The 1,153,433-nt window shown below is 30.7% G+C and overlaps 67 protein-coding genes, 3 long non-coding RNA genes and 1 other non-coding gene across 156 annotated transcripts in view; 37 read left to right on the top strand and 34 right to left on the bottom strand.

Moving 5' to 3' along the window:
* Positions 1-1,304, bottom strand: part of LOC148236711 (WD repeat, SAM and U-box domain-containing protein 1-like) — a 17,026-nt gene extending 15,722 nt beyond the window's left edge. The window contains exon 1 of the mRNA XM_088183095.1: positions 1,284-1,304. The gene's annotated coding sequence lies outside the window, so the exon portion shown is untranslated. The remainder of the gene's footprint in view (positions 1-1,283) is intronic.
* Positions 243-667, top strand: LOC148236712 (uncharacterized). Its single transcript, XM_088182682.1, has one exon. It carries the CDS (start codon positions 305-307, stop codon positions 575-577), a length of 273 nt encoding a protein of 90 aa, XP_088038808.1. The 5' UTR covers positions 243-304; the 3' UTR covers positions 578-667.
* A 25,996-nt stretch (positions 1,305-27,300) lies between the features above and the next one.
* On the top strand, positions 27,301-128,744 carry Nos (Nitric oxide synthase). Of its 3 annotated transcripts, none has more exons than XM_088182273.1 (22): positions 27,301-27,402; positions 31,737-32,073; positions 81,941-82,077; positions 85,702-85,864; positions 96,791-96,882; positions 96,958-97,099; positions 97,185-97,324; positions 105,457-105,631; positions 109,560-109,741; positions 110,349-110,463; positions 111,289-111,543; positions 117,106-117,210; positions 118,468-118,532; positions 124,450-124,768; positions 124,833-125,081; positions 126,721-126,874; positions 126,941-127,110; positions 127,183-127,393; positions 127,458-127,539; positions 127,600-127,867; positions 127,933-128,124; positions 128,194-128,744. In XM_088182273.1, exons 2-22 carry the CDS (start codon positions 31,798-31,800, stop codon positions 128,299-128,301), a joined length of 3,600 nt encoding a protein of 1,199 aa, XP_088038399.1. In that variant the 5' UTR covers positions 27,301-27,402; positions 31,737-31,797; the 3' UTR covers positions 128,302-128,744. The 3 variants fall into 3 exon arrangements, with proteins under 3 accessions (XP_088038399.1, XP_088038398.1, XP_088038397.1); XM_088182272.1 differs by lacking the exon at positions 27,301-27,402 and adding an exon at positions 31,498-31,609; XM_088182271.1 differs by lacking the exon at positions 27,301-27,402 and having other exon boundaries at positions 31,650-32,073.
* Positions 63,466-75,075, bottom strand: LOC148236710 (cilia- and flagella-associated protein 299-like). The gene is made up of 4 exons (XM_088182786.1): positions 75,065-75,075; positions 74,312-74,483; positions 63,963-64,160; positions 63,466-63,633 (listed from the first exon to the last, which is right to left on the bottom strand). Exons 1-4 carry the CDS (start codon positions 75,073-75,075, stop codon positions 63,466-63,468), a joined length of 549 nt encoding a protein of 182 aa, XP_088038912.1.
* Positions 128,745-128,784: 40 nt separating the features above from the next.
* Positions 128,785-132,913, bottom strand: LOC148236708 (hemocyte protein-glutamine gamma-glutamyltransferase-like). The gene is made up of 9 exons (XM_088182270.1): positions 132,798-132,913; positions 131,948-132,621; positions 131,180-131,886; positions 130,731-131,112; positions 130,452-130,671; positions 130,128-130,392; positions 129,778-130,062; positions 129,580-129,705; positions 128,785-129,511 (listed from the first exon to the last, which is right to left on the bottom strand). The coding sequence occupies exons 2-9, from the start codon at positions 132,612-132,614 to the stop codon at positions 129,359-129,361; spliced, it is 2,805 nt and encodes a 934-aa protein (XP_088038396.1). The 5' UTR covers positions 132,615-132,621; positions 132,798-132,913; the 3' UTR covers positions 128,785-129,358.
* A 2,977-nt stretch (positions 132,914-135,890) lies between these two features.
* Positions 135,891-136,758, top strand: LOC148236707 (transmembrane protein 231). Its single transcript, XM_088182546.1, has 2 exons — positions 135,891-136,049; positions 136,113-136,758. The coding sequence occupies exons 1-2, from the start codon at positions 136,026-136,028 to the stop codon at positions 136,653-136,655; spliced, it is 567 nt and encodes a 188-aa protein (XP_088038672.1). The 5' UTR covers positions 135,891-136,025; the 3' UTR covers positions 136,656-136,758.
* Positions 136,678-137,828, bottom strand: LOC148236706 (mitochondrial import inner membrane translocase subunit Tim21). Its single transcript, XM_088182544.1, has 4 exons — positions 137,784-137,828; positions 137,331-137,707; positions 137,081-137,263; positions 136,678-137,020 (listed from the first exon to the last, which is right to left on the bottom strand). Exons 2-4 carry the CDS (start codon positions 137,697-137,699, stop codon positions 136,871-136,873), a joined length of 702 nt encoding a protein of 233 aa, XP_088038670.1. The 5' UTR covers positions 137,700-137,707; positions 137,784-137,828; the 3' UTR covers positions 136,678-136,870.
* Positions 137,829-139,565: 1,737 nt separating this feature from the next.
* On the top strand, positions 139,566-147,852 carry LOC148236705 (solute carrier family 66 member 2). 2 transcript variants are annotated; one of them, XM_088182359.1, is made up of 6 exons: positions 139,566-139,852; positions 140,398-140,534; positions 140,672-140,755; positions 144,482-144,698; positions 144,771-144,903; positions 145,524-147,852. In XM_088182359.1, exons 1-6 carry the CDS (start codon positions 139,665-139,667, stop codon positions 145,578-145,580), a joined length of 816 nt encoding a protein of 271 aa, XP_088038485.1. In that variant the 5' UTR covers positions 139,566-139,664; the 3' UTR covers positions 145,581-147,852. The 2 variants fall into 2 exon arrangements, with proteins under 2 accessions (XP_088038485.1, XP_088038486.1); XM_088182360.1 differs by lacking the exon at positions 140,672-140,755.
* A 1,425-nt stretch (positions 147,853-149,277) lies between these two features.
* LOC148236704 (uncharacterized) lies at positions 149,278-156,008 on the top strand. The gene is made up of 2 exons (XM_088182586.1): positions 149,278-149,379; positions 151,823-156,008. The coding sequence occupies exon 2, from the start codon at positions 151,832-151,834 to the stop codon at positions 155,375-155,377; it is 3,546 nt and encodes a 1,181-aa protein (XP_088038712.1). The 5' UTR covers positions 149,278-149,379; positions 151,823-151,831; the 3' UTR covers positions 155,378-156,008.
* A 639-nt stretch (positions 156,009-156,647) lies between these two features.
* On the bottom strand, positions 156,648-173,687 carry LOC148236702 (SEC14-like protein 2). Its single transcript, XM_088182589.1, has 10 exons — positions 173,510-173,687; positions 161,467-161,539; positions 161,354-161,397; positions 160,914-161,034; positions 160,636-160,845; positions 160,479-160,559; positions 160,218-160,417; positions 159,881-160,026; positions 159,664-159,812; positions 156,648-157,101 (listed from the first exon to the last, which is right to left on the bottom strand). The coding sequence occupies exons 1-10, from the start codon at positions 173,564-173,566 to the stop codon at positions 156,953-156,955; spliced, it is 1,230 nt and encodes a 409-aa protein (XP_088038715.1). The 5' UTR covers positions 173,567-173,687; the 3' UTR covers positions 156,648-156,952.
* Positions 164,506-169,829, top strand: gudu (Armadillo repeat-containing protein gudu). The gene is made up of 7 exons (XM_088182588.1): positions 164,506-165,112; positions 165,314-165,620; positions 165,684-166,038; positions 166,094-166,296; positions 166,361-166,541; positions 166,612-166,826; positions 169,231-169,829. Exons 1-7 carry the CDS (start codon positions 164,523-164,525, stop codon positions 169,360-169,362), a joined length of 1,983 nt encoding a protein of 660 aa, XP_088038714.1. The 5' UTR covers positions 164,506-164,522; the 3' UTR covers positions 169,363-169,829.
* Positions 173,688-176,565: 2,878 nt separating the features above from the next.
* On the top strand, positions 176,566-177,348 carry Polr2J (DNA-directed RNA polymerase II subunit RPB11). Its single transcript, XM_088182585.1, has 4 exons — positions 176,566-176,701; positions 176,777-176,866; positions 176,934-177,108; positions 177,187-177,348. Exons 1-4 carry the CDS (start codon positions 176,649-176,651, stop codon positions 177,220-177,222), a joined length of 354 nt encoding a protein of 117 aa, XP_088038711.1. The 5' UTR covers positions 176,566-176,648; the 3' UTR covers positions 177,223-177,348.
* On the bottom strand, positions 177,236-232,418 carry CLIP-190 (Cytoplasmic linker protein 190). Of its 23 annotated transcripts, none has more exons than XM_088182565.1 (19): positions 232,372-232,418; positions 225,365-225,553; positions 189,694-189,756; positions 189,342-189,428; positions 188,321-188,410; positions 188,038-188,190; positions 187,693-187,968; positions 187,443-187,626; positions 185,417-185,615; positions 184,267-184,323; positions 181,903-182,043; positions 181,707-181,838; positions 181,623-181,643; positions 181,027-181,555; positions 178,378-180,965; positions 178,166-178,314; positions 177,957-178,106; positions 177,716-177,888; positions 177,236-177,650 (listed from the first exon to the last, which is right to left on the bottom strand). In XM_088182565.1, exons 2-19 carry the CDS (start codon positions 225,495-225,497, stop codon positions 177,604-177,606), a joined length of 5,172 nt encoding a protein of 1,723 aa, XP_088038691.1. In that variant the 5' UTR covers positions 225,498-225,553; positions 232,372-232,418; the 3' UTR covers positions 177,236-177,603. The 23 variants fall into 23 exon arrangements, with proteins under 23 accessions (XP_088038691.1, XP_088038689.1, XP_088038688.1 ...); XM_088182563.1 differs by having other exon boundaries at positions 232,071-232,390; XM_088182562.1 differs by having other exon boundaries at positions 232,315-232,390.
* A 1,414-nt stretch (positions 232,419-233,832) lies between these two features.
* On the top strand, positions 233,833-237,926 carry pelo (pelota mRNA surveillance and ribosome rescue factor). The gene is made up of 7 exons (XM_088182269.1): positions 233,833-234,004; positions 234,081-234,324; positions 235,542-235,796; positions 235,861-236,083; positions 236,151-236,343; positions 236,916-237,022; positions 237,095-237,926. Exons 1-7 carry the CDS (start codon positions 233,964-233,966, stop codon positions 237,181-237,183), a joined length of 1,152 nt encoding a protein of 383 aa, XP_088038395.1. The 5' UTR covers positions 233,833-233,963; the 3' UTR covers positions 237,184-237,926.
* A 4,257-nt stretch (positions 237,927-242,183) lies between these two features.
* On the bottom strand, positions 242,184-244,120 carry Cwc25 (CWC25 spliceosome associated protein homolog). Its single transcript, XM_088182560.1, has 4 exons — positions 244,077-244,120; positions 243,805-244,014; positions 243,212-243,529; positions 242,184-243,146 (listed from the first exon to the last, which is right to left on the bottom strand). Exons 1-4 carry the CDS (start codon positions 244,092-244,094, stop codon positions 242,319-242,321), a joined length of 1,374 nt encoding a protein of 457 aa, XP_088038686.1. The 5' UTR covers positions 244,095-244,120; the 3' UTR covers positions 242,184-242,318.
* Positions 244,121-245,427: 1,307 nt separating this feature from the next.
* Positions 245,428-246,102, bottom strand: LOC148236697 (uncharacterized). The gene has a single exon (XM_088182477.1). It carries the CDS (start codon positions 246,046-246,048, stop codon positions 245,665-245,667), a length of 384 nt encoding a protein of 127 aa, XP_088038603.1. The 5' UTR covers positions 246,049-246,102; the 3' UTR covers positions 245,428-245,664.
* A 12,605-nt stretch (positions 246,103-258,707) lies between these two features.
* Positions 258,708-269,499, top strand: LOC148236696 (uncharacterized). The gene is made up of 2 exons (XM_088182831.1): positions 258,708-261,248; positions 267,470-269,499. The coding sequence occupies exons 1-2, from the start codon at positions 258,725-258,727 to the stop codon at positions 269,149-269,151; spliced, it is 4,206 nt and encodes a 1,401-aa protein (XP_088038957.1). The 5' UTR covers positions 258,708-258,724; the 3' UTR covers positions 269,152-269,499.
* Positions 269,500-273,279: 3,780 nt separating this feature from the next.
* LOC148236695 (uncharacterized) lies at positions 273,280-275,687 on the top strand. Its single transcript, XM_088182548.1, has one exon. It carries the CDS (start codon positions 273,504-273,506, stop codon positions 275,445-275,447), a length of 1,944 nt encoding a protein of 647 aa, XP_088038674.1. The 5' UTR covers positions 273,280-273,503; the 3' UTR covers positions 275,448-275,687.
* Positions 275,688-276,701: 1,014 nt separating this feature from the next.
* On the top strand, positions 276,702-287,445 carry LOC148236694 (G protein-coupled receptor 143-like). Of its 8 annotated transcripts, none has more exons than XM_088182552.1 (11): positions 276,702-276,965; positions 277,055-277,574; positions 278,383-279,234; positions 279,533-279,654; positions 279,715-279,883; positions 279,949-280,060; positions 280,125-280,219; positions 282,534-282,712; positions 282,779-282,938; positions 283,003-283,170; positions 284,942-287,445. In XM_088182552.1, the coding sequence occupies exons 5-11, from the start codon at positions 279,731-279,733 to the stop codon at positions 285,149-285,151; spliced, it is 1,077 nt and encodes a 358-aa protein (XP_088038678.1). In that variant the 5' UTR covers positions 276,702-276,965; positions 277,055-277,574; positions 278,383-279,234; positions 279,533-279,654; positions 279,715-279,730; the 3' UTR covers positions 285,152-287,445. The 8 variants fall into 8 exon arrangements, with proteins under 8 accessions (XP_088038678.1, XP_088038680.1, XP_088038677.1 ...); XM_088182554.1 differs by having other exon boundaries at positions 276,745-276,931; XM_088182551.1 differs by having other exon boundaries at positions 276,772-276,965; positions 277,032-277,574.
* Positions 287,180-289,431, bottom strand: pkaap (A-kinase anchoring protein pkaap). Of its 2 annotated transcripts, none has more exons than XM_088182549.1 (4): positions 289,309-289,431; positions 289,130-289,209; positions 288,929-289,060; positions 287,180-288,715 (listed from the first exon to the last, which is right to left on the bottom strand). In XM_088182549.1, exons 2-4 carry the CDS (start codon positions 289,152-289,154, stop codon positions 287,298-287,300), a joined length of 1,575 nt encoding a protein of 524 aa, XP_088038675.1. In that variant the 5' UTR covers positions 289,155-289,209; positions 289,309-289,431; the 3' UTR covers positions 287,180-287,297. The 2 variants fall into 2 exon arrangements, with proteins under 2 accessions (XP_088038675.1, XP_088038676.1); XM_088182550.1 differs by having other exon boundaries at positions 289,275-289,413.
* Positions 289,432-291,593: 2,162 nt separating this feature from the next.
* LOC148236692 (uncharacterized) lies at positions 291,594-298,071 on the top strand. The gene is made up of 3 exons (XM_088183740.1): positions 291,594-292,606; positions 296,914-297,371; positions 297,866-298,071. The coding sequence occupies exons 1-3, from the start codon at positions 292,433-292,435 to the stop codon at positions 297,924-297,926; spliced, it is 693 nt and encodes a 230-aa protein (XP_088039866.1). The 5' UTR covers positions 291,594-292,432; the 3' UTR covers positions 297,927-298,071.
* On the bottom strand, positions 298,069-302,370 carry LOC148236691 (malectin). Its single transcript, XM_088183738.1, has one exon. The coding sequence runs from the start codon at positions 302,313-302,315 to the stop codon at positions 301,497-301,499; it is 819 nt and encodes a 272-aa protein (XP_088039864.1). The 5' UTR covers positions 302,316-302,370; the 3' UTR covers positions 298,069-301,496.
* A 688-nt stretch (positions 302,371-303,058) lies between these two features.
* LOC148236690 (beta-1,3-glucosyltransferase) lies at positions 303,059-329,044 on the bottom strand. The gene is made up of 10 exons (XM_088183737.1): positions 328,953-329,044; positions 325,701-325,751; positions 305,310-305,419; positions 305,070-305,246; positions 304,873-305,009; positions 304,625-304,808; positions 304,422-304,557; positions 303,869-304,022; positions 303,545-303,803; positions 303,059-303,477 (listed from the first exon to the last, which is right to left on the bottom strand). The coding sequence occupies exons 1-10, from the start codon at positions 328,963-328,965 to the stop codon at positions 303,307-303,309; spliced, it is 1,392 nt and encodes a 463-aa protein (XP_088039863.1). The 5' UTR covers positions 328,966-329,044; the 3' UTR covers positions 303,059-303,306.
* On the top strand, positions 311,003-336,824 carry LOC148236689 (peroxisomal acyl-coenzyme A oxidase 3-like). 3 transcript variants are annotated; one of them, XM_088183734.1, is made up of 14 exons: positions 329,963-330,069; positions 330,151-330,261; positions 330,678-330,825; positions 331,674-331,814; positions 331,866-332,181; positions 332,248-332,422; positions 332,487-332,769; positions 332,836-332,938; positions 333,299-333,439; positions 335,616-335,849; positions 335,918-336,072; positions 336,143-336,274; positions 336,341-336,493; positions 336,565-336,824. In XM_088183734.1, the coding sequence occupies exons 2-14, from the start codon at positions 330,218-330,220 to the stop codon at positions 336,673-336,675; spliced, it is 2,136 nt and encodes a 711-aa protein (XP_088039860.1). In that variant the 5' UTR covers positions 329,963-330,069; positions 330,151-330,217; the 3' UTR covers positions 336,676-336,824. The 3 variants fall into 3 exon arrangements, with proteins under 3 accessions (XP_088039862.1, XP_088039861.1, XP_088039860.1); XM_088183736.1 differs by lacking the exons at positions 329,963-330,069; positions 330,151-330,261 and adding an exon at positions 311,003-311,134; XM_088183735.1 differs by lacking the exons at positions 329,963-330,069; positions 330,151-330,261 and adding an exon at positions 313,532-313,601.
* Positions 336,825-338,600: 1,776 nt separating this feature from the next.
* On the top strand, positions 338,601-343,941 carry LOC148236688 (peroxisomal acyl-coenzyme A oxidase 3-like). Its single transcript, XM_088183260.1, has 12 exons — positions 338,601-338,836; positions 338,904-339,044; positions 339,106-339,421; positions 340,637-340,811; positions 340,878-341,160; positions 341,221-341,323; positions 341,390-341,530; positions 341,605-341,838; positions 341,903-342,057; positions 342,128-342,259; positions 342,326-342,478; positions 342,547-343,941. Exons 1-12 carry the CDS (start codon positions 338,690-338,692, stop codon positions 342,655-342,657), a joined length of 2,091 nt encoding a protein of 696 aa, XP_088039386.1. The 5' UTR covers positions 338,601-338,689; the 3' UTR covers positions 342,658-343,941.
* Positions 343,942-345,133: 1,192 nt separating this feature from the next.
* LOC148236687 (peroxisomal acyl-coenzyme A oxidase 3-like) lies at positions 345,134-352,457 on the top strand. 2 transcript variants are annotated; one of them, XM_088183192.1, is made up of 14 exons: positions 345,134-345,210; positions 345,295-345,425; positions 345,488-345,628; positions 345,686-345,717; positions 345,790-346,001; positions 346,067-346,241; positions 346,928-347,210; positions 347,277-347,379; positions 347,441-347,581; positions 347,720-347,953; positions 348,015-348,169; positions 348,237-348,368; positions 348,436-348,588; positions 348,653-352,457. In XM_088183192.1, exons 2-14 carry the CDS (start codon positions 345,306-345,308, stop codon positions 348,761-348,763), a joined length of 1,992 nt encoding a protein of 663 aa, XP_088039318.1. In that variant the 5' UTR covers positions 345,134-345,210; positions 345,295-345,305; the 3' UTR covers positions 348,764-352,457. The 2 variants fall into 2 exon arrangements, with proteins under 2 accessions (XP_088039318.1, XP_088039317.1); XM_088183191.1 differs by having other exon boundaries at positions 345,686-346,001.
* On the bottom strand, positions 350,845-353,935 carry LOC148236686 (uncharacterized). Its single transcript, XM_088182830.1, has 3 exons — positions 353,852-353,935; positions 352,268-352,477; positions 350,845-352,197 (listed from the first exon to the last, which is right to left on the bottom strand). Exons 1-3 carry the CDS (start codon positions 353,933-353,935, stop codon positions 351,079-351,081), a joined length of 1,413 nt encoding a protein of 470 aa, XP_088038956.1. The 3' UTR covers positions 350,845-351,078.
* Positions 353,936-354,831: 896 nt separating this feature from the next.
* Ir68a (Ionotropic receptor 68a) lies at positions 354,832-357,165 on the top strand. The gene is made up of 6 exons (XM_088182226.1): positions 354,832-355,015; positions 355,080-355,228; positions 355,292-355,664; positions 355,736-356,022; positions 356,090-356,413; positions 356,475-357,165. Exons 1-6 carry the CDS (start codon positions 355,013-355,015, stop codon positions 357,163-357,165), a joined length of 1,827 nt encoding a protein of 608 aa, XP_088038352.1. The 5' UTR covers positions 354,832-355,012.
* Positions 357,166-358,642: 1,477 nt separating this feature from the next.
* Positions 358,643-359,949, top strand: LOC148236684 (RWD domain-containing protein 4). The gene is made up of 5 exons (XM_088182397.1): positions 358,643-358,754; positions 358,857-358,969; positions 359,043-359,152; positions 359,222-359,417; positions 359,488-359,949. Exons 2-5 carry the CDS (start codon positions 358,865-358,867, stop codon positions 359,662-359,664), a joined length of 588 nt encoding a protein of 195 aa, XP_088038523.1. The 5' UTR covers positions 358,643-358,754; positions 358,857-358,864; the 3' UTR covers positions 359,665-359,949.
* Positions 359,863-364,116, bottom strand: LOC148236683 (RUS family member 1). The gene is made up of 8 exons (XM_088182396.1): positions 363,942-364,116; positions 363,700-363,867; positions 363,502-363,640; positions 360,958-361,115; positions 360,745-360,889; positions 360,480-360,676; positions 360,085-360,414; positions 359,863-360,023 (listed from the first exon to the last, which is right to left on the bottom strand). The coding sequence occupies exons 1-8, from the start codon at positions 364,015-364,017 to the stop codon at positions 359,968-359,970; spliced, it is 1,269 nt and encodes a 422-aa protein (XP_088038522.1). The 5' UTR covers positions 364,018-364,116; the 3' UTR covers positions 359,863-359,967.
* Positions 364,117-367,779: 3,663 nt separating this feature from the next.
* Traf4 (TNF receptor associated factor 4) lies at positions 367,780-449,881 on the top strand. Of its 4 annotated transcripts, XM_088183035.1 has the most exons (7): positions 367,780-367,872; positions 373,736-373,978; positions 400,826-400,877; positions 447,540-447,806; positions 448,022-448,339; positions 448,416-448,676; positions 448,752-449,881. In XM_088183035.1, the coding sequence occupies exons 2-7, from the start codon at positions 373,944-373,946 to the stop codon at positions 449,103-449,105; spliced, it is 1,287 nt and encodes a 428-aa protein (XP_088039161.1). In that variant the 5' UTR covers positions 367,780-367,872; positions 373,736-373,943; the 3' UTR covers positions 449,106-449,881. The 4 variants fall into 4 exon arrangements, with proteins under 4 accessions (XP_088039161.1, XP_088039160.1, XP_088039159.1 ...); XM_088183034.1 differs by lacking the exons at positions 367,780-367,872; positions 373,736-373,978 and adding an exon at positions 400,372-400,758; XM_088183033.1 differs by lacking the exons at positions 367,780-367,872; positions 373,736-373,978; positions 400,826-400,877 and adding an exon at positions 427,774-428,147.
* A 3,659-nt stretch (positions 449,882-453,540) lies between these two features.
* Positions 453,541-454,381, bottom strand: Psf2 (DNA replication complex GINS protein PSF2-like protein). The gene is made up of 3 exons (XM_088182443.1): positions 454,072-454,381; positions 453,743-454,013; positions 453,541-453,675 (listed from the first exon to the last, which is right to left on the bottom strand). The coding sequence occupies exons 1-3, from the start codon at positions 454,314-454,316 to the stop codon at positions 453,595-453,597; spliced, it is 597 nt and encodes a 198-aa protein (XP_088038569.1). The 5' UTR covers positions 454,317-454,381; the 3' UTR covers positions 453,541-453,594.
* Positions 454,382-456,403: 2,022 nt separating this feature from the next.
* Positions 456,404-508,608, bottom strand: AdoR (Adenosine receptor). 4 transcript variants are annotated; one of them, XM_088183750.1, is made up of 4 exons: positions 505,635-508,608; positions 459,843-460,014; positions 458,752-458,963; positions 456,404-458,678 (listed from the first exon to the last, which is right to left on the bottom strand). In XM_088183750.1, coding segments are annotated over exons 2-4 (1,512 nt in total). In that variant the 5' UTR covers positions 459,844-460,014; positions 505,635-508,608; the 3' UTR covers positions 456,404-457,379. The 4 variants fall into 4 exon arrangements, with proteins under 4 accessions (XP_088039876.1, XP_088039874.1, XP_088039875.1 ...); XM_088183748.1 differs by lacking the exon at positions 459,843-460,014 and having other exon boundaries at positions 499,402-508,608; XM_088183749.1 differs by lacking the exon at positions 459,843-460,014.
* Positions 503,477-508,688, top strand: slim (scruin like at the midline). The gene is made up of 2 exons (XM_088183753.1): positions 503,477-504,062; positions 507,494-508,688. Exons 1-2 carry the CDS (start codon positions 503,755-503,757, stop codon positions 508,137-508,139), a joined length of 954 nt encoding a protein of 317 aa, XP_088039879.1. The 5' UTR covers positions 503,477-503,754; the 3' UTR covers positions 508,140-508,688.
* Positions 508,689-511,970: 3,282 nt separating this feature from the next.
* Positions 511,971-517,192, top strand: LOC148236678 (uncharacterized). 2 transcript variants are annotated; one of them, XM_088183746.1, is made up of 6 exons: positions 511,971-512,024; positions 512,113-512,266; positions 512,332-512,418; positions 512,484-512,641; positions 515,544-515,607; positions 515,676-517,192. In XM_088183746.1, exons 2-6 carry the CDS (start codon positions 512,146-512,148, stop codon positions 516,602-516,604), a joined length of 1,359 nt encoding a protein of 452 aa, XP_088039872.1. In that variant the 5' UTR covers positions 511,971-512,024; positions 512,113-512,145; the 3' UTR covers positions 516,605-517,192. The 2 variants fall into 2 exon arrangements, with proteins under 2 accessions (XP_088039872.1, XP_088039873.1); XM_088183747.1 differs by having other exon boundaries at positions 511,985-512,266.
* On the bottom strand, positions 517,181-519,574 carry Pex5 (peroxisomal biogenesis factor 5). Of its 4 annotated transcripts, none has more exons than XM_088183743.1 (2): positions 519,321-519,574; positions 517,181-518,987 (listed from the first exon to the last, which is right to left on the bottom strand). In XM_088183743.1, the coding sequence occupies exon 2, from the start codon at positions 518,972-518,974 to the stop codon at positions 517,325-517,327; it is 1,650 nt and encodes a 549-aa protein (XP_088039869.1). In that variant the 5' UTR covers positions 518,975-518,987; positions 519,321-519,574; the 3' UTR covers positions 517,181-517,324. The 4 variants fall into 4 exon arrangements, with proteins under 4 accessions (XP_088039869.1, XP_088039870.1, XP_088039871.1 ...); XM_088183744.1 differs by having other exon boundaries at positions 519,342-519,574; XM_088183745.1 differs by having other exon boundaries at positions 519,414-519,574.
* Positions 519,575-520,958: 1,384 nt separating this feature from the next.
* Positions 520,959-526,917, top strand: gry (trafficking protein particle complex subunit 11 gry). The gene is made up of 16 exons (XM_088182256.1): positions 520,959-521,672; positions 521,735-521,921; positions 521,986-522,216; positions 522,294-522,472; positions 522,538-522,668; positions 522,739-522,872; positions 522,944-523,148; positions 523,219-523,421; positions 524,548-524,722; positions 524,785-524,966; positions 525,030-525,193; positions 525,262-525,659; positions 525,719-525,879; positions 525,955-526,177; positions 526,248-526,460; positions 526,531-526,917. Exons 1-16 carry the CDS (start codon positions 521,117-521,119, stop codon positions 526,591-526,593), a joined length of 3,405 nt encoding a protein of 1,134 aa, XP_088038382.1. The 5' UTR covers positions 520,959-521,116; the 3' UTR covers positions 526,594-526,917.
* LOC148236675 (carboxypeptidase D-like) lies at positions 526,485-529,268 on the bottom strand. The gene is made up of 7 exons (XM_088182257.1): positions 528,968-529,268; positions 528,773-528,903; positions 528,542-528,708; positions 528,321-528,475; positions 527,978-528,249; positions 527,739-527,918; positions 526,485-526,883 (listed from the first exon to the last, which is right to left on the bottom strand). Exons 1-7 carry the CDS (start codon positions 529,170-529,172, stop codon positions 526,761-526,763), a joined length of 1,233 nt encoding a protein of 410 aa, XP_088038383.1. The 5' UTR covers positions 529,173-529,268; the 3' UTR covers positions 526,485-526,760.
* Positions 529,269-530,496: 1,228 nt separating this feature from the next.
* LOC148236674 (uncharacterized) lies at positions 530,497-533,656 on the top strand. Its single transcript, XM_088183741.1, has 6 exons — positions 530,497-530,602; positions 530,878-531,081; positions 531,156-531,322; positions 532,278-532,521; positions 532,597-533,155; positions 533,265-533,656. The coding sequence occupies exons 1-6, from the start codon at positions 530,563-530,565 to the stop codon at positions 533,464-533,466; spliced, it is 1,416 nt and encodes a 471-aa protein (XP_088039867.1). The 5' UTR covers positions 530,497-530,562; the 3' UTR covers positions 533,467-533,656.
* Positions 533,657-537,998: 4,342 nt separating this feature from the next.
* On the bottom strand, positions 537,999-540,205 carry Ran (RAN, member RAS oncogene family). The gene is made up of 3 exons (XM_088183476.1): positions 540,114-540,205; positions 539,498-539,939; positions 537,999-538,853 (listed from the first exon to the last, which is right to left on the bottom strand). The coding sequence occupies exons 2-3, from the start codon at positions 539,927-539,929 to the stop codon at positions 538,638-538,640; spliced, it is 648 nt and encodes a 215-aa protein (XP_088039602.1). The 5' UTR covers positions 539,930-539,939; positions 540,114-540,205; the 3' UTR covers positions 537,999-538,637.
* Positions 540,206-542,087: 1,882 nt separating this feature from the next.
* Positions 542,088-631,516, top strand: Syx1A (Syntaxin 1A). Of its 7 annotated transcripts, XM_088183086.1 has the most exons (9): positions 542,088-542,251; positions 555,413-555,502; positions 570,190-570,289; positions 622,866-622,940; positions 623,007-623,263; positions 623,327-623,464; positions 623,866-623,976; positions 628,857-628,954; positions 631,025-631,516. In XM_088183086.1, exons 1-8 carry the CDS (start codon positions 542,219-542,221, stop codon positions 628,932-628,934), a joined length of 882 nt encoding a protein of 293 aa, XP_088039212.1. In that variant the 5' UTR covers positions 542,088-542,218; the 3' UTR covers positions 628,935-628,954; positions 631,025-631,516. The 7 variants fall into 7 exon arrangements, with proteins under 7 accessions (XP_088039212.1, XP_088039214.1, XP_088039215.1 ...); XM_088183088.1 differs by lacking the exons at positions 628,857-628,954; positions 631,025-631,516 and adding an exon at positions 625,825-628,632; XM_088183089.1 differs by lacking the exons at positions 623,866-623,976; positions 628,857-628,954; positions 631,025-631,516 and adding exons at positions 624,872-624,982; positions 625,825-625,981.
* Positions 583,081-588,792, top strand: LOC148236672 (uncharacterized). The gene is made up of 2 exons (XR_015809120.1): positions 583,081-586,589; positions 587,237-588,792. It is a non-coding gene; the product is annotated as an uncharacterized LOC148236672 (long non-coding RNA).
* On the bottom strand, positions 629,671-630,438 carry LOC148236671 (uncharacterized). Its single transcript, XR_015809119.1, has 2 exons — positions 629,948-630,438; positions 629,671-629,871 (listed from the first exon to the last, which is right to left on the bottom strand). It is a non-coding gene; the product is annotated as an uncharacterized LOC148236671 (long non-coding RNA).
* Positions 631,517-635,883: 4,367 nt separating the features above from the next.
* LOC148236669 (uncharacterized) lies at positions 635,884-637,849 on the bottom strand. Its single transcript, XM_088182456.1, has 6 exons — positions 637,615-637,849; positions 637,411-637,538; positions 637,211-637,339; positions 636,542-636,597; positions 636,246-636,453; positions 635,884-636,181 (listed from the first exon to the last, which is right to left on the bottom strand). The coding sequence occupies exons 1-6, from the start codon at positions 637,694-637,696 to the stop codon at positions 635,981-635,983; spliced, it is 804 nt and encodes a 267-aa protein (XP_088038582.1). The 5' UTR covers positions 637,697-637,849; the 3' UTR covers positions 635,884-635,980.
* A 2,706-nt stretch (positions 637,850-640,555) lies between these two features.
* On the bottom strand, positions 640,556-644,347 carry BTBD9 (BTB (POZ) domain containing 9). 2 transcript variants are annotated; one of them, XM_088182053.1, is made up of 13 exons: positions 644,264-644,347; positions 643,990-644,163; positions 643,754-643,917; positions 643,621-643,687; positions 643,395-643,551; positions 643,226-643,325; positions 643,031-643,159; positions 642,675-642,834; positions 642,112-642,328; positions 641,749-642,036; positions 641,439-641,678; positions 641,300-641,378; positions 640,556-641,231 (listed from the first exon to the last, which is right to left on the bottom strand). In XM_088182053.1, exons 2-13 carry the CDS (start codon positions 644,078-644,080, stop codon positions 640,998-641,000), a joined length of 1,926 nt encoding a protein of 641 aa, XP_088038179.1. In that variant the 5' UTR covers positions 644,081-644,163; positions 644,264-644,347; the 3' UTR covers positions 640,556-640,997. The 2 variants fall into 2 exon arrangements, with proteins under 2 accessions (XP_088038179.1, XP_088038178.1); XM_088182052.1 differs by having other exon boundaries at positions 643,007-643,159; positions 644,264-644,324.
* Positions 644,348-645,999: 1,652 nt separating this feature from the next.
* Positions 646,000-683,743, bottom strand: sprt (PDZ domain-containing protein sprite). Of its 6 annotated transcripts, none has more exons than XM_088183071.1 (11): positions 683,537-683,743; positions 681,667-681,855; positions 677,639-677,729; positions 667,980-668,042; positions 662,994-663,142; positions 657,710-657,910; positions 655,455-655,613; positions 652,294-652,446; positions 648,351-648,525; positions 648,119-648,286; positions 646,000-648,049 (listed from the first exon to the last, which is right to left on the bottom strand). In XM_088183071.1, exons 2-11 carry the CDS (start codon positions 681,723-681,725, stop codon positions 646,145-646,147), a joined length of 3,123 nt encoding a protein of 1,040 aa, XP_088039197.1. In that variant the 5' UTR covers positions 681,726-681,855; positions 683,537-683,743; the 3' UTR covers positions 646,000-646,144. The 6 variants fall into 6 exon arrangements, with proteins under 6 accessions (XP_088039197.1, XP_088039196.1, XP_088039198.1 ...); XM_088183070.1 differs by having other exon boundaries at positions 683,546-683,743; XM_088183072.1 differs by having other exon boundaries at positions 663,000-663,142; positions 683,546-683,743.
* Positions 683,744-686,837: 3,094 nt separating this feature from the next.
* LOC148236666 (uncharacterized) lies at positions 686,838-691,559 on the top strand. The gene is made up of 7 exons (XM_088182314.1): positions 686,838-686,954; positions 687,190-687,368; positions 688,850-688,969; positions 689,152-689,338; positions 689,403-689,648; positions 689,735-689,896; positions 689,972-691,559. Exons 1-7 carry the CDS (start codon positions 686,894-686,896, stop codon positions 690,205-690,207), a joined length of 1,191 nt encoding a protein of 396 aa, XP_088038440.1. The 5' UTR covers positions 686,838-686,893; the 3' UTR covers positions 690,208-691,559.
* Positions 691,560-691,595: 36 nt separating this feature from the next.
* LOC148236665 (S1 RNA-binding domain-containing protein 1) lies at positions 691,596-697,151 on the bottom strand. The gene is made up of 11 exons (XM_088182313.1): positions 697,018-697,151; positions 696,291-696,916; positions 696,074-696,227; positions 695,211-695,428; positions 694,889-695,143; positions 694,472-694,819; positions 694,266-694,410; positions 692,546-692,772; positions 692,219-692,431; positions 691,904-692,157; positions 691,596-691,840 (listed from the first exon to the last, which is right to left on the bottom strand). Exons 2-11 carry the CDS (start codon positions 696,914-696,916, stop codon positions 691,653-691,655), a joined length of 2,628 nt encoding a protein of 875 aa, XP_088038439.1. The 5' UTR covers positions 697,018-697,151; the 3' UTR covers positions 691,596-691,652.
* A 1,249-nt stretch (positions 697,152-698,400) lies between these two features.
* LOC148236664 (bifunctional 3'-5' exonuclease/ATP-dependent helicase WRN-like) lies at positions 698,401-700,940 on the top strand. Its single transcript, XM_088182764.1, has 9 exons — positions 698,401-698,526; positions 698,599-698,659; positions 698,730-698,965; positions 699,024-699,150; positions 699,213-699,429; positions 699,501-699,842; positions 700,075-700,203; positions 700,265-700,656; positions 700,735-700,940. The coding sequence occupies exons 1-9, from the start codon at positions 698,425-698,427 to the stop codon at positions 700,893-700,895; spliced, it is 1,767 nt and encodes a 588-aa protein (XP_088038890.1). The 5' UTR covers positions 698,401-698,424; the 3' UTR covers positions 700,896-700,940.
* A 990-nt stretch (positions 700,941-701,930) lies between these two features.
* On the top strand, positions 701,931-703,689 carry Arl6IP1 (ADP-ribosylation factor-like 6 interacting protein 1). The gene is made up of 3 exons (XM_088183724.1): positions 701,931-702,084; positions 702,147-702,518; positions 702,819-703,689. The coding sequence occupies exons 1-3, from the start codon at positions 702,061-702,063 to the stop codon at positions 703,017-703,019; spliced, it is 597 nt and encodes a 198-aa protein (XP_088039850.1). The 5' UTR covers positions 701,931-702,060; the 3' UTR covers positions 703,020-703,689.
* Positions 703,690-706,661: 2,972 nt separating this feature from the next.
* LOC148236662 (gustatory receptor for bitter taste 66a-like) lies at positions 706,662-707,733 on the top strand. Its single transcript, XM_088183723.1, has 3 exons — positions 706,662-707,200; positions 707,267-707,329; positions 707,407-707,733. Exons 1-3 carry the CDS (start codon positions 706,781-706,783, stop codon positions 707,608-707,610), a joined length of 687 nt encoding a protein of 228 aa, XP_088039849.1. The 5' UTR covers positions 706,662-706,780; the 3' UTR covers positions 707,611-707,733.
* On the bottom strand, positions 707,722-731,104 carry l(1)G0196 (inositol hexakisphosphate and diphosphoinositol-pentakisphosphate kinase). Of its 16 annotated transcripts, XM_088183715.1 has the most exons (27): positions 730,798-730,881; positions 730,656-730,711; positions 726,438-726,617; positions 725,255-725,395; positions 724,954-725,044; positions 724,726-724,880; positions 724,574-724,661; positions 724,234-724,438; positions 723,883-724,164; positions 723,632-723,820; positions 723,453-723,556; positions 722,369-722,509; positions 719,395-720,065; positions 719,190-719,326; positions 718,793-718,907; positions 718,481-718,726; positions 718,322-718,411; positions 716,465-716,553; positions 716,208-716,395; positions 715,966-716,064; positions 713,811-714,014; positions 711,471-711,644; positions 711,253-711,406; positions 710,683-710,810; positions 710,503-710,612; positions 710,262-710,433; positions 707,722-708,684 (listed from the first exon to the last, which is right to left on the bottom strand). In XM_088183715.1, exons 2-27 carry the CDS (start codon positions 730,662-730,664, stop codon positions 708,347-708,349), a joined length of 4,500 nt encoding a protein of 1,499 aa, XP_088039841.1. In that variant the 5' UTR covers positions 730,665-730,711; positions 730,798-730,881; the 3' UTR covers positions 707,722-708,346. The 16 variants fall into 16 exon arrangements, with proteins under 16 accessions (XP_088039841.1, XP_088039847.1, XP_088039833.1 ...); XM_088183721.1 differs by lacking the exon at positions 715,966-716,064 and having other exon boundaries at positions 723,471-723,556; positions 730,798-731,104; XM_088183707.1 differs by lacking the exon at positions 730,656-730,711 and having other exon boundaries at positions 730,798-731,104.
* Positions 731,105-733,947: 2,843 nt separating this feature from the next.
* On the top strand, positions 733,948-748,159 carry l(3)80Fj (lethal (3) 80Fj). Of its 2 annotated transcripts, none has more exons than XM_088183513.1 (30): positions 733,948-734,055; positions 734,135-734,237; positions 734,814-735,009; positions 735,080-735,260; positions 735,327-735,488; positions 735,558-735,810; positions 735,885-736,063; positions 736,136-736,333; positions 736,397-736,555; positions 736,836-736,998; positions 737,068-737,400; positions 737,468-737,661; positions 738,033-738,211; positions 738,279-738,486; positions 738,563-738,789; positions 738,857-739,221; positions 739,537-739,816; positions 739,881-740,085; positions 740,147-740,380; positions 742,438-742,632; positions 742,767-742,895; positions 742,964-743,087; positions 743,149-743,565; positions 743,633-743,922; positions 743,992-744,187; positions 744,261-745,831; positions 745,897-746,127; positions 746,194-746,856; positions 747,341-747,562; positions 747,630-748,159. In XM_088183513.1, the coding sequence occupies exons 1-30, from the start codon at positions 734,038-734,040 to the stop codon at positions 747,756-747,758; spliced, it is 8,004 nt and encodes a 2,667-aa protein (XP_088039639.1). In that variant the 5' UTR covers positions 733,948-734,037; the 3' UTR covers positions 747,759-748,159. The 2 variants fall into 2 exon arrangements, with proteins under 2 accessions (XP_088039639.1, XP_088039638.1); XM_088183512.1 differs by having other exon boundaries at positions 738,276-738,486.
* Prp19 (pre-mRNA processing factor 19) lies at positions 748,148-754,172 on the bottom strand. Its single transcript, XM_088183514.1, has 6 exons — positions 754,100-754,172; positions 753,868-754,017; positions 753,666-753,799; positions 749,306-749,647; positions 748,993-749,234; positions 748,148-748,919 (listed from the first exon to the last, which is right to left on the bottom strand). Exons 1-6 carry the CDS (start codon positions 754,116-754,118, stop codon positions 748,289-748,291), a joined length of 1,518 nt encoding a protein of 505 aa, XP_088039640.1. The 5' UTR covers positions 754,119-754,172; the 3' UTR covers positions 748,148-748,288.
* Positions 754,173-756,171: 1,999 nt separating this feature from the next.
* On the top strand, positions 756,172-756,963 carry LOC148236658 (selenoprotein M-like). Its single transcript, XM_088182789.1, has 2 exons — positions 756,172-756,332; positions 756,558-756,963. Exons 1-2 carry the CDS (start codon positions 756,243-756,245, stop codon positions 756,804-756,806), a joined length of 339 nt encoding a protein of 112 aa, XP_088038915.1. The 5' UTR covers positions 756,172-756,242; the 3' UTR covers positions 756,807-756,963.
* Positions 756,964-758,157: 1,194 nt separating this feature from the next.
* Positions 758,158-762,332, bottom strand: LOC148236657 (E3 ubiquitin-protein ligase RNF185-like). Its single transcript, XM_088182788.1, has 4 exons — positions 761,895-762,332; positions 761,650-761,788; positions 761,420-761,582; positions 758,158-759,303 (listed from the first exon to the last, which is right to left on the bottom strand). The coding sequence occupies exons 1-4, from the start codon at positions 762,041-762,043 to the stop codon at positions 759,206-759,208; spliced, it is 549 nt and encodes a 182-aa protein (XP_088038914.1). The 5' UTR covers positions 762,044-762,332; the 3' UTR covers positions 758,158-759,205.
* Positions 762,333-764,429: 2,097 nt separating this feature from the next.
* LOC148236656 (uncharacterized) lies at positions 764,430-765,558 on the top strand. The gene is made up of 4 exons (XR_015808965.1): positions 764,430-764,631; positions 764,707-764,861; positions 764,936-765,210; positions 765,288-765,558. It is a non-coding gene; the product is annotated as an uncharacterized LOC148236656 (long non-coding RNA).
* Positions 765,559-767,758: 2,200 nt separating this feature from the next.
* On the top strand, positions 767,759-777,271 carry LOC148236655 (uncharacterized). 2 transcript variants are annotated; one of them, XM_088182090.1, is made up of 8 exons: positions 767,759-768,012; positions 773,685-773,979; positions 774,043-774,275; positions 774,352-774,455; positions 775,253-775,397; positions 775,466-775,663; positions 776,023-776,667; positions 776,737-777,271. In XM_088182090.1, the coding sequence occupies exons 2-8, from the start codon at positions 773,771-773,773 to the stop codon at positions 776,991-776,993; spliced, it is 1,791 nt and encodes a 596-aa protein (XP_088038216.1). In that variant the 5' UTR covers positions 767,759-768,012; positions 773,685-773,770; the 3' UTR covers positions 776,994-777,271. The 2 variants fall into 2 exon arrangements, with proteins under 2 accessions (XP_088038216.1, XP_088038215.1); XM_088182089.1 differs by lacking the exon at positions 767,759-768,012 and adding an exon at positions 770,299-770,427.
* Positions 777,272-781,071: 3,800 nt separating this feature from the next.
* Bap60 (Brahma-associated protein 60) lies at positions 781,072-783,742 on the bottom strand. Of its 2 annotated transcripts, none has more exons than XM_088183084.1 (8): positions 783,479-783,742; positions 783,192-783,406; positions 782,781-783,034; positions 782,502-782,713; positions 781,951-782,117; positions 781,679-781,886; positions 781,523-781,618; positions 781,072-781,433 (listed from the first exon to the last, which is right to left on the bottom strand). In XM_088183084.1, the coding sequence occupies exons 1-8, from the start codon at positions 783,671-783,673 to the stop codon at positions 781,167-781,169; spliced, it is 1,614 nt and encodes a 537-aa protein (XP_088039210.1). In that variant the 5' UTR covers positions 783,674-783,742; the 3' UTR covers positions 781,072-781,166. The 2 variants fall into 2 exon arrangements, with proteins under 2 accessions (XP_088039210.1, XP_088039211.1); XM_088183085.1 differs by having other exon boundaries at positions 783,207-783,406.
* Positions 783,743-786,055: 2,313 nt separating this feature from the next.
* Positions 786,056-790,258, top strand: LOC148236653 (corepressor of RBPJ and splicing regulator). Its single transcript, XM_088182002.1, has 5 exons — positions 786,056-786,202; positions 786,283-786,377; positions 786,457-786,707; positions 786,781-787,036; positions 789,535-790,258. The coding sequence occupies exons 1-5, from the start codon at positions 786,131-786,133 to the stop codon at positions 789,692-789,694; spliced, it is 834 nt and encodes a 277-aa protein (XP_088038128.1). The 5' UTR covers positions 786,056-786,130; the 3' UTR covers positions 789,695-790,258.
* On the bottom strand, positions 789,726-795,432 carry LOC148236652 (NECAP-like protein CG9132). The gene is made up of 5 exons (XM_088182003.1): positions 795,326-795,432; positions 794,877-795,082; positions 794,621-794,805; positions 791,671-791,849; positions 789,726-791,602 (listed from the first exon to the last, which is right to left on the bottom strand). The coding sequence occupies exons 1-5, from the start codon at positions 795,409-795,411 to the stop codon at positions 791,539-791,541; spliced, it is 720 nt and encodes a 239-aa protein (XP_088038129.1). The 5' UTR covers positions 795,412-795,432; the 3' UTR covers positions 789,726-791,538.
* Positions 795,433-797,624: 2,192 nt separating this feature from the next.
* On the bottom strand, positions 797,625-804,352 carry Rpt6 (26S proteasome regulatory subunit Rpt6). The gene is made up of 7 exons (XM_088182547.1): positions 804,156-804,352; positions 803,869-804,092; positions 798,593-798,785; positions 798,395-798,527; positions 798,177-798,330; positions 797,903-798,112; positions 797,625-797,831 (listed from the first exon to the last, which is right to left on the bottom strand). Exons 1-7 carry the CDS (start codon positions 804,322-804,324, stop codon positions 797,691-797,693), a joined length of 1,224 nt encoding a protein of 407 aa, XP_088038673.1. The 5' UTR covers positions 804,325-804,352; the 3' UTR covers positions 797,625-797,690.
* A 2,982-nt stretch (positions 804,353-807,334) lies between these two features.
* LOC148236650 (serine/threonine-protein phosphatase 2B catalytic subunit 3-like) lies at positions 807,335-810,305 on the top strand. The gene has a single exon (XM_088183491.1). It carries the CDS (start codon positions 807,580-807,582, stop codon positions 809,083-809,085), a length of 1,506 nt encoding a protein of 501 aa, XP_088039617.1. The 5' UTR covers positions 807,335-807,579; the 3' UTR covers positions 809,086-810,305.
* A 503-nt stretch (positions 810,306-810,808) lies between these two features.
* On the bottom strand, positions 810,809-819,386 carry LOC148236649 (protein RER1). Of its 4 annotated transcripts, none has more exons than XM_088183493.1 (6): positions 819,215-819,386; positions 818,521-818,609; positions 811,865-811,969; positions 811,633-811,729; positions 811,345-811,568; positions 810,809-811,269 (listed from the first exon to the last, which is right to left on the bottom strand). In XM_088183493.1, the coding sequence occupies exons 2-6, from the start codon at positions 818,596-818,598 to the stop codon at positions 811,195-811,197; spliced, it is 579 nt and encodes a 192-aa protein (XP_088039619.1). In that variant the 5' UTR covers positions 818,599-818,609; positions 819,215-819,386; the 3' UTR covers positions 810,809-811,194. The 4 variants fall into 4 exon arrangements, with proteins under 4 accessions (XP_088039619.1, XP_088039618.1, XP_088039622.1 ...); XM_088183492.1 differs by lacking the exon at positions 811,865-811,969 and adding an exon at positions 814,167-814,271 and having other exon boundaries at positions 819,215-819,370; XM_088183496.1 differs by lacking the exon at positions 811,865-811,969 and adding an exon at positions 814,167-815,850 and having other exon boundaries at positions 817,119-818,609; positions 819,215-819,290.
* A 3,221-nt stretch (positions 819,387-822,607) lies between these two features.
* Positions 822,608-824,855, bottom strand: LOC148236648 (uncharacterized). Its single transcript, XM_088182776.1, has 6 exons — positions 824,723-824,855; positions 824,460-824,657; positions 824,320-824,394; positions 823,473-823,583; positions 823,232-823,395; positions 822,608-823,166 (listed from the first exon to the last, which is right to left on the bottom strand). Exons 2-6 carry the CDS (start codon positions 824,623-824,625, stop codon positions 822,933-822,935), a joined length of 750 nt encoding a protein of 249 aa, XP_088038902.1. The 5' UTR covers positions 824,626-824,657; positions 824,723-824,855; the 3' UTR covers positions 822,608-822,932.
* LOC148236647 (exocyst complex component 2-like) lies at positions 824,813-826,896 on the top strand. The gene is made up of 5 exons (XM_088182777.1): positions 824,813-825,089; positions 826,063-826,294; positions 826,353-826,540; positions 826,602-826,661; positions 826,733-826,896. Exons 1-5 carry the CDS (start codon positions 824,944-824,946, stop codon positions 826,803-826,805), a joined length of 699 nt encoding a protein of 232 aa, XP_088038903.1. The 5' UTR covers positions 824,813-824,943; the 3' UTR covers positions 826,806-826,896.
* Positions 826,807-828,813, bottom strand: LOC148236646 (uncharacterized). Of its 2 annotated transcripts, none has more exons than XM_088182773.1 (8): positions 828,712-828,813; positions 828,494-828,641; positions 828,071-828,427; positions 827,832-827,998; positions 827,546-827,767; positions 827,288-827,467; positions 827,052-827,217; positions 826,807-826,988 (listed from the first exon to the last, which is right to left on the bottom strand). In XM_088182773.1, the coding sequence occupies exons 2-8, from the start codon at positions 828,635-828,637 to the stop codon at positions 826,929-826,931; spliced, it is 1,296 nt and encodes a 431-aa protein (XP_088038899.1). In that variant the 5' UTR covers positions 828,638-828,641; positions 828,712-828,813; the 3' UTR covers positions 826,807-826,928. The 2 variants fall into 2 exon arrangements, with proteins under 2 accessions (XP_088038899.1, XP_088038901.1); XM_088182775.1 differs by having other exon boundaries at positions 826,807-826,989; positions 827,061-827,217.
* Positions 828,814-833,085: 4,272 nt separating this feature from the next.
* mre11 (double strand break repair nuclease mre11) lies at positions 833,086-835,222 on the top strand. The gene has a single exon (XM_088183038.1). The coding sequence runs from the start codon at positions 833,158-833,160 to the stop codon at positions 835,066-835,068; it is 1,911 nt and encodes a 636-aa protein (XP_088039164.1). The 5' UTR covers positions 833,086-833,157; the 3' UTR covers positions 835,069-835,222.
* A 3,151-nt stretch (positions 835,223-838,373) lies between these two features.
* SdhB (Succinate dehydrogenase, subunit B (iron-sulfur)) lies at positions 838,374-842,751 on the top strand. The gene is made up of 5 exons (XM_088183528.1): positions 838,374-838,478; positions 840,641-840,912; positions 840,988-841,285; positions 841,354-841,476; positions 842,480-842,751. The coding sequence occupies exons 1-5, from the start codon at positions 838,434-838,436 to the stop codon at positions 842,579-842,581; spliced, it is 840 nt and encodes a 279-aa protein (XP_088039654.1). The 5' UTR covers positions 838,374-838,433; the 3' UTR covers positions 842,582-842,751.
* Positions 842,752-842,858: 107 nt separating this feature from the next.
* Positions 842,859-854,059, bottom strand: LOC148236643 (TOX high mobility group box family member 4-B-like). Of its 6 annotated transcripts, none has more exons than XM_088183522.1 (13): positions 853,786-854,059; positions 849,321-849,392; positions 849,074-849,235; positions 848,863-848,966; positions 848,120-848,328; positions 847,238-847,317; positions 846,752-846,891; positions 846,544-846,679; positions 846,392-846,472; positions 846,062-846,319; positions 845,427-845,996; positions 845,026-845,183; positions 842,859-844,959 (listed from the first exon to the last, which is right to left on the bottom strand). In XM_088183522.1, exons 2-13 carry the CDS (start codon positions 849,330-849,332, stop codon positions 844,893-844,895), a joined length of 1,977 nt encoding a protein of 658 aa, XP_088039648.1. In that variant the 5' UTR covers positions 849,333-849,392; positions 853,786-854,059; the 3' UTR covers positions 842,859-844,892. The 6 variants fall into 6 exon arrangements, with proteins under 6 accessions (XP_088039648.1, XP_088039650.1, XP_088039651.1 ...); XM_088183524.1 differs by having other exon boundaries at positions 849,089-849,235; XM_088183523.1 differs by having other exon boundaries at positions 843,932-844,947.
* Positions 854,060-968,596: 114,537 nt separating this feature from the next.
* Positions 968,597-968,669, bottom strand: TRNAK-UUU (transfer RNA lysine (anticodon UUU)). Its single transcript has one exon. It is a non-coding gene; the product is annotated as a tRNA-Lys (tRNA).
* Positions 968,670-1,153,433: the final 184,764 nt, after the last annotated feature.

Genomic DNA, 1,153,433 nt, shown 5'->3' with positions numbered 1-1,153,433 from the left:
GATTATTTCATTATAATATCAGTAGTCAAGATTGCACTTGAAATTTAAAAATTTAAAATAAAATGATTCACCGAATTCCATACACAAGATTGTTGATGAAATTTAATGATGTTTTTCCTTTTTGATCGCGCAACGAGAATATCGATGAAGCGTCAAGGTCAGACCGGAGTCTGGAGCCACGGCCATCGTCTGATTACGTCTCGGTCACCCAGTGACCGCCCAGACCACTATATAAACATTCTCGACTCAGACACTAAGGACACTATCTCTCAAACCGCCGCCAGTAGCATTTATTCACTCCAATATGCTGTTGAGATTCTGGTGCCTGTTCCTGTTCGCGTGCTTCGCCATGACCCATTTCGCCAATGCTGCGCCAGTCAATACCTTATGGGACGTCCTGTTTCCGCCACAACCCAAACCCAGCGAAAGGAGATCTTACAGTGGCAATTCCGGACAAAGAGGTGGACCCAGGTCCTCTGGAGGGCGATCTTATAAGCAAATCTGCAGAGTGCACAACGTAGATCCGTTCGCATTTCCCGGAGGTGCTTACCCTAGGGGACCTTTGTGCCCTTATTAAAGTGTTTATTGCCTATACAGATAAAGTGTGATCTCAATATGCTAGTTTTTAAATATGTTATAAAGTACAAATAAATATTATTATTTAATCTGTGATTGTTTTTTATGTCTATAAATTAAAAATCATACACTCGAACAAGAAAATTCAATGGCCATAATATTTAACTTATGTTTTTCTACAGTTTAATTAAATGCAAATGTTATTGAGCTTGAACAAAAAGTAAAATCTTTCATATTCAAAAGTTAACTTAATCAGGGGTTCAAGTAGTTGAAATTTCAAAAATGTTTGATTGGTGTTAATAATCAACTTCTCCTCTATAACACATGGAAAAAAAACAGTCTTACAGTTCATGTTCAACATTGTTGATTTAGGAAAAGTCTATAGCAAAATGTTTAAATCTTAGTTTTTGGATTCACTTCGATATCCATATTAAAATTTCCGTATCATTTCAATATTCAAACCAAGTTTTCTCAATAAATCATTGCCTTTTTTAGTAAATCATTAGCAACATAATTTACGTGTTCAGGATAAATATTCTGTCATTTAAAAATCTAATGTTAAAAATGCATTTAAAATTCAATATACACAGATTGAGTCGTAACTAACACATAAATTCAAAGAATTGGAAGCATCAAGTCACTAGAACATAAACAGAAAGAAGTTAGCAAGGGATTTACGAATTACTGAATTATAAATTGCGACTAACCGAAAAATTGGTAGACTGCCACTTCACGCAGACCATAGCAGAAATGACAGTGTTGCTAAGCAAGAAAAAATCGCTTCTAATAATATTATACTTGTCACTAACGTTTCACTTGTTCTTCTTAATGTATACATATATACATATATAATTTATTATCCATGTTTATTAAGTGTTTTCGTTTATAACAACTACGTATATAAGCAGATTAAACAAATCTAATTTTAATATATATTTAAATCTAATTATATTATAATTTTTAGTATAGTACAAGGCGTTTGATATTATATTGAACTAGCTTTATTTTTCTGCTCTTCTTGATATACATTCAAATTTATTTTTATTCATTAAAATTAATTTCATTTGTCTTGTTATTACAAATTTATTTTAATACTTGGCTATAAACAACATTTTTAGTATATTATTTTCGTGCATTGTAATACAACGTGATACGTCTTCGGCACGTTATTGATCAGTTTTTTCGGTGGTTTCACTGGAACGTATTACAGTAGCACAAAATTGATCGTCAATACGTCGCTGTTCAGTTAAAAATAGCACAGTAGACCTAGAAATGGCAGCCAAAATGACATGTGCAAATGTCACGTCACTACTGTTCATCGTAGTATGTATGTATTTTCTGTTTCATATAATATTTTTTACATAATAAGATATGCAATATTATTAATTTTTTATGGTGTTAATATTGACTATTGCAATTCAAATATAAAAATCGGGTCTTCCTGTATTTTTAACCATCAATGTGCTATTTGTATTTTGTATATATTTTATAAATCCATTGTTTTGACTGTAAAATTTTCATTCAACTCTTAGTAATCGGTGCTGCTATCACTCAAAATTTATGTGTAAAGCTATAGATGCTAATGAAAATTTACGTAAAATCTCATAAATAACCAATTTCTCCATCGCGCTCTATGAACCGTCGTTAATATAGCAATGATCACTGTGATTTTGCAAAACTTCGTTTACCAACTTACTACTGCAGGTTATTATTACATAAACTGGCATTCGCCGACTCGACGCTTGAATTAGTATCTCCTCAAGTTCGACCAGAGATCAGCGTCTTTGCTGTGCTCTAGAAAGTCATGAAATTAATGTTTGTCGACGTGAAATATCCGCTATAATCGATTTGGACATATTTTATATGTGCAATATAAATATGTATGTGTTTATGTATGATTTTTACACAACAACCGTTTCGCGCAATGTCTAATATAGTATAATAGCTATAATGCGTTTTTGTTTAGCATCAAAAATTTTCAGCGTTATTGTGTCATCGATGAATTGTTGCAAAACAGACAGTTCCGTAAAATTTATTTATAGCAAGTCGTTCAATTTAATTTCTATGCGCCGCGTTGAAAACAAACATGGCAACACTATTTAAACGAGCAAACTTAAAAACGAGTTTGTAAGTAATGCGATCGACTACGTTCATTTTCAATGCGAATTTGTACACGAAAATGCACTGAAAATATTATATTGAATGTTTTTTATGAATCTTGATTCTGTAAGTTAAATTTAATTAATGTTCCAATCGCTAATGAGACTTTAGTATATCACAAATACAATGATAAGTCAGACCAAAGATATTTTTTATCTCATAATATATTAAACTGAAAGTACAGAAAATTATATATTTTTTTGCACATAGTCTTCACAAGTTTAATACAAGTATTTTAGTACCTTAAAACTGCAAAGGTACCTCTAAAAAATATTGTTTAGTCAAGTGCACCGCTTTCTGTACCTCTTATTAAAACTTAAACCTCTCTTTGAAAGTACTAAATTTAATTTAATACAATAAAGTACTATTATTAATTCAAAAATAGTACAATATTTATTATTAAAGTGTAGGGTTACAGTACTCAGTAGTTAATTTAGTTCAAATGACGAAAGTTTATGAATTAAAGTACAACGGTTCAAATATAACCGTATAATTTGTAACACAAATTTCGTGATATTTATATACGTGCTGTGTCTTTTATTGACGTGTTTCTGTGTCATGAGATATATTGAAGTTTAACTCTTGGAGATTCAGGATGACTCCTTGGTTGTGCCAGACTGCTGATTGCTTCATTGTCTGTGTCGATTCATTTTAAGCTCTGCTGGATTCATAAAACTAAAATTATGCTTCTTAGTGCATTTATTGTGTGATAGCGTTTTGGTTTAAATACAATAACAAAATTAGGATATTATAAACGGTCCTTGGTCAACCCTAAGATATTTAGAACGAAACTAGAATATTTGTTTTTATATTTTAAAAATCTTTCTAGCTGCTAAGCAGTTGTTTTTATTAAGTATTTGCAACTTAAAAAGAATTGTTTTCTGTAATTAGGTCGTTGAGCCGTTGTTAAATATTAATTTTAAATAGGCTGCTAAAACGCTGTTTTTTCTGCATCTGCATGGGACAAATATTACATTACTATAAAGCTTATGTTATTTGGCTTAGCATTCTTAGCTTTTAATTTCTCAAGAAATGAGAGCTCGTGTATTTATTATTCGATTTTCTCAAAAATACTTGAAAAATTTATATATGTGTTTATATTTATACTTTATAATATTTATGAATAGAGAGCTGGATGATCGTTAAAAAGTACTAAAAAAGTACTATAAAAGTCTTGAAAAAACAAGATTTAAGTTTACCAGCGAGTAACTTTAAAGAAAGCCCCCATACATTTTTTTCATCTGCCGATTCCCATGTAGAGTGGTTCTTTCATATTTTATTATTATTGTGGTAATTAAATTACTGAAGTAATGTTAAGGGCGATCAGAATAGTTTCTTTAAATACTTATGATATGAGTTTCCAAAAAAGAATTAATATTTTCAAACATCTGTAACGGACCTAACCTTTCTTATTCAGTGGTTGTAAAACATTTGAAAATATTCGTACAAATTTAATTTTGATAAAAATATTTATTTTCGATTTCGCATTTTTTTCAGAAATTCTTGAGAAATAATTCTCAAGAAAAAACCATAATTCTGGCATTATCGTGGTGGCTAAATTCCGCTCTTTCTATTCACCAAATGCAGTTCTTTTGCAATCAATACCTGGTTTCAATGTTCTAATTATTTACAGTACTTATCGGTATTTATCGTCTAGTTAGATTTTTAAAGTTCCAAATACTTTTAACCTTTAACCCTTTAAACGCCAGTGACTTTTTAATTTTCTTTACACGTCAGTATCTATTTCTGAAAATAAATATAAAATACTTAAATGAAAATAAATAGGAAGTACAATAATCTTTTATAATTAATCAAGTGACTCACCGGTGAACCACTGCCGATTAAGTGGTTAATATTTCACTACACACACACAATATAACTTTATTCTTGCACAATTCTCTTTTGGGAGTAAAAATCAATACTATATTGTACACAATCCTCTTCATAATGCGATTTAAAACTTGATCCCGATTTTGTTAATTGAAATTATGATCGATTTGTGCCAAATTATGCGGTATTTAAACGATGAACTTTGACACTATTATAATGAGGATGTCTTATATCGCTCGATTGATTTTAATAAGCAATCATTTGCAATTTTTATCTTACAAGTATGAGTTCCTAAATTTTAATTTTAATTTTTAGTAGCGGTAGTTGCACCACTTCCGTTTTTTAAATTTATGTTACCAGCTGTATCAACTAAAGTTACATAAACCAGGAAGCCTGCGCCCGCGGTAATAATTAGGCACAGTCTCTTGACTGCCGCCTGCAATTTTGAGAACCCTACCAACGTACATGGTGAGGGCACGGCGGTTCGCAAAACCGCGTATATAACGCAAAAAATATTTAATCACATATATTCAGCATCACCTTTTAGAAATGTTTATTTTTTCTTATGTGGGCGTGAATTAAAAGTAACGATGCGGCTTAATTGGTATGAATATGTATTTTTATATTCTTTGAGATAACATATAAATAGATTGACACTCGCTTAAAATGTTGCTGTGTGATGTTTTTATGCAATTTTTTAATGCTTTTTTTTAAATATATTAAACATTATTTTAACGAAATATACAAAGCATGTTATTTATAAATTAAATACTAAATATAATAATAAATTTAATGTTGAATGAAAGCTATATTTTGCACAAAAGTAATTTGATTTTACACACAGATTCAATTTCCGGTAGCATTATAAGTAGAAGGTTAGGGATAATTTGAGCAATTTCACAAGTCACAATGGTGAAAGTAAATCATAATCAAAAGTCGACAAAGACTTTTAATCATTTTATTTCACACCTAATTTATAAAAAAATTGCAGATACCTAAGCTGATACAAATATTTAAAAAAAGTCCTTAAACGTATTTACAAATAGAACTTTCACAAACACGCCTCTTATAATATTGTTACAGATAGTATGAGAATAAATACATTCGAAAGGTTATACATAACGTTATGTAACTTGAATTAATATAAACCAAGTTAGTTATATTTATAAAGATATATAAATTTCCAAATATAGACATTCGAGCTACCGTTTACGTTAAAAAATGCTTCGTTTAAGTACCTGTTTATTCATGACTCATAGTGATTTAAATGGTGTCATTAAAGAGCATTGACTTTTACGCGTATATGGTATATAAATACATGTTTTATTAATAGTTCACACAGGCTAAAAATAACATAAAAGGTTTAACTCATAATATATCCTGATAACTCAAACGTGAGAATCTATTGCTTGAATAAATTTTAGTCAAGTATATTTCACATAACAATACAGAGTCGTAAAAGTATATTAAATAGAAACTGTTGGTAATAAAATTCACCGCAAAAACCCACAAAGAAAAATATATCTATTTTCCTTCTACATAAAAAATATTATCTGATTAGTAAGTATAATTTTATCAGTTGAAGTGACAATATGCTATTGTTTGTGTCATGAGTTTAATTACTCCATACACGATTGATTTGAGATAAATATTCAGATTCTAGTCAAATCCGTGATTACTATTCTAAAATTTTCCCATGCACACTATAGCATATGTAGTTTGTCAAGCCTCAAGCAAGGCATGTTAGTTACCTTTCGAGCGAATAACTGTCTTGTTCAGAATCCATCATGCGCTTGTTAATGAGATTGTGGTTAATTTCGTATGCCGGTTTGGGAATTTCGTGTCATCTTTAGAGCTTGTCTTACACGAGATTATCTGCACCGCGATATCGTCGTCCTAAATCATGTCAAATGTAAGATTAGTAGAAGCTTGTGAGGATTATAGCTTCATTCACTTTACTGTTCATGTGTGGGTCAAGTATATTTAGGAGCTATTTTAATTAAAATATTTTACTCGCATAACGGTCGTTTGAAAACTCATCTTCCAGAAGACAATTCATAAACTCGAAGGGGCAAACTCAAAAGTCGAGCGGACCGTAATAATTGTGTCACATTTCAGGAATTCGTCGGCGTCGAAGTGTGTCCATAATTGGCGACCAAGAGCATTGGACCCGAACAGATTTAGAAGGGCTTCGCTTCGAGATTATTGCGGAACCCAGTGGAACAAAACGCTCGGTAAACGATTTGGCATTTGAGCGAAAATACTTTCAGGAAAACGCAGCCGAAGGCTGAAAGGTCAGCCGAGATTTGCATGATTTAATATGTGATCTGGGACCCTAACTGTAAATGTCGATAGTAAAACGAGCATTAGATTGGATCACTCCGCCCAACAAGCCAAAACAACGAATTCGTTTCGCAAAACAAAACACAACAAGAAAAGGGTCGCTTTTATGCTATTCCATCTTTAAATATGCATGTGAGGTAAATGTACATATCCAAGTTCGTATAAATATGTAGATATGTATAATAAATTTAAACAAACAGCTAACATCTCTAAGGTAGCAAATGTAAATATAATAAAATTTGTTTTTGAAAGGTCGAGCGGTTGAATCCACATCAACGTCGATTTTTGTCAATCGTGTTTGGGAAAATTAAAGATTAAGAGGAAGTACGTATTTTATGAAAAAAAATACATTTTTAAATCAAAATACATGCATGATATTTTTATCTTAATATCTCATGTGTATATAAGACAATGATAGAGAGAGAGTGAATATTGCTAGGGACAACTTGTTTATTACCCAACCGGACGGTTGGGTAATAAACAAACAACCAGAAAGGGTCACCAAATAAACAATTGTTGGCAATTATTCACAAAATTGTGTTGTTATAATGAAATATAATATTTATTTATTTTTTGGAATACTTTTTAAAAAGCAAAACTATACTTTTCTTATTAATTTAGACACTAATAATAATAATTAAACGCGTAAAACTAAAAAATATGTTATGAACAGCCTTACTGATCCTTTGAAAGCAACCAAAATATTTCTAATATTGTTGAAGATGAAAATTATACAAAATAGATTACATTTCATGTAGAAAATATCTCGATCGCAAATCAACTAAATTTTTGTATGACAGAAAGCAGATAATAGTTTGATATATTTAAAACAAAATATTATTTTATATATTTTTTTGACCCTTGAGCCCAATGTGTTACAACTAGGTAAAAACAATCAACGCTTCCATAGTTAAATTGTATATATGCGGGAGCATAATTTTTCACTTTTTCTGGTATTTCTGCAAAAACAGCGGCTCTCAATCTGGGGTCCTAAATATTTTTTTTGTAGAAGGAAAATAGATATTTTTTTCTTTGTGGGTTTTTGCGGTGGATTTCATTACCAACAGTTCTTATTGAATATACTTTTACGACTCCGTATTGTTATTTAAACAACATACATTAAAAATCAAGCTTTTAATCATCCGCTGTAACATGACAACTGGTAGCCCAATACGTTACAACGGGGTAGAGATAATTAGAATATACAAGTAGTGAGACTCCAGATTAAAATTAATTTATTAATTATACACGAACTATTTCGATTTTACTTTAATTATTCATTACAGTATTTATCACAGTATTACAATTATTCATTTTGATCTTTCAGATACAATAAAAGGTATAAAACAATAAGAAACATAGGGATTCCATCCATTTTTTTATTAGCTGTAAAAAGTTTGTTTCGGGATTAAAAAATTTAAGCTAATATTAACTTTTTTAACTATTAATGATGCTAGTCAAATGTTTATCTCAATATTTAGCTCAACTCGCAATATTAATGAAATAAGTTCAAATATTGTTATTAACAGGACTGCTATATTGTAAAATTAAATATTTGTATAGTGCCAAAGTAAATCAAATTATTTACACATCACAAAATTCAGCTGGTTTTAAAGAAAGTTTTTTTTAGAATAAATGGCAAAGACCTGATATGTATATAAATTCTAAATTCGATTGAGTATGTTTTGAATGAGCCAATAAACTTGTTATGTTAAATAAAATCATACTCTTTAATAATAAACTAATTATATAGAATATTTTACTTTAATAAAATAATATGGCATTTGAGAAAGTATTCGCCGAATAAAAACATGGACTTGCGTTTTTAAGATAAATAAAAAAACGTTGATCTTCTTATTTTTTCATTTGAAAAAACCTATACTAGACACATAATAAATTTATTTGCTAATTCGTATCTAAAATTTTAGAAAGTGATCATCAAAAACACTTTAATTGCAATATCTAAAATAACTACAAACATAAAAAATATTGTTGTGGAATATCTCAATAGAAATTAGTAGGCATTTTAGCTGTAAATAATCAATATTTTTAATATTTCATATAAAAAGGTATCAAGTTTATATGTATAAATATTACCAGTTATATTGTAATATTTATTTTAAAATTATAAATGTATATTGATACCTTAAAAAAATATTTATATCTTTCCTCTGTCATTCCTAGTAACTTTTTTCAATATTAATAATAAAAATATGCATTAATCAATGCTTGAATGTATCATATCCTAATAGTAAAATTATTGTTATACAGTTTATCAATTATAAAATATAACATTAATGTAATGAATTTTATTGTTAAATAGTATATATAAAAGCTTTGAAAGTCTTGTAATATTTGACTAACTTTTGCGTTATAATATATTAATGTTACATACACAGTTTGTTATTGTTTAGGCAAGCTTCTTGTTGCTTTGTCATAAATACGATGTTTATTATTTGATGTTATGAAAATTATGTCTGTTTAGCTACATAAGTAATATCAAAAAATAATGTTGATTCTTCCCATAGGGTCTTCGCTGTAGTATCATTTAAGCAGGTCAAAGCAATTTGATTGCTTTTAGAAGACGATACGGTTGTACTCTACGTTTTCCAGAGTCATTTCGAGGGTCAAGCAAAAAAGATAAAGAGAAAACGAGCCCTTGATTGCGAAATTCGTTAGCGACGCTCGTAAAAATCGATTGATATACATATACAGTGTGTATATACTCTCTATCATATTCGAAACTATATTACTTAGTATGCGTTTAAAATGTAGTTCCAATCGTAGGAGTTTTAATTAATAATTGAGTAACAAACTTGCTAGTGCCTTTTATACCTACGGAATAGAAACTGTTAGATGTAAGATATATACTATATATATATATATTATATATTGGGGGAAAACATTTGATAATTCCCACGACAGTATATTGTCAGTCGATAAAATAGTTTCGTGGGTGTGTTCGTGGTAAGTCTTTGAACTTGACAAAGAGTCGTATATTGTCAAGGTAATATTGTACGCGAGTGGCATTCTTGGTAAAGCCTGATCAAACTTTGTATTCTGCGTGCATTTTCGAATGTGGTCACTTCAAAGGACCCTAGTCTGGAGACAATTATGAATATACACACTTTGGTATTGATGTGTTGCATGCAAGATGTTGCATTAAAGCAAATTTAATTTAATTGTTAAAACCCTTCTCTTTTATAAAATCTATTAAATTTCTAGCAATATACATACGTCATTTTTATTAATATATTAATACTATTCGATACATAAAAGTGACTATAAAATTTGAAGCATAAATTATTATTTAAATCATATTCTATAAATAAATTATTTTTATTAGCGTATATTAAATATGTAATTAGTCATACCCCCTATTAATTACGTCGTTAAGGTTTGCATATTAATAGTATAATTTCAATGAATTATAAAGATGTATGCATGACAAAATCGATAAAAACAATTTATTTAACACGAAACTATATAATTACAAATAATTTTCTTTAATTGTATAATTTATATAATAAAATTTGTTTTGATATATATATGTATATACTAAAAATATTAGTCATTATCAGTCCAGGTGGTGTTTTAGGTTAGATCCACACTATAAAACACCTTAATTAACAGGTTGTTTAATTTTAAAAGATCTTAGTCGAATGTGGGCTTTAAAAACCTCCTTTTAATTGCTTTCGCAGTAAAGTTGTAGCTCTCATCTTTGACTGATATTTTAATGGATGTGAATACTTTATACAAGTGATAAAATTATCAACGTTTGCGTGTTTATTTATTGTGTGGAATACATGATTTTTAATTTATAAAATGACAGTTTTGAAATCACGTAAAATTTGTGCAATCAATATATATACGTGCTATTGTAATTTTGTCTACGTCGCGTAGTCTCTAAGTTGTCTTTGAAGCTCCGATTTACTTCTTAGCTAAATTAGGTTTTACGTACAGTGGAAAGCTGATATTTTTTCGATATTCTTAGGGTCGCATTAATCAGTAATTGGCTTAGCTTCACTTGAAACTAGTTCGGGTAAACTCGTATGTTCTAAGACAGATGTGAATTAGTACTAGTATCAAATTCTAAAAGTATATGTTTTAATCGGAAGTTTTGTGAGAATGATATGTTTATGTTTATATAATATTTTAAAATTTAGAGGAGGTTCTAAATTACCCTTTCCTACTTACGACCGTCTGGCCAATACGATGTTTCGGGCGGAAACAGAATATGTTATTATCTGTTACTTATATTATAAGACGCCGTTCGCATAAAGGCAATACCTCAAACAGATATTTGCTACTTGTAATAAAGGTAAATGTTCGCTAAATAGCCTACAAAAACGCGCGTTTCTAAGTATAACACCGACGAGAAAAATGAATGCTCAAATACTACAGCAATTAAAAATAATTGCAACATATCTGGTCTTACGCTCAAAAGCTGATTTTGTCTTTTAGCTTAGCATGACAAAAATATAAATAATCGTTGTCTTATAAATAAATTCTGAGTACTTTCGAGAAACCCGTTCACTCTGCTAGATGCAAAAAAACATTTTAAATCGTCAAGCAAAGAGGACCATATAATTATTTTTTTATTGCCCTGGCATCAGGATTTCCATAAAATTTGACTGAGCTCTTATCTTCATTTAGATCATACAAAAATAGGTCTCTAGATTTTTGTCATCCTGAAGTCTAGTAGATTTGTAGTAGATTTAGTAGATTTGATTTTGAATATTTTTAGTCTCGTCTGTCATATTCTTCAATACGTTGCTCATTATTTACCTATTGAGCTAATTTTTATTTCCTGGAAGACATTAAGACTATTGTTTATGATTATATGAAATTCTCCAACTGCGCTTTTTTTTAACTGCGTCAAATATGCGCTACAGAATTTTTCTTTCGATTCGCAGCAATATATCCTCGTCCTCTTTTGTTAAGATCCAGCATTCTGTTAAGTAGGTCAACACTGGACGCAACAAAGTTATATATAACATTATGTTTATTCTCAGAGTTAGATGTTTTATTAAGTCAATATAAACATACTATATAATATATATTTATACATACGTTGACTTCATTTGTATCTGTAACCAGATTTTTTTAGTTCATACTGTGAATAATTCGTATCAGTTAATATCCTGGCTTAATCATTTTTGTGCATAGCTCAGGCTAACTCCTAGCGACTCAAAGGTAACGCCTGATCTAACCAAATCTGACGACTGAAGTAGAACGGCTACTTTGCAGTTGATTGGCTAGATTAAGCAGTTTAATGTATAAACATGTTGTAAGTATTGATGGTCAATGAATATTTAGAAATATATTGCGAATTATAACCTTATATGTACAAAAAAAATTGAGAAAAAATTTGATAAATTGATAAACTGAACTAATAATATTAATGTTTTTTTTACTATAGTCCAAATGCCCCTAGCTAAAACAATTTAAATATGAAATAGTGTAATTCTGATTGAGATGTAATTCAAGCCTTTAATAATACATATTTATTCTTAAGTTACATTCTTACAAAATAAAAATATTCTTAGATTTTTTTAATTTTGCAAGCATTTTAGGTTTACTATTCGTGGCGTAACTGTAGACGCCACAGTCTCTGTGGCCTCCGTTATAGACTTTCTGTGGAGTTGTAACCTTTTAAAAGGGCAGGATTGGCCATGTAAAAATTCTGAGAATTATACCCTCTACGGAGTCGTGGCTTTACATATTTTCGGTGAAGCCTATGGGCTTTTGGGTGCCTAACCTACTATTAACGAGCTCTGGTTGTGGATATGACTACTACTTTCATCTTGTCTGCTCATGCTGACTAGAATATTTTAGCGTAAAATTTAAGAATGAGATACGGTTGCTTGGACGACTCATCAATACATTTCCATTTTCTCACTGACGCCATAGGAATTCCATTTTACCCAATTCATGTGACACATGTCGGCCGCCATACTACTAGGCAAAACAGTCTCTAATAATCAAAACCGAAAAAACAGTCCTATCAAACATTATAAATGGACAAATTTAGGTAAATACTATTGTATTGTAACTTTCAACTTTATATATGAATATAATGCAATCTTGGTAATATTTTTAGAGTTTTATATCTTATCACGTCAAGATAACAAATATTTTTATTTTTTTCACGGTGATTAACAGTACTTTATTTTTTAGTGTCATTTTCGCTTTCTTTTGTACTATAAACATGCAATCTCTGGAAAATAGCTATATCGTCAGTTAGATCCTCTTTTACATTCACGACCTTCATAGCCTTCGTTTAATATGTTTTTAAATGCTTTGTGTAACATGATTAACATGACCCCTATATTATAAATTACACTTTTAAGCAATTTTACAATATTTTCCCCCAATATAGGATGATTTAATTTTTATATAAATTTACCTTCTGAATATAATCTTTTTTATTTTTTTATATATCATAAATTTTAATATTTGCTTCAATAAAATATTAAAATTTTCTTATAATTATACTACTGTAGTTACTAATAATTAATTTACATTGCATAACGTATTCAATGCAGAATTTTTAAGGATTGAATTATAATTATGAATTTCTTAATAAAATAAACTTAAATTATTTTGACATGAACTTCTTTATTTTTTGCAATTAAACTCATATAACTATAAGGAATATATTTTATTTTTGTTGATTTTTAACATAACATAAAAATTAAATATTTTAATTAATATGCAATAAGTGTATTTCATATATATTAATTCTTTATTTTCCCAAGAATATGTTAAAGTAGTTTATGCAAATTTTATTAATTATTTAATTGTATGCATATTATTCAACTTAATACGCTCATTGAGTTTCAGATAATAATACACATTAATAAATTCAACATACGTTCGTAGAACAATGAAGTAATTTGCATTTTTACTATCGATTTGTTTAAAAATAATTTTAATAATGTATAATTAGCACAAAACATTCGAAATTATGACTAGTATTAAAAATCAATTTAAGTGATTTTTTAACATCATTGTATTATTTTTTTTAAACTAGAAATAAAATTGAAATAAAATTTATTATGTTTATAGAAGGTAGCAGTGCTGGTATCTGAGTTTACCGAATTATTTTCGAGAGTAAATCTCTCGGGAAAGGTAAATATAATCAGTGTAAATCGATTTGCAGCAGGTTAGTGTAAAAGTGGTGCGTTTCTTAAGTAAATTAATTGTAAACGACGCCTATCGTTGCTTATCTTATTTATTTAATTTTCAACGTTATGTACAGATGGTGTCACACTTATTTTTTAATAAATTTATTTTAATTTCAATAAAACTATATTGTTAATTATAATTAAATTGTAATTTATTGAAAATGTATATTCATGGAAAGCAATTTCATATAAAGATTTTAAACAAGTATTAGCTACGCTCTCTCAAATCCTATTTGACGCAATTTTATTTTGTTCGAATTCAAATGCTCACGACAAAAATCCAGATTTCCATTTGAACATGTTCGACATGTAAAAAAATCAGTCGCTTTCCAATAAAACCTTTATGAGCAAGAAGTGTATTAAGTGAATATTGGATGAGTCGCTGTCGAATCCCACGACATGATATACAGCCCTGACAATTCTCAGACAATATACCTAAATCTTTTCCGTCTTTCACCCCCATATCGTTTTTTTTTGTTTTACCCTCAATGCGCTGCGGCAAAATATGACGCGAAAGCAAAACCAGCCTACGTCTTCAAAACGAACGGATGTGATTTATGTGTTTTCCTAATTTAAAAATACATTGAAAACAGGTGGTCTGCCAAGATTAAAAGAAGTCTAAAATAAATTCTTTATATTAATTTATTAATATAAATATAATTAAAATATATTTTTTATATAAAAATATTAATAGAATATTACATTATGGATATTTACATTTAGCCTTTTGTATGAATTTGTATGTATTTAAAAATATTAAATAAAATTCATTAAAGCTTATTTAATTAAAAGAATGGATTGACGTATTGCACTGTTAGGTAAGGGTTGAACAAAATTAAAAAACATGTATTTTTGGACACTTTTAAATGCTTGACATTTTATATTTTTTATATAAAGCGCTGCCTTTAAAAAAATATCTTAATAACTAACACTTGTTAGACAAACAATGACCTACTAAGGCTTTTTTTACAATTTAAAATACAATACCAAAATGTTACCATTGAATTATATTTAGATAATTATTATTACATAATATTTATTAGCTAGAAATTTTAAAAAATGCCAAAAATATTTAATATATTTGCGATATTAAAAATTTCAGAAATATACAATATTTACATCATAATACAGAAACATAAGCAAATAAAATATTATATATAAAAGTATTAAAAATATTTTAGTTATACTGTTATATAAATGGTATTTGTGCTCTACAATATTTTATTATTTTTCTACATAAAGGCTACAGCTTTTTTTTTGGAATACGGTCTAATGTTTAATGTGCATATTGTCTCGTTATTTGCGTCGGTAACCCTGTAATAAAGGTCACCCCAATTCTTAATTATTTTGAGGGACACAAATCCAATAGTTTTTGATCCTTTTATAACTAAATAATGTTTAGTTAACAAATGTACATCTAGCAAATAAATATTTTTTAAAATTATTTATTTTATTAAAAATGTGAAACTTAAATAAAAATATTATTAAATATTATATAAACTTTTTGTAAGAACCTTTATAATACGGCGACCACACACAGATGCCCACGTTTGAAAGGTTCTTATGAATGATAAGCACGCAATACAAATTTTAGAAAAGTAGTGAAAGCTAACTAAAAGAATGTTTTTTTTTAATATATTATCTAATGCATCTGGTCCAACAAAAAATTATTCCTAAATTTTTAAACATAATTTAAAATTTCCTGTGGGTTTACTTTGTTAATTTCTTCTATTACTGATTTTCCATTTTTATGAATCACATGTTTGACTTTTTTATGTGTTTTTCTGTGGGAATAATTTTGTTAATTTATTAGACGTAGAAAAAGCACTGGCTAGCATATCAGAATTTAAAGTTTTATTATTTATTTAGCTTAATAGCTAATTTTAACAACAAAAAAATATGAACTAAACATACATATAATATACAACATAAACATAAAATAAAAAAATACTTAATATTATAATTTATTTCTAAATGCACGAAGGTATTTTTTTTATTCCATTTAGGAAACCCGTGACAGTTTTATTTTTGCAGATTGTTCTAGGAATAATATTTTTCCTATACTTCTAGTTTTTAACGATGGCATGTAAAAGTATTATTTTGAAAGCCAAATTTAGTTTTTTTAAATCGTGCCACCAAATATTATATTATAAAAATATAGATATAGTGAAATACAAAAAAAGATTAAATGTATCTTGCTAGTACAATTTTAATATTATGTTAGAATAACCTACTTTTTGGAACTCAATAAATAGTAAAGAGTTTTACGTAAACTTTACTTTATTTTAACTTGTTTGTTTTGCATGTCACGTACCAAAAACTGACCACGCACTCTTACTTTTTTGGGTTCCTATTACACAGACGCAATCCCCACTTTAAACTCTTCCACCACAAGGTGACAAAAGGATCCTTTAGGTTAATTATTCGAATGGCAAAATAAATTTTGGACGCGTTTCACCCTTACATTTACAGCGACACACTTTTACTTAAAAACAATTATTTTTGCCATACTGTTTTATATTTTAAAATACTGTATAATAATCATATTATACTAAATTATTAAATTTTATACATATTGAAAAATATTAAAATTTGTCGTAGACCGGCATTAACCCTCTAGATTAATCTGCGAATAAGGTCGAGTGCGTGTAATGGATTCACCATGACTTTCCCGAATCCTGGGGGTCTCTTGAGGTGTCTGTCCGGGATTCGAATTAAAATTACCATTCGGCAGATGTAAGACATTAGCGTTTGCTATATTTAATTAGATGGCGAGGGTAAATGTCCGTACCTTCTCTTAATCGCCGCAGGCGATTGAGTTTTGGCTTCCCTTTAGGAGCAATGCAATTATTTTTCAGGCTTCGTTAAATGCAGAAAGGGGAAGTTAAAAAAGTTTTTCGCTATCTAAAAGGCGAAGGACAATATCCGTTTATAAAATGGTAGGATATCGCGCGACTTTTGTAACACTTTTTTAATAATTATCACCGTCTATTTATTTTTAAATTTAATTTTTTTTCACTTATATTATATATAACACATAAAATAAAATAAAATATGTAATCATTTTTTTATATTTATATTGTTGAAAAGTAAATCGTAATATGAATTTTCACACAGCACACTATGAACTCTTTTACCGTCTGCGTGGCTTTATTTCCCAACAGGACTCCCGAAGCAATTTGCGACAAAAATATATTTTAATATTTTCATCTAACTCTCTCTCTTTGTTTTCAGATATTTGGAACGAGTTTTGAAAAACTACGAGGAAATTGAATCTGTGTGAAATTACTTTTATATTATTATTAGAATTCTTAATCTTCGTAAATTATTTGATATTAAAATGCATGAAGCGATCGAGTTCAAAAAAAATTAAATTAGCTAAATGAGTGTTTGAAGACTATAACTAAACCTTTGTCCGAAATTCGATCCTGTTTTCGTAGGCTTCGTCTCATTTAACGTTTCAATTCGCCTTTAGCCTTTGTGTCGAAACAGATGAAAAATCTAATCACGGAAACGTTAAGAGGATAAACGAACCAATTTCCAGTCTTGGAATGAGCTACGTCAATTTTCGGCATGTTTCAAAACAAATATTCACTTTGTCATAATCGACGATTTTAATACTGAGATAAGTAAACGCTTACAATTTCACTGTTTTGATATAATAAAAAATAATACGCCTTTTTGAATCAGTTCATAAATTTCTGAATATATTCATAAAAAAAATAACAATCTTAATGAAGTCGAGCTTAATATTTTAACAAATCACATTTGAGATTCTATAGTATGCTTTGCCATGTGGTGCTTGTATTTAAATTTAAGATTGTTTTTACGTAACCATCTATACATGAGATTAGTGGGTTAATGTGATTTTGCGAAGAATTTTTACAATATTTTCTGTTATGAAAATGACGGTGTTCCTTAATTCTTGGCCTTTGAAGACTGATATGCATTTTTTTAAGATTAGTAAAACGTGATTGTATATAATTTTTATAAATTTATTTTAAATTAAAATTACTATTTTATTGTTACCGCGCTCTTTTTTTATTAAATATCGGTCTAGAAGCCGAATAGATGGACATACACGCGCGGGCACATCTGTCCGTAGCGGCTGTCTGGCGGACAAATCCGATCGTGTGTGGTGAGAAAAGACACAGATTTGTCTGTCCGTCGCTGTCCGCTGTCCATGCTACGGACAGACAGATCCAAGCACCCGTACCCGATGGTTAACAATATTTTTTGTTATAATTTGAACCTTAAGTGATTTTATGACCTGGGTCCTTTCCGCCCGCCTTTATTAATTTGCGCTAAAGTTGTCGCTATCGGTCTAAAATAAGATAAACGTCTAAAATAATATTTTGCTGAAAAGATTTTATTACTGTATTACAAATTTTTACCTTTTTGAAAGAGACAACCGTTCTAAATGGACGCATAAAAAGACTGGTTCAGACAGTTTTCGTGTGTGGCGAAGCTCGGACAGATCTGTTCTGGTGTCCGACGGACATATCTTTGCATGTGTGCTTAGCTAATGGCGGCAAGCTCTTTAGAGCTATGTTCTAAACTTCATTAATTTAGAGAGGTGATGGCAGAATTGGTCTACGTTTTGTGAAAATAATTTAAAAAGATTTAAAAAATTGTAATATATTTGCGATTTGCTTAAGACGGTAAGCACTTGTTAAAAAATCTGTGTTGTCAACGTATTTTTTATTTTTGGGACATTGTTCGTACACAAGACAAAGCAAAACAGCCAGAGTATTAATTATTTACTAAAATAAAATAGCTTCTTCTTCTGAGGTATAGGCGTATTAATGGTAGTAGATAGTTTGGGATTTTGTATTTGTATAGTTTATGAAACTGTTATGCCATAATGTGTTTTAAAATCAAGGGATTTGGTTACAGCCTTCAAAAGGCACAAGAAGATAGTAACCGTAGAATGACGCTAATAATTTTAAATACCGGTATTATCAAGAGAAAAAATAGTTAATATCGATATTACCGTTATTGACATTATTATTATTATTATTTATTTCTACTCCTGTTTAAAGTAGCATCAATTACATTTGAGTTATATTATAAATGATTATGTAAGTATTATAGAGTAAAAAAATATCTAAATACTACATAACCCTTTTAGTCCCACACAATTTGCCCTAATATATGTGAATTTTTTATTTTTAAGGTCATTGATATGCATTTTAAATAAATAATGTTATGCATATGTGTTTCTAAATTTTAAAGCTATTTTTGTGTACTTTAAACAATAATATTTAGTTGTTAAAAATATTTATTTACTTAAAAAAATAAAATTTAAATAGAGTCTAAAATAACACCCAACAATACATTTTATTTATTACTTATTTTATTTATATCGTATAGTTATTAGACGGTGTAAATAAAATACCTTATTTTTGTGTATTACTGTAAGTGGTGCCTGCCGCTCTACCAATATTTTAAAATGTGCTCTAGGGTACAAAAAGATTAGGAACTCCTGGTCTAGTACAATCTATTTTTAGTTACTAACAGAAAAAAATAACATTGCATTGTTTTCCAATGTAAACTGTTTTTTTTTTAATAACACACATTTCTCGCAATTTTTTCGAATACGATTTATATTTAAATATAATTATTGAGAGACTTACTAATTTTTAATAATTAACATACATATAATGCGTAGCATATTTGGTGAACTATTTGGATAAAAATATGTCTGAATAGAGATAAAAATATACAAATAGTAGAAAGAATTTTTTATATTCAATACTTGATTTTATTTTCACTTCGCCAGCCATCCTTATCATTAAAAAAGCGAGTAATTTCTCTGCTACATAACAATATTACTGGGAACTGCTAGGTACCATGCGTATATACAAAAATATCAAACATGGTAAATTAAATTTTAAAATTTGGGTGGTGGAATTTTTCCCACAGGTCAGACTCTCTTGGACTGAAAGGGATAATATTATTATACTTTGATCTCCTACCCCGATAAAACTACTTTAGTTAATCCCCTGTAATTAGCATAATTTTATTCTATGCTTTAGCTTTCAAACAATATGGATATCGTCGGTAATACCGGTATCGGTACTACCGCTATTGTAATCTAGCGCTTGCTGCAAGTGATTGTGAATATATCTGTGTAGAATTATATCAAACAAGTTAACAGGTACCGAACGGACAGCGACCGGTTTGAAGTTTTCGATACTCTTTACACCTTTTTTGTGGACCGGAGTGACTTTGGTACATCTTAACAAAACAGTAAACGATGAAGTATTAAGCGACAAATTGTAAAATAACTAATAATAACACAACATATTTAACATTAATGTAGTTTACACATACCGTTACTTAAAACCTGATGTTGTTTTGCACCTTTTACTTATAAATTAAAAATTACATAACCATTTAAATTCATGAAAAGAATGTTTATTTGTTTTAAAAAAAAAACAAAATCAATTATTTGTTAAGGTTGCATAGAAACTACAATACACAATGGCTGTAATATAAATATCAAAAATCACTTATTTGCATGATATAAATCCATTCTAAGTACAATTACGAGAACTCATCAAGGCGGTAAATTAACCCCAGTTTTAGAACGTTTCTTATTATACTTTTTTCAACCCCAAAATTTGCTCATTGTCTCTGAGATAATGGTACGTCGACAAAAAAACACTTTCACCCTTTAACAGCTTTTTCCTAAAATTAATTATTTTTCGTATAAATTTCCATTTCATCACCAAATGTCGACAATGTACGCTGACGTAAATATCATACATATTATTTTTTAATAAAATATGAACTGATAAGCAGGAAATTGTGAGAGTAGTACCCGAGGAAAATATAGCAAGAATTTGAATAATACTATGATTGTTAAAAGTTTGGCCGGTTTGCATTTGAGGTCATTTAAAGTTTATTTCAATGAAACGCCCAAGTGCTAACTGTTACCCAACTACAACAGATTCATAAATATACATTGTATAATACGTATAAACCGCATGTTTATGTATAAAATCTAATTAGAATAAACATTACGAGAAATAGGAATTATCATCATAACATTTGCCGGTCAATCGGTATTATTGTAATTTAAATCAACGCAACACCGCAAATTCTCAAATAATTAATTACATTTCAGGGATTTCATCAATTTCAACCCCAGTGGATAAACAGATCACAGACACGAACATGTTGAAATAATCAATTTAGTCAGGGATGCTGCATATACCAGTCGACTGAGTATCAAGTCAAAAATTCAATTTCATGCAATATATACATATGTATATATGTATAAATTAAAATATGAATTTATTATTCAACAATAATATATAGTATATTAAAATTAAATTTTATGTATATTTAAATATATATTTGTAATTGTAAAATATAATGGTAATGAAAACATAACTTTAATAATATTCGAATGAGCATAATTTTACATATTAATCTTAACTAATCAAATTAATTTTATATTAAAGTAGAATGTACTTTGCTTATTAAAATAATTATGATTATTTGTGTATTGATAAAGTGGCCATTATCGAAACTGAATTTACACGTCGAACTCTCCAAAATTTCTTTAAGGTCGAAGGGGAAATTTTTTGACGTTGTTATAAAGAAAATTCGTGGAAAACGTATACTTAAAAAAACGTCAATTTAACGAGCCTGGTTTTCGTTAAATTGCCATGTGTCTTACTTACTTACCGAAAGTCATCTTTTTGTGTTCTCGTCTGGGGTAAATATTGTATATTTATGAAAATTTATATACGCGAACGAAATACTATTTTATTATAAAATATTTTATGTGATATATTATGTACCTTACATACTAAAATATATTATTTATTTTACGAGAAAGCAAATTATCTAAAGTATAAATAAAATTTCATCGACTAGTATCACCATCAGTGCCTTGAAAGACATTTATTTATGACAAGTATTTTTTTACATTATAAAACAACATAAATAATTTTATAAATTCACTTCAATTTTTTCTATGAAAAATCAAAAATTCCTAAGCTACGTTAAAATATATTTATATAAAAATAAAGATTTGCTTATTTATTTGGCACTTAAGTTATTTTTTTAATTCTAAAGAAATAATAAATATCTCATTTAAATTAATTGAACCTTTATAAATAAAAAATACATTATAGATAAAATTATTAATACTAACATATAAAATTGATTAAAAAAAGCGTAGCTTTTATTCTATAGATTTATTTTTAATAAAAATACAAATTTTCATTACAAAAAATAAATAAAATATTACTCCTACGTTCAATATAATAATACAGATAGCTTATCAAAGAGATTTGCATTTTTGGATTCCCATATACATACGTATATGTAAATCTATATGTGTGTTCAATAATGGATGGAGAAGATGTCTCTCGACACATGACTGAAATCCCAAACATCGCCCACTCCATATTTCTATTATTTCTCAAATTTAAATGCCAAATTCTGATTAAGCCTTGAGTTATAGATTTCGATCCTGTCATCCTATATTTTTTAGTCCCATAAAAATGGCATTATGAAGCACAATGATGAATGAAAGTATATGTGTTGCTTGAAAACAATTGGACCTTTTGATTAATTTTCTGTTTTATATTATTATTTATAGTACATGCTAAAAATAAATAAATATATGTACTTTCATATTACATATTTTGAAGTAACGAGGAATATATGATTATTATCTTAAAGTGACTTTTTAAATGTTAATGTAAAATTCTTGACATATAAATTACTTTTACTTTTAAGTGAATATATTTATTACCTCGTACGCGCCATATAAAAAGAGATTTTTATCCATATATTACGCGAACCTCTACAAAGTGTCTTTCAAACGTATAATTATAATGTATGTTCTAATAATGATATAGTGGTATAATAAAACATTCACATTAAATTATCATGCTAATAATCCGTTTAAAAGCATTGAAAAGATCCTAGGAGAAAAATCATATATCACGTTTTGCTATTTGTTTAATTTATTATATTTAAATAAAAAATAAATATACCAATATTTTTACTTTTGTTATATACTTGTATATAATATTCGATATTTATTCTAATAAAAATGACATAAATCACTTTTTATGTTCGTAGATTTATTATAATAAATACATTTCACATTTTATAACAGTCTTTGTAGACACAGCACAAAGAGCGCAAGCCAATCTTCAATTTTAATTGCAATGGTGTTTATTTTAATTTTAATTGCAAGTAGATTCATAGTGTCTTTGAAACAAAGACACTATTATCACTTTTATATACAAAGCTTATATTATACTCAGCCATAAAACAATTTATAGAGTATCATACGTTTTATAATGTTTACCAATATAAATATTAAATTGAAGTGTCCTACATTTTTTTACTAATAAACCATTAAAAACCCTGTCGAATGCCTTGTCAAAATATGTATATATTACATCTACTTGAATTCCTACACGAGAGATTTTGTCAACGTTTTGGTGTAAGAAACCCATGCTGGTGGTCGAACAAAACTTGCCGAAAGTGATATATAGATAATTATTTTACAGTTCTTTACGCACAATTTTTGTGCATTTCTAAAGATTGAAAATCAGATTAAAAATACGATTTTGAGGAGCAGCGACGCTGACTTTAAAATTAAATCAGGTCCAGATGAACGCCCCTTGTCTTCAAAACCGTATTTAAGATCTGAGCGCTGTTTCCTCAATTGATGGTCAGTACTGAAGTACACAAAAATATAAACAACGAAGCGGAAGGCAAAGTATGTATACAACAGTATTATACATACATATGTGTGTATACAAAGACATCTAAACCTGATTGCCTAAAACACCTTTATTTATAGTAAGCTATGGGATATGGGTACCGAGGATGAAATTAAATTAACGAAAAAATACATACAAAAACAATTGGACATGTTTTTAATTTAGATTTCATTCGCAGCAGACATTTCGCTGTTTTCCTTCATCAACATTCGCGAATGTAATTAATTTGTTGGCATAAGGAAGAAGGTCCGTTTCATTATTAATTCGAGTTCAAAACCCGCTTTAGCCCTCAGCAACTATCACTTAACCTATGAAGTGCTCGAACATTTGTTAGTGACACCGTACAACTATTTTAATTATCGGACTTAAATCGGGACGATGATAAAATTTATAATTTAATTTTATACGCACTTATAGAATCGAACGAGATTGTATTACGCCATAGATAGCCGGATCGTTTTCCGATAATATTGCAATTACTTAATTTGCTTCCTATAAACGGACAGCTTTTTGGTAGGGCGGGTTATTAAATGTAACAAGTTCGACAAGAAATAAATTTATGTTTATCGCCAAGTGACTAAAAATGGATTAAAATACATGTACTATACATAAATAATTTTAATCGCTTTAATATTAAAAATTAAATTCGAAAATAAATATTTATATAATGTACATTCTTTCTACATACATTTCATTTTAAACTCTTGTACTCCCTATATGCTACTTGAAAATTAAGTGAAAAACAAATAAAGCGTGTATGTATAATAATATACAATATAAACACTAACAGTAATATAAATTACTTTGAAAAGACATCGACATGGCGATATTTATAGCAATATAAAAAAGTACATGACTCTGATTAGAAAAAGCTGTCTATCACGCCTCCACTTCTCAGTTTGTTTTTATCAGAAATCCATTTATCTCACGTAAGGATGAGTTGCTTGTCAATTTTTCCTGTGAAGATAAATCTGTGAGATCTGGCTGTTAATGATGAATTAAACATTATTTTGAGAAGCAAAGATTTTAATAATAAATTAATAACACAAGATATTTGAAATTGCAAAAAACATCTCAATTTATATTTATTTATAAGACTGATTTTTCAACCATGAATTTTTGAGCTGTCTAAAGATATGCAAACCAATTGATTTAAAACACTATGGCATATTATACATTTTTACAACCGTTGAGCAAACGTTATATTATAGAATCGAACATTGTCATATATCAATAAAAACACATTTACTCAGAAGTCCACTTAAAAATAATCATATTCACAAAATATCTTCACTATCATTGCGGATATATGGCGTCATTCCTTTATTTTAAACTGATAAACAGGTTTCATTTCCGCTTACAGTTATTTCTATAAACAATACAAAAGTGCTATTAATGAAACTGCAGAACATCAAAGACGAGAAAGATTTACCTCCACATTGCTTTTAACTGCAGCAATAGATCTGAGGTGACGAAAATTTATTTGTAGATAAATTTTAATCCTTTAATAATTATTTGACTGCTTTCTCCAACAAAACAGCGCAACGTATACATAAAAAATCGAAACAAGAAAACATATGAAACATAAATAATGTCTCTTGTTTATTTTTTTTTTAATTTAAAACATAAAACAATTTCGCTGATCCTTAAATAATATTTTTAATATAAGCCGTATAATTAAAGTAAATTGGTCCTTTTTCGTAAATTTAATTTATTGTACTGTATTTATAATAGTGCGATCTTAATCATTTTTTTGCAGTAGATATTAATATGTTTTTATTTATTTCATAAATCATAGTACCGATAATTGACGGAATAAATTAAACTATATAGCTAAAACAGGATGATCCATAAAAATGAGTTGTTTGGAATAAATTATTTTTATTTTTATCTACTTTTTTAAATTATATTAAAGAAGACATTCAGAAAAATATAAGATTATTCAGGTGTGCACCATCGCGTTGCAAACATTGTTCATATCTGAACCTCAAATTCATTTCGCGTCCATGGCCTCCCAGAAGTCCTGACTTGCCTCTTCCTGATTTTTTTCTCTAGGGATACTTAAAGTCACGTTTACAACAACTTGTTGTAATTTCTGGCATTTTCTTTCAATTGGACTGTCGCGACAGTCCAATTGAAAGAAAATATTCGAGAACAAATGGCTGCTATTACGCGCAAGTGAAGAATAATAAATATATGGAACGAAAAATTCGCGCTTATTTTGTAAAAACAAATTTTAATTCGTATTTAATATGAATAAAATAAAATTACTAATAATATAAACAAAAATTTCTCGTTACGCTGCTGAATAAATCTCGTTTTTTATTTTGTTGATAATAAAACAATATTATATGTTTTATAAATACCAATTTTGCTTGTATTGAGTCAAACGTTCAATAGAAAGAAAAATTTTATTTTATTTAAAAAAAAATAAAGACTTGTGAAAAGCAAGGAACAGTTTTTATAGTATTAAATGTTAATAAAAAAGAGTTGTGAATATTTTACCTAAATTATACACAAATAAAACAGAATTAGGAATATTCATATGATAAAAACGGGGAAAAACTTTTGTCATTAATTGATAATACAAAATACATTGTTTCTTAGAAAAACTAAAAGCATGTAATGAATAGTACACATATAAAAAGCAAAAACTATATTCGTAAAGCTCTGACGATTATTTATGGATCAATTTGTTGTTTAATAAAAATAGTGCGTTAATTAAATAAAAAACCCTAATGATTATATTAAATGTTTCTAGTATTTTGTAGTTTTTAAGCTATTTTCTAAATAGAAATAATAACAAAAAATGTCATAGGTTAAATAACCTATGAACTTTTTTGTACACGATTCGTTCAAAAATTTCGTTTAAAATAAAAATGGATTTTTATGGTATTTTAATGGTTCTTGCCATAAAATGAACTATGCAAAGTCTTAGCTAAAACAGAATTTATAATGCCAAAGCAAAATACACCTTAAAGATGTAAAAAAACTTTGCGCTCCGGTGATGTAGACTCGGTTTACATGTTAAAAATATTGATATAAAATTATAAAAACACGAATACTATTGCAAAATAATTAATGTTATAATAATTTGAAACATACTTACTATTAAAATATATTTTTTTCTAAATAAATGCCAAAATTGAACGCATTAAATATTTTAATGCAAAAAAATATACACATGCAAAAAAATGCAAGGCAAAAAATTCGATTTATATATGTATATATATTTGCGAAAAAATCGGTCCACGATTCATAATATTTATAGACACACTACACATATACATTGATATAAAGGCCGAAGTAAGAATTAGGCTAACTCCAGACAAAAGAACGGTGATGATACGTCTGTGGATAGAGTGACTTGAGAGGGATTAAAACACGAAACCCGGTCTGTGCTTACAGGTGTGTGCGCAGATTCCTCTCGCGGCCAGTACCCGGGATGCTGTGTTTTTCTCAGTGGCTGTTCGACAGCCCTAGCAGTGGCACACTGCTCGCCGGCCACTCCGTCGCGACCGCTGCGCAAACTTTTATCGATGGTAGCGACTAACTTGCATGACACTTTTTCTATACTATATTTTTTTATAAATGCTTCATATTGTTTAATGCATGCTTAAAGCATTATTAAATATTTTTCTCAATTCTTACATATATTTTATTATTAAACTTTTTTTAGCTTTAATCAAATTTATATTTAGAAGATTTTTAAAGCTTGAATAAAATTGTATTTATGATGTTTCATTGTGAGTTTAAATTTATAATGTAGTATTTTTTTGCCTTGTTCGAATCTCTATATAATTGTTAATAAATGTAAATGTATATTAATATTGCTTTTCATAAGTAAAATTTATATAATATAAAAATATACACATTGAAAAAATTACGGGGAAAGGGGAATGGCAATTTTTTGTAGTATTACACTTTTTACCATAATATCTAATGTGGTCATATGGATAATATTTTTTTAAGCTATGTATACTTTTAATATGTAATAATTAAAATTATTTTGCTTTAACTTATATTTCTTTTTAATCATATTGTATGGTTTCGATATACTATTTTTTAACAGTAAGTGTTATATTTGTATATAATATGCTATAAGAACGCCGAGTTACTGCATTTTACAATAACATAAAGTTTAAAAGTTGTAAGTGGAAATTGTTGTATACTACATATTTATTTTTTATTTATGTTATATACTATATATTTTTTTATTTGTGTTTATTCATATTTTATTATATTTTGACAAAATATTGACAGTATCTAATAAAATTATTTTATATTTTCGGATATTATGTCGTAGTCATCTTTAATGTATATATTGATAAAAAATCATTTTATTAGCCGATTATATTTTTATTTATGTATAAGACAAAATAAAGCATACCAAATTTTTATTATGAGAATAAATCTTTAAACTTTAGAATTGCACGCTTTTTGAATAATAAGCTACATTTCAATGATTTCTTACAATAAATTTTATATGCTTTATTTTGCCTTTAATGATATATTAGAATATGTAAAACCGGTTTTAATAAGCAACCATTCATACAGTAGACATTGAAAACTGAAACACAATCAACGATATTTATTATATTTATATATATTTGTCATCGCTTTGTTTAATAAAGGGATCTATAAATTGTATAAATTAGTGTCTGACCATATTAATAAAATAAACTATTCCTTTTATTGGAAGTCAGAAGTAGCGTTTTTGCATTACTCATTGGGTAAATCCTGTATTTGCATCGCATAAAATCATGACATTCAAAAGATTTACCTTTCAAAAGTCACGTATGAATATTATGCGAATTATCGTGGGGAAATAACTCTCAACGACATGCTTAAAACCGCAAATTTCACTGTCACGTAACTACGAATACGAAGGGGAAATAGTCACTTAATGCGCTATATTACTTTTACGACCGCATAAACGCATTACTATCGAAAACGACGATCAAATCTTTCACCTACAAAGTTCATGATGTGTAAATATTAAAAAATCGTTACATTTTTAAGCACTTATGTATTAATAAACTATTTTTTTTATAGTAATACATATGCTATACATTTAAAATTGAAAAGCCAGTAATTTAAAAATAAAATGACAGTAGCAATTATAAATTCTCAATACCTTTTTGATAAATAATCAGTAGAGCTACAATTAATGTATTATAAATGATTTAGTATACAAATATTTTATGGTCAATTCTTATAAAGCAATTTAATAAAGCATTATGTCTAGAAATGCATTTAATTATTCGTTGTTAAAATATGCATTCGAAATATTACTATACAATTTAAAATTTAATAATACGAGACAAAATATTCACATATTAATTAATCAACAACTTACCGTTTATTTAAATCCCTGACAACCAACAAATGAAATTACATACCTAAATAAATAAAGATTACATTATTCCATTGTTATTAAAAGCAACACTGTTTTTAACGTACACTTACTTAAAAAAATATCCATATAGTATTCAGATAAATTATTCTTCATATGTATGTATATGTTTACTTATTATAGAAATAAAAAATTGACACCTAAGTGTTAAAATATCTTGCTACTATTCTTTAAATCACTGATTTTCTTTATAATTAGCATATTTAATAAGTATTTTGCTTGATATTATTTTATTTATCTCTGAAATTTTTAATTGTTAGTTACTTATTTATTTTATTTAATAAAAATGCTTATAATTTTGTAAATTCTTTTTACATGAAAATAATCATTTGATACATTAATAAATACATTAATATAATTTGTTACGTAGTTTTAGGTTTTAATTACAACACAAATTATTTTTGCCACGAATTTGATTATAAATGTATGTAAAATCGCTCGTTTTGACTAAGTCAAAAAATTCAGTGTTTGCTACTTAAATTATGATTTTTATTTTTATTTTACGAAACAGAAAATTTTTGTAGCTTGATGTAAATTTCTAATGATTATTTGTGATTTTAGGACACGTATTTTTTGATTTCATAATTCATTATGTCTATAATTGTTTGGTAAAATACCAATATGCATTCGAAATATTACTATTAAACATAATATTTAATAATAAGTATCAGATCCTTAAATTGTTACAAACCAATAAATTTTATTAATTATTTAATTAAATTATTGCATAAATAAAGTGACAACTTTATACTTATTTGAAGCAATTTTTAATTTGTAACGTACATATATATTTATAAAGATTTTATTCTTTAAATCACCAAATAAATTGCTTTAAAATTAACGTATTTTTTTGCTTTTAAATTTGTATGATTAGTTAAATGTTTATTATATTTTTAATTTTTTTTTGATGTGAAGAATTAGTTTGTATTGCTTTTGATCATTATATAAATTAATAAATGGATTAACGTAATTTTCAATTCATTATTGTTAAATAATTTTAATTTAATTGCAAATTTTATTATTTTTTTCACAAAAAATCAATACATATAAAATTAATCCTTGTGTCTAAGTCAAGAAAATTAGTTTTAGAAATTACTATAAAAATTGTGTTCGCTAATTTTTGCGTAGTAATAATTTTTTTAAACTTGCTGTAACATCAAAAACTTCAAAACTAAAAAATACATTTTAAATTAGTTTAATGATTACAATATATGTGATTTTATAGTTGATTTCATAATTCATTATATCTAAAAATGCATATAATTATTATTTGGTAAAATATCAACACCCATTCCAAATATTAGTATTACATATATTATTTAATTTTAAAAATCAGATCCTTACATACAATAGTTACAACTATTTAATTACATGATTGCATAAATCAAATAAAATCAAGAAATATTTACAAAATTTAGTCATTTAAAGTAACACTTTTTTTGCGTACAATAACTAAAAAAATACTATAGATAATAACAATAATTAGTAAATTTATAACGTACATATATATACAATTAAAAAATTGGTAATAATATATATAGATTTTATTATTTTAATTACCGAATAAATTGCATAAAAATTAACGTAGTTTTTTGCTTTTAAATTTGCATGATTAGTTAAATGTTTATTTTATTTAAAATATTTGCCTATATTAGTTACATATAAGTAAAAAAATTTAAGTCAAAACATTCAGTTCTAGAAATTGCTACAGTAATTGTGATCGCTAATTTTTGTAACTTGCTTTAACATCAAAAAACTCAAAAATATATTTTAAAATAATTGAATGCGATTTTTAGATCCCAATCTTTTAATAAACTTATTTATTTCTTTTTTGTCAAAGGCGATGGGTTTTTTGTAAAAACAATTTTAATTTATTATCGATCACATCATGAAAATAAAATCATTTAATTTGACTTTAGAATCAATATACGTCATATTTGTGACTGTAAAAAGTACGAAACTGCTTTACTGTATTATTTGCATCATATTTTATATTATATACCTTTGTTGTTTATTTAGAGTGCATTGTACTTGAACTGCCTAATTAAAGCAATCATCGTATATAATGCCACTTCTGATAAATTCCCAATTCCAATAATTCCACGTAATATATGCATATGTAATTCAAACTAACATTTATACATTGAAAAATAAATAAACAATAACACCTGAGTATCCTATTTTTTTTCATTGCCGAAAAAAATAGCATAAAGACAGTTTACCATTAGAATTAACGCCATCGGACGTGTCACTACAAACGTCCTCAGTTGTAGTACACTAACACTGGATTTTCTAAAGTCCGGTTTGTTCGTAGCAATACGTCACAACGTAGAGTACGTGCCTATATACGTTGCTTCATATTTCGCATTTCCCTTATTACCGTGTCGATCGCCGACCTGTGCGCACGCTTTTTATTAATTAATTAATTAAATGAACAACATCGTAATTTTTTGTCATTAGAAAAGTGTTTTTTTGGTGCACCCCGAAGGACCCTGCTGAGCTGGTGGACAAGTTTTGCAAGATGATGCACCAGCATCTGACGAGCGTGTTCGAGCATATCGGCAACTTCACTAAGAACAACTTGACCTGCTCGAACAGCAAGCATGTGAAGGACAAAGACAAGAATCATGTGGCTAGCAGTAATCACACGTGTCCTGCTCATCCGTCCAGTTCACCCGCCCATCACGCGCAGAGGCCTGTGGGACAGTCCTTGGCTCCTTTGAAGAAGCCCATGAAGCTCAGAAACGTCTCCAGCAAAGCTGAAGCTTACGATTCGCTGTACTTCAATACTACGCTGGTGAGTTATTTTAATTATTTTTTTATACATGTATGTGTATTATCAATGTTTTTTTGTCATTGAAGATGTTGCCTTAAATCATAAACATATTTAAAAGATGGTTTACCAAATGTGCTATACTTTGCATCATTTTTATTTATTATTATAGTCATAGTTAAAAGTTTATACAGAAATATATTACGATAGGCTTAGATTATAGCAATGGGGTTATACTTGGTTAATGAATACAAATGATCAAACTCAATCAAAATATGTCATTTTCATACATTAACACATGCAAGTTTAGTTGTCCATTAATATTGTATTTTAAAATACATTATTCTATAGTACATTATATTGAAAAATGCATTCATTCAGATGGTTCTTAATATTTTAACGCCTCATATTTCTAATGATATGATTGAGTATTTTAATATGTCCAATATGTCTAATATTCTAAATAATTCAACCTTATAAAATTATAACTTATTTATCATAAGTCTTTCATTGCATAATGACAGGCGTTAGTCCAATGCGTTACAGTGGATGTTGTGAGACACTAGCCTGAAATTATTAACATATATTTTATTAATATAAACTATGATTACATCTTACTATCAAAAACTGTTACTATGCACTTCCAAGTCCGATTTTTTTTAATGAATCATAACGATATTCATCCGCTGAGTTTAAAAAATCTAGGAAAATCTAATATTTGATGATTTATTGAATTACAAATCATTAGGGCCCATATTTATTTGCACCCATGGTTTTTCAGGATATACCGGACTTTATTTTATTAAATTATTTAGCTTACCAGCTAATTTTTACAACAAATAAATTTTAGTTAAATATACATAAACAGAAAATAAGATTATAATTTATTTCTTAATGCACGAAGGTGTTTTTAAATTCCAATGTTTATGTTAGTTACCCATTTTTTTGATGATTTTTAATGTGTCGTTGATAGTTATTTTTTCAATTTTCTGATATATTTATGTAAAATTCATTAATTAAATTGCAATTTAAAATCGTTGTTGAAATATTTTGATCTATTAGTAATATACTATAAATAGTGTCAATATTTACACCACTTATCAACCAAAATAATTTTCGGCAGAAAATTATATCCTGTGATCCTCAAATGTTAGATTAAAATCTATAATGTACTGAGATAACGAAAACACTTGAAATCACATCAAGCAATTAGTTGAGTAAGCATATAAAACATAACCATAAATAAATAAATGATTTAACAATAAATTCCGCGAAATATTTCTTGTATTTACAATTACACCACATTTTTATATCTGATGGTTAACAAAATACATTACGAAGCTTTTAAATACACAAATTAACACTTCGCTATATCTAAAGTGCACTTAAAAAATTGATAAACTCAAACAAATACGACCTTGTAAAATAACTACGTTTTATACAGTTGTTTTGTTTTGATAATTAGCTTTGCGTGTACTATAACTATTTCATTACCTCATAAGCACTTAATGTGTCTTTTGGCTGCTTAATTAGAATATTAAAGTATCTATTATATGTTAATATATGCATTAAAATAGTAAACAATAAACTTAATCCTTTAAGCTTTGCGGTCGAAAGTCGAAAATTTTTCAACTCTATTATTCATTCAGTAATACAATGCCACAAAGCGAAAGCTCTGTATTTAATGTCGCATTGGACGCGAAAACTGAGCTTTCATCGGTTTATTATATTCTAAATGGAAAATTTACATTTTATTTGCATTTTAAGTGTGTTCGCATTTAAAATATTATTCATAGAATAGGTTTATGTAAGCGGTAAAAATTTAAAAAGTCTTTGTAAAGCGTATTTTGCACTATGATCTTATTTAGTTGCAAGATACTAATATTTAATAAATGTATTTAATTTACATAAGTGTTTATCTCGTACATTCAAAAAGAACAATAGAAGTATATATGAATAGAATTGAGGTCAATAAATTTAGAAAAAAATCAGGCAGTAATAATATATTTTTTAATATGATGATTGCTCATCGATTTCATTGAATCTAATGACCCGGACGTTATTCTTTTAGAAAATCGAAGCAGTCAAAAAAACTGAACATGTAATTCTAAGATATCATATCGCTAAAGGCGATACAGATATCACAGTGATAAAAATGTTAAAGTTTTGACAGTACAAATCAATAGCTGGGTATTATATCAAGTTTATATTTTAATGTAATATGGATATTATATAAATGCAGCACAAACTGTATTTTTTATTATTTAAATCACATTTAATTTTTATTTAACTTCAATATATATTTTGCATCTATTAGTAAATAAATAGAATACATTTTGTAATTGCTTATATTATATTTCTGCATTGCTACACTGAAAGTAGCTTATAAACCTTTTCTGATTGCACTGACCTTTTTCTTAGCTGTGTCGAATCCTTGCATTCTTTTATCGCCTAAATTATGCGTTGCAGAATGTTTTTTTTGAACCGCAGCAATATTATGTTCTCGTACCTTTTATTTATGACCAGCATTCTGGTCCATACGTTGACCCTTGACGATACAGTTTTGTGTTAAAAATATTTTTACACTAAAGTGTTTTATTAAACAAAATAACGTATACTACAAGATGTCATTATTATTATTTGTATCAACCAGAGTTTCCAAATATGTATAGTTGTCGTTAACTAATTAGTCTTTGGTGAAAGCATCTGAAATTTATCTGTGACATCAATGCCACTTGCATACTTTGCCATGACTTTCGTCTCAAACATATTTTTCTAAGACACGTAATGTTGAAAGTAAAACAGGAAATTGCAACCTCTAACTAATCTCATTTCTTGGATCAAAGGGTTCCGTTATTTCCGACTCATAATCATAGCTTGTGTTAAACTATTACATGATTCCTTTTAGTTGGGCAGCGATGTTAAATTTGCTAAAAAAACGATTCGATGCCATTAAAGTTCATGCATAGGTGCAAGTTTGTTATTATGATTTAATATTTAATGTTTCATTAATTTATGTAACTTTTATTTAAGATCATCTTGACTGATTTGGTGTATCCCGTTAGGATATATTTTAATAAATGATAATTCCAAAAACGGCAATTTTTAATAACATAATTTCTTTTTAGTTTTTTTGCGTTTGAAGAGGTTATTTTTTTTTTGACCCAATGATTCCAATTCTAAATATTTCTTATTATTTAACGTTTTTTTATTATTAGAAAATTTGTGTTCTATCTGCGCATATTATACTTAAAAGTCCTAAATACGAGTAACTTCAATTCTTGATGACAAATTTTCATTAATTAATTGCAACTTATTTTAGGTATGTTAACGTCCCTTAGTAAAATAATACAATAGTATATGTCACTTTTGCTTATAAATTAAAAAGTCATAGTCTTAAATCACACATGAACTCACGATTTTTTTAAATATATATATTGTGTCATCTCAAATAAGTCATTCCTAGCTTTTTCTAATTTAAGCCAAGCTAAACCAGTAAATGCGATAGAGCAATAATAATGAAAATTTCATAGACTTTTTGCTTGTAGTACTATTTGTTTGAATTTTTTTCACAACTCAAATCAATAAATAGGTATGCCAAGATCATTTTTGGTGATTCTGCGATATTAACATACTAATAAAACTAAACTATTCTTACTGCAGGAATATATTTATATTCCTGTAGTAAGAAGATAAGGAAAATAAAAGTTTTAGTACCAATTTTAAAATGCTATAAATTATCTGATACAGTCTTAGTCTTATAACAAATAATAAAATCATAATTTTCAAGGCAATGATCAAAATATTTCTGGTTTACTGTCAAATGATAAGGAAGTCATGAAATGAAAAATTAATATTTGCTAATCGTTATTCCTAGTATCAGTCATAAAACTTAAATCGTCTAATAGTATGTTCGAAAATATCTCTCTTTTCCTGTTCACCTGTTCCGAATGCAGTAAATTTATTAGATTAAAATCAATATTTGTCTTTAAATCTTTAGCGGTTATAAATCAATCAAAAAAATATTTAATGTAAGTTCTCGAGAAATCTGAAAATATTTTTGTTTTCCTACAATTTCCGAGAAAAAACACTAATTACAATCAATAGACTAACATGTGTCATCTCATTAGGACCTATAAACTGGACAACCACGTAAATCATTTCTAAAGATTGAGTTGAGCTTTGGATTTTAGGCTTATAAGTGAAACAGAATTGCCATTAAAATTGCTTAATTTTGTCTCAGATAATACTTCGCTTATTTTGAATTCAGATGAATTCTTGTGTGTTTCAAAGTCAGAGACAGACTTCCCGATGCAAATGTTTTTTGAAAGGAAGATCAGATAGAAGTACGCTATGCTAGTGCTTACATACTATTTTTAAGATATTAGTGCTTAAATACTATTTTTGAGAAACAACTCTTGTCTATTACCTTTCAAGTCATGAAAATATTATTACTATTTTTGAACAGCTGGAAATTTGGCAACGCTATCAGTAGGGCAATTGTTATTTTTGTATTTATGTATTCTCTCCTTTGTTTAGATTAGACCTTTAATCGTGTACGTCGGCGTAACGATTAAACTTGTTTTAGAAGTCGAAAAGTTTTTGGTCTCGAAAGAATTTCAATTCCATAATTAATAGCAAAGCTTTTACAAAAATCAAAATGTAAAAGAGCTTAGAATATTGCTCAAACTCTAATTCCAGATAGGATGTAGGTAAAAAACGGTTCGTTTTTAATTTTATTGATTCTAAATATTTCACTAAGATGTACTGATTCTTAGTGAAATAGTGTTTTTTTGTTGTAATTTGTACCCGTACCCTAAACAACTCATAACAATGCAAGTTTTTTATGATTCTGATCCAGTTTAATATAATTTAAATATTAATACGGATGAAACTTCTGGTTAAAATAAATTATGCAATATGTATCTCAAAAAATATCTTTTGAGTCACTAATATTGTAAATTGAGAAAGTGTTAATTCTAAACCAAAAATAGTACAGAAAAAAGTGCAAAATATGGTATCAAATGGCTGGGCATTGAAACTGTACATCTAGGTGGTTTTAGTAGCAGATCATTATCATATCAATAAGATCGTAGACAAGCCTATGAAAGGAAAGACTAGTTTTGGACATTCTATGTATATAGATAATTGTATAATAGCTTGCTTGTTGAATATACTTACTCACCGGAGATAAAACTTAGTAGACTTTATATACAAAAAAATTAAATCTAGAAATCTAGCATCGAAAAGGAGTTTGCAAAACGAAATAGAACGATCACAAATATTTATTATTTTATTAGTATCTTATGGCAGGTGACACAAATGACGTGTAGATAAAAGTAATAGTATTATTCAGCATTACTGCATATTTCTCTATTTTCACAACAAAACACCTTTGAACATTTTGCTTGAAGAAGATGCAAATATTTCCGGGAAATTCACCATTCACGTGAAAACTTCTGAGAAACCGGTGTTTTGTATTAGTCTCTGAAAATGTCTGTAATGTCACCTGTGTTTCTGTGTACACAAAATGACACGCAAACTCTTAAAATATATGTACTATGTGTGTCGAAAGTGCCATAATTTATAAGGCATACTCTATTATTTTCGTTTTATTGAACTACTTTTTCTATTAAATAATATAATTAGTTTAAGCATTTTATCAATTTCTTCAATACTTTTTCTGTTTCTATTTATTTATCTGTGTATTACCATTACATAGCTGGTTTCTATATAGTTATAATTATTAGGCTCTTAAATCTATTTTATATCCGATGTGCTTATTTTTTATTTTTAAATTGTAAACATAAACACAATTTACGTTGCTGTAATATTCTATATTTTTTATTTAATTAATTATTCTCTCTTAACAATTTATAATTATAGTTTTAAACATTGCATATATATTTTTAATTAGATCATCAAATTTAATTATGTATAAAGAACGAGATATAATTAAATAGATAATAAATACTCACAATTTTTTTTATTAATAAATAACTTTAACATACTTATCGTTTATTTAATACAGTAATTAAAATGTTTGTAATGAAGTTGTAACTAGTTAATTTGCAAACAATTAAATCAAATTATATTAGCTTAAATTAAATAACATACAAAACAAATTTTAATAAAAATTTGTGTTGAATTTAATAATATTTAAAAAAAAATAGTTTATTCTTCGATATTAAGCTATTTAATATAATTTTAATAATAAATGTTTAAATATTTATTGATTATTCTTTTTAATGAAATATATTATTAATGTTATATATATTTGATCATATAACTTTCCACTAACTAGTTAAAAAAACTCTGAAACTGAATTAATTGGCAATACAATCCTTTCCTACGTAGTAAGGTTGATGCCTGAAGGCCTAAGAGTTTTTGGGGAAACAAATAGGTTTATTTGTTGATACCTGTGTTGTGCGATTAGATAATTTTTACATATTTGATTAAGCAATTTTTCGATTTATAATAGGACTTTAACTGTGAATTTATAATAGGACCTTTTATCTACAATAATAAATTAACGTATGTACTTATTTTTTCTCTTTGCGTTTTTTAAAGTGAGAGCAATAGTATATTAGGTTACAGTGTTTACAATAATCCTTTCACGAAAGCTCTCAAAGATCAAATACACTGAATCGCAAGGTATTAAGTATCCTGTTGCGAAAAACATATTACATAATTTTTATAAAACAATCACGTTCCCACCGCCTTTCTATTACCGTCTTCTATATCGAGTTACTTTTTCTATAACAAATATTTATTACAAACACAACTACAAAATATATATATATACACTCTAATCTCTCAAAAGAAACTAGTTTCGTTCCTACTGTACGCCTCCTCTAAAAAAAAACTACAAAAGGCATTGATCATCCAGCGCATACAACCTTATTCGAAGCACGTTAACCCAACATTATCGCCTTGTCAATATTCTAGCAAATTCCCACCCGATCTACATATCTACACGCATACGCACATCAAACATGCTCAAGGGTTTCGAAAATTGTTTATTTTTTCCTTCAAGAACATCCCTTAGCTTTGATCGTTCGGTCGCAACTTGCCTGACCCTTTGAAACCTCTCAAGATAATGGCTTCGACTATATGCCATTTAGTCACAGGATGCGAATATAATTTTAGAATATTCACACGAGCAATTTTGATAGCATAATAACTAAGATATGCATATACACATAAATGTTAGCTTAATAATATTGTGAAAACACAAATTGAAACGCGCGGAGAGCCTGTTTTGATTTTGTGAACTGAAGAGTAACGATTATATATCGTGCTTTGTGAATATAAACACAAGCATTAAAATGCTACAGTAATTGAATTCCAATTATTTAATACTGGTTAGTTGTCTCGTCAAAGGAGGGTTATAATTATAAGTTTTGATTTGATTAAAGAATGTTTATGACAGCATGTTAAATAAATTTGCTTTTGAGTGATATTTTTAAATTAATTAAATATTTTTCACTGACTAATTTTAGACTATTGTTTCAATACATAGTAGTATGTGTTGATTGTGTTTACCTTGTTGTGACGCATTGGGCTATCACCTGTTATGTTTCAATGGAAAATTGGTAAAGCAGTAATTCAATATTTTTAGACTATTTTATGCTCCCTTCTTTTAAAGAGCATATAGAAAGTACGGTTAAAATAAATTAAGCTAAATAAATAGCTAAATTTATCTTTAATACTTTAATGTATTATTCATAGTCACTATTCAATGCTACTAAAAAAAATGCCTAATAATTTCCTTATACAATTAATCTTATCACTCGCCTAGTATAATAATGATTCGACCGCAAAATCTATTTTTATTTATTTTTCATTGAAATTTTTAGTTGATACAATATTATTTTATATTAAAATTCCTATAATATCTTTAAATTGAAGATCAAAGTTTTTTTTGTTACTACTCAATATAAACTATTTGTGTTTATAGCAGCCCTAATATCAATATCTAGGTCTTGATTTGTTCCACTTGTTCTCCCGCGGCGTAAATTATGCCAATATTAAATGTAAACACACTGTTTTGTCAAACATTTCTGGCATCTGAGGTCATGTTCGGCACCCGTTCTTCTTCAGCTGTGTGTCATTGTCATTCAAATAAACTCTTCTGCAAACACACGAAGTCGAAAGAAGGCCGACAGCTGCTCTAGAGCCACTAACCTATTCGTCAGAACAGGCGAGACGTGCTCAATCTCGACGAGCGGTCTAGATCTGAAGATCTTTGTCAAATGGTCAAGTTTTTTAAAAGGTCGTAGGTCAACAGCTTAGGTGATCATAATTTACGGTTAACTTCAACAGGTCCCGGTGCGGGGCTACAATCGATACAAAAAATACACTCAATGAACGACGTCATCGTAGTTTATTTTATTTATATATTTGAAGAAAATATCGTATGCTTTAACTATTGCACACATGATAACAGATTCTTTAAAATAATATTATACTTGTATTTTAACTGCCACTATAACATATAATGACAGTAAATTTAACGCATGGATATTACCTTATATTAAAAAGATTTCTCATGGGAATATATTACGGAAAATTTATAGATTTAAATTGTTTATATATATTATGACTATAAATTAATCTCAGTTTTAAATGACATTTTGTAGTTATGAATTACTTAGGTTAAATTAAAACTATATTATTAATATTTTATTATTGCATCGAAATGACCTAAAAAATATAGGACGTTTTTCATGCTCGTCTTGACCTTTAGAATGGATTTATTTTAAACAAAACAAATCTATTCTATTAGTCAGTTACCTATTAATAGCCTGAAGAGTATAACATTTATGATTTGAGCTCATTTTTTTTAGTACAGGTATATTACTAATATACTATAATATGCATATATAAAAATATATTATTTTATTATGCTTTATAGCATATAATATTATATAAAAAATATAAGTTGCTCTGAAATTAAACTATATTTAATGCAAGTAATAATATTTTATTTTTAATAAAAAGCATTTAATTATTAATTATAAGTTAGTTGGTGTAAAAAGGGAAGTGACTGCTGCTCCGTATGTCGATGGCCCATCTGATTTAAGTTTAGTTAGTACATGTTAAAGGACTCTAAATTATACACACAAAAGGGGCTTAGTGCTCGCCCACTCTTTATTTATGACGATCGGATTAAGAATAATTACGTAATTGGATTCTCCTGTTTTCTTACTAAGCTTTTGTATTGGTTGTGGTAGTTCAAACAGGTTGCATACTGTCATCTGAACAGATTTGGAGCGGCAGTATATTTTGAACATGTGTAAAATCTTTGTTATGTGATATTAACACTAAATAATTGATATTATAAAAGTTTTAGTTTCATCCACTTATGGATTTTAAGGCAAAATAGATGCCAGATAAGCTCGTAACATATTCAAATTAGCACTGGTGGGTTTTAAACGGCAGGTCTTGAAAATCGGACAATCTTCGCTGGCGTGTAAAGTTGTTTTATTGCCGGCTGTAATGTCTGCATTGCAGCTGAGATTTGTCGTGATCTTGGCTCGTCTATGCTGCAGCGACTCTGTGGCGACTATTTTCGTCTATCTTATGCGTTTGTGATCAAGTGTCAGTGAGGTAAGGTTATGTTTGCGTGCCAATTGCATCACTCTTAGACACACCTGCGAAATCTGTTCACACCTTAAAATATAGATAGTCTAGATAAGGCTTCGACAACTTTCTTTGGCTGCGGGTCAAATAATTAAAATGTGACTATTAAGAAGACTGAAGAAGAATGTTTTTGGTCCTAGCAACCATATATGCGGTCTAGTCGTAAAATCATAACACGTAATCAAGCACATGTACATATTTAAAAAAAAAAATCCATTTGTAGAATTCAAATGGGTCATTTAAAATCATCAAACGGATCACTTGGTGACCCGCGGGTCATAGGTTGCCAAGCCCTGGTCTAGATTATCACTCTGGGGATCAGTAACCAAAGGGTAGAATAACAATATTATTAGGCACAATGTAGTCCTTTTCAAACAATCGCTAGTTTTTTAGCGATTTATACAATATTTTAAATTATTAACGCAATTGTTTTAGTTACGAGATCTTTCTTACATTGGTGTGAAAATTACTGAGTGGGCCTTACTTTCAAAACGTATTTTCGTTTCTTTAAATAGTCGTTAAAATGACCTTAAAATTATGTGCAGGTAATTGAAATCACTATTGTCACGTACGGACTGCATCGGTCGATATTAAAAAGGATTTTAGCGGATCTTAAAACTAATGGATGGATTTATCAATTCAATTCAATAAAATTTTAGGAATTTAATTGTTTTATTAACGGCCATTCTCACAAACCAATGCTGGTATTTCTTTCAATTCATAAAACATTTCTGTAATGCACAGTTTTTTTACTTACATGTATCTCCTTTATGGTGCAAAACAGTTTCTTTTCAGTATCTTATATATGTGTGAACATAAAAAAATCGCAGGGATCATATTCGGTAAATGCGAGATGCGACATCACGACGATGTCGTTTTTGCCTAAAAAATCACAAATTATATAATAGGAGCGTTTTTGAGGTGCTCACAATTATAGGCATTTAATTAAAAATTACCTGATAGTAAAAATTGGTGGTGTACTATCGACAAAAACAGTCAAAAGGATCATAGCATTTGCTTGAACTTGACGTGCGTTTTGCATATGTATTGAAATGATTAGATCTCATATTACTACTATACATGCACGTGTTTTTCATCTACTATGACAATAATCATGTCAATCTACTCGTTTCATGTCAAACACATCAATCTAAATTCTTTATATGAACCGTAAGAGATACCAATTTCTTGAGCAATCACATAAATCAGCACTCAATAAATTATTTTATTATTTATTCTCACTCAAAATAACATTATATATTTAATTGAAAATGTTATGTCTGTGATGTTAGCTTTCAGCTGTTAACCGTCTGAGAGTTCTCAAAGATAATATCACAATGTGAAAGAATAACATTTGAAATATTTTAAAACGCGCTTCTCTTCAATGACACTATTTATTTTTTCCAGTTGAACTAAATCATAATATTTGATATCGTGCACTGAAAAAATATTTTTTAAAATAATACTAATACGTGGCAGTGAATAATCTTCAGAATTACGATTATAATCTGTATTCACGTCGCCTTGGCAATCCTTAACAAAATGCTAATTTGCTGAAATTTTTGCTCTCGTTCACCAAAGGGCGATAATTCGATCAGATATCGGACGCAGTACAAAAGTATCTCAACGAGTGTCTCAAACGATTGTTGCCACCCATAAATCTGACTCATCCACCCACCCAAAAAATATTAAGTTTTAGGTTATTTTATAATTTATGTTTTGCGACGACTTGTTTTAAATCATATTGCGCTGTGCTTTTTGCGTATAAATCAGTGCAATCTGACTCAAAATCAAAGCTTCTCAATTTAGTGTACTATACACTTAATTGTACTCGCTAACACCATTTAATTATATGTATTTAAGATTAATCGATTCTAATATGATTGATTTATTATCAGTAACCTAAATAAAATGTATTATAGCGTTTAACCAGTTTGATTAATTATCTAATAACAATATTAATTATACATGTATGACGTCACATGCATTATATGTAGAACTACTTACCTCGTTTTCATGTAAACTGATATCGAAAATGTATTGTTAAAATTCTACATGTAAAAATAATTCTTTATAGTTCATTAAATTTGTATATTTTATTATCTATAGTATTTATCCATCGAATTGTACATAAATATAAGCACCTATAAGCAACAAAATAGATAATGGCAATTCATAATTTATAATTTCTATGTAAAACATATATATTTTAGTTAAATTATTTTTATTATTATTGCTTTTTATTAAAAATGAACTTTTTCGTACTTAAGTAGAGCAAAAGTAATGATAAAATCAACTTTTTATGGGTTAATCTTTTAATAATATCTTTTTATAACTTCAGTAGTATTTCGCCAACATTCATAAACTCCAGTTACCTTATCGCGATAAAATCTTACCTCAAACTAGATATACATATATGTATGAAAGTCCAAAATTAAACCGAGCCTTCAAATAAAGCATATTACAATAGAGACTATCTGAAATAAAACCCACATTTCGAGTGCCCTCTTATCGTTATAAAATCTTATTTATATACCTGTCATATTTATTCTTTGATAAATTAAAAAGAGCAATTACATTCTTTTTTCAGAATATCTTACATGTTGGATTTTGTAAAAACTTCAAAGGTACGATTTTGATATCAGATAAATGTTTTAATTCTGTTGGTTTTCTTGAGAATTTCATTACAATATTCATTATAAAAGCATGAACTTATATTAGTCATATAAGTCACTTTTTAATGATCTTTATGTCACGATTGATTCAAACTGTTACATAGTAGATTGATACCTGCTAATAGAAAAAATACATACTATATGTAATTCAGGTGTCAAAAATCAAAAAATAAGTATAATACTTTCTCAAATGAAAAATATTATTATAAAATAATTGTATTTTAAATGCAATTGTGATTATTTTTGCGGTATAATATTTTTTATTTGTGTAAAAATAATAAAACTTATAGCAACGCTAATAAAAGCCTGTATATATATTGTTTTTGATAAATATACCCGCCGTAGAAAATACACGTACACTTTTTGTAGACATAGGCTTAAAAGTTAGTAATGCTTTATGAAAACGACCCATATTCACTGTGCGTGATCCATTTGCTTCCTATACTCTAATGTTTTCTTTTTCGGCGTTGTAACCATATATCTCATATTAGAATTTTCATATGTACAAATTTTATAAAAAAAATAATATTAAAATTGAGCTAATTATTGTTTCATAATCTTGAAACATTATTTTTTAGTTCTATCGTATTATTCTAAATATCAATAAATTTGCATACAAACAAAAGTTTTTTTAGTGCGCATAAATTAATTTTAAAGGCACTGGACTAGCGATATGCTACTAAAATTTCCTCACCGCCGCAAACAACGCATTTAAAACGAGAGAATAACGAAAAAAAATGTATTATTCATATATATGACTATTTTGTAAAACAGGTAACGAAACCACAGTTACTTTTACGCGTTAGAATATCACTAAAGTACCTGTAAAGTTTTAGGAATAACTATTAAACATTTACAAAACGACAATAGTTTGACTTCAATAAAATCGTCATTTTAAAATACTTCGAATTGCAATAAATATGCAGACTTCAATTAGTATAAAAACGTCTGAAATAAACATCGTTTGAACCATCCTTTGTAATTATCGGTCGGTCGCCCAACGTGAGAGCCACCTTGAAAATTTAAGCTTTCACTAACGCGGTGATTTTATTTTTTTCCATTTGTAGAAGCTTCTTAGATGTTTATTATAACAGCTGTGACACTAAATCTCATTACTTAAGTATCCATAGAGTTTTATACAATAATTATTTAAAATCCACAAAATGAAATTATTTAGCTTAACAAAAACTAGTTAAATTGGCATTTCAGAACACCCATAAATTTTACAATAGCCACACAGACTTTCAAAAGCCGTCAATTGCCGCAAAAATCTTAGAACGCTTCAAAACATATATAAAATCTTATAGCCTTGGATCGAATAAAAATTGTTTGAGCTGTGAGCCTAACCTTAAAAAAAGGTATGCTTTCATTTAAATGATTGTACGTGGATCATGTTTTTCATATTCTTCTTTGAAGGACCATTAAAATGGCATCTGGTCTTATTCCTGAAGCAACTTTTTTTTCAACAATAATCATTTGGTCCCGGCAGACAGTAACTTTGAATCGCTAAGAATCAAGTCGAGTTATTAAGCGATTTTGTGAGTCACGGCACAAGTGATTCGTCGTGTATCTGATTTGTAAATACACTTTTTATTAATAATACAAAACTTATTGTCCGTTTCTTACTGGCGCATGTTTATTGTATATGGAAGAAAATGTTATATAATTAGTCTTCGGTAGGGATCGTAGTTATTATTTTTAGATTTTGTAATCTCGAGCGCATATTCAAGAGGTGATGCATAATAGGAGGCGAGGTTGGAGCGTGTGTTTAGTCTTGCTTTGGTACCGCGTTATACACCCGCTGTATCCTCACCACGTATGTTGGTAGTGATCAGCAGATTGCGGCGCTAGCTTACGGAAATTGAGACGCACGTGTGTCGTGTAAGTCTCCTAATATAGGTTTATTTTCCATGTCCTTGAATTGTTTTAGATACTAGTTTATAGCACCATTAACGTGTTTTCTATACTGTATAGTTATCCTAACGATATATTGCTTCAATATTATTTTTTTCTGAAATATTTATTTGTTTATTTAAATCTATTTCCGTTAATAGTAATATTTTTTTAAAACATATATTGAATTAAAATTTATATAAAATTTATTTATATATACATTTAAATTTATTATATAAAAAATAATCCTACATCTCTAGAAAAAATATTTCTTCAATATTATTTTTTTCTGAAATATTGATTTGATTATTAAAATCTATTTCCGTTTATAGTAATATTTTTTTAAACATATATTGAATTAAAATTTATACAAAAATTATTTATATATAGATTTAAATTTATTACATAAAAAAATAATCCTGAATCTCTTGAAAAAATAATAAATATCTCCAGGAGATTTTAAAAGCCTTACCTGAAAGTTTCGATCGATAAATTCCAATAACAATCCCAACGGAAGTCCTATCAATTCCACTTATTTTACTACTGCACAAATGAGGCCTTAAAATTTTGTTTAGACCTTACTAACCCCTTATTTTTATTTAAGGGGATATTACAAGCAAGAGGTAAACAAATCTTAACCACGTTTTAATAACGAGTTAATATATTCATTGTAACAGTGATAATATCAATTTTAATTTGTGTAGTTTAAAAAATAAGCTAATATACTTCGGTTAAATATTTAAGGGTTATTTTGTATCACCTCTGTCTAACGATTTGATATTATATTATGTAATTCGTAACTGTTTTCGATTCACAAATAGACCGGCAGTAATGCATTTATTGACGAGCGCGGTCGTGCTTCTGCCTGCAACGTTTATATTAAACACGGCTCTTGAAGAAAATAATAAATACTAATTTTAAATGCGTCATAATAATGCAGATATCTATTTTAGAACAAAATATTCTTGAATGAATATTAGGACCATCCTTGTTGTGATTCCACTTATAGTGATGCAGTCAGACCGGATCGAAAAGGATCATAGTATTATATTGTTTTCGATTATCTGAACCACTCTATCTTTATATGTCTGTCTATACTGTCGAGGCAATCTATCCAACAATTCTTTACTTGGTTTGATCGTGTTACATTCTTCGCACAAATCGTTCGACATTCGTTCCTCGCGGGAGGAAGGCATGGAAAAGTATTTTCGCCTTGGCTAACGAATGAGATATTTGCACAACGACGAGTGTCGAGATTGAGCCTAATTCGGCGGAATAAATATCACGGTCCTGGTTGGAGAACGTTCTAGGCCCATTAACGGCGAAGGAAACCATTTATCAGCAAGACGAGATTGTTCAAAGATTGATGGTGCAGATCAACAGACTCCTACTGTACTGGTGCCGAATACGCGTGGTTGGATCGTTTGTGATTTAAACCGATCGTTCCGTGGGTACGAACTCGCTGGACAACTGGGTTTTGGGATGAAGATAGGGGAGTGTGACTTGAGTGTACAATTCTAGACACAATTCAATTCAATGTTATATGTTATACGTTTAAATCATCATTCGCCTTTCTGTGAAAAACCCATTCGTATTTTTTCTACATTTTATACTAGTTTTCTTTATGCTTAAAACTTAAATAGATTATATTTTGAGGTACGAGATATACGTGTATATAATATTATATATATACTTATTACTTAAAGTCACTCAAAATCAATACGAAATTATTTAATTTATCACAAAGAAGCATTGATATCGCAAAATTTTATTAAAGATAGTATTTGCTTTTTGTATTCAGTTTAACACTAATTAACAATTTAATTTACTGAAAACTCTAAAATGTGTATATTTATAAATAATCAATAGTTTTTCGGTAAATTCTTTCATAATATTGTCTGGTCATATTTTAATGATAAGGTAAATATCAGTATAAAATATTTCTCTTGCGTTTCAGATCTTTGTCTTTGAGTGTGGTTATTCCAACATTGCCTCTTTTCTTATCTGTAATTGTAATTATGCGTTTTGGACCAAAATGTTACTTCTTCTACTATAAAAAAATATAATTAGCATGTAAATATAATGCAAAACACATTTATATATTATTCTAACATATTAATACTGTACAATGTATCAGGTCATTAGTAAATGTAATATACATATACTCTGATATCAGGTACATGGAAAAAATATTTTTTGAGCAAATGAGCTTCGATGTTTTATTTTAATTAAATATATGTTTTAATAGACAAGATCTTTACATGTTTGTCAATTTATTTATCTTTTCATTTAAATTTAAGGGAGAGATGAATTTGATTTTTTTGCAAGGGACTCATAAACTATTAAAAAAATATTTTAAAATTATCTGTTTTACTGTGTTCAATATTTTACATAATTATTAAAAATAGGTGTTTGTTTGTCCCAGCTATACCCTACAACTTGTTCATGACGTCCCTGTTGAATAATCGGTTGTGGTTTTAGTGGCGATCTGTCTGTACAAGGAACGTGTCAAGCCGAGCGTGACAAATATTGGCACTCGCAAAACACATTTAAGCGCATAATCTGAGACATTTCGCGAAGCAATCCCCCGGTGACAGACAGCCGAAGAGATGTATACAATTTTGGAACTTTGGCCCAAGTCACTTACTAAAGCTACTGCTGCTATATAGTAAATTGGCCCTTTCTTTCTGCTCCATTCGCCGCTGACGTTCTGCTCGAGCGAAGGGGGTGTGCTTTAGCATTTAGATCGGAATGCAGTACTGAAAATAAAATTCTAGCGTAGCTTTAATGGATACACGGAGCTTCCGAGTGCTTTACAGGATAATAAATAATGTTTTTAAAAATAAGCACTAAATGCATGTTTCGCTTCTAAAATAAATTCATTAAACTTTGCACAGGTAGTGCTTCTCTACAGTTTATCATAAAACTTGTTCATAGTATATTTTTATTTTATTTAAAAATTCTACTGAAGCATTATATGTATATTTAAATACGACTTTTTTACTATAACAAAGCTTTTTTATGGTAAATAATATTGCTTTTTTATTTATTAAAAATATTTATAGAAATTTGGACATATGAAAAAATATATGTAATATATAAAATGTATTATATTTATATTATTACAGTTTATTTTTTTATATATACATAATTAATCCAGTATTATGATTTTTGCGTGTAGATTATATAATAGTTATTAAATAAAATATAAACTCACGCAAATGTTGGTAAAATATTTAGTAATACAAGTACATAATTATTACTATATATTATTATAATACTGAAAATATTTTTTGTGCGTTTAACTAACAGTGACATTATACCAAGTATTTTTCACAAACTGTAATAATCTGTATGACTTATATATATTATATAATAATAGCATATACATTAATACACAGGCGAACGAATCCTTGCCAAAGACTTTATAATATAAATATTCTATTATTATAATATAATATACGTTATTACTTCTTGCATTATTATTTTTTTGCCAAAAGAATTCAAAACAAGGTGTTTGCTAATCATACTTTTTAATTGGTAAATCAGAAATCACTGTCACTTTTTTCACTACCTGCTGTGAATTATGCGAGTTTAAATTACTGATTTTTTTTTATTATCAAAATTTCAGTGTTTGTAAAATATACAAATTCTTAGTAAAAATATTTAAATATTTTGTATTTATACCTTATTTATTTTGTATTTATATTTTTTATATCAGAAAAAAATGCTTTCATTACAAGTATATGTGGTACTTATTTTATTTTACATAATAATCGATCCAAATTATATTTATTTAATAATCACTGATTTTGATGTCCCAGGTACGATAAAATTTAAAAAAATCTTGAGTCCATATAGTGCTCTTTAAAACATCACATGTTTTTTTTTTTAAGCATTGCATGATTTTTATCTAAAACATATTTGTTCTTATAAGCATTACACTATTTCGTAAATTTAATTTTTTTATATATACTTAACCTCAACTGTTTTACAGTTATATTTTTTAACAAATCAATCAATCGTGTTGTCGATATGAAAAATATATATTTGTTAAAAATCAGAGGATGGTCCATAATAGTAATTACCTGATAATATAGTTAGCAATTTATCAATACATATATATTATTACTGATATTTTTTAATATTAAATTTCCAGCTATAGAAAAGATATTATTTAGTAGTTTTATTTATTTAAAATATTTTATCTATAATATATCATATTTTGATGAAAGTTTTAAACTCAATGTTAAATACTCTACAATTTTAGGTCCATCTACCGATTAATAAATATTTAATATAAACATAATATAACTGTTTAGTAAGTGATTTAAGCGATAAAATATTTGAAATGCGGTTTAGTTGAAGAGTCACTTGTTAGTATTGTGAATAGTAAGGGTCCTAAAATTGCACCTTGATGGTCTTCAGTATATTAGGGTCTGAGATTGAATTTATTGCTTAACTCTTTCACCGCGGCTGATATTTTTGCGCACCATTTCGAAATTTGTTAATATGTGGGGGGTGCCTATTCATGCCATTTTCAAAAAAAATATTAATATTATTAAAATATAATATTATTAAAAAATATTATTAACAGTTTATGGCACCTTTAATGACTTCTATAAAAGCCATCCGCAGTGAAAAGCTCTTGTGGACATTCTCTTTTCAAAGATCCTGAGAATTTGTTTAACAACTTGATATAGTTCATAGATAGCAAATTCCAAATTGTTTTTTATTGTTAAATACTCTTAGTATTATTTTTATATAATACTACCAATCAATTAAACTGTTATATTAATTAAATTACGTAAAGGAATTTTATATTTATATTTCTTTTACTAAGCGGACCTGTATAAAATATTATACAATATGCATTATGAATTAAATTGAATAATTTTTCGATCAAGTTTAAGAAACGCAAAGTTGTAATTTTATAACGAGCAATCATACAATAAAAAAGTTTGAAATTAAAGAATGGATGAAAAACTCATAATGAAAATATTTTTAATTAACTCTCAACTTCAATATTTGCTCATAATCGCAAGCGACACATTTAAGGCGGAAGTTTACGTCTCGTTTCATTGTTTTACAATTTTTTGACGACATTGAACATTTCAGTTGATAAACAATAACTTTTCGACTGCTTTAATGTCTGGAAGATATTATAAAATATTACTGTTAATCTTTTTTCTCTCTTACGCACGCTTTTACGTGTCCCGATAAGAAACTTCATACAAATCTCTGTCTAAAAAATAATAATACCTTGGTATATGTATATATATGGTATAATATAATATTTTCCTGAATTGCTTATTATGTATTCTAAGCACCATTAAAAATTTAATTTATTTTTCAATCCATTAACGTAAGACATTTATACTTCAGATTTTTGCTACTTTTTCTCTAGCCAATTTCCCTTTAACTAGCCTGATAGGTATCAGTATATAAAATATAAAAACACAGAGTTACGTTATCTGTCATTATTACTTGAATTAAAAACACATTTTAAATGCGTAACTATTTTTTTTAATATTATTTTAAATTCTTCTACACGTATTTTTTATGTTTAATATTTTCTCAAATTATACAACCTTTTGTATCATCCCGCTTATGTGCATGCTTTGCACTATTACTTTTTGCTTTGCACCGTTATTTAAACGTCGACGAAGGCTAATGAAAAATAAATAGCACCGCATTTTTTCGACCGACGTCAAACGCTCAGAAAATGTTTTTCCCAGAACGAATAGTGTTTATTAACAAAGTTTCGTTAGCGTTTAGCGGTACCGTATTATATAAAAAAATTCACTATAGTTTTATTAAGTTCGATAATTATATTTTAGGCGGTCCATTCCTAAGGGAGCCCAGTACTCAACAAATTATAATATTATGCTGCATTTTAAAGTTTTCCCAACTCAATTTGCTTCACTGGACTTATTAAATTGTAAGCTATACATTGTTATGAATGTTCAAACTTTACTTTATACTAAAGCACGTTAAAAGTTTGGAAATGTAATACATAAGAACTAATAAGATTAAAAAAAAACAATAAAAATATATTTTTTACCTTTTCTTATGAAATAATAAATAATAATTGTATGTATGAAATATTTATAAATAGAACATAAATAAATATAGTAGTAAATTTAAATATAGAAATAAAAGGTAAACATCCATGAATTTGTACAAGGAAAATTTGTATTTTTATAGTATTTGCATAAATTAATTGTACAGCTAGTCTTTATAAAAAAAATCATATTTACTTAATCATTCAAATAGCATATGTACATCAACAGCATATTTTTCCATAAATAAGTAAATTCACTTCTCGATCATCTGATCAATGCGACGATTCGGGGCCGAAACAGAATGATAAATATCTAGTAAATACACTGCGCATGTAATTTCTGTGAAATATGGTTCTAAGAGTTTGGATACGCAATACATTCCATTGTATTTGGCACCGACCATACCTTTTGTACGTGCTATTTTTTTCTTTTCTTTTCTTATATATTTTTTTAACTATTTTAATAAAATAATAAATTACAACAAGTAAATTATTGTACTTGCTGTGCTATACTTATATTTTTCTCATCGGAATTTGTTTGTAAAAACAATTGTTTTTAAAGTAACAAATGAAGCAAAAACAGAAAATTTTTGATATCAATTTTATCATATAGATCTTGGGTGGTCCCAATAGTTTTAATTACAAACATGACAGTCCCTTAACGGCTCAGATTTCTCAGTTGCGGGTTTGACCCAAATAATTTCCTTTAATTAAAAAAATTATTTCCGATGGGGAATCTTCGTCAAAAACTTTTGCCAGTTAGTGGAACACGTCCTAGACTTGAAGCGGCCGCTTCCCTCTTCGCATCAACTTAAGTCCAAGTACGAGAACATTCCGTGTTTAAAGTAATTTTACAACCTATACGTGATTCAAAAATATTTGCGTATTTTGCCTTTAATACAAAAATAAACGCGGGTTTTTAGGTCAGGAACAATCGTTGAAATTTTCCAGTATATTTATTTTAATCGGGTGAAGCATTACAAATATTTGCCAATACATTATTATATTAAATTTAAAATAATATTTTAAAGAACGTGACAGAAATTGAATTAAATTTATCATATCCCTTTGCTTTATATAATATATAAAGATATTTTTTTAATGTATGAATATGTATGGAGGAAAGGTTGTTACAACCGAAATGGATTTTTAATCGTGCTAGAACTCAAATTTACACTGCAATACCTTAACAAAACATCAACAAGTCTTATCAAACTTGCCAAGCGTACAAAATTGTTATAAAAATATCACTCGCTAACAATAGATGTTGCTGATGTTCCTCTTGAAAAAAAATGACAATTCAACAGACGCGAAACTCTTATCAGTGTTTTTTTTATTATATTTTTATATTGTGCGATTCCACCTGCTGTTGGTTACAATCGACTAACCAGAAACAAAGCTGGCATGCCGGAGAGATTTTTTTTCTTTTCAGAATTGGCGTCGGTTGCCACGTTTAATTTATTCTAGGCGTGTAGTTAAATGCTATTTTGTGGTCGCTTCTTCTTTTACCCTTTGGTTATCTCCGGTTGACATGATCTGTCAAACGAATACCAAACCTTTATCTACGTGCCTCAAATCTTATATATCTTTGTAGATAGTCGCTGAAAGGGCGAAACCTCAAACGTACCACTATAAAATATTTTTCAATTTAAAGTTTAAACTGCGGCATGGTTAAACAGTTAAGCATATAAAATTGCTCGAAACAAGAAAATCTCCCCATGTATGATATCTTATTATTCCATGTAACACACTTTGAAAGCCCGTGTTATGTAACAGCACATATTATATATGGAGTGACACGTGTCTGTAAACAAGATCGCACATTCGTTTTATGTAGAGAGGATCGCATTTGACCAATGTATGCGTCGGTAACACGTGAGCGACAACCCCAAAATTAACATATGTTATCACCTTTTTGGGTTTTGTCACATTTTATACTTACAAATGTATATTTGTGTGTATGATATGTAAATAAAAAATATTTTTTTTTATTAAAAAAATAAATATACAGTAATATTGTTGGTATTACAATGCAAGATTGAATTAAATATTATTTTTATTGATAGCATTATACGGTTGAAAAAGTTGTTTTGAGAATAAGTTGAAAATTATACCAGAGGGAACAACATCAAAGTAAAACAATTGGGACGTGTCCAACGCATCTAAGGCACGTGATCTTCAATTATAATAAGGGTGGCTAAAAATACAACTAAATATCGTAAAAATATGCTTTCGAGAAAATAAAAATATTAATATAATTTAAATAGAAGCGTATGATTTTTTTCATTGAATTTTTACAGTGCTAAGAATAAAATGTTTTTTGATGTATTTTCACTTAAACTCTTACTTTATTATTTAGAATTACATGTGAATCATCTCTTTGTACTTATAAATATAGAAAAAAATAGCGTTATATTAACTGTGATTTCTGAATAATTCATAATATCATTTTTCTCGAATATGTTAAAGCTAAATGTTTTCCAAGAAAATTCGAGTTTTTAACACTCCTAGCATATTAAATATCGATAGATGTCGGATCGTGTGTTTTTAATATACTGTTTGTCTGTTTATTGAAGTCATAAAATTTCATATTCGCAATTACGCATTAACAATGATTTTAGAAGAATAATAAATTATTATAAAGCATATAAGATAAAAAAGTAACATTAAATTCAATACAATTTATATATTTGTTTTACAATGATTTTAAAAAAGCATAGTTTGTCAATATATCAGCTAAATTTGTACAAAGCTTTGAAATGAACAAACCGACCGCTTAAAAAGCTCTCCTCGCTTCAACAGATGTGAGTGGAATAGTAAACAGAGCTTTGAAGATGAGCTTTAAATTTACCACTTCTAACATCTTGATCGTAATATCATATTCTCAATTTTTTGTGACAAAATTATTAAGCTATTTAATTAATAATTCTGACTTTGAATTCTCTGTTTGCGTTGAGGTTTGTGAGCTTTTCTCATCGTCTTACATGAATTTTCAGGACTGGGAAATTTGTTATTTCCTTATTTTAAATTCTCCTAATATAATTATTTTAATAATCAATAACTTTTACTTATGTTATTTTAGCTTAATAAATAAATAAATATTTGCATTGAAGAACTGTCTTATAAAATTTTCAATCTCAATTTAAGAGAATAAAGGACTCGTTATTATGTATTAAATCCACCAGACTGCAATTTTTGCCTCAGTTTATTCGTATAGTATTTTTTTGATTATTTAATGTCGTGATTTTTTACATTGCATAATATTGATTGGTATGTAATACCTGAAAGATATGAATTTACGTATCTTATTACTTATTTAATTGTAGCTGTTGATGGTGATGACCGTTGTACCGCAGATTTATAATAAATAAATAAATTTAAAGTTGATATAATGTTTTTATTGATTAAAAAATGTACTAAAAGGCATGTTGCTTGTTACATGTATACATCTCATATAATTGTTTGTTTTTTTACATACAAAGAATTGCTCCATTTCTAGTTTAATCAAAATGCTTTTATTTTCACTTACTTTTTGACAAATAACCTAGCTCGTAAAACAGACACAAAACGTACGAATGGCTGAAAATAATTGATAGCGACAACTAATTTTCCAACGTCGTGTATCATTTGGTGCAGAGAACACAATGCAATTGTTGCATTCATTGCACTGGAAGACATATTTTCATTTGAACAGAAGTCTGATTAGCAATTATCGCAGAGAATCCACCCCTATTTATCAAGTAGAAACAATAGTTAAACTCCCTGTTTCTATATTTATCACAATACTTAAAATAATACCAATGTATATTCACTCGACACAATACAAGTGATTTTAATCAAAAATTTTACCAATGCCAAAGGACAAAGCAAGAGTCAATAAAATTCAGCTATTCCAAAGATATTTTCTAATAGTCCCGAGGCTTTTTTATCGAAATCAAAGGAAGCTCTTATAACCAAAGGAAAAATTTGAGACCAAGAATTCGCGACTCCCTTTCAAAAGTTTAATTTCGGACTCCAACTTTGTGTGTATGTGTATGGCATTATTGGCTATCTACAAACGTCTTAAACGCTGGGTTTTGTCAAAGGCTAAAAGTAAAGGAACACTTTAAAAAAACAATCAAAATAAACAAATTGTATAAACGAATGCAAATTCATTATAAATTATCTTATTCTAGACAGATCCTAACTAATTGCTTTATTTCACATAGACAATAAAATATTCAATATATAAAATGAACACAATTTTGATTACACGTTTCTTACCACGCTTTCAGTTAAAATATTAACCGCGCAGTTAAATGCTGAAACAGTTACATATTAAAGCAGTAGCTTTGCTGGCGCTCAAAAGCAAGTAATACTCCTGAGAAGTTTAAAAGTGAACTTCATTTCCTCTTAAATATACATTTTTAATATTGGTGTATTTAACCCAGTTCTTGCTTGGTTATTATTTGTTATATTATCATATAAAAACAAATAATAAAAAAATACCATTTATTTAATGCTTTTTTAGCTTGCCACGCAGTTTTAGTTGGAGTGTTGTTAAAATTTCCCAATGGAAAGTGACGCAACACCAAAAAAAGTTGTTTTTTTATTTTAAAATATTTATAAAACTGCTTCGTGCGTGTACAGTCTTGTTTTATTTCGGATTAGTATTGTTAAATAGTAGGATAAATTAGAGAGAAACTATAATTAGTTTTATCAATATGTAAATTTATCACCATTACAAATTTAATACAATATATAAGCTATATAGCTATATATAAATATATTTAAATTATATGTAAAATAATTCATGATACCAAAAAAATACTTTCAATTCCAAAATACAGACATAAATTATTTTATTGCGTAAAAAGTTTTAGTTACCTGATTTTGTGAGAAGGTATGAATATAAATGTAATATGTATCCATTTATAAGCAACTATACAACTTTACATATATTACAATAAATATATGTATACTTAGATATGTTTTTTTATTATATAAAATAATAATTGCCTTAACTGTATTTTATAATGTACGTATATCAATATTCAACAAGGTCCAAAAAATTAGTAATTAAGATAAATTAATTTAAATATGTTGATTGACAAAGTCATTTTTTCTATCCAGTTTTTACGATGATTTGTATAACATACATAGGCTTAAGAATAGGGTTCAAAGTAGATATATTAAATAATAACTTGAATACATTGATATATATATATATATATATTTCAATTAGTATTATTTTAATTTATCAATTTGATAAATACAGAATAATAAATATAAGTATATAAGCAATTAGGTAATATAAAGAATATATATATAAATATAATATATCACGTACTTGCAAATATTATAATAATGTTATTAGTATACTACTACATAATCCTTTTAACATGTTCTAAGGGTGGTTCTATAATGTCCTTGAATACGAATTATTTGAATAATTTAAAATCTAAAATCATTAAGTATGGATTGATATTTGGAACTGTACTTTTATTTATTTAATTACTATAAGAATAAAATTTGCCACCTTTTTATGCAAAAAAAAATATTTACCACCAATAGAAACCATAGATTTTAATTCAAAAACACAGTAAAAATATAGTTTTTTTATAAAAAAAAACGGTAGCTATATATTTATTTTTTTAAATTCATACAATAAAATAATACAAATGCCTTAATTTTACTGTCACTTAATAGTAGTATTTTATTAGATTAAATTAGCCAAATAATCCATCAAAAATATTTTTCCACAATTTTAGTGCCCTATGTTTTAAAAAAAATATTTAAATGCAATAAATATGATTTACTCCACCCTTATTCTAAAACTAGTAATGACTATATAATTACCATAAAAAATTAGAATTGTTATATATGTTACTGATATATACTACTTACAGATTATTGTTATGTATTTATTTTTAAGAATGGTTTATTTGCAATGAACGTGATTTATTAAAATTAAAAACTCGATAGTAATTAATAAGAAATTATAAAAAGCGGCATTTTTATGCATATATAATTTTTGACTGATCAAAACCTTGTTTTAAGATGTATTTTTACTGCTGTGTCCTGTTTTTATATTTATGAATGCATTGTAATGAACGTGATTTATCATACGTTTAGTTTAGTTTAGACTTGAAATTACTATATATTTTTGAACCTTGACTTCATTACTGAGCTCGTAACTTAAATTACTCGTACGTTAAATTATTTTTTCCCATTGAATTGATTTGACATTTTTATTAAATTTTTAATAATATAAATATTTTTAGTTATGAGTCTATGTGTGTATTATGATTATATATTTTATGATTTTTGCAATCGTGACGCATTAGGTTCACTTGTCAGATTATGATGGTTTTAATTTTAATAAATTAATAATTTTTTTATTATGTGCATTACGTTAAAAACATATTGTAAGCATATTATCAAACATAAAAAACAAGTTTACGTCTTTAACAAGGAAAATGTTTTTAACACGTTTTTTATAAAATAGGGAATATATATCTTAAATATAAAACAGTATTATAAAAAAAATGATGACGTTGCTGTAAATCTCAATTAGATGTTTAAGGTGACTATTCGTGTTAATTGTGTATGTATTAATTAAGGCAAAAATAGCATATTATACTAGTATATATAATGTTGAGAGGAAAAAGCATTTAATCAGTCGAGTTTTTATATTCGAACTACGACCGTGTCAGTAGTGATACTTTTCGATATGGACCAACAAATTGCCCTTTCGATAGACAAGAAATTTAAAACGATTCGCTTAAAGAACCTCACATTGTCAGAGTTTCAGGATGATTTTTTACACAAGGAATATATTAAGACGGTTTGTTTATTTACTTAATAGTTGTGTTATATGTATTTGGAATATGGGTCAAGGTTTTATATAGTTCGCATGTTTAGTATCATCACAAAAGTAGCGATCGAATAAAAAATGGAAATCGCTAGTTTATTTCGAAGATCCCTTGGGGAAATTTTTCATAAAAAGCTGCCTTTTATAATGTTAGCGTATTATAATATTTTACACGAAAAATATTCTACAGTGGTTTTGAGCCTTCAACGAAAAGGAATAATCGGATCATTTAAACTTATTTTTCAAGGTATTTACATATTATTGAATAATTGCTATCTACAAAATTTACCGTGCATGAAAAATGATTTATTAGGATTTATTGAATTGAATTGAAAACATTTTTTTTTTATATTGCAGCTTTATATATTTATATAAATACTGACAAACCTTTGATTATTTACTATATAAGGTTTATTTAAAAATTACACTCATAATATTATTTTACTGTTCTAGATATTTATATGTTTTTTATATAGTTAAAAAACAATACTATTCATTGACATTATTAACTATTTTATCAAAAATATAAATTGCATTGCATATTAGCTTTCGGTCTATTAAAATAATGTATATCAATAGTGTATGTCTTGAATGTATAAGACTACTATTTAAATTGTTATTAAGCCTAGAGCGATAGCTCAATAATGTCTTTAAAAATATAAAAAAATCGCTTTGTATTTTTGACTTATGTGATTGTTTTTCTACAGATGCGTTATATATAAAAATATAATCGTATAATTTAAAATTCTCTTAGATGGGCATGCTATTAAAAAATACTTACAAAGCTTTTATAATAAACATTTTTATCGTTTTTTTTATTTTCTGAGTGGATCTTTACTCATATCTATATCAGGCTTTCAATTATTTTTTCATAATTATTTCACAATATTTGACTATTTTTTTTATAATTAAAAAAAATATGTTCAATTTTATTTATAATACAAATTTAATTAACATATTAAATATGATATGTGATAATCAATTAAACGTTATACTAAATTTCCGTCGTTCGTTCTTAAACTGTGTCGACAGAAAACTTGAACTATTTCTGAGCAAACAGACTGCCAACCTCCTCGCATGGAACTCTCGGCAAATATTTAACCTAAGAACGCTGAAGATTGTCTAACCGATCTGCAAACCGAGTTCATTGTTGTGGAATGACTTATGCAAATTTTACGATGAAAAAAATGTAAAATTTGAAATTATTTTACACGATATATGGCATTTTTCAGCAGCGTGAATGCATAATAAATTTTCCGACCTCATACTTACTCTTCAAGTGCAAATATTATCACACGCTTTTAACAAAGCAAGATTTATGTCTTCGCTTTTGTAATTAATCTTTATCAAAATATATAAACATCATAAATATTATCTTCTAAAAAATTGCTTCATAAATATTTAAAGATTTTTTTTTGCAATACGTTCAATTATTTAAAATTGATCTAAGCTGAATTATTATTAAAACTCAATTTAATGTAAAAAAGTTTTTATACTGTAAAAAAATAATATATACTAATGTAAATTAATTTACAAAGGGAGAAAATAATTAGATTTTGATTTGAAACATAATTTTTTTTATTCATTAGTATTTTATATACATGTTAGAGAGTAATTTTGCCATTCTGTTTTTTTATTATAAGACAAAAAATGCTACAGTTAAAATATAAAATAAAATTTTAATAATCATGTTTATTTTTAAGAAATAAAGAGCAATATTTTTTTGACATTGGATGTATGAGACGTTGCACTATATTATTAAAACCAAGTGTAGGTGTTTCACCCACTAAATTATTTTTGAGCTTGTGCTAAAAATATATTTAACGTTTCTAAATATCTGTTGAAATAAACCGTAACACTATTTTTTATTATAATATGTGACAGTCGTACGTTTATCTGAGATTATTGCCCCCTATTTTATAAATAGATACGATCCAAGTTCACAGACACTAATTTTTTTTTATACATACATATGATACCTAACATATCTATTTTCTCAGCCCAAATTTTAAAGCACTTATTTAATGAACCAAGTACTAATTATCGATTTAAATAAATGGGCATTTCAATATAAATTATTTTAGCACATAGTTTCATGAAAACTTTTATGAAAGCAAAACGGATTTTAATTGATTAATTAACTTTGCAAAAATATGTCTATTAAAAATAAATTATTCATATTTTTATCTTTGCTATTTAGATAAAAGTTGTAAGTACAATATAGAGTATACCTTAGATTTTTACTTATAATGTTTAATTTGTAACAATTCGTTTATATAATAAAAGATTTTTTTTTTAATCTTATCATAATACAATACGTAACTTATACGTATTTGGTTTCGTATTACAAATTAAGACATAACAATATTGTGTACTTGTTTTATATATTTATATATTAATATGTGTTTTTATGTGTTCTTATTATCTAGCGGTAACGCGTTAATTTTTATATGAAAGACACAGTTCTCATTTTATAATTATTAATAAATGTGCAGCAATTCTTAAATCAAGTATATTTTGCATAATCACTATAAATACATTATGCTTTCGTATCCTTGTTTGCGTCTCGTAGCCTGACGCGAAGAGGGAAGCAGCTGCTTCATCGGTCTTTTAAGTCTATTTTCATGTTTCTCCGTAGCACTCCTTGGTGCAAGTTTAGAAGAAATATCGTGTTTCTTAAGTCGTTGATAACTGCTGGAAATTCCTGATGAAATATTCTGTTAGAAGTAAATTTTGAATCAAAGTAAATAAATAAAAAATCAATACAGATGAATTAAGTTTGCTTGCCCACGCTTGATTTTGGGTCAAAATTAGATTTGTTATTTTTCTTATAAAAATTTTCGTGATCGTTAGGGTTAGAACAGATGTAAATTTGACAACATATTTTTTTTATGTATTGAACGTCGTTGTTAGTGGTTTACTTGGGGTTGATAATCTCTGAAGTATTCAAGCTTTATCAGCAAAACAAAAATTCACTTGCCGGCGAGTCGTAAATAATTTTGTCTTATTGCACACGACAAGTGCTTTCTTATGATCAGTGCGTATTTTACAGCGCTTTTGTTTTTACGTATTGCAGTAGCACGTAATTTGTCGTTAACACATAGATGTTCAGTTTCTTCAATGATTTCATTGGCACATATTGCAGTATAGCACGTAATCGGTCGTCAGTACGTCGCTGTTCAACTCAACTTTCAGCCTTAAAGTTAAATGCTAAAAATATCATAGTAGTATCAAATATAAATGTTATATGCAAATTTTACGTCGCTACTGTTTACCATTAGGAAGGATTTCTCGTGACCGACAGACTTTTTAAAAATTTTATTTTTTTAAACAGATTTTTGTATGAATATACTTAATAATTATTTTAATTGAGCTTTTTTTGTAGACTGAAAGACGTGAGCTTATTAATTTTGAAATTATTATGTATTATAAAATTACCAATCACTTTATAGCCAATTTTTGTCTATTGCAGTGACTCGCGACCTTTGGATTATCAGTCTAATTACGTGACTTAAGGGATTTTAAAAATACTATAAATATGAATTAAAAAGATTTTTCTATTTTAAAATATGAATAACTTAGCTTGTTTCATCGATTACTCATAAAAAAAAAATTATGCTCTTTTCTTAAGATATAAATATACAAAATACGTAAGACTTTGATACGCATTTCTTTAAGTGACGTCATCAAGCACGTCGATTTGTAGCTTCTAAATATATCATGAAAAAATTCAATACAAATCACTCAAAAAGCATTATTTATTATTTCAGTAAAAGGGCATATAAAATTAAAATCATAGATAAATAATATCCACATATTTGTATTTGCTCAAATTAATTTACTACTATAGAACATATTTTATTTGTATAAACTATTAAATTCACACACATTTATTAATATATATAAATTATTCAATAATATATGTATATGTAAATCTAATAAAAAAAAGCACATGTTACTATATTTAATTTTATTAAAAAAAAATATTTAGTACATTTTTCAATTTTAAGTAATAATTATAATATAATAGTAAAAAAATAGATAAATGCAATTTTTATTATTAATTTTAAAAAAATATGAAATTGTTTACTTAATTACAATAAATTCAATTAATATAATTATAAGGCATATAATTTTTTTATATATTTAAAATATTTAATATTATAAAACAGTGTCAAAGAATGTCTTGTTTTCTTTCGAGAGCATTTCAAAAATTCGCTTTTTATATATATATATATAAAATTTTATATCAGACGTCTAGATTCATCCAGCTTATTTTACTCGCATTATTCTCCAACAACGTGATCGAACAAAATAATTTGCTCGTAGTTCTTCGAGAACACGTTCGTTCTCGTCGTGTTCTTTCCCGGTCGACTTTTCGCATCGACGCACACATAATTAGAGTCTTTCAAACTTTGATATTTCAGACAACCTCCGCAAAGACTCAACACGATCTGCACAAACATGGTTAATAATTATATTCTCTCGAAACGCAAACAAAGAAGCCTGCTTTATTATTTAGAATTAAAATATCGAGACCGCACTGCGTGCTTAATTGGACGAATGTTCAATTGATTACCTTATCTTTGATCCACTCGACCCCTTTTCCCTTTTGACGTGTTATTGACATACCGCGTTTTTTATGTTTCTCGTCCTTTTGCCCACAATGAAACATTATCGCAAAAATGTTATTCAACAACCAGAATGGAGCAAATATAGGGTCTTTTTAGACGCTCTTTACCCATCGCTGTATGTTAATGTTTTTTTTATTAAATTGTTTTACCTTAAAGTTTCGTGTGGAGTTTGTCCGTGACACGCCTGTTCCCCAGTTGTAATAGCCGAGGTCTGTAATTTTCGGTTTCAGCGTTATTTTCTCTTCGAAGAATGGCTCCCAGTGTTCCAATAGCAATCGTTCGGCGTAGTCTATATAGGCCACTACGTCATAGCCGCTTTTTGTCCTTCGACGAATGTATATAATAGTCTGATAAAAATAAAAATAAACTATAAATCTATATATTAGGTAATTCAAAAATGAATTTCGGAACAATCACTGAAATGAATATTTTTATTAGAAAGACACAAAATATATATTTTTTTAAAGAAACCTTTTTACACCTCTTGATCATTTTTTTTAATTTTCAGAATATTTAATAACTTATGAACATATCGACGATAATTTAAAAAATATTTTAAAAATAATTTTAGAGAAAATCCTAAACCTGTTGATTTCTTCAGAAATCAAGGCATGGCAAACTTTATATTATAGAAAGCCTTTTTAAAAGCAATGTTAATCTACTTTATTGCCACTAAAGATATCTTAAGATATTTCTACTTGATTGCCAATAAAGAGATATATCAATCAAATATCCTTTGATATGATTCGAATCATACTTATGAAGTATGCTTTCAAATACTTTGACTGGTGCTGATTTAATCGACACGGTTTTATTCTAGGCACTAATTATTAAATAAATAAATATTCAACCGCACACTGGTCGACAAATATGAAGTTTGCTAATTTACATATATAGCTATTGATATTTATATACAACTAAATGATATAGTTGTCGCATCCCATCAAAATTTCAATTATATTCCCATCGCCTTCGCTCTATTTAAATAGCAAACAATACGCGAATATTTATACAACATAAAAATAACTGAAAACATCAATAGCGAGTTTGAACTTACGAGGATTGCATATGTTGTCCTATTTTACTGCCCACTATCTAAATTTACATAGACCGCATGTCGAAAATGCATTACATATAAAACCAAAAATGTATACTAAACGTCAGCATTCGATATCGACTCACTTTAACGTTTAACGCTGCGGTCACCGGTTGTAAAGTTAAAATTAACTACGCGTTCAACCTGCGCAAACGCATTATTTTTAATCGCATGGAACGTGCTCGTCAAACACAAACAAATTACGCAGATAACGAACACGAGCAAAAAAATCTGGTAAATAAAATCAAGTGTTAAATTTTACTATTCTTTCTGAACGTTAGTTATTTAAAATTCTATATCGTGTAATATTTATTAATGAAATTTCAATTGTACTTCAATTTTATTTTACGCTAAGCATATTTTTATGCAGTGCATTGTGTTAAGTTTGCGGTCGTAGGTTTTTATTATAGGTACAAAGTTATAATGTTATGAATTATGATTAAATTCGCAAAAGTTTTTTTATATTCACATAAAACTTTTGCAATCAGTATAGATACGTGTTGCTATCGTGGCCATATTTGCGTCGCGTGGTTTTCAAGTTATCTCAGATGATCGGCTTTAACTCTTAGATTTATGATTTCATAGCTGAACCATTGAAAATGGCTTCACTCTCGTATTTTTAGGATATTCAGTGTAGCTTTGCTTGGTGTGAGTTAGGTCAAACTCTCGTTTGTCCCAAGTAGTGATTCTGAAGTCTCAACAGCAAGAATTCTAGGGAATCGAGACTTTTGATTGCTTATCGGTAAAATAATATTGATAAAATATATAAGTACATAGCAAAAGTGTGACTTAGCTTATTAATTTAAAAAAATATATAATCAAAAGGCATATTTATGTATTTAATATTTATAATAACTACAAAAAACGCAATATCCAGTAGCATGCAAAAAAACGCATATTAAATATGAATTACCATATAGAATATTCTAAAATTATACGTATGCAACTTTCCAATATATAATCCTTAAAAATGGGCAAAAAACTATCTGTCAACCTTATAAGAGGTTATTTTGATGTTGTAGTAATATGGTAATTAAAAATAAAAATAAAATATATCATCTTCCTTACATTCAATATAACGAATTTTCAGTATACCGAAATTTATTCATTGGTTTCGTGAGCTTCGCTATATTGAGAATTCACTGAACAATTTTTATTTTTTTATTATCTAGCTAACTTTTAAACCTATTCATAAATGATATACAATATTTAGATTTATCATTAAATAAGTTTTAAATCTAACGTTAAATAATATAAAATGTTTTCTTCTGGAATTATTTAGTCAGGTTGTAAACCTACTTTCAAATGAATTGAAAATGTTTAGTAGTTTTTTATAGTTGAACCATTTTTTCTAGCATTGAAAATCATAAATAATAATGTCCAATTTGAACCATTAAATTTAAAAAAATATTTTTTAAATCTGAACGAAGCAAAAATTATATTTAAACCCTAAAAGTTGAGGGTCCGTTATACGCACACTCGCTAGTTAGACAGTTAGTTTATATAATTAGATTAACATTAAATACCACTTACCATTACGTTTTATAATAAAGTACCTTAAAAAATATAAGTTGCCTCTAATAGGCATCTACAGAACTCAAAGCGTTTACAAATAAATTTATCTGTTTTGTAATACTTTTTTATAAAACTTTTCTCGATTAAAAAATGGAAATTAAAATAACGTAAACGATATCAAAAATTAGCAAATAGCAATGCTAATTTTGTAACAATAAATCCATACTATACTGTTGAAATTATTATTAGTTCAACTAGCATTTTTTCCGAGCTTGTACAGCACTCTTTATTTATTGTAAATATTTCGTTACAACGTGATAGGCGTTATCCCAATATGTTACAGCAGGTAACTATTTTAATAATTATAAACCAATTACACAGCATACAAATAATAGATTTTTCTATGCAATATCTAGCGTGATTTTTATATTAATTATTTATCCACAAGATCTTGGACAACTCAATCTGTGATGATGGATCAGGATTATAATTATATTATATTAACTATTTTTATCTCCCTGACATGACATACAAATTTAAAAAACACTAGTGTTTTTTTGTAAGTTTTCAATAAAAAGTTCGACAATAATAATACTTTTATATTTAGTATGCATTTAATTGCTTGTTAATCAGACTTACCACCTTAACTTAATAAGCTCTACTTTATAGTATATATTTTTTCTTTACTTCTTTCTTAACCCTAATCCACGTTTTATCTATCGGTTTCATTATTCTTGCCACATGGCAAATAAAAATACAACATCAACGAATAAAATCATTTTACGGGTTTCCAGAACTGTCATGACCCCGTCTCATTGTATTTTCCACAACGTCTTATGACATGGACTGAAAACACACAGCTTCACTCCATAAATTACTTTCTATGCATAACTATGTTAGATATTTGTTTCAACTTGAATTTTTCATTAATTGTCTGTGCAGCTTTTATAATATGAACATATGTGTTAAGTTAGCCATATTAAAAAAAATCTAAATAAGTATAAGTAAAAATCTATATATTTTCTACGCTTCTGTTCCTCAAAAATTTTGCATATGTTATTTTATGGGTAATTCTTGGTATATCATGTATAAAAGTGTTTTTCAGACATTACATAAATTTTCAAGAATCGACAGCTATTTTATTTATTGGATGGTCAAAATTGACTATGTGTTTCTGTATTTGGCATAACTCTGAATATCATATAATATATTAACTATAATTAATTATTCTAAATTATACGCATAGATTTCTGTAAAAAAATATTTTTCAACTACATCCCTTTAACAAAGACAGTTTTATTTGGCAGAAGCATAACTTGAGCTATCTTTTGTGAAGCAAATCATATTTTTGTTTCAACTAATATAATAATAAGAAATACTTATTTGCTATCACTGATTTTCCAATGTAATAATTAACCGGACACATCTTTTTTTTCAATTATTATAAAAATGCAAGAACAATAATTTTAAGTAAATTTCCCAATAACACATATTATACATTAATAAAAATAAACTGTTAAATAAAAAGTACATAAACTATGGAAACGTCGCTTTGCATTGTATTTACCAAATGAATTTACATGATTGCGCCATCACTGCAACATTCCATATTTATATCGAATTATACGACATATATTGAGATTAGCAATACAAAATAATGATACTATTGACAACGTTTATATATACAAATATATTATTTTATCATCATACATATTTTTAATTAATTTTCCGTGTTTAAACAGCTTTTCTCATAATGACTTTGGACGCTGACGGCAATTTTATTATTTTATCGCAATGAACGTTGTTCATATTTAACTACAAAATAATTAATAAGCAGAGCATTTTCGGACAGTACAATATTTAATATCGCAAATTTAATTGCACAACCTAGAACGTGTTTCACTTTACGTTATATCCGTATTATTACGTCTGATTGATTTATTATACCTTTTAATAGTGAGCTTGTATTTATAATATCATCAGCATTTAAACGCTTTGCTATACGATCAGTACGATTAATTCCATTTTTATTCCCCTATTTGGTGAGAGCTAAATTTTGCGATCGCCAATCAGGCTTAATTCGAGTCGAGGGTTAAAAATTACCAGTGGTTTTCTTAATTTATTTGGTTCAATTAAAAAAAGGTTGCCTGCTCGAAATGGAGGTAATAAAAAACAAGGTGTCTCATAAAAAAGTATGAATATTTTATTGGATCATCTAAGATAAAAAAATAATATATAAGCAACCGATTTTTATATGTATGCTTAGATGTGACGCTAAACACTAAATCCTTATTTTTATTTTATTAGCGGTTTTAAAAGAGGTTTTGTATTAAAAAAAGTAGGTCATTCTTGTAATATTTTACAACATCGAAGCTCTTAACAAATCGACGACGATATACCATAATATATATAAGACGTTAAAAACACATATGTACCTATCAGTGATGGTGCGTGAGTTGTGACTTGGGATAAGCTTTGGGTAAATTATAGTAGCGCCTAGCGTTAACTTTTCCTGACAGTCAAAATAAATACCATATAAATAGAAAACGCTCACATCCAATATAAACATAAAAAAATACTATATTAAATTAGGGCGAGTACACCTGTAATGAACACGCACAATACAATTTTAATCAAAATACTTTCGCTATAACAAATCATATTATTTATATATAACACATATGTACAAATCGTAAAAGCTTTCTAATCAAGAATTTCAATTGCGATTTTCGCTTAACTATTCCATTCGACAAATTGTAACCGCTGCAGTTAACTGTTGCATCTAAATAGCTAAACGTGTATGTTTACACGACTGTCTGACTGGCGAATCTTGTCATTTGTATATTCGATTGCCCAGTTTAAATATCAGAGAACGACATCAAACAGATTACAAGCTTTGATTGGTTCATTCATTGGTAATGAATGGTCACGAAGGCTTACCAACCAGAAAACAAATCGGTAATTAAGCTATTCATTAAATTCAGGTAATAAAAACTTCGAACTCGACATTATTTATATAAATAAAAAACTGTATCGTATAATAATTTACGAATAAAATCAATAAAATGCTCTTAAAATCAAAATGCCGCATATTATGCCGCATCCTTGCTATGAATAAAATTTATTTTAAAATTAAATAATCACGAAAAAGTCTAATTAATTTAAATTAAACAATTGTGATCATTAAAACACAAAGTCTAGTTCTTTTGTTTGTTTGCAATAGCTATGGACCAGATGATTTACTTTCAAATTGTAATTAGCAAAAAGCCTGTAATGCTATAAATTATATACTTCCTTCTTATTTTTTTATAATTATTTTATTAGTAAAAGACTCTTTTCGTCAATTGTGATAAATTGCTTTAACTCGTAAACCCTTTGAACGGTATCGCCGTACATGTACGGCGGTCGATCTTACACTGTTTTGGGGTACTCCAGATAGTTAAATATATAACTAAAAAAATGGCATTAGATTTACGTATTTTTTTAATTTGATTAAAGGTAAATGATTTATATATGCAATAATACCAATAAACTAAAGAGTAAGAAATATATAAACAAAATAAAATATATATTTATATATATAGACTTTTATAAAAAAATATTGAGGCCCTCTGAATTGATATTAAAAAATTAAAAAAAGTCGAATAATTCATAAAAATATTGATCAAATAAATTAACGTAATTTAATAGTAGAAAAGTGTTAAAATAAATTATTAAAACATACTTATACAAAAAGTAATAAAATTAATCAAAGCAATAAAACGTTAAGGAACACTGTTTCTACAATTTATCTTAAATGCATTTTAAAATAATATTTAATAAATAGCAATATCAATAATTATGGAAAAATACGTAAAATTAACTCTCTACCAGGTGTATGATATCAAATTAACAAATGTGTATTAATTAACTGACTACTCAAAGGGTTAAGAGTTAAAAAAATCTATTGGCTCGAAAATTCTGTAACAAGTATAGATTAAAATATATATTTGTATTCATATATTATATTTATATATTACTTTTTTTTCATTTGATTTAATGTAAAATAGTTTAATAAAAATAATAGCAGTAAATTAAAGAGTTCGAAATTATGAGCAAAAAATATATTTTATTATTTTATAAAAAAAATATTGAGACCCTCTGAATTGTTATTAAAAAAATCATAAAAATTTATAAAAAATATGTAAAATATATTAACGAGATTTAATAATGGAAAGCCACTAGTAATCACCTGTACAGTAGACCCCCAATAACACGGTAAACTGAGGACGTGCTATGTAAGTGCGTGTAGTTGGGGGACTAGAAAATACTTTTTTGCAATACAAATCAGGTGCATGTGGTGAGATATTCTCCCTTTGGCTCGCACATACATTAAGTAACGGGAACCCAAATAGCACATCCTCAATTTACCGTGTTATTGGGGGTTTTATTGTATTTATTTGAACATATTTCTGCAGCCACTTATAAAGTATAAGGGACTTTATATGTTCTAATAAGGACTATTAATCTTTAATAGATCACGGACATGGATTTGTCTTCCTTTTACAATATAGGTATGAATATGCCTATTTTATATCATTCTGTTTCAATACAGCAGAGAATCGTGTTAATATTTTTAATTTTCATTCAAGAAAAAAATAATAACTTTTTTTTAACGAAAAGACATACGCTGCTTAAAATTGTTATTGCATCTTTTGCATCTAGCCGTTAAATTCTTATGCTTTTGAGCCCTTTCTCGTATTGTGCAACACAATACAATCTTTATCGCTTACTGCAAAAACGACAAACGGTATAAATACGCAGCATGTATACGTTAATATTGAAAAGCAAATCTTCGCCCACGCAATTTATGCGCCGCCAGGGCAAATCGCAATAAAAACGGCCCCTTCGGATCGTTCCTTTGAATATACTTTTCGCGAGCTGAATTTAAATCTCCATTTTCGCACGGACCTTCTCTTACGGAACAAATCAGAGCCCAGTTGGACACAGACAAAATTATTAAAATAATAATTTTATTCCGGAAAAATATACTACAATAAGATTTTTTTGTGTATTTTTATATATGTATATATAATACATGGAGATAATGGAGTAAAAAAATCTCACGTGATTAAACTTTGATAATATTTTCCAATTAACCATAACTTCACATTGCTCCGCTACACTGCTGAAACATTCTATGCATTTCCCAGCCACACGAAACATGCTGTATAAATCGCCACCCGACCGACAAACTACAAATGCATACTTCTACCGCATCATTCAATCAGGAACTTTAATTATAAACTAGCATCCTATCCGGTGAAAAATCAACTCAAAGCATACCAAACTGACAATAAACCATGTATAAAAAAAGTTACTACAACCTTACATATATATTAGTTATAATAGTTATAAAAGTACACACACATGTTGAAAAACACTCGTGAACGTACTGACTGAAGCAATCTAAAATATATATTAAATTACTCTTGACTTATATTATACATAGTAATTTATAAATATATATATTGATTTTGTATTAAATTTGTAATTTACAATAAACCTGCATTTTAAATTTCAAATGATCGCAATTAGAATATTTTTAACCATTTTTTTGGATAAATTTGTTAAATTCGAATACCAGTTCTATCAGTTCAGAAATATAATCAAATGTTAAACAACACCATTATGCTTACATCAAGTTATTAAAGCATTGGGTTAAAAATAAAATAAAAGAGTTTTACAGATCATTAGTAAAAGTAGTAATACAAATTTTCCTATATATGCTTATTTGTAAATATTTTTTGCTTCTCTGAAATCATCAAGAGAAGATTGAAATTCATGTTTGACTCCTCATTCCAAAGAGTTGAAGTAATTGGGGAATTTTTGTATCTATGCACTCTATACATTTGTTCCATGAATATTTATGAAAAGCTTTCATCAGAGCGTATTTTTGTTAATACAATTATAGTTAATCCATGAAAATTTTAACGAATGCTGGAAAAACTTTACACAAAAGAGTATGCGACTTTGACTTTACATAATTAAAATGCATCAACGCTCAAACTATGTTGCCGGCAGCAAAAAAATCGTAATTTACATTTTTAATTATTGTTATAAATTATTTATTATGAATAAATTTTGTTACATAATTATCAAAATGTAATGACATATACTTATATTTATGAACGTTAGGTTACTTACAATATATTGAGTCAGTCTGCAAAATGTTATTTTTAACATTTTTTTTTTATAAAAAATATTGATGTAATATTTTGACTTAATATTTCCTGAGTAATGATTATTAAGACAGGTTGATAAAGTTGTTTTTAATGTCATTGTATATTATATTTCTTTGTATATATCAACATATGACTATGTCTATGAAACAAACTCATGGAAAAAAAGTTTTCATTAAGGCAAAAAATTGCCCAAAATCCTAACTATCGAAATATCAGGTTCATCTATAGTCATATTACAATGTTTTATAAGAAATAATAATTAATATACAACATACTTATAATACAATACATATTAAGGCCACTCTCGAAAATAGTGTTAATATTATAGAATGGAAGTTTTAAGTGAAATTTACAAAGTTACGCTAATTAAATAAGTAAAACACGCCTTAAAACTTTACAGTTGAGAATACTATACACTACCAAAGATGTAAAAACATCTTTAATTAATGCATTAGATTATGAATAATAAATCTGAAAGACTTAAGCATACGCATGTTAAGAAAATAGAGGCAATTTTATTTGACAATAATAGTACTAACGTTTGAAAGTTTTTATATTTATTTAAAATGGGCAAAAATATAATAAAATAATATTTATTTTGTATTGCAAAATACCACATGACCAAAATACAATTTAACTGTCACACTTAAGAGATATTGAGGCCACATTGCTTCAGTTATATTTAACTTGCTGTCTTACTTAACTTATATCACACATACGTCATTAAACTACCATAATTTCATATTTTTAGTACAGTTTTCATCTGTGAGACTATAAGAGTTTATAAAAATAAATCTGTAATGTTCGATTAAAATTTTAATTATATAATTCTGATCTCTTACACACTATATAAATCGAAAAATACTAAGGTTTGATTGATACTAGAACTCAAATCTTTTAGGTGTGATTAATTGAATAATTTAATTTAAAATATTTTATAGTGATGGATTATTTATTAAATCTTGATATATTTTTTTCATTTTCAATTAAATTAAAATAATACATTTACTGAACGACGCAAATAAACCCTTATTTCATTCACTAATAATGTTTGCACCCATCAAAACATTTTCTTGTCACTAAATCTGTCTCTCTATGTAGTGCTTTCTCAGATAATATTTCTCTAACTGTCAAAATAACCGTCCGCTCTCCCGCTATTTTGAAACATTCAGATTGCATATTAACCCTTTATATCGTCAACTCAACTCTTAACACAAATAATTGTATTTATATTGTCATTCGGACTAGAATAATTTTATCAAAAGCGTTTCATGTATATCATAGTTATTTTTTTAATATAACATCACTTTTTGCTTTAATGTATTTAAGTATATGTAAACAATTTTTCTATCAACGTTTCAATTGATAAAAAGTTTATATATTACTACAATGAAATATACATAATCATATTTTTGTCAATGTCTTTTAATAAAAAAATTAGTTAAAGTTGAGTCATATTTTTATCTAGTTAATTAAGAGAGGGCATAAATAATTAATGTAAAATTATTTATTAGTAATTCCTTTAAATGAGCTAATACAATAAAACGTTTTACACCGCAGTGCATAACTTGGACAGGATTTCAGATGCATTTAGTTAACATTATACATGTTCCTGCGATTGTTTACTTGCGTTCTCAGAACATACTTGTATTATGTGTAATACCTGCAACGCCCCAGTGCGATTTTCGTATTCCCTCGAGGCTAATTCCCGCACCAAAGGTTGTTTAGGTTTCATTCCCAGGCTTGCTAGAACACTGCCTGGTGGTTTGCGCAGTTTTAGTACGACGTCACGTCTTCGATTAAATTCATCTTCGGTTAAAGTCAAGCCAGAATTCCTAAAAACATATATTAGATGAAGATAACATATATTCAACATGAGACAGAATGATTACCGTATGCATAACATGCAAACTTTCACGATTTGAGTACACCTTTAAAAAAGTACTGAATGCTTCTGTATCGTAAAACGAGAGCAACACGGAAGGATTATTGCCCATTTTAAAGCACCCAAGCCACATCCCAACTCGTAACTTAACCACCGATAATGGTTATATGAGAAACGCGTTAAATTCTAACCGGCCAATAAAACGTGAAAGTGCCCCATACGGTGACATAACACAATGTTGTACGTTATATCGTTTTACGTTTAATTAATACCGTAGCAAAGTATTCATAATAGAGTGCTGAATATTAAATACATATATCTATATATAATATTTAATCAACTACAGTATATAGCTATGGTAATTTGACGTTAAGGTTTAGGTATAAAATAAGGGAAAGGAAGATGAGCTAAAAATTATGTCAAATCATTTATTTAACTAAAGAGGTTCAATGTTGTTTTTTAGTACCATACATAGTATAAGTGTCATTATTAATTTATAAGAGAGGTTTTGTTGGATGTTTATGTATTTACCTGTATTCCATTTGTACAACGTCATGTGCTATTTTGCGATTTTTCAAATACATTTTATCTTCTTGTGTTACTAAAGAGTCCAAATATTGCTCGTAGTTGTAGAATTTTAATAAATTTTTATAATATATAGGTTCTAGTTCTTCAAGAGGTTTTAATTCCATTTTTATTAAACACTTTTTTAAAAGAAAAAACAACTGAAAGTTTAAATAATATGCGTTTAAAATAACAAGAATGTTTAAATTACACTATGTAATGTATTTGAAAAGTTTAGATACAGACTCCAGAAAATATGCATTTTGAAGCATTTAATTTTAGAATGGGCTTTTAAAATTATTAGGATTTTTATTATTTTTTTAACAAAAGCTCTAAATGAATTTCGTGAATCTAGAACTTAATTGGTTCCAATGTTAAAGAAGTCTTGCGCCCTAGATTCTTCTAGATTCTAGAGCATTTTTTAAAGTTGTTTTAAAAAGTTCAGTGCTTAATAATATTTTATCTTTGTAATAAAAAGTACTAGTATTGAACAAAATATATTGAAAAAATTCCCTTTTAACGTTGTATTTCCGCCTTGTGCGTTCGCGAACGCCGCTTTACGGCGGGCGTACAGGCAGCGAAAACTGACGTTTGCCTCGAGTCGGTCCTGATCAATTTAACAAGCCACTCGGAGCACGCTGATTTTTTTTATTATTTACGTAATTCCATATGAGAAATAAATTACTTACTTTAATGTTACAGTTTAATTCATTAAAAATATAAATATAATACGTATATTTTTAGAAAAATAATACGCTTAAAATAAGTATTGTAATTGTAAAAGAAAAAAAATAACAATCATAAATCCTTACCGCTCTCAATGCCGAAATTCACGGTGTGTTCAACCGATGCTTTTTAGGAAACGAAACCGCATGGTTAGTTCGGTATATCCAAAATAGTTTTTAAATCCGTTATTGCAATACTTAACAATAAACAAACGTGCTATGGTAATCGACTCTGACGAGCATTTCGCTTATTTTATAGTGCCGCAGAAATCCAATTTATATCCTTTGCTCTTCCAGCATAGCAATTGAGACTATTTTTTTTATATTGATGACCTGCCAGTGTTACAGAATCGCTGTTTATACAAAAGTACGTAAAATCGCTGTAAGCTACCTTTCAATATTATCAAGTGTCACATTGTTTTATTTTCAAAAATTCCCTTATATATGCGGTAGTTTTTTAACCAGAGATACATTTGCTTAAGTGTCATAAGATGAATATTAAGTATGCACGTGGCTAAATTTTGCGATAAGAATAAAATTTACATTACGTTAGTTCGCTGCGTCCTCGAATATGGCTCCATTGCCTGTAATCCCAACGGAGTAATGTAATCCGTTTTATTGGAGAGGCGTTAAAGGAAAGTACATGTCGTATTCGTATTTGTCGTATATTTAATGAAGCACATTTAAAATTTGCTTAACCTCAGACCCAGTGTTCATTTCAATATACAATAATTTATTGCTTGTTTTGAAGCCATTTTTGTGTTCTCCGTATTATTTAATGTATTAAATAAAATAATTAAACAAATATATTTTTTCTACGAAAAATAAAATTTAGGTATATAGCGGTATCGGTAATTTTTCGATGCTCGGTGATTTTTAGCTGGGGATTGTAAAAATTGCGACCCTTATAATTGCACGACGCAGCCATAACGTTAGCGCTCGAATACGCTTCTCTTACACGATCCATCCAGCTTCTCAAGAAGCTTGTAAATCTGATTTTTTTATGTATTTTGATTGTTATTTTACTAGATAAATTAACATACATATATTCATACATATTCGTACGAACAAAAATATTTTGCAACTTGACATATGGTATGAGAGTAACATTTTTGTTTTTTCATTAACACTTTATTTCTATGCATACGAAAGTTTTCTTTATTAAAAGTAACGTAATATATGTATCCATTACTTTTTACCCGTTGGTAATTTATCTTCTTGAATCTAAGTCTATATTTAAATTTTTACACTTTAAAATACGAAGAAGTAATTGTTCACGCATATTTTTCAACATTTTTTTTGTATTTAAATTAATTAGCATAATTAATAGTTCAAAACACATAAACATAGATATAAAATCTATGAATAAAAATTAATAAATCCATTGATGCATAAAGTTTTACAGATCATTTAACTTCCCTTTTTTTAAATTAAAATATTTTAAGAGCACAAATCTGCTACGTTTTGTTTTAATTCTGAATTCTGAATTTTAATAAAAATACACAAATAAATTCAAAAGCTTTTTTAAAAAAAAAAATGAATTTTGTTTTTTGATATTTCATGAATCACGAATTTGTCTGTAATATAATAAAATATTTTTACGACTCAAAATAGAATGTCATTTCAGAGATGACAAATCATCTAGATTATATAAATAAAAAAATATTAAAACAATACGAACTGTTTTATAAAAAAATATGTTTAAATGAATAAATGGCATAAAATCGTTGCCACAATCAGAAACAAATCTCAAAGAAAAGGGCATTTTCAGTACATACGATAGTTATTTTTCACATTACATACATCATAGTACAAGTAGAAAATTTATTTTGCCATTGTTTTAATTTGTTAAAAATGTGTTATATATTATTTAGAGGTTCTTTTAATGCTTTTTTCTGTTATATAAAAATGATCATAAATAATTTTCACCATATACATATGCGGGCTTAGCCGAGTACCATAACGCGAAAAATAAACAACGAATAAACAATCGCATTAAGAAACGATACGCACACACTCACACCCTATTTTTCCCCATTTTTCGTCGCCGGGAAAATCCCATTTTTTTTCCTGTTGACTGCGTTGGCTCGATTCACTTGAAACTGAATTACTTGCGCAATGGCTTAGTTCCATTGCGTTCTAGGGTATAATTTTGGCAAGTACGAAAGTTTTCTTTTGAAAATAATTATATACCTGTACGTGTATATTATTCTTGAATCACATAATCAAATAGTAAGACATTTTATTAGCTTTTTGAGATAAATCAGAAAAACATTTTTTTTATCTTATTATAGGATAATACATTTTATATTTATACCTGGATCTTTGCATACACAAATAGATTGAAGTAAATAAAGCAACTTAATCCATATTGTTTTCACTTACATAGTTACAAGTTATATTAATATGAATAAATAACCTACCTTATATTAATAAGAAATTTTAGCATAGCATTATTAATTAAATATATAATAAGAGTAATTGTTTTCTAAGCTAAAATAATCTAATTATTTGCCATTTATCAATTTTGATATTAAATTTATTAATTGTGCACCTACTAAATAATTGAATTAAATTTTCACTCAAATTGTAAATTGCTTTATAAATTCAAAATCGTTAGCGAGAAGAAAAAAATAACGTAGAACAATAATTTCAAGTATAAATAATAATAATAACATTTTTGATAAATATATTATTGACGGAAGTGGCATATTTTCTCGCTGCAAAGTCGAATAAAATTAGGGAATTTAACACTGCGTGGCATTAACGAATAAAAATAAATCATTTGTGTTCCTATGCTGTACATCAAGTGTACATGCCATCTTATTATGTAAATATATATGTAACAACAAATTTTTATTTTAGATACTCCTTCTTAATACACTTCATAATCTCACTAAAAAATATTTTACTGGCCTTTGTGACGAGCGCATTCTTGCGTTGATAAGCCTATACTCTGTACAGATGTTACAGTCAGTAAGCAGTAATAAGAAAATAGTTTCATTGATCCGCTTTTGCCAAATTAGCGCGTCATATAGTTCTTAACTATCATTTTACCGATACTTGCTAATAACAGACATGTTTCTAAAAAGGCGTTTATTTGATAAAAACCAATTCCTTTGACTGATCAATGTATTGTTTTAAGATTTATTATTATTTCTGTACATAACTTTAAATTAAAAGATGAAAATTTAGTATGCATGTTGACAAAGTTTGTGATGAGACCTCAAAGATGCTCGGTTTCGTTATGCGGAGCGCGTGTCACTTTGGCAATTAACGTTATGTACGATACGTTAGTTCATAGTGTCTTCGAATATGATTAAAATATTACATCTAGTGATGTAATATTTTTTGTATCAGAGAAAAATTTTTGTGTATGTTTCTTATAAGAGGTACAGATCTTATCCGTATTTTTATTTTAGCATTAAGATAGAATTCATTGTATTCTATACGTAATGTAGCAAAGGATGTCAGTCAAACATGATTTATCATGTATTTATTGTAGTTTGTATGAAACTGGAAATGCTATATGTTAACCATTAAAAAGAATAAATATTTTGTGTATAAATAAATTTTATAAATAATTATATTGGTGTGCATATGAGATTGTTCTTAAATTGATTTTTAAAAATATGATATTCACATTTTTTTATTTATCGATCTAATTTTTCTTATATAGCTTTGATCATTAAATATTTCACTCATCTGTAAAATTACACAGTGAAAGGATAAAAGGTGCTTTAATAAAGTATTTTAACTATCTGATAACTTTCTTTATTTAGACATTTAAATTATTTTAATACTTTAATTTTAAATATAATTGTCTAAAATATAAATAGTAGTGATTTCATATACACACGTATTTTGACTTACAGGGGTGTAACACAAAAATTGTAATTAAATATTAAAAATCAGTCAACACCTAACGGGTTATTCTATTTCGGTACTCAATTGTGTATTCTCTACCTATTCCATGTGTACCTGGCATAAAAATAAAATAACGTTACACACCTAAGAGAATTTAAGAGTAACTGTTGCAACCCCTTTTGCGCAGTATCTCCGCATTTACACATGAACTACCATTCCAAATTTGGCGTGGCAGCCTTAGAGACGGTTCACTCGAGAAGTTATCCCTAACCAGACAATAATAATATTGATTTGTTTCGTCCAAAAATGTTTATTTTTAAATCGAGCAATCTTTATCAAACAGATCACGTAGTCGAAAATCAGAACGATAATATTAGTTTAGGTGCGTTTCCTGAAGCTGCTTATAAAAATACTCACATACGATCGTATCACGTCGAAAATTTCGTATTAATAATATTTATTATTGTTATGCTATATCATGTAACACGCCGGGGGAAACATTAATAATAGGTATTCGCATCATATCTGACATTTTTCTGATGAGTTTCTTTTCATATAGGCCACTAAATGCAATTGTTTTATTAACACTATCATTCATATTAGATAAATAATGTGATAAATTAACTTGATACACATTTTCGATTATATACACATCCTCTATTTGTTCCGTAACATTTACATATATGAAACGTCCCATCTTTCACAGTATTCTCTCTAGAGCTATTAAATAGTACGGGGGAGAGAGCGTCTCCCTGATGTACCCTAAAGGGTTATTAAAGTTCTCCTTTGAATCACGCTTTACTTACTGATTCAGATATGATATAACATGCTTGTAAAATAACAACTCTTCTGTGTATCAATAGTTGATCATGCGTATGATTTTTTAATAATAAACTGAAAATCATTGTATTGTATCTTTAATATAAAAATCCCATTTATCATATATAATCATTGATATAATAGTGCATCACAAATCCATCTCCTAAAATATTTACATGAATACTGGTTTGATATTATTGTAGCCATATTGTAACTAACGTTCAGATATGCAAATGTTCTCAATAACAATGTTATTCGTCCATTTGCCATAATAATGTAAATGTTTAATACAATTTGCAACAGATGCTCTGATTACAAAAACGAGATTTTCTCTCTTTTTAGGGTCTTCGTGAATTAATTACTGTTGAATTGAGATATAAATTTCAGTGTTAATTTCGGCGAGAAAATTGCTATTGCTGCCTATAATGGTGGAAATTAACCATCGCGTGAGCTTCTTTATTGTGTTTAATTAAAAAAAATATTTTCTATATATTGCTAAATAAATTATTTTAAATATTAAATCATTTTTTTATTTATATATACATAGATTCAAGCGTTTTTATTAAATAGATTTAATATTATTTTAACGAAATAATACTTTTTTTAATAAGCAAAAATATTGCTGTATCTAACAAAATAGTCTTTAAAATAAAATAAATCGTAAAAATGCCTTCAACTAAAATTAAAAAAAATACATATATTATGAGATGAAAGTATATTTAACTGTAAACATCTCAATATCTATTTGTATTATAAACTTTTTATTTTTGTTATAAATTAAAAAAATGCAGGTGAATATGTTGATAGATTTTGATAGATCATATGTTCTTTTATAAAGTCTTTGATAAAAAAAATCCAGATTTTATGTACAATAAATAATATATTATTTATAAATTATTATTATAAAATGCAATTCTATAAAATAAACATTTCTTAATATAGCTCCTTACCCTCTAAATATTTTGCTCAAATGTATGAGGCAATCAAAAATCAAGATAACCCATAAAAATGTATATATAAATTATTTTATAGAATATTTGTTTATTAAAAAATTAATGCACTTTTGATTTTTAATTTATGAGCAATTATTTTCAATTGCATTAAAAGGCAATAAAATATTTATATTTTGTAGAAAAATTAAATTACACCAAAACTCATGTATACAATTTACTTTTATATTAACCTCTAGAGCATAATTTTGATTGCCATACTTTTAACATAAACGTTAATTAGATATAAAATATAAGATTATATCTGAAGTAAATGTTATAGCAGTGTTTATTAATTAATAAATAATTATTTCGTTAAATCGGTTCTATTATAATTACCTCATAAACCTCGCAACAATCTCGCTTATCTGTAATTATAGTTCGCTATATTGTGCATCCATAACCAACCAGATAACGAGATTAATACATTATTTCTGTTTCAGAGTCCATTGTGTACCGATGTGGCATGTCTCGGGAGTGTGATGGGAGTTCCAGGAAGAGGAGAGGAAGCAAGAGAGCCTATCGAAGTCCTGAAACAGGCCAAAGAGTTCCTCGATCAATATTTCGCTTCGATTAAGAGGTAATAATAAAATTGTTCATTCAAAAATCTTAAATAACATATTATCTAACATCTGAGAGAGTTTTCACTACACGCTAATGAATTTCTCGCAAGAATCCATTGTTTGTTTCTTACAACTACGGAACAATGAGTGTACATAGTCGTTAATAAGGATCCAGTATTTCATGCTTGGAACGAAAGCAACAGATGATTACGCGATATACTCGTTTCTGGTATTTATTCAGACTATATCTCAGCAGATATGGTCTAAATAAATACCGAGAATCACTTTGTGAGACATGTAAATGTATTTATTATTAAGGGAATAATAATATATGTTTTAGATCAAATAAAAATGCTATATAAATTATGATAAAAATTGCAATGTATTATTTGCATTCAAAAAACACTACAAAAAAATTAGCACCTCAGCTGCTCGGATGATTCAACTCGGTAATTGCCGAGTTATTTGAGCGATCTTTGGCGGCCGATTGGCGAAAGATTATTTCACCTTCTAGGGGGTTTCTCAAGAATTTACCATCTGCGTTATTTATTCATGACATAAATACAAATATTGAGGAATTTCAGTTTTGAGTTTCAGAACGCTTTCGAAAATCACGATCGCGTCCTCTTCTGATTCCCATCTGATTTATTTTATTATTTATTTTAATAATTTATTTAGCTTAATAGCTAATCTTTACATCTAACAAATTTAGTAAACATATATAAAAATATATAAAAAATACATAACAGAAAGAAAAAATTAAAATATACAATAATAAAGTCTTAATATTATAATTTATTTCTATATGTACGAAGGTGTTTTTTTATTCCATTTATGAAACCCGTTATATTTTTGCTGTTTCGGATTTCTCTTGGAAGACTATTATATAAATCAAAACCTCCGTACATAATTCCCCTAGCCGTACTCGTTTTCTTATACTTAATTATCTTTAAATTTTCTCTATTTCTAGTATTATATTTATGTACATCTTTATTTCTTATTAAATACTTATTAAAATATTTTGGTAACATATTATTTTCTAACTTATATATAAATACTAAAACATTCATACTCAATATTTCTTGAACATTCAACCATTCTAATCTATCAATCATACTTTTACAATTAGTTAATCTATTTTTATTTAAAATTACTCTCATTGCCCTATTTTGTAATTTTTGCAACATTTGTTTATCTAATTTATTTAACATATTTAACAGTGTTGCACAATAATTAAAATGGGGCAATATTATACTATTGTAAATTATTTTTTTTGTATTTATACTTAATATATTTCTTAATCTAGATAATAAACCTATTTTTCTACTAATTTTTTTTAATATGTAATTACAATGTTCTTTAAAATTTAATTTTGTATCAACAATTACTCCTAAATATTTTATATTATCCACTATTTCTATACTAGAGTTATTTATTACTATTTTGGTACTATTATCTAACACATTTTTATAATTAATAAACATACATTTAGTTTTATTCTCATTTAATTTAAGTACATTATTCTTTAACCATATTTCTAATATACTTAATTCATTATTTAAATTATTTACAATTTCTTTAATGTTATCACCTATGCAATACATTAATGTGTCATCCGCAAATAGATGAATTTTACATTTTTTCACGTTATTAACTATATCATTAATATACAAAACAAATAACAATGGTCCCAATTTAGACCCTTGTGGTACTCCATAAAACACTAATTTCTCTTCAGAATATACATTATTTATTTTAACTTTTTGTTTTCTTTTATATAAGTAATTATTAAACCATCTTAAAACTATATCACTTATACCTATACTCTCCAATTTCTTTAACATTTTTTTTCTGTCTATTGTTTCGAAGGCTCTCTTGAAATCCAAGAAAACTGCTCCAATGATTTTGTTTGTATCCTTAGCCAACAACCAATCATTTATCACTACTTGTAATGCAGTTTCAGTGGAATGCTTTTCTCTGAATCCCGATTGTTGTTCACATATTATGTTTTGAGAAGTAATAAATTTAGCCAACTCGCCTATGACTATTCCCATCCGGCTCCTTAATACGCTGAAATTACATTACGTTAATCTATTTAATGTTAGCTACGAAGAGCTGGTCCAGTTCGTATCATATAATTTTAATATATCATATTTTTTCTCCTCTTTATCACCATGTATTATTTTCATATGATTTTTTAGTATGTATTATAATAATACAATATATTGTATATTTTTTGATTTTGTATTACGTATTTTGTGTTACGTCATATACATCAATAAGTACATAAAATAGACATATCTTTAAAAAATCGTAAAGTTGAAAATCGCTCATGTTCTCAAAGGTTTAATTTTATGGATCATTTTTAGCGATTTTTAAATTGAACGACGTATAATAAAATCACTGTTGTATTTTCTTATAACAAAGCTAGGTTATGCTTATATTTAAATCAGCATAAATTTATGAATATACTTAAAAATAAAATATAGTTATTAGTTGTCTAAACACTAAAAATCTTATAATAAAATAATTTGCCTTCTAGCAATTAACGTAATTAAAAATGTATAAAAAAACAATATCTTAGCATAATATTCAGGACTTCATGGAAATGGCTTATAAATAAATTTATTCAAATAATACCAACAAATAGCGCTAAATACTTTTTCTTAAACAAATTACCTATTTAAAAAACAACAACGAGATTATACTTTTGCTTGCTTCTCCGATCTAAAAATAGATAATTAATACTCGTAAGTATCTTATAAAACTTTATAACCAGAAAATCATTACAGCTTTTTTGAGGGGGGGCAAAAGTTAGCCAGTTGTTTTTTTAATATACTATTTTATTAAATGACATGCATTTTTCTAGAAAAATTTAAGTTTAGAATCCACGTGAGAAGCAATAAAATCGTGTCATCGTCGTGATTTTTTATAACAAAATTTAAAATATTTAAAAAATTCAGTTTAATGGACATTTTAGTCAAATTAGGTTTCAAAATTGCTATAAATCAATAACATGTTTAGTATAATATAATAAAAGTATTAAAAAAAACTAAATTATTCTTACAATAATTTTCTCTCTGAACTGTTTAAAAAAATAGATTACTAAATAAATGGTATTTGTCAAAATTATGGTAACTTGAACTAAATATTTTTTTATAGCATTAACAGTTGATTTAATATTCTTTGTCTTTATGTAAATATAATATTTTTCTTATACATTTATTAATATTCCAACGATATAAATTATTTATTTAACGAGTTTTTAAAAGAAAAAAAATCTATAATAGAGTTTAATTTTATTCGTCGAATTTTTTTGACTATATAATTAGTTTTTTCCCATAATAACTTTACTATGACATTATAAAAATATATTTTAACATAAATAAACACGAAAATTGTACATCTTTGGTGCCTCGGTTATTTTATGAAATTTTCGCGAGACGCAAGTCGACAAGACAATTTATTTTCGTTTCATTATTTCCACAAATTTAACATAAATAAACCGATGGAAAATTTCGCTGACGCGACGACTCCTAATGGTTCCTGTTCCGTTTGCGATTATAACCCGGAACCGGATGCCGTAAGTCGATATTGGAAAATTTTGGCGATTTTGACTGTAATTTGCGATTTGGTTACAGGGCTAACAGTCCAGCTCACGAGGCACGCTGGCAAGCAGTACAAACGGAAGTAGCAGCCCACGGAACTTATCAGTTAACTGAAACTGAATTAGTGTATGGCGCCAAATTAGGATGGCGAAATGCTCCCAGATGTATTGGACGCATTCAATGGTCGAAATTGCAGGTATTTTGATATTTTATTTTATTTTAATATGTATGTATAGTCACAAATATTTTACACAAATGAAGCAATTATTATTTAATTTTAAGGCAATGAAATCGGCATCGATGATAGGTTTGTTTTCCTATTTTATGTATGAGTAGCCACTTATGTAACCTTCCATACATCTGGAAAAATATTTGTGTTCAACGAAAGGTTAAAAACAAACAACGGATGCGTAATACGGTCCTGTAATCATATTTGCATAATTATTATAAAATATTTTATGCATAAACATGTATCATTATATATATTCCGCTACATATTTTTTTTCAATATCGAATAAAATGCATATTGCATTTTAAACGTTCGGTCAAGTATTTGATTCTAGTTCATATGGCAAGATCGCTTTAATAATACTTACTCTCGACACTAAGTGCTCGACGTTCACAATACATTGGCGCAAAAATCCATATTGCTTTTTTACTAACTGCGGGGAGTATTCACAACCGGAAAACGAGCACAATATTTCTGCAAAAAGTATAGCGCAGCTGCGGCGGTACGCCGTCGAGGGAAAAGTTCGCTCCACAACAATAGTTTTGCGCGAGAAAGTGCAACTAGTTGCTTAGTGCTAAGGCACACATATAATATAATAGAGTGAGTGTATTTTATACGTTTGATATGAAAGTATGTGCTCTGGGTGTTAGTTTGGAATGAACATTTGAGAGTCCAACGAAAATAACTTTTAATACTTGAGCTTTGAGCTAGTCCTTGTTGTTTTGTTTTGTTTGCTTTAGGAATATAATACTAAAACTTTTGAGCCTTTCTTTATAACAAACATATTTAATTTCGCTTGAATTAATACATCTTATGAAATACACGAAGCGAAATTCGTAATGCATACACAACACATGAGATGCAAAGGAAACGTAAACATGAATAGTTTTGAAATTCATTCACCGTAAAGTTGAGCGTCCCCTTTGAAGTCCCGAATCAGTATTACTTGTGAGAGTTGCATCTCACTAAGAAACGTATACATTTAAACAATGATCAAGCTCTCGTAGTATATTTATGTAATATCTACTTCAATACTTGATACTACTCTCGTTGTGTTCTAAATATCTCTGAGCTTACACTTGATTTTAATCTATTCAAATCACTCATCTCTATTCAAATCTTATGGGACCAATAGCATGGTTTTCATCCCACACAATGCATTATCCGCAAAACTGATATCTTTCTAAATTCATTGATAAGAGAGTTCAAATTGATACTACCTAAGTATATTGACAAGGCAAAAACTCTCGAACATCGTATTTAGGGCTTCCGAATCGGGTGCCGGTTACCCGCGTGTTTTAAAAATAAGAAATATATATTTATAGCGGAATAGCGTAGTCCGTAACGTCTCAGAGTAGTAACTCTGAGGTTGCGGGTTCGAGCCACGGCAGCGGAACTCAAATTTTTATTTATAAAAATGCACTATTGTTAAAAAAAATGGCCCCAACTGCAGTGAGATCTATTGATTATAAATTGTATAGCATATAATATTTATAATTAATAATATAGATGTCTAATTGACTTACTCAGGTAATACAGATTTGCCCGTTGTAATGCTTAGGCTTACACCTGTCAGGTTACAAAGGAAGATTTAATAAAAATAAATAATTAAATCTCGCACATTGCTCCATAGTTTATTTGCACTCAGATATTACACAATTTTTAAAAATATGGTGTGGCTATCCCTACCGATATTACTACGGATTTATGATATGAGAGTATTGGTTAAAGTATATTCAAACCGAATTTTGGTCAATAGGAGAGCGTTCCACTGCGACGGCTACGACTCGATTATATGGCTTTTGACGTGAATTTTTGACTACTGAGAAGTGATAAATGTTTTTTGCGCTATCCTATTGGTCAAAATTCTATTTAGATGTGCTTCATTTGATTCTCACTAAGTCGTAATATTATTATAAAAATAACCGAGTGTTTCCACTGCGACGGCACCGACACGATTTTATTGCTTTTGACGTAGATTTTTGACTTCTGAGAAGTGATAATTGTTTTTTGTGTTGTCCTATTGTTCAAAATTCAGTTTAGATATGCTTTATTTAATTCTCATTTATAGTAAGTCCTAATGTTGTTATAAAAATTATTAATATGAACACTAGATAACCGAATGCTTTCACTGCAACGGCGCTGACACGATTTTATTGCTTTTGACGTAGATTTTTGACTTCTGAGAAGTGATAATTGATTTTTGCGCTGTCCTATTGGTCAAAATTTGGTTTATATATTATTTATTTATTAATGTATGTTTTATGACACAATGTATGTTTTATGACACATAAAAAAATTTAAGTATCTGCTTAAAATACACACGGCATACTCGGAGGACGATCATACACAAAAAACGGCATTTAAATCTTATTGTTAGTTTTTACCATCATATTTATTATCGATTTAGAAGTAACAAAAAAATATTTATTTTTCACTTTTGTAAAAATATAAAAATAGAAAATTCTACTTATACAATTAGGTGATTCATAAATAGAAGAATATTCCATTTTTATTCAAAATATTAAGATGCTTAAAGTTTATAATCAGAAAGAGTTGACAATGATCCGGCCTTCAAATATTTGGACTCATAATAGAAATTCTTTTTTTCTGTGAACAATATTTTGAGACGGGTGAGCCCTTTTAGGTGTTTTTTAAGTAGCAAATTATTTTATTATAATTATTCCACGCACACAGACAAAAGCAAAACAAGAGTAATTCTGAAATATTTCTTTACAATTTTTTTTTCATCCTACTTTGCTTTCATTACAAAATTCAAATTTGTCTGTAAACTTTAAAAGTTATATATTATGACTAAAATTAAATTAAATTATAAAAATTACTTTAGTTTAATATGCAGTGTAATTTAAGTAATCAATTTGTTCATCCGTTATTCTATGAATATTTAAAAACCGTTAAATTTATCAATCATAATAGTTGCTAGCATAATTGCTTTAAATACATTGCATTACATATATAGACTTAATTTGTTTTTAAATTACACAGTAAAGTTTATATACCATTGGTGTTATTTTTTCTGTTGCAAACAATTTTGCATAAAAAATTTGAATTTCTATGAAATATGAAATGTTAAATACATTGATAATTTTACTAAAAGAAAAAAATAACACCAATAATAAATTTTACTGTGGAATTTAAAAAAATTAAGTCTTATGTATGTAATTCAATGTATATAAATATAAAAATATAAGGGACACGGTCAATTGGGCGACGGCGATTGGGCGACGGTCAAATGGGCGATTCAAAATGGGCGACGGACAAATGGGCGATGGTCTTTTGGGCGACGGTCTTTTGGGCGATAGAATAATAATGCATTACAAATAAATGTGATGTAAATCATGATCTTATAATTAATTAAATAATTAACATAATTTAATACATATTAAAAAATATATATATATATGTAAATTATATATATACGTACATACATATAAGTAATATTTTTTAGAATAGAATTAAGAGATGAAAACATTATTTGGTCTAAACAGAATATAATATACCTACATAAGATATAGTATGTATATATTTACTTATCATTTGTGCTTATTTAATCATAAAATATCACTTAAACAGTGATTTTTTTTATTCAAGAATTTTAGAGAGAGTTACCCGATATCATAAAACACTTAAAACACACGGCTTAAGTCGGTAATTTTATTATAAGTATACTACCTGATAAATGTTTATAGTGGGCCCTTACGCGAATTTTTTTTATGTTTTGAGCCTTGGAAACTACTCTGAGAACAAACCTTTGGAATTTCCAAAAATCGCATATTTTACAGTTATCTATTTTAAATTAGATAGGATAGTTATTTATAAATATAATAACACAGAACTAACGCTGATAAGTGTTTATCGTGGATTTTGCCCTTTACGCGATTTTTTTATGTTTTGAGACTTATAAATTAGTGTGAGAACAATCTTTTGGAATTTCCAAAAATCGCATATTTTACCGTTATCTATTTTAAACTGAATAAGGTGGTTATATATATATAAATATAAAAACCTAGAACTAGCGCTGATAAATGTTTATCGTGGGTTTTGCCCTTAGCGCGAATTTTTTTATATTTTGCGCCTTGGAAATTAGTGTGAGAATAAGCTTTGCGAATTCACAAAAATCGCATATTTTACAGTTATCTATTTAAAACTAGATAGGGTAGTTATATATAAATATAAAAACCCATAACTAGCGCTCAGTATACTTTTGAATTTTGACTGAAAATGTTCGCAAAAAGTTTCGTTGCGCCTTTGAAAATTATTTTTGTCGTGGTTTTAAAACACTTTGTCACAGTGTCATTGTGTTTTTGGTAAAAAATTCAGTACAGCAAGAAAATAAGTATGTGTCTTTTTATTCACATGTGGGTTATATTTTATGTGCTATTTATAGATAATTGGTTTTTATAGATCATTGTTGAGAACGACTAATTTGAGTTACCACAGTTTATATTCTTCATAAATGGATAATTCACGCATATTAAGTCAAAAAGACAAAGAAAAATATGTTTGGAATGGATATCTTTATAAAAAGAACAGACCAAAGAATTTTTATAAAAGTTTTGAGGTACAATAGAAAAAATATCATAGAATATTTACATGGTATGTATATAATTATAATATGAGTTAATAATTTGAAAATAAAATTGTTTTTAGCATTTAATATACTTTTTCGTTTTAATGTATGTTTTATTAATATTTACAATAAAGCAAAGCGTGCAAGTTTTTTCTGTCGCCCATATGACCGTCGCCCAAATAACCGTCGCCCAATTGAACGTCGCCCAATTGACCGGAATCGCCCATTTGTCCGTTGCCCGATTGTCGCGTACCGAAATATAAATGTATAATGTTTGCTTTTTTTATATCCTTCATTATTTATTGTATAGAAAAACATTTCGATTAAATTATATATTAAAATATATACATCGGTTTTAATTTTCTATTCAAATATTTTTTATTTTGTAATTAAATACCAATACATTTATATAAATTTATTATATTTGATTTTCGTATTTTTCTTAAATAGTTTTTAATTAAAAAATAAAAAAAATGTTTGAAAAGAAAATTAAAACCGATGTATAATTTTTAATTTTTTCGAAATATACATCTACACATAATAAATATTGATATATATAATAAAAAAGCCAAAAACATTATACATATAATATAAATCATACCTCTCTGTCAGCATATAATAGTAGTCAAAATAATAATTCATTGATAAATAATCCAAATACTATAAACACTATTTTCTGTAGAATTTTTTAAAAAAAGCAATTGAATATTTTATGATTTTTCGTTATTTTTGATTTTTATGAAAAATTTAAATTAACCCAGATCTTTGTATTTAATTGTCGGTAGTAAACGTTTATCTTAAAAAAAGTTTTATCTGTTTTTATCTTTACATATCATAATACTTAAATGAAAAAATAAGATTTTGTATTATTTATATTTATGAGTCTTGTGTATTTGAATTTTAAATTAAATAAATTTATGTAATAATATCAAGATTGGACTCGAGAATACTTAAATGTTAAAAGTAGTTGAACATCTCATTTTAAGCTTTTAAGCGATACAATTACAGTACTGTAGAGAGCTTACAATAAAAGTGTTAACATCCCAACAATTAAATACGGTAGTGTTTTAACCAGATGTCGTTATTCGCCGTCTTAATAATGAGATGAAAACTTGAATTACTTAATATTTTTTCAAATTACACAAAACCATCTGGACTTATTTAAGCAAATATAAATAAATATATATAAGATGTTAGTAGTAGTGTAACCAGATGTGTCGCCCAATATAAATCCATAATCTCGAAATAATTGTACATTTTTGTGAACATTTCGGAGGAGCTCGTCAAGAAAAACAATATAGCACTATCTATAAAGTTTCGAAAGTAAATCCGCTTAAAGTTTCGAGTGCTATAATACAAAATCTATTTTAGAATGTGCCCGAAAGAATTATGTGCGAAATAAGCAAAACAGGTTTAAGTAAACTTTTATATCGTTGTAAAATATATCATATCTGCAAATAAATACAACTATATTTTGCCACAAATATATGCTATATGCCTTAATCTAGACTTATAGTTTGGGTATTTTTTACCATATAGATTTAATTTTTAATATAGTAAATTTACATTGTTCAAATAAAAATGCATGGTTTAATTTCAACTCACATGTGATATTTAATCCAGAAGTATTCCCCTATGACAAAACTATTTCTCCAGAATTAATTTTAACATTTTAAATTGAACTGAAAATATACTTGTCTTGAAAAGTAAAAAATAAATATTCAGTTTATATTAACGTGTAATTTTACATAATAATCTAGTATATTATTTGTTTGTTACTTTCCTTTTAAATATTTTCTTGAAGCATAGTTGCAGGAGGTTGCACAATATATACTGAATGGTTGAAATATATGTATAAACTGTAGTTGATCAAACACAAACATCTTTATTTGCATTACAAATCAGCTGTTTAAACATCGTATTTCATTTCATGTATAAGCCTCTTTCTAATTTAACGTCGCCGATACGACCGCAACACTCACTATTTAGCTAAAAGCGACCCTACTACGTAGTACGTACACCCATATAATACACATATTACGACTTTAGCCGCGTTTTGAGAGTCTTTTGAGACGGCTTGTTGGCGTCCCTGGCAAAGTTTGCCTGAGATAAGAGAGCAAGTGTACTTGCCGACTGTCAACTCTCGTGAAAAGGTACGAGACTTCCCTAAAGTAGTTAAACGACTAAGAGGCTTGTTCTGGCACTGCACACGTCCACCTTTCGAGCTCTCTTAAAATAATTAACTAGGTCTAAAGATGAACCATATATTGAGTTTATACATCATTACATTCGATGGTTGCATATTTCATCAGGAAGTGAAATAGTAAATAGATTAATCAAAATCAAAAAACTTTTTTTTATTTTGCTTTAGGAAGCAAATTATATATTATTATACATATACATATACATCAAGTTATTCTTTGAGACAAAGCAACTAGCTGCAAACAAACTTTTTCTTTGACTAAACGCAGTTTTCAAAGACTTTTTTGATTTTTTTTTTTTTTTTGATGAAGATTTGTTTAAAAAAACTGTCTCTTTGGAATAGTCGCATACAATAAAAATACATCAAAATGTTTCTATTTTAAAAAAAAAATAATTGCCACTGATGTAAACCGTAAATTAATTTTCATCGTAGTAAATGCAATATTTGGATTATTAATCCATATATTGCATTTACAAGGATTCTCATTATCAATGTAATATGTGAACTTAATACTCATTGATGTTTTTTAATTCTATTTAGTTCATATGAAATATTTACAATCAATTCAAAAATAATTAATGGTCCTTAGTTAAATATTATTTTATGATGAAAAGCTTTTTAGTACACATTTAACATTTCACGTGTTTCTATTGTAGTTTTCATGACGTAGCGTATATGCGGGCTGTGAAACGAATCACTATGTTTGCTAATAGTTTTTGGAGGTAAAAGCTAAATATTTCACGCGGTGAATTATTGTTGGGAGTAGGCAGCATTACGGCATTAAACTCTGGTAAAAGCTCTTCGAAGCGAGACAGTGTGCAAAACCCCTTTAAGAATTATTTGGTAAAATAATAGTATGAAACTTATTTACTTGTTTACTTAAGATTAGCAAAATTTCTCCATTCGTATATATAATATTATAATAAAATATTCCAGATAATTCCGTTAACAAAAATATGTGATTCTATGAATTAACCAGATTTATATAAGGGGCAATTTTAAATTATTAAGGTAGGATTTAGCTTTCCTGTCGCGCGATTTGCTACCCAATTTTTTTACGTGAAAAAAATAAAATAAAGGTAGAAATATTTTGCGTGCTTGTAAAAAGGGGCAAAAACAAAGGTAAACGTGTTTGTTTATCTGCCAAATTTTCCGCAAAACAAGAATCATATTATCCAGGTAATTCGAAGGTAACCGCAGTATATATTTTTCTTTATTCTAGTCTTATGCGATTTGTTGATCAATATTTTGTATTCAAATTTAAATTTTTCTTATTGATTTAGATTTTTTAATTTATTCAAATAAGCATTTTGCGTTTTGATAACTAATATGGTGTTGACATTTTTCAACAGGGCAATCATACAGTCGGTTTGTTTGAAGGGTGGCGATGAAAAGCTCAATGGGAACTTTGGTCATGAAGCGATAAACGAAAGGCGTACGTACAATAATGGAAAATTCCGTTTGAACGATGCTATGAATGCGAGTGGGAAGTGTAAACGGCGAATGAGTTATTTTTAACGAATTGTCTGAACGCCTGAAAGGAGCGCTTATTTTTAGTATATATTAAAATAATAAAATTTTAATTGAATTATAGTTAATTAAATTTATTTAATTATTAAAAATCATAACATTCTCGATGCGCGTATATGTATGTATGATATTATTGTTTATTTTATTACAAATCTGATAATTATGATTTCGGATCTTGACGTCGAAGGGGTGTGACTTTGCAGTCAAAATAGACTATGAAAAAAGCAGTTAATTGCTAAGTTGTAAAATTTACCAAAGCGAAATAGGGTTGTATTGTAAATATTTAGTAGACTAAGCTCTCGTGTTTGTTGTTATTGTTTGTTCTCGGTCTCGGTCTGGTTGTCTACCGTCTTGAATCGTCTCGATGCAGGTGGATGTCTATGATCCTCCCGTTTCAAATCGCTTGATCGTCTCTGATGTGACAAAGTGTCATACTTTCGATGCTGATGTTAGTTGCCCAATTGCATCGCTTTCATAGCTTGCATATTCAACCAACAAAATATGATCATGCCTTGAATAAATAAAATTGCAAGGTGAAACGATCTCGATACCCGTCAATCCAAGGCGTAGATTACAATACCGGTTTTTACGCAAAATAGACCAAATAAACGCATATTTTTTTATGATCATCACTAACGATTAACAGGCTTGCTGATATTATTACAATAAACATCAATATTTGTGTAAATTTAATGAAATGTTAAGCTGAACGTATTTGATTTAATAAAACTAAAATTTTAAGCTTGAAAAATATTTAAAATTAGAATACTGTTTTTTTAATATAATTATGTATTATTATATAAATTTAGTATTAACTACATTTATTTAATAATTGCACAGCGAAATCACGATTGTCGTTACAACATTTATAAATGCAGAGGTTCCAAAAGTGTGCGCCGCTATTACAAAATTTTGTTTCAAAGTTATCATTTTATGGCTGCCTAATAATTTAGTAGTCAAAAAAAGAAAGTACTGATTCAGACCGCGCGCTCGTTGGCCGTTAATCACCTTTCTTGACCTTAACAGTCATGCTCACAAATTGGCCTTAATAACTTACTTATTGGCTAATCTTTAAATACAACTTAAAATTATTTCATTATTTTTAGTTAATTTATGTATTCGATAATATTAAAAATGTGAAATAATAAATCAACTGAATAAAATGTTCTACGATTTATTCAAAGTCTATTTTTTTTAAATAAAATTTTTGTTGTAAACGCTTTGAAAAGACAGTAAATTTGCGGTATAACAGGTAAAATAATTAAAGTACTGTTTCAAAGTAAACAATATATAGTAAATGAAAATTCTTAAAGAAATTATAAATATGTTTAAGCATTTAAAGCTAGTTTTTAAATCCATCTTTATAATTAATAATGAGAAAAAAATATGAAATGATGAGCTATGAAAATTCCCACGTCTTTAAACAAACGCCAAAAAATGTATAACAATATTTTTGCCACAAAGTGCGATAATTGTGTAAAATCACCTGCGTTATCGACCGGTTTTTTTTGAAGATATAGTTATTAAGATATGCATAATTAATTTTGAAAAATATTTCCATATTAATTATGCATAAATTATGCTCTTTTTTCTACTAATCATTCATATTTATCTGTTTTGTGTAAAGTAAATCAACGCTATTCGAGTCTCTTCTTTATTACTCACATTTCAACAACATTTATCGTCCTTCTTATGCACATTCATCAATCTACAACTTATTTTTTTGACAATATTTGGGCATGAAATTGCACCCAAACCTTTCTTAACACAATTTTTATTAGTTTGACGCTCACTGATTTTATCATTGCGAATACAAAAATAATAGTTTAAATTTGACTCTAAAACGTTGACTAATAAAAAATTTTTTGCAATAATATTTACAAAAAAAGTTGCGGTATTTAATGTGTTAATAATTTTTATTACAATGGAATTATTTTATTTTTCTCAAAAGAATAACTCAAAGCACAAAACTGAACTATAAATCAGTGAAATATGTATTGAATTACTCATTGTATTATAATAAAAATTATATTGAGTTTTTAAAGCAAATGTGTTAAAAAACATGCTTAGTAATTGATTATATCTAAAATAAAAAAAAAGTTATATAGTGTAATACAATGAGTTTTGTGAAAACAAATAAACAAATATAGTCAATCGAACTATTTTTATAAAGCTTTAAAATTAAATATATATACTGTAGTTTTGAAAGTATTGAAAGCTCATCTGCAGATAAAATTACGTCCATAACCTTTAAAATTCAATAGGAATTATTTACGTAACTAAACAATTTTATTATTATATGTTAAGGAATAAATTAACGAAAAACCACAGGATTAATTCGCATGTTTACAAAGCGTTAGTTCCAACTAACGACCTTATGACACGTAGCTTCAAAGAAATTTATAATTAATTCGTTCATTTTAGATTAAGCTTGAAGTAATAAAAATTGTGAGCTTATTAATAATGTCTTGATGTAAAAATGTATTGAGGTTACATGATATACGTTTTTTTAATATAGGTACCAAAATTCTATATGATATATACAAATGTATTGTTTTTTTATTTTTAGGTATTTGATTGTCGATATGTTACCACAACTAGCGGTATGTTCGAAGCCCTTTGCAATCACATAAAATACAGCACAAACAAAGGCAATATCAGGTAGAATATTTTGTATATTTTTCAAACACATTATGCGTTTATATACATATGTATATGCTTACATGAAATTTCCAGATCGGCAATAACCGTGTTTCCACAGCGTACAGATGGAAAGCACGACTACAGAATATGGAATAGTCAACTGATTAGTTATGCTGGATACAAAAATCCAGACGGTACTATAACTGGAGATCCGATGCATGTAGAATTTACCGAGGTAAAGTTATAATAAATATATAAATTAAAATTAAATGTCAGACAAATATTTAATATAAATAATATGCAATTATTATATTATACAGTTATGTATGAAACTCGGATGGAAGGCGCCGAAGACAGCTTGGGATATAATGCCTCTCGTCCTGTCCGCGAATGGCAAAGATCCTGACTTTTTCGAGATTCCCAGGGATTTGATCATAGAAATTGAATTTACGCATCCGACGTAAGTATCTCCATATTATCATCTGTTTTTGATTTAAATGCTTGAACGTCTTACGAAAACACTCGCATACATTATATATACACGCATGGTATAAAATTTGGATATCTCCAATTATTTCATCACGCATCATGACAGAAATTCGGATTCAAACAAAATTTATTCGCCATGCGTATGAAATATGTAATGAAACGTATTACATCCGACATGTGTTCATGAATAATATTATATGTGAAAGAAATACGCTTGCGATTAAAAGCTCGAAAGCTTCTCGGAAGCAAAGATCGATGCTGAATATAAAATGATTACTAGAGAAATGTATCAGTAATAAAATAAATATAGAATGTTCGATAACTTTCACATAAACATTTAAAATAAACAAAATTCTATTGAGTGAAACGATGCATTATTATAGTGAAGCGACGTGCATTATTTAAATTTTTTTTTTAGTAACTAAAGCAACATACATCTTAAAATCTTATATCAATGCCACTACATATAGCAATTAATCTAAAAAGGTCAAATCCTTTCCTAGTAATGTTTGAACTATATTTAGAAGCAATCCAACGTCGGTTTACTTAAGAAATCGGAGTCGTACTGCATACTGATCAAACACGAAACTTTGACGCCAACTTAACCAATCTCGTAACAATGATTTTGACACTACTCGTTAAAAGTTTATTTAATGAAAATCCAACAGCATTTCACATATGTACATAGTTCTTAGTATATACAAATACGTTGTTATAATTTATGTTTTCATTACATATATATTTCATCTACTTGAAAGTATACGATACGACAATTATTGCGTAAAAGCCATTAGCACGTTTTACGCGAAAATCTGTTAAACTTGTTTTTTAATTACTTCAAAACGTTATGACGTCTCTAGGTGTTGCTCTCGGTACTGACTGTTTCCGGTCTTTAAATTTTCATCGCTCAACGGAGAGGAAAATCAGACTCATTCCGTATACTGCACAAAAACAGTTTTGCAACACGTCAGTTTTATTCAATAAAGATATTTTTAATTTTATATTAAATATCTGCGTTTTTCAATTAATTTAAGTCGTGAAACCCTTAAATATTTTTAGAGTAACACACTAAACTATATTTGCTATTAACAATCGATTTTTATGGCCCTTTTCCACCCCACCACTATTCGACATAAACTATCAAAATCAAGTACTTTTCACAGAATTATAAAGTTCCACTGAATCTCATTTAGAAAGCACAATATATTAAAATGGTATGCTGTTATCGTGAGGTTAATTTGTGTACATATATATATTTTTTGTTTTATAGAGATTCGCGAGTATTAATATTATTGTAAACTTGTGATTCATAGCAATTAAAACTTAATTTTATATATTTCGGCTGTGATGCTCCAGCCTTGTTTACGGAAAAAACGTGACCATTCTGGTGATATGTAAAGATCTAAGAGATCTAAACATCAATATGACTTAAAATACTTCTTTGATAAAATGGGAACACCACCGTGAGAAAATCTTTTTGCACATGTACTCTCAAAAATTAAAAGTATCCATCGCAAATGCCTTGAGAATGACTGAAAAACCTAAACGCCTGTTTGTAATCTTTTTAAAAAACACCTTACTGACCGTAATTGCAACGAAAAATTAAATATCATGGTATAAATACAGGAATGCGGGAAACCATTAATAACTTGCGTAAATCATCTAATAGAAAGCTGGTTTAACTTTAGACCATCTAATATCGTAAAATCCGCCGCTTCTCTCTTCGCATCTAATGGTCCAGCTCGACGTCTTAAATACACAGTTAGACCCATTTCGGAGACGTCTGGAGCCTACGGACGTACCCAAATAAATTTTCACGTATTACTAATATATACAAAATGCACAAGACGACCTCTATTGTCCCACAAAAAATTAAATACCAACAAATTTTGTCTTAAAATCATATTAAATTTATTGCTTTGGAAAAAATGTTGCATCCGATTTCGCACTTTTTCTATGGAAAATGAATACGATTAAACCATTCACAATGAAGAGATTTAAATACAATTTAAATCCCATCTTGATCCAAATCTCATTATTGTCGTATCTGCGGTGCATTTCTTTGCATTTGTGTTAAAAAATCTGGACCCACGTGATGATGCTGAATTTCTAAGCAAAATTGCATTTGTATCAATTTATAAAGTGTAGTTGCTAGTTTAGTTGTTATTCACAATTGTAAAGAAATGTATCATAATGATTTTTTTTTATAAATAAGACAGTAAATTTATACTTATATTTATACAGTAAAGATATATTTTAAAAATATTTCATTTTAATGTATTATTTTTATTCAAAGTTTTTTTAAACACTCAGTTATTTTTAATGAAAGAGTATGTTACAGCCAAAAATATAGTGAGATAATTTAAGTTCAAATCACACTAATATTATTATTTTGTATTATTAGTATTTAGGTTGCAATAAATTTATTTAAGTGTAAATAAATGATTTTTTAAGTATAATAATTATTATTTAACGTTTCTCTCTTTACAAATGAGAAATTAAAATTTCCTTACAATATTTGTATTAAAACTTTATAAATAATTATCCTTATTGTACTTACTTCAACATTGTTTTTTGTTTTTAATTGTTTTAAATATAAAATATATACATTTTCGTCTAATTTAAATACAACTATTGTTGACCTAAACTATTCTTACACCTATCATTTTATTGACGCAACTTTAGTTACTTTTAAATGTAAAATTGTTTTAAAAACGTCATCTACGAAGGTTGTGTAGAGCATTTGGATTACGGACTTATTAGCTAAATATGACCCCAAGTGGGAAGCAGCTGTTTCGTGGTCTTTTTCGCCGATAATCAATATGGCTGAACTCCCGTATGCTCTAAGTCGAAATCAAAGTAGTAGAAAAGTCAAATTCTGACCATATGTGTAAAATCCTAATGAAAGTGTATTTTTAAAGATGTCTTAATCACGCTATGTTTGTGCTTTTATACTTTTTTGGAGATATGGTAGGTGCTAGACTCTTTCCTAATTTTTACAGTTCAACAAATGCGATTTAGGGCGGAATCAGATTATGTTGTCATCTGTTTTTTTTTAATTAAAAAAAAATTGCATAGCCAGATTTGTTAACCCAATCACAAAATAACCGTTAAACATGTTTAACTGACTTTCTCTTTATAGACACCGACGTTTAAGTCGATTTAAAATATGCACTTACAATCAGTCTAAGTCTAACCAATTAAGCAGCTAGCACGTGCGCTTGTCGCAGATATAGTTGTTTTTTTAATATACTTTTAATTTAATAATATTAAAAATTATATGGTCTGGCAATAAATATAAATAGACAGTAACTCTTTGATAAATTTGGGTCACGATTGTTAACACGTCATAGTGATGATAATAATAATAATAATATTATATTTAATAGAGGTAATGTCGTTTTATCAAATGAAACATCAGATAGTATTATGAACAGTTTATTGCAATCATTTTTATATAATATAATTTCCATCGTTGTCCACAATCTTCTTTCATCTTTTAAGCAAATCAAAAATTTCATTTTTATAAAATTGTTTCAGTTTTTGATTAAAAAGTCTCTTAGTAAATATTTAAACGCGAGACATTAGAGCAAAAATCATTGATATCTATATTATTAATTTTAACTATGACTACAGCTTCCGATTAATTAATGTTACTATACACTAGTTAATTTGATTTTATTTTAAATGTTTGTCACGAGATTTATTTGTGAGATTAGGAAAATCTGTCATGATCGATCGCAATTATAATTATATAATATAATAATCATTAACTCCGTTCTATAAATTAAAAAACAATAGAATTTAAAAAACGCAATGGTTCATATAGGATTTAAACCTTTGTAACTTTCACGTGTTTCGTGCTGGTTGCTATAGCAATGCTCTATTATATAAAAACTATGTTCGATAATTCAGTCAAAATGTGGTATTGAACGTCGTCAAAAGAAGATATTTTTGCAACTTTCCAATTCAAGAACTACAAAATGTGAACAATTTTGGGTATGTTTAAAATTTACTGTACACCATTAAAAGTCGATTTTATCCTCCTGTGCGTTGCTAGGAAATCCGCTTACAGCAATCCCAAACAAATAGTGTCCAAAGCATTATTTACCGCCGGACTTATCCTGTTGCCAGTTAATCGTCAATGTTTTACGTCACGTTATACAAAACTGCAGCTTTGGGAGGCTCAAGCTTCCTGTGGGCTTCCATTTGCTCCCATCTAGAGAAAATTATAAGCACCGTGATCGGAATATTCAAGGAGCTATCCGTCAAAGCTTTTGCAGTAATCCTGGCGGGGCTATTTATTATTCAAGTGCAAAAGCGCAGCATCGACCCGGATAGTCCGTGCACTGCACACATATTGACTGTAAACATCTTCGGGTCAGACATGCCAAGTGGCCGAAGGATTACGATGATATCCTTTGAAGGGCCACGATCCGAGCATATATAAATTTATTATGTTGCATCATACCGGATTGTGTGCTATAATAACCATAGCGATAAAACGGTTAATAGATCGTAAACAAGTGCCAAATACCCTTTGTTTTATTAATCGTAAATATCAAAGACATATAATATAATAGAACAGATACAAGTTAAGTTTAATTATTGGTTATAAAATGATGTTACTTAGCTGTGTCATTTATTTAATTACATTTAGCATTAATTATAGTTTTTTTTCAATCGAAAATAATATGCAATATTACATTTTAATAATAACAAATTTAAATATTTAACAGATTTTTATAATAATTCTAAAAAGTTCAAATCTTTACTATATATATATATATATATATATATATACATAAATATATATATACACATATACGTATTACAAATGTGTACGTATTGTTTTGTAAAATATAAAAAGTTTCAGCTCCTCATAGCTGCCGTCAAAAACATCAACTCAAAAAGTATTTCATTGTATATTTTAAAGCTTTTTTTTCTCCCTCTTGTAAAGTAATCTGATTTATTTTCTCTGAATACTCTCTAAATCTTCATAGAGTTCATGTAAAGATGTGCCACATAATCGACCACATCCACGGTGATTCAGTGAATGTAAAAACAGTGCATCTGCATTTGCTCGAATTATTTTTATCAATATGTATCAATTCAGAACTTATATATGTATATATTTCTCAAATGTTATATTATGTAGCAGCCCAGAATAAAGAGTATTGGATCCAAAGTGGATCTTTGCAGTCCTTTAGAACAAGCAAAATACTTTTAAGAAAACTGTGGACAACTTTCATTAAAATTTTCGTATTATCTATGAATAAAAAAATTCCATAGATACTATATTACGCGTTAAAAGCGCAATAAACAAAATTGCTTTAGTTTTAATTATGCATTCTGATTTATCAATGTTTTTAATTTCTCAATAAATGAGAATTCTTGATTTTTTTGATGAATTAAAAAATTTAGGTAATACAGTATTTTTTCAATTTAACCATATAAATACTTTTATTATACTTTGTAATTAAAATATAAAACAACTATAAAATATATTTATGATAAATTGGGTCATAGATATGTTAAAGAACTCGCAAATGTGCATACTTAAATACGTATAAAATATTATTAATAAGGCAAAGGAGGTCTGGATAATCATTAAAATGTGGAGATGATTCTTTGATGAACATAGAACGTATAATTATGAAGGAAGTGTGGGCTCTCGTTTCATACCCGAATCGTGAAATTATCAATAACATCTGTTGCTACTTTACAAAAACAATATTAAAAAAAAACTTTTTGGATTATCGAAGAACAAAAATAGCCTTAAATCATTTTTCATTCTGACGATTCTCATGCGTAATTACCTCTTATTCGAGAGGGTTTTAGATCACTAAAGTAAAAATAAAACCGCCAGCTGGTTAGAGTAATAGCTGAAAATCGCAAAAAAAATTTGGTTATTATAATACTTTCGATCTTCCGAGAAAGTATGCATATTTTTAAACATTTGCCACGTACACCTTCAGAATTTTTTCTAATCTGAGTGGTTTTTTTTAATACTTAAACAAAAATAAGGCGAGTTGGAGTGTTAAAAATTTGTTATACAATATTTTGTTATTTTCAGTATGTGCATATTAGGCATGAACGCCTTTACTTATGCAGCGTTATAAAAAAGCAGAGGTTCTAAGTTTTTAAAAATATTCATACAAATTTAATTTTATATAATAAAAAATGCTTTATAAAATTTCTCAAACTCTTGGATAATAACGAATCATACCATACATCCTCTAAATATTTATATTTGGCCATTATAGCGAAAAGTGGGTGAGCACGAAACCTTCCCTAAGCTGATAAAACGTATAAAAGCTTATCCATAATAACTATAATTTTGTTTGGAAATAGTTTCTGAGCACAAATATTATAGAAATATTAAAAATAAATTTTGCAAATGTAAAATCAATAACTTTTTAGTTAGATCGTAAAATAATTATGTGATATAAATATATAAGGTTGCTCCATAAAAGCAAGCCTGTATATGAAATAAAAAAGTAACCACCAACAAAATCGTAAGAATTTGTTTGTAAGTGAATAAAAAATTGACAAAAATGTCTCTCCTTTCACAGTTATATTTCATGCATATGCATGTTTTATTAACAAGTTATTCATCCTGGCGAAAATCCCTTCAAAGTGCTACCAGTCTCGGGAGACTGCGGCATCCGATTTACCATCCAATCTGCTCTGTCAACTTGGTTTGATCCCTTCTACGATACGTTACTTTTAGTGCTCAATTTTGTTTTTCACACACAACACATGTGTAGTGCACTTGAAGTGAAACGCTACATACAATGTTAACACTCTTTCTGAACCGCTGAATTTTATGCACATTTAATTCTAACAATGCGCGAAGAAATTTCTCTCTCAAATATTTATTTTTTCGATTCTTATATAAAACGCGAAAATCTGATATCTAAGTATTATATGATATTTATATCTGAATAGAGCTTAGAAGCTATAAAAAATGTTTGAAAGTTTATTTTTAAAATACATATATATAAATAAAAGGGTTATCTGAAAAATTGTGGGTAACCATATCATTTTATATATTTTCCAAAATATATAAAAATATATTTATTATTATTTGCGTTGATGCAAACATGTTATTCTACAAAACTAATTATTCATAATAATTTTATTTGTACTTGTTTATTTAATTCAAGAAGCCGTTAAATAACAATTCATTACCAAAGATCACCTTTTTTGTTTGTTGAGACCTGCTCAAACTAGTCTTTTTGTGCTACTCAAAAAAATACCCATTTTCAGTCAGTCACTAATCGATGCAAAAAGGTCGAATTTTTATCTTGCACTGAAAGAAATACGCGTTGAAATACGATCCATTAGGTTATGAGGGAAACGTACCTTAAAAGTATTCACATATTAATTCTCTTCCAAAGTGATCTCAATGAAGTTTTAACGTATGTCAGAATAAAATATTACATCAGTCGTTAAATCCGATAAGCCAATAAAAAATCTCCTGATGAATTTTGTAAAGCTATAATCATATTAATGAATGTTATATGTACGCTGCAACTTTTATAATGACACTTTTTATTATATGTAGAATTGCATCATTTTAAAGTGTAACTACTAATTAGCTCTCTCAGAAACGCTAGACAAATTTGTTCTGCTATAATATCATGTTAATTAATTAGCCAAGAATTAACTAAATTGCTTTAGTTGCCATACATTTTTACTGACAAAGAATAAACATAAAAGTCTTTCTAAAATACATTTTAACTTTACCCGTTTTACTTTATATTTTTTGTCTCTTCAGTCTTGCACAGAGCGTTTTCTTTTTATAAAAATACCAACGAAACGCTTTAATGTGTACTCGTGGTATTTTTTTATCTTTTAATTGCTACTACACACAAACTGTTGCTTCCGCATCTCGGCGACAAAGGGGAGAACTTCTCGTTGCAAACTCGCACCAGCCTTTTTATGGATAGTACGGTAGTTTAAAAAGCGATGGTGGTGTAGAGGGAAAATTCATTACCCGTATACTTGTTTTTCCGTTAAACTTACCTCAGACAGTGCCGCTATTCATGTCCATGTTTATAAAATAATAATGAGCTTGTTTAATTTTTATTTACACAGGTACGAATGGTTTAAGGATTTGAAATTAAGGTGGTATGGTCTTCCTGCTGTGTCTGGTATGCGATTCGATTGCGGGGGTATCGAATTCACAGCAAATGCTTTCAACGGATGGTATATGGCTACTGAGATTGGATGCAGGAATTTGTGCGATACTACAAGACTCAATATGATAGAGGTATGTTGATTTTATACACAGTTTTTTTAAGAATAAATGTTCAATAACTAATTAAAACCTTTGATTACTGATATTAATCCGTCATTACGAAATTTTTAATTTGAAAAGTAAACTAAAACATGCAAGATATTATTTTATAACGCATTTGATCAAAATCTAGCTAGTCATTTAGTCTTAAATATAACATCTCATATTAAAACCGTACATTTTATCAGTTACTGAACATTTATGTGAAATACGAGAATATTCATTTCGTGACGCTTACCAGTTAAAAGCGAGAGAAGAGGACGAAAATATTTTTGTTCTGCGATATTAAAATTTCGTTTTTCAACTCATTTATTGTCATCAATATGTATTATTTAGAATGGTCATCTGCAATACTGCACATTTTAATAATATTTTTCAACTTTAGGTCCAAAAACATATATCTTTTCACTATATTTTTATTACTAGGATATTTTGAATTTATTTTTATTTCTTTGATGAACAAAGCGTCACATTTTAAATTATTTTACGGCAAGTAAAATAATCTAAATAAATTATCTATTTAGAAATAGATGTACGCGATAAGAAATTATGACTAATTCAGAATCGAATTTTTCTTTATATATATAAGAATTTATTTAATGATTAGTTTTTGATTATTTTTTTTAGACTTGATCTGGTGTTTCTTTTCGTTAAAATCAGTTATTGTGTAATTTGTTGAGTCCAAATAGAAGAGCTCTTTCAGTTCTGACGCCTTCAACTCCGAAATGTCTTTGATGTCAGATAAAGTCTTTGAGAAAGTGACTGTAGGTTGCCTGCAATGTCATATTTATACATATGGCGCTCTCTATAGGAGATTTTATTTTCTGTCCCTTTCGGTGGAACGGCCAATCACTAAAATGTGTTAAGATTTTTAAACAAATTGCAGTTGGACCTGAAAACAGATTACGAATGGCCGTTTTGGTGACAATTCCTAATGCACATGTTATACTTTCTCAAAACGTTTGTAACGGATACTATTAATCTTTTGAATTTATAACTGGTACTTTGACTTAATCTTTATAAAGATTCTCTTACGGTGGTGTCTCATTTTAATTTAATTAAGAAACTATGTTTTTAGTCCCAATATTTTTAATTGAAACTTAATGTAAATTATCAAAAAAAAAAATTATATTAATTCATGACAGTAAAATATCCGTATTTACCATATTTGATTAATGCAAAGAGCAGCAGCGTTTTATTACTTTATGATACTATTTTAGACCAGCACGATAGATCAGTGGTATAGTCGGTGAATAAAACCAGAAAGACCTGGGCTCAAATCCCAAATAGAAATTTTCAATTTCTATTTTGTCTGGGAGATTAGAATTTATGATTAATATATAAATATAATTCTGATTCGTCATCATAGATTAAGTTTAGCTAGATTATACTGATCTCACTGCCTTGAAATCAACCTATACGCCTTTTTGAATGTATTTGTTCCACTATTTTTAAATCCAAGGGCGGCAGCAGTCTATATTGAGCACGTTTATTTATATTTTATTTGCTATGTTCAGTAGTGATCCCTATATATTTCTCACGCAGTAGTGGATTGCCCTTTTTATATATGGGGCATATCACTCCCTTGTTTCAGTCCTAAGGGAGCACTTCGTATTTTCGCACGTTTTTAATTATCTTATGAATGCGTTGGAGAAGTTGAACACCACCATACTTAAGTAGCCTTTCTGGAACGCTGTCATTACTGGGAGATTTATAACTTTTGAGACACATAATCACCTTTAGAACTTTGTCGAGTGGTGGTGCATCAAAATCATCCATTTGTGTTTAAGCCCCAAGTTATCTTATTCGCTAAATTTCCGCTCTCTAATGAAATCAGGTCATTGATTAAAAATTTCTGTTTTTTTATAGGCATTACTTTTTTTCATAGAAAAAAAATTCTTTAAAAAATCAAGGTTTTTTACTTCAATAAAAATCACAAAAACAAAGTTTTTTTACACAAATCCATGATTTAAAAATTTATTTTTTAGTTTTACTGTAAAATAGATAATAATTTATTATTTATATAAATAATAAATTATTATCTATTTTGCAGCGAAAAATGGTAATATATATTTATATGTATTTATTATGTCTGATTGGCTTACTCAGTTTGAACAGATTTGCCCGTTGTAACGCATTGGGCTTACGCCTGTCAGGTTACAACGGAAGATTTAATAAAAAAAAATTTTAAATTAACTTTAGAGAGCTACAAAATAAAAAAAAATCTTCCAATTTTAAATTATTAGAAAATGTCAATGAAGACTTGCATAATTTTACAAATAAAATTAAAACCGCTACAAGTAAAAGTAGATATAATCAAAATATAGTCAACCTTCTATGGTTTGTTTAGCATCTAAATAACTTAATTTAAAATACAAATATTTGTCATCATAAATAGAAGCTAGAACCTAGTACTATTTTAATCCAGAAAAAACTGTTTAATGATGCTAATTTAAAATATCGTAAGATATTAAAACTATTATCAAAGGTGCTCCAGAAAATAAAAATTAGAAAAAAGTTATTCTAAATAATAATTGAGATTTAACTACATATCAAAAAAATAGCTAATGAATTTAATAAACATGTTATCTTAATTGGAACATTTCTATCAGATCAAAAACAAATTAACTTTGATGATGTCAAAAATATGGCTCAAGTTAATATATTTATTTATTTTCACCAAATTAAATTAGTCATAAAATATTCAAACAAATAAAAAAATAACTCAACGCCTGGTACTGATGACATTAACAGTTCCTATTTTAGTAAAATTATTCAATAAATGTATGAAAAAGTAAATATTCTTCAATTGGCTAAAAATTGTCAAAATAATTTTATTTTATGTAATAACGCAACTTACGGAATTACATAAATAAATTAATAAAAAAAAATTTGAAACAGCGGGTTAATAACTTTTTGGATAAAATTGTTACTGTATCGATTAGTAATAACTGTTGAATAAAGTTAGATAATTTAATCAATACTACATTTAATTCAAGATTCGCGCTAAAGCGGAATATTAGATCAGATATTACAGCTAGTAGTTACGTGAAAATGTATCGTAATAATGTTGGGTTAGTTTCGCTCTCGCAACCGTAAAGGTAACTTTTTCTAACAAAAGTTTTTGTAAATAAATATTATTCCTGTTTACCAACCAGTGTATCGTTTTTTAAGCTTATTTGAATTCAGCTGAATGTTGATTAAACGAATAAAGTTTGAAAAATAGTTGCAGCACGGTATTTTCACATAAAACCCCAACTTCAAGGAACGGTTAAATTTATATAAGCTACAGCATAATAGCGCATTTAAAAGTAACCCACGTTGAGTTAAAAAAACATAATATTTTTAATTAAAAATTCAATTTAAAAGTACTTCGTTCAATTTTAGTTAAAAACCTCAGGCGATGAACAATATAATTGAGAAGGTAAAAAACAAAACATAAACTTTTAACATCGAATATTTACAGGAAAACGAATACGAAAAAATGCTTCTGTAAAAAATATTCAATTAAAATTCAATATCAATTTTGCACATTTTAGCAATTTAAATTTTGTAATGCTTGCATACATCAAATGTTATTCGACGGTTAAATTTTTTTACTACGTCAAAAAAGATCGAACGAAACGCCACGCTAAAATTTCGACTGCGTTAATTTCTTATATTTTTTCAATACACTTCACGGACCATTATCATTGATAAATATTCATTGTGTACATTTTGTGATTGCTTTAACGTCGTTTTATTATTTTAACAACGGTTTAAACATCATTACATCAAGATAATGGCCGTTCCCCGACGAGAGTAATAAATGAACATTATATTCAGAATTAATGAATGTGCATGGTTTGTTGTCGCTGTAGATTATTATAAAAATATGTTTTTGGTCATTATATATTTTTAGACAATCGCCCAGAAGATGGGACTTGACACAAGGACTACTGTCACATTGTGGAAGGACAAAGCACTGGTGGAGACTAACGTTGCGGTACTCCACAGCTTTCAGCAGAGAAACGTGACGATTGTTGACCACCACACTGCCGCTGAGAGCTTTATGAAACATCTCGATAATGAATCTAGATTGAGGTATGTTCGTATATTAATTATATATAAAAGTAATGTGTTATCTATTAGCTTTGACTCAAGAACAGAAAAAAATATAATTGCTAATTGTTTTAAAGTGAAAACATAATATAAACTACTCTAAAAATTAACGTGGGTATAAACATAATATTTTTCAAATACTGGCAACTGGGAACACGAAACAGATCAGTCGATTTAAGTCGAATTGAAAATAAAGCAAATGCTGAAAACTTTTTAGTCGCCTACACAGCCCTAACCTAGATATATATGGTTATGGATCCTTCTTTGAACAATGCTGTCTAATTATGAAAGTTTTTTTTTTTTTTGTTTTTAACTCAAAGTTTTTCATTCAGCACTCCGACACAACACCATACAGACTAACGCATTGTTACTTATCTATGCACACTTTTATAGATTTTCATAAAACTTTCTAATAACTATTTCTTTAAATTTTATGTTTTTTACTCTTAAAATAAATGTTTTTTTATATTAATATACATAAATATGAAAATTCCGTATGACTCAACAGTTGGCTCTTTTAAAAGTCAAATTACTGTATAATATTTATATGTACATATTACTAAAATATATATCAAAAAAATATGTTTAGGTCTGGATGTCCTTCAGATTGGATATGGATAGTGCCGCCAATGTCAGGATCAATAACACCAGTTTTTCATCAAGAAATGGCGTTGTATTATCTGAAACCTTCCTACGATTATCAAGTGAGTTTTATTTTCTTTGCTATAATTAACACTTTTATGATTAATTATTTTACGTAAATATTTTCACTGGACACAAAAGAATTATTTAAACTCGACGCAATTTCCTTCCCAACACAAAAAATATTTTTTTTGTAGATAGAGCAATGAAAAGGAGAGTACGAGAAAGTCACGAAACTTTTATAATTTATTCGATCAAATTTTAACTTGAGATTCGTTAGTCGTTCGAGTTTTTTTATTGTATTTAAATAATGGTGATGATCATTTTTTTATTTCGGTGACTTTGTAGCGCATACATTATAAATTTAAGCTATGGTATATTTCGAACATCGACCCTTGAGTGAAACCTTTTGTGCATAGTCGTAAACTTCTTGTATGCAGTGTGACGTTTTATGTCTCGACACCTATTCATCACGCCCCTATTTATTTGACAGGTCTTGGGGAAAACTCTATAAACCTTTTCGCGTCATTGTCGATTTTAACTATGTATTTTATAAAAAATTGTATATTATTTTTAATAAGAACAAAATTGCTCATTTTTGAAAAATCATTTTCGTTTTGTTGCGAATAAATATTCATTTGTTACAATGTACAAAATATATATAATTACTTTAAAAAATGGTCGACTTGCATAAACTAGCAATTTTTAACAGTTTGTTCTGCTTCATCTGAAACACAATTTCGCAGACTCGAATTCCCGACGTTCCCAAATCGAATTATAAAATTTTGTACGCTTCGTTAAACTTTAGCAGCGCCGTTGACTTACTCTCTACCTTACCAGAATAAACAGAATATATTTTTAATTTCGTTACTATATTTTTTTCCAAGGACCCAGCTTGGAAGACGCATCAATGGCAGAAGAACAAGCCAGGCGAGCGAGGAGTAGCTGTAGCCGGGAAGAAACCGAGGAGAAAGTTCCACTTTAAACAAATAGCCAGGGCTGTAAAATTCACATCGAAACTATTCGGACGAGCTTTATCTCGCAGGATCAAAGCTACTGTATTGTACGCTACAGAGACTGGAAAATCAGAGCAGTACGCCAAAAAGCTTGGAGTTATTTTCGGGCATGCGTTCAATGCACAGGTATACATACATTTTTAACACAAAAACTATATCCGGTTGTGCTTTTTAGAACGCTTTTCGGAAGCTCATATTTGTTTTATTTGCATTTAATTGGAATATTATTTTATACCCCACACAAATTAAATACTTATTTAATATAAAGTTAATATACGTAAAAACAGAAATAAAATCATTAAATATTAATAAAATAATATAATTATAAAAATTTAACATTGAAAAAGTTTCCATTAAATTACAAGCCTTTCTAAGATAACTTCATTCTAATTAAATAAAATTAGGCTGTGTTGTTTTGCATGTAAGCTAAATTTTACAGTTGCTTTGTAAAAAGTTTTGCTTTCCAACAAGTATTCAAGTTAACAGGAAATATTTTTTAGATAGTACTACATACTTTAAACTAAATTTCAGTAAAAATGATAGATGAAAACTCTTGCTGTTAAACGACGTGTTATTCCTTATGTTTAACCTTTAAATAATTTACAATTATTTAATTTATGTTTATCATCATCCAAAACCTAAATTTTGGTTGAATGAATAATATTTCTTATGTTTCTTGTCGAGATTTTTTCAGGAAATATATCTCGAGCAAATAACAAATCGAAATTACCATTTTTTTAATATTTTCATGGAGCCTTTTTTTATTGCAAATTAAATTCGTACGAATATTTTTAATTGCTTTACAGTCGCTGGCATTTTAATACAGCGACATAAGAAAGGGTGGGTCCATGCCTGATGTTTGAAAATATATTGTACATGCTTTCTTGAAAATTCTGATAGAGGTTGAAAAAAATATTTGCGACTTTTTCAACCACTATAATTATTCTTATCTTTGGTTCGGTAATCTATAAACTTCATTATTAATCAGATCTGCGTGAGAATCGGCAGATTCAAAATATTTATGGAGGTCTTCCCATAGGGTTACGCCATAAAATTTGCCTGTTTTTTTAATAATCCAAAGATATTTTTATCATTAACTTATTCAAAAGATGAAAAATGTTTTAATAGCAACAGCTATTGACAATTTTTAATGATTTAGCTATAAATACGAAAGCCAGAAAATCCTTCGTAGCTCGATGTTTTGTAATCAATTAGAGTAGAGCAATGCAAGAAAAGTGAAAATGAGAATTTTAATTTCTCTAAAAATAAAACTTGCACTGTTCTTAACCATTTAAAACAGCTAGCAAAATCAAAAAATCTTTAAAAATGGGTACCGCACACATACTATACATATATTTTTTTATTTATCAAAATTTTTCAGAAATAGTGAAAATGAGAATTGTTATTTTTTAATAAATGAAAAATATTGAGAAAGTAAAATTCTAATAAATTTAAGTTTAATTATGGTTATAAATTTCTTGCGTTCTTATATAAAATATTTTTTTACAAACTTCTTGGTAGCTAATTTAAGAAAATGAATAAATTTTCTTAATGCATTGTTAAAATTAAAAGTATTATTCATCTCAGAAAAAATTAAAAAAATTGTAAAAAAATATAGTTCTAATTTAGTTATACAATAAATTTGTCTAAAGTTTGCTAACAAACTTATACTGAATCTTTCTCATACATTGAAACAAATGTTATTATGACACTCATATTGTTATAATATTTATTTGCTAAAACTTTGCTTACGTTTTGCTAATTTTTTTATTTAAATTAAAATATTTTTACTTATCGCAAAAGTTTTGTATTACTACTGATACATAATATTATATTATATAATAAATAGTACACCACAGTGAAAAATGGGAGTAATAAATACCATAATTTAGCTCAAAAGCCAATATTTCGTAGATTTTTCTTGATTGTATACTTTATTACTCTTCCTCAAAAATATTATAGATATCAATGATCTAAAGTATTAAATTTCAAACTCCATATTTGACAACTTATATAGGAGATACATAACCATAAGAGATACAAAAAACTAAATAGACAACTTGAAAACAGGAAAATAAAACAATATATCAATTTTCTTATTATGAAAATTAGGTTTTTAATTGGATATTTTGGAGATAGAATTTTTTTGGGTACGTGTATTTCATCATCAATTAAAGGTACAAGATGCCATTGTTAAGTCATTTTCACCCAATAGTAGAGTTAGCAAATTTACACTTTAAGCCACCGATATGTTGTTTTACAACAAAATACATCATACGCGTCAAAAATAAAAGAAACATGAATTAACTAGAACGATAAACCAAATGGTTTAAGTCAATTAATAATACTTGATATCGTGTTTCGATTTCTGTCGTACTTTTACCGTGAGATACTTTATACTTGTACCGTGAGATAAGAGGGTGCGTTACATGCGTTCCGCACGCCCTTATCTCTCACTCACTCTCGTCACTTAACACGCGAGCGAGCAAAAGGGAAAGTATCTTACCATACGCGCATGATCTTATGTATGTAAGATATAACTATTTTTGTTATATTTATATATTAAATTAAAATTATAATTTTATAAACATTTATATATGTATATAACTTTTGCGCCCTTTGCTGAACATTTTTTTTTTAATAACATCCAAAATTTTATGATAATACTTACATGCTTATTATATTTGGATTTAGATTAATGTTAATTGCTACAATATCATAACATAATTTAATCTGTGATTACACCATATTAAACAACAGCATATGCATTAACTCAATTATTAATTCCTTTCAATATTATATTTGCCAATATATAAAATATGGTCCACATTTATTGTTTAAGCCAATAAACCACATTATTGGCTGTTATATTTCCAATTCCCCTTTGTATGCAATCAAACAATTCTGCGTAATAAACACATAGATATGTATGTATATATAATACAAGCAGATTTTTTTAATATTTTTAATATGTAAATGATTTTAACTTTCTATTTTAAGATATATAAAAACCACGTATTTTTCTTGAATATATTTTAAAATTGTTGTACTAGTATTTTACAATTGAAAAAAGTTATTACAGCAAGCTTTTGAAAAGCTTATCTGTCATCCGATCAAATTTCGCTATCTAGCGTATCGAAACATAATTACCACGTGTGGTGTTAATATACTTGCAACAGAAAACGTCGCCATAGCGCACACAGCGCACTAAATTTAGAAGCATAATAAACGCCGCGATAAAATCTGTAAGATTTATTGCCTGAACGTGCTTCGTATTGTCTATGGTAATTGAATTTGTATTGTGCGATCGGCTGGCAACACTGCGCCGATAATAGCCGCGCAGTTAATGAACGAGGTTATAATAATTCACGAATATCATATTTCACGCGAGACGCCGAAAGCAATTTCGTTTCGCGATATTTGAGCAACACGGATACACTACAGTTTTAAAGCAGTGTTTGCCAATCGTCGCGAGCAATAATGAGAAAGGGGAGGCGGGGTAAAAGCGAACAGGTGGCGGATCGTAAGTAAATCACTGGTGAAATTCGATTACGATGAATAATGTGATTCGTTTACTCTTAAAATTTATTAGATATATTTTATTATTTATGGCGAGTTCAAGATTATTATTAAGTTTTAAAAACAAATTATTTCATTTTCTCACCTTTGAGTAAGATGCAATATTTTTGCGACAGCAATACCTAGTTAAGACATAAAAAAAAATATTTAAATTATTTTATCATTATGATTATGATACTCACCTATTGTAGAAAGTTGAAACCCAATTTATTTATTTTTAACTAAACTAATTTGAAATTCTTCAGTTAAAAATCAAAACGGATGACACATATATGCGTTTTCCGACGTTAACGTAAAATTTTTTTTTAATTTTAATCTCGATCTTGCATAGTGAAAATGCAAACTACAGCGTAATTTTTTCTCGTTTTCTAAACATCTATGATTTTTACTAGGATATTCTTTAAGATTTAATGAATATGTTTGCCCATAAAATTAATTGCTTTACTATTAATATTACACAAAAAAATATGCACAAGGTGTTTTTCTTCAGGTACCAAAATTACATTAAAAAATGGCAATTGTGTGAAGAAATTAAAATGCATATGTGTGAAATGTTTTTCCTAGAGCTGTGAAATTTACTTTTGAAATTAAATTTATAGCTTAATTTTGTTACTGGTTTATATAAATAATATCTAATTATTACAAAAATTAGCTATTATTTAGTTTAATAACTATTTTTTATAAAAACTAGCTAAATAATTTAGTAAAATAAATAAATAGTAACAATAAATCTTTAAACAGGACGACGTTTTGTTTAATATTTAATCTATTTTATTAAGCGAGAATATCTTTATATATATATATATATAAGAAAAAATCTAATTAATCTATTTAAAATATCAAATTTAGTAATTTCTTAAGCTAAAAAAACGTTTACTAACAGGGCAAAAAAGTAAACAGCTACGCGAATCTCCTTGAGGATAAAATTGAAATTTTATCACTGATTGTTGAGGCTTTTTTGAAAATCTTATAAATTTTTAAATATCAAATCTGATATCCAAAAATTTGACGCATTTAATCCTCTAGCTCATGGTTTCCCAAACTATGTTCCGCGGAACACTGGTGTTCCGCGAATCCAAAATATGTGTTCCATGGAGCCTAAATAGATATTTCACAAAAATTTGGAGTAAATTAAAAGAATGAACATATTCTACTTCATAATGAGGGCGAAGATTTTAGTACCTAGAAGTTGGGTACAGCAAAATAAGCTAAGTGTTCCGCCAAAATTTTCGGATTTGCGAAGTGTTCCGTCGCTCAAAAAGTTTGGGAAACCCTGCTCTAGCTTATTACTCATTAAGCTTTTGAGAAATAGTATTGAATTATTTTTAACATAAGAACAAAAAGTGTCTCTGCCAATTTTTCAGGCTTCTCTGTCACATCTATTAATATTTATATTTATCTGTTTCGAGATAATTTACCCCGATTCACAGATCACTGTATTAGGTGGACCTTTAACTGACAAAATAGATAAAAATCATTTGGAGCAAAGTTTGGGGAATATGAAGGACGACTAAAAGGTTTTTATTTTAATTTAGAGGGCAGTCGTATTGTTTTTTCCACATAGAAGCGCGTGAATTTTATAATGCGTAAAAGTATGTATTCAACCAAAAAAAACTAAATCACAGATGATGGCCAAAAGTTTGCATTTTAATTTAGAGAGCAGTCTTTTGAGCAAAATTTAGAGGAAATTGTTTGCTTTCTTGGGTGCACTTTTCTCTACTATATCATAATTTGACGTTCAATTGTGAATCAACGTTTCGTCTCCCGTTATAATATTGTAGCCCTCGAGAAGCTAATGTGATATTATACTTACCTTTCACAAACTTTCCTGAAGTGAAAGTACTCTTGAATCACTCTGACGATCACGGTTTGTGATTTTAAACGATAACATAGAGCTAACAATATTGATAATGATCCATAAATATTTTTTTACAATTTCATCATCATTGTCCTTTCAAATAACATGAGCTCCAATGGTAAACTATTCTACTACAGTTGTTCTCCCTATAATTGCAGTTAAAAAGCGATTGATGTTTACTGTATTTTTCAGTGAAATAGATATTTATTAATATATTTTTTCATTTTTTTATTAAATAATTATTTTTTTAGGTACAATGCATGACCGATTACGACGTATCTTCCATTGAACACGAAGCGCTCGTTTTGGTAGTCACTTCAACATTTGGAAACGGAGATCCGCCAGAGAACGGAGAGGTGCGTAAATACATATATTATTTATTTATTTATTATATAATCCGATGAAATTATTCCACTCGTGCCATACTAAATTGTGTCAAAAAGAATGTCGTGATACATACATTTCGGAGCCACTTGTGGAGGCAAAGTCACAAATTGGCTGTGACACGTTTTTCGCCAATATCGAGTAAACATAATCACTCACGTGAAACACGAATTCGGAAAAGTTATCTAGGGTCCGTGTTATTCTTGGATTATTTTGCTCAGTGTCTACCTAATGTACATATTGATAAGACGCTATATTTATTTATATTTTATAAATATTAATAAAAATTCTGAAAATCAGAAAGCTGTAAGTAAAATATTTTGTAGCGACTATACAGCAATAATTAAATTATAATTCCTATAATAGAAGAAAAACATTATACACATGTTATATAAACATGCCAAATTCCAGACAATTTAATTCACATACTTAATTAATTTAAAAATCAAAAAACTGCTCTCTCTCTCTCTCTCTCTCTCTCTCGTGCTAAAAATAAGCATAGAGTTGCGTACAATCAAAATATTTACCTCTATTACTTAAATGATTTGGCAAAGGTCAACGTTACAAATCGGCTCTCAACGTTACAAATAAAAATCTCACGAGCCCCGCTCTCGATATCTGAGCGAGGTCTCAATTTTGTAATAAAATAATATTTTTCATCATAATTTATTTTATGATATCTGAGAGTAATGTGCCTTTTTTTCTCTTTAATATGAAATATTAATAATGCAATTAAATATTATTATATATCATTTAAGAAAATAATCAATAAAATAAATACTATAATTTTGATTTTCCAAAAATTAGAACATATGGTAAATAATAAAATTTGCTTCCAAAAAATTTTTTGTGTATATTAAACTTCATATTTAATATTTTTAAATTTATATAATATAATTTAATAATACAATAAATATTGCTTTACATCTTTCAGTATTTTGTATTATAAAGGAAAAATACGAGCACCGTATCTTACGATATAAAATTTGGCGTATATGTTCACATCAGATATGCCTTTATAACTTTCGGTTTATGCCCTTAATAATGAAAAGGGCTACAGGTGTATGTGGAGTAAAAGTCAAGGGGAGAATTATTCGTAAAGATAAGGCCGTTAAAAATGGAAATATAATAATGATTTATTAATATAGTATATATTAGCTGATTTTCATGAATTATTAATAAACAATAGACCCATAAAACATAATTATTTCTCTATAATTTATTTACAGAGTTTCGGCCGCGATTTGTACGCAATGAAGCTAGACGAAGACGTTAAAGGAGAAGATCTATCTAGGTACGTATTAAAAGCGACATACTGTAAATACTTAAGTTTCAATATGCATTTCCAACTTAAGCGAAACTATCTTCGGTAACTACACGCGAATGATTGATCGAATGAAAATTGTTTAAATTGAATTCGCACTCCAGTCAAAACCAAAGTTCCAAACTTTAGAGAGCGTTCGTAAAAGCTTGTTTTCCTCTCGTGCTTAGAAAGCTACTTTTACTCTGTATAAACACACACTATATATTTATGATCGATAAAATATATTAATCTTTATCATATCACACACTTTGTGTGTAGTCTCATCTCCGGCATATGAAAAGAATATATCAAGTTAAACGTCTAGAAACTTTGACCTGAAACATATCGGAGATTCATCCGGCGGATAACGGTCCGCATACTACTGTCCGATGAAATATTGATCAAAGGAGTGTTTCCAGATACTTTGGTGGTGGTAATCTTAGTTCGGAAGCGAAAAGGCTTTCGTCTTTAATCCCGCTCGCGAAACGTATAAGCTCGCATTCGTTTATTTAAAAAGTATATGTATATATAAAGTACTAAGAGCGTATTAGTAGCAAAATAGACACCCACGAGAAATTTATTCTGGCGTCGACATTAAAGCCACTTTTAAAATCCAAATATTTATTGGGGTAATTACTGAGAGAGGCTAAAAAGATTATCGCAGATAGTAGTTAATATCATCAGTAGTGTAAATGCGTTGTATAATTCTTTAAAAATACAAATTAGACTCATTAATAAAATTAAAACATAAGATTGAGCTTATCACATCTCGCAAATAGGGACACTAAATGTGTAATTTCACTATTTTATACATAGACTATCATGAAATATAGTACCTAGATGGACTAATAGAAATTTTACAATACAAAAAAGATAGAATACACATTTGAAAAAAAAAATCAGTAGCGTACTAAAAATTATATTAATATATTATAATGTTTTATGCCATGCCACTTAATAGTACGCATGTCATAAATTGCCATCCACTAATTTTGTATAATTATTTTATTCAATATATTTTTACTTGTGTATAAAAACAAACTTTTTCGTTGAATATTTTTGAGCAATTTATGCAATATTTTTGAGCCATCCAGTTTTTTAGTTGCCATATATAAAAATACGTCTCGTATTGAAGAGGCGAAAACTTGCATTTGAATATGAATTTACATGAAAATGTGTAGATTTTTCCCCACAAAGTGCGCTTTATTCGCTCCGACAACGAGCAAGATGAAGTTTTCCCTCCGTTCGGGATTACGCCAGCGGCGGCAAACGGGGGTTCGCGTACCCGGCCGTTTATCGCACTCAAAGAGATTACGACACATGGTCTATATCGCGAGACGCTTCCGTCGACTGGATATAAAAACCCCTGAATGAAAATATATTCCAGCAGCAGAATAAAGATTCCAAAATGAGGAATTAGGTGAGAAAAATGAAATCTACGCCGGACAGGAATTTTCCTTTGAAAATTCTGCAACGGAACGTAATAGTTAACCCATTATATATACATTAATAAAGCGTTTTTCTTGTAGATTATAACACAATAGGGAGAATTTTATATTTAAAAACTTTAACGAAACGCCTGATGAAATTATATAAAAGCTTTTAATCACGCTTAAAAAAAATAAAACTATTTTTTTAAGCTTAGGTAACTGTATTTTTTGGAAAATCTAACTAATGAGCATTAATTCTTGTAATGTATTTACTAAAATTCGAATAAATGCCCGTATTTTTTAACTATATGTTATACCAATATTTGTCTACTCTTCTCAGAGTATATATAAGCAAAACATAGTTGTATATCTTAACAACGCGGTTAGTCATTTTTTTATTTAATAGTATATAATACGTATATCGGGCTGTAGCCCGACGTGGCATTTTACTGTTTCACAAAAATTATTTATTATACTATTTATTAGTAATGTCAATAACAGCTAAAAGCCGAAAAAATGTTATAAAAAATCTCTTTGTAATTGCAGAAATTTCATAAATTACTTAAATTTCCGTGCTAATATTATGCAGCTGTGATCTTTCCTAATATTTGATATAATTTTTTTATCTATAATAAATCTATATATAAGTATATATTTTAATTTAAAGTCTGTCTAAAACAAATTTACGGTAATTTAACATACCGAGTAGTATACCCAAGCATTATTACGCAAGAGAGTAATTTTATAAAATCAGATTATCTACCTTAGTATTAATAATTATACTATGTATATTATATTATGTAAATATAAAAAATTAAATATATTCACACAATATTTAATTTCAATTTATAAAATAACATTAGACACGTTACAAAAATATTTCTGTATTTAATAAAATCAGACTTATGCTATTTTGTATATGTTATATACATATTTGTTGATTAAAAAGTTATAGATTATATTTTTAAGCTGTCCCAAAAAGTGTATACAATCCACAGCAATTATTATATAATATATTAAATACATACTTATTATTTATATTTTTTTTAATAATTTGCTTTCATTTAACAAACCAACATCTACTACATTTTTGTTACAAATAAAATATTTTTTTGCTCTAAAAAATTTATACCTTATTTCACGTACAATATATTATATATTAGTAATAATATTGAGCTCAAAAAATAATTAAACTATAAGCCAATTTATAAGATTGACCATGTTGCGTTTTTTCGTATTGTTTTTGTATTAAATTGTATATCGTATTTTTTTTGTTTCCGTATTTGCTTTAGAAAATCCCATCACCCATAAATCGGTGATCCAATACGGTCCAAAATCCCTTTATATCCCAATACGTTCATTTGTACTATTTCCTCCCTTTATCTAGGGTTGTAAATAAAAAAAAGGTACATTCATATTTGAGAACCATGCGAAATAAATTAATTGCTTTATTTCCATGAAACTGATTAATTTATATGTTCCTATAAAAGTTTTTTTTACATTTTTTTATAACTATGATTAACATACACATAATAATTAATATTTATTGTAATTTTGACTAGAATTATATCAGTTAATATACCGAATTCGGGTTTTAATGCTGCTTATGTACCGATATGTCGTAAGCTTCGCTGGTGGTGAGTTCAGAGCTGGGCTGATGTATATTTTCAACCCAAAAATAAAATGTAAAGTTATCATATCCTGCGTTTCAGCTTATATATTATCAGAAAAACGTGAGGAGATCTAGAATTTACAATATCAATCATGATTGATTTAGTTATTATATTATAAACTGTTCTAGATATTGGCAGATGCATTGCGTTCGAATATTAAAATATAAAACCGTCAGGTTTCGCTATATGCTACATTAAAAAATGCATCCCTATACTAATTTACATTAAATTTCATTTTAAATGGAAAAATTGCACTGGAAAGGAAATTTTTGCGTCATATTGTCAGACTTTTTTATACGTGAACATCTGACATCGGATCTTTTAAAAGTTAATTACATCGCGATTCAGTGTTACCACTACAACTATAATTTTGAAAAACCTCTGAATATTTTTTTTTGTATTGCGGCAACTTGACAACTAATAAATAAATTATATATTATAGGTCGATTAATACTGATGCATTTGGTCCAGTCCTTTGCTTTCAGTGGTAATCCATCGACGGCACGCGAGCTCGCTAAGCGGTTAATAATGGCGGCAACAGGGATTAAAACTAATTGAATCTCGCAAGCTGTGAATGTTTCGCAACCGATTGTGTAGTGTTCTGTACTAAAATGAAAAATATGGGATTGAGTTAATACTACTACCCACTACTTCACTAACAATGCAGTATTCTATTTAATTAAATTTTCTTATCAAATAGTCCAAATTATGATTCGTCTACCTTGTGAAAGCTAACATGAGAAAATATACAATAAATACAAATACCAGCGACCGTGTAATTAATAAGCGCATAATTCTACACCAATAACGCTATATTACTTTCGTATTTATTATTCAATGTTTGCATTCATCTATTTGTTAATTTCTTATAGTGATATTATTGTTATGTTGTATATAATAATTCACATGTATGTATTATATGTAGTGGTAGCAAAATCAAAATCAAAAGCGTCGTTTAAACGAGCTTAAGAAGTTAGTGGCTATCCCACCCTTGCGTCAGTTGGCCGTTCCGCTCATTTCTTGGTCTTAGCAAATATACTTATTACTTGGTTTTAACCACAAATTAATGGCGAATCTTAATACTAACTAATACTAAATTTTATGGACATATCCAAAGAGTGAACCATCTTTCCTTTTTTTTTTAACTTTACGTGCCAAGCGAAATTAGAATGCAAATTAATTTTTTGGCAAACATAGATAATTTTATAAATATATTTCTTAAAAATCTTAAAATTTTTAATAGATCTAATAAAAAATAAATCTAGTTTATACAAGCAAATACTTTAAGAGTATAGAAAAAAAATATTTTATAATTTTATAAAAAAAAATGTCACCCGCGTCCTAGCGGCATTCATGTCGTCATTCGTAAGCGACACCGGCGTCCTTACGGCTTTCAAATGGTTAAGGGCTAGCTATTTATCATGCTATTCATATTAAATAAGAATATTTTGTGTAACCATGTCACTGTTTAATACAAAACTTCTGCATAGTTAAGTCTACACATTAAATTTCTTAGTCTTTATTATTTTCCAAAAATAAAACGATTGTCGCAGAATTATTTTTAATCTCCTTAAAATGACCAATAATAATTGACTCATATCAGTAGCAGTATATAAACATACATTTTCCATGAATTGTAATTTTCATATTTAGTGCCCTGACATCATCACAGAACACTAGTTTGTTTACCACAGGGAAGAATAGAAGCAAATCTTATTATACATTTCAATAAAATGAGATTTTTATTCCAAAATTTTTTTTCATTCAACCTGTGACCAACAATTCTGAAAGCTCCTTTGGGAGGTTAAGGTCCTTAATGAGGTCGTTTATTTCAAGTTGGTTGAAGCATCGTTCGCTAACAGTAAATTTATATTAATACAAAAAATATACAAAATGGCCATTGTTAATCATACAATGATTTTTCAAATTGCAAGTAATAAAAACCGAAATAAACTACATATAAAAACTAAAACCGATATAAAATGTACAAACGATTAATTTTTATAAACACAAAGCGAAAACATTTTTTTGCCTTTTTTATATAATTATTTTGGTAATATAAATTTAATCAATTCCCATGATACGATTGATTTTTTGATGAATATAAATGAATTTGCGAAAATGTTTGCCTTTGACCTTCTTTTAAGCAAAGTTTTAATATTTGTACAATGTACTAAACAGTTTGATATTTTTATTAATAATTGTCGGTAAGTCTACTGTAAATCACTAAATAAAACTTAGATTGCATAGATTTTGCGATGGTTAATTTTAAATATTTATTGTCTATTTAAATAATATTAATCCAAATCTATATCTTATGACGTTATGACGCATGAAAATATTATTCTTGAGTACTAGTATAATATCACATATTATGTTCTTGTGCATAGATCTTATATCAATATCACGTACACCTCTCTTTTGATCTGCTCCTTAAATATTTAATATAAAAATTTATTCTACATTTTTAAACGAAAGCTTTTAAGTGTGTGTTTACAAATGTTTTACTACAATTATATAAGCCTACCATATACGTAACTTTAACCATCGCACAATCCAAAATAGCATTCCTTAAATTCATGTATATATATACATTTTTATGCGACAATTTGCGCTACCATTTTTATTTCAACATTAAAAGCGAATTCTTCGCAGAAAACTCTAAAATATTTTTTACGACTTGTGAACTCGCCGCGTATGTCGAATTCTTACACTTCAAAAAAACAATTAAAAATGACGTTAAAATATAATTATTTAATTTCAATCCCCCGGGAAACATATTTAAACTTATTTTATTTGTATTAGCGTTCAGATGCCAACTCCAAAGTCGTTCATAAAAGCCAACAGCCAAGCGGAACTGGTGGATAAGAAATTAGCAAGAAACGACACTCTTCGCACTTCTCTGGGAGATCCTGCAGACGAAGATTTTGGACCTCTAAGCAATGTGAGATTTGCTGTATTTGCACTAGGGAGCAGCGCATATCCAAACTTCTGCGCTTTCGGAAAGTATGTGGATAATCTGCTGGGAGAATTGGGAGGGGAGAGACTCGTAAAGATGGAACACGGAGATGAAATGTGCGGTCAAGACCAGGCCTTCAGGAAGTGGGCTAAAGAAGTATTCCATGTAAATCAAAAATATAACGTATGTATGTTAGAAAATGTATTTAATTAAAATATTTTATTTTAAGGTTGCTTGTGATACATTCTGCCTCGATGATGATAGTGCTATGAGAGATGTGACTGAAGCATTAGGAACAGTGACACTTTCAGAAGACACTGTTAGATTAGCGCCTGCTGAAATTCCACCAACATCAATGCTTACCACCCTACAGAGCGTTTCGAACAAAAAAATATTTGCATGTCCAATTACCGAGAATAGAAATTTGCACTGCGAAACTACTGGACGCTTTACGATGTTTGTGGAGTTCAAAACTGATGTAAGTTGCCATTCAACTACAATATAAGTTATGACGATGACGATGCAGCTATTATTACTAGTGCTTGCGGTCTTAAACCAATTGCGAATAAATGATTTATAATATTTTGAGAGGTGGAAAATTAAAATCAAACGAATTAAAACATAAGCAATTATTTTCACAAAACGTAGAGAAACTGCCACCACCTCTCCTAAATAAAAAGGGCAATAACGTGAAATAGAAAGCAAGCGTTGAATACCTGTACTTACACCAAGCTTAAATTTAATAAATATTTAAGAACTTGGCTCTAAAAGGCTTACCGCCATTGCGGCCCTTAGACCGATATTTAATAGAAAAAGCGCGCTTACCTTTAAACAATTAATAATATCCATTTTAATATATACAATAAACATATTTTAAAAAATCTAAACATAATAAATTATATGTTTGTAGTATTATTTACTACACAGTTTACCCCATATTATTTTAAAATTTATGATACATCAAGATTCTGTTTTATTGAGGAAATTATAAGTCCAACTTTTTATGGTATTTATTTTTTTCAATGTCATATCAATTGACCTATATTTCAAGATTTTTATTTTTTAGATCATACAAAATCGTATCAAAATAATATTTTTAATATTTAAAATTTTATTTTATGTTTATCTTTTATATCATATTTATTATATGTATTATACTAATATTATTAAAAATAAGTAAAACACGTGATACTATTTGTATGTGATTATATACTTACTTGTAGGTATTCCTTATATCTGATTGACTGACTCAGTCGATACAGATTTATCCCGTTGTAATGCATTGGTCTTACGCCAGTCAGATTACAACGGAAGATTTAATAAAAATATATTTTATTTAAAAAAAATCTTAAATAATTTTAATGCTATATATTTATTCGACAACGTATGCGATAAGGCGTCTAGGATGCTCGACTTCGTTATGCGGAGCGCGTGTCACTTAAATAATTTATGAGTGCGATTTAATGTGTGCATTTAAATACATAATGTATTTCATGAAACGAATTGCTTGTGCAATTATGTTAAGTAGAGAGTTATTTATATCAGGTTCATTTGCTACCGCTCGCTCACACCTAATCTGTCCAACAGTAATGCATAAACAATTATTTTATATATTGCTTATTTAAATTATCCTCATAGTTTATTTCCGATTCACGTGCTGTATAATACGTTAGTTCGTAGCGTCCTCAAATATGGCTCTATTATCTAGAATTTAAATGACGCGAATAACTCCTTGTTAATGGAGAGAATATAAGTAAAATTCTTACAGTAAGGATCGTATCCGAAATACCTTTTTATCTAAGAGCATTGAGATACAATTCATTGGATTCTCAGCATAGCATCTACTCAATGAAGCTAAGAGGCGATTTTGGGAGCTTTAAAGTGACCTAGAGAGTCACGATCGCGTCCCTTATTTCTTCATCATCACGAACAGAACATCTCTTACACGAGCCATTCAGAATCTCAACAAGCTTTTTAATTGTTTTTTTATTTATTCTTTAAATGTTTAATTATATATTTAGATTGTAATTAGTCGCCATTATGACGCATTGGGAAAACCTATTAAATCAAGCTGGTGCGATTTTTAATAAAAAATAAAATAATCATTTTTATTATAGACTGAATTCAAATATCAACCTGGAGATCATGTTGGAATTTTACCATGCAATAGAAAAGAATTGGTAAATGCTCTTATTAGTCGCTTGAAAGGAGTTGACGATCCTGATCTACCACTACAACTACAACAATTAAAAGAAAATCATACTTCTAATGGTAAATATATATATTTTCAAACATTTATAAATATTATTTTATTTAATTAATAATGATATTACACAGGCGTTGATTTGCTTTGGGAACCACATGAAAGACTTCCTATATGCACAGTGAGAGAACTTTTCACCAGATTCTTGGACATAACAACGCCGCCGACAACAAACCTATTACATTATTTAGCCACGTGTTGTACCGACGAAAACGACAAGAGAAGATTAGAACTGTTATCTTCTGTATGATTTTATTGTAATATATGTTTATAAATATGTACAATATTTTATTAGAATAATTTTTAATAAATTTAGGACACAACCGCATATGAAGATTGGAGACATCTCGGATGTCCGACTCTTCCAGAGACTCTGTCTCAATTTCCATCGTCACAACCTCATGCCGCTCTTTTGGCTGCTCATCTAACGCCACTTCAGCCGAGATTCTACAGCATCAGCTCCAGTCCATTAGCTCACCAGGAAGTCGTTCAATTGACAGTAGCAGTCGTCACATATAAAACGAAAGGTTTGTTCGGTTCCTGCGCGTTCAAATCTCTCGAATGCGAATCATATAAAATCTTAATTCACAGATGGTGTAACGCATTATGGTGTGTGCTCTAATTATTTACAAGATTCTATACCTGGAGATACTGTATACATGTTTGTTAGGAGGTACAGTCAATTTTAGCATGTTTATTTGAATATGTATATTGATAATATATTATTTTTTAGTGCGGCTAGTTTCCATTTACCTCAAGATCCTAAGGTTCCATTAGTGATGGTAGGACCTGGTACTGGAATAGCGCCTTTTAGAAGCTTCTGGCATCACCGTCGTCAACAGGCATTGTCGACGAAAGATCAGTTGGGTCAAGCTTGGTTGTTCTTTGGGTGTAGGAATAAAGCGATGGATTTATATAGACAGGAAAAGGCTATGATGGAGAACGAAGGTGTTTTAAATAGAGTATTTCTAGCGCTCTCTAGAGAAGAAGGCATACCTAAGGTATTAAATTAAATCATTATAACACCAATACAATAATATTATATATATTATTTTTATTATCATAGACATACGTCCAAGGATTAGCTGAACAAGTTGGAGAAGACATACATAAAATGCTTTATATAGATAAAGGACATTTCTATGTGTGTGGAGATTGCACTATGGCTGAACATGTTTATCAAACTCTAAAGAAGATTATCAAGAAACATGGCAATCTGACAGATCAAGAAGTAGAGAATTTTATGCTTAAATTGAGGGTATAAATTTATTTTTAATGATAAAGGGAGATTCGAATAAATGCTAATAATGTGTATGAATAATTTTAGGACGAGAATCGTTACCATGAGGATATCTTTGGCATTACTTTGAGAACTGCCGAAATTCAGAACAAATCCCGAGAATCTGCCATGATTAAAATGGCCACGCAACCATGACGAAGGCTTTCATTTTTGCCTAAAAAGCAAATAAAATGAACACGTCTATAATAATTTCCATGCTATTATCGTGTACATATATTTTATTACTAAGGATATATTCTATTTTAAAAAATCAAATTTGAATCATTATATTATACTAATAAATATTAAATCATCGGCTTAGTTTTAATACTAAATAGCTAATTGTATCATTAAAGTTTACTTTGTGAAGTTAAGATTGAAAAAAATGCTACTAGAACTAAGACGATGAAATACCAATTCTGAATTTCCTATTTGCACAATAAAATTTATATCACTGTTCTTCTCAATCATTATTGTTGTTATTATGATAATATTAATATTTTGATCATCAGATGTATCTTCATTATTAATATAAAAAAAATATTTAATATGTCATGTATACTATTACAGTTTTAAATAAATTTGAAATTCGATCTCAAGCGTGTATTTGTAATGATGTAATTAAAGAAACTAATCAGATTACTGTTCAACGTATTTATTGTTATTAAGAGCCCAAAAATAACATAACAAAAACATACCAAGTGCAAGCGAATAACAATAGTATAAGAAAAATGATAAAGTTATAAACATAATAATAAATTCCTAAGACATTGTAGAACATTGACAATGTTGGAATTAAGAGAGAAAATCACATGGCACTTATGAGTTCATGATATGTTAAACACGTCTTAACAATTATATAGATGTTCTTAAGATTAGTGCTTTGGTTATATGCATATGCTATGGTGCAATTTTTTTTTTACATTTTTTAAAATATGCAGTGATTAGTATTATATTTTTAACACAATTTGCTGCCGAGTCTAGCGATTTATACTCTGAAAAATATATCATATATTTGATATCCTTGTTCATATAATTTTTATTTTAATATATACTGATGATATGTTTTTCAGACTATAACATCCGTTGTAGAGATCCGGAAAGATACCTATAATCATAAAACTTAATTCGAAGCCTTTGTCGTATTTGAGGATAGCCAAAATTAACATATGGTTGGATAAATATGTTGTGCTTAGTTGGTCTGACTGATATTTTAACCGCGGACGTTTACAGTAGTTGAACCATTGATTTCATCCAATTGCCTGGATGAGAATGAAGCTACAATCTTGCGTTCTCCATTGCGTCTTGGCATGAACTTGTCGCTGAAAGTCACGAATTCTCCTGGTTTTACGTCTCTGTAGCGGATCTAAATATACACAACCATGATTAAAATCAGGTCATTTGAATTAGCATATTACTATAACATATTCTTACTTGTCTAGGTCTTTGAAGTCCAGGTCCTTCAAACGTGAAGAAGCAATCTGTAAGAGCGGTCGTCAATGGGTTCTGGAAGCTGAATGTAACATTGCATTCTTGGTTCATGCAAGGCTGACCGCGTACCTAAAAAATCATTTAGATCAGTAGATATATAAATAGTTTAATTATAAACTTCCAAAATCATTTTGAACATACTTGAACTTGCATTCTTGGCTTATGCAATGGGAAGTCATCTTCGTCGGACCATGTCTGGCGCGTCTGCTTGACGAAAGCCAATGCGTGTATCTTAATGAAGGAATGGTCCACCATTTTGTCCATGTAATCTTGAGGAGTGATGTGGATCTTCATTACTTCTCTCTGTCCAGCTCTTATGGAGAAGTCTCCATTGACGCGTTTCAAACGAGAAGCTACAGCTCCGGTGTAGAAGCAAGAATTAACAGATAAGACTGCGCTTATGGTCCTTTCTTCATGAGACTTGTTCTATAACATAATCATAATTATTTATCAATATATTTGTTTAAATATACTCCTGATTGAGTCAATACCTGTATGTTGACCACGACGTCGAATGGTTGTCCGAATGGCACCATGTCTATATCAACAAGATCAAAGAACACATCTTCCATCTCCCTGTTGGGGAAATCGTAGTATTGCTGACCTCTCATTAGTCCGCGGCAAGCGTTGAATGTAGACAGTCTCTCAGTTGCTGAATTGTCGTTGGTTTTGTATTCATGAGTAATCTCCAACATGTCACTATCGCCTTCATCATCATCACGAGCTGGATTCTTGGTGACGATCTTGCGACCAACACTATAATTAACAAATAATTTACAACACGTTCAAAACTAAACTATTGTATATATACTCACTGGTATTGGTTGGTGGACATTCTAGTGAATCCCCATTCTGAGAACTCATCTTCTTGGAAGTGGCACAAATCTGAGTTGATCTCGGAGTACACGAATGGTGTGTCGTATTGGAAGCCAACTTCTCCGCGTCTCACGGCTTCCATTGACGCTGGACCGCATCTGTTTACGCTCTCGCTGTCCTCCTGTGGAGTCGGATCGATAATCTGCCATCCGCCATAACCTATCATACGAACCAATCATGACAATGCTTTATTTAATTTAAATTATATCTTAATTTACCCTGTGGCAAGTCAGGACGCATCATCCATACGTCGTTCCACACATGGAAGTTCCAGCAAGAATCGAAGCAATCCTCATCAGGTCCATTTGGAATTTCATTACCTTCCCTGTCAAAGTACTTATCGACGGTCAATGTGCGGTTGGTGTCATGGGCTGACACATAGTTGGTGACGGATCGGCAAGGGATACCCAAAGCTCTGCAGATGGTTACAACGGCAGCTGAGAAGACCCAACACTGTCCATATTCTACCGGACGTCCACCGTCGCTCAAGTAACGCTCCATTATGGCAACGGTACCGGTCCATGCGTGTGGAGCTACTCCTTCCTTGTATTCATTGTCCCATCTTCCTACCATGAGTCCATCTTCGTTCTTTTGACTAATCTGTTACATCAATTATATAAATAACGGTTCATTTTGAAAATACACAATACTAAATCTTAAACCTTACCATTGATGATATAGCCCTGACGACTTGGATAGGATTGCCTCTTTCGGAATGACAGAGACTGCTGCGTTCTAGTAAGTACATGCAAGCTGGTAGAACAACATCATCGTATTGTCCATAAATCCACCTGCGGCCTTTAGGTTGCCTATAAGATCCATACCAGATCTTGCCAGTATCGTTAAGAACGTATTCCTTGCGGTTGGATTCATTGTCCATGAAAACGGAGTCTTCGCGACACCACGGGTTGAACAAAATATAGATGTCTTCCTCGCATTTGTAGTCGTAACGGTTGTCGCGTTGGCCCTGTCTGTTGGTTTGAACCCAGCAGTTCCACAAGCCGACTGGAGCAGTGGCTGGGATGTGCACTTGGAACGTGACGGTGTTAGCGTCTTGGCGTTGGATGCTAATCTCCCAACGGTCCATTTCATGTGCCAAAGCAGCAAGATTTTGCATAGATCCATGACGAGATCCATAAGCGCGGCTGAGAGTCGAATGCGGAACGCTGCCCATGCGGTCCATCGGTCCATGTTGGATATTTGGGATTGGATCATTGGAGAAAGATCCGCGGCGCATGGTGTAACCTGGCATGGTGGAAGTTTGCATGGTGGGTATTCCTTGCATGTCGCGGCTATGCTGTAGGTTTCCGTGCTGGCTGGACCAGTTGACGGGCAACACGACTCGCGTTCCTTTTGTAACGCATGGCTTAGGACCTAAAATATATAAGGGGAACATGCAACTAGCTCTTATATTGTTATGGTGTGAAAATCTTACCGAAGTTGAAAACGATCCTGATGATATCCTGTTGCTTATCCCATGTTCGATCGAAGCGGACAGCAAAGAAGAACTTCTGACCCCTGCGCACCACGGGCATGGGCATCAGGGTATCGTTGACGATCTCATATTGTTCAGTGTGATGATCTTTGGCGTTGTCCCTGGCATAGAACTCGGTCAATTCTACCTTCATCGGTTGTTGGGTGTAGTAGCTCTGAGGCTGCATTTCAAAGTTCTCCTGGCGGCGGCGGCGATCGTTGTGATCGGCCATGCGAGCGATCATGTTATGGCTGTATTGGTTGTTGGGGTTGTTGCGGGTGGAGTAGTTCATGCGGTTGCAAGAACCAGCGCTACGAGAGCGACCTGGACGATACTGGGCAGTCGGACCAGAGCGCTGGTTAGCTGGACGACGGCTAAGACCAGGGCGGTGCTGGAAGCTGGACACGTTATAAGATCCAGACATTCCTGGAGTGTAATTGCAAGCCATGCCTCCGATGTTCATGTTCTGCATTTCGTTGCGAAGGCAGCCCATGTTGGACATTCCTTGCATGCCACTCATGCCACTCATGCCAGTCATGCCAGTCATACCGGCCATACCACTCATACCAGTCATGCTGGAAGTCATGCTAGATGACATACGGTCCATTCTTGAAGATGGTTGCGTCATTTTCGTTCTGAAACACGATTCTCCATTATTTTCACAAAACGCATGAATCAAACATTGACAAAACGATCTATTAAAACTATTATATAAAATTATATTTATACATATCCTTAGTATTTTTTTAGCGTAGTTTACCATAGCGTCAAATAAATCAAGAGTTAATTCACATAAAATAAAACATCTTACCTGACTGTTTCTTGATGAAGAGTTAATAAATCACTTTATCCTTGTAGGAATAAAGAATTTAAACTGCGAGAGAGCTATGGGAGTGAAGGTACTCTTGAGCGCCAGCTGTCTCTGTGAATAAGTCAGGATGCAGCTACGTTTTATAGTCCCTCCAAAAGGTACGTAGACTAGGTCCCCACCAGTAGCCCATTGAATTGGCGAGCGCCAGATCAGATGACAAAACCTATTGTTTTTTAGAAACTTGACCTGTGGTCAGGGCGAGAACGCATCCTGGGACGTTTGCGGCGGTAGCATTATCCTCGTCACAAAAGGTCGGTTTTCAAAATGTACCGGCGTATCACGTTGCGTCAAAAAACGATGTAATTGAAGACAGCAAAACATCGCCAATTTAATTTCTCTCGTACCTAAATATATTAATTTTCTTGTCCTTAGGATGTTCGCGCTAAAATTTTACCCATATTAGATAAATTTAAATTATCCATTTTTAACGACAACATCACATTTACAGCATTTCATTTTTAATCAATAATGTTCAAAACAGAGAAATACGTTTTTTTTAATAAAATTATATATGTATAAGGCAAATAAGAATAAAATTACAATGTATTTAAGCAATGTCATAATTTCATGTTTATATGCAATGTTTTATTTTTATGCACTTTCAAAAAAATAATAATGAAACTTAAAATTCATTCGTTATTTTCATTATACTTTTCTGACTCTATTAATATGCTATTTAATATATTTAGCGATAATTTAATATTTATTTTGGAATAAGCATAATTTATTTTAACTTTTTGTCTTCTCCTTTTTAAATAACTATCTAACTATTTTAAAAATATTTCACTTATACCTATAATCTTTTATTTTTTCAATATTATTATTAAATTTCAAAAATACCGCTACACTAATTTTGTTCGTGTCCTTGACTAACAACCAATCATTTATCACTACTTATAATGCAGTCTTTGTGGAATGTTTTTCTTTGAATCTCGATTGTTGTTCACACAGAATGTTTTATGAAATAATAAAATCCTTGTTTGATTACTACATCTTCCAATCACCTTTTCCATACAAGGCAGCGTGTTGATTGATCTCATTTCTTCAACATTTTTACCATTTTTTTTATTTTATATATAGGTATAATAGTAGCTATCATTTTCGTCATTTTGCGACAACAATATGTAAAACATACTTCAAAAACCATCGATAAATAATTTATTTTAATTAAATAAATTAGAAATATACGCATAATAAATTCACATGACGCGTGTGTGCGTTTCCCGGCTCTAAAGAGTCAATTTTCTATAATTTCTCTTGAATATGATTCAAGTATTTTAATAAAAAAATTAAATATATTTATATATTATATTATTTCATGCTTCAAATTTTTAGCTTGCCATATTAAATTTACAAAGATATATATAGTATATAGTATCTCATGTGTTTTGCAGTTCCTAGACCATGGTCTTATACCTGCGTATCTATTTTTAGTGGATGTCTGTATTGGCAAAAATCACTTTTGAATGTATTTTTTTCTTCATTTCCATTATTTTTTATTATTTTTATTATTATTATTTTTACACACACATTAATACACATATATAGTAAGGATGAGTTTTTTATTTGAAAATATTATTAAATATGAATTTGTCAATTTTTTGTCAGTTCCATTTCAAAACTCCCCTCGTTTTTGACCCTCGTTCATGTACACCTGTTTCACCTGCCAAGTTATGACGCTGGAGCTAAAAGTATAGATCTTCTAAAAAATGACAATGCTCATTTGGCAATGTAGCATGAATTTCTTTTATAAATTGTCATTTTATTTGAAAAATAGTTTGCATTTTAACTTTGGAAATATTACTATGATTTAATATTTTTCATCATATTCTCAAAGCCGTATTTTTTAATACAAAGGTATATGATTTTCTTTATGAGCTGAAGTAGTTAGTCCATTATTAGAGAAGTTTTAATACATTATATCATAGGTTCTCAAAGTAAGCAATGTCACCCACCAGTAGACGATGGATGAATCACAGTTGGCAATGCTGGCTCTGGTGGAATATGGTGGGCCATGAAGGAGCCATGTAAGAGGACGGAGAAGTGGACAAACATATTTTAATTAAAATAATAATGTGCCAAAATGTTTAATAAAGTAAATATTATTTGCATAAAATATAATGCATTTTAAGATATTTTAAAAGTGGCCACTGTAATCGTTTTTTCTATGTACTTATTAGACCCGAACCGTTAGGATATTTACATTCTTATTTTGATTACATTCTTATTTTATTATCCCTTCTCAGAAGTCAAAAATCTATCAAAAAAAGCAATAAAATCTTGCCGTCATTGTTACAGTGGGAACGATCGTTACCGAGCGTTCCCACTGCAACGGCGCCGACACGATTTTATTGAAACTTACCACTGGGTCTGTCTTACTTTGATATAAACACTGACATATGTTTGTTTTCTTTTATTTTTCCTAATTTGATATAATTTTTTTTCAAACTTCATTTTAAACAATTATGAAAATGTACATATTTGATATATTATTACAATTAGATAATGTATATTTACATGTTTATTCACAATCTACCCTAAGTAAAACACTGAGCCATAACACGGTTGCTAAGCAACCAAAAACTTAAAAACAAGAGTGTGTTGAGACAATACCATTTGATATCTTTCAAATGCTACTCCACGAAATCTACAACCATAATGTGAAAATATTATATAAAAATACAATATGTTCAAAAGCTACCTTTTTCATTATTATAACGACAATAATAGCTATTATATCGCCACTAATTGTGGTATATCGTAGTAGAGGTAATTATCATTTTTTATACATCAATAATGTGGCTGGACGTAATGAATAATATGATACATTCAAAGGTTTTTGGCTCAAGAATTACATATTTTACGAACAACCCAACGTGCATTTCAAATATCAATACTTATTTGTGGCTGAAACTGATGACTATGATTATACGATCGCTTGCGGTAATTTGCCAAAAATTTTAAATTATATGACTAATTTAGAAGAATGCGTTCATGCAAAGGTATCAGCTTTATCTATTATATAATATATAAAACAATTCTAATATATTAATAACATTTCAGGTATTCGAAGCTGATTATACATTGGATAATAAAGTTGACGAAATACACTTCTCTTTACGGATCAATAATCCTTTGCTGAAAAATATATTTAGCATTAAACTATTAATGATCTTAGACTATAAGCTTCATGTATGTTATTCTGTGATATATTTTTTTTAAATCAAATCAAATCTAATTTATGATGTGTTTCAGGGAATATGTCCACTCCAAATGGAATCATTGATCGTACACGACAAACAATTCAATCTTCCGACTATGAAGTATTTTATTACTACAAATCTAGAAATAAAGCAATCATATCCATTACCGTGCTGGCATAATATAAAAGATATACAATACAATAGTTCCGTTATACCTACAACATTAAACGATGATGATTGGCTTGAAAGAATTTTATATCAATATTCAAGAAGAAATTGTATGTATAATATTACATTATATAAATATATGATAATCATTACAACTTTCCCTATTGCAGTTTCTACCGATCTTGATAACATTTATACAATAAAAAAACATGGTACCGCATCGACGTTCATTTTGGATTTAGCTGTAGCTATCCCGGAACATCCGATAAGATACAGACCAGGATTATGGCAAGAACTTAAGTTCTCATGGCAGCAATATTTTGCAGTCGGGGTTATATTTTATTGGATATATGTAAAAATCAACAACTACGTGTTCCAAAATAACATATTGCCATCTTGGGAGTGTATTCCTTGGAAGAAAAAATAATATTAAAGCAGTAACAAATATATTTTTGATTAATGTTTATTTTATCATTGAAAAGATTGTATTTCATGACTGAATCCAAAATATACAAATCGTTAAAACAGAATTTCTATTTACAAATATACAGTGAATCATCGTGGAATATATTTTTTGTCAGAGATAAGTGGTTAAATATTAATCACTATACTAACAAATCAAAAAGAGTTTCAATCAACTATTTATAATAGACTAGGCAAAGGCTGTAATTGGTTTAAAGAAGTTGAGGGTATATTATCGATGTTTGCACGGTTGTCTTCCAACACGATTGTCCTTCTTGTATAATCATTGAGCTGGACGAGAAGATATCTGTATTCAAATTTTCCATTCACCTAGAATAAAAAGACAAAAAATAAATAATTCAAAATAAATATTATATTACAAAGCCATACTTCTTTCATGTCTAATTGTGCTATCGCTTCGCTGCGAGTTCCCCTCAGGTAAAATTGCATTCTAATGCAGTTGGCACCTTCGCGATCATAAAAAGCATGACTGACTCTAGTGCGACGCCTCCTAGTGGTCTCTTCGCCAAAACCTTTGATTGGAGCGCCTAAAGCAGCGATCACTTCAGGATCCTTAAAATTGATAATCTCATATACTCCATCCTTATACTATAAATGACAAAACAATTATTAAAATCACCTCTATGCATGTTTTCAAAGCCGCTGAATATAAACTATTAGGACTTTTGCTAGAAAATAGCTCTCTAAAAATATAATATAATATTATACCGGTGATGCCGAGTCCTATGAATATAACGCCAGTGTAAGAAACTGTCTTTGCGCCCTCTTTTATTTTGTCACCTAAAGGGCGAACGTCAGTCGAAACGTCTGAACGCGGTTTGGCTTTCGACACGGACGATTCGTTACTATTAGAATAATATTTTATCTGTATGAGGTCGAAGCATGTTTTTCTTTGTAGCTTTTCAAGTAATATCTGCGATGCGGCTATGTTCGCCTTATTCAATAGAAGATGACATCTTATCAAAGGATACACCTTCAAAAGTGACATAGTGATATCTATAACCAAAAACCACAAATTTAATACAACGCTTTTTATGCAACTAATGACAATTTGACGTTTGATTAGACTCACTTGCACGATGTGAAAATTAAAAAATGCACGCCTAGTATCAACAATAAATTTATTGACCATATAAATCACATATATACTTTTTATAATATGTACATAAAAAGTGCAAATAAATATGCAAGGATTTTATCTACTAAAAAGGATTATTCAAAAGAAATATTTGTTAATATTAGTCACATTCTTCAAAATAATTCTCAATCAAAATATAATAGCTTAATTCCTATTCGTAATATCCTTCGTAATTAATGCGTTTTTCAAAAAAAATCTCACTTAATAAAAATCAAGAATTAGCATCAAAATTAATACACTGACTGCGTTTCTAGCATGGTATAATTATTCAATATCATTTGTGCCTCGTACAAATTCATAATAAAAGATAAAATGATTACTATGTTAATAAATTTATTATATTGTATAAAATTCGCGTGAATATACACATGTATTGTAGGGTTGAGATGAAAAACAAATTGAATAATTTTAGATAACATTTAAACAGGGACGTAATTTTAGCTGTTTCTACCGGGTTGGGGGGGGACAATAATTGGACAGTCAGTGTTTGCTTTTTTTAATATTTCTATTTCGTTAAGATTCATAGTATGGACTTAATTCAACTGGGTTTCTGTTTAGAATTCATGTCAAAAGCAATAAAATCGTGTCGTCACAGTCGCAGCAAAAACATTCAGTTATCTAGCATTCATATTTAGACTTTTTATAACAATATTACGACCTACAATAAGTGAAAATTGAATGAAGCTTATCTAAACCGAACTTTGGTCAATAGGAGAGCGTAAAAAACAATTATTTCTTCTAAAAAATCAAAAATCCTCAAAAGTTCTCAAAAGTCAAAAAACTTCTTCCCACTGCAATGGTTTCGACACAATTTTATTGCTATTGGCATGGATTTTTTTACTTCTGAGAAGTGATAATTGTTTTTGCGCCCTCCTATTGACTAAAATTCAGTTTGAATACTCTTTGACAATATTCTCAAATCAGAAGTCCGTAGTAATATCGTAGGGATAACTATCGTGCTATGTTTAACATAGTGTGATATCAAAATGCAGACAAACTATAAAGCAATACGCGAGATGCGAGGTCTGTATGTACTTCTTCTTCCGCTTATTTTAAGAAAGAAAATAAATATAAGATATATAATTAAAAATAACACTTGCGATCTGAATTGCGAACTGGGCTATTGAAGTCGTGGCTACAGATTTGCTATTAAAGCAATATGTGCTTAGGCATTTTATGTATATACTTAAAATTTAGTGTGACTTTGCCATAGTTACCAACTTTTGCAATTAATTTTTTTTTTTATTTAATAATTTGTACTCTCGTAAGTTTGTACATCTTGCACTAAGTCTATTTCGTTAGTAAATAAATGTGAACTAAAAGTATGAATTTAAAATTAGCAGTATCAATGTTGAAATCTTGTACAAAACTTCTAACTGAATATTGTGTCAATGGGCTTAATAAACCCATTGACACGATCCATTATTTTGCGTTAGCTGATAAATTGATCGTGAAATTAATTTTGTTTTATTGATTTGTATTGTTTTTCTTTTTATATAAAGCGTTTTATTAAATTATATTGTGTTTTAATTAATGTAATAAAGAATCATTTTCGTACATTAAAGTCTAAATTTTCATATTAAATTATATTGTTTTTTCTCTATTTGCGTCATATTTTATATATATTTTTTATTGTTGTGTTTATAATATACCATTAGCTATTAACTAAATAAATATATAAAATATACATAATGAGGTGTCAAACGGTCGATGGCCGCAGTCATCAACGTTAGGGCCTCGAAACGCGTGTGACGGACCGTCTGCGGTCCGTCAGAAGAAACCACCTCGGAGATGGCGCGATGATAACCTCGCATAATGGAATGGATGCGCGGGGGCGGCGCGCAAGTGGCCGGTTGGGCGGCGGCCACTGCTATGGTGGCGGGGGGCGTAGCGCCCTACGTGCCGCAATACAGCCAGATCAAACAGACGCGCGACCCCGACGGATTCTCCCTCTACGTTTGCCTGGCGCTGTTGCTAGCCAACACCCTCCGAATCCTCTTCTGGTAATATCCTGCACTTGATCCAAAAACATAAAATACTCTTTTTGAGATATAACTATTTTAAAAAAATACTGAGGCAAGATATAGATAGTCTTCTCTAAAGATCGGATTGAATTTTTCAATTTAATTGACCAGGTTTGCTGTTTTTCACTTCAGTGAGAGTCTCAGTCGATACTCATGGTAAATCCGCTTGGTGTGAGTTCGGCTTAACTCTCGCTTGTCTCAAGTCAAGCAAGGTAGTAAAATGTCAAGTTCTTACTTTTCAACCACGTAGCATATTTTATTACTGTCGAAACAGTGGCATCATTTGCTCAACAAATCTTATGCATGATTTTTTGAAGTAATCGAGAATCAACCACAACGGTTTCGTTTATAAAGGGGTACACTGAAGAAGTACTCATGTTTCATTAGAGAGACGTATTTCGACAATTCAGCCTAATTTGTCTAAATAAGCCTTTTTCAATTGCAAAAATAAATAATCATTAAGAGATGCAACAAATTTAAAATGCATAAATATATAAAAAATTGAATGTCATCTTTGATTTTAGGTTTGGAAAACGCTTTGAATTGCCACTCCTCATACAAAGCATAATCATGAACCTCACCATGTTTGCGATGATACATCTGTGCGTGTCGGTGCGAAAGAAAAACCAAATCATTCGAGCCAGAGAGCGCATCTTCACAGGTGATTACCGTTCGCTAGATTGCTAATAACATTCTTCATATCTATCATGCGTACTTACTTGTTTCCAATATTAATATATACTATGCATTTACTGTATTTTTCCAAATTATTTTTGTGTGACATGCATACTCGTTCAGCCCAATCGGAAGATGTGACCCGATGGCTCAACCAAAGATGTGAAAGCGCGACGCTTCCGGCACAAAACGCTCATCGTTTCTATGGTGAGACACGTTTACAAGGGGCTGATGTGCGACTCTAAACAGCCTACGATCGCATCGCTTTAATTGTTGTTAAATTTGTGTTTTTGGATGTTTATTAGTATTAAGTCGATGGAAATTGCTGCATTATCCTGCTCGGTTTAGATCCCAAATTCCTGCTTTAAAAATATAATATACAGGTGACTCTTAAAACACTATGATTTTTTTATATGTCGATATCCAATAAATGCCTCGTCTATTTCAATAATTACCATTAACAAGATATCAATATTTATAAAATCGTTCGGTTTTTTGTCATTCTGTACATACAAGCATGTTTATACTTATCACTGATTAACTAAAATGCCTGTTTCAAATATTTGTATTATTGAGAGGTACCTAAATAAGGATGACTACGCGTTTCAGCATCGTATTACTCGTACATTACAAACTTGTATGACTCTTATCAAACTTCCACTTAAATAAAGATAAGCATTTTATAAAAAAAACACCTATTATAAAATTAAACATTAAATACATGTTGCTAATCGAATTATCAAACATTTTATCACAAAATGTAACCTAAATCTATGTTTATTTATTTTTATAAATTAATTTTACTTTCGGAATATAAAACAACTAATCTTAAATAAAATATTCTTGCCTAAAATCAACAGTAACACTTTTAAATGATGATTTGCCGGTTACAAACACTTAAAGATTTGTTATGGTTCAGTGATTATTCTTGACACTGATTATTCCAGATATAAAATATTATTTCATCAAATATTTACATAGATGTAAATATTTTAATTTTTATTTAACGTATTTATTTTCTTAGTTAATCATTTTATCCGTCAAATACATATGAAATTTATTTTTTTAATATCTCCGTAACTTTTGCTCCAATTTCAATGAAATTTAAAATGGAGTTTTTTCACCAGCCGATTAATTATTTTTATCATCGCATTTTTTATTAATAATTCTGTAAACTATTATTGTTTGAGCAAATTTCATTAATCGAATGGCTTGGCAAAATCTAAGCTTTAAATTTCCCTTCTGATAATGCGATGTAAAATAATTACACAAAATATTTAAATAATCAATAATTCGGAATCATATAATTCTTTCATCTTGATAATAGAACACCAAGGTATATATAGGAATTTGAATAATATAAACGGATTTGAAAAAATTGTGATTACGTTTAATGTAGTAATAAAATAATAACGATGAGCTACAAAGCAACACATTTGTGTAAAATTTATATACGAAAAAACTACATAATATGCGGAAAAATATAGATAATGGCAGATAATATAGAATTACTGCTAGTTTAAAACGATTATTTTACTTAATAGTTTTAGGGGTTAGCATAAAGACAAATTGTATCGTCCTTTTATTATAGTTTTTTAATCCATAACTCTGCAAACTTCTCTTGTTTTAGTTTTTTATCGTTTGGGCAAATTTTATTCTTCAATAAGGGTAATCCCTTGATTACATATTTATGACGAAAATATGTTTATATTTTATGTAATTTATCCATTCATTATAAGGATTATGATATTATATTTCCATCTTGTATTTATGGATATTTTTAAACAGTAAAATATAATCTTGAATGCCCATTCAAGTAAAACGTGTTGACAGACAATATTATCATTAGCTATTAAGATTATAACAATAAATAATGTTACTTTTCTAGTATCTTAAGAAAGTTCATGGTTACTTGAAAAAACATATTTTTTTAAGTTTAATAACAATTTAGTTATTATTATTGAATTATAATACCTAACAATAAATAAGATGGTTTTATAGTAATATCAGCTAGATAAGATATTTTGTGTTTTATATGTCTATAGATACGTTTTTTTATATATTAATTTAATATGTACTGTGGGGCGTCTACTGTATTTAATTATTATGTAGAAAATATAAATTTTTTGACTCCACGCATTCCCAGATTCAAAACAGACGACGATGACGAGAATATATAATAATTCTTTTTGCTAGGGCACTTTATTAGCTCTAAAAAATTCGACAGTCAAACCCCCCTAGAGGGTAGAGATTGGGTAGAGATTCGTTATAGGAATACTACGTTATAGGCGACTAGGCACCCATACAAAATCTGAGGTTAGGTTCTTTCAACTTTATTTTGTGAATTTAACGAAATCAGCAAATCAAACTTTTTTCTAATTTTTATGTATTAAATGACCTTGTATTTAGTTTGTAAACAAGAGTACGTGCCCTATGTTCTTATTGCGACACACACGCGAAGAATGACATTGATTTTGCGAGTGCCAGGGGAGTCAAATGCAACAGTTTTTGAGTTATATTTTTAAATGCATAAGCCTACAATGAATAAATAATAAAAAGTAAATATAACTCATCAAACTTTTTCTGCAGTATGTTTTATTTTAGGCTAATAATAAAAACTTATTAATTATATTAAAAACACAATAATGGTAGAAATGAAAAAAGTTAAACATCTTAAATCATGTAATTATGCATTTAATTACTGTCAGCATCATCTAATATCATGTTCCATCAAGACCTTTTTAATACCTCAATTTCATCACTTTCATTAATAACTGGATAATTTTTTTATTGTCTTCTGTCTGCATTTCTTCTCGATTTTTATAATATGGTTCTTGACATTTTTTTAACTCAGCAGATCGCTCTGTAGAACAATCGTATGGAATAAATTATTATATTTACATGGGTTTTACATTTAAATTTTTAAATAAAAAAATTACGTGTTATTTTAAATGCACTAAAATTTTAATATTGGATATAAAGTTTATATCATATATCTAAATATATTTTATGCTTCATTAATACTTTTTTAGATTTGTAATAGATATGTATTACATAATTAAATAGCTTTATTATAAAAATTAGAATGGTTGAAACCCCCTGAAAGTGTATACATAATGTATTTAAAAAACGATTATATTGATTTGCTTGATCATAATTTTTTCCATAGCTATACAAAAATAAATATGTTCTTACTGTATTGTGATGAATATCCCTGGAATGTTATAGCGCGGCTGCATTTCGCCTGTCACAGAATACGTCTAGCGAAGTCAAGGGACAAACAGTAACAGAAACTACGCTATAGGGGGGCTTAATGTTTTTTTACGTTGAAATTTTATTTTATTATAATTGTACATTTAACTTGAAGGTTGAACAATCCAAATGCTTATATATTTATTTTTATATAATTTGAAAAATAATTCTCGCCTAAAATAATCAGGGTCCAGAAAAATCTTATGTTTTATCCATCAAAATAAGATTATGAAGGAAATCTTTATTTATATTAGATTTACTTTTCATAGTTATTTTAATATCCATTATCCTTTATTTGACTACTATGTTTTAAAATCTATATTTCTATGCATCTAAAAATATACTGTTAAGCTTAAAAGTGTAAAATCGTTTTTAATTATCTTATAAGAAAGACTGAAAAATAACGTTTTAAATATTATAACCTTAAACAAATATCTTTAATTTTCTTCGATGGTGCGGCAGCGCTACTTCTCCTTGAACGAGCCAGCACTGCTACCTCATATAAACATGTAGTTGTAAAGCAAAGATAATATCTGTTATTTTTTATTCACATCGTAGATTTCAAATAAAACATCCTTTTTATGGTACCTCTTATTATTTTATTATGGTGCAGGGTACATTCCTTTGTACTTGAATTAAATTATAATCATACTAGAAGCCGATTTTAATTTAATTTTTCAGACATGGAGAGAAAATACTTTTGGGCCTGGACCGATTTTCAAAGCTATGTCGATTGCATGCTGGTGTTTTCTCTGCTCGGCGCTGCTGTTACGTATCTCCTCATCGACATACCGGCCTTTGTCGAGACCATCGGTTTTTTGGCCGTGTTCACCGAAGCGATGATCGGAGCTCCGCAGATATCGAAGAACCACCAAAATAAAAGCACTGAAGGAATGAGGTTATTGATTCATTTTCATTATCAATTAAAATGAGTATTAGCAATGGGTATAATATTGATTTCCCTTTACAGTCTGCCGATGGTGATTATGTGGTTGTGTGGAGACATTTTTAAGACTGCTTATTTTATAGCGAGAGATGCGCCACCACAATTCTGGATATGTGGAGGACTGCAAATATTGCTTGACGTGGTGATTTTGTTACAGGTAAAAAATATTAATATCTGATCTAATTTTATAAATATATACAATTCGACTGTCACTGTATGGTTTTTAGACTATGAGACACGTTATGCTTTATTTTGTAAATTTAATTTAATGCTACATATTTGCAACTTCTTTGCTTAAAAAAGGCCATCTAGATATCAATTTTTGCATATCAACGTTATTATTTTTGTAACACTTAAAATGTATTAGTGAGTCAAATGAAAATCTCATAATTTATTGAACGAAAAAGGTACAGAAGGACATTTTTGCACTTACACTCCATTTTTTCTCAAGTCAGTGCACAAAAACATATTCATGCAGAATTCACATGTTCGCTGAGAACAAATTAAATATTTTTTTATTATTAATTTTTAAATTAATAATACACGAAGAGCTAAGCAATGATTATAATAAATAAAACAATAGTGAAATGGGCAATAAAAATTCGCTCTACCGCTTAATGATTACTCTTCAACTTCAAATTTATGTAAAATTGCTATCAATTTATAAAACAATTCTTATTTTTTCATTTGAATCATCCTTGTATATTAATAATAATAATCCTCATACATGAATCATCGCCACAAACTATCCCACATCTATATTGTTGTATTTTTCAGGTGTGGCTTTACCGTCATAATACAGCAGCTGCAAGAAGGGCTCGCCGTGGAGACTAGCAGTGGACTGAGACAGACTTATAGCAGATAACGTTGTATCCAAATCTTCCATTTTTTATCGATATGATTTGTGTTTCGTTGGTAGTTTATTTTTCGTTCCGTCTGTCAATTTTAAAACGTTATATTCTGACTGGCTGTCTCACAAAGTTCTCGCTGTCCAAAATCCTCGTGTTTGATTAGCATTGTTGACCGACTGCCCCGTACCATTTTAGTTTTCAACGTGTTTTACTTGATTATTGTTTTATTTTCACTTTTCGTTTATCCCTTTTGACTTCCGTAATGACACCATTACCTCGCTCTTTGTAATCGAGCGCGTTCTAATGTATCTATAAATAATGAACAGGTTCCGAAACGGGTTATTGTTAAAAAATGCATACGAAGCATTTATTTATATGATATACTACCTTGATAGCGAATAAGTACTTCAGTGTTTAATAATTTTCTTATTACCTGTCGTTGACTCATAACCACTGCACCTGTTGTGTTATTTTTTAGAATGGACGTTTTACTTCATGCACTTCATTTATTACTACTGTTATATTAGTGACGCATATATAAATGTAAAATTTTACCATGACCAAAAATAAAAAATATATACATACCTACTTTTAATACCTCTATTGAATTGTACGGCGCACTTAATGAGAGTATAAAAGTTGAGCTCATATCAACTACAATTATTGAAATGCATATCATTTTTTAACTAAGATCTAGTGTATTTTGTTAGTATTCCTACTATATATATATGCTTCATTTAGTCGGCAACTGTCACTAGAATAAATCTTTCTAATATTTGAAGTGCGTTAGTTTGGAGTATTCCCGACTTTAATAGCTTAATTTAGAACTTGAGCGCTTATACATATGTATATAATTAACGAAAATATGTGTAGAGTGAACCTTAATGAGATGTCAAGAGAAAATCCATTAATCCTATGTATATATTTTCTTAAATGCAGAACGTTTCTTTCGTATTAATCTTATTTTAACGGGATGACCCAATTCTAAATGCAAACCGCCATCGATTTTAACTTTAGATTGAAAAATAATGTATATTTAGCGTATAGATTTAGTGCTGGGATGATGTGTATTTTAATTTTTAATGTGTACTAATTTCCTAGTCATATGTTGCTTTTTATAATTTTAATTTTTGTGCTTCCGTCAGTAAATAAAATTTAATATATTTGTATTTATATATACAATTATAACGATTAATTGATTGGTTATATTTATATATAAAGATGCCCAGACCGCCATTTATTAATATATTTTTATTGAAAATATTTTTATAATACTGCATGCAACCTGTATTAAAATAGAATATAAAACAAGTATTAAATTACACTGCTTAACAAATTGTATTTATTTTTTCCTAGCATGTAAAGTTTTTATTATAGTTGGTTTGTATTGACAAACTAAATATAAAACATTACTTTTGCTTTGATAAAATTTTAAAATCATTTGTAATTATACTATACGTGCTAGGAACTATTTATAAATCTTATTATTATTAACGGTTACGTAGCAAAATATATGTATATGATTTACTTAATATAATATACATTCCATAATCAGATTAAAAAATATTTGATATTATTTATGTATCAATGATAATAGTTCATGAAAAATATATAGTAATATTTCTATATATTTAAATCTTTGCTGTTTTTTACATTGAAACTGCACAGCGGTTGCCTATGTACCAATCCATGCCTTATTAACCATTATATATATGAACTTATACAACTGTACTCGAGCATCTACTTAATTGAAACATTCAAAAACAGGGTACAGCAATAAAGTTATTTTAAATAGGATCTATCGTAAGTGATTAAACTCCCATTAAACGTTTTAAGTTTTGATAACGGTGCCAAATTGTAATCATCAGATGCTCGAGTATCTGTTACGATATAATTTGAGTTTTTATTTTTTAAGCCTTTCGGATTGATTGTGTGATGTACAAATTTTGTGATTCATTCATAGGTTACCTATCGTGTACAAAATTATAAAATAATTTCGGTTTCTACAGATTGTTGTAAATATAACTAGGAAAATATATACCATAATAACTATTAAATAATGTTTATATTAGAAACAATTGTGAATTTTTTTCATTTTTATTGTCAAAATTTTGTAATATGAAGTATACTTTTATTTTTACATTAGAATACTCCGAATGTGTTTGTATATTATTTGTTATATACCTAATAATTTTAATAAAAAAAATGTGCTGTATGTATTTGATTCTTAGTTAAAATAAATATATATACAATTACTTACAGATTTTTATATAAAACCTAAAAAATAACTGAAAATGTAGAATGACAATGGACTTTTTTTGTTGATTTGCTAGAGCTAAAAAATAGGCATCAATTGGAAATATGGTCATTTCTTAATTAAATTTGACAATGTTGACCAAAATAAAACTAAACGACAATATATCTATATAGCGTGAAATAATGAAAAGTAATTATTTTTATTATTTATTGCGTCATATGTAAAGAAATTTAAATACTGTTTTTCGTCCTAATGAATGTCTGAGATTGTCTGAAATTAAGCATGAGATTTTAAATAATAGAAATTTTTCTATAATTTACGTTGTTGCGACCAGGTAGAAAAAATCTCTCTTGTCGCAAATACAGGTTAAAGGCGCAATAAACCAAAACGTTAGTAGTCTTTACGACACGCTGACAAGTACATTTTTGTTATGTTTATGTAGGTGGCGATTGAAGATTCCAAAAGATTAGCATCCCCAAATGGACCATCACTAACGACCGTTCAGTGCTTTTACACAAAATTATACTGATAATAAAAAAATTATTGTATAACAAGGACAGATAGAATACGAAACGACAAGTGCAGTGTAACCAATTATTATAAGAAAGATAACATTTCTAATTTCACCTTAACCATTTGCAATCCAACATTGTTTACCTATTAAATCCAATTTATTTAATCACTTCTTACCTATTATTTATATATCACTTATTTAAGGTATATCCTGTATCCGTTCCACATGTTGGGACTGCTACCTGAAAAAACACGAGAATTCAATGACAAAAAAAAATATTTCGCTCTATCCTTATAAATAGTTAATTGTTCACTATTGTAATTCAGGCAACGCCAATGATTCTGAACATAATATTGTTTTTATTATCACTTTGATATATGAAACACTGAGTATATATTTGAATTTACATTACAATTACTTACATACTTGATGTTTGTTTATATTTGTCCATTGTATGATATTTTTTGAAGCAATCTTTCATATAGTTATGATTCTCGACCACGTTTAAAAAATATCATCTTTGCTTTTCCTTATGTTTTTTTTTACATAAAATAGGAAGTACCACATAAGAATAGTACATATACTTAAGTTATACTTAGTGCACATTGCGACAATTTTTTTGTCCTTCCATGCAAATACTATAAAATTATTGTTTGTTCATCTATAGCAGCGGTCGGGGAACCGGGGTAAGTTACCCCAAATGGGGTAAAAATGAATTTTTGGGGGTAATAAAGAAATTTTTCTAATTTGCTAATAATCGATTAAATAAGATTAAAAAAATAAGACCTCAAGTTACGTGATTTTATACGTCTATCATTCATTTACGTATATTATTATTTTTTTTAATCAATGAAACATGTATGCATACAAGCACTTGTTGCTTACGAATATATTCCCACGGGCAACACTGTTATGAGAACATCGCTATTGGTGTTGTTTGCGACTTGTACGGCCGGCTTATTTAATTCGCCGATTTATTGAAAGTTACTATCAGCGAACAAAGACTTTAAGGTAACGGATGATGTTTAACATTATTTATCTTAGTTTAATTGTAAAATGTCGAATTAAATGTAAAATACTGTTCAAGTGAACAAACGACAGGCGTAAAGATTAGCTGTTCATCAACTCGATCGCATAGGTGACTTCTGATGATTTATATACATATTGACTATCGCCAATAAATAATTGCAAGTCAATCTAATTTAATACTCATCTGCGCAAGCGCGTTTGTGTATGCGGTAAAAAATTCTGGCGTTGGTATGCGCAAACGAATCTGCGCAGATACTCCTCGCCCATATCGGCCGATAATCGATTTGCTTCAATTGTTTTAACCGTTTATCTTTCCGCTCGCAACTAGACAATATTTTTTCTGGTCTTTTTTGCTGCTCTAAACTCCAAAGTTCTAAAGCTTAAAATTCAATTTGAGTTTTTGAGACTTCTTTATTCAGAATAAAAATAAAATTTAATCTCATCGATTATCAACCGATATGAGTGCCTGTGATGTTATCTGCACAGTCCCACTTCAGACTACCTGAACGCGCTTGCGCAGATGAGCCCTAAATTAGTCACTGCCATAAATAGAATCTGAAGGTTTTTAATTTCAGAACTATGCAATAATATTTTGTTATATAATTGTTCTAATATTCTTAAATGTACGAAACACGATGCCCGATATTGATTCTTATTGGATCAATATTTTTGATTTCTTAGAACGCCGTAGCCGGTTCGGTGATTATACCGGACACAAAATTTGCGAAATGAAAAGAGATTTTTGGGGACACTGATTATTCTGGACAAAAATGATATTTAAAAAAATACGTAAACACTCGGATTGCTCAACCTCCAAGTTCAATATGCAATTATAATCAAATAAAATTACATCGTAAAAATTTTAATATTTGAATTTTCAAATAACGTATTAAATGTCAGTTAACATATGGAATTTATTAGTTTGTCATTAAATCATATTGATCAAAATTCCATTTTATACGTGGACTGGTTAGTACTGAGGTCTGAATCTAAAACAAGTTTATTCATGTTTTACTCAAGTATTTATTGAGCTCAGCACATTCTGACCATTTCGAAACGATGCTCAGAACCGACTTTGATATTTCCGAATGCCGTAAGACGGTACGTACGTGAAAAGAGCGTCAACATACCCCCCACTCCACCATACAACGGCGTCGACACGATTAGATTGCTTTTGACGTGGATTTTTGACTTCTGAGAAAAGATAATTGTTTTATTTATTGCGCTCTTTTATTGGTCAAAATTCATTTTGAATTTTCTTCATTTGATTATCACTTAATGTAAGTCATAATATTGTTATAATATTTTAATATAACGTTTATACTGACGATTTTATTGCTTTTGCCGTGTATTCTAAGCAGGGACGCCCCCTTGAATTTATTTTTATATTATTAATTTATTTAGCTAATATAGCTAATTTGGCCAAAAAAATGCATGTCATTTAATGAAAAATGCTTTGAACCTTCGTGAAATCGAAATATTAAAATAACGATAATTGACTGGCCAACTTTTGCTCCTCCCTAGACAAAGTTAAAACAACGTTTCTGCATTTGACATTATTGACAGCTGTCTGATTTACAGTGCTGCCAACATATGAAACTCGAATTGGATCACCATGCTTATTCTACACGAGATCATATTACTTGCTGATAATTTACTTTTCTAAAATTAAATTTAATAAGTTAGTTAGGTCTAACACAACCAATAAAAAAATACGCAAAGGAGAAGTTGTAACATATAAATGAACGAACAATAATATTATTGTATTTGCATGGAAGGACAAAAATATCGTCACAATGTGGATTAGGCGTGGCTTATCAAATACATATGTACTATTCCTGTATAGGAAATTCCTATGTTATTTAGGAAAAATACTGGTGAAAGAAAAACAAAGAAGATGCTTAACATAATTCAAAACCATATATTTATATGGAAAATTTCTTCGAAAAATATTATACGATGGACAAATATAATCAAATATATAAGTAATTGTAATATACATACATAAATATATTTAGTATTTCATATATCAAAGTAATAAAAAACAACAATAAATTCCATGCCATTAAAAATATGTTGAGAACCATTGGTGTTGTGTGAATTACAATAGTGAACAATTAACGAAATACTATTTAAAATGATAAAGCGAAACATTCGTTCTTTTGTCATTGCATTCTTGGGTGGTTTTTATTTCAGGTAGTGGTCCCAACATCTGGAATGGGTACAGGGTATACTTTAAATAAATAATAGGTAAGAAGCCTAATTTTTGTGCAGTGGATTCAATAAGAAAAAGTTTTTGCCCGATAAGAACATAAAATAATATGTAGAGAAAAAACTCGTTAAGTTAAACCCTAAAATTAGTATTGTATGTCATCAAAGTTTAATTTGTCATTTGAAACTAATTTTGTGTTATACGTCTTTTCAGATAGTCAAGATGATCGAAAAACAAATCACCGGCATCTCGTTGAGTGAGCGTCACAAGAGCCTGAACAATCTAATTTCAACATTCGATGATCGAGACTTCAAACCTGATTTGTCTTCGCTATCTAAGAACAGTCAAATTGATACTTTGTTTGTCGCCGGAGTTGCGAGTAAATTAAAACAGCCTTCTGTCATATGCGAACTGTTGAAAATCGAAGACGGTTTAATTGTGAGTAAGGCTTTGAAAAATAATTGGTTCTTTGATGGTGTGACATGCAGCGATATCACAAACGCCGAATACTTCTTCGAAAATTTATTTTCACTCGTCTCGTTTACGACAAGATGTAAAATTATAACGCAGTTGGGCATTCATCTAAAAGATTGTAATGTTGCTGATCAATTTTATGTAAGGATTAAAGAATCTTACGGAGTGAAACAAGCTGTGAAATTGTTACCGGTTTGCTCCGAGCGATTAGTTAAAGAAGAATTGCAGATTGACTTGGAGATCCCGAATAATAAAATGATTTTTCTATATAAAAAATATCCGGATCTTGTAATTAATTACATAGAAGAAAATCTTGAGAATGGCAAATATAGATTATTAGAAAAAATTGATCCTATAATATATTTGATCATTAAACGTTATACTTCGACTTTTGTAAAAGTTTACAATAAATTGAATAGTCTTACTAATTATAAGTGGAGCCCTAGTGCTTCAGTTTTGATTTTGGAGAATATATCGCTTGAAAATATTAGTGTAGAAAACATTAATCTTAAAGTACTGTGTAAGACTCTCAGCGAAATAGATTTTGATAAAATTGTTTTGAATCAATTTCCTGATGAGAAGTTCTTTTACTTTCCAACCGCTACTTATAAAATGATCAAATTACGAAAACCTGAAAATGCAGTTGAGTATTTCCTCACAATGTTTGAATTGAAATACAAAGAATCATTCCTGAAGAAAAAAACGAATTGGATTGAATTCGTTAAAAAGCTTCCTTTGGAGCAAAGAGACGAATGGGCGAAAAATATGATCGCCTTGACGAACTCGTCCGAAGAGCTGAAATACGTTGAGTATTTGGAAAGCAGCGCTGCTATCAATCGTTTGATGACTCTCATACAAGTACAAAAGGATTCTTGCAGTCGAAGAGAAGTAACACTTTGCATGATAAATAGTTGTAAACTTAACAATTGCATGTCGAGTTTGCTCAATGTCTTAAAATTTGTGGCGAAGCGTTTCAGGAACGATGATTTGGTGACTCGGGGTTTTTTGGATCGCATCTTTTCTGCCTTCGATCTAAACCAGTTATCTACTGAGCATTGGGACGTAATCAACGAGATGTTTAACATTCAGCTGGTTAATTACAAAATTAAAGGAGAATATTACGCAGCGAGTACATTAAAATTAATGCTAACTAAAAAGATGATGCATCTTATAAAGATGAATCAAGAAGTCGATTCGATCATTGATCAACTTGAAGAATACAGATTTGACGAGCATGACCTATTTTCAAACGATCCGGATATTATCAACAAATATGTTAAAATAAAATTAGAATGGTGGAAGTCTCGTTTGGAGAATGCGGATGAAGAAAAATCAACTGAGATTTCTAAAAAGTGCTTAATTCTAATTAAGAACTGGAATGATCATTATCCAAAACGTATAATCGACGTTATGGATTATGATTGGTTGATTGAGCGAATAAATGATAATTTATCTCGAAATGATAGAGAGACTTACCCATATACTACTGCGCTTTTTCTTATGAGCGACAAAACCAAGAAGTTATACTTAAAGACGATCTTAAGCAGGAGTTGCACAGTCAATGTATTAAATTACGCTTTAAAATATGATCCGTCAGCTATAGACATTAAAAAATTCATTACGATGATGATTTATAAACATTCTACGCAAATAAAATGGATTTTTCATAAAGTAAAAGTGTATCTAAACAATACTTTAGGTGATACTGTAAGAGAGGCCATAAACGTTCAATTAAAAAGTTCCGAAAATAATTCAATTGGAAATTTGGTCGCAAATCTTATGATGTTTTCCAACGAAGACCAATATCAATCGATCGTCAAAACATATTTTTCTACAAAAACAAAAATAGATCCTTCCGACGATGATTCTAAATTAAATTACATCATTATGCAACCGATCGTTAAAATTTTGAGACACTTGAACCCGCCCCCGTCTTATGACATGATTGAATGGTTCGCTAAAGACGATTATCTAAAATTGGTACTGGCGCCCATGCTATCTCTATCTTATAGAAAAAGCCACGTTGACACTTGTAAATTTATAGAAATACTATCTGATAAAGCAGTGTCTGTCAATAAACATTCTATAAGATTGGCATTTTTTCATTATGAAACCAAAGATTTGTTGGTGTTTTATAAAAAGGCATCGAATCAAAAGCACAACTCGATCAGAAGCGTTGTATTTATAAAAACGTTCAAGCTTCTCGATCTGACGACACAACCGCATACTGTAAAAGCTGCTTGGGATATTATCAAATATTATCTAGAAACCTTCGACGAGAAAGACGCAAACTTATTTTTGTACCTAACTAAATTGGATGCTGTACCAGATAATTTAAAGCTTGATTATTGCAAAATAGCTTGGTCAACGTTAAAAAAATTATATGCAAGCAAACTCAATGTCAGCGAACATATGAATACGTTCTTATTTTCAATCATACGTTTTATTGATAAATTGGACAATGAATTTTTCAGTATTTTAGTAAACGATTATGCTCAACATATGGCTGTGGATTCTACCATTGTAGAATCGTTGCTGGAATTTTGTACGTGCTATATAATGATGTCCGTCCCTGATGACGTTCTTATCTTACGAATAAACAGTGTCACTGAAACATACAAAGACTACATACGGAACAATTGGAATGATTTAAAAAGTTCTTCCAGAGGCTCTGTCGAAAATTTCATCAGCAACTGTTGCAGTAAAATACTGAACGGTGAATGCAAATCAGATCCATTGATAATTGCCAACCAATTACTGTCAATGTTGACTTCTACGCTACCGTCTGAAGCTGTATTTGATTTGATCATAAATTTAAAACTTACTATCGCATTTATGAATGTTAAAGATGCCACCATAATTGCAATTAACTTTGATTCTGTATATGATGCAAGATTTCAAAAATTGATGAAAAAATTTTCATTTAAAGTCTTAGATCTGTTGAATGAATATGTCTTAAAATATGGTTCGGAAATTGTTTCAATGTTTCACAAGGCTTTTAATAAATTCTTTACTAAGCTTTACTCATGGAAGATATCACAAATTTCACTAATACTCTGTTTGATTGATAACATTTTGACGAATAATTTGACTGATAGATCGAAGTTACTTTTCGTATGCTATTTAATGCCAAGTTTAATAACTGATGCGCAGGAAAATATTGATATATATAACTCGAGAACCCAACAAAATGCTATTAAAGTGATTGGGAGATGCGATGATTTAACTGTGAAGTTAGTTATGTATACTAATTTGAATTTATCATCAGAGTTTTTCGGTCCAAATCAATTTTAAGATAGAGCTTATAAACATATATATTTTTAAAATAGTTATTTTATTTTAACATTTGACGATCAGGTTTTCTAGCAGTATGCTGCCTGACAGTGGACCATTTGCGAAATTCCTTCTATACTCACTTTTTTATTTATTCGATAAATCAACAATAAGTAAAACGACTAGATATAAGTAAATTATAATAATGTTACTATAATAAATGATATGGATGTCAATTTTTTTACTTATTTTTCTAATATCGATATTTAAGTTAAGTTACATGTAGTATCTTATAAGTAATTTTGGTACGGTATATTATAAGCATCTGCCTATGTTATCTCTTTATGGTGAAATTAACAGCTCAATGTTCTCTGTACGAACATTACAAAATAAGTACACTATAATATATATATTTTTTTAAATATTCCTAATGATTGCCATCAAACGACAAAAACGTGTAAAATACGCACCCATTGAGGTAAAGCGTATTAATATGCTTCCCGATGATCAAGTATTAACTACCTAAATTCTTAACTGTAGTTAAGAATTCATTAAAAAATGTAAACAATTATTATAATCAACATATAAATGTAACCAAGTATTATATAATTTATAAAATACAATATTCACAAATAAATGTCTTAAAATTAAATTCATTGTGACATCTTTTGCCTATTCCCATTCCTGAAAAATGAAACACAAAAATTTAGATTTTATATTATAATATTAGACACAGTTGGGCAAATAAAAAACATAACATGTACTAGACTACACAAAACTATTTATAATGAATTTGAAGAACTGAAAAATTCCAATCAAAAATATGCGTCACATGTGACAAATGTGTCTTCATCGAGATCTTGTGTAAGTATAAGGATGGTATAAGAAGAAAAAATTATCTCGACAGCTTGGTAGTACATGAGAATGAGACGGCAATGGGAATTTTGAACAGATAAAGCTTTTCAGGCCCAGTGCCTTGCCATACAGCTAATCTTAATAAAAACACGTGTCAGTCTGCAAGGTTTTTGGCGGAGTGCTGTCAGATGTAGTTTAAGCTAGCATCAAAGTAAGATTAATTTTTCATCTTATAGATTCTTGTATTGTATTTCATTATTAGATATTAACTTAAGTAAATTATTCTCAAGGTCTTCTCTTTGTATTCCAATTAAAATAAAATTTAGATTATAAAGCTGATCTGGAGCAAAATTAAACCATACTTTAAAAAACTTAAGAGAGGGGAGAGAAAGTTGAAAAATATTCTTTAACACTACTAATATAAGCAAGAACGCGATTTTGATGATGGTTGAAAAAAATTTTATTACATGAAATGTATTCAGCACATAAATATATAAAAATATTAGTTTAAAAGAAGAGTTTGCGCCTTAAACAAACTCTACAATATAATATAGTTACTTTTCCCCCACTATAGTTTCATACATTATATATGTATATAGTTTTGGTAATATTTCATTTAATATGTACAATTAAATCTTATTTCAAATTTATATAGATATACTGCATTAGGAAAATATATGATTTTTTATATAAACAATATACAATTATATTAAATCGATTATCACTTTTGTCATTAAACTATTATTCAGAAACAGCGCTCGTTTGCTGGCAGTCGTCATCAGTCGGCAGTGTCGTGATCTTCAACTCGCTGAGCGGCGGAGTAATTGACACGTTGTAATAAAGCTTCTTGTTCCTCATAAACGAAGACGTGTTATCAAATATCACAGTATCTGTAATACAAACAAAATAATAATAAGAAATATAACCTGCATAAAACAGTCGTTCAAATCTAAGAAGTTTTGATTCTGAGAACACCCTTCTCTCCGCCAGAATTCAGATAATGACCCGGCAGTCACAAAAAAGTTCGCTCTTTATCGGTCGGCGCCTCTTTTCAGAAAGTTCGCAAACTTTTAGCTGGTCAAGCCCATACTGAAGGCATCTATAGAGAGCACCCCCAGAGACTGACGCCTTAGAGGGCCAGCCAGGAGCCAGCGCTACTACAGTAAATGCCATGTCGCTGAGTATCCGTTTCACCGATACCGTCACCCCACAGGGACGTCACTTGAAGGGGGTAGGTGAAAGCATTTACCCCCCCCCCCTTAAATTGAGCCAGAAAAATGCAAATGATTTTAACCAGAAATTCTCAGGTAACCCCTTAAAGAAACCCTAAAAAAACAGTCTCGAATCTATCCCGAAAATATGTCATTTCAGTGAAATCATATCGGAATACATTATAACCAGTAGATACATATTTTTACCAGTGAAAATATAATTTATCTAACAGGTACTAGTAAAATTATATGATTTCAACGTTTTCATATGAGTAATATATACACTTATGTATTTACATGCGATGTGTAAAAAAAATAAGCAGAAGAAAAAATACATACAAACGTCGCGTTTTGCATATTGCTCCATAGTTTGTCTGCACTTTTATATTACATTATGTTTTTAAAATATTATTGCTATCCTTACCGATATTTCTACGGACTTCTGATATAAATGTGTTGGTTAAAGTATATTCGACGCCGAAGTCGACGAATATACTTTAACCAACAACAAATAAAGTCGACGTTGTCTTAGTGGGAACGCTCGTTACCAAGCGTTCCCACTGCGACAGCGACGGCACGGTTTTATTGCTTTTAATGTAGATTTTGGACTTCTGATAAGTGATAATTGTTTATTGCGCTCTCCTATTAGTCAAAATTTGGTTTAGATATGCTTCATTCGATTCTCATCTATTGTAAGTCGTTATATTGTAATAAAAGTCTTAATATGAATGCTAGATAAGATAACCGAACGAGTCAATTACGACGACAACGATTTTATTGCTTTTGGCGTGTATTCTAAACATGGCCAGAAACTGCATGTCATTTAATAAAATACTATGAATTTGAATGAAATAGAAATATTAAAAAAACAACCACTGACTGACCAGCTTTTGTCCCCCCCTACTGGAAAAATCTGAAATGACGTTCTTGTGACCCCGGTGACGTACATATGTACTAGTGTTTTCTTTTTTCTTTATATATTACCAGCACTTTAAAACAGTGACATAATCAGTGACTTATACCTGAAGAGGAGAATTTAAATAAGCAATATATAAAAAAAAAATTGTTCTATAAAACGAAGTGTTTGTGCGTTACTGTTGGATAGGATAAGCGAGCGAGCATCGGTCATAACAGTGGACACCCTATGAATAACTTTATGCAACGAATCCCTTTGCGAAGATTTACCATACATAAATACACAAACAATTCGTTTTATGGAACAAAGTATTTATTTTAATGCACATGTCTCTTAAAATATTTGCCTGTTAAATAGCACCCATACGAAAAATACCTGGGTTTAAATATCATAGTGTTATTTTTATTCCAATTGATCATTGCAGATAGATTTTCTTAGATTTTCCTAATGCAATGGATGAATATTGTGATGAATAATTAAAATATAATCGAGTTAGATAATGCATAGTGACATCAATTGATTATAAGTTGTAATAATAATTTATAATTAATAAAATAAATGTCACTCACTTTCGGAATTTGATATAAATCTAGTGTCACTACTTAGTAGTTTTTTATTTTGCTTACCCCGTTGTAACGCATTGGGTTAATACATGTCATGTTGCAACGCAATATTTACAATGATTCAATAATTTAATTCATTTTTTTTTGTTCTGAATAAAAAAAGTTGAATTGCATTTCTTTCGAAAAACCTATAAGATCCCAAAATGTCTCACCAAAAGACTCTTTTTAAAGTCATACTTTGTAGGAAAGAACTAGTATAATAGTTTAAATTTTATTAAATGTATATTTAGTCAACATATTATCTTTGAAATTTAAAAAAACGTTCTTTGTCCTAAATTAGTTTTTAATGAAAGTAATATAAATAACTTTGAAAGCAAAAATCGATGAAATTTTATTCAAATGAAAAGATAATGAACATAAAAGCTAGCTGTTATCCAATTAAGTTCTTATCCTACTAATCTTTATAGTTGGTATGATTATTATGTTGCTAAAGAATTTGTACCACCAAAACTGTGCAACGGAACGATGAGATAATGATCCTGACTGGTATTTTTAAGTGGATTATGTTAGTAAAAAATTCAAATAGCTAGGAATTAGTATTCCTAGCTATTTATTTGTTTTACTTTGAGCGGCTTTAATTACTAATGAACCTTGCCTTTACAATGCCAATAAATAATAGTTGTGTTGTTAGCAAAGAGTAGGCGAAGCACATAGTAAAAGTAAGGCTCGTTAAAACTATTTATTAGTGATGAGAAACATTACATTTTGCAGGTCCATTAACGGCTATCAATCCTGTTTCTAAAGTGGCAGATGATATTTTCTTAGGAGTCAGCACAACACTCTCACTACCGTCGCTGTCCTGACTGACGACACTGAATTTGATGTCATGTTCATCCAAGCCAAATTCCCACCTGAAAACAAAGTAGTATAATACAATAACATACTTACATAAAAAACTACATACAAATATTATATTTACTTTAAAAAACATCCAGGATCACTGCAGATCAAGTCGACTGTGTATTTTTCTCCTTTTTTTATAGTGACGTGTTTATAACTTGCTTTTTGTTCATCACTCATGTGTCTCGTGTAATACTGCTTTGGTACTTTACCGCCTTGATTAACCTGCAATTTTTAACAACACTGTATTGGTTCCATGACAACAGAACACACCTAATGAACGTACAGTCCACTATATTATATTTGCAAATAAATAGTATTTGTTACTCTTATTTATTTCTTAATTAAATATTTAATTAAACTAAATACGTAACAACTCTCATAAGAAATATATACATTTATAATGATACACTTACTATCGCCGAACATTTTGGATCTCCATTTTCGTCGACCAACAATCCACCGAAATGCTTGGGTAACTGTTCCGCATCGATACCTTCCATCAGAAGTGGTTGCCACTTTTTTGGATCAGCTTTGTATATACCAATTTTACTCAACGTGTATTCATGAATGAATTTCTTGACAACGGAGAATGCCAAAGCAAATACCTTTGGTGCTAAAATACAATTTTGTTATAGCTACATAAATATTATTCATGAGATCAATCATAACCATACCGTTAATAATGTAGCACATCCTGAGAATTTCTGGGTAGTTTGCTTCATACATCTGTATGAGTGATATAATCAATTCACCAGCTACAAATAATAAAATTTTATTATAAATTAAGTAGAATTATATTTATTACACATTTCTAAATACAAAATAAAGTACCCGGTCTCCAGGCATATTGTGCCATTGAGAATCCTTCCATATCCATGATGCACACCACTTGTCTAGCATTAGGACCATGCTTTTTACTTTGCTCGGCTCCTATTTGTAAAAATCTTTCTAGTTCCTTTATGATCATTCTTATCACGTCTCCTTTAGAGAAAGCGTGCAGTAAGCCCCACAAATCAAAGCCAGCAAATGGTACTATTATAACTGCAAGACAATAAAAAGTTATCAAATCTATTTCATATTGATTCTAGATGTCACATATAGTAACATACCCGGAGCTCCTTCTTTATCAAAGCCTGTAGTTCCACAAGGAAAATATTTACTGAGGATCTCCGGAGGTTCCCATGATGGCAATTGGGTGTCGATTGCCCATTTTTCTCTCCACGCTAAAGACTATAAGGATTATAATAATAATATTAGTACTATTTCATTTAAAACAATCTTAACTTTATACATATAGAATATTATTTAATAATTAAACCTTTTAGAAAAAGTTTTAGTATTCAAATTATATTATTTGGATGAAAAATAAATAAGATTAACCGTTCCAAATCAATTAAAATAATAGAATCATGGTAGTATAAAAATGATGTTGAATTCAAATATAGTTAATAATCTAAAACTAGCTCTCCAAATTAACAATGATTACATTCATATAAATAAAATTTTGAGTTACTTTTTCATTAGATTATGATTTAAGAAAAATACTTACTTCACGTAACATTTTCTCAGCAGCTTCGATATTCCATTGCCGTGCTAAAAAATATGAAAATAACCTATTAGAAGAATCGTTATATTTAAAGTATAGTTTTATTGATATCTTACCTCTGAGCCACCTTAATAGAAAATAATCATTTTGTTCAGGTTTAACACATATATCTGAAACATTTCTACGTAACTGAAAAGAAAAAAATATATATTAATCTTTGTATTTAGATATTTATATTAATTATAGTTAATATTATAATTGGGGAAACTTGCAAATTATTTTAATATCAATATTTTACTGTATTTTTCCTACAACTATAAACTGATGCTTCGATCAACATAAAAATATTTATAAATAAAAATTTTATTTATTATATCTACACTAAAATTTGCAAAATATGGAAATATTGAGCACAAATATAAAATCTATAACTAATACACACATTCAAATTGCTCCTAAAAATGTCGACTGCACAAAAATGGATAGGATAAGTCCATTCATTTTATGTTTATATTTATTAAGCAAAATTTTGACGAAGATTGTTTATTAACATTTTTTTAAAAAAGGATAAAATATAAATAGGAAGGACAAGATAAGGGGTGACTCGTCGATAGAATTTTGGATGAGCCTTCCAAAGTTTGTATTCTCAGAACTCTATTTTAACCACCAAATGCCAGTCACGAGGAGATCACGGTAGCAAAACACCGTAATCCTGAAAGTAGCGATAGCCAGACGTAATGGAAACATCTTATTCATGGAGGCATTAGCCAAGAAATAAGCAAAAAATCTACTTATTTATATTTAGTAAGATAAGGGGTGACTCAGCAATTAAAATTTTGCTGAGTCTTCTAAAGTTGGGTTCTTGGAACTCCCTCCTTTCCACCAAATGCCAGAGATTATGGATTCGAGCTACAATCAAAGAGGTCACCCCTTAATCGTCATCGAAAACGGGTTTTTAACATTTATTTAAATTTGAAGAAGCGCTGCTGAATACGGAGTTTCACTCAATAACGCAAATAAATATACTAGTAATACGATGCTTAAGTAAGCCTAAAATGAATTGATAAAAACGAAACTTAGGGGTGTGAGTGAGTTTTTACTATTTAATTACTACTAAATAACGAAACCAGAATAGAGATGTTTTTCTTTTTACAAGAAACGGTTTATGAAATTGGAGTCAAACTCATTAAGGCGTGTTGTTCTCTTACACCACGATAACGCGAGACTATATACTGTGAAAAACATCATCCAAACAATAGAGTTTTAATGTAACCAGCATATTCTCCCAATCTTACTCCTTTAGATTTTTATTTGTTTCGTGTTGTATAGCAGTTTTTAGACGCATAAACTGAAATTTATTTATAAGAATTGAGTTCAAAATTTTGATAAAAAGTTGAGATCATATTTGTACGTATTTAGGGCACTATCGATATTAAAAAAAACACACAAAAAAAACGAAAGAAAATCTGTCATGAAAAACGAAAGCTAAAAATTATAGCGAATTAGGCGCTATTTCTTGAAGTGGAAAATTGACCGTGAATTGAATTAGAGTATAAATTATGTGCTTTCCCCCTCTATGATTTTTTCACTCTCTATAAATATATTATATACAGAGGTATATAATATTTTGATAAAATATTTTTTAAAAGAAAATATGTTCTACGTGTCTGTTACTTAAATTGTGTATAACTTAATAATAACCTATTATTAAACAACAAACGACCCTAAATGACCTCGTTATAGTCTTGTTGCGAGACAATATGATTGACATATAATTTACAATGTAATTTGGACTTTGAGATTTGATTTGAAAAAAGTCAATAGAGATAAAAAAATAAGTTTTAACTTAAAATAAATACATAAAATTGTCAGTTTATCTATACATTGATTAATAGCATTAACAAGCGATATTAGTAAAATAATGATTCAACGTCCAACAATTTAATTTTTTAATTTACTTTTGACACCTAACGCCTGCAGAATTTTAGATAGCCTAATTATTCTGTAATTGTTCTATACATAACAACTATAGATACTTATTGGTATTGATATTAAAGTCATCGATTGGTAAACGACTATTAAACCAATTAGTTTTTCTTCATATTTGCGTTTCAAAGTACATCAGTGACAACGAATGACCACAACATAATAATTCCTATTTTTTCCTGTTCATAATGTCAATGCCATTAACAAAAACACTTTGGTGATCAATCTCACAGGCATTTTAAACACATCTTTTAGTGTACAAAAGTGCACTTTTAGCCAGAACATCCGCACTAAACCACCTGCTTATGGCTTTCGCCATCCAGCTCCTTAATATATTGACATTGCACATTGCTCTATTTAATGCAAACTACAGCTGGTATAATTTTATTCAAATATATAATAATTATTTTCATAAATGGTATGAAAAGTCGATAGATTAAATGAAAAATGACCTGAATATGTAGAAAACAATAAAAAAAATTATAGATCCTACTTAGAAAAACGAAATAATAAATATGAAGATTGATGGCAATATATATAAAATCGTCTTAAATAATCGTCTAAAAAACACTTAATTGACGGGTCATTTTTTGCTGCGTGATTTTCGCATAACACAGAGTTACATCAATAAAATTATTTTATCGGTGGGTTAATAATAAATTTCGGTCATCTGCGGTCAGAAAAAATCACAAGAGTATGATTGGAAGATGAAAATGATTAGATATTCAAGAAATACAGTAGACGAATATTTTAATATTTATATATAAATTAGAAAATAATGCTACGAGAGTATTTTAAAAAGTATTTTATAATAAATATATATGTACATTTATTTAATACTAGAAAAAGAGATAAAGGCCCATTTTTATAATCATATTCCTACGACAACCCGCAAAAATAAAAATGTAGCAATAGAATAAAGAAACACATTCATACATTAAGAAATAAATTATAATATGAAAGTCTTTTTTTATATTCTGTTAATGTATATTTTATGTTTTAATTATATATGTTTATTGTATAAATAACTAGTTATGTGAGCTAAATAAATTAATAAAATGAAATTATTAATATACTATAATTTGTTTTTTATCCATGCGCGAAACCCTACGCGTTGTCATGGTAAAACCTAATAACAGTAACGTCACTCTCTATCCCAAACTATTATATCGACCTGTTCTCCAGGATGTCTTCGGGGAAGTTCAGCGCACTCAGTAACTGTGAGTCCTACAATGACGGTCCCAGGATCGTTATGGTCTCTGAAGGATCCGACAGCGATCTATCGTCAGTTTCTTCTGATTCCTCGGACGATGAGCGCGGCTCGGATATACTCAAGAATACTAACATACCTCCCGAATATTGGCACATCCAGAAGCTCATCAAATACATGAAAGCCGGTAACCAAACGGCCACCATGGTCTCCCTGTCGTGTCTGAAAGACCACGACTTGACGACGGAAATTAATCAGATGGCGATCCAGGACGTGGGAGGTTTGGATGTTCTGGTCAACCTTCTGGAGACCAAAGACATAAAATGCAAGATAGGAGCTCTGGCTGTTTTAAAGGAAATCACACAAAACCCTGACATAAGAAAGAAGGTGACCGATTTAGGAACGGTGCCTTTGTTAGTGATGATCCTGTCGGATCCCGCTAAGGATTTACAAATTTTATCCGCCGAAACCATAGCTAATTTGGGAAAGATAAGGAAAGCCAGGAAGTTTGTGCGGAAGCACAACGGCATACCGAAATTAGTGGACTTATTGGATATATCAACACAGTAAAGTATTATTTTATACATATTAATACTAATAGAAAAATATTTTTTTATACCGGTTTATATTTGTTGAGTCAGTGACTTAGTATTTTTGTTAAAAGTATAGTATGTATGTGATTTTTATATTATATAAAAATATTTTTTAAGTGCTGCCTACTGACTGTAATCTGTTTTCATGCTTTTTTTGGTGAACCTGCAAATTAGCTGCTTGACAACACCCAGAGAAGATTTATCTGAAGATGAGTGCATAAGTTTAGATTTGGCAAGAGCAGGAACAAAAGCTTTGTGGTCAATGTCCGCTTCCTATCGCAACAGAAACACCATGAGACAGCATGGCGTAGTGCCTCTCTTCGCCAAACTTTCAAAGACCATTCACATTGACGTGGCAATACCGACAATGGGCACTCTTCAAGAGTGCGCCAGCGAGACCTCATTTCAACTGGCCGTACAAACTGAAGGAATGATAGCTGACATTGTCCATCACTTGTCTGGCGAAAACAGCGAATTAAAAGTAAGCAACGCGTTTGAGATGCAATTAAAAACAACCTTGACAAATATGATTGTATCATTACAGATGTACTGCAGTCTCGCTATTTACAAATGTGCCGAAGACGAAAGCACCAGAGAGGCAGTCAGGGGATCGGGAGGTCTAGAGCTCTTGGTGGCGGCAGCAGAAGCTGCAAATTCTAATGAAACTCAACCAGATTCGCAGCTGTTGGCTGCCATCACTGGAGCTCTATGGAAATGTTCAGTCGGTGGAATGGACGCTAGGCTTTTAGACGCGATTGGAGCAGTAGATGCTTTAGTTTCTTTACTTAACTATCGCTGCGATAACGTTTTAACCAATGTAGCTGGAGCTTTAGCTGAATGCGCCAAATGTCCTCTTAATAGAGGAAAGTTGCGATTAGCTGAAGGAATACCTCTTTTAGGTAAGCTGACTTTAAAGTTAATATTTAAAAAAATCTTATAAAATTGATTTTTCAGTACAACATCTGAACAGCAGTCATAGACCTTTATTGGAAAACGTACCTCTTGTTCTGATGGAATGCGCTAAAGACCCAGAAAGCATGACTCAGATCGAAGAACTAGATGGAGTGCGATTGATTTGGTCTTTGTTAAAGAACGAATCTCTTAAAGTTCAAGCTAATGCATGCCTAGCATTATGTCCTTGCGTGGAATATGCTTCAGTAAATCATCATCTTACTAAAAATATGCATCATATATAGTATTATATATATTTATGTATTATAGGATTCCGGCGCTCAAGTAAGGAGTTTTGTCGGTGGATTGGAATTAATAGTTTCATTGCTAACATCTCCGGATAATATAGTGCTAGCTGCAGTTTGCGCTGCCATAGCTACCATTGCCAAAGACAAGGAAAATTTGGGTATCATATCAGATCACGGGGTAGTCGCTAAGTTGGCAGATTTAGGTAATTTATATATGTGACATTGACATCAAGACCTATAGATCTTATAGTGACTTAATTATTGTATTTATAGTACACACTGGCAATGATAAACTGAGGCGATCTTTGGCCGAAGCCATTGCGTATTGTTGCGGCTGGCGAGGTAACAGAGAGGAGTTTGGAAAACTTGGTGCTATAGAACCACTAGTTGGATATTTGACCTCTAGAGATCTTTATGTGCATCGCTCCACGGCTTTAGCATTATACCATCTTTCATTCCATCCAAACAATTGCATCACAATGCATCAGGTATTTATACAGTTTTTTTATACTATAATGGTCTACATTAAAATCATATCAATGATTCCTATAATGATTCCATATTTAAGTAAATTATTTAGTAATTATTTCCAAGATAAGTTATTTCAAATTAAATGAATAAAAACAACCAATTAAAAACAATTATTTGGTCACGCGATTTACTAACATTTTATCAAATTCTATTATGTATAGAGCTGGAATTAATTATTTTATATTTACTTTATTATTATTATATCTGTACAAATTAAAACGTAAAAAATGTCACTTATATACAAATTATGAACAACAAGGTAATCTTAAAAATACAACATAGGCAATAAAACTGTCATCCGCTTGTGAATCACGGACTTGACCGTAAAGCCATAAGACACTATTAAGACTGAGGAAATTTTGTCACCGAAAAATTCATATTATCGAAAAAAAATACCCTCATCGAGCTAATTAAGGTAAAAGGGTATTTCTTTAAAATGATATGTTTATTGAAATTTGTATAAAGTAAACGGATAAAATCGACGTTTCATTTAATAAAACGCAATGGGAATTATTGTGTACGATCTGAGTATTATCACCCCAAAGCTTAGTGATTCAGTCTCATATTGCAAGTGCAAAGGGTTAATTACAATTGAACAACAATATGTGTGCCATAAAGATAAGATTTCAATTTTATAAATCGGTAGAGCTCCATAATATAATTTAGTTTACCGCCAAATATATGATTTATGCCGGATAATAGTTAAATTGCAAGTGTATTTTTTATGATTTATTTTCTTATCAAATCTCCCGTACAAAAGCAATTTATTCACTGAGTTATTACTATTTGCCATTATATTATTAAATTTATTTATTATAAACCTTTCGTTGCAGCATTATAGGCGTTAGACCAATGCGTTACAACGGGGTAAACATAATAAACGACTACTGAGTAAATAGGGAGACAACAACTAAACCTGTAAATTAGAGACATCTGCAATCAATCAATATATATTTTATTTAATTATTCATCACGATATTCATTCGCAAGATTAGGAAAATCTAGTATGTAATGTTCGAATTAAAATTATTTTATATTAAATCGGATCTCCCAGACATAATAGAAATTGCAACAAATAAGGTCCATATTAGATACGAACCTAATACGTCTTTAAGCTCATAAAATTTACTATAATAGAAGCATTTGTCTCTCTCTTGCTAATTATAATGATTCTTATTGTGCATTATGAGTTGAAGCTGATTAAATCAAAAGGGCAAATCGCTAGATTTTTTTTCTGGATCCAAATTCTTCAGTAGCATAATAGGACTACTAACATTATAGCTGATTTGTATTATGGTAGTTCAATTGAATTGAGAAAATTTAAAAAACCAACTAAATATATATTAAGATCTTTTTCGATTGAGTAAAATTAACGTGGTACAACTGACATAATCTCTTAAATAAAAAATAATATTTGTTTTAAATAAAACAAATATCATTTAATTTAAAATGATATTTGTTTTAAATAAAACAAATATGATTAACCTAGCAATTTGTAGCAAAGTTTTTTTATAAATATATCACTGGAATGTTATATTAGCAAGTTTAATATACAGAGAAAACTTATAAAAATATATTATTATAGATTATTATTAAAAAAATATAATTATGGGTTTTATTTTACAACTTATATATATTTTATTACAGAGATTTGTTATTTCTCTAAAGAAAAGTTTGCACATTTTTTTGTTTCTTATAAACTTTTTGTATCGATATTTAGAATGGCATTAATTATCTTTATCGCAGTTAAATCATGACAAACTGTATTGGTTAGTACACAATTTATGACTAATAGTTATATTTTATGCAATCAAGAGATGTAATTTAAAGAAATCCGTAAAAAAAATTATGACCATGACTAATACATTCACCCATTTTAGCCTCTTCCATGTTGATCAAAATACTAATTAATCAAAAGAGAGGTAATAAGAATTTTAGTGGAAAGAAGTTTACATTGAATGAAAAACAGAATGTTCATAAAATTGTGAGAATGAAGGTCTCATTTCTATTATTAAAACAACGAAATAAACGAACGAAGCTTTCTAATCATGAAAGAAAGTGAAACCAAGAATAAGAAAAAGCAAAATTGTGAACACAAGAGTTTTTTTTAGAATTTCAAGTAAAATTAAATCGAATTATTAGCTATTGCAATGAAGCATTGTAATATAAAATTATCCCTTTTTTGTGATGCAATTTTTTGCAGTACTTTTCTGCAGTTAAATTTATCTCGAAGCAAATTAAACTTTTTTACGTACACACAAAAAAGTGTTACGCGTTTATTTATTCTTGCATTTCTTTTTTTGGTTTGACTCATACGTAACAGAACAAACACAAGACATTGTATGTATTTTTTATGTCCAGGCTGGTATCGTCAAATTTCTATTGGAAACCGTCGGTTCTACTGATGAGGAGCTACAAGAAGCTTCAGCTGGTTGCTTGTGCAATATAAGAAGATTGGCTCTAGATACGAATAAAGGAAAGATGCAACGTTAAAATTACAGTAATAATTATATAAAAAACTTTTGTTAGAAATAAAGTTAAATTAAAAAAAAATCAAGATGTTATTTAAATAAATAAGCACTGCAAAATCCTTCAATTCATAATTCAGTCATTGTTATAATATAATGTAATTATATGCATATAAATAATAATTGCGATTAGTCACTCAATGGCATGATAATTAATGTAGTTTAACTTCACATAATAACATGTAATTTTAGTGTTTAATATTCTGTGATATTATTGTAGATGATGTGTAGTTATTGTCAAGTATTTGAGATAGAGTCAATTAAATTGTGTAATCCACGGTAGACTATTAACTTCGTTTAATAAAAAAATCTAAATAAACAATGCACTTTCTTGGTAAGTTTAAAAAAGCTTTGAGACACACAGGAAACATATTGTAAACAATCAACAACTGCACAATATCAAAGAAGTATTATGATATGTATTTATATTAATATATGTTTAATGTCTACAATAAAAATAAACACGACTTAAATAATAACTATTACACAATCTATGTAATTGTCGACTTGCTTCGTGTTTTTCTTAAATTATAAATTTTAATTTGCGTGCTATTTTCATCGGTCCTTGCTCTTAATCCAAATAATATTTCTACACGTTGTTCCGCATTGGGCTAACGCCTTTAAAGTTGCAGCAGTATGTTTTAAATACATAATTATAATTAAAAAAACACACTATATCTTAACACCGGTTGTTTTAATAGAAGCAATTACCTCTAGTATAATAAATATAGCGAAACTGCCAGTATTATGACATGACACTGTTGCATTGTTTCTGAATTGCGTTACAAATTAACGTTTATGTCTCTGATTTCACTTCAATATTTGAACGGAGTCTTACGTGTGCGGTATGGTGTACATTTTTCCTGCGCGTTTTGCGTGCCATTCGGTCGTGTAAAACTAAGGTGTAATTATTAATTATTTTTTTAATTAATTAATTTAGTTTTTTTGTACAACCATTTCAAGATTCAATTTCTACAGGTACTGATCGATTACAACTATGTGCAATTTTCCTTTCCCGCGAACCAGTTCTGGCGTCGAAAGTGCAATTGCCATATTGCTGGTACTGCGAAACGCATAAATTAATGCGAGTTGCGTCGAATTGAGCGTTACGTCAATACAGGGTGTTCTTTGATCTAGTTTAATCTTATCTTCGCAATTATGTGCACATTAATAAGCAGTGTCGTTCTAGATAAATAATCAACAAATGGATATTCAAGAAATATTGAAGATGAATAAATTTATATTTAAGTTAGAAAATAATATGTTACCATAGTATTTAGTATTTAATAATCAATAAAGATGTACATAGTAGATTTAATACTAAAAATATAGACAATTTAAGGATAGTTAGGTATAAGAAAACGAGTACGGCCAGGGGAATATTATACGATGGTGTGAATTTGTATAATAATATTTTATTTTTAATTTTTAATTTCTATAAAAACACTTTTGTGCATTAAGAAATAAATTATAATATTGTTAATCTATCATTGCAACATAACAGGCGTTGGCCCAATGTATTACAACGGGGTACACGCAATTACTAAGTAAGCAAAAAGACAAATCAAAATATATATATATCAGAGCCATTTATTTTATAAGGTATAAACTATTATTACTGCTTACAAATAACATATGTCACTATGAATTATCGAGCTCGATTTTATTTAAATTATTCATCACGATATTTATCCGTAAAAATAGGAAAACCTAACCTGTATTGATTATTCGGAATTATAGTTATATAATAATCTCATTCAGACGCAACAGAAATTGAAATACATTGTTGTTTTAGGTATAAGCCACCGATGTACATCGTTGTTCTATCGTGCTGATAGAAAATCAGATTTCTTTACATCTACTCAAATTCAAGCGCTAATTAAACTTAACTCTCAAAAATTAAATCCACAACAAGTAGGCAAAGACTAACTTTTTTAATTATTCTTACCGGTTATTTTCTTATCTATGTTTAATTTTGGTTTATTTAAAATAAGTTGGTTTTATTCTTAAAAATATGTTTATGTACGCCGATCTAGTTATTTTTATTCATAAATAGTCTTTACATATTATAAGAACCCCAGTACTGTAAAATAAGTGTGAAAATGTTCCAAAATATTATTAAAAATATTTGCTATTTGCATAGCAAATTTATTCGTCACACCTAGCTTGTGCAAACGCACGTGATGATTGCTTATTTAAACAGATTATGGCCATTTGCAAATGCGCCTTTCAAATGAACCTAAACAAAAGACAGACGGTATATATACAGACACAAAATAATGCATTTAGCCAAGAGGGACCAATACAAATATTGTCCATGTCATTGGAATGTACTCACTAGCGTGTACGCCGTTTACAAAAGTCTAGTGACAGCGTTGTTGAATCTCCAGCAAAATCAAAGTAACAAACAATTACATGTCTGTTTCTACCCTAAATCGTGGCATTGGCCAAAAGGTTGAGAGAGAAAATAGCGAGGAATCCCACTATTTTGAAAAAATATAAGCGCGAGTATAGCGTATTCGCCACAATTCCAATCTGAGTACACTAATTTCGACTGGCGTGCATTTTAACTTTAATAGATCGTAATTTTCGGTAAAACTTGGTTCCGCAATGACAATAAATAAATACCAGGGATATTCTTTTACTGGTGTTGGAGTAAATTTTGAATCACTTTGCTTGCTGTATAATAAATATTTTCAAAAATAATAATAGATATTCTGTCGTTTCCAAAGAGGAATCAAAGAGGGAACTAAAACATATACCATTTTCTACGTAAGTAAAAATATCCATATAAAATCGCTAATTATAAATCAAACTAAATTGATAGAAAGCGGTGACTGGCGTGTTTTTATTTTGAGCATAATGAATCACGAAACGTTTGTTTTATATCATACGTCATATTTTTTTCCTAATAATTTTTTTCGAGCAAATTTACCTCACTATCATAACATTGATATCGTAATAATGAATTTTCAACACATCAATAACTCAGATAACGTTTGGATTATTTTATACATTTGATTTTCCAAATATACATAAGTTCTGCGATAATCAATATTGCGTGAGATAATCTCCGTTATCATAAAGACAATACGTTTTTTTTTAATATTTATTTCACTAGCAAAAAAATTGCATACGTATTTTTTTAAGAAATAATTAATTGGAAAGTCGGTGAAGCCGGTACCGTTGCGAACAGCGCCTTTCACGCTGTCAAGAAACTAATAAAAAAATCTGAAGATAAGCCGTAAATAATTTGACCAATCTATTTAATAGCATTGTAAGGCATAATAACGTGATTGTTTTTAAAATATGATTTAATTTTTTGTGGAATAGTAAAATATCACCCCTTTTTTTAAAGGTTAATTTTTACACAAAACATTTTTTAACGATCATGAATATTTTTCAATATTATTAATACTATAAATAATAATTAATAGTTTTTACTCTCGTACGTCCAATTTCCTGTATATTTGTATATTTTTTAATATTTTAATAATCGATTTTAATGGCACGAAAGCTACGTTATATTTGCATTATATATTTTCTTTTAGAAAGTCACGAATATATTGTATACGTATATATTTTTTGTAAATCGCTTTAAAACTTGTACCGTTTTATAACTGTTGCGTTTTTTGATCATGGACTAAAAAACACGCCTTATTACTTGTTACTTTTTTTATAATGACGCACATATAGTGTTGTTGTTTTTTATTATATACGTGTATATACAAATATGTAAATTAATCTAATATTGTGCAAATTACACTATTCCAATTTGAATGTAGGTTAGCTGTATTCATATTTTATTAATTTAAAAAAAACACCGGAAATTTATGCTCGATAAAAATGGCGTTATATTCAAAATAAACGTTGGTAATTTTCATTCATTTGAATTGAATTATGAATGAATGAGTGCGCGTATAGTATAATGTATCAATCGGGGTTGCCATCGTTATTTTGTTTTTTATAAAATATTTAATGTATAGTATGTTTTTTTATATTTTTTACATACAGAACAAGTTATTTAATTGCATTCACCTTGAAGATTGTTTTGATGATAGAGCGATAAAATTAAAAATATATACAATATGATACAAGAACTTGTTTGTTACCTTCATCAGAGCAAATCTTTGCTCGTCGTCCAAGGAGAGCCCATTAACAGGTGCCATTTTCGATTCTGTGGGTCAGGGTCGCCGCTCGTCGTCTCTCAGGTAGAGATTCGATTAAAAAGTAAAAACCGGACTGACACGGTCTGATAAAACCTCGCACGACGGCGCTTCTAGTAGCACTGACTGCCGGACAAGGTTGTGGAAGCCCTCGATACACACCAGCGCTAGTCAAAGTGTTTGTCGAGTAATGAGCCAGTTTCGCCAAAACTGAAACTGAAATGACGCTGTCCGTGTGTTTTGGTTCCCGGAAGAACGCCTGCAGTCAAGACTGTACGTTTTCTATTTCGATACGTGCCGCAATTTTCATTTCCTATGTTTTGTCTAAAACACATTTTCATTAATAACTATAACACTAATGTTTATGTTTAGTAAAACGGCAGCAAAATAAACGTTATTTTGTGTATTGTGAGCAAATTTAGTATTGTGAAAATTTCACACTATTATTATTTATAATCTAGATCACGGTTTCCTAATCTGTGAGTTTCTTACCATGGGAGTTATGGACAAATTTTAGGTGAGGAGTGATTTACCTCTTAAATGTGAATCATATTATTTTATCTATATTCTAAATGTAAACTAGTGTTAAGAACTGATTCTTCTGCCTATCAAGAAAATTAAAGGTAATTGTGTAAAAATAAAATTTTCAAGACAATGCTTAATTGTGTTGTTAGCTTATCTTCTTACACATAAATGAACTTATTATTTTAATTAAGGGAACGTAGCGAGACATTATGAGAAGCCTGAGACGCCGATAATATAATACTATAATATAACAACTAGTGGATGCTGTTCCCGAAGATTTAAAAAAAATCATTAAGTATAAACAAATAAATTTGTATCAATAAAAAAACCACATTAAACCTGGCCCCCTACTGGCTGCTTACTCAAAAATTGAATTTCACAGTTCAAATTATATTTTTGTAAAAACGATAGTAATATATATGTATATATACATATATGAGACCCATTTCATTTTTTAAGCAAACCTTTGGTAAATCCAAGTTGGTCATTTTGACATCGGAGTCGGTAATTATTTTTAGAATTTAATAAATGTTTTCAATTTCTGTAATTTATACAGAAGATTTGGACAGGTAATACAATTTTCAACTTGACCTTGTTTTTTTTTATAAAAAAGAACTTGAGATTTCTAACGGAATAATATCATTAATATACAAATAATCGATGTTAAAATATCACTAATATTTTCTCGTCCTGGTTTTTGAAACGCGAGTACCAGGAGACGTAATTATATAAATTAAAAATTTTGCTAATTTTTAATTTCTAATTTTGTATGTAAGGGCCCACTAATAAGAACGCCATAGGTACATAATTTAAATGTGGCAAATATTGAAATTTATACACAAGTTCTTCTTTGCATATTTTGGAGTTTTTAAATTGTGCTTATTTATAAATAAAAGAGTGCTATGTCGTGTTTTCTTATTATTTAAAAATAGATAGTACGTATCATAGATAACCAAGATATTATTGCCAATATAGATAAATGATTATTATGAGTATTTACTCTAGTAAATAGTGAAAAATATTAACATAGCAAAATACTAACATTAATTTTACGCGAAGCGCATCGAATTAGATTTTGGCAATAGGTAACATTTTATAGCAAAATCATTAATTCAATTTTTTTCAGTGAAAAAGCAATTTACTAGTAAATTATCGTTAATTGGTTAGCTGAAATTACATATTATTATTTATTACTACTATCAGTCTTATATACATACGTATATATGATTTTTTTTAATGTCTAATATTCATATTTAAAAACACATTACACTGCAAAATGTGATTTCGTATTTTTTTGTGTATATTAAGGGATGAAAAAAGTGCATGTAAAACAAATAATTTGCCGAAGCATATAGTTGAAAATTAAAATTTTGTTTCAATATATTCGTTAAAGCATATAGGCTTTGTCGTGTGTGTATCAACGATTAACTATTGCTTTTATGATATTTAAAAATAGTGTATCACTATTTTTAAATATCATAATTAACTATTCTTGAAACGAACGGAAGAGACATTCTCTAATATCAAATTAACACTTGTTCTTCGAACGCACCTGTTAAATCATGTGTGATAAGAGCAAGTCTCGCGAAAATAGTGCAATTATAAATACGTATGTATTGTTGGGTATAATTAAATAAAACTAAAACGAAAAAAAAAAAAAAATTAAATTAAATCCTATTTCCAATAAGTCGCAGCTTATTTTATCATAAATTTTGGAATGTAAAATCTTTCACGTATGTACATGGGAATCAAATTCTCGAGAAGTATGCGATTTCATAATATAATAAACAAAAGTCTAATATATAAGAGTTTGGATTTCCCTTACAAAATCACTCACATGTATCTCAAGGATTTTATGTTTTACTCCTTTTGGAGCTGACGAACTGTGGAATTACATTGACTTAAATTTAGTTGAAATTTATAGATATCCTTATTTAAAATATAGCTCTCGAAAGCGAAATAGTAGTCCAAGTGAAAGTTCTGAGTAAAATAGTTCAAAAGTTAAATTCTGAATAGAAGTAATGTGCCGAATGGAAGAAAACACGTGAAAACTAACAAAACGGACGGTCGCTAAGGAAGTCATCACTACCAAGAAGCAGCTGATAGAAACATCACAACCCTGAAATCCAGTACAATGAAAAAATCTGTAGTACTACTAAATATTAAAAAAAATATTTTACTTTTATAAAATATTTACAGATCACTTCTATAAAAAATAGATACAAATCAGTAATATGTTGTTTTCTGTTCTAAATAAAATACTAATGGATAGAAAATAACTACAAGATAAATCAGTAAATTGAGCACATTATTCATTCAAACTTCAAAATACAAAAATAATAGTCATCTACTGTATTATAAAATTGTGTATATTATATAATTGTGTAATAATTATAGTAAGATATTTTTTTGCTTGAAGGATATTAATTCAGTTAAAAATATTTTTATTAATGGTCAATAAAGATTGCCTTAAGGCCAATGTAGAATTTGTCGTTTTACGGCCAAAAAGTTTGACAGTGACGCTGCGTACGAGCGTTGATATTTATTTATTGTTGTCAAAATGAATGCGCCACCGACATTCGAATCGTTTCTACTCTACGAGGGTGAGAGCAAGTGAGTCATATACCATATTAAATTAAGTGTGAATAATAACTGAACCCAGATACTGACAATTGCGTTGTATTTCAGAGTTCAAAAGGAAGAAGACACTAAAGTACAGCATGCTGCCGTCTTCACAGTCAATAAAGAAGATCACACTTTGGGAAACATGATCAGAAAGTAATTCTACGTGTATTCTATACAATAATATATACATAACCTATAAATCTTATAATGTTGTTTACAGCCAACTCTTGAAGGACCCTAAAGTATTATTCGCCGGATATAAGTTACCTCACCCCCTCGAACATAAATTCGTAATTAGGATACAAACCACCTCTGACTATGCTCCTCAAGATGCTTTGACCAATGCAATCACCGATTTAATATCAGAATTGTGTTTGTTCGAAGAACGTTTCAAGGTCAATATATGTTTAATTTATTTCAAAATTTTATTAATGTAGTATTTTTATAATAATATGTTTTTTTTATAATTTTAGGAAGCAATTAAGGAAAAGAAGGAAGGTCTCGATTAAGATAAGACTCATATTTATAAAAAATAATTTAATTTTCTAACTAATGCAGTTCAAGCATCGATACAATATGTAAAACAATAAAATTGTACATTTATTAAATTTAATAAAAACAATTAATAAATTTAACAATCGTATTTTTTATAACATTGATGACGATCAAATAATTATAATGTACCAAATACATTTATAAAAACAAAAGCGGAAGGTATACGCTATTAATTAATGATTAATACACATTTATTTTATTAAACTATTTTTAAATATTGTATAAAATTGTAAAATATAAATTTAATTATTAAAATTGGAGTTATTAATTGATGCAAAAACAGTTTCACAGACAATAATGGTACAAATATTATTAAAATAAATAATATAACAAACTTAATAAGTCTCTTCTTCATCACAGTTTTCCGTTGAGTGTCCAAACACTGAAATAATGTTAGTTATTAACTATATTTTATATGATATAATGTCAATAATGAGATAATAGCACCTTCACAAAGTTCGCAATAAGGTCTGGGTTCTGGTACTTTCTTTTTGTCACTAGGATTAACTTCAATATCATCGTTGGTTTGCCTTGGACAATCTTCAGTCTCGTGAGCATCAAACTTGTCGCAAATATCGCAAAACATGCGTGGAGTTATATTTTTATTTTTAAGTCCACTACTATATCAACAAAAAAATGTTAGTCATGAATTAAAATTATTTTATTTTTAATGAATAAATAAACATACTAATTAAATTCTTCAGCTTCCTGTGGAGAGACGCCCATTTCCAAGATTTCAACTCGAGCTTTGAGTTCTTCGTTCTTTCTTTGCATATCAATTATTACCGAATTTAAAAAGCTTACTTGGCCTTCCACCTCTTCTTTCTCTTCAATAAGTCTAGAAAATAAATAATTTAATAATAAAAAAATAAATCCTTAAAAATTCTGTAAACAAACCTTTTTGTATCAATATTTGATTTCTGCGTCGTTTCAACGGTGAGTATTTTGCTAGACTTTAATATATCATTATTATTTTCAAACTCTTTTAACTTATTATTCAAAGCGATGATCTCTTGCTTCATCTGATCATTCAGTAATTGATATTTCTGAAACATAAGTAAGCCATAAAATAAACATTTGTATTTATATTTAAGAAATATAAAACGCACCTCTAAATCGCTATTTGAAGTCAGATATTGTTTTTTATAGCTTTCGACGTCTCTTCTCTTTTTTGATACTTTATCGTTCAAAGCTGCAACATCATTCTTCAAATTATTTATTTCCTTATTATGTGTATCTTTCATATTTTGCATTTCAGTCAACATTTTTTTATTCTCGTTATGGTCTTCTTTTTGTTTTTGATCTAAGGCACTTTCTAATTCGACAACTTTATTTTTAAACATATCTGAAGAGTGATTAGCTGCCTCTAAAGATAATTGCAGTTCATTTTTATTTAATACAATGTCTTGGCATTCTTTATTCTTATCGGTTAATTGAGTTTTCAAAGCATCCATCTGTGCTTTTAAGTTATCAGACTCAATTCTCCTATCGTTCTTCAAATTTTCTATATCATTTAATAGCTGCTTGTGCAATTCTTCATATTTATTCTTCTCGGCTTCGTTCAATAGAGCCATCTTTTTGGCATCCTCTTCAGAAGCTTCCATTAGTTGTTTAATTTCGTGAGATTGTTCGTTCATCACTTTCAATTTTTCAACCAACTGTTCAGACAAAGTAATCTTCTTGAATAAATCTTCATTTGCAACTTTCATTTCGGTAATCTCTTCCAAATGAGTTCCTTTCGTACTTTCCAACTCAACTTTCAATGCATTACATTTCTCCTTAAAACTAAACGCTTGGTCCAAGAGTTCGCACATTTTGAACGTATCCAGATCACATTTATTCACATCGTTCAAATTACCATCTGCAACATGGTCAATAGTGTCAAAGAACAATAAAAGTTTAGTCTTAATTTGGTCAAGGTCAGACCTTTGTTTTGTTATAAAGCTATCCCTTTCAGTAACGTTTTCGCCCAACTCTACGTTCTTTTGTTGAAGCATTTCATACTCCGATATCTTAGAATTGAGATTCTTTTCCAAGTTGTGCTTCTCTTCCAAAACTTTCTTAATTTCTACTTTAGATACATTTATCTGCCTATCTTTCTCTAAAGCGATCTCTACATTAGATTTATACTCAAACTCTAATTCTGATAATTTATGCTGTAAATCTTTAGTCAATACTTCTTTATCAGTCAAACTTTTTTGTGCTAATTCATAACTATCCTGCAACTTCACCATATTGTCGCAAAGATCTTTTTCTTTTTCTTCCTTAGTATGAATTGAAGATTTAAAACTCTCTTTAGATTCATCGCTTTCCTTAACTAATTTATTATACATATTTTCTAAATTCTTCTCGTTATTTTGCGACTGTTCTAATTGCTTAATTAATTCATTCTGACTTATAGATAACTCGTCAACTTTTTGTTTTAAAGTATTTTCAGAAAGATTAGCATTATTCTCAAGTGTCTCGATGCGAGTGTTTAATTCTTTGATATTTTTCTCCGATGATTCTAAATCATCTTTAAGTTTATTTTTAGCTGCAACTTCATTTAGAACATTGTTCTCCAATTCAGACTTTTCATTTTCGAATCCCTGTTTAAATTTGGCGAATTCCGCATTTGTCTTATCGATAATTTCTCTTCCAGTATCTAATTGGACTTTTAGATTTTTAATTTCATCTTCAAACAGCACTTTCTCATTATCTAAAGCTTTTAATCGCTCCATCATCGTATTGATTTCGTTATTTGTTTGATTCTTAAATTCATCATGATCTAGCACCATTTTTTGATACTCATCATTCTTTTCACGAGCTGCATCTTTTAAACACTGTATGCTATTTTCAGCTTCGATCAATTTGTTCGAAGTGACACTTAACTGCTCATTAGAACACATAGAATTACTAGTTATGTCGTTAATTTGTTTTTCTAAAAGTTCTTTGAAGCTCTGCAATTCATTGTTTCTTTCTTTTTGTATCTTCAACTGTCGTTCTAGATCAACATTGGCTGATTGCGTCGATGTAAAATTAGCGTTCACATCAGAATATTTTTTCGACATATCTTCAGCAATTTGTTGCTGTTCGACAATTTTTTGCGTAAGATTCTTGACTTCCTCGGCATTTTTACCGATTTCAGATGTTAATACAATATTATGTTCTTCAAATTCAATCTTAAGCTTAGATTTCTCATCAATCCAAGCTTTTGACTTTGTTTCCATATCTAAATCCTTCTCTTTTATTTGCTTTTCGTACGTTTCTTTTAATATCTTCCCTTGAGAAACCTCAGCTTCTAAAGTTTTTATACTATTTTTAAGTTTGACAAATTCGTCTTGATTCTTTTTCAACTCAGAAGTATGATCTTCAATTTGTTTTTGTAACTCGTTACTTTCCTTTGCATTATCTTTAGTTAATTTATCGATTTGAGATTGTTTAATCGACAATTGATTTTTAAGTTCTCCCATTTCTGTCAACAGAGCATCTCGTTCTTGAGATTCACTAGTTAAAGCAGAGTTGAATTCTGTTTCTTTGCACATCAACGTAGATTTAAGATTATTTAATTCAGATTTAACTTTCTCTAACATAGCTTCTAAACTATTCTTTGACTCTATAGCTGTTTCTAAATCTAAATTAGTTGAGCTATTCTGCATTTTAAGTTTCTCTAAATCTTTTTTATAATTCAATTCTAATTCCTTTGAAGTAGAAATTACTAAAAATAAAATACATATTAAATATACATTTTTTTTAAATATTTTAAAATAAATTCTTACCTTCATTACTTTCTTGCACCTTAACGTCTAACATAATTTGCTTTTGCTCCAATTGACTCCTGAGATCTCTTATGAGTCCGTTACTTTCTATTGTATTTTTCTCTAATTTTTCATTTAGAGACGAAATTTTACATTCGGCCTCGTTTAACTTTTCGTTCGACGACGAAATGTAAGTCGATAGTTCGGTTTGTGTCTCAGATAGTTTTGTCTTTAAATCGTTTATTGAGCGCTCAGATTCCAGTTTCAATTTACTCATTTCATCGAAATGACTCTTATCAAGCACTTCTCGTTCGGCGACCTTTTCTCTGAGCAACGTATGAGTCTCATCCAATAAATTCTGCAATTGTGAAGCTAAATCTTGTCCGGCTTGCAGTTCATCCTTATGCTGCGAGATCAATACATCACTTTCCGCTTTATATTGAGAACTTAAAAGATCGTTCTGCATATGAACTTCTTCCAATTGTGACTTTAACTTAACAAGATCTGCATTTAAGCTGCTTATTGTAGCAGTTTGTTTTTCTTTTGTATCCTATAAATAATATTAAAAATAGTATTTTTGAGCATAAAAATAATTATACGGTAAACAAATCACTTACTAATAACTCTTCTTTAAATTTCTAAAACAATTAAAAATAAATAAAAATCAAATATTAAGTTATTGTATAATATTGAAAGCTTACGCTAAAATCTTCTTTATGAATGTTGTCTTCTTCAGCTCGGAACATTAAATCATCTACTTTTTGCTTCTCGTCTTCTAGCTGCCTCATGACTGTATCTCGTTCAGTTTTTAATTTGCTTACTTCATCGATATTCTAAGGAAAATATAATATTTTATTGACTTTATGGTTTGAAGAATTCAATATGTGTGATACTTACTTTTAATAATTCAGATTTCATCAGTTCCATTTCAGCCAGAGTATTGTCTACTTTCATAGTGGTTTTGGCCAATTCGCTCTTTTCTAAATCTAATTCGTTCATTAAAAGTTCTATGTGTTGTTGTTTCTCTCGTAGTAGTTCCTAAAATGTTTAATGATGTTTAACATAGATTATTGTGCAAACGAAAATTGGACACACGATATTTCTACACAGTGAAAATTCTGAACATAAGTGATTGTCTGATTGTCAAATATATTTTACTTTTAATTCCAACTACTTTATATCTTTCTCTATTTTTAAGTAAAAATTTGTGTAATTATTTAATAGTAAAATATTTTTAAAATATGATATTTTTAAATTAAAATCATATTAACATCTATTATATACATAGACATTATTTTATACATATATACATATTGACCAAGGGTGGGCGGTGAGATACTTCCCTTCTTGATCGGTTGCGTGTTAAGTGACGAGAGTGAATGAGAGATAAGGTCATGCGGTCAGCATGCTCTTATGTCTCACTTACTCTCGTCACTTAACACATGAACGATCGAGAGGGAAAGTATCTCACCGCCCGCGCCTGATATTGACGTATTCTTGAATATATATACGTGTATATTAATCATCTATGATCAGAATATATGCTGTGTGAAATTTTAAATTATGAATATTTAATAAAAAAATAACTGTTTTATTATATTATTTATAAAAAATGCCATTCAGTAAAAATAAAAATAAAGGAAATGGAATTTCGTTGAAGTAAATTAGGATTAAAAAAACATTCTTAGACTATTACTGGATATAGTTACTTGTAGGTGTTGATTTACAACTAATCTACACCAGTTGTAATGTAACGAGAGTTTTTTAAATAGTCGAAGCTAAGTACAATATTACAAACAAATAAAAATATAATAAACTAAATGGATTATTGTTGAAATAAATTCTAATAAATTATTGTATACAGTTTCAGTCTAGTGTTATTACAATAACTACTTATAGGTGTTGCTTAGAACCCAGTTGTAACAGATATATTTTTTTTAACAGTAATATAACTAGGCGTACAAATGAGTTTTATTTCTACTTCTACTTTAAAGTTGTTAGCGTTATAAAGTATTTTGAATGAGTAAAAGAACCACAAGAATATTTAGATAGTAATACAATGAACATTACTTTCGTTATAAGTTCAACAGCGAAAAAAATTGTAGAGTTCTTGTTAAAAGCTTGCAAATATTAGTTTAAGTTAAAGGGCTACAAAAACTAAAAAAATATGAGTTGCAAATGTTTTTGAACTATATCTGACTGACATTTTTATTCATCAAAATTGCCTTTTTAAATTGTTCTTGAACTACTTCAAATATTTTTTAAATAAAAAAGTAAAGGCAAAATATTGGTTTTCTGTTGTCTACGTTAGTCCAACTAAAGCCAATTATTTAGCTTCCTGCTGGTAGTGTGATAAGAGAGACTTGCAGAGCAATTAAGAGTTACTTAACAAATCGTCTTTACTGTTTAAGACTTTAAGGGATAATTTTATGCAATATACTTGCAAATAAATTTTGTTGCAAAGCCAAAATATTGGCTTTTTGACATTTATACGTTTGTTAAATTAAACCAATTATTTGGCTTCTCGTCTCGTCGGTAGTGTGTGAGCAATTAAAAGTCACTTAACGAATCGTCTATATTGTTTAAAAAAAAATTATGCAATACTTTCTATTAAATTTTGATATAGCTAAAATATTGACTTTTTGTCGTCAGTGTTGAACAAACTAAGCCAACTACATATATGACTTTCAGTCAGTAGTGTGTTTACAATGAATTAAAGCAAGAATATTAAGTGAAAAAAGACAAACTCATTTATACAATAGTATTTTTTTCATTTCAAGGTCATCGACTAAAAATAAAATATATATGTATTTATATATGACTTTATAAAATATCTATACTTAAGATAATGATAAATTTAAATTTTATTTAATACTCTGATTTAAATCCCTTTGATTAAAAATATTTATCTGAGTATTTTAGTTAAAGTATTAATTCCAAACACACAGACCTATCATTATATTCTAATAATCAATAATAATCAAAAATCCATTTGTTTATTTTAATATTCTTTATTTTATTCATACGAGGATTATGGTATAGAGGTATAGGTATGCAGGAAAATATATTAATAAATAAATTGACATGAGTGGCATTTTTTATTTACATATAAATTGTAATTTATTAAAAATTTAGTAATTACTACAATGTACAATACGTCTACAAACATAAAAACGGCTACTCTGGTATAAATATATATAAATTCTATACATAAATAAAATTTTCTTAACATAAATACTTCCAAACATCTATCATCATTACCTGCAATGTATTTTTTGCCGACATTGGCGTCGAAACTGCACGTGGACCAGAAAGCCGCTGGTTAAATGCAAAATTAAATTATTACATTACATAAATTAATACACAATTAAAAATAATATATTTCAATCAATTTTTCTTTATAAAAGTTAATGATGTTATGTAATTTACAAAATTAAATGATGTTATCAGTTAAATATTATAAATCTAAATTCCGTATAAAGTTTTGGAAAATGTTATTTATTTTAAAATTAATTGAGAAAAAATATATGTTTATTGAATCCATCAAAATCAATTCATTTTAATAGTTTAACTCAAAAACTTCAGTCTTACCACGATCTACTGCCCCTCAACCTCAATGTTGACCATCATGTTAATGTACTCAATGAATCAAATGGATTTAACATTTTTTTGATTTTAATATTACTTTGATTAAAAATATAATAATGAATATTAATGTAAAAAATGAAATGAAATTCATAAGACGTTGATAATAATCAGTGTTTTATGAAACTCATGTTTTTATTATTAATATAAATAAAAATTAACCAACTACCGTTGACGATACATCCTTTACCAAACTTGGAATGTTGATAATTAAAAATTAAACTGGTAAGGAATGGGTATAAATTAGTATTTACATACATACAAATTATGTTTTAATATATTTTTGTACATTCATGCAAATTAGTTGTGTTTTAAAACAAAATAACAATCGGATTAGTATGCAAATATTCGGAATGTTTTGGTATTATGTTTTTATAACATCTTTTTTACCTTTTGGACTCCATTGCTGTTTCAAAATATTTACGATTTCAGCATGCGTGCTTTTATTAGGAATGCTACTGTATTCATACTCACAGCCTTAACAAATATAAAAATACTTTACATTCCAACAACAACCATGATTCTTTCACCCGAATAGATTCGTCGTTATAAATACGTCTTAAGATTATAACCGACGAGTCTATTGTCGGACTCGGCTCTAAAACCAGAAAAATGCCTTGTTTGTCATTCAGTACATTGTCGTGATTATGATGGATTTGTCGAACATGTCAGGTGAGACGCAGGAGGCGTGATAATGTCTCGGCGGCGATGCGAACACGGCAGAGCACCAGTGGCTGTCGCGGGCCGCTGTGGCCGCCTAGCCTACCTGGTTCCCTGATCCTAACGAAGTGACTCCCAAACGAGGTCTGACGCTTCCCGTATGGCTCATCATCGAAGAGGCGAGTGAATCCGGTGGCGATCCGCGTCCATGTACGGCGCACGTACCAGGACGGCGGTTGGATGGTGAACGTGATACTTTGGCCAGAGGTGCAAAGAGTCCAAATCTTGGTGCGCATTCAAAATATCTACAAAACGTTATGTATCTTATCATTGTGGACAATTTAGAACAACTTTAATTAGTGCTATATATTTTTAGATCAATCCATTAATTTGTGCATAGTGATAAGGTTTATAACGATAGCTTGTGTGGTACCCACTTTGACGAAATATAGTTAAATGAGCTGAATTTAGTCTCTATTCTGATAATAAGAAAATGATTTCTGGTTATTTAAAATAACCAGAAATCGAGCAGTAAGTAAAATGGCTCAAGTAATTGCTGCTTCTTTGTCAAAATATTTGATAAGCTACAGCTGTAGCACTGTTTCTGCTAGACATTGGTATTACTAGAGTATTTTAATAAGAAATATAGATGTACATAGATTTAATATTAGAAACAGAGACAATTTAAGGATAGTGAAAATGAGTACGGCCAGGGGAATAATGTGCAGTGGTGTGAATTTGTATAATAATATTCCTAGGATAATCTGCAAAAATAAAATTGAAAACAGATTTCCTCAATGGAATAAATAAACACTGTGTGTTCAGAAATAAATTATAATATTAAACTATTTTTTATATTATGTATGTTTCGATTAAATTTGTTTAGTGTATAAGAATTAGCTATATTAGCTAAATAAATAATAATTGGTCAGAACAGTGAACACCTTATGAATAACTCTCCATAACGAATCCTTTTCCGAAGAAAAAATCCGAAGATTTACTTTACATAAATGCATAAACAATGTTTTATGGAACAAAGTATTTATTTAAATGCACATATCTTTTAAAATAATTCCCTGTTAAATAGCACCTTTTGATTTTAATTACTAACAGAAGCGACTTCTAAACAAATAGGTAGTCAAAAATGTTACATAATATTTCCAATGATATTTAAAATTAAGAATGATTGCTTTTAATGATTCGACACCAGTGACATCCTAGTCAAGTTTTATTTTTAATGACGATTAAGTGTGCACTTTTTCCACATCAAAAATTATTACGATATTACGAGAATTCTCATTTTCATGGCAATAATGATTAACCCTTTCACCGCGGCTGATATTTTTCCGCACCATTTAAAATTTGTTAATATGTGGGGGGCGCCTATTCATGCCATATTTTTTAAATATTATGTTTCAATAAATTCAAGTGATTTACATTCTTAAATTATACTAAATAGCCATATTATTAGGCACTTTTAGGTTCCGATTTTTTTGTTGACTTTTATATAAGCCATCCGCAGTGAAAGGGTTAAAGCCTTTAAATATTGTCTTATTATATTGAACATATTTTTTTGGTTGATATTAACAGCAATTATTTAGTTGTGTAAAATAATTGTACTAAATACCTGATTAAAAATATTAAGCTTAAGAGTAAGCTTAGCCAAAAAAGCTTAATTTCATCCCTTAGTTAGAAAAAGTTATAAAAGAATACTTCCTCTCAATAGCCATCTTACTAATGCATGAATAAGAAGGCAAAAAAAAAGTTTTTCTTACAAGTCTACATCTTACGATGCTAAGTAGAATAGCATTACTAAAGTCAGTTCATTCATCAAGTTAAATTGAAAAATATCTTGATTTCTATAAATTTTCTTCAATATCAGTAGCCACATCAACAATTCTCATATGAAAAGTGTCATACAAAGCGGTATAGTCTTTAGTTTTTGATCCAGGCGTAACATATGTTAAGTGGCAATAACTTTCTCATGGACTGACAAGAAATTTTATTCCCATTTATTACACTAACAATATTTTCTTCTTAAACAAATAGCACATGTTCAAAAAATCAGACACAAATTAATGGAATGATCTGTCCGAAGCAATGTAGGTCATATTTTAAACAAATTTATAAACCTCTTTCCCTCGACAGAGCCGTCATTTTTGCCGATCGGATCGTCTAATTCTACTCCGCACCATTGTCCGGTCGCAAAATCAGTCAGACCTATAAATCTCAACGTTCCGGCTTTACTGCCTTGACTACTCGATACGATGACTCTTTCTCCTAATCTCAATTCACCGGTTGCTGCAGTAGAAGTGCCTAATTAAATATTGTACATGTTAAAACTAAATCAATATTTATACGTCAATTGTGTACGATACACACTAATTCTACTAGAAAAGCTTCGTATGCTGCCGTTGGGCGAAGACGATCTTCTCGCACGAGGTATCGATGAGGTTACCGAACCGGGTGATTTAGCTTTGCCGTTTGAAACGGGCGGTCTGTCGCTTATGATACTGCCCCTCTCGCTAGCAGGTGATGCAGGAGACGGCGAAGGCAACGATATAGGCTCCCTGGTCAAGCGAGTCAAACGAGAAAAAACACCTTTCTTGGGTTCGCATTGAAAATATCTAACTCCGGCTACAGAGCCATCGTTTTTGCCTACAAATCGAAATTATATTAGATTTCATTTAAAATATTTATACATATAAATATATAATAGATTCTGACCGATCGGTTCATCGAGAACTACTCCGGCCCATTCTCCCGGAGCAAATTGCGTATCTCCGATATAAGCAATTTGTCCAGACTTGCTGCCACCCACGTATACTTTATCTCCAATGATGAATCCATCAGTATCTTCAGTCAAAACGATGCTGTGGTCTGTGTTAAAATCAGATTATTTATTATCTTGTTTGATATTATCGTTTTATTTATTCAAAATTTACATATGTTCTATAGTGTTTATTAATAATAATTTACATATATGTATGTAGAAGCTTATGGCAAATACCTGAGGTTCTCCGCAGGCCGGCTTCGCTCAAACGACGGGGGTTACTCTCCCAAAGTGCATCCATAGACGTAATACTGTATGTGCTGCAAGCTGCATGACCAATACACAAAAAGCTCACACAAAATTCGGTGCTACTAGCAAAAGACCGTTCCTCGAGAGTAACGGTCTCTAGTGCAACACAAACATATAAACAAAAACAACGCTCTACAAACGAAATTTATCAAAAATTGTTAAATGTACAACTAGAACTATAATTTATATGATAACCATACTTTTCTATGTGAGTTAATAAATAAATAAGAATATCTTAAGTTCAAAGCTCAAATTAAACATGTTAAAATGGATCATAACTGTTCTTGAACTGATGCTTTACATATAAAAGGCGAGGCATGAGTTGCTACAAAAAGAGGATATGTAACGTATAGAAATGACAAATTTACTTGCAAAAAAACATTTTAAAAGAAAAATCTTTGATTCGATGTGTTCATGAATTAAATATCAACTGTATGAGCATTAAGCACTATCTCTGCAATGATTGTAGCAATTTTTGCCAGTTCCAGCTTGTCAACAAGATAATTTCGCATTGTCTACCAAAATATATGGAACATCATTAATAATGAAATTGTAGTAAGAAGTGTACATATCTAAGACATATGGAACAAATCATTTATAAAATCTTTTTGTAGCTATATTCTTGAATCGCCCTGTTGTTTTTTTTTTAATATTAAATACGTAAGATACTACACTGTATTATGTTAATGTAACACTGACAAATTTCAATCGCAGAGCGCTGGAATAATAGCAGCTGTAATTCACATTCATAAATGCAAAAACATGCCACCTGAACGCTTAATATACAAAACACATGCGAAGCATTGTTATTTACATACTCCAAAATGCAAACGAGGTGCAAAATATGAGTTATACACACGTTCACATTGTCGTTCAACATACCCACCATATGATTATCAATTATTTATTATTATTTACTGTGTACTTAGATGATTTCAATTTAACTCACTGGAAGGCTTACGCTCTCGCGATGCGTTCGAACAGCTACCGAAATTGTCCTGAAACGTGTCTGATTCCTCGTCTGCCTCCTGCACGTCTGTTCATCCACCAAACATGCAAACACCACATAACGTCAAATAAAAAGACCACGCACCGGTGAGAAGAAGCAATAATGAGCGATTCGCCGATACAATATACTGTGCATAAAAAATCTAATACATGCATTACATACGACTAAATGTATGATATGAAAAAAAAGCAATCATGCAATTTTAACAATCTTATGATGTATTTAATGATTCTAATGAAATTCAGAAATCATATTTCATAAAGTGTGTATTAGAATTAAGAAATAGACCGACCTGCTAGCTGCTTTCTTGAATAGTCATCGCTGATTTTCCTCATTGTCTCCAATGTGGTGTCGTCTGAATTTAAAAAAAGCAAAGCCATGACAGAACAAAAACGTACAAACACATTAGTAAATTAAAATTAAAAAATAAGATGAAAATGCCCAATGTATTAAAATTTAATTGGCAGTATAAATATTTCTCTAAAACGGAATTTTAATGTCAATATCACTACTTTTTTTAGCGAAAACACGTTCATTACAAGTGAAGTCATCGTAATACAAATAAAGTAAAACGAACTGTAAACATGACAGGTTTACACGCGAAGAGCCTCTACGCACCAGTTGCTTCATATTATAGGTTCCATAAATTGATTTAAATAGGCTACTATACAGACAAATGGATAAAAATAGATAAATTACGAGTTTCTTTGCGATTCGCCTCAAATGTATTGGAATTGAAAAAACCGACATCAGACTAGAATATATAAATATTGATTCGATGTGAGTCACGATTCAATACGACTCTTTATATGGCTTTTAACATACTTTCTCAATAATTTACAGTACATATTCGTATTAATTGAATATATTTGTTTTTACTTATTTTCTTAGAATCCGAATCGAATCAATTAACATATTTCAAATGTATGATAAAATCAAAAATAAAAAGAAGCTAAAGAATTTATTTTACATGTTTTTTCAAAAGAGACAAACGACTGGTGAAGCTAGGAACCTGCGTCATCAAAATCCAATTTTATTTATGGCGCATCATAAATTCTATGCTGTTATAATTATATGGCAATCAAAACATAAGCAAAAAACTTTTATTTATATTGAATTGCAATACAATCGAGATCTGATATAAATAATAATTTATAAAATTATTCACATCTAAAAAAATATAAGAAGACATTTGATTTGTAATAACAGATCTCAAATCAGCTGATTGAAATTTGTCTAGCAGCTGTGTCAAAATTAATAGAACAAAAAAAAGTCAGCAACTATTTTACGGCTTTATTTTATAAGAAGGTTTTGATTCACTCAACCGGAGGCAATATAGCGTTTTTCATCTATTCGGGCGTCCTCTTTGTGTAAATTGGCACGAACAGTTCCATTTATCGTCAATTGAAGAATAAATATGACACGTAATAAAATAACATATTTTCAATTTTATGAACCTTATCTGTTTTTTACAATCATGCGTCACCTTTCTGCATCTTCAATCCTTAAAAATGGAATTCTTTGTATCAATTTACACAAAACGTCATAATGCCAAATGGAGCGAGAATAAGAATAGCCGAGTTCGACTGTACACAGTATTTTTTTACGTCGTCGAACACGTCACTACGGCGCCAGTTAATACACCGCGACAGGTGAGGCGCTGGGAAAAAAATCGCCCAAAGTGGGCAGAAGAACACAATTATTACGATACATGCACAGCGGCCTTGAATCACGGCAAGTTCAACAATAAGTGCATAATTATCGCCGCGTGCGCACACGTGCGCGGAGCGCCCCCGCGGAAAACGAGCTCGATTAAATAAAATTAGACTAGATAGAAAATGTCTATTGTGATCAGATTGACCAACTACAATAAGGTAACACCGCCTCAAATTTAAGGGTATTGATTAAAGACGACATTTTATTTATAGTCGTTAGTCTGCCATAATAATGGAGCTCAAAATGGATGTGCACGTGGCGTGATGTTACGATATGGCAACGCAATTATTATCAATTAAAATGGACGATACTGAGGTACCAGGGTTGCCTATTCAATATAAAATTGCATGTGTAATAAATATTATGAACAAACATGATATGTATGCTATATTACAACTTTCATGAGCTAAGGAATTCAGAGTTCATAATTAAGTACGGTAAGTTCTCGACTTATATTGCGTAATTAGATAAAATTCGATTTATTCCTTGTACATCATTCTCTGCATCAATTTCTCATTTATAGAATTGTTGTGTGTTTATTAAAATGTAAAACATAATGGATAATAGTATAATAGACATTATACAATATGATCCAATTCGAGTTTCTGATGTTAGCGGCACTGTAAATCAGACAGCTGTCAATAATCACGCATGTTAAAAATGTAAAATTTTAGTATGCAACAATATATTTACAAAATGGATCGCTTGACTACCGCTTAAAATTGTTCAATTGTTCTATAGAAATAACAATTCTGTAATAACTGTGTATCGAAATTTACTGGAAGATTATGGTGAATTTTATCGTTCGACTGAGCGAACAATTCGAACGTTGTGGGTATGATAAGGCCTGTGCGTCTTATTGGTGCCTGTTCTACGTACTGTACGTGAAAGTGTGGCTGAAGACCCAGAATTGTCAATTCGTCGGCGTTCGCAGCTTTTGGACTTTTTTTATGGCTCCCTTTGGCGCATTTTGCATCTGTACCCAAAGTCCAGAGACCATGGATAGTGAATAATTTGCGCTGATTGGGTGTTAGAGCAACAGGAAGTTGATGCTGATTTTTCAAAGAAAAACGTTTTTTGATGAGGCACATTTTAATATGTATCTATGTCTCATGTGATTTACGAGAAGTGTGGGGAAGAGGGGACAAATTCCTTGGAATTTGTTCTTCTTGAGAGATCCGGCTCTGGAAAAATCATAACAAGAATTCATTTATAAAAAAGTAAAAATCTCAAATAATGAATCACTAGTTAAGTCCAAATACGTTTTTATTAGTAGATATATATTTCTACTAGTGAAAATATAATTTAACTGATAGGCGCTAATGTGCTGCTCTAAAATGTATATGAAACTCAATTTGACAGTTGCGAAACGTCCATTAGTTGTTCAAGACCAAATATAACCCAATGAAAGTTCTAAAACTAATTATAATTTTAGAAAAAATAAACTAAGCCAACTCATCTTTCAGAGGAAAAAAGCGGCAAAATAAGTACAGACAGACATCGTATCTCACATATTTCTCCGTAGTACGTGCTTGCTGTTCAAGCCCATACCTAACCTACACAAATAAACCAAATTAAAACCAATTAGAATATTCATTAGATCAAGTCCAAAATACAAACTAAACTAACTTAACTCTCAGAGGAAAATAAGCGAAAGAAGACAAGCGTCGCATCTCGCATATTGCTCCATAGTTTGTCTGCTTTTAAAAATATGATAGCTATCTTTACCGATATAACTACGAACTTCTGATATGAGAGTATTGGTTAAAGTATATTCAAACCGAATGTTGGTCAATAGGAGAGCTCAAAAAACAATTATCCCTTCTCAGAAGTCAAAAATTCACGTCAAAAGTAATAAAATCGGGTAGGCGCCGTCGCAGTGGGAACGCTCGGTTACGAGCGTTCCCACTGCGACGGCGCCTACCCGATTTTATTACTTTTGACGTGAATTTTTGACTTCTGAGAAGGGATAATTGTTTTTTGAGCTCTCCTATTGGTCAAAATTCGGTTTAGATGTGCCTTATTCGATTAACCACCAGAGTGTAGATACATACAATATTTATGTTAGAATAATAAAATATTTAAATGGTTAATTAAATGCGGATCTATTATATATACATATTTTAACACGTGTCATGAAAAAATATCATGGTAATAAAAATAGAAAGCTTCCGGTTGATTTATATTATTTTATGTACTCTATATTGATTTTTCAACTTGGCAATATTAAAAAAAAAACTAAACATTCTTAGGTGCATTTGTAAGACAATATTTATACACAATAATAAAAAATCAATTTAAATGATCGATATATTTTTTTAATAAAAACCATATCATTTACATCAAACGATTAGCATTATAAATATGGTGATTTAAAAACATTAAAATTCATAAGCTGACCAATATATTCAAACACCGGACCATTATAAAATCACATAAAAATTAACATCACTGTTTTTATCATATTTCCACAGAAACGAGCAATTTTCACAGAAAAGGTCAGATCAACCGCATTTTTTTAAATTAGCTGCGAAAAACCAGTTTTTGTTTTAATTACACAAAACATGACATCCGTATCTGGATAACAAAAAATGTATCATCAAGATCGACCTCAAAACTGCGCAAAACTTTCCAACAAACGTCGATATGATACGTAGGAGTAATAAAACAAATTTTCATTTCCGACTAGGGCAAGATTTCCCAAAAAAGAAACCCACACTGGTCTTACCTTAACTAGATTTGATGTTCGATTGCTACGGTTGACAGTACGACCGACGTCTATATCGATTCGGATGTGAATAAACAAAGCAATGCATCGCAGATCAATTACAAGACTGAATCACCTGACCGATCGCGTTAATTACGCCCCCAGCATCAGATTACGTCTGGCGGGCGGAAGTCGCCGATTACTGTTGTTTGTTTCCTTTGAAAACAAGATGGGCTTATAAAAAGCGGAGAAAGTCTAAGCTCTAAATCTAAACCCTGATTTTCTCGAATGATACGTGACTGGTGTATCCTAGGTCGACGTCCCCGCGAAGACGTGTCGGAATTTCCTTCCGATGATACATTATAGTAGATCCGTATTCAGTGCTAATGTAACGAGGTGACGATGGAAATCGTCTAGATTCCTGAAGTTTAATTGATACTGAACGATTTATCGATGTCGTCGGATAGTTTAGATTAATTGCAGCTATTTGAATAAACTGATTAATTGCAAATTGTAGACTTCAGTAAGAAGCAAGACATTGAAACATTCCTTAGATTCCTCTATTCTTACACGATTGCCTCAATATATGACTTATATTTATATATGACTAACCTTTTACATGTAAGTTAAATATGCTAGATTCACTATTGTTTATCATGTATAGAATGAATCACTATAACAATATCCTTATTAACTTATTAGAAGTAGGAATTGTGTCATTTAAAAGTAGTAAAATATAAATATTAGTTTGATAATAATAATAGTAATAAAAGTATTCATAATAACGTTAATTAATATTAAATCAATCGTTCACCAAAGTACACACAATTGTGCGAAATAATTTCATCATGTGTCTTTGAAACAGGGACGTCATTTGAGAGGGGCAGAAGTATAAGTACATGGAATCCATTGCGTGCACCACTTCCCTACGAGTCCAACCCTTCGGGTGGGCACCCAGCTTGTGACGGCCGGGTGAGCGGTTCCCCACCCCCAGTAGTACTAAATATTGGAGATATATTAGTGTTTCTCCCGAGCGCTCAAGGAGACGGGCTCTTGCTGGCTGGACGGCATTGCATTACATCATCCTAGTAACAGCACCACTCCCCCGGTTTACGGAGTGGGGGTGTTTATGCTGCCTCAGTCGCAATATTCAGCCCTCAGACGAGCCATTTGACCCGCCTGCTTTGTTCGTCCTAGGTAGTGCCTAGCCCGCTCTATCTCAGACGGCCAACACGAGAGGTTCCTTCCCTCAAGGGTTTGAGATTTAACTCAGGAAGGGTTCCTTGCTCTCCCATACTGATGGATGGCGTGAGTCCAGCATGTAGTGGACTGGTGCCCTTGTGAGGGGCATGTGGCATTCCCCCCCCCTTGAATTTGGCCAGAAAAATGCATGTCATTTAATGAAATATTACGAATTTTAATGAAATGAAAATATCAAAAAAATGAAATGACCTACATTGTCCTAGGTGAAAAAATTGAACCCTAAATTAATCATAATAATACAAATCAAAAGCACACACAGATCTGCTTAGAACGTTCTGAAGTTATTTGCGAGTGAAATGGTAAGGTTTAAAATGTGTTTTAGTACATATTGTGTAATATATATATATTAAAATGTATATCACAAACAATAATATGTTAACTCTATTTTTTGTTTAAAATGAGTTTAAACGTCCACTAGAAGCATTTTAGTAAACGGATAGTATATGTAGAACCAGCCAGTTAAGAAAGGGGTATTGAAATTTTACGAAATAAAGGGTGTTTATCTAATTGGCAACAGCCAATTTGACAGCTAATATCTGTTTTGTGCTCAGTTTGGTTTGCCATTTCATCGTGAACAAACTTACGCCAGAACAACTGCAAATTGTGCAAATTTATTTCGAAAATCGTGGTTTAGTTTGCGAAACTTACCATGCGCAAGTCAATTTTACGTTCGACATAAACGTCCATCACGCAAGTAATTCTAATAATCATTGTTCGTTTTCGCACCACGCATCCGCAGAGACGTTGTACAATGCACACCGAAGAAGTTACCCGTATTAGTCGATTCGCTATCGTGCACAGCAATTGGAGCTATGTCCATCCACTTTATGGAAGATTTTGCGGTTACAAGATCTATCTCGTGCAAGAATTGAAGCCGCTTGACCAGTGAATGGGCCGCAATTTTACAAAATATTTAGATGGGAAGAGATGGTTAAAAATGATTTTGGGTAAAAGTTTTTTTTTTAGTAAATTTGAATGTTACACTATAAAATAATAGTTAACTTTTTGCTCCCTATAATAAATAAAATTGTTTTAATTAAATCTTATTTTACTAAAAAAAGTCAGCTATTTATAACGATATTTAGTCGTTTTAATTTAAGGAATTGTTCGAATGCCATTATTTAAAGAATGATTGAATTTTAGTTTGGGAATCAGCTACTTAAAATATGTTGTTTCTAAAAAGAACATACTGTCTTATTTTATAAAACACAACAATAATTTGCTACAGTAATATATATTATATATTATGAATACATAAAATTTTCCATGTGTATTGTAGAAAATTGTAGAACAATTTCAGTTAATTTACACTTTCAACGTAACTTCTAAGGTTAAATATAAATAAGTCATTTAAAGAAAAAAGGTATCGACCTTTAACACCCAGCTACACAGATAGGCATTGCTAATTAATTATGCACATACTGAATCAATCACTCATATCGAATGTCATCTCGTTAATGTGATACAAATCGGAGAAAACCGCCAGAGCGTTAAAGACTGACTGACAAAAATTACACCAGTTACGCATCGAAGAACTAAAATTGGAGAAAAGCGGACCAAATACGTAACCAGGTCATGACCTATAAACGAATTAGAATACTTGTACGTTATAGACTTTCAGATCAGGACATTATTGCATAAGAAACTACGTCAGGACCCTTGGGTTCCCACAACAAGTGCCTCGCAAACGGCCGTTTCAAAGTCGCATGTATAATTCATAATATTATATTGTCGAGATGCAGGTTAAGTCATCGAGCACCTTTGGCGAGTCCATATTAGGCCGACCTCGTTTAGGTCCCCTCGCCCAAGGCCCTTGACGGACGATTGCCAAACGTTGGCGACCACGCGGAAATTTCCCACAACACACAGAAGGAATATTTCAAACAAGAATCATGCTGCAATTTAACTCTCTCTGCACAACTATAAAAGGAAACCCTTAATTTTGGTCAAAACAACAACCATTAAGTTTAGATTGCCAAAGAGTTACGTTTCCAGTCAACATTCAGATACATCGAAAACAAAGGGTTTGAATGCTCGTGTATTTTTGGTTCAACCTTCACCGTCATCCATGAATGTCAGTTTATCTCCTATAGGTCAAGAGTGATTTTTTTAAACACACGCACAACTCGACCCACTTTGTGCGTTTTTATCCGATGTATCAAAATATCGATAAGATTGTTATACAACTAAAGAACACACATGAAAAGTAACACACTCACGGCTGCTGTCCAGCTACTATCGACTGGACAGGTTCGCAGTTTAGACTGCGATATTTGCACTAATAAACGAGACGCTTTACGGCATGTAAACGCTAATTGGCATCCTGACGACGACTGACGGCGTTCTAAAGACTTCTCCACCAATGCGGTAAAGTACACCTATCCGATATTATGCCGCGATAAAGCCGAACATTGTCACGATTAAGTGTGGCATTACAGAGCGCGACATAAAGTATGCCAGGAATGACTGGCGTCGGAAAATTTACGATGTCTACGATACAATAGATCGATATGTTTCGATTTGAACGTTGATTAAGGATAAATAAGCCAACGTAGAAAAAAAATCGAGTAGTTACTATATTTATGGATAATTTATATGTATTGTCTATTTATAAAATCTACACTTATAAGCAGATGTATTGTTCCAATAACGTTTTATTTATTTGTATTAGTTATCAAAAAAAAAAAATTTAACTATTTTTACAAATTTATACCGGGACCATACATAATCGTTAGGACGAAATTCGCTTTAGATTTTATTAAAAACATTTTTTTCGTCGACATAAACAGACAATATTGCGTATCCGAACAGACGTAGGTACATCAACAGTTCTACAACCCTTGTCTAAAAATCGTAGAGCTAACTCGAAAAAAGACAACGGTCAGTACCAAAATATCTCCGTTATGCTTTTCACAAAAAATACCAACAATTTTTCAACCTCATCGTACGCAGTTTTACATCCATATCGACATTGATCAGAGGATCGAAGATTAAAACGGACGTACCACTTCGCTTCCGACTTGGTATAACGAGGGCTGAGCTCGCACCAGGCAGAGCTATGCCAAATCGAAGGTGATCCTTATAAATCGAGCAATGTAACCGCTTTTTCTGACCGTCCGATAAGGTCCAACTATTGCAGCCATAATAATAATATTGAAGCGTTTAATTCGATACCAAAGCAAGAACAGACACGTATACATTTATTATTGCACAAATTGTACAATCATAAAATAATTAAAAACGCGTGCACCGCCAAGTTTCCCAAGCATAAAACTTAATATCCATCGTAACAAGTTAAATTTAGACTTTAAAAGTGTTCAACTTTCAAACACAAGCGCTGACCTTTTAAGTATTATAGCAATAAAATTCTATTGCATCGTTACTTTGAAAGACCGAGCATTTCCAAATACAGTTGTTAAAAACTACACAACAAACAATTTAATTGCAAAAAATATTTGGTCCGCGTATAAAAACTATTCTAACAAAAATATCATATCTCAAAAAATTATCTTATCACTTTAAATTCGATGATATCATTTTTTTATAGAACAAATTATTTACATTTCATATGCAAAGAATGATTAAAAAACAAAGCAACACTTATTCCGATCTCTCACATACGATATAAATTGAAAAACATCGGGGTTAATGCGGAATTCGAATTTTTCAGATGTCATTGACTTACAAGATATGAATGCTTATCTCATTGTCAATGTTACGTCACGACAAGCGAAACACCCAAAACACATATTCATAAACAATTCATGTTAATCGCCGCAAATTAGGTTTTCAGAAATTTGCCTGACGAATTCACTGACGATTAAATGATTGTCTTATACAAGTTGCTATTAGTGCATTGTTATAGTGAAAATATTGTTTTTTTAATTCCATAAAAATAAATAAAATAAAAAAGAATCTGATATTGTAAGTTGATATGGTAAACTTGCCATTTGTTTTTGAATTGTACGTCGCATGAAAATTCGAGCAAAATCTTATCAGTGCCTTATCGCAATGCATAAAAATTCAAGGAGAATCGTATATTTTATGAAGCACACTCAGCGCATAACTAAGATTAAACACAAAAAGGTCGAAAAACAGACGGTTTACAACTGCTTGAAAAAGTTCAACAATGTGCGGATACGGTACAGACCGGACAATCGCATTCGGTTATGGGATTTGAGCGCGTAACAATCGATTTCTGAATAAAGCCATAGTTTATGTAGTAAACCATGAACGTGACTACCGATCGGAAGTGCTTCGCGAACTTTTACAGACTCAGCGAGAGCATATCGAATTACGGGACACCGACAAAGGGTTGGCTGTCTACGTACGAAAGCACAGTTACTACGAGCCCCTTTCACCGCAGATGGCTTCTATAGAAGTCATCAAGAAAATCGCTAATATACATTAGGTATCTAAAAGTGCCAGTAACCTTTGAGCCTAATAACATGGTATGGACTTTATTGAACCATAATATTATAAAAATATGGCATAAATAGGTGCCCCTCACATATTAACAAATTTCGAAACGGCGCGCAAAAATATCAGCCACTAACAGCAATAATAACAGAAGATAGCTCAACAAACCAATTCCATTATGATTGTTTAAGGATATACTATTAATCAATAAAAAATAAAAACACCATGTCTATAAATATACAGACAAAATCCTTGAAAAAGGAAAAATATTTTCATACAACTTTAGTTAGCTCTGCCCAATGACGGTTTATGTAAATAGGAAGTAGAAAGGCATATCGGGATGACCAAGACATTGAATATATCTATGTACATATATGTGCAGGACATAACAGCTATACACTAATGCACCACGCATAGAAAAAACTTGCATTAAAAATATTTACAATAATATCATTAATAGCTAGATCATATTGCTCAGCAACTGCGAATGCCAGGATGAGAGTAAATCAATACATGATTAAAAAGTCGGATAGTTGTGCTTATAATGCGGTTATTTTAACGATACTAAACGCTGGTAATTAATTAGCACACAAAAACGTTCTTTCATAATCTCCGGATTGGCTTGAAGAAGAGCTTTACAAAGTATACTCGTCGCCGCGACTTGAGAGAATCATATCCCAGCATATATTATAGGAAATAAAAATGAATATTATTTCCTCATGCATCTGAGAAACATTTTTTATACATTTTCATTAAAAGTGAATCGGCTGCATTATGCAACAAATTAAATGATCAGAATTTAAATCAACTTTGGATCAGAATAAAATATCTGTCAATTTTTTTTATTATTCAGGGTCAGAATAAATATCAAATGGTAAGAATAAAAATACGAGTAAATAATTACATACAAATTAAATAATTTGTAACATGTTTATAAAAAATAAATTCATTGTTGCTATGCGAATTTATTTAATAAAAATAATATGGTTCCGACAATTATAACATTTATAAATCTAAATGATTGAATAAGTTATTTATTTTAAGAAATATCTTATAAAATATCTCACTGGCACCAAAACTGTTGGATAGGTTAGGTGCGAGCGAGCGTTAGTTAGAACAGTGAACACCCCATGAATAACTCTCAACGAACCTATTTAATTGTACGTAAGATGCGAAGGTATTCAGTGCATTATATGGCAAATAGACCAGTTAATCATGTATGATACTGCGCAATAGTTGATTATACAATGAACACAGTACCCTAGAGCTCCTCAATTGCACTTAGAGACTTTATTGCACATGTTTTCAATATTAAAGGACGGAACAGCGTAGTCCATAATGTCTCAGACTAGTAACTCTGACGTTGAGGGTTCGAGCCCTAGCAGCGGCACTCGAATTTTTATTTAAAAAAACATGCGCTATTATTAAAAAAACGGCTTTTTAAATTTATAATTATTAATATAGATGTCACCGATTCCCAGACTTTGTCTAGTGGTTAATACCTACTTGTAGGTATTCATTATATCTGATTGACTTACTCAGTTGGTACAGATTTACCCCGTTGTAACGCATTGGGCTTACGCCTGTCAGATTACAACGGAAGAATTAATAAAAAATATGCTATTGTAATATAAATGATATGAAACACAAATCGGATACTATTTCTGTGCGATGAAGCACATTGCTATATATTTTATAATAAAAATTAAGTGGTTTTATTGCTCTAAAATATGTAATAGAATGACTTTTTTATGCTAAATCTATTAGCGGATATAGATTTTCAACAATCCTCAATGGAATCTAATACCATATGTTAAGAAACACTAAGGTCATCAGCGAAAGGTAAGCGTTTAGTATTATGAATGAGATTAATAAACAGAAAAAGCATTAAAACCTTGAGTAGTTTCTAATGAGATAATGTAAATATTTGGATGACTTGTGTAGCCCAAATTGAATGTGTGAAAAGATTGATTCAAGATGCAGTATTGTATAAAAATGAATCGCATTTGAGAATAAGAAAGATGATTAAGATTCAGATATATCACAAACATTAAAGGATTTGAATCTATTCATACAACAGGGTGATCAAGAAAATTATTTGCGCCCTTTCTGAATTGTGATGATAGACGTGGGCGAATATGGCGGTCGTGATCGGAGCAAACACATCCGCATGAACGTACCTCATGTTTATTAATTTCCGACAAATTCTTTCGTTTGAGGCAACCAAGAGCTTCTCAAATTATATTATATGCAAAATTATAATTCAATATCAATCGATGACAGTAGAATTTCGCTAATGGCTAACACCGATTATACACTTACAAATATTCGAATTTAGAAATCAAATTGAGAAGAAAGCAGCGAAATCGTTATGTAAATTACAGTTAATATTAGAAGATCGCTAGTGATAAATAATTGAACATATCTGTATGTTTTATAATAAAAAAACGTTCAACGTCCATACGATTCTTGAGAAATAAAATGCTTTGTAATGGTATTTTTTATGAGAGTTCTTCGAAATTGCATAATACCGAAATAAACAATACATTTTCAATTCAACACATAATTATTTCAGATTCAAGACAATGTGTTTGAATCAGACATTGGCAATGTATATACATATATATACAAATTCTATGGTTTGTTTTCGTATTTCACACAATTACTAGTTTCAATATGATTTTATCATGATATATTTTATTTTAGTTTAAAAAATATTTGGATAATGTAAGCATACCCACATACATAACCGTCTAGGCAAATATACATATGTTCAACGATTCTTTAAAATCGTTAACTTAGGCGAATAGTTTGTAGTGACAGTTGCTAAAAAATATATTACAACACAAACAGTGAGAAATTAATACTGAATAACTAATGATGAAATCTATAAATCTAAATAATTTCGAAACAATCAAATCAGGGCACATTTATATTGGAGCACAGTTAAACAATCACTGATCAAACCTATAATTATATTTGTAGCAAATTATACATTAGGTTAGCTTTTCATTGACATTATGTAAAATTATCAATTTGCTTCGGTTTCTATTGATTTTTCATTTAGAATATCACTGGAAAACTTATTTATTTTATCAAGCAACTTTAGGCCATAAATCATCATCACCCATCAGTGCAATTATTATACGGATATCATTAGATCTTTGATAGCACAAAATGTGAATCATACATCACACGTACTACATACACCTAGCGAGTAAATACCGTCGCCAATTGAGCGTAGAATTAAACGCGTAGGAAGACGCCGGGAAGCAGGACGACGATAATGTTGATGATGATGATGAAGATGATAATACAGAACATTTCTCAACATCGCTCCGTTGCATTTTCAACACAACAGCCGCCGTTCGTATGTTTCTCATCGCGTTAATTGAGACAGTTAACCAAAGTGCAATCGAATCTGAAAACCGCTTGGCACCGCGAGGAACCGAAATAACCGAAAGGTCGGGGTTTAGAGCAGATGGTCAAAGTTTGATAAGATCGTAAACATAACACGTTTGCAATGACACCTTATCATGAATTCACAGCATTGCTGTGTGTAATACAATGAAACGATCGCGGGTCAAGATCATCGCCGTTTAGTATGTATGTACTAGAGATTTAAATTCAATGCTAATGAACATGGGATTATTTATACAGAGCCAATCTTGTTATATTTACATGCAAAGATCGGAAGCGTGTCTTCAGAAAGAGTAGACAAATATATTTTAACACAATATTGATTATGCACAACTTGATTTGGAATAGATGTACTTGATACATATGTGTTTTACAAATTTAACAAATAAAGTCAGTCAAGAAAATTAAAAACCGATAAATTACAAGCGCTACTAGACGAAAACTTAAGGATGAATTATACAATGCTTGTATTATATGAAATAAATAAAATCCAGAAGCTTGAAAGTGAGTGCCGCATGAGCTCAACTATTTTTTTTAAATGAAGGGCAAACTAAGTTAAATAAAATATTAAACTGTTATGGTGTATCGTCCGATGATGGCACTCTTGTATGTTATAGTGGTCAATAATAATGTAAATTCGAAGATTACGCGTGGGATGTGGATTTAGAGTTAGATGTAAACAAGCGTATTTGGAAGTGAATGTGTGTGTGCGTTTGTCATATGTGTGTCAAACGATGATACGTAATAAAAATCGCCAACGCTTATTATAGTACGCTATCTCCTTAGACAGCACAAATATTTAAACGAATCTCTATATGTAAAGTTTTCACTGATGCTGTGTAATTTTATGTTTGATTCGAATTGTTGATAGATAACGACAAAATGACACCTGTGGGTGATCCACGTGAAATCGCCACGGCGGGCATGGTGATCGTCTGATGGGGGTTATCGTCTCGGGTCGAAGGTGTAGTCGTATGTGACCTGCTGTCCCAACGGTGGACCAACTTGCACTGACTGACTGACTGCCGGCGCCGGTCATTCGTTGCGCCGCCACCACCCATCGAGGCATTTTCACGCATGACACGTTCCAGAAGCGACAGAAAAACAAGCAGAATCTACTAATCAAGACAGAAAGAGAGAGGCGCCCAAGCTTTAATTATTACATACGAATGAGTGTGATTGCGTCTTACTCGTTTATAAACAATTGGTGCTTTTGTAAATGTCATATAGTCGCCTCATACTATACAATAGTTAAAGAAAATATGATAGTTATTATGTACTTTTAAAATAAAATATTTTTATTTCATAATCATTTATATTTTTTAATAAATTAAATAAAAAAAAATTCTTATGCAGATCAACTAAATTTATATGTAACAGAAAGCTAGTGATGTTTTAGCTTTAACCAAATAGTTTGATGTATTAGAATGACTGGTATAATTTAAAGTCAATAAATAAGTAACTTCAAAGATTTAATTTTTTGTGTTTACATAATTTTATATGTACACACATAAATTGTATTTTATTATTGTATATCTATAAAGGTTATATTGATTTTAAGTCAAGTGTATATATGTATTTAATAGCCATTTTATTTGTTTTGACCATACCAGCATTAATAGTTTAAAAAAATACATATTATTATAGGGCCGTTTGGCAGCCGGAATAAAACGTCCTTCCGTCGTGTCGCTAAGCGAGTAAGATTTTCCAGTAGTACTGATACCGGTAATACCAGTAGTACAAATTAAAATACCGGTATTGTCGATTTTTTTTAAATCCATATATTTTATTTGTTGAAAACGATATCTCTATAGCTTAGAACTACGAAAACGATCATGAATATATTGCTTGAAAGTAGAGTTATCGGCATAAATTATGTTATGCAGTATTTACGTATTTTTTATTATATAATTTTTATTACTAATTTTTATTTTAAGATGAATAAAACTAAATAGGCATAAAAAATATATAATTGAGATAATCTAAAATAAATATTAAATGTGCAATGATTAAAATAAATAAATCACATAAATATTAAAATCATTAATTAATAATCTGTTTTTAGAATAAAGTATGTCGCATTTCATACAAACAGATTTATAATTTTCTACGCAAGATTTTTTTCGTAAAATCGTAATTGTTTAAAAATGATGAACGATATAAAAATATTTTTTAATGAAATAAATTAGCGAATAGAGATCTGGCCCCTGGTATAAAAATTTAGGTGTCGATCAAAAACGATGTTTTCCTCTACTTATTGCTACAAAAAAGGTTTAACGCCCGTATTAAAAAATAAAATTTCCGACATTGTAATAAATGAATGAAAGTAAAGAAATAAATGAGACAAAATAGTTTTTGAACACAGTTGTTTTAATGATTTTATTAGTACTTATAGACAACACAATAAAAGGATCAGCGTATGAAGTATTTTTACAAGTACCAGAATGTAAAGAAGATTGTTTAAAAGCTTATTATTTGAAACAGAAATATGGATAAATTGATTGATAATTGGTTATAAATGTCGGCAACTAAAGTCAAAGTTTGACCTGCTTGTTAATTATATTTATATAAGGTTACTACATTTTTTTCAAAATCTTCAAAGAAAACGTTCCGACTCTTAAATCCTTGGATTTTTTCACAAATCACAGCAGTAACTTAGCAATAAAGTTTTAGTTCGACTTTAAATAAACCAGATAACATATTTTTAAATGGATTTCTTTTGTTATTTAATTTTCGGAAACATGTTTTTACTTCTTTTAAAATATTTTTTTACTATTATTAGTAAATTTGGAAATAATTTAAAGCTGAATTTTGAGACAACTATATTAAAGCAGAAAATTATGCTATAGTAAAGCAGATAATGTTTTAGTATAAAAATTGCTTTAATTTTTTCCACAAAGATTTATTAACATATCATATAAAATTATACGCTTATCTAAAAACTACCATCATTTATACGTATTGTTATAATAACAGTAAAATAAAACAATTTTGATCAAAAATTTTACCACATAAATTAAATTCAAAACTGCGTTTTTTAACATGTGAAGATTTTCTGTTTTGGTCGATATAATTATATGGCGGGTAAGTTGCACTATAAATTATGTGATTTAATCAAATTGAGTAAATTTGTCGCAACTACTCGTAAAAGCGTAATAAATTATGTCGACGCACGTGACGATCGGAGATTTGGACTGCTTAAATGCCAGTTTAAATTGGACTAAAACAAAAATAATGTGACTAAGAGTTACATAAATTACAAATGTTTTACTGACAGCATTGCCAAACCAAAATATTCGTTACACATAAAAGTAGCAGACAATAACATGGTCTGTTTAGACCCCCAAATCGTGGCAGTGGCCCTAGATTTAAAAGGCAAGCCCTCCTCTATTCTAGAAATAATATATAGTACTAACGACACCTCAACCAGAATCTTTTACTTGAAACTTCCCGCTACTTCGCATCCGACTTCATACGAGAGTTTAACCGAGTACCGACTAAGACAATTTAAGAAGACCAAATAAGTAACCGCTTTTCATTTCACGTCTAGTGTGAAATCCAAGAATTAAACCCGGAAGACAACACTTTTCTATACTATTGCTATGAATAGAATAATCTATATTATCGATAACTTTGTACATATTATATAAAGATAACTGAGCGCCCGCTTGTTTTGAACACGCTGTTAATCGAAAAACTACAGAAACTAAAACAAAATTAAATAAGCGTATAATTTTACATATTTATCAAATTTTTGAGGAAAAATATATAATATAATACTACATATTTAACATTAAAAATTATAAAATCGACCGTTTGGCACACTAAAGAAGATAACGACGTTTCTCAGAACCAGATTAAAATTGCATTTTGAAAAAATATAATATTTATAAATTATTACGACATATTATATATGTATGTGTAATACAAAATACTGAGATTTTTTAGCGATTATTATACGGATTTCTGTTTTTCTACTTAATACAAGCGTAATCTAGAACTACACCTTTATTATTAATTGAATATATCATACATATGTATGTATATATTATAAGCATTAAAATGCATTTTTATAATATTTTTCCATTGATATAAATTTCGCAGAAAATATTTAAAAATATATCGATGATATATTCAATAAAATACCAGACAGCTAGGGCCGGTTTTTTTTAATAATGGTGCATTTTTTAAAAAAAGTTCGAGTGTCGCTGCCGGGGCTCGAGCCCGCAACCTCAAAGTTATTAATCTGAGACGTTACGGACTACTTACAACAACATATTTTTAGGTTTGTCTATAAAATTCATTAATAAACCTTGAACTAGAGTTATTGAATTTTATTAGAAGACTTCAGACCCTACTCCATATCTTCATAACATGATTTATCAGCGACACCCGAAACAACATCACATTGGTGGCATCTATAAGCTTTATCATCCATGATTTCTAAACAGTAAGTTATACCGCTATTTGTATTGATTAAATTTAAATGTAACTCCTGGGTGGTAATAAACAAAAGTAGCTTAATATTCACCAGAACATCTGCTAGATACGTAATCTTTGAAACAGTGATTGATATTTGCGATAGTTTAAACATAAACAAAGAACGAGACTTCGAGTTGAACATTTATCAACGTGAACCTACGTGCCTAGCTTTCCGAATTAGTATTCGATTTCTAAAGTTTCTCTCGTGTCCCTAAAGGGACACAAAAACAAGCCGCTCGAATCAAATAAAATTTAATGCACATCTTATAATAAAATATTTTACTACACTTTATAATTGATGGTGGTGATAAACTAATTAGGCATAGTATTATAATAGAAAACAAGAGTATATATAGAGTGTGTTATTGACATTATAATTATTATTGATATTCTAAATTAGCAACTTGTACGTCGACTTTTGTTATATACAAATACATTACATTGAGGAAAATCTAAGCAACGAAATAACACGCAGATTTAATTTCTAGAATCAACAAATGTTATTTTATATGGTTCGTTAGAAGCACGATACAAAAGAAATAGGCGATAGAAAACGCTAATCATTCACCGTTATTGTTTAGATTCTTGCAAACTTTTGTATAGTGCAATTTTTTATTGCTTTTCTTTGATAGATACGCCTCTTTAAAATTAATTTTCTGCACCGTTATAGCTACATTGCAATTAAATTGTTTAATTAACCGCTTTCGACAGATACATTATCAACAGAATTCTCACCTTAATAGAAAATCTTGAGAAATAAAACAAACACCTTCTCGTTATCAACACAGATAACGAAACTCAAACAGTTGAGAGTGATAAGAGGCACAAAATTCATACAAAAACATTCCTTACAACTATAGCAATCGCTTAACAATCGTGACGTTAACGGCGTGGGATCGCGACAGTGTATTATTATTTTGCATATATAAATTATAATTGCAATAAAGTAATAAAAGAGTTATGCCACAGGTTTTTTCTGAACAACTCGATTAACTAGCGAAAAATTGCGTCGTTCGCTTGATGCCCGACGGCGAAACAGTTTTTCTGCAACAGTTTTTTGTATATATGTTTATATTGTTATATGAAGTTAAACAATGAGAAAGCTCTTGGACACTATATGCGCGAAACCTCCGACAGAACTAAATGCATATTCATGGAGAACGAGCGGTAACTGCGAACGTCGACCTACTGACATTTCTTGAACGTTCTACATTCGCAAAATGTCACAACGGCCTGTCTCGCGAATAAAACCTAAGATTTTCATAAAAATAGCCATAATTTCCATTAAAATATCTACTACATAACAATACGATGTGTTAAACGGCACATAAAAATACAAGGTCAGACACAAGTGCAAATTCTGACACACTGATGATATTACCCATTCTGATTAAACACAGAACAGTATACTTATTTTATACGTAAAAAATATAAATATTAATATTGACATCAAAACAGGTTGTGCATTTAAAAAATAATAAAAAACACGTTTTTCTGAAAATTCCATTTTTGTATTTCCTATGTTTATTTTCGATAGAAATAGTATTAATTTAACATATGTATTTGATATATTGATGGTTGAGTTAAAATGATACGCAATATATCATTTTAATGCTAATATATTATTATGATAAATATTATTAGATAATCATTAAAAATATATTTAATAGGCGGTATTAAAAATTCATATATTATAATTTATTCAATAAAACGTCGATGAAAAATGTCAATAACTGAATTTACCAGATATTAGCGAATGTAAAATAGCTTATCCTTAATACGTTGAAAACATATAAAATCTATTATTAATATTACTATAAGACGTTTTAAACTCGTGGATTAATTTAAATTTCAATCAAGAATAAATTTTAATTTCATTCAATTTACTTTTAATTGAAAAACGCAGTAATAATATTAATGCGAAATAAAAAATGACTAAAAAATTAAATGTGTGAGGTTTGGCATGACACTTTACATATACGTATATTATATACTATACATATTATGCCTGCACTACACAATCTGGAAGTTGTCCGAACCGAAGTTACAACTGAAGTCGGCCGAGACTTACGACTTCGAGTAAGCGACCACACTGTCGCAAATTTCATATGCCGTCCGGACGGCGGCCGTGAATGACTTCTGTCACGTACAGCCGGCATATTTGCGCGCGATCGAAAAATGTGCCAAATAATCGCAATTTTCAAATTGTCATATTATTAAAATTACGCTACTGATTATAAAAGTTTGTGTGGGCACTCACCAATACAATATCAGTAAAAACTTTTCGGTCGTAAATATTCAATTTAAGCAAAATCTTTGTCGGCTTTTACAAAATGCCATAAGGCATAAAAATTATACTTCAGAATACGAACTCCACTTCTGTGACTATCCTAGAATTTGTCGCTATCGCTAAATAAGAATTCGTTATGGTGTGATATTTATATAAACAGATCTAGGAAAATACATAAGGATATTCGAAACGATTTTTTTTAACAAAATCAAGTACCACTAATTATTTAATTTTATATGAAAAAAATATAATAACGATCTGTTAGAAGAATATACTATCAAAAATAAAATTAATCCCTTTTGGTGCCCTAAAATATTCAAAGGTGTCAGTAAGAGTATGTTGAAGTCCCCGATAAGCATGTGGTATTATAACTTCACCACGTGACCACAATGCAGCGCTCGACATGCGTATTGACCATAGGACGCCTACGCACATACTGAAATTGAACCGAGTTATTCGTTCTGTCTCAGTTTGCGAAACACCATATCATTATCTCTCTCACTCTCGTTACTTAACACACGAGAGAGCGAAAGAGGAAGTATCTCACCGCTCGCGCTCGAAAGAGCAGCTCCGACTTCGGTCTTTTTGCCGACAATGTTCGGAAGCGCTCGAAGCTGACCAAGTCGACTGAATTACCCCTACTTTACCTCCCGTTCTCAGTAATCTCGGAAAACTTCCGAGAGATTTTAGAGCGGGCAGAACCGAACTCGACCGAAGTAACCCACTATATTCTCCGTCCTTGGCCAACCTTGGCCAACTTCCAGAGAGTGTAATGCAGGCATTACACATTCATTGGTATTTAGTTAATAAAATAATTAAAGCTGTTTACCCTATGATTGTCACAACAAATTGTAAAAAAGTAACAATTTATGACACGCCTAAAGTTTTAGTAAATAAATTAAGAGTAAAATCTATTTAGAATATTTAAATTTACACTTGTTGTATATCAGTCTTACGCGTTGGGTCAGGTAGTACCTAATCCTCTGAACGGGTAGTATCTACATTTTTTGACATTTTCTGGTCAACGACTTATTTTGTAGTATCTACCTGCTAATACTAAAGCGTATTTTTTGTACGATATGAAAAAATATATTATGGCACTTGTCTCCTTTATAGAGATCAAGAGGGAAAACACTTTTTGTACACATATATAGAGATTATAAAATGACAACCTATTTTTTGCGTGATTTAATTTTTAATATATATTAACTGTTCTAACCCACCGATCAAATTTATTAATAAATATATTTTTCAAATAAAAATAAAATACACTTAATCAATTTTTATTTGATAAGTCAAATCTTATAGCTATTTTTTATTATCACTATCAATTAAATTCAATCATACTTTTAATAGCTAAGCTAACCTATAATATCGTAACTGAAAGTAATAATATTACACATACAAAATTAGAAACACTGGCGAACCATCACAGTGTTGAAATCGATAACTCAACGTGCATGCCCGAGCGTGTGTGATTAATATAATACAATCATATAAATACACTAACATATATACATATAACTTGTATGTATGTTATAGATCATTAAAATAATGGCCAATAGGTTCCATAAGAAAATATATTTAAAACACCAATATCACTACTAAGTGAAATATCTAATTGCAACTGAAATATTTAGCAGTTATTTGACTTACATGCTAAATAAATTAGACGTGCTTCTCGATTTAAAACACTTGCTCTGGAATTTGGTAAAGATGATTTCTGAATCGTCTCATAGATGATTGTATGGGTTCTTATTCTTGAAGCTCGCACACTTAAATTACCGTAACCACGAAAATATAAGGATGAACGTGACAAGAGAGTGTAAAGGAAGGGACCACACAAAAGCCCTCGAAACTGGAACGGAAAGCAATTTATCACCGGACGACAAGAAGCATCGTAAGACCGGAGAGGCGTGGACATATTTCGTTGGTCGAAAAAACGAATGCAACAATTAACTGGATGGTCGCTGCATTGGTTCTCCAATGAGGAGAGGTCAGAGCATACGGTCATAGATGGTCAGGGTCAGAGAAGGATTTCCGGAGACGATCGCCGCAGCAGAGAAGAACGAACAAGATCTCTGAAGACCATCCACTGAACATCATCCCTGCGCCAACTTCTCTACCACTGCTCGGAAAATAACGATACTCGCTCACCATATATGTAATATTATATAATAAATTATTACTAGTTTCCATGGAGGTCTTTTTGGCAGCGAATTAACACCCCTTAGGGTTTACCAAGTTTAAAAAATATTATTGATTTAACAGTATCCAGATGCTGTATACTGTTAAATTATAAATCTTGAACAGAACGTTCCAAGCCCTACAAAATTATTTATATATATGATATAGGCAATAGGTACCTAAAGGGCAGCTTATCTTTAATGACGAATGTTTTTTTATACGAACAAAATTTAAAAAGGAACTCGAAAGCTTACAATATAAAGCCGATTTCGCTCGCATGTTCGTTTATTATCAGAAACATAAACAAATAAATAATATAGTAATTTACTACAAGCGAGCGAGCGAAAGGGAATGTATCTCACCGTACGCACCTAATGTATACATATACATATCTTGCCGTTGAAAATCAACAGAAAGCTCACCTAACCAACAATAAACCATGAAACTAACAGTTGACCTAACCCAGTGGTCGGCAAACTTATTGGCCGAAGAGCCAAATATGTACATTACAACGATTCAAAATAGTTTTAAGAGCCAAATCTGTTTTTTAATTTAGTAAACCTTTATTTTAATTTTAGACCTTCGTTAAATTACGGGTACACTGAATAAATAAGACATCTTGTCAGTTTACTCTTGATAAAGTTCATGCTTGAAAAGGATTGTTCGCATGAATATGTAGAACCAAAAAGGGAAAGAACAGCAAACGCAAGTTTTTTCAGCTGTCAGGAATACTATTCCAGACGTTGAAAATGATCATGTCTTCATTCTCCAGGTCTTTCAAAGCAGACCACTTGTGTTGTGAACTAAGATCACATTCGTTCTTCTCCAATATTTCCAAATCAATACAAAGACGTTGAAATTTGGAGCTCCATATTTCCTTGTTTTTTAAATCCTGCAATTGTATTTCAAATTTACAATGTAAATGCCAAAAGGAGAAAATTTCAACTAAGTTATTATAGCATTAAGAGGATTTTTGACGAATGCTAAGGTCGCTTTGCTGTTTTTAAACTCCTGAAACCTGCTGAGAAATGCTTCCCTCGTATTTAAAATTGTTGTTTTGAAATGGTGTTTGTCAAAAGAGGAATTATTTTCTTGGCGATGCTTCAGCAGGCTCGGAAAGTGAAACAATGTTTCCCTTTCAAAATCTTGAGCAAAAAGGGATAATTTGTTTTCGAATGAAATGACTTCTTCTAACATCGAAAAAATTGTGTTTCCTTTCCCTTGTAGTATACGGTTAAGCTGATTTAGATGAGACGTAACGTCTACCATGAAATGAAAGTTTTGGATCCACTGATTGTCTGTAAGTTCTGGATAGTGAACACTCTTCTCAAGGAGAAATGCTTCAATTTCTGGCAATAGGGACGCAAAACGTTTTAAAACGTTCTCTCTTGATAACCATCGAACCTTGTTATGAAGCAGAAGATCAGCGTACTCACTCTCCATTTTAACTAAAAATTCTTTGAATTGACGATGATTAAGAGCTTTAGCTACAATGGAGTTGATCGTGATCACTAATCCCATAACTTTACCAATTTCTTGCGGAAATGTCTGCGCACAAAGTGCTTCTTGGTGAATAATGCAACGATAAACCAATATCTCGTGATTCTTTTTTTCTTTCAAAATGGCAATAAGCCCTTTTCTGACGCCGGTCATACTTTTGGCCAGCTTTTCTGTAGCCGCCAAATACGCAGATTGAGAGCTGTCATACTACTACGCTGCGCTGCGCCCCTACCGGACGAAACAGGTACTACGTCAACGCTCACGCACACATTCAACATTGCATGGAAAGGACACTTGACCAGAATTAGCGCCCGAGCCCGTGGATATTTGTGCCAGAGCCGCACTCAAGGAGCCAAAGAGCCGCATGCGGCTCCGGAGCCGCACTTTGCCGACCCCTGACCTAACCTAACAAAATATATTATTAAATATATATGTATTCAATAATAAGTATGTTAACTACTATTGATTTTTTTATAAATTTAAAAAATGTTTCTGATCTTACATTCCCATAAATATGGAAGGAAATGAGCAAGACTGTATCAATTATTCATCGACGCGAAGTATGTTATTAACATACTAATGCCTAAATTAATATTTAGAATATGTATTCGATTTCAAACTAGCCGTTTGATGATAGAAGCGATTAGGAATTTACCTTACAAAGCAATTGATACCATTTAACTTCAACATGTACACCAGTGCACCTTACACAAATTTATTCAAATTAACCGTATGATCTCACGTATCGAAAAAAAAAGCTTTTTGCGCATCTGGCCAACGTATACAAGCATTGTCATTGTATTATGTTCAAATGTCGTCACTACTCGATTGAATGTACAACTTTGATCCATCTTCTCATTATGACCAGTGTATACGTCATTTTTTTCACGGTCGCGATATTGACATTGCACATGGCAACTTTTGAAAACGACGAGGCCCACGCTCAATTGAAAAACGGTAGCAGCAGTAGGTAAAAATCGATAGTATTATCTGTTGGTAGTGTAGGTCTGTTTGTCGCATTGTGCTGTCAAAACAGACGATATCAGCCGACATGGCGTGTCTGATTGTGAATCGGATTCGATGATTGTGTGTCATTTTTTCGACCTTGATCGCGTCGTCCCTAATGATAATGCTCTCCTCCATTGTAATGATCGGGGTATTGTCATTTTGACATTTGAACGCCCGTTGTTGATGTCGATCTTTACATATAAAATAATAACTATCGCAAAGCCGAAGGTGATGCTTTCATGTATCGCTAGATCTATTGTGTGTGATCCATGCATAATGTTTCGCAGTTTGACGCTAATTTCATTTCCACGAGCTTTGACATTATAACTTGTATAGAGAAACTTTTCAACTTCAGTTGGTGGTGTTAGCTATTCAACGTGGCTCAAAAACAATGGGAAGAAACATTTTCAGGCATTGAGAGCAAATGGTAAAGATAGAAAATCTAAAATATTATTTTGTATTGAAGAGTACACTCTAAGCTCTGGAAGAGCGTACACTGAACACGATGGAAACTAAGTTAATAATATATTAATTTAGCACTTTTCATTGTAAGCTGGGTTATATTATGGAGGCAATATAACTTCCTCGTTTTTTACTTTTTTCCATTGCACATAAGATTCTCAATTATTCGAATATATTTGGAATTTTTTCTCAGTTTTTACCGAATTTAATTAATTTAACCAATTAGTAAATATTATTTATTTAAAAATAATTATTTAAATTAATCATTAATTACTTTCATAAAATTTTTGAATTTTATTTTTATAAAGTATGCATAACACAATGTTGTGCGAATTACTGATCAGTGAGTGAGCAATGCTTAATTTATTACTACATACTTTTTGATCAGGGACGTTATCTCAACTTTCTCAAATCACCAGAATTACTAATGCTAAATTAAACGCAATGTAATTATTGAACTGCGATAATAAAGGGTGGGTATTTCCAACATTTTGTTTTATTCAACGAACAAATTCTGCGAATTTCGATCATAGTAGAAACACCCGATAAAAATTCTATTCAAAGTGTTTTTTAAAAGCGTAAAATATTTTTATTGTTGAAAAGAAGCGTCTCATTGTCTCGCATTTAGAAACAAAATAAATAGGCGCATAAAGAACCATGGATTTTGTCACTCGGATATACCGAGAGAAAAAACAACTACATGGGTTGCTAAAGTATACAAATTGTTCCATTTTAATATATGTATTTTTTAAATTTCATTCGAATAATCAAATATTAGATTGAGAGCCTAGTTACACAGTAGTATAAGTTATAACGCTGTTAATCTTGCCAATGACTTAGCTCTTCATATCTTAGTTTTCATCTCAGTGGCACAAATAATTAAGGAAAATCACTTATAATTATTGTCAGCAACGGAAGCTATTGCACATTTATTATTTTTTTAGAATATCTCGATAATTTATATTTTCGAAAGATATAACAGCAGTGGGACGTTTCGCAACTGTCAAATTGAGTTTCATAGATATTTTAGAATCAAAAACATTGAAACGCTTTATTTGTGTGATGTTAATAAGCATTGTGCATTTGAAACCAAACTCAAGACTCAATTAAATTAAAATATGTATTAATTATATATAAATTATATTGATAATAAAATGTAAACATTTTGAATATTATTCGACACTTTACTGCCTCAATAAATATATTTATGATATGTTTAACTTAAAATATAACTGCCGTTAGTTAATATTTTTTGTAGATCGTCATATATAGTCTGAAATTTAAATATATACTTTATAAAAAAAATACTTTAAGCAATGAATTTTCTCTGCGGTTAATGTTTGAGAAATAAATAGTCGACTATCTTAAGATTGTGCTTATTAATTAAAAGTATAAATATAAATGATACACTGAAAAACCATATATTAATATAAGATGATAATCAAAACATAAAGCATTGACGGAATAACGACATGACCAATTAGTAAGTACACGATTATCGCATAAATCGATTATTCGCGCAAGCGATAAAAGTTTATTTTTATAAAGCAGTAAAGATAGTCAATAAAAACCATAAAGAGAATACCTTGACCTCTATATAACATTTCTAAAAAAAACACCTAACAATTAAAAAAAATGCTTTGTTGTATAATATTATGAATTTAATACTTTTAACTCTAAAAGCTCTAACTGCATTCATTTAAAAATTTCCTTAACGTTTCATAAACATAACTTTGTTGTTAGCTTAACGACAAAAACGTCGTAAATATACAATTTTGTCCCACACAATGTCAAAACATATACAATTTTATTACTTACGCTATTATTACTTACTCGTATAATAGTCAGTGTAAACACTAAAACCTATGTCAATAGAAACGTTTCAATTAACAGTCAATAACAAAAAGTGCTATTATTTTTAAAAGCTTTTAAAAAATCGTACTGGTGCTCGCGAAATCAGTTACATCCGAAAAGGTCTGAAGATTTTTGTCTACGCCTCCGTCTCATCAAGCACCGAGCTATAAATTATACAAACTTATATAAAAAACACATAATAATAATAAGACAATAAAAATACTAGAACTGTGCGAAGAATCGCGTGGGACGTGATTATGCCTAAACGATCTTCAAAGTCGTCACAATAAAATTAAAAATCAATATTTGGACAAGGCAGAAGAGGCAGAAGAGTTTACCGCGAGCGTATAATTATGGTTGCGATTGATGGGCTTAGAAATATCGACTATGATGATTCATAGCTAAAACACCTTTTGGATAGCAGAACAACTCATTCCATAGTCAGATTTTATGATCAAAATGTTTATTTTATTGTTATATATATAAATAATTCATTACCTATGTGATTTATTGGTATTATGTTAATTAACAAGAAATATTTGGTGAGATACATTATTACATACATAATATTATGAGAAACATTAATATGTTTACATCTAAATAAACTTTCAAGAGGACTAATTAGGGTTAAAACTTAAGGGAGAAGTTTTACATTAAAATTGAAAAAGGGAGGAAAATATATTTGAATTGAAGCTTCAATTTTAATTTTACATTTGACATTTAAAAAGCTGCAAGTTTGTCTAAACAAAAAATTGGTAAAATGCTCAGTTCTTAATATCCAATGCCACGCAAACTTTGGAAAGCAATCAATAAAAACAACATAAAAACTCTAAACCCTTTTTTTATAAGCTAGCATCGAATAAGCATTGTTATACCGTCCTTTTTAATTATCGGACGGTCACCCACAAAGTAATTCTTTCACCAGTGATGGATAGGAGGCGGAGCAAGCATTAACGCCATTCTAAATTTTCCATCTCTTATTCGTTTAAGATTCATCGAAGGACTTCCACGCTCGAGGAAGCTTCGCAATACTAGCCAATTTGATTCAGTTGACATATGAAAAAGCAGGAACGAGAGCGACTCGCTTTTTACAACTGTCTAGGACTAGATACTGACCCATGCAATTTTTACTGTACATATATCGTGAGTCAAACAACTCTTCCGGCGTCTAGCAGACTGCAAAATTTACACAACTCGGCCATTTATCTCTAAAATGGTAAAACTTTGATCGTAAAAAAATAAAAAAAATGTTTTCAAAGATCCTTAGAAAATAAAGATTTATTTATTTATTGTAGATCTTCTGTTGAAACATGACAGGCGTCATCCCAATGCGTTACATCAGGGTAAACGCAATCAATTACTATTAAGTAATAAGTGAAACTCCTGACTGAAATTATTTAATTCAATGATATATATTTTATTAATTAAAAATTAATTTTACAGCTTACACTACCTAGTTCGAGTTTATTTAATTATTCATCTGCGAGATAAGAAAATCTATGAAAAGCCTGATCTATGATAATGTTATTGAATTATATTTATATAATAATTACAAATTTTGATCTCCTAGACACGATATAAATTGAGAAATACTAGGGTCTATATGGGTTTTGAACTCAAGGTTTCATCACTGACTTACACCACTAGTCTATCGTGCTGGTGTGAGAAGATGCAAGATTGAAAGAGAAAGCAATTACGCATGAAATGAAATGCAGTTTTCCTTGAAAAGCATAAATTACCTCTAATAAATGCAGTTTATATGCATTTGAAAATTGTTCTATCTGAGATTTAATTGGCCATAAGGGCAATCAATGCGAAAAATTGATCCAGAGATTTTAGTACAAACGATTATACCATTCGCCGAGTCCCTCACCCGACTTGACCTGCCGAATTTTACAGAGCCACGTATATAACGAGGTACAACAAATTAAGATATCCAATTTATATCGGCGACTTATAAACATAAAAAAAAACATATTTGTACAATTCGCGTCAATCATTCAGTACACACAACTTACAAGTTATTGACTGTTAACTTACACTTTAAAATTGCTCAATATACAAAATCGTCCCATTTCAAGATTGGTAGTTTTCTTTACGTTTCTCTTTGACCACAAATCCATTACGATCTCGTTCTAATCTAGCGTCATTCAACAACGTAACCTTGGCATTCGCTTTTAGTAAACACATAAACACAATATATGTGTTTTTTTTATGGTAACCGTATATTACAAATCATAGCTTAATTTTATACAAATGATAGCGCTTTAAGAGTCAGCCTAAAAGATTTACAGCTCACGCATACAACCAGTATTAGTTTATGGTTCGCGGGCCTACTCTTCTCGTGATTTACCGCATTTTTGGTCCGAATAAATAAACGTATGCTAAGCGTTAGAATTATATTACCGCCAATTCGGTAACTCGATCGGCACGCAGATCACGTACTATGAGATGTTCCCTTGGGTGTATTCGCACGCGTTTTCGATCGGAATATTCAATAAGGAACCTCGATACGGCGACCTACGTTTTATAATATATATATGAATGCCAAAATCTTTAATTATTTTACATCTGTTGCACTGTGATAAAATAACATACTACTAAAGACCTAAATAATTAAATATTAAACTTATGCAGTTTACTCGGCCGAGTACTCGACTAAACTCAACGCATATCGTAGTACTCGGCCGAGTAGCAAAACGCGTAACTTCCTCAGCGGAACTAAAGGTACGCGTGTAAGAAAATAGAATGCATTATATTCTTCTTTTTTCCGCAAACGTTTGAAGTTAGAGACTAGGTCATATTACAGAGGCAAAAACGAATGGCTACTAACTAATAATCTGCGCGTCTACCAGCCAGTCAGGCGACAACTTGTGGGCGAGATGACACCGGCGACATGTCATTCCCGTCGACAATAAAAAATATCTCGATTCCCAATTAAAACTAGATACGTACGCGATATGCCCACACGCTTCACTGCGGCTAAACAAACACCTGTTATCTGTCGTTGCAAAACCGCAAACGGTTATACCGCAGACACATAGACAAATAGGAGCAGGATAAGAGAATGTGAAAATTTACCTAAGCAATTAAAATCTAAGATAACAACCGAAAAGTTCAGAAGCACATAAAAGCTATGACATGACCATAGTAGCACGTAAAGCAAACATAACAATTGACTCATCGTGTGAATTAGTGCACCTTCTGCTTTTGTCAGTGCAAAAATTAACAATATGGCAAAAAGATGCGTCATATGTGCATCAAAATAAACAAGTGCACAATACAGCGATAATCAAAACTAAGTTATAGCAATAATATATTTTTTTACAATTCCGGCACATTAAAATTGAAAGCATCCATACTAGATTTATAAAAGTATAGCGTCCATACTAAATTTATAAAAATTATAGCGTCCATGAAAGAGAGATATTACAAAAGGAAAGAACATTATCATAAATCATCAAGAATTATTAAATAATAATAATGTGGAGTGATGAATAGTTTTAAAATATAAGTACAAAAAATAAGGTTTTAATGTATAAAAATTTAGGAGGCATCCAGAAGCGTTTGATCAAAAGCGATATTTTGTCAAAAACGATGTTTTCCTATATTTATTGTTTCAAAAACGAAATTTATCGCCCGTATTTTTAAAAATCTTTTTTCGAAATTTATCGCCCGTATTTTTAAAAATTAATGAAAATGTAGAAATTAATAAGACACAAATATTTTGTACACTGTTGATGATTTTTATTAGTACTCATTGACTTAATTAAATTAATTAGCGTATAAAGTATTTTTAGAAGTACCTGAATGGAAAGAAGATTGTTTAAAAGCTTATAATTTTTTAAAACCACAATATGTGCATAATAGACAGAAGGATAATTAGTCATAAAGTCAGCAGCTTAAGTTGAAATTCCCCCTACTTGCTAATTAAATTTCCAAAAAAATAACATAAGCATTGGATTTTTCAACACTATTCTGTTCGACTTTCAAAGTATGGATATCTAACAAATTTGTTAACTGAACAACATTTGAGTGTACTAAATACACTATGACAATTAGGTATACATAGTTGTAATGTAAAAACCAATACATAGTTAAACAAAAAAATACACAAATCACAAATTTCTACAAGACATATTCACTATTTGTTATTTTAATTCTGATCGTATTATATTTTTATATTGACCGTTTGCAACTTTTATTCTAACCATTTGATATTTATTTTGACCCTGAATAATATAATTATGACCCAAAGTTGATTTAAATTCTGACTATTTATTCTGTATATATTAATTTCCATAATGCCAGTACTAATTACCACTTATTATCTTTTTTAAATTATTCCAGTTTATTTAACGCTACGTATCATCATTGTCAAACATTGCTCGAGTATAAAAGTGCTTAAAATAATAAAAGTTATTTAGATCCAACCGAAACAATCAGACGTTAAACCGTAATTGCATTAACAGTTTTATTTTTTTAAAGTAACACAATGCCACGAATACTGAAGGATTTTTTGCACTTAAAAACATTTTCATTGTCCGATTCATGGTTATTGTGGTATTAACTAAGGACGCCGTGAATGGTGTATTCTTCAGTTGATTATATTCTCAACGAATAGCAACATTTTAATTCAATCTTCGTACATTTGCGCTATTTTTACGTATCGCAATATAAAAAACTATGACTAATCGTGCGATGAATAAGTATTACTTCCTCTTTTGTATTACAAATATCTTTATTAAATATTTTATCATTCGGACTAAACCTAAAATGCGAATATTCATATAAATAATCTAATACAATTATTTTTCTTTACAAACCAAATATGATGTAACGATATACGATACAATACAAATTAACACCACCGGTAAAACAAAACGTGTAGAAGCCTGATTTGAAAACAATGAGAATCTACGCAATGTTTACCTCACTTTTGCGACTGCGGAAAAAAATCATCTTCGGAGGTGTAACGTTTGGAGCAAGCGGCGTGGGAAACTGTGCTCGATAATAATCGCTACAAGGATGACATAATGATTTTTCAAAATTCGCATAAATCATCAAAGTGCTGTACTCATAATGATAATTTACGAGTCGATCGCCAGTTCGTCGGGTTGATGAAAAACATAACGGTCACTTACTAAAAAATTAATGCCGTGAAACAGACTCACGTTTGTGCGATGATATCATAAGTTTACGCAACGTGCATGATTAGTATTAATTTTATACATGCGGGCGATCGCAACTATAGTGAAGTGTGATCACAACTAGATATTAATATACATAGAAATTATAATAGGGATTAATGATATAAAACGGAACTAGTTACAGAGGAGGCATTATCAATTATGGGAGTTTTACTGGATCTTTGCATATTTTAACTGTAAAGATGACTAAAGATGTATTTAAATACATGTTGAGGAGGACAATCGATATTCTAGACTTCGTCTGTGCGTTAATATATTTTTCACAAGGATTGCAATAATTATAATAGTGATTATAATTGATATGTTAGATTGTTACAGTATTGACCAGAATATATAAAAACATATAGTTTCTGGATATTTATACATTTAAAAATTGATCAGTATTTTTAATAATGAGGGAATTTTAACCACCTGTAGAAATAATTAATTTCATTCTAATGACTATTTCGAACAAATAAAAAGAAATTCTGGAAATACTGGAAGAGAGATCTCGATGCTAAACAAATACGTTAACAATTGTTATTATTTCACAGTTCACTTAATAGCAAATCTATTCCAGATATTTTAAATAGCAGTAAACATGGAAGTACGAATCATGCATGCACGAAGGTACATCAGTTACAGTTAATATTTTATCTGTATGTATCAGAAAATTCCGTTTATTTAGCAAATGAAAAAAAAATGTTAGAAATTAAAAATCCTTTGCCGAGCACCTCCATAGATGTACCTGATGTGAGAAGTGTCGTTTATTGGTGAATATTTCAAGGCCATATTTATTTACTCGTCAAATTTTCTTGCAAAAAATGTAAAAAAATAAATTACCAAATAAACTATTTAAACTAAACACTTCTTATATGCGTGAAAAATCGCAAGCTATACGCAATACATGTTAAAATGGCATACATCGAAGTAAAACCAGTGTAATTATTTTAAAAAAAGTAAAACACTTTCGATAAATATTGACATGTTTTTTTACAGATTTCTTTCGACCAGATCAGTCACACCCAGTAATAATTTTATATTACATCGCCGAATTAAATAAAGAAGTAAATGAAATAGCTTTATTTTTGAATAATAGAAAAAATGCGTGACATAGCCTAAAATATTTGTAGGAATTGTTGAAACGGAACCTTTGTGAGAAAATTTTCAGTGAAAAAAAAAACCTCTGTGGAAAGTCCCCATTCATTTTTTCAATTTGTAGCTTCGCACGCGGAGCGGTTTTTTCATCTGATTATTAATGTAATTTTTAGATTATTAAATCAAAGATAAGACCTATTAGAGTAGTTGAGAATATCATAAACATTTTTTGATCTATTAAAAGCTTTCAAAAAAGCATGCCTGTTTTAAAACGTCTGGCACGGACCCACCCATACAACTTTACTTTTTACTTTACTTTCCTTTTTTTACTTTTCCTACAACTTTAATTTTTACCATAAAAAGACTCGATGAAAATTCCCAAAAAATAACAAATTTTCCTCGAGAAACTAAATTAACTTAAAACACCTAATATTCGTCAATGCACATTTTAAACACAACATTATTTGTCAGTTACATTTACTTCCGCGCTCATTATTTCGTGCTACTAAAAAACCATAATAACCACATGTGTATTTTATTGGTTATTCAGATTTTCTGGTGCCAATTTTTAACTGCAAAATCAAACCCCATCGGCCTCAAAACGTAAAAATAATTAATAATAATAAATAAAATGGAAAAAATGTAAATTTTCATCAGTATTATATATATTTTTAATAGCAGTAAACATGGAAGTACGAATCAGGCATGCATGAATGTACATCACTGATGTACATTCATGCATAACTGTTACTGATGTAACATCAGTAACAGTTATTACTTTATCTGCAGGTCACGGAAAAATACGTTTTTTTTTATCGCGTATTTATTTAACAAATATTTTTTTTTTGAAAAATCAAAATCCTTTGCCGATCCACTCCATAAATGTACCTGTTGTATCATTCTGATACAACAAAAAATATACATACATATTATGTTATATTTTCGCGTGTGCTCGATGAGGTTTGAAGTTATTAGTTAGAATGCTGACGAACAAGAGACATTCCCCTATTTATATAAGTATGTTAATTAGATGTAAGAGAGGGGTGTTTCGTCGTCTTAGTCCATAAAAAGACCCTCTGGATCAAAACTCGTATGTAAGTTCATAGATCCCACATAAACAAAGAGTTGTAATGTTTATCAATATGAATGCTGACGAACGAAGGACATTCCCCTATTTATATAAGTATGTTAATTAGATGTAAGAAAGGGGTGTTTCGTCGTCTTAGTCCATAAAAAGACCCTCTGGATCAAAACTCGTATGTAAGTTCGTTGATCCCACATAAACAAAGAGTTGTAATATATAAATATATAACAATATGTATGTAAACAATACGATGAAACTGCGTAAAAATCAGAGTTTATTCTTAAAACTAATATATAGACAAAAAGTAATGTAAATCGCTTTACATACTTATAGAGATAATTGGAGATTATTGTAAAAAAAAAATTGTGTTTATTTTTAATGACATTTGAAGATTTTCAGTGGCAGTGTTATGCAAATACAGCATATCTAAGAATATATTAGCTTGACCCGCATAGCTTTATTTACATAATGTCTAAGTTTATCAATGGCACGAATAGTATTAATAAATATATTATCAATTTATATAAATAATATTTTTATTTTACGTATTACAGTTTTAAGACACCAGTGTTTTAGTTAATAATTTTCCAACTTTTTAACATTATTTTTTATCACAGTCAGAAAAACTTTAATATATGTAACTATAGTTAGATGCACTTATATTAATATGCACATGATTAAATATCGTTAAATTATACAACTGTAATTTATGTGCATATTATGATTGAGCACTAACAAATCATCGATTCGTTCAAAACGTACATGCATATATGTAATTACACGGATATAAATATAATGCACATATTTAATCATGCATAGTATTACTCAAGTCTACAAAAAAATGGTACAGCATCATCTATCGAACTTCATCAAAAATTATCCGACTGAAGAGGTAAAGTCGCAACTAAATTTAATAAAGCTGATTGACCGACAGATATCCGATGACTGAATTATAATTTTTTTTTTTTTATCTGGGCTAATTTTCATCTTATCGTTTTAAAACGTATTTGCATATTATTGACATTAAACAATATACATACAACATACACAACAAAAACAATCACGTCTGTGAAATAAACATACATAAAAAAACATACAAATAATAAATAAAAATAACTCACCTAAATTGAAAAAAATCAAAAAGCGACCCGCGAAAGGTCGTCAGATTTTTTTTAATAACCCGTGACAAATCGATGCGAGTCATTATCGAAAACAGACCTTGGAATTTATGAGGTCAGATCGCGACGAGAATAAAATTATTAAATAAAAAAAATCGTAACTCACTTTTCGAAGGTACAGGAACTGCTGGTTTGGGCGTGCCGGAAGAGCACATTCTCCCAATCTTCGACGGAGGTCTGATCCCGGAAGGTTTCGGGGGCTTATTGTCCCCCGACGTCGAGTTTTCCATTTCGCTCATTCTTGCACAAAACACGTTACAAACAGCAATTTTTCACGTACACACTTGCGTCATTTCTGGCGTTTAAAAAATTAAGAAAAAAAACATATGTAATAATTATTCGATTATAATTAACAAAGGATAATTACAGGGAGCACAATGGACGGTTCAATTAAATGACGCCCACTTTTAATTAACTCGGTTAATGTAGGATAACCACTCAATCGTATTACACGCTTCATTTTTGTTGCGTCGTTGAGAGTTGTTCTTTCGCAGCGTTTGTATTGTATTGTATTGACTATTGTTGTGTAAAACAATCAAAATAGCATAATAGTGTCTTAAAAATGTTCAGTCATCTCGTTAACAATCAAACATACGCTGTTTATGCGCAATAAAAGATAATTATTACTCATAAAAATGAATTCATATATAAATATGAATTCAAAATATCAATTTTGCAGTCCTACGAATGAAGATTAAGAAGTATCAGTTTCCAAAGATCGTCTGTTAATAATTTGGAAGATCGCGTTATTCGCATTGCACTTCACATACGTAAAATAATAGAATGTGCCTAAAAAAATAAAGAAATCGCGCTTCGCGGCCGTTTATCTTTTTAAAATAAATATATTATTGAAATTTATTTTCTCCCCTATCCCGAAATGGTGTACGTATTTGGGGTCCTAAAATAGTATTAAGCCTAAAAACAGCAAACGCTGTATAGCCGAGTATTGATTTTTTGATTTCTCAGACGTGTGTTGTAGTCGTTGTATATGTTTCTCAAAATAGTACACCAGAAGCCTGGGTGTATTGCGTTTAATATCCTTATCAATATTGCGCTTAATTTAAAATTACAAGTATTTAATGTCGGGACCGCACCTAATAGTTGCAAAGAAATCAGTCGCAAGGACTTGCTAAAAGTTTATAAAATGGTATATATTAACAGTTTCAAAGTACTTGAATAAAATAATAATATAATGCAATAAAAAGTGATGGATACCGCTATGAAATGTATTTCTTTCCTAATATGTATAAATTTCAGGCATTGGCAGGTGAGTTGCAGTAAGGAGCCCAGATTTTGAAAATATCAAAGGTGGCACTAAAAATAAAAAGGGCATCTAAGAAATTTTAGGTGTAGGAGAACACAAATGAATTGTTACGAAAACTAAAAAAGGTCATTTCGGATTTTTTTTATTTAAATGCCATCGGACAAAATTTTAGAGGAGGCAAATCTTACTCAAAGGATGCCGTCTGGTCATCTTAGTTGCACGCTAATTGTCGGGGAGTCCTCGACCCACTGTCCAAACGTTCAATGTGTGCGCGCCGATGTTTACAGACATCGTGTCGTGGCGTGACGGGACGTGTCAGAATAGTATCGTTTTCATATATTTTATATGGATAGAAGCACATCACTGTGGACCCGTGTGTCGTGACGCATTGTGTAAAATGTATGAAATCGAACCATTCTGACTATATTATTATATTTAAACGAAATATATTGTAAGTTTCAGTAACGTGCAGTGTACCTATATTTAAGCAGCTTTTAATATATATATATATTTTGATTTAATGTTCAGTACTACCAAAAATAAAGTGACAGTATCGTTAAAAGCTTTATATGTCATTGTATTTTTTAAGAACGTCGGCTTTATACAAACGATTACGTAACTGAGCCTATTAACAGTCAAAGCACTTGCAGAAAGACCGTAACTATCCGAATAATGCAACGGTCGATGCCAAATACAAAATAATGTGTTGCATATCTTGACATGTACTGGGTTTTAATGTATCTAAAGATACACTTCAACTTGGTGGAAATGCTGTTAAAAATAGAAAAACCCAACAACTTCTAATTAAACACAACAAAATCTCAAGGGCTTTAAGAATATATTCAAAACATTACTACTTGTATGGATATCTAATTAAAGAGCATGTATGACTGTTTTTTCATAATTTTGATTAACAGGTCTAAAAATATTAAATAAATAATTATATACAGAGTGATGCAATTTGAGTTTATTATGTTGGCAGCACTGTAAATCAGACAGCTGTCAATAATCACGCGTATTCAGCGTATAATATTAGTATCGCTTAACCACTGCTTAACGCGTTAAATTCAATTGTTCTACAGAAATATCAATTCTGTACGAACTGTGTATCGAAATTTATGGGAAGATTATGGTAAATTTAATCGTCCTACTGAGAGAATTATTTGCAACGTAGTGGAAAAAAATAAGCGCTGCGTTCATCATCATGGCGCCCGTTCAGCCGAAAATATTGCTACTGTCAGTGAAAGTGTGACCGAAGACCAGGAATTATGGATTCGTCTTTTCTTGTAGCACAGTTTGACGCAATTTGGATCTGGTCTTATACCTACACCAGTATAAAATGCAGATAACGCAAGAACTCAGAGAACATGGACAGTGAATAATTCATGCAGTAATAAGCAAAATATCCGCATATGGAGCGCATTGTGGTCAGGCGGCGTTATTGGGTCTTACTTTTTTAAAAACGATGAAAGTCGGACTGTACGAAATTTAAGATATTGTGCGGTTCCACGCATCGAGTGCAGCTTTGGATGTTTTGCGTGAAAAGTTTCCAGGTCGCATTATTTTACGTTTTGGTGACATCAACTAGCCGCCATTATCATGCAATTTGTGGGGTTACGCTAAGATCGTGACTACGCCGACAAACCCGAAATATTTGAGCATCTAAAAACCAACATTCGCCAAGTTATGGCCGACATTTCGTCCAAAAATGACATCAAAGGATTCATTTAATTTAATTGATATTATTTTTCATAATTAATAAAATACGTCAAATATTCGATTAAAAAATCGAGGTTATCCTTAAATTTGTGTATTTTTAAGGAAGCTGATATTAGATCACCTTTATTTTAAAAAGATTTGCCAAAAATGCGTTAATAGCAGTGAATATTGTATACTATACATTAATTTATGAAGTAAAGAAAATGGCTGTAAGGCAAACACTACAAACTACATATTTTAATAAGTAGTTTGTGATTTTTTATAATGGCTCAAAATTAAGTTTTGTTTATCGATTCGAGGACTTACTGTACTTATAAAAAATAAATGCTTGCACCATTAGCGCATTCGAATTCTATAAAATAACGGAATCATAAATTAATTACTGAAATGAACGAAATATTAAATGTATTCGGTATACATATCTAAAAATAAAATTTAAATTTAAGATCTATAATAACACGAAATTAAAATTGAAATATAAATATATGGAACAGTAAGCAAGCATGACATTTAAATCTATAAGGCTATTACATTATACTTTTGTATACACACGCCGAGGGCTACGATATTGAATATGAGTTGTATTGATACAAACATTATCATATTAGAGCGACATTGACATTCAGGTCTACTTTCAACATTACGGCACTCAAAAGGTTAAATTCTTTTGAATCAATTCAAACGTATCCACCAAATATAGCAATTTAAGGTCAATAACACAAGACCTTAACATGGTTAAAACTCCACGGGAATGCATTGCGCATTTTTCATTCGACTCTGCATATTTAATATTATGCGACAGAATAACTGCGCAAAATGCTGCTTTTTGCCAAAAATTACACAACACTTATTTAGAGCGACGTATTGGAATTGGAATGAAGCGGAAAAGAGTCAACGACGAATAACACTTGCTGAATGAGTCACGGTTGTACTGAGTTTTTGCTTTTGCGGCAATCGAAATCCGTAGAATCCGTTAGCCGCAAGTAAAGTACGTTTTTCTGATATTCTCCACACATAACGGATTTGCTCCGGTATAACGCGCAATCATCGTTAAGAAACGTCTACGGAGGGGTTTCCCTGCAAATGGTGCAGAAAAGGTAACTGAACCTTGCGTATAAAAAAAATACAAGATGCGGCACTCGCGTCCTATTGACAACTGAATTTGGTTTATTTTCAGTACACAGGAGGCGTCCCGACTGGAAGTTGGCCAAGACCAGGTCTAGGCGAGCGATCGTAAAACTACTGGACTGCGGGATTTGACCCACAACGGAACTTAGAGAATTCAAAAGCTTTGAGCAAACATCGCAGTTCGTATAACAGAACTTCAGTTCAAAGATCGGAAGCTTAGTAATTCAAGATACTATCTGCTCTTAATCAGAATGTGCAGTCATTAAAAAGACGCATACTGCACGTACTAGTAATGTATGACATAAGCATTCAAAATACATATCATGTTACAAAAAATTCATACAACAAAACACGATAAGATAATACAAAACTTTTGGGTCTAATATATGTATGTATGTAAACATATTTAGTGTTAATCTAATATTTATTTATATATAAACGTTATTATGCAGCTTTGTGTGTGCTTAAATGTTTTCTAAAATTCTTTGCATTCAAATATTAACCTTGAAAACAGAAAGTGCCGTTTTCAGCGTTCTTCTAATTTTATATTTGACCTTTAAATATTTATAATCGTTAATATTTTTATTCCTAGAAATGATCTATCATTCATGACATTTAAACGAAATATTAAAATAATCATTCTTTTTGGTAAAACTAGTAGAATTTTGGAAAAACGAAAATTTTTCAAAAATTCAGCGTCGAATATATTTGAACATATTTCATCGTTCATCTATAGTTCAAAAGTTTAATGCACGATTGTCTAGTGGTATAGTCCAGGGATCGGTAAACTATGGCCCGCTGACAATTTTAATCTAACGACTATATTAATCGAAAACATCGAAAACACACTGAAGTGAAATCGACTAAAATGTATTACATCCGATGGTAGTAAAAATATACTAGAAAATTTTAGTTTGAAAATTTTAAAGAATTTGGAAACTGTGCTGTGATGTAATCAGCCGCTACATCACCTGCCAGAAAACTTTTTTAAATAAAAATGAAACAGGGTTTACATACTCATATTATGTTAAAAATTAAATAAAAACAGTCCATAAAGTCAAAAGAAAATTTATTCGGGGCGAGGATACTCATATCATCTGCTAGAATCTATCAAAGAACAAAGACTTAATCGATCAAGATTAAGCCCAAATTAAGATTATGGCTCATTGCTTCATAATACTTCCGGAAGATTGAAATCAACAATAAAATATCATTATAAGTTTAAAAATAACTTGCCTTGAAAAAAAGACTATGAATGTGTTAATATTTCGATCGTCAATTATGAAGGTTTTCTAGCACACACTGTAAATTACCCTTTCTTAAATAATATGTATTGTTCCCTCGAGTATTTTTTATATGTGAATTAATCCTTTCTTGTTTATTTTTAGTTGAAGCAAGAACAAATATTCGCATATTATTCGTTAAAGTACAATGGAATGTACCATACAAGTATACCAGTTCCCATAATATGACTTTCCCGTATACGGATGGGTATGTGTAGAATAGACAATGTATTATATTCTGGTTTCGGTTAAAAGGTCAACGAATCACAATATATTTTTTAATACAATACAATATAATTTTAAATTTTATTTTATACTATCAGCAAAAGAACAGAACTGTAAGTATTATACGAGTCGTCAAGTTTCAAAAGTAAAAAATATTCGACTATTTACCATAAAATATAAAATTATTCTCTAAAGCCCGATTTAATAATAAATTAATTAGTTATTCTCATTGTACATATTTTGCCACAAAGAGAAAATTACTCCTTGTAATTAAAATAGCACGCTAATTTTAACTGTATAATTTTTGTCATTTTTAAAATATTTTTGACAAAATTTTGAAAATCTTTTTTATTATTGATACGTAACTAATGAATTTAAATCTTAATCGCAAACTATTTTCACTCACTACCTTTGGTGAGACAGTAGATTTTTTTAATCGTAAACTTATGATGACAAAAACGTGTATGTTTAGCGTCCCCTTTGTCCCTTTTTAGGTCTCTCCCGACCCCTATATAGGGTCGCAATCGCAACCCACGGTTTACGCGCCACTGCCTTAAATTCTAATTATGGATATTTGAAGTACAAAAAGTTAAACTTTTTGTAGAAAAATCGTTACAGTTACCATGTTCTTAATTAGGGGTATTTAAATGATAAAAAATGGCACTTGATAAAATGTAGAAAAGTTGATTTATACGTAAAACGTATAAATTTGGTTATTAAATCTTCATGTCAAAAAATGTCATCAATTACAACTATATAGTTAATAAGGAAATTACATATAAAATAATCTGTATTTAAAAATAAAAAGTATATTATATAATAATTGATTAGCGAATTTTGAAGCTTAACGACCCATATATGCTGTACGCACACACCGAAACATTACGGTGCAACGAATTGGTTCAAACAAGGATGACCCTAATTAGGTCACTTTACAGCGCGCAAATAATCGATTTATTTCTTTCAAAAAATATAATTCAAATAGTAAAAAAAACAACATGGCGACCATAAACAAAATGTGTTTTTTAAACATACACTTGTTTATTTATTTCACGACCAGGTCCGGTTTCATCGATGATTCAATCAATTACGCCATTTTTATTTTAATTACATAAATTTGTGATGCAAATGTAATTGGTTTTAAATTCGCGTATTTTTGTTATGATAACATGTATGTTTACTTATAAACTTACTTCTTCGACGTTATTCGGTTAGGTTTTATGTTATAAAATGGTGAAATTGCTTCGAACTCTCGCTGAACTCGTCGATCGTAACGGAATCCGCCTGACAGTGCACCGTATCACTGTTACACAATAAAAATTAGCAGGCCGATGAACCAAAGTGGGCGAAATTTAACGAAAATCAATTATCGGGAGGCTAAAATTGAGACGGGAAGTGGAATAGATTGCACGTTTCGTCGCGAACGAATAATATTACGATTTGACATATCGCGGTCGGTTCAAACATATGCCAAATATGGAGAAGACGACTGACCGAGCGCGCGGACACAACTGTCGTTGTAAGCGCTCGCGAACGCGCTTGCGAGCGCACCGACCGTAAACGAACACGCTTCGTGAATTATTCAAATAATCAAGTATCGGTTTTAAAAATCAACCACAATATTACATATCAAGTGGTTTTATTATAAAAACGTTTTTCATAATCATCACCACAATTATTTTATATTTTAAAAGACGATATGCTAGATTTATTATCGACAACAAATATAAAACTTAAAATTGTGTTTGTCAATTTAGAAGTTTAAACTCTAATTGTTAACTCGACAATTCCCAAATAACATTGTTAAATCCATAATATTCATTTCCTTAACTTCCACCGTTGACAGAAATATTGCTAACAGCCGAGGCAAGTTGGAAAGTCGCATATGTATAAATAAATGGCTACTTGTTAAAAATATCGGCCCCACGCTTAAAACCAATGGTCATAAACATTTTCTTAAAATTTTTATGACCGTACATCACCCAATTATTTTTACAAATTTTATTTTTTAATCTGTGCATATTATTTTTATTATTTCAAGAAAAGTTTAGCATGAATCATCGCTGAGTTTGAACAATTCTAATTCCAGAAATTTAAGACAAGTTGCTGCTTCTGTGAAAGTTATAATAGGATCTTCGCTTTTAATTAAATATTTAAAACAACGTTCCAAAAATTAATTAAAACAATAAAATTTAAAATATTTCGTAACAATTGTGTTACATTGCTTTTAGTTTCAAATGTTATTTCTGGGTCTTTTGACAAATTTACTAAAAATTTAAATAACGCGTCCAGTCCTTGATTAATAGCTGTGACAGTTTTTATTCTTGTGCTCCAGCGTGTTTTCTAATGGCGTTAATGTCAATAGCAAAACATTTTTTTTACTCTTTCCAGCGAATATTAGAACGAGAAAAAACGCATATAAAATGACCACCACCGGTCTGGTTCTTGCTTGGCTAAGTGTGTTATTGCCAAATTAAAACTATGGTTATCACAGTTTACAAATAATGCTTTGTGATTCTTGGAAAAATTGTTAAAATATGGATTATTACCAGCTCCGTTCTTGTGTCCTATTCAATTCTGCGCTTTGGGTCATTTATTCCCATCTTCCCCACCTTCGCTACGGCTCTAATTTTGAATCTAACGCAAATACGGAGAAAAGGACCAGTTAAATGAATCAAATAATAACATTATAACTTTAAAGTCGATATATTTAAATGATTTCAGCATAGTTGTACAAAAAACAGTACTGAATGCGATTGAAAACACAATAAGTATGAGAGATCTAAAACAATAAAATTTTAAATTGTCTTCTAATATTTTTTGGTGAATGTTCTGTAAAAATGTACTATAAAGATTAAATTTTATTTCTGCGCATTTTCATGAAAAATTCTCATTTATTTATGATGATAACGTGTTCAATATTACCCCTTTTATCTTATACGCTAGCTTCATATTACACGTCGCTCGACGACGCCGTTGGCAGCATGGCGTTTCAATGTGTCATCTGTCATCTGGACAACTAAGATCTTAGAACTCGATCGACCGCGCCAAAAATATGAGTCTTCGTCGCTGTTGAACGTTACACCATGAAGCTGGTTCACAAGAGTTTGGACAAAGATGGAATGGGGTAAGTTCGCGAAACTTACAAACCTAACCTATCGATCTTACAAAACGTTGACATTTCAATGCAAATTGTCGAACAGGAGTATCGGCCTCATCCCGGAAGAGTCGGAAGACATGTGGCACGCTTATAACTTAATAGCCGAAGGCGACAACGTCACCAGCTCTACGTTTAGAAAGGTGCAAACCGAATCGGCCACCGGATCTTCGACCAGCAGCAAAGTCAGGACCGTCCTGAAGATCAGTGTTGAAAATATCGACTTCGACACGCAAGCCTGCGCCCTTCGCTTGAAAGGCAGAAACGTTCAAGACAATCAATATGTTAAAGTGAGTATATTGTTATCTCGGATCATTGATCTAAAATCCGATAATATTAATTTAGACTAAATAAATATTATATAGCAAATTAAATTGTTCGTAGAATACAGATAAAATAAGAAGTTACTTTAAAAGGTAATAATAGTTTTTTAAATAATAAAACACCATATTTTACAAAATAAATATTTTATTTTAAAATATAAAAAATTATACACGATATTCGGGTTCGCGTCTTCTGTTAGTTCTGGCTCTCCTTTTCGCCTTGCAATCGGGACAGGTGATGATCCTTACTGTCCATTTGATGTCATCTCTCATCGGTGTGCCTCCGTGTTTAAATATTGTATGTGGTAAATAAGGTGCTCTGACAACTAGCTGAATCAGATCCATGGCAGGATCACGTGGTTGAGGATCAGGCGTCATAGCTATGATGCGATCCGTCGGATAGATAGAAGCGTTTGAATAAGACAGTTAAAGAACACGCCTTTTATACTGTTCCTTTGTTTACAGGAAATTTATTTGTTTTTATTATTGTTAGTATAGGAAGTGAAATATAAACACAATTTATTTCCTGTATATTGGATGATTAAGATGTATTTTCATTGAAGATCCAGATTTTTTCCTAATGTATTTTTTTATACTAACTTAATGGCCTACTAAAAATATTTCTTAACAATTATCTGGGGCAAATTTCATTAACACTACAACAAATTAGTTTTAAATCTTTCATCACTAGATATTTTATTTTAGAAAATATGTTATTCTTTAATTTTCTAATTAATTTAAAAACAAACTTATAGACATACTTCACGGACGAAAATTTGAACACAATTTAAAGCAATTTATTCAATCTGTTTTCAAACAGAATAATAAACAGGCAACCTAAATATTTATCTACAAGTGCTGCCCTACAGGGGACAAACATTGAAACTCCTCATGTTATCTATTTTATATCTCATGATATATTACATTGATTAAAAAAATTCAGATTTCAGAAGTGTCTTATTTCATTTCGCCAGAGCTCTTGACTTAAGAAATTAACGTTTCTCTTTATATATATATATATATTTTATGTTACTTCAAATACTTATATGTGCTTGCAGATGAATATAATTAAAAAATGAAACATTGTCTATGATCAAGTGTGTTGACCATAAACAATGTTTGAATATACGATGCAACTAAGTTGTAACTGTAAATTTAATATGTGCATACATATATGTTTTCAGATGGGCGCATATCATACGTTGCTTTTGGAGCTGAATCGCAAATTCACGTTACAAAAGCAGCTATGGGACTCCGTCGCGCTAGATCGCATCAGCCAAGCTGTCGATTTAACTCAACACGCTGACGTGGCGGCCGTTGTTATGCAAGAAGGCTTGGCTTACGTCTGCCTGATCACATCTTCTATGACATTAGTGAGATCCAAAATTGATGTGAATATACCTCGCAAAAGAAAAGGACTGGTTCAAGATCATGAAAAAGTATGTTTTTAAAAAATATATATACATGTTATATTATTTTACAATGATTATACATATATTTTAGGGATTAAATAGATTTTATGAATCCGTTTTACAAGCAATTTTAAGGCACATCAATTTTTCCATTGTAAAATGTGTGATATTGGCGTCGCCCGGTTTCGTCAAAGATCAATGCTTTGAATATATGTATCAACAAGCTGTTAAGACTGATAATAAAATACTGCTTGAAAATAAGGGCAAGTTTATGCTCATACACTCATCGTCGGGATTCAAAAATTCTTTGAAAGGTATAACTATTGTTTAAGCAATATTAAAAAAATGGTGTTTTAAAATATTTTCGTATTCGATTTGAAGAAGTACTTCAAGATCCTGCCGTTGTCGCTAGAATCTCCGATACTAAAGCTGCGGGCGAAGTGCGAGCACTCGAAACGTTTTACACCATGCTTCAGAACGATCCTGCAAAAGCATTTTATGGCAAAAAACATGTAGATAGCGCAAACGAAGCTCAAGCAATCGAAACTCTGCTCATATCTGATAAATTATTTAGGTAAGAACTTTTATTTTTTGATTTTCTGTACAACATCTACGAATATAAGATTTTGTAAATACTACTATAGTTGCTTGCAAAGAGCAGGATTTTAAAACTTATGCGACGAATATCAGTTATATATTCCACAAAGCAGTAGTTTGAATTTGACAAATTTAATATTTTTTTAGTCTCACTATTATTATATTACTGTAAGACTATGCTTCCATTAAATTTATCTTAATAGTAAAATATATTTTATTAATACTTGATCATATGAACGATATTTAAATTTGCCTTTTATATTATCTGTGTCTGAAAGAAATACTAAATATTTGTATTTTGTAAATCAAGTTTCTGAAAATAAAGATTCATATTATGCGTGTTCATTACGCCTATAATTAAAGGTGATTTCCTATTTAAATTCACTACTAAGTATAAGCATTTTATATTTGCTTTCTATGCATATTTTTTACCTAAAGCTTCACCCAATCACAACTCGCTCATCGCCGCTGTCTTCATTTCTTCAATTGTATCACTTATTTGCACATTACAATAAATTAAATTATATTATTATGATCTTACATTTTCAGATGTCAAGACGTTCAATTAAGAAAACAATATGTAAAATTAGTCGATTCTGTAAGAGAATACGGAGGCGAAGTTAAAATATTTTCAAGTATGCACATATCCGGAGAACGTAAGTTTTTTTATACCTTATGTAATTTTATATTGTAGTTCATGCTTTATAATATCTTATTTATTGTTTCAGAATTAGAACAGCTAACTGGTGTTGCTGCGATATTGAGATTTCCTATGCCCGAATTAGAAGACAGCGATCAAGAAAGTGATTCCGATTAAAGTGTGCTTAGCTAAATTGTTTATCGATATTAAGTTACAAGAGCTGATATGTTACACGTGTAACATAACATTTTGACATAGCTCAAATTAGTTAAACATTAAATCTTGTGATAATTTACATTTTTTGCCTGTATTAATAATAATAAAAACAAATAAAATATCCTATGTTTATATCGACAAAATTTGTGATCTATGAAAATATATTAAATTCACCACGAGACGTGTTCATATCAAAAACTTCAATAAAAACGAGACAATTTTGATACGAAAGATTTACACGATGACTGTGTCTTATTTACATTAGTCGTACATGATAATGTTTCGTTATGATTGCAAATTCGGGCTTTGTTGATACACAAAAGACAGAGATTGCCTTTTAAAAAATTATATTACAAAAAGGCCAATTAATTGCCAACGCTTGGAAGTGTATTATGTATTTAATTAATGATATAATTAACTTGCAATTATGCAAGTGAGTTGTGATTTTTATTATGTATAATAGCCGAGTCCGGTTACTGTGCAATATTTATCTTTCGGTGAATATTTATTAATTCATGTATATCTGGTTTTTGTTGATTTTTTTATCGCATAACATAAAAAATACTGATATTATGTTGTTCATTATTTATGTGTATAAATACTTTAAAATCTCATGAACTTTATTATCTAACGTTCCAAATTAACTTATAACGTATTTGTTTTTTTTTATTGAAAATGATAAATAATAAATTATTTATGATGAATTGTTGTTTGTATTCAAGTACAATTTGTGAAATACCTTAAATACATTTTTTTTGAATTAGTGATTCAGAAGAAATTTTTGATATTCCTTCGACACATTTCATATGAAATTCTGGAAATATTATAGATGACAAAGATGTGAAAAAATGTCACTAAGCATTAACACTGAGTATGAGAATAGCTAATATAATGTTTTTAAAGATGCTCTCTATTTTTTAATCAAAATACTAAATGTATTCTCCACCATATATACCTTACACTACAAAGTCTCTGATTATAGTTTTTTACTCTTTCTTCACGAATAGCTACGTCAGTTGCGAACGGTTTCATCAAAAGTATTTCTAATTTGAAACCACCATCTCCAATAAAAACACGAGGCACTGGTTGTGTTCTACCTGTTAATGGTTTTGGTCCAGGAATGTTCAACTGATTGTTAACAAGCTTGTGATAGAAAGAAGATCTGTGAAAAATTGTGCTATTAAAAATTGGCAGCTTTTCCATAGCTGCCAACATCAATTATAATAAATTTATAATCTGGGCTTACTACGGCAAGCAACACGATAGAAAATTTCTGTTTATAGCAAAAATGTAATGTTCCAGTATTCGGTGGGGATTTTACATAAACATATCTTCCATTAGTGCTCCTGATACAATTGGGAAATCTCCATATCTCATTAAATCCAGCTTCAGACTGTTTCTACGTTGTTTCCATGGGTAGTGGCATATATTTGTTGTAGTGTTTTCCAAATTGCTTGACTTTCTTCTTGTATTATTACACCAACAGTTGTAAATCCATTACGATATGAATGTTCGATTGTTTTGTAATAATCTTCTGCAAGGTATCTGAAATAAATGTATTTTTACAGGTAATCAATGAAGTTCCAAGCTCCTCAGGCGAAGCTTATAAAGAGTATAAAAATTGGCCTTGGGCTGAACAAATGAGATATTTAGACAATTTCAATGAACAACTGGAAATAATATTTCAAACCAAGACAGACAAAAAACTGGTCAAAGCGATTCTCAATCTCTTCATTGTTTCATTGCAGAAAATATAAATGCGTATTTTAATGCATCACAAATTTCTGTTCATGAAGTTTCACAAAATTCAAAACGCAAAATTAGAAAAATAAAGAAGTCAAAGTATGCAGAAACAACCGATCAAGTACTACGATACCTAAAAATGAAAAACGTATAAAAGTAAAATATGGACAATATAGATTTATTCTTTATAAGCTACGCAAAAACTTTATAAAAAATTTCCAACTCAAATGGAAATATGTTGAAACTGGAAACAGCAACATTGTTTGCTAGGTTCAAATTATAAAATGAAGAATGTATTAAGTCCTTCGTCTATCATCTTCCGAACTCGAAATACCGCAATCCGTCACTCCAAAAACTACTTTTAATATTCCTTACAATGACGCGTTTGAACATTTAAACATATCTTGGTATGATAATATTATATATTAAATTTTAAAATGTATTAACTTTATTAAAACAAATGGCAGGAGTGTAAGACTGGCCGCACGTGTACGGTTTCCTGATTAGGTTTCCGCATCTGGAACTCTGATTCGGAATCCTGAACACATGCATTTCATACAAAATGTTACACATGACGCATTTAACAGTTATCTTCGAAAAATTAAATTTGTTAAATAAACAACTGCAAGTAGCAAATAAGACCCGTATTGATGCGAACTATAGTATATGTGGTTTTATTGGACTTCTGCAATTGTATAAAAAAATGTTTCAGACAAAAAAATTGAGCAATTCTATTGACTTAAAAGTGTGAGGTGATTCTGCTATACTTGCTGTGGAATATTTGGGTAAAATGGCTTGTGACTTAAATAACAGATTTGAAAGAAATTGTTATCCCACATTAGATAACACAATCGATATTGATAGATATAACTGACATAGCCATTCAATATCAATAAGAACTCTTAGAATTGTAAAACGATTAATCTTTTCAAACGCTTTTCAACATAAATATACAATGGTGTAGCTTTGTGTCGAAACAGAAACAAAATGCCTCAATTATGTCAAGTTTAGCAAGAAAATTACTGTTACCACTCCCGTTGTCATATTTAGTTGCATGCGGCTTAAGTGCTGTAAATGGCTACTTATTTTTTATGAAATTGATTTTATAATAAATAAAATATTTAATTGAAGGGGCCTATTTATTCATTATGACAAAAATTAGGTGGCACTCTGGTAACAATAATAATAGAATAATAGTATATATTTACATATACATTAAGCATATTATTGCATAATCGCAGTTCTCAACGGTTCCGACCAATCAGAAAAAATAATTTAATTATTTTAAATTTTCATGGAGACGCATGATCTTATAAAATGGTATCTATGTACATACATAAACAAAATACATAAAGCCCACTACCGAATGCGTATATAATGTTATCGTTCAAAATTGAAGAGTTTAATGACATCTGTTGATAAAAGTATTTTCGATTGATTTACCGATTTAATATAATTATTCGAATTGCAAATAAACCAGGTAAGTGTTAACCATAAACATGCTACACATATTTAGTACGTATGAGGATTGAAAGTTATTTTATCTTTTGATATTCGGGGATCTGTCTTTTTCTGATTTTTTTAGAATCTTTTATCAGTAATTAGTGAGTCGTGTTTTATTTTTTTCAATGTATTTTTTCAAGGTATATTCTCGCTAATATGGAACTGCCTCAGGAATTAAATCAGCGATGCGATTCTGTACGAGATTAAGGTATGATTTTGAATGCTTCTTCAATAGTGATATTGCTGCTTTTATTTGATTGCAATGTGCTGTAACGTCGACATGTTTTAAAATTGAGTAAAAAAAATAAAAATATGTGGATTTAAAATCTTTTTGAATCCAGTCGATTCCTACACGCTTTTGTCGTCTTATGCTTCTTCGATTATTTTGTTAAAACATCCCAGAAGTTACATTTTATTATCTTTTATACAATTCACTATCTTAGAACGAAAGTTCCAGTGTTTCATTAACTCTCGGTACTTGTGTTTGACTAACTTCGTGAAACAAGTCATTTCGTTTTGTAGAAGATAATAAGAACACGCCAAATCCACTTATGTGGAAAAAAATATTCATACCCATTTATTTGATGAACAAATTTTCTTTAAAATTAAATTCAGCTGATGTGCATTGCAGTGAACATAATTGGCATTAGGGTAAACGTCTTTCATTAGATGTTGTACTCCATTTCGTAATGGGTGCTATTTAGCAGGGAATTGTTTTGATAGATATGTGCATTTAAATAAATATTTCGTTCCATAAAAGGAATTGTTTGTGCATTTATGTAATATAAATCTTCGGATTCTTGCAGAAAGTTATTCATAAGGTGTTCAATGTTCTGACCAGTACCCGCTCGCTCGCACCTAATCTGTTCAACAGTAATGCACAAACAATTCGTTTTATGGAGCAATTATTTTACATATTGCTCATTTAAATTGTCATCCTTCGTAATCAGCCCATTACTGCTGCACTATCATAGGCCTGTGCGAACAATTTTACGTTGATATTAAAAGATTTCAGTTCTTCTTTTAATACATTAAGTTTCACAGCAGTCCTCTTATGAACATCAATAAACGCCAGAAACCTTTCAACTGGTGGAGAATTGTAAGTAGCACAAAATAATTACGAATTGCAAACGACAAGATATCATACATCAGTTGTTTCGTCTGCTTGCAAAGAAACAAAAGTCACCTAATCCACTTCACTTTATTTTTAATGCACTTTATATGTGCAGTCTAAAATGACATTTTTGTTGTTTTTTCGCGTATTTAGGCATGATCCTTTAATTATAATTGTATATTTAAAGCTTTTTAAAGGTTTAAAGGTTCTAATTCATCATATTTTACAATTATATATAATTACTCCTCGAACAAAAATTTCACTTTTTTTAAGCTCCCTTAGCAATTTCTCATAAAAAAATTTGAATAAAGATGGCATTTGAACAAAATTATCAAGATGGCCTATTTTTAGTTCCCACAGCAATAATGACTTTAATTTTTCGTATCCTATGATATTTTTAAATCTGGTCACCTTAATGTAATTAAAAAAGAATAGTCACAAGACATTTTTTGTTACAGGATATGACTACTTTTCTCATGGTTAATTTTATGTCACAATTCAAAAAAAAAATTTTCTATCGTTAAGTGTTGAGGGATACTAAATTATATAACAGGGAATAAATTGCAGATAAAGTTAGTGATCATTAAATAAAAAACGGTAATGTACTTCTAAAAATAGTGATTGTGTAAATTTTTGCTATTCATATTTTGTAGTTTTTCATAAAACAAAATCAGAGGTAATTGTATATGTATAACATAGCATTAATTCAAAAATATTCATTCAAGTTGATCTAACATTATCTTCTAGCAAAATTTTTATCCATATTTCCATAAGAACGCTGTATGTTATTAATTTTAGATTTGATTCTGCTCTCTACACTACTGTTAACAACGGCCGTACGCAAATGTTTCTCGACAAAATCTTTCTGAAATTCATGATCCTTATTCTTTAACTCTTCCTTCTTATCTTGATTCCTATAATATTTAACATTGTGTTCTCTCTCCCTATCTCTTTTAACAGCATCTTGCATCATTTGCCTTCTCTTCTCGTCCATTTCTTCTTCAGTTAACTTTTTTCGAGCACGCGGTTCCGCTTCTTTAGTCGACGGTTTACTTTTGGTTTCGATTACAGACTTATGACTTTTGTTCGGTATAGTTAATTTACTTCCATCGGCTTTAACCAGTCCATAATTTTTATCATTATAGCTCCTAGAAGGTTTTCTCTCGGAATCTGAATCGTCGTGCCTCTTTTTTCGATCATCGGACGACTCGTATTTCTTATTTTTAGCTTTTTTACGATCGTCTTCTTCGTCTGAATATTTACTACTTCTTTTACGCGAATCTCTGCTATGAGACGGTTCATCCTTATCATATTTTTCTTTTTTATGTTTCTTATGTTTACGTGTAGGCTTTTCATCCGAGTCAGAATCAAATTCTGAATCAGAATCGGAACTATATTTACTCTTTTTCTTCTTTTTAGATTTATCAGATAATAAATTCTTAATATCATCCAACTGATTGCCGCCTAATTTCTTCAACTTTTCATATATTTTGTCTTCTAATTTATTCTTATGCTTCTTGCTTTTCTTGGATTTCTTCAACTCTCTCCTCTTAGTCCTTTCCATCTAAAAAAAATAATGTAATAAAATACATATCAAAATAAAAATAAAAAAAGAATTAAATTACACACCTGATCAGCTTTCAATAGCATAGATAACTGTTTAAGTTTAACAGGATTCTGTAACAATTGCGTCCTCGACTCAACTTCTCTTTTACGAATAGCAACTAAAGGATCTTCCAAGAGTTTTCGTGCCAAATCTACTTGACTATCAACCGGAGGTATGTCGCTTTTTAAATTACGGATTGAAAATGGTATGCATTCGTGTTCTACATGGTTTTTTGGCACAGATTGTGTACTTTGCTGCTCTTCAGCAGCCATTTTTTCAAATGTTTTGTCAATGGCTTTCCCGAGCAAATATTGTTCCCGGTCTACACTATGGGTGGGCCCCTAAAAAATAAAAATGAATACATAATTAAAGTTGGAACAATTTAAAAAAAACAACATTTAACCAAACAAAAATCAACGACCGCAATGTTTAAATCATTAATTTAGATATAAAGGCATATATTGATTTAGTAGATTAAAACCAATGCATCATCTGATTCATATTTCATACCTGATTTTGTTGTTTGAAAAAGTTAATATAAATCATAATTTATTATGGACACATTAAAAGTTTTATGTGATGCATTGAATGAAATTTAAAAATAATTTGAAAATACCTTGTACATCCAATCCATTTTCTTATTTGGTTTGTTGGCTAGAGTGCCAGAAGTTTGACCATGCTGCACGATTTCCTCGTGAAAGCGTTCTTGGTCAATTTCTTTACGGAGGTCGTCCATCTTTCTGTCCTCTTGTGCTTGAATTTGCTCCGCCTTCCATACTTTCTCCTGGTTCTTTATAGTTTTGGGATGCCATGACTTTTTTGTGTTCTAAAATGACAAAATATTATTTCAGTGTGTTATAATTTATGATTTAGGAACATTTTATTTACTAAGTCTCCGCCGCCCATTTCGACAGCGACAGCTACAAGCTAACAAGTGTTGCCATAAGCGAAAATCAATTTAGATTCATCGAGAATATATTTTTATTTTCTTAGTCAGCGTTATGAATAGCTAAAAATATAGACCACTTGAAACAGCTAGGGGAACAAGAAAAAGCTTGACAACTGGGTGTCGCACGAACTAAATAAAACCAAATAAATTGGCATTACGAAGTGTGTTCTTTAATACAGAAAAGACATCCATTTTTATTTACTTAACGACAACATCACAATATGTATAGATTGATTCAATTCGAGTTTCTTACATTGGCAGCACTGTAAATCAGTCAATAGTCACGCGTGTTCAAAGTGTCAAATGTTACTTTGCATTAATGTGACTAGACATCCTTTTTTGTCCTTCTTGAACGAAAATATCCAAAAATACTTCTCCCCTCCCCGCAACGATAATAACATTTTTATTATCAGTGTCCTTTTTTAATATTTTCAAATTCTGATCAACTTAAATTGCAACGACACGTTTACGAAATGGATCGCTTAACAATCACTCAACGCTTTAAATTGTTCTACGAAAATAACAATTCTGTACGCTGTATATCGAAATTTATGGGAATATAAATTTCGCACCGTGGTGAAAATTATCAGTATACAGGAAGCGTTGGAGATATGGTAAGGGCGGTGCATTGTCGTGGTGCCCATTCAGCCGGGAATATTGCTGCTGTAAGTGAAAGTGTGGCCGAAGACCCACAATTGTCGATTCGTCGGCGTTCACAGCTTTTGGGCTTTTCTTATGGTTCCCTTTGGCGCATTTTGCATCTGGACTTGCACTTACGCCCGTATATAAGAGCTGAATGCAAGAGCTGAAGCTCATTTACATTTACATCTCTGGATATGTTAATAACAGGGCTGTGGGTTCGCTTAAAATTTTACCGACACCGACTCCGACTTTATCATATGGTCTCTGACTCTGATTTTAACAATTTTAATATTATTATTTTTTGCAAGCATATAATTGATAAAAATGATTATAATGTCAACGATTTTTAAAATAAAAAAAGAAATAAAAGGATTAAAAAAACCATTAGTCAAAAAAAGGGCCACGTCTACTTTATTGACCTATTATAATGCTATATTTAAAAAAGTAAGTACAAAAAAAATATAAAAAATATAATTTGAGTAAAATAAAATATTGATATTAAATTAACACGTGTCGTGTACTTCAGCTCATAAATTATAGCATATATATGTATGTACAAAAAAATACATGAACATGGAACTAAAAGTAGTGCCTCTTTTTTTGAAGCATTTTTGCATTTTAATTTTAAATAAAACATGGTGCATATTAAAAAAAAACAATTTATTAACAGTATATATATATTTCTTAAATTATTAATTTTATTTTATAATTAGGCGACACAATTTACAATATTTTGCATAATTCCCACCAAACCGTTTACAAGTGCATTTAAAAAATGTTTTCTTCGTCGCTGACAAGTGATTTGTTATCTCAATTGCGTCACATTCGTCGCGCTACCTTTATCGACGATAAGATATTATAATTAAACAACTACTGTTTTTTTGTTTAACCGGACAGCAATTTAAGGAACGAGAGGACAAACTCCACGAGTGGTCTGCATTTTCCGTTTTGGTCTGGTATTTGTCCTACTGGACACTTCGGTGGTACAGTTACGGTGATTCTTGGAGTAGGATCTTCGAGAGACATGGGCCAGATTGGTCTACACTTTCCGTTGGCGTCGGGAGCCTCACCTTCGGGACAATTATTGGGAACGTCGATCACGTTGTAGCCCCTCAGGAACTCGGGCCATTCCTCCCTGCATTTTCCATTGGCGTCCGGCTTCTGGCCGTCGGGACAGTTGTCAGGAACATCGATTACGTTCTTGCCTTGGATATTTGCCGCATAAACGGCGGCGCAGGAGAACAGCAGAATCACCAGGATACCTCTCATTATGATTGTTTGAAGAAATTTCACCTGTATGATTGTCTTCGCACTGAGGGGCGAAATGAATTTTCATCATTTTTATGGTGATATGTTATCGTTATCTATGAAAATATAAAATCATTGCGACGAGAGATTCTTTAGATAAGTCGTATTTCTGAGAAATACGAATATATTTATAAATACTAACATTTTTAGCGTATAATACTTTTTTCATTAAAAATGCAATGCTCTTTGTTTTACTGCTTTCGCTAAACGCAGCTGATAATCTAGCAATTTTTTTTTCACTACTTGTAGACATTGCAGCGGTTTTAAACCATTTAGAATCATTTATATTAATTTAATTTTTAACAAAAAAGCATTTAATGGGAATTCGCAATGAATCTGCATTTTGTATTTTTCTCGATGAATTCTCAAAATCTATCGAGAAAAATACATAAAAAAATAAATTTTATTTTTCTCGATAGTCGCAAACCATCAACAAACTTTGCCAAGGTATTTTGCTTGCGTTAAAGAGACAAAAGGATAGTGCGTATCTCTACATAAATACGTTTATAAATAATAAAATTTAGCTTAAATATTTTCTCGCAGTTGCCAATTTCTTGTTTCTTTGATGTTTACAATCGTGTAATTGTCAGTTGGCGTACCTCTAAGCGGGGTACGCGTACAGATTTTGGAGACCACTGCTCTAGAGAAGGCCGTTTCGGCCACAATATAATTGTTGACCATGCCCAAATAAATCAGTTTTACATTTTTTTTTCGTGTTTTTGCGCTCTAATAGCTCTCATAGGTACCGTGAATTATTTATTTTTCTTAGCTTTTTCTATTAATCATGTGATATCGCATGTATTTAAACTTCAGGCGCTTTTTATGATTGAGTTTCATGTACTTTATTATATAAACTAAAACCATAAAAATACTACATTCTCACTTTGTGCGGTAATGTTCATACCCAAGCTATATTAACCTTTCCTGTACTGTGATGTACACTGAATTTACATGTTATCATGTTTAATATAATGTTCACATTTTAGGTATTCTTCCGTAATACATAAGTTATTATTAGAAATAACAAAAATAAATATTCTGGCAATGAAATCATGTAGCAATTAACTAACACTTTTAGGCGCATTGGTGTTAACAGTTGGATATATTTGCTTCGCTCGGGGGAGAAGGTTCTGTATTTATACAGAATAATTGCAGTCCAATGCATTTCTGACACTAATATAATAATAATTGTTTATTTTGACTTTAACGACAATTATATTGATTATTTCGTAATTTAATTCGTTTTTTTAGAATTTTAGATCATTCATTTTGACATACTTTTACATGTACACAAAGTGTACATCACCGAGAGTTTGTCGAGAGTTTTTTGCTCGTGCGGTGATATTTTTCTTCTTAGTAATCGGAAACTTTGCATGTGGATTTCCAAATTATGTAATGTGTAATTATAAAATATGCTCTTAAATATATGTACGTATTTAACATAATGGATACGACTTGATTACTTTAATATATATTATTAAATACGGTATGAAACAACTTTTTAATCACATTCACGGACCACTAAAATGATCATTGGTGGAAATATTGCTCGGGGAAACCACCCGGTTGAGATTTGAAATAGTGATAATAAATATTTTAATGTATACATAAATAATTGTTGCCCTACCTCTTTTTAAAAGTTATCAGTGTCTAACAAAAATGTGTGTTATATATTAATTTTAATTAACTAATGTTATATATTAGGTTTAGTATTTATCAAATTTTTGTTGATTTTTCAACTTTACGATGCTAATAATAAATATTTTTTATTGACTATTTGATATCAACATTTTTTTATGATTATCAATTTAGCAATCTTTGTACTATCTTGTCTATCCATGTTAATCTAGACAGAATAATCCAAATAAAATTACAAATAGTGGTGCAATATACGAATATATAAAATGTATATATTATACATTACATACATATAAATGTTTCAATTAAAAGTATTACGCAAACAGTAGGAGATAAGGTTAATTTTTCTCGTGAAGCACTAACTATATATTTGTTTTTTTAATTTATCGCAATTAATCTATTCGCAGAATAAAAGTTAAGCGTGTTAAAATTTGATACAAATATTTATATGAACTTACAAAAAGTACGTCATGTATTTTATTTGTTTGATATAAGCTCTACTTTTTATAAATAATTGTAATATAAAATATCGTTCCAATAAATCAGCATGCGATTGAATTTTCAGTTTGTTGATAAAATTTGCATGTGATACTCTGAGCTTGTTACTACGGTTATTTTCCGTTATCTGAAAACTGAATTATAAGCGATTTAAGTAAATTTTAATTAGTCAATAAGCTATCAGGGTTAAAATGACATAGTGCGTGACATTGAACAAAGCATGTTTTTTGAAAGTGAATATATCATTTAATAGCTTATAGTAAAAATATCATGATAAATATTAATGTACGGAACTAAGTAAAAAATTAAATGATCATTAATTAACAAATTTAGATAATCTTCGTAGCCAAAATATTTTTGTGCGTAGTATTTTATCGTATATGTATGTATGCTATATATGTACAATAGCAATACGTTATATTGACCACGTAGAACGTTAAATTTATTATGACATGACAATTTCATATCCCTTTGATGTTGACACTTCCAATTTCGCTGACAATATAGAACGAAGGAGCTCCATCCTGTGCAAGATTGACAATATTATTATATTAGTTAAATTGTTTTTGAAAGACGTTGATTTGTTTATTGACTGGTGTACATATATAATACAAAAAAGTACTTATAAATAAAGTTTGGATTATACATGCTAAATTTAATAATTTATATTTAAACTATGAGACAGGAAATTGAATAATAAAGATAGCGTTTGTAGCGATGATATGATATAGATTTATTTAATCGATTCTAAATACAGGTATATGAAAATCATTGAAAAAATTATGGTTATAAAGATTATTTAGTACAAACAAGTATCGCTAGATAGGCAATCAATCATTGCTGATTAAATATTTTTAGTGACGCGAAAATATATTTTTTGTGCAATATAGATAGCTATCACGCAATTATTAAGACCTCTTGTCTTATCAATCACCTTTCAAACGTGTGATAATATTTTTTTTTATAAAACTTACTCGCAGTTAATCGATTAGTGTAATTGACTAGTCATCTTTGAGTAGAAAACAAGATAAGGACAGATGCTGTGTAAGGATAAATTTTTATTTGTATAAAAATATTTTTTAAGGTCATCTAAGTCACATAAGACATGCTATATCTGCTTTTTTTAAAAGTAAGATAACACGCGTGCTGTTATCACTATTTGTGAAATTTGATCGTACATTATACACCAATTCTTAAACCATGTTTGTAAAATATATGTGTAATGGAATATTTTACTCTTAATTAAAATTAAAAACTGAATGTGTCCCACGACTCTGAAAAGCTTTTCGACTCTAATACATATATTAATAAACTGCGTAACAATATATGCTAACGTTGTCATTCTATGCAATAAGTGATCCGGGGGTTTCGCGTTTGTATCCTGTTTAGCTGAGATTTTTATATTTATTGTAAATTTTTCGTTGCAACAAGACAATCGTTAGCACCAATTAACATCTACTAAGTTTTATTTTCTGTTATGACCTGACAGACGTGAGCCCAGTATGTTACAATGGAGTAAATAAGTACTAACCACGTAGTAAGTATTAACCACCAGACTCTTAGTCTAGGAATCGGTAACATTGATATAAATAATTTTGAATTCTTATTTGTAATATTACAATTTAATTTCAATAAACGTAATTATGTAGCTCGTGCCGGTTTTTAATCATAACGCATTTATAAATTTAAAATTCGAGTGTACTGCCATGGCACGAACCCGTGGTCTCTGGCTTACTAGTCTAGACCTTACGTACTACGCTATTCCGACATAAATCTTCCGTTTCAACGTGAAAATGCGTCAAAACTACTAACTAAATAGTGAGACATCAGACTGAAACCATAGTTTGTAAACATATAATATTTTTTAATTAATTATCAATTATTATTACATCTTATAATTAATTTACGTTACTATGCACGATCTATGTTAATAAAATGTTTTATTTATTCATCACGATATTGATCAGTGAAACTTAGAAAATCTCGACAAATTAAATTTATCATTCATATTAAAATTCTGACCCTAGAAATGCATATACCCATTAATTGATGATGGGGTTGTGAAATTATCGATTTTTCATTTGAGTTTTTCTTAGAGACAAATACTTGAAATCACTAATTATTATAATTATATAAATAGGGAATAGTGCTCAAGAGCATTTTATTAAATATCTAAAAAGCAACTGTCTAGTAAATATCGATCTTGACGTAATTGCAGCTCTCACGTAAAGATCATCAACGAACATAGAACAAACTAAACAACGAACTGAAAAAACTGAGACTTATTTAAAGACCTTAAACAAATATAGGTGACATAAAAAACGAATCATCACAAATGCCAATGTATAGAAAAGAAATCTTTTTTGATATGCTTTGATTATCAATAAAATAATTTTAGAACATACATATGTAAGTTAAAAAAATTATCAATGATAAATAAATTACTTCAATAATAAAAACATGATTAATTAGAGAAACTCTTCAACAAAAACATAAATAATTTCAAGATTATTTATAAAACATTAACAATTTCAAGATTACATTTTTATAACACTTGATATCAAATATTTTTAGATGCAATCAACGAAGAATTTCTATATTTGTCACATGTAATCTTAAATTGCATATTATCGTTAATTTTTCTTTCCATAATAAATATAATAATTTATATTTCGGAATTGATTATTTATTATTACAAAGTAACAAAGAGTAGTTAAACTACAAACCCATCCCCATCAATTAAAAAGTCACCAACGAAAAAAGTGACTCACTAGTATATTTTAATATACAACAATTATAAATTGGAGCATGTTGTTGTTTGTTTTTATTTTATAATAACATTACCTGACGTCTGCATAAAAATGTATAAATTGAGCTGCTTTAGAATCAATAGTTCACTTTACTTCAGATCTTTGTGAGGGTTGTTTGGAACATCTAGAGTTTTACGATGGTGTCTATACCTCAACCGGATACCCCGAGAGTTGACCTACCTCTGCTTCGTCGGCTTCTGGAAGCCAATTCGCAACTTCCGGGATCACCAGAGTATAATCGAGTGATGGAACTATATCGGAGATTACGAGAAAGGAGGATCAACAAAAAGAAATACGAAGTTGAGATTGCCGTTTGCCACTCGTGCAAGATTAAACACAGAACGAGAGTTACACGAAATTAATAAACAATCTATAGCACATATGTATATTTTGTAATTGTAACGAATAGAACATTTACTATGTAAAATATATTATTTAATAAAATATGTATTTAACTTATAAGTTGTTTTTATTTTGTAACATTACATGAATCAGATATTCAATATTACAATTATTAACACATTACATACATATGATCTTTTAAGCTTGCATTAAAATACACATATTTTAAATCTGTGTCTTGTAATTATACATTGATAAAGAGACTTTTACTGAAATATTTTCAGTATTTTTTCTAAAGCATTAATGGCTCATGAATAGGGTTTCGCATATTGGACACCTGCTTGTCCTAAGATTCCGGAATGACATCGAACTTCACGATTGTTGACAGAAGAACCAATCTTAAAATTAAATTGACTCAAAAAATATAATGATTTTTATAAAATAATAATAGAGAATAATACTCCTTGTAATTGGAGAAGCTTCAGACAAAAAATATGAGATTTCTCTACGAGATAAATATGCATTTGTACTTACTGTAAAATTTAATAATATTTCTATATTAAAATTAGAAACCCAATTTTAAAAAAATATAGAAAAACAATTGAAATCGAAGTTAAACAAAAATAGCACTAAATAAAAGAGACGACGCGAAAGTAACGCACTTGTTTCCTTAGTAACAAACAAACGGAAAAATAATAAAACACAAGATCGAATCAAAGACGACGTAGCTCAAGAGTCTTCGGCGGTTGAGATAAAGTCAAAATTACTCCCAAGATGATGACTCTAACATCGGTGGTCGAAACCTCGGCAAACGAGATGCGAGTAAGAAAAGGCGCGATAGAAAAGCCATCACATCTTAAAAAGCCAATTAACGCTTTGAATAAATCTGGTAAGAACTAAAACAAAAAAGATTTATTATTATTATTTATTATTATCTCAACGTTGCCATCTTGCGATTGAAATGGTTAATAAGCAAAACAAATAAAAATGAATACAAGGTGGTTTTTTAATGTGTTTTTTAATTTACTTTTTAAATTAAAGTAGAGGTTTTTTTTTCAATAATATATATTTTACGCAAAAACATGTGATTTTCTAGTATATTACATATAACAAATTAATCAATTATTAATATATAATTATGTATTTTTTAATTACAATAATCTACAAAAGTGGCATTTCAGATTAAAAAAATAACATACTTGAATTTTATTTTATTATATGTTGTAGTAATATGTTCCTTAAACATAAAGGCGCAGTCTAAATATAATATAATTTCTGAAAACAGTAGATATCTTACTTTGAAATTAATTCCAATAAATATTTATAAATATCGATTTGCATCAAAACACATTAAAAAAATATGTAAATATCTCAAAACACTAAATAGTACATATGTTACAATCCAAGTGTGAATTTCGTCTGTTCATGAACATACTAGTTTGATCATACACGTACCAATTTGATCAGTTATACTATACACAAAAAAACAATAATGGATAAACAACTATTTATTCACAACTATAGTATAAGTACTATTGTACTACGTCAAGGAAAAAACATATAATGTTTATCAATAAGCTTTCAAGTTGTGTTTTTATATGATTATTTTTTAACTGAAATATCTGTACATAACCTTTAAACTCTTAACTGATTCATATCTCTATTATTATTTATTTTTATTTTATTAATTTATTTAGTTAATATAGCTAGTAATTTTTACATAATTTTTTAACTTGCAATACATGATATAAACATAAACAGAAAAATAAAAAAAATACTTATTTATGATTAGGTGCGAGCGAGCGTTGGTCAGAACATTGAATACTCTATGAATACCTGTAGCATATGTTACATGACGTATATGACGTTAAATCTACCATTTCATTCAGTGTATACACAAACTAGTAAGCTTATGAACAAGCTAGTTTTTTTTGAAAATAGCATGTTATGTTCATGAATAAACACCAGTGTACACTTCAACTAAAACATATACACTTATCCCTTGATTTACGCGGTAGATACGTTCCAGGAAATATCGTGTAAATCGAGGCACAGAACGAAAATTGTAATAAATTGTATTCACATGTATTTTTAACTCTTCTTTATCTTATATGTAGAGTTAACGAGAAAAATCTTCAGCGTCACGTGTGCACTCCAGAAAGCAACTCAGTACATACTGCATGAGCAGTGGAAGAGGTTCAAGATGCGTTTGTGTGGAATCAAATGTGTATGATTTGAGGTATTTAAAAAAATCATTTTTCCTAACCGTGTAAAACGAGCACCACGTAAATCGAAAGATAAGTGTATATATTAAGTCATTCTTTACGACTAAATATAACGTATATTTAACTACCGAACAATAACTTTAAAACTGTAATTATTTAAGGTTTGAGAACCATAGGGGTATCACTTCGTAGTCAGTGAGACGCAAGGTGGAATCTAGTTAGTTATATTAGATTATATTACAATTGCGACAGATGATAAATGGCGAGATGTTTTCTCTGAGCGGTGGTGGAGAAGCTGGCGTAGGGATATTGTCCGTGGGAGGTCCTCAAGGGTCTTGTAGGTGGCGTGGTAGTGACTTTATAGCGGAGGATAATAGTGCTTATATGTTGGATGTGAGCGCCCATGACAGTATCTCTTCGAGTGTCTGCTTGTGACTGCCCTCTCCTCATCGGAGTCCAGACTGCAAAGCTTTCTGATCAATCACAATCATACAACAATTATCCAGCCAATAGATGTACTCTTTTCTTAGAACAGTGAAATAGGTATTCGCCTTTAGAAAGCAACATTTGCCTGATTGACATTGTCCAAGGTGATTTATTGTTTTATGTAAGAAATATTCTATCAATACACCGGAAAATCTTTGCGTGTTATTTATGATTTTTTCTGGTCATAACGAAGGCTATTGTGTGGTTCCAATCCTTTACACTATTGTATCGTATTCTTGTTAATGGATGATCATTTTGGTCACAGTAAATTAACGTGAGTTTTAGGAATAATCATTTTAATGCTTCATGGTTTGTCCATTTTTTGATGTTTCACTATGGCTTAAAAATATAATAGTTATCTTTACCGACCATTCATACTAAGATGTTGAAGGCACGATTTTATATTTTTATTCTAAGTATTGATCGAAGTATGTGACGTCACATCTCGCATAATGCTCCATAGTTTGTCTGTGTTTTAAAAATATTATAGCTATCCTTACCGATATTAATAAAAACTTCTGATGTAAGAGTATTGGTTAAAGTGTATTCAAACCGAATTTTGGTCAATAGGAGTGAGCAAAAACAATTATCACTTCTCAGAAGTCAAAAATTCACATCAAAAGCAATAAAATCGTGTCGGCGCCGTCGCATTCACGTCATTGCGACGTGAATTTTTGACTTCTGAAAAGTGATAATTGTTTTTGCGCACTTTTATTGGCCAAAATTCGGTTTTGATGTACTTCTTAGAAATCGTAATATCGATTATTGGACGATCCATTAGGAATAATAAAGTAATTATTATATTTGAATAAAATGAAAAATTGTAATGTAAATTAAAAATTCTTACAATTGCGTTTATCGCTTTGTGTTAATAACACTGATAATGACATTTTTTGATCTCCAAAAATAGTTTTACTATACAAATAATCAAATAAAGCAATTTATTCAGATATAACGATTGCATGTGAGTTAAAGTATGCTATTTTGCGACGTATGTCGTAAAAAAGAAAATATTTTGGTAAGGAAAATTCCAATCAAATAAATAATAAAATACATATATTTTTTAATATATTATGTTTATCTCGTTTTACAGGATTCTTTCAATTAGTGTCAAAAATCTAAATCCTTTAGACCCATAAAGTTAAATTATTCATCATATTAATTATTAATTATGAAATAAGAAATACAGTTGTGAAATTATATCGAGACAGCGAAATATACACGTGTTTGTTATTTTTTATTGATTTTATCGAGAAATGGCCGTGTTTTGATTTTTTTATGAAATGCAGTGTATGCACCCATTGTCTTTATTTAGGTCATTGTTAATTAACCAAACGTTTGGTAATTATTTCACAATCGATCTTATTACTCATCAAAACATTGAAAAGCCGTTATAATTCTAGAATGATTTTATGTTTATTATATTTCACTCGAAATTAACTATATGATATTATGATCTGGAATCATTAATTATTAATGTTTAACTTTAATTATGTTTCTTAGGTATATCTTATCGAAGAATATTTTTATTTATTTATAAATTTCGCCATTGACCTTATGAGATTATGTAAATACTACATTAAAATTAATAGCGCGGTAAAATAAACCATAATCTATAACCATTTTTTTACATTATTTGCGTCAATACAATATAGCTACTTTTTATATATGGATACTGAAAAACGAACTATTTTCATATATTAAATTAGATTGGCTTAAAAATATCGAAAAATTATATTTATACATCAAAACATGTTGAATAAATTCATTAATTTTTATGTTAACTATTACAAAAAAGGAAACAGAAAATAAAAACGCATTTTCGTAATGTTGCTTTTAGTTTATCAACAATTAGTTTAACGTCTACTTGGCACTTTACAATGATGCTTTAACTTTCAGTTTAACCATTAATAGAAAAAACTTGATTTGTGCTTACAGTACTAGATATATATAAATATGTATCGCCTTTATTAATATTCCATGATGTGTGTAATATGAGCGAAGTGTAAAAATGATCTACTAACTATATTATTGAACTTTGAAACGGAGCATATTCAAGCATCATCTTACAATTCTTATCTCACAAAGTAAATCGATTTTATGTGCTTACGAAGTTTTTGCGTATCATCGATCATGTCATTTTAGTAACAAAAACATCAAATCGTCCGATATAAAACGTGATAAATTTCTATAAAAACCATCACAAACATTACAATACGTGAGAGCTCGTTGTTTGTCGTTTCCTGTCTGATTCGTGAACGTGTCAAAGTTTTGACTTCCTGTAAACTAAACATGGGTATAAATAGGGATGATTTAGAAAAAATCGTCAGTTTGCAATTTACAGTTTCTGAAGTAGTATCAACATGAAGTTCCTTGTTTCTGTCGCCGTTTTGTTGGTGTATGTTAATTTGTGCGAATCCAAGGATATAATTTTTAATTTTGCTGTGCCTAATAAAGACCCGAAGCCATTTTTCAATTCGAATTTTCTACGAGGAAACATTTTCGGAATGCCTAAGAACACTTGCGATAAAAATAGCGCATCTTTGGACGAGAAAGCCAACGTGACAGTGGAGCTGATCAAAGAAATGGAAGACTTGCTGAAACGCGTTTACGGATTTATCAAAGACGGAATCGTCAACACTGATTATTTTATTGAACGCGAAAATGTAAAGGAAGCACCTCGACTGAAAATCGTACGAAAGAAAAGAGAGATTTATTCTTCAGACGTGATTCCTGGATTCAATTTTGATAGGGATGAACAATCGGAACTCGAAAATTATATGTACGATTTTATGTTCAATGTAATGTATGACGCATTGAAGAAACGTTACTCCAACGTGGAAATCTTCAACGAAGATCAAGAAACAACAACAATATTTATCGAATATGAAACTATCAACGAAGATCAAGAAACAACAACGATCCCGAAGTAGAATAATTCATCATTAAAATTATATATTTATTATTTTTTTTTTTATATTATACTTTTTTTGTAAGCATATTCATATTTTTTCATTCCACCCCTAAATACACATAAAACCACCCTTTAATCTAAAATAAATTTAAAAGTTATAATTAATATAATATAAATTCTATGACGCGTAAATCATTGCTTAAGTTTTCGGAGGAGCGTTCTATAAGTTAATACTAATATTAATTATACGTTTGTGATCAAATGCGGTTAAGTGTTACGCATAACAAAGTGTTCCTAATTTATTTACCTTAACACAGTTAAAATAAAGTACACTTAATCTGCCTAATGTAAATAAAAATATTTGTCTTGAAATATCACGTTAGTAAAAATAATATAATAGAAATTTATCAATGAACATTAATATACAGAAACAAATATAAAGAAATTTTGTGAAAAACTTTGTAAATATGTTATTATTTATGCAATATTTTTAGACTTCTTGTGTACAATTATGATAGAACCAGTCTTTAAAAATGATTTTAGACATCCATGCTCTTTAATTATATTTCCATATAACAGGTAGGAATGTTTTGAATATGTTATTAAAGCCATTGGGTTTTTGCTGTGGTAAATTATTTAGTTTTGCTTTATTTTTCAGCATTTCCACCAAATTGATGTGCATTTTGTAGTTACTCTAAAACCCAGTACATGTCGAGATATGTAACGCATTCTTTTCTATTTGGCACCGACCGTTGCATTGTTCGGGTAGCTACCGTCTTTTTTGCAAGCGCTTTGACTGTAAATGGGCTCAGTTACGCAATCATTTGTATAAACCCGACTTTTAAAAAAATACAATTGTGCAAATTAAGCTTTTAACGAACACGAATGTCCTGTTATTTTAAATTGGTAGTGTTAAACATTAAACAAAATAGAAATATTTAAAGCTGCTTACTTCTAGATACAATGTACGTTACCAAAACTTACATTATATTTCGTTTAGATATAATAATTTGACCAGAAAAGAAAATTATATTAAGATACCGTGCAGCGATAATTTTCAATTTTTTTCTCACAAAATCTAATAAGATACTTTTTAAAACAAAACAGCATACAGCTGAGGAGAAAATGGATTATTGCGCAATCAAAAATTGCGCACAGCAAAAATTCTGAATATATGTGATTGTTTGCTTGTCATATATATTTTGCTTTTAATTCCATTTTAATTTATTTTTCATTATTTTTAAGTAAAAATTATAGGAAATGTTAGTGTATCATACCAATGTAGATTACTAAAATAATTGTAAAAACATGATAAATAATTTTTTTAAGTTTAAAACATGATAAATAAATTTAAAAAAAAAATATATAATTATATTTACATATTTTTTATACATATTTACGTATTCTTAAGTATACATACGTATGTATATTGATTATCTATGATCAGAATTTTTGTTGTTTGAAATTTTATGCACATGCTTTATGTTCGTTTGAAATACATTTTTGCATTTATAAAACTTCAACACTATCGAAAAAATATATTAATGATCCATAGAACTGTGTTAATTAATTAGATTATTAATTGCATATTTTTTATCTATGAACTATTCGGTCGCGCCTCACTTGCTATTGCATTATTGCTGAGTGAACCAAAATAGGGTATAAAAAGACCGCCCCCAAGAGCAATAAGCCATTCGCCCGCTAGCCATTAACAATCTGCAATCATGCAGATTAAGGTGGTCTTGCTGGCGTTCCTTTGCCTCCAAGTGGCTTTCGCCGAGGAGTCTCCGCTGAAGAAAGTTTCGGCAGAGAGCACAGAGGACAAGTCTGTCGAAGAGGTTATCCTCGTAGACACCAAAAATGACGAACCGAATGAGACTGCCGAGGAAACCGACGTAGTCAGCAAAGGAACGGACGAAGAAGACGAGAACTCCAGATCGAAGAAATCACACTATGGAGGCGCTAATCCTTGTGCCATGCACGCCGGAGGCTACGGCGGCTGCGGCGGAGGCTACGCCGGCGGTGCTGCCGGCGGCTATGGAGGCGGCGCTGGAGGATACGGAGGTTCTGGAGGATCCGGTGGACATATGAGTGGAGGATACGGAGGCGGCGCAGGCGGATCCGGTGGCTATGGAGGCGGACACGGCGGTTACGGAGGCGGTTCAGCTGGAGGCTACGAAGGTGGTTCTGGCGCGGAAGGATACGGAGGCGGTGCAGGAGCATCTGGAGGCTACGGCGGCGGTGCTGGCGGCTATGGAGGAGGCAAGAGCGGTGGATCTGGAGGTTACGGAGGAGGTGCATCTGGAGGTTACGGTGGCGGTGCCGGAGGCTACGGAGGCGGTAAAGGCGGTGGAGCTGGAGGCTATGGAGGAAGTTCTGGTGGCTACGGAGGAAGTGCTGGTGGAGGCGGTGGAGCTGGAGGTTATGGTGGTCACGAAGCTAGTTCTGGAGGCTACGGAGGTGGAGCTGGTGGAGGTGGAGGTTACGGAGCCGGCGGCTACGGAGGTTCCAAAGCCGGCTATGGTGGCGGGGCTACTAAAGCAGGATATGGAGGCGGTTCAGGTGGCTACGGAGGAGCAGCTGCAGGAGGCAAGAAAGGTTACGGCGGTGCTTCTGGAGGTGGTGGTGGTTATGGTGCTTCTAGCTCAGGACATGGAGCTACGGCTGTTTATTCTGGGTCTGGAGGATATGGCGGAAAACCGGCTTCAGCTTCTCACTATAGAGCAACAGAAGCCCTAGAGGCTGCAGATGACGAAGAAAACGTCATGGCGCGTTCGGCATATGATCCAGAACCGTCTTATGATGCTCTGCCATCCGTACCAAACATGCTCCCGCATGCCAATTACAAACCAAAGAAAAGCTATGCGTCATACGGAAAGAGCACAGGAGGATATTCAGCACCGGCACCCTCTTACGAATATGGTAAATCGGCACCATCTTACGGACAAGCTAAACCAGAACCATCTTATGCAGCTCCCTCGTACGGTGCACCCGTACCGTATGCAGCACCGAGTGGCTGCGGAATTCCATTTTTATTCAGCTGTCAACCAACAATAAGTGCAGGAAAGAGCGACCCAATGCCAGCATATAGTGCACCAGCTCCTGCATATGCACATGCTCCTGTATATGGACCAGCTCCTGCATACAGTGCTCCCGCTCCTGTATATAGTGCCCCAGCACCCGCTTACAGCGCGCCTGCGCCTGCGTATGGAGGTTATGCTCCTTCGTATGGAGGTTCTGCTCCTGCGTATGGAGGTTCTGCTCCTATGTATGGAGGCTCAGCTCCAGCTCCATCTTATGGGGGATCCGCTCCATCTTATGGGGGTTCTGCTCCTGCTCCATCTTATAGCGCATCCGCACCCGCTCCATCTTATGGAGGATCCGCACATCCACCATCTTATGGTGGCTCAGCACCTGTTGTATCTTATGGTGGTTCGGCTCCAGCTCCATCCTATGGAGGCTCAGCTCCTGCGGGACCTTCGAAATCTTATGGAAGTTCAGCACCAGCACCATCTTACGGCGGATCCGCTCCCGCTCCATCTTATGGAGGTTCAGCGCCCGCTCCATCTTACGGAGGCTCAGCACCAGCTCCCTCATATGGAGGCTCTGCTCCTGCACCATCTTATGGAGGCTCAGCACCTGCTCCATCTTATGGAGGTTCAGCTCCGGCGCCATCTTATGGAGGTTCAGCTCCAGCGCCATCATATGGAGGTTCGGCTCCGGCGCCATCATATGGAGGTTCAGCACCTGCTCCATCTTATGGAGCACCATCCAAACCTTACGGAGGTGCCTCCGGATCATCATACGGATCCTCAGCACCATCGGGTTCTTCTTATGGCTCGTCTTCACCTAGCTATGGACAACCCTCGGCTCCGTCATATGGAGGTAAACCAGCACCATCGGGTTCTTATGGCTCGTCTTCACCTAGCTACGGACAACCTTCGGCTCCGTCATATGGAGGTAAACCAGCACCATCGAAACCTAGCTATGGAGGCGGATATTCCAGTCCGGCGCCATCGAAGGGCTATGAAGGTGGTTCATCGTACGGAGGTTCATCGGGTGGTTACGGAGGCGACAGTAAACTAGGAACTGACGCTTACTCAAGCTCCTCTTACAGAGAATCAGCGAACGCAGAAAGCGACAAAAAACCATTGGCTGATGAGCACGATAAGCAGAGAGCATCAGAAAATGAAGACAAAGCAGCAGCTTCAGATAGCGACAAAGCCGTTCACGGAGAAGCGATGAACAGTCAATAAACATAAATTAGAGATTTTTTTTCAATCCCGGCACACAAGATAGACACGGACATAGACATTTTGGCTAACGATAAGGATAACTCAATAAATGTTTAGTTTTTAACTATTTATTTAAATTATTTTTTTGTACATTTATATATTTAAAAAAATAAATAAGCATCGATTATCATACATATATGTTTTATTTATGTTCAAATCAATCACTGGCATTTTTTGTATGGCTTAATCGAACCAGATTTTTCTGCACTTTCCTAACACATCTTTTCTAAAGCCATCTGGACAATTTTCTGTTGGAGGTACACGAATGATGCCGTTGTTGACGTTTTCTACCACATTAATTTTTTCTGTGGACGTTTCTTGGACCTTGGAAGAAGAACAAATTGTATTGTAATAAGTATTGAATTTTAAAGCCAATAAAATCAAGAATAATAGAATAGGATGATAATGTTACGACATTCACACAATTATTATAAACTTTAATATTATTATATAACAATTAAAACTATTTTTTCATGAATAAACCATGAAAAAATTATCTTGTAGCATATAAACAAACTCAACAAATAATACTATAATTATTCAGCCGTTCTCAAACTATAACAGACAATCAGATATCGGTTAATGTAACACAATTATAAAAAATCATATTAAGACAAATAAAACGTCTCATTTTCTGAAAATCAAAATTAAAAGTTGAATTTTTATCATATTTTGATACATATGAGTATTTTTAAAATCGTGTTATATCGAAAAAAACTATCATGATAGATCAGTAGTGGAATCAATGACACCTAAAAGATTTGGGTTTGGTACCCATTTGAAACCTAATGTTTTTATAATTTTTGAATTAGTGACTATTATTTAATTATATTTTCAAACGACTATCAAAGATTAGATTTTCCTAGCTTTTCCTAATCTCACGGATGCACTCCGTAATGATTAATTAAAATCAAGCTAGGTCCTGCATAGTATTTACATACATTTAATTTTGGCTCAAAAGAAGCTGACAAATTTTAAATAAATATATAATTATTATTATAATATATCCAGATATCGTTGTGTATCAATGGCCTTAATAACAACCTTTTATTATATTATATTTTTATTATCTTTTATATGCGACGCCAATGTGCAAGGCACATTGGGATCAAACTGTTGGGTCTACAAATAAATAAATTTAAAACAAGTAAAAAAAACTCACGTTCACGTCGATAACATTTTCCGTAAATGTTTGTTCGACCTCATTCGGAATAATATCTTTTACCGGTCTCAAAAACCACCTCTTTGATTGGACGAAGGAGATGTTAAGAAGTACAAAAACAATAAGTAAAAAATTGAAGATCTTCATGATGTGTAGTATATAGCTTCGTTAAACTTCGACAAAGACAACTTCGTTCTGATTTATCAGCAAATCGAATGACGAATTTTTCAAGTACTGCTATATAAATATTCGCACATTATTTGTACTTCCTTCCCAAACGTAAACGGATAGTAGAAGGATTTAAAGGTGCTTATCATACCTATTTCATGATAAGAACTCAATTCGAATAAAATTACGCGCAATTCTATATAAATGTATAACTGTGCTATTGAAAAAAATATAACCATCCGGATGCTTAGGATTTTAAAAATCAATAGTAAATGTTAAATATGATTCGATCAAAATATTTGGAACAAATGCTACAAATTACTTATTATATTATTAAATTGCTACCATTAAAATATTTTACCACAAACTACGATAATGCTATCATAATGTTGTAATATTAAAGGATATATTAAATAATTAATTGGCAAGTTAACAACTGTTATATAATATAATTAGTCTCGTCGAAGGGTTGAGTTTATCGCAAAGCACATAAGTAAATACATTTATTTGTATACAATATTTACTTTTAGTTTCGTGGAGTAACATAGGTTTCTGTTACTATGTATCATAGTATGATAACAATCGACGAAAAACTGTTTATATTTTTTATGTAAGCGTAACTGTCAATTTTAATGCGTCAATTGATAATTTTCCTGTTGAGCAGGATAATTTTTCCAAAATGTGTTTCCGATAAATCACATTTTGTTGGATTAGTGTTCCTAATCTCATGAAAAAATATCGATGTTTAATAGTTAATATCTGTGATTATTAGGGAGTTATCCAATAATCATGTTGTTACATGCAGTGCTTTAAATAATAATTTAATAATTAGGTAACACAAAAAAATGTGTAAATTCCCTACCAGCAGCTTGAGAAAATGCTTTTCTAAGTACACCCATTGAAATGACTCGAGGGAATCATATCCCAGCAAACATTGTAGGAATTTTATGGGAAATAAAAATGGATAATATTTATATATATCCTTATTAGCCGTTTTTTATTATTTTTTTACATCTTGCAATTTAATCTGACAGGCCTATGCCCAATGCGTTACACAAGGTCAAATCTGTACCAAATGGGTAATTCAATCAGACATAATGAATACCTACAATTAAGTTTTAACCATCAGACTTTTTAATTTAGGAATCAGTGACATCTATATAAATAATTATGAATTATTATCATTATTATCTTATATGTATTTTAATTTATTATCAATAGATGTCACTTTGCAGCTATGGCCGGTTTTTAATAAATAAAAATTCTGCTGCCATGGCTCGAACCTGCGACCTCTATGTTACCAGTCTAGATCTTACAAACTACGCTATTCCTATCCTGATCATTTTAAATTAATATGTTACTTTTACAATCATGTTTTTAATCCATTAAAATCATTGTTAGAAATTTTACCCATATATATTACTTTCTAAATATTACCCACAAATTTCACTTTCTAAAATTGCATTTAGTATATTTTTTGTGTTAATAATTCACATCGTTTAGTGACTCTTTACACTATTATGTAGTGTAAGGAGTTATAAAATCATATTTTAAGCGGAATATTTTATTTGAATATTAAAAATATCTACTCATAATAATTAGTCGAGTTTTGCTGCTCAGTGTTGGCATATATTGAATTTCCAGTCCAGGTCAAAGGCATTAAAATCGTGCCATCGTGGTGAAAACGCTCAATTATCAATCGTATATATATTAGAGTTTTTAGTATAAAATTAACAGTGAATCGAATGAAGCACATCTCAACCGAATTTTGACCAATAGAAGAGCGCAAAAAACAATTATCTCTTCTCAGAAGTCAAAAATTCACGTCAAAAGCAATAAAATCGTGTCGACGACGTCGCAGTGGGAACGCTCGGTAACGAGCGTTCCCACTGCGACGTCGTCGACACGATTTTATTGCTTTTGACGTGAATTTTTGACTTCTGAGAAGTGATAATTGTTTTTGCGCTATCCTATTGCCCAAAATTTGGTTGGAATATACTTTAATCAGCCCTCTTATATTAGAAATTCATATTAATATCGGTAAGGATAACTAACATATTTTAAAAACATTGTGTAATATCGAAATGCAGACAAACTGTGGAGCAATATGTGAGATACGATGTCTTCCGCTTGTTTTTCTCTGAGAGATGAGTTGTCTTAGTTTGTAATTTGGACTTGACCTAATGATAGTTTTGAAACTGTTGTAGTTTTAGAACTTTCATTCGGTTAGGTTTGCGTTTGAACAGCAAATGAACGTTTCGCAACTGTCAAATTGAGCTTCATAGACATTTTAGAGCAGCATCAGTTAATTTATATTTTCGCTAGTAGAAATATATATCTATCGGTTAATATGTATTTGGACTTTCCTGGTAAATATATATAACATATAACAAAAAATTAAAAAAAAAAATTTTTTTACATTGCATGTAAATAATTATTACTACATATGGAAAAGTCAGACAAACTATATTTTCACTAGTAAAATATATATCTACTGGTGAAAATGTATTCCGATATGATTTTACTAAAATCTTAAAAATATTTTCGGGATAGATTCGAGATTGTTTTTTCTAGATTTTTTTAGGAATAACCACATGAAACTAAATGTATTATTTATTTATTTTCCCGCATTAAATCTAATTGTCAAATTATCGATTAAAATTTATATAATTCAGCTAGTGCTGTAGTTGATTTTTCGTTATTTTTTTGTGTTCTTCCTTAGGTATTCGATTTGAACATTCAGATCGAATACTTAAATTTACTGCTACTAATTTACTTTGAATATTTCCTTCTATGTCTCATATTTTTTAAACCTTCAAAAATCAATAAAGTTACTAATAATTTGAAAATTATTGCGTACTTTGTAGCTCAAAAAACTAGAATCTGTCCCTTTGAATAATAATGTTTATTGTGAAAGTATTACATAGAAAATGGGTGCTTTTGAAGGCAATGTTCCGCTCCTTTTATTTCTTGTATGTATAAAAAGGGCTAAAGGATAATTTTCTTCAAAATCCTGTCTAATAACAAGATGAACTTCGCTTTGCTATGATTACAGACAATATGACCATATTCGAGGACGCTGGAACTAACGTTTCGTGCTGAATGCGAATCGGAAATACATTGTTAATGCACTCCGCATAACGAAACAGTATCCTCGACGGATTATCGTAAACTTTGTCGATGTGCATACTAAATCTCCATCCTTGCTCGAACATCACTCCCAAGTCCTCGGCGGAAGATTTTCTGATTAAAAAACTTCCGCTTAAACTGTAATTTTTCCTCTCTTCCTCCAGACAAGAAAATCTTGAAACATTTTGACTAGAGAAACTTCCACTAAAGATCTCGAAATCACTTTTAGGAGCAATTGGAGGTTCTGTGATAAGTCTTCCAAGATGCTTGACTTTGTTATGAGGAACAATTTAACGATCCGTCAGTTATTCGCGACCTTAGTTCGTAACATTCTTGAATCGGGATCTATAATTATGGATTCAAAAAATGTTTTTAAAATACATTTATAAAAGGATATTTACTTATTATCCCTTCTTATATACCAGAGCCTTTTTTTAGGAGTGTTGGGATACGCTTTGTTCTCGCAGAAAGTTGTATATCGCTAAGCATTTCTTCAAACTACTGAAAAATGCCGTCGACAATACAGATATTTTCGAGAAATTTCAGTTTTGGGTTCCAGCACGTTTTCGAGAACCACGATCGCGTCCTCTTTTGATGATCGTTGGGGCTAGCACGCTTATGGCTGACGCCATCCGGCTCCGTAATACGCTGGCATTGTACATTGACCTGTTTAATGTCAGCTATGAGGAGCTGGTCTGGTTCTTATCATTTAATTTTGATATTTTATGATTTTTTTGTTTGCTTCTTGTATTATTTTAATTACATATATTTTTGTGTATTAAAATAATACAATTCTTGATTACGACCATCGTGACGCATTGGGGTAACCTGTTAGGTTACAATGGTTTTAATTAAATTTAAATACATAAATAAATTTAAATTAATTTATTGTATCTGTGACCAACTCGCATTTAACAAAAACGAGGAATATAAAACTTTTTATTCGAAATTGTTTATAAATGGTGTTTTACGATTTTTCACAGATGGCCAGCACAATCCATTTCGACTACAAAACTTATTTTAAAAAGTGAACATGACACTTTTTATATAAGGTTTTCAATTGTAAAACAATAGTCTAAATGGATTCAAGTCCAGGTCTTTACAGTAATAGTCATTGACTTATTACAACAAAATATTACGAAAGTATAGAAATTTAGTATATTTTTATATTATGTTAATGTAAATATCCTAATAATATTGATTATTTATTACCATGTCAGATTAACCGAATTTACGTCATTGTATAATAAATATCAGGAAGCAGCTTACTAGCAAAATGCGTCAATATTAGAAGATACACAAGTTATCCTCATCATGTATTGTGAAACGTTATCGCAGACAAACCTGATTTTCCTCTTATACCTTTATACGTATATAGTGTAATATACGACTGTTCCTACGTCAACGTTGCCACTTTTTTACAAACATTTTTCGTTTAAATTTAGCAGTCTCGTTTCGGCGTCCGTTATATAAATCGCCCGCCATCTCTTCGCAGCATCAGACGACTCTGGTGCTAAACGAAATTCTAAGAAGTGAACAACATTTGTTGACCGACAATTCACTGATTGACGGTAGAGTGAGCACATCACCGGCGCGTGACCTCTGCTGTGCCACACAAACGCGACTTGGAGGTGGCAGAGTCGTCCATTGTTCGCCGCGGCTGGCCGACGTCACTTAAATATGTTCAAATAGAAAATTGAGTCTATTATCCCATTAATCACAATCGTGTCGATCGTCGGTGGCCCTAAACTCAGTGTTAATCATGAAGTTACGCGGGGTCCTTGTGGTGTGCCTGCTCGCGTTCGCCCTTTCGACTGTGACGGAAGCTCGTCGCAAATCAGGAGGAAGTCGCAAAACATCAACCAACTCCAGGAGACCTGCCTCGTCAGATTCGAGTAATAGTGGATTGGCTAGCCTCAGTTATCCGGGGTACAATTCTGCTCCGGCTAAGAAGCAGCCTGCGCCGCCTAAGCAGGACTCTATAGGATGGAACGTGCCCAAGAAAGAAGCTCCTCAATCTCATGCGTATCCTGCATCGAGCGGCGGATTATCAGGCGCCCAGAATAAACCAAGTGGCTCTCAAAATCAACCCGCATATCCTGCTTCTAACAGCGGCTTATCAGGCGGTTCTCAAAATCAACCTGCATATCCCGGTTCTAACACTGGTCTATCAGGCGGCTCTCAAGCGCATGCATATCCTGCTGCTAGTGGCGGTCTATCGGGCACTCAGACTGCAGGATCACACGCATATCCTGCTAGTGGTGGCACACAACAACACGCATATCCTGCAAGTAATGCGAATCAACAGCACGCTTATCCTGCCAGCTCAGGATTATCAGGAACAAACAAGGCAGGAGCATCTCAAGCTCAACCTGGCAATAACCCGCCGCCGTACTCTCAATCGAATCCTAGCCATCAAGGCAATCCTCCCGCATATTCACCCAATCAACAACACGGTGGTTATAATCAGCAGCAAGGTGGGTACAATCAGCAACCCGGCGGGTATAATCAGCAACCCGGTGGTTATAATCAACCCCATGGAGGATTCGGAGGACCTCCTTCTCCTTACGGCCAACCAAATCATGGCGGTTATGGCGGTGGTTTCCCAGGATACGGAAACATGGGAGGCTTCGGTGGATACGGAGGTATGGGAGGCTATGGTTACCAGAAAAAATCGAGCTTCTTCAGCGGAAACACATTCGGAGCCATCCTAGCCGGTCTTGCAGTTTGGAATCTAGCGCGATCCGGCTCAAAAACTACCAATAATTATTATTATAACAACGCCTCAACAGGCGGAGGAGGTAACAATAATAATAACAACAATAACAATCGAGATGAACCGGAATTACCAATCGATCCCATATTGGAGCACTTATCCAATTGCACGTTAACTATAACCAGCGGCGAGAACACCGACGTGACACTCATCCCTTGCGTAATAGTATCATCCTTCGCCTCGAACGCTGAAACTGTCAAAAGTCTAAATAAAGCAGCCGAGGATAATAAAGACGGATTGAACTGCTTATTGACTATGATATTCAAAAACGATACTGAGATGAAGGTCAAGATGCCTTGCGCCGAATTATCGAAGAATGCGCCTAAAAACATAACAGAAGGGAACGGAGAAGCTCAGCCGTTGCAGCAGAATCAAAATTGTACACCGCCCGTTTTGACCGAGGAGCTGCAGCCAGCTGATTCAAGTAATTGCAGAATCGCTCCAGGGCCGAATCCAGTCGGAATTACCTTGGATGTGATACCGCTAAGTAGTACGACGGTCGAGGCTAATACCACGACGACCGTGAAGCCAACTACGTCTACGACAACAGAGGCGAACGAAACAACGACAAATTCTGATGATATGACGACCGTCATCAACACTACAAAAGCAGCGGAATAACATCGAAATCAATGAATCATCGTTAGTTTCTCCGAGTTTCTAACGCGTCATTTTGTACTAGATAATTCCATCGTTTACAGTTTAGTTCAGTTCCTCGAGTTGTAGTGAAAGTTGACAACAACAAAAAAACACAAGAAAAAAACGTCACGACTCACTGACGTCACTGTAATAAATGAAAAGTATTATTAATTATAACAATAAGTATTATTAATCGTAATTTTAATTTTTGATATTATTTGTATAAATAAGTATCATTCCTATATGCATGATTTTATGATATTATTTTCACTATTGTGTTTGTATTTGTACATATCACTTTAAATATACGTATTAATTGTTTAAAACAAATTGAATCGTTTTATTTATTTCTAAATATGAATTACAAAGTACAAGATTTTTGTCACAAAGATAAGATAACTAGATTTATCTGTGGAATCTCAGTCATAAGGTATGTATGATTATTATTTTCCTCATTTATATTTATAAGTGTATTTTTATGCTCTATTAATTGACATTTATATGACTTATTAATTGATTATTTTAAAGCCAAATTTTAGATTCTAGATTGTGTAAAACATATTATGAGCGTTTCTTAAAAAAAAATAAAATAAATAATCTAGTACTAACAAATTTGCTTAAAATTAATTAAATACGTACATACATCAATATGTATATAAACGCGATGATCCTTGTGTAACGCTTAAAGTTAAGGGTGAAATATTTTTTTTATTAAGGGTTTTTAAAACATTCACAATTTTTCAACAATTTTTTTATATTTAAAAATTCATAAGTCAGCTAAATCTGCTTTAAATTAATTATATTTGTATTAAATATCATAATATTATTATTTATTTTATTCATTTATTTAGCTTAATATAGGTATTTTTTAACTAAGCATACATATATTATAATATATAACATAACCAGAAAATAAAAAAATAAACAGAAAAAAAGACTTTAAATTATAATTTATTTCTTAGTGGGTCCTAGGAATATTATTATACAAATTCATATCTCCTTACATTTCCCTGGCCGTATCCATTTTTTTATACCTACATTTCCTTAATTTTTATCTATTTCTAGTATTAAATCTTTGTACATATTTATTTCTTATTAAATACTTTTACAACTAATATGTACCTTTAATTATGTATATATAAAAATATAATTTTATTAAAAACTTAAAAATTATTGTTAATTGAAAAAAAATTTGCTAGTACTATTTTAAATTTTAAAAATAACAAAAACATCTCACTTATTACTTAAAAAATATATAAATAGCAAATTTCCATTTTAATAATTTTAATAAATAGTACGTAGCCCAACACTTATGATAATTTATTATAAGTAAAGAGTGGAATAAAATATTTTAATAATGGTTAACTTAGCTTTTTTGTATATTTTTACTATAAATTTCACTTTTATTAATTTAAATATCTAAAATCGTTCAATCAGCTTAAAGTTATTTATCATTGTATGTATTTATATATATACATATACATTGATATGTTTATGTCAGCTACGAGGAGCTGGTCCGGTTCGTATCAAATAATTTTAATTTTATATGATTTTTTGCTTTTTTCTATGTTTTATTTTAATTAGATTTTTAAATATATATATATATATATATATATATATATATATATATATATATATATATATATATATATATATATATATATATATATATATATATATATATATATATATATATATATATATATATATATATATATATATATATATATATATATATATATATATATATATATATATATATATATATATATATATATATATATATATATATATATATATATATATATATATATATGTGTGGTTGAATGCGTTTTCGCGGAGAAATATTTGGTTAATATTTCTAGGAGTCGGATTACTCCGCGTACTTTTTTGATTCCGTGTGGAATCATGGTCCCTACGTTTCGGCCAGATTCGCCCGGCCATCCTCAGGGGAAAATTGAGATCTGAACAACCACATGCTGGGCTTTGCCCACACCGGATGTTCATATTCTCAATTTTCCCCTGAGGATGGCCGGGCGAATCTGGCCGAAACGTAGGGACCATGATTCCACACGGAATCAAAAAAGTACGTGGAGTAATCCGACTCCTAGAAATATTAACCATATATATATATATATATATATATATATATATATATATATATATATATATATATATATATATATATATATATATATATATTTTAAATCTCGAGATTCATCGCGATTTATGCTTACTTGTATTCTATATTTCGGCCGTGATCATGGCCGGAAAATCACGGCCGAAATATAGAATACAAGTAAGCATAAATCGCGATGAATCCCGAGATTTAAAAAATAATTATACTCGCAAAAATCTAAAAATCCATATATATATATATATATATATATATATATATATATATATATATATATATATATATATATATATATATATATATATATATATATATATATATATATATATATATATATATATATATATATATATATATATATATATATATATTCGTTTGCGCGATAATCACCGAACTATAATTTTACATATCAATAGTTTTTTTTATCTGTGTGACGAAAAAAATATAAATGTGTTATCTATTTTAGTAAAAATTTTGATTCATATTCGAATTTCATGTAAAAAATGTATATATAAATAATTAATTAAAAAATATTTTGTTACTTTGAATCCGGATATAATAATAACAAGCATATCTTTACAAAAAAATATACAATAATATTAGATAATTAATAGAAAAATATAATATTATTTAAGATTTTTTTACATTATCAATGTAAATTAAGAAGTGTTCGTACGTAAGTAATGTGTCGTCTATATTATATAATATATAATCATTCACAAAATTTTGGGCGATAATAAATTTAGTATTATAAAAATATTCACTATATTTTATTAAAATTCAAAAAGACATTAAAAATTAGTTAGCACGGCGTCACGCTCAAAAATCAATAATTGTTACTCCTGACTGCGATTCTTGTGCTGTTTAAACCCATACTTCACATAAACGAATTAACCATTATATTATTATTATATTTGTTTAGGTTAGGTTTGGGTTTGAACAGCAAGTGGACGTTTCGTAACAATCATATTTTTACGTGGCGCCGTGCTAATTAACAAGTAGCAATATTTTTATCCATATATAAAATTCATTCATTTTTAAATGTATATTTATATATATACATATTTTTTATTAAAATTAAGTCCATTGTGACCTGACAGGTTAATCCAATGCATGATGATGGCCAAAAGCATAAAATATATTATTTTTTTAAATACATACATGATAAAAGGACAGACACAGCTGTTCATTATCCCGTACGAACTGAACCAAATCCCCATATGTGCACTAGAAAATGTCAATATCTCGATGCACAGTAATGAGCCGACGGATGGTCATTGCCAGAGAAGTTCTAGACTTCATAGGCAAGAACAGTGATATGAGTACATATTAATATATGTATTTTTATTTTAACGTATCAAAAGATTTAATCTGCTTAATATGAAAGCAAGAGTTTCGGCAAATACATAGAAAAATTTAAAAACAAGATACACCACCTCTACTCGAATACACCACCTCTTATCGTTTTCGAATACGTTTATTTTTATTTTAATTACACCGCATCTTAAATTAGATTCGTTGAAAACATTAAAATATAAGCCGCAATACATTTCCTACTGATAACAATAATAATTATAAATTATAAAAATCACGTATATTTTGTAGTATTAAACTGTACAATGCTATTGAGCTCCACATTAATGTAAATATAACTAGATGGGAAAATCCATGCACTTAATAAGTATCTGTACTTATCTTGAATTCTATAGACGATTGAATAACTGTTATAAGTTATATTTTTCCTGTTTACTTTAATATCCATAATTAGAGCATATATCATATTTTTCATATTTCCCACATCTCTTATTTTATCGCTGTGTTAAAATCGTACACAATTTAAATTATTCGGGAAATACTACTGAAATCGATCATTGACCCGCGTGAAAGACAACTATACGATACATATTTAATCTTATTTTTATAATGCAATCTTGAATGAAATCTAATAATAATATTAAAAAAAAAACATTTAACAAACCAGATTCATGGTAATATAATTGGCAAATTATTGTAATCACATTCCATAAATATGTGTGTTTACCAAATGACACAATGGTTGAAAGGTTATCGTGCAATTATTTATATTTGAAGACAAATAAAAGAGGCTTACGATAAACGTTTTCATTATTGACTAGCCGACATTGGCGAGCGTTGTTTCGCTTCACATTTACACCAGTGCTGACTTGCAATACACAATATGAAGAGACTTCTTTTCCTGTTCCTGCTGTGCACCACCATAGATAGAGGATTCATCTATGCCGGAAGATCGAGTGGTGGTGGTAGCAGGGGTGGCGGTGGTAGCAGGGGTGGTAGCAGAGGCGGTGGTGGATACAGCTCTCATAGTTATTCCAAACCTTCCTATACTTCTCATACTTCTCATACCAGTTCTCATGGGACAAGTTATCATCCTTCGGCGCCAGCCTCGCCGAGTAATTATGGATGGACAATGGGAAATAGACCAAGTTCTACGATTTATCAAGGAGCAAGTGCCGGTGCCGGTGCTAGTATAGCGGCTGGTGGTGGTTCCAGGCACACGTATCCTTCAAGTTCTGGTAATTCTGGCTTAGATAGAATTAGCGCCACGCATTCATATCCCGTTAACAGTGGAGTCTCTGGCACTGGAAGTCATGCATATCCATCTGGAGGAGGACTATCGGGAACTTCACACTCCTATCCAACAAATACCGGCTTTTCTGGATCTACTGCACCGAAATATCCATCGCAAATAACGCCACAACACACTTACCCAGCCAACACTAACAATGGAGCCTTTGGCACTGGAAGTCATTTGTATCCCTCTGGAGTAGGCCAATCGGGAACTTCGCACTCCTATCCAGTAAGCACAGGCTTTTCTGGATCTATTTCGGCAAAATATCCATCGCCACAACACACTTATCCAGCCAACTCTGGTTTCTCCGGATCTACAGCGCCAAAATATCCATCTGGATCCATCACACCACAGCATACGTATCCAGCGACTAGTGGCGGATCGAGTTTCAACAACGCTCACAAGCAACCTATAATTCCAGCTCAAATTACACCACAGAATACGTATCCTTCGCATAGTGGAATCTCTGGAACAAGTGTGGTGAAACCTTATCCAACTCAACCGGGATACCATAGCGGTGGAATCACTGCTCAACATGCATCTGGAACGTACTCGGGTGTGCCTCAACAACCTCAATACCAACCAGCTTATGCTCATCCGGCTTCATATAACACATATAGTGGTGGATATGGTTTTGGAGGAGCAGCAGCTCCTCACTATCAAACCGGTCCAGTATTTGTACCAGTCTATCAACACACCCACACTTATTCATCTTCAAACAACGATCTATTGACAGGTCTAGCGATTTGGAACATGGCTAGGCATAGCGGCCACACGCATCATTACCATCACGATAATTATAATGGCTACGGAAATAACCAGAATTATGGAGGTAACTATAACAATTATAACAATAGAAGAGATGGCGGCTATAGAGATTGCTCTTTGACGACTTACAACACCGATGGATCTATAACTAAAACCAATATCCCATGTGAGATAGCCAATACGTTCGGATCGACCACAGATTTCAAAGACGATCCCATATTAAACACTCCAAAAGAAACGTGGAAGTCAACATGTGCGATTTCAATGATGAAGGACAACAAAATCGAAAAGACGGAGATACCTTGCGAATATTTGTATAAGAAAGCAGCAGAGCGTCCTAAAAACATAACACAAGAAGCACCCTTAGCTCTATTTCCAGCTCCGCCTCTATCTGTTATTCCTTTGGGAGCCGCTGCTGAGAATGATGATATATATAAATCAGAAACGATCTTCCCATCTTCGACTACTCAGCTACCGACTATAGCAGAAGAAAGCAACACCACTACAACTGTACAACCTTCCCAGAATACAACTGAAACTGTTACAGAGACAAACAACACAACATCGACTATTTCCCTAGAGTCCACAACAGTTGCGACTGTAATCGATAATACAAATTCTACAAATGTTCCAGTCAGTACAACTACAACTATGAAAGCAGTTCCATTAGAAGTATTAGGAATATCTGATACACCCGTGTCAACCACTGCAATTCCGGATAATGAAAAAAACACTGAAACCGTCGAAACTACAACGGCGATATAAATACGTGTTTGCACAGTTGTAAAAACCAATGCAAATACGTATATAGCATGTAAATTGTAAATATTTATATAACGGTTTGACATTGAGATATGAATAGCAAAAAATGTCAAATTTAATGTATAAAATATATATAAATTTATCATTAATTAAATCGAATATTTAGTTAAGTAAATGTAAACGTATTATTTATGTTATATAATAGATGTATAAATTTTGATAAATAAATAAATTAATATTTTTTGTTCGAGTATTATTTACAAGTACGATTTTAATGCTGCGCAATAAAAGTTAGATATAAGTTCAAATTTAAGTTCAAGTGAAATGATAACACCAAAAAATAAATCCGACATGAAACGTGTAATTGTTGATAATTTATAATACGAGTTTTTGCTTTCTATTAAAAAATATTATCCAAGGACATTTCTAAAGATAGCAAATTTGCTTAAACTAGTGATAAAGGTGAAATCTAGCTATTTTATTTTGTTTTTTAAAGTTTTTAAAAAAACAGTCATATCACAAATTCACGCTCATTAATTATATTGTATAATTATGTTAGAACAAAGCCCATGAAATGTATTCAAATGCTTATTCATTGTAAAGACCTTCAATGCCACCACTATTTGTTCAACATGTTATTTATAATAATTTAAATGTGCTAAGTTCTGAAATGTGATTCGATTTTTTAACGGCAAGGCTTTTGAAAATATTGTTTTCTTACTTTAAATCAATAAGTGCTCATTTTTTAATAAAAAAAATGTTTTGGCGTTCGTTTTTGACAGTTAAACTAATATTTCAAAGCTTGGGTTCGGTGTGCTGTTAACAATTGAACAATTCTCGAAGAATTTCAGTTTTGGATTCCGAAACCTCCTTATACCTCTTCACGATCGCGTCCTTTTTTGTTTCCCGTTAGAGTCAGGACGTCCGCACTAGCCCACTCGCCTTGTTTGCCACCATCCAGGTCCGTAATAAGTTGACACTGCATATTAATCTATTTAATGTCAGATACGAGGAGTTGTTTTGGTTCATGACATTTCATTTAAATAAATATTTATTTATTAAACTTGTATTATTTCTGTTCATCGTAACGTTATTATGTTAACCTGTTCGATCACAATATTTAAAAAACACACTATCAATATGTTTTGTAATGTTAATGGTTCACGTTGATATAAGTATATACGCATTTTTAAATACCTGATATTTTTAGCTAAAAATATAATTCAAACCGTGAAAGTTATCAATAATTGTATTGACAGTGTAATACACAAACAATTTATATATTTTTTAATTATATTTTTGTTATATTTTTACAATCGAGTTGAACAAATTACGCAATAACGGACTTTGAAATTAACGTTACTTACAAATTTCTGGATAAGAATCACGGCATTGGCTAAATTTAGTACAGATAATCCCCTTATGGGTATACGATGGCATAGTCGCGTAAATCTTGAACTTTGAACTGGTTTTTCTGGCGAAAAGTCGTACGTTGCGTTTATCTAAAGCGGTTACTTTGCGGTAACTTTGTCATATATAAGATATTTTTTAATATTTAACCAAGAAGTTGTGTCAAACGAAGGTTAGTAAATATTTGCGTTGCGTTTAAGGCGCGCCTTCCCAGCACAAAATGGCGAAACTGATTGTGGTTTTTGGCATCGTCTTGATGGCTATTGGAATCTTCTGTGACTTCGGGACCAACATCGACCCCAGCAGAGAAACCAGGTTAGACATCAACAGAGAAACGACCAGTTTCAACGGAGTCTAATGCTATACAAGACAGGTGTGCAAATTCAACTTCCCGAATCACATGGGATGCTTAGCTGTATCAAAAAAGATTTGTAAGAAAATCACGATACACAAAGTGATTGAAAATCAACCGATGACTACTGAGAAACCAGTGATTACCACTAAAGCTACAACTACTACTGAGAAAATAATCGTAAACAAAACTCGTGCGACTAGCAAACCTATTGAAGAAACGAAAGGAGAAGATGCAAATAATATTACTCCAACATTGCCACCTTTCGGTGGTATACGAAAGGTGATTGATGTGCCGTCGAATTGTCCTATAGGCCAGAAAGCTGCTCAAGGCAATAAATGCAGAAGTACTGATTATCCATAAAAAATGTAAGTTTTTTATCTGTCATTATAGGTGTAATTTTTCAATATTTTTACCACAAATTTAAACATGACGCTTAAAGTAATCATAAAATGTTAAAATATATATATTATTAACATATTAGATCAATCACTAATACAAATTATGCAGAAATAGAAAGTATATTATATTTAATTTGTACTATAATTATAGTAAATGTAAACTAATAGTAGTACAATTTCACACTTTTAATGTCGGATTTACTTTAAATTTATGTTTGTCCAAGGAAAAGTTCTATTAAGTTAAAAATCTGCCATTACATAATTCCACTTCTTGATATGTATATAGATTGTTTTATATTTTTTCCAAAATAAGATAATTCCATTAAAGTTAGTTTTGTTCTCATACATACATAATATGTCTAAAATGTGATAAAAAAACATTTTTACTATTGAAGTTGATACTAAGAACTATCAAAACATTGTAAAAAAAACATATTTAATTTATTCAAAAAGAAGGTTGATATTTAGTATCATTACAAAAAACAAAATTAATGATATCTTGCTTATAGACAAACAAATAGTATATAATATCATGAAATATTGTTTATGCACGATTTTTATTTTGATAGGCGATTGAAATTTTAAATTTGTTGTTTTTCTTATACATATAACAAAAATATTATTCATTCCACATTGTGTAACTTAAATTTTGTATTATTATATCATACTAAAAATCATATCAGTAACGTCCTTTGAATTTTAAGCAATTAATTGTGCCTAATTCACTTCCTTGTTGTACGTTATTTGTTACTCTAATCAGTTCCTTTATTTCCAGGATACTGCGGTTTTCTAGGTGTAATATATATATTTCGGTAGTGATCAAATTCACACAAGCAATCAGTAAACGTGTGCAATAACAACCACATTGTAAAAGTTCAGATAAAATGTTATTCGTAAAAGGACGTCATATTTTCCCGTTGTTACTACTGATGTGTTTTTCGCTTGGAACTTACGGACGATTAACGCGTGTACGAAATGCGAAGCCAAAGGAAATGACTGTCTTTCAAGTTGAAATGTCTGGTAGTGGGCACGGTCGTGATGACGAAGATTACAGTGGCGATTACGGCGACGATATAGGCAGTGGAAAGAGTGATGACGATTATATGGATGAGCATGTTGAAGAACAAAAAGAATGCCCCCCTGGACATATGATGGACCAACGCGGAAAATGCAAACAAATATTTTCAAATTGATTTATTTAAGTGAAACTGAGCACAATTTAAAGTTAATCTATAATAAAACGCTTATTTGCTTATTATTTTTATGAGTTAGTTTTTCCCTTTCATTTTATTCGTAAAAAATGCAAAGAGACGCTATTATTTTAAATTTAAATTTTAATATTTATGTTTTTATTATTTAATTATTGTTTGTATTTTAATAAAATAATAAAATATTTATTTCCTTTTTAATTGCTGTGTTTTATTTAATTTATTTTATACTTATGGTCAAATATATTTGCGTTATGACCAAAATTAAAAATATAAACGTTGACACAAGTGAAGTGTTTACGCCTGACATCTTTTCAAAAAGAAGACTTAAAAATGTCGTTCAAAGTTGCTTGTCTATAAATTGCGTAATAAAAGCATTTGAGATAATTGTTCTTATTAACCGCATATAACGTTAAAAGGTTTGTTTTTAAAAATTGTCATAAAATAGTCACAAGTAACAATAAAATACTACCCACATTTTATGTATAGATAATAAAAATATCTAATAAATTATTTATAAACGTAAATTAATTAAAAGGCTTTCATTAATACAGTATTACGATACATAACATATATTTAAATTATTTTAATGGTTTATAATAAATTTTAAAAATCAAGGTTATATTCCACAAAATATTTCAGTAACTTTTGATTATATGAAATGCTTAAATCAATCAATAATAACGATGTTTGGAATGAATAAATTTGTTTATGTAGTGAATAATCTAGGTTTCTTACTGTAGAAGATAAGAGAAAGATTTAATTGCTCTCGAATGCATTAAAATTTCATTGTGACGCTTGACATCGTCGTATACGATAACTAGTCTTCTTTCACTAGAGTGAGTGTCACATTAAATAATGTTTTATATTAGTATTTTTTGTACTAAATCAACTTATAGTTTAAAAAGTTAAACAATGGCCGATCCCACGATACAAACCTTTTGCTGCCATCGGGGCAGATTCAACGTCGACATGGGAGTAAAAATAATGAGCGAATTTAACACTCACTCGTACAACATTGTGTGTTTGTGTTCGTCGTTAATCGGAATATTAGGAGCATTGTATCAGGTAATTAATTATATATATTTGAAATAATTAAAATTTAATTAATGTTCCGAATAATACACTTCTAGATCTTACCAAAGGAAGAAATAGCTTACCAGACTAGACCTCAGCTAGTTACAAGAACCAGAGGACAGAATATTATTAAATGGCTGGCAGTAGCAGACCTTCTCGCATCTTTAGGTTTTTATTTATATTGCATATTTACATTAACTTTTTTATTATGATTGTGATTATCTTATTACAGGCGTCTTTACCAGGTCGATTGTGTGGATAAATTTTAAAAATATAATGCCTGTAGACAACGATACTGCCGATGTTCTATTCTGTGCTTTCACATCGGTAATTTATTTAACTAATATTACATTAACAATTAATTCAATTCAATTCATTATTATCTCAATCTTAAAAATATTGTATTTCATACTACAGACATAGTATGTTTAAAAAGTGCAAATCATTTGTTTTAAATATTATTTTCAAATTTAATGTATTATATGTAGTATCATTTGGATGATTTTCATCAATCATAATAATACAAGATACATATACTTGCCACAAAATACAAGAGTTTAGTTATAAATTTAAACAAGTTTACTTTACTTAAAACACATTTAAGTTTTTAAAAAAAATATCACAATTGAATAGCTAGAAAATGTTATTGTTGTATTTTATACAACAGACGTATGTTTAAATCAGTAGTTTCCAAAACTATGATCCTAATTATAACTTGTGTGACTAAAAGATCAGTACTTAAGCAGCACTCCAATTATATTTAATATTTTTAGTGTAAAATTATATCTATAATTCACTTTAAGGCTTATCTCGTATGGTATTTCATTGGTCCACTTGCGCTGAGCAAAGTTCTCATACACGTTCCAACTACTTTATTGTTATTCCGACACTTAAATGATAAAGATTGATAGATTATTGATTTTGATAGCTTATAACTTTCACTATTTCAACATAAAAAAAAATATAGTAACGTTTCTAATTTCTCTAATTTTGTTTAAAATATAGAAAAGAGTAATGACAAGTTTATCGTACGTGTATCAGCATCTTGTACTTTAGAGCAAATTGGTGAGGCGTACACTCAAAGTTGTCATCTCTTTTTCACTTATGTATAATGATAAAATTAATAGACCTCAAAGTGACTCTGTTAAAAAAAACGGAGTATATGTGTACAATTCATTTTAATTTTTATATCTCAGAATATCTTAATGCTAGTGAAAAATTAACAAAAATTTTCTAATAACGTTTATTAAAATTAATTTATTATACACCAAACTGTTATTTGTGAAAAAAATCATACATAAAAAATTCATTATCAAGAATAATAATACGACTTTTAGTTAATATTAATCCAATATTATTAAAAAAATAATATGTATGTCCCTTAAATATCGTTAAAATAGAATCAATGATTCTCATATTTTTCATTGTTAAAAATATTCAGTAATCAAATATAATATCAGATTATTTAGATTGTGCCAAACCAATGTTTTTCAATTATTTTTGTTAAAACAAACTAATATTTTCTTTAGATAGAAAATGTAATATTAACGTTTAATATATTTATTTTTTATATTATTTGTTAAAATAAAAGTTTTTGCTATTAACAACAATCTACAACTTTATATGATCGATAAACTTTCATCAATCTGCAAGTTAAGAGGGTTTCGATTTTTAGGGTCAGAATAAATATCAAATGATTAAAATAAAAATGTAAGACGATCAAAATTAAAATAATAAATGGTTATAATTATTTTATTCAGGGTTAGAATAAATATCATATGGTTAGAATAAAAATTACTTACGGTCAGAATAAATATTTAAGATATTCAGATATAGGACGATCATCTGAATTAAAAAATTATAACATTGATTTAAATGGGCAATAAATTATTTATATTAAAAATATCGTATAAAAATCTCGCTCGCACGTAAATGATCAGAACAGTGAATACCCCATGAATAACTCTCGACGAATTTATTTAATTGTATGTAATATGCGAAGGTATTCAGAGCGACAAACGAAGCGGAAATAACGACAGAGCAGCTGCAGAGAGCATCTGACAACGTAGCAAACTCAACCACACAAGTTGGCCCTATTTTATCTTGATAATGCCCATCTGTCAACAAAAAATTAATCTTGAGGTTAAAATACAGATCATATAATATATATACTGATCAATGAACTGTACTAAATACTGAAGAAAAAAATTATTCTGAACATATGTCAAAATAATTCTAACCATTTAATATAAATTTCGACCAATTAATATAAATTCTGACCATAACCATATTAAAAATACGAGCTATAAATATATTTTAAAATCAATCAAATTTTCAAAAACAACTTCGAAGTTAGTCATTTCATATGCATATCACAGCCAGACAAACAAAAACCAACAATCTAAGTTTAAATGAAGCCACCGGTTGTTATCTCAATAGTTTATATTTTAGTTTTATCAAATAAGTCCAGTAAAGATATACACGGGTTTACATCATACAAGTATTAAAATTAAAATCATCTCTAAATACTATTTCATAATTATTTATTTAATTTAATCTATACGAGTCTAATTATGATTTTCAACATCACACATCATATGAATGGCTTGATTTAATATATATGTTCGTTCGTATTCTTTAGGCTTGGACTCAATACTTCTACACGGCGACATGGCTATGGACGATGGTATACGCCATAGACATGTATCTGTTGATACACGAGAAGGATTCCCACTCTAATGTATACCACGCCCTTTGCTGGGGGCTGCCGGCAGCGATGACGGCCGCGGGTCTGTCCATATTGTACATACCCGACGCCAAGTATGTCATACAACACACGTACTTTATAGAAGAGTTCATCTGTCACGTAATCAATTGTCATTTTAGCTGCCACGATTTGTCGTCGCAAGAAATCGCATTCACTCGCATATTGCCAAATTATTTTGCTACTTACATACCTATTGTTGCAGTGATGATTGTCAATCCCGTACTCTACTTTTTGTCTTGCAATAGCATGGAAGAGCTTGTGTACCGCATCACATCACAAGTATTGATTTAATGTTAAATAATTGTTAACATTCAGTAATTGATCTTTATTTGTGCGTTTATAGTTAACGAGAAAGGAAAGAGATATCCTGGATTCTTTAAAACTGAAGTTTTTCCTGATCAACATCGTGTTTTATATGTGCTGGCTGCCTAATATCATCAATGGAGTGTTGTTATGGGTTTTATGGTTCGATCTGCCAGTAAAAGCAATCATCATAATATGGTACACAATGGTAAGAAGAGTGTCTTGTAAAATAAATCACAGTTTTAGTCCATTTTATGCAATAAACTTTTTCAATGAAAAATGCACTTTTGTGCATTTTTACTGTCATGCATTAGTAAAAGTGTATTTTTAGTTAACTTGCAATCAATACCTATATTTGCTCAGAATCAAGATTTAACACCAATCAACTTGTCCACAAATATAATTTTACAATGTTAAAGCATCAACAGAAAATAAGTTTTTTTATTTGATTTAATAAATACGTAATTACTCTTCAATATTTATGCAAAATTTGATCCAGGCGAGTGAAGGTGAGAAGAAGGGGGGGCGGGTAGTTATATTTCCTTCACGGTCTTGAAATGCTACGGATGGCATTCATTATAATATGCATTCATATTGAGGAGAGACAGTAATATGTATCATAGGCGGTTGGTGAAATACTTTCCCTCTTGATCGCTCTCGTGTTAATAACTAGAGTGAATGAGAAATAAAGGCATGCAGTGCATGCCTTTATCTCTCATTCACTCTAGTTACTTAGCACGCGAGCGATCGAGAGGGAAAGTATTTCACCGACCGCCTCTGATATGTATATAGATATCATTCAATCCTTGAGTATAATAGAGAAAATTTAAAAAAAAGCAAACATGGCATAAGGGTGGCTATGTGATGTAGAAAGGTGCTTGTGCTTTAAGCAGGGTCCTTAAGAGTAACTATACAAAATTTTATTTCATTGGTCGAAGTTGTTGGATTGCAAATATATAGATTAGAGAATGGCAACCAGATTAACTTAATGCGCGCGAGTGCTATTTAAAAAAAAGATAGCAACTTTTCGCCCCTATAAAATGTTTCGCTAAAATATTTCTAGCGCCTTCATTTTATATCAGATTTAGAATATACTTTTTTCACTTGCACTAATGTATCAGGTTTCTGTATTTGTTTCTAAAAAGATCTGTGACATTCATAAAAAAAATATTAAATAGTTGTTCATGTGCTCTTTTACATATGTCACTAATATTTTTATTCTGTCTCACAGAATATTCTGGAATCCGCTTCTTTTCCAGGTGTCATATCCGATTTTAGGTGTTGGTTAAAACCTTGTTGATTAATACCAAGTATCCCTCGCGATCCTTGACTGCATGAAACACTCATCTCCGTCCATTGTCTTATAATTCGCATATTTTACCATTATTAAGGTGTGAAGAAGCTTATATTTCGGACCTCGAATCACGTGTCACGTGCAGTATACTGCACTTTCTCCGTTTGACAGTTGAAAAGAATTTTCGATCGCAACCTATCGTTAAGAGAATTCGATCATTGGAGCCTATTTTAATCCGTGAAACTACCAATGGATTATTTATAGTGTTTGTCGAAAACTTATCTACTAATACATAATTTTAAAATTAAATATACTAGTGGTCCTTAAAAAATCTTTAATAAAAAAATTTGACAAAAATTATTTAAAAACGATAAAATTTTCTTAGAAAACAACGAATTAGAAATTAAAAATGTTACATTTTTTTATATTAAATGATTTTTCATTTTCCGATAGATATTTTTTCCAAATCTAGTTTTTTTATATACACTATTCAATCCAAATATCAACTTGCTAAAAAATCAGACTTACGTTATTCGCGTTGCATATTCAATTGATATACAATCGTTACATTACCATTTCTTTAATGTTGTCGAGAGTTTTCAGCGTGACTCCAAGATATGTTTCTTCTTATTTAATTGAACATCTTTCTACCATTTTTAATATTATTCTAATCATTGTCTTTCAGGCTATGTTGAATCCACTCCAAGCTTTAATGAATGCAATAGTTTACCGGCGATGGACCCAAGGTGCCCAAAAATTTAAATATATCCCCAACATCCGAATGTTCCTGAACAAAAATAAGGACGACGAAATCCTGAGAACTCCGCTTATTCCCAGGCAGCCTTCTCGTCTGCTTCTGAATGACAATCCAGCACATACATCGTCGTCAATGTAATTTGTGTTGTTTTTATTTATATTGAATTTTAGTATTGTTATATTATTACAGATTATCATTCCACTTGTATAAGTGCAAGATAATACAAATTATTAATACTCAGAACAATAAGGATTATGATTATAATTCTATTTACAAATTATTATTATCAAAGATAATGAATTAAGCACTTGATACATTTTTTAAATTAATTTATGAATATACCAAATTTTAATATATTTTAATTACGATTTTAGTCAAACCAATGATTGGTTCCTAGTTTTATTTTTATACATTATATAGATTAAAGTGTGTGCATTTAATTTGGATAGTCAGGGTAAGAATGTATTTTTCGAAATGAATGTATTTTTTATATATATATATATATATAATATAAAATAATTTATTTCTCTTTGTTAACGTCAAAAGAAGCATCTAATAAAGTAAACAATAATTAAAAAATGTATATACAATCTCGTTTAGCACTACATATTAAATATAATTTCATACCGTACAATCGACTGTATGTACAATATTGTAATAAATAAGACACATTTATACAAATATAATAACAAATTACCGAACAAATATTTTTTTTTAAAATATAATGTATTTTTTTAATAATTCATGTTTATTAATTAATTTATATAGGACCAATCTATATAAAAATATTTTTAAAACGCTATTATCGTGTTTCATTTCTATTCAATAAGACATCTTATTACAAATGTAACTACAGATTTTTAATGTCAAGGCGTATTAACTATTTCAATACATTACATAACCACTCCCCGGTCACAGTATTTTTTTTTAAATTATTTATAAACGTCTGGCACGTACCCACCCTTTCCTATGCAGTGGTATAAAAAAATCCAGCTGTTGTAAAACATTTTAGAATATTCGTACAAATTTAATTTTTATCAAAAAATGATTTTTAAGATGAAAATTCACAAAAGACAAATTTTTGTGTTAACTCAGGCATGACCGGGAAGGGGTTAGAAGAAGATAATGTCATTAGAAGCGAACAGATTGTAAAATAATGTATAATGGAATAGCTTCGATGAGCCATAATTTTAAATTTATTTTCATTGTATAAAATATACAAATAATTGATAAAATTATGAAGTTTTGAAGTTATTATTAGCAAAGACTAGTTTAGAAGCTTTACAAGGAATTTTATTCATGTACGAGGGTGAGTCAAATGGCGAGTATTTGAAGAGCGGCAGTAAGAATCAGGCATGTAATACTGCATTTGTTTTTTTTCAGTAATGAAGAGTAAAACCCACTAAAATTCATAGATAAATGAAAGTTCAGTATGGTGATGCATGTCTGTCACTCCAGTAAATGTACGGGTAGATTAGTTCCAACACAGTCAAGTAGTGACATCAGTCAATTGTAACCAAAGCACACCACAAAGTAGGTGTAGGTGAAAGAATTGCGTATTAATTTGCAGTACATTGAAGCAGAAGATATTGTGTTTCCTAGGATGAAACCAAGTGAGCGAGCGAAGACTGGAGATATAACGAGGGGTAATGTTGGAGCACTAAAGTGATTTTCATATCTTTGGACCGCTCAAAGTAATGTGGTTCGGGTCCAACAAAGAAGTGCAACAGGCAGTGTAAAACTTAAATAAAACATTATATAGTCTAAATGTCTTTCTAGTAAGATATTTAAGATTTTCATTTGACTCACTCTCGTCTGCTCTATAAAAAGCATAGAATGTAAGAAACATAACTAAATGTATTAATGTATGAGGGATGTTCCATAATTTTTTTTAAATAAATTTAAAAATATTGTTCTATTTGGACAATCCTGCATTATTCTGCATTTTTATTATAAGTTACTTTATACTTCTTAGTGCTAAATTTGGTTAAGGCATGATTTATCCATTTTTTTAAATATATTCATGAAAATTATAGCTAATGTATCAGTAATAATATTTTTTTTATGAAAGAATAGAAAGTTATGGACTTTCCCTCTTATAATAACATAAAACGAGTCGTCAAGGATTTTAAGAAGCAAAACGAAGAGCATAAAACTATCTTCTAATAAATGCGAACATAAACTATTATATTAACAAACGGTTCACAACTAAAACAATGGTATTATTAATCATCACATAAAATGAATAAGTAAAATTTATCACAATCGCATTTGTATCTATATATCATAACTGGCCTTCTGGTATGCCCATGGTTACGTCGGTGACGTCTTTGATTATCATGTGGGCCACTTGCCACGCTAATTCCTCTTTAGCTTTATCGTTATCGCCGTGCACGAACTTGCTCACAACCCGTTTCAAAATCGAAGGATCCTTCTTCTCCGGATCCGGCTCCATGGTGGACTCGAACCTGCCCAAACTGTTGACGCGGCCCAAACACAGTCCTTTATCAGACTTTCTGCGCCACAAAGTATCACTGCGATACAATTGTTTCAAGTCTATCCTCATGGAAGAACCGCTAACGCTCCTCGCTGACGATTCCCCCATTATTGAATTATTTCTAGTGCTCACACTAATCTCACTGCTGCAATCCGAAGCCGATTTTTTATGCTTCTTAACAGACTGCCAATTGCTTTGAACCGAACTCACCATTTCAGACAAGTATTGATAATACAATTGGGACGTAAGAAACGACGTTATGTGCTGCTGCAGAGCCTTCAAGACCAGTCTGAACGGCTTATGAAAACAATCGGGAGACGGTCCGCCTTCTTGGCATATGCTCTCTTCGATATTAAACCGAATCTCGGACGAAAACCCTAACGAATTTGTAGCTTGAAGAGAGAAGTATTTATCATACAATATAATAGCGTCATTCTGCGCCTGTTCAGGATCATAATTCACGCTCGTTTTTAAATGCTGTTTAAAATTAACGACAGCCATTATGAATTCTAATAAAAGGCTACATTGTTCTTGTTCTAAGAATTCCATGAAGTAAAATAGCGCCATTTGATTATATATAATATCTTCTATCGTTAAGCTACCGCTAGTCAAAATGTCTATTTGATATTTACAATGGTAATTACTCTGAGTGTACTTTTCGAAATGATGATTGAACATTTGATCGTAAACAAACTGCTGCGCTACTTTGAATATGTTGGGATCGACCAAACCTTCCGGATGGCAAATCAAAGAAACAATCGCATTTCTCACGTCATCTGGAATGTCTAATTTATATGGCGATTCTAAAGCGATGTATTTCTTAAAAATAGCCACAGCTATATCCAAAACTTTATTTTTCATCTTACCCGGCTCCGATATACCATTCATTTTTATACTGCAAGACGGATATCTTTTAATGTCAAAGTCTTCACCGGCTTCGCTACAACCGTTGCATTGCAGACTCGAATCGAAACTGACGGTTCGGCCGATTTTTTTGCGAGGAAGACTATTCGATTTCTGCGATATATCGAGGAATTTGACGGATACTTTAAACGCTTCAACTTCCATCCAAAATTCGACTAGCCGCCGCAAAGATATCGATTCCATATATTCAATAAAATAGCCTAAAGACTGTTTATCCGATACAGTCTCCATCAGAGTCTTAGATAAGCGCGAGCTCTCGCAATATACTCGCTCTTCTTGTTCTAAAAAAAAAACAAAAAAAGTTAATCAAAAATATTAGATTGTAATCCATTACTTGTACATAGAAAATTCTGAAATCAAGCAGCTTAATGTTTCCTTAATTGCAAAAAAAGTATTACCGTTTTTAAAACTTGAAAATCAATTGAATAATAGTTAATCATACCAAACGTATTTTTTATCTCGCAAGGTTTTAGACCAATCAAATAAGAACTCACCATTATTATCTATATTTTCTAAGTCAAATCTTTGATATGATTCGTCAATACTGTTTCTATGGGACAGACCGGTGGGAGAGTAGGAGTCGCTCGATTCCGGAGGTCGTGTAGGAAATTTTGATTTTCCCCGTCCTATAAAATTAATATTTTATTTTATGATTTTATTTTAAATTGTACCTTCGTGCTGGAAATAATAATTACCCGCATTTTTCCAAAACTTTAGCATCTTTTCTTGATGCTCACATTGTTCCGCTCATGACATTTATGTCTCGCGATGAGACCTGAAAATTGAACGCAATAGTTAATCAAGATCGTTTGGTCGACGATATTGCATAAATACGCACACGTTTTTGCAACGTGATTTAAATATAAAAGCTCACATTTAAGCGCAATCTATTAAACTATTCGAGTTTACGTCACTAGATCGCGACCTTTTTGACAGATAAACAGGAATCAGCGGATTGCTATTACACTGGCCGTAGCGCGATTATTTCCGGCCATCTACCGTGAATATGTTAATTTCTTTATAAATAAATCTTAATTGTATTATATAAGCAATAGTAATAGCAAAATATTTATTATTTATTTTACAAAATACAATTTGTTATAATAAAAAATATTAATTTGTATCTTCTCGAATATATATTTATTATTAAGAAAGAGTTTATAGAAATATTCTTTTTTCTTTTAGAGTAATGCAATACCTAATAATTTTTATTCTCCGTCTTGTACAAGTCGGAAATTAAGCAAATCTATGGGCTTTAGACTTTTTAATTATTTTTTATAATAATGTAAGAACAGAACGAAAAATAAAATTAAATAATTATATTAAATTATTTTTAATACCATATTATTAATATAATATATCGTCGGCTTCACAAAACATAATATATGGTGATTTCTTTGTTACTTAATATAATGTGACCAGACATCCTCCTCAATAATGTCGCCTATCTTTGTCCACTTTTTGTCATTCTCCGTTTTCCTCGAACAAAAATGTTCGAGGTAACCCTTTTTAGCTCCCATGGCATTCCTAAATAAACAAAAAAATTCTGAAATGACGCAGCAATTTGTTCTTCGCAAACCAAACTTTTCTAGATGGAAAAAAAATTAAAAAATTGAAGGACCAGTGAAACACTTGTTCCAGATTGAACATTGTAGTTCATCTTTCTAAATGTTTGAATATAATTAAACATACCCCGAGTCCAAACGTCACGAACTCCGGTTGTATATTTAAGAGCAAAAATAATCAAGTACATATAAGCATTCTTTCTAAATGTTAAGTAACTATTATTTACTTTAATAATTTATAAATTATAGCTTATAATAGTCAGGTTTAGACAGAACCGGTTCCTAAATGTTCAGCGTCCCGAGCTCTAAAACGAACTAAGGTAACTTGAGAAAAAATTGTTTGGAGGAGAAAAAAAAGGTCACCACAGAAAGTTTTGTGTAAAATTGATCCCGTAAATTTTTGTCCGAGGAGGTTAACGAAGCTACAGAAGTTAAGCAATTTATTTTTAGGAAATATCGATATTGTGATATAGAATCAAATGGCATCCCCATTCGGAGTATATGGCGCCCTGGGCGACCGCCCGTACAGCTCGCCCCTTGTGTCGGTCCTGAGTTTAGATATACAATGCTTAATGAATAATTCATTGTAAACATATAAAATAATAGTACTTATTAAGTATGTACGAATTTCAAAATAAAATTTAAATTATTAGTTCAAATTATCTGTGATTTTGGATTATTTGTGTCCAGATAATCGAGAATACACTGTACTTAAGTGGGATCTATAAACTGTGAGATATAAAAGAATAATATCAAAATTCTAGTTGGTTTTTACACGTAGTTTAGTATACAATAATTTAAATTAAAAATATAAAATAAATTAATAACAAATATCAACAAACTAGATGTCGAACAGTCGTCGCTTTTTAAAAAATACGAAAGGAATGGGCATTATTCAAAGACAAATTATTATTAAAAGTCAACGTATATAAAACATAATTATTTAGCGTCACAGTTTATAACGTGATTAAATATTGAGAAACAATGCTTATATATAATGTTAATCTAACATTAATTTGTATAATTTCGTCAAAAAATGGGGTGTGATTATTTTGGTGCCATGTAAAACCACATTTTCATCCATAAATGTGAATCTGCAACCTTCTGCTATAACGTTTGTGTATATTATTGTCATCGTCGTTCGACAATAGAAATTTAGTTAAAGTCAATATTTAAGTCGTAGAAACGAAACTTAGTCGTTAAATGTAGAATGGCTGTATTAGATACAGTGATAATGAAATTTAATAAAAGATTGTAATTTAGTATATTTCCAGGTAAGTTCTTATTATATTTTTTTTTAAAAACTCAGTAACGAGCACTATCATTGCGACAGCGTCGCGTCGGCACGATTTTATTGCTTTTGCCGTGGATTTTAAACAGGGATATGATTTTGGGAGGGGCAGATGGAGGAATTTGTCCCTTTTAAATGTTTCTAAAAAATATATGATATTTAATGAAAAAACATGAATCGCAATGTAACCTAAATATTTTTAAAATGACACTGACTGGCCAATTAAAAGCTAAAATTATAGCTCTTGTAGGTTAAACCTTTTGTTCAACCGAGTTGTTATTTCCTTTTATTACATTCAAGAGTGACGTTTAAGTGACCTTAACGCAAATGCGCAACTGGACAGACCACCCTCCCACATAGTATTAGTTTCTCCAGAATAATTTGTTTTAAATTTATACAATGATCGATCAAAGATCACTTACCAATTTATAATTTATCACCACCACTTGATTTATTTTTCCTAAATTTTACACTTAATTGTTGATTTAATACACACAATTATAACGCATGCTAAATGTACTATTTTGAAACAATTCAAGCAATATACATTTTAAGCTGCATGTGATTTTTAAAAGTTATTAAAAAATATGACAATATACCGAGTGTTATTCTCTTAAATTATATGTATTATACATGTTAAACAAATCTTTAACAAATATTGCACAAAAAAACGTATCAGCTCATTCAATTTGATCGATTATAACAATACATCATGATCTTGACGAGCTCTATTTAACAAATGATTTATTCTTTAAATAACGACCCTTGTAAATTAGTTTGAACGCGTTTTTTGTTTTAATTTTTCAACACGGTCGACTAGCGTGGGAGTGGTGATACTGCGAAACGAAGCACGCAAGTCGGCAAGGTGAATAGTTTAACATTCTACCGAGAGTTTACAAGAAGTCAAGAGATGGAACGCTTCCTTGGGCTCGAGAGCCGGCCGATACCTCGGGCTATCGACCCGCTCGTAGCTGTATAACTGTTTCACAGCACAAAAAATCTTCAGAATCCAAACGAGTTGTTCCAGATGCATAATGTCCAGTAAGCTCGCACCGGCCGGCAGGAAGAATCATTCTGTTCGAGTTGCTCGTCGAGCAAAGGTCGGCCGTAGTCGAATCGTCTGAAAAAGTTCAAACATTCAAATGGCGTTGAAAATTTATTTGGCCTTAACGTCACTGCTTCTGCCCATGCTGAAAGCATCACCGGTAAACTTGACGACTATAGACCAGAGACAAACGGGGGAATACAATATACATATTAATTTAAAAGACGTGAAAATATTTGCCTTATTAGGCGGTGGACTTGGCGGATCTGAGGTAATATTTTTAAACATTTTATTAATTTAATCGAATTATTATTTATAAAATTGATATATACTAAAACACGTAGAAAATAAATATTATAGTTATTATTTATGTTAATATATTTATGTTTTTATTTTTAAATGTTTTCTATGGTATACAAATTATTATAGAAAAATCCCCTTTAAAAATTTTATATATTAAAAAATATGTCTTTTTTAACAATCGATATATATTAAATGTAATTTTTAAAAGTTTTATATATTTTTATGAACGTTTGTAAGAAATCTTCCCTTTTTTAGTTAAATTGCCCTAATTTGAACGAGTGTAGTTAAGGTTACTTAATAAAGTAAACTTTATAGGTGGTAGGTGATTTATTATATTATATAAATAGTTACAGTATAGCGTAGTAATTTCCCGTTTTCCTTCTACGATAAAAATATCAGATTTTCAGAACAGTGCTTTAATCGGAATATTATAATTATAATAGTAATGTGCTATTGCAGTCTCCTTATAGTGTTTTGGTATATATTCACTTAATTGAAAATGCCATTAGTCATAAATTAAATAGGCTGAAAAAATAAATCAGATAAGGTAGTAATTGTAGCACTATGTAGCAATATGCTTTAATTTTGTCATATGTGATATTTTTTTCTCTTTATTAGAGAATTGTTAACCTGATTTTAATTAATCATCACGATATTTATATATATATATTATAATATTTGCATTTAATTTATTAAACTGGTTGCATGCTACATTTTTTATTAGAGTTGTACCTTCCGGCTCATCGCGACATCGCTAATATTATATCATTAACCGGTTCCAGTCAACCGGTAAAATCTATATGATGTACTTCAATGTCTCGATGCATAAAAAATATTTCATTTAATTAATTTGTATAAATAAAAACCGATAAGACTTTTTTTATTCTGTAATTTATATGTCTTTAATTTTGCAACCTAATATTGTTTAAATTATCGTACAAGTAAAAGTTTTCTAAAAACGCGGTTTTAATGAAAAATATTTGCATGAAAGCTTAACTGTTTGTGTACGACTCTAGTTTTAGCAATTCGTGAATTGATCTCTGTCTAGTTTATTGCAGTCAGTTGTATTTACAAAGATCAGGGTTTTTTTTTTAACTTTTTTGGCTTTGGGATTTGTATTATAACAGTCAGATGAAAGCATCAAAAACTTTCTAAAAATAACTAGGTCAGCACCTTTTATATCAAAAAGAATAGAATTGAGAATCCATGACTTTACTTTCATCTTATGTAAGGCCCAAGAAGCCAAATAACAAGGCCCCGGCATCGATCTCGTGTAAAATACTGTACAACTAAGCATACTCTATTTGCGTTAACATAGTCAGTTAGAGAGCTATTAATTTCATCATTATTTATAATTGAGAAAGCTGGCAAGTTTGGGTTTACACCCCTACTATTTGCTTTAAAGCACACGATACGTGTGTACGTTCGATATACTTAATGAAAATTGTTTCTAGCTTTTAAATTGTCAATGGTGCTATTTAATAGGGAATTATTTAAAGAGATATGTGCATTTAAATAAATAGTTTGATCAATAAAAATAAATATTTGTGCATTAATGTTAGTAAATCTTCGGAAAATAATTAGTTGCAGATTTATTCATAAGGATACTCACTGTTCTGACCAATGCTCGCTCGCACCTGACCTGTCCAACAGTAATGCACAAACAATTATTTTACATATTTTTCATTTGCATTGTCCTCAATTGTGATATCTTGAAACTTTGCCAGTTGAAGAGTTTTCGATACGACTCGATTCGATGCAAATGTGTTTATTTGAAAAAGCATACAAACCCTTAATCATCTTCGACTAAAAATGCCAGTTCTTGTTTTGTAGTATTCATATATTATTATTGCATACGCAGCGAATTTTTATTGTTGTTTTTTCATGGGAATCCAAATGTTTTCTACTTCTTTTTTACAAATTTTCTCTACGTGACATAACAAAGGTCAACATTTTGAAACTGTATATTACACACTATAGACAAAATAAAAAGCCTAGACATTTCTTAGTGTATTTTTTTAGTCACAAGTGTTCCCAATTCAATGGCAAAGAACTGTATATTCAGGTATTAACATAACTGCATTCTATAGTAAAAAACATATTATATTTTAGCAAATATTATATATCCCAATTATAGTAGGTAAACTTTGCTGTCGCTAATGTCAAATGTTTATTTCGCACACGAACAGTTATGCATACGAAAAGTTTGATGACCATATTAACCGTTACCTGCGAACTTTGTTCTGTCATCATGTCTCGTAAATTTCGATGAATGAACGAGTTGTTATGTCAACCTGTTCGACATCCGAGAACCGGTATCGATTAAAGTTTTAAATCGAGGCGGTAAAAGAATATTTCTTCTCCCTCTTTCGTGCTCCTAAGTCTTTCGATATTCAGAGCGCACTACATTAAATATTGCGCGTGTAGAATGTAAAAAACGTACATAATCATTATTTACTTATAGTTAGCTCCGAGCACTATTTTTTTAAGTAACGGAGATTCTCGGCTTAATCTAATTTTTATTACACTTCATTTCATTTGCTCTATAATTAAGTTTTTTACAAACAAATATTTACAATATATTATAGCAACGTAGTAGCGTTGATTATGATTACGTTAGACATACTTTTCTTTATTGTTATTTAATAGCCTTTGTACTATGTATTTAAATTTATTATAATGAAATAATATAAGCTATGTTTTATCATATATGTATGTATATTTGTCCAAAGTTTTTTTCATTTAGTATTTTTTCCCCGACAACGTTGATTAATAATACTGGTAAGTATTTCCCTGTCAAATGTTGAATTATTGTCTAAGTCTTCCAAACAATTTTGTACAATATTCTAAGCTATCTTTAACAATGAAAATTATGATTAAAAAAATACCGAGTGATGTATATTAATAACATAACTATACATTAAGACTTCTAGTCAGAACATGACACTTCTATCACTTCGCTTTCGACTTGGAACAAATGAGAGTTCACAGGTACCAAACTGAATTTCTACCGATACAATTATTAGAAGCTCAATAAAGCAGCCGTTTTCAACTTCCACGTCATGTCGGGTTGGTGTCACTATCAGCGAGGTCATTTGAGGGGGGGGGGGGAAGCAGGTCGTGGCATTTTCCCCCCTTAAATTTGACCAGAAAAATACATGTCATTTAATGAAATACTATGAATTTTAATGATATCGAAGTATTAAAAAACGACTATTGGCTGACCAACTTTTGTTCCCCCCCTTGTTTCTGATTCTAAACCAGAAATTATCTAAAATCTCAAACATATAAGATTTTATTGCTTTTGACGTAGATTTTTGACTTCTGTGAAGTGATAATTGTTTTTTTTGTGTTCTCCTATTGGTCAAAATTTGGTTTAGATATGCTTCATTCGATTCTCACTTATTGTAAGTCATAATATTGTCGGCGACAGCACGATTTTATTGGTTTTGACTTCTAAGAAGGGATAATTGTTTTTTGCGCTCTCCTATCGGTCAAAATTTGGTTTAGATATGCTTCATTCGATTCTTACTTATTGTGTCATATTATTATAAATTTCCACTGCGACGGCACTATTTTATTGCTTTTGACGAGGATTCTAAACAAGGACGCTCCCTAGAATTTGGCCAGAAAAATACTATGAATCTTCATGAATTCGAAATATAAAAAAAATTATCACTGACTGAACAATTTTTGCCTCCCCCCCCCCCTCTGTCAAAAGTTGAAATGATGTCCCTGGCCATAAAAATGGATTTAGTAAATCTAAATAAATATTGTAAACAAAAAGCAAACTTTCAAGTATCGTATATTTGAAATTGCAAGGCGAGGCAGCGACGGCGCTCCTTAATGAGCTCACGGCTAAAGTACTTTTGATTAAGAGATGGCTATTTACTTTATCAAAATCCATATTTACATAAATGTGTGAATTGAGCACCTGGTTCTCAATAGCTCGCTGATTCTAAGAACTTGAATATTCGTGAAAAATCTAACTTCATATGCAACTCCTGTCTTTGGATATTACGATATTCACCTCAAAACTCCCTCGCAAGAGACTAAATGTCTAGGAACTGACAATAAATAAAGATACGATGAAAAAAATTGCTTCTTAATTTTTTGGTTAGATTTTTGTATTTGTCTCTAAGATATTTTCAATAGGAATATATATTTTTTGATATACAAATATTAGGTTTTTAAGGAAATTACATATATTGTAAATTAACCTCTGTTTAAATTTTTTTTTATCGACAACCAAATTAATTATAAATAATTTTTCAGGACTACGATTACAACTATGACTATTCCGAAATGACAGTAAAACCTTCTCTTGCCAATCAAACCGTCGATAAGCCGACGATTAAGCCAACCACAACATTGGCTACATCTACAAGCGCAAGTTTATTAACCACGACAGAAAAAGTGGTCGAAATTACACCCGTAACACCTTCGCAAAAACCAACAGTATTAGCGAACAATGCGACTCTTTCAGCTAACGTGACTGAAATTCCCAAACCTGTAAATTTACAAGCATCTAATCAAAACATTAACATTCCTGTGAAGATCGTAATGACGCCTGTGGAGATACAGTCGAGCAGTGATAACATACACTTGAAGAAGCCTACGACTGCCGCTACAGTGTCTACGCCAAAAATAAAACAAGCAGATTGCATCGAAGGCTTTGTTAAAGAAAAGAATGGAAATTGCGTATCGAAAGCGAAGAAGCAGCAGCAGACAATGTAAGTGAGAATGCGATGAATATTCACTATTTGAAGAATGTATTGATTGCTATTTTAGTATCTGGAGTAATGAACTATTTCTATAGTTCATTACTCTAGATAGCACTGAAATAATTAATGTAAACTTAATGACCCATTTAAAATAACCTGTTGAAAACAATGTTCTAGATTTATTACAGAATTCTTATCACAATACAATATATATATAAAATTGTTTTTATATGCATATCAAATCGTAAACCATTACAATATTACATAATATAAGTAAATTGTTATTATGGACTTACGGTAAAGGAAGTCCTAGATTCTGAACCTATTAGTAGTTAGTCTGCTGTGATGAGGTAATCGGTAGATAATGTACCATATCAGCATTGCAGATTGAATCATAAAGCATATACAAACAGCTCTATATTTCAAATTCATTAGTAGTATGGTTAAATATTCTGAAAATGTATTTACTGATAAAATTGTTCATATTATTAATTTAATTTCAGATTAAGAAGATTGATACAACTTTCACAAAGACCTCGTCGAATCGTCACTCCTGCAGTTTAGGCTATTAAAAAAACATATATGCATAATTAAATTAAGTTTTATAATACTGTGATTGCATTTATAATAATTTATATAAAAAAGATAAAACTCAAGAATTCTTAAGACAGGAAATTAAAAAAAAATCGAATAAAAGATTAAGAAATGATTTTTTAAAGTATTTTATATTTAACAAAAAAAACACAAATTGAATGACTATTTTTATACATATATGTAAAATTCATATAATAATCTTTTGACACAACAAACAAAATTCATAATAAATATCATATTGCACAAACACTCGGTAAAAATTGTATTTGTATAAATTACTATGGTGCGAGACATCGCAATATGCGATCGCTAGCCATTGTCGTAAAATTAACATGCGACGGAATCGTATTCTTAAAATAAACGCAGGCTTCCAATTGCTGTTAAATTCAAGTCTTCAAGAAAAGATGAAAATTGCAATAATATATAGTAGGGTTTTTGCTATAATCTCACATTATAGTATATTGATCGTCATGAATACATTTACGCAGGTGTCGATGCTGAATTGGGAAATATTTTGATTACCTTCATAGCCGTAATTTAACCTTTTAAAATTGATACAGTTTAATCAACTGTTTTACTTCAAAACAAACATACAGACTCGACGGTTTATTTAGATCGCAATAAACGAAATATGCACCGTTGAGTTTTTGAAATATTTTCTCTTAACATTTAATGTCTTTATAATGCTTTTTACATTATATATTCGAGAATTTGATAAATAGTCATTAATGACAGAGATGGCTTATAAAAACGATTTGATTTTTTTTACATTAAGTATATTGATAGTGTATGCCACATGTTTAAATCGATAACGATGGTTACTATCGAAATTTAAAACACGTGGCTTAATAAAAGAAAAAGATATTTTTATACCACAACCACATTTAACTCTGCCTTATTTTAAAAACGTAGTCATTGGGATTATCTAATACTCAGATAATCACATCTATAACAAAGATTCAGATTGTTTTCATCAATATGTACGAGGAATATTCGAAAAGTAAAGATAAAATGCTAGTAAAAAAAGCGATTTTTTTTATTCAGCGAAGGGAGAATCTGCTGTTCAAATTCAATGTTAAGTTGTTTCTTGGTAAGTGATAAATATACGATCGATACACAGCTATGTAATTTAAAATTTTGATAATGCAGTCACAAAACGATCGCCGCTGTTGCCTTTGAGAAAAAGAAACTCATCAAATTGAGGCACGTATTTTACATAATCTGAGATACCATCGCAAACTTCATTGCTATCGGTTGTGTGGCACAGACTTTTAGCTGGAGAAACGTAATGCTGTTTTTGTTCAAGAAATTATAAAAACATGTCAAAATACTTTTGCTTTACTCCATTTTTTTATTCAAATATTTGTTTGTTAAAAGAGATGTATCAAAAAGTAACCATAAATTGACAATGTCATAAAATAATACTCCCGGGTTTTGACGCCGTGTAATTAATCGGAAGCATAGCAAAACAGAAAACATTTTATGAATTTGGAAATATAGCTTGTTTAGACATGACGGTGATTACATCCTTTGTATTTGAAAATATTTGATTTACGGTTACTTTTTGAAACATTTAATATCGCTTCATAAAAACGAATTGTTTCTATGTTATGGAGAATTACATCTCATCTATGTTCAATGGTTTAAGACTAAGAGTATTCAGAAAAGTTTTAGTTTTGGTAGAAACTGAAATACAGATTCGTTGTCAATGAGACATTTAATAAATTTGAGCAGAGTTGAGAAGTGCCTAAAAATGTTTTTTAATAAAATAAATTAACGTTTTTGGTGTTAGATCATTTCTAAGGTTCTCAAAAGTGGATCTTAACCCTACAATGCGCGCTGGTGCATATATGAATCATTAAAATATTTCGCCAATAACTTTGTATTAAAAAGTTTTAGTCTCATGTGTGGTGATTCATTATTGAATAATCCATTCGCTTAGTGTTCCTCCGCGTGACTGCTATAACTGTACCGTAACATCAAAATTTGATTAGATTGGGACAAGTGACGAACATTCAAACAATTTCATACTATTTAGTTTTTAAATAACATATTCCGTGTAATTAAGCTGCATATCTTTTATTATTATATTCGTTATTGATTAGTGAATCAAATTATGAAATAGTTTTATTGCTATATCGCAAATAGTGCGCGATTCATATATGAATCAGTGCGCCATTTTATCATTTTCATACATTTTAGTTTTTTCATTTAAATGCCTCTTATGTATAAAAACAGACAACAGAGATAAATATGAACAATCTGAAGAGATGCTTTTTATGACCTAATTGAAAATATACCTATTAGTGAAGCTCTAATTAGAAGATAACATCGATGAGGAAGGTATTTTGAATTTGTATTTTATCATCTGTGGTACATTCACCTAATGTGAGAATGTACTGGAATAATATTGTTAGATTGGATATAATAAAAGCATTTGAAAAAATTGGTTCAAATCTGCATTTCAATAATAATTATATCAGTACAAATGATAAACTACATAAACTACGCCCTGTTATATTTCGTTAAATTTTTTGATAATACCAATGGAAGAAATGATCTCAATAGATGAACAGATGTGCTACAAAAATGTGTTATCATATGAAGCAATATTTTCCGTTGAGAATAAATTATTTATACTTTTTTTTTCCAAAATTAACCTGACCTTGGCGCAATTTTTTTATTACAAATTAATTTTTGATAATTATTACACTTTGATCGCAGTAATGACTTATTTAGTAAAAAGAGGTAGAGGTATGCATTCTTTGAAATAGAATTACTTTGTGTAAAATTTCTATAGAATCTGAAGCCAGAACGTTGTGTCTGATTTTGAAGGAATAGATCTCATCAATGTATATTGGAAAGACAGTAAAATAGTGATATTGTTGCCATCATTTATAGGTAGAGAATCACTCGAAACGGTTAACAGATATGACCGGGAAAAAAAAGAAAAAATGAAATACTATGCTCTGCTATAGTAAAACGATATAAGTTGATTTGCTTGACAGCATCATATATTAGACATCACTGGCTGTTATATAGAAGATGCAACACAGATATTTCGACAATGAAATTGGTTGATTTTAGGATTGATTTAGCGTACGTTATGCAATATAGCAACATCAACAAAACGTATCCAACAGATAATAAAAATCATTTTCCAAATTGGAACGAGACTCATTGCAAAGCCCAAACATACATAGTATGTGAAAAATTCAATACATCATTGAGCAATAAGCTTAAAAAAATCCATAGAATGTAATAAAATTTAATTTATTTAAAAAAATCTTATTATGCACAACGATTCATGTGAATCATATTTTGTTTTCAATAAAATTATTTATTTTTAATGTATAAAACGCGCATCGTAGGGTTAACATTGTTCGTTCATTCTGTAATTTTTTAAAGAGTAATTAAAATAAAAATATTTTGTATGTAAATATACATACACTAGAGAATAATCCTCGTAATTGTTAATAAAAACGGACGGAAAATAAACCAAGCCCTATTATATAGTATAGCAGAAATTATAGAAACATGTCAAAGTTTGCACAAGCAGAATAAAAAGGGAATGAACGCCCCAATGGTTATGAAGACGGGCAACAAGAACGTGGAATCGTCCATGACGTAAGGGTCCGGCTGTTTGGGACCACTCGGCCGTCTCGATTTCGAGACTTTCTCCTCGACCTCGGGTTTGGAGTCTTCCGGATCAGGCTCCGGAGGCAGAGGAGGTAGCCTGGGGACAGCGTCGGGTTTACCCCTCACGACGTAGAGGGCGTTAATCTTGGGATTGTCTCGGTATCCCTTGATGAACTCGACGCGGATCTTGCCGTTGCGGATGTCGGACTCCTCCTCGTCGTAATAGAGCTTGCCGCCGCTGACTGTGTAGGCCACGTGCTCGTCGTGGGCGACGCCGCGGCCTACCCTGTCGTATATGTCCAGATCGGCGACGACCGTGTGGTCGCCGTTCAGCACCACGTCGAACACCTTCATGTCGGGCGCGTCGAAGTACACCTCGGAGAACTTAAGGACGAGCACGTAGTCGCCGTCGCGGTCGGCGGGGATGTCGTAGCCGAAGGTGGAGCGGTGGTAGCGCTCCGTCTGGTAAAGGGGCTGATCGTCGGGGGGCACCCGACCGATGGCCGCCAGTCGCCGGCCGTAGTCGGACGCGGTGCCCACTCGGCCGTGCAGCGGATCCCTGGCGTATCGGATGCCCAGCGAGTCGGAGTGAGCCTCGCCGCCGGCGTTCACCGCGAAGACCACGTCGAGCGGCAGCCTCGGGGGCCCGCCTCCACCGACGGCCACGCCGCTCGCCAGCAACAGCAAGGCCGCCGTCCAGCACAGCCTAGAGCCGCGCATCGCGACCGCACCGCTGCACCGCCGCACAGCCGCGCCGGCCGGTATTCTGACACTCGCACGCTTCAAACGCTTCACTTTAATCGGCCATGTCCGTTGGTCGTCGTTACTATTCTAGCGACCATATCTAGCGATTTATAAAATAAAATATAAATCATTAATTTAAAGAAACGACGATATTTCGGCTCAACAAATACCATTAAATATTTGCAAAACTTTTTTTTTATTTATTTTTTTAATACTTATTTACTATTTGCCATGTCTGTCAGATATGTCAGATCTGTATGTCTAAATCGTTTAAGTCTGGTGTCGGCATATCTACAGTCAAGTAGTTCGATTGCCATTTTGTTTGGATGGAATTTTAGTTTGTCTCTGTATGTCGTGTATTTGTTCGTTCCTTCGTCTTTTATGAATTCTATGTTAAGGTCGATATGTATAACATCTTTAGAAACATATCACGGAGTATCGACTATCATTCGTAAAATCTCTGATTTGAAAGATTTAATTATAAAACGTTAATCTATAAGTATATTTTCTATGTAAAAGTTTTTTTATTAAACATTTTAATTTTCTTTATATGACGAATTTTGTTTTAGCTATCATATCTTGCCCCAGTCTCCTCTACATACTGGTCTCATTATGCTAATTATTACACGAAATGGGAAATAAAATACTGGATTGAAATATATATTGGGATAAATAATATATCTATTGATATATTATTTACAATTTAATTAGAGAAACAATTTAATACGAAAAATATATATTTATCCATGTAACATTTACAATAGAACAATGATATGACACGTAAGTACTTAACTCTATAAAATATTAGACCCTTTATTTGATTTTATAAATCTGTACAAAAAAATCGTAAAATATACCTTTTAAACATTACAACATCTCTCTTATTATTCGCATATAAAATCACAACAATGAATACTTAATTAGGAATGATTAAAAATTCGTCAATTACATACATAGATATTTAAAATTACAATTCGTTGTGATATAACTGTTCAGTCTTAGAAATTTCCCTTAACTTGGAATCGGCACCTCTGAACCATCTCTTGTACACGTCTACAGGATCGATCATCCAGTGTTTGTGGAAAGAGACTGGTCTGTGAGGAGCCAGGTATTCTAAGGCGTAATCGACTGGACGAGCCTAGATAAAAAAATATTAATCCATAACAGTATTTACATAAATATTAATATCATATAAATTGTATCACCTGATGAAATAATGGACTGTGAATGACTGGAATTTTTAATTTAGCCAAACATACACCGATCCACATATCGTCCGGCGTAGAAGGCATCGGACAATTGCAATCGGCTAGCTTGTAAACCAAATCTTTGCTTAGAACCAATCCTCCTCCTCCAGTTAAATAATCATACCCGTCTCCGGTAATAATGTTGAAACCGTATCGTTCACCAAGTGCTATATGTTTATCGCCATAGCAAGACAATACTTCGCACAGTCTCGATACGCTAAAATATATAATTTATTTTAAATTTAATAAGATTAATTTTGGATTTATAATGAAAATATGTACCTTAAGATAGTATCGTCATCGGCGATCATGATCCATCGTATTGCTTTATTATCGTTGAAATATTTTAAGGCGTACTTTAATATTGCTATAGTTTTCGAACAATGTCCTCTTTCAGTATTTGCAACTCCTACGTCAATTGTCGGTATTGAATTATCTATAATAATATTTGACAATGATACAAATACTTTTAATTATAAAAAATATATAAATACAGAGTTTATTAAAAAAGACTAATGAATTTATATATAATATATCACAATGGGATTATTTTAAAGTAAATTTTCTTGATTAAGCAATAAGTTTAAAATTAAAATAATACATAGTAAAATAATTTTTTTATCTGTTATATTCAAATAACAAATAAGGCACCAATAAAAAAAGTTTTTTAGCACAGTATTGATTTGAAAAAATATTATATAGTTGTACTTTTATATGAATTTAATCAATTGTACTATGTGAGTAAAATATCTATATTAAATACACAAAAAATAAAATAAATTTAGTACAACTTCTATATTATAGTCTTTCTTGGATCATTCTGTATAACACTTACTAGTTATATCACTAAAAAATATTAAATTGGAGGCGAATTTTCCCCATGTATTTTTAACTATCATAACTCTATTGTCATGAAATTTGTGATATGTTTTGACAGCAAACAGTACTTCGTCTCTAGACACGGCATCACCCTAAAATTGTGACATTGTATAAAATTGTATTCATCAATCATAAAACATACATTAAAATTATACGTACACATGCATCATAGCTTTTGGGATAAGTGGCACAAACTTTATTTGAAACAACACAGAATTGATCATCGTGAGTCAGCATCGATCCTTCTCCATTGTCCCAAATAAACTTGGCGAGTTCAAATGACGCGTCTATGGAAAATTCTGTATATGCCTTAGTGTCATTCTCTTTGAATCGATGATATAATCTAATTCAATTGAAATAATTAATATTTTAATCAATTATTTAAGTAATTAATAGTGAGATATTACGTTCTAAGTAACGCCATGCTCATTGCAAATCCTGAAGCCATATTCGGGTAAAGAAATTCGTCCGAATCGGCCATAGTGGCAAAATGATGAATGATCGTCGGCTCTATGTCGTGTAATCCATGACCGATCCATATCTCCTGAAAATGTAAAATAAATATTAAATATCTAATATAAACATTTAATTAAAAACGACTCACTTCTGATGAATCGTATCTCTTCAGCACTTCGTAAAGATTGGCTAAGTTTAATGATATGTGCGGATCGCAAAAGACGACCCATTCTGCAAAGGAACTATATTTATGTGCCAATTTTTCCAAGAGAGGCAACACAACCCACGAACCTTTAAGGTGCGTTATCCATATTTGAGGTCTTCTCTGTAAATTATTTATGTATTATATCATGACATTTAATTTAAAATATTTATAAATATTGAATACCTGTTGAAAGTCATACGCTTGAATAATTATCTCTTTTTTGAGCTGCTCGGCCAAACTAGTGTGATATGGATGATGTTGGCTCAATATTACAAAAGCTATGTTGGTATAAGCTGCAATTAAAAAAATATACATGTAATAAATATTAGATCACAAGATATATAATAGATAAATGAAGCATTATATGGTAGTAATTACTATATAATCCTTTACTCTTGTTTGAAGGTGAATGACTAGGCATAAGTTTTTTATTGAAACGAAAAAAGTTATATTTTAAAAGTATTTTTTTATAGACATATAACCAGCATGACATTGTTAATTAACTATCGTCAACCATTTCAGATTGTGTCAAAACCAGCGCATTCTATAGTTTCTCAAACTGTGTGTATGGAATATATTAACTTTATTCTAATAAAAAATTACTATTACTGTATGTAATGTATCACTATTTTTTAATAATTATTATATTTGCTTATACTTAAACAATCGCGTTATTTTATTGCTATAATTGACCCGTATCCTATTTGTAAAAATGTGGGATCAGCAATTTAATTAAATTTATAAAAAATCGTGTATACTACATCATAATAAGCAATATACCAGTAGTTTATTATTGCTGATGTTCCTATTTTAAGCAATAGCGTCTATACAGCGCAATGATGTTACTCTTAACACTCACGCAGAATATATATATATATATATATATATATATATATATATATATATATATATATATATATATATATATATATATATATATATATATATATTTGGATAATAAAACAGATTGTAGCATACCTATATAAATATACTAAAAACATTAAAAATGCTTGATTAACATATTAAATTTAATTTTTCACTTATCCCTGGTAAAGTGAAGAATATAAATATAATAATTTAAATTATTGACCCATATCTTAACTAAGAAATAACAAATATTTTAAGGTTCGTATCATGTGTTAGCTAAATACTTATTAATGGATAGTTTAAATGGCGTCATTGAATAATATATAAGCAAAGCATGTCATTGTTTGTCAACAACAAAGGAATTCGGCCAAACTAAAGACCGTTTCCCCTAGGATATGTAACACACATGCTGTGCTGTCGGCCGTTAACGATAGTCCAGGGCAAGGCACACGTGTTGTGTCATCGGCTTGCATAATAATAATAAGCAAAGTAGCTAGAGTAGTTGCAGAAAATGACATATATTTTTAATCAGAAACAATGAGCAAATTTTATTAATAATATAATACTATTAATAAGATCAGATATATTATATTAATAATATTTTTTTGAGATTTCAAAACAGGAGAAATCTAGGGATTGTTCAAAGTCTCGATTGCATAAAAATAAAAAAATAATATAACCTATATATGTATATACATATAAATACAGCCGAGACTTTTTGATTCGCCATCGATATGATCACGTGTGTATACAGGGAGCCGTTACACGCCTTGGGATAGTCCCGATATTATTTTGTGGGATGAAAAACTGTGAGGTTTGTCCCTTACGTGACCAGAATGTAGAGAAAAACTACCTGAAAGTGGTCGTGTCAAAAATGGACAAGGAAACGTAATAGAATAGGGGGAAAGAATACATCGATATGCTATTTTATCGAAATGAAAACACAACAATAGACAGGCGTTTGGAATCAAAATTCGCTCAGCTCCAATAAATTATTTAAAAATATATAAATTTGGTAACCATGTTACTCAAGCATGAAACAATGTTCACTACACACAACTTGTTAAATCACGAATAAAATCAAATTTATGGTCATGCGTGCCAAAAAACACACACTTTAAAACGTGTTTAAAATTTTAACAAGGCAATAAAATAAGATCTTATCGAAAAAATCCACCGGCCAATTTATTATTATACATTATATCACACAATTACAATCTGCGATAAGATACGAGCTAAATACCCTAGATGCGATGCATACATGCAAAATTCGGCATGCTAAATCGCTGTAAAGTTACCTGTGTACTACTAATATACTATAATAATATAATACAATACACGGGGAAACCTTTGGCAGTAGCTACGTCGGCAGATTTTCATAATGTTCCTTAGTTTGCATCGCGTGAGACCGGTATCCATAAACAACCCCTATCTGGTGTAACTTGCCCCATAAATTCCAAGACTGCGAAACTATACGAGAATACCCAGCCGTGTGCTTCTAAGCGATTCTTCAAAACTATTTTCTTCAAAGTCGATAGAACTCGATATGATTAAGCTAAGCGAAATTAAATGCATCCGATTCATTTGAGTACACGAGTACCTAGAATCCAAATAATAATTAATCCAATAAAATCATTAGATAATCTGATATTGATATTCGTCTTTGTTATCGTTTTACAAAATAAAGCAATACATATTGTAATATTGAGTATTTCATATTGCCATTGTTCAAGTTTTTATTTTTTTGATAAGCGATAATATGAAAGTCAAATTGGATTTGCTGAATATTTCAGTTCTGTTTCGAGAAACTCTTGATGCAAATCTGAATCTTGAATTATGGATAAAATAAATTCAATTCATAAATACAGTACGTGCCTATCGAATTGGTAAAATAAATATAATTTAAAATATAACCAAATATACTATAAAATATTTTATCAAAAAAATCTAGCGATTATTTATTGTCAACGCATAAATTTGAGAAACACTCGCTTACAGCATATTTTAAATGTAAAGCAAGATTTTTTTATTTATAAAAATGCAAATACAATATAGAATTGTCAGTTCGACTTTGATACTAAAAAAATCGGTATGTATACATGTACATTTATTCGCTCAAGCCCTATTTACTAAATCGTAATTAACTAGTAACTGATACTACATATCTTATAAGGTCAAATAGAAATGGTAAACTTACTTCATGAAACAATTCAGTATTTTTATTTGGATACCAATTACATGATTCTAAAAAAATATTTATGACGGTTTAAATAAATTTTGAAGTGAAACAGATTGAGAATCTCGGGTTTGATTTATATTTAAAGCTTTTCAGATATCTATAAAAATACTGCATATTCATTATTAAAATATGATACATCATATTTTTTACCGAAATTTTATAGTGTCACTTTTTTAGCGAATTTAATATGCCTTTTGTGATTCCTATGTGAAGTAGGGTGTCGTTTTTTTCTTTTTATGGTTTTTCATTTAAAAAGTTTTTTTCTTATACGTATAACGAGAGGACATGCCCTATCTTAATTGTTTCAGCAATGGTATTTCTCTCAAATGAGTGATGATTTTGTTTTTGAACGTGTATTTTCGTTCTCTTACTAAACAGTAAAATCTTTGGTACGCGGAGCGCGACTATCCGCTATTTCGACCCCCCTCCCCCGTTCCTGATATCTCTATGTATATACCTAAATTCATTAATAAGCTACAAAACGTCAACATTTTCGCGCCGGTTTTTAATTAGTTGCCATTTTTAAACTAAATCACAGATAAGGCTAGAATCAAAACTAAAAATAATTGACAATTTTTTTTTTAATTTTTTTTTTTTAGAATTTTAAACGGAGTTGCGATTTTTTGTTTTAAATAACCACCATTTTGAAACAAGATGGCGGATCAGGCTAAAAAACTATCCGAGCTATTTAATACTTTGTGATTTTTTTAATTTTAATTATATATTTTTTTGTGTATTTTTTTATTTACCTGTTAGGTTACGATGGTCTTAATTTAATTTAAATAAATAAATAGATATACAAGGGCTGACAACTTTCATGATAGAATAAAAACTACGGCAGTTATCGTATCCTAAAATTTCGTTATATCCCATATATTTCTTTATTTCTTAAAAAATCTACCTAATAAATTTCACTATGACTGTATTGCGGTATCGAAATTAGTTGCAAAAGACTTGTTAAAAGGGTCTTAAAACTATTAATTTATGTCCACAAATTTACTAAGAATCGCAGTTTTTGTTAGCATAACAAATAAAAAAGTATTTACCAAGTCTATTAACGGTAGCAATAATTAAATACCGGTGTAATTAAGCTAAAAACATATGGAAATTAATTGAACAAAAAAATGCTAAGCACCGGGCACCCAAGATGCACAATACGATTTCGATTCTACCGTCTAATAATATCTGAATCATACAAAAATAAAGAGTCTGCTTCCGCTCATAATTATTGGCATTTGTAAAAATGACGTTAGAATTTTTTCCATTCCTCAAGAGTATACGAACCAGAACACTGCGATCTTTTTTTATCTTCAAGCGTAAGCCCAATGCGTTACAACGGGGTAAATCTGTACCAACTAGGAAAGTCAATCAGATATAATGAATATCTACAAGTATAATATTAACAACCAGACTGAAAGTCTCTGATTTATTTATTAAATTTAATTTATTTATTAAATTATTTATTAAATTTAATTATTGCACATTCATTATTTATTTCGGAATATTTCACTATATATATATATAAATATATATATATATATATATATATATATATATATATATATATATATATATATATATATATATATATATATATATATATATATATATATATATATATATATATATATATATATATATATATATATATATATATATATATATATATATATATATATATATATATATATATATATATATATATATATATATATATATATATATATATATATATATATATTTTAATTTTCAATTGTAACTTGACAGGCGTAAGCCCAATATGTTACAACGAGGTAAATCTGTATCAACTGAGTAAGTCAATAATCAGATATAATGAATACCTATCGGTGAGATCTATATAAATAATTATAAATTATTATGTGTAATATAATTTATAGCCAAGCAGCTGGGGGCGTTTTTTTTTAATAATAGCGCATTTTTATAAATAAAAATTCGAATGCCGCTGCCGGGACTCGAACCCGTAACCTCAGAGTTACTAGTCTAAGACTTTACGGAATACGCTATTCCGTCCTTAAACGTTAAATTTAATCACGCCCAAAAGAAACTTCTACTAGAAATTAGTACCACCTCACTTCCGGATTACAACAATGATAGTTTATACAAACTCGCACTAGCCGGAGCTACAGCGAATCGACCGAAACGACCCTTAAAAACGCAAATAAAACAGCCACTTTTACCCCGAATCTACAAGTGTCTTCGATATGTGTATATATACATCATTATTGCATATACATAATTATTTTTGTAATTTAAAAACAAAATATTATCCTGTTTTTTATGGAAAAAACTAGTAAATATTGTCCTGAAAATTATTATTTTATATATTATAGATTTATAAAATAATAATCTAATCTGAAATATTATATTTATGAACAGCCCGAAAATATTGTTGTATTTTATAAAGTCAGACAGTATGCATTTACTAATTTATTAATAATTAATTCAAGTCATTATACGTTGTATTTAATAATTAAACTATTAAAAATACAAGCTATTCTTATTCAAATTATTATTAGAAACGACGAAAAATTAAATATGCAATTATAATTATATGTTGGTTACTCTATGGAAATTGAATTGAAAAGTTAGCCGGAAAACCCATGCTACATTAATTGAACTTTCGACACTGAGCTCGTATTTTTAGACATGCATATTAAATATTAACATAATTTATTAGTCCAAATGTCAAATAAAATATTTAGAGAATACGCACGTACGCTTTGATAAAAAAATATTATCTTTAAGAAAGAAAATATATAAGAAGATAAATAGACGTTAAATCGCCGACGTACTTTGATCTGATTTTGGCTAAATTATAACACTTTGTTCATTAATATACGGCGTTTTACATTGGTCGGTCGTCAAGACACAGGAAAAACAGGTCAGTGAAAATTACATTCTCAACTATACTCCATAATGAATGAATTTTAAAATTCCAACATGATTCGATAATAATAATGGACTCCTAGATAATTAAAAAAAAACAATAACAAAGCTAATAAACTATTTATAATAAATGACATTGCGTTATCACTATATCATACGTTTACATAAAAACAAACTTGTCAATAACATTTTTGAATGGTCATTGTTTTAACTGTTGATCATTTAAATCAAATTTCATCAGGACTGAAAATCAGTGAAGGTAATTTACTAATATTAAATATTTAGATTTTTTTCCCGTTCATATTAAATTAAATTAAAATATTCCTCTTTGACTTAAAAGTTAATTTATATTGTTTAAAAGACATTAAAATAACAATAATGTGATAAACTTAAAAAAATATAAAAAGCCAAACAAGGTCAGTTGATTTATATTACTTTTATGTACATACTACGATACTTTATTAATTATGTAAATAGCTAGAAAAAATATTTAATTATTACTAAAAGAATCAATCTAAAATTATTTATGTTAATAATTATGTAGAACCCTAAAATCAAAATACTTTCCCAAAGAAATACTGAATAAAAATAGGAGTAGTATGAAGCAAATACTTGCTTTACAATATGCATTGCTTTTTATCTGTATTTTCATAAATTTAATATGAATATAAAGTACTAAGTGTGATTCAAATGCGAATCGTTTAGTGGAAAAACTTCATGGAATCTCCTGTGTGCTATATATTATTGTACCTCCGTTTGAGGGATTGTTTACCTCGGACATTCAAGCCCGAAGGCAAACCTCGGTTGAGACGATGGTTTGAAAGCATCACCTGATGTTTTATTCAGATCAAACTTTTGTCAGCCACTATTGGCAGTCGGCGGGATGAAAATTTTGCCCCGGGCGACAAAATTGTGAGGAGCGGTTTAGAACGTTTTTCAGAGTTTGACCCCTCAACCAAATTTGACCAACGCTTAAATAATAGATTATCGTAAATGGGTTTATAAATTATTAGTAACACTAATCTAGAGAGCCGTGTCCTTTTATTGGTATACAAATACATACATTTGCAATTAAAATATAAGTTTGACTCGTGTGAATTAATTATTATGCTACCATCTGTGAAATGCATTTTATGTTGCCTTGTGCACCTGATTTTAAAGGTACATGGATATTTTATATATACTTTTATAAAGATCCGCATTTTATTACTATTTACATTGCATACTTCAACACTTTGTAAATTATTTACATTGGGCATATGTATTAAGGATGCTCCCCTCGTCATATTAAATATGTTTTGAAGTTACAAATCAATGGGAAATCAACACATTCTTGCCATAATTGTATGTATTCAATGGGTTCACAATCAACTAATATACAGCGAGGTTAAGTTGTGCTATAGATCAACTATTAGTTTTTTTATTCACTGGAGAGAAATAGCTGTTATGTTGATTAGCGAAGTATTATTATATATTAAAAAAAAAACATAAATTAATGGCAAAACGTACCGTAAACAGTGTTCATTTCCGAGTTTCTATTAAGGGAGATAAACATAGATTATAATTTAATTGAGCGCAAACTATTTTAGAATACAAATATTAGGGTATGTTTATGCATAATTTAACATCTTGAAGAGGGTATTCGATTTGCTTACAATAACTGTATATTTAAAATATAGATCAACATGACTGTTTGTTTCGATTGTGATTGGTCATACTTAAGATATTAAACATGTGTTTGTTATTCAGTGATATGTCAAACTAAATCGATTTGCCAGTTCGTGGATATGCGATATCCAACACGCAATAGTACGCCATTGATTAATTTTAAATATAATAAGTTTGCTGATAAAATAAATAAATAAGATTCAAGCATTAATGTCTAGTTTACGAGTAATGGGCCATTTTATTCATATTTATTTCGTGAAACGATAGATAATCATTTTTTTATTAAAAAAATAATAACCTGGCAAACAGTGAGTTTTACCAGATAGTGGTGTTTATGTTATCTCAATCCAAATTGCCATTGATAATAAAACAATATATATACATAGCTAGAATCTATAATACATAAATGAAAAACAATAATATAATATATAATTTATTAATAAAATCGACAGCATATTTTATAAATTCAGATCTATATGTTTTCTGTAACTCTCAAACTATATTTCAAGTCTATAAATAAGTTATAATGACCAATTAATCATGTAATTATAGTATCTAATAAATCATATTTTAAATATCTGCGTATTGATATTATATATTTTTTTGTGAAAATATTGTTTTTAGCTTTCTCTATTTTCTGTAAATTATTACTTAATGCTTTGAAACACACTAACATGCATGAGACATGCAACATTCACGCTTCAGTAAATAATTGATTTTTCAGTCTCAGATTTCTTCAGTCGAACAAGAAACTCGATGTTTACCTGTCGTTTATTAAGACTTTTCGGCAGCGGGTAAGAACGCATTTATATTTCAATTCGTTTAATTTGTTATATTTTTTATGACGAATTAAATTGTTGGATGATAATTATCAGGGCTTTTTATTTAATCAAAAAAGTTTCGGTCAAGCATTTTGTTTTAACAAAAAAATTTAAGGCCCCTTCAGCTGTCAATAATAAGACAATGGAGACAATTATCAATAACAGTTGTTGCTACTTTACAAAAACAAAATAAAAAAAAACATTTTGAATTATCGAAAAAGAAAAATAGCCCTAAATCGTTTTGCATTCTGCCTATTCCCATGCGTAATTTCTTATTATCGTAGCTGATTCTTAGATCACCAAAGCAAAGATAAAGATGCCGGCCGATTAGAGTAATAGAAAAATCGCAAAAAATTGTTCGTTATTCAAATACTTTCGATCTTCCGAGAAAGTATGAATTTTTTCAAACATCTGCCACAAACACTTTCGGAAAGATTTCTTATCTTAATGTCTTCTTTTAAGTGTTAAAAATTTGTAAACAATTTTTCGTTATTCCCAGAGCCCTGTCAAAACCTTCCAAGAAGTATGCATATTAAGCATAAATCCAACTTTACTTATGCAGCGTTATAAAAAAGGCGGTTATTCTAAACCTTTTAAAAATATTCATACAAACTTATTTTTATATAATAAAAAATGCTTTATAAAATTTGTCGAGAAATGAAAATTCTCGATTTGACATTTTTCTCAAGAAATAATTCTCGAGAAAGGAGGGGGGGGGGGGGCAGTTGTCCCGCCTCCTTGAATTTGGTCAGAAAAATGCATGTCTTTTGATAAGATACTATGACTCTTAATTAAAACCAAATATTAAAAAAACACTGAATTTTTTATTTTTGGATTCCCCCCCCCCCCACCCTCCTGGAAATACGGGAAGGACGTATTTCCAGGATCTAAAAAATACATTAAAATATGTAATTTCAGTAAATTAAAAACATTTTCACCAGTAGATTTATATTTTACAAGTGAATATATAATTTAACCGATAGGCACTGGTGAAATTATATGCTACTCTATAATGTATATAAAGTTCAATTTTACAGTCGCAAAACGTCTATTTGCTGCTTAAACCTAAACCTAACGTAATGAAAGTTCTTGAACTGTTATCTTTCTTGAACTCAAGAGAAAATAAGCGGAAGAAGAAGTACAGACAGTAGTCGCATCTCGCATATTGTTCCATTGTTTGTCTGCATTTGGATATTACACTGTTTTAAAAATATAATAGTTATTATTAGCGATATTACTACGGACTTTTGATATAAGAGTATTGGTTAAATGTATTCAAACCGAATTTTAGTGAATATGAGGGCGCAAAAACAATTATCACTTCTCAGAAGTCAAAAATTTACGTCAAAAGCAATAAAATAAGTGTCGAGAGTAAGTGAGAGATAAGGGCGTGCGTTACATGCGTTCCGCACGCCCACTTCTTTTCACTCATTCTCGTCACTTAACACGCGAGCGAGTGAAAAGGAATGTATTTCACCGTACGCGCCTGATATTATTATTTATTTTATTAATTTATTTAACTTAATAGCTAATCTTTACATCTAACAAATTTAGTAAACATATATAAAAATATATAAAAAATACATAACAGAAAGAAAAAATAAAAATATACAATAATAAAGTCTTAATATTATAATTTATTTCTATATGTACGAAGGTGTTTTTTTATTCCATTTATGAAACCCGTTATATTTTTGCTGTTTCGGATTTCTCTTGGAAGACTATTATATAAATCAAAACCTCCGTACATAATTCCCCTAGCCGTACTCGTTTTCTTATACTTAATTATCTTTAAATTTTCTTTATTTCTAGTATTATATTTATGTACATCTTTATTTCTTATTAAATACTTATTAAAATATTTTGGTAACATATTATTTTCTAACTTATATATAAATACTAAAACATTCATACTCAATATTTCTTGAACATTCAACCATTCTAATCTATCAATCATACTTTTACAATTAGTTAATCTATTTTTATTTAAGATTACTCTCATTGCCCTATTTTGTAATTTTTGCAACATTTGTTTATTTAATTTATTTAACATATTTAATAGTGTTGCACAATAAATAAAATGGGGCAATATTATACTATTGTAAATTATTTTTTTTGTATTTATACTTAATATATTTCTTAATCTAGATAATAAACCTATTTTTCTACTAATTTTTTTAATATGTAAAAACAATGTTCTTTAAAATTTAATTTTGTATCAACAATTACTCCTAAATATTTTATATTATCCACTATTTCTATACTAGAGTTATTTATTACTATTTTGGTACTATTATCTAACACATTTTTATAATTAATAAACATACATTTAGTTTTATTCTCATTTAATTTAAGTACATTATTCTTTAACCATATTTCTAATATACTTAATTCATTATTTAAATTATTTACAATTTCTTTAATGTTATCACCTATGCAATACATTAATGTGTCATCCGCAAATAGATGAATTTTACATTTTTTCACGTTATTAACTATATCATTAATATACAAAACAAATAACAATGGTCCCAATTTAGACCCTTGTGGTACTCCATAAGACACTAATTTCTCTTCAGAATATACATTATTTATTTTAACTTTTTGTTTTCTTTTATATAAGTAATTATTAAACCATCTTAAAACTATATCACTTATACCTATACTCTCCAATTTCTTTAACATTATTTTTCTGTCTAGTAATTTGTTTGCTGTTTTTATTAGTTTTTTATAGTTCATATTTAACTATAAAATACATAGATTTATTATATTAAATTTTTATAAGTACATATTGAATTTTTTCTACTAAAATAAACATTGCTTCTAAATCGTCTATGTTTTGTTGACTTTCTTGCCAATATGTAGCGTACGTCGGGTCTAATAATCGAAAAATCCATACACCATTATTGCGGTGGCAATCTTTTTAGTGTCCCCTCCATAAAGCTTTCCACGAATCGTAAAGAATAATGAAGAAAACGACGGAAAAGTATAAACTGTATGGCATGCGAGCGTCTTTTCCGTTCGTTTTCAACTTTTGATTGATCGCTTTTTATGCGCTGCAATGTCGTTCGACAAACGCCAAAAAAAAATACCAACAATGCTTTCGTGTCCGCTATTAGACTTTGAGAAACGCTGATTGCGATTAGGTCTGAAGAAAAAATAATAAAATATAAATGTTTGCTTTGTACCTAATACAAACTGCTCGGGTAGTAAATATAAAGAAACCGACCGCCCCTTGAATATGCTTTTTTTATTGCCCGGAAAATAAAGAGAAAAAATTGCCTAGAGGCATGTCAGTTTAAACTTTGAGCAATTATGCGTGACCTACTGCCGCATTAACTAAAATGTGTGTCATAAAAATGTGTGGTATTTGAGTCCAATGTTTCAATCAAAGCTGTGAATTAGAATTGAATTCAGAATCAATAAAACAAAGGGAAGGGCAATATTTTATTTTATTTTTGTTATATATACATAATTAAAATAGGATAAATAATTAAAATTGAGTTTCGTTTATAACATCGAGAATAAAATAACTTGACAACAAAATTATGAACTTTACTGTTGTTCGTAAATTGTATACAGACTTAAATAACGAAATCGATAATCAACTGTAAGATTAGAAAAATCTAAGAAAATTAATATTATAATTTTAATATAATATTAATTATTGGAATTATCTGCATTATCACAAATCCAAGTTGAGCCAAATGAAGTAGTGTTGGATATCTATTTATAATTAATTGAATTGAATCTGGTTTAGGGAATTGTTATTTATATTTCAATAATAATATTCCTCGTCGTCCAACGACAACGAGCGTCGGTACGTAAGAGCATTTATCGATAAACTGGATTATTGGTATTAAAGTAGATACAAACAATTTGGTATATAGAAACACTATATAAATCACAGCTAATAGCGAATTTCGCATGCTAATTAAGGTTTTATTATTTCGTATTTTATTTAATTTAAATCAATTTAAGGTTAATGATTATTTCGAAAAAATAAATTAAATTTAAATCACTAATTCTTACACATTTTTCACATGTACACTGAATATACATCATAGGGGCATGCGTTTTTTTCTCGTCGTAAGATGAAAGTTAACGATAGTATTATTTATAATAATAAGTCAACGACGATAGACGGCTTACAAGTTTTATCATCGATCACTTTGCTCGACACACAATTGTGAAACTGTGAACGTGAGTAATAACAAGATAGTTAATATATATAAAAAAAATACTGAAAATCTCACAAAAGAAAAGTCTTTCTTTGCCGAATTGTCGAATACATGAATAAGTAAAACGTTTTTTTTATTTTTCGGTGTATCGTATATGTATTGCCGTGCTCACAGCTCAAAATTATAAATTCCATGTCATCCCAGCGTATTCTCATTACACATAGATTCAGAAAGAAAAGCGCCGAGTAGGGGGAGAAAAAAGCGGCAAAGATCAATACGGCAATTTTGAAGAGCGCAAAGAAAAAAAACGTAACACAGCCAGTTAAACTTAACGAGAACGAATGTCGCGTAAAAGTGTTAACGATATTCTCTGGTCTTGCGAAAAAAAATTAGATCGTTTAACACTTTTCTTTTTTGTTCAGTTCTAACAAGAGCTAAGTGGCGATGCGATGTCCCGGCAGAACTGGGGAGTCCTGGCAATTGGCCATATCGAGTTTTCCACCTTTTCCCTCCCACACCACCGGTCGGACTTTATCCGACAAACTCAATTACGAGGCCTCCATATTTGAATAAACCTCAATTTGCAGAAATAGTGCCATTTTTCGATTATTTAACGAATCGCTACCCGTTTGTCTATACTCTAAGTGGGATGGGGTGAACGGAAAGCGGAAGTTTTGCGATAAACCTGGATCACGTTTGATCCTTTTGGCCGGCCGTTTTGGGAATTAGAATTTTGAAGTTTCGGAACCAAGCAATGCTATTCATACTTTGATGCTAAACCGTCTGAAAAAATTAAATGTTTATTTTATAAAAAAATATCTCAATCATTTTCTAATTAAATTCATAGATAAAAAAAATGGAAGAAACTTTCACACAACTGTGGGAATTTTCAATGTGTTAAAGAAACACAAGTATTTAATTAAAACCTTTACTAGTAAAAATAAAGTCAAATTTTACTAATTCCTGAATAAAAAAAGTTTTTTTTTATAAATGATTGGAATGCAATTTATAAATCTACTTTTTCAATGACTGGTATTTATTTTTTTAACTCTTCTAAATCAATAAAAATTATATTATTATTTTTTAGTACTTGATAGTTGGCACGGCGCCACGCTCAAAAACCACCAGTTGTTACTCCCTACTGCGTTTCCCTTGACTCTAGCGTGGTCACACTTCTGTGCGTCTGTAAGCCAATCGGCGTTCGCGCGCTTAAATTTATTATATGGAAATAAATATAAAACTATTTTATAATTATCAAATTTCACAGTTGCGAAACGTCTACTTGCAGTTCAAACCCAAACCTAATCGAATATTTAGGTTAGGTTTGGGTTTGAACAGCACGGAAATGCAGTGGGGAGCAACAACACGCTATTTTTTTAGTGTTGCGCCGTGCTAATTAATAAGTACTAAATTCTTTATTTTAAATCAATAAAAAATAATGTTTGAAAACTATTCCATCATATTTGTGGTGAAATATTTTTAAATTTTTACTTTATAAAAACTTCAAATATCAACCAACTTTATAAATACACAGTAAGCTGCAGCATTGAGAAAAAATTAACTACCTGCTTTGCTAAAATGTGTTTTTAAAGTTAATGTAATATATGTAGAATAGAACAGTCGCAGACTGGTAACCCAGAGGTCGTTCTAGCCACGGCAGCAGACTCAAATTTGTATTTTTAAAAATATTTTACATCTATTGATTATAAACTATATTACACATATGTTATAATTAATGATTCCAAGACTTTCAGTCTGGTGGTTAATACTTTCATTATATCTGATTGACTCACACAGTTGGACAAATTTATAATGTTGAAACGCATTGGGCTTACGCTTGTCAGGTTATGACGGAAGATTTAAAAAATAAACATAACATTGTTAATGACTAATATTTATATATTAGCCAACATATATTTATCACACATTAAAAATATAATTTATTCATATTAAATTATTTTTTATTTATATAAAATAACAGGTAACTCACACAATTCACCAAATTAGTGTGAGAATAATATTGTTGTGTTTTGTAAAAACAGACAGTATGTAAAGGTAAACTATTATATTTTCAATATAATAATAAAGTAAATTTATTATTTTATGAATAGTTATAATATAGTTATAGCTAAAAAACGGGCAAATAAATTCGGTATTCGAGTATTCCAATATTTAGAATAGGGTATATTCTATTCGCAGTATTCAATAATTTACTAAGCAATCTCTAAAGTATTGCTAGGATTTAATTTTTAAATACTGGTGTTTCTTCTGTTCATAAATGACATAAACACAGAATAAATTAACTCGGATTTTAGGTAAATTTGTTTAGAAATATAGCTATTTTAATATATACTGACGATTTGAAAATATTTTACTCCATTAGAGTGTCTCCTGATTCTTCATCGCTACAGATGATTTAGATACATTTTGGAGATTAGCTTCAGTAAATCGCTTACTGTTCAGCTTTGATGAAAGATTTTCTGCAAAATTTTTTAACGAATATTAACGTGTTAATTATCTATATTAAACCATTAAATGCGAGGTATCTTAGCAATATGAATTGCACATGCCATATTGGTCTTAAGCATATTAAAATATGGTTTGGTAGTATGGAATATTATTATTATTTTACTTTTGAATATTAGATAATTTAATTCTATATAAATAATCTTATATGCTAAAATGCATAGAATGAAATCTTTCATCGACATATTGAATATTTATTGCAATGCCTTGCTTTTGACGCAAAACTCCAATTCAATTATGTTTACGTCTGACTTGCTTGGAAATGTACTTCTGCCAGCTTTAAAAATGTATACTCATACCATTTAAAGATTGTTCTTTTCGGAAATAAACATCAGTTTCAATGGAAAATCAGAAAATTACAGACTATATCGTTGTTTTTATCGGATAATACCCACTTCATTCGGAAATGAAATAATATATGTATGACATAAAAGGTTTTCTCGCTACTGGAATTCATCGAACCGTGCCGTTTTATCGCATCCGAACGAGTCTTCCACTACATACATAATATCGAACGTGTGTGCCGATATCAGACGCCGCCGCCGGGACATGAATGTATTATAAGGAGAGAAGTTTTGCGGGACAACATCTGGGAATTATCGGGAATAGGACAAATTCGCGACCCCCTGCATCGATTCGGATAACAACGGCGATAAACGCTCCGAGCGAATGTTTTCCGTAGTCTGATTCTTCTGTAAAGGTGTATGTGTAAAAATAATAAAAGTCTTAGGCGGCAGAATGAGAGAGGTAGGGTGAGAAAGGCTTTCGGTGTTTTATTTCTGTGTTATGGCAAACGAGCCGTTTGATTCGAAGGCAGGCGGAGGAGGGAAACGGCTGGTCCTGCTGCCGATATTTCATTGAAAATGGAAAAGTTTTGAAAGTTTGCATTGGGAAGTTCTCGTTCGACGGATTCGCCGTTTGAGAAATTTATCGAGAAGTGTACGAATGACTTTGTGCTAGGGGTCGGAAGGAAAATGTATTTTTTTCGTCAAGAATCTAGGAAATTTGCAACTTCTAACCAGCACGATAGATCAGTGGTGTAAATCTATAATTGGAAGTCGGATATCAAATTACATACGAAGCTTGACATTTCTCTGTTATATACATATATATATTACTATCCAAGAAAGCAGAATTAATAATTAGTATATATATAAATATGTAGTCGATTATTGGAAAACTTGAAATCCCACTCCTAAAATATATATAAACGATTCAGAAATCACAATCAGTGGAGCGTAAGAAAAATATAGTAATAGTTTAGTATACACAAATAGCAACAAATTAAATACTCGGAATTTAAATCAAATTTGGGTCAAATAAAAATCACAATTTTATAATGATCATAATTATACAATATTATCCTGGGTCAGAATAAATATCAAATTGTTAAAATAAAAATAGCATACGGTCAGAATAAAAATATAGGACGATCAGAATTAAAATAATTAATTGTCATAATAATATTATTGTTCTAGTATATTATGTATATAGTTTCACTTTTTCATATTTATGAACATATATAGACATCAATATGCAAACAATTATTTTTAATATAGATAACTATGAATTATACCTTTAAAATATATTTTTTATATATACATATGTACATGTTTATGATAGAGGGCTACTCAAATATCCAAAATACTCTTTTATGAAAATCTATTATATTGTTTTGCGCAAATTCTTATCACGATTTTCAGTATATTGCACGTATTATATCGTGAATTGTCAGGCATCGAATATCAGAAATACCAAATATTTGGTCGGAAATATCTGGTAATCGACCCTAACATAATTCGCCTTTTCTTTATTTTGCGCAAATAAAAAAAATATATAAACTAAAAAAATATCGTACCATAGCACGCAGATGCTTCAGCCAAAATAATATACAATACATCAAGCCTACCTTGTGGAAGTTATCAGTTTCACGTCGTTTCCTTGGAAGCACATATAAAGGGTGTCCCAAAAAATATGAACTCTTAAGCTATATACCACAGCAGCTGTTTGAAAAAAGTACCACATAAAACCTTGGATTTTAATATATTTTTAATACTAAAAAGTAGTACCTTTCACACAGTTTGTTAGAAGTATAAATTAAAATGAACTTAATATATGAGAATTTAAGAGAAATGTTGGACCACCTTTTATATAATATGTATTGTAGTATATTTTGTATATACATATACAAATACAATATATAAATTGAGGATCGTATATTATTTTATTTATTTGTATATATGTTTATCGTGTGCTATCGAGCGTACCCAATGCTGCATTAGAGATTGCCTACTTCGGAAATGACTGGCATTAGGGCAAAGAGAAGGGATCCCTAGACCCAATAAGGGGGGTTGTCTCGCGCACCCGTTCGCACGTCGAAATAAAAAGTGATAATAAAACAAAAATCTCAAAGAGTGTGGGGTGGTGTTGGATGGCGTGTCTGCCATGCGAGGGTCACATCGACCCAACAATGAAATCGGACAACTTTACGCCTGGATACGGAGGAGGTCTAGGCTCTAATCGTGGCTTAATGGCTTCCGCGTCACGACGGACCTCTTATCTTGCACGGAAGCCTACAATAAAAAAAACACCTTAGCAGACATCCTTTAAACTAACTAGGAACGTTTATTATAAATTGCATTTGACACGTATAAGCTTTGCAGTGAGAATTTTTTCATGTTTTTTTCTAGAGATATTAATCAGCATATTAAATTTATCAAGACAAACTACCTATTCACATTCCTATAAGCTTTGAAAAAAACAGTTTAGTTTATAATATGTTTTGATAATTAATATTATTAATATAATATGCTTTACAAATATTAATAAAAAAAACTTAAATTTGTTAAATACAGCTTGTTCAAAATCAATTACATTAATATATATGTAATCAGGCCTTCCGAGAGGGAGGGGGAGAGGGGACAAATTTCAGGGGCCCGTTTTCTTTGAAGGGCTCAACTCTGGAAAAATCGTAGCTAAAATATATTTATAAAAAAAGTAAAAACTTAATCAAATAATGAATCTGAACTAAACTACAATTGTTTGAGATGTACTATATACTGATGTATTCCAGGTATTAGTTCCTATAGTCATTTTTTACATATTAACAATAAATAAAAGGAGCGGAACATTGCCTTCAAAAGCACATACTTTCACAATAAACATTATTATTCAAAGGGACAGTTTGTAGTTTTATGACGCGGCTCCGTTTGTGTTAAAATTTATTTGACTTTATTACTTTTTAACGTTCAAAAAATATTAGACATGAGAGGAAATATTCAACGAATGTAAATTATAAGCAGTCAATTTATGTATTCGATATAATTTTTTAGATCGAATACCTAAGGAAGAAGCAAAGAAATAACGAAAAATCAACAACAGCACCAGCTGAATTATATAAATTTAATGTTTTTATAGATTGTATTATTGGTAATTTGACAACTAGATTTAATGCAGCAAAATAAATAAATAATACATTCAGTTTCATGTGGTTATTCCTAGAAGAAAATCGGGAACAAAGTTTCGAATATATCCCGAAAATATTATTTTAAATGTCATTTCAGTAAAATCATATTGGAATACATTTTCACAAGTAGATACATATTTTTACTAGTGAAAATATAAATTATCTGGTAGGTGCTAGTAGAATTATATGATTACTATATATATATATATATATATTTATATAGTTATCATTATTTATTTACATCTGATGTATAAATGTTACAGCGAATGTGTATTTTTTGGTCAAGTTATATTTTCACTAGTTCAAAAAATATGAGAAAGTCCAAAAAAATATGAGATTTTTTATATAAAAACTTTCGTTGTAATCTTATTTGACTATCTAGATCAGTATGTAAGATATATATTTTATTTAGTACGAGCTAATACCAGGCGCATACGGTGAGTTACATTCCCTTTCGCTCGCTCGCGTGTTAAGTGATGAAAGTGAGTGAGAATAAGTGGGCGTGCGGAACGCATGTAACGCACGCCCTTATCTCTCACTCACTCTCGTCACTTAACACGCGAGCGGGCGAAAGGGAAGTATCACACCATACGCGCTTGACTACTACTATAGTTTACAATCAATAGATGTCACTATGCATAACATGGCGCAATTTTATTTTAGACATTCAGTCGTGAGATTAGGAAAATCTAGGAAAACCTATGTTCAATCAGAAGTATAATTATATAATAATTTATAATTAAAATCTGCGAAAAATATCAAGGTTCATATAAAAATCGAACCCAGAGTTTCAATCACCAACTATAACTACTATCGTTAATTATAATTTAATTTTAATAATCATTTATCGTTAATTATTCAATTTATAAATACGAATTTTATTAGTGTACATTTAATGAAAGAGTATTTTATAGGATTAATAAAAATATGAGATACGTTAATATATTGTAGTATGGCAGGCGTTAGCCCAATGCGTTACAGCCAGACTGAAATCAGTATGTAAGATGGTGACATATATTTTATTTATTATATAATATGTCACTATGCACAATCTAGCGTGATTTTATTTTAATAATTCATCTTGAGACTAGGAAAATCTAAGAAAACCTAATCTATCAGAATTATAATTATTTGATAATCATTAATACAAATGGGATTCAAACTCTGGTTTATCACATCTAAAGTTTTTGATAGGTTACTTTTTTAAGATTAGACATTACAAATTGCATAGGCCAGGGCTTTCGCAAGGCTTTAAACATAAATCTCAGAAAGTTTTTCGTTTCATGTTATTGTCACTCAATGGATCTTATTTTAAATGACGCAACAGAATGAAACAATACTGAAATATTTATATTAACCCGCAAAGTAACCCGCAATAAAATGACTTTCAAATAGATTCTCATTGATACAGAAAAAGGCTTATTGCAGCTGTAAAATAAATGCATTCAGAGAAAATACAAAGAAAAATAAATGTCCCGCCGTACAAATACATTTTAATAACTTCTTTGTAACTGAAAGATCTAATGTAAAAATAACGGGAGAGTTATTTTACATTAGATCTTTCAGTTTCAAAAGAAACTGAAAGACTGTTTTAAAAGAAACAGAAAAGACAGACTCTTCTTGTAAAATTGAGTTGAATTGTGCTTAAAAATAATTAATAATATATTTTATAACAAATGGTAAATAAAAAAATAAAATTTAGAGATTCAAGTTAAAAGTTAAAACATTTATAAATATACTGGTTTGTAAAATAAATTTATTCGTAGCTCATTAAGCGACGAAAGGCATTTCAAAGGCACGAGTCATTACACCGGAAAATATTATTGAAAGAAAGCTTAAGAGCTTAATTGACGAATCAAAGAGAAATAAATATTAGATTATAAAGAGCTTTATACTTACTTAAGCTTGACGCTATCGCCGTGAAGTGAGCGAGCACCAAAGCGAAAAGGACTACAAAATAAAAAAAAAAAAAAATTTATGTATCATACATTAATAAAATATTATAATATAACAAAAGAAAAACCCGATTTAATATTTCTTAAAACAAATATAAACCTTAATGAGATTGTAGAAAAAATAGGGTAGAATTTATTAAATAGCTTATCATTTTCCGATAAAATTTACTTTTACCTGAAATTTTAAAGTCACGTAATATCAGCATCGTAGCGGCGCGTGTGCTACGAACGCTACGAAAGAAACGACTGAAGTCTTCGTAGTACCTCAACGACACGCGCTTGCTCTTTACAATATGAAAGTATTTTATTTTCGCATTTGCGATTTTATTTCGCTTTCGTATCACTATTGTATTGGAATTTATTATTATATGAGCTTTAAAAATGGCATTAAAATGCTTTTGTGATATTGTGACTTTCGCGTGTTATTTAATATTAAAAGCATTTTCGTGTAATTTAATGAAATGTTTTAATCGTATTTATGGAGTTGAAGGTTATCATTTTACAAAAACCAGCACTTAATTCAATATGAAAAATATTTTCAATAATTTAGTTAATATCAATACTATCAATGTACAACATATACTTTTTGTTATTCTTGAATATTTAAAAGTGTTCACTTCAGTGAAAATAAAAATAAATAGTATTAATAATGTATGCTCAGTAATTATTAGCTTTTTAATATAAAAAGTATTTAAAGAACTTGTGGATCGCTCCTATGGAGAATTATTAACTCAACTAATGTGTTTTTATAGCGCATGTATATATATATTTATCATAAAAAATAGATAAGTTAATGAGAACATAAAAAATTGAAAATATTACACATTTATATTTATATTCATACTATCGTAATATAAGTGTATGTTACAGTAAATGTGTATTTCCAGTGAAAATATATTTTCATTTGCCAATTCAGTAAAATTATATCGGAATACATTTTCACCGGTAAGTTTATATTTCTACTAGTGAAAATATAATTTTACTAACATGTGCTAGTGAAATTATATGCTGCTCTATACCATCATTTGACAGACATAAAACGTTCATTATCGTGTTTTTAAAAAAAAAACGAAAATATAACACATAACCTAACCTAAACAAATTAAACATACACATCTTAATCAAATTAACGTTCTAAAACTAACAATAGTTTTTGAACTTACATTAGTTGGGTTAGCTTAATTCGTTTAAGTTAGGTTTTGGTTTCAACATCAAATAGACGTTTCGGAACTGGAAAATTAAAATAACCAACACGATAGAATAGTGGTAAAAGTTGCTGACTATTGACTTGAAAGACCTGGGTTATGTAAGGAAGGTTTTTAAATTTCTATCGTATCTACGATATAGAAATTAGTCTATCACAGATTAAGTTTAAATTTGAAGATTAATTGAACTTCACATAGCATACATATTAGGTATTAAAAATCATTTAATAATGAGCTTCCTAATTTCATAATTACATTCAACAAAAAAAAGGAGCTTACAAAATAGTAGGACAACACATCACCTGTTAAGGCCAAAAATGTTACGAACGTACTACACGTATAATACAGTTTCACTGATATTGACCAGTGAAATTTTAAATCAATTATTTGATACATTTTCACTATAAATTTTCAGTGAAAATATAATTTCACTAAAAAAACGCATTTACTATACATAGCATATATAATACATACAGTAGAAATATAAATGTATATTCGTCTCACAATGTACGTAATTTTACAAAATTAAAAAATATACAATTAATGCATACAACTGAAAAGAATTTAATAAAATTATAAATAGTTATAGATGTAATCATATTCTACCAAGAGGAGAAAAAATGCTATAAAAGTATGTGGAAAAAATTAAGAAATTGGATATTGCGGAAGATAACTGAAGAAGATAACATAGTTTATATTATAGTTTCATTTAGTTTAAATCTTCTAAGAAGTTATTCAATTAATTGGGTAAAAAATTAGTAAACGTGTTAGTAAACACCAATCCCAATGTTCAAAGAGCATTTCAAAATCGACCAAAAGATAAAATAAATATTTATAAGTATATGAAATATGAAGAAATTTATAAATAATACAAAAACTGTTACATCAGTTTCAGTTTTTAACATGAGCCAGGGAACGTTCTCCAAATTAATAAGAAATTTTAAATGTTTTTAATGATAATGATAGCAACTTCGAACTAACAATTGTAAAGAATAAGAAAAACAGTTGTTTTAGAAAACAGCAGTGAAAATTATGAGTAAAATAATATAGTTTATTTTATTATTTAAGTATATTTTTAATTTCTTTGATTAAAAAATAAGTTGTATGTGTGAGCATAATTATAATTATTATAAAATTTTGTAGCAATAAAATAATTAAATTTTATTGAATCGTACTCGTAAATATTTTTTAATTATTTTTAGTATTAAATAAATTATGAAAAACGTGGAAATGAAATTCTTCCGAAAACTTCAATGACTTGAAAAAATTCATAAATAAATGTATGTTTAAAAGAGTTTTACTATTAGGTACGATGAATATTTTAAAGTACATATATGTACATAAACAATCTACTAACTTTCATTTAGAGATATTTTTAATGGATTTTTATGTAACAATAATGGTTAATATCCTTATTAAAATATATTCGTTTTATGCAAAACGATTTCAATTAAATATATATTTTTAAAATCAATTTTATTATTAATAAATATTAATATTATTTGTTAGCAAATTTTGTATCTAAAAATAATATTTTCGAGAGCATCGATAAAATAAATTAAAATTTTATTGTAATTTTAATAGAATTCTATATAATTGGCGAAGATTTATAGAATATATATTTATTTGTTAATAGAATATAAATAAATATAAGACAGTTTATAAGTTTTAATACATAAACTTATAATAATAAAATAGATAATTATGTAACGAAATTTTAAATAAATTATATCATGCAATTTACTCTCCATTATTATGATTTATCTTTCTACAGCATTAAAATAGTGTTATAAAATACTAATAGTAGTGAATGGTGGGCCTAATAAAACAAATGCTTACCTTACTAAATATGACTATTAAAATATTGCACAAATTAAAGAAGATGTTCTTTTAAGGTTAAATATCTTATATCTAAATGATTGATAATTTCAATGGTAACTTTGATAATTTAATTATTTTAATTTATATTATATTAATATATAAAAACAAACCTGATAGATTCATTTTAATGTGTCATCAATTTGAATGAAAACAAAAAAAAAACATTTTACAACACCTACTACTAAACCGACTATACAAAACTGACAGCACGTTTCCAAACAACGTACTATGCGCCAAACGCAGCAATTAAATTATTAGGTTTTAAGAGTTCTTTATATTCATTTTATTTATTATTTTATTTTAAATTTATACAATTATAATTTAACATTTTTGATAAAACAAATTTAATATTTAGCGTGTAATTTAGCATTGGTTTATGCTTTAAGATACATTCAATTTTAACTTCAACTCTGAATTCGACACTTTAGTTTAAAGGGGGGGCAGAATTGTGACAGTGAAGCAATTTCGCTTAATGACATCTTGTGACATATATAGTAGAGAAGGAGGGAAAAGTTATGAAGAACCTATGACATAAAAAGTGCAAATTCATTATAATTGTAAATTGCACAAAATTTGTAAGGCAGCTATCACCTCAAAGCCTGTCAAATTCGTTTAATGTTATCGTTCTTTACCTACATTTTTTCACAATTTTTTTAAATGCAAAACATATAATTTCTTGTTGCAACTCTAAATAACATAGGTCATTTTCTTGATAAAAATTACAAGCTTTTGAAAAAAATCATTAGTTTTTTCACAGCGCGAAAATATACTATTTTTTAGAGTAAAAAGTAAGCCTTTGTCTCAATCAATGGCCTATATAAATGAACAAACAGTTTTTTGTAAAATATATTATAAATATTATATTTTCAGTGGGTGTGTAGCTCGCTAGAAAATTTATATGACATAATATTTGTTCAATTAAACTTATTTTACGGATAATAATTTAAAAAAATCAATCTTAAATTTTAAAAACTAGTCACATTATTAAGACTATAGATGACGCTACTGAATTACTACCGACTGAGGCTCTACAGCTCTACTTTAATAAAGCAATAATTTCATAGATTTATGATTTATGTTCATAATACACTCATGCAAAGGAATTTTATTTGACATTTAGCTGTTCTGCTCCTTTACAACGCAGTTGTCTACTGATATCAAAAGTTACCGATAAAAAAACATTGAAACTAAAATTTACAAATGTTTGAGATACGGCACGTATGAAAAGTAATAAGAATTTCTATGCCTTTTTATATTATTTTATTAAAAGATGTAGCCGCTTTTTTTATGTTTTATGGCCAAAACCAGTAAACGAGCTTATATATGAATTGACGTAAGAACCGAGGTCATAAACACTTTGCAGTGTTTCATTGGCATGTTGCGGCTTGGTCGCAGTGTTATGTCAAATTCGATACGGAGGTATTTTTTTAATTTTAAATCTATGATTGACATTAGAGATTTTGGCCATTCATCTACTATTAAACGACCATACCTTAATAATATCATTATTAACTTTCAACATTTACTTTTAATGAATTTAATTTGCATATATTTTTAGCGCATAATTTAAATTGTTAATTAATGAGTAATTGTGTAAGTTTTTGAGAAAATCATTAAATTATGAAAATTATTTTATTTTTATAAATTATATCAAAAGTAGTTATCTTATCTCATCTGTGATTTAAAAAAATATAAGTGAATAGTAATTGAAACAAAGTTTGCCTTATAAAAATACAAGTTGTCCTTAGACTTTGGACTGTTGTTAACTTAGTTTATAATTTGCAATTACTTAATCACTGTGTGATTTCTCACAAGCACTTTTTTCTTTGTTTCAGAATGGCTACGAGTGAGGATGTAAAAAGGGTAGAAGATATTCTTCCAGAATTTCCAACTGGACCATTAACATCTTATAGAAAGCAAGCATCATTTGACTGGAGAAAATTAAAATTGACGATTCATGATGAAGAAGTTCTCCGATATAAAGTATTTAATTATTTTTTATTACTATATACATTTAAGTAACATGATGAATGTATGTATATGTTCGCTAACAACTTCCACACTGTTTCTGTATAATTCTCCACCGAGTTCTAAAATTTTTGCAACCTCATAATTCGGTTTTGAACATGAAGCCCAAATTATGCTACTTTATAACATAGATTTATCTAGACTATGCAATGGAACTAGGGTAAGCTTGTAAACATTTTTACCCAAGACTGCAAAACAAAAAATGTTGTTTATTATAAAGCATTACAATAATAATTTATGGAAGTACTAAAGTACAATAAAAACAATATTTGTATCAATTAAAATCATTGTACTAGTCTTTTTACACGAGTTTCTAATTTTTCAATTACAAAGAAGATATTTCCGCTAGTACTTCATATTATAAGAAACATAGTGTTGCAATCTGAGGAGTAATCTGCAATCTGGTGCGTCAGTTGTCGATCTGCGGGGGAGTCACGCCGAAGGCGCGAGGCCCGCGCATGTGCATCTCAATATTTCAATATTACCCCTCAGATTGCAACACTATTAACAACATAATAATAGCTTTTTTTTTAATACTAAATTTAAATTTTTAAAAATACATCTTTATTTATAATTCAGCGATGATTCACATTCCACTAAATCGAAACTAGCATCTGCAGTAGTGGTTTAGTATGAATAAAAGGAGATTTAACCATTACTAAGATTTTTACTATACATATTACATCTAACCCTATTACCTTTCGGAAGTAAATCGATATTGTTGTCATTTTTTAATTGGTAAAATCATAACATGGATTATATTTAACATGCAGTGACGATATACATATGTTTATCCGTTTCAGTACGATATTTGGAATTTTATGAAAAACAATGATTTGTTTCACAACTCACCCGTTACATTCACAAGTCTAGATGAAATCAGACATACCACTTTAAAACGAATGAAATGCTTAAAAGAAAATGATTTCTTACCGTTTCCAAAGGTAATATAAAAAAATATACAAATTTATTATGTACTTTAATAATAATTTTAGATTTTAGAAAATCCGAAGTTTATCTCAGCATGGAGCGAAGCAATTTTTATGTACGATCCCGACACTGGAATCAAACTAAGCTTGACTTACACCATGTTCTCGAACGTAGTTGCAAATCTTGGAACAGACAAGCATCTTACGTATGTCGCGAAAAATAATTCAGGTGAAATAAACGGCTGTTTTGCTCTCACGGAAGTAGCTCACGGCTCGAACGCTAAAGGAATGATGACTACAGCTACGTTTGATTTAAACACTAAAGAATTTGTAATGAACAGTACTGATTTCCGTGCTGCTAAATGCTGGGTAGGATGTTTGGGTAAGTTATCTTATAAAAATTGTTCTCCTGCGAAATTTACACCTAATGTGATTCTAAATGTATCAGGACAATCTGCAACTCACGCAGTGGTTTATGCTAAATTAATTACTTCCGATGGTGTAAATCACGGATTGCATACTTTTGTGATACCGATTCGGTGTACAAAGTCTTTACGTCCATTCCCTGGTGTGATTGTCGGAGATATGGGAGAGAAGATCGGTCTCAATGGTGTCGATAATGGGTATGATAGCATATTTTATCATTTATTGTAATATATAAGTTACAAATTTTAATTTATTTTATAGGTTCTTAATGTTTAACAATTACCGCATCTCGCGCGATTGTTTATTGAATAAGCTCGGTGATGTTGACGATAATGGTAAATACGTCAGTCCAATTAAGGATCCTAATAAGCGTTTCGGAGCTTCGTTGGGTGCTCTGTCTGGTGGTAGAGTTGGCATTGGTAATATGGCCACAATCTATTTACAAAAAGCCATAACAATTGCACTGCGTTACTCGGCGATTCGCAAACAGTTCGGCCCGGATAATTCTGATGAAGAGTTTTCCGTTATAGAATATCAACAGCAGGTAAATTTTAATCAATAGATAAACACTATCAAGCTCACAATAAGCATTATTTTTTTATTATTTCAGCAATTCCGCCTGTTACCATATTTAGCAGGGGCATTTGCTGGACGAATATTCAGCGATTGGTTTTCTGAGGCTCATTTACAATTCATAATCGATTCAATGACAGGTATAAATAGCTGCAATTTATTAATACATATGCTGATTAAAAAATATCGGTACTTGCACTTGAAAAAAGCTGCTTTAATCATTTAATTGATATTCTACAAACTTATATTATGATTATTATGGGATTTACGCTGCGCATAGCTTCATCAAAAATTACCATATTTATTATCTGCTCAACAAATACTATTTTATTAATGCAACTATCACAGATGCTGGCAGCGACTGAAAGTCTGCACAGTCTAACAAAAAATCACACTTGCTTAAGAGTATCTGAAACTAGACACAAAAATAAATTGTATACTTTCTGATCAGCCTTAATATATACCATTAAAGTATATTTCAAAATTATTATTATTTTCAGGTGTAAATAAAGATGAAGTTGTAGCTAAAAGTATGGAAATACATGCTTTATCATCGGCCTCAAAACCTACAATTTCATGGATGGCTCGAGATGGCATACAAGTGTGCCGTGAAGCATGCGGAGGACATGGTTATCTTCAAGGTATTATAAATAGTGTTACATACATTTAAACTAATATTTTCGAATTCTATCTAGGAAAATCTGTCTTATATATTGCACGACCTATGATGTATACCAATAATAGCTCATGCAATATGTAAATCAGATGTCAATATTGGGTAGTGATGTCATATATAGAGTCTGAAGTAAAGTATTCGTTAAAATGACAGAAGTGTCACAGCCTTTTAACCCTTTCTGCGCCTTAAAGCGCTCTATATGTCTGGGCGCATGAGGCCGGTCATACAAAATGAGCGCGTTAACGCGCTTCACTTTGTACTTATTTTACTACCTAATAACAAGTGTTTTCCGTGACATAAAATGTTTTAACACATAGTGACATCTCTTAAGATAGCAAAAAAACTTTGGACGGAATAAATCGCAATTATTATCAACATTGAAGAGATCTAAATCAAACCTTTGTTTGACATTCAATGAGAGTCACTGTAAGGGGTTGTGACATGTGGACTTTTACTTTTACTAACAAGAATAATTAATTACAGTTGTAACTTACGCTTGGCATGTATTTGACGTTATTTTATATTTCAATATTTTTTAAATATATTTTTTTTATAAAAACTCTGTGACAACCCTGGTTCAGTGTTTTTATATATGTCTATATTTAGTATACTTATACAATGTTTTTTAAAGTTTATTTTTCACATTTTTTTTATATTTTTCAAATTTTATTTTTCTAAAACTAATGTGCCAACCCTGACATTGTTTTTTTATTCATCTGCATTCAATTTGCTTATACCTATTTTTTGTAAATATATATTTAAAAATATGTAAATATTCTTTTACGAAATTTTATTATTATTATTTTTTCTAATAGCTACATGATAATCCTAGCATTTTGTTTTTATACGTCTGTATTAAATGAACTTATAATCTTGTTTTTACATATAGTACAATATTTTTTATTTATTTTATTTTAATATTTCGTAATGTGACCATGCTTTGGGACGAAAACAATATTGTGTTTTTCTGGGTAAATGACAATAAAAATGTCACATTGTATATTTATTTTATACATCTTCATTATATACCATCGATACAGTTTCGAAAAAAAAAGTTTCAATACATTTTGTTTTTGCTAGGAAATTCCCGGTCTGTAACGCATCACAGTACTAAGAGCTGACGTTAATGCCTCTCTGAGTCAACCCTTTTATACATTCTTCCCGAGAAAATTGAACGATTGGGAAAAATACTTATTAAAACCAATATGACCGTTTGGTCAAATTCTGTTTCTCTAATGCAAACTTGTTTTTTGAAGTGCAAATTTTTTTCAAGTAGCCCATAATAAATACAACAATTATGGTACAGGGACGTCATTTAGGGAGGGGGCAGGTGTGAGTATTTGCCCCCTCTTGAATTTGGCCAGAAAAATGCATGTCATTTAATTAAATAATATAAATCTTAATGAAATAGAAATTTAAAAAAATTAAATGACAGATATTCTTGGGTTATCTCTCAAAAAATTAAAAAATAGTCTCAAATGTATCTAGAAAATATTTTTTTAAATGTCATTTTAGTGAAATCACACCGGAATAATTTTTTACCAGTAGATCAATAAAAATATAATTTATCACACAGGTCCTAGTAAAATTATATGATTTCAACATTACCATATTTACTAATATATACATTTACATCATTATTTATTTAAATGTGATATATAAATGTTACAGTGAATGTGTATTTTTCAGTAAAGTTATATTTTCACTGGTGAAGTTCAAATAAATTTTCATCAGTAGATATATATTTATAGTAGAAGAAGTACAGACAGACATCACATCTCGCATATTGCTTCATAGTTTGTCAACACGTGGATATTACACTATGATTTAAAAATATGATTGCTATTCTTACCAGTATTACTAAGGACTTCTGATATGAGAGTATTGGTTAAAGTCTATTCAATCCGAGTTTTGGTCAATAGGAGTGCGCAAAAACAATTATTACTTCTCAGAAGTCAAAAATTCACGTCAAAAGCAATAAAATCGTGCCGGCGCCATCGCAGTGGGAACGCTCGGTAACGTTCCCACTGCGATGCATATTTTTTGTTCCTAAAGCGCCTATTTTTAAATGACGCTTTCTAATCGGGTAGTGTGTAGGATCATATCCATTATGTTTTTAATTACTATCATTTCATTTTCAGCTACTGGAATTGGGAAAATTCGTAATGAAAATGATGGAAATTGTACATATGAAGGAGAAAATAGTGTGTTGATTCAACAAACAAGTAATTGGCTACTAGGTTTATTCAAATCGCTTGAAAAAGGAGAGAAAGTCAATATGCCATTTAACAGTGGAAATTACTTGAACAACTATAAAACTATACTAACTTCAAAAGCAAACATATCAAACATTCAACAAGCAATTCATCCAAAAAGTAAGTATATAATAAATTATATTAATAATTCTATTTCATGTATGTATAATGATGTAAATTGTTTTCAGCAACCTTGGATGCATATAAATGGCTTGTGTGTTACATGTTGAAATTGACATCAGATAAAACTGAAAAGTTGCTCAAACAAGGAAAAGATACATTTTCAACCAGAAATGATGCTCAATCCTATCATGCTGCTAGTTTATCTGTTATCTATTGCGAGGTTGTTATTGAATTTTAAATGATAGTAATCATATTACTTAATGGATTAATTTAAATGTCATATTTTATAGCACGCAATTTTGGATAAATTCTATAGTTTTACATTGGACGTAAAAGATGAAAATTGCAAAGAAGTTTTGTTGAAAATGGCTTCGTTATATGGAGCTTGGTCTTTAGAGAAACATTTGGGATCTTTATACATGGTTATTATTTATTAAATATATTTTATATATTAAAACTATTTTCAACTTCATACAATTATATTATAGGGTGGCTATTTGAATGGTCCTATGGGACAAATGGTTCGAGATGGAGTAATAGAACTATGTGGAGCGTTGAAACCGGAAGCCATAGCTCTAGTGGACACCATTGCTCCTCCTGATTTTATATTGAATTCTATTTTAGGACAGAGTGATGGAAAGGTTAGAATAAAAATGATGTTTAAAATATATAAAAGTATATTGATTCTTAATATATTTTATGTTTTTTATAGGTATATGAACGAATTCAAAATTCATTTTTTTCTTACCCGGGCTCGCTATCAAGGCCGGAGTGGTGGAGAGATATTTTAAAATGGGAGGGTAATACTAATTCAAAGCTATAAATTAATTATAAAAATTATCTTTTGTTATCAATATTATTGTGATTTTATATTTTTATATAATATTATATCAGTACATTTGTAAATTAATGATGTATTTTTATATTTTGTTAATATTTTAATATATTTTTGAAAATATATATTTGCTAAAAGTGGATTGTTATTTATTATGAAATTTAACCGCTTCGTTCTCGTACCTGTACCAGTGTGAGTAAATTGAACGTATCTTTACGCTCGCGGTCATACCCGTGCGGGCGTTCACTTGTTGCTTCTGCTTATTTTACATAGCCTCTTTAGCATTTCACATGTATTTAAAGAAAATAATTTTGTGTACAAATTCAGAATAAAAAATTAAATCATATAAATGCAAATTTGCATATTTCGTTCATATGGTTTTTAAGATTCAAATGAGTGCGGCTCATTGAATCACATTCTTCGAGTCTATTCCTCAATCCTGAAAATTTTATTGCCTCTAATTTCATTACTGTTCGTTAAATTAAAATTCTGTTAATTTTTAAAATTCGTTTCTACCAATTTTATAATAAATAAATTAAAAAGAAAAAAAATATTTTTAATTATACATAGATTATTAAATGCAATATAAGCAATTGATTCGTGTTGAACGATTAACTGGAAAAAAACCCGAGTGTGAGGTGGTTAATATTATGCTATCAATGGACATGAACACAAATTGATTAGCTATTGCAAAAGTCGCCTTCCTATCTATTTGTAAGTGTTAGGATGACCATGTTTAAAAAATTATGTGATTTTTTAAATTTAGTAACATAATATTAAATTAAGCACTATCAATTTTTGAGTATTCTGATAGCAAATAATATTTTTATCCATCACCTTGATTGAAGTATATAATTCAAATAAAGACCTTATATGAAAAAATCCAAATGTCCACCTTTTTGAAATGTGTTTTATTGTCGAAATAGATAGTGCTGGACATTCTCTATAAGCTCCTTTAGGGAAAAAATCGTAAAACCACAAAGTCCAAATATTTTGTATGAAGAACTACCAATGTCCTGAACATCGCTTGAATAAAATAATTGATAAAATATTTTTTCTCAAATGATCCACTTCTTAAATTTATGAGATACCCATATTCCCAAAAGTAACACTTTTCCTTAGTTTTTAAATGTCTGTGAACTGATGTAGGCGACATGTAGAACTTTTGTGCTAGTCTCTGTGTCGTTAATCTCGGTTCTGCTTTGACGGTAGCACTAAAACACTCACTAACAACCCCTAAGAACTACCTGTCCTTACGTAGATATTCAATGTCAAAATTCCCAGAACGAAATATTTAGAACCATATTTAACACTTTATAAATTTAATGGCATTCCTACCCATTGCATTAAATATGTTTTTAACTGCTATTGTCGCATTATGACCGAGTTGAAATTCATAAAGGATAGTATAGTTTAAGTGAGATAATTTTATCTCCACTGCCATTGTTGATTTAGAGTTGAAAATATCGAAACAAAAAATATCCCGTTGCTAAGTCGTATTAATTATACGACTACTGTTAAGTGTTAAATAATAGTCAAATTATAAAAAGTTACACATTTTTGCAAATGTAAGAAAAAACGGGTCAACCTGATATGTATATATTTTATTGTAGGTTAGATTTGATTCCATTGCTTTATCAACGGATAATATTCGAGAATGGCAGCATCGTTTAAAGCACATCGAGTAAGAGCCAGTGCGTTTGTCTGTTTTTTAAACAATATGAATACAATATATGACTTTTAATATTTTTTAATAAGTATCGGTTAGGTTAGGTCAGCTGTTAAGTTGTATTACATTTAAATTCGGTTAGTGTTGCTCCTTTCGTTATTTCACTTCATAATATATTTATTTACTTAAATTTATGTATTTTTGTGTAATATAAAATATGGTCACACTACGTAAATTATATTACCTTGGACTTTGGAAAGTGAGAAGTCAGTCAACGACAGCACTGTTTTATTACCTGTTTGGTAGTAAACAACTACATTAGGCTATTTTAAGATGGCTATGAGTGACGAAAAACTAGAATTAGAGGATATTCTTCCTGAATTTCCCATTGGGCCTTTAACGCCATATAGAAAAGGAGCCTCTTTTGATTGGAGAAAGTTGAAACTGACATTTCACAATGAAGAAGCTCTACGTTATAAAGTATAATATATATTAAAATAAACATAAAGAAAATGAGTTGCAATTTTAATTTCATGTATTGTTTTAGAATGCTATTTGGAAGTTTTTTGAGAGCAACGACGTGTTTCACAAATCACCAGTTAATATAACTAGCTTAGATCAGCAAAGACAAACTACTTGGAAACGGATGAAGTTCATTAAGAAGCATGGTTTAATGCCATATCCGAAGGTATGAAACATAATAATATTTGTATCTATTACAATGATTATAACATTCAATATTGGATCAGGTTTTAGAACACAAAAGATTTATTAGCGCTTACACTGAAGCGCTGCTTATGTATGATACGGACACATTGAGCAGCTTATTTTTGACTCACGTTCTATTTTCAAATGTGATTTCAAGTCTCGGAACCAAGAAGCACTTTACGTATCTTGAAAGATCTGAAAATGGTGAAATAAACGGTTGCTTTGCTCTTACTGAAATAGCTCACGGCTCAAACGCAAAGGGAATGATGACCACAGCCACATTCGACGTAAATACTAAAGAATTTGTTATGAATAGCTCTGACTTTCGTGCTGCTAAATGTTGGTCTGGATGCTTAGGTATGTTTTTCTTAAATACACGTGGTGCATATGTCGCTTTATACAGAATGGCCCAAATATACCAAACAATATTACGAATCTAAAGTACTACATTAAAATTAAAATATCAAAAAGAAGCCCAGTCATATCACTTCTTGTTTTACTCTTATATTATTTTTTGTTATACTCTCACTATTATCAGCATTGCCAGGGATAGGTTAGAATCTAACTTATCCCCGGCAATGCTGATTTTCCCAACCTTCTTTATGCCATGCCCCACCGTAGTCTTTTCAAAAGTCATATGCACCACTAGCCTCTTTTTTAATTAAACAGTAGTGTGGAATAGTTGATAATTGCCGACGTGTCCCATCTCTGAAGCATGGTGCCCCACCTCTGAGGCGTGATGCTCCACTGGTGGAGCGTACGCCCCACCGTGGGAAACACTGGGTTAGATTAAGAGTCGTTCTTGTTTTACTTGCAGTTTTTTTAAAAAAGTAACAATTACTAAACGACTAAGCTATTTATTTTTTTTAAGCTTGCACCTATTTCTTTTGAAAGCAAACTCCTAAAATACTTTTTTGTCTGAATATAAAAATAAGTTTAAATAAATTTTCATGTTCTTGTTATATGCAAAATTTTGTTGAGTGTAAAATATCTTGAGGCATTGAATGGAATGACTATATTTTCCTATTGGTCCTAGAGTTCAACTAGGCAAATTTTAGAATGGACAGCATACCATATAACACAAAATGGGTGAATGGTTTATGCAGGGTGCTAGAGTAATTATGTGTAGTTTGCTTTAGATCTGTCAGAGTATACGATTGTACATACAGACATACATACTATATTACATATGCAAGTGCGATTTCCAGTGCTTCTCACCCTATATGTACTTTTAATAAGTTATTGTAACTAAGACGGTGCTTCATATAGAAGCATTATTTTTATACGTAGGATTGCTGATCCCCAATTAGGTAAAATCATTGAATGAGTCAAATGAAAACATAAAATATTTCTAATATCATTATTTATTCAAAGAAAAATGGGGGCCACTCTTTAAACTATACATAGCATTGCTGCAAATTTACAAGACAAGTTTTCATTTGACTTGCCTTTGTATATTGTTAAGTCAATTGTTAAGTATTACATGTATAATAAAGTTATAAATGGACTACAATTACCAAATATTTCAGTTTAATCTTAAGATGATTTACTATTCTTATTTTATATATAAAGGACAAACTGCAACCCACGCAGTAGTTTACGCAAAATTGATTACTCCTGATGGTGAAAATCATGGTTTGCACCCTTTTGTGGTACCGATTCGATGCACAAAATCATTAAAGCCCTTTCCTGGTATAATCGTCGGCGATATGGGAGAGAAGATTGCTCTCAACGGTATTGCCAATGGGTAAATACATATTATGTCAATTCACATATTTAATTAAGTTATATATTAATATAATTTATATTATAGATTCATGATGTTTAATAATTACCGGATCTCACGTGATTGTCTATTGAATAAACTCGCCGATGTTGATGAAAACGGTACATATATATGTCCAATAAAAGATCCCAATAAGCGATTTGGAGCATCATTGGGTGCTTTATCTGCTGGCAGGGTTTCAATCGGCGGTGGCTCTATTACTTATTTGCAAAAAGCAATTTCCATAGCCATCCGTTACTCAGCAATACGCAAACAATTCGGACCTGATGATTCCGATGAAGAGTTTGCCGTCATAGAATATCAGCAGCAGGTAAAATATATCTTCATTGAAATATAATAATTGTATTAAAAATTATGAAATGTATTTCAGCAATTCCGGTTGTTACCATACTTGGCAGCAATATTTGCTGGAAGAGTATTTTCAGATTGGTTTACTGAGGCTCATCTACAATTTTTAATAGATTCAATGGAAGGTGAAGTATTATATAATACATCTTGATATAGAATAATCTATTTTTAAATTTTAATATTATTATTAGGTAAGAATTGTGAAGAAATTGAATGTAAGGGTATTGAAATACATGCTTTATCGTCAACGTCAAAACCAACGCTCTCGTGGCTTGCTAGAGATGGAATACAAGTTTGTCGAGAAGCGTGCGGTGGTCATGGTTTTCTTCAAGGTATAATATAAAGAGTTTAGATATACTTTAACAGTCTATATATATTTAACTATATATACATAATACATTTTTAGCTACTGGAATTGGAAAACTCCGTAATGAAAATGATGGAAGCTGCACATACGAAGGAGAAAATAGTGTATTGATTCAACAAACAAGTAATTGGCTTTTGGGGCTATATAAATTGATTCAGAAAGGAGAGAAAGTCCTTATGCTATTAGACAGTGGTAACTATTTAAATGACTATAAAATTATACTAACTTCAAAAGCAAACATATCAAACATTCAACAAGCAATTCATCCAAAAAGTACGTATTAAATAAATTATATTAATAATTCTATATCACATATAATGATATAATTTTTTTTCAGCAATCTTGGATGCATATAAATGGCTCGTGTGTTACATGTTGAAATTGACGTCAGATAAATCTGAGAAGTTGCTCAGAGAAGGAAAAGATACGTTTTCAACCAGAAATGATGTTCAATCTTATCATGCTGCTAGTTTATCTGTTATCTATTGCGAGGTTGTTATTGAATTTGAAATGATATTAATTATATTTCTTAATGGATTAATTTAAATGTCATATTTTAAAGCACGCAATATTGGATAAATTCTATAGTTTTACATTGGACGTAAAAGATGAAAATTGCAAGAAAGTTTTGTTAAAAATGGCTTCGTTATACGGAGCTTGGTCTTTAGAGAAACATTTGGGATCTTTATACATGGTTATTATTTATTAAATATATTTTATATATTAAAACTATTTTCAACTTCATACAATTATATTATAGGGTGGTTACTTCAATGGTACTATAGGACAAATGATTCGTGATGGAATAATAGAATTATGTGCAGCATTGAAACCGGAAGCCATTGCTCTAGTTGATGTTATTGCTCCTCCTGATTTTATACTGAATTCTATTTTAGGACACAGTGATGGAAAGGTCAGTATTAAATAGAAAATTTTGTTTAATTACATTTTGATTCATAATACACTTATTTATATTTCTAGGTATATGAACGAATTCAAAATTCATTTTATTCATACCCTGATTCGCTATCAAGACCAAAGTGGTGGCAAGAAATTTTAAAATGGGAGGTAAATACTCCCTCAAAGCTATAAATGAATTACAAAAAATCTTCTGAATATTGAATTCATATTTTAAAATTAACAACTAGTTTATATACTACTACTTGTATAATTTATAATAATAATTAACAATTTTAAGACATAAAACTAGCCATTTTTATTATTGATTAGTAATAGTAGCAAATTCCATTTAAATGGCCAGACAACATATAATGTGATTCATAAAATGAACTCTAAATTGCATATTCAGTCATGTAAATAAGCAAGTTAATGCGCTATTGTATTCTAGGCAAATAAATTTAGATTTTTCACTTAGAAACAATTATATAATTTCTGGAATTTGCTATCAATAGAAATTATTTAATTTTTCTTAAAGTAATTTGAAAAGGTAAGTATTTAAAGAAACTGTCTCAATTTTTTATAATAAAGTTTTTGTGAATTAATCTGGACTTGACAGTTTTAATTATTTTTATTTACTGACCAAAGATTTTTTTTCATTAATAATTCCAAGTTATAAAACTTTAATATATGTTTTATTACAGTATTTTAATTTGTTTATCATTACTATGCATTTTTATGAACCAAAATTAATCTATTCGGTAACAGAATATTTTATACATGTGTCACGTTAATTTATGACCAATGAATATGTATTTGAAATACATGGTTGACATTTTTACAACTGAAATTTAATAAATAATGTAATATAACTAAAAAGAATGACTAAGTGTCCTCAAGAATCATGATTACATCGTTTATTCTTAATCGTTGCGGCCAGGACATCAGCGCTCGAATACCTATTTACACAAAACATACAGCTTTTCAACGAGCTTGATGAACAAAATAGATTTTCCGTGCTAGTTATGAGGAGCTCGAAAAATTAATGTGAGATGGTGCACATTTTTGTTAGGTGTGCTCCAATCATTTTTTAATTAATTATTGTATAATTCAATGTATCGTGTGCATTTTAATAACAATAAATGTGGTAAAGTGTATGTGTGTGTACATACTATATACATATGTATAAGACTCATTTTTTAATTGGGGTATACATAAAGAATATGTATGTATGTAATGTTAAATACAACAATTTTGTTTAAAAGCCATCATGAGGCATTGGGTAAACATGTAAAAGCATGATGATTAGATTTGTATTAAAAAAATCTAGTGTGTTTATTTTAAAACTATGTTTTTTTCTTGGTAAATAACTTCTACATTATTACACAAAAAAAGATATGTATAAATAAATAATCTATACTTTAATCTGCAAAGCTTGTCTTTCTGTTTTTCAATCTTAATAAAAAAAATATGAAAGTTTTTTTTTATTTTTTTATTCCAAACACATTTCCAATAATTTAAAAATTTCATAAGTACTGACAACGCAGGGCTAAAAAATTAACAATTTAACAAAAGTAGATGAAATCAATTTATGATTCAAGAGATGATATCAGTTGTAGCACAGTTGTTTTATTATATTATGTTTCCTAAATTCAAATGAATTAGCACAGCAATACTAACCTTCAAAGTTGGTAACTTTATTATACCCAGGAATTTACATTCATCGAAACAATGAAATGCAATTTGTTGTGAGGGTCCAAATATGTAATTGAAGTAATTATTGATTGGCGTTAAATGCAAAAAGTAGTTAATTCTTAGCGATGCGCCTTCGTAATGAGAATAACAAAGTCAGAATGATAGTTTCACAATGTAACATATGTGTTGCAACGTCGCTATATGTGCTTGCAGATAAAAATATTTAAACAGAAAACATAATCAAATGCTAAAACGAGATTGTATTATTGTAAAAATACCGTCTCTAAGCAATATCTTAAAATAAAACAAATTTCATTGTTACCGGACTTAGTAACCCAGAACAAATTATCAACAACTATTAACAGTTTAATAAGATATTTGTTAGATAAAGAAAAGATTCTAATTTCATCCCAAAGTACTCATTTATTTACTAGTTAATGGTCGAAATAGAACATGATGTTTGATCTCCTCCCTTTCCCCCAATCGTATATAAGCCATTAAGCTGTCAGAATCTTAAAAGTATCATTTGAACACGTTTTTAAGTTTAAGCCTTGAAGAATTCATGATGCAGCAACAAAGCAATGAACAACATAGCATGAAACTATTTAATAATATCCATTTATTATATAAGTTATATGAATATATTCTAACATAAGATAAATTTATCACAGTTACAATATTTTTATAATTATCAGGAATGCAAAACAAAAATTTGAATAGATATTCTTCTCACTAATTAATATAGTTAGCTGGGTAGAAATTAAATTAATTTCTATACACTGTTACTACTACTACTACTACTAATTACGCTTCATCTAAAACTCTAGTTTTCTTTAACATGGTTTTTAAAAAAGAACACTGGATTTGTATATGCAATATACAAATAGTGTAGCTAATTTAAAAATATTTTTTATAAAGTTTAGTTTTATGCACTATAAAACAGATTTTGGTCACCCTGTTTTTAGTCATTGAACTTTGAGATCCTAAAAAGTGTTAATTTGCCACAATAGTGTTACGTTAGTTCACATACTCGTAATAAAACATAGTGGTAAGGTAAGGAAATATTCTCTGCACTTTTTTTAATTTTTATAGTAAATGATCAACTATACGATTTAAATTTAAAACGTTTATGAATAGACATAACCAAGATGGATGATATTTTGCCTGAATTTCCGATCGGAACATTAACACCATATAGAAAACAGGCGTCTTTTGATTGGAAAGAGTTGAAACTTTCGTTGGATACCGAAGAAGAGATTCGCTATAGAGTAAATATGAAAATTACTATTTAAATTCTAATAAATAGATATTTTAAAGTATATTGTTTTAGCACGAAATCTGGACGATGCTTGAAAATAATACATTGTTCCATAAATCGCCGGTTACTATGACTAGCTTAGATCAACAAAGACATATCGCTTTAAAACGCATGAAGTTTGTTATAAGTAAAGACATATTAAGTTACTCAAAGGTAAGAATACAACAATACATGTTTTTTATAAATCTTCTGATATTAAAATTATTTCAGATGTTTAGTGATCCCAGATTTTATCTGGCCTGGTTAGAAGCTTTTACCATTTATGATCAGGACGTTACGGGCAAGCTGTTTATAAATTACTTTTTATTCCCAAGCGTTATCGCAAGTCTTGGAACTGAAAAGCACTCAACAATTATAAAAAAAAGCACCAGTGGGGAAATTCTTGGTTGTTTGGCTCTTACTGAAGTAGCCCATGGTTCAAACACTAAACGAATAATGACAACGGCCACGTTTGACGTACATTCTAAAGAATTTGTGTTGAACAGTACTGATTTCCGTTCTGCCAAATGTTGGATTGGAGGATTAGGTATGTTTTATTTTATGTTTATACACACATCAGTTTTTTTTAAATTATTTTATGAATATAAATAGGACAAGGGGCAACACATGTAGTGGTTTATGCACAATTAATTATGGCCAATGGAGTTAATGAAGGTTTGCATGCTTTTGTTGTGCCTATTCGGTGCATGAAATCTCTACGCCCGTTTCCTGGTGTAACTGTTGGAGATATGGGAGAAAAAATCGGTATTAATGGTGTTGATAATGGGTACGTATAATTTTTTATCACTTTCAAATTTAAGTTTTGAATTCGTTGAAAAAGTGATATTATAACATAAAATCGCTCGTGAGAAAAGCATTCATCTTCAAAGCAATGTCAGTGTAATTGACTAGTTTTTTTTACTTATTTATTGTCATGGAAAATACATTGCAGATTGAGAATTGAAAAAGCAAATCTCTAATCACATAATGCATATCTATTCAATAGTTTGCCAAATAACCTCGTTTCATTTAACATTTTGGGGCTTTTAAATTATTCAGCAACTTAAAAAAGCTAGCAATCTTAAGGATTATGCAGTCCACACAGCATCCCTCAAGTCACAAATCATGCATCGTCACTGCTTCTTAGATAATTATACCAGTTTCTTAGTCATCGGTAAATGCTGATATACATATGTATAAGGGTAACAATTCGAAATATCTAATACATATACTAAAACACCCAATAGATCTGAGATTATCAAATATCCAGTTATAAAATACAGTTTGCAAGAAATCAAAATATTACTAACTAATCAGTCATAAAAATAATTATATTTAAACTGCGCACACTTATATGACTACTAACTTTCTTTACAAGACACTAAAATAAATTAAAATACTAAGTTAAGAAAGTTCTCATGTTTAAATGAATTTCATTGATTTTTTAAACCTCAAATCAAAAAATCGTTGTAGATTCCTGATGTTCAATCATTATCATGTACCGCGCGACTGTCTCTTAAATAAAATTGGAGACGTTGATGACAATGGCAAATATATAACTCCAATAAAGGATCCTAATAAGAGATTTGGAGCCTCGTTGGGTACTCTATCTGGCGGCAGAATTACAATTAGTGCTCTGGGTATCTCTTACTTGCAAAAAGCGACATGTATATCGATTCGTTATTCAGCTGTCCGCACACAATTCGGACCTGAAGATTCTGACAAAGAGTGTGCAATAATAGAATATCAACAGCAAGTAAATAAGACATACATAATTTATAATCGTATATTTATATATGAATTTAAAATTATTTACTTCCAGCAATTTCGCTTGATACCGTATTTAGCGGGAGTGTTTTCAGGAAGATATTTTTGCTATTGGTTTGTTGAAGTTTATTCACAGTTTCTTATGGATTCAATATCAGGTACAGAAAATCTTTTGATATGTCTCATAAAAATATTTTTTCAATGTATTTTTCTGTTCAGGAGTAAATAAAGAGGAAGTTGGAGCTAAAAGTATAGAAATACATGCTTTGTCATCAGCATTAAAACCCACATTTTCATGGATGGCCAGAGATGGTATACAAGTTTGCCGTGAGGCATGTGGTGGTCATGGTTATCTACAAGGTATCTTCTATTGAATAACATATACATTTTAAAATAAATTGCCAGATTTGACTGTTCAAGTTAGGAACTTTTGTTTCTAAATCAATAGTAGTTTAATATTTATTGTTATGTTTGTAATTATTTCAATTTTATTTTTAGCTACTGGTATCGGAACTCTTCGAAATGTAAACGATGGTAATGTTACATACGAAGGCGATAATACTGTTTTGATTCAGCAAACAAGCAATTGGCTATTGGGGTTGTATAAATTGCTTGAAAAGGGAGAAAGGTTCTACTTTCCATTCAATACTGCTAACTATTTAAATAACTATAAAACGATACTAAAAACTAAAGCAAATATATCAAACGCTCAACAAGCAGTAGATCCGAAAAGTAAATATGTATCAAATTATTATTGTAAATCTTTTAACACAAATTTGTGAAACTTTTACAGCAATCTTGGATACATACAAATGGCTAGTATGCTACGTATTGAAAATTACGTCAGATAAAGCTGAAAAGCTGCTCAAAGAAGGCAGAGATACGTTTTCAACCAGAAATGATATTCAATCTTATCATGCAGGAAGTTTAACGATTATATATTGTGAGGTTGTTATCTAATTATTTGTGGCATTAACTCTCCTTGCAAATTAATTAAATATTTAATGTAACATAGCACACAGTAATTGATAAATTCTATAACTTTGCATTGAACGTTAAAGATGAAAATTGCAAACAAGTTCTACTGAAAATGGCTTCGTTATATGGAGTTTGGTCTTTAGAGAAACATTTGGGAACTTTATACATGGTTTGAATATAATACCTTTATTTAATAAACTAAAAATGATTTGTAATTCAATAAAAAAATATTATAGGGTGGTTATTTTAATGGCCCTATGGGGCAAATGGTTCGAGATGGAGTAATTGAATTATGTAGAGCATTGAAACCGGAAGCCATTGCTTTGGTTGATGTCTTGGCTCCGCCTGATTCTATGATGGATTCAATTTTGGGTAAAAGTGATGGAAAGGTCAGTCAAAATCTTAATTATAAATTTCTTGACATTTTATTAAATATGCTTTTATCTTTTATAGGTTTATGAACGTCTTCAAGAATCATTCTTCACATATCCTGGTGCTCTATCAAGGCCAGAATGGTGGCAAGATTTCGTAAGATCGGAGAGAAACACTGATTCAAAACTTTGACTCGAGAGATGCAAATATTTTTTTTATGTTTAATTAAAGATATATTTTTTATTGATAGAACATTTGATGTATTTTATTAATTATAAAAAATAATATATATTAAATGGCCACCTCTGTATTCTTCAGTGAAGTTATATTTTCAATAGTGAAGTCCAAATACATTTTTACCAGTAGATATATATTTTTACTAGCGAAAATATACAATAATTTAACTGATAGACGCTAGTGAAATTATACGCTGCTCCAAAATGTCTATGAAAAAATATATACATTATTTATTTACATGCGATGTATAAATGTGTATTTTTCAGTGAAATATTTTCACTAGTGAAATACAAATACATTTTCACTAGTGAAGTACAAATACATTTTCACCTGTAGATATATATTAGTATTAGCAAAAATATAATTTAAATAAAAAGCGATAGTGAAATTATATGCTGCTCTAAAATGTCTATGAAATTTTATTTAAAAGTTGCTAAACGTACATTTTCTGTTCAAACCCATACCTAACCTAATGAAAGTTCTAAAACTAATTATAATTTTAGAACTTTCATTAGGTGAAGTCCAAAATGCAAACTGAGCCAACTCATCTCTTAGATGAAAATTAGTGGAAGAAGTACAGACGATTTTATTGCTTTTAACGTGGATTCGTAAACTGAACTTGAACTTAGTCAGAAAAATGCTTGTCATTTAATTAAAAATACTATTAATCTTCATGAAATCGAAAGATTTAAAAAAACGTTCATTGACTGGCCAACCTTTACCCCACCCCCTTGAAAACGACATCCCTGAATTTTGAGATCTCGTGATTATCGACAGCCATTTGATTTACAATGCTGCTAACATATGAAATTGAATCTCCCGACTAATTCTACAAGAATATAGTACTTGCTGATAATATATTTTTTATATTTGTTAATCAATCGGAGTAATGATAAGTACATCGAACATATATCCGTATCTTGTGCTTTAGAGCTAATAGTAAGGGAGCGTAAACCCAAACTTGCCATATCTCTTTCTCAATTATGAATAATGATGAAATGGATAGCTCTCAAACACAAGCATTAAAAATATGCATGGTTAAAGTTGTAACATATAAATGAACGAACAATAATATTATAGTATTTGTATCAAAGGACGATAAAATCGTTACGATGTGGACTAGGCGTGGCTTATCAAATAGGTACTATTCCCATATAGTAAATTCTTATATTATGTAAAATAAACTGGTGAAAGAAAAACAATTGAGATGTTTAAAAAAAATTTTTAAAATCATATCTTCATATGAAAGATTGCTTCGAAAAATATCATACGATAGACAAATATAACCAAACACCAAGTATATAAATATGTAAGTAATTGTAATGTACATACATAAATATATTGTGTTTAATATATGAAAGTAATAAAAAAACAACAATAAATTCCGTGCGTTTAAATTACAATATTGAACAATTAAATAAATACCACTTATAAGGATTGAGAGGAACATTTTTTATTTTGCCATTACATTCTTGAGTTTTTTTTCACGTAGGAAAACAACATAACAACAAACCTGTACCCAATATCTGGAACGGGTACGGGTTTTACCCTAAATAAATGATATATAATAATTATCTAAGAAGTTTAATTTTTGTGATTAAATAAATTCGGCCGAAGTGGATTCAAAAAGAAAAAGTTTTTGTCCGATAAAGGTTAAAATTAGTTTATCAATTATTTTGTGTAATTTATAAAATAATTTATGGTTATCATAACTTACATTGGTGAATTTGTACTTTATTATTGGATGTTTATTTTTATTAAACGGCTACAATTCCAGTGAGTTGTATGCTTTAATTATGTGTAGCTTGATTAGATTACTAAATTTGTGATGATTATTTTTTATTAATACGCAAAATAAATATTTATCAAAATTTAATTAAATAACATTTACACAACGTTACAAAATGACTATGTTCTTCAATAATTGCTTAAAATAAAAATAAAATATTTATAATAATTATATACATACATAGAAAGGAATTTTATGAAATACATATCAATTATGAAAATTATTTTTTTCTTCATTATCGTATTCATTTTTATATACTATAAATGACATTTTGATTAAAAATCTATAAACAATAAAATGTTAATACAATAATCTTTCATAATCAACGTTAAAAGACGCCTTGGTAAGCAAAAATTAGCAATAATACAGTCAACTGTTAATAACATAAAAATAAGATCAAACGACATCAGACTTTAAACGTACAATTTTTATCAGCCTATCTAACAATAAATTAAAATTGAGTCTAAAATTTGTATTTGAATTAGACGATCGTGGCTGCAATCCACGGGTGCCTCAAGACCTCGACCAAAGGCAGCCGCTTTTCAGGATTGACCACCACGAGTGCCGATATCAAATTCCTGGCATTCTCGCTAACGTAGCTGGGGTACTTGATGTCTACGTTGAGGATCTTTTTATAAGTTTCGCCATATTCTCTAGCCTCGAATGGAGGTTTGCCTACCAATAGTTCGTAACACAAGACGCCGAGGCTCCAAATGTCTACGGTGTGAGTGTGAGCTGCTCCTTGGATCATCTCAGGAGATAAATAATCGATAGTTCCGCATAATGTGTAACGCCTAGAAGACGGAGCGTGAACTGACCAGCCGAAATCGGCTATTTTCAACTCGCCCTTACTACCCAATAATAGATTCTCGGGTTTGATGTCTCTGTGTATTATCTTTTTGCTGTGGCAGTAAACGAGAGCTTTGGTTAAGTCTCTCACATAAACGGCTGCGATGTTTTCAGGGAAACGCTTCTCGTGTTGACTTTGGAGATGTTTATACAGAGATCCTTTTTCGGCGTATTCTAATATTAAGTAAACGCGTTTCTCGTCGTGGAAGTAACCGAACATTCTGAGTATGTTCGGGTGTCGCAGATGAGTCTGTATTTCAACTTCTCGTCTCACTTGATGTTCTACATCGGCGCTCTGTATTTGGTTTTTGAATAAGACTTTCAGAGCGACGACATATTTAGATTGCTTCTCTCTGGCGATGAACACGGTGCCGAATTTACCTTTTCCGAGTGGCTTTCCACAGTCAAAGTCGTCCAGCGACCATACTTTCTTCTGCTCTGGCTTTTGTTCTACTGGCTTAACCACCTTTTCCACTTCTTTGCTAGTCGATTGTATAGCATTACTTTTACCTTTCTCTTGATTGGTTATTGGTGTACAATTTTGATGATTTTGCACTACTGGTGCTTCAATTGCAGTCATAATCTCTTCGCGTTGAGACTTGGCATTTACTTCGCTACTCTTATTTACTGTATAATGTTCGACTTTGACAACATTCTGCATTGGTTGTCTGGAGTCAGATTGCTGATTGATGAGGACATTTTTCGATTGAATCTGCACCTTGCACCCCGGTTCGACTTTAACGTTACAATGCTGAATAGTAGACAACATGTTATTAGCTTTGGCCTGTGTGGCTAACGGAATTTTGTGCAATGACTCGTACTTTTGTACTGGTTTCGCCATGATCTTGGGCTGGTTGGCTAAAACCGGTTTGAGAAGCCTCTTCTTGGTTGCGAGAAAGTCCTGGTGGGCTCCTGGCTGAGGGCCGACGTTTTCCTTTCCTTTGCTCTTCACCAATCGGTCCATGTTTAACTTGACAACACAACGACTTTGAACCGCCACCTGACTGCAACGGTCGAATACGAAACGATATCTGTTTTGGCCATAATACGTATTTTAGTAAGCTTATAAAAAAATATGTAGTGCAACTTCAAAAAATATATATATATTTATTCACTTGTAATATAAAATTCTATGTTTAATTATAGCTATAATTAATTCATGGTTTAAATTATATGTATAGAAAAAATATATACACATATAGATCAGGCACGGGTGGTGAGATACTTTCCCTCTCGATCGCTCGCGTGTTAACTGATGAGAGAGAATGAGAGATAAGGGCATGCATTAAATTTATGTGTGAGTACACATTTCTTATAAGTAACCATCAATGTTGAAGCTCGAGGCCGGACTGAGAATTGTGCGTGCTTTCCTGCATCATATGTATGGGACACCTGTTCCGTATAGTTTTTGCAACTATACCGGCAGCCAAAACTAAAATAAAACCTACACGTGTGAAAGGCACTTTAGGTAGAATTATGTGCGGAGGTGTGAATTTTTATAATAATATTCCTAGAATAATCCGCAAAAATAAAACTGTAACAGGTTTCTTAAATGGAATAAAAAAACACATTGAATAAAGAAATGAATAATAATATTAAGTATTTTTTTATTTTCTGTTTATGTTATATATTATATGCATATTTTGTTAAAATTTGCTTAGTGTAAAAATTAGCTATATTAAGCTAAATAAATTAATAAAAATAAAATAAAATACTACGTTACTCCAAATAGTGGTGCCATATACATATTAAAATTCATCACAGCATTAAATTTTGGGCCGAATATTAACATTGCTCATAGAATTGTATTAACCTTGGCTATATCAGTTGCAAGTGGTGAAAGAAGATTTTCCAAATTAAAAACCATCAAAAACTATTTAAGATCCACAATGATTCGTGATAAACTAAGCGGATTGGCTATGATAGCTATCTAGCATGAGTTATGTGATAAATTGGGTTTCACCTCTTGTTTTTCCGTGCATATGTATTACTTTAATAAATTCTTCTTTTACTGAAAATTCTTTTAAATACTATTCACATAAATATCATTAATTGTGCAATATCAATGAAATCAGTTGATTTAATTAATTGTAAGAAAAATACTACGCAATTATTTATATCCTCTTTTAGTTGACATATTATATCTTCACCTATTTTATTTAATTCGTCTCGTAACCTTATTTATCGAAAGTCGTATAACTTCAATTTGATCAATAATATATTTTATATTTTTAAAATTTGATTAGAGTGATTCTGGGGCAGCCAAAAACGATTCTTTAATTAAATTTCCATTAACAAATGTTTTTATTTTATTTTTGATTAATATTTAACACACTCTCAAAGATGCAATGACATGTTTAGCTGTAACGATAAATTAAGTTTTAAATACTTAATTTTTGCTTTACGTATTTCAGTATTTCTTGAATATGATGTTTCATATTTGAAGTGTATTGTCTGTAAATGACGTTCAGCGTTTCCTTTTTGCGCATTCGCCGCAGTTTATTTGCATATTAAGCTACAGCATTTATCCTAAGTAATATATAAAAAATATTCTTGTTCCCATTCTTCTTGGTATCTCTTCATTTATTTTTTGTTGAGCACATGAGCATGACTAAAAATATTTAAAAGAAAATACTATTTTTAATTAATAGAGAAAACATGACAAATAGCTTATTAAAGATATCTAAATGTCTTACATTTGAGTACAATTTCTGGGATAAAGTGATGTAATTTACGAACGAGCAATGTATGTACGTACACGTACATGCATTGCTCGTTCTCGAGTATGCGCAAGAGCATATCCGTATTCCCTTTATATCAGAGATACATCAGAATAACGAATACTTCGATTGTGTTTCAGATGTTTTCAGGTTGCATTTGTCAAAATAAGTACATTTAAGAGTGGAGCAAAAATCGACCTAAAATCGTGCCGCGATCGACTGGGTGGGTAGCCCTGGTAGACGCAAGAGCAAGGATTCTTATAGTTTGCAATTTCATCTTGTGACGTCATCGTTAACGATATTTTTTTCATTACGCGGTCAAACATATTGTTACACACGGAAAGAATTAAAAATGAAAATGCATGAGCATTCTCTTTATTAAGTATTTACGCCCTGATGCAAAACCAATTTTCGTGTTTGGTCGGAAACGTAATAGAATGCAAATTGAATACATTTATAATTCATGCACTTTAGCCTTTAAAAGCGAATACTCGTATCCAATTCCATCGTTAAAAAGTTTCATTTGCGAAATGGTTGCCATAAAAATAATTGTGTTGTATTTACTGATGACGAAAATAAAAAGCAATTTGTAGCAAATCAACGTATAAATTAGTAATTAAGTAACTTTATTTAATTAAATATATACTATATGCTTTTAGAGCAAATTCTGATCACATATTGAGCGATGTCTTAAAACAACCAGAATTGGAGAGATTTACTTATGAGATAACGAAATATCTTTCACTCAATTATGATTTGAACTGTATTGCAATAATTTGTGATGAAGTCTTCTTGAATTTATTTAGTGCTCAGTGGTTTCAAAGATTGAAAAATTTGACGGTTGTAATGGTAGGATATTTTTAAATATTTATGTATTTGTTAAATTGTTAGCTAGATATGAAAATCATTTCAGATTGTGGTGAAAACTTCAGAAGATTTACTCTCTCCGAATTATAAAACATTAGAGTCAATTAGACTTGGTAGACAAGAAGGTTGTAAATTATACATAATATTTTTATCCAATGGTATTCAAGCATCGAGATTGTTAAAATTTGGTGACAGGTAAAACATATTTCAATTTTGTATATAAATTTTAATAAAACATTTGTTGTATTTTATGTTTAGATACAGAGTTTTGGATACGAGAGCGAAATTCATAATGTTATATGACTTTCGACTATTTCGCCCTGATGTGCATTATATTTGGAAGAGAATCATAAATGTTATATTTTTAAGACACTACATGGGCCATCATAAAGACAATTTGACTAATTCTTGGTTCGAAATCAGCACCGCACCTTATCCGACTTCATTCGGTGGAGTTTACTTGCCTCAAAGATTAACTACTTGGAAGTATGGAAAAAAATTAGATACTTCTCGCCTGTTTAAGGAAAAGTATTTGGATTTGAGAGGATTCCATTTAAACATTGTTGTTCTTGAACACATACCTGCTGTCCTTAAAAATTCCAATGAAAAATTTACTGGAATAGAAGCGAGAGTACGTATAAATATACATATATATTACAATATCTTTATATTTAATATATTTTTACTAATGTATAATTTTAGATAATACATACAATTTCTAAAGTTATGAACTTTAAGCCAAAACTCTATGAAGCAACCAATTCTGATATAGAAAAATGGGGCCACAAGAAACTTAATGGCTCATTTTCTGGTCTTTTAGGTGAAATGGTCGGTGGGAAAGCTGATATAGCTCTCGGAAATCTTCATTATACTCCCTATCACCTACAATTAACTGATTTAACAATACCTTATATATCACAGTGTCTCACGTTTTTAACACCAGAGTTAAAAACGGACAACTCTTGGAAAACTCTAATACTGCCTTTCAAGTATATAATAAATTTATTAATATATATTGCTTTATATACATATTTTAATAATATTAATTGTATACAGATTACAAATGTGGATAGCTGTTTTAGTCGTGCTATTATTCAGTGGAATTTTATTCTATGGCTTGGCAAAATTCCATAAAAATTTAACAACATCTAAAACCACAATAGTATCGCGGTCTACAAAAGAAATCGGTCTTTATGTATTTGGCGAAATTACAAACAGCATTTTGTACACTTATGGAATGCTTTTAGTTATATCTTTGCCTAAACTGCCACCTAGTTGGTCAATTCGTTTATTGACTGGTTGGTATTGGTTATATTGCGTTTTAGTGGTCGTTTCCTATAGAGCTAGTATGACTGCTATCTTAGCTAATCCAGCACCAAAGTATGTATTTAATATTTGGACAAAATTATATTTCAAAAAATGTATGTAATAATAATTTCAGAGTTACGATTGATACTATGCAACAATTGGCAGAGAGTAAGATTGCTTGTGGAGGATGGGGAGAACAAAATAGAGATTTTTTCCATACCTCTTTGGATGAAGTTGGGCAAAAAATAGGAAATAAATTTATAGCCGTTAATAATGCTAACACTGGCGTAGAACAAGTTACCAAAGGTTTACTGGCTTATTATGAAAATATATATTTTTTGAAGTACATCACCGCCAATAGAAAAAATAAGAAAAACGCGACTCAATCAGAGAATACTGAATATACTAATAATACACTGTTAGAAAAGCATTCGAATGCTGTAAGTGACAGAAGCTTACACATTATGAGAGATTGCGCTATTCACATGCCGATATCAGTCGGTCTACAAAAAAATTCACCCCTTAAACCGAGGATTGATAAATTACTGAGGAGAATTATAGAGGCTGGTCTAATTGAAAAATGGTTAAATGATGTGATGGTGCCGATTATTTCTTCTATGTCAAACGAAGATGAGAACATTAAAGCACTAATGAATTTACAGAAATTATATGGTGCTTTTGTAGCGCTGGGGATTGGTTACTTTCTAGCAGTTATGTGTCTCACTGTTGAAATGATACATTGGAATTATATAATAAAAAAGGATCCATTGTTTGATAAATACGCTATGGATTTATATTATTGTAATAAAAAGTTATTGAAATAATTAATTCGCCATTTGAATATTCTTAAAAAACTTAATTAAAAATATGCAGTTTCTTGCTTGTTGCATTTGATAAAAAAACCGCCGTTTTAGCGAACTGCCCAAAATGAGCAAAGGGTAATAATGACGGCGATGCCGAAATTAACGCTAAAATAAAAACTATTTAACATCACGTCGATCGTCAGATATGGTTTAGTCAAAAAGCCATCTCAAATCTCCAAGAGTTAAACTCGATCTACAATAAGACTTGAAGACTTTTACGACGCAGCAACATAGCGAGAACAACTCACCGCATGTATAGTATATTATGCATTTATATACGAACTGTACGCAGGGCCGGCCCGAGGGGCAGGCAGTACAGGCGATCGCCTGGGGCGCTAGGTCTTGTGGGGCGCTGTGATACCAAATAAAGGCGCAATATTTACTTAAAATTATCAAACAATATTGTTAAAAAATATAATCTGATATTATTTTTTTGTATACACTACTGTGCACTCTTTAGATTATTTCACGCGTAAAAAATCGCGACGAAAATAAAACTACAAATTCTTAAAATACCCACAATTGCAAAAAAAAATATGGTGTCAAATATAATATTAAATTACTTTAATTTGAATTATTTTTGTACTCATGTAATGAGTTAATAAAGTATTAATATGGGGGGGGGCGCAAATTTAGTTTTTGCCTGGGGCGCACAATAACCTAGGGCCGGCCCTGACTGTACGGCCGTATTTTAACTGTTAAATAATTTATTAATCTTCTCCGTATGCAATGTGAGGGGTGATTTAATTGGCTACGCAAGAGCGGTGAATTGGCAACATCACTGTGAGGAGGGTAGTTAATTCAATGTCGCACCGGTTGGCACCTCATCTGACCAGCTTCGAAACTTATTTTTTTTCAATGTAATGTAAATATATAACGCAGCAATAAATATTTTGCATACATAGCTAAAAAAGCGAGAGCCAAGCACGTGTAGCACACAAATTAATCAATCAATTTAAAAATAAATAATACACTTTTAACTGAGTATTTTCATTACACTGTTTTTCGTATGACATTATCCCTTTCGAATTAGCCCTTATCATATATATTACGCTCATGCTAGCGTTTCTTATAGTCCGTAAAATATTTTTGTATTACACTATTTTAAATACTCTTTAACTAACTAAACAATTTTGTTCTTATCTCATCTATGGTCAAAAATGTTGTCATTTCTGCGAGAACAGATAAATATCAGCGTCTTAAGTAGTAAGACGAAGTATATCTAGTGATTACGATAGTGTATTTCTAAGGCAAAAAATCACGAATTAATGGTTAAGTGTGAGCCGGGATATTATTATGGTGCAAATTCCAATAATTTTATGCCACCGATATAATTAACATGCACATTTTTTGCTTGTTCTTTTTCTTTGCTTTTATTTGCTTGCACTTTTAATTTAAAAACTCGACTGCCTCTAAGTAAATAATTAATGGTATGCCTGAATAAAAATGTGTTAAGACCAAATAAGATTTTTTAAAACGCGTCACCATATGATTCGTTGACTAGGAAATGTCAACTGTTATTTGATGGTTAGGAACGATTTATGTTTATGGTGAGTTCTTAACTTAATTATATGATAATGTATGCTGAATTAATAATAAAATAATTAATAAATAGCGAAAAAGTATTGTTTTTCATTATTTATTTTGTTCAGGTATAAAAATGACAGATACAGAGTCACAAGCGGAGGAAAGAGAGGTATTATATTCCATTTACGACGGAGACACTGCTTTTAAAGAAATATCACCTACAACGTTTCAATATAAGGTATCATCCTTTACATTTATTGTTAAATAGCACAATCTCACTTTCTACAATCATTACTGAAATGTTGCAATAGTATGGTGACAACGAAGACATTAAATCATTTCTGTTGGAAATAACATGGGGCTCGAATTATCCGACAGAAAAACCTATTATAAACATGAATACATTTTATAATAGGAATTTGTGAGTATGGAGAAAATATTGCATTATATAGTATTATCATAGCTAATCAATTTGCTTCTTTTTATTTAGATTGCAATCTGTGAAAGATAAAATTGTTTCCGTTGTGGAGGAAGAAGCCGACCAATGGGTCGGCAGTGCCATGACATATACATTATTTGAGTGTTTAAAGGAAAGGTTAGTCGAACTATTAGAAGAACAGACTGAATCAAATATAACTATCGTCGAATCAGACATGGCTAAAATTGCTATTGAAGACGCTGCAGATGTGAGTATATATTTTATATTTAAAATGTTTTAGTAATTTTGAATTATATGTATTAAATTGAACATTTCAGGATGATGTTAAAAAGCCGGTTAAAAAAGAACAGTTAACCAAGTCTCAAAAACGAAGAGCTTGGGACAGAGCCGAAGGAGGTACAGGCGGGGAAAAGCCCAGGGGTTATGATTGGGTCGATATCGTTAAACATTTGTCACAAGCTCCGTCACAAAGATCTAATCCGTTGACATCGTAACATCTCTATGAATATCATTACATTTCTTTGGTGTATTCTATGTATAACTTCATTAATTAAAATATTCTTTAAACAAGATCAATAATTATTATACAAAGCCTATATGTGTATTATTTTACATTGTGCATTAGATAATTTATAGAGGTGATAGATCTCGTTTTAAAGGATCTTTGTTAAATTGTAATAATACATATTGAATAGTATTGAATTATTTTATTAACGACATTATAAAGTGTAATATCAAAAAACTGTATTTTGATATTAATAAATTTTATTCTAAAACTTTGATTATGTTTAATCCATTCACCAACTAGCCCTCCATTCTTGCATCGTTAGTAAGTTATTTTTCATAATCCAACCTATAAAACGTAAAACATTGGATAAATAAGTTACATAAATTTATATTAAATTGAATCATACCTGCTTCAATTAATTTTTGACTAAAAGATTCCCATTCCTTATCCATAAAAGCTTTCTCATTCCTCATAACATTAAACTTATCTTTATTTTTACTCAATGCCATACCAAGCATAAACGCGTGAAAATATGATTGTAAAACTTCTTTAGATGTCACCGATTCATTAAAGACAACGTGTACATATTTTTCTCTCATATCGATGAGCAACAAATAATTTCGATCGTTAAATATATCGATGGAATTTTGGAAGTCGTCTAAACCTATGTGTTTCTTAGATACTATATTTTTCAAAGAATGACCGAGTTGTATCTTATATCCACATTCAGTACTTTCTAAAAATTTAAAACAATAAAAAAAATATATTTGTATGATATTAAAAAAATGCTTTAATGCTTACCTATAAAAGCTTCATTAGTAAAAACGTTTTCCAATTTATTTATAATAGTCGGTTCGAATGTTTTAGCGTTTAGATTTGATACAATCACTTGAAAGAACCTAGAGCGGTTGAAAGTTTTCAAACAAACCGAACTCACAGCATAATAGTTAGACAGTAGATGTAAGAACGTGAACATAAAAAATAAAGGCCACACGATCCTTGAAATATAATTAGATCTTAAAGTAATATATCATCTTAATAGTAAATATGTTAAATATATATATACATTTCAGATAAAGATAACAATAATAGAGCGACAAGAGAAGCAATTAAGTTGACAGCCGTTTCTTGTGATCCATCTTTAGCAGCCACATCAGCTAAATTCCCTCTTATTGCTTGATGTTGCGTGAGAGCGGCTCGAGTTGCACCGCCTATAAAAACAATGTATTTTATACATAGTTACTATTTATAAAACAAAAATTAAAAGATAAACGATCACCTGCAACTCCAACAATAGCTTTCATGACTGTTGTTACACAAAGAATGTAAACTGCATATCCTTTAAAGATTGGCAGCGCAAGTTCAATACATATTGCTAAATCATTTAACACGTCGGCCACTAATCTCCAGTATTTACTATTAGCATCCAAAGATGTTCTAAAAAATGTTAATAAATATGAAATACATGTTTATTTTATCAATGTTAAATTATTTGTTATAAATTTGCCCTTTGATAACAGGAAAATAGCGAAATATTAACTTATTAATTATTTTATTTAATACTAGGTTTATATGTATAAATCCGTCAATTGATTAGATTATCAAAAATAAGAAGGTTCTAAAAATAAAAATTGGGGCAATATATTTGTATTGTTTAAATATAAAAGTCGCAAAAAACCCAGAAAAAATACTGTGATACAAATGAAATTTTGGAATACAAATCAGAAACCCAGCCATTTGACGGGTGCTAGTAGGTGCTAAATCTAGTGTTAAACCAAAGTTTGGTACTTGTTAAATATCACGGCACCACGCTCAAATTTGACAGTTGCGAAACGTCCATTTGCTGTATTAAATTTAAACCTAACCTAAAGAATTGAACTTAAAATTACTATTATATTCGTTTAGGTTAGGTTTAAATAGCAAATAGAGGTTTCGCAATTCTTAAATTTGAACGAGGCGCTGTGATAATAAATGTACTGTGATGATCAAACAAAATCAATGCATTTCGTCAATTAATCATTAAAACAAAAAAAATATTTTATTTTATTTATAATTACTTTAAAAATATTGTTTTTTTAAAAATATTTTTTCAACTAGAGATGAAGCAAATTTTATGGTTTTTGATGACCCACAGATTGAAACCACTGATGAAATAATTTTAACATATGTATGTACCAATAGAAGTCAAAATATTTGATAATTTTTTGTATTTTAATTTTTTTATTTCAAATCTTATATATTTCACGCCGTGTAAAAGACACGTCATTCGAGTGTTAACACGGCTTTCATGCATGCACCTAATTGCCTCAGCATGGCGGTGGCCGGTAAAAAATTTACCAGTACCACAGTTAATATTGTATATCTGAGTAGGTATCCATAACAGTTTCAAAAGCACTTGCATAAAAGTCATGAACTTTAATAGAACAAAGGTAAGGTTATTGTACAAATATCTTCGTCAAAAAAGCCCACTAAAAGTTCGGTACCAAATGCAAAGGAATGCAGTTAAACAGGTACCAAAGTCCAGATTACAAATTCTATGGAATGACGACGTTGACAATTTTTACCAATTGTTAATTTATCGTTATTCAGTTATAAGGTTTTAATAAATAGTCTGTTTTGATTCGAATCATTAAGACAGGGGTGTCAAACTCAAAAGGCACCAAAGGCCGCATAAGGTATTTTGAGTACGCCGGCGGGCCACAACAAAAAACTTAAGAATCACTGTAACATTTCGTATTATATTTAATTAATTTACATACTTAGTTTTGTAATGAAGCATTTGATATCATCGTACAACTGAGTGATGAGTTTGTTTTTACCTTGTAATTTCAAATTAAGATCACTTAAATGTGCAGTAATATCTACAGCAAATGCTAGATCATGGACCCAACTATCATCCTTTATTTTATACGTGTTTTTACCTTTAATCTCCAAAAATAAAATGATTTCTTGTCTTATTGCAAATAAAATATTTTCAACACTTTATGACACGATAACCATCAAACTGCTGTGTAGAATGGAACATCTGTGCACTCATTATCCATATCTTCTAACAGCTGACTGAATTGACGATGGTTGAGAGCATTTCTCTCAACCATCTCTTTGGAGCGATTTCCAAAAATACCTTTTGCGTGGACTCAAACAATTAATGAAAAATACCGCGGGTACCCGCGGGCCGCAAAAAAATTGCTTGTGGGCCGCGAGTTTGACATGCCTGCATTAAGAAGACCTAGGACTGGACTTCCACCAAAGTTCTAAATTTATTATAAAAGAAAACTTCTAAAAAACATTTTTAGAATTTTCATCAAGAATTTCATTCAGAAATGGCATAAAACTTTCGTTAAAAAAAGAGTAACAAATTAAATTATTATCAGAATTTGTGACTTGACGAACAAGTGTATCCATCACAATAATATTTGTAGCAGTCGGAGATTCGTACACATTAGATAAATGCATTCCAGAATGGACTATAAGCCAGTCAGAGTATAAACAAATATAAAGAAATGCTATATTGCATTGGCAATTGTCGACAGTCAGTGGAATTTGTTACCTGCTACCGATATGCAAAATACAATAATGTTTCCACCCTAAAATCATTAGTCTAAAAGTCGAGAGTAGAAAAGAGTCTTGAAGCGTATGTAAGACACTATCAAAATATTTAGATAATTTAAAATGAATTACCATATTGACTGTAATAATAGTTAGAAAATAATAAACATGACGTAAAATATATGTAAAGACATAATAGCAAGATATTTTTTATATGAAACATAATCAAAAAAGTATCAGTTTTGGAAATAAAAAAAATAACAATCAACTTTACCCTTTCCACCATGCAAATCCTATTCGACCAATATGACCAGTGCCGTCTTTTAAGACCCAAGTCACTGTGGCCGCTAACGGGGTTGCATCACTATCACCGACCCCGATGCCTTTCATTACAGATTGAGTAGCTAATATGCCTTAAATATAAAATTAAAATAAATGATTCAGCATTTTTAATGATATTAAGTATCCATACCTGTTATTGTACTGCAGAATGCTTGAACAGTGTCCCATATTTGATATTTTATATAGTCTTCGCTAACACTTGAAGGATATCCTTGCGGTAAGAATATTTCTTTCAATGCAGCGCCAAATCCATCCTTAATAGACAAATTATGTGACACAATAGCGACTGTTTTTTGATCTGAAAATCATAATGTACTATTTTATCAGATGATTTGAAATGTAATGTTTTCATAATTTTAGTTTATTAAAGACCTGGAGGTTTGCAATAAATCACTTCTTTGCCAAACGCTCCATTTTTTTCAGAAAGTAGAACAAGCTTATCTTTCATGTTTTAGGTATAAATATATAAAAAAATTAATTTGTTTTTCCACACACGACCGGCATGTTTACGTCAATATTATCGTCTGTCATAAATGTTGCCAGTATTAAAAATATAATAAACGTCAAAATATTACGTTTGTACGTTTTAATTTTACAAAACAAATATAAAAATATTTTAATAATAAAGTTATTTTATTGTTATAGCATTTAAAGTACATAAGAATATTTTCAACAAAATTAAGGTAATATCACAATCGATTTAAATAATTTCTCTAATACAAAATAATAAATGCTTATAACCTTCTCAGACCCAGTGTACAATCAAATACAAAAAATATATTTCATGCCCCTTTTGTGTACTAAATATATATAAAAATACAAAAATTTCTAAGAAAAAAATTTAGTAAATATTTTTCATGCCCCTTTAATTTAACTTTCATGCGTCCATGTTATACCGCTTTATCAGAGAATTTTGCAAAAAAGAGATGGGTGAGTATATCGAACGGTGAGTAAACCCCGGTTTTTCTCGAATGCATTCGCTTGCACGTGTGTGAGTGAGATCTACAAGTGCATGTGACATAGCGAGAGAGCTAGAGCAAGGTGCCTCATGCTCTGACTCGCTCCGACGCACACATCAGACGGCGTTTTAATCGTGCGTCAGTATTTGTTTGCCTGTCGTCAGAAAAACTACATCGAAGCGCAGAATATTCCTGCGCTTCTTAATTATTTTTCGACTAACAAATATATTAAATATTATTACTTTGTTAAATAATTTTAATATAAATGAACTTTAGTTTAAATAATATTTATAGCAATGGGCGAAATAAATAATGATAATAAGATATGTAAAATAATATATTGTGTTTAATTGCGAACGTTTGAGAAGCCGCGTGTGCTTGATGTCATCAAGTCTGAGTAGGAAATGTGTTTATGTGTGTGCATAAACAATGACAAAAAGCCATAGCATGGTCTCGTCCTACGCTCGATTAAAAATATTTCGGTCTCTCGACAGTTAAAATCATTCATTTCCGATCCGTTACTTCTCTCTTCCAACTTAATAAGTAAAAAGAAAAGTGGGCACTAGTCTAACTTAAATAATCTTGAGTTTTAATTGATAATCTCACAGAGGAATTCACGAACCTATCATCCAAGATTTGTTTTTTATTGGTACGTACACTTTTCAGCTAAAAGTTCTGTACATAACCTCGAAACTTTCAACTGATTCATGTTTCTATTCATCGATATGTGCGAGCGAGCGTGCGTCGGTCAAAACAGTGAACACCTTATGAATAACTCTCTGTATATATTTAAAAAGAGGATGTTGTAAATCGGCAACAAAATTTACCTTATAAAAATGGTTTAAAATACCTAATAAATATATAAATTATTCAACTGAAGGAAATTTATTACAATAATATATTAGATTTATATTGCTTAGTATTTATATTATATTTAAAAAGTATTTTAAAATTTAAACCATTTGTGTAAGGTAACTTTTGTAGCCAATTTATATAATCTTCTTTTTAAATATATTCGTTATAAAGAGTTTTTTATGGGGTATTTACTGTGCTGACCAATGCTTGTTCATTCTTTCACGTACAAGCGCGTTTCTGGAAGCTTGAAGATAGCATTCAACTAAAAATCTTAATTTTTTATCATACATGGGGTGTTCGCTGTTCTGACTAACGCTCGCTCACTACCGCTCGCTCCCACCTGCTCTGTCCAGCGCTGATTTTATTTAATTATTGGCTCTACAACATTTTTTTGACGGACAAGTGATTAACTTGTCGCATTATGACCAATGACATCCGTATCATTTTTATAAGTTTTGATTTTTACATTCCATTACTACACCATATTATTATTTTACGAAATAAACTTTTACGTAAATGATTTCTTGCTTATTTATATCTTTATTCAATCAAACTAACAAAAAAAACCTCGATGGATGCTGAAAATCCCTGTCATAAATGATTGAAACATACACATTTTCAAAATATATAGCATATTTCCCGATATCTTAGTCTCTACCTTATTCTTATTTACCAATAAAAAAAACATCGTGTAAACTTTATTTTAACAAAGTCATACAATCAACAACTGAAAAATCTGTTCTGTAAAATTACCATCGATGTCTCAGATCCAGTGTCTGAATCACTGTAGAATATATACAGCAATTGTAAGATGCCATTGATTATAAAACCCATTTCGAATTATAGACTAAAATAGACAGAAAAATGTATCTAATAGTAGAATAAATACAATGTACTTCAACTAGGCCAGCGCAGCCACAACTACAAGATCTCTGAGAACCATTAACTTGATATCATCCTTCCGTCAGTTTCTCCACCACTGCTCGGAGAAAAACAATACTTGCCCACCATAGTTTGTCGCAATATATGTAATATAAAACAATAACTTATAACCAGTTTCCAATGGCGTGGTTCTGGCTGCAAAGTCACATCCCTTAGGATTAGAAACATTAAAATATATTTCGTGTTCTAAAAATATTATTTTTAAATTACTGGTTTTATTTAAAAAATAATATCCCTAATTCAAGTATTTCGGGTCTTTGTAGCTACTGATTTTTGACAATGAAAGCTAAGTAATCGATACAAAAATCTTGGCATTTATATTATAGCTATGGTTTTGTATTAAATTTAATTGATAAATACTGGTATAGGGTGTGCCTACTCAGGGTAAAGTTGACCAATTACATGTTTCTGTTAGCACTGCAACGTGACGTAGTTCTGAATGTAATATTCATATAATGATCTCATTTTAAAATGCAATCATCACAAAATAAGCACTAATAATTCACAAGATATGTGTTATTTATAACGATAATCACTGCATAAAATAAAACTCAACTTTCATACAACGAACGTACAATCGCTACGCTTGAGATGAGAAAATCTTCTGACATTTAATTTTTCTGTGAACCATATCTCCCCTTACTAAAAAATTACACAGCGTCTACCAATTAACGCGTGCCCGCCATATTTCACCGAATACCAGTGTTTCTCACGTTACGTGTTATTATTATTTTGAATACATGTATTTTTAATTACCACCAAAACGTTCAAGCTGCAACATATTCGTTAATTATATATGTACACATATATATAAAAATTGACTAAACCAAATATGAAATATGCAAATTATATCTTTATAAACTATTTTTACAATTAAAAACGAATATTTTGATAGCGCTGATCATCTGACACACGCCGTGTAAGACTGTATCTTTGGATTGCGCTATGAATAATTCATGTATGAAAGAGTAATGATAATCGAGTATTATTATTTTGAAGACGGGTTGGCTGACCAGCAGCCCGTGTCTATTTTCACTGGAGCGTAATTCCTTCTGCGACCTGAAAGGACCTCAGGTGATCGCCGCTGTACTTTCCATACCACCATTTCCTATAAACGCACCACTAATCTTGACCATTAAAAATTGATAGCTGAACACGAATAAAGCATTAGCTTTAAAAGTTTGTAATGATTGAAAATTAATACTCGATACATGTCGTTTGAGGACAATATATAAAAAATGCCCTATATGGGGCATCGCTTTAATGGGTGTATAATTATTACTTGTTACTATCGGGGCTCAAAGTCACGAGGTGTGAAATGAGCGATTGTGCCATCGCTCAGTGGTTTATTTATAATCGGTGTGCGTAAACAAAGAATCGTGCGCTGAGCCCTTAATAGTAAAAACCCCATGTGAAGATTTTAATAATAAAACATGTCCCCCGTGCAGCTCGCCGGTTAGTCTCGGTCGTATCATTGTCTTGATTACACACGCGATAGTAGAATAATTATACGATAATTCACGCAAGAATAAAATATTTCAATTAAGGTAAGTCTTACATGATAATAATTTATAAATTATACATTTTTTCAATATGGCAACCCAAATTCAACTAATCGCACAATTAATTTTAATTTTAATAATCCAATACTTAAATGTTTAACTATGGCACCAATATATTATACAAATTATGTTTATAATGCTCATATTCGAAATAATATATTTTCAAAGCGTTGGCGTCGTTTCAAAGTATACAATTTAATGCTAATGTATTTCGATGCTTATGGCCAAAGTTTGATTACATAAAAAATATTTGACAGCTCGAGATATGATTAAACGATTTGACATTTCAATTATACTGTAAACGATATGCGATAAAATGTAATATAATGGCCAGATTTCACACTATTTTGGCCAAACTATTTAAAATAAATAATTATTTGACATATTGATATGCGCGTTTTTTAAATTACTAATTCACACATAATTTAATAGATGTATAAATAATAATATAATATTTTTGCGCTATTTTATAATAATATCATGTTTTGATGATTTTTTTTCGTGGCACACTGGTATAAACCAATACTTGCATTTATTATGAGAAGTGTTTTAATTTTTACATTTTAGAACCGGTACAGCATGATTTTTTTATTTAAAAAAAATACATATTATTGTCGAAACAAAAATATTAAATCTAATTTGTATGTAATAAAATGCTTACTTATCATACTGTTCAGACCAAAATATTAAAAAAAACTAATTGTTAGATTGACATGTTAACCGTTAAATCTACGCCGTTTTTGATTCATTTCTTTTTATGAAAAACGTTCGACTAAATGGTAAGGTATATCCAAAACTACTATTTTTATATACACCATGACACGCGTAGAGTGAAATTATAACCAGAAATATTCTTTAACCTTAGAACGAATATAAAAAAGTGTAAATATCGGACGGCGGTGTCGAATGCGGAAAAGTCATAGACTGGCAGTTGTGAGAATGTCTCTCTGGTTTTTGGTTCCTTGTGGTCAGCTGAGTCGTATTGATGAATTTCAAGAATTTTAGTCAAGTAAGTGATTTATTAAATCTTTTATACTGATCCTTGGATGAATTGGAGAAAATGTGAATTTAAGACCGATAACATTATTGTTTATCTCCGCTTTTGGTACCTTAGTGAAAGCGTAGCTTCCAGGTGGTCATTTGTGGGCGATCAATCAATAATTATAAAAGTGTACCAATATTATTCGATGCAAGGCCAGGGCCGACTGAGGGTTTTGCGGGACCTCTTGAAAATATTATATACCTCTCCCCCCTCAAAAAAAAAAAAAGGTAGAAATAATGCATGAACACGATTTTATGTATACAGGGCCTCGAGAAAAAAATCCGAAATAATGGCATATGACTTGTTGTGAAAAAACTGAGTGTTCCTAAATGTTATATATTTTAACGATTAAAATTTGGAAATATTATATGTCCTGATAATGAGTACTAAAAAATACACATTTTAGAATAGACTGTTACATTTTTTTTACTGCATCAACTAATTCTATTTTTATCTTGCTGTTTATAGGTAACTGATACCTTTTACCATATTTACATATACATTTTACCAATAAGTTTATTTTTTATAAAATTATTGGTACAATTTGTATGTAAATTACAATTAAAGCTTAAACTAAATACATAAACTTATGTATATTATGTACTTTTTACGCTCCACTAACTGCGATTTCTGAATCGATTATATATATTTTAGGAATGGCATTTCAAGGTTTTCAATAATTGACTATTTACAATTTATTATTATCAAGATATTTCGCAAATAAGCAAAATTGCATTTCTATATCTAACAAATTTAAATATATCAGCTAATATTTTGTTACAAAATAACTTTTGAAATCCCTTATGAGAGTTCAATTAGATTCGTTTTTTGTGTTTAGAAAATATTAATATTAAATGTAAGTACGATACATGTTTTTTTATTAACAATAACGTTAATTCATAAAAACATTAATTGTTTTTCTCATTATGAAAAAATACTAAAAATACTTTATTCAAGCACTAAACGAATCGTTAAAGTACTCGGAGTTTTCCTCATTTAACAATGCTATATTTTCTTTTATTTCAAGTACGAACATATGTAAGACTATTTTTAATATTAGACTCATAATATCTTCCAGTGACTAAAAACCTGCTCATGTATGATGAAATGAAACACTAGAACTGAATGTTCAATATGTTCGTGCCATATTTGGCACGCGTGCCATAGGTTCAGTGAAACTTACAGATATAATAACGTAGAATATTTTTTACAACGTTTATAGAAATACTTACTTCAAAGTAAAATATTCAAAGAGCGTTGTTTGTTTACTTTTTATTTTTACGATTCGCTGTCTCTATCCCTTTTACTGCGCACATAAAACAGATTCCCCCGATGACAGGGGTTGGGATGCGGAAGAAAAACATGATTTGTAACGTTTAAAAACGTTCGTGTAAACAAGACGTAAACCTGTCTTCTGGAAGGTGGCTGCTTGATTAATTTTCAAAGTGTGTTAGAAACGCAGAATATGTGCTCTGAAATGACATACCTACAATGATGGAAATATCAAATAAAGAAAAAAGTGGAAGGACAGATCTTATCCGTCTGTGTCATGTGTATGATGGAACGGGACGAGATTCGAGACAGAATAGGAAACTTGCGGTTTTCGTATCCTGTTATGCCGAACATGGTCTAACCGCATTCTTGTTCAGATTAAGCGTTAAGTAGTGGAGTGAATTTCATTATCGGTATTGATTATTTACATTAGTCTCCCCACGAGTTTTGCCAAGTAGGGGATGGTGATGAATGCAAGATAAAAAAGGGTGGGGGTTGTTTCAATTACAATTTGGCGATGGGAAAGTTGTGTTGTTGATCAGTTTTACGCCGCGATTCGGATGATCAGCAATCGTTCTTTGTTGCCGATGCTGATGGAAATTTCGTGCTAGAATTTATGCGCTGTCGTGAAGTGTCAACGGACGCGCTCGTAAATTTGCAATGTGTTGAATAAAATATGTGTGTCGATTTTTGCTTCAAATCTGACGTTTGATGACGCGCCGGATGCCATAGCGCGAGGGGTGGCCAAACAACAACAAAAAAAAGCAGATTTATTTTTATAAGAATATATTTATGATGCAAAGATGTGAGTTTTAATTTTATTTTTGCTTTATTGAAGATGTTTTTATTTTAAAAATAATAAGAAAATTTTGTTATCACCTCTTAACCAATTTAACATTACCGTGAAAACATATCTCATATCACCTCCGAAGTTACTCTTTGGATAGCATCAACGTCACCAAAAATCTCGTTTTTCAATTGCTTCGTATGTGTGCCAGCGGGACCGTAAAGAGTTAACATCCAGAAAAGTTTTCGTATGTTTTTTAATACATATTATATATAGATATTTTCTATACGCTGAAGTACATAGCTCATTATAGAGATTTTTCAATACCTAATATGTATATATCATCACGATATTCATCTGTAAGATTATAAAAATCTAGGTAAACCTAATCTGTGATGATCGATCGGAACTAATTCCGATAGAAATTTAAAATCACTGAATTCCATAAGGGATTCGAACAATAGTTCTCAAGTGAAATTTTAATATTCGTTTTTCGCTCAGTATACCTGAATGACTAGTGCCGCTCCAAAATACATGGTCCTTTATTTTATTTCAAATGTCAGATAATGAGACGCTTCTTCTCAACAAAAAAATCGAAAAACATTTGTGAATAGAATGTTTATCTGCAGTATCTACTATGACCGAAATTCGCGGCAATCGTTCGTTGAACAATACAAAGTGTTGTAAAGGCTTATATCAAAAACAAGTGTGAGTCGCAAAATTTTGTGAAGATCCATTAATTTTGCTGAATTAATTCAATAGCAACTGTCTGCGATTGAATTAATTTAGCAAAAAAAAAGTATGTAATAATAAATTAAGCATTTTCTGACGCCCTCATTGATAATTCGCACAGCGTTGTGCTATTTATAATTTTAAAAATCAAAAAATTAAACGATTATGGAGTGGCTAATGATTAATTAAAATAAATATGATTAACTAATAATTACCTTTTAATTAAATAATATTTTACAGACAATTTATTGATTTTTTATACATGATTCGAAAAAGGATTTATTTTTGGAAGCAATGATTTTTTAATTTCGTTTATATATCCGTTTTTGTAATATAGCTATATTAGTTTTACTTTAACTTTTTAAATGTCTGTGAACTGATGTAGGTGACACGTTAAGATGTTGTGCTGGCTTCTGTATCGTTAATCTCGGACCTGCATTGATGGCAGCCCTAAAATCTTCACTAACAACCCCTTAGTACTACTCGCCTTTACGTAGATATTCAATTTCAAAATTCTCGAAACGAAATTTTTAAATTTTTATATTTATAATATTATAATATATTTATAATATTATTTTTTAAATTTTTAAAAACCTCATTTGACACTTGAATGGCATCCTTGCCCAATGCATTGCAGATGTATTTAGTTTTTTTTGCATTAATTATCTAAATAAATTAATATTGGTAAAAACATATATTCGAATACTTCATAATTTTTTTATTTAATATTCAAATCATTGAAAACTACAAATAATTCGAACCCAGGTCTTTTAGGTCCATAGTCGGCGACTTGTTTATTGTGTTATATATTTATTTTAATCAAGTGTGAATATAAAAGACCATTATTTCGATTCCTATTGAACCGAATTAATATATCTCACGTCCGAGATGGGTCCGTGAGAATATTTTACGAGACTGACCATTGATTTACGCTCGAAGACGATCTATATAAATCAAGATGACGATGACTCGGATATGAAGTCCGGGAACAAAGACCCTCCGCGTTAAGGCGGGGTACAAAAAGACCCCCTGACCTCCTCCGTTATTTGTCATCCAGCAGTTCGGAATCTCGTTTTACGATTATCAATGAGAAGACAGACGAACGAGAGATTTGTTGCGCACATAATTCATGGCAGTACCTTCTTCTTATCCTGTCCCTAGTTTCGAAACGCACGTCATTATGCATCGTGTCATTCAAATCTGACCGGTGACCCCTGCCCATCCGGGGTGAATCACTTCGATCGAAGCTAATGTATGCGATGGTTTTTAAAAGAGGTCTTCCGTATGAATAATGCGCCCTGTCGTACCGGTGTGATCTATTGACGCTTGAACAATGATTGTTTTTTATCCGATGTGTTTGAAATATTAGATAAATGTTTTTATTTACAATTTTCAATAAGTTAAATATAGTTTATTTTGAACGCAATATACGTATCCGTATTTAAACAACAATGCCTCAAATATTATTTTAAATTATGGTTATCATATATGTAAATTACTGCCATTAAAAACTGCGCACTATCGAGAAATTGTTTTTTTTTAATATTTTACTGAATATATTCATAGAATACTATAAAAGTTTATTTGCATATAAATAGTATTTGCTCATTATTATCGAAATATATCAGCTTTTTGCTGTAATACAGTATACTCTCAATTATCCGGGCTGAAGCTGGAGAGGAAAGGCACGGATAATACAAACTATAATGACGTTATTAATGCTTCAAAAGTTTCGTATGCTGGAGGTTAAAATATCTATTACATAAATGCCTCAAATTTATTTCATCTAAGAAATGTAGGTATACAAAAACAATATTTATTCACAGCACACATCACCGTCAATATGTCATCGTTGTCAAACCGCACGGTCGTTATAATACATAATCAATGTTAAATTTCGACATTACACAAACACAGGGCGACGATAGATAAAGATAGATACGGCGATACCACCCCATATTTACACATTGTCATTCCAGTCACGTTTCTCAACACTAGTTTTACTTTTTTTCCAGAAATCCACTGGTGATGATATCTCGTGTCAGCGGTGATTTCTGGTGACAGTTGCCCCATACATTTCTCGGTCTTCAGTCGAGGTCTATGGTGTTAAAAGCGCGATTTCCACCACAAACAATCCTCGAAGATCGTCAGATAAATACGAAATCGAATAAATATAATATGACGTCGTTTAAAGAAGACCCTGTCTCGTATTGAGCGAACATAATGGCCACCCTGCCTCTGTACGTCACGTTAGACGGGTGAGTATCATTTATATTTATTATAATTTATTTTTGCATTTTTTATGTAGTTAATCTCTATTTGTAAGTTTAACGATTGAGCGCATATAAATCATGAGAGCTTCAGATTAATTTCTATTTGTGAGTATGTTTTACGAGCGCATAAAGTATTGAATGGATTTAAAATTGAAAACGCGCAACTTTCGCGCTGTATGCAAAAATATCTTTTCGTTATTAGTGTTTCTTTTAAGTGGAGAAATTTATAAACATGCAATAATTGCTTTATGAAATTGCTTTCAAACTATCATTGTATTATTTATTGCTAATAAAAATTACTTACAAGAAGAAGAAAATGTAGTTCTGTTAGAGCTAGCTTAAACATTTTATAGGAAAAATATGATTAGATAAAAATGTCGATATCTATTTCTAATGTAATATAATAAATAATTTAGCAATCTTAAAACTAAAATATTACACAGAGATTCAACTCTGCTATGCTAAATTTTAACAAAAATGTTTTACTATGTATGTAATTATTTTATTTCAGTTAGAAAACCCTTAACAAATCTAAAACTGTATTATACATTACATTAAAAAATAAGTCTGCATTTAATATAAAAATAAGTTTTGGAATAGTTAAAAAGGGACACAGGGGTGACACTTTTAACGATTGCTATTTTTTTATATTCACATTATACTTTTGTGTGCTTTTATTTAATATTTATTGCAATTCGATTATTTACAAATTTGTTACATAACACTATAAGAAAAATATTCTTACATAATACCATATGTTCAACGTTTCCTAAAAATCACTCTAATATTACTTAATTATAATATACATACTAATTATATAAACGAATAGAAACTATCATTTAACACGTATTTATTGACCCAATTATATCTGTCAGGGCTCTTAATTATAATGTAGATGAATATGTGGGCTTCAAAACATGTAACAAACCTATAGTATAATGGTAATTTGAATAACTACCAAACATGCTACTGGTATTCTCTGAAGGAATATATTTAGGATTATTTTCGCATTTTAATCATAAAATAATTACGATTATGACTTTAAATTGAAATACATTTTTCTCAGCTAATGGTTAACTTTATTCCGTGTAAGTAGTCGTCTAAATGCTGTCAATGTGTATGATGGGGCAATATTTGTTTAACTTTTATAGGGTTGAACGTACTATATATGTATTGTATATGTATATACATATATGTATTGTCATGCAGAGAATTGGACCTTTTTTATTATCTTGTTCTGAATTTAGGCGTCGTAGTTATTGATGCATTTTTTTATTAAAATAGTTTCGCCAACACGACAATTGTATTTTGGTTTAATTTCTGTTATGCAAAATGCTTTCGAACAGTGGGAGGTCCGCCCAGTTTCGCAGTTAGCGTAAAAGGCATGCAAACGACAATATTAAACTTATGAAAAAAAATAACAACGCGTTTTAACAAAAGGACTAACTAACAATAGGGGATTAATAAATATTACAACTGCGTAACTTCAAATTGCAAAATAGTACTAATATATACCATAATCATCAGAGATTACACTTCTCGGTCGGAATTTTCCCGTTAAGCATCATAAAAACAACCCACTTGTGCATAAATAATGCAATAGAATGCGTCTATCCGGAGTAAAAACCGCTTTTGTAATCTATCTCATAAACGATTTTGATAGTTCACATTGTAGTTATATTTAAAGGCGTGAATATATTTCGTTAGTCGAATGTGCAAATGATGCAATTGGCCAACCAATTTCTGCATCTGTGATTCGCTAGAGATGCAAGCACGGTACTTCAACTTTTTTCTTTTTACAAATTGGCAAGTTAAATGACATGCATTTTTATGGCCAAATTTAGGGGAGTACAAATGGCGCAACCTTACCCCACCCCCGCAATGACGTCCCTGTAGAGACGACTCGAATCAAGAGTGATATCTGACATTTTGTCACATAAGCAGACGATCAATCGAGTTGAGACGAGAGGATCAGAGACAATTTGATGAATCAAGAACAGACGATTGGCAATCTTTTTTTGCTTTATCAACCTGTTTTAAATGCTCTATAGCTGTTGAATTACTTATACATAACATATGTGTAACTTCTTGAATTGTTGTGCGTGGTTCTCTTTCAACTAACGTGTTTTCTAATCAACGCCCACGAGCTTCTTCATCTTCATGGCTCTGGTCCCCAGTATATTTTTTAAAGCCAGGCGGGTTTGCAATTAGACACATGTTAGTAGCTGTAGAAGATTTATTGTTCGGTTGTATATATATTGACCAGCAAACGATCTTTTGTCGCTTCAATACTTCTTCAATCTGTGTTGCCAGGGTACCGCGTAGCTCCAGCTTAGCCAACTAAATCGGCGCCCACATAGCCATCATTGCACTGTACATCTTTAACAATACTTTCACTAAAAAAATTGCTTAGTTCACGAGCAATATATGCTGCTCGCTTTGAACTCATCTTTACTTCAATTACCCAATTTAAAGAAAATTAATAATTTAACATGTTACTTAAATATATACCAAAATGTCGCTTTAAAATGACATTTTTATTTTAAGATAAAAATTAAAAACAGTAGTAAATTTTCTAGTGAAAATATAAATTTAAATTTAAATTAGATTTTTTATTAATTAATGGTATAAAATTGCAAACTTCTAAATAAAACCCAGTTGTACTCTAAATCTTTGCCCTCCCAGAAGAGACACACATTTTTGGAATGGTTCACGTGTGACAATATCTGAAAGCGATTAGTTCACCCCCATGTCTCTTACGACACTTGGCGAAACAGTTCCGCTTCAGATGTCCCCAAGGCCCAATTAAGGGCACGGATTTATGTTTTCTAAAACATCATCAATTACAAGGCACCTGTAAGTTATTACTACCAGATATGCCGCCTTGATCGCGGGGGTCATTTTTCAAGTTAAATGAAGGCTGACGCGTGAAAATGAAAATAGAAGCACCACTAGAAAGAGGACCGTCTTCTTGATGACTTGGCTTCGAGGCGACGATCGATCAATCACATGAGTAAAAACATATCAACGAGGATAATTACGGCCAGTAATTACGTAATTTGAGTACAAAGAGAGTGAAATGAAAAGGCATCAGTCCAATAGTCGATTAATAACGACACACTAAACACATTTGATGATCGTTGCTTTATTTTGGTTACTATAATATTATATTAACACTTCAGGGATTTAAAAAATATTTTGTGTTATGTTTTCCAGTAGTTAAGTAAGATTTAAACAATTCAAACTAAAAATCTAGTTTAGAGAGTGAATGATGTATCAAAAATTAATATAATATAGTGATCTATTGTACTAAAAACGTATAATTGGACATGCCGAGTTTTGATTTCTCACGCCTCTCGTTCGGCGAATCGACGAAATCGAATTTCACACCGATTCATATAATTCGATAGCGATCTAAACAGCGTGTAAAAATCAGAGCCGTTGAATGATTTTCGCGAAAACGAGCGTGATGATACAAATTCATATCTATGGTGTAAGAAATTTGCATAAAACCAGATTCAGTACACTTTCACGCTGCGAATGCGTCGCTTTCGTTTCGCACACACATCATCATCATCATCCATCTGCATTGAAAAGTAAAGTAAAGTAAAGAAACCTCTCTGAGGTCGACCTTAAATATTTATCTATGCTTTTTTCCCACGTTAATCGTGTTTCATCTGTTTCACATATCTAAAATGTATCTATGTATAAGCGTATTTTTAATAGGCATCTACATAACATAATAAAACAGATGCAGTGTAGAAAGAAACCATTAACCTATTTTATTTTTCAGAAATTCTTAGATAACTACAATACTTTTGTGGTATAAACTTCGGGGTGTCTAGTTTAATGTTATTCAATTTCTAACATGTCAGAGAAAATGGAATTCGTGATTTTAATATAATTAAAATTCTAATCTATCATCACAAATTAGGTTTTGCTACATAACTTTTCCTAATCTCATTAATTAAAATCGAGGTTGCTAGTGCATTTATAGTGAAAATAATTCTTCAATAAGATTATGTCACATAAACAAAAACATCCATAGCTTATCTGAAATAAGTTATTATTTCCTTATCTGAAGAAAATATAAAAGGGATTAGCTTTCATTTCATAATTTTAGTCATGATTTGTTTATATAGATTTAAATCCATAGTAAATAATATTATTATTAAAATTGTCTACTGTTGTAACCTTATAGGTGCACAATGCGATACAATCAACACCCACTAAGTAATTAATAAAACACCAGACTGAAATCAGTCTGTAAATTAGCTACTTAATATAATTAAAAACTATTATTACTATGCATGACCTATATTATATTTTAATTATTAATTACGATATTCATCCATGAAATTACTATAAAAATACAAAACCTAATCTGTGGTAATCGATTTAATAATCATTAATTCCGATCTGATATTTGAAAAAAACTAGGGCTCAATTTTTTTTATGTACTAGTCACTAATTATAAGCTTGTTCTATCTAGCTTATTTATATTGAAATTTTATTTATTTACTTGTATTGAAACCAATCTGCTTACTGATAATAATTTATTTTTACATCTACAAAATCACATAAAATTATTCTAAGCTTTCAACTCATTCACCGATTCTATTTCATGTTCCGAAATAGATTTTTTTATTTAGATCTCATCTATGGTGCATATACACTCGTCCATAATAAGAGCTTCTCAAATATTGTAAACTTTTAAACGACTACTTTGCAAAACTTATAAGTTATTTATGTGTTTTTTTTTCTAAAAAAGATTGCTCATTTTATAGAATATATAGATATTTTAAAAGTTTATCATTAAAAAAATGTTCGGCGATTTTCAGCTGCGAGTTTAATCCTCTCAGGGGTCGGAAGAAACATTTTTGGGGTCGCAAAATTTAAACATATTTATTTGATAAATAATATAAAGCTGTTATTTAAATATAATTAAGTACCAGTAAAATAGCGAAATAAAATAAAATTATCGAAAGTTATATTCATTTATCTGACGGCAATAGGGGCGAATAGGCGACAGCTCTAAAAGCCGCCAGATGGAGTGCCAAGCGACGCGAAACATATCGAGTACTCTCTCAGTCACGTGTAATATTTCCAGGAAATAACTTACTGATTTCCAATACAGATTCAAATATACCTCACATTGAATTCGTATAATTAAAGTTTTTAATTTGGTATTTTACATTAAAAAATATGTTTACTTACACCATTGTTTCGTGATATTGGGTGTTTTACTCAGACCTCTAACTAGAAGAATAAGCGCAAGTCCAGCAAATAATTTTACTTCAACTTCGTTGACAATTATAAAACGTCTATACATGGTTACGAAGATTTTAAACAATATGGAGGGGTCAGAAATAAAAATAATTTGCGTACCACGACCCTAGGGAGTCGCGATCGCGTCCTATATGCTAGGCCGTTGCGGCCAGGATGTCAGCGCCTGAGAACGTTTCTCTTGTGCGCTATAATTATTTATTTTATCTATAATTTACCATTTCGTTTGAATCTTTAAAAGAGTGTGGATATGGATACGTATTTACACCTACATATAATTATATGAGTATATGTTTGATTTATGTATTGTTTATGAAATGTTAAATAAAACTTGTTTGTATGTATTATGACGCATTGGGGCAACCTGTCAAGTCATGATGATAGGATTGGTAATAAAAATTAAAAATAAATTATTTAAAATAAAAATATCCTCAATATTTTTCCATGTTTTTTTGAGACAAGTATTTTGGAGCAGTTTTTCTATGGGAGGCAATAATTGTATTGGAAGTAATTCCACTTTGTTTCTAAACTATTGATTTGCATAATATTTTTTAGTTTGTATCTGTCATTTGATTGAGTTTTATATTGAAACACAAAATTGATATCAATGCATTTACCAAATGCACCTTCGATTCTTTCCTGTCAGTTGGATTTACTGCATCTTTACGCAATGGCAAAGCTAAACTAAAAGTTGTCAGAGTTACATAATCTCAATCTATGATTTTAGACACTTGAAAATAGAAAATCTTTCTCATGCATTCCATATAAAGTTTACGTAGTAAGTCGCCTAAGTTAATTTTTCAACGGATTAGTAATCCTTTGAAAAATTAGCAGAGACTAAAATATTTCACTTAAACACTTTGAGGGCATTCTCAGCTGCGATATCGACATTTTTAGACCAGAAAAAAGGCAAAATCTGACTCGTTAGAGCGAGATAAAGAATGTTCGAAGAGTTCAGAAGCACGCGCCGTGAGTAGACACGTGCGGAACGCGTGCCACCTGTCCCGCACCGCTGAACAGGGGAGTAAGTGGCATTTACTTGACTTTAGAAATGCAAATTATTTCAAACTCTACGAACATTTGTGTCTTACTAACGACGCCATTGACATTTCAAGGTGATTTAATTATCCTTATACATATAATAATGACATAACAAATGTACTTTTTTATTTCTTTTTTATAGAATTCTATAAATAAATGCAATAATTAAGATAGCAAAAGATGGATATGCCAATTTTTGCTATCTAAATGATGTAAAACTTTTATTTATATATAATATTTATTTATTTTAATTGTATGATATTTTATTTTGTGAACTTTTAATTGTTTCTAAAATGTATTTTTAAATAGTTTATTAGATTAATTTTGTCAGTTATTCTGTTTATATGTATCTTTAAGTGGGTCAAAGTAAATCTCACTACACCACTGGAGGTCTTTCAGGGGCAGCTGTTTCTGCAGCTGCTGCGAAGTCTGCGGCAACATTAAAATTAAAATTAAAATCGAAACACACGCCTGATGGTAGAAATCTTTGTGCCGCAATCACAATTCGTGGAATGCCTTTTATGTGTATGTATACGGGCATATTCACCCCAATCGATATTTTCGAACTTTCCCCTAGCCCTAACCAATCGATATAATTAAATCATGGCCACAAATTGGCCCCAACGTTTAATTATGTGAAATTTATGGTGCGATTCATTTGTTGAGAATTTATTATTATATTGCTATTAAGCAAATTGAAGAAAAACATGTCAAGGGTTAATATCAAAATAACAACGTAAGTAGTACAAACTTTGTATTAATTAATGGATTTTATTTAACCTAACTATTACCATGAAACTAAAGCAGAATGTAAATTACTAGTTTTTGGGTCCAATTGGTTTCATTTGTATTTCAATAGCTTTTTATGTAGTTAGAAATAAAATTATTGTAGACTTTTGGTAAATATTCGCTTTGTGTAAATTGCTACAAATATTGTAATTTTGTATCAGTTGAAGATGCTGAAAAGATTAGAGTATTTATACACATGTATTTTAAATTTATAAAATACGTACAATATTCGAGATTAAATTAATTCTAAATGTTTCTGATTTTTATAATATAGAAATTAAACATATTTACGTATTAATAAACTGAATATACACAATTAAATATTCTATACGCATATTAAAATTTTTGAGTACGTTTTTTAGTTATAAAATCATTTACAACCGAGATATTCTAATATTTTTAGTGGACATAAGTTTAAATGTAATCCCTTAATTCGTATGTTTTTATTATTAATAAATTTAGTTGCTCTTCAAAATAAATTTTCTTTTGCAAATCTTCGTTTTCCACAGACACCTAAATGATTTGGCTCTTTCCAAAGCGTCATAAAAACATTCCCTTTGATATTTGGTATGTATTCTTTTTTACAATTAGTTAAAACAATGCAAATTTTGTTAATAAATATGTTTGATTATTCATGTATTTGGAAAAATATGGTCGAGTATAATTTTGCTATTTATAGATATGTAAAAGTAATATATTTCATTATATTATAAATTTCTCAATTTATGAGTTATAAAAAGATTTGCTTTTTCTTGAAGTTTGAAGTAAAAATACTTATAATTTAGTAGTGAGTAGTGAATCACTACTCACTATAGAATAATAAGTTTTATTTCGTATTTTTCTTTTCACTTTCTTACCAATGTTTCTCAAATAATGATCTGCGGTTACATTTTTTTACGGAGGTGGTCTACCACGACGATTGTTCGTAATAAGTAAAATAATGTTTAGATGACTTTAGTAGATAATCAAATTATAGGAAACACTGTTTTAAGTTGTTATCTAAGTTTAGGGTTCCTCGAAGTTTCCTATTATAAACTAGAAGGGTTCCATAGGCTGCGGAAGGTTGAAGACCCCTGATTAAGACAAACTGAATTTTGGTTTTTACAAGATATCATATTTTGTATTTCAAATTTCAATTTAGAAGTCGATAAATTAAATGTTAAAACTAGATGAGTTTTTAATAAAATTATGATCATCTTTTAAAAGATATTAAAAAATATCATAGTAAAAATATTTGTGTAAAAACTATTCAAATAACTGTTTAAATATTCGAATATCGAATATATCAGTAAAATTTGTAGCATAGAAAGGGGTAACTCGTACCTATTATTATTTATTCAAGAAATTATATTACGATGATAAAAAATATATAAAATGGCATTTTTCTCATGAGGCCCGGAATCATTGTTTTCCCAGGGCCCGGGTTCAGTCTCAGCGGACCTGCTAATAAACGCTAGTGAAATTATTGCTTCTCTAAAATGAATGAAACTCTATTTGACAGTTTTGAAACGTCCGTTTTCTGTTCAAACCCAAATCTAACCTAATGCCTCCATTACACTCTGGAAGTTGACCAAGGTTGTGTGTTACCTTAGTCGAGTTCGGTTATGCCCGCTCTAAAATCTCTCGGAAGTTGTCCGAGGTTACCGAGAACGGGAGGTAAAGAGGGGGTAATTCAGTTGACTTGGCCAGCTTCGAGCGCTTCCGAATATTGTCGGCAAACGGACCGAAGTCGGAGCTGCTCTTTCGAGCGCGAGCGGTGAGATACTTCCCCTTTCGCTCTCTCGCGTGTTAAGTGACGAGAATGAGAGAGCTAATGATATGGTTTTTCGCAAACTGAGATAAAACGAGTAACTCGGTTCAATTTCAGTATGCGCGTAGGCGTCCTATGGTTAACACGCATGTCGAGCGCTGCATCGTGGTCACGTGGTCAAGTTATAATACCATATGCTTATCGGGGACTTCAACAGACTCTTACTGACATTTTTGATTATTTTAAGGCACCAAAAGGGATTGATTATATTTTTTATAGTATATTCTTCTAACAGATATCGTTATTATATTTTTATGCATATAAAATTAAATAATTAAAAAAAAATTAGTGGTACTTGATTTTGTTAAAAAAATCATTTCAAATATTCTTATGTATTTTCCTAGATTGGTTTAAATAAATATCACACCATAACGAATTCTTATTTAGCGATAGCGACAAATTCTAGGATAGTCACAGATGTGGTGTTCGTATTCTGAAGTATCATTTTTATGCCTTATGGCATTTTGCAAAAGCCGACAAAGATTTTGTGTAAATTGAATATTTACAATTTTCACTGATATTGCATTGGTGAGTGCCCACACCAACTTTTATAATTATTAGTAGCGTAATTTTAATAATATGACAATTTAAAAATTGCGATTATTTGGCACATTTTTTGATACGTGACAGAAGCCGCCGTCCGGACGACATATGAAATTTGCGACAGTGTGGTCGCTTACTCGAAGAAGTCATAGGTCTCGGCCGACTTCAGTTGTAACTTCGGTTCGGACAACTTCCAGAGAGTGTAGTGCAGGCATAAACGAATTAACCAAACCCAATATGACCAAATAAAAAATAAAAAATACAAAACTATAGTTTTCTTAGACTTTTAAATTTAGTTTAAAAACTGTAGTAAGTTTTAGAACTTTCATTTTGAAACAAGTTTAAAACTTAGTTTGATACTGAGCAGTAAAGTTGTAAATCAATTGTTCGGTACATTTTAATAAGCTGAGTTACTGAAATTAAATGTATACTAATGAAATACTTCACTGTAACATAAATAATAACTTCAACACATGATTTCAATATGATAGATCACGAAAAAATAGCACATCTACAAGATCAGATTTTACACCATGTGATTTTATGAAACATCTCAAAAATCCAGCAACATATGTTTCACACATATTATTTTAAAATATATATCTTATAAAAACATACATCAACCAGTAAAAACTAAGCCTTAAAAATAATCTTAATTTGACATAATTGTTCAATCTTCTCGTGTAGATTATTTTCAATAAAATCTTAATATAACAATTGTAATTATCTAAATGTATAATTCTCATTTTGTTTCATTCAACAAAAAATGCTATATTGTATTTCAATGAAACCAAACAAAGGCCTCAAAACACCTTTCAAGAATTGACCCATACTTCCTATTTAAGCGCTGGCCGCCTTTGATTTGTGTTTTTCAACCAACGCTTTCTTTTGTCCGTTCTTAATTAAGAGCAGATCATTGGCCAAAGGGTTAAGGTAGGGTGTTTTGGCTTAATAAGAATTCGTTTCCGACGCTCCGTAAGGTGCGCCCGTCTCAGGTGAATAAATAAGGAGTCACGGAATAATTTACAAAAAAGCCATTGGCGGACTCACCTGGCGGAAAGGAATGCGACACACGCCAGCCGACTGGCAGATGCTCGCCGGATAGGACACACAGACACGTTCAAAGTTTTAGAACCACTTGAGAACGATTATTAAGTCATTCTGATATCCCAGGCAATGTTTCGCGAGGGAAGGATTCGTCAAGGACGCCGGAAGGAACAGATGCTATGCACAACTTGCATCGCATTGTGCTCGCAGTGTAAATCCAGGGGTGTAAAAACATGTGTAAAAAGTTTGATTACAACTTAACAATTAGTAATTCCATAAACTTATAATCTCAATGATAAAGTTTCTAATTCGCTCATGTATTTTTTTGGACCCTGAAAATAAAAATGCTTTGACTTTCATAGCCCTGAATAGTACTTGTTAAATTTTATAAGTTTTCTCATACAAAAAATATCCTTTCTTCTAACAAACACGAACGGCAATATGCATTACAATACATCAATTCATGAGCCGTTGTTGTGTATTATAAATTGCTCTTTACGATTCTTCACGAATAAGGGAAAAAATGCATGTACCGTTTATAGCCAGCTCTTTGTTGCGTTCCTCTCTCTCTCTCTCTCTGTTTTGTTGTAATTATGTTCGTTTTTTTTCCATCGACGTGGAAATGGAAAATAATAAAATAATAACCCTTTTGTTATGATACGAATATTACACACGATAAGATGCGATACAAAAAGAACGAAAGAAAGAGGTAATTCGCATGTATATCGTTGCTTATGTAATAATACGCATTACGTCCGACAAAAATACTTTTGCATAATTGTAAGAATATGTGAATTCTTGTAATTTCTTAGGTGTTTGTATATATAATATCGTACATGACTTAAACAAACATGAAATGGTATGCTTTGTTAAAAATCGATTGAAAAGATCTACAGCTGCCGTAAAAATAATGAAATCTCGTCTCCCTTGCATGCTTAAAATGAAATTCTTAACGTGTATTTATATAATACCTGTAATTTTGTGTGCAACCTAATAAAGTATGTTTTTAAGTATCACGATTAATGATAACTAATTTTTTTTTCAAAAATAATATTATAAATTAAAACATATATACTTAAACTGAAATAAATGTTTTTAACCAAGTTGTATATACACAGAGCCTCCGAAATAGAAATCCCTGAAAAAACAATGATTCCGGGCCTCATGACAAAAATGACATTTTATATATTTTTTAAAATCGTAATATAATTTCTTGAATAAATAATAATAGGTACGAGTTAATCCTATCTATGCTACAAATAAATATAAAAATTAGCCACCGTTGCGACTTATTTCCTAAAATCATATTTTATGCAAAATAATTTAATTATTAAAAATATCTAACCGCCACGATTTTATTGCTTTTGACGGAATTTTTGCCTTTTGAGAAGTGATTTTGCGCTCTCCTATGGACCAAAATTTGCTTTGAATATACTTTGATCAGCCTCCTTACAATATAAGTCCATAGTAATATCGGTAAGGATAGCTATCATGTTTTTAAATCATAGTGTAATATCGAAATGCAGACTAACTATGGAGCAATATGTGAGATGCGATGTCTGTCTGTACTTATTCTTCAGCTTATTTCCCCCTGAGAGAGTTGGCTTAATTTGTATTTAGGTTAGGTTAGGCTAGGGTTAGAACAGCAAATGGACGTTTCGCAACTGTCAAATTAAGTTTCATAGATATTTTAGAGCAGAATATTAGCGCCTATCAGTTAAATTATATTTTAGTAGAACTATATATCTACTGGTGAAATTGAATTTAGACTTTACTAGTGAAAATATAACTTTACCAAAAAATACACGTTCACTGTAACATTTATATATCGGATATAAATATATGTATTATATATACTACTACATATAGAAAAGCTTAAATCATATAATTTTACTAGCACTTGTCAAATAATTTATATTTTCACCGCTAAAAATATATAGCTACTAGTGAAAATGTATTTCGATATGATTTTACTGAAATTACATGTTTTAAAAAATATTTTCGGGATAGATTCGTGACTGTTTTTTCTTGATTTTTTTTTAATAATATTCACATGAAACTGAATGTATTATTTATTTATTTTTCTGCATTAAATCCAGTTGTCAAATTACCGATAATACAATCTATAAAAAACGTTTAGCTGGTGTTGTTATTGATTTTTCGTTATTTCTTTGCTTCTTACTTAGGTATTCGACTTGAAAATTCAGATCGAACACCTAAATTTACTGTTTTGTTTTATAGAATGTCAATATTTTTTCTTTAGAATGTCAATATTTTTTCTTTGCCAAAATATTCTTAAATATTTTTATATTTTCTTACTTGCATTTTTATGATTAATTTTGATTATTAAGTACATTAAAAGTATTATTAAAAGTTTTGCTGTTTTCGAATACGTTATGAGTTGTTCTGATTAATACATTTACATTTGTACATATCTTATCGTTGGTTATATTAGCTTTTAGTTTATTTTTTAACGTAAGTGTACATTGTTAATCAATGTAATGTAGTAAACTAATGCCAGTCATGTTACTTTGGTAAATTTACCATAATACTTGTAACATGGTAAATATTATGCTTAAAAAACCACTGAAATATTCCATACAAAAAACTATGTTTTTCTCAGCTTAGTTTAGTAATCTTGCATATTTTGCAATTAAAAATTTATTGTTTTTCTTTTTCACAATAAACGAACCTAAATATCTTCAAGGTTACCTAAAAACGTGTATGCACACACAATCGATTGTGCAATCTCCGCTTTGATCTTCTCCTATTTTTATTCATTTTCCACTTCCTCCTCATAATAAATAATAGTTCATGCGCCGTATATATTATACATTTTTTATTGTTTCCTTTATTAATCACAGATCTATACGAACATATTGTGCAACGATTCGCAACAGATGCACGTTGCATCATCCGCTGTATTGTCTCATCACATTATTTCTCATTCCGCCTTTTTGCTGTCGAAGAATATCCATAATAGTTTTATTTAGTTCTTCCACATTTTTCGGCGAGTGAGAGTATTTAGTGCCTGCGCTCTAATTGATTCGTGCCCGAGGAATTATGTTAATGTAAAAGCGCACAGCTCGTAAAAGGGACACTTTACATTGGATAATTGATGTGCATGCAATGTGTGCAACCGACCTCGTCCGGGTTGTCCAGGGTTCAAAGCACCTTCGTCCATTAGCGCAATTAAAAGTTGAGACCTCAAGCAAGCGAGCAAGGAAAAATGGAATGAGGAGAATAATGCTGAATTATCGGATGTGATGAACGGCACATGGAAAATTGCAGGCAACACAATGGGCACAGAGAATGCACTCGCGTTATTTGCACTTGAAAGAAGATAAAAATCGTCTAATTAAGTTTATTACTACATATACAGAGCTGGTGCATATAATATAAAGTAAATGAAGTTTTAGTTGCATTAAAACTGTTTTGACATTTGAAAAAGTAAAAAAATAACTAAATTGAAAAACAGTTAAATTTATTGAAATAATATTTTAATAACCTATAGCTTAAATAGGTGCTCCCCCATGGCATGCAAAAAATATCAGTTGCGGTGAAAGGGTTAATTGCTTACAATGATTTAAAATAAACCACACAATTTATTATGTTTTCTATAAGGTTAGTTAATCGGCCAATGGAAGCCATTTACATATATGTATATGTACATATTTTATTATTACACCCTTATTATTGTAATCTAGCATAATTTATTAAGTTTAATATAATGCAACTACATGTATGATATAATAAAAACAACTAGATTTTAAAGCATCCATATGCTACGTTACATTCACCCTATTCTAGGACGTGTAAAAAAGTCGCCTTTAATGAGCATATGAAAACTATTAGCTTAAGAATTATTGCGTAAAACGGCAATATACGGTTCTTTCTATTTCGGAAAGCTTTTAAATGGCCAACATATTTCTTAAACGCACTGATCATATGCGGGACCTAAAGCTCCCCGACGACACCTATATAACTGTAAAGCTATAAATAGGTACGCTCTTATATTATATTATAATAACGATCTCGGGGAAAAGCCATCGTTTCACGCATCGTTATGGTGAGCAAGTTTAATCAAAAATTCGCAAAGCTCATTGCTGCTACTTTAGAATTTATTAAACCATTAAAGTACATTAATTAAAGCCCATTTTAAGTGGTAATATTTAATTATAATTTTATAAATTATTTTAATAACAAAATTAATGACGTATAAGTGTTACATAAATTATGAAATAATCTTCTATTGTATGTAACAGAGAATCAACATCAGATATTATATGTTTTTTTGCAAAAATATAATATTATTATTTTATGAACTATTATCTAAAATACAGACATGTTTTAATAAAATCAGTCAAAAAGTGTTTAAATGACAATATATAATAAGAACAATATGATAATACTGTTTTGAACAGTATATAAAAGTAATCTTATAGTAGATATAAAGCTTTATTACTAAAAATACTTTTTCCTTTGAGAAAATGCATTCCTATAATATTTTTCAATATATAATATAAAACACTGAAATTAAAAAGGAACATATCGTATAATTACGAAAATATTTTCTACTATAATAAAGTAGTTAACTAAGTATTCAGGTATTATATTTAACTACTCAACTGTAAATCGAAGGTGTCTTTTACTCGCTGCTATAATCCATTAATAATTGGTAGCAGATTATACGATACATACGTTGGTCGTCGAGCAACATCTTAAATTACATCCAGTATCATCTTGATATACCCGTGAGCCTTTAAATTAAAAGAAGAGCTTGAGTTTAATACACACAAAAACATACAAAACGATTAAATAAAAAAAATACCAGTTACTATTTAATTCAAATAAAGCAATAAATATCATATAATGATCATAAAAGGGCTGTTTCTTTATTGTCTTATTTACGCGTATTTTACAACCGCAATGTATTATAATATTTTACGATCTAGCTTTACCATTTTCCCATAGAACATCCAAACACCCACGAAGGCGTTATCAAATCAAACACACGTGACGAGCGTCCGTCGTTGGTTTGTAATTTGAGCAAATTAAAACCTGAGACGATCGTTTGTCATTTCCTTACAAGTGTATCGAGCTCTTTTAATTGTCCACTGCCTAGTGATTAGCAATGTTTATGTTGGCGGTGATTCGTTACAGGCAATATTGCGCGGAAAAAAGTGCTCGATTGAGAGAAAACCGTATGTATAACTCACAATCAGCGTTCGCTTCTCAGGCTATCTCAGGTTTTGTAACCGAGTAAGTTGAAAGCCCAGTTAGAGTCGGAGTCAGACCTTCGATTTGCCTGTCAGCCGGATCCGGTGTTCGACATTACATTCATAACAATTAGGTAGATATCGTTAGGCAACTCTGCGTCGGTGTAAACATTGACTGTAAAGGGCTTTTCCTGTGCGACAAATTTATGTGGAAATAGGTTTATTCGATCTAGTATTGTATCAATACTTGTTGTTTGCTTAAAGCAGATATCTACAAGCTTTACTATGCCACGAAGCGCATAAAAAATTAAACAAAATGTTTATGAGAAATCTATTTATTTCTGTTTATAAAAGGCATATTTTTTTGACTGGTGAAAGATTTTGGATTATGCAAATATTTAATTAATGACACAAAGTCTGGTTTCTTCGATTATATAATTCTCTTCAATTGCCCAATTAATATTTTCCAATTGTTTTAACAGAAAATTTAAAGCCCCGTCGTTAATCAATAATAATCGTGAGACAATTGTCAATAACAACTGTTGCTACTTTACTAAAACAAAATAAAAAAAATACTTTTGAATAATCTAAAAATAAAATTGGCTCTATATCGTTTTATATTCTGCCGATTCCCATGCGTAATTTATTAAAGCTCTGATAAGTCAGAGCAAATTTTTAGATCACCAGTGCAAAAATAAATCTGCCGGCCGGTTAGAGTAATAGAAAATTGCGACAAAATTGTAGTTTTTTTTCAATTTTATAGGCTTCCGTAATAACATTATAATTATTAAATTTACTATTTATAAGTATATTAAAATGTAATAATCTATATCAAAATGTCAGAATAATATGGAGAATGAGGCAAAATTACTAATCCTATAAACAGTAATAAGTGATGTATAAAGTCTCACATTATCATGGATTAATATATCAGGTATTTTATGTTTGATTTTATATGCATGGTTTTAATTTCTCCTCTACAATATGATTATGTTTAAAGTCTCACCTGGCTTCGGAAAAAATGGATGAATAACTCGGTTTAAGAGCTTCTTTGCTACCTAATCATCATCCTAATTTTCTTTTGGTTATCGTAGAGAATCCATTTATCGTCACAAGTGATGTTTCTCTTTAAAAATAGTTCTCTATTGTATCTAACAAAAAATAGATTTCGAAACGTTGCTGTTTTTGCCTTTTAGTCAGTTCATGCGGCACTCATTTGTCCACTTATTCACATTTTCTATGTCATTCGGATATAGTTAAACACTTGCAGGAGAAACACATAAATCTGCTGCGAATTTCCTAAAATATATTTGTCTTTAACGATGTTTCTCAATCTTTATTAAGTAATGTCAGTATAAATTGAACGTCTTACAATTCTCTGACTACCAATACCCTCACCAAATCCCTTTGTGTTGTATTGTGTTTTAGTTTAAGCACGTAAAAATAGCAATTCTGAATTTAAACATAAAAAAATGTAGTTATTTATTACGAACGCTTTGTTTAAATCACAGTAAATTATCGAAAAAGTAAAAATCAGACATTTTATGTGAAACAAACTAATATATAAAAATTATTATTGCTATATATATAGTTTTTAAGTTGGGTAGTATTTTTATTATTTTAAAACAATTAAATCTTTTTAAACATAATATTTATTATATTGTTTCCTATGCCTTTTAGACTATAAAAATATATATTAACTTTAGTTATTAATTTCTCTGAAACTATTTAGATTTACACAGTAAAAAACAACTTTATGGTTAGTTATTATTGCTTATTATGCTATAAAAGACGTTGTATTAATCATAAATATGAAGTTAAAAGTCGTTGACACATATTATATATTAATGAGGAAATTATTCTGACTAGCTTATTTGAAGGCGAGAAGATCATTAGTATATGTCGATGATTAATACCTAACAAAGATCAGCACATAATAATTAAATTAAATAATAAACAATAATTAAATTAATCAATAGTATAATAAGTGATGGTTAATACATAAAAGACCTGATATTTTTAAATATATCGTGTCTGAATGATCGGACTTAGTGCTTAATATATAATTATATACAAGAGCGATCATCATAGATTATAGTTTCCTAGCTTTTTCTAATTTTACAGAAGAATATCGTGCTAATTAATTAAAATCTAAAATCGAATAAAAAAGTAATTTTTAAATACAATTACTTCCTAGCTATTTGTGATTTTTTTATAGTACAATAGATTACAATAATTGTTATTTAATGTGATAGAAAGTGACTGGAAGGATAAGTTCATATTTTGTCGCAATATCGCGAGCGAAGTATAGAAAACATATTTTATTGTCAATTGTTAATGAAACGATATACTACTATGAAAGATAGTAGAATATATATTAAATATGTTTATAATTTCAAAAATGTAATGACACTTTTTAATTGTAATTAAACGATGCCTAATAAGTATTTGATAACTGTGTCTGCAAAACGGATTTATCTAATTTATTTTAATACTAAAATAGTAAAATATACTACATATATTTAAGTATTATCTTATGTTTTGGAGCAGCGGATATATAAATTCATATTATTTATATTTAATGACCGATTAACATATGTATATTTATAATAAAATAAAATAAAAACGAATTCACATGACTTTATTTTAATTTGAGTTATTGACCTTTTAGACTAGTGATCGATTTTACATGATTTTGTCATACATATCGTATATCAAGTACATGAATAAAAGTATCATCGTAATCGTAAAAAATCGTACATAAATTAGTTTTATTGGGTTCTCGTTCGCGGCTCGGGTCTTTCAACTGTTGTATATTTCACGACAGAGTGACCTCTAGACCGGATACTCGAACGTGTAGGTTGAGGTTTTCCAGTCGGGCGAGCCACTGTCCTTGTATAATAACTATACTAAATAATTTAAATTTAATAAACATTTTAGAAAAACTTATAAATCAATGAAATCAACGAATGCGAAAAAAAACGTCGAGTTTGAGTAATCGCCGCGCGTTGATGTCTTTTGAAACGACATCAACGCACTAAGAGTGAAACCTTTATATTATACGATATAATAAATTAATTTATGTTTTTATATAGGTCACGTTTGGCACACAATATCACATCGAACTGTAAGAGCAATTACTTACGAGCGTCAATAAAACGTTTAACATTATTTATGTGCGTAATCTCCCTCGAGTGAGACTTGGTTCGATTAATGGTTTGACACACGTCTTCCGTTGCCGACATACGAGTCGCGGGAAAACATCCCACGGGACAATAGGCGGATGCATTCCAGGCATACCTTCCCACAAATTAGAGTAACCGTCAGTCTATATAGTAGCGGGAGATGTTCGAAAAAATTCTAACAATCGAGCTTAGATAGTCGATCACTCGTGGAGAATGTCACGAAAAGTAGAGTTGAACGCTTTGAATAATCGATCGTTTTGTAGATATAGCTACACACAGATACGATTACGCCATTGCAAAGTCGCGAGACTCGTTCGATGAGGATGTCCGAAACGGTTGACCGAATGACGTAAACGTTAATGGAATGCGAATTTAATGATTTTGATAAGAAATTCATGTGATAGTTACATAATATTTTTATTATAATGGACGTTTAATCATAAAATAAATAATAAATACTGCAATAAATACTAATAATATTGTAAATCGAATCGCTTTGTATGAACGGTGTATACACGTAAACAAAGGAAATATATTTAATTATATATTAATTAAATAATAATAAAATAAAAATTGAATTTGTTTCGTTCTGTTGTTTTGACCAATGAAAAATAAGCATTCAAATATAAAACAAGATGGCCGACAGTACCGTGACAACAGTTTTAAATAATTATTATTTAATAATAAAATTTTGCTACGCGACAATAATTTTCATAAATACGTCATTTGACTGAATATCAATATGAATCAGATTGCAAATTAAGTAAGTGTGTTAAAACTATGAAAATGAAATGTATACATAATGTGTTGAGAATTCGAAGAATACATTAATTAAACTAGATAAACAATCATAAACTATCGTAATGAAATCTTCAAATTTTGAATTCCCGGCGACGAGCTCCGAGGCCGAAAAGTGAGTTTTTTCTTTTATAATACATAAACATTATCATTGCTTTCGATTTAATGCACATATACGTTAGATTTGACTGAACTAGGTATGTTTTAAACGTGAACATGTAACGTATATTTTTTACGTATGAAAATTGAGGTTAATGTCGATCAAATAAATGCTAATAAAACGTATTTTTTTATTTATTGATATTTGGGGATACTATCTTCTACGACGATCGCGTGACAATGATGGTGACGCAGTCGGTTATTTATCTGAAGAAGCTTGGTTACAGCAAAATAAATTAAAACCATTATTGCAGAAGAAAAAAATCGCCTAGATCGTTCCGTTCCGAGTGACGACTCGCAATATACATATGTGTAGTTTCTTGGATGTTATCTAATAGACGACATTTTACAATGATTATAAATATGTGATTACATACCTGGAATAGTCGATAACCAAAATATCTAAGAGTGGCAAAATATGTATGTATACGTCATGGTTTTTAATCAATTTTTGTTATGTGCCATCATTCCTCTTTAGGTATAGCAAAATTCAAGATATTCAGTTACATCAAACTTGTGTAGTATGTTCCTTATAAAAATATACTTGCTGACAGTGACTTCACTTGTTAATACTGTGGTAATTTACTTGCACTAAGGGAATTTAAGAATAAAATTCGATAACTCGTATTTCTTTCTTCATCCCTCATCTTGATATTATTGTTGTAATTAGAATAACCATATTGGTGCCTACTTAAATAATGTTTTTTATAAGTATTGTCCTTGAAATTTCAATTGCGAATTTTCATTGATAATATAGTTTATTTCAAATTGAAAACAAAACACGACCCAAGCCGGAGTCCAATCATTCACTCATCCGCTAATAGTCCTTTGTGCTTCGCTCAATTATTTATTTAGCATCCTTCGCAGCCGACACCTTCTCCAAATACGGCATCGTTCATTATAGATTATAGCCGCGTCGGCTAATATACATTTGTATTTCACGATGATGGCGAATAAGGCTTCGCAGGTATGTAGCGCTCTGGACAGGATGTGGAAGAGCTTCGCCGTTCAACGTCATCATCAACATCCGGTGAGGACCTGCTCCGGAGCGTGCTTCTTCTGCCAGTCGTGTGCTTCTTTTTCCTTCCGCCTGCGAGTACGTGCTCGGAGCCGTGAGAACGGCGTATTTCAGGAGTGCCCAATTCATTTCTCTTGTAAACTTTTCAACAATTTATTATATGTACTTAGAATATAATGATTTACAATATTTATTAAGAAAAATACTTTAGCGTTGGCACTTTTTCATAAATTCCAGATTGTGAATATTCTCTAATAGCAATTTAAATAAGTGCTTTCTCAAGTACACTCGTTGACGCGACTAGAGAATCATATTCCGGCATACCTGGTAGAAATTTTGTGGAAAATAAAAATTGATAATATTTATATTCCCTTATTTACAGGTAGCTCAGATTTTTTTCTTTGACCTTTTTTTCAGTTATCAATAGTGTTGTTATTGCAGTAACGCTGAAGATTAGTACAACTGGTCGATCTGTCATTCGCATATCGGCAGTTCACTATCATTATTATTATCAATATGTTTTAGCGTCAACTTGTTTGATTGGGATCACAGCATTGTCAGATTTCAACACAAGCCAAGCGTACTCTACGCCGCCGCTCTGTCGTTATTCCCGCTTCTACTTACAATAAATAGATTCGTTGCAGATGCATTAAAAGTTATTTATAGGGTGCTCCCTTTTGTGACCAACGCTCGCTTGCTGCCGCTCACTTGCACCTATTCTAGAGATATTTCTAATAAAATATTTTTTTTAATTGATAGTCCAATATTTTAATTCTAATCATCCTATATTTATATTCTAACCGTTTGATATGTATTCTGACCCTGAATAATATAATTATGACTGTTCATAAAATTCTGAGCAAGAATTGATTTTTATTCTGACCCAAAGTTAATTTAAATTCTGATTATTTTATTTGACTTCGAAATATTTGATTGAAAAATTTAATCATGTTATGGAAAATCCCCTAACTTAACCAGTTTTTTTAAATATAGCATGACAAATTTTATCAAAAACCTTTTCAAAATCAGTGTATATGTCATCTGTTGATTGTCTATATAGAGATTTTTGTCACAAAATTGGAAAAAACAAAGCAGATTCGTTGCTACTGATCTCGAAACACGAAAACCATGCTCTTGATCAATCAAGTATCCTTCACTATGGTTTGAAGCATACTTACAGAGTATGATTACGAATACTTTAGTGATAAAATTGACATCGGCTTATAATTCTCTATCATAGGTTGGTTTCTTTATTTATGTATGAGACTAAACGAAATGTTGCAAACAATCAACAAAAAATGTAGAATACAGTTTTTACTTTGTTGATTATCAGAGTATGTTTAAAAATTAATCAAAAATAAATGTGGCATCAAATTATTTCGAGCACAGAATGACTGCGCAGTGACTTAGTCAGTTAGTTAAAATAGTCAGAAATAAATAAAAAAATGTATGCTTCAGCGGCTGAATATATCATTTTAATGGAATATAATATCAATTGTTAAAAATAAGAGTTTTTTTAAGTAGTTTGATTATATATAATATTTAATACCAGGTAAGAAAATAGAGGTTGGATTTTTATCCGATACAACTGTAGCGATTGTTTAATATATTACTTAAATAAAAATAAATTTCTCGGAAGAAAATTACATGTAAATCTTACTATATATTGAGTGATGTTTTGAAAAAGTTTATTTTTAATGGAAATTCAACAAAAAATTCTAAGCGTTTAAATTTAGCCTTGTCTAACTTATATCATCAATAATTCTTCATTTATGTTTTTATTGTAAATATTCCGTCGTAATACAGAAAGTGTCGGTTCAATACGTTACAGCGGTGTAAACACAATAAAAAAACAACTAAGTAAGTAGTGAAACACCAGACTAAAATTAAATTCAGTAAATCAGTGACTTTTATTTTATTAAATATAAACTATCATTACACTATGCACGACATAAATCGATTTTATTTTAATTATTCATCACGATATTCATTCGCGTCATTAGTAAAATCTTATAAAATCAAATCTATGATGATCGATCGGAATTATTATTATATAATAATCACTAATTTCACTATGGAAAACACTATATGGTATTCGAGCTCAAGTCTTGCATGAATCAGTTACCACTGGTCTATCGAGCTGGTCAATAATATTAATAATGAGGAAGGGAGGCAAAATTCCGCTGGCGACTCAATTCATGTGCTTCTTGCTTTTCTTACCAGTTTCGAAACAGCCGTAAAGTGCAATATTATTCAATCAAAACAATGCACGTTCGAGCTGATATTGCACTTAGCCTCGAGGCACATACTGTAATATAACTTGCTTTCACGCTGCTGCGCTGCGACTTCGACAGTTTAAACATTTTCTTGAAAATCAACGTTGCGCACAACGTGAATTTTGACGAGCGCAACAGCATACCGCGAGGTGATTCGCATTCAAAACGACTACTCTCGCTTACCAAAAAAAGACTAAAAAATCGACGACCATATTTTTTCCAAACGCATTCTTATAAGGACGTGATTCAAATATCAACATTGTATTGTAAATAATTTAAATTTATCGTTCCACATCCAAAAGTAAATAATTTACGTTTCAAAAGAGGGGGAATTAAATTAACACATGTATGTATGTATACGATTTTTTATTATGGCAACATTTAAAATTTAATGGCATTTTTAAACATAATTTCATGTTGTAAATATTCTTGCGTGATATACGACAGCGGTCTTCTTGTCAAATCGGTGTGAATCAAACGCGACAGTATTTTGATATATTTACGACGCCAGATTATCACCCACGCTGTCGGGCCAATACGCAAAATTTGCGAACAATAATTTGTTTGACGTTTTCGTAGATCGCGCGGTTCGGGGTTGCCAGTTTCGATAATTTACAGCGATAGGTCGTGGAGCAATAATAATGCATTTTTATGCAATTTGCGTCGGGCATGGTCGGAAAGTTTATTTGATTAGGACCATTCGTGCGTACGCTTTCGAATCTTCGATTTTACGAGATACAAACATCATGGTTATTTTCGTGGTAAATTTGATGTGTTTTTAATGTCAATATTGAACACAAATATTTTTTTAAAACGCTCAAAAATATTATTCTGAAAACCCCCCACAAAAGTTTTAATGTTGTAATAGATGTCCTGGCATTTGTGTTGGGAGTTTTTGTTTTTATATACTCATTGGATCCAAGTTGGACCGATCGAGTATTACAGTTAATGGGTGCTGTTTTCGAGGATTTTTGAAGCCCGGGGGTCGGGTTGAAAATTTGTAGAATATCGGAATTTTTCGAGAACCGCTAATTTTAAGATTTTGATAATATCAAAGGACTACATTAAAAAATAATCGAGTATTTTTGTTCGTTTACGGAAGCTAAAAAAAGGCTATCTCGGACATTTTTTCTCGTTTACAAAAGCTGGTGGGAGTTAAAAAAGCTCGGTCACCTCGGAGATTTTTATATTTTCTCGTCAAGGTTTTTGAAAGGTGAATACCGAAAGTAATAAAAAAATGAAAATTTCCTTTAATTACAGTGTATTTGCTCTTATGCATATAGCCAAACTGGGAAGATATTTTGTGTCGCTTACTTTTTGGTGCAAAAGCCAATTGCGAGGAACTGGGTGTAATTGTTTCCCTGTCCGTTTTCTAATAATAAGATTGGTATTTCGTCTGACGGTTGCATTGTTTTAAACAGGTTGGAACGGTTGACATTTGTCTTTTGACCAGGTTTAGAAAGTAATGCATTTAGGGATACAAATTCCTTAAAATTATTGACACAAAGTATATCAATACAATATATAATAGCACCTTTCAGTTGAAATCTTCCGTATAGCTTATTGTCACGTACGGTCTGCACCGAGCGCTTATCCCTTATTTTATAGAAGGTATTCTAAGCTCCGCCAATGCTCATTTTTTTAAACTTTCCATGTAACCTTACAGGCGTTAGCCTAATGCGTTACAACGGAAAAAATCTGTACCAACTGGGTAAGTCAATCAGATATAATAGATAGCTACAAGTAAATAATAACCACCAGATTAAATTTCTGGGAATCGGTGACATCTATATAATTAATTATAAATTATTATATGTGATATAATTTAAAATCAATAGACGGAAATTTGCAGCTGAGGCCGGTTTTTAAATTTAGCGCATTTTTGTAAATAAAAATTCGAGTCTGCTGCCGTGGCTTGAACTCGAAGCATCCGGGTTATCAGTCTGAGATTTTACATACTGCGTTATTTAGACTTTATGACTTAATACGTAAGAGATTTCGTTTCTCACGACCATTGAATCATGATAATGCATATTATTATTTTTTATGATAAATTATTTCTTATTGATTTTTAACATAACTTAACACCCTATTGTATTATTCATATCTAACTGATATGTATTGTAATTTAGATATCCCAATGAATGGAACGCGTAAAAAATAAGATAAAAACTTTTAGTTCATTATTACGCAAATTTGTACCCCATCCGGTTCTCACATTTTCAAGCGAGGCGTAGAAATCCGGGGGGGGGGAGGAGCAGAATTAAAATTATTTTTAAAAATCGTTATGTTTGACATCTAATGTAGAAATTTTGAACATCACTTGTATATTAGATATTATAACGACTTTTATTTAACCATTTGAAAGCAAAACAACGTTATACCGTTGATCGAAATTACATAAAATAAATTCTAATGACAATCTTATTGACGTTATATAGTTCAAAAATCTAAACGAATTTAAGTACACGTTAGTGTGTCGGTAATATGAAACATTTTTTCATATATTTAATATAATTAAAGTCGTTATCGCCCGAGAATTTCCCAAACATGTCATAATATGTGATTTACCATTAGTATATGGTTGTGACGTAGAAACAAATCGTTTCAATGGAAGCGCCAAAAAAAACACGTCAAATTTGCTCTATGAATTATTTTCTTAGATATCATCGATATAGTCGACTACGAATTCTTACCACCTGGTCGTACAAGGAGTATTATCTTGCAGTTTCATGGCGTTTGGGTAAAGAAATCTAAATAAAATAATCTAAATTATGGAAATCAACTTTTGGATTTTGCACCACGATAACGTATCGGCCCACACTTTACTACACATTCATGAATGTTTGGCCATAAACGACACGGTCACGTTATTTGCCATTTATACCCCTCCCTCTGTGAATATTTCTTAATCAATAAAAGGACGTTTTACGACTAAGAAAAATCGCCTAGTGAACTGAAGATTATTCCTAATATTGTATTCTACAAATGTTTTGCAGATTATAAGAAACGCTGGTATCATTATAATATTATATATCTTAGTGTTAATACTTTAAAAGGGTCAATAGCAATATAAGAGAAATAGTAATGTCATAAATAGGCAAAAACCGTTATTATAATAATGAAACCCCTGTTTTGGTCGTTAATAACGGTGTTTCGATCAATTAAGAGTGCAAGGACGCAAATGTTGGCCTTGGGACCAAATCTGTGCATCTATCTGCGCGACGATAAGTAGGTCGACGACCTGCCGCGTTTGACTTTTCGCGCAAATGTGCATAACGCGAGTGTGGCGATTGGCGAACGGCGAACACCGATTGTCGCAGAGGTACACCGCCGCCGCAGACGACGATCGGTGCACATCCGGCGAGGCACCGCAGTCCTCCTCCGGCGGCCGCGGCCCTCGCATTAATCATCGCACCTCCGGCGACGTCAGCCACCTGACTGACAACCGGCGCCTCGCTTTCGTTTTTCATTTTTTTACCATTTACCCATAACACCTTAATTGTGACCCGTTGATTCGGCTATTGTTTTAAGGGAATTCAAATAATACTCAATGGCAATAATGCCCGTCGGACTGTTGTTCAAAGTTAATAGGTACATCGTTAGTAGTCAATTAATTCATTTAAAATTAATGTAAATTAAATAATATATTTTTTTACAGCGAGGGGCTCTTCACATGTCCTGTGAACGCATCGCCGATAGATTACGCTAAGGTGAGTCATTATACAATTTATTACATTTACTGGTATTAATCGACACCAGCTTTTAAAATTTATAACGCGCTTTTTTTGTGCAATATCGGTCTCAAGGCCGCAATGGCAGCAATGCCTTCGAATATAGAAGTGTATTTAAATTTGTAGTTTGCCTCTTTATAACATTACCCTTTTCACTTATGAGAGGTATAAATAAAGGTTGCATACAATTTGCAAATAATATGGTTTCCATAACATCTCGCTTATTTTTTGTCTAATTTGTTTTAATACATAATTTCAATTAATGATCTCCTTTTAAAAACGGGACATGTCACAAAAAAACAAATTTCACATGCGCGCTAAAAAATATTTTTTCTTTTTAAAAATTTACTTTATTGTACACATTCAAATTAACTTGAATATTGATCGTTTAGAAAATGTTTGAAAAAAGATTTTCCATATACAAAGATATGTATTATATTTACTGCTAAAATATAAATACATATGGTACATTGCATATATTTTTTTATATAATTAAATTTCTCAAGAATTCTCGAGAAATTTATTTATATATGAATATCAATTTCTCATTTCGCAAAATGTTCTTTTAAAATTTAAAAATAAATATTTTAAGTGTGCTAATTGTATTTTTCTACATGTATACATATTATATTTATAATTTTAATGTATTAAATTCTAACCGCAGTTATTTCTTCCTCATGCGGAATGACGTAAATGAAAAACATGGAGAAATGAGAAAAATTACCATTACTAAGGTTGATCAAGCTTTTTGAAATTAAACCATAAATATACTAGATATATTTATTTTCGATAAAAAATGTCCAATAATAAAAAATAAGTTTTTAATTGTTTTGAAATCGTATGAATTAGTTAATATGACGGTATCGTAAGCAATATTTTTTTGATAGGAATATCGTTTAATATAAAATGAAGAATTTTAAGCTTAAGTATATTTCTTTATGAAATTCCAACTGATATTTTAGCAGTGCAGATAGTTCGTTATTTAGGGTAATAAATTAGCTTCTACATATTACAGATAAAAAATATGGTGGGTACTCTTATTTAGCTTACTTTCACAATTATCACCAGTATATATTTTATATGCGTCTATAATCTAGTTGTTCTTAGAATGTATCACTGGTTATGCATGGTACAGCCTCTCACACCAGCATATTATTGAAGTTTGTGATGATAATACGTGTTTTAAAAATACCCATCAGAGAGAAACATCTGTTTTCAAAAACGTAGATGTGTAGCAGAACCCATAATTGTTCAATTAATTCCTCTTCTCTGCACGTATAATTCCTTAGAAAAATATATTTATTTTAGAATAGAATAAAATTTAGTGCTTAGAATACTTAGAACTAAATTTATGTCTCTAATCCGTTCATTCTTTTCTGATAAGAGTTTATTTGTAAGAAGAATACTAACAAATAAATTGATTAGTAAATACAAGCAATCAATACAATCAATATAAAAAAACAATACTTATTTATATTATATATGTGAAAATAAGACACAAAGCACATAAACATAACAGTTAAAACCGTATCATATTTACCGAAATATATATTTTTTCTTTCTACACTGGTTTTAAAATATTGTCCGGATATATCGAGATTCCGGTATGTTATATACCAGTATTGGAAGCCGTAATGTGTGATAACTATAAGGAGAGATATAAATTAAAATATAATTCAATAGAAAAACTTATTATATATTTATTTACAATGCAGCTAAACTTTAATTGTAATTTAAAAACTGTTTTGAGAACATATTCAATTTAAAAAAAAATTACAAACTGATATTTTAATTGAAGGAGCAGTTACTTGCTTATGTGAAATTAATTGATGTTTGGCTTATAAGCTATTATTTCTATTAAATACCGATTCTTAAAAAATAGTTAGCAGTCGCCCGTAAAATTGGGATATTTTACTGATAAACATCGCTTTTTTTACAGAAAATATCGAGCTCTATTTGGTCACGGATGACTTTGACCATTTATATTTTTCTTAAATTTATCTCTCAGGATCTGTGAACTCATGTGAAGTGCCATCTTCAAATTTAAATGAAATCCTCGTGTACTCATCGTCATAAAAAGTTGTCTGATTACTAGACCAAATACAATGAATCTTCAGAAATGCTTATACAAATCTAAAAAATGAAGTATAAGAGAGATTACCAAAATTGTATTATTAATCATCATAAATATTATCTATCTTTTTATATAAAATATGATTTTTTCGCTATTATAAAGTAACATAGTATTTAACGTTTGAACCACACTGTACAATTGTAATAAATAGTGATGTGTCATATAAGATGGCTGCTCGCAACATAGAGATAACATCGTCGGCCAAAATTAATTCGAATAATTTTAATTTCACACGATTAGCCTCCATAAAATAACATTTTTTATTACTCATTGTACATCGGACGGTTTTTAAAAGCTCATTTGCATATTTTCCCCGATCGGGTACTAAAAATAGAACCGCTTTAAATATGGGAGGGGGACTAATATAATATGCCATAATTTTTTTAGGCAATTAATTAATTAATTGAGTCACGCAGCGGCACGCCTCTGAAGTAATTGTTAACACTCGAGCCACTTTGTAAATCTCTAAACACAAACTGATGATCTTTCGGAGAGTGTAAGTGTGTGTACAGATGGTTTTGTGATTATTCTACGCGTAGGAAGAGAAAAAAATGATGAATGCACTCGTATAGCAGCTGTCGGTTGGGCTATCAAATTACCGGTCATATCGATGGCAGATGCATCGGTAGCTACGAGCTATGTAGCAGCAGTTCACGGCGAATGTTATCCAATCTAATTGTGCGATTCGTAAATTAAATAGGAGAGTTACGAAATTTTGGAAAACCAACCTCGGGCTGTTTTGAGATGGTGTAATTGCGGCGCTTTTTACACGCCTACGCACCCCCTTCAACGTTCGATTTGACTGATGTCCGATTGGTTATGATTTAATGCTGTGTTCAAGTGTTGCCGCAACAAAGCTGGAATATTGATGTTGGCAATAGAATACAAATTAGCATATCTTCTACTCAATGTAGCAAATCCAAAATTATCTGGAATAATGTTACTATGTTTAATGCCAATGTTAATTGGAAGATAATTGGATAGTTGAAAAACGATAAAAATAACTGGCAGTAGCAATAAATTGTTCACTACCATATACCTTTGACATATAGCCATTAAATTTGTGCAATAATGATATTTACGTGTTGTGTTGTCGCTGCGTTGCAGTAGTCGTCTGTAAGTCGAGTTAAACTCTTGGAGGTACGAGGTAACTGTGCTTGTCTGGACCAGATTGGACGGTCGAAATGAAATCGCACGCTTTCGTCGGTCTTCTTGATCGATATAGTGCTAGTTTGACTTAATTCTTATATACTCCAAATTAAAAGTAAAGTGGTAGTCAAATGGAAATTCGGAAAGCATTTTTTAATGAAACAAAAGTTTTTTTTATGCAAACTTTATTTAATTGATTCATTATATAATCTCTATTATTACTAATGGCTGTCTTCCATTATTCGGCCAGCTTATTAATGGCATCAGAATAAAAATTGAAAAATGTGTCTAGTTTTTACCCCCGTTGTTTTTTATTTAAATAATTCTTACCATTTAATATAAATTCTGACCGTCTTATATTAATTCCGATCGTTTATATTCTGGCCTTTTAATATAAATTTTGACTCGAAAAATATGAATCAATCATTATATGTTTTATGAAGTCAACTTTCGGGTGGTAAAAGTGAATTCATGCTTGATCAGTGTCGTTTCCTTGTAACATTAATTACAGACCCATTGTTCATCTCCGGTTACTAGAACACTAGATAATGCAAAAGCTTTGTTTTATGTCTCGTATTCAAAGAAACACATGTTGTAACTCGATAAGTCGTCATAGATGTCTCACCACCTTTGATTACCCGATACCCATCTTCGTTGCGTCCCTTATATTTCGACGAGGATCGGTTTAAATGATATTGTATTAATGTTTAATTGTGCCCAGTCGTTTCTTCATCAGCTGTTGATAAATTCCTAAATCTGAACTTAACAAATCATCTTTGCCGGTTTCGAACATCAATAGCACTTTTCCGGATATATTGTGAATGTTTCTGGCTTAATGAAATTCAAAAAGGAAATAGTGTTCAATATGCACTCTTTCTTCTGACACATTAAAAATTCACAATAGTTCCATTTAGTCCAAACGAAACTGAAAATGTTGTAGATTAAGGTAATAACTTAGATTAGCTACTTTATATTATAAAAAATGAATTACACCCAAAATTTATGTAAACTTATTAACAAATACAGAACCTGTTATTTTTTTTAAAAACGAACCTAAATATAATATGTCTATATAATATTTGTACACAGACTATGAAAATATTTCAACTCGTTTTATTTGTAACTACAACGGTTTCAAATCAAAATATTAACCGTCTAATTAAAATTTTGAATATTAATTCTAATATAGAAAAGCGAGTTAAAAGGTTTATATGACCGTTTTTCGAATTATGCAAATTTAGTGAAAAAAAAACATCGAGAAAAAGGAGAGCTCCAATGTATAATCCTCGATTCCATGTCCAATGCAGATGATTTGGGGTAGAACTAAATTTTTTTATTTTGTCTAATACACATCTTATTAGATTTTTTGCTCCATTGTAACTGGCAAAAACGTTCTGGAATGTTGTAATTTTTATGTTGAGGTAGTGAAAAAGTTATTTGAAAAACTGCAATAATGCTGTAATTGAGTTGAAAGCTAGGCTTTTGTAGTAGTTAAATTATAAAATTTGTTTAAAGAAAATTCTCAAGCCCGGACAGATCCGTCAGATGACCGACGGGCAGATCCGTACGTGTGTGCTTGGCTAATATATTTAAATTAAAAAATGGCATGTCATTGAATAGTTTCATGCTGCCTACGCTGAAACAATTAGGAAGTACCTCCTAAAAATAATACCAGTTAAACTGCTAGTATACGTAGCTCTGATTGCGGCAGAGCTACTGCGTTCGCCAGTTTCTTAAACTGTCTGATAGTAATATATGGGTTAGGGAAACTATATTTATTTTAACATGGCTATTGTAAATTAAGTTGGTTTTCACTTGATTTATAAAAAAACGCGTTCTACATAGTCGATGATCTTGCATTTTCGAATTACTTTATTTTTTAATTAGTGGCGCATTTTGTGGTACATATTTCTTTCATAATAATTCAGTAACAAAAGCAATTTTAATACAATATGATTTCGAGGCACGCTTTTATAATTAACTGTAAAATTTTAACGATTCACAGTTTTACGCCTCAATTTCAATGTAGAATTTTTATTTTGTATTTCAATTTACAAATTAAGGTTAAATTGTATGCACTTAACCAGCTATTGAAAATGGCACACGATATTAGATAGTTGATAAGAAACTAGTCACGCTTTGATCTACTATTGAACGTTTGATTGTGATTTATTTAATGTATAGCTATGTATATATATATAGATATACATACATATATCGAACTTATACATTTTGAAACTTTCAACGAAAACCTTAACTAAAGAAAGTTTATCGTCAGTCGACGACTTTGAAAAAAATAACTCAGTATATGCGGCGGCGCAAAATCAAACTAAACTTCCATAATGGTACTACAACTTCTTCGTCTGTGGATGGTACTTGTTGCAAAACCCGTATTGCAGAACTCTTCTATGTGTGTTTGACGGTTGTGCGCCGGTGTGGGATGCTATAACAATTTACCGTTAGCTAGTCGATGGTGTTTATGAAAGGCCACGGGCGTGTGGTTTTATTAATAAAATAATGAAAATATATCTAATTACCATATTCGTTTATGGTAGAACTGCATACTTACAACAGGTTGCCGATGTCCGTTTTAGAAGTCTCTTGTTCTTGCTGTATCGCATTAAGGATTTTTGTTAGCACCTGTAGCAGGTGATGCTGGGGTTGTTGTCGTGTGCGAGCTGCTTTATATTTCGTTTTTCTTTCACTCACACAAACAAACAAGACGTTTGGGTGTGTTGGTTGCATCACCTGTGTGTAGTACGGTTCAGTGATAGGTAAGAAAGGTAAGCGACTCGCGCGGCCTTGCAATGCTAACCGGTAGAATAATGACGTTTACTGACTGAATTCATTCTATTTAAATTTATATATATGTTTTTATATTGATTCCAATATGTTAAAAGATAAAATTTTAAATGGCATATAAATTTACTTGAATGTCAGTGATTATGAAGTAGCTTTGGTAACAAAAAATAATTTCAAATTACATAACTTTATAAATTATTTATATTTGGTTTATAATATCAAGACGTGCTGTATCGTTAGTTGTCGTGATGCTGCGTTATAATAGTCTTTAAGTCGTATCGAAGATAGAGTTGAACTCTTGGACCGGATCAGAGACGTCAAGTGGGGGCATTTGCCCCCCCCCCTCCTTGAATTTTGTCAGAAAATTGCATGTCATTTAATTAAATTATAATATTACAGAAACGACTGACTGGCCAACTTCCTCCCCCCCTCTAGAAAAATCTGAAATGACGTCCCAGATAATATATCAAAAATTTCGAATCTATTAATTTTCAGTTAAATTTTATCGAAATAAATTTTCACCTGTCAATATATTTTTATCTTGTAAAATTATATGATTTCAAATTTTCATACATACATACACTTACATAGTTATCATTGTTTATTTACATGCAATGTTCTAGTGAATATTTATTATAGTATATTTTCATTAGTGTAGTATAAATACATTTTCACCAGTAGATATATATATTTCTAATGCAAATGTGCAGCTAGCAAGCGAGACATATGTGCAGATTTTCTCAGTGCTAACAGGAAGGGTGTTCTCTGGGAGTCCACTGTATATTTTTTATATATATTCTTTATTAACATTATTCAAGGAGCTCTATCAATGGTCTCAGAAATTACAGTATCATTAGCATAACGAATGTTATTCATTGTCTTAACGCCGATTTGATTTCCTTTTTATCCCTGGAGTTTTGGAGTATAGGTTGAAAATGTAGGATAAAGAACATATCTCTATCTGATACTTTCTTATTTATTTTCCTTCAATGCTCATTAAAGTAATATATTATTCATAATTCCAATCAATAGAGTCTTACAACTCTGTCATCTAATCTGATCGAACTTTAGGCAACTATAAGATAAGTGTGTTTTGCGCTATCAAAATCTATTAGGCGAAGTGGTAATCCAAGTGATTTACGGCGTCAGTGTTCTCTTTAAGGAATAGATCAGCGTCCATACTCTTCCCTGATCTTTTGACTGATCTGATAAATATTATTTAATCGTTTAAGCAGACCCTTTTCTTCAGAATTGAATAAATTCATTTTGTTACACTTACACGGATTTTACTTATAACTACAACAAATTAATACATTAATTTATGACGCCTTTAATATTTGCAAAGCATAAGTTAATCTACTATCATCAAACAATATGGATATTTTTTATGCTATTAAAAATGTAAATAGAAAGTGTTTAAGCTGCTTTACATTTAAAATAGTAAATAAATATTTTAAAATTCAAGACCTTAAGAAATACATATTTCTGCCACGTTCTCAGTTAGTGTTATTTGAAATAAAAATAAAATTACATTCGTCATTTAGTCAGCTGACGGGTTTACTCAATGCACGATGGAGACACCGATGCAAGAAATAAGGAAGAGATTCGCGAGAAAACGAAACAAGGCAACGTCCCAGATTATTCTCTCACCTGACGATCTCCTTCTTGTTTCTCGGTATCGTTGCAGGTTTACCTTTCTCCTCAGCTAATAACAGCCATGCGAAACAGCATCAGTAAATGTAATACCTGCCCTTACTACCGAACTATGGCATCGACGACCGCAAACATTTAACGGCCGTATATATCGAAGTTTTATGAAGTGCTCCCACCACGGTAAGGTCAACCCTTTTAAACGAATCGACCTTAGATCACATTCAGAGATGTTATTTTTTTTATTCCCACAGACATTTCATGCCCATAATATTTAACGATGAAAAGAATGCATAAAATATCACGTTGCAATACACGATGTGCCCTTTGTGAGGGTGACGAGCTGACAAGGAGGTCTAGGGCTAGCGATTCATATTCAAATATGTCTTGTCTCTCGGTTATTTGTTTAAGCTTCATCCAGAGACCATCAGATAAATTCGAAACCATCTCCGAACATTCCAGGGGTGAGATGACGGAATGATGCACAAAAGGCGCTGATTGTATGTGGATGACCTATTATATCGGTTTGGAGATCTATGAGTTGCTTCTTTTTTTAGTTCTTCTCTGTAAAAAAATATTTGTATTTTTAATAAAAATACTTTTTCCGTTGAGTACGTGTGTAAATTGTCATTCAAAGTATTGCGATATTTTAATATCTTACGGTTCATAAAAAATAGTTAATTATGATATAATTAATTCATTAGATTCAGATTATTGGAATATATTATTTCAAATCTGAATAAAATATGTATTGATTGAAATTATAAAAAAATCGTTGTAGGAGTAAGCTACTCAATTTATTGTATTAAATAATTGTGACGTCCATTTTTTATGGTTTCTTTGCATATGCAAAAATGTATATCAAATCAGCTTTTATATGATCTAATATGTATTTTATAAAAAAAAAATATTTAAATTCTTTAAATATGTAAAATGAATATTTGCTTTGAAGCCGTGAATTCAAAATTAATAAAATAATATAATATACATACATACATATTTAATTTACAATGTTTTTCTTAATCAAAATATTAAACATGCCTGATATTGAATCTTGACGTCACGTCTTATTATCATTGATGAAATGTAATGATCTATTTATTATAATTAGTGTGCAAAAAAATTACAGTAGATGCATATTTACAATTGTAACGAATACAAATTTGCGCGTTTTATCATTTCAACTTAATATAAAAAAAAGCTCTCCAGCAAAGGCCGTAAAATTTGTTAGATTTCATTATAAATATATAAGTGAAAAAAAGTTTTTTTATATATATTAGTTTCAAATTTATTATAAATCATTATTGACATTTTTTTGAAAACTCTGGCGAATCATGCAGCGAGCATTCAGCCAATTCTTGAACTTGTTTATTCGACTAACGAAATACGTTCACGCCTTTAGAAAGTAACATTTGCTTGATGGACATCTTTTAAAGGTCGAATTGCGCAACGGGTTAAATGTGGTTAAACTGTGCTTTTTGTCGTCAATGGTGTATTGTTTCCGCGCCCGTTACGTTATAAAAGAAATATGTTTTCTCTGCATCGGAAGGTAATTACAACGTGTTTACTTGTTCCCTTTCTTCCCCTTTGGACATAACGAGGGCTGTTGTGGTGGTTCGCTCAGTTACCGTCTTTTGTTACGTTCATCCTTATTATTACCGTGGTTACGATGAGTTTTAAGAAAAAAACCCACAACTGTTTATTGGTTTAACCACTGCAAATATAAAAAATAATTGGCTAATAAAATAGTTATGATCATTTAATAAAAAGTTGTCCTAATCATGTTTTTTTACAATCAATCATATAATTTAATGCAACAAAATAGCTATAGCATGTTTTTCAAGTCTCAAGTAAATTATTTTAACGGTTTATTTTAAGGAACAGAAGGTGTCGAAAAATCGTATGCATTATCTCTTTATCATCATCGTTTAGATTATCTAAAAAAGTATAACATAACATGCAACATTTCCAAACAAGAAGAAGAACAAATAGCGTTAATTTGCGTCTTTATCGGATCGATTGCGACAATGGGCCAATAAACTGTTTTGTATACTTTACGGCTTCTTATCCCACCCAGTTGTTCACAAACATCGTTATCTCCCCAGTAATCTGACTATTATATACTGTTTTTTTACGTATAATGGCTCCTCGGACATTAGGTCTAATCGGCGTAGCTAAACGCCCGTGAATTACTATTAGTGGCGCTCTAATAGATGGCCATCGCATTAATATTCGATTTCCAAGTATTAAGAGCATTCCATATGTGTCCATCACTGTACTGTATTTATATAATACATAATGACATTCCACGGTGCATTCACGGGGATAAAGTACCGTCTCCATAGAATACCGATTCGTCTCTATTCAACTCGTCCGTTTGGGCATAAAAATTTATAGAGTCGGAAAAAATTGTTCGATTTTGACAATCAGGACGTATTCTTTTGACCTGACACTTTCACATCCCATCAGTGGTCTTTATAATGTTTGTACGAATGAATACGTTTCATTCAATGATGTTGATTATAATCCTTTTGAGCCATTCTATACAGTTTAGTTTGGATCTTATAGCAATATTAATTCAATACAGTTCTTTGTTTATGTAACACTTCAATTGCTTTATTGAAACACCGTTGTTAAAATGTATGATTGAAAATTATAATACTGATTAAAGCCAATCTTCAAGATCAGGTAGTTAAGAAATCTTACGATTACGAACTTTCTTACTTTTTGTTCTATAAACTAAAGCAGTTATCCACTTTTCCTAACACATGAGAGCTAATCACTTCCATAATGGCGCTTCGGACATACCATTTTGTATGTGAAATTGTCTTCGACAATAGCCTACAGTTCTATTATTCAAAGTGGCTGCGATTTCACTTTTTCGTCCGGCCCCATTAATTGCTCCGACAAAAAGTGATTATGATAAATTATGAAATTTCATACAGTTTCTTCTAAAAACATAAAAACTCTAACAGTGTGTGTTAAATCTTTAACAATGGCCCTCCGAAAGATAGGCAGCTGCTGAGCATTGGCCAATTTATTGTTATCTACAAGGTGCGCGAACAACACCAGATGTTGCCAAATTCTTTTCTGGCAAACCCCCCGAGGCTGGAGCCTATCAGATTGATAGAAAGCACTCTTTTGACCGCAGGCACCGCGGGCCATCTGTCCTTCGCGTTAAATCTATATAATTTCATCATTGTCTCCATTATACCTTCGAGAAGGATAAGAAGGTCATCCGAGGCCGCGGAGACTTGTCTCAACTTGTCTCGAGACTTGCTCGAACGAGACGGCGGCCAAAGGCCTAAGCTGGTCTTCATAAATGTGTGTGCATATACAATGCCGTGCCTGACTGGAATACATAATCAACAAAGAATAAAATTCGTCTATATATACAATAATAAAGCCGAAAAACTAACGTTTATTTCGATGCTATCTCACCAAGTTAGTCACCGCGTGAGTAATGAGCTCTTCAGCCAGCAACAAAGCTGCTCGAACTTCTCAGAAATTATCGGAATTAAGTGGCTTCTAAATACACACATGTATTTTTTTTAAACTTTTGTGGACATCAGTTCAACGCTAATGGGTCAGTTAGATCTTTAACATTGATATAAAAAGTCAATGTTTTATGATTTTTGGTATTATCTTCATATTACGACATACCTGTGTCGATTTGTTTACGTCTTGATTTTTTATTCCAAATAACCCTCAACGCTCAAGGATATCATCTCGAATAAAAAAGTACGTTATATTTTTTGTTGTTATATCCGTTTGCGGCTCTATAATATAATACACTTTAGGATTTCGAAGCATTTCCGTTTTATAGAAATAGTAGATGCTATTATTTTCAAAAAACCTTGAAACGCTCTCTAAATTTATTTACAGGCGTTATTCATGCACTATATAGAGTAGACACACGTACTTGTATAAATAAGATAACATTGACATAATCGACTTTCTTCATTCTATTACGTGTAGATAGCCTCAATTGCTAAATAATGTCCTGAAAAAATGTTAAAAACCAATTAACTTCAACCGACACGTATGTAGGTACATATTTTTGAAAATATATTACATAATGATATATCTCAATTGAACGATTAAAAAGCAATCACGAAATTGAGATCAATCATCGTTATCGTTAATTGTTATTATGTTTTTATGTATATAATTATAATAATTATAAATGTAAAACTTCATGAATTTTTCGCATAACGCTTATTATCATGTATTAAAATGCATATGTTACAGTGAAGTTGTATTTGAACTGGCGTTTCAGTGACATCATATCCGAATACATTTTCACTGGTAAGTATATATTTATAATCTAACTCAGGGCCGCCGAGAGCAAACCCGGGCCCTGGGAAAACAACATGACAAAAATGGCATTTTATATATTTTTTAACATTGAATAAATAATAATAGGTACGAGTTAACCCTTTGTGAAATTTTGCCTCTTTTTTTTTGCGCTCTCCTATTGACCAAAATTCGGTTTGAAAATGCTTTGATCAGTCCTATTGTGTTATAATTCCATAGTAATATCGGTAAGGATGGCTATCATATTTTTAAAACATAGTGTAATATCGAAATGCAGATAAGCTGTAGAGCAATATGTGAGATGCGATGTCTGTACTTAATCTTCCCCTTATTTTCTCCTGAGTGATGAGTTGGCTTAGTTTGTATTTTGGACTTTTTTTAGCGACGGAGGGTGCCGGGTGGCAATTAGACACATATCAAGCCGCTCCAGTAGTATTTTATTGGCGATTTATGAAGAAGCTACATATTTGTTTATAATAATAACGGAGCGCAGGTCCGCAATCGTGCGAGCGCGGCGTTTGGAAGTATAGGGAATCCGTCACGCCAGTGTTACTAGATTGCCGCCAAGTTTTGGTCATAATGAAATATAAATATGTCTCTATAGTTCTAAAATTATAATTAGTTTTAGTACTTTCATTAGGTTAGGTTTGGGTTTGAACATAAAATAGACGTTTCGCAACTGTCAAATTGAGTTTCAGACTCATGCTGCTCTAAAATGTAATTTAATCAGTTAAATTATATTTTCGCAAGCAGAAATATACTGGTGAAAATGTATTCGGAATTAACTAATGAAAATATAACTTTACCAAAAAATACACATTCACTGTAACATTTATAAATAAATAATGATGAGTATGTAAATATATATATTACTACATATAGAAAAGTTGAAATCATATGCTTTTACTATCGCCTGCCAGATAATTTTTATTATCACTGGTAAAAATATATTCCGATATGATTTTACTGAAATGACTTATTTTAAAAAAGATTTTCGGGATAGATTCGTGACTGTTTTTTCTAGATTTTCATTTAGGAATAAGCACATGAAACTGAGTGTATTATTTATTTAATATCCTGCATTAAATCTAGTTGTAAATTACTGATAATACTTATATATAATATAATAATAATAATAATCTATAAAAACATTAAATTTATATAATTCAGCTGGTGCTGTTGTTGACTTTTCGTTATTTCATTGCTTCTTTCTTATGTATTTGATCTGAATTTTCAGATCGAATTACTAAATTTACTGCTACTAATTTACATTCGTTGAATATTTTCTCTTATGTCTAATATGTTTAGTTGTTTAAAAAGCAAAATTGATAGTGAGAAACAGCTAGTTATGATTTAATGTATTTATGCAGATGTACAATTTATTGTACACATATCATTATTTTATTTCTTATTGTTATACTTTTATATTTATTTATACGAATATTTGAATAATTTTAGCAATAGATTTATATATTAATATATTCCTCCCCTTCTGCTACTACACGCAATGGTTCTGTATTAAGAGCCCAGAAAAGTAAGTCGGTCACAATAGCAATAGCAAAAAAAGCTGGTTAAGCGGTCACAGTAAACACGATCGCCTTACAGTCCTGCACTCCTAATACAGAACCATTCTGTATGGCAGCGGCAGATTTTATTAAAATAACTTCAAAAGGATGTTGACTATTTTCTGAAAACTATTATCTACAATAATTTGCAAATAAATTTTAACACAAACAGAGCCGCGTCAAAAAAGTACAATCTACCTAGTGAAAGTACTACCCAGAAATTGGGTGCTTTTGAAGACAGTGTTCCGCTCCTTTTATTTATTGTATTACATGTATAAAAAAGGGCTATAGGAACTTATATCTGAAATACATCAATATATAGGCACATCTCAAACAACTGTAGTTGAGTTCAGATTCATTATTTGAAATCGGTTTTCATTTTTTTTTATAAATATATTCTTGCTAGAGTTTTTTCCAGGGTCGGGCACCCCAAGAAGAACGAGTCCCTGGAGTTTGTTCTCTTTCTCGGCATGCCTGTAGGTGCTAGCGAAATTATATGTTGCGAAAATACCATATTATGTTCGAACGAATTAACCAAACCCAACTAATGAAAGTTCTTTAGAACTTTCATTAGTTGGGTTTACGCTTCGACGCTTCGACGCGACTTTTGCGATTCGTATCTAAGCATAATTTTCAGGAATTAAGAGACAAATAACTTTTTTATAAATTAAAATAATAAATTAGTTGTCAGCTTCACGGCCTGACTAATGCGAGATCCGCTACGGAATGCGTTGTCCTACGCCGCCATCACGTCAGTGTTATCAGAGTGCCGTCTAGTTTTTGCCATAATGAATAAATAGGCCCCCACAATATATTATTTTATTTATCATAAAATCAATTTACCCTAAAATTTGGCCACAATTTCAATTTTCGTTATTTTTAAAATCATAAATTCATGTATAATAGGGGGGGGGGGGGGTTATGGCTAAATTAGCGCACCGGCACTATTTAATTTAACACTACACCACTGAACACATTCCTATGTCCAGTAGTGATATCGAGCTTCCGCACACAGTGCATTAACAAGATAAACAAAGCTTCGCGATAACGCCAGACGCTCTGTAGGATTTATTGGCTACTCAAAGTTTTCTTCTTCTTTGTTCCTCTTATTAAGCATAAGCCGCCTTTTTCACTGCATGAAATGCCAATGATTTGTTTCGTAACTCCGTTACGCGATCGTCACAACACGTTGACGTATTATTCAACGTTTTGTCACCGCTGTGACCTTGTTCGAGTTCATGCAACTGACTAGAAAGCAGATTTTCCCCCTCGTGTGTTTTTCTTTCTTCTTCGATTTGTGCGCCTGCGACGATATCTTCTACTGGATGTGCTATTATCGCTTTGCATGGAACCGGTTCGCAGACCAACACTCGAGTATCGTAATCACTGGTCTAAAAGTGTCTATTCCGCTTCCATTTGCTAAAGGAAGTTAACTTGTGTGTATAATGTGACCAAGAACATTCGTTTCCACAATTTATGCTTCAATAGAAACATTCTTTGAATTGGTACAGTAAATTATATAAACTTATTAAAAATTATAATTATAATTTAATGTTGAACAAATTATAATGATACCCTGATTTTTTTTAAATTCAAGAACAATTTTGTGTAATCATAAGTATATATAAACAAGTTTATTCTCGTAGTACTGTGCTACCTAGATTCAATTAAAATATCTGTTTGATATCGTGAAATACGATAACTTATTAGCTGACCAGGTCTGGCGTAAGGTGAAAAGCGGCTGCATCTCTGTCTTCTAAAGGTCGTTTCGATCGTTGCTTGGCATAACTCCGCAATGTGCAGGTTCAGCTAAACTCTCGTTTACTTCAAATCGGAAGGGAAGTACTAGTGGTACTAGAACAGGGGTGTTCGAGGGTTCAACCCCCCTAGTAAAATATACAAAAATATAATTAAAAATGCGAATAAAAAATTTGTATTTTTTTGTTCATTTGGAGAAAATATATTTAATTTAAATAAGTAATATTTTATTTTTTTGCTGTTTTACTTAACTGTCGTTAATATTTTAGAAATTATTAACGTTTTCATACAATCGCCCGTTTATTAAAATTAAATGTTAAATGTTAGCAATTCAAGGATTAATAATGCGTATTTTTTTCAGGCTGTGCAATTAAAATATTATACATATATATTTTTTTAATAAGAAGCACGTTTAAATGTCGCATATTTATCATGTTGTTTTAAAATAATGTATGTATATGTATGAATTCCAGGCATTATCTTTAATGTTTATTAGTGATTCTAAGAAGCATTCATCTTCAATCTAAGCGAGGTTGGTCAATACTACTTTTAGAGTATGTTGATTGATTCCTATTATCCAGTATCTTATGTAAACAAAAACAAATTTTACCCTTTTAGATTCTAGCGATAATCTTACTGCTTTCTCTGCTATTGTTCATGAGAACATCTCCTATATGCAAATAGTAATTTTAATCAAATATATGGCTTTAGAAAGCCTTCTAAGAATTTTTGCAATAAATAAATACATTGGAAGCTAGCTTTAAAATTAGTGAATGAATCACAAATAGAAATACAAAAGCAATATTATTTCATACATTTATTACCTGTCCTATCTCACCTGTCTTCTGAGTGTGACCGCATTATTTTTGTCACAAAGACAAAGACGTTAGACATTGTTTTCGGCAAACATTAGCCGTTTGCGCGACCGGTTCCGAATCGACCGTTGAGAAATTTATTCTACGTGTGATTCACGTATTTCGTTAAGGTCAAGTTCGTTACTGTTTTAACGGAAAACAAAAAAAGGACCCGCGGAACCGCCATCGATGACCCCTGGTTAGAAATACGATTCGCGCGTTCAAATCAATGACCATCACGCGATAATAGTATAATTATGATGGATTTCTAGCATCGAATGTTATGTTGGGTTTGATTGCGGATGCTGTGTGTATTTTTTTGTTTATCATTTGCGGTTTGGCCTATCGATTTCTTAGATATGGAGTGGGTGTTGGGTGCTGGAATAAAGAATTCACGATACTATCGAAAATCATTAATCAAGGATAGTATCTCAAAGTTCTGTATATCATTGTCAACATAATTAACGATTCTACCATTGCGATAGGTATCGTTTATTATAGTTATACAAACAATGTAAACCTACTTTATATTATTTTATTTTAACATGTTAACCCTTTTGTTATTGAGGCATTTAAGATTACTTTTAAAATATATATGTACTATATAATAAAACATGTATTTATGTTTAAAATATTTTTTTCCTATTTAGTTAATACTCTACTATATAATAAAAATGTATTCGATTTTTTATTTAATGACAACGTCTTGGAATAATCTTCGAAGCAAAATCATGCTATTAAATATATTTTTTGATTATATTTTCTAAGCAAATGTTTTAAATATTTTGTACATACTTAATACCAGGCTGTGGAGTCGCTAAAAAAAAACACGACTCCGACTCCGACTCCGATTCCGATATTTACCAACAACACGACTCCACTCCGACTCCGACTCCGACTTCGACTCCGACTCAAAAAAGTTTAATTTTATAAGGTATTTTTGGTGTTTTTCTACACGTTTAATATTCATACGCTATACACATTCATTATTACGCAATTAAAAATTCATAAATTTCATAATTTAAAAAATGCTCGGAGTTGCTCATTTTTCACGACTCCGACTCCGACTCCGGCTCCGGCCAAAACACCACGACTCCACGACTCCGACTCCGACTCCGACTCCGACTCCACAGCCCTGCTTAATACAAATTATCGCCTATTTTATAGAATAAGAATTCTAAATATTTCACAGAATGCGCATAATATGTGCTTGATTTAACATGGGAATAATTAAATGCTTCGTCGGAATTTCCGAGTAGATGTTATTGTTTGGTAATTTGAGGTTCTTCGGGTCGCAATTGTTTCAATCTGTCGTGAGAAATCGTCAAGATTTTATACGCGTAAAAGGGCAACGGTTCGCAATTATTACCTTGTCTTTAGTTGGGAGCCGCTGCTTGGATCATAAACGCATTCTGCATATACTCAAAAACGGCAATGAAATTATCGCATTATGCGTTTATGGGAAGTCGGGCGCATTCTTCGCCATTCCAAACCGCAAATCTTTCATGTGATGCAGCTCAGATGTTCCTCGATGCTGTCATGGAATTCTGCTGAAGAATGCGAATGGCGAAAGACTCATTAAAAAATATTTGCGTACTTTATACTTTCACGATGAGATATAATCGGATTATATTCGGCTTTGAGCTTATGTTTGCCTTTATTCTAGCGGATTCTAAATATTGACTCTGTATGCCGTGTGTACTTTCCCAATGACTCAACGTTTATTATTTGAGCACAGTTCCACTCGATTTGTACAGTGGTGTCTCTAAAAAAAGTGTCTCTCGATCAAATCGATAGCCATTTCCGTTCCATAAAACCATCTTGCTACTACTCCAGAATCGAATCGTCAATCCGTCATAATCCGACCACAACTATGTCCCCTTCCGAACCGCACGAATTTCATTTTACCAAAAGGACGATCGTAAAGTGTAAAAAATCAATTCTCAGTAATCCACCTGACAGGTTTACTGCACCTCTTCTCGTCCAGAGTTCGATTCCCACGATGCGGTTTTATTGAGATGCAAGAGTTGCAACTTTGCGTGAGCTTACAGTGTGAACTTTACTAAAGTTGAAAAAATTAAGTATGTAATTATAAAGGTTGTTTTATTATAAGTTTTAATATGTGTATATATATAGAAACACATAAAAATCGTGGTAATAGCCATGGTATTGGCTTGATTGGAAAGATAATTTTATGCCATTAGTGATTAAATATGATTTCAGGCATATTCGTGCCGCGGCTGGCTCGAAAAAGTCCAATTTTCGGCCACTTTTTCGAGCAGCTGGAGCCATATAATAACGCGGCAAATGTTGGCTTCCAAGTCGACCATCGTCTCTGGTTTATCGGCGTAGACTAACGACTACAGAAAATAATCTATAGGTGTTAAATATAGGTGTAACGTTCTGTAAAGAAATATGGACCACTGATTCTACCCATAAAGCACACCAAACAGTGACTTTTTGTAAATATAACGGCGTCTCAATAATAACTGTGGATTTTCTTCACCCAAATACAACAATTTTTCTAGTTGACTTAGTCATTCAACCAAAATTGAGCCTCATCGCTGAACAAAATTTTGTGATGAAAATGAGGATCAAGAGCAATCTCGTTTTTAGGGCATTCACAGAACATAATACGCACACGATGGTCAAGCGGCTTCAATTCTTGCACGAGATAGATCTTGTAAGCTCATAAACCAAGATCTTTCCGCAAAATCTTCCATAAAGTAGATGGACACAGCTCCAGTTGCTGTGCACTACTACGCTCCACAGCATAAATAACTTATTCGGTGCGCACTGTACGACGTCTCTGCGGATGCGTTTTATCAATTAGAGTGTGCGTGGTGCAAAAACTATCCATGGTTATTCGAATTACATGCTCGGATGAGCGTTTATGTCGACAGTAAAATGGTCGTAGAACACGGTAAGTTTCGCGAACTGCACCACGATTTTTGAAATAAATTTGCACAATTTGCAAGCGATGTTCTGGCGTAAGTCTATTCATGGTGGAATGGCAAACATTGGATACCTAGTGTGATTGAAGTGACTGAATTTTAATTAAAGTTTTTTAATTCCCATAATCCAAACAATTCCAAGTTTTATCCTTTCGCTTTAAGCATTATAATACAGTCGTTAATTATGATAAGGAATTGCCTTTAAAGAGAAATGCTTCTGTCATGGTTATTTTTATGACGCGTTTTTATTATCGTGCATATGTGTAAAAAGCATATGTATAATAACAAAAATTTGCGTCATTCTATATTTATTTATTTATGAATGTTTATTCAAGTTAACTTATCTGATAATAGATTTCTGTTCATTCGAAATTCATTGAAACTACTTCATACTTATTTATCCGAATTACGCATTGCGTTTTCCAAAAAAACGCTAAGTTATCTACGGCATATGCGCACATTGTGATAATCTATAACTTAACTTCTTATCACCAATGTAATATATGATTTGTAATATGTTACCTACGACATTGACGCAAAGTCGAATATCGACGAATTGATCGTACGCTCTTTTCCTTCTCTATAATAAATCATCGTTATTGGTTGATTTTTTTTAGTGCTATGAGCGGCGGATGTTATGAATTTATAGGTCAATAAATGACAGGAGCGCTGTTAGAGCAGAGCCACTAAGCTGAGGTCAATTGACCTCTGAATGTGCAAGCGACGGAGATAATTGCGCAACGTCTCCTCAATTGCACTGATAAAACTCGAGAGGATGTTACGAAAGAAGACCACAAAAAATGAGTTTCGCAGACGCCTACGCTCATATTAATTGATCATTATTTAAAATAGTTTACAATATATAAAGCATCCTATAACTTGTATGCCCATACAAAGTTATTTATTAACTTTTTTTAATGGATCGTTTTTATCTACTATCATATTTGGGTGTTTTAGATTGTGACATCAAATTGATGAAGAGAGAAGCATTCCTTGTCTTTATGACTTATGTATTACCATGCCGTAAGGTTACAGCTCGGTATTTAATAAATCATAGGTAACTCCCTTTTTGATAACTATACAATATGATTAAAATTAATTCGGCTTATTTAATGTTTTAACCCTTTGCAATCTCATTTATTTTCAGATTATTTTATTTATCTTACACTTAAAATTGATATTGCGCTTGTTCACGATAAAGTGTAGTAGTCTAAAATAAATTAAAAAGAGGTCTGGCGGGCCATATACCTGCCATATAACTGTACGCATTCATTGCAAGTCAAGTCGATAATTATTTGTCAATTTAATGAAACATTACAGAACAAATCTAATGATAAATTAAAAATCAACGTTTCATTTTAGTACAAAATATATGTATATCGTATGTATGGGGATGGGGAGCCATACTTTCGTATGTACTTAATAATTAATAAATAATAATGTATGCATTGGCTAATCATTTTAATCGTCATTACGCTCTGGCACATAAAATACTAATTCTACCGTCTATATCTTGTGAATTTTCTCACAATTTACTTATATTTTGTATACCTAATTCCTAAAATATTCATTACTTGATTATCTCCAAGTATTTTTTCACTCCTATGACGTGCTTTTTTTTGCCAAGCGCTCATATGACTGTCTGCGCATTTGACGTACGCTATTTTGTTACAGCGCTACTTTGATAAACGCTCTTATGACGCAGCGCTTATAATGCAGCGCTCTTTTGACATTTGTCCGCGCTCATTTGTAACGTTGCCGAGCGTCTTAATAAAATTTGACAACTCCATTAAAAATTTCCACAATTCTGATTTATTTTACCTATAAAGCAAAAAATAAGTTTTTTTAAAACATCAAAAATTCTCGTGCGGTGAACTTCAGCGTCATTAAATTAGCACGGATCTCTGAGAGATCGACATACTAAATAGTTATGTTTTGACATATTTTTAATAGAGTTGGCAAATTTTCTTGTGACTTTTTATGGTTATTTAATATTTTGAAGATGTAAGATTTTCATAGCATATTTTTTAGAGATTGAGAACAAAATAGTATTTTTAGGTTATTTCTTGATAAGAAAAAAATTTGCAATGCGAAAACAGCTCTTAAAAATTTTAGACCTAAGAAGGTTTTAGCATTGCATTTTTTTTTAAATAACTATTTTGTATGTCAACTGATGAATAGAACAGGCGATTAGGCACGATTTACTACTTTGCTCTCAACATGCTAAAAGTTTTTATTTGGGTTATCAAATTTTTTTTGAGCGCTTTTAATATGTTCACTAACTATTTTACAAATGTAACATTTTCATAGCATATTTTTAAGAATATTTAAAGCAAAGTGAAATTATTAATTAATTTTTACTTAGAAGTGGAGGGGTTTAAATTATTATTGCGAGCTGAAAACAGTTCTTAAAATCTAGAAATAATAATCTGTGCAAATTGCATGCCGTCATAAATCACTGTAGGAGAGTTACCTAAACCTAAAAGCGAACAAATTTTCTGTTTTGGTGTCAGTTTTCAATGGAGTTGTCAATTTTTTAATTCATGCGATATTTTTTAGATTTTTATGAATCAAGTCGAATTAAAAAGTAATTTTCACTCTAAAATAAAGTAGGAAAAATGGCTTTTGCGAGCTGACAAACGTTCTTAAAAATTCCAGACATATCCGTGCCAATTTCTGTGACGCCACAGCTCACCGTACATAATATTTTGCTACTTAAGCAAATATATATCCAAATTTTACATGTAAAATATATTAGAATACTGGGCTTTATCGGCAGAGGTAAATTTTTTTGGGATGCTTTTATTATAATTTATGTTATTTTAGAGATGTGAGTTATTCATAGCATATTTTTGAAAATATTGCGAGCATAGTTGCTATATTAATTCATTTTTACATAGAAGTAGAGTGTAGAAAAAATATTTTTTGTGATTGAAAACAAGCCATGGAAGTTTCATGACGTCAGATCTGACCGTATATGAGTTTTCTATCGTTTTAACAATATATCAGAATAATATTCCCAAATAAACATTATTAAATATTTTTACCCAAAAAGAAAGTTTATTGATATGATTTATTATATTCTAAACCGACTTTTTTTTATATTTTTGTATTATTAATTTGCGCAATAATTAAAGGCCCTAGCCATTGTCCAGTATTAACAATGCAATTATAAATAAAGTTCAAATCTCACGCTTGTTCAATATATTTATCGGACGGTAATAGTCCAGTTAGAAAACAAGCCAAGATTTTCGTAATTGTCTGTGGCGGCAATAAGTGGGTGAGCACTAAACCTCTCTCACGGCGAAACAAGTACAATTATATATATTTAGAATGTTACTTTTATGAAAAAGCATGGTAGCTGTCCGCGGGATTTAACATTTTGAGTTTAGTGGTCCGTGAGGTCTCAAAGGTTGGCGACCGTTCAAGTCTTAAATGTAATAGGATTGACTTCCGTATCCTGAAACACTTTACTTATAGAATACAGAAAGTGCTAGTTAAACTTTCTTCTGTGTCATTCCAACCAATATTTTGTTTTAAATATTATAAAAGCAATAATTTATATTTTAACTGATATTTTACACTACAATTTAATTGATTTTAGAACATGTAGCATATTTTTATTGAAACTGTTTTTTTATTTAATTAATTTCATAGGATGTGTCGTACATAATTCAGTATAATATAATAATAATAATAAGACACGTGTACTTCGCAATAAAATTGACATTTTAGAATCAGACAATCGATCATCGGTCATCGGCGCCATGTCAAAAATTTAAATGGACGTCTTAAAATTTGTCCACGTGCCATCCGTATCACGATTGCGTATAAAATCTCCCACCTCGAGAAGACTTCTGGTCACGACGTCTGTCAATCGTCTCTAATCTGGCTCGTGCCCATTGTCTTCCCGCAGAACAAACGCTTCTTTTTATCGCCGACAGTTTCCGTCGCTTTTGTCTTTCATTATCGCTAACATCCTTCTTTTGTGTTTCATCAAAATTTATTACACAAATCAAAGTGCGTATTGTTTTTGGTGTTTATCCGTTATGTAATAACGACGAGAGATGTCCTCTCATCATTGCAACATCTTAATTCGACGACACATAGTTAATAGCTAATCTTAGCTCTAGTTTCCAGCTACGTCGGATGGAGAAGAACTCCGACCTTAATGAAATCTTAAAGACACTTCCAGTGTAAACAATGCCAGAAGCTACATTAGCTTACCATATCAAAGGGAAAACAATAACAACGATCTATGGCGTGTATGTGCGTTACTTTCTAAAGAAAATTTACACGATTTCACATTATAAAACATATTGCACGATTTGCATGGCTCGCCTTTTTATCGATTTTTTAAGTATAATGCGGGGTTGATTGTTGCATGTGGGTGGTTGTTAGCTCGTGGCAAAAAGTACTAGACCACCCCTCAGTTTGCTGTTTCTTTGTGCCCTCAGCTGTGTGCTCGTCTAGTGCACGCATACACACCCTTTTCTGTAAAATTGACACACGCCCTCAACGTCAATACTACTGAAAGCTCATCAACCCCTCTGTGTAATTCGACTACCATATGAGTGCGGCAGGAAATTGTGTCTTCCCTAACGTTTTTTATTTACGTAAAAAATCATAATGTTTTATGATTTTTAAATGTTGTGATACGTGCCATAAGTTTCGCGCAGCTGTTGCGGGTACTTAATATCTTTGAAGGAATTTAAACTGTTTTGTATGCATATTCAATCAAACTAAGCAAATAATAGATTATATTAATATAAGATTAGTGTGTTTGCTTCTGTTCGTTTTATCAAAAGACAAAGATACATACAGGTCAGTATGTATCTTGTCATTAATAAATTGACTTGTTCTGGAATTGCAGTTAAATGCAAGCACATTTTAAATGTTTAAAAATATAATATTTATTGTGATTGTCTTTTTACGAGCAACTAGTACGATATTATGAGCGCGTGTGTCAGTGAAACAATTTATTAGGTAATTGGCGGTTAATATTATTTTAAATGCATAGTTTTAGAATGTGCGCTTTAGGGGGTGGAACGTGCCCTAGTGATACTTGCACGCAACTTTCAGGAAGAGGGTTCGGCTTAATAAATATAGAGGGACATATAATTGAGGGTGGGTTTTTGCGACACTACTTTCTGGCGTGAGAAAAAAAATGAACTAAAAATAGTTTCGTCTATTTTTACAAATAGTTTACGATTTAATGATAGATATCATATCACGAAGACAATGACCAAGATGAAAAATATCACGTTTCACTCCTTTAGTTGATGATTAATCTTCACAATGGTTCGTTCTTATTGTGATTTAAATGTTGGGTGCTTATTTCCCTTGAATCGTGTTTCAACACGGGCGACGGTTGTGAAAACCGGTAATTTGGTTGTAAATAGAAGAGCCACTCACATAAAGAGGCTGCCATCGAAATAAATACTACTACGGCAGAACAAAAAAAAATTGAAAGGAACCGGAGGCACATTTGTAACCATCGCAGCTGCTATCCAGGCCTTTGTGCGAGGGCACAAGGACTCTTCTATTTATTTTAATGGTTGTCGATTGAATTTTAAATAATACCACTGAACAAATAATTGATACCGAGTGTCGACATGGCGTCTTTAAAAAATGTATCTGTACAAATTTGCAATTGCGTAATTTGGAAGACAGAGGTCGCGGTGGCAGATGAAGTGGAGAAAAAATTAAATGGAAATCGTTTAACGAATAAATCACTTTCGCAAATTGATATAGGCGTAGGCCGTAAATGATGTTGTTAAATCGGTTTTGCATAATTGTTAGCGATTGGTGTAGAAAAAAGTATTCAGAACTGTACATTGCTTATTTGTCATTTCGCATTTTATTAAATAGAAAATTCAGGCGTGGATAAATAAACTGTAGTGGCACAACCATCTTTTAAAATAGTTAAATATTGATTAATCAATAATACCAAGAATAATCAATAAATGACCTAAAAATTTCCATTATATTGAAAGAATACTACTTTTAGAGAACCTCTGTACGAACAGTACTAAACTCGCTTAAAACATATTTGTAGCTAGTTGTAAAAGATTGCCTATTTTGTTAGCAGTATAGTAAAACACGGTGAAAAACTATGATCAGAATATGTTTTGGCATCTAGTGTTTATGGTGGAGAAGTTTTAAAATGCACTGAAAAGTATTTTACAAAACTATCTAGATCTTTTATCATCAGCATGACGAGTGTACCCTTCCCATGTCTAAGCGAGGTACATTTGCACCACGAAAATAATGTGACCTCAATATTTTGTTTTTGTTGTTTAATTCCTAGTAATAATATCTAGATCATAGGTTCACAAAGTAGGCAATATCGCCCACCGGTGAGCGATGCTGACTCCGTGGAAATTTGAGCCATAGACGGCGACGGAAAAGAAGGCAAAATGTTTTTTGTTCAAAAAATAATGTGCAAAAATATTTAAGGCATTTTAAATTAATAATAAAGTAAATATCTTTTGAATAAAATCTTTTGAAAGTGGTCGCTGTTATCGTTTTTTTAGGATTAGGATTAGGTGCGAACCGTTATCTTGATATTTATATAAACCGCAAATGTAAATATTATTTATAAATAGTATTTTAAATGTTATATGTAGCAGTGTATAAATAGCAAAACATAATTATTTTATTAGCAAAAGAAATATATTCTTTCTTTAATATTGGTGAAAATATTGTGTATAAGTATCCATTTTTATTTTATTAAATAATTTTAATTTGAAGCTATTTTCTGTTTGAAATTCTAAAATTGCACAAGTTACATTTTGGTGACATTAAAAAATATTCGGGTTTTCTAAAGTGGGCGATGAGTCAATTAAGTTTGAAAATCTATGATTCTTGTGATATGTAATATAATATATATTGATATTATAATTAATTAAACGCGAAAAAAAATAGTAAAGCATTAAATTGTATTTCATTAATACTCAAATTTGAATGGGGTTACTCTGTACCCCGTTCCGGCCATCGGCCATCGATAATAACATCGGCAATACAATGCATAGCTGTCGTACACTCTGAATTTTAGTGTTTCGCTACTGACAAGTTTTTAGCTTAAAAATAAAATTCCCCTAGCAGTTTATTGATACCCAAGTTTTCCATAAAAATGCAGTGCTTATTCTAGTAAATTGTAATAATTCACAAATAAACAATTTATTTCGAGAGATAAAATAGTGACAAGGGTAATAAGCTTTTATCTCCAAAGTATTCACACAAGATGTATTAAAATAATAAAAATAATTCTAAGTCAAACCCATTTTTGTAGATGATGAGTTATTGAAATTATTATTATTTTTTATTAATTGGTAATAAAAAAGACCGAAAAATAATATTCATTCATTCAAAGTTAAACTGAATGCTTTATTGCTAAGCTTATACTGTAATATATTATTAAATTGCAATACCGGTATTACCGGTATTGCAATTCCTAGTTATAATATCCACTATATATAAAATTCGTTTGTTATTTCGAGTCCGCCTTACCATAAATGAAGATGTAGAAACGGCAAGGGAAAAACACGCTAACTGCACTTTTATATAGTGGCTTAATATATCAATACCGTTCAATAATTAATAGAACCGAACGATCGGCAAAGCGGGCAACCCTGGACCGCAGGGTGCAGCCGAAACGCACGTGCAGTAAGGAAGTTTGTCCTCTCCGATGTTCACTCATTGGTCGCGCGGCGGCCGAGTAAGTCGGACGTGTTGTTCGCTGAGTGTTCGCGTTCGTAAACCGTCTCCGCCTCGGGGCGAACAGCTGATTGGTCCGGTTCTCGTGACCCGTCATCAAAATTTTCGCGAAAGTGAACCGCAAGAGCGACAGGATGGTGCGCAGCCTGTCGCAATGGACCAAAACGCTCAGCTTCCCTGCGAGGCTGTCGCCGAACCGAGCTTCCAAGGAGAGCGTCGTCAACATGCAACCCTCCCTAGGGGCGGGTGCGTCGCCTACCCCCAGTGCGTCATCCATCCCTCGCAACTCTTGCTCGCCAGACCAGAAAAGCGTGTCGCCCATACCGATCACGGAGATCAGTCAAATCGTAAGAGAAACTTTTATAAAACTTTTTTTTTGAGTTTTCCACAAGTATTTCTCCTTCATATTTCTGACGTATTCGTGTATGTGGCATTGTTATTACATCAACAATATAAAAAGCGATAACACCACATCACTTAAACCGCATCCTTTCTAGATTTAATCGTAGAATTTTTAAACGATTGCATCATTATTAAAAGTCCAAGATCAAGCAGCGGTATTTGTATTATATATAAATATTTGTTGTCAATTGCAATTTATGAGTATTAGCAGTGTGGATTTTTTCAACGTTATTATGTGCCCTTTCTGTATTTAGCAATCGTATATACCTGCGTCGACAGGTGAGTTCTTGTTCTCAAACGTTACACAACCTGCGACCGAGCCTTATTAACCTTTCTACTGCCGTAAGGACGCGGTGTCCTTTTTCAAACATTCGTTATTATATTAATTGAACCAGTATTTAATTCAAACTGTATACATAGTAACCTACAAAATATGGTTGCTATGTATTTGTTGTAACTTTCTGTTGTTTATATATATGTAAAAATCAATAAAAAATACCAAAGGGTACGTTATTAAATCTGGTGTCTACTAATTTTAGTGGGTCATATTTATTTTCAACAAAATAAAAACCGGTCCATAAGCAACTATTATTTATAAATCATTTATAATGCAGACATCAAAAAACGGTAGATGCAGAACAAAGAACATGTTTATGATAATATTTTTATGCATTTTATAAACTTACGTTGTAACGTGTCTTACAAAGCGGTAAACACAATCAACAATAAAGTTAATAGTGTATATGTATGTATGTGCACATGGACGTCATTTGGGGGGAAGGGTCAAACAATGCATTTAATGAAATACTATGAATTTAAATGAAAGCGAAATATATACAAAAATTCTGACTGGCCAGCTTTTTCCAGGGGGTCTATGAAGTTTCTATTCTCAAATTATTCCTCAATTAAAAATTTAAAAAAACGTATCTCAAAAATATTTTTTTAAATATAGCGAAATACATTTTCACCGGTAGATATATATTTTTACCAGTGAAAGTTTAATTTATCTGGCAGGGGCTAGTAACATTTTAACCAACTTTTGTTCCCCTCCCCGCTTTGGAAAAAAATAAATCAGTAGGAACGCTCGGTAACAATGTATTAATTGAGCACTTTAGCTAAATATGTCGCTAACATCCCTTTTTATTACTTACATTCCGTCACCTTCTGTCGGCCTTCTTACGCATATCCACCAATCCCTAACTAACTTTTCTAAAGTTTCCCCGCTAATATTTGGTCATGAAAGTGTCTCGTTGTGATTAAAGTAGTTAAGTGACTGCCAACCTTATTTTATTGGTACGCGAGGCAATATTCGACGCTTACTGATTTTACCATTGCGAATATTAAAAATTGCATTCCAAATTTTAATGTTTATTAAATAAAATTATTGTCCTAATTATCGCAAATAGATAATATATGTTATATTATATTTACATATTGAAAAAATACTGCACTTCGTTTCATTTAATAGAGTCACTTTGAGGCTTATCTCATATTTCACAACGGTATTTCCGCTTGCGTTGAACAAAGTTATCATATACGCTCCAACTACCTCATCGTTATGTCGACACTCGCAGCGCACGGACTTCTTCAAATTGTTATCGCTATACATATGCTCGTAAATGATAACGGTTAATAAATTATTGATTTTGATAGCTATTTCAACATAAAAAAATATAGTAACATTTCTAATTTCTCTAAATTTGTTTAAAACATAGAAAGGAGTGATGCTAAGTATATCTAACGTATATCCGCATCTTGTACTTTAGAGCAAATTGGTGGGGGCGAACACCCAAAGTTGTCATCTCTGTTGACATCAAAGTTGATAGACCTCAAAGTGACTCTGTTAAATGAAACTGACTATAGATTAAGGGTATATGCTTTTTCAAACGAACATACTATCATTGTTTGATAACGACTAGAATATATTGAACCACAAAGTTAAAAATATCTTAACTGCACATTTTTATTACGAGTTACTTATGTGCTTGCCACATAAGTAACTCGTTAGCTTCGGGAAACGCATATATGCGTCATTCATTGTTGATACACAATTTTACATATAAATTAAGTTATGATTTCATACAATAGTTTCAATCTATTGAGAGTCATAATTTAAACGAGTAGGTATTTTCAGATAATGTTGAGACGTACCTATTGATTTATTTATTTTTTAAATGATAAATAAAAGTTCAGTTGCAAAATTTGTTACAAAAATATTTATAAAAAAAGCGAAGTATAAATTAAGAATCATTGATAAATTTTTTTCCCAATTATATGATAATAAATGGTACTTGTAACTCTAGTTAGCTCATTATTGAGTCTAATCCGCTGCGTTGTTTCAAAAAAAATTGTAGCTCCGTTGTAAAATTTATGGAAATAAAAAACGTTTTTTAAATTTTTTTTTTAAATACAATAAAAGAAAAGTGAAGAGGGCAACAATGTAGTACAATAGTTTTTAAATAATTTTAAAATGAAAGTAACTTTTTTTACACATTTGTATATACAGAAATCTATCTTACCGCCTTGCTAGACGATTTTTTTTAATTATAGTAACTTCATGATAAAAAGAGGCTATTCTGTGTCATGAATATGTGGAAGAATTAAATAAACATATGTATCAATTTGTACAAATATCGCTATTTCCTATGATTCAGCTGCAATTGGGAAAATAATAGATAAATTTGTAAATGTCAATTTATCTCAAAACTACATTTTATCAGTTAACATGTTCTTGCCTTGGGATCTTAATTTTTTTAGCTTTGCAGCTTGCATGGAATTAGAGAAATTATCTGGATAGCCATATGTCTTTTATTGTACAGATGTGTATCCCTCAATAGTTTCTAAGGTTGCCGACTTTGTCTTAAATCAGGAACACGTGCGATTTTGAAACAAAACCACAGAATAGATAGATTATTTATTCTGCGCTTTTTTCTCACATACTATATTCTCAGAATCACATCTGGACACAATTTGTTCGAAATTATTTATTTAACAACAAAACGGTGCATTGAATGCGATCGAAAGGGGTTGAAAATCGTCCATATACCAAATGACTCATGCAGACCGGGCAGCCTCAAATGCCCGATCAATGACGTGTTCACGGCCGTTAACAGGTTTATACATAATTTAGTCCGCGGTTTTTTTCGTTTTCATCGCGCGACGTTGAACTTTGATTTAAAAATTATCGCTCAATGGGACGCATCGCTCGCGTCGCCGCGATCGATTGGTCCAAAGAGGCTTTTTGTCGATCAGCGTAATTGAGACACGTTCGCCCTTCGCCGATTATTTATTTAGCGACTGACCGATATCGACGAGACCGGAACGACCGGTCTTTTTCCAGTCTCAACACGTAGACATGTCGACCATTGTCCGCCCAATTTATATTGCATTGTATGAAAACCAAATTTAAATAATAAAAAAATATTAGTGCCTCGTGTATTTTATTATTTTAAAATGGCCGCTCGATACATATTAATGTCAAATTCAAATAATATTATTTTGGCTATGGCCAACTTTTATTACTTTATTTTTAATCGCGTCTCCCAAAAAAACTCTATTGTTTACTTTATCAATAAGTAGACTTTTAACTATTAAATTAACACTATTATTATTATTATTATTATTTTAATATAATACATAAGCCGTTGTTTTTGAAAGTGGTGTAAGTCCATTTATCCATACATTGAGATATTTAGGCTGGCCGTACATGCACGGTTTCCTTATTAGATTTCCTAATAATTGTGTTGAAGAAGAATGTATGTAAGGCAGTAAACTCATCAATTATGATTATTACGAATGGACTTATTCCACTTTCAACAAAAACATTTCTATAATGACAGTTTTCAGTTCCACTTCTTTTGATTTAATGTCCTTCTTTGTCCTCCTTGAACGAAAAAATCAAAATGCCCTTTTTTTATTTAGCTCCCATACCAATTTGTCTTCCTCGAATAAAAATTTCAAGATTGTTTTTGAACAAAACTTTCCGAAATTACTTTTTTTAGCTCCCGCAGCAATAATGACCTTTCTATTTTTAGTGTCCGATATTTTCAAAATCTGGTCACCTTATTTATGACAATATTTTTTAACTACCAAGACTGCGAAAAATCTGAATATATGTATGTTTTGTGGACCGCGTTCATTTTTAGTGGGATCGCTGGCATCCAGAAACATATCATCTTTATTTATTATATGTATATACTATGTACATACATATATAAATACAGACGTGTGAATGCTCATACGCATACATATGTATTATACGTACATGGAAGCTTCAGAAGCAGACATTTTTCGTTTATTTTAAATATAGATCTGACTATATTATGTAAACAAACCGACGTTAACCAGCACGAGTGGCGGGAGATATCTATAAAAATAATCCTCGGTTGCGCGCCGAGCATCTTCTATTCATTCCGCTATGATGTTGAAGCTCATGCTCCGCCATCGATCTTATTTTTAACCTTTAACTTGTCTTTTTACGAGCTTACTACTACGACTCACGCACGACGACCACCCGAATCTTTTGACTGTTGAAACGTTGCATAACGGAACGGGTGTTTCGATTGCCTTTAGCGCGTGGGACAGGCAGGTATACTAGTTTCACCTGACTCGAGTGTCACAGTTGCTGATGGCGGTGACGTCACAGGGTCAGTGTTTCGCGAGAATTTCGCGAATTGGCACAGTGTGCGCATTCCGTTGTACACGAATCACACGTTGACTGAAATCATTATGATACACGTTGAACATTGAAGTAAAATAAATTTCGGTTCTATCGGTATCTTCTTAATATACAGGGTCTTTTATTCTCAATTAATGTACCATTTAGTATTATTATTAAAATAAAATTTGAATCTAGCTGAAAACAGACTGAATATATATTCTGCAGCGATAGTTCTGCTTATAAATATAGAAAGTAAACTATTTTTGCTACCAGATGGATACAATTATGTTATTCGTTATTACCGCCTATGTTTATTTCGTGTAAACTTCGTAGTATTCTGACAGTTTTTTGTTTATTAAAACTACGTTTTCGGGCGTTTATTGTTGATCCAAGTAGAAAGATGAAATAACTTCATTGAATAAATTTGACGTTATTTTTTTATTGATATATAAGTAGTATTAGACATTTTTTATTCGTGTAGGTTAGGTTTGGGTTTGAACAGCAAATATACGTTTCGAAACTGTTAATTTGGGTTTCATTGTCATCTTAGAGCAGCATATAATTTCACTAACGAATTAACCAAATCCAACGTTCATTAGGTCAAGTTGGGTTTGATTAACCCTTTCCGGCATAGTGGTTGCACGGTGAGACCACCTCTTTGGAATTTTTTTCCGCGACTTGCATTCATATCTACGGATGAAACCACCAATGTGGACTTGGCCTATTACCTCCTCTAACCAAATTTTAGAGCGACATCATCGATGGTCATTCTCGCTCGGGTGTGACACATCGTTTCTTAGTTTGACTTTCTTGCTGGGACATATTTCTAAAGTGCATATTTCGAGCCAATTTTTTTCGTTTATATCTTTTTACCATATCAACATCGGTAAGTTAGTTTTTGAATATACATTATATGAAATGTATAGATTTGGAATATATAATAATTTGAAAAGATTTTTGTATATTTCATACATTTTTTTACTCTAATGCTTACATATTTTTTTTTTTAATATTTAATTTTTTTTTTTTAAATATTTTTTTTATTTAATTTAAACATATCTAAGGCATTTTTTTAAACACATTCTGCAAAAAAAAAACAAAAATTCTAGCTGCATCTGTTCGTGTGCCGCAAAGGGTTAATTCGTGACGGTTAAGTTTGGGTTTGAACATAAAATAAACGTTTCGCAACTATTAAATTGTGTTAGACTAATAATTTCATTTGGCATTTTAGAGCAGCATATTAGTGCCTACCAAAAAATAAAATATATATTCGCTAGTAGAAATATCTACTGGTGAATATGTATTTGGACTTCACTAGTGAAAATATAACTTTACATATTCTCTGTAACACTTATACATTGCATGTATATAAATAATGATAATTATGTAAATGTAGAATATACATACGTATGGAAAAGTTGAAATCATATAATTTTACTAGCTGTTGTTGAAAATGTATTCCGATAATATTTCACTGAAATGAATTTCCGGTTTAGAATCAGGGACATCATTTCAGCAAAAGTTATTAGCCAGTCAGTGGTCTTTTTTTTAACATTTCGACTTTAATAAAATTCATAGTATTTATTTCGTTAAATGACATGCTTTTTTCTAGCCAAATTCGAGGCGGGAGGGGGGAAACAAATACCCCTTCCCCCTAAATTACGTCCCTGCTGTGAAAGTTATTTTAGTCATTTATACATCGAATGTAAATATATAATGATAAGTATGTAAATGTATATATTACTACATATAGGGAGTTAAATTCATATAATTCTACTAGCAACTGCCAGATAAATTATATTTTTACTGGTGAAAATGTATTCAAATTTAATTTCACTGAAATAAAATATTTCTAAAAATATTTTTGGGATATATTTTTTGTTCATTTTCTTAGAAGGATAACCCGAGAATTTCTTGCTTAGAATCATGGATGTCATTTCAACTTTTTCCAGTGAGGGGCAAACGCTGGCCAGTTAGTGGTCTTTTTTTATTATTTCGATTTCATTGAGATTCATAATATTTCATTAAATTACAAATAATTTCACATGCTCTCCTCCCGAAATAACGTCCCTGATGATCAACTTGTGATACTGACTTTTATTATAGTCTCGTCTATCGCCATGATGCCGCATAAATCGAAAATGTTTGGTGGATCCCAACTCATTAATTAAAAGTAACTTTAGTCTATCAATCTTTAGAGTTAGTATATGGTGATAATTCACTTAGATTCAACTCAATAACTGATGAATAAAGAACACGCATATTACAAGTCTGTCATCTATTAAAATCGACTTAAAAAGTCTGATTGCGGTAGAATAAATCTCGTTCGTGTCTCGAGGCCTTCTCGGCCATCGATCGGTGCATCTGTCTCCTTATCTTATATAATAATATAACACGCGACTGAATTGTGTAATTACCATTATGTTCGCAGTGACTTTCTCTGTGCTCTTTGCGCAATGTGTCTCTCTCTCGATAAAAGATCGAAAATTCGCCACGTGTGAGAAAATCCGTCGTCGCCATCCGACATTTGTTCGCCAGCTGCGCTGATTCGACATGTCTGGAATCGCGAACTTTTTTATACGATCTAATCTTCTTGGGCGACTTGTAAGATTGCACATCGAACCTGGTTGCAGTCTGCTTCGGCCGATGCACTTTGCATAACGGTCGGCATTCCTGAAATCGCATTGTTGCGCGATTAGCGATGTGACCGCCGAGCGAAACCTCTCTAGGCTGTTGGCTCACTGATAAAGTGTTGTTAAGGTTGAATGAAAGTTCAACGTGGTTGCACTTGTATGGGGGCGTGTTGAAATCCGATTGAAATGGCCACAAGAAGGGTTTTAAAATAACTTTGTTCCAAAACATTTACTATATGTTGTGTGTATATATTCCATGCTGACAGTATCGATAGCGCTATTTATGGGACACATTTCACGATTGCGTAATTAATTAGAAAATGGCGTTTTACTTAATCCATTAGAATGTCTCGGGAAAGCTCGCGACGCCCACGAGATCTCGTAAAGTAGCGTAATCGAGCCTGACATTGTGCCATCTGATGACATACACAATCTAAAGATTCTATCTGAGAATTTTGAATGCACTTAATTTATGTTTAAAAGTCACAGACGGCAGATAAGATCTACAAGTGGCATAATGCGGGTCAATTGTGAAATATAAATTGGGGTGCAATATATTATACTCGAGGGTCAGCTGCGAACCCTCTTACGAGTATATAATTACAGTTTGGACCTTCGCAGAGATTGCTATGATCTATGGACTATTATGAATCTAGGTTTTATGCTTCGCATAGTCTGTTAATCGCTCTTATCAATCTTAATTGTTAGCGAGTCATTGATTAAATGAGGATAATAGCGCAACGATTAGGTTGAAAGTCGTATAATAAGGACCCGTTCGATCCTGGCGTATCCGTTGGAGCAATTTTGTATAATATATAAGTATAGCATCATGCCCCGGGGCTATCTACCGTGGGAGCTCGAGCGTCAGCTGCTCGAGCAAAACGAAAACGAAAAAAGTCATCGTCGATCGACAACCTTTTTTCGGTGGTGTCTATCTTACACACAGAGCTAGTCTAGAAAACCGGTCGAAAGCTATAGAGCGGAAAGCTTCTGTGATACCTGTTCGCTCACCTGCACAACACCCATTAGCTCTCGTGTGCTATGATCAATTTTTATTAAGACGCCAAAGACAGTCACGCCAAAGGGTCATTTCGAAGCTGCTCTGCATCACACGTGTACACTCCTATTATAAATCATTTTTAAGCATAACACCTCAAATTACACTGAGCCCTTGTTTATCTTCAAGCAGGGCTCATCTTTGTACAGATAACACACTATAGATAATTGCCCCTACGATGCACTGACCCCAGGTGCGTATCAAAAAAAGTGTACTCGAGTTAATCGTCTTGAAAAAAAATTATCTGGATGACCCACCTGGTGCACCTGAGGTCTTTTTTGGGTGGATCATTAGAGTCACTGGCCGGTACGAGTTGTTCTCACACACAGAACCCCTCATTTACAGAAGTGGGGTGCTTCTTTGTTGGTCGGAAAACGGATAATGTGTACGATAAAGCCCCCGGGGCCTTCGTGCCCGTGGGCGGGGGCCCCGGACGGGCCTCGGCAGGTGGACGAGCCGTATATGGCGTGCACCACTCTTTTTTTATTTATTCACCGAATTAAATTAAAACTCGACTTATGATTTACACATTTTAACATGTTTGTAATTATTGCCCAAGAGTTTAAAGGTCGCGCGAAAGACGCCCACGTTTGTAGAAGAAAAAGCTGACGTTGAACCCTGTCTGTGGCATCGATTTAAATGCAAACTAGTCATTCTGTAATGCATACAACGTGGTGGACGCTTTGTCATTTCTCGAAAGAACATTGAACGGTCACAATATGACCGCAATGTGCATAATGTGCGTATTTTAAGTACATCGTGCCCTTCGCATACCTAATGTGCGATCTTTAGACCGATTGCGACTCAAGATGATGTAAAACAACTCTTTCAACCTTACTCAAAAGCAACAAATTAAACAATCAAAGCATCTGCTATTCGCTTACTTGTCAATGTATTTGCTGAAGCAGCAAAAATTTGTTCTAGTTGCTTGTACAATATAAAGGGCCGCCGAGAGCGAACCCGGGCCCTGAGAAAATAATGATTCCGGGCCTCATGACAAAAATGATATTTTATATATATTTTTTATCGCTTTTAACGATTTTATTGCTTTTGACTTGGATTTTTGCCTTCTGAGAAGTGATAATTGTTTTTTACGCTCTATTATTTGCGCCCCTTTCGATCTGAAAGTCCCAACTCAACGTAGTTCATGAAAAACAGGGGTTTTCGAAGTTTTCGTTCGCGATCCGGTCTTTTTTCTTCCATGTCCCAGTACCGAGTCGCAACCCATAGTTTGGAAAACGCTATTCTAAAGCATGCACGCACTATGTGATCACTAGGGAAATTATATTAAACGCAGTGTTTTCACTTTAATCTGAGATGGTTTTTGATGCTCGGACCCTAAATGTATAACTTATTCGTCCACCTCGTTGTATTACTATGAACATCCTGGTGAGAATCAATGGGAAGCTTACAAGCAGCATTCAGTAATGGGCTGAGTGATTCAAAACGAATGTCACGCACACAATGAGCTTCCAACTCGATAGATAATGAGCTCGCAAAAAAACGACCTTAACATTTTGCGCTCCGTTTATTTTTAAAAGTATTGTCAATTAGGCGAGAAAAATATTTTTGTTACCTCCCCTCGTTAATTGCCATCGTTTGACAATTGCCCGCGACGACCGCCATATAAAGCTCGTCTGCAGAAAACCACTCTTTGCTGTCAAAACATTAAATGAGGCCCGCTGCGGTCATTAAGCATCGAAATTAGCATTCAGAAGTGATAACTGCCGTTTTCGCGTAGGCGCCGCGACAACCTGTAAAAAGCATACAGTATTTACAAACCTGCCGCTTTTTATTCGACCTATGGCCAAATTTTGTAATGTCGTTATAAAAGCAAACGACGCAAAGCTTTTACGTCAGTGCTTTTCAAATTCGGACATGGTACGCGTCATAAAAGCTTTTCATATTCGTGCGTATAATTTTATTATTAATCAATTACACATGCAGTGCTGCCAATCATAGCATATTTCAAAATAAGGGATAACTTTGTCAACTTCGCGCATGCGCATCTTATTAATCTTCGTGTGGAATGTAATGCCCCATTTATTAAATGTATTAATTATTTTTTAGTGTTGCCAATAATAGCCGATCACTTACCTATTTGACAATCAAAGTGTGTGTTTACATACATGAATTTAAATCTATCGCATGCGCGTATTGTGATTGTTTCTCGCTGTGAATGTTAATGCCTGATCATGTGTCAACGATTTGGTCTAAAGAATAATTAATTGTTTCTAATAATTGAACCTGAACAGTGTTCTTTCTTTGTGTGAAATTTAATTCATGGTCAATGATTTGGCCCAAAGAACGCCTCGTGCAAATTTTTGATTGAGCACAAATTTTGTTTGATTTATCTGCATACTGTAACTGTATAACTTTTCAGACATACGAGCTTCAAATGTATTCAAATTTAATTTAATAAATAAAAGTTCATTATACGGCGCAACGAAATATTTTCGAGTTGTTTACTTTAACTGAGATTTTTTTTATAAATTTGTCTCCATACTTCAAAATTTTCCTGCGGCGCTTTTTTTAGGTTTACTTAATATTTTTATACAATATTAGTATTTTACTATCCACCTTCTATAATACTAATATTTTAAGGTTATTAAATTCAATTTTTATGTTATGTTACGCAATATTGTTATGATTTGGTCTAAATAATTATTATTTCAATTAACCCAACGCACGTTCCAAATTTCACACGCATTTGAAACACTGGCGACCATCACAGCATCTGTATTCTGAATCTATCAGTGGCATATGTGATAAATTGTGAGCTCCACAATATAATATACCCGCGAGAGATCGTGTGAACGTTTGTCCGCCCGGGGCCGTTGAACGAAAGCGCGTCTTATTAAATTAAATAAAACAAAATCGAACGGCCCCATACACGTTACGACTCTCAGAAGGGGAGATTTTTTTTATTAATATTATAATGCGATTGTTGATTTTTTTTAAATTGCATAAATCGCTTTTGTAACCGAACTGACCTTCCCTCGCCGAGGGTAACGATTTAATGACATTACTATTGCGCAATCGCGTTTCAGTTTTTTTTAACGCGCGTGGGATTTTTTTTAATAAATAATAATAAAGCGACATAATTTGGGCGTGTACTTTATGAATTAAATAGAGTGGCAACACTCGAAATGTTACAAAATAAACATAGCTTATATCGGCGTTCACAGTTAGTGAGGCGATTAAATCTTACTCTACAACCTGTTGATGGTTACTGAACTCCAGTTGGACTCGACATCCGGCGCCACCGGTGTTTGCTCGATGACCTTGTGAACAGTGTTTCCGGTTGGCTTTTTTTCCATAATGGGGGGGGAGTTGTAATTAAATTATATAAAACACCAAAAGCTGACAAAATATACTATCATATTATTTTTATATTTTTAACACGCCAATTAATCGATTAAAATTGCCTACATGATTTACGATCTCGACGCGGATTTCCGAACGCGCGCTCGCGAACGTGATGAATTATTTAATTGAATCACATCATCATCATCATCTTTTCATACACGCATTAGTTTGTTTATTAATTATTTATAAACAATCACAATGTCAATATAATTTAGTGTTGCTTTTTTATGAGGTCTCAAGAGGGGGTACTCCTACGCTCACTTTATTGTATATACAAAGAGTGAGATGCAAGTGTTTCGTAATAACTGGTCGTTTTGTAAATTGGAAAATGTATATAACACTTTATATACTTGTGTGAGTGTGTTTTTATATTTATTATACATAAATACCTTCATAAATTTATATATAAAAGGCGAAGGCGTGTTTTTGATAATTGTTAAATACGATAGTCGCGCTGTGTTTTTACTAGTTATTAATTAGGTTATTCGATATCTTCGTGGTATGATAATACAATAATTATACTAATTAGCGTGGGACGTATTTATTGTAGCCGCTTAACTGTTTTTCGTGTTGTCGGTGGTCTTTATTGTTTTATATTTGTATTGAAAATATTGTTCTTCACGCGTCAGTTTGTGTGATAGACTAAATTTATTCATTTTTTCGGCGGTCATTGTCTTTCCTCTTCTAATTAAAACAAATCGGCGCTAGTGTGATGAATGCGCGTATAAATATAATAATGTTTTTAATGTAGCGGTACTCTGTATTCGCGTAGCGTTAAATTAAATTTCATAATTCGTCTTATCCATTTGATGGATAGCGTTAATCCGTTCCGTTTCGTCGCTTTAGTATTATTTTAAGTATGCGCTGTGGATTTTTTGTTATTATGTAACGAAAAGTTAGTTAAAAGTAATTGAATAGAAGAGCATCACTTTCCTTAAATATATTTTATTTTGCTGCTAGATTTTATATAGATTTTATATAGAATTATAAAGAAAACTATAACTCACTTTTATGATATAATAGTTATAATCTTACAAAGTAGATTGATTTTCTTATTAGATGATCATATCATATTTCAATAGATGTATTATATATGTATATAATATTTAAACAATTCTCGATATCAATTCACCTGAACTGAACATTTAATCCTAAAAATATATATTTAGATACTCACGCATTAACTCCTAATGGTCATTACGTATCTACAAACAAACATATGTATGTATATATACATATCTTTTCTACCTTGATAAAAAAATATAAATATGAAACAAAACAAGTTATTCATAGTGTGATTATTTTAACCCTTGGATGTAATATGGCAGTCATATTAATCAGCTTTGGGATTGTTTCTACGTTTATATTTCATTTCTGGGAAAGACTCGATAACATTATTATTACATGATAGGTTACAATCGGCGAGGTTACCTTTTACATATGTACATGAGGCGTTGAGAATATTAACGGCGAATACAACAAAATAATTCAATAATTGACAACATTAAAAGAAATTAGTATTAACCCTCATTGGAGCCATGATCGATTCAGAAATCACAGTCAGTGAATAAAAAATGAGATATTATTATTTTTAATTTTTTTTTAAAAATAGCAATACATATCTTTACAATTTACAATAATATTTTAAATATATTTCTAGTATATAAGTATATAAGTATATATTATTAAAATCATATAATTTTACTAGCACCTGCGCGATAAATTATATTTTCACTGGTAAAAATATATATTTACTGGAGAAAATGCATACCATAGTTAAATATAATATAATACATATGTTTCGAGCATTTCATTATTTATGTCTGGTTATTTTACAATGAATACTATATTTATTAGCAATGAAATTAGAATTTATTCACATAATTTTAAACAAATTTAAATGTAGGAAATATCTTAATTTTCCGAAAATTTTCGTTTTTTCCGGATGGTTTATTGGCCCTAGGTCAAAAGAATTAGTATTCTCAAATACGCGCCTTATTAGAAACAATGGATTAGATGTTTTTATTTAATACATATAAGATATTCTCTATGAACTGATGTATTTCAACACCTTATATGTACAACGTTGCTCAATTTGAAATAATTATCATATTCATCTGTGAGATTAGGAAAATCTTGTTAACCCTAATCTGTGGTGATCGATCTGATCTCCCAGACACGATAAAAATTAAAAATAACACTTGGGTCCATATGGGATTCAAACTAGTCTTTCAGGTCAATCGCCAGCGACTTATACCACTCGTTTATTCGACGATAGTGAACCAATTTAATAATATTGTTAAATGCTGCATATTGTTTGTGATTTTTGAACAAATAATAGCATGTTAATTAAAAATTTGACGTGAAACTATGCATATATTTACTGATTATGATTTATGTACATAGTATATGTATTTTAAGAAGCAAAGAGTTTTAATCAAAACCCGCTGAAGCCTACTAGCTTTAAGGCAAGATTATAGTAACTGAGTGCAACTACAATGTAAGATTGTTCCACATTTAATAAGGATTGAGTTGTTAAGTTCGCCCTTAATCGTTTGTGTTAGGTTAATTTATTCATACGACGAGATAGTGATAAATTGTTTATCATACTATTCCTCTAAAAAAAATAAGATAATGATACTTTTTTATGTATAAATTTGCAATATCTATAAGAGTTGCGACAGCTATCAATTTCACACAGCCAAAGATCGATTGCCAGCGTCTCTCTCATTGACAGCTCTAGATTAATCTAAACGGTTTCGCAACACACAATTTTTACTATAATACATTCTTGACGAAACGGTGTCGAGCCGTACAGAATAAATAATAAGCGGCGTAGGATGTCGGGAGAGCATGACCGGAACGACCGCCGGACCGTGGTAGCACGTTCTATCCATCGTTTCCTTTTCGGTGGTCGATGGTGGCACATTCCTCGAAGGACGGACAATTGCTCGCATGATCTCTCCTTTTTGTCACACGCTTGTCTCGGTGGCTCTAATTTACGACCAATTTACCGAGGGTTGTTAAAACTCGGAACCCCTCTGTCTACCGTTCATTGTCATTGTCATAGCATAGATAGTGACATCTGTTTCCATATGGCGATGTGCTGATGTTCTTCAACAAAGAACTTCACGGTTCCGATTTCGCCGAAAAGGAGGCACGATCAACGCGGCATTCGTCACGCTGATCCGATAGAATTGGAAAGCTTTTAATGATTGAATAGAAACTGTCGAACCGGGCGAACATTGTGTAAATATGTATAAATAACTGACCACACCGAGAGCGCGAAACACCGTTTCGGACGCGCTAATCTATTATTGTTGTCACTTGCAGATCGTATTGATTATTTTTGGGTGCTTGGCCGACAAAGCGACGCGGGAGGCTGCGGGTCCTTTTTCGATGGACGGAATGAAAATATTTATGGCCCGTTGTCATCCTTTGATGCCCATTTGTGTTCGTATGCTATTTTCGTTTGCGTTGCTTTCGCGCCGACACGGCTCAATTTCTGGAACATCCTTCAAATGTCCGTTTTCAACAAAAACATTGTTATTTTTACATAATTCACTTTTTTTCCTATTGTGGCATTCCAAAACATCTTGATTCTGTGTACAAAAGAGTAGGGTGTTCGCATTTTAGTATAGACAAGCAACGGCACACATTCAACAACTCCTTATTTGAAAATTGGTTATAGCAGCGTATCCTAATTAAATAAGATGACCAGATTTTAAAAGGAGGAAAATAATTTCAGTAATATATATCTACTGGTGAAAATGTATTTGGACTTCACTATTGAAGATATAACTTTACTGAAAAATACACATTCACAGTAACATTTGTAGCGGCACGATTTTATTGCTTTTGACGTGAATTTTTTACTTCTAAGAAAGGATAATTGTTTTTGCGCCCTCCTATTGAACAAAATTCGGTTTGAATACATGAATACTCTCATATCATAAATCCGCAGTAATATCGGTAAGGATAGCTATCATATTTTTAAAACATAGTGTAATATCGAAATGCAGACCAACTATGGAGCAATATGCGAGATGCAACGTCTGTCTCTACTTCTTCTTCTGCTTATTTTCCCTTGAGAAATGAGCTACCTTAGTTTGTTATTTGCACTTAACCTAATGAAAGTTCTAAAACGAACTTTCTTTATGTTAGGTTTGGGTTTGAATAGCAAATGGACGTTTCGCGACTGTCAATTCTCAATGTCGTGACTTTCATTGTCCTCCTGCGTTCAAGGAGGACAATGAAAGACAAAAACATGACAATATTTTTGATGAGAACAATCTTCCTCAAAGGAGGGTTGTATGTTGAGTCCATAACACAATAGCAGAACTTGAATAATAAAAAAAATACGCCATATCGGTCATACATATTCCAAGTGTATTTTTTTAAATCTGAGAGAAAAAAGTCAAAAGGTGAAAAATGTTTTTAAAAAAAATGGTAATGCAGGATTTAACAAAACTTAAGTCCCGATTGGGGATTGTAAGAATATTGTAATTTTCAATACCGTTATTACATAGAGAAATAACAGTAAATACCGGTATTCTTGGTATTGACATTATTTTTATTATTTTAATTAATTGGTAATATAAATAAAGTAATATAATACGACCGTAATGCCAGCCATTGTTACTAAAAATTACAAAGGCACAAGTTGCTTATGACAGCCCTGGCGACGTCGAAAAGTTAATATATGTATAATTTTAGCCATTTTATGAATGCTGTTGAATGATAATAATTTTAAACGTTTCTCCATAAATGTATCTATATACCTTAAGTCTTATAATATTATTTAAAAGCATAAATGTGAGTTTTTGTGAGCTTCGTAGGAAGCTCGTGGCAATACGGTCGCGTCTCGACAGAGCTTCGTACCGCGTCCGTGGCATACAAACGGTTAAATATTTTTTTTATCGTTATCCCTTTTAATGCTTACAATGTTTACATCCAGCACGGATTTTTATGTTTTGTAGAATTTTGTTTGATTTTGAATTGTACTCTTACTATATTAAAATTAAATTACAGCTATACCTAATTGTGACAGTATCTTTAAACGTCGTTAAGTCGGCTTATCTGATATATGTACAAATGTACGTTAATTATAAGTTTATGCTGTAATACATATTGTTGCTTAAGAATTTTACGAAAAAATCTAAGGACTGAAGAGTCGGAATATGTTCTTTGTGAATATTTAAATAAAGATGTAACTATTGTCGTTTTTATGGGGAGGGAGGGGGGAATATAATAAACAAACAGGTCAAATTTCGGCTTAAGTTGCTGACTTTTTATGAATATTTCGTGTTTCAAACAATAGGAAGCGCTTAAACAATCTTCCTTACATTCAGATACTTCTAAAAATACTTTGTACGCTGATCCTTTGTATTGTCTACGAGTACCAATACAAATCAATAAGACCACTGCGTACAAAAACCTTTTTTCTCATTTATTTTTTCACTTTCGTTTATTCATTACGTTGTCATCTTTTTTTAAATGTGGGTGGCAGATATTTCTTCTTTTGGAACAATATAAGTCTAGGAAAACATACTCTTTGCCAAAATATCGTCTTTCATTTACCGCTTTTAAGTTTTTTTATTGCAATAAAGTGTATTTCTATATTACTCATGATTTTTTGTCAGTTACGATTATCCGAAATAAACTTATGAGAAAAGAGTTCATACAAAATTGTAAATCTGTTTGTTCTAAATGCGACATATTTTTTTCTAAAAACAGATTTATGTGATGTAATTATTTACATACATATTTTTATTTTAATTATTGCACATTTCATATTTATTTTAGAATATCTTAAAAATACTTATTTTTAAATATGTACCTCTCGTATATTTATTTATTACTCATGTGAAACGTTAATTAAATTTAAGTTATAAATGTAATATTATAAAATATTGCATAATATTACTCTACTTTTATATCCTACGCCGATAACACTACTTAGCTACAATTAGCATAATTTATTCTCTCTTCTGCTTTCAAGTAATATGGACATCGTCGTTTTCGTAGTTTTAAGCCATGAAGTTTTCGGACGTATTACAAACCCTAGTCGCGATAACTGTCGTAATTTTAATCATATTGACATGAAACTTGTTCTAAAAATAGCTCTTATAATTTTTTCGGTCAAGTTCGTTAGTCAATCTTATTTGAAAATGGCGGTTATTAAAAAAAAACTTTTAAACAAATGAAGTCAAAAATGTTGTATAATAAATATTAAAATAATATATTAAAAATTCACTTATATACAGAAACTTACATAATTTTTGCGGCCTTTGCCGGTAGAATTTTTTATTAGAACCATTTAATTTTCACCTATCCTTTGAAACTAACTGCTCCGGTTTAATTTAAGTTACTGCTCAAAAATGAGTTTTTTACGTAAAAACATTCGGAGTCGAAAAATTACAGTATATAAATCGATTTAGGTGCATATCGAATAGTTAAAAATATTCGCTATGTGGGAGCTACGAACACCACACGGGATGTACTATTCTCGACGCTTCAAAAGATGTAAATAGAGATAGCTGAGTTATCCGAACGAGATTCTACACAGAAAGCGTTTTTCATTCCTATATTGCATTATTTTATATTAAAATGATAACACACACTGTGTCACATAGTATTTAAAATATAATTTCATCGTCTAGCGGTTGCTTATCAATATTAAACATATGATAAGAATTACTATTATATTATAAGAACTAATTATAAATTATTACCATTTGTAAATATTTACATACTATTCAGAACGTGAACGTTTCTTCTGATTGTATTTTGATAATATTATAATTATTGTTAATTAAGTGCACGCTGACCGCAGTGTGGATATTTATCTATGTGTTCCACATACATATGTTAACAATTGGATCGTTTTTTCTAAATCATTTTGGTGGTTTCCGCGAATGACTTTTGAAAGGATTTTCCTCGTATTGTTTAGAGTGTTTGCTCTTTTTCCCAGCGGAACGAATTAATAATAACTTTTTTTCCCTAGAGTGAATCATTTTTTTATAATAAACAATTGATTATCTGTATTTTTATTATAAATTATAAATTTATTTATATATAATGAATAATTAATCAGTATAAATTCGGCATCCGCCCAAATATCATTAAAAGATCCTTCGTGGACATCATAAATATTCGATTATTTACATCGATAAATACACGAAAAAACCGTTTCGTGTTTTTAACGTTATCATTACAAGTCGACATGTATGTACACTTTTTTCCCACCGCTTAACGATCTGTTATGTTTGAAGATCGTCGTAACGGGGGTAATGCGCTCGGCGATAAAGTCGCTCGCTGTGTGTCAATAGATAACCGAGCTAGTTTTGTCGAGGAATGCGACCAGGACGCACAGGACTTAAAAAATTCCCCTTGCGGTTTCCTATATCCGAGCCGGAATTCAAAACGTATCAAATAACCATTTGTCGACACACATAACATCATTGATTCGCAAGCCGTCCAACGATGAGTTTCCTCTTTCGGAAAAAGAAAGAAAGCGCATTGATTAAGCGATATAGCTTCACATCCAATGTACGATTTACATGCGTTTGATTAATTTTATAGTATTTATTAATGTTTTATTTGTAATTGTCTGCAGATCTATCCGGATCCTGAATCTGAGAAGGCAATCATGGGCTCCGTGGTGTACTGCATACATCACAAAGACGGCTGCAAATGGTCGGACGAGCTGCGCAAGTTAAAAGCTCATCTTAACACTTGCAAACATGACGCTATACCATGCTCGAGTCATTGCGGAGCCATGATACCGCGTGTGTTAATGCAAGACCATCTACGCTACACGTGCCCTCAACGACGTGCCAATTGTGAATTCTGCGCTAAAGAATTCACCGGACATGCTTTAGAAGTGAGTAACATACCCCCCACCATGAAAATATAATAAATTATCTTAAGCATCTAAGAATATCGTTACATTTTATTAGAATGAATTTTGAATATTAAATAAATAAATTTAAAGCCATCATTAATATATCATTTTACCCGCAACTAACTTCTTACATTCCATATGGATCTAGATGTAGATAAATAAAATTAAATTAATTAATCATCAATGAATTACAGAATCACAACGGCAATTGCGGATATGAACCGACGTACTGTGAGAACAAATGCGGCGTCAAGATTCAGCGACGGCTCTTGAATCAGCACAAGGCCAACGATTGCATCAAGCGGCTGGTCGCTTGTAGGCACTGCAGTAAAGAGTTCGTCGCCGATACTCTCAGCACCCACCATACGGCTTGTCCGAGAGTGCCCGTAGCGTGTCCGCATAGATGTGATGTAGCGATGTTGCCACGAGAAGATCTAGACGTACATTTGAAAGACCACTGCACTACTCTCGTTATACCATGTAGCTTTAAAGACGCCGGATGTCGATTTAAGGTATATATTAAAAAAATATATTTAAATGTCTCGGTTAAAAATTATATATCAAATATAATCATTGTTTATTTTTTAGGGTGCTCGTATGGCTTTAGAAAGACACTTAGAAGAAAACTGCGCCCAACATTTGACTTTAGTCAACTCATTGGCTACGAGACAACAACAGCAAATAACAAGTTTGAAAGCCGCTCTGGCGAGATTGTCTCTGAATTACACCGGCACCCTAATATGGAAGATTAGTGACTGGGCCAACAAAATGGTAGAGGCAAAATCCAAAGATGGCATGGAGTTGGTTTCGCCGCCTTTTTACACTAGTCAATATGGATATAAATTACAGGTATTTATCGATGATTTATCTAATAATAAAAACAATATATTTGAATACAGCTAACGTTGATTTTATATCTTTTAGGCATCACTATTTTTGAACGGAAACGGAGCTGGAGAAGCGACACATATTTCGATGTACATCAAAATTTTACCCGGAGAATACGACGCTTTACTTCGCTGGCCGTTCTCGCATTCGGTGTCTTTCACCCTGTTCGATCAGACACCGTGTACTGAAAAAGCGTGCAATATAGTAGAGAGCTTCATTCCTGATCCGACTTGGAAGAACTTCCAGAGGCCGAGCAAAGAACCGGACACTTTAGGATTCGGATTCCCCCGGTTTGTCTCTCACGAGATGATCAAAAAGGGACATTTTGTCAAAGACGACGTTATGTTCTTGAGAGTCAAAGTGAATCCGAGCAAAGTTGTTGCCGTTTAAAATATGGACAAATATTCTTACTGCCATTTAATTATTATTTTGTAACATAAGCAAAAAATTGTATTAGAAATCACTTTCGTTTAGTTTTTGCTCTACTTATCGATATTATAAGTTGTGTACTTATGTTTTATTTTACCTGTAATAATTAAAGGTATTTAAATGGATCTCTTGTATAATATGACGGCAGTACAACTGCATTTAATTATATAAAATTAGTCTAATTGTAAATATATTAAGTAATTGTACAAATCTCGTAATCATATCATTTAAATTCAACGAAACGAAAAAAAAACATTTATATTATACAATATCATTCCGATACGTGTTTTATATTTTTATAACCGATCAAAATTCACGAACGAATTGTTGGAAATATTTTTATATGATAATATGTATGTAAAAAACGAACAATTAGATTTAGGTGTCTATAGTTGTGTGTGAGGTTCAACAAGCTGGAGACAAACCAAAGGTTGTTTTTGATTACTTTGCACAATCGCTCCCTGTACAATTTGAATGCAAAGTATTTCATAATCAGTCATATAGTAGAAGTAGATTTTTTTTTGTATATAAATTATATTTGCGCGCTTCTGTCTCCTACCGGCGTGTTTAGAGCAAAGATGTCTTTCCGTTGATTATTATGCGTGTATAATCTATCCGAGAAAGAAATACGCATATACAAAAAATTAATATTTGTAAATAATATGTTTATGTTATATAATGTGAATACAATGTAATAAAATTTATGAAAATAAATAAAATTATTTTCTAATTGAAAATGTTATTTTATTTAATTAATAGAATTACTTAGAACTTACAGTGTATCAAACTGATAATTTTTTCATTTCGGTATTCGTTCCGGTTCAATTAAAAAAATATATATTAGTTCCGTTCTGGAAAAAATAACAATTTTTTCAGTTTTTGGTTCAGCTCAATTTTTTTAATGTTTCTATTTATATTAAAAACTTATTTTCTAGCATTATTTACAACATTTTATTCCTTCTTTTGTAATGAGCATACTATATGAATTGCTACAATAATATAATATAAATAATAATAATTAGAACTAGAATATATATATAATTTATTAAATGAAACATACATAAACAAAACAAATTCATAGTTACCTTTAATTATTAAAATACCTGCCAATGTATTTTCATTCGAACTATTTATATTGTCTCGTAGAATAAACTTTAAACCAGAGAAGGCCATTTCAATACTAACTTGCGTTGCTGGAGTTCCTAAAAAACATTACAATTTTGTATAAATGAGGATATGTATTTTTATGTTCCTCCCAAAATTATAGAATATGCAGCTAGAAAAAAACAGAGACAGCTCATAGAAATGTATTGGCTGCCTGAGGCAGTGACGGCTGCTCTGGCTACCGCAACTGTAGCGTCCGTCACTAGCTGTTCGCAATCAGAAAATAACAGCGACAGCGCAAAGAAATGTATTGGGCTGCCTGAATAGACTACGCACTAGGCAGCCAGTCACCGGTTTTCGTGCACTTGTAACCAATAATTATCGACGCATTTTGTCAAGCTCGGCCATTTATTTATTTTAAAAATGACTGTTCAAAGTATTTGTATCAAATTTTGCGTTGAAAATGGTAGGCAGTAGTTTTAATATAGATTTCCATATAACTTTTCTGAAAAATTGCCTTAGTTCTTTTTGTCCTTCACATCCATCTTGCTCGACAAAACGGACACAACTGGCTAGCTTGGCTGCGGCAGCCAGGTTGCCTAGTGCGCGGCCAGCCTAAGACTGTTAAAACCTCTTCGATTAATAAGCTGCGTAAAACGTCGTTTTATGATAGTAAACATTCATAGTCCTATGTTAACAAATGAATTTGTCAATCTTTGCCTAGTAAGAGGTATTTGCAGCATGCCAGACAGAACATGTTTACAATTGTTGGAAAACAGGCTATCCGCTTTTGAATTGTCATTGAAAGATTATATAGTCTGCTTAACTACTGATGATGCCAGTGTAATGACCGTATTAGGATGTAAAACAGCACTTTACCATAAACAGTGTCTTGCTCATGGCGTACAGCTGGCAATCTTAGACATTCTTTATTCATTAGACAGAAAATTCCTTAACCACAACAATATCAACCTAAATAAGACAACGATTCTGATGAGTCTGACTGTGATGATGATAATTACAACTGTGGTTTTCATGTTACAGTTAACAATCAAAATAATGAATTTATTTTCAAATATTTAATCGGGAAAGTGAGAAAAATTACAAAAATTTTCAGAAAGTCGCTTACCAAAAATACGATTCTTCAGAAATATGTAAAAGAAGATATAGGTTGAGAGTTTAATTTGGTTTTAGATTGCAACACCAGGTGAAATAGTTTAGCAGACATGATAGGAAGGATGATAGTAATACTAATAAAATCTATTAAGAAAGCTTTTATTGATTTAAAAATCGATCTTGACATATCTCAAGACAAATTTGAAAGACTTAATCGCAGAAAAATATTTGAAATACTGAATGCAACGGTAAAAGAACTTTGCAAAAGAAACGCCAAGTTAATGACATATGAAGCGGCTTTGATGTTTGTGTTTAAAAATTAGATACCATGCATCATGAAATAGTTGCACGTGAACTTGTTGCCTCTCGAGCGTCGGATTAAAGAGCGCAGGTTGTTAGTAGCTTTAACGTGAAATTACTTGCATAACCCTAAGACGTAATTTGATTCGTCAAATGACCACTCGGACGTATTTCTAAGGCCAAATTGTGACCAGATGCGTAAATATATCGTGGACCTTCAAATGCTTGGTCAAATAGAGTATTCCTTGTTGGAAATGTCTATGGATAATAAGATTGAACATCTTGGATGATGACGATTCTGAAGACACAGTGCCGTTTGAGAGTCAATTAGAAATTGAAATACAAAAGAAACTTCAGGCTCAAGATAATACTTCCAGACCAACTGATGGAGCCATTGACACATTGGTAAAAATATAGATGACTTTACATATTTGAAAACGGCGGTTAAGAGGAAAATACCTAAAAATTGAGTATGATAGCTTGAGGTCTATTCCTCCAACCAGTTGTGTTCTCGACATCATGTTACTTTTGTGAACATTTGTGCTCACAATTAAGCAATCAAACATTAGACACATTTTTATTTTTACGATCTCATTATTTAAATTTGACCAAAGATTAAGAAAAAAACAAATTATGTTAATATTTGCTTAATAAAACTATTTAAATTAAAAAGTTAGGAATATTATTTTTGTTCATTTGATTAAAGTCTGAAGTTGGACATTTGCGTTATTGCTAAGGCTGGTTTCACACGTGCTGGATGGATTTGCCCGGCACCGTGTAGCGGGGTGGTGTTGCATGGGCAGCGTTGGGCTGGCGCCGAATGGATTCGTCCGGCACGTCTGAAATGGTAGGTATTAGCCCATACAACACCATCCCCACTACACAGCGCCCGCCCAGTGCCAGGTGAATACAATATTCTGCGAGAACTCAGCGAATCTTTTCCCAAAGCTCCTTAAAGAAGGTTCTGGGATACAAAAACGGATAATAAGTTAATATCCTCATATATAGGTATCTCTAGAACCTTTACGATAAGAGGAAGTATTATTTAGGAATTTTATACTATAGATCCCGATTCAAAAATGCTCAAACTAAGGTAGTATTATAGTGTACACAAATAGCTGACGAATCATCAAAAGGAAACGCGTTTTGACATTTACGTATGTATAGAGAAACCCTCCAATTGCTCTCAAAAGTGATACCAAGATTTTTAGTGGAAGTTTCCCTAGCAAAACGTTCCCACTAAGATGATCTTTTTTTCATGCGTCCTGCATCCCAACCCAGCAAATCTGGTCATTTTACATAAATAAAAAACAGGGCTCAGGTTAGACCCTTGAGGAACCCCCCGACTAGGTGATATTAATATTAGTAGCGTTATAGATTTTGCTGACTTCTTTGCTGTGGGTTGTGTGGCACATAGTAGCGATATATGATGCTATCTTCAATTTAAAAAAATATTCAGTTTTAAATTAGTCACACAATATCAAAGGCACTTAAATCAATCAACTGAAACAACATAGCTTTAATTCTTCTTCTTTTGCATAATTTTAAATAAATATTTACATATTTATTTTTCAAAATAGAAATTTAAAGCTTACAATATCTTAATTTTCCGAGGATGATTAATACTGTTTTTTGATTTGTAAAAAAACGAAGACTATTTTTTTCGGATGGTTTTTTGGAAGCCCTACAACAGACTATACTTTAATTTTTGCTTTAAAAAATTCATATAAGAGCTATTTACGAATCTTCTTACAAACTCTAATCTTGTCTATGAGAATTTAGCATTTTCAACAGATTTATAATTTTTTTCAATGGTGTCCTTAAATGTAGATAACTAAAATAGCACTGTTTTATAGGAGTAAATAAAAGCCATAAATAATACAGTTCCTTATTTTATTACAAAGTTTTATACTATATATTATCACAAATATCATTGAGTACTAAATGAACTCGTATTCAAAAATGATGACGACGGATTTGAACTGGAGGTTACAAGTGCTTCTTGAGCAGCCTGAAAGATCATAAATGATAAATAAAAATCTTTAATATTGACAGAATAAAAAATATTGAATTAATACCTTTTGTAATTTATAAAGATGATCCATAGCTAGTGGAAGTAACGGTTTTGCTGAATTGATTTCCAACATTGTGAGATGATCCAATCTACCATAGCTACCGCCGGCTTTCATAAGTGCATCCATTGACGTTCTAAGTTTAGACATGCGTATGTCCCAAATGTCTTTAATAAGTGTTCTAATCTCATCGGATCTAGGTATATCTTCGCATGCTACGCTTAATAATATTTTGGCTTCTACCATATAATGTTCGTTTGGCATTTTAGTGAAGAGCCTTAAAATACAGATATGTTAATAATTGAATGCCTTATCATATCGATTATTCGTCTCACCTGGAACGTTTTTCTTCTTCTTTTATTTCTTCTAATAAAGTCAGGTCCATCCAATCGGGCGGTACAAGCCTACATTTTTGTTTTTGTTTGAACATGACAGCTAACCAAATTGGTACGGAAACAGACGAACCGGCGACAAATGGCCCCAATTCACCGGATATTAGGTATATTTTATCATAAGTGAAGTTCGGAATGATTCGCACGTGTTTATTTTCAGCCAAGAACTCTATTTCCACTGGATCCATAGTTTGATTGTAACTGTCACTTCACTTAACGCACGATTCCCGCATTTAAAAAACTTCTTACGGCCATATCACCATTAAATTCGACCATGACTTACATATAAAAGGGGGAATAGTTAAGAATAAAATAAAATTTATTTTATGTGATTAAAATTCAAAGGTGATTGAAATATTTAAAAAATAATATTATTAAAAAGTAGCATATGAAACACTTTCTTTCAAAAAAAATGTAGTACAACTTTAGTAAAAAATAATTAAATTTGATTTTGCTACACAACGTATACATAATAATATATTTATAAAGAATAGTTTATTGTAGTATTTAAAAAAATTAACGTTTGATAAATTAAGCAAAATCTAGTTATCAAATGAAAATATACAAACCCGATTAAATTAAAATAATATTCATTTTATTTGTTGATATTTTTCTTGTTGCTAGCTAACGTTACCAACACACTATTTCTTGATATTTTCGTATTTTCCAATTAAATATTGTGGGTTCATTTTTTTATTTGTCGTTCTTGTCTGGGAGACTTATGTTAATAATTTTCATTCCATTAGATCATTTCAGATTGTATGCTTTTCATGTATGAATATGATGTACGAACATTGAAGTAATAAATGGCAATTTTTCTATACGTATGAAGTAATAAAAAATTGGACATCTCAATTTGCATTTACTGCATGCAACCTACCTAAACTACCTAAGCGTCTCTATACATGCATTGTTAAGTCAGTAGGCCAATACTGAGATGCCAACCCTGAAATTATATTTTTGGAAGTTCTATATATAGTTAATTATACAATTCATTCCTCTTGCGAAAAAAGTGGTGCCGAGTTGAACCAATATATTTATATTTATTGGGAATTTTGCTTTCCTTTTCGGATTCATATTATTTTAATCTAGTAAATTCTTCAATTATCGACAGTTATCTTAAAAATAATTTTATTTCGGTTTATAACATAGTTTGTTAGTTCTGACCGTACGTTACGGAATGCTGAACTGAAGTCAAACTTGTTAACATAGCACTTGTTATCAACTTTGAAACATCGCGCGGTTTTATAAGATCGTGCGAAGTTTAATTTATCTTCATAACACTTAACATGCGTAAGGTTTAATTTTTTAAATGGGATGTTTTAATTGGATATACATATGTATATACATTATACAGCTATGTCGTGAATTATTTATTTATATTTTATAACACATTTTTCACTTGCTGGTTCTATATATTCTATCCATTTAATAATCATTTAAAACATATACAAATTCACAGCAATTTAAAAAACTTCTTACGGCCATATCACCATTAAATTCGACCATGACTTACATATAAAAGGGGGAATAGTTAGGAATAAAATAAAATTTATTTTATCTGATAAAAATTAAAAGGTGATCGAAAAAACATGCGTAAGGTTTAATTTTTTAAATGGGATGTTATAATTGGATATACGTATGTATATACATTATACAGCTATGTCGTGAATTATTTATTTATATTTTATAACACATTTTTCACTTGCTGGTTCTATATATTTTATCCGTTTAATAATCATTTAAAACATATACAAATTCACAACAATATTGCTGATAAAGGGCAGGTATTGTGACATTTAGATAAATATAAATTAGCTTGCTCACGTATCGCTACTAATCATTACGTATCACGTATCGCCAGCTAAAAGTTAAGGGCCACACAACTCATATCACTGAAGTAAACGATGCTTTTAGCTCTGTATTATAATATGCTATAACGACGAATTTAAACTCTCTGCTAGATAAGACTTGAGAGCGACGAATTGTTTCTAATATATATTAATATAGAATAGTGTTATTATAAAATACAATATTGGCATAAGGAGAAAAAAATATAATTTTGCAATAAAATTTATTGAAAATAAATTTTTATTTACACATGGAATGAAACATAAAAATATATATTTTATTTCGATGATTCTTAAAATATATTTACAAGCTTCTCAAATATAATAAATAACTTCAAAATACATATTATAATAATTATTTGCTTTCTTAATATACACAAAATAACAACAAAATAAAACAAAAATAGCCTTCTATTTATATTTTTAACACTGCCGTTTAAAAATAAAATAATATATTTACAATTACTGAGCAATTAACATTTTTTATACAAAAATATAATTATATATTTTAAACTATTTTATATTTAACCTATGCTTTAATATATACTATATATTGATTTAATTTTCAACAAAATTATATAAAATATAAATACAAAGCGTTTTATTTACAAAAAAATAATAAACAAATACATACATATTTTCCTTTAATATTAAAAGCTTATTTGAGCATCTTAAAGTAATTAAGGTAAACCAATAATTTTTATTTTTTATAAGTGCTATAATAGGAAGTGAAGCTTATTGTTTTTTTTTTAATATGAATGTAACAAGTCAATATTAAGTCGGTTTAAAAATTAAAGAACACTTTAGCTGAAGTGATAAATGCGCCAATCGCTCCGCTTTTTTCTTCATTCGTGTCGTAATACGAGAATAACATAATATATTTTTAGGCTGCCCAGATTATTATAAAAAAAATACTAAGCCTCGCTTTGGAACATGGTTTTAATAAATGTAAATCTATGGAGTATTTGTATCTAACTCTGATATGTTTCTATGCATAAATATAATGGAAGGGTATAATTATCTCTCTCTTGTTAAATTATGTACATTAAAGTAAATATTTTATATACATATATAAGTTATCACGTGAGTACATAATTGTATTCTTAAAAATGTTGTACTTAATTAATTTAAATTAAATTAAATAAAATTGGCACTATGCATCATTTCTATTATTATACATTATTTATATATTTACAAATGCACATACAGTACCACATATAACATAATATATTAAATTAAATTAACTATTTGAATCTCTCCACCTTTCTTTATCTCTCTCCTTATCAACGTTAATAATATACTATCACCAAATTCTATAAATGGTCCCAATGTATTTTTATTTAATACATCATCAACCATGTTGACGTCCGTACCTTTGGTAAATTAATATTTATCAGATAGTCACCTATTTTCGATATCGTGATTCGTTTTGAGCTTTTGTGTAGAGTTTTTGTGTAAATCTAAATATTGAAAGATGTCAGAGCTACTTTTCTTTAATAACGTATCTTTGCAAGGTTTTATTTTTTCGTCGTTTATGTTTATATTTGTCGATTTTTTTAAAGTATGACCCAAAATGAAGTCATTGACAATTTTCAATGGACTAAGACGCAAGCTTTTAGTTGGACTTCTCACACATTCCTTAACTTCATTTGAATCTTGCTTTTTAGTTAGTAAAATTTCATTTAAATCATTATCTACTAAGAAAATTGAATTTATTGCTTGTGGTGAATTAAGCGGAGTCATATTATTGAGCTCTTTTTCTTCATTATTCATTCTATATTTTAGTGTTTTAGTCGAAAAGTTATCTGATAAATCGTTGCTGTTCTCTTCGTTAAATTCAATATCCGTAGAAAAATATTCATCACTACTAAAATTGTATAGAATAGTCTGTTTATCAGACGCTGGTAAAAACACTTCATCGTCTTCATCGTATTCTTCAGTGTATGATTCAATCATATATTGTGAAGTTTCTACTTGAGATGTAGCTGGAGCGCTTTCGTCCTTTTGTTCATCGGATATTGAAGGTACTTCTGATATCATCCATATTTTACGACGATGTAGATTTTCAGGAGAGTTCGTTTGGCCAGATTGGCCAATACAGTTTGACTCCAAAGAAGCTGGTGATGCGGCTCTTGAAGCATAAGAAGGCTCAATTGATAAAGTAGTAAGTTCAGCGGCCTTTTGTCGAAGCCACACCGGTGAGTCGACGTAAATTTTCGGTTGATTGTTATGAATTGTGTTGGAGCGATTCTCTAAATTAGATAATCTGCGCTGGTGTTGCGATATGATAGACGGTTTATAATAAGTTTCGCTAGGCGGATTCGACTCTTTCAAGCCGAACATTTTATAAATTAAACTCTTGAGTGCCGCTCTAAAGTCTTTCAAGTGATAAGCGTACAATATGGGATTTACAGCTGAATTCAAATGGGATAATATGATACAGAAATCCGTCCACGTCGCTCCTATGTAGCAATCCGGACAGAAAGCTTTCACGCAATTGATTGTGTAAAGTGGTATCCAACATATAATAAAAAATAATACAATTATAGATAAGTTTTGAGTAGCCTTCACTTCGCGCTTCTGAGCTGCGCCCAGCATTCGCAACATTGTCCCGCCGTTTGAGCTTCCAGGATTCATCACGACGTTGCCGTTTCTCAAACTGCTGCCTCTGGATGGATTCATTGTTACTATCTGCTGTAGCTGTGAATATAATAAATACATTATAAAAATATATACAAATTTAATAATAAAAACTTATTTATTTGTACCTTACCTGCTTGACAACTACTCGATATATGTGGGCGTAGAAAGCTGCTAAAATCAACGACGGTGTTATGATTGTGGCAAAGTACAAAAAAACCAAGAAGTCGTAATCCATAACTTTGACGAAGAAGCACGAGATATGATCTGAAGTTGCAGCATGCCAACCGAAGAGTGGTAGAAAGCCAATGATTGATCCAGCAACCCAACACAAGCTTATTATCACTGAAAATAAAAATAAAGAAGCATTAAAAACAATAAAATTTGGGCTGTTTAAAGAAGGGTTTATATTGAACTAGTTTTAAAATAGCAATATTTTCAGAAAAGTGTAGGGTTGTCAAATCTCTACCTGTTCACTCTTATGACTACACAAATATTCTAATAAAAAAGTCGACGAAAATAAACAAATCTAATTGCACCCCAAAATCTTCATAATTGGCGTAATCCAGCACAGCCAAACGTATATAAGCCCAAACATATCATTCACTTTCATGTCACTTCTATTTAGAATTTACTATCTACAAGAACAGAATTCACCCCACTTACACCGACTATCGGCAGAGACTGTAAAGACCAAAAAATCAGCCGCTTCCCTCTTCACATCAACCCTGGTTTAGCTACTATGTTTGAAATCCCGATATTTTGAGATTACTGTGATAAAGATATAGATTCAGAATCAGAAATAGCTACATAACTTTGCCTAAATGCTTTTATATATTAAAAAAACACGCTGATATTTACTTCTACTCAAGTAAAAATATCTAAAACTTGTTTTTATATTTAAAAGCGATTTTTCGAATCGAATTTTACAAAAAAATAGGGTAAAATATTTTTTCTCAAATCTAATAATTTTCTTTAATATAATTTATGGGGGACCACACAGATAGGTCCTCGTTTGTGGGGAGATCTCATTTTTGAAACTAACAAGGATAAACTAGACAATAGTGCGATCACACAAAGGCTCTCGTTTTGAATAAATATTTCTTTGTTACAAAACGGTCACGGGAAACAATATATCACCGGAAGACAAATAGCAACGTAAGGTCACAATATTCCATATATAAAATATCCATCAAGCAAATGTCAATTTTTAAAGGCATATACTTATTTCGATGTTCTAAGAAGCGAGTACAATGACTGGCTGGATGATTGCTGCATGATTGTGGTTGGTGAGCAAGCTTTGCAGCCCTGAATACTTAAGCCAAGTCTCTTGTATGTTTGTGGAGTCCATTCGACAGTTAAAGTAACCAGATATCCTCTTGTCGCTTTTCTTAACCTATAAATAATCTGAACTAATTGTTGATCTTCGCCTGAATTAATCACCGCGTGAAAAATGATCTCCAAATAACGTTTCAGCCATTGTATACATATAACTAGTAACTAAATATATTGTCTTTTGAATATTCGTTGTGACAACTTAGATAATAAAAACCATGTCACCTTAGAATCACCTGAAGACTAAATATAAATATACATGACCAAAACATACAGTGTTTTTCGCTTTTATTTGATATAAAGTAAATATGATATATCTGAAATTGATTATAGTCGTCACATTTGTAATTTTAATGTGTCAGTAATTATATATAAACAGTAATATTTTTATAAAATTAAATTCATTGAGAGAGAAGAGAAAATTACTAAATTGCTTATTAAGTTGAAAAAACGACTTATAAAGACTAAAAATAATAAGCTTTAAATATAATTAACAACGATAAAAACTAATTTCGTTTAATATTTTTCTTTCGTAATTAGATACATACATTTTTGTTGTGTTCCCAGCTACAATATTGTCAATGTTGTTTGCAAATTATCTTGTACGAACGCGGTACGAATATTAACCAGAAGACGCAAAACTTAGGCGCCATTTTTCTTAGCCTTACTGGTCATTTCTCGCATTAAACTAAGCCGCAAAAACATGTTAAATATTATCACTGTAGGGATGTGTGAAAAATGTTAATATTGACAAAGGTCAAGATTGTCGTCGACAACAATAATTTATTATGACCATAAAGTTTTATTTACATATGTGACGCTTCAGTGGACGAAAATTAATTTACGTCAGTACCCGGCTTATTCTTAAATGATGTAATTAATCAAGTAACTGCATGTATTAAAGGGTCGTGGACAGGGCAAACTTTTAGTGAACTTAAATTTTACCGTTGAATTTGCGGTTTGAGTAACTGATTAGATCAGTACGTGATGGTCGAAGGTTTCAAAGTTTCTGTGGTGAAAGTAACCCCAAATTAAACAACGTTTGTAATGAATTATATATGTATATGTAGATCGCGATTGTGCGACAAAGCACAAAATAAATACATGTTATGAATTACAGCTAATTTCAGGTTATATTTGAGTGTAAAGGATGTTCCGAGGCATGAAAACACGCATGTCTACATTGTTTGCCTATATATAGACTAGAGACAGATACTTCAAATATGTACGCATATATCGAAAAATTTTATACATTCTGAACCGCTTGCGACACACATACCAAATTACTGTTTTACATACTGAAGTGTCAGTTACGTCCAGGAATCCAATATTGTACAAAAATAAAGATTGTTCTGTAGAATACGAAAGGTTATCGAATAAAATCCTATGTTTGTTGTGTGTTACGTTTCAATTTTATTTTTTACAATATTTTTTTGTATGCACGCGTGTTATAAACAGTTGTTAAAAACCTGTGGCTAGTGAACGCGGAAAATTATTGGAAACTACTGCGACGTTAAACTTTAAATCCGCGCGCTCCGGTGATGTACACTCAGTGTACATGTAAAAACACGAATATCATTACACTGAAATTGAGCGTACCAAATATTTTTTTTAGTTGAAAACTTTTAATGCAAAGCAAATGAATCCGACTGACAACTCTCATACATGTGATTTGATTTTCAATTTTGCTAACAGTATATTTATTTTTATTACTTCTAAAGATTTATTTTATATTGTTATTATCTAATTTAATATATTAGTGAATAACATGGGAATGCAAAAAATGTTAAAATTTCGTTTTACACATTTATGGAGATATACATATAATAAGATAGATCACAGTAAAGGAACGGTTCGGTAGTAAAGAGGGGATAACAATAGTGTTAGTTTGCAAAATCAATATTTAGATAAAAAGAAGGTTGTTTTACCTTGCAGCAACAGCTATAATAATAAAACAATTATTCTTACACGGTTCAATATTTTATTAAGAAGTAAATCATAATTTATACCATTTATTAAATAAAAATATTACTAAAAGTATTTTTGATCAAAACACTAAAATTTGATTTAAAAAATTCGGAAAGTATTTAAAAATCAAACAAATTTGAGTTGTAAATTACTATAATTAAATACAAACTTAAATAATATTTAAAATATATAAAAAAATATATATAGGTACGATAATTTTGTCACGTTATTGGTCAATATTTTTTTAGAGTGGGGTTTTTTCCATGAATCCACTGGTTGTTATATCAATTATTTTACATTGTTAGTTTTTTCAAGTCAATGTAATTTGATTGAAGCTAGTTTAATTTTTAGATATATATGTAAAAGCGATGTAAAAGTTATCCTGAATGTAAATAGTGATTTATATAGCTTTTCAGGTGCCACTTACTGAAAATAATTTAAAAAATCCATCATGTACAGTTTCTTCAGTAAATTTCTGCGATTTATTTATTGTAAAAAAAGCGTTAGCCCAATCTGTTATAATGATGTATTTAATAACTACTAAAAAGATGCAATCTGATATATTTAATAACTACTAAAAAGAAGACACCAGAGGGAAATAAATATGTTCAAATATAATTCTACCCTTCATATATTTTCAAGGAAAAATGTTTACTTACATTAGTATAAATGTATTTATTTATTAATGAACACTTAGTTATTAATACAGCTCAAAATATAATATTTAACAATCAATGGTTTGAGGACCACCCATGATCGTCGTGACAAAATGAGTGGACTTGTTAAAATCGGCACCCCGACAAAGCCGCGCCGTCATAGCCGCCCAAAGTCAAAACAAAATTCATTTTATAACATAGTTTTTATTTATTAATAATTACAAATATATATAGGAAAAGGGAGGCGTCTCGCTACCGCTCGCGCCGACTTTCACTGTAGAACCAAACAACCTAACCTTTTTTTAATGATATTGTATTGATTTATTTTCATTTCGGTATATTTTGTAACTGTCCAGCATCATCCAATCTATGACTAACTGTTCAAAAAGCGAATCACTGGTGATAGAGCTGTCCACAAAACAAAATAATTAGAATTAAAAAAATCATTTTCTTTAATTTTATTAAATTTTATAATTTTGATTTGCGCGGCAATGTCGGGGTTGTATTGCGCGGGATTGTCTTGTGCGGCTATGTCGGGGCGGCTTAGTCGGCGCGGGATTGTCCGGCGCGGCTTTGTCGGGTCCCCGTTAAAAGCTTATAAATAACTTTCTATAAAGAAGGTTTTTTTATTCGTTGTCGTTATACAATCGATTGCATAGCTGTGTGGATATACTAAATGGTTAAAACCATTTCCAAAAGGAGCAAGATTACCTGAATAATAAAACGGTCGGTGCCAAAATATGTCATACGCAAATATTTATTAGACAGAAAAATTTCCATTGCAACACAATGCATTACAACACAGTAAAACAATCAAAAACTACTAAGTAAATATTGAGACACCAGACTGAAATCAAAATATGTAAGGCAATGTATTTTATTAATTATAAACTATTATTACAGCTTAGATGTCATTATGAACAAGGTATATATATAAAATAATATCACTTCATAAAATTTTCTTTTTAAAATTATTCTTTAGTCTTTAGTCGAAAAAGGTTCACGAGCACTATTTTGGATATATAATTTATAATATAATGTTACCTATATAGATACTTGCATAAAAGTATTGGACAAAATTTGCTGATAAAATCACCGTCTTGGAAAAATCGAGGGAAGAAATTCAATAATTAGTGAAAGCTCTACTGATTTGGCATTATGCCAAAATACACGAAAAAGGATGTCCTCTGACGTCAAGAAATACCAATGGAAAAGGGCAAATTTATATCAAAGTTTGTTATAATAAAATACCATCCATGTGAAACTACGTGTAATCAACATTGATTTTCCATCGCTAAGAGAAATTTATAGCTGATTTATATTATTTAGCAAGATGCTCTGGTTGAATTTATCAGATTTATGACATTTGCAACATACATAGCATTCCAATTTTAAGCAATATTGATTAAAAAGTAAAAAAATATATTTTTTCATTAATCATCCGAAAAACTTCCGTGAAAAAGTAATATTCGCTAATGAATTCGTTTATTTTCCATTAATGTGCCGGAAGCGCTTTATTTTCAAGGCGGTATCGTTTTTGTTGTTGTATTGTACAATACATAGCTATATTAAATAGAAACTAAACTATATCAGCGAGTGCAACGTTCATTTTGTTCGTTATCAGTCGCTATGAGTGTTTTCTCTACGAGCTTCTGTCTGGTGTTGCCACTTATTAAATTTTCTATGGATAACATGATTGTATCTATCAACTATCACCTGCTAAAATAAGAGTGGATACATAAAACAAACATTAGATTAAATGCTATAACTCTTTTATGAACGATTAATGGTATAGAGATAAAAATTTAATTATATTGCTGACAAAATGTGTTATATTCCAAATGTAGGCGAAGCGTGACTTAAAGTTTTTCGATTGTAACGCAATAGTCTATTCAGATATGTTTTCAACACATTGACCGATTTTTTACTGATAACTCTTCGTTGTCAGTAAAATATGCTTTGTAATTTACTTGTATCTATAGAAGTGTTTAATTAAATATAATTTATGTAATTAATATTCTTGGACAGCTTTTAAAATAATGTGTCACACGCATAGCTCTAATTATAAATGAGAAAACATCTACCTAAATTATATATAATAGTTTGCCGTCAGCGCAAGAAATGCGCTTTAATATAAATATAATATATAATAATTTAATATAAGCTAAAGTGACTATGATACCAAAACTATTAACGCTTCTACCAGTTCTTTCGAAGACAGTATATATCATTCAATCATAAAAGTTTTTTAGATGCTAGAGAATATCATCCAACCATAGAAAAAATTCTCACCAATATAATGCTTGCACTATACTCTCTGGAAGTTGGCCAAGGTTGGCCAAGGACGGAGAATATAGTGGGTTACTTCGGTCGAGTTCGGTTCTGCCCGCTCTTAAATCTCTCGGAAGTTGTCCGAGGCTACCGAGAACGGGAGGTAAAGAGAGGGTAATTTAGTTGACTTTGACCGAAGTCAAAGAAACCAAATTCGGAGCTGCTTTTTCGAGTTCAAGCGGTGAGATACTTCCCCTTTCGCTCTCTCGCTTGTTAAGTGACAAGAATGAGAGAGATAATGATATGGTTTTTCGCAAACTGAGATAGAACGAGTAACTCGGTTCAATTTCAGTATGCGCGTAGGCGTCCTATGGTCAACACGCATGACGAGCGCTGCATCGTGGTCACGTGGTCAAGTTATAATACCACATGCTTATAGGGAACTTCAACAGACTCTTACTGACATCTTTGAATATTTTAGGGCACCAAAAGGGATTAATTATATTTTTGATAGTATATTAACAGATATCGTTATTATATTTTTTTCATATAAAATTAAATAATTAGTGGTACTTGATTTTGTTAAAAAATCGTTTCGAATATCCTTATGTATTTTCCTTGATTGGTTTATATAAATATCACATCATAACGAATTCTTATTTAGAATCGATGGCGACAAATTCTAGGATAGTCACAGATGTGTTCGTATTATGTAGTATCATTTTTATGCCTTATGGTATTTTGCAAAAACCGACAAAGGTTTTGCGTAAATTGAATATTTACGACCGAAAAGTTTTCACTTATATTGTATTGGTGAGTGTCCACACAAACTTTTATAATTATCAGTAGCGTAATTTGAATAATATGACAATTAAAAAATTGCGATTATTTGGCACATTATTCATATGCCAGATGTACATGACAGTAGCCGCCGTGCGGACGTCATTCAGGCCCGCCGTCCGGACGGCATATGAAATTTGTGTCAGTGTGGCCGCTACTTGGAAGTCGGCGACCTCAGCCGACTTTAGTTGAACTTCGGTTCGGACAGCTTCCAGTAGTGCAAACATAACATTTGAATAAAAATATGTGCTCTACTTAAATGTTAAAGTCATATATAATAGTCAAATACATGAGAATCAAGCAAAAAATACAACTGTAAGAAAGATATCAACAGGAACAGAGGCCCTTTGTCTACATGTAGTGCAATATATTATTCGCCCGATTTTTAACTACATATATCAATATTCAAAAAATGGATCCAATATTCGTAAAAAAAATCGTTTATGCTATCTAGAATAAATTTTTTTAAATCTTAGAATGAAACAATTTAGAAACACAGGTAGCCCTTTTTTCTTTCAATATACCCGAGTGACTAGTGCCGCTCAAAAATCCATATTTTTATGCGCCTTTATTTTGTTTCGAAATGCGGGGCAACGAGATGCTTCTTCTAAACGCATTTAAAAAACAATTTTTAATAGAATGTTTATCGGCGGTATCTACTATGACCGAAATTCGTAGAATTTGTTCGTTGAACGAAACAAAATGTTGGAAACGCGCACTCTTAATTATTGATTAAAGATTATCTCAAAAACAAGTGATCATTGCAAATTTTTGTAAAGTATATAAAAAAATTTTTGCAGATGATACCGATAACCTCTTAATTTGTAAAATCTACCGTTTAACTGAAATGCGCTATTGAACTAAAGACAGCAAGTAATTTCAATTAAATACATCAAGAAAAATCGATTCTTTACCGATAACGATAAACCGAGAAGCGTGTTATATGACAGAATCACGATGTACTTTGGCATAATCTTGGACGCAAAGTTGCGATGGAACGAACAAGTGAAAATTAAATTAAAATTTTGACAAATTATAATATCTTTTCGAAAAACACTTGAATCGAATTGGCAATATATAATAAAATGATAAAGCCTATATGGATAAATCTAGTTATGTTTAGCTATAAAAATGATGACATAAGCTCTGTCTGCTTTAGCATATAAATGATAAGCAAGTTCATTAGCTTGTATGCGATTAATTAAAGGTCATCTATTGAGACCTTTTGATAATCACGAGCGAACATTTTTGAAAAAGATGATAATCGTTACCGATTATTTTTCCGAACCACTGCACCTGAGGCGAAATTAATTATAAAAAAATACAATCGTACAAAAAAAGCGGGAGCTGGGGTGCGTCGTACGACTATAGGAGCTCAGTTTACACTAGGGATGTTATAAAATAAGCTTATAATTATGTTTTAAAATAGCGGCTACTCAAAAAAATCGTAACTCTCGTGTAAAAAAAGTTTTATGTTTTAATTGTTATTTTATTTTAATATATTTCAAAACATTTTTCTATTCTTACTTTTTTCTAATATTTTTTAAACAAAGATTATTTTTATCAACACTGTTTATATATTTTGAGCGTATGACGTATACATATTTTACGTTCAATAATTTATCTTAGACATGTTGTTGACTGGTTTATATATAACACAGACTTAACAATGTTTTCATAATAAGGTGGCTTATGGCTCCAATGAAGTGTAACCAAATTTGAATTTGACTTTGATGCAAGTGTGACAAAACGTGTCGGGCTTTTCACGGTGTAGTAATTCCGTCGTCGAAAGGAGACATCCGTGCCGGGAATGGCATACCCGACAAGTCGACTAATGTTCCTTCCATTCCATTAGAAATGGTCGACTACTCTTCGGCTTTTCCGGACAACACAATATTGCAACCCATGACGTCGGCTGTGAACGATAACTCGCCCTTAATATTAATTTTCAGCCTTGGGGTGCGTGAGATGCCAACATCTGGAATGACAAAATTCTCCCAAAATCACTCTTAATATCTTTCAGGATTACGCCTAACACGACGAATATATATTTAGAGGCATTTGGGAATTTAAAGCATTTATGATAAAATTCCGTGCCTGCGCCGGATTTTCTTCTTACACGATATTTTCGGTTCAATATAAAGTTCAAGGGTGACAAAGATGCTATCGAGGACGTGAAAATATGACTCAAACAGACCATTTGAAAGTTTTCAGACTAGAAATGCGGCTTGCAGACGACGGAATAAGCTCACTTGAAATTTGAAGAATTTAAGTGTTTGTGAAAAGTTTCGAGAGAGCTTTAACAGACATTTATATATTAATTAATTAATATAATAAGAAAACAAAAAACATTTAATCCGTTTTAAATTATTACGATGTGCTATATAATATTTATTATATAATCAATTTGTGGTATAAATGCAATAAATTAATTAAATCGACTTACAACTTCAACAAGTCTTTATCTTAGAAGATTGATAGGATTAAACGAGTAATATAAATCAGATCAAAAGTAAAGCATTATAAAATCGTAGCTACCACTTGCGAATATATAATATGTATGTAACTGTATAGCTTATAAAATAGCTGCACAGTGTTCGTTGGTATTTTTGTCATATTTTATATATGTGTACTATTCAATTCAAGATTCTATAAAAAATAATCTTTCATTTGTTTATCTTTTTATAAGATTATTTTTAATTGTATTTACTAATTTGATACTAGAAAATGTAATTTTAAAGAAAAAAATCTTCAATAAAAAAATTTTTCGGCTAAAGTTATTAAGTATAATTAAACAAATTACTGTAAGAAATTAGTAGTTATTATGTAAAATAAATTACTGCAAAATAATAGTTTCAAGAAATTTTATTTAGGGAAATTACACAAAAAAAATGCTTTGCAAAAAAAATACTAGCTTTTAAAATATATGAAATAATTAATATAAAAAATTTGAGTGGAAGAGCTTAATATTTTTTCGGAGGCGTAACATTTCACGTTTCACCATTGTTATAAGAAAATCGTTTCATAAATCTATTTTAGAGTAACTAGTAAATATTATTCACTGGCTTATTATAGACTGATTGTAATTGTCTTTAAAAATACTACTATGGAGCTTTTTTGCCTGAGAAGCTTGTTTAAATGTCGCACAAATTCAATGTTACAAGAATATGTAGCGTATTGCTAACTTCACTGCTATAGATTGTGTGGTACATTCTTTTCAGTGATGATATTTTTTTTCCAAGCATATATTTCGCTAATCTTAAACCAATGAAGAAAATCTATATGTAATATTACACGCAGTAAGAAAGCAATGTATGTATCAAAATAATAATATATCTGCGCTTTTAAAAAAGTTAATGTATTTTATTTGATTAATGTTTTTATGAAAAAAATGAGATTCATATAAATACTAAAAATATTACCTAATACATATCTCAATTTATTTACTAGGTAAAATGTTTAGCTCTCATGGTTTTACCTTATGAAAAATACATTTTATTTTAACCCATTAACTATTTTGAATACTTATTTATATATAATTATAATTAAATATTTAAATTGAGATTGTATTAATAATAGAATTAAATAATGAATTAAATATAATAGAAAGATGGTTGAAAAATAATGTACTTAAACAAAATAAGAACAAAACTTAATATATGTTTATTAATTATAAACATATGTTAAATATTGATACACAGATAGTTATGTTATAGAAATAGTTGACAATATAAAATATTTAGAAGTAATTTTAGAAAACAAAATTCAATTTTAAGGAACATTGTAATTACATAATCAAAAAAATTAGAAAAATAGGTATAGTATCTAGGATGAAAAATATAAGAATAAATACAAAAAAATAACTTTCAATGAGAGTGGTTTTAAATAAAAATAGATTTACTAGTTCTAAAAGTATGGTTGAAAGTTTAGAATTATTGGATATTTTAGAAATATTGAAGATGAATGTTTTAGTATTTATATATAAGCTAGAAAATAATATGCTACCAGAGTATTTTAATGTACATAGATTGAATACAATAAATAGAGATAATCTAAGGTTTAATAAAACGAGTACAGCCAGGGGAATTAGGGTTCTCAATTATACGTAGTTTTTAACTATTCGAATATTGAATAAAAAATTAGCTCGAATATATTTGTAATTTTCTACTCGGTTTTTACCGATATTAATTTATTTAACAGATCAATTAATTGCCTGTAAAATATTAATTAATTAAAAAAAATAATTTAATTAGTCATTATTTTTTTCATAATCGTTTCATTTCAGCAGTCATTGAATTAATGCAGTAAAATTAATATAACATTTTAAATACATAATTTTATCGAATTTATTGTATATACAATAGCTACTAATGTTTGGAACAAATTTTATATACATAAAGATGGGATATATATCGGCGTTTATTTTGTGAGGATTTGCATATAAATTAAACAACTAGAAATAAATTAATTGCGATCGAATTATAAAATCTTCGTGTCTTCGTACACCAAAATTTGCGACGCACTCTGGTGCTTTTTTAAGATAAGCGTTAAACGGTAATAAATAATGGGCCTTTCCAACACTTTGTTTCGTTCAACGAGCTAATTCTGCGAATTTCGGTCATAGTAGACACACCGATAAACATTCTATTCACAAATGTTTATTAAATGCATAAAAACTTTTTTTGTTGAGAATGAGCGTTTCGTTGTCTCGCATTTTAAAACAAAATAAAGGCGCATAATGGACCATTGATTTTGGAGCGGCACTAGTCACTCGGGTATATTGAGATAAAAACGACTATGTGTTTCTCAAATATACAAATTCGATTTTTTTCAAATTTTATTCAAGATAGTACAAACGAATATTCGATCAACTATTCATATGATAGTTGAAAATGATGCGAATCATTCGAATATTCGATTGTCCTAGGACAATCCGCAAAAATAAAAATGCAACAGGAACATTAAGAAATACATCATATTAAAGTATATTTTTATATTGTGTTTTATGTGTATGTTATGATTTTATTTATAATAAATAAAAATGTAACATAAAATTTCCTACTTTTCTACTTTAAAACAGCAAAACAACTTCTCATTTTAGATAATCATGCATTAACTACTGCTCATTAAACCATACAAATCTAAGGTTAGTAATATATGTATGTGTACCTAGAAACAATGTATATTTAACGCAAATTTTCCATTAAATTTAACAAGCGTTTGTCTAATTTGTTACAACTGGGTAAACACAATCAACAACCACTAAGTAAGTAATGAGATACCAAACTAAAATCAAAGTCTGTGAATCAGTGACATATGTATTTTGTTCAATTAAAAAATATTATTACAGTTATAATCAATAAATGTCAATATACACGAACCAGCTTAAATTAATATGAATTATGTGAGAATATGAAAATCTAGAAAGGCTTAATATATGATGATTACTTCAATAATCACTATTTCCGATTTCTCAATTTCGATAGAAATTGAAAAACACTAGGGTCCAAATGGGATTAAAGTTCAGGTCTTTCAAATATTAGTCACTTACTTATACTACTGATCTATCGTGCTGTATATATCTTAGCATGTTTTAATTTTAATTTCGTTCGTTAATGAAAACGGCAGTTTCGATCGGTCTATATTCTGTTCAACCAGACTTATATCGATTAAAACATATTAAGTTTAGTTAAATAAAACATAAATGTATCTAGACTTTTAAAATAAAATATTATTTTAATACTTTCTTGATAAATTCTAACAATTAATCTACTTCTGATCCAACTACGCAAAAAATAAGAAAAGAGATTAAAGTTAAGAATACTAACTTTGACTTTGAACCATGGTTGAAAGTATGATGCGATTTTCTTGACCTAATTGTAAGTCAAAAATGACACTATGGCTTTCCGTGAATGCTAACATTGTCACGCATGGGTCACCGCCGAGTCCACAATTTTTTTAATTGCCCTATTCGCGTTTTCAGCGTTCGTAGAGGTCTTAATTTGTAATAACACACATAGCACAAAAAATAGGGTTGAACCAATGAGAATTATTAGGGTTGTGCTTTGTTTTATCGCCCCCGTCGGGCCTTGACCCAATGTGGATTCCCTTTAATTCGACTAATTGAGTCTTGATTAGAACGCGAGTGCACTTTCACTAATTGTTAATTATGCGCTCATCATCGATTCCACGAAAATGATAAAGGTTAAACTGCATGATAAATACGTCTAGTTTGCAAATGTCAAGGAGTATGATTAATATAATTTCTATGTTAGTCCAAACGATATTCTTAGTTCAGTTAAAAAATGCAACATAAAATGTGCATTTTTTTAATAACTAATTAAATCAATGATCTGCTAGAAAGTTGTCGTATCAATACTGTGTTTATTACTAAAAACATTTTCGGCATGAAACTTCGTAGACATGGACTTAAAAAGCAACGTATAACAAATTCCATAAATATAATTTTCATCTTACCCAAAATAAATACATAAATTTCCTCCCTTAATGAAAATTAATTAAGTGCGTCGCAACGTGAATGGTTTCCTTTTCTTTTGTGGGTCATGGTCGAAATACCCTTTATCTCAAGCTTATCTACCTGCGACGCAAAATCTTGGCGGTGTTTATTTTTAATTTATGGCTACTTCACGACATGTATTCAACTTTAGGTTTATTCAGAGGGAAAATTTGTATACGAAAATGTAAAAATACATTTTACTTGATATTATAACACGTCATAATCGTATAAAAGGATATTCGTGTAACACTTAAGGGTTAAAATATTTAAAATATAATATTTGATCTATCGCCTTTTAAGCTTATATCCAATATGATTAATATTCATAAAATAAATATAATATATTTAATATTATAAAATTGTTTCAAGAAAGTACATTTTTTATTCTTAAAGAATTGTATTTGACCCGGAACATCCTTAAATAGGCCATGGCTGTTGAGGTTATATGAAGGACATGAAGGCTCTCGATCGAATGGTTTGACGTGTAAGTCAGGTTATTACTCAAGCGCACAAAATTGGATTTTCAGATTTGTTTCTTAGGTTTCAGCGAAAATAAAATTTGTTGTGAAACGCTCGATTTATATTTCGAAATAAAATTATTTCAATATGAGTTAGTAATAATTATAGCAATAAGAATCGTGATGTTACTACGAAATCTCACTGTGTACAGTGAAGCGGACATAAGGTCCCATTTGAAGAGGAAGAACCATTACTATCTACGTATATCTATAAGTATGCTCCTCGAATTTATTTCACAAAGAACCCGATAAGTCGTTTTATAAGCCATTGAATAGAATAATTATATCCTCAGTAAACTTTTTGTCTAAATCCGATAATTATATTTTCGATCATAATAAACCAGCTGTGGCTGTATATTTGTATATTTTATTTTAATAAATAATATAAAATTCCTAATCTACCCAATTTAAAGCGCAATTTCAATTATATAGTACATAAAAAAACAGAAATTGTAAAATGTAATTGTAGTATGCTGGACAAAATAAATGTTTAGAAAGAACAAGACATACGGAGATGAATCAGATATTCAATATCTAATTTTATTAGTGAATATTTCTGCCGTTAAGAATACTCACTCGCTTTCCGTTGATGTTGGCATAATTGTGAGCAAAAAGATTTAGATTTTGACTCCGTTTTATGAATGGTTGCAACATCTTAAATTCATTTCGTAGACTACATTTATAATTTTTTACCGATATTGATGTTTTAATAGCTGTTTCTTTAATTCTCCTTCGAGTATCAACGTTACTGTCTTCATTAATTATTTCAATATCCGATTCTGAACTATCTAAATCAAAGAGGTCGTTCTAATATATTTTTCTCAAATATTAAAATATATTTTTTGGGAGTATCTTCGAAAATATTTTTCAGACAAAGTTGTGTTAATTTCATACATTTTTAATAGAAAATCAGAAAGTCTCTAGTTATTTTTTTAGTCCTGGTACACAAGACAGCTCAAAATCCAGATATTATTGGATTGTCTTGACACCGATTGCTGAATAGTAACGTAGTTATTTTATATGTATTATTCGGCTTTTGTGGTGTGTTCTTAACATATTTTACAAAATTAATATAAAATATTATTCTTTATGTTAATTTATATCGTACTCTTTAATTTATTGATATCCATTTACATTAAATCATATTTAAAAATATTCTATACATATATTTTTTTTATTATTCTTCGGTTATATATGCAAATATATAACTATCTGGGGTACCTCAAAACAGTGAAAGATTGATCACCGTACATGTACGGCGATACCTCTCAGAGGGTTAGTCCAATTCATTTCTCAGGGGAAAATTAGCGGAAGACTGGCGTTACATCTCGAATATTGCTCCATAGGTATAAGATTGCTTATCAAAGTATATTCAGTCCACTTCTGATATAAGAGCGTTGATCGAAGTCGAGACACGCCGTCGCAGTGGGAACGCTCGGTAACGAGCGTTCCCACTGCGACGGCGTCGGCGCGATTTTATTGCTTTTGACGTGGATTTTTGACTTCTGAGAAGGGATAATTGTTTTTTGCGCTCCTCTATTGGTCAAAATTCGGTTTAGATATGTATTACAGGTGGCCCTCGACTTTCAAACGTTCGACTTTCGCACAATTCGCTATTTCACACATTTAAAAAAAAACAATTTTTTTTAATTTAATTTTTTTTTTAAAACGTTCTGATAGCGGTGAATCTTTAGCTTCAATCGGACGTTCGTATGATACAAACAGGTCTACGATATGTTAAATTTTGCAAAATAAAAATATAATTAAGGAATACGTTTACAATTGTGGAAAATAAAGATAAATTTCCAAGATCTTTAATGATATGCTTTCAAAAAAACACAGCAAAAGAAAAACATGGATGAAATGGAAAATCTTTGTCATCGTAGATCGATGACCAACATCAAAAAGTTGGCCCTCTGAGTGTTTCAATTATTCAAGCAAAAGCTCTTAGTTTGCACAAAGATTGGAAGGATAGATTAAAACAATAAATAAGCAACGGTTGGTTTTACAATTTTAAAATGAGGTATTCTTTTCATAATATTAAATTTACTGGAAAATTGGCTGATGCGGATAAAGATTCTGCAAAAGAATTTATTTCCTAATTATCCAAAATTATTGAAGATGTAGAATATTCCTCTAACCAAATATTTAATGTAGATGAGACAGGTTTATTTTGGAAAACTCTTTAACAATGAAAAATATGAATGAACCCTTCACACACATTGACAAATTTTTAAATATTATGGAAGATTGTGATCCCAATGGAGAACGTATATCTCAAGTGCGCGGGGCAATCAATAAAAATATAGCAAGTTATAAAATACTATATGAAGAAAAGAAAAAGAATAGTGGAAAACATTTAACTCTTGATAACTTTTCAAAGGAAACACCCGCAAACCCCACTAAAACGTGTCTCTTAAATATGTCTCTTAAACTCTTCTTAAACATCTTATATTTACTTAATAAATAAATATTTTAAAATACACACAGTTTCAATTTTTTTTACTTCCCTCGACTTTCGTACATTCAACATTCGCACACATTTTCAGGAACCAATTATGTGCGAAAGTCGAAGGCCGCCTGTATTCAATTCTCACTTATATATTGATAAAAAATACTTAATATGAACGCTAGATAACTGTGACGCTATAGCACAATTTTATTGCTTTTGACATGAATTCTTAACCCTGAATTTGCTCAGAAAAATGCATGTCATTTAATGAAATAATATGAATTTTAATGGATCTAAATATTATCACTAACTAAAAAAATGACGTCCCTATTGAATGTCAATTCTAGATTTTCCAAAGATTTTAAATTAGTATATTAAAGATTTTTCCTTTATGAAAATTGCTGATCCGCAAAAATTAATATATAATATAATATTTGCACTTCGCTTCATTAAGTATCCTAAAAATCCTACATAAAAGCCTTAGAAATTGTTTAACGCTTGCCCTTTGCCTTTAGCTATAAATTACCAGCTCGTTCAATTAGCGCCGGTGTCAGGTGCTCGTTAAAAATCCAGGTCTGGTAAAATGATAAAAATGAAGTCATACGATCTTGCCGCAAAAAAGTATACTAGAAGTTGATACCTAAGACTAGAATATATGTTGTGATCTCAAGATTTTTCGAGAGAAATTGCCAAAGGATCCGACCTCGGCGTCGAAGTGAGAAAAAAACTTCGTCGACCAGAGTACGCTTGCGAATATTAAGAAAGTTGTCGCTTTGGCCAGATGTTGACGTTTTTATTTATTCATTATTTCCGGGATTTTCCATAGGTTGTACATATTCGAAGGGTGTGAGGATTTTATCCTATTTAATATGTGACGTTCGCTGAGTCAACAATATATTCCGAATACTGAAATAATATTGACGCTGTTTCACGGGAATGTATACATTGCATACGAATCAATCAATAAAAGGTTAAAGTACGTAGGAGTTTCTAGTTTAATCATAATTAAAAGTATACAAAACCTTGGTCATCTCATTGTTTATATCCGTATGTAGATAAAGCGAGTAATTCGAGGTTGTAATTAATTAATTGCTTAGAACAGATTATTATTTATTGTGAATCATTAATACCAATAATTTATTGATTTTAAGCGTCAGCCTACAATTGAGAAAGCTGCGTATAAATCTAATAAGCTGTACAGGATTTAGATAATCATATTTGAGAAAAACTGTAGCAATTTAATTAATTAGAGAACACATGGTTTTAATTATTTTATTATACAAATTAGCGTAAAAACGATTGTCGTTTAATAATATCAGGCTTAAAATTTGAAGGTCACTCAGAAATTCGGTTATTATCCTTACAAACTCAAGCAAAATTAGCGTGGGTGTGTAATTAAGGTCCATTATGGTATAATGTGTCAGTTCATAAATCGAAATTTTATATCTCGCAAGAATTTAAGAACAAATTGTCATTTGGCGTCGACGTTGGAGAGATTGCTCTCTCCCTAATCCCAAAATCAATTTTCTTCTTTTACTGTCTTTTGCGTTCGTAAAATTTTTCATTTACCAATAATAATGTCGTTCTTTCGCCAAAAATGTAAATCTAAAAGCTAAGAAAATATTCCATTGATTAGGTAAGATTACAGGATACTAAATTGATTCACATTTATGTGAAAAATATGTACATGGCCATTTTTATTCTTAATTTTATTTTAACTATAAATCTTGGAGATTCGAATCTAATATAAAATATATTCGAAAAAAGTATCCGCTTTTTATGTCTAAAGTTAATAAATATATAATAATTTATTAACAAGTTTTAGCTAAGTTTAAATATAAATCTAAATATTATCCCATCCTTCATATATTTTTAGGAAGAAATGCTAACCCACATTAGTATAAATTATATTAATTGAAATTAATATTGAGCACCTCACAAAACAATAATATTTAACGAGATATGTGTCGAGACCACTCGATATTAATGGACTCGCTAAAAGCTTATAAATGACTTTCTAATAAAAAATTTTCGTCAGTGCTATATCTGAGCAGACATCCATTAAACTGTTTAAAAGGTATCAATATTGTCTTAAGTGTAAATAGTGATTTATATATATATATATATATATATTTATATATATATATATATATATATATATATATATATATTTATTTATGGTATATAAAATACCTATTTTAGGTGTTTTGACACTATAAAAGAGAGTACAAATGATAATCAAAAGCATTTGCTCTCAAATTAGTTGAAACTAACATGATTATAATAATAAAAGCAATTTAAACCACCCCAGACACATTTCACTTTCCATCTCGGTGTATCTCCGGTCCCTTCGTCCACCTGCAGTGTGTATCTAGACACTGTGCAGTACACTATAGACTATTTTCTAGTTTTCATATTTGTGTATTTCTGATATATATTAAATGGCAACGTTAACAAAAAAAAAAAGTTAACAAAACTAAAACAATTAATGTTTCTTCTCAAAAATATTATTTGAGAATTTCTCAAGAAAAATATCAAATCGAGAATGTTTCTAATTTATCGAGAAATTTTATAAAGATTTTTTTATTATATAAAATTAAATGTGTACGAATATTTTTGCAATGTTTACAACCACTGCCCTATTTATAACACTGCATAAGTAAAAGCAGGTTCATGCCTAATATGCATACTTCATGGAAGGTTTTAATAGGGATCTGGGAATGACAAAAAATTGTTTACAAATTTTTAACATTCGAATTCGCCTTATTTTTGCTAAAGTAATAAAATAAGACACTCGGATAAGAAACCTTTCCGAAGGTGTTCATGACGGGTGTTTGAAAATATGCATACTTTCTCATAAGATCGTAAGTGTTTGTATGACAAACATTTTTTTGCGAATTTCTATCATTCTAACCGGCCGGCGGTTTTATCTATGTTTTGGTGATCTAAGAACCCACTGCGATAAGAAAAAAATATGCATGGAAATCGGCAGAATGCAAAACGATTTAGGATTATTTTTTTATATTGTTTTGTAAAGTAGCAGCAGTTGTTATTGACAATTGTCTCACGGTTATTATCAATAGGGACCTTTAGAGGTACCCAGGCACGATAGAAAATTAAAAACACCAAGTGTTTATATTTAATACACAGGACATTCGTGGTCGCATTGACTAGATCCGTGGTGGCGAACCTAGGGCACGCATGCAAGAAATGGCACGTAAACGATATACAACATTTTTAGTGAAAAGAATTATTCACCTATGAAATATACTGTACAAAATGATATTTTTGAGTTATTAATAAACTACTAGTAACTAGGTAAACTAGTTTTACAATGGGTTACTTATGTTTTGGAAAAGTTCTTCAAATATTCGTTGAGTGTATAGACATGAGAAAGTTAATGAAAACTATAGTCAGATAATGGATATCGAATGGCTTTCAAAATTATGTTTTTTTTACCGATTTTTGCTTCAATTAAAATTAATTAAATATTAAACTGCAAGGTGTAACGAATCAATAATTATTATGTTTGATTTGAGCAAAGATTTTAGAGCAAAATTATATGTACTCAATCGTGACGTAGTACACAAAAACATAAATTATTTTCTTAATACTAAATTCTTTTAACGAAAATCAGACAAAATTTAATGAAATAAAGAGTTTTCTACAGTTATTCAATGAATAAGGAACCAGTCTTCTTTAAGATTCAAACAATACAGAAGAATTGAAGAGACATTGTGAATTTTGGAGATTTATTTTTTATTTTTATTTTAGATTAAATTAAGACCATCGTGGCCTAACAGGTTACTCAAATGCTCCACGATGGTCGAAAACAAATTTTAAATTTATAAAACATAAAAAAACGTATATATACATAAATATAACAATACTTAAACATAACAAAAGATTATAAAATATCAAAATTAAATGATACAAACTGGATCAGATCCTCGTAGCTAACATTAAATAAGTCAATATGTAATGCCAGCGTATTAAGGAGCCGGATGGCCACAGCTATAGGTGAGTCGTCAAGTGCGGATGTCCTAGCCCTAACGGTCATCAAAAGAGGTCGCGATCGTGATTCTCGAAAATGTTCCGTAACCCAAAACTGGAATACCTCGAGAATATCTGGATTGTCGACAGCACCTTTTAGTAGTTTGAAAAAATGCTTAGCAACATACAGCTTTCTGCGAGAACTCAGCGAATCATATCCCAACGCTCCTAAAAGAAAGGCGCTGGGATATAAGTACGGATAGTAACCAAATGTCCTTTTGTAAAGGTATCTTAAATACCTTTTTTGAAGGGAATATTTGGCTATTCGGGGATTCCAAATTACAGATCCCGATTCAAGAATGCTACGAACTAAGGCATCATAGAGGATGCGAATAGCTGACGGATCGTCAAAGTGAAAAGCATTCCTCATAAGATTTATCACAGACGTCGTGTATGTGTAGAGAGAAGAAGAAAGATATAGAAATGCAATTAGTTGAATTCTAATCAATAACAATCTAGAAATTTGTGGAATGAGTTGAAAGTGATTGATTATTGAATATAATTAAAAAATATTACAGAAGAAGAAATAACGAGAACTTAGAAAACCATTCCAGAAATCTTTAGCTATTTAAAAAAACTAGCGACGGCAATATTATCAACTTTCTGTTCTACGTATGCTCGTGATTCATTATGTACAGAAATGAGTTTTATAAAATGTAGTTCAAGAAATAGATAAAGTGTCAAGCGACGCGATGCAGATCGCGTACTCTCTCAGTCTCTAAACGACTGCTGGACAAGCAACACGTGATAAGGATGACATGTGATGTATCCAGAGGAAATTATGAATAAATTATGACTTTTTCGCATTCCTTACATTTAATTCATGCAATTAAATTATTTAACATTAAACAAATATTTATTCCCACATGCATAATTACAACTATTGATTTATTTTGATAGGGGGTCGAAAATAAAAATAGTTTGCGCAACACTATCATAGAGGAACGAAAAAATCAACCACTTTCCACTTTTCCTGAAATCCAAGAGTTCAACCCGATATTTGAGACATGAAACTATATGACGTATTGAATCGCACGACTAGTAATTTTTTTTAAGCTTCATACTTATACCAATAAACGCAATAGTATTTCAGCAATACAATAATATAGTATTGCCTCCTTAAAAAAATAGTAAAATTAATCAAAAAATCCAAATATAATTTATTTTTAATACAAAATTTAATTTAAAAATGTATTAGCTCTATCCAAATTACTTACAAATTAGAAAAAAATATTATTATTAAAAAAACCGACTTAATCGAGTATGATACTGATATTGTTAAATATTAAAAAAAGCAAACAAAGATCTAAAATCAATATAAAATAAAATACTTCACAATTTTTACATAAATATGACGTATGAAAATGTATTTAGCTGAGTTTAAAATCATTATTAAAATATTTACTATAGTATAATACTTCATGCGTTACACACGTATATGTGTGTTTTATATATTACATTTTTTTAATGATTGTGAATACAAAAAGTTATCAACAGTATAATAAAAAATCATGAAATATATATTTTTTAACTCGATAATTTTATTAAAATACTATGAGAAAACCATAATAAAACATTGTTTCCTTATTGTATTTTTATATGTATGTATAAAAAACAATCATTTACAATATTGAGACTTCATTATAATAACACAAATTAAATCTAGAATGTATATATGCTATACCACTTAAATACCATAATATTTTTGTATGCAAGACCCTTTTTTGCTTAAAAACCCTTACATGTAATGATATCGGTATATTACGTAATCGTGCGTCAAATTTTTATCTCGCTTCCTATCCGATATCAGTTCCCTAATAATGTATTTTATAATACAAAATAGATATGTTTACATCGAATTTTTATATTTTTCTCTCTAACGTAGCTATGCTTCAATTTATAAAATTCTAAATATATCTATTTTTGCTATTTCATATCAACTCTTGATTGATTATTTTATAAATTTCCTTACTCTACAATCAGATAAGATTCCACTTAGAAATGTGAATATTTTCCTTTACGTGACAAAACTTTTCAACGATTTTTTACTTTGTTGAAATACTTGAATTTGTATAGCTATAACGTCACAAGATCGCTCAGACATAGGAATTTATTTTTAACTCTAACAAAATCCTTCTCTATATAAGACTTGAATAAAACAAATTAAGGTCTATCTAGGCATCTTGTATTCTGGTGTCGTTTTATAACTTTGTTTTGTTAACGTTGCGCGAAACATTTACGACACAGTGTCGTGTTTCTATATATTTATTTTTCTTAGAAAAATATTTCATCAACCCCATTAAAAGTAAGGGTTGCTTTAATTTCTATGCAAATGAATTTGCTCGGTTATTATGTCAATGAAAATGAACTTCATTGTAATTAAATGTATATAGATTTCCTGCGTTTTTTTGTCAAGAATGAATGAATGCACTATCGACCGTTGAAAATGTCGCAAAATAATTATAAACACGCGACATGTGGAAGAGAAAATCGTTAATGGCGTGCTAACAAGTCGCGATATGTGGGGTTGTTTGATTTTACACTAATCAATGGGTTAAGTGATGTATAATATGTATGATGTATAATAAGTAGACCGGGGGACGTGAAAACGTAAACATTAAATATAGGTAGTTGATAAAACAGAATGTATTACATTACATTATAACTAAAAAAGATGTGTGGATAAGGAAAATTATTTGATAGCATGATTCAGTAACATACATTATCTAAGGATGACTTTAAAATTAAAGTATCTATTAAAATGAATAAATATTTATTTTCAAGGGATTTGATTAGATAAGATTGTGAATATCAAATTGTATTATTATAATAATCATTGAAATTAACAAACTGATACTTTATTTAAAGTTCATTTTTTTCAAAATAAAATGTTACATAATACCAATACGTTCCCGATTTGGAAGAACGATTGTTCAGCCAAATTCAAACCAAGCGGAGCTACGCCGAATTGTCCGAGACGACCCTTAAAACCCCGAGAAAGTAGCCTCTTTCTTTGATCGCTGAACCAGCCCTAGCTAAAGCATTCTTTATTTTAATTTCTATTTATAACGGTTTTTTTGGTATTTTGAAACTAAGTGGTGGATCAGACTACCTAACGAATTTAATATAATTATTTACAATATATATTTTAGAATAAGCTTATGTTGATTTCATTAAAATTACAGCATGAACAGAAGTAAAAAAAAAATTATTTAATTAAACTTTTATTTTTACTATATACTCTAAGAGTTTTACTGAACACCATTTTGAAACAAGAAGAATCAGGCTGGCTAACAATCTTAGAGAAGATTTTTTTAGAAATATTAAATACATTTCTAAACAAGTCTACCTAAAATTCTGTACAAATTAATTTTATTATATTTATTACAACAATGTTTTTTAAATAAACCAAATCGATTATGCCTGGTAATAATAATATTGTTGTAATTCATAAAATCAGACAGTAAATATAGTGCATAAATTTATAAGTATAGAATATATATTATTAAATCAATCTTTTATAATATTATTTGTCTTCAAATGCAAACTAAACTTAATTGTATTGTATAACTTTATTGCGATATAACAATTAAAAGTAATAATATTAAAAAATGCCTCTTAAATAATATGTTTTTACAATATACTTTAAATTATAATATTAAAATTTGATTAAGCTTAGATTAATTCAAATTTAGAGGTAGTGTTTTGGTTAATTTAGAACATGCCCGTTACAAATGTCGTTATGACTCATAAACGTTTTGGCCCAAGCCGTGCGGAAACTACCGCCCAGTCATTCTGATAATGCTAACGAATGCGGTGGTGAGCATAGAAAACAAAATACAGAGATAAAAGCATTTTAAATATTTCTCTGGTCTTTCGAACCTCAATATAACGTCTTTTTTACGTGGGTTAATTTTGCATGCGTAAGAAAGAAAATTCTTCTCATTGAGGAGATTTAACCAGGGGAAAAATAACTAATAACTAGCAACACAATTAAAAAAAAAATCAATTATACTTCAATTTCATGCGTTTTAAATTAATTACAACACACATTCAATATGGTGATTTGGCTGTACTTAAAAAATGCTATTTGTTATATCTGTTTTAAAATTACATAATCAAAATTGCTATATACACATTTAATATATAATTTAATTTATATTATGAGAGAAAACCATTTAAGAATAACGCAAAAAAGGGTAATGTTCGACAAAAAAACTTATGAAATTGAGAAAGTTTGATAAGAGATATTTAATAATACATATTATAACCGTCTTGAGAATTTAATTTATGTATAGGGAAAAAATAAGTTGTTTGATTAATATTTTTTATAAACTGATTTCGTTACCATATATTGACCCAATTAACTAGAAATTTAACACCACCCCATTTGATCTTTATCACGTCGAAAATAGTTTTATTGAGGTCATAATTTATTTTTAATTTAACTTATTTAACCGACGACCTTAAAATTTCGCGACACCCACTGGAGATCTAGCGACTCATAAAATGCGACAAAGTGAAGCGACCTCCTAGACGCAAGTAATGAAAATGAAAGCCACACTTAAGGGTTATACTGTTACTCGAAAACGTCGGAATGCGTAAGCAGGTAACTGAAGGTCAACTAGAAACAAGGACGACGGTATAATAAGGATTTTCTTTGTATATCACAAAATATTTTCAATGAATACATTATGTTATTATGTATATAAATAAACCAGAAGCCACTACAACTTAAATAGTTTCCCAGGAAAACTCACAAGTACCTCAAAATATAATTGAAATGAATAATTCTGTATTAGAAAACAAGTTATTACTAAGCTCACCTTAGAGTGAATGAAAATATATGTACATACAATTTTCAATAACCGAGTAAGTGACTTAATTTATATTTACACATATTTTAATCTATTTTATGAAAACGTCATAATCATATGTACCTTGTACCTGTACTTAAACATGTATATTATTATCAGATAAATTTGATGATGGTTTACAGATAAAATCCTGGAATTCACTTTTAATAATGTGTTGTTCATGGGTTATTTATTTATGTTCAATGTATAGATTAAATGCCTAAAATGAGTTGTTATCTTAATGTTGTAAATATAATAAAGCATAGATATCTAATATTTTATTTAAGAAAAACAGTAGTGTTATACCAAAACAACGCAGAAAGGTGTGTTTTGTTTTAAAATTAAATATATCTTGCTTCACATGAATACATCGACAAGATAAAAAATAGTTAAGATCATTTAACTAATAATAAAATATCTGCAGAAGTTACGCAAATGCAAAAAAATAACTACATAAAATAAACACAGTTACATTCTACCATCAAGTTACGATACGATAAAAAAATGACATCCAAGCAGTTTTTCCGGCAGTGGTTGGGACAGGTACTTCATTATTTAAGTCAGTAGTAAATAAGATAAATCAATACATTCGAATAATGGAGCCATCAATCAAATACAAATAATAAGGATGTAGAGGAACTAAGCTATTTTGAAAGGCATTTAGAAACGGTTCAGATAGGGTAAAACTAAAGATAAACATTATGAATAGTCAAAGTATACTAACCAAAAAGCCCTATTAGTTGACTTGAAAGGAACAATAAAAGAAGTTCCCCTTCTAGCGGATATTTCTGACAACTTAGGATAACTGAGAATCGAATGAAGCACATCTAAACCAAATTTTGCCCAATAGGAGGGCGCAAAAAACAATTATCCCTTCTCAGAAGTCAAAAATTCACGTCAAAAGCAATAAAATCGTACCGTCGCCGTCGCAATGGGAACGCTCGTTACCGAGCGTTCCCATTACGACGGCGACGGCACGATTTTATTGCTTTTGACATGAATTTTTGACTTCTGAGAAGAGATAATTGTTTTTTGCGTCCTCCTATTGACCAAAATTTGGTTTGAATATACTTTAGCCAATACTCCCATATCAGAAATCTGTAGTAATATCAATAAGAATAGCTATCATATTTTAAAAACAACAAAAATATCGAGATGCAAGATGTGACGTACTTCTGTACTTCTTCTTCCGGTTATTTTCCCCTGAGAGATGAGCTAGCTTAGTTTGTATTTTGAACTTGACCTAATAAAAGTTTTAAAACAAACTTTCTTTAGGTTGTGTTTGGGTTTGAACAGCAAATGGACGTTTCGCAACTGTCAATTTGAGTTTCATTGATATTTTAGAGCAGCATATAATTTCCCTAGCGTCTATCAATAAACAATATTTTCTTCTTCTATATAAATAAAAGGCAATATGTGAACTCTATAGACTCAAAAAATAATATTTAAAAACTTCATAGACTCATAAACTAATATAACAATGTTCTATATAAATAAAAGGCAAGGTGGGAACTCTATAGACTCAAAATCTACTGGCCCGATTACGCTGAAAATTTCGGTTTGTTTTAATTAGTGCCGGGAGTGCTTAGAGAGCGGTTTGAATGAAATCCGACAGGTAACGCTGTTGTTTTTATAGTGATGTCGGGCTCAAACGTGCGTAATATGACGTCATATCATGATGTCACGTGTATTTTCATAATTATATCGGATCATCCGCGCAGTTTCATTGATATTGACTAATGGAAATATATATCTATAATAAAATTTATTAAATGCTCATTTTTTTAAATTTTAATGCACAAATCATTCGTTTTAATGCACACTACAGATAAAATTTTGCTTAATCTAATATTTTTATTGAACATACATATATATTTATTTGTAATGCATAAACAATATGTTTCATGAAACAAAGTATTTATTTTTAAATAAAATAAATCCCTATTAAATCGAATCAATTCTACAATGTTATGCTTGCACTACACTCTCTGGAAGTTGTCCGAACCGAAGTTACAACTGAAGTCGGCCGAGACCTTCGACTTCAAGTAAGCGACCACACTGCCACAAATTTCATATGCCGTCAGGACGGCGGCCGTGAATGACGTCCGTGAACGACGTCTAGACGGTGGCTTCTGTCTGCTACAGCTGGAATATTTGCGCGCGATCGAAAAATGTACCAAATAATCGCAATTTTTAAATTGTCATTTTATTAAGTTTGTGTGGGCACTCACCAATACAATATCAGTGAAAGCTTTTCGGTCGTAAATATTCAATTTACGCAAAATCTTTGTCGGTTTTTGCAAAATGCCATAAGGCATAAAAATGATACTTCAGAATACGAACACATCTGTGACTATCCTAGAATTTGTCGCCATCGATTCTAAATAAGAATTCATTATAGTGTGACATTTATATAAACCGATCTAGGAAAATACATAAGGAAATTCGAAACGATTTTTTTTAACAAAATCCAGTACCACTAATTATTTTTTAATTATTTAATTTTATATGAAAAAAAATATAATAACGATATCTGATAAAATAATATACTATCAAAAATACAATTAATCCCTTTTGGTGCCCTAAAATATTCAACGAGTCTGTTGAAGTCTCCGATAAGCATGTGGTATTATAACTTGATCACGTGACTACGATGCAGCGCTCGACATACGTGTTGACCATAGGACGCCTACGCACATACTGAAATTGAACCGAGTTACTCATTCTATCTCAGTTTGCGAAAACCCATATCATGATCTCTCTCACTGTCGTCACTTAACACGCGAGAGAGCGAAAGTATCTCACCGCTCGCGCTCAAAAGAGCAGCTCCGACTTCAGTCCGTTTGCCGACAATGTTCGGAAACGCTCGAAGCTGGCCAAGTCGACTGAATTACCCCCACTTTACCTCCCGTTCTCGGTAATCTCGTACAACTTCCGAGAGATTTTAAAGCGGGCAGAAACGAATTTAAAAGTACGTCAATCAAAAATCCAATAATGATTTCTTAAATTTGATTTAACATTTAATAAAATCAAAAACTATATTTTTAATGTTATTTAATAAAATTAAATAATAATAAATGTACATATTAGAAATCTAGCTGTATAATACGAATAATAATTATTATATTTATTTTTACCATTAAACCATAAATATCCAAACTGCGTTCATGTCGCAAATGAATGATTGATAAAAATTGATTATTATTAATTCAAACATGCAGTATTTTTAGTCATTAATTGTCGAAACGATTTCGTCGCCATTTTCAATTAGAAAGAGAGCACTACTGGGAATTAATTATAATATTATGTGGTATATGTACTGGGAAACGTTTCGCTAGCTTCTCGCTTAAAACTTTTTGCTCCTCTACGTGTGTCCACACACAGCCATTGTAAACTTTAATAACGGCACAAAAACATACAGACACGTTACTCTGCGTGTGCTTTTGTTTCACTTTGCCACATATACGGGCGCTTTTATTAGCCTTATGACATAAAGGGGAGAATGTTTTTTTATATATTTGCTTTAATTGTATTAACGCCAAAATTAATAACGAGTTCAACGCGGTTCGTTACAGAGTATAATAAAAATAACGTTTAGCTAAGGCATGTGAGGAATAAATAATTTTCTTTGTCAATTTCGATTGTTTGCCATAAAAACGTGTCTGTGACACAGAGTGTAGTATTAAAGAAACATTTTATGACTTTGAAACACGCATACAATGAATTATAAATACCGTACGAAAATTTAAGGCTCAATATTTTCAAAGCACGTGACGTACATTATTCATAATAAACAACGAAATAAATAAGAATTTCCTTATACATTTAATCTATGTTATATTCATTTATTTAGAAAAAAACTATAAATAATTAAAACTATTTATTATTATACTTTATCTTCTTTTTGCGATTTACTCTGCGAAAATAAGATAACAATATGGACTTAAAAAAACATGGACGGACATGGAATATGGACGTAAAAAATGCTGTGTTAAATTCATGAATATCCAAGGTAAGAATGCGCTAACTGGCATTTTTATAATATTCATTAAACTAAGTTTGGAGTCCTTTTAAGATGAATAGAAAAAATTGTAACCTACATATTTTTTTGAAATTTGGTCCTAAGTTTGAAATAGCATACTCCGTAATGGCTAGACTGATAACTCAGAGACAACGGGATCTGGACCCTGCAGCAGACACGAATTTTTATTAATTGTTTTCTATAATACGCGTAATAATTTATTAATATTGAAATATATTATTATCACCAATTCAACGGTCACTAGTTAGTACTTATTTACCCCCATTGTAACGTATTGGGCTCAAAAAATTTACGAATCTGTAAAATCTTTATTTTACCTAAGATAAAAAATAGTCACATTTGAGGTATATCACGCATTTCGTTAATTTTGAATACATTACATTACAGAACGATTCATTTGTAGTTTTGGAATTTACTACAATATCATAAGATGAAAAAATATATAAAATAATACAATAATTTATTTTATAACATTTCAAATATTGTAGTCATTGATTAAAAACATAATAATAAGTGCATATAAATCTAAATAAATAATATATATCGCTAATCGCTAATAACCATTCCCCTTAAGAAGTAGTCTACCATATTATTATTCGCGTTCGACTTTAACCATCTAATCGGGCTTCGAAGGACCAGTGAAAGACTTTCTATCTAAATCTAATATGTCTTTTTTACGTGTTTAACAGTACAAAACAAATTTGCGCTCAGGATATGTTTAAAATTAGTGATCTAAAGTAAAAAACAAATACTATTAAGAAATAATCACTATAATAAATGTTGAAGCAGTCAGCAGCGGATTATTAATAATTTTGTATAAATTGTAAGTAAATTACTATCGAGTCTGTAAAATCGGAATTAGTGATTATTTTATAATTATAATTCCGCTTATGAATTACAGAATAGGTTTTTACTAATCTCACAGATAAATATTGTAATAAATAATTTAAATAAAATTGAACTAAATCGTGCGTAGGGACTTTTATTGATTGTATGCTAATTAAATTTTAGTTTGGTGTCTCACTACTTATTTAGTAGTTGTTGATTGATTATACCCAGTTGTAACGCATTGGGTTAACGCCTATCATATAGCAACGGAATATTTACAATAAGAAATGCAGAAATTAAAAGTATAAAATATTTATTTTCAGAAAAATTTAGTTTAAATTATATTGGTGAATTGATACAGTATTTGTCTGGCAGAATATTTATTTTTGTTACTTATACATGTTTATAGCTATTTTACTACGTAAGTATAAAACATGGGAATACTTAAAAAGAAACATTTTATAAGTAATATTCACATAATATGATGACATGTACACTTGGTGTACATGGCAAATTAGCTCAAACCGCGTCCGTTTTTTACGGAAGCCAACGATATAAGAACTAGCGAAAATTTACACTTGTGTTGGTTCAGACTAACATTTTAATTCAGAATAAAAGTCCCATATAAATCAGAACCAATATCATATGTGTAAGTATAACGTTACAGTCTACTTTTCAACATTTAAAAAATTATACAAAATGATTTTAATTTTTAGTTAATTTTCAAGATCGAAAAAAATATAAATTCAATTAAAGTTTTTAATTTGCTTTAAGTATACATAATATAATATTTAACACACTGAGTATGACTTCAACGTAAGAGTATGTTGAAGTTATCAGCTTCGGGAAGAAAAGAGTTCTGAAATAGATTTGACAAATAATTTCATAAGAAGTTTATGTATAAATTATAGTATTCTTCGTACTATTTTTATATGAACTACAATTATACAATTATAATGAAAATACACCTCTAAAAATCTAATGCTTAACGAGAACATCGTTGTTCACTAATTTTGTCAATAGTATTGCACAAACTTGTCATTTTTCTCACCGTTTTGATTCACAGGTAGATGTAAAATTTACAATCGGAATTTTAAAATATTCTTATAATTTACACTACCCTGCAAAGTGACAGATTTAAGGTTTCAAATTTTATAGGTAAATAATTCGCGACTTCATGATATTATAATATCATTTTTATTTGCTTGAGAATCTCTATATCAGATTAGCTTTTATTTGATTATAGCGAGAAAGATCTTAATTTTAAATTGCTATGCTTCCGCGATGTACTATATTAAAATTATTATATTTATATATGATATAAAAAAGTGGTTTGCAACCATTGCTCCCTATGTACTCCTCCCTTAGCAAATTTAAATTACCCTTACTAAGAAAAGAGACTTTTCATAATTGTTACATTATGATGTTCCATTTTTAACGTTAGAATTTTTATGACTTTATATTCACACGTTCTCTCCATGATAATGATTTTAAGATAAGCAGAGCATGACTAACTGATACATATCTTCTTAACCCATTCCTCAAATCCCATATTCGACTCCTTAACTTTATATGCAATGCTGGAGACCAGCAATAGTTCTGCGCTTGTTTATCCGACAGCCCAGGTAGGAGGTCGGGCCTAACCCTAGTTCACGCAGTGTACTTTAGCGAGAGGTCATGGTTATTAATGGACCGAAATTCTTGTTCCTTATGGAACTACTTAACGACGGATGACTGCCCAATGACTTAGACACTCGTATAAATAAGGACAGTGATCATTTTTTCAAGCTCTTAAGCAACTGACCAAAAAATAAACTGTGGTTGTTTCTAAATGGTATGTTGAAACGTCTATGTTTATGTTTAAAAAAGTCCAGCAATTTCTAATTCTGTGCGTACAATTTTCTTAAATGTAAGCCAGAAATAAATTTCAGTAGTCTCATTGTGTATATAACAATGACTTATAAACAATATTGTCATATGATGTTTTTTTAAATATTATTTTATAGCGTATTTCATTAATTTGCTTCAATTCGAACGAATATAGATTCAGAATAAAAGCATCAATATGATCAAAAAACAGAAGCATCACGCAATAATAAAATTTCGCATTAAAAGGAGTAGAGATATTTTTCACATGTCAACAAAATATTATATATACGTATTTCACAATAAACACAATATATTCTAGATCCATTTCATTAATTTCTTTCGAGATAAAATTCTATTTATATGGTTTTATTACTTATGTTTTATATCTCATTCATATCAATACTAAAAATCAATATTGGCACACCTTTTATATTTAATAACGCCCCAATTTTTTAGCATATAGAATAATTCAATGCAATTTCGCTCCACTTATTACATATGTATTTTTTTATCACAAAAAAATAACCTTCCGTTTTTGACGGGTCGTGAAACATTGTGTTTCACTTTCACGCTTTGCCAATTATCAATCATGACACTTTACGTCCTTGAAACAATGGCGAAATTTGTAGCCCCTAATTGTATAATTAGTATTCGAATCAACGAAATGTATATAGCGTGGCCGAAAGCCACCAATATTTTTCCCCTCTAAAAGGGTGGTAAAACAATCACCGCCTATGAGGTATTCAACCGCATAGAAATAGCACGCGAAAATTATACCCTCGAACGACTTTAGATAGTCTAAGTAATGGGATAAGAAAAATGTATGCTTAGAATATATTAATAAAATCATCCAGAACGTTTCCAATGCTTTCTGAAATTATTAATCTCAGTAAGCTTTGAGCTTTCTCTGAAACATTCTGGTTCGATAAAGTTTGGCTATGTTATATTTCCGCAAAACATTTGTATTAAAAATATATGCATATGCAAATTTAATTACGATAACAAGCAAATGTATCTAGTGCTGAAAGCCCTTAGTACACTTTAGTTCATCAGTGCGAGTAATCCAAAGGTGACAATGGATTATGTATTTAAATTTTGTATAAAATCTGCTTGAACATTCTCTCTTCTTAGACGATTTACATAAAAGCTAATCAGATTATTAAGTCGAAATTCTATAGTCATAATTTCATTCTTAATAATTGTATTCAGATTTTTTTTTGTTATAAATATGACATATTTTAGCATTGTATAATAATGTAAAAAAATCCTACACCTTGAAAAATCAAGTTTTTATAGAACATGTCAAAGCTTTTATTATAATACAACCTTCAACGTATATTTTAAGGATCCTTCACTAAGACTACCAGAAAAACACCCTCGCACTATTAAATCGTAAAAATGGAAAAAGGGTCCACGTGAAATTCTCGCCATTTTTTACTTCACATAAAAAATGTTTCGAATTACACATTACCGTATACTACAAACATTTCTGTGAAATTGGACATTTTTATATCAGATAGTTCCAATTGTCTTTATGTAAAAAGTAATTTATTAAATAAAGTTTGGAATATAAAAAAGAAAATTCTGTGTAGGTGTATTTAAGTTTCGTTTCATTAAAGGAGCAATTTAGTAACAAGATTGGGTCATAATTATAAGACGAGATATAATTTTCTTGGAACATAATAAGCATGTATATGTATTGTTCTTTGAAGACTAAATTGGTCCACGTTTGACACTTGTGATATTAGGGCAAGCTTTAAGTACTCTAATAATTCAATTCACATTGTATTACGTAAGATATATGATATTAACTGATTTACATTATAAGATATAAGGTCACAGTCAAATTAAATTATACGCTTTAGGAACAATTAATATATTGTACATATTACATTTTTTGTGTTTAATGTACATACATGTCGATAATCCAATACTAATCCATATCGCCTGTCGCCAATTTACACTAATGAAAATTAATCTGTTTTCGCAAAATATATCAGGCGCCTAATGAAAGCCTACAACTACTTAGGCAACACTTAAAAAGTTAAGAATATGATATAAATAGAATGCGAATTCATTGTTTTAATTTTATTTCATCGTTCGCAAAAGGAAATGCTCCATTTTGTGCGGTCGTTAAGAAAAGACGAATCGTCACACTCGAATGTGAGTTTGGATCTTGTCCAAACACAATTTTGAAATAAAAAAATATGTAATATATGATTAATTTTTTACGATTGCCACACTACAGTTAAAAGCCTATTTTTTATTGCACGTGAAGTTAATACTTTTTTATATAATGTAATTATATAGAATAGCATATGAACGTAAGAGCTTTTACACTTTTATTTATACAATGTACTAAGCAGCTTCATATAAAAAATACATCTAACTTCTTATAGTATTGTATGCATTATTTTAATAATCACATCTATAACTTTTAAAATAAATAAATAAATATAATAAGATGGTCAGATTTAATTTTAATGTTTTAAATGTCATTTCCATATTTTTATATGAAATTTTAAAACATATATCATGTTAAATATTACCATATAAAACTTAACATAATTTTATTTAATTAATGATTAATTAAAATTAATAAAATCTCTGTAGCAGTAATAATATTATTTTATATACTATAAATACCACAGTGGAACATTTTTTTTAATTAAAAAATTCGTTAAGAAAAAGTATAAAGGTAAATATTCCCCTATATTAGATATTGAAATAAAAGAAAAATATAAATAAAAAAACTTTTTTTCCACACTTATATACAGAAGTCTACATAATTCTTGCGGTCTTTGTTGGCTGAAATTTTATTTTAAATGAAATGCTATTTTATTTGGAAAAAATCTAATGATTCGGCGAGATAAAAATTACGTATAATTTGAAATTCTGATGAATCGTTTAAATCTCCAAAATATCGGTCTCTCGAAAACTTCCGCCATGAGATGCACGCGATAATGATCACCCTTGAAATTTAGTACATCGCTGGAGCTCTGCGATTAAATATCTGCGCATCTTACGGGCCTGCCGCCAGGGCTTTGCCCTTGCTTGATATAACACCCGGTCTGATATGAAGTGTCCCTAGAGTTACCCCCAATATAAATAGCCTACGCTTTTACACCTATGTACGTCCTCTAGAGAATTTTAGTATCAAAAAAGTAAGAAACTGCGCCCATTATTTGACATAGTGTTACAAATAAATATTTTTATTATTATTAAATCTTTCGATGTAAGCCCAATGCGTCACAACAAAGTAAATCTGTACCAACTGAGTAAGTCAATCCGATATAATGAATACCTACAAGTAAATATTAAGCACCATACAAAGTCTGGGAATCGGTAACATGTACTATATTAATAATTATAAATTATAATGTGTAATATAATTTATAACCAAGCAGCTGGGGCCGCTTATTAATAAGAGCGCATTTTTTATAAATAAAAATTCGAGTACCGCTGCCGAGGCTCGAATCCGTAACCTCAGAATTACTAGTCTACGATGTTACGGACTACGCTATTCCGTGCTTATATGTACAAACAATGTAATGTACAGCCACAAATAAATAAGTTTAAGTTTAAATTTAAAGATTTAATTAGGTATTATTTGCCACACCACACAAAGGACACCGAAATATACAATATAGGATATATACATTTCATTTAAAGAAAAATTGTATTACTTGAATTAGCAAAAAATTCACTTATAAATGTGTGTAGTAATACAAATTTATTATATAAAATATTTTTAAATCACAACAGTTTGTAATAGGGCTATTCCGAAAGTTGTTAATGAATATGGATAAATCACAATGGTGGTTTTTATGCTGGAGACGCGCTGTCTATTGCATGATTTATGCACAAAAGTAGTTTTCTAGTCATTACGAGCATTTAATAAGTGTGTTAACTGTGATGTTACGCACTTGTATTATTACTATTATCCTCTTGATGATTATGGCTTAACGTAACTGCGCAACTGGATGAATCCCACAATATAATTCCCAATCAAAATTTATTTATATTTATTTTTAAAATATAAATAAAGTATAAAAAAATATATTTAAAAAAAACACTTATTTTTGCACCACGTACTCCTCCACCAGCAATAATACTGTGTAAAACGTAATATATTTCTAAAAGATTGTCAAACCATTTTTTGTGGTTAGTGATAGATTATTTTTTTGCTCCCATGTACGCCCATAATTTATAAATTTCAATATCGATATGTCAAACGTTTTGACACATGAATCAATCACAACACCACTAAAAATGTCAATTTTTCTCCTACAAATGCATTACTTAAATACAGCGCGCAATTTTATTTACACGAAAAATAATATTAATAGTATATTATGACCGATTGCTTTAAATGTTTGGTTTATTCGATTTGATTCGTCGTACAAAATAAAAGTTAATCTGAGCATGAAATATTATACTGTGTAACACACATTTGGGTTTAATCCGACCTAACCCATGGGAGACATTCCCATTTGGCGTCATATTGAATTTGACGCCATAGGCAATTGATATATAAGATAGGGCAGACACTTTCTCATGCTATCGATTTAAAATAATAATAATAAATATAAGGCTGTTGTTCAGATTCTATCTCAGATTCTATACTAAATCTAGGTCTTTGACAAAAGGTCACGTCTACGCTAGGCAAAGAGTCAAATCGACGAGATAACACACGATCATGCATTAATTTTATCATCCTGTCGTTCCTTCAGTTCATCGCACGATCCTTTCCTGAGAATCCTAGCAAAGTGACCAATGTTGAGGTCGTGTCAATTACTAACCACCTCCATACTATTGCGGAAGGCCAATTATCCTATTCAACCAGACTTTTGTGTACACAAGGTCGCGCTATCCTTACGGAATGTTTGACTTGAAATAAAATCTGCGTTGATAATAAAGAAGCGTTCACCTTGATTTAACTTGTACTTCAAAAGTCGGGAGTTTCCCTCTAGTCTAAACGCGACCCCAAAGGCAAGGTCGTCAGAGATTTACCTTTGACGGGCTGCTGTTTTTCCTGAATTATATATCCTTAAAACATAAACTATATGAAGCGAAAATATTGACTAAAAAATTAAATATTATTCAGTGTGTATAAATCATGGCAACTTTTACTAAAAATAATATTTTCTCTCAAAGCTTATTTAAAAGCTTGTCCTAAAAATATTTTCACGCTGCATTAAACTCTTCTAGATAATATTATAAGTTTACATTATACTGAAAAGCTCTCTTTTAAATCGCATATTTCAGTTCTGCGCAAATATTTTAGATGCTGCGATTTTTACCACAAAAAGCTTCGGAAGCCATTAAGAGTAACACTTTTGTTGGGGGAAAATATATTGTCATTTTTCATCACAATACCTACATGAGAATGCGCAATACAATATTAATAATGTCTATATATAAAAACATTACATTTAATAATGCGTTATATTACCAGTATATGCAATGCAGTAGTGATCTTTTACTGTTTTCGTAGTAATAAAAGAAATAGGTAATAAAATTAGTTTTCTTTTCTATACAAGCTTTTTATAGTCTCCTTAAACAGAACATTTCGTATTTATTTTAATTTCATATGGACATTTAGCTACTTAATACTAATTAAACTATGAATGAAAATCTAAAAAAACATTACCTTTACAGATATGTTTTGTGAATATAATTATTTTTACTATGTTAAACGAATCGATGAATTGCTTCAATCAAGACCTTTCTACGCCATGAAATTGCCTTTAAATTCCAACCGCGTAATTGAAAATTCTTCATATGGAAGGAGAGCATACAAAATACCCTTCGTTACAATATTACAATGTTAATTGTTAAGCAAAAACGAAAATTAAACGTCAATTTCGTGGGTTATTAAGCAGGTACTTGTAGTTCGATTAACACATTCGCTAAACTAATCGCATACAATTTGTCGTATATTTTAAGTAAAACACTAATATTATAAACGAATATAAATAATAAAAAAATAGATAAAAGTTAATAATGTAATTAATTCATTCAATAAAAAAAGTGTTTATTTAAATATTAGGGTGATAAAGTATAAACCTATAAGTGGTGTGAAAATAAAAATGGAGTATGATGTAATTATCGATAATAAATTAAATTTAAATATCACTATGATAAAATTATATATAACAAAATAATGCTGCCTCACTTTTCTTATTGTTGAATCATTTTATTTTTAACCAATAATGTTTATGCAGAAACATTCCAACAGTGGGAGAATAGAGGAATGAGAGCAGTTCTAAATCAAAATAAATATACGAATATATTATAAGAAGCGTGAGCAAGAAATGTTAAGTAAATGTAAATATTGATAGTGCTAGTTTATATTAAATTAAATATAAATCATAATCAAATTAAACAGTATTATAAGCTTAAATTTTAGGACCCTTGCTATTAACAAAATGTATAAGCTACTTCTACAGAAAAATTATGCCACTCTACTTTTACGCTATAGATTCAAAGTACAGTTTTAATTATTATAATGTGGTTTGACAAATGACTAGTCATTGCAAATCTCACTAAAAGCGTCGCTGTAATATTTTCTGGTACAAGGAAAAAGCTTTCGCTCTTGACAAATTTGCTAAAATTAAAATGTAAAACCTCTAGATTAGCATAATACTTGGGTTTCACGTTACATTCTCACTTATGTGCTAACCTTATATACGTATTTATATATAGGATTCACATAGAAATAAAAATAAATTGAATATTAAAAATCAATATGTAGTTTGTTTAAGTAGAGAACCAAGAATAAAAATAAATAAAAAAGTTTTTCTTTTACATATATAAATCCCTTTTAATTAATTCAAAGCAAATTAAGAGAGTTTTAAGATATAAATTAAAAAACGGTAATGTTTAACAATGCGTACACAGCAAAACTGGTTCTATAGTTCTCAAAAAAATAAAACATAAATCAAAATACGATTCGAATCTATCATTAGCTATCTTTTTCTTGCCTTAAAATTTTCGGACGATTGATTCTAAATAAGCTGAAACTAATTTTGGAATTTTATGAAATCACTAATTGAGAAAATTGTAGAGTATGTTTAACGAAAATTCAACAATAAAAGAAGCATGAGAATGTTATTATTAAATATCGAGAAGGTGTTCGACACGGTAGTGTTCATGGCTATGATTTTCTATTCAAATAAATAAGATCTGATGTACCTTTTTTCTCATACACACCAAAGATGCGTATCTGAGAAACAGGCAATACACCGTTACTATCCAGTAATCTGCATTAAGCTAGTAAGGAGTACCTCAAGGTAGCTTACTCGGACCATACCTTTTTGATATTTATATAATATTAGCGATATGCCAATTACCACCGACTGACAGCTCGACTCTGTAAGCTTATGACAGTTTTCTAAATATTATCTTTAAGTTGTAACCTCACTATAAATTACTTAAGCCTCCAAAAAACACCCCTCAAATTAGCGACGTACTTCCGTCGATGAAAGATATAATTTATGAGGGCAATATTAAGACTATATTATTATTAAATAAGAGACAAGCTCTGCCTTATAAGATTCACTTGCGAAATTTTGTGTAAATGAATTACATTTAGACCATGAATTCAACTTTAAAATTCAAGTAGAAGACATTACAGCCCTCACTACAATTTACCGGCGAAAAAGCATGCTTAGTAATAAAAACAAATTATTTTTATATAAATCACTATTCTGTTGTAGTATATCAGAAAGTCTATTAGTCAAAGTAAATATTATTCGAATCAGCCGTGAAATAACAACTATACTATAATATGAAATGCTTGTCTTACAAATATAAGCATAAGCATTCCAAATACATTTAAGAGTTCGATGGTATCAACCATTTAAATCCATAAAACTTCCATGGCTCAGTGAGAGATTTTATCTCTCTAATAATTTAATACAATAGATTGTAAATTATTAACACATGAAAAACCTGTGTTTCGAATAATGCGATCTGGCTCCTAAATACGCTGGCATTGTACATTGACATATTTAATGTCAGCTATGAGGAGCTGGTCCTGCTCGTATAATTTATTATTTCATGATTTTTTTCTATATATTATTTTAATTATATATTTGTTTGTGTATTGAAATAATACAATGTATTATTTTCGAATTTTGTGACACATTGGGATAACCTGTCACGATAGTCTAAATTTAATTTAAATAAATAAATAAATATATTTCAGGAAATTCCTTACCATTGACACATGTTAATAAAAAAATTGCTTATTTAGACATAATATTGCATATCATATTAAATGCTGTGATACAAAATAATTGCTTAAGTTGTTAAGTGGCGATTGCTTAGTATATTTATAACACGTGAAATACGACCTATACAATCATACCCTTGAAAAGTTCAACAGTGATTATCTAATATGATCCTATAAATGTAACAATTGTCAATCTAGCAATTTACTACTTAATGTATATATGATCATCTGGTTACGTTATAATGTTATGATGGAGCTGATATAAACAAATCTCTTCACTACATATTTTTGTTGAATACTTAGCTCCTATCGTTAATTTAATATTATATTTTAACTCACCTATAGCTGTTTTAGTTCTAACGTTTCTCGAATATGCCATCGGATGCAGAATGGCCCAATAGCGATCCACCGACACAGCCACCAAACAGAAGATGCTGATGGTGCACAAAACAATCAGGAGAGACAAGGTAAAGAGACAGGCGTGTAAGTTCGTCGGAAGACCGATCGCAGCCATGATAGCAAACGGTATTCCCAGTAATCCGACGAGCAAATCTGCCATCGCCAAAGACACTATGTAATAGTTCGTCCTCCTCCTCAATCGCCTCTCTTTCCAGAAGACCAATATGACCATGGCGTTGCCCACCACTGCAACAATGGCCACCAGGATCTCCAAAACGGTGTAGGCGAACTGCAGCTCCATCGGAGCCACTATGTCCGACATGTTCCCAGTGGATTGGAAAAACGAGGCGGGCGTTATGTCGTTCATGGTCGAATGTCTTTCAAGAATGAAAACCGGGAAGTCTAAATTGATTAGCGATACAGTGCCATAGTTCATAAGCTAACACTTAACACGGTGTTTATCGACTTGTTGCACTGTCATGGTGCCGCCAAGGACGCGCACTAATAAATAGGGTAGTTTTCCTATGACTAAGACTTTGACTAACTACTGCGTCGAAATCGATTCGAAGGCGAGTCCAAAACCAAAACCACATCTTAGTCAATTTGTTGCAATATATTATGATTTTTTAATTATTTTAAAGCAATTTTAAGTAATGTTGTTTTTGTATATATACTGAGTTACTTATGGTATAGTTTGTTAAATTTTCGCACGTGCTCGAAACGTAAAAGTTCGTATTAAATGGAACGCGACGAGCATCCCGCGAGGTCCGAACGATACTGACGCTAGAACAGCGGGAAACGTTCCCGCTGAAAAGGGCTAACTGAAAAAGACACTCGAAACTAAGGGGTGGGTTTCAGCGGAGAATGTGGTGAAACGCATTACGCTTTTTGTACGTCCGACATAAAAAAATACGTTACATTCATACAAAAATAGAAAATCGCTAGCAAAGTTTAATTAAGTTTGATAATACACTTTCAGTTACACCTATTTATAACCAAAACGTACCAGAAAAAGCATAGCACAAGTAATTAATAATTAAAATATTACTTTTTATAAACCACATCGCAGAAACCAATATATATGAAAATAAAAGTAATATGTAAAATAAACGTCTTAATTACTTGATCATTCTAAAGATGATGCAACGATTTTCATTGCAAGTAAGAAAATATATTTTCATTTTTAATTACCTAAACTAAATATAAGCAATACTATTCAGAAAAAAAGCAAAAGTCGCATGACATTTTTTATTTTATTTTTAATTAAATTACAAAATACTAGAGCGTATTTTCTCATTTCTTTCGTTCAATATAACAAAAGTTAATATAACTTCGCAAGGAAGCTTCTAATATTATCCTTATAAAACTTGTGCATCACTTTGTTTTATATGTATATACATATATAAATGCAATATCTAATGAATTTTACTTGAGCTAAGCATTGAATTAAAAAATATTTCCTGGTCCTGAAAATGTATGCAAGGCTATTATTTTTTTTAGAAATTTAAAACTTTGACCCGGCCAATCATAAAATGCCGTCTTTAAAGATAAAATTATTTTTGGTCAGCCCGAATATTCGGTCAGTTTTATAAAATCGGTAAAAGTCGAAGTTACGCCAGATGTTCCCCATTGTTTGTTCGTCGAGCGAGTCGAGCATATGCTAAAGTAATGAAATGCCTGAAATATGACTATTAACATAACTTGAAAACTGTTTTGCACATTTTTCTATATGCATATAATATGTAAAGGACATGTAGCGTAAAGAAGGGGGTCAAAAGAGGCCGCCAGCTCCGGAAAATTTTGACATATTGAAGACATACATAAAGTTACAGATTTTTAGGAAAATCAGCTTTTGTATTAGATAATTATATAGGGGGGAGGGGGAGTTAGCCACTGTTATTAACCCAACCATTAAAGATACTTACATATACATTCAAATAAGTTTAACGAAAAACGCAAAATAATTAAGTAGGAACGTTAACTAATAATTAGCTGAAATTTGATTAAAACAGAAATTTGATTTTTTGGCCATAATTGTCAAAAACCGAAAAATAAATATGTGATTTAATTTAATTCTGAATCATACTGAAATGATAAATGATTAATTTAATTAAAACATATTTTTCATTTGTGAAAAGGAGAGATGTGGAGTCGGAGTCGGAGTCGTAAAAAGTCAACTAACTCCGATTCTTTTTTTATAATTTTCTTTCTCACGCTGAGTGCGTTAAAAAATGATTATTTTTCGGGCTGAAAATAATCAAATCTGATTTAAAAGTTAAAAGCAATTATTTTTAAGTTCTAATTCAGTTTAAATCACGGATGAAAAATATTAAATTTAGATTTAACATTATTAAAGATTTACGATTAGATTTAGTCAAGCATAATTATTAAATTTGAGTGTATCGTTTTTTTTAATACAAATATGTAATTTTAAATAACTTATTTTATGTATGTTTTTTTATCAAATTTATTTTTTGCGCTAACTTTGTATCGTTAAAAGAAATCAATAAAGGTGAATTAGGTAAACGTGGCCATTTTTTGCTTAATGATATTTTAAAATCCATTATTTTTTTTAATTTGAAAATCGTTAGCGTTATTTCTATTATCTTATCAAAATTACTAAAATCGTAGTCCGAGTCGGAGTCGGTAAAATTTAAAATGACAAGTTTGATTAAGTGAACAGAAAGGGCAAAACAGGTTGCAGTTAAATCCGAATCAATAGAATTCTGTGAAATTATTCAATCAGGATCATTGCATTAAGTACTTGCATCCAATGTCTATCACCTTGCGCAATTTTCCATTCGATTTATGTGAAAGCTCGACAATGGTTTGGTTTAAAATATATTATTAATCGGCATTTCAGAACACATCATGAATTGTACAATAGGCACGCAGATGTTCGAAAGCCATAAAATACCAGAAAATATATTTCAACTCTTTTCGTTATAAAATATAGTGACTATTTTGTTTTACAATATATGATGTTCAGTGAATGGTGCTAGAGGCACGCACCGACTGCGCGAGCCCGCCAAAGTCGCCAAGAGAGTATGTGTCCACCACGCTCGTGTTAACAGAGTGCCACCAAATTTTGACCATAATAAAACCTAAATAAATACATATATAAGTAGGCCCCCTACAACGCGTCTAGAAAATAATACACTAATGGCCTCACATAAAATAAGCATTGCTTGGACTATATTATGAAATTGTCCAACGGCCACGTCGAAACTTTTACAAAGGCAAGGTGACTAGATTTTAAAAATATCAAAGGAGGTCAGTAAAAAAGATCATCTCTGAATTTTGTGTTAATTTAGAAATGCTGCATGAGCGACAAAAAAAGATCACCTCCGACATTTTTGTTCGAGGAGGACAAATAAAGACAAAGGAAGGTAATGTAAGGGCAAAATTTTTGAGGAGGACAAGTCTTCTCAAATGTGGACTTTGGTCACCCTAACAAAGGGTTGTGTTTGAGGTGGAGCTAAGCACGATTAGCTCTCAGTTTGCCTTTTCTCCCATTCGTCCAAGCTTTCTCGAGGGATACTCAACTCAAATCAAAGAAACAACTAATATAATGAAATATATAGTATAAGCAAAGCTGCGAAACAAAAAATAGCTCTGAGATTTTCTTATCAGTAAAATAGTGATTTTCTGTATATATGTTAGTGATTTGATACTAGCAGTGAAATATATTTTTATTTGCTTTTTATGAAATTCATATTTCAATACACTTTTACTAGTGGTAAAAGTATAAGTTTTCCCAGTTGAGTGGTATAGTAAGAGTTGTTAAATAGAAGCAGCTTTGCAGGGAAAAACTTAGACCAGTTTAGATGCGAATGAGATATCTTATTAGATATTTCCAAAATGAATATTTATAGTATGACCAGCTTACAAAATATATATTCACTGACTTTCACAATACAGATTAAAATAGTGTGCTTTCGTTTTTAAGCGTGGCAGCCCCGAGGGGTAAATGTGGTATTTTTGACGTTTGCGGCAGCGGGAGGACATGGCCGGCACGTTCGGTTAGGCGTTAAGGCCTCGAGGAGTCGAGTCAGCTCTACGATAGAGCGCACCAGAAGCAAGCGGCCCGCGCGGCCCTTCATCTTCCGGCCGTTCGCGGTGCGGGAGGTGCGGGGCCGCGGCCGCCCTCGACCCAGCGCCCGCAGCGGCCACCGAGTGGCGTGCTCCTCGGCCTCTCTCTACTGCATCGGCGGCTACAACCCGGAGCGGCCCGGCCGAGAGCGCCGCTTCGAACGCGAGAAGCCCGTCTTTCGCGAACTGTGGAAGTTCTGTATGGCGCGGCGGCGCTGGACTCGCCTGCCTCAAGGCGACTCCTTGCCCGAGCAGCTGGCTTCTAGCGCCGTGTGTCTCAGCGGGCGCGCGCTTATGCTCTTCGGCGGGACTGGCGCCCCTTTCGGCCACAGCTGTAGCAACGCGCTGCACACGTGCAACGTCGCCCTACCGGAAGAGGGCTTCGAGTTGGCCGAGACGGTCGGCCCGGCGCCTCCGCCCCAGTACGGACAGTCGGTCTTCTGCAGAGACGGTTACTTCTATGCGATCGGCGGCACCGACGGCCAGGTCTACAGCATCGACGTGCACAGGTACTGCAATCTGTTCATACCTTTCGAAAATATTTTCTTATTTAGAAACAAGGTTTACCCCTTCGCAAGATGGGGTAAAATCTACCTTTTTTGATATCTGATGTTTAACGAATCTACAATATTTTTCCCTTTAATAGAAAGTAAAGCGTATTTAACCCTTTACACTCTAAAGATATTTTCAAAAGTTTTTCAACAACTCCATTCAATGAATTTGCCAATAATTATGTATATAAATAATGATAAAATATTTAACCCAGAAATGCATTCTAGAATAAAAAACCTGTAACCAAAAAGGATTTCCATATTTATGATTAACTAAGAAATGTCATTTATTAGTGTATTTCTAATTGTTCTGAAACCAAATTCATTTTTGATAGTTTGAGACATCCTTCTGGACTATAAACTATTGAAACGTAAGTATAGTCCAAATAATAATGAATTTCCGCATAAATACACAAGATGCCACAGACTATTGTATCGAGCGTCTGCTAAGCAATCCAAGGCAGACCATTTTTTATTAATTTCAGATGAAGAATAAATGGGCATTTGCTCGTAGAATAACAAATTTGACTTTTTTAAACCATTTTCCGATGTTTCCCAAATAAAAAATATTCAAAGGATTAATATGTATACTCGTAAAAATCGTAAAATGACGATCGATCAGCAAGCCGTGTAATAAATAATAAATTTAACTTGATTTACTCTGTTTTAACCCACTGACAGGAGTCTTGAAAGAACATTGTTTAGTGGCTGTGCATGTATTGAAAAAATACTGCGATACCATCAAATTTGCCTCTAGATTGTAATGAGCGATGATAGTATACTATTTCTACATAATATCAAATAAATTATACTTAAATTTTTGTAAAAAGATTCTTCTTATCACATTGCGTCGCAATGCAATGAATCGTCGCCTATTTGGGGCATGTGAATTTTTTTATTAAATTTATGAATCACAATTATTTATTTTATCTAAATTATCTTTTATGTTACACTTCTTGAACAGAAATAAATTTCAGGGTCAAAAATGTTTGGCTAGGTAAACATAAAATCAATCCAATCAAAAGAAATCGAAACATACGCGGTTGATAGCACATCAATTAACTGAGTTTTCCCACCTAAAATTCTGTATATTGCAAAATTACAAAGTAGAAACGGTACGGTATATGTAGTTAATTTAGTTTAATTAAAGAACTTTTAAGAAATAGTATCCATTAACTTACGAACATTTTTACTGGGTGTCTGTTATTTTAATATTGCCTCACTATTTGGAAAACTGCAATGATTCACCCGATTAAAAAAACCAGGGGGAAATGCTACAATTCGGATGAAATATCGCCCTATTATTTTATTGCTGTCATTAAGTAAAATATTTTTTGAAAAATAAAATCATGAACGAATAAATGTTTTTTTTTTCATTCCTAATATTTCGTATAAATTGAAAATGGTTCTAATAGCTACAAACCGGCAACCTTAAAAATTAATAATATGTATGTTTAAATGCTTCTGTACATTTTTGTATAAACGATTTATGAAAAAATCCATTTATAATATAATATAATTTGCACTCACCAAATTTTTCGGCGTCCATTTTCCGCGTACAACTGTCACAAACACATTTATTTTCACAATTACACTAATACACTACACTATATCCTTATTTATTTTTATTAATTACACTTTTATCTATTTTAATATATATTTTTTGAGTGATACGTATAAAATATTCGTGAATATGAAGAGGAATTTCACAACTTCTGCACATGTATGCTGCATCTTCCTTATTCCATCTACAGAACAAACACAACATTTTCTTCTTACATATTTCTCCCCATTTTTTATTTTTATTGGTTGGATCGGCAGCACGGGCACAGCAAGATGTGCTAGAAAGCAGTGAAATGCCTTCAGAATCGATAGATTCAACTGAATTCTGCATCCACTCTTTAGCCTTACTCAAAATAAAATCTTTGAATTTAATTTTGCCGTTAAGATTCAGATATTGATAGACACGGAACGAATTAAACCATGCACATTGAAATAAATAATAAAAAACTACCTTTTTTTTCATTCCATTGTTTTTTTGAAATATTATGTATTGATCGGCGCGATCAACACCTTTCATAAATTTATTATAGTCCATTATACATTGAGGCTTATATATTGTAAGACTGGTGGTTCTGTTTGTTTTTTCCTGTCTATCATCTGGTTCTTTGAAAAGTAGATATCATTTTGAAATTTTGTTTTCCAAATTTGAATAAGCATTTCGCCTTTTCTGGCATGTTTCATCTGTGGGGGCCTTAATTTTATATATTTTTGAGGAATTTTGGCAGATCCTTATTTTTCCGGATTGTTCTAGTCCTGTTTTCCCTAAAAATAAATATTTTGCAAGTAAAACGCTATTATAAAAATTGTCAGCATAAACACGGTGCCACTTGTCACACATTACCGTGTTTACTAATGTTCCTGTATTTTCGGCGCATAATTTAAAATTACATATATAACGGTATCTGAATTGCAAACCATTATATTCAATATTTCATATTTGGTTACTTTCAGAGAACTGAATACTCGAAAAATAAATCGTCTCGATTAGGGGGTTTGTTGATCAATAATAATTTAAGCACCCATTATAATAAGTAAACTAAACCACTTTTTTAAGTTCACTTACTGTCACATTGTTCCATTTTGCTTTTTTTTTATATATTTTTGTATTTGTAAGATGTCTGCCGATGATATAAATTTGTTTTAGAAACTATTATTTCGAACAAATCATCGCCAATAAATAAATTGGTCACTTCTTCGATGCTATCACTATTGTTAAGAAAAACTTGTACCCCTAGAATACCTATGAAATCTTGATTATCCCTTGTTGGATCAAATTCACTCCAATCTTCTGGGATAATATCACACTCACCATCACTTGATTAAGTAAATTCATCACACGCAGTCTATTCTTACGTACACTTGAATTAGAATCACTTTTACACATGTCACTATGTTCACAATCACTGGGGGAGTTAAACAATGCGTCTTCTCCTTTCATTCCTCTCATTCGTCTATTTTTGGGTGCTTGAAAATATATTTTTTAAATTAAAATCAAAATTATAAAAGATCACAAAGAAAAGCAATTTTCGCGATATATTTCAACCAATAGTTCAGAAGAGACTAAATATACTGCATTCCTTCAATTATAAAATGCATTTTATTACCTGTGTGGAATTCCTGAATTCGGGGTGCGTCATAAATCGTAAAAGGTGTGCATAATGTATATTCAAGCTCTTATTAACCTTATAACCCAAAAACGTACTCTTTTCATTTCATAAAATTATAATTTCGAAATGAAAAGCGTAGAATAGTTTTTAAAAACTATTAATTTGTCTAAAATTTCGACAAATATATCTTTGTAATAAAAAACATTATTCTCTTTACAGGCTTGACCTGCGGACTCTCGAGTGGGAGATCGTCTTCGCTGGCACAGGTAATGGCACCGATGAGCCTGAACCGCGCTACAGACACGAACTCGCCGTGGACGGTAACGATCTGTACGTACTCGCCGGCGGCACGGCCGAGCGCGCCTTTGACTTTGTGGATATACCAGTCTTCGATTTAGAAATGCGGACTTGGACCTTCAGAAAATCGATCGGAGACAGTATGGGAGGCTACCCGCCGCCGCGCAAATGCCACAGCGCCGTCCAGATCGACTGCGACGGAGCAATCCAGGCGTTCGTGATGGGCGGCTTTGATAATCGGTTGGCGTTTAACGACATGTGGAGGCTGGAGATCCCGTCGCTGCGCTGGACGCTGATGAAGAGCGGTTCCTTTCCGCGTCAGCTATACTTTCACTCGTCGACGGTCACACCCGAGGGCTGCATGTACACGTTCGGCGGCATCCAATACGAAGACCGTATCACCGCCAGGAGCGACAAGCTCTACAAGGTGTGGCTGCGCGTACCCGAGCTGCTGGAGATTTGCTGGGAGGGAATGCTGCACTGCTTTCCGTGGATGGTCGACGCCGATCAGAGCAAGCTGCTAAAGATAGGAGTGCCGCTTCGCCTCGTCGAGCGGCTTCGGGACTGAATCGTTTTCGACGAAAGCTTACGATTCTAAATAATGGTGCTGTAAAAATGAACGTACTTCTTGCAAAATTTTGCAAGACTTCTTTGTCAATGGAAAAAATTTATTCGATTTTTGACCAAGAACGTTAATATTCCAACTGATGTCTACTTACGAATCATAAATTTGAAACTTCTAACATAAGAGGGTCGGATGCAAAAACGCCTCTACAAAAATGCATTTTGAGTGTGTAAAACTACTGAGCTTGAGAAGCTTGTCAATATGAGTTGAGTATAGTAATATGAAGTTTCCTGGGAGTTTTTTTGATTTCTAAATATTACATATTTTGAATCTGACCCTCATAAATCAAAAAGAGGTCGAAGGTTATATTGAACTAAATCTCATGTACGTAATCAAAAGACTCATAGAAAAATTTGTGTGAATATATGTTTGCAAGAAACCGACTGTTGCGTAAGATTGACGCAGATGTGCTACCATATTTTTAATGTTATTCGCATACAATGTAAATATTTACTTCGTATTTATATTTGCAATTAAATTGTATTTTCCCTACTTTGTGTTTCAAACCATATTATTTAATCCCAATTTTTTTTAAGTCTGAAGGACAGTTCACACTGAAAGAATGTTATTTAGTCCATTATTATTTTAAACGAATGGTGAACTAATTCTTTGAACAAACAACATTTTGACTGATGGTCTCTTGTTTCATAAAGGCTATTTATAAATAAAAGTTTGTGCACTAATATATAAAATATATACATTTATAGAGAAAAAGTATAGTTTCTTTGATTATGTGCAAAAAAGATCTACAGTTAGTGCGAAAAATATAGAGAAGCAGTATATAACTACTGTTTTGTATTTAGAAATGTGCGTATACATAGAATTGTATTTATTCTTTATATATATTTTTGCTAGTTTATTGTCATTTTTATTTATTTTTCATATGTTTATATGCAAAATTTCATTATTAAATGGATTTAAAGTGATGAATGCTAAACAAGGAGATCATTTGGAATGAAATTTCGTGCATAAATGTATGATATAAAAAAATATCAAGGGCTGGCCGGTGGTCGTTTTTTTAATAGTTACAATTTATTAAAATTCATAGTATTTCATTAAATGACGTGCATTTTTCTGGCCAAATTCAAAAGAGCGTCCCTGTTTAGAATCCATGTCAAAAGCAATAAAACCGTGCCGTTGCAGTGGAAACGCTCGGTTATCTAGCGTTCATATTACGACTTACAATAAGTTATAATCAAATGAAGCATATATAAACCGAATTTTGACCAATAGGAGAGCTGAAAAATGAATGTCAAAAGCAATAAAGCGTACCCACTGCGACGGAGCCAACACGATTTTATTGCTTTTGCCATGAATTTTTGACTTCTGATAAGTGATAATTGTTTTTGCGCCCTCCTATTGACCAAAATTTGGTTTGAATATACTTTGACGAATACTTTCAATCAGAAGTCCATAGTAATATCCAGGAGCAGTTTATTTTTAAAGGCCGGGCCCTTCCAGTAATTGAAATAAATTATTCAAAATAATTTAGATTTTAAGGTTTGAGAACCCTAGGGCAGGGGTCGGCAACCTGCTCTTTTGACGTCAAGATGCGGCTCTCCAGCTCCATGCGCAAATATGAATAATTCTTTTATTTTCAAAACTCATAAAAAAGATTATACTGCAAAAAAAACTTTAAACATGTTAAAAACATTCAACAGAGAATAGTGGGAATAGGTGGAGTAGAGAGTATGCGGACAGCTAACATTTTGGAAATGAGGCAACACTGTTCTGTTTGTTTAGTTATTGGTGCATATGAATGGTGTTATATGAATAATTATTATTTCATATTTAAAGCTATTATTTTAAATCAAATTTATACACCTAATCCTAATCAAATACCATAATATTGAAATAAAAATGTTAGTGGCTCTTTAAAAACTGGGAAATTTTGTAAATTGTAACTTTTGGCTCTTCCGTCTCAAAAGGTTGCCGACCCCTGCCCTAGGGGGTGTGACTTCGTAGCCAGTGAAACGGTTGGTGGAATCTAGTTTTATTACATTATATTTTCATATGTTGCGACAGACAATAAATGGCGAGATGTTTTCTCCGAGTGGTGGTGGAGAAGCTGGCGGAGGTATAATGTCAGTGGACGATCCTCAGAGTTCTGATTGGTGTGGCAGCGACAGTATATTCTCCGAGCGGTGGTGGAGAATATGGCAGCGATAATAAATATATAAAATAATTGTTTCATAAAACGAATTGTATGTGCATTCAAATTCAACAAGATTACAATTTAAACAAGACAATAAATTGGTACCTTTTCCGAAGTGCTAAAATTAATTTAAATTATTTTAATGACAACTGTATTCACAGCTGATGCCAAACTTTGTAGCACTCTAAAACGTATAAAAACACTTTTAGGAAATTCAATTGCTCAAGATCGGTTGAATGCTCTAACCGTACTATCTTTTCATAAGCATTATTCACAAGAAATCCAAAATTTATTCATATAAAACAAAGAAGAGCAGAATCTATACTATAAAACAAAAAATACACATGTCTGTCTATCGATGTGTCATTTTTTTTCAACTATGATATTTTAAAGTTGAAAGTTACGCTAAACAGCGATGTGCTAGCGACAGATCACGTGATATTGCAATAGGTGAAGACATGATACTAAAAATATAGTATATATGCAAGTAATGAAGTAAATTTGTAATAACAGGACAGATAAAGTCAATTGTAATGAATAAATAATGAGTTTAAATCTATCCCAGAGTAGTTAAAACATTTTTTTATGTATTTATATATTATATTCAATTTCTATTATTGCATAAAAGGCAGCGAGTTTAAAAATAATAAAATTTCTTTAATTAAATTATAAATTGTAGCATTTCTCAGAAAAATCTCATAGCGACTAAAGAATTGAAGTATTTATTTATTATTATTAATTTTGTCTTTACCTGTATTTTATATTTTTTCTGGATTTATACTTTATTTATTATTTTACTCTTGTTTGTATTTTTGTTTTTTCAGTATCTGTCTTTGTTAAAAACTTATTATGATTTGTCAATATATGTATAATACATATTATCTTTAGTTCGACATTTTTTTTTGCTCTTGGCCTCACCTGTTTCTATTTTCACTAGCCGCCATTGATTATCACTATATGTCAATGCTTCCCAATTACTTTCATGTCATGGCCCCCCTAAATCTAAAAGAATTAATTCCCGGCCCCTAAAATTTTTTTTTTCTAGTTAAAAATTATAATACACATTTATAATACGCAATATTCCTGCGCATGCACTTACATTATCCTACTTCATATAATAATGTGTTATTATTTAACAGACTGAAATATATACATTCCCTAAATATTTAATGTGGGAAAATATTCATAAATTAATATTTGTACTTTCTACTGAATATTTTCTCGGCCCTCATTTGGGAAGCACTGCTATATGGCACAATAAACGTAAGAATAAACGCCCAAGATTGATATTTTAGGACGATTATAAAAATAATTAAAAAATTATGTTATATCATTCTCAGTTCTCTATGGGAATATTGTGCTTAGATTTTAATTGTTGTGAATAGTTTTTATTGTTTCTAATTATTTTTCAGAAGCCATGAGCGATTAATAAAACGTAAATATGTTAAGATATTTTTCTATTAAACTACAAAAATAAATTTTCCTCAAGAAGAAAATTATCACTATTTTATTTGTCCCTTATATTATATGATAAATAACACAGAATACAAATAAAAAGTAAATTAAATTGTTATAAAATAAAAATATTTTTTTTATATATGGCCAAAATAATATGTTCTATGTCCAAGCGATTGTTCGAAATGACGGTTAGCGCGCTCTAACTGTCGTAATACGTAAGTCTTCTCATGTAAACAGACACTGAGTATAAGTTGTCATTGTCATATTTATGAGACTTTTAATTTGAATATTTTATCATGCAAGAACTCCAGCACCCGATCTAAAACAACAACAGAGATGGAGAACACATTCTATGACTTCAAAGTTCCAGATGGCGCTCCTTCTGAGCCGCGGCCAAGAGCGAAACGCATCGCTGAGCTCAATCAATCGCTAATATTTTCTACACAGAAGAAAAACTGTCAGTAAATCTAATGAAACTTCTGTTGACTGTTCTTTTTAAAGTAACTTATTAATATTTTTCAGATTGTGATCCTTCCCAGCCGCGGCCAAAAGCAAAACGTATGGCGGAGCTCCTTCAATCGCGAACGTTTTCAACGCAGAAGAAAAACTGTAAGCAAATCTAATTAATCTAATAAGAAATGTCTACTGTTCTTATCAAATTCACTTTATTTCAGATAATTACAGGAACAGTATGTCCGTAAATAAGTTTTCAAATAAAAAGCCTACTGGCTTATCTCAGAACATGTCTACGTCTAAAAAAATAGCCATCGATAAGAAAAGAATGTCGCACTGTGCAATCAAACGGGCTATAGATTTTTCGAGTGCTATGCAGGTATATATAATACATATATTATTCTACAGTACTTCAATCTTAATTTTATTTATTATAGACATATTATTTATTATTATTCACTCTCCAAAACTGCTCATTTCTCTGCTTTACAGCTTTATATTATATAATATAAACAATATTGATTCCAATTAAGAACCTTAGAATTAATGCCTTGTGTTCAATTTTTAATTAATTAATTTTGGTAGGTAGAAGTCGGTTTTATATCAGCCACCGTCGTATTGAAACAATTGGGCGCATGTGCACGCATTGCCTTAACACTTGACGGACGGATCGTTTTTTCGCCGCATGATGTGTGAAATTGGGCTGTTATAACAAAAAACAAAATATTATCAAATGATCTTATAAAATTTATAAAATAGTTTTGTATATTTTGAAAAAGTATTTAATTTCAGTTTATTATAATAAAATAGAATACAATTTGAATGGGCAATAATAATATTAACATTGAAAGTTGCTTTTTCAATGACTTTAAATACAATTTTCAGTATATCAGTATAAGAGTTAAAGTAATCGGCTTGTTTGTCCGTGGATGATAAATTGTTAGAGATATGTTTTTAGTATTTTGCAGTTTATGTATGTTAATGCACACTACAAATAAAATGTTGCTCAATCTATGCATTTGTTTATTGTTCATTTATTATTATTGTAATGCATAAACCGTTAGTTTTATGGTACAAAGTATTTTTTAAATTGCTTATTTAAATTCTCTAAATAAAATATAAGAAAAAAATTGTGGTTTTAAGGATTAGTCGTCGAAATGCATTGATTTTTTTTGCTACTTGTTTATTATCTCTGAACGATTATAATAATGGTATAATGGTTGATTTGATTAGATTAGGTTTGGGTTTGAACAGGGACGTCATTTTGGCTTCTTCAAAAAGGTAAATGATGTCCCTGTTCAAAAATAAAATGGGGAGGGTGTGTGGGGGGGGGGTATAAGTGGGCAGTCAGCGGTCGTTTTTAATATTTAAATTTCATTAAGATTCAGTAGCTAAGTACAGTCGACCCCCCTATAGCGTAGAGATTGGGACTTCGCTATAAGGGGGACTAGGCACCCATACAAAATTTGAGCTTAGATTCTTTCAACTATATTTTGTGAATTTAACGAAATCAGCAAATCAAACTTTTTCCCATTTTTATGTATTAAATGACCTTGTATTTAGTTTGTAAACAAGAGCATGTGCCCTATGTTTTTATTGCGACACGTGCGCGAAGAATATCTTTGATTTTGCGAGTGCCAGGAGAGTCAGTTTTTTTAATTATATTTTTAAAATGCGAAAACCTACAATGAATAAATAATAAAAATTAAATATGAATTATTAAACTTTTTCTGCAGTATGTTTTATTTTAGGATATTAATAAAAACCTATTAATTTTATTAAAAACAAACAATAATGGCAGAAATGAAAAAAGTTAAACATTTTAAATTGTTTAATTATGCATTTAATTACTGTCAGTGTCATCTAATAACACGTTCCAGTGAGACTTTTTTAATACCTTAATTTCATCACCACTTTCATTAATAACAGGATAATTTGCTTTATTGTCTTCTGTTTACATTTCATCTCGAATTTTATAATATGGTGCTTGACATTTTTCTAATTGTTTTTTTTAATATCACTCTGTGGAACAATCGTATTGAATAAATTATTATATTTACATGGGCTTTGCATTTATTTTTTGAAATAAAAAATTAACTAAATTTAGAAAGATTACGAATTATTTTAAATGCACTAAAATTTGAATGTTGGATATAAAGTGTCTCGTATCATTTATCTAAATATATTTTATGATTCATTAATACTTTTTTAGATTTGTAATAGATATGTATTACATAATTAAATAGTTTTATTATAAAAAATTAGAATGGTTGAAACCCCCTGAAAAGCGTATACATAATGTATTAAGAAAAAGTGTACATTGATTTGCTTGACCATCATTTTTTCCATAGCTATATAAAAATATATATTTTCTTACTGTATTGTGATGAATATCCTTGGAATGTTATAGCGCGGCGCCATTTCGCCTGTCACAAAATACATCTAGCGAAGTCAAGGGACAAACAGTAACAAAAAGTACGCTATAGGGGGGAATAATTTAGGAGGGACTGCCGCATACGCTATATAAGACTGCTTTAGGGGGAATGCAATTTTTCATTGAACGATATGCATTTTTCTGGACAAATTCAAGGGGGAACAAATGCCCCCCCTCTCCTCCAATAACGTCCCTGGGTTAGAACAAGAAACTTTTATTTCAGTCTAATGGTTCTCTACTTACTTAGTAGTTGTTGATTGTGTTTACCCGGTTGTAACGCATTGTTTTTAGTTTTTAAATGTAATACGTTTTATAGATTTCTTCTATATTTGCTAATCATCAAAATTCTCAACTTAATTTTATTATAATCAATCTTATAGTAATCTTTTATTAAATCAATATATGTATATTAACCCTAAATATCGATTTTGTTAACTTATAAATTCCTTTAGATTTCCATATTTTTATACGATTATCTTTGAATTTGTTTATCATACTATTTTTTTTATGATATCCACTGCCCTTTTTGTTTATATTTTCCATTGGCTAACTTTTCCTATTTGACTTTTCCTCATTACCCTATATTTTAAATAATTTTAATGATTTATCTCCGATATCATTTTTATTTAATTTAATTAAACCTTTGGTTGTCGAAATTTGATATACCTATTTTTGATACTTTATTTCCGTCACCATCTTTAAAGAATTAATCCGTTTCTAACAGGATGTAGGAGAAAATAATATATTTTTGATTTTTTAATGCTTCTATATTTACTCGGCAACCATAGGTTTAAAATGAAAATCTTCATGCCTCAATTTATCATTCCTTGCATATTTTATTTTTCAGAAAAATGTAGACATTGTTAATGCTGAGAACTGCATTATTAAAAATGAAGTATCAAAGACCAGAGGTATGTTGTTAATGTATCATAATAAATATTGTATATTTTTATTATTATTGAGGTATATTATTTTTTAGGTACTATGGCAACGATAAATGAAAATTCATCATCGAGATGTTTATATTACCCTAAATTAGGACAACCGAGAACTATACAACGGAATGTACAAACTTTTTCACAACTATCTTTAAGAACAACGCCAAAATCCGCACAGAGAAAGACGACTCCTATTAAATCGGCATCGAAAAAAACTACACCATCTAATGATCAAAGAATAAAAGATCCTAAATATGCAAATTCCATACAAAGTCCAACACGACCGCCCTGCACTAAAAAGAGATCACCGTTGAAGTCGATCGACATAGAATCTAATATGAACGTATCTTCGTGTTCGAGCTCTTCTGACAAGGAGAACAGCGACGAAGCTTCTGATATGAAAAATTTTATTTCAAAAAAATCATTAAGACTCATTGCTTCGCATCAGAGAATGTTGGAGAATTATAAATCTTCGGAGCTGCCGCATTGTCGGACAGACCAGAGCAAGATACGAGATCTAACACAGAATAATTTCAAAATTATCTCTCAAATTATGAAATTGTCACTTGAGCTGATAGAAAATAATAAGGAATTGTTGAACGTAGCATTCGAGTCTAACGGTATGTCTTCGAAAGATAGAGTAGTGTTGGGAGAAAAGCAGTTGGACGATGTTACCGTATCGGATCAGCAAACCGAGGATACTAGCGATGAAAATACAAGAGATTTACGACGCATAGCATTTGCAAATTTAGGAAAGTGTAAAGACGAAACGACTCTGCAAAAGAATTCGCCCGAATCAAAGTTGAAAAAATCTAGAGTCATGTATGAATCGATGAAATCAAACATGAAAATCTTGAAGACGCCTAGAGGTCAGGGATATGACGACAGGTTTGAAACACCAAATGCTAGATGTAGATCAGTCACTTCAAAAAATGTACAAAAACAACTGGAGAGACTGTACGATTCTTAACTTGCCTCTACATATTTATTATCGTTTTTTACCTGTAAGCGTTAGGTCTGCATAGGTTGTTCCTTTTTAAAATTTATTTATAAACTAAATTTGAGCAGAGAAGTAACTTGATGAGCAAAATCTGAGCTACAGCACAGGTTTAACTCATTTTTATTTATTTTGATCAGTGGATGTATACATCCACTGATCAAAATACATAGGATAGAAGTGTGTTATCATATTTATCTGACACCGATCAAAGGTCTGTATGGTTTAGCAAAAAATAATATATGCTCAATAGAGTCCAAGGTTATTGCTACGCTAGCCTCAAAAAATTGATAATTTCAGGTAATTTTTGATCAGATCTAAAAATACTGGATATTCCAAAAGTAGATTCGTTATTTGTATTTGTTACGGAATGATGTTATGGAGCAATATTTTATTAAACTAAGCAGTGAGATGTTTTTTTTTTTCATTAAAAATTATGAGCTGGACTCAATACCACAAATGGTTATAAACACCTTAAATTTTAAGTAAATGAATGTAAAAAGTCACAATTTATGCAACTCAGTTTTTTATTAATATAATAAACAACAATTTTTTTAAATATTTATTTATATTTTATTATATACAAAAACTTTAAATTACTCCCTGCCGATATATAGATATATTATATTGGAATATATTTAACATACATATAATGTCTTACAAAATAGTTGTACTCTTTGTGCGTAGAAACTGTTACTCTGTTCCGAAATGCTTGTTGAGTTGGTTCAAATCTCTGTTATCTATCAACGGAGTGATGTCGTGCTTGCCCATAAATGCACACACCATTCTGAGCGTTGACCAAATAGCGGACGAACTGACATTTTCTTGAGACGTATTCGGAGTCATTCCCTGAGCTTTAGCTTGTTGATTCAGAGCCGTTAAAAAGTGTTCGGCCGCTTCTTTATACGCTCCCAAGTTCATGCAAGTTATGCCGATGTTATATCGCACCCGAATAAATCCCGGCTCCAGAGCCAACGCTTGATAATAAGCATCCACGGCTTCTTCGGATCTCTCTCCGTTCGCTAGCGTGGCTCCTAATTTATTCCACAATCTCGAATCGTCGCCTCTCATCATGAGCGCCAATTTGAAACAATCGACCGCTTTACTGTATTCTTGAGATATGTTAAAAAGTACGCCCAACGCGCATTGAATATCCGGATCGACCATGATAGGATTCATTTGAGCTGCCCTTATGAAAAGCGATTGAATATGTTCTTGCAATTGACTGTTGTTCATGCTAGATATGTCTACGTCTAAAGGAACTAAGTCTGAATATCTTCCGTTCGCCTTTAACCAATCGTTAAACGCCTTATAAGCCAGATACGGATAATTCTCGTTGGTGTAAGACGATCCCAAAGCCATGTATGCTGTTAGGCAAGTCGGATCTAGCTCGATGCATTTCATCAACGCGGGTATGGCTTGAGGATCCTGTTCGTTTTCAGCTTGAGTCGTTCCTAACAAAAGCCAACCTTCAATGAGCGACGGGTCTTGTTTGACCGACGCTTCGAAGCATAGCACTGCTCCGGGTACGTCTCCAAGTTTCAACTTTTGTTTGCCGATTTCTAAAGCGTTGGGATTCTCCAACATGTTATTTTGCTCGGAGAAAGTATAATTCGGATAAGGACTGATGCTCGTATTTATAGTAGAAAACCATGGATTTTCTAAATCTTTCTTCAGCTTAGTCCACTCGTCGAACTTTTCGCTATTGATCATGCTACTACTTTCCATTGATTCTTCCTCGTTACCCGATACGCCCAAAGAAGCTTCCCCGGTGCCTACTTTCTTCATAAAATTCACGAATTCGCTATAAGCTAATTTGTCATCGGACACTGTATCGGTCAATTCTTTGGCTTTTTCTCTAATATCATCTTTAACTGAGTCTTGCATCAGGTCGGCGCTATCGACGCTGTCGTCTAAATATTGCAGCGGAACGTACGGTCTTTGCATATAATTATGATTCATTGCTAGATTGTTCTGCATGGGCGTCCGGATCTGGCATGGGCGTCCGAGCGACGGGATCCGATAATTTCCCGGATTCCATTGATGCATCCCCGCAGGTTGCATAGCCGATTGCCCGTTTCTGAATTCTTGCGTCCATTGTCCGCTTTGATTGTTGTTGGGAGTCGAGTTGCCTTCTAGCTCTCTCAAACTACACAACAGCGTGTTCATCTGAAAGGTCTGCGGCGGTGGGGCATTTTGAGTGAGGTATTCGTTGACGAATTGGTTCGCTTGAGTTGCGGAAGGTCCGGCATTTAGAGACGCGTCTCTCGTCAGTATATTAGAAAATTGGACTAAGCTGTTATTGCCTCCGCATTCTCCGCCGACGAGATGTTGAAAAGACATTCTACCCAACTACCTGAAAAAAATAAGATTTGCTATCACATTCTACTTCATATATGAAATCACCAACCAAAACAATGACAATCATATCAAAACGTAATTATAATTTATTAGAGTAAATTGTCGGTAATACAAGACTCGGAATACAAAAGATATGAAACAAAGATACAGTAAGTAAAACTCAATAAAATATACGGATCGGCCATCTTGAAATTTTTATTTCTTAAAACAAAAAAATTGGCCTTAGAATATTAAATTCTCGCTATTGCGTATCAAAAAATCGCGTCAACCTACGCGCGTTGTTGCTATGAGCTATCTAAATATAAATTAAGAATATCCCAATTATTACTCTTTGTTTTTATGTAATGACATTTTAACGATTATCAGCTGGTCCGAACGATACAGTGAACAGTCGATTAAAGCGACGTCATGTAATACGTACGCGATAGCGATAAACTTTTAACACGATGAAATAAAATCAATAAGAAGCCAATGTTGTGCGACTTTCTAGACATACCTTAGGACACAGTCGATAAACGAAGCTGTACTTGTCATTTAGACACGCGTTGACGTACGTCAAATGCAAAGGTCGCCTCTCGTACTACTGTTTGCCAGCTTTTATTTGCATTGGAAATTTTATTCGTGTGACGCAATATTGTAAACGCGCTCCTATTTTACCCACGAAAAGAAGCGTAATTATTTTTTTTGTTGAATGAGTATATTTTCCCCTTTACGTTACAACTAATAATGCAACAATGCCATTTTTTGTGATATGGTATTCATTTGAATGTTCCCATGAAAATTTAAAGTGCTACAAAAATATAATCAGAGTTAAACTACAAAGAAGAAGCGTTACCCCTAATGTGAATTAGAAATATATAATAAAATACACTTACGGGTACATATTAAGTATATCCGCGCTACGCTCAGACACCAATAGTTATGTAATAGGTACCCACTTTCTTAAACATCACTGGTTTAGGGACTGAAGATTCGATGATAACATTTCAGTGTGGTTAATGCGCACATAAAAATAAACTATTTCAAAACTGAAATAAAACCCACTCTTTTATCAGTTGTAATTTTTTAATTTAAAATAACTAAGTAAAATTAAAATAAATGTTTTTATTGCGAAAATATTGCGTGACACTATGAGAAATTGCTGCTTTTTATTTGCTTTTTTATATTTTTAGGACTCAGTGTATCGTGCAACATCGTTTCATCCACCGTAAGTAATTAAAAACGTGGAATTGCACTGAGTTCAAAGAGCACTACAATCAATTTTAATCCGTTTTATAAATGTTTTTTTTGCAATATAATCATTGAATTTACAAGCTCATTTCTTGTTAGCCACATGGAAACATTCTAAAAACAACTAAATTTAAAAAATATGAGCAATTGTGTAAAAAAATGTAACTACCTACTATTTCTATTTCGAATATTGTAGAAAGTACGGTACGTTTTTCAAACCTTTAGAACTTGATTTATTTGATGGGATATTTTGCTAAATCCAATACTTCCTTATAAAAATAAGCTTTGCAATTAAATTACAGTACTATTAATTTATAGAGCGATTACCAAAACAACTTCACAAGCTTAGAATAGGTTACCCTACATAAATACATTTTAAAATTTAAACAAATCAGGTGCGAGCGAGCGTTGGTCAGAACAGTGAACAACACATAAATAACTCCCAGCAACGACTTTACCTAAAAGGTGGATTATCTTACATAAATGGTTTTTATATTCTGATCAAAGCTCGCTCGCTTACGCTTATCCAGGTAAAATTTTATAACGTATTTATGTAGTTGTTGGCCGCTTTCAAAGTTATTAGGGTCAAACACAGAAAAAATGTTCATAACAATTGGTTTCTGAGCATAGCAAGTCAATAATTCATAATATATTATATTACTTTTTCATTTTTTTAAAACTTTATTTGTAAAATATATATTTATCGATTATTAAAATTAATTTTATACACTATGTCACTATCGTCAACGTTAAGGCCAAAACTGGTTGTCAGTTTGACGTTTAACGTTAGCGGCCATTTTCGTTCTCATATTAGCAGCTCATAAGATAAACATGCAAGTTCAATCACAAATATATTATATTAATTAATCAAATGTAACAGTATTCGACGCAAAAATGACAAACCAACCTATGGACGGCACCGAATATCCTCCCGAGCTGGTGGCCAAGCCTCTGGCTTTGATCGGAATCGCCGGATTGGATACCATCAATAATGCAGTCCACAAAAGCATCTGGGACGTGTTCGGCAATAACCGCAGGCCGGATCGAGCTCCCGTTCACTTCAAACTTATCCCTAACGATCACAAGTTTCCAGTCATCAAACCGAAAAGGAACTCTTACGAGTGGTACATACCGAAAGGCATATTGAAAAAGAATTGGCTCAACAAACATCTCAATTTGATACCGGCTGTGATCGTCGTTTTTTACGATATGGATTGGAACGACATACAGTGGAACGAGAAGATAATTGAATGCGCTTCTAGAGTTCAAAGCATGAGGGCGATCACTTCAATGCATTCTCCTAAAATAGTGGTAGTCGTCATTCAAAACACGGCACCGCTGCCGTCATCGGACGATATCATCGGCGACGAGAGAGCTCAGCAATTGTGCGCCGCTTGTGAAATACAGTCAAAATCACTATTAGTCTTACCTTATAGAGATCATTTAATCGGTAATTATTATTAATATTATAATTTTTAAATGCATTTTATGCTGATCGATTTGTTTTTATAGAATATGCCATAAGATTGGAGAACGCATTTTATGATCTCGCTCAGCAATATTATCATCATGAAATCCGCAATATAAAATCTCATCGAGAGCATTTGAATAAGACGACCCATCAATATTTATTTGTGCGTCATCAATTTAAGATCGGTTTTATATGTGAATTGAAGCAAGATATGAACACTGCTCATAAGTTAGTTTACATATATTAATATAAAAAGAAATTGGATTATATGTTCATTTATAATATTTTTCAGACATTACTTAAACGCTTATAATAGTCTGTCGGAAGTACGCATCGTCGACGCAAATGCTTTAGAAGTAAAGACTGTTGCTGGTTATATCAATTTTAAGCTTTGTCGCTTGTTGTTCAATCTAAATCAACAGAGGAATGCAATCACTCAGCTCAGATCACACACAGAAAAGTATTCTAGACATGTCGGAATCAAAGAATTGGCTTTTGAACATCACGCCTGGATGGCTAGACAGTAAAGCTATTTAAATATACATAGAAGATAATTATAGTTAAGTCTGACACATTTATAAATATATATTAATGTTATAGATATAGCACTTTTGGTGAATTATTTAACGAAGCAATCAGAAGTGGACTATCTGCTACTCAAACACAACATCCTGGATTTTATTTTCAAGTGGCAGCAAAATGTGCTACTGAAAGACGTAAAGCGTGCCATTTATTGTGTGCCGACATACTCGCATATCCTCAGCCTGATCCTTTACAAGGTATTATATTGTATAGATTTATTTCATTTTTATCCAATATACCGTTAACTTTGTTTGTGTTCCAGGTACCGTTGACTTCTACGGACAATATGTTTGGAGAGCAGGCAAATTAAGCACTGATTTATCCGATCCGCAAAGAGAGAGAGACGCAATTCGAGCTTTACAATATAATGAATTACATAACGTGAACCATTCCGTAAGATGAAAATTTATAATTAAATTAACAATGAATGTATCCATTCTTTACATAAAAAAACATGTTTCAGATGCTTATTATTAATCTACTCGGTAATGCTAATTCACAATATAAAACTTATCGTTGCCCTAGAATGAGAAGACACTTATTGGTTCAGATGGCGCACGAGTATTACACTTGCGCCGATTACGATAGAGCGCTAACGTATTGAAATTTATACATCTTGCAATACAAATTGAATTATGATTTAAAATTTATCCAATAATTATTTACAGGCTTTATACGCATATGTTGTGGGATTATAGAAAAGAAAAGTGGTGGTATATTGTTTCGTTGATTATCGAGAAAGCATTATCTTGCGCCTATTTAACGGCAAACGTTCAAGATTATATAACGTTGTCAATGGAAGCTCTAGGTAAAAATATCAACATGAATTGCGATAAGATGAGAATTTTTAATAATTTATTAGCTGTTATAAATGTAAGTGTTATGATGATAAAAAGTATTCATATGAAATTCTTAAATTAAAAAATACATATTATGATTTTAGGACGAAGTTCCTCAACCGGAACCGAATATTACCGAAAACTTGATTCAAAATGCTATAAGCAATTGGAACTCGTCTTCTAACGTCGATACGCAGAATATGGAAGTTGATATGTCTTTGTTGACGTCATTTATTGAAACTAAAGCTAGGTTTACTGAACAGAAATACCAAGTCGATTGTAGTGTGATGATTGAGCTATTTATCAGGTATATTAACACTTAACCGACAGATTAGGTTGTATCTACACGTAATGTTCGCTGATGGTAATTCACAGCACGGATTGAATCTAGTTTTTGCCCACTGATGCTTAACGACGGACTCTGTAGTATCTATTCGCAAAAACTACAGCTTATTGTGCTACCATCTATGAAATGAATGTTTGTACTACGTGAAAAAAATATTAACACATATTTTTTTCTCTTGAATAGAAATCAAAGTGGCTCTTTAAACACACACACATAAAGATCCATTAACCCCTTCCCGATCCGTCATGCCCGAGTTAACTTGGAAATTTATATTTTGTAAATTCTCATCACAAAAATCATCAAATTTCTTGTAAAGATTATCACAGCCTTTTTTGTTAAAACTTAAATTTGTACGAATATTTTTAAAACCCTTTCACCTCGGCTGATTTTTTGCACGCCATTTTGATTTTTTTTAATATGTGGGGAGCACCTATTCATGCCATATTTTAAAAAATATTATGGTTCGATGAATTTAAGTGATTTACAGCATTAAATTTTACTAAATAAAGGTTTATGGCAGTTTTATGTGCCCAATGAGTTCTATAGAAGCCATCCATGGTGAAAAGGTTAAATGTTTTACAAGAGTTGCATATTTTTATACTGCTGCATAGGAAAGGGTGAGTCTGTGCAAAAATTTTTTGCATAATTTTTAAAAATGATCTGTGCCTAGGAAGCCATTAAATGGCAACTTAATTTTTTTCAGCTTTACCTAGCCATAAATTATATAATGAATTTAATTTGATCCACATTAGCTGTTATAACCTGCTGACAGCTGACTTCAATATGTTATTAAATTTCTTTCTAAATATTTTTTTTTAATAAAAATAAAATATATTTTTGATGCAAATTAATTTGGTTTTAATTTTGATTTTACGGGTACCACAGATTGAAAACTATGGATTAAATAATTTTACAGATGTACCACTGCAAATTTCATTGCAAAAGAATGATAGATCTTAAAGACGATGAATTTATGCATCTGAGGTTGAACGAATATTAATACAAATTAATTTGTTCATAAGCAACATAAGACATTTAATACTTATCCGTATGCCATTACAGCATTAGCCTTTTATATTTATTTTAGAGTCACTGCGCCTGGACCGTTTGAAATACAACAAGTTAATTTATGCGTTAATAATTTTGAAATCATTGTATGCGAAAGAGAGACAACTTCATCGTTGTATTTCGAAGACGATAGTGTTAGAAAGTACATTTGTGAATTCGTACCAGAGCCGCAAGATGTCGGAAAGAGCTTACAAGTAATACCAAAAATAAATATATATCGACAATGTATTTTATAAATGCCGTGCTGTTTTTAAAGATCTCTTCAATTCTATTGAAAATTGGCACTCCTAATAAGCGGTATATTACTTTGAAATTTAACGGCGCTGGAAGCTTAGTATCGGAATTGTTTCCAGAGATATTTCACTACAGAGCCATAAATAAGGATATACCTAATTTTGATAGTATACAGCCAGTAGCGACAGCTCAGATTATTCCAAGGTTTGTTACAATTATATAAATTTAATGCTTCTATAAAATTATTAATTTATTATATAATTTTAGGGAATCAAAAATGACAGTGACGATCGAACAAGAAGATCCAGCTTTACTTGGAGAATGGTTCCCCATTACTATAAACGTTATTAACGACGAACACACAGATGCGCATCACATTCAGCTATCACTCAATCTCTTTCCAGTGGATCTATTGAATTCTGATCCAATCGGTTTGTATATATTGCAAAATAATACATGGAATCATATATTAAATTTATTAATATTTGATACATTTTAGCTGAATTGTGCTTTGAAATCGGCAATGAAATATCCCAACTTCCGCTGCTATTGTCCATCGGTACTTTAAATCGTGGATCGGTGTTCAAAAAGACGTTCTTCATCCGTTCCAACAAAGTCATATCGACTACCATATTGATGAAAATAACGTACGATATAAATACATTCTCAAATAATCAAAATGATGGCGAAAACATTGATAAAAAGAAGATGGCTTGCTTCAAAGAACATTCTATAAAAGTGACCGTTGTTAAGCCATTTGAAATATCAACGAAATACCTATCAATGAAGTTTAAAGAGATTGAGAACTGCTTCAATGACGAGCCCTTTATTTTCATGCCTGAGATCAAAGTCTTAAGTCCGTGGCCGATTATAATAGAAAATACAACTTTGGAAATTGTAAGTAAATGAAAGGTTGTTTTAAATTGTACCAAAGTATTAATAATTCTACTTTGAAGTTGGAGCCTTTTGCTATGGTCGACGAAGAAGCCACAAATTGCTTGAATGGCCTCACAATAGAAGAGAATGTTATTGCCAACGAAGCCATATGCGTCAAGTCTAAAAGATGCCCTGAAAATCAACTATCAAACTTAGGTCTATATACAATATCTTGGAGAAGGTAAGCTTTGTACTATACATGCAGAAATGTAATACAAATAAATATATAAATGTAAAAACATCTTATTTGTTACAGACTATCCAAAAAAAGTGTCAATTCCACAAAGACATCAATAATGATATCAGGCCCCAACGTGAGCTCTAGTTGGCTTCAAATTGAAACAATTGCACCGGCTCACGGATACTTGAGATCGCCGTTGCCGTTTAAATTGCGTTTTTACAGTTCAGCCATGTATCCGTATTCGTTGAGTTTAAAAGTCGACGCCAGTAACGCCTTCATGTTTTCTGGTCACAGACAGGTAGTTTATTTGTACGTTAAAAATAAATATTACTCGATCTATATAATACGATTAAAATATTTTGTTTTAGTGCACCATCACACTTCTTCCCGATAGCATGCGAGAGTTTGTGTTTAACTTTTATCCGTTAGTGTGCGGTGCTGTGACTCCTCCGAAATTTCAACTGTCGCCTTTAGATATTGTTTCGACGCCGACGACTCCCGAGCAACCGCTCTCAAACGTTTCACTGGTTTACTTGCAAGAACTCATAGATAGAAGCATTCCCACGCAAATATTTATCATGGTATGTATAAAATGAAAGATAATAAAAATGATAATGATTGTTTAATGAAAAATTATCTTACTGTTTACAGCCTCAAGAAAAGTTGGATCCATATATTGAGAAAAAAATGTCATCATTGAAGATTAATTCGTAAATTGAAATATAAAATTATACACATATTTAAAGAAATTTATCTAGTTCAATATTGTAGTGTTTTTTAGCAAAATATTTATATTTATCGTATTTTTTGTATATATAGTATTCACATTATTATTATCCTAGTCTTGAAATATATAATTCTTACAGTAGTTTTATTTTATTTTATTTTTGTATTTCTATTGGATCTAAAAATATTACTAAATTTTTCATGATAGGATATTTGTTCACTTCTGTTTTTTGTATTTCAATTGGAACAGTTTTATTTTTATAATTTGTTGAAAATATCTGAAAATTGAAAAATAAATATTATTCAAAAACATATTAGAGTACAACATTGTTTTACGTCACCCTTAATATCTATACAATCAACTAATTCAGAGAATGTTTTTAATGAATAGCTTAAATTGAAGATAAGATCTGGTAGAAATGTTTACTTGAAATAACAAGAAAGAGACTACTATATATATTTGCGTTAACACAGTCAGTTCGAGAGCTATTCATTTCATCATTATTCATAATTGAGAAAGAGATGGCAAGTTTGTGTTTACTATTAGCTCTAAAGCACACAATACGCATTCACGTTTGATGTGCTTATCATTACTCCTGTATATATTATGAACAAATTTATAGTAATTAAAATCATTACTATATTTTTTATATTTCTCAATCAATCGGAGTAATTATAAGTATATCCGTATCGTGTGCTTTAGAGATAATAGGGGCGTAAACCCAAACTTGCCATCTCTTTCTCAATAATGATGAAACGGATAGCTCTCAAACTGACTGTACTAATGCAAATAGATTTTAAGATTAGGATATAGCTGCCCATTAATGATAAGATATGCACTATAGTTTGTTTTAAAAGTAAATAACAAACTAATTAAATTTATAGATTGTTAAGTGTAATAAACTAATCATTTATAAATGTGCAGGTTTTTCAAAAAATATTTTGATACATTTCTGTTATCGGGGGCCATTTTTTTAATATTCTTTTTATGTTAATTATGATTCTTATAATTAAAAATGTAACATTACTTTACATATCTTTATGTAAAGTAATGTTAAAAGTGTTCTTGTTTTATTTGAGACATAATTTTTACTCCACTGTATTGCTAAAAATAGTTGACTGATTTAACTAACCTCTAATTGATATTTTCCAGGCAGTAATATCCGAAAGAAAGTTCCAACTTTCGATGTAAAAAATGGCATTTTTCTGCCTTTGATTGTTAAAATAGCATTTGGCACGGGTTTCGCATTTATTCCATTTTTAACAATTCCTTTCACTCCCAGTCCGGCTTGCAAACAAAAATTTAACAATGCCTGTAAAATTTAAAATATAGATAATTTTTCAAATATATTTTATCAAAATCTATATTTACATTTTTGTTTTCTTTCCAGAAGCTTTCTAATTTTATTGACCGTGGATGTTTGCAACAAGAAATCTCAAGCGTTATTTCCATGCAGCCGCAAACGGCATAATTATAATCTTGCATTCCGCCAGAAAATGAATACCAATCTGCTCCATTTGTTATGCCATTTTTGAACCCCTCTTCAACATCTTTACAAGGTTTCCCTTTATGCATCGACTGATGTGATCGTGAATATGTTAACGCCAAATGTTGAAATACGTCGTCATCTGGCGTCATTGAACCTGTTGACCGTAAAACAAAATATATTTACTATACATTAATAACACACAAGCACTTATTAAACAAAATATACTTTCTTCGACGCTCTCAAATGGATAATTTGCTACCAGAGCACCTCCATGGAGACTTGCTGATAAAATAAATTTAACGTTTCTCATCCAATTTATTATTGCTTTGGTTTCTATTTGTATGGGTATTTTATTTTGTTGAAAATAATCAGGAAAGCTTCTAAAGATCAATTTTATTCAGCTTATGAACAAAAATGTATTTAATTTATGTGTTAACATAGTATACCGATTTAAATCTACATCCCACGCATTAGTTCTTCCTGGACCATTTTCACAACTTCCCTCAATAGACAGCTCTGACCCGTCAGGGTTCAACGATGGTAAAATATGTAATACATTATTTTTAAGTATATGCTGTACTTTTATATCTGTTTTATACTTTTTAGCTATGTACTGCAAATAATCCATTAGTAGTGTTTAATATAATTATTATACACGTTGCTAGAATTAGAATTACCTCTAACAAATGTAAAAGCATTTCTTTTCCGACTATTTCATTTCCATGAATATTACCTATTAATTTTATATTCGCAAGGTTTGACGAATTGTTTTGATTCATTGTCATTTTGATAACCCACAAATGTTTGCCTTTGAAATTTAAATGAGTTAAATTAGTTTTAGTTCAGTGTTAAATAATGTTTTTAATACACACCTAAAGTAGACTTGCCGATTGAATAAAGCGTAGCAACATTTTTATTTTGAATCGCAAAATTTTTCATAAACTCTGTCATTTCCGCATATTTATGATATTGAAAGTCTAATTTATCAGTATTGCTAACATTTCTACATTCTCCACAATTTGTGAAAAATACAGTAAGAACTATTATAATATCTAATTGAACTAATTTTGGAAACATGTTTTGTTTGTATGGGTCGGATGCATAAAGATGTGTATGGGTCGTAAACAAGATGTGTATAGGTCGGATGCATAAAGCAAACTGTATGTGCACACGATTTACATAAACAATAATTATCAACAAAAGTTATCTAAAACACTATTAAAAATGACTTTGAAACTATACACACAAGGGATAATATTAAAATAATACATTATTATATCTAATTGTTATAAAACAATAACTTTAAATATTGATAAACTAAAGGTCAGATCATTTTTTTCATATGTACACATCCGTATCAAACTGTCTGTAATCGTTTTTTTTATTAAGCTATGGGTAAATAAAATGTACATTACCTTCAAGATTTAATTATATAATTTTTTTACAATTAAAGTAATTATACAAAAAAACAAATTTAAGATAATTTAATTTAATCTTCAATAATATATTATCTTATTTATAGTTGATGATAAACAATAAACCCCAACTCTGCTGATAACCTCCAGTTCTACCTTGATTTACCACCGAAGATTTTGCAGCCATCTTTATTTTCTCAGTTCTCTCCTTTGCATCTTTTCCAACAACTTTTTCCCAATTATTATCACTTATGCAAGAAACACCATTAAAGAACGGGAGATTCCGCTATATATGCATGATCTAAGTATGTGTATTATTTTGTCTCTCTTCACTAGAAACATTTGTGCACCTGCTCTCAAAATCCTCTGCTAATACCACACCTCGAAAGCATTCAACTTCCTTCAATATGCCGTTTTTATAATTTACAATAACTAAGAAAACTAATGTATTGCTGCAAACTTACTATTCATTTATTTATTTAAATTAAATTAAGACCATCGTGACCTGACAGTTTACCCCAAAGCATCACAATGGTCGAAAATAATACATTGCATTATTTCAATACACAAAAAATAGATAATTAAATTAATACACAAAAATAATACATAGAAAGAAACAATAATAAAAAACAATCATAAAATATTGCAATTAAATTATACGAACTGGACCAGCTCCTCGTAGCTAGTATTAAACATGTCAATGTGCAATTCCATCGTATTAAGGAGCCGGATGGCGACAACCGTGGGCGATTGCATACAAGTGGATCGTGGCGTTATTTATTTGATTACATATAAAAATAATTGTTAATTTTTAAACATTAAAATTTTTACGACCCTTTCGTGACTGATTTATATAAAAAATAAAAAATAAATAATAATTTCATATGTAAATGTAATTGCAATAATCTTTCAGCAGTCCTTCAGTTCAGTGCAGTAAAATAGTAATACAAAAAATTATAGCCGAAGAGGCGTGTGGCAACTCTGTTACAACACTATCGGGTACTGCGCCGGTGATCTTGTCTCCCTCGTCCACCAGGTCGTGTGGCTTTACAATGACGTCGTATCTTACGGCAAAGACTTTTCTTCAACCCGGTGAGTTTTATTTATGGAACAAACGGCCGGTTTGTGTTTTCATTGACATTTTGAGGTTAGGTTCCATCATCGATTACGAATGCTCAATAAGTCGAATAATTAACATAACTACTAATCCCACTATTTATGCTTTAAATTGAGTCAATATCTAGTTGTGTATATTGTATCTGACAATGTGTTGATTGTCTGACACGAACGATTTTAGGTTAAGCGCACAAATATACAAAGTTTTGTTTTTAGAGTTGAACGAGAATACATTTGTCTTTATTTTCCAGCCCTTCGTTTGGTCGGTAAACAAAATTACCTGATCAATCCAAATCACATATGCAACTCGAACGGAGTTAAGTTTTTCCTCTTCAATTCGATTAGGAATTATGCGGAAAAGGAAATCTACGAAAGAAACAAACCCCATTGCAACATAGGCACAATTGGACACGTAGATCACGGAAAAACAACATTGACCGCGGCGATCACAAAGGGTTAATATAGTTGATGCATTTTTTCATATTAGATAATGAAATGCGTTTGAATCAACTTTTTATTTGTTTTGTAGTTTTATCGGATTTGGATTTGGCTAATAAAAAAGAGTACAATGAAATCGATAATGCTCCCGAAGAAAAAGCCAGAGGTATTACCATCAACATCGCACATGTCGAGTACGCCACTGAAAATAGACATTACAGCCACACAGATTGCCCCGGACATGCTGATTACATTAAGGTAATTTAAAGACGACGCATTGTAATTTTCATTTTTTAACGAATAAAAATATTTAGCTAACCTAAATTTTTACTGGTGATTGCATAACTCATCACCTTCGAAATCGTTAAATAATTTAATATATAAATGGATATTTTCTTCCAACTCCTAATGTTTATTAAAAAAGGAAAAAAAAACTATAATACAGAAAGATTAAAATAAATAATAAAACAATTTTATAATCCTTCAATACAGTTTCATATGTATGTATTACTATACATAAATAACCCTTTTTATTTAGATTTAAAAAAATTGTCATAAATGTTTGGAAAGCACATGTTGACACTTCACATCCTTAAAAAGTCCCAATGTCGTAATTTTCTTGATACCTATTTTATATTTTATTTGCAAACGACATTATGTATGAATGTAGTGATAGCCCTGACCCCGCTCAAGAAACAAAAAATATTTTCATGGTTCTAAAACTTGCTATTCAAATCATCATAATTTTTAATATTTAAAAATATATAAACCCAACACAGCGTGTTATATTTTTTCTTGGCCCAAATAATAGTTTCTTGCGAGATAGAAAAACGTCTCACGCGGAATTGAAACGGTTAAACAGGTCGAGACCATTTCAGGGCCAAATATTAGCGGCAAAACCGCTTATGATAAATTAGGGATTAATGAATGTGCATAAGAAGGCTGTCAGATGGTGACATGTGTAAGTAATAAAAAAAGGGATTCAAAGTGTGTTTTTATTACCTAGAGATGCAAAAAAGTTGTAAAAACTATTTTAGTTAATCTGATATCAATAAATAGCTTACGGAATGACAAATTTTTGCACATAGTATTCAATGTGTTAAATATTTCTGCATCAAGTCCCGTTATGGTTAGGCGATTTATAAAATTTTATGACTAAAATATCTTACTCACTTAAAATGTGGGACAACCTAATAACATATTTGTTTTATAGAATATGATCACAGGCACTGCTATGATGGACGGTGCTATATTAGTCGTAGCCGCTACGGACGGCGCTATGCCTCAAACCAGAGAGCATTTACTTTTAGCTAAGCAAATCGGTATCGAACACATTGTAGTATATATCAATAAGGTGGACGCTGCCGACCAAGAAATGACCGAACTAGTCGAAATGGAAATTCGAGAACTTTTAACCGAGATGGGTTTCAATGGAGATGATATTCCGTTTGTAAAAGGTAATATTATATCCATCTTGTAATTATTTTATTGCATATTTTTCTATAAAATGATTATGTAATATATTTTATTAGGTTCTGCTTTGTTCGCCTTGGAAGGTAAAGAAGACGAAATCGGTTTAAAGTCAGTATTGAAGTTACTCGAGGAGGTCGATAAATATATTCCCACTCCCATCAGGGATTTAGACAAACCGTTTTTACTGCCAATCGAGAGCGTGTATTCTATACAGGGTAGAGGCACTGTTGTCACCGGTCGATTAGAAAGAGGCGTTCTTAAGAAAGGAACCGAGGTTGAATTCATCGGTTATAATAAAAAAATGAAGTCCACCGTGACCGGTGTGGAGATGTATCATAAAACATTGACGGAAGCCCAAGCCGGAGACCAGTTGGGCGCTTTAGTCCGTGGCTTAAAACGCGACGAGGTACGCCGCGGAATGGTCATGGCGAAACCCGGCACGGTAAAATCTGAAGACAATCTCGAGGTCCAAGTTTATGTTTTACTGAAAGAAGAAGGCGGTCGCACTAAGCCTATCACGTCCTACAACCAAATGCAAATGTATTCGAGGACTTGGGACTGCCCCGTTCAAGTCACAATTCCGGATAAGGAGATGGTCATGCCGGGCGAAGATGCTAAGTGAGTATTTTTCTACTACAAAGAGACAATTTACAGAATAAAAACTTATAAATCTGTCATCTATTTATTTCTGTTGTGAAATAAATTAATTGAGCTGTATTTTTTTTAGATTTCGATTGAAATTGTTCAAACCCATGGTTATTGAAAAAGGTCAACGTTTTACGATGCGAACGGGAACTACGACAGTCGGCACAGGTGTCGTTACAGCCATTCTTCCTTGCCTATCTGAAAACGACAGGATTTCCCTTGTGGCAGGAAGAAAAGCAAGAGAAAAGGCATTGGCAAAGGAGCAACAGAAAAGCCAGAACTAAATATCTTTTGTTATATGTATGCCGTATTATTTAGGTAATATTAAGATATTGTGCGTAGTTATGTATGCATTGCAATTAGTGCTGATTCTGAAGTATCATCAATTATTAGGCAAAAATCGGCAAAATGTAAATTTCCATTAATCGCAGCATCCGTATTGTGTTTTTTTATGTAATAAAATATAGAAACATGCCTATTTGTCTCAATTACTATTTAAAACAACTGATTCATATCCAGCTACCCTTACCTTTGTTCCCAGTTATGTTGTATCCATCGATACTTAGCCATAGGCTATATTTTTATTAAATCAGCTCCATCTGCTTGCTTATATTATACGAGTGTAATGGATGTTTCACTCTGCAACATGAAATTGTCTATAAGAAAGCATTCGTCTCCAGTAAATTTCTGTTACATTGAATGACTTATTTATTATTACAGTGAGTAAGAAACAAATTAGGGAAAAGGGGTTTCTGTAAATAATTCTCGTTATTTGAAAATATTAAAGGAGACTAAAAATAAAAAGGCCATCTCGGACATTTTTGTTCAAAGATATGTTGATCTCAAAAAAAGTTTTAAGGTTTACTAACCCTAAGGGGTGTAGCTTCGCAGCCAGAAAGATATCAGTGGAAACTGCTAAAAATTAATTTGTTAAGATTACATACAGCTATTCGGTCCACATTCATATTCATAAGTGTTTATTTTCGCATTTTCTCCAAGTGATGGTGGAAAAGCTGGCGGATGGATGATGTCAGTGGAGGCCTCTCGGAGGCCTTGTAGATGAAGCAGCGACTAGTACGGGTATTCCTTCAAGTATAAATATCGAAGAAATTAACGCTGTACTTTTTCAAGTCGCAATTCATTGCATTGACTACGCCTAAAATCCATATTATAGAGCCAGTTGCTAGTATGCTGTGGACTATGGGATCATAAAGAGTGCGCAATACCAAAGTATTACTAAAGCAGCAAGATAAAACCGACCATCTTTTTTGATTGATCTCTGCAATGTGCAGGCTTAATTTCCAGTGCTTTTAGAAAATCACACCAAAATTTTTAGTAAAGTAAGGCCTGTCTAGAATATATCCACCGAGATGGTAAAGAATTCCGCCGGAATTGAAGATGTTGAAAATTATGTTGTGTGGCATTTCAGGACATGTAAAGCAATCGGTTATCGAAAGCCCACCTGCATAAAGAATTGAGATTTTTTTGCAAGTAAATCGTGATTGACTTTATTGATCGCCTTTCAAAAATCTGTGTATATAATGTCCATTTGTACATCAATCTAATGATCTCGAAACAAAGTTAGAAAAAACCATTTGGTTAGGGACAGTGGATCGAGATTGGTGGAAACCATGTTATGTTCGAGAAGTATACACCTGCAAAGATTAAAAATATATTTATATAACATAACACAAGTAGCAATAAAGCATTGGTCGAGTTTGGTCGTCTCATTAAATCATTAATTTGTTTTAACCACAAATTATAATATAATAGTATTAAATCGCTAAAAACTAATAATGTGAATATGCGACACACAGTTTTGAAGCTAGTGCCCATGGGGTCATTGAACCACCTAAAGTTGCAGCAACAAGAATATAAAAAACAAAAATAAATATTTCAACAATTAAAAGTAAAGTGCAACAATTGAAAATAAAAATAAAAAAACTCCTATACAAGAAAAAATATATCCCAAGATCGATCTTTTAGAAAAACAGGAAACTACTCCAAAAAATTTGTCGAGCCTTCAAGAAGAATGGAAAACAACATTGTGAGAAGCAAAATGTACTAGTTTTATAATGGAAAATTCAAAGAAAAAATCTCCCATCAGACTATTACTGGTTAGATGTTCCTACAAATAACATATATTTGTACATATACGTATACTAAACACAATAATTTATTAAAATTACGTACATATATGTATACTTAATACAATAATTTATTAAAATACTAAATTAACCCAACGTCGTGGCTCATTTCTGACCATATATATGTACTTTTTCGATACACAAACATATATCATATGTGTGGGTTTAATAATATATGAATTTTCTTAGTTTTAAATATAAAACATTAATCATTTAATTAACTAAAAATATATTATATAATATTCGTACTCAGCCGCTATTCGCGATCAAGTGTAGTCGTCTAAAATAAATGAAAAAAAAAGATCTGGCTGGCCATGTATCTGCCCTATAACTGTACGCATTCATTGCAAGTTGAGTCGATAAATATTTGTCAATTTAATGAAACATTACAGAACAATCTAATGATAAATTCAAAATCAGCGTTTCATTTTAGTACAAAATATTTGTATATCGTACGTATGGGGAGCCATACTTTTTTATGTAGATAATACTTAAAATGTTTTCATTGACTAATCATTTTAATCGTCATTACGCTCTGGCACATAAAATAGTAATTTTACCGCCTATATTTCGTGAATTTTTATTCTTTGTAAATTTATCACAATTTACTTATATTTTGTATACCTAATTCCTAAAATATTCATTACTTGAATTTCTCCAAGTATTTTTGCGCTCTTATGACGTGTTCTTTTTTGTCAAGCGCTCATATGACTGTCTGCACATTTGATGTACGCTACTTTGGTAAGCGCTCTTATGACACGCAGCACTTATGATGCAGCGCTCATTTGTGACAGTGCCTCGAAAAACTATTTCTTCAAAGATTGAAACCAATATTGAAGCAAAAAACCTCACCTCCAATCACCAATTTGGCTTCAGGGAGGATCACTCAACGATTGAACAGGTGAACAGAATTGTTAACAAAATATATAAGAATCTGGAAGAAAAACGATATTGTTCTGCATCATTTTTGAACATTACACTTTTGATAAAGTTTGGCATGAGGGTTTATTACACAAAATGAAAATGCCTCATCATTTATTTATGGTACTGAAATCATAGATCAACAATAGGTATTTTTTGGTAAAGCATGGTGAAGAAAGAATGTAAATTTTTCCTATAAATCTCAGGGAAGTATGCATGGGCCTGCGTTATACCTGATGCACACTGCAGATTTCGCAAAGACGAAAAATACTATGTTGGTCACCTTTGCTGATGACACGGCGATATTAGCATCACATGACGATCCAACCATTGTTTCTAGTATGCTGCAAGAAAGCTTTAATAATGTTCATTCGTGGCTCGAAAAATGGAGGATAATGGCAAATGAAACCATGTACCTAGGTACATGTAACATCCACTATAAGAAGAAAACCTGCCACCAGTGTTCTCAATAAGAACAGATTGCCACAGGCAGAACATGTGAAATATATTGCCATACACTTGGACCGAAGATTAATCTGGCAAAAACACATATTCAGTAAAAGGAAGCAACTTAGTATAAGAATAAGAAAAGTACACTGACTCATAGGTCGCAGAATAAAATCAAATTATTAATATAATGTTATACTGAAGCCGATCTGGACTTACGGTAGTACAGTTGTGGGGAACATCTAGCACCTCCAGTACAGTAGACCCCCAAATAACGCGGTAAATGGGAGACTAGAAAATACTCATACAATTTTCTGCAATACGTATGTATGAATTAGGCCCGTTTGGTGAGATATCCTCCCTTTGGCTCGCTCATATATAAAGTAACGGGCATTCAGATAACACGTCCCCAATTTACCGTGTTATTGGGAGAGTCTGCTGTATTAATATTATAGTGAAAATCCAGGCCAAATATCCAAGAATGATCCAAGACGCACCACAGTATGTGCATAATGATATCATACGAGACCACATTAAATATATCAAAACTGGAGAATCACTATAACCAACTAGCTGCAAGACTTGTCAAACCTAGGAATCGTACTATTAAGATTGAAACGTGCACAACAAATAGATCTTGTAACAAGATTTGAAAAGTAGCTCACTAGTTTTGGTAGCTAGTTGATTATGGTAAATAGCTAGTGAGCTTCTTCCCCCACGAACCAATTCAGTTTAACACAAAGCCTGATTATTGTCCTCGTTAGACAAATTTCAGATAAAGAAAGAATAATATATAATTTAAAATAATTTTGCACGTGCTGAAAGCAATGTTACTGGCTTGTAATTATGTGACTCGTCATCCTTTATGTAAATCAGGTTGAGCATCAAGTATATGTAATGGAACAATTTTCAATGCTGATGAAAACAAGTTTGAGCACTTTCATCAGGTTAAATATATGCCAGGATTCAAGCATGACACTTTTGTTGAAATATAATTTAAAAAGTAATGTTAAAGTACAGATCATATTATTAAATAAAAATAAATTTAACAAATCAAATCTATGATTCAATTCGAGAACATATCAAATAGAAATAAATATAAGAAAACAAATCCATTTCACTAAGAATCAACGTTTTCGACATTGCTCTTTAAACTCGTGAATTATCTGGCTTATTGCTAATCACACTGCATGTTCTAATTATTTACATTTGCAGCATAACAACATAATATATTATCATTCAAAAACAATAACAATCAGACGAGGTTAATACAAAAAGCTCATATAAAAAAAATGAAAATATAAATTTGTTTATTGATTTTATTCAATTACAAAGATCAATTTTACATATTGTCCTACTTACATACGACAGTGTAGTGACAAAAAAAATGTATAAAAAATTTGCATTCATCATCGAACGGCTACCACGTATATTAAATTAAGAAAGTTCAGTTATGTTCACATCACATCGAACATTCCATCGCGTCTCGTTGGAATAGTCACCGAAATACTTTAAAATAATCGCTCCCGTGTCGAGAGAGGTAACAACCGAACAAATTATTTACAACACTATAAATATGATGCTCACAAACCGACGCTCGATGTGCGGTAGGACTGGCGTTCGCTTTCGCCGTTAAAATAATATTTAAAAAGACCTAACTAAAACGCTAACGATACGAATAACATATATAACGAGAAAGCGTCGCATCGATCGTCGATAAGTTAACGGAAAATTTAGACAAAAATTGATTAAATACAATACAATCGAGTCAATTAGGAAAATAAATTATCGAATTATAAATATGTTCATTGATTTTTTAGTAATAAAGCAAATCGCATGAGCATTCTCAACCGTATCGACGTCGACGAGCTGACGATTGAACGAATATGCTCTTCGAGAACGGGTTATGTTGCATAAAACGATATGAAAGTTGATGTAAATTATAGATCTTCGTCCTCTTCGGGCAAGGACGTTTCTTGGGCGGCCTTCAATTCGTTCTCTAGCTGCTCTTTCCATTGAGGATCCATCCTGACTTCCGGAGGTAGGAGAGCGGGCGTGGCGACGAATTCTAAGTTGGGATCGCCGATCAACTTGCGAGCCAACCATAAGAAGGGTTTTTCGAAGTTGTAATTTGACTTAGCTGAGATGTCATAGTACTGAAAAAATAAAATATAAATTACAATAATGTCAGCTATATAAATAGAAAAATTAATCATCAACGCTTAGGTAAAAACATAAAATTTTAGTAGTATGTATTTATCAATTCAATGGGGAAAATGATTTGACATAATTAAACTTGTGAGCACTGTATTTAATAATATTTGTACACAGAATATATGCAATTAATTTATTAAATAACATCCTAGCAGAACATATTTATTAGTTAAACTGAAGTGAAACAACAGCTAATTAATTTAATCCATATATTTGTATTGATACAAAATAATTGGGTTATTGTATCTACATTTTATGCCGAGCTACATTATTGAGTATGGATGAATTAATTCGTGAAATATTAAAGAGTAAAAATAATAACTGTACCCATTCCGATCAAATTTAGTTGTCGATGAATGTCCACACATTCGAGAAAAACATGTTCACGTGAACGATCTCTTCAGATGTCTACAAATCAATACTCGTTTATCAACGATTCGTTTTATTTTAACAAAAATGTTTCGTCTCTGTTGTTTTCAAGAAAACAATACGGGCTACACGATGATTGCATTCTGTTTATTATATGTTATTGTTGTAAATTATTATAATATGATGAAATTAGATAATATAAATAATCGATACTCACTTGTAAATTCTTCTTCCTGTGGAAGACGATGGCTTTGGCTTTGACTTTGCGATCTTTGATGTCGACTTTGTTACCGCAGAGCACTATGGGAATGTTTTCGCAGACCCGGACGAGATCGCGATGCCAATTGGGGACGTTCTTGTAAGTGACTCTGGAGGTGACGTCGAACATTAAAATGGCGCAATGGCCTTGAATGTAGTAGCCGTCGCGCAGACCGCCGAACTTCTCCTGGCCGGCCGTGTCCCAGACGTTGAATCTGATGGGGCCGCGGTTGGTGTGAAAGTCCAGGGGGTGAACTTCCACGCCCAGGGTGGCCACATATCGCTTCTCGAACTCGCCCGTCAAGTGGCGCTTCACGAACGTGGTCTTGCCGGTGCCGCCGTCGCCGACCAGCACGCATTTAAACGTAGGCACATCTCCCTCGGCTGCCATCGCGTACTTTCTGCAACAAACGGTCGCTCGAGTTCAATTTGACTGCGAATGGCGCGGCGCGCTTCAATCACAGGAATTTCGTACGTCGGTCGCCGCTTCGGAGGGCCGTCGCGTTCGAAGTGGCGGCCGACGCGCGAAACGAAGCCGCGCACAGCGTCGCCCGACCGAAAAGACTCTGTCTCACCTTTAATTCGAGCTCGGAGAGCGAAGGATGGCGTCGAAAGTTGCGGCCGAACGGGTGACGGCCTCGGGCTTTAGGCTCACAATGGCGTCTCCGGGAGTCGACGCCGTTAGTGCGATCCTTACCGGCCGGCTGCTGTTACCCGCGCAAACGCTTCCCTTTTAATTTCGACTTTGATAATTATTCAATTATTCAACATTGTTCTGACAAATACTGCTGCTCAAATTAAATTCAATTCGTTTCTGTTTATGGCAATATCATATTAAAATGTTAAATTTGACGAAGGAGGAGTCGAAGGCTGAAGTTGAGGACCCGTGGAACGCTATAAGCACACTGTTGTGCTTAATGATTTCCTCGTCAAGTAACGTTACCTATCGGTTAAATATATGTTTATAGCTTATTTTTTTACACTTCTGTACAATATTTTTTGAATTACAGTAGTAACATATATTTTTTAATTTATATAGAGTATAAAATAATATTTTTGATTTTTCCTAGTATCTAATCATTCTAAGTAGAACCGGTCGCCCGGGGTCAATTACTTTGAAGGGGGGGAGCCATTTGATTATATTAACACATTTTTTGTTTCTTGCTAAACGAACAAAAAATCCTAGATGATGTCGGAAGCAATTATGATTCGGAGAACACAGAATTAACAAAGAGCTGCACGTTTAATAATTTTTGAGCTAAAACATAAGATTTTCATAAATCAATTGTGGTGGCCTATTTATCTATTTATTTATTCATTCATTATAGCTAAAAGTTAGTGGCATTCTAGTAAAAGTAAAATGATGGCGGCGAAGGGCAGCACATTCTTTCGATGGACTTCGACGGGAAAACAACGGCCGGTAATTTGTAAACTATTAAAAACTGTACATAAAAATACTTCTGCAGGGGCTCAATCTGTGTGTAATTGCCACCCGTCACTATTCATCCACCAGACAATTAATTTGACAAAGTGGAATTTTAATGGTTGTTTACATGGTTAAAAAGCGGACGCGAGACGACGCGTCCAAATGCCCCGAAGATTGCCAGTAGAGAGAATAACCGTCATGCCAGTGTTACCCAAGTGCTGCCTAGTTTTGGCCATAACAAATCTAGGCTCCCACAATTTTGTACTAAAACAAGGCTTGCCCTTATTCGGTTTATGACATCGGATAACGGATAATAACATTGTGTCGTTGTACTTAAATTCTAAGTCTGTATATCTAGTTTTTTTCAAGAATGGTAGATTGAAGTGTGCTGAAATAACAGTGCATTATGTTAAAACGTTTATATTTTTAATTTGTACATATTTTTGAGCGTAAATTTTGATTGTGTATATCACCATGCTCCCTCTCTCTTGGATCCTCTAGTGTTTTTAAGTGAGTTATTGGTTTGCACAAGATCTACAAGATATCGCGATATTGAAATAAAATTATGAAAATGCATAAAAGCAGTATCCATATGAGGGTGTCGCTATTACACATTCTTTACTTCACAAATTAAAATAAACATTACTCAAAAATGACGCGTTGGAGCAAATCTGTGCCGTCAGCTACTTCAATAAATGTTTAACAGTTCATTATATCCTAAATTTCAATAAAAATAGCTTTGCATGAACTGCACGAGATATAAACGTCTTAACCCATCTTTCAGAAATTTAGAAAATATTAATGATTCAGCCACCTAGTGATTCAAAAACTACTAAGAAAAATGTCTATTTCTTGGTATTTTTAACGGCGGTAACCCTTTGTTTAGACAAACTTTTATTGTCAAAAGGTAAAGAGTATTAAAATGTTTACCCTTAATTAGTGAAATACACATAAAAAAATATTTGTTTTGTCTTCCCTTTTTTTAATACAAATATATACATAATATATGCTGGTGTTATATGCAAATAAATTTATTGAAAGTAAATTTTATGATTTTAAGAAGTCGATTTGCGTTAAATATCGAGTTTTATAGAAAGTAGGATATGGCCGACACGTCGCGGATGCAGACCTACGTCGGCGGCGGCGCACGGTCGGTCGGTATCGATCCGTGGGGTCGGGCGGCGGGCTGCGAGCTGCAGATCAGAAGTTCGCGGTTCTCGCGCGAGTCTCGCGCGGATCTCGAACGGCCGCCAAATGACGAAGGACCGACTGGACGCGCTGCGCGCGGTGAGTGATCTTTCCTTCGTCCTCGGCCCTAGTCTCCCGGAGACGGCGACTCCTTTGTGCTGTCAATCGATAGCCGAGTCGTTCGCGCCGTTTACTCGCTTGTATTCGGGATTCGGGAATCGGGATCCGGAAGCCGGGGCCGGAACCGGAAGCGGCGGCCTTCCGATCGATCGTCGGGGGCGAGTCCCGTGACGTCAGAGCCGGTCCGGGATCGAACGTCAAAATTCGATCCCGGATCGGCGTCGGGAAAGTTGCACGCCGAAACTGCGTGGGATAGGTCCCGAAAATGCCCGCAGCGGAGTGGAAAGCGCGCGCTGCTTTCTTTGTCTCGTCGGAGAACGACGCTAATTCGACGAGCAATCGTTTTCGATTCTGATAGGAATCCATTCGCTCGCTGCTGAAAAAAGAAAAAAAAAGAAAATCGATCAAACGCAGGTTAGGAAACTGAAGCATCGATCGAATCGGAAAATGGAATATATCGTTACACTTCCGGTGACACACTGACAGAAATCTGACACATTTCCGCGCGGCACAAACTAACCTTGGAACGCCGCCGCATAATTTTAAGAAAAAATAACAATTTTAATAAAATATCAAGAAAAAAAATGTTTATATCAAAAATAGTTTTCAATATTGATTCCTTTTAAATTTTGCTGTGCATTTGAATGTAACTCTTCCGATTTTTCTAAATAGAAAATTAAATAGAATACCCACTAAATCTTACTGGGTTCCTTGTGATGATTTTAATGTTTTATTGTATGATAGACATATCTTTACTTTCCATAAACTACTATTGCACTGCTTTATCATAAACAACATTTTTTGTTTTCTTGTCTGGGGTACAAGCTATCAATCACTCGGGAGTGTTCATATAGACATTAGAATAAGCGAGGTTATTTCAAATTGTCTGTGAGATACGAGTAATATCTGAAATTTTAGAAAGTTTTTAAAGTTAAAAAACATGCCGATCGACATTTTCGCTTATAGAACAGTTAGTTGTTGCCTCAATTACATATGGTAGCAAATTGTTGACGCACAACTTAATAATTCAATTTAATTATTTTACGAAGTAGCCTTCAACTTTTAAAACCTATAAAAAAATCGTGTGGCGGCATTCTATAACAGATAATTGCAAAAAATCATCTGTTCGCTATACATCGTAATTGCAGTATTTTTTTGCCGTTTACCTGATGCGACAGCTTAGGTAAGAGGTGACTCCCGACTAGCTAAGAGGTCGAAGCTCCTGAACTCTATGCAATTACTAAAAAAGGGATGGTTGCCCATAGCTCAAGTAAATACATCCAACACAGGGCTTTTTGTGAATTATAATAATCTATAGCATAATAAATTCAACCTATCGTGACTGGAAGAACGGCATTAATAATTATTATAAATATAATTTCGATCAATTATCACATATTAGATATTCCTAGCAGAAAAAAGAAAGAAAAACGGTAGCATAAATTCGGAAAACATAATTTTGTAACTTTTTATGTGTTACACCTATATTAAGTACATTTTGAATTATTTTAATTACTGCCGATGAACCACTCAATAATTGAGCAAGCACACAAAATAAGACTCACTTGAAAAGAAGGAATATTGATCTGCAGTCTTCCTGGACATGTAACAGACCTTCTGCAGGATGATCCAGTTCGAGTTTTATATGTTGGCAGAACTGTAAATCAGACAGCTGTCAATAATCACGCGCGTTCAAAGTGTCAAATGTTAAAAAGTGGAATGGATCGCTTAACCACCGCTCAAAATTGTTCTACAGAAATAATTCTGTACGAACTGTTGCTCGAAATTATGGTCTTCATTGTCCTCCTGAGCGAACAATTTGAAACTTTGAGGAAAAAAAATAAGAACTGGCAGCGTTGGAGATAGGGTAAGACCTGTGCAATTGTGGCGCCCGTTCAGCTGATAATATTGCTGTTGTAAGTGAAAGTGTGGTCGAAGACCTTTCGCAACTTTTGGACTTTTCGTATGACTATACACCCGTATAAAATTCAGATAAAACAAGAACTGAAGCCCAAAGAACATGTATAACGAAAAAATTACGCAGATAGTATGTTAAAGCAGTAGGAAGTTTATACTGATTTTTCAAAGAAAATCTTCTCTTATGAGGCAGATTTCCACCTATGGGTATGTTAATAAGCAAAATTGACGCATATGGGGCGAGGAAAATTCTCATATGATTCACGAGAGACCATAACATGTCCATAAAGTAACTGTTTAGTGCGCATTGTATCCAGGCGGTGTCATTGAGCCTTACTTTTGCGTGAAAAGTTCACATGTTGCATTATTTCATATTTTAGTGACGTCAACTGGCCCCCAAGATCTTGCAATTTAACGCTGTTGGATTTTTTCTGGGGTTACGCTAAGAGTCATGTCTACGGCGATAAACTCGAAACGTCTGAACACATAAAAACCAACATCAGCAAGTTAGAGTCGAGATTCCGCCCGAAATGTCGGCTACTGCAAAAGGTCCAGAGGCGGCCATTAAATTGATATTATATTATAAAAGTTTGGATACTGAAGTTGTATCATCCTTTATATAAACTTTAAACTCACATTCCGCACTCCTTATACATGATCTTAAAACATTGCCTCTAAAACAGAATCGATCAGCAAAATAGCTACTCAAACTTCATGAGTGTAACGCAGGGTTACCGCAGGGATATGTGCTAGGACCAATCCTATAGCTCATATACACAAACGATCTATTTTCTGATTATACCTTTTTCTGATTATACCGTAGTATTAGTGTACCATTCCGACCCTCATGAAGCGTCCGAAGAAGTTAATAATAAACAGTGCTTGTGAAACAACATCAACAAAATCGATTCACTCTAAAGAAAGAACACTGCCCAAGTATCTCACTAGGAAACGAAACTTCCTGAAAACTTAATTATTTGCGATTTCATTTGAAACGAAGATCAACACGGAATCGCCACCGTAAGGCAAAGAGAGCCGAGTTAAACTCCTAAACAGAGTTAAACAAAATTTTTAGTCTCTTACTTAAAAACAAGGTAGTCGTGTATAATACAACATTCAAACCATTAGATTTGTCATCGGACTATAGGAATCTGCAAATATTGAAATAATGTATCGATTCCAAAAGAAAACACTATGATTATTATTGAACCCACTTGGTTCACGGGAAACTTCGCTTAGAATGCCTAGTTAAAGTGGTAGAAAATAAATTCAGCAAAAGATATAAGGTACATATAGTAAGTCATGTCATTCCGCTTACATTTGACTTAATAATATGTAATATAATATGTAGTTGAGCATTAATCATTAAACAAGAAGAAAACAAAATAAGCAATTTTTAAAAATTTAAATCATTTTGTTTTTCTTCATAAAAATATTCCCTTTCAAACTATATATATTCTTCGAAACATTTAATAACTTATTAACCCTTTTAATATATTGTAGTTAAAATATGGTTTTAGAATTGTGGTTTGAGATATATGTGCTCGAGTGTTATATGCATTGATCAATACTAGCTATTTCGTTTAGGTTATTCATTCATATACTCAATTTTGTGACAATATGATTCATCTGGTTTAATAAAAAATATAATACATTATTTTTGTTTTGCCTGTCTTCCATACAGTGACAATAATCTTCTTTTTATGCAATGTCTGCTTAGTTGCGTGTCTTAAATCTTAATCATATATAAACATACAGCTGTCATAAATAATCCACTTTTCTACGCAGGTGGTGATTCGATTCAGTCAGTTCGTGCGGTACCTACATATTTTTTTTCATATGTATTTATGTAGTTGATCTCATCTGTGATGAGAAATGGATTTTTATCCATAGATAACAATCCATTTCTCATCACAGATAATCACATATGTTTGAAAAAGGCTCGTATTTTATTATCATTGTGGTCATAATTTATATTAAATGTGACAGAATTTATAATAAATGGTTAGAATTTAAATTGGACTAGTCAGAATTTATATTAAATGGTGCGAATTATTTTGTCAGATGGTAAGAATCCTTTTTATAATCAGTATTTATAAAAAATAGCTAGTATATATATTATATGATCTGTATTTTACCCTCTAGGTCAGTTTTATGTTGACATAAGGTCAGCACAATAATACATGGTCATTATCAGGGTATTTTAGGGCCAACTTGTTCGGTTGGGCGTGCAACATCGTCAGATGTCAACATAACAAACCAAGTGTGCTCCCCGCCGCCGCTCTGTCGTTATTACCGCTTCGTTCGTCGCTCTGAATACCTTCGCGTCTTACATACTAATAAATAATAAACAGTATTATATTGTACTTTTTGATAAAATAGTGTTTCATTATCTATATGTTTGAGATCGTTGACTGAAATGAAAGTGTATGTAGATTAAGTAATGAAAATATTGCCCATGAAAACAATCAGATACAAAAAGTAAATCGCATAATATTCGTACATCTTTTAAATAAGAACAATGATAGAGTTAGAGAAATTACATCTAATACATTAATATTTATCGTCGCTAATTCATCAAATCGAGTATTCAAATAAATGGTAAAATAATCAAAATTTCAATTATATTATTGATTAAAGTTGAATAATCCTAATATATTATTTACCAATGTTTCATTTTATAGAGTAATGTAATATATCGAAATTTCATACCGAGTTTTTCACCGATGTCTCCTCGGGGATATTCCGAAAAACCTGAAAAATTTGGATGAAAATAAATTCAGAAAAAAGTGTTTGCTTCAATTTTTTTCGTAATTGTATTACATTTCGTCAGAAAAGCTTTTCGTTAAAAAAATAAATGAAATTTAGTCGTATATTCTAATGAAATTTTTATTGAGTTCCATTTTTAAATAAATTTTAAAAGTTGACTTATTAAACTGTAAACGAAATTGCCTTACATATTTTTATAACTAGTATAGTTTTTGGCTTTTTTTTCTTGATCAATTAAAACAATACTACTGGAAAGTTGTGTAATTAAAGGTATTTTAAATAATACATTAAATATTAATTCAAATAATACGTTTAGTAGCTTTAAACACATAGGTTCTACTTACTCTCTTTTAAACTTCAATCGTAATGTTATATTCCATGTTCTTATAGTTCTAAATATTTTTTATTTTGCCTAACGTTTTTTTATTGCTTTCAATAATTTTCTTTTAAAAATTCTATCATAAATCAACTTATACATACACTACTTTTCTATGATACAGTCGACAGTTTATAACACTAGATAATGCGACACGAATTCCCTAGGCCTAGGCATAGACGTGACCTATCTGCGGATCTGAAGGCAGTTTTCGATCTTTCCAGCGCAATCATCTCCTCGTTTGTTCCTCGGCTCGTTTGCATACGCTTTTGACTCACGAAGCGATTTAGACCCAGCGCTCCTTTCAGCCCGAGTGCTTAAGGTGAACGATCAATGTAAAACTGGGATATTTATGCCTTGGAACTAGATTTGGATAAAATCCAGCACAATTACGTACCCAACTAAACTTGCCTAGCTTAGGAATGTTACAATGTTAATCTCTAACTCACACAGGAGTATGTAAATCCACGCACGTAGCTAAATATATATAGGTCAAATATTGTTTCCGATCAATCCTGACCTAGATTTCAAACGCGGCTCTATGAATAACAAAGGTGTTTACCGGTTTGACCTTCCACCCTAATCGAAAACTTTCAAAACTCTTGAAATCGACGACGGTATTTTGAATTCTTAGAGCACTTAAGTGAGATTGTTGTAGTTCACTTATCGACTCGCATAATAGTAGTTAGCGTTTTTCTTCTCATGCTGCTAAATTTTCTTGTATAAGAGTAGTTCAGCTTCCTTACGCTCGATCGTTCAGAACGATCGGCGCCGAATTTTCCGTTTGGTCTTTCGAATCTTTATTTTAGAAATAACAATGACCTCATATGCAAAACCTGTTATTAGATAGCACTTTTTATGGACCTCAATGGCGTAATCTCGAATAAAGTCGTTCCCTGACAGCTCCGAGATATTACACGTTCTTCAGTTTTATCCATATTATAATATACCAACGATTGCTCGTTGTCGTTATATTATATATTCAACATACCGACACGTTTTCTCGCTTTTTCGTCTAATCTTATCGTTGCTTTTTCACATTCATCTGACGAAGCGTGCGTAAATGATGGTATGATTCATTGATAAAAAACGCCTGTCATTCACTATCTCGTAATTGAGTTAACCTAGCCAATGTCCTTTTAATCAATATAAAAAATGTTTTTGAATTCAATGTATTTATAACTCTGTTTTACACAAAAGAAGAAAATATTATAAAAATAATATTGAATTAGTAATCTTTATGAGAAATAATGTATTAGACGCTTTAGATATGTTCAATAATAATTAACACATACATATGTAGAATACATTTATTTTTTGGCAAATATCTGCCGTACACACATATTTATATATATATATATATATTAAGATGACGTATAAGTAAAATATCAGATAAACATTTGAAAAAAGTTATTAAAATTTGTAAAATGTAATAGTCATGATTATGTGGACGATTAACGCTTTAACATCAGTGAAGACTACTACAATCAGCTAGTAAATGTGAACACCAGCTAGATACTAAGTAAACATACCGACTGACTAAACATCATAGTTTATTAGTAAAACATCCCAATTCTACACACTAGGTTGAGTATTTTCGACGAAAAATGTCTTTACGAACCTTTTAAGGGAATTCACTAATGATGACTATAAAAATGACTGGTCTGTAATGGAGTCTTTTTATGCATTGACGGAATTTCTCGTCACGTCCATTACAATTATCATGTTTACGAAATAAGCCGTCATATCCATTTAAAATGTTTTCAATTGGTAATTTATCGTCATACCAAAATAGAGCAAAAGAGAAAAAAATATAAAAAAACGTAGAAAAATAAAAATGAATAATATAAAATACAAATTACAAAAAGTATATTCCAAATCAGTGGTTCTTAGATTTAGACAAATATATTTCTTATTGATGTATGTAAGATAATATTTTGTGCGAGATTATTTACGAAGTAGACAGATTTCGTAATCACAAACATCAGTAAGAGTTTCTCAAATGTTATCTTTACTGAGTCGATGTTTTGACATTTTTAGAAATAAATAATAAAAAATATTTAAATTTTTATCTTGTAGTAATAGAAATCCAAAAAAATTGTCAGAGTATTAAATACGCAAGCAAAAAACACGACTATTCTTCATTAAAACAGGCACGATAACCTGATTTTTGACGATCTTATGGTGGCTTAAAATGTGTGATTAATGCGAGTGTTTAATGATATTTTGTCCTTCCCGCTATAGATAAGTTATTGAAAGTCCGCGACGAGTTAACTCGTCATGCCCAGTTAATTGAGAATTTATTCGTCATATCTAGTTAAAATGTACTTTTGTAGCCCATAAGTCTGAAAAGTAATGCATATATTTATAATAAAGCGATGTATTGTAGACGCTTTGTGTTTATTTCACATTGTTCTTTATTGTTCTTAATAATGCTATTTATTTATTAAGGAAGGGAATTGATGAATTTTTGAAGTGGATAGGACTCAAAATTTACTATTTTATAACAGCAGAACGCTTGCGAGTCGATAAGCCCATATCTTCTCGTCACGATTTAATTAAATTAACTTTCGGACATTGATTCACACTGTGGTAGCGTAAAACAGGTGCCAAACAATCACATATGAATAGTTGTTTATTGTAAAACTATTATACGCAGAGCTTTTTGTTACCCCTTGAAGCGATCCATTGCGACTAAATTTCCAAGGATCTGAGCGGGAACCACGCGATCCTCCTTCGCGCGGTTCCCACTCAAAAGCGATTTAAATAGAGCAAAAACTTATGACCCTCCCTGTATAAAATATAGAAGAAAATAATGTTCCAATTTAATGACATTTTTTCAAAACTTCTCTGAAAGGAAAAATCTATTTACATATTTATATCTGCATAATTATTTAGATTCATTCAAATGGCAAGAAAATTAAAATAAATCTTTTTGTGATATTTAAAGCTCACAGGCTAATATTCGACTTTTAGAATAAATCGGAAGGAATTGACTTTCGATGCAATATACTTAAAGCTGCGTTCATTTTAACTGTCTTAAACATTTATACAAAAAAAATTTTTACTTATGTAAACATATTCAGATTTATTTGATCGTGCACTATTTTATATGAAGAAAAAATAAATCTTAGTTTGATCGTGATTTTTTATATAAAATAATGTATATACTATGAACCGTTTCGATATATAAGAGGCTTTCGATATATTCATTTTATTTAATGCAATTGCTGCGAAAATATAATTAATGTTTCACTTTTATGCTATGTTATTAAATTATTAAAATCAATCGGATGCGAGTGTTCCGATATGCTATTCAGGACCTGGGAACTAAAATGTCCACTTTAATATTTCATGTTTGAGAAACACATGGTTCACTGGATCCATTTTCGTAATAGGAAAAGCGTGGATGTCCATTTGCATATTGCATGCATGCCTCGGACGTTTACGAAATTCGATAATGGCATGCGCCACGAAATAGTATCTGAAGTCGCTCTGCATAAAGCGAACCACTAGTTTGAGCAGTAGAACGATTCCAGAAAGAATAATATGTATTTGAATAAATTGCGTTAGCTACAAGTGGGCAGATCGATACTGATTTCAGTCTCAAAATTACAGGCAGTTTTAAATCTGAAAAAAAAAGACTAGAATGCATAGCGTAATAATAATAAAGAATAATATATTTTCGAATGAGAGTTGAGGTCGGATTGAGATTTATAAAATTCTTAAAAAATGTATAGTAGAATCCCCAATAACACGGTAAATTGGGGACGTGCTATTTGGATGCCCGTTACTTTATGTGTGAGCGAGCCAAAGGGAGGATATCTTATCACACACGCCTGATTCGTACGTACGTATTGCAAAAAAATGTATTTTCTAGTCCCCCAATTTACCGTGTTATTGGGGGGTCTATTGTATTTTTAAATCACCAAAATATGGTATGGTTTTTTTTTAATAAATAATGTAGTTTAGCTATTAATTTATAAATTTTATATGAAAATACTATCCGTTGATTTTTCAACGACATGAAATATACGACACTTATGGTAATTCGGCGCAAAATAATAAATTGATGCAAATTTCCCGCACGAACTGTAGGCTTCTTGGATACATTTCAAGTACGCGTTTTAATTTATACTGAACGAAAACAGCGACAACGGTCTATGATTGCTACGGGATAAAAAATATCCTCGGTTAGTCGGGATCTCAGCGGCGTATTTTGGGGAGATGGTCCATTTTTGTTGACCGGATCCCGACCCTTCAGTGGTCTTTTGAGATAACCGCCATCAATCAAAGCGACTAGGTCATGTTAGAACTCATTTTTTCCTCTTCATCTTGACGTTGAGTTTATTGCAGACATACGTATGAGAACATGGCATTACATAATACTGTACATATATTTCTCTTTTGTCGAGATTTTTTTATACTTACAGCTATTGATCTCGTTGATATAAAAACAAATTGGCACTAATATATATGTATATTCGTTGGAACGCCGATTTATTTTATTTATCTAGCGAATTTGTATTGTATGTATCAAGAAAGTATATTAATTTTCTTGTACTACAAGGTCTCAAGTTAAAATCAATTATTGCCGGTGATGTAACACATTTATGAAAATTATAAACGCATGACTTAACCTTAGTTTGAATCGAGTGATTCAGTTATTTAATGTATTGCTCATCTTTGATATGATCAGCGATATTCCTAGTAAAATTGCTTCTTATTTAAATGAAGTACACCCATACCTCGCTTTACGGCCTAGATACGTTCCACGAAACTTGGCCGCAAAGCGAAAAGCCGTATAACGAATCAATTATTCTAATACAAATTCATACAAATTCAATGGGATCGGTTCCAAATTTGTTAAATATGTAACATGGTTTATCATTTAAAATGCATTTTATCTTTTTATTTCATTTAAATCAAAAATACATACATAACAAGTACATACATTTGTACATAGAATAATAACAGACTCCAAAAACCAACAATAATCCATAAACAAAAATGAAACAACTTCATGTTACATAAAATATGTGTATGAATACATACATAATTTTTTTAAAATGGCTTTAATCTGAAGACGGTGAAGAAATGGTAACCTGCAGATCACTGTCGTTCTCATTTTTCGCTGGTAAGGATGGGACTGGCTAAAAAAAATTGTCCAACGTTGTTTGTTTTGCCTTTTTGTCTCTTTCGTTCTTCAGTGATTAATAACAGCTAATGGCTGAGTTAATTCCTCGAGAAACTTTAGCGCTACGTTCGACGTCAGGAACGTTTTCAAGGAAGATGTTTATTCCTTGTTCGAAATAGGAAAATGCTTTTGACAATATTTTTGATGTTAGCTGTTTGAATACAACAGGCAGTGTCTCTTCATCAAATGCCGGTTCTGCTTGCAACTGAATGAGTTCCTTATATGAAAGGGGTTCCCTATCAGCTTCAAGTAGATCAAGCACATCACGTTCGTTCAAACCTTCAAAGCCGAGATCATGTGCTAGATACAAAATGTTTTGCCTAATTTCAGGAAGGCAATTAACTTCTGCATCAGTACTTTTTACACATTCTGGCCATTTTTTTTCCAAACATGGTTCATTGTTGTTTATTTTAATTCCTTCCATGATTCCCTGATGCTGTCAACAGCATCCTTGGTGTTGTAGTTTTTCCAAAATGTTTTAATTTAAGATTTACATTCGGTTTCCCTTATAAGTTGTCGGAAAGTTCGGCGTAGGTAATATGCCTTAAAAGTGGCTATTGCACCCTGATCCATTGGTTGGATCAGAGCTGTTGTATTTTTCGGAAGGTACTCAATCATGACATCTTCAGATAGTTCGGATAAATCAGTAGGATGCCCTGGTGCATTATCCAAAATTAGCAAAGCCTTGTTGCTTAAGTTATTGTCTCGCAAATATTTTTTCACTTCTGTGCAAAAGTGATTTTTGAACCAATCCTCTAAAGTAGCTTTAGTCATCCAAGCTTTCTTGTTGGATCTCCATATGACGGGTAATTGATTTTTATTTAGTCCTTTAAGAGGCCTTGGATTTTCGGACAAATATATTAAAAGTGGTTTTAGCTTAAAATCACCCGCGGCATTTGCACCAAGTAGCAAAGTTAATCGTTCTTTAGACACCTTATAACCAGGCGCAGATTTTCCGGTTTTTGAAATGTACGTGCGATCAAGCATTCGCTTCCAATAAAGCCCTGTTTCGTCTACGTTAAACACTTGTTCAGGTTTATGACCACCTCTTTCAATAATTCCCTTCAAAATGTTGGGATATTCCTTAGATGCGGCCTCATCGGCGCTAGCTGCTTCACCTTTCATTTTAAAATTATGCAAATTAAATAATTTTTCTAATTTTTTAAAAAATCGACGTCGAAAAAAAGTTTTTTTGCCGTTATAGCGAAACATTTTAGGCCGTTAATCGAAAACGTGCCTTAATTGAAGAGGGCCGTTATAGCAAAAGGCCGTATAAAGAGCGGCCGTATAGCGAGGTATGGGTGTATATAGATTAAATGCTTAACTTGTTAATCTGCTCATTACGTTCATGCTTACGGATTTTCGTGACATGTGTTCATCGCTGTCTCTTATAGAATTGAAATAAGAGAATACCAATTTGTTGAAAGCAGCTTATTTTTGAAATCTTAAATAGTTGTATATAACATATAGAACTTAAACACAATTATTTATTTGTAGTAGCATTAACATTAAAGGTTTTTGTTGTTAGAAAAATATGCGACTCGTGGATTCCATGCTCATTTGTCATCAAGAGTGCGATAAAGAAGAGAAAGGTGAATTGTATGTAAAATATTTATGTTGCCAAAATGCTGGCTTATTTGTTTGCCTTTTTCTGGGTGTCTAACCGCCTATTCCTACGAACGAACGTAATACGCTACTACCGATAAAAACCCGTATTCCATACGCGGTGGCAAACAATGACTATCATAAAAATATCTATGAAATCTGACAATAACATTAGTTATTTGTTATAAAATAAATATTTAAAAATACTGCAAATTTTATCGATTCACTTCAAAAAATATGAAGAGAAATATTTATTTTAAGTTGGAGAGGTAATCCTTAATATTTTAGATATTTGTGAGAGATCCTTTATTTATTTTTATCAATGCTTTAAAAATATCTTTCGAATGTATCATAACTATTTAAAACCCCCGCATGTGACGATTGATTGAGATTAAAGGGTATTATTTCCCTCTATTGTTTTATCCTTCTTGCACTTTTTTTGTCTTTCGAACAAACGTATATTATCAACCTAGATAATTACGCAAGGTGTTCAACTATATCTGTGTGAGACTTTTCAACGTTAATTATTCAACGGACGATTCACTACTAAATAAACAAATCCGTTAATAGTATATACTATACCGAAATAATGAAATATACAAATTAACACTATTCTAAAATAATTTAATTTTAGAATTGTGAAATAAATTAAAACTCAATCATATGCGGTGGTATTGTATTTTTTAATGATAGTCCTTGAGTTGAACCGGCTTCCATTGATACCAATAGCAAATCTATGACGATGATACGATCTGATAATGACCCCTTTGATTGGCGGACTATGAAGCAATTTTTTGTGCCAACTTATATTCATTTAAATATCATATCATATTTAAATATCTCAAAAGTAGTATGTGCGAAACGGCTCAAAGTTATAAATTCTCACAACATTAGTTTAAAAGTGTCCAAATTTCCTCCTCTTTAGCACAATGGTAAAACGGGAGGACGGAGCGTAGATACGATTGTGGAGCGTTAATGTGGCATGCAAAATGCTCGACCGTGTGTGCACGTACGTACATTCACGGGTACGTGTACGTTCTGTCCTCTCAGAACCTACCCTACTGTGAGATAGGCTGGCGCTAACGATTTTCGGTCACCAGAGAAAAGACCCGTCTTTCTCGGACCGTTATACGATCGCGCTTTCACCGGTTGCTTCGTCGCCGGCTGTAAACTTTTATCCTTGGCGTGCGCGAGCTCGTTATAGTGTTGCATGCGTAGTGAAAAAATAATCGGTTTTTATTATGTATGATTGATCAATTTTATTTTTCGTCAACAGGCGCAGAGCGATGAAGATGACGTCGGGCCCGACGATGTCGCCGTCAACGTCGAAGGACGTGACGGCTTCATGGACGAATTCTTCAGTGAGGCAAGTATAGTTTTAATATATTATATATATATATAAGAGGGACCCAATAATGACAGAACTTGATCGAATTAAAATCTAACATTACCAGCGCCTGTAAATGGACGAGTAACATATCTGACTACGTAGGACCATTATTTCATATTAAATATAATACAATTATAACATGGGTTAATACCAATGTTTTGAGATTTAAAATAGGGTTGTATAGGGAGGTAATAATTAAATTGTACTCATGCATTTTACCTGCGTTTACATGGAAAATAAAATTTTCGTTTTATACGAAGGGGAAAAATCATTGCGTGACCCACATTTTACTTTTTCCAACTAATTCATAACAGGCATGCACAATTTAACTTTATAATAGCTCGCAAAGCTAGACTACAATACAATATAAAATACAATAAAAACACGATCTACTGGTAGATATAAAGGCGGGTTGGGCTTTAATGAACAAAACAATTGAAAAACGGGACATCAAGATATCTGGCGCTACGTTGGCGAACTAATTGCGCCACCTCAGCTTATATTATGACCGTGATGTTTTTGTTCTCTTATTTAGAATAGCTTCAAACGGCTTACTTTTTTTTATATGTACTACTTTTTAATTCGCACACATTTAAAAAACAAAGCCGCCTAGCGAGAATGTTTCAAATTTTCTTATTTGTATCTATAAAAATAAAATAATTTCCGATTTTTTTAAGGGTCCTTATATTAACCGCAATAGCGTGTAAAAATCTGTTTTATAACACTTCGCTCTTCTTTTCAGTACCCTTACTCCCCGATTTATGACATTAGGGAAAACGGTCGAGGTCCTTTACAAAGAAGGCCGTACTTATTCACGATTCAGTGGCTTGACTTACCCGTTTTCTTTACCTTTCTGGACGTACATACATACGCATAGAATGACAGTTTTTTTTATTATAAATATTATAATAAGAAAACCAACTCCAACTGAAATATGCCTATTGGGTATTAAATAATTTAAAGTTATTAACAGTCAGAAATTATCTTTTGGTACGCTGCATGTCAGCAACAGCTTTCTTTACATCAGCGCCGCTGAAAAGAACTAGTTCGTATTTCCGTAATGGTAACTCAGAACTCGCGAAGTTATTGAATTCATAGCCGGCTCTCGCGTCGAAATTCGCCGAGCGTAAAATTATTCTAGGGATTGCATTCTGCGTCAGCGGGATTTGCTGAAATTCGATTGCACAAAGTTCCATATGGAATATCTGCATGTGTGTATGTAAATATGATTGTATTTGCTGCGTGACGTCATTCGTCTCGCGGGAGGTTGCGTCATCGATGCATTATGTGATAAAACGCCCATGTGTCATGGGCGTGTGGGAGGACAAACGTTCGTTATATGCGGTGGTTGTTATCCCCGAAATTATGGACTTGTGAAATGAAAATCCTAAAAATGACGAAATAGCGCCGCGCCATTGTGGCGCTGGTATCATTTTTCATGTAGTTGCAGTCAAGTCCGATTTCAAGGAGGTTGTTGCAGAATACTTCATGAATATTCGGATTCAATTTTCTGCGGTTAGTAAATGAATAATTGTTTTAACCGAGAAATTAATTTTTTTTATCACTACTTCTTTTAAATGTGAATTTAATGGTTTAATTAAAAAAATGATTATATATTCAAGCATTCGTTGCATATCTACAAGATCAGGTTCAAATTATCAGTTAAATATAAAAATCACTTTTTGCTCTAATTTAAAATTAGTATCAATTTTATATCATACGTTATTCAAATGAAGTTGTCTCCAAACAAAACTATTTTTTGCGTAGAGAGTAATAAGTTGGTCAGAATTTATATAAATTAGTCGTAATTCATATTAAACGGTAAGAATTATTTTGACAGATGTTCAGAATTATTTTTTTCAATTGACAATAATGTTACCTATAGTGTTGCTATTGCTGTAACGCTGAAGATTAGTACAACTGGTCGATTTGTCATTCGCATGTCAGCAAATAATTATCATTATCAAGGTGTTTAAAGTCCAACTTGTTTGCTTGGGCTCGTAACATTGTCAGACGTCATCACGTGCTCTCAGCGCCGCACTGTCATTATTCCCGCTTCGTTCGTCGTCCTGAATATTTTCGCGTTTTACATACAATTAGTATTCGGATTCGTTGACAGTTATTCATAGGTGTTCAAGTTCTGATCAACTCTCGTTTTCTCACAATTAGCTTGTCCCAGCAGTTTAGGTGCGAGAAAAATATTTTGTAATATATTTCTAAAATAAATAATTTATTGTTCATTTATAAAGGTTATAATTTTTTTTTAATTCACATGATAATCATATATTTTTATTTTGACCGTATGCTATTTTTAATTTAATAATATTTTTTGTTAATAATATATATAACTTTTATTTTGACCTAAAGTTGATTTAAATTCTGACCATTTAATGTGTTGCCATTACAAAATAAGTTTTTTGAGATATACTGCATACATGTACGGAAAAGTATGCTTATTGCTGGCATAGACTTTTTGTTCTGCACTAATTACATTTGTATACGTTGTTAGATTTTTTAATTTACAGGAAGAACAACCTCTTTGCTAGTTAATTGTCATTATTATTTTTAACCCGTTTATCTTTATTTTTTGTTTTATGCTCATTTTAATTAGGACCTAATTTATACTGTCAAATGAGAATCTTAGATAGATAGTATTAAAGAATAACATTAATTTTATATCTCTTTAAAATTTAAATTATCAGTCGTTTCTTATTGCATATATATTTATTAAGCCTGAGCGGACGGAAAGTAGAAAACATCCCTTATTCGACTACGTTCTTCTATCTTCCATTTTGGATTTTTTGGACCATAGAATGAAGGCATTCTAAGTAGCCGTTTTTGGACTCCATAAACATCCTAAAAAGCGATATTCTTTTTGTCCCCACGCAATATTAGGATTGGGTCATTTTAATACCTTCCTTCGTTTGGATGTAATGCAAATTACTTATAGCCTCTTTCTTCTTTTTCTTCATATCGTTAAATTCCATTGATAGCTATTTTTATATATTTTACTATACAAATAACTAAATGCTTATTAAAATAATACATACTATCGTTACATTTCAAAAAAATATATAAACCTAAATATTATAAAAACAAAAATGAAAATTGTAACGATGAACGTCGAAGTAACATTTTAAGAGGGTGTAAATATTAATCATTATATTAATATTTACACCCTCTTAAAATGTTACTTCGACGTTCATCGTTACAATTTTCGTTTTGGTTCTTATAATATTTAGGTGTATATAATTTTATAAAATGTAACGGTAGCATCTATATAATCGATATCGATATTAATTGCTGTTTCTCTCACACTCATTCTCAATAAATTCTTTGACTAAATTATATAAGTATAATTATATAATTTAAGGTTTGAGAACCCTAGGAGGTGTGACTTCGTAGCCAGTGAGATGCTTAGTGGAATCTAGTTAGTTTTATTAAGTTATATTACAATTGCGACAAACGATAAATGGCGAAATGTTTTCCATAAGCGGTGGTGGAGAAGCTGGCGCAGGGATGACGTCCGCGGGAGGTACTCAAATGTATTGTAGGTGGCGTGTACAGCGACAGTATAGCGGATGATGATCCCTCTGCTACGGTAGTGCTCGTATGTAGGAGTCCCTCTCGGGGTGTGAACGCCCATGACAGTATGTTATCCGCGGGCGGTGGGCGTCTACTCGTGACTGCTCTCTCCTCATCGGAGTCCAGGCTTAAGTATCCAGGGATGCAAAGCTTGCTGACCAATCACAATTATGCAATGACCATCCAACCAATAGACTTACTCGTTTCTTGGCGACAGCAGCGTAATAGATATACGCCTTTAGAAAGCGACATTTGCTCGATATGCATTGTTCAATGTCATATACTGTAACGGGAATCTTATGGATCCGGTGATTTATTATAACCGTGACCGTTTTGCAACAAAGAAATGTTCTTTCATTGACGGAGAATATTTACAGTAAGAACACTTGCGTTATTGTGTGTTTTTTTCTGGTCGTAACGAGGGCTATTGTGTGGTCCCAATCCTTTACGCTATTGCCTTGTTTCCGTGTTGATGGATGATAATTTTGGTCACAGTAAATTAACGCAAGTTTTAATAAGACCCCACAATACCATTATTAGTAATTTGATCAAATATTTTTTTTACCCATATGTGCGAACGAAAAAAAAACAATTTTTCTTAATATTTCATAATATTTACAAATTTGACATAAGACACATTATCGACAGAAAACAACATTAAAATATTATGTTTTGATAGAATCGAATACCATTACAACATATTTATATCCTTTTAAATCAGTATATTATATAATATAAATTTAAGTATATGAATAATTAAAAATATATAGCAAAAAATGGGGTACTGACGTCCCTCGTTCCTCCCTGATGGGATTTCTATTCAACTTTTGAACTAATGCAACTTATAATATTGATAGAAAAATCAATTACCAAAGTGAACTAGTAGTTCAGTAAAACTAGATTCAATTTATTTAATTATAATATATTTTTGTGCGATTTTCAGCTTTTAATTAAAGTAGTAATAACGCGCGATCAACATAATTATACTGATCATAAGATAACACATTGGCCGATGGTACACAACATCCGCCACTATTTCTAACTAAGTAGGAAAAAATGTGTAAATATTGTCACATTATTCGTGTCTCGTTTAAATAATTAATTAATAGCATTTAGGGGAGGCAAAATCATTCAATGATCTAGCCAAGATATTTATAAGAAGCTGATAAAAACTGACAGACCCAAATAGATAAAACACTAGAAGTTGCATAACGAACCATTCTCAAACTTAGAAACACTCAATGTAGGGAAAACGTATAAAACTCATTGGTACACATAGCATATATAATTTTAAACTTTTAAGTGTGAATTTCGCTTTGATTGTTGTCTGTTCTATAATTCATCGGTACACAAGACTGTGTTGATTTTTAATTAAACAAAGATGAACAATCTCTGGTATGAATAAAATGACAGTTGAAATAAAGTTTAATTAAAATTTCTAGCGTTAAACGTTTTCTTAAAAATTTATTTAGAGTTTAAACTAATAAATTTACATTTTTTCAGATGTAAATGAACTTTTTTTATAATGAATACGTTTTACTTGTCATGCTTTATCAACGTTAAATTATTGTTTTGAACATGTGATACTATAACTAATTTAACATAAGATAGGGATGGGCGATAGAGGGAAAATACCATTAACACATTACGTAATTTACTTTTGTTTTCGAGCTCATAAATTTTCTATATGTAGGTACCTAAACATCCTTTTCAATTGGAAATTATCAAGATATTGCAATACGCGACTCATTGGGCTCAGGTGTGCAAGTTCGAGTATTATTATTATTGGCATAATAATAAATTACACCTCCGTAGGGTTTCAATTTTTATACATGTTGTACATGTATGTATAATATAATACATACATATACTAATGGCGGCTTGGCATTACGGCCGATAATGATGTTTTACGTGTGACGCCGTGTATAAAAGTTAATAAAAAGTCGTTATACGAATTTTATCACGTCTTTAAAGGTTATTTAATTCGAACTAACTTGAAAACATACAACCCAACGTCGTGAAAAATATGATCACGATAATGGCGGTGATATATAATTTGTACATGCACGTGAACGTTAAAAATATTTTTTTACCCAATTTTATTAAAAGTTTATTTCTTGCATAATCATATTTAATTTTGGCATAATGTGCATAATGAATAATTATTACAAACAATACAAAAATCACAACTATTAGGATTCTAATTGGATCTTTATGCAGTGTTTTAATTTGTAATTTCATGATTGCCTAATAGTTATTGTTTTTAGGCCAATTAGATTACTTATCTTATTTTTAAATATGATTGATTAATTGTATTGTATTGTTATAACATTTGAAAAATTCGCGGACGTAATCGGTGTTGACCGTTTAGCTTAAGAGATTAACGTGCTGTGTCACCATAAAGTATGATACTAATGACAGACACTACACTGATAAATTAATTTTAGTAATTGATGATATCTGATTTTATTATGCGTTCTCGCGGCTTCGCTTCGCACAAATGACTAGTATTTATTATATTTGCTAGTGTTATGTATTACGTCATAAATCACATTAATGCATTTACGATGGCTTTTCGGCCTGAGAGGGTGGGGTAAAAAGCGTGGTGAAATATCATTTTGTGCTAGTATCGCACCCGCTGAAAAATCAACGTATAAGTACTATAAATAAGCTATATATTTTATTATAAATATATGGAAAATATTAATTATTTAATTAAAAATGTATTCCTTTCAAATTGAAAATATTGAAACTGATTTTTAAATTATATAATAATATATTTGATATGGACTTGCGTATAATTTTCTCCAATTGTCAACTTTACAGGGAGAATAAATACGGTAGTTTACTAAATAAAATATTAGTCCTTTTTAAATTCATGTTTTTTCACATCTAAGATTTTCACTAGCTTACTCTATATTTTCTGACAGGTCCCCGATCAAAATGGAGAAGTTATTTATAAACATTTTACAGCTTTGCTTTCAGTGACAATGAAGTTGTCAACTTTTCGTGAGACGTTTTTTTTTTTAGAATAGCTTGATATTTTCGATATGTGAGCTTTTTTATCATATGTGTCAGAAAGGTGGAAGCAAAGTGGTATTATTAAGTCATTTTCGCTTAAATGTCACCGATATATCATGTTCATACTTCATAATAAATTCATTGATGTGATTTTCCTTCAGTGTTAGTTCTTAGAAATTTGTTGGCTTTTTTACGATGATTATTATTTTGTTATTAGGACATCAAGCAGAATAATCACATTCGATTACGAAACACAATATTTTAAAGCTTTTCTTGCAGCTAGATTTATATATTGTCAAAAACACTAGTATTTTATAACTTTAATCTCATCTAGAGTTACTACGAATTTTCTTGTATTTTTTCGTTACATGCTTGAAACCAGTATTGTAAAAAACTACGACTAAAAACTAGTACCAGAACGCTACTTCTCTTTAAAGTTATTTTAAAGTAAATTTATTTGAACCCGGAAACGATACCCTAGTTATTTTGTTTTTCGCTGTAGTTGGGTTATTTTGTTTGTAAAATTTTAATAAATAAAGAAATTTTAACAAATCCTCTAATAAGTCTTTCTGGAACGTTTTCCGGTTGTGGAAAAATCTACCGGAACGATGTTCCGGTGCGTTTCGGCGTGGATATTATTAGTGAATTTTTGCAAAACATTTGACAAAGAAACAAATGTGAACAATCTTTATAATACGCAGTCGTATATACTTGACAAAAACTATTATTGACCAAAAAAATGCGTCAATCGTCACAAAAGCTAGACTGGTTTGGATTGCGGTAGAGTGACGCTCTCTGATATGAATAAACTATATTTATGCGGGTCAAATAAGGGTGCACTACGTTATTTGATAAGGTGGAGAAAAATGCAATAAAAAATATTTGGGGTTGATGCTTATATTCCGGAATGGAAGGTTTCCATTTCAACGACGGAATTATAAAACTGACCTGATTTTTTCATCCCTTTGATAAAAACACATGGACTCAAATTTGGATTGCGATTTCATCGATGTCACCGGGCCAAAATAGTTTTCTATTTAATTTCTTAAATGCACCAAAGATGAGATATAAAAAAATACTAATTCTCGATTAAAATATTTCATAATGTAAGGAAAAATGTCGATTTTTTAATCTGGAAAAATCTTTAATTAAACCGATAGAATTGTGCCATAATCAAGAGGAAATATCAATTGCACAACCAAACGAGAAAACAAGACCACGGTGAATCGTTGATTAATTCCATGCTTTTCCGTCTTTTAGCAGTATTGAAGGCGCAACGAAATAATAGTATATTACGTAAAAACTGTTTTAGAATATAGTAATGAATTTCAAAGTTTGTTATAATTATCGATTGAGAAAAAACTGACATTACCTGTTTTTTCAATCTATTCTTTGAATGATATTACTATTTTTATTTGAGAGATGTAAATTCTGAAAATTTCACTATTAACCTATATATTTATTATACTTAACCCTTTGGATGCCGGGCATTTTTGGAAAAATGTTCCAGAACTGCCGGGACTTTTTATTAAATAATTAAAAAGTCAAAATGTGTATTTTAGTTTGTAAACATACGGTCGCACGTGCGACGCTGTCTGCCGCGAACTTGACCCAATTAATGATGAATATGCGATTGTGTGTTATTTTTGTTCGTATTTACGCTGTAATAAGAGTCATTATCGCATGACGTATTAAAAATTACGAGATGTGAGCGGCGGCGCTCCGACAGGAATCGATAACAATGGTATATAATATGTTATTTATTTTTAAAATGTAAATAAAACTTTTCGTAAATTAATAAAATATGATATTTTTAAATAATGGTTTAGGTAAATTCTTCTATAAAGTACATACATACACATATTGTATAAAAAAATTACTTATTTACAAATACAATTATGAATAAAGTGTACTATAGTAGTACATAATAATTTAAAAAATAACATAGTAGTTTTAAAAATATAAGGTAATCGAATTATTTACGATAATACGACTCGGAAATTCGTCTTTATTATTGTAGTTTGTTGAAAATTAATTGTAAAAAATAAAACATATGTAATTAAAAATAATTGGTTTTCAAACCCTTTATGTTTACCAAACCGATTTACCCTAGTCTAGCTACTGCAGCGATAATTAACCGATTGATCACGCATCGCTGCAGTCTCCGCTAATTTGTCATCGTGTGAGGTTCATAATTTCGTCTGCTGTTTAGTGACATCGTAAAAAAGAATAAAAAAGTTAACTCTTGAAAAATGGAACGCGATAGTGAAACAGAAACTAGTTATATATGTGAATATAGTTCAAATTCAGATGGAAGCGATTTGATAGCACCGCGTCGGAGAATTCAAAGACTAGTGATAGTTCTTCACAGTTTGATTTTGATAGAATAGTACACGATTTTGAAGAAGAATTTACGGAAATATTTTTAGACAATGATACTGGCAACCAAACTTCTTTGCCCTTTATAGAAACTCCAGGACCAAAAAATGCACCCTCGCCCAACGAACCACCGATATCATATTTTAATATATTTTTCACGTTAGAGTTATGGAATTTGATTGTTGAAGAAACAAACAGGTATGCAAGCAATTACATCGATTCTCATACTTTGCCTGCTTACTCGAGCGCACAAAATTGGCGGGCCACGACGATAGGAGAGATGAAAGCATTCTTTGCAGTAATAATGGAAATGGGTTGCACCAAAAGACCAAACATTATGTCATACTGGAGTACGAATTCTAGAAATATCCCCTGGTTCAGAAAAATGTTTTCCAGAAATAGATTTTTGACTCTGTTGAGATTTTTCCATTTAGTAAATAATGCTGGAACATATTCTCCTGGTCACCAAAAATATGACCCATGTGATAAATTTCAACCCCTGGTTGATCATGCCAACATTGTATTTCGGCAATATTATGTTCCACATCAAAATATTAGTGTGGACGAATCATTAATAGGTACTAAAAATCATTCTACATTACTCCAATACTTACCTAATAAAAAACATCATAAGTGGGGAATCAAATTTTGGATGTTGTCTGATGCAGTTGTTAATTATTGCTTGGGCTTTTTTTGCTACCGAGGTGCAAAATCTTTAGAAGATCGTGAAGAAATTATTACCAACGGCTTAGCGCATGTGGTGGTATTAAAATTATTGACAATGGGAGATTATTTAAAAAAAGGTTACCACATCGTAACAGACAACTTCTTCACAAATATTCCTTTGGCGCGGTATTTGTTCAAGCTAAAAACGTACACTACAGGAACGCTGAGAAGAAATAGAAGAGGTATACCAGATTCTATAAAATGTCAAGTGCCTGTTGGAACTGCCAAATTTTGTAGAAGCGGTGAAGTCATGATTACAGCATATCGAGAAAAAGTATCTCATAAAAAGTCTGTACTTTTATTATCGACACACTCCAAGGCTGAAAATGCTACGATTACAAGAAGACGTCATGGGCAAGAAAAAAGCATTACCAAGCCCTCAGTTATACACACTTATAATAAATATATGGGAGGAGTGGATACTTCCGACATGATGAATTGTGTATATTTGGATGAAAGAAGATCTATAAAATATTGGAAAAAAGTGGCTTTCAACATATTATCCAGGATGGTCCTAAATTCATATATAATTTATAAAGAAAACACTAGAGGGAAAATTTTATCTAGATATAAATATACATCGGACATTATAGAAGCAATTGAAAAAGAGTGGATGGAACTAAGGAATAACGAATCTAATTCAAATAATGGAACCCGTGGACCGGACATGACAATACGAAAATTACCGGGTCGAAAGGAAAGATTATGTGTGGTGTGTAGTTTTTTTAACGGTGGACCTAGAAAACGTGCACGCACTATCTGTATAAAATGTGAAAAAGGTGTTCATGGTGCGTGTGTTTCAGAACACTTAAAACATTGTTCGTAGTGATATATGTATCGAAATTTTTAATTAAGAAGCTAATAAATGTAAACAAATAGGCTGTAAGTTTTCTGTAATAAATAAATTAATTAAATCAAAATTAATATTAGATATGTTAAATAAATTAGACAAACAAATGTTGTAAAAATTACAAAATAGGGAAATGAGAGTAGTCTTAAATAAAAATATATTTACTAGTTGTATAAGTATGATTGATAAATTGGAATGGTTAAATGTTCAAGAAATATTAAATATAAATGTTTTAGTATTTATATATAAGTTAGAAAATAATATGTTACTAGAGTATTTTAATAAGTATTTAATAAGAAATAAAGATGTATTATATATTGTATTTAATACTAGAAATAGAGAAAATTTAAAAATATTTAGGTATAAGTAAACGAGTACTGCTAGGGGAATTATGTACGGAGGTATTAATTTATATAATAATATTCCAAGGACAATATGCAAAAACAAAACTATAACGGGTTTCCTAAATAGAACAAAAAAACTCCTTTGTACATTAAGAAATAAATAAGTTTCAAGTATTTTTTGTTTATTTTTATTTTCTGTTTATGTTATATATTATTTATAAATGTTTAGTTAAAATTTGTTTGATGTAAAAATTAGCTATTAATAACACTACCTACTGGTCCCACCAATTGGCATCCTGAGTGTGACGAAAGTTAAACACCGCAGACGCCAATTGGCGTCCTGTGTATGTTATGGTTTCATGTCAAATTAAAAATATATGTTTAGAGTTTTATTTGGATTTTTTAAGAGATGACTAAATAAATGTATGAATTTTCATTTTATTTTGATTTTTTTTTTTTTTTAAATATATTTAGACAAGGTCTTGTACTTTTTATATATTTACATCGTATTTTTTATTTTATGTAATTTGACTTCATTTCTAAATAAACCTTTTTACCTAATGAATCATTTTTAAATATACATATTTATATGTTTGCGTATAAAGGATTATATTTTCCGTCCAAAAAAAAGTGTGCTAAAATTTTTTTTTAGAAATTTGAAAATGTTTTAGAACCGCTGGTTAACTAAATTTGAATCATTTTTATTTAAATTCCTAGATTACTTGATTTTTATAATTTTAAAATCAAGATAATCATTTAAAAAATCTAATAATAAAGAAATGTAATAATTAATTTTTATTTTCGGCGAACCACATGTTGAGAACCACCTAATAATGACTTAAATTAATGCATTGATACATTTATTATACGCTTAGAAAAATTCAACGAAATATTCGGACCGCGTCAAAAGATACATAAAATTAAATAAAAAAAGGTAAAATTCGCGAAGATTTGCGAAAAGGTCCCGGTATTTAGCGTAAGTCTGGTAGTGAAACTGATGGTCGGTAAATTACCAAAATTTTGAAATAATAAATAATAATGAAATATTAAAAAAATTAATGCTTATAATATATATATATATATATATATATATAACATGTGTATATTTGAAAAAATGTTATATACCCCTGAAGCAAATACCCTACAGACGGTTGAAAATGTATTGGATACTACGATTTCGGAGCCGTCGGATCCGGCAGTTCTCGCTAGTGTAGCAAAATCCGATATATCGGATTTCGGTAGCCAAAGGGTTAAAGTAAAACAATACATCAATTTGTAAAATAGTCAAACAATAAGAAAGATAATTTATGCTAAAACATAAATGATCACTTTTGCAGCATAATAAGCTTTTCTCTAAATTTTTCGCTGGGCCTGCTTGATATAATCTTAATTAAAGTAGACGAGAATAACTTTGTAATAATTGCCGTTGTTGAATATCGCTGAATATATAATCAATGAATTATATGAATTAAATAAATTGTTAGTCCTGTGGGGGGGGGGGTCTTATTCTTGAAACTCGCGTTAATGACTGTGACCAAAAATTATCATTCATCAACAATTGAGAGAAACAACACAATATACTGTAAATGACGGGACCACACAAAGGTACCCGTTACGACTAGAAAAAAGGGTTACATAAATAACACGCAAGGATCCGGTGCATTGACAGAATATTTCCTTGTTGCGAAACGGTCACGGGATACAATATATCACCGGAAGACAAAAAGCACCGTAAGGTCACAATATTACCGTTGCACAATTAGATCTCGGAGATGTTCATCAAGCAAATGTCACTTTCTAAAGACGTATACATATTTTGTTGTTCTAAAAAGCGAGTGCAACGATTGACTGGATGATCGCTGCATGATTGTAATTGGTCTCCAATGAGAAGAAGGTAGACACTGGCAGACACTAGCAGCCACTGACAACATACAGAACGCTCAACATTCTGAGAGGGACTTCACCATACGAGCACCGCAGCAGAGAGGGATCAACCTGCCACACCAATCAGAACTCTAAGGATCTTCCACTGACATCATCCCTCCGCCAGTTTCTCCATAATTGCTCGAAGAATAACGATCTGGCCCATTATAGTAACTAGCAATATATAATATAAACTAAATAAATTCTTACTAGTTTCCACCGCGTCTTTCTGGCTGCGAAGTCACACCCCTTAGGTTTAGAATCCCGAAAGTCATATTTTTTTTCAGTTCCGTTTATAGAATCAGAGACACATCTCACCTATAAATGTTAAATGATAATATGCTTATGAAACTTTCAATCTACATAAACATAGCATAAGCTGATTTTCCATTTGAATTGTATTGGTGTCTAGATTGGGGCTTTTGGTTTTTTCCCAGGGAAGTTTTTTGTATAATTATAAAATGATGTTCAAGATATGATTAAGTAAAACGTGTGTAACCGCGAATACCCGGGTAGTGGGTAATTCGTGCAGGGCTCGCGAATACGGCCGTTCGTTTAAAAAATAGCAAAGTTAAAATTATCTCGGCCGTCGCATAAACGAGATACTTACGATGTCGTATCACCCCTGGGCCGGCTTCGTAAAGTTTAACGCGACGGTGTCGTAAAAGCCGGTTTTAAAAAAAGATTCGCCCCATTTTCGCGTTTAAAGCGAAACTTTCGTTCAAAAAAGCAGTGGCAATGCGTTCAACTTTTTTCACCGTATACGTGACCTCTTAATAAATCTTAAGTACAGCCATCATGCGTGTGGTATTTTTATCCGTTAGATAAATTTGAGAGTCTAAATTCGCAAACGCTAAACAATCGACTGTAAAATGCAAGATTCTGTCCACATCTATTTATTTTCAATCTTATAATATCAATAAATTGATCTAGTTCAGTTTTTTCCATTGAAATTTAAATACGGGGCCACGAAGCATATTTTAGACCCCTTACCGATTGTAATGCGATTCAGTTGACCGCGGATGGATTCATGACCTCAGGCGTTTTCGTGAAAATCGGTTATGAGCTGCAAAAAATAATAAGAATGCAATCACTGGTCAAGGTGTTTTGGGGTTCATAGTCGATCTGCCCGTATATCCAGTTTTTTTTATCTCATTATCTTGAGCGTTTAGCTCACCATATTTATAGACATTTTTTCGTGGCCTGACATAAAAATTTTGAACACGTTCACCACGTGATCAAAAAGGCATCTTAAAAAGTCTTGAGAAGTTTTATACCTAGCATGAAAAAGGCTGTAAAAAAATCGAAAAAGATTTAGGTGTTTGACGGATAGTATGTTAAGAAAATTTTGTAGGAGTTTGCACATATATAAACTGATTATGTGTTAGTTGCTTTGTGCTTTATTTGTTAATTTAATATGTTACATATTCTATTGAGGATTAACACTTATCAATTATTATAAATTATATTAAACCACCAACCTAACCATAAGTGGAAGTAAACAACCGCAAGAGGTGGGTTGCCTTTCATTATGCGGTCGAGGGTTGTATTGCTGGTTTAATATAGTTTCAAATTCAGGACTCGCCAATAATGCGGCGGTCCTCTGCGGATAAAAAGGTTATTTTATTATATATCATTTGGATTGTTTACTTTGTCTATCAGACGATATTCTACTTTATCTATATAGGAAACTTTCGCTATATGTACTTTTTATGTAAGATTTCGCCCACGCGAAATGATATTTTGCACAACGATAACGCTTGACGCGCTTCTGTTTGTTCGCCCGTCACGATTGTTTGTCTGTTTGTTTACTTAATCTTTTCGTTACGTTTCAGGTGGAAGAGATCCGAGAGATGATAGACAAGATTCAAGCAAATGTGGAAGAGGTTAAAAAAAAGCACAGCGCAATCCTGTCGGCGCCGCAGTCGGAGGAGAGTGAGTGTCCGATCATATTATTATTAGAATATACTATAATAAAATCCATTCAGAAGAGTAGTTTGGCGGCCGAAATTAACTGTTCATAATTAATTAACAACCCGTCGTTATGACTGATTAACGTTTCGGCCGCGCTCAAGTTTCAAGTATGAAATTGAAAATAATTTCGCAAGGGAAATATTTAATTTTCAACGGCCCCTTATTGCGTGAATAATTCAAACGGCCCAGGATGTATTAGCGGACGCGAAGGAAGTTCTTTAATATAATAGGAGCGGGAGCAAAAAAATGTATTACGTGCTGGATTCGCGAGGATTGTTTTACGACCGGCCTTTCTCGTATGTACATACATTTATTCACAAATTGAACGAGAGCGCTAATCGGAAATCGGTTTCACTAATCGTTCCGCGTGCGATTCGATTTATTTTGCTCTATTGTATAAATGAACGATGTATCCGCCCAGCTGGGCTTCGGTTGTGGATCTATAGAAAGTAACCTTTTTGGGCGGTGAATAATTAAAAGAAGAGGCGACCGCGACCCGATATCAACCTTTTCCGGGGCGTTAGGTTAACGTTTTAAGTGCGATAAGGCGGCGAGGATTGAACCTTTGTCCGAAAGTGGTGATTTACATACGGAATTTGAACATAGTTACTTTAATAAATTACAAATCAAGCACCGAAATAGACCTAAATCATTAATTAACCATTATTTATTAGGAAAATATACGGAGGCTGCGCCGCAATCACTACTTATAAACATATTGCTTTATTTTCCTTTGTTTGACACAAAGTTTGGTCAATTAGTCAATCATTAGTTGGCTAGCTATCTCCATTTCGCTCGAAGGATCTCAACGAGATGCAAAAGACGGAGTATAGCCATCAGTAAAATCCTTTTCTTGTTGCAAATTCGTTCACCTACATATATAAAATTGCAAATTATTAACATAAATCCCTTTAAAAATGAACTGAAAAATGAATGTTAGTATACGTATAATGCATACGTATATATGTACATAACCTTGTGGGTTTGTATAGTTATTATTTAAAAACAGGCTTCTTTCGATCCTGTGTAAAATATCAAATAATCTCGACTACGGTGACGTGAAGAGAGAAGCAGTTGCATCTTAGATATTTTACGTCTGTCGTTGGCCTGTCTACTCTTGATAGCGACTTTTCACAAACTGGTCTAAGTTTCTGTGTTGTCGGAAGCGGGTCAAAAGTGGGAGTTATTTTGTACCTTTTATACACATGGTCAAACTGGTGAGATTTTTGTCCTCGCCCTCTTTTTTAAATTTCAATTATGTGATATTTATGTTATTGTTTCAAACAGGGTGCATTTGTGTAAGTTTAGAACGCTATTGTCATGCATTCAGGGCACTTGTATTTTTTAACATTTCGAAAGGCTATTGTGATGCTTCGTTTATTGTCACGCACCGAGGGTTAAGCCTTAGTTTTATGACAGGTACTCTTTAGGCCGGTATGACAAATGATCTGCTGACGTTTATAACTTGATCGCCTAAGATTTTGTTTCTTAAGCTCGGTGCGTCAATTTGACTAAAAGCTTTTCGGATTATACTGTTTGCCGATCTACTCTGTGGGTTTGCAGGGTGGTCTATACTCACAATTAATACTAATAAAAATCCTAATGAAGATGAACGATTGCAAAGATGTTACGGAAAGTATTTAAAAATCCAGATAAATAAATAAAATAAAATCAATTATTATCACAAAAGTACAAAATACATTTTGCATTGACATGAATCTTTAATTCTGAAATTTATATATGAAAGTAATCTGCTTTTAGACGAGTTTTCCACACTACAATATATGTTTATTAATAAACTAAACAGCTTCACTCGAAATTTATATATCTTTAGATTCGAATTTTACGCTATAGTACGCTGTGACATTTAAATACGATATATATTATATTTATAAGCTCCATAGCTTATTATGAGCTGAAAATATTATAGTTGTCAATGACCTAAAATTTTTTTTGCGCTAGAGCTCACTGTACAAGAGTTTTTGCTATCTAATATTTTTTTTAATATATTAATAATTAATGTGTAATATTTCAACTCTAAACCCAATGTACTACGGTAAACTCATAACACATAGACAGCAGCTTTAATTTAGTTTTATTATAGTACAAAATACAGAAAATCCGAATTTGGAAATAAATAAATGCTAGATTTTGTGTTAAAAAATACACAGTGGTAGAACGACTGATTTATTAATTATAATTCATGTTCAGATTCGATTTGTCCCACAAACTATAAATCACATTCCGGGTCCATAAGACGCCCTTCGAAACGCGTCTACCCTGAATCACGACATCGATTCTGAATCACTGCCGAAAATTCCTACGGGGCGGTCATGGGTATTTTCGCGAATTTGCCAACTTCTCTGGGGGTGGGGTCGGGCAGAGGACGTGACGCGGCAAGTGAAAACGGCTGAGGAAATAATGAGCAGTGTTAAGGTCGCGGCAATATTAATTTGGATGAAAACATTACGTGACCGCCATTTGGAAGCATCGGGGAGAAGAAGAGAGTCGTTGTGCTAGTCGGCCTAACTGCCGCCCTTGGAGGACGTATAAATCATCCCCTCGAAAAGGAAAATTCAGTTACATGCTCCGTGCGGCGCGTATGTGCCCGGTGTTCTCTCGCTCTCGGGGGGCGCCATTTTTATGACAAATTGTTTCCGTAATGAAAACGTTTCACAACCTGAGATTTTTCGCTCCCCGGCAACGTGACGCACGAGCTTCCCTTTCCTCGTGCTGTGCGTCACGAATCGAACGAGATGAGCCGAAACGGACCGAATAACAATCTCCACTGTACTGGCTGGCGCTTTTTCGCTCTGCGATACGAAACATGTTTTCATTTTGTAAAACGGCCGTCGAAAATGTTTATTGTGGGATGTGCTCGAACCTTATCGTTATTGCATTAAAGACCCTTGTTTTGTAAGTAGACGCTGTATAAAAGTTATATCGGGCAACGCGGTCATCCATTTATAACCATATTAGCATATGTGCGTAATAAAATCGGTAAACCCTTCATGTATCAAGATAAGCTGCGAAATACGGGGGATGTATTGCTGATAAATGGTATACGGGTACATTATGGAAATTTGTTGTTTGAGAGAGATTAAAATGAAAATCAAAAAATGTTACTAAAGACTAATGCCTGGAGACTTGCGCCAAAGAGGTCAGTTAAGGGTTTGAATTCAAATCGAAATTCATGTCTATGAGCAGGATCTTTTGATGGACGATATCAATACACGTGTATTAAAACCAATGTAGTCGTAATTAAAATGATAGTTTTATACCGTCTTCACAAATCATGAGTACTTATATAACAATCCTAGTGAGCACTGGCATACTACTACCACATTCATTTACAATTGGTTTGATTTGTCATTCAAAGCTTTGTTTTATTGATTAGTACGCCGACGAAAGATGTAATTGTGGGATAGTTAGCTAGTTAGTTCATTAATGAACATACTACAATACAAAGCTTAGTCTGGATCAGTGGTCTTCAACTCCATTAAACAAAGCATTTTAATTATTTCCAATAGCGGCCCTTAAGAATTTGTAGTGAAGGGGCAATAAAAGTTGAATGATTGGACAAAATATCTTTAATAAAACTAAAATATGTACTATGTATGTCTATTTATTTTAACGCGTAATCATAATGAGCTTTTAAATTTCTGTCCTGTGATTGGACACGCACCCAAATAGTACATCCACAATTTACCGTGTTATTGGGGGATCTACTGTATTTATTATTTTAATAAAAACACTCATTAATTTAAAAAAAATTCTAAAATTCGTTCGCTATATCTTTTTTCTTGTGGAACAATATATCCAGGACAAAATCGCACTTGACAAAATATCGTATTTGATCGATTGCTTCTGGATGCCTTCTAAATTATACCAATTATACCAGCGGCCAGGCACTATTCCAATAAAATATTTTACTCATTATTTTAATATCGCAATAATATTTATTTAAATTTTATACTCAAACTATATATGTATGTATGCATATGTAAAGTTACCAGACCTTTGACATCTTGTCAGGATACTGACCAAATATACTAAAATATAATTCGGATTATTTCTTAGTTCTAAAGTCAGACCGATTTTATTAAATGATAAACATAATCATACGCACCACAAAGAACTTCGTTTTGAAAATATGTATCAAAAGAAACGGTAATTAGACGAAGATAAAATATATTTCATTTGCCATGCGATATTTCACAATATCTCAAGATCTCATTTATAGCCCCCTTTATCTTTCTTTACGACCGTTTTTTTTCCTTATTGATAAATTTCTTTTTCGCGCATTCGAAAACTACGCCAAGTTTTCTCTCTCTTCCTTCGCGCCCCCCAGACGGGCGTTATTATTATTCCGGCCCGATTACTTTCGAGAGCTGCTCACTTTTGCTCGTTTATTTACAAAATATAATTAATTCTCTCAAAGTAGACTTAAAATAGCTTTAAACGTATAATCTTGTTTTGGTTAATTATCCATGAAAATTTCTGCTTGTGCAATGGCACGAGGCGGGGCCAATTTATGGCGTTTCTTTGTACCTACACCGGATTTATGCATAAACCTTATTTTTTTCATACAATATAAATCAAAGTTTAAAACGATAAGATCGCAACTTTGACGAATCGCCCCATTATAACGTATAATATGGGACGCCCTTTAACTTTAATTCCCCTCTTAAGGCGTCAAACTTAAATGCCAATTGTCGTTGTGGGGAAAAACGTGTATGTGCTAACGGCGTGTGACGGTGGGGGTTTTGGTTTCCAGTAATGGCGCCTTGGCAGGACGCCAGCTAGCCCCGTTTGCTTCGAGAGGGTTTAAATATTCATCTCGAGCCGCAACGTCACCACCGTCGCCACCCCCTAGCGAACCACCCTTCGATTGCTTATTCATCCGTCTGCCACTTATCGACGCGCCGTTGTTGCGGCGAACGAACCCTCTTTAAGACGGCCAAATGACAGACTTTGCGAATCCAAGTTTACGTTTATATAAGGGCTAAAGTTATCCGCTGCATTTTATTAATTATTATTGATAGCAAATATGCTGTTTTTATTCAATATTTTATTGTTTTATTGTAACTAAAAAATCGATTTTTCCATGAGAATCGAGCCCCTTGCTTGACTAATAGTATCGATTCGTATCAAAACGGATGTTATTTATCCCAAAATAGCTCTTTAAAACGATCACACTAGAACACGCCTTGTTAAATCAACACATATATAGAAAAGTGTATGTAATCTTAGCTATGAAACAGAAACAATATGTATTTTTTTAAATTAAATTGACTATGTATGTTAAAACTGTTGCAATCCTTTTTGGCTAACTCTCAACTAATGTTTTTTTTCCGCAACACTAAGAGGTTTATCGCAGCTAAAATTAAGATTTATGGTTGTGATGCGCAAAATTTATTTTAAATATACTACAAATGCTCAATTGAATTTAAATCCGGTAACTTAAAACCAACCCATTTGACTCAAGTGTAATAAGGGACCTTGTATCGTTGATGATTTTAACATTGAGTTTTAAATAATTCTTGTCACGCGACCCTCGCACATGAACATGATTCCTACTCCTGCTGTTGTACTCAATTATCGGCATGATAATCTCGGACTTATTTTTAAATACGTTTGATGTAATAACTTATACTATTATATTATCAGTTTATTATTAACATCATACTCTTTGAAAAAATCAATATTATATTTATTTTCCTTGAATGAGATAAGATGTCACTTTGAATATTGCAAGTCTCAATTTGTTGAAAGATCATGTTTTAAAAAAAAGTTTGAACACAAGTAACTATAAAACTACTTTAGTTTTATTTTATTAGTATGATTCCTCGTAAGTGTCGAAATCAAAATCTAGAATATTTCGTAGCTTTTCCGTAAAATTCGCTTTTTTCTCGTCGTTTCAAAACAACTTCTTTCTCTATTGCTATTCTTATCGTGTGTATTGAATATCGTCGATAATATTCGTTCAATAGACAAACTTTGGAACTCGCGTGTCGAATGGGAAAAAACAAGAATTACTTTTTATTACTGTATGCCACGAGGTGATCAATTTAATATAGAGATAGATAGACAAACCCAGTTGATTCGTTGTATCCGCGAGATTGCGCTTATGATGCTTGTTTATCACGTACGAACAAAAAAATTCTCTCAATTTTGAAAAGATTACACACACGCAGCCCTTTGGCATATTGCAATAATAATAAGAGCGAAGTATGACGTAACACACGTGGATATCTGTTTTATCAACAGGATCCATTGACGTATCGCGGATGTGAATAGAATATTTATTTTATATTAAGTTATTATTTAAGCGGCTAAATTTGGCGACGAGTGCTCCTCATTAATTTACATAGTATATACATATTTTTATATTAAAATATATGTTTATATTCGCATGTAAGTCGCACCATATCTAACAACCAACAGTTTAGCGTAAGTTTGCAAAATGATTATGCTGTTTGTTTAGGATGGGCGGAAAGTTGCGTTTCAGTCGTTAGTTTCGTATGTGTATATTTATTTATTTTGTTTTCAAACAACCTTATTTTGATATGTTAGATGGACATTTTGCTATAACGCCCTAGGGCTGTTGACCTAAAGGACGTTTTTAGTAAAGAAATAACTTCCTGTATGAATATTAACTTCATTTTCCCTGGGATTGTTACTTTTCCCACGGGGTTCCAATTGTCAACCCCATTATTGCAACGCATATTATCCGCCTTATAAATAATCCAAATCCAATTTTTAGAACCATTACCGGATCGCATAAAAGATAACACCTCATAATAAAACTAAAGCTGAGGTCGTGCTTAGATTTAATTTGGGTTAAAAAAATCAAATCAATCGTGATTATCAACATATTTGCTTTTGATTGTAATATTATTATTTTTAATTATAATTTACAATCTACTGTACATATATGTTATAGGAAAAGTGTTAAATTCGCGAATGCGTACGTTAACTAGTCAATGTATGCACTGTTTAATCACCTTAGTTACAGTACACACAAAATAATTTATAAACAATGTAACTAGTTATTTTATGATTTCATTATTCTGTGTTTGTCAAAGCATTCAAAATTAATTAACTTATGTATTTAATATGTATTTTAAACATTTATATAAGATAAATTTTGTTGCCAATTTATATAATCCTAATTTTAAGTAGATTCGTTACAGAGAGCTGTTCATGTTCTGATCATACGGTTAGTCGCTCGGGATTAGGTTAGTTGTCAAATGTTGTTCGTTGATAATGTAACTATGTCACGATGATAAACTCACAAACTCACTATTTAAAGCGTACATTATCTAATAAAAGTTTATACAAAATATAGCATTATTAGTTCAAATTAAAACTCAGTGCATACTTTATCTGGTCATTGTATACTTTATCGAAATTTAACACTTTAACTGTAACATATGCATAGGGCTGGCTTGAGAGGCGTGCTACACAGTTGCCTGGGAGGGGGGGGGGGCACGATGTTGCTAAAAAACATAAAAAGATTATATTTCTCAGAAACCACTGAGAATTAGAATCTGCTCAAAATTATATTTGAAAATAACCTTTATTTATTCTAGCTCATTAACGCTGACACACTTATTTGCAAATTAATTATCAACTATTCTCGACAAAACGTCAGTTGCCCTAGTAATGAGTTATTTTTATTTATATTTAAAACTGCAATATATTTTATTAACTTTTTAAACATAAAAAGATAAAATTTTACGTTCATTAAAAAATGTTGTGTATTTAAAATCAATGCTATATTTTTAATTTATAGCATTGCAGTGATTTGATGATAGTTTGATTGTAACCATATATTTTACTATCTGCACCCCGTCGCTACCGTTATATTCTTTGTTCTGTGGTTACCATACAGTTGTTTTCGCCGCTGTTTTTTTGCGTTGACAAAAATGACTAGTTAATTGAATTATTATAATGCTGATTTATCGCGAAAGATAATCGGTGGTAAAGTAGTATTATTATATTTTAATGTATATTAGTTTATGTTTTATATACAATTAGGAAATAAAATATGAAAGGGTGGGGGGTGATGACCAATTTAATTTTTGTCTGGGGCGTTAAATAAGCTAGGCACGGCCCTGATATTGTATATGTACATTATATACTACAATTCCATGAATTTAGATGTGGGCAGAGAGGTCGTATCGATATTCTAAAAATAATTATATATCCAATTCGCTAGCTAGAATTAATTGATTTATAGGATATTAATTTGTTTATGGTTATTTTAGAACATTAGCGCCCTCGTCAATTGCTTATTTATGCTGGTAACTATTTAACCCTACATCCACAATGAATCAGAGAAAAGAAGGCAATAGAAAACCACTACTGGGTCAGCGCAGCTCAATTTTCAACCATATTTATGTTCCTAATATTGATATTGCACTCACTAAAAAATTAACAAATATTTAAATTTTTTTTTCTATAATAAAATAAATTGCTTAAAATCGACAGCATGTTATTATATTTAGAAAAAATATTAGGTCATAAATATTATATCATTTAGAGATATATCCAGGGCTGTGAAGTCGGTAGAGTCGGAGCATTGTAATTTGCATTGACTCCGACTCCTTTTTAACCTTTTTCACCCCGATCAATAATTTTTTAATTGTTTGTCGTGAGCCATGCGTTTTAAGTCGGTAATATGAAGTAAACAAAAATATTTGAAGCAATTATTGTTTTAAGTTCTAATTTCCTTTGAATCACGGATTTTCAAATATATTATAGATTAAATTAAGTATGTGAGTAGTCAAAAATAATTATAATAATATATTTTATAATTATTTTTTGTTCTTTCCTTGTTATTTACATGAAAATAAATGAATAAATAAAATAATTAAGAATGAATTTAATATTTTAAGATTATCTTATCGAAATTTTTAAATTTATTTGCGAAAACGTCGGAGTGGGAGTCGGGAAAAATTTGCAATAACTCCTTAGCCCTGGATATATTTCAAAATTTAATGTTTTTAACATTGGTTACAATGTTTCTGTAACGTTAATATTACATTGATAAAAAAGACGGGTTTCCAAAGTACGACTTCAGTCTGAATCATGCTGCTCTATTATTAAGGTGCAAGCCACACAGCTCAGTTACTAATTGCATGCCGAGGTGTGAATGAAAAATGATGTAATTGATGTGCTAGCATCGATAAGTTACAATATAATGAAGAGTGAAAATATATTATTGTGTATCAGATAATATCAACCCTAAAATTGGACTTATAGATCAACTCTCAGTATCTTGAGAATGGAGGTAACAAAAGTTCAATACTAATTTTCTCATCCAATTACTCTATAAAGATCACAATTTTAAGAGAAGTCCGCCCAAATCTCTGCATTTGAAAGAAACTGGCAGTACATTAGCAAATCTTTGGCGCAATAAATATCGATATTTCATTTTAAGGAAACACATTTTTGCGCTGCTAAAATAATTACGGATTAGGAATGTTGTCTTTTTTATCTTCTTATTATATACATATTACGAACTTTATTATACACATATGCTTGTATTCAATTAGTATAACAATAATATTTTTTTCACCATATCAGCATCTCAAAAATTTGGAAAATCCATGTTCTATAAAATTAGATTCTGTGAGTAGGCGAATGAAAAACGCAATAAAATGGTCCGTGGAGCTGAGCCCCCAGTCGAAAAGAAAGAAAAAACTGTTTCAGACCGGGTGTTGGGCGCCGTTTCGTCTGAAGGCTTCGCGTGGAAATTTTTGCAGGGGTCGTAAACCGCCGTGGCGAGGCGAAAACCGGCGTCCGTCGTAAACATCGATCTGTGTCCTTACTGTTACGAAGACGTTCCGATTCTTGCGACCGAATTGGGGGATATGTGTCACGGGCGTGTGGGTCACGGCCTCCGTCTGATCGCACGCACCCCTTTATTTACGGCAGGGATTCGGATTCTGGACGGGATAATGGGATTGCTGTGTCGCCTGCAGAGGCGTCGCTATCGATTACCCATACACCTATTCGACTACACGCCAAATGGCATGGCCCGACTTCGTGCCGTCGTGTAGCTCTAGCCAATTGGGGAAAATGGACTGACTACACGTCATTTCTCCTATAGCATCAACAGCTTTTATCGACGGTACCGTCTTGAAATATTACTCGTTGAAAAAATCAACAGATTGCTAACCTAACCGCCAATGAAAAAAGTAATTGACATTATAGTTAATGTGCGAATAATATCCACATAATATATAACCGTCTAGGATTTTATCAGAACTCTAATTTAAGATATCGATTGTTTTTTTTATAAGCATTGCTTATTTAATATCTATTTATGGCACTTTTATAAAAGGATATTGTTTGATGTGAATTAATTTCGTACAAATATTGATTCTCTATGTTTGTTATTATATGCTGCCGTAGAAGCGCTTAAGCCTCTTCTGTTAGTTTAACCGTGCCTGTCGGTTTAAGTGACTGAACAGACTGATGCAAGTGAGCTGACGTTAATAAGGTACACCGCAACTATTTTAAGGCAAAGTTTGTCAATATCAATCTTTCACTCGCTCGCTGTGCATCGGATTACTTCAACATAATTGCACAATAATAATTGTGTGTTAAATATATATTTAGAATTTGTTAATTCACCTAACTACCAAATATACATTAATACAACTCGTGTGTTGCCTAAGTTATTGTAACTGGAACTTATAATCTAATCTTCATCATCGCGGCCTTCATAATACAACATGAAATTTTAATTTTAATATTTGCAACGTAATGTTGAAATAAACACATTGAAATTATAATACTGCCTTGATATTGGAGCTTTTCTAAAAATATTAACAATATCAACAACATAAATAAATCAAAAACAAACCATAGCATTTTGTTTTTATGAATATAAAGCAGAAGTACATAGTGTCAAATTTTTATTCGATTTAAATTATTATATATGAGAAATCGCACAGCTATTAAAAATTTAGTAATCATGAATCTCAAGAAAATTTGATTAAAATCAATAATGTGTACACGGGTGTATGATACATCATATTATATTTTTCATGTGCAAAACATTCAGTTAATTTATACTACTCTTATATAATTTACTGGTAATTAAATAAATGTCCTAGATTACATTTGGGGTGTGTTTAACCGTATCCGATTTTTCGATTTCCGTGCGGATCTTTGTTCATTTTCCGCAGCATTATGGAAATTGTAAGGGCGTAAGCCTGGATCGTAAGGGTCGGTCCCCTCGCAACCCGTCCTGAAAACCGACTTACTAAGCTTGAAATAGTCACGGCCGCTATTATTTATTATATTGTATTTTCCCCTCTTCCGCACTAGGTCGGGCGCACGTACGCGGGGTTTGTCAGGCGTCTATTGCATATGGCGCTTTTCCGCGGAGAATTTTTTTATAGCCGTTATGCTCTCAAAAGATACGACATGCTTTATATATTTTTTATTTATATAAATCGATGCTTTAACCCAACTATAAATCGTGCAGAGGAGCGTAAAACAAAGCGCGAGAGAAGTTATATCCTCTGTAAAAACAGTACACATCGGATACAGGTTTTCAGATTAAAATTCATTAAGTTGAATGTATTTTTGACATCGAGAGCAATAAATAAACCCACAATTTTCCGCATTTATTTCCTTTCTCGTAGTGTCATTATGTTATATGATCACATGTAGGTAGTAGTCGTTTAATATAAATTCTAGACTATATTTTCGTATTATTAATGAATAACTGGGAAAAATAGAAGCGAATTCGGGTAAATATGTTTATTATATATTTATGTGCCCGAAATACCGTTTAACAAGTGATCATTGTGTGCTTTTAAATTTCTGCCTTGTGACGTGACAGTATTATGTTTTTGTTTTCGCTTCAATTATATGCTTTTATTTATGTAACAGTACAGTCGACCCCCTATAGCGTAGAGATTGGGACTTCGTTATAGGGAACTTGGCACCCATACAAAATTTGAGGTTAGGTTCTTTAAACTGTATTTTGTGAATTTAACGAAATCAGTAAATCAAACTTTCCCCCCATTATATGTATTGAATGACTTTGTATTTAGTTTGTAAACAAGCACAGGTTTATTATTGCGACACGCGCGCAATTCTTCCTTGATTTTGCGAGTGCTAGGGGAGTCAAACGCAACAGTTATTTGAGTTATTTTTTAAAATGTGTAAGCCTACAATGAATAAATAATAAAAAGTAAATATAAGTTATCAAACTTTTTCTGCAGTATGTTATATTTTAGAATATTAATAAAAACTTATTTATTGTCTTAAAAAAAAAAAAAAATGAAAAAAGTAAAATATCTTAAATTGTGTAATTATGCATTTAATTATTGACAGTGTCATCTACTATCACGTTCCATTGAGACCTTTTTAATACCTTAATTCCATCATTACTGTCATCAATAACAGGATAATTTTCTTTATTGTCTTCTGTCTGCATTTCTTAACGAATTTTATAATATGGTGCTTGACATTTTTTAATTCAGCGGATCGCTCTGTGGAACAATCGTATTGAATAAATTATTATATTTACATGTGTTTTGCATTTCAATTTTGAAATAAAAAATTAGTCAAGTTTAGAAAGATTACGTATTATTTTAAATGTCAGTTATAAAGTGTCTCAAATCATATCATATATCTAAATATGTTTTATGATTCATAATTACTTTTTAAAATTTGTAATAAATAATTACATAATTAAATAGTTTCATTAGAAAGAATAGAATGGTTTACATAATGCAGTAAAAAACGTGTACATTGATTTGCTTGATCATATTTTTTTCATAGTTATACAAAAATAAATAATTTTGTATAACTATGAAATATTATATTTGTTATACGCTATAGGAAACTTCGCTATAGGGGGGCTTACTGTACTTGACTTCCGCTACGTGCATTTTTAAATTTCTGATATTAATACTGTTCAATTTAATAAAAAAATAAATTGTCATTTTTTTAGCAATATTTGTTTTTGTGCACTGACAAAATAGAGTAGTTAAAATTAGGTTTGCAACTGTAACAAATACGTTTTAAATTTTATGAAATGACATAATTTTAGATAAGTTAGACATGTTTGTGCGCTGCTTTATTTAATTTTTGTATTTGTTTTAAACAATAGTGTGCTCATTCAATTCAATCTGATAATGTTTTGAAACATTTCTCTTCATTCGCAATATCATTTCAGCGCACGTACCGTATCCAATGTTACACTTACGCCCTTTGGCGCATTCTCCGAATTAACCCGCGCGTCAATTTTTTTGAAACCCCACCATTCACACGTTTCGACTTTCAACCATTGAGGCTTATTCAGTCGGGCGGGCGTTCTCCAAAAAGTAAAATAAGAAAAAAACCGCATACGTAAAGATCTTGCGTAGGTTTTTCGCGATGTCGTAACTTCCATTGTTAGTTACGTAGTCGGAACGTACAGATGTACACAAACGCGCGCGCGCACACAAACACAAAGCGGGACGTTTGTTTCCCGTCCGCTATTTTTTTATCCTCCCCGTTCGTTCTCTGCGAGACGATTTTCCATTTTTTCCGTTCTCTATCTCCCTCGCTCATTTCAGTTCTATCGTTGTTCGCTGTCGTGACAAACTTTTATACACACGTAACGTAACGTTAACGGATAATGAAAAGGGAGACTGATTGGGGTTTAAACTTACACTTTCGCCTTCTCCCCCCCCCCCCCTTTCACCCGACGTTTTTTTACCACCCGTGTGCGTGATGTATGCGACTCAATGAAAGGTTAATTAAGAGGGCAACGAGTTCCACTTTTCGCGCAGGGCGTGAACAAAGAACCGAACCGCCTACGCTTCGTTGGCAAGGATTCGTGACACGAATAGTAATACGTTACGAAAAAATGTAATAATTCAGAAAACGTCTTGCTTCTACTTTCAACCTCCCCGATGTATTATATTAATTAAGTAAAAATGGCATAGTTACATCGATCAGCGGGTGGGTGGACCATTTTTCGTCGGAGCATCCCCCGTTTATCTGATCCGACGTACAGTATAATTTATTCGTTCGCAGATATCGAGCGACGTTAAAAAATGAGCGAAGTTTTCACCGTAAATAATATTATATCCGCGAAGCGGGGGCCGAGTAAATAATAGAGATTTATGCGGAATAAAAAAAAGTTTACCACTTTCTAATTCAATATGAACGTATGTTTTTGATGGTCGAATATTTTAGGAATAAATATAATAAAAACTCTCGGCATGCGAAATCTCACAAATCCAGATACGTAAATAACAAAAGGCGCCCAATTTATAAATATCTCGTATTTCTAAAATAAATTCAATACTTACAGTTCACCCTACGCTCAATACGAGTACATGACGTAATCATTAAAATAATAAAAAACAGCTGCATATTTTATTACTGGTTGGTTAATTTATTTATTAATTACTGTTTTTTTTGCATTAATATAATATTAATAATAATAAAATTAGAATAGTTTTGTATACAGTAGACATCCAATAACACGGTAAATTGCGGATGTGCTATTTGGGTGCGTGTAATTCGGGGACTAGAAAATACTCATACAATTTTTCGCAATACATGAGATATTCGCTTACACATAAAGTAACGGACATCCAAATAGCACGCCCCCAAATTACCGTGTTATTGGGGAGACTACTGAACATAAATAATTATTAACATACTGTCCGCTTTATTGTATATTTATTTTTATTAAATACAACAATATTTTCAAGCAGTTTAATATTCTTTTTATAGTAAATACTTAATTTTTAATCCCTCCGCTCTTTCATATTTGTATTCTTGACATTGTGGCAAGTTAATACATCATTTAAAGTCCGCTTTATTAATTCAATTTTTTGTTATAAGAGTACGATGTAAGAATAATTAATTACTTACTAGTTACGATCTCATAAGGAAAATTGCACGATATATTAATGTTTTCTGATGTAATACATAATTACAGAATGACGATCACACAACATAGTCTAATGTGAATTAAACTTAACGTGTAATCATTGCCAACTGATAGCGGTATTTGTGTTTATTATATGTTTTGTGTAAGAACCGCATAATATAATATTCCTCACATACAAGTTAATTCTAGCAATTAAGTGCTAAAATTGACATAATATTTTACTACAAGTACCTCCCTTTGTATGAAAACGTCGATCGTAATAAAATATAATTTGGCCATTCTTGTTTGTGGTCGCGATCGACTTCTGACAATATATTGTATGGATTAATACGTCGAAGTGGATTTCATCGATATTATTTGCGCTAGTTTTAGATTACATAGTTATACCATTATAATGCGATCAAAAGTACAATTAAGTTGTCGCGTGTTCCTCTTTGAACTCTTGTATATGACTTATATTAAATAAAAGTCATACATGAGGACTAGCTTAAAACAGATGACGAGTTTTCGCAATTTTATGTTTTTTTTTATCTGATTTATTCAAACTAAGAAATAATTATTCGTGTTTTCCCGTTAAATGAAGAAATTTTTGAAATGAAAATGATCAAATTTGAGGCAAATGATAACTACGCTGAAAAGATTTGGGTAAAATAAAATGGATCGCTTGCATAAAACTTTGTTTGAGGGGTTTGAGGTCGAAGGGGTGTGACTTTGCTGCCAAAATAAATGCTGGAAAATTTAGTAACAGTTTATTTTATAAGTAATATTAATTACCACATATATAATGAAATGTAGTTGCCGCTATCCGGTGGTGGAGTCAAAATAGCAGGTCTTGAAAGTGAGTCTTCGCCGGAGTGTCGAGTTGAATTATTGTCGGCTGTGTGTGTGTGTGTGTTGTGATGATCGTGCTGTGAATCCTTGGCGTTTCTGGTCGAGTCTCTGAAGCGTCTTTTTTTGTCTGTCCGTCTGCCTCTATGTAATCAAGTGTTACCTCTTTTATATTACTCACCAATTGCATCGCTTCTTGGACACACCCACGAAATGTATTTTCGTCTTAAAAGTAAAACTTTCAGACGGTCACTTTCGACGAACTTTAACAAACGGGTATAGAACAATAATAGTTTTGCGCGGAGTAGAATGCATTGTCTATCGCGCATCATTTTCACACAATAAGGTAGTATTTTCTGGTGTATATACATATGTGATAGACGTACCAGGACGGAAAATATGGTCCTTGAAATATTAACAATTATTAATGTAATTGTTAAGTCCTGAGATCTTTCTTCCCGATTTTTGTTTCATTGTAAGGTTAGGTTAGGTTGTTTGAAATGGTTGTTAGTAGGGATCCCGAACGATTTTCAATACCCGATGAGTCCCGGGATTATAAAACATAATCCCGAATTTTTCGGATTGGTTGATTTATCAAGCACAATCGAATTATTATTGACAACATCGTTATATTTCGTGTACAAACTTGCGCGAGTTGCACGTGTCATCTGTGAATCTTTGAGGCTGTGAGTCTGAACGTGCTTTTTCAGCAGCAGGCTGCTTAGGAACCAAAATCAGATCAAGGCTAAATGATAAAACACTTGATGCTTTGATGTTACTTCGTGAGTTTTATTCAAAATAATGTTCTCAATTAATTGTGTCTATGAATGTACATACCTATGTGCATACATTGTCAAAAGTTCATTTTTTTCTTCTCAAATAAATATATAAGACCTTCCCTTTTTTTTTTATTATATTATTTTCTATTTTAAGTCCAAGACTAAAATTATACGTACTTTATGCATTGTACGTTATAAAAAACAGATGTAAAAATATATTGTATTATTCATTTTAAATTATTTTTATCGATAAAATAACATGAAAATTATCCCGGGACTGGTCCCGGGACTGGTCCCGGGATCCCGGGATCGACTAATTGCAATACCGAAATCCCGGGATCAAAATTTTGGCCCGGGATTGGAATCCCTAGTTGTTAGAATGACATCTAAATTATTTGTGCAGGCGATTGCTTGACAAAACATTATTAAAGATTAACTATACGTTTATAGAAAGGGAACATTGGTGTGTTTTTTTACGGTAGAGATATGTATTACAAAAATTAAATGAGGGCTCTTAGATGCAATGCTTAAATATATTCATTAAGAGGTTTTTGCCGCACAAGTATTTAATAAAACATATATTTGTATGTTATCTACATATAACGTATATATAATAGTAATTCAATAAATAAAAAAAATCTTAAATCTCCGTGATTTATCAAAGTAAGATTTCTTTATTTACCGAGAATTAGCATCCTTAATACAAATCTTAAATAAAAATAATAATTGTGGGGATCTTGCAATATAAAATTTGACAAATATCTACCTGTGGCTCAGTACTGTAATCAAAAGAGTTGGGTCACAAAAAATTCTGTGTTTTTTCAAATAACCAAAAGAACAACGCTCCATTAGTCCAATTACGTCCGCCGCTGCAAGGCTTTTGCAACCCACACTGTAGAAAGGCCCTTTGCGGCGGGCTATAATAGACAAACACTGGAAAATCTTATTGTTATGACGAGCTTGAAACGCTTTTAGCTATTGCCAGCGCTCGCCCACGCCCGTCTGTGGGCGTACCACCATCGAGCCCTTTTCCTCTGTTAAGTTAGCAACAGGTCGGCGTTGTGCTGCTGCTGCTACTTTATTCTGTATCTATATATAAACCTTACCCTACGTAGTGCACGCACACCGCTAACAAAACCACATCGACGCGATGCTGCTACGTGGTGTTTGTTCAATCAGATTTTTCCGCGAAAAGCTCACAGTCGTCGGTCGCTTCGGATGTGCTACGTTTCCGTTTCCTTTTTATATTTTTATTTTTTACCATCCTCAATTCCGACGCGCAGCGGATCGACTCAATTTTGGTTGTTTACTCTATTATTATTATATGAAAAAATCTATTCTTTATCTCCATTATGTGGGATATTTTCGCCTGTCATCTACATTTCAAGTTGATTCTGTCTTTTACGGCGTCAAATCAATCATCTACCATATATATGAGACATCTTATCTATAATTCAAACTATTTCATTGTAGCTATTGAAATTGATATTTATATATATTTCAAATCTTATAATGCAAGTGTTACATAGTATTCATTTACAATGAGTGCATGGTAATCGAGGAGCAACATATAATAATACCTAGGTAGTGATTGGTCGATTTTATGGTTCACGAAACCTTTTAAGATATTACACACGATTTTTTCGCTCAAGCTGTAAATTAAGTTAATTTAATCGACGGCAATTAAACTGATTTGATTTCTGGAATGTATACATATGTTCAATAGACTAAACCTGAAACGAAATGTTCAAAAAGGTTAACCGTACATTTAAATACTGGTTAATTATTGTAATACTCGTTTGTGCTAAATGACTAGTAAGTTTTAAAAATCTTTAATAACTACAATTAAAGAAAAATTATGAAAATTCACCGTTATACAGAAAAATTTTAATTCACTCGATTCACGCGTCGTATCGCTTTCTCCATTGCAAAAATATGCCTATTGACGTTTGGAATAGAAACTCTTCTTGATGGTGTTGTTAGCTACAATATGAATTAATAATTGCTACGTTTAGAATCAGCATATTTGTATTTTATATGGCTTACTATGTATAATACAAAATGTCGGCCTAGATGCATATAAGCACCGACAGCTGTTTTGCACTTATAATTAAATTCGAATTCTCAATTCTAGTAATTAAATTTTAACCAACACAATATAAAGAGAAACATTGCAAAATAACTATAAACTTTCACATGCACTATTCGGTCATTAATTAATAATATATAAAAATAAAATAAGATAATTTTAATACTCTTATGATTGGTTCGTTATGAACGTGTCCAAAACGTCTTTTAAAATCGTTCAAATTATGTATGTATTTTAATTTTGTCAAAATAAGGAATGCTCAGTATAATTAGATTAAATCTTGTTCATATGCGTTGCTTAAGATTGCTAAAAACATGTCCAAAGCTTAAATTCATATTAAATCAGTGTTAGAACAGTATCTCAATGTTTTTCATTTAATGACATTTTAATATTAGTTCGCCCTTATTCTCAAACTTCTAGGGAATTTGTCGAAAAAATCACGAAACTTGTTTTTTTGGCTCCCTTCTCAACACCTCATCTTCAAACATGATTCATAACATTTATAATTTGAGAGGTGATGTTTGTATTCTGTAAATTCAGTAAATATACCCCCAACAGTGTAGTGTTAAATTAAATAGTGCCAAAGCCCTAATTTTGACCTAACCCCCCCCCCCCTCGTTATGCATGTATGAATATATAATGATTTTCAAAATAACGAAAATTGAAAATGTGCAAACATTTTATAATAAATTGCTTTTATTTGTTGTGGGGGCCTATTTATTATTTATGGCAAAACAAGGCGGCATTTTGTTAACACTGACGTGACAGTGGCGTAGTGCAACATTTTCCTAGCAGATCTCGACGACCGGCGGATAATTTTGTGACCGTTTCAGTGTGCCTTTTTGAGTCATTTTGAGCAAGCAAGTCGAATTAGTCAGTCCGTGAAGCTGATAATTATTTATTATTTTAATTATTGCGAAGGTTATTTTAAACCGCGTTTTTGACTATTGAAGCTCAAATTAATTTTACCAGATCTTCCAACAAGTCGTACCGGAACGCGTTCCGGTCATGGAAAAGAGTACGGCTCCACTACGCCACTGACTCCCACAGTACAAAGAGTAATTTTACGGCAAACTTTCTGCATCGCCTGCGTATTTATAGAACGACGAGGACACGGCAATTAAGGGTAGCGCTCGGATAAGCAGGACTCGGACAACTTTATTTGTGTCATTCGCATCCCCCGGAGTCGGAAGATAATTTCAAGATCGAGTCTGTCAATCTGTCGAGGGGGATGGGGCAGTGCGGGTTCGTTCGTCTTGACGAGAGCAATATGACTGGTCCCTCTCCCTCTTTCCCAAGCAACAGATGAAATTGGGTCGCAGCATTCGCGCGGCTGGCTGTCTACCGACGGGGATGAACTGCGACATAAATATACTATAATGCATAATGTAATAATACACGTTGGGATTCCTCTCATTCATAATGTATTTTATATTATATGGGGATAAAATTTTATCGCTGCGAATGCGGCGTGCGACTTAAATAATTAAAAAAATCGATACGTGAGCGTATTTTTGCAATATGTGCTTACCTTACGTATGCATGCACGTAATGGTGTGTACATACGTATATACATACATGCTGAATCGGCTTATGCTACCCTCGACACTATAAATCGACACGTATCGGGTTAGGTGTGTGTTTATAATAAATACGCTAATATCATTACGATGCTATTGTAAATGTAATTGATTACTGGAATAAAGGATAAGATCGTTTACAACTCATAAAACTTTTCAGATTTTTTTTGTGACATTTTACATATTTTTTTATCGTTTTCTTTTTACGTTTTTATTTTACGTGTTTTTTTCTGTTCTATGATTTTGTTGTTCCTTTTAATACTTTTTAAAAACTTCAACAGGTTCAACCATGATTATCTAAGCTTTTTACAAATATATGCGGTTTGTAATAATAATTATTTTTATTTTACTTAAGTAAATAATACATGGTAATTAAAATTTCACTGTTACAAACAAACTTAAGTCAATATTTTGTGTAAATATTCTTAGAATTTCTCTCTATAGTGAATTTTTAGAAACACTTTTTCGAACAAGTTGCTGGGGATTTTTACACCTTGAAAAGTGCTACTTAAAATTGACCGCGAGAACACTAGTTTGTTAAAATTCACACCTACGTAATCTATGATCTGCCCTTGCGTTTTGTTTATTGGTCATTGCGTACCAACCGAAATGTATATGTATATTTTATACTTACCAAAAAATCGACAAAATGGAAGCAAATAAGTCATTGCAAATTATTTATTCATAGTGTGATTATTACAACGCCTTATTTTAAATGGCACAATATATTAGCTGGCGATATTCGTTATATTTGCAGCAAATTGGTTTTGTGACTTTTGTTACATATTATTTATTAATAATTATCCAACCTTATTTTTAGAAAAAACCCACACATTTGATATATTTCATTAATTATGAAAAGTAATATCAATTAAATGGCCGCCTCTGCACCTATTGCAGCATTCGATCCTTTAGATGTAATTTTCGATTACTTTTTCGTACATTTCGGGTGGTATTAATCGTTTTCAAAAAAGTGACGCCACCTGACCACAATGTGCACCAAATAGTATTTTTTTTTGGCATATAATGGTATCTTGTGAATCACAAATGGGTTTTCCTCGCCCCATATGCGGCAATTTTGCTTAGTAACATACCCAGAGAGGTAGAAATGTGCCTTATTAGATAATTATTTTCACTACGTTGCGAATTGTTTGCTTAGTAGAGCGATGCAATTTACCATAATCATCCCCTAAATTTCTATACACAGTTCGTACTGAATTATTATTTCTGTAGCGACCAATTTCGTAAATGTGTTGTTGCAAACTAGCATTTGACACTTTGAACACGCGTGATTATTGACAGCTGTCTGACTTACGGTTTTGCCAACATAGAAAACTCGAATTGGATCCTCCTGTATATTTTGTTTTTCGAACAGACATTTTCATTTTATAAAATAAATTATCTTCTTCTTCTCTGCTTCTGGTGTCCGCAGTACTCTATTTATTTCCGTTGAAAGCAGTTTTAAATCGCGTTATACGTTAACTCTTAGTTCATGGAACTTTAGGCATAAGCCTATAAAGCTAAATTTCAAAATGTAGTGTCAAATGCACACTGAAACACGTTGCTTTTATACGTAGCCATCTGCTCATAAACTTTTGCTATTCGCTTTAAAAGAGACAACCATAATAGCAATATTTAAAAAAAATAATCGCATTTGAATCTTCGCCGATTTTTTAAAAATTTTGTTCGTTAATTTATCTGAAAGGCGATTGCGTATTTTGGAAACAGATTTATATTTCAAAACACTGGTATAGCAAAGCAAATTTATCCATAATAAATAGTGGAAACTTGGGTTGATTCGTTCCAAACCCCAAAAATAATTGAGTTTATAATTATTCATATCGTAATCACTGATATTCGTGAAACTTTAACTAGGAACACTTTTCAATCCTTTAAAGGATTTGGCGAAAATTTGTCAGTGAATAGTATCATAGCTCATACATATAAAGCTATACTCAGGTGATGCTTTTCCACGAAATTTTGCACTGTTTACCACATTTTACAGATATTCTTAATCTTATTTAATGTGAGGGGTTTCTCAGCCTCTTTCACTTTCATTTCCTCCTCAGATGAGATCATCTCTAGCATCTTGCTGTTGCTTGCGATTCAGATCTATTAGGTATTCGGTTGTCAACTCCTTATCACGTTCCTCCGCCAACTCTTGAATATCGTCTTCGTTCACTTCCAGTCCCATGTTATTCTTTAAAAGTAAAATTTTGTCGACAATTTGCGGCTCCCGTTCATAAGCAAACCCGTCAACGCAGTTAGTTCACCCATTTCTCCAACCAGAATTGAGTGTTCTCTAGGTAGCCCCACCCATTGCTGTATCGATGATCTTGAGACAGTGTGGAATGATTTTTCCAAAAGTATCTGAGGGTAAGATTTGTTCTTTCAGTCACTTCGGAACATAGCTGAAATAGTGATTTGGTTTAACGCTTTTTGAAGTTCGAAATTACCTGCTGATCCACGGGATAGAGTAATGTAGTGGTGATGGGAGGAAGAAACTTGATCTTAATGTATTCGAATTTCTCCAGTAAGTTGTTTTCAAGGTCTGGACGATGAGCAGTTTATAAAACTAACCAGACTGAGTGGTAAATTATTTTCCAAAAGGTATGTCCTCACTGCAAGAATAAGCATTGACTGTCCAGAAGAGAAAGTGACGCAATACGTACTGTTTATCAAGTTAAAATTGATAAAAAATATTTTTCGTGTTGCGAAACACCCATGAATCAAGTTATTAGCAATCTAAGATTCTACTATATACACAAATTATCATAGAAATATAAAATGTAATGAAGTTTGTAGTTTCTTACGCGTTCTATTGTTTGAATTCCTTAACATCTGTATGTCAGCTCTGTTTTGTTTATGATTTTGTAGCTTTACAGTTAGTAGTCTTATTTTTTGTCCAAAATTGCTACGGTCAAATATATTTACAAGAGGCAATGATTTGCGAAAAAATAATATTGTCTCACCAGTTATGAATACCTCGATGCTAAAAAATGACAGTTTCTGTCATTGACTGGCACGAGCCTGGTCATGACACATGGCGCGAATGTTAATTTTGCGCCGCCGACATTAATTTCGTTGTAAAAGGTCGCTCCGGCGGTCAATGGTGATTAAATTGGAGCAATAAAGTCAGAGTGCGGCTTCTTATTTTGAATTATGGGCGTGTGAGGGTTGGCGAGTGGGTGGGCAGTCGGCAATTTTTTTTTAATAAATTGCTAGCCTCGTTCCGGAACGAGTGGCTATTCGCTTTTAGCCGAGTGTGTTTGTGTTTTTATGCTATTCTTTAAGGGTAAAAAGACTCTCGAATAACCGGCTCTGCGTTTCTGGCGGAAGCTCAAAAGTGTGAAGGACCCCGGGGGCGTTTGCGGGAAAATCCTACCCCTCCGCAGAGGTGGCGCCACGTACGGCGTTTACCTCGCGATGGAAAATAGACGCGGGGGCGGAATAATTTCTACTACTACATATTTCTATTTTTACGCGAGTACACCGTACCAACATCGTATTTCACGCTTTGCGCTATTATTATTATTATTATTGTTATTATTACGTAAAGCGGATTTACATATATGGAAATGTCGACGTGTGACGAATAAGTAATGGATTTTAAATTACTTCTGTGAGTGATATATATGCAAGTTCACATTTGAAAGGGGTGCTATATTAAATGTAATTTTACTGTCATAATCATTTTTACACACCTAACGTCCATGTTTTATCAATGAACGATAATAATATACATAGCAAGCAAAGAACAGGTAATTAAGATATTTAAATGTTGATCAATTAAGATAAATTGGTGTTTTATCATTTTTTGGAAATGGATCAATCCGATATTTTAAGTTTAAAATATTTTCATTTTATTATACAAGTAGTTTGCAAAATAATAGGAATTATTGTGCTTTACAACAAGGTAACACAATTGAAAACAACTAAGTAGTGGAACACTAGACTGAAATCAAAGCTTAATAAATCAGTATAAATAGACGCACGTAGCTCGATTTTATTTTTAATTATTCATTCGTGGAATTAGGAATATCTAAAAAACAAAATCTGTAATGATGCATCAGTAGATCCCCAATAACACGGTAAATTGGGTGCGTGTAACTAGGGGACTAGAAAATACTCATACATTTTTTTGGAATACGTACGTATGAATCAGGCGCGTGTGGTGAGATATTCTCCCTTTGGCGCGCTCACATAAAGTAACGGGCAATAACGGGCACGTCCCCAATTTACCGTGTTATTGGGGGGTCTACTGTATATAATGATCACTAACTCCGTTCTCCCATACGTGATAGTATAGTTCACGTGAGATTCGAAGTCTTTTAGGTATTAGACACTTCATCGCACCACTGGTCTATCGTACTGTATGTATAATAAGACGCTCACAATCATATTTTTATTTGCTTAGTACTAAATATATATCTCACATTCAAATTAATTTCTCATGCTCGTGTCGCACATTAAGGCTTGAAAATTATCATTAATAAGTTTTACTATAAATACTTCTGACTTCCCTTCTTTAGATAGGGACGTCATTTCAGCTTTTTACAGGGGGGCAAAAGTGATCGTTTTTCATTAAATGACATGCATTTTTCTGCAATTTCAAGGGAATCCCTGTTTAGAATTTGCTTCAAAAGCAAGTAAATCCTCTTGCAGAGTTCTCTAGGGTTGACTATAAGACTTTTTATAACAATATTACGACTTACAATATGTGAGAATCAAATGAAGCATATCTAAACCGAATTTTGACCAATAAGAGGGCGCAAAAAACAATTATCACTTCTCAGAAGTCAAAAATCCACGTCAAAAGCAATAAAATCGTGTCGGCGCCGTCGCAGTGGGAACGCTCGTTACCGAGCGTTCCCACTGCGACGGCGCCGACACGATTTTATTGCTTTTGACGTGAATTTTTGACTTCTGAGAAGTGATAAATGTTTTTGCGCCCTCCTATTGACCAAAATTCGGTTTGAATATACTTCAACCAATACTCTCATATTAAAAGTTCGTACTTATATCGCTAAGGATCATATTTTTAAAACATGTAGTAATATGCCAGATGCGATTTCTGTCTGTACTTTTTCTTCCGCTTACACTATTTTCCCTTGATAGATGAGTGAGTTGGCTTAGTTTGTATTTTGGGCTTTATCTAATCAAATTTCTAAAACTTTCGTTAGGTCAAGTTGGCTTTGGTTTGCAACTGTCAATTTGAGTTTTATAGACATTTTAGAGCGGCACATAATTTCAAGGATCCCTATCAGTTAAATTATATTTTCGAAAGTACAGACATATATTCACTTGTGAAAATGAATTTGGACTTCATTAGTGAAAATATAACTTCACTGAAAAACACATTCACTGCAACATTTTTATACATCGCATGATAGGTATGTAAATGTATATATTACTACGTATGAAAAATATGAAATATCTTAATTTTACTAGCACTTGCCAGATAAATTATATTTTCACTGGTAAAATTATATATTTACCGGTGAAAATGTATTTCGGTATGATTTCACTGAAATTACATATTTAAAAAAATATTTTCGGAATTGATTCTTGACTGTTTTTTTAGATTTTATTTGCGGGATAACCTGAGAATTTCTGGTTTAGAATCAGAAACCTTATTTTAGTTTTTCCTTGAGGGGGGGGGGATGTTGGCCAGTCAATAGTCGTTTTTTTAATATTTAGATTTCATTAAATTACATGCATTTTTGGGGGCCAATTGTTCTCACCTGTCCCCCAAATCGTGGACGCTATAAATATAACAAAATAAATTACATAGTTAATAATTTTCTTTTTCACTATCATACCTCTACAAAGCTCAAATCAAAATAACAAATATTTTATAACCTCATTGCATATAAAATTGATAATATAATATATATATAATCTTATAGCTTAAAACTTTGATAGTGTTGTCATATCTGTCTCCGATCTATAATTATAATTATTTGCGTATATCTTAATCGTATTCTACATCATGTACAGACCGTAGCATATCATATAATTTATACGCTTTTGCGGAAAGGATGAAAACATAAGCACATGTCGATGGCTTAAAATGTAAAATGGCAAACTCCATATTTGACAACTTTACAGGAGAAACAAAAAACGACAACTTAAAAATTGTAAAATAAAACAATATCTCAAGTTTGTAGTGTTTAATTGGAGCATGTGTATTTCGATTAAAAAGTGCAGTTAACAAATTTTCACTTGGAGCCATCGATATGTTTTTTTCAATACCCAATTAGTAATAAACTCAGGAGTTAAGTAGATTCGAAGGACCAAATTTGATCCACGAAACTGTGTATGGCTTATCGCATTTCACATGCAGAACTTTTAAATTTTGTGATACATTTTAACGCTTTTATTGTTCAAAATGTAAATTAATGAACTAAATGAGAATTCAATTTTTATTTGTATTTGTAATGAAATTATGAATACAATACGATACGCACGGTGTATATTACACTGGGCCACGGCTATTTCGTTCATGTTTGTAGCTACCGTTACGCTATTTTGAATGGCTTTGCCGATTATATTTCGTTTATTCAAATTTCAATTAAACATACCGTTTCAAAGCAATAATCCTATATCCATTTAGGAAATTTCATATTTATCGTGGTAAAACAATTTCATTGCGTATGCATTTCCGTTTCTTGGCAATGTCAATTTAATAAATAAAGACTACTCGTACTATTTCACGTCAGAGATACAACATGTAGTTTTAAATTTGATCGCTATAAGGTAGCAGCTTTATTTCCCTCACTATATCTCTCAAATAGGTGCACCAGAGCAATTTTCTTTATTTTAAAAATCGTATCACTGCACTGAATCGGATTCAGCTGAACGCGAAGCTGGGAATAGTGCTATTCGTGAAAATATTCTTTACAGACGAACGAATAAAATACAGAAGGTATTTTGTTCACTTGTATACACACGTTAGATCTTTTGTATCGCTCAAGTATGTTTAGCACAAAATATTCGTATGTATATATGTATGTAATATTAACATCTAAAATGATTGAGCTCTGGAATATGCAAAAATGCACAAATGACAATTGTTTATATCTGGAACTAATGCGATTTTATTTATTAACTACTAATCATAGATAATGTAGGCTCGTAAAGGGCCTCGGTGCTAATGCTACGTACGCATGCAATTATTATGCTCGTGTGTATGTGTGTGTTTTTGCCGTTATTGTGGCTGAAATATTAATGATAGCGAGGATGTGCAGGTCCGGGGACTTGCGAAGGTTGTTGTAGTCGCAAATAGGTCAAGGGTTTTGCGTTAATTAAAAGGCGGCATTGAAATTTAATGAAAACGCTGTTTGCCGTGCTAAATGCACGGACAGGCCGCGGTAACAAGCAAGCTGTGTTATACAGGGCTCCCTAAAGAATCACTTTATATACTAGTTTTGCTTTTAGTCGCCAAATATACCTGCAAATAATTGACCGAGAGCTTGTAAAAAAGGCTCTTTCGGCAATTGAGATTTTTATAAATAATTTTCAGATTTAAATATTTGTTTTATGTAATTGATTTTCATCAGTAATTGAAGAATTTCTCATCATCAGTTATGTGATCATTGTATCTACGATCTTAAATTTTGATTTTTATGCCTATAAACAGTGAAGAATTGTTTTATATTTTAATTATATGATGTTTATTACTAGCTAGTTTTGTGTAGCAAACGTTATATACCAGATTTTCAACACATCTAAATAACGTAATGTTAAAAAAATGGGAGATTTCTTATCATATTACATTTTATACCAAGTGGTCAGTCAAAATACTGATAATATCGATCATTATGACAATGATCGATCATTATGACAATGATCGATTCACCGCAGCACGTAGATATTACAAATTATTTTATTTCGTGTCTATTAAGCTCATTAATAAACCTAAAAGCTAGAGTTTTCAAATGTTAGTTTATTAGAAGACCCCCCCAAACCTTCCCCGAAGCCTTCCGCGATAAACTTTGAAGCTGGAAGCTGAGAAGAATCGCCGAGTTTCATCAAAGACTTCATTGAAATCTCTTGAAAGCGAGATTCTTCGAGACCCGCCAATTTATAACATTTTTATAAATACGCCATCGTAGTATCTCCGCAACTCAGTGTTTTATTTTTTTAGATCTCATGAAAATCTAATATATTATAGTACAGCCTTGTTAGTACGTCACCCGCAAGTGGAAAACCTTTTGATATAAAATCTCATTCGCTGTAAAAACATCGTAGCTACTCATTCGTCACGAAAAGCTGTTCTCTACATCTCCACTTATTTAAAATGTTTATATTTTCTCCGATTTTATTAGATAAGTAATATGCTGTAAGTAATTACTTTAAACTGCTTCTTCGTTGATTCTACAAACGCGTACGATTCTAGTTAGTTAATAATTATGTATGTTCACATGATTGCTTCGTAGCCCGTTTTTCTGGCGAATGGCAAAAGAAATGCTATGCTTTTATGTATACATATTGGTATACAAATACATACTGATATATTATTCGGAGCTGAATTACATTTGTTTTCTGTTGTCAGTTTACGACGGTGTATTGTACGTATTGTGGTTGAGATATTATTAACCTCTTCAAGGACCGTGCCATAAAGCGTTACGTGTTTGTTTGGGTGAATATGTATGTGGCCATTCGGCTGTAGTGCCTCGCAATGATAGCGGGCTATCAATTAAGATTGGAGAGGAATTGAACGACCTACGTTCGTATTGTGTATAACTGTGTTACGTTACTTGACCTTTTGTCAAGTCATTTTAGCATCGATTATCGATTAAATAGACATGTGGCATGTTATATTTTTACAATAGGTAAACCAGATTTAGCTTTTAGCGAGCGAGAGTTTCGTTTTCAATTATTCACGATGTTGAATGTAAATAACGGACATTGTATTTTTATATTTACTTACTATAAATGATTTAGGTTTAATTAGTATGCAGATTGATAAATTTCTCGTTATTTTATAATTTAGTTTTGCTAGTATTCATGCGAACCTCGTATATGAACACAATTCTCACAATACTGCTGCAGTTAACCACACTTCATGTTTGATGATACAAACGATGGTTAGCTACAATTTATTTCCATGACTAGTGTGTCCAGGCTCGTCGTTTGCAGGCATTTCAACTGTAAAGACGTCTTTCAGCAGTTTTGATGCAATACTCCGTATTTATGCCTGGTATTATTTTATATTATAAATTTATTTTAATTAATTAATTAATAAAACAATATGAATATTTGGTGAACGGACTATTGCTCACATTACAACTGGTAACAAGAATATTGCTCACGAATATTCGTCACAAAGCAACGTGCTCACACAAAAATTGGACACAAATCGATCGCTCATAAGGCACTTTTTAGAGTAGTTGCGAATTATGGCAGGAGTTAAAAAAACATATTCCTTAGTAATAATTAAATACATAGCATTAATTTGCTTTTATTTATTTTTTTAATCATCAGCTATTATATAAATATGATTATATCAATCACCGTTCATTGATATATTTAGTTTAACAAATCAGCAACTTTCATAATGTTTTCATATTTAAAATTATCCATATGATTTGATTTTTAAATCCAAAATACCTAATTGCCACATTCTTTTTCTTGTAAAAACGGATAAAAATATTTTAAAGATAGTGTATGAATATTTATTCATATGTTATTTTAATCAAATGAATATTTTTCACTTTGTGGCCTTATTATTATTTTTTTTTGTTTTGAACTTTGCGTGCTCGTATTAAATTGGGAGGTCAACACTTTAAAGTTAAGTAACCATAAGGGGTGTGACTTCGCTGCCAGTAAGACGCAGGTGGAAACTAGTGAGAATTTTATTTGATTATATTACATATTACGACAGACTATACTAGGCGAGATGTTTTCTCTGAACAGTGGCGGAGACGCTGGTGCAGGGATGATGTCGATGGACTTGTAGGTGGCGTGGCAGAGATATTATAGCGGAGGTTGATCCCTCTCTGCTTCGGTGCTTATATCCGTCCCACTCAAAATGTGAGCGTCCATGATAGTATGTGATCTGCGGACGGGCCAGCGTCTGCTGGTGTCTTCGAGTCTGCCCTCTCCTCATTGGAGTCCAGGCTTAAGTATTCAGGGCTACAGAACTTGCTCACCAATCACAATCATGCAGCAATCATCCAGCCAATCGTTGCGCTCGTTTCTTAGAACAACGAAATAAGTCTTTAGAAAGTGACATTTGCTTTATGGATATCTCCGAAGTGAATTCCGTAACGGGAATATTGTAGTCTTACGGTGCTATTTGCTTCCCGTGACCGTTTCAAAACAAAGAAATATTCATTAAATGCACCGGAGAATCCTTGCGTGTTATTTATGAGGGAACCATTTAGTTCTAGTCGTAACAAGTCCCACACAAACGAGAGCCTGTGTGATCCACACAAAATTAAATAACTTTCCTTAAAAACCTTACATTTCTTTAAACCGTGTTAGTGATATTCCGTGTGAGCAATATTCGTATGTGCAATCGCCTTATGAGCGATCGATTTTTGACCAATTTGCTTTGTGACCAATATTCCTGTGACTAGTTTTTATGTGAAAAATAGTCCATTCCAATGATATACATTAACCCTAAATAAACCTTTAGAAATGTCTGCGTGTTTTTATTTACAGAAGAACATTTTGTTTGTTTATGTAAATAAAATATTGGATTGTAAAATTTCATTCTAACTTAAACCTTTGATTGTGCAGGCATATCAATGTTGCCTTTCGTGCAACCCTTGCTTCCGACTTCCGACAAGAGATTCCACCCAAGTTTTTGCAATTTTCAAGAGGCGCGCGAACCACCGTCGTACTGCCAGTTTCTTTTGCGCGTGCCTTTCCTTCGGTAGTTTACGTATTCCGTGATTACACGCCATATTTGGTAAAATTTGCACTTTATGCGGACGTTCGAGGTCCGGGGCCGAGTTTTAATAGCCGAGGGGGCGGGCCGTCGATTCCTCCCGCACATTCCGAAAAATCCTTCGATAAATCTTTGTATACCCGCGCGCGCACCTTCGCGCATACTTTCCATACTTTCACGGGGGATCCTCTTCTAAATCGGAGCGATTGCGGGGAGAAAAGAGCGATCGACAAAGCGGAAAGTTTGTGAAAGCACGCATATGTGTATTTTGGAGAAAGAGTATGGCGGCCGTGTTGTTTTATGAAGAAGGGGAAAGTTTTATGTTCGATCGTTTTAAAATTAAAGTGCGAGTAAAACGTAGAGTTGCGTGCTCGAGTGTCGTTACGCCGTTCTATTGTTTAGCGTTATTTATTCGCGGCCATTGCACGTATTTAGGATTGTTGTTTTTGTCGCTGAAATTAATGAAACACTGTCGCGAAAATTGATGGTTTATTGAGTATCTGATAGAAGGAGTGTTATTTGTTGGGAAAATTGTCAAGATTTTTATCACAAAATGATTGACGGCGTCGATAAAAGATGACATGCATCTAATGGGATTTAAGCGGCGTTGATATCTTTGTTTTCTGTTCCTAATTATTTGTTTGTAATATTGATTACAATTCGATTCAGAGGAGCTATCAATATCAACGAGCTATGGCTGTTGAAGGAGATGTAACTGATTAAGAAAGGCTCCGAACCATTTCAGCTAAAAATATCAAGCTTATACATTTTTTCCTGCGCTGCTTTCATTATTAGAACCGTTTTTATAAGCCATTGTTTTGCCACGACACGACATATGCCTGAATCGTCAGTCCTAGATGAGGGTCAGAACGTTCGTCGCTCTGAACTGACGCACATAACTTCTTTATCAAAAAAATCTATTGTCTCTCATTGCATGACTCTGAGTTTTGATAAATTTAACGACCCTATGCTTTAGCAATTGACCGGATCAAAAAATAGGGTCGGATACTGTTTGATCTAACCTCGTATATGTATATAGATTAGTGCAATAATATGTTGGATTAACTAAATTAAATATGTTAATTAAACTGATAATCATATTTGCTTGCCACGCATCAAATTTATTTAACACGCAAGTGTCGTACTTCTTAGAAATAAATTAATTGTGCCTCCGTTTATTTCGCTATAAGCACATAAAATTCATTCGCGTTCTATTCAAGAAGCGACTTCGGCGACTAATTAATCTTCTTTAGCCGCACAGCAACGGATTCCCGGACGGAAATATTTATCTTCCCATTGCAAATACAGTTCCGACGTTGTAAACAAACCGATAATATTCGCTTCGTACTACGCCTCTTGGGTCCGTGGATATCCGGACGCTGCCAGATAAGGGTTGAACATTTATTCTTAATTTTAAATTACACACTTGGCGCCGATCAGGATGTACCCGCATACTGTGATTGGAAGACAGTGCAGTGCTCCATTTATACACACACAGTCAATTTCCGTGGGAAAGATACGTCCGATGCAATTCGCCTCGTTTGATATAACTAGATAATTAAAATTGGAAAAGAAATTCCATTTTGAGTTGTTTGAATTTATATGATTATTTCGATTGAGACAGATTATACATTACTAAACGAGTTTATTTATTAGCATCAAATTTTCAGATTGGTAATAATAGTTAAAAATGGACGTAAGAGTATCGCTCTATAAAAAAATTAAACTGATATTATCTAATGAATCATGTATATTATTTTTAAACTGATTGCTATCTAATGAATCATGTATATCACTTTTAAACTGATACTATCTAATGAATCATTATAATTTACTATAAAGGATGATCCAATTCAAGTTTTCTATGTTGGCAGCACTGTAAATCAGACAGCTGTCAATAATCACTCGTGTTCAAAGAATCAAATATTAGTTTGCAACAACACATTTATGAAATGGATCGCTTAACCACCGCCCAGCGCGTTAAAATCGTTCAATTGTTTTTCAGAAATAATAATTCTGTACAAACGGGTAGATTATGGTCAATTTCATCGTCTTACAGAGCGAACAATTCGCAACGTAGTGAAAAAAATTCAAAAGACAGAAAGCGTTGGAATATGGTAAGGCATGTGCTATAAGTAAAAGAGTGGCCAAATACCCGGAATTGCGGATTGGGCTTTTCTTATGTCTCCCTTTGGCGCATTTCGGATCTGGATTATACCGTATACAATTTATATAACACCATGGACAGCGAAACATTTCCGTAGATTGGGTGTTACAGCAGCAGGAATTTGATGCTGATTTTTCAAAGAAAATCTTCTTCTCTGATAAGGCACGTTTACACCTCCCTGGGTAAGTTAATAAACAAAATTGCCGCATATGACGTGAGGAAAATCTTCATGTGATTCACGAGGGAGCATTATATGTTCAAAAAGTGACTGTTGGGTGCACATTGTGGCCAGGCAGCGTCATTGTGCCTTACCTTTTTAAAACGATGAAGGTCGGACTGTAATCGTCAATGGTGAGCGCTATAGACGGATGATAACCGATTATTTTTGGTACGAAATTGAAGATATTGATGTGGAAGACACGCGGTCCCAACAAGATTTGCGTGAAAATCTCGCAACTCGCAACACCTTTAATATTCTCTGTCTCATATATACTATTAAGAATAAAATTATGGACCATTTTGTCTCACGTTGTTTTTACATTTTCAGTATTTAATTGAGTATGTGATAAAATATTCGTTCACTTTCTGAAAGTGAAAATGTATTCAATCATTCCGGGAACTATCTCTTGCCGTGCCTTAGTTTTCCGGCTTCGTCCTGTGGGTGCCCACCCATCCGATTCGTAGCCCGGTCACGGCGCGTCATCGATCCGCCCCTGTCGCAAATTGAAATTGTCCCTTCGACTCTGGGCGTAAGTTCCGCCGCATCAATTGCCCGCGCCACCCACATAATTGATCGCCGACTCGCATAATCTACTTAAGACTGTTAAGGTCCGAAGCCCCAATTCGGACAGTAATCCACACGCGGACAAGTGTCCTCGCTTCTTTACGTTGTTTCTCGCCTGTCGTTTGTCCCTTCGACTTGCGTATAAGACCACGGGGGCTTCAAAAAGAAACGTTATTTTTGCTTCAACGTAAAAAATAACGATCGCTATCGGCGTGCCGCTAAAATATGTATACGCTCCGATGAATTTGATAAGTAAATCGAATTTATTTTCGTGATTTATTAAGAAAAAACTTACCGTATTTATGTTGGATTGCGCTAAGACACGTACGATATATACTTGTATTGATTCGTTGAGTTTTTTTTAAGAAACCGTCGAGTTTAATTCTGGCGATCAAATAAAGCTGATTGCTATTTAAACGACCGCTTATTCGGCCCTTTATCTGCCAAATCGTAGTAATTAAGATGTGCCTGATTTCGGTTGGTAGACCCTAACTACAATGCTTTAAGATAGAGGCTTTTGTTTAGATTTAGAATGCTGAAACATTATTTATGTTATACTGGTTATCGTTGAGCTTGCTGAGCCCCACTAAGCATACTATAAAAAAATGTCGAATTGTTTATACGGGCAAACCTCGAAATGCATGGGCCAGAGACCGTTATGTACCGATTTGAATACGGCAGCGGTCGCAGCATTTCGGCGTTTATTTTATAAAAACATAGTTAAATTTCTATTTGATTTAATACAACGCGTCCGCTTGCCTTTATATTTGACTTGATAATTTTTGCATTGTATCATACGCAAAGTGTATTTTGTACAAGTAGAGATGTCTACGTACACATTCGTTTGAAAATTGTGTATCACGAAGTCTGCGTGTTATTTTCGTTTGCTCAGCTCTGGTGGCTTCGTACGTGTTATCCTGCGCCAATATCCAATAGTATTAGATCCTGAACGTCCTTGCTTTTCATTGCGATGCTGTTTCGTTTCGTTTATTTTTCACTTTTGACCTACATTTCGGTAACTTATTTCTAACCTCATGTATATAATTCTGTTTCAATTTAAGATATATATCTTGTTTAAAAATAGTTTCTGATTATAGTGATTATTTTGATTGACACATTTGTATACAAGAAAACAGGCCTATCTAGAGGGGGGGGGGGGAGGACAAATTCCTAGGGCCCCAAAAAATCATATCAAGAATATATTAATAAAAAAAATCTAAATCTGACATCAAATATCAAATCCAAATTATAGTATGTATTTCAGGTATAAGTTTCTTTTGCCTTTTTTTATACATACTAAAATAAATAAAAGTAGTGGAACATTGCCTTCAAAAGCATCCACTCTCTGGGAAGTAATTTTACAATAAGCATTATTAATCAAAGGAACAGTACGATTTTGACGTGGCTCCGTTTGTTTGCAAATTATTTTAGATTTGTTTTGCTTTCTGAACCTTATAAAATATTACACTTAGTTGGGAGGAAATATCTAACGAATGTAAATGAGTTGCAGTAAATATAGGTATTTGATCTAAATTTTCAGATCAATGAAATAGGAAGAAGTCAAGAAATAACAAAGAATCATTAACAACACCAGCTGAATTATATAAATTTAATGTTTTATTATGGGTAATTTGAATGCATTCGGTTTCATATGGTTATTTCGCTACTTGAATGATGATGAAATGGGCGCAAAAACAATTATCACTTCTCAGAAGTCAAAAATTCACGTCAAAAGCAATAAAATCATGTCGGCGCTGTCACAGTGGGAACGCTCGTTACCGAGCGTTCCCACTGTGAAAGCGCCGACATAATTTTATTGCTTTTGACGTGGATTTTTGACTTCTGAGAAGTGATAATTGTTTTTTTGTGCCATCCTATTGGACAAAATTTGGTTTAGTTATGCTTTATTTGATTATCACTAATATCGTTTAAAATAATATTATTAAGAACACGATTTTATTGCTTATGACGTAGATTCTAATCTAGGGCCCCTTTGAATTTGGCCATAAAAATGCGTCATTTATTGAAATTCTATAAATCTTAATGAAATGGAAATATAAAAAAACGACCATTGACTCGGTATCGAGCGTTCCCACTGCGACGGCGCCAACACGATTTTATTGCTTTTGACGTGAATTTTTGACTTCTGTGAAGTGATCATATTTTTTAGGCCCTCCTATCGGTCAAAATTCAGTTTAAATATGCTTCAATCGATTCTCACTTATTGTAAGTCGTAATTTTGTTATAAAAAGTCTTAATATGAACGCTAGATAACCGATTTTCCACTGCACGGTTTTATTGCTTTTGATATGGATTTTAAACCCCCTTGAATTTGGCCAAAAAAATGTATGTAATTTAATAAAATACTTTGAAATTTGATGAAGTGGAAATACATATTAAAAAATTGCCCACACATCCTTGTTAGTTCGAACCTATTAATATTTATTCAAAAAATTATATTACGACGATATAAAATACATAAAATAGTTTTTTTGTCAAGGGGCCCAGAATCGTTATTTTCCCAGGGCCCGGGTTCGCTTTCGCCGGCCCTGCAAGAAAACTAATGATAAAATAAATTGGCTAGAGATTCTTAATTATTCGTATATTGCGTTTATTGTAAATATTCTCACAAACGTATTGTTATAAAATTAATCAAAGGATAACTCGACTATTTAAAAAGCCATAAAAGAGTCTGATATGTTTTTAAAATTCAAATACGCATGAACCTGATTTTAATAATAATATATCGTACTTAGTGTTGATTTATGTTATACTAAATGTCATATAGGCTTTCAGGGATTTATTTCGCATGCAGAAATAGCATTGATTTACTTCGTCGTCTAGCGAGCTGTCCCTATCACCGCGAATATTTAACGATACATTGCTTAGTTTTTGCAACCCTGGCGAACGATAAATACCCGTGTAAGCTGTCCATGCTGATATAATTTTATTTAATGTTTTTTTACATGACGTAACACGTGACGAAGCCCATCGTTTACAAAACAAATAATGGGTATCATTTGCGATTGGTAAACTATGTTATCATTATTTTTTGTATATATACAATCGCAGCATTACACATTTTCCGCCGTTTCGCGATCTATGTCTACTTATGCAATTTTCTTCGAATTACTTCACAGCTTTATCAAAAACGAATTATTAAGAGACGTGTTTAAATGATTCATTTTAGCGATCGCATGCCTCGGCGTAGTTAACACAAAAAGTATCGGCAAAATATAATAAATTGCTATTTAGGTTTACGCAAAATATATTAATTTTCCCCATATTTCAATTACTCGTACATTAGTTTTGCATATAGCGTGTCGCGCTAGCCGGAGTTAGTAACGTACGACCTGCGAGCCCTCTTTCCTCTACGGACAGGTCACGAACGACCGCGAATCGTATCTGTAGGTACGCGTTGCGACCATAATTATGTAATGAGCGACAAATCGATACGGAAGAAATCGGCGATAAAGGTAAAGAGCGTAAAATAGCCAGTGAGGTCTGACCTTCGTCCTTATATATGTATATAACGAGTACGCGGTGTGTCGAACCAGGGAGAGAGAGAGAGAGAGACGTTTGCTCAATGGCCACCCTACCACGAATAACTTCGCTCGGGGGTCTTTACAACCCCGGAATGAATTCGCGCTCTTGAAGGGCTCGAAATAGGCACGTCGCGTGCCAACAAATCGTGTGTGTGTATGTGTCGAATAATTTGTCACGTATCGATCGCTGCCGAATCTTTGTCGCACTTTTTTTCATTCAGTCTTCTTCTTTTTGTTAATTTTTACAGCGTCAGGCTGAGGGCGTTTCTGGCCTTTGTCGCTTGGTTCGGTGAAATATGTGCGCAATTTACGAGTAAAAAAATAAACGACACGCGGACTGTTTGCGTACGCGAAAAATCGCCGGAGGGACGATTTTATGTGGCCCATTACAGCGAAAGTTTGTTGATTGGGAAAAAAATACGCTGAAAAGTTTGCCAGGCGCTTTACTGACAGGATTTGTGTAGATCGATAAATAAATGGTTTTAGTGCGTAACCGGTTGAGTAGTGAAAATTTTATTGGGTCTATTTTTTTATATTTATTACCCGACTTCACATCGTTTTCTTTTCAGTTATATCGTATCTATCGTATCCTTGCGTATAACACGACGTTTTTTTGCTGAATCACTTTCACTTGTCGTTACATATACATGTGTTTTGGATGCCACATTGTGACATAAAATTAACAATGAGAGATGTATTCATAATGGAGAGGAAAAGCAGGTTTAATTTCAAGCAATTCAATAATAATAGGAAATCAAGGGTGAATTTTTGTTTTAAAATATGCATACACATTGCCGAAAAGATCTCTTTTAAATTGTAATAATACTTCTAAGACATAAATAAGATAAGATAAAAAATACATATTGTGTGTTAAAAATAGAATTTGCTACTAGAAATTATTTTTATCATATACAGGCAATTTGTCAAAAAAACCAACCTTAGACGTCCCTGTCATTTTTGACGGTTACGTTAGCAGCAGATACTGTCGCTTCGTTAAAGTGGCGCCTTCGCCTGCAACCTGCAAGTAATATTCCATTTCATTGTATTATTTATTTTATGTATATAATACATTCGTCGTTAGACGACGCTTCTTGTATCAGATTTTTTTCTGATATAAGACTCTCATCCCTTTTAAATATATTAACTCGAAGCGCGACAAACCTCGCGGGAGTCGACCCTTCCGACCCACTTGATTTTTTTTCGCTTAATCGGTTTATTCTAAATATAATATAAAGTCAAGTGTGGCGTTTCTTCTGGAGAGCGAACGTTTAAAGAAGCGGCTCGATCGACCCCTTTCCGACAGGTTATTAAGTTAATACTTTCGCGATCAATGGTCTGCGAATTCGAGATTATTTAGCGAGTCAGCGAAACCGTTTTCATGAGAAAGAGACAATTTATCGTCCTATTGATGCTAAACGCCTATTACAAGAACTATTTTAAACGTTCTGCCACGGTTCTTGCTAATCAAACATGCTACAATCGATAGTTGTTTCTATTATTAACTGCCTAGCGCAAATCGTCGAAGTACACCGTTTCTACATACGTTGAAAATGGCGGCACATAACTTTCGGCGATTATGGCGTTCGTTATTGCACGAATGGCGTACGATTAAGTCTGAAAATAAATTCTATTTTTTGTATAATTGTTGTATCGTTGCGTACTCGGTCCGCCTTCTGCTGATTACTAATTTGAGTGCGTGTATTTGACATGTTTTAACACCGCACGCCCCTCGGTTCAGGCTGAAAATTGGCTAATGTCACACGGAGTTATAACAAGGACAATTTAAATGAGCATTATATAATATAACTGTTTGTGCATTACAATAATACAAAAATGAGCATTAAATAATATATGTTTATGTACAATAAAATATATTAAATTGAGCAATATTTTATTTGTAGTGTGCACTAAAACGAATAATATGTGCATATTTTTAATGCACACAAATATATTTATTTAATGCTCGTTGTTTATTATTGAAATGCATATACAAATAGTTTTATCGAATATAGTATTTATTTAAATACACATACATATCTTTTAAAATAATTCTCTGTTAAATCGCACCCAATTATAATTAATTGGAGTGGTTGGAACATATTTTGCAAATATAGGAAAAAGTTAAAATGCAAATATATGAAATATAAAAACACCATTCTAACCTCCTTATAAATTGTATATTTTTCCATGATTCATAATGTTATTTGAAAACGGCTTAGAGTCCGTTCTTCCACTCCAGTATGAAATAATGGAGAGGATGTAGCAGCGAACCATTCACGTTTTCAATTCACGGTTGCATATCAAGGGTTATATAATTTAATTACTCAATACGATACTGTATTTGTTGAAGCGATTTTTCATGCACCCCGTGCCCTAATAACTATCGAACGTAGTTGATAAAGTTGGTGGAAAAGGTAATGAGAAGGTCGATACTATTAGCAGTTTAATTTTATGTGGAAATTCTTATCTGCTTCATAATATTTAATATCATTTTCACTAATATGTATAAATCAAACAATCGAAATACCAAAACGCGTCAGAATTTTTTGCTGTATTTGAAGCCGACGTTGTAGATAAGCGCTTCCAAAATTATGGGTTGCGATTCTGTACCGGGTCACGAAATAAGAAAGACCAGATCGCCTAAAAAGCTTTCGAAAACAATAGTTTTTCCAATTAATATATGTATAAATATACTTGAATCGGTACTATTAAATTAATCAAGGTAAACGACGTGCTCTGTCGGGTCCACGCAGCCAGTTTCTGTCGTGCGCTGTACCGTGCTCATCATAAGATTCCCTATCGAGCTCGATGGTTTACCGTTACATTCTAATTAGAATCCACTACTATTTGCTTCTCAGTCATACACCGTCAGGGTGTTACCCTGCGCTTCTAAAGAAATATTTACCATTTTATTTTTATTAAGTAATAACGCTCTTTTCTTATAATAAATATAAATATTTTATTGCTTTTGGAAACAAAAATAGTAGGAATACATTTAATAATGACTATAATAATTATATTTATTTAAAATATCGTTAAAATTCTGCACAAAATTTAAAAAAATCAGATACATAAGTAGTAAAATTATGGAATGAAGTTAGTGGTATTGTAGGTTAATCAAATTTATTCATTTAACAATCCAGAACTGACGCCGATCCCCTAGACATAAAAGTGGGAGTGGTGTCGCATGCAACGAAGAAAGAGATAAAGCATGCTCTTTCGTGTAACGGTTCTTCGTCCAGATGACATGGGAATCTTATGAAGCGTACCGTGCCACTGGCTTGACGAAATTTAATCACAGAAAAATTTAAAAAATCATTATCTCGCGAAAAAGTTATAACAGCAAAAAGATTCCGAACTGCATATAAAGTAGCAAAAGAAAATCAATCATTCTATACTTTTAAAAGTTAAATTGATCTGCCGAATGGAATTGAAATGGGTCGTATTATTTATTCAACAAACTCATTCATTAAAACTGTGAATCACATTAATGATGTATTAAATGTATTTGAAGAAATTGTATGTCTTCAATAGTTTATTTAAATCCAAAAATGTATTTAAAGAAACTGTTCAATTGAAAAATATTACTATTAGTTAACTGCATATTATATTTATTAAATAAATTCGTATAGCAAAACGAATAGACACATGTTACAAATTAATTGAATGTAATTAATATTTTACACGTGTTGCTCATTAATAAGTGATTGTCATTAATACACGTGTATTGATTAAATATTTAGTATAAATATGGAAAGATTTAAATAAATAAATGTCATTAACCAGTCGTCAGAATATACAGTTGTATTATTTTCAGAGAGCTCGGTTACCATATTCGCTGATCCTGCTCATAATCCGCGCCCAAAACAAAAGTTTTAAGGCGTAAAAATAATATAAAAAATGATATGGCTATCAATAGTAATCGTGAGACAATTATAAAATATATATGTATATATATAAATACTTTTTATATATCAATTCCCATGCGTAATTTATTTTTATCGGAGCGGTTTCTTACCTCACCAAAGCAAAGATAAATCCGCCGGCCGGTTAGAGTTAATAGAAAATAGCAAAATAATTATTGGTCATTTAAATACTTTCGATCTTCCGAGAAAGTATGCATATTTTCAAACATCTAGCATGAACACCTTCGGAAATGTTTCTTATCTGAGTGTCTTCTTTTATACTAAAAAATAAAACGAGTTCGAGTGTTACAATTTTGTAAACAAGATATTTATTTTTATCCCAGACCGCTTCCAAGAAATATACATATTAGGTATGACCCGCCTTGACTTGTGCAGCGTTATAAAATGGGCAGTGGTTGTAAACCTTTTAAAATATTCATACAAATTTAATTTTATATATGTAATAAAAAATGCTTATAAAAATTTTCGATTTGACATTTTTCTCTAGAAGAAACACTAGTCGTTCATTAAACATTACTGCCACTACTGTTTCGAGATGTTTAACTTAAGTTTGATGGATGTTTGATTTTTTCAAACAACTTATCACTAGCGATGAAAAATGGGTTTAGTACAACAATCACAGTCGCAGCTGGGTGAGCCAGTACAAACCATTGTAAATCGATCGTGTTGTGTATCCATCGTATCGTGTACTATGAGTTGCTGACACCGAATCAAATTCCACTAAGTGCTGCTCGCAAATGACCAAATGGGAAGAATCAATCGGTTGGAAGTGGCCGAATGGATAATAGAGAGGGCACTTGTTCCATCATGACAAAGAATTTATGGATATTTGCTTAGAGCTTTACAGAACTACCTTAATGTTTTGAAATAATTAGACCGAAAGATGGTCACATCAGTTACCAGTTACAAACTGCCGTCACTGCCCTTTTCGTCTTAAATATTGCGAAAATTAATTTCGCACCTAAATCCGTAAGCTAACAAGGCGCCAAAGTGGCGTTTGAAAGCTTGCGAAGTGAAATTAGGGCAACAAAACTGTCGTAATGTGCAGCCGGAACCGGACGGATGCGTGCGTCATTACGTATTCGCGTCGAACCCGCATCGGTCCACCCCCGCAGCGGGGCGGGCGTACCGCGTAGGTGTTACAGGGGGCGGCGAATTTGGGGGGCGACCACTATTACATAATGTATTCGCAAACAAAGATTCCGGCCGGAGTGGAAAAAAGGGCAACGGGAGCGTAAGATGTGTAATTGAATAGATTGCACGTCCCTCGGGCGGAACCGCTCCGACAAAGCTGTCCGCCGGAAGCGGGGGGCGGCAGGGTCGCCGGGGGCGGAATCCCTCCCACGCGCAGGATCAATAGCGGGACTCGCCGCAACACCAGCCTCATTGTTGAGCCTCCGCGTGCCTTCGTCGCCGCCGCCTTCATTCACCGGCGGGAAAATTAACGAAACCGGAACGGGGCGAGGGGGTCACTCGCCGCCCCGCTTCGGGGGGCGAAACGCCCCTACTCCGCTCCTACTGTCTCACCATATTCTTTATTTATTTTACGAGTCGCGTGCGATGCAAGCGGGATGAATGGCTGATTTTTTACGTAATCTTTATTTTGTCGGCGTTATATTCAAGTTGAACTTCTGAATGGAGAAGTTATGTTGTGGCTCCGTCATTTTATTCAGACGTAAATGCCTTTGTTGTAAAAATATGCTTAGAGTTTTAATTTAATTTTAGGTAGTCCATAACTCGCATTGTAATTTTATTTTTGAATTGACAAGGTTATATTGTTAAACTTTTGGATCGGATTTGGCAGGCAGGAATTTTGTTTAAATTGATTAAATTAAAATTTATAATTGTCTTACGACGCGGCCATTCTATGCTTCTATAAAAATACCCATCGAGTGATGGTAGATAGACTACCGCAGTAGTGTTTTCACAAAGAAGTAAACGAGACTCAAATTTAAATACTAAAACCCTAATTGGCAGAATACTGCAAAATACGTTGGTCACACTAGATTCCAAACTTTCGTAGAAATCCCACATAGGTGAAACAATTCAAATAATTAAAACTACTCGAGCTAAACTGTATCCTCTTCTTTGTCGTAAAAGCCAGGGTTGCGGCGTTGTAATCAGTAGAAATGTACCGACTTCGACTAAACTCCTGGATCAAAAGAGCCAAATATGAGTAGCACAACGGTTTAGATTTTTTCTAGAGCAATAAATAGTTTTCAACAAATACGATCCATTTAATTTAATTAATTATAAGTTTTAATTGTTTGTTTATGAAGTGAAAAAGATTTTCTGAATAAAACTAATAATATATATAATATAGTAAATATATATAAAATATGTTTTTATTGTTGAAATTATATATGTATTATATATAATTTTTACAGAATATGAATAACACACAATATACAATGTCATTAAAACTTATGTGAATTATGACCTTGCATTTCTTTGGACAGTTTCTGTATATTTGGTGTATAACCTGTAGTTTTTAATTTCAAATTTTCGTCAATTATTTGGCTTCTCAAATTGCTCTTGTTTGAAAATGACCTCACAGGCATACGTAGACCCAAATATGTAAGAATACTAGATGCAATTTATTCCAATTGGTCAGATGAGTTCGGAAGGCTATTAAAAATCAGTTAGAGCGTTTCACATATTTTGTGAAATTAAATTGCATTTCTCTCTCTTCATATCTTAAATTTCAGTGGCAAGGCTTACAAATCTTGAGCTTTTCACTCTTTAAATCCACCAATTGTTTTTCAAAAGTGCTCGTGTCAATATTAAATGGAGAAAAAAATATTTGACAAATTTTGCAATGAGCAGACTAAAACAAAAGCTAATGTTTGTTTACTATTTTTAAATTCTTGGAATCATCGCAAAAAATATTCCTTCATAATATTGCTGTCTTAAAATTATCAATGATAATGAAGCCACTGCTTTTTTGGCGATATTTATACAATTCTTCAAAATGAATCAAGGATTTCTTCTCTAAATCTGTAGCGAAAAGGAACAATTTATTTTCGAATGAGATCACTTCCTTAACCCTTGATGTGCTAGGTGCGGATAAATCTGAATCACCATGTACGGCTCTTAGGTGCGAAATTCTGATTTATCCCACGCTTAACAAAAAATAATAGATTTTTGTAAGTACCGAATTAATTTTTATAAAAGTCACGTAATTAGACAAAAAGTAAAAAAAAATAATTAAAGATATATAGATTCAGCATAGAATGAATATAAACTTATAAAAAATCCTAATTAATTTACTGTATAATTGACTAACTAGATGACTTTTTATGAAAATTAATTCAGCACTTAAAAGAAACATCGAAAACGTAGTGTTTCCTTTTCTTTGTAATTTGTGATTCAAGAAATTTATTTGTGATATTTTACTTTTTTTTGTTTTTGAAATCCAGAAAAATTGTGAATTTGGCAAACAAAGAGCTGCACGCACTTACCCCAATAGCCACATGCGTCTCGTGAGCCGCGGTTTGGCGACGCCTGAACTGGTTTAATAAATTAAAGTGACCACATTTCTCAAGCTTCAATTTGGGACTCAAAATTTGCTAAATTTAAAGCAAATAATTTTAATTAATAGCTTATTTAATAAATTTGTATTATACAACCTCCGAAAAAAAAAAATAACGTACCCCCCCCCCCCCCATTTAATAGTGGAATTTTGTATATTAGATATTTGGCTGCGCAGCGAGATATCTTACTATATTAGTTTTAATATTAAAAAAAGTCAAACAAATGCCACAACTTATTTTTTCTCCATAGCTGAAAATAATTTAAAAAATTAGTTTAAAAATAATAACATTCACTTAACCTCATATTTTTATTTTATTTTTTGACGCCTACTGTGAATACCTACAATGTAGTTTTAAACAAAAATACTGCTTATAGCCAATGTTATAAAATAACCGTTTGCAATGCAGTTTTGGCACAGATTGGTTTTAGAACTAGAATTTTCTAGTCCATTTTGATCTGCGGCTGACGAAATACGTCTTGGGTATTTTTATGATTGCTTTTGTTTTCTGCTGCATACGGGATACGGTAACCCGCATTTACAACCCTGCTGACATCATACGTCTTGGGTATTTTTATGATCGCCTTTGTTTTCTGCTGCATACGAGGTACGGTAATCTGTATTTATTATAATCGTAGCAGTATTTTGCCGGTAGTAGGCGCTCGTATTACATTCGTCCGTAGGCATAAACCTGCATATAAAAGAATCAATGTTTGTGTTAGCATACATACAAAAAAGTCAGAGTCGACAATTTTTTGCATTGATTTTGCGATCATGTGACAAATAACTAATTTACAAAGCTGTATTGGGATCATTGAAACTGATCACATTTATACCTATTTTAAGTTTAAAGGTTTCAAAGCTTAATAGTGTGCTGATTTAAAATGGTTTAATCCGTTATAAAAATATTTAATTATTAAATAGTTAAGTAACTTATGTGCCACCTGTATGTATTTATGCATACAGGTTCTAATATTCTAAACTTAATAAAATCTCAAGCCAATCAACTGCCTTGGAAAAACTCGGAGTCAATTGGAAAAGTTGAGACGTGCAGATTATGCCCCCGTTCCTTTTCTTTCCTTTTGAGCATCCCTTTTCATTGAGTCTAATTTCGTTTGTGGTGGGCTCGACTTGATGGGAGAGAGGTCGTTAATTATGTGGCACTTGAAGACTTTGAAGAGCGCAAACTTTTTTATGCTTTCACACGCTCGCTCGTGGATAGCATGTAAATATTTATTATTTACAGTACTTAAAAAAATAATGGTTAAATAAATATATTTTTTTTATCAGAATTACTATAATTTTTCCCGTCTTTGGCGTGAACCATAATCTCGCAAAATTCCACCGTTTCATAAATTTGTTGAAGAAAATGGGTTTCTCCGCTTAGTTTAGTGTGTGTTACAGTTAGTGTTAAATTTCGATAAAGTATACAATGACTAGATAAAGTATGCACTAACTATGAGTTTTAGTTAAAGTTTACAATGTTACATTACGTGTATACTTTCCCTAGATAATGTATGTTTTAATGTTAATATGTAAACTACGACGTGGGCAGACAAGCGTGTTTGACAATCAACCTAATCGCGAGCCAATAATACAAAATAATATCGTTGGACGGGTTAGGTGCAAGCAAGCGGCAGCGAGCGAGCATTGGTCAAAACAGTGAACACCCCATGAACAACTTTGCAATGATTATATAAATTCGTTACAAGATTTACATTACATAATTGGTTCAAAATACCAATTAAATATGTAAATTATTTCATTTTGAACACTGATAAACACCGAAAAGTGAGCCATATGTTAACTAGTTACATTGTTCATAATTTATTTTGTGTGTACTGAGACAAGTGCATACATTGCCTAGTTTATGTATCCATTTTTGAAATTCTCACTGCTTGTAAAATATATAAAAAATAAAAAAAAAAAACTTCGTTACTTTTTATTCAAATCAGTTTCAACCCTCCGAGGCTTCTACTGTATTTATGTGCTGCTTCTCGAAGTATAAATTAATTACAAACCGTCAAAACGGTAGAGCACAAAAGCGCAAGTTTTGTAAGACGGCAACTTTGCGAGAAACCGACAAATACATTTTCTTGAATTTGTAAAAATTGTAAAAATAGATAAAACTCTGCGCCCTCTTGTGCGTGAGAAGTTTTCTGCGACTCGTTCCATGTGGAATTGACTCGTGCTCTTTGACCGATGAGACATAACTACATACAATGTATTTATAACTCGCGTCTGACATGCTTTGTATTTTTCAAGTATATTAAATATATTTTTGTAAAATTTATACGATACAAGAAAAGGTATATCAAATCCGGACAAATAAAAACAAACTATCACAGACCAGCGTTCGGTCACGTGATCAGACACTACTTTATGGAATTTTGTTGTTTCCATGACATAGTGGTAATTCCGATTGTTTTATATTTTCAAAATATTGTCACAGTAACATCAAAAAAAATGTTAAAAACTAAAATACAAATAAAAATATGTTATAATGAGAACATCGAAAATATATCATATTATTATTATCAGTGAGATTATGTGTCTACGTTTAAGAGGATTAATAATTGTATCGTATCTCTCATGACTTCCAAATCAATCACAAGGACGTTTTAAATTTGTTTAAAAATTACTTTTAAGTCTGTCTTACATAACGAAGATCGCTATCTCAGAATTCCTTGCGAACTTTATTTTATATGATTTCCATATTGCGTTCTTACACCCACAGTTTATTTATTATGTATTTAGTGAAATGATTATAATTTGATAATAATAACAAATTGTGTATGTTGCAAATATGACGAAACGCTGATGCGACGAAACTTTTCAAGTGAGCTGCTTCACCATATTTCCCCTCGGCCTGAAACTTATACATACTTTATGCATTTACAAGGTGTAGATCCGTGTTATATCAGATAAATCTTGAACGTTCCGCGTCTTATCGACGCCTACTGGTTCGCTGAAGTTGATTCCGTTCATTGCTGAATTTGTTATTTATTCACTTTAAATGCTTGTTTTTCATGGGTCACGAATCGTTATCGATCTCGCGCCGTCCGTGCGCGTATGCACGTACATTACGCCAGTGTCGTTGCCAAACTGAATTTTATTCAATGACCGCGATGATAATAACTTACCAGCTGGGGGCGCAGCTCCGTGTCGGGCTTTGCACACGATGCGCATCTCGCATATCAAACGGGACGAAACGGAAATTATTTTCGTCGTCGTTGAAAATTAAACTCACCCTTTCGCAGGCGAAGAGTTACGTAGTTTTTCTTTCCAATCTTTCTGCCGCTATCCGCGGACGATTAAGATCTGAACGGCTTTGTAACGTTCCGTAGCTCCATCGTCTCCGGGATTATCTTCCCGGATTTGTAATTAGCGATATCGTGACTCGCGTAGTTGTCGCCCTCTTTAGATTAACTTTGCATTTCGGATAACTTGACGAAAAGTGCTGGACTGATAATCAACGTAATAAAAATACGATATTAGTTAAATTAAAATAGTTTACACTTAATTAAATGTATCTTACTGTGCATTCATATTCATCTACACTTAATCAAATGGATCTCATCAGATTCCTATTAAAGTCTCGCTACTGAGAAGGAAAAGCGTCGCGAAAGTCAAATGTAACTGGTTCACACTTGTTTTAGTTGAGCCTTGGCACATCTGTTAACGTTTTGAATTGAGCATTTTGCAGTTGCTTCTAAAATACATAGTCTCTAACATGGAAAAATAGAGACGAGTCACATAGTAATAATTACTATGTGACTCGTCAATTATTGTAATGAGTGTGAGCAATAGGTATTATATTATTTTGTTTTACCTTTTTTTTTAAAGTTGTGTATATTTGCCATCTTTATTTACGCACGCAGATATATGAAATGTTAAAAAAATAAAATAAATACGATAATGAAGTGGTGAAATCCATAGCTTATAGATGCTCATAAATTAATAACGATTCAGTTAAATCAAGCTCATGATGATTTTGGACGGCCAGGGTATGTCAGACGCAATTTAAGCCTTTGATTTGATGCAGAGAACCATTTTATTGAAATTTAAGTTTGATATTAAAGTACATATTTACCGCAAAAAAGTAAGAAAATAAATTAAAAAGAATTTATATGCCACTGACAACATGGTTTTGAAGCACATTTAGACTTGAGAGGATGGCTTACGGATCGTCTAGTGCAAACTTGACGAAGGACGGCCACTGCAATGATAGCCTCGATTAGCCGAGGGACAAAGCCCTGAGGGTTTTGCTCCTCTGGTGGAGAAAGGTGCTGCTCTTCTTTGGTTGTCGATCTGAAGTTCACTGTCGATGATGTGGCTCAAAAACTGTCGCACCCCTGGCGTCTAGAGATGTTACCTAATTAGACGTGAACTTATTTAAACGAAATTCTATATTCTCCTATTTTTTAGCCTGGGTTAATCACAGTTTATATATTTACAGTGGTTCTTAGGAAACACGTCTGATTGGTGAAATTATCGTTTTAAAAAAAAATTATAATGACATTTGTACCTGGCTTCGCTGCGCTTTGTTCTCAATTATATCACATCTACTTAAGCACATGCAATATTTTTGGTTGAATTATTTTTATTTGTCTCCGCGCGCGACATACAATTTATCATGAAAGAAACATTCATTAATCACTTCAATGTTTGTCACATTGAGCCGCTGTCTTTGCAATTTATTTATCACGTCAATGAGATTCCAGAATACAAACAAATGAAAAAAAACCGTGAGTTATGATCTTTGCCGCAATCACTTATTTAAGTGTTTAATGCGGTGTCACGACAAAACGTTAACGATTAAATGTTAACACGACATAACACTCCCCGACAAAATGTTAATATGACAGAATGTTAACATTTATATGTATAAGTAAATATGTATTCTATAATCTTATAAAATTGTATATTTAATAAGTGTTGTATTTAACACAAAGTTTATAACGAATAAATCCACTTATAAAAATATATAATATATAAATACACTTATAACATAAACATCAAAGACGAAAACTAAATATATTTTAATTCATATTTTATATACAATATACAACAATGAATGAATTATAAATGTGTAATACATACATTTATGATTATTTAGGTAATGTAATATACTAGATGTAACATTTCTTAAAATCGTGCAAAAGTATATGAACATTTAAAATTTCAAGAATACGTTCATATAACACAACACGCATATGTATAATTGTTAATTTGTAAAATAGTTGTTTTCTATTATTAGTTAGTTTTTATTTTAAAAATTAATAATAATTAATTTTTTATACATAGAATAAATAATAACATCCATTTTTGTAAATATAAATACCTATATGACATTAACTTTATTTATTTTTAAATTTTGTCTGATTTTTTTTGTCTTTGATATATTATAGATTTTTAATCCTTGTATTTTATTGGCAACAGATTAAATGGTCAGAATAAATATCAAATGATTAAAATAAAAATAGCATATGGTCAGAATAAAAATATAGGATGATCAGAATTAAAATAATAAATGGTCATAAGTATATTATTCAGGGTCAGAATAAATATCAAATGGTTAAAATAAATTTAGCATACGGTCAGAATAAAAATATAGGACAATCAGAATTAAAATATATGACGATCATGTGAATTAAAAAATATTAAAACATTAATAAATATAAATAAGCAATACATTATTTATTTTAGAAATATCTCGCTCGCACCAAAACTGTTGACAGGTTAGGTGCGAGCGAGTGTTGGTCAGAACATTGAACACCCATGAATAACGCTTGGTTTGTTGTGTTGACATCTGACAATGTTGCGAGCCCAACCAAACATGTTGGCCCTAAAACACACTGATAATGACATTGAGTTTATGTATCAACATAAAACTGACATTGAGTTTAAAATACAGATCATATAATATAAATACTGTCTATTTTTTATAAATACTGACTGTAAAAATTGATTCTGACCATCTGTCAAAATAATTCTTATTATTTAATATAAATATTGACCAGTCTAATTTAAATTCTAACCATTTAATATTTATTCTGGCTGCTTATATTCTGACCTTTTTATATAAATTCTTTGTATTAAAATTCTGACCTAAAAAATACAAGCCTTTTTTATTAATTATTGTTTTGTTTTCATTATAAACTTTTTGTGAAATACAATACTTGTTAAATATAAAGTTCTACATTTGTTTCAAAAATTTTTATACCTTTCGAAATTAAACAATACACCTACCTTGTAAATATAATATTTTATAACATTATAGAATACATATTGATTTATTATAATAGAATATAAAATTAATTTATTATTCAATAAATAATATATAACATTCATTTATATTAAATGTTAACATTTTGTCGTATTAACGTTTGTTATTTAACATTATATCGGTTAACTTTTTGTCGTGTAACTGTTTTATGCTTTCATAAACAACTGCATACCATTAAACTTCTAAAAAGTTCCGTTTACTTAAAAAAAGACTTAACATTGAGAAACGCTTTTTAATGCCGACAAAGGATAACTATATTCAACATGTTTTTGTCACCAAAAATTAGTTACACATTGTTTGTTTTTCTTAAAATAGTAATAAAAAGGACTTTTGGAAATAGAGTAAATAACATTGATTTTTAAATAAAATATTCTGGAAAAAACATCATTGTATCAATAGCTAAAATTATAATCGATTATGCATTTGAGAGCTACGTGATGCAAACTATTATTTGAATTGCTTTATTAAAAAAAGATTTTCTAATGACACTCATGACACGAATAGTGCCAAGCATTTGACGTTGTGTTGAGAATAGAACCTCTAATTTTTTTGTAAATTATTTTTATCTTATTGAAGAATATGTGTGTGCACATTTTAACATTTTTTTTAATTTCACATGTATGTTGAAATGTATGTTGTTCATAAAATAATGTAAAAATAATAGTAGTTTGCTTATAAAATGGACATCAAACATTATTAAATTCTTTGTATCGAGAAATTACGTGATAATGTGAATGAACCGCACATAGTGAAATTTCACTTTCTTCTGTACAATAATAGACAAAAATATAATGATGATATCCCTATTATTACAAAGTTACAAATTTTTGTTGGATGCAATGTGCGTGTAACACCAAATACCAAAAACGGTTGTTATCATCTTTGGCATTGACACGGCAACTCGCTAATGTCCTTGCACTTACGTCACTGTATGTGTGTTTTTTTAATACCATTTATCAGGAGTTTGTGTGACTTTGAAGCGATAATGCTTGCTTCCTATTTGAGTTTACGTTTAAAACATACGGGAAAAAGAGTAAATATGAGTAAAGACAAACACATGACAAATCTGTCCTGGGCCGTTTTTAAAATCGCAAGGAAAAAATGGGGTTTGAAGGTTAATTCATATCATATATCCGTTGAACCATGTAGCTGTACTTGATAACAATAATTTATTTTTTATTTCTTCGATTTTCAGAGACCAAGCAGGAGTTAGAAGATTTGATGGCTGACATCAAGAAAACAGCTAACAAAGTTCGAGCCAAATTAAAAGGTAGTTATATTTGCTAATTTATATGAAACATTCGAATGATGTTATAATATAAATTTTCAATTACAGTTATAGAACAAAATATCGATCAAGAAGAACAAACCAATAAGTCTTCAGCCGATTTGCGGATAAGAAAGACACAGCATTCGACGCTGAGTCGCAAGTTTGTGGAGGTTATGAGCGAATATAACCGTACGCAAACGGATTATAGGGAACGATGCAAAGGTAGAATACAAAGACAACTAGAAATCACCGGTCGCACGACAACCAACGAAGAGCTCGAAGAAATGTTAGAACAAGGAAATTCGGCCGTTTTTACTCAAGGGGTATGACCGTTGATGATTTTTCATGCGTTATAAAGTAATTGAATATTTATTTATTTGTTTTAGATTATCATGGAAACTCAACAAGCCAAACAAACTTTAGCAGATATCGAAGCACGTCACGCTGACATCATTAAGCTCGAAAATTCAATCAGGGAATTACACGGGATGTTTATGGATATGGCGATGTTGGTCGAAAGCCAGGTCAGAATATAGTTTTTCTATTACGGTTTTCTTAGCGATAATTGAATGGAATTGTTCCGTCAATCTTGATAATTGACGGTGTCAATTATCTCATTGAAGAATGACAAGGAAATTAATGTCTGTTGACGATATTGAAGTACTGAGTCTTCTTTATTGTTAATTTTACGATATTTAATCAAATTCAAGGAAATTTCAGATTATTTTATGGGATATACTTTTCTTTAACAACAGATCATCGAGAAAGTGTAATTATAGTTTTAAAAATATGTACGCTGGTAAGATTGTCGGCAATAATTTATTATGGGGCAGTTTAATTTATTTGTCTCGAGAATGTTGTTGTAGTAGTTTGTCTTTGGTTTTTCCGTAAAAAAATACTTCATAAAGAAAATAAAATCCGACAGGGTGAAATGATAGATCGCATAGAATACCACGTGGAGCATGCGGTAGACTATGTGCAGACTGCCACACAAGAAACCAAGAAGGCTCTCAAATACCAGAGCAAAGCTCGTCGGGTGAGTCCCAAAAACTTCCAAATTATTTTACAAGCATTACTAATTTTTTTTTGTTTTTTTTTTCATCCATTATCCGATAATTTTCCTTTTTTACCCCCATAATTTATTGACATTCATGCTTGATGTTAATTTTTTTTATTATTTATTTTATGCTATTTTATTTTTTGCAAAAATAACATTTTTTATTATTTATTTTTTGTACTAACATATTATAACATATTAAAGTTTTTCATTTCCGATCTCATCGAATCATACTTTTCGTACGGTTATACTAACTCGCTTGCTTAATTTTTAAGTTTCACATAACTTAATGATCGTTGTCGTTTTTCAACCTCTTATCGTTCTACTGTTGTTTATTTTTTATATTCACAACTCTATGTGTACTTATGTTCGACTTTTGTAATATGCCTTTGTCATTTTCTGGACTGTGTTAACTAACGCTTTACATATTCATTATTAATACTTGACATATAAATTATAACAATATTTTATAAGTGTGGTTTATGCGTGTTCGATGTATATTTATGTATATATTATTAAGTATTTATTCACCTCCACTGTCTTTATAACTGGACTTTCTAATATCTTATATATGATAAATCGATAATAAAACGAAATAAAAATATGGTTTTAAATACATTGTAATATGACTGTAACCAACGCCGCTGATTCTTCAACAATTCCTTTACTAATATCTTCCTAACTCTCTCAACTTCCATCATAAAGGGTTTGTTTTTTCCTATAATGCTTTCTATACTAAAATTTGCGTGTGGAATGTGATGTCCTATCCTATCGTTAAAATTAAACCCTGGGTAACCTACTGTCGGATTCGCTGATGGTGGTTAACGATTCCGAACACCCACCCGACCGGTACTTCCTATCCCATCCCCAACAGGGTGAGTTGGTGAACAGGATTGAGTATCAAGTAACGCAAGCAGGGGAACATGTCGAAGATGCAGGTGAACAGCTACATATAGCCGAAAATTATCAACAGAAAGCTAGAAAGGTAACATGATAGGATATTCTACTCTCCTCTGCCGATTTTATCATTATATATCTAAATATACCTTTTTTATTATCACGTTATTTTTTTTAATTAATAGTAAATATTCGTAGCATGAAATACCCAGTCCTATTATTTGTGATACTTAGAATCTGCGAAATATATAAAAAATATCTGAAATTTTAATGAAAGTCTAAATTTAAACGATTTTTCAACATGTGGTCTAAGAAAGAAATGCTTTTGGAATGGTGTTGCTGCTTTAAAATTACACTGCTCATTGTGCAATGAAACTATTAAAATCTAAATCACATGTAAATATATCTGCTTGCTTTTGCACACACAATTTCACTGTATATTATACATATTTCACAGTTACACATTAATAATAATGTTAAATACTAACATAGTATATATAAGTAATATCTTATATAATAGTATTGATCAGATAGTGCTGAATGCTAAGTATGATTATTTAAAAAATACATATATGATAGAGATTGTATATAGTTGTAATCCTGCACTTAGATAATAATTCGTACAACAGACACCTGATGTTTGGTTTAATTGCTTTTACGAAGCAAATTCTAGTGTAATTACAAAAAAAACATTGAATTTTACATAGCTTAGTAAATAGAAAAGTATTTAAAATAGTATCGTAGCAATACAATTTATGGAATATATATTTTCGTGTGATGATGATAATGATATAATATCATAAATTTTGCTATGCTACGGTACTGTGCTGTATGTTATAAATACATTATAGTTTTTGTAACATTACAGCTGTAGTAGAATTTAGTTTTTGTTTTGCGTTTTCATCACTTTTCCCGAATTTTTGATTTCAGAAAAAAGTCTTCATCATTATCTGCCTCTCAATTACATTGATAATTTTAATTATCATCTTGGCCACGACACTCTAATGAAAGATGTGCTACGCATTGACTAGCGAACGCATCACAATGATCATCAGTTAATCATAAATAAATATTTATTATATACACATTATTATTATTTTATTTAAAATCGCATATACAGTTATAAAAACAATATGTTCTACATTATTATTATATTATGATGATTGAGGGTAACTTCCTTATTGTTATTATATACCAGGCGATTGTGTATTATTTATAACAATATTTATTTTTCGATCATTTAATTTGTATTCGAAATGCTTGTATCAATAGTATTACCATCATGTTTTCATTGCCAATTTATATAGCTTTAAAAATGCACTTTCAGTTTAGTATATATTTAGATAGTTCTTGTTAAAGCATGGCGTAATTTTTCCTACATAATGCACAGCTTTATTATTTATCAAAGTTGAACATTTTACTGTTATTTCCGTTTATAATGTCATGACGGTAATGTTACATTTTTATGAACAATGTTAATTTTGTATATAAATACATAATGAAAACGTATATCAAATGTGATATAAATATAGTTTAAGATGCATTATTTACATTTTTGATTTGATTTTTACATCTCGGCTACGATTTTCGATGTGTAGACTGTGTTCAGGTGGTTTTGTATTATATGATTTATTTTAATTACTGTATTATGTATATTTAAATGACTTTATGTCAGTGGCGTAGCTATGGGGGGGGCGGAGGGGGCGGGCCGCCCCGGGCGGCACTTGCTTGGGGGCGGCATATTCGCGATGGGATCGTCTAGTGTGGTCCTTAACACTGAATGTACTAAAACATATATAAATCCACGAATAACAAGAGCTTAATAATAACCAATTTATTATTTAAAGAAATGCTGATTTTATGACCCTGCAAAAAATGTATGAGGGGGCGGCAATTTTAAGGATCGCCTTGGGCGGCACATACCCTAGCTACGCCACTGCTTTATGTTTGAAGCAATTTTACTACTAGAACACAAGGACATAAAAAAGTCGTTAAAATTATGGTACTATAAGTCTTGAATCAATATTAGACATTACATTTACATACTTTTAATTGAATGCAAAAATCTTTGTACGTTATTATGCAGTAAATATTTTTTGTTTTATTTTGCTACAACCAAAGTATAAAACGAGCCAGAAAAATCGTTTGTTTGAGTTTGATGCGACGTAACTGTATTTGACATAATGCACAATTTTAAAATGTTATGTATTTTTGTTAAAAAAATACTAGTCTTACAGATACTTAATTTCTGCATATATAGTATGAAACCACAAAAAAATGGATGTGTCTGATTATGATTCTAGACGTCACAAATGTTTATGTCTTCCTCTTCTATTCAGTTGACGCTTACACTTTTATGCACAACATACATACAATAACCCTCTTATACAAAAATGTATGTTTACATTAAAAATAATTTATACTCGTCGCTTTGAATAGAAGCATTGAAATGTATCAAAGATAAAATAAGTTTTGTTCAGTGTTAATAAATATTGTATACGTAATAGTTGAAATGGCACTGAATTTATTAAAGCTTTCGTTGTAGTACTGATACTATTATAATACAAATTTAAATAAAAATGTACTTACTTTACTATTAGTATGATAATATTTGTCTGAAAGTTTGTTATTCGTAGATTAAAATTAAACTCATCAAACTTTCATGACATATATTATCATTTTTGGTGTATTTAAGTATTGTTTATTGTATAATAAAAATAAATTTTGGCTACGTATATTTCAAAGAGCTAAGATAATGTTGTTTGATAATCAGATTGTGTTTGCTATTCAATGTTGATCTTCGTTTATAGCAAAAATGTATTATATTTTTAAAGTTTCCTAAAGATATTATTGTATGTTTAATGAATGTGTCACATTTATTTTAATAATATATTATTAAACGTTAACTATTGAACCATTAATCTACCTGTCTTTCAAAACTAATAATGTGTATTCCTCCAAAATTGTTTTCGTTACAATATGATGTTTGTGATCATATGACAATAAGTTCATTTGTGATTATTGTGATTTCCATATTTAATTTAATGGAAATTGAAGCAATAAAAACATAATATGGCTATACAAAATTATTTTTAGCGGAGTGACTTACCATATTTTATTTTTCAATGTTAAATTTGTATGAGGAAAAGTTGTAGAGAGACATATCCGTAATCTTATTTACAAAATTACGCACATAAATATGTTTATTTTAACTAGCGAGTTAAATGTGATTTAGAAATATATTATTAATTTCTGATTCAATCAATTCATACTATTACGACAATTCAACGAGCTTATGATTCCTTGTCGTGAGATTTTTATTTGATTTTAAACAATATCATATATCCTCGTCGAGGTGCCATTGTGAACGTAAACTACTTTTGTTAATTATATATTTAAATAAATAATTCTAACAATTGCATATATGTACGTATCATGCAACGTTGATATTCACACTAGGCTCTATACGGCTTAATATTTTACGAAGGTCTTCTTATATAATATATATTTATTGAATGTGATAAATATGTTTTTTTTTTATTTGTTAATAACTAAAAGATTTCGCTGTTTTTGTTATAAATATTTTTTCCTAAACAATGTATATAATCTTTATAGTATAATTTATTATTACATTACACTTTCATTTTATTTAAAAATATATATATTTCTGTATTATCTAAATTTATTTCACCAGTTTTTAACTGTAAATATTTTATTGATTATATTTATTTAATTTTATGTTGTTTTTTTTTATTTTAACTTTATTTTTTACTAATAAATTATTTTAGATTCGGGCTACGTTTCTGTATTGACAACGTCCATTAAATGGCAAAGGCATTTATGTATTTTAATATTTTTTTATATACACATTGTATGTACATATATTTAAAATAAGTAAAAATCCTATAAATTATTAGTGTATTGAGAATCATGTCTAAGATATTGTTGCTTGACCCTCGCAGAAGAAAATTATGATCTTAATCTGTCTGACGGTGTTGGGCGTCATGGTGGCCGGCTACGTTTCCAGTTACTTCATATAAGAACGTCACGAATTCTGAAGGTAATATCACCGTTCACATTGTCTCGACTAATTCTTTTTTCTTTTCTTTATGTTTAATGACGCGAGCAGAAGAAGATAATGATTATGATTTGCTTGGCCATATTGGCCGTCGTGCTCGCGTCGACCATCGGCGGCTACTTTGGGATGTGAACTGTCTGAGGTTTGGTCACGGGACAAGATTTTTTTATTGTAACTGTCACCACTCACAATCTGTCGATACGATCCGTTTGACCAGTAGAATTGTACTTGTGATAGTTTTGTCTCGTGATCCCGAAAGCAAAGCGGGATCTTCGTTCATTGTGCACATAACCTATTTGATACATACGTATATATTTTCTATTGATACGTTAATTAATTATCGATAAAGATGTACAATTTCATTTGTATTGCCAGGAAAGGATTATAATGTGTGCTCAAATAAGCAAACCAATCCCTATAGACACCGCACTAAAAGTAAAGCTAGTGTAATATGGACAAGCAGAGTGGCACATTTTTTGAAATCGTCTATGTTAAACATCTATAGATTATCATCTAGATTAATATTCACTATAACAATATATATATAGTGCTTTAAAATATAAATGCATACCCATATAGAAATTACACAAGTTACACTTGTGAAATAATTGATATAGTAATAAATTAAATATAATATTTTGCCGTTTTGGTTATGCTATATTCAACGAATTCATATTTTAAACCCCACAATAAAATAATTTATTAATTTTATTCATATAAATGCAATCATTTATTATTATGGATTTACATAAATATAGAACTACATTATAAGAGGGCGAATGAAATGATAACCTTAAATATATTTTGTCTCATAATTTTTTTAATTAAAAATGTAAAATGACATTATATTTTGGTGTCCATTACAGTTTCCAGCTTTTAGAAAATGCCTCAAGGAAAATCTGAAAATCTAGCATTGTTATTATGTAACAAATTTGCATATATCATACTGGTAAAAAATAATCAGCATATTTATACCTACAGAAGTTTCTGACTGATAATAGTGAACTCAGTAACAATTCTTAGGAAGCCATCATCCTTTAAGTGTTTAAAAAGTTCCTATCAGACGTTAATACATAATTTTTCATTTCTGAAGTTGATGTGATGTTCTTATAATGACATCTCTAGAAATATCTTCACAATTTCAAATGCTGCAATTGACTCCTATGTCACTGCGTAGTGTCTTTCTAGTCCACTTATACAATTGCTGGAGTGACAGACATGTATCACCATACTGAACTTTTATTTTTTGATTAATTTCAATGTAAAGGAATTCATTCACTACTCAATAAGCACATAGAAAAGTACTGCTACACCTTGGTGTATATTACAAGTGCAGTGTCCATTTAAAGTTAATGCTGCTGTGCTTTCGTGTTGCTTGTCTGATTCGTACTGCTACTCTAAACTATATGTAATACTGCTGTCAGTTAGCATTGTATTGAATTTTGGGTTTTCATTTGACTCACCCTCTGGAAGTATATATTGTAATGGCATATAAATTGTGTATCTGGAAAAAATAGTATAAAATAATATAAATATATAAAGAAAAAATAAAGCTTATTATCTAATAAAATAATATTGCCCGTCAACGTTTTGATTCCAAGCGCCTTAACAAAATAATTTTGCTCAATGATACAAATTAAATCAGTAAGCAAAATAGCAGCGTTAAATCATTGTCACCGTTAGTAAACTTGGAAATGGATTTATTGTTTCATGATAGATTTGTTACTGAAGAGCAATTCATCTAATAGTTCATTTCATTGTATTATGTTAATATGTTATATTATATTATATTTACATACATGCATGCAGTTTTTGATATTATAAGCTCTGATTTTCAAATGTGCCACTCAGCATTTTTAGTTTATAAGGCATTAATTAGTTAACACGACAAATGATAATTTATTGCAAAGAAGCGAATATTCAACGAATATGCAATCAGTTTGTTTCCGTTGATGCAACTTAGTCTCTTCGCGGCAATTTTCAGTATTCACTTCTTTGCAGTTGTGTAGCTTATGTGACACGACAATATATTGACATGACTTTATGTTGTAGGCATTGCACCTGTCGTACTGGCGCCCGGCCCTTCTACCACCACCTCTGTGTTTGTCTCTGTTATTCACACCAATGATCCGTAATGTCTTTGATTTAATGTGCCGTTCGGTGATGTCACGTTTGTTTGTGTCCAGCGAAATGATGCACTTCCATTTGTATACATATCTCTAAAAATAGTTGAGCATTTATAAAAACAACGTATCTTAGAGGAGCACCGACCTTAACCGACCCATAGTTGTATGCGATACGTGCACAATCGAGAGAAAAAAATCGGTGTTCTTTTTCTGTTCGTTAATGTTTTTCAGTTACCGACCTGTTATGGCACATGCAAAAGCATCCGTTAGAACCCAATACGTACCACGAGTATATCAGAATATTTTCTGCTGTTCTTCTCTAATAATGCAGTAAATTGTATAACGTTATATATCAAAACATTGTGAGTTACATTAATGGAAAACTTGCTGTAGCAATAATTAATAATTTTATGAAAAATAACATTTGTGTAATATATGATTACATTTAAAGTGTGATATATATTTAAATTGTATGCACACGTTACATATTCGAAAGCGTACGATCTCTCACTTAGCGAGATGTCGTACGAGTAAAGTGGGTGTGCATACATTAGTATGCGTGCCTCCACGAGACTGTTTGTGTGCGCAGATGTGTTCATGAGCATGCTTGTGCAATTTGTGTGCGGTTACGCTATGATTTTGTTAAGTTTTCTTGTAGATTCATTTATGTTCGTTTTTTGTATTACATACATTTATTTATATATATATATATATATATATATATATATATATATATATATATATATATATATGTATGCATATGTATATATATATACATATACATACATACATATATATATATATATATATATATATATATATATATATATATTTATTCAAGAAAAAAAGTATATTGAAAGGTTTTTATAAACTGTACAGTTACAAAGAAGTGTAGTTGTTATAGCTAGATGAATTTTTAAAAAGAATAATTCACTTGATTTATATATACACATACATACATATATATATATATATGTATATATATATATATATATATATATATATATACACACACATATATATGTATATATATACATATGTCTATCTATCTATATATATATATATATATATATATATATATTATACAGAAAACGGTCGTCGCGTAAAATGTCGACGGATAAAAGTTGAATTAAAAATATCACGCGACATCGGTGCAGCGACGCTCACGTTAGAATTTTTATGGCATGATTCAAATTTATGTATTTGGCTTAATTCTTGATGTATTTCAAATGAACGTATAAATAATGTTATATAATAAATAATATATTCTTTTAGATGTAATTGTGGTTATATATTATAAACTTGTTCTATATCTTTAATAAACTGTTATACATACAATACATACACGTATATGCAAAATATATTTGCATATGTATTTATATATATATGTATTTATATACGTATACATATAAATATATATTCACAAAGTGTTCTACGAAAGATTCAAATTATATAATTATAAATGTTTCATTGACGATTCAGATTTAATTACATATGCATATGTATGTTATATGAATAAATGTAAAACGGTTGCTATAAATTTATTTCATGTTTGCCGAGCGAAATATTTTGGATCGCAATAAAATATAAAAATAACTATTAAAAAAAATAACAATAAAAATAAGGAGCGGCCTAGTATTATGATATAATACATTCTGATGTTAATTGATCCTTCGGAGGTGTAATTTTTGAAATATTGCATGATATGAATTTATCGCAATCCGAACGAGTGTTCGTGTTTTTGAAAATGTTGCAAGTTTTTTCTATAATATATTGTTTCTGTGTCGTCTGCTTATACATATATATATATATATATATATATATATATATATATATATATATATATATATATATATATATATATATATATATATATATATACATATATATATATATATATACATATATATATATATATATATATATATATATATATATATATATATATATATATATATATATATATACAAATATATATATATATTTTATTAGTATTGTCATTATTGATTCTCCATGTGTGTTTCACATATAAAGAAAAAAATATGCTGAAAGCAATCGCATAGAAGTGTTTAACATTTTGAATATAAATGTAGACTTCTATCTAGATGCCTTTATAATATAGTTTTTAAGTATTATTAAACGTTGGTATAAATGAATGTCGACGGTATGACTGCGTTGAATGAAATATAATCCGATCAAAAGCGGGAAAATACTCTGCCTATGTTGCCATGTCAATTCTCGTCCTGCTGTGTCTCCCGTCTTCCTCGTGAGGCATGATCGGTCGTGTTATGATTTGCTAGTTAGAATTTAAAAATACCCTGAACCGATTGTAACGGAACTAACTCGTAAGTCATGCACAACGGTCTCTTTGACGAGACGTTTTTCAAACTATTCGCAAATTACGATACATACATATACATTGCGCTGTTAATTTTTTTTATTTGTAATTAAATATCATTGTACAAATTTACCAAATTGTTAATTAATCAAAAGACGATGATGATATTAGTGTCTAGGTTTTTAGGTTTGTACATATTTAAAATTATATATATATATATATATAAAATATTTTCTAGTCAGCTTTCTATTGTTTATTTTTAATTTTTTTTATAGACTTAAAGTTTGTATTATTAAATCAATTATTATATATAATATGCGTTATATATTTTTTGTTAATTTCATAAAATATCTCGAATGTATATTTCCTTAGCTGACTTTTTATGTATTTAAAATTAAAAATGAAAAACATGGGGATATGAGAATTAAACGCAAAGAAAATTAAAAACTTTTTTAAAATATTGTAATATTCTAGACTAGTTCAGATTCTTAAGTGTCAATTTGGTAGTTTTCATTCCATCGATAGAAAATAAGTTGTTGAAGCGTGTATACAACGGTCGATTCGAGCAATATGGCTGGTCTCTCTCCATGTTCTTGGTTCGGTTTTGTATATTAGTTTATTTTTGTCTCAAAATTGTTGTACTTAATGTGAAAGTTTCTCCGATTAATTGCGAACTGAAAAAATAATAATGGGATGAAATAGTTAATTTTTATAGGGAAATTATATATTGTATATTTATATAAGATACTTCAAAGCATTCTCTCATTAATATTCATAATAAACGGTGTTTTCTGCCTATATATCTCTCTCAATGTTGTTTGATTTCATTCAACCCCTCACACTAACATATAACTTTATTCACACAAAGGTATATAAGTTGAGCTCAGTGAAGTTCTTGAAAGATGCTGCAAAGATATTTTATTAAAAATATCAAACAATATCTTTTTAAATAAATATCCAAATAATTTACTACTTTAAAAGGTGCGGCATCTACTGAGCTTGCACTAATTGGAGTCGTAATAAAATATATGTTTTCTATTTTTATTTACTTTTGTTATTCAGTGGAACCAACGTGTCGAAAATCTTCTCAATATCACCTCAAGACTGTCTGGTTTAAGCCGAATTTAATGAAGTATGCATTTGTACTCATGCTTATGCTCATGAATTCATATGCTCTTAGGTAAGGTGATCAGATTTTGAAAATATCAGAGGACACTAAAAATAAAAGTCTTTATTGCAGCTATTTTTTAAGGAAAAATTGTTACAGGAGCTCAAAAAGGAAGTCATCTGGTCACCTTATTTTAGGGCCTATTCCTTTATTTTATTTACACAATGCGACATTTGACACAATGACATAGGAAAGGATAGGGGGGGGGGGGTTAAAATTTCACAAAAAACATGTCACATAATTTATGGAAGTTGCCTCACGTCATTTATTCTTCTTGAACCGCTTCAGTGATTTTTTGAACATTATTTCAATCAGATACAAACTTTGGGATATTTGATTCATCAAATACATCCAAGTTTATATCAACCGGTTTTAAAGTTTGCTTCAATAGAGTATTAAGCTCCCGATTCTTCTCAATTAATCGGTTAATAAAATTTGTTCAGTTGCTCCTTTCTCAGATATAAAACCTGTCCATTCTTTAGATATCTACCAGTATATGTGGTCCAGATGTAACGGCTTCGCCTATTGGATTTATTTCTGTATTAGTGTAGCATTGTTGTCATGCTGTTTCTGTCGAAGAGTGTGCTTTAATTAACATATAAAGGTGCAGCACTGAATAAAATCCAAGTTTATGAGTGGTTTTCTCATTTTAGACAGGATGAAATATAGTTTGAAAATTAAGCCAAACTGACAAATATGTATGCAAAAAGTTCGTAGAACTTGTCACTATAAAATCAAGTAGTTGTGGACTAACCTAGTGTAGTAACCTGGACTTCCGATCAATCAATTTTGACCCAAGATTTGAATAAAAAATATTTTGAAGCAAAATTTATGTTTCGCTTGCTTACAGTTGAACAAAAAAACCATCAATTAATTGTGCGATAAGATTTGAAAAAAGTCCTTAAACATAAGACTTGGTTCGGATCCCTCAAATAAAAATAAGGCATTAAAGAGGTTAAACAGGTGCTAAATGACATTAAGCTGAAGAACAGAACAAACGAATTTTCATTGAATACTACCTATTTGATGCTTTCAATATAGCTTTGAGAAGTACAGTAACCCCCCCCCCCCCTCCCATAACACAGTAAGTTGGGGATGTGCTATTTGGGTGCCCGTTACTTTACGTGTGAGCGAGCTAAAGGCAGGATATCTCATGAGTATTTTCTAGTCTCCTAACTACATGCATCCAAATAGCAGGTCTCCAATTTAGCATGTTATTGGGGGTCTACTGTGCTGAAAATTTTTATTGTTAGAAGTTGGATAGTAAAAATAAATGTAATTCCATGTGAAAATGTATAATTCTAATCAATCGAAATATATATAATTTAGCAAAGTAATAAAAATAGATTCTTTGGGTATAAATTTGATCTTATGAATTATGAATTCTTAGAACAAAGCACTTCATCGTCTATAGTAGATACGATCTTTGCATCGTGTATCTTCTTGTAATCATATTGGCCTTGACGTGATGTATGCTCAGGTCCGTGCAATGCAGATTCTTTTATAAATTGCACTACTACATCTTCAGAAACCGCAGACATTTGAAGTTTACGTCCCCACGTGACCAGAGCTAATGACTAAAATTTCATAAAATATTTATAACACGTACTAAAAATAATACACTAATTATCAACAAATTACCCGCTCAGGTGTTAACAGATTAAATGGAGTTATGACGTGTCTATACAGGCAATTTGTGACAAGGGTGCGCAATTTGTTAACTTCGCGTCTGTTGGCGCACGGATGATACAACATTGCGACTGCTCCGTGCTCCAAGTTGTGGAGCCATCTTTGCTTCGGAAGGAATTCGTATTCGCCCCATTTAGCCCATAATGGACGATGAGTACCACTGGAATGGCATCAATTTTCGATTAAAGATCGTTAAACACCTATGAAGAATACGTAATTACACTTAACCTATATATAATGATACGTACAATGTTGGAATGTCCTCATCGTAAAATATCGACTTATTCATGCAAGCGTGAGCTGCCTAAAAATAAAATATTTTATGAGTAATTTAACTGATAGTAAAATAAACATTACTTTAATTCACCACAAAAACTGTAAAAAATTAATATCCACAATTTGAGCTTTACTGCTCATTTATTAGTTACTGACCGTTTATTACAAAGTTATTAACTATTTATAATTATTTATTATTAACTGCAGACCATTTTATTTAAAAGTTACTGACTATTTAATTTGTTGCTATATTATTATCATATATTATACAACTTGATATACTATTAAATGTAAACTTACTAAAAATTAATGAAAATTGGCTGATGACCTAAAAAATTAGAACACCGTATAACATCAAGAGAACAAGTTACAAAGTACTAAAATATTATGAAAATGTTCATTTTAAATGGTGTCCAAAGATTTTTTTAATTGTACCTTAACAAGAAATATCACATTGATTAAGAATCGTTAACTAGAATAAATATAGTAGCTTTTATAGCTAATTTTGTAATACTGATTCGAAACACTTTTGTGATATTATTTTTTTTCTTAGTAAATTATTTTATTATATTTGTTAAAATATGTTTAAGAACTTTGTTGTGAAATTTTTATAGTAGAACTTATTTTTAGTATTGTCTTACATGATACATAGCTGGGATTTCTTGTATCTCATACAGTGGTTTTGTGTCGTAACTTGGCTCAAATAAAGAACGTTGTTCGTAGCATGTGTGATTTACTGGATCGTCTAACCAATCGATTTGTAAATGAATCTAAAAAACAAAAATCAAATTAAGCAATTAGCAATAAAAACAAATAAAACAAATATATTAAAAAAAAATACAGTGGCATTGTCACACAAATCGTTTGGAACACCCATTGGTATGTTTCCGTGATTTATAGTTTTTTCTGTTGTTGGAAGACTTGGTTTGTTAGGAAACCAATTTCCTGGCCAAGATTCTATGTCTGCTTCTAAATAAATAGCCACAAACTAATATGAAAAAATTATTCAACAATAATAAGTGTTTAAATGTTAGTCATGACTTACTTTGTGAATCAACAGGTAGGCAATCGACGTGGGAAATGTAAACGAAGCTTGAAACAAGTAATAGAACTCTATAAGCTGCCATGATTGTAGTACTATGTATACTAATACACTCCAGAATGTATTTATATGGTAAGATAATAGAAAAAGTTGGGGGTCAACTCATTTGTAAGAATTGTCAACATGACATATTAATTGGTCGTAACACAACTAATATTAGCCATAGATTTTGTTTAGTGATATAATAAATAAATGGTATCAGGCTATATAAATAGCAAAATATAATGAAATATAAAACATAGCAAGTTTGCTTATTGGGTTTAAACTTCTTTTCATCACTTACGAGGTTATATTGAACACAATTAATGATTTATTTTATTATATATATTATTAACACAAACTGATAATTAGTAAAAAGAGCGCGTTAACTGCAGAGAGACCGATTTTTTAAAAACATATATAGTGCCTTGACTTTTCGAGTTTAATTTATTTCGTGACGGAGCTTGTAAGGCGGTATGGGAGCTGAATTTAGATTTGTTATGGCCAAAACTGGTCGGCGCTGGAGTAGCATCGCGTGACGGTTTTCTCTCTCTCTACCGGCAAGCCCGCAAGGGTTCGGACGCGTGCCGTCGCGCGCGCGCCCCTTGTAATGTAAACACCGTTAATCTTCAATAAACATATTACTGCAGCGGCTCAATCTGTGTCTAATTGCCACCCGTCACCATCACCGTCCCTAAAGCGGCTTTCATAAATGATGTCACAGGTTTTTCATGAATATTTACCCCCCTTCTCCCTAAATCTATGACATCATTTATGGAAGCCGCCTAAATCAAATTATTTATATGGTAAATAAATTTTTCCCATTTAAATGAATTGAAATGGTAAATGAATAAATAAAACTAATGCTACAGTATATTTTTAAGTAACGCAATACTTTTTTGCTTTTATGTCGAGTCAAATTTAAAAAAATGCTTGTATCTCGAAAATCTCGTAAGTCATGTCTAACATATTTTAGCACGCAAATGTGATTGTTGTGTTACAATAAACTTTATCAACGTTTTTCAAAAGTAAACCGAATAGAAGTGGAACCCGAGATCAAAATACAATAAAACACTTCGGAACTTCGCCTCAGTTTTAATGTGCAGACATTAGAACCAGATCAATATTAATTATATCACAATAATAAAAATACGACTATAAATGTAAAATGATGACACAAGCATATCAACGAGTACGCTAAAGAAGTGGAAAATAATTTAACTAATAAGGATAAAACAAAGGCAATTATATTTATTGAGCATAGATATGTTTTACCATTGTTTCTCAAACGTTAACAGGGTCGTAGAATTGTAGGGGGCCTATTTATATATTTATTTTCTTAAGCCCAAAACTTGGCGGCACTCTGGTAATACTAACGTAACGGTGGCTGTTGGTGGACTTCGACGGATAGATAATGGGTGGTGGAGCCTCGTCCACCGTTCACTTTTTAACATTTACACTCAGTAAAATACTTCTGCAGCTGTTCAATTTGTGTTTGATTGAGCAAGACCGAAATCAAAATAATTGGCCATATTAGTGGCCATTAGATAAAAAAAAGGTTTTTGCTTAAAAAAATGAAAGCATTATGCTGGATAGCAGGATACTGATGTGAACTAAAAAAACGGTCATCTCGGAAATTTTGTGAAACCGGGACACATGGTAAGCCCAATCATTGATCTGATCCATGACTTATCATCATATGTGGGACAATTTCGTTCATTGTTACTATGCGATTTTCCTTCACGATGCCCTCAACTGCTGTAATGAACTATTTGGTGTGCCTGACTTGGTCAAGAATGCAACAGAGCTTTCTGGTCCAGTCGTATATTAACTAGAATGGAAGAGGAGCAGGGCCGGCCCTAGGTTATTTGGCGCCCCAGGCAAAAACTAAATTTGCGCACCCCCCCCCTATTAATACTTCAATAGCTCATGAGCGCAAAAATATATTTTAAATGAAAGTAATTTAATATTATATTTAACACCATACTCTTTTGCGATTGTGGGTATTTAAGAATTTGTAGTTTATTTTTCGTCGCGATTTTTTACGCGTGAAATAATCTAAAGAGTACACAGTAGTGTATACAAAAAAATAAATATCAGATTATATTCTTTAACAATATTGTTTGATATTTTTAAGTGAATATTGCGCCTTTTATTGGTATCACGGCGCCCCACAAGATCTAGCGCCCCAGGCGACCGCCTGTACTGCCTGCCCATCGGGCCGGCCCTGAAGAGGAGTATTACTATATGATGATACTCGTCTTTTAGTTTCACCCATTCACTACTTACAAAACAAATGACATTACTATTCTTCTTTGAGGCATGTTGAAAGTATAGAACACGCCTGATTACAGAACACTTTCTACACAATCCAGGCCTTCCCAGTATTCTCCTTGTCACTCGTTATGAGAAACGACGCTCACTATGCGAGTCCTTTCTACAGTTTTATTTTCTTTTTATGCGAATTTTTCGTTATGAGATGCCACTGTATTATTTTTATGTTGCTGTTTAAATTTTCAACGAATTTATTTAACACGTGACTTAGATCGAAATAAAGAAAAATTACGCCAAATATGATAACCCCAACGTCGGTGGTCGAAAAGCTAAGTAACGTTTTGAATAAATCCGTAAAAAAATTAATATTTATATACATGGATAATTTTTTTTCGCTGGTAATATTAATATTTAAATTTCGGGATTCATCGCAATGGGAACTTACCGTTCGATATTTCGGCAGTGATATTCCTTCCATGGTCACGAATTTTCAGCAACTGCCACTCTCGTCCTTGATCTTGTCATATATTGACGCGCTTGTAGTGGGTCAGAATTAATGACATATGTATATATATATATATTATATATATACATAGCAAAACATATTAATTATAAATATAATAAACATTAGTAAAATAATCTAAATATTTATTTTTAAATATTCACATGGTTCATCATGACTTTTAACAAAAATAATATACATTTATAGCTTTCATATTTTTACAAAACATGTTTTGAAATTACATGTTTTAAATATTATTTTCATAAATAACATAAAAGTTTATTTAATTATATTGGCGATTTAATCGAGCAATTTTATTTAGTTCACCTTTAAATACATAATATTAAAGAAAATTAATTGGCAGTAAGAAGTATTACATTATATTAAAATTTATCATTTACCTGTTAAATTATAGTTAATTTAATTAAAAGATATCAACGATTGACGAGAGGTAATATAATATTATTAATGACGTAAAACTATTTTATAATATATTCGAATTTATTATTTTTATAAATTATAGTGCTCGGTCTAGCAACGTATGTTTTTACTTAAAAATGATAAAATCAATCTAATCGGTCAAATCTTGTTCCTCCGCTTCTAAAGCCGTCTCCGTGGGTAAGAGTGGTGCTGGCGGAGGAGTAGTGGGTGCCGGGGAAGACGTCGACCTCCACAGATGCGGAGTGCTAGACGATTCACCGAGTAAGTTCGAAGTAGACGGTTGTTTGCCACCGGGAGTAATAGTAATTGAAGAACTTTGGTATTCTTCTTGGGCTGGACACTCGAAATGCACCAAATGGAATACCTATATTGGTTAGATTAAAATATATCCACAATTTTATGTTGTTTTAAAATCAATCATGTTTAACTTACTTCGTTGGCCGTGTTCTGTGTTCCTACAATTTTGATAAGAACTACCGGTCTCGGTGGAAAATGTACAACTTGCCAAGATCTGAAAATATATTAATTTATCAAAAGATCTATTTCATATTGATTTGATAGTTTTTATTACCTGCACGTCTCCCGTGTTCTATCAATAGCGATTTCCCAACGACAGTCGTTCACAGATGTTTCGATGAAATATGAATAACTACGATCGTCACAATCCCAAAGTAGCATTCTCATCGAGCTTATTACATAAGGTTGGGCTAGTTGCACTACAATAGAACCTGATCCGATTTGATGACAAGTATAACCAGAATCCCAATCGTAATTTTCAATATTACCATCGAGAAGACAATTTCTATAGCGGCTGAAATATATATACATATTATCTATATGCATCATGTATGTAAGTATAAAAATTATTTTTAGATATTTACCTCACACCTTCTACAACAGTCGCACATAAAGGTAAGGTTGCAACGTTGTAATTAGGTTTCACTAAGCCATCTATCAACGGTGGTATATTTTCAGTGTGCATGGCCTCTAACGAAACAGCATGGAAAACCATATTGACCGTGTTGTTTGTTCCCACGATTTTAATATACTGAACGACCCTCGGTTTAAAAAATAAATTTTGCCAAGAACGGCAGTAATATGACGAATGATTTACAACACACACCCAGTCCACTTGATTAACAGATACTTCTATATAATAACTATACGACCTAAAATAAGTTTATTGATGATTAATATTTAGCATAATATAAGTTAATAGATAACATTATTGATTATTATCGTACCTCATATCTCTATCCCACAAGAGTAATTTGATATGATTGATTATACTCGGCGTTCCGAGCTTAACAATTATTCCTACGTTATCGCTAGTTATTATAGGATGCCGAGTGTATCCTCTCTCCATATCGTAGGTGCACAAACAATCCAATAAAGCAGTTCTCATTTCGCCTTGTATAACAGTAGATTCATATTTTGCAGTAGCTATATTTTCTTCCGGTACTATAAACATCAGGATAGTTGCTTTATAATTTGTAACACACTTCTTTATATTAGCTTTAGAAATGTTAAAATATTTTTTAGCGCATTCAGTTTCATATTGAAGTTCATAGGAAAACGATTTTTTATTTCTCAAATGTTATAAAATTGTATATAAGCTACAAGAAAAATAACAGATATGAAGAGTGTAGAATAATAACGGGGAACTCTCAAAGTTTATGTTTCATAATACTATTCTTTAAATCGTTAAGAATAGTCCTGCAAGCCATATTTTTAATATTTATTGCAAGATTATATATGTACATATATGTATTTTGTGCAAGTTCTCACATTAAATGTAACGACTTACATAACTGTCCTCTATGTCGTAGATTTGAACTATTAACGTTAGTCTTTTCTTGAATTGCATCTAAGAGCATATCTGGAGTTACGAAAGGAAACGGTCTCACTACAGTTAATAGATCTTCTAACGACATCAGCGGTAGACGCACACATTTTAAAATAGTCTCCTAAAATTAGTATAAACGTATCATTTTTTGCGACATATATTTTTAATAAAAACATGTAGTATTAAAATACACAGTACTAAGGAATTGAACTGCTCAAGAGCTTTATATGTATTTATAGGATCTAATAGAAAAAATCATGCAAAATCTTTATAAATAAATATAAAAGTCTCACATGAAACATAGTATAAATATTTACCGCCTCAGTTTGTCCACCGTTTTGTTTGAAAACATTAGAGTTAGCTTTGCACCAATTACATACGGCTTTGAACACTGCAACTTCCGGTGAAAAGAACGAATCTCTAATTAACAACTCTTGCAACGATTCCTAAGTAAGTAGAAATATAAAAATATCATAATTGTGAATGATGTTTAAATAAATAAAAATGCTTACTATTGATATATTATGGAAAGACTCATGCTGCAATACTTCCTGGGCATTTCTGTCCATAAAGTTGTAACACACATTCATTAAACCCTTTAATCCATATAACCTATTAAAAATAATTAAAAATATAAAAACAAGGTTTTAAACAAATATATGAATTTATAACGGAACGTACCGAGCCGCATCCAAAATCGCACAAACATTCCGCAATGCGAGTATTTGGCGAAGATATTCAGATATGGCCGTTTCTAATTTTAAAAATCCAAATTGATGAGCTAATCCCAACGTGTCTAAAATATTATCTTCCCCGAGCGACGACAACGCCATGTGACCTATATATTATATTATTGTGTAAAATATATTTGCGTAACGCATAATATGTAATATGAAATAAAGCATACCGGAATAAACATAACGTAATAGTGCTTTGAATGCATTCAGCGGAGTGCCTTGCAATTCGATTTGATCCTAAAAACACATTATTATATATGTATGTTTATATAGATATTTATAGTTTATATAATAACAGCTAACCTGACTAGCTTCTCGCATTCCTCCGAACAACAAAGCTCTAAAATATTCGCTTCTGCAAGCAAGTATCACTTTATGCGCCGGTATTGGTTGATTTTCAACAACTAGCGTTATATCGGAATATTCTTGAGATAGGCACAAATGGCCAATGTTTTCGGAGAGGTTACCTTTAACAATGGAATGGTTTTAATAGTAGCGTGTTATCTATTTTGATCTGATTTAACGTATACAAAACATACTAGAGTGTTCGATGTCACCAGACTCATCAGGAGCATTGTCGTTACTCCTCGCTATTGAGCTTCTGTATAAAAAGCCTCTTTGACTACTCATGATGTTATATTTTCTATTTCAATATCAACAACAAAAACACATGACATAATATACTCGTTAATGTTGAGATAATGTAATATTCGCTAAAAAAAATATATTCATATTTAATTATTTGATATGAATTTTAGTAAAAACGTTTCAATATTAGAAGGCAAAACGAAATCAAAATATAAACAAACGCACCTCACTCATCTGACGGATCGCAACAATACGCTTATTTCACTTAATAAAACTTGGCCTTAATAACTAACAAATTTGACCAAAACTAATTTATTGTAAAAATATCTATAATCAACATACTTTTAAATTTAAATACAATTAATATAAATTTAAAATAAGCATCATAATTCAATTTTAATTTATATTATTATCTAAAATATTTATTTTATTGTTAGTTTGTTTAAAAAGTGTTAAACCAAATTAAAATAATAGAAAAATATTTATATTACAAAAAACACAATGAATGTAATGCTTCCTCTACATTCTCTGGAAGTTACCGAACCAAAGGTCTACCGAATACGGTCGAGGTCGCCGAAACATTAGAGCGGGCAGACCCGAGCTCGCCGAAGTAGCCCCGAATTAACACATTATATTTTCCGTCCTTACCCAACCATGGCCTACTTCCAGAGAGTGTGGAGGAAGCATAATATTGTGCACGAATGAACGTCCCTGAGCATAGACAAATCTCGACTGCGTTGACTGGATGGTATGATATTATCAAGAAACTTCGAGCTCTCGGCGTTGGAGAATAATCTTGTATGAGGGCCAAGGCTCACTCCGGGCTGTAGTGCCATGATGAAAATGTCTTTATATGCAATTTTTATTTCCCTTGGTGTTTTAACTTCTCCCCTCAAAAATAAATATGCGCGTCTTGGTGCTGGCAGTAAATCTGGCTAAAAGTGGCGAAACGTTTAAATTCGTTCCTCGAGTAGAAGTTGGCGTTCTTTTTGTTTACCTGCGACCTTGACCCTCTAAGGAAAACGTGCTGATAAGGCTTCGAAGGACCAGTGAACCATTTTTATTTACACAATTATCACTTGATGGTTTACAAGAAAAACCATCGAACTGCTACAACTGTTGGCGCATGAGGCGCTGGGCATATTCCATTACACTATTCAAAACAATTAGTGTATTCGATGATCATCTAAATATCGTTTGTCAGCATTTTTAACTCATAGGAATTAAAGAGCTTTATATGCAATAATGAACACAGTGTAATGTATAACTATTCAATAAAGGGATTAATTTGGAAGTCATAGGACAATTTGGCTTTGAAGTAAGAGTTCTCAAAGCGTGCGCGAAAATTTCTTTTTCCTTTACGTGTGACCCTAACACACATGAAATGGATGTCTTATTGTGTCTCAAGGACCATTAAAACGCTTCTGATTGTTTTAATTGTTATATTTTATTTCTACGTAACATTATGCGTATGCTTATTACCGCTTGCCAGCAGTGTAGGGACAACTCGGTTTGGACTAAACACCACTTGGTCAAAACGATTTTTGTAACGGGCATGTCCCAAATTAATCAGAATAGAGTTCCTAAAATGTTGTTCCTTTATTTAAATAACGAATATTTATTTTATTAGGCGGCACTCTGATACTGGAAGGCAGCAACATTATTTTGGTGGACTTCGACGAAAGACAACGGCAGGTGTTGCCTCATTCACAGTTCATTCGTAAAAAAATAGCATATAAACTATATACTTTGAATAAATAATACTGCAGTGGCTCGATTTGTGTGTAATTGTCAGCCGTCATAGAATATTGTTTAAAAATTAGTTCAGCACAATCCGTACTACTTGGAGCGGGTATACAAGGAAACGAAATTATTGTATTTTCTGTTATTATTTTTATTCTAGAAAATGTAGGGTATTAGTAGATACTACAATAAAATTTAAAATGTTTATTTTACACGCTTATTTATTTATTTATATAAATTTAATATAAATTATAATACAATTTATTTATACTTATTCAAAATATACATTAATATCACAGTAATGAATTGTTTTGAGGTTTAACAATTATATTATATATGTATGTACGTAAAATAAGTATCTGATTATTTCTTTGCATCCATAAAATGCCCATTCATTCTCGACGTAGCTTCAAGTTTTATATTTTTAAAAATATTGGGTGTAGACCATTTAAATCCCGAGACCAGAGAATTAGACGTTTTTAAAACTTCGCCTGAAGGTTCGTTTCTAACGTGACCGTTACTTACGTTTTTGGAGTTGTCATTGTCATGTTTAATTCTAAGCTCTTCTTTCGACAGACAAATCTGAGATCCGTTTGGAGTTTTTATAAGACCTTCGCTGTAATGAGATCTTGTTTTGTGATTTTTCGGAGTCGACACTACCGACTCACTTTTAGAACTCATATATCCACCGTTTTGTTCCGAATCGTTGATAAATATCGAATCATCCAACAATTTTCCATTATAAGGCCTCTTTTTTATCCGTTTATTTTCATGCGCTGCATACGAATATTCTTTATCTGACTGATGCGAATATTCAATAATCTCTTCGCTCTTGGAATATTCTTTAGTTTGCTGTCGCAGTCTATTGTTTAAGAGTCCATTTTCGGGATTCAAATACACTTTTCCTTCTTTGACTCTATTCTCTTTATCGCAACTCACCAAATCGTCGATTATATTCTTGGACAGTGAGTATCTCAGCTCTTCGCTGTTTTTGGGTTCGTTTGCTAATTTTAACCTATCCGAAGGATCGTGAAGATAAAACTTTTCTCCTTGATTTCCATCAGGATCTATAGATTGCATGCTCTGCGCTCTGTGTAACGATAGTCTGATTGGTTTCTTTGGCGGCATCGGTCTAGGTCTATCTAAATACTGGACGCTCTTTTTCGCGTGTCCGTTTATTATACTGTTGGGCTCTGAAGTGTAGTCTAGATGTTTCGGTCTATATTTTTTGTATCTCTCGTCGTTAGAATTTATTTGCGAGGGTTCAGAGTCGCAGTCGGGTGATTTGACATTTCTGGAATGAAGTTTTGACAGACGCCTACTAGATTTGTGGGCGTTCTGTATAATCTTTCCATCGATGCGATGGTCAATGTAGTCTCTATCTGGGTGAAAGTCTATGTATTCATCTTTTTGGGACACGGGATTGAACGCTACAAATTTATCAGAACTAATCTTCTCTTTGGCGTGACCGTTAGTCTTGCAGCTCTTACCGGATGTTTCGATGTTTTTCAAATTACTGAACATTTTAGCAGAGTCTTTGCCTTCTCTCGAGTGATTCCGCTTATAGTTCTTGATAATATCGGTGTTGTCATCGCTTTGAGCGTAGCTTTTCTTCTCCTTTAAATTCTTATAATTCGTTTCCATGTACTGGCGTTGGTTCTTCTTGATAATCTCCAAAGCCGCCGTAGTCTCACTGTTATAATCGAACGTTTTATGATCCTTAGAACTGTATATCGAATGCTGCGACATCGATTGTCTCAACGAATACGGTTTTTTATCTAAATTAGAATCGCCATCATCTTCTCCCTGACTCAAAAAATCGGAACTTCTCGATGGTTGTAGACTTAGTCTTGCATTCGTATGCTTTGGATATTTATGATTAAAATGCACGTGATTCATCTGCATGTGCGAATAAGTCTTTTTCTTTGAGCTATTAGAATCAGCGTCATTGCAATATGACTTAGTAGCATTAGATTTTTGTGTATTTCCGATAATTTCAATCTGAGTGCTCGATATGTTCGATTGATTCGATCTAGGACGTATTATAGGCAAATTGGCACTAGCTTCAACAGTGTCTTTTCCGCCAATTTCTAATCCAGGAATATTCGCAACAATCGCAGTAACATCAGGTCCTTTTTGGAACACTTGCACATCAGATTTATTTTGAACTGCCTTTGGATTTGGCTCTGAAGTGATGCTAATATTAGTGACATTCTTTTGAGTATTGACTGTAGACGTTAACAGTTTATGTGGAGAAATCAATTTAACCTAAAATATTTAAATACATAAATCATCAATATATACATTATCAAAAATAAATATTAAAAAAATACTAACATCAGATTCTTGGGTTTTGTTCCTATCCAACAACTCAGCGACTTGTTCCTCTAAATAACTAATCCTGTGAGTCAAGCGTAGATTATCGTTTCGAAGACCATCTTTGGTTCGTTTGGCTTCTTCTGCTTGCTCTCTCAACGCATCCAGCTCAGCTCTCAAAGACCCAACCTTTGAATACAATTTTAATATAATGAAAAAAATAGTTATGACAAATTAAATTTATATCAAATACCTGTGCCATAGGCGGTGGAGGATTATGCGCATTATTAGAATCTGGTATTAAAAATTCTGAATAAGATCTATTCCGCAACACGACCAATTGAGCTGGAGAAGGTGATATACTTAGCAATCTTAGCATATCTTCTTTACTCTTGGACAGTACTAGTTTTCCGTTGACTTCCAATAATCTGAAAAAAGTTTGAGTCAGATATTTGGTCAGAAAAAACCCATTAAGGTGAATAATGCATAAGGCGATTGTCGACATTCGTGCAATATACATTTTTTACTTCCGAATAATAAATGTAATGTATTCGTACAGCAGATCCACCTGCCGTGCGTTACTTTCGAGACGCCCTGTATACGCCGGTGTATAAAGGTAATTTTAATTGTGTGACACGCCAAGCGTGGTTCCTGTCTTAACGTGCATTGACCAATTTAACTTTTTAAAGTAACTACCTTACCATTCGTACCGTATCCTGTCTTTGTAAAATACACTTTACAATATAATAAATAATATAATTTATATAAATAGCCGGTAAAAAACCAATGGAAAGTTAAACTAACCGACGATAACTCATGTCAAAAGAAATACAATTAACGGCTAATCTAATTTAACGGACAAAAAAATAAAAAAATTAACAAAAAAATTGTCTACTATCAAGTATTAAAATAAACGATATAACTTGACTAGTTGAGTACGAAAGCTAATTATATTGAATATACTTTAACGACAATAAAAAGCTTGTGTTGCTTTTTTTATAAATAATATTAATTATAATTCCGCATTTCTAAATAAAGGAAACGTACGAGACATACTAACAATACTACGATTGTCAAAAAAAATAATGAAATGTACATAAACTAGGTTAATTTAAATAATAATTAAATATAAACTGAGTTAAGGATAACTATAATATAAGGTGGTCGAAAGATTTCGCGTGTTACTCAGAGTTCGATGCAATGACTTTTCAAGTTAGCGTGTTTATATGTAAGATGTGAATCATGCAAAATATTTCAAATAATAAGAACAAAACGATTAGTATATATAGTCTTAAATAAAAAATTGAAAACATAGCAACCATGTAGAAATATTAATCAAAGCAATAAGAATAGCTAAAAAAAATGGTATGAAAAGTCGATAGATGAAATAAAAAATGACCCAAATAAGATGTGGAAAACAATAAAAAAATAATTACTCCTACTCAGAGAAACGACATAGTAAATATGGAGATAGATGGAAATATATATAAAGATCCTCATCCAATAGCACAAAAAAGAAATACATACTACATTGATAGTATAGAAGAGAATAGCTAAGCACACACGTACGGATTTGCCCGTCGGACATCTGACGGATTTGTCCGGGCTTGGCCACAGACGCAAAATGTACGAGCTCGGATCTGTCTGACTGAGCTCGGTAGATATTATAGAAAAAAAGTTAAATTTATATAGTGTTTAAAGTAAATTCTAAATTTAAATGACATTTATTAATAATAATAATATATCCATACGTATATATACCTTGATCTCTTCATACATTTTCAATAATGATAATAACTTTAATTTTAGTATAATTAAAATTATATTTTTTATTATGTATTAATGTATGTAATATTTACATATCTAGAGTCTCTAAGTGCATCTTAAATTTATATTATTTTTTCTATTGTATAGTGATATAATAGAAATGGGTCATAAAATAATAAAACTTTAGACGTTGGCGGCAACTTTGGCGCAAATTAATAAAGGCCCGGGTCATATAATTATTTAAGGGACAAATTTTAACAAAAAACACTGTAAACGGTCGTTTACGCGAGCACGATCTCTGCTCAGATCTGCTTGTCCGTGTCCGATCCGTTTGTTTTGAGCATGGACAGACAACAGACAGATCTGTCCGAGCGTTTTAACCCCACACACTGGCGGATTTGTCCGTCGGACATCCGTTTCGGACAAATCCGGCGGGCAGATCCGCCCGTGTGTGGCCGGGTATTATGAATTCAATACATCAGTTTAATAATTTAGTACAATACAATTTAGTGAATTTAAATCAGTATCTATAGAATAAATTCACAACACAATTTGTAAATTGAAAAAAGGTCTAACGAATTAGATTTAAATATAATTAATAAAACTAAGAACTAAACTACATAGAAATACCTAATAATTTAAAGATTGCTACTATTATACTTATATTTAAAAAAAAATAGTATAATGGTTGAGGAAATGAGACCAATTAACATGTATAGAAAAGGGGATGGAAGAAGCAGTAATCAAACAATTAAAGGATTTCATTATTTCTCAAAACATTCTATGTGAACAACAATCGGGATTCACCGAGACTTTATATCAAGTCGCTATAAATGATTGGTTGTTAGCCAAGGATACAAACAAAATCATTGGAGCAGTTATCCCTGGATTTTAATGCACCCAGCATTTTTTTCTTATTTCCAAACATGAAGATGTCATGTCGCTGAATGAGGAGGTCATCACAGCAACAAAAGCCTATTGTGTGACCTCTCGGAATCTTACTTTTTGGATGGCTTGAAAAACGCTGGGCGAAGTATATCGAACTTAAAGGAAACTATGTTGAGAAATAAAAATAAATCAACCCAAAATAATGTGTTTTTCTATTATTTTGTTAAGAGTTATTGACCTACCCTTGTAATATCAAAGTGCAGACAAACTATCGAGCAACATGCGAGATGCGACGTCTGTCTATACTTATTATTCTGCTTAATTTCCCTGAGAGTTACGTTGGCTTAGTTTGTATTTTGGACTTGATATAATAAAAGTTCTAAAACTGACTAGTTTTAGATCTTTCATTAGGTCAAGTTGAGTTTGTTTAATTCGTGTAGGTTAGGTTTGGGCTTGAACAGCAAATGTATTGAGTTTCATAGACATTTTAAAGCAGCATATAATTTCACTAGTCCGTATCTACTGGTGAATATGTATTTGGACTTCACTAGTGAAAATATAGCTTAACCGAAAAATACACATTTACTGTAACTAGTATATATGTATGGAAAAGTTGAACTCATATTAATTGTATATAAATCTATAAAAATATATTCCGATATGATTTCACTGAAATAACATATTTATGCGATAAATTCGATACTGTTTTTTTTTATTTATTTCAAGGACCCGACAATTTCTGGTCTAGAATCAGGGACTTCATTTCAGATTTTTCGGGAGACGAAAGTTGGCAATATTCATAGTATTTCATTTAATTATATGCAGTTTCTAGTCATATTCAAGGGGGGAAGGGGCAAATGATGTCACTGACGGCATGTAATTTATCTGAAAATTTCTGCCCACGTTTGATTTTCAATATTAAAAACCACACTTAATATTAGGAGCTACTACAATTTAATTTATGTTATAGGGACCACTTAACTGTGCCTTATGCAAATGTTTCTAATAACGCTTAATCATTCGTTTTGTGTGAAAAGTTTTCATTATTACATACAATAGTGTTTGTACACATGCGTCTATTAGGTATACTTCATAAAGTTCAAACGGAAAACTATTGTTCTAAAAAGGCGTGAAATTCGCTTACTATAGAAAGCAGGCGGCCAACTTTGACCCCTTAGTCTCAGTAATAAAAAAGAAAACTTAATCACGAGCAAGACTAATTACTATAAATCATGCGACGCCATAAATCTTCTAAGAGTAAACACTTTGTACTATTAAAACTCAAATTAATAACAACGCTTCTCAAAACCTATTAGGTATTAATAAAAACACATTAAAAAGACAATCGTTACGATACTGGTCCGTTACGATGCGATTGTGGGAATAACGCCTCTTGATAATGGATGGGCATGTGAAAATAGAGTAACACCTCCGACAGTCATCCGCCAGATACCAACATCACAATTAATACCAACATATGTGAAATTCCAATTCCCACGCGAGTGGTTTATAGCTCTCTACCAATGGCGATTGTCTCTCACCTGTCGCCCTTGCACATCCCCGTGTGCTCCAAAGCCCACTCCAGCCATAGTCCTGGGACTCTGGATCTAGGTCCGGCTCCAAATTGGGGACTCTTCGGGTCGTATTCCACTTGAACGGCGTGTAAGGTCACAAGCTCCGAGCCGCTGATACAACTAAAAGAAAATATATTTTAAAATATGGTAATAAACAGAAGCACTGAGGACAAAATCAAGATTAGACAGTTAACGTTTGTATGGTATTATATATATATATATATATAAAAAATGGGCATGAAATTGAGATTCATCTCGAAAAGAGGCGTAAAATTACAACTTTACGCTATAATCCCAGAGATCAAATCACAACTAAAAAATAAAATTAGGTGTATAATTGCAATTTACTTCACATAATCGACAATGTCCCAAATAAAAGAAAAGTAACTGGTTTGTATTTAGTACACATTTTAAGTCATGTATTTGAGACGACTTTTCATGTCACATGAATTCTCTTGAATCTTTTCCCATAGTAAGGTAGGTTTTTATGATTGATTTTTAATGATACCCTTTACAAAATTTGTGATTCAAACTTAATATTCATATTAATTACGTAGTGAATTGATGGGTGAATCCTTTTTCTCGTTCTCTGAAGATCGTGACTTGAAAACCGAGGTAAGCAAATATATGTAGTGTTTCCCGTTGTCTTTTACAAACATATGCATAAATGAAATATGTGAAAGACATTTGCAAAATAATTTGATTTAGCAATAATAGCAAGAATCGAAACTTTTGAGATCGTTTGTTCAATTACAAGTACATTTATCTACTTTGAAAGTACCGATCCAATTACAATGTATCAAAGTATATAAAAAGAAAGCTTAATTTTGTGACCACACAAAAAAATCTTCGTCACTATTTTAATAATAAACGTATTTTTAACACGTTTATTCCATTCAACAAAAATTTCGTCATCAAATTTTTAAGTATACTAAGAAAAAAATGTAGAAGGCCTTGATTTAAGCACACGGAATTGGAGTCGTAAACTTTTTAATTTTGCTCTTATTTTATCTATAAAATTCCTAATTCACTATGATAAATGAAATAGATAGTATTGATTTGTAACCATTTTCATGTTCAAATTTTTAATGCATTGTAATGCAAAAATTAATCAAAGTAACTTAAAAAATCCTCAATAATAATATTAAGACAAATAAATGATTACAAAATAATTAAGGCATTTAGCTAAATATCATTAAAATGCTAATTTCATTTTTTTGCGAACTTGCAAGAATAAGGGATGCAATCGCGACACTGTGTGCACTCTAATTATATATGATTAAGGAAATCTTTTCAACATTGACTCCTTGAATTCCTATTTTTATCCTTTAAATATCGTTTTGCGATGCATAAATCTAGCAACAATACCATTTCAGATTTTACTACCTGTTTCTTTTTTTTTGTATTTTACATTGAGTATTGTTAAGCTCTTACTATTCGTAGATTTACATAAATTTTAGTTTATTCTGGGTTAAGAACCACACTAGACAATTCCATCGCGAATATGCCGCCCCCAAGCAAGTGCCGATCGGGACGGCCCCCCCCTCCGCCCCCCCATAGCTACGCCACTGAGTAAATTAAATAATTTAAAAGATTTGTGGCTTAAAAAATAATAAATTACACCAAGCAGACATATGTTAAAATATGTCTATTTTTGTAGTAAGCTGTTTTTAGTAAATTTGAGCTAAAAGACCAAATGATATACGCTACCTGTATAATTTATTATTAAATTATTTTTCAAAAAAGCAAACTTTTATTATTTGATAAATAAAATGGAGAAAATATGCATTGGATTTTATGATCTATAAATAATCAAATATGACATGTTCTGCTATTAAATATTAAACTGTCATTTTATTACACTAGTATAATAATGACTTTACTGCTTTAGGCAATAAACATCTTCATATTATTATAATAGATAGCTTCACTCTGAAGCAACCTTATTAATTGTGGTTCTCACTACATCGAGAACAGTTTCTAATACTTTAACCTCTGTTTTGACACATCTTCGTTATCATATTGATCTCATCGTCACATATCTTCGAAATCTTTTTTGAGTAGTGCTTCTAAAGTCTGCAATAGAAACTCTCAACAGCGAAGCGTCTCCGTCTTCCTTGCGACTTATTGCTGCTTTATTTATAAATCATAAAAGTATCTGGGTTGAATAATTTATTTATGAGTAGATAATAATGACATTGAATAATGCACCATCCTGTCTTGTTATAAGTTTGAGATAATTGACTGAATCTGTAGGTACATTGCATATGAAAACTCAAATTTTGTATGAGCTTTCAATGGATGTACCTTATATACTTTAAATCTGACTACTGTTTCATATGCTGACTGAAGCTTATAAATAGGTAACTGGTATCAATGTTATATTCCGGCGATTTGTGGTGAAGATGGTCAAACAGTGTATTACAGTATCGATGACATATGTTTGTATTAAGTAATTGGCGTATGGAATGCAAAATGCTACAAAAGTTACCTTTGGTCTATTTGTATAGTATAAAATAATTTTAACTTCTCAAAAGCACAATCACATCTGATCATGAAAGAAGCTTTTGCATCTAAATCAGATACCGTTCCTATAATTCGAATAAATTCAAGTTAGCAGTACAAATCCATGTAATTGAATGTAGAAATGTCTCTACAAATAACCGTTGTCGGTTGATATGCACTGGCCATCTTTAGTTTTAATACTTTATCTCCTGCCTGCCGGCGCAATATTAATTTCCGTTACGGTAACTACTACGAACCGGACTAGAAGTGCAAGTAGATAATATGTTGCAGGTACAACGCGTGTAGGATGCGCTCGCCACTGACAAAACTATTACGGTGTTGAAACACAAAATGGAAAATCTATATACGTATAATATTATAACGATATATCGAATTGCATTCGCACGCGGAATGCGGCACGTGAGTCGTTGGCTGGAGAGGAGAGCTAAACGATCTCAGGTAGTCCAACAGGTGCCGACTTTTAACCCTCCACGTGTATATACCGCATACCTGTGCGAGGTATCCCTAATATGCCAGGAGTTTTAATCATATAAGAATCTTTTTTTGTTCTATACAATAATGAAATATATGAGAGAATAACATATAATTTATTTTATATTTACTTATAGATAGTCTGCTGGTCTTGCTTGGTCTTGGCGTGGTCATCTTGTTCGATCAGAATCTGAAGAGCTCGACTCTGTTCCAATAGAGTCAGCAGCTCTAATTCCTCTCTACCCAATTGATACTCAAGCTCTGCTTGCTGTATCCGTATATCGATGTTACTGTAAAATTATAAACATAACATGCCTCAAATTAAAATATAAAAAAAAAATTGGATTTTAATTTAATAAAAATACATCATTAAATTAATTATAAATTAGTATCACATCCTTCAAGTATTACTTTAGTTTACATAACATCGTTTGAGAAACACTGCGCTGGCTTTGACGCAATAAATTATGATTCATTTAACATTTACCAGACAAAAACTCGCCGTCACAGTGCCCACTGCGACAGCACCGACAAGATTTTATTGCTTTTGACGTGAATTTTTGACTTCTGAGAAGTGATAATTGTTTTTGCGCCCACCTATTGACCAAAATTCGATTTAAATATACTTTGACCAATACTTTCATATCAGAAGTCCCTTCTAAATATAATGTAATATCGAAATGTAGACAAATTATGGAGCAATATGTGAGATGCGACATCTGCCTATACATTTTCTTCCGCTTATTTTCTAATGAGAGAAATATTTTGTAAATATAAAACTAGTATTTTAATAAATTACATGCATGTTTCTGGCCAAATTCAAAGGGGGAAACTGGCCGCCAATATAGTGCGATTTAGCGCCGTTGGAGTACCTAAAACCCAACATCCACCACCGAGATACCGCCCGAAATGTACGAAAAGACATTGAAAATTACATCAAAAGAATCGGCTGCTGCAAAGGTCCAGAGGTGGCCATTTAGTTCACATTAATTTTTATAATTAATGAAATCAATTAATAAAAAAAAAAGTTTTTTTTTTTTAAATTGGAAACTGAAATTGGATCACCTTTATATATGATATCCCTCAGCATGAACAATGTATTGCAAAAATCTATCATACAACTGAAGGACTACTTTTGATGATAATAAAACATTCAGCGTAATTACTCCTCGCGACGCTATAGACAAGAAAAAACAAAATAATATGACAATAAATTCGTCAAGATTAACATCACAATTCGGAATTTAATTCTCTCATAACATATGTATTGTCTAAATATGTATTTGAATAAAAAAAAATTTAATTTATTTAAATATTATATAGATTGAGAACCATGCTAGGTTTTGAGCAGCTGGTACAGACTGGTCAAAAAATTGTTTCCAAAATCCATCCATTGATTAACTGATTTTACGAGGAATTTTATTAATTTAATAATTCCACGTAAAATGGTTTGGAATTACTGTGTATATATTTTTACCGTAATATATTGCAATTAATAGAAGTATCTAATGAAATATAATATAGAGTAACTAATGAAATATAAAACTTGAAATTTTATCAAATCATTTAACCTTTTCAGTGCCGTAAGGACGCTGGTTTCCGATTACGGACGACGACATGAATGCCGCTAGGACGCGGGTGTCCATTTTTAGTTTTTTTTTGTAAAATTATGAAATATTTTTTTCTGTACTTTTTGTGTATTTACTTATATACATTGGATTTAATTTTGTTCCTCTAATAAATAGTGATTCACACAAAAAAATGCTTAGCATTCTTAGCACACACCACCTAATTTAGCTTGGCACTAAAAGAGTTAAAATGGCTTCAAAAATATAAAATATATTAGGCATGATATAAATGTCTTTGGACTGTAATGGTATAAGCATTTTGGGTATGACATGCATGCCTTTGGACTTCTAAAGGTTGAGGTGTATATCATGACGTATAATACACGTATTAGTATGTTGGAAAATCAATGGAGAGTAAATAGAATCAGTATAAATTAACCAAAGCTCCACAATCATTAAATATATTATTAAAACAATAGATTGAACGTCATATTTAAATTAAAAAATTCCCTTAGTAATTAAATAGTATATATATAAACAATGAAACCATAAGTAAAAATTTCTCCAGCAACTAGAATAAAAATAAATAAAATTAAGTATTAACATAATGCAATTTTAAGTATAATTATATTTTAATTGACGTATACAATTCAGCGTCGGACTATAATGGCAGTGATGTGCAAAAAAGTGACATCTTCACCAGTATAATTATAATCAGAACCATAATACATACAGTATGGCCTTCAATAAATACTACAATAGGATTGTGTATTTTTTGCAACTCGCGAATCATTTTATTTTCAATTCTGCATACTCACTCGGTAATGTCCAGTCTCTCCAGCGCCACTTTGAGGTTCTTGATACCCAGTCTTTTTGAGTCCACGTCTTGGTGAAGTACCGAAGCCCTCTCCTCGGCTGCCCTTCTCTCAACGTCGCTCAGCGGTGCCCCTGAACTCTCTCGGATGTACTTGTGCGAAATTCGGTTTATATTCATCGTCGTGCACAGCTGGTCTTTGAGACTGTTGAAGAAAAAAATAATATACTTTTCAGAACAATATTCTTAAAAAGAGTCAGGTCGACGTAACGTGCTTCGCTCGCACTCCAGCGTCAAATGGTAATAATGTTTTTTACTAAAAAATGGCAGGATAACTAATTCTACATTATTATGGTTAGTTGGGTGCCACAGTACACGATAAAAGAGCTCGCGTGCAATTGCCATAACAATTTAATGCAAAGTTGTGTTCGTGTGCAGTTTTTTTTGCGGTCGCTAGTCGAATGTCAAATTCGTTTAATAAACACGTTATGGAAGTTGCGAGACTTTTTATTAATGGATTTGGTTCAATCTTTTTAATAATCTATTTCCCTTTAAAATATAAAACGACTCATAGACATATGTACAGTAGCGTGCAAAAAACGCATCACTTCTCGAAATAATAAGATCTATTGATATCTTTAATAAAACGTTATTCATCAAAGAATTGGATTTAACAGCCATGAAATTGCCCAATCAAGACAAAAGCTTGACTATTTTGGATTAAAGAAGAGTGACGATCTCTGATAAAAATAAAATTATGGGGTGCATTATATAAAATATTACCAGGCAACTATGTGACATCAAGAAAGCCAAATAATTTAAATGTGCTTCTTATATTCCGGAATGGAAGGTATCAACTTCATAATCAGAGCACATAACTATTCCTGATTTTTATCCCTTTAATAAAAAAGCACGTAAGTTTAAATTTGGGCTCTAAATTTTAACACCCTGTATTTGAACGAAAATAGTGAGTAATGTTTTTTATCAATTTAATTGTTGGGGTTTCAACCACCTGCACATTAATTATATATACTATGACTTTTTCTAACAAATGAAAATAGCTCGTAAATAATTCTTAATATTTCATTTCATTATCACACTCGTCCTGAAACATTAATCGCTCTTAACCCATAAGTTCCGAAAAAGCTACATTTTTGTGTGAAAAGACGCGCGATAGACAATGCGTTCTACCCTGCGCAAAGGAACTATTGTTATTTTTACCTCTTTGCTAACAATCACCGAAAGTGAATATCCGAAAAGTTCACTTTTAAGGCGTAAAAACGTGGATGTATCCAAAAGGTGATGCAATTGACCCGCCAATATCTTCATTTGCGATTCACTAGAGCTGTCTCGAATCAGCAAATTAAAAGATGCGACACTTGATCACAGGATGCAGACGGTCAAGCAGACGGATAAAGATGCTCAAGAGATAACAATATCACATCATGATAAATTACAGCCGACAATAATTCAATTTTACACTCCATCAAAAACTCTCTGATTTTTAAGACCAGCTATTTCAACTTCACCGCCTGATAACGTCAGCTACATTTCAACATAAAGATATGTAGAATTTTACATATTGCTTAATGAAATAGATTGTTACCAATTTTTCCTGTATTTATTATGGCTGCAAAGTCACACCGCAAAATGCATTAAGATTGAGAATAAAACAATAATATTAATACTAATTCAAAATATAAAGAAAAATAAGGAATTCGGACTGACCTTGGTCAGTCCGAATTCCTTATTTAAATAAATAATTAAAAATTAAATAAATAATTCCTTATTTAAATAAATAAATTAAACATAGCATTGAATATTTTTGGGGCATAATTAAAAATAACTTTTGATTGCACAAAAAGCAATCAAAGAGCAAACAAAAACTTATAGAAGTATTCCACTACAAAATATACCACAAATTTATGGAATCGTTGATTAATTTCACTTTTGTCCGTGTTTTATAATTTTATATTATAAAACACGGTTTTAAGTTTTACTGTCTTATCAATAATTATAAATTCTCACGGTGTCAACTATGGCCGAAATTCTCAGAATTCGTTCGTTGAACGAAACAAAATTTTGGAAAGGCACACCATCTCAAAAATAAATTTGTGTAAAGTTCGTGTTATGGTTTTGTATTTATTGTTTTAAGATGTAAAGATTTTATTTTAATCAGTTATAGTTATTTCATTTATATTCAAATCTGCACAAATCAAAGGCCGATTCGGATCCAACATTTCTGTATATAATATTTGTTCAAAACATTATTTTCTATTCAATAAATTTGATAAAATAATCTATTTAAAATATTACATAATTCTAAATTAATTAAATCACAACTGATATTAATTTTGGTGATTTGAAAAACTAAAATGAAGTATGTAATAATATTGTTTAGAGTGAATCGCGAGATATTTTTTAACTATTATCAAATTAGCATCAGAGCAATGATATTTAAAACTCACTTAAATACAGAGTAACAATACATTTCACTACAGTTTTATGTACATAGTTGTAATAAATTAAAAGCTAAGATTAAAACCGAAGTACTGAGTACTGTATCTATGTGTTAGTCTTTTATACAAAAACACACATCTGCGAATCAGGGTTTTCAACTCTATCTGTGTAAATCAGAAAACAAAACGTGAAACAGTCTGCAGCCTAGAGACTTGATGATTAAAATTAAATGATTAAAAAGACTTAAACTATTGCATATTTAAATTATTCTTAATTGACTATGTTTAATAGTATATCCTTACTTGTAGTAATATTTATATATAAAAACTTTACACTAGTAAAAGTTTATATAGAATAATACTGGTCTGGTTTGATAATCCCTGCCATTTCTTTCAATCGACATCCAACCCTGGCCTTTTGCCCTTTGTCGACGTCTCGCGGTGTAAATATAAACATAAATTATCTGACCACTTCTTCAACACACAATAGGCGTATTAATAAAAATAAAGAAACCAGTTTTTTAACGCAAGCCGACCGGACCTCCCCGGTTTGAGTTCTACGGCGCGATCCGAAATTTCTAACCTTTTGCAAACACACCTTTCAACTCGGCACATAAAAGTTACGTACCTTCGGTCAGGCCTTTTTACAATTAAAAACAATTTACATTTGGGCAACAAGCTTCGTTGCCCAACCGGAGACACTCTCTCTTTTTAAAATTCTCAAATCGAACAATGCGAGAATCAGATTAGGAATCTCGCCGACCAGAAGAACGGGTCCGAGCAGCTTAGAAGCGGCCGTAAACAACGAGCTAAACATTTAGGGTGGCACGTCTGCCATTCTCCCTATAACTCTTCGCTTTAAATTTAGAGTTTATACGCGCCATAAAATAATAATAAACGTCAATAGTATTTATTATACGTCGCTGTGATTCGGTAATAGAGCCGGTGTGAAAATGTTATGTAAAAAAATATATAAATAGATGCTAAGCAAAAGAATCCAATGAAATTCACGCACTGTTAAGTGGCACTTATCGGGCTACTTTCAACAGCACCACCCTCATAAAAATAAGCTTAATGGGCACGTATTGTGCCATTCGACACGAGCAATTCCGACGAAAATTGACCATTGTGTTTAACTTTTTGTCGTTAATTTCAATAGTAGTCTCAAGCAGTCCCTGAACTATCATTACTTTGTGTTTTTTTATTATGAAAAAAAAACACAAGCAAAAATTGCGGCAATTTGAAACAGAAAAAATAGCAATATTACTCACTTGTTCATTTATTCTAGAAACTAAACAAAATTTAAAATATGTGATTCATGACTATATGACTATTATTATAATATTATCTCACTACATTTTATCATTTAGTATAGTTTCTACTAAGATATCTAACCCAACTGACGATCTACTATGCATATACAACTAATCGACAATATAGTTACGTTTGACACACAATTTAGTTTGAGTTAAAAATGCAATATTATTGTGTATTTATCAATTAGGTTATCGACTAGATTTTTTACAGTATGTAGGTTATATCCAATTATCAGTTCAAAGTCTAGAAATAGGTGCAATAAATTGGGTCACTTAGTATTGGGTACACTTAGTGAAGATCGGGTGATACAATTTATGCGCTTATTATAAATATAATAAGTGTAAAACTGCAGTGAGTATCACTAATGAGTATTTGCGAAACATTTGATAAGTACATAAATACGGAAAACTTTAGAGAAATAGGTGTATGGAGTCGTATAGCTGTTGAAAACCCGTTTTTGACCGAAAAACATGCGTCTAGCACGCATGAATTGACACAAGAGCTGGAGGACAGTTTTAGGTTGAGTAAAAGTGAAAAATAAATGTACACTATTATATATTATATACAATATAGTCATGGTGGTGAAAGATACAGTAAACATATCTCAAAGCAACTGTGCTAAATCTACAGATCGAAATGATTTAGGGGCGCTTCTTATTTTTCGGAATGGAAGATACTCATTTCAACGGATTGTGACGACACTTCAGTGAAGACGGTGAATTATAAAACTATCCTGGGTATTTTTATCCCTTCGATGGAAAAGTATTTAAGCTGCAGCTTCATGGATATTTCTACACCCTGACATCGGGCGAAAATAATCAGTAATATGCTCTTATTACGAATTAGATCAATGCAGTAAAGATTAATTAAAATCAGTACTATATTAAAAATAGTTCAGTATATAATGAAGATGAGGAAATAATCTTAAAATGGACATGAAAAAGTTTCTAATAAAACCGATCTTTGTGGCAAAATAATCGATTGTACAACTCAAAATTTATAGAAGGATACTATAAATTAGATTACAACCTATTCCTTTTGATGTTTTATCGGTATTGGGGGGTGCAACATTAAGAAGCTTTCTTATAGCTCCACATATTTAATTAAACACAACTCAGATTCGGTTTAATTAAACTAGCATTGCACTGTTGCTCTGATGTTATTAGCAAGTAAGCTACAGTTGTTTCATTATGATTTCAGCACAATGTTGATTGGAATAACTCGCGCATGTATGACTGAGTAAAAATGGCAGGACGCTGACCGCCTAGCGGTAAACCTAACCGACGCAAAAAACCAAATAACAGAAAAACTGTTCCAAAAAGCGTTACAGAGATTCGTTCCACGCACGCCACCGGCACGGGTCTATGTTTTTTGATGTCACACTTCTTATTAAGTTCTAACACCTCATGCTTCGGTTGGGGTTAAGGTAATGCGATTTTTATCTGCGACCGAGAATGGACGATAAATTGCCGGTGCCGAGACGTTAACGACTCGAACCGAGACAGTACTTACGCTAACCTCTGAATCATGTTTTCCTTGTCCTTGAGCTGAGCTCGCAGGGGGTCCGACTCCTTGGCAGGGGTGTCGCGAGAGCGCCCACCCAGCGAACCGCTCTTCCGCCTCCGCGGGGCCGTCGACAGGGACACTTCAATGTTGGCCATCTAGAAAAAATAAAGTGCGTTAATATTAATACCAATGTCTGGAATATCAAATCAAGGAGAGGTTTTACTAACGCTGATAGTAAAAAATCTTTAAATTTTAATAACCCTGACAAAACTCAATATTTAATATATATTAATAATTTTATGAAGCGTACGAAACACGATGCCCGACATTGATTATTATCTGATTTTTATCTACCATGATTATTATATGTTTTAAAGACGTCTGAAGTTCACTAATAAGGTAGTAATAATAAAAATAATTTAAATACATAATGAGTTGTTAGTTACACTAAGATAAAAGTAAGATTTTGAGCGCGATCTATTAATTTATTAACTCACTAAATCTCCATGGTTACTGACATCGTCAGGAATATCATCAGAACTCTTTTAATGTTTGGGTACATTTCTTATATTTTATATTAAATAAGAGCATTTAATTATTATCATTGCTATCTAATGTTTATAAATAAATTTAAATTATGTTCCATTACTTTTATTTTTTCTTTTTCTTAATAATAATTTATTAGTAAAAAAATATCAAAAAGTAACTGCTCTGGATGTATGTAGATGTATGTTATGTAGCTTAATTTACATTACTATTATTATATACAATTGAATACCTTATATGAAAAAGTGCCAATGTCAACATTTTTAGAAATTTATTTTATTTTCCGTTAAGAAAAAAAAATCGTAGAACCAACATTGTCACAAAAAATAAAGGCAAAAATATCACCACTTTTGAAAAAACAACCAATGTCCATATATTTTGTATGAAGAGCTACCAATGTCCTGAACATTAGTGGTGACTAGGGATTCCAATCCCGGGCCAAAATTTTGATCCCGGGATTTCGGTATTGCAATTAGTCGATCCCGGGATCCCGGGACCAGTCCCGGGATAATTTTCATGTTATTTTATCGATAAAAATAATTTAAAATGAATAATACAATATATTTTTACATCTGTTTTTTATAACGTACAATGTATAAAGTACGTATAATTTTAGTCTTGGACTTAAAATAGAAAATAATATAATAAAAATAAAAAAGGAAAGGTCTTATATATTTATTTGAGAAGAAAAAAATGAACTTTTGACAATGTATGTACATAGGTATGTACATTCATAGACACAATTAATTGAAAACATTATTTTGAATAAAACTCAGGAAGTAACATCAAAGCATCAAGTGTTTTATCATTTAGCCTTGATCTGATTTTGGTTCCTAAGCAGCCTGCTGCTGAAAAAGCACGTTCAGACTCACAGCTTCAAAGATTCACAGATGACACGTGCAACTCGCGCAAGTTTGTACACGAAATATAACGATGTTGTCGATAATAATTCGATTGTGCTTGATAAATCAACCAATCCGAAAAATTCGGGATTATGTTTTATAATCCCGGGACTCATCGGGTATTGAAAATCGTTCGGGATCCCGGGATTCGGGATCCCGGGATTGGAATCCCTAGTGGTGACTGACTAAACTGACTAAACAATACATACATATGTATATAAAATTCAAACTTTGAATGATTATATATGTATGTTTTTCGGAACAACTTAACAATCAAGATAATGAAGTATGTTGTTCTTGAAGATTAAAAACCAACTAATTCTAATCTCTGTAAACTTTCATTAATGCATAATCGTGAAATTTTGCCAATTTTTTAATATCTCTACAGCATTATATTATCGAATTGTTGGAATTACATATTTTCATATAATAATATTATTTTTATTACGAAATCTACTACCTAATTAAAAATGGTAAATTATGCGTTGTAAAATAAATTTATGTTTTTATTTCTTGCTTACAAATTAAAAAAAAAAGAAAAATCTAATAATACAGCTGATATTAAATAGTTTTTAATAATAATTTACATATAAAACAAGATCTTATCTCTGTGAGAAAATATGTGTACAGTGTAATTTATTATTATTTCATATAATTATAAGCAGCTAATAATATAATTATACTTTTAAGCATTAAACAAATAGTTAAATATGAAAATGACGAAATATGAGAGCCACTGACAAAATTTACGCGCTTAGGTATATTCTTATGAACTTTATTGTATATTTTTTTATTAAAATTGAGTCGAAAAGCACTATTTAAAAATGTCATTACTGAAATCTTTCGATGATTTCAATGTCATTAAATAATTGTATTATCTTCATACACGTATTTATGTTAATATTCCTAGTAATCTAACGTCTCTATCGTACATACATAGGTATTCCATTTAGATACGTTCTCATTCTGAGACAATGTAGGGATTAAACCGTCATATGGTACCGTTAATTATTGTACTTTAAAATAGGGGAACGAATGAGTATGTATAGTCTTATCTACTCAGAGGGCGGTCTAATCTTAGCTCGGTGAAAAAATTCAACCATTGTTCTCTCGAAACATGTGGTACAAACAGCACGCTTTTAATTAATAAAAACAGTATACATTTCATCTAACCCAGTAAGCAAAAAGTTATCATTGGGACGTAACAAGCGTTTCATAACGCGTTAGATGAAAACACTGCAATCTACTACAGGTCAAATTTGTGATGCTGCTTTGGTATTTGTCTGATATATCGCGCGTTCGTGGGCCGTTATACAACTTTCGATTTCGAAAATTTTAAAACATACCCAATGTAGACACAATATAAAATTTCTCGTTTCCTGCTAATCATCATTTGCCGCAGTTTGGCCACATAAATTACGAGACCTTTGTTGCTCGCGGCCATTTGTTATTTTCGCCCATTCAAGTCTGCTCGAACGACAACAGGTGAGATGGTCTCGAGAGCGAGCAACAACAACACAGCCATGAGAAACGGATAAACGATGGCAAAGTAATGGAGCGACATGGGATTCTATTATAGTAACGGTGTGCGGCTGTGTCGTAACGGGGAAAACGGCGGTCCATTTTCGGACCTGTATGTCCCCTCGAATGAGATTATATGAGATTTTCCCATGTAAAACGACATGCGAAAAAATCGCATTACAGTCATGCTGAATAGGTTTAACTACTACTACAATTTATTGCTTCGCAATAACGGATACGACTTGAATTTATATCGATCGTAAAAATACGCCAAATTAACTATTTATATTAAAGAGGGGGAGGAACTTTGACACAATGGCGTGATTAATTGCCTTGCCGCTATTGTTTTTTTTAGGTTTGTGGAACGTTGTGCAACGCCGTTCGTCGTCAAATAACGATCACGAAATGTTCCATATACGTTTTTTCTTATACGCTATCGTTCAATGGTCACGATTTTCGGCGTTAAGATCGCAAGCGGGTCTAGGGACGAACCGCGAGCGCCTAGGGCAGCAAACTGGTTCTTTCGGCCAAAAACGAGTCGTTGTGTTGCATTCCGAAAAATATTTGTGTAACCCAATAACTTTCAATGAAGAAAATATATTTGGAGAATTATAAAATCAAGCAAATATATTAGGTATAATATTAAAAAAATTAGAAGTTCATAATTCAGTGGTGCGGAAAATCACCTCACTAATTAATTTTTGACAAAATTACCCTTGGATGGTAATAATGTAACAAAGCTGATTATCAGTGCTGTAAATATGTATTTTAATATATATTATAGAACATGTGCGACGTAGAAAAGTCTGCATTATTGCCTATCTAAATTATCTAGATTGCCAAAATCCCTAACAAATCCTCTTAACGTACATAAAATATATCAATACTTTTGCTCAAATGTAGGTATTATTTTCACATTTAAAGCCCGACTTAGCTGTAATCTAAGAAATTAAAACGAAAATTCGTACTTGAATAATATATTAATTTATTCAAATTCATAAGCTTCATTAAAGTTGATAAGTTTTAGGCTACAAACCATCCAAAGACGGTGCAAGCATGTTATGATAGTGCAATGTCCCTAATTTATGATGAAGGGTTCTCGAAATAATCTCCTTTAACTTATCATCTTGAAGACGTTGAACATTGCCTTTTTTTATCGGCTGTATTAATTTTCAGATCGGAATTTAGGAAATCATCCTTGACTTTTTCCTTGACCACAAATATTTTTAGTTACCTTTGTTGCGTTATAGCTTTTATCAAACCCAAAATTAAACAACTTTGGCGGAATGATGGTGGTAGTATGAAATAATTACAAGTTTTTTTATTTAAATATATACGAGTGAACGGTGGACGAGGAACCACCGCCGTTGTCTTACTGTCGAGGTCCACCAAAAGAATATGCTGCCCCTCGCCGCCGTCACGTCAGTGTTTCGCCATGTTTTGGCCATAATGAATGAATAAAAAGTATAAAAAAAGGCCGCTACACAACGTTATTTAAAAAAAGTTGTTATAAAATCAACAAGACCGGAGCTACACTGGCTACACCGAGAAAGCGCGTTCACGGGGGCTCAAGGGACACAACACGTAATAATTTAATCAGTAAATAAAATATCTGAAGTGAAATAAACTTGTATAAGCGAATATTCACCATAAAGATGTCGTATTTGCACATTTACTTGTCAGGAAAACCAAAGAGAAACGTGTATTGGGGTGCATATTTGAAATTATTTATTTTTTTATTGATACGTTTAGCTAGCACGCATAACTTACAAAAAAAAGTGTATTTTGTGTCAATACCAAAGATTATTTAGAAAAATTAGATTGAAATCCATCGGAGAATTCATAAATAATATAATTCAAAAAAAGTCCACAATTTTTAATTTATATTTAATAGTCAATACACTGATTTATAATATCCTAATGCAAATCGCCTAAAAATTTTATTGGGGAAGACTGATCGAAACGCTTAAATAAGCAAATCATTTATCGTAAAATAATTTAACAATAAAAAATTGGAAAATACCTTAGCTTCCAGTGTTTCCAACTGGGCCATTCTCGGCACCCCTATCACCGATGAGAAATGATGCTGAAACAAACGAAGAAAAATAATTAATGTTGTCATATGAATAATTGAACGGAAGATTGATGACCAAAATTTAAATTTTACGCGTTTTAATGGCGTTGTCTGTCACTCGTGATTGATTATTTGCCGAATATTAATACGCGTTCGTATCAACTATGTTTGTTTAATTCCAGATACGGTCATCAATATGGTTTTGTTTTTATTATCTAAAATTATATTAATAAATCCGTCATCGATCGTGACGTTTAGACCAAATATGTCAAAATGAAAACGGATTGTTTTGAACAGAGATGAAAATGGCGTCCGCTTATTGAGTTATTATGATTATGTTGCGGATGTTTTGACGTCGTAAACCGTTTTCATAGCGTCCGACTTTTGGTTCCGCGGCAAAGAGGAAAAAACCGGTCGCAATCTTTCCGATGGCGGCCAACAGGATTTATTCGGTCACAGAACGCCCAAACGGTGTCGTAATAATCGCATAACACGAGCCAGCACAGAAGTGGCAGAAGCCATCGGGAAGCGAGAGTTGTGGGCATCCGAGTTCAAGTTCGCCACATAGAGGACGAGCGAATCGCCCGCGTTTCATCGCAACGCGCCGCGACGATATTTACAATCTACATTTTGTAAACAAAATGGAAAAACCGGTCGGAAGCGTTTTATGGAATGGGATGAAAAAACTTTCAATGAATATACAATAAAAACGACGCGTGAACCGGTCCATTTTATTAATATACATTACATTCGAATTGGTCCGCGTATGCGCCATGTACACGAGTGTTTTTTCTTCTCGAAGGCACATAACACCATGAATTGCGACCATGCATTATTTATTTGTAAATACACGGGCAGAGCCTAACAGCTTAACGCTAATGCGCCCTGCACATAAAATAATATCCTATAACTATAATACATAAATAAAAAACAATACATTTAAAATATATGATCGATTAAAAAGCTTGCTAATTTATCTCAGTATCGATAAAAAATATAGAATATAATCTTTGAAAGCAGCTAAAATACGAAGAAATTACAACTGTAGAAAATTGTATTTTTCTCACAGATCAAGTAAAATTATCTGTTTTATCTGTGTTAAAAATTAATGTATTCAAAACGACTGGTAAATGTCATTTATAAACATAAAGAATAACACTGGACCAAAACTTGTTCCTTGCGGCACTTCATTGCATGATAAAACATAAACCACCAATTGTCGATGATTAACCAAATAGTACCTAAAATACATCGTTAGGAAATATATTCGAGTATTCGAGAAATTTTATTACCTCTTTCGAGAATGTCAAGAGATAGAACGTGTTTTTGGTCAACGAGTAATTGGTTATAGTAATTTAAAATATATCTATGTATAATTTTGTCGGTGCTGAGAGTAAAGCTATATATTAATAGACATGTTGAAAGTTGTATTGTGCTACACGCTAATAAATTCACGCTTCCTTGCTTTTTTTTGTATATGTATCTCACAACTCTTTATTTAGATAAATTATTTATATCTATTAATGGGGCGTTTCAAGAAGTCAGAAATATTTATCAGATAAAAATCTATAAAATAAGAAAAAATATAACATGAGAAACATATAAGAATCAAACAAGAATCAATGTCGCTCATCGTGCTTAGTATAATATTATTAGGTAGGTATGTAGTTATCGTCGTCTTATCTACTTTATTATGAATGGGAGTCACTTTTGTACATTTCTGCAATCACAAACTAAAAGGTTCAATAAAAAACTTTTTCTATATCTTATATCAAACAATAGGTACAAAGTGATACGGTGATTATTGTTCAAACGAAAATTGCGCACAGCAAAAATTTTAAAGAACAAAAATTCTGATCATAGATGATTATACAATAATACATATGTATATTTAAAAATACGTAAATATATATACGAAATAATGTCTGGGTATTTAAAAATATCGTGTTTTAAAAGTATTTTACAATTATTTACATTGGTATGATACACTTACATTTTCTATACCTAAACATTTTTTACTTAAAAATAGAGAAAAGTTGAATTAAAAGTAAAATATATTTGACAGTCAAACAATCAGATATGTTCAGAATTTTCACTATGTGGAATTTTAGTGTGCGCAATTTTCGTTTACGTAATAATCCGGTAACCGTAAAAAGTAAAGAAGAGATGATTTCCTATTTGGAATTAGTCTCTAAAATTCCTATTTAAAATGAATAATATAAGAAAAATAATCCGCGATTCTGTTGACGATATTGATAATACCATCCGTATACATCACATTTGATAAAATAAATGTTTCAAATCATAGATTGTGTACTTACTAAATTTATTTATTTATTTTAAATCTGACAATCATGAATTTACAGGTTTCCCCAATGCGTCATGATGGTCTTTATAGAAAATACTTTTATTTAGCATTCATATTTCATGACTAATGTGCATGCGTTTGCTTGTTAACGAAGTTTACAAATTATGCAATTTAACTCTTTGACATATCCAATTTAAACTTATTTTATTATTAAATACAGTCAATCGAAGTGGTATTGCTAATTTGTATATCCACTATAATTATCACATTGTTTATTCTATTTCATAACACTTGGCCATAAAAACACTGCAGCTGCGCATACATGAAAATTGCAAACATCATATGCGCTAACATAATACATTTTTTTCTAGATGTTACCGTTTTAATTAAATCTATACAATAATGTATAAATATTTTCAGCACCCCCTTTATCGGGGTACAACGACCGAGCCCACTAAGCAGCTGTCGCCGTTTTAACCCCTTTTCACCCCTCGAAATGCCTCGAAAAATGCCATTATATTCAGAGCTTACCGGTTCTCGCTTAATGCATTTTTTGCCGATAATAAACGGCGGTCGCGTGCGATTTTGTAACGTCTTCGGTCGCGTGCTGGGTCCGTCTGCGAATTTTAATCGCGTTTTTTACCATCTCTTCTCAACATTCGAAACGGCAATGTGTGTGAAATATATTGACATATCTTATTAACTCTCCCGTGGGAGTTATTAATGCGAAGCGCATTGCGATCGTCTCGCTTTGCCTTGGCGCCTTAACAGTTTGCGACCCACGTGCAAATTCTGCACTATTGTTCGACTATTACTGCAATAGAAATTATAAACGGGATAAAAACTACAAGAAAATAATATATATATTAACTTAAATAAAATACGTTGGTAGCCCTAATACAGCAAAAAAATACGTTCCAATCTGATTGCATCTAAAACACTCAAACGTGTGAAAAACAAATTTTTCGTTTGGATCGTCTATCTGCTGAGCATTGAAGTGTGTATTTTTAAATTAATTACACAACAATTATTATAATCTACATAGCGCATAATATTATAAATCTGATATAATAGCGAACAATAGCTTTTTTGGATTCATCGTTTTGCACTGCATTTAGCGCTTTTTAACGTTTAATTCATTATCTGTGATACTACTAATTCGCAAGTGTTGATTGATATATTAATATACTTTTCAACACATATCATGTTTTAAAATATAACTTTTTTTACCATTTTTTTTATTATATGATATTTTCTTTATTATTTTTATTCACTAACCAATTATATACATTTATTATACGTTAAAATGACCATTAAAATAACTAGTAATGAGAACGTGTATCTACGTAATTGAGACACAATGAGATCTTTAATACTGAGGATTGATATTCATATACCTGAGGAAAATAGTTTTATTACGAAATGAATTAGGTGTTGTGGTTTTTATTATTGTATTATATCGGAATGTTTGCTCCATATAAATAATGATAGACACGTGTGATACATACATTGTACCGTTCGCTTACCATATGTTACGGATAACCGATCAATGCCATTTTAAACATTAACCAAAAAATATTTACTCATAGGTTAATATACATAATTGCCATTGTTCTACAATACACGTAGCAATTTTTGAAATGACATTAAAATAACTAACCCATAGGCATATTGCGGAGAACTGTGCGCAATTTGCATTCTAGATTGACGTTAAAAATGACGACCAGCGCTTTTCAAACTGTGCACCATTCCATTTAGCACAATTTGCGAATTGAAGTTTGTAGGACGCCAATGACCGATTTGTATCTTTCACACTTTCTTTAGCGATGACTTTTTAAGAAAATCTTTGATGAAGAAACACACATAAATAGATACAATAATTTATATACGAGTCGTTAAATTGATTGCGGAACGTTTCCGTATGAAAACATGATTAATCATCGTGCAATTTGGTTCTCCAGCGTGTCGTTCTGGCACTGAGAGGTGATGAAAAATTCAGGTAAATTAAAGCCAATCAACACGCGTGTGCGTCTTTACATTTTTTCTTATAATTAATTGCCTGTATAGGCAATAACGATATTTCACCGCGAAGTGATGAAAACCGGTCGCCATTTTGTCTCCGTCCTGCCATATAAGTTGTAGCTAATGAAAAGCTCAGTGAATAAATTGAGCGTAAAATTGACGTTAATTGTTTTTATATTGAAATATTAAGTATTTATTGTTAAAGACGAGCGCGAGCTAAAGATTGAGAAACGTCTCAGAATTTATTTAGTTTTTATCTGTTCTTAATGTTTGCATTTTTTACGCATACGAAATCATTTGCGTCATTTAAGTGCACGCACATACCAAATTCATACGCTGGGAATTAACAGTATAATCTTTTGTATGTATAGTGGTTGGAATTAAGTCGGATTTGTAACTCACTGAACTGTGAATCGAATTTTTCTATTTGAAATAAGGAATAAAATACGAAGCCATCTTTAATTAATTAAAGATATATTACAAATCTTACCACAACACAGTTTAATAGAAAATATGATAGTTCGAACAACAAAATAGTTATTATATAAATTAGTTCAAGCATTTAATACACACATTTATATACATAGATGTATGTTGAACCGAATAGCTGAAATCGCTTATTGCGTGAAATGAGAAAAGAATTGCCTAATTCATAAAAAGTGCAAGCCCCTTGCTTAATTCATGAATTATGAAAATTATCTGTTTAACGTATTTCGTGCATTGAGAAAAGTAGATATTAGCGCTCCAGTAGTGTTTTTCGTAACTAGATCAAATGTCATTTGATTATATAAAAATAAATCAATCATAAACTATAATGATGTTCATCTTAATTTAGAATGCCAAAGATGTCTAGATATATGAATAAGATTTACAAATTTTATTAACAGATATTTTCACGATTTATATAGAACGTGTATGGTCGATTTTTAATCTCTTATGGTGTAAATGTTGAACAGGTTAAGTGCGATGGTAGCGCTCCGATGGTGTTTTTCGGAACTAGATCAAATGTCATTTGATTATTAAAAAATAAATCATATACCTTATAAATAACTATTCATCGAGTGTTTACTGTTCTGATCAACGCTTGATCGCAGCTAACCTTTTCAACAGTTACACTATAAGAGATTAAAAATCAACCATACACCAACTATATGAATCGTGAAAATACCGGTTAATAAAATTGTAATGTCATATTTATAGACAACGCATTGCCGTTAAAAATAGTATACGATTTATTTTTGAATAATCAAATGACATTTATTCTAGTTATGAAAAACACCATCGGAGCGCTACTTCCGTCAAGAAGCTGCATCAATAACTTCTACCAAATACTACTGAAAGATCCTGTCTGCAAAATTCGTATCTGTGATCGAATCGATATTGCTCAAAAAATCGGTGGTAAGATATTATCGCTCTTTACACTTCATGAGTTAATCTCTGAACTTGCATCCAGCGGCGCTTACGCCGAATCGACACGTAAGAAAAACTTTGCTTCCAACTCGATTGTCAGATCTGACCCAGCAGTTACATTGATTTCCGAGACGATTAAGAAACAAACGATATTTACTGTACATATTTAACGACCGTATTAAAACTGTTTTCACTCATAAATAAACTTCTGTGTTTTGAACTTTAAAAATTAAAAAACATTATTTTTGTCGTTTATGCATGCGTAAAATAACAAAATTTATGGACACATTAACTGCCGTAGTTATCATATTAACTTTTAACTTTTTTCTAAAAATAAAACTCGGCTGAATTCAATAACCGGTCTGAACCACTGTCATGTTTAAAATTTCTGCTATAAAAACAATTGTAGCTTCGTTAAAAAAATGTTTGAGAAAAAAGTAAAGAGGTCTAAACTTTCTATAATAAAAATTAAAAATTTTTTTTTTGTATTTTTGTGGGGTATAACGAAATTTGAGCACACGATTACTGCCGTAATTTAAATAATATGGAAGTCATACATGAAACTAATTCTAAAAATATCTTATAAGTATCTCAGTTAAGATTGTTAGCCAGTCTGATCAACCGTGTTGTTTCAAAATGGCAACTAATCAAAAATTTAAGTATTCGTAGCTCGGCTTAAAAAAATCTAGAGAAAAATGTCATATAATAAATATCGAACAATATTTTTTTTACATAATTCAATATATATATTATTTACTAGTATTTCATTAGTACTTTTTAGATTAAACTCACATACTAATGGTTTTAATATTTAGCAAAATTATAGCAATATAAATTAATGCTATATAGTTGCAACAGTGAAATTCTAAAAAGTATTTAATAACTGTTAGTAAAATGATTTTATACATATTTAAAAGACTACTTATTAAAAATAATATAAACAGTTGTCTTTCCTTATCTAATATATACAGCAACGGTTTCGGTGATCATTTGATGAACATATAATATCATTACTTACGTATATATTTTTAATAAGATTTAATTATTTTCCCCGAAGCATACGTGAGTAACAGTTTATTATACGGTCAAACGCGCTGTACTTTAACGGACTATTTTTTTTAATAAACTCAAGCAAATTTAATTAGTAGATTATTAGTAGAGAGAGAATGTCGTTTTGGATTAAATCACGCGCTTCTTTAATTATACGTCTGAGCTTGTAATGATACGAGTCGAAGCAACAATTAATTCGATGAGAAGTAAAAGAAGAAAGTTAAACAAAAAAAATCGAGAATAAGTCGCACATAACTTTTACTATCTTAAACATTATCTTACGGCACTAAATAACCCAAAGAGATGCAATAAACATATATGTACATATATAGACAAGCTTTCTCTGAGCAATGTTTTTATTGCTAATATAATTTAATGTTTATTTAGCAGCCGTACATCTCATGGATTATAGTTATCACAACCTTGGTTAGTTGCTACAACTAATAAAAGCACTCGTTATTTTTTAATTGTTATAAATATATGGATGTATAAAAATTACAATATACACTTTGAATATTATTATTCGTACGTGTATAAACTAATTAAGGTTTACGCTTCCGGCTAACTCAGCAATACGTTGTTGTTGTACGGTCCGTAAAATTGCATAATGGGACGCGAGCAAAACATCACGATCCTCTCAGAGAAGCACCGGACCTCTGACACACGCTGAGGTCATTTGAGGGTACTTTCCTCGATATATGAGCTTTTTGCCGGTAGAGAACGAACAAAGGTTGTTCTTCTTCCAACGCCGACCAAGCAGAACGAAACTTGAACAACAATTACACCTGTTTTACCCACAATAATTTGCTTGGATTTGCGATTTTCACACGTCTGAAGGCTTTGTGTAAAAGTTCATTAATATTTTTCAATATATTTCCAATAAAATAAAAAAAACGCAAGAAGAGACATCGACGCGTATAAGCGTGAAACTCGATACGATAAAGAGTGCATTAAATATATTAATTTAAATATAATAAAAATATGCATACGTTTATAATACATAAATTTTAAATCTATAACACTCGAATATAATTAATTTTATTGTATTATAATGATATTAGATTTAAACTGTGCGAGGAAAGGATCAAGGGCCTATCTGAGATCTCACGAGAAGCACAAGGCGAGTTCCTGCTTCATTCGGTTACAAAATAATAACATGGAAGGAGCAAAAAAATAACGATGACGACCTACGGCCCGAGAGATTTTTTTTATTAAAAACAAATCTTGAAGAATGCGTCTGGAAGAGGAAGCTCCTGAAGATTGCGTTCAATGTATTCAAAGGAGACTGCTTTGTTATATGGAATGTGGGTATGTGTTTTCACCGGATTTTATTATTTAAATTAAACGTATAACTTAAATGAAAATGGTAATCTAATTTTTATTACTAAAAACCATATATTAATGTGTCATAAAACTGAATATTAATAATTAATATCATATATTATGCTTGAATTATAACAATTTAGTGTTAAATATATTATATGGACATAAAATTTAATAAAAAAATATTTGCAATAAGTTGTCTATTTAAAACGTTGTTACGTTCAAAACGTTTTTTTTTATAAAACGTTTATTTTTCTATAATAATAAATTTACAAACATATACTTGAATAAAGTATATACATAGTACTGATTATGTTGTTTTTTTGTTGGTTTAAATATCTAAGTAATATATAGCCTTTTTTCAATTATAAGTTGAAAGTGGGGTGTATAGTAATTGTTTATTGACATTATATGTAATTGTTATAAACATTTACCCTAAGAGTCTTTTAAGTAAAATATATAAAAACAACATACCATTTTTATATAATAATTATCAATTACATGATTCACCTTCATTTTAAATAATTACCTCTCAATGTTTTATGTACATACACATATGTATATTTATCAAAAATATGATAAAACACGTAACACGATCATAATATTTTACAATTCACAAATTATATTTTTTGTATTTGGAATTATAAATAATTTGTCCTTCAACAGAATAATAATACAATGTTTTGCTTGTATATTCCTAAATAAATACAAATATACAGTGTCTAATATATTTTTTAGTTCCTTAAAGCAATTATTAACTTGCATATCGAGTTATAATATATTAAAGAACCTTTTAATTTTTTGTGAGTTAAAAATGGTCAAAAACATTTTTTATTAATTGATTACTTATTTATTTATGTCGGTATATTATCCAGTTCTTAGTGGGTTTGAATCAGATTTAATTCTAAATATATTTCGCATTAGGAAATTAATTCTAACCCTTGGATTTCCAAAATCCGATATATCGGCTTTTGATACTTGGCAAGAATTGCCAGATCCGAGGTCATTATTAAAAAATAAATTGGATACAGTTTTAATATATAATAATTTGATTAAAATAGTTTTCCCAAAACTCTCGGCAATCAAAGGGTTAACCACTTTCAAGAGCTCTGAGTAAGTATCTTACAACGTTGTAAGCAAACAACACGGGTTGGAAAATAAATAAATTAAAGAAACTTCACCATGCTCTGTTTTTTGTATGTTTAGTTATAAATATACATATCAATGCGTATCAATGTACCCAATTTTTATATATTTTTAATGAAGCATGAAAGACATTGCTTTCACGTTTTTATATATATATAATTGAGCGTTAAATTTACAATAAGTTTCAGTTACACTGCCTCAAAAATCGATTGCCAATTACGTTTTATTGCTATATTACAGTAGAATATCAGACGCGTTCGCCAAAATTCATCCATGGGAATGACATTAACACAATTTCGCGCAATTAACGAGTTGGACATGGCGGCTTTTGATGCGTATACATACTCACATTAGAACCGGACGTGATAGAATCTTTGGCGTCGGTGTTGCCCGCCTCCTCGTAATGGTCCGAGTGCAAAATGGCAGCTCTCTTCGAAGACCTGCAATATTGTACATTTTTCGTTAATAATACTAATAAATGTGTGTGCGTCATTAACGAGAAAATTTGCATTTTAACCATCTGACGCGTTAACCTCGGCTCGCACACACGCTTTCAATAGACTCCGTTAGCTAGATTCTATTAAAGTTAACTATCTTGTAAATTGGGTTACCGCGTTATTTTTGAGACTAATCTGTTTATTGTTGTCGGTAATTGAATTTGCAGTCGTTTCAGCAGTTTTCCGAGGAGGTTTTTCTGCATGCAATGTCACGATTATACACTCGATGAACATATCGCCAACAAGAAATCATTATGAACAGATATAATCTTTGTCCGGTAAAATTAGTTTCATTTTCAGATATACTTATTCATATGTTAACATCAAATGAATATAATTAAATTTATTTTTATAACAAAATTCAACTCCAACATTTGTATTCATTTTATTCAAATCTAAAGGCTGATTTACACGATACCAGTCGAGGTTGCCAGTCACTAGATGCCAACGACTAGCACCGTGTAAACGCTTAACGCGAGTCCCTGGAGAAGCCGGTGCGCCACTGGCACGCCAGCAGAACAAATATTTTTGTTTACTGGCACGCCAGCTCCCCCTTCTACCACACTACCGTACTAGCGCAAGGTGTGTAGCGCTTTTTCGCAATAACAATTATTTTAGTTGCTGGCTCTGTGTAAACGGTAAGGCGCTAGTGGACTGTAATGTCAGTCGTCGCGTACCAGTGACCCGCCAATCTACTTCCAGCTGGCATGCTAGCTTCTCGAAAATATTATTGTTGTATTTTATAAGTAGGTAATTTTGTACACAAATTTATTTTATTTTAAAATCATTATAATAATTGAAAAAAAAAATACTAGCATATGTATATTAAGGTACAGGCTATAATTTATAATAATATTATAATTCAAGTGAAGTTCGGAATAACGTAGTCAGGCAGCAGACTTGAATATTTATTTATAAAAATGCGAAAAATAGTGACATTTATTGATAATAAATTATAATACACATAATAATTTATTAATAATTACATGTACAGGTGGTTAATACCTGCTGGTATTCATTATGTCTGTGTTGACTGACCCAGTTGGTACAGATTTACCCTGTTGTAACGCATTGGGCTTACTCTTGTCAGGTTATAGAGGAAGATAACAAAAGTAAGATGCAGCAACAATATTTTAAATCATAAAATAAAAATACAGCAATTATAGTATTTTTATTTTATCATAGTTAAATTGACTATTAATTATATATTTAGATAAGAATAAGAATACAACATATCATAAAACTCATCCAAATCCAGTAACTATTTTTTCTGGGTATTATTCATTTCCTAGCAAGCTTTGTAACACCACTTTTGACTTATTTTTTAATTATATACAGTGAAATCTCTTTGTAACGAATACCAAAATTACGAAATTCTTAGTATAACGAATTTTCAATTTGTCCCTGAAAAACTGTCATAAAAAATGTTTTCATTGTAACAAAGACTGATCTCAGTATAACGAAATATTTTGATCCGAATTTAAGAATGACGTTACAACTTAACACAATATTTCTCAGAATTTAGTTCATCCTTGACTTGGCGTGTGCCGGATGTGTTCATAAGCGATATTCAGTGTTTTACCGACCCTCAAACTTTTTTTATAAAACATTTTTTTAACAAATATTATTGTGTTCATTATTGTGTATTACAGTATCCTTAAAAATAGACAAAAGACGATCTGTCAATATTGTAAGGGGTTATTTTGATGCTGTAGTAATATGGTAATTAAAAATAAAATAAAAATACTTCTTACAATATAATATCTTCCTTACATTCAATATAAAGAATTTTCAGTATAACGAATTTTTTTCTTCGATCCCGTGAGCTTCGCTATATTGAGATTTCAATGTAGTTATTTTTTATTCATTAATTAATTTTAAATTAATAATTGATCTATTTATCTCTTTTTATAAAATACAACAATAATTATTTTCGAGAAATAAATTAATATAAAAAATCAAATTAATTATTATATATTTTTTCATTTGATTATATATTATGAATATTTTTTTAGTAAATATACATTTCAGTATTAATATACGCAATTTAATAAATTATTGGGTTATAACCAATTAAATAATTCTAAGCTATTATACTTCATAAACTGTGAATACTTCTGAAAAAACTAAATCCTTCCTTCTAATGATGCCATAGCACCATCGCAACCGCCACAACAACCTTGCAAGAAATTGAGTTTAGAAATATCTAGTCAACTATTAAACGGTAAAATTAAATTAATTTCATATAATTTTGTTAAATGGTTCATACAAGTTTTCTTATAATATATATTATCTTTAATTTTCGTTCTAGTAAAGATAATGGTATAGCTTAATTCAAGCTGAGTTAACATTTTAATTATGTTCTCTCGGGCGTTTCTTATTCGATATTTCAATTATTTTTTATTTACAACTCGGTCGAGGTCTGAAAATTATATTATACTATTATTCTTTAAAGTTCACTACAAGAATCCAAACTCAATATTGAATGAAACGACCCACCGCACCCATTCGATTTACTTATTTCGTTGTTGTTGTTTTTTTCTCCGCATTCGCATTTAAATGATAAAAGATTTTGACCCGGGGTCATCACGATGCTGGACCTCTGCGTATTATTCTCGTGATCGTGATCGTCGTGTAGTACACGGCTGATGTTTATGTTGGTCGAGAAGACTCTTGATATCGATCTTTGCGAGATACCACGTTCAACAATGGCAAACGCGAGCTGCAGCGAAGGTCAACATTTTTCAACAAAACTATATGAAAAACGAACATCTACCATTTGAACATACTATCAATGAACCACTTTGCATATCAATGGAGACTTAAAAAATGTTTGCTTGTATAAACATATATTTCCAGATTAACCCTTTTACGAGATGTGATATTTTTTACGTTGGGACTACTGTTTATAATGCGCATTTCAATTACCAGCCATATCAAAAACGTAGTTTATGTTTGATAGCAAAGTAAATATGACGCGTTTTGTCACGCATTATTTTATTTTTAAATGATAAAACCAAGATGTTGCAATAAAAATGGAATAATGCAGAAAAGTTTGAGGTGGCTTTTGACAAAGATGCTATGTCCAAACAGAGGGTTTATGAATGGTACAAACTTACTAAGAAAACTATAAAGACTTTGAAAATGGCAAGAGATATTTCCGGCCTATAACATCCAACACCGATAAAAATGTGAAAAAAATAAAGTAATTACCGAATCACTATTAAGGAAATTTCTCAATAAGTTGGTATCTTATACGGTTCATACAAAACAATTTGAACTGCCATTTTGGACAAGAAAAACAACATTGTAAAAAACTTCTGCGCATTGTTGAATAAAGTCGCTGATGAACCACGTTCCAATGCAAGAGTAACAATATCAAAAAAGTACGCCAAGTTAGATCAAATATCAATGTTCTCCATACTGTCACCTTCAATTATAACGGTATATCCCGCTATAAATACTTACTATCAAGTCGTATGAGCAATGAGAAGATTCACATTGCAGTTTCGCGTTATTTTCGTTAGGCAATCCGAAGAAAACGATCAAAAGTTTAGACATTTCATTACTAATTCGTTAATTTATGGTCAAAAATGACATCGTCGTGATGCCGAAATCCATGCGGCTTTTTATGGTTTCCACAAATTAAGAGGACATTGAAAAGGCAACAAAAGAAAAATCGCAAAATGATCTGGAGACTATAATAAATAATGCATTCCACAAATTAGAGTGTATTATATCTGATTAGGAGAAAATATCAAATATAAATCACCTCGTATATTTTGAACGTCATAAAAATATTTACTAGTTACGTGGAACCTCGTTTGTTGAATATTAGGATAATGTTGCTACTGTTTTTTTTATATATATTTCTTCTTACCCTTTTCTTCTGTGGCGGTGTCTTGAGCTACAGTCGCTCAGCACAGTAGGTGTGTTCATCCCTGTCGTCTCATTCACATCACTGAATCGTCAATTTAACAACATTTTAACATGCCACTAGTATTTATTATTTATTTATTTATTTACACTTCACTAAAACTTTCACTCGCACATATTAATGTGAATCATCCTTCGCGAATAAATAAAAAAAACATCAAATATTACACGCCAATATTAAAATAGCTTTTAATAAACTGCCTATTTACTATTTATGTATGTCATGCTTTTATCTAACTATTCCGAATCCTTCTGTTATTCCCTCATATCCAAAATTATTGTAAGATTAGGCTCCTGGGGTTCAAGAACATTCTATACGCTTCGATGATGTACACTCAGTGTACATGTATTATGTGTAAATAAATTGGAAAAACAAAAATATTATTAAGAAGTAATTAATAACATATTAGTGAGAAAACGTAACAATATTATGTATAAATCATGCAGAAATAAAACGTACCAAATATTTATTTACAAAAATAATATTGAAAATTAAGTTGAACACCTCTGTATGCGGAAATTACTCCTGTGTGATCGAATATTTATTTGTGTTACTTCTGATAGTTACTTAAACTATATTGTAATTATTAAATTAAATATGTAAGTGTATCTAGGAGGAATATCTAAATTAAATATATTTATTCGGCATATTTATAGTGATATTCACATAATAAAATGACATGTACACTCGGTGTACATCACAGTAAAAATATTTTTTAAAGTACTTAGAATTTCTATTCAGATAATATTACCTGCATATATTATTATTTTATTTATATTACCCATTAACCATATAACTGATTTATGGTTAACAATGCAAAAAAGGTTCTTTATCGATGTTTTCAAACATAAACTCATTACACATTTCTACTCGATTCCATGGGAAAAAATACACACATTGACGATGATTGCCAACGTTTAATTACAGTTTTTCGCTCTTCTAATACAGTTACGATATATTTTATTCGGCATTGTTGCGTTCGTTACGTTTTACACAGATTTTTATGAGAAAAGATTTTTGCAAAATTACATATTGAAGGGTCTACTCGCGATTTTTGCCATCATGATGTCTGAAGTAAGTTATATGTATCATACATAAAAAAATATACACATAAATACAAAAGTACAATTTTACACGTCAGTGATTTTCCCACCATTATGGTGTGTTTCCGCTGCGCTGGTTCACCATATGTACTATAGCTTTTTTCCTTTGTCCAGGAGCAGTTTGTAATCCATTCCTAGTAGAACGATTCTTATTTAACATTTTGCCTTTTTATGGAAAAAATTGCGTGAACATAAAGTATGAACATTCAAAGCCTTAAATTATTTGCCCTTAATTAATTACAATGTCTACATTGTATTTTTACTAACTAATGCAAAATTTGAGAAGCATTTATAATCATTACACATACATTATCTTTGTCGCAAAAGAACGTTGTACTTTTCACGGTACGTTAATTTTCAAGGATATGCGCAATCAACAAAAGCCACGAAAATAATTATTCATCTAAGGATATGAAATTTGTATTGTTTTTGTGCGAAAATAAGGAAATCGACGCTTTTATGCGAAATACGAAGGTCTATTCCTAGAAGCTTAATAGTCTAATGCTTCCTAAAATGTAATCACTGAAGCGTTTGCGCTCTCGAAGCATGAAATTTTATTCAGCTCGAATGGAAATTAAAAATATTCTATATTCTAATCCACATCGTCATATTTATATTTAACAAATACAATCTTAAAGTTTTTTTATCATTCATACTTTGTATTAATAATAAAAAAATGTTTCAGTTAAGATGTAAATATAACATAATACCACACTAACTCATTTTTCGTTTAACATTTTCGTCGTTAGTTTTTCACACAGTCGTTATCGCGCATTCCGATCTCGAAACAATTCTTTAACCGTGAAAACGCTCAAAAAAGGAATACAAATATTCGTCGTTTAATCGACACGAAACTTTTTAACCGAACCGGTTAAAAGACCGACGCGTACAAACGCGCCGGAGCGCAATGTTAGACTGAACTCATTCTGGTTTTATATACATACAGATGCCTCAGGGTTGGAGTCCCCACTCTAAATCTCCCCTTGCTTAGTAATAAGCTAAAGTCAGTTATGAAAGAGCATCCCCTAATTTATTGAATGAACGATAATCATTCCATTGTACAAGTGTATATATAGATTTTTGGGTCGAAGTACTACATGATCTATAGAAAATAACAATAAAATTTATTCATCATACTCTATTATATTATTTTCTATCGACTTTGGAAGCAACTGTTGTTATATTGTGCTCATATTAAATTCATTTAAAATATAAGCTGCAAAATATAGTAATTAAATTTAAATTCTGGTTTGATCCAGAGTAATTGTAAAAGTATGTAAAAGTTCACTTAATTAAAGATTTCACACAAGAAAGGTTATATTAAACTATTGATAATTAAAGATATCGTATCGTATCGTATCGACTGGCAATCGAACTTAACCGAGATTTTCACAAGGTTTATTTTAAGAAAAGTTTCATAACGATTTGATTAAAACTACAGCAGTTACCGTATATTCAAAAACCGTTATATCTATAATGGCAAAATTAAAAAATCTATTAAATAAAACTTAATATTTTTTTAAATTTCTTTTGTAATATATTACTTCGCATGGTCCATACCCTTATCGCACTTTTTATATAATGAGCGGTTTCCCCAATGATATCTAAGATTGCTTATGTAGTTTAGCTACGTTATATTGTTATACATATGTTGAATATATATATATCACTACAATATGTATTTAACAAAAATATCACACACTTTATATTAACAATATGAATCAAAAATCACATATTAAAAGTGCGTATATATGCGCAATGGACATTTGAGTAATATTGCAGTTGACGCCTATTGGCAGCTAACAGGTTAAAATTGTTAATGTATCCCTTGTATCAGCTCGTTGAAAGTATTCCTCCTTTGCGTCTCTAAAAAAAACATTCCACTAAGTCTTTAATTGTTTGCAGTAAGTTCAGAAAAAATATTGGTCCGGAATCAGGGTTTTTTCGTTTTTTTATTGTTTATTTCCACCACACCGACATTATCTTCTTCACTACTAAATATTGTAATTTTATATAGGATTGTAAACGTCATATTTTAAATAACTGATCATTTCAATATTTTTTTAATTAATATAATATAATATTTATCTGATTACTGGCCTGCATATTTTTGCTGATCTCCGGGCATCCTTCGACGACGCGTAATTATTTTTTTCTACATCAACCCCCAGCCTGCATCTTGTTTTTCATTTTTTACAGCAACTTGGCTTAAATCATAACAAATTTTTAAAGTTGGATCCTGCAATTGTTCCCAAATACGATAATTTTTTGCAAGAATATTGTTCTGGAAATACAATAAAACTATAAAATTAAAATCTAATATATTTTATTGCAACTGTTTTGCACCACTGTTTCAGGTGACATCATTACATCTTTTGATACTTTTTCCAGCAGATCTAATAATTCGTTTATTCCTTCATAAACAGCTCGAACAGCTTCTGATCGTGCACTCCAGCGTCTTTCAGACTCCCGCTTTTCTGTGACTGGTAAAGTCTTTTTTGTAATTCTTTCCACTGAGTTGTTGAACGTGAGAAAAATAAATACACGTCCCTGTTTAGAATCTACGTCAAAAGCAATAAAATCATGCCGTCGCAGTGGAAATACTAGGTTAACAAGCGTTCATATTAAGACTGTCTATTACAATATTACGACTTACAATAAGTGAGAATCGAATGAAGCATATCTAAACCAAATTTTGACCAATATGAGGGCGCGAAAAGTTCTTCCTTCTCAGAAGTAAAAAATTAATGTCAAAAGCAATAAAACGTGCATTCGCCATCACAGTGTGAACGCTCGGTTAACAATCAATCATATTAAGACTTTTTATAACAATATTACGACTATATACAATAAATAAATGAGAATCGAATGAAGCATATCTAAACTGAATTTTAACCAATAGGAGAGCGTAAAAAACAATTATCACTTCTCAGAAGTCAAAATTCTACGTCAAAAGCAATATAATCGTGTCGGCGCCGATACGATTTTATTGCTTCAACTCTTAACCAATGCTCTTATACTTAATACTCCAATGACCAATACTCTTATATCAGAAGTACGTAGTAATGTCGGTAAGGATAGTTATCGTATTTTTAAAACATAATATAACATCAAAAATCCCATGAGGGATGAATTTGCTTGGTTTATATGTTGGACTTGATCTAACGATAGTTCTAAAACTATACGGTTTTTGAACTTTCATTGGGTTAGGTTTGGGTTTGAACAGCAAATGAAATTGAGTTTCATTGATGTTTTAGAGCAGCATATAATTTTACTGGCATATTATATTTTCGCTAATAGAAATATATATATGTCTAATAGTGAAAATGTATTTGGACTTCACTAGTGAAAATATAACTTTACTAAAAATATAACTATTTATACATTGCATGTGAATAAATATTGATAAGTACGTAAATGCATATGTATTACTACGTATGGAAAAGATGAAATCATATAATTTTACTAGCACCTGCCATATAAATTATATTTTCATTGGTAAAAATATATATCTATCGGTGAAAATATATTCTGATATAATTTCACTGAAAAATATTTTCGGGATAGATTCGATACTGTTTTTACGATTTTCTTTGAAGGATAACCATAAAGATTTTTTGGTTTAGAATCAGAGACATCATTTCAGCTTTATACAGGAGGGGTAGGGCAAAATCTAGCCAGTCAGTCTAGCGGTCATTTTTTATAATATTTGGATTTTCATTATTAACATGCATTTATTTAGCCAAATTCAAAAAGGGGGGGAATGCCTTCACCTGCTTACCCCAAATGCCGTCCCTGTTCTAAATCAATGACATTTTGCTCACAGCAGCTTTAATAAAAGAACATTTTGAATTTGGAGTATCATTCGGGAACATTAATGAATGTGAACAACAAAAATAAAGTAGTGTAATTTGTAATAAAAAGGAAGAAATTATTATTAAATTGTAAAATGCTGTTTGGACCAAACAGTATATGGTCATGCGCCGCGGCGTTAAGTCCATCGGAGTGGTTGTATTGGTAGTGTGAATTTGGATGTCAGTCGCGGGGGCCCCGCCCCCCTCCCCGCAATGCCGCAAGTCGCCCCTTTGACTGTCACTCTCGCCATTATTTGTTTTCTGCGGTCCTCCAGTGAGTAAATCGCCCTCCGCCGAATCGACATATTGGAAAACCTTGATCACGTAGCAGTCTCATTTTCATTGTTTGTCAGTCGCACACAGCCTTATGTATACGCTCAATTATACCTCCGCGATGTGTGACCTTAAATCGTATTACACGCGCTTTTGTGAGCGTTTCCACGACAATGTCACATTCTTGACCTTTTGTTTGCAATTATCGTTGATGACTCGTTTCGATTCGTTCGCAGCCGAAAACCTGCTATGTGGACCGGCGAAAGAAATCAAATTAGCAGCGAGGGGCGAAGGTTCGGCCAAGTCTCTCATTCTGCCCAGCGGTGAAATGTATAATAATGTCACGAAACCGTGCACGCTAAATATTCACGCGCCGTTTGCGTACGCTCTGTCGTTGCAAATCATAGAATCCGAGGTAACAATCTAATTTCACTATTTAGTTCTAAGCAAACTGTGTAAGTTAATGTCGATTACAGTTAATATAAAAATAATCTCAACCGATATAAAATGCTTACTTCCTTTGTAACACTCCTTATCCTAGACTCTACACTTCTCAGATTTTTTTTAACTTACCTCTTTAAATTACGTAGTATTGCTTCATAAATAGAAAATATATTACTTTCTCAATTGCAACATACGAATCTATGAACATTCGTGGAATTTCTCAACTAGGTAGTTTTATTAGAACTGTAATTAAAAGTTTCATATAATAAAGTCTTAAAGCTCTATGTAAAAAAGAATAATAATTATTAAAATATAACTATAATGTACTAAGAATTTCTTTACTTGAAAGCTTTAACCACAAAACGCCAGCGACTCACCGGTGAGTTACTTGTTGATTATTTTTTATGATCAAAAATTATTATACTAGTAAACCAAGTATTTATATATTTATTTTTAGAACGAGATACTGACTAATGATGTAATGAATGTGCATAGATAAAAAATTAAAAGAGTTGTTTCGCCATCGCATATTTAATATCTGAACCGGATTAGTCCCGCTTGTCCCTTTGCGTAAAATAAGAAAGGGCGAGTCTCATAAAATATGCCATAATAATATTACTATGGTAATAATAGTCTATTTTTTAATTGGGTAATAATATTTTTAATAGTTAATTAAAAAATACAACATTTTTAAAAATAAACGGGAAATAAATTATTTATTTTAGAAATATCTTATAAAATATCTCGCTGGCACCAAAAACTGTTGGAGAGGTTAGGTATAAACAAGCGTTGGTCAGATCATCGAACACCCAAATTAAACTGTCAAAACTTATACTTTCACTGGTGTATACCAGTGAAATTATATTTTCGTTGATAATAATATACATCACTGTATCATGTATGCTATTTTTATTCAAACAATTTGATAATATATATAAATATAATTTTTTTAATACATTAACTAATAACTATTAAATTTAATATTTAAATTTTTGGCTTTAGAAAAAGTCTATATTTTCATCAATTTGTGTTGTATTTTGTATGCATTTTTATATAAATCTATATTTAAATCATTGAAAAATATCTACAAGACTAGTTAAAAATGTAAAAATTACCAACATACGTAAATAATTAGTGTTTACCAAAGTTAGCTATCCTGTTTTTTCAAAAATCAAAAAAATATGCTATTTCTATCTATTATCAACTGACTCTCCCTTTATTATGATGGACCATAAAGTATAGGGTGAATGTGTTATTTTGATCTTTCAAAAGCATGTTATGGTTAACGAATGCGATTTCCAAAGATTCCTAATATCTAAATAAACCTTTTTCTTGTGCGTTGAGATATGAGGTATCTGAATATAAAACTAAATAACTTACACGGTTTTATAACTAAGCTGACAATATGAAACGAAACAACAGTCGATCATTAATTTTTAACTATGTTTTTAGAATCCATTTAGAGGCATTGATACAATATTCGATGAAGTCTCATGGGGTTCTAGAAGGAAAAACAAAGTAGGCGGTAACAGTAATAAAAACAACAGTATTCCAAATTGTACTTTAAATGTTGTAAGTCTGCTTTTGTTTATGATTTATATACTATTATTAGGAGAGACTATTTCAACAATTAAGCTTTGTTTTTCTACCCTCATTACCGGACATGTTAAATAAAAAGTATAAATTGTCGGTAATAGTCTCACCTAGAATCAAATCTTTCTTATTATTAATAATAAATAACTGTGATTTCATAGTTCTACATAGATAAGAATGAACCGGAAGCGTTGCCAGTTTGGCGAGTGGCTCCGTGTTCTCCAGGTTTTTCAATAAAAAAATCCGCACAACAACTCATGTCACCGCCCATAAGAATCGAATGGTGGCCCTCAGCTTGGTCGAAGCGTACTGATCGCTTACGTCTAGTCGTAACTGCTGTAAATTCAGGTATTTTTTGCAACTAAAAAAATATTTATTATTAATTAATAATTTTATTTCACTGTCGATGCAGGACAAAGATGCTTGGAGAAAGATCAAATCACGTGTTTGAGAGCAGGTTCGGAGGCATTGTTGTGTGTGTCCATCGCTTTGGCGTGCGATGATGTAAAACATTGTCCGACTGGAAACGGCGGCGACGAAGCCAGCTCGTTGTGCAGCAATCAAAAGCTGAATTGGTTCGAGAGATTGCTGAAAATCATCAACTCGAAACATGGCGAAATTTTAGGTGTGGATGTGATAACGAGCCGACCGACAAATGGTAAGCATAAAAAGTTGTAATTTAGGATACGCACCATATCTGATTCAACAAATGTTCGTCCAATATTATGTATTTAATTCTTCCAGAAATTACTTCAAAGAGTATAACTGAATCAACGCACGAAAAGGGAAAATCGCGGAAGGGTCTCTCGGCATTGGACGCAGCTCTAGAACCGTACGGCACTTGGGGATACTTAATGCTCGGAATGCTTATATGCGCAGTCGTTTTAATTATATTCGGAGTGTGGGGTAATTGTTTTATTTTCGTTTATAATCACCGTATTCTTCGCCGATTAATGTGTTAATAATATTTGCACATTCTAGAGTGCTTTTGTCACTATTCGAGGGCACAAGATCAGACGGTGCCACCGGATTGCATAGCGCCTGCGGCGATATGTTCGAGTCATCCGCAGCACTGGCGTCCGTATCCGCCTCCAGATTACGACGAGGTCGAACCTCCGCCACCGTCGTACAGTGCATTATTTCCCAGCTCGGACAAAATCACCGAAACGCCTGGAACTTCTCAGGAGGAACAAGTCTCGAACGTTCAAACAGTATGAAGAATCCATCACTTCAGTGAGATTTTTGCTATTGAATGTGTATAGGAATTCGATCTTTTTTAATATGTAATCAAAGTGCTTGTTGCTAATATATGTAATTTGAATCCTAATATTTTTTATATAACATGAAAGAACAACGCAAAGCACGTTCAAGATTGCCATATTTATAATGTGTATATAACGTGACAATAAAAATGTCTGTCTCAAGTCACATTGCCTAATATTATATTTTTTTATCTGATATTATATTAAGACTGCAATAGTTAAGCTCATGTGAACAATTAAAATGACGTATGTGGTTATCATATATACATATATTTTAATACTTTTTAAATTAATTATGTATGTGAATAATATAAACCATACTTTTTATAACTGAATATTAAAAAAAACATAGTTGATTTTATTGAACGCTATTGCACATTGACAGTATTGTATTTTGTAAATAGGTTATGTTAAAAAATATGCGTATACATTTACATGTATATATTGAAAGCATTAAGCATTTTTTGTGAATCTATTGCAAAAAAAAACAATCAATATTATATTTAGTCATCGATGTCTAAGTCAGTATGTAATTATATTGGGTCTAATTATTTGTATGCGTATACATAAATGCACTTACGTCTCCTGCACCATTTTTTATTATTCGCTTATCGCTTACAGCATCTTTAGTGTTTAAAAGCTAAGAATGGATATTGATCGTATTGCCAAAGAGTTTAAAGCCATATTTAATATTTTATTATTATTTTTGCTTTGTGTAAATATTTAAATTATTTTTTTAACAGGAGACTTATCAGAATTTATGTAGACAATTTAAATTGTATATTTTAAACATGAAAATGTTATACGGTATTTTCTTCGTTTGAAATATACATATTTTTCAAGTTATTTTGTATATATATTGTATACATATAATCATAAATTGGTGCTGCACTATTTTTTTTTTTGATTATGAATTTTTTAGTTTTAAGATTCCTTACTCGGATAAGAGATCCTCGAATGTATTATTAATATTGATCAATCAATAATTTAAGTTTTTCATTACAAAATTATTTTTAAAAAAACCGTCCATTTTTTTAACACTCGTTTCATTAATAATATTAGGTAACCGATTACCATTTTTTGTACATATAATATATAAATAATATATGTATTGATACAATGTGACTGAAACTTTGAAAATATAATTGTAAAAAAATGATATAACATACCTATTAGTGTAATTACGTGTTTTACTTTGCTCAATGATTTATTATGTATTACAATATGAGAGTGAAAAATGTATTCATATTTTTGATAGTCGAGAATCATTGTACCTATACTGCTCGAATAAATTTTAAACTATTGTACCCAGTTTTTTCTTTTTTTAACCATTAAAATGACGATTGTGCTTTAAAAATAAGCGTGTATTCAATACAGAAACATTAATGAAATAATATATTTTAATTAATAATCTTAATTAATTTTAACGGTAATTTATTTTCGGTAACTGGATTTATCACAGTCACCATAACTTTATCGCCCAACTGTGGTGGTTCACAATCACCAAATTTGCTATTGTGTATCAAACCATTTTTTCCAACGCCGCAATCGACAAACACACCAAAAGACGTAACGTTGTTAACGACACCTGAAAAAAATTAATGTTATATATAATCTTACAATTTAATATAAAATGTTATATCGTATTTACCTGTTATAGTAACACCTTCGACGAGATCTTTCACGTTATTGACACTCATGGAATATATCGGCTTAATATTTCTAATCACCTCTTGAGATGGCAATTGAGTGAGAGCCTCTATGATAAGATCTATATCGCTCTTGGTACATTTTAAATTAGCTGAGATCCTTGACAAGTCCGTTTTGGTTAAATTAAACTCTAAACGTTTGATGAAATTGAGTGTGCCTATTTCACTGGGTTCCATGTACAAGTTTTTAATTAATCTGAAAAAATATTTTTAGTCATTCAATCAGTTTTAAATAGAAAGAATAGAACATAGCTCACCTATAAGCTAAATCATAGCTTTCGGGATGTATCCACGTATTGTCTAATTTCACTTTACTATTAGGCACTCTAAGAAATCCGGCACATTGAGTGAATGTTTTCGGACCTATTCCAGTAACCTTCATCAACTCATCCCTCGATTTAAATCCGTCAATCTTCTCTCTATACTCGATAATGCTCTTGACCTTTTTAGCTGTCAATCCAGCTATTTTCCTACAATTTTTTACAAAAATAAATATTAATTTATTCAGTTACTGTAACATCACAAATTACTTATTATATTTTTATATGGTAAAGTGACATATTTGAAATATATTGAAAAATTACCCTAATAATGTATGCGAAGCCGTATTTAGATCGACACCAACGAAGCTCACGCAATAAACGACTATATTTTCAAGAGCTTCGGCCAATATTTTTTCCTTTATGTCATGCTGATACATGCCGACGCCAATGTGCTTGGCGTTTACTTTGACGAGCTCGCTCAGAGGATCCAAAACGCGACGTGCTAAAGATATAGCCGATATCAAATTTGGATCCATTCCTGGAAACTCCTATGACAAAAAATATAATTACAGAAAAAAGAAAATGCACTTCATGTCATTCAAATGATTTGTAAACTACTAAGACAGACATTAAACTAACAGAAATCTCGATAAAGTAAAAAATCACAAAGCATTTTATTAAAAGTGAAGTGGGAATTTCGAATATTGATTTGGTTGTGAACGAATTCGTCGCTTCCGTTGAAAACACTTCAAAATTCAAAAAAATATGAAAATAAAACATAAGTATTGAATAGCTAACTTTACATACCAATAAAACAAACAGCACTGATAGATTCCAATAATGTATATAGTATAGTAATATTTAATAACTATCACAACTGAAGGGACTGAACTTTTCGAAGTTTTAGAAAGAAATGATTGTGAGTGCATCAGAAACAAAACATGTGTTTTCTCTTTACAAATATTTTGCAGGCCTGATCGTATTTCTTTGTTAGATGAGTTTTTGGCGCAGATAGCTGAAGAGGACACAAAAATTGTTGTTCTTCTGTGCATCAGTGGATGGGACAAAACAGACCAAATCAAACGATTTTACGAAAACGACAGGACGAACGCAAAGCACGAAAAAAACTGGCTTGTCCCAGACCAAACGGGACGTATGGTTTATAATTGATAATACACGTATTTATAATCACGTATTTATAATGTCACAAAGACTTGTTAAAAGCTTGTAAAATTAATTACTTTATTCAGACTATCGATCGAATATTTTAACAAATATCAATTAAACGGTTTAAAAGAACTTACAAAAATAAACCAAACAAAAGATACTTTCGGTGGCAAATACAAAGAAGGGCGATGCATCGACAGGTATTAACTCTCTATAAAAGTCAACAAAAAAATCGCCAGTATGCATTGGGCACCTAAAGATGCCATGAACCTTTGAGCCTTGTAATATATTTTTTTTTGTATAATTTAAGGTTGAAAAACACTTGAATTTATTGAAATAATATTTAAATATCTTATGGCATAAATAGGTGCTCCCCCACATATTAGCAAATTTTGAACTAGCGAACAAAAATATCAGTCGCGGTGAAAGGATAGTGTCCTTCACACCCGCATTCCTTAAAAATGACGTTATTGCAGATTCTATCATTTTTTATTCATTATCTTACTAGATATATATTAGACAATAACAAATAGTCTGTTTCTGTCCCGAATCATCTTATTGGCGAGGAGATCGAGAGTTGGCAGAGCATTGAACTTTCCCTATTTCTAAAATGGGTATATAAGCTCGTACAATTCGAATTGAACTCGAAATACTTTCTTGGAATAATTAAAAGTTCAGCCAAACTCGTATCAAGCTACACAGAGACGACATTTAAAAGCCCAAAAAACAACCGCTCTCACTTATTTTTTTTGTACCGTTAGAAATACTTTTAAATAATTAAAAATAAATATACACATTATTTTTAAGTAAGATTTAATTAAGATTCAATCAATAAAACATTGAAAACCCTATATTTTGAACAAATATTGCTTACTTTTGCTGCCTCGGGACTACAGGAATAAATCGACGCTCCCTGTTCAGGCACAATTACAATTTGATTTTCAGATATACCCAAATTTCGCAGCCAGTGTTCAGTCTCTCTGCTAGCAGTACCGTTCCCCAATGCAATTATTTCGCAACTATTTTCAACAATACAAAAATTAAACAATATAAAATAATATATTCAACGACACAATTTACTTATGTTTTTTGATACAGTGCAAGAGTTTTCTTCCTTCATTGTCGTATTTATCAGTAAACTTTGGATGAAGTACGAAGGTCTCTAACGGAACACCCGTCGCTCCTATTATTGCGATTTTACAGCCAGCTTTAAATCCCGGATCAATTCCCAATATATTGTGGCCTTTAATCGGCGTCGTGAGAAGCAACCTCTTCAGATTCAAACAGAAAACTTTCACGGATTCTTTCACAGCCCTCGCTGTCATCTCAGAGCGTACGTTTCTGCATATCCAAGGATGAATATATTTCTTATATGCTTCATTAGCAACTTCGACAATCAAATGTATCTTCCATTTATTTGTACAGAATCTAAAACAACAAAAACAGATTTAAATAAAGTGATTTCATAAATATATATTAAAAATCAAATATAATTACTTTATAAACTCTCTTAAAAACCAATCTGTTACTACGATTTTAACGGACAACGCTTTCATCGCTTCGCCTCTATTTATAGCCAATATCTGATGAGGCTTGACCAATTCGGCTTTCATCTTAAACCCAATGTATAAATCGTACTTGTTGTTGTCGTCAGTGTTATTGTGCTTATTTTTTTTAAGGCTTGTCTCAGCTTCGTCGTTCTTAGTTTTTCTAGCCTTTTGACATTCGACCATGATATGAGATTTGTCTTTTCTGGAACATAAAATATACATATATCCATTCGTTCCATACAATGTTTTAATCAAAAAATAATACTAACAAATTACGGATCAGTTCTAAAACGCTCGGATCTTTGTATATCGCATTGGCCAAACCGTGAATTAGATGCGTTTGGACTTCTTCCGGTGTTTTAAGATCCGAGTTGCATAAAGACGAAAACGATACTTCATTTCCGCCCAAGATAGACTTGATAGATTCTTCCAATCCAAATTTCTTAATTCGACTAGTCATTGTGTTTAAAGTTTTTAATGGTTCATACTGAATAGGAATAATTTTAAAATTACAGAAAATTGATTAGTTAGTAATTATTTTTTATTAATAAATAATGCTATAAAAAAATTAAACATATAAAACAAGCAATAATTATTTTGCGGAACATAATTTAAATAATTATCTAGGTACCATACGCGGGCGGTGAGATACATTCCTTCTCGCTCGCTCGCGTGTTAAGTGACGAGAGTAAGTAAGAGATAAGGGCACGCACGCTTAACATAACATGCGAGCGATCGAGAGGGAAAGTATCTCACCGCCCGCGCCTGCTAGGTATGGCTTGAAAAACGGGTAGTATTAACACATTGCAGTCCGTTCACGCGTTTTCGCATGATCGCAAAAAATAATGGAACTTGTATAACAGGCTTGTAGAAAATATTGTGCGAATGTAAAGAAAATTTAAACTTTTATTGAGACATGGTAATACACACTTTGGCAAAACATTTAAAATTTCGCGAAAATAGGGGACCGTAACATATTAAAATAGTCGACGAAATCAATTATAACGGATGAAGAAGATGCTACTCATTAATCTGGTGAATTGTTAAATATCTCAAATCCAAGTGGAATACAAAAAGCCTTTGTTATGTAACCAACTACCAAAACTAAGGTCTGTAAATAATAAGTAAATACCACTAAATCAAGCTCTGCAATGCTTCTGGCCGATATGATAGAATTTTGAATTTCTTCAGTTAACTTGTTGGTTTTCTTTAGAGTATGCAATATACTGAGAGATTTTCTTTTAACTTTGCAAACTCGTTGATAGCTATCAAAGATCTCCTGCAATCTGAAAGATATAATGAAAAATATCAACCGATTCAATTAATTAAATCCTGATGTTTGTCAATACCTCTCGGGCGACATAAAATCGACCATCGTCTTGCGATATCTGGCGATAAACGGTAGTGTATTATCATCTTCGATTAGATTTATAATGTTATTCGCTACAGTCTGAGAAACTCCCGTTTCTTCCGATAAAACCGAACCGACATCCAAAAGAGGATATTCAGTGTTATTATCCAACGGTGACATACGTGACCCATCATCGTTACTATCTAAATTGCCTGTATTTATATTTGCAACTTCACATCTTTCGTCTTCGCTGTCTGAAATCAACGAACAATTTGCTATTAGCAAATTGTTACTATTGACTTTATCAATTTTTTTTGATTTAGGCGTAGTGCTCGCTTTTGTCGTTTTTTTAACTTGCCGCGGTTTTTTTAAAGCAGCTGCCGCTTTTTTCTTCTTAACAACAGGCGAGCCGCTCGGTGACTCAACTGGTTTTCTTTTTCTAGCTTTAACTACTTTATCAGTTTCAACGGTATCTTCACTTTTTTTCTTTCTTTTAACAACGGGCGAGCCATTCACCGACTCTACTGGTTTTCTTTTTCTAGTTTTTACTGCATTACTTGGTTTGGGTGGGGAGTCATTTCCCGTTAAGTCAATCATGTTCATATTATTTCGTACGGAATACATCTAAAAAAAATTCATGTTAAAAAATATACTTTATTAAGTTTTTTCGCACGTTTTACTACAAAAATAGCACTAGTTTGCTTGTAATTATATAATTTACAAACCTTGAAGATAACAAATGTAATACTTTATTGAAATAGTGGTAAATATAAGTAATTAGACAGTAATTAGACACTAGTACCACTACGTATGCGAGACTGACATTTGAACGTATATTCTATTATTCTTAAATACAACCGTTTTTGGTCTTAAGTGTTTAAATTATGGTTTCATTAAATAAAATTTAGTGTATTAGGTAAGCGCTTAAAAACCAAATTAAACGTAATTATATAAATTAACTAAAATATTAGTGATTATTTTTGCCTATAAACATTACAAACGTATAAAATATTAAGGGCAAACTCAAAAAAATGTTGTGGGAGCCATTTATATATTTATTTTATTTATTATGGTCAAAACTTTGTAGCACTCTGGTGAAAAACAAGCTCTGTTCAAGTCGTAACTCTGTCCACTGACGACAGTCGGCCTCCGGATATCCACATTATTTTTTTCAAAATGAATCTTAATCTTTTTTTAGGCGCATACCATGGATCTATTACCTTTCCTAGATATTTGGCCTGGATCTCTATAATATTAGCACTGTGCTGGTGGTTCCCCACAACTGTATACCGTAAGTCCAGATCGGCTTCAGTATTACGCTGTATATTATTAATTTGTCTTTTGTCGACAATCGTAATCTGCCAGTGCATATTTCTTATCCTTATACTAAGTTGCTTCCTTTTACTGAATATATGTTTTTGCCAGGTTAATCTTCGCTCCAGGTACATGCCAAGATATTTCACAAGTTCTGCCTATGGCAATCTGTTCTTATTAAGGTACACTGGTGAGTAGGTTTTTTTTTATCTCATAGTGAATGTTATATGTACCGACATGGATTCATTTGCCTTTATCCTTCATTTTTCGAGCATGAATGAACATTATTAAGGTCTTCTTGCAGCATACTAGAAGCAATGGTTGGATCGTCATGTGATGATAATGTCGTCGTGTCATCAGCAAAAGTGACCAACATAGTATTTTTCGTCTTTGCTATAAATCTTAGTTATAAATTTAATAATAATGGTTTAAAGCATTTAAGAATTTAAATTCCTTTACTTTAGATTAATAACTATTTTTTAATAATTACAATTCGTATTTATGCTGGATAATTTATATGAAATAATATAATAAATATGCATTATTTGTCTATTTATAAGTAATGCATTTTATAATTATATTTAAACGTTTTTGAATTGTCGTTGTATTCAAATGTCATGTGGTAAAATGTCGTGTGGTCAAATGTTTGGTCAACGATAAGTTTATGTATAAAAAATTCATTGAAAACGTCGCCGCGCACAGATGTAGTGTGGAAATTTTTTAAACGCGGTCAAAGAGTTAATATGTGTATTATTAATTTTAATATTATATTTTACCATAATGCAACATTTTTTTTAACATTAGTGCTTTGGCCAAATATGTCAAACATGTTAACCCGTAGCATGATTTTTATTTCAAAACGGAATTTTTCAACATTAGCTTTACCTTCTAGGATTAATTGTAAATATAATTTTAATAAGGTATACCTAGAATGAATAATTCAAATTTAATAATTTGCTTAGACAATCAGCTCAAAATGATTATTTTTTTAGGTTAATTTTCTTAATACCTGCAGATTTTGCTGCGGTCTGCAGGCAGAACAGTGTCCAAAAGGTCGTACTTTTGTTTAATAGTAGGAATTTATGATGTAACATAATAATAATAATAATTTAATATGTAACAGAACCCACTAGAGAGCATCTGAAAATTCTTAAAGATAGCTTCGGATTCCATAGTTTCAAAACCTTGCAGTGGGAGTCTATAAGAGATATATTATCATTGCAAGATAGTTTCGTATGTTTGGCTTCCGGTTATGGAAAATCGCTGTGCTATCAATATCCAGCTCTATATAGACATGGCTTATCGATAGTATTCTCTCCGTTGATATCATTGATGCAAGATCAAGTTAGATTATTAAAGGTAATAAGCGAAATTGTATCATACTCGTGTATTTTTTAAATTGTTTATTGTGTTACAGCAAAATAAAATTTCTTCGTGTTACTTAGCTTCGACTCAAACTAAAAAATCTCAGCTCGTTCGAAAGATATTAGACGGACACTTTAAAGTGGTTTATATAACTCCAGAAACTGCTTTTAGCGTAAAAGGTATGTTCTTATATAATACTTATTTTTATTATACTTCTATTTTATGATTTTATGATTTTAAGGTATGGCTCTTTTGCATGAAATAAATGAACGAAGACCTATTACACTATTTGCTGTTGATGAGGCTCATTGTATACTACATTGGGGTCAAGATTTCAGGCCAGCGTATAAAAAAATTACTCATATTCGAACTCGTTTTCCCGACGTACCTATAGTAGCTCTAACAGCTACGACAAACAAAGAAGAAAGAAAACATATAGCTGATATTTTGCAAATGAAGTATGATCCATTTCAATAATGGTGATATAGAAACTATTCTCAGTTGATTTTGTTTCACAATGTTTTTTTAGAAACTATCGGACGATATGCGACGAATTCGATCGACCAAATCTATATTTTATGGCAAAACCTACAAGCGACGAACCGATTAGCGACATTATGGATGTTATCAACATTTTTAAGGAAAAATTCGATAATAATGAGGGATCTGTTTTGATTTACTGTATAACTAAAAAAATTACTGAAAAAATAGCTAACTTAATGAAAATCGCTGGTTTAACTTGTCAAATATATCATTCAAATTTAAGTAGAGAAGATCGACAATTAGCATTACACAATTTTATGAATAATAAGTTTAGAGTGATGATAGCGACCACTGCGTTTGGAATGGGTATAAATAAGCCAGATATTAGGTAACTATCTTAACATCTTTACGTTAGGTTGGTTAACTGCTCCTAGTTAAAATGATCAATACCACATTTTTTTATTATCTTGGTTAATCTAAAATATGAAGTAAAATCAATTAAGTTAAGAGTATGAAAATGATGCATTTTAATTCCTGTCTTGTTCAATTACTATAGTTGGCCAACTTACTAGTGATTTCTATTATATAGTAATCATTAATAATATCTTATTCTCTCGCAGATTAGTCGTTCATTATGGTACTTCTTTAAATATGGAGGGTTATTACCAAGAAGCAGGAAGAGCCGGCCGAGATGGCAAACCTGCTTTGTGTGTTTTGTTTTATTCGCCAACAGACTTTAACATACATAGGTATGCTATTAATACATCAAACTTTCCAAATATTAAATTTTATATAACATTTCTTTCTTAGATATATAAATAGGAAATCTTCCAAATCAGTTTCTTCGTTTAAGTACAGCGAAGATAATAATAACATAATGAAAAAGTACATAATGTCAACTTCCTGTCGAAGAAAATTTATACTATCGCATTTCAACAGTGAACCGATTAATATAGATCAGAAAAATTGTTGCGATAATTGTACTGTTAATATGCAAACAGATGAGTCAAAATACGATTGCTCCACTGAAACCGAATTATTCTTAAAAACAATGAAGAGCTTGCTGCCAAAAACTTATGGGATCAAAACTATTGTGTCGACGTTATTGGGAGTTAAGCATAAAAGGATTTTTGATATTGTAAAAAATAACGAGTTTTATGGAAAAGGTCAAAGAAGAGACGAAAGTTGGTGGAGATATTTGGGTACAAAATAAATATTATACTTGGAACTAACCCAACACATTATATTTACTATAAATATTATACTATATACTTTTTCAGCTCTTTATTTAGAAACCGAAAAGTACATACAAATCAATTCACGTATGTACAAGGATGTCATGTATTCTAATGCACAAGTAGCAGATAAAGGGAAATATTGGCTCCAAGAAAAGTGTGGGGAAAAAGCTTCCCCTATATATTTTAAAATTAGTGAGAATTGACGTGATAATGAAAATAAAGTGATAATAAAATTACATGAAAAAAAATGTTGATGTTTTAATTAAACTTTATGTTGGCAAATCTTGAATGTAGATAAAAACTCGATTTTCGGTCTCTTAGCTCGCAGTGGATATGCAAAACTTGAAAATAAAATTGTTATTGTATTTAAATAATATTTAAATAATAATAATAAAGTTTTTATCAATAAAACTCACACAGTATATTATAATAATATATAAATATCGGTAATCGGTTCGGTCATCATTGCTTACATTGCAACTGGTCATAGAAAGATTGTATACGTGGAATTACCGAGCGACGGTTCAGACACGATTTTATTTCTTTTGACGTGGATTTTTAACTTCTGAGAAGGGATAATAGTTTTTGCGTCCTCCTATTGATTCAGTTTTAATATACTTTGACTGATATTATTATATCATAAATTTGTAGCAATATCGGCAAGGATAGCGTCATTATGCTTTAAAAACATAGTGTATTGCTCAAGTGCAGCCACACTATGAAGCAAAATGCAAGATGCGACGTCTGTCTGTACTTCTCCCGTTTCCCAAAGAGATGATTTGGCTTAGTTTGTATTTTAAACTTGACCTAATGAAAGTTGGGTGTGGTTAATTCATGTAGGATAAGTTTGGGTTAAAACAGCAGATGGACGTTACGCAACTGTCAAATTGAGTTTCATAGCAGCATAGTTTCACTAACGCGTATCAATTAAATTATATTTTCGCTAGTAGAAATATAGTTAATGGTGAAAATGTATTTTCACTAGTAAAAATTCTCCTACTTGCTCCCCCCCCCACCACTCTTCAAATTACGTTAATGTTTACGATTTAAAAGTTTCATTCCCGCTTGTGTTCGATATTGCCCCAAATAAAAAATATTTTTGAAAAAAAAGATTAATATAATATTTTTATTGATAAAGCGTTTGAATTTTATATCAAAATATTTTTAAAAACATTAAAATGTTCTTCAAATAATAATGAATAATGAATAAATATTTTTAAAATTAAGACGCCATATCTGTTCGATCAACTGTCATCGAACTGAACACAAACAAAGCGGCTTGTTTTGATAATTTCATTGATACTGCGTCTGATTTACCATCAAAATTGTCTTATTTAACACACTTTTGATAATCCAAGTACCTTTGAAATGGACGCGTTCACCGGAGAGCAGGTATTGGCTTTTTATTGAAATATTGAATCTCATTCGTACATAACCACTTTTGTTTCGCACAGGAGAGGCAAGTGAAGAAACTGAAGCGAAAACTAGAGAGCTGGCGCGAGATAATACTGCCGTTGCATTCGACTTTGACGTGGGATAAGAAGTGGTACCCCGGTTTGACTTTCGGTGCGGTCAGCTTCTTATATCTGATCCTTTGGTTCTTGGACCCTCCGTTTTTGACTCTGTGCGCCAGCATAGGAGTAATACTGACGTTAATGGACTTCCTCGTACCGACTCTGGTCGCTAACATTTACACAACTTCCTCTTGGACCAAAAACAAAGAGAAGCTTTACGAAGAGATATGCAAGAGCATTGTAATACATTACAATTGGTTCATAGTCACGTGCCAGTCATTTTATAAACTGAGAGAAACCACGCCTAAAATGGTATGTAATATGTAAAAGATATTCATAACTCAGAATTTTATATATAAACCCTTTTTTGTACTTGACTTAAGTATTGTATTATACTAATAACACATTACAGACCGCTGATTTTTGTATGACTTTTGTTAGGAGACCATGACTCGTTCATTTTAATTAAAAGTAGATTCGTGGTATTATGATATTAGAAGTATATATATTGATTTTTTTGAGAGTAACATGAGATTATATTTAAGTCTATAACACCAATAACTAGATCATTAAATATATAATATGTACACATCATGATATTTATTTTTTCAGTATTACATATTGCTCATCACTTCCTTGAGCTTTATGGCGTGGTTCGGCACAACGATCGATAATCTCTTCCTGTGTTACATCGGAACGCTATTCTCATGTTCCCTACCCGGACTGCTCAACAACGAAAAATTTAGCATGTATCTCACTCAAGTGATAAACATGTTGACAAGCTTTACCAAGTCACAAGAGAAGAACGAATAAACCATTATGTCATTTTCTTTATGATTTATTTCTTTCATAATCCTCGAAAAAAAAGACAATTTTAAGCATTTATTTATTTTACTTCTCGTTTGAGAATAGATTTATTCAAATTTCTAGTTAAAGTTTATTTTGTTTTGTAATGTGATATGACGTAGATTTTATGCTTCATTGTAAGTTTATATTTCACTAGTCATTTATTTTTTTGCGATAATTCAATCGGTGGGGGTTCTAAATGTTACGTAATCAGATATCTGAATGTATTTTAAAAATTGTGAATGTGTGTAATGATTTTATATTTTCGGCTTAAATCTAATCCCACATAAGTCATTAGATTTATACACTATTTCCCGAAAGTGTGGATAAATAAATCTGAATCTAAAATACAATAAAATTTAAAACAAATGCTTAGGGAGGTTAAGAACTAAGTTAAGATGTGTACTTTGATATTTTGATCGCAACTTCGAATAAGTTGTATGCATAAGTGTGTATATACATATGTATGTTTATTTATTAATGTGTTGCTCATTGTATTTTCGTCCTTATTGTTCCTTAAAATGTTATCCATTATAACTGTATTGTGTATTCCAAGATGTAAATACCAATATGTGTATTTGATTGTCATGTAAGTTGTAAGCTTTATTTTTATTTAAATAAACTAAAATTAATACAATAACATTTTTTAATATTAACACTGAATCAACTGTTCGATTTTTTGCTGCTGTTTTGCGAGTAATTCGCTCAATACAAAAACAGGAAATAATATGACAACTTTTGAATCAATAAAATGTGGGTTCCATAAAATCAATAATACAACATTTTTTTAATTAAAAAAGAACAAATATACCAGCATCTTAAACTTTAGTCATCAGTGTGTTAGAACAAAGCTAATATGGGTCAAATTAAATATATTATATTACATAATTAATGACATTGTTACGCCTAGAAGTTCGATACTATAATATAATATTTCACATTTTCATTTAATAAATTGTCTTGTTTGATTAATTTCAATTATTCAAAGCTAGATTATAAATTTTCAATTTTGATAATTTTGCTGTACAGCTTTAAATATTTTCCTAGTAAAAATACAATTTATGAAAAGTCAGATGAAGTTCTACTGACACAATAGTTTTCTTCTGTTGTTTAACCACTGTCACTTAAAAACAATAAAATCGTGCCGTCGTCGTTGCAGTTGAAACGCTCGGCTATCTAACGTTCATATTTTTATAATAATATTACTACTTACAATAAGTGAGAATTGGATGAAGCATATCTAAACAGAATTTTGACCAATTGGAGGACGCAAAAAACAATTATCGCTTCTCAGAAGTCAAAAATTCACGTCAAAAGCAATACAATCGTGCCGTCGCCGTCGCCGTGGGAACGCTAGTTACTGAACGTTCCCACTGCGACGACGACAATAAAAAAAAATTCGAAGATAATCTAGAATTTTTGTTTCTTTTTTTTAAAAAGTACGGAAACTGAAGTTGGGTCACTCTTTACTATTATATATTCTGCCTTTTTGCTAAGAGAATTGGAATACAATTCGTATAAAACACTTTTTGGATTTGGTAAGGGGTGGTGTCGATGCCTGCAATTTTAAACTGCGTACAGTATGGTGCCATAGAAAGTTTCTTATTCTTAACTATTGAGGCCAGGTTGTCAGTGCTTGAAAACAAATCCATTACACGAGCCATCCGCTTTTTAACGAGCTTGCCAGACACGAGTATGTTTTTGGTGATAGCTTCGAGGAGCTGAGCTATGTTGAATGGTGCACATCCCATTTAAGTGTGCGCCACTATACATTTTATTATATGAAACATTTCGTGTATATTTGAAATAGTAATAAGCATATTAAAGTGTGTATGAGTGCATGTTTGTCATTTTGTATGCAAGGCCAGATCGTAGATTTTTGTGCCCATGTGCAAGGTGTCTAAAAAAAATATTCTAATACACAAAAAATACAAAATAAAACTATACAATACTACTATCAAAAAATTGTATAATAATTTTTTAAAAATGTTAAAAATTATAAAGGTTTTAAACTTTTGTATATTTTTCAATTTCACTGGAAAACTTACCAACGCTTTGTTGATCCCGAAAAAAATTGTAAATAGTTTGGATGGTTGATAACAACTTTACAATTTGATACACATTGAATGAAAAACGCTCTTAGATTGATATTTGCAATAAATGTATAACGGGAAATTCCATAAAATATTCGAAAAATTTATAGTACATTTTTCAAAATATTTTAGGCGCCTGTGTGCGCCAAACAATTTGCAAACGAAATGCACCACGAGCCGGCCCTGTATTGTATAATATATGTATATGAAATATTGAAATGTTAAATAAATCTATTTTGTATAAAGGTCATTATGATGCATAACGTTATTTTTAATAATATAATAAATGTAATCTATAGACTAATTCATTTGAGTGATCAATCACTTGTGATGTCAGTGTTCATTATTCAACACTATCATTATCATTAACCTAATGGATTGATTTAACATGAAAAACGCGTTACAAGTAATTAACTCTTTTCCAATAACTAAACATAGTAACATTAAAATCCAATCCAGCTGCATCAAAATGAAGATCTCACCGACATTAAAAAGTCCTTATAAGAACAACAAAAATTACATACTACTGTTGATATACTTTATTTATAAAGCTCTAGGTGTAGCACCCTACAAGTTTACGTTTTCAAAGATAAAGTTTCAACAGAAAATCTCCTTTCTTGGTATTGCGCAATCATGTATATACATTTGTGTCTTTATCGCACTTTCATGGCCCTGTATGGAGTACCAAAGAAGAAAATTATTAGGTGATGAAGTAGACTTGTTGTCGACGTATTCAAGCATATTCAGAGCCAGCAATAGTATATTGGTTGCGATCGTTGTTATGTTGACTACTATTGTAAACGGAAATCGTATATGTAGATTAGTCAGTGAATTTCGGGAACTAGACGAAGAAATGAAAGGAATGGGGGTGGAAATCGATGATACCAGCATTTTTAAAAGCATTTCAGTATATGCTATATGTATGTTAAACTTTATGACTATAGTCATATTGATTGATTTTTTTATATTTACGTTTGGACATGATTTATTGACTTATATCTATTGGACAACAACCTTTTTGGCATTCGTCGTTAATATGGCCGCTGTGTATCAATTTGTATGTTTTTTGTGCTTTATATACAATAGGTACGTATACAATTAATTTATTTAAAGAGTATATTATTTAATTATTAGGGTTTTGCTTCTTATGGCAATAAATAAAAAGAAAAAATATATTATTATTTCACGTATTAAGTTTTGTTTATATTATCAAAAAAACTGTTGATATACTTGAAAAAATGATTCAGGTGTTTCGGTCGCACAGTGAGAAATTCTAGGTTTTTCGTTCAAAAATACTATTTTTCTTTTTATATTTAATCATGCATCAAGAATTTTTATTTTAATGACTAAAGGATCCAACTTCAGTTTTCAAACTTTTTTAAAATCAAATCTTTGATTAATAAAAATAATCCGAAGATATCACTAAATTTGTGTTTTCTTTAAAAAGTTATTATGATTATATTCTAAATATTTTTTTTATTAATCAATTATCTGATTTTAAAAAAAGTTAGGAAGTTGAAGTTGGATCACCTTTATTATGTCTGAAAGATCGGAGTTTATGATCATTATTAACTATAATTCTTAGATGATTAATTAAAAATGAGCGTTTAATAAAATAAATTTCATTGCAGGTTTATGATATTAAACAGACATATATCAAACTTATCCAGGAATGAACTACAAAAATCTAAAAATTATAAGAAAAATAAATATATTATGGACATATTCACCATCAGGAAACAACAACGGCAGCCGATTCCGATCTTGATCGTCTTACCAAATAACGATCCTGTGAAGAATGTTAGCAAAATTCACGACAAACTATGCAGCCTTTCCAAATCGGTCAATTCTATATATTCGTTCCACATTTTACTCACTACAAACGGAACGTTCATTACCCTAGTATCACAGTTGTACTTTTTCTACCTGATGCTTAATCCATATACAGCAACCACCTTAACGTACAAGAAAGTTTGGACAGCGATGATTTGGGGTATAATATATTTTAGTCAAGTTTTTTCAATATCTTACGCTTGCTCCAAAGTTAAAGATGAGGTTATTTATTTTGTTATTATTATATAATGTAAAAATATAATTTAATATTATATATTAAACTTACAGGCGAATTACACAAGTATATTACTGTATAAAATGAACACAAATGACGATAACATAAGATCAAGTGTATGTAGTTTAAATTTTATATGCAAACATTTATATATATTTATATAAAAACTGTTTAAATTATATTTTGATTTTAGGTGGAAATGTTTTCGTTACAAATGATGCATCAATATTTAGATTTTACGGCGTGCGGCTTTTTTTCAATGGATTTTAGTACAATATATATGATAGTCGGCGCTGTCACTACATATATTGTATTCTTGATTCAGTTTGAGATGGCTAGTAGAAATTTATCAAATCAAATATTTAACATTACAAAGAAAAATAGCACATCAACATAAAAGCTTAATATGAAATAATTTAGATCATTTCATTTTATGTAAGACGAGATTTTATGAGGCAAAAATTTTACTAAAATAATAAACCGGAGAGGAGGAAGAAAATACAAAATATTGTAATTTACTATTTATTTTATAAAAGTTTCAAACGGAAACTACAACAAATTAAAAGTCTATGTATGTATCATATTATTATTAAATAACATAAGGCACATCAACAAATGTTCATATTGTTCTTTCACAATTCCATTCAATTAAATAATAATGAACAACTACTCGATATTCAATAACACAATTATGTATATAATTGTGGTATATATTAAACATTAAAATTAAATAGATTTTAATTATTAAAAGCGTAACACTTCGTATGCTCTACTCCAGGGATGATGAACGAGTACCCCGCGGTTCATCACGTGACCCGCATGTGAAATTATAGAACCTGCTTGAATTTTTAGGTATGATATAAACAACAACAGATTTCCCATTAAATGATTTATTCTTCCTTTCTTTATTTTATTTATAAAGAGTTCATTGAAATTTTGCTTGTAAATTTTAATGTTAATAAAACTTGTAAGCCTTTATTTATTATTGTTTTAATTACTGAAACTATGTTATTCGCCACATGGATTTAATAAAAAAATATATCAAATTTGACCCACTTGGGAAAAAGGTTCGCTATCCCTGCTCTACTCTGTAGTATTATATGAATCGATGTATCTATATTAAATTGCACTTTTCATTTTTGTTCTGAGTCTGAAGTGCCCTCAGATGGAGGAGTATTTGGTAAAATTTGATCCAACGAGTGTGTAAATGCTTTAGCAACAGGTGTAGTTGTGAATCGACTGATTTGACGTTTTGGACTTTCGTTTGAACTCAAATCGCCCAATGGCAAAGACGTCGACGTTTGCAGTATCCTCTGCATTGGAAAAGTACTAGCAGATTCCATAGAATCAGCTGTCATAACAAACAGGGCTTTATCATCCTTTGAAATTTCAGCTGAAGTAGACGATGGAGGCTGCTTATCAAAAAAGTCTTTGGACATCCATGGTATTTTATTAACTTCAACCGAATCTTCTAAAATATAAATATAAAATGTACATACTGAAATTTATTTATATAAAATAAGACCATTGTGTCTTAACAGGTTTCCCCTATGCGTCACAATGGTCTAAAATAATAATATATATAAAACATAAGAATAAAAATGATCAAGAATAATAAAGTTAAATTACACGAACGGGACCAGCTCCTCATTTCTGCCATTAAATATATCAACGTGCAATGCTATTGCATTAACTTAGCCTAGTTAACTGAAATTTGTATTTTGTGAATTCTCATTTCAAAATCAGCAAATTTTTCGAGAAAATTATCGTAGCCTTTTTTTAAAAAAAAATTAATTTGTATGAATTTTTTATACTGCTGCATAAAAAGGATGGGTCCGTGCCAGCTGTTTTTGAGTAATTTTTAAAAAGTACCTTAACTGGTAAGTAGTTAAGGAGCTTGATGAGTCGGAAAGTACGGACGTCATAGCTCTAAGGGGGTCAGAAGAGAACGCGATTATGATTCTCAAAGACCCAAAACTGGAATTCATCGACAGTTCGACTGTCAACAGCACTTTTCAATAGTTTGAAGTAATACTTAGCGACATACAACTTTCTGTGAGAACTCAGCGAAACATATCCCAAAACTCCTAAAAGAAAGGCGCTGGGATACAATAATGGATAAAAATAAAATATCCTCATACTTTTCTGGACTTTATCAATTAAAAGGGAGTATTTTATTCGGATATTTCAAATTATCAATCCCGATTCAAGAATTATGCGAACTAAAGTGTCATAGAGGCATGACACTGAAGGATCAGCAAAGTTAAACACGTTCCTCATAACAAAGCCGAACAAAGTAGTCTACATATGTCGTCTATATGTAGACTACTTGCTCTCAAAAGTTATTTTTCTAGAGATCGTATGAATATTCTAATGGCGAATGAGATCAGAAAAATGACATATGTCATTTTCCGACACAAGTCCATCTTCACGGTGAATCTAAATCAATGTGTAGAAAGACTGCGCTACAGATTGAATGCATTTAAATAATTTAAATCGTCGGCATACAAAAGAAAACTGGAATTTTTAATTGCCGTATCTGTCAATAATAAATAATGAGAAGAACAAACGGCCCAGGTTGGATCCTTGTGGAGCTCCCGCAGGGGTGAAATATTGTTTCAATAATTGGCTGCCATAGGTTACGAATTGTCTACGATCGCTCAAATAACTCAGGAAGAATCAGGTTATATCATCTGATTTTTTACTAAAAACTCATGAAAACCTTGTTGAAGGATTTTTCAAAATCAGAATATACAACGTTTACTTGTATTCCCATATCAAAAGATTTTTATAACTGTATCGGAAAATGACAGGAGGTTAGTGACCTGTTTAATGTCAGCTACGAGGAGCTGGTCCCGTTCGTATCATTTAATTTCGATATTTTATGATATTTTTGTTTGCTTCTTTATATGTATAATTTTAATTATATATATTATATTTTTTTGTGTATTGAAATAATACAATTATTGTTTTTGACCATCGTAACGCATTGGGATAACGTGTTAGGATACGATGGTCTTAATTTAATTAAAATAAATAAATAATAACCTTTAAAAGCTTTGATCGGTTGAAAAGTGTTTTTGGTTAAAGTATCTGCATTAACATCAGAACTAATTTCAGATGATACAATTTTAGTTTTAACATCGCTCAAAGTTTCATAGCCTGGTCCAATCGCCTCTACCGATAAGGTGCTCTCTTCTTCTTCCTCCTCTTCATTTACCTTTAAAAAAATAACATTTTAAAGCAATCTAACAAAGTAAAATTTAATTTAATAAGCAATGAATAATACCAAATTGTCTATCGGCGAAGTAATTGTTCCGTCATTTATGTTGAACTCCCATTCAGAATCTCCAGAAACGGGAGTTATATCGCCGCTATTATATCTATTTTCGGGTAAACCTAAAAGACAATTGTACATGCAAGTCAATTACATTACGTGAAAATAACATAAAGTTCAAAAAAATTGTACCGATGACGTTTGTAACATTTCCACTATATGAAGTAAATAGATCAGCATCCAGTTCGACATTTACGGGATTAAGATCGCCGTCTAATTTTGGAAATATGTGTGAAATAGATGACTTTCCTAGTCCGTACCTGGTGATATTGAAAATAAAAATGTTTTCAATGCTTCAGAAACGCTATTAATAATCTTAGTTAGGTCACACACGAGTTTTATTATACACTAAAAAGAGTGCATCATTTAAATCTCGCTTCAAGCTTCTATGTTATTTATCCAAACACTCACTGTTGTTGTCTTAAATTATATTAAAATGGCAAATAAAATGACCGAACGCTTGTTTTTATTTGTCTGAGTTTGATATAACTTTGAAATATTTTTTAACAGAAGCATAAATCGTCTATCTTCTTATATCTAGATAGCAGGCGTGGGCGTTGAGATACTTTCCCTCTCGATCGCTCGCATGTTAAGTGACGAGAGTGAGTGAGAGATATCTTAAAATAACAACCCATGAACCATTAATATAATAGGAAATGGACATAGAAGTTCAAAGTGATGCATTTAATTAAATATACAAACCCTTCGTTGCTGACTTGACTAGCCGACATATCACTCGAACCTCGTGAATAAAAATCTGAAAGACAATTAGGCGATGACGGCCCGCTAGAAGACACTCCACTCGCAGGACCTCCGGAACTCGACATCAAACTCGACGGGCCGCTCCACGAAACATCTTCAAAACGTTCATATTTTAAGTCTCACCCAAACTTCAATAAAACAAATCGTATTGTTCTTACTAGACGGCATGGGCAAGGGCGTGGATGGATGTTTCGGAGGCGAAGAAGCGGGCGTTCTAAACAAAGGTGTGAACGTAACCTTTTCCAGGAACATGTCCAACTGTTTTAATGACAGAGCATTATGCAAAGTCTCCAAGGGACGAATCGGAGGCACTCCGGCAAATCCGTCTAGAACTGAGTGCAAGTATTAAACTAAAGCAATTCTAAATGCATAATCAATATGTGATGGGTTAAGTCAAAATTTGTCTTATCCGCTTTCTATTTTTATGCTTTTTGTTAATACAAAACAGAATACAGAAACAACATTGTATCTATTCTAATTTGAAAAGCATTAATTCAACGAATTAAAGTAAAAACTATTTACAATCTACGTGAGCTATTTATATAATAATATTACTTTTTTTCATAAACATATTGTGATTACATACTTACTAATTATGTTGTTCTTAATCGATTACCTTAAAAGAACGAGTACAATCAAGTAATTTCTTCAATTAATATTTACAGAATAAACCTAACATTCTGTGTAAATAAATAATTTCATTAAAAAGTAAATGACGTGTCTGTTTCTCCTTTTAAATTTGTCGGGCTGCCATACAAAATTTATAAAAATATGTCACTTTGTTTATTTGCAAGTTTATTTTGCCACAATAAATTTCATATTAAATTTATCGGGCTGCCATACAAATTTTTAAGACAAATTGCGATTTTTCAGTTAATTATTAATTCCTTAGTTTTCAATAATTGACATGATTTTTTTTATAAAATAGACCTTGTAAATATCAGTAAAAAAAAAGATGCCACTTTGTTGTAAAATGGTGACAAATCAAAAAACTAAAAAATCATAACTTCATTGGAAAAATCCTACATAAAAATGTGCCTATTGAAAAACTTTTAGAAATAGAAACTGCATAGAAATAAAATTTTAAAAAAATATTTTTTTGCCACAATAAATTTCATATTAAGTTATTCTTGTTTTTGCATATTTTTTGATAATATATGTATATGTAATATTTAGTTACTTATGTATTTTTGTACGGTTCGGTGATTGTTGCGGAAACGAAAAAAAATGCACATAACAAAAATCCTTATCGTAGATGATCAATATACATATGTATATTTAAGAATATGTCAATATATATAAAATTTAATGTCTATATATAACATATGTATGTTAATATGATTTTAATTAAAAATATTTTACAATTATATTAGTAATTTATATTAGTTGATACACTTACATTTCCTAATTTTACACAATTTTTTATTTAAAAATAGAGAAGAATATAAAGCAGTTGGAATTTCAAGTAAAATATATTTGATAATCAAACAATCATATATATTCATAATTTTCGCTGTGTAGAATTTTCGTTTACGCAAAAATATAGTGCACATTTAAAAAAGATGGGCACCGCTCCACATAAATCGTTCCAGCTCCTCATAACTACCACTGAAAACATCTGGTAAGCTCGTTAACTATTTGAGTGGTATCGCCCTACATGTATATGGTCGATCTTTGGGGTACCCCAGATAGTTATATATTTACATTCATAACTGAAGCAATAATAAATAAAAAACATTATATTTATATGTTTTTTGTAATTTGATTTAACGTAAATGATTTTTATAGAAAATAATACCAATAAATTAATTTCATAAAAAAAATTGAGAGCTTCTGAATTGATATAAAAATTCCACGAAAGCCCAATAATATATAAAAAATATTTTAATTAAATTAACAAAAAAGTAGTAAATCAAATCAAAGCAGTAAAACGTTGAGAATCGAATTTTAAATTTACTATAAATGCAATATAAATTAATAATCAATAAATAATTATGGAAAAATATGGAAAATTAACTCACTTCCAGTGAAAAAATAACTAATAAATTAAAAAAATGTGTATAAATTAACTCGTTACTAAGAGGGTTAAGAAGCTGTAAGGGGAGTGTTTTCGAGCACTGATGCAATGGCCCCAACAACCGTAGTTTCTAGGGCACTAAGTATTGACAGATTGTCGACACCACCCCTCAAAAATTTCATTGAATATGCACTAAGTCGAGAATACAATTAATAATTAAGCTTATTAATACAATTAATAAGTTTAATTGTATGGAAATGGTATATAAAAACCCCTTGGATAATCTGAAAAACAAAGTTCTTTATAATTATCAGTTCAGGTAACATTCTCAAGAATATTACAAAGCTATATAGTATAGAGTTTAATAATTATACACATATATGGCTTACTTACAAAAATAATTTCATATCTTATAGTTGATTAACGCGGATAAGAAGAGTTTTGACCTAACCAGCCTCACATATTGCAACCAATCACTCACTTGAAGCCGACGCCGTACTTGGGATCATATCGCGCAGGTTCGGAGCAGAAGAACTACCGCTGATGACGGCCGTGCTAAATAGCGAGTTGGTCGAGCCCGCGTTCATCCGTTTACTGTAGTCACCACCGAAACCGAAACCCAGCATTTTGAAATAGCTCATCTGGCCGGCAATGCTGTGTCTTTGACGCCGCACCGCACCCGGCTCTATGGAGGGCGGATCATTTTTAGGGGACATAACATTTATACTCACGACACGGTGCTCAAACACTTATATAATAAACGTTCAATCTCACACAACAGCATTTACGACACACACCATCTATATAAATAAACGACAGTAAGACTGAAGATTATCATTATTATATAGGAACTGGTGAAATGAAATGCCACATCTAAACCTCATCGGCGTACATCAGACAGACATCACCATTATAACTCATTTGAATTTTCTTTTAAAATATAGTATCAAAATTTAATGATTTATTAAAAATAGTATCAGTTCCATTCTTTATATTCAGCATATATTAAATATTATTTCTTTATAAAAATAAAATAAAATATGCATTTTCTTATATTTATTTGAGCGTATTCATTTCGCATCAGTGTATAGGATTCCTAAATGTTTTTAACAGAGCAATAAAAGAAGGCAATGTGTAGTATATATACGAGCGCAGTAAGTCTATTTTTTATTTATGAATCATTAAACTATTTTAATATTACTTTTATGAAATGTCAAATGAGTTAGGATGATAATATTCAATGTAAGCCTTTGATATATATATATACATATATTTATATTTATATATATACATATATATATATATACATTTTTTACTAAAATTAGTATAAGAACACATACACACTTCATGACACCATGAAATGATTAAAGTAGTACTTTGCAAACATTTTACAGTAGTAATTAAAAGGCAAAAAAAACTAAATAATATTTTTTTGAGCTCGATAAATGTATCGCGCCAAAAGAACATGTTTACTGAATTAGTATGAGCACAGTAGCGGGGGATTCAGAAAAACGGCACTATCGGTCAGATGAAACTAGTTCAATGTTTAGAACCACTTCGCGGCTGTTAATTTTGTGATTTGAAAAGCAGGTATTTCGTATTATTTTTATACAGGTTAAAGACGAAATTTATATAAGTGAGAAAATAATAATAAAAACAAAACGATACAGATATGTGTATGAAATCATACAAAAACAAATATAATATTGAAAAAAACAAACACTTACCTGGGCTGTAAAGATTCATAAAATTAAAATAATAAGAGCATTAGAAGGAAGCAAATTTAAAAAGCGTCAAACATAAATTAGTTTATAGTGTTGCCAATAATAATTGAAAAAATATATAATGTAATATATACTTCATATTACTGTAACTTAAATTAGAGTTGCATCAAATCAATATATAATAGTTCATTATACAACCATTACATATTAATATATTTAATTAAAGCAGTATATAGCGTTTAAATGTAGTTATGCAGAAAAATTACCAGTGGAGTAATTCAATAAATAAAGGTCTTTATATTCATAAATATATTTGTTTCAAATATAGTTTAAATAACTATATACATATACATCTTCGTAAATATTTATATTAGATTTTTGTTTACGATGAAAATTTTTCTAAATGTGTCACTTGAGATATGTAGAAGAATTTAATTTTAAAGTAAAATAAATATATTAAAATACTCTTTAGTGATATTTCAACTATTAGATGCACATAATATCTAATAAAGAAATATGTGATAAATTACTTGCTTTCGACCTATATAATGTTTATTATCTTCTTTGTGTTTAATATTAATTAAAATCTTTCTGCATATCTACACCAACTATTGATCATTTAACTTCTAAATAATATTTAAACGTTATGTTTTATTCATATAATTTTTCAACAAATATTATCACTAAAATTATAGTATATGAAATGAAAATCTGATTATGAGTATATATTTTTCATGGTAGTATATGTTTTATATAAACATAATAGGAATTGTAGTAATTTATAAATGAAAATTTATTATGTAAATTATCATAATTGTAGAAAATATCGTGTCTTTGGCTCGCCCTAAGTTTGTTGTAGGTATCGCTAACCTTAGATGTACCGTAGTGTCTTTAAATATTAATCATGCATACCTTGGTTGTTAACAGACTGCAAGCTTTGATAATGCGGTTTATCCAAAGCGACATTACGCTTGACGGTCGACAGTTGATTATTCCGACACGCTGCGTTAACTGATTTCAAATTCATGCCGTTAAAATCAAAAAACCAACAAGTTAATACAATGCAACGATGCTCATAATGGATCAAATGAAAATTATTAATGACACCAAATCAATCACCAAACTCTCGGGCGGGTCAAACACAATTTTTATACCTGCACCGTCGTGACTGGGCTTTTGTTGGTCGAGACTACGAGCACGGGGTTCGGGCGATAAGGTTTTTTGACGCAACGAGGACGATTCCGGTATTCCTTGCATGCCCTTATTGGAACTATGAAGCTCCTCGTTCAACCTCTTTGCCAATTCCATGGCTTCGTGTCCGCTAACGGTGTGATGAAAATTACTATAACAAAAATAGATCAAGATAACGTTGACATAAACAAATCAAATTAGCATTATAATCCGGCATTACCATATAGGGATTGGATCGGACGCTCTGAGGCGGCTCTTTGACTTCACTGGAGTAACGACTGGGCTACTTTTAGTGTCATCCAGAGTATCCTGAAATAAAAAGTAATAAATATACACTGAAACAGATGTGTTTCTGTCGCTTGGATCTCTCTTTTGCATACTGTTGTACTTCATACATTACTGAGCCACTATATAAGGGCTTGCACAGTCTAACAGAAGCAAACTATCGAAGGGGCATCGGAATACAGAGACGTCATTTCAGCATTTTCCAAGGGGGGCAAAAGTTGATCAATCAGTGGTCGTTTTTTAATATTTCCATTTCATTAACATTCATAGTATTTCATTAAATGACATCCATTTTTCTGACAAAATTCAAGGGGATCCCTGTTTATAATTCACGTCAAAAGCAATAAAATCGTGCAGTCATGGTCGAAACACTCAGCTATATAGCATCTATATTAAGATTCTTTAACAATATTACGACTTATAATAAGTGAGAATCGATTGAAGCATATCTAAACCAAATTTTGACCAATAGGAGAGTGCAAAAAATAATTATGCCTTCTAAGAAGTCAAAATTCCACGCCAAAAGCAATAAAATCGTGTCGGCGCCGTCAATAATGATTCGTATGTAAATGTATATATTACTACATATGGAAAAGTTAAAATCATAATATTTTACTAGCACCTGTCAGATAAATTATATTTTCATTGGTAAAAATGTATTCCGAAATAATTTCACTGAAATGACATATTTTAAAAAATATTTTCGGAATAGATTAGACTTTTTTTTAAATTTTTTTAAGGGATAACCTGAGAATTTCTGGTTTAAAATCAGGGAAGTCATTTTTAATATTTCAATTAAATTAATTATTTATTAATAATTAATTAAATTGTTATTTAAGTATTATTTATTAACAATTAATTAAATTCATCAATCAATATAATTAATTTATTTTATTATATTAAATTTATTAATCAATTTAATTTTAATTAATTAATTATTTATTAAATGACATGCATTTTTCTGACTAAATGCAATAAAATAAATGGAGGAAATGCCAACCCCCCCCTTACCCCCAATGACATCTCTGTCGGAATATCATTTCTTTCGAAAAACAGACTGGTCTCAAAGCTTCGAAAGAGAATGTGGTTACTCTCCATTTACAAGTGGCTGCGTCCCTTAGATAGTGGTAGTCTGAACCTTCTACCATTGAATCTGAAAGGCTAATCGTCACGATTGATATTTCGAAAACTTTCGGATTAACTTGAGGTCAACGCCTCATTTGATATCAAGAATCCGGTCTTAACTGAAACCAAAAGTCCCATCAGACATAAAGAGCTAAAGATACAGCTAAGAGATTTCTTAGCTTAAGGGAAGAGCTGGACACTGCGCCCATTCAGTCACAAGCTGAAGACGAGAATACGAGAAGCAGCATGGAGTATTATAAGGAGACGTTGAGGATTCCGCCTTGCCTATCGCACTCTCGCTAGTCACCCATTGTAAATTCTTGCTCCGAGTTCATTCTACTAAGAAGTGTCGAATCTTAGTAGAGTTTTGATTCAGTGATTTTTCCGGACAGGATTATTTTGAACATCGATTATTCCGGACAAAAAAACATTTTTAATACTTTATTATTTAATTCAAAATCTACAATCCTAATGTTTATAATTTTTTTTATATAATATTAAAAATATTTTTTTATCCGGAATAATCTCTGTAAAATTCGTATCTGGAATAATTCTGTCTAGAAAAATCCGAGCAGCAAAATTTTGTATACATTTTGCAAAATCTTGTGACCTACGACTAAAAATGTGTAAAAAATACAATATAAATAAAATAGACTTTTAAACGCACAACGGCTCTTAGCGTTTCTTGACTGCCGCTTTGATCTTCATCGAACATCAATTCACTCTCTTCTTCGATACATTTAACTTCTTCGGTTACCTAAAATCAAATTTAAAATAATATATTCCACAATATAAATTCATTTTAATTTAATCGAATACCACTAACAGATGTCATCGGATTAGAAGCTTCGTTTCTACTGTGAGGACGGAAACCGGGACCTGGAGGTAAATTCTTTTGAACACAGCAATTCACTCCGGGGCTGAAATGAAGCTCGACATGGAACCTTTCTTCAGAAGAAGGGTCTTTTGTTGGATCTTCGTACAACATGACGACAATTTGAGACATATAATTCAGTTCAGAAACCATCGATATATATTCCATGGCCCGCCTCCATTGTTCATCTTTCAATACCTTTAAATTAAATTCAATTATATTAAAAATACTTTATATTATGTATAAATATTTAGCATGTATTACGTCAAGTAAGCCTCCGTATCGCAATACTGTAAGAAGCGAATGGACATGGCTTTCGCTCGTAAAATACAATCTAGTCCTCACGTGCCTTCCGGGACTTGATACGCCGTGACTATATCTATATAATTAAAATAATAAGTTTTCTGACACATTTAATGCTAGAACATATTTTAAAATGTCAATGTAATATTTTTACATATAAACAAAATTAAGAAGCTACTGTCTTGCAATGCGTCATTATTGCTGAAACGTTATATTTAACAGACTGACCTGAAGCATATGATTATCTTCGTAAAAACGTAAAGTAATCAAATTAATCTTTTGTTTAATAAAAAAGAATACAGTGTATGTTGATTATTTTATCTATATGATTCGTTTTTAAATAATAAATAGCAATAACCTTGGATTTAATCTATTGACACTCTCCTCGCCAGATTCTTCGATATTCCTTTGTAAGTCTGCCCTAATTTTCTTAAGTAAAGGAGTACAAATACCTTGACCGATTGTCAATTTTTCATGAACAGTTAGACCGTATTCCTTAAAATATATAAGAAGCAATAAATATTTTATATTCAAAAATAATATTTTATAGATTAGCTCAGCACCTGTGGAATAACGATGTCAGCTAAATATTTAGCATAAATATAAAGTTCTTCAGCTTGCTCGAACTGAAGAGTGTGCTGATTGTGTTGCAGATCATATTTGATACAATCATATATATCGGGAATTTTGGATATATCATAAGATTTACTTTTCGTATAAAAGTCTTTCTCAATCTTGCCCCACCTTCGTCCCATCAGCTCCCATGTTTCACCGTGATACAAAGTGGCATCTTTAGTCTTCGGATCGTCTTTTTTAATATGCACTATGTTCATCAAAGACTGTATCAGGCTATGAACGTGGTTGCAGCATTTGACCGGATTCTTGACGAAATCTAAAGCTTGATTGATGCTCAACGCGTTTCCGGGATTGATCTTTATCCGATCTTCCGGCGTGAAATCTCTATCGTCTTGCATCAACTCGTGAAGGCGCGCCTTTGCCATGTTTTGATACTTGCTAGAATCGCAATCATTGTCTAACAGTCCGTTAGTGTTTGCGCTTTTGACCATTTGAACTAAAATAGGCGTTAATTCTCCTTCCAAAGCTAGTAAACCTTTCGCGAATGCAGCAGCGGTCATTTGCACTCGTCCTTCGTCGGACGCGTATATTTTCAAATCGTGTCGGAAAGTCGAATGCAAACGCAATAGACCAAGTCCTTGAGCGCCCAAAGATTCACCTAAAATTTAATTTGCAATTAAGAAAATCATTTCAAGATATCGATCAGCATAAGAAGCATTAATCATTCGGTGACGTAAACAAATTAGATCATTGGCTTAATGGATTGATTTAATACAAAGCAAACGGACAGGTAATCAATTATGGTTTATACAAAACTAGTCAAAATGAAGGTCTCACCGAGTACTGGTACAAAAAGGAAGAGCAAAAACTATATGTTACATTTTATATACATTGTGTTTAAAATCCTGGGATTAGCACCGTATAAATACATATCAAAATCCAAGTTGCATTTCAAAGTTTCTCTATTTGGAACTCTTCATTCGCTATTAAACTCAATCATTATATTGTTATTTTTATGGCCTGTGATCCTATATAAAATAAAATATAACGATCAATCGAGGCTTTTTATAACTAATTTAAACGTCTTTTCTACTGGAAATGTCGTAATCACTGCATTTTTATTCTATATAACTATTACCATCAACAATAATCGGATGTGCAAATTAATAAATGGATTTATAACATTAGACAGAGAGTTTTATCATTTGGGAATAGTAATCGACAATAAGCCTATATTAAAAAATCTATCGATATATATTGTTTTCGGATCCATATACATGGCAATTATAGTGATAACTGATTTCTTTGTAACCGATAAAGAAAACGAGTTGTTTTTATTTGCGTTTTGGGTGTCGGATATAATAGCTTTTGTTATTGATATGGTTGCAATCCTACAATTTACATGTTTTTTATATTTTATATCTCATAGGTACGTCATTTTCATATATTTAATTACATAACAATTTTTTAATACAAATTACATTACAGATTTAAGATGCTGAACACACATATTATAAATTCGTCGGCAATGGATTACATAAGAAAATTAAAAATAAATAACAAGAAAAATGACATATTCACTATATTACCAAAACACTGCAACAATCAAGTGAAGAGTATTTGTAAAATATATGATCAACTATACAGCATATCGAAATCGCTCAATTCTATATATTCACTTCATATCCTACTAACAATCAATGCGTCATTTATATCTCTAGTTTATCAAATGTACTTTTTGTATCTAATAATAAATCCATACACAAATGCAGAAGGGACATATGAAAACTTATGGATGGCAATAGCTTGGTCTGTTGTGTCTTTTGTTTCAATTATTCCAATTTCTTTCATTTGTGGAAAAGTTCAAGATGAGGTAATTTAGTTTGAATATTATTTAACAAAATAACGATGATAATCAATACTTTTTTATATTTCTACATATAGGCACATTTCACGAACGGATTACTCTATACGTTAAGCACAAATATAAAACAAATCAGATCGACTGTAAGTATATTTTATACTATTATTTATACAAGACCTAAAGAATAAATGATATTTAAATTTAAAATTAAAGTATGATTCAAAAGTCATAGTCATAACTGGAGAATTCGATTGTGATATTCAGAATCATTATCAGATATGTCTAATTTATTTACTTTTAATTGAAATGAAAAAAACATTAAAAATTATTATTTTTAACAATTTTTGGTAATGATATGAAAAATTCTAAAATATTTTCCTAAAATGATTTGTATTTAATGTTAAGCTTTGTATATGTCTAAGAATAGAACTATACACAATCGAGATAACAACTAGTGGCATAACTGAAACAATCAAGCCTCATAAAATAATGGCTGATCACGTGACCAAACACTCGCCTCTGATTGTGTTTGATGAAGCTTTTATTATGATATGTCTGCGTTTGAAGTAACGCACGAATTATTACGATCTGATTTTAAAAGCTAGTCTCGTTGATCAATATTTTAATGAGCTATAATAATGAACACATCTTGTATTGATTCTAGAAGTACAATGAATAAATTAGAACGGTGATATTACATAAAAATGTTTTATTTTAGGTGGAAATGTTTTCATTGCAACTGAGACATCAGCATTTAGAATTTACAGCATGCGGCTTCTTTCCGGTGGATATATCTATGATATTCACTATTGTCGGAGCTATCGCTACATATCTCGTATTTTTAATACAATTCGAGATATCCGGTAGAAATCGTCAATATTCTTATAACAACACAAACATAAAAAATGGCATTTAAATTAATGATTAAAGGATCGTTTATTTGTAACACTACAGTTAATTAGTAGTAAAAAAACAATTATTATAGTATAACTCACATTGAACTGCACTCAAATTTCAGATAGAATGTAATAAATAATAATATAAAAAAGTGTATAAAATTTTAAAAATTAATTGTTAATAAAAAATTAAATAACAACCTCCCATGTGTCTTCCTTGCCCACCTGGATACATGCATCTAAATATTCTACCCAACTCTTCAGCCTGTATCCTACCAGCCGGTGTTAGCTCACCACCCCATTTTAATATCAATACCAGTGATGGATCTCCTGGCGCATCGGCTGAAATAAAAAAAATTCATATCAACAATAAAAATATATTTTTAAAACTATTACTAGATTAATTTAGGATTTATTTACAAGTTATTGTGTTGATTGAAAAAAAAACTTTATTTTAGCTTTGTCTCATGAATTAATATTAAATATATTTTTTACATCCTGTTCCATGTATTCTAAAAATATTTTGACCAGCAAAAATAATGGCAACAAAAAATGAATCAAAACACAAGCAATCTAAATGAAAATAAAATAAACATTTGTTAGATAATGAGATAAATGCAACTAAAAGTAATTTAACGAAATTATAATTGAACACAAGTGCAGATAAAAGGCGCAAGTCCCTAATTAATATTAAAAATTTCCTTCTAAATGTGGAGCAGTGCTCTTTCCTTCGTTATTTTAAGGTAACGTAGAAGTAAAATCCTTTTAAATTCATCTGCTAATGAAAGTTCAGTATGGTGATACATGTCTGTCACTTCAGCAAGTGTACGAATGGTCAATAAAATTTTAAAACACAGATCCTCTCAGTAGTTAAAGACATTGTAATGAAAAATCGACTGATACCAGCTGACTTTAGTTGAGTTGAGTTGGCTTAATTTATATTTTTTTATTTGACCTAATGAAAGTTCCAAAACTGTTCTATAAAGCTCCCATTCATTTTATAGAAACAGCTATTTTCAGACTTACACTTTTTTCTACAAATGTATTCAATTAAAAAATTATTTTAATTAACATTAAAACAAACTTGGGACTGTCAGCACATATAAAAAAATAATGCAAGTCTTATACTTAAATAAATAACACATAAAAAAGTAACTCAAAAAGTTTTTCAATGCATCAACAACAAAATTCATACAAACAGATTACTTAGGAAAACTTTTTAAATCACACGAGTAAAATAATATATACAAATAAATTATAAAAATGAACTCATTAATGTGCATACAGGGGACAGTGATGTTACCATCGTCTGAACTAGAACCCCTGGGTCTTCCTCGCGGCTGATACTTCATTTGCACTTTACGGTTGATTCCCGAAAAGTGGCCATACCTTAAACGTCATTTGAAACAAAATCAGTCAATACAACAATATTTATATCGCAATTCTACAAAAATGAAGCCAAACATTTCCAAAACGCCCTTTAATTGCTCTAGTTTTCCTTGCTTCTCTTCAATTTCTGGATCGGCATGCCGAGTGTGTATCTCGGCCAAAAGAGCGCGAGCTATATCCAATATCTCTTGGAGTTGTTTAGGTCGTTTTAATTTCACATGACCGTGTTTATAACCGTCATATTTATCGAATATTTCAAAAAATCTAAAAAAAAAATATTGTTCATAATCCAGTCGTAATGTAAGACTAATTAATTAGTGACGTACTTTGGGTGTCTAACTTCAACTTTCATCTTTTGCTTCGGTGTTCGATCACCGTGTCTTATCACAGCAACGACGCATCTCAATTCCATCATTTTACCGAACGTAGTAGGAACGATAGGTGGGTCGTCTAATTGAAATGGCACCGACCAAGGTATGTGTAGCGTTGGCGCTAGCTCTCGTAAAATCATGTTACCTAATATTTTGGCACAATCGTCATAATACTTGTTGGAATTCTTTACAAAACTAAAACCATTCACGTCGCATACAAAAGATTTCCCATTAGCTCTGTAACAAATTTTCAATCGTTAATTTAATATTTCAAAATAAAGAATAATAATATTTGAAGAGCCAAACCTCAATAAATCGAATCCGCAAACTGTTTGTTTAAAGGCTAAGCAAACTTTGCGTGAAATCAATTTCTCTTGATTGGATAATATCACAGGATAGCGTATCTCTTTACCTTCCGAGTCTCTCTCCACTTTACCGTCTAAAGCAGGACTTTTACGAGCTTCTGCATGAGCATAATCTGGACCAACAGTATAAACTTTAACATCAGTACCTAAAAGGAAATACAATATTACCAATGCTATTCTTAAATGTATTTTTTTACCCATAAACCCATTTTAAATATAGGCCATAATATAAATATATTTTTAAACAGAATTTATGCAATAAACTATAAATTCAACTATACCGTCAGTAGGCATAAAGTCTTCATATATGAAAGAACCAGTTTTACGAACACGCGATTCCGGTGAATATATACTACTCCTACTTCCAATCTGAAATATAATCAATGTTAATAAAATAATGACTATATGAATATTTTTATTAAAGCAAGAATACCTTTCTAAACAATCTTTGACTACCGCCACCCGCCGAAGTAGGATAATAAATATAAATGTTATGATCTTCAGCCGAGACTGGCTTTTCAACAAAAGGTTTGTTAAAAACTATCCCATTAACTTCTACGTGATCTTCAGATTCTACTAATTCATGATCTGAAATAATTATTATATTAAGTAGATAGAAGTTGGATCATATTACGCATACATGAAAAATATGAGAGATTACGTTTCGGATCTGGAGAATCTCTGTCAAGTACGGCATATCTAGGTATTTCAATACCTTCACTCTCTAATATAGAATATACTTTACGACGATCCTGAAATATTTATCATATACAAATAAAGTGATGTATAGATTTATCAAATAATATTTTACCTAATCCTTTTTTATATTTTTTATTTAAATCACCAATGAATAATATGTAATGAATTTTATTTTATGATATCATAAATCAATTTTATAAATATTAGCACTTTATACACTCTACTTATTAATTTAATAGCAATGTATATTTTGCATTAACAACCTGAATATCGTATTGCATGTGCAGGTTGTTGATAACGTAAGGATTTCTTAATATTTCATATTGAATCGCTTTTTCTAAGGGAAATCCTTTCGAATGAAACGAAATAAGGCAATCACATATAGGCCACTCTTCAACAGGCATCTGAAACATTCAATATTCTTAATCATTTATAAATAGTTGTGTGAAAATTATTTAGTTTTTCATGAGTGACATGAATGATTTTGCACTGAAAAATAATGTAATTTGACACATGATGCATTAAATTGAATTATTACATTATATGTAAATACATAAAAAAATATTGATAGCATTAAATTTTTCAGGTAAAACCTATACATATCAAAAATATAAATTATTGATTAAATGATACCCAGCAATGTCTATTTAGAGGGTTTATTTACTTGTAATTAATTATTAATTTACAATATACAGTACAACTTTTTTAATATTCAGTATAATTTAATATTTATAAGTCAATATATTTTATTCAATATGCAATTTCAATTTCGATTCAAATCATTAACACTTTAACTGCAGGTCCCAGATTTTTTTAAGTCTATGCGATAACTGTGGATTCCGGAATGTTCCGTGCAATAGAATTAAAATATTATTAGTGATTGTTAAGATTATTAGAAATTAAAATATATCTATTAAGGAGCATGTATACTACAAAAATATTTGAAAAAAAATCTGTGAACCTCAGATTTTTTTATAAACGGATTACTTTCTGGCACAAAAAACCAGATACATCTGTGCCATTCCACGCTTTAAAAAGTACTATTAAAAAACATATTTATGTCGTCGTGATATTTCGTAACAAAGTGCTTAAAAAATTATAATAAAAATGTAAGTTTAGTTTTATAAAATAGAATTGTAATTTTTAGAGCAGATCTTAAATTCAATAGGGCCGCAGATTAAGTGTTAAAATAAGTTTTACTGTATATCCATAATAATTTTAAATGATGTATGTTAAAAATGGAACTCATGCAGGTCACTAGGATGTTTGGGCAACAAAATAGGGTGTGACAAATAATTCGCAAATTTCCATTTTTAATTTCGATAAATACAAAATACTATCAAAGCAAAAAAATAATAATAAACAAATTGTTTTACGATCGAGAGATAAACCAATTTATCGTTCACGTTGTAACACCCAATTATGTTAATGTTTTATATGGAGAACCTTTAAGATAACCTCCTCGGGGAACACAATCATTTTTATAAACTCAAACTCCTCGAGCCGAGTGAGTATCTCCTTCATCGGCTTCGATTGTGATTTCTTGGCCATCGCACACACGCCCACCACCACTTTCTTTCCATTGTCGCTCTCCGTCTCGGAATCATCGTCGTAGTCTAACTCTCCCTGAAATGAGCGATCAATATCAATTTAAATTAATTTAATACACGTAGATACTTTTTATAGTATAACGCACAAAATCTAAAAATAACATTCGTATGGCGTACTTAGCCGACAAAGGCTGAATTGTCTGTGACTTCTTTGTGCAGATAAAACAGTGGTTTTAAAGCTACCAAGATAAAAAAAATAACAGCTAATTTGAGAATGAAATGTATCTAACAATGAATAATTTTATATATTAGGTTATATTGTTTTTCAATTTATTTTTGATTCTAAACAAGCATAAACATGACAAATCCTCAATGCAAACCTTAATTTTCAATATTATTTAATAGAAGGAAAACATAATGTGCGCATAACAATTCTAATTTTAGTGTAACATGGGATTTTTGGATTACATATTATTAAAATACAGTAAAATAACAATGCAAACTCCTGGATTTTAATTCAAACATACTTATGTACATATAAGATCAAGAGAAAAATACATATTAGTAAGTTTAACGTTTAAATATTGGTTCAAAGCGCAAATACCGTAATGAGATGATAATGGATAAACAAAGTATGATAATGCTATAGAATTAAATAGATTAGTAGGACGTTCAGCAAACTAATTTTGTGTATTCGTTATCATGGTGTCTTTGAAACAATTAAAAAATATTTCTTTACTTCAATTAGAAATCATGTTAATCTAAATTGTATGCCATTTGCATATTTAAAAGGCAATAGGTATACTGAGCTAAATATATTAAGAAAAAGGACCATGACATTGTAATAAATAAGTCGGATAGTGAATATCTTCAGTACAAATTATTTTTTAAAACGATATAATTATTGAATAAAATACGTTACTTATTATTAAAAATAATTTTAGTAAATAATCAGTAATCACAATGCCACAATAAAGAGTAATCTATTTGATATATGAAAACGTATATTAATGGAACATATTTTAAGAGGTTATAAAAATAAATTGATAGCAAATTTTTATTCACTATAAAATAAACTGTTTTTTATTGCAATCGCTTATTAATTTTGTATATATTCTAGAACAAAGAAACATAACCTATTAATTTTGATTAAAAAATGAACAACAGAAGCACAGAATTGGTAACCCATTTCGACAGGACTACAGATTCCATCAGCATATAGAAAACACATGCAATAAAGCCTCTAAAATGTTGGAATTTCTTTTGCGATATGCACATCAATTGAGGAGCTCGCGGACTCAGTACCTTTGAACATAATTCTCTAAAATAATACAACCGACTCACTTTTATTAGAAAAGGTGCAAAAAAAGGTCGTGCATCTTAGAACACTTGGCACAAATATTATTGGAATGTAGAAGATTTCCACACACTTCCAAAGTAATTCCAATGTTCTTAGTGAAAATTTGTAGAAACAGTTAATTTTCACCTAGGACCCAGTTAATAAGAAAACATTAACAATCACTTGTGCGGCTAATTATGATCAGCGTGAAACATTTATTAATAACTATGCAGTTGATCGCGATTAGGCCCCGAAATAATTATTAATAATAGTCCGACCCATTAAGTGTTAAGACATTTTAATAGATAAATAAGCATCGGTAACAATTAATAAAAGTATTTTTATCTCAATTTAATTCTCTTGATAGATTTAACTAGGGTAACGTCTCGTTCCATATAAATTTGTAGAAATATTGTAAAGCATGGATTTTCTATACGATTTCACATCACCACGAGGTTCAAATTTAAGTTTTTTTGATTATCGCTATAAATATGTTTCGTACAAAAAATTATATGTTTTATAATAATTGATTTATTTCACTAACAAATTTATTTCACATGCATTGCAATACAAATTTACACTATTAAATTGTATAACATTATTATTTCTTATCCATTAATATAGACAGGTAGTAGGCATTTTAAGATTTATTGTAAACAATTTTGTCAAGAATTAGATTGCGACGATCTTTTCAGTTAGCATACTCAAAAATGTTGAAAAACTGTATTTTTTACCAGTTTCGTAAATTAATGTCAAAAATTGTTTTAATATTAAATAATGTATTTTGCATATTGCCTTTCGGAGACATTGATTGATAAATGATAAAATAGAATAACCGAATGAGGAAATGCTCCCTAATCAAATTGACAATTCATCTATGTGCGTGCAACTGTTGTTAATCCCATATTTATAAATAACATACGTTTGAGTTGATGTAAAAGATTTGACATTATTTTCATATAAAATAGTTTTTTACAGATTTCTTTATTAATTTAAACAATTATGGGTGCGATTTAACAGGGAATAGTTTAATCTCCTTGATATTTTAAAATAAAGAAATGGCAATTATGATCTTCAACTTCCTGGAAGGTCGCCAGGTATGTCATTTATTCACTAATAAAAAATGTATGGAACAAATTTTTTTAAACCACCTTTGTGCCAGTCTAATTTTAGTGGCATATTTCCCGTGCACGTCGCAAATATTTTTGGTTGCCACAGTTGCATAATTACTTTAAAAAAAATGAAAAGTAAACAAGAGTGGTATATTGACTTTTGTTGCAGACATTTTAAAAAAATATTATGGCTCTTTACTGTCACGATACGAACAAAATTTTTGTAGCAGTTTTCTTGGATTTCAAGAGAGCTTTCGAATCAATAGACAGAAGTATAATGTTGAAGAAATTTGAGATTATAAATAATTCGATAATTATTTAAATAAGAGAAACCAAAAAGTTAAAACAAATTATGTTTATTGTATAATATCTCAAGGTGTACCGCAGGGGTTCAAATTAGGACTATTGCTTATAATATATATTAATGATATAATTAATAATATAAAAAAATGTAAAATACATATGTTTGCAGACGACACTTATAGTCATTGCATATGTGCTGTAGATAAATGAAATAAAAAGATGGTAAAAAAATAATGTGCTTAAACTTAATTATAAAGAGATGTTAGATAATAATATAAAATATTTAGGAGTAATTGTAATCACATATTGAAAAATAGTAGAAAAATAGGTTATCTAAGATGAGAAATTTGTTGAGTATAAATACAAAAAAAATAATCTACAGTAGTATTATTTTGCCACAATAAAATTATTGTGCAACAATATCACGTATGATTAATACATTTTATAAGACGATGTTGCAAAAATTACAAGATATGGAAATGAGAGTAGTAATAAATAAAAATTGATTACTAGTTGTAGAAGTATGATTGGTAGATTGGAATGTTTTAATATTAGTATATAAGTTAGAAAATAATGTTACCAGAGTATTGTAATAAGTAAATAATAATAAATAAAAATGTACATAGATTTAATACTAAAAATAGATACAAGTTAAGGATAGTTATAGATTATAGAATAAAGAAGCACCTCCGTGCATTAAGAAATAAATTATAGTATCAATTTGATTACATGTGTTTAGTGTATAAATAATTAGCTATATTGGCTAAATAAATGAATGAAATAAATAATAATAATATTTTAAGCTAAACGAGTAGCTAATAAAAAAACATTATAATAATAAATGTATATGAACAAAGTATGGTTTAAATTTAATACTCAGTAATAGCAAAAGGGTTGACTTATTTTTGAGCACCTTCAGACTATTATTTGTTTAGATCTTTCCCGCTAACAAGTCCTGGCAATTATTCAAAAGAGGAATCTTTCAGCTACCAGAAGGACGAAAGAAGGTCATCGTTCAGTTAAATTTACAAATAAATTATTTAAAAAAATGTTAATTGTTTCAGATATGATCAAACACAATATCGAATATGGCAGTAGTTATATACATATATAAACAATGCTTATGATTACATTTAAAATATTTCTACAGCTTTGTCGAGTATTCTAAAGCATTATCATAACCATTGTGTATTAAAAAAATATATTTAGAACGAAATCGAACACTCGCAAAATTCGCATGCCCTCGATTAATTCACGTGCATAAAATTTGATAAATACGGATTGCACATATAAAAAAGGGTTCGCTTAAAACGATTAAGGGTTTCAACAGCGACAAAAGATTCACTCTGTATTTCAATACCTTCTTCATCGACAACGACAAGTGACGCAAACCCTTCCAAAGACAATAGGGTTTACCTGTTAAACGTTAAAGCTCAAATAAAAAAGATAATCGAAGAGGTCGCGGCTAAATCTTGAAAATATCGATCGAGTGGTATACTTACGCTTCTAAGCAGGCAATCGTCGTCTCCTAGGTAAAAGTTGGGCGAGTGAGCTCCTTGCCTGAGGTCCTGGTACCCTAGCTCTAACTCGGTGTAAGACATAACTGGCGACTTGACCGATTAGATCGCATCTCGTTCAACCTTCGAACGCTTGCCTCTAAATTCTAAATTGTGCAAACTTCCGACTGAACGATCGATAGGTTGCGAAGCGTCTATCTCGCGTATTATATGTTAACGAAATGCGTTCGTGAAAAAAATTTATTATTTTAGAAAATATGAAACATGTACGCAAATAAAATTTCGTTCATCTGATACGAATGTTGCCATTGATGAAATTTCATAAACGTCAATCGATTATCTTACGAAAAAATAAAAATAAAACGATTTTCAAATATATTGAATTAAAAAAAATATTACTCATTTTCATAATAATAAAATTAAATTACATGATAATCATATTACGGCATTAGTGAAGCAAAACAGTGAAGGCTCGAGGACCGATCGATGTGAGTATAGCGAGAAAAATTATACTAGTACCTATTAACTAATCTTATGTGGTAGTTCGGCCTTACTAACTAAAAATAGATATATCTATTTAGCACTTTTACCAATCTCAATGAATTTAATAGGTTTTCATTTGTATATAGATTTTAAATTTTTTTTGTTAATAATTTACTTTCGCAAAGATACGTGCTACAACTAGAGTCTCCAATTCGAGTAATCGAGTACTCGATACTCGAGTATTTTTGTCTATTTTTCAAGTACTTGATAATCGAGTATTTTGAAAATTACTCGATTAATACTCGAAATTAAATTTTTTTTAAATATTTCAGAAACAAAAATAACTTTAACTCGGTCCGGTAAAGGTTAACGTCTTGCTTTTATTTGGCGTTTATGCCCGAAGTCCCGAGCTAGAGCGGTTACTATCAGGTATAATTTTTTCATAGTTCCATAGTTGCATAGTTCCGGTCGTCGGCTATGTTAGTGGGTACGACGGAGAAATTTCTTTTGTGTTTTCTGTTCGACGGTCCCGCCTTATCTAATTTATGGCAATGAACAATATGAAATATCAACAAAAAATTTTTTTAGGTTTTATGACTATGCAGTTGTAGCGTAAAGTGTTGTAAATTGTTTATACTGATCCCTCAGCTTAAGATATAAATCAAAACAATTGTGTGTTTTAAAGGCATTTAAAGTAAAGTCAGTTCTTTGCGAACCGTTTAGCTCTAGAGTGAAAGGGATTCACCCAAATACATATTCGAAGGATATAGATTTAAACACTTCGCATTAATCAGAAGGAGTAGAATATTGTATATTGTTAAGAAAAAATTTCTATTCAAGAAGAATTACAAAATGCTATTTTGTCAATAGTCGAAGGAAATAAGAGAAAAGCAGAGAAGGGAATGAAAGAAGAGAACATAAAAAGAGAGTTCAAAAAATTTTATATCTATAAAAAGCGAACAGATATAAATTAGAAGCCTTATCCAACGCGTTAATGACAATAAGACCAACATCAACAGCAACGGAAAGGGTTTTTTTCATAACGGGAATAATAAAACCAAAGGTTAGCAGTAATATTAAATTCGAGACACTTTTTGCATTATTGTTTTTAAAAAGTATGTTCGTGAAGTTAAAATAATTGTAAAAATTAACATACTAAGTATTTTATTTATTTATTTATATGTGCACGAATTTGAATAATAGCTATTTTGGTACATTTGGTAAATACTCGAAAGTACTCGAGTACTCGAGTATTTTAAAATTTTAATATTCGATACTCGAGTAGTTGATGGTTCGAGTAATTGGAGACTCTAGCTACAACATTGAGCACACTTTTTAATCCAAAGTTTCTCAATTTTGAATAATTTTCTTCTGTTTATAACTTAAAAAAAAACCTTTTCACTGCTATCGAAGTAAAAGGGATCAGCTTGCAAATTGCACAATTCCAGCTGAAGATTATATCGATCGTTTATAATGCTGACAGTCAAAGGTTCGGCAAACAGAATAATAACTTCTTAATTTTTTGAGATGTTCCAATTGGCGGTGAAAATCGGCACTTATTTCATCAACGAACTTTACATGTGATGAAAATGATATTCCCTGACCTTTTTCCATTTCCTCAAATTGTTTTTTGTATCTTAATAAGAATAATCAAATAAATATTTAATAAAAATATAAAAAATTCTAGTTTTTTTTAATATGGTGCTCACAATCCCATAGAAAATTACAGAACTTCAGTATAGTAAGCAATTTAATTTCAATATAATTTATATCACCATTTGAAATATGTAATTAAATATTGTGAAATACCCTACCCATGCATCTACATCGTACAACTGACAGTACTGGTAAATCTAGTAGGATTGGTCGCTTTATTTTACAGACACTGCATACTTTGTAGGTAAAAATATGAAAGGAGATGAGTGAACATGTTTTATCCATATTCAATAATATAGATAAAACACGCATGCTCCGAACATTGCTGTATGTTGGCGAAAAAGCTGGCTTTTCATTCTTTCTTCTTTACTCCGATCCCCCATATAAATTTATTTTAGATTATTGTTTGAGTATAACAATCAGTCAAATCGCCATGCACGTAGAATTTGCTTTTCTCAATATTTTGTCCATACACTGGTCTTTTAAGAAGTGAAACAAGGAATTGATATTTGTTATACGCATATCATGTATTATCATCAGGGCTGTGGAGTCGTTAAAAAAACACGACTCCGACTCCGACTCCGATTCCGATGTTTACCAGTAACACGACTCCACTCCGACTCCGACTCAAAAAAGTTTAATTTTATCAGGTATTTTTGGTGTTCTTCTACACGTTTTATATGCATACGCTATACACATTCATTATTACGCAATTAAAATTTCATAAATTTCAAAATTAAAAAAAAATGCATTTTATTTAAAAAAAATGTTCGGGGTCGCTCATTTTTCACGACTCCGACTCCGACTCCAACTCCGGCCAAAACACCACGACTCCACGGCTCCATCTCCGACTCCGACTCCGACTCCACAGCCCTGATTATCATAATTGAAACGCGAATAATTGTTTAACTTTTAAATGAAAATATAAATAAAGTTTTGAATTTTCTTATTGTAATAAAACATCGTTCGATATTGCACAATATGCACGTGGCGAACAGTCTGTCACGACCCTCCAGTGACAGCCGACAGGTGGACGTCGCTCGTCCGTCCGTACGGCGATAGTTTCGACCTCGGTCGCCCGGCATTATGGCTGCCGAAATGCAGGTGCTCCTCTCGCGCCTCCAACGCCCACTACTCCGTCGCCTATCGCCATTTTACCGACGAAACGTCTTATGTTTTTCAGCCGGCCGACACCCTGGCGGACCTGTCGTTCAGGATACAGACTGCAAGCTTGAAGGAGAGGCGACAGGTCGTGGACTCCGTCTGCGCCGTGTTGACCAGCCCTGGTTCGTTTCGCCCCCGCTTACCTACGCTCGAGCTTCGCCGACTTATAACCTCAAAATACGATCACGCTCGTTTGTTTTGTGTTTATGAGTATAATCGATAGGGAAAACTCCAAATAGCTATAACCATCATTTTCACGTAAACATTTTTTTCACTTAAATTAATTAAACTCCTCGACTAGACTTCGATTACTTCACAACTGTCTAAAATAGAGAAGTTAAAAATTTTGCCATAATACGTTGCAGAAACACATTTTTTGTTATACCTATTATTCAATTTTAGTGATCACTTTATCGAATTGTTTGGCTCTACTCCTTTTATAAAGGATATAGATTTTGATAAGGCCTTCATATTTTTTCTTTGTTCTCCTTGAACAAAAATTTTCCCAAAAATGACGCTTTTTATTTTTTAGTTCTCTTTGTCATCGAACAAAATAGCAATTTATATTTCTTGGACAAAAATTTTTAGTGTCCTCTAATAATGTATATTTTTACAATCTGGTAACCTTAATTTTGAACACCATCGTTTGGCGGCTATACTAAAAATAATAACTAATCGATATGTTTTATTATTAACAGATATCAACGAACAGACCATTAAAGCACTATGCAGAATAATACAGGGCACACTGTTGCGCTACAGAGATTTCAAATCTCAATCGTTCATTTTGAAATTGCTAGAATGCATCGTAAAACTGCATCAAGCATGGGTGGTCAAATATTTTTTACCAATTTTGACAGAAGTAGCAGAGAAATACGTCACTTTTGTGCCTTCGTAAGTATAACGCCAATTTTATTCTTATGTGTATATATTTTTAAAACCATTTTGATTGTTCAAATTGCAGTTCTAGTACGAGCCAAAGTAGTGTTTATGCTCTGAAATGGTCATGTGTGCTGTTACAAAACGCATACAACGCCGATACGGAAGCATCGACTTTCCGTGCTTTTGTGAGCTTGCAATCAGCGTTTTTAACAGCGGTTACGGCCTACGGCAATCCGAAAAAGAATTTTAAGGCTTATCTCGCTGTAAGGATTTATAACTTGAATACCTTTCGAACGGTCGCGTAAGATTAATTATTCGTGTAATTCTAGCTTCATCATATGTGGATTAAAATCGGACAAGGGATAGAAGAGCGATGGTTGAAAACGTTGAACGACTTTCAAGCCGATTCGCCGCGAGTCTGCATCATGGTCGGAGCATTATGCAAACATTTACAAGACAGTGGAAAATCTGATATTTTCGCCCAATACAAAGTATGTTAAAAAATCGATTTAATAATAGATTTTTAGAAACATTTATTAAATTGCTCGTTTCTTTTTTAGGAAAGAAACATAGAGTGTTTTATTAAGAATTTCATTAGTACGAAACTAAGGCCTAATCCTCACCTAGTTATCGGTTGTGAATCGTTTTTACTAGAACTCAATAATGAAGATATCAAAAATCAACTCGTACCGGCAATGCAAAAGGCGATGTTGCGAAATCCAGAGATAATCATCGAAACAGTGGGAACGGTCCTAAGTAGTCTAGCTATAGACTTGAGCTGCATTGCGTTAGATGTTTCCAAGAACTTAATCAGTATTGATCTTATTTTTAACTTATCCAATTCTTGTATTTGTTAAACTTTTATCATGGTTTGTAATTTTTTTTAGAATATTTGCACTCAAACGATGAGAACGTACGATCGGAATCAGCGAATACGTGCAAAATTTTAGCATCGCGGACTTCAGACGCTAGCGTAATCAATCAAATTGTCAAACAGTTGTTTGAAATTTTCAATGGATCCAACGGAATGCTAACGCTCACCGAACACAAAATTGGAGTTTTAACGGTAGAGATTCTGTTTGGACGTAATCTTAAATATTTAAGAATTTAGCATGTACTAATATTTTTTATGTTTTAGGGCGCTGGAAACTTTTCGTTTAATAAATTATCGGAAGACGACAGAAACAAAGTATTTTTAGACGTATCCAAGTTGTTCTTTAAGGCATTAGGGAGCGAAAGTCACGAGAAAGTGCTGTGTTGTTGTCTCGAGAAGTTGTCTTTATGGAGCGATAACATTACCGGTGAAGTTCCGAAGCAAGTCATAGAAGCGTTTAAGGTATAACTCATACGCATAAATCGATTTTTATATAGAATTTATAATTGCAATCTATAATTGCAGAGTGGTTATAAACTAAAGTCATCGACGCAGCTTGTGAAGATAGCTTATTTGCAATGGTTCGGGCATTGTTTAAACAAGATGACATTGAAACAAACTAACGAAGAGCTTTACACAAATTTGATCAAAATCGTCGAGAAGGCGATCCAACAACCGGGACTGGTACTTGCACAAATATATACATATATTCTTTTTAAAACTGCGCAGCTGTAAATAATTAAAAAAACGGACTACCTGATTTAGAAGAATACTTATTTATTCCTACATTCTGGAATAATTTGTTAAATGAAACCTCACATATTCATGACATATCCAACTTCCCTAATTTTGTATAAACTAAAGTATCAATGAAAAAATTCTATAATTTAGTGAATGATAGTCATCTTGGATGACCAGCGCATAAAAGTGATCTTTTATAACTACATAATTTCAATTTTTATAGCACATTGCCGTCAGCGAAGGATTGTGTGCTAGTTACATAATATTAAAACTAGATGTAGATAGAAATATGCCGCAAAAACACCCCGCCATCTGGAATGCTTTGACTAACCCGGATAAACAAGTATTCTTCCAAGACAAATTTTTAACTTCTGCTTCAGAAGACGGTAAATTTAACTATTACTCAATTACTACAATGCTGCATACAACTATTTAATTGTTATAATTTATTTCAGTTCTAGTTTTTGTAATTTTGCTGAGTAGTCATATATTGGAAAACTATTACAAAAACAACAACGATCTATCCGCCGTTTGCCGAGGGCTTATGCATTGTTCGCTCCACTCGTCTAGATCGATTAACTCGCTGGCTGTGAACCATATAAGAAGCCTCGTAGGAAATCCTAAAAAGGCACCTCTCGCTAAAACTTTAATCACACAACTAGCATTTTATTTGGACGGATTGAAGATATCTCATAAGAACGTTGTTGAAAATGGCACGGATTCTACATTGTGCGACATCAGCGGAAAATCAATTGCAGGATCTATTACCGCTTTGTGTTCGTTTAACGGTGAGCTTTCTGATTTTTTTGCTTAAATAAAAATGGAGACAATAATAAACTATGTATTCGTTGTCAGAATATTCTGTCGAAGATTCTCAATCGTTGGCGATTGAAGCTTTGCTACCTGCTCATCATCCGTTGATCACAATATCCAAAGGAGGTCTTTGGTTGAAAATTGTTAAACATTTAAAACTCTCACCGAAGCAGCTTATAAAACAGTTTGCCCAAAATATCAAGAATCAATACATTAATGGATTTCAATGCAATGGGGTAAGAATACGAATATATCAAGAATTAATATCAGGCATGTCAAATAGAGTGCAAATTGTTTAGTACCACTGACGATTGCTAGTTGAAAAGATATTTTTATAAAATTAGACATTTTAAATTTAGATAAGCTACTTATTGACCACATTCTACAAATTTTGTGGTTAAATATACACTGAATATGGAGTTATGATTTTTTTTAAAAGTTGCAAATTTGCCCCATCTTGAAATGTCATGATATCTGTTTAAAAATAATGACCAATAAGATCAATATTTTTAAAAATGTAAGTCAATGCGACATGTATGATATTAATTCCAAACATGTTTAATTCTAAATTTATACATTTATCTTATTTCGGTTTATTCATTATTAGAACTACAAAAACATAATTGCGACAATGGTGGCTCAAAATCCGGACATAATGCTCCCAAATATAATATCATACGTTTTGGAAACACTCGAGGACCCTGAACTTTTGAAAATCACACGAGACGAGTATTTTACGTTCCTGACACCCGAAGGAGAGTTGTACGATAAAAGCATCATTCCTGGGTAAGAGCTTTTAAAAATTGCACAGTCGATTTATAAACAATACATAATACATTTTTATGCTTAGTAGTGAAGATAGTGCCGAGATGAACATGAAGAGGGAGAGTAAAGCTTACTCTTACAAAGACCAACTTGAAGAATTACAACTGCGTAGAGAGCTGGCCGAGAGTAAGCGAAGCAATAGCAAGAATGACGCTAAAGATCTAACGCCCAAGCAGAAAGAAGCAATTAAACTTCAACTCGGAAAAGAGAGTGCCGTTAGGAATAAGTTAATGGAGGTTATTAATATATTACTGATAATATGATTGTATATATCGTTGATATCAGTACTGATGTATGAAATGCTCATTATAGTTGGAAATGAGACTGCAAAGAGTAGAACAATTGATATCGGCGGCGAGTGTAGGAGATAAAGTCTCCTTGGGTAAACACACCGGCGTGCTCCTATCTCGGATGTTATCCGCTTTACGTTCTCCTTTAGCCGCTCCGAGATTATCCAACATGTTCATCAATTTGCGGTTCACGTTTTGGCCGTTAACGTTGACCTCTCTCGGAAACACCGTAGCTCACGTCACTCTTAGGTAATTAATACACAACTTGTTAGTTATAGTTGAGTTACAATATTGTAATTTTTTAATAAATTTGAAGGCTTGTCAAACCTCAATGCGATCTGGATTCTAACTGGGAAGAAGAAAACATAGAAAAAGCCATCGCGCGCACCATAATGCTTTTGCATAATCAAACCGTGGCACAATCAGAGCGAGATTCGTCCACTACAGAAATAAATTACAAACACTTCTTCCCCGCGCCTGGATTTTGCTATTGTTTCCAATTAATCTATTTGAGCATGACGTCGTCGTACGCGAAGAACGACTCTAAAATGCTGCAAAATGGTCTTCAAATCATATCGCATCATGCAAAGATGCGCGGAAGTCTGAATAATAAAAAGGATTTGTACAACCCAGATTTGCTTCCAGTACAACAAATATTTCAACTGTTGATATCAACTATTGGTATTATATTAATTTGTTATAATAGTTCTGTTCACTACTTTAAAGAAGATAGACCAATATTAAAATTAATTTAGTATGTACTACCTCTTTGCTGTCCAAAGTATTTGGAATATTTTTTCCAGATGCCATCTCGAATTTCTTCTTAAAAATTTGAGATAAACTAATAGATCAAAAATAGAGCTAGTTTTTGTGAAACAGCTCAACGTCAATCAACGCTCTTGCTCTCTCATTTTTTTATGTAGTGCTCAGAGTTAATTTAACAACCTAATATATATTTTTAAGTACATTTTAATAATAGAGTATGTTTTTAATTAGAAAAACACACGGGCCGTGTACAATCCCAAAGCGTTGCGACTTTACTAGAAGTCGCTTCAGCCGTGTCAGGGCACGAAGGCTGTGGACAGGCTTCTGTATCAGAAATTACTTGTTTGCTGACCGGTCTACAAAACCCATCAGATGTCGTTCGAGATGCGTGTCTGAGAGCGCTATTGAAATTAACAGACGTATTCCAATTCCTCACCGACCCAATGGAAAAGGAACTTTCCTTCAGGAAGCGTCTGTGGATTGCCAAATTTGATGAATTAGACACAAACAGGTATATAAATTTTAATTAACATTTATAGTAACAATGGCTAATATTTATTGTGCTGTTTAATTAGGCAATTGGCTGATGAATTGTGGATAGCTAGTAAACTAGTGCCTGAACTGAAATTGATAGAAGAAGTGACAGTGGAAGTAGCTCATCCGGTCGAAGCCATCCAAAAAGCGGCTTCCTCAGCTCTAGCCGCTCTTCTTGAAAACAACCGCGAGAGTGTACCACCAATAATGACGTCTTTATTGGTGGTGTATAGCGAAAAATTGGCGGTAATTCTAAAATGATGTGCTTTTAGTAGAACATGTTTGAAATGTCGTTTTTTATGTATAGATGATTCCGCCGAAACTTGACGAATTCGGTCACGTCGTCGAACCTCCTGTAGACGAATGGGGTGGACGTAGGGGCGTCGGATTAGCGCTGAATGCTCTCGCACCGCTTTTGGAACATGACGCAGTGGGTTGCGTTGTCACGTTTTTCGTATCGAATGGACTGGGCGATCGAGCTGAAGAAGTACGCAAAGAAATGTTCAACGCAGCTATGACGATTGTAGAACTACATGGAAAGGTTTGTATTTGTTATAAACCATTTATTCCTCATTGACTTAACAAACTGATTTGCAATAAAGCTAAAAGTTGACCTCATAGTCAAAAATCATGATCTTGTATATCACTAAACAAACTTTACGAAAGTGTTGCTTCAAGAAGAATAAATAAAGGGAACGTGATTTTTAACAATTAACTCAGTGGAGAGCCTATGCGTTTAACCACTTTATACCTGAAATATTTTTCAAAAGTTGTTCAAAAAACTGATATTATTTTTGAAGCGGTCGGTTTACGCTTCAATTCGTAGTTTTCGGAGTGCCGGTTGACAATTTGTAATAGGACGTTTGTACAGCGAACTGTACAAAGTGGCTCCTATGAAATCTTCCAGTAGATTCTTGACGCGTTTTGACGGTGATCCTTCGATAGTCGTCGATATTTATCCTCGAGCGCGTGTCCTGGAGATGGTTGCTCAGACGGGAGGCGAGGTGTAGATCCGAGTTCAAAAGTAGTCAAGTTGAGTGAAGATGTGATCCGAGCGGCGAGTTGTAGTCCAGTTGAGTGTTGTAGAATCATGTCCAGAGTCGAATGATAAAGTGAACTTTTGGCTCCGCCTTATATTCCCGGTTGTGTGCGCAAAAGCATACCCACTCTGCGGGTTGCTTGCGGTGGCGGGGATGCGGCGTCATTGTACAACGCCGCTTAGTTCGCGTGCAAGGCTCAGCGGGACTTCACTTTCGCGTATTCTGCGTCCTGGACGGTCATCTTGGGGACGCTATATTTTATTTTCTATTTTTAGGTAAATATTAAATATACAACAGAAAAATAATAATAATAAAAAATTTCTGAACATTTACTTGAAAAAGCACGGTTTTTTAGAGGACAAATTAAATGAGCAACATATAAAATAATTGTTCCATAAAACGAATTGTTTGTACATTACTGTTGAACAGATTAAATGCGAGCAAGTGTCAGCGAGCGAGAATAGGTTAAAACAGTGAACACCCCATGAATAACTCTGCATTGAATCCTTCCAAAAAAAAATTTTAATTTACCCAACATTAATGCACAAAGAATTCGATGGAACAAAATATTTATTTAAATGCACATACCTTAAAATAATTCCCTGTTAAATTGCACCTATTTTTTTATAATATAATAAAATTGAACAATAAAAATAATAATTCATAAAACATAATTTTATCTTTGTCGGATGTTTAAAATTCTGAGAAATAAAACTAAATATGCATTAGAACAATAAAATATTACTAAACGCAAAGGAAAAAAAACTTACCTAATGGGTTATATGAAAAATACGCACCCCTGGTGCAACGCCAAGCGAAAAATGCAGGCGCTGGACTTTGCTTGTCTAGTTTTGTCCAAGGTTCGTTTAAAGGTGCATGGACAATGCCAATTATTTTAAATAATTAATCATAGCTTTGAAATGTCAGCATGGCTACAACATCACTTTCAATTAAATATTGTCGTTAGTGGAACTAGTATTTACATTTTAATGAGAAGATTTAAAACTATTTAATTTTTCAATTTACATCATCAATATTTTGAGACGCTAATGGATTTTTTAATTATTAATTATTAATTAATTTTAAGTCTTCGCTAAAAACAGTAGAGAATGTAATGATGGGGGCCGGAAAGTCTTCCATTAAACATTATTGTTTTCTATACGAACAATAAATTGATTAAAATTGCAAATTACTATCATACTAAGCTTTGGAACGATAGCTGTTGGCAATTGTAGCTTCCATTTTTGAATTATCGATATGTGTGCGTCTCTCTTCTGCACTCACTCTCTCTCTTTCAAGTCAAAGCTGAAGCAGATAAATAATCAGAACAATTAGGTAGTCTCGATAGAATTGCTGATTGTTTTAGAAAGTGAAAATACGAGATAATAGTGGACATCATTTTATATGTGTAAATAAATACCAAAATAATTGTAATAATAATAATAATTTAACATTTCTTTCATTGATTCTTCTTAAAGCATGGTTGTGTTAGGTGAACCAAGACTTTTGCACAGTTGTATTGTGTGATCAAGTATGAAATTAATAATATTTATTTAAGGACACTGTGAGTGATCAACTACCTATCTTTGAAAAATTCTTGGATAAAGCGCCGAAAACGGGCAGCTTTGATGTAGTAAGGCAGGCGGTCGTTATTCTAGTCGGATCTTTGGCTAGGCATCTCTCTCCGGAAGATCCTCGTATACAGCCGATAACAATGAGGTTGATTGCGGCGTTATCGACGCCTTCTCAACAAGTAAGTCTTATAAAAATCCAAATTAATAATTCGTCAACATTCATCGGCTCTTTGAACGAATGCTATTTTTACAAGATGTTTTATTACAAACTGCCGCTGCTTATACATATCGTTTGATTAAAATGATCTTATAGGTACAAGAAGCTGTTAGCAATTGCCTCCCGCATTTGATAACTTCACCAATCCTTAAAGACGAAACAACGACCATCGTTAATAAATTGATGCAAAAATTATTGAAGGCTGAAAAATATGGTGATAGAAAAGTATGATCAATTTTACTGACATATTTATTGAAATTACTGTATTTTAATTCATTTGGTTTTATTTTAAGGGTGCGGCATATGGCTTAGCCGGAATAGTTAAAGGATTAGGCATTTTAGCCTTAAAACAGCTTGACATTATGACCAGACTTACGGATGCCATTCAAGACAAGAAGAATTTCAAACATCGCGAAGGTGAGCCGTTATAATTTAGTGTAAAATTACAGTATCAAATTGTAACAAATGTTGTCTTTAGGAGCTTTGTTCGCCTTTGAGATGCTGTGTACCAAACTGGGAAGACTATTCGAACCGTACATCGTCCACGTCTTACCTCATCTCTTGCTATGCTTCGGCGATTCGTCTCAATACGTAAGGAACGCCACCGACGACACTGCCAAAGTCGTAATGAGCAAATTGTCCGCTCACGGAGTGAAACTCGTGTTACCGTCCCTATTGGCGGCTTTAGAAGACGACAGTTGGAGGACAAAGACCGGTTCTATCGAACTTCTCGGAGCGATGGCGTACTGTGCGCCGAAACAACTATCGTCATGCTTGCCTAGCATAGTACCCAAATTGATCGAAGTACTGAGCGATTCGCACATTAAAGTACAAGAAGCTGGAGCCGAAGCCTTGAAAGTCATCGGATCGGTTATTCGTAATCCGGAAATTCAAGGTTTTACATTGAACTCTCATAGTATTCAATACAAATATTTAGATTCTAATTATTTGTATATTTTTAGCAATTGTTCCACCACTATTGGAGGCCCTCCAAGATCCGTCAAATAAAACGTCTGCTTGTTTGCAAACTCTGCTCGATACACAGTTCGTTCATTTCATTGATGCTCCGTCGCTTGCGTTGATAATGCCTGTCGTACAAAGAGCATTCATGGATCGTTCCACAGAGACTAGAAAGATGGCCGCACAGATTATCGGAAATATGTATTCGTTGACAGATCAAAAGGATCTCATGCCATATTTGCCCAATATTATACCAGGCCTTAAGATGTCATTGTTAGATCCAGTGCCAGAAGTAATATTTCAGATTTCATTGTCATTTTAAATATAAGCATCTGTATTAATTTTATGGTTGTTTTTTCAGGTTCGTAGCGTATCGGCGAGAGCTTTGGGAGCTATGGTCCGCGGAATGGGCGAAGCCAGTTTTGAAGATTTGCTTCCTTGGTTGATGCAGACGCTAACGTCCGAAACGAGCAGCGTCGATCGTTCCGGTGCAGCTCAAGGTTTATCAGAAGTCGTCGCCGGTCTAGGAGTTGAAAAGCTACATAAGTTAATGCCAGGTATTATAAATTTTATATAGTAGAAACTAATTAAAAACTAGATTTTACTATAGTTTATATTTATTATTTACAGATATAATTGCCACATCGGAGCGGACAGATATCGCACCTCATGTCAAAGACGGTTATATCATGATGTTCATTTACATGCCAGGAGCGTTCACCAATGAATTCACACCGTATATCGGACAGATAATCAATCCGATCCTTAAAGCTTTGGCTGATGAAAATGAATACGTCAGAGACACCGCTTTGAAAGCCGGTCAAAGGATCGTTAACTTGTATGCTGATTCGGCGATCATGCTTCTGCTGCCCGAATTGGAGAAAGGCTTATTTGACGACGATTGGCGCATTCGTTACAGCTCGGTTCAACTGTTAGGTGACTTGCTATATAGAATATCGGGAGTTTCCGGCAAGATGAGTACTGAAACGGCCTCCGAAGATGATAATTTTGGTACCGAACAGTCTCATTCCGCTATTATGGTCGCATTGGGTCAAGAAAGACGTAACAGAGTCCTAGCTGGATTGTATATGGGTAGAAGTGATGTAGCACTGATGGTGCGTCAAGCCGCGCTTCACGTATGGAAAGTTGTGGTTACAAACACTCCGCGCACGTTGCGTGAAATTTTACCGACTCTCTTCGGTCTCTTGTTGGGGTGCTTGGCCTCGACAAGTTTCGATAAACGACAAGTCGCCGCTCGTACTTTGGGAGATTTAGTTCGTAAACTCGGTGAGAGAGTATTGCCTGAAATCATACCTATCTTGGAACGCGGTTTGCAGTCGGATAGAGCCGACCAACGTCAAGGCGTATGTATCGGATTAAGCGAAATCATGGCTTCCACGTCGAAAGATATGGTATTGACGTTCGTCAACAGCCTCGTACCGACGGTTAGAAGAGCTCTATGCGATCCGTTGCCGGAAGTCAGAAGCGCTGCCGCTCGAACCTTCGATAGCTTACATTCGACTGTCGGAGTACGAGCCCTCGATGATATTTTACCTGCCATGTTGAACGGATTGAACGATCCGGATCCAGATGTCGCCGAAGCCACGTTGGACGGTTTGAGACAAGTGATGGCTATCAAATCTCGTGTCGTTTTGCCATATCTCGTGCCACAGCTTTCCGCACCGCCCGTCAATACCAAAGCGTTATCTATATTAGCATCCGTCGCTGGCGACGCTCTCACTAAATATTTGCATAAGATTCTTCCCGCTTTGTTGAACGCTCTGTGTGGAGCTCAAGGTACGCCTAACGAAGCTCGGGAATTGGAGTATTGCAGAGGAGTGGTTCTCTCGGTCAACGATGAAGCGGGCGTTCGTGCAGTGATGGATGCACTTTTAGAAGGATCGAGATCACCGGCTGCGCCGCAGAGACGAGCCGCCGCGACACTCTTGGCCGCTTTTTGCTCCCACACAAGAGCCGATTACACGCATTACATTCCACAACTGCTACGTGGTTTGATACATTTATTCGCCGACACCGACCACGACGTCCTGATGATGGCTTGGGAGGCTCTGACAGCTGTAACTAAGAGTATGGATGCCGAACAACAAATACAACACGTATCCGACATCAGACAAGCCGTGAGATTTGCCGTGAGCGATCTCAAAGGAGCTGAATTGCTACCAGGTTTTTGTTTACCCAAGGTAATATTTACTATTTTATATCTACTATGCTCGAGATAGTAACATCATTTTTATTTACTTTTCAGGGCATCACACCGATTTTACCCTTATTTAGGGAGTCAATCTTAAATGGCTTGCCGGAAGATAAAGAAGCAGCCGCTTTGATGTTAGGCGAAGTAATTCGACTAACATCGGCTCAAGCTCTCCAACCGTCCGTCGTTCATATCACAGGCCCGTTGATTAGAATTCTGGGTGATAGATTTAACGCGAATGTCAAAGCGGCCGTATTAGAAACTCTCGCATTGCTATTATCCAAGGTATTTTTAAATTAAACGTGCATTTCTTCAACGTTAAATTCTTGATGTTAATCCTATTTTTTTTAGGTCGGCGTTATGCTCAAACAATTCTTGCCTCAACTTCAAACAACATTCTTAAAAGCGCTCAACGATCCAAATAAACAAGTTCGCGTGAAGGCCGGCTACGCTCTCAGTCAATTAATAGTCATTCATACGAGAGCCGATCCTCTATTTGTCGAGATGCACAACGGAATAAAAAATTCGGAAGATCTGACCGTAAAAGAAACAATGTTGCAAGCTCTCCGTAGTGTCATAACGAGCGGCGGAGATAAGATGTCTGAGACGTTGGCGTTGAGCGTTTTAGCCACTCTGACGTCGTCGGCTTTACTTGGACACCAAGAAGATCCGCCTAGGAGCGCAGTCGGCGGTTGCTTGGGAGCTATGTTGCACTGTCTACCGGCAGCGGCTCTCGATAATGCTTTACAAGGACAACTGTTGACCGAAGACGCTTCCGACTGGACTCTCAAGCACGGACGATCTTGTGCAGTGTTCGTCGCCCTTAAAGAACATCCGGATAAAATATTCGCTAGTCAATATAAAGAGAAGATATGTAAAGTACTATTGAGCTACTTGACCAGCGATAAAGTGCCAATTGTATGCAACGGTATCAGAGGCATCGGATATCTCGTCAAGTATCTTCAACTGGAGAAAGAAACGATTCCACAGAATTTAATCGTACCCTTCGTTAGAGTGAGTGTTGAATTAATTTAACTAACTAACTTAACATAGATATTCAATTTTACAAGTTCACAAAAAGTCAATTTGCATGTCGAGTTACACTCATTCTACTTTACCAATGATTTTTTTTGATACGGTAGTTGAATTTCGATGTGCATACTTATTTGTTTTTTCCACAAATGTTTCTTTAGTGTTATCTAAGAGATATTTTACTCAGTTTGGCTTTATCGTTAGTTATAAACATTAAATGCACTAGATTTACGACACCCGTCAAATTGACGGGTTTCTAATTTATATTCTGATTTGATTTGTATCAGACAGTATTTTTTCTGTGTTCTTTTACGACTTTTTTTATTTGAACAATAATATATTAAAACTATTTTTATTTTCGGAAACTTCTTGTTTTTAAAAATCTGGTCTGTATAGGTTGCCAAGAAGCAGCAACAGATTCAAGCCTGTTATATCATATTATGTATTAATTTTTGAAATGTTTCAGACTATGAATCACACCAATAATGACGTCAAACAACTTTTGGCTCGAGTTTGTACCATGTTAGGCAAATACGTACCTCCTGAAAATATGGCACCGGAATTCATAAAATTATTATTGCCGACTCTAGTGAACGGTACTAAAGAGAAGAACGGTTACGTAAAGGCAAATTCAGAAATCGCTTTAATTTCCGTTCTTAGACTGCGTAACGGTGATGAAATTCAAAAGGTAACAGAAGTTTTAATCAAGCGGCGTTACATTATTATAATGTTGTTAAAATGTAATTTATTTTTAGAAATGTTTACAATTACTGGAAGTCGGAGCTCGGGAATCGTTGAATGACGTGGTGAGCAAAGTCTTGAAGAAAACTATCAATCAACCGGAAGGAAAAGAGGAAGAATTAGATTGTACTTTAATCACTTAATGGGATTTAAATACGATACTGTATAAACGGTTGTAATTTCGCATCTCGATGCGAAAGCACAATAGACGTTGTAAAAATAATAAGAAACTACAATGTTTATTTACTGGTATATATTTAATAAAAATAATATAAGGTATAAAAAATGTGATTTTTTATGACAAGACGAAGTTTTGCCAATTCATCGATGATTTAAAAGTATTTTAGCATGACTTTTTGTACATGTATGAACGTTAACTTCACAAATTCAATTTAGTGTCGTGAAGAGTTGACGAATATTTCAAACCGATTTTTATATTATAAAATAAAATACACGAAGCATTTGATGTTTGCATTTAATTGTATACAATAAAGTATTTCAATATTGAATCGTTTATGAATAATAAAACCACTTTTTACAGAAATAACTTAATTTTATTATTGAGAATGAATTTGTACATGTGTACCGTTCGCCCTTTGATCGTCATTATCTATTTATCTTTCATCATTCGACGGAATGGAGTCAATGGCTTTACTTAAAAAAATAATTATTCTCATTCGATACCGTAAATCATCAAAGTGCGATCCATACTAGTAGACGCCAAGTATTGGGCGTTTTTACCGAATCTGACGCCAGTCGCTGCGGCCGTATGGTCGTTGAACACTTTCAACTCCTGCCATTGCTTGCACAAATATATTCTAATATCCGATCCGGCTATGGCCAAATAAGTACCGCTCTGGTCGAAGCACAGATCTTTGATTTGATAACCGTCTTCCAGTTGAATCGTCTTGAAGTTCTTCAGCTTTCTCAAATCCCACAGTTTAACGCAGGCGTCGTCGGCCGCCGTGGCTAAATAGTAACCATTTTCTGAGAACGAAATGGATGTAATGGGACCGGTGTGACTGGCGAAGTTGGCTACGTTGCTTTGCTCTTTGAGATCCCAAATCTTCACTAACGAATCTTCAGTGCCGGTTCCGAAAATAAGACCGTCGGGATGGAACTGCGCGGTCGTCAAACCGTGACCGGATGAATCGGAGACTTTGGTCAGAAGTTGTCCAGTACGTATGTCAGAAAAGGCCCAGTGTTGATCCGTGGATGTCGATAAGACGTAATCCCCGGTAGGATGCAGCGATAATCCGGTGACGGGTCCTTCGTGAGAGCGAAGCAGCACAACTGTCTGCGAACTGATTTAAGAGATGATTAACGAAACAGTCGTTGGATATATGAAGGAATATAAATATTGTTTTTAATACATACGTGGGAACGTTCCATACGCGAATTGTCGAATCGGGCGAAGCCGTTATGACCGTGTCTTCGTTGGGATGATAAATAACTCGACTGACTTTCTTAGTGTGACCTTTTAATATGGCGACAACTTGTTCCGTATCTTTATTGAAAACGGTAGCGTTCTTATCGTTTCCTCCCGTTAATATCTTACAATGATCCGAAGGATTGATGTCGAGCGCTAATATTCCAGGAACGCTCGCAGAATGCAAACCCTTGAATGAAACGAAAGAATTAATATAATGTTTATAACATGCGATAGATAAATTAGGTAAAAATAAATTACGGGATGAGAAGCGAGCGTGATAAAACTGCGAAGCGTATCTGGTGAGACCAGTTCTTCTGGAACGGTTCTGCCTCGTTTCTTTCTCTCTTGAGTGAGAATAGTGGCACGCTCCTGGAGCTTTTGAACGACTTCGGGACCCATTCCGGCTTGAGCGACGGGCTGAGCGGCCCATCCTCCGGTCTCGGCGGCCGCCGCTTGTTGAGGATGCGAAGGATTCGCTGCTGTGATTCCCGCTTGGGGTTTCAGAGTGGCCAAAGCCTCTCGAGCTGCCGTCACTTCTTTAGTGAGACGAGCGATGACTCGACAGGCCGCATCGTGTTGGTACAAGGCGTGGCTAAGTTCCTTGAATCATATAAAAACAATTATAAATAGAAAAAAATATATTTAACCGCCGCTATGGCAGCATGGTAGTTTTTCCGTTGCGCTTGGAAGCCGTCGCTGCGGCGGGATTTCATATGCATTACTTCAGTGGCATTAAATTTGTTTTGTATTTTATAAAAATATATATTATTCATAATAATCAATAACAAAAAGTTATTAATTACTGCGGTAATGGACGTGTTTATTTTTCAGGTAATGTTCATTCATTTTAGGTTTGCTTGTTTTTATTTTGAATTGTAGTCATAAACAGTGTAATAAACATGGTATAGTGATTTATTTACTGGTATCAGTAATATTATCCATCATCGGCAACTATTACCAGAAGAATATAGTGAAAGTGATACGGAAAGAAGTGATAGTGATAGTATTGTTTCTGAGTGGTTCAATCCTGTGGGTAAATCAACTAATGTACCACCATTTGTGAGTCTATCCGGAGTCAAAGCTGACATTGCAGCGACGTTGTTTCATGAGAAGCCTAGTGAATTTTTCCAACTCTCACTAACAGATGATATGTTCGAAATGATCGCAATTCTTGGTCATCCACTAACAACAATGAAATGAAGAGGTTTATCGGCCTGCTGATATGGATGGATCAACATTTCCACAATCTGTCATGAGAAAGAAAGCATCTGTATTGATGAAAGCATGATTCCATTTCGAGGAAGAATCTCTTTTCGCCAATGTATAAAATCTAAACGACATAGATATGGCCTCAAAATATTTAAATTGTGCACAGGTTCTGGCTATACATATAGTTTACGAGTGTACTCCGGAAAAGATTTTCGTATAAAGGGATCAGAACCTATGAATTTGGTAACGACACTTGCAGATCCAATTTTGCGAAAAGGTCACAGATAATTGGTACACTAGTTTAGATCTCGCATATAAACTATTGGCAGAGAAAATCCATTTGGTAGGCACAATTAAAACAAATAGACGGGGATTGCCGAAAGAAGTAATCGAACAAAAACTCAATCGTGGAGAGATTGCTGCTAAGCAGAATAGGAAAGGTGTGACAATTTTAAAATGGAAAGACACAAGAGATGTGACGATGCTTTCCACAAAACATACAATCGATTATGTCACAATAAGAAATCGAAGAGGAAATATGGTCGAAAAACCTAAAATGATTCAAGATTACAATAATGCAAAAGCAGCGGTTGATTTATCAGACCAAATGACTGCCTACTGCAGTCCGTTGCAAAAGACTAAAATGGTATCGTAAACTAGCAATCGAGCTTCTTCTCAATAAATCAGTGATAAATGCTCACGTTATGTATACAGATACCACCAAAAACAAAATGACGATTGTGGAGTTTCGGAAGGAGCTTGCACTGTATCTAACGAGCTGCAAAGATTTGAGTGAACCATCAACATCAATAACAATAGCAAGACGATCACGCCATGAGCTTTTGAGAAAAGAGGGTCAAGTCCGAAAAGTTCGCCGTTATTGCATTAGATGCTATAAATTAAATTCGAAATTTGGGAGTAAATTCGCCAAAAATAAAACAAAACATGTTGTGACATATTGTGGTGGATGTGGTGGTGGTAAGCCACACTATTGCTGTGTTTCAATACCGAACATAAGAATGTCTCGAAGTAAATTCGTATTTTTGTAAATATTTTTAGTTTATATTGTATATACACTTGGTACTCTTTTTATGCGGTAGATACGTTCCACAGGAAAACGCATAAAAAAAATCGCACAAAAAAAGACTAGGCACACGTATAAAAATAAAGGATACGTTCCATAATTTTTTAAAACCGCATAAAACTAAATCAATGAGTTACAATATACTGAAAATCGCATAAAAAAGGTTTATTGAATTTCAGTAAAATAGTTAGTCTTACCATATTCCTTTTAAAATGTTTATTCACATTTTTATAAAAACGTTAACAATCATAGAAAAGTTTTTTAAATTTTAGAAAAATAAAATCTTAATATATCTCTTCTAAATTTAAATATAAAAATTTTACAAAAAAAATTTTTTTTTTTACATTTTTTTCTTTAGAATTATCGTCGTTATATGAGTGTTCGGCATAATTTGCGAACTGATTTGAAATCACTTTTATCGCCAGAAGAGATAGTCAGCGTATCAGATCTATGTCCTTCTTCACAAGTAAAATTAGCCTCAACTTCGCATGTTGATTTTTTCCCTTTGACAACATAATCAGTGATTAAACTTTGCGATGGTTTTGCTCATTTTTTGTTCAATTCCTGATATCCAGAAATGCAATTTTAAAGCTCGCATTGAAACTTGAATGCTCGTTTAGAATTATTAAAATTTTCAAGGAAATGGTTTGCCAATTTACTCGAAAGTTGAAGACCTTCTCGAATTACACTTGCAGTGAGGGTGACTGTCGTTTTCTTGTTCTTTAACGGTATTAAGAGGTATACCAATGATATTTTTGTCATTCATGACATTATCTTTAAGTACTAATTCGTCTACATCGTTTTTGGAATATGTTTCAAAACCTTCCCTACCAATTTCATGTGGTAAAGAAATTATTTCAGCTAAAACTGTCGACGTTTGGTTAGTTTCATTGAGCAACAAGAATTTAAAGTTTGGGATCTTATTTGAGAGATAGCAAGTGCAACATGATTTAAACAGTGCAAAATAGAAAAACTTTTTTAATATCAGTTACTGTCACTGACTCATTATCTAGTTTATCCACTTTATATCGATAAGTGCTCTTAATGTTATATTTTTTGTGGAAATTATGCCTTGATCCAATGGTTGGATGATGCTTGTTGTGTTGGGTGGAAGAAATAGTACTTGTACATTAGGATGTTCCAAATATGGATTACCTGAATTTTCCTCTACACTCACCGTGACAGGAAGCGATATATTCGGAGACAAAATTCTCCGAATTTTTTACTCTTTTAACATGTCAAAATGGTCCAAAATGGATATTAAAAAAAATGCTTCTTGAAATATAAACCGCATAAAAAGAGTACCGAGTGTATATATATTATGTAATAAATACATGTTTTGTACTGATTACTCTTTTAGAAAAAATGCGTGAATCATTTTTAGTTCATATTAGTTTTTACCTGAATTTTTTATTTTATATGTAATTATATATGCACAAGAAAAGAAATATAAAAAATTATGGACTTTCTAGAACTGTTTTTTTAACCTAATCTAATCTAGATAAAACTAAATTATATGTAAAATAATCGGCTTATTTGATCTAAATTAACAATTGTTGCTCTTTATATATTATGAAAGCTTTGAATTTCACTATATAGTTTGTATATGCAAAATATAATGCAAAAGATCCATAATTGATTATATAATATAATTTTCCTAAAATAATTTAGTTTACAAAAAAAAAATTCGAATGTTATGGTGTGCATTTGATTCAGGGACACCATGGAGGTCACATTCAATACTAAAACTCGGTGTATTTGTGATCCTCCGGCGCTCTTGGACGTTTATTCAAAAAAATATTTGACGGTCACGGGTGACCTACGTGGCACGATACGTGTTAAGTAAATAATGATGAATAAAAAAATATTTTTTTGATCATGAAATATTATTTTATTTATCTATGATCTTTTTTTATGATAAATAATATTTTTTTAAACTTAGTGGAATTTATACATACTACATATATGAAGTTCTCGGTGACCGGATTATTTTGCAGATGAAAATCCCACACAGCAAAAATTCTGAATATAGACATTTTTAGATTGTCAAATATATTTTACTTTTAATTCCAACTGCTTAATATTTTACTCTCTTGTAAAAATCTTAGTAAAAATTGGTGTAAGTGTATCATACCAATGTAAATTACTAATATGATTGTTTGCGCAATAATCACCGAACCATAGTTCTCAACATATTACAAAAAGAATGACTGATAATATGAATGTTTTTATTTTAACGACATTTAAATTGGGAAAAATTGCTTTTTTGTAATTCGCAGACTGTACGGAAGTCCGATCGCAAAGAGTTAAATGTAAATAAAATACCTGTCTCGCCGTCTGCAACTGTTGTCTGAGCGTAAAAGCGTGCAACATTAGCGCGTCCCATTCGTCTTGCATACTCTTTAACGTCGCCGGTATGCTGGTAGCGCTGGGAGGTTTCGGTTTGACGATAGGCGGTGCTGGAAACGAAAGTGAGGTTATGTCGTTTCGGCTAAACGCGACAGAAAAATCAAAGTAGGAAGCTGACTTTTGATCTCGATGAGTTCTTGCACGGACAACTGCTTGCCGTTGAGAGGATCGACGCCATTTTCCGCGATGTATTTCTCTATGAGGCGTCTCTCAAAAATCGCACCGGACGCCGGCGAGACCACGGGTTGTTCGGGCACCTCCGCCGAAACTGAAGCAAATGATCAAAACGATTCGCGTTAAGTCGCGCACCTACGCGCATTTTCACTTTCTACCTTCGAAATACTACTCACTAGCGCAGCAGAGAGACATCGCGCCACAAACTGTTGACGGACGACAGATAGCGGTAGAGATTTGCCGGCGACTAGCGACTCGTAATAGCGAGACGCGATGCTCGTTATTTCGCGTTGTGCTCGTTTATGATCACATTTAAATATAAGCAAAAAACACTTTTATTAATCCTTGTCGGTATTATTGTCATTAAAATTATTTTAATTCCCTCACGGTCGATCAACTTAAAACTAAATAAAACGCTATTACATACGAAATCTTTTTGTAAAATCAGAATTCGAAAAACGACGTTTTTTCGAAAAAAACTACATACTATTTTGTAAAATTTTTCATTCGTGGATATCTTTTTTTGTATATGAAAAAATTGTAGTCTGTCTTTAATGGATATTAAACAATTTGATTATCCATCAATGCCAGGTAGGTGAGTCACCCATCAGCGATTCGCTTCGCAACTGAAGATATCATTTAAGCTTTTATTTTATAAACTTTCCTTTATCTTTAGGCATAAGATGGTTCGTCAGTCTTACTTTATATTTTATGTTTGTTTTGTACATCTTTTCTTTCACCATTGGCATATTCAGGTCCCGGTGAATGTATGAATTTAGAACAAACCATGATGCAGCTATGGGGGCCAATATAGATTTGTTTTGGCCAAAACTGGTCGGCGCTGAAGTAGAATTGTTGTGACGGTTTTCTCTCTCTACCGGCAAGCTTGTAAGGGTCACGCGTCCGCCCCATTTTGTAATGTAAACTCCGTCAATCTCAAATAAATATTACTGCAGTGGCTCAATCTGTGTCTCATTGCCACCCGTAACCAACAGCCCCTAAACAGCCAATATCCTCCTTTGCATTTTATTTTGCTATTTTAAATTATATCTATATTAGAGTTATTTTCTGAGCCCCATACTTGTATCCCATACAACCATATTAATTGTACGATGGCCTTGTATACGAGCAATTTACTGTCAACTGACAACTAAGAGCTTCTCCCTAGTAGCCAATAGTATTTTCTTAGGGCAAATCCCAATTACTTGCATTTGCTACATTTATTTGTCTTTCATGTAAATCTTCTGTATATGTGCATTCCCAGATATTTGCCACTATCTGCTTGTGGTTAGGCGTAAGTCCACCACACCCTGAATTTCTGCCATCCATCAGTGTGGGAGAGCAATGCACCCTCTTGGGTTAAATCCCAAACCCTTTAGGGGAAGGGCTCTCTCGGGCTGGTCGTCTGAGGTAGAGCGCGAGCAGGGCCGGCCCTAGGTTATTTGGAGCTCCAGTCAAAAACTAAATTTGCGCCCCCCCCCCTCTCCTATCAAAACTTTAATAACACATTACATAAGCTCAAACATATAATTCAAATTAAAGTAATCTAATATTATATTTGACACGATACTCATTTTTCGCAGACACTGTCTCGTCGTACAAAAATATTGCTCTACAAAACGCTGATCAAACCAGATCTGATGATTCAGAGAGCTGGACACTTACCTAGGCTGACGAAAGTCTAATTGGCATATTCGAGAGGAACGCGCTCCGCAGGATATATGGCGCTATATACGAGAGTAACGTGTGACGAATACGAGACAATCGAGAGTTCTATAACCTCTTCCAAAAAGAGAGTGTCTCCACCTTCATCAGAGTTGGAAGACTCCAGGAAGGATGTTGGTAGAAAAATATGTTTGTAACTGGTGAATGTTCGGTTTATATGGAGTTTAAAAAATGGGATAGCGAACCTAACCTAACCGCGAATGGTTGATGATGCTCATTTTATATAAAGTTAAAAAATTTGGAACAGTCTTATTTATTTACTAAATTAACATGCACAAAACAAAAAGCTTACGTTTGTAATTTACTGCGATATAATATGTTTGAAAAATTCGATACTTTATTAAAATTTTGTTATTTTATTAAACAATCCTCGCAAACTCTAAATATCTATCACAATAAAAGTTAAAAAGTACCAATTGCAATCACATATATATGATTGTTGCAACAGTGTATTAGTGTATATATTTTTGATATTATGGTTTTTTGAAAATATATACATATTGTTAGTTGGTTACAAATTTGTTATAAGCACATTCCTAGTGAATCACCTGACAGATAAGATATCATAGAAGCGATATCGTTCGGTGTTCGAAAATGTCGAAGTTAACGTGTTTATTCTTTTTATTATTGGTAGTATACAACGTCTACGGAGACGAGCTGTCGGTGGCTTCGGCGCGCATCGAGGTATTAAAAACTAATCTCTTTAAATTAAGTTAACCAGACGTCCTTCTCAAAAATGATATTCTCCAACAAAAATGTTCGAGGTGACCATTTTTGAATTCCCGCAGCATCTCTAAATAAAGAAAAAATTTCCGAGATATATTTTTTTAGTGTTATCTTTTGATAGTTTCAAATTCTGGTCACCTTACTATCTATACAAAATTTTATATTGTCAATTGTAATTTACAGAGTTGTCCGGGATGCTCGTTGAATCGTCTTTCTGAGGTTAAGAAGTTCATATATGAAGACTTGCCACTATATGATGTAGAATTCAAACGCATCCATGGCGCCCCACCTGAACTCGTACTGCTAAACAAAGAAAACGTAGAGATAGACAGGATTCCGTTGTCACAACGCACGAGAGCTGAATGCAACGAACTGTTGCAGACTAACGGGATCTTTAAGAAAGAAGACAAGCTTGAAAAGAATGAATTTTAGATCAACTCGATACGAACATTTCCACGCAAGGCGTACAAAACTATGTTGTTTTGTGAAACGTTGACGCACAAAATACAGTATTCAATGTTTTTAATTGTAATTATTAATACGTAACTGTAATTATTTCTTAAGTTATTAAAACATTTAATATAACAAATTGTGTCCATCTCTTAAATATCAGTTAACCTTCTCTAGACTAAGCGGGGTACATATTCACCCCAATTTTTTGCTATTTCAACCATTTGTTAAATATCTATCTTAATATTTACTGTAATCAATCAAGATATCCCAACGCATAGAATACAAAAAATATATTAATAAATAATGATATAGAAGTTTTGAGATTATAAATAACCGTTTACACTTGATAATTAATTTTAATTTGTAACTTTATTTGAATATGAAATATAAAAAAAATGTATTATTTTGTGTGGTAACTAATTGAACACTAGTTAGCTAATCGACACTGCCGTGTAATCTGCTTCCTCTGAGTGTATGGTTGGGGAAAGCTATTTATAGATAAATTTGATGGCGATAAAATGCATTTTAAACATGCTCAAAATAAAAATTTAAATTAATTTCACTTTTATATTAACTTTTTCAGTTTGAGGTTAATTTGTACTCAATACTTGTTCTCGATCCCATTTTCAAAGTCTCGGTACGCAAAGGTAAATCTGTTATTTGGGGACATATTTAACTTGATATCATTTAAAAAAGTATAGAAACAAACAAAAACTATTACATAATTCAATTAATTAATTAAACAGATAATTAAATTTAAAAAAAATCAAATTTCATTTTGCAATATTTATATCTAAATGATGTAAAAATCTGGGGGTCAAAATAACCACTTCAAAGCTTTCAGTACCAGCGATGTGGAATATGTTTGAGTATTTTATAAAAGGAAAAGCGTCTCTACAAGAAATAGTGATCCATGACAATCTTAATATTCGTTCGTATGTTAGAATTTTTGAATCACTTACGAGTCGTAATGTACTAAAACCAATAGCTGCAAGCACGGCTTTGATGTATCAGAAAACTTTTATGAATAAAAAGTATTGTATGTATTGCTTATTGAGTAATGATAAAAATATTATTTTACAAATGATCGAAATATAAAGAAAAATTGTAGAGGCATTCACTATGCAGCAAAAATTTTGTTGAGTTATTAGATAAAAGTTGGAAAAAGGCATACATTATTTATCTATTAGTCTCAGATTTGACCACGCTGGAATATTGCCGAATTTTGTAAAAAATAGAGACACATTTTGACTGAAGGTGGTTTGAGACAATTCATGAAAATGATACAATACATTATGGGACAAAATACATATAATTAAACATCTTGAAAAATGAATTATAATTTTATTTTATTTATTACAAAAGTTATGTTGCACAATTTTCAGTTGAATTTTAAATGGGTAATATATATATATGTAGATAAAGAAGTATACATTTCCGCTAAATTAAAATAACATTAATTTTATTTTTTAAATAAACATCTTGAATTTTTTCAAGATATTCTTTGTAAAATGTTTATTTTTTTGTAAACATTTTTCTTATACATATCGCTGTAGTTCTGATATCTAGTAACCAATTTGAGAAATTTATGGGTTATGAGCTATATTTTAATGAGATATATTCCATAAGCAGGCGAATATTAAAACTACTATAGCGACAAGTCAATTCTTTAATGAATTTTCATACCACCACTATACATGTTTTTTATTGGGTTACGAGGTATTAGAACTAAAACGACGATATTATGTAATACATTTATATCACATAAAATAAAACAATTTAACACATTTAAAATAAATGTAATATATTACTAATAAATATATAACACATGCACTCAATAATGAAAATCATATTTCACGTGTTGCCGTTAATTTTTTACAAATAACAATTTCTTGATTATTTTTTTAACAATAAACCAAACACTACATTTACATATAATATTAAATAATATACAATAAAGAGCACGAATAGGTCACTTTCAACTGTTAAGTTAAGCTTTCCTAAAATGCAAAAAAATTATATAACATATCGCCATATGTCAAGCCATTAATACACATTTCAGATTCCATCCTATGAAAATCTACAGTTCAAACACCGAATATAGAAGTAACTCTACTACACGTTTAAATTCGTAGAAGAAATATTATTTTGATAAAACATAGGCGTAAAAAATTACATTTTGATAAAAATTAATAGTCGTTCCCCTCATCGAAAAGCCAATACGGACTACTCAGATTTATAAGACTAGGTTCCGGGAGATGTTGTGTCGACCGAGTCCAAATTAAAACATGACGAGGGGCACGTATAAATAATTAATTGTGATTCGTTTGTAACATGTCTTCGCTCACTCGTAACGGTGTGCGAACGTATACCGATCACTATGCCAGAATCAACCACAAGATGAAAAGTAAAGCTACGTAAAGGAAAATCTTCGACAGTAGCTGCTCATCGCCGTATTGCGCCGTTCCTCGTGGAGCTAAAAATGAATTAAATCAGAATAAAAACAAAGTACATGACGAAAACGTTCCAGCTATATTTCTATGCTGAATTTAAGAATATTAATTAAAATGTATTGTTTTCGAGATTTGTTCACTGTTAAAAATATTAAAAAAAAGTTGCAAAGATAATTAGGAATTATTTATTAGGAGTTAAATTTTACCAACGCTCAATATCATAAAAATATAGCCAATAAAAAGATTGTGAGTTTTTTAATCATAAACATTAAAAATAAATGCTTAATTTATCACAATTACATAATTTATTAATTACATTAACATTCAGTGCCCGTGGATTAGTGAGCTGACTAGTAAACTTTTCACCTGCAAACATGAACGCACTCGTGTTGCTTTGTTGTGATTAGAAATTAGGGTAGGGTCGGTTTTATACAGCCACTGCTGCGTTTGCACATATATACTGAAACAATTATTGGGCGCATGCACAAGTCATGTTAACACTCAAAGTGACGTGCCTTTTTTTACCGCATATAATAACTTTTGAATTAACAGTAATTAAAAAATAAAAAATTATCAAATGTTTTGACCTGTATGCTAAAATTATTTAATGGGTCTCATATCATAAAATTTAAAATCATATAATTTGTTTTATTCTACTTTGTAGTTAAAAAAATATTTACAAAGAAACTGAATATTTTGAAGCTCAAAATAAATAAAATTGCATCGCACGATAGATTCTGAAGGAAAAAAAGGATAAATAAATTTAAACTTGAATAAAAAGTTAATCTTTTGGGAATTTCCCATCATTGGGGTTCAAATTTATTCTAAGAACAAACAAAATGAAAAAAATAAGTTTTATTGAGTTTATTCAATTTTTTTGTACTGCTCATCGATAGAAATTGACATATTTACGATAATTATTCTACCAAAATTACGTCAATACATTTAGGGGTCATTAACATATTTGTGATTACTTGGAACAAACTTTTCCATTCAATTTCTTCGATTAATATTATGAGTGATTTGCGTACTGCTTATCAATAAAAATTTACATACTCATGACAATTATACATTTTACCACCAAAATTACGTCAATACGTTCAGGGGTCATTGTAATATTTCCGATTACTTGAAATACCAAGTATTCACAAACCTTAAAATGCAATTTCTTCCATTAGGACTGTTAGTGATTACATAGTGAGCCACAGAAATAACCGAACAATTCATTCTACAATAAGACCACATTGAAATTATAATAGAAAGATATGTATAATGCAGGCTTAAGGTGCTTTGAAGTGTAAATATATTAAATTAAGCAAAATACTACAAACATTAATGCCTTTGTATAGGTGATATAGGTAAATTAGAATATTTAAAAAATATGGCACACAATATTGATAACAGGAAAGTACTGAAAAATGACTTTATTAAATATTTTATTTAAAGCAAATTTCAGTACTTGTTTATTATCACGGCTTCACTCTCAATTTGCCAGTTGCGAAAGTCCATTTACTGTTCAAACCCAAACCTAACCTAAGCAAAGTAATCATTATGCCGTTATTATATTCGTTTAGGTTAGGTCTGGGTTTAAACAACAAATGGTTTGGTGCCATGATAATATACAAGTACCAAATAAAATCAATGCATATCAGCAAACAATCCTCAAAATCAGCATTTTTCTTATATTTTATTTATATTGAGTTTCAAAATATTGTTTCTTTGTAAATATTTTTATAAAATAGAAATACAAATACAAAAACAAATTCTATGATTCTAATCTTGATGTTATGCGACGACAGATTGAAAACCACTGGTTAAATCATTTTAAAATATGTACCGATACATTCAAAACATTTTATAAATTTATAAATGACCCATCGAGTGTCGAGACGACTTTTGCGCATGCGCCAAATTGCTTCATATGTATGCAAACGCAGCAATGGCCGGTATAAACTCGACCTGTACAAATATACATTCTTCGAATTTTAAATTTGTTTTAAGGCATTCTCTCAGTATTTATGAACAATTTCCAAGAATTTTAGAAGTTTTGGAATGTTCAATGATAGCTTAAAAGTGTATTAACCTAAAAAATCGTATACGGTTTGCCACTATTCGTCAGTCTATTGTGTTATATCATACCGGCTGTGGGGCGAGGATCTCCAAAATTAAAAGTAGAAGTGATGAATCCGAACGGGAAAGCGCCGATTCCAAACGACATATAAAAACCGTCTCCGAATCCAAATCCAGGGAATCCGCCGGCATTTTCCGGCTCAGTTCTTTGTCCCGCAGGCCTCGGCGGAACCTAATATGTTATAAAATATATAGAATACTGACGGAAAAATCTGTACAATTAAGATAAAATGTATTACTTTGTTTCTGGGATCTTCTTGTTTAGCACTCCCGCGTCCATACAGCGGAATGACTTTGTCTTTACTGATCGCGGCTTTGCAAACTGGACACACTTGACGATCGGGTCTAGTTTCTAACCACTGATGCAAACACGGCCAACTGTAACATCATAATACTTTTAATTTATTTATTGCAATGCTGTAACAATAGTTGCAAATTTAATAGGCGGAAGAGGAACTGCACATGAATATGCTACAATACGAACCAAAACAAGTGGCCGCACAAGCTGACAACGGCGTCTTTGGCCGTGTCTAAGCAAATATTGCACTCCAGCATCCTATCTTCGGGACGTTCTTCTTCTCCGCTCCCGCCCGGAGAGTCCTTCTTCGTTTTGGGTTTGCTGGTGGTCGCCATCGCCGTAAATTTGGCCGCGAGGCTTAATCGTGTGCCGAAGTCGAATCGCAAAAAATAATATGCAAACAAGTGACGTATGAAGTTATCGGGTCATGTGATTCGAAAGAGACGGACAGCCTCGATCATGAGTTCGTCGGCGGCGCACGCCCCCGAATCGTCTCGGCGTCGATTACGCGCCTATCTCTGCGACCTTTCGCAAATCTCAATATTGTGAAAACAAACACGTACACAGGACGTCGGTGGTGGTGTTCATGATGGTGGTGTTTCTTTTATTAATAAATGCGGTGCTGACCTCGAAATATTCGGCCAATACCTCCAATACCTAAATAGCAATTATAATAATTTTAAACACACACAAACATATTATTAGCCAGGAGTGTCATTTGCTCCTCCCCCTTGAATTTAGCCAGAAAAATGCGTGAAGAAGAATCTTAAACAAATCGAAATATTAAAAAACGACCACTGACATTTGTCTCCTCCCTGAAAAGAGCTAAAATTATCTCCCTGATTATTAACCAGAAATTTTCGGGCTATCCCGCAAAGAAAATCTAAAAAAAAACAGTCACGAATTTAACACAATTTTTTTAAGTTATATATATATTATTTCAGTAAAATCATATCGAAATACATTTTCAAGGTGTTAGTAAAATTATATGATTTCAACATTACCATACGTAGTAATATTATATACTCGTATACATTAACATACTAATTAATATTTATTTACATGCGTATAAATGTTACAGGGAATCTGTATTTTTCAGTGTAGTTATATTTTCATTAGTGAAGTCCAAATACATTTTCACCAATAAATATATTTTTCTATTAGCCAAAATATAATTTAATAGATAGGGGCTAGTGAAATTATATGCTCCACTAAAATGTCTATGAAACTCAATTTGACAGTTGTGAAACGTCCATTTGCTGTTCAATCTCAATCCTAATCTGATTGTCAATATTGTCAATATATACAAAAATTGAACTCTACTTAGTTTAAGAACTATCATTCTTAAACTAAGAATAGTTCAATTTTTTATAAACATTCAAATCGGAAGTCGAAATTGGCACAAATTTCACCAGTGAAATTTACCTGTAATTAAACTGATAATTGCGTTTTTGCATTTCTTCCAAATGTTCTTTGCAACTTGAAAAAAATGTAAAAACATCGTTAGTCAACGTTGATTTAAAATCCTTTAATTTGTATTTAAATCCGTTCAAATAACCGAAATAATTAGAAATATTCTGTCGCTTGCCATGCAATTTTAAATTCAACTCGTGCAAATGGTTGGTAATGTGGGAGCCTAGACTTGTTATGGCCACAACTTTGCTGCACTTGCGTAGCACTTGCGTGACGGTTATTCTCTCCACTGGCAATCTTCCTCTATCTACCTCACTTAAAAATCACGAAATTTTGTATTAAGCTCATCGAGAATTTTTGTTCGAAGATAGGGTGCTACGGGAACTAAAAATAAGTTTATGTTCAAAGGGCATCTCCAAAATTTTTTTTGAGGAGAATTTCTCAAAAAATACCATTTTTTAAATTTTTATTCAAGGAGGACAAAGAAAAACAAAAGGATGACAACATTTTTGAAGAGAACTGTTGCGTGTAGGGATACGCGTGCTGGTTACTCTTAGGTCTGAATCCAAAAACACGTGTGCTTGTGTAAAAGCTTTATTGAGCTCGGCGTGGTTCGACCGCTTCGTAACGACGACCGGAGCCGACTGGTGTCAAAATTGGGGGCTTTCCCGAACGCTGAATGACGGCGTTCGCGAACGCGTACAAACGACGAAACGAGCGTCAACAAGAACAATCCTTCTGGAATGAGAACGTCTGGTCACCTTATCGTTAGACACTTATATAATTTGCATGATAACAAGGTTTAGGGACGGTGATGGTGACGGGTAGCAATTAGACACAAATTGAGCCGCTGCAGTAGTATTTTTATTGAAGATATGAGCTGTTTACATTGTAAAAAGGCGGACGCGAGACGATGCGTCCGAACGCCCGGAAGATTGGCCGTGTAGAGAGAAAATCGTCACGCCAATGCTACTCTAGTGCCGACTAGTTTTTGGCCATAACAAATATAAAATCGGGTCCCATAAGGGTATTGAATTTTATTATTAGGCAGCTTCCATAAATGATGTCACAGGTTCTAAGAATTTTTATATAAAACAAGTTGGTTAAATAACGGGATTCTAACATTACTAACCGGATCCTGCAATAAAACAATTTAAAGCTATTTTTAGGTGCATATTCGAAAAAACTAAGATGAGAACCCATACAATTTTTTATTCTTCTATAAATAATTATTTTCTTTATTGAAAAATTCAAATTATAGGTTGTTTGCTAGGCTAACAAATATATAAATTTGTTACGTTCATGGTCACTTTTTTCCAGTTTAGATCACTTTTGACAGTTCTCGGAATTGACATGTTCCCACATAAATGTGTAACTTTAATTTATTTTACGTGTTATGATATTACTTTGATATGGAGAATCTTCCCAAGTCTTTTCAATAGAGAAAAAAAGATAACTGTCTTCGATGTGATATAAAAACAATCGAAGAAGTGCATCGATGGTTTAAAGAGTAGAGTGCTTTATCAATAACGTGTTGGATTAATAAAAGGCGACAAACAAATAATCCCACTCGTTTTCTTTATAGGTGTTTTATTTTATTAGAAATATAAAGCTTTGATTTATCATAGTGCTAATAAATGTGTCATCACACTACTGGAAAAAACTTTATTTTATGAAGCTGAAATTGATCTACTAGTAAAAAACACAAAGCATACCTTAGCTACAGATTCTTATGTCAAGGTAAATCATAGTTGCGATATCATTTATTTTTCACATTCTTTTGTAAGTTATCAAAAAAAATGTTTACTATTTAGAATGACTATCAGACTATTATTAAATTTATCGAGAAGCATAATCATGATATCATTTGTGCTGATATATTATCAAATTTGCGTCCATTGGAGGAAATAAGAATCATGTTTAATAATTATTTCGATTGAGGACTGAGCGTCAGGGAGTCACTCGACACTCACAAGTCACACTTTCGGTTAAAACGAAAAAACATGTTGCATCATCGAAATGACCGATGCTTCTATTCTGTTGGAAGAATGTATGGAATAGAGATAATTTATACGTCGAAAATATAGAGGTAATTTAAAATATTTTGTAGATATAATGATACTTTGTCGTATTATTTCATCTAATTTTTTTTAAATTTTGTTATAGAGTGACGACGATGAACATAAAGAAAATAAAGGAAAAAATGACCAAGATATTGATGAGGACTATTCAACATCGAGCAAGAGTTGTGAAAAAACAAATACAAATATTGTGTAGAATAACGATGACAAAAAATGGATTTTCTTACAGCATATGCCAAATACCGAAATAATAAACACATATATGACATGCTTAGTAAAACATGTAGATAAATGTAAAACGTACGAGTGTTGTAAGAAAAAAATTTCAGGGGCAAATAAACCAAAAACCAGAAGGCGAACGTAGTTAACCAATATTTGCTAAAAAATTAGATCCATAATTTAATCAATTTAAACGAATATGATAATCATATTTTTGTGTATATTTATATAAATTAGTTTTAATCTACACAAACCTAACAAAAACTTAAATAACTTTTTCTTAAGAAATAAATATTTACCATTTGTAAATAGGTACATCCAGGCCTCGTATAACACGGTCATATGGTTCCACAAAAACGCAGTGTTATACAAGGTTTGCAGTTCATACAAAATTAGGGTTTGCGTTCCAAGAAAATATCTAAGTTAGTTAATACCCTTTATTTCTTAAATAAACAATCAAAAAAATATACATTTTCATATTTATCGAAATTTTTTTTAATATGTAACATATAATCATACATTCATCATCGCTATCACTTAAAATTCAATATGCTCGACTCTTTTTCGAGATCGGTTGTAAGTTTTCATCATCAGAGGACTCTGGAGTATTTTTGGATTTAACCTTTAAGAAATCTGTAATAAGCGATTGTCTACTTTTAGCATATAAATCTTTACGTATTTCGTTATAAGGGCCAAGATCTGCTGTAATCCCTCTTCAACTTCAAACCTCTTTCCGTCATAGGATCATTTTCTATAAAAAAATGTTCTAATTTATCAGCCAATCCCAAGCTGTCATTTATTGTTTTTAATGTAAAACATTTAACTACTTCACTGCAACTGCTTTCTAAGTCATTAACTATGGTAGTTTCATCTAACATTTGTTCTTCTAATTATTTTTGTTCAACATACGATCTTCCAATATTTCTCCAATATCTTGAATATCCATTACATGAAATTTTTCCCCACTAATACCACGACAAATGCTAATTATTCTTTGGTATTCATATTCTATTTGTGGTACAACATTGTCTCCAGGGACTACTTCTGGCCACAGCTTTTTCCAGCAAGAATTTAAAGTCGATTAATTTATTTCTTTAATGGATGTAGAGACCATATCGATGCAATTTCGAATAGAAAATTTTTTCAAAGCTTGTGTAACTGTTAAATTCTCATCTTGTCGTAGCGCGATCCAATATGCGTATAAATCAAACATGTTGATTAATTTTTAATTGTTGTTTTATTCAGAAACCATGTTATATATAACGTGTTGTACAAAAATATGCCACAATTCATCAACCGTGTTATATGAGGCTTTGGTGTATACATATATCCAGTTTCAATATTACCAATTATAAAAAATAAGCCAATTGGTCTTACAACTTCAATGTCGTGAATTTTGGAAAATATGTACATTATTTCTAATATCTAAAAATATTTACATTAGTATGCCTATCTAATATAAATTTTGTCCTTTTCGTTTGATAAAATTTTAACACCCTCCATGAAGAGGAAAAAAATGGTTATTTAAATCAGTCGATTTTCTAAGAATTTGGTTTTGTAGTTTTCCATTAAAGTCTGAACATTATTAAAATCTTCATTATTAAGCACTTCACAATAATACAGAAATAAAGTAAGTTTAACCCCAGTACCATCACACGTTCCAAGCTTTAAAGGACTTTTTTATGTAATTAATTACTTTTGTAACAATACGAGGAAATATTTTAGTTTCCTCGTTCATATTTTTGGATCGTGAAGCATACAGTGCGTCCGGATAACTTTATATTTAACTAATGCCTTAAAATCTGACACGTGTCTTGACATTGATGTGCTTCGTTAGTAGAAAGTCAAATGCAATTATTCCACTTCATAGCGTTCTTTTGAAAAACTTACTGATTATATTAAAAAATCACAAGAACGTACCTTTGCTAGGGATGGAGTTGCAAATATATATTTATATACACCTATCTGTTTTTGAAACACCATTTAAAAAAACATCTTAGGAACTCATGGGCATATTTTAAATGTGTCGCTTCGTTTCAACTTGAATAGTGTAACTCTCTTTATTTAGTAAGTCCTTTGTTTTATTGTCACTATTCTGATGTTGTCTCGACCCTTGTTATATTTTTTTTAATATTGACTATTCTTCTGCAGTCATTTAATTATGAAAAACTCATAACAGTATTAAAATTTTCAAGAGCAGATTTTTTTCTTATATTTTTAATAACAATTTTCACATCTAAGTGAATTGTGCACGACATAAATGATATTTATTTATTTTGCACAATATTCGTTTATGTTCGACCTTTTATCTCGCGTTGCGCATGTCAATTGTCGGCCATATTAGACGTCAATACGGTCAATATAGACTGCGTATTTCTCACGCTCGGCGATTTATTCGTTTTGAAAATGACGGTTTGGCAGTAATACGGATCAACTATCCATCCCGGATTATCACTTTCCTGCAGATCATTGAAATGGAATTCAAATAACCAAAATACACAATTATTTTATTATCTTCCAATTCGCCACGACCTGCTGCCATCTAGGCGAATTGCTGCCAACTAGGTGAATGACTTTTCCAAGAAATTACGGTAAGCAACGCTAAGATTGTTTTAACGTGTATAGATAGGCTTAACACATTTATGAAACTCTAAACCGGGACAGCTAAAAACAAGGTCATTTCGGATAATTTTATAATTTTGGGATACTGAGATGTGTGAGTTAGGTTGGAATGCAAGATGCTGTTGAGAGCTAAAAACTAGATCGTCAAGGAAAATTTTGCTAATTTGTATTATTCAAAATAAAGCGTTAGTTTTGTATATATTTATGTTCTTTAAATAATTATATATTTAGAAATTAAAATTTCATTGAAAATCGATTTCACGCAGCTCCACATAACCCTAGGTTGTGAAACGCTACTTTAGTGTACTCTTATTGCTAATGGGGTTTCTAAGGTTTTAACGGAATTCCAGAAACTCGTTAAAATTATAAAAATCTTGAAACCCATTGTTTGAAAATAGAAAATACGTGATATTTTTGGTAAAAAAATAATTTATATGAATGTTTTAAAATTATTTTCGGCGCTTAGAATTTTGAAAACAAGCTATAGTATATTCATATTCGAATACATAGCAGATAAAAGGAGCTAATATGCGCAAGCGAACTTAACTGTTAGCCATGCACTCATAGTAAAAATTCAACTTGATTGTCCTAGTTGTAGTAATAACGAATAAATGATTAAATTGATAGATTTTATTTTCATTCATTGACTAGATGTTTAGATTTATATTAAGAATAAGACTTAGCTTTTAATTTTATATAATAGTTTACTGTATTTATTAGTGTAATATAAATTGTGAAGAAGTATTGTTTGTAAGTTATATTGCATTTTTCAACGCAATATTTATTATTATTTTACCTCAGTTTCGACACTTTTGTTGTTAATTGCATGATTCAATAAATCTATATTCGCCTTCTATCGTCAGGGGCATCATTTCAGCTTTTTCCAGGGGGCAGGGAAGTTAGCTAGTCCGTGGTCGTTTTTTAAATGTTTAAATTTCATTAAGTTTCATAGTATTTCATTAGATGACATGCATATTTCACCCCCATTCAAGGGGGATGGGGCAAATGATCCCACCTGCCATCGCGTATATATGAGTGTATACAGAGAGTAAATCGATGTATGAGTGTATATAGAGGCGGTCGGTGAAACGATGCGTCTCAGTCGCACGATCGTGTGACAGAGTGAGAGAGGCGGGGCCTGGGACCCACCTCTCTCTGTCATACGCACGCGTCGACGCGGTGCTTTGCGATCGTGCGATTGAGACACAACGCTTCACCGGCCGCTTCCGAGTCTATATATCGGAAACCCATCGTTCAGAAATTGATCTGACAGCACTGTCTACAGTCCGCAGCTGAAAATCCCCGGGCATGGACGGATTGTCGACACAGCCCTAATCAATTGAAAATCGCTTTATAACCCTAGTGAAAAGGCACCAGGATACAACTACCTAAATCTAACAAAAAGGAATACTTCGCTTCACTTGGATTTCAGACAATGGAAACATATTAAGTAAGGTGATATGAAATTTTGATTTGAAAATATAAAATAAAAGGGTTATCTTGGAAATGAAACTTTTTTGCTTAAATGCCATCATAGAATTTTTTGTTCAAAAAGGGCAAGGAAGAAAAATTGCCACGGAAGCTAAAAAAGAGCATTTTGGATTATTTTGTTTGGACATTAGAACGCGAGTCGGCAATAAGATGTTAAAGTAAGTGACACGCGCTGTGCATAATGAATCATTCATAACGTGCATTCGCGATGCCTTATCGCTGGGCTTACCATACGTCCCATATCACACCATCGGTCCCGGTTTCAAAAAATTTTGAAGATGACCTTGTATTTTTCAGCTCCCGCAGCATTCCTAAATGAACAAAAAAATTCTCAGATGACATTTTTAGCATCCTCAAGATCCCACATTGAGCAAAAATTTCCGAAAAGACCTATTTTTATAGCCGTCTCTGGTTTGAGCTTCATAATTATGGTAAGACGGCTTCCATAAATTATATCACATGCTTAGAAAGGGGGGGGGGGGAGGATTCAGCGGAATAGTGAGAGTGTGAAACAAGTCGTCATTTATGGAAGCCGTTTAAGCCTGCTTATCGCAAATTTTGTTGATGTGGCGACAGTATTTCTGTTTAAAACTCTCTCACTTAAATTGCAAGAAAATTGTCTAATTCTCGACATGACACTCGTCTGCATATTTTTTGTAAAGAGAAGAAGTTCCTTTTATATTTTTAGAGACTGGTTTGTAAGAAATAGGATAAAAATATTGAATAATAAAAGAATGTCGAAAAAATATATGGGCAACATTCTCGACGTTTAGTTCTCGTCTCGTTCTACCTCGTTCCTTCTCCCACCCGCTCCCTTTTCGTCTTGTTTATTGGATGCGCTCGGTGTCATCGTGAGGCCCCGCCGGCTGCTGTACCGTCCGCGGTCGATAATGGTATCGTAGAACTAGTCATTTATTTACCGAACGCGCCCCGCACCCCGCACCCCGCGTGCCTCGCGCCTCGCTTCACGTTCGCACATCGTACGAAAGCACGAGCGACGTCCCATCGATATTGACAAACAGCGATACCGATCCATTTCCGATTCGATCCGACTTCCGACTTTCTGTTCGTAATACATCTCGTTACCTCTCGGGCCCCATACTAAAAATAATCATCGCGATGCCTTCCAATTCAGATTCAATACTGGAAAAATCGATTAAATTGTCTCGTTTTTGCTACAATACCCATTCTTAATCCTCGGTCATTTTTTTATAAAACCGATATAGTTATACAATTTCACTGATATTGATTAGTGAAAAATAATATAAATCGATTGTTAAATATATTGTAACTGGCCTAGATAATGAAATTACGTTTGTAGTTGTGAAATTATATTTATACTAGTAAAAATAGTTCTTACGTTTGCCTGATATCTTTTTCTGACATAATTCTTATTATAGTCTAGGCAGTAATATTTAAAGTCACTTCGTCAAAAGTTTAATACCCAAACCTTATTTATTTTAACTATTAAAAATGTTGTTACCCAATATTTTTGATATTTAATTTAAAATAATTAATTTCATAAAAGTAACGTAAAACTATGTAGTAATGGAAATAGGCCATTCAGGCAAGACAATAGAAAAAAATGTTACCTTTCGAAAAACGTCACTTTTGATAATGGAATTAAGTTAATTAAAATGCACTCGAGGATGTCATCCGCATATCCAATACATCATACATGTAATAAAAATAAACGCCACATATTTGAGAATGACTGGCGGTCAATAATAATACACAAATCAGAGGGTAAATATTTAGCCTGTATTGAATCTGTGTACAGCAATTTTTATTTATTGATCACATCCGATTCGTTTTAAAGTCTAATTCGTCTAACGTCTCAGACTAGTAACTCAGATTGCGGGTTCAAGCCCGGGCAGCGGCATTCGAATTTTCATTTATAAAAAATGACATCTTATGGTTGTAAATTATATTACACATAATAATTTATAATTATTAATATAGATATCGCCGATTCCCAGACTTTCATTCTGGCGGTTAATACTTACTTTGTAGGTATTCATTATATCTGATTGACTTACTCAGTTGGTACAGATTTACCCAGAAGATTTAATAAAAAATAAAATAAAGGCCACCGCCAAAGTGTTCCAATTAATATTTGTAATTACTTAAGAATCTTATAAAAATAAACGATACCTGCAACGGATATTTTGAAAAACTGATTAAAATATTGATTCATTGGATTTAATTCAAGTTGATTGCTTAATTTTTTTTAATATGATATTAAAAATATATTTTTGTCCGGAATAATCCGAGCACCCTTGGCGCGATGAGGTGGAAAAATAATTTGACAGCAGAAAAAAGCTGCAATTGTCACTCTTCACCAGGACAACAGAAGTCGGTGATATATATTGCCTAAAAATTAAATATTTCTAAGATCACATTGCAGGAAGCTATTAAAATATTTAAAGATTCCGGACTAAATTGTGATAAACCTCGATCTGGAAGTCTTAAAATTATATCAAAACAACAGGATCAGCATATAGTAATTTCAAGTAAAATAAAAAGTATGCTTACAGCTACATAAATTTGCTCTCAAATGAAAAAGTATGGTGTTGATAAAATATCAGTGCTAACTATTTAAGGTCGATTAAGTAGCGAAACTTGGAGGACGCTTTGTTGCCAAAAAGCCTTTGTTACGACAAGAAAATGAAAATAAGATAGAAGACAAGTTTTATGGTCTGATGAATCAAAATTTAAAATTTTTAGATCAAATCGGAGAGTATTTGTTAGACTAACAGTAAGCGAAAAATGAGTCCTAACTATTGTATCAACTGAAGTGGAGGTTGTATTAAGGTGTGGGGTTATTTCTCAGCAGCACGAGTTAAAAAGCTCGTAAAAATAAACAAGATTTATAAAAAATGTAAAAGTTTTAAAATAGTAAGTGCTACATGTGGGCAGACATTTAAACAGGCCAGATCTTATTTTACAATAGGACAAAGTTCCCAAACTCTTATAAATTGTGCAGGGGGTTTCTACCGATAAAAAAAGAAGTAATACTAAAAAATATGATTTAGCCGTACCGATCTCCAGATTTAAATCTAATTGAGCTTTTAGGGGATGAGCTTGATCAGAAAATTCTCCAGCGCTCACTATGTTCCTAAAAAGCCTTATGAAAACGACTACAGAGTGAGTAGGCTAACACGTGACATGTCCTGCATCATTGAAAGATCAGTCGCAGGTGAACTTGTTAACATGCACTTTGCATTACAAGTAGACGAATCAACTGATATAATTGGCAAGGCGCAGGCGATTTATTTATAAATAGAAGATAATAATTTTTTGCTTCAAAGAACTTTTGGGGCGTACAACTGGCCAGGACTTATTGACACGTATTTGAATATGTTAAAATGTGTCAGTATTTGTACCGACAGAGCAGCTTCTATGATGGATTATTGCTCACACGAAAATTTCACACAGTGAAAACTCTGAATATAAGTGTTAAATATATTTTACTTTTAATACTAACTGCTTAATAAAAAATTGTGTAATTATAGGAAATGTAAATGTATCATATCAATGAAAATTATTAACACATTACAGTCCGATCATGCGTTTTCCGGTGTTCTGTTTATCTTTTTCCAGGATTACAAATAATTTAACTTAAACTTGTAAAAATATCATGCGAACGTAAAGAAGATTTAAGCTTTTATCGAGAGTTGGTAATAAATATATATTTATAATTATTTTGATAAAAGTCACACTTTGCCAAAACATTTAAAATTTCGCGAAAATAGCGGACCGTAATGTGTTAATATAATTGTAAAATATTATAAAACATAAAATTTTTAATTAAAATCATATTACCATCTGTCATATATACAGACATATTTCTTTATATGTATTTACGTATTCTTAAATATGCATATATGTGTACACAATTAAATAAAAAAAATTATTCTCTTGTTTTTTAAAACCTTTTTAAATACTATTTAAAATTGTCAAGTTTAATTATTTTTTGTGTCTAAGGTTGTGACAAGTTCTGTTTATCGAACGGTTTTGTAACTTTTTCTCGAGATACTCGAGTGGCCAGTCAGTATATAAATAGACGAATCCGACGAGTATTTCGCTTGTTCTGAAAAAATCCACGTAGAAGCGAAGCATGTACTTATTATGTTTTTTCTTGTTATAGGTAACACGTGCCATAAACAGTATTCAATATAAATGAAGAATTGATATATATATATCCAGAGAAAAGAAATATTGTGAGAGATCAAGATGGGTGGCGCCGTCAGTGCCGGTCGTGATAACAACGAGCTGGTCGAAAAGTTAATCAGCATAAAATACTTAAGGACGCATCACATTCAGCGCGTCTTCAGGGCCGTCGATCGCGGCGATTACTTTTTACCCACTGAAATAGAGCACGCCTACATGGACTTGGCTTGGAAGAGCGGACTGTTACATTTGTCCGCGCCTTGTATATATTGGTAAAAATATCATAGAATCCGCTTAATTAGCAACGGACATAATATGTTATGTTTCAACTTTAGCGACGTCATGGAGGCTCTGAAGCTGAAGCCCGGTCTCAGCTTTTTAAACTTAGGCTCGGGCACCGGCTATCTGAGCACGATGGCCGGTTTGATATTGGGAAACACCGGTGTCAATCACGGCGTAGAATTGCACGACGTTGTCGTCGAATACGCCAATAAAAAACTGTACGAATTCATTAAAAACTCTCCGGCCGTTGACGAGTTCGACTTTTGCGAGCCAAAATTTGTAGTCGGTCAGTATTTAGAATATCAAATTCCAGTATGCATCGTTTTGGTCCTACGTATAATATCTTCCGTACTTGTATATAGGCAATTGTTTGTGTTTGCCTCCGACTACTCAGCTATACGATAGAGTGTACTGCGGAGCGGCTTGTCCTAAAGAACACGAAACTTATTTTAAGAAATTAATAAAGGTTTTTATATGCTTTAAAATTTTAACAAGAGACGGTCCGGAGCATTGTCTTTTCTTCGGTTGAATTTTTATCGAATATAAATACATTAAATTGAATTAATATCAAATAGATTTTTTGCTAAAAATAATAATTATAATCTATATTCGATTTAGTTCAGTTTTTAATGATTACAATATGTATCATAGCATTCATAAGAATGCAAATTATTAAGTGTTGAATTTGACCAAAATTATTGGGTGCTATTTAACAGGGAATTATTTTGAAAAATATGTGCATTAAAATAAATACTTTGTTTCATAAAATTAATTATTCGTTTGTGTTCAGATTTTTCTTTGAAAAAGAATTCGCTGCATAGTTATTCATAAGATTTTCACTGTTCTGACCAATGCTCGCTCACAACTAATCTATCCAACAGTAATGCACAAACAACTCTTTTTATGGAACAATTATTTTATATATTGCTCATTTAAATTGTCCTTGAAATTATTATATAATCTAATGATGTTTGTGGTTAAAAATTTGTTGTAGACTTATAAAATTACCACGTTCAGGTTATTTAAAATGATTTGTTCAGCGAAATAGTTGCCTTTTTTAGTTATGTATTTTTTAATAATGTACATAGATACACAGTGAAGTTGACTTATGATGAAAATTTTCTCAGTATGGTGCGGGAATTATCGGAATAAATAATTCTTAAAGGGCCATATTTGTGGCAGGATCATAGCAGTGCCTCCAGGCCGTCTCTGTTCATTTATATACATAAAAGACAATGACTTATGTTCGGTATGTATTCTCAGATCGGTGGGACGTTAGTGATGCCGTTGGATGACTATTTGCTCCGCATTAAAAGGACATCCGAAGACAATTGGGACACGCAAAAATTATTGCACGTTTCTTTTTCGACTCTCATCATACCTAAAGAATTCAAATGCGTAGACTTGCGTAAGATATCCGTCTAATTGCTGTTATTATTTCAATATCCGCAAGTATTAATTTGTATTTTTATTCAGCAAACGTCGAACCCGCTACGCTGATGACCTTATGTAGAGCTTCGATACGTAAGGAATTGCGCTGCGTAATTACTAGGGAACAACCTGCCATTTTGGAGACGTTGATGAAAACTGAAGCGTATAGAGTGAAGCGCAAATCCAACTTCAACCGAACTAAAACACTTTGTATCGCAATCGATGAAGATAACAACAGCGAAGGTTATATTTGTTATATTTATTTAAATTTTACAACGTATGCATTAATTAATAGCATTTTTTTTTTCAACCATATAGAAGGTTTTTTCATATTTAAACGATTATAGTTTTATTTTGGTGTGCAAATCTATTCGTTCATCAGCGTTTCTTCCGTAGTAACGAAGAGTTCTTGCACTCAGTAAACTTAATTAACATTAAATATACAGCTTTATAAAATTATACACATTAGTAAATGTTTCAATATTGAATTTTTGCTTAGTCACAGTTGATGAAAAAATCTTTATGTAAAATTTTTTTTTGTTATTATCATCTAGAGGTGGCAACGTTAATAATTGTAATAGTTTTATTTGTATTGTTTGCAGATGAGTTTGACGTTTTTAATAACATCCACAATTTAGATTTAGAGTCTGGATCTCGCGAAATGAACGCTTTATTGAGATTGGTGTTGAGAATGGGGAATCAGTCTAGAGACGTATTCGTTAGGAATTTCGAAAATGCCAATGCAGCTGTATACGACGAAGAAATCACTTCATCCGAAGAAGAGTCGTTTATAAGTGACTATTATTCGAGCGGCTCGTCGACTTCGAACAATGGCATGGCTGATAATGAAAACGACGATATACTTTCTATTAATTCAGACCCCATTCAGGTCAGAGTCAACTTTCAAGTGAACGACACTCCCGGTCCGTCGAGGGCTAGGGCTCAAGATGCTGCAAAAAAAGAATGCGATTGCATAAATTGCGACGGCGGCGATGTTAACGTTGTCGATAACGGTAGCGATGGGAAAGTAGAAACGAATACGAGCAGTAGTATCTTAAATCCCACCGAACATAAATCTAAAGATATAGGCAACAAAAGGAAAATCGACAGCGGAATCGGCGACGACGCTCCGAACGCCTCGTGCAACTGCAACGCGTCTACGTCTTCGAATAACGCGAGTATCCAAATGGACACAAGTTCCAGCGATGATTTGTATGACTCGTCGGACAATATTAACAATAAAGACGGTCAGTATTCGATTTTGATTTTGCTTATTTTTTATTTATCCTTATAATCAGTGTGCGACTGGTCTACAGAAAATTGGTGTCAACGAAAGCGTCACCTGCCAGATGACCGAGAATCGAACAGTGACAGGGGTGATACTACAGATTGCGAAGAAGAAAACCGAGGCGGAAGTCAATCAAAAGTCAAATGTAGGGCTCGCGCGACGCCGCATCCTTACGACTTTAACAGGAAGAAGTTGACAGAATTGCTACAAGCAAAGATTCAACTGCTGTCTTTGCCGCCCTTGTTGCGGAAATATGTAAATATGAATAGAGACATCCCCGACTGAACCCTCGTGCGAACGTGTACATAAATATATAATTAAAAAATCTTATTGTATTTCGCATTATATCTTCTAGTTCAGATGTAAAACATGTATAACATGAAAATTTTGCTCTTCTAAATAAGTTTGTTTAGAAAATACAAAGAGGTAGTTTCCGAAAATTATAATACAAGAAAAATACATATTTTGTTTATTATGCGTATCTAATACAGAGTTTATTTTTAATTTGTATTTTTTATAGTATAAAATAAATGTAAATACAAAATAAAGTGTAATTCAAATCATCGTGTATTTCATTTTAGTGTGTAATTTCCTTTTCAGTTTTCCATTATCTATATTATAATAAATTCTTAAAGTTGTCTTTCTGATAAATCTCACAAAGGGATTTGTTTTACATTGTGTTTGTAAAAATTTAAGTCTGTGCAACTTGAATAATAATATTACATAGCAGTGGCGGCCCGTTTCTGTGATTTTTTGTCTCACTTAGATGCACTTTATTTTTATTTGTTTCTCTGTCGGATGGGCGAGGGATATTGTAGCCCGAAAAGTCATTTATTGCTGTTTAACATTTTCTTAGTATAGGTGAAGTAAAATCTGTCCGTTAGTTACCTTACATTTATATGCATGCTATATTTGTTTGTTGGAATGGGCAAAAAGTGTGCAGCCTGATGATTCATCGGAACTCTCGAAAAAATTATAATATTATTTATAATACCATGTTAATTTACTTTTATAAATAATTATAATGACGGCTGAATCAGAAAGATGTTTTTCAGCTCTCAAAAGAATAAAAACATTTTTGTGAAATTCTATGGGACAAAATCGACTAAGTATCGAAAAAAACATGATTAAAAATATGTCTGATTTTAATAATGGGGTAATAAATAAATTTGTAAGCCAAAAATAACGAATAATGGAATTTAATTATAGATATATTTATTATTATTGTTACATAGATTTCTTTTTGATTTTGAAATGTATATTCATTTTTTGCATTATTGTAAATATATATTTTTTTGTGTAAATATTGTATGTATTTTAAATTGTGTATTTATGTATGTAACATAATAAATATACACTTGATTTTTTTTAATCGTGGTTTTTTAATACATGCTTTCTATTTTCATTTTCATTGCTGCAGTCCCTCCACTACGATTTCGCACAAGCCACCACTGTTAACATAAGTAAGTATATCAGTTTTTTTTTTTTAATATTTCCATTTTAATAACACTAGATTTACTGGTATAAATCTCAATTTGACGGGTGTCATTAAAAATGGGTATATAGTGACCAGATTTTCAAAAATAAGTAGTTCCCAAAAATAAAAATAGTGTATGTATTTATGTTGTTCAAATATAAAAAGTCGTAAAAAAATACTGTGTTATGTACAAAAGATTCAAAATTGTTCCACATGGCTGAAACTGAAGATATTAGGAACTTTTCCAATTTTCAGCACCTCAACGCCTAGTGATTCTACGCATAAATGCAACTATTTTAAAATGCAATTATTTTTCGGCGACACATTGTATAAAACAAAGTTTATCAATAATATAATACATGGTTTCCCAAACTATGTTCCGCGGATCCAAAATAGGTGTTCCGCGGAGCTTAAATAGATATTTCACAAAAATTTAGAGTAGATTAAAAAAATTGTTAGTCTTGTTAATACATAAAAATTGTTCATAAATCTGATAAAAAAGCTTGAAAATATGTGTTAAATATTCAACATTGATGTGTATAAAATCTGGAGGGAAAAGTTTCATAAGTCGGTGTTGTTTTTTTTAACATTAAAATTTGATCGTATTTAACAATATTTTTTTTGTTAATTAATCACACGATATTAGTGCTTGGTTTACGAATTTTATTAATGTAGCTACATATGCTACTAGCAGTCACTGTATTTTGCATAGGCATGCACTGTTGACTAAAAAAATTTTCACAAATTTAAAAAATGTTATGAAGTAGCCGTGAAAATGATAAACTATGTAAAATCTAGACCACTTCAATCCAGATTATTTAGAATTTTGTGCGATGAAATGGGTAGTGAACATGAAGCACTTTTATTACATACTGAAGTGAGATGGCTATCCAGAGGAAAAGTACTATTAAGACTTTATGAACTTCGAAATTAATTATTAGTCTTCTTGAAAGCACAAAATAATTTGCAACATCATTTTATAAATTTTTTAACAAATCCTTCCTGGTTGATACATCTGCATATCTGGCGGATATTTTTAGAAAGTGAAATGATGTTAACTTATAATTACAAGAAAAAAGTATTACAATTTTTAATATAAGAGATAAAATTTAATCTTTTGATAAAAAATTACAATTTCAGATTTTATCGGTTGAATCTAATAATTCTGATTGTTTTCCTGTCTTGGATATGAATGTTTAAATGAATTGAATTTTCAACTTGATAAAAAAGTTTCACAAGTTTTTTTAGAACACCTATATTACTTGAAAATAACTCTTTCGGAATATTTTCCGAAAACTAGTAAGGACGATTCCTGGGTTCGGAATCCATTTTCCGTGACAGTAAAAGCAGTGGGCTTAAGGGATTATGAGAATTTAGTTAATGACTCTGATTTGAAACAAAAATATCAGCCATTAAATGATGTCTGGGCGAGTCTGACTGAAGAGTTCCCCAAGGTGTCAAAACAAGCTCTGATTTGTTTACTTCCATTTTCCACGACGTATTTATGCGAAGTGGGATTTTTGGGAAGTATATTGCAACAAAAACAAAATACAGAAATAGACTCCACGCCACGGCAGATATGAAAATACAACTAACCAAAATTGTGCCTGATATAAAAAAATTGTTATTTTAAAACCCAAAATCATCAGTCATTAGGAGTTTTATTTATTTGTATTTTTATGTTTATTAAAAAAATTTAATAACATGTTTTATTTTATTATGAATTACCCAGCCTAAAAAATAAGCTAAGTGTTCCGCCAAAATTTTCGGATTTGACAAGTGTTCCGTCGCTGAAAAAGTTTGGGAAACCCTGATATAATAATAACCTTGTCATCTCATAAAAATCGAGACATTGGAGTAAGGACTCAAATATTCCTTTTGCCATTACGTTTTCAAGTTTGATAAGTCTAAAAATAAGTTATTCAGTGAATTCATTCCATCACTTTTGATACAGCATCGAACATACACAATGAGGGTGTTTTTTGCCCTTGGTGGTTGATTAATTTATTATCAATAGAATTATATTTTTCGATTAAATGATTTCTTTAAACACATTTTTTCTCATTTCATCACTTATATGATTCACATCAGGGCCAGTCCTAGGTTATTTGGCGCAGTGATATCACGGCGCCCCAGGCGTTCGCTTGTACTGCCTGCCCTGCACAATATTAATGCATGCGTTTATTGAAAGAAGAATACTAGCCATTTCAATTCCATTCGGTACTTGCAGATAAATTTCACTTTTTTTCTTTACTGCTTTACGCACTTCCAATTTTTTCGCGAGATTTAAAAATAATTAATCTTCCTTTTTTCTGTTTCATAAATAATTTTTAACACTGCGTTGTGTGCAGCAGATTCTCCGTAGTCGATTTTTTCAAAGTGAACTAAATTGTAGCTTCTTATCTTTCCCAGAATATGTGATTCCATTGTTGGCCCATTCTTTGGAAATTTTCATTCCCATCGTCGTTTTAGTTTCAAGAGTTCCATCGTTTCTTCAAGGTGTGCAACCTTGTGTATTTAATGACATTTTTGTAAAAATATTGAATTAAAATGTTCCGCAGATTGGTAATTGCTATGCACGTGTATTCAGTAACAATTGCTTTTGAAACATTAAAAATACCGCAATAAAGGTGCTGGAACACCATTCCACTGCTTTACATGACAAAAAAAGCCCTGTTTATACGAACACTGGGGATTGTCTACTGACATCATTCCTCCGCCAGCTTCTCTATCACTGCTCGGAGAAAACATCTCACCATTTACTGTCTGTTGCAACGTACATATGTAAATATAATCTAATAAAACTCCAACTAGATTCCATTAAGCGTATCACTGGTTACGAAGTCACACCCCTAAGGTACACAAACCCTAAAAAAAACCCATACATAATATTAATTTTGTTTATTCGCAAAATTATCAATCATGTATATTTATCAAATTAAACACATAGACAAAGACGATACATAATATTATAAAATAGTCTAAGGATTTCTATTTGTGAGCGCAGCGTCTAGTTCCGACCGTCTCTGTTGAAGTTTGGCGTGGAAATATCGTGCAACACCTTCAGGTGCCCACGGCTGCTGATAGAACGACGCTCTTCTCTCTTCCTCGGGATTTCCGACGACATCTGTCATTGTCTTCAAATCGCGAGTTTGACTCACGGTCCATTTTTGGATAAATTGCTGCGGATCTTTAGCAAAGCTCAAGAAGAACTCTCGGTTAATCTTCAGCTGGTTAATAGTATCGACCTGATAAATATGATATAAAATTGCCAATTAATATAATTTAAACAATATTAAAATATATATGTATACATGTATATATTTAAACAAAATACCGTTTCATGTATTTTTGTATCCAAGCCTTGAATCTCTTGTTGGCTGGCGGTGTTCATCAGGAAATTGTTCATTTGAGCCTTAAGAGTATCATCCACCTGCGAATGCAATCGAATTAATGAGTATTGGCAAGTTATAAATATTTCATGAGATGATACCTCTACGTCAATATCGTAACAAGCAGTTTGCTTGGCTTCGGCTCCGCCTTCAACTGATATAACATGATTTATTACAATCGGATCTGGAGGATGTAGCAGAGGATTGAGTCTCTGCGGGATTTCGGCAAACTTCATACGTTGGCACCCGAATATCTGCTCTAAGTACTTATCGCACACAATATATTCTCGTTCGTGCGCATCTTGCAATCTAAAATATATATTTTTGTAATAATGTAGGAAGATTCTTAACGGGATATGGATTGTTAAATTACTTATGAGTCTTGATATACTGCCATAGTGCTGAGATTATCACAGGCCGAGTCTGCGTGTGTACCCCCAACAGGCGAGCGAGACGTTGATCGAGTTTAAACTGTAGCGGCTGATAATCGAGCAGCAATAATATGGTGCACCGTACGTTTTTGTCGCCTGGTCTCTTCACCTATAAAGATATACAAAATGTGACAATTTTTTAAATAATGGCAATTTTTGGAATTCATAAATTAATTTTCAGCTATGTATTACAAATATTGAAAATACATTTTTCCACTTCTGGGGCGATTTTTTTATATTACTAAATTATAGTATATATAATATTTTAAAATTAACTTAAAAATTATTTTTACGATTTTTAAAATATCATGTAAAAAACAATATATTTTTAATTATTCCAGGATAAAAAGGCTGCGAAAAACGTAAAACTTCCCAACATCTATTAATTCTAGGAAAATATATAAAATTGGGTTTGTCTTCTAAAAGGATTACTAGTCCTGACGATAGTATTCACTTTTCAAAGGAATTATTAATCTTACATAAATAGACATACTTGAAAACCGTCCGTTTCTTGAGTAGTCAACGTGCGATGCCATTCCACTAAATGATTATCAGGTCCGTAAAGCTCCTTGTCTAGTTCGATGACGAGCGACTTGAAAAACGATGAAAATTTTCTCTTCACCTTGTTCGGATCGCTCTTGGAATCTTCCAAAAGTCGTCCTTCGACTCTCAATTCCCAGGAAGCGACCGAACCTTCTCCGACACCTGGTTAAGCAAAGTCTCGTTATCGCGATGCAGATTAAAATATTTTTAAAGAAAGCATTTAAAAAACCTTCAGCAGAATTATCTTTTCCCGGATAGAAGGTATTAGATATGAAGATCCTCAATTTCCTCTTCTGCTTCATGGGTCTTTTGAGCGCCTCTTGAATGTCCAATCTTTTACGCATTATGGTTGCGTCTAGCTTCCGCTCGAAGGCCAACAGGTCCATATAAGCCTGCGACTCCGGAACTAGATCTCGAACTTTTTGAGGTAGAATCTTATCGGCGAGCTTCTTTTTCTTCTTCGGCGGCAAAAGTTGGAAATCGCTTGAACAATTGCAATTTACACGGTTAAAATAAAATGGGAGAAAACGTAGCGATGACAATATACAAATGGAACTGAACTAACGGGCAAAATATATAAACGCAAGTGTATATTGTGCATAAAATAAAAGAAAAAAAAAGAAAAGCAAACCGAACATACTAATTGTAGACGTACGGTTTCTGCGGTTGCGGCATCGGTCCGCGGTTGTCGCTGGGTCTCTTGCTCTGAGGGGACAGAGTGACTGGACCGCCTCGCATCGGCGAAACTTGATACGGCTGCTGCGGCGGCCTCTGCATCATGGGGCCCTGGCCGGGAGGAGGTCCGCCAGGCGATCCGCCCATGGAAGGGGGCGGAGTGAAACTGGTTCGCTGAGGCTGCGAGAGACGATTATTCAGTTGCATCGGAAGAGCCTCGCCGACGTTCGGTCGCTCTGTCGCCATACGAACCGTGAGAGGATGAGACTGGCCGTGCGGATGCGGGTAGACGGGGAAACCGGGCGCCGGATAGTGGCGTTGCATAGGCGGCGGCCCACCGGTCGGAGCGCCTCCTCGAGGAACGGGTCCCGGACCTGCGCCTTGGGGCACCGGCCCTCCCGGCCCAGGACCCGGTCCAGGGCCAGGTCCTGCTGGAAATCGAGCCATCGCGACAAAACACCGAAAGCCGCCGACGCCGCGCAATGACAGCCCCGAGTTCGATCTCAACGCCGACGCATCGCGACCATGAACTTTTGCTAATTCTTTCTATTAAATGCATTAACTGTTAATATTTTTCTTGTCACTTCTGTGTCGTAAAACTTTAATTATCATTTAATATTATAATAGCTCTAAATAGGATAATAATGTAAGTTTATTTTATTATGGCAAAAACTTTTGTAACAATAACGTGTCAGCGATAATTCATTTAATTTACATGTGATCTATAAATGTGTATTTTTCGGTCAAGTTATATTTTCATTAATGAATTTCAAATACATTATCACCGGTAGATATATATTCCTACTAGCTAAAATATAATTTAATTTATAGGCACTGGTGAAATTATACCTAATAAAACTTATAAAACTAATTATACTTTTAGAACTTTGGATTCAAGTACAAAGTATAAACTAAGCCAATTCAACTCTCAGCGGAAAATAAACGAAAGAAGAAGTACAAACAGACGTCGTATCTCGGACATTGCTACATAGATTGTCGATATTACATTATGCTTTAAAAACTATTCTTACCGATATTAATATGAACTTCTGATATGAGAGTATTGGTCAAAATTAATTCAAACCGAATTTTGGTCAATAGGAGGGCGATTCCACTGCAACACCAACGGCGCGGTTTTATTGAGTTTCAAGTGGACTTCTTACTGCTGAAAAGGGATAATTGTTTTTTGCACTGTCAAAATGCGGTTTAGACACGCTCACTAAAAATAATAAAAAAACTGCTTTCTGCAAAGAGAAAATGGCAAATCTCTAAATGCTCCAATAAATGCATAATAGTAAAAAAAATATGATAACTATCTATAGTGAAACCTTGCGTACCGAGCATAATTCGTTCCAGAATCTTACTCGTAATGCGAAACACTCGTTTACCGAAACAATTTTTCCCATACGCATAAATGTAAAATACGATAATGCTTGACAGCTAATTAAGCGATGACAGCTAAGTATCTAACGCTCACATTCCTTATTACAGAATGGTTTTGGCACAATCCAGGATTTTCCGGTATTATCCTCGTTACTCGTTATGCGAAACCACACTCGTTAATTGAGTCATGTTTTATTTATTTATTTTCTTGCTGAGTACATATAAACTAACGAAACATTATTTGACTTCCCACCTGACTCCAAGCTTTCTCAGTAATATCCTTTCTTGCATAATCTACAAGATTACTATTATAAAGACACTGGTACTTTTCGACGATTTGAACAAATTTAGCAGCTGAAATTGCCATTGTTTTCTACGCGTTCACGCAGTTCGATACGCTCAGGCGTCTGACATCTTTGACGACTGTCGTCATGAATCTTGCATGCGGCGACGTGAGCGTGACGTTGTCCTTAGTCCTTAAATGAATTATTGTTTGCTATTTTTAAAGCTATACATTTTATAGCTATATTTTTATAGCCAGTATTCATCACACACCGACGCCGTAAATTTCTAAAAATATGTTTTGTCGGACAAATGGTGACGGGTGTCAATTAGATACAGATTAAGCTGCTGCAATAGTATATTTATTAAAACTGGTGAGAGATGGAAAGGTGGACGAGGTCTACCAAAAGAATGTGCTGCCCTCCGTCGCCGTCACCTCAGTAGTACCAGAGTGCCGCTAAGTTTTGGCTATACTAAATGAATAAATAAAGAGGATCTTCAGACAAAATATTACCAAAATTAATCGTAATTTCCTGAAATTATTGAGCCACGACCACCGGCCGGTCGTGAGGACACAACTGGAACGAAAATGACCAAGGTAACTTTAAATTATTTGCGTCAATGTGGCTTATCCAAGGCTTAGTCAAGATTACGACAATAGCACCAATATGCAATATACAATATTATATTTCAAATATCAATCCAGGAGCGTGTTTCATTTTATGTGTGTCATTCTTTAAGCCTAGTCATTGTTTATGCTGTAAATAGAGCATTTTCATTATAATTTTTAATCGACGGAGCTAGACGGCCAGGGCCCCTGGCCCTCTAGCTCTGTCACACGCACGCAGCAGCATGGTGTTTTTGCGATCGTGTGACTGCGATACAATATTTCACTGGCCACTAATGATTATAAACTGATTAGTAATTGCTACCAAAGAAGAAAACTCTAATTGCAACAATAAATTGATTATTTTATGAAAAAATGGCGTAATAAAATAATGGCTATATAAAAGTTATTATTGTTCTCATTACGTAAAGATAAATATAATGGATTTGTAAAAAAAATGAACGTATGTTTGTAGTTATTAATTAATTAATTAATAGGATAAGTCACGTGTTTTTTTTCTTTTACCTAGGCAGCGCCGATGACGAAATAGTATTTTTAATATTGGCAACATTAATTATCTGGCAGCTGCGGAGTATTTGTTATTAACTGCTGTCTTTCAGTAATCTACAAAAATGGGGAAAGGATTCAATAATTACATGTGTAAAAAGTTTTTCCATCCGGCTTCGAGAGATAACCTAAAGAGGGTAACAATTTTAACCATATTATAAAAACAATATACGATATGTCACTGGTGATTTATGATTTATAATGTTGAATGTTACAGGTATGGATGGCTGAACAGAAAACGGAAGCCTACAAAAAGAAACAAGAAGAATTGCGTTTGCAATATGAGAAAGAACAAGACCTTCACGAAAATAAGTATGCATAGTTTTATTGTAATACATATAACCAAATTGTTATTTTTCGGTTCATCGCCCGTTTTATTATTATATTTCAGAGCCATGCTCAGCAAAGAGAGTAAAGACAAGTTGAGCGTAAACTTTATGTATGAGCCTCCTCCGGGTGCCAAGAAAGAGCGAGAAAAGGAAGACAACGAGCCCGAGTACAAGTTTGAATGGCAACGCAAATACAACGCACCCAGAGAGAGCTATTGCAAAGGAGACACTGAAATTCGGGATCAACCGTTCGGTATTCTCGTCAGGAACGTTCGTTGCATAAAGTGTCACAAATGGGGTCACATAAACACAGGTATGAATTGTAATTCGATATGCCATGTAAATTATTACTTGTAGATTGTATTGATTTATTTTTGTCGTTGCAGATAAGGAATGCAGCATGTATGCATTGTCGATGAGCGAAGCTCGTGCGTTGACGGACGATAAAAACAATGAGAACAAAAACAAGAACGGCTTTTCGGAAACGTTAATATCTGGACTCGCCGAAGTCGGCTTAGCTTTACGGCCCGGTGCGATACCTCTCGGAGTTTGCGATACACCCGCTTTACCGCCGGAGACGTCATGCGAAGCTCCCGATATAATCGCACAACTGAATCACAAACAGAAAAAGAAATTATTAAAGTAATCAATATTTTTTTATACATACAATCTTAATAAAAGTTTCATAGTCGCCTACTACCTCTGACTAGGTGGTGGACAACTTACTTTTTACAATTAAATAATATATTTACTTGGGGAATGAATTACAAGTAAAGATCAATGAATATATTTTGGGATTGATTTTAATATAGTCGTCATGGGTTTTAAAGCAGAGAGGGATGGGGGCATTTGCTCCCCCTCCCTTAAATTTAACCAGAAACATTTAATAAAATACTTCATAATGAAATTGAAATATTAAAAAAAGACTGCTGACTAGCAAACTTTTGCCCTCCCCCACCCCCTTGAGAAAATTTAAAATGACATTCCTGATTCTAAACCAGAAATTCTCGAGTTATCCCTTAAAGAAAATCTAAAAAAACAGTTGAATCTATCCTGAAACTATTTTGTAAAATATGATTTGAATGAAATTATATTTTACAATACATTTACACCGGTAGATATATATGTTTTTACTAGTGAAAATATAATTTTCTGGTAGGTGTTAGTAAAATTATATGATTTAATTTTTCCATAAGTAGTAATATATACAATTACATACTTATCATTATTTATTTACATGTAATGTATAAATGTTACAGTGAATGTGTATTTTTCAGTGAGGTTATATTTTCACTAGTGAAGTCCAAATACATTTTCACCAGTAGATATATATTTCTACCAGCAAAAATATAATTTAACTGATAGGCGCCAATATGCTACTCTAAAATGTCTGAAACTCAATTTGACAGTTGCAAAACTTCCATTTGCTGTTCAAACCCAAACAAACGAAAGTTTAAAAGAAACTAATTATACTTTTAAAACTATTATTAGGTCAAGTCCAAATACAAACTACGCCAACTTAACTCTCAGGAGAAAATAAGCCAAAGAAGTACAGACGGACCTCGCATATTGCCCCATAGTTTGTCTGCACTTCGATATTATTGTTTTAAATATATAATATCTATTTTTACCGATATTACTATGGATCAAATTATATTCAAACCGAATTTTGGTCAATAGGGGAGTGCATAAACAATTATCACTTCTCAGAAGTTAAAAATCCACATCAAAAGCAATAAAACCGTGTCGGCGCCGTTGCAATGGGAACGCTCGGTAACAAGCGTTCCTACTGCGACGACGCCGACATGATTTTATTGCTTTTGATGTGGATTTTTGACTTCTGAGAAGAGATAATTGTTTTTTGCGCTCTCCTATTGACCAAAATTCGGTTTAGATATGATCCCTTTATTCGATTCTCACTTATTATAAGCCATAATATTTTATAAAAAGTTAGATAACCGAGCGTCAGCAAAATTTTATTACCTTTGATGTGGATTTTAAACAGTCCCCTTTGAATTTAGTCGTAAAAATGCATATCATTTAATGAAATGGAAATATTTAAAACTGGCTGTCCAACTTTTTTTTTGTGCGTGCTGCTATTAAAATGCTGCAAAAGACTGATGTAACTACTTGGTGTGTCTGACCTAGTCAAGATGAGTCTGTTACAGAACTTTCTAATCCACTCTTACACTTGCAGAGGTGACAGACATACATCACCATTCTAAACTTTTATTATTTAAAGAATTATAATGAGTTTGACCCCTTCACTGTTCAATCAACTACTCTTTGCTGCATGTTGCTGGAGCACCGGGCAGTTTGAGGTAGTGTCATGCCTCATTTGTACCGACTGCTATTTTTTTTAATCGCTCTTGTAATGTTTTTATTTGAATTATCTTTATAGTTATGAAAACCTTTTGTGAGAATTACAAAATGAAGTAAGAATAATTTTATACCAACTATATTAGTACATTATAAATTTAAGGACAGATTAGTGCAGTCCGTAACGTCTCAGACTAGTAACTCTGAGGTTGCGGATTCAAGCCCCGGCAGCGGCACTCGAATTTTTATTTATAAAAAATGCGCTATATTATTATAAATCGGCCCCAGCTGCCGTGACATCTATTGATTATAAATTGTATTACATGTATTAATTAACCCTTTCACCGCGGATGGCTTCTATAGAAGTCATCGTGAAAATTTCCAGTACTCATTGGGCACATAAAGGTGCCATAAACCTTTGAGCCTAATAATATGGTTATTTAGTATTATTTAAGGCTGTAAATCACTTGTATTTATTAAACAATTATATTTTTTAAATATGGCATGAATAGGTGCCTACCACATATTAACAAATTTCGAAATGGTGTACAAACATATTAGCCGCGGTGAAAGGGTTAATTGTATAGATGTCACCAATTCCTAACTTTATGTCTATATTCTATAGATTGACTTACCCAGTTGGTACAGATTTACTCCGTTGTAACGTATTGGGCTCACGCCTGTAAAATTACAACGGAAGATAATATAAATATTTAACCAACGTTGAGTTTCAAATTGTTTAAACTTACATAGTATATTTGAGAAATACCTAAATTATTTTTTAATTTATTGTATACTACACTGCTATAATTTTATTTCAGAAAATTAGAAAAGTTGGAACGTAAAGCGTTGAAGAAGAAGAAGAAATCCAAACATTCTCGTGATAGTTCGCCCGAGGAGAAGAAGCGACGCAAAGAGTGCAAGAAGAAAAAGACAGACAAACACGAAGAGAGCAAGGATAAGAAGAGACGTAATAAATAGATATCTGTAGAATAAAGAAAAAACAATTCGATTCGATTCAGCTATAGGTATATAGCTGTAAAACATTTATTATTCACAATATCAACGTGGGTAAACAGTAGGGTTACATTGGAACATAATCGTAATATGTGTATAATATATAATGCCAGTCCCCGATGATTATGTTATCAACGACGTGCAAAACGGTCTGGCACGATAATTGTATTTTATATGTGTAAAGCAGTAAAATGACACAAAAAATATGTGTATGCATAGTAAATTTATTATCATGAAAAAATATTTGTTTTTATGGGAATGCTCTCGAATGAAAATAATTTGCAAATTCGTTTTTTAACAATAACGCTAAGTATATATCTACATGTATACTAAATCTAGAACTGACCATAAGGACCTCTTCCAGAAATTTTTTCAAGAAAATTAAAAATTTTACAGTTATGATAGTATACTATTTAACATCTTAAAATAATGATTTGGAATTGTTTTAGAATAAGAATATTGTTTGCGTATTGTATAAAATTTTAAATGTATCGTTTATGGAATAAAGAAACTTATAAATCAAAAAAATCTTTTAGCATTCGAAAAAAACTCTTACATAATTAATCTTTCATCGATATTGATATGTAAAATAATAAACTTAAAAATACTAAACAAATTTATAAACCGACGCAAAGGATCGTTATGGCCAATCAGTGGAATGTCATCGATCTATATTTATACTATATCTAAAATATATAGACTCCAAACACCAAGTGTTGTATAATAACAATGATATAATATACGGATAAAAATATCCGTGCATATCAAACTTCACTCCTAAACTAAATGAAAAAAATAACTATTAAACGTGATAACTATGTAACATGATTATCAGTAAAGAAAACGTGCATAATAAATTCAATAAAAAAATAATCATGGTTAACGTTCTTTTTTACAATAACACTAAGCACAATGAAATTACAATGAGATATCGATTTATAATTAGACATTCGAAAGATTCTATATTACATACACATATTTATATTACACAGTATATATCTGCATCTATCTGATTTACTGGTAGATTGTTTGCAAATAGACACAGATTTATAAGAATAGAACATCTAATTTAAACATCTCGCTATAATTTTTTCAATTATTTATTGCCTTTAACTCTTTAAGTATTTTATTCCGTATATTTAATTATTGTTAATGTTTTAAATAACAATATTTCGTTTTTATATTATAATATTTATTCGAGCTAATATACATATGACATTTCAACGTTGAAATATTATATTTGAAATAAAATTCATGACATGCTTACAGATGATTATAATGTTATCATTAATATGCAGATACAATAATATATAAAAAAAATAACACTCAACGATCGTCCAAAAAAATATAACTCGATAGTATTAGTTAACCGTAATATAATATTCAACTAAAATTAAAATGTATTTGATTGCATAATACCAATCGATTGTTATTGTAGATAATACAGGAAAATATTCGCAAACTGCATAATGAGACTTGTAAAAAGCTATATATAGATATTGAGATTTTTACACTGTGATCAACTTTGAGCCTTTAAATCCTTTATTATCATACCAATAAACATAACTATATATAATAAATGTGCATATACATATATATGTAGTATATATAACTATATAATTGCTTTGCTATAACTAACGTAGCTTTATACACTTTTTAAATCATATCGAGCTACTATTATAAGTGTCAAACATTTCATTTTATCTTCGTTTCAAACAAAACAAATACGTGTAAGTCATGATTATCATCAAATTTGAAAACCTTCGAAGCACAGCCTTCTAGTGATATTTAAATTTTATGTTTACTTCTTAAAATTGGACCCAATTGCTGTTCGCTGCTGGTGCTTGCTGTTGCGGTTGCTGTGTTTGGCCACTGAAAATAAAATTTGGTTGGCAATATTTTAAAATATGTTTGTAAAATATGTATTGATAAATAAATACCCCGCAGAATTATAATCGCCCCAATCGGACGATTGCGTCGTTGGATTTGTAGGTGTTGTGGAGTGCTGCGGAGACGGCGGAGGAATTTTCAACCCCCCGGGCGGTGGAGGTAAAAGTACACCGCCTCCGGCAGCTGGTCTCGGCTTTACCTTGCTCGATCCTTCGCTTCCGTCTTTTTTCTATAATAGTAATCAAACCAACAGTATCAACAAATATTCAATAAAAAATGGAGTGCTGCATACCTCATCTTTAAAATTATAAATATATTATCTGCATACTTAACTATAAGCACCAAACGTTTTTTTATTTCATTTTTATACAAAGCTGGCTAATTTTGTTGAACCAGATAACATTCGGTTTTCGATGTATTATGAATATGAATATGCCAAATATGTTTTTATGAAGCAACATAGATATAACTGCCGATAATGCATGTATTTCCCTAATCATTCTTCTGATAATGGTGTCAAAAATAAAACTTTTAAAAACAATGACACATGAAGCAGTGAAAAAAATCCCGCATTAGTATCATCAGCCAGTGATCGCAATATTGAATCGAAACACAGTACTTCGAAAAACTAAGTAAATGGAAATCTATCTAAATAGATCCTACAAAATAAGAGACGAAGAATAAATTTTCCATACAAAATTCCATTCATAACCCAAAATTATTTATTTTCCCTTGGGTGTATCAATATTATATTTCTGAAAATGTTTCTAAAGGGAACTTGCTGTATAGTCTTTCCCAATAATATTGAAGCAAACATCTAAGGGTTAAATTTAATGTTTCTCGTAACTGAATCTTGAAGGGAGAAAAGTGTTGTTCTTGGTTCTGGAATAGTTTCAGTAACAACGGAGTTACCAATGGTATATAATAGGGATATACGAAAGATATACATATAATATACCAGGAATACATCCTTCAGCCAACGACAAGCCAGAGGCTAAGCTCCAACCTACAGCATGTGAAGGGGCGTCAAGAAACCGGCCCCTCACTATCTTCAGTGTTAGTGTTTAGACATTTTGTGTAGGTGTGGCTTACAGTAAGTGAAGATTTATATGTTGTATAACATCTACACATAATAAATAATATCAGAAAATTGTTATGGATGATCAGTCTATAATTTTATAGGAAGAATTATCGAGATAATTCTGACATCATTATCAGCATAAGCTTAATAAAATATAATTAAAAGAAAAAAAAATCGCCGATCAGTATTAGGTATGATTCTGAAGGTTCTTAAAATCGCTAGTATGAATTGGGTACCCAACATGAACTTTTGAGCCTTGTAATATGGTTATTTTATATAATTCAAGGCTTTAATTTATTGAATTATAATATTTAAAAAAAATTATGGCATAAATAGATGCCCATCACATATTATCAAAAAGCAAAAGGACGATTTCACACGTGCCGGATGGATTTGCTCGGCACCGGGCCGGCGTCGTGTAGTGGGGGTGGTGTTGTATGGGCAGCGCCGGGCCGGCGCTGGATGGATTCGTCCGGCACGTCTGAAATGGTCAGTACTAGCCCATACAACACCACCCCCACTACACAGCGCCGGGCGAATCCATCCGGCAAAGGGTGTACAAAAATAACTGCCACAATCAAAGGTTTAAACTGCAGATATTATAATAACCGGTACCTGGACTTTTTTGAGCCTTCCAATTTGTTTGAATTTATGTGTACTATATACATTGACTGAACACAACAAGGATTATTTATTGCATTAATTTATTGATAAAGCAAAGTCAGTGGTTCTCTAATTGTTTTGTAAGCTTTTTTTATTAATTTCTCACATTTATCAATTTATGATTATTTTATTTACTTATACATTAGAGTAAATTTTGATTTATTAATAAATATAATTTAGTGGTTCTCAACATTTTATTAAAACCTTTTTTATTTATGAATCAGCTTATGGTTATTTTATTTACCTTAGAGTATATTTTGTTTTATCGATCAATGGTTCTCAATATTTTATTTATGTCTCACTTTTATCAAATTATAATTATTTTATTCACCTATATATTAGAGTAAATGTTGCTTTATTGATAAAGTAATTGAGTGGTTCTCAATATTTTATTTTAAGTTTTTTATTTACCTCGCAATTTTATCAACTTATGATTATTTTATTCTCGTATATATAATATTAGAGTAAATATTACTTTATTGATAAAATATACTAAGTGGTTATCAACATTTTATTTTAAGTTTTTTATGTGGATAATTACACATAAAAGGGATTTAGATTGTGTACGTAATATACATTTATTATACGTATTTTTGTCACTAAATGCGAATGATATCAAAACATCATTGATAAATATATGTTATATATGAAATTACAAACATTTACTAAAAAATATGAATCCACTAAATATAAATATTTTTATAATATATCGAAATATTATTGAAAATGATACTTGAATATTTTTTGGGGCTATATTAAGAAAAATAAATCGATTGTACGTCTCAACGAGCAAACAAAAACTCTTAGGGATGATCGAAAGAGTCTGTCACTAAAAATTAAACCACGGACTGTTTAAATTGTTGATAAATTCCATGTTTTAGCTGTATTGAAGTCTATAGGGGGTGTAACAAAATAATTATATGTTACGTAGTTCTGTTTATTATTAAATGAATTATTATTAATAGAATTAAATGATTATTGACAATTTGTTACTGTTTATCATAATTGATTTAAATTTGTTTGTTTATTACGGTTTTTTTTATGTGTAATAATTAAATAAATATTTAAAGAAATTGTAAATAAGTAATTGAATACAATTTTCAAGTATTTTTGAAGGCCTGTGCCTTTGCAATCGTTCTTAGTGCTATTTTTTAGGGATACTGCACTTTCACGAACAGCTACTGCTCGGTTATATATTATTTTATTATTCGAACGTTTAACGTTTTACAACTAAGAATCCAGAAACATATAAATACCGTAATCTTCATGTTAATTTTAATGGTTTCGCCTTCTTTGAAGCTAAAGTCTTGCTCAGCTCGCACAGGAGCATGTTCTGCCTCTTTTTCTTTTTTGAGCCATTTAAAATGATCCTGAAGCGCCACGTTCAGGTCGAATGAATCGGAACGATCACCGAAACCCAATCCGATGAATGCGGTTCGACCTTTATATTTACAATAAAAAAATATTGAAAATCAGTATTATTATTTGATATATGAATCGTATATTTGTTACCATTGTCGTCTTGTATGCGCAGAACGAAATATCTCGAGCTGTCTGAGACCGATTCCAACGCGACACCGGGGTAAGTTTCGATTGGACATTTAGCATATAAATCACCGGACATTTTGTCTTCCAACTTTATGATGCATTCATTGCCTTTGGCGACGAGACGCATTCTTCCCGTCCATTGCGGTTCTTGAAGATTCCAATCGGCCGCCCTGAAATTTTCGGTATTAATTACTGTCAATTTATATTTATATATTGTTGCATATATTTTGTGCGAAGAGTTCACGAGTTACGAATTCAATTGTATATATTCTATATTTTTATTTAATTGTAAAATATGATTATAAATTTAACGGGGAATTTATGAATATTGCAAAAATCCTCACAAAGAAAATGTAAAGTGAAAAATGTATAATACATATTGATGTAAAATTATAATAAAATATCGTTATTACCGATAGCCGCGATTAGAAGTTCGCGGAGGTATTTTAAACACAAATACTTCCTGTTTCACAAGCAGAATACTCTCGTAAGTCTCCATTTTGACAACACTACTAATAATGTTGCAAGTGATAAAAAACGACTCTAGTAACCAGTGTCTAAAAATTAAAATGACACTTTCTCTAATATAATAAAATCAACGGTTTAAATATTTAAATATAGTTATAATTAAGAAAATATAAATATTATTTTGCGTAATACAAAAATTTGTGATATTTTATGAAAAAAAAATATTATATTGAAATTTCTGGAACAAACTCTTTTATTGAGGAATTTACTTTTATTGCATATTAAATTATATCTTAGTGGCAATTTAAATGTGTTTTTCAGATTACAGCAATCATAACCTATTTTTTGTTGGAACAGACTAGGGAAGAGGTTTTTAACGCTCTTGGTGAATTTTCGTTTGGGTGCTCTATTTACAATTTTTATAAATTATTATGAATTTATAACTACGAAGCGTGAAAAACAGTTAAAACACATTTTATTATAAATAGGAACAAATAAATACATGTAAGGATGTGGGACATTCGCGATGTCCCTTAAATATATATGTAAAGGGATCATTTTCACATTTAAAATTTTGTGTATATTTTTGTAAATCAGCAGAAACTGTCCTTACATATAAATTAACTAACTCAATAGTCGTGTAACTTTCATCAGACTATCTACATACGTTTTATTTTCTGATATGTCTACAAAAAATGGATTTGGAATTACACATTTTGCAGTATTCTGTTTCATAACTGCACTAATTGAGCAAATGATCAAATGGTCGGGTATAGTAAGTTATAACATGTTTTAGTAACACCCTGGTCTATTAAACGAACCAGACAAATACACTAATTTTATTCAAGGATATGTATATGTAAGTTTAAAATAATTGCTTTAAAACATTGTTGAGAATTATTATTATTTTTGAAGAATATAATGGTGATTTAATCAATCTTCAAATATAAATAGCAGCAGTCTCTACATTAGCATTGAATTTCAATTTCATTGGAAAATCCGCTCAAAATTCAGAATTCTTAAATTTTAGATTTCACGAGTATAAATAACCGCAGAGCCGGCCTAAAAATGTTCCGCACCTCGGTTTTTAAAAGAAATATATGTCATTTGAGAATTTTTTGTTTGAAGAGGAAGAAAATTTTTTGTGCGAGCTCAAAAAAAAGGTCATCACGAAAATTTTTGTTTGAAATCGAGCTGGTAGTTTTGTTTTACAAGTTACTATGGGAGTTGAAAAATAAGGTCATTTCGAAAATTTTGTTCATATACCATCTCCGAATTTTTTTTGAGGAGATATCGATACCGTGTTATGTATAATCAATGGCGCCATACAGCACGATTCATATACAGAATAATATATATAGGCATCCTTTCCTATAACCGTGTTAGGAGCCGATACACCATATTTGGAGCTGCGCTGGCAGTACCGAGACTGAGCAAAGTAATGAAAATAATGATATAAACCAGCTAACTCCACGTTTAGGAAAGAATTACTTAAAAATGGCACTTTTTCTTACCATTCTAATACATTCGCTATGAAAATTTTGTCTTTGTTTGCTATTATTTAGCCAAAACTTACAACTCCAGAAATTGATCTCACTGCTAAAACAGCAAAAGTGGTTCGCTTTAAGTTCACATTTTGATTTAGAAGTTGATTCTGAAGATGTGATAATCTCATAACAAAGAACTCGCCCACACTCAGTCAAAAAGATAACTGAAGGCCGCACTGTGTTCTAGAAAAAATTGATTCAATGAAAATTAGCAACTGACAGAGCATTAATAATAAGTCACCAAAAAAATGTATTTATCTTGCCAATTTATAAAAATAATTCTGAAACAAACTATTGTGTTAGTTTAATTTTACCCAAGTGTATTTTTGTAACAAAAATGTTACAATAGCCCACAATTTCCATTTCTATCGTATGAACTGAATGTAAGAAACTAATTAGATCAAGTTTCATTGCTCCGGATTATTTGCAAGAAAATATTTTTTACTTGATAATGACCTTAATTTCTTGTTTATGTATATTTTCCCATGGTAACGCAATTTATTATTTATATGAAACATGCGCCATTTCCAATATCAAAGTGAACTATCATTATAATCAAATATTCAGAAGACAGCTTTAATTTTTCCAACTATTCTGGGTTCGTACGATTTAATTTCTCTTCATAGTTTTTGACTCGATTATTTTTATTGTAATTATAAAATTCATGTAACTATATACAGCAGTAAAAAAACAGTGATAAAGTAATGTTATATTTTATTATATAATTATAGTTTATTACAAAATTAAAAATAAAAAATAAAAATTATTTCCATAATTTTTTGATAGACATATTCTTTTCTGAGTCTTTCTGCATTACTTTAGCTACTGCCATTTCAAAATCTTCCTGAGTGACGTGAATTCTCCTTTCCCTGAGAGCGTACATACCGGCTTCAGTGCACACTCCCTGTAAACACAATTTGGTATTAATGTTGATTATGTTTGTTTATTATTTAAGTGTTATTTATAAAATGTTACCTTCACTTCGGCTCCGGAAGCGCCCGGCATAAGTTCAGCGATCTTCCTCAAGTTTATACCTCTGGTCAAGTTCATTTTGCGAGAATGGATTTTCAAAATGTCTAATCGAGCTTCTTCGTTCGGTGGCGGAAATTCGATCTTTCTGTCGATTCTTCCGGGCCTCAAAAGAGCAGGATCTAAGATGTCTATACGATTGGTGGCCATAATTACCTACGAAAACGTTACGTTGAAATAAAAACCTAATACATGTTTATTAAATTAAAATAAATATTACTTTAATATTTTTAGTGGCTTCGAAACCGTCGAGTTGATTCAACAACTCTAACATAGTCCTTTGAACTTCGGAATCTCCGCCGCTGCCGGATTCGATACGAGAAGATCCGATCGAATCGATCTCATCCATGAATATAATAGAGGGAGCGTGCTCTCTGAAATTATTCAGTAAATTAACAAATAGCCGATTGAATTATATTTATAAAATACAAAATATACCTAGCCATGACGAAGAGCTCGCGGACCATACGACTGCCTTCTCCGATGAACTTTTGTACGAGCTCCGATCCAGACACGCGGATAAAGGTACACTCGGTGTGATGAGCCACAGCTCGAGCGAGCAACGTTTTACCTATTTTATAAAAATAAAATCGATTCATATATCTGGTGTGAAAGTTTAGTATCTTGACATTATACCTGTTCCGGGTGGTCCATAAAGCAACACTCCTTTCGGTTGTGCGATACCGAGCGCATCGAACAACTCGGGATGCTTCACAGGAAGCTCGATGACTTCTTTGATCTCTTTGATTTGTTTATCTAGACCTCCGACCATTTCGTAAGTCGAGTCGGGAACTTTCTCCACCATCATGAGCGACACCAAAGGATCGACCTGTAGATGAAAATATCAATAGTATCAAATGAATCAGTATTTGCTAAAAAATAAATTAATACGTGGGTGTTCCAACAATGGCCCTCTAGAGAGCTACAAGAAACAAAGGTTTGTCTAAACAAAATAAAAGGTATTTCATAATACCCAAGAACTGCACAATACCACACAGATTCTCAAAAGCCATCGCTTATTAGCAACTACATTATTTTTTCATAAGCTTCGAGACGACATGTCCAGAAAATATCTTTTGACCTCTCATCAAATATGCTTTCTTGTACGTATCCTTTGTAATTATCGGACACTTACATTAAAGATTTAAACAATAATGCGATTGGTTCTAAACTATACTTCTCTCCAATTTGTCTAAGCTTCATTGAAAGACCAGCGTAAAGAATATAACATTTGGTCATACTCGACAGCTGACAATTAAGAACCAGAAACCTTAGACATAATTTTCATTACCATGAGGCTCTACAACTTTTTCTCATTCAACATCTGCATTTATATATAATATATTTGTGTGTAATACTGTATCAAACAGATCTTCCAGCAAAGAGTCACTGGTTGAAGTCACACCACTCGGCCACTAATCATGAAATTTGTATTAGTAGCTCAGTTTAGTTATGGGAATTTTATTCTGCTAGTTAATCCATATTGTGTCTTGGGAATATCGGTCATTTAGTGTGTTTTAAATGCTTAAATGTTCAAGTCAAGATGGACAATTTACAGAAATAAATTAACACATTGTTGTCGGGTGATTTCGCGCATTGTTTCAAGCCTGGCGCGGGCCATTTTTTAGCAGCCGCGGAATTTTTCGGAAACGAAGAATTTCCGCGTTTTTTTTCGGAAACTCGCCATAACTTTTATACTATACAATATAAAATTATGAAATTTTAAACATAGACTTACCATAAACAGTACTATCAAATGAAGAAGAAACATGGAGGTTGACAGTTTTATATTCACTGGAAACTTGCGTTTATTTTGCACATAAAAGTACTATAAAAATGTATGTAATAAAAAATCGAATTAAACACTAAATAAAACTAAAATATGGCACAATCTGTTTTTATGAATAGTTTTTCAACGTATGATATCTCTAAAAACACGTACCTCTGTGTAGAGGTATGTCAAAAGATACATAGCTACACTTTTGGCCCAATTATCAATAATCAGATAAATTATCCACACAAAATTCATCGTCAGATTTATTTTTATCGGGTGAAAACATTTCGGGGTGTAAAACTATTTTTTAGACAACAGAACGACCGAACATTTACGCGTAACTGTAATGATGTCTTTTTTTTTTATAACAAGTCACAGATGTCGCAATGACTGTTGCTTGTTATCTACCCCAGGTCAAGTTTCATTGGAATTTGTTTTGTTTTCTCACTCCCAACCATCCCTTCTTTTACATCAGGTAGAAAGTAATTCCTCGAAGTATCTTGATAGAATTGAACATAATAGAAGATATTTGGGATAACAGGAATTGTTTATAGTTCGTTATTTAATTTTTTGTACGGAATAAAAATTCAATATCAAAATTAGTACAATACATTTGGTGGAAATGTAATAAATGCGACGACGAATAAAATAATGTCTTTACTAAATATCAAAGCAGTGACATCTAGCTGCTGACAACAAAAAAAAATGCAGTTCAAATTACACGGATAAACACGTGAGCCGACTTCTAGCAACAGACTACAAAAAACGGATTTTTACGGGTCCCGCAACCCAGCAGCAGTTCTGCAAAAACGGAAAAATCCGTGTCCCGACAACAATGTGTTAATAACAGTCTGTGAGAAAATGAAAAGGCTCAAAGGTTCATGGTACTTTTAATGACCCGATACTTATGGAAAATTTTCCTAATGGGATCTATAGATGGCATCACAAATCCACTTTTAGTAACCCCAATGTTGAGAGATAGATTTCGATGAATGTGGAAAGCTTGGCAGTTTTCGAACGATGGAAGTATTCTAGATAATTCCGAGAAAATAGTATTGACTTGTAGATTAACCGTTTTTGTGCCATGGTATCTTTCGTAATACACGATTCCAATGCAAGCTATCTTTAGAATTAAAAAAATATATGTTAAGTGCTAATGACTTGTCGAGAATTTTATAATCCAAAAGGAGATTTTGGGTGCTGTTTCCGGTGCACTTTTTTTGCAGCTGTTAAAAATGTAAGCGCTAGGGTCGTAACAACAAAATAATATTAAATTAAATTTGCAATATTAGCAAACTAAAAATTTTATACAAAGTAAAAAATACATATTTTTATTAAATATAAACTAGCAATATAACAATAAAAATAAATCTTTTCGGAATTTTTTGTATGTCACTTCATCATCTAATGAGTGAAATTTGGTCCGAGAATTATTGTATTACAAAGACGCCAACCGGAAGGACACCCCTAACTGACTATGTTTTAGCCGCTGAGAAACAAAAATAGTTTTAGTCAAGTTCTACACTAATTATCATTTATTATTAAACATTATGTTTAATATATTATAAAGGCGCAAGTGGCAACCCTGGCGACGTTAAAAAGAAGCCCATTCATTTTAGTTATTTTTAAGACAGCTATTCAAGCGGTAATAGTTTTAAAGGTTTCTTCATCGATTTAACTATATATCTAAACAGTGTTGTAATATTATATCGTAGCTTAAGTAACTGATTCTGTAAATGCCCCGCATGTGGCTCTTGGCATTATAGTCACGTAACGACTGAGCCCCCTATGTGGCGCATGGCATTGGAAAAGTTAATTATTTTATATGAATTTCAATAGTTAGAATTTTATCAAAATTAGATGAAAAATTTTAAACTTTGTTTAAAAAATATGACATAGTAATGAATGAAATGGAGATATAAAAGTAGATTCTGCAATGGAATTTAAGGTTAGTAAAGGCTAGTTTGACAATTTTTTAATGAGAGCTTCTTTACATAGTATTAAATTTACCAAGGAAATTGTCAATATATAAAAGGAAGCTGACTGCGAATTTGTTTCTACCTTCCTCGAAATTGTTGCATATTGAGAAAATTTTTGTTGACAAATATTTAATTTACATTATTACGGAAAAAGATGTTTGCATATAAGTACTTTACAAAGGAAGAATCAGTTGCTTTAGGGTATAAGCTAGGGACGTCATTTCAGTTTTTCCATGATAGGAGGGAAGGAGGGGAAATAAGCCAGTCAGTGGTTGTTTTTTTAATATTACCGTTTCATTAGGATTCATAGTATTTCATTAACTAGATTTATGGCACCCGGCAAATTGACGGGTTTCTGATTTGTATCAGACAGTATTTTTTGTTTTTTTTTTATAACTTTTTGTATTTGAACAATGCAAATATATTAACACTACTTTTATTTTCGCAAACTTATTTTAATAACACCCGTTTTATACCCGTAAACCTAGTGTTAAATGACATGCATTTTTATGACCAAATTCAAGAGGTTCCTGTTTAAAAGGAGTAAAATCACACCAACGTTTGGTTATCTAGCGTTCATATTAAGACTTTTAAACAACAATATTATAACTTTTTATCAATAAGAGTGCGCAAAAAACAATTATCCTTTCTCAGAAGTCAAAAGCAATAAAATCGTGTTGGCGCCGTTGCAGCGGGAACGCTTGTTCCGAGCGTTACCACTGTAACGGCGCCGACACGATTTTATTGCTTTTGACGTGAATTTTTGACATCTGAGAAGTGATAATTGTTTTTGTGTGCTCCTATTGACCACAATTCAGTTTAAATATATACGTTGATCAACCCTTTTGTATCAAAAGTCCATAATAATATCGGCATGGATGGCTATCATATATTTAAAACATACTATAATATCCAAGTGCAGACAAACTATTGAGCAATATGTGACATATGTGTGTACTTTTTCTTCTATTTATATCACCCTGATAGATGAAGTGTTTTAGTTTGTATTTTGGACTTGATTAAAAACTAATTATAGTTTTAGAACTTTCATTAGGTTAGGTTTGGGTTTGAACATTAAATGTATGTAACTGTCAAATCGAGTTTCATAGAAATTTTAGAGCAGCATATAATTTCACTAGCGCCTACTAGTTAAAATTATATTTTCGCTAGTAGATATATATACCTGCCAGTGAAAATATATTTGGACTTCATTAGTGAAAATATAACTTCACTGAAAAATACACATTCACTGTAACATTTATACATCGCATGGGAATAAATAATGATAAGTATGTAAATATCAGGGGCGGGCGGTGAGATACTTTCCTTCTCGATCGCTCGCGTGTTAAAGTGACGAGAGTGAATGAGAGATAAGGGCATGCAGACCGTACGCTCTTATTTCTCACTCACTCTCGTCACTTAACATGCAAGCGATCGAGAGGGAAAGTATCTTACCGCCCCCGTCTGGTAAATATATATATATATATATATTAATACATATGGAAACATATAATTTACTATCACCTGCCAGATAAATTATAGTTTTATTGGTTAAAATATGTATCTACCAGTGTAAATATATTCCGATGAGATTTCACTGTAGTGACATATTTAAAAATATATTTTCGGGATAGATTCGAGTATTTTTTAGGGTTTCTTTGAGGGATAACCCAAAAATTTATTATTTAGAATCTGGCATGTTATTTCAGGTTTTTTCAGGTGAGGCAAAAGTTCGCCAGTCAGCGATCGTTTTTTTTAATATTTGTATTTCATGAAGATTTATAACATTTCATTAAATGACATGCATTTTTCAGGGTAAATGCGAATTCACTGAAAATTGATAATATATTGTTTCACATAACACATGTAAAATACAGCTCAAGGATCAAATGATGATAATAAGAATATTCAATGCATTAAAAGTTTGAATAAATAGAAAGAGTAGACTTGTGAGCTGAAACTAAAGTAAACAATGAGTTGCTGGAAAAAATGATGTTCCCAATGTAACAAAAAAGATATGGAATGTATACATGTTTCGATTTATAGCCAAATATTGCCATCTGTTTCTTACTTATGAATATTGACGGTGATTTTTGAATCGAGAGGAAAAAAAACATCCGAAGACTATGACTTGCGATATGAATACGGTTTTGTCTCACCTTATTAGGCAAAATCTTGTGCAAAGTGTAGCTCTCGTTGCGCAGAGCTACTCTACAATTGGCGGTGACGTCGTTGATGTCGATGTTTTTATCCAAATCGACAACGAACTTTCCTTCGGGGTGCACCTTGACCAGCACCTTTTTCTTGTCCATCGGCTTGACGACTTCGCCGACGTACGAGCCCTGCTCCTGCAGCAGCTGCAGCTCCTCGCGAAGCATGCGAACTGAAACGGAAGCGAAGCGTGAGACGTCGGCGAGGGAGAGTCGAAATCGAGCAAAAGACTCACCTTTGGCGTTGAGTTCGTTCCTCTGGGCTTGAAGCCGGCGAAGGTTCTGCGACTTGTCGGCCACCACGAGCTGCAGCTCTTCAATCTTGGTGACATAATAGGTGCGGAATCCGTCACCTTTCGGCGCGTCTACCTCCATTTGCAAGGAGGCGGCGTTCATGAGCGTCATCTCGCCGCCGTTCTGGATTTCGCCTGTCACGTTTGGCCCGCGATGAAACGTCGGGCATGTACCAAAAATTTAACGCTAAACACTATTTTATTATTTTATTGGGGTACAAAAACAACCTTCTCAAATTATAATAAAAATAAACTAATTTACATAATATACTGTTATTTTCTTTGAAAAATGTTGACAATCGATTTGTCCGCAAAGATTCAGATTTTTTACTCGGAAGAAGAACGAAAATATCATTTCAACTTTATTGATTTTTTACTAGACATCTAAATAGTTGTTTATATGATATTTTGCCTACAAATGTTTGTGTAATATCTGACTTGTCGTTCTTTATATTGCATTAACATTTCCCTAAATTTTCATCTAGCTACTTATAAGGTATAGTATTTATGACAAATTTATTTCTGATTATATTTTATTAATCTAATGCTTATTAAAGGCAATTCAACATATGAGCTAAAATTTTGTAGACTATTTGGGTTAAATAGCGGACTGATTATTTCCCACACTCCCCTGTCAAAGGAAATCTTTTCATAAAAAATATCAGGAACAGTTTCATAACAGAAAAATACTTAACATAAGCGTATTACACAAAATGTATCGAACCTTTTGATTTTTATTTTCCTAAGTAGCAGTTACAGGCCTTTTACTGGGCCTGTAACTGCTACTGAAAGATATGGTTTGTTTGGGTTTACTCCCCCTACTATTAGCTCTAAAGCACGAGATACGGACATACGTTCGATATACTTATCATTACTCCGATTGATTGGTAAATATAAAAAAATACTATTGATATTAATTTCTATAAATTTGTTCAAAATATAAGCAAGAGTAATGATATAAATATCGTACCGCGTGCTTCAGAGCTAATAGGAGCGTAAATCCAAACTTGCCATCTATTTCTCAATTATGAATAATAATGAACTGGTTAGCTTTCGAACTGACTGTGCTAACGCAAATATAGTATATATGATATTGAATGATAATTTTGATATCACAATCACTGTAAATTAATTTATTTATTAAAATTAAATTAAGAGCATCGTGACCTAGGAGGTTACCCCAATGCGTTACGATGGTCTGAAACAATGCATCGTATTATTGAAATACATAAAATATAATACATAGAAAGAAGCAAACAAAACATATTAAAATTATATGATAAAACCGGACCAGCTCCTCGCAGCTGTCATGAAACATACCAATGTGCAATTCCTGCATATTAAGGAGCCGGATGGCGACAGCCATAGACGAGTCGGCATGTGAAGACGTTTTAGCCCCAAAGGTAATCAAAAGTGGACGCGATCGTGATTCTCGAAGACGTTGTGGTCATACATACAACTTTTTGCGAGAATTCAACGAATCGTATCCCAAGAACTTGAGAACCTTTTCAAGTAACCTTTTAATGTATCTTGAGAACCTTTACAACTAAAAGGGAGTATTTGGTTATTCGGAGATTCCAAATTATAAATCTCGATCCAAAAATGCTACGAACTAAGGTGTCATAGAGGACGCGAATAACTGACGGATCGTTAAAGGGAAAAATGTTTCTCATTGCAAAATTGAGCGTTTTTGAAGATTCAGACGGACGTCGTGTATGTGTAGAGATAACTTCCACTTGTCTCAAAAGTATAAGTTTCTCAGCCAAAATGTTTCCATCGAGATCGTAGAAATAAGCTGAAAATGATCAAAAAAATGACATAGTATGCCACTTTCCGACACTAAAGGCCATACGGTTAACGGAAGCTTATCTTCGTTGATAATATAAATCACTCTGTAGATAGATGGAGTCCGCAACAGATCGAAGGCATTTATACAATATTAAATCATCTGCGTACAGAAGAAAACCTGAATTTGTAACTTCAGTATTTATGTCATTAATAAATAACATAAAGAGCAGAGGGCCCAGGTTGGACCCTTATAATAATTATCTAATTACAAAAAGTGATAAAATAAAATATTTAGATATACTTTTAAATAAAAATGTTATACTGGGTTTAATACATTATCGTATAAAAGTAGATTAAACATTCATTATGCACATATTCATAGCCGTCTAACATCTACATATGTCTTTCGCTTGAGGATTTACAATTAAATTTAAATCACTTGAGGTAATTCAAAATAGTGCTACAAAAAAAATGTTAAATTTGATTTTTAGTGCTCAAATGAAAGACATACGTATATAATACGTGAAAAGTAAAATTTGCGAATAATTATTCTACAATAATATGAATTAATAACGAGAAAATTGATTATAAATACTAAATTTAGAAAACAACTAAATAATTATAAGCAAAATAAAAATACATCTCTTAAGTATTTTCTGTGAAGCTTAGCAAAAATTCTTTAAAGTACATTACTTACTCACCAAAATCAAGTAAGAATAATTGCAAAGAAGTTAAAAAATATTTTTTTAATGAATTGTGCAACTTCAATCAATAGTTTTCCTATACCGTGCTTCTTATTTGTTCCTTTAAAATTGAACAATAAATACTATAAGTGTACTTATTATATTTTTCTAAATGTATAAGTATTATATTTATAATTTTATTGTATAAAATTGTAACCGTAGAACTAGTTCTTGCTTACTCGTGCGGAATTGCTTAAGTAAAATAACTTCTGAAAAAATATTCTTTAACTCGATTCTCTGGAGGAGTTACGAGTTAGCGACAGATTTTAAAACCAAATATGATTTCGCGACACACAATTGTTGAAAACAAAAACACACAGTGCATAATAGTCATCACTAATTTCGGTGTTTTAATTTTAGTATAAATTTTATAATTTTATTATTTATTTTTGTGAATTTGTAAGACGTAATTTGAGTATTTTTCTATTGCGCTTATTTCGCTCGAAGATAGATGGCGCGTCATCTTCGTCGCTAATAAATATGTTTCGCAAAGAGCTAATATAAATTTGTAAATTTGCTGAAACGTTCGAATGGTATTTCATTCGAATTTGATATGAAAAAGACAGTGAAGAGTGTTATTGCTTATTTTTATCCGACGGGTTGATCGGTCGGGTAACAAGATCGTATTCCCGATTTGGGCGGGGGCGGAAAGCCGGGAGCTAGCGCGCGCCGTATCGACCTGCGCCGGGGACGGTGTCGGCTGTCGGTCGGTGGTTCGGCGGTTCGGCGGTTCGCTGGTTCGGTCGCTCCGTCGTCGTCGCGTCGGTGGGGCTGCGAGGCGGCGAGGCTAGGCGGCGAGGCGTCCAGCGGAGTCGGAGGCGGAGGCGTCAGCAGGCATGGCGGGCGAGGAGGGCCAGGGCCAGAGCCCGCGGGCCTCGACCACGCAGCGCATGATCCAGGGCGTGGCGTTCCCGCCGTCGCGCAAGCTGACGGCCGACGAGGTGTTCGACGCGGCCACCGGCAAGCCCAAGCCCGAGGCGCTCAAGCAGCACTTCACGCTGGAGGGGCGCATCGAGGAGGCGGCGGCGCTGCGCATCATCAAGGACGGCGCCGCCCTGCTGCGCTCCGAGAAGACGATGATCGACATCGAAGCGCCGGTGACCGTGTGCGGCGACGTGCACGGCCAGTTCTACGACCTGATGAAGCTGTTCGAGGTGGGCGGCTCCCCGGCCACCACCAAGTACCTCTTCCTGGGCGACTACGTCGACCGGGGCTACTTCTCGATCGAGTGCGTGCTGTACCTGTGGGCGCTCAAGCTGTGCCACTCCACCACGCTGTTCCTGCTGCGCGGCAACCACGAGTGTCGCCATCTCACCGAGTATTTCACCTTCAAGCAGGAGTGCAAGATCAAGTACTCGGAGCGCGTGTACGACGCCTGCATGGAGGCGTTCGACTGCCTGCCGCTGGCCGCGCTCATGAACCAGCAGTTCCTCTGCGTGCACGGCGGTCTCTCGCCCGAGATACACAACCTGGACGACATCCGCAAGCTGGATCGGTTCAAGGAGCCGCCCGCCTTCGGACCCATGTGCGACTTGCTCTGGTCCGACCCGCTCGAGGACTTCGGCAACGAGAAGAACTCGGAGCACTTCTCGCACAACTCTGTGCGCGGCTGCTCCTACTTCTACAGCTACGCCGCCTGCTGCGACTTCCTGCAGAAGAACAACTTGCTGTCCATTATCCGCGCGCACGAAGCGCAGGACGCCGGCTACCGCATGTACCGCAAGAGCCAGACCACGGGCTTCCCCAGCCTCATCACCATCTTCTCGGCTCCCAACTACCTCGACGTCTACAACAACAAGGCGGCCGTGCTCAAGTACGAGAACAACGTGATGAACATCCGCCAGTTCAATTGCTCGCCGCACCCCTACTGGCTGCCCAACTTCATGGACGTGTTTACGTGGTCGCTGCCCTTCGTCGGCGAGAAAGTCACCGAGATGCTCGTCAACGTGCTCAACATCTGCTCGGACGACGAGCTCATGACCGAGGGCGACGACGCCATGGAAGAGGCGAACCTGCGCAAGGAGGTGATCCGCAACAAGATCCGCGCCATCGGCAAGATGGCCCACGTCTTCTCCGTGCTGCGCGAGGAGAGCGAGTCCGTGCTCCAGCTCAAGGGGCTCACGCCCACGGGCGCGCTGCCCCTCGGCGCGCTCAGCGGCGGCAAGACGTCGCTCAAGAACGCCCTGCAGGGCTTCTCGCCCAACCACAAGATCACTTCCTTCGCCGAGGCCAAGGGACTCGACGCCATCAACGAGCGCATGCCTCCGCGCCGAGACGGCCAGCGCACCCCCGAGCCGCAGGAGAAGAAGCCGGCGCGCCAGGAGGGCGAAGCCCGCTCGTGAAGCCGCCGCCGTCTCTCGCCCCGGGGCCGCGCTCCCCTCTCGTCCGTCGCGAGTCGGCGGGCCCTCCTCCGACTCCGACCTTCGCCGCGAGTCGCGCTCGATCGTATCTAATTGTACAAAATATATCATAATTTTCACCGTCGCCGTCGAAACGTACTTCCGGATTCGCTCGCTCCTCTCGCTTCGCGCGCGCGTCGGACCGCGGCCTTCCGACGCGTCCGGCGAGGGGGTCGTCGCCGTCTAGTTATAAATCGTGCAATAAATCGTCCGTTCGACTCGGCCTTTGCCGTTTCCCTCTTTTCTTTTCCGAGCCGATCCGGACCGGACCGTTCGAGAGCGCTTCGCACGTGTATCCGTATATCCTTTTTCAATATTTTGATGTTTATAGCGATAATTGTATTGAAACGTAATTCTCGACCGCCGTTTTCTAAATTGTTCGCGGGCGTTCGATCGCCAACGACGGTTAATTTTAAGTGTTAGAATTTTTAATATTGTTGAATATTTATTTGTAGTTTATTTATTAATTCTATATCGCGATATCGCGTTTTTTCGCTTTTACGCGACTTATGAGTTTTTCTCCTTCCCTGTCCTCCCTCGCGTCGTTTTCTTTCTTCGTCGACCCCGACGAGAAGCTTTAAATTTTAATTCAAAAATGTGTATATGATAATTACGCCGCTTGCGATCTTTGACCTTTTCGTCTTTCAATATATATATGTATATATATATATATATATATATATTGTATTTATATATGTATATTCAAGCTTCACTTTTTGTTTAACAAAAGACATTTTTCTATTACGCAAATACGTATATTTAAAAAAAAAGATACTTAAAGTTTAGGCAAACGTCGGCCGGGGACCATCTCCCCGACGTTTACGTACCTACATATACATTCGTGCGTATACGTGTGTTCATATATATATTTATACGCGTGTGTATATGTACGTATTGCATTAAGTTGTGATAAACGGTTACCTTGTTACTACGTCTTCTTTGACAGATGCACTCGACGAAACGTGTCGTTCGTATTTCGACCTTTTTACCTTTCACTTATTGTAATTTTTCATTATATAGATTGTAACCGTCGAGTCAATCGTGTACTTTAAAAAAAATCTATTATATTTAACTAACAATATTTTTAATTTCATTTTATACTAATCTTGGGAAGTGTTGTGTTGTATTTACAGATAAAAATATATTACTGGCATACAGCTCTTTATTGTAGTTTTAATGGTTCTCACTCGCGTACCGTCGCTGAAACTTAACCGGTACTGCCGAAAATATAGCAACGGAATCTTTATTTTCAGTTTTTAGCGATGAAATCCGAACGTCAGTTTGTCGTATGCGCGATATCGATTCCGAAACGCTTCTAATTTCAAGCACGGAGGTGTAAATCGAAAGGACTATATGGATATGTGAAATCTAGAATCAATATCAGACGTGTCATTTTTATTATATACGGTTGTAATCGTCTTCGATTTTTTAACATATTTTAGATGTATAAAACCGAGATAACCGCCGAAGACACCGTCGGGTTTAATATGATTTAATATGAAAGGATTATTACTGATTTTATTCAAAGAAAATATAAAATTTGTTCGATTTTAAAAGAATAGCTTTATTCGCACTCGTTTGCTCTACATTTCCGCATATATAATAAACTGATATTAATTTTAGACGTCGCAAACTTGGATATGGTAATTAAATAACACGATACGTCTTTTAAAAATAAAATGCAATTTATTGCATAATAATTTTCCATCCGATTCGAACGGACCGTTCGGGTGTAACGGCCGAATACGTAACAAATTAATTACTATCGTGAAATATAATATAATATTAAATTAATAAACAACACGAACGAAATTTAAACGCAACGTTATAAATAATAACCTTTTAATTCAAATAACGCACGTTTTTTCTAATAAATATGCAAAATAATTTTTTCAAACATACATATCTTTAAACGCCTAAATATACATACGTATATACACAAATAAACGTTAATGGTCCTGGTAAAAAATTGAATTACAATACATAATAAAAAAACAAGATATAATATTTTTTATAATTTTGACTAATCGAGTTGCAGCCCAGTCGGGACCGTCAGTTAGGAACTTCGGTCGGTTTGTACTGAGGCTTACTGTGCGTGAACGGAATATATCTGTACTTAACCATATGCTGAAACAGACGAGATTCATTATTGACGATATATACGAGCTTAAATAAAAGCGACGCTAGATTTGATTGACTCACTTTGATTTGGCGTTTCATGGTTATGCAGAACAGCGTAATAAAATACATAACCAAAATGGGCCAGAATACTGGAACGTTGAAAAAATCAAAGAACGTACAAATTAACGCGATTATGGTACTCCGCGTTACCGATAGCCAGAATTTGAACTCCGGCAACCGTCTGATGAAAGGTCTAAATTCGTCTCCGGCTCTCGTCGGCAACGCCGGACCTCCTTCGTCTTCCGCTGAAACGCAGACGGTCCGTTACGTATAGATGGTCGACTACACGAATGAAATGATGATATTTACCTTCGAAATCCATCGCCGGATCGATCTTTGGCGTGAGAAAGGCGATAAAAAGGTTTAAATGGTAAATACCGAGACCGTACGTCACAATATACCATCCCTATGCGATACAAAAAACAATCACATTAATCATGTTAATAGTTTTATTCGGTGTGAGTGTGCCATAGAAAAATCATGCAATGAATCTCTCGTTCGCGTATGATATGGTAACGTTCGATTCATATGTATTATATACCTGCAAATAAAAGATGCGGCATATGAACGATAGTACTAAAAGTAGAGCGGCGAGCCATCGGCCCTTCGTATACGGCGTGAGAGCGTCCAGACCGCCGGTGTAGGACTACAAAAAAACACTCGATTTAGTTAGAGCGATATAACCGACACCGTATTAAAATATATATACGTAAACTTTGCACGGCATCCGTTGCATGTGTTTGGCACACCCACACTCGGGAGAGATTTTTGGGTTTATCGACACAATTAGCAGTTTATATTTTTAACGATTTGATTAAACGTACACTGTAAATTTGAAAGTAATTAAAATTATCTGCAACATGCGTTTATAATATATATATATACACCGTTCCTTTTTGATTAATGATATGTATGATGAATAAACGTATATCATAATGAAAGTAATTAAGGTTGTCTTATTTTAACTATAAAATCTAACTTATAATTATACAATATATTACAACTGGACTCGAATAGATTGGCGAAGAAGTCATAAATAACATTTAATACAGAAAACACGACTACTAATGCAAAAAGCGTCAAAGAACTCCAGAATATATTGTATGCATTAGGTGAGAAAAATAAGGAATCTATCAACAGGTAATGGCGAATCTCTTCATTAAACAAGGGGTATAGTAAGTATGCAATGTGATTAAATAAAGTAAAAAGCGTAACCGCTCCTATAACAAATAAATACAATTCTATCTTAGAACTAAACTCGGGTATGTCATTCCAATTTGTGAAATTGCGAGAATTTACCGGAAGGAAAGGAAATTTATTTCTGTTAATTGTCGAGCCATATTGAAGAGCTTTTAAGAATTGAAAGTAAGTATTAATTTATTGATACACATGTTTTCAGTATTTGATTAATCGTATGGCCTCAACGTTATGGATACTAGTGGCAGTACGTACACGCTTGTGTGACGTATAGAAACAATATTGAACATGTTACATTTAACTGAAATGCAAAAAAATTACTATGTCAATATATTCGACAATAGTAACAATTGAGATAAGTATCAGTGGAATCGTGGAAAGAATCAAACTTCACAAAGTAATGTATAGCTTTAAAAGAAAAATGTTAACTCGATCAAATTCTAAGGGTCAGATGTACTTTTTCTTGGAACATGAATAGAAAATAAATCTTTCAAAATGATACAAATCTAATCAGTCATCTGTGTCTTGAAAAAAGCCAGATCTCCCTAGCGACATTTTTTATAAAATATCTTCTGCAAATTTCTAGACAACGGGCTTTATGGATATATTTATCTTATAATCTATCGTAATGGATAGCTTTTTTCGGACGTAATTTAGTCGATGAAATAAAATTCACAATTCAACAGATGATACCTGTTGCGACATGTTCAATTTACCCTAGTCTCTACAAGTTATCTAGTTGTGTTCTTGAATTTTCCAAATTCAGGTGGATTTAAAAATTGGCTTTCAAGGTTGGTAGTCATATTATTCTGTTTGTGAAATGTAATGGGGTTGGATATGAAGTGATTGAGACGATGATCCTGATGTTTATTCTATTTAAAAAATATTATTGATAATTAGCGATTTTCTTTTTTGTTTAAAGGGGTTTCGATTCGCCATGACAATAAATAAGCCTTATATAAGTCGAGATGAATGCTTCACTCATGGTGAATTTTGTGTCACGTTGTCAGGAGTGGAGCACTCGAAACAACTACGTGCTTACAGATGAAAATAATTCCAACAAAGGATAATAAAATGTTAACGATGCTTTACTAACGAGCATCCCATGTTTTAAAAGGATATTTAAAATTAAATTACGTTAAATTGAAAATCTGGTTAATACACGATACATATTTTTAAAACGATTCTCATATTAATATGAAATTTTACAAAACAAACTAAATAAAAGCTATTCAACAATAAAAAAAACAACACCTAAATGTATTAAAAACTATTCATGTTACTTAAATTATCGAATATTTAATTAAAATTTTTGCAATAAAGATAACTTTTAATTAAATTCCTACTAATTATTATGTAAATCTAAAGAAATGGTGTATTATTATAATTATAAAAATAATGTGAAAATTCATTTTGTTTGTTTGTGTGTTAAATATTATATTGCGGAGGTTAAATGTATAATTCGACGTTAAGATGATAGGGGCACATGCAACATTTATAGGGGCATTGCTGTAGAAGCGTTAGTATGATGGTATTGATTAATTTGTAGAGTGAGTTGATAACATTCCAAAATGAACTTTCACTTATTTCAAATATTCACGTAAAAATGTACAACTACTTTGTAAACATCATTGAAAATCACTCACTTGTTGAGTAATAATTCTCAGAATGAACGCTGTTACAAGTAAGATTGAACCCAACCATCTGCCCTTCGTGTGTGGTGTCCATCTATCCAAATATCCCTGGTATATCTAGATATTAGCAAAAATATATACATACATACGAATCAACATCATGCAAAATTTACATATGAAAAACCTGTTCAAGTTGACGGTTTCGTGTTAGATAGTAACCCAACATATTTTACAATTTACTATAAAGCATAATATACAAAAATACAATTATATTCATTTACTGTTCATTAAAAAACATCGATTTGACGACTGCCATTTTGGGTCACCAAATTATATGAATACCTTAAGACAAAAACATGTTAATTGACAGTATTGTCAAAAATTAGTTATAGTGTACTATTTTCAAATTAATACACTAGTATTGCTCGAAAATTAACTTGAGTCAAATATACAAATCTTATGACAAGATTGTGTTAAACTAAATAAAATAGTTAAGAACAAAAATTACTTCATGAATCTGTGGACCAAAATTTATACAATAAATGTTTAAATTGAGGAATATTTGAGGTTATATTATGCATACCCTTAAAAAAAAGGACATACCCATCTCTTCTATAGTATCTTAATCATTATACCACAATATTATAAAAATTTGCACTCTGTCAACATTATAAAAATAAAGGTAAATTTGCAAACGTTAATCAATAAACACATTCTTGCCTTAGGGTGTTTAACCACTTCCCGGTCAAAAACGTCTGGCATGGATCCACCCTTTCCTATTCAGCAGTATAAAAAAAATGCAGCCGTTGTAAAACGTTTAAAAATATATACAAATTTAATTTTTAACGTAAAAGGCCTAGGCTATGATAATTTTCTTGAAAAATTTGCTGATTTTTGAGATAACAATTCACAAAATACAAATTTCCGAGTTAACTCAGGCATGACCGAGAAGGGGTTAAATAATACACATACACAAAGGACCGGACATCACTTCAAAGACATAATCATGCAATTTTTTTTAATACTTTCTTTTATTACCAAACATGATCACGCATTTACTGTAACACTCGTCACTAACGGCAAAGTTCGATCAATAAACTGAACTTCAGTCAACTGCGTTTCCATTGCCGAGTAAGAACATCTTTTAATCAGCTATAATTAATAACTATTTCAGTAGCAGCATCAAATTTCTAGTCGATTAAACTTTGAGCAATATGAATGATCAATTATTAATAAACTTTAAGATGATCTATTTGATGCAATAAAATGGGTCTATGGTGCATAATAAACAATAGTTGTAAAAACAAAATCTTCCATCATTTTACAGCAGACTTTTCTTATAAAACAATCAGTGGACAATCACATTGTTTAATGCATGATCATCACGAGCTCTTGCTACAAGTTGTTCAACGAGAGGGATGCACGGGTATGTGTCAAGACAGAGGTCAGTATTGGTTTGTTATTATCGAAGTGGGGTTATCTAGATTGTCGTCTTATCCCATCTCTCATTTTATTTTTAAGACATAAAAATGGCTTCTGCGAACACTGATAATAAATTTTGTCCTAAATCTGTGGGTTTTTTTTAATCCAAAAAGTCTAGGAATTATCACAAAGAATGGGTGGGAAATCATTTGAAAACTGGATCTCAAATGTTTTACTGACGTTAAATGATAACCCAGTTATTGTTTATATATGTCTTATATATTAGGTAATCCCGGAATTAATGTCGTTTTTTTAATAGGCAACTTTGGCTTAGTATTTTTGGGTCCGATGAGCAGTGAAGACGTGCGTTGTAATTTTTTTCTTCTCTGTGATCCTTTGCCTATCTTTTAAACAAAAAAAATCTTTTCTACCCCATTTACAAACAATGGCAGAGACGTGTCCTTCGGAAACACATTTAAGAAGCTGTATGCTGTTTTCGTTTCATTAAAAAAAAACTGCGACAGAAGCAACAGAATGCATTTATGATGATATACTGGACAAAAGAAAGTGCCAAAGTGGGTTCAAAAAATTTCCAACGGGCTATCTCGATTTGAAGGACGAGCTTCGAAGTGGACGGCCCAGTCTAGTGGATAGTCCAGCTCTAAAGGCGGAAATCGAAGCAAATCCGATTATGACCATTGATGAATTATCGAAGAAAGTCGGCACATCACGGTCTAACACCCATCGTTATCTTGAGAAACTGCGAAAAGTTAAAAAATAAGGTATCTCGGTTCCTCACGCGATCACCGACGCAACAAAGCTCAACGCCTCAACACATGCAAAATACTGCAAGAAAAGCAACATTTTACCCCGTTTCTCCATGACCTTATCACCAGAGACGAAAAATGGGTTCTTTATCATGATATAAAAAAATAGAAACAATGGTTAAATCGAGGTCAAACCCCAATTCTAACACCAAAACCAGGACTACATCCTCGGAAAGCATTATTGTGTGTGTGGTGGGATTCGAAAGGTGTAATTTATTATGATGTTTTAAAACAAGGGCAAACTGTTACTGCAGCCCTCTATTGTGAACAGATGGACAAATTAAATACGACGTTACAAAAAATTAGACCTGCTCTTGTGAATAAAAGTAATGTCATTCTTCAACATGATAACGCCCAGCCGCATGTTGCCGATATTACCCGTAAAAAAATCCAAGACCTTAGCTGGGATGTTTTATTGCATCCACCCTATTCTCTGGACTTGGTACCGAGCAACTTTCACTTATTTCGCTTTTTAGAAACGCAATTAGGGAACAAAAAATTCGACAATTCGACAAAAACTGAAATCGGGCCTTTCGGAGTTCTTCGAATCTAAACCAAAAGCCTTTTATGAGAAAGGAATTTTAGATCTAGTAACAAGATGGCAAAGAGTCGTAGATAACACTAGAAATTACTTTGTATTAAAAAAATATTAAATAATTGAAAAAAAAAATAAGTTTGAGTTTTAATAAAAAAACGACATTAATTCCGGGATTACCTAATATTACATATAATCTTTGCCTTGCTCTATGTGTTTTTTCGTTTATAAAACTATTCGTTTTTATTTGTTCTAATTCAGCCCCGTATATGTTTTTGTCCACTGATTCATGAGAATAAATATACTATAAATTCAACGAAGGTTAAGAAATAAGTTAGTTTTATGTCTCATTTTTAGTAATGGTTAGATTAAGAGTAATTCAAGGGTATTTAAAATATATGTATTAAAGAGATATTTAACACTAGATTTATGAAACCCGTCAAATTGACAGGTTTCTGGGTTATATTCCGATTTGATTTGTATCAGACAGTATTTTTTTACGACTTTTTATATTTGAACAAAGCACATATGCATATTAACAGTATTTATATTTTCGGAAACTTATTTCTGAAAATTTGGTCACTATATACCAATTTTTAATGATACCCGTCAAATTAGGGGGCTTATACCCATAAATCTAGTGTTAAAAACAATACTTTACAGAAAACAATGGATATATTATTACTTCTCTGAAATAAAAACTATAGACGATTGAATATATAATGGTTAATTTTTTATGTGGATGCGAAATACATATGCAATGATCAATCAGTTCTAAATAATAAATTTAAATATATTTTTAAAATCTATACAGTAACGGCAGTAATTTATACACTACTTAATAAAACTTGTACTTTTAATATAAATAAAAATAGATTGGTTCATGTGTATGAATCACCTTTTAGTATTAGTCAATAATAAATAATGGATTTTTAAATAAAAATATTATAAGAAAATTTAAAACTTCATTTGAGTTAAAGTATATTGTGATTATATTAAGCTAAAACAACTCGTATATTAAAAAACTGTCGGATTACTAAAATATCAAAACTCTCTTGTTTCTAAAAAAAAAAAATTGACAATGCAGTAAAACATTATGAAACAAGTTATATTATCATATTCTGAATACAATTTGTAAATTGAGACAATGAATAAAAATGCGGTGACTTTAATATTTCCATAATAGGTCAATTGGTTAGTAACACAGAAACTTATCAACAAAAATGTGTTTTTTAAGTAAAGTATACAATTTTTTTTAGGAACAAACGGTTCTATCAGACATGCAAAGTAAAGCACTGAATAATCAAAAACGTATTTCATGACTTTGTATCTCCTCAATGTTAAATAAAATTTATTTTCCATTCTCTCACCTGGGCATTAGTTGTATTAATGTGATTCATACATATGAATCAATCTATTTTATTATTTTTTATAACTTTTAATATAACTTTACGTCTATTTTAGCACAAAAATTAAAATTTGTAAAATTGGTTACTTGACCGTCACTGTATAAGATGTAATACTTTTCTGGAATATTAATTAAAGAACGGCAGTTTTATTAGAATCTTTATATTTGGTATACCTGCGACAATCTCGTCCACGCTTGTGATATAATACTTTTTTGGGGAGCTGGAGCGCTCAATTCTGAATCTTGCATCATTTCAATAGTTTCTGAAAAAAATAAATATGTTCGTTAAAACAAATGTAGTAATGAATTACTGCATATACATACATAGCGTTATTGTTATCGTTATGTAAAAAAACCGAACCTTAACCTCAGAAATGTAGTGTAAAGTATATTTTTACGTTCATATTGTAGATTAAAAAGCAATATTTATGAGCGTTGATATTCTTATATTGAAATAATAATGAATATCACTTAACCTAAATACGATAATACATTGATACGGTAAACTAATTAACTCAAAGGATACATTTGAACAGCAAAAGAAACGACCAGAAACATTGCACATAAGCTAAAAATGAATAATCCACTTGAAGACTAGTTAATGAGGATAGAAAGGGAAACGTGTCCTGAACGCTAAAGCAAGCGCGTCCGGCTAAAAAAGTTGATCATTGCAGTTATGAGGCTTCTTATACTATAGTACACGTGTATGTTTGAACAGGAAGGGATTATCGGAGGCACAAACGAGCGTGGCGTTCGGAGCGCGGAAGTCGAGGGGACACCGCTGACGAGTTTCGTGGACTTATTTTACCATACTCTTAACAATTGATGTATTTTAAACCTAAACGAACACTAATAGACGCCTACTTACACGTAAATACTTCGATATTCATCTATCAAAAACTCAAATGACATCCCGATCTCGCATGGCCTAAACGAGCGAAGATGCGGCCATAAGGCAGCGAATAACCACAATCTGATGTGTCACAAATACGTCAACGCCTTTCGTCACAAATAAAATTTAATAAACGATTTAGTGATTTAAAATTAAGATATCAAGATACATCAGAACTTCTATATAAATTAATATTTTTTCTTATTAATTCCACTGCAGTGCAATTTATTTAGTTACAATAATTAGGCTTCATACCTATTATTTATATATCATTTATTTAGTGTATACCCTGTACCATTTGTAGATGTTGGAACCACCATCTGAAAAAAACACCAAAATATACAATGAAAAAAAATAATGTTTTGCTTCATATTTGTAAAAAATATTTAGTTATTAATTCACACAACGCAAATGATTCTTAGCATATTTTTAATTGAATGGAATTTATTGTATTTATTATTACTTTGATATTTGAAACACTACATATATTTATGTATAACATTACAATTACTTACATATTTTCATACTTGATGTTTGGTTATATTTGTTCACTGTATGATATTTTTCGAAGCGATCTTCTTTATCAAGATGTAATTTTCGAGCACGCTTTAAAAATATCTCATCTTTGTTTTTCTTTGCATAATCTTTTTTAACATAATATAGAAATTAACTATATAGAAATAGTACTTATTTAACCCTTAGACCGCCGACCGGTAAATTGTTAATTACTCGCTGTACGCCATGCGTTTTTAGCGATATAATTTTTTGGCTACTTACTCTGTTTAACACATCATTACAGGCAAAATACTCAATTTTTATATTTTAAAATTATATATGTATGATTAACATGATTTAAACATTCTAATTATATCAATAAACAAACATTTTTAGTCGTATTGTTGGAAATATAAAGTGAAGAAAACTAAATCAATTGGTCGGTCCGCGTGTTGGCTCGCGTGGACACACTTACACACACATGCACGCGCGCGGCACTATACAAGCGAACAACAAACAGGGTCATGCTCACACTGAGACAATTTTAATATATAAATCTGCAACGCATTTTTTCTTCGTCTGACCTACATCCTGTTATAAAAATTTACAAATCGACAACATTTCTTTGATGCATACAAAATCACATATATCGTACACAAAAATAACCCTAATAACCAAACCGTTTGTTTTTGATCAATGGTGTTTGCAATTGATTGTTGTTGAAGGTTGTCATATTTCTTTATATATAAAAATAATAAATAATAAAACTTGATAGCAAGATACGATGTTACAACTATATATTATTATATGTATAATTTATAATATATACATATTCTTCTTCTTCTTCCACGGCGCTACAACCGGTGATCGGTTTTGGCCTTTCCACCTAATTTCTTGTAGGGCTTCTAGATATATCTTGAGTTTTAGTATTTCTTCCGATATTGTTTGTATTTTTCCTGGTAGTAATATTGCACATTCCAGCTTCCAAAATTGAAGTCCAATCGTTTATCTAGATTTCGATCGTCTAGGTCATTATGAATCGGGGCGGATTTATTATTTCTTTGTAATTTTTTCATAACTATTTGGATTTATCCACGTTGGTTGGTTTGCTCCATGATAGAAACCCTCCTTCTTTATCCGGGCTTGGGACCGGCAAGAGTGCAACATATCTACACTCCAGGCGGAATATGTAATATATATTACACACACACACACATATATATATACAATAAATAATAAACTTTTCGACCATCGTGACGCATTGGGGTAACCTGTTAGGTTAGGTTAGGTTAGGTTATAAATTTAATGTAAATAAATAGAACAAGTAAAATAAAATGATTCTACGACAAGGAATCGTTTTTGTTATTATTATTATTATTTAATATTTACTAAGAGTTAATATTGATATTTTATTAATTATATCTTATTTATATTTATTAATAAGTATTTAATAGTAATTATTATTATTATTATTTAATTATTACAAACAATAAAAACCAATCACAAAAACAGTTGACAATATTAAAACAGTCGAAATAACGTATAAATATATTCACAAGTATTTACAAATCACAATTATCATTGAAATATTGATGACATAATTTAATTTCGATTCATAAATTAAAGTATAAAAAAACGAATTTCCGCGATGCGTTTGTGCTAACCCTAAAAGTGGTCTAAATAAGCACGATCGAAACCACGCGCGAAATACAAACGACTAAAATTAAGGCGTGACTTTATAATTATATATACCACTGTTTCATCGCAAATTCTATAAATAAAATCACTGAAATCGTTTACTAGGAACTCAAACTGATTTTTAAAACATATATTGCCAACTTTTACCTTTCCGTTTCTTTAAAAAACGAAGGTTTTAACGAGCGCATCATATCATGCGCTTGGCGTTAGACAGTAGATTTACTTGCGCATGATATTATGCGCTTGGCGTTGAAAGGATTAATGATTCGTCAATTTTTGATATATTATTCCAAAATTCCTCACAAGAATCGGAAAAATTGTATTTAATTTGTAATATTGCTTTCAAAGTTTCTAACACCAACTGCCTTTTTTATGCCATACAAATTTTATTTTGTTGTGAAAAAATGCGTTCCGTTGAACCATTTGTACCTGACAAGCATAGTGCAATTTCTATCACTTTCTTAATATTTTAAATGGTATATTGTTCTTTTTAAAGTGATATTTTGTCAGTTAGTATCGTTGCTCATTCCGCTAGTTTATTTTAATGGTATCAGCACATTTTTTACATAAGATATTTCATCAGAGTTCTTTCTTCTTTGTCAGCATCAAGTTTATTTGGCCACCACTTTTTACAGGATATCAAATTATTGTTAAAGACATCAAGGAGGTATTGTCATTTCAATCAGCCAACTTTGCATGGATTGTAATGGAAATCGCTCTTAAAAACATTGGATTTTGGTAGCTAAAAAAGATGAGGTATTTGAAGAATGTTGTGTTGAATAAATAATAAAAAAACATTAGAGCTTAATGTTTCACGAATAATTTGCTAGTTATAATTAAAGTTTTATTATCCAAATACTAAAAATATATTTAATATTAAATATGAAAAGTTTAAAATCACTGGTTACAATTTTTCAGGTAAGTTCAACTTGCAAAACGATTCAGTAAACAATTTAATATATTATAATACAATAACTTTAAAATGTTAATATATATATATATATATATATATATATATATATATATATATATATATATATATATATATATATATATATATATATATATATATATATATATATATATATATATTACATTGGTAGGTGTTATAAAAAATAGTCAACTATGCTGTTAAAATGTATAATAAACATACATAATATGACGAAAATCATTTAATTTTCTTTTATGTATAAAACGTTTAACAAATAACAATTACATATTAATTAATATGGAAAATATATTTATAAATCTTATTTTGGTATTAACTGGTATTTATAAAGTACGAAATAAATTATTAGAATGGTTAATTTTTATTTTAAATACATACTCGTTAAGTGTCATTGTTATCGAGTCGTTATTGCACTGCAAAATGTTATGATGCAATTATTTAAAAAATATTAATTATCTCCCAGCGTGGATGACACAATTTGCCACCATTCTTCATTTGATCGCGTCCGATATCTTCACAAATATAAAATACTGAAAGTAGACATTTTCATGTTCAGTCTTCCCATTCGTCTCCGTCGCTGGCTGTATCATCGTCGTCGCTGTTTGACGAATCTGAATGTATCGCTTTCGATCGTTCTTTGAGAGCTCTCGCTAGCGCTCCTGCCAATCCATTTTGAGTGGTCGATTTACGATCGCTTTCGTTCGAATTAACAGCAACCGATCGCAGCTCAATTCCTTGTCGTATTTCACTAAGAAGATTGCCACGCTTCTGATCAACCTCCACATGCTTGAATATTAAAATGATTGTATTAATTAAAGTGTATATGTATTATATTGCAATTTTATATTTACCTTAAGCGCTTTTCCGCCTCTGATGCTTTCCATTAACGCAGTGTGCGTATCAGGCCCTTGCGGAGCCATCGGTGGTGCAGGAGGTCCCGTTGGTAACACTAATGGTGGCGGAGCCGGTGGAGGAGGCGGTCCCGGCGGTGGCGGAGGAGGAGCTTGCGCATCCACTGAATAATGTAATAAATAAATTGAAATATGAATCACGTACATCGTAAATGTACATATTAATTGAAAACATATTTACCTTGCGGTGGTGGAGGAAGTTGTCGTTGAGGAGGCGGAGGCGGCGGTGGAGGCGCTCTAGAAGGTGGCGGAGGAGCGTGTCGAGAACCGTTTACTTCTTTTATAACAGGAGCTGTTTACAAATACGTACATTTAATATAGTATACTTAAAACACCCATAATATTCGATAAGATAAGGTTAGTTTGACAATTAGCAGGACAGAAAGAAAAATCTCAGATCGCCATACAAGACTATGGGTTATTACAATAGCCTTTGTACAGTACAGCCAGCACTGAGGAATGCGTTTTTATCCAATTAGGAACAACAACAATAATATGTTTGCCACTGGAATTAAAAAATAATCAAGGAAGCAAAAATCAATTCATAAATTCAGTGTTCAAAGACAGATTTACAGGGAGAACAAAAACAATACATTGTCCCTCTGAGAGTACAAGACGAATACTTATAGTTGTGAGCTCGGTAGCCCAGAGTTGTTAACCTACGAACTGAGTACCGTTACGTCAACACCAACGGGCAACTTCTGATTTACAGTATTTGACGTTAGAAAGGCAGTTATGCATGTCTGGGTACTTTTACGATGTATCTAATTTAAAATTCTTGTTGAGGTCCAACTGTGCAGTTAATCCGAATAATGGTTTAATTATTGTGTAATAAATTTTATGTACAAGGCTTAAAGCTTCATAGACAAAAAAATAATACAGCATAAAAGAGTTGCAGATGATCTGTTGATTTCGATTTATGATATTGTTTTCAATAAAAACTTTTTGCATCAAGACAAATTCCGTCTTCAATTTAATGTGGTATTCTACGCAAGTTTTACTTTTATACTTTTATAATATAAATGTACCTGGGGGAATAGGCGGTGTAGTATTTCGCAGCGGAACAGGAGGTGGCATTTGCCGTGGAAATCCAGCTTGATTATCTATACATAAAAAAAATTAAATTTTAATATTACAAAAAGTAATAATAGTAATAAAATTAATATACTTTTTGCATTATTAGCCAGTTTGGCAATGGTCTCCTCTCCCACTAAAGCCTTTTTCACAGCGTCAGCTCCACCGTGCGTGATGATGAAATCATAAATAAAATCTCTGGTCTCCTTATCCTCCAACTGACTGTCCGACACACCGGCACGATAAAAGAAGTCTTTCATATCCTTCTCGGGAAGATTTTCTACGTCAAAACCTAAATAGATAATTTAAAAGTAATCATTGGCAATGACAATATTAAGATGGATAAAAATGTACTACCTTTATTGGCATCCCATCCGACGTGTGACACGTGTTTAAAGTCGTGCGGCAAACCGATATCAGCTTTTGTGAGTTTGCGAGATTTATTTCGCTTCGCCGCCGCTGACGATTTATAACCTAAATTATTTAAAAGTATTAACTCTAAAAAATTAAATGTAAATAAATACAATAATATATAAAATTATTATCCCTTATCTGTTGTTTTGGGATCGCCAAACCTGATGGTTTTTAATAGCCGATTGTCGGACGATACGCACGATGGACTTCCTGTTTCACCTCCTTGGCAGTATTGCTTGTTAATCACACTTTCGAATTGCCGTTACACTTCTGATTGTGTGCTACCGAGGGTTTTAATGTTTTTTGAAAAGTAAGCTATTTATATATGTATATAAAAATAAGTTTTAGGTAGTTTTTTTATGTTAAATGGTTACTTATATTTTGACTGAATATGTTGATATTGAAATGACTTTGTAAAAATTGAATATGAAATATTATTAAAAATAACATTATATATAATCAGGAATGTCATTTCAGATTTTCCAGGAGGGGCAAAATTTACTCAATGGTTGTTTTTTTTAAATTTCCATTTCATTAAATGACATGCATTTTTCTGGCCAAATTCAAGGAGATCCCTGCTTAGAATTCACTTCAAAAGCAATAAAATCGTGCCATTTCCGTTGCGGTGGAAACACTGTTATGTAGCGTTCATATAAAAAAAACCAACTAATTGATTAAGATATTATTAGGAAATATTTATATACTATTTTTTAAATAATTATTTTTCAACATTATTTGCATTGAATCAAGAGCACGGTTTTCATCCCATACAATATGTTTACCAATTCCTCGATATGGGGGTTAAAGCGGGTACCATATTTATGAAATTTGAAAAAGCAAAAAATCTCAAACCTCTAATTTTCCTATAACCTTATTTGGTTTTTCAGAATTTATTCATGTGATCAAAGTCAGTTCGTAACCTATGGCTGTCGATAATTCAAACACTAATGCATTGTGATTCAGTCATTATTATACATAATATTAATATGTATTGTTTTATTTTCAGTGCAGGGAGCGTTAGCATAAAGCTGTTATGCCCTGCTCGTGTATTCAAATAAATATTAATTTAGTTGCTTTACCTTTGTGGCAGAAATCTTAATGCGATATTGATATTCCGATTGATTGATTGATCTTCCATGGCTTTGCATTGCAATATCTTTTTGAAAAACAATAAGTCAATTTCTAATACATATTTATTTTAAAGAACGATTTGACTATTTCAATTATAGCATTAAACTAAAATTGAAAGTAAAGATGTTTTAGATAAAATTTATATTTTTCAGGAATGGATATAACAAACCAATATTACCCGTTGAAACCGCCAAGGTGTCATTGAGGACCCTAGATAAGGCAATAATGGAAGCTTATTTAGAGCAAAAGAGCGATCCGTTGGTGGGTACAATAGAGCCATCTATGTACGTCGGTAAATTTGAGTGGAACACCAAAATAAAACCGAGCGATGTGCGGCCGTATATGAAAGAATGCATCAATAACTTGATAGCTGTACACGCTGAGGTAAAACAAAAAATTTTGACAACTTGTACTTGCATTTGTAAAATTGTGCGATTTATAGATTCACAGCATATCGCCGAGTCTCGTTAAGGCCGTCTTGACTCAAATAGTCGAAACTGTAGCTGAGGAAATCGTGCGTTTGATGTCCGGCTGTAATGGTAAATTTTCACCATATGGCGCTATCCAAGCTCACGTAGACGTCGAAGTATTAAAAGAAGCCATTTCCACATTCATGACGCCAAGAGTGAAGTAAGCTAGGTTTAATAAAAGTAACATATACAATAATATAAAAATGTTCATATGATTTTAGAACTCTTTTTGATGAAGCCTTTGATTGCATTCCTGAACTTAAAAGTAAAGAAGATAAGGTGTAAGTGTTAAATAGCACAATTTGTATATATGTATTATACATTGAATACGTTTAAAAATATATATTTACAGTTTAAAAGAAGATATAGTAAGAGAATTCCAGCGACGCACATCCTTGCAGTTAATCTGTTTGAAACACGTTTAGATTCTATTATCAATATATATTTATTTGTAACCTATATGCTATCTACTACAACATGATTTATAAGAAATACATTAATACGATTAATTGAAAAGTTGTTTTATTAATAATATTTAAAGTGTAATTTCAAAACTTTGATGATAATTTATTGATAATTCTTTCAATCTTGGATACGTATTCATCAATCTGAAAGTATAATTTATTATTAATAAACTCATTTGAGAAGTATCAAATTATTTATATTTTTACCATATTGTCATATTGAGATGGTATTTCTTCAGTATATGATTTCATTATTTTTTTATACTGCTCATAATATTTAACATTAGCCGCTTGCAAATCGTCTATTTTGTTTTGATATTCTGTCGAAGTTGTTTTGCATTTATTGTATTCTTTTGTTAGCATTTCTTCTTCCCTACATAATAATATGATATTTATAATATACACATAAAATAATGTAAGCAAAATAAAAATAAAAATCATACTTGGACAATTTTGCTAGTTCATTCTCAGCAGAATTTTTTATTTTCTTTATCTCCTCGGACAGTTGCTCGTCCATTTGTTGCAATTCCGCAACTTTCTTTTCTAAATTAACAGCGGTTTTCTGATAACTGCACAGTTCTCTTTCCTCGCTGTGCGTAGACATGCTCACACTTTTAATTTCCCTATAATAATATTGTTATTATCAATTGGATATTGATATCTACCCCCATGTCAACTTGAAACAATACAAAGACATATACCTAATTTTGTGATAAACTCCATCTAAGACGTCAAACATGGTATCGCACTCAGACATACATACTATATTCTTTTCTAGCGTATTAATGCTGGTTTCTTTGGTCAAAATCGTATTATGTTTGTCGTCGATCTCTTGTTGCTGTTCTTGTTCTAACTTCAATAATAATCTCTTTTGACTGTTCATTTCTTCTATCTCGCCATCCGTCACTATCAGTGATCTTAGTCTGTCGAAATAATACAATTAACAAATTAAACTTTCATAAATATTATCTAACAAGATAATCAAACCTTTTTATTTCTTCAATCATTCTGTCATGATTTTTCAGTTCTTTCTCTATATCGGCTTCAATGTTTTCGTTTTCCGTTTTGATGAAGTCAAGTTCGCTATTTAGTTCGTTGACTTCTTTCTCACGTTCTAAGTTGTGCTCTTTATACTTGGTAATATCGTTATTCATCTGAAATTGAATTGGTTAGCTTTTGTTAAGCTTTATAGTGTACATATGTATATATATATATAAAGTCTAAACCTTTTTAATTTCCTGCTCCGATTTAATGATATCCAACTGTAGATCGTCTATTTCGATTTTATATTTGTCTTTCTCCATGATCATTTTGTTCATCTGTTGCGCTTTTTCCTCTGTATCTTCTTCCTTCTCCACTATACCGGCTCTGCGCTCTTGAACGAACAGAATGAAATTATTGAATAGACAAAACACAATCTCCACCATTGATTTTGTGGGATTTATTAAATCGGCCAAAGTGGTGTTTTCGTTTTTCTCGTAAATCTCCAGCCTTAGATAGTTTATCGCCTCGGCCAAATTGAGCAAAGGCAATAAATCGTAAAATGCCTCCAAATTCTCTTGATGGCTCACGATTGGCTTGAACTATAATATGATATTATTTAAATAATTACTTATCTTATCGACAAGTTAAATATACTGAGATATTACCTTTATTAACGATTCCGTTTGAACATCCATCGATTCGAAAAGTTTTAGCATCACTTCGATGAAAAACGTGGGTTTCGGTTTCAGAAAATCATCATTAGTGATTTGATAATTCAGCATTAAAGAGTTCCAATCTAAGCTATCCATGTTTCTAAATAAAGTATAATTATAGTAATTGATCTATAAATACGCATTAATATTAACAAACTATGTATATTTACATTTTAGAACGTGAAATTGACTTATGAGCCGAATTCGATGAGCGACCGTTAGGCAATACAATCTCAGTATTGCCAGTGTCGATATATATAAATATCTCATATTTATACGTGGCGCTAAAATAAGCTTTTATAAATGACATCCTCTTTTCTAATAAAAATAAATCTATTTTTCTTCAATAGTCAAGAAAAAATACAAAATAACAAAACTACATTGTTGCAATGATATGCCATAATGACCATGTAAAAAAATTTACGTATGAGTAAATTAAAGTAAATTAAAAATATTACTGAATATTAATTATTTTTCATAATTTTTTTTTATAATATTAAAATATCAACTGTTAATAGAAATACTCTAAATATCATACAAATTTAAAAAAATATTTTATCGCTTTTTTAATTTTGCGTTATATTTATTTTAAATATAATTTTAAAAAAGATAATTTTAAGTACATAACTGAGGTAATTACATTACTTTAAAATTATTTAGTTGGTACTATTTCCATATATGATGGCTAGATTCGGGGAAAACAATATAAGAAAAATTACACTTTTCAATTATTAGAAGTTTTTCATGAGCTGCTAGATGGTTTTATCTACCGAAAGATTATGTGTGCTTCTTAGGGCCTGTAGGTGGGGGATGCGTGCCGACTCAGATGTCGGAATTTCGAGATTTTTTCTGAGGCCCCGCGCATAGAGGTTTAAGTTTCTTGGCGGAACTTTTAGGCCATACCTTCTCAATAAGTAAGCAGTAAGCATCTTTTAATCTATTTCTAAAATAATAATAAAAAATACTAAGAAACATACAGAAGCAATTAACTTACTTGTTAATTATATTGGCACCATGCTCAGAAACCAGATTGCTATGTGCATCTTACTGGATTTTGGCTTTAACGTTTGCAAAAGTGGCGTTTTGCTACATAGTAATTAAAAAAATTCAAAACTTAGTTTTTTATCGCCGTGCGCGTGTTTAGTCCCTAAAAATTCTATCAAATTTAATATATCAACAAATATAATTATAAGAATAATTTAAATACTTTTCTGAACTATGAACTTTTCTTAACCCTTAGACCGCCGACCGGTAAATTCTTAATTACTCGCTGTACGCCATGCGTTTTTAGCGATATAATTTTTTTGCTACTTACTCTGTTTAACACATCATTACAGGCAAAATACTCAATTTTTATATTTTAAAATTATATATGTATGATTAACATGATTTAAACATTCTAATTATATCAATAAACAAACATTTTTAGTCGTATTGTTGGAAATATGGAGTGAACAAAAAAAAATCTATTCGTCGGTCCGCGAGCTGGCTCGCGTACACACACCTACACACACATGAACGCGCGCGGCACTATACAAGCGAACGACAAACAGGGTCATGCTCACACTGAGACAATTTTAATATATAAATCTGCAACGCATTTTTTCTTCGTCTGACCTACATCCTGTTATAAAAATTTACAAATCGACAACATTTCTTTGATGCATACAAAATCACATATATCGTACACAAAAATAACCCTAATAACCAAACCGTTTGTTTTTGATCAATGGTGTTTGCAATTGATTGTTGTTGAAGGTTGTCATATTTCTTTATATATAAAAATAATAAATAATAAAACTTGATAGCAAGATACGATGTTACAACTATATATTATTATATGTATAATTTATAATATATACATATTCTTCTTCTTCTTCCACGGCGCTACAACCGGTGATCGGTTTTGGCCTTTCCACCTAATTTCTTGTAGGGCTTCTAGATATATCTTGAGTTTCAGTATTTCTTCCGATATTGTTTGTATTTTTCCTGGTAGTAATATTGCACATTCCAGCTTCCAAAATTGAAGTCCAATCGTTTATCTAGATTTCGATCGTCTAGGTCATTATGAATCAGGGCGGATTTATTATTTCTTTGTAATTTTTTCATAACTATTTGGATTTATCCACGTTGGTTGGTTTGCTCCATGATAGAAACCCTCCTTCTTTATCCGGGCTTGGGACCGGCAAGAGTGCAACATATCTACACTCCAGGCGGAATATGTAATATATATTACACACACACACACATATATATATACAATAAATAATAAACTTTTCGACCATCGTGACGCATTGGGGTAACCTGTTAGGTTAGGTTATAAATTTAATGTAAATAAATAGAACAAGTAAAATAAAATGATTCTACGACAAGGAATCGTTTTTGTTATTATTATTATTATTATTTAATATTTACTAAGAGTTAATATTGATATTTTATTAATTATATCTTATTTATATTTATTAATAAGTATTTAATAGTAATTATTATTATTATTATTTAATTATTACAAACAATAAAAACCAATCACAAAAACAGTTGACAATATTAAAACAGTCGAAATAACGTATAAATATATTCACAAGTATTTACAAATCACAATTATCATTGAAATATTGATGACATAATTTAATTTCGATTCATAAATTAAAGTATAAAAAAACGAATTTCCGCGATGCGTTTGTGCTAACCCTAAAAGTGGTCTAAATAAGCACGATCGAAACCACGCGCGAAATACAAACGACTAAAATTAAGGCGTGACTTTATAATTATATATACCACTGTTTCATCGCAAATTCTATAAATAAAATCACTGAAATCGTTTACTAGGAACTCAAACTGATTTTTAAAACATATATTGCCAACTTTTACCTTTCCGTTTCTTTAAAAAACGAAGGTTTTAACGAGCGCATCATATCATGCGCTTGGCGTTAGACAGTAGATTTAGTTGCGCATCATATCATGCGCTTGGCGTTGAAAGGATTAATAAGCCACGTCTAGTGGACATTAGGTCGACTTTATTGTCATTCCATGTTCGTTTATTTATGTATTACTACTACTCTCTTACTTATTTTTATTGCTTATTAAAGCCCTCTTCTGTTAGATATAATTGTATTAGTTAAATAGCATTTTTAGAAAAGTAAATTATCTGTAAGTAAATAGATTTTTGTTTTTCTACATTCATGTTTAAACAATTTATCCATGAAAAACGATTTAAAGAAGTCGAAAAGGTCATGAAAATCTTTTGTTACTTTAGGTCTCATTGCTCAAGAAAATTGGTCGTTGCCTCAGAATGTCATCGCTATTAGGTATGTATTTACATTTACCCAATTGCATTAAAAAAATCCAAAAGCGTTTCTTTCAATTTCATAATCGACATCATATAAATAAATGCTTACGATTTAAATTCAAAGAGTATATTAATAGATATTATCTCAGTTTCTTAATTAAATTCACTAACAGAAATATTATTTTTATAATAAAGCAAATGTTTGTTTGTCAAATAAGTTATCATCGTTAGCAACATTATAATTAATAACTTCTTGCCATCATTAGTATTGATTTTATATTTTTATTTATTAGCACGGTCTGATGTAGTTAAAAACAGTTATTTAATTTATTGAAAAAAGTATGAAAGTAAATTCAAGAACAAAACTTTTTAGATTGAGAACTATATATAACAACTTACACGCCTGGGCTTTGATAACAGTCGGGTACTCAACAAGCAGCTGGAACAGACTGGGTAAAAAATTGCTTCTAAAATCCATCTATAAATCTACAGGTTTTATGACGAATATTAGTAATTTGTCGATTTTAAATAAAATATATAGGAATTACTAAATCTTTTTATCCCAGATTAGTTAACGTAATTAAATACTGGAAAATTATCATTAAGTCAATCAAAAAGGTTTTTAAAAATATAAATTATTTTGGGCATGACATAAATACCTTTGGACTTTTAAGGTTTAAATAAATGTGATTAAAAATAAAAAGAAACGCAAAATATACGGTGAACGAAGTAGCACTGGCTGTTGTATTTTGTCGATGTTCACCAAAAGAATGTTGCTGCCCTCCGCCGACATCGCGTCAGGGCCGCTAAATTTTGGCTATAATGAGCAAATCAATTAATACATAAATAGGCACCCACATACTAATCGGAAAATTATTTTCTTTATGGCGATATATAGTCGGTCAACAGCTTTGACTGTATATTAAGAAATCTATTATAAAACAGGAAGGAGATCATACCTTGTTGAGTTCACCCTTAATATGTAACATATATACATTATATACTAAAATGCTTCAATGACGTTATATATATTGTAAGAGTACAATTTTAATTGTATTGTTATCGTAAAAGATGAAAACACTTACTATATTTCCTTTCGCTGATATTTTTTATTTATATTTCCATTAGGACTGTATTTAATTTTATACAATTTTATATTTATTTTTGTACTTATCAAATAAATTTGAAATTTTTGCTTGCTATTTAGTGTGGAAATTCTAAAATATAAAATGAGTATGCTCGAAAAAATAAAGGATTCGGCCAAAATTAAAATTGCGCGCCTCTGTTTGAGTGGTTAGCAATATCTGTCATTAGACAAAGTGCAAGCATGGCTTTGAACGATGAGGGCAGTTCCGAGGATGTTTTCAATATTATCGTCGCGTCAGATAATCATCTTGGCTTCAACGAAACTGACGCCGTTCGCGGAGAAGACAGTTTCGTTGCGTTCGAAGAAATTTTACAGTACGCTGTCGAATTCGACGTCGATTTTATTTTATTGGGAGGAGATTTATTTCACGACGCGAAGCCTTCACCTAATTGCCTGCTCAAATGCACTTCTCTACTTAGAAAGTACTGTTTCGGCGATAAACCAGTCGCCATAGAAATTCTGTCCGATCAAATGGAAAACTTCAAAGAGTCGAAATCAGTAAATTATGAAGATCCGAATATAAATATTTCGTATCCTTTGTTCTCCATACATGGCAATCACGACGACCCCATCGGGAGTAGTGCCATAAGTTCGTTGGATATTCTCTCTAGGATGGGACTCGTAAATTATATCGGAAAACAGATTAACTATGACGACGTTACAGTTTCGCCCGTTTTATTAAAAAAAGGTAAAACTAAAATAGCTTTGTACGGTCTGAGTTATTTGAAAGATCAGAGATTAGCGCGGATGTTTGCGAACGAAAGCGTGAAAATTGAAAAGGTAGATTCGGACGACGATTGGTTTAATATATTGACGCTCCATCAAAATCGGGCCGATAGAGGTCATTTAAATTATATTCCGGAAGAAATACTACCGTCATTCATGGATTTGATCGTTTGGGGACACGAGCACGATTGTAGAATAGAACCGGAGTGGAATCCTACTAAGGAATTCTACGTAGTACAACCGGGGAGTCCGGTCGCTACTTCTCTCGCTCACGGCGAATCCTTACCGAAGCATTGCGGGCTACTCAAGGTATGCGAAAAACAATTTAAGATGGTACCGCTGAAGTTACAATCCGTTCGTCCCTTTATATTTCAAGTCATAGTTCTCTCTGAAGAAAATCTACCGGCCAGAGCGGTCAACGAACATGAAATTGTTCAAGAACATTTGAGAAAACGAGTCGAAGAAGCTTTGACGAAGGCGGAAGACGAGAGATCCGGTCATACGGCGCAACCTAAACTACCGTTGATAAGATTGAGCGTATTTTATGAACGTGAAAGTCAACAGTTTAACGTAATTAGATTTGGACAGCAATTTTCAGACCGAATAGCCAATCCTCAGGATTTAGTAATGCTCAAGAAAGAAAAAGTGAAAGATAGAGTCAACAACGTCAAGACGGAAATCGACATCGACGCTCTCGGCGATATAGTCTCTGAAAATAACGAAGATGAAATAAGCGTCGAATCGCTATTAGAAAAATATTACCAAGAACAACCTGAGGATAAAAAATTAAACATGCTTTCGGTGAAATGTTTGAGCGAAGCTGTTACAAGCTTTATACAAAAAGGGTATACAGAATCTTTCAACGATATTATTAATTTTCAGAAAAAAGAATACATGAATCATCTTATACAAACCGACGTCGAAACGTCGGAAGAAATTAAAGAACAAATGTCGGTGTGTAAAAGTTTACACTTCTCCGACGCTAACGTCGATACGGCGAAAATAAAAAAAGTTTTAGAAGATGTTAGCCCTAAAAAGAGAAACATTTCTCTAGCTGCTGACAGCAGCGACGCAGAATCGATTCCAGAGCCGACTGTAGTTGCGAATAAAGGAAAGGCGAAGGAGCCCAAGAAAACGACTGAAAAAACTAATACAACTGTTAAATCTCCGAGAGGTAGGGGCAGAGGTAGCAGGGGAGGCAGGGGATCTAGAGGAGCCTCGAAAGCTAACAACGTTCTTCAGCTCGAGACCACTAAACCTTCTGGCGGATTGGGTAGTTGGCTTTCGAATTCGAGCCAACGTACTACTCGGCAATCGTCCAGTACAAAATCTAAAGCTATATATTTGGATTCCGATTCTGACTAACAAACTCATATTTTTGATCTAATTTCATTTCAAGTATTGTTTATTTAAGATGATAATAAAATTAAAAAATCATGCAAGAAAATACTACGTTAACTGTTATTGGTGTATTTATTTATATTACCTACAAATAAACATTTACAAATGTGTGTTGTAAGTTGTATTTTCATTTATTAATATATATAAATATATTAGTTTCATATCTGCACAAGTTTTACTTATGTCCTGCCACTTAACACGCATCCACTGAACACAATAGTGAGACCTTTGTTGTTTTATAGCTTATAAATTAATAGTTTATTTTTAGCATTCAATAGTTAGGTTCTAGTGGTTCTAATTATTTTAATTAGCTTATTTAAGATTTTCACAAATAGTTAAGTTTAAGCTAATTTATTCAGTAAAGCTTATATTATTATACAGGAAAACAATACTGCGACGTATATATTTGCACTGTAGCTGAAAATAAAATATAAACATTTTTATTAGTATATAGGACAAAAAACATAAAAGTAATAAAAATAGTAGTAGAAAGAATAAAAAAGCTACAAAACATAATACTCATACAATATGTTTTCTAAAATATTTTTATTTAATAAGGGTGTAGTTGTTTCCTTAAAACTAAAACTTCAATGTTGGAAAGTTTTATGTATTGAGTTTGTTTCTATACTTTGATTTCATATATTACAAAACCGAATAAACCTGTTCACATAAATACGTTGTGCGGAACGAAATCAAATGTTGGAGTGCTTTATTTTCAAGTGCAGAGTAATCAGATCTGAGAATTAACGAGGAATTGATGAGTTCAGTTTTGTTGAATTGTAATTTCAAAGATGTATCTAATGACAATACCACGAGAATATCTTATATAAATAATTAACATTGGTATCTTCTATGTATAATGTATCCAGGGACGGTATTTATGGGGTGGGCAGGTAGGGCATATGCCCTCCCTTGAATTTGGGCAGAAAATTGCATTGTCATTTAATAAAATACTATGAATTTTAATGAAATCGGAATTAATTTTCACCGGTAGATATCCATTTTTACTAGTAAAAATATAATTAATCTGGCAGGTTCTAGTAAAATTATATTATTTTAACTTTTCCATACGTAGTAATATATACATTTATGTACTTATCATTATTTTTTAACATGTGACGATATAAATGTTACAGAGAATGTGTATTTTTCGGTGAAGTTATATTTTCACTAGTGAAGTTCAAATACATTTTCACCAGTAGATATATATTTCTACTAGGAAAAATATAATTTAACTAATAGGCGCTAGTGAAAGTATATGCTATTCTAAGCAAACCCAACTTCACATAATGAAAGTTCTAAAACTAATTATTGTTTTAGAACTTTCATTAGGTCAAGTCCAAAATATATAGTAAGTCTACTAAACTCTCCGGTGAAAATAAGCGGAAAAAAAAGTATAGACAGAAGTCTTATCTTGCATATACTCCATGGTGTGTCTGCACTAGAATATTTATTATTTTTTCTTGGAAAAATAATTTGACTTCTTCGCGTAGGGTGTACAGTCGGATAAATATATTTGGAACCTATTTCTTCACAAAGTGTCTCAAGCAATCGAAAATTGAGCGCTTTGTGTTTATACCAAATTTCATTTATTATCTTAATAACATCTATTATTACTTGGTGTAGCTCTAGGGATATTTCCATCCCCCATTACACCTTGAATTTAGGCAAAAATGCATATCATTTAATTAAATACTGCGAATCCTAAAGAAATCGTAATATAAAATGACGTTCCTGATTCTAAGCCAGATATTCTCAGGTTATCTTTATTATATGTTATTTCAATGAAATCACCGAGCTAAATAAATAAATTAATTAGCTGAATAAATTAATAAAATATATAATAAATATACACAAACAGAAGGGACCGTATTTTTCTTGGTACATATCGAACAAGTACTTTTGAAACGTCTACATTGATTTCTACAGAGGCTGCGCGTAGAGCTCAATGATCTTTTTAAAAAGCATTTGATATTGTTGGGGCCTATTCAGCGGCGTAGCTAGAAATTTTGGGCGCTGATGCAAAAATTACATATTTGTTTTTAAATATGAGATGAAATGATTTTTACTACATGTTGTACATATTTACATAATAGATTAAATGAGAAAATAAATCAGAAATAAGTTCACCGATTTTAAAATTCCTTCTTTCTCGCATTAAGATTTGCGAAATCATTTTTAAAGTTTTCAAGTTCCATTTTCGATGATTGTTTGTGTTATATGACCAGCAAAGCAAGATTGTTTAGTCTTGATTGTTTGATTGTGTTTATTTTGTAGTCTTTTACGATTTTTAACTTACTAAAGGACCTTTCAACATTCATCGGAGTTATTGGAAGAATAAAAATAAAATAAATACGACATAAACTTCTGTAAATTCTTACGCATTAATTAAATTAGAAGTAAATGTAACATCATAATTATTAATAATTTTTGTGTTGGTTTTATTACTAAAATAATTTATAAAAATATGCAGAAATGTGAAATACTTTTCATCCTAGATCGAAACCTTAAGAATACGATCATTATAATTTAGTTAAGACTCGGTAACTTTGATTTAGATTCTAACCGTTTAGGCAACGCGGTGATTGTTTGAAAGATGGGCTAAAACTCAGTCAAATGGACATTATAATAATCTTAGACAAAAATATCTAATTAACGCGTTCTTGTATCGGGGTATTCATATGTTTTCTGAAACATAAGGATTCGTGGATAATATTTGACTTTGTCTTTCAGCACGTTCTAATTTTTTACGTATTACATTGACCTCTTAGGAAGGTCGTCTTAACGGAGCTTCGAAGGACCAGTGAAAGTCAACGTATACCTTTAAATACGTTTATTTTCACAACGGACGCAGCTTCACGAACAGTCGCTATGACTGTCAGACGACGACACGTACGCGAGGCGGTTCAGGCCGGTCATATGTTGGCCACGTCCTAAATAAAGCATAACAAACGCACCAGTTTAACCACTTTATAATACGTTTTATAGTCTCTCTTCTGTTGTATTTGTTACAATGTGTTAGCTAAAAATATCAGCCACGGGGAAAGAGAAAAGTTCACGATCATACTCGGGATAAAAAAATATTTAGTTGATAACCAAATATATTTCTTAATCACACTACATACAGTGATATAATTAAAATGAACGGTGAATATTTTAGGAATGTATAGGAAATATTTTAACTTAAATATGGGTTGTACTCAAATGTTGCTACGCGGCAAAAATGAACTCGATATAAATGTGATGTGACAGTTGTGCGTGGTAACATTAGTGCATGTTCAGCTGCGGGCGCTAGAGCTCCAGCTGCGAACGTGTTTCGATCATAAGAGATGGCAGAAACGCGATTTTTAGTCTCTTTGAAGACTATCGGACAGGTGAGTGATTCACAAATTAGCACTGCGCATTAAGCACGCGCAGCTCCCACTTTTTTGTAGATTTAAGTTATGTAACTTGACAGGCGTTACCTGTGAATTATAATTGACAAATATCATCACGTGTGAATCGAATCAATTTATTAAATATGACCATAATCAAGTCATCATAACACTGACTTAAAATAATTTATATTTTGGTCAGGTTTAAAATAAAACACCGGCTATAGCCGAAAAAAGCTTGAATGCGAGCCAAAAAAATATACGCGATAATATTTTACGACTTGCTATAACATTTCGTAGATGAGGAGAATCGTTAAATGTATTAAATTGGGTGTTAAATATTTTTCGATAATATTCTTCTGTCTGATTCGTGTTTTATTTTGTTATAGTAATTAAAATATATATATCTTATAATTGTATTTCCTACTAAAGCAAATTTTTGAAGGGTTGTGGGTTGTACACACTAGAGTAGTTAGGTTTTGTGCCACTGGGGGCAATTTTTTACTTTGCCTCCCCCCCATACAATTATTTATTACAAAATCTGTAACTTAATGCATATCTTTCATATGCCAAAACTTTCTGGGACAGACGGTCTCTTTTGCCCCCGCCCCCTCCCTCCAGCTTTATATATTATATGCATATAAAAAATGTTCAAAACTGTTTTCAAGTTTGATGAAATATGGTAATGGTTATCAGCTATTTCATTATTTTAAAACGTATGTGACTTGAACAAACATCTGGTGTAAATTTGACTTTTACCGATTTTAAAAAACACAATTTTCAGACCAAACTAAAATATTTTTATCTATAGTATTTTATGACTGACATATTCAACTTAGCTATTTATGGATATTTTTTAGCGCATTCAGTTTAAGAACCATATTACACGAACAGTCCTTCTGTCGCGAAAATACCGCAAAATGCCACAAGGAAGGTCCATCCCCTCGCTCCCCTAACTACGCCACTGAGCTAGGGTATTTTTGGGCGTTTTTGGTTTACTTAAGTGGTTGCGAAACCTAACAATATTTTTACCATATGTGTGATGTGTTTTTAATTTAATTTATTTTTTTACTTAGTATGTTTGTTGATGTGTTTGAGAAGATGCACAAACTCTAGCTACGCTACTATTATATTCCCATCAAATTATTGTAACATGCATATTTTTTATACACATTTAGTACATTAAAACCGTACGACCAGTAAGATTGACAAGGTGGTATAGTCGGTGACTTATACCTGTAAGACCTGGGCTCCAATTTCATATGAGCCCTAGTGTATTTCAATTGCTGTCGTGTCTGAGAGATCAGAATTAGTGATTGTTGTATAATTATAACTTCGATCGATCATCACAGATTAGGTTTTCTTAGACTTTCCAAATCTCACTAATGAAAAATAAAAATAAAATCGAGCTACTCCGTTCATAGTGACATCAATTGATTGTAAACTGTAGTAATAGTTGTATTCTTAATAAAATAAAAGCCACTAATTTTAGTAAAGTTAAATGTAGATTTGTTAAAAAACTTCGATGTTACAAAATCAAAATTTTACAGAAATGAAAAAAATAATTTCCAACTGTTATTTTTTCATTTCGATTTTCGTTCCAGTTCAATTATAAAAATATAAATCAGTTCGATTCCGGTTTGCATTTTAGAAAAAAACGTTTTTTTTAGTTCAGCTCCGAGTGATTAAATTTTTTAAATGTTTTTATTTGTATTAAAAATATATTTTTGTGTGTGGAATTTTCTCTAAATACATATATAGACATACACCACCATATTAAATTTTCATTTCTCCTCTACATCCTTAAAACAACGAATGTTGTAAGGCTAGTGACTATTTTAAGCTACTGCTTGGCCTTTGTGACGCACACATTATTAGTATAGCCACTTGTCGACCGCTATTATATTTTTTCTCGTAGTCAGTTGAGTCAAGTTAGTGCTATTTTCTTGCGTTTTTCTTAAAAGTAGATTTCCCTTAGAAGTAAAAATTAAATATTACAATTCATATGGCTGTGCAGCTAAATAATTTATGTTCTTTTTTCTCAATATTAAATATAGTGATAATTTATTCAACAACAGTTAGATAATTTTTTTTAAACATTTGATTAAAACGTGTTGTTATACAATGATAAGTTTTAATATGTAGGTATATTTTTTTTGCAGCATGTACGCAAGATCCATTCTAGCGGTGCTCTGAATGCTCGCATAAAGACTTTCGCCATCTACAGATGGAATCCGGACGAACCGGCCAAGAAGCCTTATATGCAAGAATATAAGGTAGATTTAGATAATTGCCAGCCCATGGTCTTGGACGCTCTGATTAAAATAAAAAATGAACAAGATCCGACTTTGACGTTCAGGCGCTCGTGTCGTGAAGGTATTTGCGGTTCTTGCGCAATGAACATCGGCGGAACTAACACCCTCGCTTGTATCAGGTTTGATTTTTAACCATCGATTTATATAAACATGTAAATGTATTTTATTTAATACTCTTACGCGTGTTGCTTTAGCAAAATCGATACAGATTGTTCAAAGCCGAGCAAGATTTATCCGTTGCCTCACATGTACGTAGTGAAGGATCTGGTACCCGACATGAGCAACTTTTACAAGCAGTACACTTCGATTCAGCCTTGGTTGCAGAGGGAGAGCGAGGCGGCTAAACCTACCGCTCAATATTTGCAGTCGGTCGAAGATAGGGCTAAGCTGGACGGTCTCTACGAGTGTATTCTTTGTGCATGCTGTTCGACGTCTTGCCCGTCTTATTGGTGGAACGGTACTAAGTACCTCGGTCCGGCCGTATTGATGCAGGTTAGATACCAATTGCAAATTTTCCGTTATACAATTGTTTGAAGGTATGTCAATAACTTTCAATTTAGGCTTACAGGTGGATTATCGATTCGCGCGACGAAAAATCCAAAGAGAGGTTGCAAAGATTGTCTGATTCGTGGTCTTTATATCGTTGCCATACAATCATGAATTGCACGAAGACATGCCCAAAGGTAGTTTTGTGTTATTAGATATAAAACTCACATAAGATCTTTAATGAAAAACATGGTTTTGATTTAAACGCTTGTGTGGTTACATTTTCTTTATTTAAAAACAAGAATCAGCAATTTATGCGACTGACTGTTTTTAAAAGGATAATGGTTTACCAGGGAAGTGATAACAGGTGAGGTCACTTATTATTCCTAACTGATTTGGCCCCAATATAAAATATTTCAGCCATTCTCTTTTACATACAAAAAATACCTCTTATGAGTAATGAAAGTCGCTGATTATACTTATCACTTAATTGACGGGTCAGATAATACCTACCCATCATGTTCCATCTCAACGCATTTCTAAATAGTTTTAAAGAATGGCGAACTCTGATTACTGTGATACATTTATTTATATTTTGAGCAGAATTATCTGTTAAATTTAATGAAAACACATGCAAATTCTAAAATAATTTGTATTTGTGTTTTAAGCCTTGTTTGATTTTACCTAAAACGTTCCAATATTTCCAAAATTCTTGTAAATTGTTCATACTATTATATACTCAGTTATACCTGAGGGCTGACTTATTATTTAGACCAGGGATCTGCAACCTTTTCAGATTTATGGGTAAAATTCAATTTATATTTTTAATAATTAAGACTAAATAACAGATAAAAGGATATTTGATTAAAAATTCTTGTATAATAGTAATATATGGCGGGGGAGAATACTTTGAGTAGAGATGTTTAACTGTTTTTAAATATTATTCATATAAAATTAATGGTTCAAATAATTCAACATAAAAACTGCTTGCTATATATTGTTAAAAAATACTGTTAGCTGTAATACGCATACTCAAAAAATTTGGAAGGCTTGGAGGCCGCTGCGTGTCTTTCATATATCTAATTCAACTGAACTGTGAACAAATTGATCAAACATGGTATCCATTTAAAATGAACGTATCGAATATTGATTCTAGACATAATTTATATTTTTTTATTTAATGTTTAATATTGTTTTTAGGGTTTGAATCCTGGCAGAGCTATCGCCGAGATCAAAAAGCTGCTATCAGGGCAAATTGAAAAAGATAAACCTCGTCTAGAGACAGCCGCTCTTCAGAAATAAATTTAGTTGACTCGCTTAAATTAAATGTAGTATAATTTGAAGATACTTAATCACTGAAGGAAGGTTATGTGGTTTGTTACAATATTATTTATTTCACATCATTATGTATTTTTAAACATTGTTATATTATTTAAATGTTACCGTTTTCATAATAAACACGTTGAAATCAACTTGATTTTGTAGCCATTGTCAATCAGTAAGTAGAATACTGGAGTAAAAAAGGTAAAACATTCCCTCTAGATATATTAAAAAATGTTAAAATAAAACGCATTGAAAGTAATTTGTGTTCATTTTTGTATTTTGTGATTTCATATGTTGATGTTATTATTATAATACTTCACATTATCACAAAAATAGTATTCATGATTATTAAATCAGATACATTTGAGTTTTTTTTTAATTTACAAAACCATTTTTTCCTTTATATAAGTGTCACATTAAAATCTGATATATAACTTTATTTATAAAACAATAAATCGAAACGATAATAATAATAGTAATTAAATGTACCTAATTGTCATCTGAATTGACTAATCATATAGTTAAGTATATAATACTAGGATTCATACATGCAATTAAATCTTATTTAACTTGATTATAGTGGATTTTCCCGTTATTTTTTTATCTGACTTATTTGGTTTTTAAGAGTTAGAAATGCAGCGTCGAGTGCCTTAAAATAAAATACTTTAAAAAGGGAAAAAGTAAAAAAAAACAAAGTAACGAGAGAGATGAACGGCCTTCGAGTGATTGTTTCGGCGGCGCGTTCATCTAAACGAGTCTACTCTAAATAATTACATTCATAACCCTGCATCATTTTGAAACTCACAGACTTTTCAAACGCACATTACATTTTTAAAAACAACTTTTAAATTATCTTTACACAGTAGTTAAATTTTTTTATCTATAGTTGGTCGTGAGATTCTGCATCGTTTGGATTATTTAATCTCAGTTCCTTGTTTCGAGACCCAAATCGCGTCTATTGCATGACAGCAGACTTAATACTTGATTCGAGGAACAAAAATACCAATATGAGTTTACGCTACTTTTAATGCAATTATAGTTTTAAAACGAAAAAAAACATCTCGAGATAAAATCTAACAATTCTTATGTCAAACAGTGACATACTTTACAATTACATAATGTATATATTTATATAATGAAAGAGTAACATTTTTTCCGTTTTTTATTCATTCTGATGATGAGTTATACCCGTGAATAAAATCTTACATTTTATACGCATAATATATATGTATATATATATATAAAGTAATTTTTAATAAGGGTGTTCTAAATATGGCATCTTGTACATTTTTTCTATATAATTCAATATTATTTACAATATTAAAATGATTTTTTTCATAGTGTACATATGAAATTAAGTTTATTTTAATAATATTTTTAATGAAGTATACAATCGGGTGAAACAATGCAAATACAACGTATGTTTCTTTAGAATGTTTTATTGCAGCGGTTTTCAAACGCTCGCTGCTATAAATTAACGCTAACAACTATCTCATCAGGATTTGTCGATTTGGCTCATGAGAAGCTGCATACTATTTCATAAAATTATCATATAATTTATTAAAAAAATTACGCGTATCATATATTACAAACAAATATAAGATTCATCAACAAATTTATTTACAAATTTATTTGCGAAAACAAAATTCCAATTTTTTAATAAAAACAAATAATAATAAAGAATCGAATTTTTCCCTTCGATCGATATTATAATATTATATCAACAAATACTTTGTAAAATACAATATGTATATTTATATGTGCACGAGTGAAATCTGTACTACGCTAACAGTACAGTAAAAAATATCTTATCAATATGCTTACGTTCTACATAAAATATATTGCTTCCTTCACATTGCCATCATATTTTCACATGATTTTTTATTCATACCGTTTATAATGAGTATACGTCGCGTCTTTAGCCGACTATACTTAGAAATAAGGCTTCGACTATAGGTAACGATTGTGTACAGGCTATAGTTTTAGAGTCAATTTATATAGATAAATACACGTGAGGATTCATCGCCGGCAATTAGTCAGTTCCTATGAGTTTCAACAAGGATTACTTAGTTAAATTGTTTTTAAATCTCATCGTGCCACCCCGCCGTCTTCACCAGCGTGCATATATTTACATATACAACAATTATTATTACACAAATTATATACAAAGAAATGCAGTTTTTTTGTAATATTTAAACAATAAATATTAATATCGAACTAATCGGGGAACGTTACGCTTGTAGAGATGTCGTCGTTGAAGTTGATTCACCGAAGAAGGCAAATATTACGTCTATTTGACGGCCGAGAATGATTGCGTTTGATTATTATTATTAGCTACCCACGAGCTAAAAACATCTCTGTAAAGTAGAAGGATATTATTTACTTATAAATTGTATTTAAAGCACGCAGCGGCGGAGACTAACCGGCAATGGCTGACGACGCATTCGTTTGAACAGTACTCGTCTTCCCATTCACTGTTAGATATAGCAGGATTTGTGCATCCGTGGCGGATACACGCCGTAGCTCTTCCTTGTCCTAATTGTCCTTCCGGCGTACCGTTCGGCTGCTGCTGTTGTTGTTGCTATAAACATTAAATCTATTCTAATTTCGTTTCTTGAAGGTGAAGAACGGTGTACCAAATGACGTTTTTCGGCAAAGTACGAGTCAACAAATTTAACGTGATACCATATATAGTGAATGTTTTACATTATCAAAATAAAAAAGCCATTTATTGTCATACTGCTAAGATATGGCCTTACAAAAGCTATTACTAGTATGGATCGATTTGTCAAAGTCAATAGAAAAATAAATTCATGATCATTACCTGTAAATTATGCTGAGGATGAGAGTTCATCATCGGATGTTGATTTTGCTGTCCGTTGTGCGGTGGCGATTGATGATTGGGCATGCCGCCTAATGGAGGTCCGCCAATGTTTTGAGTTTGCTGCGGACTTCTCATTTGTTGATTTTGTGCTATTTGATGATTTTGTACTATTCCTTGATTTGGCGAGCACACCTGCTGGTTCTGCTGCTGCTGCTGCTGCTGCTGGACCATCTGCTGCGGCGGTTGTCCTAACTGCGAATTCTGTTGGCCCATCTGCGGCGCTTGGTTTATCGGCGACTGCTGATTTATTGGCTGCGACTGCTGATTTAATTGCGATTGTTGGCCTAATTGTTGATTCTGTGGTTGCTGATTCATTTGTGGTCCTTGATGATTCATATGCGGCGGCGACTGCGCCGATTGCGTTAACTGTTGACCTTGGGGGCCTACGGGTTGCACTTGGCTACCCATCGGAGGGACTTGCGTCATGTGCTGCGAGACAGCCTGAGGACCCATGGGGCCGGGAGGCATGTGATGCTGCGGAGATTGATGAGGTGAATTTATAGGCTGAGACTGTTGAAGATACAATGTGTAAGTCAATTTGATCAGATTATGACGTCGATAATATTGGTACATACGTGTGGATGATGCATATACGGCTGCTGTTGATGATGATGATGCGGCGGTGGACCCATAGAAGGATGGTGCATTCCAATCATTGAAAGATGATGCGGCGGACTAACGAGAGGTGATCTTGGAGGTGCGGGGGGAGATTGACCGCCTCCGTATCCTTGCCCGGGACCGTTTCCTGATCCTTGGTAAAATCCGCCGTAAGGACCGTTGGCGCCGTTACCTGTTCCTGCCCCGTACATATTGCCTTCGGCTTCACTTCCACCCTGAAAAACAATTTTAATTAATAATACGTAAAAATATATTCATTAAAAAAAATGCATATTATAAAAACATACTTTTGATACTAAGCTAGCTCTATAAGCAGCGAGAGCTTTCAGGTACTCTTTTTTGGCTGCCTCAGTTTTCTGTTTATATACCTGTAAGATAATAGTGATTGAATTAATACAAATACTAGAAAATAATTTTAACTTTTTCAAGTATTACTCACACTCTTATGTTCCGAATCTAAGCCGTCCCACATCGAAGCCACAATTTTAGAAACCTCTCCGAAACTAGCGTTGGGGTTTTGTCCTTTGATGGCAGCTTGCGTGTCGCGAAAGAAGAGTGCATACGCGGAAACGGGCCTATAAAAATTAATTCAAGTATTAAATATAAACACTTTAAACTATTTATTATAAAATGATAAAAATAGTTACTTTTGAGGTTCATTAGGATCTCGCTTCTTTTTCTTCTTTTGTACTTTTGGTTTTTTGGCAAGTTGTTTTGGTAATTGATGGCTTGCATCCGCACCGGCGGGTTCCGGTGATGGTCTTTTGACTGCATTTCCCACTCCGACCTGGCAACGTAAAAATAAAGTTATATTTCTTATCAAGTCGCGTTTGTATTTTACACTACTTATAAACGTTTTGATGAATTTCTACAATAGAAGTAGGCATGCCTTTATATATCATGATATAAAAAGATAGCAAACTTAGTACCTCGAAAAGCTTGTTATGTTATAAATTAATGAACAGAATGAGACATGTTATGATGTTAAATTTGTTTTAAAAACACCATGTGTTATTTACCAACGTATGATAAATGGTGATAAAAGTTTAAAGAGACAGTTAAAATAGGAAGCGTGCTATGGAGAGGTATTTTTGCAAGTAAGAATGCGTATAGCACCACGGCCGGCTCGTTACCTGCTGGTGTTGTTTGGGGAATGGTCGCCGACTCGCCGAGCAATAATGTATGGGCAAAAAGCTCTCCGCGTCCCCGGGCAGCAATACCCATAAGAAATAAAGTCAAAGATATAATTCACTATTTACTGTGGGGATTAAAATATAAAAAAAATCGGTTCAGCTCCGAAAGGCTGCTTAACCTACGATCTGACAAGAAAGCGCTTAAAGTTTACGACGACGAGATGTGATTTCTCGTTACAGGACGATCGAGAGTTCAGACATGATTACTCGGGAGTCGCCGAGGAAGCTTAAGAACCAACACTAGCGTCTTACAGTTTTTGCTCCATCCCCAAACGTGTGTCGATCGAAGTAAATATAACCAATAAAATAGCATGCAAACACAACGGACTTCCGGAAGTGTTACGAACAAGACGATTGTAGCATTGGAAAGGTGCTGGTTAGTGCTTTCAATTGACCGATGTTTTACGATAATTTGGAATTCAAGATCAAAGCTGTCCGTCCGAACATATACAATTATAAGAACTAATCAGAAATATTCCAATTTATATTTTATATTAAAGAAGAACTCACACACACATACATAAGCAAGCTTTTATATACATAACACATATATAATTTGAATAATAGATGTATGTACAGTAGATAAGCGATTTGGAGCAAAGGTTAAATTATACAATCCTCGTGTGGGTTCTTAAAAATATCGGGATATACAGTTTTGAAGAATAGGGTAAGGAATTTATATAAGAATTAGTGCAGTGATTTTATAATAATATACGCGTATTATATTCGTATTTACATTGTAAATTCCTCACTAGTTTTATTATAAAAATGTTTTAGACACAGTGTTATCGTTGGTATAAAGAGTGCGTTTTTCGCTTACCATCGGTGCATGATGAGGCGTGCTATCGTCGCTGTCTTCGCTGGTTGTCGTGTGAGGATCTGTGATATTCGCTGGCGTTGCGGGACTCGGTTGCGGCGGTGACCTTCCGTAGCCGCTGGGCTGCTGTGGAGGCTGCATCACCAACAACCGCGGTCCGCCCGGTTGTTGTTGAATTAGATAATTTCCTGGTGGTTGAGGACTACCATACGTACTAAAGAAAAATACATAAATATTGTTAAAGTCATAAAAAAAGTGTTGATCTAATACTAAATATTTATGAACTGCCGCCTTTTATAAAAACTGTTTAAAATTGATCAGATTAGACGTTTCTAATAATTAGCATAGCTCTGTTCCCGAAAATAAATTTACTGTGAAGTGTGATTTAACATTTAACCTGCAGGCCGTTTGTACGCTAGCGATATTACACAAAAGCTGGCGATTTTTTGCCAATATGTTTCGCTAAAATATTTCTAGCGCCTTCCATTTACATTGGATTTATATTATATTTTTGTTTTGTTTTTATTCAATTTATTACAATTATTATTATTATTATTAAAATGTCGTCCCCATATTTCTCACATAAATTACTGTATGACTTTTGTTTTTTTATCAAAATCAAGTGAATAAAATAAAGTTTCAAAAAATGCCACAAGTATTATTTAAACTTGGAAGAAGTAAATACGTAGGCTATTTTTATTTATCTTAACGTCAGATACTTTAAGCAATTATTATAAAAAAAACAAACCTATGCATGGGATGCTCTTGCGGTTGAAGATACAACGGCTGTTGATACGAAGGCTGGCCGTCGGTGAGCGATAGGCCGTCTTGCGCCGGATTGATCATACCCATCTGAAAGCCGAAATACAGTTAGTCAAACGTCCACGTACAGTTTCATACGCTAGAAACATCTTATATACGCCATTGTAAAATAATACAAAATAAAGAAATCGGTTTACATATGTGGGTCGGACCTGCGGAGCGTGGTGGTGTTGTTGCGAGTACTGATTCAAATGCTGCTGATGGTGTTGCATACTCGACATTTGCTGCTGCTGTTGTTGCTGCATGTGCAACGGCGGAATATCGAATTCCTCGTCACCGAACGACGGCGTGTGAAACGTCTGAAAGACACCATTTTCGAACGAGTTAAGAGCTGATAACGAGTCGAGTATTATTGCTTATCAGTGAACCTGCTCGATCGTTTACCTGGTCGTTCATGACGTAGCCGTTGTTGTAGTGGTGGGGTACTGACAGGGAGAAATCCAGGTTATCGGATCGCTGCAAAGAAAATAACGATAAGAGTTAATTTTAGGGATATTTACATAGTCTCGTTTGAACTAGATTAAGATTACGCGCACCGACGCAGTTGATAAAGACTTCAGAAATAATTTAATATATTTCCAGTGGGAATTGTTATCAAACCGGCCAAACTATTGCGATAAAGCGTTATTGTGCAAATAAAAGCAGTTCACTTTTGAAGGTACTCCTCTCAGTTTATGAGTAAAAGCAGCGAATAACGTTAAAACGTATAGTATTTTGAAATAGCGCGGATTTAATGACCGCGATAAGCGAAATTGACATGATATATTATTTCGTAGGGACAAAAAGTAAACCGTTAGCTCTGACTTACTTTATGAATAATGTAAAAGAGAAACACACGCAAACAATCGCGCATTGTATCGATTTGCATACAAATATACACGTTGGAAGTAATTAAGAATTATTGAAAACAAGTAAGAATATTCGCATAATTCTATTATTAATATTAAACCTTAAATTATATTAAAATAAGATTCGAAAGCAAAGTTTAAGATTTTATTTAATTATTTATTAACTTTGATTAGCAACTAAATATTTTTTTAGTTAAATCATATATTCATAATAAAAATAGTGTTATTATACGATTATGTTATGACAGTAATTAAATAAAAAAAATATATACTTAAAGAATATGACTACTTTTTTTATATGTATGCGTAATAGAATCTTGGTATGTAAAATTAGAGTATAATCCTATTTTCACTAATCAAAATAATTATGAAAAATAAATCAATAAATAAGTTAATTAGAATCTGTATTTAAAATAACAGAATCGAGATTTATAAAACAATCTGAGAGGAAAATCGTAAATTAGAATGTTAATTAATTTTATGTTGACGAGAAAAAATAATTACTGTAATATGCAATTTGAATATTTATTAAAAAAAAAATAGATTACAAAAATATATTTTTAATACCGGAACATAACTTTTAAGTGGGCAAATTTTTATGAGTAGATATCAGACGATGTTGCGAAATTTATATATTGCCAGCGTACAAAGAAAATGATCTCTGTATAAATTACTTGTGTAAAAAAATAGAAACAACACGTCGTCGTTCGTTACGGACGAACGATTTAACGGCGTCTAAAATTGTCGTTTCAAAGTGGCAGCGTTTCTTTTGATCATCCTGAGACTAAATTGCACGTGTAAGATTTATAGGAAGGGCAAAATGTGCACAGTCATCCCTAGACTCCCTCTATTTGCAGTTCCATTTACAGTAATTTAGTTTTAGATAGTCTTCTTTCAGTCAGCGTCGGCGCAATGAGTTAGCGATTAATTAACGATCAGTCCCCTACAATAAAATTAGCATTTTGTAACTTTACATACAGCTGTTTTAAAACTCACGCTTTTAGCATCAATTTCACACGTTGTTTAATCATATAGAAATCGGTAACCTTTTCACACTGAGTGTGGTTTATTTTTATTTAATGAAAATGAAGAATTTTAAGATAAATTGCATTTTTTTCTAAATCAACATTTATAAAAAAAATTACATAACCTCACACATCATTCGGTTTAAGTTTATGTAAATCGGTACTGGTAACTCAACACTCAAATTCCAATATCAGTGATGGGCCGCATTATTTTGCGGCCCATCGTGCCTTTTTTCAGCAACAGTATTTAAAGGATTTTTTAGGCGCATCGTTACGCTTTCTACGTACGCGGAGCGCGACTGACCGCTAATATCCATTATCCGTCTTATTACATTTATTAGTGACGCTGGAGACCATCGATAGCTTCGCGTTATTTTACACGGCCGCAGCTGTCACTCGCGACAACTCAGGTAGGAGATCTAAACTCCTAAATGAGGGCTGGCTGAGAAAGGCGTAAGACATAGGCCGCACTCCGGAAGGGCACCAAACAAACGTTCTCTAATCGTGTGTTTCAGATGTAAAAATTACAGAAACTTGTAAAATGAAAAAAACTAAAACAGTTGAATTTAATATCTGTAAACGCAGATATTACAAATATAAATTTAAACTTATCTATTAGGTATTATTTAAAAAAAATTAAGACAGAAAGAAATTCCACGCTTAAAAACATAAAATATAATATAGCTGCCAAATAAACTTTGTTTTTTAAGTTAAAATTTCTCGATACCTTGAATACAAATAAATCATTCATTAGTGGTAAATTAATTGATAAATGAAAGAAGAAACTGTTACTGAAATTGATCTGGTAGTGTAGTGGGGCCGGAATGTAGTTCTAGTATTTTTTTTATATAACTTTTTAGAAAATCTGGTGAAATTTATTCGAGCTAAATTGAATAATCACCGACAGAACATTTTCAAGCAGCAAATAACCAGGATATTCATCTCAGAGTTCACATAGACTGAAATATTATTGATTACCCCAAAAGTGGGCAGCGTTCTCGTACTTATTTTCTTAGAACTACATCTTTGGCGCCTCGCTGTGACTCAAAAAGGCACATTGAACCGGTTCGTATTAATAAATTTGTATACAAAATAGTAGTGTGAAGCGGTGCTCTTTTAATATACGCTTCGTATTTAAGAATAATTTGCAGAAATTAAGAAAAAACATTTTTTTTTAAATAATTAAAATTAAAAATTAATTGCTAGCTTCAGATATTGACTAACGCTAGCTGCTTCATCAGTGTGTACTCCTGCAATTTCGTAAATTAAAAAGTACACTGAACCGGTCCGTGTTAATAAATTTGAACACAAAATGATATTAGTTTAAAGGACGAAGCTCCGCCGGTCGTCGTCTTCTCATTAAAATTTCGTAATTTTTGAAATTTTTTCGTATTTTGAATCAATCTGGAAACTTTCAGCAGAGAATTGATTGAAAAAAGTATTTATTTTTAAGAAAAGTAATTTAGAATAAAAATATTAGTTTAATTTGAATTTAAAAATTTGATTCAAAGCAAGAATTGTATAGAAAACGTTCTCATTTAACATTAATTCCAGTTTTTAATCTCGTTCTTACTCCATAGAATTCATAATTGAATAACGAAAAAGAGATAATGTACGGAGAGCCAACAATGCGTATCGAGTTCTGGGGAAGTATAATTATTATATGCCGGATGCAACGGAACAATGCCCGGATCAACAACCTGACTATATATAATTTGGGGTGTTCGAGAGGGTTAATACATATAATAACCGTCAATTTAGATTTAAGTAAATTCGAAACCAGCGTGTGTCTGGCTTTGAGATAAATGTGTGAATTCTAGTTATACGATTTATTTTTTTATTTCAAATTTAAATTTAGTCTTATTAATGTTACTAGATTATAAATATAGACGAATGACAGCGTTTCTCAAACTATTTCTTAAGGGAAAATGAACTATTTTTTTAAATCAGTGTATCTACGTAAACTTTGTCAAATTATATTTTGCAATATCCACTTAGAATGAAGCATAATATTAAAAATCCGTTTTAATGGTTTATTTTGCAAGAATGTAAAATAAAATAATTTAAGAAGTATTTTATGTCGTGCGTCGATTTTTTTGGAATCGGTAATGATATTGATATTTAATATAATTCATGAAATTTCATTTAGCGAAGAGTTAATATACTTATTTTGAGACATTCCAAAATATTAAAAAAAATTTTTTTTTTAATGCAAATAGGCCATAATAATTTTATGTGTAAAAATGCGAAAAACAGTAGTCTAAATATTTACAGGAGTAATTTAATGCGAATCTGAATAAAAGTAAGAAAACTTGACAAGATTCGATTTTGAGACACATTAAAAATTCCAGAAGAGTATAATGTAATATAGAAACTTCTCTTGCACCCCAGGTTAAGAAACACTTCTCTAAGGCTAAAATATTAACACGCGTCTTTTGTAATTGGTAATATTTTTAAAATACTTTTGAAGGAAATAACATAAGTTTTTTATTTATGAACGTATTTTACTGATATGTAATATATATTATATTATATATCCGAGCGAGTAAATTTTAAGTAGATTTTGATAGAAATATTGCAGAGATCTCACTTTTTTGTATACTTAAAAATTACTTAAAAAATGCACAATATTTTTGAGAACACAATAAAGTCTGATTTACGCCATTTCAAAATGAATTGAAAAAAGTTTCATGTTTTTCAGATGAGATATTTTTATCAGATTGTTTTAAAAGATGATAGTTATGCAACCAACGGTAGTCTTATTCGATTCTATTTAGGCGTTACGATTTTTGTCGACTGTTAACACCGAAACCGCCCGCTGCGGCGCCACGTTTGAAAATTGAAAAAGTCATTAAATCCAGGTAGGATTTAGAGGTGCGCAGCTGCCGCAACAGATGGCTCCGTCCCGCACGGATTCAACCCCGGCGGGTAAACAAATTCGAAACTGTCAAACGTCGACGCTGTGGTCGCACTTACTCAGACGCGTCGGGGGCAATTCGATGCGGCCGTCCGCATGTTCCGTCGCCGACGACACCGGCGAAACGCACCTTCACCACTTCAGTGCACCAGTCACGGCACAGGCACAGGCACAGGCACAGGCACAGGCACAGGCACAGGCACAGGCACAGGCACCGGCACTGCACAACGCAATCACTGCACTAGGGTCGGATCCGATTCGAAACCGTCGATCGCGAACGTCAGTCACCGTCGAACGCGACACGTCCAATCCGCGCGGCGTCCGAACTGCTCTGAAGCTCGACGCGCACGCCGCCTAGAACCGCCATCGCGCATGCGCGGCGCCGACTCGGAGCGCCAACGCTCGAAACTCCGCCGAACCTCATTCTCTCGCCGTCTTTCGATTCGCTCGATTCTCTCGATTCGTCCGAATCGCTCTTCGCCGATGCCGAAAACGAACTCGGCCGACCGCGATCGCGTCTCTAGTCGAACGAAAATCTCAAAAGCGTTCGAAATCGCGGGCGCCCGACTTCGGCCGTGCGGTGGCGCCGCCCCGCGGCCGAACGGACCAACTCGTTACTTTTCTCTCGGTTTAGCTGCGCTTCTTATCCTTGTTTCAAATGTTGAAAAACTAACTTAAAATCGAATAATTCTTACAACAGCTGATTACTACGCTTCAAAAAACCTAACCAAACTAAATTCAAAATATGGTCTTATGCTCGACATTGTGAGCAACAAGTTCAAATTTATTTATAGCATATTTTATTTATTTAATTAAAAGATGCTGAATTTATTTCCAACCTGCAAATTTTATATTATTAAAATTATATTATTTTTTCCTATAAAATTCTAATAAGTTTGTTATCAGCGCGCATTTAAGAACCTTCGAAAAAATAATTATGAAGATATGTACACCTCAACAATCGCTTGTAGAAGGTTCATTTTAACAAATGACGCGTAAACGCGTTTCCCGTCGCTATAGTTAAAATATAATTAACCTGCAAATAACAAACTATTTAAAGAAGCTCAAATACATATAATTTATCTGGTAACTTTCGAGTTGCATAACGGTTGATTTTCGAAAATTTTATAGCACGCGTTGCATGTTTACTTTTCGTATGCAAGATTGTTATTTTAGGTACTATTTATAAATTTATTGAGAATTTTGGATAATTTTTAGCAAAATTTAAGATTTTTTTGAATTGCACAAACATTGTTTTTTAGTTCTAAATTCTTTAGCGGATGAAGCTCAATATATTACAAATAAAGTAAGCGGCCGTTTATCAAAATCAGTTAAAAATATATAGAATTTATAAGCATTTGAGTAAAAATACAGAAATTCAATTATTATCCATTATCATGATTATATAGCATTTAATGTTATTTATATAAATTTTAAATAGTATTAAAAATGACTTAGGTTTGATTTGCTCAGTCTTCTGTGTGTAATTCACAGTACATTAATTTTTTTTTTAATTTTTCTGAAAATGATCCACAATTTTCAATAAGTTGCCTATACCCATAAACAAATTGAAAATTTTATAGAAGCGGTCGCTAGAAAATTCTTTTAATTTTATATAAAATAATTTTAATCTGATGTATTCGAATTAAGTAAAAATACATTTTTTTAGATTAAATTTACGCAAAATTATCAATATCTCATAAACTGTTCTACTTTTTTAATTTTAACTTTATTTTTAAATTTAGCGCGTGGTTTAATATATCTATCAAATGTCAAATCGCTGTAAACTAGTGTTATTAGAAGCGCGCGGTATAGGTGAGAGGCGAATAGTGATGGATTCTAACAAGAACGTAACGGTACGTTTTCTGGATGCATACTCTTTCGGTGCGACCCGATTAAAGCAAATCTACTAATTTGTTTTCGGCCCGCCGAGAGAGTCGAAACTTTGCGTTTTGAAAAGGCTCCGAGCTATTTTCTATTTTAATTGCAATTAGCACTTCTTCCTCCGTTTTGCGCTCCGCTCCTCCTGTGGGGGCGCGGGGAGTCCGCGCCCCCGAACTCCTCGCTCGCCGGCGAAACGAAATTAAATTTATGTCTTAAATTACTTTCTGAGCTTTCGAATTATTAGAGCGCGCGGAAGTTTTAAATTAATATTAGTAATCAAAAGCTTACAGCGTTAGTGCGGAAGCGAAACGAACGCGGCTCCGGATCGATTCGGATATGGCAACACCGCAATAGTGCGGGAAAATCGAGCTTTCGATCCGCGGGTGAATTCTAACTTCGCAAAACGCTATTCTATTATCCTCCGACGAACGCAAAGTTCGACGAATTCAATTAACGCCGAAGCGTTCTTATAACGAAGCAATCTCGTCGCTAGATAAATAAGACAATCCTATGCATATGCAGATCGTAATTCAGCGTTCGCGAACGCGAAATAAATATTATTGCACGCGAGCATATATATATATTATTATATAAAGAGTATTAGCAGGCTGTGTAATTAAATTTAAAACGCCGACTAGAAAAGTACTCTAAAGCCCTTTTCCGGGCGAAACAATAGACGAAAAGCTTTTCTCGGTTATTAATTCGAGTTCTTTCGCGCTCGTCCGACCGTCCGCGCTGGGAAATCATTATTATTATATAATTACCTCGGTTCGTCTTTGACTCTCGTGCGAAAAAATCATAACATTCCGATTAAAAAAAATCACACATCGATGACATAATCGATTAATTAGTGTATTAAGAAAAAAGATCGCCTTTAAATTATGGTTTTTATCCGATCGTTAGAACTTTAAGGGGTCGTAAAGTTGTTGAATTAAAAGTTACGGCTTCATTAAGCTCAAATATTAGCTCGCTCGATGTTCGACTGTGAAGCGCGTCTATAAAACGCGGCTATGGATATTTTAATGGCCAGTTTGCAATAATTTAGTTACGTTTGTTACTTCATCGCGACTGCTGCGAGCTTCGATGTAGAACAAAATTTTCAATTCGATCAAAATTTACTTCAATTTCTTAAGGTTTAAAACCAGTTTTTTTTAACATATGGCATTATGTTTTTCGTATTGTGAATCACAAAGTATTTTCAACAACAATTATATTCTTATCGAATTTACTAAGAATAAGCTTCGAAGACAAGCTTAAAATATAATTTGAGGCGACTGCTATTTATTAAGTTGAACAATTGAAGTTGGATATTAATTAATTTATTCAATTAAAATGCGCATATAAAAACAAATCACTTTGTTTTCCTACATGGGAGCATTCAACGTATAATTGACCATGAGAAAAACACGGATTCTTCAAATTCAATCCACATATTTGCAAAGATTGCAAGTATATGGATTGTGATACTAAATTAAGATATATTTAAGCAAAGAAATACGACTTTAAAATTAACGCGAGCGCGTTTGAGTCAGACAACACCGTAAAAACAACAGCGCTATCTATCGGATATCATTCAAACCACTCATAAACACTCCTGGCACTAATAACAACAAACTGTGAATTTTTTACCGAAATCAATTCAGTAGTTTTTGAGTCTATATGGAACATACATACGAACATTGGTTTTATTTATATAAACTTATTTTTTTTTAAAATTAATAATTATTAATCTACAAAAGTAGTTCATTGAAATATAATGTGTCTTTGTCTGCAATTTGATTAAAATAAATTAAAATTAATATAATACTCTTTTTTTTATCATGGCCGCATAACCTGTCGATCGTTGCTTGATTTCAAGTCAATCTTTGCTCCATTCTTAAAATGTACTTATTTTAGAAATGTTAACATGAAAACATCTGAAACACCATGATGTATCCCTGATACAAAGTAAGAATTTATGAATATCGTCATTCACCTAGTTATAGAATCATTCACTGCGTAGGATGTGGTTGTTGATCAGTCGGTAACTAATTGCGTATTTGTTCGCTGGTTACTTATAGAGCAGACGCGACGTTCTGTACCCAAAACTGTTTATAGTCTGTTATAATTTATATTATTTTACGGTGCCTAAAAGTGTAATACTCAAGTTGTCGTGTACGTAATTTAAATATCGTTAATAAGTTATGTATAAGGATATTTTCTATTAACCTTTTCACCGCGGATCTATGCATGCCATGGCGAACACGTCTGTAAAAGCTGTGTTAAATGTTATTAAAAATAAAAAGGATTTTTTGATTAAAATTTAATTAAAGAATTGTTTTTGGCTGCTGGATTTTAAAAATATAAACATATTGATCAAATTAAAGATATACAACTTTCGAAAAATACAGTCACGATATGAATAAAATAATGAGGGAAGATATAATATGTAAATTAAAAGATTTAAAATTTTCCATACAATTAGATGGATACTGCACAATTAATGATATTTATCCGGATGGTATTTGAAAATTTTTCAGTGAAAAATAACCTATTAAAGTAATACATATACATGGAAAAAAATAAGAAAATAACTTTATAATAGAAAGAAAATTTCTCATTTATAAATTGTTTTCATTTTTATGTATTTTATTAAATTCGTACCACTGCATTATCCACTAACAAGTTTTATCTTCAAAGAGATTTAATACATATAACTTTATCTTTAAAATAGTTAATTCTATACGAGGCAGTGCCCTTCAGACACCTATTGAGATTAGAAAATGAGGATAATGATAAGAAACTTTTGTTGCACACTAATATTGTTGGCTTAGCAGAAGTCGAGTCCTTATGAGGTTTTTAGAGTTATTACAAGACATAACAAGTTTCCCCTCTGAGATGATAGTTACTCATAAACAAACTCATAAACTAACAAAGAGTGGATATTTAATTCATCATTCTTAACAGACTTTAACTCAAAACTCAGTGATTGGAATCTTGAATTATAAGATTAAACGAGAAATATTTATTATATATAATAAGCTCGATAAAAGCTGTTTAACACCATTTTTCGTGCATTAAAAAATATCCTAATATGACTCAAATCAACCCCAACATATCCTTGAAATTAAAAATGTTGAAAAGCAATTTAAGGCGACATTCGATTATTTTAAAATGATTGAAAATATCAAATTATTTTTATCAATTTCCTTTTAGAAAAATAGCAACATTTAATCAAATCAAAAGTCAAATCTTTACAATATTTAAGGCAAATCAAAATAAGCTGTAATTGGAAATAATAAAACTTCAAAATGATTTATATTTAAAATCCAAACATTGTATTTTGTAAACATACTAAAAAATAAATATAAATAGCTTATCCTTACAAATGCGGTACAAAAAGTAATGTCTTGTTTTGATTCTACATATTCGGTTGAATCTGTTGACGAATATTTCTTTCATCATATAATCTAGACTTTACATTTTTGCCAGATCTGGGGAGATCAACGATCATATAAAAAAATAGGAACATAGTATTTACTATGTTCCTATTTTTTATATGATTATATTTTTAATTGTTATTATTATCCACTGAAATGCTTAGTAAGCATTCTCTATTTTTTTTATTTATAAAAAAAATAATGTTTACATTTTTTATAGAGAGAAGTAGATCGCCACTACTAAAAGGTTGGGTTTTGTATAACAAAAACTGGTTCATACAAAGCGCACAGAAAATAGCTTTTTTTCGAGTGAGATATTATGAAATATTTTTCTGTGGGTATTTTTCCAAACATCAAGAATTGATATACCCATGTGCATTAAAATAAGATATTAAATGCTTACCAATATTATTAACGTATTTTGTAATAATAAAATATAACCATCTGTATGTATTATTTTATTAATCTCTAAAACTTAATTACTATCTATCAGTCGTAACCTAAAAAGGATAATTAAGAAACACTGGATTAAAATTAACTAAAAAATAGCTATGTATCTTTTATTTAAAGGTTAAAATAGGGTCTGTAAGGTTTCATAGATTGGTAATTTAGAGGCCGCGGGCTCGAGCCACGGCAGCACACTCGAATTTTATTTATAAAAATGCGCTATTAATAAAAAAAATGGGTTCAGCTGCAAAGTGATATTTATTGATTTAAATTTATAATTAACTATATAGATGCCACTGATCATAGACTTACAGTCTGGTGGTATATACTTATTTGTATGTATTCATTATGCCTGATTGACTTTACCAGTTAGTACACATTTAACCCGTTGTAACGCATTGGGCTTAGGTCTGCCAAATAAATTAATAAATATAATCTACATTAGAGTTATTTATAACTATTTGTATAGTATTATCTGACATATATGTATATATAATTAATAATCATTCATTATTTTTTAACCATCTTTTTATTATACAATCTCGTCTAAAATGTAAGTAATAATAGTAAATCATATAATTTTGGCTGCGAAGGGAAAAAATTATTTTCAACATCTGCTATTAAAGTTAACATTTTATTACATTCACTCATTTAAATTTATTTAGTTGATTTTTTAAATAGTCATAGTTATTTATTATGAAAAAGATGATCTTTATATTTATTTTATAATATATTACTGTGCCAATTCAGTGGATTTAATTTTAATAGCATCCATTTATATTTCATTTAACGATTATTATAATATTTTTTAAGCACCAGCTTCGAGGTGGGATAATATTTTTTGACACTTCATATGTGTATCTTGATATAAATTTTAATACAATATAGTAATCGATTAAAATATCAGAAGCAGTTATAAAACATTTTAATAAAATTAAAATTAACTGGTGAAAGTCATTAAGGAAGATTAAAAAGGCGTTCCTATATATACTACTCTTCACTATAATAATTATTTTGGAAACGCCTATTATCTCATTTAACTAATCTAAATATATTTTTTGTATTATTACAAAATCAATTAATAAAACATGAGGTATAAAATTACGTACGATAAATCAGAATGAAGTTTAAGATTCTAGATTATAAATTTGTATATTATTTTATATAAATGATTCAACTGAATTGGCAATTTTATTTTCTCGTAAACTGCAATAATATCGTTTTCCACTTTGAGTTGTTATTGTAATATATTTTTTCACGAAAGGTTTCTGCGTCATCGTCTGTATGGTGCAGAAGGGTCAATGTAACTTTCAGACTGTAACAATGACGCAATGTCTACCGTATGCTTCATACAGAAAAATGCAATTAAAATTAAACTTTTATTAAATTAATCCCGGTATGGCGAATCTTCGTAACTATCGATCAAATCGAAAGAGTTAACAACGCATTAAGACATAATAATCCATTAGTGCTTCATTCTGTTGCCCTCGGACATTCGGACATAATAAATGATTACCGCAACGTGAAGTTCAAAAGAATCAACGAGATTTATTTATATAATACACGAGTTCCGCGGCATGTTACAGCTTCAACCTTGCTTTGGAACAATCATACATAACCACATCATACAAGAGTGTTTTTATTTTCGGGATACAATCGAGAGAGGATATTTATCTGGAACTAGTAACCCGTTGAAAAACCAAGAATGCAAATTTAACTCGGATAGAAATTGCTTCAAGTTACATATTTGCCTAGTAATAATACATATCTGAACAGTTTGTTCTAGTATGATTTGGTGAACTGTTAAAAGTTCGGTGAATGTATGTACATATTCACACATACACTATGTATGTTAAATCATACAATAAATATTCGCCAGCATATAATAAATATTCTGAATAATTAATTGCCTAATGTATGTCGTTAATCAAAAACAAAAAGAGTAGAGGAATCAGATGGATCCCTGTGGTACTCCAGAATGCGTGAAATACTCGCCGGAGTGACAATGCCACAGATGCTTACAAAAAACGAGTTTACTGTTAAATTTCAAAGTAAAAAATATACTGATTTAATTTTATTAGATCTTTATAATGTTTACCTAATAATTTAATTAAAATCAGGTAGTCTTTGCGCAATCGCAGCAGACACAAAAATTTGTTCAATTGATAGGTGAACTCAATACATTTACTACATTATATTTATATATGTGAGAGTTAAAGATTCATTATACATATAATATCAACAATCATAAACGAAAAACTGACCATTAAAATTAATATAATTTAATATACTTATACATTGTATCCAATTAAACGTAGCATTAAAATTATGAGAAATAAAATGAAAGTTATCGCTTCGAGCGAAGGTTTATTACAAACGTCATCGATTTCACTGTAATTAACGAGCTTTGTTTAGAAATTTTACTCGATTTTATATATGTATATTTATACATATACATTTTACTTCAACTTGTGTATTATTTTAAAATTGTTATAATAACTCATAATCATAAACTTTCCGTCAATTTAGATTAGCTTTATAGCACAGTAAATAAATAACACATTCAACTTAAAAAAAGTATACATTACACCGTATACTTTCTTATATGAACCATCTTTGAAATAACATACATGAGCGCACGTGTAATTGTTTAACTCCACCCGTAATAACCGTGTTTTAGTAAAGGGTATCCAGGTGTAATTTATATATAATGCGCATCTTTTATTTTACATGTATAAGGATGCAAGATGAACGGTATGTAAGAATTTAATTTTTTTTTTGAACACTTGTGTCTACTGTGTGTGTATAGTAAATTATATACATTTTTTTGCTATTAAAAATTCAATGAGAAATCGTGACAGTCACAGATCGATTGCAATGTTTTGTAATTCCATCTAGATAAGCTGCAGTTGGTCAATAATTCTCAAACAATAAGTGCACTTACTGCACTGATGCAATCTGCTGTATAAAAATGTGTTCAGAACAGTACTTATTGCTATTAAATTATGTTGAAATTAGCTATAAATATGTGTTTAATATAATATACTTTATTCTTCAATTAACACTTCTGTAAATTTCATAGAAGCGGTGAAAGCGCCGCTTCGCTTGACTAAACTTAAAATATAATTATTTTATTTATAATTCATTTTTAAATACATAAATTATAGTGGGATGAACAAATTATATATTGCTATAGAAAGAAAGTATGTGTAGGAGGAGAGAGGTTATAAGCAACACTAAAGAAACGGATATCAATCAATTTTTTATTTGTAGATCCTCTTTTTAAACCTCTCTTTATAAATATGAAAAATAAATTAAGATACATTATCTTTTGAATTATATAAGTACATCATAAATTTAAGGACGTTACGTCTCAGACTAGTAACTCTGAGGTTACGGGTTCGAGCCCCGGCAGCAGCACTCGAATTTTTATTTATAAGAAAAATGTGCTATTATCATAAAACCGGCTCAAGCTGCAGTGACATCTATTGGTTGTAAATTATATTATATATAATAATTTATAATTAATAATATATATGTCACCGATTCCCGGACTGAAGTCAGGTGGCTATTACTTAATTGTGTATTACTTACTCATTTGGTACAGATTTATCCCGTCGTAACGCACTGGGCTTACGCTTGTCAGGTTATAACGGAAGATTTAATAAAAATAAAAAAATAAATTAAAGTGCAAAATTTGTAATACCGGTAATATCAAAGGTCAATTTTTGCTCTAATACCAGTATTGAAATCCCTTCGCGTGACACTTAAAAGTTACTTATTATAATAAAAAAATATATAAATGTCTGTAAAAGCACATTGGAAATTGTGGAATACAAGAGAGCCAAGAGAGAGGTTTTATTTCAACAGTCTACTTTTAGCAAAATTACACAGGTCTGAGCTGCAGTATTTAATAATTTATTACTTGTCTAAAGTATGCTGTTATACTTATGTATGTATTGTCTTATTGTTACAGTTAATTGCAAAGATAATCTTTTAGAGATGAATTGATCCGCTCTTATCCATACTGTGCAATTTTAACTAAATTTAGAAAATCTATATTAATGTTTTCTTTATTACTTACCTTATACATGTATGAATCTTTGTCGTTAACAACACCCCCTCACCTGAAATAAAAAAAATAATACAATTAAATATGGTTAAAGCATAAGTTTAAGAACAGTTGGAAATTGTATGAATATTATTATTAATAAAAAAAATATGCAAACAATAAAATTCATAGGGAGGCTCTGTACACGAGGGCCGCGTTGTTTATAACAATATGTTGTTCTTATCGCGAACATCTTTGTTTATGGCGATCCTGAGATTGTTGGCCATTTTAGAGGATACGTGATCGAATGCTATAAGCACAGGTTGCGTTGATATTGAAATAAGGAGGAATACACACAAGTATATGTGGGTATTAATATATGGAAATCAATACGGGGCGCTTTACTTTTTTAAGTAAAATAAATATGTTTTCCGAGGGGGCGCGCCCGGGGGTTGGTTCGAGGGGTTGAGGCTCGTGAATAATGCTCACAGAAATAGGAATGCCTTGAGAATGACAGCCGTCCATTAAGTTGTGGTGATTGATAGCCCAGCGGATATGTATGTATTGTTGTTGTGTTTTAAGTTGGTCTGTCTCCTCTGTCGAGAGATGCACGCGTTTGTGTGTTTTTAAAATAACACACCAAAGTAATAAATGGAAGTTTTGCCAGAGTTTAACTCGAGTTTAATTTATTCCCTTTTCTCACCCCCGGTCGCGTGTTTTGCTTTTTTTCGTTGGCATATGCCAATTTGTATGGTCATCGAGAAAGAATGCGTGCATGTAAACATCGAGAGTATCAATTATTCGAATAAAAATAAGCAAAATTATGTAAATAACAAAAAAATGTATTAATTAGAAAATTTGTCGACCTAGATTACACACGAAATTTCGAATCATAGAAAATATATTTAAAATCCCTTGAAAGATTGCTATTTTATATCGGATTTAAATTTATTAAAAGAAGGTTGCACGGTAAATTGAGGATGTGCTTTTTGGATACCAGTTACTTTAGGTGTGAGCTAGTCAAAGGTAGGTTATCTCACCACAAGCGTCTGATTCGTATGTACGTATTGCAAAAAATGTATTATCTATTCCCCGAACTACACGCACCCAAATAGCACGTCCTCAATTTACCGTGTTATTGGGGAGTTTACTCTATATATGTATGTAGATGTCTAAAGAGTCTGTATATGTCAAATTTAAATTATCATTCATATCTTAAATAATTAAATAAAATGTTTTATTGCTAGTCTATTAAAATATTTACACTCTTTGAAAAATATATAAAAATATTATCTGCTGAAATTGATATTATAATAATAATCAAAAAATTAAATTTTATATACAATACATATATAAAAAATCTCTATTATCAGTAGAAATATTTTAATAACGTTAAAGTAAAAGTCTCATTACTGATAATTATGGATTTTAACGCTAATGCCATTTTTCATTAATACCCTGAAAATAAATAGTTTGATTAATAGAAAACTCTCATGAAATATATATAAATTTCAGATAAACTGTAAAGCAAATTGTATATTTTTTTGTCTAAAATAGATTTTCTGATAAATAAATTTACTCACATAAATAAAAAATATTACAAAATCCATATTGAAATAAAATAAAATTTATATTTAGGATTTATATATAATATTAAAATCTCAATAATTTTCTTTACGTTTATAAGTATATTGTATATTAAAATTACATTTGAACAAATAGAAAAAGATATTTATATTTAGTTTTATAGGCAATATTAAATTTATTATCTAATTTTATTTATTTAAAAAAAAAAATTCGCGGAATTAAGTTGTTAAGCAAACCTAAATCAATTTATAAATAAATGCTTAAATGTCAAGAAGCTAGCACAATACTTTTTAAAAGTTATCCTAATGCATACATACATACTATGTACATACATCTTATCTTATCTGTAAAATAAAAATACTAGTTTGTGGCAGTATTACCAGTTTTCAGTGCCAGATTAAAAAAACGTATGTAAACAAAAACGTTGAATATTTTTAGTTGTTTAATATTCGAAAATATCTTTTAATTATCGTGTAAACAATACGATTGCCAGAAGTTCAACTAAAATAAAACAATTATTCTAATGGGAAAATTTTGTTGGTGAAAAATACATAAAATTGCAAATCGTTTGTGGTTTGAGATAAATAATGTCTAAATAATGAATGCAATGTAAATTAATTAAAATCATAAGATAATAATCTAAATATGGTTTAGGTTATAAATGTAAGTAGCTTAATTTCTTGAATATAAATATTTTATCTAGGTGTTTATTATCAACCAATATGTACAAGGTGATTAATATTCATTGATTCAGTTATTAATCAAGTGTTATTTAATCTGTGGTTAAGCGTATTTCCATATAAATTATATTTCATTAAAAAGTAAATAAATTTTGTTTAAGTGACTAAAAATAAAATAACGAGCTCTAGTAAATTAAAAACATGTTTAGATAATAAATTTATTTTTAATCTAAAGACGTTAATAATGGACATAAAGAAACAAGTTTCAGAAAAGCAAAAGAACCATAATGACAAATAGTTATTTTAAAATTGAATCACCAATAATATATATTATTATATGTTCGCATTGCTATTTTTAATAGCAGGTTATATGCTATAAATAATACAATCTTGCCACATATTTCAATTATTATTCTTCGTTTGATATTTTATAACAACCGTTGCTTGAAATCTTGCGCTTTATATAGGGTTGCCAATTTAAAAAAATATTACAGATTTAAATAAATATTTTAACGCTTCCTCAATGATCGATTGCAATTGCCATGTTGTGCTATAAAGGCTATAAATTTTCAGAGAAACACATATAAAATTGATATAAAGCCAATGTATGCCAAGTTAGGAATGTGTGGCATTCTGTTTATACTGTGTTGACCCTAGGCATTTGTAATAAAATAAATACAATATTTACGTTTGTATTTCTTTCATATCACGCATGAACATCTCCATATGAATGTACTTTTATGTATCTCTACAAAAAATACTATTTTATTTATTCAAAACGTGTAAAGGTTATCTTTATTTAAAATTAGCATCATATCTGTATAAAAATAACTAATAATTAAACTAACCATGTATTTAAAAACAATTTATAATACTTGGCTTTATAATTTACTGATTAATATTATTTATCTCAGTTTGTTGTTAAAAATATGTTTTTGTAAGTCAAACTTCAATAAGTTGTTCAAAAGTAGAATTGATTATCTAGCTTATAATTATTTTTCAGGGAAGACGTTAAATTAAATAGGGAACCAAATTTATCATACAATTATCGCCTGTTTGATTATAATGTCTAAATTTGCCACTTTACTTTTGGAATATCCCATTTTGTTCCTCAGTGCAAGTCTTCTCTTCTTTTGCACATTGGTTTATGTTCTTAATTTTATTAATTATTATTTTTATATTAGAGCGAATGAAACCATTTTCTTTATGTATTTTACATTTTGAGATTATTTTTTATTAACTGTTTTCCTTTTTAAAACCAATTTGAACTCCCCAATATTGGGTTTGTAATGAGGTTATTTTTAGGAATAAAATTTTAATTCGTATTATTTTTAGTCAAAATAAAATTCAAATAGGCAGTAAGCTGAAACTTTTAATAAATTTCTTGCAGAATTTTTCTAATTATAAATTTGTGAATACTTCCACAATTACAATACAGTGGCAAAACATAAAAATAATATAGCATAATTATTATTCTTTATTAAAATCATTAAATTAACCATTTTAAAATAAAGCTAGGCTTTTGAAACTATAAATAAAATATTTTGTCCACCACATACATTCTTGACTAATCGTACAATCTATCATTTACAGACTAAGTGTAAATAAATATATCTATTGATGAAACCTGAATAAGAGTTTAAGTATATTAAAATTAACAGCTTATTCTAATTTAAATTTTAGTCCAAGCAATGTATGTAAATACATATTATTAACTTGTTTTATATCAAGTGACTGATTTTTATTTGGTAGTAGTTAAAAACATTTTATATTATTAACACGTAATCAGTGAGGCGCAAGTTGGAATCTAGTTAGAGTTTTATTAGATTATATTACAATTGCGACAGACGATAAATAGCGAGATGCTTTCTACGAGCGGTAGTGGAGAAGCTGGCGCAGGCAAGATGTCCGTGGGAGGTCTTCAAATGTCTTGTAGGTGGCGTAGCAGCGACAGTATAACAAAGGAAGATCCCTCTCTGCTCGTATGGAAGAGTACCTCTCGGAATGTGAGGGCTTGTTGTCCTCGAGCGGCGGGCGTCTGCTGGTCTCTTCGAATGTCTGCCTCAGTCTTCGAGTGAGGAGGGTCCAGGCTTAAGTATCCAGGTCTACAAAGCTTGTTGACCAATCACAATCATGCAGCGATCATCCAGCCTTTAAAAAGCGACATTTGCTTGATGGGCATTGTCCAAGGTTGTATACTGCAATGTGAATCTTATAGATTCGGTGATTTAATATATATCCGTGATCATTCCGTAGCAAAAAAATATTTTTTCAATGCACCGGAAAATCCTTGTGTGTTATTTATGATTTTTTCTGGTTGTAACGAGGGCTTGTGTGGTCCCAATCATTCACGCTATTGTCTTGTTTCCTTGTTGATGAATGATTATTTAGGTCACAGTAAATTAGCACGAGTTTTGAGAATAAGAGCCTTTACAAACGTGGGCATCTGTGTGGTTTATTGTTTCTCGCGGTCGTTTCGCAACAGAGAAATATTCTTTTAAATTACGAAGAATATTTACTGTACTTAATGAGGGCTTGTGTTTGGTCACTACAATTTATTTCACGAAAGGTGATGGGTTCTTAATTTTTTAATCTTATTGTCAATTGATCATATTTTTTTATTTGGGCTAATATGAATAATGGTATCAACAAAAGGTTCACGTATTTTTTTTCTACGAGTTCAAACTGAAACACAATGCGGCGCAGACCACAACAAAAATCAACTTGCGGTTTGGCGAAGGTACTATTAGTCAGAGAACTGTAGTTCATTTGTTCGAAACAAATCGTAGCTCATCGAACACATACATCTGCTAAAAAAATAAAAAAATCGTTGTATGTATTAAATAAAACACGGTTAAAAATTACTAAGGGGTTGTGTTAAAAATTCGTCATGGTTCGGTGATTGCGGGAGAGTCTAGAGAGTAGCGTTTGCGTCCCTTATTCTTAATCGCTGCGGTCAGGAGGTCAGCGTTCAATGACAGACACGTATATGTTTTCGGCGATAGCTACAAGGAGTTGGAACAATTTATATATGAACATATATGAGTGCATATTAGAGTTGATGTATAATATATGTATTTGTAATGAATAAATAAAATATGTAATACACCATATATCAAATTCGATCGATTATTTTACTATGCAGTGATGTTAAACCTAATTATTATTTATAAATATATTATATCTTATCAAAGTAATTAAATACACAGCGCGTTTCGTGTATAAAGGATCCTCCATCATCATAATTATGGCAAAATTAATCATAGACATTTTCAGTCGGATACGAGATGGGACAAATTTATATGCATACATTAATATTCATAACATAATATTTCCAAGTACACAATACGTATTTTATTATATTTTTTTAAAATTCATTTATTAAATTTAGATTTAAAAACGAGAGCATTATACATCGGAAAATAATCTGTGTGATTTAATGCATTGCACGTTATTTCACTCAAAGTTTTTTCATACGTTTCTCGTCATCAGCCACATAATGATGTCCTCTTTATATCAAAATTACAGAACGCAAAAAACTTGATGATATATTCTCGATACATTTTCCACGTAAGTGCAGATTATTTAGCTTGTTCGATATCACGCGGCTTTATACTTCTATTGACAGCCTTTGAAAGGCATAAGAAAGAGAAGAAGACAATATTCGTTTCGGCTCGAAATCGTACATTGGCCTTAAGAGTCGATTTTATGTCCATTGGCAGCTGTTTTCCAAACCGGTTTACCAATTGTATTTTTTTTTATCTCTCATATATTTTATTATTAACCTCTCAGCACATGTGTAGATATTTTGTTATTATGTGAAAGAATATTACTCAACGTTTTTTCGTACAACTTAATGGAGGATAATTAGCGTAGATTGGATTGTTTATTAATGTTATTTAATAAACGTTTCTCATCGCGAAGAGAGGATTTAATTTTTCATATGTTTGTGAGTGCATTTATACACGTTTGTATAGATGTCGGAATTAATTAGCATGTCAGAAATTCAAAACGAAACGAAAACCTGTTTTATTCCGATAGGGTTGAACGTTTACGAAGAACAATGCTCAACAATCGAATCGTTCAAAGAACTACAGCGAAACAACAAGAACAAAACGGAGATTTACGGAATACATTTAAATATAGCACAGACTGAGCGGTGTTGCCAGGTCGATTTTTTTATACGAAACTTAAAAGTTGTGTCATATTTAAATATATTACATCATAAACTTAATATATTGTTAGCATTTAAATTTATTAAATTGTCGTAAGTTTATAAATTAACCAAATAAAAATAATTTGTTTTAAATAAGAGGTTCGTTAAAAGAAACGCGGAAATGCAGCACCCCATAAAAAAATATAATATTAATGTATGTCTTTATGTTTGTCTGTTTCACGCGAATTAGCACGCGAATATTTTTTTAAAACTAATATTATGTAGATTAATAATACTTAGCATATTATTTTAAATGCAATACAATACAGTACAGGTTCAGTAACGGGCTTTCCAAATACACATACTATTCAATAAATAATTAGAAAATATAAAAGTCGATTTTAGATTCATAATATGTTACGTACATACATATATGACTGATTTTATAAAATATTCTGATGCGAATTTTTTAGTTAAAAATATCATTTCCTTGTAAATATTAATAAAATCAATTTCTTAGTTTCAAAGATAATACCAGTTGCAGCACGTTTATTTTACTATAATACCAAGATAATGGACGATAAAGAAGCTACTAGTAATCCAGATGAGTTTTCAAATGGTCGCAACAATTTAAACTGAACCTTAAAAGTGGTAGTGTTATTATGCGGTTGAGAAAAAAATTTTCTACCCTGATTATTTATGTATTTACATAATACTTTTTTTAATTAATATTATGCAAATGTGTTCTAAGATTTTTTTTATAATTACAATGCTATAGAAACAATTATGTTTTCAAACACACATTATTTTGTATTTTAATTAAATATCTAATGTAAAAGTTAATATAAAAGTTTATCAACATTTTAATAAATATAATATTGTAGGTAGGTACTTTTGTAATTATTTAATTTACAACGAAGTAGTATATAATTATTTACAGATTTTCTTTGAAATTGCCTTTGATAAATTTTATTTATGTTTTTTCTCGAGCGTAAGTTAAATAATTAATCAAAAATCTACAATGAAGTGCCTTAAAAAGAGCAATACTTGTGCCAGATGATGTAAATGTCGATGAAAGCAATTTATCGATACCAGTTGTAGCATGATCATTTTACTTAAACGGCAAGATAATTTTCAGTTGACTGATTAAATTCCATGAATCCAGATTGCTTGCTACAATATAAATAAAACATCAAAGTTGGTAGCCCTATAGTGCTGTAGAGAAATTTTTATCCATTGATATGTACATATCTATATAAGAAAATAGACTAAAAAAAGTTCAGCTTAGTTCTTAAATTTTCTGAATCCAAGTGAATTGCTACAGTACAAATTAAACTCAAAGTTGGTAGCCTTATAATGCTGCTAAAAAATGTATTTCAACTAAAAATACGTAATTATTTTACAAATTTATAATTTAATGGTCATATTAAAACATTTAAAAATGATAAATGCTTCTTTTTAAATAGCCTTGAAAATATAATTAAAATAATAATAGTAGAAACGCTTGATTTTATCAATATCCGACTATATATATTATAAAAGAATTATGTTCAATGCAGATCCTCACGCTATACATGTTTTTCGCCCCTTTTGCGTCTTTAAAAGTTAATTATGTAAATTTTCATTAGTTTTAAAATTTTAATAATACGGCATCTTGATAAATAAATCTATTTTAAGTACATTAGGCGCGTACGGTGAGTGGGAACACATGTAACGCAAGCCCTTATCTCTCACTCACTCTCATCACTTTACACGCGAGCGAGCGAAAGGGAATGTATTTCACCATACGCGCCTGCTTTATATGTAAAAAGTCGAATAAACAACTATTCTTTTGAAATTTAATTTATACAATTGAATTTACGGTTTTTTATTTGGTTTGTTTAAATACTATAAGTGAATTTAGCAAAAAATAAAAATAAATAAAATACATAAAACGTATATATATAAGATAATAAAAATATATTTAGTAATTATGTGAACGGTTTTTACATTAAAAGTATCTATACGTCACGTATTTATTTTATATAATGTAATTCTATGACTGATGGGGTTGTATGGTAATATATTTAATAGATTGATAGCATTATATATTATAAAGTGAAAAGATGTATACAATTGTGCCATTGAATGAGGGCTATTCTATTTTATACACGAGTCATTTGTTCATAACAAGAGGTAACGAATGCAATTTTTATAGGTCGTTTTTTTAATTTTCTTGTTTTGCGACACACGAAGAATTGTTACCGTGAATAAATCAAACTTGTCGTTACTTAAACACCGAAACGTTAATAACCATAATCATTTAGCCGTAATGAATTCAACAAATAATAACCCAACAGTTTTTCGTCGTTATGCTACGACGTGTTCTTTTGTACCAAGAATAAAAGAATCGAGATAAAAGCGATTATGTTTGCAATTCTGAACGTAATGAGGCTTCATTATTTTTTTTCGTCAAACAAAACGTAATATCGATTTCTAACGTTGATGAGCGATAGTCGAGATGTTGCGCAATATTTTAATTTGTCGTCAGGGCGCATGCGCAACTATGACATAAATAGCCAATTGAATAAATTTAAAATTGCATAAAATTTTATCACAGTATTCAATTATAAAAATAAAAATAAATGTTGTCATGCACAAAAATCTAACAGACACGCTGTGTCGCTCGTCCCTCACTAAATTACCGTCAATTTGCCTTTGACTTAATTCGATTTAACTTTTAAGTATTAAATTAAGTTAGATTGGAAACAATTTAACTCTACAGAATGCTGATTGGCTGAGATTATCCTCACTTCAATTATCGAGGCAAGAAAGTAAGATTAATACTCGAAAGCCGCAAATTCCAATGCTCTTTTTTTGTTTTGAGCATGAGGTATCACTGCGCTGAGAAACGTTTAAGTTTTAAACGAGCGCGTTAAACCACACAGTTAAAATATACTATAATACAACTAAATTATGCGTATATTATATTGACACATACAGAATCGCTCTATTAGAAAATTATATTTTGTTTTATTATATGTGATTTTCTTTGATTTCTCTGAGAGAAAATCATAACCGAGCATTTAGCTTATATTGGATTGATATTTCAATATGATTTATACTAAGTTATATTGAGAAAAATGAGGTCATGTTTTTGTAACTCTAATGCGACTGAGAAACGCATTCCAGATGGATAATTTTAACAATTTGTAAATAGTTTAATGTAAAATGAACGCATTCATTCAATAATATAGCGTTTCAAGTGTTTAGCGAACCAAATTTCTCAAAATAGATGGGAGTATAAGTAAGACCATAAGTAAGATTTCACGATTATTCAATATTTAATTTAAACAAGTAATATTTTTAATAGAAGAATTAATTTAATATTATATTCTCGGAATCCCGTATTTATATGAGGTTTAACTTCAATCAAGAATAATAATATTTTCAATTAATTTTGAACTGATGTATGTACATTGTATGAATGTTACAGTGAATGTGTATTTTTAGTAAAGTTATATTTTTATTAGTAAAAATATAATTTCACTGGCGTTAGTAAAATTATATGCTGCTCTAAAATGTCTATGAAGCTCAACTAGGCAGTTGTGAAACGTTCATTTGCTGTTCTAATCCAAAACAAACATAAATAAATTAAAAATGCTAGTTTTTAATTTCATTAATTGACGTTTGATAAAATGACGTATCGCAACTGTTACAGTGAGTGTGTATTTTTTAGTGAAGCTATATATTCACTTGTGTAAATATAATTTTACTAATTAGGCTAGTTAAATTGTATCAAATAAATGAGTTATTGTCAATATTAGTGGCACTGTATGTATTCACTGAGTGGATGTTCCTGTACGATCGGAACATTTCGCCCTTAATAGGTGAAGTGTTGCCCTAAAACTATTTTATGGAACAGGATATAACACCTGTCAGATATATAAACTATATTTTCATTAGTAGAAAATATGAACGATGAAAATGTATTCCGATATAATTTAACTGAAATGTCAGTTAAAATATGTTTTTATTAGTAATACACATTCACTGTACATAAAATATACCGAAATTATATTTTCAGCTTTTACTTTTAATTTTAAAAGTTTTTATTTTAGGGAAAAATGGAAATTTATAAATATCTTTGTGTATATAAGATTATATATTATATTATATAATAAAGAGCAAATAATTCTTATGGTCTGATAGAATTTTAATTTAATATAACTTTTATCATATAAAGCAGTGGAAACGCGAATAGTTATAAATATATCTAAAAGCAACATTGTTATTTGGACATAACTCGATTAATTCAAAGTCGCGAAGAGCATATTTAGTATCAGTCAAAGATGGAGTTCTAATATTTTGTACTATTGTTAAGGTTTTTAACTTAAAGCTTTGGATTTCACATTTGTGCTCGTATATGTTTAAATATTTACTATTCTAATAAAAATGAAGTCCGTACCATATTTGTAAATTAGCGATGCTCATAAATTTTAAAGACGAGCCATAAAGAAAGCAAAAATGTCTCAGGTGCTTATAGCACCAATCAATTTGAGAAAAACGCTGTGAATTTGTATTTTAAATATTTCTCTAGTATAATACAACTTCCTTGGTCTGTTGCTTAATCTATATCAATTTATTATTTACTCTTTATTTTAATTTTGTTGCTTCCACGAAATTTATTTGAAAAATGTTTTTATGTAATATCATATAATTTTGTTTGTTCTTTGGATTGTAAAATTTTACTTAGCACATTCGCGTTGGGACTTAAATTATATATAACTGCTTACTGTGGCGAGACCGTTTTGCAAATTTACAATAAATTTGCATTAGTTGGCCACACATGCACGAATTTATCTGAGATGGATGTCTGGCGGACAAATCTGATCGTGTGTGGTGTGAAAAACCACAGATGTATCTGTCCGCTGTCCGTGCTCTACCATTGTCTTGGAAAAAATCATAACTAAAATTTTTAAATAAACATATATTTTAATAGTTTTCAATTTTTGTTACGCGCGTTTTGTTTTATAATTTTATTAAAATTAGCTTAAATTTTGATAAAATTATTTTTAAAACTTTGAAAAATTTTGAAATATTTTCTATTTTTTTTTACCAACACGGTGACAGCTTTTAAACTTCCTCCTCTGGAAGAGACATTAAGTTTAATATTAAATTTGTCGGACTGAAAACAAACTTATATGAAAATTGCGATTTTTTAATTAACGGTTTATTCCTTTGTTTTTAACAGATCGACGTGATTTTATCTTTATAAAATAGACCTTGTAAATATCTCGACTATGCAAAGTAAAAAAAATTAAATATGCCACAGCTGCAAAATAGTGGCAAATCAAAACACTAAAAAAATCTTAACTTCATTGGAAAAAATACTACATAAAAGTGCACATAATAAATAGAAACTGCATCGAAATAAAACTAGAAAAATATAATTTCATAATAATACAATTGATACATATTCCGGATTTACAATCGTTTCTAATCCTATTTTTATTTCAAACAATGATAACCATAGCAAATTTATTTTAAGCCTTACTTATGTGTACGATTGTAATGCAACGAGCACTCATTTGAAATTCATTAAATCGATTACGCACTAGCCATCGTATATTTTCTTAGAATTCAGATCAATAAATATATTTATGAGCTTAGTTTGTTATTACAAATGCTATTTCGTGCATTTTGAGAAAATTCAACGTGTACCTTTTGGAATTGATCACTAGTCAGTAACGAATAATATTGCATCAGGAATATTAATGCTACATCCAGAGTTGTTTATTATAAGAGTTAGGGAACGAGGGCGAGCCTTTTAAATACAGACTCTATCGAGTTTGACGGGGAACACTCGACGTAACCGGATTAAGTCGTTTAGTATGTACCGGAGAGCGAGTGAGCGAGTTTTCCAAAACTTTGCTTTTCGTTTATTTCGTATTTATTGTGTCGTCGCGGGACTTGATTTCTACTTCTGCAAAACGAATGCTTTTAATTGAGCATCTTTCCAAGTTTGATGACGACTTGCCTACAAATCAATTTTTAAATATAATTTATGATATTGTAAAACTCATTAAGGTCACATTTGTATGCATTCGTAAACTATTACATATAAATCTGACATAGTAACCGCGACGGGTAAGAATAAGGGATGTGATCGCGACTTTATTTGTCGCACAACGCTCCTAGCAAAAATGCACTAGATGAGATGTGAAGAATTATATCAAACAACTTAGTATGCACTGAAATTGACTTTAACAATAAATATCATGGGTATTAAATAATATTTTTTATTTGAAATCTATCTGAAGTAATGTATTGCAGTAATATTTTTTTGAGCACATCAAGACGTAGTATTTTTAGCAGTAATTAACTAAGGTAGCATTAAGATCTGCAAATAAATTATATTATCTATTTTATAAGATATATTATTTATATACCTAACTAGTATAGGAAACGTATTGCGAGTTGGATATCGCGCGTATCGATTCGCATCTAAACTCTGCGGTGCAGTTTCAAATATTTGTGCATTCAAAGTATGAATTATTATAAGCAAAGCTCTCGGCGTTGTTTTAGTACGATAGTAGCATAATTTATACATAACAGTTATGTAAATTCAGTTTTGATAATGGCTGGTATCTGCCTGAATGCGGAATTGTAATAAAAATAATATGTGTGCATATTTTAAAATATGACATTTGTGCAAAAATAAAATCTTTTCATATACTGTTATTCTAACCACTCAATTTGTTGATTATATATGTATATATATAAAAAAATGTTGCAAGAGCACTGGCTCTATATATTTTATAGTATTTTTACAGCTTGTAATAAACGTTTACTTTTATACGTATATTCTGTCTCAATCGAACTTTACGCATGCACTAAAAATATTATACATTAGTCAAGTTTTATAGATACCATAATTCATATTTGAAAAATAAAATTGTATTATAACTCTGGCGTACATAGCGATGCTTTGATATTAAAAGATGAATAATAAATTAAAAATCTCTGCTTTGTGGCAATCTTTTCCATATTATAAATTATTCATCAAAAGTTTGCGCTGTAAATGAAAATAATTATACGTTTTGAATACACAGCCGGATATCAAGTGTAATTTAAAATGTTTGCATCGTCAAGTCGTTTGTGTGTATATATCATATTGTTTTAGTATTTATATATTTAAATAAAATATTATATTATAGAATAAATTAATAAATAATAACAAATATTGTTTTTTTAATCTAATATTCTACATATATTAATAAGTTGTTATTTAAAATAATAAAATAAGTAATCTATCATTATTGAATTATTAATTAAATAAGTATAATGTCGATAGGATTTTTAATGTTTAAATTGATTTTTTAATTACTGTGTTTAAATTATAAATTGGTGTCAATATTTAGTTATAGCGTGATTGTAAACATTTTCCACGTCACTTCGCTGGCAATTTATTATAAAAAGCGCTCTGTCATACATGAAAATTTTCAGCTGAAAACAGCCGAGTCGACATTAAGCGATGATATGACTAATTTAACTGAGTGGTAAAAAACTAATGATAAAATCTATCGGTTCGAGGATTGTGGACTATTTTTGCTGATAAAGCCCGAATAAGTTTGTTTGAAACATGAATAAGATTACCTCTCTAAAAACAGTTAAGTAATGTTGAATAGTTAAAAGCGAAACCGTAAACTGTTTTACTGCGTGGGTCAAAACCTGATATTTTTTACGTGCTCTATTTAATAAAATTATCGATAATTTAATATATAACTATTATATTTTCTAAGTATTTGTTATTTTTATCAATTCGAATAACGAATTTTTACCAAAAAAGTATTAAAAAATTATGAAGTATTGAGTACAGGTTCATACATACATACCAGGGGCGGGCGGTGAAATACTTTACCTCTCGATCGCTCGCGTGTTAAGTAGCGAGAGTGAATGAGAGATACGGGCATGCTGACCGCATGCTCATCTCTCACTCACTCTCGTCACTTAACACGCGAGAGATCAAAAGGAAAATTATCTCACCGCCCGCGCCTTATACATATATATATTTTTTAAATAATTAAGCTTTGTTACATATTATAATTAGTACGAAGTTTATTTAAAATTATAATTTACGCTCATAATACCACATTTTTTTAATGCATATAAGATATTCTAATTTTTAAAGAGTTTTCAACACCTAACATGTACAACCAAGCTCGGTTTTAATTAATCATCACAATATTTATTCGCGAGATTAGGAAAATCAAGGTAAACCTAATCAGTGATGATCAATCGGAGTTTTAATTAAATAATAATCACTATTTGCGATCTGCCAGAGACCATAAAAATTGGAAAACACTAAGGTACATATAGGATTTGCACATAGGCTTATTAAATCAATAGTCAGCTATTTAAATCATTTGTGTATCGTGTTATTTGCTCAAAAAGTATTATCATAATAAATTATTTTAGACACACTTATTAATTTCAGATTATTCATGTTAATATATAAAATCTATATTAAGCATTAAGACTACAGCTGCACTAAAATAACTTAAAAATATGAGCAATTTCTGGAATTAAGGCAATCACAAAGTGTTTTTTTTAATGGTTTGTTTGTCGGTTTATTTGCAATAATTGTTACATATAACATAAATATCATAAATCGCAAAGCAAAAAGGACACATTTGGACTATAGATAATACAGCGGTAATCACTTAAGTTGTTGTTAAACAGATTGACTTAAGAAAAAAAATGTGTTCTAAAAGTTGGTCGGTTTTTGTTGCTTTTAGACTTTTTTAAATTATATTATTACTTATATCAAAAACCGGTAAATATCAGGCGCGTACAGTGAGATACGTTGCCTTTCGCTCGCTCGCGTGTTAAGTGACGAGAGTGAATGAGAGATTAGGGCGTGCGTTACATGCGTTCCGCATGCCCACTTCTTCTCACTCACTCTCGTCATTTAACACGAGAGCTAGCGAAAGGGAATGCATATTACCGTACGCGCCTGGTAAATACACATTTGAATAATATAATTGGAGAATCTAACCTAATTATTTATTTATATTTTAACAAAATCATTTTAAAAATAATATTAAATAGTTAAGACGCTTCGCAATAAATACAACAGTAAGATCTCAGTAGATAAAAAATGGTTAATAAAAATAGAACATATGGTCCATGTATCAATTAACCAACGTGACGAAAAATACGCGTATTGACTATATATTTATTTGGTGCATAATTTTAATATTAACTGATATACGAATTAATGGCTAATTGCGAAAACAGCTGATGCTAATTGTTCCTTCTCGCGATGGCTTTGTTAAAGCGGATGGTACAGTTGCAGCTAGGTCAGAGAAGTCGTAGAGGTAAGTGGTCAGTTTCGAGAAGTTTTCTCATTAGCTGATGCCAAACTGTCCGCGTCAAACTGAAGTTGCATACCTCCCAAAGCCAGGATTGTACGTTGGCATCCACATATTAACATCAGCTGTGCAAATGAGCAGAGTGTGGTCCATTTTGTAGGGACCTGATCAGCTGATTAAGGTCGGTCGACGAGAAGACAGATTAGTGATGGTTATTGATAATTTTCGATTCAATAGTAGATTCATTCTCACAGTTTATGAAAACCAGATTTAGTGATGCTCACTGTTAGTGAGCATTTGAATGAGTGATATTGTACCGAAAATTTGAATTTTTACATAGTGAAATTTTGACAATAGTATTGTCTAATTCTAATATGATCCTCAAGCTTTGACTGAAAGATTTTACATCCTGAATTGTATATTTAAATAATCAAGGATTTCATTTCTCCTTTTGCGTGAGAATTTCGGTTCAAATTTGTTTCTGGCAAATGAAAATGTTCTTTGAAATATCACCAAAATGATTTTTTGATTACAGTGATTGTCAATCGTTGGTCCGTACAGACTCAAATAAGCATTTTTATAGAAAATTCTGAATTCAAATATCAAGTTTTTGTTTTGATGTAAAATGTTCCTATATTAAAAAATCATAATTCTAAAACATAAAATCGTATACAAATTATGCTTAGGATTAAGCAGATCAGTAAGTAAATTGTTTGGTAAAAATAATCGCTACAAAAAAGATTTTGATTTTTTTAGTGATGCGAAGATTTTTTGCCAGCATGATTAAGTATGAATATATGAATAAGCAATTTTTAATTATGATTTTAATATTGCCTACTCAATATTAATGTATTATTAAATCTAATTTATATATTCGATTTCTTCAGGTAAGAAGTTTTATATGAGACATCAAGACTGAAAGATATATACAATGTGTGTACAAATATTGCAACGTAATGCTATCATAAAATATCCTTATGGTATATTTATTCAATCTATTAACGCAGAAAAAATGTATACGTGTAATATGCGCACACACGTATGATACATTTGTGGGAAGAATTCTACATTTGTCTTTTATATTCTACAAACTGGAGAAACTTGATTGAAGATGGCCGTATCAAGATTTATAGCCTGTCTCGCAGACTCTCTGGTACAAATTCCAACAGATTTGTGTACAAGTGTGCGTATGTGTTTGTGTGGCATAAATTTTATAAATAATTCATATATTAAAAAGACACATGCTCGCATTATAGCATACATATGTATGTAAAGATCTCAAAAATATACATTTATTTATAGGAGAGAAGATGTTAAGGTACGTTTTAATGTCTGTTGTATAGTACCACATTGTTAGGCGAGCTCATATTTATATAAGGTTATTATTATATTATGTTGTTTCTGTTGGTTTGGGTCTGTACCACCCTTAACTGCTGACGTCATGGTATTTTAATTAAATCGTGTATATAATGCAAACAATAAACGTTTCATTTTGATATTAAACGAACGTTTGTTTAATAATGAAAATTTATTATAATGAAAAGTAATAAGTATGGAAATTAGCTATATTTAATATTAAATTAATTTCGTTATTTTCACAATGAACGTAGAACAAATGATCTCTTTTCCATTTAAGAAGACAACAGAGCTAAATGCAACTCAGTCGGTTTATTGGATAACGTATTTTTTGTCGTTCTTTTTAATTGTCCAATAACACGTTTCGATACCGCGGTGAGAATCGATAATGATTAGTTGAGACTGTGAAAAGGCAACATAATACACACGTAACAAACAATCCAATCACATTTATTACGAGTTCAATGTAACAATTTTCTGATCGCACACGTATATTTTGTAAAATTTTATCTTATCTCGCCATATGTGTTTATTAACGCTAATATGTAATCACAGGTCGTTCCTTGCACGATGTTTTCACATTAAAAAAAATATAAAAATAGAATTACATTTAATGTCCATCGTAAAATATATCGAATGTGTATCAATTTCAATTTATTATATAACATAACACAATCACAATCGAGCCACAAGCTTGAACTCCAACAGGTCACGGTCATCTACGATAAAGGATTTATTTGTTAAACATTACTTATATCATATACATAAAGCGGATATAAATGATTGAGCATAATAAATATGCTATAAAATAGATAACTCAAAAGTATCCGGTCACGTTAAGAGAAAAAAAATGTTTTGTAATTTTTTTTAAAATTATTTTAGTTTGTATTCTTAGTATTAGCAATAACAGAAAGTAGCAGATAAAACGTTTTTCTCAAAAAAAAGCCTAATGTCATTATTAAAGAATACAACCAACGACTACGTATAAGTAGTTAGAAATCATAGTGTTTAAATCAGTGACATCTATTTTAATAATTTGTATTTCAGCTTTTGAGGCCGAAGAAATGTCTTTGTCACGCCTTGAAAGTCGGAGTGTCGAGTTGTATTATTGTCTGCTATGATGTTTCTTGTGTCGTTATGACGGGTTAAATTATAACAAAGTGTGCAGGTGGTTGAAACACCTAAAATTTTAAACTCTAATTACTGCTTACAACAAATATATGCCAGTCTGCACGATCGAGTTTGATTTTTATTTTATTACAGCAGAATAATACCCGTCCGCGAGATCAAGAATATCCAAGAAAATTAAATTGAATCACCAATGTTCAGAACTTTGGTAATTCTTCATACAAATGTTTTTACAAAAGTAGTGATATTTTGTCATCATTTTTTTGTGACATTAGTGGTTTTACGATTTTTTCAGCACTATCAAGGAAACAATACAAGCAGTTTTATTTTTTAGAAATAGCTAAAGAAATATTATAAATAGTGGACTTTGCTTATGCTTCATTATTTTTTTAGTTACACAATTGTATATTGATAAGACTTTAATGCAAATAAATCATTTTAATGAAAAATAATCTGTGTTTGAAATTAACTGAGATTATTAAACATACTTATATTATATAAATAGTTAATACAATTGTTTTATGTAAAAAATTCACAAGAATAATAAAATAGATAATGGATGTAAGAGATAAAAATGTCATAAAATTGAATTAGTGTATTATTGTTTAATATAACTTGTACAATATAAATGACACGCTATATTGCGTGTAATCAATTATAACGAAAAAATAATTAATTAAAAAAACTTGATATCACAAGTAGTAGTAGAGACTATGATTTTTTTTATAGCGTTCATTAATCATTTTTATCAAAATTAATTTTCATTATACTTTACTTGTAATAAGATGTTTTCATAAACTACTACGTAGTTGAGTACGTATTTATATAATAAGTATTGAACATATATAATAAATATAATATATAAATATATTTACTGCTTTACGGATTTAAAACAAGGTAATTAAATAGAATAAATTAGAGGTGTCTAGCTTGCTTTGTTTTTTAAATAGTGATACAAATTAGGATATGATCCCCCGACCGCCTTTGGCCGCCGCTGCAACCTTAAGGAGAGCAGAATCGAGACAAAGCCCGAGTTATAACGGGGGCTCATAACTCACTGAAGTTATAATACTCAGTGCCGATTGTATTTGCATAATTCGACCATATAAAATCTCCATGGCGAATATAAAGTCGGTGATAAACGACCCCTGTCCCCATCCCCGTCCGAGAGATGCCCACCACAACACACATGCTATCCATGATACGGACACGATTTTTCCATGTTTTTGACCATGTCCTATCATGGGAAACCAAATTAAGAGATCTAAAACCTGAAGATAATTCACTTTGGAACACTTCAAAAATTCTTCGCCGCGAATCCACTGGCATATGTAAAATTAAAACAATAACGGGTAACTTTGTATATACAGTTGAAGAAAAGTGCGAAACTATAGCGAACAGTCTTCAAAATCAATGCTCGGTCGATTTAAGTAAACTTAAACGTAAATTTAAAAATAAAACAGAAAAGTGCCTAAAATCCTTTTTTGAAAAAACAGTGGATACTAATATTGATATAAAAATTACACTACCTGAACTAGAAAACATCATCCGTCTACTTCCTAATCGAAAAGCACCCGGCAATGATTCCATACCAAATAAAGCTCTCAAAATCCTCCCCCCAAGTGCCATCAATTATTTTTTAAATATAATTAATTCTTCTCTCGAGTGCCTATACTTCCCGACGGTGTGGAAGCAAGCAAACGTAATAATCCTTCGCAAACCGGGAACAGACCCTTCATTAGCCTCTAGTTACCGACCTATAAGTTTGCTACCCGCTGCAAGCAAAATTTACGAAAAAATTATTCAAGCCAAATTATTAGTTCATGTTAAAGAAAATAAAATCTTGCCCGACGAACAGTTCGGCTTTAGAAACGCACACTCTGCTACTGATCAACTTCATCGAGTGGTGAAACATATCCAAAGGGGCTTTGACAAGAGAATGTCCACTGGAGTAGTGTTCCTGGACATCGCCAAAGCCTTCGATCGTGTCTGGCACACAGGCATCATATTCAAACTAATACATTTCAAATTCCCTGCTAATTTAATTAAACTAATCAACTCTTTTTTAAATGGGAGAAATTTCAACATAAAACTTGAAAATCATTTGTCAAATCCCAGACCTATAACTGCTGGAGTGCCCCAAGGCTCAATACTGGGTCCTTTATTATTCACTATATTTACGAGCGACTTTCCAACCAAGCACCGCGGTAACGACATAACTGCTCTATTCGCTGATGATACTGCTATTTTGTGTACCTATAAAAATCCTCATCGAGCGGTAATTAAACTTCAAAATAAAATAAAAAATATTGAAAAATGGTTCGACAAATGGCTGGTCACTGCAAATCCACTAAAAAGCGTCGCAGTAATGTTCTCTCTTAGAAGAAAAAAAGCCTTTGCTATAGAAAATTTAGCCAAAATTAAAATGTATAATAAACCGATAGAATGGCATAATAAGGCCAAATACTTAGGTCTTACCTTAGACTCTAAACTTTCGTGGAAACCACACATAGACACTCTAATTCATCGAGTTAAATACACAAGAGCTAAGCTTTACCCCCTTCTTTGCCGCAAAAGTAAACTAAGTATAAAAAATAAACTGCTAATTTATAAAGCAATAATCAGACCCGCAATGTCTTATGCATCCCCTGTGTGGGGATACATTATAAATACTCGCAAATACCCTCAAAAATTACAAGCCCAGCAGAATATTTCATTGAGAATCGCAGCAAACGCTCCTTGGTATGTTCGCAATTCGATGTTGCATCAGGATCTAAAAATAGACACACTTAAAAATCATTTCGAAAGGCTTAATAATAGACACCGCGAACGAATACAAAATCATGCAAATGGCTTAATAGCTGATTTGTTTGATTAATTCCAGTTAATATTTCTTAAACTTTAATAAATAAAATAATAATTAAAAGGTGATGCGTGTTAACACACACAGACACCAATCCTCGTCAAGCAGGTGAGAGACTTAAGTCTAGAAACTGCGAAAAAAATATTAGATATTATTATCATGGGGTGATTTGACAGTATGGGATGTTTTGTCGTGTCGAGTATGGTTCTATCGCTGATTTTTGAATGCCATTATAATAAAACATGATATTTAACGGTTAAAATATTTGCCATGCTCTTTAAAAGCAATACATTTATTTTTCCTTATCTAATAAGGGCGGTGACTCGAACGTCTAGACACAGAGGCGGTTGATTCAAAGAGCTTCGAAGCTGTGTATAGTATGTCAAGAATGAATTTGAATAAAATAATAAATGTAATATAAGTAAAATTAAAACTTTTGATGTTAAAAATTAAAAAAACTGGTAAAAAACAATAATTCGTACCATTTACGAGAGTGAGTCTTTATTTATTTATTTTGAAAATTATTAAATGATACAGAGAAACAGTTTTTAATCAGTCTTTATAGATTTTCTAGTACCTTAACCAATTAAACATCATTGTTTAACCAGTAGCTTGCTCTGTTTTCTTGTGCAAGGGCAATATTTTTAATATGTTAACATTTATGTAAACCCAAATTTTTTTCAAAAATAAATACTGGCGTGTGAAATGAAATAAAGGGTGACTTACCAAATAGTTTAATAGCTGGTGTTTAAATGGTTACGGAGTGGAGAGCCTCTCGTGCAACGTTTCCAGACCGTTACTTTTTTACTTTTCTTTGAGCGTTTAAAATATGGTAAAATCACTCCAAGTGCAAATCTTAGATCACCTCAGAAAGGGAATACAATTAAAAGCCAAAATTGTGATCTCAAGATTTAGGGATTGAATAATATTTTACACAAATATAATATGTGTAAAATATTAGGGTACCCAAAAGTAAGGACGTTTTTATACAGAATAACTTTGACCGTCTGTTTGGATTAACATCTGGAGAGTGAGCTACGAACAAAACAATAAAAAAAAACACCCCAAGTTTCAATAGAAGATTTCGTTCCGAGTGAGGTTCTGTTTTTCACTATATGAAATTGGTAAGTACAGCAACCAAAAACATCTGTGCCGTCTATGGTTAAGTTTTACTAGTTCGTCAAATTTAAAAAATGGTTCAAAAAATTAAAATCTGGATTTTTTTGTTTGAAGACAAGCCTAGAAGTGAGACACTAAAAGTCATCGATGATGACCGCAGAGCTGCAGAAATTGAAGCCAATACAGAGATATCGATTGAGGAGTTAACAGATAAGATAGGATATTCATGGTCTAGTATTCAAAGAAATATTGGGAAGGCGTGGGAACAAGGTGCGTGTGTTCCACACTAAGCGACGAGAACAAGGCGACGCGCCTGCCTCATATTGCGAGATATGATATTTTTATTATCAATTTATTTATTCATATGACAAATATTTTTTTTAATATTAAAACTATGATAATATACATTATTATTATTACAAATTTAAATTGATCACAAGCGAAGTTTAAACAGTAAGATTTTACAATTTAACTGTATTAAAAACTATATATTACTAGTATTTAAATAATGAAAAATTGTTATATGTCAATCTTTTTCACACACAAAATAATTGCAATTATTATAAAAACTATATTGTATTTTTTACATCTTTACTTTTATTAGCACAAATTATTGTATAATAATAATTCACATAATCATATCTTATTAATAATAATTACTTATTAAATATTATTAAAAGCAACCGAGATAGGAACGTTCATATTAAACAAACGTAACATCCTTGACCTCTTCAATTTTGTTATCACTTAACATGTCTATTTCGCGTTATCATCGAGTGACCTCGTTTTACACATTTATAGTCACACTATTTTAAAATGTATACACTGATTTTATATCTGATGATCAATTGGAAAATTACATTGCAAAAATCTATATACATTACATGTATTTTTAATTATATTTAATTTGTTAAATAGTATTTTAATTAAAAAAATGTTATCTTTATTTAACACAATCTGTGCTAGCCCAGTAAACTGATCATTACACGGTTTTGTTCGTAAGACCCGACTTACCATTGAATGTCACGCTACTAAATAATAATTAGGGTACTTAAAATGTGAAGTGACCTACTAAAAATAGAAGCGTTGTTGTATTTAGAATATTAAGAATTTGTATAGAATTTAAGTTAACTTAATTTTAAATATGCAAAAATATATTTATTATAATGATTTGACGAATAAAATATCTCTCTATGGAAAAACTTATTGTATTATGACGGCTGAAGGTATTGGAGCTGTAGAAGAAGAGTTATAATTTAACAGCTGCGCACTAAGTTTCTTATTGAACTAATAATTTATGGAACAAATTCTAAACGACGGCCAATTTAATCGCGCATTAATAGAGCAATATTAACATCTATTGACTCTGACGATAATATATTAGATAGATAAATGATTCTACATTGTTGGAAAAGGATATAATAGATCGAGACGAATTCGTACATTGATAAGACTTAAAAATGTTACAAACCATTATATAATATATAAGTATAACTGAATGTCTGTCTATATATTTATTCTCTATACCAGTGACTTTCAACTAATTATCATGTAGTATCCCACAGTCAAAGTTGTAAGTACCAAAATTCTGTAAAATGAAACCTTCCAAACATTTACGTTCAAAACATTGCGATTTTATAGGTAAGTCATATAAAGAAGATAACGACTAATGACAGGCCACTATTTATAAGGAGTTAACAGTATGATTTGTACTCGCATCATAGATGTCAATCGCAAAATTTTGGGTCCTTAAGCCACTCAAAATATACCGTTTTCAAATGACACCATTTTAAGGTGAATTGTTTTAAAGAAGATTAAGAATCGAGATTTGTGAGATACTTTTCAACTTGATTAACTAACTGGGGTAAGTAACTATGCTATTCTATTTTGCTTCGTGAAGATAGTGATTTAATAGAAATACTCTTTTGGTGCTTTAATTCATTTATATCAATTTAAAATATCAATTTCAGAGATATTTTAGATTGTTGTAAATTTATTGGAATTTATGAGCATGACTAGACTTTGCTCATGTGTAGTTTCAAAAAAAAGGACGTTGATTATCCATAAGTTTTATTCACTTACTGTACGATCCATCACCTAACTGCAAAGAAGCTTGACAAGTATAAATGGAATTCAAAGTTATATATAATGAACTTCAGAATGTTACGACACATGAAATTTCTTTCTTCATATAGAAATAATATGGTTTTTGAAAAGGAGGGTTTTCACTCCTATTAAAACTAAGGCAGCTACTGCGAAAACGAAACTGTACTATTGAAGTCTTTGTTGGATAATAAATATATATCTGAGCCGTTTAAATAAACTAAATGTCATTTTTAAGAGTCTTTAGTGTTCAAATACAATAGCAATCATTATCTCAATTTTTAATATTACTGGGAAGAGAACATTCATATCTTATGAACAGAGCATGTAAATCGTTAATATAATTTTTGACTATCTATTTATGGCTAAAGAATTTTTAGTTGTCAGTGATAAAAAAACCTAAGAAACTAAATAACTATCTTTTTCTTAGAAACAATGGTAGGGGGGGGGGGGAGAAGATAAATTCTCAGAGCCCGTTCCCCTTGAGGGGCCCGACTCTAGAAAAAATAATAGCAAGAATATATTTATAAAAAAAAGTAAAAATTGACATTAAATAATGAATCTGAACTATACTACAGTTGTACTGATATTCTATCTCAGGTAAACATACAAGAGATAAAAGGAGCGGAACATTGCCTTCAAAAGCACCTACTTTCTAGGTAGTACTTTCACAATAACATTACTATTTAAAGGGACAAATTGAAGTTTGTGTTAAAATTTGTTTATTATTGCTTTTTGAACGCTTAAAAAATATTAGACATGAGAGGTCTAATATTTTAGAGAGATATCTTAGAAATTCTAAATTTTCAAATCTAATACCTAAGAAAGAAGCAAAGAATGTTTTTATAGATTGTATTATCGGTAATTTGACAACTGGATTTAATGAAGCAAAATAAATAAATAAATAATACATTTAGTTTCATGTGGTTCTTTCTAAAAAAAAAGCTAGAAAAAACAGTCTTGAATCTATCCCGAAAATATTTTTTAAAATATGTAATTTCAGTAAAATCATATTGGAATACATATTCACCAGTGGATATATACTTTTACCAATGAAAATACAAATTATCTGGCAGGTGCTAGTTAAATTATATGATTTTAATTCTTCTATATGTAGTAATATATATTTACATACTCGATCATTATTTATTTACACCCGGTCTATAAATGTTACAGTGAATAATTTTTTTGTATAGTTATATGTTCATTAGGAAAGTCCAAATACATTTTCACCAATATATTTCTACTAGCGAAAATATAATTTTACTGATAGGCGCTCTAAAATGTCTATAAAACTCAATTTGACAGTTGCGAAACGTCCAGTTATTGTTCAAACTCAATGCGAACTTCATAAAAGTTCTAAAACTATAGTTTTAGAACTCTTATTAGGCCAAGTCCAAAGTACAAAGTAAGCTAATTCATCTCTCTGGGCAAAATAAGCGAAAGAATAAGTACAGACAGATATTGCATCTCACATAATGCTCCATAGTTTGTCTGCATTTCAATATTACACTATGTTTTAAAAATATGATAGCTATCCTTACCGATATTATTATGGATTTATAATATAAGAAGGCTGATCAAAGTATATTTAAACCAAATTTTGGTCAATAGGAGAGCGCAAAAACAATTATCCCTTCTCAGAAGGCAAAAATTCACGTCAAAAGCAATAAAATCGTGTCGGTGCCGTCACAGTGGGAACGCTCGGTAACGTTAATAAATGTTATTTAATAATATTTTATACTAATTCAAGTTCGTCATATGATATTTAGATTTGTTCAACTATCTCAGGATAAGGATATTTAAAAGGAGCCTTCTCACGAGTCTCGCGATTTTGTGTATACCACATAATTATATATGTATATAAGATATCTTGAAATATTAAACTTTTTAGCCGAGCTTAATTGAAAGGGGCGCCGTCACGAACGGGAAGTGTACGCATAAACGCTCCTTCGGTATGTAGTTACTATATGTCATTCAGTTATACGTGGCAGTCACTTTTATGAAGCATATAACTTAAATTACACCAATTTTCACCATTCTCCTGACATTTGTGTTCCCGTTTTATAAGGAGAATAAAGTAAGATTTATGGAGGCAGCTCGCGGCTGTACTCGGACGGGAAACATTGGAAGGTCAGAATATAAAAAAGATTTATATCTTAAGAATTACCCCCTACCCCAACCCTAGTGCTCTAGTCAACCCCTAGCTGGGATACTCATCTTTGCCCACTTCGCCTTATTCCACGCGTCATTTCATAACGCGCCCCGACTATTACCTGAACCGTTTTATGCTTCTCGTACACCAACTAGTTGTTTTAACAGCGTATTTTTTATTTATATAGTAATAAAAAACATTATATATTGTTATTATATGTTGGACTTCATATAATATAAGTTACGACTTAATCGATTTTTAATTAATCACTTCGACATTCATCCATGTGATTAAGAAAAGTTATGAGAAGCTTTCAAAACAAATTTAATAATATCTGTCGGTTCCTTAATATGGCTAGTTCATTATATTTTTTCAAATTTAATGTATTTCTATCTATATATTAACCCTATATACAATCATACAGTCTATGAACAATTTTAATACAATTTTGCAGTAACCCTTTAGGACCCTCCTTATAAAATAGTGTCTAATATTAAATGGTATCTGTACCATATTGTGCTCATTTGCATTTCAAGACCACGAGAAAAATATTATATCCTATCATACTATATACACCTCCCTTTAATATAAATATATGTTATGGTTAGTACTATTTGTTATAAATTATGCTCAGTTGCACTCTATTCTCTCTCTGGCTGGACCGAATTTTATATACATCGTTACCTTCTACGTATTAAAAACATTTTATTGTTTCTGTTGTACTGTAAAAAGTATTTAATAATACTGGATTTATACAATATATAAAAGAAAGCCGAATGTAAGTTTTTTATTGAAATTTAGTGCGAATATCTTGCGACGTATCTAAAGATCAAAAATGGAGTGGATCCTAGAGAAACGAACATCTTCCCGTGCTTTGAATTTGCAATAGAATTTCATTTATTAAAAGTAGTTTTAATTTTGATCGCTAGAATGTATTTTTGAAATTAAATTTGTCGAGGGTTGCGCACTTGTTCAGTCAAGTAATGTTTTCTTACCACAATTATTTTGGTCAGAACCGTTTTTTGTACATACTTTTACATGATACATTCTATAATTAATATTTTCTAAGATTGCGTTTTATTAAAATATCAAAGTTTATTGCATTATATATTGGTTATTTTATGTTTTGATTATTAAATCACGTGGCAATGTATTTGATTCATTAAGAGTAAATTTTTATACTTTTTCTAAAGAACTCAATTCTGATATATGTGTGTATGTAAATATATCATGAATTCTGTTTTGGAATATGCGTTCAATATTTTTTTAATTTGGTCGAATATTGTGACAATTTCAGCAAACTAATATTTTTATATATTTTTTAATACGCTCCTATCCGCCCAGATAAGGCAACAGTGTTCAATCTTTTGACCACTAACCAAGTGAAAGTTCGAATTAAAAATTCTATCTGTGCGAAGAAAAAAGAGTGTATATAATAAAAATCAAAATCTCCTGATGATGCCAAAAACATGTTTGTCGAAATATAAAGACTGAAAATCCAAGGAAAAACGCGATCTAAAACACGTATGTAATTATAATAATTTTTAAATATATTTATCGCGTATAAAAAAAATCATAAAAAAATAATTTATTAATTGTACATTGCACGTCGAATGTTGCGTGTCTAAATCTATTGCGCATGAGTAGCAACAACGTCCCAGGCGTACAGTGGTTGACGCATCCACGTCCCGGGCCTTACCATCCCTATCCGATATGAACAGTGTGACGCAAATTTCTTGAATGACGTCTTGTTTTTATTTATTTTTATAAAATGGTTATAAGGTATTATCTAATTAATATTTTTTAGGGTACATTAAATAAGCTAACCCAGTATTCATTCAACTTCAAAAAAAAAAATATAGCTAAAATATAAAATTAAACGAAAATTAAAGACATTTTTAATAAGGCTATTTATTATATAATAAAAAAAAACATAACTACATATGTTATAAAATACACGTTTTCACGGAAATGGATATTAGAATTGTCTATTTATATAATCTAATATGATTGACTATTTAAATCATATGTGAATTATAAAAAGGTGAAAATTAAGTGATTCAGTGGCTTGTCAATACATGACGTTTATTTGTGTATATGCTCACTTTCATGTCCTACTAAATTGGTTGCTGCGTGTGGACAATCCATTACAAGTTGATTTGAAAAATGACTAAAAAATACATCTGAAAGACAATGTGCAGGTATCACACTTGCTTTAACATATACGTACACCTAGGTGCTAAAATATAGACATTTTACAAAAATATGACTCGTAAAACGTAAAAAGAGGGGTGACGGTAAAAAGGTGACGTTGTAAAAATATATAAAATACATTTAACACGTACATATATAGGGTGCCGTGTGTGTGCGTGCGCGCGTGTGTATCAACGCATAAAACGAGCGAAAAAACGGGGAGAACGAGAAGAATAAACATTAAACTAGGCAACACAAAAATTCGCAACGCAATTTACATTTTTATTCGTTTTTATTTTGTATTTTTTACGGGAATGTCGTAAAAAATGAGGGCAACACATCCCATTAGCGTCGGGGGTTGGGGGCCTAAGGGTGGAGGCGCCCTGGGGGCGGCGGGAGCGCGGGGGCTCCTCCAGAAGGAGGGGATAATGGAAATATAAATGAAATGCCTTCACGTGACGTACGAGAGGGGCATTGATTGTTTTGGTGCTATCCTGGAAAATCATGACCTCAGTCTTCGGGTTCTGTAAGCATTGATTGCATTACTTGGGAACTGTAAATTAATATTAAATGAGCTAATATCGTAGCCGTTTAAAAATAAACTAGAAGCGTGTAGTAATTGCCAGTTTTATATATTTGTAATTAATATAAAATATATTGTATTTACTATACATATTAAAAAATATAGAGGCGTGAGAATATTATTGCTGTATTTTATAAAATCTAATAGAATGTTATTATATGAATAGATTTTTTTAGGTATGTATGAGATTGACATGATTTAAATGAGATAAAGAAAATACCATACTATAGAAAACACTAAAAGGCAGATGTTGATGAAATCCATCTGTATATGGAATTTAAATCTCTCTAGAGAGACAGAATCCGCAATAGAGCAAATGCATGCAACAACTTTAAATCATCGACATTGCTGCTATATAGCTGTCATTAATGAATAATGAGAACAGTAGATTAGGGTGGACTGCGGAAGAGGTGAATTATTTTTTCGACAATCGCTTAAATAACTCGGGAATATTCAAGTTAGATCCATGGGAATATCCATGAAAATTTTTGTCGAAGGCTGTTCAAATTCAGTATATAGGATTTCTACTTATTGCATCAAGAGATTTATAAAGATTTATATAGAAAACTTACGAGAAAAAAGCGTCAGGTCATACTATATCTATATATAATATGTATTTTTTTACTAGGTTAGTAGCGCTGCAAAAAGTAAAATCTTGTTAGAGGAATAATACAAGATTGTCTTCGACCTCAGTGAGGCGTTAAAAATCCATCGATTTATTAAAAAAATGGCCTCAAAGTTATGATATGATACGACAAATAAAAGCTTTCATCGTCCTTTTTATCCTCATTAACTTCTAAACTCACTAAGTAACTTAAAAAAGCAATCTTAATTGAGAGTTTTTATAATATTTATTGTAGCAAATATTAAATTAAACTATTATTAAAGAAACTCACGTTCTATTTATAAATCGGGCTTTTCTTAATAATTATTAAGAAAAGCAAGTGCTCCGCACTTTGCTACATTATGAACGACCTTAATTGGTACTTATGCTATTTAATCTTGCGGACTATTTTATGTAAATTAATGTAGTCGCAGAACGCAGATTAAACTCTAAGCTAGTTTTAGAAGACGATTTGTGACCCTATTGGGATGTGCAAAGGATTAGTGAAATAAAATGCGGTCGATGTTTCCGAAAGCTCGAAGCTGTTATATTTTCTACGAACATATTATTTCGATCGATTTTTTCAATACTCGTTAATCGCGGTGTTACTAATTGATGCATAGTTAACTGAATTGTTACGCGTCAATCGTTTTAACTCGTTTTTTACTTGCCAGTGAAATACACACGAAAGTCCGCGATTCCGTTTCGTTACAAGCTTTTCGCATTAACATTTAACCGCAAAGGTCGTAGGTATTTTAAAAGCATTCGTTGATAAAAATGTATACACATAAAGCTCAAAATTTAAAATGCAATGATGGATTGTATTATAGATTTTGCACGAGTAAGCACATGTCTTGTTTACATTTTAGTTTAATTCCGAACGAGTATCGTTTTGATGGCGGACTATAAATGTGTCAATTTCGTTTGAAAAATGGGGTCGTATAGCAAAATAGCTTTTGTGACAAGAGTTATGTCTGAGCCATAACGCTATGTTTGATTTTTATGTTGCGAATCTAAAGAAAATTCGCAAATAAGCTATTGAGAAGCGTGAGCTTGCAATAAGTTGTTAATAAGCTTTTGAAGGACATTTGCTGGCATTTTATTATTGCAATTACAGCAGTAAGTATACACTGTACTGTAATAAAGAATATCAATAATTGCTTATTTAAGTGGAATATTATGCTGTTTATGAAACTTTTGTTGAATTAAAAAAATATTAATCAACGAAAGGTGTTTTGAAGACTTGTTCTAAAATTATTTACTGGTAAAGTAATTTTTATATTAAAAGATTATATTTTATTTAATATGTTCCTTATAAATACTTCAATTCAAGAATTTAAGTTAAATAATTGTAGACTCCAATAATAAGATGTATGTGAATATCAATAATCTAATCCGATAAACATTAATTTAAGTACATTTAAGACTTTTTATAACAATATTACGAGCGGGAATCGAATAAAGCACATTCGGTTAGAATCAGCCATAGTAATATCAGTAAGGATAGCTATCATATTTTTAAAACATAGTTTAACAGCTTAACGCCCGCCGACTCGTATACGAGTCTTGAAAGAACATTGTTTAGTGGCCGTGAACTCAAGCATGAGTCCTGCGACATGCGTTTTCTTTCATTAAAATATTACTGGGATACCACCAAGTTTGTCTCTATATAATAATCAAAGATGCTAGTATACTAGTATACTATTTCTACGTACTATCAAAAGAAAAATAAATTATATTTTACTTCAATTTTTTGTAAAAATAGTCATCTTATCCCATTGCAACGGAATGCAATGAGACGTTGCCTTTTTGAGGCACTTGAATTTTTTTATGCAATATATGAACAATAATTATTTATTTCATATAAAAAATAATATTTTATGTTACACTTCTAACAGAAATAAATTTCAGGGTCAAAATGTCTGGCTAGTTAAACATAAAATCGATACATCTCGGTTGATAGTACATCAATTAACAAAGTTTTTCAATATAAAATTCTGTATGTTATTGTAAAATTAAAAAGTAAAATCGTTACGCTATATGTAGATAAATTAGATAACACAGTAACCAAAAACTCCAAAAAAATATCATCCATTAACTTACGAACATTTTTCCCGGTGTTCGTTATTTTAAAATTTCCTCACCATTTGGAAAACCGCAATAATTCATAAATTTAAAAATCAAGAGAAAAAAAGCTACAATTCAGATAAACTATCGCCGTAATAATTAAAAAAAATATTATTGCACTTGAAAAAATATTTGAGGAATAAAATCATGAATGAATAAATATGTATTTTTAATACTAATACCTAATATTTTGTGTAAATTGAAAATGGTTGCAATATTTACAAAATAGTTATTTATTATTTAATAATATGTATGTTTAAATGCTTCTATATTTTTTGTATAAACGATTTATGAAATATATCCGTTTGTAATATAATATAGTAATTTGCACTCACCAAATTTTTCGACGTCCTTTTTCTGCTTACAACTGTCACGGACACATTTATTTTCACCATTACACTTATAAACCACACTATATCACTATTTATTTTTATTATTTACGCTTTTTTATCTGTTTCAATATTTTTTAAACGTATGAAAAAATTCGTCAATATGAAGAAAAATTTCACAACTTCTGCACGTGTATCTTTATTTATTCCATGTGCAGAACAAACACGACATTTTTTTCTCACATATATCTCCACACTTTTTATTTGTATTGGCTGATGGTTTTTCAGTTTATCCGAAAGCCTTTCTGATGGATCGACAGCACAAGCACGGTAAGATGTGGTAGAAACTGATGAAATGTCTTCAGAATCGAAAGATTCCACTGAATTCTGCATCCATCCTTTAGCCTTACTCAAAAGAAAATCTTTGAATTTAATTTTGTTGTTACGATTAAAATTTCGATATACACTGAACGAATAAAACACGGAATAAACAAAATTTGTTTGTTTATTCCGTTGTTTTTTTTTAAATATTAGGTAACTATGTGTTGATTGGGGTGATCAACACTTCATATATTTATTACAGTCAATTATAGGTTGAGGCTTATATATTGTAAGCCAGTCGTTCTGGTTTTTTCCCGTGTCTCATCTGGCTGTTATGAAAAGTAGATATAATTTTGAAACCTCTATTCTTATTTGTTTTCCAAATTTGGATAAGACTTTTACCTTTTCTGCCATATGTCATATGTAGGGTCCTTAATTTTATATTTTTGACAGTCTGTCTTAATTTTTTTACAAAAAGGTTTCATCTTCTTCGTCCATTTTGGGGTGATTGAAAATATTTTTTTAAAATTAAAATCACAATCACTTAAGATCACTGAGAGAAGAGCAATTTTGCGATACGTTTCGGTCGATGATTCAGAAGAGACTAAATGTACTGCATTCCTTTGATTATAAAATGCATTTTTTTATCTGAGCGGAATTCCCGAATTTAAGGTGCGTCATATACTCTAATAAATTAATTTTAAAAAGGTATATTTATGCGAAAAATCATAAGGAAGCTACATATTAAATTTTAATAAAATATCTTAATTGGTTTATAAATTTTAGGGACATTTTAGAGCAGCATATTAGTAAAATTATATTTTCGCTAGTAGAAATCTACTGGTTTAAATTTATTTCGACTTTACTAGTGAAAATATAATTTTACCAAAAAGTACATATTCACTGTAACATCTATACATCGGATGTAAATAAATAATGATATGTGTGTATGTAAATATATACATATTACTACTTATAGAAGAGTTAAAAATCATATAATTTTACTAGCACCTATTAGATAATTTGTATGTTCATTGGTAAAACTATATATCATATTTAAAATATTATTTTTGGGAGTCAAGACTGTTTTTTCTTGATTTTATTTAAGGAATAACAGCATGGCACTGAATGTATTATTTATTTATTTTTCTGCATTATCAGTTGTCAAATTATCGATAATACAATATATAAAAACATTATATAATTTAGCTGGTGCTGTTGTTGATTTTTCGTTATTTCTTTACCTTTTCCTTAGGTATAGAAGCAGTTTTTTTTAATTAATAGCGCATTTTTTTATAAATAAAAATTCGAATGCCGCTGCCGGGGCTCGAACCCGCAACATCAGAATTACTAATTTGAGACGTTACAGACTCGGCTATTCCGTTCTAATTATGGAAATATATTTCATAAGAATAAATTCGCGAGCGGTGTTCTGGCTCTTAGTGTAAGGCGTCCAGAAGCGGTCGATTAAAGAAGAGATTCTAGACTTATTGTTCCAAAAAAAGAATGGCGTCAGTATTTCAAAAAATATTTTTACCAGCAATATAGTAAATTAAGAAAAGTAAAAAAATGGGACAAAAACGTATTTGTACACAGTCATGTTATTGGTTTTTATTAGAACTCGTAGACAACACAATAAGAGATCAGCGTATGAAGTATTTTTAAAAGTACCTGAATGCACGTAAGATTGCTTAAGTGTTGATACATGCTTACCAATTTTTTTGAAAAGATTTAAGAAAACGAGAGTCGGAACATATTTTTTGAAGATATTAAATGAAAGTATGTTAACTATTATCGTCTTCATATTTATTTGTCTTTTGAAATATAATAAATATGCACATCAAATTTTAACCTGAATTGACCTGAATTGTCTGTTTAGGCATATTTCGTGTTTCAATCAATAATAAGCTATTAACACAAACTTAGCAATAAAACATTTAATTCGAAATTGAATAGACATTCTTTTTATTACCAATTAATAAAAAATAAATAATAATGTCAATATCGGTAATGACTTTTTTATTTCGGTAATACCGGTATTATTTCTCTACAGAAATCACACTCTTTGACTTCCAAAACCTGTTAATTCAACTCTACGCCTAATAGCGACATATGTAATAATTTATATATGTTAAATAAAATAAACGTAAAAATATACTGTTACCAGCTTTTCTGGTGTCTATTTAGATGCAAAGTCACACCCTTTCGGCTTTAAAACTCCAGAGGTACATTATCATATTCTTAAATGTACGTTTTGGTTTGTGATTATCTTTTATTTAGAATACTTAAAAATAGTGTGACGCAAATGTTGTTTATAAAAACACAGTATGTGTTTAATGGTGAGTTAACAATTACAATGGAAGCGGATAAATCTCTAAGTAACCGTGGATTAGCAGCAATTGTTGACATTACTATACCATCAAGAAGGGTAGATGGGTGCCGCATGAATCATGACATGACAATGAACCATTTGTAAATCGTTTATTTTTTGCCAATAGCAAACGCTTGACACAATGGTTGAATAATCATGAAGTACCGAGGCGTTATACGAAACTGAATGGTGTCGGTGTGGAGGTCCAGCACTGAAATTATCCACATAAAGCCTGTTTAATCGAATGCAACGAATTGAAATTGGAGAAAGGCCAATCATTTTGCAAGATAGCGCTTGAACACATGTTGCATACAGGAGCTGGAATTCTCTGGAAACTCACTGTCACCCTACACACACATTCTTGCAAGGTAAAATCATCGTTACTCTCTCTTCAGGTTTCTTAGCTGCAGGCATAAACAGTTTATCGTTAAGATGATTGTCGATAGCTTAGGCGCATATTTTGAGTAATTGTTTATGATATGAAACTTTTGATTTAAAATCATAGACATGATGTTCTATAATCTGATAAGTGATATCGAAATACATTTTTGATATGAGAGATATTTTTATTATAATTAAATTAATTTGTGTAGTTATTTATAGCCCCCAATGCACTTGAACCATTATGTAAATAAATCATGACAGTGTTAGTAAAATAAATTGAATCGATTGTCTATTTTTCACTTAAAAGCACATTAAACACATGCACTGAAAGCTCACTGAAACTTTATATAATATTAAGTACAAAAACATAAAAGCTTCTCATACATTCGACACTATACAAAATCACACTCGTTATTCAAAAATAAAATAAAGCGCACACACAAACACAAATGAGATCGTGCACGTACACATACACCCCTGCACTAAAAATATAAAGGCGAAACACGTGTGTGTACACACACATAAATATAGATTCATTTTGTATTATGCAAGAAAGTTTTATACCCGGGAAATATTCTTATTTAAGGGAATCCTTTCATCGTGAAAAGTTGAAACGAGTTCAACGTATTTCTTCTGTGGCAGTTTCTCCCCCTCTTCACGGGGGCGCAGCACCCCACAGCCCCGTCCACCCGCTTCCCCCGTCTCCCCCCTCGCCCGAATTGATAATGCACTCTGAATTATTCATATAACACACTAACTGGGCCGGTGGGCGGGCGGGCGACCGAGAGGAGTGGATAGGGATAAAAAGGACGATGAAAGCCTTTTAAACATTTTGTTATTTGTCGCATTATGTCTTCAAATGTGTCAAATTTGCATTTGTTCCTTCAAAACGGTGTATCGCCTGATAAATTATGTATGCTATACATTATTTTCTATTAATCTATCACGTTGAATTAGATGTAATCATGACAAATGGAATAGGATTGTCAATCATCTTCGATCAGCGTTTTCTAGTTAAAATTAGTCACGGTACCCTTCTATATTTAGTACAGTATAATTGAACCCTTAAAAACTATAGGGTTCGGTAGTTGGACTGTTTCAATACTATTTTTATCTATATATTCAAAAGAAAGTTTCTTGAGAAATTTAAACATCAAATGCTGAAAATATTAGCTGATTACAAAAGAGCAACAATAATATGCAACTTATGTATCAAATATAAAATATTCTCGATATAAATTATATAATATCAAGAAATTGAAAAATAGTTATATCATAAGTATTTTTTTCAATTTGATGAGCCAGCAGACTATTACTATTTTTTTCATCAAAGAAGACACGTAACTGTATAAAACTTTACAAAACAACACATCAGGAAAAGTATGATTTAAATTTATTAATGCTTTTATGAATAAGTTTGTTTGTGGCTTTTATCAGTCGTGGAATAAATTGGAAAACAATGTAACGATGTAACTTAGTTTCTGAATACCCGGAACACGGGTCGCTACATAGTTAAAATATGGAGCATTTTTCATATTTTTTATACTTTATCACCCTAAAACTGTATAATCAGTAAAATTATTTCCGATGATTTTTTTATACATATACTCTTTATGATAATTTTAATAGATATTTTATATTCAGCAACGAAACGGGCCATAATTTCCGCAAGCGATTTCCATAATATGAATTTTGCCATTGAAGATTGTAATCCAATTTTACTTATTTTAGATGGACTACTACACTCTGCAACTTCAAGTCTTTTATAACTAACTTTTTTTCTTATGAAATTTCATTCCATTTGTGAAAATGAGTTTTCACTAGAAAAATAAAAAATAATATATAGCAAATTAAAAAAATACCAGATTAGTATATCAAATGACTTATTTTTATCACTGATGTCCATAATATTACAATGAAACATAGAGCACAACAATATATGTTTATCAATTAAAAAAAGTGAGGATTAATAGTGAATGACAATGAGATTAAATTATCTCTACAAGTTATGTAAGCTTTTAAACGATAAATGATGTTGTTGAGGTTCAAAAAAATCTTATCTGTCAGTAATCAATTAAAAGGTCAAACGTGAGTCTAGAAAAACAGAAAAAAATATTTTGACTAGCGATAACTGCAAAATAGTAAATTTATTGATGAATGAAAATATGAAACATATAATGCTTCGTTCATTAGCATTGTTGTTAATGAAAAAAATTCACTGTGTTTTTTACAGACATGATTTGGTTTCTCAATATTTATTTTTAAAATGCATTTTAGATTCAGTATAAAGATCATCAACTCTACAATAAAAAAATATACTTATCTATGTGAATATATATTAATCAACATCGACTTTGATTATTATTTTTACTGAAATTAGATTACTGTCGCATGAAAGGTACTCTACAGATTATTTGAATCACGAGAATAACTTTTACAGTGAGAATTTTCTATTGATAACAATTTTAGTGCTTACTTAGTAGATAAATATTCAAATAATTTGCCGTAAAAAAGAAAATAAAGACATTTTCTTTCTAGGATTTAAACTGTAAAATTTATGAGGATGTTTGAAAATATTTTTTAATTGTTATTAAATGAATATAACAATATTGATGGATATTGGGTTTTCAATTTTTTTAACATGAATGAAAAATCAGAAGACTTTAAAACAAGAAAAGCTCATTAACAGACATATATTTTTTAGTGAAATGTAAAAGGAGATTATTAATTGTTTTCAAAAAGAAAATGACTTGTTTCTTTGCCATTTTTTACCATTTATTTGCATGAAAAGATATTTTAGCTTCACAATATTTTAAATATGAGATAATATTTGAAAGTGCATTTATGCCTTACACAATATTTTTATAAATAATTATATTTAAACAAAACTACCTAGTATTTTTATAGTTTTTAGTTTTTCTTTATAACGGTTATAGTGTATAACAAATATACATAGTAACACACAGTTTTAATGTTCAAAGCCATTAAATACACGCTGTTTTAAATGTATTAAAATAAGGTAAACTTGAACTCTTATTGTTAAATATAAGTCGGTCTATAATTATTTTTTGCCTTGTAAAAAAACACTAAACTCACAACCGATTATTATATTTTAGTTGCTGATGTTTATCGTAATGTTTATTTTTTTTTCTAAAAATATACGATTACTTCTGGGAAAAAAGCACATCTGCATAATGTAAAAATTATATAAGGTCGGCTTTTTCTTTATTGCATTTCAAAATATTCCTTAAACTGCTAGAAATAAATATAATATAATGCTCTGAAGTAAAATTGTTTTTACATAATTATATTATGATTTTTAATAAGTAAATCAATGATTATTTTTACCAATGCACTATCAAATTTATCATAATCTAATAATTGATTTTTTCAATCGTTTATATATACATAAATTAATACGTTAACTGTTTCATTAAGAGATTTTAGATTAGTGACTTTAATAAAAAATACGCAGTAAGTCCATTTATTTCTGAGACAACAATGTCAATATATATTATTTAACAATCATTAGACTGAGCTTAGTTAAATTTTCTTAAAGGTATTTTTCGTATTAACAAAAAAGCATATTCTGCTATAATTAAAAACATTTTATGTTTTTTTTTTAATTATTCTGTATACAGTTATTTTGTAATTGAGATAAAAATACTCAAATTCTCAAATTGAAAATTTGTTTTGTATTTTTGATAATAAAAATTATATATCCTTTGATAATTATTTTTAGAATATATCTAATAGAGTGAATACAATTATTGTATAAAAAAATCATTAGTTATGTAAATATGTCATTTTATATCTAAGTACATGACAGTAAATATAAAAATTATTCTTTACTAGTATTGTATATGTTATAAAAGTGACATTAATAAAATAATGGTAGTATATATATTTTTTTTAAATTGAGATCAATATATTTTTCACATGTCTATAAACAAAAACATTTTACAAAAGTTAATGAATAAATATTTATTATAAGTATCTAACAAGTGATAACATCAGGGGCGTACGGCGAGATACTTTACCTTTCGTTCGCTCGCGTGTAAGTCCGTGCGTTACATGCGTTCCGCACGCCCTTATCTCTCGCTCACTCTCGTCAATTAACACGCGAGCGAGCGAAAGGGAATGTATCTCATCGTACGCGTCTGAATAACATTTATTTTATGGATGATACATACATAGATTTAGTCAATTTATTTATTTCAATTTAACATTAAAATTAATATTCACATTATGGTACAAGTATTCCTTTTTGTATTATAGCAATTTATTGTACATGATTTGTATATTTTTTGCAGCGATGGAAACTGAGCTAATTTATTTATTTTCGATTTCATGGTTCTGATAATGACGAGCACAGTCAGGTTGCGATCGCGATTGATAGTGATATATTTAATTTTGCAAATGAAAGGATTAAGATGCGTATTAAAACAGAAATGAAATACTTTTATTTCTTTACTGTTTCCGTATGAATATTCTTGTTTCAGAAATGTAATTCGATATACTGGAGACTGACAAATTTGACATTAATTTGATAGTAATAGTTGTATTTCCATAATGCTCATAATCTTTTAAATAAATATGCTTTTAAATGTATCACCTAATGAGAAACAGATTTTTTATGAAGATCATTCTATTAGCTCTTTAATGTACAGCTATCTGTGCTTTAACCCGTGTTTCTATTTAATAGAAACGACACTGCATCGAGACATAATGCATTGCATAAAAAGTATTTTACGTAGTTCTTATACTACTTCAACAAAATAGCGATAAACGAATGATATAAAACGTGACTTCAAAATTTACTGCAAATTTATTTTCAGTTTAAATGGGAAACGGAATTCGTATAGAGGTGGGGAAATGAAAACAGAGGAAATGACTATAAAACGGTCCTAAAACACGAAACATTCGCCAACTCGTACAGTTCACCTATTCGCTTTCATGGTTATTGATCTAATTCTTTGCAATAAACTTCGAATGCAACATGTTTTAAACTCGAATCCGAGTTAGATAGAACCAAAGTCTAAAGACAAACACCGACAGATACATAAATCGAATTGCCCGAAAGGAAACCCTTAATTGAATAAAAAATGGAAATGACGACCTCGAAGAGGTTATTTATTAACTTCGCAAACTTGGCAATTTGGCGAGCATTCTCAGAAGAAAAATATTTATTTTGTATGTATAATATATTTAATTAATGCAAATCAATTTGACATCTCGATTATGCCCAGGGCAAAGTTAAATTGTTTCAAATAAATAATTACGACTGTGAAACAGAATATACTATTTTCTCTTCTTAATTCATTACAAAGTTTCATTCTCCTAAGATGAGATATCGATTTTTTGTCTCGCGCTTTATTTATTTAATTTTAAAGCAAGAAAAATGATCGCGAATTTCGCTATATGAGAATATATTCACGTGCCAAGACTTGTATTTATTTAATAACTCTGTTTGTATATGAAAAAAGTCCAATATAAACGAGTACGTTTACGTTAACGTTGTGTATGTGTGTGCGTTCAAATTAGAAACTTTTTCAGTGCTGTAATATAATTTGGCTTAATAATACCATTGAAATTACTCAATTTCGTTATCATACCGCGAAGTTTCGTTATTAAATTTTATATTATTATATAATATATTGTGCGAAAGAATAAAGTAATAGCGAAACTTTGATATTAAAACGTCTATCTGTTCTATTGAAAATAATAAATTGCTTTTATTAAATCCATTTTGTTGTCGTTTTATTAAGAGAAACTTTTAATATCAAGCGTTGTGTGTTTTTTTTCTCTCTCTCATCTCTCTACCGAGAGAGAAAGTAGATTCTTTTGTAAGGGGGCCCATTTTAATTTTGTTTTGCCGTGGAGGAGTATAAATGAAAGGTAAATAATTCTCTAATGGCGCATTAATACAGAAACACTCGTGTTTGATTTAAATTTCCAAATTTATTACGGCAGTTATGAATGTAAAGTATGCAAAAGAATATATATGTATATATATATATATAAAAACAATATACAGTGCAGTTTTTATACTTGAATTGTGATAATGTTTTAAAAGCATAATATTTAACGAATCATTTTTAGAAATTTCGAAGTACTCCTTAGGTATTTTTTGCATTGAAATACATTTAACCACTCACAATAAACATGTTTTAAGAGCTTGCAGAATTAAATTCTTGATATGAGAATATTTCAGACTTTCTGTAAAAAAATATTAAGACTTTGTTTAAAATGCACAAAGCATAGCCAAAAACTTTGATTGTCTGACTTTTATGGTAAAAAAATAATTGTTCTAATAATATTATTCAAACCAAGTAAATAGCACATCTCATCTGATTTACTTTAAATGCTGATTTAAATACCAAGATTACACCGGATTAGTCGTTAGCAAACGTGTGAAGCAAATATTTTATTCAAATAAATATATTTATTTATATATAAATTGACTTATTATAGTTTGCTATTTTGACTCACTCACAGAAAATCACTGAAGATCGTTACCATGGACGCGATGCGAAACTGCACTATTACTCTCAATCGCTCGCACCGACCTTACCGCGTGCTGTAGCAACACATTCGCTCGCACCGACCCACCGTATATTAGAGTACTTCTTTTAATTTCTCGCATCGATTCACCGCGCTCTAGGGTCATAACTAAGTTGCTAAGGGTGAGTACTGTAGCATTAATTTAAATTGGCTATTGTGCAGCCACATGGGTTTTTTGGCAAAGCTGCAGTGACACATGGGTTGGCGATGCGGCAGAAGAACGATAGCCGGTTGGCGCTTTATAACTGGCCTCGTAACAAATTCTTTCATACTAATTAAACAACACTCAGCAAATATGCAGCAGATAATTGTTAGCAACTTTTCATTAATAATAATAATAATTTTAATTATTAAGCAATTGTTAAAAATATTAAAATATTTTTTGTCAAAGAAAGAATGTTGTGCGATTAAAGTTTAAAATAGCAGAATCAATAGCGCACTTTTATGTATGGTACTGTGGTTCTAATTCAACGGTTTGCCACCGAAAGGTGATAACGATGTTTCTCGGATACGTCGATAGAGCTGGATGGCTCTTGCATGAGGAGCGCTAACGTCCTGGCCGCGACGGACAAGCTCTTAACATTAAGATACTAGGATACAAATACGAATACGATCCATATTTATAGAGATAAGACAGATTTTTTTTTAATTTTCTTGAACGCGCTCCGCTTAACGAAGCAGAACATCCTCGACGCTAATCGCAAATTTTAGTGATGTGTAAACAAAATGACTCAGTGTGCCTACCAAAGCGCGTGTGACTAACATAAATCAGTTTTGTTACAAAAATTATATTAAAACGAATTTATATGTTTTTACTGCGTTACATCTTTTCAAACTTAAGAGTAACATTCTAAAGCTATTTGTAATAAAACGTAGTTTTTAATTTAATAACTCTTTCATTGGTTATTTTTTAACCAAAATATAAAATTCATTATTTAATTTAAAAACAATTGTTTAAAGGTCACAAAAAATGCTTGGTTAAACTCATTTATTAAAAAGAGATTTATTTCACCTGTCTCGAACATTATCTTTTATACAATATTATTAAATCTCTAACATAAATATAAATCAAGTTTGAGTTTGGAGTTTTACATTGTTTTGATCGATAAGTTTTCAAAATAGCCCTTGGGCGTGGGTTCAACGACAGGAATTTATTGTAAAAAATGTCATTTTTATTCCGACATAAGTCAATTTAATCGCAATTTACATAAGTGTCGTTTTCAGGTCGACGTGGAAATAGGGGAGGGCCATAAAATGTATTGAACGGCGGATAGTCGTTAACGTCTCAAGTTTTTCCACTAAATTTATTTTCATTGAAAATTTTATTTATGCACAATGATCGAAAGAAAAATTATTCATATAAATTATATACCCCTTTCGGTACGCCCACTGTCAATTCCATACAAATGAAAACTTTTCAGCATTGTGTTGGTTATATGGAGCACACACGAACACATTTTCCGAATGTCTAAAGATATATAATAGGAAGGAAATTAAGCATATTATATTAAATTTTGCTTTAACTAATGATAAGATTTATCTGTACGGAATTTGATAATAGAAAATACATAATACTTTCAATATTCAGTAAAAGCACGTATACATAACTACTAGTACGTGTTTGTCAGTACTCTGAGGGTTGTATTATCATCCTCACTTCGGGGAGAATATCGACAAAACACTGCAATAGATGTTCATTTATGGCTTTGCAGAAGTAATAAAACGGTCTTATATAAAATTTCAATTTACATAAAAGTGTCGTAAAACTAGTATTTATATTTATGCGTTTAATATACATACATACTTTTTACATATTATCGTAAATATTTTGCTTAAGATATTATATGTCGATGTAGTATATACGAGTATATAAATATTTCATGTAAATGTAACGTACATATTATAATTTAATCATTTACTGCGTAAGTACGCCTTTGCATATTATGTATAACAAACATTATCTACTATATTGAAATGACGTACACACAACCATAATCTATTTAATGGCAAGTTCTGAATCCGATGCATGTAAACTAATATAATTGAAAATCATTGAGCTAATCGTTTAATTTTAATCCGATTTACATAAATACATGCATAATTTTGTTCCTAATGAACTAACGAGTATTCTGGAGACATAAGAATATAAGCAGTTATTGTGATTAGAAAAATTATAATAGTTATTATTAACGCATGGGTTATCGTTGATTTAAATATTAATTAGTTTATCAAGAAAGATAATTAATAATCTACACATATGTAATTAAACGATGGCATTACAGCTCACTGTAAGCAATTTATTTTTAAAGATATTGGACTAGCGATATGACGCTAAAATTTCCCATTTGAAGCAAATAAAAGCATATGTGTATGTTTACCTGACAATAACAAGAAAATTTGTAAAGAAGGAATAAAGTCTTAGATAAAATTTGTTGAACACACTTAGGCAAGTGGATTGCAAACAAAAAAATGATCATTCATCAATAAGGATAAACTAGATATTAGTGTAAAGGATGCCACCACACAAAACTTTTCACATAAATAACACGCAAGAATTCTCCGATGCATTGAATAAATATTTCTTTGTTGCGAAATGGTCACGGGAAACAATATATCACAGGAAGACAAAATACACCGTAAGGCCACAATATTCCCTTTGCACAATTCGACTTTTTAAGGGCGTATACATATTTCGTTTTTTTAAGAAGTTATAATGTAAATATGAAATTCCTTCAATGAGTGTTACATACCGAATTCTCCATTAAGTCATAGACGCCTCAAAGTTGGAAACGTACCTGTAAACAAAACACATTATTAGTAATCATTTCGCTATTAATTAAATTTAATATCATTATAACCCATATTTTACATTAAATATTCAACGCTATGATTTTGATATTCAACACAAGCCCTTAGAAATAAGTTTATCAATTGCATCTGACAAAGCTGACCCCTACAGAAATGCAGACGTAATAATCTAATCAAAACCCAATAGACAAGTTCTGATGTTTTCAACACTGCCGTAGTTAAATTTTGCGGTCTCACCCCTTCTGTATTTCTCATTCCGCAGCAGAAATAGAGCCACTTGCTCTTTTGTCTTCCGATCACGTGTGTTCCGCAAGTATTTTGTATACGGTCCAATTAGATGATATAATTTGAACGCGAATCAAATTAAACTCAGACGCCCCAAGAATACCGTAATGATGTAGTTCATTTGTATATTTCCAACTTCGTTTTGTATATATACATATATTTTATAGTATTATATAAATGTATACGATATTCGACTGAAGAGTTTTCAGGACGCGAATAAATGAATGGAGGATCGTTGTCGGGCTTGCCACATCGAACATTTAGATCTTTTATGTAAAACGATGTACATTTATACAGCATAAGTATTGAGTGATATAGTGAGCGTGTTTAATTATGAATATAAACAAATATGTTCGTTTTATAAAATTAATCATATTAAATAGCATATTTGTGCCATTAAAATGAACCTTTGAAACACAGTATACAATTACCATGAATTACTAACGTTTACATTTTGATTAACATTATTGGAACTTTATGAATATACATTTATAACAAAATTATTTTAGAGCTTTAATAAAATATTAAAAAAATATCATTTCATATTGAATTTTAATTTTGAGCAAATCTGCAGCTTTTTATGAAATAAATTGTAATCAAATTAGGTATGAAAATAGCAGGTTTACACGCATAAAATATTTATGATGATATTTTTTGTGTTATGCAATCGTCAATTAATTTATTAATTAATAGAAATTTCCAAAAATCAGTGTAAGTAATGGCAAAACTCTTTTCTAATTTCTAAATTTACTTGATAACGCTGATTCCAGAAACGTGTAAATGTGAAATATTCCGAGGACATCATATATCCGTCAGCTTCTCCACCAGTTCTCAGTGAAAAGCAATACTCTTTCAAAATAGTTTGCTGCAAAATATGTAATACAGAAAAAACTGTTTTTGGCTGCGAAGTATTTTAGGGCTAGAAACCTTAAAAAACTAACTCGAATAAAATTTGAAAAAATCTTAGAATGAAACAATTTGTATACCTAAGGTACACAGGTAGTAGGCACACACACAAAATCTATGATCCTTTATGTGCCTTTATTTTGTTTCGAAATGCGAGACAACGAAGCGCTTGTTCATAATAAAAAATACTTCTGCACATTCGAAAAATATGAATAAAATGTTTATCGGGTGTCTACTATGACTGAAGTTCACAGAATTCGTTCGCTGAATGAAACAAAATGTTGAAGAGGCCCACTATTGATTATCGTTTAACGCTCATCTCAAAAAGTGCACGTCGCAATTTTTGTGAAATTCGTGTTACGTTTTTGTATTTGTTGTTTTAAGACACAAATATTTTATTTCAATCATCAGCATGTGAAATATTAAATAAAAATGGTTTATATAATGACCAACATGACACATTGGGGAAGTCTGTCAAGTCATGATGATCAGATTTTTACTAAAAATAAAATGTAAAATATCAACATTAGTTTAGAATTTAAGCACTCGATTAAAATACGGTCTTCTAGGTAATCACTGATCATTTGTTAAACTTACTAACCGCTTAAATAAATATATTTTTTATCTACAACTGTTTATGACATTGGTTGTTCTTGTATTTGCCAGATATGGTACTCGTTTGTAATGGAAGATTGGATTTTCAGAGTTAATGTTTTTTTTTGTATGCCGACGATAATAATATTCCCCCTTCATATTAAACATCCTTTAAAATATGAGTTTTTCATATAAAAACCGGCGACGCCTTGGCGTGTTTTATTATATTACTTTTTCTTTCTTTTAATAAGCAACAATAAATACTACGTAATGGGGCATCGTACGTTATTTATATAAAAATCTAGTCTTCATAGGGAGCTCACGTTCCGGTGCATCGTACTTTTGTGAAGTTTGGAATTCCTCCAAATAACATGCTCCCCATATTTACGTCCTGCAGCATGATTTATATCAACCTTATTTTTAGGACTTAGCATATTTATTGCTGAATTTATTTCTCCTAATGACTGTAGCCGTCTTGCTCCAGCACGCGACGAGAAGTATCTCGCCTCTCCTTCTTTCATCAAATGTGGGCGTTCACTTTCTGTAAGTGAGCAATTTACGATGTAAGAGTAATTTAATCGCAGTCATTTTTTCCAAATGTTTCGTGCTTTACTATACATGTTTAAATGTATACCTACAATATATTATACACACACACACACATTCCCATTTCATCAATGTAAAGGTTTTTTCATAGTAAATAAAATTTATATAATAACATTATATACAGAGAAGTTCTATATATAGTTAATTATAATTTCATAGTCGTGACTGGTCCGCGAGAGCGGCTGCATAATTGTAATTTCTTGTAAATAAATTTCTGTTGCACATGCAGGCACTTTACTATACATAAAGAGTAACTGCAGCCAGATAAATGGTCCATTGACCGTCTGGATATAAAGAGGTATATTTTATATATCATACATTGTGATTTTTTCTCAATATGGAAAGTATCATATATACATTATTATTAATAAAATAAAGTTTCACTAAAACTAGGTTTGATAGGACAAAACTTTTGTTTGATAAAATGTATTTATTTATCCTTCAATATTGTTTTTATACCTTTTATAGAAGCAATAATTAGATATAATACACTTATACCAGCACTTTCAACGATAAAGCAATTGTGGAATACACTATTCGGTATAGTCTCTAGCTCACACTACGATGTTGCCTTTATTTCCTCTATGATCGCAAAATCTTGTAATTTTAATGTCTTCTTTCTGCAAAAACAGGGTTTTTTTAATATTGCTCTTAAAAATACAGAAATCGTTGAACGTGGCAAAATGGAATGCGTATAGCACAAAGTAATGGGTTCAACAGAAAATGAATAGCATAAGATAAAAAATCGTACTTTTTTGAAAATGGTGGGTGTTTTATCGTGTTTCTTAAACAACTAACAAAAAACACAAATACAATTTTGGGGTTTTGAAAAGGGTGTGACTTTGCAATCAAAATATACGCTGGAAAAGCTGTTAACTTTGTATTAATTTAGGTAAAATTTACCACAGTATAGAAATAGTGTAGTATCACGAATGCGGCTTTTGTAAGGCAGAAAGTCTTTGATGGCGTGTTGTGAGTTGTATCGCGCAATCCGCTGATGTCTTGTATGAGCTCGTCTACCGTCTGCCGATGTGATAAGGTGTCGCATATTTTATATTATTGATACAAGACGGCTTTGTCGAGTCACATATGCGGATGATAGTTAGCCAATTGCATTGTTTGATGGTTCCACTCACGAAATATGTGCCAATTTTCGAAGATCGTTAGAAAAAGAGGTAGATGACAATATTTGTTTTTGCTCAAGTAGACGTATTATATATCGCGCATTTTTTAGGTACAAAAGGGTGCTTCCGGGTGCTTGTGAGTGGTTAACGCACCGGGACGGATGTGCCGTTTTTCCAACGTTTCAGTTGTCTTTTATATACAGAATAATTATCTTATTTTGCTACTTTTATCTCTATGAAAGAGCAGCTTTGCATAATGATATTTATTAGAGAGATCAACAAAAGACAAGCAATCACGAAAGAAGAAGCTCTGAATGCTATAAAGCTATAAAGTAGTGAAACAATGGGAGTTCAGTTAAGACAGATGATAAATGCATCGAAATACGTTAAAATACGATAAAAGTCCCCGCATAGTAGAATTTTTAAACGATAGTTACATAACAAGTTATATAGTAATCGACTGACTTAAATCCACTTTCATTACCCTGCATTAAAAATAAAATGCGAAAGAGTGCTAAGAATTAAAGCAGTTTGATGAGCCACATTCTAAAAATATTCTTTAACATCAATCAAAATAGAATTCGCAATAAATGTTGGGTTTTAGAAGTTAGCTTGAGCACAAAAAATCTTTATTCAATGTAAACGTTATTTTACAAAGTTTTGCTAATGTTATAAAAAAATCTTTCGACAAGTTTCAATATTCGAAACATCTACAAATACTGAAGAATAAAAGAATTTACGATATTGACATCAGGCGCGTACGGTAAGATACATTCCCTTTCGCTCGCTCGCGTGTTAAGTGATGGGAGTAAGTGAGAAGAAGTGGGCGTGCGGACCGCACGTAATGCACGGCCTTATCTCTCACTTACTCTCGTCTGTTATCACGCGAGCGAGCGAAAGGAAATGTATCTCACCGTACGCGACTGATTGACATCCGCATTATTAAAAATCTGTACTAAAACCATATTGCCAGTGTTTGTTAAAAGTAAATTCAGAGAAGTTGCCTAAGTTAAACGCGATGTACCACAAGGATACATTCTATCATCTTTGCTATTTAATACGTACCCCAAATCAATATTTTAAGAAGCACTACTTATCTGGGGATTATATTTGCGGATCATACAGTAATACTTGTGGATTATGTTAACAAATTTCAACCACTGGTAAAAAGGGTGAATAATGAAAGTAAAAGGCGTCATCTGAAGATGAATATTCGTAAAACTAAATTATTCATTGCAGAAAAAAAGCACTTCCTGCAATAAACGTAATAATCAACAATGAACCAATAGAAAGAGTCGCCCAATACAAATACTTAGGTAGGTGATAGGTGAATAAGAAATATAACTCATCTCAAAAAGTAAGTACACGAATAGAAATGCCAATAAGTGCATTTCTGAGATCTGATCTTTATTCTTTAACTGTGACCTAAGCTTTCAGATAAAAATGTGCATATTTCGTTGTTATATTTTTGCCATTTTGATAGTCGTGGAGGCATGTTTTTTTCTTTGAGATATGGATCTATAATATAAACGTATGCTTAAAATTTCATGGGTAGATAGAATTACGAATATTGAAGTCCTCTGACGTATGACAAATGCTATGGAAGCTTTAATATCTCAGTAAATACAAACAAATACTAACTCACCATTCAGAGGAGAATAAGCAAAATAAATATAAGCAGACGCCGTATCTCATGAGTCATGACTGCGCAATTTGATACGTTTTGGGTGTAATAGAACTGAAATATTCCATGCAGCAGTAAAAAAATCAAAGTTACCAATAAGATAGCTAACCTCCAGTAGGAGATGGCAGAAGAAGAAGAAACAATTGAAAAACTTAAGTTGAAGATGTAGTGGAAATAATAGATCATGCTCGTTCATCTGTAAGTCAATAGCAAATTTAATGATAAAAATAGTTGCAGCCAAAGCCTACATATCAAAGAATATTTTTATTTATATTATATGGAATTATTAAGATGTGACTTATATTTATAAGGTTGATACATATATTCTAATGATACATATTTTATTTTTAGAATTTTTGTGATCGTTCGAAAAACATCTTAATACCCTTTTAGATCTGAATTTGTATAAAAATGTGGCCTTGTGCGAATAAAAAAATGTGTATTCAGTATCATTAATATAAACATATAACGCGTATATTAAATAAACATTTTCAAGGGCAATCATAAAAAATATAAATTTAGAAACGAGTTCGTTCAATTTCAATTATAACATATCCATTTTTTAAAAATAAAGCAAATACCGCCCGTTCGTTAAATTTGTACTGTAAATACCGCAATAATTTTATATTACCTTGCAAGAGTCGTTACGTATTTATGTAATTCTTTTTTATTGGAAAAAATAATGTTGCCGTAAATGTTGTTTTAAAAAATCGAGTAATAAAAAATAACGTTAAATTGGCGTTCGTGCGTTGTGTGCGTTAATTTAATCTCATTGAAAATTAACGTTGACATTACGCAGAGTAAATATTGTCGTTAAAACAAATTTACCGAAATTGGTTTCGAGAATCATCACCGTCGTTGTTGTTAATAATTTGCAAAATATAAATTGCCCCATTGTAACGTGATTGATAATTCGCAATAATTGATGATTCGTTGGTATTATGACTGGATATTTTTCACGTTAACTTGTACGTGTGTGGGGGTTAACATGCGAAGTATTTATTAAACACGTTTTCTGAGCGGAAAGAGGGAAACGTCTACGTCATTAAAGTCTTAATTAGAAAATCATAAGTTTGAAAAGCTCTCATAGTTGTCGCCGCGCCGGAGAGAAGGGGGCAACAATAATTAAAATTCTTTGGGGAGACTTTGTAGTTATTTTATCAAAAGCACCCAACCGGGCAGATTCGACTCGCAAACTGTCGTTAAATCTAAATTAACATTTTATACATTGTTTAAGAAGTCCTTTTTTAATTTAAAATATTATTAATTCTATTTTTATTTTAAATTAAAAATACTTGAATATTACAGAATTTTCATGAAAAATAAATCGCATTGTTGCTTATATTATTAATAAAATATAGCCTTTCATCTCCCTGAAATTATGAAAACTCCGGATAAGGTTTAATTCATGTAAATGATATTATTTAAAGCAAACTTTAATGACGTCTTAAAATTGTCGCATTATAATTAACTTTTATTTTACAATATATTTAATTGCTTTCATCGAAGAAATAAATATATTGTCCTGAATATTACTTTTAGCCAGGCCGCTTAAATGCCGTATTTTTGTTAATGTATTGTAAATGACAAAAAATCATATTTTGTTTTAATTTTTTTGAATGACTTTTTTTATCAGATCATTATCATTTATGCAAAAGCGTTATTTTATATATACAGTACACCCCCAATAACACGGTAAATTGGAGATGTGCTATTTGGTTGCCCCTTATTTTATTTGAGAGCGAGTCAAGATCTCACCACACGCGTCTGTTATGCAAAAAATTGTATTGCCTGCACTACACTCTCTGGAAGTTGTCCGAGCCGCTAGTTACCGAAAGTTACAACTGAAGTCAGCCGAGACCTACGACTTCGAGTAAGCGACCGCACTGCCGCAAATTATTCAATTTACGCAAAATCTTTGTCTGCTTTTGCAAAATGCCATAAGGTATAAAAATGATACTTCAGAATACGAACACCACATGTGTGACTATCCTAGAATTTGTCGCCATCGATTCTAAATAAGAATTCGTTATGGTGTGACATTTATATAAACCGATCTAGGAAAATACATAAGGATATTCGAAACGATTTTATTAACACAATCAAGTACCACTAATTTTTTTTTAATTATTTAATTTTATATGAAAAAAATATAATAACGATATCTGTTAGAAGAATATACTATCAAAAATATAATTAATCCCTTTTGGTGCCCTAAAATATTCAAATGTGTCAGTAAAAGTGTGTTGAAGTCCCCGATAAGCATGTGGTATTATAACTTGACCACGTGATCACGATGCAGCGATCGACGTGCGTGTTAACCATAGGACACCTACGCGCATACTGAAATTTAACCTAGTTACTCGTTCTATCTCAGTTTGCAAAACACCATATCATTATCTCTCTCACCGTTCCTTTCCGTTATTACCTTAAGTTCCCGGTAACCTCGGACAACTTCCGAGAGATTTTAGAGCGGGCAGAACCGAACTCGACCGAAGTAACCCACTATATTCTCCGTCTTTGGCCAACCTTGGCCAACTTCCAGAGAGTGTAGTGCAGGCATATAAGCATTTATAAGTCGGTTACTAATATATGAAAGACATGGGTTCAAATCCCATACCAACACTTGTGTTTTTTAATTTCTACTGTGTTTCTTAGATCGGAATGAGTAATTATAATATAATTTTAATTTTAATAAAAAATAAAAAATAGATTTTTTAAATCTTACGGTTGAATATCGCGTTTAATAATTAAAAAAAATTGAGCTAGGTCGTGCATAGTTTATAACTAACAAAATAGTTGTCTTTTATTGACATACATTAATTTTAGTCTGGTGTCTCACTACTTACTTAGTTGTTGATTGTGTTTACCTTATTTTGCATTGGGCTAACGACTAGCATAAATAAACACTGACACACTTTTCTACATATATGATACCAACTAAAGTTTTAAATTTTTGGTAAACGATTTAATATTAGAATATTTATTTTTATTTTAAGAATAATATAACATGTTTCAAACAGCCAAAATTTCATGTTTATTATTCTTGCTGTCGAAAAAGCTATAACTCGGTATGCTAAAAAAATATTATCGTGAAAAATTACTTTAAACAGACTTACATACCACAGTACTAACATGGACATGTGGGTAATTTATGTAACTTCTGCACATACAAAGTATTTTTCATTATTTTGATTTTTGGCTATTAGTTGCTATGGCCATGACAAAGATAATAAGATATACTGCGCCGTAGATTTAGGAAAAAACGACTACTTGCGTAGTTGTAATATTCAAAGAAGTAATTCAACTGTAAATTCACTACAAATATAAACGAATAATTTACGAATAGTTGGACAAATATTCGAATACAAAAATAAAATTAAAAACGGGCGAATATATACGGTATTCGAATAATTTGATTTAAAGTCTCTTATAACAAACTTTTGCTTTGAAAGTAATATTACTAAAAAAATGTAAATTTTAGTAGAAACTAAAAAGAAACAGGAGCCGTGGAGAAACTACTCTACTGTTAACAAATCTTCGCACGTTTCGCTGTCTTGATATGGTGTTTGTAAATTATATTATGTTTCTAAAACTAACACCAAGATGAAAGTACAAAGATTCGGCACGACGAAGATATAAGCCAAGTAAGTCAATTCGTGAATCCAAAAAACAAAAATTATAACTACTCTATGAAGTGAAAATGGTATTGGAACCAAATACAAATTTCAAAAAATGTGTTTCTTATATTCCTGTTTTGATTTCGATTGTATTACATGAAGTTAATGACAGATTGCGTTATTTAAACAAATAATAAAAACGCTTAATTTTATTGTATATACTATTGTGTATATAATGTATATGAACACTCAACCGCATTTTTGTTTAATGGATTTTTTATCTCCATAGCAATCAAAGAGGTATTATTACCAACATAATCTGACTCCCTCCGTATATCAATTACATTCATCGCAATAATTAAATTTTAATTTTAAAATATCAATAAGAGTATAAAATGATTGCTTGACAATAAACAACATGATTACGTATAATTAAATTTAAAATATAATTCTTTTCACTTGCAAGACAATTTCCAAATAAAAATATCTTAGAAAAAAGTATATGTTTCGTAATAGTTTATAATTAAATGTGTAAGATTATATTTTAGTTAATGATTTTTATAAATTAACGTTATACGAATACAAATGTCAATCGAGGTTATTCTCTAAGTAAATTTAGCAACAAAAAATCTATTTACCAAGAACTTGCGAAGCTTCGCGAATCATTCGATGAAGGCAATAAATAATTGACGATAGACAGTCACGACTTAGATTACTTATCATGATTGGACTTCTAAAATTTCATAATAATTTCTCACAATGAATAAAAATTTGATGGTGAAACGTACGTAATCGTTGCTTGCGGTATTCGCGCAAAAAAGTGTAGACGGAATATTGAATTATTTTCCATAAACTTAATCCTTACAGCGCGCATATGGAGTTCTTTGCAGTTTCATATTTTTCAACTCACAGAGTGACTTTCGCTGTATACACTTTTCACTATTGAAATGTATGGCTGCTAAAAACAAAACGTTAAAAAGTTCTAGCGAACACAATAAAAGTGTTGCTTTTTTGTTGAAAAAAGTTGTTCCAAACTTTTCAATCCAGATGACGGTTTTCGTTTATGGTTTCCTTTGTGAGCAGGTTTCTTTCATATGCCAATTTCCATGCTTTTTAAATAAAATTAAATAAATGCAACGTTGTAAAATTCCGATTGTTATTAGATAAGTTATTACTAAGAAAAAAATAATTTCTTTCTCGCGTGTCGTTTAGCACATCGTCGGCTAAATTGCGCATTCGCTTCTACTATCTTTTTGATCTATCGTTTTTGCTCAATGTCAATAACATTCACGACTGTCAGAAATGTATTTATAAATAACACATCTTAAACGCTTACGATATTGTTGCCAAAATAAAATTTATTGCACTTAGGGTTGGCAAAAAGTTTTCTTCAAAGAATAAATATTATTAATGCAATGTTGGACTTTTTTTAGATATGATCATATACATAAAACATTTTAGACCACTAATATACATACAATGGTATTATAAGTTCCTTTCAAAGCGGCTTTTATATATTTTATATACAGGAAGTGATGCGAAAATGTAGTACAATGTATTTAAATAATAAGGCTTTATTTACTTGCATACATCAAATATATAAATATTACAAAAAAATTAAAAATTATTTAACTTTCATTGTTAAGGACCGGGAGGAAGAATTTATTGGAGGAACGATTTGTAAGTATTAGCTGTGACTGTATGTCTCTTTATTTCCTTTCTTTATATGGATATAATTAACATGCAACGCATTTATTTTATGATGATCTTTAATGGATTTCACGAAGCAACAGTACCATGTTGTTCTCGGTATCAAGTATTAAGATAACATTATCGATTCATTGCATCGTTCAAATGGATGATATAAAAATCAATCCCTTGATTACACTGATTACTTCAGTATAAACAAACGTTCATATAACAGAAAAATAATTGCGTCTGAATCATATTAAATTATATAATATTAGGAATAGAAATTAGTAGTTTATGTTTAAACTGTCTAGGATGATATCAGGAAAAACAAACTTCTAAAAAAACACTCTTTATATGTATGTATATATATAATAATTTAAATAGCACCATAATCAAATATAACTTATGTACTTGCAAAAGCCTTTTAGATATAGTTTTTTTTATAAACCTTCCTAAATTTAATTAAAATGGGTTGGATAGTTCTTATATCTATGACTGAATCAAAATATCGTTCTATGAACATATTGCAGGAGCCACTTACAACATTCACAGTAGGAATTGCAGTAATACCGGTATTACCAATAAAAAAAGAGTCGATACCGGTATTGAGATTATTATTATTATAAGTCCGTTCATTCAAAGTCAAACTAAATGATTTAATGCTAAGTTTATGCTGTAATATATTATTAAAAATTAATATATACTTGCAAATTTTGCGATAAAATCCAAGGATTCAAGAGTCGGAACATTTTCTTTTAAGATATTAAATGAAGATGTAACTCTTGTTGTCTTTTTTAAATTTAATAAACATAATGTCAAATTTTAAGTTGTGGCGAGTGATGAGCGAAGCACGAGCGTGAATGTGTATTACGGTATTAAGTTAAACATTATAAAAAACTTCCTGATTTGTATTCATTAAATTCGTACGAATTCGAATCAAGTGAAGCCGCTTCCCTCTTCACGTCAATTTTTGGAGTCCAGCGTTTAACCCAATCTGGAAACGACTGGATCTTTCGAATAAAAATATAAAAAGACACGCTACATAAGCATCATTAAGTAGCAAAATCTACCTTGAAGTCCGGGCTCACTGTAAAAAATGTTTTTTTTGTGTGTATGAAGATATTGTTAAGGGATTGTGCATTATGAAAATTTTAAGCAAGGCCAAACAATAACCGTAAGCTTTTATTGTGATTAGCTGGATCGTTTGCACAAGAAAGTAAAATAATAGATTTACACCTCTCAAAAGAAGTCAAATATTTCTATAACATGACAATGAGCGTCACTATGTGGCGAAAAAAAGTGAGAAGTGGAAAAAGGTTAAATCTTTATTTAAAAAGTAATATTTTTAATCATTAATATTAAAAGAAATATTTAAGAGAGATTATTTATTTTGAGATAACCAAATTTATTACTGCCTAACAATTTTCAGGCTTATTTTTTTTTTAATACATATGAGCTGTACTAGTTCAATATTAGAGAATTTTCAGTATAAGATATATACGACTTTGCTCGATTTTAATTAATCATCACGATATTCATCCGTGAGATTGGGAAAATCTAGGTAAACCTTATACTTGATGATCGATCGAAAATGTAATTATGTAATAATCACTATTCCGATCTCCCAAACACGATAGAAATTTAAAAACATTAAGGTCCACATGGGATTCGAACCCAGGTCTTTCGGGTCAGTAGTCAGAGACTTACATATATTACATTACGATAAATCTAATTCTCTGATATTTTTTTTTTATTAATCCAATCCTTGAGGTATGCCTAACATTTTATTAAATTTCAAGAATTTCATATGCGCGCTGCCACAATGAAACTTGAAAACAATTTTAATTAGTTTGCGAATAATTGTAGTGGAAAAGCAAAATTAAAGATTTTTTAATTAGCTAGTTAATTATAAAATAGTAGTGTCTTTCAATTCCATGTTAAAAACGTCTTTGATCCGCCATTTTGCGAGTGTTGAAAAGCTCGGTGTTAGCAACTTTTGATCGTTTATATTTATCCACGCAAGCGGAAGAGCAAACTAATTATAAAAGGCTTACACACATACACGAACGAAGAGCTCAAATTAATATTAAGTATCGTTTCAATAAAACGTCTGCTTTCGAAAACAAATTTGTTTTTCCGTTTTGACATCTTTTCCTTATTTTGCGAATTTGAATAATCCAAAATGGCGACCGACTATAATCAATCTAAGTCCCTTTATCAAATATAAATATTTTTATTATTCCATAAAAATTGTGAACAAATTTAAATTGCCATTATTTTTTCATGCGCCGTTTGTTGAACAATAAAATTTGATTGATGCGATACATATACAATACACACACACATATACAGAATTGCAGGGTAAAATCCTTTAGATTCAACATGCTAACTTTAATAATCATAATATCAAGAACCTAAAAAAACACATTTTCACTGAGAAATAATATTATTGAAAAATAAAATATTTATTAAAAAAACTACAATTATTTAAAACATCTAGAAAATTGTTTTAATAACAAAAAAAAATTATCTTGCGCAGAAAGAACTTTTTATTATTTCTATTCAATTTATTTCAATGGTATTAAGATATTACAAAAGCTAAAACTCATTAAAAAGCCACTGTTATGTCTAAGCCAGTCTATTCAGAAGTTTAACATTAAACATTTATTAAAAAAATGGTATTAAGAAATATATAAATTGCCAAATGAAACAAGTCGATTAAAATGGTATTAATTATCTATTTATAATGCTCATTTGTGTAATACTAAGAATAATTATTTATTGTGAGGCCACTTTGTGCTCTTTGAATGATGGTTGCGAAAGCTTAATTAAAATATTTTTTAACATCAATACATTATGATTAATTAACAATAAGAAGGTCAACGGTAGACGTTGGTGAACTTGGTTTGACAGTTATTTATCGTATTATTATTACAATATATTAGTGGGAAATATTATTTTTAAGTGGAAGAACAATAATATTATTATAAACCGATAATAGCGTTGTGCAACACTTTGCTTTGATGTTAATCTATACAGTATGAATGGCGGTTTATTGTTTCTTTTTTTATCTCAAGGGTAAATTATTTCGAGGAGTATTGTGTTATTTCATTGTAATTGTGGTCATAATGATATGATCCTTTCCATCAAACGTGCATAGTCGTATTTTTTATGTTGCGTGCAATAAACCAAGAGACAAAATAATTATCTTTGGTTATAGCTCTCAGGCCATGCAATAAAATCTGTGAATTATGATTTTGGACGTTTGTTATTAAGCTGTGTATTAAATTTGACATTGGTTTGAGCTTAAACATAAACGTTTATAGCATGTATTTCATAACTACTAGCTAACAAACCACTATTTTATACTAAAAATAGAGAAAATTCAAGGATAGTTAGGTATAAGAAAACGAGTACGGCCAAGGGAATTATGTACTAAGAGGACAATCCACAAAAATATATTATAGTATATTTTATGATAAATCCAAAACCTCTCTATATTATGTAACATCATAGCAGTTGATACATATCTGTATCTGTGTCCATAATTATAAACTAAAGTAGTAACTTAGGTTAGAAAAAGATTTAAAGCAAATAGGTTATATTTTTTTATACATATTGCGAGAGATTAAAATAAAATAAAATGTATAGATTACAGTAAAAGTGTACAGTCCTGATTTTTGCATTCATGAGCAATACATTAGTAAAACTAAGTCTGTCTGCATGTTGTCGTGACGGAGTGTCATCAGATAAACTTATTCTAGCCGGTTTAATGATGGGCTAAATATTGATTTTTCTGATATAATTTTTAACCTATTTCATAATATAATACAAAATTAAAATACTAATAAATTTATTTCTGGGCAATACTATAATATGTATAACTTATGAGGCAAAAGTTAAAAATTATGATTCGAATTATAAACATGTAGCGACCACACACAGATGTTTGAAAGGGTCATTGTCTCAAACCCTTAAACTCGTGTTAATTACTATGATCAAAAACGGTAATTTATTAATAATGAAGATAAATAACATAATGGCGTAAAAGGATTTGAGGACCGCACAACACAAGTTCACAGGAACTATTCTCACGGTCACGGATATCATAAATCACTACATCCGTAACCGTTTCTAAAAAATGCAATACGACCTTGGACGAGCGAACGTCGCTTTCTAAAGGCGTAGGCGTATTTCGCCGTTCTACGAAGCGACTGCAGTGATTGGCTGGAAGATCACTGCACATAAGCCTTCGTTAGGTCTAGGAAAAAAGGGTAACACGTTGTAATCACCCTCCAATTCATAGAAAGAATATTACAAGAAGATAAAAAGTACCATTACTCCGTTGCACAATTATGTCACTTTCTAGAGCCAAATTAACAAGTGTAATAATTGGATTGATGGTCGCTGCATAGTTGTGATCCCCGTCAGCGAGCTTTTCAACTTTTGATATTTTAGGCTGGTCTACAATGAAGAAAAAGGAATACGGTTAGAGATAGCCTGAGATGGGAAACCGTAGATGGTGGGCAGACTTGCAGAGAGGAACGAACATCGACTACACCGGCGCTGCCTCAACTACAAGACCACCGAGGACCATCTACTGGTCATCATCCCTCCGCAAGCTTCTCCATCACCATTCAGAGAATAAAAATAATCGCCTACAATAGTTTGTTGCAATATATTCTACCAGTTTTCGGCGCCTTACTGGCTGCGAAGTCATATTCCTTAGGGTTAGAAACCTTAAATATATAATCAACAATCACCTAAGAAAAATGGCAATGTTTCGAATATATTTTAAAGATACTACAAAGCAAAGCTAATAAAATGAATAAAGCTTAAATAAAAATTCCTTATTACAGTTACTTTACGATCTTACTCTATCAAGGATATGAGTGGCAATGTGTATGCAGATTCTTAATTCGGAGTCTGGTGACTTTTTTTCTCATCATTAAAAAGTCATAACGTATATAATACGTGCATAAAATGTATCTTGTTGAAATAATTTATCATTACCGTAAATTTAACAGAGCCTTAACTGTAAATTAATTAATTTTATAGTGGTTGACTATAAGTTGGGGCAAAAACCTGTTCTTTTCACATCAAAAAAAACATTAGACTATTTACATACATTTTATGATGTGAGTGGTATTCTTAAGTAATTAAAAAATTAGATAATTAAAACTTAGTTAAGGGAATCGAAATTCAAAATATAATTAATAAGAAAGTCTTATGATTTTGCACTTTTGCCTTAATTTTCTATACAAGAAACTGTTTTACTAGTTTTATAAAAAGCAGTTATTTATTTACATTTTATTTTTATTAAAAATCTCATAAATTAATCTAAAACGTCATATAAATAAAACAAAGATTGCGTTCAAACAAGAGATTCATATTAACTAATTAAAAGATTACAGAAGGGTTAATTAAAAAGTACTTTTTACCTTGATTATTTGTATCAAGCTATATATACATAACACACACACGTAGTCAACATTTTAATGTAATTACTGTTTATGGCTAATTAAATTCGATGATACTTCCATAAACATACACATGCACACACACATATCCGCTGTTAGAGTAAATTACTAAGTTTATTCATAGAACGACCTAGAAATTTACTTTGCTGATATAAGCGAATTATTCACACGAGTCACACGAGGAAGAGCAATTATTATAAGTGTGTATGTGTGTGTCTATGCGCAGCGAATTACATTGACGTTGTAAAATTTTGCTTTTGAACAAACTTTGAAGAGATTACGAAGAAAATATATTATTATACATGTATACATTGCTACGTAGTATATATGATAATGTATTGTATAAAATATTATACTAATAGCCTCTTTGATGGTTTCTGAGATTTTATGTTTTTGATGTATTATATCGTAAATTAATTATTATATTATTCCATTTAATGAAAACCTTCCACAGGGCTTAAATTATGTACAGTAACTTTCATAGAAACTTTTAATACATGTCTGTATTACAAATTAAAGGACATCTTAACTCACGAGATAATTAACCGCCCTCTCGCTATATGTAACTAATTAGTGTTTAATATATCTATAAATTATTAGCACTAGATTAAATCTGCTTGTACGATTTAATTTCCAATATGTACTAATTTAATTTCACATCTAATCAATTAATGAGTTTCAAATTTGGTTCCGGTTTGACTGTTCGATAAACATCCATTATCTAAATTCGTATAACAGCATATATTGTGCCTAATTCGTCCAGGGTTGGATTAGTACCCCATCGTTACACATTTTACGTATACCATATACCTTCGATTATCCGGGTGCGGATTATACGTACTTGAGATAAATTAATTTTTTTAATGAGAATTCGTATCTCTAGTGGCATATGAAACAAACAGTGTGATAAGGTAAGGGAACTGAAATAAAAAAAATCCGCCCTGTTGATTATTATAACTAAAAAGAAACATAATTAGAAAAAGAGTACTTTAAAGATTGGTTCAAAAGCAAGTGAGAATTTTTTTAAAAAGTAAAGGGTTGCCACAAACAGCATTGCTGTTAAAAGACAATGCTCCTTCTCATCCGATTAAAAGCAAAAGATTTATGGTTACAATTTTTTTACAGCCTGATGTTATAAGTTTAATTCAGCAGGGGTCATGTTTAGAATCCACGTCAAAAATAATAAAATCGTGCCGTCACCATCGCAGTGGAAACGCTCGGTTATGTAGAAAGATACTTTTTAACAATTCGTTACCAAGCGGTACCACCGCGACGGCGACGGCACGATTTTTTTGCTTTTGACGTGAATTTTTTACTTCTGAGAAGTGATATTTGTTTTTGCACTATCGACCAAATTCGGTTTGAAAATACTTTGATCAGCCCTCTTATATTAAAAGTCCGTAGTAATATCGGTAAGGATAGATATCATATTTTTAAAACTTAGTGTAATATAGAAATGCAGACAATCTGTGGAGCAATATGTGAGATGCGATGTCTGTCTGTACTTATTATTCTGCTTATTTCCCTCTGAGAGATGAGTCGGCTTAGTTTGTATTTTGGACTTGACCTAATTAAAGTTCTAAAACTATAATTAGTTTTAGAACTTTCATTAGGTTATTTTTTTGAACAGCAAATGGAGACTGCATTACAAGTAGTGATAAATGGTTGGTTTTTAGCCAAGGATAAAAACAAAATCATTGGAGCAGTTTTCTTTGAATAATTTTCAATAGACAGAATAATAATTTTGAAGAAATTAGAGAATATTGGTGTAAGTGAAATAGTTTTAAGATGGTTTAATAATTATTTTAAAAAAAAGCAACAAATTAAAATAAATAATATTTCATGGTGTACCACAGGGGTTTAAATTAGGACCAGTGCTGTTTTTATTATATATTAATGATATAGTTAATAATGTAAAAAAAGTGTAAAATACATATGTTTGTGGGCGACACATTAATATATTGTATAGATGATAACCTTAAAGAAGTTGTAAATAATTTATGTAATGAATTAAGTACAATAGAAATATGGTTAAAAAATCATGTACATAAACTAAATGTATGTTTATTGATTATGAAAATATGTTAAATAATGATATAAAAATAGTTATATAGTGAATAACTTTATTATATTATAGAAATAGTTGATAATATAACGTATTTAGGAGTATTGCAGGTAAAAAATTGAATTTTAAGGAACATTGTAATTACATTACAGAAAAATTGATATATTAACTAAAATAAAAAAATGTTAAGTACAAACACAAAAAAAATATAATAATGTCACATTGACCAGCAATATTAAATATATTTAATAAATTAGATTTATTAATGTTGCAAGAATTACAAAACAGGGTAATGAGAGTAGTCTTAAAAGTAAAAATGGCGTAGAAGTATGATTGATGGATTAGAATGATTTAATGTTCAAGAAATATTTGAAGATGAATGTTTTAGAGTTTATATAAGTTAGAAAATAATATGTTACTAGAGTATTTTAATAATAAATAAAGGTGTACATAAATTTAATACTACAGATAGCGACTATTTAAGGATAGTTAGGTATAAGAAAATGATTACGGCCTGGGGAATTATGTACGGAGGTGTAAATTTGTATAATAATATTCCTAGGATAATCCGCAAAAATATGTAAATTAGTTTAAACGTGGTACACCCACAAGTGATGAACATCGTTCAAGAGATCCACTTGAGGTAACTACGCCAGAAATGATCGACAAAATCCACGATATGACCTTGAGTAACTGAAGAGTCGAAGTGCGCGAACTTATTGAGGTTACAGGCATATTACATGGCTGATGAAATAGCTATATTAAGCTAAATAAAATGACATTTTAAAAAATATTGATTTATTATTTTTTTCTTTCTAAGAAAAACGTACTTGCCCGATTGCGACGAGATATAGCAACACAAAGTTTTAAGACTAAAATACCTAAATTAAAATTTTGGATTTCTGCTGGACATAAAAACACTTTTTTTTAAAACATATTAAAATTAACTGAGTCAAAATTGTACAAATTTTGCGAATTTAACACATATAAGTCTTCAGTAGCAAACGCTTGCATAAATACGCGGATCCTAGCAGAAAAAGTAGTGTTGTCAACCGAGTTGATTGAATCTTTAATTTTCGAATAAATTATGTAGTAGATAGATAAACATTAAAGTCTACAAATACTTGAAATGGTTACTTACGCAAGCTTAATATAATAAGAATATATATTATTGTATGTTCACTTTATCATCCATAAATAACAAGAATAGTTGACATATATTATAAAAAATAGCTCTACTCATGTTTACCGTGTTGTTTTCGGTATTCACGTACGAATTGTGTGTCGCTTTCAAAGTTGCCTAAATAATAATAAAGGCTCAACGGTTTGAAGAGCCACTGGGGCAGACACAACTTTTTATGGCGCTATAAAACTATTTTATGGATGTTCCCAATTGATGACGGGGTACGCCCGTGATAAAAGGCAAAAGATGAAATTCGTATATATATATTTTAACACAGTCAAAGTTAAAAGCTTTCCATTCAGCTTTCAGACGTCCCGGATAAAAAAAAACATAAACGCCGCACAACACGTCCGGGGAGACTTTCGATCAATTTGTCTCGTTTCACAGTCTGCTATATTGAATTTAACCTGACTTTTAAACCATGTTCTTCAGAAGAACACAGAAAACGCTCGACCTCGTTCCAATATTTAGATTGTAAGCCAAGTTGCAAAATATTTCAACTGATAAATTGCGCGAGATTTTGCGGTTTTGCCGTGTAAGTGCTAATAATCGGAATTACAAATATTTTTGCCATATAATTACCGCACCGAACATAATTCAATGTATCTGCTCGTAAACACAAGCATGGGGGTATTTACGCAATTATAACAATAATTAGATTAAACACGATAATTTTCGATTGTTTCATATTACACGAATAACAATTTTGCAACACCTTATTCAATATTTTATTTAAAATAAATATATGCAAGCATAAAACAACATTGCCGTACAGATAAAAAACAAATACAATGACGATAAAAATAAGACTTAAAATTTAGGCAATAAATAAAATTACGGCATGCGAGCTAAAACATATTTTACAATTTCAAACTCTTCAATTTTTTAAAGTATGCGCTATAAAGGAAGGGGATTGAGGACATTTGCCTGTATGTGGTGCTCCTATTGCTTCGCATTCCGCTGTAACGTTACGCAATTATAATTTACCAGCGTCTTTAGTGCTCCATGTAACGCTTTTTAAAATATTTTGTTATGCGTTTCTTACCCGTGTGTATTTGTCATGACACTGTCAAAGAGCGGACTAATGAACTTCGAATGTCATGTTTTTAAAACAGAGTAGAGTATTAATTATTTTATTATCGAATATAATGACAAGCATTATGTTTCCTATTTGACGATATTATGTCCGTACTAAAATAATACAATACACGTCGTCATTACTAGATTAAGCACTCGACACGATCAATAACGTTGAAAAGTTTAAAATGGATTTTTTTTCCGAAAACAAAATAAGAAAAATGAGCCTGTAATTAAAGTCAATGCACGAGCACTTAATTTATGAACTAATAAAAAAAGCAATTAAACAACGTTGAAATCATAAATTCGTGTTTTTATCTATCATGCTTTCGGTAAGAACAGTTGCTAGAAGTGTTGAGCACACTGTGAGTAACATCAATAGGCAATTCAACCAATTGTATGCCACAAACGAAGCCATGAACTTTCTACGAAGCTCTCGCAAAAACTCGCATTTATGCTTTGAAAGAAATAAAGCCATCTATAGAGAAACTTTTAAAATTACCATCATTCTATAGCATTCACAAAATCAAGAAAATATAATTTTAACTTTTCAACGTCATAAGGACTGTATATTCATCAGTATATTCCAGAGCCAGTCTAAGATTTATTCACATTTTAACGTTATATACACAAATTTTGAAAAGTCGCTTAAAATTTTTAATTATATTTTTTTATAAAAAAATTCACTACTTAATCTGACGATAATAAACTATCTAATCTGTAACGACCATTAACAGATGACCGAGTTTGAAAGGGTATTTGTCTCAAAACTTACGGTAATTTACTGTGACCAAAATAATCATCCATCACAAGGAAACAACACAATAGCGTAAAGAATTTTGGACCACACAGACCTTATTACAGTCCCATAAATAACATGAGTTTTTACAGTAAATATTTTCCATCATTGGGAGAATTCTTTTATGGCGAAACGGTCAAGGATATAATAAATCATCGCATCAGTAACATTCCCGAAAATGCAATGATGCTTTCTAAAGGCGTAGACCTATTTCGCCGTTCTATGAAGCGACTGCAGCAACTGCAGCGATTGGCTGTATGATCGCTGCATAATTGCGATTGGTCGGCAAGTCTTGTAGCCCTGGATACATAGGCCCGGATTCCAATGAGGAGAAGGCAGTTACGACCTGAGACTCCCGAACACAACTATCGCAGCAAGAGGAATTGACACTCGCTGCAGACATCTACAAGAACTATGAGGATCATCCACGGACATCATCCCTGCGCCAGCTTCTCCACCACCGCTTGGAGAAAACGTCTCGTCATTAATCGTCCGTCGCAATATATGTAAATATTGTAATAAAAACTCTTCCTTGAATCTAAACCCTAAAAATCGGTAAAAAGCAATATAAAAGTAAAATAAAAGTTCCAAAAAATTCAATCAAGATATACGAATATATCAAAAATTTTTGCACCTTACTTTTCAATATGCTATTTAAATTAAATATAATTTTGTAAAAATTATATATTGTTTTATTTATTAATGATATCTCAGAAGAATTTTGCTATATATCTGTTAAAAAATCAGTAAGTTTTTTTAACGGAAACCACATAATTATACTACAAAATAGAGATTCCTTTCTGTCATTGATGGGGTGTTATTTAACCGCAAAAAGTTTAATAACTATTGATTAGGTTGTTACCAAAAACTAATTAGTTTTATGTATCGTATATAATTTATATTATTTAATAGCACGCAATAATAACTGAGAGATTAAAATTATTAGCAGCACGTAGCCGAAAATAAATTAGATTATCATAGTTCTTAAGATATAAAATACGGTTTAAGTAATCTTTGAAACGAGTTTAGGTAATCTTGAAAATTTTCAGAATAACTTTTATCATTATTATTTTTAATTAACAAATTTTAATGTGATTTATATTTTATAAGTTACTTATTTTATTATAAACCTCAAGAACGTATACATAATTTTATTTAAATCATTTATAAAATATGATTTAAATATGTATTTAAAACAATGTACTAATAAGTTAATAGATGTATAAGTTTATATATTAAAGAAAAATGTAATATAAGTTACAACTAAATTCTTTTACCATTAAATATAGTTTTATTTAATAAGAATTGATTAATTGTCAACGCAGTATTATTGTTAAGAAAATATGTTGAGAATATCAATTATTACGTAAAAATAAGTAGCAAGGACATGTTAAAAATAAATATGTATTGAAGATATTATTTATTTATAAATAAAATACACATATATGTATATTTGTGTTTAAAAATTTCTTCGTCACGATTTCGTCTATTGTATTGACACAATAATATAAACGCACAAATTGTACAATATTGACTTTTTTATAATGAGTTCAGAACGTTTTAAAAATGAATATTATAAAAGACCTTGGAAACCAGAAAAGTATTATTTATTCTCATACTGTTATAGAGCTCGTAATTACGTCGTGAACGATAATTTTGAAATTATACGTTTTTATATAACGTAAATCTTCTTGTTTATTTTATGTTACACAAGAAGGTTACTATTATATATACCCAGAACGATCAATTTTTATTAACAAAGCATGTTCATAAAATAATTTAATAAAATTTTAATTTAAAGATTTTACAATATAAAAATAGTATATTTAACATATTGTATACACTAAAATAACCTAACCTTGTAATACACACATACATAGCAATGCAAATAAACTAACATATATGAAACACACACATGAATTATTAAAAAAAGTAAATATTTGGCAAAGAAGTTTGTTTATTTAAATCGAATCTGTATATTATAAATTAAACTTTTAACTGTATACTTTTATAATATAATAATACATCATGCATTAATTTATGGTGGCTAATAAATAATAATTTAATTGCCTTTAAAAACGTTTAATTGGCGTCCACGCTCGAGATACATTTCATAATAAAAAAAATGCCCGGTAATTATTTTTAATAAGACTTGATTTTCTCATTTGGTTTGTGGGATAAAAACCTGTTTTTGAATTCTTTCTTTGTCTCTGTCTTTCCCTCTCGTTTAATGCTTGAATTATTCCTTTTAATGTTTGAATAATTCATTGTTTTTTTTAGCTTGTGTGAATGTATAGCTAAAGCTTTCCATGTAAAGTCATCGGTTAATTTAATCGGTTAAATGTTTAATTGATATATTTTTTGTCGAACTGTGCATTAATTGAATCGTTATGATGTGTATGGGTATATTTCGACATTGTATTTTTTACAATAAGGGCATTTCAATGTAAAAAATATTATTAAACCGGTTAGAATTTAAAAATAATACTATTAGTAGTAAAATAAATCATTTAAAGTGTTTATATTTCTTGTATAAAACTGGTTTTGGTAGTTCATTTTATTATCGAAATGTCCCTAGTAGTGTTTCTTAAGCTATGTATGCATGTATGTATATAAAATATGTTTGAATACAATTAAAATAATAGCAATGCTTTTATGTCAATAATTATGTTATTTACTGTTTTAAAATATATTAATTTCATTCACACTGTAATTTTTTAGTAATTTCATTATGAATCAAAATTGTTACTATATTTATAATTTGATATATATGTTTTTAATTTTTAATTTTCATATATTTTTTGTATAAATAATGTAATAATAATCGTAACAATATGTTTATTAAATGTAATGTATTACATAAAAAATTAATCATATTAAAAATTTTCAAAAGTGGCATTAGAATTCTGAAAAATAACTTATGGAATAATCACGCAGGTCAAAAATAAAGCTATAAAGTCACAAATTCACAAATACGAATTTAAAAAAAAAGTATCGCATCGAATTAGCATTGTTTGAACTATCTTCTATAGCCATCTTCAAACTCAAACTTTTAAAAAGGCTTGGGTTTGAAGGTGGAGCTAAAAGTTCTGTTCGTAATTAAGCCTATATCCCATTCGTCCAAGCTTCCTTGAAATATTATTATACAAAAAGTGAAACTCGATAAGTATAAACATTAGTAGGGGATCTTATTCTTAAACTCGCGTTAATGACTGTGAGCAAAAACGATCATTCATCAATAAGGATAAACTAGACAATAGTGTAAAGAATGGGACCACACAAAGCCCTCGTTACAACTAGAATAAATAACACGCAAAGATTCTCCGGTGCATGGAATGAATATTTCTTTGTTACGAAACGGTCACGGGAATTAATACATCACCGGAAGGCAAAAAGCACAGGAAAGCCAACAACATTCTATTAAGCAAATGTCACTTTCGTTGTTTTAAAAAGCGAGAGCAACGATTGGCTGGACGATCGCTGCATGATTGTGATTGATCAACAAGCTTTGCAGCCCTAAATACTGGTCTTCAATGAGGACAAGGGGAGATACCGGCAGACACTAGCAGATTCGACTCGCCTGCGGTCCACCATACGAGCACCGCAGCAGAGAGGAAAGAACTTACGCTTTACTGTCGCTGCCACACCAATCAGAAATCTGAGGATCTTCCATTTATATCATCCCTCCGCCAGCTTCTCCACCCTCACTCGGAGAATAACGATCTCGCCCATCATTGTAATTCGCAATACATGAAATATGAACTAAATGAAATTCTTACTAGTTTCTACCTGCGTTTTTCTGGCTGCGAAGTGACACCCCCAAAGAGTTAGAATCCCGAAACATCTCAATAGTAATTTTTTTTAATAAATTATGCCGATGACTATGAGCCCAGCTTTAATATCGCACGTAAAACCATATTAATACTGAATTTTAACAATTAAAATAAACTTAAAAGTTTAATAAGGTATGTGTAATACAAAAGGAAAGAAAAAAAATCTAGTTCCGGCCCAAATCATCTGCATTGATTAAATGCCTGAAAAATAGTAGGAAATCTCCTAGAACTTTTATGCATAAGTTTTATTCTAGGAAACCACTTCATTTCAAACTCCGAAAATAAAATAGTTCAGTTGAGTTGCGCCGAATCGACTAGGACGATCCTTTATTCCGAATATCTAAGAGTTCAACCCAATCCTCGGTACGACTTAGAGACTACGAGAATTCAGAATCACAGCGAAAATTAGAATACTATTTATTTATCATAAATTTCATTTTTTTAATTAAAAATAAACGCGCTCAACGATTATGTACCTCATTAATGCCACGCCATTCAAAAAAATATTTGCAACATTGCAAAATATGTAATCTTGTTCGAGCACATAAATAATGTGTACGTAATGGACTGGTTCAAATGTATATATCTTTCCTAGTAACATGAAAAGAGATTTTTATCCTTTCTGTAAAGTAACATTTATATAGGCCGTCGATATTATATATGTATATTTAGATGCGCTTCCAAAAATGTGAAACGTAATAAATAAAAATACACGTATTCTAAGTGTAAATTGATTTGATGTTAGCTAATTTTTGACATGGAAATATTAATAAAACATAATTAAGATCCCATAAAACAGATATGAAAAGAATCACGCTGTGATGACATGCAAAAAGTTTTGCCAAGAAATTCAATTTCAATCTCATCGCTGATTAGTCGACTTTTTGTATAATAAGATTTTTTTACAGTTGGCACATAAATCCATTAAGTATTCATACACTTTTCTAACACTCTGTATATTATTATATCCGAGGCAAAATTTATGGATAATATTTGAGAATGTGGCATTCTCAGGTTCATAAATATTTACAAACTCTAATATTATTCTCGAGTGTGTTTTCCATCCCGAAAGTTGGTGACCTTAATCTTGTCATATTTCGACTCATCTTTTTGCAAAATGGGCTTGTATTATGCGATAAGGACGCATTACATAACGTATAGGAAAACTTAGGAGTATTCGATTTGGATGGCGCGATCAGATTTATTGTTGTTAAATAGCATCAAAAAGTTAAAGGTATGCTCAAGAAAGTTTTTCTGCTACAAAATATAATATGTGTATATACGTCTAAACATTAAGACGATGAGCGTTTTACAAAAAAATCCTTTTAAACCTCTGCTACACATCACATTACATTCCATTAAAATGTTATCCTGATGTCTGTCTTCTTCCATTACTTCGTGTCTCTTCCCCTTTCTTCTCGGTTTTCTTACACTCATACTACGAAGCCGAATCTCGCTCCCCCATAATACCCCATCTTCTCACACCCATCAAAAAGCTCTTCTTCTTCTTCCCGTCCTTCAGCCGCGTGCTTCGACTGTGAATATGAAAGCTTCAAATTTATTCATACAATTTCATTTTATATGCATTATTAAAAACATACACACACGCATGCGCGAGTACATACGTTATATTATATATTGCGATTCGTAAAAAATCCTATTATATCTTTATTATGTCGTATATGTAATTTATATGAAATTTCTTTGAAATTTTATACACTCGTATCGATCAAATATTGTCAAGGGCGAACGTTAATATATTTTGGTAATGGGGTGGAGATATTTATGTATTTAAATGAAATGAAATTATACAGAAATGTGAATTATGGATATATTTGGATGTTTTATACGTTTTTGCGTATAAGAAAATTGGATCTCTTAAAAAATCATTTTAATCTTAATATTTGCTTACGTATTAAAACGATTGGGTAAAAATTATAAGATGTTAATATCATTTTTATTTGCAAAATATTGTTATCATAAAAATAGCAATGAACTTGATTTTATTTAATCAATCATAAATCGTTAGTATTTTAAGTTAAAATAAACAACTAATACCTGTTAAAAATTCAGGAATAGTCTGAAAGTAATTTTTAGCTGTAACATATGAAATATTATATTTCATTCATTTATACTGCATAATTTCATTTAAAAATGCTCGAAAATATATATGTATGAAAACGGACTAAAAATCCCACACATCGAAAAAGATATTTTTATTTTTAATATTGTGGGGGGATCTTATTCTTGAAACACGCGTTAATGACTGTAACCAAAAATGATCATTGGTCAATAAGAATAAACTAGACAATAGTGTAAAGGATGGGACCACATAAAAGCCCTCGTTACCCCTAGAAAAAAGGGTTTCACATAAAAAACACGCAAGGAGTCTCTGGTGCATTGAATGAATATTTGTGTTAAGAAACGGTCACGGGAAACAATATATCACCGAAAGACAAAAAGCACCGTAAGGTCACAATATTCCGGAAGGATATATCGGAAGGATGTCCATAAAGTAAATGTTACTTTCTAAAGGCATATACACATTTCATTGTTCTAAGAAACGAGTGCAACATATGGCTAAATGATCGCTGAATGATTTTGATTTGTTAGCGAGATTTTGCAACCCATAATACTTAAGGCTGGTCTCCAATGGAGACTTGGCAGACTTGCCCCCACCGGCGGAGAAGCGAAGATATGGGCTGAGACTCCCGAACACGATCATCGCAGCATAAGGGAACTGACCTCTAGACACTGTCACTGCCACTTACAAGATTTCTGAGGATCTCCCACGGACACCTTTTGGGGTTAGAAAACCTTAAAATATGCTCCACCGCATTTGCCTTATTTTACATGAATCACTTTTATCATAAATGTCATTCATAGATTAACTCCAATCGCATGCAGATCGCTGGACGAGGTCGGTTGCTTATTCAAATTCTTCACTTTTGTTGTAGATTTTCTGAATGGATTTAATCCATATTTTTCTTGCTAGATAATACATGTACATTTAGTTTTAGAACTTAATGGTATGTCGTAAGTATATAATAGCAATTTAGTTATTTGCGTATAGTTTTCACGTGTCTGCTCTATCGCAATTTAATGTCCTTGTTCGGTATTGGCATACAATGAGTATTTCACTACTTCGGGGGTTCTTCAAGGGGTCCAACCTGGGCCCTCTGCTCTTCACGTTACTTTTTATTGACATACATACGGCAGTTAAAAATTGAAGTCTTATTCTGTATGCAGATAATTTATAATTGTTCAAGTTCTTCAAATATCTGCCCTTTAGTGTCGACAAGTACCACACTGTGTCATTTTCTCGATCCTGTTCGCCATCAGATTATTCAGACGATCTCGGTGAGTAAATTTTGGCTACAGAAACATTCACTTTTAAGAATAAGTAAAGGTTCTTTCTACATGTAAAAGACGTCTGCGATAAATCTTCTAAGATGCTTAGCTTCATTATGAGGAATGCATTTCACGTTGCCAATCGATCGGTTATTCGTGTCCCCTATGACACATTAGTTCACAGCATTCTTGAATAGGGATCTATAGTTTGGAATCCCCGAATAAGCAAGGACATCCGCACTAGTCGTCGCCGGAATTACACATTGATCCGTTTAAGTTTAAGTTTTCAGCTACAAGGAGCTGATCTGGTTCGTATCATTTAATTTGAATATTTTTTTATCTTTCTTATTATCATTTTTGAATAATAAAGACTGAGATTCGTCTATCGCCCACCGGTGGGCGATATTAGCTAAGAGCACACGCACAGATATGTCCGCCGGACACCAGGACAGATCTATCCGAGCTTCGCCACACACGCAAACGGTCTGAACTCGGACATCAGTATTTTTACGCGTCTGATGTATCTTTAAAAAAATCCAAAACTTGTCATAAAGTAATAAGATTTGATCACAAAAAAAATATTTTAGATGTTTATATTATTTTAGACCGATAGTGGGAACTTTGGCGCAAACTAATAAAAGCGAGAGGAAATGGCCCGGGTCATAAAATCACTAAAGGGACAAATTTTACCAAAAAATACTGTTAACTGTCTTTTCTCACCACACACGATCGGATTTGTCCGCCAGGCACCCGCGACGGACAAATCTGTCGGATGTGATTTGACCAGTATTGGTTAAATTTATTTTGTTTACATTGTAAGTGCAAAAAAATATTTTTAAAACAAATTAAAAATACTATAAATTTGCCAAAGTTATCAAATCCCAAATCTATTTTTATTTAAAAATAACTATTTGTGGTAAATATACGGCAAAAACAATCACAACCAAACTGATTTGCTTTCTACGACAAAATTTGTAATAATATCAATATTATTATTAAAAAATAACGGATGTCTATGTAGATTTAAATATTTGCTTAAGCAAATATTTCAGAAGAATGACATAAGAATTTCATATTTATGGAATATGGAAAGTGAAATATTTTTTTACAATCTTTATGTTTTCTTTTATATTTTATGATAAAATAATCTGCTTTTGTGGAAAAAAAATAAAATGTATAACATTTTTTCAATTCATTCAAGTATGCCATAAACATTAAACATGACTATTGTGTATAAATAAATTTGAAACAGATGTAGCTACTCAGTACACACCATTTACATTGACTGTATATTGTGTGCTGATTTTAATTAATCGCCCAATTGCAAAGTGTCATATAAAAGCAATGGTTACGTTTCATTGAAACGTCTGAATCAAATGATTAGGTTGTGTTTTATGACTCACGTCACTGCTTCTTTTGTCTCTCACGTGAGGGGGTGGTTTGGTGTTACTCTCTAACTCCCTCACATTCCCACCTAGTATGAACGACCGAGCAAAATTTATGGGTTCCTGGGAATCTCATTAAGCCCCTCTTTAGGGGTTTGCGTGAGGGTGTGGGGTGGCACCCCTCAGTCACCGCTCGAATCTTTCTCAACTCGAGGACCAACTCCAATTACTTAACTGTGAAGATAGCTGATTTCTTATGATGCATTTTTGAGAAGTGTTATAACTGTTTTGTGATGGAAGGAGGCTCTTTCGAATGCCCAGTTTCCGGACGAGCTAAAACTTTGTTTGACGCGTTGTATTTTGGAGCATTTAAGACTAAATTTGGTACTAAAATATAATATTTTATTTAATATAATGATTCGTTAAAAGACGCTATTATTTAACTATTAAAATGCTAGTTAGTACATATCATTCATCAATAATTTTTAAATTTAAATGCATTTGCAAATAAAGAACGTAAGCCTAGACATGATGGAGATATATTATACTTTCAAAACGTTTGATGCTTAAAAAATATAATTTAAAACGTTTATATTTAGTACACATAAATGGGTTAAAAAATTCTTGAAATGTTACTTTCGTCTAAATTGCGCATTCTTAAGCAACATAATGAGTTCTATCAAGCAAAGTACAAAGTTGTTTTTTTGTGCAACTACCCAAATGGCAGTAGGCATCCAACGAAAGAGATAAAACACGTAAATAGCGACTAAGCAAAATAATTATCCTATTAATCTTTGTAGGCCTCAAAAGATCGTATGTATAAGAAAAAGCGTTAACATATACATACATATGTATGTATTATATATGTGTACATTGTTACAATATGAATTATAGCATTAGTACGAGCGCAATCACAATAGTATCCAAGGCACTAATGTAGTATATATGTGTGTGTGTGTATGTGTGAAAGGGACGAGAGTTTCCCAATTGGCAAAGTTTAGTTCTCTTTTGTATGTCGGGTTAATATAAAGAGCGTTTCCACTTTTCGTCGTTCGAATGTGATCTAATTAATTTCGGAGAAATGCTTTCGATATTATTTTGATCAAATTACGGAAATAAAATGTGCCCTCAGCCCTCGGCGTAGGTACACCTCCGGCGCTACCCCGCCGCCCTTTTGATGTTGTACAATTTGCTCAGTGGGTGAACTCGGGCGTAACACTTACTGAGAACAAAGTATTATATTCGAATTGAATTCACATCAATTTACATCAATTTGTTAGTCTCTTTATTTGTAACGATGCCTTATTAATTTCATATTATCAATACACGTGCACACACAGATACATATAAACATAATATGTATTATCTGTGTAAATGCAAGTTTATGTATTGAGATCATATATAGCAGTAACCTTTCATAACCTTGCCTATTATATTTTTTATCGGTAAAAGTGAATAAGTTCACATTCTCCATCTAGTAATAAAGGAATACTAAGAGCTTAAAAGCTGCGTAATTGAACTCGTGACTTGTGAGTAATCAATTTGAAATACATTATTTTGGTGCTACTTCTATATCCGTATTATTTAATACTTGAGATTAATTTAATACAAGTTTATAAAACCACATTTAGAAAGCATATAATATATTTTCTGTAGTAATATAAATACATTTGTAGATTTATATTTGTTTTATTTATCCAAGTGAAGGATTTTTATGCTTGAATTTATGTTACATTCATTTCCATTTGACATCTGAATAATGTAGTGTTAAAGTTACACCATTATCCCGTCCCTTTGCATTAAGATCATTCATTTTTGAATTATTGTTAAGGTTATTTAACAAAACACTATCGGCTAATAAAACTGTCACAATTGAGAAACTATTGTCTCAAAAATATTTTATTACAGGAGAGAGTAAAAACTAATTTTATGTTTGATTATTAATTTATTAAAGAAATTGTTTTTCCAGTATATATTTTTTTTAAATTTTATAAATGGCTCTGTAAAAACCGACAAAACCTAATTTGTACTACTTATACTATTTTTAATAAAAGCAGCTTTAATTCTAAATTTGTTTTACCTTCGCCATGAAAATAAATACAAAGATCCTACATTAATTCAATCAAGCTGAGATAAATGTTTCATTTGTGGTTAATCTCAGTCGCAATATAATGAGAGATGCATCTAAAACATAGTGGCCTTCAAAAACTGTTTTCTTTAATTAAACTCTGTGGTTTGTACAATGTTAAGTTTGTACTTTCATTTATTTTTCCAAATTAACAAAATTGAGGATAATAATTGTAATAATGCCAACCTCAAGGAATCTTCGGTGTGAATTTTAAAATAACCTTATTTTTATTTTTTATTATTTTAACATAGGAAAATGTTGATTCACATAAATATAATTAATCAAAGCATAGCATTAAAGTTAAATATTTACTATTGCAAATATACTTGCATTTTTTTTGTTTAAAAAAAGGGTTTGCATTTTAAAGATATTTGATAATTAGCTCGATGGCTTTGAAAAAAAATTTGTTGCGTTATTAATCTATATATAGAAGTGTTCACACATTATTCTTCCATGTTTTATTATTATTAGGACACTCAGATTGAAAATTGTCATGTAACGTGTTGAAATGGAGCTCCAAATTTCTTTGAATGAAATGCCTCATATTCTATTTAACAATATTGAAAAAATAAACTAATTGTCATTCATAATGGCAATTATACGTTTCAACCACATGAACAATTTGTTATAATTAAGAGGTCATTTTAACGACAATTTTGAACAAGCAAAAAGAGAAATCAACCCGGCTCGAAAGTAAGGCAATAGACAATATTTCACACAGCAATGAAAGAGAAAGCTTGGGTTAATAAATTAAAATATTGCACATCTGTCCCAAAATGCTAATCACCCGAAAGTATCACTGAAAAAATACTCTTTGTTTGGAAAGGACGCGCGCTAGATCATACAATCTACTATGCTCATAATAATAATGGTATTTTATCATTTAGTTATCGATCGCTGGAATGACTATGTAGTACAGTAATATATGTGACATTTGGTAACAGAGAGGAGAGACTGGTGAGATATGCAGAAAGGAGACGCTGGAGAGACTGCATCGACAAGAGAGACATCAGTGGATCGTTCAGAGAGCATCACGAGAGCACATATAAACAAATTTAAGATGCTCCACCAAAATCACAGCCAACAATAATACAACTCGACACGCCAACGTAGACTCTCTGAGTTCTAAGACCAGCAATTGCAACGTCGCTACATGATAGCGGCACCTACACTTCTATATATGTAGTAATTTATGTATGAATATTTTTCCAGCGTCTATTTGGCTACAATTCTTCGGCCTCAGGTCTGATTGTGAATTTGTCAATCGCGATCTCGAGCAATCGACTGGTCAGTCGCAAAAAGGCCAGATTTGCTATAAATAATAATAGCCCAAAATTTAATATGTATTGTGCATTATATAATCAATAACACATATGATTTTTGGGTATTTTGTCTAAGCTAAACATTGTAGAGAAAATATGATATTGCAAAACCCTATTAATTTTATATCTTAGTAATATTTATTATTTCTAAATCATTTTTCACTTTAATCAGCTAATGATTTTTTTGTTCATCCTATACATAAGCACACATATACATACATGCATGCAATACACAATAGTCCTCTTTTAAAATGAAAAAAGCCTTTCAAACAAGAAGTTCACGTTTTCTCTGCATTGTCGGTTGAAGTTATTCAACTTTGCTTTGAAAAGAACACGTCAATCACCAGGACGTTATTTAAATCCTGGACAAATGGCCAGTGTGACATAAATAATTTTTGAATAATGAAAAAAATATTTATATGTATATCTATATATCCGGACTCTCGTGGGTTACTGATGAGAAAATTTTCATTCAAAAGAACAACACAAAAAATACATTTCATAATGATTAATTATTAATGCGAATTTTATGTGCGGTTGGTCATAAACGGCATTAAAAAATATTGTAATGTAAAAAAATGATATTAATTAATAAAACGTATGAAATCATAAAAACGTATAATATTTCAACCATAAAAACGTTCGCGTTATATATATCATGTTATATTCATAGCGATATTTTACGATTAGCGAAGGTTGTAAAAAGAAAACAATGAAAAAAGTACAATAGGGAAGAATATTAAAATTAATTATGTACATTTTAATTTATTAATGGCTTTTTTGATTAAAATATACTCGTATAACCCATGTGCATTATATGCTTAATGTTAACGAATGAAACATTTAAATTTGATAATAAATGTATTGAAATAAAGACTTATGAATGTAAAATTATATTTGAGATCGAAACATTTGATTTCGGTTTCTGCTTATGTTAAATAAGTGACACTCATTGAACAGTCGCAAACTTATCATCGCTCTTAAGCTTTGAAGAATCTTATTTGGAAAATGAGCTCATTGAGCTGATTAATAAATTTGACATTTAATCACAAATTCACATCGCAATACGAAACAACGCTGTTAATATAATTAGGTAGTGCTACATACAAATATTTTTTTCATTGCTATGGGTTGTGTGGCACATACACTTTAGTTACCGTTGCATAATAATATTTTCGTTTATATGAAGTGCTAAAAACTAAGATCAATTATAATAATAAAAATAATAATATGATAATATATGACGCATCATAATGTATAATCATTAAGATATATTAGTAAAAAAAACAACAAACAATGGTATAGTAGATTTAGTAAAATAGATAGAATGCGCATTAAAAACTTTTATGAATAAATTGTATAAAAAGCAATAATAAAAGTTATTGTTAATTTAAAAAGTTTTTTAATGTATTATATTTTCTTAATATTAATAAAATTATTTTATAAATTATCATAATATTATATAATACGTAATACATAAAATAATTTATCGTATGTAACAAATTGAATGGTAAAATATTAAACTCACGTAATATTTGCAAACGATTCATTACTTTATGGAATAATACGTATAATAAATTGTGCATATATGAAACATTTTTTTCCTTTCAGTATATTACCTTCATATACGAAACACATAAACAAATTCAAAAGGAATTGCAAAGAATAATTTAATATTTGAAAACGTACGCATACATACTTATTATAGAAAGCGTACTTTATTGAGCTTTAAAAACATTGGCCGTGCTTTTGCGCTGAGCTTTATATTGAAATTTGTTTTTTTTATGCGGTTGAAATATTATTAAAATATATATTCTTATGGGTTATTATTACAAGCATTGTTCGTGCGTACTTTTATTAAATAAATAAGACATCATCTATTATTCTTTATCTTCGCAAATTACACATTCCCGTCGTTAATTATCGCTTTTACGATTCGTATCGCAAAGTGAAATATTACATTGGAAATTGTTGTAATACGTAATCGACTTTTGTTCTAATAACACGTTTACTATCACGATCCGCGATCAAAAGGGTTGCTATACCTTTATTTGAACATATATTTTATAATAATAATACATATGAATATCAGATGTTTGAAATTATATGCTACAACTTTAGTATAAGATGTGTACTACTAGTAGATTATTTTGATACCATCTGAACCCTTGTAATCGGATTTTTATTATGAAGAAAAGATAACTTTTTTTATTTTTGATTTTTAGTAAAATATATATTGCTATAATTTATAACAAAGACCATTAAAATTATATTTATAGTTTTTGAAACTACATTTTTATTATATTTTTTTTTTACAAATTTCACAATTTTTGATATTAAAAAATATACTTATGTGATTTATTTATTGTTAATTTTTCTTTGTAAAATTAGAGGCGCTAATCCAATGCGTTATAACGCGGTAAACACAATCATCAAATATAAAGTAAGTATCTATTAATACACCACACTGAAATCAATGTTTGTTTATTTTATTTTATGTATACAACACAATATTTATCCAAGAGGTTAGGAAAATCTAGGAAAACCTAATCTGTGATTATAATTATATAATAATTCTCACTTTCCAAACATGTTAGAAATTAAAAAACATTAGAGTCCATGTATGATTCAAATCAATGTATTTTAGGTAAATTACTAAAATATTAATTGATATAATTTATTTTTAATAGCATGTTTTCAACTATATATTTTTTTATCAATTATATATAGATATTTTGTGGCGTAGGGTATAAACTTATGTACTGACTACAAACATATTGTTAATTGTACCTTATAATATTGTATTTTTTAAAAAGGTTGAATTACTAACGTAAAGGCTTTTAACAAAAAAACAAACATTTTGAAAACGACAATTGTCGTACATAATTAGTTGAGATCTGCCTACGACAAAAGAGTTTGGCGTCAAAAATGCATATATGTATATAAATCGTGCAGGACACCTGGTACTGCACAATAACCACACACTTAAAAAAAGAAGATTACGTATTAAAAACATTTTATTGTATATTATACCTTTTAAATGTTAAATTACTAATTTAAATGCTCTTAAAAACAAACATTTTAAAAACGACAATAGATTTATCGATTTGAGAGATCATGTAAATAATAACTTTACTATAAAACAGCAGAAGATGAATCTGCCTATGACAAAAGAGTTGGGCGTCAAAAATCGTGCAAGACACCCTGTACTGCACAATAACCACACACTTATCGAGACATCAGTTAGTGATCAATATATTAGGTTTGCTTTCTCTCTACTGGTGTCATCATTTAGAGGTGTAATTTGTTCTCAATAATCTATGTTTACGATTTGTCAGAGCTTCCTGGAATAATAATCAATATAAAATATATGACACTTAGTCACATCAGCAAAGAGAGAAGAGATTACCACATCACCAGATTACGATGTGAAATTTAGAATTTTTAAGACATTTTTATTGGTCACTTTACAAATCGTTGTATTAAAAAAATGCATTAAATTTATTTTTAAAAATAAAATCGAGTGCAGTGAAGTTGTAAAGATACTAGAAAAGGGTATTGACGAAGATGCCATGTCAAAAATAAGATTTATTAATGGTACAAATATTTCTAAGATGTGCGAAGACATTGATGAGATCATGGGAGATGGGTTAGTCTAGTATATCAACCAGCGATAAAAATGTAAAAAAGTAAAAATGCTGCGATTAGTTTTCTCAATTGATATGTATTATCAATTTTGAGGGATATTTTGTGCATTAAACCAGACATAGAATTGCTTAAAGTTATGAGATTAAAACAAAGGTTCAATCGACAACATAAAAAAGTACGTCAAGTTTGATCTTATGTCACGGTTTTCATTAATCTTTTCTTAGAAATTAGCATTCGAATATTACTCTGCAGTTTTATGTTATTTGTGTGATACAATCCAGCGAAAACGACAAGAATTATGAATAAAATATGTTTGGATTTTTCATCACGATAACGCACCGGCCAAAAACCCAGATATAGCACTCTGCAACTTTTTACTGTTCCTGTAGATTTTATAGAACATTGGAAGCACGACATTTTGCGACCATAAAAGAGATAAAAGCTAAGCTTAATACTATACGAAGTGATTTATTCTGCAAATGGTTGAAATATATTATACATTTCGTACATTGAATTATTCGTGATCTTCTCGTCAAAAAGTTTTAATATTATTATTAGTAAGATTAAAAGTGATATATTAATATTAGCAGATAATGCTTGTCATTGCATTGATTAATTAAATAAAAATAAACAGGAATGTTCAGATGAAAACAACTAAAGTTATAAAAGAGTTTAATGGCAATGTTCTTTAACGTTATTGTGTTAGGTAAGCACTTTTATTAGAACTTTTAGTGCCCTTGTGTTATATGATTTTTGAAATCAAATAATTGTGATATATGTAGGCACTTTACGCAGAAACATCCCAGTCTATAATTCCATAACGATGTTGTGTGTTTATTAAAGAGAAATTTATGCACGTAACTATTATTGCACGACAAGAAATATAATAACGAGAAACCATAAGCGGCCGTAAATATTATGGTTATCGTCGGCTGCGATTGGCCGATTTGAGAATCTTTCGCGTAAGCACCGTGAAATTAGCCTTGTGGCTCTTATTATTATATCATTGCGACCCTTAAAGACGTCGTTTCGATTTTATTTAACGATTTTGCGTGTGTGTGGCGGGTGTATTGTCCGCTTAATAGATTCGACTTTGAACGGCTTTTGGCAAGTCGAGGTTCTCACACTTTGAAACGTGCAATATTTGGAATAAAGGAAGTATATATTACGTAAACGTACAGTGATGTATAGCATAATTCATAAAAAATGATATAATAAATGCATAATTACGTAATTGCATTTGGACAAGAGCTAATTGATTGATGGACTGTAATTTTAAGACCCGTTACACACGTTGACCAGTGGCCGAAGATAACCTCGCTTATGTACTTTGTCACCAAAACTAGCGAATCATGGGATCTTTAGTTTAAAAAGTATCAGCACAGAAAAAGTTTACATTTTAAACACATGAATGTTTTTAATTAATAGTAATAATTAATTATGTGAAATTTGAAGTAGATACTATATTTTTAAATAGTTATATAAATCGTTTGAATTATTACATGTGCAATATCGTTTAATGGTAAAAGTTAGTTTGGAACGTAACACGATTATGTTTTATTGATATTAATTACATAACGTACGATATTAGCTGAAACATGTTAAAAGTTTAACGCGAATCAAAGCGTTGAGCAAACTATTCGGTAAAGTGCACCACCAGCAATGTCTAAGTAGCTTTTTAATCGCTGCAAAAGTTTAATTGCGTTCGCTAGAGTTGAACTTTCAAATTTCAACACCGTCGCTTTGAACGAGATTAAAACGCCTCTATGGTAAATAAAACATAAAAAATCGACGTGCACGTCAGATAAACACATAGTATATTCTAAAGTAAAATATTCAATCGTGCTTTGAAGGAGGTGATGATTTGAAAAGATTATGTATAAATATTTATTTTGTAATTCATATACTATATTTTGTGGGATTAAGAAACGTTATAGCTAAAATCATGAATAAAATAAAATAGACAATAATAATTAAGTAGACACACTAGATTTTCACTTAAGATTTCAATGCTTATTATAAGATAATAGCTTTATGACATTAAATATCATGACTCGTCGGATTTCATATCATATACTTTCAATAATTACTTTCAATAATTTTAAAATGTGTATTATATGAAAGTTGCCACATTTTCTATATATAAAGACGATATTTACAATCATATGAAGATTATTTTTAGTACAATTTTGAATAAATATTGAATGCAGAGCAATAAAAACATAATAAGCCCCAATTAAAGCCCTGATATTGATTGAAAAAAGTAGGCATTTAAGATACGCATATTTATTTATGTAAATTAAATTAAATTAAGACAAGCGTGACCTAACGGTTACCCTAATGCGTCACGATGGACAGAAAACGATACATAGTATTATCACAATACACAAAAAATAAAATACAAATAGAATAAAAAATAATACATAGTAAGAAAGATTATTATAAAATAATTAAAATTAATTAATAAGAATCGGACTCGTGGCTGACATAAAACAGATTAGGAGTCAGATGGCGACAGCGAAAGGCGAGTCGGCTAGTGCATCCTGGTTCTAGCATGCATAAAAAGGACACAATCGTTATTCTCGAAGACATTCCGGAACCCAAAACTAGAATACCCCAAGATTAGTTTCATTGTCGACAGCACCCTTCAGTAGTTTGAAAAAATGCTTAATGACATAAAACTTTCTACGAGAACTCAGCTCATCATATTTTATTTTTTATTAAATCTTCCGTTGCAATCTTACAGGCGTAAGCCCAATGCGTTACAACAGATATAATGAATTCCTACAAGTAGGTATTAACCACCAAACTGGAAGTCTAAGAATTGGTGACAGCTATATTAATAATTATAAATTATATATGTCACTGCAGCTGGGGCTGTTTTTTTTTATAATAGCGCAATTTTATAAGTAAAAATTCGAGTGCCGTTGCCGGGGCTCGAGCCCGAAACCTCAGAGTTACTAGTCTGAGACGTTACGGACTACGCTATTCCGTCCTTATATCCCAACGCTCATAAAAGAAAAGCGCTGGGATATAAAAACGGATAAAAACCAAATATCCACATATAAAAGTATCTCAAGAGCCATTTCTAAACTATTTCGATTAAGGTGAGGTATTTGCTTATTCGTGGATTCAAAATTATATATCCCGATTCAAGAATGCTAGAAAATGAATTATTAAACATATAGGATCCAAAATGTCATATAAATTAATTATTTGAGGGAGTTAGTAATTTAATAATATTATTAGTTAAAATTTTAATAAAAGGATGATTTTTATTTAAAAATATTTTTTTTTCACAAAGCCGAGCATCTTGGAAAATTTATCGCTGACGTCGTTTACATGTAGAGAGAATTTCAACTTGCTTTCAAAAGTAATTCCGAGAATTTAGTGGAAGTTTCTTTAGGCAACACTAAAGGCATTTTCCGACACTAAAGGGCAGACGTTTGACAGTAGCCCATCTCCATAGAGAAACCAAATCACGCTATAGAGGTAAGGTGTCCGCAACAAACCATGCATTTAAATAATTTTAAATGAATTTGTAACTGCCGTATTATGTAATTAATAAATAACATAAAGAGCATCTTGAAGAATCTCCAAAAAAACCGCAATATGTTACAAACTATCTACGGTACTTCAAATAACCGAGTTAAATCATCCGAGCAACCGTGGTATACTTTTTTTTTATTAATACCCTATGAAAAATATGTTTTTTTAGTAACAGTAGAAAACAAAACAAAAATGATGGAAGACGTTATTTCATACAATTTAGCAGCAGCTGATAAAAATGCGACTAGTCTATAGTTCCTTATGCACAATTTGACATTATTTTATAAATATTTTGTGTGTTTCAAAGATCATGAAATAATGACGTTTTGAGAATCAGATTAAAAATATGTTTTAGAGAAGTAGCGAGACACTTCGCAACCCTTCAAAATTGAATCGATAACCAAATCAAGCCTTCTCAAAGCCATATTTAATATATTGTATAAGCGTTTCATATCTATGGATAAAGTAAGTAAATTTTAAGAGCATTTCAAGTGCTTTTAATTCAGGGACATAGATGTTTTCAGATAATATAAATCTTTTCTTCTCTCTAATCTATTTTAAAATGCGTTTTTTCAATCAATTGCATATAAAAAAATTCGTTAAAAAGCACCCAACAAATAAATATAAAATAATATTTTGTAGACTTTAAATGCTATAAAAAAATGACGTACAGGTTTTTTGCTTCAAAGATTTAGTAGCTTATTTTAAATTTAAAATTTCACATGATGCACAGATAAAAAGTGCATGATTTTATATATTTATTATTTAAGTCAGATCACTGATTTTTATTTTGAAAAGGGAAAAAAACATCTAAACACTTAATATGTTAGCGTAAAGCCAATTACAGAAATATATTTACTATCAATATTCAGTAAAAAATAAATAAACTAAAGCTCGAATTATTTATATGTACAATGTATCATAAATAATAAAAATATATTTCTAATCAACGATTATATTTCCTTTAAATCATACTTTGATTGCCTTGAATTAAACTTCATTTATGATTAATTATCTGTTTTTTACGCTATGTATTATATATTTGAGTCGACTTTCTGCATGATTAAAATAATATATTGTAACTAATGCAGACTTTATTTAGAAGGCAAAGGGAAATCGCCACAAGTAAAAGTTATTGGCTTCTATAGATAATTAATAAACCTCGCCAATTAAGCCAGCACTCTCAGTAGAATAATTATATACATACGTAAATATTCGCAAAAATCAATAAAAGTCGATTTAAACATCATTCACTCTTTCTGGCGTAACATTCGTTACACATTGTTTAAAATTTGGGTGGTCGTATTTCAAAAGCTTGCAATACATTTCCCATGAACTTATTACATATGACGAGACGTAAAAATGACAATATATCCACATTTCAAGCGTGAAAAAAGCCGCTTCGATTGTGCTTGTGATTTAGAGCCCATTATGAGTCTGTGCGTTCGAATACGTTTCGAAAAGTTCAACGTGCACTAAGAACGCTGAATCATATGCCATGAACATCGACGACCGACCTTCACCTGAGAATGAAGTCTCGCTGAGCGGAAAAAAGGAGAAAAATCTTGTTTAAATAATATTACACAGCCAGATCAAAATATAATTCGCCAAGGATGAGAGGGATGGGAGGACGACAGAGTGGGACGGAAGGCGAAACGAGCCTTAGCAATAATGGTATTTACGAAAGTATTTTTACGAGCGTCTCTATCTCTCTCTCTCCTCCCCGGTCGAGATTTATAAACGTGATCAAGATGTTTATGCATCGATTATGTATTTATGTTCGCTTTGATCGAATCTTGATGTTGATTGATTGCTTTTGGTTGAAGGTAGACACAAAGGAACGACGCCAGTTTTGTTTCTAAGCACAATAACAACAATAGACAATTGATATGTGGATGAAAAATATATCAGCGAAAAAAAAATATGTAAAATTTAAAATGACTTCCACAAAGCAATTGATCTTTTTAGTTTTTTGATAAATTTTTTTACATTTGATTGACTTAAATCATACGTTCATGACATAATTTAGGCAAATAAAATTAATCCAGCAAAATAAATTATTGAAGCATATATTTATATATAATAAAAGTAGCTTTATTTATCGAATTAATAATAACACAGTGAATCCTAATTAGGCATTAAAAATTATATAATAAAAATATCTTTAGTATTTTGTCAAAGAAAAAGTGTCATTAAAATATTGTTATATTCTTAGGTTAAAAAACTACTAGAATAGCAGAAAATTGCATTTAGTTTTAAACGCAAATAAAATTATTTTATGCAAATAATAAAATATTATTTTGTCAGAGAAAAATATCTTGACGTTGTATTTTTTCGAAAGCAAATAAACAACAATATTAGTACTTCACGTAAAAAGTTAAGAACCTTGAAAATTCAGAAAAGTTCTACAAATTCTCAAATAAAACATTTCTTTAACGAATACAATACATATTTACACCAAGTATTCTAGATTTAAAAAATAAATAGCAATTAGCATATATTCAAGGAGCTGCTTATTTTGCAATTTCCTGATTTGTAATAGTATCGTATAAAAACATGTTTTTAGCAGTATAGAATGTGAATATAAAACAACAATTTTCGAAATGCTGTAGGAGATTTTAATGCCGTAGAAAACATTATATTTTTGTGGTTTTTTCAAGCAATAGTCTAAGCTATTAAACATAAAATACACGTTCTGTCTGTCTGTAACAAGAACTCCTCCAAAACGGTGATCAGTAGCGACGTGACGTTTGCATATGTCACTCTGCCTTTTCTAGGTAAACTGTGCTATTTAAAAATCGAATTTCAAGTTTTAAGTTGAAAGTTAAATGTGATATACTGCAATATGTGACAAAAAAAACCGATAGAGAAACTGAACAGCGACGTGCTGATACGTGCTACTGACAAAACATATCGAATATAGCTAAGTAATGGAATAAACTAGTAATAACAGGATAAATAAAATTAAATATATTAAATACATATTGATTTTGAATTTACCCCGGGCGTGCCAAGTAATTAAATGTGAACTTTTTTTGCCAAGTAATTAATGTGAATTTTACTGCTTCTGATTTCTGTGATATTATTAATTATTTGAGAAATGTAAGCTAATATTTGTAGCCGAGTGGTGTGACTTTTGCTATACAGTTTATACATATACAAATACAGATATACATTTGTACAAAAAAATGTATTGGGTGGCGTTTGAGTTAGAGCAAAAATTGAGTCACTCTAATCTCTGGTTCTTTGATGAATGCAAGATGAATTTAGAGAAAATCACGCTATTACTTAGCTCCGCTTCTAATGCATCCCTTCAGTGAAAGCGTTACTTTAAAAGTAATAATCTGTGGGCTATTGTCTTATTTCATGTAATGAAAAATATGACAGGTAATTGATGATAATTGCCGGCTTTCAATTGAGTAACACTTGGGTGTTATTATTTTAACATAAGTAGTTATTGGAATAAGTTGTATTACTTTATTAATAGTTACCATATTTGGGATATCTATTTAATAGTTGTGTTTACATGACTGCTGATATAAAATATCCATAAATAAATTTCACGATATAGTCAAAGTATCAGAATGACTTCGTTGGAGAACTCTGCGTATTTATCTACTTTATTATTCGATAAATAATACCAAAATAGTACCATTTATATTTAACGAACCGGATTAGATAATATACCGTTAGTGAGCGATACTTTCATGGTATAATATTGAGGGGGTGAGTTCTTCGCAGTTCGAAAATGGTTTCAAGAAAGTTCAACATACAATCTATTAATATAATATGTATGTATATATTTAATTAAACGTAAGAAACCCTAATTGGGTTTATATTATACTAATTAACTTTTATAACGTTCTAAATTATGACGAGCCCTTCAAACGTTGGCTGCTTTAATTAATTTTATTGTTCCCAATTCGAATGGGATTGTGATCTCTAATTATGGTTGTTATTGCGTTATAATTTGCCTTGAATTCGACTGAATTTAATAGTTCGGTTATTACGATTCAAGTTGCGCAACCGCGCGAACAATGGCGTCGAAAACGTTTGAGAATCGCTGTTATGACATTTGAGCCGAGACCGTACACCATTGTTTCTGAATATTACGCTCGAGAAAAAAATCGGAAATAATTTATGGTGTGCATGCTCGCCTGCAAGAGGATATCGAACCTTCTGGCAGGGCACGTTTTTAGCAAAAGGGAACAAACACAACCTTTATTGCATATGCGCGTCAATTTGTTCGTGGTTCGATCCCGGGTGATTGATCGGCAGAATGATTTATTTAGACCCGGAGTTAAGATTATTATCAAAGGATATATAATAACATTAAAAAATGTGTACACAAGACAGAGGGTTGTGATTTTAAAATATTGCCCTCTCAGAGCGCTGTGAATAAATCAATCAAGTCGAATTCCGGATTGAGTCAGAAACTGGTTTCGTGTTATTTTTTGCTGTTTTAATGGTGTAATTGGTGTAATATTGTATTTGAAATGCCAAACGAGGATGTTAAACGTAGCTTCGTTTATTATATAAAATATGTTTGATTTAATAACAAAGTGTTATTAACGTACGCAAATGTTATCAATTAATTAATTATACGAATGGACGCTATAAAACGAATTACCAAATGTTGTTTATATTATGTAATATTGCGTTTACTATTATTTCATAATTATACAATAGCTTTATCGTATTTTGCTATAATATACATTTGTGAATAATATATATATATAATAGACACTGACTGCGGCAGAAAAACATATATTTAATTTACAATTGAATAATATTCACAGTAAGTTATATTTATACTATTATAACTGATTAAGATTATGATTTAAATGGCAATGTGTTTTTCAATAAAAAAATATGTTATTTGCCCCTAAAGCACATGAAGCTAACCTAAGCTAAAGGGGTTATTTTAAATAACAAATTTTATTTAAATTACATTTTATTGAGATTTTACCTATATGTTGTATTTTTGGGGTTTTAGGCTGAAGGGGTGTGATTTTGCAGCTAAATGGACATAACGGCTGGTAACAGTATATTTTATATAATAAGTTACAAGGCTTGTCGAGTTGTATTATTGTCGGCTGTGATACCTATGATAGCTTTTTGCCCTATTACGCACTGGCGACTCAAAAACGTAGGCAACTAGGCTAGGCGGTTAAGCCTAGCGACTCAAGCTCGACTAGTATATTAATATAATTAATGATTAGAAGAAATATCAATATTAATTTTAAAGAGAAAAAATATTATTTTAATTTCAATATAATATTTAATTTCCCCGTATGAAATATAAATTTATATATCTAACACAATTTTTTAGATGCTAAATTCTCCGGTTATTCAATTTCGCAAAGCCCATTTAGGGAAGTGGGAAGTGAAATAGTGAAAGTGGTGCATCGAAAAGGAACAAAAGTATTGTTTCTCAATCTAAGTTTTATGACCTTTTTCGTTTCGGCATCTGCAAATATGAATAGAGCAAATTTTGCATGTACAATTAGGCGATTAATAAATAAAAGAATATACAATTTTATGATGCTTTCAAGTTTACAATCCTCGAAAGTGGACAATGATCGGCACTTCTGTCGTTTCTGTTAATCCTTTGACTCATAGGAGAAGCACGTTCTGCTGTCAATAATGTATTATAAGAGTTTTTTTTGTTTCCCAAATGCAATTATAAATGTATCTGTATTCTGTTAAGCATATTCATTTAAACCAAGAAGCAAGAAAAAATGTAATATACACATTATTTTACAATAAATTAATTTTCGTTATCAATATTCACATAAAAATATTGTAAACAATTCCTTCTGATTTATATTATGGTAAATAACAATGTTTTGTTTAGCTAATTATACACCTATATATATATTTAATCTTTTAACTTTTAAATCTATTATTTAAAGAAAAATATTTAATCGGTATAAATTTAAATCATATTAATTATATAAATAAGGATTTAATTTAAGTCATATTAATAATTTAGTAATTAATATTAATTATGTATCAAATTAACAATTTTCAATAAAAAAATCAAAGTTTTATGAAAAATGAAACACTACATGCATTGATATTTTAAAAATATTACTTATTTGCGTAGTGAGAGCGGTGTATCAAAAAGGGACATAACGAAAGTATTGTTTTATAATGTCAGTTTTATGACACATTTCGTTTCGGCATCTACAAAAAACCATTTACGGATTAAGTAAGTAGTAAGAGCGGTGCATCGAAAAGGGACATACATAACAGTCCGAAAGTATTATTTCACAATCTAAGATTTATGACCTATTTTGTTTCGGCATCAGCAAATATAAATAGAGCAAATTTTGCATGTACAATTATAAGGTTTATGATGGTTTCAAGTTTACAATCCGTGAGATTTGAAAATAGTCGGCACTTCATAGTTTTTTTAATCCTTTGGCTCATAATAAAAACACGTTTTTGCTGTCAATAATGTATTAGGATAGTTAGGACATTTTACGTATTTTTACGATAAGCAAAATCATATATTACAATTATACCATTCTGACAGACAATTGTATTATGTTAATAAAATTAATTTAAATCGAGAAGCAAGAAATAATATAATATAATTATACATATTATTTCACAATATTTTTTTTTCGTTATCAATATTCATATAAAATTATTGTGAACAATTTGGGATTCAATTTCTACGATGAGCTTTTCTGTGTCGAAGCCATTTTGTGTTAATGATTTACAATTCGCCTCGAAAGTCGCTCCTCGTGTGAATGCACCCATCTAAACCCATGCTTTTATAGGTTGCGGCAACAGGCAAGTCGCCTGTGCATCACCTCTGCGCAGGAGTGGGCCAGTATGCACCCATTTAAAACCATATAAAGTACAGTCGCCGGCGACTAGTCGACAGTGCGTAATAGGCCTTTGATTGGAAATTTAATTAATTTTGTAAAAAATAGCCATTATGCTAAATACGTTATTAAAATAAATATAAATCAGCTAAATTCGGTTTCTTTTAATCTGATTATTATTCTCGTTTTTAGATAACTAAATAAAAAATTAAGCTGATTAGAGCTGTTAAAAAATATTAAACAATTTTTTTACAATTAAAATATTTTCAACCTTTATTAAAAGCTTTTATTTATTATTTATTTATTTATTTTATTAATTTATTTAGCTTAATAGCTAATCTTTACATCTAACAATTTTAGTAAACATATATAAAAATATATAAAAAATACATAACAGAAAGAAAAAATGAAAAAATACAATAATAAAGTCTTAATATTATAATTTATTTCTATATGTACGAAGGTGTTTTTTTATTCCATTTATGAAACCCGTTATATTTTTGCTGTTTCGGATTTCTCTTGGAAGACTATTATATAAATCAAAACCTCCGTACATAATTCCCCTAGCCGTACTCGTTTTCTTATACTTAATTTTCTTTAAATTTTCTCTATTTCTAGTATTATATTTATGTACATCTTTATTTCTTATTAAATACTTATTAAAATATTTTGGTAATATATTATTTTCTAACTTATATATAAATACTAAAACATTCATACTCAATATTTCTTGAACATTCAACCATTCTAATCTATCAATCATACTTTTACAATTAGTTAATCTATTTTTATTTAAAATTACTCTCATTGCCCTATTTTGTAATTTTTGCAACATTTGTTTATCTAATTTATTTAACATGTTTAATAGTGTTGCACAATAATTAAAATGGGGCAATATTATACTATTGTAAATTATTTTTTTTGTATTTATACTTAATATATTTCTTAATCTAGATAATAAACCTATTTTTCTACTAATTTTTTTTAATATGTAATTACAATGTTCTTTAAAATTTAATTTTGTATCAACAATTACTCCTAAATATTTTATATTATCCACTATTTCTATACTAGAGTTATTTATTACTATTTTGGTACTATTATCTAACACATTTTTATAATTAATAAACATACATTTAGTTTTATTCTCATTTAATTTAAGTACATTATTCTTTAACCATATTTATAATATACTTAATTCATTATTTAAATTATTTACAATTTCTTTAATGTTATCACCTATGCAATACATTAATGTGTCATCCGCAAATAGATGAATTTTACATTTTTTCACGTTATTAACTATATCATTAATATACAAAACAAATAACAATGGTCCCAATTTAGACCCTTGTGGTACTCCATAAGACACTAATTTCTCTTCAGAATATACATTATTTATTTTAACTTTTTGTTTTCTTTTATATAAGTAATTATTAAACCATCTTAAAACTATATCACTTATACCTATACTCTCCAATTTCTTTAACATTATTTTTCTGTCTATTGTTTCGAAGGCTCTCTTGAAATCCAAGAAAACTGCTCCAATGATTTTGTTTGTATCCTTAGCCAATAGCCAATCATTTATCACTACTTGTAATGCAGTTTCAGTGGAATGCTTTTCTCTGAATCCCGATTGTTGTTCACATATTATGTTTTGAGAAGTAATAAATTCCTTTAATTGTTTGATTACTACTTCTTCTATTATTTTTTCTATACACGGTAGCATGTTGATTGGTCTCATTTCTTCAACTTTTTTACTATTTTTTATTTTAGGTATAGGTACAATAGTAGCAATCTTTAAATTTTCAGGCATTTCTCCTAAGGAGAGTGCTTTATTTATTAAATAATTTAATTTAGTTCCTATTATTTCCCATGTTTCTTTAATTATATTTATATCTAGTTCATCAGTACTAGTTCCTTTTTTAAATTTACATATTATGTTATGAATTTCATCTAATGATACTGATTTAAATTTACTAAATTTTACAATTATTGCTTTATTATTATATTGTACTAAATTACTAATCCTTGGTATTGAATTCACAATTTCTTCTATGCTCTCAATGTAATATGTATTCATTTTTTCTGCTATTATATTAGGATCTTGATATATATTTCCATTAATTTCCATTTTTATTATGTCGTTTTGCTGAGTTGGATTAATTAATTGTTTTATTGATTTCCACATCTTATTTGGATCATTTTGTATTTCATCTATCAATTTTTCATACTATTTCTTTTTAGCCATTCTTAATACTTTGACTGCCATATTTCTACATTGTGTGTATGTTTTCCATTTTTCATTAAAGACTTTATATTCTATTTGTTCTGTTTTTAATATTTGAAAAATTTTGTATGACTCATCTCTTTTCTTTATAGCATTTTTAACATCATCATTAAACCACGGTTTTGGGTTGTAACGATATTCCTTTTTAAAATTATATTGACTTTTTGTTTTACAATCTACTATATTCTTATAAATTTTGTTCCATATCATGTTAACATCCATATTATCTACATTCCAGTCACATTTTTGTAATTCTAATCTTAATTTATTAAAATTAATTTTTTTATTTATATCAATTTTTTTGGTTTTTTTAACCTTAAGTTCATTATGTTTTTCTATATAAATATATACAATAGAATGGTCAGTTATTCTTGGAGTTGATTTTACTTTACAATAAATTCTTTTGGTATTGGTAAATACTAAATCTATTAATGTGCTCGATCTATTATTTGTCCTTGTATTTTCTTTGACACATTGTCTTAAACCAAATATATTTGATATTTTTTAAGAAAGCATGCATATTTTCAAGCATCTGGCAAGGACGGTGTTTTAAAAAATGCAATGTTTTAAATAATTTTATACAAAAAAATTGATAACTCGACAAATTTATTGAGAAATAAGAATTCTAGATTTGGCATTTTTCTGGTAAAATAATTTTCAAGAAGAAATACTACATATACATACATACAGACAGCTACAGAAAATTCGTGATCATGGTTGGAGCATTACATCCGAAATATAGATAGAAAGTAAGTGAAAATCGCGATGAATCCACCGATTCCAATAATACATATGTATTGGGAAAAAAAATTGTAAGCTATAATGTTATAAATGTCACTAACGCATTGACAGATCGTGTCCAACCATTTATTGTAGGTGTTGATTGTCTATCTCGCTGTAAAGCATTGGTCTCACAACGAAAGATATATTAATAAATAAATATGTGTTTATTATACAAGGATAGGCACATTTAAAAAATAATCTTATGAGTTTAGGACCTGAGAAAAAAATGTTTTATATTTTTAAAATATATATTAGAGATTATATAGCATACAATCGTATGAAACGAACACTTTCATGAAAAGTGGAATTGAATTAAAATAAATTATTATTACGATACATATTGACACGACTACTCAATTTCAATTTTGTGTGCTTTATTAAACGTGGACAGTTTTATTATTAATATGCTCTCATTAGTCGACTGCGAATTTCGCAACTTTCGCCTCTATTCAATAGCTACACAATACAGCACATTATATATATATAATAGTACTAGACACATAATAACAAGTTCACATAAACAAGGCATAAATTGACTGTGTGAAACGTAGTTACAAGGCAAGAATTAATTCCAGTTTCGTCGATAACGAGGTCCGCTAATGGAAATTATTATAATATACACATAACGAACGAGTAAAGGCGACAGGTTAAACGCGATTGTCTTTTTCGACATAAAACGACATTGCGTTGTGTGTGGCATGAAATTTAATAACTATTCATTTGACTATTACTTTTTTGATAGAATTAACCTAGATTTTAACCGGATATAATGCGGATTTCCTGCAAACATTGTGCTAATACTGCACATTTTATAGAACGCGGTAACAAGTCATTAATCATTTCTAGTTGTATAATTATTAATACTATTTTTAAATTATGCTTTATAATGTATCTTCGTTGACAACTCAAATTAATTATTCATACCATAAAAACTTTATCGAGCCAATATATATTTTATCTTGTCAAGGTTTATTAGTGAAACGGCATTTACGGAATAATGCAATAGCATTTCATACTTTATTGATTATGTTACTTATCTATTTTTACCGTGCAAAAAATCAAAGATAGTTTTAATAGTTATAGAAACGAAAATATATTTCATTTATTGAGATTGGGGTATGTCGTGGATATTCAACGATACAGAGAAAAAATATACACATTAAATGAAAGCTCATTTTAAGCACACACTTCGCTTTAAAATGTGTATCACAAAATAGAGATACATTGATTTATCATAAACAATACTAATCCTATCCATTATACAAAATACATTTACATTTCAATGCATTTTATCTATCCCTCAATTAAAATTCATAAAGAACAGCTGTAAGCTTTTCTGTTGTCAATTATACATAAATTTCAACATAAAATTACCTATCATTAGTTATTTTAGATATATTTAATACACTATAAATATAAGATAATTTTACGTTGATTTCAGCTAATCATTATTTTTTTAGCAAGCTATGATTTTTTAATTTTGTTATTGTAGTAGTACAACTTATATAATAACAGGTATTTATTTAATTGGCTTAATGCTTACATGTAGTTTTTATTATTATTTATTTATAGCTATCTATGATTTCAACTTCTTAATACGAATATTTAGTAATTGGTTTTATATGTAAAATAATGGGCTAATTTTAAATATGTTAAGGTACTTTTACAGTCGGCATTTTTTTTAATATGTTATAAGTGTAATAAAGTTCTATAAATAAATGTAATTTTGATTTATGAATTAAATTTATGATACGTTTTCGTTGATATTTCATAAACATACGTATGTGATAAATATAAGCGATTTCACATTTAAACATTTTAGATAATTTCTTTTTAATAGACAGCTCTATTAAAATGGAGCTGTCTTGTGAGATGAAAACTAAGAATATTTGCAAATTAAATTGTGCTATTTTGTGTCGTTATATTTTTTCTGTATCATTAAAGGTTCCTAAAATGTAATAACATTAAAACATGGTTCTGTTTTTAGGCTACCTTTATGGGATATAAGTAAAAAATGTATTCATAAAAAATAAAATATAATCCTGTGCTGCACAATATAATACACTTGAATATAAAAATGACCCCTTTGTTCACTTTATATATTTCCGAATGAATTTTATGAATGCCTTGTTATTTTCTATGTATTTTATGACATCTTTGACCTTATACTTTTAACCTTTCTTTGTAAAAAAATTGAAAATAAATCCAACAACACCTGCAAACAATAGATTATAAAATTATTTAGTTTGCATTCGTATAAATTACTCTCATTACATATTTATTAGAAATCATGATTAATGGTATTATAGCATTGAGTAAAACCGTTAAATGAATGATTGCGGACAATATAATAAATGATAGAAAACGAAAAGCACGAGAGAAGGTCATGTCATGTGCATGGCGATAAATTAAGCTGTCGTATGTTATTATGAATACATATAAAAACGTTTATGTAGAAAGTATTACTATATATAATGCGTTTCTTATACGTGTATTTTTATATTAAACAAAAATTAAATGTTATATATATATATATATACATTTCAGTCGTTGGCACACGATATCATATATCATTTCAGGCAGTTTCAAAGCTTATAATAAAGTCTAATGTATAATATAGCATCATAGACTACCATAAAGTGAAGATCGGGATAATCGAACCGGCAGCACATAACCGTTATTAACGATCGATTTAACCGCTCGCGCAAAACAAAGTTAAAAACGATACACATTACCCATTGGCTAAGTAAACTATGCACGACTGTTTGATATCGTATTTAGAACAAATCGCTCGAAAGCAATCAAAATGTCAGTGTTGTAGCGGAAATAACGGCACATGACAAAATGGCAACGGAAATGCAATTTATTATATACATAGTATACGTATACGAGGTGTGATAAAAATAACGACAATTTTTGGATTCCGTGCTTATATTTTTTTCTTACATTAGTACTATGCATGTTAATCAACAGCCATATTTATTGGACGCGTAGTTTGTTTTGACAGCCAAGTATTGACGAAATTTTATCACGCTCAGCAGTTCATTTATTTAAAAAAAGATGGAACAAATAATTTGCAATAAATTTAGCGGTAAATATAAAATAAAGTTTATTGAACTGCTGCGAATGTTAGAACGCGAATATGCTAAAATGTCCAAACAAGGGTTTAATAAATGGTACAATCGTTTTAAAGAGAGCTGTAAAGACGTCAATAAGACAAGAAAGATAAGCGCTATAGCAGATAAGCTACCAATGAAAAGTGTGAAAAAATGTTATTCTGCTTAATAATCACCAAATTACTATCAGAGAGATTTTTGAAAAAGTTGGTATTTCGTACGGTGCATGTAAAACTATATTGACTGAAATGTTTGGCATGAAGTAGCAGCCAAATTGGTCTCAAAACTGTTTAAAAAAAGTTCGACAATTGTTTAGCTCTTAAATGCATGATTTTTCGAAATTCAAAAATAAAAATATTTTTATACCAAAGTTAGGCTGAAAATGACGGGCGAAATATTTGGGCTTATTTGCGAATTCTATTTATAAAAAAATGCTTGTTGTAAATATGCAACATCATGCAGAACGTGAACAATATATATTAAAATTAAAAATATTTACTTCTTGAAGCAATTTTTCTTCTTATTAAAACATAAGACTACACCACATTTTTCACACATTGCTTATGAAATTCCATTGCATTTCGGCATTTTGAATACGTTCCTCTTAGTCAATATGGACCAGTGTCTACAACTGCATGTTTTGTTTATTTTATGCAACTATTTCAAAAAATAGAAATCATAAATAAACAAACAATGGTAGACTAACTTTTTTGTGGTAGATAAATTCATTTTATTTCGTTTTATATCCACTAGCACCAATAAAAACAAATGTTGAAATTTCCAAAAATGTGACACATCTGCACCTAATGATTTTTTTAAAAATGTCATTATCACAGAGATATCTATCGGAATAATTTTAAAACACAATGGCTCGGCGTTTGTTACACATATGTAACACTATGCAATAGAGTTCCTTTATTAAACGTAGACTGAGTTATAAGCGCTTAAATAAATTGTTGCAGATTTGCAACACCATGCATTTAAGGGTTAAACAAAAACAAGTGGCGAATTCAGTCTAAAATTAATCAAATGCATCGAAATAAAAGTGTTCCCAATGAAGAGCTAAGACAAAAAAGCACGGCAACTTCGATGGAAAATCAAAGTTATTCTTAAAATTAAAACCACACGGTCAAAATTTTTTATAGTGAATTTTGAACAAGTACAGAGGCGTGAAGAAATAGCTGAGCAATTGTTATATGAAGTTAATGTACGCTTAGTCTTATCGAACGGCAAGGTTTTCTTTACTGTTTTTTTATTTATTTTATTTAAATACAATAGGTCGTACGGCCAATAAGGAGTAAGGTCTTGCAATTTTACCGTATTTGCTTGAGAAAATCCAATGAAAACGATTATTTTTGCAAGTAAAACTCTGAGATTTTTCACTACAGCTCACAAAATTTTTGCACAAAAGTGACATCACTGTGATGCCGCAGCCTTCGAATTCACTAGATATATCCTATTGAAATATTTTCCTGTTTTATAAATTTACTGAATTTTATAATTTATTAATTTTTGATACATTTATGCTATGATTGAATATTGGATACTGAACAAATAGATTTTGATTCCAACAAATAGATTTTGTTAATTATTTCCATTAGTACGACTGCATCTGTACAATTTAAGTTGTAGGGAACAATCTTTAATAAAAAAAAATATTTCAATAAAAATATCAAATGATATTTTAATAAAGGGCAAGCATAACATAACTTTAAATATTTGACATATTGGTTTTTAATTTATGTCCTAATTAATTATTTCACAGATAAAGGAAAAAATAACATATTTTATTTACAGTAACAAATATCAAAACACCATAAGAAAATTATTATTTAAGTAAATAAATATTAGGCACCTGACTGTATGTTCAGTTAATACTTACAGATACTTGCAAAGTAATGTGATTATTTAAAAGAGCATACAAAAGAAAAAATATTTTTTTTAATATATAATAAGTTATTTTAACTTTAATACGCATGATTTATTTTCGGTTCAGTTAACTTTAGATGCTATTACAAATATAATTATGATTCATGAAACAGAAGCTTATGATAACATAGTCTTTTCAATAAGCATTAATAAATCACAATGACAGACTGAATAATAATAAGCTTATACCTTTCGAAATCTGTATTTAGAGCTTGTCATGTGCAATTGAGTATTTGTTAATCTTTCTAAAGACATTATTAAATTCGAGAATAATTACATTTTTCACATTCAAGCAATAAAGCAAAAGTAATAAACATATAAACTTCTGTTGCATTAAAAGGACTGAATATTAATCATGTTTTTAAGCAAAATACTGCAAATAAAAGTATATATTTGGATGCTAATGATTTGTGATATATCAGGTAAATTTATATTAATATAACAGATACAAAGTTTTTTGAAGGTATAAGATTCACTTTTACAAATCATGATAATTATGATAATAGGGTATTATAATACTATATCAAGGTTTTGTAACGTGAGATTTATGTACGATCATCTGACATTTGAACGGTTAAATGGGTCGTATTTGTTATTACTATTACAAATTGAATATGTCTTGAATTGCGTGTGTATATTTATATTTTATGTATATATGTACTATATACACACAAAACTCATAAGCTCGGTAAATTGGGTCTATAAATATATCACGTCAAACTATTTCGTTTTGTAACGTTCAACGTGATAGATCGACAATGTTTAACCTGCGACGCTCCATTACGTCCAACGGTGATTCATTTAAAATTTCATCGCTTTTTATCTATCTACGTATCAATCTAACTATTTACATAAATATAAAAACAACTATTTTATATTAATTGCATTATTATTTATAGAGTCGCAATAAGCCGATTTATATTTATAATAAATCATATCCTGGACATACATTACACGACAATTTAATATAATATAATACGAATGAAATATTATTTGGTTTCAGGCGTTGTTATCGGAATGTCAAATAATATTATTTATTACGTTTAATGGTTGACATATTTAAAATATTATACGTTATAAATTAAACGAAGATACAGCTTAATTGCCATGACTAAAATTTTACGCGCATGCTCCCTATTAATTGCAGTTATTTTTTTTTTATAATTATTGAAAACATTATTTATAATTGTATTCGTATTTTAACGAGCGTGTTTCTAATAAATAACTTTCATAGTTAAACGAAATAATTTGCAATTAGTAGTTTCAGTTAAATTTGTCAAAGTTTGAGCTGCACTATGTGCGAAAATAATGCTTATGTCAGTTAGTTAAAAGTTTCAGTGCTCCAGTTAGGATTATATTGTTAAATTTTCTCAAAATTCAGCATGCACTTCAAAATGTTGTGGAACTGGATTTGGGTCGGTGTTATAACCATATTTGCAATTAAATACATTTATAATGTAAATTAACCTTTGTAACATAACTGGCGTTTATCAAAGCGTTACAATGGGATCACAGTTAAAACATACGAGTAGGTATTGTACTATTACAGTAACTACAATATTTTAAAATCAGCTATAGTAATCTTTAATATTTAAATGTCGGGACCTCCTAGACCGCTGCAAAGAAATTAGTCGCAAGGACTTGCTAAAGGCTAGCAAAATTAATTGCTTTATTTAATTGTGACTTTCGAAAAACAAGTTTTTTTTTCTTTATCGGCATTATTCAAGTGTATATTTAAGTTGATTAATTAAAAAAAATTGGATCAGAACAAAAGACACAGAGTATCGATAAAAAAATTATTACATTATTACAGAACTTGAAAATATACTGCTACATAAAAAATATTCGAATTAGATACTTAATAGACAGTAACAAATAATTTGTTTCTGCCCCCAATCATCGCATTGGTCAGACAATCAAGAGTAGGAAGGGCGAAGGACCTATCTTATCAGTTAGAATTTATCATTTCTTCCACTTCGCTTCCAACTTGAAACAAACGAGAGTTCAGATGAACTCGTAGCAAGCGGAGCTTGTATATTTAGATACATATTCTACTATCAATATTGCAATTTTGATATACATATATTATATAATATACTATTTATTATAATTTTTTTAATTATTAAAATTATATACCAAATTACAACGAAAAAATACTACTATTAATAAAAAAAATTGGAAATAAACATAAGTGTTGCCAAATACATACATACATATTATATTAGAGACTCCAATTCGAAGATCCGAATGAGTGGTACTAAATATATTCGTCCGTTTTCGACATTTGTATATTTATTTAACCGTTTGAAGGTTTTATTCGACATTTGTATATTTATTTAACCTTTTGAAGGATTCGTTTATGTTTGTAAAAAAATATTTTAATAATATACTTAAAAAAAAGTTTACAACGCAGGTCGTCTAATTTTTTGCTAGACTTCTATGCAGTATCTATAGTTCACTACACCTTTTTTGTTTTGTAAAATTTATTTAAAAAAAAATTGGGACAGACATGATCAAGATAAAGAGCAAGAAACAAGCAGTTGCATACAAAATGATGAAAAAATACAATTTCAACTGGTAAAAATTTCAGAAATTACTCATATATCCGAGTTAATTGCGTGCAGATGTAGACTTTTTTTTAATTACTAGTATCAAATAACATTTATCAAGTCTATTGAAATTTATTTATTATATTAATATTTTTTAACTATTTATATTGAGTTGAAATTGCTGAAATCTATTGCTGATAATAAAGTCCTAACTTAATTGAGTTTTTTTGGCAGTAGAAAAATATAAAGTTTTATTTTATTTGTTATTTAAAATAATAAAAATTATTAGTCTTGATACTTTGTATCGATTTTTCATTACAAATATTTTATCGTTTATTATTTGCTATTTAAATAGTTTAAAGTAAAACTTATTTGAAAACGTACTGTACAGACTGTTGCGTAATTTTATAAAAAAATGCTATATAATTCGTAATTGAATAATATTATTACAGATGTTATAAGAAAATAATAATGATAAATTGTGACAACGATTTATCACTAAATGAAGACAGAAATAATTATTTACATATATTCAAAATATTTAAAAATTATATATAATACAAACTCTTAAAGAGCACAAGAATAAAATAAATAATGGCTGATTTTATATTGTAAAAAAAATGAATAAACAAAGTTACTAATTGCTTTGACTATATATTATATAATAGTATTGCATTGTAGTATGACGATTCTTCAAAATCACATTATTGGCAACTTTAAATTGTATTTGAATAACTGTCAAATGTTTCAGCACTACTGTGCTGAAACATATACTACTGTATATTATTTATAAAAATAAATATAAAATATAGAAAAATAAATTATGTTGAACAGAATCTTTGGAAGCGGCTAGGATAATAATGATTTTCTTTATGCAGGAGAAAACATGTATTTGCAATTATTTTTATATAGGGCGTGTTATTATGGTTATTCTTTTGTTCAACATGACAGACATTAGCACAAAGCGTTACAAAATGGTGAACAGAATCAATAATTGAGTAGTAAATCAACTAGACTGAAATCAAAGTTTGTAAGCAAGTGACATATATTTTTATTAAATATATAATAATATTACAGCTTACAATTAATAAATGTCATAATACAATAATTAAATCTATTTTTATTCATCCGAAAGATTAGGAAAATCTGGAAAAACTTAATTTGTGATGATCGATCAGAAGTATAATTATTTAATAATCACTAATTCTGATCTTCCATATACGATTTAAAATTGACGATCAGTAAGATTTATATTTATTTATTTTATTAAATCTTCCATTTTAACCTGACTGGCGTAAGCCCAATGCGTTACAACGGGGTAAGTCTGTACCAAATGAGGAAGCAAATCAAATATAATGAATACCTACAAGTAAGTTATTCAAACCAGACTGAAATTCTGGGAATCAGTTACATCTATATTAATAAATATAAATTATTATGTGTGATATAATTTATAACCAATAGATGTCACTGCAGCTGGGGCCGGTTTTTTAATAACAGCGCATTTTTTTAAATAAAAATTTGAGTACCGGGACTCGAACCCGCAACCTCTGAGACGTTACGGACTACGCTATTCCGTTCTTATATAATATTTGAACCCGGGACTTCAGATATTAGTAAACAAATTAGACCATAGGTCAAATGTACTGGCAATAGTTTTCTATAACAGAAAGCTTAATCAAATTACAGCTCTGGTAATGAAGATCTAAGTGCTTAATGTATTCGAGATTAGTATAACAATTACTGTCCTATATGCAAATTATGAATATGTTTTTAACCTTTGAATTTACGGCTATTTGTTAAACAAATAATATAGTCTCCCATTATATCAATATAGAGTTATATTTCAAAATAAATATTTGTGATGCTTTTAAAAATCATATTGCCGTTGTGTAAGGCTATACTTGTCTACATTTTATGAAGAAGCGCCTTTTGATACATAAATGCAAATATGAAATAGCAAGAATGACATTTCTAGATTTATTATAGGTGTATCCACATTAAATTTTAATCACGATACACAAAATTAATTTTGATTATGAAAAAATAAATATTTTATTGTTTTACTTTAGATTTTAAATCTTTAAGACTTTTCTTTATTTTTTATTTCGTTCTAACGCATTTTTTTACGTCAAAAAAGCTTGAGATCTTCATGTTATGTTATGATGTCATATTGATTCTTTATACAGTTGTAACATGTTTTAAAGATGTTTTTTATCTCAAAAATATGTCTCTACATATAAACGCTTACGTAAATATTTATTATATATTTTTTTTCTATGTAATTTATTTTCAAATGTGATTATATAAATATAATTATCATACTTCACATAAGTAGTAATACGCGTTAACTTTTAGTCTTATTTTATATAAATATATTATATATAAAATTTAAAAAGGGTATTTAAACATTCTGTAAATAATTTTAATAAGAAGTAAAATAAACGCCCGAACAGGGACTTGAACCCTGGACCCTTGGATTAAAAGTCCAATGCTCTACCGACTGAGCTATCCGGGCAGATATCTACTGTTTCATTTTTTTGCCTGGCCTAACACATAATAAAAAAATGTTTTAGCCGTATTTATGGTATTAATTAGCTTCAAATGTATTTTAAACATGACTCGAAAGGTTACCTTAATGCATTATGATAGATATTGTATGACCATGTTTTATAGGTATACATATTTTTTTGTAAGTGTTAAGCAACACGAATGATTTAAATGTTATAATTAATTTGCACACTAATAATCATAGTGATCACTCTTACGCTGTGTCTTATCATCCATTAACTTTGTTACACAAGTTTCGTTGCCACCGAGTTCGCTGAACAGGTTTGTCACATTTTCAGGTCAATACATTCAAAAGTGACTGATAGACGGACAACTGTCGATAATTGCAATTTTTTCTTTCGTTTCATTAAGGAAAAGTTCTGATTTCTAGTGCCCTTTGTGTGCCAATCACTAGCCCAGTCGCTTTTTACCCGAAATGGGTATAAATCGATCGTTATAGTACATGTCAATTGATTAATTGCACTTATACTGATATTATACACATTACCAATAATACTTAGAACATGTAACTAAATGTCCTACATTCGAACGTAATTTCAGCCTTGAATATCATATTAATCGCAACTATTTCAACATAATCTTACACAATTGTATCGTAATCATGAGATGTTAGGATTCAATTTGGATTATAGAAAGGCTTTATGTTGTTAAATATTACGAAGGATATTCGTAGTAAAGTAAAGCATTATTTATGTTTTAATGCATCTGGCGATCTTCAAGTGAGACTCGCGCCTGTTTCAGCACCCAACACGCGCAGTTTCCGATAGCCATTTTTAATTAATTATTTCCTCAGTGACAACTCTTTTTCTACAAAAGAATAATTATAAATTAAGCCAATTCCTAAAATCCATGCTCTTGAAGATTCAAGAGCGATTAATTGTTATATATAAATATAATAAAACATCTGATGTTTAATTTTTCTAAGTTGTAAGTATAGTTTAAAATTTTCAAATATAACTTGGTTGGACAGATTAATCAAGTTATCAATACTAATTTAATATTACAGAGAATCGATCTGATATAAAGTAGTTGTAAAAAGAATAGATGCTTAAAAAGAGTTTGTAGCTAGAATACCTTTTATAACACATACAAAATAAAATTATACAACTTATTTAAGAAATACTACAATATAAAAATATAAAAGTGAATTTACAGATTTTTGTGATACGTTTTGAAAAAAACGTATCACAAAACAATTAAGTTTTTTTAAATAGCTAATGTGTAATAAAACAGCTTATATGTATACAACATTGTACAGTTTACATTTTTAATGTGTTATATTGCTATGGATAAATTAATAATGTAGTGCAACAACGATAACATAAAAAGGAACATATTATACTATTAAATATTTATAAGATATATAACCTCAACCGCTAAAAAAATATTCAGTTTCTGAAGAAAAGATTGCATTTAATCGATTATTTTGTAGCGTAGTTGTAAGCATATATACACAAATATAATTAAGTTTTTGTTAGCTTTCTAAAGGAAACTATTTTATCTTTTGCACTGACTCAGTGTGTGCTATTGAAACACTAGCTCCACCACGTGTAAAGCAACATCCACATATTCCCCTACGCTAAGGTTCGCAATTAAAAATTGCAAGGGGGAAGTACTGTGGGGGGCCGATTTACGTGACCACAAACTAGGCGGCACTCTCTGATGGCTACGACGAGAGCGCGACGGCCGGCGGGCCTTCGTCCACCGACTATCCATATTATTTGTAATAGCAATGTAACTATCATTCATGACATTCAATAAATTACTTCTGCAGAGTATAATTCTCACCAGTTACGATCCGTTCGCTTTACAGTATTTTAATGAACAATTAATGCCATACTCATATGCAAATATATAATATAGAAAAAATAATGCGACCTAATTCTAGTTTTTTAGGAAAAATACTAATATAACATAGACCATTTTATAATAACTTAGTAAAAAATGCATATCTCAAACATGAAGAAGCAAATTACTGTACAAATAGTAATAAAACATTTTAAGAATATTTTACAATATACTTATATAATGTAAAATTATTCGTCTAAACACATATATTATAATATTACTACGTTACGATACGGTAATTACATATATTGTCTATTACCGATATTTAATTAGTTTGCGTTTTGATCATTAATTAATACATAAATGTATGTATCATATATTATATATATGTATACTAGATTTACAATGAAATATTAGTTGTCAAGTTGGCGTCAATACAAAATTAATTTTCACGATATACTAATTCCCGAGATTCCCCATAGACTAAATCATTATTTCATTACACATACGTATTTATAGTTACTTTGACAATTTAATAAAATTGTCGCGAGTTGTGTAATGGAGAATAAATAGGACAACTTATTTGACTATTGGCACCGATACTAGTACATTTTTGCAATATTGGCATTCGGGAAAGAGGCGGAGTCGTAGTCCGGGAACTAATTCAGCAATTTATGGTTCTGTTCCCGATAAATTATAAAGTTTTCCCAGTTAGTTTCATAAGCGCGTTGCCGACTGGAATGGCTGGAGGGAGTCGATGCACCGCTCCAGACAGTGGTCGATAACCTTTTGCGAGCCTTTCAGCGAATCGATCACATATATTGCACACACACCCGGGTGTAATGTGTCTCCGTCGTGTTCGCCGAGGCGAGACACGATTTTTCATATTAGGAAATATTGAAAATGTACACTGGCATTGAGACAAAATATTATGAATATATATTAAATTATTTCATACGAGTGCATTCGACATTATACCAAGTTTGAGCTTCTCTGAAACCATAGAAAATCCCAAAGATACGAGTGAATATCGCAGTGCATAGAGATATAATTTGGTTTCTTTTTAGAGCTTACAGATTATAAAACTAATCTTATCAATAAATGTATTCATACAAGTAAATCAGAATATACTTAAATTTCAATTTATACGAGTATATAAAAAAAAGATAAATTCTTCAATTTCAGTCATTTAAATATAATTAAAGTAACAAAATTACGTTTAAGTAATGCGTGAAAAATGTTTTGAACTTGTTATTGTGGTAAAATGCTTTATAGACTCAGAATATAACTATCTATACTGATAATAATCATGTAAACAGCTTACCTCAATTTCCTGTGTTTTATCGACAGTTTAAAAAAAAAACTATTAATGCAAATTATTATCTGTATAAAGATAAATTATGTAAAATAATAATAAGCTATTATAATGTCATCTACTATTTTAAATAATAATTAAAGCGTTTTATTTAATGCGAATTATACAGTGTTTCTTATGATTATATTATACTATGTACTAATGTTTAAATAATGATTTTAGTAAATTATAAACATATATATACATATATTCATCAACTTTTATACTAAATTTCATATTGATACTCCCATTGGTTTTGGAGCTATTGAATTTTGAGATGATTAAGAGCATTTCGGCCCAATGTGCGCCGCCCTGGCATTATAATTGCAATGGAATTTACTTTTCAAGTACATTTAAAAAATATTTTGTATACCAAATATCGTGAGTGGACGAATATTACGAGAATGCAAAAAATATACATATAGCATAAACAAAGCTAAAACACTGATTCTGACATTTGGCTACTACAACCGATTAGAAACAGAGTATGACAGTTACTCGCTCGACGATTTATTTTTGCTGGTATGGAAATATAATTATTTCTTTGTATAATTTATACATAGTGATCGTAAAATGTCACCGGTAAAATCATTCATTCGCGAAGCAGAGATTCTGATTTTAAATCGCAGATGACCAAAATGTATTATATTAATTAATGATTCACGCAAGAAGCAAGCCACTGATATAATCATTTTATTGATGTAATTCTGTGTTGCGCGAAAATCACGCGGCAAAAAATGACCCGTCGATTAAGTGTTGTCGTCGATTAAATGAATCCTGCTACAGATTTTAGTCTAATATTTTCAAGTCACATGTAAAACCTTTCCCTTATTTAAATATTCTCTATTCTATAGTTAAATAAATATATTTCATTAAATTAAAAAATTGCAATATAGTTTAGGCTTTTCTTTTGGTGTTATGTTTACTTAATTATTAAAGCCTCCGTTTTTTTTTTGTTTATATTGTGTAAGAATACACGCAATATTTGTGTATAACAGGTGGCATGATGCAACAAACAGACACGAAAATATTAATCAAGTGAGTAGAAATTCTTTCCTGTGATTTCTCGAATCCCAGAAAATGTAAAAATCTATCAAGCATTTTAATAAATATATACACAAAAACATACGTTAAGACGCTGAGACGTTGCGATGCTGTCTGCTGGAGTAATTATTAACTTTATAATGAAAACATTAAATATAATATATGTAGCTTTATAAAAACAGCTAATAATAAAAATAAAGAAAGTAACTTGAAACAACTATTAACTTATTTCAAAAAAAAGAAGATAACAAAAACAAATGGATTATACACACTGAATTTTACGTAAGGGATATTTGTAACTTAAAATTTAAGTGGATTTCGCTTTTATAAATAGATATTCATATTTTTAGAATACATATATGGGTATTCCAAAAAGTGTCGAAAATAAGTATATTGCAATGAAAAGATATGGGCGACTGTATAAAAATAGTAAATATCAAGCAATGATGAGTCATAGAAAAGGCTGTAAACGCATTTTTGAAGAATGAGAATACTACAACAAATCTGACAGTCAGATACATTTTGAAAGGCATGTAAAAGTTTATAGAAATTTGACATGTATTTCGAACGTATACATTAGGATAAAACTAATATAAATATTTATAATATAAATGCAATGTAGTAAATGTTTATAACAATATTCCAATTACGTCCATATGCTGTATAGCGAGTGTGCAGCAGATGAATCACGTTTGGTTCTTGACCCCGAGGTGTGCCCATAAATCAAAACGTCGACAGGAAATTGTTACGTTAAAATGAACATATCAAAAACTGACTCGGCAAATTTATTATTTTAATAGAAATATGGTAAATTGTATTACCATTTTTTAAGAAACGTAATTTCGGGAAAATCTTAAATCCACAATTTTATTACTGCACTCGATCATGTCTTATCCAGATCGCTACGTTTCGAATATATCCATTTGTTTCGTGTGTGTATGTGTGTGTAAAAGATTTTCTTCCAAACGTATGTGTGTATGCTTCTCTCGTATATGCCGTTGAGGGAGAATATGGAAACTTTTAAAGTATCATTTTTCAATATCGCATTGAACGTATCTCATTTTTCATGTGAAAGGAAATCATTTAAGATGAAAAAGAAATGAAAAATTGATGACGGTATAATATGAACGTAAGTGTATGTGGTATGTGTGCACGTATCACATATTGTACAGTAGCTATTCATCATATTAGGGTCAATCGCATTTTACACAATTTTTAACTAAACTATCAATATGCTTTAATTATATGCAACATTTAAAAAATGTCGAATGTCAAATTTTTGATTAAGCTATGGTATGGTTTGAGAGATCTTATGATTGCATTTTATTTAAATTCTCTTTTATCTCTTTCAAAAATATTTTAATTATATACTCGTATTTATAGCAGACATGTCAAGCACCCACTCAACGAGAGATATTTGTGGGAGTCCTATGGATAACGGTTTTTACGATTCGATAAGGAATTTGAAGTACTTCGACTCGTATGCATCTAATATTGGTATATATTATTGCACTATTATATATGTTTTATTGATCGCCAGTGTCGCATAAAACAAAGGATATAAAAATAACATTGTGGCTTATATTCATTTGCATATTAATATTTATTTCATAAAATATTTTTTTATATGGAATCTGGTAAGCAAATTGAAAAATATAATCATTTACAAGAATGTGGTGATATAAAATAGTAATTTAAAAAATCTATATATAGTAGACCCCCCAATAACACGGTAAATTAGGGACGTACAAACTAGGAAACGTTGAATTATTGATAAATAAACAATAAACATGATACATTCTTTAAAAAAATAAAATATTTATATTCTATGTAAAATATCCAAAATGTAACTGCCTACGCTTTGAGAAAATCTACTAAATTTTAATAACATAAAACAAGCCATGAATTTTGCTATTCTTCTGAATGATTTTAATGTTAATCAAACTAAAATATTATGTAATTCGAAATCTTCAGCGTGGTTTTTAGAAGAAGAATGAAAATGAAATTTAGAATTTAATTTTCATCGATTTTATCTTTTTCTGCCAATTTTTAAATAAAAGCAATACAAAAGTAGCCATACAGAATTTGAATCAAAACTAAGTGCTTATATAAAAAACATTGCCTTATTAGTCCGCATATTTTATTCAGAGAAAAAAATATGTTTAAATGAGATGAAAAACAATGCATTTTTTCTATGTACATACAAAACTATTATTTATTATTATTTCAATTGATATATACTAGATCAGAGAATATTGGCAAGTACAAAGCCTGCTTTTTAATTGATCGTAAGAAGAAAAATCATGGCATCTTGCGTGCTAAAAGCACCATAAACCAAATGTCATTAGTCTGTACTACACAGTGACAAGGGCTAGGTTATATGTATTTAGTCTTTGTGTATATCGTATGTAACAAAATAGACCAGCCAAATGAACCATTCCGACTGTTTAGTGCAGCACGTTAGAATGAAAAATAACAAGTGCGACGTTACCAAATCGGTCAAAAAATACTTAAACCAAAACGGTCACCAAATGGAAATAAATAAATCTAGTTTTACCACTAAATTTTTCTAATTGTCCATTGCAGAGAAAAGGGATAAGCAAGAAATATCATTATTTCTGCCAATACTTCATTAAGAAGCAATAAGTTTTCCCGGACTCTCAGCAAGTGAAGAAATACAGAAGCAACCGCTTCTCTCTTCACAATAACTCTGATCCAGCTACAACATCCATAATCCATATCTAATACATTATTGTAGAAGATATCTAGTTTTACCATATCACATGAAATACAACGATTACTCTGTCAAGGTAGATTAAGAGCCACATTTAAGTTGGTGAGTAGATATAATATATACTAACGAGTATGTGAAATAAAATACATAACATATGTAAATATCTTATAATTTTAAATGGATATTTACTTATTGATATATGTTATATGTGAATGGTAGTGCAATGTTTGTTGAACAAATGTTATATTACACAATACACTGCATTTATTTTTTATTATAAAATATACAGAAACATTTACAATGTTTATTCACGAGTTACACTTTCATGTATTTATTTTTCATTTTCGATTTTTTTAGAAAACGTTCACAATGGAACACGTCGGCGCAGTGTTTGCGTTTCATTTTGTAAAATTTCATATTTAATCGTAGAAGTAAACATTGCAAGGTTTCCCATTGCCATTGTTCGCGCAAAGGGCTCAGGGGTCTCAACTTTATATATAATATATTAAATTATTTATTAGCGAATAGAGGCAGAAAGAGTATATAATATATTGCATATATCATTCTCTTATAACAATATTATATAATATTTAATGTAGCAAATCGTTTTTTTTTATATTATTTATAGCTTAATAAATAATAATTCTGACGACTTTAAGCGTCTTGCGGTATGAGTAAAATAGGTGGCTTATAAGGTCGGGAGTTAAACGATTTTGGGACTTTATTACATTATATGACTCATACGTATGACAGTTTAAGCATTATTATTAGCTTTTTGATATCGATATGGAATTTAAAGTAACTAAAAAGGGCCTCGTTGGCATTTTGCTAAGGTGACTTTCGTGACGGTTAAAATAATCTTTCTCGATATAATTAATGAAAACGGTCATTACCGGCAGTTAATATTGATCGAAAAGACATTAAGGCTACATCGATTTTAATTTTAACAAATATAATAATATTTAATGCGTATTTTACATCGATAATTTAATATTCTGTAATAAATTTTATAAAGTAAACCAATATATTTTATTATTTAATTATACGTTTGTACTAGAAAAACCAGCTCTGTTTTAAACGTATTTTTATTTTATAGCAGACATTGATCAATAAAATGAAAGCTGAATTTTAGTAAAGTACTTGTGATAATATAATTAGATTGAAATGAAACAATACTCCAACCGAAATCACGATAAGCTTTGTTAATGTATTATTTTGTAGTAGAACTTTATATTTTGTTCTACTATCGAGCCCATCACTAACACAATACTGTCCTTGAATAGCAATATTATATTATACACAGAGCAGATATTGTTATACATATTTGTATTTATATAAAATAAATGTATGTTCCCTACGAAATGTCTTGTGTTTTGACAAGACAATGGTAGGACAGCGGCCGTGAGAATGAATTAACGAGGGAACAGGTTTTCGACTTTCTAAAACACAGTTGTGTGTATATAAAATACACTTAGCTATATTATTATTGTCAATTTGTACGGAGATGAAAGTTGTCTAATAACAACAACAACAAAACATAAAAATACGATAGGGCATGATGAAAATGTTTACGCTAAAATGGTAATAACGACATTTTGATAAGTGCATAACTGCGACGAATCCAATTTAAGTTTTCCAATTAAAAACTTACTTGCTCCTTTCGCTCTCGGGTTGGGAACGGAACGGTGCAGACAGACACTCACCTGAAATAATAATAAAATATTGATGTTTAACGAAATATTATATTAAAAAATACAATTTAAAACGATTCGAATCCAAGGGCGAAATTTATTGACATAACAGTCGCAGAGTGTATTTGAGTCATTGTTAAATGTCAAAACGGGGTTTAAATGTCACGGACGCAATAAATCCTACTTATTCAACTAAATGTTAAATTGTACATGTTTGCTTTTATAAGGCATTGTTTTTTTATATTATTTTTAACGATCGTTATCGTTGAGATTAAATTAATCAAATGACACGTTAATACTGTCAGTCAATGTCGATGCACTACGATTGTTTCCGCCGTGGGAAATTGCGACTTTAATCACCAATTAAAAATAAAATAATTATTTTGATAATTAAGATGATATAGTTTTACTGAACAAATGAGCTACTCCTCATTTCTTTTCCTTATACTTTGTTTTAACAATTCGATACAAATTAAAGTCTATTAATATTAATCAAGAGCCCGTGTTAAGTTTATTTATGTATGCGTTATGAATAAGCAAACCGATAGAAAGCTGATTTGCGCAAACAATATTTATGAAAGTATTACAACTCGATTTGTTTTCTATTTGTCATCTCACATTTTTCACATCATCGTCATTGTCAGTGAAATCGGTATCATTCTTACTAGCAACTTAAAAAAGTTGCCCTCTCATTGCTTCAATACTAAATATATTTTTGTATTATATAAAAAAACACAAACTTTGTGATAAATATGTGTAATACTATTATTTTTAATGATGAAAATAATATAAATTCATACAATAACGTGTATTGTTTTGATTTACCAAAGCTAAAATTTATTTAGTCATATTAATGTACATTAAATTAGGATACGTTTAAAGTATAAAAACATACGCTGGCAATACAAAAATAGCTGATTAAGTCGTTATTTTAAGATTTTATAAAATTAGGTCAAGTATATATTAGAAATAGAGATTATAAAACAGCCACAAAATAAACACTTGACTTTTAGTAATGTAGTTATAATTGGTAATGCTTTTAAGTACGTTCTATATATTGTATCATATATTTATTTATGCAAATAAACGATTCATCAAATAATGAAAAAACCATACTGTAATTCATTATAGTTATAATGAAACAATCCACTTAATTTATGAATCTATTTAATTAATATGATTTATATATGAGCTATGACTCTAAAAGTATAGGTTTAACTATAATTTGTTATTTGCTGCATGCAGCTTATTTATTTTGTAGTGATTATATACTTTTTATATAACAAATATATTAATTATAACGTATATTATAATTAAAGGTTACATCATATAGTATGTATATTATTTTTAAAAATGTATATGTATGTATTTCCATATAAAAACTGAGACTTATCCTAAGAAATCTGTAATTTGCCAACTTTATACTATATGCTATATTTTTATTTTTGATCATAGTTACTAATATAGTTATTTTAATGAATTTTTTAAAAATTCTGCGGCCGCCTTAAATATTATTTTTTGATACATCTTTAGTTTTCCACTCTTAAATATCATTACCATTTTATTTTTATATTGTAGCTAAATCCAAAACTATAAACAAGAAAATGTTAGTATGTTTGCAAAATTAGAGACTGTATTGAAAAAATATTAAAAAAATACATACTGTTTATAATATAAAGTAACTTTTATTATATATTCTAAAATGTACGACGTAGCTCGATTTTAATTAGTCAATACGATGAAAATATATAAGTCTAGAAAGACCTTGGAATTTTATATTAATCCATAATTTTGTAAAAAATATAAAAGTTTATGTGGAATTCCGAACCCAGATCTTATTTTATCTATCAAACTTTTTTGCAACCCGTGTTTAACAACTGAAAGTACAGTGTACTCTAGATTATCTGGTTTGCGGATTATCCGTGGTTAAAATATACTTATTAATAAAAAGATAAACAATCAAGTAAAGCAGAAAAACCAAAATCATTTAAGGAGACTGGAATACAAAATCTTTTGGTTAATTATTATAACTGGATAAAGAAATCTTCTAACAATGATTTAAAATCAAATGGGTTACTATTTTATAAGTTACAGATTTTTTTAAATGTAAAGGCTTGCCACATAAAGTAGTATTGTTATTAAATAATGCTTCTTTGTATCTAAATGAAAGCATATTATAAACGAACTTAAGTTGTTATATCAGCAATGAAACGACATCATTTCAGATTTTTTCAGGAGGGGGTAAAAGTTGGTCATTGGTCGTTTAATAATATTTATAATTTATTCAAATTCATAGTATTTCATTAAATGCATTTAAAGAGGGGAGAATGCCCGCACCTGCCCTCAAAATTACGCCCCTGTTTAGAATCCACATCAAAAGCAATAAAATCCTGCCGTGGTGATCTAGCGTTCAATATAAGACTTTTTATAACAATATTACAACTTACAATAAGTGAGAATCGAATGAAGCGTATCTAAACCAAATTTTGACCAATAGGAGAGCGCAAAAAACAATTATTCCTTCACAGAAGTCAAAAATCCACGTCAAAAGCAATAAAATCGTGTCGTCGCCGTCGCAATGGGAACGCTCGTTACCGAGCGTTCCCACTGCGACGGCGCCGACACGATTTTATTGCTTTTGACGTGAATTTTTGACTTCTGAGAAGTGATAATTGTTTTTGCGCCCTCCTATTGACCAAAATTCGGTTTGAATATACTTTGATCAGCCCTCTTATATCAAAAGTGTAATATCCAGAAAAACAATGAAGCAATATGCGAGTTGCGATGTCTATCTGTACTTGTTTTTCCAATTATTTTCCTCTAACAGATGAGTTGGTTTATTTTGTATTTTGGACGTAACCTAATGAAATTTCAAAAAATAAGTTGGGTTTGGGTTTGAACAGCAAGTGGACGTCTCGCAACTAGCAAATTGAATTTTAAAGACATTTTAGAGCAGCATATATTTCACTGTCACATATTATTTAAATTATATTTCCGTTAGTAGAAATATATATTTATTGGTGAAAATGTATTTGGACTTCACTAGTACAAATATAATTTCACTGAAAAATACATTTATTGTAAAATTTACACATCGCATGTAAATAAATATTAATAGGCATGTAAATGTTTATATTATTACGTATAGAAAAGTTGAAATGCTATAATTTTACTAGTAAAAATATATATGTATCAATGAAAATGTATTCCGATATGATTTAATCGAAATGACATATTTTAAAAATAGATTCAGGATTGTTTTTTTAGATTTTTTTGAGGGAGAAACAGAGAATTGCTGTTCGTAATGGTTTTTTAATATTTCGATTTCAATATATGACATGGGAGGTGAGGAGGGGGGGGGATTCCTCCACAACATAATCTTAAATGACATCCCTGTTTAATCGTGTCGTCTCAAAATTCTTGCCAAAAAAGATGACGACTTGATAAATTTTTGGAAAAATATGCTCTATATGGAATAGCACAATCATGGTTAAAGTAAAGCCAGTAATACTTGCTCGATCATTAAGAAAGATTCATCTTAATGTGGAAATAAATGTATTGGATTCTGATGAGACTAGGATAAGTAATATATCTGATAAATGCAGATTATTAAAAAAAATAAAATGCTTAAATATCAATCGGTAAAACATTGAGGAATTGTTTGATCGCGATTCAAGTAATCCATGTTTTCAAATTTTTAATGACGAGGATATCGTTTATATTGTTACTCAAACAGAAGGAGTGAAAGTGAGAGTACAAGTGGACAAAATACAAACAATTTCATTACTCACACACGCAAGACGGCACTGATTTCTGTTGAAACTTCACTGAACTACATCGATCATAGCGATTTTAGAATTACGGTATAATAACACTTAGAAAAATACAATCCGACATTCGACTATTGAGAGATACTAAAAAACAAAAGAGAATCACAGATTTAAATAATAAATAAAAAAACATAAGAATCTGTATTGTAAATATATAATACCTATTTTAAGACCAAATAAAAATTTATGGTTGATATTATTTGTGTTTTCAATTATCCGTGCCTTTGCTCTTAACCATTAGCCCGAATAATTAAGTAATTATTATTTAAATGTATCTGAAATTCCTGGTTTAATGACATCATATACTTTCGTCGTCACGTAAGTCAAATCCATGTAAAATATGTAGCAAAACGGTGTAATAAATTTATTAAGACACTGAACGGTTTAGCTAATCGGGCGAAGCTGAGCTCTGACTTTGAAAGTATATTTTAATTCATTTTTTGATATTCTATTGTTCAATATTAATTGTGATAATTCATTTTAGGTCGCTTTGTTGTTGTTGTTGCATAGCAATGCCACCAAAACGACAAAATATTGGTCGTGGCACAAATATCAATTGCATTGGATCGAACATTGCAAAATTTACATGGAAGCGAACAGCCATTCGGTGGTGCGCGAATATTAATAGCAGGTAATTTTCGTCTGTCAAACCACGTTAAATACCAGCTGATGAACTAAATGCGTATTCAAAATCATCAAATTTGTGGAGACTCGTTCAATTGAAAAATGATGCTTCTGCAAAACAATTTTTGGATATTGAAAATGGCAAAATTACAACTGATGTATCAAGAGGCTGAATTATATTATCAACCGATTTTTATAGTATTCGACACTCAAAATAATAATTGATTCAATGCGTATTTCAAGATATTACAGAACATGCAATATTAGCTGCAAAAAATGTGGATGTAAATGTTATTAACATCGTCATTCACCATGTGTTACCAGGCGAAACATATACTTATAAATCAGTAGATACTGTTACGAAATAATATGAAGCAGTAAATTATACGATTGAATTCTTGAACTAATTTCATTTAGCTAGATTGCCATCACACATCACAAATATGAAGATTGGTATTCCTATCATTGTTCTTAGAAACGTAGATCCATTCCATCTTTGCAATGGTACCAGATTGGCAGGTAATAAATTATTAAAAAATGTTATCGAAGCAACAATTTTAACTGACAAATTCAAAGGAGAAGATGTACTGCTACCACGCATACCAATGATTCCAACAAATATGCCATTTTTATTCAAACGGTTGCAATTTAAATTTAAACTGGCTTTTGCAATAACGATAAACAAATCACAAGCTCGATCGTTGCAAGTATGTGGATTGAATTTGGAGAATCCGTGTTTTTCTCATGGTCAATTATACGTCGCATGCTCCCGTATAAGAAAACCAAGCGATTTGTTCGTATATATATAAACAACCTATATCTAAGAGAATTAAAATAATCTTGAAGGTAAATAATTCATTAATTTCAATTTATTTAATTAAAATAAAATTATTATTGAATATTGTATATTTTACTGTTTTCATAAAATATCTGGATGGCGCTAAATCTGAATAATAAGAAAAAACACTATCAAAAACAAAACAGCAATGAAACGTATGAGGGGCGGTTGATAATTATTCGGCATAGGTAAGAGATGTTGCTACCAGCATCACTAAAATTATGTTATTAATAAATGCTAATCTTTACATGTCTACTTGTTTATTGTCAGCTTGCTGCGTCATTTAGTTTGTGTTCAACAGTCATTGAAAGCAAACAACTTTTAATTTTTTATAAAAATGAATAAAATTAAATATTATGTAGTAATTAGTACTTGTTTTTGATGGGATCAACACCGAATTAAATTATTTTTATGAGGACTGCGTCTTCAATAAAATAATAAATAATAATAATAAATTGGCCGCATGCCGATGGTTACATATGACTGAGCTAATCTTTCAATCGCCACTGTTCGATCGTGTTACAATTAAAAAACAATGCGACACGTATTTTAACCCGTTTTTTTACATAATATACAAACATACACAATCACTTATCGCGTAATTTGCTTCGCCCCTTTCGCAATTCGTTCGCCCCGGGCGGGCGCCACGCGACTACCGGGCGTTAAACGCTACGCCCCCAGAAGCAACGATGTATTAATTTGGCATTCCTTGTTTCTCGTCGTAAAATTAGACGGTATCTGCCGACGGTGGTCATGACGTGACGGGGGTCGCACGTGACTGAAAAAGTGACCCGGGCCCGCTGAAATCAGGCGCCCGGCCCGTCTGCGGCTCATTGGGCCCTCATGAATAATTTATGGCGGCGGTAACAATATATTTGATTTGCCCATTAGCCGCAATTACATGTAAATTATTTGCGTGGCCCGGGGCGTCGGGCACCCGCGCCTGCTTAAAAAGCCCCTGTGGTGATGTGCGAAAACCGCGCACACGCGTAAAGGCCCTCAAACGTTCGCGGTCAAATTCACGAGGCACTGTATTTTATTTACCCATTCTATTTAACAACCTTTTTGTTATATGTAGAACGTTAAGGTATTTTAAATTTAATTTAATGATACAGGAGTTCTTAATCTGTGGTTTGTGAGTTCTTAGGGAAAATATTGACAGATTCAAGGGGTGGTATAAGCTGCCTCTCAACTATAAATTGTACAGTGAAGCTAGAATATCTATAGTTGTAAGTATATTTATTCTCCTAAATTGGATTTTAAATTTCAATATTAACAATTCATTCCTTTAGGTTTCATACAAAGTGTTGTATATAAATAATTGCAAAAAGCAAAATGCTTCTTACAATCGACGAAACACTGATCAAGGAATCGAAGCAGTTCTATGGCATATAGGAAACAAATTGAAGAAATATGTCTGTGAAATGTTAACATTGAATATGTGGACCGATGATTTTCATTATTCAAGTAAGTGACTTTTGGACTTCAATACAATAAAAGTACTCAATGCAGACAACTTTTAGTGTCCGCTATGTTGTGTCTTATAAAATAATTTATTTTTGTGAATTTTGTGTCACAAAATCAACGCGTTTACTCTACCTAATGCATGAAGTCGATTGGTTTACCTCCCATTATTCTATATTATCTAAACTGAGAGCAGATGACTTATTTCTTCAAGGTTCATATATATTTTCTGAGGATAGGAATTCTCTTATGATCGGCGAAACACTGATCAAACCTTGTATTATTGAAATGATTGTAGTATTATAGTTGTTGGCCATACAAATTAGGTACATAATATCAACTCATAGTTCAAGTAGAGTGACTGTCTTTTGAGCTTTTGATAAAGCTCTATGTAGCTTTCTTTTCGGTGGCATTTTAGTGAACCATAAAATCAACTAATATTCTCAAATTGTGAACTTTGGCAGCAAAAGATTTACCAATACTGAAATCAGTCATGTTCATCGCTATTTAAGTTGTAAACTTTATACGGATCATGTATTTAAATCACTAAGTTTATTTGCGTCACTTAGAAGTAGACGAAAAGTTGACATTCTTTGCCATTGCCACTTCAAAATAAAATCAAGCGATATATATTTAGGTGAAAAATACACACTTCGTAAGATTTAATAGCTTCGGTGCGAACAACATTTTTTAAAATACAAATAATAAATAAGATACAACATTATAGTTTCTATAAGCGATTTAATCAAAATCTAGCCTTAAAATTACAATATAAATTTTTATACTGATCTTTAAAATAGTTTATAATAAGCAATATACAGCAACGATGAAATAAAATCGTTATTCTTTCACAAGAAAATAGTATACAGATATTTCGCGTAATCATACTAACCCACTTATCTCAAGTATCGAAGATGAAGATAAAAATAAACTCAAGTTTAAATATAAGCACAACATGCTAAAGCACATTTAGCTTTATAGGCACATGCATAGGTTATAATGGTTCCAGATGTTTAGCTTAAAATATATTTAATAAGTTCTTAACCCATTGTTTATTCTCGCTCTCGTTAAAATCATTTAAGGTTTTGAAGTTTTTTTTTTATCACTAATGTTTTATTTTTAGTTTCTTTATATTGTATTAAAATATTTTGAAACCATATATTTTATTAAAACATATATTTGTGAATTAATTATAGTGTAATATATGTTTTTAAAAAAATGTGGACTAGTGTAACTTTTATTATGGAATCATGGTCTTAGATGTGTAATTATTTAATAAAATTGTGTGAATGTTTCATACTTTTTTAGCTTAAGGCATATAAAAGTTAAGATTGGAAGCGTAGGTTGTAAATGAGGTGTAATTTTTGTTGTTGTTGATACAATGACTATTTGTGGAAAAACTGGATTTAATGTTTTTGGTGTAATAATAATAAACATGAAAATACTGTTTACCTGGATATTTTAATAACAATCAAATTAAGATAATGATAAGATTTCTCATAAGGAAAGTTAGTCAATTAAGTAATTCACCATCATTTTGCAGTATTTCATAATATATTTTAAGTGGTATATTTAATATTCTAATAAAGGTTCTTGCCATTGATATACATTTTCTTTGATTTTCGGAACTGCTGGCCAAAGGGGTGCTATTTTTTCAGTCAGTTAAATGGCAGAAGAATTGTACAAAATATATATCTAGTGGTCGTCGGTTCGAGAGTCTTCGTTGTAGTCGTCGATGATTCTATTGGTGATAAGTGCTTAATAGGCGATTCGTGCCCGTCGATTGTTTGCCAGTGATTCGCGATATGGCTGAGTGTCATATCTTTTATAATATTTTTTTAAAGAATTTTGGACGATTATAAGCCAACAGGGTCAGACTCAACTTCAAAAATTATGGCGGGCAATTCGTTTCTGTTAGTCTAATTAGTGATATGACCTAGTGTCACGTATTTTATAATTGTCTTTTGAGGAATAGTTGCTCATTGAGAGTCAATCAATTTAGGGTCTAACTTTAGTTCCAAAATCATCGTATTTGTAAAAGTATGGATTCTCAACGTCACGTTGGCCGACCATCCGATAATTCCAAAAAGTGGTAAAGCTACTCGATGCAATGCCAAAGCAAGTATGGAATATTTGAAAATATTTTTTGTGGTGATTGATCGTTACTGATGACAATTGACTTTTGTAGGTCTGCTTGGCTATTGTGCAATTATAGGCGTTACCCTTACATTATAAATAAGAATAATAATTCGTCAATTTCTATTATATATATTTTCAATATTTTGTTTTGGTAATTTAATTGAAATTTATTTTAGTACCTAGTTAATTTGTGGTTCTAAATTTATTAAATATCCTACTTGCAAAAATACACTGATTTGATTTTACCGATGCACATACATAGTTGTCTAGATCTAGACTTTTTATAGATACAGTTAATTATTATGTTTATTATAGTTTCTAAATCAAAATATAGTATTTATAAATTATATTTTTAACAAATTTTTAATAAAATATTTTTACATGAAAAACTAATAAAAATGTAATATATAATATGAATGACCTCGTAAGTGAATGAGTATGAATGAGCAAAGATAAATTATTTATTGCTATTAAATTTTTATGATCATATAAAGAACGTCAATCACACTTACGTGCCATTTATTTTTGAATCGTATGTGGTTTATCATTAAGGTTATCAAATAGTATGTACTCTAATAATTATGTTATCACAAATATTTTATCTATACATAAATTATTTTATGATTTTTTTCAACATTCTGTAATGTTCTTAAAATATGTATTTGTATTAATAATAGTTTATCGATTTTAAAATTAAAATTTTGTTTAAATTTCAATATAAAAATAAAAATAAAATTGTATTGAATGTGTTTTGTGGATCATATATTTAATCTGTGTATATAATAAAAAACTTGTGATGTAAATAATATATTGTAATATTTTATTAAACAATACTATAAATATTTTTGCAAAGTTTGAGAGCCAGCGGCCGGTGTGGAGCTCGGTAGCCGCGCTACACCCCACAACGGACCATTATAACACGACATATGGACGGATAGCTTTTCATTGAGCTATTTGAACTGTGCTTTCGTTATCATCACGCCACTATTCAACTCTTTAACGATCGCGTTTCGTACTACGATCGTTTCTAAACATACACACAATGGATTATAAAGCCAGTTGACGTATCCATTGACAAATCGTTTCAGTTGAAAATGAATTAGTCAAAATCGAAAACACATCTACCACGACTCACGTTTAACGAGATGAAATCCAACATTTCCATTATATTATTATGTTTCGAAGATAAGAATATACATTAGCAAAAATCGTGAAATCGATTGCTCTGCTTTAAATCGAAATTAGGTTAATATTCGATGGTTGTATGCATTGTTTTATATTATAAACTTTCTCATACATTCTCATGTTTTTGTTCTCTTTACACTATTACATATCGTTTTTATAACGGCACTAGAGCAATCCCGTTACAGTTGTGATTTCTGTCTCATTTCTCTCTCCCTTTGTATGAATGAACGACTCGATCCAGAGGGCCCTTTCTATGCACGCATGGCATAGCACTTGACCTTTATCGTGTCGGATCGTAATCAAGTACCGTTAGCACGAACCAAAGTTAACTCACATGCTTAAATGACGAATATTATTATAATATAATACATTTAGTCGATCGTATCAATAACGAAAATATTCATAAGACATTAATATAACTACGGATGCGTCTCAGTCTATATACTTCTGTAGGTATAATAATGATTTCATGTTCGTAATCCATTTAAGTACATGCATTAAAACCGAGCGTGAGATCATTAAAGTTGAAACGGCTATATATAAATTAAAAGCCTTCATACTTTAATTGAGTACCGAAACCAATCGGCAATGGTCAATTCTCGACATGTCTGCATTGATTCATGGACTGAGATTCGATACAGGCGAGTTTATTGCTTTAACTACCCCTCACCGAGCAAAACTTCATCTATTTCAATTTGTTGATTTACTTTAATTGTTGGTGTTCATTTTAATTCTAGAAAATCAAAGAGCTTAGAACTCAATAGTTTTGAAACATAAATAAACCGTGAAAAGTGTGATATATTTGCTAATGCCTTAAAATTGTAAAGCTTTACTGTAAGATTTTATTTTTGGGACCCTTATAATAATTTTACAAGATTATTGACAAGTACATATTACATGAAAATAATTACTTAAATTTTACTTTTCTGTTTTTAAATTTCATCATAAATCATACTAAATAGTACATTGTTTAATAGTGTACTCTTGATTATCTGGGTGCATATTATCCGTGCTTATAATAAATAAACTTTTCTTAATTTAATTTTAATTTAAAAAAAATGATTACAATTTTTAAAATCATCTGTATGGCGTATAACAGTAGTGTTTTGCGGAACTGCACATGGAACTCAAAAACTATTTTTTTACTAATTGGTAAAATAAAAAACATAGATCATTTTGGGAGACTCAAATAAAAAAATCTGTTTATTATGATAACTTAAAAGAAGCATGGAATTGTGGGAGATCCAATTCTTGAAACTCGCGTTAATGACTGAGCAAAAATGATAAACTAGACAATAGTGTAAGGAATAGGACCACACAAAAGCCCTCGTTACGACCAGAAAAAGGGTCTCATAATAACACGCAAGGATTCTCAGGTGCATTGAATGAATATTTTTTTGTTACGAAACGGTCACAGGAAACAATATATCACCGGATGACAAAAAAAAAAGCACCGTAAAGCCACAATATTCCCATTGCACAATTCGATCTCGGAGATGTCCATCAATAAAATGTCACTTTTTAAAGGCCTATACATATTTTGTTGATGTAAGAAGCGACTGAAACGATTGGCTGAATGATCGCTGCTTGATTGTGATTCGTCAGTTTTGCGGCCCTCAATACTTAAGGCTGGTCTCAAATAAGGGAGAGAGACACTCGCAGACATGACTGGAGATACGCTGAGATACGGCCCGTAGACGAGGACCATATGGTCATAGACTGCCATCCCCAGAGAGGGACTCCACCATACAATCAGGGATCAGCCTCCGTTATACTGTCGCTGCCACACCAATCAGAACTCCAAGGATCTTCCACTGACATCATCCCTCCGCCAGCTTCTCCACTGCCGCTCGTAGAATAACGATCTCACCCATAATAGTTTATCGCAATATGTAATATAAGCCTAATACAATTTCTGGCTACGAAATCACACTCCTTAGGGTTACTAAGCCTTAAAGAATGATGATGATATCGTTTATATTGCCATTAAAAAATAAATTATTTGCGATTGTTTTCAATTATTTAATACTGATGATATTTGCAAACAATTATATTTGAGTTATATATGCAGCGTAAATATAAGCTAATTTTTTTAATGTGTACAGGATACAAGTAAACTACAATTTATCTATTCTTAATTTCGCAATTTTTTATATATGTTTTATTTCAAGAGCTTTTTGGTTTAGCTTCTGATGTATCTTTTGTTATGTAAATATCTTTCCCCACGTGCAGTCAGTTTGAGAATTAGGATTTAAATATTTAAAAAAAACAACTAAAACCTCAGACTAACCGGTAAATTTTATAATTTACTGCTCTCTGGACGTTTACAGTATCATTTATGAAAATAAAAGTTACTTAAGAGGGGAGTTGCATTACAATTTTCAAGATTTTAATCAGCATTCATTATGCAAGTAGGTCTCTGCGTTGGCAATGGATATCGTATAACAAAGACATGTTCGTTTTTGCATATCTGATGTAAGGAAATAAAAACATGAGCGTTTATTAAATACGAATAAAAAATACATATGAATAATAATATTCTGTCAAAATCATGTAATGGATATTAAAAAAGTAACTAGCTAAATATGACTTCTACGTCATTTTACTTGGATTTAATAAAATGTAATATTGATAACACAATGGTATAAAAGGCGTAACTGCAATTATTTTAGTGAAAATTGGAAAATTCAAAATTTTCGTTAATTGCTCTGCAAATATCAATTGCTTTATATTAATTTATTTAAATTAAATTCAGAACATCGTGACTCCAATGCGTCACGATGCGCAAAAACTATACATTATAATATACAAAAATATAATGCACAGTAAGAAAAAAAATCATAAAATATTAAAATTAAATAATACGAAGCGGACCAGCTCCCTGTAGCTGACATCAAAAAGATTAATGTGCAATTCCAGCGTATTATGGAACCGGAAGGCGACAGCCATAGGTGAATCTGAAGAGATGTTCCGGAAATCAAAACTAGAATTTCTCAAGAATAGTTTGATTGTAAACAACGATTTATCGCAGACGCCGTTTACATGTAGGGAGAATCTTCACTTGCTCTCAAAAGCAATTTCAAGATCAGAAGTGAAAGTTTCTCTAAAAGTAATTAATATTTTATTTTAATTCACATGTATATTAAAAAGTTGAAAAAATAACGAGTTACAATTTTATAGTATCACGCTCCTGTTGTAACGTTTGTCTTAATATATTTTGTGATATGTTTTATATATAATATTTATATTTAAGAGATAGTTAAGAAACAAATAATTTATATACTTCAACCCATTTAATCGATGTTGAATTAAAATAAAACATATTTTTGAAAAATCTCAAACGAGAGGGGGGAGAATTTATAAAATTTAATATTTTTATGACAGTTATAAAAAATCTATGTAATATTTATTTTATATGCTAAAATATGTTTTATTCATTTTAATGTTTTTTAATAGTGTATAGCTTATAATTTAATTTTTACAAGTAAAAAACGCATACTCATTATGTCCGTTTCTATTTAATTAAAATTCGATTTAGATTAAAACTATGCAATTATTTAATTTTAGATGTTTTTGGAGACGATCATTATTTTGTGGCGGCTATCATGTGTCACACAGAACACAAAACTTTAAGAGAAATGTAATATTTAAATATATTTTTCTCCTTTTCAACAACTGATTGCTCTGCCATATGATGAATAACCAACTATATAATAAAAAGTCAAACAGTAAAAAACAATATACATATATATTTAATATAGTACATTATGAAATATGATATTATATTTATTTGGATAAGATAGCATGTATTATTTATATAATATTTTGTCAGAAAATTGTTTATCACACGAATTGACCCATAAATTCAACAGGAAGCAATTATATCGCGCGATAAACGACTCCATATCTATTATACGATATTTAAATACACGATAATATTAAATTACCACTTTGTGCGATATGTACACCATGTACAGAAAATATCGATCAATTGTTCATTAAATTATTAAGGGAATTAATTATTGAATTATAGATGCAAATCGGACGAAAACGCGATTCGGCCGTTAATTACGGCATCCGATCGAATCTACCGGTTAATGCTGTATGCATAATATCTGCCACTATTACCCACGTATTACACAAAGCGGAAATGGAAATGTGGCAATGACAGCAGTTGTATTGGAGACATTACTCGATGGTACGAAGAAAGGCACCCAGAAGTGGGTGAATCGGGTTATGGGATTTATAAACTAGTTGCCAGGGCAGAATGTAGGCTGGAAATGTACAGGCAATAAATGGCAGATTCATGCAATAAAACAAGTCGAGGCCAGGAAATTAAAGAAATGTTGATTTGGAAAAGCCGGCACAGCTCGGATAGGAAAGTTATGACGGTAATTGGTACTTGAGCTGCAATGAGATTACATTTATTAATTGATTTTCGTTATTCATATTTTCAAATTTATTTCAAGTTAATTACATGTTACATCTATGTACATCTAGATAATACGAACCGTAATTATGTATTCTTAATTGCATTTACATAGAGAAGATAAAATGGTTCTTAATAACTGCAGAGCACTGGTTAAATTATTTTACATATGTATGTAATATAGACACTAACCATTTTTTCGTTTTTATCTACTTGTTCTATTGTTATTAATCATTCGATATTCACAAAAGTTTTTATTTTCTCAAAAGAAATACTCAAAAATATTTAATATGCATATTAAATTTGAGAAGGCCTTTGATAAACTATCTAAACTTAACTAAAAATGTAAAAATAATGCAATAATTAAAATATACCTAAAATTCACTATTTAATTCTTAAACACCATGCGTTAAAATAAATAGTATTTACTTAAAATATTACTATTTTATTTCACCTTAATTAGCTTTTAATACTGCTGAAACATGGAAAAGCATAGAATTAATCAACGATTTAAGTTCTTTGCCTAATTCGTCGAGGAAAACTTTTTCGATCACTTCTATAAGTTTTTGTTTGCTCGTTAAGTTGTGTAATCGATTTTTTCTTGATTATGCCACAAAGTTATTCTATCGGTTTAGATAAAGAATTTTCCTGAGCCAATCACAGATTTTTTATACATTTTTCTTATTTTTTTGATATTTTATAGTAATTATTTTATTGCTTTTTAAATCTTATACTCATTTCATTGATCAAATCGTTAAAAAAATTTTACTCTATTTTTACCCGATGAGAGAGTGTAAAACATGCAGTTTTTTTATAGAAGTAATAAAAAATCTAGGAGTATTTTATATCATAATATTGTACTGTCAATTAAATAAATACCTTCCATTCTGGAATATATGAAGCACCCCCGAGTCATTTGTCTATCTGGATTTCGCACAGTTGCCTGTAATTTTTTTGTCGTATCTCTCGCTACCTTAACGACTAACGTAATGTACCGCTTCTGAGCAGTATAAATTATTTTTACTTTCATTAAAGAGCGTCACTATTCCTAAATCCAAAACAATCTAATTTTTGAGTCGATCGGTCTTTTTCATAAGTTTTATGTGCATTTATTCGGTCTATAACAGTAACATACACCACTTTTTCTAAGCCTCATAAATATAAGGGCTTTCCACATTTATTTCTTAATAAAATGTTTCAAAAATACTCTTTTATAATATCTATTAATATTACGCTTATCACGTAAGAACGTACGCAGTATCACTCGATCTTCACCAAGGGTATTTATTTTTACCCTTAACTGATTATTTCTTATAATAACTGATAACAAGTTTGTCGATAACCTAGTTAGCATATAAACAATGATATCGCATGTTTTACTCAAACTACCAATAAAATTATATCTAATCTGTTTAATTTAGATTTTGCAAAAGCTATTAAAACTGTTATTTGTAAGCTTATGCTATATTTAGAAAATCGTACATATTTATTTTAAATCAATTAATAATGTTTGCTACCACTGTGCGTGTATAAGTAATTTAACATTATTTTATGCAATAAAATATTATTATGTTAAACAATGTGGGTTATCATATTTAGTAATTAGTACAGAAGCTGTAAGACACTATTTAATAATATGATTCTTAATAGTTTCTGTAAAATAATATTATAATAAATATATTTCACATGTATGTATGTACATATGTATATTAATACACGTGTTTTTTTCCTCTGTAAATAGAGTAGATGTTAGTAAACATGGGCATAGCACATGGCAGCAATATCACATTTTATCCTCTCACTGAAGTATAAATAGATGGTACCATGTGATGCTTCTGATGCTGTAGCATAAATCACATTACATAAATACATCACAAGCTGGCTAATATTTATATTATTTTATATAATAAATATTATTTTATAAAAAACTATATGTAGTGATAGTATTTATACTAAGCTTTCATTTTATAAAATAAATTGTCTCCCTGTTTATAAATCAATATCTATGTTGATGTTGTTTTAATGCAAATTTTCATCAATTTCCCGTCAAATGGGAAACTGGAACGTCGTTCTGCGGATGCAGCGCGTAATTGAATATGAAAATTTACATTGATTTATGGGTAATTCAATATTATTTTATTACGTACTATAATTACACAATCAGCTATGTTGGCGGAACTCTGTCATTTGTACGCAGAGATAGCAAACATTTTTGATAATAAAATTTGTTTTAGTTAGAAACAATATTGTTTTAACATTAAAAATATTTGAAATCGAGTTTAACTGAACTTTTACTTTTGGTCGATTTATACGCCCGAACTTTATTTGAAATTTATTTAACTATATTGACAGCTTGATCACTTGATCACATCACTATTTTATCCATTAATTAACAAATTATTTATATGTGCACTTAAATGTTAAAATGTACACTTCTCGCTTACATTATCTTCATAAATAAACTAGGAGCATTTCACAGAAACAAGCGCGATGTTTTTCTTAAATAAACTTATAAGAACGTAAGTATTTGCATATAGTAAACCAACTAAGAGAATCGCGGTTTCCCTCTTGAACCAGAATGGAACACTTAATCTTGAGTTACAATAACTGAACTGACTTGTTTCTTCAAATATCTGTGTTTTATACCCTATATTTTTATTCTAAATAAATGAAATTGTTGTAGCCTTAATGATTTCTTACAACTTCATGTAACAAAACGCATATCACGTGACAGTTTGAGAATCGGTGCGTCGATATAAACCGTAGCACACATCTTTCTGTGTAGATGCACACTTTTGTTATTGGCTTGTACAGCATACCTGTCGCTACATAAGCCAGCACGTCCTCCGTTGGTCCATTGTTCTTTCAAAGAGAATGGAAAAATGCTGCATACATTAGCAAGCTAAAATATATCTGTAATTTTCATATCAGTGGCGTATCTTTGCTGTTAATAAAAAAAAACATAGAGAGGTAATAAAAAATATGTATTCTGTAATATAGAATATAAATTACGTATGTTCTAACATGATTAATGCATTATGGTTTTGAGAAACGATTACCATTTCATTTTAATTAATTTTTCGTTTTAACCATGCAACACGAGAAGATCTAAGATAACGGTTTAAATGCAAGTCATAGCACAATATATTAAATAATTATTATAATGGTGTGGACTAAATTAAGCTTGGATGATTTCATTGTTGGTTTTGATATGCAGTACAGATAATATAGGTTGTTAATACTCGGTCAATTTGTAAGGTGTTGGGCCGGAGTGATGGCAAATGAAATTAAAATGTGTTAACAAATTTTAGTAAATTATTCTCAAGACGTTTATATCTTATAATATAAAACAGATTTTAAAATTGTTCTATGCAGATAATATTATTTAATTAATATGTAGCTCCAATAATAAATTTACTCTAAATAAATTTGTAAAATTTTATAAAAAATATGCAAATTATTTACCAAATGAATTGTAAGGAAAAAAATAATAAATGATAAAGGCCGGAACTAAAGCTGATAAAATGTAGCATAAGACGTCTAAGAAAGTGCTCTTAGCAAAAGGTATCTATAAGTAGAGAAGAAATGCATTTTTCAAAATCTATTTGAGGATTTTTTAAGCATATATTTTAGGGTAATTTTTAATGAGATCTATTTTGTCGTTTTACTCCAAATAATATATCTAATTATTTTTTTAGATATTAATTACACTTTAGTAGTTCTTGATTTTGTCTATAAAATTAGAGAGAAGCATTGTAGTATTGTCATATGATAATATAAATTTAACCATTTATTACAAAGCATAGGTTATACAATATATGTCAAGACTTTGTAGAAAATGTAGAATAACAAGCACAAAATTGATGTAAAAAACATCTCAGATTTATGTTGCTACTTAGAATGAATCTCAAACACAATCCAAGAGTGGGTATATAATATCGTATCATGAGTATTTATTTTTGATACACCCATTGTTACGCCACTGACAAGGGACGCTTTGTCTATCGAAAACAAGGCCAGTATAAAGAACTTAGTTCTGAAGACTCCTTTTCTTCAGCGAGACTTTCCATTATGTCACGACTATTATTCATTTCGTATCGAGACGAGTTACTAAACGGCGTCTAGCGACAACAATACAACGGGTAGGGGGTAATATTAAATTATGAAAAATATTTGTGTGGTATGTTTTGAGGGTGTACGGTCGTTAGAGCGAAATCTGAAATGGTGCAGAAGAGAGAATCAGAAAGGAAGGTATCCGCATTTCTTCTGGACAATTTAGTTTCGATAGCAAATTATCTTTATAGCTATATCTCAGGCAAAACTCTCTCTCTCTCTCTATTGTAAAATGCTTTTACAATACAAACTAAAGCGCAACGTTGTTTTGTAGGTGTATCAGGAGAACGATAACGAATAAACTTCGGATATATTCCGCTAAATAAATTCTCTGTATTGATCGAATAACCTATAGCATAATACGCAAATTGGTTTAGAAATGCATAGTGCATACTATATAATATCATCAAGGATATGGAATATTATAATTTTGTTCTATGATATAGCATACTCTATACAGGTGGCTTTAAAAATGAGCACTATAAACTTTTTAATAAAGAAACAGAAACTATGTATATATTTATTTATTTTAATTAAAATAATACCAACGTGACTTTCAGGTACGGTTTTAGGCATTAATACATCCGCCGAGGACTTCAATCCATGTTATATACGAAACGTTAGAAAGTAGCTTAAGCTTAAATTGAATAATCATATTTATGAACTTCGCTTTAAAGGGCTTGCCGCCATTGCGGCCTTTAGACCAATATTTAATAGAAAGAGCGCGTTAACTATAAAAGTAAAATTTCAATCTATAAACAATTACTTACAATTTCATACCAGAAAATATTATAAAATTATCTCGGGAATCCACACTAATCCATCGGTGACTACAATAAAAACAATAATAAATTTAAATACAAGCATAAAATGCTTTAGACGCTAAACAAAATATTAAAAATTCCAGTTTTATTTTTTCTTCTCTGTATATTTATTTTTATTTCGCTTAAATTGTAAAAGGTTTTTTATTTTTGCTTAAATTATAACTACAAACGTTTTGTTTTATTTTTTATTAAATTAAGGTAGTAACTAACTGTAAACATGAAAATGGTTATAAACCAGTAACATGTGTATTTATTAGTATGTCTCTAAAATTATCAATATTAATTGAATAAACGTATTTAAAAAAAAGTTAAAATAATAAAAATATGTTCAGGATATTTAAAAGCGGGATCAATTAAAAACTTAATTTTACTCGCCACCAAGCCCTGATTTGTAATGCTCATAAAAAGGGCACTACAATACTCCAGATAAAGTTCTTAACGAAAAAGGGTTAAAAACGTTAGTAATAAAATATAAAAACTATTTAAAATTGTACACGAAAAAAAAAAATTTCTAGGTTGTGAAATATATGTTTAAATAATAATATTAAATAAATGTTATTTTTAATTGTTCTTCTTGAAGCATATTTGTTTTAAGTGACCCTTTTATTTTGCACATACATGTAGGTTGAAATCGCACACGCTTTGGCACTCACGCCGAGTTGTGGCCTTTATTCCTAAATGCAGGTTGCATAATAAATAATACTCTGTGTATATATTATAGTATTAATTTTACGTACATTGTTTTTTTAGGACCTGGTTAGCTACCCGTATATTTTTTTAGTAGTTAGAAATATATTAGTAGCTATTTTACATATTATATAACGTGGAAACGAGAAATATATCTAATCTTAAATCAGAATAAAAAAATAGTATTATATTTTGCTGAGACATTATTTTTTACTAAAAAATACTTTATTATATTTTTTCAATTTACAATACGCAATTTTGAAAAATGTGTTGTATAACAATGACATTTTATATCTATGTATATGACAGTCGATTTATTATTATTATAATTATATATTAAATAGATGTTGGGAAATAATTTATTATATTATATAACATCTTGTCAGATTCAAATTTATATTTATGTGTGTAGCATGTGCTTGGGTATATTATACACAGAGTAATATTTATTGTGTTATTTCGGTTATGAAATAAACTGGAATATAATATAATAAGAAAACAGCTCGTATTGTGTTTTATTACGAATCGAAGCAAATCGATTTTCATAGCTCGTTGGAGAACTTATAGCTACAATATGCGACACAGACAAAATTGCTTCCTGCTAACTGTATATATTATATTAGTTATTTCCAACCTTTTTATTGTATATCCAATGATCAATATATAGTTTTGTTATTTATATAATGACCACATAAAAACAATATTTCTTTTACACAATTAATGCATTGATAAAATTAAACTCCCGAACGTATAAATTCGATACGTTTTTAATTAGTATGTACGTGAATCCTCGCAAGTGTAAATTTGGCCCCATTTAAACCTCGCCTTCGTATAATTTATGGTTTAAGTTGTTCTTTATGGTATCATATTCGTATTACGGCTCTAAATGGTGTTTCGTGTTGAAGTTTCGTGATGTATTTCGCGTGAGATTGTTGATAAATGCCATTATAACATTCAGAACTATGTTTGATGAATAAGAAAAAAACATAATAAACTGATCTTGCTTAATTTCAGATATGTTTAATATATTTAATTTTGAACTGCTTTTTTTACTTTTACATATATCAATAATTTAATAACACAATAATCTATATACAATCCAACTTGGCGTGTAATTCTTATTGAAATAATATACTTTGAAATATTAAAGTCGGATCGAAAATTACGAATTTATAGTAGGTAAACCGAGTAAATTATTTTAATTTACTCGTAAATTCAGTTTAATGGTTCAAAGTCAGACGAGGTTGCTGTTTACGTAAGCATGGAAAACTAATTTAAAATAGATTAAACCTACATTTTAATACATATATACGTATGCACATATGTGTGTTATGCAGTATATGTATAACTATACAGGTATATGTATATGAAAATCCTTCATTTGACCTGAACTTCTATGAATTTTAACTTGAATATAAATACTATATGAGAGATAACAACGTTACGTTTCAAGTTACACCATTAGAATTTTCAAATATAGATTAACTTGAGAGAATTGTTATGTTAATTATGCTAGTTAATGGCGTGTGATTTAATTTAAGTTAATGATGGTAGTTTGCATATATGCATAAATGAAGTTGCAATTAATTTAACGTAATGACCTAATAATATTATGTATAATAATATTCAAGCATTAACATATTTTGTAAAAAAAAATATAATATGGTATAATGGGATACTATTGTAGCGATAAACACTTGAAACTAGCTTAGTATTGCCTTCCAAAAAAAAATAAAGTGTGACTTCCTGATGGAATTATCGATCAGGAAATATATAGATTTATGCGATTGATACGTTCCATAAAAGTCTGCACAAAAAATAAGTTTTTGTACAAAATTTATGGATACGTTTAAAAATAAAACCGCTTAAAAATCTATGATGTATATGAAATATAATATATAATTTAATTATTAAGCATGTTATTTATATATACTATATTTTAAAAGCAATTTATTTTGTACATTACAATAATTGCTTCAAAGTCGCTTTTATTCTCATTATTTTTTTTTATTTATTTGGCAAAGAACATTCCCTGGTTACTATTATAAAACAATTACTCTCAATCTTTTTAGCTATTTTTTATATAACAAATATATACATACATATCCCGCATTATTTTTTAAAGTTGTTTAAACTTTTTTATGGTCGATATTTCATAATTTTCTAGCTAACTTTGCATATTTTTCAAGCAGTACATAAATCTGTTTCTACGGAAGTAATAATATATTTGCTTTTTATTCCAGCACTACAAACATATTAACTATGCTATTTTATCTCAGCTCAGGAATTCCTTAATATCATTTTATTATAATAAGTTACTATTTCTGGTCTTAATTAATTTAAACAAGCACTTTTTTAATTATCACAAGCTTAAAAAAATACAAATCGTATTTTATTTAATAAATATTTTTTTATATTGAATCGTTATGTTGCAGGTAATCAAATTTGTGCAAAATATCGAAATTTAGAAAAAGATAGTGTTAGATCATTTGTGCCATGTTTTTGCGTAGTAAAATCTAAGCATAACTTAACTCCTGGTGATTCAAAGGTGACGGAATGGCTGAATCAAATCTGGCTATTAAGGTGGGAAAAGTGTATTTTACTTGAAAATATTTTTTCGACAATCGGCGCCATAGGTTACAAACTGTCTACGATCGCTTAAATAACTTAAGAATAACCAAGTTAAATTAAAAAAAAGTTTTTTTAGCAAAATCAAGTACCACTAATTACTTTTTAATTATTTAATTTTATATGAAAAAAATATAATAACGATATGTGTTAGAAGAATATACTATCAAAAATATAATTAATCCCTTTTAGTGCCCTAAAATATTCTAAGATGTCAGTAAGAGTCTGTTGAAGTCCAAGCAAGTGGTATAAGCAAGTGGTATTATAACTTGACCAAGTGACCACGATGCAGCGCTCGACATACGTGTTAACCATAAGACGCCTACGCGCATATTGAAATTGAACCGATTTACTCGTTCTATCTCAGTTTGCGAAACACCATATCATTATCTCTCTGGCAGAGAGCGAAAGAGGAAGTATTTCGACGCTTGCGCTCGAAAGAACAATCCGACTTCTATTTCTTTGATCTCGGAATTTTCGGAAGCGCTCGAAGCTGGCCAAGTCGACCTAAATTACCCCCACTTTAACTCGAGCTTCTGAGAGATTTTAGAGCGGGGAGAACCGAGCTCGACCGAAGTAACCCTGAAGTAACCCGCTATATTCTCCGTCTTTGGCCAACCTTGGCCAACTTCCAGAGAGTGTAGTGCAGGCATATGGACAATTATTTCAAACAATTTAGCAAGAGCTGATAACTCTGCGTCTAGTCCATAGTTATTTATACACAATTTGTTGCTCTTTTTATGAATAGGGGTGACTTTTGTGTATTTCCATAGATCAGAAAATGATGATGTCTTGAGAATTAGATCAAAAATACGTCTTAGAAAAGCAGCGAGACTAACTTCGCAACCCGAAATTAGGCCCAGAAGAACGCCTTGTCTTAAATTTATTAAAGTTATATTAAAGATCTGAACTCTCAGTTTTTTTGATGGTCAGTACTTAACATCATGAATAAGAAGAAGAAAGCGAAAATGTTCCTCGAAAACAGAACGAAAATATTGTGCAAAACAGTCAGCAAATATGTTGTGAACCATCCAATGTTTTATCGTCGAAGTTCATCACATTTGGCGTCGACTGAGTAGCGCGTTTAGTGTTAATGAATTTTCTGATCGTTTTGGGAGCGTTAATTATTTGTTGTTGCCAACTTTTGAAATAATTGCGATGACAGGAAATTATCAAACACTTAACGCGCGCTCAAAATGAACGAAATTCCTCGAGAGCAGATGGATCTCCCGATATCTCCCACAAATTATGGTATGCGTGCTTTCTTTTTAGCATTGAAACGATATCAGGAAAAAATCATCAAGGATATGTCACGTCAAGCAGAGTACTGATCGAACGCATATATTGTCAGAGAAGTGAAAGAAGATTAATACTTTTTCATCTCGTTCTTATCTTATATTAATGTAAAACATTCAATAGTACGATTTATAGATTTCGCTTCCTGCTTAAAAGAACCGTTTTTAGTTGGGTTTCTTTGTCTTAAAATAAAGCTGTTTTTGAGTTTTTTAAATGCGTGAATTGCGTTGATAAGGAAATTTTAGCGTCATATCGCTAGTACATCGTCTTTTAAATTCCATTCTGACGGCACGTTCAATTATGTAGAAATAAAGGTTCATTGTTTTATGGATTTTCGAAAGCCAATTAATCGTCACATCTTGCACTATTCAATCGTGTCGATTTATGATGATTATAATGCAACGATTGATGGTGTTTGATACAAAACTTAAAATAGTTGTCTAATCTTACAGTAAACATTTAATAAGTGACGCTGAATCTTCAAAATATAAACTTTGTAATTACATACACTTTAGCCTTACGGATATAATAATAATAATGAATAGGCAATTTACGGTAAGATAGTCAAACTTGACTAACCATAAAACTAAATTTTTTTAATCATTAATTGGAATAGCAGATTTTAGGAAAATTTCGCGAGGATCGAAATGTATAGCGGACAACTTCTTTAAATAAACTTAATTAGCAAAATATATTATTGCTTCACTAAGTCGTTGTGATTCTCATAATTATTAGATCAAAGTGTGAATGTCTTGAAAATTGATAAATAATAGAAAGCTAATGAGTATACTATCAATATCATTCTTTCAAAAACTGTATAAAATAAGTTTTGGTTTTAAAAAGAATAATTTAAACTGAATTTTGTGTATGTTTACTACTATTATATGTGTGATTAATAATAAGAGCTTTAAAATGTCATCATAAAGTACCTGTACAAGCTACAAATATGCTTGAATTTTTATAATGCACAAATTTTAGTAAATATTGACTAAAGCACATTTTAGAATAAATATAACGAAGCTGACTCAGCGGAATCGTTGTGTGTTGCATTGGATTGGTGAAATTATAATGAAGCGAGAAGACAATGGATTCTTTTGAAAGCATTGAAAAATTTAAAGCTCCCTCCTAATGGGAAACGACCCCGTCTGCGCTTCGGGATGACAACACGAAGGATTTGTGCAAAAATCTCTCGTTTGGCACAAACAAACGTTTTTTCGGCACGAGCTGGAACACAATCGAGCCCCATACACGTACGATATTTTATGAAGATGCATCGCTGCTGTACAACGGTCATATAATATATTTCGATGGCCATACGCCGTTTATAGTTTCCAATCTGTGAATTATGTATGAATCGTTGATCATGTTAGATATAGCACAAATTATGTGACGTCCATTTTTTAATCTATTATGCAGATATACCATATGAAGAAATTTATGACCTCAATTCTTATTTGTATACTTTATTAGATTTCTAAAAATAGGTACCTTTTAACTGGTAAATAAATCAATAAATACCTAATACGTATTAATAATCACAATTTATAAATTAAACCTTACGCAACATTTGATCAATATATATTAGAGAATCACGTTTGTTTTAAATCTGTTTCTTGTTATCGACGATATTTTTATGACAAAATTTATAATACTAAAAAATATATGTTTGTTTATTTAAATACATGTTTAGGGTATAACGATTCACAAAAACGTAGTTTTTCTAGAATATGTAGGTTGTGAATAATCTCTATTAGCAACTAAAAGAAGTGCTTTCCTAGGTACACTCGTCGACGCGACTCGAAGAAATCATATTCAAGTATTGAAGGAATATTGTGGGAAATAAAAATAGATAATATTTATATGAGAGACATTTTTTTGGATCTTTTATATTAAAAGTAAGTCAGCTGCCTTCGAGCTCCTTAATTGATGATGAATACCAATATCTTTGAGGCAATGAAGTACATTGTTAAATATTTAATATGTAATCAAATTCAAGTAGTATGTTTGGTGTAAAATATGTCATGATATAACATTTTTTATGATAAATAGTAATCTTTTAGCGGATGCCGACGCTCATAAATTTTCTACATCAAATTGAATTTTCAACAAAAAGTTTTTACAATCCTCAATGGAATATTTCACGTAGAGTTAAAAAGTGCTTGCAATAAGTTTGTCAATTTTTATTTAGAACTTTTTATAGACTTTCATGTGAGTTGTTATAATATGATACAGTATCTAGACTAAATCACGAAAAACGTTTTATTAAATTAAGAACTTAATTTATCAAAAACATAGATCGACGATAGTTTTGACCGCTCGGTATAATGTATAAATTCTCTAGTTTTGTTGCTCTTCTCAGTTATTTTTAGTAATAATCATACATACATATTTATTTTCCGATAAAATCAGGGTAAAAAAAATGATTGCAATTCCGTGCAAAATAACCTCCTCCTTCCTGTAGAACTTTGCCAAGCTGACACAGACAATATTATCAAGTCTTGAACTCACATCCAGCAGAGCTTACGATAAATTGACACAAATTACACCAGCTAGTAAAAAATTAATATTATAGCCTGTCTATCACAATCTTTTGCTTTTGACTTAAAACATACGAGAGTTAAACTTGAATAAAATAAAGCTTAAATTGATTCGACACAGACAGAAATTTTGAAATCCCGAAAAAATAGCCGACCTAATTTCATTAAATAGATCTGGTCTTTTGAATTACTATGAACAACTCTATCTTCAAGATGAGTTGAAGCCGGTGCACAGTCAACAGTACGTATATATTTTATATTATCTATAGCGATTCATATAAGTCAAGAAACAAGGCACATGCGCGTCTGAAGTTCCGCGAGCGGTGTCCGCGGATCTAGCAGCCGTTGAGAAGTATGTCCGCATTCTTACGATCTCCTGCAACGTACAGGGCTGGGATACGGCTTACGCGCTTGAAGGTTTATATATCGCGTTACAAAACCGGACTATATACATTAGATTCAACTATAAATCGACGCTCAAACGTTGCTACAAGGTCTCTTGGACTACTTTGAGCAACACCTCTAGAACAAGCACTCACGATTTCAAAAATAATCTACCGAGCAACCGAAGATCTAAAATCGAAGTAACACGTACGACCTATACGTTTTAGCTCCAGTCATTGTACACATTTGTGCGTTTGAAATTCTAACTGTGATAAATTAAAAATAATTTAGTAATTTTATAATAAACTGGTGCTGCCAAATATTTTTTTATTAAGAAGTTTATTATTTTTACACATTAGGTTTGTAAAAAATAAAATAACTCCCCTTTAATCCCATTTTGATTCCAATGTTAATTCCACTATATCAGATTTGTAATGAGGTTCTATTTTCAGTCAGAGTCAAAATTACACGTTTCACTGAATTAAATTTAAATTTCGAGTAAACTGGAATCTTAATTACTATCTTTATACATATATGGCGATGACGTTATGAATAGTCAAAATTCTGGCTTGATATTAATTAAGAATAAGTGATGTTTATAATGAAGAAAGGATTAGGTGATTAATAATTAAACTGTGAAAAGTAGCCTAAACTGTTTTTTTATTGAACATTTACCGGAATATTAGAAAATCAGAAATTATGCGCGCGTTAGGTGCTGAGCACGAGAACAGGTGTGAGTATATTGGATTTAAGTGACACGTTTCCAGGCTCATTAAATGCAATGAGGTACATAAATAAATATACTATAATTTAAACGCAAATATTAGAAAAATATATAAGTTTAATATTTAACAACTACGTATACATATATACATATGTCAATTACAAAAATAAAATAGTAATTTCACGTACGATTAACTTGATGCATTTTATACGAATATACACATGTATTTATTTATTATATTATTCAGGTTATTGGATTAAATCGCATGTGAATATTGTAATCGGGTTTATTTTTAGCAAAATAATTGATTTACATGTTACAGTTTTATTTAAATATATATACTTGTACTATTATTTAGGTTTGTTCGTTTATTATAATAATATACGTTGAAAAAACGATTAATCTATAATATCTTTTAAGATCACACGATCCGCATATTAATGTATACAAAATCGATGGGTGGTCGCGTTCATTTTTTTCTTGAAACCTAATCAAAACATGTCATTTAATAGCATAGCATAATAAAAAAAATAATCTTAAATGTATTAACATATAACCAAATATTAAAAACATACTGTAATGTTGCCAAAAATTACCTAATGTAAATAATTATTGTAAAACACTTTTTAAAAGTGAACGAAAAACTAATTGGATGATTATTAATTTTAAGCTTCAGGTAAAAAAGTAGCGCACTAAAATTATTATTAAAAATAAATAAATCGTTTTATGTTTTATTGCGATTTTGATGAATTAAAAATAATCCTACAATCGATTCATAGCATTATTATTAATACGATAAGAATATTTCACATAAACGGATTAGCGTAAATAATGGCCGCGGATAATAATTAATAATGTACGCGTCGGGTTATGAGCATAATTAATTATGATTAATTAAACATTAAACTATCGTAAAACGAAATAGGTTTTATTATTAATAATTTATGAAATGTCAATATTTTATATTTATTGTTATAATATTTTAATAAATATAAACATAATATGCTTGATGTCGAAAATGGCAAAATATACGATCGGAACCCGTTTTGCATTTCCTTGTAGACATGTTGCGTTTGATATATTTACTGTTCCTGTCTGCGACGACGAGGGATGAGAATGTGAATGGGATTGTTGTTTAAAACGGCGGTGGTCAACCGGCGGTTTGCGGATAACATAATATTGAATAATTAAAAAAAAAAAATTTTAACATATCAGTAATTAAAAAATGATTTGCATTATACATAAAGTCTAAATGATGATACTGCGAGCAATATCTCAGTTAATACTTATTATTTAAATAGCATGTCTAACATCTTTCGTCAAAATTAAAACGAATACGCACTTCGCGTCAGTTGTTGCGCTCATTTATAATATATTTAGAAGCGTAGTATATGGCTGAAAGGCAAATAGTAATGGATTCTAATAAAAAAATTAACGGTGAATTCATATCAATTTTTCTAAAACTATGTAGTGTGTATAAATAGTAGTATAATTGTTCAAATTTTGTGTTGTTATCGCTAGTACACAAGTAATTGCCACAAAAAGAAAACATACAATGGCAATATCAATATATTTAGATGATAAACAATTAATTTTCGAATATCGTTAATTTCGCAGAAAAAAATGTGTCCATTTTCATTACAATAGTCAATGTCGAATATTTTAATTTTCGCAATAAAAACCGCAATTTATTATTTGTAATAGAAATATTGTTGTTTTGTACTAAATGGAAATGACTCAACCATTTAACTTAACTATACTTTCCAAATATTCGTTTTTTCTTAATAATAAACGATGAAATATTTGAATATTCAAATGTTTGAATATTTGAATAATGAATACACACATGTAAGAAGCTTTTGTTTTTATTCTTAAATATAAGAATTTTCATTAAATAAATATGTGGATAGAGTTCTTCTAGTTATACGTATTACTGAACTTCGTGCGGTACCCCAAAATTATTAAGTGCAACACAAGTTAGTAATACTTTATTTTAAAAAAAGTTGTTTTTGAAACCATGGACTAAACAATTATCATTGTTATTCGTCACAGAATTATTGACTACGCCCATGAACGGTGTTGTTTCTAACGCCACAGGTTGCTGGTGGCTGGCTGCATCAGACGGCTGCTGAATTCCAGACACGTTGTCATGGTGACCGGCGTGGGGGCATATGTCGGGAGGATGAGGAGAGGGGGATGCGTCCAGGTTATTACTTACAGGTGTTCTGCGTGAGGTCCGCCGCCCCTTCTAATCGATCATTATCGATTTGGTTATAATTATGATACAATGTGATTTATTGGATTTAAGCTAGTATCAATTACAAGTTCACTGACATCAGAGACGGGCATAGCGTTGAGGACATGTACACCAAAAATCTAATAGTGTCGAAGGTTGTTAGCGTTTATTTTTGCGTTCAATCAATAAGCGTCAGACATTTTTATCAAAACGTGATACAGTACGTGCAGTTTCGCATATTTTTATTGCTAAATAAATAAAAAAGGTCAAATTAGTTTCTATACTTTTTTGTATTAGATTATTTATAATTAGGCATTATAATTTGACGCATGATTAATTAAAAAGTATTTATTAGAAACATCAATTTTGAGTTGAAATATGTTTTCTGAATCAATATATCAAACAATCAAATAACAATTACACAATGAAGGAGATTACTTTAAAAATTAAAGTCTATTTGATAATAAAAAAAACGTTAGTGACTTATAATATACTTTTTAATGTTCATCGATCGTTGTTTTGTTGTATTATTTTTAGGGCGACGATAATGGAATTTTGATTAATTTTGTGGTTGAATGTTGCGAGCTGTATTATTTTTATTTTACGAAATAAAAGTATTGCCGAGTCGTTTATGAAAATACACAAATGAAATTTTAACAAATGTATAATAAGTAAAATATGGAAACATTAATTTAGTTTGCTTAAAATCTGAGGGAATGTAATAATAGAGAATTAAAGCTATAAATTTTTTTACAAAAATGCAATATTAAACGTACAATATAATTAAATTTATGTTTTTCGTTTATGAAATTTTAATTACTGCTTAGTCATATCTAATAATGAAAATAATCAAAATAAATAAATTAGCGGTACGCAGCGTTATTCAGGATTAAGATTAAACGCGATTTTCTCGAAGTATGACAAATTTGATCTAAATAGAAGTAAGATTTTTCAATTTCTATCGTATTAAATATAGGAGATCAAAAATAATGATTTTTATAATTAAATATTATTATAGCTTTTTTCTATTACATAAAATGAATATCGTTGTGAATAATTTGAGCTAAACTATGTCGATATGTAATTAAGTGTAATATAATATATTGCTGGCTGGACCAATTGAAAATAATCATTTGAAAATAAATAAAGCGACATTAGTAAATAAAATAAAAATAATACGATGTAACATCAGCTACGCATTTCAAGTTTAAACGCAATCTATTGTGCCGGCACAAATAACGAAAGAATGTGCACACTCTAAAACTCTGACAAGTGAGCAGCTACAAACCACCGTTGTCTACCTTATACACTCCCAAACAAATAGCTAGAATAGTTTAATAATATATTATTAGACAAAAATAACTATTGTGGTTCCACTACAAATAACCAATATTTGCCTAGGGATCGAGGAAAAGCTCGTCGCAATATAAAATCCCATTTGTTCTTATTTCACTTCGCTTTTGACTTGGAATATACGCGAGTTCAGCTCAAAAATCAAGCTTAGATAACGCCAAATCGTTGCAGACGATCCGAGTTGGTTAAATCAACTAGTCACTATGAGCCTTCAAGAGTTGAACTCGATCTATGAGACAATTTATATAAAAATTTTAACGATAAATCATAATTTTAATTTATTGCATTTAAAAATAAATAATAATTAGAAATTTTTACTCCTGCAGTTACATAAGTCGGAGTATTTTTGCAAATTTTAAAACAAATGTCATTTAATATAAACAGGTATATGGAGAGAGAGAGGGTAGGGTGGCTAAGATAAGAAGTAAATGTGCATATGTTTTGAGCATGGTTCTAAAGTATAACAACGCAAAAAAGTATTATATACATATATTAAAAATTCAAGTACAGATTTGTTTTTTGATAATATTTCGTTATATTTATAAAATACTGAAGAAAAATGAACTTTTGAAAGAAAAAACTATTTAAGATATTTTATATATAAAAATCATACTAGATACAATATATTAAGAAGCAATATAAGACAAATTATAAGTTGTGCATTATTAAAATCGTAAACGTGCTAAAAAAAACTTAGACAAATAAAGCAACCAACCGTTAGCCATCATTTGATCTTGTTATTTCATGAATTAGGGTTATTTTATTGTGTTTCGTGTTGTTGTCACATAAATATTTTAATATTTTCTATTTACTAGAACAAAAGGTATGTTACTATCATATTAAGACATATACAAAAATAGTTTACTATCCATACCATTGTAACCATTGTACCATTGTATTATATAGTATTATATGTTTAACTTAAATTTTATCATAATTGAAATGTAACATACTCAATGAGCAATGCATAACGTGAATTTTTCGAAATTTGTTTAAAAGTAAGTAAATGAGACATATCTGATATTGATTCAAGTTTTAGCAATATTCTGTATAGTCAGGTAATTATACGTCTGTTAATCAAAACACATCGAATTGCACAAAGTGCATTATCTGCATCGAAATGCTAATAGGTATGTTTGATCAGCGTATCATCACGATCACTCGTTACGCAAAATCCATTAAAAAATTCATTTCGATCGTAATTTATGGCCAATGTAATGAATTACCAGAGAGATTGCCTCTCAAAGAATGCTCACGACGAAAACGGAATAAAAAAGCTTCCAATTTCGTCAACGACCCCGAGGTAAAATAAATAATTGTTTTATGTTATACAATATTTGCATAACATAAAACGTTTATCAATTTATTATCACCGCTTTATGTTTTATTAAATTTCAACTGGCGCAAAGTATCGATCTTTTTTCGAATGCCTGTATGAAAAGGTCAAATGGCAGACGAACCGTGAGAAAATAGCTGAAACGAAAACTTAAACATGTTAACAGTTATTAATAAATTTAATACTTATATTATTTATGAACTCGCAATGAAATACGTATTTCATAAATTAAAATATAAATAATATACTTTATTATAGTAAACGAATAATAAAGAAAGTTTTGGCAACCTTTAAAACGTGCCACAAACGCCTCTAATTTTCAAGAAATATTTGACCATTCATTTTGGTACATTACCTATTAACTATACTTTTATTTTGATGAGTAGCACAAACTTTTCGAATACCTTTTAAAACCTGTTTGGTTGGCAGCTTCTTTATATTTAAAATATAAAGATTGCTAATTAAGCGTTGTTGATTAAAGTGGATTTAACGTTCTGTTTGCAGTATATTTTTTAAATGGCTGTAAAATGTTTTAAAGCGTAACAGTTATGAAATTTGTTCTGGACCTTGAAAATTGGGGGTAGGTCCAACTAGGGCATCCAAATACCCGGCCAAATTTATTACCCGCTTCTCAGATATTTTTATTTAAATTATAAAAATAAAAAAATGTTTGAATAGAAAATTAAAGCAAACGTATAATTGTTAATATTTTATTTAAACGAAATATTCATGTACACACACAGGGGCGTCATTTCACTTTTTTTTAGGGGGAGGGGAGGAAGTTGGCCACAATATTACGACTTACAATAAGTAAGAATCGATTAAAGCATATTTAAACCAAATTTTTCCCAATAAGAGAGCGCAAAAAACAATTATCACTTCTCAGAAGTCAAAAATCCACGTCAAAAGCAATAAAATCAAATCGACTCGGTAGCGAGCATTCCCACTGCGACGGCGCCGACACGAAAAACATACTTCGATCAACCCTTAAAATAAAAATATAAAATCGCTATACTATTTTTAAAACATACTGTAATATCCATGTGCAGACATCTGTCGAGAAAAAAAAATATTAAAACTATTTAAAACTTGTCATTCGATGATTTGAAATCGGTAGGAGTCGCCAACCTCGTCAGTATATGAAATCTGTGATCTAGGTTTTAGTATCTGTTTGGTGGAGATATACACCGACCTTAACCTTTGCTCATGGCTTTAAACAACTTATATGCGCTAATTGTTTTTTTACGCCAATGAGAAAAACCTAAATTCATTAGAAGATGCAAAAAACAAAAATAAATGAATTAGTATTAATAAGTCCTCAGAGACTAATTTCGTCGCAACGATTATGGGTGGTCCCGACACCAACAAATGCGAACGGAGAAACTCTGCTTATGTCAATGTGTTTTAAGTAGGAAAAAGCTATGTTAATGAAAAATCATATATATATTCACTAATTTTTTTTTTTAAATTGTGAAAAATAATTAGCGTTTAAAAAATGCAGAACTTAATAAAAAAACAATAAAGTTCCATAACTAATAAAAAATTCTGCGTGCGTTAGGTGCCGAAATATAATAATTTCATACTATTGCTCAACACAGAAACTAAATGTTCATATTGTGGTTTATGTTAAAAAACGAATAAGTTTTAAAGGTATATAAGTCAATCCAAAAATTTAATCATATAAATATATATTTTTTTTTATTGATACTTATTTGCAATATTTTAAAAACCAAATAATTACTTATGTACTTTGAAATGTAAAAAGATGCAATTTGATTTTCTGTTATAAAATTTAAGCTGGAGAATAAAATCAACTTAAAAATGGATCAAAAAATAGTACTATTACTTATTATTACTTTAAAACATGAAAATTGTAATTAAAATATTTTTCAATCAATTTATTTATTTTAGGGTCGAAAAACCTCTTAAAATGTAATATACTTAAATATTGTACGTATTTAAGTAATTTAATGCATTTTTATATTTAATGTGTACTCAAGTTTGCAATAATATATCCGTTTGTTGCATTATTAACATTTGCCATTTAATATGCACTAACAAAATAATAAAGGCATAATGAATTCAGTACAGCTCCATTTATTAAAATTGTAATAATACAAATGGAATAAAGTATCTTATTTAGCAAAGTGAACGTTAGCAATAAATTAAATATAATGTTTTAAAGGTAATATATAAAGAGGTTTATATTCCATAATTCAGGTTATAAATATTTGCGAAATAAGTCATTAAAGTGCATACGATTACCATTCGCTATGCCATTAAATTAATAATAGGCAATTAAAACAGATGTTGATATTTTTTAACATCACCTATAGAAGAATGCGTACAATTTAAAATTTGTACCAACGTATATTTAGGGGTTGCAAACTACACTCAATTTAACGATTACTTTAACTGGATTAATTTGTAACCAGCAAAAAGGGGTTGAAAAATGTAAGTATCGATGGACTATCGAACATTTTTGCGGGTTGTTCAATTCACGTTGTCTTACTAAAGTTTTCCGTGGATTGAAATTGTATCTACAGTTAAATCAATGAATCTTATCAACCAAATAACTACGCGTCGTTCCATGTTTTCGTAGTTGTTGGCTGGTGCTAATTTTATATTAGTTTTTTTTCTGACGACTTGGTCTTAATATCAAAATTAATAAATATAAGAAGTAAAATAATCGATGAAGAAATAAAAAATATATTCTTCCATTATTTTTTGCCTTATTCTAAGATGAAGATTAAACTATTAATCTGTATTGCTCTCAATCTAATTTCCTGTAACTATCGGAGTCGATCTTTTCCCCCATAATGTTCGAATTGTTATTTTATTTTATTCCTCCTCATCTAACAAAATTACGTTCTCAATTTCATCGACATTCTGGTCGTAATCCATTCTGGCGAGTCTAGATTGGGATAATAACCACGAAGACCACTCCCCGTTGAAACTTAATCAATGCTGATCATACAGAAATAACACGGTTCACGTTGTTATCCCAACAAATTACACACTACATGCATTTAATTCCATCACGACATGCACTTCCAGCTACACAACTAAAACTACATGCACATTTCAGAATAAATACATATTTTACATGCACACATCTACATAAAATTTCGACTGATGTTTATGAATATTTATAGTGATGGCAATTTTTTTCCGGTCGAATTGCAATCATTCATTTTTTGTTTAAAATTTTTACTGCCAATAAAGATTAAGACATGCATACCAATCCTAATAATAATTCTATGTGAGTTCAATAGACGATGATTAACCATGTGTCTATGCATAATAAGTTCCGTGCAGCAAAAAGTGGAATGAAAAAGCTTAATTGAGGAAAAATGTTATAAAAATATACACAATGTTGACTTATATATGTATGATATGTATAATAACATTATATAATTCAATTGAATAATGAAAAATATCCTAGTTATATAAAAATTACGAGTTTCATCCAACGAGAGTTTACCACGATAGTTAGCGTTACAATAATAGTTTTATGATGTCATTCAAATATTAACCAATTGTCACACAGGATGTATTATTCAGTAGAATACCAATAAATTAAATTAAGTAAATGTCGTTTGATAAGATTATTGTATTACGGTACTAATTTGATACGCTTAATAAAGCAAATTATCATCTTAGATTAATTTAGTGAGGTTTTGCTTATTTTATTAGGATTATAAAATATAAAAACTATTATTAAAGATAATAAAGGCGTATTAATAAAAAATAATTGGTTGTAAATTTAAATTATAGTTGTATACATCTGATTCATAGTGGAATGTAATTGTATTACATTAACAAGAAACGGAAGTGCTATAATTATTCAAGTATACATTAGACGATATTATATTATATGCATCGCATTAAATGGAAAGCTAACCTAACCTACAATAAGGCATGTATGTAAAAATAATACACGTGAATAGCTTATAATAATTTATTGGCAATATATTAAAAATAATTTATTTATTGTAAATCTTTCGTTACAACATGACAGACATTAGCGTAATGCTTGCACTACACTCTCTGAAAGTTGTCCGAATCGAAGTTCAATTGAAGTCGGCCGAGGTCACTGACTTCCAAATAGCGGCAACACTGCCATAAACTTCGCGGCCGTGAATGACGTCCGAATGGCGGCTGCTGTCACGTACAGCTGGCATATTTTCGCGCGATCGAAAAATGTACCAAATAATCGCAACCAGCCGCTCTATCTAAATCACAGCCGACAATAATACAGCCCGATATGGCAGCAAAAAGTCTCCGACTTTCAAGATCTGCCTGATAGCGATGTGTGGCAGTCTATGTATATTTATAAAATAAACTTACCAGTTTTTTCTGGCGTCTATTTTGACTGCAAAACCACACCCCTTTGGCCTTAAAACCCGAAAAGCATAATAAAACGTTTACGTTAAATTAATTTTAATAGACAAAAATTATATACATATATATTCAAGTAAACTTCAGTAGAAGAAAATTCCTACTTTAATCTACTTTATATTCGAATATGATAATAAAACACGCATTAACTATAGTTTCAGTTCATTAATAATTAACTAATAATATATGTTAATTAAAATATATTTTAAAGCTATATAATAGACCTAAAAGTAAATTAAATACATAATACACGTTTTATTAAATTTATAGGCAACACACAAACAACAACACAATACAAGACCGGTCAATTAGAAGTACAACTTTCAATTCTACCTTATGCCATGTCGGTCGCAAATAAAATAATCGACTTGCATGTCACAATGCGAACGCTGATTTATTGTTATTATCGTATTATAAACAATATATAAACATATTTTTAACTGCATTTCTCTTTTTAATTTGTTACTGAGGCGGAATAAATATGTCAGCCTAATTTAACGCTCGAATATAAATTATGCTTCGTACTCTTATAAAATAATTTATATGACCTCGTTAAAAACGTAAATAAAATGCTTCATTCGTTCATTGGATCGGTATAAATATTTTATTTTTATATTATTTATATATTAAATAGATGTTATTATTCAGAACAAACAATGGGGAGATCATCCGAACTGTTGGTGAGCGTGAAAATTGTGCACGTATAAATATTAAGTTTATTTTCAGAGTTTGCCTTGCATGATACTACTCTACGTTAATGGCGCAATATATATTACTTGTCGACAATAAACATTGATCGTTAACGTCACATAAAGTATCGATAATATATAATATAATATGTTGTGGTTCGTATACTATTAACCTCAGATTTTTTATGAAAAATAAAATATAATGTTATTTTATACGCTTTTGCGTAAGCATGAAAGCAAGTAACTGCCATAAAACTGCAATAAATATCCAAAAGTTTAACATAATTATATGCATCGTGGTTATGTTCAATTCTTGGTTTTAATTGCATCTCATTAAAGTTATTATTACTAAATAAAAAATAATGCGTATGTTTTGAAACTACAAGATAATTTATTTCCATATGATTGTTCTATAGAAAAGTTGCACAATTTCGAACTACCTTGCTTTATTTTAATTATCTTTGGTTAGAACATAAGTACCTGTTAATAAATTTAGAAGTAGCCCCAGTTTTTTTTTGTCATGTTAAAATATTTATTTCCTTATTTAAAAGATACAATGCTTTTAAGATCGCGTGTGCGTCTCTTCTGCGAAGTTTCTTAATGTCTTAATAAAATATTGTTTCATGGTTTGGAAACAGTAAAAAATCTGAAAAACATTCTATTTCAGAACAAAAATTCTAAGAAAAACAAAAAAAAAGCGCAACAGGAAAATTATATGATTTCCAAAAAATGAGATAAAATAGATTTAGTATAAACAAGCAAATTTTTTGGTAAAAATTACTTTATATTATGACAGTATGCTCAATTTCACAACATGTTTTTTTCCTGATTCTGCAGATAAATATAACATTTAGCGATTATAAGTGAGACATATTCTTAGAGTTAGTTTATGAATATTAAATAGTGCATTAAATCATTGTTTTGCATCTAAAGAATTATGCATCTCTTATAAATGTTTTTCTGAATAAGAACAATTTTATTATTAAGATATGTATGTAGCAGTCATTTATATATTACACATCATATGCTATAAAAATCTCAAATAAGCCTAAAAAATTTGGTGATTTCATTATCACTAAAGCAACATCTACTATATAGTAAAGAATAATAGAAAGTGCACTAAAATTTGCAAGTAAATATGGACATAAAAATTAACAGGATATAAATTTGGAAGATGTTACTAGAAAAAATATGTACCGCATAATATACAGAACATAGTTGTTGCATACGTTAGTCATAAACAGCGTTAAAGTACTGAATTGAAATTATGCAGATATATTTCAAGACAGAGGATCAAAAATTTGCAAAAATGACAATGAGACAAAGTCATTAGGAATTAAAATGTGGAAGTGAATAAAATACCAAAATATTTTAGAAAATTCAATCCAACATAATCAGTTTCTACTATGTCATATACGTTAAATGTTTGTGCTACACAGAATGTGCCATATCTAAAGAAATGCTTTACTCTTCCAGAATAAAAAGCGGATTCCAGAGAGGACTTTTCTAGCTGTTCTTGAATCTCAAAATCAAATATATTTATTTTAATGAACACAAATATAATATACTATTTTAGTTTGATGTAAATTAGCTTGATTTTTTAGTCTAAAAATGTAGAAGAATTCTGTTATTTGTAAAAAAAAATTTAAGACGAATGAAATGCAGAAAATATCATTTAAGCAATTTATTAAAATACATATTTAATCAAAGTATATTCAAATCAAATTTTGGTCAATATAAGGGCGCAAAAATAATTATCACTTCTCAGAAGTTAAAAATTCACATCAAAAGCAAGAAAATTGTGTCGGCGCCGTTATCTTCTCGTTCTAAAGATATAAATATATATTTTTTAATTTAGCTAAGCTGCCAAAACAATAACTATTTTTAAACCATGAATTTTACTGAAATTCCTCATATATAATATTTTATTTAAATTCGTTATTATCGTTAATTATAATTTTTGAACTTTTATTGTTCAGCTAATTTTACTATAAATACAAAACTATTTATTAGTTTTATTGTTATGATTGAACATGCAAATCGGATAATATGAATTTAATTTCCTCTATATGTAAAATATTCTACTCAATCAAAATAGTAGTAGCATTACATTATTGGCAATATGAGTTCACTTTTAATATAAAAAAAGTATGAGGGAGTAAAAATATAATGTTATTGAATTTGAGAAAAGCACTTCGAAATTCGTTAATTTTTACATAATCCTATCGATTTATAATTAAACGATAAAACGATAGTTGTACTTTTTCGACTGATCTATCTATTTACTATATACGTGAGAGTTAAAAATCTAATGTATTACGCCATTGATTTTCTGAATCAGGTTTTCAATAAAAATACACATTACACTACTAAGAAAGGGAAAGTATTAAGCGCACATATATAAAACAAATATGCGACTTTAACGAGACGCATAATAAACAATCGTGATGTATTGCATTGACAATATTCGCCCATAGTCCAATTATAAAGATTTATTCTCAATGAAAAATTTTCAATCAGATTAACGAGCAAAAGTTAATGTCGCGTTGTGTCATGGGAAAAAATAAAAAAGAGAGAAATATAAACGATTCGTTTCTTAACCGTTCGTATTGTGTGTTTAATTTTAAACGATTAGCGAGTTGTTTTATGCGTTTTTATCGCAAAAAATATCTGCCGGTAACAATGGCGCATTATAAGGGTTAATATGCAAATTCGCGCACTAATTGTGTCTATTGTCAGTAAAAATGTTGTACACGGGCGACTCGTCGGTCGAAAAGCAATTTACAGTATTGTAAACGCAATAAACGAACAATCATAACGGAGTACAACTACTGTCCGGTTAGCGATGAAAAATTGAATAATGCGAAATGCAATATAATTATTCTCAATTGGACTCAATTAGAGTGGAACAATTACAAATGGTGCGCGTGCGTTTATTTTTTTCAATTATTCAATAAATATTTATGTATCGTATATACAAATCACGTGTTAACAAAATCGATTGATTTTAACGCTTGCAATGTAATGGGTAAATTAGAATTTATTCATAAAAAAATTGTATCCACCTATTCGTTTAATATTATAATAATTTTTATTTTTTTTTAATATTTTTCATTATGTGTTTTAATTATGTTTCACAATTAAACAAGCTGATTTATTACATTTCTGTAAAAATATTGATACTTGAATGCAAAAAAATAAGCAATATTTATTTGGGAAAACTAACACATGTGGTTGCGCGTTGTCGTGGTAGGATACAACCCTATCTCTGTTCACTAAATTATATGTTTTTTTTCTTTTTATAAAATAGCATTGAAGCAATTGCTCATACTTGACCACTCATCGCATAGCAAATAAGTATTAAAATATAAAAAATAATTTAAAACAATTAATTTTTGGTCCCTTGTATTTAATAAAAAACGGCGTTTTAGCGGCATGGTAAAAATAATATTAGACAATATAACACAAGCATTTTCTTGACAAAATCAACTAAAGTTAAAATGGGGTTAATTGTCAACGACACAAAAAAATGCGCGTGCTTTTAAAGTCATCAGCAAGTATAATACTCATAAATTCCACTATTATGATGGGTGCACCAGAAATATTATAGCAGGAAGTGAAATTTCTTTATTCCCCCAAATAATCCAGATACCTACAATATTGTCCTCTTTATCTAATTGTACATTAGCCAAAACGCAGCTATAAAAAAATATTTTCGTTTGAAATTTGGACCACCACTTCGCTTTCGGCTTGGATTACTCGAGAAAAACATATCATGCAATCGCATCCATTGGGGCTTACACAATTAATATACAATTATAATTTCGATCGATCATCACAGATTCGGTTTATCTAAAAAAAATTAATCTCACGGATGAATATCGTGATAATTAATTAGAATGAAGCAAGATTAATGAATTTCTTTAGATCATAGAGAATATCTTTGTATTGAATATGAAGCATCAAAAAAATTATATCTAACTAAAACAAATTAAATAACGCTTAGCTCAATTTTTCTTATTGTTGAAAATTGGGATCCTATTATTTACTTATAACATTAATTATTCATTAATTTTGGTGTGTGTACCAGCATTCGTCGTCGTGCCACGACAGTAAATATAATTATTAAATAATTTAGTATGGCTATTATTTATCATATCTAACACATTCAATGTAGTATAAAGTAATATTGATTAGTTAAAAAATCTATTAGATTAATAATTAATTAATCGTTGAAATAAAATATCTATTTTTTTATTTCCATATAATATAAATACATATAAAAGTATATCGATTTTTATAAAATAAATTAAATACACAATTCCGACGAAAATTTTAATTTGCTGCTATTTTAATATCTAATTAACATAAAACAATAATAATATAGCTAAAATTCCGCGTAATAGGAGTGGCAAAATAATTTGCGGTTTCCAATCAACTTTGTTTATTTAATCTTAGTATTTTCTTTGGGTAAGTATTTATATTCAATATTTAAACCAAAGGGCGTTAGAAGGACTCGAAACCACTAAAATTATGTGTTAATATATTTTAAATAAACAATTTAATAATTGCTGTTTGTACATGATCCTTAAATGCAATAGCACCATGAGAATAAATTATTCCTATCGCATGTTTATTAAACACAATTTCCCATAGGAGATGCACCCACGCGGCCCCAGACTCAGCAACTAATTTAAGCAAATTAAATATGATCTCATCAATTAATTCTCATCATCTTCTCTTGTCATTTCCTACATACTGCATAGTATGTATAACAATAATAATTAATATAATTTAATTAAAATTAAACGTAAACGCAGCTGAACGATATATGGGAAACGTAGAAGCAATTTGAAACCTGTTCTCGACCTACTGCCGCACCTGACCAGGTAACAACAAAATGTTCTAGGTGTTAGTTTGTTTGACGATCTCGGTTAAATTCGAACGTTAAATTATTTTTACCGTTCGGTGAAAGTCACTTTGACATGAATCGAGATAATTTAGTAGAAAGAACGCAATGAAATAATTTTTACATACATTTTCGAGAAAATTTTTGGGTGAACATCTGCGAGAGGTAAATGTCACGATATTCAACATGATATTTTATATTCACGCCATAATTAAACTATCATCGGTTAGGTGTTAATTGATCGACTCGTATAAGACAAACGATCATAAATTAGATGCTAACAGATAAAATTGAAGCACACTAGTTAAATGGCACCTCTGAACTAGCATTTTCCCATTTCTTCTGATCGTAAAAGTTTCATTGCCACTAAAATAATGAATAAATCGCACCACGGGTGGAAAACGATTTGTGTCGCCATTTTGTCAACGACAAAGCTTTTGGACAAAACTTACGCTTTATTATACAGTTTATAACGAAATTTGTTAAAAAAAACACCAAATAAGTAAGTCTTCTGGTTATAATGCGGTATATTGAAAAGCACAATTTAACACTGAATGTTTAACAAAATTCCGGTATAAAAATAATAATTTAATACAATCCAACTCATTAAAACAATGGAGATATAATTAGACAATTTAAAGTAACGTTTTTTTAAGAACTAATTGTTTCATTAATTAAGAATTTATATTATGATTAGCGAAAAATATATACATACATATATTTAAACGTTGAAATAAATTGCGTAGTTATATTAAACATATACAGTATAACCTCAATTTACAAGCATAATTTGTTCCAAAATGTGCTAGTCTTTTAAAACACTCGTATAGGAAAGCAAGTTTTCCTATAAGATATAATGAAGTTGATTTATTCCAAAACCCAAAAATATTATTATAAAAATAATTAATATTTAAAATAATTTATTTTATTAATATAAGTAACGGAATATCTTGAATTTGGCTATTCTGAAATAGGAATGATGGCACAGAACAAAAATTGAATAAAAACCATGACGTATACATATTTTGCCACATCGGAATAAAAAATAACCCACTATTCCAGGTATGCAATCACATATTTATAATCATTGTAAAATGTCGTTTATTAGATAACATCCAAGAAACTACACATTTATAAGCTGTCCGTTGGCTGATATATATAGCGTTCCCACTGCGACAGCGCCGATTTGATCGACATTAACTTTCAATCCTCATACATACTAAGCATATATTACACGTTCGCGTTTAAAACGTACCTGGTTTATTTTCAATTCTTAAATTCTAACGTATATGTGCATTAAATCGGAAGCAATGAAAATGTTTACGTAATACAAAAGGAAAAACTCACTTTTCGGCCTCGGAGCCTGGAGACAGGAATTCAAAATTTGAAGATTTCATTACGAAGATTGTTTTATGATTGTTTATCTAATTTAATCAATGTATTCTTTTTATCCTAAACACATTATGCATATATTTAATTTTCATAGTTATAACACACCTAGTTAATTTGCAATCCGATTATTTATAAAAGGAAAAACTCACTTTTTGGCCTCGGAGCCCGTCGCCAAGAATTCAAAATTTGAAGATTTCATTACGAATATTGTTTTATGATTGTTTATCTAGTTTAATCAATATATACTTCTAGTCCTCAACACATTATTTATATATATTTAATTTTCATAGTTATAACACACCTAGTTAATTTGCAATCTTATTATTTATATTCAGTCAAATCTAACAACGCACATGACGAATTAATGAAAAATAATTGTCGCATAGCAAAATTTTATTTATAAATAATAATTATTTAAAGCTGTTGTCACGTTGATGTCGGCCATCTTGTTTTATATTTGAATGCTTGTTTTTCATTGGTCGAAACAACGGAATGCATTACCGGCGGCTTGAAAATTAATCGGAGCAAATTCAATTTTTATTTTATCATTATAATTAAATAAATTTACTTTGTTTACGGGTATACAGCATTCATACAAAGCGATACGTTTTTGATCGTTTTGCGAAACAATCGTAAAACAAATTACTCGCAAGCTGAAAATCTATTGTATTTAGAAAAGTAATATCTAATTCTAGAGAACTTAAAATCTAAATAGAAACTGTACAATTTTGGGCATTTTTTCATAAAGATAAGATTATATTTTAAATTAAATAAGCTATATATTTTTGTATTAAATTATAATGTATTTTTTTTAAGTGGACGGCGTCGGTACGATTATTTTGCTTTTGACGTGGATTTTTGACTTCTGAGAATTGGTAATTGTTTTTTGTGCACTTCTATTGCGCAAAATTGGATTTATATGTTCCGTATTTATTTTTAATATTAATATAAGAGTCGTAATATGAACGCTAGATAGCCGAGCGTTCCCACTGCAACGGCGCCGACACGATTTTATTAATGTTGACGTGATAATTGTTTTTTGCGCCCTCATATTGGGCGAAATTCGGTTATTATATTACTTATTTATTTTTTATATTACTATAATGTATTTAATGTATTTTTTTAATTCTCTAATTTAGCAATTGCAAAGCACTGCCAGGTCCGCTAGTCGATTTAATAAACTATATATAAGAAGTGTGAAGAGTTTTTTCGTTGCAAAATTTCATATCTGTAATTAATATAGATAATAATTTATGCTCAATTTTTTTTAAATCAATCAAATAAATTTTATTTTACCTTCGATCTTTAAAAACTATATTTTTAGTTTGCAATGGATTGAATTTGCAATTTCTGATGGTCGTAACGTATCAGCAAATTTTCGAAACACTCATACGATTAAAACAATCGACCGAAACGCAACACAATTGTGACACAAACAATAAAGCGTCATTGCGACATCGTACCCATTGATCGATTTAAAAATTATCATTGTCATACAAATGCGTACAGTCGAGCCTCGTTAATTCAAAACGTGACATGAGCTTTTGTTATCAAAGCTATAGGCAAATAGTGAAAATATTATATCGAATTAGTGAGATATTGTAATGCGTGCGTCGTTTGACAAGTTTTACAACGGTGTTTACACAGTTGCGTTTATTTATTGTACGTGTTCAATGTTTGTCGAAATCCCACGAAAGCCCATGTGCATAATTTCCGTTTTGCATTCTCTCCCTATATGGATATAATCTGGAATTGAAAAGCCATCTTACCGTGCGCAGATGTTTCGTATTGTTTGTTGCACGGTGACATTCTTGTTTATCTTATTTATTGTTTTTTATTCTTATTGTGTCGTCCATCTGTTTATTTGACTTGAAAATGTATCTTTTTGCACTTATTTATACATATAGTAATGAGCACTTATCACATGTTAAAAACGAGCATTTAATTTCAACAATTTAATGCTCATAACGAATGTGCACATGTCTTCGAAAGAAACAAATACACGAAAACTTGCTTTACATAATGTTCTTTTGTATTTTTAAACATATTTTCACTTGAACGAAATATTTATATGCATCACCTGTCTGCAGTTGAAACGTTTTTGGATAACGTCCAATTTTTAATACTCAAATATACATTAATAAAATACAATCAACATTTCCTGTTAACCCAGATAATGATGAAATAATAAATCAATTTGTTTTATTATTGTCATAAAAATATATTTACTTTCATTAAATATATACTTTAAAATATAAAATAATTGTATCATATAATATTTTATATTACTAATTTAATTATTAACTATTTAATAAGAAAGTTCTAACTATTTTTTATTGCAATTTTAAAATAAATAGGTACATTATTTATATTTGTCCTAGATTTTCGTAATTATCTTTGAACTGTTTATGTCCCAGTTTTGCTTTAAATTAACATGGTTACTAAATTAATGCGCAATATTTTTGATGTGCATGTTTTAGTACTATCATTATATATTTTTAAGTTATTTAAACAAGATTACCGTAACTAATCTGAAATTATGCGAAGACTTAATTAGAAGTTCCCTTTGAATAATTTAAAATATATGTGTTAGGTTATATAAAGAAAATGGTTCACGTAAATTAAAAAGATGTTAAGTGATTTTTAAGAGTAAAATTTCTAAAACCTTTTAGTGCGAGAGAAAATCAACAAGTGTTAAAATATTTTTCAATTTTAATAGTAGTGTCAATAAAGTGATGAAAAACATTATATAATATAAAGGTATAAATATATTAAAATATTTCTTTAAATGTAAACATTTTAAAGGTTGTATTTGCGATTGATTTTTTCTAATCATGAGCGAATTAAAAAACGTAACTGACTATATAATAATAAATTATATATTTTAAGAAATAAGCAAAAAGAAAATAATAATGCTTTATTAGTTTAAATTTAAAAAATAATTTAATAACTGTAATAAAAATAATATATCTAAATCTGAAGGGTGTCTTTTATATGACAAAGTTATTTAGTAATTAAATGATTATTATTGTGCTACAATTTTTTAGTCACGTACAGTTTTTTTGTTATATCATAAATCTTCAATTTTTTCGTAGCCTTTCCTGCATCTTAATAAAATCGAAGATCAACTTGAACTCTGAATTTAGGACGTCTTAGCTAGATAAAGAGGGAAGCAGTTGCTTTCTCAGTATTTTCAGTGTTAATAGTACTCCACTTGGTTTAAATTCGTACAAACTCTTGTCTCAGGAGTAAGTTATTGATGAAGTGCTGGTGGAAGTGAGTTCTGAACGGAAGTGTAGATATCAATGCTGTGAATGCTCGCCTATTTTCCTCCGCAATACCCAATTACAAGAACTTAGGGGTGTAATTGTATTTGTTTTTCGTGTTACGTCTCCGTTAAATCATGTCATGTTACTTGCTGCTTTGATCAATGATTTTTTTTTTTTTTAGTGTAGGCCGGAATCGAACAGCTGATAAGCGGATGTTTTTATGGCTGACACTCAAAAGAAGCACAGTGTCATTCATCAGATCGTGAATTTTATTTTTTGAGAAGACTGTTTTATAAAAGGTAAACAGCTGTGCGAATCATGTTTGAGGATTAGTATTTAATTTTTATATATAGAGATGCTGTGTTTTTTTAATAAAAAAGTTTGGCAATCCATATTTTTACAAATATGAATTGTTGATCTGTTATCTAAAAATCGAATTAACGCACATAAGCTGTGTGCAAAAATATATTTGTGATTTTCATTTTGGAATGTTTGCTAATGACACCGTGAATATAAAAACGCAGTAAACATATTAAAAACTTCATGTCATCGATTTTATATTTTTATTCAGTGTGTCGATTAATTTCGGCGTTTTTTCTTAGCTTTCAGCTTCAAGTTCATCGCAGAAAGTTTCGGAAAGGGTTTGAGGTAAATTAGTAAGTCGGGATCGTGTTATTTGGGTGCGTGTAGTTAGGGGACTAGAACATATTCATATATTTTTTGCAATATGTATGTACGAATCAGGAGCGTGTGGTGAGATATCCTCCATTTGGCTCACTCAGACGTGAAGTAACTGGCACCCAAATAGCACGTCACAAATTGACTGTGTTATTGGGGGGACTACTGTATTCTGATTAAACTCACAGTAACTCCATCTTTCAGGTGTATTAATTAACTAATTGACACGATAGATAATAATTGATATTGCTACGAACTAGCTGTGGCTCGGAGCGATGATCGATATTATTAGTGTACTGACCGATCGTGTGGTAAAAGAAAGTTTTTGATATTGTCTTGATTAATAAATGAGATTTCCCTATTTATAACGTTAAATAAAATTGTGAATAAGCAAGAAGACGTCGTTTTGATTTACTATGCGCTTTGATCGTTGCCTAAATTATAAGCAGGAGACCTTCACATAAGTTTATATGTATATATATATTGATAGCATAGACTAAATAAAGTTAATTTCGCAATTCATTTGACTGAGCAGAAAAATATATCTCATAAGAATATATTTTGCATGTGAGTCCAACAATTTTTTTTTTAAATAATTTTAAAAAATCTGCGACTCCGTGGTTGTAATTTTGAAAAGTGCAATTTGCACCATAACGGTCTCTGATCCAGGCATTTTAGTTTATCTTATGATCAAATCGTCTGTGTATATATTTATTATTATAATTTTAGACAGTGGCGGGGTAAGTAGAGTGGGGAATGCAGAGCTAGCCTAATTGACAAGCAAAATTAATCTAAATTGCCATCCTCACACAATTGGCTGTAGTTTCAACTGTTTTTTTCAAACTGTCACTCTTTCAAATCCAATCAAGCGCATTCAATTGTCTTTATTAAAATATTATGAAATATCCATTCGATCAGCCGCACATAATACAAAAACATGTCACATTTAGATTGGTGGATGACTTTCACAATTCGTCATCTCAGTCAGCCGGTCGTCATTGTTACGTCACGATCAAGTCAATTGTCTTCCTTCGTAGTCGGTCAATGGAGTTCATATACTCGTTCGAGAGTGTTCTCCATCACTCTTTTTGACGTTGCAACATTTTTCACGGTCAACACGCGCTATATTGATTTACGCACGCTTCGAGCTTTTTCACCGTGAAATTTTCATCAGGGGCGAAAAATTCACGGCACGCGTTTCGTAACTAATTTACAACCATTTATAACACTAAAATAGTACTTTACTCTTTGACCAAAGTTTCAATTGATTTTTTTATGAATACATTTTATTTTTAATTGCTGTTCTAAATCTAATTTATTCAGTTATTATTGACATGTTGATAAACCAGAAGTCAAGCATTTTATAAACTAATTTAAATGTATATAACTATATTACACAGAGAGATTCTATGTGGTCGTACACTCCCGCAAAAGCTTTAATTTATAATAATTTAATATTTAATAATATATGTTTCAAGTTGCCTCTTTTCATTTACTAGTAACATGCACGCAACCTTTTTAGTTTTTGAGACACTAGAGACACTTTTTTGCGTGGTGATAGAGACAGGTAGCCTGTCTCTATCACCACGCAAATGTGTTTTCGCCTTAGTAATTTTAAATACTTATCTCTTCGTTTTGAACACATATTCCATATACATATTTACTAATTAATTACTTACTATAATATTATATATTAATTTCTCAAATTAGGCAGCAAATATCATATATGAATATATGATTAAAATTATAAAATCGAATAACGAATACAATAATTTTTTTATTCTGATCTAAATTGAGTCGAGGGTCACATTATTTATTTTCATTAATTCGAGATCAAAAATAAAATAGGTTACCTTATGAAAATTTTATTATATGTTGACCGATTCAACTGGAAGCTAAAAAGCTCCAATCATAGCACTTATGTCTAAAATAGGGGCCACAAAAATAAAAGATTGCGTGTTTGATATATTTGCTATAAAGATTTTGGAAGAAATTCACATTTGAATTTCGTTCAGACCCTATACAGTCTAATACGTAAGAGACAGACAGACATACGATGTTTTTTTTATATAACTAAAAGATAGGATGATAAACAAAGCTGAGTGAGATGGAATCGTAATGAAACATAGAAAAACTATTTATGAAATATTATGTATGTGTTCAATGAAATAATATTATGGCACACATACTCATGCAAAAACGAGATGTTTGGACAGATGCCAAAATCGTATTCATAAATGTGTAAATGCAGTAGTAAAATTGAGTAGAGCTATGAATTTCCTCAAAGTAACGTTCTCGTTCGAAAATGTTGCCCGGGGCGCTCCAGTGACGTGCAACCTTTGGTCGCCGAGCGTAATTAAACGTTTTATGGCATCGTTAAGTGCTTTATTCGCTTCTCATCGTTATGGAAACGTGCCGATTGAAACGTGATGAAATATTATAAATATATTAAAAAATTAAAAATACTGATTTTTTAGACATTTTTAGCAGACCACTAGAAAATCGCGACTATGTTGGCGAGATTTCTGTTAGCATAATCGTTTTTTATTAAAAAAATAATTTTTAATATAGAATTTTTAAATGAGATTAGTGATAATGATTAGCAACCAACGTCACTTGTTCTTGGTTTAATCTTGCTCTTGAATCATTCATTCTTATAAAAAGATAAGTGAGTTATGAATTTAAGCAGTAGTTTCTCTCCGTTTTCAACTTAAACAGATTATCTAGCACTCGTAAGCTCAACTTCAGGTACCTGAGATTAATTTTAAATGTAATATAAAATACAACAAAATTTCAGATCTATTATATGACTAGTTGTCACTTACTGTTTTTGAAGCATAGATAGTTATTTAAAGAGATAAAAAAATATGCGAAGAGAATGAGTAATGTATGACTAAATAGGTATGACTAAAAACAAATCAGCCCAAGATAAGTTAGCGGTAGTAGATATCATTATTAGAGAAGTATGCTAAGAAGCAACCTTTCTGCGACTGTAAATTCTATGGTTATTCTGTCACGTCACGCGTACCTTTGTGAAAACGGCAATATGGCCAAATCAATCTTATTAATCGAATATTTGTAATACGTAAATAGAACAATAATATACATTATTATAAATTAATTTCATAGAACTAAAATATTCAATAGATTGTTTTGTTATAATTTTTGAAGTGAGTTGAATACGTGATGAAACCGGAGAATCATAACAGATGTATAAAATAGGTTCAAGAGTTGTATAAAAAAAGGGTACAGGGAACACCTGTTCTAACTGCGACCTTTTTACCTGCATCCGAGCGACCCACGCACTACACGGCAAGGAGTTGTTGTTATTCGTCATAGAACAGGTGTATTCAATTGTGGGTCATTTTTAACCACGAACACGTGATGAAAACAATGCGTTTTAGTGTCGCAAAACGGCAATGGAAATTCTGTTAATGACTTTACGGCGAAACTCGGTTATAACAACACCAAAAATAATAACTCCACTTTCACCAAGGTGATGTATGCAATCGATAGTACAAACAAAGAAGAACTCTCAGTATGTTAATAAGTTATAAAACCATTTACGAATCTGGGCCATGGTCTTCAGATTTTTTGTAATGCTGATAACAAAGCTGTTGTTACGAAAAAGTATATGAATTTTAAAATTAAAATGTTGTATTTAATAAAAAAAGGAGTGTATGACAAAAAAATTACACAATGATTTTAAGTGGAATTAGATTTGATTTGACCATATATATTTTTAATTTATTATTATACATACGCCTACAGTTCAATTCATCTATTAAAAAATAGTTTTGTTCTTTAAATTAGAAGCGTTATATTTTAAAATAGAAAAAGTAAACTTTCGTTAAAGGTTTTAGTAAACGTGTGATGCGTAGCTATTATCAATATTTTTTTTAGGAATAAACATGTTTTGTATACGTTTCGCCACAATAATTGTGAATGATGTAAAAATAATGGAAAATACCTTATTTTAATTCTAATAGATAATTATAGATTAAGTTTTTCCAAGTTGACTATTAAGTATAAAATATATTTCTGATATTATTTTTTCAAATAATATTACAAAAAATCTCTTGTTTTAAGACAGATTTATTTATGTATAAATAAATCTGTTTTAAAACTCTCTTAATTACCTAACTTAAGCTATTAAGTTAAGCTATCTGTTAAAGATTTTTATTAATAGTGGATAAATGTTTGTAAAAAATTCTTTGATAGTAATATCAAAAAACTATTTTGAATACAGTTATTAAAATAAATTATTAATATACAATCACAGTTACTGAAAATAACATACGATTATTTTTTAAATATTAAAAAAAAGATTTAAAAAAAACAGTAGTTTAGTTATACATAACATATTTATATTTTTTCTGTATACTAATATCAATTTTTATATTACGAAAAGAATATTGATACTTTCTTACGTTATCAAATAAAGAACTAAATCATACCAAAAAATAATACGCGGGACCATATTAATCTACTAAACTCCAGAATCAGTGACTACGATCAAACTAAATTCAAACATAAAATGCCTAAACACATCTCGGTTTAGTAGTTGGGCATACACGCACGGATCTATCCGTTACGAATGTCTGGCGGACAAATTCGATTGTATGTGGTGTGAAAAAACTCAGATCTGTCTGTCCGCTGTGCGTGCTCAAAACGAACGTATATTGTAAACTAAATTCGTGTGTTAAAAATATTTGCTTTACGTTGATATAGAAAAAGTAAATTGTAATTATTGTGAATTTTGTTTACTTTTGCTTTAAATTCTAATTATTAAAAAAAACATCAAGGATTTGAGCCCAGGTCTTTCAGGTCAATAGTCGGAGACTTATACAACTCGCCGTAATAAATAGATTTAAATTAATATTTGAATGCCTCGTATGTACCTTATACTATAGATTAATGAAATATTTTCATTTAACTCATGCATATTCAAGCGAACGGAATAATTGATAATGAAACTATGTGAGAATTATAGCACCATGCGCTTGACTATGAACGCTATTTATTATTTATCGAATTGTATTATAGTATAGACATGCATTGGATTCGTTTGAAGTGACATTTCAATGAACAGTTATCATGCATTGATACTAACGTAACATAAAAACTAAATTACACCTATAAAAATATAGTATTATGTAGTATATAGAATATATACACATACAAACACAGGTCATACATAATTTAAACAAACACTCCCATCGAGAGGAGGCAATTAACTTTTTTGCTAGGCACATGCTCGGCTCCTGGCTGCATAGAAATGGTACGGACCAGAAAAAAATACACAAGACGAATTGCGATTCATAAATTTTACGAACGATGATGAGATGGTGAACGTAATCGTTTCATTATGTAAGAAAAACAAATAACTTTTTTTAGACGGCGTAGTTTTAGAAGCTCTGGTGGAATATTGAATATGGAGGTCGATGGCCTTGGTTATACCTGCGGTGCACGTGCAGTAGTAGTAATAGAACATCGGAAATACAATTTTTCTATTCTGTTCTGTACAATTGCTTTAATCTGTACGTACACATAAACATATGTTCGTAATTTACAAGTGTTGAATTCGAAACAATTGAAAAAAGGGTTGAATTGGTTCATAGCAGTAACTTTGATATAATTTAAGATGATTACATGCATTTGCATGATATGCAATATATAGTTTCAAATTCAATTACTATTACATAATAAAATAAGTAATCGAAAAAATATTTTCTATAAAAATATTTTAATATCTGTTTATTACCAATGATCTTTCGTAAAACAGAGACTAGTAAAAATAATGAGAAATAAATCTGCTACTATTCGTAAAATGCTTTTATAAAAATATATGTATTCAGAAACAAATAATATTAATAACTCGTTAAATACAGGCAAAAACAATATAAGTTGAAGAATAACAAATAAGTTTTAAAAAATCGCTGGAGTTTTCAAAAGTTTTTAATATAACACCTTCCCAAGTATTTTAAACTAGCAACATAAAAACACTATGTATAGTAGATAAAAGCATAAATTAAGCAAAAGTTTTTATGTTTAAAATTTATTTTGAATATAGACAAACCAAAATATATTTATTTTCTCAGCTAATAATAAGCACTATTAGAATCGATACAGCTTTGTCAATTAATTATATTTTTTATTCCAGTGGTATGATTTGTAATAGTGGATTATATTGACAGCAGACCAGCAAATATTTACTCGCGACAGCTTAGGTAGGAGGTCAGGCCTAGCCTCAGTCCACGCAGTGTTCTGAAGCAAAGCCTAACTAGGTAACGGTTTTAATTATTTAATTATTGAATTAATTTTGTTGTTACATACGATTAATAAGCTTTGAAGCTTTAGTCACTGAGAGTTTAATAAGACCCTGAATTAAAAAAAATAATAAGCTTCCGCGATAAAGTTTGTACCTGGAAATTGAGGAAAGTCGCAAGTTTAATCGAAGACTTCAAATCCTTTTTCCAAATTCACGCAAAATAATTAGTGAGCTTCACTAAGACCTGCTTATTTATAACAATATTAAAACTATAGCATTTAAAAAAAACAGTATTTTATCTACGAAATTTTAATTTTATATATTGTATGGTATTATTTTGCAGAAATTCAATTATTGATTGAAATCAAATAACTTTAATTTATGTAATTAATAACATTAATATACGTTAATATTAATAGGTTATTTTAATAGCTAATTATACATAGCAACGTTTCGAACGAACTGTTCCAAGAATGTTAAATATTTAATAAGAATACGTCTCAGGCAATTAAAATTAAGTTAAAAATATTATATATTAAAGACCGAAAAACATTTTCTCCATATTAATTAAATCATAATTAGTTTAAGTATAAAAGACGTTGATTAAAGAATGTATTAAATAAATATGTAATTAATGTTAAATTAAATTCAATTTGGTTCTCTCGAATATAACAAAGTATTTCATACCATTGTTTGATAAGAACAAGCATACAAAATTATCACAATAGAAATTATTATTAATGCATACGCTTATGTGTGTATCGTAAAATAATACATATGTGTATGTGTGTGTTTAAATTATATATTCACATTCTATTCATAACATTCCAATTTATACAGTACAGTTAAGAGTCATTAGCGTGTCAACTTGGAGAGCAAACAGGCACTCGAGTGTTTCTTTTGAGGAAATATTCAAAAGCAAACTAACACAAGAAAGCTATTAATCATCCCACCATAGTTTTCTCATTATTTTATTTCAATGCTGAACTTTAGGGTTAAGAATAAAAATGTATTATATAATATATATTTATACTTACACATACATATATTTCAGATTAATGAGTCGAGCATAATTACTTTGCCTTAATATTTACACAAGTGACGTTGTCATTGTTCATGAATAATAAAGTGTCTATAGAAATATACAATGTGACCCCAAAAATCGAAATATGTTTTAAACGCGGATATAAATCTTCATGCCTTATAAAGTCATTCATATAAGTTATAACCACCATTCTCATAGACACAACAATCGCTTGAAATCAATTTGTGCTGTCGATTTCACCCATTTTAGCACCATCCAGCTCATCAGTGCCTAATACAAAAATATGGGTTTATAAACCAAAATATCTTAAATACATGGGTACAATCTATTTCTCAATATATCTATCAAAAGACGTAATTTTTTATTCGCAGAAATTGAATTAAATGAACTTTTTGTTATAGTGAAGTAATTAGTATTAACAGGGGATTGATTTTTGTATCATCCGATGCGATGAATCGATAGTGTTATCTTGATACTTGATACCGAGAATAATAAGGTACTGTTGCCTCGTGAAATCCATTAAAGATCATCACAAAGAAAATATGTCACATGTTAAATATATAATATGTAAAGGAAAGAAATAAAGAGACAGGCACAGACAGGATCAGTGATAATACAACGACTACTCATTTACAATCAATCAATTTTTCCTCCCGGTCCTTAACATATTGATGTAATGTTAATAAATAGACTTTGATAAAAGTACGGTGTCTCACTACTTATTTTGTGGTTGTTGATTGTGTTTACTTTGTTTAAACTTGACTGGAAGGCTTAATCTTATCCACCTTAATTTTCAGACCTTGCTTCTTCCGAATACCATTAATTTCGATTAATGCGACACTTCTTATATGGGAAAAAATCAAAGTACAGGCGATGTGAAAAGCTAGCTTTAGGAATATTTTATTTACGTTACAGCCTCCAAAATTTTATGCTAAAGGAATTAAAAAAAATAGTGAAAGGTGGGAGAAGATTAAATCATAAGACAAAAATAACCATTTAAAAGTTCTTTTTGCTTCAATAAAAAAACGAGATTTATTTCGGAATTATCTAATTGAGAGGAAAACTATACAAAATAGTACATTATTGCGGATTGGAAGAAATGCTGGCTTAACCCTTTGAGTAGTGAGCTGATTTATAAATATTTGTTTATTTGTTAGTATTCACCTGGGATTGAGTTATATTATTTCTGTTGTTATTTATTTATTTATTAGTATTTAATTTTGCATTTATAGTAAATAATAAAAATAAATGATTATATTAGGTTTATTGATTTGATTTATTATATACTATTTTGTATTAGTATATTTTAACACTTCTATTATTAAATTTTGTTATTTTAGATATTTATTATACATATATTATTCGGCTTTTATGGATATTTTTTGAATCATTACAGAGGCTTTCAATATTTTTTATTAAATTAATATTAAATAATTCTGTTATGTTAATTTATTTCGTACTCGTATTTGTTGGTATTAATTTGTATAGAAATCATTGACAAAAATTTAAAAATATTATGTAATTATAATGTTTTTTTTATTTTTTTAGTTATATATGTATGTAAATATATAACAATTATATTATATGTAACTATATAACTATCTGGGATACTTCAAAACAGTAAAAGATCGACCGCCGTACATGTACGGCGATACTCCTCAAAGGGTTAATATTGAAAAATAAATACATTTAGACAATAATAGTAATTTTTCGGTATTTTTAAGATGTAATACACATGTTTATCTTTTAATGTTTTTTTTTAAATAGTACACTACAGAATATATAGCTTTAAATAGTTAAAAAAATATTTTTGTATGTCTTATATTTTTCATAGTATATTAGAATTAAAACGCATTTTGTATCATATTTTATAAACGTTAATAGCTGGCAATGAACATAAATTAAGCTATCCAACATAGTTTAAAAAAAAGCTTTTACTTAATGAACTCTATGCGTTTTAATTATTGAAAATAGTTTGAGCTTTTAAAACGTATTATACTAATGCTATTATATTAAACACTCGCTATTCATTAGCCACTCACCTGAAACAATAAAATATATTTAATGATTACAATTTATAAAATTACAATGATATTAAAGATCTTTTTAATTAAAGGGCTTTATTTTTTAATGAAAGTTAAATGCGTATAAATGATTGCCAAAAAGCTTGCGATTGAATGCGGGCATTTTTAATAAAGCTGAATTGAGTTCTGAATTTTATTATTTTGTTATTTTATGGGAAAACATTTTTAATTGAAAAAATAAGGGAAGGATGTTTAAAAGTTTTAATGAGACTCGTCTGGGCTGGCTGAGACTCATACCCATCGGGTGAGGACGAGGGGTGGTTATCATACCCCCGTGATAACCCCCCAACGAAACGTGTAATTATTGTATGTAAAATTTACATATAAATTATGTATTCGTACAGACAATTTAATTATATAATGATTTTTTATTACGGTCACACGATAATAATGCACTGTCGCCGTGTGTTCTTATATTATATTATTTAATATTATACATCTATTATGTACATACATACATAATATGTATATAATATGATATGGATACATTTATTGGTTGTTATTATAGACACGAAAGCGATTAAATAATTAAACGAGCGCTCTTATAAAATTCGTAATGATATAATGGATACCTTCGTTTTTTATGTCGTAAATATTATTAATATTATTTATTATAAAAAATGAATATATTTATTTTAATTTACATTACAATAGCGTGTTTCCTATTACCATCGTTAAAACTCGGTTCGTACAATGTAATTTTGTTAGCCATAATTGTTTATAAGTAATAATATAAAATACGATCACGTGACTTTTTATAAATTTCACAGTTGAAATGTTTTCAAAGTCCAATTTTTAACTTACCAACAACAACTTAAATAATGAACACTCAAATTACCATAAAATAACAGGCGCAAATCTTAAAATTATTTTTTTTCATTAAAAATTGATAAACATTGATCTAATCCTAGGTGCAAATTTCACTTGAAACCATTTTTATATCGTGTCTAGTAGATTAAAATTTTAATTCCTATCGATCATTATAGGTTTTCAAAATCTTATAAATACATATAAAGCAAGGATGAAGATTTATAAGCATAATGCTAAAGTTTTGCGATTAGGCGTCGACGGTGCTCGGCTTCTTTATGCGGAGCGCTTGTCCCTATAACAATTTATTGGCGATTTGCGTTTTGTATGATACGTTAATTCTGTAATTCAAGCAAAGTAAAGTACTTCTTTTTGTAGAGGCTTCAGATAGTGTTTTTCTATGAGCGTTGGGATGAAATTCATTGTATTTTAGAATTAAATTATGTAATAAATACAAAAAATAATAATTAAATGAGTTAAAGGGGTGGTGTCGACAATCCGTCGATTCTTAGATATGGCTGGAGTTGCTAAAGCAGTGGTCTTCAAACTATTTTGATCGCGTATCCCCAAGACAAATATAGTGCGTACGTCTAAATACATACATTACATACATACAATGATTTGTTGTCTAACTCTTATCGCAGCTGTAAATTCTTCGTTTATTTAATTTTTACAATTATGAAGTTAGCTTTTGGCGTACACTTCTTTGGAGACTACTGCTCTAGAGAGTCGCGATTGCGTCCATTATTCTTGCCGTGGCGGCTTAGAAGCCAGCACTCAAAAATTCATTTTTTATAGCTTGACAAACACAGGATTTTTTCCGCGCTAGAACACTTTGTGAAGAATGATGATGGATCTATCAAAATGTGCACTACTATTGTGTATTTAAATCTTTTTATTTCACTAAACATTATGTTAAAGTAAGTGGTAAACTATTTTGAATAAATGCCATTATGCCGCATTAAGAAGATATGACAATTTATTTATTTAAATTAAATTAAGACCTTCGTAATCGAACAGGTTACCCCAATGCGTCACAAAATAAACAAAAATATGTATATAATTAAAATATTACATTGAAAGAAGCAAACATAAAATTATATGATACCAACCGGACCAGCTCCTTGTAGCCGACATTATATAAATATAGCATTAATGTATTTGTCATATATCTACATACATATATAGGAATATATGATATTACAGTTTTGTAAAAAAGCCTACATTTTTAATGCAAGTTTTTACCATACAATAATTATTTATTTTTCAAGAGTAGTGTGGCATACAAATTAACTGTTAATTAAATATACTTTTTTTATAATTATATTATCTAGTTAATAAGTAGACTTAACTAAGTTTATTTTTATTTTTTATATTGGTTAATGAAATGTGTGCGTGATTTTCACATTTCAATTCTAAATTAAAACTTTCTTTTAAACGTTTTAATATATATTTATAATATGATAATACCTTTTAAAACAAACTTTACATATTTCATAATTAAATAGAGGTATAAAAAGGCAATATTTAAGAATATTAATTATATTTTGTAAAATAAACTATAAAAACTATTATTTATCTTCAGACTTGATTAATTTCAGACACATCTGCACTCGACGCTGACCCATAAAATATTGGGTTTAACTCGAATTAATTTTTGTACTGTAATTTCTACGCATTTTTGATATAATTATTATATGTTTTTATTTTTATATCATTAAACAATACTCGATAAAATATATTTTTATAACACAAAATCGTTTTGAGTGACATTGAGTTTGATGTATTATAAAATAGTCAGTCAAAATTGTATTTATCTTTTATATAATACATATAATAGTATGTATATGCATTATTTATGCCGAGTTCTTTGAAATATCAAAATGAAAACGTAAGGCCTTTTATGTTATCGGAACAGTGCGAACGACCTCGTTCGATTAATGTAATCTATTTAAATATTAATTGAATAAATCTGAAACTAATCAGAGTGCGGAGCTAGCTCTATCCAATTATTGTTTTTGTTCACTCACAAAGGGCTATGAATAATTTCAATCAAGATAAATAAGATAAGGGGAATTTTCTTGAGCGAAGGAAGGAGACCCATTTGTGCCGAGGGGGTTCGTAGGGGGCTCGGGGCGAACGGGGGCCTTAGAGAGTGGCGGGGGCTAGGGGGCTCAGCCGCGGACCAATAGCGGAGCGCCGCGGAAAGGCCGCCATATTTTTCACGGGGCACTTTGTAAAGTCGTCCCGCAAAATTAAATGCAATTTAAAATATAATTATGAAACGTATTACGCGATTTATTTAAACGACTTTGAATATTACCTTTTTTGAGATTTTTTTATACGCTACTTTATTAAAGAACGTTAAACGAGTCGGCGAATCGCATTCCAAACAAACGTTACGGTGTAGATATAAAAATGTTTATTTTCGTTCAAAGCAATGTGGCAGGCCCTCTGCGATTATTTAAAAGTAATTTGTGCTAAAGAAAATATTATTGTTAAATCTCTTGAATTTGCGCAATAAAGAAATCTTTCATCTCTATAGAATTATAGATTATAAGACTCCTGAATGACACTTTAAAAGTTTCCCAGACAATGCTTGTTTGTTACAAATTTTGTGTCCGTGATATCTCAAAAAGCTTGCAAACTTTCTTATCAGCATTCTAAAAATAACTTATATCTGTTTTTATTAGTTTCTCGTTATATTAAAAGCGATTTTCAAGTTAAAATTTGGTTACGCATAAATACTATACATACATATATATAACCTGATCAATACTATACTATGTTTTAAAGCTTATTTACTTAAAGTTGATTAAGCTGAAGTCTAATAATGAAATAAATCATGAAACCATGTCGAATATATATTTAAAGATGACAAAAAAAAACCTCTAAATTACAAAACTATATTTTAATTTTATGATAATACTATTATGAAAACAATGTGTGTACATATTAATTAAGTTGGTGGGAAGTCCACTCAGCTACGCAGTTAAACCAATTTTAAACTAACGAAAAATTAATATTATAAGAAAATACGCAATGCTACAATTGCGTGAATTACAATTACATTCGCCAGTTAACCGCTCGTTAAGCACTATAAAAACTATGCGTCTCTTCAGCGTAAAAACGCTTTTTATTAATGACTTTTAAGATTGTTCCTTAAGTTTTACATATTTAAGGCGTAAACATATTTCGTTGGTTGAATATGCAAGCGATGCAATTGGCCAACCAACATCAGCATCTGTGCTTTAATAGAGACACCTCAAATTAAGAAAATAAAATATGTAAGACTATGCAACCAACATCAGCAAACGAATGGAGGCGAGAGGGTTAGAGATAATCAAACGCATCGAGAGCAGATGATTACACGATTAGCGATGGCAGACAACCAGACCGAGACCGAGAACAAATAACAAACACGAGAGACCTGAGCGGATCATCCAGATAATATAATTTCTCCACCAGCACTGTGTACAACTTAACAATATTCTGCTGAGTTAAATTGTACAACTTAGCTGAATAAGCTTTTACAAGCTTTTCGGCGTCTATTTTGGCTGAAAAATCACACATTCGACATTAAAACCCGAAAAATAAAAAAACGAAAGGTATTTTTTCGCAAGCACGATTATTTATAATATTTTATTTAAATTTCCATATTTCAAAAAAAATCACAAAAAACATAATTTTTCATACAAAGCGATTATTTGCAATATTTTATCAATTTAAATCAAGAAATATTTGGCTTTGTATTGTTCAAATTTGTGTATTTAATATCAGAAAGTTTTTTTTAATAGCATATGAATATTTGACAGCAAAGTGTATTTTTAATAAAAACACTTTCTCTAATGAAAATTTAGAGGTACAATTAGTTGCGCAGTAAGTATATTTTTGTATATACAAAGATCGGCAAATGTCCCTGTGGATTAGCTCAATTATTATTATGCTTAATTTGCCCGGAGGAGAAATGAAATTACCATTTAAATTTCAGTCATTCCTTCTAACTTAATATCAAGCTAGTTGTTGACATTTACATGTTCGTAGTCTTTTAAATGGTAATCATTCAGAAACTTATTTAAATTACGTTTTACAAATTGTCTTCACTCACTTAAAATGTTGGTTTAATATTACTTTAACAATAATTTGAAAGCATAAATATTAATATAATTCAGAAATAAATGAAATATAATTTGTTTGTAATAATTAGATTATATGTATTTCTCTGGCAGGGTCATTTGACATGTAGTTTTGATATTTTCAGTTTATCAAAACAATCTCAAAATAACTTTGCGCATGACACAAACGTCAGAGGAAAACTGTACACGCAAGAAGGGCAAAATTCATTAGTAAAAATTATATTATATTAATTTTATATTTTTTAAGGCAATATATATTTACCATTGTAGTTATTATGTACACCCATGGAATATATATTAAAGTTTTATGTATTAATAATTTATATATTTTATATGAGTTGTTATGATGATGTTCCACCCTTTTATAAATTAATTAATTTCATCTCTGTCAAAATCAAAATTAATTGATAAAAAATATTTTTTAGAATATATTAAAAAATATTATTTGTATTTATAAATGGCGCAGTATATAGTATATCAATGGTGGATACTTTACAGAATTTAAATTATAATTATCAATACTAAAACGTGCGTTGCAATAGTTGCAAGTAGAAATAGCATAGTCCGTATGATTTCAAACTGGTAATTCAGAGGGCACGGGTTCGAGCCACTGCAATATACTCGATTTTTTATTTATAAAATTAAGCTCAAGCTGCAAAGTTATGTATATTTATTAAAAATTATATTACAAATATTAATTTATAATATAATATATTATATAGTTTCTACCATTGCTTTATTTATAAATTGCTTAAAGACAATAAAAGTGTACGGAATAAATGCAACTTAAGACCGAAAGTCTACAATATTTCAATTTTTTAATTGGGTGATAAATCAGTGTCGATGATGATAAATTAAAATTCATAGTAATTGATGACTGTTAAACATCATAAAGAACATTTTGAAGATAGAATTTAAATAATCATCAGAAGTAAAGTTTTTAAACAACATAGGGATAGTTTTAAGTGTGTTTAAAATTTGAGTTCCTGATACACTTTTGACTATAAATAATAAATTTATGTCTCAATATATTTATTCAAGTGCAAGAACAAAATAGAAAAGAAATGATTAGAAAACCATTGGCATTTTACATAGCATAATATTATATAATCGAAACGAGCGAAAAATATATTCTTTCATAGTAAATTAACTCTTTGTCTACGCGCGCACCTGCTAAATTAGGAGTCTCGCTAAAACAGCTACATTTTTTTTCTAAAATAAAATAAAACTATCCATTAAAAAAAACTAATCTGAACCAAAATTCATGCAAATGAAAAATTTAGTCCCAGAACCAATAAGTCGCAGATTATTTTACTACAAAATTTTTAAACACAGAGAAGCTAAAATCATCAGCTTATCAAAACAGCTCATCAAATCATCACAATATATCAACTTAGGAGAAAAAATCGTAATATAAAAAAATGATATTGCGCAATTTATTGGCGAAAATTCAATATGTAAGAGTTTTGAAGAGAATCTTTCAATTTGAAGCTTACAAATACAAATTTTAATGATCACTCATTTTCAACTCACAAACTGTGAGCTACATATATATTATTTTATAGCGATTATCCAGTTTTATAATTTGGTCGACGAGCAAATAATCTTCTTGTCGACCGACTTTAAGAGTCACGACAGTTGACACACGATCAACACTTGACACTTTTCTTTGCTCCATCAGCTTGTGCGATATAATTTAAATGCACTTTTTTCAGAGATTTAAAAATATCAAAAATGTTGGTTTGCTAGGTTTAAACTTAAGAAACGGTGAAATGTTTTTTATGTTTATATAATTTAGTTTCAAAGTTAAAAAAAATAATGTATTTCGTAATTTTTAAGCGTTTATATAATAATTATTATTTATTTATTTGCACAAATATAATATGAATGCATGTCCTTAAAATTAAATAATACTTTAACTATTCGTTTTAGATACCTAATTAAAAATAGTTAGTTAAGAAATGCAATGCAATTTACCAATACTAAGGGAAAATACATCATCAAGGAAGTTTACTTTGTTATATTTGCTTTTTTATTAATTTACAAATATTAAAAGAAGCAATACGAGTGAAAAAATATATGCAACCAATTATAAATTCACAAAGTTTGTTTTAATTAATTTTACAAGATAAAAAGATGACAACAGTCATATAATAATGTAAGTGGTCATTTAAAATTAACATATAAACATTTTTAATTTTATCAAAAGCAGTTACTCGAAGTCGTAAATCGTCTCGGAAACATACATTTTGCAAAGATCAAGATGTAGAGATGTTGTAGTTTTTTTTTCTTTCCAATCGGATAAATATCTAAATCATGCTGCGATAATTTCTGCGCGATCGTGGGAATTGAACCCGTGACCTGCGTTGGGTTAACGTGATGCATGACTTATAACCATTTAAACATAATTGCTGTGTAAATGCTAATGTTATTATTATACATTATGCACCGTCTTAATAATAAATAAATTAAGGGTTTATGTAATGCATTTTTATTATATAATATAAGTTTAGATAGTTATATCATAGTTTTAAAGTTCAACGCACACTTGCATTCTATTGTACATTGCAGTAAATGTGGTGCTGGTATAATTCAATGGAAACTGTTAGATGAATAAAGTTTATTATTTGAACAAACATAACGGAACTAGTTGGTAGATGAATTAGTTTTAATTTACAGAGTCATCAACCGACGTTAGTTTGGTTAGTTTTAAGACACAGATGTATAACGTAGCACGAGAAGAATGCTTTTTATCACGTACCTATGCTTTTACAGTAATTTAACGATCGTTATAATTGCAATAATCAATTTTGCGTTTGCCCTTCGTGAGTGAATCATAAAAATATATTAAAGATTTATTCGAGAGTCATTCAATGAAAAATCGTTACAATCTTATTTAACAAATCAAAATTTAACCGTAAATTGAGACCTAAATTACTGCGAACTTTCATAACGGAATAAGGTAAAACAATGAAAATAAAAACAGATTAAAATGCAAATGTACATACAATGGATTTTAACACGAAACGATCGAAATATAAACAATAAAAAATATGGTTGTAACACGATCCTTTTAACAGAATAACTTGCTTCAAACGACTAAGACTTTTCTGTAATTGAATTTTCACTTTACTGCCAATAAAGTGTTTGCTCTGAATATAGATACAATTTTAGTGTCTTCAAAGGTGACACTGTCTGCCCTCGCAAACATAAAATATTTCCGTTTAATACTGTTACGGGATAATATATTATTGTATTAAAAAAACAGTAATATTATGCAAAATTATAATATTTATACAGCTACGTCAGAAGTAATTTGGATTTATAAGAATACTGCGCCATTACCTACAAAAAAAGTATTTTTACGTATGATATGGTCGTATTATGTAATTTTCTTTTATTGGATTTTTATTCTACATTGTCGCTATAAGAACTGCCAAATACAGAGCACAGTTTATATAAATGGGATTGTATAATATTATGATAATATAATTTTATTCTTTTATATAATTAATTCAAGTAAGAATCCATTAAAATGTAAATATAAATATATGAAGATTGTTTGTATTAAACATTAATAATATTAATGTTCATTATGGTAATTTAATGGGGAATTGTAACAAGAAAATTTATATAACTATTCGCAATTTCCCATTTATTCGTACATACATAATATACATACATATATTATTAACTATCAAACTATTACGCAGTTTTCCAAACTACGTACTCGTTGAAAAATCAATATGCAGTATTTTAAGCTTAGCCATATAAACATTATTTTCCATAAACATATATTATTTTAATGCGAACTTAGCATACAAATCATGTATGCTAAAATAATATTATTAAGCTGCTGTCGTCATATAGGTTAAAATATAATTAAATTTAGACAGTTTGAGACGCAGGCAAACGTTTTTCTTACGGTTGAGGATTACGATAATACAGCGTATCTTATTTATATAAAATTTGTCATTTTGAACCAATATATTGGTGAATTAAATCTGGAACAGCAATGAACCTTATTTACATATACAGAGTTTATATAATTAATATGTAATAAACCAGAATTGTGTAGTATTTTATTAAAATATAATGAGATCCAATAAATCGTTTATGTCATTTTATGTTAAATAAAATTAGATTATGTATTAGCTTGATATATGTCATTATATAAACCTACTAATAATATACAAATTTATAGAAAAATAATTTAATCATTAATAATGTATTTATGATTAAACCTGCAACTAATAAATTCAATCCAGACACAATATTGCAATCCTGGTATTTCATGATTGTAGTAGTGGAAGTGGAAAAAATTGTAAATATATATTCTTAAATACAAAAAATAAAATATGTAAACTATATATTAAATATCATTTTTTTTAATACATAAAAGATATACTCTATTTTACTCGATTTTATTTAATCATCACTAAATTTATCCACGAGATTAAGAAAATCTAAGTAATTCTCATCTGTAATGATCGATCGGAATCACAATTATATAATAATCACTAATTCCTATCTTCCGGACACGATTTTTTAATTATAAAAACACAAAAGTCCACATGGGATTCGAAACCAGGTCTATCAGGTCAATAGTGACTCGTCTATCGTGCTGGTATTTCTAAAATAGATTAGAATAAAATCTTTTCTCAATTTCAGATCATATCATAAAATCTTTTTGATATGATCTGAAATGCTGCTATAACACTACTTACTTGAACTTCTACTCACTAATTTATTTTCGACCTAAAAATACGTGAGAGTGCGACCCTAAGAAGTGAAACTTCGCCACTTCAAACGTCAGATTTGGTCTAGTTAATCTTTGTTCTAGTCGCCTTGAACCACCAAGAGTTATCTCCGGCTCAAAATATATAGCACATATGTATATTGAACAGTATCTATTTATCACAAAAAAATGTATGATGCCTATATTTTTTATATGATAATATGAGTTTCTTTTATACTCCTAATAGATTTTTTTAATTAATATGTGCAAGTATTGAAAAAAATCGAAAGCCCATCATGGATGACAAATCAAACATTATGCTTAATCATCTAGAAGCGGAAGTTGGTCATGAAAGCATTTTCATTCATCCAAACTGCTTCCTGCATTTTTGCCCCCATTGTTATGATATGGCGCTTCATTATTTCATCGTTTCGCGTATGAAGAAGGCCTGAAATCCTCGGAAATCCTATTTTCATGATGAGTTTCAACCGCCGACAGCCTCCTTGCACCTCCTACTCTCGACATTCTTACACAATATTTTCACATTTTCGCGTATGGGGTGGGATGCAGCCCCTTCGCCATTAAACTGCGAGGAAATAGCGTCGTAAATCTTCGTCAACGTAATTAATGCAGATATCTTCAAGCGACAAAATAAAAACTTGTTTAATTGAATATATATTACAACGTTATTATTAAGAAGATTCGTGAAAAAATCTGTGACGCATGATAAATCATTATTACTATATTTGATATTTTTATATAATTTTAAAATCATAAGTTTAATAACCCTGTTCATAAAAGTTTTGAATTTGCTGTTGTTATATCGATAAGCACATTGTTAAAAGATCTAATTGATCAAAGTACATTTCGCCATTTATAATAAAATATACAAACTATTTTCTTCAACATATACATGCAGAACATTTATATTTAAATTATGTAATAATTAGATTTTTCGGCTTAGTAGTATAAGCTTGAATATTGAAATATCAATCTACAGTTTCTGATAACATATAAATAAACCTAACTTAGATACTTGGATGCCTTTGATGGTTATATACATTTTAATCTCATATTGCATACAGTTGCAATTGGAAAGTTTGAATCTTAGCAAGAATTTTAAACCAAATATTCAACTTTGAAACTAATACTATCAGTGCCATAAACATTGCAAATGTATAAATACAGAATTCAATAACAAATTAAAACGTAAATAAATAAACTTGTGGATATAATTAAGGGCTCTAATTTTTACTTAAAGACTATTTTGTTATGTAACTATTTTTATTTATCTAATCATAATGATTGTATCAATATACCTGTGTATATAAATACGAATATAATATTAAATTTATATCATACATAGAAGGGCTCAAATTAGGGTTGAATATGAGCGCACAAAGCGGATGAGGTGAATAGGCAAAATTCAATTAATTAACCAGTCCTTTACTGAAGCTTGTCTCTATATAAAATATATTACTCAAATATGGAATTCATAATTTAATTTTGATAATGTATAATTTATCGCATCCAATGTTAATTGTACATTAATTACTATACGTGGTGCAATATAATTAATAAATATTTGTATTATATGTAGTATATACATATTAAACACATTATATTTATTAGTTTATTGTCTTAAAAAAATATTAATTTTGATATTATATGAGATATTGTGGTCCATTATATATTCGAGTGAATACTTCAATTCAATTATTAAATTAAGTTTAAATACGCTGAATATATTACGAGAAATAATTACTGCAGATGTCATTAAGATTTCTTTACTAAGAAGAGTGAAATGTGAAAACAATAGAAGTCATCATTATTTTTGAAATGCTAATTTGCTATTGTATTTAAATGAGCAAGTTTTCAAAGTGAACAACGATGAGAGAAAAAAGCAGCAAAAGAGTAATAAAATTAAAATTTATTACTAATAGCTTTACTTTATTAAACTTGATAATGCTTCATATATAACTGCTAATGAAAAAAGTTATAAATAATGAAAGTAGATTACATTATACAAAGCAGCAAATATAGAAGAGCAAAACACGAATACATTTCTCTTCATTAATGGGCTATTTATTCTCATTTGCTGCAACAAATAAAGTAGTTATAATAGTTTGAAGTTGTAAACTCGCTTTTGTAAGCGAACATACTACATACATAAATATGTATGCTTCATGGGTCGATAATCAATACGAATTATTTTAACGACCTCATATAAAATTTACGTACGTACATTAAACTTTTTTCTATGCGCAGAGAAAGTTAATTAACTATTAATGTTCTGGAAGAAGCCTACTAATTTATTCTAGATCAATTCTAATTGTGTTTTATCAAAGTTACGTGATTTTCCATTACTAAAGTTAAAATTTAAGTAATTTTAGAATTTTTACTGTACATGTATCGTATAAAATTATTTAGACTATGCTCAGTATTCGCATTATAATTTAATATAAAATTAATAATATGTACATTACATATGTAATGCTCTCGAGGTTGGCTATATAAGATACATTTCGTTACTCAAAGAAACACGTACTAACCATAACTTAATGGTTATAGCATTATGCTGTTTTATAAAAATGTGTGATTCTTAACTAATGCAGTTTGATCAACAGAAAATCTTTATTTACTCGCAATATTTTTTTGGTAATGGCTATAAACCAAATTTCTGTTTGGCGTCTTTTTTATGAAACTCGTGATTCGAAACTCTTATTTTGATAAATGCTAGTAATTTCCAGAAAACAACGTTTTCTATAAAAAAAATTTAGGTGAAGAATACATATGTATATGTTATATTAATAAATAAAAAGGATTGTGTATTTTTTTTAAATCAAATATGTGTTTAAGTTATTCTTAATATATTTTTTTATCTCTGCATAAATACAATTCAGCTTAAAATTGCATTCAATAACTTTTATAATTTCTTATAATATCATATAATTTCTTTGTTAGAGTTTTCATCGATATTATTTGATCACTACCTAAAAAAATATTGTAATTTTATTAGAATAGTGCTAGTATCACTTTTTCCAAATTAGAAGTTATAATAAGTATTTATTTTTATTTGTTGAAGTGCTCGTTAAATGACCTCTAAATTATTTGTGCTGGTGGTTGAAATTGAAACCCCCATGAATTTATTTAAGCCACATTTTATCTAAAGAAAAACGAAAAATAAAAGCAGTTTAGTGTAAAGGTAATAATAACATTTTCAAGTTTTAAGGCCAAAGGAATATGACTTCGCAGCGAAAATAGATGCTGGAACGCTATGTGATGTCCTCGGGATAATCCGCTGAGGTCTCACGTGTTTCAGTTTGATGCTTTGGATGCTCGTCTCTGGCCCTCGTCTCGAATCACTTGAATCTCTGTGATGCTATCGTTTTGAATCTCCCGATCATCTCACGATGTGACAAAGTGTCAGATCTTGTATGTTCTTGTTTTGAAACATATATGGCGAATCACAAAGATGCAGAAATCGGTTGGCCAATTGCATTGCTTGTATATTCGACCAACGAAATATGTATAACGAATCGAAAAAAGTGAACATGTCAAGCGTCGTTACCGTAAAAGGGTACATCACAATGGTGGTTTTTATGCTAGGTAGACGCATTGTCTATTGCATTTTGATGCACAAAAAGGTAGTTTTTCTAGACGTAACGAGCGTTTAATGAGTGCTAAATGAGATGTGTGTTATTTATTTATATATTATTTTCTTGTTGGTTAGACTTTTGGAAATCATGATCAAGGAATTCTAGGATAGAATTAATGATATATTTGTATATTTGGACTAAATTTATTTGAAGTTCCGTTATATTTTCATTCTGAAAAACGTAGTCCTTAAATATACAATGCATTTATATAAATTGGCACCGTTTACCATCGCCGTATATAAAGTGTTTATCGAAAAACGAAAAATCGAAATACAAAAGGCTGCAAATAGAGTGTAATCAGAGCTACTGTGGCATTCTCTAGGCGTATGCTGTGTGTGTATAGCAAAGCTCCAAATCCATCCCAAAGCAGGCCATATCTCGAAAGAGGAAAATTCTCTAAATGTAGTCTATGTAGGCGATAAGTATGTCGGGCACGTAACCAATCGTCGATCGGGTGGCCCTAAAATAAAAATACCTCGTTTTTGCCCTCTTCTTCCTGCCGCCTTACACTATTCCTATAAATTAGGTACAAAGTGGATTTTTCCTGTTTTATTATACGCTCATCATCAATCAAACAATTCGATTTCGGTTTATTATTCGCCGAATGGGCACGACCCCGAAAATTCTAGTATATGTATATCCCACGCATAAATATGCTCAAAGCAAATGTAATACGATAAACAACACTGTAAACAAACAGGAAATATCTAATAAATATATATTTTATTTAAATTATATCATCTCATGCATAATGTATCGCGGTAATACATACATTATTATGTATATTACAGTATCTAAATGGATGGTAAATAAAGGGACAGATATCTGGCGAACATAGTGTACAATACACGACGCATTCTTATTTTTTTAATAATTATATAAAAATAATGTTGTTAGAAAGGAAGAAATACACTTAAAATATGCTTAAGTTCAAGCTACAATTTAACTCTATAACATTATTGCATTGCCAAATACAACATATATTATATTATAAAAATAGTGACTATCGTTTTGGCAAGTCATAAAGTCATTGAGAAAGTGTGACATTTAGTAATGGAAGATCATAGAATAACAAATGCAGAAAGATTGACAGTAAAGTCAAAATTATATTTGGTTCATTGTAATCAATCTTGACTTGACGCATGCCAAGATTGTTTCGTTCTGTTTCTTTCTAAAGTATGCACTAAAAATAGCGATATTTTGAGATACAGGAGAAGCAAAGACAAATGGAATTAAGTTATTAAAAATGACTTTAAAAATTCATTAAGTAGTGTGAATACGGAATGTGAAATATTAATTAAATTCTAAAACAATACAAATCGTCTGTAGATATCTACCGTTAGGTCTATGTAACAGTAAAACGATTATTATAAAATGTATTTAATTTAGATTCAATGATTCACCGATGAGATTAATACAGATTATTCTTAATTTAAATTACTAGAACACATTACTAGAATTTGGCGAACGTTATTATTTTAATAAACACAACGCTAAGATAAATAAATTACACTGCTATCCTACTTTTACTGTCATGTATATGTTACTATTAAATAGTACGCCAACTACTTTTATTAAATACATTTATAATAAATTGTCGGTTAGGTCTCTCTTTTGATTTTTATTGAGTCCTAGTACAAATGTATGTACGCGCTGTTGAATAATTCCATGGCGAATAAGATTAATGACATTTATCTTTCACCTTGAAACATCTATTATGTAATTGTCAGCCCAAGTATATCTCGGTTACAATATTATCTTGTGTTGTAATGGCAATTAATTATTTGTCATCTCGCACACAAAACAAACTTATGTGTGAGAATTTATTACGGCTGGCATTCACAGCGCTGCTTTAATGGTGGCGTTAAATCATTTCAAATTATTTTGTTTCGTTTTGTCTTTCGACGGTGGTGGCGCAGGCATCATCACGCCCCTTTTTCAGTATTTTTTTATCAATTTTATTTCTCGTTTCATCGATTGAGGGCGCTTTTTCCCTCTAAATGCGGCCCTGCGCGACGGCCTTGACCCGAACACTGAACTTCCTCTCACCTGTGCGTCGGACACACACATATCGAAATTTCATTAACACCTGTCCGAAACTAGCGTGGAAATAATTACGTGATTTAATTACAACGTATATCGTCGTTAATCCTTTTCGGCACACGTGTCGCGTAAAAAGGAAAGCGAATGTGTGAAAAACGTGTGGTAATTTTTTTTAGTTAAATATTACTTAACTGAATTATTATGCTTATTACTAATACGCGTCCTAAATAAATCTTAAAATCCACCATAAAAATGTAACGTTAAACAAATATGCCATTTTTCATTGGCCAGCAGCAGCGTGTCAAAAATACATTAGATTCGCTACATTTCGTTGAATTTCAATTTCTCACACACAAATACAAAAATATTTGGCAACTTAATTTATATCGTGTTTTAGAGGATGAGAACTACTGTTTTTAAAATTGCCTGATTTTTACTGTAAATACTATAAATACGTGATGTTCTTGTAGCCTTGTCAGCGTCTGTAAAATCAAGTTGTCTCGGAAGATCAGATGAAACTCTAGATTTCTGACGTCGGTGTCGTAGTCGGACTGTGATTGACGCGAAAGAGAGAAGCGGTTGCTTTCTAGGTCTTCTGGTGGCGGAGAAGCTGGCGGAGGGATGATGTCAGTGGACGATCCTTAGAGTCTGCAGCGAGTGTCAGGAGACAGTTCTACGTGTTCGGAAGCCTCAGGTCGTTCCAAGAAATATCCGTAAATCGGAGCATATAACGAAATTTGTAATAAAACGATCAAATAGTAGTCACGTGGTTGAACTGGTTTTATTCAAATTCATCTTGTTCTCTAGATTCTTTGTTTCTGTGCGTTACTGTGTCTCTTGAGCGCAATTTAACAACATAATCTGGAAGCTCATTGTTGGGTGAATGCTTTAACTCTTCAAAAATTACTGCAGTACGAAGACACTGTGGTTTACAAAACCGCAATTTTTTAAAAAATATTTGTTACAAATAAATAAAAGTTATAGGTTATTTACTCCTGATATGTCAACATACAAATTTATGGTACGTGTTCGAAATACTAATTTTAAAATAATTTAAGAAACAATGATAAATGGTTACTTAATGATGTACATTACTAGTTATTGAAGATAAAACCATCATATTGACCGTTCTTTTTTAATTATATTCCATACAATTTAAAATAAAAGAAGGCAAATATGTTTATATAATTTAAAAAATTTGCTTTTCAAACTTTTAGACCTATACTAAATTATTTGGAAAATTTAGAAAATAAATAAAGTAACAATTCATATCTAGAGAAAGTATATTCTTTTTTTTTAATTAAATTATATTTTTATGTTTAATATTTAAAGTTTTTAAACCATTTAATAGTTTACCTAAAAAAATTATAATTATTTTTTGTTTTTTTTTTTTTAATTTTAATTTAATTTTTAAATTATGAAATTTGTCATTTTTTCTTACTAAAATTTGAATGCGTTTTAGACTGCAAATTGAAGGCATAAAATAATCTAAAAGTTTATCCGAAGATATTTTTTGTAAAATTTATCCGAAGATATTTTAATTAGTAACTGTTAGTAGTAGTAATAAAAAGTTTTAAGTAATGAAATAATTAATTAAGTAATAATAAATATACACAGAATAAACAAGTTTATTTTATGATTAAATTGCAATCACTTTAACTTTTATATGACAGTTAACCATATGTTAATGAAATCAAATCGTAAAATAATTATTTTATTGAATAAAATACTGAGCTGTTTTTAAATATTAAAACAAGTAAATCTTATTGCATTATTTTTTTTAGAATGTGAATAATATCAGAGTTAATCCTTATTTAAATTTTCTATTTTGGTCCATCTCATATATAATACATATGTATGTATATATATTCATTTTTTAGTTTTGTTACTAATATACGATAAAAAATAATAATCTTCTATGCAAATATAATTATTTATGATAATTTTTGAATATTAACTGTTCATTATATGTAAAAAAAGCGATAAGAAAAATTAAATATTTAAATACATAAAAAATAGTTTTTATAAGTATGTTAAAATAATATGACGTTGACATGTTTTATAGGTTAATTAATAAATATAATTACTCTTTATTTGCATTTATATTTACAATACAAAAAATGTTATTGAAATATGGATTTAAATATACTGAATGTATAAAAAATGGTTTTTAGGTCAAAACGTTTAACTTTTAAATACTGTACGTGTATAAATACCGTTAAATGAAATTAAAATATAGTTGGAAGCTGTTATCGGTGATGTACATTGAATGGTCATTTGGCTATTGGAGAATAATTGGTTGTTAAATAAATATAACCCACTGTGGAATTTCATCATTGTGCATCTAGTACATACATTTATGTACGTTGATTTCCGCTTTAACAATTATACAATTAATTTACCGTTTCTTTGTGTCTATTATACGTAAATGGACGCTGGGCGTATTATATTATACGTATGTCTGTCAGATTATACGATATGAGAGTAATGTGTAATTTCGTTGCAAGAAATATGAATTTGGATCGTATAATTAACGCTTAGTGATATGTTATATCTAGAGATGGTTTGTAATTATGTTTTATAGATTGGATTGAACTGATTCTCATACAACATAAGTTAGATAGAAAATAAAACAATACTGTACTATTATTTTTTGTAGATCAAAATTGACTTTCGTCCAATAAAAATCATAACCTGTTTTTGTTGTAAGTTGATTCGATTTCAATTGCTCGGGTAAACGAATAAGCCGGATAGGCGCATAATGAAATTTTATCCTTCAGGATATTTTTCTTTGTCAAGACAATCTTACAAACAAAATTGATAATTACAATGAACAATAAATATTTTATTAAATTAAATAATATTAAATTAAACTCTTAACAATTTTGCTATCTAATGCATAGCTATTTTTAATTTTACGTTAATTTTTTTTTACTTTTATGTTAAGGTTATTTTAATTATCGTAATTACTTTCTTGTAAATCAACAACGTTCATTCATACCTATAAATGTAGAAGAATTCTATAGTTGTCACGTGTATAAAAAGGTGTGATAAAATCTCTTGATAAGAATACCCAAATAGATGTTATTCATATAGAAAGGCTTTTAATAAAATTAATGAGTCAATATCAATCAAGTTGATCGTTTTGGGGTTATCTGATGATTTACTGATTTTTTCGTACTTATTATGAAAATAGGTGACAATTTGAATTGTCAAAAGTGTACATTACACGCTCAATAATAAGGATAAAATGTTGTTTTTCCTGAATATATATTTTATAAATAAAACAGTTGTTGACTGTGACGTTTCACTGTACGCTGACTTTTTTAGAAATATTGACAATTATTAAAACGGTACTTTATTATTTACATCTATAATATGATTAAGATGTATTGTGTGGATGAGTTCTTTCCCATTGAGCGACAATAAATGTCATATTTTTAAAAATAGGTAATTTTCCTAGCATCTTGGAGAGATATTAAAAAAAAGAAAATTTAATAAATTCAAGGCTTAGAATATTTTTTAAATAAGAATTCTCAAATTGTTGATATTACTAGGTAGTATTACATGGAAAGTGCAAGGGTTTGTGACGTGAATTGCAAGACCCTACAATCATTTTGGCAAGACACATTCCCTGGAATTCTCAACTACCCAGAATTTTTTGTATATATTATATTTTCTTATCACACTTTTCACATTATATCTAATGGATTTTTTTCCATATCATATTTTTTATCAAAGATGTTTTTTTTATAAATGTTATTATTCATTTGATATTAATCTTTCGCATACTCGCATCTTTCGCATCTGTTAATTAGCTATTGGAGATCGTAATACAAAGTATTTTTTTAGATTAAAAATCTCAATATTGTATCCAGTAGATATATATTTCTACTAGCGAAAATATAATTTAACTAATATGAGCTTCTGAAATTACATATTTTTTAAATAAAAATGTCTATGAAACGCAACTTGACGGTTACGAAACGTCCTTTTGCAGTTTAAAAACTATAGCTAGTTTAGGTCAAGTTTGGTTTGGTTAATTCCTTTAGATATGAATGTTTTGGAACAATTGCAATGAATGTGAATTTTGAGTGAATGTTTATTTTCACTAGTATAAATATAATTTCTATAATTAGGCCAGTTGAAATGAATAAAAAATCTATTTATAATTTCACTAGTCAATATCAGTGAAACTGTATTTATTCACTGCGCGAATGATTTGGTACGCGGTTGTTTGGTACGTTTTGGCCTTAACAGGCGATGTTTCATCCTTAAACTATTAAAACAAAACTCGCCAGTTTATAACTGTGTTTAACGCCTGTCAAATGACAGATGAGAGCAACATATAATTTTACTAACACCTGTCAGATAAATTATATTTCCACTAGTAAAAATATATATTTACCGGTGAAAATGTATTCCAAAATAATTTTACTAAAATATTAGTAAAAAATATTAATTTTTATGGAAATAATAATTCACAGCAACATACACTGTAATTTGATTATAAAAACACATTTGAGTTTAATTTATGTATTATATATTTCATCGTTATTTAAATAATCAATGTTTTATTTACCCTCAAGATGTTTAAATAATAATTAACGCAAATTGAAAACTGAACAAATTTCTGAATAAAATATCAGAGAGAGCATTGTCGTGTCGGTTAGATGGTGGAACGATCTTTTCAAATGCAAAGCACTTAGGAGCGCTTTACGGCCGATTAAAATAACTATTTCCAACAATAATTGTAATAAAAATATGCCGTAAAGAACATTTTATTCGTCCCCCTTATACACCCACCCCGTCAGAGTCCACCCCGCGGCTACAGGGTGGCTGTAAAACAGGGCAATAAACGACAAAATGTTACAATATTACTATGCCATTATGTTCTAGCATTATATGGGCTAGGAGGCTCATAAATTCATGAAATGTTTTTTAGGGACAGGGAAGATGCGAGTTTTATTGGATTCCCAGGTAGGTATATATACACACACATTGAAAATATTTTGACACTGTAATATCACTGAATTAAATGCTCAACAAATCTATATTATCTATATAAATATTTGCGCGCAAATTGCGCTCCACTTTTATATCGTTATTATTGTATATAATTGCGAAACCCGTTCGTGGGTTGATATTGTTTAAATAATTATTGAAATTGTATACATTACGCGAAACAGTCACGATTTCTTAAATTAATAACGTTGCGACAGCAAAATTGGTGTTTACAATAAAGCAATCAATTCTGAATTGCATCATTGCGAGAGAACCAACCCATTCCTATTTATACAGGATGGAACATAACAGCTAAACGATATTTGAAATAATGATATTTAGCGAATCATTGCTATCGTTTTTAATTCAACCTTTCAATCGATCTAAAATTTATCACAATAACATTGTAACTGGCACAGCAGCCATTTGATAGAACACTATTACAAATTAAGTCTATTATGAAATAAAAGCAATATAAAAAAATACATTTTTTTTGTATATCATATAATAATTATTAAATGTATATTTTTAATTAAATAATATAATAACCATTAAATTAATACAATTTATTTTATTTACCCAAATATAAAAAATATCAAATGCATTTTTTTTCAAATGGTCATATTATTAGTATTAAAAATCATAGTACCTACCTTCTGTAGATCTTTTAGAGCAACCCACTGATTTTCTTTTTCTACGATTATTAAATTTCAGTGGTAAGACCTACAAATTTCAGAATCCATAAATATTTACTTTTTAAAAACACCAATTCTATTTTAAAAGTGCTTGTGGCAACATCTAATAAAAAAATTTGTCGACTACAATAAGCGGATTTAATACAAATTCTAGTTTGTTGCAATGAGCACATAACTTTTTTTTTGCAATGAGAGGATTTATTATAAATGGTGTGTTTATTATTTTTAAATTCTTGGTATCATTAAGTTTTCCTAATATTTAATATTGCTGTCCTAAAATAATCATTACTTTTTGGTGATATTTATACAATTCTTTGAAATTGTTCAATGATTCCTTTTCCAACTCTTTAGCGAAAAGTAGCATTTATTTTTAAACATGAATCATATGAAGAGTAAATATTTTGTATCAAACAGGAGACGAGGAGTGAATCCGTGATCGAAGAACGAAGTAGTATTCCGAGTGTCGATGTGTAGTAGAGTAGTGTGTATAGTCCGGTTTTGTACCGTGTAATATAAGTTAATAATTGAGTTCCTAAACCGTTCGCGTAAGAAATGCGGCGTTCTTTAAGACAGTTCCTAGATACGTAGGCACAGTTCGCGGGATTTCAGACGCGCATCTGGAGTGTCTCTTAACTGGTATCGTTTATGAATCGCTACATGTACCGGGGCAAATGTATTTTAATATGAGTTCACTGAAACGACAATAAAAATATAACTTTACTTGTAATACAAATTAAACTAAATATAATTATTTTACAGCAATATTACACGTGTTCAATGAAGCAGATAAACACCATTTAAAATGATTTATAATATTGCGATGAGGGTGTTATTAAATAGTGATAGATTTATGAATGGTTCGATATTATTATTGATAATACAGGCTTAGGTTATTTATAAAAGTTATATGTTCCTGAAGTATTTAATAAGAAATAAATAAAATTTAAGAATAGCTATGTATAAAAAAATAATACGGTTAAGAGAATATTGTGCGGAGGAGTAGGCTTATATATTATTATCCTAAGGATAAAAATAAAGGTTTTTTGGGGGAATAAAGAAACAACTTCGTGCCACAAGACCCAATGATAATTATAGACTTTTATTTTGTAATATATTGTATATGTATGTTTTGATTTTGATGTTATTGTTGTATTTTCCAATTAAGTAAGAGCTAATATACAAAATGTATTTAAATGAAAGCAGTAAAATAAAACATAATCCACGCCCTTTTAATTTTTGTACAAACATGATACAAAATACATTATACATTCAATTTTTTTTTTAATCGCGTGAAAGATTGTAGTTAATGATTAATATTAAATATAGTTTTAATTGATTTATTTAGTTGTAGTAATATATTGAGCCTTATTTAATATAACGTTCTTTGATAAGAAGATATTGTAGCTCATCGTATTATTAGTACCATATAGAATTTCTTCCTAGTAATTTTATTATATAAAAGACAATTTTATAAATCAAAACTATACTTTGCCATATTTTTCCAGAAACATTTTTATATTGATAAAATACATGTTTAGTTTGAAAACCTTATATTATAAACATACGTATGTATTTACTAAACAAGTTTCATCTCATGTTGATAATAATATTTGCCTTGCAAAACAACTAAATTTATTTATGTAAGATTTTCAGAAGGATTCATAATAAATATATTATATTATTTAATTTCCAGAGATATGATAAATATAGAGAAATCGTAAACAAACCATGTATATACATATGTATAGTAAAAAGGAGCTTATGATTTAAGAATTATATTTATACAAAGAATAAACATATTTTTAATCCAAACTATAGTATAATATATTTTTTAGAATTTTTACAAGCGCCTGTTATGTCCAATGACATAATTATATTTTTCTAAAATTACACATTTAAATTTTATTTATTTCATAAGACCCTTAAAGTTATTACATATTACTTGACTGAGTACAAATTTAAATGGTTTATCCCAAAATGCATCGACAAGAATAACAAGGAAAACATTTACTGGGGCAATCGATTGGATTTATTAATATATAAACAATCTAGATTTTTCAGATATATTAAAAAAATATGAAATATATAAATTGAGGATTAAAATGACATTGATCTTATAATATTTTTTTTATATCATTAATTTTTCTTGCTGGTTAATTTAAAATCTCCCTTTATTATTTATTTATATTTACAATTAAAATTTAAATACTTAAATATACAATAGATAATCTTGAATTGTATTATATAATAATATATACAAAGACGCTAGTCATAAATTTAACATTAAATAAGAATTATTATAGTCAGTGGGCGGACAAACAGTTTTTACGAGTACAATGATCGTGATAAACGGCCCTAATTTAAATTCAGATCAAAGCATCAACTTAAAAGCATTGTGATAAAACGTATTTTTCACGAACATAAAAAATCGATAACTATTCGCCTCATTTTGGACACAAACCTTATCATCCTTATTTTTCGCTCTCCTTCTATATACACGGAAAATCACGTTTACTTGTCAGATAATTTTCCAATTTGCAGGCAATTCACGGTTATCTTTTTCTCTAATCCGTTGCTAAAATATAACAATTACTTTTTCGCAATTATTAAATAAAGGTTTGCGGAGGAGCTCCGTTATGGAGAAAAAAAATCCTACGGGAATATTTCATACTAATCTTTTTTATTTACGTTTATTAATTTATGTTATTATTATAAAACATAGTTTAATTTAAAATCGGGATGGGCGTAAATTAACTTGAAGAAGTAATGTACGTACCGTTGCAGCCCGCCTCTAATTAAAGTCGTTATAATTATTGGGATTAATAAAACGTGAATTGACTTAAACGAATCGAATTGCCTCTGTAGAGGAAATAATTATTTAAATTTCATAATGAAAGTCGAAACAAGTAAAAATGAAAAAATAAACGTGTAATCGCATATAAAAAAATCAAATTAAAGTAATGATAGGTGCTGCTGCGGTCATTTTCGTCAAGGGAAGCGAAAGCGCTCGGGTGCATCTGGTGTTTATTAAAAAAATTATAACTTAATTAAATTTAGGTAATGTAGTTTGTGTAGCGAGGTTTTGCTAAATAGGTATGATATTTAAATAAATATTAGTATTTTCAGATTGAAAATCACAAAATAGTTCACTATTTAAGCCATCAGCTAACTGGCTTTGTGATGTTCTTATTTAACATGTGAATATATTTATAGGTGAGAAATATATGGATGAAGAGTAAAAACTAATATTAAATATTGGGGTAAAATCGAAGATCAAGTTGGGTCGTTAAATATGCCATAAAGTATTATTGTAATGAGTTAAGTATAGCTTATGTAAGTACTATATATTAAACATAAAACCTAACTCTCTCTGAAGGCAACACAGCAACATATAATACTTTAAGATTACTCAGTTAAATCCCAAGATCTAACCACACAGTTTCTTGTGCTTCCTTTAAAGATGATAATTATGGAATAAAATAAAAACTTTAAGGCTTTATATATAGTAGTTATATTAAATAGATCAATTATACCAGCGTGGTATTATATATATTTTTTTATTTAAAAAAATATAAGTTTGATTTACCAAAGTTTAAAAAAACAGAATCAATTAAATTGGCGAAGCGTAAACAAACTTTGCCATAATCTCTTAAAAGTGAAATGTATGTAGAATATAAATCTAGCGTCAAGTATCTAGGCTTACACCTGGATTCCAAGCTTAAATGTAGTGTACACATTTTGGATCTTCGGTCTAAAGAACTTGCCGCCATTGCGGTCCTTACAAAAATAAAATCTTAATACACAAACAAATAATTAGACCCATCTTAAAATATGTCTGTCCGGTGTGGAGTAACACTAGTAATACTATTTTTTTATAAATCACAAGTCATCCAAAATAAAGCCATGAACATAAAATATAAGACACATTTTTATACTAATCTTAAAATAACTTGAAAATAGCCTTTGAATACTTTGAAAACTTATCTTGCGTACGGGAGACTACGGTAAAAATAACATTAAATTTAAATATTAAAACAAAATGCCAAAGCACTCATTGCTTTAGAGGTTGAAGAACACAAATGTACTTAAATTAACACTTAATCCAATATTTTTTACTTAAATTGTACAAGGTTTTTTAGTCTTTTAAACGATAGCAGAGCTTGGATAACAATCAGTAAGATACTTTGTCATACGGTGAGATACTTTGTCTTTCGCTCGCTAGCGTGTTAAGTGACGAGAGTGAGAGATAAGGGCGTGCGTTCCGCACGCTCTTATCTCTCACTCACATGTTTTTCTCAACGATAGTAAAAATAATTTGTGAATCGAAAATTTATTGGTGGTATCTACTATGACCGAAATTCGCAGAATGCTGAAAAAGCCCACCATTAATTATCATTTAACGCTTATTTCGAAAACAAATGATCGTCGCGAATTTTTGTAACGTTTTTTTATTAATTATTTTAAGACGCATAGATTATATTTTAATCAGTTAATTTATTTCTATTTATTAAATTTATATGTTAATCCGTACAAAATAAACAATGATACGGATCCGATATTTATGTATATCAAAATTGTGCCAAACATTATTAGCCACTGCAAATACAATAAATTCCATGAAATAATGTATTTGAAATGTTTCATCACTCTTTCTGAATTAATTCAATCGCAACTGATATTGATTTTGGTGATTTGCAGAAGCTGAAATTACATGACTGATCAAAAAGTATGTAATAATAAATTAAGCATTTTTAATTTGATGCCCTTACTGATCAGTCATTCATTGTGCATTGTGTTAATAATTATAAGATTAATGAATGAGTAATTAAAATAATTATTATATTTATTAAATAATATTTTATAGAATTTTTTTAATTAATTGGGCAAATAAATTAATCTTAGTGAAAACAGAAAAAAATACAACCATAATTGAATATTAGGAGCGATTTTAAAGAATCGTAAAGCATGTATGGCCTAATAAATATTATATTTGAAGATTTGTTTTATTATAATTTTATTCAAGAAATAGAAAAATATTGCAAAAGCAATGAGCTACTAAGTATTATTTTAATCTTAGTTGTTGATGCATCAGGTCATTCGCCATGTGACTATAATGGAACCATAATGGAACCATAATAAAGTTTTTTAATGACTATAATGGAACCATAATAAATTTTTTTTCTCCGAATATATCCATTATTTTTCATGTAATAAATTTAGATGTAATAAATAAATTTAAAAAGTATTTTTAAAAGTAAATTTAGACAGTCAGTTAGAGATATTAATGGGAAAAACCTCAAATAGTTAACGCAATTCTTGAAAGAGCTATAATATAGCTGTTAAAAATATTGGTAATTTCTGGAGTGAAATATTAATTGTATAATATATATAAAGAGTAACCTATAGAATAATATCATTCCCCAGTTAGTCGTGGATAGTATTTTAACTTAAGATGTTGACGATGTTTTTAGCAAACTAGTAAAACTTACAAATGAACTAAATCTTTACCTAAAATAAGAGGGTTTTGTTTTCAATGGAACTTGAGGAACAGAAAAAATAAGACTCTTTTTTAAAAATACAGCAAGAAAACGAGCAACCGAATAAATTTTTAACCAAGAAGATGGCTTTATATTAAAATATGATCGATTTGCGGCAAGTGTCAAAAGCAGTGTATGATTCTAAACATTAATTTATGAATATAAAAGGGCTATAAGACATACATTTAAGTACAAGCTACATATTTTGATAATTAGTTTATATTTAAATACATGTATTGTACATACGTTTTTAATATATGAATATATAACACAATCACTTTTTTATATTTTGTATTAATTTAATATCACTGGAAACTTACCATTTTATATCAAAAATTGTTCCAATTTAATTTTGGTTTGATTAGAATGTAAACATATTTTGGATTGTGTGTTTATTTATTTATTTTTTGACGAAAGTGTTAGTAAACGTTTAAAAAAAATATACGAAAAATAGCAATATTATAATATAACACTATTATATTGGTTAGTAAAGTTGAGTGTTACGTAAATTAATAATAGCAAAATTTAAATGCGTAGTGAAGTATATAACTTAAGTTTAATAATGAATGACCTTTAATATAATAGCTACCTTGAAAATATATTATAAAATATATTAATTATCATTTGTATTTTAAAGCTCATGTCTCAAGGCTAATTTTAATTAACAATGTTATTTGCCGTATTTTCATTAAAATGTTAAATAATAATTTATCATTCAGAGTTTAAAAAGTTGATTGATCGTATCTCAAAAAACATTTTCACACACTCAATATCGACAATAATCAGCGAAGACAATCGCGATTTTTACATAGAAATTTTATCAATGTGAAAATCATATATCTAGAATTCCAAAAGAAAAATCATTAACAATCGATATTATTACAAACAGTACTAATAATAGGCTCACATTTTTCAGAGAGAAACATCCGCAATACGCAACATTAATTTACATCGTCCTATTGTTGCGTTTTTTTCGCGAGCGACAAAAGAGAAAATATAACATACAATACGTTTTGTTTGCTTTTAATATACAAACGTTATTAATATTTGTTGTTGTACACAATGTTATGTGAATATATTAAGAAAAATTTATTACATTATCATATAACTCATATTCAATTCAAATTGGTTTGGAAAGCATCCGTGTGTATGAATAAAAACCATCCAAATGTATGTACATTGGCCTCCGGGGAACATCTAGAGGCGTTTTTAATATTCTTTAATGGATTAGACCCTTTTTCTATGAATATGTAATATCATTTGAAACTGTCGAAAAAATACTTTGATGAATATATTTTACACTGTACGTTTAACATGAATATATAATCTGATTTATGACGGTGATGATATTATTATATTACAATATGAAATGTATAAAACAACTTTTATAGCGCTTTGGGAAAACTGTACGCGCGTAATCAAAATAATAGCGCCACGAGTGAGTGGAAAACAGTGATAAAGAGGAAAATGTAATATCAAACATGCAAAAATGGATATCATAATCACATATAATAATTTTATATTTAAACGCGGCACATATACACGATGTGTATGTGCTTTAAGTAACCCATGTTCACTATTGGAATTTTAATTATAATCAGAATCGAAGTCGATTATCAAATCAAATTTAAATTGGTAATACAGAACCTGTTGGTTAAAGACATTATTTTTTATGAATCAATTGAGTAATTATGCTACAATTATTGCGATATAATATTAACATGTATATATTTATATATATAGAAATATAGTAAATAAAATAATAATGATATTTATAATTCCAGCATAGAAAAGTTTTGCAATAAGGCTTTATTTTTTGTTAATGCTCGGGTTGGTCATTTCACAATAACGTTTTCTTTTCTCCCTTCGGGGATTTAATAAAGGAGTTAAACAGTTATCAATTACTTCTTTCACGTTACAAAACTTTTACGTCATAACAGGCAATAGAAAGACAATACGACGACTCTCTACGGATTGAGTCGAAATGAGGTTTTAAATTTTAAACAAGCACTTCGTATATATGTGTGCTTCGTAATAAATATATTATACATTGGATTTGAAAAGCTCATACGTTTAATATAAATGATTCAAAATAAAGTATGCAACGTTGGAAATAAGATCAAATGTTACAAGTCACGATGTGTTAATTTATAAACGGAAATCCTAAACACAGGCACTTTGGATGATTACAATCAGAGTTGAAAATTATGAAATCAAGGACAATGCGATCGTAACATGAGATTGAATGTCATTTTATATGTAATAATAATTTAATGGATACACACATATATAATCTAATAATCATTGGCAATTTATATTTTTTACACTGTGTATAATAATAATTTTATTACTGTTATTAGATATCTAAATATAATATAAACATATTGTATCAGATCGATGAGCTTATATAGGATTTCAATTTAGTTCAGAAGCACGATTGGGTTATTTACATAAAAAATATATTTACATTTTAATACAGGTACTTATTAAATTTATGTTTTTTTCTCTTTTCGATGATAATAATAATACAAAATACTTTATTTCACACAGTTATGTATAATTTAACCATAAAATTTTACGATCGCCGTATGAATTATTAATGACGCGTACAAATAAACGAAAGCATGAAAAATTATCCCTGTATATTGTGTGTGCTCCTACATGCGTGAAAATTGTAGTTTAAGTAAAAATTTAAATACAATAAGATTTCAATTCGTAATCATATGTATAACTCTGTGTATGAATGCACAATACATGTATAGATGTAATCAAAGAATAATTTATCATACATATAAAAAAATTACATTTAAATCATTATATATACAAGCTATGTATTAATTTAATTATATTTCATGGATCTTTGTGGCAAAAATCAATATTAACTTTGGACAGGTAAATTACAAATATAGTGACGCACGTAGCTAAATAAATTTGTTGACATTTTTATAGCGAAATTTCGCTTTTGCACTTAAAAATCCATAAACCTAATCTTGAGCCTGAAACTCGATAGTAAATGAGTTATAGTGTTGGTAATATATCGTTAAATAATTTTAGATAGAAGTTACAATTTAATGGATAATATTTAGAGGTATAATTATTTTAACTTAGCACAATACAAAAAATGTTCAAATAAAAACAAGTTCGTTAAGAAGCTGTATGGTTCGTGGTCTCAAGCGCTGACGTTCTGGCTGCTTTGGGTTAGAATAAGGGACGCGATCGCGACTCCTTAAGGCACTCTAATTTATTGACAGGTTGTTGACGCGGCTCCTTAAAATGAATTTATTACAATAATTTTATTAAAAAAGAACAAAGAATAACTGATTCTACTTGTACTTAAATTAACTAAAAGTTAAAAATTACAAATTGAAATTAAAATAAAAAATTTACTAAAAATATTAAATAAAAATTAACGGATTCTACTGGTGCTATCTTTTGTAGAGATATCTCCGGATTTAAAAAAATGTCAAGCAACAAGGAGTACTTTGTTTCACTCGGATTCCAGACAATGCAGTCGCATTTGGGGACGCTATGAACAAGAGTAAATTGTCGGAAGAAAATATATATACACACATATCAGCTTTTATACGTTTGGTTTATCTAGGGGAGGTTTCACGCTCGTCAACTTTTTGCTGCGATATACATATATTTATGAAGAATTGCGGATGTAAAGGGTGTTGAAGTTTAAACAAGTTGCGATTGGGATCACTTTGCTCAATTAAGTTAATCCTGCTGGATTAATAAGCAATATTTTTTTAATTCACATTAGTACTTGTTAAACAAATGCTTTAGCGGGTTGTAAATACTAATGTCATTAGTTTATGGCGCTTTTAACGCGTGAGACGAGTTTTGTTCTAATAGTGAAAAAATAGCTTTATACTTGTCGAATCAAAGCTTGATTTTGAAGTTAGCGATTTTTCATATTAAAATAATTATCAATGTAATCATATATAAAAAAAATAGATATAGGAGTTTACTGTTTAATGTAAGAAACGCATAGATTATAAGTTTATTTATGTTTTTCAATTAAAATAATATTAGTTTATTAGCAGATAAAACCATATCCTTTAAGTTTTAAGTAGTAACAAATAAAGATAGGTTAACTTATTTAATATAAAAGTTTGCTTCAACAATTTAAATGCCTAAATGATTTTTATGTATGAATACAATATATTAATTATAAAATAATATGTTATTAATGTATTTTATCAAGTTTTAAATATTTAATAGACATGTACATTAATTTACTACTAGAGATAAATATAATTTAGAATTAGTTAGGTATGAAACATAAATATAACTATAGGAATATTATTTAGTTTAAAATTATGCCATAAAACCTTGATTATAATAATATGCTTTTATTTTTTTGTGTCTTATTATAACATTATTTTACATTTACATCCATTTATCTCATCTTTGTGGTTAGAAATGGTGGCAAAATATATAATATGTAAGTATTTGTATATTTTTATTACTTTTAGTATTTATACATACTAGATGTAAAATAAATTAATACATAAACATATTTGTAGGTAAAATATACGAAAAGGTAGGTAGGTCTTTGTAAATTTGTATATGAATATGAATTTTATGATAATATACTCTGTCATTAAATATACATACGTACATACAATTTTGTAAAGTGTGTTGCATTAAAATGTTATTCACTGCTAGGAATCCTAATTGACCACTTTACATACATTGAGCATTCTAAATATCTTTCGTATTGATTAACAATAAAAAGTCATACAAAAATAAGCTCTTACACTTAAATTTTACGCGAATTCATTAATAAAGTTTTAGTCTTTCAATCAATATATTTAATTTACGAGCTAACCAAAGCGCGAAGTTTACCGTGTTAAATTAACGTTATGCACATGTGTGTTTGCATAAATGAATGTTTATGTACATGGGTATGTAATGTACATAATATAATATTTCATTGTGATCAAATGTACCTACGTATATATTATGCACCTGCGTTCTGTTCTCGGCTAAAGTTGAATGACCAATGAGATGTTGGGTTGAGAAATGTTTTATAACGATACTAATTGAGAAAATATGTTAAGAAAAATTCCACGTAGATTTATGTTTATTCATTGTATAATTGCTTAATTAAATTGAAAAATAAAATCTAATTAAAATAATCACAACCCGAACGATCATTTTTTTATATTGGCAATTATACATTTTTGCATATCATACAAAGTGATACGCGTATTTATAATGACATAAAAACACCATAAACGCGATACATTGTAAGACTTTTATACACTATTACTGTTACAAGAACACAATAAACGTGTACATACGCTAGTGATAAACTCTAAAACCGGTTTTATTTCTCGTCGATGGGTTTTAAGGGAGAGAACTAACTTTCCGTACTAGAATAGAAACTCGACAATGCTACTAGTTATTTATAACGCCATTCTATTACGTGTATAATACATTTTTATAGGGACTATATATATTGTATTATAGAAAATCTGTTGTAATGTAATATTATATTCGTTATATTGGAACATCGTGTAACGTAGCATTTTAAAAATGGTATCAAATTGGATATTCTGTTAGAGGTCAGGGTCACGCCAGGTGCGCCATTTCCTGTTCAACTTTAGTTCGTGATTCGTCTCATATAATTTATATACCACCCTTTAATTATTTTTTATATATCCGTGCTCTGCGGGAATAACTTGAAGTATTATGTTTTGAATATTATTATTGTGTGAGTACTGAATATTGCAACCAATAAAAACTTAACAACCAGTATTACATTTAATGGGTCAATAAAAAATAAATGATTTAAAAATGTATGTACATATACCATTCTTCTGGAAATTAATCACTAATTTTTGTTATAATATACATACGTATTTTGTAGATAGTTTATAGGTAGTAACGAGACATATTACTTCACATTTTCTTAATACTTTCCAAATTCAATCATTCATTTTCGTAACATAACTAATTTATTTTGTCACAAAGTTTTATGCATGCACTACATTCTCTGGAAGTTGGCCAAGGTTGGCAAAGAACGGAGAATAAAGTGGGTTACTTCGGTTGAGTTCGATTCTCTCGGAAGTTGTCCGAGGTTACCGAGAACGGGAGGTAAAGTGGGGGTAATTCAGTCGACTTGGCCAGCTTCGAGCGCTTCCGAACATTGTCAGCAAACGGACCGAAGTCAAAGGGTCCGAAGTCGGAGCTGCTCTTTCGAGCGCGAGCGGTGAGATACTTCCCCTTTCGCTCTCTCGCGTGTTAAGTGACGACAGTGAGAGAGATAATGATATGGTGTTTCGCAAACTGAGATAATTAACACGCATGTTGAGCGCTGCATCGTGGTCGCATGGTCAAGTTTTAATACCACATGCTTATCTAGGACTTCAACAGACTCTTACTGACATCTTTGAATATTTTAGGGCACTAAAAGAGATTAATTATATTTTTGATAGTATATTTTTCTAACGTTATTATATTTTTTTCATATAAAATTAAATAATTAAGAAAAAATTAGTGGTACTCGATTTTGTTAAAAAAAATCGTTTCGAATATCCTTATGTATTTTCCTAGATCGGTTTATATAAATGTCACGTCCGGATGGCATATGAAATTCGCGACAGTGTGGTCGCTTACTCGAAGTCGTAGGTCTCGGCCGACTTCAGTAGTAACTTCGGCTCGGACAACTTCCAGAGAGTGTAGTGCAGGCATTACAGAAGATATAAGAAAAAATAGAGACTTAAGTTCGAAATATGACTATCGATTTATTGACATGCGCATCACAGACAGAATTATAAACTTACGCACAAATACTATGTATTTTTACATATGGAATACTTTTAGCTAATTTTATATATATTATTATGGGGGGCTTAACGTAAGCTTTACAAGTCTGGCATTGACAATCAGTAGAAAGCACAGAGTTGCACAATAGCCGCGCATACTTTTTAAATCTAGCAATCATGGCGATTTAGTACCACAAAACTGAATTATTTCATGCATAAGCTGCAACAAAGTATCAGACAAGAATTTTTTTTAAATATACTGTAGGGAATGTATTTATTTTCTATGGCCAAAATCTAGGCGGCATTTTTGTAACTAATTGTAAGCACACTCAATAAAGGAATACTGCAGAGGCCTAATCTGTGTGTAACCACACGTCACCACCCGTCTGTCAAAATCTGTACTGTTGCCCAAAGCTAGCTAGCTTTTATTTAAAAGGGCATAAACCATTAATTACTAATCGAATTATTGACGACCACTTGACAGACTCTCATGACTTATACCGATACTAACATTTTTATTTTTCTATACACATCTTCGGTAATTATTCATTTTGTACAATCAACTCTTTTTGCCAGCAACAGTTTCACTACTTGACTACTAATCCAAAAATGATGTATCAAAGAGAATTAATTTAAAATGATTATGACAAAGCATGAGATTTTTAAAAAGTATTTAAATGATTTTATTATACTGTAATTATGTACTAACTAAACTAGTTAAAATTCAATATCTAAAAAGCACTGATTTAAGAATATTTGTACATATATTAATTTATAATAATTTAATAAATAATATATTAGTAAAAATCAAGTACCAAGAAATACACCTCCCACTTCCCGTTACTGATCCCACTCTCGTTCCGACGCCCACTCCCACACCCACTCTCACTCTCATATTAAACTAAATATATATTTTAACTGTTTAGAGTGCTTTTATACCCTCTAATATAATATTCTAAAAATATAATTTGGTTAATTAAAACTTCCATTATAAATATTATTAATAATCGTTAACCCCAACCTAAAAAGTTTAGGTGCTGCTTTTTATTAGCCTGTGCAATCTGTCTATCTAAAAATGTATTATTAATAAAGTTATTAACTTTTATATTTTTGCGATTTTTATTAAATTAACTCTGGTGTAAAAAATATATACGGATAAATTCAGAGCGTAAATAAGGGTTGATATTAATATTGTTTTACAAAAAAAAATGAGGGAAAGTGTTATAATCAATTTTGCAGAATCGAGTTTGTTTTCGGTGTTGTTAACTTTGCTAAACATGTTAAATCTTTGAACAATATACGAATTATCGTGCATTCACCTTGGTCTGAACAAAGGGTACGTAGTCTCTTATTTCTTATTTTATTCCTGTTTTTGTTCTGTTCGATTCGTGTACACTTGTACGCGTACAAATTTGTTCTGAGAAAAATAAGAGTAACTTCAAGTTAAATATAATATTATATTTTATGCAAAATAAATATCTTATATAACAGTATATATTTACATATAAATTGAGATTGGATATTAAAGTTTTTCGCTGAAAAATTCTCTCATAAATTATACAACGGGGAAGCTTTCTTCTAGAAATCATTTTATCTGTTTTCAGCCGAGCGCTTATATTAAAAACTCTTATTTATGTTTTTGTATGCTACAGTAAAAAAAAACCTAAAAATAAAAGAAAATTAAGTAGGATATGTATCCATAATATATTATTTTCCTACATAATTTTAATCTGAACTTTAATTATAATTTTAACTTCAAATATTATTTTAACGTCGTCTTTATTGCTTTACATAATTACATTATTAATAATTAATTTATGTATCACTCATGTTTTAAGACTTTCAGTCAAATAAAGCTATTTATAATTTTTACTAATATATATCATATATACTAAAAATAGTCTGTGAATTAAAAAATCGTGTTTATGTGTCAAAATGCTGTGTAAACGACATTTAAATAATATAAATAATATAAGATTTCTCGAATTCGCTTATCAGATGTAGATAAAAAACAGTTTAAATAGTATGCGTAATTTTTGGATTTCTGTCATATGAAAGAACTTTGGTTCAATAATATGATATTCTGTATCAGAAAAAAACGCGTGTTTGGCGTTAAATATTCCACAAAAAATAAAAATAAATTTCCAGTGAGCTTTCTAGCAGAAAAATATGACAAAATTGTATTGTGAAGAAGTGACGTTGACGATAAAAAATTGAGTGGAAATCTACCTGCTATCATTGATAGTTTACATATGAGTTAACCCTATGAACTTTGTGTCCATAGTGAGCACGTTAAGTGACGCTGGAATCAATATATCTGTCTCTCATGCTCACAAAATGCACCAATATCCAAAGAGACTTTAAAAATAAATAAAATATGTTCTTAAGTCCCAAGTCAATCGCAAAATTAAATGCTGTTAAAAATGACAATTAAAAAATATTGTACCACTCTACTATTGACTCAGACTTTATACTTTTGCATCCACCGATATACATATGTGTGTACCGAAGTTCAAGGAATTCCCACTGAGTTTCCTGGTCAACCACGCGAGTCCCTCAGGTGAGAGCGTTGAGTGGCAAGGGAAACATTTCGACACACGGACCGCGTAAATGCTCGGTTTGTTTTTTATGGGTTTCGCGGCTCGCAGTCTGTTTTCATGGTTCAATTCCCCCGCCTTCGGTCACGTACAAAACGGAGATTTGCTGCAATTTGCACGACACATTGTAAACTTTAACCATGCATAAGGGGTGATGCAAAGTCTTAATAAGGCGTGCTTTTGTCGCGCCTTTTTGTGATAAAAAAATGAACGAACGAAACAAAAAGCTTTAAGACTTATTTCCCCTATATGCTGGTGAACAAAATGAAAAGAACGAGAAATACATGGTTTAACTGAAATGAATCGTGCGTGAAATGCGTTTTTTCAACTTGGTCGTATTTTGTATCGGCTGCATTCCTTTTACACAATGTATTCGCATTTATGAGAGTTCATACTTGGTAATTAGGGTTATAAAGAGGCATTGAGTTTATGTAGAAACGTGCGATTGTTAGGTGTGGACACGTATTAGGTTGCATTTCTAATTCAGTAGCAAAATCAAATTTACGTTATTAAATCTAAGATGATTAGCAAAGATTTAAAATACTTGAAATTCAGCATAAAAGTCGTATTGATGCACATAAAACAAACATCCAATCAAGAAAACCAATGCTGGTTGTCGGAAAATCAACACAATTCATTTTTGTGGATTACTAACATTAATAAAATTTTAGCAAAAGTCTAGACTAGTTAGTCTAGACTAGTAAGTCTAGACTAGTAAGTCTAGACTAGTAAGTCTAGACTAGTAAGTCTAGACTAGTAAGTCTAGACTAGTAAGTCTAGACTAGGGTTCCCAATTATTCGTAGTTTTCAACTATTCGAATATTAAATATATATTAATATAAAATAAATATATTAAATATATATAAATATATATTTATACATAAAAAAATCTCGGTTTTTAACGATGTTAATTAATTTAAACAATTAATGCAAACAATCAAATAATTGTTAAAAAAATTACGTTTGAAACTACCAAAAATGGAATACAATAAAAGTGCTATAAAATATTTTTAATTGGAACGTCATTTGAAAAATCGAATTAAAAGCAATTCTAAGATCCTATTATAGATTTCACAGAAGAAGCAACTGATCGTGAATATCTGGAATTGGAATTGTTCAAACTCCGCAATGATTTATGAGAAAATTCTGTTAAAATATCAAAAATAAAATGCATAGATTTGGGAAAAGATTTTGAAAAAAAAATAGGCGACCTAAAAGAATGCTAGGAGAAGAATTATTTGATGCAGAGCTTTCAGTAAAAAATAAAATCATTCGTGTTATGAAAAACATACTTGACTGATTTCAACATGAAATATCAACACGATTTTAAGACTAAAAGACATAAATTAAATGTTTAGATTTTTACTGGACATCAAAAAGCTCTTTTTTATAGAATATGTATAAAACGCCCCCGAACAAATATACTAAGAAACCGTACCCCTCATTTTAATTAATAAATAGTTTTGCGCTTGTAAAAATTGCTTGTAGCACTCTTAAGACTCTGATAAAAATATCTTTGCTCCAGTCACCTTACTCTCTCCTGTCTGTTTAAAATTTTCGAATAGGTAGCATAAATCTACGTGATTCGAACGAATTATATAAATATGATTGTTGATTTTATTTCTTAATTATGTTTGGTTCTTTATATAAGTGTCCCGTATGTCTATTGTGAGTTTGCTTTCACGAGAAATAATTGAAAAGCATGAAAAAATTGTTTTGACTTTGAGTAAGGTTATATGTATATTTTCTATATCTATATAATATTTTTTAAGAATATATCTTTTGTCGTCATATATTACCTTACATATGACAATAATATTTTCCTGAAACTAATCATGCATTATAATCTTAATTCTGGAAAAAACATGGTACGAATCTTAAAGTAAATATACATAATGATTATTATGAAAAAGTAGTATAAGGAAAAACATTACGTTGTATTTGTATTGAACAAGTAAGTTTATTTATGAATAAAAACGATTAAAATAGGTAATTGTGTTGCATTAAGACTTTGGTTGAGTTTTAATCCTATTTTATATTTGTTTGATTTTATCATATCGTTAGTAACATACATACAATAAACAATTATTTTTAATCAGCAATAAAATGGAGTGTGTGGAAAAATCTGTCCGAGGTAAACAATACTCTTAATATACAAATGCAAACGATCGGAGCGTCCGTAAACGTAAAATTAAATTAGTCCTTATCATGAAATTACGCGCAACGTTAAATATAATTATGTCATACGTTTATTTTGGTTTTTGTGTCTGTCGCAAAACGGTTATGAAAGGTTTTAGTTTACATGCAAGATGATGTTATTTTCACGATGTGGTCGTAATAAAACGCAAAAAGGGCAGTTGTCTCAGGATATTTATAATAAAATAAAGAATATGTCTGGGTTGAACGATAAGGGTGCAGGGCTAGAGGTGGTGGCAAGGAGCAGGCTGGAGGTGGATGGGGGCTCGGAATGGAAAACTTTTATTTTCCTCTCTTGTGCCGTAATAAAAAATAATGATATTGAAAGATTGCGGTGGAAAGTTTTATTGCTTTCTTTGCAATCTGCGCGAACGAATTACATCGGGACGGTATTTGAACCGTTTGCTCTTTCACACTGGCTCACATCAGTGGAAACGATTTTTTTTCGGCTATTAATCTTGCCCGGTGTGTAACGTTGCCATGTCGCGATTATTAATTGCATAAATTACAAAGTCCCGCAATGCAATATCTGGATGCCTTCTCGGAAAGGGATTTATGGCAGGAAACTGCAAACGTACCGTCGGAAAATGTGATTCATTGTTAAACGGAAATCGTCGGAAACACTCAATTTAGCAAATTTAATTATTGGTATACTTCAATTCTTCTACGATCATTGTGATCCATTCTATCTCCTATACGCTTGATGATAGTCCTCCACCTCTCCCGACACTGCCACACTGAAAGCTTTCATTATAATTGAGCCAATTACAGACTTGATTTGGTCAATCCATCTCGTCTGGGATATTCATCTCTCTACATCCATTAACGTTTTCGACCACATCTAGCCGCTTCAATTGTATTCTCTCCTAGCAATAGTTCTAAAGAACTTGAGCTCTTTAATGATTAATAGATTGATAAATTTTACTATCCAAAGTATTCCAAGCATTCTTCTCTTACATTACACCTCCAAAACATATCTGACTTCCATTAGTTCTTATTATTGAATAACCTATGCATATGATTAACAATTAATAGTATTATCAATACCTAAAATCATTTAACAGTCAGGGACACAGCAATGAACAGAGAACAATACAAGGCACTGTCGCGCTGAACGTAAAAGTTAAAAATGAAAGTACCTATAACTTATCTTGGTCGACTTGAGTCGTCATATTTCATATTGATTTACAGGGAAAAAATCACTTATAAGAGCTTAAAGTTTAAAGCGTGAAAGCCGTAAAAATATATTTTTAGTTCACGCCTGGGAAATATTAAACCGGTCGTTAATTTGATTTAAATGAAAACATAAAAAATGCAATAAAATTATTGAACGAGTCCCTTTTTATACAACATTATGAGTTTTAAATTATGAAAAGGGCTATTGTATGTATGTACCGTTAAACCTACATCTTTTACTCACATAAAATAGTTTAATATTTCTAGACAACAAAGCGGGATTGTATTAGGTGAATGGCACTCATTCATAGTTTATTATTACAGTTTTTAAATTATTTTTATTTCTTTTCTCAAGATACAATTTCATTAAACTAGCATAATAAATAATATATAAAAATATATTTTAAAAGCATTTCAATAACGCAATTATTATAAGTACATGTTATATTATTAATTAGTTCCAGGTACCAGTAGGATTTAATCAAAAAAATACTTAATAAGAGCCCTAAAATACATAATAATGAGGCAATTCGTTCCAAGGGGTGAACTTGCGTGTAAAAATCTGCATAAAACTGATTACATTATGTTATATTTTTTTAAATAAAATAAAATTTATTGGCATTTCACTGTATTACGAAACGAGATTTTACTAAAACAACGCAACTAGATGATTGCTACAAAAACAAGATGACTCAATTCACAGTTTCTATATATTATCCATTTTTATTATTAAATTAGCTTTTTAATATTTTTGCAATGACAATATATTATAAAATATTTTTTACAATGAATCACATTTTCCGAAGGTACGTTTGCAGTTTTAAGTTTTTTAAGTTTAAAAAAAATGTGGTACACAAATAGCTACAAAAAAGTAGTGATTCACAAAATTATAAAGTTATGCATATTATATGCATGTCATTTATTTATAAATAGTATTGGTAGTAAATATTATTTATAATATTTGTGGCACAAATATTACTTTATAGTGAATAATAATTTATTTATCTTTAAAAAAGAACATTATAAAAAATCAACGAAAACATATTTCAAGATAACCTCATTGTCTATGTTTACACAATAAAGAGACTTCCTACCATATACTACATAATAAATGAGTACATGGAAATGTCGTATTGCAGTAAGTAAATTCACATGGAAAGATACAAGGAGTTACTGTTTTTTACTTTAAAGAAATCTCACCACTAGAGAGCAAATACCATTTTTTTTACATAAAACATATTGCCGTTTATTAATTTTTATTTATTTAATATAATTTTAAATCTGCAAAGATTATGGGCTCAGATATCCTTAATGAAATTCAGCTTTTACTCAAACGTAGTGTATTTGAGTTGTACACAAGCAGTATGGCATATAATACAAATATTATATGAATGAATATAATGTGAGCTGTTGAATGCCTTTTAAATTTGACAGCTTATGATTTTTTATAATATAAATTGGAGTGTTGCAGTAGAAGTTTATTAAAACAATAAACAGTTACATATTGAATTGAATGTTATCATTCGAGAGATCGGTGAACGATGCGCAACCGGTCGTCGTCTTCCCAAAAAGGTCCACCAAAGAATTAGAATTAGGCGTAACGCCACTGTCACGTCAGTGTTACTATAGTGCATATTAAATAAATCGCCCTCCCCCTAATATATCATTGTGCAATGCTAGCGTATTAAGGAGCTAGATGGCGAAAGCCATAGGCGAGTCGACTATTGCGGACGTCCTGGCTTTAATGGGCAGCATAAGTGGACGCGATCGTAACTGTAGAATCAAAAACTAGCATTTCTTAAGAAAAAATTCTCAAAAGCACCCTTCAGTAATTTGAATAAATATGTTAATACGAAATTTGCTTATATGTGGGGGAGCACCTATTTATGCCATAAGTTATTTAAATATTATTTCAATAAAATTAAATGTTTAACAACCTTAAATAATGCAAAAAAAAACATATTACAAGTCACAAAGGTTCATGACACGTGCCTAATGCATACTGGCGATTTTATTGAGGTGTCATCCCCAGTCAAAGGGTTTTTATCATCTAAGGTTCTTCTAAGAACTACATTAATAATCAGAAATCGTTCCGCATGAGAATTAGCAGATCGCAAAAATGTTTGAGGGATTTATACAAAGTAATTTGTTTTTTTATTATTTCACAAAGGTTTTTTTATCTTTATCTTGTTCAAATAACAACAGCTGTTTTTGCTAAATTTCTCTAAGATTTGTGTATAAATACGGGAGCCCAACATTTCTTTGTAGCTCGACACTGTATTCAATCAAAGTAGATCGATCTGTTCTGGTAGGATTTTATGCATTCATTATAACAACTCATTATTCTATTTTTTATAAGTTTTATTATAATTAAATTTCGTTAATTTACTTTGCATATTTATTATATTTTAATCGGCTTTTGTGGTTTTTTTGTATCAATACAGAGACTTTTGATATTTTTTATAAAATTAATATAAAATATTTTTTCATGGTAATTTATTTCTAATTCTTTAATTTATTGGTATTATCATTCTATTGAAATCATTTACATTAATTCAAATATAAAAAAATAATATATACTTATAAAGTTTTTTAATAATTAATTATTCAGTTATATAAATATGTAAATAACTAATTGGGGTACCTCAAAATAATGAAAGATCGACCACCATACATGTACGGCGATACTCCTCAAAGGGTTAATAATGTCAGATCTGATGTTTACATAATAAATAATTAGATTGATTTATTTGGCAAAAATCCTGTTGCGTTGATAAAAATATAATTTTATCTTTAAAACATTAGTATATTGCGCGCAATAAGTCGATGTTTACATAAAAAAATAGTGAAGCAATGTGTTACATAAATTCAATTGCAGGAAAAATACAGCAAGTTACTATTTTCAATCTCTATCTAAATCGACTACCATTTTTCAGCATCGAATTTTAATTTAGCTTATTTAAAACCAGCTACTATTAATCAATTTTTTTTAATCATTAGCTTACATATAAGGTCAATGCAAAATAGCTAATGAAGCCCATAATGCAATATAAGTTTAGCACACATGACATCTATCCAGATACATACATATCACACGACAAATCCTTCAATAATTGATTGATCAGATTCTTCCCACAAGACGAATTTTGTACTTTGGCCTTGTAAAAAGTTTCACAACTTTATGAAATAACAAGAGTATGCAAATAGGATGTGACCCCATTACACTTTAAACACATAATAAACTAATCATATGGTTGTCACAGTGAATCAGTCACGGCAGTAGTCGTCAACTTAGCGTTCGCGTACTGTTTGTTTTACATTTCGATATCTCAAGTTCCTCCTTGTTTTAACAGCGTTGTTACGAAATATTGTTTTCGAAGGTCGGGTGGTTAATTATTAACACAAAAGAAGAACGACAATGCTAATTGCAGCCACTCGACTCCAATTAACAATTGTGACTGCCATGAATGCATTTGTATTTGCATTTAAATCAAAATTTACGTTTCATATGTAAATGGACCAGGAATTGTTTGAGATGTTGCGTCACTAACGTTGACGAATGTCCGTCATTGCAATGGTGATGTTAAAATATGCTTATGTTTATTGTATACAAATATTATATAAATAGCTCAGAGCTGTGCATGTGTGTAAAGGTGTACGTATGTATGTGCCCAAGAAGGAATTTAATTGTTATGAAACATAATCCAGAAGCCATTAAAGGATGTGTGCCAGAGGCAGATGTTCTCAACATTCCATCGAAAGACGTTGAATTTTTTCAAAGCAACAGGTTGTCGTCTGTTTTGAGACGCAAAGGGGTAATGCATGGGAAAAAACTAGATTGTATTACTAATTTGCTTTACATTCTTGATTGTGTTGAGTAAATTTGGATAACACATGTTACTTTGATACTTCATTTAAAAAAAAAATCAAGCAATATCATTACAATGTAATAGTATCGTATCATTGAAAAATGAACAGAGGATTTCTAAATTTATTATGTAAGTTAAAATATTGTTTTATTTATTTACTATATCAAATCTTAGTAATCATTTAATTTATAAGAAAACATTTAATTGAAAAATAATAGTAACGTCGTTCATATGAAATCAAAAATATGAACTAAAGCTGATCTAGCCTAACCAACAATATATTACAAATATACATTCTGAGAAACCGGTAAATGTGTTGACTTTGGCGTAATATGTTTGGTTTAGAAACGTAATGACTTATCGAATATAATTAAATATAAACAAAGAGGATATTATAATACTAAAAATAAAATATAAAATAGAATTATATTATAAAAAAATTTAAATTTGTATAATAAAAATATATAAATACTTTATTTTTTAATAAAATCGTATATAAATTTTCAATTAATGCAAAACAAAACATTAAAAAGTTGACGATGAGTTTTATTGATAAATATTATCATGTATTTATGTCAAAATATTTCCAGTTCCTCACAGTATTTTTTGATCATTTAATGGCAAAATTTAATATGCAATAAAATTTTATTAAATTAATTCACAGTTTGACTCATACACAGACAAGAAATCAAAAAAATCAAGGATAAGCTATAAATAATACGTACATAAGGACAAAACATTTAATTTAACGTACATATATTTCAAGTATCATTTAACAAAGATCATCAGAAGTATTGTAGTTATGTATAATCTTATATTTTAATAATAAAAATATTTAAATATGACGAATTAAATATGCGGAAACAATGCTCAATTTGAATAGAATAACTAAAGATATAATTTAAAGACGATTTACGCAGTTGAAATACTGATTCCAAGGTTATTTTATATATACAAGTCGATTGTAGTAATATAATAAAAAAAATAGTGAAACTTTAATTTTATGTCGAATATATTTAATAATCGATTTTAATTAATTTAATCCTGCCATGTTTATCCTTATCTTTATAATAATTACACATGTTATACGGTAACTATTTGTAAAAATAATAATAACACAATAGCGCCATATGGTCAAATTAAAACCCTTCCGAAGCAGGTTTTTTGCTGGAAGACAACAAAAAATTGTATGTATAATAAATGTTTATGGAGGGACAGGTAAAAATATACCTTAACCTGCGCACCCAGAAGTTGTCAAAAGGTAACTTTTTCAAATCGTTACAATATCACAAAACACGTTTGCATGTATGTATGTATGTACATTAGATGCCAATTATGATTTATACAAAAGAAACGTTTAATGTTTATTTATCGTTTTAGCAACTGTGGCTGTGTAAACACATCAAATGTTTACTGGCCTCGGAATGTTTAGGATTTCCATTATGTAGTGCTTTAGCGATAATAAATATATATGTAAAAAGTAAACCGTTTTCAATTTTATAATATAAATTTAATATCCGCTGTATCAGATTTTATTAATAATAAAAATAGGGATTATTATGTATTACGAAAACATAAAAGGTAACTTAATTGATCCGTCATATGGTTTCACTAGATTTAATTACTAGAATATATGAATAATGTTAATAAATCTTTACAGTGTAGTGTGTAGATTTTATAAGCTTAACCTTCATTTTTAACGTGAATTTATCATTTATTAAGAAAACATTGGGTTGAGTAATCGAGTTTAGCGATAAAATAATAATCTATTAATACTATTTGTTTTGCAATATTGGGTTATGATAACTCGTGCGAAATCTACATATGTAATTTTTCGATTTGTTTCACATTTAATGAACCATACATACTACATGACGTTGCCATGGATTAAGATTTATCACAAATAATTATTGTTTTTGTTGTGGCTTTTGTGTGAAAATGACTCAACAATGTCATCTTGTACTTTGAATAAAAAAACTGCTATCTCTAAAATCTCCCATTAAACAAGCTAAAGACTTTAAGCCATCGATATGTACATCAGAAATCGGTTCGTTTTTACAAATAACGCGAGGGGGATAGAAAACAACAATACTGATTGTGCCTCTTCTTTTAAAAAATATATATAGTCTATGCAAGGAGAGAATGTAATGAATATATTTTCTTACGGGTCCTAGAGTGCATCTGAGTAAAATCTTGATTATAATATATTCAACCTAATATAAATTCAAATCAGGACAAACTATTTTTTTTTGATAGTAGGGGTTAGGGAGGAAGTAATATTATAGATAAAGTTAATAAACAGTGATCTTACATATACATATATTAGATTGTGGAATATGTTCGGGCTGTTTTTGTTTATGCTTATTATGATTCAATGATTTTTTACAGACATATCATTGCTGCAAAAAGAATAGCTCAAGTGTTATATTAACTTTAATGTATGTTCTAGGTTTAGACGTCCGGTTAATTTTAGTAAAGAGCACTTTGAAATACGTCTTCAAGAGGATTACCGCAAAACAATTAGAGAATTAGCAAATAAACATGTTAACTAGAAATAGTGCTTAATCATTTGAATTCAATGGAAAAATCGTAAAAGTTTGTTGTATTGATTTCTCACCAGCCTAATAAAATCATGCTCAACAAAATTTAGCACTAGATTAGTATTAACAATTTATCTTTCAAGTTGTTACAGAATATGAATAGATTTTTATGAGAAGATGAAACAATGTTAAGAATGGTTAAATAAAGATAAAACATGTATTAGCGCATCAAGCAAGATTTTCATTATCACAAGATGGGGTAACATCAGACGCGTACGGTGAGATACGTTCCCTTTCGCTCGCTCGCGTGTTAAGTGGCATGCGTTCCGCACGCCTACTTCTTCTCACTCACTCTCGTCACTTTACACGCCAGTGAACAAAAGGGAATGTATTTCACCGTGCGCGCCTGGGTAATATATTAGGAACTTGAAAGGAGTCTACCGCCAAAACCTTCAAAATAGACTAAAAAATCGTCAATATAAAATGATACTACAACACGACCAATCTCGCTCATAGGAATGATTGAGTAATTGAGAAGCTAGGTTAAGGACGCTTCTGCATCCACCGTATTCCTCAGACATTGCTCTTTTAAATTTTTATATTTTTTGCTTTCTTTCATATGATCTTCGTAGTATGACATTGACTGAAACAAATTTTTTATCGTCGCAAGACAATAATGTACTAGAAATTTAGAAGGTGCCGCACAATAACAAAGAATTTTCGTAGCATGATTTTTCATTGTGATGAAAACTGTGTATGAATAAAGATGATTGCGGACACAAAAATTCACAATAAATGTAATATAAAAACAATTTTTTTTTAATTAAAAAATAATGTATGATAATGTATACATTTTAAATTGGATAAAAAATAAGAAAGCACAAAAAATATCTATGAAAAAATACCGTATGTTAGCTTCAATCTAATATTTAAATTTAATTGTTAGTTCTGTCTGGTTTGATTCTATATTTGCTAGTGTTAATCTGTGGAAAGTTTTTTGTGTTAATATTTTTTTTAGTATATTATCATATCGTTAATGTAATGTTTCATTTTAATTTTAATTAAACATAAATAAACATAGTTAAAACTCATATTCTTTATAAAAAGACTACTGTTACTTATGAGTTGTCTTATTTAACCAGAGTAAGCTTACGCATATTCACAACCAAAACTATAAATATAATTACAAGAAATAAATTGAAAAGGAGGATAATCATATTATTTTCACCATTTGATATATGCGATTGTAAAATAGGAATTTTCAGAATTTTCAAACACAACTGGGTTGAAAACTCCTGATAAAAAGATTAGCTGACTCAATACATAACAATTTAATTTGCTAAATATTTTTTTCCGGAATCTTTGGTATTTGGAATTTTCGCTATTCAGAATTTTTAAGTTCACAGTTTTTCTGTCTGCAATTTTCGTATTTGCAATTTTCTTTTTTTATTAGGCAACCTCATACTTTAGCCATAAGATATGCCATAAACTTTACGATGTCTCCTAAATTACCTTTACATAATTTTTGAACCAAAACGAAATAGTTTCCTTCAATGGATATCTCATATTTACATTTAATGTACTGTAACGTAATATTCTTGCCTATTAGACAATTAAAAATATTGAGTCAACTTTTATTTAATATGTAGGTACATACTCATTATTACATATTTTTCGGCTTTATGAATCGAGCCTTCGCACCTCATTAGCCATAAAATATTCGTGTAGGAATTTTTTCGGTCAAATTTCACTCTTCATCACTCGATCCTGTTCATGCGTGTGCAAATTTGTGATCGTACGCAAAATTTAGTCAATCGTGGTGCAAGCTTACACGTTTCGGTGAACCGATCGCCGGCGGTTAAAATTTTTAACTTTTAGCTGTAAAATTTCCAGCGCGTAATTAGCAGTTTAAATTGCACGTGAAATGTCATTACGGAAATGAAATATTCTACGTTACGTGCGAAGGCATATTAATTTGCCAAAAAAGTAATATATTACATATAGATGATTTTTTCTCAGAGGCAATACGATACTTCTTCGAAAACGATGTGTGCGGGATGTGTAAAACAATATGGTGAGAAAATTTAGCTAAAATAAAACACCTTTGCTTCTTTTTAATGGCACTTTAGTTATAAAAGATACCAGAAAAAAAAATATTTAAGACACACAATATAATTAAAAAATATAATTAAATTACTAAAAATTACAATTTCAAAGGATCTTATAAAGAAATGTCTAAATTGGGCTATTGAATATGATCTTCCACACATGCCAAATCAATATTGTAATTAATTGGCGGGTTTAGATAAAGGCCACCGATGACACTTATTTTATGTTGTTATTTTGCGTGTCATTGATGAATACTGTGGTTCTAAAGGTTTCGATAAGGGTTAGGGTATGTCTTCTAAGTGGCTCTAGTTTTTAGGTTTACACGACAAAATAATTGTTATCGCTAGTTAAAGTTAGCTGCGACCTAAGTGAATATTGGTATTAGCAATGTTCTAATGGAATGAATGTTATATGATAAAACCAAGATATAAAAGAGACTCCTTTCTTAATAACTTTATGATAAAAGCAGCACTAGACGTTATTTTTTTAAACAGATAGAGTTCCAGTGTATCTGATCTAATTTTGTTTCATTATAGAATCGGCTATTTCATAATAGAAATAGTCAGTCAAATGACAGAAAAATTCATCTCTATTGTCCTAAACATTAACATCAATAGTATATTTGGTTCGAAGATTCGTCACAGGTAGCAGTATGAATCAGGCTTGCGACATAAAATTAAAATGACCGCTACTCTGTCATTTGCATTTTAGGTAATAAAAGGGTAAAACCCATTAAAATTCTTAGACGAATAAAAGTCTAAAAAGATGATGCATTTATATTATTCCAGCAAGTGAACAAATGGACTAGAACATTAAGAAATATAAATTACGTTAACTCTGTAGAATAATTTTCTCATAGTACCAAGTATTAGTTATCATGAATTAAATTCGCCTAGTTATAGTGGACTAAATAATTTTACTTCTAGAGATGAGTTTTTCAGTTCCACAAAGTGTCTGAAATATGGGTAATACACCAGTAGACAATTTATTCTTTTTTAGGCTTTGTAAAAATAAGCTTATATTTGCCATATCTTCGTAAATATCCACATTCTTGTAAATAATCGTCAAGTGCTAATTTCTACATCTTAAATTTAATATTATTCTTAGTTTTAGCTATAGATATTATCTGTACCTAATAAATATTTATAAAAATGTTAAGGTATTATAAGCTTACAAAAAAACTCGGTTTTACAATTCCTTGAAAAATTAAAATGAATGAGCATCTCTAAGAATATTAGGCAAAACTAAGAAAAAATATTGCTCAAGCATTGATACAAATTTTCATATTCCATCTCTCCTTTAAATGTTGGTCGTTACTTTTTTCTTCAAAAGAAAATATAACAATATATTCTACCCAAAGAAATATTACTGATTATATTCTATATGTACATTTTAATAATTATCGCCATTTATTTTCTATACATTTAATTTGTTTTATTTGTATATAACTTAAATTTATTATTATTGTATTTTTGCATACTTTTACTTAAGTTAAAATGTTATTAAAATTAAATTGTTATTAAAAAAATATGGGTTACAAAAAATAATTCACGTTTTATCTTGATTTTTAAGATGAAATTATGCATTTTTTGACATAAGTATATCAATCGCGATCACGGACTTAATGTAATGCTGATCATAGTAAAAAATGAGGTTCGACCAATAAATCGATTATAATCAAATTACAATACAGCTTTTCATTGATGTGATTTTATTACAAGACCACAATGTTTCCTAAGGTATTTTTAGTAAATAAAGCTGAAGTTAATTTATCCACTATGACTATAAAATAAATGTTTAACCAAAATGCATTTGCGAGTATCTCTTAATCTGAACTTATAATATTGTGGCGACCATACACAAGCCCTCGTTACCACCAGAAAAAGAACACGCAAGTGTTCTTACTGTTAACCCTTAGACCGCCGACCGGTAAATTGTTAATTACTCGCTGTACGCCATGCGTTTTTAGCGATATAATTTTTTGGCTACTTACTCTGTTTAACACATCATTACAGCCAAAATACTCAATTTTTATATTTTAAAATTATATATGTATGATTAACATGGTTTAAACATTCTAATTATATCAATAAACAAACATTTTTAGTCGTATTGTTGGAAATATGGAGTGAACAAAAAAAATCTATTCGTCGGTCCGCGAGCTGGCTCGCGTACACACACCTACACACACATGAACGCGCGCGGCACTATACAAGCGAACGACAAGCAGGGTCATGCTCACACTAAGACAATTTTAATATATAAATCTGCAACGCATTTTTTCTTCGTCTGACCTACATCCTGTTATAAAAATTTACAAATCGACAAGATTTCTTTTTGCATACAAAATCACATATATCGTACACAAAAATAACCCTAATAACCAAACCGTTTGTTTTTGATCAATGGTGTTTGCAATTGGTTGTTGTTGAAGGTTGTCATATTTCTTTATATATAAAAATAATAAATAATAAAACTTGATAGCAAGATACGATGTTACATTTAACTATATATAATTATATGTATAATTTATAATATATACATATTCTTCTTCTTCTTCTTCCACAGCACTACAACCGGTGATCGGTTTTGGCATTTCCACCTAATTTCTTGTAGGGCTTCTAGATATATCTTGAGTTTTAGTATTTCTTCCGATATTGTTTGTATTTTTCCTGGTAGTAATATTGCACATTCCAGCTTCCAAAATTGAAGTCCAATCGTTTATCTAGATTTCGATCGTCTAGGTCATGGTTTCCCAAACTATGTTCCGCGGAACACTGGTGTTCCGCGGATGCAAAATAGGTGTTCCGCGGAGCCTTAATAGATATTTCACAAAAATTTGGTGTATATTTAAAAAAATTGTTAGTCTTGCTAATACATAAAAATTGTTCATACATCTGATAAAAAAGCTTGAAACTATTGTAATTTGTTGCGTTAAAATAGGATAGGGTGTATACTTTTGGAAATATAAATGATTTAAATAAAATGTGCATAAAAATTAATCGATTTTCTTATACATTAATTTAATCTGGTTGCCTATAATACAGATTTTTCTCCATTTTGACAAAAAAAATATTACATAATTTACATATTATTCAAAAACTACCCATGGATCTTTGGTTGAAAACAGGAAATTTGACGAAAGAAAGGCCAAATACTTCTACTGATACATCTATCATCGAAGAAGAAAATAATCCAAAAACTGAGAATACAACTATTCAATATTATGCCTGATATAAAAAAATTTTAATAAAGAACCCAAAATCATCAGTCATTAAGAGTTTTATCTATTTTATTTTTTATGTTTATTGAATAAATGATATTTCTTTTTTAACATTTTTAATTTTTATTTATACTATTATGAATTACTGAACCTAAAAAATAAGCTAAGTGTTCCGCCAAAGTTTTCGGATTTGCCAAGTGTTCCGTCGCTGAAAAAGTTTGGGAAACCCTGGTCTAGGTCATTATGAATCGGGGCGGATTTATTATTTCTTTGTTATTTTTTCATAACTATTTGGATTTATCCACGTTGGTTGGTTTGCTCCATGATAGAAACCCTCCTCCTTTATCCGGGCTTGGGACCGGCAAGAGTGCAACATATCTACACTCCAGGCGGAATATGTAATATATATTACACACACACACACACACACACATATATATACAATAAATAATAAACTTTTCGACCATCGTGACGCATTGGGGTAACCTGTTAGGTCACGATGGTATTAATTTAATGTAAATAAATAGAACAAGTAAAATAAAATGATTCTACGACAAGGAATCGTTTTTGTTATTATTATTATTATTATTTAATATTTACTAAGAGTTAATATTGATATTTTATTAATTATATCTTATTTATATTTATTAATAAGTATTTAATAGTAATTATTATTATTATTATTATTTAATTATTACAAACAATAAAAACCAATCACAAAAACAGTTGACAATATTAAAACAGTCGAAATAACGTATAAATATATTCACAAGTATTTACAAATCACAATTATCATTGAAATATTGATGACATAATTTAATTTCGATTCATAAATTAAAGTATAAAAAAACGAATTTCCGCGATGCGTTTGTGCTAACCCTAAAAGTGGTCTAAATAAGCACGATCGAAACCACGCGCGAAATACAAACGACTAAAATTAAGGCGTGACTTTATAATTTTTTATACCACGGTTTCATCGCAAATTCTATAAATAAAATCACTGAAATCGTTTACTAAGAACTCAAACTGATTTTTAAAACATATATTGACAACTTTTACCTTTCCGTTTCTTTAAGAAACGAAGGTTTTAACGAGCGCATCATATCATGCGCTTGGCGTTAGACAGTAGATTTAGTTGCGCATCATATCATGCGCTTGGCGTTGAAAGGATTAATATTCTCCGTGATTGAAAGAATATTTTTTTGTAACAATGAAATAATAAACTACATAAATGCCTAGGTTTGTAAAGGGTCTTATTCTCAAAACTCATGCTAATTTACTGTGACCAAAATAATCATTAATCAACATAAAACAAGACAGTAGCGTAAAGAATTGGGACCACAGAAGCCCTCGTTACGACCAGAAAAAATCACGCATAAATAACACGCAAGGGTTCTCCGGTGAATTAAAAGAATATTTCTTTGTGGCGAAACGCACGCGGATATAAATCACCAGATTCACAAGATTCCCGTTGCAGTATACGACCTTGGACAATGCCCATCAAGCAAATGTCGCTTTCTAAAGGCGTATACATATTTCGCTGTTTTATTGGCTGGATGATCGTTGCGTTACTGTGATTGGTCAGCAAGCTTTACAGTCCTAGATAGTTAAGTCTGGACTCCTATGAAAAGAAAGCAGTCACAAGCAGTCACTCGAAGAGACAACATACTGTCATGGGCGCTCATTTTCCGAAAGGGACCCTTCCATACGAGCACCATTGTAGCAGAAAGGGATCATCCACCGCTATACTGTCGCTGCCACGCCACCTACAAAACCTTTGAGAACCTCCCACTGACATCATCCCTGAGTCAGCTTCTCCGCCACCGCTCGGAAAAAACATTTCGCCATTTATCGTATGTTGTAATTGTAATGTAATCTAATAAAACTAACTAGACTCCACTAAGCGTCTCACTGGTTACAGAATGACGCCCCCCTAAGGTTCTCAAAACCGATAAATCGATTTATTGGTCTTTAATGTTTCGTGGTTTATCGCATTTTTAGGTAAATAAAGCTCAAGTTGAATGGTCCGATATGACTATGAAATAAATATTAAACCAAAATGCATTTGCGAAAATCTCATTATCCGAACTTACTAATAATTATATTTTTTTTAAATAATACTATATGTATTAAAAAACACATGTATGTACCTTTTTCATATACCCATATGAAGATATATTAATAAATCATTAAAAATACATGCACTTCAGTTATTTTATCCATATCAGAAAAACGTATATTAGGTTTTTATATAGTATTAAAACATGTCTGATACGTACATTTTAGAAAGTACAATTCATTGTGACACATTTTCGCACTGAATCATTTACAATCTTATTTGACTATACCTATGCATAATAAATTAAAAGCCACGTAAAGGTAAACTATCTTTAGAGGTAAAAAATATTTTAGGTTATGCCAACAAACGTCAAAGTGTCTAATTTATTTATGTACATCTTGTTAATATATTTGCATTATCTTTAAAATACCACAACGTTTTGAATGACAATCAGTTGTTATTTAAATAATGTTCTGTCATATATTGTGAGCAATTTACAATGTCAAGTAGTAAGAATAAACATATTATGTCCACATGCGTTTAAGAACAACGTACATATAAATATGTATGTAAATGTTCTGTATTATTTTTCAACTAAATACCAAAATAGGTAAGTAATACAACGTAAAATATGTAGATTTTATAATCTAAAATTGAAAATATAAATTATTCAACGTAGGAAAAAATAACAGAAAAATTAGCATTTCATGAATAGTCGAAAATTAATCGGCCGTTTCAAGGGATAATCAAGAGAATATTGTTTTATGTGTATGTAAATTATAATTTTATATTGCTATTAAGTAGTAATAATAATAGCACAAATCATAAATGCAATAAATTTATCATGTAAACATTAAACAATATGAAATGCAATAAATAGTATTAACATAAAGAAGTTATGAAGAAATTTCCATCCAATTATGCTCCAGATGATGATGATGATGATGATGGCACAAAAATGCTATTTTTTCTTCTTAAGAAAATGATAATAAAATATAAATGGTCCGCGTACTCATTAAGCAATCATCTCGGTAATTTAAACCTCTTATTAACAATTTGATATACGATAATGTCTATAACGGTTTATTTTCAAGGAGATATATATTCTATCTGAGTTTAAAGACCTTTCATGGTGGGGCTTATGTTTAAAATATGAACATACTATATAATATATACAATGCCGTATCTCTTTGTATTCAAAGTCAATTTAAGCATTTATGTATTGTATCAAAATGTAGGGATAGTATATTTTGATTCAATTCCAGTAAAATAATTTTCATTTTTCGAACTGTATTATGTTACGAGCGTTTCGAAAATATATTATCGTACATAGGTATGCTTACATTAAACGAAAATGTTTTTAATATAAACGATTCGTCTGGAACGATTATTATTTTCTTAATCAAAAGTTTAGATCTTAATTAAAGTTATAATGGGTTCACAATGAAACTGGACGGATTCTATTAATTTATACAAGAGAACCATGTTATCTTTCATCAGCTCTCATAGTGTTTACAGACATTGTGTTATTACAATATTATATTATGAATTATATATTTTTAAATTATGAATATTTACGAGGTGAGTAATACTTATTGAAAAAATAATGTTAATACAACTATTTATTAAAAATCAACGTTTTTAATAAAAATGAAAACATAAAAAGCTACTTTGTACTATTGATTATTTAGGTGCAAATTATTCGTTTTATTCGATATCATAACTACCTAAAAGCAAACAGGAATCCCAGATTCTCTTTACAAATAAAATGATAATCTGTATTTTAAATATAATATACATATTTAAAAAAAATATAATTCGGATTATCTGTGTTTTGCATTTGCCCTTTCTAGATAATCTAAGCTAAGGTATACTGTATTGATTAAATAAAGAACATACTCACATTCTTTATGATTATGAATGAAGATTAGACATGATTTACATGTTATTTATATAAACATATATTGTAACTGTAATGAATACAATAATATCTGATTGATTATTATTTTTTATGGAGTCTTCTAGAAATACATATGAAATCATTTTTTTGTAATTATTATACTATGAAATTGGTTAAAATATTGTTATATGCCTAATGATTTCAGTAGGACTAACATATTTTTTAAGAGATAGTTTAAACATTTTTTTAAATACTGCCTAAACTTCTAACTGATACTTGGGCGCTAAGAATAATAGTGATACTTTATATATTACAGTGCATATACAAAATCTCTAAAATATAAACGATAGATTTTATAAATATATTATTAATATATTAATACTGGTTATCCTGTACGTACATTTTTTATATCAACTTATGGCGTGAAAAATAAGCTTTTATTTAACTTCACATCTAGCACGTATGAACATTGTGTGAAATTATTATATAATACAAACTTACTTGTTTTATGGCGTAGTTATTATCCAAAGAACAACGTTAAACACAAACCGCTTGCTTACCTGCAAATTAAACGAAACGATTATTAGCGCGTTTATTTTTCTAACACAACAATAAAGTCTAAATAACAACTCAATTCGCGTCTAAATGAAGACAAATCAAGTTTTGCAGCGAATTTAGCAACAATAACGTCGATAAAAACGGGCAAATGTCGATTTATCACCGCCCACAAGTACCGAAGGGCAATAATAAAGGAGGATTATTAATAAATATTAGCACGGCGCGATATTAGCATGAATATTGTTTTCATAAATCATCTTAATGGAATGTTTCCAGGCCAAACTACGAATGAGCTGGCTGCGCAAACAAATTTCTCTGCAAACAACACGGTTAATGTGTTTTAATTAATTTTTCGATTTTAACGTCGTCTGTTACCGCACAATGGCGTTAACTACTAATTGTATTTTTTAAATAATAAATAAGCTTATTGTGCCAGGTGTATATATCTAGACAACTGTGAAATATTTAAATGATCTAAACAATATTCATATGTATGTTTCAGTAAATGTGTATTACCAGTGAAAATATATTTTTACTGGCATTTCAGTGGAATCATATCGGAATACATTTTTACCGGTAGTTATATATTTTAATTAGTAAAAATATAATATTGAAATTATTTGCTACATGTTACGGTCCGCGCAGGTAGTAAATAAACTTATAAATCAATTGTTTAATACATTTTAACTGGCCTAGTTAGTGAAATTATATTTTTACTAGTTAAAATATAACTTCATTGAAAAATACACATTTAACGTAACGTTTGCCGTTTAAACTTAAATCTAACCTAAAGGTTTTGAAGCTGTAATTAGGCTATGTTGGTTGTGTAGCGACCACACACAGATGACTCTTTGGGTCTTAGACAATAGCGTAAAGGATTTTGGACCTTAAGATTCCGGTTGCAATGCAATGCGACCTTGGACAATGCCCATCAATCGAACGTCGCTTTCTAAAGGCGTATACCTATTTCGCCGTTCTGAGAAGCAACTGCAGCGATTCGCTGGATGATTGCTGCATGATTGTGATTGGTCAGCAAGCTTTGCAGCCCTAAATACTTAAGTCTGGACTCCAACGAGAAGAGGGCAGACACTTGAAGAGACCAGCAGACGCTCGCCCGCGGACAACATACTGTCATGGACATTTGCACCAAAGAGCGATCAACCGCAGCGTATCGTCGATGCCATACTAGCCAGAACTCTAAGGATCTTTCACGGACATCGTCTCTTCGCCAGCTTCTCCAACACCGTTCGGAGAAAACATCTGTCGCAATATGTAATATAATCTAATAAAATTCTCAATAGTTTCCACCTGCGTCTTACTGGCTGCGAAATCACAGACCCGCATAGGGTTGCCAAAACCCGAAAAGTTCACTCCCTTTTTTTTTTGGTTTAAGTTAAAGTAATTCAGCCACGTTTTATATCAATATTTGGCTTTTCAAGCGAGGGCATCAAAATATTCAGTAAAAAGCGTCAATTGAACAAAGGTTATTTACAAATAAACCTTGAAGAGAACTCCTTACATTGAACACTCTAAACACTCTCAATAATATTATAAGTCGAATTTATGATGTTGATAATTATATACAATCAATGGTTAAAAAACTGCGATTCCTAGCGATTTGAATATTAGCTTGATTCTAGATTGGCTTCATTTTTTATTTTATTTCATTTACAGTTGCTTTATATTAAAAATATTTGACTTAAATAAAATGAAGCAAAGAGTGTATCATGCAAAACACTTATAAGTTATATACATATAGCATAATTATATTGCACATATCATTTCTGGGTTTAGGGTCTTACGTTTTTCTAAAGTAAAACGTTATTTTAAACTTTACAAACAAATCATCATCTTTATATTAGAATACCTAAAAAGAATCACCTAGACAGACTTTTTAAAACCATAAAAATTATTTATCGTAACCAAAACATTTACACGGTTGTTACCATTGAGAATTCAGTAATGTGAAATATCAATACATTAGTATTGTACAAATATCTTTGTCATCATTGGAAAGTAGCCATGATGAGTTCGTTAATAAAGGTTACCCGGGATTCATGATTCATTAGAAAGGTGGAGTTTTATAATATAGCCTAATAGTTCTCAATAAGTTTTCTTCAATTCATCCAAGATTATATGAGAGAAAATTTAGAAGGATCAATATTTTATTAGAGATCAAAAAGTGCAGAGAATAGAGACGCAACGGGAAAGAATAACAAACACTTAAATACCGTGAGCAATAAAATTATTTACTTATATATAATAATTAAAAAAACTATATTTCATTCGTTTTACAATAGTAAAAAAAGCATGAATAAGTAAACAAAATACAAGATTATAGAGTTATTCACACTGTTTTTTCGCGCCTTATCATTACAGTTAATAAAACATGAAAGTTTAATTTATTAGGCGTATGTAGTATACGATCCCGAAGAAAATGGTCACGAAAATCAATTAAACTTTCCTACTGTTGCGTGATGTTCTGTTATTTTATGTAAATTATATTGAGAATAAATTTGACCTCAAAAGATTTCCTCAAACATTAGATAATAAATCAGATAAAATCTACCACAGTGACACATATTCGAGGGCGTTATCGTTGTTGAATTTGCGCTCAAATTTGCACAGTGAGTGTTTATTTTGTAAATTTTGTTTTACTAAAACAAGTTGCAAACATAAATTTAAACCTTAAACATACAATACACATATGTATATACATGTGTGCTCGAGTTTGCGAGCGTGTAAGTGTTACACGTACAAAATTTTAATTGGTTAAAAGATGTTTCATTATGGTACCAATGAGTTTATAATAACCGTAATGGTTTCCGGAGTATGGCACGATATTCTGAATCACACAAGCATAAATGATACTTGAATTAATAAACACAAAAAAATATATAAATTGTATCTTGAATTTATAAAAAAATATTGTGAATAAATAAATTTAAAATACATAAATATAATTACAAAAATCTCATTATAAAACAAAATTAATTCTCGTCATAAAATAAAAGCAAATTTGAAGTAACTTATTATTTTTGTGTAAATTATGATGAAACATAAATTTTATTTTATTTTGCCTCATCGTCAAAGATAAATATGCAAATTTTTCTGATAATATTTTATAATGGATCATGTTTTTAAATTTTTAATATTTTTTTAATTATCCATATAATAATATATTACTTATTATTAATATAATGTTAATGTAAAAAACTCATTAAATACATTTAAAGGTCTCAAACGAAATATTTCATTAGAATTAATATTAAGATTGTTTATTAAGTTTAATACATGACGAAGGTTTCGACATCTTGTATAATTCATGCTTCAATAAAAAATGTATAATTAATTGAAGCAATTTAAAGTTATTTATTTGATCGAGTTTTATATTATTATAATACAAAAAAATCATTAATTTCTTAAGACACATTAAACGACTCTAAATAGCTTTTTTGCCATTTAAAATAAATCAAGCCTTTCATAACGGATTAAATGATTTATGATCAAACCTCGAGGTATTCGAACCATTGATACGTTTCAATAGTTAAATCCTTCGTTTTTTTTTCTTGTTGAATTTCTTGAAATAATTTTAAAACAAAATTAATTACCAATGCTCGTAATAAATAATAAAAGAGTTTTTATTATACAACTCTGCGCCTAATAAATAATAACCTGTTTTTTCGTCAATCAACCGAGAAATTTCACACGAAGAGCTTAACGTGAATTTAATATCATTAACTGAAACTTATAAGGCTCATATAATATTTATAAAAGTTCCAGAAATTAATTAAATTTGTAGAAGAGTGACAAGCTTTGAAATAACAATTTTGAAAGTTTCTCGGTATTCTAGTCATACTTGTATTATAAATAAACATTTTACTTTTCAATAATGCTAATTGTATTTTTTTCAATTTAAATATCTCAAATTTGAAAGAGAGATATAAAAAACTTTTAAGTAAAATTTACTGTACACTTTAAAATACAAAATGATTTTAAATATATTTTTTTAGATTGCAAAGTTTTTCTGAATTAATATATTAAAACTACGACATAAGGTTTATAAACTATATATTATAAATCAGCGCTTTACAAATTATTATTATGTTATTGTTGATTTCATAAAATGTGTTAAAGATTAATTTCAAATTTGAGGGGAATCTTGGGGGGGGGGGGGCGCTTTATGAACCTAATTTGGGTTACGTTACTAATAACTAATGTATTTAATCTTAAAGTTAGCTAACCAAAAGTATATAGACATTATATAAATATTAACTACCAGACTGAAGTCTGGGAATCGGTGGAATTTATGTATATATTTTATTGTGTAATATAATTTATAACCAACAGATGTCACTGCAGATGGGGACAGTTTTTTTATATTAGCGATTTTTTTATAAATAAATATTCAAATGCCGCTGCCGGGGCTCGAACCCGCAACCTCAGAGTTATTAGTCTGAGACGATACGGACTACGCTATTCCGTCCTTGCAGATACGCGTTGAGTTGTTTTCTTCGCTCAATCCCTATGGAAACAATACACATATACAAGCCTTCCAAACCTTCTCAATGTGTTTATGCATATTAAATCGGACTACTAATTATGATATTGTAATTTTCAGTTTGAATTTCTTAAATGATCTTTAACATTTACTGATATTTAATAAATTACCCACCACTTCACAAATATTTTTAGTAGCCGTATTTACCGATTTTTTAAAATAAATTCATATAACGTACAACTTTGTATAATCTATTCACTTGGTAAAAATCTGCCATCGTAAATTTTAGGGTACAATTTTAAAATTTGGGAATGTGGGATCTAAATGTGCACAAGCACATATATAATACGTACTCAAAGCACGACTGACATTAAAAACATAAATTAAAAAAATGAGATTTATTCTGGCATTACAGATATAAACATTAGATTATGCTACTTATTTACTTACAGTAATATAGCTTACCTAAATAATTGCGTATTAATATATATTTTACGCAAGTATAATAGAATGTAAATTAATTTATTTCCAATTTCCTTATATTATACATATATTTATATCGTTTCGCATATATGTAGCAAATGCATTGTGAGAGAGGATGTAAACGAGGTGTAATTTTTCGTCGATCGATTCTTTTTAAAAGGAACGATTTTTCAATGTCCCGTAGGTTTGTACTGCTTATTTAAAGTTTACAAATATTAAAAAAATATTCTATAACATTTATTTCTGATTGAATTGATGTTTTGAAATAACTATAAAACAGTCTTGAATCGCGATTCAGTGTTATTAATAGGGTCAATGCAGATGCAGCTATCGAAATTTAAAATGAGTTCACTTGAATTAGTCCAATTTGGATTCGGTCGGATTTTCGTAAACAACGTGCGAGTGGTTATATGGATATACATATGTGTATTATTGTAAGCAGGGGTAGGTCGGTTGATATTTTACTCGGTAAAGATTCTCGTCCTTGCGCTGATCGTCCACTCGTGGTCGGGTTCGTGACAAAGTTGATCTGATAGCGTTGTAGAGTTAAGCGTTCGTGAGGAAACTGTTTGTTTTAATGATTTGTTACGCGGTTACACGTCCACTACAAATGGGTTACACAACACGCCAACGCTGCTCAAAATAACGTTTATTGAAACGTTACAAGCGTCACAGCACTAGAAATTTAAGTTAAAATTAAAACCACCCTTCTTAATTTATTTTTGTATGATACATAATTGAAATATTTCCAGATCGAGAATTTTTATAATTAGTACAAAAATATATATGTAGTTGTAAAGCGGAAAGTTATTACAAGAAAACAGTATTTATTTATAGAAGTACAACTGAATCGTCATGTAATGTTTTCTGTTCCATGATAAATTAAGACATTTACATTTACAAGGGGGGTGAGGGGATAAATTCCCGGGGTCCGTTCTCCTTGAGAGGATCGACTCTGGAAAAAATCATAGCAAGAATATATGTATAAAAAGAGTAAAAACCGACCTCAAATAATGAATCTGAACTAAACTACAGCTGCTTGAGATGTATGTACTAATGTATTTCAGGCATAAGTTACTTCAGCCCTTTTTATACATACAAAAAATAAAAGGAGCGGAACATTGCCTTCAAAAGCCCATTTTAGGTATTACTTTTACAATAAACATTATTATTAAAAATCACCGATTGTAGTTTTTGGCGCGGCTCAGTTTGTGTTAAGATTTGTTTGCAAATTATTGTTGACTTTACTGCTTTTTGACCGTTTAAAAAATATTATATGTACATGAGAGGAAACATTCAACGAATGTAAATTAGTAGCAGTAAATTTAGCTATTTGATCTGAATTTTCAGATCAAATACCTAAGGAAGATGCAAAGAAATAACGAAAAATCAATAACAACACCAGCTAAATTATAAACATTTTTATAGATTTTAGTATCAGTAATTTGACAACTGGGTTTAATGCAACAAAATAAATCAATAATACATTCAGTTTCATGTCGTTATTTCTAAACGAAAATCTAGAAAAAACAGTTTCGAATTTATCCCGAAAATATTTTTTAAAATACATCATTTCAGTAAAATCATATCGGAATACATTTTCACCAGTAGATATATATTTTTACTAGTGAAAATATAAATAATCTGGAAGGTGCTAGTACAATTATATACTTTTTTTATATGTGGTAATTTATATATTTACATACTTATCATTATTTATTTGCATCCAATGTATAAATTTTACAGTGAATGTGTATTTTTTGGTGAAGTTATATTTTCACAAGTGAAGTCAAAATGCATTTTCACCAGTAGATATATATTTCTACTAGCGAAAATAGAATATAACTGGTAGGCGCTAATATGCAACTTTAGAATATCTATGAAGCTCAATTTGACAGTCGCGAAACGTCTATTTGCTGTTCAAACCCAAACCAAACCTAACGAAAGTTCTAAAACTAATTATAATTTTAGAAATTTTGTTATGTCAAGTCCAAAATACAAACTAAGTAAATTCATCTCTTAGAAGAAAATAAGCGGAAGAATAAGTACAGACAGACATCGCATCACACATATTGTTCCATATTATGCATTTCGATAATACACTATGTTTTAAAAATATGATAGCTATCCTTACCGATATTACTATATACTTCGAATATAAGAAGAGTAATCAAAGTATATTAAACCGAATTTTGGTCAATAGGAATTTGGTGCAAAGACAATTATTACTTCTCAGGTTTGCAAAAATATTTGGTGCAAAAACAATTATCACTTCTCAGAAGGCAAAAATTCACGTCAAAAGCAATAAAATCGTGCCGGCGCCGTCGCAGTGGGAACGCTCGGTAACGAGCGTTCCCACTGCGACTGCGACGTAACTCGTACATATTATTATTTATTCAAGAAATTATATTACGATGTTAAATAATATATAAAATGACATTTTTGTCATGTTCATATAACTTCAGCTAGAAAGCACTTGCACATGAGAAAATACTTGTGCAACAATGAACCGACGTACAAACTAATGGCCAGTTCTGGAATCAGCCGAAGCTTTTCGTAAATGTCAGCTATTCATTTTAGCTGATTGTTGGGGTCAGTCGACGAGAATATTATTCTTTTGTCGACCGACTGATTTGTATGGCTTATTCCAAATCTAAAAATTAAGTAGAGCTCACAATACATGGATTAAATACGATATTAAGTAATCTTCCCTGTTGCATATTAGGTGATTTTATATAGGAATTTTAGACCCTTATATAGTAGAATTCATTATTATAATTGCGCAATCTCACGGAGTGTTTTGTTTGAGAAGCAGGTGAGGGATTTATATTCCAAAATGTAATAGTGAATAATTCTGTAAATTATTAAAACTATGATTTTATTTTGCTTTTGACGTGAGAATCTCGGTTCAGATTGATTTTATTTAATTAAACCCAGAAATACATTTATTTTTAATTGCATCGGTTTCACGGAACTACCTCTTATATGAGATAATGTCTCCAAAGATAATCACCAATATGATATTTTGAGTTGACAGTAGTTGTAAATCGTTGGTCCACATACATATAGAAATAATACGATATATATATTGAAATTCGTAATTTAATAAAACAAAAACTAGTCATTAAATTAAAGTGAAACATTGAGCAATAGAATTATGTATTATATTATATAAAACATAATATGCACTTTTTATTGTGCATGTTGGTTAAAGTTAAAAAATAGTACTTAAACAAAAACAAATAGTATATGAAATAAAAAAAATCGTTTTTTTTATTGCAACTCGTATATTGTTTTTTTTTTATATTTCACTAATTGTTTATAAGACTATGATAAATAGAGTGTAGCATAATTTAGTTAATATGAGTCATATATAATGTTCTAAAACCAACTTTTTAATTTACCTTATCTTTTTCGTGTAAAGTTTTATTTTGTATTTATTTAGTTTTTTAGGCCATGCATGCATAAGTAATACAAAAATACAGTGACCGAAAACCTCAAAATATGGGAGTAAAAACAAAGGTTCATTGCCTTTCAAAATATAAATATTTTTACATATGAATAAATAAAGCTTAATCTAATAAATATTTGCAAAATGATTACAAAATACGTTTATTTGTGCCAGGGCTGGATTAACCTAATTGTTTTCCGTTTTCACTTTAAAGGAAATAAATAAAATATTATTTCAATTATGACTTTTTAAGACCATGGTATAATGCTTAATATTATACATTAAAAACGGATGCAGATTTAATTTATTTATAAATTACATAATGTATATATATATATATATAGAAACCTAATATTAAGAAATTTTATATATCTGTAATTTGATTATCTCTACGCTATTTCTATATTTGTTTTATAATTAACGGATTAATTTATATAATACTGTTAAATAAGATTTTTTTTTCATGTTCAATAACATTGTAATTACAAATTAATGTCATATAAATGTAGTCTGCTATTTCACAGCAATGTAAGTTGCCATATAAGGTCAAAGTGCTTATATTATAATTTGTACATAAAATACCTTTTAAAGTATGTTGAGAATTGTTTTTTTTTATTAAAAGCTGATTATTACTATAAAAACCTCTTTATACTATCGTAATTTATTTTAAAAAGATATTCAAAGTTTAATAAATATATGTATTATGCTAATAAAATAAAAACTAAATTTGCTTGTATATGTGTATATTTATTATACATGCGATATCTAATTAAAGCGATCGAGATTACGAAATGTTTTATTTATAATGCGAGGTTAACATTAAATACGGGCCGTTATAGATTTTTTCCCGTAAAAAAGTAAAACTCGCGTGTTTTTTGTATTTAAGATTTATATCTAATATACGACATTAGAATATATTAATTTCATATTATTCGAATGCCTGGCGCTTTTGTATAAATATTTTTATTGCTTTTCGATCTGTCGGCCATTGTGTTTATCGTTAACTTTCAATTATGTCTATTTATATATGAATATTAATATTTATGTTTGCTGTATACGCATGGAGAAATTTTCAATAAAAATATTTATACAAATATATTTTATTTTAAGAAAAAAATACACATACTTGTGTATGAGAGGTTGTAATAAAAATAAATAAGTCGGAGACTGAGCAGTGAAAATATTTATCTTATATTGGCTAAAATTAAACAACTCCTATCTGGGTCAGTACATTCCAAAGTGTTGGGAAAGAGCCCATACAAGTGTGTGAGAAACAGTTTGTTTTACAATTCAAACGTTTATGAAGTGCAATCGAACGTGGTCTACATTATTTATACCAGAATATTGTAGTGGATGAATTTAATTCAATTTGAAAGCTCATGAAAGTGAGATATGGCTCTGATCGTAAATATATCTATGCTGTATATTGTAGCGGCCTTTACATAATAAATACATTTATTGAAATTAACATATACATATTTATGACCTTTCGAATATATAAAAAATAGATAATTTAATAATAGAGAAGAGACTCGGTCATTAGCCAAAGAGAGGTCAAAACGAGAAGCATTAAAATAGTATAATGTCAAAATTATATTAATTAATTATTGTCCCTTTATAAAAGGCAAATTAAAATCTTATATTCTGTGATTTAAATAAAAATTAAAAAGTTATTTAATTATATATTATATAAATTAATTTTACATATATTTTCTAAAACTCGCATCACTTCAATCGCGCATTTCAAGTCAAAGTCACGACATTGTGAATCGCGATTGCAAACTTACTGCAATGCTTATCAATTTTATTCATAAATCAGGTTAATAGTAAGAATAACTACCCTTCATAAAGATTGAGTAACACTACGAATGTGCGTAAAACTGCCATGTATATTACCGATGAGTATTTGCAAAATATTTGATAAAAAAATCATAAAGACGTCAATTATACGTGATTTTGGAAAGAGAATATATTCAGTGATAAATTTGGCAAAAAAAGTTTTTTAGCAAAAAAATGCGTCTTACATGTAAAAAATGACACAAAATATGTTTATACGGATCAGGTGAGGTGCACAATTTTTGTTATGTAAGTAAAAAATACAGAGAAAAATGTCTCCAGACAACTGTGGAAGCCAAAGGATCTGGAGTTACTTCTTATATTCCGGAATGTAGGTATCCATTTAATGTACGAAATACTTAAATCGGTGTTTTTTTTCATTTCCTTTGATAAAAAAGCATATGGGCTCAAATCTGGACTGAAACATGTTTCTGCACCCTGATATCAGGTGAAAATGTTCAGTAATATTTTTTTGATCAATTTGATTAAAGGAGCGAAATTTTATGTTAATACAAAATTGTAACTACATCAAATAATAATACAAAACTAAATAAAATAAACTAAAATAAGTGTCAAGACCACCCGCTGATCGTTGCGAGAAAGTTTGTCGCATTTGAATTGCTAAAAGCTCACAAAACTAATTGTTTTATAGATTTGTGACTGTCTTAAGAATCAAGTTATTTTTCTCGTTGGCATAAAATAAACGCGTGTACTTAGCGGATATAATTTAACTTATAGTTGCGAAAATGACCGGTATTACCTGCATAATTCGATGGTCAGTGCCAAATACAGAGGAATGTAGTACTAAATTAAATGTATTTTATAGAAAAGAAATGACATGATTGCAAATTCTAATATGTTTTTAATCATCGTACACAGAAATTCTAAATAAATATTTAATAAACAATAACAAGTAGTCTGTTTACACCCCAAATCATCGCATAACAGGACGATCGATAACTTTAATAAAAGAACGCTGTAATCCTTTTATTTTTTAAATATATATAAGTTCTAATATGGAACAATTTTAAACCTACTTCCACCAGGATACACTTGCCTCTATCACCGCTTTTTTTCTAATTTAGAATAAACAAGAGCTCAGTCAAAAATGCACTAGACCCAGCATTTAATTAATTTATAGCTTTTATATTAAAATGACTCTCCATTTGTTTAATGAATAAAATGAGGTGCATGTGGGACTTTAACTATCATTTCGCTAATAGTGCATTAAATAAATTTATTAATAACAAACTATATTAATATTATATGCAGTATTAACCGTCTATTTTTATTGTATTATAAAATAAAAATAAGTAGCTTTTCCACTTTTTGATCAATATTCAACGAATTCGTATCGTGTCTCCGTTGTTTTTCATGTTTTTCGCCTACGACTTACTACGCCCGTCTATTGGATGTGTTTTGAATGCAATGTCGAGAGCAAATTGCGCTTTTAGTTGAACATATATCGAGTTGAATGCATTGTGGAATGCACTTCCTATTGCTGCATCTGTACATTTGGTCCACGGCGTGAAACTGGAGTACTTCAAGATGAACACCACTTACGTACGTACAACAAATTTGCCATGGATAGAACTCCGAGAATTATCAGTCTCGAGTATATTGAATCCAAACAATGCAAAGAAAGTATTATATTTAAGAAGAAGAAAAAATAAGAAATTCATCTAATGATAATTTTGTGTTGATTGTTACGCGCTGATTACGCACCAAACGACACGTGAAATACTAAAAAATATAATGTTTTTTAATGAAGAATAATTAATGCATAATAAATAAATAACTTGAGTATTTAAATAGTTATTAAAATATACTATAATTGTAGTTTTTCCGATATGGATCAATTGCGCCATAAAAGTTTTCGATTCGTTCCTTTGTGTGCCTTTATTGGCTAAATTGAAAGATTTATCAACTTGCTTTTAAGTTCTTTCATTGATAACAAAAGCTAAGCACTTAACGTTATAATTTAAATATTAAACAGTAAGACAGTCAGCAATATAATATAATGGAATAATAAAACGTCTATTATGCGCTGGAATGAAATTCATTTTCATATAATAATATCGGAAAATTGCACACGGAGCTCGCTTCCTATCGTTTAAATATTCAAGAATAATTTAGAAATAATTACCATTATTATGTTGAGAAACTTTGTTATTATTATATGTATGGATATGTTATGTGTGTGTATCATCGGAAGATTACCCCAGTTCGATGCCTTCTTATCTCGGTTTTATCGCTCGGCCAGGAAAAACTCCACTAAATTTTAAGTTTCGCAAACGTTACTTTGGCCGAGAGCCGAAATCACTTTTTGGCACACTCGTTATTTATCGGGCAACTTTTTTTGGCAAAACTTTCAGCGATATTTTACAATTTTGTTCAATTTGCGAAGAAACCACTGCCGTGCGGTAACGGGAATAAATGCGATTTCTTACTGCATATTAATCCGATTCACAAATTAAGTGACGCTTGAATTACATATATGTAAACAAATATTTACATAGACAATATATTATAAACAATAAGATGTTTACAGATAAGTGATAATATGTTTATTAAAAATCTGATATTTGTGAGGTTTCCCCATTGCGTCATTATGGACTTGCATAATTACATAGGAAACGTCTGATCTTGAATCACAAGTTTGCTTTATATTATCATAAAAAAGAAGCAGTAAATTTAATCAAATAATTCTCCTAAACAATATATACAGTTTTGCGATCTTAATGGTAGCATGTTTTTACTAGAAGCAAAGAAGCTCAGAGAATGACCGAAGCTCGCAGATATTTTTTCTTGCAAGAAGTTCGTGATTTGTATATTTACTGACTACGACTCCTTTGTGAGTTAAACATAAACGAACGTTGTTTTGCAATAGGATTGGCTTTAATCAAAAGTTCCCTTAAGATTTCGTCTACTGCTAAAGATAGAACTTGGTACGCTCAAAATAATATAACCATGAAAAAATAATTTAGACACTCTCAAATTATTATTCGTATTGGTTTGAAAAAATAACAAATTCAATTCCATGCATTATGAAAGTTTACAGTTTTACAATATTAACTTGAAAAAATAAGTATTTTTTGGAATTTCAGCAATTACAAAGTACTTTTTCTTTATTATTTAGTCAGTTAAAAATAACTTAGAGCTAAGAAGATTTTGAGAAAAAACACACAATTAAAAATTCAGAATTATTCCACTACAAAAATTAACGTATAGTTAATAAAATATTTTTGGTATTTTTATATTCGGATTCGAGTTTCTATTTTATAATATTATAGAATGTATGGATATATTAGAGAATCACGACATTAACTAAAGTTTGTATAATCTTGATCTCTCTGATTTTTTCCTAACTCTATTTTATCAATACATGGCTAATTAAGAGAGATTTATTAAAAAATTGAATATATGTCTAAGCTTATGATATTTATAAATTGTTTTAGGTTTATCAAGTTTTTTGGTATATTGTTAAGATAAAATACAGTAATATAAAGCTGCTGGTTGTCGAGATTGTCGGGATATTTTTTGCTATAAGTAATATTCCAAAAATAAATTAATTTTATAAATACTTGACACGAATTATTTAAAAAAATATATGTTTTTAATGATATTTAAAAGTGTCGTATAATATATTGAATATATTTTAACTTAATATTACTTAATTTATATTTATTATCTAGCGAGTGTACGAACCGCACCCTCAACTTTTTGGATTTTAAACATTATTTTTGCTTCGTTCAGTTTTTTTTATTTTATTTTTAAATTTATTTGTTTAAATTAGACATTAATATTTAGGATTTTCAACGATAGTCAAAATGGTTCAATCTATAAAAAACTACTTAACATTTTCAATTCTATTGCAAATAGGTTTACAACTTAGTTAAATATTTCCAAAAGAAAACATTTTAAATTATTTAAAGTTAGATTTGAAACTTGGATATTTAATGATAAAACTAAACATTGTACATTATTTAAGATTAGGTCTAAAATTTAGCTATATAATAATAAAAATAAACATTGTACAATGAAATTTCACAAATTATTATATTGAATGTAAAGAAGATGACACATTTTTATTTTAGTTTTAATTACCATATTACTACAGAATCAAAATAACCTCTTATAAGATTGACAAATCGTTTTTTGTTTATTTTTAAGGATAATGTAATGAACACAATAAAATTTGTTAAAGAAATGTTTTATAAAAAAAGTTGGAGGTTTGTACATACTAAAATATTTAGGAATTTATTAAAACAGTTTTTAAAAAATAATTAAATTGATCATAAAAAATGATTACATTAAAAGATTATTCTAAAACTTGAAACTTGTACAAGATTTAAAATTGGTAGAAATAGTCTTAGCACGAACGTGTCTAAAGCTGAAAGTTCGTACAGGTCGTTGAATTGCATTTAAATACATATGAGAAATTTGATTTCCTATAATGTACTAAATGCCCTTACTTAAAATAAATCAAATTGAAATGAAAATTATAATAAAAAAATTGTAGGATTTACAATTTTAAAAGGAAACATATATATATATATATATATATATATATATATATATATATATATATATATATATATATATATATATATATATATATATATATATACATATATAAACTTGTTTTAGAAACAATATTTTTATTAGCTTATAAATAATAATAATACACTATTATGCTAATCTCTCTTAGTAGATTGATTAGTATTTTTATAAATCGTTATATTATTCTATAGTTTCGGGTCTCTGGGTATCTGGACAGTAAATGGATCTCTTGGTGCAGAGGTATTATATTAAGCTAACAATATTTACTTGGCGCACCATACCAATTAATTGTCATAATATTTAAGATTATAATAAGATTCGTATTCATTATTTGCATCAAATATTGGCATAATCCATCTTCTTTTAAGTGGTTAGGTATCATTCCTACTACTAATACTGTCACAGTAATAATAACACAGTTAATATCAAATTCATCGTCACTTCCTTAAACATCCATTATTATATCGTCATTCGTAATTATATGGATAATTTGTAAAAATAAATCAATATATGTATTTATAAATAATTAAAACACAGATTACTAATTGTTAGTAATTTACTAGCTCGAAAAGACTAATATTATTTGAGTTGCCGCTAAAATGTCGATACCCAGGTCGATGGTTGTCAATCGTGCAGTATAATAGTGCGAGCGAGATAGCGAGCTCTGCTTGCATCTCGCTCTTTTTTTCTAATCGTTTTTATTTCATAACAGACACACAATATTAAGTAAGAATTATGCACAATTAGAGCATATAATCCCGTTTCATCCCATATCATAAAAATATAGATACCCATTGAAGGAAAAAATCAGTTTAATAATTGGCGACGTAAAACTGTCAAGTAAGCGTTATGCGGTCTTAACACGCCTCATTCCGGCCATGTTCCGATGAAAAATTTTACAATAAACTTACACTCGTATTGAGTTATTTGCATAAGTTAAAAATTGAATATTACTAAAATGTGTTTACCACAAGTTTTTTTACCATTAATAAATTGAAATTGGCAAAATTAGCTTCAACACAAAGCCAATAAATGCATTCAAAGTTTTGTCGACGTACGAGTGCAACGCTTGGAATACACTCGGATGTCGACACATTGTCGACTTACTAGCACGAAGGGTTAACTATATTCGAAAGACACAAAAAATTACAAAGACATTACCTTGTCAACAGCATGATTGTTAATAGCCTCGCGCCTTCGGCGTCACTCGCGCGAGGCCCGCGAAAGTAGGGACGCTTCGATTATGTGGGCACTCGCACTCGCACACTAATTTCAATTATACACTGCTTAATTCTAACACATACACTAAATTGCACTATCACTTTATAATTAAAAACATCGAAAGGGATATTATTATAAAAAATATCAACGAAAACACTTATTCGACAAAAATGTAACGAACAGTACGAGCCCTATGACGCATAGCTACTGATTTTTTTTTAAATATTACGAGATGCATAAACAAGTTCAACGAGTTCAAGGTTATGCAACCATAAGGATTAAAATGTCGTGCATCTCAGATTACAAAAAAAAAATTATCAAAGGTTGACAATTTGTCTATTTTTAAAATATTTATCTCTCATTCGATTTATTTTAATGCGAGAGTGACACGAAGGTCACCTTTGTTTTTTATTTATATGAAAAATATTATTTAAATCTAATTTATATATGCCAAATTTACGACATTTTCAAATGACGTTCTTCCTTTAAAAATAGTGAAAAAAATATCTTTTCATTACATTACTTGGAGAAAATCAAGTAATGAATATTTTACGAATTAGGTATACAAAATATAAGTAAATTGTGAAAAACTTACAAAGGCGGTAAAATTAGTATTTAATGTGCCAGAGCGTAATGACGATTAAAATGATTAGCCAATGCAAACATTATTATTTATTAATTAATATGTACATACGAAAGTATGGCTCCCCATCCCCATACGTACGATATACATATATTTTGTACTAAAATGAAACGCTGATTTTGAATTTATCATTAAATTTGTTCTATAATATAATGTTTCATTAAATTGACAAATAATTATTGGCTCGACTTGCAATGAATGCGTACAGTTATAGGGCAGGTATATGGTCCGCCAGACTTTTTTCGTTTACTAATTTTAGACTACTACACTTTTTCGTGAATGCACATCATCTTAGAATAGAGAAAAGCAATATTTAGATTTAAATAATACATTTTGTATCTACAATATACATATATAAAAATCGGTTAATTACATAAATTTAAACGGCCGAAATATAACGAAGTGACTTGATTTTTTTGTAATTTTAATTAGAGTAAATATCTTATAAATAAAAGTGTAGCTTTTTCTTACTGTCATTTTCTCACACATTTTTAACACTAATAATTAAGTCGACAAACGTATTATAATATAAATAAATTTGTGTTAAACTTATCCTGTTACGTAAATTCTATAAATACAATTAAAAAAAATATGTTATTCAACAGTCCTCGACTTACTTGAATTAGTACTTTTTTTATTACGCTTTTTTGTGCATGTGATTACATAATATATAATAGTATGTTCCAAACACGATAGTAGAGCTTGGATAATCAATAGTTACATGTCAGAAAACAAAATGCCAGATCAGTTTTACATATTTTAATTAAGAGTATCTACACTTCTACTTGGTGGAAATACAGATAGGGATTTCAAAATCAAACTATTTAAAATTTATCACAGCAAAATACAAGAACATCGAAAAATATTGTATTGTTAGTTAGTATTGCCCAGATCATCCAACACGTAATTATATTAAAAACATATAAATAGTATTCTTTCTTCGGAAAAACATCGGAGTTTTGGGGGTTTCAACCACCTGTATAGCTGGTTGTAAGTTCAGAGGTCAATAGCACCGAAATTCATTCCGTACAGTATTTTTACAACAATAGAAAAGAGATCTCGTGACCAAATAATTGCGGAAATAATTATAAATATTTTCCAGACCACCTAATAGCACATATATATCGAGACGTCAATCACTCATGAGTATCGTCAAAAATATTACTACTCTTTGTTTGAAAAGGATGCGTGCTATATAATACGTTATATCCAACGCATTATAATATTGTTATTTTACTCTTTAGTGAGAAGAGATGCTACGGAGTAATGGAGAATGAGCAACGAACTTCTAGAGGACTAGAAACAAATTAGTGTAAAAGAATGTCGGAATCAAATAATCACGTAAGTTGAAGATTTACTAGATAAAATTTGAAATAATTATTTATTGTTTACAAAAATATTTTTTTATTTACACGAAAGCTTAGGGTGTGCTTACAAAGTATTAAAATTAATGTATTGAGTCTTCCCTCCATTTTTTAATTTAGTTTTAGTACAACTATTCATGGAAATAATTAAAACATAAAATGGTAGGCTTTACTTTATTTTATTGGGAATACAAATCAATTGTTATAAAGAACTGTTGCGATTGATAACTCAACTGATATTTTTTTACTTTTTCTTTGCAAAGCAAACACATAATTGTGCAAAGTTTTCAGCTGCCGGAGTTTTGCGGTGAGTTTAGCAAGTATTTATTTATTATTCTCGTCAATCAATTGAGAGGGTTGGGTCGGTTCGGCGGGATAGCCAGGGCCCAACGTGCGGAAAACTCTGGCCGTTTGCGTCAAACAGAATTTTAATGTTTGAAGTTAACTCTTGATGAATACCCCGAGCAAGTTGGTAACAAGTTTCGGTTCCGAAGAGGCCATTATTGGTGCCATTACCTAAAACACTTGGCCGCCGGTTTAATCAAGTGCCCGTGCCGGCTACACAATTACCGTGAAAATATTAAACTCGTTACTATTAATTAACTCCATATTATCCGACGTCGTAATAATATTCTGCAATAAAGCGCTCGCAGGGGATGAGCGCCAGTGTGGAAACGATCAGCCGCCATTTTGTGCCTCACTTACGTCTTACTCTTTAAAATAATACAATACGATTAAAGATATTTATCTTCTTACCAATATAACTAACCACTTATTATAAAGTCGTCATCTTAGTATTAATAATTTATGTTTAAACTGTCTAAGATGATACGAGGAAAATAATATTGTTATTGCACTAAGTGTACATAATATTTTATTAATTTTTGAAATGATTTTAATTGCTTTTTTTAAATAATATATTTTATCTTATATTTTTTTTTATTAGGTTGAACTATTAACTTTTATAAACATAAGAAATATTATAGACCAGTAACATGTTCATATATTATATATAATTATTATGTCTGTAAAATTATTTATATTAATAAAATAAACGTATTTAAAAATATATTTAAAAGATAAAGGGGATTCTATTTCTATCCTAAAGTATTCCGATTAGTTATGAAATCAAATAATAGTAGGGTCGTTGACTCGTTGATCTCCCCCCTTACCCGATCGTATGTAAGCCGTAACCATTTTATATAAATTTACAGTTCTAAAATTCAAGTTTAGCACAAAATAGAACCCAGCGGAGCTTACAATGAATAGACACAGATAAAAGCAACTGCTCAAACTTCGATCGTCCGATTCGGTCCTTTCGAGTTTAAATTAGTCTTTAACCCAGCCTAAAGAACTTGTAACATAAAAATAATTTTTAAGCTTTTGTGATCTGTAATTAAAAATAAACGCGTGTTTTCTACCCCACAATATTTGTTATTGTAATTAATATTTAGTGTTGAAAAGCTATAAATTTTCTGACCCTTTTAAATAATAACGAGACCTTATAGAAAAATGAATAATGTAATTGAATCATATAAATAATCCTATGATTCAACATATAAATCAAGTTGTTTTATCTTCTGGCATAAAAGTTGTATGTGTTGTAAGTATTTTATACATTGAACATACCGCTTTACGTAATGATTTTTCTTGTGCGACATAATTTTTTTTATCAATGTCTACTTTTGCATTACGTACGATTGTATTACATTTTTTTATTGTTTTTATTTATTTTTCGTAAGTAAATCTGCGTCAGAGTAATGTGGAATAGCCCGGACGGCCTATTGAAACGTTTTGTTTTGTGTTTGTTCTCTTTTTGCAAACATAAAAATTGCCAAATGAATTCGCGCGATAAATTTGATAAATAATCCCATAAAATTTATCATTGTCAGTGTTATTTATTGCAAAAGCTCTGCTATAGAGATTAATGATAAACAAAAAAAAATCGCCAGCATATATCATTCTTAAGCTCGCTACGCATGACCATAACGCGAAATTTGCGAAAAATCTCAACTTGTTCGTCACCTAATTAATATCAACCTCTCTGAATTTCACAGCTGATATATTATCATTAATTAAACTCTTATCATATTTGGAATAAGAAGATAATCTGATTCTTTTGTAGGGAAATGATACACGATTTATTCAACGCGATGACCCTCTTGGGTCGTCTATCTGATAATAGATCTATATTATATACATAACGGTTTTTCCCTATTTTGGGCACATGTCAGTGTATATTTATATGTATACTATTCAAATATATACGGACGTAATGTGTTGTGATATTGTTGCATATGTATGAAATATATCTCTAAAAACATCTTTAACTTTGACACCATTTCTATTAAATTATACATTTGGTATGCTCGTCAAGTTAACCAGTTATTTAAATTCCGACAGTGTACGAGTAATCATTCAATCATATATAATTAACACAATAGTTTTATTAGACAAATATTAAATGACGAGGTCGTTACTTTAATGTACTATTTTAATCACACTCTTCCTGTGTATGAACCACTTACATGATTTGTATTGCAAATAAGACATGTTTGGGTATTTTTTATGTATTAATTAATTATTTATTTTTATAACAATCAACAGCATCGTTATTAATATTTATAAATGTATGCAAATTTGTGTTAATAAGTTAATTAAGAAATCTGCTAAATAATCTCAGTTTATTTTACATAATAATAATCAGTGTATAATATTCTATGAAGTGTGTCTACCACCTAAATTGGGAACGGTATTAAATATAAATAGAAAAGCCAATACGTATCTTTTAAAATTTGTATTTCATGCATATTAATGTTACAATTTAAGAATATCATCGCGGTAATGACAATGCAGTTTTTATTTAAACAGAGCACTCAGTCTTTTGAAATAGCGACATTATTCAATCTGAAAAGCTAACATAAGATACTTATGACAAAAGCGTGACCTCTAAAGCGAAAAGTCGTTTTATGCCAGTTAAGAGGTCATTTCACACGTTCCAGTTTTCTTCTTTCGCTCATAAATACAATATAATAATATGAAAAACACTTTATATAAACTCACTTATTCTTTATTTATCTAGGGCGGAAATTTCCTCGAGCGATACGCTAATGAAATTGCGCTACATAATGGCACAAAAGTTTTTCTCCTCCTTTACTGTCTCATATTATTATGATATACATATATTTAGATATTTACAACATTATCAGAATAATTGAAAACGTTTCCATTTTTACAATCCCTGATATTTTTTTATTAATTTAATCACGACTATTTGCTGTCAAGGTCGCACCCATTGTTAACACTTGTCGAAACAATAAGTTGGTCGGCTATGAAAAATGAACGTTCTTGATCAATATCAGATGCGGGCTAAAAATGTGTACTCATTGTTTCCTACGTAACAACAAAGAATATTCATGAATTCATAATGTTTTTTGTTAGTTTTTTCCGGCAAACATAAATCATAAAATTGGACTTGTCGAATTGTCGAAAATCGCACGACGTCACTGAAAAACTGAGTGCGATTTCGAAATATGAGTTTAGCGATGATTAATGATCCACTGAGAATTTTAACAAAAAGGTTAAAATAACAACCCGGTGCTTAATAAGATATAGACCCATTCTAGTTTTTTAATTACACTAGTTTTCGCAGAGTGCTCTTTGATTACAAAACTTTTTTAATAGTTATAAATTATGGTGTTGTTTCAAGCAAGCGTATTATATTTTTCATTATAAACTTTAAAGTGCTAAAAATTCAATTTAAAATATTCTTTAACAACCTTTAAATTATATAATTTGTTTGTGGCTTGTAAGTGTAATAAATTTAATAGACATTACCAATTTATTAAATTGTGGGAATTGTGCTCCATAGATTTTACACACCATCAATGTAAGTTAATGTGGCCTTTGTATCAGTAAAGTGAACGAACCCAAAGGATTATGTTCGAACTATTAATAAAAATGAGCTTAAAAAAATATTTTCTAATTTAAATCCATAATTTACAATTTAAAAAATTAAATATTTTAAGCTGATTAAATTACTTTACTAATTATTTTAATGTTTTGTTCCAGTATATATACACACACACATAAAACTGTAAAAAAAATTTTTTTTGGTACATACGATTGCCAACTACAGTTACTCAAGTTTCCAAAATTATATCGGTGATATTATTTAAAAACATCTCGCCATTTATCGTCTGCCGCAATTTATTTATTATTTTAATTATTTATTAAGCTCAATAGCTATTTTTTACATCAAACAAATTTTAACTCAATATATATATGTATAACATATAACATACACAGAAAATAAAAAAAAAATACTAAATATTATAATTTATTTCTTAATACACTTTTTTTTCAGATATTTTTTTTATTCCATTTCGGAAACCCATTATAGTTTTATTTTTGCGGATTGTCCTAGAAATATTATTATATAAATTAACATCTCCGTACATAATTTCCCTAGCCTTACTCGTTTTCTTTTACCTATTTTAAATTATTTTCTAGCTTATATATAAATACTAAAAAATTCATCTTCAATATTTCGTGAACATTTAACCATTCCAATCTATCAATCATACTTCTAGTAAATCTATTTTTATTTAAGATTACTCTCATTGCTTAGGATTACTAAGCCTTAAATAATTATTAAAAAATTACGTTTTAGGAACCGGCTAAAAAAACGTTAGGTGATGGACCATAAATGTATAGTATTACAGCGAGATTTATTGTGAACGGCACAAATGACGAAAGAATGTACTGCACTTTTATGTACACAAAAAAGAGGTTAGCAACCGATCTCCGAGAATATATATTTACAAATTACATTATTTCCGGATTCACGCAAGAACGCACCCACTTGTAAAACAGCTAAAATATTTTAATAAGATATTCTAAGATAAAACATAGATTCAATTTCGTCTTAAATCACCCATAATTAGGCAATGAGTCAAAGAAGGAAATGTTTGTTGATCTCCTTCCATTTCCATAACTAATTCAACATCCGCTTAGCTTTTGATTTATTATATTATCTTTATACAAAGTATATATTTTATATAATATATTTATTATTTGTTTATGATTTGATTATATATTTTATATATATATAGCAAAGAAGGCATTTTAAAATTATGGTGTGCAAATATGAGATATCTTGCCGTCGATTTTATTCAAAGAAACAATGAAAACAATATACTCAGTCTTGTTTATTATTTGCTGACAATGTGTCTATTAGGTAGTGCTACTTTTCGACTTGGAATTCCGCCCTTAGCTCACACCTAGTGAAAATTACGCCAAATCAATACAGATGCTAGTCCAGAGAAAAGCAAACGCTTCCACTTCGATCGTTAGATCTGGTCCAGTCAAGCAGTCACATTGAATCGTCAAGGGTTTAATTTGATTTTCGAGGTGACTTGAAAACTTTACGACGCAGCGCCTCAAAATAGGTCGTATCTATGTAATTTATAGACATTTGCAGTTAAAATAAAAAATAAACATGTCTGCTTCATTCATACTACTTTTATGTACATTAATTGCTTTTTCAATTGGTAGGATAACAGAATTTTATATTAAATAATTTACGATTTATAATTATACGTTTCAAGATGAGCAAAAACGCTTATTACTGTTACTAAAATTAGTATATTCAACGTCTAACATGGATTTGTATTTTTAATCAGCACAGAAAATATTATTTTTCAATTAATGGTGCTTCATTTATACTCGTTCGATTTAATGTTCAATAATTGATTTAATTAAGACCGCAATGTTTGTACAACAATGAGATCGAATCAAACAATCACGAAAAACAACTATAATCCGCAACGGTCTATTAAATTCAATATATCGGTCATATTACACATAACTGTGAGGCAATTCAAACATCATTTATCACATTGCAAATACAATCCATTACATACATATTTTTAAATATATATTATAAATTAGAATAATCATTAAAAATACTGTATGATAAAAAAACATAATATATTATAATTAAATTGCAATTGTATGTTAAGTTTAGTTAACTTTAATCATTTTGTTTGATCATATTCCTAGAAATGAATAATGTATCAAATTATCAACATGATTTATGTATTTCTAAGAATTTCAGATTTTTTATATATATGTTCAAATAGCAATATATTTGTATTAATGTGACATTGAAAAAGCGGACTAAGATGAACGTTTAAATAATTTTAAATTAGTATTTAAAAAGTGCTTTAGATATGATTTAGTATGTTTATAATAGTTTTTTTATCTACAAGCAATTGTGATACATTACATTTATTTTAATTAATTTATTGTTATTTAACCTTCAATTTAAATCAAAGTGTATGTTAATGTAATATAGTGTGAGTGTTTTTTTAATTAGTAAAGAAATAAAAAATAAGGATATAAATCAGAGGTCAACAATTTTTTTACTTATTATCCCAAAATATATTTTTTTTATGCTGGCTTAAGAAAAAATCATTTTTTTCAAATAAATGTTAACCACCAGACTGAGTCTGGGAATCTGTGGCATCTATATTAATAATTATAAAATATTATGCCTAATATAATTTATAACTAATAGATGTCAGTGCAGCTAAGGCCGGTTTTTTAATAAAAACGCATTTTTTTAAATAAAAATTCGAGTGCCGCTGCCGGGGCTCGAACCCGTAACTTCAGAGTTATTAGTCTGAGACGTTACGGTCTACGCTATTCTGTCCTTATGTTCATTGGACCCTCATAACCCTAAAGAATTTAATTTTACTCCATTTAGGGTAGTTTACGCCCAGTTCGCCGACGCCTGATTTAAATGATCATCATTATTAATTTTAATATACGAGATATGCTAAAAAATAATGACTGGTTTTTAATTATTTATAATCTCTTATTAGTTTTTTTTATTTTCTGCTCAAAATAAAAATAAATAAAACTTAAAATATATGTATAGCTTTAAACTTATAAATATGACACGTAAATTGAAACACGTATGAAACTATAAAATAATATAAATAAAGGCGACTTTAATAAGCATACATACATACATATCTAGTATTTTATTATATATTACAGCTACTTGTCTAATTAACATCTTGAATCAGTTAATTACTTTGTTTTAAAGTAATTCTACATAGTTTTATTTACTGTAAAACAAATTTAATTAAAGAAGGATTAAACTTTTTAAAAGTTTATCTGAGAGTATTTTAAGAATTTCGTTAATTTCGAAAATATTTTCATAATAACGAAAGAAAATCTAAAAATTGTGAATTGCTGACGCAAACGTATATATTTGCTGTAGATAACATCAACATTGAACTAAGTAAATAATTTTATTTTATCAAGTGGTTCGCTGATTCAATCAAGCATTATTAGTCCATTTATGTATTCTATAATATATATATTATATATTAAACCGTATTAGTGTTTTGTATTGTATATTACGAGATACGACCTTGTTCAGTGAACTGATATTTTTTTAATATAATAATAGTATATAAATAGTTTAATTTTTTTCAAATATAAATGTCATAGCAAAAAATAATACAATAGCAATTTGTCATTTAACCACTTTAAGTGTTGACGTTTTGTGTATCACTATAATCGTTACAATAAAACATCGCAACGTCAATTGTGTAATGCCATGAATCATTATCATAGTGTATATAAAAAATATTATCTATTTAATAAATTTATGATCAGTGGGTGAAAGTTTTTTTGTAACTTTCAATCAGTAATAAAAATATGTTACACGTTTAAAATGCATTCGTGTAAGTATTACTTTCGAGACTGCATTCCAGCGATGATGTTTTAATGATAAGCATATTTTGACTTGAAAAATATTTTTATAGCATTATTAATAAAGTAATGTTCGGCCATGACATTTAATTTAGTAATTCCAGGGGTATTAAATACTTCTGACCGGTTTGTGTGTATATGTATAGGGGGCAATTTCAACAAATAATCGCCGAATGAAATCTAATGGCCTCTACTAGATGACAAAATGGCACATCGAGTCAACGACGTAATGGAAACACAATCATGGACGACGAACATTTATCATCATTGTCCACTGACCAGGAGGACTGGTCTAATTGCTGGAATTGTGGACAATTTGAATATCCGATCCGAGCGGAACAACGTGGCCGTCTTAAGTGAACGCTTCCTCATGGCCCACTTGTGGCCCGGCCCGTCTCTGGTCACTGGGACAAAGATGCATAAATCGATAGTGAAAATCAATTTAAATGTTCTAAAAAATAAACAAAGAATTTAATTCACACATAAAAGTTTCTTGGTAATAGCTAAAAATATGCCAATTTAATGTTTTTTTACGAATATATAATGAATATTTATTTTCTGCATCAGCATATTGAATTTGCAAATAAAAATATGTGGACCTACTATATTTCCTCTTTCTCGTATTTTTATATTCACCGATGTTTTGAAACATGAAACATATGTATTATATAATATATTATAATAATCCCATATAAGGGGATACAAAATACACTTCAAGTAGAGTCAACTGTATTTCTATTGGCATGCAAAAGGAGCTCACTTCTTGTCAAGCTTTTTACTAAAGAAAATTATGTATATTCAAATATTATTTAAATAAAATTTAAAGCACGTTATCTTATGTCATAACTCTAAAGTTAAATATACAAGTAAATATTAAATGTAAAAAAAACATCATATATTTAAATAAAAGTTCATAGTGATTTCCAAAGTTTTGTCAAATTCTCGTATGACCAATAATCTCGATTAATTTTTTTAGGGCAATAAAATCTAAGAAACCTCAGTTGTAGGATCGAAAAGTGGCAAAGGTGGTCCTACAAGTTTAATGAAGAAAAGTGTCGAAACTGTATTAGTCTTGAACGAAGCTCTTATTGGGGTAATAATTAGATTCAATTTCGAAAACTCGCGTTTACGTTCACTGGAAAAAATGGGAATTGAATTCAGAGCCTATATCAAACGCAATATTTTTTCAGGATGTCTTTTCGAAAATATATTCACGAAAACCACGAATCATTTCTCTTTCGTTTATGGTAGTCAGATTGACATTGTTCCTAAAATCCATCTCTCCAAAAGTCAACTGAAAATCTTCAGGCCAATATTTTTAGTCAAACACGCAAGCCCAAAGTGGAAACTCAACATTTTTTGCTATCTAGCATATTTTTTAAATTTACTCTTTCAACGTGGAATAAAATATTTTCCAGTCAATCATTTTTTTTAAATATTTCATAATGTGAAATGTACAGCAACTGTAGCACATATATATTAGTATCCAAAATCAGGGACGTCATTATGCCCCCCCCCCCCTTGAATTTGGGCAAAAAATGCGTTATTTAATGAAAAAGTATGAATTTAATAAAATCAAAATATTAAAAAAAAACTATCACTGATTGGCCAACTTTTGTCTCCCTCTTCCTGATGTCCCTGATTTCAAACCGAAAACTATCGGGTTGTCCCTCAAAAAAAAACTAAAAAAAAACAATTTTGAATCTTTCCCAAAAATATTTTTAAAAATATGACATTTCAGTGAAATCATTTTCACTGGTAGATATATTTTTACCGGTGAAAATAAAATTTATGTGGAAGGTGCTAGTAAAAATATATGATTTAAACTTTTTTATATGTAGTAATATATGTAGTAAACATACATTAACAATTATATTATTATTTATTTACATGTGATATATAAATGGTTGTATTTTTCAGTGAAGTTATATTTTCACTAGTGAAGTCCAAATACATTTTCACTAGTAGATATGTATTTATACTAGCGAAAATATAATTTAACTAATAGGCGTTAATATGCTGCTCTAAAATGTCTATGAAGATCAATTTGACAGTTGCGATACGTCCAATTGCTGTTCAAAAACATACTAATTATAGTCTTAGAACTTTCATTACGTCAAATACAAACTAAGGCAATTCATCTGTCAGGGGAAAATAAGCGGAAGAATAAGTACAAACAGACATCGCATCTTACATATTGCTCCACAATTTGTCTGCATTTCGATATTATATTATGTTTTAAAAATGTGATAGCTATCCTTACCGATATTACTATGGACTTCTAATAATAATAGGGCTAATCAAAGTATATTCAAATCTATTTTGGTCAATAGGAGAGCACAAAAACAATTATCACTTCTCAGAAGGCAAAAATTCACGTCAAAAGCAATAAAATCTTTTGACGTGAATTTTTGACTTCTGATAAAAAATAATTGTTTTTTGGGATTCTCCTTTATTTTATTTCCCAGTTCCTTGTCTGAGTCATTAACCTGGGTAACTATTTAATTTATTTAATTATTCTCCTTTTTATTTTTTGAAGGCATAAGAATTAATCGGCAATTTTTTTAAAAAGTATATTTTGTTTATAGTTTTTTAATTAATGGATTAGTAAAAATGAAAGTGATGACGTCAAATTTACGTAAAAATAAAGGAATAAAATGATCAGCTGATTGTCAATCGCAATGCATGTGTATTCAGTAACAAATGTTTTTGAAACAGTAAAAAGACCGTAAAAATGTGCCGGAACGCCGTTCCACCGTTTTAAATGACAAAAAAGCCCTGTATACAATCATCTTTACTTTATTTTATTAAATATTTTAAATATATAAAATAATGCATATTTATAAAAAAAAAAGTTTTTGAAAATGTGCTTTATGTATTTTAAGTTGAATTATGTATATGATATTTTATTAGACCACAAAGGTTAGTAGAATAATAAAATATTGTAAATTATAATAACTTCTAATATTACCGTGTGGGGGGGGGGATTAAACCAGCTTCATCGTTAAATCTGAGGTCATTCAAACGATCATTTAAAATATTATGAAAATGAAATAAAATACTCACCAGGCTGAATTAGTTTACTTTTACATACATATATGATTTATGATCGGTTAAGTTATTCGCTGTAGTAAGGCCATTGATTTTTACGACTCTAGTGTGGTATAAAAGCGCACTTAAAAGTTTTAAAATAATTATGAAAAATACAGCTACAATTTGGAAATATTAACTAACTAAAAGGTAATACACATTAGCATAATTTTTCAGCATTAAAAATTCAAAGAGAAAATAAACGGCTGTCATTCTTTCGTATAATTTCGTCGGACGTTTGATATTAACGGAATATTTCATATTTTCACAAGAGCGCTGGGGATGAGTAAAAGCTTGATGAATAAATTTTAATATTTAATTAACATTACTTTGGACACGTTAAATTTTAATTAAAAAAAGGCAAATCCGACGAGACAGCGAATCAAATCCGACTTACAGAAGAAAACGTAATTAGGGTACATACACACTTTGTATTTAATTGTGTTATAATATATGTACATAATTTACAAATGAGATGTTCTCGAAGGTGAATGGTTGTTATTTACGGTATCTAATACTGGATAGCGAAACTCTATATGCATGTTTGTATAAATTATGTCATGCAACACGACCGTTTCACGTTGCGCCATATAATCCAGTTAAAATCGAATCGAAAGTGAAAAAATCTGTTAGTCAAGGAAACTGGGTTATAAAACGATACCGTTCACTCAATGTGAATAATTTTACAGAACCAACGTTTTCGATTCGGTGGGTATTTCAGATGGCTGGATGGCCCATTCGTTTTGCGACTTATCGGCAGCGGTACAATGGCTGAATAGTTTCGGTTGTTATTCGCCAAAGTGCTAAATCTTTACAATGGTAAGTAGAAGCTGAAGCAGAGGGAATGCGCCCGAGCAGAGAGAATTGAATGGCCACTGAGAAACAATTAGCCGATTCAACTTCTAATTTACGGCCGTCTGAAGTTCACCGTCTAAATTACGCCACCGAATGGAGATTACACGTACGATGTGGATTTACTGTTAAAAATCATTTTGAAACCAAGTTCGGTTAAGCTAAATCCACATGCAAAGGACTTTTGACTTAATTAAATTACTTGTGATGAATGCTTTGATATATGTATGTACAATATATATAGTAATCTTTTTCATTAATTTAATACTATTAAGATTTCTGATTTAGTAATTATAATGAAAAAAATATTTACTTAGACGTAATTTTACAATATACATATAAAAATAAATATATTTACACAATAGTATACACACAGACACAGAAACTGTATTCCTGATATTAGGTCGCTTAGAGTCGCTCTCTGATATTTTATTATTAAATAAATTTTATAATAATTAATACAATTTAATGTTATATATATACATATATTGGGTCAAAAATAATAAATTTTAATTTTCTGGAAACAACTTAATTAACTTAATTTTAATGTAATTTTAAAAATTAAAAATATAATATTTTTCCTTTAAAATTAACTTTCGAGGGTCTCAATTTTCATTATAAAATAAATTATAATATATTTTAATGGAATAATTTTGTAAGTTAAAAAAAACTGAATCTTATATCTATATTAATAATGATTCATATAATTTATAATATATGTAAGTATACTGCATATTATTACTAGCAATAAATATGTATGTATATTTAAGCACTTGAAAATATTTAATACTTACAGCTAAAGTATTCAATCGTCTCATTAATTTTAATCAGCTTACCCGAAATAAAATATGCTCAACTTTAATAATCATAAAAAAATTAGTACTTACATTTTTATGAAATAAATATTCAATAAATAATTATTTATATATTCAAGGTTAAATTTCCAACATAAAACCACATTTACCAGGTGTTATATTTCTACCATGTGTTTATTATAAAAAATATTCAATATTTGTCTTAGAAATTTTTGCAAATGTATAATATAAATCCATAATAAGAGACCGGTTTGTGTAAAAGAATGATAATATTGACTATCGTCATATTGTAAATAAAACATGTCATTTCATTGGAATTATTAAGCAAACTATTTTAGTATATGACTTTGTCTTTACATTATTTATTATTGAAAACTTGATGTTGAAGCATTATTCATGTCTTAAAAATATGTTGTGATATTTTACTAGCTAATTAGATTCTTGTATAATAAAAATAAAATTTTTAAATTAAATTATTTGTATCATAGTCAATTATTTAATACAAATAAAATGTGCTTTTTAATATTTTGTCAGAGATGTACGAACGTTGAGATAACGACGTTATTTAGAACAAAACTTTAAATGATTTTCAAAATCTCTTTGAACCTGATTTTGAACTAAAAAAGTATACAGCATTATTAAAAATGCTATATATATGTATATATATATATATATATATATATATATATATATATATATATATATATATATATATATATATATATATAAAAATATAATAAAAAGCGCTAAGTAAAAAACCCATTTCTGCGCTAGAAATATTAAGACATCTAACTGTGGATCATTATTCAAATATATATTCCATGTAATCGACTATAAATTTATTTTATGGCTAGGTTATTGAGTAGATATTAAATCAGAAACCAATAATTTAGTATTGAGATTCCAAATTTGCTCCATCCTCTCTCACTGCAGTGCAAACATATGTTTTTAATGAATGTTTACTGTATTTTTAATATGAATATGAATGTGGCGACCATTGCTACGCCCAATAAGATAACGATATTTTTAAGAACAAAGCTAAAAGTTTAAATCGAATATTTACTATATTATATTTATAAGTATAGAGACAAATGAGATAATGGTGTTTCTTGAAACAAAACTTTAAACCGCTTTTAACGTTTTTCTAAACATCTTAAAACTGTTTTTTGGAAAGATGTCAAACATAATTAAGACTACTCTATAGAACAAATATTTAGCGTTGACTTAAAAAAATTCCCACGAGAACCCGATCCCTTCGCTAGGTAGCAAGGATATAAAATCACGACATTTAGCTCAATATAAATGTATTTGAGTGTATTTATATATAATATAAAGTACCGAAAAACAATTTAGTGATCCATAAGTTTCTAGAAGTTTACTGGGAAACTTGTTTCCTATTCCAGGAATAGTGTTATTAATGGTTTTAAGCTGTGTCCTAGAACATCAGATTTTTGAATCGCAAGCAAAAAAGGTAAGCGTAATTTTATATAAATCTTGCGCCTTTGGATTGGCGACAGCACCCGTTTTGTCCTTGGCCGGCGCTCCCAGCATCACAGACTCCACTCATAGATAGTTCAACGAAGAGCTTTTGACTTTGCTAGGTTGGGGCGTATTTAAAATATCTTTGAAAGGTCAGCTCCATCGGTTACCACCGAGACTGTAGACTTAGAGCTGCACTTACGGAGTGAGGATCAGCCAAAGTCTTCGCCAATTCGTCCGCCTGAGGATGACAACTCCGTGGAGCACTTTGTCTACCACAGTGTGTAATTTTAATTTAATAAATAGTTTGCTTTGCTTTGCCATCCCTAAATTCACTGCTCAAGCACTGATAGACAAGCGACAGCAAATAAAACATATTTATTGCCACATTTCACAATATACATGTATAAATACCATTTAATAGATAATTAATTATAAACAAATCTGTTAAACGATCGATAAACTTTTACGTAATATGCTTTTCGTGAAAGTTCATACAGAGCAAATAATTTATTATTACGAGCTTTGAACAATGAATGGAATAGTGTTTAGAAAGCAACGTGGAAATATTTTTAATAAAAAATCGTTCGCGCCATCAATATTCGCATATAAATATTAATTAATTAAAAAGCAATTCATAATTTTTCCATTTTTTTCGATAAATCAAAAGGGTTCGTTTCCATTCGGTAGGTAGGGAGGGCATATCGAATCGGGATTTAATTGCAAAAGCTATTTTAATGAAAATATTTTACGCCCGTCGTAAATTTTACATTCGGCCAGACGAAAGCTAATAAAAATGGCTGCAATAAAGTTTTTAGCGCCTTTCGATGGCCCACAACATTTCGGCAAAGGGATGTCCGAAATGTTAGCGAAAATTATGACGTATGAAAAGAGTTATAAGTAGTCGTAAAACTGTATACAGATTGCAGCGCGATTTATGACGCGTTACATACCAAAACATATTGGTATGATAAAAAAAACGTGTACTCGAGCATTGTTTTATTTATAATAATTAAATTAATACAACACGTCCGCGTGATAAATATTCATTCGATAACTCGTTTTGTTTAAGCGTTTTTTTTAGAGTATGTACATACAACTGGTTTAACAAGATTTCGCAATGTGTATGAGAAATATTAAATTAATATTGAATTTACAACGTAAGACATTAATAACAATTGACGTGTGTGCACTGATATCATATTTATTGAATTTTAATTAAAGTCATAATTTAAAACAGCCTTTCAGTGTGAACGTTTTTAGTAAGCAATTATGTTTTATAACAATATTAATGTAAGCTTAGCATTTTAAATGTATATAATAATTCTTATTAATATATTTTCTAATAATATAACGACTTCTTATCTATGAAGAAAAAGCGCTTTCACGTAACACAAAGTTTAAACCATATAAATGGGAGACTTGATAAATGCGGAACTATTAAAAAGTGACTGAAATATATGATGTAGTTGGTATTTTTCATTAGTCATCCATATTATCCGTCATCCTATTATTATATGCATCTTTTATCGACTTTTTCTTCAACGTGCATTTAATTTTCATAACCATTAAATTAATATAGATGCAGCAACCATAATTATCAAAGCCTGTTATTAACCGACCCTTTATTTAACTGACCAATCTCGAACGCAGTTATTAGCAGAAAAATATTGCACGACCACTCATTAAATATATAATAAAGTCACGTGCGTGATATTTATTCACTTTGTATTTTCAATGCGAAAATTTGAAGATTTTAAGCGATCCTGATAATATACGGCATTTCCCTGAAAGTTGCACACTTTGGAAATTAGTTTGGAACTGAAGCGTGAAAGCGCTCGCTAATGTTGCCAGTTCAATTGAATTCCCCAAATAATGGCTGGTATAATAAATAAATTATTTCAGTTAGTTATTTTAACAATTTACAAGGTTTGTTGCAAGTTTTTATATACTGAAACATAGGTGCAATTATTTATTTACTGTTTAACAAAATATTACAAATAGTTTTATTCTTGAGTTACATATGTTTGTATGTGTTTTAATTATATAATTTTAAAACAATAAAAAAATAATGGAAAATAAGTATTAATATTGTTGTATTTTATAAAAGCAGAAGTGCGTTATTACATCAGATACTGCAATAATATAGCTGCCGTACGCTAATTTTTTTTAATGCAAAGATGTTGATTTTATTATTATTAAATTCACAACAATTTTTGAGTCACGTCTAATTAATCTAATCTCATAGAATTCATCTGTTTTGAAGATCATGTTGAACGCTGGATTTCAGACTTCATAGGATAGCGGCTTCTTCCTCATCCGAAGTAGTTCTATTTGGTGCTACTTCAGATGAAATAAAATTAAAAATATCTGGGGAATGTGTATTCCGGATAGAAGATACCGATGGAAGTACCTTACGGAAGTTTTAATTAAAGTGTCCCATGTACACGAATATATACGTTCAAATGTGGGTCTAAAAAATTCGATATTATATACGAAATAGGACATTAAATATCTACGTGAGGGCGGATAGTCTTTATGGGTTGTTAGTGAGGATATTAGACCTGCCGAGATTAACGGTACATAATTAATTTAAAAAAAATATTATTTAAATTTAATGGTTTTTTATTATAATTTCTTCATTTGGGGTATCTAAAAACAGTGAAGGATCGACAACCGTACATGTACGGCGATACCTCTCAAAAGATTAACGAGTTATAGCAGACTGCTCAGAAGAACGCGAATACACTGGGGTGATAGATGTAGTTGGATGATAGCCATAGTTCAAATAAAGACTTAAGTGTGCAAGTAAAATATTTTACGCATAAATACGCAAATAGAGATGACATAACATAATATTCAAAAATCACAAGATAAATTTATTTTTGTTAGTCAATTACTTTTTAATAACCTTATATGTCGATTTTTCATCCACGTCTAATTATTTGTAAAATCCATTAAATAGATTTTAAGCAAATCAGTCATATGGTCGGAATAGCTGTGTACACGAGATTTACGAGTCATAGGTTCGAATCTCTTGAATCTCAAATAAAGGTTTAAAGTTAAATAGATTCCAGTTACCCCGTTGTAAAACTTAACATAAATAAATAACACTATGCTAAAATTTAAATTACTGTTCTATATGTATTTACTAATTGTATGTTAGTAAATATATACCTACACATATCTACATAATACATTTAAAGTAATAAGATATTCGTTGTCTAACAAGATATTCAAAAGAAAAGCGATTACGTAATTGAGCAAACATCGTACTTTGACGTAACTGGCAACGTAATTTATTACGGAATTTTGTCTCTCTTGTTTTACGATGAAAAATTGGATCAAGGCAGGTACTTTTTTGTCCTGTGATTAATTACACCAGTAATACTTTATAATGCCATTAATGATGCAAAAAGCTCTATCTGAGCATCGACGTTTGATCGATTAACGCATTTGCGACTTTTATAAGTATACAATTAATTATAATACAAAGTTTAACCATTATGTTATATGAATCTAATCTATAACTTGATTATAATATAATAAATAAATTAATAGTTGTAACTTGCTGTATAAAAATATCCAATTAACTGATGCTATCTAGTTTTTATTTATAGATATAATTAGGAAATCGTCCAAGAATCGTAAAAAAATGTTGTATTTTATTACATTTTACTTCTTCAATTTCCATATAAAATTCCAAAAGAGTAAAATATAAATGTTTTTGACATATTTTTCTTGTTTATGGCTTATGTATGTAAATAGCTGGATCAGCTTTTTGGAACGTCTCCATCTACATTCCACGAATAAATTTTGATAAATAATTCAATTAGTCGTTTATTAAAATCTTGATTGATGTTATAAACATACAAAATAAATGTATTAAATGTCCCACGTATTTTATATCGCACATTATGTCATTTTATCTATATAGCAATTAATTCCGTTAATGGAAAATGGCAGTTAAATATTAGAAAGTCCATGTTACTATTTTTTCAAGCGTAAGGAATCAGTCAATGGAGTCAAACGTATTAATAAAAAAATTAATCCTGAACAATAAAAATAAAAATGATGACATTCGCACTGTATCGGTATATTGTATGAAATATCGTCATTATTATCGCCTCGAATCGAAACAATAATGACGGCGATGAATAATATAATAGAAATTGCAACAAAAAATCAACATACACATACGCTTTATGGGATATGAACACGTTGAATGAAATACGATCGGGAGGCTGACGTTTCGGAAATTGAATTTCACGCGGCAGCTTCATCTATTGAAATAGATTAATTGCCCCTTTTTGCGTTGCGGACGTTATTTCATATAATTGGGGAGCAATTATTCGGGGATGCTCGTCTCGTCTCGCTTTAATTAAATCCTATCTGTTACGATTGATAATTAAACGGCAATATTGCCGTTTTTTGATTTTTTTCAGAGGGCGGGGCTCGAAGTAAGAACTTGATAAAAGAGAAACTGTCGAATAATTGGCCGTTTGATTTTGTGAAAAGTAAACGCGGGTTACTTGGCGATTCATTAGGGCGATTGAAAAATTGTTTTTAAGCCGCGTTTACACTGTAGCATAACGAAATTTTACAATACAGATTTGTATGATCGCTATACATTTAATTAAAAATAATGATTATGCAAATAAAATAAGAATATCAGCATTATTTTATGTTAAAATATATGAATTCTTATAAATTGCACATCCAATTTTCAATAAAATAAGAAGTATAGTTTTTGCGGTAAACTAGACTGAATATATCTTGTAAATACTATTTAAGAATATTATAAGGACCATGCAGTACAATTAAAATGAGACAATATTAATTTTCTTACAACAATTTTTTTACATACGCGGTAATATTAAGCTGAAATGTATTTTTGTAGTTTTTTAAATAAAATATTTTTTAAATTTTTTTTTTTTATTTTTATTTTTTTTAAAAAGCTGAATTACTAGTGCAATTTTTTTTGTTGATTGTTCTTTGATAAACGTATATTATCAATGAATAATGTGATAAATTTATTTATCAAATAAATAAAAAATAAATTAAAAATTAACCCTTAAATATTTTTTTTGCATACCTTTTAAATGACATTCAGATCTCCTCAGTTCCAATAATAGTATAAAAATTACAAAATTCTGGCAAATATTTAGCTAATATTATATATGTACAGTCCGTCCAAGATATGAACGCTCATCGTCACAGTATTGGTGAGAAAATATAATAGGGTGACCATGTGAAATTTCAAGTGCAATTAATTTTTACTTTTTTAATTTAATTTGTTGAGTAAAGTGTAAAATATCACTTTCTTACTTATTTTGTTTATTTATATACATATTTAACTCAAAAACATGAGAGCAGTTTTGGTATCACTCTCCAGGTTTAATATAATATTTTTAAAAATACCAATAGAATATTACAGGAATTGTATTATTGATTACAAACTACCACAACATAACAATACTTTATAATAAAAATATAACACATTATAATTTTTAATTCAATTTTCAACTTATTGTCACGCTACTCTTAAAACAGCCCTGATTTAGTATTGGTAACATTCTCCTATCGGTGTAAACAAATTCGCGGAAAACTGTGTATGTATGCATGTTTATTTCCAACACAACGATGATGAGCGCTAATATCTTGTATGGACTATAACTATCTATTTACGATCAAAAATATACAAATTAAAGCATTTGAGCAACCGAGGTCAAACAATTTTTTTACTGATAATTTTTAGGTCTTCTCAAAATTCGTATATAAGAAGTCTGCTTGTGTTCCCACATTAATAGATTTTGTCACTGTTTAGTAAAAGCTCCAGATTTTTTTTTTTTAATATCTCTGGGCAATTTGTTATAATTTTGAAGTTATTATAACGACCATTACGAACAAATGAAAACCCGCCTTGAAAGTAGGAGCACGCACCTTTTTTTTCACAACCATGGTAACCAAACAATTTATTACGTTTATTATTAGAAATATTGCACGAAATACCTGACAGTACATCCGTTCCGAGACGTTAATCACCGATACCACCGAAAAAAATTACTTTTTGATTGAAAAGAACGCGCGCTAGACAATACACTTTGCCCTGCGCATAATAATATTGTTTTTTACCCTTGGTTACTGATCGCCAAAGTGACTATCTGGACCGTTTCCAAGAAGTGATGCAATTAGCTAGTAAAAATCTTTATCTGCGATTTGCTACAGCTGTTTATTACCAAAATGATGTGAAACTTGATCACAGATATGAAGATGACAGACGAGGAGAAATGTCACGGAGTCACTGCAGCAGAGACAAGTCAAGAGACTGCAATCACAAGAACGCATCGCGACAATTTCCAGCTGCTCCACAGACAATAATACAACTCAACACGCCAGCGAAGACCTCACAATCTGTAACTGCCATTTTTTACATCCAATATATAAATTATAAACTATAAATTTCACAAATATTTTTTTGTTGCAGCCGTTGTATTTTTTTAATATGAACTTCATATATCTAGAAGACAAATTTCTTCCGATATTTCCAGATCCGGTAAAAGAGTTTTTTTGTCTTTAAATAAAAATCAATAACACAAATATTTTAAAATATGTGTTTACTACGTTAATATACAAAGTTAAAAAAAAAACAGTATGAAAAAAACGACATTTAATATGGGTACCATTTTTCAAACCCAATTCCTGCCAATATTATTTGATTGTTCTTAAATTTTGATCTAATATTCATAGTTAGACGCCACTTAGCATTTGGGCATCAATTATATAATATTTTTTTAAAGAAAATTCTTTATCTTAATTAACAAATATGTGTCTATAATTTGTATTGTAAGTTTTAATATAAATTCTGAGCACTTTAGAATTGCCAATATAGACTCGATTTAGTTTTTGTCATATATGATCAATGATCAAGAAACAATAAATACATACTATGCCTATTTAGTTACGACACTAGTCCATAAATTTGATTGAGTCTACTACGATACTTGTATATTACATCAAATGTACTATAATTTTTAATTGCATACTATAAAGTAGTGGTTTCCTTTTATATACATTCTAACAACATATGAAGTAGTAAAACTGCTGCAGAAACATCATACATAGCTCTCAGGTGATTCATTCGCCCGAGACCGAGGCAGCACCATTCAACATAATCGATAGGCGCAAGTTCGAAGTTCTTGGAAAAGATCACGGTCGGCCGTCACCTGTGGCGAGAGAGACACGACCGTGGCAGTGAAAGTGTGTCTGTGTCGTCGTCTGGCCGGCTTCCCATTGACCGGTCGGATGCTGTTCTCTTCTGGACCAGCGCCCACTGACACATATTGCCGCCGAGACGGACCGGCGTCTCTGTGCGTGCGAATCTCATTCATCTCGCTGCCGGAGGCTGTTGACAGTCACGCCGCGCCGCGCCGGATAGGTGTCTTGCTCATTTGCATAATGGTATGTGAGGCAATAAGCGCATAACCGACATGTGAATAAGAAAAAAATCGGCGCTGCTGGGCAGACGAGAGTATGTGGGCGCAGTGTAGTGCGAAAAGTGATACGTGAATGAACACGTAAAAACTATTTCGGTACTCATTCCAAAATATTTACAATCACTGTACTATATGCCCGATACTTCTAGTTAGTATGAAGTAATTTGATTACTACAAGGAACATGAAAATGTAAATAGATTCATATAAAGTATACTCTCGATTATCAGAAAGATGGACACGGATAATCCGAATTGTCAATTTCTATTTGCTTTTAAAATATGTATATTATATAATATTTACAATATAGTTTTTTTATTTATTAAAAAATCTGTGATTCGCGTTTGTTTTTAATAATTTCTTAATATTTTCAGAATGTCGGAATGAATTTTTCTAAGAACTATTTTACCGTTATACTCAACTCCCATATGATCAATGTAGTCCAGTCAAATTTCAACAGAAATCAGTGCCGTCTCGTGACTAATGTAATTGTTAGTAACATACAAAAGATATCCTCATCATTCAAGTATTGAAAACCTGGATCATTTAAATCACGATCAAACAACTCCTCAAGGTATTCACGATCGACATTTTCAAAGCATTTTAGCATCAGGTTATTCCATAAATCTTTACGGTTTTTAAAGTGCAGGTTAAATTGGAAAAAAATTAAAACGTGTAATTCTTTTACTAAATTATATATTCTCCATCTTTTTCTATAGTTATTCTCCACATATTATTCATTTTTTTATATCAGATTCGGAAAATAATGTATTTTTGGAAGCAATTTACTCTAATGTCGTTTTCTATATCAGATTTTGTAAAATATTTTTTCCACCTAAAAGCTGTTATATGTCGTTTGGAGCAGTCTAAAAAATGCGATGGGTGAGAAAGGAGTTTCCAAGAAAATCCATTGATTTTTTTCTATCGTCTGCTGCCTTGGTGTAAAATGACTCGTTTTTAATTTATAAGGAAAGGTATTTTTTATGGTCTGAGTCACTTTTAAACAAATTAGCTGAGCTCAATAATTGTCTGTCGTATTCTTCTGCCTATAATTCATTAACTCCTAATAAAGTATGCCCTTCATATCCCACCAAATGCATAATGTTATCTTAAACATAAAGAAAGGCAGATTTCGACGTCCCACTAGATCACTAAAAAGTCACTTTTTTTGCCTTTATGTTATCTTTATTTAGGTCAATAAGTAAAAAGAGAAATGTTTATATTAAGATCGAAATAACGTAGTCTGCTAAATTTACACTGGTAATTTAAATTTAAATTTCTAGTGATTCTGAAAATTCTGACTATTGAAGGAATCGAGACTATTTTTTTCAGTAAAAATATTTGTATGTACATATGTATGTATGTGGGAAAAAATCATACATATTTATCCATCAAAAACAAATGTTTTATTTATTTATTTTTTATAACATTTTCTTCTAAATTGGGACTTAAATCAAAATCCGTCACTAGTCGATCAACAAGAGATTTATCTTCTTGTCGACCGACCTCAGCTAGTTGATTTTTTCTCCACCAAATGGATCACAACTTTGCTCACTTGGACAACTGACAATAAACGCTTACCGACTTCAAAGTGAGTGTTTTATAAAAAATCACCGATTTCTGATTTGGTCAAAGATAATACAACTGATGATAATTTTTGATCCTTTTTATTAGCAATTTATCTTTCTCAAACAAACATTTCCAATATGGCCTTATTATTTTTAGTGTTCTCCTTTGATATTTTAAAAATCTGGTTATCTCAGTAGGTCATGTTTGAAGACGACCTAAGGTATCACCACGAATACATTTATAATCTATCTCTAACTAAACTGCGAGAAAATATATGTATCTAATTGTTATTTTTCATATGTATATAATCTATATAGTCCACTTTGTATAATTATGTAGGTGGGTTGATAGATTTAACATTATTATTCAAAACATCTCCCACACTCTTATCGGACAAGATTTGCCAGCTGTATACCAGTATACAAATCTGTATGTGTACCCATCACATGATACTAGCAAGTGGAATGCGAGAGAGCAACAGTTACGTCGAAAAGACGTAGCAAGCGAAGCGTGCTCGCCCACCAACCCCTGCCGGACGTGACGTAACGTGTTGTCGCCGGAAGCACGTGGCGACCACGTGGTCGAACGGAAGTAACGCCGGAAGCGAGACCAACAGCTGATCCGCCCACGCCCACGTCGACCGATTTGGAGCCTCGGTCACTACGGATCGGCTTGGGATTTGGGATGAATGGAGAGGTTTTCCATTAAAAAATACCGCAGCGTTATGAATACAAATTTTTTCTCTCGCATATATGGAGCGGAATTTATAAAATAAATATTTTCAACCCATTTTATTTGTTGAGATATTGCTATCGATTGCCTAAAAAGAAAAATAGTTTTAGTAAGAGAAAATAATATCAACAAAAAAACTCAGGATAGATCATCTAAATTAATTTACTGTATCATTGCAGTAAACAATGTAACATAACGTAATCAAAGCCAAATAGTACATTTAACGATTCACACATAAGAATATTAGGTCAAATACAACAAAAAAATACTTTTTAGTAAAATTATTATCAAAAATTTTTGAAGTCATAAGATATTATTTACCTAAAAATAAAATTTTTGCACCCCAATAACAAAAAACTGAGCTCAATTTATATTATTTAAATTTTCTCTTCTGCTACTTTAAAATCTATATTCATGATAACTAAGTTTGTAATGATATAAATTTAAATTTATCGATTATTCATAGATTAACTTTTTTTTCACTATTATGTATGCTGAATGTACATTTTATTATATTATGTGAATATCTTTATAAATATGTCAAATATTATGTATTATATTACATATATTTTTCTATAATATACTTAGCTATTTAGTCATAGTAATTAAGTAATTTATTTAATCAGCACGTTTAACCAGAGGTATAGTTGGTGGGTTTTACCCGAAAGACACAGGTTCGAATCCCATATAAACCCATGTATTTTTTAGATAGATAGAAATTAGTTATTATTATATAATTATAATTCTGGTCACTCCTAACATCAGTTTTCCGGATCAGTTTGTCCAATATTTTTCTAATCTCACAGATAGATATTAAAAATATTAATTTAAATTTAGCTCTAAAAAAACTCTAATATTGAGCCACTTCAGCTAATAGAAAAAATATATATGTTTAAAAATAATAATAATAGATGACAAAAATAAACATTGTTATAAAAATCAGTTATAAATTCACCAGTCTGATTTTTTGCTTCAAACGAGAGTGATATTTTCGTACAGAGGATTTCAACTCGATATATTTGCTCAATGTATTTACTTGTTTTTAGCACTTATACTACAATAATTGTAACGTTTATAATTTTATTATTATTATACTGAATATTTTTAATCAGATTATTGTTTTTTAAATTTAAATCACTAATTTTTGCATGTAAACTGAGTGTACATCACCGGAGCGTGCTGATTTTTTGCACCGTACATTGGACGGGACATTTATATAATAAATAAGATAAGTTGTGAGTTACAAATTATTAATAATAATATGTAATAGTTATATTTTAAAGTTTATTTTTATAAAAATATGTCTACATATATTTTAAAATAATTTTACTATCAATTGCGATTGCAGAGAAAATTGACTGCGTAGCGAGAAATTTTGTATAATTTATCTGATAAGATCAGTTTCTGGGGATCGCGAGACACCATAATTACGTACCTAATAATTTATGGTGCATTACAGTAAGATTTCGTCCGATAAAACCTTAAACCTTCAAGAGTTATTACTTGAAGAAAATAATATTAAATTGTTCGTTCATTCTGGATTAATATTTTATTTCCATATTCATGGATAATATTTGGAAAAAAAAATATTCAGACATATTTAAACACAATCGAATAATGGCACTGGACACAGACACCTGTTATTTTACAATGCGAGCGATTGAATCACAACACCTGTTTATATATTTGAACAGTCCGACGGTTTGTGTTTTGACGGGACCACTCGGTCTGCGGCTAACCGCCGACAGCGGGTTTCACAGCCTCGCTCTCTGGAGCCCAGGGGTCTTTAACCTTTGGCACCGACGCTCAAATCTCTCGACTTTGTCCGGAGATTCCCACAATTGTCGTTGACAATTACCCTGCAATTATTCGACTTCACGGCCGGCGATTGAGGTAATGTTTGGATTAAAGTCTATTAAAGACTTTTCTTTGAGTACGTGTATATGTACATATTTGTATTTCGTTGCATTATCATTTTGAGTAGGTATTTATTGAAATAGGAGGTCTTTAAAATGTTGCAAGAAAAAAATAAGAGAGCAAATAAATGTTTCATTCTATAAATTTCTGATGTAGGGTGCGAAGAAACATTCAATCTTCTCACATGGTTAACATACAGTCCTTAATTTTGATCACAAATCATATGACGAGGATTTATATTAGGATCGTTAATTAAACTCTAGCTAAGTCGTTATCAAAAGGTATTTAATAATGAGCTAGCTCAGCTCATATAAAAATAGCACATTATTATTTGACTAAAACTTGTGTTATGCTTATATATTAATTATTATTTTGAAAATGTCACTCACCAGAAACAAGCGCCTCATATTTTTGTACAAGGTAGACAGATAACAAATTATTCACTTTTTATATGTGTATAAACACTATTATAAACACTAATTTTAATTATAAACTGCTTAATTCTAACACATACACTAAATTAAATATTTATATACACTAAAAATTATTATAAACACTAATTTTAGTTTAAGATCTATTAAAATGGTTAAATATTCATTATAGTCACTTTATAATGCACAATAATTAAATACATTGATAAGGATATTATTATATAAAATATAACGAAACAATTTGCACATCCGTTTACGACAATTGCCGAAAAGCTACTGGTATTTTTTAAATATTTCTAAATGCATCCAGACAATTTCAAGGTTATGCTTCATGGATAATAAACCATAAGGATTAAAAATACGAAATGTCATGCACCTCAGACTACAAATAAAAATATTTTTTATCAAAGGTTGACAATTTGTCTGTTTTTAAAATATTTATCTCTAATTCGAATTATTTTAATGCGAGTTCGTTTGTTTATTTTTAGTATATCTATCTCTTATTCGATTTATTTTAATGCGAGAGTGACCCGAAGGTCACCTCTGTAATAATGTTGACCTAGAAAAATTGTTGCTGGGGAGTAAATATTGAGATGCGCATGCGTGACTCTTATGCAGATCGGGAGTGGGGGCGCATCGCGTCGGTTTCCACTTTCGCGGTGCAGCGCTATCGCTCCTCAGTAACGGAAGCCGAATAAACACAAAAACACAATTCGCGTGTTTTTTATTTTTCAACTCTGGTGCAACGGTAGATACACACATAGGCCCACGTAACAATATGTTACTTATTATTGTAAAAATAGGTATAGATAACTCTATTATAAAAATAGATATTAAGTAGTAATGATACGCAAGGAGCGACGCCCGCGCATGCGCATTTCAACATTTACCCCCCAGATTGCAACAATATCTTTATAGTTAATAATAATAATACATTTAATTTTATTCGCATTATTTTTTCTATATAATATTTAATTTGTTATTAAAGTTATCAACAACTTCTTTAACATTATCACCTATGCAATAAATTAAAGTGTCGTTTGCAAACAGATGTATTTTACTATAATATTAATTATTTAATTAATTTAAACAAAACTGGTCCTAATTTGGACCCCTGTGATACACCGAATATATTAATTTTATTTTGAATAAGCAACTTTTTTTTCTCATTTTAAAATAATTATCAAACTATCTTAAAACTATTTAAGTTATAATATTTATTTCAAAACAATACAGTCTAATCTAGGAGTAGTGTCAATTAAAAATAAACATTGCCCTATAAAGCTATATTGAAGTATTTATAACCTCAAAATAAACAAATATGTAATGAACACAAATGGCAATGTTTTAAATTAAGTAATTTCAATGTCAATGATTGTAAAATTATAATATTCCATTTGTCCATAGCTTTACATGTAAATAAATATGTACTACATACAGCATATATTTGAGATGTATAAGTAACATTTTTGGGTAGTCTTAAGTAATATTTTTTCTGATTCTTAAACCACTTCATAATTATGTCTTAGAATTTTGAATTTGGAATATTGGTGAAGTTTAACGATACCACTAATCTATGTTATTATTTTACATGTCAATAATGAATCATTTAGTTGTGAAAGTTGCAAGAAGATTCTGAAGTTTTTGAAGGTTTTAGGTTCAAAGTTTACCAGATGAAGCTTTAAATAGTTTTGTGGTCCTCTAATAAAAAAATGAATAACTCTAATTTATTGATGAACTTTATAGACATAACAATAAAAATTGAAATAGCTACTCAGGTAAAGATCGATATGTTTAGTGTTTGGCACAGATATTATTTCCTAATTTATAGCGGTATGTTAATCAAAGAGGTATTCTTCGCCTCACGGGGTGAAAATAACTATACAGCGTTTGTTGCTGCGCAAAAGTTCGCTGCTGAGAAAGTTGATAATCTTATTTTCTTGCCCTTTTTCGTGTGAGGATAACTCTGATATGGCTTCAATTACCTTATAATTTAAAATTTGAATTTCAGGATGCACTTAACTATATTTTAAATACAACATAACATATAAATTTAACGAATAAATAAAATATGCGTTACTTTTATTAAAATATTATGAGTTAAATAATTTTTATTGTAAAATAATTTATTTTTAACTTAACCCATATTTAACGGTTAGAAAAACAATATTTCTGGATGCTTTTACATTCACTCATTTTTTACATGAACAAACGTTTAAGTGTACATATTGTCTGTTTTTAACGTTATTGCCTTATACATTAATACATTGTCACGGGTAAATTAAATATAGCGTTATTTATTATACACTAATTTTTGCTTTTGAAGTAGTACATTATTTGTAAAAAGTAATATCTACTGTATAAGCTATTTAGGAGTATTTTAGCTTAGGCCCTGCAGCAAGTTCTTTTTAACCTTTAAAAATAGTTTAGCATATACATATGAATATATAATCGTACTTTCACATCGATTATTATTTTTAAATTATCATTAACGTTTTAAAAAGCCTTGAAGTATGTAGAAATTTTACATATTAACATAAATGTATTTCCAAGGCGTTCCTTAATTTTATAAAAAAATAAACGTTTAAAAACCAAATAGTCACTACTTTGTCTCGTAAATTATTCGTAAAACATTCAAGGCCGATATGCCAAATTTTTAATAAGTTGTCATGATTTCTTGAACTATCGACGATGGCCGTGAAAATTTTCGAATGTCTTTGGAATATTACATAAAAAGTGACATTGACGGGTCGTTGATCTTAAACTATAACAAATTGACTAGTTAAAAATGCGATATGTTCTCCGGGAAAAAAACTTACATTATAGTCGTAAGAAAGAGGTTACGTGGCGCGGAAAAGGGGGATGAAAAAGTGGCATAGGCGACAGATAAGAAAATTTCTCGTGATAAAATATCCTGTGACGTGGAAAAATCACTTCAATAAATTTTTATATGTAACTTCATATTCAACGCAAATATGATTTAAGCAAAAATGAGCCATTTAGTCACATTAGTGACGCCCGAAATAACGAAAATATAAAATTGATTCAATTCGGCAACAGGAAGATAATTGAGTTTTTACGCAAAAATCTTTAAGTACGATCTTAACACTAAAATAATTTTAAACCCATCAATTATACGATGCGAAACCCGAGATGTAATTTTTAATCGTTTAGTTTTCTGCCTGCCAACTAGATGAAAAATATAAAAGAATAAAAGCAACAAAGAATAAATCGCGGTAAAAAATAAACATGGCAGACAATTGGCGATAATAATAGATAAACGTCATTATCCATTTAACGGACATAAAGCGAATTTTATGGACCATAAACTCGATTGTAATTATTTTTAATGTGCAGCTAAGATTGAAAGATTAAAGAAATTATATTATATTTAATCTATTAAAGCTAATACTACAAAAAATAGTAATGGAATTAGTAATTTATCATAAGCGAACAGCTGTCCATCAAGGTTATTTAATATTTTAAATACATAAGGTTATATTTGCTCCTTTATTTATAAAAAAATTTGATACTAGTACAGTAATATTTTCTTATAATATTATATATTATTATTAATCCCTAAGTGGGATAAAGCTAAACATATATTCTTGGAAGTGTTGCATATTTTATGTTATTTAATTTAAATTAACACGTGCATTAATGGCTTACTCCCAATTTTTGTACTTGACCTACATCTTGAACCTCTGCCACTGCCCATGCAGTTGCTTTTTTTTGGTGCAGGCGTGTCGCTGAATTTACTCGTTCACTTTTAAGTAGAACGTTAAAAAGTACACGTCAATACTATTCAATCGTTTTATTACAAACTTGATTCTATAACTCGATTTACGCGATATATCTTGGAACGTATCTACCGCGTAAAAATAAAAGATAGGTTCTAAAAAATAATAATCTAGGTAAATCGAGACTATTGAAATAAGGATAAAGGTTTAAAAAAAAATGCGTAAAACATTAACAAAACAAGGTAAAAATTGATTGTGATGAAAATATATTTTTTAATAATAAGTAATTATATTCTTAAGAATAATTCAGAATTCCGTTTTTTCGCTGCTATTATTTTATTTTGGAAATGTTCTCAATTTATTTATTTTTATTAATTTATTTAGTTAATATAGCAAATTGTTTATATACTAAAAAATTGTAATCAAAACATACATAATATAAATATAAATATAAAATAAAAAATACTTCAATATTATAATTTATTTCTTAATGCATGAAGGTATTTATTTATTCTTTTGAGAAAACCAGTTCACTTTTTATTTTTAGGGATAGAATATTTATTATAAAATTTTAAAAGAACAAATAAGAAGCACATTAAAGGAAATCAAAAGTAACAGTTATTTTATTAATTAACCTAATTTTATTTCATTAAAGTTGCACGAATTCATTGATTTAAAACATTTTTAATTTGTGTTCTAAAAAAATACTAATTAACATATTACACATTACTTGCACATCTATTTTTAATTAATATTAAAATTAACTACAAATGATCAAAAATGACTTTTTATTGACCGTAAATGTACAAGACACATATCATCGTCTAGGCAAAATTTACTAATCAGGCATTTCGGACAATGAAAAACGTTGTAGTTGAAGTGTTTGGTTGTTATTTTTCCAATTAGTGCTATAAATAATAACATTGATAAATGCTCATACATATGTTCTATAAAACGTCTGCTTTTGAAAGCTCTTCAACAGCAGCATACTCGAGTTAAACTGAATAAAAAATCGATCCATTTGCATATGTTCTGACATATGCATCCACTAACTTCATCTAGTGGCCGTAATGTGAACTACTTCACACTGAACCAGTATTCCGAAGGTCGCCGTTCTTGGGTTCATTGTACCGATCTTTGCTTCATAATGGCTATCATTAAATTTTTACCGAGCATGTTATTTATAGCGATCCCACCCCATTCTTCAAATACACTCGTCCCTTTCTATGCATTCGTGTTACTCGTGCGTAGAAAAGAGACGAAAGTACGAGAGCGAAGAGCGCATAGAAATTGGCTTTCTTTAATCTTCGAATGTTTGCATTGTGTATTCACAGAGGATGACCTTTTAGTTATTTTTCTTAGAGCGAAGCCTTAAAATCACATTCCAAGCGGCGCAGTAGTCGCTGAGGGCGATTGGATTTTATGCGATGCATCTAAGCAACGTTCATCTTTGCCTACAATGTACTGGTCGTATACAAAAGAAGTATAAAACGTGAGAAACTTTTTTATATTCTTTTTTTATGGATGCATGTATGTATATTTATATTTATTTATTTATTACATTCATTTTCACATTCGTGTTAATCGTGAGAAATATAATCGTTTTTTATATTTAATATTACCTATAATATATTTTTATATAATATAAACTCCATTTTTTTCACCGTTGTTAATATTACGAATATGTTATTGTGCGTTTACTTTTGAAGAGCTTTAGAGCTTTCTCGTTACGAATCCCTTGAGTAAATTGCACGTCGCAAGAATGCTTTTAATGCCTTTTGTTCTTCGCTGAACAATATTTCTCTGTACGTATGTGTATTTATATGTACATATGTATAAATGTGTATAATACAAGTTGCGCAAAAAGCTATTGCTCGCGAGATACGGAATTCAAATAACAGTACAAATAAACGTACGCTATTTGAGAAACGTACAAATGTAAACATCAGAATTATTATCGTTCAGATCTTGGCAAGACAAACAAGATGGCGTAACGTTGCGAAATATATTATTATTACTAGTATGAAAATATTATTTTTTAACGACGTCTCTCTGTAGCTGATTTCGCCACTTGAATCAGCCTGATGAATGTATACATTACTAATTTGCTAAAAACAACCAGCTGTAATCTAACAACATATGATATTGGAACATTGTAATTATGAGGAAAATACACTAAATATACTAATATCGATGACTATATTAATATTTTAAATTTGGGAAATTATATATAATAATATTTAATATTTAACCTGCAGTAAAAAATATATCAAAATATAAATTATTAATATACATCGTCGTTCAAATACGACGAGCGGCGGTACATAAAAAAGTATATCTATCTCAATAGATAAGGGAAAACTAGTACAACGACACAACTTTCGGCTTACGATACTTTGTTGAACAATGGCTTTGGATCTACGACATAATTACTATAGAAAAATGAATTTCAACTTTTTGAAAGTAAATTTCCCGGTAAATACTCTGCTTTAAAATCATATTATTGCCAACTAAATTATTTTTTCTGAAATAAAAACACAATATCACAATACACTACAACAGTAAAAAGTGTTTTTTTTTTAACAAACTACAAATTTTTGCATTAAAAATACCATTTTTTATTATTTATAAAAATATTTTGTTAACAGTTATAGTCTGAACGTTTTAAGTTATATAATAATTTATTTTATCATTATGGATCAGAATAGGACTGTCTAACTGGCTAGACGCGAACCAACATATGTATTTGAAATTAAATTAAAAAAAAAGCTAAAAAATGGTCACTTTCTTACTTTTTTTATAGCTCCTAACAGCAGGGACGACATTTAGGGGGGGAGGTAGAGGGATTTGTCCCCCCCTCTAGAATTTGGACAGAAAATTGTATGTCATTTAATTTTAATAAAATCGAAGTATTTAAAAAAAGCCACTGACTGGTCAACTTTCGCCCCCTCTGGAAAAATTTAAATCGTCGCTGGCTAACAACAAACGATTTTTTTGCCCCCCGAAATGTTTGCAAAAAAAAAATGGCCCGCAGATAAGTTTGACAGCGCTGGCTTAAAAGTTTACTTACTTTACTAGCATCGAACCTTATTATTTTTATCTGTTTTATATACAAAAAATTGTTAATAATTAAGCCATTTTTATGTATTTTTGGGTGCTAAACACCAGTAAAAGAAATTTTCAGCTTTTTATATGTGTTTTGCATCCAAACTTATATATGAATGTATTAATATAGTATAAAATAAAAACTGATGCATTAATATACTATTTTCACAAATAAATATAACGATTTCGGCGCGCTACGTTCAGTTGAATGAACCTTATTTCGACGAGCTACGTTCCAATTCAACTAAGCTGCCCTTTTTATAGCAAAAAAAATATCTTAAATGAAGAGTATTTTTTTAGTTATTTATGTTATGAAATTTTCACATTTGATTAATCCAAACGTAGTATTATATAATCGGGAAGTTCAGGTTAAAAGAGCTATATTTATATCTTTATTTTGTTCTTTGTGAAAAAAAAAATTTACTCTGACATACAAAATTTAATTATTTTAAAATTTAAAAAGTCATTGATAATTTGTTATATTAATTAAATAGCTACTTTTCGATATTTTATAACTATATTTTTGCTTATTATTAATTTAATACATATATCTGCAGATTGTATAATAAATAAACATAGCATTATTAATAACGTTTTTTTCTTTACTGCTTTGATTATTAATTGTATAATTAATAATAATTATTATTATTATTAATATTATTAACGTTTTTGGGATTTATTTATCGCTAGCATTTTTTTTGTATGTTTTGGAAATAGCTGGTTATCAATAAATGGTGACAATTCAACATATATTTCGTTTTGTAAATTTGCTGTAAAATTCATCGCTGGTTTACTTTCATTATTTTTACTTTTGAGCGAGTCTCTAAAACGCCGTTTTTTCTGCACAAGCGTGTTTTTATGACTAATGACGTGATGATTTCGGGTGGTTCAACAATTATAAACAATTTTTCAATTAATGATTCCCTTATCATATATTTACAAAACGGGTAATATATAATGCGTTGCTTTTAAAGAAAGACTGTTTCTAAAACATACAAAAAATATTTGGGTATAATATTCTTGAAATTTATTTATGTGATAAAAAAATAATTTTATTAGCATAAAAAAATATATTTGTGCACGTTAACTTAAAAAGATTCACTATCACTGTTTTAGAATCTAGACAATCGATAACATTTTTATTTTTAAATTGAAAGAAATATTATAGTTACATATACACACGTACATTTAATTTAATATATAGTACATACATAAGTATATTAATTCGGCTTATTGTTGAGCGTCACACACAAAGGATTGTCTGTACAGTTTTTGTTCCACCATCCCACGGACGTAATTAACATCAATAATATATAATAAATGCACACGATAACGGTTAATTGAAAACAATCACGTATTTAATAGGCGGAGAGGAGAAAAAAAAACAGTTTAAATTAAGATTTATCGCCGGCCATTAGTCATCAATTGCGACGGGCCACGTCGTATTTTCTCCTGTCCCGGGATAAACCATAAAAAAATGCATCGTTACTAACTAAAAATTCATCTTATATCCGATTTCATCATTTGTGGGATGTTGAAATATAATAATGAATTATGTTTATTTGAAATTACCTCTGCGATCGGCCGTAAATCTCTCGAGTCTCGGCTTATATTCGAGTGTATTAAGATTCTTTAATAAATACATCAAGATTATCAGTACGTAGCCGTATATAACGTAAACGGACGTAAAATGAGTTATTTATGCTTATATCCTATCCAAAAATATTTATTTACAACATGAAGTTGTTATAAAAATAATCAAGTTTGATTGATGTAGGCAGTTAAAATTTAAGTTGAAGCAACATGTGCAAATTAAGTTTATAAATTGACGCTTTTGAGCTTCGATATATTTCTGGTTTTATTACGAAAATCACTGCGTGTTGATAAGGCGATTTTAATTAGGCGTTTACTAATGGACGCCTCGGAAAAAAAACATTTTATGGACGTTTATCATGTATGCCACACGTGTATCGAAGGCAATAAAAAAAAAGATTGTTAACCCCTGGCCCTACACACACATACTACATATACTATATTTTAGTTAACTGTCATCAAGCGACATATTAAGCACTAAAATTTATTAATATTGCCTTCCTACAAAATTATTGTCCGAACGCCCTTGAATGTATAAATTATAGACCCACTTTATAAATGATTACAATTATTATTATATTGCATTAGAGCAGTGTTTTCCAATTAAATTTAGTCAAAGAACCTTATTATAAGCAGTAAATATTATTTCGAAACAGTACACACGACTAACATTTTAAAAACTAGAATATTAAAAAAGTAATATTTAAAGTCACCGATTAAAACTCAACGTCGAGCATAAGCTGCGAAATAAAAATGTTGGCGACTCCTGGAATAATTGTTGAGAATTAAATTTATTGTATTAACAAAAATACGCTCGTTATTTTACAACATTAAACAAGAATAATGTACGTATTATAATTTATAATATAAGTTAAATTTGCATATTCCTCGAAAGCCGCTTCTGAAATTCAATTACGTAATTCAGAGTAGGGATTATTTAAATTTATTATTCTTTATTTCGTTTATACATATATATGTACAATTTTATACATAATAATATCTCATTATGACATTGGAATAAATTTCAGTAATTAATATTCTGATAATATCCTTCCATAATTAAAATCCGAGTAATGAGTTGTGAAGTGACCTTATCGGAACCCAAAGTATTCCCGAAAGGATTTTCAGGTTCTCTCGTACATAAATATAAATAATTTCTGTACGGGATTTATTAATAAATAATTTTAATAGACATTTACACAGACTACAATGAAGTTAATTTTATATTTTAATTCACATTGATGGCTTTCAATTTCCGTAATGGCTGGAGTAGTCGTTATTTAGATGATAATTCACGTAGTTCGTTCTATAAATTAATACAATCATATCGTTAAAGAGACTAAGGAAAATGTTTGCTGGAGCAGTGATGTTCAACTATTTTTCAATTATATTATAAAGTAAAATAACCAGAAAAAATAATATTAGTTCCGAGTTTTTATTGTTACTTTGCTTTATATTTGTACTTTAAAAACTTCTTTCATTGTTACTATAAAAGGTGTAACTATTAATAAGTCAGTAAGATTAAACAGTAGTATATTAAGGGCGAACTCAACAATGTTTCTCCATTTATTTAGAAAGAATATTACACATAATTTAAAGAATAGTGAATAAAAGTCGACGCATTTACTAATTCAATGATTGTATGGAATTGTTAAAAAATTTAATAATTTATATATATTATATTTATTAAAATGCCCAGATACCATGAATTTACACTATCCCTTAAGTATAGGTATAGAAATGAAATGGAATAGTAAGTACCATATGTTAGAACAATTTACAGCATTGAAAGAGGATATGTAAAACCAATTAATAATATTAAGAATGATTTAGTTAAACATTTATCTTAACGAATATTCTGCATCAACATCAACTGCCACTCCTCAGACCATCAGGGCCGGCCTTAAGGACAGGCAGTGCAGGCGATTGCCTGGGGCGCTAGATCTTGTGGGGCGCCGTGATATTTAACCAAGGCAAAATATTCACTTAAAATTATCAAACAATATTGAAAAAAAATATTCAAAATTGTAAAGTAGTGTACTAGATTGAGTTCTATAAAAAGTTTAAAAAAAGTGTTTATCTCAATTTTATAAATTCGGAAGTTATTTAAGACGTTAAATTTTGCCTAGGAGGTTTTAACTGGATCGATAAAATTCGCAATTTGCAAAAAATGGCAAATGTTTTAATGTAAAGTTGTGTATATTAGATTGAGTTCTATAAAAAGTTTAACACAAGTGTTTGTCTCAATTTATTATTTCGGAAGTTATTTGAGACGTTAACTTTTGCCCAGGAGGTTTTAACTGAATCGATAAAATTCGCAATTTGCAAAAAATGGCAAATGTTTTAATGCAAAGTCTTGTATTAGATTGAGTTCTATGAAAAGTTGGAGAACATATTTGTCTTAATTTAATATTTCTGAAGTTATTTGAGACGTGAACTTTTGCCTAGGAGGTTTTAACTGTATCGATAAAATTTGCAATTTGCAAAAAATGGCAAATGTTTTATTGCAAAGTTGTGTATTAGATTGAGTTCTATAAAAAGTTAAAGAAAGTGTTTGTCTCAATTTAATATTTCGAAAGTTATTTGAGACGTTAACTTTTGCCTAGGAGGTTTTAACTAGATCGATAAAATGAGCAATTTGCAAAAAATGGCAAATGTTTTAATGGAAAGTTGTGTATTAGACTGAGTTCTATAAAAAATTTAAAAAAGTGTTTGTCTCAATTTAATATTTCGGAAGTTATTTAAGACATTAACTTTTGCCTAGGAGGTTTTAACTGGATCGATAAAATTCGCAATTTGCAAGAAATGGCAAATGTTTTAGTGCAAAGTTGTGTATTTGATTGAGTTCTATAAAAAGTTAAAGAAAGTGTTTGTCTTAATTTAATAATTCGGAAGTTATTAAAGACGTTAACTTTTGCCTAGGAGGTTTTAACTGGATCGATAAAATTTGCAATTTGCAAGAAATGGCAAATGTTTTAATGCAAAGTTGTGTATTAGATTGAGTTATATTAAAAGTTGAAATAAGCGTTTGTCTCAATTTATTATTTCGGAAGTTATTTGAGACGTTAACTTTTGCCTAGGAGGTTTTAACTGGATCGATAAAATTCGCAATTTGCAAAAAATGCCAAATATTTTAATGTAAAGTTGTGTATTAGATTGAGTTCTATAAAAAGTTAAAAAAAGTGTTTGTCTCAATTTATTATTTCAGAAGTTATTTGAGACGTTAACTTTTGCCCTGGAGGTTTTAACTGAATCGATAAAATTCGCAATTTGCAAAAAATGGAAAATGTTTTAATGTAAAGTTGTGTATTAGATTGAGTTCTATAAAAAGTTAAAGAAAGTGATTGTCTTAATTTAATAATTCGGAAGTTATTAAAGACGTTAACTTTTGCCTAGGAGGTTTTAACTGGATCGATAAAATTTGCAATTTGCAAGAAATGGCAAATGTTTTAATGCAAAGTTGTGTATTAGATTGAGTTATATTAAAAGTTGAAATAAGCGTTTGTCTCAATTTATTATTTCTGAAGTTATTTGAGACGTTAACTTTTGCCTAGGAGGTTTTAACTGGATCGATAAAATTTGCAATTTGCAAAAAATGGCAAATGTTTTAATGCAAAGTTGTGTATTAGATTGAGTTCTATAAAAAGTTGAAGAAAGTGTTTGTCTCAATTTAATATTTCGGAAGTTATTTGAGACGTTAACTTTTCCCTAGGAGGTTTTAACTCGATTGATAAAATTTGCAATTTGCAAAAAATGGCAAATGTTTTAATGCAAAGTTGTGTATCAGATTGAGTTCTATGAAAAGTTGAAATAAGCGTTTGTCTCAATTTATTATTTCAGGAGTTATTTGAGACGTTAACTTTTGCCCTGGAGGTTTTAACTGGATCGATAAAATTCGCAATATGCAAAAAATGGCAAATGCTTTAATGCTAAGTTGTGTATTAGACTGAGTTCTATAAACAATTTAGGGAAAGTGTTTGTCTCAATTTCATATTTCAGAAGTTATTTGAGACGTTAACTTTTGCCTAGGAGGTTTTAACTAGATCGATTAAATTTGCAATTTGCAAAAAATGGCAAATGTTTTAATGCAAAGTTGTGTATTAGATTGAGTTCTATGAAAAGTTGAAGAAAGTGTTTGTCTCAATTTAATATTTCGGAAGTAATTTGAGACGTTAACTTTTGCCTAGGAGCTTTTAACTGGATCGATAAAATTTGCAATTTGCAAAAAATAGCAAATGTTTTAATGCAAAGTTGTGTATTAGATTGAGTTCTATAAAAAGTTTAAAGAAAGTGTTTGTCTTAATTCAATAATTCAGAAGTTATTAAAGACGTTAACTTTAGCCTTGGAGGTTTTAACTGGATTGATAAAATTTGCAATTTGCAAAAAATGGCAAATGTTTTAATGTAAAGTTGTGTATTAGATTGAGTTCTATAAAAAGTTAAAAAAAGTGTTTGTCTCAATTTATTATTTCGGAAGTTATTTGAGACGTTAACTTTTGCCCTGGAGGTTTGAACTGGATCGATAAAATTCGCAATTTGCAAAAAATGGCAAATGTTTTAATGTAAAGTTGTGTATTAGATTAAGTTCTATAAAAAGTTTTACACAAGTGTTTGTCTTAATTTATTATTTCGGAAGTTATTTGAGACGTTAACTTTTGCCCTGGAGGTTTTAACTGAATCGATAAAATTCGCAATTTGCAAAAAATGGCAAATGTTTTAATGTAAAGTTGTGTATTAGATTGAGTTCTATAAGAAGTTAAAGAAAGTGATTGTCTTAATTTAATAATTCGGAAGTTATTAAAGACGTTAACTTTTGTCTAGGAGGTTTTAACTGGATCGATAAAATTTGCAATTTGCAAGAAATGGCAAATGTTTTAATGCAAAGTTGTGTATTAGATTGAGTTATATTAAAAGTTGAAATAAGCGTTTGTCTCAATTTATTATTTCGGAAGTTATTTGAGACGTTAACTTTTGCCTAGGAGGTTTTAACTGGATCGATAAAATTTGCAATTTGCAAAACATGGCAAAGGTTTTAATGTAAAGTTGTGTATTAGATTGAGTTCTATAAAAAGTTTGAAAAAAGTGTTAGTCTCAATTTAATATTTCGGAAGTTATTTGAGACGTTAACTTTTGCCTAGGAGGTTTTAACTGGATCGATAAAATTCGCAATTTGCAAAAAATGCCAAATATTTTAATGTTTTGTTGTGTATTAGATTGAGTTCTATTAAAAGTTAAAAAAAGTGTTTGTCTCAATTTATTATTTCGGAAGTTATTTGAGACGTTAACTTTTGCCTAGGAGGTTTTAACTGGATCGATAAAATTCGCAATTCGCAAGAAATGGCTAATGTTTTAGTGCAAAGTTGTGTATTAGATTGAGTTCTATAAAAAGTTTGAAGAAAGAATTTGTCTCAATTTCATATTTCAGAAGTTATTTGAGACGTTAACTTTTGCCTAGGAGGTTTTAACTTGATCGATAAAATTTGCAATTTGCAAAAAATGGCAAATGTTTTAATGCAAAGTTGTGTATTAGATTGAGTTCTATAAAAAGTTGAAGAAAGTGTTTGTCTCAATTTAATATTTCGGAAGTTATTTGAGACGTTAACTTTTGCCTAGGAGGTTTTAACTCGATTGATAAAATTTGCAATTTGCAAAAAATGGCAAATGTTTTAATGCAAAGTTGTGTATCAGATTGAGTTCTATGAAAAGTTGAAATAAGCGTTTGTCTCAATTTATTATTTCAGGAGTTATTTGAGACGTTAACTTTTGCCCTGGAGGTTTTAACTGGATCGATAAAATTCGCAATTTGCAAAAAATGGCAAATGCTTTAATGCTAAGTTGTGTATTAGACTGAGTTCTATAAACAATTTAGGGAAAGTGTTTGTCTCAATTTCATATTTCAGAAGTTATTTGAGACGTTAACTTTTGCCTAGGAGGTTTTAACTGGATCGATAAAATTTGCAATTTGCAAAAAATGGCAAATGTTTTAATGCAAAGTTGTGTATTAGATTGAGTTCTATGAAAAGTTGAAGAAAGTGTTTGTCTCAATTTAATATTTCGGAAGTAATTTGAGACGTTAACTTTTGCCTAGGAGCTTTTAACTGGATCGATAAAATTTGCAATTTGCAAAAAATAGCAAATGTTTTAATGCAAAGTTGTGTATTAGATTGAGTTCTATAAAAAGTTAAAAGAAAGTGTTTGTCTTAATTCAATAATTCAGAAGTTATTAAAGACGTTAACTTTAGCCTTGGAGGTTTTAACTGGATTGATAAAATTTGCAATTTGCAAAAAATGGCAAATGTTTTAATGTAAAGTTGTGTATTAGATTGAGTTCTATAAAAAGTTAAAAAAAGTGTTTGTCTCAATTTATTATTTCGGAAGTTATTTGAGACGTTAACTTTTGCCCTGGAGGTTTGAACTGGATCGATAAAATTCGCAATTTGCAAAAAATGGCAAATGTTTTAATGTAAAGTTGTGTATTAGATTAAGTTCTATAAAAAGTTTTACACAAGTGTTTGTCTTAATTTATTATTTCGGAAGTTATTTGAGACGTTAACTTTTGCCCTGGAGGTTTTAACTGAATCGATAAAATTCGCAATTTGCAAAAAATGGCAAATGTTTTAATGTAAAGTTGTGTATTAGATTGAGTTCTATAAGAAGTTAAAGAAAGTGATTGTCTTAATTTAATAATTCGGAAGTTATTAAAGACGTTAACTTTTGTCTAGGAGGTTTTAACTGGATCGATAAAATTTGCAATTTGCAAGAAATGGCAAATGTTTTAATGCAAAATTGTGTATTAGATTGAGTTATATTAAAAGTTGAAATAAGCGTTTGTCTCAATTTATTATTTCGGAAGTTATTTGAGACGTTAACTTTTGCCTAGGAGGTTTTAACTGGATCGATAAAATTTGCAATTTGCAAAACATGGCAAAGGTTTTAATGTAAAGTTGTGTATTAGATTGAGTTCTATAAAAAGTTTGAAGAAAGTGTTAGTCTCAATTTAATATTTCGGAAGATATTTGAGACGTTAACTTTTGCCTAGGAGGTTTTAACTGGATCGATAAAATTTGCAATTTGCAAAAAATGGCAAATGTTTTAATGCAAAGTTGTGTATTAGATTGAGTTCTATGAAAAGTTGAAGAAAGTGTTTGTCTCAATTTAATATTTCGGAAGTAATTTGAGACGTTAACTTTTGCCTAGGAGCTTTTAACTGGATCGATAAAATTTGCAATTTGCAAAAAATAGCAAATGTTTTAATGCAAAGTTGTGTATTAGATTGAGTTCTATAAAAAGTTAAAAGAAAGTGTTTGTCTTAATTCAATAATTCAGAAGTTATTAAAGACGTTAACTTTAGCCTTGGAGGTTTTAACTGGATTGATAAAATTTGCAATTTGCAAAAAATGGCAAATGTTTTAATGTAAAGTTGTGTATTAGATTGAGTTCTATAAAAAGTTAAAAAAAGTGTTTGTCTCAATTTATTATTTCGGAAGTTATTTGAGACGTTAACTTTTGCCCTGGAGGTTTGAACTGGATCGATAAAATTCGCAATTTGCAAAAAATGGCAAATGTTTTAATGTAAAGTTGTGTATTAGATTAAGTTCTATAAAAAGTTTTACACAAGTGTTTGTCTTAATTTATTATTTCGGAAGTTATTTGAGACGTTAACTTTTGCCCTGGAGGTTTTAACTGAATCGATAAAATTCGCAATTTGCAAAAAATGGCAAATGTTTTAATGTAAAGTTGTGTATTAGATTGAGTTCTATAAGAAGTTAAAGAAAGTGATTGTCTTAATTTAATAATTCGGAAGTTATTAAAGACGTTAACTTTTGTCTAGGAGGTTTTAACTGGATCGATAAAATTTGCAATTTGCAAGAAATGGCAAATGTTTTAATGCAAAATTGTGTATTAGATTGAGTTATATTAAAAGTTGAAATAAGCGTTTGTCTCAATTTATTATTTCGGAAGTTATTTGAGACGTTAACTTTTGCCTAGGAGGTTTTAACTGGATCGATAAAATTTGCAATTTGCAAAACATGGCAAAGGTTTTAATGTAAAGTTGTGTATTAGATTGAGTTCTATAAAAAGTTTGAAGAAAGTGTTAGTCTCAATTTAATATTTCGGAAGATATTTGAGACGTTAACTTTTGCCTAGGAGGTTTTAACTGGATCGATAAAATTCGCAATTTGCAAAAAATGCCAAATATTTTAATGTTTTGTTGTGTATTAGATTGAGTTCTATTAAAAGTTAAAAAAAGTGTTTGTCTCAATTTATTATTTCGGAAGTTATTTGAGACGTTTACTTTTGCCTAGGAGGTTTTAACTGGATCGATAAAATTCGCAATTCGCAAGAAATGGCTAATGTTTTAGTGCAAAGTTGTGTATTAGATTGAGTTCTATAAAAAGTTTGAAGAAAGAATTTGTCTTAATTTCATATTTCAGAAGTTATTTGAGACGTTAACTTTTGCCTAGGAGGTTTTAACTTGATCGATAAAATTTGCAATTTGCAAAAAATGGCAAATGTTTTAATGCAAAGTTGTGTATTAGATTGAGTTCTATAAAAAGTTGAAGAAAGTGTTTGTCTTAATTTAATATTTCGGAAGTTATTTGAGACGTTAACTTTTGCCTAGGAGGTTTTAACTGGATCGATAAAATTCGCAATTCGCAAGAAATGGCAAATGTTTTAATGCAAAGTTGTGTATTAGATTGAGTTCTATGAAAAGTTGAAGAAAGTGTTTGTCTCAATTTAATATTTCGGAAGTAATTTGAGACGTTAACTTTTGCCTAGGAGCTTTTAACTGGATCGATAAAATTTGCAATTTGCAAAAAATAGCAAATGTTTTAATGCAAAGTTGTGTATTAGATTGAGTTCTATAAAAAGTTTAAAGAAAGTGTTTGTCTTAATTCAATAATTCAGAAGTTATTAAAGACGTTAACTTTAGCCTTGGAGGTTTTAACTGGATTGATAAAATTTGCAATTTGCAAAAAATGGCAAATGTTTTAATGTAAAGTTGTGTATTAGATTGAGTTCTATAAGAAGTTAAAGAAAGTGATTGTCTTAATTTAATAATTCGGAAGTTATTAAAGACGTTAACTTTTGTCTAGGAGGTTTTAACTGGATCGATAAAATTTGCAATTTGCAAGAAATGGCAAATGTTTTAATGCAAAATTGTGTATTAGATTGAGTTATATTAAAAGTTGAAATAAGCGTTTGTCTCAATTTATTATTTCGGAAGTTATTTGAGACGTTAACTTTTGCCTAGGAGGTTTTAACTGGATCGATAAAATTTGCAATTTGCAAAACATGGCAAAGGTTTTAATGTAAAGTTGTGTATTAGATTGAGTTCTATAAAAAGTTTGAAGAAAGTGTTAGTCTCAATTTAATATTTCGGAAGATATTTGAGACGTTAACTTTTGCCCTGGAGGTTTTAACTGGATCGATAAAATTCGCAATATGCAAAAAATGGCAAATGCTTTAATGCTAAGTTGTGTATTAGACTGAGTTCTATAAACAATTTAGGGAAAGTGTTTGTCTCAATTTCATATTTCAGAAGTTATTTGAGACGTTAACTTTTGCCTAGGAGGTTTTAACTGGATCGATTAAATTTGCAATTTGCAAAAAATGGCAAATGTTTTAATGCAAAGTTGTGTATTAGATTGAGTTCTATGAAAAGTTGAAGAAAGTGTTTGTCTCAATTTAATATTTCGGAAGTAATTTGAGACGTTAACTTTTGCCTAGGAGCTTTTAACTGGATCGATAAAATTTGCAATTTGCAAAAAATAGCAAATGTTTTAATGCAAAGTTGTGTATTAGATTGAGTTCTATAAAAAGTTTAAAGAAAGTGTTTGTCTTAATTCAATAATTCAGAAGTTATTAAAGACGTTAACTTTAGCCTTGGAGGTTTTAACTGGATTGATAAAATTTGCAATTTGCAAAAAATGGCAAATGTTTTAATGTAAAGTTGTGTATTAGATTGAGTTCTATAAAAAGTTAAAAAAAGTGTTTGTCTCAATTTATTATTTCGGAAGTTATTTGAGACGTTAACTTTTGCCCTGGAGGTTTGAACTGGATCGATAAAATTCGCAATTTGCAAAAAATGGCAAATGTTTTAATGTAAAGTTGTGTATTAGATTAAGTTCTATAAAAAGTTTTACACAAGTGTTTGTCTTTATTTATTATTTCGGAAGTTATTTGAGACGTTAACTTTTGCCCTGGAGGTTTTAACTGAATCGATAAAATTCGCAATTTGCAAAAAATGGCAAATGTTTTAATGTAAAGTTGTGTATTAGATTGAGTTCTATAAGAAGTTAAAGAAAGTGATTGTCTTAATTTAATAATTCGGAAGTTATTAAAGACGTTAACTTTTGTCTAGGAGGTTTTAACTGGATCGATAAAATTTGCAATTTGCAAGAAATGGCAAATGTTTTAATGCAAAGTTGTGTATTAGAT

The sequence above is a fragment of the Plectrocnemia conspersa genome, unplaced genomic scaffold, assembly GCF_051122295.1.
Source record: "Plectrocnemia conspersa isolate PC_06_02 unplaced genomic scaffold, ASM5112229v1 ptg000003l, whole genome shotgun sequence".
Taxonomy (NCBI): domain Eukaryota; kingdom Metazoa; phylum Arthropoda; class Insecta; order Trichoptera; family Polycentropodidae; genus Plectrocnemia; species Plectrocnemia conspersa.
The sequence above is the reverse complement of the archived record's forward strand: the minus strand, read 5'-3'. Positions and strand labels throughout refer to the sequence as shown.

Coding starts and splice junctions, on each gene's coding strand:
- LOC148236695 (XM_088182548.1), top strand. CDS start 273,504: ATGAAGAGACTTCTTTTCCTGTTCCTGCTGTGCACCACCATAGATAGA.
- sprt (XM_088183071.1), bottom strand. CDS start 681,725: ATGAACACACCTACTGTGCTGAGCGACTGTAGCTCAAGACACCGCCAC. Junction 677,730..681,666: donor CACCGCCACAGAAGAAAAGG/GTAAGAAGAAAT, acceptor ACAATATTGCAG/GTCTTCGAAGAGAGCTGCCA. Junction 657,911..662,993: donor AACATGATTCAGAGGTTAGC/GTAAGTACTGTC, acceptor TTTCTTCAACAG/TCTCAAAGACCAGCTGTGCA.
- LOC148236708 (XM_088182270.1), bottom strand. CDS start 132,614: ATGACGCAACCATCTTCAAGAATGGACCGTATGTCATCTAGCATGACT. Junction 131,113..131,179: donor TCAGGGCTATATCATCAATG/GTAAGGTTTAAG, acceptor TTGATGTAACAG/ATTAGTCAAAAGAACGAAGA. Junction 130,393..130,451: donor ATGTCCACCAACCAATACCA/GTGAGTATATAT, acceptor TGTTAATTATAG/TGTTGGTCGCAAGATCGTCA.
- Ran (XM_088183476.1), bottom strand. CDS start 539,929: ATGGCAGCCGAGGGAGATGTGCCTACGTTTAAATGCGTGCTGGTCGGC. Junction 538,854..539,497: donor ACAGGAAGAAGAATTTACAA/GTGAGTATCGAT, acceptor TTATTTTTTCAG/TACTATGACATCTCAGCTAA.
- Rpt6 (XM_088182547.1), bottom strand. CDS start 804,324: ATGACGCTCATGAACGCCGCCTCCTTGCAAATGGAGGTAGACGCGCCG. Junction 804,093..804,155: donor GAACGAACTCAACGCCAAAG/GTGAGTCTTTTG, acceptor CTTCCGTTTCAG/TTCGCATGCTTCGCGAGGAG. Junction 798,331..798,394: donor GAGCTCTTCGTCATGGCTAG/GTATATTTTGTA, acceptor GAATAATTTCAG/AGAGCACGCTCCCTCTATTA.
- LOC148236646 (XM_088182773.1), bottom strand. CDS start 828,637: ATGGATAGCTTAGATTGGAACTCTTTAATGCTGAATTATCAAATCACT. Junction 827,768..827,831: donor ATGATTGAAGAAATAAAAAG/GTTTGATTATCT, acceptor TTATTTCGACAG/ACTAAGATCACTGATAGTGA. Junction 826,989..827,051: donor CATCTCAATATGACAATATG/GTAAAAATATAA, acceptor TTATACTTTCAG/ATTGATGAATACGTATCCAA.
- SdhB (XM_088183528.1), top strand. CDS start 838,434: ATGGCAGAAACGCGATTTTTAGTCTCTTTGAAGACTATCGGACAG. Junction 840,913..840,987: donor AACACCCTCGCTTGTATCAG/GTTTGATTTTTA, acceptor GTGTTGCTTTAG/CAAAATCGATACAGATTGTT. Junction 841,477..842,479: donor GCACGAAGACATGCCCAAAG/GTAGTTTTGTGT, acceptor TATTGTTTTTAG/GGTTTGAATCCTGGCAGAGC.
- LOC148236690 (XM_088183737.1), bottom strand. Junction 305,247..305,309: donor AAGCGTATGACTTTCAACAG/GTATTCAATATT, acceptor AATAATTTACAG/AGAAGACCTCAAATATGGAT. Junction 305,010..305,069: donor AGAGATACGATTCATCAGAA/GTGAGTCGTTTT, acceptor TTACATTTTCAG/GAGATATGGATCGGTCATGG.
- LOC148236696 (XM_088182831.1), top strand. CDS start 258,725: ATGCAGATTAAGGTGGTCTTGCTGGCGTTCCTTTGCCTCCAAGTGGCT. Junction 261,249..267,469: donor TCACGGAGAAGCGATGAACA/GTCAATAAACAT, acceptor TATTATCCCATT/AATCACAATCGTGTCGATCG.
- LOC148236647 (XM_088182777.1), top strand. CDS start 824,944: ATGGTTTTTAATAGCCGATTGTCGGACGATACGCACGATGGACTTCCT. Junction 826,295..826,352: donor TGATAGCTGTACACGCTGAG/GTAAAACAAAAA, acceptor TGCGATTTATAG/ATTCACAGCATATCGCCGAG. Junction 826,541..826,601: donor TTCATGACGCCAAGAGTGAA/GTAAGCTAGGTT, acceptor ATATGATTTTAG/AACTCTTTTTGATGAAGCCT.
- LOC148236664 (XM_088182764.1), top strand. CDS start 698,425: ATGTCAAACATGTTAACCCGTAGCATGATTTTTATTTCAAAACGGAAT. Junction 698,660..698,729: donor GGCAGAACAGTGTCCAAAAG/GTCGTACTTTTG, acceptor AATATGTAACAG/AACCCACTAGAGAGCATCTG. Junction 700,204..700,264: donor ACAGACTTTAACATACATAG/GTATGCTATTAA, acceptor TTTCTTTCTTAG/ATATATAAATAGGAAATCTT.
- LOC148236706 (XM_088182544.1), bottom strand. CDS start 137,699: ATGTCACTTTTGAAGGTGTATCCTTTGATAAGATGTCATCTTCTATTG. Junction 137,264..137,330: donor CTTTGAAAACATGCATAGAG/GTGATTTTAATA, acceptor ATCAATTTTAAG/GATCCTGAAGTGATCGCTGC. Junction 137,021..137,080: donor CACAATTAGACATGAAAGAA/GTATGGCTTTGT, acceptor TTTTTATTCTAG/GTGAATGGAAAATTTGAATA.
- slim (XM_088183753.1), top strand. CDS start 503,755: ATGGCGCGGCGGCGCTGGACTCGCCTGCCTCAAGGCGACTCCTTGCCC. Junction 504,063..507,493: donor TACAGCATCGACGTGCACAG/GTACTGCAATCT, acceptor TTCTCTTTACAG/GCTTGACCTGCGGACTCTCG.
- Polr2J (XM_088182585.1), top strand. CDS start 176,649: ATGAATGCGCCACCGACATTCGAATCGTTTCTACTCTACGAGGGTGAG. Junction 176,702..176,776: donor CTCTACGAGGGTGAGAGCAA/GTGAGTCATATA, acceptor GTTGTATTTCAG/AGTTCAAAAGGAAGAAGACA. Junction 176,867..176,933: donor TTGGGAAACATGATCAGAAA/GTAATTCTACGT, acceptor TGTTGTTTACAG/CCAACTCTTGAAGGACCCTA.
- LOC148236669 (XM_088182456.1), bottom strand. CDS start 637,696: ATGGCAGCTTATAGAGTTCTATTACTTGTTTCAAGCTTCGTTTACATT. Junction 636,598..637,210: donor AAATCCCAGCTATGTATCAT/GTAAGACAATAC, acceptor TTTTATTTTTAG/GCAGCTCACGCTTGCATGAA. Junction 636,454..636,541: donor GATGAGGACATTCCAACATT/GTACGTATCATT, acceptor ATGCCATTCCAG/TGGTACTCATCGTCCATTAT.
- pkaap (XM_088182549.1), bottom strand. CDS start 289,154: ATGCTAAAGTTTTGGAAAAATGCGG. Junction 289,061..289,129: donor AAAGTTTTGGAAAAATGCGG/GTAATTATTATT, acceptor TTAATTTTATAG/GACGGGGAAAATCAAAATTT. Junction 288,716..288,928: donor AGAAAATATAGATAATAATG/GTGAGTTCTTAT, acceptor TTTTTTTTTTAG/AACAAGAAGAGCGAGTATAT.
- pelo (XM_088182269.1), top strand. CDS start 233,964: ATGAAGCTGGTTCACAAGAGTTTGGACAAAGATGGAATGGG. Junction 236,084..236,150: donor ATTCAAAAATTCTTTGAAAG/GTATAACTATTG, acceptor TTCGATTTGAAG/AAGTACTTCAAGATCCTGCC. Junction 236,344..236,915: donor ATATCTGATAAATTATTTAG/GTAAGAACTTTT, acceptor TTACATTTTCAG/ATGTCAAGACGTTCAATTAA.
- LOC148236655 (XM_088182090.1), top strand. CDS start 773,771: ATGGGTGGCGCCGTCAGTGCCGGTCGTGATAACAACGAGCTGGTCGAA. Junction 773,980..774,042: donor TCCGCGCCTTGTATATATTG/GTAAAAATATCA, acceptor TTTCAACTTTAG/CGACGTCATGGAGGCTCTGA. Junction 776,668..776,736: donor CAATATTAACAATAAAGACG/GTCAGTATTCGA, acceptor ACTGGTCTACAG/AAAATTGGTGTCAACGAAAG.
- Pex5 (XM_088183743.1), bottom strand. CDS start 518,974: ATGTCTTTTCAACATCTCGTCGGCGGAGAATGCGGAGGCAATAACAGC.
- LOC148236705 (XM_088182359.1), top strand. CDS start 139,665: ATGGAATGGATGCGCGGGGGCGGCGCGCAAGTGGCCGGTTGGGCGGCG. Junction 139,853..140,397: donor ACCCTCCGAATCCTCTTCTG/GTAATATCCTGC, acceptor CTTTGATTTTAG/GTTTGGAAAACGCTTTGAAT. Junction 140,535..140,671: donor CAGAGAGCGCATCTTCACAG/GTGATTACCGTT, acceptor ATACTCGTTCAG/CCCAATCGGAAGATGTGACC.
- Syx1A (XM_088183086.1), top strand. CDS start 542,219: ATGACGAAGGACCGACTGGACGCGCTGCGCGCG. Junction 542,252..555,412: donor GACTGGACGCGCTGCGCGCG/GTGAGTGATCTT, acceptor TTTCGTCAACAG/GCGCAGAGCGATGAAGATGA. Junction 623,264..623,326: donor CGGCCGTTTTTACTCAAGGG/GTATGACCGTTG, acceptor TATTTGTTTTAG/ATTATCATGGAAACTCAACA.
- BTBD9 (XM_088182052.1), bottom strand. CDS start 644,080: ATGAGTAGTCAAAGAGGCTTTTTATACAGAAGCTCAATAGCGAGGAGT. Junction 643,688..643,753: donor GAATGCGAGAAGCTAGTCAG/GTTAGCTGTTAT, acceptor ATGTGTTTTTAG/GATCAAATCGAATTGCAAGG. Junction 643,160..643,225: donor CTTTCCATAATATATCAATA/GTAAGCATTTTT, acceptor CTACTTACTTAG/GAATCGTTGCAAGAGTTGTT.
- LOC148236674 (XM_088183741.1), top strand. CDS start 530,563: ATGACGTCGTATCTTACGGCAAAGACTTTTCTTCAACCCG. Junction 532,522..532,596: donor TGATATTCCGTTTGTAAAAG/GTAATATTATAT, acceptor ATATTTTATTAG/GTTCTGCTTTGTTCGCCTTG. Junction 533,156..533,264: donor ATGCCGGGCGAAGATGCTAA/GTGAGTATTTTT, acceptor TATTTTTTTTAG/ATTTCGATTGAAATTGTTCA.
- LOC148236702 (XM_088182589.1), bottom strand. CDS start 173,566: ATGGCACCTGTTAATGGGCTCTCCTTGGACGACGAGCAAAGATTTGCT. Junction 160,027..160,217: donor ATCCAAAATGTTCGGCGATA/GTAAGTGTATCA, acceptor TAAAAATTGCAG/GTTAATCAAGGCGGTAAAGT. Junction 157,102..159,663: donor CGTTAATGGACCTGCAAAAT/GTAATGTTTCTC, acceptor TTTGTATTACAG/ATACTGTGATATTTGATAAC.
- LOC148236683 (XM_088182396.1), bottom strand. CDS start 364,017: ATGAAAGATAAGCTTGTTCTACTTTCTGAAAAAAATGGAGCGTTTGGC. Junction 360,677..360,744: donor TTGTTATCTTTATCTGAAAT/GTATATATATAT, acceptor TTATATTTCAAG/GATCGTGTGGCCTTTATTTT. Junction 360,024..360,084: donor TCAAAAATTAATTGAAGCAG/GTATGATTCAAT, acceptor TACGTTTTATAG/GTTGGATTATGAAAAATAAC.
- LOC148236704 (XM_088182586.1), top strand. CDS start 151,832: ATGATCGAAAAACAAATCACCGGCATCTCGTTGAGTGAGCGTCACAAG.
- LOC148236697 (XM_088182477.1), bottom strand. CDS start 246,048: ATGAGAGGTATCCTGGTGATTCTGCTGTTCTCCTGCGCCGCCGTTTAT.
- LOC148236712 (XM_088182682.1), top strand. CDS start 305: ATGCTGTTGAGATTCTGGTGCCTGTTCCTGTTCGCGTGCTTCGCCATG.
- LOC148236691 (XM_088183738.1), bottom strand. CDS start 302,315: ATGCGCGGCTCTAGGCTGTGCTGGACGGCGGCCTTGCTGTTGCTGGCG.
- Prp19 (XM_088183514.1), bottom strand. Junction 749,648..753,665: donor AGTTGCAGACGGCGAGACAG/GTATTTTATTTA, acceptor ATATGATTCAAG/GAACTTAGCCACGCCTTGTA. Junction 748,920..748,992: donor CGCGTATGGAACGTTCCCAC/GTATGTATTAAA, acceptor CTCTTAAATCAG/TTCGCAGACAGTTGTGCTGC.
- LOC148236686 (XM_088182830.1), bottom strand. CDS start 353,935: ATGCGCAAAAAGGAAACGCTGAACGTCATTTACAGACAATACACTTCA. Junction 352,478..353,851: donor TTCAAGAAATACTGAAATAC/GTAAAGCAAAAA, acceptor TGGCCAAAACAG/ATATCGTTTCGTATTCGACC. Junction 352,198..352,267: donor ATGGCGAAACCAGTACAAAA/GTACGAGTCATT, acceptor TCTACTATTCAG/CATTGTAACGTTAAAGTCGA.
- LOC148236648 (XM_088182776.1), bottom strand. CDS start 824,625: ATGAAAGACTTCTTTTATCGTGCCGGTGTGTCGGACAGTCAGTTGGAG. Junction 823,584..824,319: donor TACACCGCCTATTCCCCCAG/GTACATTTATAT, acceptor ATTTGTAAACAG/CTCCTGTTATAAAAGAAGTA. Junction 823,396..823,472: donor ACTTCCTCCACCACCGCAAG/GTAAATATGTTT, acceptor TACATTATTCAG/TGGATGCGCAAGCTCCTCCT.
- LOC148236689 (XM_088183734.1), top strand. CDS start 330,218: ATGTTGCGGCTTGGTCGCAGTGTTATGTCAAATTCGATACGGAG. Junction 332,423..332,486: donor CTCAATGGTGTCGATAATGG/GTATGATAGCAT, acceptor TTTATTTTATAG/GTTCTTAATGTTTAACAATT. Junction 332,770..332,835: donor TTATAGAATATCAACAGCAG/GTAAATTTTAAT, acceptor TTATTATTTCAG/CAATTCCGCCTGTTACCATA.
- LOC148236643 (XM_088183522.1), bottom strand. Junction 846,473..846,543: donor TAGATTCGGAACATAAGAGT/GTGAGTAATACT, acceptor ATTATCTTACAG/GTATATAAACAGAAAACTGA. Junction 845,997..846,061: donor CGTATATGCATCATCCACAC/GTATGTACCAAT, acceptor TATCTTCAACAG/TCTCAGCCTATAAATTCACC.
- LOC148236675 (XM_088182257.1), bottom strand. CDS start 529,172: ATGTTTCCAAAATTAGTTCAATTAGATATTATAATAGTTCTTACTGTA. Junction 528,709..528,772: donor TGCTTTTACATTTGTTAGAG/GTAATTCTAATT, acceptor GATTATTTGCAG/TACATAGCTAAAAAGTATAA. Junction 528,476..528,541: donor TGGGATGTAGATTTAAATCG/GTATACTATGTT, acceptor ATTGATCTTTAG/AAGCTTTCCTGATTATTTTC.
- Arl6IP1 (XM_088183724.1), top strand. CDS start 702,061: ATGGACGCGTTCACCGGAGAGCAG. Junction 702,085..702,146: donor ACGCGTTCACCGGAGAGCAG/GTATTGGCTTTT, acceptor TGTTTCGCACAG/GAGAGGCAAGTGAAGAAACT. Junction 702,519..702,818: donor GAGAAACCACGCCTAAAATG/GTATGTAATATG, acceptor TTATTTTTTCAG/TATTACATATTGCTCATCAC.
- LOC148236692 (XM_088183740.1), top strand. CDS start 292,433: ATGGCGTTGAAAATTTATTTGGCCTTAACGTCACTGCTTCTGCCCATG. Junction 292,607..296,913: donor GTGGACTTGGCGGATCTGAG/GTAATATTTTTA, acceptor ATAATTTTTCAG/GACTACGATTACAACTATGA. Junction 297,372..297,865: donor AAGAAGCAGCAGCAGACAAT/GTAAGTGAGAAT, acceptor ATTTAATTTCAG/ATTAAGAAGATTGATACAAC.
- LOC148236658 (XM_088182789.1), top strand. CDS start 756,243: ATGTCGAAGTTAACGTGTTTATTCTTTTTATTATTGGTAGTATACAAC. Junction 756,333..756,557: donor TGGCTTCGGCGCGCATCGAG/GTATTAAAAACT, acceptor TGTAATTTACAG/AGTTGTCCGGGATGCTCGTT.
- LOC148236688 (XM_088183260.1), top strand. CDS start 338,690: ATGGCTATGAGTGACGAAAAACTAGAATTAGAGGATATTCTTCCTGAA. Junction 338,837..338,903: donor AAGAAGCTCTACGTTATAAA/GTATAATATATA, acceptor GTATTGTTTTAG/AATGCTATTTGGAAGTTTTT. Junction 341,324..341,389: donor TTTAATAGATTCAATGGAAG/GTGAAGTATTAT, acceptor TATTATTATTAG/GTAAGAATTGTGAAGAAATT.
- LOC148236666 (XM_088182314.1), top strand. CDS start 686,894: ATGCCGCAAGTCGCCCCTTTGACTGTCACTCTCGCCATTATTTGTTTT. Junction 687,369..688,849: donor TGCAAATCATAGAATCCGAG/GTAACAATCTAA, acceptor CTATGTTTTTAG/AATCCATTTAGAGGCATTGA. Junction 689,649..689,734: donor AACGAGCCGACCGACAAATG/GTAAGCATAAAA, acceptor TAATTCTTCCAG/AAATTACTTCAAAGAGTATA.
- AdoR (XM_088183748.1), bottom strand. CDS start 499,897: ATGAACTATGGCACTGTATCGCTAATCAATTTAGACTTCCCGGTTTTC. Junction 458,964..499,401: donor TAGAACTAAAACAGCTATAG/GTGAGTTAAAAT, acceptor TTTTATTTTCAG/TGATAATAAGCTTGTGTTGG. Junction 458,679..458,751: donor ATCGAGTAGTTGTCAAGCAG/GTAAGGTACAAA, acceptor TTATATTCACAG/CTACAGCAGATAGTAACAAT.
- LOC148236710 (XM_088182786.1), bottom strand. Junction 64,161..74,311: donor ATCGCACTGGGGCGTTGCAG/GTATTACACATA, acceptor TATTTTTATCAG/ACTATTATATACATTCGTCG. Junction 63,634..63,962: donor ACTCCACACGAAACTTTAAG/GTAAAACAATTT, acceptor ATGTTTGTGCAG/ATCGTGTTGAGTCTTTGCGG.
- LOC148236662 (XM_088183723.1), top strand. CDS start 706,781: ATGATATTAAACAGACATATATCAAACTTATCCAGGAATGAACTACAA. Junction 707,201..707,266: donor GCTCCAAAGTTAAAGATGAG/GTTATTTATTTT, acceptor TTAAACTTACAG/GCGAATTACACAAGTATATT. Junction 707,330..707,406: donor ACGATAACATAAGATCAAGT/GTATGTAGTTTA, acceptor TTTTGATTTTAG/GTGGAAATGTTTTCGTTACA.
- Nos (XM_088182273.1), top strand. CDS start 31,798: ATGATGCACCAGCATCTGACGAGCGTGTTCGAGCATATCGGCAACTTC. Junction 32,074..81,940: donor TGTACTTCAATACTACGCTG/GTGAGTTATTTT, acceptor TTTCTGTTTCAG/AGTCCATTGTGTACCGATGT. Junction 109,742..110,348: donor GATAATGAATCTAGATTGAG/GTATGTTCGTAT, acceptor AAATATGTTTAG/GTCTGGATGTCCTTCAGATT.
- LOC148236649 (XM_088183493.1), bottom strand. CDS start 818,598: ATGATGCAAGATTCAGAATTGAGCGCTCCAGCTCCCCAAAAAAGTATT. Junction 811,970..818,520: donor CGTGGACGAGATTGTCGCAG/GTATACCAAATA, acceptor GTTTTTTTGTAG/TCCTACACCGGCGGTCTGGA. Junction 811,730..811,864: donor GCCGCATCTTTTATTTGCAG/GTATATAATACA, acceptor TGTATCGCATAG/GGATGGTATATTGTGACGTA.
- Traf4 (XM_088183033.1), top strand. CDS start 427,935: ATGGTGCGCAGCCTGTCGCAATGGACCAAAACGCTCAGCTTCCCTGCG. Junction 428,148..447,539: donor TCACGGAGATCAGTCAAATC/GTAAGAGAAACT, acceptor AATTGTCTGCAG/ATCTATCCGGATCCTGAATC. Junction 448,340..448,415: donor ACGCCGGATGTCGATTTAAG/GTATATATTAAA, acceptor TTTATTTTTTAG/GGTGCTCGTATGGCTTTAGA.
- LOC148236652 (XM_088182003.1), bottom strand. CDS start 795,411: ATGGAGACTTACGAGAGTATTCTGCTTGTGAAACAGGAAGTATTTGTG. Junction 795,083..795,325: donor ACTTCTAATCGCGGCTATCG/GTAATAACGATA, acceptor CGAAAATTTCAG/GGCGGCCGATTGGAATCTTC. Junction 791,603..791,670: donor GGCGATTATAATTCTGCGGG/GTATTTATTTAT, acceptor TTTTATTTTCAG/TGGCCAAACACAGCAACCGC.
- Bap60 (XM_088183084.1), bottom strand. CDS start 783,673: ATGGCTCGATTTCCAGCAGGACCTGGCCCTGGACCGGGTCCTGGGCCG. Junction 783,407..783,478: donor GCCAGTCTCATCCTCTCACG/GTTCGTATGGCG, acceptor CGTCTCTCGCAG/CCTCAGCGAACCAGTTTCAC. Junction 782,714..782,780: donor AAAAGATAATTCTGCTGAAG/GTTTTTTAAATG, acceptor TTGCTTAACCAG/GTGTCGGAGAAGGTTCGGTC.
- LOC148236687 (XM_088183191.1), top strand. CDS start 345,306: ATGGATGATATTTTGCCTGAATTTCCGATCGGAACATTAACACCATAT. Junction 347,211..347,276: donor TAATAGAATATCAACAGCAA/GTAAATAAGACA, acceptor ATTTACTTCCAG/CAATTTCGCTTGATACCGTA. Junction 348,170..348,236: donor TAACGATTATATATTGTGAG/GTTGTTATCTAA, acceptor AATGTAACATAG/CACACAGTAATTGATAAATT.
- LOC148236650 (XM_088183491.1), top strand. CDS start 807,580: ATGGCGGGCGAGGAGGGCCAGGGCCAGAGCCCGCGGGCCTCGACCACG.
- LOC148236684 (XM_088182397.1), top strand. CDS start 358,865: ATGACAGATACAGAGTCACAAGCGGAGGAAAGAGAGGTATTATATTCC. Junction 358,970..359,042: donor CTACAACGTTTCAATATAAG/GTATCATCCTTT, acceptor ATGTTGCAATAG/TATGGTGACAACGAAGACAT. Junction 359,418..359,487: donor CTATTGAAGACGCTGCAGAT/GTGAGTATATAT, acceptor TGAACATTTCAG/GATGATGTTAAAAAGCCGGT.
- Ir68a (XM_088182226.1), top strand. Junction 356,023..356,089: donor ACTCTAATACTGCCTTTCAA/GTATATAATAAA, acceptor AATTGTATACAG/ATTACAAATGTGGATAGCTG. Junction 356,414..356,474: donor TTAGCTAATCCAGCACCAAA/GTATGTATTTAA, acceptor TAATAATTTCAG/AGTTACGATTGATACTATGC.
- mre11 (XM_088183038.1), top strand. CDS start 833,158: ATGGCTTTGAACGATGAGGGCAGTTCCGAGGATGTTTTCAATATTATC.
- LOC148236694 (XM_088182552.1), top strand. CDS start 279,731: ATGGCCGATCCCACGATACAAACCTTTTGCTGCCATCGGGGCAGATTC. Junction 280,220..282,533: donor TATTCTGTGCTTTCACATCG/GTAATTTATTTA, acceptor CGTATTCTTTAG/GCTTGGACTCAATACTTCTA. Junction 282,713..282,778: donor TTGTACATACCCGACGCCAA/GTATGTCATACA, acceptor TTGTCATTTTAG/CTGCCACGATTTGTCGTCGC.
- LOC148236657 (XM_088182788.1), bottom strand. CDS start 762,043: ATGGCGACCACCAGCAAACCCAAAACGAAGAAGGACTCTCCGGGCGGG. Junction 761,789..761,894: donor TTGTGCGGCCACTTGTTTTG/GTTCGTATTGTA, acceptor ATGATGTTACAG/TTGGCCGTGTTTGCATCAGT. Junction 761,583..761,649: donor AAGAAGATCCCAGAAACAAA/GTAATACATTTT, acceptor ATAACATATTAG/GTTCCGCCGAGGCCTGCGGG.
- LOC148236707 (XM_088182546.1), top strand. CDS start 136,026: ATGATCTTAGACTATAAGCTTCAT. Junction 136,050..136,112: donor TCTTAGACTATAAGCTTCAT/GTATGTTATTCT, acceptor GATGTGTTTCAG/GGAATATGTCCACTCCAAAT.
- Cwc25 (XM_088182560.1), bottom strand. Junction 243,530..243,804: donor AAATGGATTGGATGTACAAG/GTATTTTCAAAT, acceptor TTTATTTTTTAG/GGGCCCACCCATAGTGTAGA. Junction 243,147..243,211: donor TGCTATTGAAAGCTGATCAG/GTGTGTAATTTA, acceptor TATTTTTTTTAG/ATGGAAAGGACTAAGAGGAG.
- Psf2 (XM_088182443.1), bottom strand. CDS start 454,316: ATGGATCCAGTGGAAATAGAGTTCTTGGCTGAAAATAAACACGTGCGA. Junction 454,014..454,071: donor GAAGAAGAAAAACGTTCCAG/GTGAGACGAATA, acceptor CTGTATTTTAAG/GCTCTTCACTAAAATGCCAA. Junction 453,676..453,742: donor ATCTTTATAAATTACAAAAG/GTATTAATTCAA, acceptor ATGATCTTTCAG/GCTGCTCAAGAAGCACTTGT.
- LOC148236665 (XM_088182313.1), bottom strand. CDS start 696,916: ATGTATTCCGTACGAAATAATATGAACATGATTGACTTAACGGGAAAT. Junction 696,228..696,290: donor GATTTTATGTCGCCCGAGAG/GTATTGACAAAC, acceptor TATATCTTTCAG/ATTGCAGGAGATCTTTGATA. Junction 694,411..694,471: donor CACTGTATCAAAAAACATAA/GTAAATTGTGTC, acceptor TGTTGAAAATAG/TTGCGAAATAATTGCATTGG.
- LOC148236678 (XM_088183746.1), top strand. CDS start 512,146: ATGGAGAACACATTCTATGACTTCAAAGTTCCAGATGGCGCTCCTTCT. Junction 512,267..512,331: donor TTCTACACAGAAGAAAAACT/GTCAGTAAATCT, acceptor AATATTTTTCAG/ATTGTGATCCTTCCCAGCCG. Junction 515,608..515,675: donor TGAAGTATCAAAGACCAGAG/GTATGTTGTTAA, acceptor ATTATTTTTTAG/GTACTATGGCAACGATAAAT.
- LOC148236653 (XM_088182002.1), top strand. CDS start 786,131: ATGGGGAAAGGATTCAATAATTACATGTGTAAAAAGTTTTTCCATCCG. Junction 786,378..786,456: donor CAAGACCTTCACGAAAATAA/GTATGCATAGTT, acceptor ATTATATTTCAG/AGCCATGCTCAGCAAAGAGA. Junction 787,037..789,534: donor CAGAAAAAGAAATTATTAAA/GTAATCAATATT, acceptor ATTTTATTTCAG/AAAATTAGAAAAGTTGGAAC.
- CLIP-190 (XM_088182565.1), bottom strand. CDS start 225,497: ATGAGCGAAATGGAAAACTCGACGTCGGGGGACAATAAGCCCCCGAAA. Junction 189,429..189,693: donor TTCAAGAAAGCAGCTAGCAG/GTCGGTCTATTT, acceptor GTGGATGAACAG/ACGTGCAGGAGGCAGACGAG. Junction 188,191..188,320: donor CGGCCTGCGGAGAACCTCAG/GTATTTGCCATA, acceptor ATTTTAACACAG/ACCACAGCATCGTTTTGACT.
- gry (XM_088182256.1), top strand. CDS start 521,117: ATGACAAACCAACCTATGGACGGCACCGAATATCCTCCCGAGCTGGTG. Junction 525,660..525,718: donor AAAATACAACTTTGGAAATT/GTAAGTAAATGA, acceptor TCTACTTTGAAG/TTGGAGCCTTTTGCTATGGT. Junction 526,461..526,530: donor CCACGCAAATATTTATCATG/GTATGTATAAAA, acceptor TACTGTTTACAG/CCTCAAGAAAAGTTGGATCC.
- gudu (XM_088182588.1), top strand. CDS start 164,523: ATGTCTTCGGGGAAGTTCAGCGCACTCAGTAACTGTGAGTCCTACAAT. Junction 165,113..165,313: donor TTATTGGATATATCAACACA/GTAAAGTATTAT, acceptor CCTGCAAATTAG/CTGCTTGACAACACCCAGAG. Junction 165,621..165,683: donor GCGAAAACAGCGAATTAAAA/GTAAGCAACGCG, acceptor GTATCATTACAG/ATGTACTGCAGTCTCGCTAT.